Source organism: Schistocerca nitens, chromosome 2 (genome assembly GCF_023898315.1).
Source record: "Schistocerca nitens isolate TAMUIC-IGC-003100 chromosome 2, iqSchNite1.1, whole genome shotgun sequence".
Lineage (NCBI taxonomy): Eukaryota > Metazoa > Arthropoda > Insecta > Orthoptera > Acrididae > Schistocerca > Schistocerca nitens.
In genome coordinates this window covers 716,015,389-716,903,960 of record NC_064615.1, presented here as the reverse complement: position 1 = coordinate 716,903,960, position 888,572 = coordinate 716,015,389, and the positions used below count along the sequence as shown (strand labels likewise).

The 888,572-nt window shown below is 40.6% G+C and overlaps 3 protein-coding genes and 1 pseudogene across 7 annotated transcripts; 2 read left to right on the top strand and 2 right to left on the bottom strand.

Moving 5' to 3' along the window:
* Positions 1 to 53,588: 53,588 nt before the first annotated feature.
* On the bottom strand, positions 53,589 to 502,304 carry LOC126236888 (intraflagellar transport protein 80 homolog). 3 transcript variants are annotated; one of them, XR_007545000.1, is made up of 17 exons: positions 502,030 to 502,304; positions 496,358 to 496,521; positions 456,518 to 456,628; positions 439,656 to 439,834; positions 390,049 to 390,138; positions 362,671 to 362,808; positions 297,346 to 297,470; positions 296,999 to 297,247; positions 245,202 to 245,365; positions 224,997 to 225,194; positions 166,093 to 166,240; positions 147,718 to 147,889; positions 147,488 to 147,610; positions 121,379 to 121,518; positions 89,528 to 89,651; positions 56,172 to 56,315; positions 53,589 to 53,723 (listed from the first exon to the last, which is right to left on the bottom strand). XR_007545000.1 is itself a non-coding variant. In XM_049946524.1 (16 exons), the coding sequence occupies exons 1-16, from the start codon at positions 502,122 to 502,124 to the stop codon at positions 56,235 to 56,237; spliced, it is 2,301 nt and encodes a 766-aa protein (XP_049802481.1). In that variant the 5' UTR covers positions 502,125 to 502,304; the 3' UTR covers positions 56,043 to 56,234. The 3 variants fall into 3 exon arrangements, 2 of the variants coding, with proteins under 2 accessions (XP_049802481.1, XP_049802482.1); XM_049946524.1 differs by lacking the exon at positions 53,589 to 53,723 and having other exon boundaries at positions 56,043 to 56,315; XM_049946525.1 differs by lacking the exons at positions 53,589 to 53,723; positions 224,997 to 225,194 and having other exon boundaries at positions 56,043 to 56,315.
* Positions 502,305 to 502,378: 74 nt separating this feature from the next.
* LOC126236891 (growth hormone-inducible transmembrane protein-like) lies at positions 502,379 to 590,704 on the top strand. Of its 2 annotated transcripts, none has more exons than XM_049946526.1 (8): positions 502,379 to 502,496; positions 519,145 to 519,351; positions 553,954 to 554,065; positions 554,144 to 554,285; positions 554,457 to 554,632; positions 562,044 to 562,165; positions 565,468 to 565,639; positions 590,492 to 590,704. In XM_049946526.1, the coding sequence occupies exons 2-8, from the start codon at positions 519,150 to 519,152 to the stop codon at positions 590,577 to 590,579; spliced, it is 1,014 nt and encodes a 337-aa protein (XP_049802483.1). In that variant the 5' UTR covers positions 502,379 to 502,496; positions 519,145 to 519,149; the 3' UTR covers positions 590,580 to 590,704. The 2 variants fall into 2 exon arrangements, with proteins under 2 accessions (XP_049802483.1, XP_049802484.1); XM_049946527.1 differs by having other exon boundaries at positions 502,479 to 502,605.
* Positions 590,705 to 602,698: 11,994 nt separating this feature from the next.
* LOC126237879 (5S ribosomal RNA) lies at positions 602,699 to 602,816 on the top strand (annotated as a pseudogene).
* A 34,234-nt stretch (positions 602,817 to 637,050) lies between these two features.
* On the bottom strand, positions 637,051 to 741,286 carry LOC126234581 (uncharacterized). 2 transcript variants are annotated; one of them, XM_049943290.1, is made up of 9 exons: positions 740,963 to 741,286; positions 740,718 to 740,827; positions 717,652 to 717,747; positions 697,698 to 698,048; positions 684,117 to 684,255; positions 677,396 to 677,477; positions 648,319 to 648,388; positions 640,079 to 640,316; positions 637,051 to 639,393 (listed from the first exon to the last, which is right to left on the bottom strand). In XM_049943290.1, exons 1-9 carry the CDS (start codon positions 741,011 to 741,013, stop codon positions 637,051 to 637,053), a joined length of 3,480 nt encoding a protein of 1,159 aa, XP_049799247.1. In that variant the 5' UTR covers positions 741,014 to 741,286. The 2 variants fall into 2 exon arrangements, with proteins under 2 accessions (XP_049799247.1, XP_049799248.1); XM_049943291.1 differs by lacking the exon at positions 648,319 to 648,388 and having other exon boundaries at positions 677,347 to 677,477.
* Between the last annotated feature and the right edge of the window lie 147,286 nt (positions 741,287 to 888,572).

Genomic DNA, 888,572 nt, shown 5'->3' with positions numbered 1-888,572 from the left:
CAACAGCCAAGATAGGACTGCAGTATGGGGAGAAAAAAGGTTGTATAATTTTTCGATCTGTCATTCTATTAATTTCCCTTCTCACTACCTCCTTCTTCACCCACAGAATGGGGTATGAACAGAAACAGAAAGTTTGGTTGCGGGGATACCCATTTTATATTTATATCCATTTATTACAACAGGACGTCGCCAGAAACGCGTGTATCTGACTGTCCATTCTTGAAGCTTGTCTTTTTGGTCTTCGGTCAAACACGCAAATGAACTTGCCTTGTTGCGTACAATGTTAGGATCTATTTCCTCCTCTGGCAGCTATTCAACCCCTTGTATATTTAAAAACATGACAGGTGGATAAAATAATTGCATGTGGATATTTGAGGTGTGCTCTTGTTTATTTACAATGGAGTTCATTTTAACCAAATCTACTGAGAATTATTGGTCGTTTATTGTAAAATGCCTTTTCCTATATCAATTTGTGCCTGATATTTTCTAAAAGTGTCCGTACCAATAAGTTGATTTACCATCAATTTCTCAACCACTAGAAAATACAGGGATTAATGCTTGCAGTTTGATTCCTGTAGACTTGCTTCCTACTGTTATCTGTATTTGGCAGTTCTGAACTGGAAACAATGATATGGTGTCTTGCAAACTTGCTTCCTACTGTTGCCTGTATTTTGCAGTTCTGAACTGGAAACATTGGTATGCAGCCATTCTTGTTAGATGTAACGGGATGTCCAATATCTGGGTGTAAACTATTGCTTGCACTGTTTTCTCATCGCTTTCGTGGCTAGTGGTGTCTTCCTGGCACAATTCATCTTTGATATCTCCACTCTGATCACATCTAGTAAAACAGTTTCTAATTAGCTTTATGCCCCCCCTCCTCCTCCTCTTCACTGGTTGTCCAATGGTGACCTGTTAAGACCTTTTTTAAGTTTTCCTGGCTAACCACCATATTGACCACCTCATCTGAGGTGATGTCAACTTAGTGAACATTGTGGGTTCGGTTGCTCCAGTTGGTGTCTTGTACAGCTCTAGATTCAAAATCTTGATGGCCTTGCCCACTATTTGAAACATAATTGTGGTTATGTGACCTTAATCAACTGATCTTGATAAATATGGCACCGAGTGAGGATCGCGAGTGTGTAAAGTCCGGAAAAAAGTGTAAAAATCACGAGGAAAAGTGTTTATCATGCAGTATAGTCAGTGTGTATTGTGAAAACTTGTGCATGCCATGCTACATAATAAAGAAAGTCGCAGAAAAAAACTGTGGAACCACAAGAAGTAATAAGGAGAATTACACATGTGGAGCATCTACATCGTCTTTCGGGGAAACAAGTGTAATATTAAGTTCGGATCCCTGCCACTGCAAGAAACTTGCGGTTAAAGGTGTAATGTGCACGATATGTAAAACTGTGTTTCATTATTCATGTGTTAACGTAAATCCTAAACGTAAGATTTGGTTCTGTGCAAAATGTAGCAGAGAAGATCCTGTGCAAAAACTTAATAAGGTGGATTACACAAACAATATCATTGCAGTGTTAGTGGAAGAGATACGCGTTTTACAACACGAGTGCAACAAATCCCCGCAGCTGAACACAACGGGCGTAAATAAATCGCACAGTGAACTCCACTCAGGAACCATTAACTATAGTAGCAAAAATATAAGTCATAACTTGTGTAAAAAGTACGGGAGAGTAGGCAGTAATAGCGTATGCGAAACAAAGTTCCGTTCTTGGTGATGATACCAATGTCTACAGGGGCAGACTAAACACACCTATTCAATTACGAAACAGATACGAAGTGCTAAGCGAAATAAGTGATGATAGTGCTTCAGAAAATATTTTTGAAGATACGCAGGTACATGTTTCAGCCGTTGCTGTTCCCCTGAATAGGCCTACGCGCAATTCATGTCAACATATGCCTAGGTCACAACAAAAAGTACATAATCACATGGGAAAACTGCACATTATAGCTGATAGCCACGGGCGCGGAATAGCCTCTCTTGTTAATGGGGCATCAGTTGTGAAATCTACGAGTTATGTCAAGCCTGGGGCTTCCCTTTCGGAGGTAATTAAGAATGTTTACACTGATGAAATTATCAAGTTGACTTCAAAAGACTTTGTAACTTTGTTTGGTGGCTCTAACGATGTAGGAGGAGTCAAAGACAAGTTACATCTATGGAAAAAGCAGCACATTACCAGGTAACGACAAAAGAAAAAATACTTGCAAAACAGTCAGGATAATGTGTCAGAATATTCAATGCCTCAGAAACAAAGTACTAGATCTAGAAGTAGCTTTAAATAATCTTGCTTGATGTCTCTTGTATTTGTTTATCTGAACACTGGTGCAAGGCTAGTGAATTAAGTCTCATAAATATAAGCAAGTTTAATTTAGCATCACATTATTGCCGAAGTGTTTTTAAAAATGGTGGGGTATGCATTTACTCTAGAGTAGGACTGCAGTTCAAAGTGAAAACAGAATTGGACCATCTAAATATAGAAAAACATTTTGAATCATGTGCCATAGAGTTAAAAACTGAGGAGAAGAGCAAAAAACTAGTTGTCATTACAATATACAGATCTCCACTGGGTGACAAAAACATATTCTTCAAAAAAATAGAAGCAGCATTAAACACTTTTTATAGTAATGAAGTGAAATTATTTTTATGTGGAGATTTTAATATTAACCTGTTAATTGAAAGTGATGAAAAAAGACAGCTTTTGAGTATACTCAGCAGCTTCCACATGAAACCACTCTTTACAGATGCCACCAGAATAACAGAACTGTCATCTTCTCTTTTAGACAATATTTTCACAAATATGGAGAATGGTATCACTGAGCCACTAAACGTAAACTTAGGTCTTTCGGATCACAATACACTATTAACATACATAAATTACTCTATCCCCAAGGCAGTAAAATATAAGTGGGGATACAAAAGGCACTTCTATACAGAAAAAGTGAATACTTTCATCCAGTTGTTAGCTAATGAAACCTGGGAAGATGTCTTTGCACAAACAACAACCGAGGAATCTTTCAATGCTTTTTCTAGTACATTCATGTCCCTATTTGAGATGTGTTTCCCAAAAAAGCTCACAAAGATCAATGTCATGCCTAGGAACACAAGCCAGTGGATAACACCTGCTATTAGAGTATCTAGTCAAACACTAAAACATATCAGTCAACTCAAAAAAGATAACAAAGATGAACACTTCACAGATTATGTTAAGACATACAAGAAAATTGACAGGAAGGTGATCAAAAAAGCCAAGACAATGCACAATGACAGTGTAATTGCTGGGTCAGCAAACAAATCGAAAGCTATATGGAATGTAGTAAAAAAAGAAATAGGCCCAAGCAAAAATGTTAGAAATCCAGATGACTTTGTTTTAAAAGATGATCAAGGTGTGCTAGTCAGAAATCTTACTTTAGCAAATTACATTAATGACTACTTCATAAATAGTCCAATCAATCTGAGTAAAAATTGTTCTAAGATTAGTAGAACATCAATCCCAGAAGAACAAAGTGTTAATTCATTATTGCTACCTCCCACGATAAAATTGGAAGTTAATCGAATAATAAAAACAATGAAGAATAAAATGTCCTCAGGGATTGACGAGATACCTTGCTCAGTCATGATGAGATGTGCTAGTGTCATATCAGACCCACTCTCACACATCATAAACATATCATTTTCAGAAGGTGTCTTTCCAAAACGATTAAAAATTGCAAAAGTAAAACCATTGTATAAAAAGGGCAATATACATGAAGTGGGAAACTATAGACCAATAGCTTTATTATCAGTATTTTCAAAAGTAATAGAGACAGTCATGAAAAACAGAATTACAAATTACCCCGAGAAATTCAATCTATTGTCTGTAAACCAACACAGCTTTCACAAAGGAATGAGTACAGAGTCAGCCATCACCCAATTCATTGAAAATATTGTAACGGGGCTAGATAAGAACAACAGTACAATAGGAATAAATTTGGACCTCTCAAAGGCATTTGATACTGTCCAATATGATATCCTGCTAGACAAATTAGAATATGTTGGTATACGAGGAGTAGCTAAAAAGTGGTTTCAGTCATATCTCCATAATAGGAAACAGGTAGTAGAAATTGCAACAACAAACAGTAAAACCCAAAGTATTGTTTACAGATCGGATATTCAGACTGTGCCAATTGAGGTACCACAGGGGAGTGTTCTAGGACCTCTCCTATTTCTTCTTTACATAAATGATATTTAGATTCCAGTAAATGGTACTCATATAACCCTGTTTGCAGATGACACAAACATTGTAGTAACTAACATAAACCGGGTATTGCCAACATCTGCAACCAGAGTTATAGAATATTTGCAAAATTGGTTTGAAGTGAACAAATTAACCATAAATATCTCTAAAACTAATTATATCCATTACAGGAAAGCAAAGTCACACTCTGATCTAGATCTAAGAATACAAAATAAAGAAATTGTGAGAGTTGCTACCACAAAATTCTTAGGTGTACATATAGACGAAAATTTAGACTGGAAATCACATATCCTGTATCTCTCGCATAAGTTAAGCTCTGCTTGCTTTGCTTCACGTGTTATTAGCTTTGTATGTAGTAGGGAATGTAGCAGAGCTGTTTACTTTGCTTATATACATTCTGCTATTACCTATGGCCTCACCTTCTGCGGTCATAGTAAGAAAAATCTCAAAACCATCTTCACTCTACAAAAACGAGCTGTTAGAATAATTACCAACAGTTCAAGGCTAACTCCTTCAAAGCAATTATTTAAACAGCTGAATATTCTAGCCCTACTGTGCCTCTATATACAGAAAAGCGTAATTAATGTAAAAAGAAATATTAACAATTTCCAACCCAACTCGGATCTACATACTTACAACACAAGAAGTGCAATGACATTCATATAAAAAGAGTTAACAAGGCTTTGGCGCAGAAACAAATAAACATACAAGGAAGCAGATTGTATAACAAACTACCGGTAAAGATAAAAGAATTAAAAAAATTGTCTTCATTTAAAGAAGCAGTATTCAGATTTTTAATGACCAACTGCTATTATAGTGTAAAAGAATACCTGGAATAGCTTCATACTAAACAACTATATTTATGTACTCTGTGCCAATAGTAATTTTTATCTGACTGTTGCTATGATCTAAATAAATAATATGTACAAAAGTGCTAGAATTGTATGTGTTATATCTAAATATCAACTGTGTATTCCATGTAAAAAGTCTTTCTCATACATCAATGTAAATAATCAAAGTTGTACATGCTATTTCAATGTGGTCTGATGTTATGTAGTCTACTATGCACATCTGTATTTTGTATAGTATTGTTCACCCTATATGTGTGTATTTTTTCTTTTCTTTTCGATTTTGGCCGTCTAGGGACCGCGTTAAACAACTATTTTTGAATGTACATTTCTCCTATTGCGCTCCTCCTCTTTTCTCTTCTGCCAATATGTCTTCATCCTCTCTCTGTGCTGCTCCCTTCGGTCTTCTGTCCACACTGTTCCTCCAGTTCTTCTCTTCTTCACTTCAAATCCTTCAAAATGTTGAATTTTGTCTCTCATTAAGTCTCTGTTGGTTATATCATCTTCTCCTATACCCATCTCCTCTAAGTCTGCTTTGACTTCTTTGAACCAGGTAATTTGGGTTCTGGGGTTCTTGTCAAAAAAACATGAATATTTTCTTTGACAGCCTTTCATCAATCATTCTTTTCAAATGGGCGTAAAAGCTTACTCTTCTCTTCCTCATAGTATCTCCCACTTTCTCAATTTTGTCATACACTTCTCTATTACTTCTAAGCTTCCAAGTCCCATTCTCAAACCTCGGCCCAAGTACCCTTCTAATGATTTTTCGCTCCTTTTTTGCTATAGCTTCCATTTTCTTGTTAGTGTTCATTGCTAAACATTCAGATGCATACAGACACTCTGGCTTAATCATAGTGTTGTAGTGCCTTATTTTTGCGTTAATTGATACTGACTTCTTGTTGTACACATTCTTTGTTAGCTGGAATGCCATTTCCATTTTTCTTGTTCTTGTTTTATTTCCTTCTTTATCTGAAGCATTGGGCTGGATGATTTCCCCTAAATATTTGAAATTAGAAACCTTCTTTATCTGGCCATACTTTGTAATCATATTGTTTGGTGCCTCTTTTACATTGGTTAGGTACTCTGTCTTTTCAAAGGAGATTTTCAGTCCTGCTTTTTCTGCTGTTTCATTCAGAATATTGATCTGTTTGACTGCTTCTTCCAAACTTCCTGCCAGAATCGCTAAGTCATCAGCAAAAGCGAGGCAATCTACTTCTAATCCATCCTTTATTCTTCCTAATCTGATTTTTTGTATTCCTTCTTCAGTCGTTTTCTTCCTCCACTCTCTAATAACTTTTTCTAACACACAGTTGAATAGGGTAGGTGACAACCCATCTCCTTGTCTTAATCCTGTTCTGATTTTGAATGGTCTGGATACCTCACCACGGAACTTTACTTTTGCATAGGTATCCGTAAGTGTTTCTTTGACGATTGCGGTTGTTTTCTTGTCTGCTCCAAACTTCCTAAGGATGTTAACCAAGGTTGTTCTGTCAACGGAGTCGTACGCCTTCTTGAAGTCAACAAACGTGATAAAGATGTCTTTTCCTCTTAACCGTCTATATTTAATAATTAACTTCAAGTTTAAAATTTGCTCCACACAAGATCTTCCCTTCCTAAAGCCTGCTTGCTATTCACCAATTTCTTGATCAAGTTGTTTCTCCAATCTGTTTTGTAGGGCCTTAGATAGAATTTTATACGTAACCGGAAGTAAAGATATCCCTCTGTAGTTATTTGCATCGGTTTTATCCCCTTTCTTGAAGATGGGGTGGATTAATGCAGTTTTCCATTCTTCCGGTATACGTTCCGTTCTCCGAATCTCATTGATTATTCCCAGTAGTTTTTCTTGAGTTGTATTATCCACACTTTTCCACATTTCTGCAATAATCATGTCTTCCCCTGGTGCTTTATTGTTCTTAAGGTTTTTAATGATTTCTCTGATTTCTATGAGGCATGGGGGTTCAGAATTATTGTTTACTGTGTTTGGGGTGTTGGCTGGTAATTTTTCAATATGTTCCTGACAGTTGAGGAGTTATTCTAAATATTTTGCTAATATTTCACAATTTTCTTCATTATTCACAGATTTGGTGCTACATATTTTTGTAGTTTCTGTCTGAATGTGCTGTAAAAGGATCTGTTATTGTTTCTCTTAAAATCTTTATCCATTTGTATAAGTTGGTTCTTTTCAAATAGTCTTTTTACTGATCTAATGAGTTTTGCTGTAGAAGATCTTTGCTGTTTGAACTCCAGGTAGTCCTTATCACTTTTGGTTGAGTGCCATTTCTTCCATGCCTTCATCCTTTGTTCTATTGCTTCCTCACATATCTCATCCCACCATTCGTGTTTCTTTCTCTTTTTCATTTTTGCGACTTCTTGAGCAGATCTTATCATTCCTTCTTTTATATCTTCCCATTTATCCGAACATATAACTATGTTTTGACAGAATTCTTCTCTTTTCTCTTTCAAGATGTTTGCGTCTATCTTTTGAGTTTTCCTGTTTTGTATTTGTTTCTTTCTTTGTGGTATGACATTTAATTTGATTGTCGATAAGTAGTGGTCAGTTACAATGTTTGCCCCTTTCCGAACTCTCACATTCATTATTTATTTTTGATTATAGTGTGTGATGGCTATGTGATCTATCTGGAACTCTCCAATACTTGTGTTTGGTGATTTCAATGTTTTCTGTTTCTTAGGAGGTTTTTTGAAATTTGTAGACATTAATTTTAAGTTATGACCCTTGCATAGTTCTATTAATCTTTCTCCATTTCTGTTTGTCGTTTTGTGAGCCGGGTAGTTTCCTACTGTTTTTTTGTATTTTTTTTTCTTGGCCTATTTGTGCATTGAAGTCCCCAAACAGTATTTTCACATTTGATGTTGGGATTTTAGAAAGTTCGTGGTCTAGAGATTCCCAATATGTATCTACTTTCTGAGGGTTTTTCTTATTGTCATTGTTGATGGGTGCGTGGCAATTAATAAGTGTATAGGTTTTATTTAGGGCGCGGAATGTGAGAAAAGACAAGCGTTCATTAGGTGACTGGAAGTCGGTTATTGAGTTTACCCAGTTAGTTTTCACGATGAAGCCTGTTCCAAGGTGGGGAAGGCCTCTTCCACATGGGTTCCAGCCTTTCTTTCCTTTAAATATCCTGTATCCTTCATAATCCATTAAATCTTCATCTGTAAATCTGGTTTCCTGCAGCGCACATATTTGGATTTTATATACCTTCAAGACTTTGGTGAGCTTCTTCAGTTTTCCCGGCTTCAAGAGCGAGTTAATATTTAGGGTTCCAAAGAAATGTACGTTGTTTTTCTTCAGTTTAGAGGATTTTGAATTTCTTGAACAGAATCCTTAGGCCTGATTGCGCTGCTGTTAGCGGCGGAGGATTGGTTACCTCCTGGAGTAGTTCTATCTAGAGAAATTGACATCATGCATAGTTGTTTGAAATTCAGGGGGGAGATGGCTTTTTGGGCCATGTGTGTATATATATATACTATGTATTTTTTGACGAAATCCATGCAGTGTACATTGTCTCTGAATGAATAAACTACTACTACTATTACTGTTTGTGGATTGTTTGATTGTCTGTTTGCACACTGTCCTTGCCAACTGCTGCACTGGTTATCGCCACCAGTCAGCGTGGAATTGTGTAGAACCAGCAGCCGCACCACCTTAATTCGCGCCACATTTCATGGCAAGCATCTACAACATTGCAGGAAGAAACACATAAATACGTCAGGTTTGAAAAATGGCGGCGAGTATACACGTAGTTTCAAATCGCTCGGTAATTTGTGATCGTATTTCGTCAGTGAAGTGTGCCATATGCCATAAAATTGTGTTAAATGGATTAAGAATCAGCGCGTTCAATCATAAGTGGTGCCATACCTATTGTTTCTCACGATCGGAAGTTCTAAATAAGTGCGACTGCGGTATAGAATGCAACGGGCGGGACAATGCCAGTGAAATGCACAGGGCAGGTTTGTAAGTGAATGTAGAGAACGAACTTAGGAAAGAACTCGATTATATTATAAAATACGCAAAAACGCTTGAATACTTGGTAATAAGTGTGAGAAATTCCTCAAAATCTAGCCTACAAGAGTTCTCAAATACCAGTCAAATAAGCAGCACACGACCAAAAACAAAAAAAGCGGAACTTACTTTAAAACTAAGTAATAGGTTTAGTGTGCTTGAAAATAGCACAGAGGAGAAAGAACAATCAAATTGTACCATCATCCACACGGACAGTTCTGTGATCAACGCGAAATTGCGCTCACAAAGCAAAACAAATCGGCCTGCTATTTGTAAACAAAACAAAAACACACGTTGGAAAATAGACATGAAATCCTTATTCTAGCAGACAGCCATGGAAGAGGTGTAGCTGAAATTATGAGTTCTAAGAAAACAGGATTCAAGGTAACTGGCGTAATCAAACCAGGAGCGCCACTATGTGAAGTTTTAAATAGCTCTAATCAATCTATGACGAATGGCAGCACATATGTGATAATTGGAGGCGCCAACGATGTATACCATAATGAAACTAGACGTGCTACAACAGTTTTAAAGCAAGTAATTTGTAAATGAACGATGGACCTTACCGTTGGTGGGGAGGCTTGTGTGCCTCAGCGATACAGATGGCCGTACCGTAGGTGCAACCACAACGGAGGGGTATCTGTTGAGAGGCCAGACAAACATGTGGTTCCTGAAGAGGGGCAGCAGCCTTTTCAGTAGTTGCAGGGGCAACAGTCTGGATGATTGACTGATCTGGCCTTGTAACATTAACCAAAACGGCCTTGCTGTGCTGGTACTGCAAACAGCTGAAAGCAAGGGGAAACTACAGACGTAAATTTTCCCGAGGACATGCAGATTTACTGTATGATTAAATGATGATGGCGTCCTCTTGGGTAAAATATTCCGGAGGTAAAATAGTCCCCCATTCGGATCTCCGGGCGGGGACTACTCAAGAGGATGTCGTTATCAGGAGAAAGAAAACTGGCGTTCTACAGATCGGAGCATGGAATGTCAGATCCCTTAATCGGGCAGGTAGGTTAGAAAATTTAAAAAGGGAAATGGATAGGTTAAAGTTAGATATAGTGGGAATTAGTGAAGTTTGGTGGCAGGAGGAACAAGACTTTTGGTCAGGTGATTACAGGGTTATCAATACAAAATTAAATAGGGGTAATGCAGGAGTAGGTTTAATAATGAATAAAAAAATAGGAGTGCGGGTTAGCTACTACAAACAGCATAGTGAACGCATTATTGTGGCCAAGATAGACACGAACCCACGCCTACTACAGTAGTACAAGTTTATATGCCAACTAGCTCTGCAGATGATGAAGAAATTGATGAAATGTATGACGAGATAAAAGAAATTATTCAGGTAGTGAAGGGAGACGAAAATTTAATAGTCATGGGTGACTGGAATTCGTCAGTAGGAAAAGGGAGAGAAGGAAACATAGTAGGTGAATATGGATTGGGGGGAAGAAATGAAAGAGGAAGCCACCTTGTAGAATTTTGCACAGAGCATATCTTAATCATAGCTAACACTTGGTTCAAGAATCATAAAAGAAGGTTGTATACCTGGAAGAATCCTGGAGATACTAAAAGGTATCAGATAGATTATATAATGGTAAGACAGAGATTTAGGAACCAGGTTTTAAATTGTAAGACATTTCCAGGGGCAGATGTGGATTCTGACCACAATCTATTGGTTGTGAACTGCAGATTGAAACTGAAGAAACTGCAAAAAGGTGGGAATTTAAGGAGATGGGACCTGGATAAACTGAAAGAACCAGAGGTTGTAGAGAGTTTCAGGGAGAGCATAAGGGAACAATTGACAGGAATTGGGGAAAGAAATGCAGTAGAAGAAGAATGGGTAGCTCTGAGGGATGAAGTAGTGAAGGCAGCAGAGGATCAAGTAGGTAAAAAGACGAGGGCTAATAGAAATATTGAATTTAATTGATGAAAGGAGAAAATATAAAAATGCAGTAAATGAAGCAGGCAAAAAGGAATACAAACGTCTCAAAAATGAGATCGACAGGAAGTGCAAAATGGCTAAGCAGGGATGGCTAGAGGACAAATGTAAGGATGTAGAGGCTTGTCTCACTAGGGGTAAGACAGATACTGCCTACAGGAAAATTAAAGAGACCTTTGGAGAGAAGAGAACCACTTGTATGAATATCAAGAGCTCAGATGGCAACCCAGTTCTAAGCAAAGAAGGGAAAGCAGAAAGGTGGAAGGAGTATATAGAGGGTTTATACAAGGGCGATGTACTTGAGGACAATATTATGGAAATGGAAGAGGATGTAGATGAAGATGAAATGGGAGATAAGATACTGCGTGAAGAGTTTGACAGAGCACTGAAAGACCTGAGTCGAAACAAGGCCCCGGGAATAGACAACATTCCATTAGAACTACTGATGGCCTTGGATGAACCAGTCATGACAAAAATCTACCATCTGGTGAGCAAGATGTATGAGACAGGCGAAATACCCTCAGACTTCAAGAAGAATATAATAATTCCAATCCCAAAGAAAGCAGGTGTTGACAGATGTGAAAATTACCGAACTATCAGTTTAATAAGTCACAGCTGCAAAATACTAACGCGAATTCTTTACAGACGAATGGAAAAACTGGTAGAAGCGGACCTCGGGGAAGATCAGTTTGGATTCCGTAGAAATATTGGAACACGTGAGGCAATACTAACCTTACGACTTATCTTAGAAGAAAGATTAAGAAAAGGCAAACCTACGTTTCTAGCATTTGTAGACTTAGAGAAAGCTTTTGACAACGTTAACTGGAATACTCTCTTTCAAATTCTGAAGGTGGCAGGGGTAAAATACAGGGAGCGAAAGGCTATTTACAATTTGTACAGAAACCAGATGGCAGTTATAAGAGTCGAGGGGCATGAAAGGGAAGCAGTGGTTGGTAAAGGAGTGAGACAGGGTTGTAGCCTCTCCCCGATGTTATTCAATCTGTATATTGAGCAAGCAGTAAAGGAAACAAAAGAAAAATTCGGAGTACGTATTAAAATTCATGGAGAAGAAATAAAAATTTTAGGTTCGCCGATGACATTGTAATTCTGTCAGAGACAGCAAAGGACTTGGAAGAGCAGTTGAACGGAATGGACAGTGTCTTGAAAGGATATAAGATGAACATCAACAAAAGCAAAACGAGGATAATGGAATGTAGTCAAATTAAATCGGGTGATGCTGAGGGGATTAGATTAGGAAATGAGACACTTAAAGTAGTAAAGGAGTTTTGCTATTTAGGGAGTAAAATAACTGATGATGGTCGAAGTAGAGAGGATATAAAATGTAGACTGGCAATGGCAAGGAAATCGTTTCTGAAGAAGAGAAATTTGTTAACATTGAGTATAAATTTAAGTGTCAGGAAGTCGTTTCTGAAAGTATTTGTATGGAGTGTAGCCATGTATGGAAGTGAAACATGGACGATAACCAGTTTGGACAAGAAGAGAATAGAAGCTTTCGAAATGTGGTGCTGCAGAAGAATGCTGAAGATAAGGTGGGTAGATCACGTAACTAATGAGGAGGTATTGAATAGGATTGGGGAGAAGAGAAGTTTGTGGCACAACTTGACTAGAAGAAGGGATCGGTTGGTAGGACATGTTTTGAGGCATCAAGGGATCACAAATTTAGCATTGGAGGGCAGCGTGGAGGGTAAATATCGTAGAGGGAGACCAAGAGATGAATACACTAAACAGATTCAGAAGGATGTAGGTTGCAGTAGGTACTGGGAGATGAAGAAGCTTGCACAGGATAGAGTAGCATGGAGAGCTGCATCAAACCAGTCTCAGGACTGAAGACCACAACAACAATAATTTGTAAAATGCCTGAAGGGAAATTTTTTGTTGTCAGTATCCGTCATAGGTATGATCTCATGGAAAACTTGCGTGAATACCGAGATTATTACCGCCAACAGATTTTTCGCTAAGATATGTCGAGGTTATCCTAATGCTACATATGTTGGGATAAATAATGATTGCAGAGAGCATTTTACAGAGCATGGACTTCACAGAAACATGAAAGGGAAAGAAGCCATGAGTGCTGAAATATCGAATGCTATTAAAGACTCTAAAGTAGAACGAAACACTATTACACTGTCTGAAAACGGCCTTATTAAAGTATCAACATTAGTGGAAATAGGAAGAGCTGATGTCCCACAATCATTGGTAGCAACAGAAGATTCTTTGACGTTAGAAGAAGTAAAAAAAATCTGAAGTGCCGTCCAGTACAGCAGCCACATCAGCGAAATTGTCAGTAGTGTCGAAATCATCAAAAACAGCTGAACCATTATCATCAGCAGCAGATGTACCACCCTCCACAGCAGGTTCAAAATCAAGTCCAGAATCTGTGACTAGTCCATCAATCAGAAGAACAGAGGCAAGAACACTGGTACAAAATGCCACTCAGATATCATCAACAGAAGAAAAATCAACACCATCGGAGCATCATTTATCAGCTTCATACGCAGCTTCAACGTCCACAGTAACGTCAGTGCCAACTGTAGTTCAAGATTTAAACGAAAATACAGTCTCAGCAAAAGTTCCAGTATCAATTGGAACATTACTTACAAAATCAGACTCAGCATAAAAACTGGCAGCATCTCCAACATCCACTGAATCATCAGCTTCAGAAACACCTCCAGCATCCACTGAAACAGCAGCTACAACTACAGATACAACAAGTATGGTGGCACGTCCAGGGGTAAGAAATACAAGGAGCAGGAAACGCGTAATTCTTAAGGATTTTTGGTACCCAGCCTCAGCAAGGAACAGCCAGTAACATTGGGAAACATGAGTACAAACTCCGCTCAATCTAATTTCAATAATTTAAAAATAATGAGCCTTAACATACAATGCATTAAAAATAAAATATTAGAACTTGAGATTGCAGCTAGTGAAGCTGGTATAGATTGTATTTGCATTCAAGAACATTAGTGCATGAGTTATGAACTAGAAAATATTTGCATTTCCCCATACAAATTATTAAGCCATTTTTGCAGGAAGGAAACGAGACATGGTGGTCCAGAATGAGATTTTCACTCTGCAGCGGAGTGTGCGCTGATATGAAACTTCCTGGCAGATTAAAACTGTGTGCTCGACCGAGACTCGAACTCGGGACCACTTGCCCGCGAAAGGCAAAGGTCCCGAGTTCGAGTCTCGGTCGGGCACACAGTTTTAATCTGCCAGGAAGTTTCAAGACATGGTGGTGTTTGCATTTATGAAAAACCTGGAGTAAAGGTTAAAAATATGACTGTAACTGAATCCTTGAATGATGAAAAACATTTTGAGGCTGCAGCAATACAGTTGAATATGCAAAAGAGTAAATTAATAATAATGTCAGTGTACAGATCACCATGTGGTGAACCTGAAATTTTTAGAAATAAGTTAGAGGCATTGCTCAAAATATTACATCATAAAAAATCAACAATAGTTATAAGTGGAGATTTTAATGTCAACTTATTGAGTGAAGGTGCATCCAAAGATCAGTTCCTGAATGTTTTACATAGCTTCAATTTGTATCCACATATAACTAACCCTACAAGAATAACAAACTCTTCAAAAAGTCTCATAGATAATATCTTCACAAATATAGATGCCATAGATATACATGTAATAAATGTTGACCTAGGAATATCTGATCACACTGCACTTATCCTTAAATTTCCCATAGCCCCTGTGACCAAAAATAGTTCATAAAAAATGTACAAAAGAACCTTCTCCACAAATAGTTGCAGTCACTTCATAAATACACTGACTATCCAATCATCGGCAGAAGTACTGTTACAAACTAGCACAAACACTGCATATAATGTTTTTTCTTCCCTGTTTATGTTGAATTTTGAAATGTGTTTTCCTAAGAAACTTGTCAAAACAAACACATATGGGCATACACATGCTAACTCTTGGATCACAACAGGTATTAGAAATTCCTCCAGGATCATGAAAATGCTTCACTATAGACTGAAAAGTTGGACTGACCCCAAGTTTAAAGAATATGTAACAAATTACAAAAAAATATGTAGAAAAGTAATTACAAAAGCAAAATTACTAAGTAATGATAAATTAATAAGCAAATCTGGCAAAAAATCAAAAACTATTTGGGAAATTGTGAAAAGGGAAACAGGTAAGGGCCTCAAGGATCAGGAAATAGTACTCAAAAATAGTGAAAATATTGAATTAAAAGATGAAACACTGGCAAATTACATTAATAATTACTTTTTAAGTGTACCAGTGTCATTAAGTAAAAACTTTACTAAACATGTGAAATTAACAGCCCCAAAAGTAGACAGTAGTATGTTGTTAACTCCCACAAATGATAATGAAATATTGAAGGTGATAAAGAGTCTAAAATCAAAAATGTCTGCAGGTGTGGATGAAATGCCTGTGTCAATAATAAAAAAAGTTGCCCAACAAATTATAAAGCCCCTGGTACATATTGCCAATTTGTCTTTCAGCGAAGGTGTGTTTCCTGAGAGGTTGAAGATCTCTAAGGTTAGACCTCTGTTTAAAAAAGGAGATCCATACAAGGTAGAAAATTATAGACCAATATCCCTTCTCGAATCATTTTCAACAATTCTAGAGAAATTAATGAAAACCAGACTCATAAATTACTTAGATGCTCACAAACTTCTAAACTGCAATCAACATGGCTTTCGCTCGGGCCACAGCACAGAATCAGCTATCCATGACTATACCAAAGAGATTGTCAGGAGCCTCGACACTAAAAAATGTGTAGTGGGAATTAACTTAGATTTATCTAAAGCTTTTGATACAGTAAATCACAAAATTCTGTTAAACAAGATGGAGGCAATAGGTGTAAGGGGAGTTGTGAAGCAGTGGTTTGAATCTTACCTTCAAGATAGAACTCAGGTAGTAGAAATCATCGCAGAACATAAAAATCAGAAAATCAAGTGGGTCTCAGATGCAAAGAAATTGGAAATAGGTGTCCCACAGGGCAGTGTTCTTGGTCCCTTATTATTCTTGATTTATATAAATGACATAAAAAATCCTAATATTTCTACCAAAATAATGTTGTTTGCAGATGACACTAGCATAATTATAAGTGATGATAAAAAATCATTAACCACCACAACTGATATAGTCTTGAAATATATTCAACATTGGTTTAATGCTAATGAGTTAACACTTAATCTAAGTAAAACAAATCATATACAGTATGGCAAAGCAACTCAAGATATGGACCTCCAGTTAAAACTAATGGATAAGAAGATAGAGAGTGTACAATCCACAAAGTTTTTGGGCGTGCACATTGATCAAAACTTAAGCTGGAAAGACCATCTCAAGTACTTATCCCAAAGGCTCAATTTGGCATGTTTTGCATTGAGGATATTATCTAGAGTATGCAGCACAGACTGTACTAGACTAGTGTATTTTGCTTACTTTCAGTCCATCGTGTCTTACGGCATAGTTTTCTGGGGTAAAACTAAATCAAGCTTAACAGATATCTTCAAATTTCAGAAAAGAGCTATACGAATCATAACACATAACTCTCCAAGAACTCATTGTAGGCCGCTTTTCAAAGAACTGCAAATACTCACAATACCATCACTGTGTATTTTTAAAAGCATTCTGTGTACAAGAGCATATATGAAAAATCTACGTACAAATGAGGACTGCCGTAATTATAATACTAGAACTCATAAGAATTTGTATGTAGAAAGGGTAAGGACAACAGAAACCCAAAAGCATGTAAGTTATTTTGGAATAAAACTCTACAATGCTCTGCCAGTGTACATGAAGGCAATAACAGATGTAGTAAAATTTAAGACTGAGCTTAAAAATTACCTTTTAAGCAAAACTTTCTATGACATAGATGAGTACTTTGATTGTGTGTAAATTTATTGCCAAAAATTTTAATTTATATGTCTAAATTTGTACTTTTAAAAAATGCCTTGAAAGTGATATTCCATTATTATGTCTGTAGTACTTGTACTAGTATGATAACTTTGTTGTGACAATTCCTACATCATGTAAATGATATACAGGAAGATAATAAAATGAAATGAAATGTCACTGACCCCCAACTACATATTTACCATCCCCTGGAGAAATGTATTGTCCAATTTTAAAATCAGTTCCATTCCAACTACAAACGGTTTCATGCAAAACCGCAGTTTAATTGTGGTAGATGTTCATAAAAAGCCAAAATACATGGTTCAGACTGGCATCGTGGGCAACACAACAAAATTAGCTGCTCGCTCTCCGCTCCCCTACCAGCAGTTACCATAGCTCTCAGCCAAGCAGGTGTCACTGCTATCCTCCTAATCCTTTCGTAGTGCTGAGCTTGAGCATTTGTGAATAACAGACTGCAACATCTTCTAACGTGCAGTCGTATGCAATACCACTAACTAGTACATAAATAAAAGATCGCAACTGAGATTCAGTTCCATTCTCGACTTGCACTTGTCCCAAGGTCAAAAGCCCGGTCCACACGCAACGATCTGTCTGCGCAGACATCGGCGCAGATGTCTGTACATGCAAAAGATCGCTGCAAATGTGGTGTGTTCACACGACACAAACCCCAATCTACTAGTCGCCCGCCATCTGTCGGTGTAGAACAGAAATATCAGTGGCAAGCGACTACGCTCCCCGTAAACTTCAAAAATTTAATTCAGTTATTTTGAAATATAGAAATGGAGGAAGTTCTGTTGTGGTCTGTGTTCGCAACTTGTGTTGTAAAAAACATTCAGACCAACCGCAGGAAACAGAGAAAGCGGTCAAAATGGTGCAGACAGTGGCTGCTAAAGCGAAAGCAGTTTTCTGACGTAAATTTACTGCGAGAGTTCCAGGGCGAACCTAACGACTGGCGAAATTATTTGCGGATGGATGTCGAAACTTATAATTATCTCTTAAAGCTTGTAACCCCTCATATTATGAGAGAAAATACTTGTATGAGAAGGGCAATTTCTCCTCATGAACGGCTGGCGGTAACATTAAGATTCCTAGCAACAGGAAGGAGCTACAAGGATTTGGAATTTTCAACTGCAATATCGAAACAAGCGTTGAGTGAAATAGTACCCAACACATGTGAAGCTATTTACGCTGTCCTGAAGGATGAGTTCATGAAGGCAAGTCAAGTAAATTAAGTCTGTCAAGTTACAGATAATATTTTTGGTGCTGTAGGCGTGTTTGAAACACAGCAGGCCTATATTATTAGAGATTATATACCTACATGGCCAATGAGCTATGGTTTACTTTGTTTCTGAGTAGGCATTTTCAGTTCGCTACTGTGTAGAAGCAACCTGTTACAAACTTTTATTCCAGGATACAAAACTCCTACACCATATCTTCTAGATTTCTGAACTTTGGATAACTCTTTTTGGTAAACAGTTCGCAACGATTTTTTTTATTACTGTTTCTCTGTTTGCCGAGGCGTCAACTGCCCGCAATTTTTCAATTAGAGCATTGTATGCTGCTGTCTTTTTGTCTCGGTCACTATATTCTTTACTTTTAATCTACCACAAACATGGGTGGTTTCTATATATTTCAATGAATTCACTTACAAACTCTCGAGAGCACTGTCGAGTATCAGCCATTTTAATGCCCTGTGCGCACAAATACAAACACTAGACTGAGCAAACTGCTGTTTCGCGCCAGATTTGCGGCGATCTCCTGTCCACACGCTCCATCTTGTCTGCGCAGATGTGGTTTGAACCCACAGATTTGAGAGGTTTCGCTCAAACCTCCAACTCCAACTTACAGGTTTACACACACCTCAGGTTGGTGCAAATCTTCTGTCCACACGCAACGATCTGTCTGCGAAGATGTGATGTGCGCAGACATTTGCGCAGACAGATCGTTGCGTGTGGACGGGCCTTAATGACGTCTATTGGTACAATCTCTGCAGTCTTGGCACTGTGATTTATTTTTGCGATAACAATTACAGGGCCAGTTGTACAAACCTGGGTTAAATCTAGGGATGGGCTAATCACTGGTTAACTTGGAGCGCGTGTTGTACGACACCATTTTGTTCTCCGGTTATTCCCAGAATAGCGTTTTCGTCCAGTTAAGTTGGCAACAACTTACCAGCGCACTGGGCATTTTCGCGTACGTCATTTCATATTTACAGTAGTCATCAACTCTGGAGAATGTTCTCGTTTTTATTCATACAACCCATTGTCTGCACAAATAGCGTGTCTAACGTGAGCGATAAGCATTCCAGACCGCAAATCGTTTGTTTGAGGACATTTTGAAGTTGGTAGATACAATAGAAGAGTTCAAGAGTCTAGTAGAAAACACGAAAACTTCTGCGCTCTCATTCAATGAAAACATTAGAGAAAAACATTTAATTAAGTATGTAGGGTACTTGCATGTATAACAGTACAACGGTCCATCGTAAAATTAATTAAAGGATCTGGTATTGCTGCTTAACCTGAAGGAGCTTTTCCTAGACTGCCGAATAAGGTATGGGGAAAAAAATGCAATAGTCTCCATAAAGAAAGAAGCGCGAAAATATTGTGCTTAGAAAAGGTAGCAGAGGCCACAGATTGGCGGTGCCCCATATGTGGAATGTCAGTTTCAAGTTATGTACAATGAAATTGACGATTTGATGAAGTTGTCAAGGGAAGGACGCCACAGCCCAAGTAGGGACATGATATTAAAGCAACTGTGAAATGTGGTCTACCTTGTGTTGGTCTTTTCAGGGTTTCCAGCTGTGACAACACAGACATTAGCATCGGATCTGATATTTCCAAACCGGTGCAAAAACTTGACAGTGGGTCCTCCCCCCTCCTTTCAAGCTTTTTAAATAGGACGTTTAAAATTTTAATAAACGATTGTTCAGAAGTATGTTCATTTTGTAGTGTACATATTTCTGAAGAGCTTGATATATAAAACATATATGTTCGAGGAAATGTAAGACATGTTATTTGGTCTTAAGTGAGCCAAAGTGCAGTGCCACGCCTCTTCATACAGCATTCTTCTACCGCACATCACTGTATATCGGTGTGTGGAATTGAAACGTTATATTTTCATGAGTTAGAAATTAAAATGTCCTGTGGGCCCTCCTGCTCCCAGTCGGCCTGTTTGACATGCTACCCCTTAAAAAGCTAATAATTAATACTTAGTGCGATTATTTGTGACCGGAAGAATAAGAACTCCTCAGAAAATTTGCACTCTTTATTGCCTATTAGCTAATAAATTTCTCTTCTGGGCGACATAAAATTAAATATAGGAAACATAAAACCATTAAAGACACGAGACAATCTAGACAGTACACATTTCATAAGTCCTTAGGTTTCAGCATTGTTTTTTCCCCTTCTAATCTTGCTACAGCTTTATACAGCGTGCTTTCCTTTCTGCAAAAGAATCTATTACCTCTCAAAGTTCGTCGAATCTTTTGCTGCATGAAAAATCAAAATGTCGTTTTCCACTACTGAAAAAGGTGTTAATACAAATAGTACCCACGACTTATGTGGTCACTGTCTGCTATATAAAACGAAATAGGTCTTTCTAATATTGCAGCAACTTTAAAAAATGGCTCTGAGCACTATGGGACTTAACATCTATGGTCATCAGTCCCCTAGAACTTAGAACTACTTAAACCTAACTAACCTAAGGACATCACACAACACCCAGTCATCACGAGGCAGAGAAAATCCCTGACCCCGCCGGGAAACGAACCCGGTAACCCGGGCGTGGGAAGCGAGAACGCTACCGCACGACCACGGGCTGCGGACACAGCAGCAATTTTAACACATGTCAAATAAGCGAGACTATTTTGGCACAAATTAACATTTTTATCCACCTCATTTACATAAATAACACGATGGAATATAATTCACCAAGTACCACTATCATGAGATCGAAAAGTGTTATTGATTGCAATAGTAGCAGCAGTACCATTTTTTTTCTTTATAAATTTGGAACCATCATATTCTTCCATATAATTTTTGTGATGTCCCCATTTCTTCTCGTTCCTCGTTCTAACAATCTCGTCATCTCTAATTTTGTAACTATTCTGGCCATTTTCAAAACTGATTCGCCGGTTAACTTCACTATCCCTGCCAGAATCACTGGTTCAGTTATCCCGCTTTTTCTCTCTGATTAGGCGTTATTACGTGTCCCTTCAATGCGTTTTCCGCGTTATTCTGAGAACAGAACTTAAGTGGCTGCTAACCAGGGACTGTACAACTAACTGGTCCTTAGTAGTGTAGGGGTCTGGCAAAAATTTTCGGTCAAAATGTCATTTTCTTGGATACACGGAGAAGATAATGTAAATCTTTATTACCTGTTATTTCTGGTAGTCGTTTATTTCCACCCTAGCCTGAATCAGTGGTTGTCGCTAATGATTATAATAAAACTTATAATTAGCACACCCACTCAACTAAATAAACAGTGGTTGGCATTTACCCGTCCGGGTTTATTCGACTCAGCTCTGATAGTCCCGTCCCCTTTTGTCTGTGGGGAAGTTTTTTGTTTTTAGATGCGACGGGGATTCCCATGGCACACAACACGTATACTATGCACACCTTCAAAATTCAACTTATAATTCGTTCCGAAATAACTTACAATATGTTCAAAAATGTTAAAAACCAACAGGGATGCTTTTCAAAATCATACGAAGAATCGATAGGCCAACGTGCGCTGGATGCTAGGCACTTTGTGAAACAAGGTTTTTTCTTCAAGGATATGAATTTGGCGCCGGCTGGAATTGCCCCCCCCCCCCCTCCCGGGATCCGGACCTGAGAAATATAAATGATTTGACTGACAATCTTGAGAGGTGTTACAGGTGTTACTCGCTAGCTTACTGTAGTATTTGTGTCTTAGAATGATTAATTCATTACAGCAGAAAGGGGTTTCTGCAGAAAGTAGCTTTACTGAATATTGTGGATCCGTTTTTGCAGTTATTGGGGATGTGTAAATCTTGTTTCTATGATGTGATTGCCAATAATTATATTGAGTATATATATTAAAAATAAAATACCAATTTTTACAATAAACAACCATAATCTTTTTTGTAATGCTTGAGTAGAAATGTGTCTGTGACAAATATCCCAGCTGGAAGCTGTTATTGTATCTCATCCTAATTGTTTGAGGAACAGTATTTCGCACATAATTCAACTATATTTTCCTTTTCAACAGTTATCTCAGCGTTAAACTGTCAGTTTTGTTTCGAGAATAAAAATAGCTGTTTTCAAATGTGGAAGAATTAGCAGAGTTGCAGATGGTGCTGCTTCAAAGTAGCATGACAAGAACCAGAGAATGGAGGAAGAACTGCATTGGTTTAAAAAGAAACAGCACAAAGTTCAAAATTAAGATCAGAAAATACAAATTAAACAAATGATTTCAGAAGAAACGTATTTTATTCCACATACATGTATTTATTTTATTTTCACTTAATTATATCCAACAATTGAAATAATTAACAAAACTGTAGCTTGTATATGTTGTCCAGCGTCATACACACCCTTTTAATAATGCTGCTGGCTGTCCCCTAGTCAATACCAATGAAGTCTCCAATGGACAGAGAAAATCACCAGAGGCAAAATATTTGAGTGTCTCCTGCAGCTGCTTCATTAGTGGAATTGTCATTTCTGAAAGAAGGAAAAAGAATTAAATGAGACAATTTGTTTGACAGTTCAAGAGAAACTTTAAAACATAACTTGTCAGTCACTCCTTCCACTGTTACGAATACGTAGATTCAGCAACTAAAGATTCCCTGTTAGCTGGTGACAATTTCCTAAATTCTTATGACACACAGATAACAATTACTTTATGACAAATACGGATTTGGGTATGTAGATAATACTAATAAGCGAGAAACACAACAGCTATATGATATTGCTTCCATGAGAAGACTGACTTTCCTGTTAATTTGACTGTGTTAAACCTAGTTTGAGCAAGCACAAATAATTTACATGTTTACAGGAATAATTGAGGTCGCGTATAATTTTTTTTTGCTCTGAAGCATTAACGAAAAGATGGAACTTTTTGTCCCAAAGGGGAGATAAGAGTGAAGAATATTTTCTGTTACAGATGTGGCTGAGTGAACTCTGAATATTAGTATACCATCAAACTTTTTGTTAATAAGCAGTCATACTAAGCCATCAATTTCAGAAAAATGGTACTTCATGGAAGTGCAATATAAGATATATAAGTTACCTTCAGCTAATTACAATCTGAAATAAAGGAGGACACTGAAAATAACTTGATATTCAAGAACAGATAAAAACATAGCATTCCAGGCACTCCTTTCCCATCCTACAACTACACTGATCCATTAACTAAAGTCTTGTTATCCTCCTTTAACATTCATATATAGCTATTATTTTATGATGAATATGGATGTTCTTATGTGGATAACACTGATAACTGAGAAACACAACAGCTGGGGAGGCATCAGCATGTTTTTAAATACTAACTTTGCTGTTAATCGTAAGGTACGTTTACACTGGGATACATGTATCGCGACATGTCAAATTGACACGTCGCGATACATCACCTCATACAAAAATTCAAAGGAACTTGTATGCGGAGCCTCGAGCTCATACATATCGCGTATACATTTTGTAGTCCGCAGCTCGTGGTCGTGCGGTAGCGTTTTCGCTTCCCGCGCTCGGGTTCGATTCCCGGCGGGGTCAGGGATTTTCTCTGCCTCGTGATGACTGGGTGTTGTGTGATGTCCTTAGGTTAGTTAGGTTTAAGTAGTTCTAAGTTCTAGGGGACTGATGACCATAGATGTCAAGTCCCATAGTGCTCAGAGCCATTTGAACTCATACATTTTGTATATCGCTTTTTGGCCATATACGCGACATGTGTGAGCGACATTTGAAGAACTCGTGCATGCGCAGTACTATCATTTCCTGTCGTCTTGTCGCCTGCCGCTTATTTTGACGATTAGCGCATGCGTAGTACCAGGCTCTTTGGCGGCTTTTTGAGTTTTGGAGGTGCCGCCTTTTTTAATACTTTAAAATTTGCCATGACTTCTTGGTCAAAACAAAATACACTACATTTTATAGAGCCAGTGCGCACGCATCCCTGTATATGGGATGTGAAACTAGGAGACTATAAGAATACTCAGAAAAGGTACTTCGAGTGGGAGGAAATTGCTAAGGCATTTAACGTGTCAAGGAAGGAATGTATAAATTAAAAAGCCAATATAGTCGCGAGTTAGCGAAAAGGAAGAGCAGCAAAGGAACTGGAAGTGCTACAAGCAATGTGTACCACTCTACGTGGTATGCTTTTGAAAGTATGCAGTTCATAAGAGACAATTACAAACCACTCTCTCATAGGAGCACACATGAAGTAGTACCAGTAAGTAAATTTGTTATATTATTTTATTAATCATATATTTGGCAACATTTTTCGTGCTAATGCTTTACATAATGTGAATATTTACAATTTCACTGAAAAACATGCCGTGATGACTGGGTGTTGTGTGATGTCCTTAGGTTAGTTAGGTTTAAGTAGTTCTAAGTTCTAGGGGACTGATGACCATAGATGTCAAGTCCCATAGTGCTCAGAGCCATTTGAACCATTTTTGAAAAAATGATTCTCCATACTGCTATGGTTTGAAGTCCTGAATACTGCAGAAGAATAGAGCATATTCCTTTATGTCATCATTGAACAATGATGTAGAACTTATTTTCCATACTGCCATGGGATGGAGCCCTGAATACTGCAGAAGTATTCAGCACATTCTCTTCTGTTGTCATTCAGCAATGAAGTTCTTTGGCCAGTTCTGGGCAGTGGCTCCAGCACAGTAGGGATGTCCCTCCAGGACCCAGGTATTACGTCGCCATCATCTCCCTCTCTGTCGTATGTTCCTGCTGGACAATACCTTTGAGATTTTCTGTTTTGAAGAAAATTATGTAAATAAACACAGGCTAGTGCCACCACTATAGCCTTTTCCGGACTGAGAAGCATTTGCTTCCTCAGCACTCTGTAAACAGCACTTATAATCCCAAATACATTTTCTATTACTCTTCTTGCTCTGCATGCTCTATAGTTAAAAATACGTTGCCAACTATTTTTTTCATGCAGACCTGGAAATGGTTTCACAATATTTTCCTCTAGGCCAAAGGCTTCGTCAGCGACGAGAAGGTATGGAACAGGCTTGCTCCTACCAGGAAGAGGAGTTGATGGTGGTATATTTAGAGTTTTGGTTTCTAACATTTTGTAAAATGTGGTGTCTTTAAGGACACCAGCATCTGAAATCCTCCCCTGTGTGCCAACATCAGCGTAAATTATTCTATAATTAGCATCAGCAATTGCTAGCAAAACAATGCTGAAGCGCTCTTTATAATTAAAATAAACTGTTCCACTGTTGGGTGGTACCACAATGTCAATGTGCCTCCCATCTATAGCTCCCAAACACCTGGGGAAATTCCATTTTTCTTCATATTCTTTGGCCATTTTTAGCCATTCATCTTCAGTAGCAGGAAGCTGGAAAGAAACTGTTACTATTTTAATTTAATTTACGCATGGACGCTCAAAAAATTCTCAATACATTAAGATACTTTGATAATAATTTATGTATAACATAGAGCTCACTTTCCCTTAGAAATGTGTTGTGTATTTTAAAGGTCATGGAAGCGCCAGCCACAGAAGGAGATGTTGAGGGAGAAGGAAGTATTAGTTTCCCTTTCGATGTAACAGAAATGGAGGAGGTGACATTTGCCACGCCCCCACAAGAAATTGTGGAAGTGGAAACCACTCCAGTCATCTCTGTGCCTCCACATGAAAGTGGATCTTCAACCGTGTCACCCTGTACCACTCCAAGTCCGAGTTGAAGTGGTAGATCAAGTGCACTGAAGAGAGCCAGGAGAGTCCTGGATGAAGACCGAGAAGGTCTTTTACAGACCTTAAGAACAGTTGAAGACAATTTAGCAGGCAGAAAAAGGGGCCAGTTTACCCACTTGGGTGACTTTGTCGCCAATAAGCTCAGATTTCTTTATGAAAATGGCCATACTAGAATTATGGCAAGACTTGAGGACGGAATATACAGATGTTTGCAGGAGGCAAACGATGAACTAATAGATGCAAATGCAACATAATTTATGGGTTCTTTTAAAACTTGTATAAATGTTGAAATATGCATGTCATGTACTGCCAAGTACTACTTAATAAAACTAAATACAAATTAATGTTGTTGGATATCTTTACTGTGCATAAAGTGTTCTCAGAAATTGTGATATTGTATTACTGAGTGAAGCACGTCAGTCGTTCCAAAGCAATAAAAGCTAACCCATTTCAGCAAAATTTGAGAAGTTTATGGTGCAAAATGTATGTGCCGTTAAAATTTTAGTTCCTATTCCAGCAACCTCACGTGGTTATGTTGGCAACATCAACGACGCGGTAGAAAATTTGTGCTGCTGTTCCTGGTTGACGGTTACTTGTATGTACCCTCGAACGCTCGTTCAAAGTAATTGTCCTCGTAAAACGAAGATTTCATGACAAAACATTTGCATTGTGGCGCGATTGCTAATGCCAACGTCTCACATACGATTGTCGGCATTAGCATCCGTTGTCAACATTATCACGCGAGGACGCCGGAATGATAGCAAGCAAAAAATTGATATACGTGCCAGATGCATGAAAAAATTATATAATGTATTACATACTCTGATATATATATATATATATATATATATATATATATATATATATATATATATATATATATATATATATATATATATATATATATATATCATCTTGCAAAAGAGCAAGTGTACCAGCACATAAAAATGTGAAATCTTACAAATCGTCGTTAGAAGCCATTGTACAGGGTAAACGCACGCTCATACATGTATGAGGTTGATAGTTGTCAACTCATACAAGTCGCGATACATGTCGCAAAGTCGCATATACATGTATCTCATACACGTGCCGATACAAATCGCGGTGTAAACGCACCTTTACTGTGTGTAAACTCAGCTTTAATAAGCACATATAGTTCACAGGCTTCAGTGATTAATGGTAGGAGGGGGACTATTTTGTTGCTCAGTAGCATTAATGGGCCTATAATCCTAATATTTTCATTAAGAGGCGAAAGTTGTTGTGATGTTTACAAAAAGGGCCATTCCTAACAGAATACAAAGTGGAACAAATTTTTCTGCTATTGAAGTAATGTGGCTGAATGAAATTGGTACACTACCGGTACCGTTTTATCAAAACGTTTTACTACGATAATAATACATGTTTTTGTCTAAAACTCAAACAGCTGTTAATACAAACAGTATTCATAACTGGTGTTATTCTTCGATTTGGTTAAGCATTTAAGGCACTGCTAAATAAACCGAAAGAGTTCTCTCCACTACTGCAGAACTTGTAAAACACACCAGATAAATAAGACTATTTCGGCACGAATCGTTATTTTAATGTGCCTTATTTACATAAATAACACGACGGAATTCGTGAAGCAGTGAAATCAAATGCATATTACTACAATTTTACAAATACAAAAAAGAGAAATAATCTCACCTGTCCGTCATATGGTCCACTTTCTCATATATACAATTGAAAAGGCGAAGAACTACTTCCTTTGATAAGCGAAATCTTGATAAAAATTCTGTATCGGCGTCGTCTCACTTTTTTCTTCTTCCTCATTCTCAAGAACATTTCAGATAAAATCTCGTCATTGTTGCTGCAACTGTCGCTATTCCTGCCCTCTTGAAAATTTATTTCCTGTTTAAGTTCGCTGACCGGCCAAAAAACGCCAGTTAAGTTATCCCGGGAGTTTATTCCCCGGTTAGGCGTTATTCCGGGTTCGTACAACGCGTTTCTTGCACTATTCCAGGAATGGAGCTTAACCGGAGATTGTACAATCGGCCCAAGTCAATTTAATATGACTTATTTTCTCTGTTACACATTTCATTCTGGGTTAATTTTCCTTCTTATTTCAACAGAATATCACCAAGTTTAAAGCTGATTAAAATCTGGTAATGTTATTGCACGGTATTCTAATACACGAACAAACACCGAATTTCTCATTTAGAATCCACTTAGTAAATCATTACAGTCCATAATATCCAAATAAAATATTGGTCTTGGTTCTGGATCTGTTAATATTTTTCGAAGGGCAACATTTCCGTTTTTGAATGTTACATTTACCTTAATAAGCGGCGTTGATGTTAGTATACGGACCGGTACGGTTGAGAACGTGTAATGCAAACATTTTCAAACACGAACAGTATGCAAGAAGATAGAATTTATTGCCATTTTCTCTTGTGGTTTACAAAATTATCAAATTTTAATCAGAGCAATAGACTACTGTAGTGGCCAGTTCATAGTTTCTCGAGCGGCGCTTGCACTACCGCCTTGCGAGTTACCGACACGTAATTGTTCGAGCAACATCGATACTGTATCGAGCGCTTCGGCATATCGAGAAATTGCTCGTTGCCGAGCTCTGCCCATCCGAATTCTTCAAAATAAATATAAACGTGACCTCAATAGCCAAAGCTTCGTCTCTAAATGTAAGACGATCCCTATAAATGTTTGAACACCCCTACATAGTTTACTAAACAACGTAAAAAACATTGACCCAGCAATAGTTTTATCTGCGAATAGAAGATGATCCTTTGTTTTTCGAATGACGAATCTCGGACAAAACCTCATCTTATATTCGGATAAATACGTCTGGTCGAGGATCCACAGCCTTGACACTAGAACCATTACCACCTAGTGGCACAAATACTACTGCAGCTAATTCAGTATCACCCTGTTGTTACCCACACACCCATTTGTATCTTTACAGGACATTCTTATTTCATTTAGCGCACCAGACTCCACATTTGTACAAGATATTGGAGCTGATATTCTTATATTACTCTTTGTTACTTCTTCAATGTGATTACTTTGTGTTGCAATAAATTGCCAGCAACATCCACAACTTTTGATTCCTGACACCTACTAACATTATCTAATCTCAGCGAGCAATTTTCAACTGTACTTCCTGCCTCTTCATAATGACAGCTTGCACAACTGCTGGACAAAGATATTAGTGTTTTCCTCCAACCAAGTGTCCCGTTTTTTTTATTTTCCTTCTCTGTTTCCTCTTTCTCTACTCTTCTTTTCTCTTTGGTTGGTTGGTTTTGGGGAAGGAGACCAGACAGCGTGGTCATCGGTCTCATCGGGTTAGGGAAGGATGGGGAAGGAAGTCGGCCGTGCCTTTTCAGAGGAACCATCCCGGCATTTGCCTGGAGTGATTTAGGGAAATCACGGAAAACCTAAATCAGGATGGCCGGACGCGGGATTGAACCGTCGTCCTCCCGAATGCGAGTCTAGTATCTAACCACTGCGCCACCTCGCTCGGTCTTTTTCTCTTTGAAACCGTGTTATGTGCACTCACTATTTTAAGCATATCTCAACTGATTGCGAGTTGCTCTGTTCTACTCTTCTCTAAACGAGTCACTGCAGCAAAAAATCTCAATGTTTCCTCCAGAATAGCTCCCTGTGGACTCGTCCACCCATTAACATTTGTACAAAACCTCACATTTGTACAAACCTCGCAATGCAAAACGATGATGTAGACACTTAAATACACTACTATCATACACTTTTTTACTACTTCACGATTCCGCAACATGGCTCTTCATGAATATCACTACCCCATAGTTAAATATAATGTGTGACGAGCCTTGCTCACAATACAATACAGTAGTCACTCAAAAAAGGTACAAACTGGTACACATAACAATGAAACAAATTAATTTTTATGTCGGATCATAGCCCAGTGTGACTCTGTACAGTACTGCATCAAGTGCCCAAATCTTATATAAATGTCACATTAGATGGTACTGACACAAATCATAGCTACTCATGGCCTGAAAAATTACACGATTTGAACCTTAATGGTATTGAATACATTTCCCTGGTATTTCCTATTAACAATGACAAGTTCTTGCAGTTTAACAAATAACACACTGAGATTGGAATTAATGTCCCTGTTATTTAATACGGCCATAAAACAATAACACAATAAGAAAGGCCTACAGAAAAATTTTCACTCATCATACTGCATTACATCGTGATGGAGGTCCAGTTGATGATGATGCTGTAGAAGTGGTTGACATATACGCTTCTGATACTAATTTTTTGGGGTCTGGGTTGCGACTCCACTATTGGCGGGAAGACAGAGTGTGGAATGCGGTGGAGCAAGAATACACTCATGTATTCTTCTCTGTGGCGGTAGCCAGGCCAGCAGCAGTGCTTGGCAGTGTCCATTCGTGCAAACACCATTGCCTGGTGGGCAGCAGGTCCCGCTGGCAGCCTGAATGACCCATACAGCAGGCGTTGCTGCCCAGGACAGTGACTGCCTGTTACCATAGCACTCTCGTGGCCACCAAAGGGGTGTGCTCGAATAAACTTTCAGGAGCTCTGCACGGCACAGAAAGGGACAACAGCATAGCCCTAACAGCAAGGAAGGCTGGTGAAAATCGATTAGTGCTTACAGTGACTATATGGGGCAGTAGTGGTTATCGTACCTCCCGAATACTGGGACAGGCGGACAGTGCACCGAACACCATCAGTTCAGCTCAGCAAGCTGGAGGTAGAAGTCTCCAAAGTCTTCTCATCAGTGGTAGTGAGGTCAGCAGCTCACAGCTAGCGAGTACAGCTGACCAGAAATGTGTCATCTTGGCGAATGGTAGCAGCACCTCACAGTTTTGGCCTCGTAGGTGATCTCCTGACAATTATTACTGCTCATCTGAGGAAGTGATGTTATGTCTGGCCAGCGATGACTGAATGTGGTCTACTTTTCTGGGCCCACCAGTGTTCTTCACCTACTCTCTAGTTCACAAGAATGGCTTTCTGGGCTTCAGCTTGTTGCCTTCTGCCATATCAGCAGGCTGATAGGTATTCTCACGGAGCTTTTACTCTCCCTTTTGAAAGCAGGCTGTGGTATTAGAATGACATTATATCTTCTCCTCACTGAGCTCATGTTACTAAGTTTACCAAAAAAGCCTCACACTCACTCGAGATGAGACAGTATCTTCCAGGATTGTTCTGCTGTTCACGATGCTGGCTTCCTAACCAGATTGCAACACTGGCCATTGACTGTGCTTGCCTTGGCGTGGTGCTGGCTGGAGAGTGCTTGGAGAAAATTTTACATTTGCCCATAATACATTTCTGCTGTGCACTGCAGCCAGCCTTTAATAAGAGTACTTCCAAAACTTATTCTTCCTTTATTTTCAGGGTAAAATATAATGACATCATCATTTACCTCACACTTGAGTGTGAGATACTCAATAAGTAAGTTTTTCAACATTGTGACCAAATAATAATGTTGAATGACTCAGTCTCATTTCGAGTTTTTCCTGCTGGGCATTTTCCTCTGGGTATACCAAATCTCAAAACACTGGTTTTATTACCTGAAAACCATCAGCCAAACTGTTTTTGTGAGCCAACTGACTAAAAGTTTTCTTTCTTGGGTCTCTTGCATTACAACACCAAGTGTGTCATAAATAGTGAAGAGAATGTTGATATGTACAGGCCTTGTAAAGTATGTTACCCATAAAGATCTTATCATAGCTTCAGTATTATTTTTATTATTTCTATTATAGTGGCCATAGCACTGATACATTGAAAGTGCAATAAGTTGCCACTATACAAGAAGAGGTAAGCATTATGCACTAAACAATGTTATGACAAAATGATACCACATTTAAAGGCACATTTGCAGGATGGGCATTGACGTACTGCAAAAATGTATATATTAGTTGAGAATATAAATAAAGAATTACTTAAGATATTAAGTAGTATAAGCAATTGTATCAATTGTGGCATGAAACTGCTGACACATTAGAGTAATTACACAGTTCAGTTGTCTTGCCGAGAAGGCATCACCTTTTTCTACTTGTAGCAGTCCAGAGCGGATGCATATCTGCCATCACTGCAGATAATTATTTGGCACACTGCCATTATTACTGTTTTATTGAGACGCAATCTCACTAGGTGTACTCATAGTTACATACAACAACAGAATTAATGTGTGTGTCTATGTAATGTAATTTAGTATAATGTTTTGTGAATACAGTGATATGAGGGTTGGAACTTAAATAGTGGCAACTATTTATTCACAACCGATACAAAAAGAGTTACATGTTTGCACCTGTTACTGTCCTTCAAAGTAGTCATGAGCTTTGTGCAGAACCTGTTGCCATTTCTGCCCTTTTTACTGCTCATAAAAACCACACATTGCATGTTGTACCACCATACAGCGAGACCTTCAGAGGTGGTGGCCCAGATTGCTGTACACAATAGTACCTCTAATACGCTGTAACACATCCTCTTGTACTGATGCATGCCTATATTCATTATGGCATACTACCCACAAGTTCATCAAGGCACAGTTGGTCCAGATTGTCCCACTCCTCAATGGCGATTCAGCGTAGATCCCTCAGAGTGGTTGGTGGGTCACGTTGTCACTTTTCAATCTATCCCAGGCATGTTCGATAGGGTTCATGTCTGAAGAACATGCTGGCCACTCTAGTCATTCACAAGATGTGCATGATGGGAGTGCAAATTGTTGTTCACGAAGAAGAATACCTTGCCAATATGCTGCTGATATGGTTGCGCTATTGGTCAGAGGATGGCATTCACATATTGTACAGCCATTACGGTGCCTTCCATGACCACTAGCAGCATACATCGGCCCAACATAATGCCACCCCAAAACAGCAAGGAACCTCCACCTTGCTGTACTCACTGGACAGTGTGTCTAAGGCATTCAGACTGACAGGGTTGACTCCGAACACGTCTCCAACAATTGTCTGGTTGAAGAGATATGTGACACTTGGTGAAGAGAACGTGATGTCAATCCTGGGCGGTCCATTTGGCATGTTGTTGGGCTCATCTGTGCCACACTGCATGGTGTCATGGTTGCAAAGATGGACCTTGCCATGGACGTCGGGAGTGAAGTTGTGCATCATGCAGCCTATTGCACACAGTTTGAGTCATAACATGATGTCCTGTGGCTGCATGGAAAGCATTATTCAACTTGGTAGTGTTGCTGTCAGGGTTCCTCTGAGCCATAATCTGTAGGTAGTGGTCATCCACTGCAGCAGTAGCCCTTGGGTGGCCTGAGCGAGGCATGTCATCGACAGTTCCTGTCTCTCTGTATCTTCTCCATGTCCGAACAACATCGCTTTGGTTCACTCTGAGATGCCTGGACACTTCCCTTGTTGTAAGCACTTCCTGGTACAAAGTAACAATGCGGGCACGATCGAACCATGGTATTGACCATCTAGGCATGGTTGAACTATAGAAAACACGAGATGTATACCGCCTTCCTGATCGGCTGTCAGACCCCGTCCGTCTAATAGGCGCTGCTCATGCATAGTTGTTTACATCTTTTGGTGGGTTTTAGTGACATCTCTGAACAGTCAAAGGGACTGTGTCTGTGGTACAATATCCACAGTCAACATCTATCTTCAAGAGTTCTGGGAACTGGGGTGATGTAAAACTTTTTTGATGTGTGTACCTCACACGTGTAATTATCTGTAATAGTGTGCCTGTGGGTGACTAAGGTATGCAGTCACAGGTTTGCTAGTAATGTAGGATAGGTATGGCAAGCTTAATGATAGGAAAATTGCAGGCCTTGTAGCTAAGACGACACAGTGTTGATTGTTGGGGTGCACACTGTGAGGTGCCGTTTGCCTCTTTTTTGTGGAGAATTATGCCTCTTCTTTTTGATGATCAGTCATTTCTTAATTAAAACCATTTAATTACCAGTGGATGAGATTCAGAAAGGTACAACGGGCAAAGGTGCCACTGTTGATTTATTATTTCCTTTGTTGGCAGCAGTTATGGAAGCATGATAATGAACTTATGCCATGAGATTCTAATGACACCTTGTACTTAGAAATGATTCAGTACTGGACAGTACTCCTTATAATTGCATTAAGGTTAAATATTCTTCATGCATGCCACCACAAGCACACTACATTACCACTTTAATGGTGCTCTTAATGTCTTCCTGCAAATGCTTCTGCTGAAAACGATCCCAGATGACAATGAACGACAAGTTGCACTGATGGTATATACACCCAGAAATGAACAACTTAATATCTTATTGTTGCAACCAGAGTGGTTTAGCCATGTACTGTTATGGCTCACTGAGGCTACATTTATTCTCTTAATGACTGAGGTTCAGCAGTGGTGACCTCACAAAGCAACACCAAAACCTGGACAAATTTAAATGTTCCTTCAAACAAAATTTTGTAAGCAAAATATAACTAAAAATCCTTTAGCATGGTACAAGGGGACTTCTACAGAGCAATCAGTCCAATCTCAGTTTGAAGTGTGTGCATGCACAACTTGATGCATCTGAGACACTGTCAATCAATGCTGCCTCAGTGGTGATCCTTAATGGTGTCATAGTGCGGTGTCAGGATTTGCTGGAGACCCTTTCAACCACTCTCTGTATATAACACCCCAGGAGATTTAAATTAGAGATATAGGGAGGCCAAACCATCTCAAACATATGAAAACTGTCTGACATTCAGTTTTGAGCCCAGTGGCTGATATGGGCCACAGCATCGTGTTTATGAAAATGTGGAATTCAAGATACCACTGTGTTGGACAGAATAATGGTGGGACAGGTGACTGATCCACCCTACAAGAGATGTTCAAAAAGTCCCCCACCAATCTCAGCGCACATGTCAACGTGTTGGAGGGTGTGTTGTGTTGCATATCATCAAACATCATCTTGGGGGCTTCAATGAGGGCAACAGTGTCAGTAATGCGAGCAACAAGTTCTTCATGTTTATCCACCTTTGTAGCGTACACATCCTCCTTTAACTTACTCCATCAACAGAAGTCTAATGGGATTAGGTCAGATGATCTGGCAGGCCAGATAACAAGTCCATCACCGCCAATCCATCACTGAGGAAATGTGATATTCAGATACTGGGATACTCATCTGGTACAGTGAATGGTGATACATCATGTTGTAGGTAAATCTGCCATCATTGCTCTGGTGTCATGTCTTCTAAAAGTACAGGTAGGTCTTCTATCAGGAAATGTGCATATGCTGCAGCCATCATGTGATTTTGCAGGAACACAGGCCCTATCACCAGGTCATCAATCACATCACATCAGACATTCTCTGAGAACTTAATTTGGAATCTTGTTTTCCTTGCGTCTCATGAGTTCTCCATTGCCCACATATGAAAACTGCGGGTGTTATGATAGCATTACATGTAAATGTAACCTCATCTGTAAATTAAGTGTGCTGCACGTCTCTGTGTACACTAATTATTCACAAAATTGTTGTCCGCTTACTGAGTCACTTGGATGTAGATGTTGCATGGGCTGCACATGGAATGAGTACAAGCCCCCAGAATATAATGTACATCACATTGCATTTGTGAAGTATCAAGCTGTGTACTGGTGGAGGGACACAATTGTACGATTCCAATAATGTCTTTCCTTTTCCGAACAGATGGCCTCACTTTATGATATTACATATATGCTGGGTAGTGTTCTGGATTCACATTATGTTTGAAAACCCCTGGAAAATACCCTGGCACAGGGCATGTGTTGATCAGGAAAACGTATCTGGTATTCTGTCACAGCTGCACTGGCATGCCATTACAGTACCAGTACACAAACAACGTCTGCATATTCCACATGGAGGAACATATGCATCATGTTGTTATTCATGGACACAATAGACTTGCTCAATCAAACAACACTTAACTATGACATGTGCTCAGCCTCACAACTGCTCGCTGATCCAGCCCACGATTGCACACGGTGTACACTTGCAGCTGTAGCCTTGGTGCAATGTCACAGTGCTGCCATCTGTTGGAGAACCCCAATACTTCTTGTAGGATGGATTAGTTATTGTCTCACCACAGCACCTACACAGCATTTGGGTAAGTAATATTCACAATTGTCTTCATATTCATTTATGGACGTGTGTAGTCTTCAGCCTCTCCAGTTCAGTAATGATCTAAAATCAGACACATAATCATAGGATTTTTCAGTTTACTTTCACATTTAGAATCACCTAACAATTTTTTTTTTTTCCTGCACCAGAAAAGAATCTTATTTGCCTGGCGGCATTATCTTTCAGTGAAAACAGGAGCAATTTAAAGTGACTGACTTGAAATGCTCATGGGCAGCATTTGTCTTACCTTCAATGTGTAGGATCTGTATTGAAGACCTTCTGCTCTTCTTATGACTTAAAAGACTCTCAAAGTGGGGCTTTCTGGCTAGTGCTCCCTTGCCAGTTCATGAATCTATGTTTGACTGTTCTGAAGCTAAATATTTTGCCAAAACATGTGTGTGGATTTCAGGCATGTAAAGTAGTGATTACATTTGCTGCTGATTGAGCAGTGTGAGGGCCTCTGGCATTCACTGGTCTTTTAGTGCACTTCGTTTCAACATATTCACTATTTTCATATTATGAATGTTTACTAAAAACAATAAGCAGTGCATAGTGCCAATGATGTTGTTGTTGTGGTGTTCAGTCCTGAGACTGGTTTGATGCAGCTCTCCATGCTACACTATCCTGTGCAAGCTTCTTCATCTCCCAATACTTACTGCAACCTACGTCTTTCTGAATCTGCTTAGTTTATTCATCTATTGGTCTCCCTCTATGATTTTTACCCTCCACAATGCCCTCAAATGCTAAATTTGTGATCCCTTTATGGCTCAGAACATGTCCTACGAACCGGTCCCTTCTTCTTGTCAAGTTGTGCCGCAAACTCTTCTCCCCAATTCTATTCAATACCTCCTCATTAGTTATGTGATCTACCCATCTAATCTTCAGCATTCTTCTCTAGCACCACATTTCGAAAGCTTCTATTCTCTTCTTGTCCTAACTATTTATTGTCCATGTTTCACTTACATATATGGCTACACTCCATACAAATACTTTCAGAAACGACTTCCTGACACTTAAATCTATACTCGATGTTAACAAATATCTCTTCTTCAGAAACGCTTCCCTTGCTATTGCCAGTCTACATTTTATACCCTGTCTACTTCAACCATCATTCGTTATTTTGCTCCCCAAATAGTAAAACTCCTTTACTACTTTAAGTGTCTCATTTCCTAATATAATTCCCTCAGCATCACCCGACTTAATTCGACTACATTCCATTATCCTCGTTTTGCTTTTGTTGATGTTCATCTTATATCCTCCTTTCAAGACACTGTCCATTCCGTTCAACTGCTCTTCCCAGTCCTTCGCTGTCTCTGACAGAATTACAATGTCATCAGCGAACAGCAAAGTTTTAATTTCTTCTCCATGGACTTTAATACCTACTCCGAATTTTTCTTTTGTTTCCTTTACTGCTTGCTCAATATACATATTGAATAACATTGGGGACAGGCTACAACCCTGTCTCACTCCCTTCCCAACCACTGCTTCCCTTTCGGGCCCCTCGACTCTTACAACTGACATCTGGTTTCTGTACAAATTGTAAATAGCCTTTCGCTCCCTGTATTTTACCCCTGCCACCTTTAGAATTTGAAAGAGAGTATTCCAGTCAACATTGTCGAAAGCTTTCTCTAAGTCTACGAATGCTAGAAATGTAGGTTTGCCTTTCCTTAATCTTTCTTCTAAGATAAGTCATAGGGTCAGTATTCCCTCACGTGTTCCAATATTTCTACGGAATCCAAACTGTTCTTCCCCGAGGTTGGCATCTACTAGTTTTTCCATTTGTCTGTAAAGAATTCACATTAGTGTTTTGCAGCTGTGGCTTATTAAACTGATTGTTCAGTAATTTTCACATCTGTCAACACCTGCTTTCTTTGGGATTGGAATTATTATGTTCTTCTTGAAGTCTGAGGGTATTTCTCCTGTCTCATACATCTTGCTCACCAGATGGTAGAATTTTGTCAGGACTGGCTCTCCCAAGGCCGTCAGTAGTTCTAATGGAATGTTGTCTACTCACGGGGCCTTGTTTCGACTCAGTTCTTTCAGTGCTCTGTCGAACTCTTCACGCAGTATTGTATCTCCCATTTCATCTTCATTCTCTTCCATTTCCAGAATATTGTCCTCAAGTATGTCACCCTTGTATAGACCCTCTATATACTCCTTCCACCTTTCTGCTTTCCCTTCTTTGCTTAGAACTGGGTTTCCATCTGAGCTCTTGATATTCATACAAGTGGTTCTCTTTTCTCCAAAGGTCTCTTTAATTTTCCTGTAGGCAGTATCTATCTTACCCCTAGTGAGATAAGCCTCTACATCCTTACATTTGTCCTCTAGCCATCCCTGCTTAGCCATTTTGCACTTCCTGTCGATCTCATTGTTGAGACATTTGTATTCCTTTTTGCCTGCTTCATTTACCGCATTTTTATATTTTCTCCTTTCATCAATTAAATTCAATATTTCTTCTGTTACCCAAGGATTTCTACCAGCCCTCGTCTTTTTACCTACTTGATCCTCTGCTGCCTTCACTACTTCATCCCTCAGAGCTACCCATTCTTCTTCTACTGTATTTCTTTCCCCCATTTGTGACAATTGTTCCCTTTGCTCTCCCTGAAACTCTGTACAACTTCTGGTTTAATCAGTTTGTCCAGATCCCATCTCCTTATATTCCCACCTTTTTGCAGTTTCTTCAGTTTTAATCTACAGCTCATAACCAATAGATTGTGGTCAGAGTCCACATCTGCCCCTGGAAATGTCTTACAATTTAATACCAGGTTCCTAAACCTCTGTCTTACCATTATATAATCAATCTGATACCTTCTAGTATTTCCAGGATTCTTCCATGTGTACAACTTTCTTTTATGATTCTTGAACCAAGTGTTAGCTATGATTAAGTTATGCTCTGTGCAAAATTCTACCAGATGGCTTCCTCTTTCATTTCTTTCCCCCAATCCATATTCAGCTACTATGTTTCCTTCTCTCCCTTTTCCTACTACCGAATTCCAGTAACCCATGACTATTAAATTTTCGTCTCCCTTCACTACCTGAATAATTTCTTTCATCTCATCATACACTTCATCCCTATTTGATTTTTTATTTATAACCCTGTATTCACCTGACCAAAAGTCTTGTTGCTCCTGCCACCGAACTTCACTAATTCCCACTATATCTAACTTTAACCTATCCATTTCCCTTTTTAATTTTTCTAACCTACCTGCCCGATTAAGGGACCTGACATTCCACGCTCCGATCCGCAGAACGCCAGTTTTCTTTCTCCTGATAACGACATCCTCTTGAGTAGTCCCCGCCCGGAGATCCGAATGGGGGACTATTTTACTTCCGGAATATTTTACCCAAGAGGATGCCATCATCATTTAACCATACAGTAAAGCTGCATGCCCTCGGAAAAAATTACGTCTGTAGTTTCCCCTTGCTTTCAGCCGTTCGCAGTACCAGCACAGCAAGGCCGTTTTGGTTAGTGTTACAAGGCCAGATCAGTCAATCATCCAGACTGTTTCCCCTGCAACTACTGAAAAGGCTGCTGCCCCTCTTCAGGAACCACATGTTTGTCTGGCCTCTCAACAGATATCCCTCCGTTGTGGTTGCACCTACGGTATGGCCATCTGTATCGCTGAAGCACGCAAGCCTCCCCACCAACGGCAAGGTCCATGGTTCCGAAACTGCCAATGATGAGCTCCAACGAAAGGCTAATGTGGCAGAAAATTTAAACTGAAATATGTTCTGATTTTGGTTGGGGCACCATGTAGAAGATAAAATAGAAGTGACCTAGATAAGGTAGGTGCAGTTTTGTTGAGATTCTTCAGTGGCAAGATCAACCTTGGATGATAAAAAATGAGTTAACCAGGAACTAACTGTGTTGGTGTTGGCATTTGGTGGGGCTCACAATGGTGCTGCACCATTGGCTGCTATTGGGAGATGGGGATATGTGAAACATGACCTATAGATTAAAAGGAGTGATAGACAGATTAGCTGAACTAATAGCTGAAAAAATAAGGTTCCACTTTTAGCAGTGGTAGTACAACTGTCATTATAAGAGGTGATCCTATTCTAGGCTAAATACTTCATTCACACAGACTGCTTTAAAATTAGGCCAAAATAAATGAAAGGTCACACAAAAAAGAAACTTGTTTGAAAATGCTCACTGTGATATATAGAGTGTATCAAAAAGAAGCACCCAATTTGGCATGTCTATACTTCTGAAACTGGCATGTCTATATTTCTGAAACTAATAAACATATACAATGAATTTTGTTTTTTGATAAATGGGAAACTCAAAAATGTAACACGTGAGATGCAAGGCATATGTCAGTATGGTATTCAAACTGTTCCCATACTGCAGCAAGCATGTCTTGAGTTACAGTTTCCACAGCTGCTGTTATGCGATGTGTCAGTTCATTCATTGTTGCTGATAATGGAGGCACATAAAAAAAGTCTTTTATAAACCCCTATAAGAAATAATCACATACAGTCAGATTTATATGGACTCCTTGTGAAACTATGGATGCAATCGACATCTGTGTCAGACACTTGGGGATGGCCCAGTGATTGGCATTTACATAAACAACCTGTTTCTCGGAATTGTTCATGCCATCATCTAATGCTCTCTGCTGTAGGAGGACCCACACCAGGTAAGGTACAAAAGTCATACTGAACATTTATTAATGACCCGCACTGCACAAAATGTAGAACACAAAACACTCTCTGTTGTCCCAACACCATTTTTACTAGAACTGAAGTAGGTGCGCACTGTTGCTACCTAGCAAGAACCATGTAAAACTTGAGAATTTGGTCTTTTCAATAGTATGTTGTTCATGCACATATCTCAAACAACATAATAGATATGATTTTTTTAAAATTGGATGATTCTTTTTGATACATACTGTATAAGAATGCTAGAGAACTAATAAACAAATTTAAAATGAGTTTCTTGTCTGTTTACATGATTGAGGATGTCAGAAGGAGGTTGCTATATTATCTCTTTCTGAGAACAACATAAATACACAAAGCCATGAGTTAAACATAAATGAGCACAAATTAGCAGCTTATTTCTGTAAGAAAACTATGAAGAAAGTAGGAATTATAATGAGTGTTCAAAACAGTATTAGGTTCAAATCTTTTTAAATATCTTCAGGGAATAATATTACAAAAATGGTAGATTGCTACTCATCATCTAGTGAAAATGTTAAGTCACAGATAGGCGCAACAAGAAGACTGCTAAAAAGTAAGCTTTCAGCCAAAAAGCCTTCTTCTGAATTAGACACACACACACACACACACACACACACACACACACACACGCACACACACACACACACACACATTTACGCAAATGCAAGTCACATACATGACCACTGTCTCTGGCTGCTGAGGCCAGACTGTGAGCAACTGTGCATGATGGGAGGAGCAACCTGGGTGGTGAGGTAAGGAGGAGGCTGGGAGGAGGAGGGATAGCAGCATAGGGATGGTGGATGGTAAAGTGCTGCTTGTGGGAGCATACAGGGATGAAGTGCAGAGAGGTTAGGGCAGCTAGGTGCAGTCAGTTTAGATGGATGATTTTTTTTTTTTTTTTTTTTTTTTTTTTGGGGGGGGGGGGAGGTGAGGAGTTGAAAAGGAGTGAAGTAAAAAGACTCTGTGGGTGTGTTGGGTGTTGGTGGAATAGAATGCTGTGTAGTGGCAGAGTGGAAATAGGGAAGGGGACAAATGGGTAAAGGACCATGACTAATGAAGGTTGAGGCCAGGAGGGTCACGGGAATGTAGGATACATTACAGGGAGTGTTCCCAACTGCACAATTCAGAAAAGTATGGTAGGAAGAATCCAGAGGGCACAGGCCATGAAGCAGTCACTGAAATGAAGAACGTCGTGTTGGGCAGTGTGCTAAGCAGCTGGATGGTACAGTTATTTCTTGGCTTCATTTTGGGACTGACAGGTTGTTGGTTGTAGATAACATGACTGGTTTCGCAGGTAGTCCTGCCTTTGATGGGAGAGGTGATGCTTGTGACCAGACTGTAGTAGATGGTGGTTGGAGAATGTATGCAACAGGTCTTGCCTATAGGCCTATTACAGGGATGCGAACCATGAGGAAAGGGTTTGGGAGCAGGGGTTATGTAGGGATGGACAAAGATGTTGTTTAGGTTCAGTGGCTGGCGGAATACCACTGTGGGAGGGTTGGGAAGGATAATAGGTAGGACACTCCTCGTTTCAAGGCATGATGAGAGGTACACAAAACTCTGGTGGGGAATATGATTCAGCTGGTCCAGCCCTGGGTGGTGCTGAGTGAAGAGGGTAAAGCTCCTCTACGGCTGAATGGTGGGACTTTGGGAGATGGTGGGTGACAGGAGAGATAAGGCATGGGAGATCTCTTTCTGTACAAGGCTTGGAGGGTAATTTCAGTCTGTAAAAGTGTCATTGAGACCCTTGGTATATTTTGAGAGGGGCTGCCTAGCCACCTGTGATTATAGCATCTGTATGGATGAGCAGTTCCTTTCGAAATAAATCAGGGATCTTAATGAGGCTTTCACAAACTGAAATTACACTCCCAACCTTGTACAGAAACAGATCTCTTGTGCCTTATCTCTCCAGTCACCCACCACTTCCCGAAGTCCCACCCACTGGCTACAGAGGAGCATTCCCCTCATCACTCAGTACCATCCAGGAGTGAAGTAACTGAATCACATTCTCCTCCCGTGTTTTGTCTACGTCTCGTAGTGCCCTGAAATGAGGAATGTCCTACACACTGTTCTTCTCAACCCTCCCACAGCAGTATTCCACTACCCACTGAACCTATACAATATCCCTACACAACCCCTGCTCCCAAGCCCTTGCCTCATGGCTCATATCCCTGTAAAAGACCTATATGCAAGACCTGTCCCATACATCCTCCCACCACCACCACCAACTACTCCAGTCTGATCACAAGCATCAACTATCCCATCAAAGGCAGGGCTACCTGTGAAACCAGTCATGTGATCTACAAGCTAAGCTGCAACCTCTGTGCTGTCTTCTATGAGGGCATGACAACCAACAATCTGCCTGTCCACTTGAATGTCCACCGACAAACTGTGGCCAAGAAACAGCTGGACCACTCAGTTGCTGAGCGTGCTGCCCAACATGACATTCTTCATTTCAATGATTGCTTCATGGCCTGAACCATCTGGATCCTTCCTACCAACAACAGATTTTCTGAATTGCGCAGTTGGGAACTCTCCCTGCAATATATGTCCTATGTTCACATAACTCTCCTGGACTCAACCTTCATTAGTCATTGTCCTTTACCCACCTATCCCTTTTCCTGTTCCCATTCCACCACTAAACATGTTTCTATTCCACATTACTTCTCTCCTTCCAACTGCACCTGACTGCCCTACTCTCTCTGCACCTCGTCCCTGTATGTTCCCACAAGCAGCACTTTACCTACCCTGCTATCCCTCCCCGTCCCAGCCTCCTCCTTACTCCACCACCCATACTGCTTCTCCCATCATGCACAGTTGCTCACAGTCTGGCCTAGCAGCCCAGCCAGAGACAGTGGTCATGTGTGTGAGTGCATTTGCATGAAATCCTTTTTAAAATATTGTGATTATTCTATCCTGGATTTTCCATTGTTTGATTTTGCCTGTAAGGTCACTTGCTAATTTTCACCTCAACAGCTTACTTAATATGAGTATCCCAGTAACTGCAAGCACATACTAGAATCTCTGTATTGTTATATCCGATCAGATGACCAGTACCAAGCTATGTTCCACCATCACAGATTTGCTTGTGTTTTGTAAGAGTGTGTGATGTTTCAGCAGACCTCCACTGTCCTGATTGTCTAATCTATGTATGACTTGCTACAACTGCACTGGATCCAGTAGATATGTGCATTACACAAACCGAGATCATCCTTACAGAACCCAAAGGGCCCCAACCTAAGATAATGGTCAAAAAACATACTTCACACTATGTTTCCTCAGAGTATTAACAAACCTGCTGGAAACACTACATGCATAAGGCAGTAAAACTGTAGACTTAGGTGCCATGTCATTCTCATCATATACCCAATACATGGTTGGTTGATAGTGTAACATGCATCTAATCTGTCTCTCAGTATACCCTTACTGGCTAAAGAAACTTCACCTATGAAACAAGATATGAACTACCCCTTCATCCTGAGCCAGGTGGGAAGACCTATCAGCCTGAAAATACAAATCAGGGTGAACTGGCTTCCTAAAAATGTCTTGCCCCCAAAAACTGTCATCCTTCACTCTGACCGATAAATCAAGTTTAGAGAGCTAGAGGTACGACAGTTTTTTCTAGGGCTTCTGAGAAAAGTATTGGTGATACAGAGCTTCCTTGTCCGATGCCTTTCTCAATTCAAAATATCCCTCTGTCCTGAAGATGGATCCCAATGAAATCTATAGTATTGACATATATACAGATAAGCCAAAATATTATGAGTACTGCCCACTGCGACACTGGAAGCTGCCTGGTGGCATTGCAGGAGCATGAGGAGGTAATGAAAGTATGAAAGTGGAGCAGACGCAGACAGAGGATCACCCTAATGAAGCTAAGGGATTCAGATGGGGTAACGAATTACGATAAGTGACTTTGACAAAGGGCAGATTATTATTAGGTATAGCCTGTGAATGGGTATCTCAGAAACAGCAAATCTGGTGGAATGTTCACATGCTACTGTCATGAGTATCTATGGAAAGAGGTAGCAGGACAGTAAACTACCACTAGGTGCTAAATGGTTGCAAGACCATAATTCTTCACAACAGAATGTGGGGTTTAGAGGCTTGTCTGCTCTTTAAAGTAGGATAGAGAGTGATCTGTGGTGCCTCTGCTGAAAGAGTACAATGCTGGTGCATGCACAATTGTTTAGGGACACGCTGTTCATCATACACTGTTGAACACGGAGTTCCATAGCAGACCACACATGTGTGTTCACATGTTTACCCAGCGACATCATCAAATCTGATTGCAGTGGGATCAATGGAAACATATAGCCTTGTTGACTGAATCACATTTTTGGTACATTAGGTCGATCGTCATCTCCACAAACACAGTCACTAAGGTGGATGGCAGTTCCAAAGATGCACCACATCATGGACACAGGCTGTTGGGGGCAGTTTTGTGCTAAGGAAGATATTCTCATGCACTTGCATGGGGTCTGTTGTAGAAACAGAAGATATGCTGACAGCTGTGAACCACCTACATCCCTTCATGCTTGGTGTCTTCCTCAATGGCGATGTCATCTTTCAGCAGTATAGGCCCCTACTTGACTATGTCTCAGAGCCAGAACAGTGCTACAGTGGTTTGAGGAGCATTATAGTGAACTTGTGTCAGTGTCTGGGTGACCAAATTTGCCTAATGTAAATGCAAATTACATGACCTGTGCAAAGACATCCAATGCCACATATATCCACAAACCCACCAACAATCTGCTGGATTCCTGATATGCAGAATCAGTAATGTATTTAGTTTCAAAGACAGATGAACAAGCTATTAAGCATGTGGTTATAATGTTTTGTCTCATTATTGTATATTATTCAGTATACTAATAAAAATGACACTGTATTTCTGGTGGTACTTACCTTTAGAAACTGAAACGTTTAGTACTGCTGACAGACACACACATACGTAAGTGATGACTTTATCATAGCATTTGGAACTAGTTCCTTCATCAAAGAGAGGAGAGGATAGGGTCATAAAGGTTAAAAAAGAAATACAGGTCCTTCATGATGAATGAGAAAAAGTGCTTTGTCTCCTACTGCAGGATACATCCTCAGGGACTGGGAGGCTGCTCTACAAGTAAACTGATGTTGTGGTTCTGGTAACCTGAGAAGCACATTTGTAACAGATTTGTATAGATGCCCACTGGTTAGTTTCATTACATTGATGACACTTTTGTTATATGATGTCATGCATGAAACGAAGTATACGAATTTAAATTTTCTGAATGATATTAATTCTAATGGAAAGTTCACAATGCAAAAAGAGAATAAAGATCAAATCTCATTTTTGGGCCTACAGTTACTTATAAAAATTTATATGAACTTCATGGCAGAAAGCCTACAGAAAGCCCACTCTAGCTCACAAAAATTCCAATTACCATCCCAAGTAGAAAAGGAGTATTTAAGACATTGTTGTACTAGGCTAAAGCAATCTGAGTGACATTATTTGGAGGAATAGCTTAATTTAAGAATTATTTTCAGAAGAAACAGCATCTTTGACAAAGATATGGGGCACTACATTCTAAAAGATCTGGAGAAGAAGGGAAAAAAGAAAACAAAACAAAATAAAACAAAAATGGTCACAGACAATGCATCAGCAGAGTACTTAAAAGGCATGGTATTGAAACACTGTTCCACCGTAAGAAAAGTGCATGTGAATGTCGGAATACTGCTAAGGATCTGCACCCAATAGTTGCAATGGCAGAAGCCTACAAAATCCCTTGCACATACGGTCAAGTGTACATAATAACTACTAAAAGCCAAATACCAAAGTTTTAACAAGGTTCAAGGTACTGTGTTAGGATGAGTGAGGAGGCCATAGAAATTCATAAATACAAAAACAACTTTAAGAGAAAACAAGAGGGACCGAAGTTAGAGAAGTTGTGCACCCTTAGTGCTAAATAAAGCAAACAACACCAACTCCTCTGCTGTACAATCTCCATAACAAGCATCAGTGCACCTGATATATGATGGTGTCAGACCCATTTACAATAAAGGCGTACAATAGATATTAATAATTAAAAACAGTCTCACTGCTTATCTTTTTCTTGAAGTTACTGGAAAATATTATGTACACAAGAATCACAACATCCCCTCTGTTGGATAAGCAGGATTATATTCATAAGATGCTGTTTTTATCATCTGATCCAGGATATCACAGATTTAGTGATGACCCAGTAAAGAGAGAAGAGAGTTGGGAGGGAGACAAACAACCTCTTGAAGAAAAGTTAATAATAATAATAATACTTTATTGAACACTCAGTGATTCATTGCATATGTATAAAAACAGGTTACAATTCCTGACACATAGCACAATAACACATTCTTCTGAATATGTTACTGATTAACAAAATAATTAAATTACAATTAAAATGGTTTGCTTAACACTAACTACATGTTTCTTCAAAGCTCTTTTTATTCTGCATGTAAGTATGGTATTCTTCTAGTGTGTAAAGGGGATTTTGTAACAGGAATTTCCTTAGCTGAAATTTAAGCTTCAATGTGGATAGTGTCATAACTTTATTGGGCTGAGCACTGGCTAATTTGGCTGCATATTGTGGACCCTTCTCATACAGTGCTGTTCTGTGGCTGCTGATGTAAATTTTTTCTTTGTTTCTGGTATTGTGCTGTTACAAATCAGAACAAATGTTGGGCTGCAGTCTTTTAACAAGTAATGTGGAAAGGTGAATGATTCTATTATATTATTTATTGCTACAGACAGAGGTACAGAAACATTTTGTCTGTACACTTTTAATACATTAAAACTGAGGCCATCATGCCCCGTGGAACTGGAAGATTTGGGAGAGCTAATGATGTTAATTATTTCTTTGCAGCTTTGCTATGCTCAGATGAATTGCCTTTAAAATTATACTCCAGCTTATTATGTTTCTCATTGATGGCTTCCTCTACTGAAGAAAAATTTGCATGGAACATATTATCAATTTCAAGTTGATCTTTTACTACTATCCCATAGTGCTCAATAATAAATTCCATACAGGATTTGTCTCTTGTCTATTCTAAAACTGTTTATCACTCCCCAGACACCAGTAGTAACATTATGTGAAGCCTGAAACTTATTTGCAACATAGTTGCTCCTAGGCTGTATTAATAAATCTTTACAGTATTCTCGATAAGTTTGCCTCCTTTAGCTTGAGATTTTGTCTATTATTCAATATTGCACTATGGAATAATTTTAATTTTTCCCTTGCTTCAGTGACATCATCATTTATTGAGATACTTTTGTTTATTTTTTAGTTTGTTTAACTTTTGTGGCTACAACTGGGCATGTGGCATCAAAGCAGTAGTGGAAGTCAGCAGCAAAGCTATCATTCTCAATCCTTGTTTTCATAATAGATAATTCTTTTGTTTGCATATAGATTCTTTATGGTGACATAGGGCATCTAATTTGCCTCCAACTGAAGCTGTACTGCATGGTGATCAGAGATGGCTAGTTTTAGAACAGATGTACTGTCGGAAAGATGGGTCATGTTTGTTGTCATGTTATCTGGACATGTTTTGTTGTTAGTCTCTCTAGTTGCCTCATGGATAAGTGGGGTCAGATTGAATTCATCGAGTAGGAGGTGTAGCCTTTTGGTATTGGCGTCATTGGTTAATGAGTCTATATTTATATCCCCTGTTATTATAGTATTTGCATGGCCATTTAACCCAGAAAATTTACTGGCTATACATATCAGCAAGCCAGACAGATTTTCGAAAAATGTATCCATACATGCCCCAGGTGGCCTACACACACTGATAATTGCTATATTTTCTCTACCCCATGTTAGATTTATAGCAACAAATTCTATGATTCCTCCTATGCAGAATGCACTGAAGTCAACAACACTGAAATTACTTGCTTTAACAGTGAAGATTGCTACGCCACCCCCAGACTTGTTTTTCCTACTAAAGGCAGAAAAGTATTTCATGGAGAGTGTTTGAGGCCATTAGTGTACCAATGTTCAGTTATGATTAAAATATCAGATTTATCAAGACACATATTGGTAAAATCTTCTCTGGTTGACAGCAGAGTCAATGTGTTGTTCTCCAGCAACATTTCAGCAAGTTTCTTACTTGCCATCTTCAGGTGAAGTGTCGGGTTCTTATCTCATCTGGATCTTTATAGCTGCTGGACCACGGGCTTCTCTGCATCCTCAGCACTGGTCGGGCCAATCAGATGCAGGTGGAATCGGTGCAGCAGTATGTGGTGGAGTGGAGTAGGGCACAGGGTGATACACAGCCTCCAAGAAGATGAGGATACTGTCATTCTACCAGCAGACAAAGGGAACATGACAATGCTGCTGAGAGCAGCTGACTATTGGGACAAGATTAATTCGCTGCTGCAGGACCAGGTCTACAAACAAGTGGAGAAGGACCCTACTACAGCTGTGACTAGAAAGACCATTGGTCTTCTCAACAACTCAGGTCTGAGTCAGAACCTAATAAAAAGGCTTTACCCCAGAGCTTTGGTTCCACCATGGTTATACGGGCTCCCCAAGATATACAAGAGGGAGGTACCACTATGCCCAATAGTAGACGCGATCAATTCTCCTACCTATGGTATATCCAAGCACCTGGCACAACTACTCAAGCTTCTCATGAGTAAATGTCCCGACCACATCAAGAATTCCATGGAGTTTGTTAAGACACTCAGAGGGTGGCATCTTGACAGAAATGATATTATGGTCAGCTCTGACGTTACATGCCTCTTCACGAGAGTACTGTTAGAGGACTCCTTGAAACTACAGGAGCATCACTTTGATGAAGAGACAGTGGAATTATTCCACCATGCACTCATGACCATATATTTCCAGTGTGGAGGCAAGTTTTACCAACAGGTGGATGGAGTTGTTATGGGATCCCCACTGGCACCCTGTATCACCAATTTGTACATGTAATACTTCGAGGATATCGCCTTGGAAACAGCACACCTTAAACCCAAGGTCTTTTATTGGTACATGGATGATACTTTTACGGTCTGGCCGTATGGCAAGTACACTCTAATGGGATTTCTCAACCATGTGAACAGCATACACCAGAACATCAAGTTCACAATGGAATTGGAAGAAAATGAGTGCCTACCCTTCCTCAATATCCTAATAAAGAAGAAAACAGATGGCACACTGGGACACTCGGTCAACCGAAAGAAAACACACACGCACCTGTACCTCAATGCCAACAGCTGCCATCACCCAGCACAACGGAAACCAATGCTCACTACCCTTGTCCACAGAGCTCATGACATATGTGACAAGGGCAGTTTATCTACTGAGATTCAGCACCAGAAGAAAACCTTCCAGAAGAATGGATACACTGAAATGCAGATTATATGCACTCTCAAGATGAGCAAGAAGAAGAAGAAGAAGAAGAAGGAAGAGGAGGAGGACATTCAGGAAGAAGAGGACAACAAAGGTCTGGCGTTCCTCCCGTATACAGGGCCGTCCATGGCCAGAGATTGCCAGGATACTGGAGAAGAACAAGATAAAAACCATCTCCCATCCTCCAGCAAAAGTCAGAAATATGCTGGGGTCTAAGAACACCGGGTGTCTATAGCATTTCCTGTGAATGTGGGAAACAATTTATTGGACAGACGCAGTGTTGCATAACACAACACATCTCTGAACATGTGAGAAGCGTTCACCTCAGACAAAAAGAAAAATCCATGGTAGCGGAGCACAGCCTCAGTTAAGAACATATATTTCAATTTGAAGAAACCAAGAGACTATGTAGAGCAAAAGGTTTCTGGGACTCTACTATTAAAGAGGCAGTGGAGATACAGGTCATTGATAACCTGGTCAGTTGGGATAGTGGTTTCCAACTCAGCACCAAGTGGAACACAACATTCCAACTCAGCACCACGTGGAACACAACATTATCAAGAATAAGATGAGAGCACACTGATGGAGGCAGGTCTGTGGCAGCAGATAGAATAAACAGGCCACACCGAGATGAGACACCAGGACCCAGTGCCCACGGCTCCACCCCACCATGCGCCGCCATGGTGGTTCCACTTGTGCCTGATTGGTTCGACTGGCACCGACGATGCAGAGAAGCCCATGGTCCAATGGCTATAAAGATCTGGATAAGACGTGAACCTGACACTTTGCCTGAAGGTGGCAAGTAAAAAACATGCTGAAATGTTGCTGGAGAACAATTCATTGGCTCGGCTGTCAACCCAAGAAGATTTTATCATTGAGATGTGCCGAAAGCCTGCATTCTCATATGTAATAATATTCATATCATTGGGCTTGCTTTTAAGACTACCAAAATTCTGATGTACGACATTAAGTCTGAGTTTCTCCTGCTGGACAACACAGGATGATTTAGGGCTACCAAACTGTCCAGCAGGGTTTACAAGTTTCCCAGGCTTGCCTGCAGTGGCTGTTTGTGTGCCAGATTCTGATTTAGTGGGTTGCGGCATTCCATGGCAATGCACACATTTACACTGCTTAGTGGAGAATTTCGTCTAATTTGCTTGGCAATTAATTAGCTGACAGTGATTTTGCCTCTTTTATTCATGTGAATACCTTGAGTTGTATGCAGGTCTCTTTCTAGATTGCTGACATTTACCAGGGACTCATTGTGAAATGTATTACATATTGTTTTAGGCTATCATTTCACTTGTGCACTTCCAAGTTCACTATAGATTGTTCTATTAGATCATGTCTCTGTGGAATATTAATGATAATTACTTTAGTGTTAATCAACTTACCGAGTGCCACTTTCATGTGCATGATAGTGTCATTTATTTGATCTTTTGCTATATCATTTGTACCTAACATGATTATGAAACAATCATTTTATGATAAAGATTCACTAGTTTGATACACAACTTCTCCACAGCAGAAAGAGATGGTCTGGGTTCAATGTGAGCCACAGCCGTAAAGTCATCCTGGATACTCACCATGTTTTGCACTATTCCACGACCGTGACTGTCTCCATATATTAGGATCTGTCCCTTCTTGTGTTTCCGATTCACCTTGCTTCTTCTATTGTTCTCTTGGGCCAGATTCTTCCATCCACTTTCCTGGATTTCACTGTTATATCTTGGACAGGTTGTTTACATTCACTTAGGTTAGCACACAAGTTTAGGGCCTGTTTTTTGAACTTATTACCGGCAGCTTTTTTGCAGTTTGGAGTGTTGCTCTTTGTTTGCACAGATTTAAATGGTACATTTTCCACTATCTCATCAAGAATCTGATACCTGTTTTTAGCCATAACAACTGGAGCCTTTTTTTTTGTTCTTGATTTAGGCTTACAGTTGTTGAGCAGTCACTGATGATCAGTTTCGCTCACCTTTTTATTTACTAGAGAAACCTCAGCCTTTAGACACTGAATTTTACTTATTAAGTCTCCAACTGTTGCTGAAAATTTGCAATTACAGTCGTTGTTTTACCTGTGTTTTTGAGGCAGCACTGAATACATTTACAGTTTGTCATGAATTCATTATTTTCTTTCACTGACTGATCAATTTTAGTACATCAAAAATGGAATGAATGTTTACATTTTACACACCTCATGCCGGTTTTCAACACATTTTCGTAGTTTCTGCACTTTTCATTGTCTAAATTAGTGTTTTTATGTGGATTAAGAAATGTTGCACTTCCACTTGCCGCCATTTCACTTCCTTGTCATAAGGTACTATCATGACTCTTCACTAGTATTGTACTGTCCATCCTAAATTATATGATTTTCTGAAGATCCACAAGGAAGTGGATCCTCTAAGGCCTATTGTCAGTAATGTAGATGTTTTGAAATACCATGTAGCAAAACACCTTGCTACACTGTTGAACCCTCTAGTAATCCAGTGTGTACATGATGTTACAAACTCAGTAAATTTCATATATCAATTAAGAGAGATTGCATTTGAGTGACATGTTTTACTAAGTTTTGGTGTAATCACTTACATTCCCTTGCTGGGTTCATTACAGTTACATAGGCATTGAATTAGCTGACTGGATCAGACATGTGTTGACTCCCACTTACTTTTTAGTCATTGATCAATTGTATGAGCAAACAGACTGAACTGCTATGGGGAGGCCTTTGTCAGATATTGTTGCCAATCTCTTTATGCAAGACTTTATGGAAAGTACCCTGGAGTTGGCTGTATTAAAACCTGTATTATTTTTTAAGTAGACAATAATTTTGTTATTTGGTCTCATGGCAGCATTTCAAAAAATCTCAGTTCAATCTTCCCAAATATTCACTTCCCTGTGGAGGTAAAAAGTATGGTTTGATCCCTCTCACAGTAACAGAGAAGCCTGGCATTCACAAAATTTCATATCAGTGTGAGAAGGCTTACATTGGCTCAATTTGCACATTCACAACAGGTGTGTGGAACATCATTATCACACGAGAGTGTAACAGCCTGAAAATTGGTGGTAGTTAATCATTGTTCAAATGAAGGACATAGGATGAAATTTGACGAGATCATGGTAGGTACCAGTATTTCTAATTTTTGGAACAGTGTGTTCAAGGAGTCAGTTGAAATTAGTTTGGCAGACAGCTTGATTAATAGATGTGAAACTCTCTACTATTTTGCATCAAAGCACAATGTTCTTTGGTGTGGCCATCCAAGTATTTGATGAGAGTCTCTTATTGCAATACATCATTAGAATCGGTGTCTACTACAGGCGGTGCCACAAACCTAGTCTTGAGGGCAGCACTGGTGGTGGGTAGCACAAGTGCCATGTACGGTTTGGGGACATATAAAGGATTATGGTGTCCAGTCTTGGTGTGAGTTTTTAAAAGGACTAAGCAGCAGCATCTCTCCTGAAGATGGTGGGCAAATGGATTGCTGAAATATTGAGTCATGTTGATTTTAGGATCTGATAGCAAACCATAAGGGACTGCCAAGAATTATTATGCCTGGAAAGCCTATGCAGTCACACCACACATTTTTATTCAGATACATTACTACCATTTCAGGTGCAATGATAATGTTTACATAAGTCTTCGATTCGAAATGAAAGACAGAAGTGGGTATTAACAGTATTTCAGGCAGAAAGCAGCATCCGCATACCAGCTCCTGAAACAAGAACATTTCAAGCAGGGCTCTGTATCTGTAGGTTAACCTTATTCCTGTTTCAGCAGCTGAAAAGTAGAAGCTATATGCAAAGTTCTTATTGTTATAAGAATAGTGTCAATGCTTACTATGACGTACGTTGATTATCTACTTATACCACAGTGTCTTTTTAAAGTTTATTAAACACTGTATGATATATAATCCCAAAACAGTATTTATAACAACGTAAACAATCAATTATTGACAAAATTATTTAATTGGATAGACAAAAAAATCTACTTACCAAGCAGTGGCAGAATGCACACATAAAAGACAGCTGTAATTGGCAAGCTTTTGGAGCCAGTGGCTCCTACTTCAGGCAGAAGGGTTGAAGGGGAAGGTAGAGGGGTGAAGGAAAAGAACTGGAGAGGTCTAGAAAAAGTGGTAGATTTTGGGAAAGTTACCCAGAACTGCAGGTCAGGGGAGACTTACCGTAGAGTCTTTCCTTCTCATCCCGTACAGTAAGTCTCCCCTGACATGCGGTTCTGGGTGACATTCCCGAAATCTACAACTTTTCCTAGACCTCTCCAGTCCTTTTACTTCACCCCTCTTCCCCCCCTTCAACCCTTCTGCCTAAAGAAGGAGCCACTGGCTTTGAAAGTTTGCCAGTTACAACCTTCTTGTGTGTGTGTTCTGCCATTGCTTAGTGAGTAGATTTTTTATTTATCCAATTGCATAATTTTGTCAAAACAATATTTAAAATGTTATATTGTAAACACAAAGAATTTTCTTTCTTGCATCCACTAAAAATATATTTTCCATCCATTTTCTTCAAAATATACCATATTCTAAACAACTGCTCCACAGTCAGATATATGTTTAAAAAGAACACAAATTTATTAGGTGCATGCACAAAAAATTAACAAAATAACTTTAACCAAGTACATCAATTACTAATAATAACACAGGCGAGTGTAGGTTGCTACCCGACACACAGGTGAAGCACTCACATCAGACGTGGCTGCAGTCAGGCCTCAGTGTCTGGAGTGCATGTGCGTATAAGTTGCACTCAAGGAATGTGTGTATGTTTTCTACTTTGGGAAATGGTTTTGTCCAAAACCTTAAATATTTGTATCATTCTTTTTCACTGTGCGTGCCTGGGTCTCAATGACTCCTCCTCTATGTAGTAAGTAGCAATCTATCCTTTCCATTCTTCCATATATTAATAATGTTATCTATTGCCCCGTAAATGTCTAAATAGTTGAAGTTTTACATTACTACAGATATTGCAGCACAATAAATTAAAAATTAGTTTTGACACTCAAATGCTATAAGTTCCAGGTGAGCTCTAGGTTTTTCTAAATAGCATATCATGATCAATTTTTGTAGGTAGCAGTAGTAATACTGGTATTGTCCAACACAAATACAAAATGAAAAGGAATAATACTCTCAATATTCTCAGACACAAATGAAATGTTCAATAAGGCATAAAAAGAAGTAAGGTCAAGGAAACTAGAAAATCAAATATATTACATTGTTTTAAGACTAATAACGAAACATCATGATGAGTAACTTCAGTGCACAATGATTTGATGAGATTAATGACCCAAACCATTCTTTCACTGCAAAAAGAATAGTTACTTTTCTTTATGAGAAAGCAACACAGAATTACTTTTATTTCCTGATTGAAGCATTCACTCATTAGAAGAGTATGAACTGCTTTAAAACTTACTAGCAGATTAAAATAATGTACTTGTCTGGTACTTCAACCGTAAATTTGCCTTTAGTGAAGAATACTCATACCAACATAGTTATCCAGACACGACTGACAACCCACACTTGCAACTTCACTTCTGGCAGTCACTCTATCCTACTTTCTAAAATTAACAGAAATTCTCCTGCACAATTGCTGAACTAGTACTCTTGAAAAATAAAACATTCCAAAGAAGTTGCTTAGTCATAACCCATAGGATTATTTCCAGACTTCTGCAGCAGAGTGTGCTCTATTATGAAACTACTTGGTAAATTAAATTTGCTATTTCAGCAAAATATGCGGGACAGCTTCTGTGACATATGGAAAGCAACTGGAATGAATTAGTGGCAGAAGTGAAGTTGAGGGCAGGTCATGAGCAATGTCTGGATAGCTCGCTGGATAAAAGAGTTGCCCATGAAAGGAATAATCCCGGGTGCACGACTCTGTCAAGCACATTAGCTTTACACACACACAAACACACACACACACACACACACACACACACACACACACACACTTGCATCCACAGTAAATGATGGAAATACTAATAACAAGGTCAGTATATGTTAAAAATAATAAAGTAACTCTTTATTGCATTACTGACTGAAAATGGTATATTACACCTGCTACAAGCTTCTAACATGCATTACAATAATGTTGGTATAAGCTAGAAATAAACTACTAGTAAAGGAGAAACTTTCGAACTCCTTATTACATACACAGTGTTACAACATGCCATGATGCTTCACGTAATGGGACCAAGTTGCTTCACAACAGGAACTTCATTTTATTGAGTAATTCTGCTGCTCAGCTTCAAGCTCCATCCGTTCTTTTGCTGTTATTTTCTCCTCATCAATCTCAACCTAATGATTAAATAGCACAAAATAATACATAATTTACACTGTTTACTTTATATGTCTAAAACAAATATAAAAATTACACTCTATCCACACTTTCTTTCTTCAAACATTTATTTTTTACTTGCAAAGATCACTCACTAATAATGTGACTATTTTGTCATATTTTGCATGAAACTATAAAAGTTACCAATAACTAAAATGAATTACTACACAGTCACCTTTCTTTCATTTTTGCTTAAAGTTACATTTTGGCTGTTTGTATGAGGAAATGCAATATGTAACTACACTGGAGAATGTACTGATTAACTTGCGATATAGGTACAGTAGAATTTTAGGGAATTAAGAGAGCATTTCAGTTTGCTTTTGGAGTTGTCGTTTTGTAGGTTTCACACCACATTTTTTGTGAACACTTAGTTGATAATATTGATTTTAAAATGCAATTTGTTCATTAGTCAGCAAATAATTTTTTTTGTAAATAGTTCATGAACTGGTGTTCATCCATGTTTAGCATTAAAGAGAACTTTCCATGAGAGGCTTCCTGTAACATTTGGTTATTTTTGTAGCTACTACTTAGCATGATCATTGTATTTTTACAGAGCAACATATCTGTTCCAGTTTAGAGTGACCTTAACAGTTACTCTTGAAAATTCTGCATAGTTCTAATTTTTTAAAGTGTATCTCAGTTTTAAATCCTGGATCTTCTCTTGCATGATACTTTACCAACATAATATTTTTAATGATGGAATTGAGACATTTAAAATGAAATACATTTTACCACTGGAAAACTGTTCCTGATGAAGTGCAAAATGGGCTAATATGTTCCCCTTTAAAAGACATTGACAGAAAAATGGTGGATCAGCTACCTTAGTCTCATTCCACCTACCTTGCCAAAAATATTGGCATGTGAACATATTCACATTCTTTTAACACAAAACATTCTAAACCTTTGTACCCTGTCTCTCTTTGAAGTGAAACATTCATACTCAGAATCTCCCTCTCACTGCCATTGTCTACATATCTATCTTTCTCCCACTGTCCCCTTTTTCTCCAGTTGGCTCTTTTTCCTAGCTGTCACTCCCACTGTCACTGTCTTCATCCCCCTCTCTTGCTCTTCCTTCCCACTGTCTTCTCTGCTACTTTCACTGTCTTTCTGTCCCACTGCCATTGTCTTTATCCCATTTTCTCTTTCCCATTGCCATTGTCTCTTTCTTTCTTGCTTTCAGTCTGCTGTCTTTGTCTTCAACCACCATTGTCTCCTCTCCACACATGTCCTTGTGGATGGTTTTGAACCCTAGACTGGAAAATTTTAACGTGTCTGTATGGGGAATGGGGCAAAGTGGGTAAATTTTATCGTGTTAGTCCCCTTCCCCCCCTCCCTCCAAGCCTGTGTGTGGTCTCCAGAAGGCGGAATGAGGACTGGAGGACTGAGGCAGCTGGTTCCCCACTTGTCTGTCAGATTATTTTAAAGAGAAGCATATTTGCTTTTTGTGTGCTCCAAGAGGAGCATTTTTCAGCTTTTTCCCTTCTTTTCCCTATTACAGGAGGGTGTGCTGCTTATTTAAAATGAATTCTGTATGTCAGTATAATTATGACAGTTTATTTATGTATTTTATATCTAAAAACAAAGATGATGTGACTTACTGAACGAAAGGGCTGGCAGGTCGATAGACACACAAAAAAACACAAACACACACACAAAATTCAAGCTTTCGCAACAAACTGTTGCCTCATCAGGAAAGAGGGAAGGAGAGGGAAAGACGAAAGGATGTGGGTTTTAAGGGAGAGGGTAAGGAGTCATTCCAATCCCGGGAGCGGAAAGACTTACCTTAGGGGGAAAAAAGGACAGGTATACACTCGCGCGCACACACACACATATCCATCCACACATATACAGACACAAGCAGACATATTTAGAGACAAAGAGTTTGGGCAGAGATGTCAGTCAAAGCGGAAGTGAAGAGGCAAATCTGATGTTGAATGACAGGTGAAGTATGAGTGGCGGAAACTTGAAATTAGCGGAGATTGGGGCCTGGTGGGTAACGAGGAAGAGGGGATATACTGAAGGGAAAGTTCCCATCTCCGGAGTTCGGATAGGTTGGTGTTGGTGGGAAGTATCCAGATAACCCGGACGGTGTAACACTGTGCCAAGATGTGCTGGCCGTGCACCAAGGCATGTTTAGCCACAGGGTGATCCTCATTACCAACAAACACTGTCTGCCTGTGTCCATTCATGCGAATGGACAGTTTGTTGCTGGTCATTCCCACATAGAATGCATCACAGTGTAGGCAGGTCAGTTGGTAAATCACGTGGGTGCTTTCACATGTGGCTCTGCCTTTGATCGTGTACACCTTCCAGGTTACAGGACTGGAGTAGGTGGTGGTGGGAGGGTGCATGGGACAGGTTTTACACCGGGGGCGGTGACAAGGATAGGAGCCAGAGGGTAGGGAAGGTGGTTTGGGGATTTCATAGGGATGAACTAACAGGTTACGAAGGTTAGGTGGACGGCGGAAAGACACTCCAGATTTATATAATTTCACACATATAAACAACAAATAAGTAAGCCTAAAGTAAGGTTAACACTCGTCTCTCATCCAAGACAAGTTCACTTTACACTACTTTACATGAGAATGCACAACATTTTTTTGGCTTCACCTACAATATACCAAAAAAGTAGCATTTGATTTGCAAATACAAAGAAATTCATATGGAAAAATAATTTGTTGTGGGGTGCTTTCGCTGCCAGGTGAAGACAGCCTGTATATGTGAGACACCCATTATACAGACAGCACTTCATTAAGTTTTATTGGTGAAAAAATTGTGGCTAAAATATAGTTTGGTGACCTCAGAACCCTTGCAATGACCCCAGAATCCTTGCCATGTGTTCACTATATCAGGTAAAACTATATTACTCAGACCAGTTGTTATGTGCATATTTATGTGCATAAGTATGGTAACTCTGAACCTCTGGGTCACTTTAATGGCTAAGTATCTCAAAAAAAGTTTCAAGATCACTGGGAACATCATCTTAAGAAACATACGGTATAGATATCGATGATTTGCCATGAACGGAAATTACTGACGAGGCAATTCCAGCAACTGGCACTTCTGGTAACCAAAAATCATGGTTTTTTGGGTGTATCTTAATAATGGGTAAAGATTTTTGAAAATGAGAAGATGGTGTTTCTAGATGGAAGTTTACAGAATGTAAGTTAAAATTTAAGCCATTTTCTATGGTCAACTGTGGCCTACTGCACAAAAATGGTTAAAAACCGGTTTTTGCAGTTTTCTGCGTAAATACAATAACTTTGAACATCTGGATATTGGTGATGGATAATAATTTTGAAAAAAGTTTCATATTTCCCCAAGAAAATCATCTTAAGAAAATATGGTAAAAATTTGGATGATTTTCCACAAATATAAATTACATCAGTAGCCATCCCCACAATTGGTACTGTTGGTATCCAAAAATCACAGTTTTTTGGGGGTTTTCTCAGCAACCAACCACAATCAAATGGTTCTTTGGTAAGCTGCCTAAGGTCCACTCTAGAACGCCCTTAATGCAAAGAAACCAACTGTTTTGCTCAATTTTCTTGCGCTGGAGAAAATGTGTAATGTCTGAACAGTGACCCCCCTAGTGTAGGATAGTTACAGTATGCCCATTCTTCTGATAGGTGTACAAGTGGTTGCTAGACCAAGGGCCATCCAAAACACCTGCCTGTTATCTGTGGGATCAAAAGAACCTGAGATACGATCCCCTGAAAAACCACATTTTTGCATGTGGATTTTTGGAACATTTTGGTATGGTGCACTATCATGCGCAGACCAAAAACGTCAGATGAAACAGACAGCTGTTTGGCTGGAAACCAGCTGACTGACCATCCTACAAGCCAGATAGATCTGGTGACCAGATATTTGGCCAAACATTGTCATGAAGCATGTTGTAATGTGTAGGTCTGAGCAAGCATGTGGAGGTGAGCCACAGACAATCAGGTATTTGGTAAATTCAGATAATGTCATTCATAACTGAAGGGAGTGATTGACATATTGATTAACATAGCTGTTTGATTTTTTTGTAAATTGTGATCACTTTCACTTGTTATTTGAGATTACTACTAAAATAACATGTTAAATGCAAGAGAATTTACAAAAACTGTCATTGGTAAAGAAAAGATCGCCTGTTTGTTAATATTTTGATCCAAACAGTGACAACAATAAGTATGCTGTTTATTTGTTTGTTGTACTGGGTTCAGATTTCTTGTGGCAAAGAAGGAAAAAAAAGTATGTGCATACTACAGCCTTAACTCGACATTTATTCTTTTGTTTTGAAATGTTTTATAACACTGATCAACTGGCGTGTGTTCACAGATGTGATGATTTATGGAATACTTGGTTTAATTAAACTTGTCTGGGATCTGTAGATGTTTTTGTAAAATATAGCTATAAAAATGGTTTAAACTAATAGAAAATACCAAACCTATCTTAAACCTAATAAAATATTTTTTTATCTAACAGATACTTCAGCTGTGAAGAATCATTTGAAAATGAAACTTCTAAATAAATTTCAAGCCGTTAACAAAGGTGTAACTGCTAGTATATCAACACCATGTTTAGCCATCCCCAATAAAAATCTGTCTTCAACACTGGCAGAAATGCAATTGACTATGTCAGAATCACTTGAAAAGCAATTGCTTTGTGATGCAAATGTTATGAAAGTTTAAAAAATCATTATTTAATAGCAGAGAATATTTCATTAAATAATGAGCTTATTATCTGTAACTCTTCAGGCTTTCCCGGCGAGATCTTGACATGTGGAATAATCGGGTCTACTACCGGATGTTTGTGTTGCTCTGGCACAATATTTCGGCCACGTAACTCATTGCCTTCTTCAGGTGCTACCTGAGACTGCTGTGTTGGAGGATCTTGTCCAGTATTGCCCCCGACGCAAGACGGGCCTCAGACAGCTGCCACAAATGCAGATGGTGACTAGGCGGGCTCGGACGTCCACCAGAGCACCAGGGAAGTGCCAACACCCCAGGAGCAGCACCAAGCGGGCGCGGACCACGAACGAAACGCCAAACGTGGGTCCGGCCCCAGGCAGCTGCCACGACCACAGATGGTGGACAAGACGGGCGCGGACATCCGTGGGAGCACCAAGGAGGGGCCAAAATCTCAGGAACAGCATCTGGTGGGTGCGGACCGCGAACGGAATGCCCAACACAAGACAGGCCTCAGAGAGCTGCCACAGATGGCGCCCAAGTCAGGCGCGGACGTCCGAGGGAGCACCGGGGAAGAGACAACACATTACAAGCAGTGCCAGGTGGGCGCGGAAGGCTAAGAGAGCACCCAGCGCCCTCTGGGCATAAATACTGGGCAAGGTCCTCCAACACGGCAGTCTCAGGTAGCACCTGAAGAAGGCAACAAGTTACGTGGCCGAAATATTGTGCCAGAGCGACACAAACATCCAGCAGTAGACCTGATTATTCCACATGTCAGCTTATTATCTGTTGAAAGGACCATATTTATGAGGGTTGGAACTTAAATAGTGGCAACTATTTATTCACAACTGAAACAAAAGATACATGTTTGCACCTGTTACTGTCCTTCAAAGTAGTCACCAGCATTATGTAGAACCTGGTGCCAGAGATGTGGAAGGAGTAGTATACCATTAGCAGAGCCTGTTCTGTTGATGGTGTGAATGGAGCGGTCTACTGCCTGTTGAATCTCTGGAACAGTTTGTAGCGGGACTTTGAATTTCGCCGCACTGCACTCGTTCCCTCAGACATCAATTGTGCCGTCGCAGCGGTATGAGCGCTCGACGGCAGAGAAAATACTAAAATTGTAACTCTTTTTTGTTTTCTATCCGTTTTCTTGTTTTGTCTCTTGTTAGCCGAAGCTTAAGGCAGACATGATCTGATGCTGACGTAAAAAACTTAACAGCTAGTCTTGATCTGATTGTAATGTGTAGACATTGGGGAAGTTGTTATGAAATTCGGAGGATGGAGAGAAGCAAGTAAAATAAATTGTATTTAAGATCAAGACGGTTTTGTATACATTAGAAATTCCTAGACAATGAAACTTATTGCAAGATTTTGGAGCAGACTTTTCGCGCAGAAATGAAGTAGGAGATTTTTGAAGACCTGGACGCCGCATGAAAGAAGACATTTAAACTGGTAAAGGATGAACTCTTATCTATGCCATTTCCCCCTGTCAGTTACATTTTGTTATTCTCTGTTCTTTTTCAATACTTTTTGTAGTGGAAATTGGTTTAACTTTTGCTCAAAAACGCCACAAGGACCACCCCAACAATAGCTTTTCCGAATCACGAAGTCTGGTAGCTTTTCTGTAATACGAAGTCCGATTTGCTTTTAATTCTTTCCCTTTTTTCACGGTCATTAAAGATTTTGAAAAAACCATTTTTATTCACCATTTCTTCCCACATTTTCAACCTTTTCCTTTTCTTTTCTTCTCATTTTCTTCTTTTTTATTAACCACTACAAGTTCTGAAGTGAATGTCACAAAGTGGTTTCTTAATCTTCGGAATCAAATCAAAGTCACAAGGACTTAAGTCTGGGGAGTATGGTGGATGGTACAGTACTTCCCAGTTCCATCGACCAAACAGAGCAGCCACAGCTTGCGCTGTATGCACCCACGCATTGTCGCGCAAAATGATTGGTGGGTTGCGCAGAAAGTATCGCCGCTTCTTTCGCAAAGCTGGTCACAGGTGATGCTCCAAAAACAAACAGGAATACTGTGCATTGACGGTCTGCCATGGAGGAACATAATGCATTAGTATAACACCATCACAGTCGTACACGAGAATCACCATAACTTTAGACTGCTCCATTTGCACTATCAACAGAACAGGCTCTGCTAATGATATACCATGCCTTCCACATCGCTGGCAACGGGTTCTACACAATGCTGGTGACTACTTTGAAGGACAGTAACAGGTGCAAACATGTAACTCTCTGGGCTAAAATTCTTTCGATGGGGGGGCAATAACTGACCACAATGGGGCATCCAGGACTGTTGGGTTTGTGGGTTTTTGGGGCCATTTAGAAGACGGATGTGCAGGGTGTCATAAGGATGAGGAGGGAAATGGATTCAGAGGAGATGTTCTGGGAAGGGTCTAAGGCTTTAAAAAGGGATTGGAGTTTGTGTTGGACTTCTCGGATGGGACATGTCTTCTTTACGGTAAGTAGCAATCTGTCTTTTGCTTCATTGTTGATATTCCTACCTGGAGTTTCCATTGTTAGATTGTGAACATTGTCAGTCGCTAATAATTTTAAACTCTCAATCATTCATTATTTATTCTGACCACAAATTTCTGTTGTTGTTATATAATTGGTATTAGATATCAGAGTACTCAGAAGACCAAAAATAGAATCAGTTCACAGCTTACTTATGAGCATTGTCAGAATGAATCCAAGATGGCACAAAAGAAAACAGAAATCAGCTAACATAATGGGGCTAAATATTTTTGTTATCAATCCCCCATTTTGTCGGAAAATCATGTGGAGTGATGAGAAGCAAGATAAGAAGAATGGTCAGTTGTTGTCATGGTTGAAAATTTGAATAACAGTGACTTGCATTAAATAATGGAAAGTGAGATAAAACCAAGGCAGCTAGAAATTGTAGCTGGACATGGGGAACAAATGCCAGTGTAGGAGTGGAAGTGGACACAGCTGAAGGCTATTTGTGGTAGGTATCTGTGGCAGGAAGTGCACCCTCCACACCTGGCCCATACCTGCATTACTGAAGTATACACTAAGAAGGGTCTTCGTATCCACTGCAATTAAAATAGGATGAGAAGATAAGATTTTATGGACTAAATAGTGAATTAATTTAAACAAATAGATAAAAATTTAAAAGTAAAGTAGCCTGAGACCATTCAGTCACATTGGTTATCACTCAAAGTTTTGGTTGGCAGGTCACTTTTGGATTAACACTACAAGGCAGACAACAACTAGACATGAAAACAATAAAGATAGAAGAGATTAGACACTATACCAAAAATTCTTTGACAACATCAGAAGGATGCCAACTGAGTGCCTGTCATGGCAAGAATTACCCTTCAACCAAACAGGAAGATGTGATATAAGACAGACAGTGAAGATATGGACAAACAGTGTTGTTAAATTCCTTTGGTCCTGGAATATGCCAAAACCCATTCCTTCAAATGGAAAAAAGAAGAAGAAACAATTTTGACAAACAGACATTCATTTCTCATTTTCCCCACAAGGGCACCTTTTATGATCCTACTGTCAATATTTTCAACGAGAACTAGTGGCTTCATTGCTGCAAAAGAATCTCAATCAGTTCTGGGGCATATCAAGAAATGGGCAAACTGTCTACCTCCATTTCTCTGAGCCTGACTCTCATTCTGTGGTGTGGCCAAAGAGGGAAACACCAGAGGTCATAAGTCTCTGCACTGAAATCTTGTTTTATATCTGTAGAGACAGCTGCATTGGTGTGGCACTGATATGGGTGATTTTGATCTGTTTCATTGCAGATTGTCCACCTCAATGCCACTCACTTCAATCAGAGGCACCATGATGTAACCAACTAGGACATCGAGGTGGAGTTATCACAACTATCCGAAATCGATACATACATGCATCTGAACCACTGATGGCACTGCAAGTGGCCACCACAAAATAAATGCCAGAAAGAAGCGGCACCCTTGAAGTGTTTGCTGCATCATCTGGTGGGACCCTGCAGCCATCCTGCCTGATATAAGTGGCCGCTTCACATGGAATGGCAGTTCTTGTTGGTGCTCTGTATGATTCACATATTAAGCTGGCTGCCTCATGATGACAATTACTGCCTTAGACCTGGACTACTCTGGTCTGTGTGGTTCTTTACTTCTTGTTCACCATTTGTCTATCCAGTGAATATGGAATAAAGAGCGTTAGTAAGTGTAAACATCAACAGTGCCGATGAGCATTTTTGGACCTGCCATGCTTCCATTCCTCTCACATCATAGGCCTGGAAGTGGCTGGTGCAAGAAAAGGAACAGCATTAGTTGGATAGGCAGTTAATGTAGCAACAGCATTAGCACTTGATTTTACTACAACAGCGATCAGTATTGTCGGTCAGAGGTGACTTTCCCCCAGCTCTTCCTCTGTTTCCTTCCTTTGTGGACTCCGTTGACTGTGATACATATATTCCAAGCACCTCAATAATAATTTTACGTCATACCAGCTAACCAACACTGAATGGATGAGATCATTTTTTCTGCCATGGTCCTCTCGAGATAAGTTAGCTTTGCTCCATAAGTTGTCTCCTACAGTGAATTCGGATACTTTATCATTTCCTGATATTTGCACTTTGTTGTCAAACCACTGTGGAAGACAGTCTCAGTTGGCATGTACTAGGCTGGAGTTGTATTGGTTACAGAAGTTGGCATCAGCATCGTGTAAGGATTGGCTCACTGAACTTCGCAGCATTAGTCATCATTGTGCTTTCACTTGTTTGGCAGATGCTAGTCGAAAATCGTATGCCGATTCTATGACTAGGAGATTTGGTTCTTCATTTTGCACCAGATAGGGAAGTGTGTGCACAAACTATGTGCCATGCAGATCGTTCCTTGAACGAAATTCCTAAAATTGCCATGGCTTTTGAACCCACACTAGACTCAGACTGTAGAAAGGAGTCCTGTTTTGCCATATTGGCCAGGCCAGCAGGCCAGCAGTACACACACGGTGAACAAGTGACAGGAAAATTGGAGTGCATCCCAGCATTCTGAGTAAACAACTTGTTCTCCACAATCATTCTGAAATGGACAGTGACACACTAAGTGTTTCCAGTCATAGTTTCTTTTCGTAGGTTGTGTCTACTTGCGTATCTGGCAAGCACATTTGGCAGTGTCATTTCCCTCATGCCACCAGTGTTTCTCTCAGCATTCATGACTGTGCTGCCCTCATAAGTAAGCTATCAGTTTTGCCTGTGGCCTTTGCAGGCACATTGTTTATGTTTGCTGTCGCACATAGTGAAGTCGTGGCCACACACACAAAGTCATCTTTTACGGCTGACACCAATCACATCATTGACACTGTGCTTCACCTGGCATCAGAGAAACCCATCAAATTCCTACACATCCTGCATATGATGGATTGGGTGGTCTCTTTCCAGGTGGATACTGGTGTTTCTACCAATGTTTCTACCTATGTGATGCTGGGCTCTTCTCCACTGTACAGGTTTCACAGGTTTCAGAGGAAGGCTACAGCCCACATTGGTCATGAAATTCCAGTGTAGCCCCCCCCCCCCCCCCCCCCCTTTTTTTTTTTTTTTTTTTTTTTTTTTTTGACAGAGGTCTTATATAAGAATGCATGCAACACACTTTCATTTTTTGCAGTTTCTTCTGGCACAGCAGGAATAATTTTTACGTTAGATGCCTTCAAGCAGTTTGGGATTTCCATTTCTGAGAATGTACATTTGATCTACCTGGATATTCCATTTCAAGGCACTGAAGGCTTCACGACCTCCTTTTAGGGCTTGTTCACTTGACATTTTGGTCAGATGGCATCCATCAAGGCATGCCTATGGTTGAAATTGGTGTGCCTGATTCCTCACATCCTCTAGGATGCAGTGAAGGCAGAACTGGACAGGTTGGTCATGTCAGCCACGATGTGATCATCCAAGTTTCTTCCAGTCAGCAAGAATCTCCCCTCATCATTGTCAGGATGGCTCTCTCAGGCTGTGCAGCAATTTTGAAGCTGTGAATGACCAATTAATCACAGATTCTTTTCCAATTCCATGACCAGAGGACCTGTTCTCGAGGCTCCTGTTATATGAAGACTATTATTATATGTGGCCTGTTAGACAAAGGCTGATCTGTCGGAGGCATATTTACAGCTGCCATTATGTTCAGATTCATGTGAAATGCTGGTGCTTAACACACTTTTTGACTTGTACTGGTATAACTGGCTTCCATTTGGAATTGCTAGTGTCCCAGTTATTTTTCAGTGCTGCATGGAACAGTTAATTCAGGGCATTTCCTCATTGGCAGTTATTTAGATGACATCATTGTAACAGGGGCATCTATGGTTGACCACTTCCAGAATTTTCATTCCTTGTTTTCTCATTTACTGGTTGAGAGTCTGAAATGTAACATCAGTAAGTGTAGCTTCTTCCAGCACTTGGTGGAGTACCTAAACAAGGCATCCGACTAACCTGAGCCCATATGTAGGCCATTGAAAACGTCCCCCACCCCAAACTCTGAAAAAACTACAGTTCTTTTTAGGGAAGATTAGCTATTCTGGTCGTTTTATACACCCACCTGCCATGCTTGTGGCCCCTATCAACACCCTGTGTAAGAAGGCGGCTAGCTTTGTGTGGTCACCTGCATATGAGCTGGCATTTCTCACTCTAAATTAGGCACTGCAGTCAGAGCTGTGCCTCATCCCGTACTTGTTGGAACAGCCTCTTCTCATCACCACTGATGCCTTATGCATGGAACTGGTGCAGTCCTCTCCCAGTGGGAGCCTGATGGCTCTGATCATGCCATTGCTTTCATTTCCAAAACTCTCACCCAGGTTCAGTGCAACTATTTGCAGATAGAGGAAGAGGCATTAGCTATTATCTATGCAGTGAAGAAGTTCCATACCTAACTGTACAGCATGAAGTTTCAGTTGCGCACAGACCACAAGCTGTTACTTGCATTGTTTGGTCCCTGATCCAGACTCTGGGCCAAAATGACACAAAGGCTTCAGCATAGGGCATTATTTCTGTCTGCATATATGTATGACATCCACTGCAAACCTGCAATGCCAATGCTCTATCTTGTCTGCCAGCTGGCTTGGATCCTGAGTTTGATGCTCATGAAGTCATCATTTTTCTAATAGATTTCATCACTGGCCCTTCAGGAATTCCCCCTCGATGCGTCAGAAGTCACAGCTCAGACAAAGGTGGACCACATGCTCCATTCTGTTGTCCATTGGATTCAGCATTGTTGGCCTCAGAGACTGCCCACAGACAGCCTCGGTCCTGACTCTCACTCTGTAATGGAGTGCTCCTCCTCTAGACAGAACAAAACTGGTCTCCGGTCATTATTCTGCCAGCTCTTTGCCCGAAGGTCCTTGATCTCTTACATTCTGGTCGCTGTGGTATCTCACGTGTGAACAGCTGGCACGTTGGCAAACTTACTGGCTGGCTATCAATACAGATACTGAGTTGATGGTTTTGTCCTGTACTACATGTGCCTGCGTCCCCCAAGAACCAAGGACCTTGCCGTTGGTGGGGAGGCTTGCGTGCCTCAAGGATACAGATAGCCGTACGGTAGGTGCAACCACAACGGAGGGGTATCTGTTGAGAGGCCAGACAAATGTGTGGTTCCTGAAGAGGGGCAGCAGCCTTTTCAGTAGTTGCAGGGGAAACAGTCTGGATGATTGACTGATATGGCCTTGTAACACTAACCAAAACAGCCTTGCTGTGTTGGTACTGCGAACGGCTGAAAGCAAGGGGAAACTACGTCCGTGATTTTTCCCGAGGGCATGCAACTTTACTGTATGAGTAAATGATGATGGCGTCCTCTTGGGTAAAATATTCCGGAGGTAAAATAGTCCCCCATTCGGATCTCCGGGCAGGGACTACTCAAGAGGACGTCATTATCAGGAGAAAGAAAACTGGCGTTCTACGGATCGGAGCGTGGAATGTCAGATCCCTTAATCGGGCAGGTAGGTTAGAAAATTTAAAAAGGGAAATGGATAGGTTAAAGTTAGATATAGTGGGAATTAGTGAAGTTCAGTGGCACCAGGAACAAGACTTCTAGTCAGGTGAATACAGGGTTATAAATACAAAATCAAATAGGGGTAACGCAAGAGTCGGTTTAATAATGAATAAAAAAATAGGAGTGCAGATAAGCTACTACAAACAGCATAGTGAACTCATTATTGTGGCCAAGATAGACACGAAGACCATGCCTACTACAGTAGTACAAGTTTATATGCCAACTAGCTCTGCAGATGACGAAGAAATTGAAGAAATGTATGATGAAATAAAAGATTTTATTCAGATACTGAAGGGAGACGAAAATTTAATAGTCATGGGTGACTGGAATTCAGTAGTAGGAAAAGGGAGAGAAGGAAACATAGTAGGTGAATATGGATTGGGGCTAAGAAATGAAAGAGGAAGCCGCCTCATAGAATTGTGCACAGAGCACAACTTAATCATAGCTAACACTTGGTTCAAGAATCATAAAAGAAGGTTGTATACATGGAAGAAGCCTGGAGATACTGACAGGTTTCAGATAGATTATGTAATGGTAAGACAGAGATTTAGGAACCAAGTTTTAAATTGTAAGACATTTCCAGGGGCAGATGCGGACTCTGATCACAATCTATTGGTTATGAACTGTAGATTAAAACTGAAGAAACTGCAAAAAGGTGGGAATTTAAAGAGATGGGACCTAGATAAACTGAAAGAACCAGAGGTTGTACAGAGTTTCAGGGAGAGCATAAGGGAACAATTGACAGGAATGGGGGAAAGAAATACAGTAGAAGAAGAACGGGTAGCTTTGAGGGATGAAGTAGTGAAGGCAGCAGAGGACCTAGTAGGTAAAAAGACGAGGGCTAGTAGAAATCCTTGGGTAACAGAAGAAATACTGAATTTAATTGATGAAAGGAGAAAATATAAAAATGCAGTAAATGAAGCAGGCAAAAAGGAATACAAACGTCTCAAAAATGAGATCGACAGGAAGTGCAAAATGGCTAAGCAGGGATGGCTAGAGGACAAATGTAAGGATATAGAGGCTTATCTCACTAGGGGTAAGATAGATACTGCCTACAGGAAAATTATAGAGACCTTTGGAGGAAAGAGAACCACTTGTACGAATATCAAGAGCTCAGATGGAAACCCAGTTCTAAGCAAAGAAGGGAAAGCAGAAAGGTGGAGGGAGTATATAGAGGGTCTATACAAGGGCAATGTACTTGAGGACAATATTATGGAAATGGAAGAGGATGTAGATGAAGATGAAATGGGAGTTACGATACTGCGTGAAGAGTTTGACAGAGCACTGAAAGATCTGAGTCGAAACAAGGCCCTGGGAATAGACAACATTCCAGTTGAACTACTGAAGGCCTTGGGAGAGCCAGTCCTGACAAAAATCTACCATCTGGTGAGCAAGATGTATGAGACAGGCGAAATACCCTCAGACTTCAAGAAGAATATAATAATTCCAATCCCAAAGAAAGCAGGTGTTGACAGATGTGAAAATTACCAAACAATCAGTTTAATAAGCCACAGCTGCAAAATACAAACGCGAATTCTTTACAGACGAATGGAAAAACTAGTAGATGCCAACCATGGGGAAGATCAGTTTGGATTCTGTAGAAATATTGGAACACGTGAGGCAATACTGACCCTACGACTTGTCTTAGAAGAAAGATTAAGGAAAGGCAAACCTACGTTTCTAGCATTTGTAGACTTAGAGAAAGCTTTTGACAATGTTGACTGGAATACTCTCTTTCAAATTCTGAAGGTGGCAAGGGTAAAATACAGGGAGGTCCAAGGGATCATACACACGCTCAGCACCATGTTCCATCTGTAATCTAATGGGCGGGCAGAATTGAGGGTGTGGACTTTAAGGAGAATAGGTCAGCCATGGTGCACTCTTCTTCCAAGGATGAGACCACCATGCTGTTTTTGGCCACCTATTGGATCAGTCCCATCGCTGGGAAGAGCCTTGCTGAGTTACTACAAGGATGGCCACTATGGACTGTCCTTATGCTGCTGTCTCCACTGGGACCTTGACCCCCACTACCCTACCTTGAACCTATTGCCAGTTCTGCCTTTGCGCCATGATGAGAGCATGATCATTCAGTTGTTGTCCTTCCTTCCTAGGTTCCTGCTACATTCCATGGCTCCCACAGTGACCGGATGTACAAAGTCTCTGCTGGGGACCTCTCTGGTGGTGCCACCAGAACCAGTTATGCACCAGATTGCCACAGTCAGTACCCCCAGCCTTGCCGCCTCACCCTCTTCCACCTCTCGAGCCACCAGCTCCACTTCACCTTGGCCAGGAGTCACATAGTGGAGCCTGATGCCACAGTATTTCTCTGTTCCAGCCCCAGCTGAGGTGGTCCCACCTCCATTGGCCACTCCGTGTGCGGCCTTGCTGCTCCAGGTGATCCTGTGCTTGTCAACATAGAGATTCATTCTGTCCCTGGACTCAGCCCCACTGTGGGCCCTCCTGGCCCCCACACTGATTGCTGTCCCATCACCCTCTCATTGCAATTGGCACTGTTGGGTCAACTTTCACACCTATGTGCCATCGTGGAGTGGCAGGGTTGATGTAACCAACTTGGACAGTGAGATGAAGTTATTGTAACTGTCTGAATCAATACATACTTGCTGCCTGCACCGCGAATGGTGCTACAAGCAATGAATGGTCACAACAACACAATCACCAGAAAGAAGTCACACCCTCAAAGCGATCGTCGAGTCACCTGGTGGGATCCTGTGGCCGACCAGCCTGAAATAAGTGAGTACTCTGCCAGGAACAGCAGTTCTTGTTGGTGCTCCTTATGATCCACTTATTACACCATTTGCCTTGTGATGACAACTACCTACTTTTGGACCATGTGATTCAGTACTTCTTGTTCACAATTTGTTTATCCAGTGAATATGAAATAAAGAGTGTTGGTAAGTGTAAATAGCAACACTCCACCCATGACAGCAAAGACTATCTGGCTTAGTAGTCATTGCCAGGAGTCCTGATATCCCAGATTGGACAGTCACCTACTTCTCGGCATGCCAGGGGAGGTTGCATCTCAGGCGCAGCAGTGTGATTCGTACACTGTCAGGTGGTTACAAGTGTGAGCATACATGATAATTCCCCACGATGGATTGGTTACTGCATGCTGATTTTGGGTGTGAACATAAATTCACTCTAATTATAGGTGCAGAGCATCACAATGCACAGTTGACAGATATTGCATCACCTATGGTGTCCTTCTCCAAACATCCTGCACTTCTTTCAAATTTAGAAAAATGGATGTGAAACTCTAAAATAAGACCATAAGTAATCAAGCCAAAATGTTGAGGGAGAATCTGTGAAGTGAGCTAGAACTGATGGGTATCCTGATAATAGCTGTGCTGTCAGTGTAAAAGGTTGGCTAGGTAAAAGACTCCTTTTAACCACCTCTTCCAACAGGCAAGGCATGATGCATGTCTATTCTAGCCCAAAAGAATAAGAAGACTAAGAAAGTGGGATGAAAGTTTAAAAAAGGGAATTGATAATAAAGATGGAGAGTGTAGAAAATATCTTAACACAAGAACATAAACTGCCAACAGAAGAAAAGGAAAGAAGATTAGGGTTTAACATCCCACTGAGATTAGGATTTAACATCCCATTGACATTGAGGTCATAAGAGATAGAGCACAAGCTTGAACTGATTCACGGATGGAGAAGGAAATTGACAGTGGCCTGTCAAAGGAACCATTCTGGCATTTGCCTGAACTACTTTAAGAAAATGACATAAAACCTAAATCAGGATTTCTGGACATAATTTTGAACTGACATCCTCCCAGATGTCAGCCTGGTGTGATAAGTGCTGCTACACCTTACTTGGCACAAACAGCAAAGATCTACTGCAAAATAAGAGGGTGGGAAACATCACCAGAAATATTGGTAAGATTTTGTATAATTTTTCTAAAACAATAGAAGAAGACCTCAACACTAATTACATAAAATCTTAAAGTTTATAAACAACAAAGTTAAATAAAATGTTTAATTCAGATTGACATTCAATGGCTGATTCGTTATGGAAAGGTCTAGCACAAAGACACTACTTCACAAATAGTGCAAGAGTCTGAAAACATCAAAGCTGGAGACATTTAATTCAATGGACTAAAAGCAGCACTTAAAATATGAAAACTAAGAAAATGTAGATGAAGATGGTACAAAATGAGAGTTCGATAAAAAGTCATAACAGTCATATTTATATCAGCTCCTCCAGTTCTTAAATCTGATTTGGAATGGGAAAGAACCACCTAGACATGTTGATCAAAATGTGTCATCACATTAAAATAAAATAATAATATCAATAAACAAAAAGACTATATAACTATTAGAAGATTCTGTAGGAAGGACAAGGTGATTCTAAAATGCAACTTTCTGCAAACTGAGAATGGTATGTAGTATATGGAATTCAACTCAGTCTCAATCTACATTCACATCTACATCTACATGGGTACTCTGCAATTCAACTTTAAGTGCCTGGCAGAGACCTTATTGAACATTTTCAACCACTCCATTATCGAACAGCATGCGGGAGAAACTTAGATCTTTCTGTGCAAGCTCTGATTTCTCTAATTTTATTCTGATGATCATTTCCCTCTATGTAGGTAGGCATCAACAAAATATTTTTGCATTTGGAGGAGAATGTCAAAGGAATGGAAGGTTTAGTAAAAGCTCTAAAACAAAATTGTCAGCAACCTAAATCACAGAGAAGTAACTGAGCTCCTTTGACTATGATAAAACAGAAATGTTGCTCACTGTGAAAATAAGACACATTGGATGTCACAAAAATTGTGAAATCAAAGGAAAACAAGTAAGCATTAGTGTTAAAACCAGTTATACCGTAACTAACAAATTTACTACCAAGATGGTAAGGATGTCCTTGGTGCAATACAAATAATTTAAGAGGTAAAGGTAACATCTCACCAATCAGAAGAGGCACTGACACATCGTTGGCACATAAACAAGGTTTAGAAATTTGCTTCCTTTTGGACAAACCCTTTTTCAGAGCTAAAGAGTTCACATAACACACATACATATACAAACATACGCTTGCATAACTACATTGTCCTGGCTGATTACTTGTGCTGGCACTGCAGCTCAAACAAGGTGAGGGGTTGTGTAGAATGGAGTAGGTGAAGGAGAAAATGAAACTGGAGTCATTAGGAAGGGTTAGGGTTAGGGAGGCAGGTTGATGGCTGAGAGGGAGAGGTAGCATGCATTTGGGATATGATTGTGGCAGCAATGAGCTCAATCTGATTGCAGGTAGTGGGAGTTGCACACAGTGTACAGTAATGTGGATGGGGGGATTGATATGTGATTTATTCATCTCACTACGTACAATTTTCATATCATTTGATTTGATGTACAGGAGACATGTCAAGGTTTACAAAAGAGACTTTTTTCACTTTTTAAAGAGAAATACAAAAGTTTACATTATATTTTACTTTTCTAAGTTACAGATACACATGTACATAAAATAATACATGTAATACAATCCCTGTGTTCAGACTGTGAAGCTGTCCTCAATGAAATCATCGACAGAATAATAAGACTTTTCCACCAGAAGAGTAAAAAGAAATCTTTTCAGTGAACCAAGCTCCATTTTAAATATATTACTGCCTTTTATTTTATTGAAATTTTTTGACCCCATATACTCTGGCGTTTGGGCATAAAGTTTTAAATGATGGGTTGGATGTTTGAAGTTATCTCTGTGGCAAGTGCTGTAGTTGTGGTCAAAACAGAAAGTGTCTAGTGTATGTTGATTTTTATATAGAAACACCACCATCTCATATATGTAAAGTGAGGGGATAGATAGTATTTTTAAATTTTTTTAACAGTGGTCGACAGGATTCCCGTTTTTTTGCAACACACATGTTTCTAATTACTTCCTTAGGTAATACTAGGAGCCTAGTGACATTTGCTGAATTTCCCCAGAAGATTATGCCTAAACGAATAACTGACTCAAAGTAGCAGTGATAAACTATCTTTCTGGTATCCATGTTTGTGGCACCTGACAAAATACACATTGCAAATGCTAAGTTGTTCAGTTTATTAGCTAAGGAATCTATGTGTACCTTCCAATTTAAATTTTTGTCAAGATTTAGGCCTAAGAACTTCACGTGGTTTGCTTCTGTGATATCCTGATCATTGCAAGTGAGAGGGATAGGAGTGGATCGAGAGGGGAAAGCCTCAACAGAAGAAGAAATAAACAGGGTCAGGGGTAGAGGCAGATGTGAGGCAGAAGCTAGTGGAGATTAAATTCAGGAAGACTGCGAGATCAAAGTATGTGTTGAAAGGACAATTCCCATCTATGTAATTCAAGAAGCTGGGATTTGGCAGAAGGATCTACATGGCTTAGGTTGTGAAGTAGCCATTGAAATCTAGTAAGTTGTGCTCAGTAGCATTTTCTGCCAGTGGGTGGTTAGTACAACTCTTAGAAACAGTTTGGGATGGCCATTCACTAGGAAGGACAATTGCTCACTAGTTATGCCCACGTAAAATTCTGTGCAGAAATTACAGCAGTGCTGGTATACGACAGGACTGCTTTCACAGGAGGCCCTGTCCCTGATACAATACAATAAGCCCGTGGTGGTAGTGAAATAGGATGTGCCACTAGGGTGTTTCAGATATGTCTTGTACCTGGATCTTTCAAAGAGGTATGACATATTGCGAGGGTTCATTCTGACAAAGTGCAGCTTCTTGCAGTTAGGCTCCAGCCCAGATGACAACCCTGTAAAGTCTCAAAAATCTCCTTGTGATGGTTTCCAAGGTACTGACAGGAAGCCTGTCTACAGGATAACAAATTAGTTTATAATCCCTGGATTCAGTCTTAAAACATTGGAACATTCAATTAACAACTTGATATATCTTCAAGGTTGAGTCAACTTCAAGTCTGGGCTAAATGAATCATTTTACATCGAATCTCTGACATATATTTGAATTGTTGAGAAGTCCAAGGCAAAGAATGGTGCATGGCATTGCAGCCTCTCAGGACACACTGTATGATGATGTAAGCATGTCACAAGGGAAACTTGGGTCACTGCACAATGCCCCAAGTGTACCTCAAACATAAACGTTACCAGCGAACGAAAACAGCATCACACTAATACTTTTTCTTATTATTATTATTAAAAATAAGCATGTACCCTCACACCATGGGGTTGGAGATTGAGGGTAGATGTGGCATAGGATGGACTAGAATATTGTATAGATTGGGTGGTGGAGAATACAACTACCAGTATTAAAGGAGAAGGAAGTATTGCGGGTATAATGTTCCTCATTTCTGGGCACATGACCAAAAATGATGAAAAGCCTGTCCATAGTCTTTCCACCCTGATCATGTGGCCAAAAATGGGGAACATATTGTTGACCATCTGCCCCACAGCAGGAATGTGGCCACAAATGAGGAATATTTTTCCCACAATCCTTCCTTCCCACCCCTGCCCCATGACCCTAGTGAACACACCCTCTTTTCCCTTTGTGCTCTGTTCTATCTACCCCATCCAGCTCATTCCCCCATATTACTGTGTCCTGCTCAGAAATGCCCCTTCTTGTAGCCAGAGTGATCCAACTGACTCCACATTCCTCCTCCATGCACCTGTTGCCTCTCCCTCTCAGCTGTCAACCATCCTTCCCAACCACCTGCTGCAATTTTAGCTTTATTTCTCCCCTCACCTACTGCTTTCTACACGATCCTTCAACACAGCTCAGTTGCAGTGCTAACACAACATAGTCAGCTGGATCAATAATGAAACCATACAAATGTGTGTGTATGTGTGTGTGTGTGTGTGTGTGTGTGTGAAGAAGAAGGTTTCATACAAAGCTTGCATAGTTCTCAGTTTTGTTTATCTGTCTATTGATGACCCAGTGCCTCCACTGTCTAGTGACTTGTTACCTTCAGTCCTTACATTAAATGTGCTACCAATACATTTTCTTGGTTGGTTGGTTTTGGGGAAGGAGACCAGACAGCGTGGTCATCGGTCTCATCGGATTAGGGAAGGATGGGGAAGGAAGTCGGCTGTGCCCTTTCAGAGGAACCATCCCGGCATTTGCCTGGAGTGATTTAGGGAAATCACGGAAAACCTAAATCAGGATGGCCGGACGCGGGATTGAACCGTCGTCCTCCCAAATGCGAGTCCAGTGTCTAACCACTGCGACATTTTCTTGTGAAATTAAGGTAACACAGAAGAAATTAGTAAAGATTTGGTCTGGATATAGTACCACCAGCAGCATGAGCACCCAGTCCCCCAGAATAATGCAGGAAATTTCCTTACCACAAGCTGATCCAGATACAACAACAAAAATGCATCTGCATTCTGGATCGTCACCATCAGACCCTCTTAACAAAAACTTTCACATGTCAATGCACACCTCCAGTATGTAGCCAGATTTTTCTGTGTACAGTACAGCAAGGATTCCAAGCTAACAGCTTCACAAAAGTCAACAGACATAGAGAGCACACTATCATCGGTGCCTATACCATGGCACTTGCCACCATGCAGCCATAGGTCACACATCACACAGTCCACATCCATCAGTTTCTGGCTCATATCCAGCACCACCCAGCTGAACAGTGCCTGCACACAACTGCCTCTGCAGTATATTAGCAACACCAGCTGGCCTACCCTTGTGAGACAGTTACACGCCAATGCTGCTCAAATCACACCACTACAGTCTCACTGATGCTGGGCATATTCATAAGCCACCACGGCTTTATAAGAACATGCAGTACCACACTCCAGTAGGCTCTCCTTGGACTATGCTATTGCTGTTAGCTTGACACCACACGATGCAGATCAACCCTCATCTGGTCTTTGACTACGTTTGAAACTGGAATTTCTTGGAAGTTCTGCAATTCAGCAATCTGACCACCAGATTCATCCATGGACTTTGCTAATTGCCGTCCGAATGGCAATGGTAGCCCCATCATTGAAGTTATGTATATTTCTTCTCTTGTGAGGGAATAAACTGTGTTTCTTACTCACACCTCCTATTATTCATTGTGCCTCCATTCACAGATTCAGCAGAGAACAGATTTTGTAAGTCTACATTATATGATAAAAGGACTTCTGGCAACCACATGTTTAAAGTATTTCATCAGAGTTATATATTTTTTAAGTTTCATCTGCTCACAATAGATTTATAATTAGAAGTTATTAACTGTGTCTGCACTGTGTTTAACGAAACATCACATCACATAGCTGCTTAAAAGGAAAAGCTCAATACTCTAAAAACTATGTTTTGGATATTTCAGAGGAAACATGTGGGCAGAGGTGAGGTAACCATTTATGTAAAAAGCAATATATCATTTCATGCAATAGACATACAGAGGTTCTGCATAGATTTACACTCTGAAGGACGTGTTATTAACATGTCAAAAATAAATTCCAATTTGCAACTGCGGCAGTATAAATGGAATTCTCTGGCAATTTTAATATTCTTGTTCAATAGTTATATTCTGTCTTCCTGAACATGATTAGAAAAAAATTAGGTGCAGACAGTAACTGGAGATGTTGTTGTGGTTGTGATCAAAAGTCTGAAAACTGGTTTGACGTAGCTCTGTACACTAGATTATCCTGTTCATGTCTTGTCATCTCTGTATAATCTCTGCAGCTTACTTCCACTTGAAACTTACTGTTGCACTTGAGACCTGGGCTTGCTCTACAATGCTGAAATTCCATGCTTTCCCCCCATTAGCAGACTGACTACCCTTTGATTCCTCAGGATGTGTTCTGTCAACTAATAACTTCTTTTAGTCAGGTTCTGCCATAAATTTCTTTCCTCCCTTAATCAATTCAGTACCTCTTCATTAGTTACTTGATTTATAGATAATATCTTCAGTATTCTTTGTAACAGCACATTTCAATAACTCTTTCTTTCTGAAACTTCCTGGCAGATTAAATCTGTGTGTCAGACCGAGACTCGAACTCAGGACATTTACCTTTCACGGGCAAGTGCTCTACCAACTGAGCTACCCAAGCATGACTCATGACCCGTCCTCACAGCTATACTTCCACCAGTAACTCATCTCCTATGTTCCAAACTTCACAGAAGCTCTCCTGCGAAACTTGCAGAACAAGATATTGCGGAGATATTGCTTGCCACAGCCTGGGGGATGTTTCCAGAATGAGATTTTCAGTCTGCAGCTGAGTGTGCACTGATATGAAACTTCCTGGTAGATTAAAACTGCATGCCGGACTGAGGCTCGAACTCAAGACCTTTGGTAAAACACTTTGACAATACCATTGCTGATACATAAATTTAGAATAGAGGCTACAGCACTTTTATTTTTGAGAAACACTTTTCTTGCTATTGTCAGTCTACATTTTAAATTCTCTTTACTTTGGTCCTCATCACTTATTTTGCTCACCAAATAGCAAAGCATGTCTACTACTTTTAGAGTTTCATTTCCTAATCTAATTCTCTCAGCATCACTTCATTTCCATTATTTCACTGTTGGTGACGTTAATTTTACACATCTTTTCAAGATGCTATCCATTCCAATCACATTATCTTTCAAGTCTTTTATTGCCTCTGATAGAATTACAATGCCATTGGTGAAATTCAAAAGTTTTTATTTCATCTACTTTAAATTTAATTTGTTTTCCAAATTTCTCTTTGATTCCCTTTACCACTTGCTCAATGTACAGATTTAATAGCATAGGGTATAGGCTACAACCCTGTCACACTCCCTTCTCAACTACTGTATCACTTTCATGTCTTTCAACACTTAGAACTACAGTCTGGTTTCCAAACATATTTCATCCCTGCTACCTTCACAACTTCATGACTTATTGAACACATGGTTTGATAATATTCACATCTGTCAGCACCTGCCTTCTTTGTAACTGGGAGTATTACATTCTTAAATCTCTGAGGGTATTTCATGTATCTCATTTATTCTGCATACCAGGTGAAACAGTTTTGTGATGTAAGTTCACACAAGGATTTCAATAATTTGGTGCGAACATCATCTACTCCAGGTGCCTTGGTTTGAGTTAAAACTTTCAGTGCTCTGTCAAATTCTTCTTGCAGTGTCATGTCTACCATCTCATTTTCATATATTTCCCCTTCCCTTTCCATAATATTGTCTTCAAGTTTATTTTGCTTTGTATAGCCCTCCTATAAATTCCTTACACCTTTCAGCCTTCCTGCCTTTGCTTAGCATGGGCCTGGTATTAGAGCTCTTGTTATTTATACAGCTGCTTCTCTTTTCTCCACGAGTCCCACAGCTATATGTGGCAAACGAATTTCCCACAATCAAGCTTACTTCTACAGCTTTGAATTTCTCATCTTGCCATTCTTGCATTGCCACTTTACATGTCTTGGTAATATTATTTTGTACATGTCTTTAGTCCCTTCTGCCCATCTCATTTGCTGCATTTTTACATTTCCTACTTTTTTCAATCAAATTCAGCATCTCACATATTATATTGGGTGATTTAATTTTGTATTAGCAACTCTTTCCTCATCTGAACAAAAATCCTGTTATACCTAATTCTCACTATACCAAACTTCACCCCTGGTTATTTCCCAAATGAGTGTCCCCCCCCCCCCCTCCCTTTTTTTGTTTTTATTTTTATTTTTTTTTAATGTGGCACTGGTTTTGCCATGGCACTGTCATAGGGAGTTATGTGCATCACACAATGAACAGCATGAGAGGGTTGGGAAAAAAGGGGGCAGAATGGAGGATTTATAGAATAGGTAGTGAGGTGACTGAGACACATCATGACTGGCTTCAATGTCTGCTTCACAACTCATGCCATCTAGAGGAGAATGTAGTTCTATTTCCTTTAAGAATGTTCCAGATCATTTTGACTTTATTACTTGAGTTATTAGTTTCATACAGTACGCATACAGTCTTAGATTTCTCAAATTTTTCGAATACAAATTTGTAACAGGTCTTATGATGTCTTAACTGTATAGGATTAGTGGACTATTTTAATACATTGTAGAGTTGTCTCTCTGTCCTATAGGATTCTGTTTGTCCTTAGTAAGCCACAGGTTTCTAGCAGACTTTATAGTTTCAAATCTGTATTTCATTTTATGGAGGTTTTTAACACACCTTGTAGTTCCTAATATGTATTTCCTTTTATGAAATACACTTCCAAAACCTGTTCCATTCTCTGTTCTGAATAAATTAAACTTTAAGTTAGCACATTTCGCAAGATACATTGGGCAGTTTCCTTGGAGTGTGAACTGAACACCTGAATAGCTTCATAATTTATTATTCTTGCATTTTCTGCTGACTTTAGAATAATTATGCCAAAAATGTTGTTATAAGAACCCATAAGATGAACTTTTGAGGGGTGGATTAACAAGAGAATATTCCAAATTAAAAGCAGTCAACATGGTTATTATATGTTGATACTGTGACAAGGCTGAAAGCAGATGCAAACTATAGACATTATATTTCCTAAGGACATGCATCTGTTCTGTATGCTTCAATGATGTTGATATACTCTTGGGCACAATATTCTGGAGGTAAAATACCCCCACCCCCAATTTGGATATTAGGGTGATGATTACTCTGGAGGACATTTTGGATATTTGAATGAGGACTACTCAGGAGGATTTAATCATCAAGAGGACACCAATATTGCATTATATGGGACACAGTGTGGAATTTGCTTTATCTCTTCCCAGTCCTCAGCCATCATTTCCTTTACCTCACTCCGCTCCTGCTCATCTCCTACTCCACCCCACCTCCTTCCCTCCCTCCCACACCTCCCTTCTCGACTCCTTTTTCCTCTCACCCATTCCACCCAACACAGCCACTAAGCCAGAGGCACTGCAGCACTGGTACAATGTAGATAGCCTGTGGATAATGTAGCTGTGTGAGTTTCAGAGGAAGCCTCTTAGCCCAAAAGCTCCAGTCATTCATAAAGGGTGGGATTACTGGTATTGGAGAGCTCCAATATAAGGCATGTGATGGAACCTTTTAAGGATATGGCTGCCATGGAATGGAAGAGATCCCGTGTGTGCACAGTGCACCTACTGGGTGGAGTCAGCCCAGATATGGATGCCATGAAGAGCACAGGGTGCAGCTAACTGCGGGTGTTGGTACCAACTTGGTATTATACTAACCTGTCATAACTGTTTAATGAAAGAACCAGAGTTACGAGTACTCACACAGAGCACTGAAGCATACATTGTTATAGGTAATGGAAGCTGGCAAAAGTTGTAGATTTTTTATTTTATTTATTTATCTCTTGTTCCGGTGATCCATGTTGTAACACTATCACAGGATATGGAACGTGTCAATTTTACAAGCTTTTAGCCAGAATTTATGGTAATACATAAAACAAAACAAAAACAGTAAACAGTAACTTAGGTCCCACTACAAAAAAATACATTTTAGATATAGATAGAGATTACAAAACAAAAAACAGTAAACAGTAACTTAGGTCCCACTACAAAAATACATTTTAGAGAGAGATAAAGATTACAAAATAATAATATATCTAAAAAGAAAGATGATGTGACTTACCAAATGAAAGTGCTGGCAGGTCGACAGACACACAAACAAACACAAACATACACACAAAATTCTAGCTTTCGCAACCAACGGTTGCTTCGTCAGGAAAGAGGGAAGGAGAGGGAAAGATGAAAGGATGTGGGTTTTAAGGGAGAGGGTAAGGAGTCATTCCAATCCCGGGAGCGGAAAGACTTACCTTGGGGGAAAAAGGACAGGTATACACTCGCACACACATACATATCCATCCGCACATACACAGACACAAGCAGACATTTGTAAAGGCAAAGAGTTCGGGCAGAGATGTCAGTCGAGGCAGAAGTACAGAGGCAAAGATGTTGAAAGACAGGTGAGGTATGAGCGGCAGCAACTTGAAATTAGCGGAGGTTGAGGCCTGGCGGATAACGAGAGGAGAGGATATACTGAAGGGCAAGTTCCCATCTCCGGAGTTCTGACAGGTTGGTGTTAAGTTTTTCCCACTAACACCAACCTGTCAGAACTCCGGAGATGGGAACTTGCCCTTCAGTATATCCTCTCCTCTTGTTATCTGCCAGGCCTCAACCTCCGCTAATTTCAAGTTGCCGCCGCTCATACCTCACCTGTCTTTCAACATCTTTGCCTCTGTACTTCCGCCTCGACTGACATCTCTGCCCGAACTCTTTGCCTTTACAAATGTCTGCTTGTGTCTGTGTACGTGCGGATGGATATGTGTGTGTGTGTGCGAGTGTATATCTGTCCTTTTTTCCCCCCAAGGTAAGTCTTTCCGCTCCCGGGATTGGAATGACTCCTTACCCTCTCCCTTAAAACCCACATCCTTTCATCTTTCCCTCTCCTTCCCTCTTTCCTGATGAAGCAACCGTTGGTTGCGAAAGCTAGAATTTTGTGTGTATGTTTGTGTTTGTTTGTGTGTCTGTTGACCTGCCAGCACTTTCATTTGGTAAGTCACATCATCTTTGTTTTTAGATATATTTTTTCCTACGTGGAATGTTTCCCTCTATTATAATCATATCATTACAAAATAATAAGTGTTACAGAGAAATAAATATTGCAAAATATATGTTTACAGTAAAAATATTCGGTATTACAAATACAAATTTGGGCATACATTCGCAATTTACAATACAAGAGATGTTAAACCCTGTAGTTCAGGAAGTCTTCTAATGTATAAAATGATCCTTGCAATAGCAACTGCCTTAAGGTTTTATTAAACAAGAGATCATCATCTACCAAACACTTAATTCTTGAAGGGAGGGCATTAAAAATCTTACAGCCACTGAAATAGATTCCTTTCTGCACCATACTTAGATTTGGCTGTTCATAGTGGATATCATGTTTCCTTCTAGTATTGTGACTGTGATATGCACTATTCAGCTTAAAGATGGATTTTTCTTTCCCTATGAAGCACATCAACGAGAATATATATTGCGCAGTGGATGTAAGTATTTCAAGCTTCTTAAAAAGATTCCTGCATGTGGCTCTAGGATGGACTCCACACATGATCCTTATGGCTCTTTTTTGTACACACAGTACTTTTTTAGCCAGTGGCTGATTTCCCCAAAATATAATTCCAAATGCCATAATTGCATGAAAGTAACCATAATACGCTGACTTCAAGGTTTCCATATTTCTATAAGAAGAAACAATGCGCAATGCGTATGTTGCTGAACTTAGTCTTTTGCACAGATCCACGATGTGGTTTGACCAATTCAGTTTGCTATCAATATGCAAGCCTCGGTATTTTGAGGAATCTACCCTGGTTATTGTCTGCTCACCTACCTTTACAAATATTTCCTCATCTTTGGATGTTTTATGAAACTGAATGTAGTTTGTTTTACAGTAATTTAAAATAAGACCATTAATGTTGAACCAGTTCACCGTTTCATTTAAAACCTTATTTGCCGTTACCTCAAGCTTATTTACTGAATCATCAATAAGTAGTGTATGTCATCTGCGAAAATGGTGAATCTACAATATTCCGTAGAGAGAGGAAGATCATTTATAAATATAATAAAAAGTAGGGGGCCCCAGAACTGAGCCCTGCGGCACTCCTCATATGATGGTACCCCATTCTAAAGATACTGGGACACCATCTTGACTATCTACTAAAACTTTTTGTTTCCTGTTTGACAGATATGAGTCGAGCCATTTCCCTGCTGCACCACTTATACTGAGATGTGCAGCTTTTTGTAAAAGAATTTGGTGATTTACACAGTCAAATGCTTTTGTTAGGTCACAAAATATGCCAATCACTTTCAGTTTTTTGTCGATAGATTCCAAGAGTTTGCCAGTAAATGCAAATATTGCATCTTCTGTTGACAAACCTTTCTGAAATCCGAACTGACTTGCTGAAGCTATTGTGTTCACTGAGATGCTTAACTATCCTGGAATGCATTAGATTATCTAAAACCTTTGAAAAGCTTGTCAGTAGTGATATTGGCCTATAGTTAGCAGTATCCGTCTTATCCCCTTTCTTATACAGCGGTTTTACAGCTGCATACTAAAGCCTCTCAGGAACTATTCCTTGCTTAAGTGACGCATCAAAAATGTGGCAAAGGACTTTACTTACATGGCTGGAGCAGTATTTTAATAATTTGTTAGAAATGTTGTCAATTCCAGCAGAGTTTTTACTTTACAGGGACTTAATAACTCTTTCAATTTCTTGAACAGTGACTGTTTTTACCTTCATGTGTTGTACTGAACCAGGTACTCTAGCTTTCAAAAGATTGATGGCTTGCTTCATGGACCCTTGTAAACCTATTTTTTCTGTTACTGTTAAAAAATTGTTGTTGAATGTGTCTGCAACTGTTTTTGGATCGCTAACAAGATTGCCCTCACTTTTGATTTGGATATTTTCACTACAAACTGCATTTTTCCCCGTTTCCTTCTTTACAAATTTCCAGATAGTTTTTACTTTATTGCTCGAGTTGTCAATTTCTGCCTTCAAGCACATGTTCTTTGCTGCCTGAATTGTCTTATTCAGAACTTTATTGTAGATTTTATAGTGTGTAATCCTACTGTTATCATTTGAACTCCTGGCTGCAGCATATAGTTCTCTTCTTGTTTTACAAGAGATTTTGATGCCTTTAGTAATCCAAGGCTTGTTTCCAGATTTGAACAGGTTTTATCTTACTGATTTTTTAGGAAATGCTTCTTCAAAAAGGCTTGTAACTTCATTGATAAATATGTTAAATTTTGAATTAACATCAACTGTAGCATATACAGGAGACCAGTCCACAAGCCGTAATTGCTGATTAAAGGTTTCAGTGGTGTGTCTGTTTATAATCCTAAATGTTTTCCAAATGAAATTTTCTTTTCTTTGTACATTCATTTGGTTTAGAGTGAGAAATTGCCCTTCATGATCAGAGAGACCATTTATAATATTTTTCATGGTTAAATTATTGCAAATATCCTTATCTACAAATACATTATCTATTAAAGTGCTAGAGCTGGCAGTTACTCTAGCTGGAGTGTCCACCACTGGTACTAAATTGTAACAGTACATTAAATGTTAAAAATCTGTCTTGTTTCTATTTTCTGTTAAAAGGTCCACATTGAAGTCACCCATAACAATGATAGATTTAGTTTTCCTACATAGGTGGGCCAGAAGTGATTCAGTTTGTCTTAGAAATACATTTAGATTTCCAGCAGGTGCCCTGTAAACAGCCAGAACAATAACAGTTGCACTGTCTACTATTAACTCAATGCCACACACCTCAAAATGTTGTTCATCACAGTATGAGCCTGGCTAAAGTTTTTACCAAGGAAATAGCCTTGTTCATCAAGGATAAGACTGATTTCAGTTGGTTGTGGCATGTTTGTTGCTGTTAGAAAAACTAAATTCAACTAGTGGTTGCATGTTTGTTACTAATAGTAGTAGTTCAGCTTATAGAAAAATTGAAATAGGTAGTTGCTATGAGATTTATTACACAAATGGAGAAAATTAATAATTGGTTCCTTTTACAGACACCTGACTCTGATGATGTATTTGCTGAAAGGTTCAAGGAAAATTTGAGTTTCATTCTGAATAAGTACTTGAAAAGTACAATTACAATTAGTTTGACTTCAATTTACCCTTGATACATTGGTGACAACACATATTTAAAATTGGCAGTAGGCATAAAACATTTCTGAAACTGTACTAAATGCTTTCTCTGAAAATTATTTTCAGTAATTAGTTCAGAGCTCACACAAAATGTAAACTGTTGCAATAACATAATAGACCTCTTAGCAATAAACCATCCTGAGCAAATAGTGTCATGATGGACTCAGGAATTAGTGACCACAAGGTTGTTGGACCAGGCGAAGAGGCACAGTGGTTAGCACACCATATCGCATTAAGGAGGGCAATGGTTCAAATTCATGTCCGGCCATCCTGATTTATGTTTCCTGTGATTTCCCTAAATTGCTTCAAGCAGATGCTGGGATGGTTCCTTTGAAAGACATGGTTGATCTCATTCCTCATCCTTCCATAATCCAAGTTTGTGCTCCATCTTTAATGACCTCACTGTTGATGGGACGTTAGCCACTAGTCTCCTCCTCCTCTAAAAGGTTGTTGTAGTGAGTCTGAATACCATAAATTGCTAAATGACCATCTCCATTCCTCCTCTACTAACTATGATAAGCTTTGGTCAAATGTGGCTTGGGTAAAAAAAAAAGTGTTGATGAGGATTGAGAGTTTTGTACCACGTACATTAATAAGAGACAAAACAGATCCCTGACAGTATATACAACAGGTTAGGACACTTTTGCAGAATTAATTTTAAAAAGTGCCAGATTTAAAAGGATGTAATATCTTGAAGACTGGTGACAGTTTTCAGATGTTCTAAAACTTAGCATGGATACTTTTAATAATTTCTACAATGAAACTCCGTCTTGAAACCTGACAGAAATTCCAAAGAATTTTGGTTGTGTGTAAAGAATAGCAGCAGCAAAACACAATAAAGAAGTTTCAGTGTGCAATGGCAATGTTATCAGTGAAAACACTACTAATGGAGAGTTGCTAAACACAGTTATCAGAAATTGATTTACCAAAGGAAATGCAGTAAATATTACAGAAACTGAATCACACCAATACATAAGAAAGGAAATAGAAGAATCTGCTGAATTGTAGAACCCTATCACTGACACTCATTTGTAGCAGCGTTTTGGACTGTATACTGTGTTCCAACATTAGGAAACATCTTGAAGATAATTATCTATTTATATCTAACCAACACAGATTCAGAAAATATCCTCCTTTTGGATCACAACTGGCTCATTATTCATATGCAGTAATGAGTACTAATGGCAGCAGTTCTCAAGCTGATTCCATGCCTCTAGATTTCCAGGAGGATTTTGACATTGTTTCTCACAAGTGGCTTCTACTCAAATTCCATGCATATGGACTATCTCTCAGTTGTGACACTGGATTTGTGAGTTCCTGTCAGAAAGGTAACAGTTCATGGTAACTGACAGGACATCATCTAGTGAAACTGAAGTGTACCTAAGGGAGGTGTTTCAGGCCATCTCCTATTCTGAATCCATGTTGGTGATTCAGGAGAGAGTCTGAGTAGCCCTCTTACATTGCAGATGATACTGCTGTTTACTATCTAGTCAAGTCATCAGAAGATAAAAGTGAACTGCAAACTGATTTCAACAAGATATCTAAATGGTGCAAAAAGTGATAATGGCTCTAAACAATAAAAAGTGTGAAGTCCTCTAATGAATATGAAAAAACTTCTATTAAACTCCGGTTACTCAATAAATAACACAAGTTTAAAGGTTTCAGGTACCTACCAATAAATTGGAAACAATAATTAATGAATGTTGTGGGGAAGGTGGATCAAAGATTGTGTTCTATTGACATAAAGTTTAAAAGGTACAACAGATCTACTAAAGAGATTGCCAACACTATGCTTCTCCATCCTCTTCTGGGGTGTTGTTGCATGGAATGCGATCCTTTCTAGACAGGATTGACAGAAGACTTTGAAAAATTTTAAGAGGGGCAGCTCACTTTGTACTATCATGAATCTGTGGAGAGAGTGCCATGAATACAATAAGGGAGTGAGGGGGACAATCATTAAAACAGAGATTAGATGTTTTCATGAAATTTCAGTTAGCAACTTTCTCCTCCAAATGCCACTCTCACTTACACATGAAGAAATGATCACCAGTAACATAAGAAAAATCAAGGTTTATATGAAAAGTTTTCAGTGTTCATTTTTCCCACGCATTACTCAAGACTGGAACAGTCTGAAAGTGGTTTTCTGAACACGCTGCCAAACACCTTAGTGTGAAATGCAGAATAATCATGCATATGAACATATGTAAATCTAGTGAGGTTCACTTGGCAGCTACTTAAACACAGAAAAATGAAACCATGAGTGCAGATATGCACCATGTAATAAGCCCTTAAAGAAATTGTGTGTGTGTGTGTGTGTGTGTGTGTGTGTGTGTGTGTGTGTGTGTCTAATGCAAGGAAGAATGGGGGTTAGTTGTTTAATGTCCCTTTTATGACAGGACCCTTGGAGACTAAAGATTTGGTCATGTGAATAAGGTTAAAAGAATAAATTGACTATGGTCTTCTTGAAGGAATCATTCTGACAATTGTACCAAGCGATTTGGGGAAACCATGAAAAATGAAGATAAAATTTAATTCCTTTCTATGCCTGGTAAAATGACACTGTGTTTCCCTGATATAATTCAGAGCCAACTTACAACAAACTGACTGTGAGAACAGCCAAATACATGAGTCTGGATTTTGGACAACGCATCAGCTCCTGAAAATATTGACACTGTTTGGACTGTTATATCTCACAATGAGTTGAAAAACACTGCAATAATTATGTCCAATGAGTTTCCCACTAGAGAAGCTGAAAAATAGTACAATGCAAATGGCAGAATACTATTTTAATATATGAAAATGTACAATGTCATCAGAATTCAAAAAAATTAAAATCCATGGGAAAAAATAAGGCACACAGAAGACACAGATTATTCTATCATTAAGTGCATCATACCTCATTATGCAACTGCAGGAACATTTCTAGTGTTTCAGTTTTAGAAAAGTCATTTAAGTATTTTTGACGGTGGTATAACACAGTATCAATGTGTGTTTTATGCTTTATAGCCAGTTCCATTGCTCTGAAAACAAAGAAATAACACATAAACAAACAAAACACATCAAAGACATGTCTTACTGAGTAAACTATTGAAAATCAAGCAGTATAAAATTTTGATCATCATTATAATCTGTGATCATTGTTCATATTCACACAATGTATGCAAAGGAGCAGGAGGAAAATAATAACAAAAGTGATAACCCAGAAGATTGGTATCACTTTCCAGTTTGTTATTTTGATCATTCTACATGTGAAAGAGAGCCTCATAATGTGTTAATACAGTATGAATAAGCAAACAGTTACAAAGAAAAGATATTATGTGTAGACAGAGTAGAAGGAAAGAGTGCTTACACACTTCAACATGATCACAAAATAAACTCTTAAATTCTACATTGTTATGGCACAGTTAAAATGAAAGTCATACAGAAACCCGGCCACTATTCAACTGCAATTTAAATGCTCTGACATAAACACAAGAAAAAACTGAGAGAAATATTAGGGCCTACAGTACCACAGATAAAAGTGTGTCTGTAAATTCCCATAAACTAACAGTTTTTCACTTTTAAAGTTGATTAGTGGGAATGTACAGTGTAAGGCACAAATTAAGGGGAATACTGGATATGTGGTGCTGCCATTAAAAATTCTGTTGATAGTAATATTTTAACACTGTTTCTAATATTATTATTATAGTTTTCTCAAATGATCACACATGGTGATAGCGAGAGTTGCTAAGAACATAAATGGATTGCATTATGACTGTTTTCATTATCAAATGATTAACATCTTTAATGATTGTTTTTTATGTGAACACATTTATATGAGGTAGTAATACACAGAATGTTCAAAAAAGGTCTTCCAAACTTCACAAGAAAGAATACTGACCAAAGCTAGAAGAAAGAGTTTCCTTAACATTTGTCTGTAATTAAATGCTTGTTGAGGTATGCATCAATTGCCCTATGTTAACAATCTGTTTTTTGACACTACATGAGATGCTCAATGTGGTTATCACTCTGTCTTATACATCCTTTAAATGATTACAGACTCATGGGAACACACTGGCTGACCTCGAATTTGGTCATATTAATGAGATGCACACTCTCATAAATTGTGCCCATTGTTGATGGATCTGGTATACATCAGTGTCTTAAATGTCTCCATAACCAGAAATCTAAGGAAGGCCTGTTCAGGAGGCAGTTAGGTGGGCAAGGGTGCTCATGTGTGCTTGCTGCCTGATTAGTGAGTTCTCATGGTAAATATGATGTCAGACATCATTATGTAGTGCAGGAGAAATGCAAAAAGTGCACTGTCTTCAGAGGAATGGCAACATGTTAAGTTCACCATAGTTTTACACCCAAGCATATAAACTTAATGGTTCAGTGCTTTAAAGAACAGAGTGGCTCTTTTAAAATAGATGAAACATTATGGCCATGTTGGTAACTTCAAAGCAAAGGTCAGACACACCAGTATCAGCTTATAACACATCAGTATAGGATGCCTAGCAACAGATGCAGCTTATAGACCTGCAGTGTCACACACAATTGAATGATAAGTTCCATAACAAAATAAATCTTGTAAACACACCCAAAAATTTTCTTCGACATAAATTTCCACAGCTTCACAAGTTTGCAGTTATGATTACGTCAAGATCTGGATCTACATAACTTGTGTGAGAAACTTCTTTCTGCAATGATAAAGGATGAAATCTACCCACAGAAGAGCACTGACTGATTCCAATTTAAAAACTTGTCTTCAAATTAGTAGTGAGCAGAAACTGATGACTATTGCTTTAATGAAAACCAAAATAAGTAGTAGTCACTGAAATGCCATTTTTCTATGTTTAACGTATGAATAAAAGCGTCACAAAATACATGTTGATGTCAATTCAAACTACATCTGAGAACGACATTTACCATAAGGCTGCATCAGTTGTAACAAATACCATATTTCATACTTAGCTGCCTTGTGTCCCTCGCCTAATTAATTAAAAGAAATGTAAATTTCAGTTCATGGACATTTCTCATCAACGCAACAGTTTTAGGAAATAAATTTGCCACAAAAGGCATTAATTAGCTCTCTGTAGAGTAGATTCTTTGACAATAAATTATCATGCTGAGCTGACTGGTTCCAGTGCCTCCTCCTCCTCTTCCCCTTTTCCTTCATTACTTGCAGTGAGATGGCTCGTTGCTCATTGATGAGGCGTGAGGAGCACAAGCCAGCTTACACTAGCAGATCAGTGAACACAACTGATGTAAGGGATCAAGTTAGGTGAACAAGGAGGCCCTGCTATTGGAGCACCTTGACCAATCCATTGCTCATTAAATGCACATGTTTCATACTGATGTACAGAAAGTGTGGTAGTACCCCTTACAGATAAACCACATCTCACATCTTTCTGCAAGGGTAACATACTCTAATGGCCTGGGTAATTTATTGCACTGAAACTGGTCATAAGCTCCACTGTTTAAGTTTTTCTGGGAACCTGTATGGTCTTATGAGTCTGTCATGCTCAATTTCTGTCCACACATCAGAGTGATTTGGATGCCTTGATTCCTCGATTGCTCGAGGATTCACATTTTTGCGGATGTGGCTATTATGGTAATTTATCGTCCCGCTCCATGTCAGTCAACACATTATGCAGAACTGACCAAGCAAGGCTGTGGTTTATCATTTTTGGTAATTTATCGTCCCGCTCCATGTCAGTCAACACATTATGCAGAACTGACCAAGCAAGGCTGTGGTTTATCATTTTAACAGCTCCAATACTTTATACACTTTTTTCATGGATTACCTTCCTCTTGTCTTAAGACTTGCTCCTACAACTACAGTGTGGCAAACTATGCAAAGTCCATCATGACTCCTTGTCTTTGTAGTAAATGACCCCATGCCTCCTCAGATGACCTTGTGAACATTTATCAGAAGAAATGTGGTACTGAGGAAGTAATTTGGCACTCGTAACATGTACCAGTTGATTAATACTGTTCACTAAACCACAAAAAATAAAAGCAGGTATATTCTTTGATGTAATTAAAACAACCAACACAGTGTATCACAAAATAATGTTAAGCTAGATAAACTGAGAATAGGGGAGGAGGTGGTAGCAAGTGGTTCCAGTCATAGAAAATCAAATTCAGTTGACTGAAATTACACTTAAATCAAGTAGCTCTAACTATATTGAAACACACGATTCTGACCCTATATATAGAAATACAAGCATGCCACAGGATACAGTGCTACATCCAGTGCTGTTCCTAATTTACATTAATGATTTCTCACAAAGTATCAAGCAGGTGTAGCCAATACTATTTGCAGATTATTGTAATCACTGGCAAGTCGTCAGAAGTACTAAGAGAGGAAGCTAACGAAACACTAGCAGTGTATGTATGTGAGGAATGAACAATAAAGTCACACTTGATACATCCAAAACAAGTACTATGAACTTCTACATAAAAACTGTTTAGTACATGATAATGAAATTGTTGTTGTTGTTGTTGTGGTCTTCAGTCCTGAGACTGGTTTGATGCAGCTCTCCATGCTACTCTATCCTGTGCAAGCTTTTTCATCTCCCAGTACCTACTGCAACCTACATCCTTCTGAATCTGCTTAGTGTATTCATCTCTTGGTCTCCCTCTACGATTTTTACCCTCCACGCTGCCCTCCAATACTAAATTGGTTATCCCTTGATGCCTCAGAACATGTCCTACTAACCGGTCCCTTCTTTTTTTCAAGTTGCGCCACAAACTCGTCTTCTCCCCAATTCTATTCAGTACTTCATCATTAGTTATGTGATCTACCCATCTAATCTTCAGCATTCTTCTGTAGCACCACATTTCGAAAGCTTCTATTCTCTTCTTGTCCAAACTATTTATCGTCCATGTTTCACTTCCATACATGGCTACACTCCATACAAATACTTTCAGAAATGACTTCCTGACACTTAAATCTATACTCGATGTTAACAAATTTCTCTTCTTCAGAAACGCTTTCCTTGCTATTGCCAGTCTACATTTTATATCCTCTCTACTTCAACCATCATCAGTTATTTTGCTCCCCAAATAGCAAAACTCCTTTACTACTTTAAGTGTCTCATTTCCTAATCTAATTCCCTCAGCATCACCCGACTTAATTAGACTAAATTCCATTATCCTTGTTTTGCTTTTGTTGATGTTCATCTTATATCCTCCTTTCAAGACACTGTCCATTCCATTCAACTGCTCTTCCAAGTCCTTTGCTGTCTCTGACAGAATTACAATGTCATCGGCAAACCTCAAAGTTTTTATTTCTTCTCCATGAATTTTAATACCTACTCCGAATTTTTCTTTTGTTTCCTTTACTGCTTGCTCAATACACAGATTGAACAACATCGGGGAGAGGCTACAACCCTGTCTTACTCCCTTCCCAACCACTGCTTCCCTTTCATGTCCCTCGACTCTTATAACTGCCATCTGGTTTCTGTACAAATTGTAAATAGCCTTTCACTCCCTGTATTTTACCCCTGCCACCTTCAGAATTTGAAAGAGAGTATTCCAGTCAACATTGTCAAAAGCTTTCTGTAAGTCTACAATTGCTAGAAACGTAGGTTTGCCTTTCCTTAATCTTTCTTCTAAGATAAGTCGTAAGGTCAGTATTGCGTCACGTGTTCCAGTGTTTCTACAGAATCCAAACTGATCTTCCCTGAGGTTGGCTTCTACTAGTTTTTCCATTCGTCTGTAAAGAATTCGTGTTAGTATTTTGCAGCTGTGACTTATTAAACTGATAGTTCGGTAATTTTCACATCTGTCAACACCTGCTTTCTTTGGGATTGGAATTATTATATTCTTCTTGAAGTCTGAGGGTATTTCGCCTGTTTCATACATCTTGCTCACCAGATGGTAGAGTTTTGTCAGGACTGGCTCTACCAAGGCCGTCAGTAGTTCCAATGGAATGTTGTCTACTCCGGGGGCCTTGTTTCGACTCAGGTCTTTCAGTGCTCTGTCAAACTCTTCACGCAGTATCATATCTCCCATTTCATCTTCATCTACATCCTCTTCCATTTCCATAAAATTGTCTTCAAGTACATCGCCCTTGTATAAACCCTCTAAATACTCCTTCCACCTTTCTGCTTTCCCTTCTTTGCTTAGAACTGGGTTTCCATCTGAGCTCTTGATATTCATACAAGTCGTTCTCTTATCTCCAAAGGTCTCTTTAATTTTCCTGTAGGCAGTATCTATCTTACCCCTAGTGAGATAGGCCTCTACATCCTTACATTTGTCCTCTAGCCATCCCTGCTTAGCCATTTTGCACTTCCTGTCGATCTCATTTTTGAGACGTTTGTATTCCTTTTTGCCTGCTTCATTTACTGCATTTTTATATTTTCTCCTTTCATCAATTAAATTCAATATTTCTTCTGTTACCCAAGGATTTCTACTAGCCCTCGTCTTTTTACCTACTTGATCCTCTGCTGCCTTCGCTACTTCATCCCTGAAAGCTACCCATTCTTCTTCTACTGTAGTTCTTTCCCCCATTCCTGTCAATTGTTCCCTTATGCTCTCCCTGAAACTCTGTACAACCTCTGGTTCTTTCAGTTTATCCAGGTCCCATCTCCTTAAATTCCCACCTTTTTGCAGTTTCTTCAGTTTTAATCTACAGGTCATAACCAATAGATTGCGGTCAGAGTCCACATCTGCCCCTGGAAATGTCTTACAATTTAAAACCTGGTTCCTAAATCTCTGTCTTACCATTATATAATCTATCTGATACCTTTTAGTATCTCCAGGGTTCTTCCATGTATACAACCTTCTTTCATGATTCTTAAACCAAGTGTTAGCTATGATTGTGTTGTGCTCTGTGCAAAATTCTACCAGGCGGCTTCCTCTTTCATTTCTTAGCCCCAATCCATATTCACCTACTATGTTTCCTTCTCTCCCTTTTCCTACATTCGAATTCCAGTCACCCATGACTATTAAATTTTCGTCTCCCTTCACAATCTGAATAATTTATTTTATTTCATCATACATTTCTTCAATTTCTTCGTCATCTGCAGAGCTAGTTGGCATATAAATTTGTAATACTGTAGTAGGTGTGGGCTTCGTATCTATCTTGGCCACAATAATGCGTTCACTATGCTGTTTGTAGTAGCTTACCCGCATTCCTATTTTCCTATTCATTATTAAACCTACTCCTGCATTACCCCTATTTGATTTTGTGTTTATAACCCTGTAGTCACCTGACCAGAAGTCTTGTTCCTCCTGCCACCGAACTTCACTAATTCCCACTATATCTAACTTCAACCTATCCATTTCCCTTTTTAAATTTTCTAACCTACCTCTCTGATTAAGGGATCTGACATTCCACGCTCCGATCCGTAGAACGCCAGTTTTCTTTCTCCTGATAACGTCATCCTCTTGAGTAGTCCCCGCCCGGAGATCCGAATGGGGGACTATTTTACCTCCGGAATATTTTACCCAAGAGGACGCCATCATCATTTAATCATACAGTAAAGCTGACACAGTTATAATTTGCATCCAGACAGACGAAAAAAAGGCTGAAAGTCAGCAGAGTATTGTCCAATGCTATCAAATTATATAATAAATTACCACAACATATAAAAGACATAGATACAAAATGCTCTTTCAAAACAAAACTAAGGAACTATTTACAAATTAACAATATTGCCATATAGCAAAGATGCTGAGTCACAGATAGACACAACAAAAAGACTCTCACAATTATAGCTTTTGGCCGTTAAGGCCTTTGTCAACAATAGATGGACACACACACACACACACACACACACACACACACGCAAATACAGCTCACACACATGACTGCAGTCCAAGGCAACTGAAACTACAGTGCGAGCAACAGCACCAATGCATGATGAGAGTGGCAACTGGGTGGGGGTAAGGAGGAGGCTGGAGCAGGGGGGAGGGGGGGGGGGTAAAATGGTGGGGGTGGCAGACAGCGAAGTGCTGCAGGTTAGACTGAGGGCAGGGAAGAGGTAGTAGCAGAAAAGGAAAGAAATAAAAAGACTGGGTGTGTTGGTGGAATCATCGCTGTTTAGCGCTGGAATGGGAACAGGACGGAAACATAGGATGAATTAGAGGGAAAGTTCCCACCTATGCAATTCGGGAAAGCTGGTGTTGGTAGGAAGGATTCATATGGCATAGGCTGTGAAGCAGTCACTGAAATGAAGAATATCATGTTTGACAGCGTATTCAGCACCAGGGTGGTCCACTTGTTTCTTGGCCACAGTTTGTCGGTGGCCATTCATGTGGACAGGCAGCTTGTTGGTTGTCATGCCTACATAGAATGCAGCACAGTGGTTCTAACTTAGCTTGTAGACCACATGACTGGTTTCACAGGTAGCCTTGCCTTTGATGGTATAGGTGATATTAGTGACCAGAGTGGAGTAGGTGGTGGTGGGAGGATGTATGGGACAGGTCTTGCATCTAGGTCTATTACAGCGGTGTGAGGTATGAGGTAAGGGACTGGGAGCAGGGGTTGTGTAAGGGTGGATGAGTATATTGTGTAGATTCAGTGGACAGCAGAATACCACTGTGGGAGGGGTGGGAAGGCTAATGGGCAGGACATTTCTCATTTCAGGGCACAACGAGAGGTAATCGAAACCTTGGTGGAGAATCTAATTTGGTTGCTCCAGTCCTGGGTGGTACTGAGTTACAAGGGGAATGCTCCTCTGTGGCTAGACGGTGGGACTTTGGCAGGTGGTGGGAGACTGGAAAGATAAGACACGGGAGATTTGTTTTTGTACAAGGATGGGAGGATAATTACGATCAGTGAAGGCTTCAGTGAGACCCTTGGTATGTTTCAAGAGAGACTGCTCATCACTGCAGATGAGATGACCACGGGTGGCTAGGCTGTATGGAAGGGACTTCTTGGTATGGAATGGGTGGGAGCTGTTGAAATGGAGGCATTGCTGGTGGTTAGTAGGTTTGATACGGATGGAGGTACTGATGTAGCCATCTTTGAGGTGGAGTTCAACATCTAAGGAGGCGGCTTTTTTGGGTTGAGTAGGACCAAGTGAAGCAAACAGGGGAGAAGTTGCTGAGGTTCTGGATGAATGTGGATACAGTGTCCTCACCTATTGTCACCTGTTGTTACATTCCATCCTGGATATTCTATTGGTTGACATTTGCAAATTAAAAGTTTTTATAGTGTAATGGACTACATGAATTAAAACAGGTTACTTGATTTAAGAAGTTCTGCATTATAATATATGTACAAATAACATAAGAGTAAAAAATAAATATAATTATATATTAAAATAAATTTTAGTGTCAATTATAGTCCAATAAATTAATTTTAAGCTGTTCATTTTGTAGGGAAGCAGCCTACTCACTCTGTAGTAAATTCACATCAGTCTTTCCATTGTGTGCCAACCAGTCCGCTGTAACTAGCTCTGACGTCATAAATGTTGCGCAATACTTTAAAAATCAAGCAAAGAACCTAAAACGGTTCTAGCATGTCAGGAGTAATACTAAATTAATATGTGTTGAATATCAGTTCGATAACTTTAACCATTTTCGAAATTTGGACGTTTTTCTGTAAAAATCATTGGCGCAACAGAAAAGAGCTAGAGAATTAAAAATTTATAATTAGATTCATTTTTCATAATTATTTAATAAAAACAGTACTTTGGATTTCACAAATTAAGATTTTAGTGGAAATTCATGATTTTCTGGTTTTCGTCTTAAAACTTAAGGAAGCAAGATAGATTAAGTAGGCTAATAAATAAGGCTAGGATGTTTATATTTAAGTAGAATGGAGATCCGCTATCACCATAAGGATGTGAGAAGTTTCATTTGAATACCTATAAAACTATAGCGATAGCGTATCTCCAAAGGGCCAGTTCAGAGCTCGTCTACTGCGTGCAGTGTAATTAAATTAATTCTCTCGCCCAAAATATTTAACTTAGCCACGTCAAATTTTTATTATAATTACTTACCTGTGTGCTGAATGCACATTTAAATTAAGAGCTTCATCGGCCATCAGCAAAAGAAGCTATGATTTATTCAGTAACTTAAAGTGGTGCATTACTAGCCCAGCGGCTAGTCGGGAGAGCCGATTTGATCAGGCGTTCCCTTAGCCGTCCGCACCGCGGCTTTATATATAAGAACGCTGCACGAGGAAGCAAGGCCCCAGTTCTCGCCAGACGCTGAATAACATGCCATCTGTGTCGGGAGTCGCGTCGCGTCGGTATCATTGCTACAAACAGCCTCGGATGCCGTATTAAGTTACTCGAGATACGCGTAACATGAAATCATTTTCGAGTGAAGTGTTAATTCTGGGATGACTTTAGTTATCGATCTTCAGTTTGCGTATTGTCGTATTTTCACGTGCTTCCGCGGGACAGACATTCTACCATTATTTAGCGTGGCGTTTGATGAACCTAATCATCAAATTATGGCAAGCATTCATTTAAACATTTAATTTGGGCATTTATAGTTGCATCAGCACATTAGACTCTGAACTGCTCTGTTAGTCAGATTGTGTGGATTCTTTTGTTTTTCATCTGTGACTTGCAGAATATACTCAACTATTTTAGAAAATCGTTTTTGATTATAAATCCCGGACAATCTCCTAATTCCTCAGAGCTATAAGCTGTAACTATAAGTGTATTCTCAGATGAAGTGGGCACTAGGAATTCTAATTACAGGCTTCACGTTTTGCTAACCACTTTCTGGTAGCCAATATTGTAGTTAGAGAGCCAATATTGAGAACGGCAAACAACAGCAAAAATAATAGGAACATTTAAAGAACAATAATTTCACCCGCCGCCGCACATATGGTTAATCGGCCGGGAAATGCAGTGTTTCTACATTCTACAAACATTTTATACCACCGTAAATTTCCTAACCGCCGCCCCACAAATGGTGCATCGGCCGGGAAATGTAGTGTTTCTACATTCTACAAACATTTTATACCACTGTAAATTTCCTAACCGCCGCCCCACAATTTGTCTATGTTTTAATTGATGAAATCTGTCTAATGTAAATTGTTTCATGGATTAATAAAGAAATCAATCAATCACATAATATTATGTCTGCCACTTCCTGCATGGAATAATAGTACTCCATTCCACTGTTTATGTTGGTCATACTCCACAGAATCACTGGTGATCACTGGTGTTAGGACAACATAATAGTAATACATACAAAGTTGATGGTGTAGGTAACTATAAGCACTAAATCTGTCAACAGCATCACAATCAGAGAAATAAGTACGGGGACAAACAACCTATGAGAAAAGAGCAATGAAGATCAACATGTAGACAGCTAACACCACTGAGTAGTGAACTCACATGGCACAAGTATAAAATGGCCCATATCTCAACAAGTAGTTACTTTTGGATGTGTGTTTATAGCGCAAATTTTTCTCTAGTTTTGAATCAACCTATTTCCTGTAGAACTGCAATACACTTTTTTTTAACACATTGTATATTTGTACAAACTGCCCATCAGATAATCAATAATTTTCATATTCAGTTGTATTACAGAGTTTATTGTTCATTGCTTTTGCAAACTGGTTTTAATTTTGGAGGTGCTTGGAAGAAACAAAAACATACTTTCTTCTGTTAGTGTCATTGTGTGAGGCTGTGCTTGCTCACTTTAACGCTACTTAAGGAAACAGCATTGACAAAATATGTGAACTCTAAAGAATAAAACACATGCAACAGAGTTTGCAAATTAGGGAAAAATTAAGAAAATATGTACGTTAGTTATTTTCATGTTCCCATGGATCATAATAACAGTGATGTGGAACATATCAATTAGTTTACTATTATAATTTTCACTCACTCTCTCTCTCTCTCTCTCTCTCTCTCTCTCTAATATATATTAACACAAATAACTGTACCATCCCAGAATTTCTTCTATGGAGTAGAGGGGGTTGTTGAGCAGATATGATTTCAGTTTGTTTTTGAAGTTAATTTTACTGTCTGCTAGCAGGCCAGCATGTCACCCACGTCACCAATGGGTAAGATACCACTGAGGCTATCACCAATCAACACAAACAACCCTGAAGGTCTTTGGATGTGACATTAATGTCACCCATTATGATAGTTCTCACTCTACCTCCTCCCTATTCTCGCCTCCCATACAGGAGTGCAAAGCAAGTCTTACCCCCAGTCTTTATCCTGACAGTAAGTGATGTGTGTGCTAAGTTTGGCTGAAATTGTTTCAGGCATTCCGCTCTTATGCTTCACATGTCACCCTGTTTCCACCCTCACCCACCACTATGGCTCCGTTACGATCGGCACTGTTAACCTTGTGTATACGATGGGGTCCTTTCAGGCCTGAGAGTGAATTAATCATTCATTTAATAATATTAAAATCATATATACTTGGTACCTGTTATATTCTTATACTGGCAATTGCTTCAATTGCTAAACTCTAACAACAACAATAATAGAATTCATGGTCATTGTTGAAGTTGACCTCAGAAGTGAAAGTTATTACTCTTATAGCTGATGAAAGTAATTATGTTTGTTACTCTCTCTATTTTTCTTTTTTCTCTCTTTCTCTGACAGAGTAACTATTTAGACTTTTTTTTCTACACGAGGAATGTTCATTAGAGTATGGAATCATCTAGAACTACTCAAAAAAGAGAACCTGCTTATACTATAAATGTAGATGATTCATAAGCATCAATGATTATTTCTGATGGTTGGACAAATGTGAAACTAGTATTGCTTCTGAAGATGAAATTGATCCTGCATATAGATCTATATTGTGCAGCTCAGAATCTGAAGAAAGTAGTGGTGAATCTTAGGATGTAAATGACGTAGGATTACCACAATAACCCGGCCTGCTAATATAGTGTAGCCTGCAAATTCAAACATTATAAGCAAATGCATCCCAACTTGCAAATAAAAATAATATACCAAGCACAACCCAACCTGAATATGCAAATAATATAGCAAGTCCAGCCCAGCCTGCAAACTCCTTTACAGACATGATGGAAATCAGTGTAGTAAACCACCATCCCCTTCTAATAGAACGCTTGCTCATAATATAATAAAAGTTTCTCCCAGTCCTGTTAGGGGAACAAATAAACAAATGCCAAAAGAAGCTTGGAGTAATGTCGTAACAAGTAATTAAATAGTTTATTGCACAAATCTGGGAGGATGATGCTCAGCATCTATAAAAGGTCAAAAATGGTGTAATGCCACAAATGAGGAAGTCAATGAATTGCACAGCCCAAAATGGTGTTAAGAGTAGAAAAGAGCATTATTTTCTTTTTCAAATTTTGCAATTCTTTCTTGTAATTGTCACTGCACCTCGATGGTGAGATGTAGGTTAGCAGCTCCGCAGCAACGGGGATGGATCCCATACTCTGTTCCATTGAGTTAGTGATGCTATCCATGGGGCTGCTTGGTAAGTAATGCCTTCGGAAAGTTCAAAGTCAACCAATGGGAGTTTAGAGATTGGTCATGTGGAATGTGCAGGCTGGCCAGGAAGACAGTGGCTGCAGCAGCAGATCACTCTCTTCTCTACCAGCCATCCTACCCTATGGACGTATCTGCCTGCTCCTCCCATTTAGGGCGAAATGCTCTCTACCACTATGCGCAGTTCCCTCAGTGGTCACAGCAGATGGTAGACCAAATGTACCCCATAGAATAGGAAAAGGGGAATAAATCTCCATTTTTAGAAACTCCCTGTTTCATTCCTTATGCTAAAGTGAACAGGATCAGTCCTTGATGCCCACTTACATTCCTTAACCCATCCTGACATGTACAAGTGGTGTCTAGAAGTGGGATCACCATCGTTAGGTCCACCCAACCTTTTCCTCTTCACTCACATGAGCTGGTAGACACACTCCTGCTGGGCAGTACTGGGCAGTACCTTGCCGCAGGTTACATGTCCGCCTGCATGAGATGTGTGCCTGATGTTCTCGCACATAAGTTTTCATGCCAAGCACACCTGCCACAGCAGTCAGCTGGGATGGCTAAGTAATGCAGCAAACCACGCCATCAGCCACACATCATTGCCACCCAAGTCATGCAGAGGTGAGACACTGGCAGTTGCTGCACTGCCGTGGGTCACATCACTTCGACAGATGCAGTGCACCACCACTGCTGCTGCCGCCTCCACCACCACTGACACTGCTGCCACCACCGTGTCGCTGCTGAGGTCACCACTGATGCCTCCGCTGCAACTGGTGCAGATGCTACCTACAAACGATGTGTCACAGCAATGCAGTCTGCTAGTTAACAACTCCAGCAAACTTCTGCTAAGAGATCTCTCCATCGTCTAGAATAGAGTGAGACCTCTTTTTGTGTACATCTGTTTGGTCTCAGTCCCAGTTTTATAGCCATGCCTTGTCAACCAGTGGAGAGGACTGAATTGGCTCCCAATGCTGCAACTACAGCTCCAAATGAGCCTGATAGCATTACTTTACTGCAACAGTAGATAAGCACTCTGTCACTTGAAAAAATTGAGCTACAGAATGGCCTAATATGATAACTCATGAATGTGAAGCCAGAGCTACCAAAAATGTAGCAGCTCGTGGCCCTTCAAGAGCCCCTGAAGTTGAACCAGAGAAACTAGTACCAGATAAAGCCAGTATGCTTCCAGCCGTAAATTTAGTATCTTCTTTTGCTGGTAAGCCAGGCGAAAATGTTACAATATTTGTGCAAGACATAAGGTACGTGGGACATACATGAACATGGCCAGGCCATTTTTGTTAAATGTCACCAAGCTGAAGCTTTTGGCTAATGCACAAACTTATGTTAAATTAGTAGACACTTTTGAATTCTTGGTAAAGGGGTTGGCAGAGCACTACTCTGACAAGTGTGGGGTTAGCTATTAGTGCTACTCAGACAAGTGTGGGTGTAGCTGTTACCGTGATCGGGTGTCCACTCTTAGACAGAAAAACGGGGAGGACTTTGAAACATTTGCATACAGACTTGGGCAGTATCTTGTCGAACATACACCCTAGGAAGGGGCAATACATGTAACGAAGTGTTAATTGAAGAAGCTGAAGTGAGAGCAGTTGAGTTATTCATATGTGGAATCAGTCCAAAAAAAGAATGTGAGGTAAAGGTAGTCTGCCCCTCCACCATGCCACACTAGTGTGGATGCTGAGTTTAAAGGAACCCAGCAGTTAGTTGGTAAGGTGGGCATTAAAATTATCTGAGTATGATTACACGGTTCAGCATACACCCAGCTGTTTGCACTGAAATGCTGATACGCTTAGCAGGAAAATTAGAGTTGCACAAATAGATGATGTTATCATAGAAGAATTGAAAGAATCACAAGAGAGAGATGTAGAATGTCACTGGTATGCATTACTCTCTGATTTTGTTACAGAAGACAGTATACTACACTCCTGGAAATTGAAATAAGAACACCGTGAATTCATTGTCCCAGGAAGGGGAAACTTTATTGACACATTCCTGGGGTCAGATACATCACATGATCACACTGACAGAACCACAGGCACATAGACACAGGCAACAGAGCATGCACAATGTCGGCACTAGTACAGTCTATATCCACCTTTCGCAGCAATGCAGGCTGCTATTCTCCCATGGAGACGATCGTAGAGATGCTGGATGTAGTCCTGTGGAACGGCTTGCCATGCCATTTCCACCTGGCACCTCAGTTGGACCAGCGTTCGTGCTGGACGTTTAGACCGCGTGAGACGACGCTTCATCCAGTCCCAAACATGCTCAATGGGGGACAGATCTGGAGATCTTGCTGGCCAGGGTAGTTGACTTACACCTTCTAGAGCACGTTGGGTGGCACGGGATACATGCGGACGTGCATTGTCCTGTTGGAACAGCAAGTTCCCTTGCCGGTCTAGGAATGGTAGAACGATGGGTTCGATGACGGTTTGGAAGTACCGTGCACTATTCAGTGTCCCCTCGAAGATCACCAGTGGTGTACGGCCAGTGTAGGAGATCGCTCCCCACACCATGATGCCGGGTGTTGGCCCTGTGTGCCTCGGTCGTATGCAGTCCTGATTGTGGCGCTCACCTGCACAGCGCCAAACACGCATACGACCATCATTGGCACCAAGGCAGAAGCAACTCTCATCGCTGAAGACGACACGTCTCCATTCGTCCCTCCATTCACGCCTGTCGCGGCACCACTGGAGGCAGGCTGCACGATGTTGGGGCGTGAGCGGAAGACGGCCTAACGGTGTGCGGGACCGTAGCCCAGCTTCATGGAGACGGTTGCGAATGGTCCTCGCCGATACCCCAGGAGCAACAGTGTCCCTAATTTGCTGGGAAGTGGCAGTGCAGTCCCCTATGGCTCTGCGTAGGATCCTACGGTCTTGGCGTGCATCCGTGCGTCGCTGCGGTCCGGTCCCAGGTCAACGGGCACGTGCACCTTCCGCCGACCACTGGCGACAACATCGATGTAATGTGGAGACCTCACGCCCCACGTGTTGAGCAATTCGGCGGTACGTCCACCCGGCCTCCCGCATGCCCACTATACGCCCTCGCTCAAAGTCCGTCAACTGCACATACGGTTCACGTCCACACTGTCGCGGCATGCTACCAGTGTTAAAGACTGCGATGGAGCTCCGTATGCCACGGCAAACTGGCTGACACTGACGGCGGCGGTGCACAAATGCTGCGCAGCTAGCGCCATTCGACGGCCAACACCGCGGTTCCTGGTGTGTCCGCTGTGCCGTGCGTGTGATCATTGCTTGTACAGCCCTCTCGCAGTGTCCGGAGCAAGTATGGTGGGTCTGACACACCGGTGTCAATGTGTTCTTTTTTCCATTTCCAGGAGTGTATTTGTAAAATTTGTCTGGTTACTCCAATAACAGAGGACGGAGGGTATAGTACTTGAAACATTCTTTCCAAGACAAGAAAGCTCATTCACATGCATTTGGTGTCTCTTTAATTAACAGAAGCCACTATGCAACACTAATATCCAAACACATAGGCATCCTAGTATGCACCCCACACTAAGAGGTTAAAATCTAATCTACTTCATATATAGAATAAATTCCAATCTAACCTAACCAACTTAACCTAACCTAACCTAACCTAACCTAACCTCCTTGACCCGGCCAAGAACTGACTAAGGAGAACAGACACGCACTATGACCACACTGCCGGCGGTGGTGTCTGAGGACTGTTGTCGGTGCCACTAAGAGCACAGCCTAAGTGCATGGCTCTGTGATAGAGCAAAATACCTGCCATCGGATGTCACAGAGCCTTTAACTGTAAGCTCCACCCCGATGCTTGACATGTTGGAGAGCCACCTGTGCAAGAACACACCCACATGCCTAAGGTTAACTTAACAAACACTGAAAGATTAATTCTTGTCACCAAGTTTGTAGGTTGTAATGTACTTTAACAATGACATTTTGAAACAGGAAATTGTAAATTAAATCCCTTTACATATGCAAACCACAGTAATGTCATCGTACATAACTATCTACACACCTGTGAACAATACATCTGATACAAACAACCAATTTAATTTGAATTAATTTTATTCCATATATCAGATGCTACACAGAATGTCTTGAAACAAATACCTTAGGCTATAAGAAATTGTTTACAATGTAGCAAGCCGACAAGCAACCTGAACGCATCAAGGTAAGTTTATTGCTGGAGAATCAGCACTCACTGTGTACAAGAACCTTTAATTTGCCTCTATAACTGATTTGATACTGGAAGTAAGTCAAAAACCACTAAGGAGTTGGCAATCAAGGATAACTTGGCAGCAAAGACTACACAATAAAGAACATAGACGCAAGGAATAAAAACACACACAGATACCAAACAATGATGAATATATCACGCAATAATTAATACATTTGAGAGCGTCAGAAATTGCTAGGAATATGTAAAGAAAAATTATGCCTTGATACTACACCATGAGAATAATATTGAAGTATGCAAACATAACAGACTGTGAGACAAGCTGTTAGACACATACTGCTCAGTGCTTTCATGTAAGTTATCCTGATAAAGAGTCAGAATGTGCAATACTGCACATAAGAACTAAACCAAAACCTCATCTCCTCCTGTTCTGCTGCCATTTACAAGTTTTGTTGAAGGATATATACGTTTTGCTAATTTAAGGACTGGAGTTCTGCCTTAGAGTGTTATATTTCATGTAATATGTTGATGTATTTCACCTGACAGTGTACCCCTTCTTTCTGAGCTTGACTGCCATTTGAAAATGTATTTTAATTTTATTATATCAGTATGGGTGAATAATTCAATGCAGTTAGATATTGCTCAACATGAGCCATTGGGAATTAATAAATGTAGTTAGTCCATGGTATAGCAACTTGCTTTATTTGTAAGTGATATCTAAGAGAAATGCCCTAGTTTGGAGGACATATCTCTTCTTGCACTTAATATTGTAATGCATTACTGTTCCCATAAAGGGACTTTCATTCCACAAATTATGGATGGCTTTTGTGCCCAACCCGAGACACAAATTTGCATTCAGACACATTTAATTTATATTTGGTTTATGGTAATTACCTCCATCTAATGGATTACAGTGGATTATTCACATACTGTTAAACTTTTAGCACACTTAGTTTACACCCTTAATGTTAACCTTAGGCCCATACTGTTGTATCCACCTGAAGTGCCAGTCCCCGTACATAATTCTCTGACATTATCTAACACACTACAGAGTCACCTCTTAGAGTCCATCATTAATTGCTAGCAAAGGAGCATGGACAAATTTCTCCAAATTTCTCTTGATTGTGATCTACACACCTTGCTGAATGGCACACTCACAATTATTACAATCGAGTGGTCATTCTGAGTGTTACATCAGTGCCTCTATCTCTACTTGACGTTGGCTTTATTGTACAGATTTTATATAAATATGGCTATGGTAAATCACATAAACCAGCACCACAGGTTGGTGAATATTGATGTTAACAATGTCACTTCACTGGCATAGTCCTCCTTTGGGTTAAGATATGAACTCTGTTTCCATTTCTTCTGCAGGTCGAATAAGACCAGATTTGCAAAGGACAAACTACCTTCATTTGTTAACCTTAAATCTCAAGTATTTACTAACTATTATGAGTTATGTAAAGTTTATTTTATTAATTTCTTTTGTAATCCTGCCTTTAACAGCAAATTACTGTATTTCTGGTGTTAGTCATTATTACCCTTCTACCTCCATTTTCTATAAGTTGCAAACTACTCACACACCCGTTCATGAGTGTTGCATTCGCTGGTGGCCAATCCATTTGCTGCGCATCAGCCTTGATACCAGGACCTTATCATGGTGCCCGCATAACTTTGCGATGGCTCAGCTACAGCCCAGCTGTCTGCTGCTACCATGCTCCCAGCCATACCCGGTTGACAACCGTCCACTGCACCACCTTCGACAATGTCACACATTTGGGAAGTAACATTTCAAGCAAAATTGTTAAGCAAGATGGTTCAAGAAATAATACTTGTGAACAAGATTTATTACAATACTGAAACTTTGTACCCCATGCCCCTAGTGTGTTATTAACTTTTGATTTATATCCTCCATTAGGATAAGCCCTTTTCCTAAAACATTAAATGTCGACAAACTTCCAGAGAGCCATTTCAACAGCTATATTTTTGTTGGTTATCAGACTTGACATAAATCGATTAAGAACCCATATCTGGCTCTCATGGAATGGGGAGGGAATTGTGCAGTCCAAAGTAGTGTTTAGGGTACAAAAGATAATTATTTTCTTTTTCAAATTTTGCAATACATTATTGCAATTACCAATGTGCCTCAGTGGCGAGATATAGGTTACATAAGCAGTTCCACAGCAATGGGGATGGATCCCATGCTCGGTTCTGTTGAGCTAAGGACACTATCCATGGGGCTGCTGAGGAAGTAACACTTTCAGAAAGCCAACCAATGGGGGAGCAGAATCGGTCATGTGGGGTGTGCAGGTTGGCCAGCAAGCCAGTGCCCACAGCAACGGATCACTCTCTTGTCTATCAGCCCTCCTACCCTATGGACATGTCTGTCTGCTCCTCCCACTGATGGCGAAATGCTCTCTGCTGCTATGTGCGGTTCCTTCCACAGTTGTAGTAGATGACAGACCAAATGTACCTGTAGAACAGGAGAAGGAGAATACATCTCTCTTCTCCTATTAGCTGACAGTTACAAAAGCTGGGATGTTTCTATAAGAGAATTGTTTCACAACTCTACTGGTAACCCTGTTTATATGGCAAATTCTTCTGTGAACAACTCTGAAAAAAAAAAGGAGAGTCGTAATGTTCAAAGATAGGTGCATCTGACAAGGTAGGAGTCAAGGCAATAATATAACAGATTCCCACAATGTGCAGGAACTATTCACAAACAACTGCAGACAAAGATTTAAACCAGGAGAGAACTCCACAATAGATGAACAGCTAGTGTCTTTCAGACAGTGTTGCAGATTTTTACAATTTATCCCAAGCAAGCCAGGAAAATATGGAATAAAGACATTCTGGCTCTGCAACTCTTTTGAGATCATCGTCCTCATCAAGCTAATGTTGCACCTCATGTGGTAAAGATGCTTAGAGTAAGCTCAACCAATATCATGATAGACAACTACTTTCCAAATGTATCCCTGTTTCAAGATTTATTGAAGGATGAAATTGCAGCAGTTGATACTCTTTGCCGTAACAAAACACAAATTCCACCTGAAACGAACAATGAAATGCACAAGAGGTTCTATCTTCAACATTTGGATTCAGAGATGATATGGCTATTGTGAGTTGTGTATCAAAGAAGAATAACAGTGTGGTGCTACTAAGTTCCACGCATCACGATGTCACAGGTGATGAGACTCACAGAAAGAAAAAACCAAAAATGATTCTATTTTATAACAAAAGAAAATCAGATGTGGATTCTCTTGACCAAAAGGTACATACTTACACTTGTAAAAGACAGACAAGGAGAGGGTCATTTGTTTATGGGCTAATGTAATGGATGTAGCAGCTATAAATGCTTTCTATTTATTAATGAATCAATGCCCAGAGTATAATGTAAAATCACATAAAAGGAGGATTTTCTTGAAAGATTTGGTTCTAGAACTTATTCATCCACATATGGTGTGTGGAGCATAACTCCAGATTTGCAAAGAAATATCCTACAAGCATTGAGAAGATGTGGCCAAGAAACAGATATCATCCATCAAAGAAAAATGCCCAGAAAATGGTTTTTGTGTTTATGTGAACTGGCAAAGAAAACTGCTCAGTGTTGTTCAAAATGTTCCAAGAACATATGCAATGAACTTAGTGTGCTTGTCTGTGGAGAATGTTTTCAGTAACTTGTAGACTTTTGTGACTGGCCATCTAATCTTTATTAGGATAAAACGCCGAGTAGCTTAATTTTTGTTGTGTCTATGTGATGTGCAACTTTGCCATTTTCTTTCTTTCTATTCTGTATTTGGATGCTTTATGCATATTGATTTGCACTGTACCTCACCAATGTGCAATTCATAGTTTATATAAATGCTAAAATAATTTATTATATGCCAAAATAATAAAATAAATAAAGATTAAACTGAAACTTACTCCTCTGAAATTAATGTCCAAACCTTTTCTTTAATGTTTTCCTAATTTAAACTAACTACAGATATGTTTTATAAGAGTGCAGTCACTCATTTATAAAAGTATGTTTTCACAATAAATGTAAGAAGGATAAAAATTATGATATTTATAGAAATCTCACTGGGAGCTTCTGGGGACCCCTTCATGCATTAATGTTAATCCAAACACTCATGGATCCTAGGGTTAACATTCAACCTACTAACCTCGACTATCATGGATGGCAACACTACAGTGGTTTGAAAGTAAGAAGGCAGGTGTAGGTGTGTGTGTGTGTGTAAATAAGAGAGGGAGAGAGGGGGAGAGGGAGGGAGGGAGTGAGGGAGGGAGGGAGGGAGAGAGAGAGAGAGAGAGAGAGAGAGAATACTTTATGGTGTCACCAGTGTACTTTCTGTCGTTGGTCTACACTTCAACCATTGCCTACCTTTGTAACTGGTGACACAGGGGTAAACACCATACTGAGACACTGTTTCTGTTTTGGCTCTCCACAGAAAACACTACAGCTGTTGTTTTATTACATAAACTTTTCATTTTTGCTTCATGATACCTATACTGAACATTACAGAGGGTAAGTGCTTTTATAATACCTAAACTAACATGAAATTCAGCATTAAGCATTTTATTTGCATCCTAAAGTGCATGTAATTGACAGATGCAACAGAATTATACAATTATCTGGAGTGTCATGCAGTACACTGCCCCTTCCCACCAGCCCTGGATCTACAATATTTCCAAACTGGGGCAAAAACTTGATAATGACACCACCTCCCACTGAGCATTTGAGATAGGACACCAAAGATTAATGTGTTAAAGGAAATGTATGGCATGTTATTTGTTATTAAGTTGTTCAAAGTGTAGTGCTATGCCTCTTCACACAGTATTCTTCTACCAAACATCATTGTATTTCACTCTATGAAATTAAAATGTGTATATTTTGTAATGGAAGCCATTAAACTTATATTCAGGACACTGGAAATTAAAATGTTCAGTGGTGCCTCTCCTGGTCCCAGTTGGCTGATTTGACATCCTATCCCACTTGAAAAAGGACTCACAATTAATACTTGGTGGGATTATTTGTGACCAGGAGTATAAGAACTCTTAAGAAAATTTGCAATCTTTATTGGCTATTAGCCAATACCTTTCTCTTTTAGATAAGAGACAAGCAAGACAGTACACATTCCTTCAATCCTTAGGCCAAGCACTTTTTTTCTCTCTAATCTTGCCACAGCTTTACATGGCATGCTTTCCTTTCTGGAAAACAATCTATCACCTCAAACTTCATCAAATATTTTGCTACACAAAAAATCAAAACGTTCTTGTCTAATAGTGTAAAAACTGTTAATACAAATAGAGCCAAGACTGGTGTGCTTTCTCAATTTGATTACGTCTATTTTGTTACTGCCTGATAGATAAAATGAAACAGGCCTTCCAAATATTGCAGCAATTGTAACACACACCAAATAAACAAGACTGTTTTGGCACAAATGGCTATTTTTTATGTCCCTCATTTACATAAATAACACGACAGAACACAATTCACAAAATACCAATATTGAATGCCTACTAGGCCTACTACAAGCAAAAAATTTCACATTTCATTCATACACTCCAGTTTCTTAAGCATGAGATCAAAAATTAGTATTATGAAATTTTTATATAAATGTGGAATCATCATATTCTTCCATACAATTTGTGTGCTGTCCCTGTTTTTTCTCCTTCCTTGTTCTAACAATCAATCTTGTCATCACTAATTCTGTAACTATTCCTGCCATTGTCAAAACTTATTCTCTGGTTGACTTCACTAACTCTGCCAGAATCACAGGTTCAGGTACCCACGTTTATTCTCCAGTTAGGCATTATTATGTGTTTGTATGATGCGTTTTCCACACTATTCCGAGAATAGAACTTAAAGTTGCTGCTAACCTAGGACTGTACAACTAGTAGTGTAGCGATCTGGCAAAAATTTTCTGTAAAAATTTCATTTTCTTGGATACACCACGAAGATAATATGTAAGCTTTCTTGAATGTTATCCTGTTAGTCACTTATTTCCACTCTGATAATCTCACTCTATGAATTCCACTAGTAATTATAACAATGCTGATCATGCGATCACCCAATCAACCATATAAACAAACAGCAATTGGCATTCACCCATTTCAGTTTATTCAGCTCAGTTCGTATAGCCCCATCCCCTTTTGTCTATGGGAAAGTTTTTTATTTATAGATGCGATGGGGATCCCCCTGGCAGAGACATCATGTACACTATACATGCATACAAAAATCAACTTATGACTCATTCAGAAATCAACTTAGAATGTATTCAAAAATGTTCAAAAACCAACTGGGATTTGTGTCAAAATCACAGGACTAATTGAAGGAGCAACATGTGCTGGACGATAGGCACTTTATGAAACAAGGTTTTTTTCTTCAAGGATATGAATTTGGTGCCTCCTGAAATTGCTGCCCAGGAAAGATACTCTGGTTTGCTCCCCACCAGATACAGGCCTGCTTACCACGGCGTATCAGCCCATCATTTGCCTTTTTATGAGCACACCATTATAATATTCTCAATTTTTGAAAACTGTTCTACCACCTTTATTCCAGTCAAATTGCTATGTGTGAAATATCATCAGAACTGTAACACTGTGTAACTGTGAGCACATAGCAAGCAAACACAACCTAAAATCATATGTGCTTGAGATATCCCTGTATGCATGTAACAAGGAAAAAGGCAACTGTAAAACTGACTCATTCCATATAATAGTGACGGGACACAATTATGATCCATGAACCATTCAAATAACTAACTAATTAATTAGTACAGCAACACCAAAAACTTGAGATTCAACATGAATATCACTCATTTCCAGTTACATGAACATGTCAACTCCTTGCTATCCACACCCTACTCCTCTACTCCTGCCTCAAAGGTCATCTGATCTCATAGTATCTCTTTTTTTCTGTCACAGGGTTGTTAAGGACTTCGTCTATGTGCCTCCCCACAGACTGTGATGTTGCATAATACCAGCAGTGAATGCTGTAGCTAGAGACACACTTGAAACAATATGAGTGTTGTCTCGATGCTTGTCCTGCATCTGGTGGGGGAGCACATTGAACATTGGTAAGAGGTAAATGAAAACTTTGATCTTAAATTTAATTGTAAGAAGTACCTCAATCTTGTATGTGCCTACATGTAAAAGTTATACCCTTTGCAAAAGTTGAAATTCCCCCTAAGTTTCAACCTTTATTCAAGTAGAAGATATAGTAGTGTGAAATCAGATGAATCTTTATGAAACACCATGAATATTTTTCCAGATAGTAAATCAAACACAGAGCAAGTTTTGTTGAAATTGCTCCAGCCTTTACAGAGTTATGATTACATGTCGGCATTTTATCATCCCCATTCCAAAATTTAGGCATTCTAGGGTAGCTTCCCCACATTATTGCCTCAAAACAAACACATGCAATTCTGTGCTACTCAGGCCTGACCATGCCATTAGAAATAATGCATGAGGGTAAATCAATAAACGGAACAGAACATTCAAGGTTCTTAGGTGTTTATATTGATAAGAACCTGAACTGGAAGTTACATGTTTCATATCTTAAACCTGTTCTCTGCAAAACTTTTGTATTACAAGTAATATCACACCATGGGCATGAAACTGACAAAACTTTGATTTACTTTTTCCTGTTTTCATTCACTAACACTTTATTGCATCATATTCTGGGGTAAGTGTTAGTTGTAAAGAAGCAGGTAATAAGAACAATATGTGGGGTCCACTAAAGAACCTCTTTTAGGCAGTTCTTTAAGCAATTGGGGATACTGTCAACATCCTCAAAGTACATTTTCTCCCTTATGAAGTTAATTGACAACAATCAATAATAGTTTTAAAAATGGGCATTCATATGTACTAGAAGGAGAAACAACTTCCACTACACATCACACACCCCTTAATGTGGCACAGAAAGGAATTAGGTATTTAGCCATAATAATCTTTGACCATCTATGTAGTGATGTAAAGAACTTAATACATAACACAGTCAGCTTCAAACATAAAATGAAACCACATATGCTTGACAGCTGCTTCAACTCCACAAAAGAAATTCTGAGTGTTTATTACATTGTGTGTGTGTGTGTGTGAAAATGTGACTCATGCCGTTTCATATCAATACGTCATGATTATTATCAATGGAACATGTAAATAACTAAGTTATAAACAAGAAAAATAATAAGAGAGAAAATGGCTAAGCAAAGAGGGCAGCATTATATGTAGTGATGGTTTCACATACATCAATAACTTGGGAAAAAAATTAAGTGTATCCATCAGTTGTTTGTGCAAATTAATTTCATGAACCAATGAAAACTGTGTTGGTTGCCTACTGACAAGACTAATGTCAGAGCACAAATCAGGTGTAAGAGTTATGGTTATTTCATACTCCCTTCATAAATAAAATCCAGGCACAACAAAAGTAGCCATTTATATTAGTTTTTGTTACAATAAAAAATTTAAAGCAAAACATTCTCATGATATCTTACTTGTTAAACTCAAATTCTATGGTGTACAAACTCTGCAATGGCGGTAATTATATATTATCTAAAAACTAGGAAACAGTTTGTCTATGTGAGAAAAAGGCACTCACAATTGCAAGAAGTTAAAATGGGGTTCCCACAAGGTTCTGTCATTGTGCCATTCTTTTTATAATTACGGCCAACGATTTACTCACTGTGTTCCCAACTTTGTTATTTGTTGTGCTGATGACACAACTTTGCTAGCTCAACATGAGAACACATTAGTTCTGCAAGATGGCGTGGAAGCAGCACTAAATTGTTTCTCATGAAATACTCTGTTTTGTAGTCCCAATACAAACGAGCAAATTATGCTAGGATTGTAAAAAGAGGAAGAGGTGAATGCAGTTAAAATTCTAGGAATTCACATAGACTCTAAGTTAACTGTGGAAAAACACATCAACCAATGTTGTTGTTGTTGTGGTCTTCAGTCCAGAGACTGATTTGATGCAGCTCCCCATGCTACTCTGTGCAAGCCATTTCATCTCCAAGTAACTGCTGTAACCTAGAGCCTTCTGAATCTGTTTAGTGTTTTCAGCTCTTGGTCTCCCACTATGATTTTTACCCCCACGCATCCCTCCAATACTAAATTGGTGATCCCTTGATGTGTCAGAATGTGTCCTACCAACCAATCCCTTCTTCTAGTCAAGTTGTGCCACAAATGTGTCTTCACCCCAATTCTACTTAGTACCTCCTCATTAGTTATGTGATCTACCTATCTAATCTTCAGCCTTCTTCTGTAGCATCACATTTCAAAAGCTTCTATTCCCTTCCTGTCTAAACTATTTATTGTGCATGTTTCACTTTCATACATGGCTACGCTTCATACAAATACTTTCAGAAAAGACTTCCTTACACTTAAATCTATAATCAATGTTAATAGCCAGTCTACATTTTATATCCTCCCTACTTCAACAGTCATCAGTTATTTTGCTTCCCAAAAAGGAAAACTCATTTACTACTTTAAGTGTCTCATTTCCTAATCTGATTCCCTCAGCATCACCTAATTTAATTTGACTAAAGTCCATTATCCTCATTTTGCATTTGTTGATGTTCATCTTATATCCTTCTTTCAAGACACTGTCCATTCCATTCAACTGCTCTTCCAGGTCCTTTGCTGTCTCGGACAGAATTACAATGTCATCAGCAAACCTCAAAATTTTTATTTCTTCTCCGTGGATTTTAATTCCTACTCCATATTTTTCTTTTGTTTCCTTTACTGCTTGCTCAGTATACAGACTGAATAACTGTCTCACTCCCTTCTCAACCACTTCTTCCCTTTAGTGCTCCTTGACTCCATCTTGACTACCATCTGGTTTCTGTACAAATTGTAAATAGCCTTTCGCTTCCTGTATTTTACCCTTACCACCTTCAGAATTTGAAAGAGACTATTCCAATTAACACTGGCAAAAGCTTTCTCTAAGTCTACAAATGCTAGAAATGTAAGTTTGCCTTTCTTTAACCTATCTTCTAAGATAAGTCGTAGAATCAGTGTTCGCTCACATGTTCCAACATTTCTACAGAATCCAAACTGATCTTCCCCAAGGTCGTCTTCTACCATTTTTTCCATTCGTCTGTAAAGAATTTGTATTAGTATTTTGCAATCATGACTTGTTAAACTGACAGTTCAGTAATTTTCACACCTGCCAGCACCTGCTTTCTTTGGGATTGGAGTTATTATATTCTTCTTGAAGTCCTAGGTTATTTTGCCTGTCTTACACATCTTGCTCACCAGATGGAAGAGTTTTGTCATGGCTGGAAGGCTATCAGTTGTTCTAATACACTCCTGGAAATGGAAAAAAGAACACATTGACACCGGTGTGTCAGACCCACCATACTTGCTCCGGACACTGCGAGAGGGCTGTACAAGCAATGATCACACGCACGGCACAGCGGACACACCAGGAACCGCGGTGTTGGCCGTCGAATGGCGCTAGCTGCGCAGCATTTGTGCACCGCCGCCGTCAGTGTCAACCAGTTTGCCGTGGCATACGGAGCTCCATCGCAGTCTTTAACACTGGTAGCATGCCGCGACAGCGTGGACGTGAACCGTATGTGCAGTTGACGGACTTTGAGCGAGGGCGTATAGTGGGCATGCGGGAGGCCGGGTGGACGTACCTCCGAATTGCTCAACACGTGGAGCGTGAGGTCTCCACAGTACATCGATGTTGACGCCAGTGGTCGGCGGAAGGTGCACGTGCCCGTCGACCTGGGACCGGACCGCAGCGACGCACGGATGCACGCCAAGACCGTAGGATCCTACGCAGTGCCGTAGGGGACCGCACCGCCACTTCCCAGCAAATTAGGGACACTGTTGCTCCTGGGGTATCGGCGAGGTCCATTCGCAACCGTCTCCATGAAGCTGGGCTACGGTCCCGCACACCGTTAGGCCGTCTTCCGCTCACGCCCCAACATCGTGCAGCCCGCCTCCAGTGGTGTCGCGACAGGCGTGAATGGAGGGACGAATGGAGACGTGTCGTCTTCAGCGATGAGAGTCGCTACTGCCTTGGTGCCAATGATGGTCGTATGCGTGTTTGGCGCTATGCAGGTGAGCGCCACAATCAGGACTGCATACGACCGAGGCACACAGGGCCAACACCCGGCATCATGGTGTGGGGAGCGATCTCCTACACTGGCCGTACACCACTGGTGATCGTCGAGGGGACACTGAATAGTGCACGGTACATCCAAACCGTCATCGAACCCATCGTTCTACCATTCCTAGACCGGCAAGGGAACTTGCTGTTCCAACAGGACAATGCACGTCCGCATGTATCCCGTGCCACCCAACGTGCTCTAGAAGGTGTAAGTCAACTACCCTGGCCAGCAAGATCTCCGGATCTGTCCCCCATTGAGCATGTTTGGGACTGGATGAAGCGTCGTCTCACGCGGTCTGCACGTCCAGCACGAACGCTGGTCCAGCTGAGGCGCCAGGTGGAAATGGCATGGCAAGCCGTTCCACAGGACTACATCCATCATCTCTACGATCGTCTCCATGGGAGAATAGCAGCCTGCATTGCTGCGAAAGGTGGATATACACTGTACTAGTGCCGACATTGTGCATGCTCTGTTGCCTGTGTCTATGTGCCTGTGGTTCTGTCAGTGTGATCATGTGATGTATCTGACCCCAGGAATGTGTCAATAAAGTTTCCCCTTCCTGGGACAATGAATTCACGGTGTTCTTATTTCAATTTCCAGGAGTGTAGAATGTTGTCTACTCTTGGGCCTTGTTTCAATTTAGGTCTTTCAGTGCTCTGTCAAATTCTTCATCATTTAGATTTAGATTTAGATTAGTTTTTCGTTCCATAGATCCGTGCTGAGGAGATCCTCGTGGATGTGGAACATGTCAATTTATTATTATTTTTTTTAAACTGAAATAACAATACTAATAGTATGAATATATACAATACATCATTTGTTTCTATTAAAAAATTCGTCAATGTTGTAGAAGGAGTTGGCCACTAGTAAGTCTTTCAGGCTCCTTTCAAACTGATCTTTATTTGTAACTAAATTTTTTATATTTACTGGCAAATTATTGAAGATGAATGTTCCTGAGTAGTGGACCCCTTTTTGAACTAAAGTAAGTGCTTTTAAGTCCTTGTGCAGATCATTTTTGTTCCTGGTATTGTATGTATGAACTGAGCTGTTTGTTGGAAAAAGAGATACATTATTTAGGACAAATTTCATTAATGAGTAAATATACTGAGAGGCAGTAGTTAGTATACCCAGTTCTTTGAAGAGGTTTCTACAGGACGTCCGTGAATTTACTCCACAAATAATACGTATTACATGCTTTTGGACTCTGAAAACTTTTGTTTGACTTGAAGAGTTACCCCAAAATATTATACCATATGACATTATGGAATGAAAGTAGGCAAAGTATGCAAGCTTTTTCATTTTTATGTCGCCTATGTCTGCTAACACTCGAATTGCAAATACGGATTTGTTAAGGCGTTTCTGCAGTTCTGTGGTGTGCTCTTCCCAACTGAATTTATTATCAAGTTGTAATCCCAGGAATTTAAGACTGTCAACCTCTTCTATCTACTCTTCTTCGTATTTTATGCATATGCTGGGTGGAAACCTCTTACAGGTTCTGAATTGCATATAGTGAGTCTTTTAGAAGTTTAATGTCAGTGAGTTGGCTTTAAACCATTTATTAATATCCATGAAAATATCATTAGCAGTTCTTTCTAGAACTACACTTGACATACTATTTATTGCAATACTTGTGTCATCTGCAAACAAAACGAACTCTGCTTCTGGCAGTGTAACTGATGAGAGATCATTAGTGTACACAAGAAAAAGCAATGGCCCTAAGATGGATCCTTGTGGGACACCATATGTAATTTCTTCCCATTCTGATGATGACTGATGACTTAATTCACTAGTCATCATCATCAACATCATCATCATTAGCCAACTCAATCATTAAATGAGGTGGCCTCTTCGGGTCATGGATTCAGATAGGCTTTCAGCAGTCCTCTCCAAGTGGAACTGTCTTGGGCAGTTCTCTGCCAGGTGCTAACAGCGATCTTCTTGATATCTTTGTCCCATCTGTCCAGTGGTCTTCCTCTCAGCCTCCGATGCTCTCTCGGACTCCACTCCAAGTACGAGCGTCATCCATCTACTACCTTTTCTTCTTGCGACGTGGCCAGCCCACAGCCATTTCAAGGAGCCTATTGTCTCTATGATGTCCTTAACCTTCATCACATATGGGATGTCATCTGCCCTTTTCCTATCCTTTCTTGTATAGCCCAGCATTGATCTTTCCATCTCTCTCTGTGCTGTCCTAAGTTTCTCTTTTGTAAATGAGTTCAGTGTCCATGACTTGCAACCATATGTCAGCACAGGAAGAATGCATTGATCAAATACTGTTTTCTACAGAGTTACTGGTATTTTTGATCTGAATACTGTTGAATTCTTCCCAAATGCTTACCAGCCAAGTTGTAGATTTCTGGCCTTAAATCTCCCTTTGTATTTATAATTTGGCCAAGGTAGATATATTCACTGACCTCTTCTAATGGACTGTCCTTGACTTGCACATTTCCAGCTGGTACACATTTTTGGACATTACTTTTGTTTTGGAAAGGTTCACGTTCAAGCCAACCAACTGCCATTCCAATGCATAATTTTGTAACTAAGTTTTGGAGCTCTGTGAAGTCATTGGCCAGTAAGGCAATATCAACAGCAAATCTCAAGTTGGTAAGCCTTCTTCCATTAATTCTAAATGCCTTACCTTACCAGCTCAGCTTTGACATAGCCATTTCCAGTACAGCCGAGAATAGTTTTGGGGAGATGGAGTCTCCTTGCTTGATGCCCTTCATGATGTGGAATTCTTGAATTGATTCGCTGATATTAACATAGGCTGAAGAAGTTTCATAGATATTGATGAGCACTTCGATGTATGCTGCTCCCCCTCCTTGCTCACTCAAAGCTTGGAGGACAGCTATATTGCTAATGGAGTCAAACACCTTTTCAAAATCAACAAAGGCAATGCAGACAGGCTGTTGGTATTTCTTTGCTCTGCTTATCACTTCACTAATGATCAGAATGTGGTCAATAGTGCTAACATTCTTCATGTAGTATCATATCTCCCATTTCATCTTCATCTATATCCTCTTCCATTTCCATAATATTGCCCTCAAGTGTATCACCCTTGTATAGACCCTCTATATACTCTTCCCACTTTTCTGCTTTCCCTTCTTTGCTTAGGACTGGTTTTCCATCTGAGCTCTTGATACTCATACAGGTGGTTCTCTTTTCTCCAAATCAACCATGCCTGTACAAGATTATCTTGAGTTACTTATTTAATGTAGAAACTGAGAGGCTTTATAACAAAAGAATGCTTAAGAGTTATTTATTTTGGATTCTTTCAGTCACATATAATGTATGGACTGCTGATAGGGAGACTTTCTCTTCACATCAGTGAAATTCTAAACATTCAACAGAACATGGTAAGGGCAATGAGCAATGCTGGCAGATCAGAGCACGTTCAGCTACTATTCATATAGCTCAAAATATTAACAGTCATTAACCTCTATATACACATCTCATCACTGTATGTGAAAAAACAATATAACAGATTTCAAAATGAGGGAAAATATACACCATCATAACACTAGATGCAAAATAAAATTAGATATACCTAGGCACAGGCTGGCAAAAATGGAGAATTCCCATCCAATCAATAACTTAAGAATATTAGATAAACTTCAATTTTCTGTTTGGTCAGTCCACATAACTAGCTTCAGAGGCAAAGTATTAAAACGGCTACTTACTAATCCTGTTTATGATATACTGGAATTTAAGAATATAAAATCAACTAACATTAATTTTTAAGTTTTTATTATGTGACATGACTGAGTGAATTTATTAATTATTTTATTGTTACTCCTGTCATTTCTAGTTCTATTTGGAATGTGTAAAGCTAATTTAGTTTGTAAGGTACTATTGAAGGAAAATGTAGCATGCTATCAATGTAAAATGCCTATTCCACCACAGGTGGTCAATGGTAAATAAAGGATCTGAATCATTCATTGTATATAAGTTCTTATTAATTATATATTATTTTAGTTTTTTGTGTAAGATGTAACATTACCATATTTTACAACCATTAATATTTTGATTCTAACAGGTATCACAATTATACACATAATATACCTTGTCCAATTATAAAAATCAATATTCATCATAATAGCTCTGTATATTAGTCCATTTTGCAGTAGTGTATTTTCGGCATCTTGTGTACTTCCAGCAAGCAGTGACACTTCAGCTACTTTAGCAGCTGCAACTGGGATTTCCTGAAAAAGAAATTTAATTTTCTAAGTAGCCTCAAAGGGGTGAATTTTGAAGTTATATTATCCAAGTATAGCACAAAGAGAAATACGTGAAAGATAACAAATGGAAACATCAAAGTTGATCCAAATATTACTGCAATTCTCATATTTTATAAAACACTTTATTCATTCATTGGTCAGTCCACATAACTAGCTTCAGAGGCAAAGTATTAAAACGGCTACTTACTAATCCTGTTTATGATATACTGGAATTTAAGAATATAAAATCAACTTTTTTTTCTTTTCAATATACTCTGATTGTTGCCAGCATCATATATAAGATGATGTGACTTACCATACGAAAGCGTTGGCAGGTCGATAGACACACAAACAAACACAATCATACACACAAAATTCTAGCTTTCGCAACCAACGGTTGCTTCATCAGGAAAGAGGGAAGGGGAGGGAAAGACAAAAGGATGTGGGTTTTAAGGGAGAGGGTAAGGAGTCATTCCAATCACGGGAGCAGAAAGACTTAACTTAGGGGGAAAAAAGGACAGGTATACACTCGCGCACACACCCATATCCAACCACACATACACAGACACAAGCAGACAAATGTCCCCAATAGGGTCTTCTTCATCATAATCAACTTAGAATCGGTCACATGGGTGATTAAACTTGGAAATTTTATATAAAATGTTGCCAAACAGCCAACTTAAACCCCTTATATAAGACTAAAATAAATGGTATAAAGGAGACTCTTTATATATAATTTCCACATCTCATCAAGATTGGAAAAATGTCATACTTTCATGGTTCTTTTCAGCTTCAGTAGTATTAGGAAATCACAGGTGGTCATGTCAGTTGTTTTATGGTTTTGTTTTTAGCCAAAATTTCATGATTTAGTATCAAATTGTGGTGCAACTACCATCAATTGTTCTGTCACTAATGAGGAAATTTTCTTCAGATTACTTCATGAAAATGGTGTAGAACTTCCAGGTGGTACCCCTTATTAAGCATGCAATCAAATGTTAATGAGCAGAACCCTTACTTTTGATCGAAGTTGATGAGTTTATTCCAGTTTTTAAAGTATGGCACATGGAACCACCAAAAGCTGTTGTGATATTTACTGTAATGACAGATTTCAAGCTCTTGCAGGTCACCACCTGATAATTGCTTAACCTACACAGATTGCAACAAGCAGGTATTTCAGAATTATGAGGTCTATTCAAAAAATTCTGGAACTTTGTCCACAGTATTTTTCTATGCTTATCTTTTACTTATTGTGCATGGTCTCCTTTGAAATACTCTCCTCACAACTGGTACACTGCTCCCAACATCATTCCCACTTCCGGAAGCAGTCTTGGTACACCTCCTGGTGGAGTGTGTGAAACACCGTCTGCAAATTTTCTTTTATCTCATCTATCATTGTAAACCTCTGTCCTTCCAATGGGGTTTTCAGCTTTGGAAATAAAAAAGAGTCTGCAGGAGCCAGGTCTCAAGAGTACAGAGGATAAGGCAGCACAGTGATTTTGTTCTTTGTGCAATGGTCACACACCAACAGGGATGAATGTGCAGTTGCGTTATCATGATGCAAGAGCCATGAATTGTGTCACACCACATTTCAGGCTGTTTCCCTCTCACATTTTCTCGGAGGCATTGCAATGCAACCCGATAGTACCATTCATTAACAGTTTTTCCCTGTCACACGAATTCATGATAAACTAAACCTTCAGTCACAGGAAACAATCAGCAGGGCTTTGACATCTGATATGACCTGACAAGCTTTTTTTGGTCACGGAGAACCTTTCCCGATCTATTGTGAAGACTGAACCCTGGTCTCATCATCATAACCATAGACACACATCTCAGCATCAGTTATGATATCTTAAGGAACATCTCATTCTCGTTTGTGTGATCCGAAAGCTCTTCACAGACTGTGAGGCGTAGGTCTTTCTGGTCTTACCTCATGAGCCATGGGACAAACCTGGCAGCAAAACAATGTATTCCAAGATGCTGTATTAGGATTTCGTGATACGATCCAACTGAATTGCTACATTTTTCTGTGATCTCTGAGACAGTTAGTCTTTGATTGGTATGCACAATTTCGTTGATGTTCCTGACATGAGCACAATCGGTAGGCATTGAAGGGCGTTCTGAATGAGCGTCATCTTTAACTCCCGTCCAGCCATTTTTAAAGATGTGACCCATTCGTAATACTGAGTACGGCTTAGCACTCAGCACTGTAGGCTTTTTGCATCATTTGAAGTGCCTCTGTAACAGTTTTCTTAAGTTTCACGCAAAATTTAACACAGGCGTGTTGCTTCTCTAACTCATGTCATCTTGAAATTCGCAGACTGTGTGACACAGTGTTCTACACAATAAAGCACAATAACTAACATCCATACAACAATGAAACGTCCAGCAGCTACACACAGGCATATGCAGGGATGCCAACTGCATTTTGCTCCAAAAATTATGAATAGTCTGGAATTTTTTGAACATATCTCGTATACTACCCTGTCCAGCACGAGTAGCTTGGTACGACCACCCATTTGGCAACCAATGGTGTTACTGAAGTAAAGGATATAATTTCAGCATTATGACATGTTGACTACCTGAGGACATGACAGGCCAGGGCATTTGTAAATAGTGCCCACCCAGCCAGTAAAGGAATCAAGTTAATTTCCATTCTACACCTACATCAATACTCTGCAAATTACCGTGAAATGTATAGCAAAGGTTACTCCCAATTGTATCGGTTATTATGGTTTCTTCCAATTTCATTCACATATGGAGTGTGGGAAGAATTATTGTTAAACTTCTCTATGCATAATGTAAAATAGTCCATTCTTAGCCCCGTTGGCAGCCCTGTGCCAGGTGAGCCAAGTCAGTATTGCACTCTTTTAAAGATAAGTTATTTAGACTGTAATAACAATTTAGCACAGATTACTCATAAATACATTTATTGGTGTTTTATAAGCTTACTTTTAAATGATTTACTTTTCTTGATGTATTACAACAGCAAAAATGAAAAGATCTTTAAGTTGTAGTTATGTTTTTGTCTACATTTTGGTGCAGTAACTTTAGACACTCTTCTTTAATGTTCTTTTTACTTTCAGCAATTTAAGTAGAGCATATCCCTTCATTATTCAGTTCATATTTTCAGAACATAGTGTAAATTTTAAGCTGCCTAATTCAGGAACTTTACAGAAGTAGTTTGTTTACAAGCAGTTGCATACTGGCCAAATTTTTGTAAACGTGTTTTCTTGTTTACCAGTAAAATAACTGACTTATTCTTATTAAAGTATTAATTGACCATGAATAAAAAGTGCCCAACTTGCTATACAATTGTTAGTTCAGATATAATGTGATGGATGCTGTAGCTTTTTTTCCATTGAGATGACTGTAGCGGTGTGGGAATTCGGGAAGGAAATCAAGCATAACAGTGGTTTTGTAGGATATGCAGTACAGATAGGAAGACAGTGGTACAAGATGTGAAACTGCTGCCCTTCTGGCTGAATTAGTTATGGTTAGAAAAGATCTGGAAAGGTTAAGGAGGCAGAATGGTAAAGAGAGGTGGAAAGTGACACTGACTAATGGAAGAAACAGGCTTAGAACTTCATTTGAAAGCTTTGTGGTGAATTTGAAAAATGTTTCCCCTGTTGTTTCAGTTATTTAGAAACTGAGGAGCCTGAGGTAGATGTTGTTATAGACAGGGCACAACATTAAGCAATAGATTGGAAAGTAAGAATGTAGGGAAGTCGGTAAAGAGAAAGAAAGTTTCGCCGTTGTTAGAGGTGTAGGCCAATGTTTGCAGAACGAACTAGGATTGGAATACCATGTCACCACCATGTTTAAACCTAGTACTGGACTGGGCAAGGTGGCAAGAGGATTTAGGATCACTTTGTAAGGATGATGAATTAGACTCATCAATCCAGGTGACACAATCTGTCTCTCTGAACATCATGTATACTCTGGTATATGTGTATGGTATGTGTGTGTGAGTTGCGTTCATGTGAGTGTGTGTTTGTCATTTAATTTTGATGATGGCCTTACCGGCTGAGAGCTATATCTGTGACAGTTTTTTTTGTTGTGCCTGTCTGCAACTCAGCATCTCTGCTATATGGTGAGTAGCAACTTTCCTTTTCACAATATTGTTACATTCCATCTTGGATTTTCCACTGTCTGATACACTGGTATAGATGTCTTAATTGTTACAGGATATAGTTTAGCATCTCAGTTCCGTAGAGCAGAAATGGAGAAAGGAGGAGTTGTCACATTGATCAGGAACTGTCATTAAAAAAATAAAAATAAAAATAAAAAAAATAAAAAAAATAAAAAAAAACAAAAACAAAAAACAAACACATGAACATCTGTAAATGATGACAAGAGCAACATATGGAAGCCTGTACAACAGAAGCAGAGTTTTCTAATAAATACTTCCTAATAGAAAGGGTATACCAAACACCTGCAGTTAATTTTAATGTGTTCATAAATCACCTTGAAGTTTATTGCCTATTTAACAATTTAAAAAGTTGTTGATTTCAATTTTATGGTAAATTTTCTTAAAAACTCTTCCAGTGAGAATTAATTGTAGTCAGTAACCTTAAAATACAATTTAGTTACTACTTCCCAACTACTCAAAGGCTTCTTGGATGACAACATGTAATTTCTTTTCTTGAATGTTAATACTGATCAGGATACAAAATCTTCTAAATATGAGTTCAATAAGCCAAAAATTGATTGTTTTAGGAAACTCTTCAAAGAAATGAACTGGAGTGTTGTATCCAGTACTGATGGCATGAATGGAAATTTGCTTACCGTATCTGAAAACTGTTTTCCCACAAAATTAGCCCACACTAAAGTCTACAAAGAAGCCATGGATTACTCACAATATAAAGATACCTTGTAAGACTTTAAGAGAACTATCTGTCAGTCAGAAACAGCTCTGATGTTGATGCTATAGCTCATTACAAAACATATTGCAAAATACTGAAGATAGGAATGCAAACTGTGTTGAAACATATAATTTTATTCATTCTTTTCTTATATGTAAGCTATATGTAAACTGAATGGGTTACAAACACTGGCAAAGATAAATTGATAAGTTGTTTTGTGGCAAGGATAATGTTTTGATACATCTGTATGAAACAAAATAAGAAGTATGCTCTTCAGTTTATTAATTGCTGTGTCTGCACCCATTTGTTCCTATAAGTGGTAGCATGCAGACATATGCTTGGATCTGTCATACCAACATCATTAAAAAATGTGTATTTCAACTGTACATTAAAAGTGGTATAAAAAGATATTCAGAAGGCATAATTTATTAGCACATTTAAGATGTCCACCCGCTGTCGAGATCCTGCATCAAGTGGTTCAGAGCAGACAAGAAGAATTTATGTGAACAATGGAGGAGCAATCCTGCATTGACATTGTCATAATCAAGACTACACACTATGGAATTAACGTGAAGCAATATGTAACACAAAATTATGAAAATTGACCTTGAGTATATTGATACTGAAGATCTGTTGCTACTGGTATCAGTTAAAGTTGAACCAGGATTGTGTACAGATTCATAAATTACCTTCAAATTTCTTTCAACTATTCTTTCCTATCAATTTTTCCAGTATTTCAAGCAATTATTAATTAATTTCCATTATCTCCCCCCACATATATCACTATTCAAAACATCAAGGCAAATGCATTATGAGAAAATTATGGTCACATCAGATAACAAAAAGAAGATAACATATTTTATGGGCCATAAGACATTACAGACTACAAGACGTCCTTAATTTTTAAGCAGTTTTTCAAAAAAAATAACATTTTTACCATTTTTATTAATAGATTTCAAAGCCATACTAAAAAAATTCTTTGTTTATAAAACCGAACTGAACTTTAAAATCAGTAAAAATTGTCACCTGAACTTTCTTCATTCTCATTGTTGTCCTCTTCATATATAACATGGTCTTCTTCACTGCCATCAAGAGCATTACTTATGATGCACTTCTTGAAAGATTTAATAATAATGTATTCTCTCATTCTAGGCCATGACTGTTTTATTGTAGGTCATTTTAAAGCTCCCTTCGGTGTGAATTCATGTAGGGTTTCATCCATCATCCATTTGTTTTAGTCTTCTCTTATATACACTTTAATAGTTTAATTATTGAGACATCAAGAGGTTGCAATTGTAAAGTAAGTCCTCCTGGAGTAAGAGCAAGCTCTGTATTTCCCCGTCTCAGTGTTCCCTTTCACAGAATTTTTCAAATGATTACTAAACTGATCCAGCGCAAGAAGAGAACTCTTCTTCAATAAAGCACCTTTCCTTCTCTCCAACACTCTGTTAATTCATAGTTTCACACCAGCCTCATCCATCCAACCCTTGTCATGTAAGTGAACAACACCACCTGGTGGTATTTCAGAAGGTTTTGGCATTTGTTTTGTGCTTGAAAATGGTCACTGGATTAAGTTTAGTACCATGAGCACAACATGAAAGGACAACGATGTAGTGCATTTTTGTCATGTCCGTGTGTTTTTATAGTTACTGTTTTTGCACCTTTCATGGCAACAGCTCCGTTACTCAGTACATCAAATATCAGAGGAGTTTTGTCCATTTGCCTCAGTTCCACAATGGTTTTCTTTCAATGTTGAATAATAAAGCAGTGGAAAGACAATATTTTCTCTCCGTATTCTTGTGGTACTTTCCGAGATATTTTGGTTTTGATTTGCATGCTAAGCCCATGATGCTTCATGAAACTGTAGCACCAACTGACTACACCCTTAAAGTCTGTTAGGTTCCACTGTAGTGCTAGCTTATTAGCGTGTACTTGAATCATTTTTGTATTAATTCCAATGCCATTTTGTCGATGTTCTTGAATCCATTTCGATACGTCATCTTCTATTTTTGGCCATTTTGCATTCAGTTCTTTATTTGCACATTTAGTCATCCTCATTTTTTTCCGTTCTCCATTACTAGCCGAACAATAGTGAATTACTTCTGCATATGCTATCACTTTCAATTTACAGCCCACATAATATGAATACCTTTTATTTTTTTTCTATTACGAAACTAGCTACTAACAAAAATATTGTACTGTTACTGATAACACAAATCGCTTTCAATTCATTTTCACTAGCACCACAAACTGCAATGACACATCATAGGCTAGACAATGTTCTGGGGTAGGTGAAGACAGTTTTAACAAGCAATCCTCAGTTCCTTCCAATTCATGTTCTTCACATCGTTGCACCGCATTGCTGCTGTTAGTTGATCCAACTGTTGCCAAATAGAGATAGGTTTCTTGTGATAGCAAATATATGACCATTTTTATAACGTGGGAATTTTAAATCAAATGCTGGACATTTTTATGTTAATTTCTGGTATAAAATGCACCTGAATTTTGGAGGCAATTTTTTGAAGAAAAATGTGAGTCTTACATGCTGCAAAATACTATAATATTGACCATAGCAAAGAAGAAGACAGGTAAAAACACAGATGAAGAGGAGCAGGTGGTATTAAGAGTAAATGATAGGTTGGTAACAGACCGTGGAGAGCTGAAAAACATGTTAAAGAGAATTTCATAAGTGTAAAGAAAGTTTAGTTTGAAAATTATGAATTATTTAGAAATAAAGGAGACGACTCACCAAAAGGCAGAAGTGCTGCATCATCGATAGGTTCACAAACACAAGGTATGGAGATTGGCTAGCTTTTGGAATGCTCTTCATTTCTCTAGCTGTAGGGATAACATGCACACAAACACACACACACTCCCATGTGCACCCTTGTTACTATATTGTGCTCAGTTGACTGACAGCTCTTTATAGTCCACAGTGACTGTACTGGGGTGAAATGGCAGTGTGGGGTGGGGTGAGGGATGGAGACAGGCAGGAGACAGGGAGGGGATTGGGGGGAAGAGTCTAGCAGTTCATGGGAAAATGGGGAGCCGCTGTGAGCTAGCTAGGGATGAAGGTAGAGATGGCAGATGGGTGGGCACATGATTTCATAGGCTACGGCAAGAGATAAAAGCACACAAATTAGGTGGGGATACAGGGGCAGTGCATGGTGTACATGCCCACACCCACCCACTCCCACATGCACATGCCCACTCATAACCGCATGCATACACACATGTGCATGCCACCCCCCCCCCCACACACACACTAGTAGGTGGGGGATGGGGGATGGGGGAGGACAGTGAGCTACCTTAGGTTTAAGCTAGGAAGGTTACAGGAGCAAAGGATGTGCTGTAACGATAGCTCCCATCTGCACAGCTTGGAAAAGCTGGTGGCAGTGTGGTGGATCCAGATAGCACGGGTTGTGAAGCAGCCACAGAAATCTCGCATGTTGTGCTCTGCTGCATGTTGTGCCACTAGGTGGTATATCTTGCTTTTGGTGACAGTTTGGCAGTGGCCATTCAGTCTAGTTGACAGCTGGTTAGTTGTCGTACCTTCATAAAATGCTGTACGGTAGTTGCAGCAGAGGTGGTATATAATATGGCTGCCTTCACAAGTGGCCCAACCTCTGATGGGGTAGGATAAGCCTGCGCTGGGAGTGGAGTAGGTGACGCTGGGTGAGTGAATTGGGTAGGTCTTGCATCTGGGTTTTCAACACGGGTATGATCCCTGTGGCAGGGGTTGGGTGTGGGAGTGGCAGGGGGGTGGACTAAGATGTTGTGGAAGTTGGGTGGGCAGCGGAACGTCGCTTTGGGAGGTTGGTTTGTAGAGTAAAGCGATTAAACTGCATGGTCATGAGCCCCTTTTTCCTTAGTCCCACAGGTCTAGGATTCAAACCATAGCCTAAAAGAATTCTTTCAGCTGAAATCTGGGGAAGGAACAAAAAACTAAATGGGGCTCACTGAATGAAAGAAAATGAAGGAAGCAAGCCAAAAGTGAAAACATTAACTGAAAGGGAAAAAGCGGAAGATGGTATTAAAACAATATAGTAGATGGCCTGGGCTGGCTGATAGCAAGAATAAAAAAGGATGTGCCACGCACTCTGCAACACACTAAAATCTTCAGCCTAAAAACACAGGACAAGAGAAACACAAATGGGGAAAAGATAAACATGAAGTCAAACAGCCAGCACCACAGAAGCGAGGATGAGTTAAAATGGAGGCAGGGTAAGGGCCTGGGAGAGAAGGCCTCATGCCCACCCTTACACCGAGTAATAAAAAAATGCCTCCAAAAGAAAAACAAAAAGCTAGATCATCCATTGAGGTATTTTCACCTAACACCATAGGTAGTGTGTCAGGAAGGTTAAAAGTCTGTCTCAGGATGGCTAAATCTGGACAGTGCAATAAGATGTGGACCACTCTCAAGTACAGCTTATGCAAAGCCAGCAAAGGGAAATGGAGTCCTTGTGAGAGGCTCACATTGAGGACTGCCACACATTCACTGTCTCCTTTACCTTGCATAACTTGTTCGGCAAAGTCAAGATGTGCCATTCCATATTCCAATGTCCAAAAAGTGGCAGCATAATACCAATCAAAGATCAGATTCCAGTATGATGATCTCCAGACTCGGTTTGCGAGTAGCCTCTTTCGCTAGCCTGTTGGCAAGTTCAGTTCCTGTGATTCTGACGTGTTCCGGGGTCCATACAAAGACTACTGACCATCCACATTGTTCAAGGATGTAAATGGACTCTTGGATGGCCATTAACACAGAAAGGTGAGGATAACACTGGTCAAGAGCTTGTAAGGTGCTCAAGTAGTCACTACAAATGAGGAAGGACTCGCTAGCACAGGATCAGATATGCTCTAGAGCACGAGAGATGGCTATCAGCTCTAAAGTGAAAACACTGCAGCCATTTAAAAAGTAGCCCCATTCAGACTGTGCCACATGAGCATAAGTGAACCCAATATGACCATCAAGCCATCTGTGTAAACTACCTCTGAACCATGTGACATGTACAGAATACAGAGAAACAGTTGGAAGAGGGTCGCAGGATGAATTGAGTCTTTTGGATCTTTTGAGAGATCCATATGAAGCTGTGGTTGAGGTATATGCCATGGAGATGTACGAGGGTGGACCCTGAGGAGAGGTGGTAGAGGGAAAGACTTGAGTTCAGTGAGAAGGGTCTGGTCATGGACTGCAATTGTAATCCCCAATTTGGGCCGCCATTGCAAGAGATGAATCATTGTGTTAAGGAAAAGGAAATGGTAATTCAGATGTTTAGGTGAGCTGTGAATGTGTGCAGTATAATTTGCAAGCAGTTGTTGTCATCTGAGATGCAGTGAAGGAACCCAGCTTCGACGAGTAGGCTGTTCACTGGGCTCGTTCAGAAAGCTCCCATCACAAGTCAAACTTTATAATGGTGTATAGGGTCCAGCATTCGCAATGTTGAGGGCGATGCTGAACCATACATCAGGCTCCTATAGTAAAAACAGGACTGTACAAGAGCTTTGTACAGGTACAACAGTGTAGGGCAATCTGCAGCCCAGTCCATGTGACTCAGGCACTGAAGAATGTTAAGGTGCTGCCAACACTTTTGCGTAAGGTGATGAAGAGGGGGAAGCCAAGTTAAGTGGACATAAAAAACCAGTCCTAAAAAGTGATAAGAGTCCGCAACATTAAGGAGGTGGTCATCAAGATAAAGTGCAGGTGAGCTGTGCGATGGTGACACAAGTTCATGACACAAGTCTTGGCAGCCAAAATGGGAAGGCCGTGGGTGAGGGTCCACAACTGTGCCACTCTTATGGTTCCCTGCTGTCAATGTTTAGCCACACCAATAGTAGACGAGCAAATGGAAATACAGAAGTCATCAGCAAATAAGCAGGGTGATACTGCGGACCCCACAGCTGCTAAAAACCATTAATGGCCACTAAAAGTTGTGGGACACTCAGTGCAGAACCATGTGGGACCCCATTCTCTTGGATATAGGGGAACTGTGTGGAGCACTGACTTGGATTCTGAAGGTGTGGAGAGACAAAAAATTCTGTATAAAAATCACGAGTGAGCCCCAGAGACCCTACTCATGCTATATAGTGAGGATGTGGTGTCACCAAGTAGTGTCATAGGCTTTTGTCAGGTCAAGAAAGACAGCAATAAGTGTTGATGGCAGGTAAAGGCCATTCAGATGGCAGACTCCAGGAATACCAAGTCATCAGTGCTGGAGTGACCTTGCTGAAAACCACCTTGGGACTCAAGGAGCCAACACAACTGCCAACTCACTATACATTGGAGCAGCTTGCATGGAATGTTATAGAGGCTAATAGGACAATAGCTATCCATGTCAAGTAGGTTCTTACCAGGTTTTAGCACTGGAACAATGATACTTTCTCACCATTGCAATAGGAATTCGCTGTCACTCCAGACGCCGTTGAAGACACCAAGGAGGTGACTCTGGTAACCAACTGATGGATGTATAATTATTTGGTGATGGATGCGATCTGGCCCAGGGGTTGTGTCAGGGCAATCTGCAATTGATCTGAGAATTTCCCAATCCCTAAATGGAGCATTGTATGGCTTAGGGTGGTGTGTAGTACAAGATAGGTGTTGTTGTTCCACTTGCTGTTTTAGGGTATGAAAGGCAGGGTGGTAATTCTCAGACACAGAGGTTAAAGCATAATGCTCAGCAAAACACTCTGTGATTAAGTCTGGGTCAGTATATGCATCTCCATGTGTCAGTATATGCAGCTCCATGTGTGAAAATCCCACGAACACCTGCAGGGGTCTGACATCTGTAAAGGCATGAAAGCTTAGTCCAAACCTGGGAAGGAGAGATTCGTGTTCCAGTGGTGGAGATTTACTGTTCCCACCACTCCTGCTTCTGTCTTTTGATTAGTTGACACAGCCAGACACAGAGCCATTTGAAGACAATGAGCTGCTCCATTGACAGGTGCTGCTTTTGACATTGTAGGGCCCACCTACAATCCCTAATGGCCACAGCAATTTCAGGCAATCACGAAGGCAATGTGTTCTACCAGGAGCAACCAGAGGAACAAAGGATTGCTGACTTAGCTGCAGAAACAATGGTTGGAGTAACATCTTGGATCACCACACAGATGTTACCAAGCAATGGAGATCCAATGGTTGTAGCCGAGATGAAAGGGACCCAGATCAGCCTTGGTCTAGAGGCCATCTGGGCAAGTGTCCAGGTGAGTGACACTGGGGGAGGGACTCGAAGAGTGGAAGATGGTCATTACCACACAAGTCATCATGAGCTCTCCAGTGGATGGACAGTAGAAGGCCAGGACTGCAAACAGAGAGATCAATGGCCGAGTCCGTACCATGTGCCACAGTGTAATGAGTGTGGGCACCTGTATTCAGGAGGAAAAGGGTGAGTTGAATTAGCAGATTCTTGACAGCTTTACCACAGCCAGAAAGTGTTACGAGCCTTAAAATCACCCAGAAGTAGAAAAGTTGGAGGACGTTGAGGAGTTAGTACAGCCAATACATGTGGTGGTACTTCACCATCTTGAGGAAGTTAGATGTTGCAGATGGTAATTTCCTGTGTTGTGCTCACCCTGATAGCCACAGCTCCTGAAGATGTTTCAAGGTACACAGGTTCACTATATATAGCAGTAAGAGCATATACACAGACTTTGCCTGACATCCTGTTACGATTTTTGTAATGTCCCCAATAGCCATGAAGGGTGGGGTTCCGCATTGCTGGAAACCAGGTTTCCTGAAGAGGGAAAAAAACAAAAAAAAACGTGTAATGCTCAAGAGTTGTCGTAACTCAACCAGCTGGGGGGAAAAACCAACTGCAATTCCACTGGAGATTGATGCTTTCTATAGTCTGGGAAGGCATGAACGGACCAAGGAGGCAGTTTACACCTCAGGGTCACCTGCTGCCAACTGTGAGGGCTTGTGGCCTCTGTGTCCGTTGGTTCTGAGTCTCCACAGAGCTCTAGGTCCTTGAGGGATGCTACAATCTCCACCTCACCTCAGAATTTGAACCTGCCAGAAGTGCTGTGGGGGCCACCAGAATCTCTTTCTTCTTGATAGATTTATTCTCTCTGGTCTCTCACTTCTCTTCCAGTTTCTCTGGCTGTGAGGGCTTCTCTGAGTTTGTCTCAGGAAACGATGAAGATTGTGAATCCCTATGACGAGCAGCTTGTGGCTCATTCAGCCACTGGTCATGTCCAGTTTCTCAGCAGCAGAAACCTTGGAAGGCAGTGTCCTGAGGGACCCCTTCCTTGCAAGTGGAGCCAGAGGAGGCTGATGTCCCCGATGGCTGGGGAGGGCATTGTTCCCAAAGTAGATGTTAAGGGAGCAATGGGAGGAGGAGTGTCCTCAAGCATCAAGGAGGCAGGCGTAGTCTGGCGACCCTGAGGATCTACTACATGAGGCACAGAAGGTGGGGTTACCATTGTAGGAGAGGGTGACATCATCATAGCTACAGCATATTATGAGATCATGGGCACGGGGTATAAGTGATCATACTTCTTTTTGCCCTCTGTGTAGGCCAGTCTGTCCAGGGTCTTATATTCCATTATTTTCCACTCTTTCTGAAAAACAGTGCATTTCCGTGAACAGGGCGAATGGTGCTCTCCACAATTTACACAAATGGGAGGAGAGGCACAAGGAATGTTCATGTGTGATGGATGTCCACATTACCAAGATGTGGGACTGACATTACATCGAGAGGACATGAGTCCACATTTCCAGCATTTGAATCGCTGCATATGGCTTAACATCACACTGGTATATCATCACCTTGACTGTTTTAGGCAATGAATCTCCTTCAAAGGCCAAGATGAAGACACTGGTAGCAACGCTGTTGTCCTTAGGCCCCCTATACATATGCCTGATCGACACCTCTCACTGTAGGTCAGTGCACAACTTGTCATCAGACTTCAAGAGGAGATCTCTATGGAATATAATCCCTTGGACCATGTTTAAGCTGTTATGGGCAGTGATGGAGACTGGGACATCACCCAGCTTGTCACAAGTGAGCAATGCATGTGACTGGGCAGGGGATGCTATCTGTATCAATACTAACCTGTTCTGCATTTTGGAGATTTCTGCTACTTCCCCAAACTTGTTCTCTAAGTTCTCTACAAACATCAGAGACTTTTTCATTAAAAAGGATTCCCCATTGGAACTTGCACAGACTAATTATCCAAGAGAATATGTCTGTCCATGATCTTTTGCCCTGCATTCCTCCTATGACGTTGCCAGGGAAGGGATTGATTTGGGGTCATATCTATCAGCATTGTACTGGCCTTTTCTGTTACTGAAAGGGTGTAGATCTTTCACAAGTCCAACATGGTTAACTCTGGGAGTAGGGCATAACATGAGGCCTTTCAATAGGACTGAAACTTCTGTGGGGCTGCGGATTTTGGTGGAGGGGTTAACAACAGTGTTCTGAGATTGTTTCTGCTCTGGGTTTTGTGGAGTGTTGGTAGGAGGTTTTGGAGGATTTTGTAGGCTGAAAAGGTCAGCTAGGCAGGGTCTGGATGTATGCGAGGTTGATGAGGAGGAACACTGAAGGTAGCATGGCTGCTGTATAGTGGTGCCCGAAGGCAGGATTAGGATGGCAGCAGGCTGAATAGCTTGTGGAAATGGTGTGTGGAATGTTCTTCTGGGCATTGGAGTGTCAGGATTTCAATTTGGGTGACGAAGTGTAGGTTGTGAGGACTGCATAGTAACAGTATTTTGCAGAGGGAGTGAAGGTGGTTAAGCAGTGCTCCTGTGCCACAGAAATGTGTTTTTGTACAACCATGTTTGTGAGGAAAGGAACTGGTGGAGTCTGAAAAGATGAGGGTCATTGTGGAAGTAGGGGTGGTATCCAGAAGTAGGGAGTTTTAGGGTTAGGCCATTGGAGGTGGGGGGATTCCAAGGCTTAGGCAGCATTTAAGAAACAGGATAAGGGACAGGGTTTTGGCTAGGGATAGCGAAACTTTTCTGAACTGGTGCAGATAAATACAGCAGGGATCCATTGTTGGGGGGTGGGGGTGGGGGTGGGGGGGGGAGGGGAGGGAGATAGTGCTGGGAAGGAAGTTGTTGTTGGAAGTGGCAAGTAAAGGTGTCAGGTGGTTATAGAGGGTGCTGAATAACATTGATGGGTGTAATGAATGAAAGGAATTGTGTTGGGGACAGGGGATAATTTTTTGACTGGGGTATATCTGATTAAGCATGATATATATTGCCAAGCACGTGAAATAAATTTAACTGCACATGATTTATTGTCACATGTAAGAGATAAAAATGAATTCAATATTTGTCAAGTTAGCTACTCTATCATAAAAACAAACAAACCCAACTACGAGAAAATGAAAATTAAAGAGTGGTCAGCCCTCGCCTTGTCAATTAAAGCCAAAAGTTAGATGATCTGGATTAGGGCCCAATTACCTGAATTGTGTAAACATAAAGAGGCATAACAAAAAGTTAGGCATACTGCAAAAGCATCAGAAGGTTAATGTAGTAAAACATAAGGATGGCATTGGACAACATCGTTTTTATGATAGGATATCTAACTTCACAAATATCGAACTGAGTGAGGATGAAAATACTTTGCTGAATAAAGGTTTCCTACATAACACCACTCAAAATGCTAATAATCGAACCATAACAAGAGTCATAGTTGAAATTAAAATGGTGTGTGAAGCAGCTAAGATGATGAAACTAGAAGTTGCAGACACAGCCATTAAAGTTAATAAAGCTTTATCCAGTCAGTGTAACTATTCTACTGCCGTTAATCACGAGAGTCATATCTTAAAAAAACCTTAATACAAAGTTGGAAAAAGAGAAGGCAATGGTCATTCGTGCAGATACATTATATGTAATCTGCTAACTCATAACGAGGTCAGTACTGCAGAATACACAGAATTAATAGAACTTTTAATATTTACATTAACTTATATCTTTTTTACATCCAATGGCAAAATGTAGCAACAAAAAATGGTCTTGGGATGGGTAACAGTCTGGCTGATACATTAGCATACTTTTTTATGAATGACTTAGAATGTAAGTTCTTTGCTAAATTTCTGCAACTAAATGACAAGACTATACAGAGTGAGTCATTAACTATTGCCACCTATAATATCTCCGAAAGTATGATAGAGGCTGAAAAGTTTGTGGGACAAAAGTTGCATGGGACAATGGGGGCCACAATCTGACGTTGGTTTTTTGTTGCCAGGTAGGGTCACTTCAAATATATGAAGGTAAACTTTGTTTTTTTAAATGGAAAGCTGTAGTTTGGTACTTATTTTCTGATAGTGGCTATCGAGATGAATCCAACGATGTGTAACAGTAAGGTCTTTGAAGGTCATCGAAGGTCACAAAGGTGGCATGAACATACATTTACAGAATGTGTCCGAAGTGATCACCATTGGTATCAATACAGTGCTGCAATCTCCTTATCATGGATTGAGTGGTATTCCTCATCACATCAGCACTTATCAAAGCACATGCTCTGACAATTCTCTCTCGCATATCTTCAGGTGCAGTTGGAACATCTTTAATGTCTTTTATGAATCCCCACAAGAAAAAATCCAGATGCGTCAAGTCTGGTGAACGAGCCGGCCACAAAAAACTCTTCTGCGTCTGATCCAACGATTTGAGAATTGTCTCTGCAACTCATTTCTAGCCATCAGCAAAAAATGTGCCGGACACCCATCATGTTGATACCATATTCTATCCCTTGTTCCTAGAGGTATTTCTTCCAATAACAGACCTAAAGTTTCTTGCAGGAATGTGGTGTACTTCCTACCATTAAGATTTCCTTCGATGAAATAGGGGCATATAATTCTGTCCTCCAGAATCCAACATGGATTTTCAGTTGCCCAGTAATGCATGTTATGCAAATTAACATTTCTATGGTTCATGAATTAGCCTCATCAGTAAATAAAATCAAATTAATAAACTGTCATCCCTCTGAATCTGAATTGAGCCCATCGGCAGAATTCAATGTGATGCATACAAGCTGTACCAGTTAATTCTCAGTGGAGACTGATATGGTAAGGATGATACATATTTATGGCGATGCAGAATACAAACAATACTCTGACTCATGCCAGATTCCCTTGCGATTTGACACGAACTAACACAAGGATCTCGAACCACAGTGGCAAGAGTATCAATTTCTGTTTCCATGTTAGTAACTTTCTTTTGCTGGATATGTTTCCGATGCATCACAGATCCAATTGTTCTCAATTTATCATACACATATTTAAATGTATGATGTGTAGGGTGAGTACACTGAGGATATCTTTCGGCGTTTAAGCCTCTAGCTCTCAATGAATTTCGTTGGCATTCTCAGTAAATGAGAAGCATATTGACTTGTTCTTTGAAGGAATACATCATTCACATTCGCTTGATTCAACAATACTTGTCTTACCATTTCTATTAGTGTCAAATGGTGTTTACATGTCTTCGGCATGTTAGATGGATACGCCATATTCGGCAAATATTTACAATTTGCATGATATACAAGGGAGAATTGTCAGAGCATGTGCTTTGATAAGTGCCAAAGTGATAAGGAATACCACTCAATCCATGATAAGAAGATAGCAGCACGGCACTGGTACCAATTGTCATCATTTAGAATACCTTCTGTAAATGGATGTTCATGCCACCTTTTTGACCTTTGTTGGCCTTCAAAGACCTTACTGGTACACATCATTGGATTCATATTGATAGCTGCTATCAGAAAATAAGTACCAAACTATAGCATCCCATTCAAAACAACAAAGTTGACCTTCATATCTCTGAAGTGACCCCCACCTAGCAACAAAAAACCAATGTCATATTGTGGCCCCCGTTGTTCTGCAAACTTTTCAGCTGCTATCATATTTTCAGAGATATTCTAGGTGGCAATAGTTAGTGACTCACCCTGTATATTATAAACATTATGTCGATGACATCTTGCTACCGTTAGAGGGTGACGAGAATGAGGTTACCACATTTGCTCAAGCCATAGGCAGCATCCACCAAAAAATAGCTTTTACTACAGAAGTAGAAGAAGCTAGCTCAATTAACTATTTAGACCTTACTATTAAGAAAGTTGATAACAGACATAAATTTTTGATTTTCAGAAAAGCCTACATTTACAGATACTGTTACTGGTGCCAAATCATGCCATCCGCCATAACAGGGCCTTTTTCACCTCAATGATCCACAAACTATTTTAATTACCATGAAATATGCCAAGAACTTAGTATCTTAAAGCAAATTGCAGTAGCCAACGGTTATTCTGAAAATGATGTTATGTGCCCATACAGTATGATAAAAAACAGAATATAAATAGTATGCAGACCCATAATTAACCAGAAAAAAAGAAGTAATAAAGAAAAACTGAAAACTATTCCAATGAAATTTTATGGAAAAATTTCCCAGCAAATACAAAAGTCTTTCAGGAAATCTAGGGTCAGATGCGGTTTTCAAGTTAACAAAACTTTTAAACTCCATGAAACATAATTTGAGTAATAATTCTGATAAATTTGATCGTTCTGGGGTTTACAAGATCATTTGTAGCAGTTGTGGCAAATTTTATATCAGTCAATCTGGCCATTCTTTTAAAGTAAGATTCAAGGAGCATTTTCAGGCACATAACAAAACTGCATTGTGAGTGCATTTAGTAGAAACTGACCACACTATAGGGAATATTGAGAATTGTGTGTGTGTTCTACACAGGGCAGAGAAGAGTTGTGTTCTTGATTTGTTGGAGGAGTTGGAGATTTACAAAGCCCAAAAACAAGAGTACTCAATAGGCAAAGTGATTTTGTGCCCAACGCCTACTTTGCTTTGTTTGATAACATACTACAATAACCACTTAATGCCTCACTTATTTATATCTAGCCTTGTTGCTGATTTATGTCAAGAACAATATGCATTTGCTTTACTTCCATACATTCGTCATTCTAATCCTGTAACTGATTATACCCTACCTATTCATGGAGTGTATGGCCAGACTATATAATTTTATTTATTGACTTTTTGGATGTTGCATAAACCTTTTCTGTGGGAGACATATCATGATGTACAAAAAAACCTCTAGTGGTTACGTTCTTACGATCATGGCGCACCTATGTAACATCCCGGCAGCTGAGCCAACAGAGGGAGCTGATCACTGATCTGTCTTTTCTTCCGTACAGTTATTTTGTCATGTAGACGTTTTATCTTTCATAGATAATATATATGTTGCTGTAGGCAGTGTATTATGTAATTTTATTTTTGACCGTAAATTTACCATAAAAGTGTCACACCTATTATCTTTATATATTTCCTTTAAATAATTTTATATGGTTAACTGTAATCTTCTTTTGTTTTATCACAGTTAATTTCTATAATAATTATCGAAATTTAAAAGTCTGCTACATGTTTTTTGCCTCATGTATTTTCATCACATTATGGTTCTTACGTAAATGAAGAATGCATCTAAGTCCGCAGTAGTGACATGTATGAAGCAAATAGGTAAACATATTTCTGGTAGCTACTGCACTTCAGTATGTTTTGTACAGTAACGCCAGTTGCAAATTGACTGTGTGAATGATGTGACCTATTTTACACCATATTTTAGTTCTACGTGATTATGCTTTGCTGAGTGTATTTATATGTTCTGACGGTGCCATTATGGCTTTCTCACATTAGCAGATGGTGTAGAACAGGTATGTTTTATCTTATTTTATCTGTACATTTCCCAGTTTGTATGAGAGTATATTGTGATATGAAATACTGTATTGCTTTGAAAGATAGACTGCCCACTAGTTGTATGTTTTTTTATATTGTAGTTCTGAAGATGGTCATTACTGACTGAAACCAGTCATTGTCAAAGGACTTTATATTGTGATCAAAGACTGGAATAAAAAAACATTTGACAGAACATGTGTCTATCCAGTCATGAGTGACTAGGGGGCAGCTCATTACTTCCTGAAGAGTGACTATTTAAACCAACCCAGGAATCACTGTGGACAGTTCCCACCAGTGAGAGCTGGCTGAGTCATGTGCCAAATGCTTGCAGTCGGTCAATTAAACTCGCATCAATGTGCCATCGGAAAAGACCGTTACACCAGAAATTTAGGCTTCACAGTAGGTAACACTTCTTTGAGTACTAGTTGTTTTCCATTTTAGTTCTGATGCCTGGGAGTTAGTTGAAGCCCATACTTCAGAATTTTATTTAGATAGAACTGCTCAAGAGGTGGAGTTTATTTCTTAGTATCCCTATCATAACCACCTGCCTTTACTTCTATGGGGGCTCTTCTCAATTAATAACAAAAAGTAGGATCTTTCAAGGCGTGCGTAATATAGATTCACTGAGATAACCTGTATTGAGTTTTCTGGTAGATGAGAGGTACTTCCAGGCTTTTATGGAGGTCTGGTTCTGCATAAGCAACCTCTACATTGTGATACTGAGACTGGACAGGAATGCTAGTCTGCGTACACTTGGGAGCCGATATGCTTTTGAATATATTATGTGTAGTGGAGGCAGTAGAGGAAGAAAAAAAAGAAAGAAAAAAAAGAAAAAGAGCTGGATAAGATGAGGCATTTCATGCATCAGATTGTGGTATGGATACATGACTTAGACAGGAATTGGGTAGTGCCCATCTGGGCTGGCGCTTTTGGAATCGCAGATGTGGAGTCATTTAAAGGATTACTGATGGCCAATTGAGAGTTTTATGGCAAGAAGGCTTGATTACTTGGGAAAGGAACTCATTCAGACAAGTGAGTAGAAAAAACATGGAAGAATTGCTAGTAAAACATGAAGATTTATTTACTCCTCCTGAAGCTGTATCAGTCGCTCCAGTGATACAACACAAAGTCCCAATTGGCAATGGATTGCCTGTACATCAAAAACTTTATTAGGTATACCATCACCATCAATGTGGGAAGGAGTTTATCAACCGGCAGTTACGAGATGGGATCGCTGAATAAAGTACTAGTCTATTGTATTTGCCAGTAGTGGTTGAACCAAAAAAGAGCACTAATGAAATAAACACCTATTAGTTTTGTTATGAAGAGATACCTGAATAAACATACAGTTATTGACACACACATCTATACAAACACTGGATAAGTTGAAACAATGCAGATATTGTACGACAACAGATCTACAGGTTGACTGGCCTCCGACGGAAGTAGCACTACAAGATTATCTGAAAACAGAGTTTCTGTTCCATCAGGCCAATATCAGTACTGATGTATGCTATTTGAATTAAAGAATGCACCAGTCACATTTCAGCATTTGTTAGATGGAACATCATGAGATTAAAACCGTGATACAAGTAATCACACACTTGGATGTGTTTCAAGTCAGAGCATCCTGTGGTGTACACCTCATGATAGTTGAACAAAGCTGAGAAAAATTACTCACCCACGGAAATGGAGATGTTAACCCTTATTTATGGCACAACTTATTTTTGCTGCTGTTTATATGCAAGGGATTTTGAAGCCATAATGGACCCACGCAGAGTTAAGGTGGCTACTAAGTTTGACACTGTGGGCACTTACACTTAGTAAATTTGATTTCAGCATCATACATCATCTGGGTAAGACATATGATATTGCAGATGCCCTAAGCTGTAAAATGCATACTGTACTGCATGTACATGTACTATCAGCAAAATGACAAAAAAACCACAAGCAGTTTGTGTCACAAGTGCAGTTCATTATTGATGATAGTCTGTTATCTAAGTAAACTATGTGGGACCATGAATAGTTGTACTGGCTGTTTTGTGAGCTGAAGTACTGAAGCAAACAAATGATTTTGGATTAGCTGGTCATAGAGATAATACACACAGAGACTGCTGGGTCACTGAAAATTACTATCTGATTACTTAGTCAGCTGACTGAAACAGCACCACAGGCTATGGTTAAACACTAATTATTGAAGATTTGAACCCAAGAAGCACTAATTATGGGTCAAGGGATCCAATTCCATGTCTGAGTTAATGAAGCAATTATGTCCGTTAATGTGGATCCAGAAACTGAGAACAAGTGCTTTGCATCCACAGACCAATTGCAAAATCTAACATGTGTATAGAGAAGATGCTGCCTATAACATGAAAACATGAAGATGCACAGGAGTGTGGGGCTCTTGGCATACAAGGTACTCCACAGTCAGAAGATGCTCTCACCTTTCCAGACAGTGAAATAATGGACTGAGAAGAGTATGTCAGCTGTTTAAGATTTTGTGAAAATTTTCCAAGCAATATGGGATCAAATGGAGAAAGCCAACATGAAAGCACTAGAGTGGCAAGAAGGTACATATGCCAAAAGTCACACTGCTGTGGATAATGTTATCCTGCCCATATAGTTCATAAGGTAAGTTAAAGAAATTCTTCACATGGTACCAGAGGCCTTGTCATGTCATTAAGTTGAACATACCCATTAATGTTAAACTGAAACTCTCTACTAATACCATGGTTGTGCAAGCTATATGAAGTTCCCTAGGTCACGGTTGGGGCACCACTCCTCAGGGCAAGCCCACAGGTGATGGCAAGCAATGGTGTCGTCTGGGATGATGCGACTTGCGCAGTTAAATATTTTGAAATAGAAGTTGTTTGGCTCTGTCTCTGCATTGTCTTTAGAGGGTGCTGTCAACCATATGTGTGTGCATTTTGTAAATAAAATAATAAATTGTTCTTGATGTATGTATCAGATTAAACAATGTTCAGTTGAATATACCTGCAGTACTCTAAATAATTACAGTTTGTAGTGTTCAATAATAATAGTTTACTCTGCTTAATCAAACACAAATGCAGAATGGTGATTAAAATCGTCGGCAAAGTTAAGCAGATTTAAATAGCTTGATCCTCCAATATAGTGTGTAGTAAAATTACAATATAATTAAAATAATAGGTAACACAGCATGTCTAGACGGCTTAAAATTGTTCAAAGTTGGGATCAACACAAAAAATCCAACAGTCATACGATGGACTGATTATAAGTATTAATCTGTGATGAAATATACAGACTCCCTACCAAGAGTCAGAGTTCGATTCAGTATAAGATGATTCTAAGTCTGAACAAGGTTAATATGCAAAATATGCAAGCTCCACCAAACTACTGGCAGAATACACTGATAAGCCAAAACATTATGGCCACTGCCCAGTGCAATGTTGGATGCTGCCTAGTGGTGTTGCAAGCATGTGATGCAATAGCAAAAATATGTTAGTAGAGAAGACATGGACAGGCAATCACCCTAGCGAAGATATGGACTGCAAATGAGGAAATACACTGAGATATGTGACTTTGACAAAGGGCAGATTGTTATTATAAAGAGCCTGTGAATGAGTATCTCGAAATTGGTGAAGCTGGTTGAATGTTCACATGCTACTGTCGTGAGCATCTATGGAAAGAGGTAGCACGACTGTGAAACTGCAACTAGGTGCTAAATGGTTGTAAGTCCACAGTTATTCAAAGAATGTGGGGTTCGGAGGCTTGTCGGCTCTGTAAAGTAGGACAGAGGGTGATCTGTGGCACCTCTGCTGAAAGAGCATAATGCTGGTACATGCACAATTGCTTCAGGACACACCATTGATTGCACACTGTTGAACATGGGCTTTCATAGCAGACCACTCAGATGTGTTCACATGTTGACCCAGTGACATTATCAGTGGGCACAGGACCATTGGGATTCAACTGTTGATCACCAAAAACATATCGGTTCTATGGGTGAATCATATTTTTGCTACACTTTGTCAATTATTGCCCCAAAAAATGTCATCATTGATGTGAATGGTGGCTCAAAATGTGTGGTGTGCCAAGGAAGCATACTGGTGGGAGCAGTATCTGCTATGGAAGACATTCTCCTGGGCTTGCATGGGACCTGTGGTAATAATCGAAGACAAGCTGATAGCTGCGAACCACCTATATCTATTCATGTTTGATGTCTTGCCCGACAGCAATGTCATCTTTCAGTAGTATAATTGTCCGTGCCTCAGAGCCAGAATCATGCTACAGTGGTTCGAGGAGCATTACAATGAATTCAAGTAGATGTCTTGGCAACCAAATCTGCCTGATGTACACTATGTGATCAAAAGTATACGGACACCCCCAAAAACATATGTTTTTCATATTAGGTGCAGTGTGCTGCCACCTTCTGCCAGGTACTCCATATCAGCAACCTCTGTAGCCATTAGACATTGTGAGACAGCAGAATGGGGTACTCTGCGGAACTCACGGACTTCAAATGGGGTCGGGTGACTGGGTGTCACATGTGTCATACATCTGTACATGAGATTTTCACACTCCTAAGCATCCCTAGGTCCACTGTTTCTGACGTGATAGTGAATTGGAAACATGAAGGGACATGTACAGCACAAAAGCGTACGGGCCGACCTCATCTGTTGACCGACAGATACCGCCGGCTATTGAAGAGGGTTGTAATGTGTAATAGGCAGATGTCTATCCAGACCAGCACACAGGAATTCAGCTGATCATAACATCCTTGATTTCAATGGCAGCTTCACCAACAGAGCCATCTGGATCTTTCCCTCCACCAACAGCTTTCCTGAACTATGCAGATGGGAGTTATCCTTACAACAAATTCTCCACTCCCATAATTATCTGAGCCTCAACCTCCGGTAACATACTGTCCCCACTCCCTCCACCCAAGAATTTCCATCCCCTCTGTCCTATCTCCTCCTTCCAGTCTCGTCTGCCACCCCCTTTTGTGTTGCCACCCTCTGCCAATGCATCTGCCCATCTCGATAGTGCACCTGTTGGCCTTCTAGTCCCTTCACACTCTGCCAGGCAGTACTCTCCTCTCTCTCCTCACCCGCATACTGCTGCTGCCCCCCTCCTTTCCCTGACCTCCCCCCCCCACCCCCACCCCCCCGATTGATGCTTCCATTCCACATAAAAGCTGCATTCAGGTATGATCTGCAAGAGTTGGCATTCATGCATATATGAGGTGAGCTTGCTTCAGTGAATGTATGGTGTGTGTTTCTCCTTCTTTATCTGATGAAGGCTGTGGCCAAAAGCTTCTGTACAACTGTCTTTTAATTGTGCCTGTCTGCAACTTATCATGTCATTTTTATGATATGTAGCAATTTATGTTTTCCTACGTTGTTGATATTCTAACGTGGAGTTTTGACTGCTTCAACAGTATTTCTACATAATAATACAGCTAAGCTGAAAACTAGTTTTTTTTTCAACCAACTAGAACTGAATAGTTACAATTTTGTTATGAGCTACATGCTGAAACAGTTCTATATAAAACTAGGTGGGATTGGTATATGTGATATGGTTATTCTCTTATAAGAAGTACTCTTGACTGCACAACTGAGTTACATATCAGCTGACAGGCAAACATGCAGGTAAGAGAGTCTACTACAGCAGCATAGGTGCTACCCATCCAGCCTACAGCAAATGGCTTGTAACTGCCACTACAGAGACACACACAATCGTTGCAGTGTTCCACCTTTGGGCCAACACTGTGGATGATATTGTATGCCCTTTCATCCACACATACAAGATTCAGTTATTCCTTGATCAAGTCACACTTCATGTTGTGGTATTTGGCCATCACTGCATATATTTCTCTTCCATCTACTAGTTCCAAACACACATCACTGCTAGTGGGAGCATGGTGCAAGATTAAATGTCATGGAAGGACAAACCCATTTTCCATAGACATATTATTCAGTTCCACATAGATGTAGATGTCTAAGGTTTCATGTTTCCACTTCATCTGATGGCTATTCATGTACTTCCTTGTTAACCTGCCGGCTACACAGCAGAACTTAGGCTTTTTTGCGGCATAAATCTGCATATAATGTGTTCTTGATGCTAAACTTCAGCATACTTATAATCTCCTATCTATTGTAATCTCCTACAGCAAATGCTTTATTAAAAGTGCACTTTGAGCTAATCTATCAAAACTGGGTCTTATTCTACAAGAATAATGTGGTTGCATAATTTTTGCAATTATTTGGACTAAAATGGGAAAACTGCCATACATATCAGTTCTCATTAACAAAACAATATTTCATGAATTTTCTCAATTTCTTTTTTTAAAATGATAATAAAAACAAACATAATTATATGGACCACAGATACCCTTACAGATGTTAGAAGTATTCTACATGTGACATACCTTAATACGTTGGATATAGAGAACTTTATCCACTTCATCAATAGCTGCATATGCTTCTTCAGCTGTATTTAACTCTTTGGCATGTGTTGCTATAGCAGCAAGGCAAGCCCATAAAATTGGATCCTACAGACACCAGTAATGAAGCATTACAATATTCAAAACAATTTTCATTAGGTACACTTCAGAAGCAGTTCATCTTAGTAATAAATGACCTTTTTTAAAATACAAACCTTGACAAGTCGGCATAGTTTTAAAGCATCACTCCAATTAGAAGAAGCAGCATAGTTATGTAGAACTGATGGATAGGGTGAAATACTGCAGTTAACCAAAGAGCCATCAGTACGTCTGATGCCTAAATGGTTCCCTACAAAACTAACAATCACTGGGGTTTTTCCAAATTCACTGTAAACATATGAGCAATACATTAATAAATGGGAGACAAATGCAGAAATCAATATACAGGTGCTTTCTTGATAAAATCAATCAGCATGTTCACACATTCAACTATTTCATTTCGATTCATTTCTTTGGTCAGTTTTTAAAGAGATCCAAAACTTTCATTGTTGTTACTTTTTTATGCATAAACTATAATTTACACATATTAACTGGTATAAATGAAAACTGAATATCCAGAAAGTTTCCATCACCCCCACCCTATGTGAATGTAGTTTTATTTGCATGCTATATTCATAGTGTCATACTCCTTTGAACTGAACCCTGTACAGCCTCATCTCACTGCAGAGTGATTCAGTAGTATTGTTCTTATGTATAAATCTACATCTCTACTCCAGAAGTCACCATCAGTGTGTGGCAACAAGTACTTTTTGTATCGCTTTATTTCCCCCTTTTCCTGTTCCATTCACAAGAGATATGCAGGAAGAATGACCATTTGTAAGCCACCCTATGAGTCCTAATTTCTACAATTTTCCCACTGTGATCACTTTACAAGATGTACGAGTATGTGGGAGAAAGCAATACATCGTTTGACTCTAGATGTTACACACACTCCCAGAATTTCAACATCACGATGTGCAACACCTCTGTTGTAGCTTCCGAAATTAGAGTTTGATGAACATATTGATAATGCTGTTGCACTTACTAAATGAGACTGTGACAAGATGCACCCCTCTCACTGGGGACCCTCCCTATACCTTGTATTAATCCTTCACATTAATGTCCCAGACTGATCAATGATACTTAAGGAGCAGTCAAATGAAAGTTTTGTAAGTCACTTTTATATGTGGATGAGTTACATTTCTTTAAGTTTCTTCCATGAGTCTCATCCGAACATCTTCTTCCCCTATAGCAAACCTTATGATGTAGATCCACTTTAAATCACTATGGATGCTTATTCCCAGAAATTGTATGGCTGTTGGTAGTTCCAGTGATTTATTGCCCTAATGTAATCAAATAGTACTGGATCTTTTCACATACTTATGTGCAACTTGTTACATTTTGAGGATCAGCTACCACTTCTTGTACCATGTGTTGATCCTCTGCAGGTTTTCTTACATTTTGCTACACTAACATTGCAAATTTCGTATATACAACACACCATCCACAAACAGCCTCATGGAGCTGGCAGTGTGGCACACTAGATCTCATAAACAGAGAGGGTAAGCTGAGTCTCACAAGATTTTTGATTTGTGGAGTAAATGTTGATTCCTATATAGAAGTACTTCACTTTCCAAAAACATCAAAATGCATGAGCATAAAATGTTCCATAATTCTACATCAGTTCAACATCATGATATAGGATTACAATTAACGTGCATCTAGTCAACAACCATTCCCATCCTTCACACCTCCTTATTGTACATAGGTGTCTAAAGTGTATTGTACAACACTTAGAATTTTATTCATTTAAGCTCCACACGTTTGCACTCAGAGATGAATGTTTGTAGGCAACCCCTCAGATAATCTGCAATCTATTTTCTTTCACATGTGATAAGAAAATATGTTTTCTACCTCCCTTAAAATTCTTTTTTACATCTTTAGTCAGAGATGCTGTTAAGAGCCTTACAGACACTGATTCACTCCTGTATTTTAACAGATTAAAAAAATTGTGTCTGCTAGTGACATCATGATAATGATAATGATGAAAATGATATGTGGTTTGACTACTAGACAGTGAGGTCTGCAACACTATAAATGCAGCTGTCTCACCGCAGGACTAAAATGGAGTGAACTAGCCACTCTGCAACACATTAAATCTTCGAATCTAAAAGTACAGCAACATGACATGTTTTAGTGCCATTTATGGCATGACCCACAAGAGGGGTGGGAAGTTTTTGCCTGGTATTTTCTTTATGATACCTTAATTTCAGTGTGCATCTATGTTAATGGAGTTTCTTTCCTGTGTCTGTGTCTGTGGACACAGAAGCCCACACTTGCACTTCATTGGACACAAATATTTCAGAATTTGTGATGTGTTTCTACATTCTTTTGTCCTCACAGACATTACACATATGGTGTTCCCAATAAATGTAAAGAAGCATGGGGCATTATCAATCAAAACATTCCCAAACCCACACAGCAGGTTGCAGTGCTTGACTCAAAAGAGAATGATTACTTCATAACCTCATCATGTGAACTGGAAAACAAAATCAAGCAAAATGGCATACACACATTTGACCTGCTTGGTGCTGAGCTACATTGGAGGAATGCCTTCCACTGGAATGTTGTCACCCCCTAGTTTATTATATAAAAGCAGTGCCAACTCCAATAATATGGTCTATTACTGTTCATCAAATTATTATTGAAAAAAAATGCTTCTTATGTGTCAACCTTTTACTTTCACTTTTAATACATATTTAGAATCTGGAATTTTCCCTGATGTACACGAAACTGCTAAAGTGATATCAATCTCAAAAAATGGAGAGAAGAATCTGCCCAAAAACTACCAACCAATTTCTGTTGTCCCAGTTTTCTCCAAGATAGTGGCTGGGAGAGCAGTGGGATGACCACATGCCCCTCCATATCCACACTCACAAATGCCTATTGGCTGAGGATGACACAGTGGATGTTTGGTACCTTGGGCCTTCTGAGGCCTGTTCATACAGAGAGTGTTTTCTCCAAAGTTTTCAAGTCTCTAATACACAACCAGCTAAAAAACTGTTTCAAAAAGCATGATATCCTCTCCAACAGTCAGTCTGAATCTTAATACAGTAAAAATATTACTACTAAACCAATCGTTAAATGCCTTCGAAAATAAGGATATGTATGGTATCCTTTGCACTTTGTGATCCCAGCAAAACCTTTGAGTGTAAATCCTAAAACACCATACTCGTAAAACTGGAATATTATGGCACATGCAACCCATTTCTAGCTGCAATCAAGTCTTATTTAAGCAAAAGATGATAGTTCATCTCAGTTAAAAACACATGCTCTTCAATGAAGGAAGTTCAGACTAAATACCTGCAGGATTTGATTTATGGTCCATTGCTACTCATCATTGCAATAAATGATTTGCCATATTGTACCTCCAGAAATACTATGAACAGTTTCTTGTTCTGTCCTTGTGCAAATAGAACTTGTCTCTGTCTTTAGCGAACTCATTGTTGATGTTAAACCTTGATCGTTTTTAGTTAGTGTGTTTTCAAATGTTCCTCCATCTCTTGGAAATAATACCTTTCTTGTCTGTGAGTATAACGCAAGGAACACACTTTTTTGTCCACATTTCTGGAGTCCGAAATTTACATGTTTTATTGTGTGAGTTTGATTCAGTATTTCTTTGAGTTTGAGTCTTCACTAATATAAATATTGTGGAAATAAACATATATGTATTATGCTTCGCAGGTGATCATAGTTGAACTTCAAGGTAAAATTAAAGCATTTTATTCGAGAAAGCCTTCTTTTATTTTTCAACAGTTCATGCATTTCTCTTTATTGTGTCACTGTTTCAGACAATACTCACTCATCCTTGCATTTGTGGCATTTTCAGCAATAAATTATTTTTTAACATACCATCTCAGCCTTCTTTAATGAAGATGTGTAGACAGTATGATCTGTCTCCCTGAATAAAACACCTGCACTGTGTGTTATTTAAGATGGTCGGAAGTGGGTACTGAGTTTAGCATTTATCTAAATAGATATGGAAAATGTCCAAAACTCTACTTGCAATTTGGTCACTAAACCAAACCACTGATCTTTAGCCCAGTTAGTGGCTGGTTGTGTTTGCTGCAGATGGAAGGTTTGTTGTTGTTGTGGTCTTCAGTCCAAAGATTGGTTTGATGCAGCTCTCCATGCTACTCTATCCTGTGTAAGCCTCTTCATCTCCAAATACCTACTGCAACCTAAATCCTTCTGAATTTGCTTACTGCATTCATCTCTTGGTCTCTCTCTACAATTATTACCCCCCCCCCCCCCCCTTCCCATGCCCTTCTCTCTCACTTCCCTCCGATACTAAAGTGTCGATTCCTTGATGTCTCAAAATGTGTCTTATCACTTGATCCCTTCTTTTTGTCAAGTTGTGCCACATATTCCTTGTCTCCCCAGTTCTATGCAGTACTTCCTCATTACTTATGTGAACTATCCGTCTAATCTTCGGCATTCTTCTGTAGAACTTCTGCTCTCTTCTTCTCTAAACCATTTATCATTTACGTTTCATTTCCATACATGGCTACACTCCAGACAAATACCTTTAGAAAAGACTTCTTAACACTTAAATTTATATTTAATATTGACAAATTTCTCATCTTCAGACACCCTTTTCTTATCATTGCCAGTCCACATTTTATACCACCTCTACTTCATCCATCATCAGTTATTTTGCTGCCCAAATAGCAAAACCTGATCCTGCTTTAAGTGTCTCATTTGCTAATCTATGTCCCTCAGCATGACCTGATTTAAATCAACTGCATTCCATTATCCTTGTTTTGCTTTTTTATGATCATCTTATATCCTACTTTCAGGACACTTTCTATTATGTTCAACTGCTTTTCCAAGTCCTTTGCTGTCTCTGACCGAATTACAATGTTAATGTCAAACCTCAAGGTTTTTATTTCTTCTCCATCAACTTTAATTCCTACTCCAAATTTTTCTTTGGTTTCCTTTACTCCTTGCTCAATGTACAGATTGAATAACATCAGGGATAAGCTACAACCCTGTCTCACTTCCCTCTCAACCACTGCTTTCCTTTCCTGCCCCTCTACTCTTACAACTGCTGTCTTGTTTCTATACAAGTTGTAAATAGCCTTTTGCTCTCTGTGTTTTACCCCTACTGTCTTCAGAATTTCAAAGGCAGTATTCCAGTCAACATTATCAAAAGCTTTCTCTAAGTCTGCAAATGCTACAAATGTAGGTTTGCCTTTCCTTAACGTATATTCTAAGTTGAGTTGTAGGGCCAGTATTGCCTCGCATGATCCTATAATTTCTCAAAATCCAATCTGATCTTTCCTGAGATAAGCCTCTACCAGTTTTTCCACTGTATTAAGTATTCGTGTTAGTATGGAATGTATTTGTTAGTATTTTGCAACCATGACTCATTAAACTGATACTAATTTTCACAACTATCAGCAACTGCTTTCTTTGAAATTGGAATTACTACTTTTTTCCATGAAGTCTGAGGGTATTTCACCTGTCTCATACTTTTTGCATACCAGATAGAATAATTTTCTCATGGCTGTCTCTCCCACGGCTATCAGTCATTCTGACTGAATGTTGTCTACCCCAGGGGCCTGGTTTTGACTTAGGTCTTTCAGTGCTCTGTCAAATTTTTCTCACAGTATCATGTCTCCCATCTGGAACTGTGATTTAAGCCCAATTGTATGTTAAATTCTTGTGCCATTATGGTCATCCTAATTAGTAGTGATTAATCTTGGGGATTGTTTCATGTTTGTTAATGGTAAAATTTATCATTGTTTTGGATTAAAATTTTGAAACCAAGTATAGGCAATTTCAGTTCATCTGTTCACTTCATACTGCAGTGCTTAACAAGTTTTATGTGTTTCTCTAGACCTTACTTTGTGTTGTGATTTGCTATTGCACTGATGGTATGTGGATCCTGTTGCCATGAAGGGAGGTGGCTAGTTGGCAGTTCTACTGGATCATAATCTGACCAGTCTCCCAAGTGTAAAGAAGCACTGATTATATTTATCTGAATGATTAAAAAAATTCTGGCCTATAGAAGGGGCTTGTATATCAGTGTATTACAAAATGTCCCTTTTGGAGGCGTGTAAAAAATTATTGTGCAAGAAATTTTAAGACATTGCATATCACTGGATTATGACATTTGTGTTTTGAAATCTTATAAGAAATCTTGGGAACTTTATCCTATTTACATAAGCGTACAAAATTTTTAAGAATTCAATGCCATTTACAGGTGTTAAGGAAATTTTTTTCAGAATTTTAGCTGGTCAGTATTTTAAAATTGAAGTTTGTTGCACTGAATTGTTGCAAGGGAGTTTTTCAGAAAATAGTCATATGGTATTCCAGGTCTAGATGTTTAATGTTCAATAAAGATTTAAGGTGAATGTAGTTACATGTTAATCAATTTCCAGTATCTTCCCTACTCCACAAATCTAGCTCTACTTACAGTGATCAATCAATATTGTTATTCTGTTTGTTAATCTTTTAATTAAAGCAAGTATTTACTATTTGACTATTAGGCACATGAGGCCACTATCATGGACTTCTTAGACTTTCACAAAGCTCATGTTAACTTTGACAATTTACTTGCCAAACTTGCAACCTAAATTTCTCACCAAGTGAAGTGCAATGGTTTCACTCACATCTGATAGCTCATCAGCAGTGTGTCATGCCCATTACCACAAAGCCACAATGGAGGCAGGCATTATCAGGTGCCCCCAGGGTTCGGTATTAGGTCCTATACTCTTTTTCATTGTATGTAGATGATATGTCATCAGTTTTGTCCTGCATCAAATACCATAAGTACGCTGATGACTTCCAGTTGCATTTAAGTGGAAAACCAATAAACCTGAAGACAGATATTGAGGATCTCAATACTGAACTCTGTGCACTATCAAGATGGGGGCAAAATATAGGGTTTAAGTTTAAGCCATCGAATACCCAAGTAGTAGTGGTTGGTCACTAGGCTCATTGGCCCAATTCCTTCTCATCTCAATTGGTAAGTCTCCCCTGACTTGCAGTTCTGGGTGACTTTCTTGAAATCTACCCCTTTTCCTAGACCTCTCCAGTACTTTTCCTTCAACCCTCTTTCTTCCCCTCCCACCCTTCTCCCTGAAGAAGGAGTCACTCGCCAAAAGCTTGCCAATTACAATTGTCTTTTATGTGCATATTCTGTCACTGCTTGATGAGTAGATTTTTTATCTAACCAATTAAATTATTTTGTGATACTTAAATGAGACTGAAAAGAATGTATTAATAGACATTTTGATAAAGCATAAAGATATTTTTTCGTTATCTCCAGAAGTGATTAAAAGTTATATGTGTGAGCTTAAAATAAAACAACACAAACCATTTTTCATCTAACTTTATCATGTTTTCTTGTGGTGAAAGAAGCAGTCAAACAAGAAATTGGGAGAGTGATAGACTGGGCTGTAACTGAAACATCTGGCAGCTGTTACATTAATCCTGTGGTAGTAGTGAAGGAACCAGATGGCTATGCACAATTAATATCATATGCAAGAAATGTAAATAAAATAATGGGAATAGAAAGAGATAGAACACCTATAATCAATAAATTATTGACTAGTTTTACAGGTCTTAAACACCTTAGCAGCTGGATCTCAGATTTGGATACTGACAAATATCTCTATCAAAACATCCAAGGAAATAAACTTTATTTATTTTTGAGGGGAGATGCTATCAGTTCAAAGTACTTATCTTGGTTTGAATATGCCTGTGTCTGTTATTATGTGAACATTATATAATATTACAGGAGAAGACCTCAGAGAAAGAGTGTTAATCTGTGTAGACAACATTGTTGTTATTTCCAAAATGTGGACTGAACATTGCAAAACCTTAGAACAGCTGTTTACAAACCTCAAACCAGAAGGCACCAGCATTAAGTTATCAGAATCTCAGTTTGGCAAGGAAGAAGTAGAGTTCCTAGGACATATTATTAACATTCAAGGAATAAAGCCTGCTCCACAATGGCTGGATGCCATAAATCCATATCCTGCACCACAAAAACAAAGACATATTTAGGTATGATAGGATTTTACCATACATTCGTGGCAAATGCAATTTTGAATACAACAAGTTTATTAACATCAGTAAAAGAAAAAATGCTCTGGAAATGGACTCAGCAATATGAAACAGAATTCAAAATAGTTTATTGCATGTACAATTACTACACCACCCAGATTTTTTCTAGCTGTTTCATTCCAGACCATGGTTTGGGTTGCCAGATTCTCCAGAAGATTAATAATGAACACAGTCCAATAGTTTTCATGAGCAGAATGTTGAAAAGAAAGAAAAGGAATTATAGTGTAACAAAAAAGGAAACGTTTGCTGCAGTATGGTCTTGTAAATAATTTAAATATTTATTAGTATGGAATAAGACAATAATACCAGAGTGCAATATCTTTTTTTATTAAGAAGTAGCAATTTATGTATGACTATTTATATAATGAACTGCATCCGTTCATCATTTCACCCGTACCGAGAATCCTGCATCAAGAGGATTGAAGCAGACAAGAAGATTTGCGTGAACAGAGGAGGAGTGTTCCAGAACCAGTATTGTCTATGCACAATGGCAGTAACAAGAAATAGAAGTATGTAAATATAAATGCTGAATATATGTATTGAATATTGAAGGTCTGTTGATATTAATGTCAGTTAAAATTCACTCGGAATATGTGTACCTTCCAATTTCTTTCAATTATTCTTTCCAATTTCTTTGATTATTCAAGCAGCAATTAGTAATCACTTTCCATTATACATTCTATTTTATACCCATCTCCCTATTCTAGCCACTATTCAAAGTTCACAACAGAGTATGTAAAAGATCACAACAGCATAGTATAAGATATGTCACCACAACTGCCAATATGTATAGAAACAGACAGAGATACAACAGAGAGATGACAATTTGTAGTCTGCGTACTACAAAATAATAAATGCCTGTACGACTACTAAAATGTAGGCTAAAATCCACTCAAGTGCAGTGGGAGAATATTGTTCTCATTTTTCAATACCATAGTGTGTTGTTGGTAGAAGAGTGTTGTGTATCTGCCCTGTCTAAGGGGTGACAATAAGAGTGACAATTTGCAATATTTTTCCTGACTGGGAGAAAAGACAATTAGCAAATAATATAGCAAGTAAGCAAAGAGAAGATACATTTTTACAGGCTCATCTTGCAGGGGGGGGGGGGACACACAAAGTCACAAAGAGATGATAAATGGAAAATACCTAAGGGTGTCTTATTCCATAAGAATAATAGAATGAACAATTGGGTGGCGTGTATACCATGATGTGCAGTACTCATACTAGTACCGCACATACATCTAGAATATGCACAATTTGGAGCAAAGGAAGATATACTGTATATAAAGAATACTATGAATTTAAGAAAATGTACATACAAGTAAAAAGATTACTTGGAACCTCTAGGTTGTATCAAACTCTAGAAACATCAACAAGTGGAACACATACATTATTTTAACCAATGATACATAACCTCTGGGATTTAGTGGCCATGGACCCTTATGAGCCCCTGCCTTGAGAGTGGGAAGGAATGACATACACCCTTGTAGTGATATAACGCTGGTATAAGCTAGCAGCATTATAAACAATGAAGAAACTACAACCTGTATGGAAGAAGATTTGAGTGCTGAGGTTCAGAATTAATCTTAGCACACAATTTTAGAATGATCAGGGAACTAATCTGTTTTGTTATTTTTGAAAGGGTTTAGTACTGATGGAGGTGTTTTACGGTTTGTGTGTGCAAGATCTATACAAGGAACTGCTCCTAGGGAGAGTATGTTCATATTCAGGAGACCAGTCCACATTGTAGTAGTTGTGCAGGGAACTATAAAGTATCAATACCAGAGAAGGAAAGTTGCTACTCACCATATAGCGGAGATGCTGAGTAGTTGTGCAGGGAACTATAAAGTATCAATACCAGAGAAGGAAAGTTGCTACTCACCATACAGTGGAGATGCTGAGTCGTGGTAGGCACAACAAAAAGATTCACACAATTATAGCTATTGGCCATTAAGGCCTTTGTCAGCAGTAGACACACACACACACACACACACACACACACACACACACACACACACACACACACACACACACACACTAAAGCAAATGCAACTTGCAGACACGTCTGCAGTCTCAGAGAGCTGAAACCACACTGCGAGCAGCAGCACCAGTGCAAGGTGGTAGTGGCAACTGGGTGGGGGTAAGGAGGACGCTGGGGCAGGGAGGGGGAGGGATAGTATGGTGGGAGTGGCAGACAGTGAAGTGTTGCAGTTTAGACGGAGGGCAGGAGAGAAGGTGCGGAGGGGGGAGGGGGTAAGTAGCGGAAAGGAAAGAAATTAAAAAACTGGGTATGGTGGTGAAATGATGGCTGTGTAGTGCTGGAATGGGAACAGGGAGGGGGCTGGATGGGTGAGGACAGTGACTAATGAAGGTTGAGGCCAGGAGGGTTACAGGAACATAGGATGTATTGCAGGGAAAGCTCCCACTTATGTAATTCAGTAAAGCTGGTGTTGGTGGGAAGGATCCGTAAGGCACAGACTGTGAAGCAGTCATTGAGACGAGGGATTTCATGTTTGGCAGCGTTTTCAGCAACAGGGTGGCCTATTTGTTTTTTGGTCACAGTTTGTCGGTGGCCATTCATGTGGACAAACAGCTTGTTGGTTGTCATTCCTACAAAGAATGCTGCACAGTGGTTGCAGCTTAGCTTATAAATCACATGACTGGTTCCACAGGTAGCCCTGCCTTTGATGGGATAGGTGATGTTAGTGACCAGACTGGAGTAGGTGGTGGTATGAGGATGTATGGGACAGGTCTTGCATCTAGATCTATTACAGGGGTTATGACCCATGAGGTTAGGTATTGGGAGCAGGGGTTGTGTAAGGATGGACAAGTATATTGTGTAGGCTCAGTGGACTGTGGGATACCACAGTAGGAGCAGTGGGAAGGATAGTGGGCAGGACATTTCTTATTTCAGGGCACGACGAGAGGTAATTGAAACCCTGGCGGAAAATGTAATTCAGATGCTCCAGTCCCGGATGGTACTGAGTTATGAGGGGAATGCTCCTCTGTGGCCGAACTGTGGGACTTTGGGAGATTGGAAAGATAAGGCACGGGAGTTTTGTTTTTGTACAAGGATGGGAGGATAATTATGGTCAGTGAAGGCTTCAGTGAGACCCTCGGTATATTTTGAGAGGGACTGCCTGTCACTGCAGATGTGACGACCATGGATGGCTAGGCTGTATGGAAGGGACTTCATGGTATGGAATGGGTGGCAGCTGTCGAAGTGGAGGTATTGCTGCTGGTTAGTAGTTTTGATATGGATGGAGGTACTGATGTAGCCATCTCTGAGGTGAAGGTCAACATCTAGGAAGGTGGCTTGTTGGGTTGAGTAGGACCAGGTGAAGCAAATGGGGGAGAAGTTGTTGAGGTTCTGGAGGAATGTGAATAAGGTGTCCTCATCTTCAATCCAAATAGCAAAGATGTCATCAGTGAATCTGAACCAGGTGAGGGCTTTAGGATTCTGGGTTGTTAGGAAGGATTCCCCTAGATGGCCCATGAATAGGTTAGCATAGGATGGTGCCATGCAGGTGCCCATAGCTGTACCATGGATTTGTTTGTAGGTAATGCCTTCAAAGGAGAAGTAATTGTGGGTGAGGATATACCTGGTCATGGAGACTAGGAAGGAGGTTGGTGGTTTGGAATCCATCGGGTATTTGGAAAGTTTGTGTTCGATAGCAGTAAGGCCATGGGCATTAGGAATGTTAGTGTACAGGGAGGTGGCATCAATAGTGATGAGCAGGGCACCATGTGGTAAAGGGACAGAAACTGTGGAGAGTCGGCCGAGGAAATGGTTGGTATCTTTTATATAGGAGGATAGGTTCCGGGGAATGGTTGAAGGTGTTGGTCTATGAGAGCAGAGTTTCTCTTAGTGGGGGCATAGTAACCACCCACAATGGGGCATCCTGGGTGGTTGGGTTTATGGATTTTAGGAAGCATGTAGAAGGTGGGAGTGCAGGGAGTGGTAGGGGTAAGTAGACTCTGGATTCTGGGGAGAGGTTCTGGGATGGGCCTAAGGATTTGAGTAGTGACTGGAGATCTTGCTGGATTACTGGAATGGGATCACTGTGGCATGGTTTGTAGGTGGAAGTATCTGACAGCTGACGGAGTTCTTCTGCCACGTAATCCTTGCGGTTCAAAACAATGGTGGTGGAGCCTTTGTCAGCAGGTAGGATTATAAGGTCAGATTCAGTTTTTAGATGGTGGACTGTGGTTCTTTCTGTGGATGTAAGGTTAGTTTGCATGTTGAGGGATTTGGGGAATGATGTTGAGGCAAGGTTCGAGGTTAAGAAATTCTGGAAAGTTAACAGGGGGTGGTTTGGAGGCAGTGGGTGTGGATCATGGTTAGATGGAGGAGTGAACTGAGTTAGGCAAGGTTCAATATTGGTCTTTGGTTGAGTCTGATTGGTTGGTTTGATGGCAAAAATGAGTTTCCACTGTATGGACCGGGAGAAGGAGAGAAGGTCTATAATCAGTCCTGCATGGTTGAACTTGGAAGTGGAGCAAAAGGTGAGGCCTTTGGAAAGGACTGATGTTTCTGTGGGACTAAGTCTTCCGGAGGAAAGGTTCATAACTGTGTTGCAGGTCTGTTTAGGTTCTGGGTTCTGTGTGGTGGTGGGAGGAAGTTTTGGAGGGTGGGTTAAGTGTGGTAGGTCTGCAAGACAGGGTTTGTCAGCTATGAGGGGGTGGGGGATGTTTGGAGGTTGTTGTAGAAGTGGTGGACAGTGGTACTCCGAGGTGGGAGTAGGAAGTGAGTAGCATGGAGAGATTTTTGAGGTGGTGTCGTGCATGTTGCTCAAGTTCCTGCAGGGCAAGGGTTTCAATGTGTGTTATGGGTTCCAGGAATTTGGGATTAAATAGCAGGAGAATTTTGCGGATGGAGAGAAGGTATTGCAAGGAGGATTGGGCATGGTTGATATTGTTTTGCAGGACTACGTTGGTGAGGGCTAAGGATTGGCGGAATCTGAACAGGTGGAGGTAATTTGATGGTAAGGCCATCAGGCAGAATTTCATGAGCCAAGCAACAATGCGGGAAAAGTATGTGGGATTGGGATCAGGCTAGGGATAAGGAAACTTTTCTGTATTGACGCAGATGGAAGGAGCATATCATGACTCAGCATCTCCACTATATGGTGAGTAGCAACTTTCCTTCTCTGGTATTGTTACATTCCATCCTGGATTTTCCATTGTTTGAACTATAAAGCATCCCTTATAACAAGGAAATCTATTTTCGAAGACAATTACTTGGATAGTTGATGTTGTTACGATGATTATCAATGTAAATGGCAGTAAGATGCAAAGGAGCATAAATCCTTCCTGAGTCTCTATCTTACATAAGCTATGTTCTGAGGCAAACAATACCCGTCCCTAAAATAACATTCAGAATTCATGTACCCAACCTGAACTAAAATTTGTGCACAACTTTAAGTTCTTTACTACAGTATGATAAGTTTTCTACGGGAACATTTATATGAATATCTACATATGAGAGATTTATATTTTTCTGCAGGGTGGCACTATATTCACAGATGACTTCCAGTCTATTTAGTGAATATCAAATGCATTTAGATAGTATTACTGCTCAGTATGTGTAAAAGGGAAAGAAGATAATGTGTGCCTATGGATTATTAGCACATAATTCCAACATGATCTCTCGAAGTTTCTTGCAGATAAATTATCAATCTCTGATAGCAAATAGCAGTCAGATTTTTGCAAGGCATTGGGTGTATGAAACAATAACCCCTTCTTCCAACACCAGCAACACACTACAGGCACTTGCAGACAAATATAAAGTTGCACATTAATAATTGTTATGAAAAGAAAGATAGTAATTTTGTGTTAAGGTCATACTGAAACAGGATTCTTTGATGTCTTTCTTTGAATAGATTGTAGATCTAGCAAACAAGGCATTATATGTGACTCTTGAAATTTTCCCGGCGTATCGAATATTCCATAAGATTTCGGGATTGCAGCCGGATCTCATCGACTTCTTTCCACGATATTTCGGCTGCCAACCTTACAGCCATCTTCAGGCGAGTGTTTGACACTGGAGATTGCTAGTGCAAGTCGCTCTAGAGGGCCTTGGAATCGACAGGTGGCGCGCATGCTACGGTAACTTGCGCATGCGCGCCTGCGGCACTTTTAAGTATAAATAGAGCGACTTGCACTAGCAATCTCCAGTGTCAAACACTCGCCTGAAGATGGCTGTAAGGTTGGCAGCCGAAATATCGTGGAAAGAAGTCGATGAGATCCGGCTGCAATCCCGAAATCTTATGGAATATTCGATACGCCGGGAAAATTTCAAGAGTCACATCAAATACCTCTTCGGGGAGGGGATGGCATCTAACATCCAGAAGTTGGATAAGTTACGAAACAAACGTGTTGAGATTGTTAAGTGCTTTATGTTTCTTACTGAAATGCCGGGATAATGGCCTTATTCCAAAGTTCGCCAGAGTGACACATTTTATCAAGACCGCCGCTGCGAAGTTCATCACTCGTAAAGCAAGTTTAGCCCTTGTGAAGGAGAGGATACGCTTTACTCGCCGGGAACTGGACATGGTTTCGAAAGAGCTGTTTTATTTGCATATGGAGATTGCATCTAATCTTCCTTCCCTTTCCTGGGAATGGGTCGATGGTGTAACATGGGCCAAATCAGACTGGGTCCGTCAGGAGTATTCTTTAAGACAATCATCGAAGTTCGACCGACTCTCAGCAACGTCACGACAAGAAGATGTTTTTCGACGCTCTGTGGTAAATTTCACGGATAAGGATTTAGACAACGTGACACTGTCGGTACTTGGGAAAGGTCTGAACTTCGCACCGACACCTAGGACCTTACCTTTAACAGATTTTATTAGTGCTGTTGAAGAAGCTGTCAGGCCTCTATCCAGTGAAGCAGCAGAAGAAATCAGGCGGGAAACATGTCGCGCCCTTACGAGAACTCGGCCTCAGAAGAGCAACATTTCTTCAATGGAAAGGGCTGCGCTGCGCAAGTTATGGGAAGATCCTCAGACGGTGGTCCTTCCGGCGGATAAGGGGAATGCTACTGTGCTGTTGCCACGTGAAATGTATGATCAGAAGATATATAGTTTGCTGAGTGAGACAACGTACAGGAAGCTTGATAAAGACCCTACTCGGAAAGTAGAAAGGAAAACGTCGGAGTTGCTAAACTCCTCTTCTCTGCCACAAGAAGTTGTGAAAAGATTGAGACCTCATAGTTCTATTCCACCTAGGTTATATGGTCTTCCAAAGATCCATAAGGATAATGTGCCCTTACGCCCAATAGTGAGCAATATCGGTGCTCCAACATATGATTTATCTAGTCATTTGGCTTCGCTACTGAGACCTTTCGTTGGCAAATGTACGCACCATATTCGCAACTCTGCGGACTTTATCAATAGACTGAGAACACTACAGCTGAAGGATTCGGACTTGTTAGTAAGTTTCGATGTCGTTTCACTCTTCACGAGGGTTCCTCTTTTGGATACATTGTCACTTATCGGCAATAAGTTTACGGCCGATATAACGGCGCTGTTTCACCATGCCCTGTCCTCTACTTACTTTCTATTTAATAATGAATATTTTGAGCAACTTGACGGTGTTGCCATGGGCAGTCCTCTGTCCCCTCTGGTAGCCAACTTTTATATGGAAGACTTTGAGGAGAGGGCTCTCGATTCGGCGATGTTGAAACCAACAGTCTTCTGGCGGTACGTGGACGATACCTTTGTAGTGTGGCCTCACGGTGAAGAAGAGCTTTCACGGTTTTTACAACATCTGAATTCCATCCACACAAACATTCAGTTTACGATGGAAGTTGAAAAGGATGGTTGCCTACCATTTCTGGACGTCATGGTTAAACGCAGGGTGGATGGGTCATTGGGGCATTCTGTTTATCGAAAACCCATGCATACGGATCTGTACCTACAGGCGTCAAGCTGTCATCACCCATCACAAACTATGGGTGTTCTTCGAACGTTGGTGCATAGGGCACATGTCGTGTCGGATAAAGACAGCCTTGCAGACGAATTAGAGCACTTGAAATCGGTATTTCAACATAATGGATATTCTGCACATCAGGTCAGTACTGCTTTAAGGAGGAAAAATCGTGACCACCCACAAGATCAAGAGGATAAGGAGGTGTTTAAGTCCAGAGCATTTCTCCCATATGTCGGGAACATTTCATTGAAAGTAGGCAGAATTTTAAAGAAACATTGCGTGAAAGCAATCTTCCGGCCACCTACAAAGACTCGTGCTCTTGTGGGCTCAGCCAAGGATGATCTGGGATTACGGAAGGCTGGAATTTATAAAATACCTTGCGAGTGTGGGAAAGCCTACATTGGTCAAACCACACGCACAGTACACGACCGCTGCGTTGAACATGAGCGCCACACTCGCCTTTTACAGCCCAGTAAGTCGGCCATAGCCGAACATTGTATATCTACAGGACATACTATGGATTATTCGGCCACGAAAATCTTGGCCCCATCGAGATCCTTCTGGGATTGAGTTGTGAAGGAATCCGTCGAAATACGTTTAGCGGAAAATCTCATTAATCGTGATGGCGGCTTTTTATTGAATAGGGCCTGGGACCCGTTGATTTCTTTAATTTCAACCAAAAGAAAATTTTTTATGGCTTCTGACATGTCGAGCGACAAGTAATTTTATATTTAATATTGAAATTTTCCTTTTATTGTTTTGGACACATCTGTGTGCATGTTTTACTTTTTTCATGCATTCGTTGGCGCTCCATAGATGCAGTAATATTGTAGAGGGCCTTGGAATCGACAGGTGGCGCGCATGCTACGGTAACTTGCGCATGCGCGCCTGCGGCACTTTTAAGTATAAATAGAGCGACTTACACTAGCAATCTCCAGTGTCAAACACTCGCCTGAAGATGGCTGTAAGGTTGGCAGCCGAAATATCGTGGAAAGAAGTCGATGAGATCCGGCTGCAATCCCGAAATCTTATGGAATAAGGCATTATATATATGAAGAAAGGAATAATATACATAATCATTTAGGTAGTTATATAAAAATGTAGAAATTAGTTATGTTCACTCATTCACATGGGTGGCAGGTCAAAAGGGAGCAGAAAGTTTGAGATCACAGAAATTTTAAAATATGTGCAAAAGTTACCAAGCTAAAATTTCTGCTCCCTCAGTGTTAGGTATGAATAAGTAAACTTAGTGAGTCATAGTGATGCTCTTGTAGCCATTAATCTTACATAAGATGTTATTTTGTAAACCCATGTTTTTTATGTATTGAATATAATATTTGTTTCAGCTTAGACTTGTGCACCTTCTGTCTGAAGTATTCATTGGGCTACAGGTGGCTTTGCAGTGCAACAGTAAATGTTATGACTTCAGAACAAGTGCACACAGACATTATCACCAACCACAGCTCCAAGGAATATGCCAGACAGATGATTCCATGAGCCCAAATGAACAATGCTGAAGAAGAGAATGTCAAGCTTGGATGTATACTTTAGGCAGTCTCTTGTCTGAAGTTTCGGGATAGACCCCTTATTATAGCATTTCTTGTGACATCATGTGTAATACAATTGAGTCTGAAACTAATTTGTCAATGAGAATTCCCTGTCTACTGATTTAAGTAGAATGTGCAAATTACTGTTTTGTGTGTTGTACTAAAGTTCAAAAATTGTACAGAAGTACTGTAAGATTGGCACAGTCACAGTTCAACGCAGTATCACTTACATCAAATTCAAGTGGCACTCCCATAAACTTTATGATGATGATGGTTTGTGTTTATGGCACATGACAGTTTCATCATCAGTGTTCTTACCATTTTCAGTGAGATCTGAGTGTGGTTAGAATAAACAAAATATCTTTGAAACAACAGTAAAAGTCCTTTATGATAGAAACATAAGAAGTCCTATAAACCCATCTTAAAAGAGTGTCAGTAAAATGCTGAATGTTTGTTGAAATTTAAATTAAGTCAAATCAGTGAACCCTAAAAACTGTATGTAAAAACAATTATTCTGGAACAAAGGGCTGATGGACCACTGACTAGAAAACCATGGACCACCAAAATACATGTTTTCAAAATGATTTTTTTCAAACTATCATCATTCAAAAGTTGAAACAGTTAGAGGAAAAGAGTGAAATAGTCTATGGAAAGAAAAATGATATGGTGAAAAAATGACAAAATAGTGAAGAAAAAGGAAGTGACATCTGGAGTCTTTAGACAGTTGTTGTAAGAAAGAAATACTAGTCTTTTGGGTTTCAATTTAAACATTTTCTAATTAACATATTTTACACTCACACTGAAACCTTATAGTGTGTCATAAGACAAATAAAAAGTTTAAAGAAAATAATACAGTAATAAAAATGCATGAACTTGAAATAGTAATGCATTAAACATAGTGTTAACTAATACATTTCTCAAAAATATCTGTCTCACCTGATGTCTTTTACTAACACTGTCTTCTTAACAAGCCTCTTATCAATGTGCAAAACAGGAGGATAATACCAGACAGACAATCTTGTATCTTGAATGGCAGCCAAAATATTGGCATCACAATTCCACCTCAGACATTGGACCATTGATCCTTTAACCAGAACATAGAGCTTCAGTGTTTGATTTCACAAATTGTGCATGAGATACAATGGTTAATTAGTAAGAAATGTTGTGAATAAGAGCATTAGCAATGGAAGATAACAAACACAACTGTGGAAAGGACATATTATAAATACACAATTGTAAAAAAGAACTCAGGCATGGAAAGAGCTGTTGGGTTTCTTCCTCTGTAAGTGCACCACCTCTGATAACAGCACTAGATGTGAAGCAGTACATCTGTTTAAACATGGATGGAAAGAAGAAACAGCATTGTTCCTGCTGAGGCAAACATTTTGACATGTGGTCACTAGTTCCTGTGATTCACAGAAATTAAATGAGAATGAGATGATCTGTTTTGAACATACAGTGCCTGACAAAAAAAGTCAAGCACCCTGAAGATATGGCAGGATGTCAAGGTAACTTTGTACACATTGTACACATTCATACCGTAGGTAGGTAGAGGAGTGATTAGAGCTGCAAGTCTTTGCACCAGGTTGAATAACCACAAGAGGACATTAGTGTTGTTTGGTTTAGTGCTGGGGTATATAAGGGGTGTGAATCACATCAGATGTTGAGTGATCACTGTGAAGGACATGGAGATGCTGTGTACTTGTTTGTGACAGAGCTATCAGCACTGCCTGATCCTGAAAAGGACCTCACTGTTGATATGCATTTGGCTGGTTGGTCAAAACATGTAATATCCTGATTTATGGAGTATTCAGATGTCACAGTGGCCCAATACTGGACTGAATGGAAACTTGATGGCTCATCGTCAAAGTTCCAGTCAAGCCATCTGGCAACCACAAGGGAAGATTGCCATTTTATGCACCATGCACATTATAACCCCTTCACATCTGCACCTGCAATCCAGGAACAAGTAATGGTCTCCCTGCAACTTTCTCTGTCATCCCTCATCATTGGTTGGAGACTAGCCAGACTAGTTACTTACCATATGACAAGTAGGCTCCTGTCAACACCATAAGGCAGATGATTGCATTTGGAATGGTGTTGTGACCAGAAAGCACAGACTGCTGATTAATGGCATCACAATAGGTTCAGGACTGCAGATGAATGGTGTCACACTGTGATCATTGATTAACTGCAGTCTAGCACTACCCTTTGTGGCCATCACTGGCAAGTATGGCAGAGACCTGGCAAGAAGTCTCATTCTCACAATGTTTTGGAGAGGCACAGTGGTGTTGTTCCTGGCACCATAGTGCGAGGATCCATCAGGTATGATTTCAGGTCACAGCTGATAGTCGTTGATGGAACTGTGCCAGCTTAACAGTAATCATGTACATCCCATGCCCTTATGTGTTACTTCTTGTGTGACAGTATTGTGTGTCATCTTTCATCCAGGCAACGCATGTGCACACATTGTGTGTCTATGATCTGTTGGCATGATGCTGAGTTACTCTACTGGCCAGCAAGAGTTTGTAATCTCTGAAGTAACATACAATATGCTCTGAGCTCATCAATATTTTGTTTTCTCCTCCCATTCTGGGTGCTTCAGTTTTCTTGTCAGGTAAAGTAGGTAGGTAATGAACAGATCTAGTCCAAATATTGAACTTTTCAGGGCACCACATGTAAGGTCTCCTCACTCCGAATTAAGTTTCATTTCTGTAATTTCATTTTTAACACAGTCTTCTGTTCTTTTTTTTTTTTAACAGAATTTTATGGTCTTGTCAGTGGCACAGATAATGTCAGCATGATGATTTCCTTGCTTAGTTCTCCCATAAGAGAGCCAGTGCAAACAAACATTGCAATCTCTATAGAAAAACCTTAACAGAAGGCAAACTGACCAGCTCAAATAGCTCTGAGCACTATGGGACTTAACATCTATGGTCATCAGTCCCCTAGAACTTAGAACTACTTAAACCTAACTAACCTAAGGACATCATACACATCCATGCCCGAGGCAGGATTCGAACCTGTGACCGTAGCAGTCGCGCGGCTCCGGACTGAGCGCCTAGAACCGAACTGACCAGCTGTCAAAAGGATATTGCCAGTGAAGTGGTGCAAAATTCTGCTATAGGCAAACTAATCAAAAATGTTTGAGAACATGGAAGGCTGGAGAAGGTTCGGCAGCTGAAGGTCATACACTTATTTCTGTTTTTAAATGCATATTACCATGGGGTATCAACTCATCACTAGCAGGAAAGCAAATGTATTTTATTTGGGAAATAAATGCTCTCTCAGTGATATCAAGTTAACACAAAATTAAAGTACTTTGGTTAATGGAGGTTTGGTGTAGTGAGGCTGACAGCTGGGAGGGAGAGGCAACAGTGGTATGGGATATGGATGTGCCATTAGTACAGGCAGGGGTAGTTGGCCCTAGTGCTTGGTGACGTAAAGGACTGGTTTAGAATGGGTGGCGGATACAGAACAGAGAAAGACGGAGACCACGGAGAAGAGGGTGTGGATGCAGGATGAGCAAAGCTGGGGCTGGAGCAGGAGTGGTGTTACATATCACTTAGGAATGGTAATGTGTAACCCTAAGTTTTATCTTTCAGACAAATGGTACTCACAAACAACGAAACAGTACAATGAATTATCATATAGGATAGTGCACCCACTGTTCAGATTTGGTCATTATTGTCATGTGGCAACCTGTTACATTCTGATGACCATGACAGGATCCACAAAAGGGTGATAATAGAACTATAGCCTTTAGCAGTCTAAGTCTCAGTTAGCATGAGTTGAATTACTCAGCAATTGAAAAATAATTGCTATCTATTGTTTAGAGGCTAAAAAAATTTCAGAATCTAACATGAACCAATCAAGCTTTGTCATTTTCAATGGAGGTTAGATTATTACACAGTTGATTAGTGGGACAGGTTTAATTTTTACAAGAATAAAACATAAATTAATTAGATTAAAGTTTCCTGGCCCACTCCTGTGATAACCATCAGATATGAGTAATAAAAGCAGAACTGAAGGTCCTGTAGACATATTTAGAGTTAGTTTGATATACGTACAAGTACTGACAGCCAAGCTCACTATATCAATGGCCTCATCCACAAGAACACACAGCAACATGAACATGCACATTGTTGGTGCAGCTTCTCATATCCCAAATTCTTCCTGCCGATAACTATAAATATTCCTATTCATCCCATTTCCCCCACTGTCCTTGGATAATTTTGCATGTTATTCTCGATACGTACCTGAGCCAGGTGAACTTTTCAATATTGACCTAACGAATCTCCTCTCCCCTATCTCACTTCCCTTATTCCAGTACGTGCATATTCCCACAGCTCATTTGTTCCATACATTTTTTGCAGATATTTTTACATTTTTCGCACATTTATTTGTGCATTTTTATGTATTTGCAAGTACTTGTACATATTTTTATGTATTTGCATTTTAAAGTATTTCTATGTGTATTTTTCTGTTATCCAGCTCCCTTCACAACCACCTAACACCTTCAGTCATCCATTTCCTATGTCATTTCCTGTTTCCCCAATGCCATCCCCACCACACTGGACCCATGCCCCATCTTTATGAACTAGTTCAGAAAAGTGTCCCTTCCTCTGGCTAAAACCAGACCCATGTACTGTTCCTTGAATGTTGCCTAAGCCAAGTAATCCCCCCAAATTGTTTAACCAACCATAAAAATTCCTTACTCTGGATCCTACTCCTCCTTTCACAATGACCTTCCTCTTTTCAGATTCTGACAGTCTCTGTTTCTCACAAAGCTGATACTGCAAAAACACATCTCCATGGCACAGGTATCCGACAACCACCTCTGCTCTCTCCATAAGATACTGCTGCTGTGCAATCTGTACCACATACTCTGTAGAGCAAAGAAACTGATACACCTGCCTCTTATCATGTAGGGCACTGTGAGCAGCAGAAGTGTTGCAACATGGCATGGCATGGACTCAACTAATGTCTGAAGTATTGCTGGAGGGAATTGACACCATGAATCCTGCAGGGTTGTCTATAAATCCATGAGTACGAGGGGGTGGAGATCTCTTCTGAACAGCACGTTGCAAGGAATCCCCAATATGCTCAATAATGTTTGTGTCTGGAGAGTTTGGTGGCCAGCAGAAGTGTTTAAACTCACAAGAGTGTTCTTGGAGCCACTCTGTAGCAATTGTGGACATATGGGGTGTTGCATTGTCCTGCTGGAATTGGCCAAGTCTGTCAGAATGCACAATGGACTTGAATGGATACATGTGATCAGACGGGATGCTTACATATGTTTCACATGTCAGAGTCATATCTAGATGTATCAGGGGTCCCACATCATTCCAACTCAATGCGTCCCACACAGTTACAGAGCCTCCACCAGCTTGAACAGTTCCCCGCTGACATGCAGGGTCCATGGATTCATGAGGTTGTCTCCATACCATTCATGTCCAATCACTCAATACAATTTGGAATGAGACTCGTCGAATACGACAACATGTTTCCATTCATCAACAGTCCAATGTCGGTGTTGATGGGCCCAGGTGAGGCGTAAAGCTTTGTGTCATGCAGTCATCAAGGGTACTGTAGGGAAGCAGCCTACTCACGCCGTAGTAAACTCACATCAGTCTTTCCATTGTGTGCCAGCCAGTCCGCTGTAACTAGCTCTGACGTCATAAATGTTGCACAATACTTTAAAAATCAAATAAATAACCTGAAATGTTTCTAGCATGTCAGGAGTAATACTAAATTAATATGTGTTAAATATCTGTTCGATAACTTAAGCCATTTCTGAAATTTGGACGTTTTTCTGTAAAAATCATTGGCGCAACAGAAAAGAGCTAGAGACTTCAAAATTTATATTTAGATTCATCTTTCATAATAATTTAATAAAAACAGTACTTTGGATTTCACAAGTTAAGATTTTAGTGGAAATTCATGATTTTCTGGTTTTCGTCTCAAAACTTAAGGAAGCAAGATACACTCCTGGAAATGGAAAAAAGAACACATTGACACCGGTGTGTCAGACCCACCATACTTGCTCCGGACACTGCGAGAGGGCTGTACAAGCAATGATCACACGCACGGCACAGCGGACACACCAGGAACCGTGGTGTTGGCCGTCGAATGGCGCTAGCTGCGCAGCATTTGTGCACCGCCGCCGTCAGTGTCAGCCAGTTTGCCGTGGCATACGGAGCTCCATCGCAGTTTTTAACACTGGTAGCATGCCGCGGCAGCGTGGACGTGAACCGTATGTGCAGTTGACGGACTTTGAGCGAAGGCGTATAGTGGGCATGCGGGAGGCCGGGTGGACGTACCGCCGAATTGCTCAACACGAGGGGCGTGAGGTCTCCACAGTACATCGATGTTGTCGCCAGTGGTCGGCGGAAGGTGCACGTGCCCGTCGACCTGGGACCGGACCGCAGCGACGCACGGATGCACGCCAAGACCGTAGGATCCTACGCAGTGCCGTAGGGGACCGCACCGCCACATCCCAGCAAATTAGGGACACTGTTGCTCCTGGGGTATCGGTGAGGACCATTCGCAACCGTCTCCATGAAGCTGGGCTACGGTCCCGCACACCGTTAGGCCGTCTTCCGCTCACGCCCCAACATCGTGCAGCCCGCCTCCGGTGGTGTCGCGACAGGCGTGAATGGAGGGACGAATGGAGACGTGTCGTCTTCAGCGATGAGAGTCGCTTCTGCCTTGGTACCGATGATGGTCGTATGCGTGTTTGGCGGCGTGCAGGTGAGCGCCACAATCAGGACTGCATACGACCGAGGCACACAGGGCCAACACCCGGCATCATGGTGTGGGGAGCGATCTCCTACACTGGCCGTACACCACTGGTGATCGTCGAGGGGACACTGAATAGTGCACGGTACATCCAAACCGTCATCGAACCCATCGTTCTACCATTCCTAGACCGGCAAGGGAACTTGCTGTTCCAACAGGACAATGCACGTCCGCATGTATCCCGTGCCACCCAACGTGCTCTAGAAGGTGTAAGTCAACTACCCTGGCCAGCAAGATCTCCGGATCTGTCCCCCATTGAGCATGTTTGGGACTGGATGAAGCGTCGTCTCACGCGGTCTGCACGTCCAGCACGAACGCTGGTCCAACTGAGGTGCCAGGTGGAAATGGCATGGCAAGCCGTTCCACAGGACTACATCCAGCATCTCTACGATCATCTCCATGGGAGAATAGCAGCCTGCATTGCTGCGAAAGGTGGATATACACTGTACTAGTGCCGACATTGTGCATGCTCTGTTGCCTGTGTCTATGTGCCTGTGGTTCTGTCAGTGTGATCATGTGATGTATCTGACCCTAGGAATGTGTCAATAAAGTTTCCCCTTCCTGGGACAATGAATTCACGGTGTTCTTATTTCAATTTCCAGGAGTGTAGATTAAGTAGGCTAATAAATAAGGCTAGGATGTTTAGATTTAAATAGGTTGGAGATCCGCTATAGCTATGAAGATGTGAAAAGTTTCATTTGAATACCTATAAAATTATAGCGATAGCGTATCTCCAAAGGGCCAGTTCAGAGCTCGTCTACTGCGTGCAGTGTAATTAAATTAATTCTCTCGCCCAAAATGTCTAACTTAGCCACGTCAAAATTTTATTATCAATACTTATCTGCGTGCTGAATGCACATTTAAATTAAGAGCTTCATCGGCCATCAGCAAGAGAAGCTATGATTTATTAGATAACTTAAAGTGGTGCATTACTAGCCCAGCGGCTAGTCGGGAGAGCCGATTTGATCAGGCATTCCCTTAGCCGTCCGCACCGCGGCTTTATATATAAGAACGCTGCGTGAGGAAAAAGGCCCCAGTTCTCTCCAGACGCTGAATAACACGCCATCTGTGTCGGGAGTCGCGTCGCGTCGGTATCACTGCTACAAACAGCCTCGGATGCCGTATTCAGTTACTTGAGATGCGCGTAACCAGGAAATTATTTTCAAGTGAAGTGTTAATTCTGGGATGACTTTCATTATCTAGCTTCAGTTTGCGTATAGTCGTATTTTCACGTGCCGTCGCGGGACAGACATTCTACCAATTATTTAGCGTGGCGTTTGATGAAATATTTTCATCAAATTATGGCGAGCATTCATTTTAACATTTAATTCGGACATTTATAGTTGCATCAGCGCGTTAGACTCTGAACTGCTCTGTTAGTTAGGTTGTATGGATACTTGTGTTTTTCATCTGTGACTTTCTGAATATACTCAACTATTTTGGAATATCGTTTTGATTATAAATCCCGGACAATCTCCTAATCCCTCAGAGCTATAAGCTGCAGCTATAATTGTATTCTCAGATGAAGTGGGCACAAGGAATTCTAATTACAGGCTTCACGTTTTGCTAATCACTTTCTGGTTGCTAAAGTGTAATTAGAGAGCCAGTGTTGAGAATGGCGAAAGACAGCATAAATAACATTAAAAATAATAGGAACTGATTTTACATTCAAACTTTTATACAGCAACCATATTTTCAATAAATAACCGCCGCCCCACAGTACATGAGTGAGCCTTCGAATCCGAAAGCCTATCTCGATGATGCTTCATTGAATTGTTTGCATCCTGACACTTTTTAATAGCCCAGCACTGAAATCTGCAGCAGTTTGCAGAAGGGTTGGACTGCTGTCATGCTGAACGATACTCTTCAGTCATTGTTGGTCCCTTTTTTGCAGGATCTTTTCTGGCCGCAGCAATGATTTGAGATTTGATGTTTTATCAGATACCTGATATTCACAGTACACTCGTGGAATGGTCATAAGACACAATCCCCACTTCATCACTACCTCAGAGATGCTGTGTCCCATCGCTCGAGTGCCAACTGTAATGCCATGATCAGCCTCACTTAAATCTTGATAAGCTGCCAATGTAACAGCAGTAACAAATCTACCAACGGCACCAGATACTTGCCTTATATAGGCACTTCCAACTGCGGCGCCATATTCTATCTGTTTGCCGTATTCTGTGTGTTTACATATCTCTGTATTTGAATATGCATCCCTATACCAGTTTTTTTGGTGCTTCAGTGTATATCACATTCCTGAAACTGAATCCCTTGCCCCCCAAGCACCTGGAAGAGCATTACAGACAACATTTCCATAAGTTATCCAATCTGTTGACATCCTACTTCAGTCTTGGGGCACCACTTTCCAACCCCGACCGTATCCACAGTGATCCTCATTGTCAAATCTTCACAGCACCCAGCCCCAGCCTAGTTGACCCCTTCAGCTTGCTACATCTCCCAAAAATCCCTACCAACACTCCACAAAATCCAGAGTCGAAACAATCCTGGAACACTGCTGTTAATCTTTCCACAGAAATCCTCAGTCCCATAGACGTTTCTATCCTATCCAGATGCCTTGCCCTCAGCCCTGCACCCAAACTTGATCATAATGGACTTTTAAAAGACTTATTTTCCTTCACCTGATCCCTACAACAGAAACACTTCCTTGCCACCCCACCAATCCCTCCAACCAAATCCCAAAATTGAACCCTCTGTCTCCCATTTCATATTGCCATCCGACCACGATTCCCCCCCCCCCCCCCCCCATGCGGCCCCCGTTACCCACCTAACCATCTCTTGGTCACCCTGCAGGAATTCCTAACCTCCAAATTGGTGTCACCATACTGCTCCTCTTCCTAAGAACACCAACCTTTCAGCAGAAGAAAGAATAGCCATACACAGCCTAAGAACACATACTGACATAATAATTCCATCTGCAGAAAAAAGGTTCCACCACTGATGTGATGAACCACAGTGACTAACTGACGGAAGGTTTCTGCTAATTGTCTGACTTGTCCACAATAAACTCTGCCAGAGAGATCCCATCTCAGAAGTCCTACATAAATTCTAATCCCCACTTAAAGCCTTAGGGCATTCACAGGATCTCTCCCCTGAACCTTTTCCCCTCCTTATCTATATGACACCCCATACACCACCTTTTTCATGCTCCCTAAAGTCTACAAACCCAACAATCCTGTAGCTCATTATTGTGCACCCACAGACCAACACCTCCAACTGATTCCACAAAATCTAGCCCTACCATCTCAAAGATACCACCCACTTCCTCCACCGACTTTTCACCATCCCCACCCCTTTATCCCCTGCACCCCTACATACCCCCTGTTGATGACACTTTCCTATACACCAACATCCCTCATGGCCAGGGTCTTGCTGTTACTGAACATTACCTTGCCAAACACACTTCAGATTCTAAACCCACTATATCATTCTTCATACAACTCACTAACTTTTTCCTAACACACAACTACAAGGTATATAAACAAATGCGGCACAGCCAATGACACCTGCATCACACCATCCTATGCCAACCTCTTTATGGGCTATCTGGAGGAAACCTTCCTAACCTCCCAAAACCTGTGGTCTGGTTAAGGCTCATTGATGATATCTTCATCATCTGAACTTAGGTCCAAGACACCCTATCCTCATTCTTCCACAACCTCAAGACCTTCTCTCCCATTTGCTTCAACTGATCCTCCTCAACTCTATGTGCCACCTTCCTAGACATTGACCTCCTCCTTTCTAATGGCTCCATCCACACTTCTGTCCACATTAAAGCCAACAAACACCAACAGTACTTGCATTTCGATAAATGACATCCCTTTCACACCAAAAAATCCCTCCCACAGAGTCTGGCCACGCCAGGGCCAGGAGATCTGCCGTGACAAGAACTCCTTTGTTCAGACTCTCATCAAGGCCTATGCAGACAGGCACTATCCCCCAGACCCAATGCGCAAACAGATCTCCCATGCCATTTCCCACACCCCAAGAACCAGCACAAAGGAGTGCACTTTCATCACCCAATAACACCCCAGACAGGAACAATTGAACAATATCCTTCAACAGGACATTGATTACCTATCAACATGCCCTCAAATGAGGGGCAGCCTACCCAAGACCTTGCCTACAACACCTAAAGTGGTGTTCTGTCACCCACCCAACCTCCACAAAATCCTAGTCCATCCATATGCTACTCCCAATTCCAATCCTTCACAAGGATCATAATCCTGCATGAGAACCAGGTGCAAGACCTGCCCAATCCATCCATCCAGCACTTCCTAGTCCAATCCTGTCACAGGCTTATCCTACCCCATCAGAGGCCAGGCCACCAGTGAAAGCAGCCATGTCATATACCAGCTCAGCTGCAATCATTGTGCAGCTTTTTATATTGGTATGACTAACAACCAGCAGTCCACCAGAATGTATGGCCACAACCAAGTTGTGGCTAAGAGCAAAGTGGACAACCCTACATCACAACATGCAGTAGACCATAACATACTTGATTTCAAACAGTGCTTCACAGTCCAGGCCATCTGAATCCTCACCTCCACCACAAGCTTTCCTGAACTACATAGATGGGAGCATCCTTTTATCCTTACAATACATTCTCCACTTCCAAAATTATCCCAGGCCCAACCTGTGGTAACCTACAGCCCCACAACCTCCACCCAACAGTTTCCACTTCCTCTGTCCAATACCCTCCTCCAAATTCACATTCCCTCACCCTCATTGTGCACCACTCTCTCCCAACACACACACACCAGTCTTTTTCCCTCTCTGCTCCTCTCCTTTTCCGCTCCCCTTTCTCAACCCCCAACCCCACATCCCCCTGAAGCTGCACCTGGCAGCCTTTTCCTGTTACCTTCTAGTCCATGTATGCTCCACCAGACACTGCTCTTCTCTCCTCCCACGTATACCTTGCTACCCCCACCCCTTTCCTGCCCAGCTCCACAGTGTGAGAGAATAAAATATCATTGTAGCCTTCAAGAGGTGGAATAATCAGTTCTAGTGTTGGCTGTCTAGAGAATATGTAGCTGTGAGAAGCAGATTATGTAACAGCAACACAAAGTGGTGCAGTGCTGATAACTCTGTTAAAAGTGGTAGATGGACCAAAACACAAAATTAAAGAAAAGTCTGTAATTATTTATCGTGCAAGCAATGTGATAAAATATTATTTTATAAAGTAGAAGTATGTAAAGATTTTTATATAAGGGACTGTTTGCACTTGTGAAAGTTATTACTTATTTGCAGAAATTAATATATGACTTAAGCATAATAAATGAATTTGTCATAAGATCATCCACTGAAGTGGGACAATATATGATGTTATACAACACACTGGAAGAGTGATGGCTACTTTTCCAAAGAATGATATTCAAAAATGATAAAACCATACAATGAAATATGAAATACGATAGCACATGTACTGTGCAGATTTATTATTTACTTTCATGTCACAAGCCGTGTCAAGGGGCAAAGTGTGTTATCAAGGTGAGATGGAGCTCACAGTAACCATGCAGGAAGAAGTATCTGCATGGGAGTTTGTGTACACTCCATACATTGCCAGCCCAGGAAGGAGTATAGTGCTTCAGTTCAGAAATAAAAGCCAAAACTAAACAATGCTGAGATTGACTTTTGAAGGCAAAGCACAGTGTAATATAATTAGTATTCCAAACTTTAAACCAAGACTGTCAAATTGACATTCACATTCTGTGTTATGATGTTACTGTTAATGCTCTCATGGATTCAACTGTTCATCGCGTGAAGGGTACTGTAATGAATTGACAGAATGTATTAGCTTGTATATATTTGAGAAAAAAATGAATAGTATGCTAAAAATTTGTGTTATACATATATACATTTACATCTATATGTCACAAACCATGGTGAAGCGCATGGTAGTTGGTACACCCCATTGTACCAGTTAGTAGAGTTTCTTCCCATTCACTTCATGTATGGAGTGTGTGAAGAATGATTGTTAAATGCCTCTGTGCCTGCTGTAATTAATTTCACCGTGGCCTCACGATCCCTACATGAGCAATATGTAACGGTTTGTAGTATATTACTGGAGTCACCAGTTCTTGAACCATTTTAACTATCTCAGGATACTTTTTGTCTGTCTTCAAGAGACTGTCAACTCGGTTTCTTCGAGTTCTCTGTGACTCTCTCTCATGGATCAAACAAAAGTGTGACCATTTGTGCTGCCTTCCTCTGTATACATCAGTATCCCGATCTAATTATTTTTGGTACAGGTCCCATAGATTTGAATAATATTCTAGAATGGGTCACACGTGTGATTTGTAACTAATCTCATTTGTATACTTCTTGCAGTATCCCAGTACTCTATCAATAAACTGCAGTCTGCCAACTGCTTTACCGTGACTGATCCTCTGTGAGCATTCCATTCCATATCCCTCCCCCCCCCCCCTCCCCCTTTACTTGAGTCATCAGTCTTCTGACTGGTTTGATGCAGCCCACCGCCAATTCCTCTTCTGTGCCAACCTCTTCATTTCAGAGTAGCATTTACAACCTATGTCCTCAATTATTTGCTGCATGTATTCCAATCTCTGTCTTCCTCTATAGTTTTTGCCCTCTACAGCTCCATCTAGTACCACGGATGTCATTCCCTGGTGTCTTAATAGATGTCCTATCATCCTGTCCCTTCTCCTTATTAGTGTTTTCAACACATTCCTTTCCTCTCCAATTCTGCGCAGAACCTCCTCATTCCTTACCTTATCAATCCACCGATTTTCAGCATTTGTCTGTAGCACCACATTTCAAATACTTTGAGTGTCTTCTGTTCTAGTTTTACCATGGTTCACATTTCACTAACATACAATAATGTGCTCCAAATGCATATTCTTGGAAATTTATTTCTCTAATTAAGGCCTATGTTTGATACTAGTAGACTTCTCTTGGCCAGAAATACCCTTTTTGCCAATGACAGTCTGCCTCTGATGTCCTACTTGCTACATCCGTCATGGGTTATTTTGCTGCCTAGGTGGTAAAATTCTTGAACTTCATCTTATTTGTGACCATCAATCCTGATGTTGAGTTTCTCGCTGTTCTCCTTACTTTCGTCTTTATTCGATGCACTCTCAATCCACATTCTATATTCATTAGACTGTTTATCCCATTCAGCAGATCATGTAATCCTCCTTCACTTTCACTCAGGATAGCAGTGTCACCAGTGAATTGTATCATTCATATCCTTTCACCCTGAATTTTAATTCCACTTCTCAACCTTTCTTTTACTTCCATCATTACTTCTTCACTGTATGATTAAACAGTAGGAGCAAAAGAATACATCCATGTTTTACGCCCTTTTTAATCTGAGCACTTTGTTCTTGGTGATCTACTCTTATTATCCCCTCTTGGCACTTGTACATTGTACACTGAAGCACCAAAGAAATTGGAAAACGCATACATGTTCAATTACAGAGAATATAACCTGGCAGAATATGGCACTCTGGTCGGCAATGCCTATACAAGATAACAAGTGTCTTGCGCAGTTGTTAGATCACTTACTGCTGCTACAATGGCCGCTTATCAAGATTTAAGTGAGTTTGAATGTGGTGATATAGTCAGCACACAAGCGATGGGATACAGCATCTTGAGGTAGTGGCGAAGTGGGGATTTTCCTATACAACCATTTCACGAGTGTATCATGAGTATCAGGAATCTGGTAAATCATCAAATCTCCGACATCGCTGCAGCTGGAAAAGATCCTGCAAGAATATGAGACCAATGATAACTGATGAGAATTGTTCAATGTGACATCCCTTCCACAAATTGCTGCAGATATCAATGCTGGGCTATCAACAAGTGTCAGGGTGCAAACCATTCAATGAAACATCATCAATATGGGCTTTCAGAGCTGAGGGCCCACTCATGTACCCTTGATGACTGCATGACACAAAGCTTTATGCTTCACCTGGGCCTGTCAGCATTGACCTTGGACTGTTGATGAGCAGAAACATGTTGCCTGGTCGGACAGGTCTTGTTTCAAATTGTATTGAGTGGATGGACATGTAAGGGTATGGAGGCAACCTCATGAATCCATAGACCCTGCATGACAGCAGGGGACTGTTCAAGCTGGTGGAGGCTCTGTATTGGTGTGGAGCATGTGCAGTTGGAGTGATATGGGAACCCTGATGCATCTACATATGACTGTGACCGGCGACATGTACATAAGCATCCCATCTAATCACCTGCATCCATTCAAGTCCATTGTGCATTCCAGCGGACTTCCAGAAGGACAATGTGACACCCTACACATCCAGAATCATTACAGAGTGGCTCCAGGAACACTCTTCTGAGTTTAAACACTTCTGATGACCACTAAACTCCCCAGACATGAACATTATTGAATGTATCTGGGATGCCTTGCAACGTCCAGTTCAGAAGAGATCTCCACCCCCTTGTACGCTTACGGATTTACGGACAGCCGTGCAGGATTCATGGTGTCAATTCCCTCCAGAACTGCTTCAGACATTAGTCGAGTCCATGCCATGTTGTGCTGCGACGCTTCTGTGTGGTCATGGGGGCCCTACACAATATTAGACAGGTGTATCAGTTTCTTTGGTTCTTCATTGTATATTACCTGTGTTTCCCAATAGCTTACCTCCATATTCCTCAGAATTTCGAACATCTTGCACCGTTTTACATTGTCAAATGCTTTTTCCAGATTGACAAATCCTATGAACGTGTCTTGATTTTTCTTTAGTCTTGCTTCCATTATCAATCACAATGTCAGAATTGCCCCTCTCATGCCCCTACCTTTCCTAAAGCCAAACTGATAATCTTCTAAAATATCGTCAATTTTCTGTTCCATTCTTCTGTACGTTTTTCTTGTCAGCAACTTGGGGGCATGAGCTGTTAAGCTGATTGTGTGATAATTCTTGCACTTGTCAACTCTTGCAGTTTTCGTAATTGTGTGGATGATATTTTTCCAAAAGTCAGATGGTATGTCGCCACACTCATACATTATATACACTAATGTGAATAGTCATTTTGTTGCCACCTCACCCAGTTATTTTTTTAGAAATTCTGATGGAATATTATCTATTGATCTTAAGTACTCCAAAGCTCTGCTAAAAACTTATTCTAATACCGGATGCTCTGTCTCTTCCAACCTGGCACCAGTTTCTTCTTCTATAACATCAGGAACCCCCACCCCAATAGAGGCCTTCAATGTACTCTTTCCACCTACCCGCTCTCTCCTCTGCATTTAACAGAGGAATTCCCATAGCACTCTCAATGCTATTCTTGTTTTTAATTTCACTGTTGGTTATTTTGACTTTCCTATATGCTGACTCTGCCTCCTGCCAATCATTTCTTTTTCAATTTCTTCACATTTTTCATGCTGCCATTTCATCTTAGCTTCAGTGCAATTCCTATTTATTTCATTCCTGAGTGAGATATATTTCTGTATTCCTGAAATTCACTGAACACTTTTCTACTTCCTTCTCTCATCAATCAACTGCAGTATTTCTTCAGTTACGCTTAGTTTCTGTGCTGATACCTTCTTTGTACCCATGTTTTTCTTTCCAACTTCTATGATTGCCCTATGTTTTTGTTTCCAACTTCTGTGACCGCCATTTTTAGAGATGTCCATTCCTCTTCAACTGTACTGCCTACTGAGATATTCCTTATCCCTCCGACATCTTCAGGTGTATCCCTCCATTCTTTTGTGCGTTCACATCCAACTTCTTTGTACAATGATTCTTCGTGACTAGTCTCTTAAATTTCACCCTACTGTTCATCATTACCAAATTGTGATCTGAGTCTTTATCTGCCCTGGGTACACCTTACAATCCAATATCTGATTTCGGATTCTCTGCCTTACCATGATATAATCTAATTGAAATATTCCTGTTTCTCCTGGCCTTTTCCAAATACATCTTCTATTCTTGTTATTCTTGAACAGAGTATTAGCTGTTATTATTTGAAATTTATTTAAGAACTCAGTTAGTCTTTCTCCTCTCTCATTCCTTGTCACAAGCCTATATTCACCTTTAATCTTTTCTTGTACTCCTTCCCCTACAACTGCAGTCCAGTCTGCCATAACTATTAGATATTCATCTCAATTTATGTACTGTATTACTCTTTCAATATCCTCATACACTTTTCTCTGTCTCTTCACCTTCAGCTTGCGACATCGGCATTGTAAGGCAACGGAGGATAATATGGAGCTCTTTCATAGTTCGTAATTTAAATTTAAAGCACAGCAGCATAAATAATATGTTCGGCTGGTGTACTTCAATCAAAATGTTTCATAGTGGAATTAAGTTATAAAGATGTTTAGAACAACTGCAAAGTAAGTCATTATTTTTTTATGAAGACACCATTCAGTTTTGATCTTTGTAGTACCAGACAAGTATTTGTATGTCTCATATTTTGTGCCCCACCCCCATGAACCATGGACCTTGCCGTTGGTGGGGAGGCTTGCGTGCCTCAGCGATACAGATGGTCGGACCGTAGGTGCAACCACAACAGAGGGGTATCTGTTGAGAGGCCAGACAAACATATGGTTCCTGAAAAGGGGCAGCAGCCTTTTCAGTAGTTGCAGGGGCAACAGTCTGGATGATTGACTGACTTGGCCTTGTAACACTAACCAAAATGGCCTTGTTGTGCTGGTACTGCGAACAGCTGAAAGCAAGGGGAAACTACAGCCGTAATTTTTCCCGAGGGCATGCAGCTTTACTGTATGGTTGAATGATGATGGCATCCTCTTGGGTAAAATACTCCGGAGGTAAAATAGTCCCCCATTCGGATCTCCAGGTGGGGACTACTCAGGAGGACGTCGTTATCAGGAGAAAGAAAACTGGCATTCTATGGATCGGAGCATGGAATGTCAGATCCCTTAATCGGAGAGGTAGGTTAGAAAATTTAAAAAGGGAAATGGATAGGTTAAATTTAGATATAGTGGGAATTAGTGAAGTTCGGTGGCAGGAGGAACAAGACTTTTGGTCAGGCGAATACAGGGTTATAAATACAAAGTCAAATAGGGGTAATGCAGGAGTAGGTTTAATAATGAATAAAAATATAGGAATGCGGGTAAGCTACTACAAACAGCATAGTGAACACATTATTGTGGCCAAGATAGACACAAAGCCCACACCTACTACAGTAGTACAAGTTTATATGCCAACTAGCTCAGCAGATGATGAACAAATTGATGAAATGTATGATGAGATAAAAGAAATTATTCAGGTAGTGAAGCGAAACGAAAATTTAAAAGTGATTGGTGACTGGAATTCGGTAGTAGGAAAATGGAGAGAAGGAAACATAGTAGGCGAATATGGATTGGGGGTAAGAAATGAAAGAGGAAGCCATCTTGTAGAATTTTGCACAGATAATAAATTAATCATAGCTAACACTTGGTTCAAGAATCATGAAAGAAGGTTGTATACATGGGAGAACCCTGGAGATACTAAAAGGTATCAGATAGATTATATAATGGTAAGACAGAGATTTAGGAACCAGGTTTTAAATTGTAAGACATTTCCAGGGGCAGATGTGGACTCTGACCACAATCTATTGGTTATGAACTGTAGATTAAAACTGAAGAAACTGCAAAAAGTTGGGAATTTAAGGAGATGGGACCTTGATAAACTGACTAAACCAGAAGTTGTAGAGAATTTTAGGGAGAGCATAAGGGAACAATTGACAGGAATGGGGGAAACAAATACAGTAGAAGAAGAATGGGTAGCTCTGATGGATGAAGTAGTGAAGGCAGCAGATGATCAAGTAGGTAAAAAGATGAGGGCTGGTAGAAATCCTTGGGTAACAGAAGAAATATTGAATTTAATTGATGAAAGGAGAAGATATAAAAATGCAGTAAATGAAGCAGGCAAAAGGGAATACAAACGTCTCAAAAATGAGATCAACAGGAAGTGCAAAACTGCTAAGTGGGGATGGCTAGAGGACAAATGTAAGGATGTAGAGGCTTATCTCTCTAGGGGTAAGATAGATACTGCCTACAGGAAAATTAAAGAGCCCTTTGGAGAAAAGAGAACCACTTAGCAGATGAGCCACGTGAAAAATAGGTAGTGAATGAGCCCGAGTACAGTTGCAGCATGTATACCTGAACTATTGTTGTAAATGTTGGTTTGCTGTCTTTCGGTGAACTGTTCACAGGAAGACACTGTCTGCCCTACCGACCTATTTGTAACAAATCCTACTCCCATTATGCCATTTTCTTCTGCTGTTGACATTACCCTATACTCATCTGACCAGAAATCCTTGTCCTCTTTCAATTTCATTTCACTGACTCCTACTATATCAGACTGAGCCTTCACATTTCCCTTCTCAGATTTTCTAGCTTCCCCACCATGTTCAAGCTTCCAGCATTCCACACCCCAACTCATAGAACATTATCCTTTCATTGGTTATTCAGTGTTTTTCTCATGGTCAACTAACCCTTGGCAGTCCCCTCCCAGAGATTCGAATGGGGGACTATTCTGGAATCTTTTGCCAATGGGGACATCATCGTGACACTTTTTCAATTACAGGCCACATGTCATGTAGATACAAATTATGTGTCTTTAATGCAGTGGTCTCCATTGCCTTCTGCATCCTAATGCAATTGATTATTGCTGATTCTTCTGCTTTTAGGGGCAGTTTTCCAACCCAAGGACAAGAGAGTGACCTAAACCTCTGTCCACTTCTCTGCCCTCTTTGACAAGGCGGTTGATAGATGGGGGTGACTTCTTATGCTGGAAGTCTTCAGCTGGCGATGTTGATTATTAATCAAAATTTAAGCGGTGGTGGATTTTGGACCTGGGGCTGAGGACATTCTGATTATTGATCAAAGACACTACCCCTCGACCATATGTGCATTGCATCCCTACAAAGTGTAATACCCAGGTATTTGTTGGAGTTTGGCAATTCCAGCTGTGACTCACTGACATTATAGTCATAGAATACTATGTTGTTTTTGTTTTGTGAACTGCACAATTTTACACTTCTAAGTATATAAAGCAAGCTCCCAATTTTTGCACTACTTTGAAATTTTATCAAGATCTGACTGAATATTTTGTGCCACTTCTTTCAGACAGTACTTCATTATAGATAACAGCTCATGTGCAAAAAGTCAGAAGTTACTATTAATCTTGTCTGCAAGGTCATTAATATGCAACTTGACCAGTAAGCATCCCAACACACTTCCATGGGGCACACCCAAAGTTACTTCTACATCTGATAATGACTCTGCATCCAGGATAACTTGCTGCATCCTCCCTGCCAAAAAATTCTCAATCCAGTCACAAATTTTGCTTGGTACTCCATATAATTGTGCTTTTGACAATAGCTGTAGATTTGGTACTGAGTCAGATGCCTCTTAGAAATCAAGAAATGCCGCATCTACCAGACTCCCTTGATTGAAAGTTTTCAGTATGTCATGCGAGAAAAAAAGGACTGGTACTCACCACATACCGGAGATGCTGAGTTGCAGACAGGCATGACAAAAAGATTGTAACAAATAAGCTTTCAGCCAACAAGGCCTTTGTCAAAAATAGATTACAGACACAAATACACTCACGCAAATGCATCTCACACACACCACTCAGCATCTCTGCTGTATGGTGAGTAGCAACTTTCTTTTTCATAATATTGTTACATTTCATCCTGGATTTTTCATTGTTTGAAAAAACAAGTTGGGATTCACATGATTAATGTCTGGGAACGCATGCTGATTGGCATGGTGGAGGCCATTCTGTTAGAGATACCTCAGAATGTGTTCTAAGCTTCTACAAAAAATTGATGTAAATGATATTGGATGGTAGTTTTGTGGATCAATACTACTACCCTTTTTGTAAATGAGTGTGATCTATGCTATTTCCAAGTACTGGGCACTTTCTTTTACTTGAGGCATCTATGATAAATTACAGTTAGAAGAGAACTCAGCCACAAATTGAGTATAGAATCTGATAGTGATTCGATCAGGCACTGAAGCTTTGTTCAGTTTTAATGATTTCAGCTGCTTCTCAATGCCATTGTCACTAACACTTATTTCACTCATCTTTCTGGTGGTATGAGAATTAAGTTGGAGCAAAACTCCTGGGTTTTCCTTTGTACAGCAATATTTAAAAACACAGTTAAGCATTTCTGCTTTTGCTTTGCTGTCTTCAACTTCAGTTCCAGTCTTCTCCATATGAGTCTGGACACTAACTTCATTGCCACTAACAGTCTTTACATATGACCAGAATTTCTTTGTGTTTTGTGAAAGATCATTTAACAATATTCTACAATGGCAATCACTGAAGGTTTCACATATTGCTCTCTTGACAATGAAACACATTTCATTCAGCATCTCTATCTATTGCCCTATGCTTTTTCCCTTTTTTTTTTTATTTTTATTTTATTTTATTTTATTTTATTTTTTTTTTGTGATCATTACTGCCAGAACAGATTCATGGTCAATATTAACAGTTTTGATGTGCACATCTTAAAAGAGGTCAGGTCTATTTGTTGCCAGAAGATCTAATATATTTTCATCATGAGTGGGGATTCAAATTATCTGTTCTAGACAGGTTTCAATGGAGGAATTTAATAATGTACCACTAGGCACTGAGCCTAACAGATGCACTAGCAGTGGCAGCAGAGTAGCATTTACTGATATACAGTAATTCAGGTTCTTTTTTTCTGACCTGCTTCTGCATTGAAGTGAACTATATTTGTATATTTTACTACATAGACCAGTGATTAGCAAATTACTGTAAGTTTTTGTTTTTGTGTAAATATTAGTGCATGTCCTTGTGTAAGGTGGCTTCCTAGTGCAATTTTCCCACTGTCAGACTGCCACGTCACGCCACTAAGTTTAAATCTTGTGCTGGTACACAGCGTATAGTTTAGAATAGTTATTTCGTGCAGCAGCTTTTGGGTAAGAAGACTTTTTGGTACCAGTTAAGTGTAGATACATTCTCTTCAGTAGAGAAATTTATTTCTGTTTAGGAGCTTGCCATCTCAGGGCACAGCGAGAAACTGCAGAGCAGTTTTTAGTGTCACTTTATTCTCCTTATTATATTTTGTGTACATTCCAAATTCGACAGCGCCATTTGCGATCCTATATCTATTTTTACACACTACAATATGACTAGGGACCAAGCCTGTTGTGAGTGGACACTCCTTACCTGGAGAGGAAAAGCATAGATCACACCTTTAGAATGGCTGAACTAACTTTTTTTTTTTTTAAATAGTGTTTAACATGTTTTAATGTAACCTGTGATACTTCACCCTTTACCTTAACCTATGTTGGAATTTACCTTTATCTGTGCCCAATTTTATTTACTGTCTGATCTGATGTTGCTACATCATGTCTGATGTGGTGATGATCAACGAGAATTCTGTCAACTGGTTCTTGAGCAGTATATATTCTGGAAGCGCCCTGCTGGTACTTAATTTAGCAATACAAATCTGATTCTACAATGGCTTGTTGCCATTGTGGTGCTCAGTCTTTACAAGGGAGAGGAAAAAAAAAAGCAGGTCTGTGTATGTATGGATGGATACGTGTGTGTGTGCGAGTGTATACCCGTCCTTTTCTCCCCCTAAGGTAAGTCTTTCCGCTCCCGGGATTGGAATGACTCCTTACCCTCTCCCTTAAAACCCACATCCTTTCGTCTTTCCCTCTCCTGCCCTCTTTCCTGATGAAGTAACCGTTTGTTACGTAAGCTTGAGTTTTGTGTGTATGTCTGTGTTTGTTTGCGTGTCTATCGACCTGCCAGTGCTTTTGTTTGGTAAGTCTCAAATGAAAGTGCTGGCAGGTCGACAGACACACAAACAAACACAAACATACACACAAAATTCTAGCTTTTGCAACCAACGGTTGCTTCGTCAGGAAAGAGGGAAGGAGAAGGAAAGATGAAAGGATGTGGGTTTTAAGGGAGAGGGTAAGGAGTCATTCCAATCCCGGGAGTGGAAAGACTTACCTTGGGGGGAAAAAAGGACAGGTATACACTCGCACACACACATATCCATCCACACATACACAGACACAAGCAGACATTTGTAAAGGCAAAGAGTTCAGGCAGAGATGTCAGTCGAGGTGGAAGTACAGAGGCAAAGATGTTGAAAGACAGGTGAGGTATGAGCGGCGGCAACTTGAAATTAGCGGAGGTTGAGGCCTAGCGGATAATGAGAGGAGAGGATATACTGAAGGGCAAGTTCCCATCTCCGGAGTTCTGACAGGTTGGTGTTAGTGGGAAGTATCCAGATAACCCAGACGGTGTAACACTGTGCCAAGATGTGCTGGCCGTGCACCAAGGCATGTTTAGCCACAGGGTTATCCTCATTACCAACAAACACTGTCTGCCTGTGTCCATTCATGCGAATGGACAGTTTATTGCTGGTCATTCCCACATAGAAAGCTTCACAGTGTAGGCAGGTCAGTTGGTAAATCACGTGGGTGCTTTCACACGTGGCTCTGCCTTTGATCATTTACACCTTCCGGGTTACAGGACTGGAGTAGGTGGTGGTGGGAGGGTGCATGGGACAGGTTTTACAGTGGGGGCGGTTACACGGGTAGGAGCCAGAGGGTAGGGAAGGTGGTTTGGGGATTTCATAGGGATGAACTAAGAGGTTACGAAGGTTGACACCGGTGTGTCAGACCCACCATACTTGCTCCGGACACTGCGAGAGGGCTGTACAAGCAATGATCACACGCACGGCACAGCGGACACACCAGGAACCGCGGTGTTGGCTGTCGAATGGCGCTAGCTGCACAGATTTTGTGCACCGCCGCCGTCAGTGTCAGCCAGTTTGCCGTGGCATACGGAGCTCCATTGCAGTCTTTAACACTGGTAGCATGCCGCGACAGCGTGGACGTGAACCGTATGTGCAGTTGACGGACTTTGAGCGAGGGCGTATAGTGGGCATGCGGGAGGCCGGGTGGACGTACCGCCGAATTGCTCAACACGTGGGGCGTGAGGTCTCCACAGTACATCGATGTTGTCGCCAGTGGTCGGCGGAAGGTGCACGTGCCCGTCGACCTGGGACCGGACCGCAGCGACGCACGAATGCACGCCAAGACCGTAGGATCCTACGCAGTGCCGTAGGGGACCGCACCGCCACTTCCCAGCAAATTAGGGACACTGTTGCTCCTGGGGTATCGGCGAGGACCATTCGCAACCGTCTCCATGAAGCTGGGCTACGGTCCCGCACACCGTTAGGCCGTCTTCCGCTCACGCCCCAACATCGTGCAGCCCACCTCCAGTGGTGTCGCGACAGGCGTGAATGGAGGGACGAATGGAGACGTGTCGTCTTCAGCGATGAGAGTCGCTTCTGCCTTGGTACCAATGATGGTCGTATGCGTGTTTGGCGGCGTGCAGGTGAGCGCCACAATCAGGACTGCATACGACCGAGGCACACAGGGCCAACACCCGGCATCATGGTGTGGGGAGCGATCTCCTACACTGGCCGTACACCACTGGTGATCGTCGAGGGGACACTGAATAGTGCACGGTACATCCAAACCGTCATCGAACCCATCGTTCTACCATTCCTAGACCGGCAAGGGAACTTGCTGTTCCAACAGGACAATGCACGTCCGCATGTATCCCGTGCCACCCAACATGCTCTAGAAGGTGTAAGTCAACTACCCTGGCCAGCAAGATCTCCAGATCTGTCCCCCATTGAGCATGTTTGGGACTGGATGAAGCGTCGTCTCACACGGTCTGCATGTCCAGCACGAACGCTGGTCCAACTGAGGCGCCAGGTGGAAATGGCATGGCAAGCCGTTCCACAGGACTACATCCAGCATCTCTACGATCGTCTCCATGGGAGAATAGCAGCCTGCATTGCTGCGAAAGGTGGATATACACTGTACTAGTGTCGACATTGTGCATGCTCTGTTGCCTGTGTCTATGTGCCTGTGGTTCTGTCAGTGTGATCATGTGATGTATCTGACCCCAGGAATGTGTCAATAAAGTTTCCCCTTCCTGGGACAATGAATTCACGGTGTTCTTATTTCAGTTTCCAGGAGTGTATATATAATAGAGGGGAACATATATCTAAAAACAAAGATGATGTGACTTACCAAACGAAAGTGCTGGCAGGTCGACAGACACACAAACATACACACAAAATTCAAGCTTTCGCAACAAACTGTTGCCTCATCAGGAAAGAGGGAAGGAGAGGGAAAGACGAAATGATGTGGGTTTTAAGGGAGTGTCTGTATATGTGTGGATGGATATGTGTGTGTGTGCGAGTGTATACCCGTCCTTTTTTCCCCCTAAGGTAAGTCTTTCCGCTCCCGGGATTGGAATGACTCCTTACCCTCTCCCTTAAAACCCACATCCTTTCGTCTTTCCCTCTCCTTCCCTCTTTCCTGATGAGGCAACAGTTTGTTGCGAAAGCTTGAATTTTGTGTGTATGTCTGTGTTTGTTTGTGTGTCTATCGCCGTGCCAGCACTTTTGTTTGGTAAGTCACATCATATATATATATATATATATATATATATATACATATATATATATATATATATATATATATATATATATATATATATATATATATATATGTCTGCTTGTGTCTGTATATGTGTGGATGGATATGTGTGTGTGTGCGAGTGTATACCCGTCCTTTTTTCCCCCTAAGGTAAGTCTTTCTGCTCCCGGGATTGGAATGACTCCTTACCCTCTCCCTTAAAACCCACATCCTTTCGTCTTTCCCTCTCCTTCCCTCTTTCCTGATGAGGCAACAGTTTGTTGCGAAAGCTTGAATTTTGTGTGTATGTTTGTGTTTGTTTGTGTGTCTGTCGACCTGCCAGCACTTTCATTTGGTAAGTCACATCATCTTTGTTATATATATATATATATATATATATATATATATATATATATATATGGACGGAGCACTTACTTTTAAGCAGCACTGTCACAACACTAAAAAAAAGGTCTGTGCCAGGAACAATAAATGAATCATAAATGACTGGTACATCACGACAACAATATGAATCTCCCTTAAAACCCAAATCCTTTCGTCTTTCCCTCTCCTTACCTCTTTCCTGATGAAGCAACCGTTGGTTGCGAAGCTTGAATCTTGTGTGTGTGTCTATATATATATCTAAAAACAAAGAAAGTGCTGGCAGGTCGACAGACACACAAACAAACACAAACATACACACAAAATTCAAGCTTTCGCAACAAACTGTTGCCTCATCAGGAAAGAGGGAAGGAGAGGGAAAGACGAAAGGATGCGGGTTTTAAGGGAGAGGGTAAGGAGTCATTCCAATCCCGGGAGCGGAAAGACTTACCTTAGGGGGAAAAAAGGACGGGTATACACTCGCACATACACACATATCCATCCACACATATACATACACAAGCAGACATATTTAAAGACAAAGAGTTTGGGCAGAGATGTCCGTCGAGGCAGAAGTGCAGAGGCAAAGATGTTGTTGAATGACAGGTGAGGTGTGAGTGGCGGCAACTTGAAATTAGCGGAGATTGAGGCCTGGTGGATAACGGGAAGAGAGGATATATTGAAGAGCAAGTTCCCATCTCCGGAGTTCGGATAGGTTGGTGTTAGTGGGAAGTATCCAGATAACCCGGACGGTGTAACACTGTGCCAAGATGTGCTGGCCGTGCACCAAGGCAAGTTTAGCCACAGGGTGATCCTCATTACCAACAAACACTGTCTGCCTGTGTCCATTCATGCGAATGGACAGTTTGTTGCTGGTCATTCCCACATAGAATGCATCACAGTGTAGGCAGGTCAGTTGGTAAATCACGTGGGTGCTTTCACATGTGGCTCTGCCTTTGATCGTGTACACCTTCCGGGTTACAGGACTGGAGTAGGTGGTGGTGGGAGGCTGCATGGGACAGGTTTTACACCGGGGGCGGTTACAAGGATAGGAGCCAGAGGGTAGGGAAGGTGGTTTGGGGATTTCATAGGGATGAACTAACAGGTTACGAAGGTTAGGTGGACGGCGGAAAGACACTCTTGGTGGAGTGGGGAGGATTTCATGAAGGATGGATCTCATTTCAGGGCAGGATTTGAGGAAGTCGTATCCCTGCTGGAGAGCCACATTCAGAGTCTGGTCCAGTCCCGGAAAGTATCCTGTCACAAGTGGGGCACTTTGTGGTTCTTCTGTGGGGGATTCTGGGTTCGAGGGGATGAGGAAGTGGCTCTGGTTATTTGCTTCTATACCAGGTCGGGAGGGTAGTTGCGAGATGCGAAAGCTGTTGTCAGGTTGTTGGTGTAATGGTTCAGGGATTCCGGACTGGAGCAGATTCGTTTGCCACGAAGACCTAGGCTGTAGGGAAGGGACCGTTTGATGTGGCAGCTGTCGTAATGGAGGTACTGTTGCTTGTTGGTGGGTTTGATGTGGACGGACGTGTGAAGCTGGCCATTGGACAGGTGGAGGTCAACATCAAGGAAAGTGGCATGGGATTTGGAGTAGGACCAGGTGAATCTGATGGAACCAAAGGAGTTGAGGTTGGAGAGGAAATTCTGGAGTTCTTCTTCACTGCCCTGTATTTTTGGTGTATGGCTAGTTGGTGCTCTGTGTGTTTCTTGTAACACTAAAACTTCACAGTTGTTTCATTTGCACATGTCAGATAATAAAATTTCTTTATTTACAGATAAGCCGTCAATATTGCAGGAAGTTGTCACTATTGATGGTCTTGATAAAGGCCTTTTTTGAGTCTCTTCAGAGAGTTGTTTTGTCATCAGGTTTTGGTGCTCCATTGTTTGCAGGATTGGCCGACTAGGTCGTTTCCAGGGGACGCCTGATTGCTTGTTGTTCGAGTGGTGAACGCAATCTTCGTGGAGGCTCCTGCAGTGTCCCCCAGGAACAACATACTGCAGAAGCTAACAGGTTCATCATGGGGAGCTAAACCACATGTTTTGCGCACCACGGGTCTGGTGCTGAGTATCTCAGCAGCGGAACATGCGGCGCCAGTTTGGAGGAACTTTGCTCACACTAAGCAAGTTGACATCGCCGTAAACGAAACTGTACATATTGCCACAGGATGCCTCAAACCAACTCCCACAGACATGTATCCCATCATAGGCATAGCACCACCCACTATCCGCAGATAAGTAGCCGCCGAGATCGAAAGATCAAAACAAAAGAATGATCCTCGACACCCAATGGATATGCACTGAAAACAACGTGTCCGGCTGAAATCCCGCAGGAGTTTCATTGAAACTACTGAAGAGCTCGCCACCAAGCCCGTCGCAAGGTGGCTATCTCTTTGGGAAGAAATGGTGCCACTCCACAATGGAACTACTTGAGATGGGATCTGCAGGATTTCAACTACCTTTTACAACTTGAGAGGTCACTAAACTGGCTGCGCACTGGAGTAACTGGGTGCAAATCAAACCTATTTAAATGGGGTTACAGTGATAGCGATAGGTGTGAATGCGAAGCAATACAGGACTTGGACCACCTATTGATTTGCCCAGATATGTCTATAACATGCACTAAAGATGATATTTTGAAAGTTAATGACAAAGCAAACTACGTTGCTAAGTACTGGGAAGGGAAGATATAATTGGTGCATCCGGATATGGAAGAAGAAGAATTCATTTATTGTGTATCCACACGTGAGTTACTTATATGCAAATATGCTCTGTTATGTAACCATATTATCGTGAGGAATGAGTGATTTGCAACCACACTCATGATGTCTCAATACTACTATATGTTGACACTTACTATGAAGGAACAAGCAATGATTGTATTGCGTAAATATTCCTGGGAGTAATAGTTATATGTTTGTAATGATGGAAATGAAGCATCAGAAGTGTCTTGATGAATGAAAAATAGAATAATTGGTCATTGTTCAGGCATTCAATTCCACACAGCAGTCTGCGAACTGCCAACATCAAGATGTTCTGTATAGCAGTCTGCGTACTGCAAATTACTGCATATAGTTAACAAATCCCCCCCATGAACCATGGACCTTGCCGTTGGTGGGGAGGCTTGCGTACCTCAGCGATACAGATAGCCATACCGTAGGTGCAACCACAACGGAGGGGTATCTGTTGAGAGGCCAGACAAACGTGTGGTTCCTGAAGAGGGGCAGCAGCCTTTTCAGTAGTTGCAGGGGCAACAGTCTGGATGATTGACTGATCTGGCCTTGTAACACTAACCAAAATAGCCTTGCTGTGCTGGTACTGCGAACGGTTGAAAGCAGGGGAAACTACAGCCATAACTTTTCCCGAGGGCATGCAGCTTTACTGTATGGTTAATGATGATGGTGTCCTCTTGGGTGAAATATTCCGGAGGTAAAATAGTCCCCCATTCGGATCTCCGGGCAGGGACTACGGATGTCCGGGCATGGACTACTCAAGAGGACGTCGTTATCAGGAGAAAGAAAACTGGCATTCTACAGATCGGAGCGTGGAATGTCAGATCCCTTAATCGGAGAGGTAGGTTAGAAAATTTAAAAAGGGAAATGGATAGGTTAAATTTAGATACAGTGGGAATTAGTGAAGTTTGGTGGCAGGAGGAACAAGACTTTTGGTCAGGCGAATACAGGGTTATAAATACAAAGTCAAATAGGGGTAATGCAGGAGTAGGTTTAATAATGAATAAAAAAATAGAAATGCGGGTAAGCTACTACACACAGCATAGTGAACACATTATTGTGGCCAAGATAGACACGAAGCCCACACCTACTACAGTAGTACAAGTTTATATGCCAACTACCTCTGCAGATGACGAAGAAATTGAAGAAATGTATGATGAAATAAAAGAAATTATTCGAAGGGAGATGAAAATTTAATAGTCATGGGTGACTGGAATTCGGTAGTAGGAAAAGGGAGAGAAGGAAACGTAGTAGGTGAATATGGATTGGGGCTAAGAAATGAAAGAGGAAGCCGCCTGATAGAATTTTGCACAGAGCACAACCTAACACTGGGTTCAAGAATCATAAAAGCAGGTTGTATACATGGAAGAAGCCTGGAGATACTGACAGGTTTCAGATAGATTATATAATGGTAAGACAGAGATTTAGGAACCAGGTTTTAATTTGTAAGACATTTCCAGGGGCAGATGTGGACTCTAACCACAATCTATTGGTTATGAACTGTAGATTAAAACTGAAGAAACTGCAAAAAGTTGGGAATTTAAGGAGATGGGACCTTGATAAATTGACTAAACCAGAAGTTGTAGAGAATTTTAGGGAGAGCATAAGGGAACAATTGACAGGAATGGGGGAAACAAATACAGTAGAAGAAGAATGGGTAGCTCTGATGGATGAAGTAGTGAAGGCAGCAGATGATCAAGTAGGTAAAAAGACGAGGGCTGGTAGAAATCCTTGGGTAACAGAAGAAATATTGAATTTAATTGATGAAAGGAGAAGATATAAAAATGCAGTAAATGAAGCAGGCAAAAAGGAATACAAACGTCTCAAAAATGAGATCGACAGGAAGTGCAAAATGGCTAAGCAGGGATGGCTAGAGGACAAATGTAAGGATGTAGAGGCTTATCTCACTAGGGGTAAGATAGATATTGCCTACAGAAAAGAGAACCACTTGTATGAATATCAAGAGCTCAGATGGAAACCCAGTTCTAAGCAAAGAAGGGAAAGCATAAAGGTGGAAGGAATATATAGGGGGTCTATACAAGGGCGATGTACTTAAGGACAATATTATGGAAATGGAAGAGGATGTAGATGAAGATGAAATGGGAGATATGATACTGCGTGAAGAGTTTGACAGAGCACTGAAAGACCTGAGTCGAAACAAGGCCCTGGGAGTAGATAACATTCCATTAGAACTACTGACAGCCTTGGGAGAGCCAGTCGTAACAAAACTCTACCATCTGGTGAGCAAGATGTATGAGACAGGCGAAATACCTTCAGACTTCAAGAAGAATGTAATAATTCCAATCCCAAAGAAAGCAGGTGTTGACAGATGTGAAAATTAACGAACTATCAGTTTAATAAGTCGCGGCTGCAAAATACTAACGCGAATTCTTTACAGACGAATGGAAAAACTAGTAGAAGCCGACCTCGGGGAATATCAGTTTGGATTCCGTAGAAATATTGGAACACGTGAGGCAATACCGACCCTACGACTTATATTGGAAGCTAGATTAAGGAAGGGCAAACCTACGTTTCTAGCATTTGTAGACTTAGAGAAAGCATGTTGACTGGAATACTCTCGTTCGGATTCTGAAGGTGGCAGGGGTAAAATACAGAGACCGAAAGGCTATTTACAATGTGTACAGAAACCAAATTGTCGTTATAAGAGTTGAGGGGCATGAAAGGGAAGCAGTGGTTGGGAAGGGAGTGAGACAGAGTTGTAGCCTGTCCCCGATGTTATTCAATCTATATATTGAGCAAGAAGTGAAGGAAACAAAAGAAAAATTGGGGTAGGTATTAAAATCCTTGGAGAAGAAATAAAAACTTTGAGGTACACTGATGAAATTGTAATTCTGTCAGAGACAGCAAAGGACTTGGAAGAGCAGTTGAACGGAATGGATAGCGTCTTGATAGGAGGATATAAGATGAACATCAACAAAAGCAAAACGAGGATAATGGAATGTAGTCAAACTAAGTCGGGAGATGCTGAGGCTATTAGATTAGGAAATGAGACACTTAAAGTAGTAAAGGAGTTTTGCTATTTGGGGAGCAAAATAACTGATGATGGTCGAAGTAGAGAGGATATAAAATGTAGACTGGCAATGGCAAGGAAAGTGTTTCTGAAGAAGAGAAATTTATAAACATCGAGTATAGATTTAAGTGTCAGGAAGTCGTTTCTGAAAGTATTTGTATGGAGTATAGCCCTGTATGGAAGTGAAACATGGACGATAAATAGTCTGGACAAGAAGAGAATAGAAGCTTTCGAAATGTGGTGCTACAGAAGAATGCAGAAGATTAGATGGGTAGATCACATAACTAATGAGGAGGTATTGAATAGAATTGGGGAGAAGAGGAGTTTGTGGCACAACTTGACTAGAAGAAAGGATCGATTGGTAGAACTTGTTCTGAGGCATCAAGGGATCACCAATTTAGCATTGGAGGGCAGCATGGGGGGTAAAAATTGTAGAGGGAGACCAAGAGATGAATACACCAAGCAGATTCAGAAGGATGTAGGTTGCAGTAGGTACTGGGAGATGAAGAAGCTTGCACAGGATAGAGTAGCATGGACAGCTGCATCAAACCAGTCTCAGGACTGAAGACCACAACAACAACAACAGTTAAGAAATAACTGGATCTTTGTACTATTGAGTAATAATTTTGTATTGTGCTTCATATTAATTTACATATTTAATCAGATACTGGATTTATTTCATACCATAAGTAAAATGCTTGTTCCTCCATGTGTCGGAAAGGTTTTGTTCAACTTTCAGTTTCACAAATCCTTTTGGGGTGTTCAGACGTAACAGCCCATTTAGACCTACTTAAAATATACATTCTCCAGATGAATTCGGAATTACACATGCATACAAAATATGTAACTTCTCTAAAAAAAATTATAACTGCAAAAATAACTGTTTTATTTCGTTTACCTCAAAGTGTAGAAGCTCTGTAAATGAAGGGAACATTTTCCATGAAGGAAGCCTCAAGTAATTAATGAAATATGTAAATGCATTATTGTAATTATGTATTTGAGAAATTATACTCGAATAGTATCACAAATACGATCCAACATAGAACTGTACTTGCTGTTCTGGAGTGAACACACGTTTATATGTGTATTTTCAGTTCTTATATGTTAATTTTAATTGTTAGTTAGTCAAAAAATGATTCTAAACAATGCCGAAGATTGTTCAGGATTGTTTGGAATATATATATATAGGGGTAGCCATATTGGCACAGGGAGTCAGTCTGGTTTTGGTTTTTGAGCAGTGAACATGTAGCTGCTCCATTTGTGTTGTAAGTATTGTCTATTTCTGTAATGATGCTTTGATTTTGTTTTGAAAGTATAATAAATATATTGAAACATTATGCAAGATTAATTATTAATTTAACATTATAGTTAAATTTACAGTGACTGTTAATGGATTCAGGACGACTACTGTGGCAGATCATGAGTAACTATGAGTAACCCCACTATTAAGCAAAAAAACGTTTTAACACGAGGAGAATTGGCTGATGTCTGTAAACAGATGATAGCAGTGTTGGCTACTGTTGACATGCTTCTGGCTAATTCTCAAAGTTGCAGTGACATTGGGGCACTGTTAACAAGACCTGCAACATCTTTGGTGCCGTTGAAATCCCTTGGTGAGCTGGGTGTCACTGCATCTTCAGATACGCAACATCTGACCAGTCCATCTCCACTCAAGAGAGGGCAGCAGAAAGTGGTGGGTTCGTGTGTCACTGGGTGGTAGGCAGAAAGAGGGAGCAGGTCATGTAACTGTCTACCTATGCCTTAGCAACAGGTACAAGATCCTACCCAGTGTTGATGATAACTCTGAGCCAGCAACGGATGCCTCTCCTGTTGCCCAGTCCGGACAAGTACTGTGGGTGGGTGTGCTTGTCATTGGGAGCTCCAATGCTAGGCGGGTGATGGAGCCCCTCAGGGATATAGCAGGGTGTGGTGTGCGTACTGCAAGACCTTCAGTACACACACAATCAGATTATTTGACTTGTCGCTCTAACGAAGTAGGCGAGTGTCGGCAATATGTCTCGAGGTCTTATCGTGGCGTGTTTATCTTCTGCCGTTAGGTCAGACGATAGAAATGCCACTTGCACACTTAGAGTAGCAGATTGACGGTGACCAACTTTAAACCAAACTTGATTAATTTTCACACACATTTATTAAAATAATAAATAACATAGACATTATGTAACTTGATTCTGGATGCTGTTTGCAATTGACAGTCTGAAGTTCTTTTGGTCTTGGTACGTTAATCTTATTCTCACATATCTCTGATACTTGACAAAGTGTCTATTCATTTATCTTCATGGCTATGTACAGGAATATAAGACAGCGCCTGCGCTGTTGTGCTTAGTGGGGCACGCTCTAGTGGGAAAGTTGTGTACGCGCTGACTACGTGGAACTATGTACACAACACAGGGAAAGTGGGAAAACATGCCAGTCTGCACTCAGTATGCTTTCTGGGAGGTCTCGTCCAAGTTGTGGAAGAGGTGCTGCCGGCAGCTATTATGCGTACTGGGTGTAACCGGCTACACATAGTACCACATGTCAGCATGAACAATGCCTGCTGCTTGGGTTCTGAGGGCATTCTCAGCTCCTTTTGGTGGAGGCTCATTTGGTGAAGGCAACTACCGCTGCACATGGAATGCAAGCTAAGGAGTCTATTTGTAGCATGATAATCAGGACTGATCACGGTACTCTTGTTTGGAGCAGAGTAGAAGGTGTAAAGCAGAGGCTCAGATGACTCTGCAATGATACTGGATGTGAATTTCTCGACCTCCAAAATTGGGTACAGAATTGTAGGGTTCCCCTTAATAGGTCAGGCATGCATTACATGCAGGAAGCAGCTACTAGGATAGCGGAGTACTTATGGTGTGCACAAGGAGCCTTCCTAGGTTAGAGAAACCCTCGCTCGGAATCAACGATGATTTGCCTGATAAATTAGCCACAATGTCCTCAGAGAACATTCATCATCACAGATCAGATATAGAAAAGGTTAATATGATTTCAACAAAGTGCAGGAGCATCCAAGGAAAGGTGTCAGAATTAGTATCATTTACTGAAAGCAATAATTCACAGATCATATTAGAAACAGAAAGTTAATTGAAACCAGATATTAATGACAACAAAGTCCTAAACTGAGATTGGAATATTTGCCGTAAGGATAGGTAAGTCTCCAATGGTGGTGGTGTGTTTATTGCAGTAAAGTATTCAATAAAATCTAGTAAGGTTATCACAGTTTCCGATTGTGAATTAATCTGGATGAAGTTAAGTATCAAAGATCAGTAAAAAATGGTAATCAGATGCTTTTAGAGAATACCTGGGAGTTCTAGTGGTAGAGTGCTTCAAACAGAAGTTGCAGAATACCGATAATAATTTTCCTGATCGTGCTGTTGTAATAGGGGGTGACTTCAGCTTGCCAGGTATGGATTCGGAGTGTCATACTATCAAAATTGGTGCCAGAGACAGGAATTCACTTGACATTGTTCTGGATGTCTTGTGTAAAAATGTCTTTGGGCAGATAGTTATAGAACCGACTCATGAGGGTAATGGCTTAGACCTCCTGACAACAAACAGACCTGAACTTATCGAATCAGTTAACAAAGAGAGATTATAAGGCTGTGATAGCATCTATGACAATGGGTCTGACAAAGAATATTAAGAGAGGTAGGAAGATTTTTTTGTTTAGCAAAAGTGACAGGATACAGATTCAGCATATCTGAGCAGCCAGCATCAAATATTTGGTTATGAGGACGAAGATATGGAAAACAAATGTAAAAAATTCAAAGGAAACATGCAATATGCCCTAAACAAATATGTTCTGAGTAACGTCTTAAAGGTTGGGAAAGAACCACCATGGTTTAACAGCCATGTTACGTAAACAAAGAGAACTTCATCTCAGATTCAAGAGAAATAAAAACCTAGCTGACAAACAAAAGCTGAACGAAGTGAAAATGAGCATAAGGAGAATAATGAGAGAAGTGTTCAGTGACTTTGAAAGCAAAACTTTGTCAACCTATCTGAGTAAAAATCCAAAGGCGTTTTGGTCGTATGTAAAATCAGTAAGTGGATCAAAATCATCTATTAATTTATTCAGTGATCATACTGGCAGCGAAGCGGAAGATACACTACTGTCCATTAAAACTGCTACACCACAAATATGACGTGTTACAGACGCGAAATTTAACCAACAGGAAGAAGATGCTGTGATATGCAAATGATTAGCTTTTCAGAGCATTCACACAAGGTTGGCACCAGTTGTGACACCTAAAACGTGCTGACATGAGGAAAGTTTCCAACCGATTTCTCATACACAAACAGCAGTTGACCAGCATTGTCTGGTGAAATGTTGTTGTGATGCCTCGTGTAAGGAGGAGAAATGCATACCATCACGTTTGCGACTTTGATAAAGGTCTGATTGTAGCCTATCGCGATTGCGGTTTATCGTATCGCAATATTGCTGCTCGCGTTGGTCGAGATCCAATGACTATTAGCAGAATATGGCTAAGCTTATGGGTAACAGTGTAGTGGGTGGTGGTGGTGGTGGTGGTGCAGGTGCTGGTGGTGGTGGTGGTGGTGTCACTCGTGGAAACGTTCCTGTAGTAGTTGGTGTTAGAGGTGCACATTTTTTAGATTGAAGTCAGCTCATAGGTATACCTGCTTAAAGGAAATCCCTCTAACTATGGGCTCATCTTCTGAGGATGTAATGTTTCCAAGTAGAGAAGGAATTAGCATATTTCATCAAAATATAAGAGGTATTAGAGATAAAGTTAGTGAACTGCTTATAGATGTTGACTATGAAATTATTGGTATATCAGAGCACCACTTAAATAATCTGACAATTCAGAGGCTTCCTTTACCAGGCTACAGATTAGCTGGCTGTTTTCAAGGAGTTCCTTGCGGGGTGGGGGAGTGGCTCTGTATATAAAAAACAGTATTCCATTTGAGTCCATAGAGGTATCACGACACTGCACTGAGCAGATATTTGAATGTTGTGCAGCGGTAGTCGAATTTAGTGAAACTAAACTTCTAATTGTTGTTGTTTATAGGTCCCCTAACTCCAACTTCAGAGCATTTCTGCTCAAGCTAGAGAGGGTTCTTGATTCACTTTGTAGGAAGTACTGGAAACTAGTTATATGTGCTGACGTCAATTTAAATTTTGTATATGATGGTGCAAGGAAAAGGATGTTGGTAGATCTCCTAAATTCATATGATCTGATTCAAACTGTGTTTTTTCCAACTAGGGTGCAGGGGAACAGTAGCACAGCCATAGACAATATTTTTATTCATTCTTCATTACTAGATGGGCATTCTTTTAGTAAAAGTATGAATGGCCTTTCAGACCATGATGCACACATTTTAACACTAAAAGGCTTTTGTACTCAAACCAATGTCATATTTAATTACAAACTATGCTGGAAAATTAATCCAACAGCAACAGAGAAGTTTTTAAACCTTGTCAAGGAACAAGAGTGGCAGGATGTTTATAGTGCCGATAACATAGATGATAAATACAATGCTTTCCTTAACACATTTCTCATGCTCTTTGAGAGTTGCTTTCCATTAGAACATTCTAAATGGGGTACTAGTAGTAATGATGGGCAGCCCGGGTGGCTGACTAGTGGGACAAGGATATCATGTAGAACAAAGTGGGAATTATATAAAAATGTTAGAAGTAGTCACAATCAAGCTACAGTAGACCATTACAAACAGTATTGTAAGGTGCTTTAAAATGTTATCAGCTAATTCAAGGATAAAATTAAAACCATATGGTCAGTTGTGAAGGAAGTATCTGGTCAGCAGCACAAAGTCGACGATACAAAGTCAGTTTGCAGTAAAAATATTTCTGTTACTGATAAATCAGATGTATGTACAGTATTTAACAATCATTTTCTGAGCATTCCTGGAGAATTAAATAAAAATTTAGTTTCTACAGGAAATCATATAACTTACTTGGCAAATGCCTTTCCAAGATTGATGTCTGAAATACTCCTCTGTGATACAGACAAGAGGGAGCTTGAGTCAATAATTAAATCACTGAAGACTAAGGACTCTCATGGTTAGGATGGAGTGTCTAGCAGAATATTAAAGTACTGTGCTGCCCATTTTAGCCCTGTATTTAGCCATATTTGTAATTTCTGCTTTAGGAATGGTCAGTTTCCTGAACGATTAAAGTACTCAGTAGTAAAGCCACTTTACAAAAAGGGAGAAAGGGATAATGTAGATAATTTTAGACCTATTCTTATGCCATTAGTGTTTGCAAAAGTTATTGAAAAGGCTATGTATGTAAGGATAATTGATCATTTTATATCATATGATTTGCTATCAAATGTACAGTTCGGCTTTAGAAGTTGTTTAACAACTGAAAATGCTATATTCTCTTTTGTCTGTGAGGTACTAGATGGGTTAAATGAAAGGTTTCGAATGCTTGGCATCTTTTTTGATTTAACTAAGGCATTTGATTGTTTTGATCACAAAATATTGCTCCAGAAGTTGGACCATTATGGAATACAGGGAGTAGCTCACAATTGGTTCACCTCTTACTTTAGCAACAGGCAGCAAAAGGTCATTATTCACAATGTTGATAACGGCTGTGATGTGGGGTCTGAGTGAGGTACTGTCAAGTGGGGGGTGCCCCAGGGATCAGTGTTGGGGCCACTCCTGTCCCTTATTTATATAAATGATATGCCCTCTAGTATTACGGGTAACTCTAAAATATTTCTGTTTGCTGATGACACTAGCTTGGTAGTAAAGGATGTTGTGTACAACATTGGCTCGGTTTCAAATAGTGCAGTACATGACCTCAGTTCATGGCTTGTAGAAAATAATCTAATGCTAAATCACAGTAAGACTCAGTTTTTACAGTTTCTAACACACAATTCAACAAAACCTGACATTTTAATTTCACAGAATGGGCATATGATTAGTGAAACTGAACAGTTCAAATTTCTAGGTGTTCAGATAGATAGTAAGCTGTCATGGAAAGTCCATGTTCAGGATCTTGTTCAAAGACTTAATACTGCCATTTTTACTATTCGAACGGTATCAGAAGTGAGTGATCGTTCGGCATGAAAATTAGTCTACTTTATTTTCATTCGCTATTGTCATATGGTATTATATTTTGGGGTAACTCTTCTCAGTCAAAATGGATATTTTTGGCTCAGAAATGGGCGGTTCGGGCAATAAGTGGTGTTAGTTCACGAACCTCTTGTCGACCTCTGTTCACGAGGCTGGGTATTTTGATATTGGCCTCTCAATATGTATATTCCTTATTGTCATTTCTTGTTACCAATATTAGTTTATTCCCAGGGATATGTAGCTTTCACTCGGTTAATACAAGGCAGAAATCAAACCTGCATTTGGATCAGACTTCCTTAACTCTTGTGCAAAAAGGTGTCCAGTATACTGCTACATCCATTTTCAATAAGCTGCCACTCAAATTAAAAAATCTTAGCAGTAATCCACATGCTTTCAAATTGAAACTGAAGAGTTTCCTGATGGGTCACTCCTTCTATTCTGTCGAGGAGTTACTCGAAAAATTAAGCTGATTTCTATTTCATTGCTGATAGTGTTTACTTAAATTTATGGACTGACTTTTTTAAGGTTCATGAACTTTTATTTTTATCTGTTATTATGTTTATGTTGTAATTTCATGTACTGACGCATTCCATGACCTTGAAGATTTGCTCCTCAATTTGGTCCTATGGAACTTGACGAGTAAATAAATAAAATAAAAGGAGGGTAATACGGATCCCAATGGCCTCGTATGACTAGCAGTTGAGATGACAGGCATCTTTTTCGCATGGCTGTAATGGATCGTGCAGCCACGTCTCGATCCCTGAGTCAACAGATGGGGACATTTGCAAGACAACGACGACCTGCACGAACAGTTCGACAACGTTTGCAGCAGCATGGACTATCAGCTTGGAGACCATGGCTGCGGTTACCCTTGATGCTGCATCACAGACAGGAGCACCTGTGATGGTGTACTCAACGACAAACCTGGGTGCACGAATGGCAAAATGTCATTTCTCCAGATGAATCCAGGTTCTGTTTACAGTATCATGATGGTCGCATCTGTGTTTGGCGACATCGCGGTGAATGCACATTGGAAGCATGTATTCATCATCGCCATACTGGCATGATGGTATGGGGTGCCATTGGTTACATGTCTCGGTCACCTCTTGTTCGCATTGATGTCACTTTGAACAGTGGACGTTACATTTCAGACGTGTTATGACCTGTGGCTTTACCCTTCATTCGATCCCTGCGAAACCCTACATTTCAGCAGGATAATGCATGACCGCATGTTCAGGTCCTGTACGGGGCTTTCTGGATACAGGAAATGTTCAACTGCTGCCCTGGCCAGTGCATTCTCCAGATCTCTCACCAATTGAAAACATCTGGTCAATCGAGGCCAAGCAACTGGCTTGTCACAATACACCAGTCACTACTCTTGATGAACTGTGGTATCATGTTGAAGCTGCATGGGCAGCTGTACCTGTACACGCCATCAAAGCTCTGTTTGAATCAATGCCTAGGCATATCAAGACCGTTATTAAGGCCAGAGGTGGTTGTTCTGGGTACTGATTTCTCAGGATCTATGCACCCAAATTGCGTGAAAATGTAATCCCATGTCAGTTCTAGTATAATATATTTGTCCAACGAATACCCGTTTATCATCTGCATTTCTTCTTGGTGTAGCAATTTTAATGGCCAGTAGTGTAACTGAGAGAAACCCAAAATACTGACTTCAGTCTTCCAAAATTGTTTCACCATGGGAGATAATAGCACAGTCCCTCCTTTCAATCATTGTATGGATGCTGAAATGGCAGATATTGAGATAATTGATCATGGAATAGAAAAACAACTCAAGTCGCTTAGTAGTGGAAAGGTGTCAGGACCACATGAGACACCTATAACATACTAGAAAGATTCTGTGAAAGAACTAGCTCCCCTTCTAGCAGTAATTTATTGTAGATTGCTTGAACAACAAAGGGTACCTAGCAACTGGAAGAAAGCACAGCTCATTCCTGTTTTTCAGAAGGGCCATAGGACAGATGCACACAATTATAGATCCATATCGATGTTAATCTGTTGTAGAATTATGGAACATGTTTTATGCTCAAGAATAATGACATTCTTTGAGAAAGAGAATCTCCTCTATAAAAATCAACATGGATTCTGCAAACAGAGAATTGATGAATGGTGGAGTCTCTGGCAGTTGATCCTGAATGTAAATAAAATTTAAAGTATTGTGCATTCATAGGATAAGGAATCCATTACTGCATAGCTACACTATTGATGACAAACTGCTAGAAACAGTATCTACCAAAAAATATCTAGGAGTAACTATCTAGGGCGAATGTAAGTGGAATGTCTACACAAAACAAATAGTGGGAAAATTAGATCCCAGACTCAGATTCATAGTAGGAATCTTAGGGAAATGTAACTCATCCATGAAGGAAGTGGTTTATAAGGTGCTTGTTCAACCAATTCTTGAGTATTGTTCATCTATTTGGCATACCTAACAGAAAGGGCTGATAGAAGAGAGAGAGAAGATCCAATGAAGAGTGGCACATTTCGACATGCGTTTATTTAGATGGCACAAGAGCATTATGGAAATGCTCAACAAGCTCCATTGGCAGAGAGGCGCTGTACATCACAGAGAGATTTACCTTTGAAATTTCAAGGGAGCACTTTCTGGGAAGTCAGACATATTATTACTCCCCCCCCCCCCCCCTCCTCCCACATTTAATGTCACGTAGTGACCACAAGGAGAAAGTTCGAGAAATTAGAGTCAATACAGCGGGTTACCGACAATCATGCTTCCCATGTGCTATTTGCGAGTGCAACAGGGTTGGAGGCCTCAGCTACTGGTACAAAAAGTACCCTCCACCACACACCATTAGGTGGCTCGTGGAGCATGATGTAGATGCAGATGTAATGTTTCATAGGATGTGTTGACATACCCACTACTAACAAAACTATAATTTTCTCACTTGATTGTTGAATGATTAAAGTATCCACTGATGATTACAGTATGACTGAGGAACATGTGTGCAAGCGAACTGAGGTTTCCTCTGAAGTTTACGATTACATCAGGAGGTGAGCCTGGAGGGCAATAGAAGGATCCAGTTGCCATTTTATGCCTAACCCTGATCTGAAACTTGCCCAAACATCTCACATGCAGCTTCAGTTTCTGTCTCAGTGATTTAAGGTTTTTGTGTAGTGCAAAAAATACACTACTTCCATTTCCCATTGGCCTAGCCTTTTGATATACACTTAAATTTTCGCCAGGAAACTCACTGCAATCAATTTCAGGTTTCAACCAACTTATCACAACTAAACACCTCAAAAAAAGTTTTGCATCACCTCGGTACTGAGAGTTCCGGAACCTGTACAAAAATTTGGAATAGAGATCAACATAAACATTTTTGCCCTTTTTACTGCTCATGAAAACCACACATTCAATGTTGTACCACCATACAGCGAGACCTTCAGAGGTGGTGGTCCAGATTGCTGTTCACACCGATACCTCTAATGCTCAGTAGCACATCCTCTTGCATTGATGCCTGCCTGTATTTGTCTTGGCATACTATCCACAAGTTCATCAAGGCAAAGTTCTTTCAATTTGTCCCAATGGTCAACAGTGATTTGGCGTAGATTCCTCAGAGTGGTTGGTGCATCACATCATCCTTAAACAGCCCTTTTCAATCTATCCAAGGCATGTTTGATAGGGTTCATGTCTGGAGAATATGCTGGCTACTAGTTGAGCAATGTCATTATCCTGAAGGAAGTCATTCACAAGATGTGCATGATGTGAGTGCAAATTGTCATCCATGAAGATGAATGCCTCGCCAATATGCTGCCGATATGGTTGCACTATCGGTTGGAGGATGGCATTCATGTATTGTACAGCCGTTATGTCACCTTCCATGACCACTAGCGGCATACAACAGAACAATGGTACCTTCTGAAAATTCTCAAAAATGTACATCGATCTGCACTGATATACACTAGAATTTGGGGTGATCTATTCCTTGACAGTAATTGTGAATCACAAATGCTGTTTTGCTATGAAATCAGTTATCCACAATGCTTGTAATTTACGAAAAATTTTCAAAATATAATTTTGCAAGCATCTGACTAAAGACCTTTCCGACTAAAGACCTTGTTCCACTAAAGATCAGGAGTTATCTGAGCTATTCTATGTGTAGTAACACTGTTCACGTTTACGTCGCACTTCACTTAGCGTAGACCGGGACTGTGTCCTAGGCATGCCCGATGTTAACTGACTGGGCACAGCCCATGCTGCCGGAGTTGTTGTTGTTGTTGTTGTTGTTGTTATGCCGGCAGAGGTCGCGTCTGAATTCTCGCGTGCCCTCTGGTGGACGGGACTCTACTTGCAGCAACTACCGTCCGTGACGCGCCGTGCCAATGTGCGCCTCCCGCGATCTTTCTGGTGGCTACAGCACTCCTCCTCCTTCAGGGGGTGAAGCCACTGTGATCCACTGCGTTGGAAGGTGGAGCGTCGGGCAGGAGCGATGACCTCCACATCCATTGGATGGCTGGAGTCGAGGGGATCTGCCAACCCTCGAGCCGGAACCTTCGAATACGGCTGGAAGTGACCCACACGAAGAGGCCCCTGGCGTCCCACAACAGGAGCCCGGGACAGAACGGGCGACAAGCTGTCGAACGCCAGATCCTGTGCCACCTCGGGAGGGGCAAGACCCAGTGGCGGGGACGAAGGGGAAGGGACGACCACAGGTGAACCAGCCTCCTGAGAAACCGGGCCTGCTAGGGGGGCCAGCTCTCGCTGGGGCATCTCGAAAGATGGTGATGCCGGTGCTGGAGCTACTGGAGGCTGCCAAGGCTGAGAACCATCGCAGTGCGGCAGAGTCACAGCAGGGAGAGGAGGTAATGTCCCCTGTGAAACCAACACAGGTGCCGGCAATGGGGAAGCCGGAGTCCGAGAGGTCGGAGGGTGGGTGCCCGAACGTGGACGTAGCTGATTTTGGTGACGACGTACCACCCGGTCCCCCGCCTGCAAGGTATAGAGCCGGCGGCCATGTAGGCGCAGGACCACCACCGGTATTCAACGTGGATTGCGACCAAACCCACGGGCCCAGACCGACATACCCAGTGGAAAGCCAGGCACTCCGTTTTGTGAAGACTGGCGAGGACCAGGCCGGAGGAGGTGCAGCAGAGTCCTAGGTTGACGCCCATGGAGGAGCTCTGCGGGGCTGCGTTCTCCCATTGATGTGGTCCGGTATGCCATCAAGAAAAATGTCAATGCTTCCTCCGCAGGAAATTTGTGCACATATTTTTTCATCTGCGTCTTAAATGTGCGCACCATGCACTCGGCTTCCCCATTCGATTGTGGATGGAAGGGGGGAGAGCAAACGTGCCGAATACCGAAGCGCCTACAAAAATCCTGGAAGGTCTGCGAAATAAACTTCGGTCCATTGTCCGAGACCAGGGTGATTGGCAGACCTTCCACAGAAAAGATTTTTGCTAGTGCCTGGATTGCAACTTCTGAAGTGGTTGAGGAGCAGCGAACCACATATGGGAATCGGGAATAAGCATCAATGACAATGAGCCAGAAGCCATTGAGAAACGGGCCCGCAAAATCGATGTGAACATGTTCCCGTGCTTGGGTTGCCGGCGGCCATGAAGAGAACGCTGCCCTGGGAGATGCTTGTTGGCTCGCACACTGGGAACAGGCGGCCACCAAGTGCTCATTTCTCTGTCAATACCGGGCCAGTACACATGTCTGCGAGCCAAGGTTTTAGTACGGGAAACACCCCAGTGCCCCGCATGTAATAACGTGAAGACCTCCCTTTGTACACTTGCAGGAACAACCACGCAAAGAGCTGTATCATCGGTAGCCAGAAGGAGAGCTCCTTCCAAGACCGAGAGGCGGTTTCATAGAAGAAAATAATTACGAAGGGGGTCCGAGGCCCGGCCCGGAGGACGGGATGACCACCCCTGCTGAATGAGGCGAACTACTTGCCGGAGAACCGGGTCAGCCGCCGTTTCCCTGGCGACTCGAGAACTAGTGATCGGGAAGCCATCAACCGCTTGGCGGGACGCCACATCCAAATGAAAACACATAATCTCCTCTCGATCGAACGTAGGATCCGGGCCCACCGGAAGACGGGAAAGAGCATCGGCGTTGGCATGCTGTTCTGTAGGGCGAAAATGAATGTCATAATGGTACTTAGAGAGGAACAAGGCCCAGCGCTGTAGTCTGTGGGCCGCCCTATCCGGAATCTGAGAGGCGGGGCCAAATAACGATATTAACAGCTTATGGTCAGTGATTAACTGAAACTTTGTGCCATACAAGAAAGGGTGAAACTTGGTAACAGCGTAGACAATGGCCAAAGCCTCTTTTTCCACCTGGGAGTAATGGGCCTGCGCGGGACTAAGCGTTTTAGACGCAAACACCAGTGGTTGCTCGGAACCATCTGCGTTGCGATGGGCCAGGACCGCCCCCACCCCATACTGCGAAGCATCCGTAGCCAGGACCAACGGCTTATGGGGATCAAAAGAAGCCAAACAAGGGGCTGACGTGAGGAGGCCCTTCAACGAGGTGAACACTCGCTCGCATGCAGGCGACCAATCAAAAGGAACACCCTTGTGCAGAAGGCAGTACAGGGGGTGGGCTATAGTGGAAGCCCTGAGAATGAACCAGTGGTAATAGGCTATCTTGCCTAAAAAAGCTTGTAACTCTTTCAGCGAAGCGGGCCGAGGAAGGTTGACGATACCTTGGACCAAACTTCCTAGTGGCTGGATGCCGTGCCGAGATATGGTGTAGCCCACATACTCAATGGACGGTTGGAAGAAGGTTGACGTATGCAGGTTGCAACGCAAGCCCACAGACCTGAGTTTGAGAAAGGGGGTGCGAAGGTTGTGCAAGTGTTCCTTCGTGCTGCGGCCTGTGACAATTATGTCATCCAGGTAATTAATACAATGAGGGATTGTCGGCGTGACATGCTCAAGATAACGCTGGAATATCGCCGGGGCACTGGATATTCCAAAGGCCAACCGCTGGTATTGGTAAAGGCCAAACGGGGTGTTGACGACCGGCAGCCGTTTGGAGTCCTCATCAAGTGGTATCTGATGATAAGCCTCCGACAGATCGATTTTCAAAAAATATTGGCCTCCCGCCACGGCGGAGAACAATTCATCAGCACGAGGCAAAGGATAGGTGTCCACCACCAATTGTGAATTAATGGTGGCCTTGAAATCGCCACAAAGACGTAATTTTCCCGAGGGCTTCCTTAGAATAACGAGGGGCGAAGCCCACTCACTGGAAGAAATGGGAAGAACGACCCCTAGGGCTGTCAGCCAGTCTAGCTCTTCCTTTACCTGAGGGCGGAGAGCCAAGGGGATCTGCATCGCGCGTAGAAAACGCGGACGAGCCGAAGCCTTCAACGTCAAGTGAGCTTCAAAATCTGAAACACGCCCCAGGCCCTCCTCAAAAATATCTGGAAAGTCTGAGATCAAAGATTCCAACGAGTGATAGGGAACGTCTTCGGAGACCAACTGTATGGTGTCAGCAATAGAAAAACCGAAAGCTTGAAAGGCATCCAGGCCAAAAAGGTTAGCGGAGCTCGCATCACTGACAACAATAAAAGAATAGGCCGAGTGACTGATTTGTAAGTCACGTCGGTAGTGAATTGACCCAGAAGGGGAATGAACTGTTTACCATAACCGCGTAGACGCCGGTAAACTGGCGCCAACGGGGGCGATCCAAGGTCGGAATAAGTTTGTGCATTCAACAACGAAACTGCCGCGCCTGTATCTACTTACAGTTGTAACCGGCGCGACCGAACCGACACCTCGATTAAGAGTTTGCGTGCCGATGCGTCGGGAGCCTGGCCCGATGAAACTTCCTGAATGTCAACGTCCATGTCCTCTGTACCTGCTTCCTTTGATTCTTTTGAGGCTGAGCGGCAAACTTAAGCAATGTGACCTTTTTTATTACATTTGCGACAAACGGCCCAACGCTGGGGGCACTCTTACCGATCATGATGTATATAGCACGACACACAGGACGGCAACAGGGGCCGGCGGCCGGAATTCTGTTTACGCGCCATGCGGGAGCGGCCGGATTGTACCGCTCGCATGTCGTCCACCCCGGACACAGTGGACGCGGCCATGCCGCCCTGAACCTCCGCCACGTCGCACCACACTTCCAGCTGTTGACCTGCTGCGTGAGAGACTTCATACGATTGAGCAATGGACAGGACTTTCTCGAGGGAAGGCGCTTCTAACTGCAGGGCCCGTTGCCGGACCTCCCTATCGGGCCGAACGAACAATGACGTTGCGTACCATAATGACGGCATACGACTCTCGTGACTGCTCCGTGACAAAATGACACTTGCGACTAAGACCGTGCAGGGTAGCTGCCCACGCCCGGTAAGACTGATGGGGCTGTTTCTTGCATTGATAGAACTCGACCCTAGCTGCCACAACATGCGTGCGGCGGCGATAATATGAAGACAGCAATGAACACAATGCGTCAAAAGACAAGGACGTGGGTTCCTGCAACGGCGCTAGCTGCCGCAAAATGTGATACAGCGAGGGAGATATCCAAGACAAGAAGAGAGCACGACATACCTCCGCATCGGCAACATGAAACGCCTGGAAATGCTGCCGAAGGCGATGTTCATATGCGTCCCAATCCTCCACCGTCTCTTCATACGGGGGAAAGGGAGGAGGAAACTGCGCGAGAGCAGACGGCGTGGAGAGCAACGCCGGAAGCACTTGTTTCATGGTGGCCATGAGCTCCGTCTGCTGCACAACCAAAACCCGCACCAAATCCTCCATGCCGTGGAGAAGCTGCGAAACCGGAACAACGACGCAACATGCGAAAGAACGACCCTACTCGTCGCCAATTGTGTAGTAACACTGTTCACGTTTACGTTGCACTTCACTTAGCATAGACCGGGACTGTGTCCTAGGCATGCCCGATGTTAACTGACTGGGCACGGCCCGTGCTGCCGGAGTTGTTGTTGTTGTTGTTGTTATGCCGGGAGAGGTCGCGTCCGAATTCTCGCGTGTCCTCTGGTGGACGGGACTCTACTTGCAGCAACTACCGTCCGTGACGTGCCGTGCTAATGTGCGCCTCCCGCGATCTTTCTGGTGGCTACAGCACTATGTGTGTTTCTGCTGATCTGTAACTCTGCTACTCAGTCTGTAGATAACTATTCTGATTCTCATGTACTTATATAATGCTATTAGAGAATGATGTTTAGAACAACAATAGGTTGGCATTTTAAATGAGCAGAAGTAATTTTAAGCCTATAATTGTCAATAATAGTACAAGTTTATCACGGCACTCATAAATGTTCAAAATTTTGTGATATATCACAACACAAATGACTATTAATACAATCAATGAAAGATAATGCAGAAGCAATGTGAACAGTAAAATATAATTTCAAATTGGCAGATGAACCTGGCATGTGTGGTCTCCCACAAAGCAAAGTCCTAAGTTAGCTTTTACATAATAAATAAACATGTGAACTCCATGGACTTTTTACTTAGCTGATTTTGTGACAACTTCAACACTGGCATGTCAAAAATGAACAGTGCAGCATCAGTTTACCTCAGTCAAAATTATGAAAATGTGCAGCACTAAAAATGTACATCTTCTGTCTGAAGCAGAAGAAGATGAAGAAGAAGAAATCCATAAACTGAACCAGTTATGATTGACTTGAGTGTAGGTGTGGTGTGTGGCTGAAGTAGGATATTACAATGAAAATAATCAATTTTTGACAATATAATGTAACTGGAAGGATAAAAAAAATCTACTCACCAAGCAGCAGAAGGAGAACACAAACAAAAAAAGAAAGTTATATTTATGCAAGCTTTAGGAGCCAGTAGCTCCTTCTTCTGGCAAAAGGGTTGAAGGGGGAGGAAAATGGGGTGAAGGAAAAGGACTGGAGAGGTTTAGGAAAAGGGTTAGATTTCAGAAGAGTCACCCAGAACAACAGGTCAGGGGAGACTCACCGAACGGGATGAGAAGGAAAAACTGATTGTTGGGGATTGCACCCAAAGATATATGAAAACCTGAGAGCTTAGTGGTGGAAGAAATGGTAATATGCAAGACAGAGATCACTGAAAAAACATTGTGCATGGGTTAATAAGAGTGGAAAGCTAAATGCACTGTACGTAACAAAGGTGGAGGGGGACTGCAAAAAATAGACAGATCAGAAAATGAAAGAAGTAGAAAACTAATGGAGAGCAAAGAAAGGAGTAGTTATTGTGAATAAATGCTGAGACAGAAGAAACTTAACGTAAATTAAGGTCAGGTGTGTGGCGAGCACACATGTTGTAGTGCTAGTTCCCATTTGCAGAGTTCTGAGAAACTGGTGTCTGGAATCCAGATGGTGCATATGGTGAAACAGGACTGTCATGTTGTACAGCATGCTCTGCAACAGGATATTGTGTATTGCTGGTATGCATTCTCTCCCTATGCTCATTCATCCTAAATGATAAACTGGTGGTAGTCATGATGAAGCGGCTGAACAGTGTTTACATAACAGGTGATATATGACATGTGTTGTTTCACAGTTGGCTCTCCATCTCATAGTATATGTTTTGACAGTTACAAGGTTGGCACGGGTGGTGGTAGGAGGGTGCATAGGGCAAGTCTTGCTGTGGGGGCAGTCACAGGAATAGGAGGCATATGAGTAGGGAGGTGGGTACAGAAGGAGTATAGGGTCTGAAAAGGATATTGTGGACATTGGGAGGGCAACAGAAAGCTATTCTAGATTTGGTAGGCAAAATCTCAGACAGAATGGATCTCATTCAGGGTACGATTTTAGGAAGTCGTGATCTTATCAAAGGAGCTGATTAATACATTCACAAATCTGCTTTTGATCTAGGTTGATGGGATAATTACGTTCAGTGTAGGCTGAAGTGAGAATGGTGGTTTATTGCTGTAAAGAGTCTACACCCAAACAAATATCTTTGCCTCAAATGCCAAGGCTGTGTGGGAGGGAATGTTTGACATGGAAAGGATGGAAACTGTCAAAATATAAATACTATAGTTTGTTAGTAGGTTTAATGTGGACAGAAGTGTGTAGCTGGCCTTTGGTGAGGGTGAACATCAAGGAAAGTGGCATGGAATTCAGATTAGGACCACATAAAATTTAATTCTCCCAACATTATAGTCATGACCTTGGTGTCTGTTTCACCACACGTGTCGTCTGGATTCTTCCCACAGACACCAGTCTCTCAGAATTCGTCAAATGGGAACTAGCGCTACAGCACGTCCTTGATGCTCACCTCACACCTGGCCTTAATTTAGGCTAAGTTTCTTTCATCTCAGCATTTCTTCACAGTAACTACTCCTTTCTTCACTCTGCTTTAATTTTCTAAATCTTTCATTTTATGTCCTGTCTATTTTTTGCCACCCCCCTCCCATCTCTGTTACGTACAGTACACTTAGCTTTCCACTCTTATTAACTCATACACAATGTTTCTGCAGTAATCTCTGTCTTGCATATTACCCTGTTTTCCTCCTTTGAAGCTCTCAGATTTTTACATCTTGCATGACTTTTCTGAGATCTACCCCTTTTCCTACACCTCTTCACTTCTTTTCCTTCACCCCTCTTCACTCCCCTTCAACCCTTCTGCCAGAAGAAGGAGCCACTGGCTCCAAAAGCTTGCATAAGTATAAACTTCTTTTATGTGTGTATTTTCCTGCTGCCTCATGGTGAGTAGATTTTTTTTATCTATCCAATTACATAACATTGACTAGGATACTCTTTGACTGGTTTGGTGGTGGAACACTACTTTGGGAAGGGTGAAAGTGCACTTGTGGATAGTGCACCTGCAGTGTTGAGGAACAGAACTTCTTATTATGGCCTTCACAGATAGGCAGTATCCTCCAAACCTACTCCACAAAGAGATGTTCTGTGCCAGATCCACATACAGCTTTAATCCTCCAACCACCCCAAGAACCAATCACAAAGGAGGCCCCACCCTTTCCAGTATCGTCCTGGATTGAAAAACTAAACCATATCCTTTGCAACAGCTTCAATTCTTTACCATTGTACCCAGAAATAAGGAAAGTACCACCCACAGTCCTTTCAACCCCTCCCAAAATCCACCCTATATCTTAGTCCAACCTTACACCACACCTAATCCCATCCCCATGCCACATGAATCATTTGTCTGAGGAAGGTCCAGGTTCATGATCAGTCTCATATACCCACACAGCCATACTACTCCAGTCCATTTGACATTTGTTCTATCCTATCAGATGCACTGTTCTATCCTATCAGTGGCAGAGCCCCTGTGAAAGCAGACATACTTGTATCATATACCGGCACTTCTGTGATTTCTACACAGCATTTTATGTGAACATGACCACCAATCAGTTGTCCAGCTGAATGATTGGGCACCATCAGGTTGTGGCCAGGATGACCACATATTGGCAGAACATGCTGCTGAGCGTATGAGCGTATTATGTCTGATTTCAATGACTGCTCTGCAGTCCATGTCACCTGGATCCTTCCCCCATCCCTAAATACAAGCTTGTTTGAACTAAGTAGATGGAAGCTGTCTTCCCAATATTTCTTTTGATCCCATAATCCTCCTGGCCTCTACTAGTCTCTGCCCCATATCCATCTCCACCCTGCTGCCGGACCCTAATTCACTCATCCTGCACCCATACTCTTCCACCTACAATATCCATCTTCCTCTGTTCTATATCCCCCAACCAATCCACTCTTGTGCCACACACAAGTCCCCCAGGCTGAGACCAGAACAAGCCTACTGGTGTCAAATCTTTACCCTATGCACCTGCTAAATCTCCCTTCTATTCATCAGCCATCTTTCAGCCCTCATTCCTGCACCTAGCTACCTTTCTCCCCTTGCAATCTACACATGGCCCAATCCTGTGTCCCTGCAGAGTTGCAGTGCAAGCACAATGCAGTCAGCTGTAACCAGCAGGTAAGTAGACAGTTACATCTTCAGAACTGCTAGTCTCACCTCTAATGCCAGATTTCCTGAATGTGAGCATGGAAACTGTAAATCCAAAATATTCTTTGTTCCTGCAGCCTCGCCTGCCTCATCTTTCACATGCTCCTGCCCTTCATCTACCTCTACCCCTCACTTTTGATCACACCTCATCACACTTCCCTGCCCTTGTATGAGCTACACACACCCTTTGATATTTTTCAAAAGTAAAGTGCTCTTCAATTGAAATATTGGTATGAACATCACACTGCTTTACAAGGCACAGTGCTATTGGAGATGGTATGTCCACACTATCCTCTGATTTTTCAAATGAAGTAAAAGAAGTGTTAAGTGACCAACAATATGCTTGTACTGGCTAAGGATAGAATGGCAAATTTTTCGATTTGTAGCCTGACTCCTTTTTTCTTCCCTACATTAATGCACCCAGTCATCTGTTCTCTCTCTCTCTCTCTCTCTCTCTCTCTCTCTCTCTCTCTCTCTCTCACTCACACACACACACACACACACACACACACACACACATACACATACACAACTCCAGATTTTCCCTGTACATTTTCTTCATGGTATTATACACCCTCCCCCTCCCCCCAAATTTTTTCTGTAGGTGTATCTACAGCTTTCATACCTGTATAATATTTCCTAACCTCCTCCTCTTGGGTTCCACCCCAATCAAGTCTTTCATTTCCCTATCATACACCCTGGCTAATATCACTACTGAACCTAACTGGGCCACAATTTCGAGGAGGGGTGATGGTGAAGTGAGTAACTGAGTTTAGATGAGTTGTGCATCATTGTTATTTCTCTGACTAAAGACGTTGTTCTACTAAAGCTCATCAGTTACCTGGCCCATTTATGTGCCTGACTGCTGATCAGTACCTGATCTACCCAGTCAGTAATTAACTACCCTCATACAGAATTCATTCATTTATTTGGACAAGTACTGTAATGCAGGCATTTCCACTATGAAGTGCTGTAGAATCAAAGAAGTTGTGTAATGTGTTTACAATTAATATTTTTGCTATGACTTACTATAATAATATATCTAAAAACAAAGATGATGTAACTTACCAAACGAAAGTTATGGTATGTTGATAGACACACAAACAAACACAAACACACACACAAAATTCAAGCTTTCGCAACCCACAGTTGCTTCATCAGGAAAGAGGGAAGGAGAGGGAAAGACGAAAGGATGTGGGTTTTAAGAGAGAGAGGGTAAGGAGTCATTCCAATCCTGGGAGCGGAAAGACTTATCCATCCGCACATATACAGACACAAGCAGACATTTGTAAAGGCAAAGAGTTTGGGCAGAGATGTCAGTCGAGGCGGAAGTACAGAGGCAAAGATGTTGTTGAATGACAGGTGAGGTATGAGCGGCGGCAACTTGAAATTAGCGGAGGTTGAGGCCTGGTGGGTAACGGGAAGAGAGGATATACTGAAGGGCAAGTTCCCATCTCCGAAGTTCTGACAGGTTGGTGTTAGTGGGAAGTATCCAGATAACCCGGACGGTGTAACACTGTGCCAAGATGTGCTGGCCGTGCACCAAGGCATGTTTAGCCACAGGGTGATCCTCATTACCAACAAACACTGTCTGCCTGTGTCCATTCATGCGAATGGACAGTTTGTTGCTGGTCATTCCCACATAGAAAGCTTCACAGTGTAGGCAGGTCAGTTGGTAAATCACGTGGGTGCTTTCACATGTGGCTCTGCCTTTGATCATGTACACCTTCCGGGTTACAGGACTGGAGTAGGTGGTGGTGGGAGGGTGCATGGGACAGGTTTTACAACGGGGGTTTTTACAAGGGTAGGAGCCAGAGGGTAGGGAAGATGGTTTGGGGATTTCATAGGGATGAACTAAGGGGTTACAAAGGTTAGGTGGATGGTGGAAAGACACTCTTGGTGGAGTGGGGAGGATTTCATGAAGGATGGATCTCATTTCGGTATTGAATAGGATTGGGGAGAAGAGAAGTTTGTGGCACAACTTGACTAGAAGAAGGGATCGATTGGTAGGACATGTTCTGAGGCATCAAGGGATCACCAATTTAGCATTGGAGGGCACCGTGGAGGGTAAAAATCGTAGAGGGAGACCAAGAGATGAATACACTAAGCAGATTCAGAAGGATGTAGGTCGTAGTAGGTACTGGGAGATGAAGAAGCTTGCACAGGATAGAGTAGCATGGAGAGCTGCATCAAACCAGTCTCAGGACTGAAGACCACAACAACAACAACAACAACGGATCTCATTTCAGGGCAGGATTTGCATGAATGGACACAGGCAGACAGTGTTTGTTGGTAATGAGGATCACCCTGTGGCTAAACATGCCTTGGTGCACGGCCAGCACATCTTGGCACAGTGTTACACCGTCCAGGTTATCTGGATACTTCCCACTAACACCAACCTGTCAGAACTCCAGGGATGGGAACTTGCCCTTCAGTATATCCTCTCTTCCCGTTACCCACCAGGCCTCAACCTCCGCTAATTTCAAGTTGCCACCGCTCATACCTCACCTGTCATTCAACAACATCTTCGCGTCTGTACTTTCGCCTCGACTGACATCTCTGCCCAAGCTCTTTGCCTTTAAAAATGTCTGCTTGTGACTGTATATGTGCGGATGGATATGTGTGTGTGTGTGTGAGTGTATACCTGTCCTTTTTTCCCCCTAAGGTAAGTCTTTCCGCTCCCGGGATTGGAATGACTCCTTACCCTTTCCCTTAAAACCCACATCCTTCCATCTTTCCCTCTCCTTCCCTCTTTCCTGATGAAGCAACCATGGGTTAAGAAAGCTTGAATTTTGTGTATGTGTTTGTGTTTGTTTGTGTGTCTATCAACATACCAACACTTTCGTTTGGTAAGTTACATCATCTTTGTTTTTAGATATATTTTTCCCACGTGGAATGTTTCCCTCTATTATATTTCTATAATAATATTTAGAAAAGTCATAAATGCACATAACACATTTAGCAGAAATGCTGCTTTTATGGGAAACTCTACATCCTAAGGACATGAGTAAAGATAGCCACACACATGTCATGGAACTTCCTCCTCTGAATTGTCTAGCAATTAAATCCAACTTGTGCAGTCAGCAGTATTAGATACTCACATCCTACTTCTAGCAAATGTACGTAGGGAATATTAATAAGAGCCCCATCATCTATTGCGTCAGCTGTAAATTGTGTCTAGTGTCGTTCCAGCTATTTCCTAAGTGTTATTCAAGACACCTATATTCCTAAGCAACCAGTTTGAGATACTGTCTCCCACTGAAACTAAAACTGAGCCAACCAGACTCACTTCACTTGTTGGGAAACATGTTGTGACCCACATCAAGGGCAGGCAAATGCAAAAGGATAGTAGTCCATTAATTGTCAGCAGTTCACATGAATGGCGAAAATGGAACCCCTTAGGGAAGTGGCAGCAAAGAATGGGGAGGATCACCTTATACACTCTTAATGCATCCCTCGAGGCTTCATTCAATGTGTTGAAAAGGCTTTTCCAGCAGCCCCCAGGGGGGAACAGTGTAGAACCAACTGCAGATTGTGGCACTCATTGGAACAATTGATGTCTGTTGTCTGGGCTCTGAGTCATACTTTGATCATTCCTGTGACTTATAGAGAAGACTGAGGAGACTAGCTTTGCTCTCAGAATTTTAATGGAACTTATAGCCTGCATCACTGGCCAAGAACTGGCCATGGCTCCTTGATTGTGAACCAAGAGGAAGGCCAAACCAGAGACTTTGAAGTTTTTATGACAAGCTAGACTGTGATGTTCTTGACTTATGATGTATGACTGAGAACTGTAGGCTCCCCCTCACTGGGTCAGGTGTGCACTACACATCAATCAGAGGCTACTATCCAGGTATTTGTGTGGGGTGTGTGCACAAGGTTATTTAAGGTTAGGTGACACTTTGTTCAGTCCAGATAACAATAGTTGGAGATGATCACAGCATATCAGTGTGAGAAGCAAAGAAATGCTCCACACAGGCAAGTGTGTTAATATACTAATGCTCAATTGCCAAAGCACTCTGAGCATAATGCCAGACTTTGAAGTGTTCCCAGAAATTAAAGGAGCTCCCTTAATACTAAGTACAGAAAATGTTAAAATCTGAAATTGATAGCAGTGAGATTTTGGGGTAAAATATAAGTGTACAACCAAAGGATAGGCAAATAGAAAACAGACATGTCATGTTTGTCATAGTAGACAGGAAACTCAATTCCACTGCTTATAAATTGAGGAGGCATGTGAGAATGAGCAAGACTCAGTATGAGTGATTGGTCTTTCTATTGACCAGCAGATTCACCCTCAGAAGTAACTGAGAAGTTTAGAGAAATCATCAGCTTACTAAGATATATGTTACACATTCACATTGTCATCAATGGAGTACACTTCAATCATCAGCCATTCATTGTGATTAATACAGGTTTGTTCCTGAAAGCTACCTAGAAGAGACAGTTTGGCTGCTCACTCATAATGGTAATATATTGGATCCAATGCCAACAAATATAACTACCCTCTTTGAGGATGTCCACATTGAAACTGGTACCAACAGGCTGGTGCAAGTTTTCCAATTAGACACCACTTCGGTGACTTGCATGTTGCTGACCTACCCCAGTAATCCCACCATGGAGAGGATCACAGTTTAACATGGGGTCCAAACCACATGATGTTCTTGGTGAATCTTCACATCACTGAGATGTGAAAGCTACGTTACAGGTAGACTGAAATATTCCTTGGTCTGACTGAAATTTGATCCCATGACTTTTGGTCTTCAGGTCTGACTATTGCTAACCACAAGGCAGTGGTACCAACAATGATTACCGAAATATAAATGGCTACTAATACAAGATATATTCAGTAAATTAAAAATAGAGACATTAGTAATTATTTAGGAATAAAGGGGATGACTCACTGAAAGGCAGAAGTGCTGCGTTGTTGATAAACATAAACAAATGGTATGGAGCTTGGCTATCTTTTGAAATGCACTTCCTTTTTCTGGCTGTAGCAAAAAGAAACACACACACACACACACACACACACACACACACACACACACACACACAAATGTGCACACCTCTCTTCGTACATTGTACTTTTTCGACTGAGCACAATGTAGGGAGACAGCCATGTGCATGTGAGTGAGTGTGTGTGTGTGTGTGTGTTTGCGTGCATACTTTTCCTACAGCCAGAAAAAGGAAGTGCATTCTGAAAGCTAGCCAAGCTCCATAACTTTACTTTGTGTGCCAACCAACCATGCAGTGCTTCTGCCTTTGAGTGAGTCATCTCCTTTATTAATAAGTAATTCACAATTTTCAACCAGAACATTCTATACATTATTAAAAGGGCATTAGTGTCTTATCCCTGCAAGGAACTTGAAACAATTAACTCAGGACAGAAGATTGTAGAAGCAATATGGCTACAGTTTACAAGACTAGCTGGCCAAGCACTGGATAAGTATATAGCTGGTAGAGCAGTTCATGATGGGATTTTCCGTGGAACACACTCATTGTAAAGAAACTTCTAATGAAATAAAGACAAGGAAGCATAGGGATATAGACAGACAAAGGATAAAAAAAATGTGTTTGCTGTCTAAGAAGGCAAAGCATGTTGCCTTCAACACCTACTGTAGCAGATTATTATCAAAAGATCTCTCACAGAACCCAAAGAAATTCTTGGATTATGTAAAGGCACGAACATTATTTTCCAGACACTCATGGATGATACAGGAACTGAAATTGTGGACTGATGAGAAAAAGTAGAAATGCTGAACTCTGTTTATAAAAGTTCCTTTACAAAGGAGTACTGACCCAGTTTAATTCTCAAATGACCTCAGACATGAGTGATGTAGATCTTAATGTCTACATCTACATCCATACTCCGCAAGCCATGTGTGGTGCATGGTGGTGGAGGGTACTCTGTACCACCATCAATCAGTTACTTTCCTGTTCCACTTGCAAATAGAGCAAGGGAAAAATGATTATCTATATGCCTTCATAAGAGACATAATCCCTCTTATCTTCTTGGCGCTTATGTGAAATGATTGTTGGCGGCAGTACAATCGTTTTGCAGTCTGTTTCAAATGCCAGTTCTCTAAATTTTCTCAATAGTTTTCATTGAAAAGAAAATCAACTTCCCTCCAGGACTGCAATTTGAGTTCCCGAAGCATCTGTGGCATGTTGACTGAATCTACTGGTAACAAATATAGCAGCCCTCTTCTGAATTGCTTTGATGTCTTCCTTTCATCCAGCCTGGTGGAGATCCCAAACACTCAAGCAGTACTCAAGAATGGGCTGCACTAATATCAATGGCACAGAGAAACAGCTAAAACTGAAAAAAATAAATAAGGCTCCAGAACCCATTGGAATTCCTTTCAGGTTATTTATGCATTTCATGCTTTTCTCAAATGATACCCTGAAGCTATAAATGAAGGCTGTCAGATAGTTGCATTTTTAGAGGTAAAGCAGATGGCACACTTCAGTTAATTGGTAGGATAGTAGAAAAATGCAATCGGTCTACAAAAGGGATTGCTCACGACACACTAGTACAACACCTATTAGAATATTCCCCATGTTTGTAGGTCCTGTACCAAATAAGATTAACATGGGATTTTGAAGGGCAGCACAAATATTAACATGTTTGTCTGTCACATGGGAGGGATCTAGGTTCCTGTTTTATTGCTCAAATCATTTGGATCCTGTAAGCTAATACAGGAACTTCTGAAGTCTAGAGATGTTCTCCATTCTCTTCCACAACATATTTTCCTCTTCCTCCTTTTTTTCATCAAATTAAAATTTTTTAACGGCTTACAGGAATGCAGGTGCAGTGTTTTCAACAACAACTAATATTTTGACAGGTGAACACCCCATCACTTCCAAGGCACAAATGCAGCGGGAGAGCGCTGGTATGGAAATTTAAACTTTTAGCAGGCAAGAGTGCACTGACCAAGAGCCATTAAACAGCATAAGCAGAAAGACAGCACACAAACTGTAAACAAATCACGCCACCACAAAACCAAAGCTGACCAAGATCTGAATTTATCAACAGGGAATAGTAAATACCAAGAGATGAGCAAGTAGCATTAACTCTGTTTCTCTGCTGTCTCACCAGGAAGAGAGCAGGATTCCATGCAAAATTCAAGAAAAATCCTCCATCTCTGTTTATAAGGCCACTTGCTAATATAATCTCACCTACTTCCTTAATAACATCAGCCCAATAGCTGGAAATGCATGCCATAATCTCTGTGTTATATTCTGTAGGAAGACTGGTACTATGACAATGTCCAGCAACAGGTCTGCTCAGTTGTTGTATGCATGTGAGACAATTTTTTTGCTTTGTGCACTGGTCTTCATTGGTCATAATGGTCTGAGCAATGTATGACATGCCACAACTGTATGAGATACAGTAGACACTGTACTTATGCAAACCAAAATCATTTTTACAGATCCTAAAAGGGCCATTATCTTGGTGTTTGAGAAACACACTTAACACCGAATTTCTGCAGAATACATTCAATCCTATTGTAAATGCTACAGATATAGGTACCACCTTGATATTTTCATTCTTCACATGGTTCACATGTTGGTCTTATTGGTTGTATGGTGGTGCGAGTTGTTTATGGTGTGTGCCATCTTTCTGCACCAATTGTTTCTTGGTTGATGTAGCCCTACCTACCATTGTTTCAACATTTTGTAATGTTTATTTTATTTTGCATACTTTTCCTTTCTCTTAAATTTTTCTAAAAATTTTATTCATTTACTTAAGTTGCTTTTAATTTCCTATGTTAGTTACAAACTGTCTCCTGAGATCTGAGATTCAATGAAAATTTCAAATATGTATGACTTTCAGGTACGCTGAACTTGTTTACATTTTCGTGCTCAGTAAGCATGTTATTTGCACACTTTTTGTAACCACATCAAGTGCTCTGTCCTCAATTGGCATAAGTCAGAAAACTGGATAAGTATAGTCTATGTACATCAGCAATTGCCAACCATTGGAGTCAAACAATACATTAACATAGTAGTAGTTGTGCCACCATTGCCAAACTCCTCCATTTTCTATTCAACACTTTTATATGTAGCTCTATTAATACTGTAGTTAATTATTGTCACCATAAGCAAATAGAAAATGAGATGTAAAAATTCTAAAATCATTGACTATATTGAAAGTACCAGGTATTTTGTGCAGTGAACAGAAACCTCATTTGAACATATGTCATGTATATGTATATTTCTACTGTATCTGGTCACTGTTGTTTCTCATTTTCAGTTCTTGTGTTTTTGGCAATGGCCTACTGCTGCAAGTCCTTTGTTTTTATCTTATTCCTAACTTAGTTGTGCGAACACTGCTCACAAATATATTCCTAATGTAATAATGACTCATGTAGTCTCTGCTGTAGTATTTGATGTATTCATTGTGTAAAATTACAATAGGTTTAATAATCTCCAAAACTAGAAGTGTATTTACCAAGTTTTCTTAGTTTTCGTGTTGCCATTCCTCTTATGGTTGACACATACAAATCACGATTTTTGTCAATAATGGCAAGCTGTCTCATCAGTGAAGATCCTGCTTGATTCAAGGCAATCTCCATGACACTCATGCTATGTGAAATAGTTGGAAGTTCTGCTATAGAACGAGTACTTCCTATTTCAAAAAGATGCAAAACTGTAAAGGAGAATAATTAAATTGTGATTAATGTACTTGGATACTGGAAATGCATAAGTTATAACAAAGCAGGACACTGCTGTAAACGGTATATATCAGCCTTTATCTTGTAATCCAAGTGTAAAATTCTGAAACTGGAATAATAATGGAACAGAAAGAAATTTCAAACATCAAAATGAGCTACACAAACTGTAGCATTCACAACTTGGGAACTGCACTTTGAAACTTTGGCCCTCACCGGAAATAGAAGAATAAAATTCAAAACAAATATAACAAGGCATTTGTACAACTACCACCATTACATACTGTATTGTAATAATATAAAAAAATTGGTAACAGGTTTTGAGTTGAGAAGAAGAGGCAAGGAAATGGCAAGATAGATAAACATGAATATAGAGATAGAATTTTTTTTCAGACATAAGTTTTTAAATGGTTCTATATGATACATTGTCACTTCCCATTCTCCTTCACTCTTCATTTGCGAGTTTAGTTCAAATGATGTGCTGAGTCATTTGTGTTACATATTTAAAAAATATTTCATCTGCAGTTCATATCTCTCACAAGGCCCGCACTTGTCATCCAGCCAATCACATCAGTTCTCTTCTTCTAGTGTACTGTCTTTGCAGGTTTCATTCTTTATCTGTCTGTATTAACACTATTCATTTAATATTTTCCTGCTTGCCAAACTTCTCACGTTACAGATCATCATCTTTGATTTCCAAAGACAAATGTTTCATTTTCAAACAACGGTAAATTACTATTACTTTATTTTTATATTTATTTCACATTCGTTAGTATGTAGTCCCTACTTCCTGCAAATCACTGTCAGTGGGAATCAAAATAGATATGTTGTTGGAGAGCATTGTGAAACATAAAGAACTGCTAATGAAAACATTTACTTGAATACGTAATAAACATTACCGATTATGTCCACTGAACGATTGTTCAGAGAGCCTCATAATGCAAAATGTGAAGCTGACAGAGTAAATAAGAAACATAATTGACAAGTAAGATGTCAAGGAGCCATCAAAGAAAATATACCACACAGGGAACCAAATGTCATTTAATTTTGTTTACAAGTTTGCATTCTGCTCTGTTTCTTCCATACAATTTCATTTAAAATTGCGGTTGATACAGATCTGACACAACTTGTAGCTACACATATTGCTGTACTGATCTGACATTACAGAATGTGAGTTCCCAATCGTCATCTTCAACTGTTCTGTTATTGACATTATCGCCCACAACCTTTCCTCTGTGGCTTCCAAGGCATCACCAAGCCATGATGCTAAAGCATAAGTGGACGTTCACAAGAGCTCAGGGCACTCAAATGCCTTATCAGTGTTCTGAGCTGACACCTTTTACACTGAATCTGCACTTACCAGTATAGCAAACCAGAGTATCCACATAATGTTTATGGTGTCCATGAAAATCTTTCTTTGGCCTAAGTGGTTAGAAGTGTAACATGTTGGTTCTGTGGAATAATGATGTACAAACTGTGGAATATCATTTTATTCCACAGAATCAACGTGTTACATCAAAAATGTCCCCACTGAGATGAAATATGTCATGTAACACAGTTTACTTGACTAATTACAAACATATTATAACATTAAAAATTGTTCATCAAATAACAACAGTTTTAACTTTCATTCAGTTATTATCATTATTAGTAGTTGAAGTTAAAGTCCCTTAAAACCAAACCAAAACATGTAAAAACATATTTCTTTTCTTTCAGTCCTTGTAGTTAATGAATATTAGGTTTCTCAGGATGAACTTGAAAGTTATCATCCACAGGGGACCTTCTTATTTATCTATACATACTACAAAAAACACCATCATTTTTATGATTTCTTTCTGTTGTAACGTATGCCTTGACTCATCATTTCTTACACATACCTACTTGTTTCAAAATTTGATTTCTTAGCTCTCCCCTTTGCATTTTCAATTTAGAAAAATGTTTATCACGTAATTTAGCTTGCTTGGATAAAACACCTCCTCGACCACATCATTTCATGCTTAACATACTTTGGTCAAAATACTAGTGAATGTCTATTCAACCATACTTTTGTTCATTACAAGCTATAATCTAATAACTGACCTTCCCATTTTGCATTTTATTTGTATTGGATTACCTTTCATACCATCATCCAATTATTCTACAAGTGCATTATTTCCTTTTTGTAGATAAGAAAATTAGAGATATTTGTGCTGTTTGATCGAGCTATATCAGTATTTCCCCCATGAACCATGGACCCTGCCGTTGGTGGGGAGGCTTGCGTGCCTCAGTGATACAGATAGCCGTACAGTAGGTGCAACCACAACGGAGGGGTATCTGTTGAGAGGCCAGACAAACGTGTGGTTCCTGAAGAGGGGCAGCAGCCTTTTCAGTAGTTGTAGCGGCAAGAGTCTGGATGATTGACTGATCTGGCCTTGTAACACTAACCAAAACGGCCTTGCTGTGCTGGTACTGCAAACGGTTGAAAGCAAGGGGAAAGTACAGCTGTAATTTTTCCCGAGGGCATGCAGCTTTAGTGTATGGTTAAATGATGATGGCGTCCTCTTGGGTAAAATATTCCGGAGGTAAAATAGTCCCCCATTCGGATCTCCGGGCGGGGACTACCCAAGAGGATGACGTTATCAGGAGAAAGAAAACTGGCGTTCTACGGATCGGAGCGTGGAATGTCAGATCCCTTAATCGGGCAGGTAGGTTAGAAAATTTAAAAAGGGAAATGGATAGGTTAAAGTTACATATAGTGGGAATTAGTGAAGTCCGGTGGCAGGAGGAACAAGACTTTTCGTCAGGCGAATACATGGTTATAAATACAAAGTCAAATAGAGGTAACGCAGGAGTAGGTTTAATAATGAATAAAAAATAGGATTGAGGGTAAGCTACTACAAACAGCATAGTGAATGCATTATTGTGGCCAAGATAGACACAAAGCCCATGCCTACTACAGTAGTACAAGTTCATATGCCAAATACCTCTGCAGATGACGAAGAAATTGAAGAAATGTATGATGATATAAAAGAAATTATTCAGATAGTGAAGGGAGATGAAAATTTATTGGTCATGGGTGACTGGAATTCGGTAGTAGGAAAAGGGAGAGAAGGAAACGTAGTAGGTGAATATGGATTGGGGGTAAGAAATGAAAGAGGAAGCCGCCTGATAGAATTTTGCACAGAGCACAACTTAATCATAGCTAACACTTGGTTCAAGAATCATAAAAGAAGGTTGTATACATGGAAGAAGCCTGGAGATACTGACAGGTTTCAGATAGATTATATAATGGTAAGACAGAGATTTAGGAACCAGGTTTTAAATTGTAAGACATTTCCAGGGGCAGATGTGGACTCTGACCACAATCTATTGGTTGTAAACTGTAGATTAAAACTGAAGTAACTGCAAAAAGGTGGGAATTTAAGGAGATGGGACCTGGATAAACTGACCAAACCAGAGGTTGTACAGAGTTTCAGGGAGAGCATAAGGGAACCATTAACAGGAATGGGGGAAAGAAATACAGTAGAAGAAGAATGGGTAGCTTTGAGGGATGAAGTAGTGAAGGCACCAGAGAATGAAGTAGGTAAAAAGACGAGGGCTAGTAGAAATCCTTGGGTAACAGAAAAATTTTGAATTTATTTGATGAAAGGAGAAAATACAAAAATGCAGTAAATGAAGCAGGCAAAAAGGAATACAAACAATGAGATCGACAGGAAGTGCAAAATGGCTAAGCAGGGATGGCTAGAGGACAAATGTAAGGATGTAGTGCTTATCTCACTAGAGGTAAGATAGATACTGCCTACAGGAAAATTAGAGAGACCTTTGGAGAAAGGAGAACCACTTGTATGAACATCAAGAGCTCAGATGGAAACCCAGTTCTAAGCAAAGAAGGGAAAGCAGAAAGGTGGAAGGAGTATATAGAGGGTCTATACAAGGGCGATGTATTTGAGGACAATATTATAGAAATGGAAGAGGATGTAGATGAAGATGAAATGGGAGATATGATACTGCGTGAAGAGTTTGACAGAGCACTGAAAGACCTGAGTCGAAACAAGGCCCCGGGAGTAGACAACATTCCATTAGAACTACTGATGGCCTTGGGAGAGCCAGTCCTGACAAAACTACCAGCTGGTGAGCAAGATGTATGAGACAGGTGAAATAACCTCAGACTTCAAGAAGAATATAATAATCCCAATCCCAAAGAAAGCAGGTGTTGACAGATGTGAAAATTACCGAACTATCAGTTTACAGACGAATGGAAAAACTAGTAGAAGCCGACCTCGGGGAAGATCAGTTTGGATTCCGTAGAAATATTGGAACATGTGAGGCAATACTGACCCTACGACTTATCTTGGAAGCTAGATTAAGGAAAGGCAAACCTACGTTTCTAGCATTTGTAGACTTAGAGAAAGCTTTTGACAATGTTGACTGGAATACTCTCGTTCGGATTCTGAAGGTAGCAGGGGTAAAATACAGGGAACGAAAGGCTATTTACAATTTGTACAGAACTCAAATAGCAGTTATAAGAGTTGAGGGGCATGAAAGGGAAGCAGTGGTTGGGAAGGGAGTGAGACAGGGTTGTAGCCTCTCCGCGATGTTATTCAATCTGTATATTGAGCAAGCAGTGAAGGAAACAAAAGAAAAATTCGGAGTAGGTATTAAAATCCGTGGAGAAGAAATAAAAACTTTGAGGTTCGCCGATGACATTGTAATTCTGTCAGAGACAGCAAAGGACTTGGAAGAGCAGTTAAACGGAATGGATAGCATCTTGAAAGGAGGATATAAGATGAACATCAACAAAAGCAAAACGAGGATAATGGAATGTAGTCAAATTAAGTCGGGAGATGCTGAGGCTATTAGATTAGGAAATGAGACACTTAAAGTAGTGAAGGAGTTTTGCTATTTGGGGAGCAAAATAACTGATGATGGTCGAAGTAGAGAGGATATAAAATGTAGACTGGCAATGGCAAGGAAAGCGTTTCTGAAGAAGAGAAATTTATAAACATCGAGTATAGATTTAAGTGTCAGGAAGTCATTTCTGAAAGTATTTGTATGGAGTGTAGCCATGTGTGGAAGTGAAACATGGACGATAAATAGTCTGGACAAGAAGAGAATAGAAGCTTTCGAAATGTGGTGTTACAGAAGAATGCTTAAGATTAGATGGGTAGATCACATAACTAATGAGGAGATATTGAATAGGATTGGGGAGAAGAGAAGTTTGTGGCACAACTTGACTAGAAGAAGGGATCGATTGGTAGGACATGTTCTGAGGCATCAAGGGATCACCAATTTAGCATTCGAGGGCAGCGTGGAGGGTAAAAATTGTAGAGGGAGACAAAGAGATGAATACACTAAGCAGATTCAGAAGGATGTAGGTTGCAGTAGGTACTGGGAGATGAAGAAGCTTGCACAGGATAGAGTAGCATGGAGAGCTGCATCAAACCAGTCTCAGGACTTTAGACCACAACAACAACAACATATCAGTATTCCAAGCTCTTACTCAAAGGCAACTGCATTTACTTTGCTTTTAATTGATTGATCAGAACAGCATAAGTTCCTCAAATCTATTAAGATAGAAAATGTTTAGGTTCATGTTTGCCATTGTACTGGGTGGCAGCCAGTGAAGGAATATATTTACAAGTTTTCTCCCAGAGCAACTTCGGTTGTGCCTACATGACACAAGTTGCCTGTCTTTCAGAACCGAGACAGTTCTGTCCAGTTAAAGTTGCTGAGGAGAGCTGCCTTAAACTCTCATCTGAACTCACTAGTGAATTCACACCATTGGTTTTAGTCAACAGCATACGTTGGATACAGATCATGTGTGTGGGACTGGAGGATTCTGCAGTGGAGAACACAGTTGCTTCCCTCTCTTGTGATCCAGACCTTGAGCACAACAGATGTCTTTTTTGGGAGGCAGAGCCTCTGGCTCTGTGTTCCATGACCACCCACTGACATCAATTAACATGAACTGCCTTCCCTTCTGTTGCCCACTTCAATTAGTTGTTCGACCTCCTAGACTGGCATAAATCTGGTAATTTCCAAACCTAGGTGTGCCCCTCGTATACTGTACACTGAAATATATTCTCTTTATTTTACCTAATTTCCTGTTCTGTCATTTAATGGCAGCCCTGGATGCCCACTCACAAGTCCTGACCACTCGCCCTCTTGTACATTTTCGTCACAAGGCATATGTAACAACCTTCTTCCCTCTCCCTGCCCATGTACAACCATAAGGATCACATGCTGCTGACATTTTAATCTACACCACTCTCTGCAGTTTCAGACTTGAGATCTGTGATAAGTCAACCATGTGTGGAAATCATCAGTGCCCAGATAAGGCCATTAGCTTTTAATTATTTTGGAGAAACTTCAACAGTATGACTAACTCTGTAAGAGCTGCAGTTACACCTTCTTCTACAGCAGGCAGACACTGTGTAAAAGTTTTAAATGTGTGTTGCCAAGTTATGTACAAAATCTTTAGCAGTGTGCACATTCACAGACCCTTATCTTTGTACAGCCCAACAACAAAGTTCCTCCACAGTATATCAGCTCTATCCAGTCATTCCAAGCTTTAACTTTCCCGATTCATTTTGTACCTTTAGATCTGCGATTCTTGCAATGCCATAATTTAAACATGTTTATTAAATCATCTAATAATAAACCTTCTCTCATGTTATTCCTCCAGTGTTTGTACATGCATGCTTCTACAAGTAGTCTTAACTTTCCAATAAATACTTGTGGACAATGACTGTTTGGCAGGGATCTATTCATTGCTACTAGAGTAAAAAAGTTTATCTTTATTATCAAGGCAGTCACATTCCATCCACATAAAAAAACAATGCGAAAATACAGTTCAGAGAGTTTACATATGTGAAACATACATTTTTTCTTCATTTCTTTAGACAAATGCTCACTATATTGACATCTGTTGAGAATAATTTTAAGTCCGCTCATAATCTCTATTTAATCTTTCCTATTTTTTTAATAAAATAAGACACATCTACTTAATCACTAATCAATCATTCACTTTTACACCTCTCAATGTAACATATTACTAACTCTAGCCTTCCTATTTCATTTACTTAAATCCTTTATTCAGTAGCGCATTCTCTCATGAGAGATTGCTCGACTCTTTTGTAATATTTTTGTGCAGCACCTGTTACACAATTCATTAGTGCTCTTTCACCAGAGATAACTATAACCTTAACTATGGCAACAAAACAACTGACTCACCAAACTACTGGTTTTTGATTGCATGTTACCATGCCGTATCTCACTTAGGGAATGGTTTCTTTTCCTATCATTTCCCCCTGTTTACATGACATGCCTAACATGTATTTTAACATCAGACATATAATCTGTCTTACTTAACAGTGAATATATTTGGTCATTGTACATGTGTTACTTCCCCATGCTGTCCTCATTAGTGGGTTGTAAATATCACCATTTGAGCTGCACAAGACAAGAGTTTCAACTAGGGAAATATGTAAATGTGGAAAGAGGGTGATAAAATAGGTATTCCTGTAAAATAAGTAAGAAAGGAAAACTAAGAATGGGCTTTGTAGGATCAAAGAGATAAAGATCATAGAGGCCCATTTGCTGTTTGATAGGAAAAGCTTTTATGTACTCTGACCAACACTCTATCAGTACGAAGACGTAAGTGACCCCTCTCTTCAACCTGTAGGTAACTGTCCCAAAAAAAAAAAAAAAAAAAAAAAAAAAAAAAAAAAAAAAAAAAAAAAAAAAAAAAAAAAAATCGGCAGTGGCTAAATTGTGCAATCCTTCTGGTATTTGTGGATATACTTTACAATAATGTAAATGTCTGTTACCACCTTTAAACTTCTGCCATACTCCAAAGATCATAGTAGGTTTACAGTTTCATGAAGTAATAATGTTTTTCTTTATGCACTTAAGTATACCGAAATGTCCATGACCCATATGGATAAACCATATTAGGTATTCTTCAACACTCTGCAGAACCTATGTATAACTTTCAACCAGTTGGCATAGCATTTAATGTCCAGAACAAGATACTATCAACTATCGACCACATGCCACCTTAGATGATAACAACAACGTCTGTTTGCACTACTGAAATTAAATGCAAAAATATTCATCTATTTTTATTTCCTGCTTTGTACTTAAGGATAGGGTTCCAACAGTATAATTTAAGTTTTGGAAACTGATTGCAAAATTGACACCCGGCTATCTTAGTCTCTCTTTTTTCATTCACAGCTAAAGGACATCTTGACAATGCATTGGAAACATAGCTCTGATTACTCTTCATGTAATTAATTTCCATTTGGAGTTCCTAAAAAATTGAGAGCTAGTAGTTCCTTTTCCATAGCACTGTAATTTAACCCATGCTTATTAAGGCTTTTCCTTACAGAAAGATTCCATTCCCCTTCAAACAATTCCAAAACAACTCCATATTCTGAATAATCAGTTTCTAATTTACAGGTCTTGTACATCATAGGATGGATGTTCAGTACAGGTCAGTGGTTCTCAAACGTTTTTCCTCTGACCCCCCACCCTCCCAGCCCATTTTAGTAATAAAAAAAAAGACATTTTTTAAAAATATTTTTCTGCCTTATTTACTAAATTCAGTTTACAAGATTTTATGTAACAGAAACCAAAACTCCATGACTTATTATAATTAAAATACTGAATAAATTATTTATCCTTACCACATTTACAGTCATTTAAAAAAACAAAATGAACAACATTTATAATTCAGCAAACAAGGCTTACAAGAGCATTAAAAATTTAAATTACAAAATTTTTGTGTGACGGATGAGTTTGCTTTTGAGAAGAAAGTTTCTCAAGACTCAATGTAATTGCAGAAACAGCCACTCAAAGTTCTTTGCACACGTTTAGGTCTGAATGGTAGTTCAACTTCATGGCTGCCACAGCTGAAACCCAGTCTTGCACAACTATGTTGTTGCAAAAGGAAACTTTGCATGGATTTTTAATCCAATTAATTTATCAATATGGTTGTTGAAACACTTTTCAAAGTATTAATGTTGCAAGATAATGAAGAAGGCAGGCTTTATTTGGCATCAAAGTACCGGATTATCTGTGTCCTCTAACAGTGATATTAGAGTAGAGAACATATCTAGCATGGCACATTCCTTCTGGTTTTGCCACAGCTTTAATTTCTTTATGGATGCCTTCGTTTTTCATTCCAAGATAGTATAGTTGCCTGATTACCTTGAAGTGAGGTATTAAGAATATTTAGTTTCTGAAAAATGTCAGGGAGGTAAGCCATTTCAATAGAAGATCTCTGTGGCTCAAATTGTCTCAGAGAGTGACTTTTCTCCTTAACCTCATTCTTCAGCTCAAACATTTCCCTTGAAGAGTGGGTTCAGCACCCATCTCCTCACATAGCACTTTAAAGAGCCTTGACTTTATAGATTTTGCCTTAATAATATTAACTGTTTCTATAATCATTTGCAGTACTTCATGAAAGGATGGGCTACATTCTTTAGTGGCCAGAGCCTCCTAATGTATCATGCAGTGAGTCCTACGGCATCAGGAGATAAAAGTTACAAATTTCACTAGCAATCCATTATGCCACTGAGCGAGCTCTACAATGCATCTGTCCCATAACACATATTCATTTTTAAAAAATACTGATCATGTCAAAGAAACATTGAGCTGTAGCTGTTTTCAGTATTGGTTTACAGAAAAGCAGTTCCACTTGAATGTTAAACTCGTCAGGGAAACAAACATAATCAATCGACTGAGCATCTTTATGAACACCAACCACTCCATACATTTAAAGCTCACAACAGTTGTTATGCAATTTATTGATTAACTACTCAGGTAAATCATCAAAAATTTCTAAGAATCTTCTGTGCATTGTGTCATTAGAGACATGAAAATTTTTCAACTGTTGATAAAATGAGTCACCACTACATGAAATCTGGTAAGAGGCTAAAATTACCTAAGGAGTTACATATTTTAGCAAAGTTCGTCTGGGTAGACAATAAACATTTAGTTTCCCGACAAAATATTTTTTTGCTTTTCATGGTAATCTAGTAGGTTTTGTTTCAAGATGTCTCTTTAGCTGGTTAGGCTTCATTTTACCAGTAGCTAAACTCGTTAAACAAAGTACACACTGTGTACACTCTTCACCATTAATTGTAGTTTTCATGAAGCCTAGCAATAAATAGTTCTCCTCATACTTCTGGTTTTCATCTTTGGAGTATCTCCCTCTCCTCTGCCATCTGATGGACCACTGGTGTCTTTATGTCTGTTATTACCCAGAAACTGCTTCCTACTGCAATCAAGTCTTCCCCATTGAGTATAAAAGACTGTAAGACAGGACTGAGATACATGAGCCGCACCTTGCACTGTGTGCAATAATTAAGGATACAGTTAGTGTACAGCTGTCAATGGGCAATTCCATTGACAAACATCATCAGTCACCTTGCCCGATCATTTTAAACAATGCTGACAATATGACCATGGTTTCATTGTCAGTGATGGTGTGTGGCACAACACAACTTTGAGTGAAATTCAATCCAGATCAACAGTATTGTCTTTGTTTGAAGGAAAAGATAAAAGTAATTGTTTATTACTAAGAATGGTTTTCTTTTATAATATTCTTAAGAGCTTCAGATGCCCCTTTGTCCCATATCCATTTAGGACTTTGTTTTAATAATGTTAATAGTTTAGGATCATTCATCATTTGTCCATACACATATCTACAGTAAAATCCTGCTAGTGTTAGGAAAGAGAGTAACTGTTTCATGTTCTGGGATTCTGCACAGTCTTTTATAGCCCTTATCCTTTCATAATCAGGTTTGATTCCATGTACCACAGAAGGTGTCCTAAGAACTTTAATTCCTTTCTATCAAAATGAGATTTGGATAGTTTAATGGTAATACCTTTCTCACAAAACCTCTGTAGAGTTTTTGTTAATGAAGTGCAATGCTCTTCCTATGTTTTGGAGAATATTAAAATATTGTCTACATAAATAATCAACTCTTGTAATAACTATTTCACCAAGACTTCACATAAAGCACAAATAAATACTGAAATGAAAATATTTAGGAGATAGCCTACACTTTGAATTTGTATGAGTTTCCATCAAACAAGAAGGCTATATTGTGTTTCGAATTTTTGTGCAACTTTACCTGCCAATATCTGAATCTCAAATCCATTGAAGTGAAATACCTAGCTTCTTCAAACCTAGCCAGCCATTCATCAATAAACATAGGCCTATCTCTTTTAGGTCTCGACATGTTTGCTGAGAGTATGAGCATCTAAGATCAGGTCACTTCACCTGTAGCTTTCTTATCGACCAATAATGATGGACTGTTGTAAACACTAATGCTACATTCACTCATTTGATTTTCTATAATCTTATTTATTCCTCTTGTACTGCATATCTTAAATGTATGGTGTAAGGTTTACAAAAGAACAGATTTTCATCTTTTAAACTGACAAATGTAATCTTCTGTTTCTCCCAGTTTATCTGAGGATACTGATCTATTATTCCATAGAATGTTCTATAATTCTTTCTTCTGGTCATCCCCTAAGAGTATAGATTCATATGCTTTAATGTATATTTGATCATTACAGTTCTGTGTATAAATTATAGATTCTTCTCTGCTTAACAACTGCACACTAGCAACTAAGCATACACGATTTATCACTACATGTTGTTTATCTATTATTTGACTCATTTTAAAAGATGCTACTAGTTGGTAATCATCAGTTTTGCAAGGCAGTAATTCTTTGTCAAAATCTAGCATTACTTTATATTTCAATAATCAATCTGTATCAAATATAATACTTTAAAATTAACATTAAGTACAATTAGTTAAGTTTGCATTAATTGGAAATTTCCTACAGTTGTAGGTAAATGCATTTCTTGTCTGATTAACATAAAATAGTTTCCCATAATCTCTATAATGCATACACTGGTGATAGGTAGAATGTCACACAAGTATTTTTTTTTTTCATTGCTTGTAAAAAATCTTGTGAGTTCAGTCAAATTTCACTACCAGAATCTGTATAAATATCCACTTTCCTGTCGCATATTTCACCAACTATTATGAGTTTTGACTGACTTTCTTCCTTTTCTTCCTCCTTGTACAACAACTCCTCTCATGTAGGTATCTTATGTGTACAAGAAATAAATTTTGCTATATATGGGCCTATAGTTCTATTCTATCCTGGCCTCTGTCCCAAGACTTTCCGCATTTTCCATTTCCCTTAATTACTCCAGTATTTGACACAGACCCATTTAAAGGTATTGTGTTTCCCACATGACTGTTAACTGTGTTTGGTACAAACACCTGCAACTGTATATTATTCTTTCCCCTGTATTTCAAATGACTCCAATTGCTATTTTGCTTTAAGTTAGTTTTTCTTTTCTTTGTGAACTGATCAGAAAAATACCCTCTGCCTCATTATTTCCCCAGTTTTCTCTTTGGATGTTCTTTATATAAAGTATATAGCCCTAAAATGGGGGTCAGCAAATTCCTTACTCTTGTCCACCCTCTATACGAAAATTTCCTTCCTTACATACTGTGGTAATCTACATACCAATATTTTCGCAAAATGTGGTTCTTCTAATGGGTTATCTAGATATTTAGATCAAGTCAGATGCCACTTGGTATTTTTTGTAGATCCCCAAGAACTATTATAATATTTTGGGTCTAGTAATTCTAAAGTCAGCTTTTCCTGTGTGCTGGAGGACTAGTATTTCTCCTTGAATTTTTCCTGAAAATTGACTCAAGATTTAAAATGTTCTGAATGAGGAGTTCCCCAGACTGCCATGTCCCTTACTAAACAATTAAGTGCAAAATGTCCTTTCTTATGATACTCCCATTTATTAGATCATGACCCAGAAAAAAACCAAAAAATACATTGGATGAACATCCCAATCAAGTCCTAACTTTAGAAATTGTTTTGATAAATTTAGGCCACTTCCTAGTTGAAATTCCTCTACCAAATCACTTGAGACTCCAATATTATTGATAAGTCATTTTCTTACTAAGTTCTCACTGGGTACTTTATAAAGAATCAATCTCTTATCAGCAGAACATTTCCAGACTGGCTAAAATATACTGAAGTTAGGCCTCTTTACAAGAAGGGGAATAAAGAGATATCATCAAACTATTGACCAATTTCACTTTTTCCAGCTTTCTCCAAAATATTTGAAAAGGTTGTGTTCAAGCGTCTCTTTAAGCATCTGACTGAAAATAATATATTGTCCAAGCCACAGTTTGGATTTCTTAAGAATTCTGATATAGAGGAAGCTAGTTACACTTACAGTGAGAATGTATTTAATTCATTAGATAATAAATTAGAGGCTACTGGCATTTTCTGTGACCTGTCAAAAGGCTTTGACTGTGTGAGCCACACCATTCTCTTAAGTAAATCAGAATATTATGGCGTTACTGGCACTGCTGTAAAATGGTTTGAGTCTTATCTGACTAACAGGAAACAAAGGGCATTGTTGCAAAATACCTGTGCAGTAAGCAGTCAGTCTTCATCTGATTGGGAATTAATTTCATGTGGTGTTCCTCAAGGTTCCATCTTGGGTTCATTGCTTTTTCTTGTTTCAGTAATGACCTCTTGTCTTTTACATTGCCAGATGCTAAGTTTGTTTTGTTTGCAGATGATACAAACATTGCAATAAGTAGCAAGTCAAGTACGGATTTAGAAATGGCTGCCAATCAAATTTTCACTGACATTAATAAATGGTTTAAAGCTAATTCACTCTCATTAAACTTTGAAAAGACCCACTATATGCAGTTCAGAACCTGTAAGAGTTTTCCATTCATCATGCGTGTAACATATGAAAACATTCAGATTGAAGAGGTTGACAGTGTTAAATTTCTGGGATTACAACTCGATAATAAATTCAGTTGGGAAGGGCATACCACAGAACTGCTTAAGTGGCTAAACAAGTCTGTCAGTGAGAATGGTGTCAGATGTAGGAGATATAAGTATAAAGAAACTTGCATACTTTGCTTACTTTCATTCTGTTATGTCATATGGGGTCATATTCTGGGGTAATTCATCAAACTGAGCAAAAGTTTCTAGCACGCAAAAGCATGTAATAAGAACCATTTGTGCAGTAAATTCAATAACATCATGTATAAACCTGTTCTACAAACTCTGTATTCTAACCACAGCTTCTCAGTATATTTATTCCTTAATGAAATTTGTTGCAAGTAGGCCTAATATATCTCTGTTTCCAACCAATAGCTCAATACATAGTATCAATACTAGAAATAAGAACACTCTACATAAAAACCTAAAATCACTTACCTTTGTCCAAAAAGAGGTCCAATGTTCAGGAACACACATTTTCAATAAATTGCCAGCAACCTTTAAAAACTTGGTTTCAGATAAAGCACTGTTTAAACAGAATGGAAAACTTTTTTGATAGACAACTCCTTGTACTCTAAGATGAATATCTTAACAGAGACTGTTAGGCCAGATTAAGTAAAAATATCTGTTAGATTTCATTTCTGACAGCACATAGTCACAACAGTCAAGATTAGGTACCTTGTGTATGATAAATTTATTAATGGCACATAACAACATTTTATTCTGACTGTGTATTAATTCTGTACATATTAGCTATTCCAGTTTAATGTATTGTTTTCACCTACTTTGACAATCTCCTGACAAATTATCAGGGTATTAAGTATTATATTCAAATGTTTTATGTTTTTTATGTTACAGTTTCTGACATGTTCCACATCCACGAGAATCATCTCATTTTTCGGGTCTACAGAACGAAAACTGAATCTAATTTAATCACTTATCCAAGACTTCCAACAACTTCTGGAAATCCTTCTGGTGTCCTGCAGTATTGCCTGAAGAATTGTGGGTAGTGCTAGTAGACTTAATTTTCTCCTGTACTTTTTGTACACCCATTTGCTGTAAACATTCCTTCCAACTGATAACAGTGCTTGTGTCACTAATTACTTCACCAAATTTTCTACTTTGTTCTAATGCCTGCACTCAGCCTCATATATCTGAGATTTCATTTTGCACACTTTCAAATTCATGGGTGGGAAATTTGTTGAATCTTATCATTTACCTTTTTAATGTGTTCCTTATATTTTCATTTCCTTAGGTAACTGTAATATCATCCCTGTATTAGAAATTTTGTCTGTTTTTTATCTACCACCTCCCCTTGTCTTTTTAGTCTCTCCCCTTGTGCTTTTAAATTTGACAGCACTTGTCCTTGAGTTGTCATACTATTAGACTACTCTTCTAGTTTCTTTAATATTTCTGGTAAACTGCCTTCCATTCTGCAGATAGTCACCAGCATACATAAAAACATGGATCTATGGATCCTTAATAGCGTTTAGATAATGTTTCTGGTATTCACACCACTGGACAAAACAAGTGCAATGTGTTTTTACATTGCTCAAAGAATAAATTACTAAAGACAAAAAAAATCTCAGGTTGGTGCTGTATACAGTTCACCTAATCAGGCACAAACCTAGCTGCATGTTACTCCCAGTGTTTCACACGTGGGCTGTGCAAAGTAGTGATGAGCCACTGTGTAGTCATTTTGTAGTCAACTGACACGATGTTACACTAAAAAGCAGGGCTGTGCTTATAGCATTGTGGTCAGCCACTGCAGGGATGCTGTCGGAGATTACTGCCATAATTGTCATCTCAAAATCACAACACAGAATTCTCCTTTGTTACTCACAGAATTTTTCTCCACTCACATGCCAAAGTTTATACAAGCACGCAAATATCTTGTGCTGTTGACCTCATTGCTGTGGTCAACTAGTATTCTTTCCTCAACTCTTGATATCAGTTAACACTTCTTTTGTCTTAACCAAATTAAACTTAATTCTACTTAAATATTCAAATTAATTCACGCAACACAACTGCATGTGACCACTGAGACTTTCTCAATTAACTTGGGCTGTTCTGCCTATGCTGCATCTTCTTCCATTATTTTTATCAAAATTCCCATTTTTTTTTAACTACTATTAATGCTCAGTTATTTTAGTACCTCTAATTCACGCCCTGTACATGGGTGCCAAATGTAGTGTTATAAATGAATGGTTTTCAGTATGTACCATACCATATCCATCATCCTGTCAATGTGTATGCCAACTTTCACCTCATAAATATCATGCAGTCGCTATTCCTGAAGTTGTTCACTGAAGTGGACATGCTATGCAGTGCTGCTTGACAGCAACAATGAGAGTTCTTCAACTTTTGCAATGAGCGAGTGCTGAAAGAAAGCTCCAATCTGTTCAAGCCACTATTCAGTTTTGTAATAACTCTTCTGTATTATAATCAAACTGTATCCACTGTACAATTTCATTTACAATTACAGGCGAATCAGATCTCACACAACTTTGCAGCTCTCACATAAGATTTATTGCAGTACTGATTTGACATTACAGATTGAGAGTTCCCATCTGACATCTTCAATTGTTCTGGTGTTGTCATTATCACTTGCACCCTTTCCTCCATGGTTTCCAGGGTACCATCAAGCATTGATGCCAAAGCACGAGTGGTCCTCCACAACAGGTGGACATGCTCACTTGCTTTTATGCCTTGTCAGTGTTCTAAGATGACATCTTTCACACAAAATCTGCACATATGGCAAACCAGAGCACGAACAGTGTGATGTTATGCATTTAACAACGTTTCCAGTTTTTACAAACATCTTTTGTTGGCCTAAGTGGTTAGAAGTGGAACATATTATTCCACAGAATCAACATTTTACACCACAAGCTGTAGCATGAGGGGATTTGGAGAGGAGGGTTGCATGAATGGAGGAGACAAGATGAATAAATAAGTCGAAAGGAGAAGAGAGGAAAAGGAAGGGACTGGCAAGAGCTAGTACAACGGAAGGTGAAGGGAATGGGAATGCAGCACCAGAAAAGCTCACTCTGCTAAGGCCAGAAGTAGGAAATTGTGTTGGCGATTTATGTGGGTATAAAATGCAGTCAGTCATGGTTTTTTTTTTTTTTTAATTATGATGTTGTAAAACATAACAACCTTTTCATTTCTCAAACTTTTTGTCAATTAAATATCCATTATTTCCACAAGCATCAACATTATAGTGTCTAGCTGCACATGGTTCACATAAATGTTCACGTAACACTTCTATCGGTCGATAAGCCTGCATTGGCTTGAAAACTAATTATTGATACAAAAAATAAATTATATTGAATTTATAAAAGGCAACTTGTTGCATATTGCACCCTATGCCTGCCCATGGGCATCATTTAAAAAATCATCCAATAAAAATCTTCACCCAAATTGTCCATTTTGTCAACATTGTTTCTTTAAATATTCACTGTAGACAAACTACTCAACCAGCTTCTGAGCAACCAATGTTTATTATAACAATTTTAAAACAACAGAATAAGGGGTGTTCAAAAAGAAATAAGCCAGAGGCATAATTATAGAAACCAGAACCTGTATGTTACAGGTATTGACCCTAACTGTTTAGACACTTGTCCCACTGTGACACAAGGCGGTGAATGTCTGTCTCATAAAATTCCTGGGGCTGCGATGTTAACCAGTTCCGCGTGTACAGATGGACGTCATCATGTGAGGTGAATCATTTGCCCCTCAGAGCCTTTTTAAGGGGACCAAAATTGGCGTAATCACATGGAGAGAGGTTCGGACTGTATGGAAGGTGGCTGAGGAACTCCCATTTGAATTTCTGCAGGAGTGCCGTGACCTTGTTGGCCATATGAGGCTTTGCATTGTCGTGGAGCAGAATGACCCCATGGGTGAGATTGCCTGGTCATTCTGGTTTGATCACTTGGCGAAGGGTGGTCAAGGTTTGCGAGTAGCACTGGGCATTCAACGTTGTCCCATGTTGCTGGAAGTGAATCAGAAGGGGGCAATCTTGGTCAAAGAAGAATGTCAGCATAACCTTTCCTACACTTGTGTGGATGGCCTTGGCTTTTTTTGGTGGTGGTGACACTGGATGTTTTCACTGGAGACTTTGTCGTTTTGATTCTGGTTCGAAGTGATGACACCATGACTCATCTCCAGCCACCACTCGTGCCAGGAATGCATTCCCTTCCTGAGCATAGCGCTGCAGATGAGCAAGACAGTGGGCCATTCATCATGCTTCCTGGTGTGGTTGAAGACTGTGGGGCACCCATTGGGCACACACTTTGCACATGTGGAGTTGATCCTTCATGATGGTGTGAACACTTTTGATGCTCAAACCGACCACGGCGGCTATGGCTTTCACTGTCACTAGGCAGTCCTGGGTAATGAGTGCATCCACCAGCTGGACGATGTCATCGGTAAGGCAGTGTGGTGCTCCACACCGTGCATCATTGCTTAATGACACCCGTCCTTCCCTGAAGTGCTTGTGCCACGCCTTGACCCTTACAAGGAAATGCAGTGTTTGCTGTACACTTGCGACATTCGGACTCCTTCCACTGTCATAAAATGAACAACACCTCTTTGCTCTTCACTTGATGCCTCCATGTCACTGTTTACAATGTGACTGGCAGTGTTGGGCGACTGATGCATGCTGCTGCTAACTCTGTATTGCCATGTGACGTGCACATGTGTCCTCTAGCAATGGGCTGTGAACTTCCACACTCTGGTCAGAACCACACCTCATTACACATGCCACAATATTACTCTCCTTTCACCAGTTTGCGCATTTCTGACTCCAGCTTGTTTCTTTTTGAATACCCCTTAAAAAGTCACATCCAGTGGTTGTTTATAAGAGCAGCCCTTGTCTCACACTACAGAGGTGGGAATAGGTAGTATGTAAAAATGAGCATAATTATGGAATGCCTAGAGCAACTTTAACATAAATTTGTTGTTCTATGTCTTAATAGCTGGAACAAAGAAATGTGCTGCTAGCTACTCTAACACATGAGGTGGGGATGGCAAAGAGGTGACATGTAGAAATAATAAAAGCTGACAGAATTTATTGTTGAATCCACAGTTTCTAGGTCACTACATGACTGTTGAGAGTCCTGACGATATTTTATCCCTAGTGATATGGACATATGTAGTTCACTCACCTATAACAGACTGATGTGTTGTGCATAAAAACAAGTAACAGAAAATAGTATTCATATTAACTTTAAGCTCTTATTGTTTCTCTTTAGTAGGAATTCATACATTCACACACACAAACACGCAGACACACAAATGCACAAAGGGAGTGCATGTTTGTGTGGTTGTGAATGTGTGTACTTTTACTAGAGAAACAGCAAGAGCTCAAAAGCTAGTGTGAATACTGTTTTTTGTTACATGTTTTTACACGCCACACATCAGTATGCTATAAGTGAGTGATTGCCTTGCCCTTATTTTACATTTTTTTCCCCCATCCAGGAATTTCTATATGTATATATTCAAGGAGTCACGAGAAGTTGTGATTTTAATCTTTGACATAGTCAACACACACACACACACACACACACACACAAAAGTCAACTTTTGTTCACCCAAGAGTTTGTTTATTGTTCGTCCTGGTGATTAAATTGAAAATGTTGTTCAGAATCCAGTTTTTTTTAATTAATATTATGATGAATTTGTAAAACATTTTACTTTATGATTTATAAAATGTAAAATGTACATTTCAGTAAAATTATAGAGGCGTTTGATTCCTGCCTAATAGAAGATTGGAATAACTGGGAAAAGTAGAGTAATTAGTCTGTTATATAATGCTGTCAAATATCTTAATTACAGCAGGCATGTGTAAAGATACAATGCTGCAATAAAGTTTTTAAAAAATTATATATGGAGGGTATGTACATTTATAAAGGTTTATACATATTAAAAACTACATTAAAATTCTATGAACCTAGATATTGTACATGGAACTTGGGATCTAAAATTTGTAAAAGCTTTAATTGGAATTGTCTACTTTATTACTAAAATTAATATGATTACAGCAAAACTTCATTAAGACTAATTTACAGTCACCACAGTACTAAAGAAACATAAATAATTTAAAAAATTAAAAAACTTTGCAGAGACAAATTTTCTTAATGTTTTTCACTCACCTCTATCATCTACTTGATCTCTGACAGCCAGTGTATCACAGCTAGTGCTGACGAACATGGGGCTAAGAGTTTCTGGTTGCATTCCTCCCCATTTTGGAGAGCACAGCAATCGACCATCATAACCATGTAATGTGAAGTATGACTTTCCAACAATAACAAAATGTCTGCAACAGAGATAAAATTGATTTATTTTTTATTCAACTCTTTAGTTACAACAGATGACGGTCAATATTTGGAATTTCTTAGCAGAGTTGTTCACTCAAATGGTAAGCAACATAATGCAGAAGATACAACAAAACATAGTATGAAGAATAGTAATAACACACAAACTAAACAAGATAACCAAATTAGACACCTGATGTGGTTACAACACTTTACACAAAAATTTAAGTTGCATTGGTACGCAAAAAATGCATGGGCAAAACACACTACGCAGTTTGTACAACAGAAAAATGAAATATTAGTGCCTGCACAGCAGTATTTACAACTGCAAATTCTTTAAATGACTGTGACGAGCAACACAGTGAGTAACTGCTACTGTACCACATGTTTTGTTTCTACCTGTTCCATTCATGAATGAAGTGTAGGAATAATTCTTGCATCCTTGACAGAAACAGAATATGTCAATATGGAGTTAATTAAAGACAAAAATCACAACAGCAGAGAGGGCACTATCAAGGCAGGTGTGCAGCCAGCTAGCATTAACACAGAGCTGATTATGGAGGATTCCAACAAGAATATGTAGCACATCTCCAAACCGACATTAGTTCCTGCACTATCAGAACATAGTGAGAGGGCACTGCCAGTCTTTACATGATCTCACCATGTGACCTGTGCAGTTCACTCATCCAGGGCTGTATACAAGGCTGGCCAGAATTAGGTACAGGAACTCTGTGTTTGCTTCTCATCATGCTCCATCTGCCTTAAGTTTCTCACATCATTGTTAACATCACTATGACATGGACTCAGTTCATAAATTACCCTTCCGACTAAAGAGTGATTGCTGTGCATCAGACTGTGCCTTAGACTACCTTATGAACTTTGTATGTGGTGAGTGCCCAATAAATACTAACTGAAATAGAAAATTGGTGACAAGCAAAACAGCACCTAAAGATAGACCTTGCTGTGTCCAGGAAGGTGGCATGCTGGGTTGAGAAGGGCCAGGTGAGGCAGATGAGAGAGAAGGTGTTGAGGCTGTGAAAGAATGAAGAGAGGGTGTTTTGGCCATGAGTCCAGGTTCATTGATGATATTTTCACAATATTGTGTGTCAATAGTCTGACAGTATTTTCAATTTGCCATCATTTCCCTTTTGTGGAACTATGCTCCCTTCACCTTCTACCTTAACTAACCCAATTTTACATCAATCTATGTTTATGAAAAGTATGGATAGAGAATTTTTCCCCTACTCTCATAGCAAAAATTATTGTCAATTTCTGATAGGACCACCAATTCTTGCAGGTTCAGGGTGCTTTTCTGCCATTTATAGCAGGAGTAAGTAGCAGGGATACATATTTTAGGGAAATATGTTATTTGTGTAGAGAGGCCAACCTCGGAATCTTGTGCTGAGGTGTCGAGGTTGCACATAATTATTCAAATCATAATTTTCTGCCATACCTGGCCTCTATCCTTATTTGTTAATCTATTCTAAACCTGCTACAATACTTGTAATCAGTTACATTTTTGATAAAGCTTTTCAGTTCATTAACTTGAAAACCAAGAGTTTCACATGCTCAAGAACAACTACACGTAGCAACAATAGATTGTCAGTGTGTAATTGTGTTGCTTTCATTCATCATTCTTGAGATGGGCCACTTGAAATATAAATGTGTTACAGCCAGATATATAACCTTTGCTCATTGCTGATCAAATATTGAACCCAAAACAAATTGGCACCTGACATATTCACTCAATTAGCATCACTGAGCAACTAATAAAAATATTTCCAGTGAAAGATCAATATGAATCTGAACAATCGACTACAGATACTAACCCAGTGAACAATGAACATCCAAGAGTGGAGTATTTTCCCTCACTGCCCTGACTTCTCAGCTATTATTAACTACTGCCTGCCTAAACTCATGGAGGACTGATTTTATACCTCTCTTACACACAACTGTGTTAGAAGGTTTGGTAAATGACTTCTAGATGTTAACCAGAGCAAGTGTGGTTCTTAATAGTCATATCTAGGTTTTACATCATTTTACTTTTATGTCACTGCAATAAATCTTCCTCTCAGTTACATTATACTTCACAAGTGGGACTGAAGAAATAGACTGTGTGACAGGTGTGCTCAGCTGTGTACATACCTATGTACAAGAGGTGCACTGTGCCGTGGCTCAGTGTGTTGTTGCTAGGACACTGTCCATTAAAATTAACAGAATTTATGCATCATTATAACCTGTAAGCACATTGTACTAGTCAATTGCCGTGTGTCCTACTGATACAACCACTTCCATACACTGATTACCACTCGTCACCAAGTTTTTGGAAGAAACTTGACTTCATATTTGACTCTTTTATTGCGACTGACTAAGCAGCCAACTAACCTTTCTGCTCTTATGGACCTATCTCTGTCCTGTAGACATCCTCAAATACCACCACCCCTCCACCCCTACCCCATCCAATTATGGACGAGCCCATGTCTTTTGTTTGCTTAGGATGAACACCTGGCCAGTGCAGCTGCCCAGATCACAAGTGAAGAAGACCAGATGTCTCACCTTTGTGAAAAGATACCTTTGGCACCTTACATGTAAGCTAGCGCATGTGCCTCATTCCTACACACTTCAAAAAGTCACTATTATTGTGACAGTGCCACGACATTTACAGTGCCGCCACGACAGTATGCGCAAATGGCGATAGAGGTGCTCTGCAACTTGGCTGAGCGCGGGAGCGCCACCTAGCTACGAACGGTGCCGACCGCACGTCACGGCACGGCAGTCGAATAAGAGATACTGAGTTGTTATCATGTAACCAGCTATTGTTTCTAAGTGAGTGTGTTCGAATATCCACGCAATTATTGGTGATTAAAGGTTATAACACTTTTGGCGACGAGGATGGGATATTTTCACTGTGTTGTGGATTTGTGTGTTCGTGACGGGGCAGACATGGAATAGCTTATGTAAGCGCTCATTGAACAACAAACACAGCTGACGGCTGCTATTCAGGCGTTGTCGACGTCGCTTACTCATCGTCTGTCTTCCTCTTCTCCGCCTCCATTCTCTCCTTACGACGAGGCCGCTGAAGACTGGGAGGATTATGAGAAGCGTTTGCGGCAACACTTCTTGGCTTTCGGCGTTGTCGATGCTCCTATGTGTGAGTCATTATTTCTATCTTGGATTTCCCCACGGATCTATCAGCGGCTATCTCAGTTAGCCCCTCTGCGGGAACCTGCCTCTCTGTCCTTCCAAGAAATGTGTGACTTATTGTCTAACTATTACCGAAAAAACACCCACGTCGTTGCCGCCCGCGTGGCGTTCTACCGGTGTCGTAAAAAGCCCCATCAATTGTACCGGGCTTGGGCGGCAGAACTACACGGTCTGAGAAGGAAATGTCAGTTTGTCACGGACACTCATCATGAGTCTTATGCTGATTCAATGGTTAGGGATGCTATTCTACGGCTTGCTCCTGATAAAGAAGTTCGGCAACGTGCCCTACAACTGCCAAACCCGTCGTTGTCGGAAGTTCTAAGCATCGCTCAATCCTTTGAAGTGTCTCCACGCTGCTGGCGCGCAAATAGATGGTGTGATGTAGGCGCTGTACAGTCAACTTTCAACATGGACAATTTGCCTGTTTCACAGGAGAACGAAGATGTGGCGGCGGTTCACTCCCGTAAACAACGTCGCGTTGGGCCGCAACACTCGCAGCAAAAACAGCAACCACAGAAGCAGGTTCGTTCCGCACTTCCTTCTTGTCCACGTTGTTTCGTACAGCATGACAGGGCCGTGTGTCCAAAACGTTGGGCCACGTGTAATTCCTGTAGGAAAAAAGGCCACATTGCTTCTGTGTGTCAGTCCCCTAATGTTCCTGTTGACGAGGACGAGGCATCGGACATGGATGTTAACTGTGTGCTTTCTCCAACAAATAAGTTGTTTGTTATGGTTCGTGTTCTGGATAAAGACATTCGCATGCAAGTGGACACTGGCTCTGCAGTAACTCTCATTAATTCTCACACGTATTTGGAGTTGGGCTCCCCTCCCTTGTCTCCAGTTACACGAAATCTGCGAACTTATAATAAACAGAAAATTCCTATCATTGGCCAGTTTGATGCTTCCACTGCCTACAAGTCTGTTGTTAGGCCCCTCACGTTTTATGTGGTGGATCATGCGGGCACTGAAAACCTGTTCGGTTATGATGCTTTCCAGTTGTTTGGGTCCTCCATTGATGATGATGTGCACCTCATATCTGAGGATATTCCATATCAACAGCTGGATGGATTGTGTTCTGAATTTTCGTCTGTGTTCTCTGCTGGTCTGGGTCGTGCCAAAGATTTTGAAGCCCACATTACTCTTAAACCTACAGCTTGCCCTAAGTTTTTCCGGGCACGCCCTATTCCAGTGGCGTTGCGTGCACCTGTCAAGGCTGAGATAGACAGGTTAACAGCTTCAGGGATTCTCCTTCCTTGCCCATCGTGGTGGTTTCTAAACCAAATGGGAGTCTGCAATTGTGTGGTGATTTTAAAGCCACTGTCAATGCTCAGAGCCTCATTGACACTTATCCTCTTCCCCGTCCTGAGGAGTTATTTACCAAGCCAGTTCTTTTCCAAACTTGACTTATCGGAGGCGTACCATCAGTTGCTGTTGGATGCTTCTTCCAAGGAATTTCTCGTCATCAACACTCCTTGTGGGTTGTATCAGTACCAGCGGTTACCATTTGGCGTCGCTAGTACGCCGGCCATTTTTCAGCGGTTTTTGGAAAGCTCATGGCTTCCGTTCCTGGCTGCATAAACTATCTGGATGACATTGTTGTCACGGGGGGCTCCACCTTCGCAATTTGCGTTCCCTGTTTCGGGTTTGCATTCGGCTGGGTTGAGGTGCAATCTGGAGAAGTCACAGTTCTTCCAACCCTCCATTGTGTATCTTGGTTTCCACTTGTCCCCTGAGGGTATACGTCCTCTACGTCAGCACGTTGCGGCCATTAACGCTCTAGCCCAGCTGTCTACGGTCAAAGAACTTCAGGCGTTTCTAGGCAAGATTGCTTATTATCACAAATTCATTCCATCCGCGGCGGTAGCTCATCCTCTGCATCAGCTGTTACGCAAAAAGTCCCTTTCTGTTGGTCCGATGAGTGTGAGCAGGCTTTTGTCTGCCTGAAGGCTCATTTGCAGTCGGCGCCTTGTCTTGCCACATTCCATCCGGGTCAGCACTTGGTTCTGGCGACTGACACGTCACAGTATGGCCTAGGGGCTGTTCTCGCCCATCAGTATGAGGATGGGTCGGAACGACCCATCGCCTATGCTTCCAAGACCCTCAACGATGTGCAACAGCGTTACTCTCAAATCGAAAAGGAGGCACTCGCTATCATTTATGCTCTAAAAAAGTTCAGCATTTTTTTGTATGGTTCTAAGTTTCACATCATCACCGACCACAAGCCGCTGGTCTCTCTGTTCAGCCCATCGGCGTCGCTTCCGGATAAGGCAGCTCACCGCCTGCAACATTGGGCCTTGTACTTGTCTCATTTTCACTATGAGATTCACTATCGCCCCACGGCCCAGCACGCCAATGCTGACGCATTGTCGCGATTGCCGATGGGCCCCGACCCGGTTTTCGATCGTGATGAACTACTCTGTTTCCACATTGATGAGGAAGAATGTCGTGCGGTCTAGGGTTTTCCACTTACAGGTTTGCAGGTCACGTCGGCTACTGCGCCGCACCTGGTCCTGCGTCAGGTGATCGGTTTTGTTCAACGGGGTTGGCCGGACAGGACCAAGGGCCGGGCATCGGATCCCCTTCGCAACTACCATGCCTTGCGCCTTCGTCTGTCTGTTTGTGATAGTGTTGTTCTTCTGGCCACGGATGGCGCATCTCCACGGGTCGTGGTGCCAGCCTCTCTTCGCAAAGATGTTCTCAAACTGTTGCATGAAGGCCATTGGGGTATTTCTCGGACTAAGTCCCTGGCCCGCAGGCACGTTTATTGGCCCAGTATTGATTCGGACATCGCCCACATGGTTGCTGCGTGTGGTCAGTGTGCTCCACAACTGGCTGCACTTCGTACAATGTTCTCTCCATGGCCTGATCCAGCGCAGCCATGAGAACGGGTGCACGCTGACTTTGCCGGTCCCTTCCTCGGTACTTATTGGCTACTGTTGATTGACGCCTTCTCGAAGTTTCTGTTTGTTGTTTGATGTCCGTCGCCCACCACTGCGGCGACGACGCTGGCTTTGTCCAAAATCTTTGTGCTAGAAGGTCTTCCATCCACGATCGTCACAGACAATGGCCCTCAGTTCTCTTCGCAGGCCTTCCGTGATTTTTGTACTGGACAAGGGATTCATCATGTTACAGCACTGCCCTTCCATCCACAATCGAATGGGGAGGTCGAGCGCCTTGTCTGCACTTTCAAAAGCCAGATGAAAAAATTCCTTAGTGATTTTTCCACAGATGAGGCTCTGCTGCAATTTCTGAGTTCTTATCGCTTCACGCCTCTGGATGATTGCAGCCCTGCTGAACTCTTGCATGGCCGCCAACCGCGCACTCTACTGCACCTGCTTGACCCTGTCAGGCCTTGTGCTGTGTCCCCTAGTGCGGGAAAATACTCGGTGGGCGCCGACGTGTGGGCATGAGGGTATGGATCTCGCCCTAAATGGATTCCAGGGGTGGTCAAGGCTCTTCGCGGCCGCCGGCTTTGTGAAATACGTACGAATGACGGCATAGTTGTTCACCATTAAGACCAGATGCGCCCAAAAGTGGTGGCCACGCCGGTGCCACTGCCCCTTCCTTCGCCTCCACCAGCCCGAGACACCAGTCTTGTCGCTGCTGCCGATCTACCGTACGTGTTGCTGCAGCCGACGTTGCTACCGCTTCCTAGTACGCTGGAACCAGCCCCAGTCGCGATGCCGTCTTCTCCGGGACCCATCTCGCTGGAGCACACCCCCAGGTCCACGACACCTATGGATGCTGCTCTGGAGTTTTCACCCATCATCTCGTCCAGGAGGCACGTTCCAGCACGAACTTCCATCCTGTACATTTTCGACCATATTCTTGTCCATCCTGGACATTTTCGACCATATTCTTGTGTCTGTCCGCGGGATCTTCTTGCGGCCTCACAAGAGGCCATGGATGTCTCCGCACTGTCCATGTCTCCAAGGAAGTGAGAGTTTTTTTTTTTTTTCAAGGGGGGAAAAGTGTTGTGACAGTGCCACGACATTTACAGTGCCGCCACGACAGTACGCGCAAACGGCGATAGAGGCACTCCGCAACTCGACTGAGCACGGGAGCGCGACCTAGCTACGAACGGCGCCGGCCGCATGTCACAGCACGGCAGTCGAATAAGAGATACTGAGTTGTTATCATGTAACCAGCTATTGTTTCTAAGTGAGTGTGTTTGAATATCCACGCAATTATTGGTGATTAAAGGTTATAACAACTATGAACATTACAGCATAAGTTTTTATTCCAACTTTGTGTCTCTGATTGTAACACAACATTCTGACAACAATACAATATTGTAGAATACTCTATGAGATAGAGAACAAGAATTGTACAATTTCATTGCACAAAAACAAATTGGAAAGAAGAAAAAATAAAAAAAACATTCATCAATACTTATCTTATTTTGAACCCACAATTCTAAGAATTATTTTCTAGCAATAACACCAGTGCAAACCATAGCCATCTGTTCATACAGATACTATCTACAGTAATCTATATTACTGTTGAAACAATTACATGATGAAGAGAAGCAGGTTGTTGCATTTCAATGGAACATCAGTATCAAAGGGATAATGTGCAGATACATTTTAACATACAGTAAGCGAGACACATTCATGTTCCCTGTGACCCCTCCTTGTTGAAGAATGCAGGTCGGTGGATTGAACTTCAAGCAAATCATATGAAGCTTGAAGTCAGACCATACATGTACACGCCCGAACAGACACAGCAAGAGCTTGCCGTCACTGGGCAAAGGCCCAGACGACTCAGTAGGAGGCCACAGACATGCTACCAGCCACAGCTTATTCAAATATCAATGTATACAGCCATACAAGGAGATTTTCAACTCAATCACTTTGTCATGGGAAACAAATATGACTAGCAAAACAAATTACAGCTACAGTTCTTGGCATTCGCCACCTTGGGGAATGTCTTACAGTTTTAAAAATTACCTTTTTCTTGAGTCTTCACCTAATCTACAAAAGGTATCATACGTGAAATCCTGAACAGCACAAGTAAATTCACCATCAGAAGTTTGCTGCTGCACACTGAGATTGCTGATCTAGCACTATGGGAATACAGTCTTAGTGCAGGTAAGTCAGGAAAAAGTGGGTATAAGGAAATTGTGAGGAATCAGAATGAGACTATAAATGTTCATGCATCTGAGAACTGGAATTCCGTAAAGGAGACAACTTTCCAAAGAGGTGACTATCACAAAATTTGTATCACCAATGTCTCCATCTGACTGACAAACAATGGTACTTGAAAGAAACCAAAAATACAGAAGGTAGTGAGTGCAGCTTCACAGTAATTATTCATGAAGGGTTAACATTGATTACTCACAGCTCCTACATGATTTTAAGAAATAAGATTTTTCAAGCAACAGTCACACCCCCTCATTATTGAAGGGATGAATAGGAATTAACTGAGATAATTATGATTCAGTAATGATGGAGAGATACTATGACTATTATAAACGCACAATGTTGAGCTAACTGCTTTCATCACTGTTTCACCTACTTTGAAATGCACGTTACACTTAAGTGTATCACTTGTGTTTTATTTTACATGTTTTATGAGCATGTGTTACTTTTTCAGCATTTTGTATACTGTATTCAATGTGGGATGGAGACCAAGTTGCACCAGGTTGCAACAGTCCCTCTCCCCTGAAACTAGTAAGATATGAATTATAGATATGAGAGTACTTTTAAGTGAAATACACACAGCAAAAAAAAATTTGCATCACCTTGGTTCCGAGAGTTCCAGAACCAGTACAGAAAATTGGAAAAGAGATCAACATAAGCATCATTTCTGCCCATTTTATTGCTCATGAAAACCACACACTGCATGTTGTACCATCATACAGTGAGACCTTCAGAGGTGGTAGTCCAGATTGCTGTACACACCGGTACCTCTAATACCCAGTAGCACATCTGCTTGCATTGATGTATGCCTGTATTCAACATGGCATACTATCCACAAGTTCATCAAGGAACTGTTGGTCCAGATTGTCCCACTCCTCAATGGCGATTCAGCATAGATCCCTTAAATTGGTTGGTGGGTCATGCTGTCCATAAAAAGCCCTTTTCAATCTATTGCAAGCACGTTCGATAGGGTTCATGTCTGTGGAACATGCTATCCACCCTATTCGAGTGATGTCGTTATCCTGAAGGAAGTCATTCACAAGATGTCCATGATGGGGGCATGAATTTTCGTCCATGGAGATGAATGCCTCGCCAATATGTTGCCGATATGCTTGCACTATCGGTTGGAGGATGGCATTAACCTATCGTATGGCCATTACAGCGCCTTGCACGACCACTAGCGGCTTATGTCAGCCCCATATAATACCACCGCAAAAATTCGGGGAACCTCCACCTCGCTGCACTCACTGGAAAGTGTGTCTAAGGCGTTCAGCCTGATCGGATTGAATCAAAACATGTTTCTGACGATTATCTGGTTGAAGGCATATGCGAGAGTGATCGGTGAAGAGAATGTGATGCCAATCCTAAGCAGGCCATTTGGCATGTTGTTGGGCCCATCTGTACCACACTGCATAGTGGCATGGTTGCAAAGATGGACCTTGACATGGACGTCAGGGGTGAAGTCACGCATCATGCAGCCTATTGTGCACAGTTTGAGTCGTAACACGACGTCCTGTGGCTGCACAAAAAAGGATTATTCAACATGGTGGCATTGCTGTCAGGGTTCCTCCAAGCCATAATCCGTAGGTAGCAGTCATCCACTACAGTAGTAGCCCTTACGTGGCCTGACCGATGCATGTCATCTCAGTTCCTGTCTCTCTCTCTCTCTCTGTATCTCCTCCATGTCCGAACAACATCGCTTTGGTCCACTTTGAGATGTCTGGACACTTCCCTTGTTGAGAGACTTTCCTGGCACAAAGTAACAATGCAGCTGTAATCAAACTGCAGTACTGACCGTCTAGGCACGGTTGAACTACAGACAACACGAGCCATGTATCTCCTTCCTGGTGGAACGACTGGAACTGATCGGCTGTTGGACCTCCTCTCTCTAATAGGCGGTGCTCATGCATGGTTGTTTACATCTTTGGGCGGGTTTAGTGATATCTCTGGACAGCCAAAGGGACTGTGTCTGTGTGATGCAAAACTTTTTTTGATGTGTGTATTATGTTGAAGTTTGAGGTTTTATAGGAGCTGCTATAATGTACTGAGAGGAAGTCCATGGTATTAGTATGAGCTAAATGAAGTCATACTGAAGCTTAAGGCATTACCTTTACAACATACATGGTGACAATTGTTTGTAATTGTAGAGGATAATGATGTGTAGATAGTGTGCACCATTTCTTGTATGTTTATTTGAAATAGTGGGGAACATATACTTAAAAGTACTTTTGCGGAGTTAATATTCCTTCTAACAGTGGTTTTATTTCTTTCCTTAAGTGGCTCAGTAAGTTGTCAGTGTCATTTTCCAGCAGAATGATTCAGTATACCATCATCAATCAGTAAGTGTTTGGGCAACATCGTATGATAGCTGGAAGAAACTCCTTTCATCTTCGCCCATGATATGTCTCCCCATGACCTATTCAAATTGTCATGGCTAGAACAACCTAAAAATGACAAACAACAATGGGAATACTGTCACTCCATTCATGTGCATCACTAATTGGGTGAGCACCCTGTTACTTATGACTCTATCCCTCATAAGAAAACTAAAGAAATCTTGTACTCGTGCATGCCCATGTACAGGTATATCACATGTTCAACTACATTCAGCACAAGGGTGCAGTATCATCATGCAGTAATACAATGTGGGAAAGATATATGCTTCTGGTGATGATAAAATCTTTTTTGTTTATTTTGACAAAATAATTTAATTGGATAGATAAGAAAATCTACTCACCACGCTGTGGCAGAACACACCCACAAAACAAAGCTATAATTGGAAAACTTTTGGAGCTAGTTGCTCCTTCTTCAGGCAGAAGGGTTGAAGTAGAAGGAAGAGGGATGAAGGAAAAGGACTGGAGAGGTCTAGGAAATGGGGTAGATTTCAGGAAAGTCTCCCAAAATGGCAGGTCAGGGGAGACTTACCAGACGGAATGAGAAGGAAAGACTGATTGTTGTGGACTGCATAGGTTGAGATTTGAAAACCTGAGAGCTTAAAGGTGGAAGACAGGGTAATATGCAAGACAGATTACTGCTTAAACATCACGCATGGGAGTAAAAGCTAAGTGCAGTGTATGTAACAGAGGTGAGAATGGGAATGTAAAAAATAGACAGGTAAGACAATGAAGAGGTAGAAAACTACAAAGGAGATAAGAAAAGTGTAGTTACTGTGAAGAAATGCTGAGACAGAAGAAATCAACATAAATTAAGGCCTGGTGGGTGGCGAGAACCAAGGAAATATTGTAGCGCTAGTTTCCAGCTGTGGAGTTCTGAGAAACTGGTTTCTGGGGAAAGAATCCAGATGGTGCGTGTGGTGAACGGGGCACATAGGTCATGATTGTCATGCTGTAGAGCATGCTCTGAAACAGGATATTGCATGTTGCCAATATATGCCCTCTGCCTATGCCCATTCTTCCTAACTGATAATTTGGTGGTAGTCATGCCAATGTAAAAGGCCGAACAGTGTTAGTATAACAGCTGGTACATTATTATGCAACAGGCTCCTCCATGATCATTATGAACTGTCCGATACCACCTTTTCTGTATGCATCCATGTATTTAGCGTATAATTCAGTGCTTCCTAGGGCCTTTTATGTGTATTTTCATAGGTATCATTCAGTTCAGTTTGTCCAAAAACCTATTCTTCTTTGTAAATACATACAGAATATTCTGGAATGATGTACATTCTTGTTGTCATTAACAAAAATATGTACATATGCCACATTAAATATCAGATCGTGAAATTGAAGTAATAAATTTTTAGCAACAAATATTAAGAGGCTTTGGAAATGTTAGCATAAATAAATAATGCCTCTAATTACCATAAATGCAATTTGTAAATTTGCTAGCACAAAAACCTCATTACAATTCAAATGAAAATAACAATCATTATCCAGTGATGTAATTTCAATTGTTATTCATTTTTATGAAATTCATGGTAATTAATGATACTAGTAAATTATGCAGATATTTACCTCTTGTTAGTTATATCACCCAAATGTACGAAATTCCGGTATTTGAGAAAATGTGTGTGTATTTAATTTATGTACTCTGGTGAAGCACGATGTGTATACTTCGAACAAATGTTGGCAATAAAATCCATACAGTCACTAATTACAAAATTAAAGTAAAATCAAAATAATTGTTGAAATCAGATTGTGAATTAATTTTCACACATAAAATCAAGATGATGATAAAAATATCATGTTATTTGACATTATATTTTATAACCTGTACAAATGTAACAGCAGTTAATTTAGATGAAATTGTTTATAATTGTAAGTTACATTTTGTAATAAATTAACAATGGTAGCATATTTTAAGTGATGCAGCGATGCTGTGCAGACATTCAGTTAAGTTTTGTTTACTTCAGGAGTCAGTGCAGTTCAGTTTGGTTTAGCTCAGTTTCATCAGTTGTTTTGCACTTATGTCAGTTCTGTCCATCAGCTGATGTCAATAAATAATTTGTCAAGCTCGAAATTTTCATGATGTTCTCATTATTCGCAGCATCCACAACATTGATGAACCACAGGCCAACACAAGTTAAGTAGTGATGTTTAAAGATCATTACATGTGACGGAGTAGAGCTGGTACTGACGTTTGAAATTGGAAATGTGTTTAATTAGTGATTGTTTCAGGTTACGCAAAAACGTGAATGCAACATCTAAACAACAAAAACTTTTGCCCAGAGAACTGTTTGTGGGGACCGTTTATGTAAAGACCAGAAAAAAAGAAAAAGAAAAAAAGAAAAAAGAAATCATTACCTGCTGTGGGAAGATCGCAAAATCGTCTATTTTGGATATCATTACCTGATGATAATGGACCACATTCTTGGACTGCGCCACTGGAATTCAGATGAGCAACTGATATTTTTAATTTTCTAATTTTAAATAGTGATGTGTGACATTTGTGTACTATGAATAACAATGAGAACACAAAAATGTACGAAGAGAAGCATGTAGGCTGTGAATCTGTAGAAAACACTTCGGACCTAGGATCAGTGAACTATTGTCCAGCAGTAATCCAAGTGTAGATCAAAGTTTTGGTGGAGAGGGTCCAGTGAAAATGTCACCACGAGTACTCCAATTAACCAGGGAAGAGTAGGCGGAGATAATTTGTTAATGTTATTGATACAGCATATGGAAGAAGCAAAGGAACAGATGGGACACATTAGGCAGGATATTGGTCAGCAAAGCCAACAGTTAAGCCAGCAATTAAGTGAACAAATGGCGGAATTAAAGAATACTGTTACTGAAAATACTTATCAGATCAGGGAAATCCGGGAGGGTTTGGCAGCACTAAAAATTGCTGTTGAGGCAGGGCAGGGTGAACTCAATACTCCTGTGGGATCAGTAGAAGAAAGGGTAGATATATTTGAAACTAATTTCACACAAGAGTTGCTCAAAAACAAGGAGAGATTCGAAAAACTAGATAAACCTGTAGAAGCAAAAAATTCTAAACTTAAAGTAGAGGTTGTTCAGACTATGAGAGTTTTAGAAGACAAAGTAGAAGCTTATGAAATGAACTCTGAGTTAAAATTTACAGACAATACCATTCAAATTAGTAATGTAGAATTGAAGTGTGATGAAAAAAATATTTCTGTGTAAAAATAATTTGTAGATTTAAGCAAGAAAGTTGTAAAATTACAAGAAGGTGTAGCTCAAAGACATTTTGTTACTAACGTTAATTGCATATGGGGTGGCATACCTTTAAAGTGCTTTCCAGGAGATGTGAAATTGCTTCCTGTTGATTTTTTACAACATTGTCAGGTTAGTTTTAGTAATGACGTGACAGACAATGTTAAAATTAAATTTGTTAAGCGATTTTTGGATGAAGAAGCAATCTGATGGGCCATTCAGAATGTTAATTCTACCACATCATATGATGAACTTGAAAGAAAGTTCTTAAATAAGTTTTGGTTAGAATCTGAGCAAGCATGGATTAAAAGTGAGTTCTCGAATGGTTGAATGTATAGGGAAAGTCATGGTAGCTTGAAGAGTTTTCGTGAAAACCAGTTGAGGAAATTAGTGCACTTAGACAAACCTTTTGATGAATTAATACAAATAGATGCCTTAAAAAGGAGATTACCCAAAAGAGTACTGTGGGAGTTGATTTATGGACCAGATGACTCTGTAGATCAGTTCTTAAGATGATGTAAATGCCCTCAGGAGGGCACCACATCTTTGTGTCAAGCGTGTGGTGAGCACTAGGTCTCCAAGCTATGTAGCATTCAATTTTCTTCTTTTTGTTTTTGGATGCTACATCTTTCACTCATCTATAAACCTGTAATGAAGTTATCTCTTACTGTAAATACTATCCATTATCTGTAGTATAAGTTTTCTGTTTGTAATATGAATACTGAGTGACATTATTTGAGGAATAATTTGAAAATATGAACTGTGCACTAAATTTGAATTTCTTACAGTAATGATTGTTTAATAATTTGTAATTATTTTGTAACTCTTAAGATGTGTAAATAATGATTCTTTAAGCATTTCAGACAATAGTTATGACTATAGCAGAAACATAAGTGAAAAGGACATTTTAAAACTAGTTCATGAGAAATGATTTGTGTAAAACATAGTGAGAAAGTTACGACAGCTTTGTAGAGATAAAGATGATAATAGGTTAAAGTGTGTACTATGGATATGATAAATATTGTAAGTGTTGTTAAGAAACTACTTTCTGGTCATCATACTCTGTGGAAAATCTGTAAGTAATGTTTACTTTTTCTGGGCATGTTATTAGCCTTATGAACCAGTGACGATGTTCAGGAGGTAATTGGTGGGACAATGTATAGTTCTGGGAGGAAAAGACAATTTTCTAGATCCATATGTATGTGTACTGTACAGTGTATAATAGTTACAGATAAGTTAGTGTTAGCATTTTCATGACAAAATAGAATCTGGGAGTATATGAGATAATGGAGATTGTTGTAGTTATATTCTGCAGAGCACGTATTTGATCTGTGGAAAGTGATAGCATGAAGCAGTTCAAAGGTGAATGAGAATTACAGGTATGGTCATGATTTTATGAATTTGCTAATGAGATGTACAAATGGACATCGCTAAAGATGTACACATGTTATTAAATGGACAAGTTGCTCTGTGACAAAAGACATTTTGTGAAAAGTATGTCATTACAAGATTGTGTGATGAGGAACAGTCTGTGAGTTTATGTTTGAGATGATAAAGAGTAAAATGAGATCTGGAGGGGGAGGGGGGGGTAATTTTCCTGTATAGTGGAATATACTGAAATACTGATCAAAAAGAAAGGAAACTTATATGATTTATTTCTGTTCTTTGACTTTAATCTGTATATAATTAAATCTTTACAGTTTAGGTATGCTTATCTTTGTAATTCCTACCTAGAGAACTGTATCCAAGATCCTTACCTGACCTGGAAGTAAAAACTAAAAATTGTGAAACTAATAGTGGACTGTGCTATTGCAGCATAGAGATTGCCAGAAAAAGAGGGATAGCAGATACAAGATGGACAGCGCAAAAGGACTGATGATTGCAAGCTGCCAATTGCTTAAGATGTGTGATGTGAACCAGTAACTGGAGTGAGAGCTAAGAACAATAAAACTTGATTTTTTTTCTGTTAAAACTAATACTACGAAAATTTAAATGTATTGAAAACATGTGATTTGAAAGTACAAGATCATCTATATGTATTTAGCAGCCATTCATACAAGTAATACTTGTAAGAGTGGCTGGGGGGGGGGGGGGGGGGGGGGGATGTATTATGCAACAGTCTTCCCCCAAGATCATTATGAACTGTCCGATATCACCTTTTTTATATGCATCCATGAATTTATTGTATGATTCAGTTCTTCCTAGGGCCTTTCATGTGTATTTTCATAGGTATTGTTCAGTTCAGTTTGCCCAAAAACATATTCTTCTTTATAAATACATATAGAATATTCTGGAATGATGTACATTCTCATGATTGTTAATAGATTGTTGTCATTAACAAAAATATGTACGAGGTGCGACAATAAAGTAATGAGACTAATTTTCTTTGCAAACTGTGGCAACCCTGCAGGCTGGCATAGGCACAATACCTTTGACCTTGGTCTATAAGTTGCTTCTAGTCCAAGCGACATATTGATGCAACTGCTCAGTCATGAGTTGTGCTGTAATAAGTTAACATGTGTTTGTCTCTCTCGTCACAGAAATGGAACCGCATAATATTGAGCAATGGTATGCCATTTCTTTTTGCGTTAAATTGGGTGAAAACGCGACGACGACTTACGGTAAGCTTCAGAAGGCTTTTGGAGAGGAGGTTATGTCAAGATCTTAAGCTTTTCATTGGCATAAAATGATTAGTGAAGGCAGAATGAATGTTGAAGATGAAGACCGCAGTTGACGACCATCAACCTCATGGATGGATGTTAACTTGGCTAGTGTGCATTAACTCATATGATCTGATTGAAGATTATCCATGAAAATGATTGCAGAATAACTGAACATCAATCAAGAAGTGGTTCGTCTAATAATAACTGAAGATCTTGGTAAGAGAATGATTTGTGCAAAAATGGTCCCCAAAAATCTCACACCACAACAGTGAGAAACACGGAAAAATGTGGCAGCCAATCTGTTACAGCAAACTGAAATCAATCCAGAATTGTTGAGCAATGTTATCACTGGTGATGAAAGTTGTTTTTTTCAATATGATCCAGAGACAAAATGCCAAAGTTCGCAATGGTGCTCAAAGGGATCACCCAGACCAAAAAAAGCTCGCATGTCAGAGTCAAAAGTGAAATGCATGCTTGTATGCTTCTTTGATGCCAAGGGAATTGTTCATAAAGAGTGGGTGCCTCCTGGACAAACAGTTAACCAATATTACTACAGAGAAATTTTAGAAAGACTTCGTAAAAGAGTTCTTCGTGTCCGTGCCAACATTGCTGATATTTGGATTCTGCATCACGATATTGCGCCATCCCATACTGCTCTGTCAGTACAGCAATTTTTAACATCAAAACAAATTTCAGTACTACCACAGCCACCTTATTCACCAGATTCGCTCTGTGTGACTTTTTTCTATTTCCAAGAGTTGAAACAGCAGTCAAGGGACACCATTTTCAAACAACACAAGATGTCCAAAAAGCTGTGACGAGGGTCTTGGAGGATATTACAGAAGATGAGTTCCATAAACGTTATCATCAATGGCAGAAGCGCTGGAAAAAGGGTGTGCAATCATAAGGGAACTACTTTGAAGGACACAACACTAAACTTGACTGAAATGGTAAGCAACATATTTTTCACATCAGTTTCACTACTTTATTGTCGCACCTCGTACATATGCCAATTTACCTCTTGCTAGTTAGACCATCCAAATTCACGAAATTCCAATATTTGAGAAAACATGTGTATTTAATTTATGTAATCTGGTGAAGCACGATGTGTATACTTCAAACAAATGTTAGGAATAAAATCAATACAGCCACTAATTATGGAATTAAAGGAAAATCAAAATAATTGTTGAAATCAGATTGTGAATTAATTTTCACACATAAAACCAAGATGATGATAAATATATTATGTTATTTGACATTATATTTTATAACCTGTACGAATGTAACAGCAGTTAGTGTAGATGAAATTGTTTATAATTGTAAGTTACATTTTGTAATAAATTAACAATGGTAGTGGTTGTTAAAATGGTATTTAAAGCAACGCAGCGATGCTTTGTGGGCAGTCAGTCATGTTTTGTTTACTTCAGGAGTTAGTGCAGTTCAGTTTGGTTTAGCTCAGGTTCATCAGTTGTTTTGCACTTTTGTCAGTACTGTCGATCAGCTGATGTCAATAAATAATTTGTCAAGCTTGAAGTTTTCATGATGTTCTCATTATTCACAGCATCCACAACATCGATGAACCACAGGCCAATGCAAGTTAAGTAGCAATGTTTAAAGATTGTTGCAATATGATGTGTCATTTCACAGGTGGTTCTTCCTTTGATAGTATATGTTTTGCCAGTTACTGGGCTCATATAGACAGTGGCAGAACGGTGCATAGGGCATGTCTTGCAGTGGGGATGGACACAGGGGTAGGAGCCATAGGGTAGGGAGGTTGGTACAGAAGGACCATAGAGTCTGACAAGGATGTTGTGGAGAATGGGAGAGCAACGGAAAGCTATTCTAGATTTGGTCAGCAAAATCTCAGACATAAAGGATCTCATTCAGGGCATGATTTTAGGAAGTCATAGCCTTATCAAAGTAGCTGATTAATACATTCAAGACCAGGATAATATTGAGTGACATTTGAGCCCAGTAAATCTGCTTTTGAACTAGGCCCATGGTGTAATTAGCTACAGTGAAGGCTGAGGTGAGAATGGTGGTGTACTGCTGTAAAGAGTCTGCATCCGAACAAATATGTTTGCCTTGAATGCCAACACTATATGGGAGGGGAAATTTGACATGGAAAATATGGCAACTGTCAAAATGTAAGTACTGCAGTTTGTTAATAGGTCTAATGTTGGCAGAAGTGTGTACCTGACCTTCGGTGGGGACGACATCAACGTCAAGCAAAGCGGCATGGGATTCGGAATAGGACCATGGGATATTTAATTGGGAAAAGGTATTCAGACATTCCAGGAACTTTAACAGGTCAGCCTAACCACGAGTCCATATGGTAAAGATGTCATCAATGTATCTAAACCAAACCAGGGACTGAGGACTTTTGGATCCCAGGAAAGCCCCTTCCAAGTGACCTATGAAAAGGTTGGCATAGGAAGGAGCCATCCTGGTCCCCATGGCCATACCCCTGAGCTGTTTGTATGTCTGCCACTCAAAGGTGAAGTACTTGTTGGTAAGTATAAAGTTAATTAAGATGAGTAGGAAGGATGTCATAGGTTTGGAATCAGGTGGGCACTGACTGAGGAAATGTTCAGCAGCAGAAAGACATGGGGGATGTTAGTACAAGAGTAATCCCAAAAGTAAGGTCTCCTATTTTTTTATAAGTATAGAACTCTGTTTGTGTGGCAGTTGGTCACACTCTTACGAAGAGTGCTTCACGCGCTGTGTGTGAACATGCGCATGCCGTGATGAGGCACTCAGTCTTGGCTTGGCAGCCATTGAGAATGGAGTGCCCGTTGGATGTCACCGACAAGTGTGAATTGATCGCAGTTATTCAATTTTTGAACGCAAAGGGCACTGCGCCAATTGAAACCCATCATCAATTGATGAAAGTGTATGGTGAGTCATGCATGGATGTCAAAAATGTTTGTAAATGGTGCAGACTATTTGCAGCTGGTTGGACTGAAATTCATGATGAACAAAGGAGTGGGAGACTGTCAATTTCTGAGGAGACAGTGTTGAATGTTGAGCAAAGAATGTGTGAAGATTGGTGGATCGCCCTGGATGATCTCTGCATGTTTCTTCCTGAGGTTTGGCCAGAAAGTGATTCAGCCCCAATGACGAGGTGAAAGATGAGGTTCATAACTTTCTGAACAGCATGGCAGTGACCTGGTATGACATGGGCATATAAAAACTGCCTCAGCGTCTACAAAAATGCATCGACAGAAATGGTGATTATGTCAAAAAATTGCTAAATGTTCAAGCTGTAAACTGATGTAAACCATTGCAGAAATAAACAGGTCTATGTATTTACTTTTCGGATTACCCTCGTATAAAGGGATATGGCATGAATGGTAATGAGTAAGGGGTATGGTGGGACTGGACAGGTATGGATTTCAGACAATCTACGAAATGATTGGTATCTTTGATATAGGAGGGAAGTCTTTGTTCTATGGCTTGCAGGTGCTGATCAACTAAGGAAGATGTACATACGGTGGGTGCTTTGAAGCCAACAACTACACGATGGCCAGGATGATTGGGTTTGTGAATCTAAGGAAGAAGATAAAAGGTAGGAGTGCATAGTTTTGGTGGGGTGAGCAGTTCTATGGATTGAGATGTTAGAGCTTGCGAGGAGCTGAGGTTTTAAGGATGAAATGCAGGTCAGTTTGAATTATAGGGATGTAATCTTTATGGCAGACGCTGACTGTAGAGGTGTCAGACAGCTGGTGTAGATCTTCACTAACATACTCCTTTTGCTCAAGTACTACAGTGGTAGATCCTTTGTCTGCTGGGAGGATAATGATGGAGTCATCAGCTTTCAGGAGAAGTAGAGCCTGGAGTTCTGCAGAGGACAGGTTAGGGTCATGTTGCACAGACCTGAGGAAGGTTTGTGAAGCAATGCCGGATGTGAGGAATTCTTAAAAGGCTTGTAAGGGATGATTTAGAGGTAGTGGTGGTGGATCAAGTTGGGATCATGATTGTAACTGTTCAAGGCAAGCTTCAATGTCAGGTTTGCTGCTGGAAAGGTTTTTGGATTGGGTTGCAAAGTGATATTTCCAGTTGACATTACGTGAGAATGAAAATAGGTCTTTTATCAGAGCAGCACGATCAAACGCAGGTTTAGGGTTGTAAGTGAGGCCCTTAGATAATACAGATAATTCAGGAGGGGAGAGTGCTTTAGATGAGAGGTTGAGGACACTGCACTGTTGTGACTGGTTCTTGTGATTAATGGTTATTATCAGTCTGGGAGGCAGAGGTAAAGGCTATGGGATGTTAAGGAGTTTGGCCAAACACAGTTTGTAGGAGAGGAGTGGTGGTTGCTGGTTTGTCTTTTTTGGGAGCTGCAGAGGGACAGGAAGGGAAACATCACTGTTCAGATAGCTTAGGAGAAGGTGGGATAGCTTTTTGAGGTGAAGTCTGGCATGGTGTTGCGGTTTGAAGTGTGTGTGTTCTGCTGCTACTTAGTGAGTGTATTTTTAATCTATCCAATTAAATTATTTTGGTGTATTCTGCAACTTTCCCCATTGAACAAGCTGAAGATGAATGAGTACATGGGGCTCACTAAACAGACTATCGGTGTTGCTCCTCAAAACTTGTCCCAATTTATAAGGCAGTTATGAAGTTGTTGACTGGCCTTCTGTGGAGTTAGCGTGATGTAATTAGGAGTTACACAGACTCTCAGCTGTGCATGATACTCACTTCCAGTTCATTTTCATTCCATGATCTGTTCTACCTCCTTTTGTCTTACTGTCATACAGTTACACACACATCTCACGCGAACATTAAGCACTTTACTGACTCAGTTGGGTTGCTGTAGCACCAACAATGCAAACTTTGTATTTAACGCAAATGTTGGACTTGGACATCCCTCAAAGTTATTCAGTTTTCAATCTACCTTTACTGTATCTTCCAGTCCTCCTATCAGTCAGTAACACTTGGGCTAGAGTCATTAATGTTAATACTTATCTGTGGATCCCACCCTCCCTCCCCCTCTGTAATAACACTATTCACTTTTCCGTCACACTTCACATGGTATAGACTGGGAACTGTCTGCTAGGCATGCCCGATGTCAACTGCCTGGCCATGGCCCGTGCTGCCTGAGTTGTTGTTGTTCTGCCGGCAGAGGGCGCGGCCGAATTCTCGCGTGCCCTCTGGTGGACGGGACTTTACTTGCGGCAACTACTGTCCGTGACGCGCTGTACCGATGTGCACCTCCCGTATCCATTCTGGTGGCTACTGCACTCCTCCTCCTTCAGGGGGTGAAGCCACTGTGATCCACTACATCAGAAGGTGGAGCATCATGCATAGCGATGACCTCCACGTCCATTGGAAGGCTGGAGTCGGGGGGATCTGCCAACTCTCGAGCCGGAACCTTCGAATACGGTTGGAAGTGACCCACACGAAGAGGCCCCCGTCGTCCCACCACCGGAGCCCCGGACAAGACAGGTGACAAGCCATCGAACTCTGGATCCCGGTCCACCTCAGGAGGGCAAGACCCAGTGGTGGGGACGATGGGGAAGGGACGACCACAGGTGAACCAGCCTCCTGAGAAACCGGGCTTGTGAGGTGCGAGGGGGGCCGGCTCTCACTGGGGCATCTCTAATGATGGCGATGCCCATGCTGGAGCTACTGGAGGTCGCCAGAGCTGAGAACCATCGCGGTGTGGCGGAGTCACAGGTGGGAGGGACGGTAGTGTCCCCTGAGTAAACAACACGGTTGCCGGCAATGAGGAAGCCGGCGCCCGAGGGGTCGGAGGGTGGGTGCCCAAATGTGGACGTAGCTGATTTTGGTGAAGACGTACCTCCAGGTCCCTGCCTGCAAGGTATAGAGCCGGCAGCCATTGCGGCACAGGACCACCGCCAGTATCCAATGTGGATTGCGACCAAACCCATGTGCCCAGACCGACATACCCGGTGGAAAGCCGGGTACACCGTTTTGCGAAGACTGGCGAGGACCAAGCCGGAGGAGGTGCAGCAGAGTCCTAGGTTGACGCCCATGAAGGAGCTCTGTGGGGCTGCGTTCTCCCATCGGTGTGGTCCGGTATGCCATCATAAAAAACGTCAACGGCTCCTCCGCAGGAAATTCGTGCACATACACTTTCATTTGCGACTTAAATGTGTGCACCATGCACTCGGCTTCCCCATTTGATTGTGGATGAAAGGGGGGAGAGCAAACGTGCTGAATACTGAAGCGCCTACAAAAATCTTGGAAGGTCTGTGAAATAAACTGAGGTCCCTGAGGGTGACTGGCAGACCTTGCACTGGAAAGATTTTTGCGAGTGCCTGGATTGCAACTTCTGAAGTGTTTGAGGAGCAGTGAACCACATATGGGAATCGGGAATAAGCATCAATGACAATGAGCCAAAAGCCATTGAGAAACGGGCCCACAAAATCTATGTGAACACGTTCCCATGCCTGGGTTGCAGGCAGCCATGAAGAGAACGCTGACCTTCGAGATGCCTGTTGGCTTGCACACTGGGAACAGGCAGCCACCAAGTGCTCAATTTCTCTGTCAATACCGGGCCAGTACACATGTCTGCGAGCCAAGGTTTCAGTACGGGAAACACTTCAGTGCCCCTCATGTAATAACGTAAGGACCTCCCTTCGCAAACTTGCAGGAACAACCACACAAAGAGCTGTATGATCGGTATCCAGAAGGAGAATTCCCTCCAAGACTGATAGGCGGGCTCTAGAACAAAATAATTATGAAGAGGGTCTGAGGCCCATCCTGGAGGTCGTGACGACCACCCCTGCTGAACAAGGCAAACTACTTGCCAGAGAACCGGGTCAGCTGCCGTTTCCCTGGCGACTCTAGAGCAAGTGATCAGAAAGCCATCAACCGCTTGGCGGGATGCCACATCCAGATGAAAACACATAATCTCCTCCCGATCGAACTGAGGATCTGGGCCCACCGGAAGATGGGAAAGAGCATCGGCATTGACATGCTGTCTGGTAGGGCGAAAATGAATGTCATAATGGTACTTAGAGAGGAACAAGGCCCTGCGCTGCAGTCTGTGGGCCACCCTATACGGAATCTGAGAGGCGGGGCCAAATAATGATATTAATGGCTTATGGTCAGTGATTAACTGAAACTTTGTGCCATACAAGAAAGGGTGAAACTTGGTAACAGCATAGACATGGCCAGCGCCTCTTTTTCCACCTGGGAGTAATGAGCCTGCGCGGGACAAAGAGTTTTAGACACAAACGCCAGTGGCTGCTCGGAGCCATCCGCGTTGCGATGGGCCAGGACCGCCCCCACCCCATACTGTGAAGCATCTGTAGCCAGGACCAATGGCTTATTGGGGTCAAAAGTAGCCAAACAAGGCGCCGATGTGAGGAGGCCCTTCAACGATGTGCACGCGCGCTCGCATGCAGGCGACCAATCAAAAGGAACACCCTTGCGCAGAAGGCAGTACAGGGGGCGGGCTACGGTGGAAGCCCTGGGAATGAACCAGTGGTAATAGGCAATCTTGCCTAAAAAATCTTGTAAATCCTTCAGTGATGCTGGCTGCGGAAGGTTCACGATATCTTGGACCAAACTTCCTAGTGGTTGGACGCCGTGCTGAGAGATGGTGTAGCCCACATACTCAATGGACGGTTGGAAGAAGTTCGGTTGCAATGCAGGCCCACGGACCTGAATTTGAGAAAGAGGGTTCGAAGGTTGTGCAAGTGTTCCTTCGTGCTGTGACAATTATGTCATCCAGGTAATTAATACAATGAGGGATGGTCAATGTGACATGCTCAAGATAACGCTGAAATATCGCCGGGGCACTGGATATTCCGAAGGCCAACCGCTGGTATTGGTAAGGGCCAAACGGGGTGTTGATGACCGCCAGCCATTTGGAGTCCTCATCAAGTGGTATCTGATGATAAGCCTCCGATAGATCGATTTTCAAAAAATATTGGCCTCCCGCCACGGCGGAAAACAATTCATCAGAACGAGGCAAGGGATAGTGTCCACCACCAATTGGGAATTAATGGTGACCTTGAAATCACTGCAAAGACGTAATGTTCCCGAGGGTTTCCTGACAGTAACGAGGGGTGAAGCCCACTCACTAGAAGAAATGGGACGAACGACCCCGAGGACTGTCAGCCGGTCTAGCTCTGCTTTTACCTGAGGGCAGAGAGCCAAGGGGATCTGCCTCGCGCATAGAAAACGTGGGCGAGCCAACGCCTTCAACCTTAAGTGAGCTTCAAAGTCTGAAACACGTCCCAGACCATCCTCAAAGATATCCTTTAAGTCAGAGGTCAAAGATTCCAATGATTGATAGGGAACGTTTTTGGAGACCAACTGTATGGTGTCTGCGACAGAAAAACCGAAAGTTTGAAAGGCATCCAATCCAAAAAGGTTAGCGGAGCTCGCATCACTGACAACAATAAAAGTAAGAGGCCGAGTGACTGATTTGTAAGTAACGTCGGTAGTGAATTGGCCCAGTAGGGGAATGAACTGTTTACCATAACCGCGTAGACAACGCCGGTGGCGGGCACGCTCTTCCTCGCCGCCTTTTGTGTAGTAACACGATTCACGTTTCCGTCGCACTTCACATAGTGTAGACCGGGAAGTGTCTGCTAGGCATGCCCAATGTCAACTGCCTAGCCGCGGCCCGTGCTGCCTGAGTTGTTGTTGTTGTTCCACCGGCAGAGGGCGCGGCCGAATTCTCACAAGCCTTCTGGTGGACGGGACATTACTTGCGGCAACTACTGTCCGTTACGCGCCGTGCCGATGTGCGCCTCCCGCAATCTTTCTGGTGGCTACTGCACCCTCCAACATATCATTTTCACTTACAATGTTCTATGTATCATGGCCCATTACCCGGACACTAAATTGACACACACAATGATGTCCCATTTGAGTCTGTGATGTTCACCTGCTTTATTTCTTTGTTGATTGTCCTCGGTGATGACATACTGCATTGTGATACTGGCTGCAAAAATAGAGGTTGGACGTGCAGTACTGACTACTGTAAATGATGTAGCCGACAGGTGCACAGTTGCTTTTCATAGTTCTTTACTATCACTGTTCACCCCCCCTCTCAATAATACTAATACACAGCTATATGGCCAGTGCACTACTGTTTAACTTTCGATAAGTTTCATTAATAGGTTGCAAGCAAATATCAACACACTGCTACAGTAGTTTACTGTTGAACATCTACAAGCAGTAAAAACCTAACCACACAGTTCTTGCCGCATAATACAGCACATATTGCACACACACTCATTGTTTTCGCACACGGACTATTACACTTATTTCACAGTTAAATGGATTCCTCGTCTGAAACTCAGTTGTGGACTGACAGTCTCAGGCCCAAAAATCAGACCCTTATACATCCTCACAATAATAGGCACTGAAATTACACATTGTTTGATGTTTAATTTACAGAAATTAAAATTTAAACTTAGCTCATTCAAACATCTGAATACATCAAAAACTTCCTTCTTTTTAACATTTTCTTCTACTACAAGACACAAGCTGAACTATTTGTTTAAATGATGAAATTAACTGATATAGTTATGCAAACAATACTTTTGACAAAACTGGTAATTACTTTGGAATTAATTAAGGGCTGAGTTTACTAACTTGTTTTTGAATAGAGCCAAATAGATCCTTTAAGAATTCTATTAGTTGTTACTGCAAATGTTTATAATTAGTACAGAATTTATATTTGTTTATAAGTCAACAATAGAATTTAAGTTATGAAACAATTACTGATTTCACCCTCTAACAAAAGTATTAAGTAGGAATTGGCAAAATAAATTAGGAAATTGATGACATACACAAAATTAAGCATAAAATTAGATCTGGTGTTCTATTCTTTAAAACTGAGGGCCAACCTTTCTCTTTTATGAAAATGCAGATTATGCTCACGTATGTTAGTGGTAATTAGTTGACATGAAAAAAAAAGATGGATGATCTTCATCATCCATCTATAGCATCACATCTCCAAGGCCTCTAGCCATCTTCTCTCTTCTTTTCCCATTGTCCAAGTTTCACTGAGTAAGTTCCTCCTCAGATTAAATACAATTTTGGCCTGTTGTATTCTGCTCACAATTTCTTTCTGACTTCTACCATCCCTTGTGATTTTGCTTCCCAGGTCATAGACTTGATGAAGGGAAACTTCTGATCTAAACCTGTACAAGGAAGTGAGTGGGAAACATCACTTCATGTGATGGCTAACACAGACAGGGACCGAGAGGTGACCGGGATAAGTCATCACACCAGCATTTGCTGGGCAGGGCACTCTCTTGCCCTGGAAATGAGAAATCATTTTCAAAGGCGGGAGAACCAGCTGATGGTCAACAGTGTAGGATGTGTAAGGCAATAGGAAACCACCACATTAAAGAACTATGGATATCCCAAGCACCAGCAGTAAACCACGCCAGTAACTTCTGTAAAATTTTCCGGAGATAAAGTAGTCCCCCAATCAGATCTCTGGGTGGGAACTGCAAAGGATACAGACAAGGTGAAGGAAACCTAATCTAAATACTGATAATTTTGAAATGGTGGAATATAGTGTAATCACTCACAAATCACACAGGGAGTAAAGAGTACCACATAATATTTAATACAAAAAATACTGATTAGCAAAAAAACAATAATTAAATGGTCACTAGTCCACTTGGGTAATGAATATCCAAAATCCTAAGAAAGGTAATGTCAAAGAAAATCAAGCAAATGATCACAGGTGCGCCAACAGGAGGTTGTCATTCTTTTCCACATCATAACATTTCATGATAAAATAAATGAATCAGAAAGCACTGAGTTTGCAATTACTTATTCTGAAGTGCTAAAGTTTGAAAGTAAAGTTAAATGAAGTTCCAGAATGAGATTTTCACTCTGCAGCGGAGTGAGCGCTGATATGAAACTTCCTGGCAGATTAAAACTGTGTGCCCGACCAAGACTCGAACTCGGGATATCCCAAGCACCAGCAGTAATCCACGCCAGTAACTTCTGTAAATGAAGTTGCTGGTTAAATAAATGACTGGTTGCAACTGAAACTTTGTTATGTAAAAATTGGAAAATTGCAAAGAATTTACTTTTAATTATTGAAAGATTGAATTGAATTTACTTTAAGCAAATGGGCAGCTGATTTGCCTTTAATGTGAGAACAATGAAATACATACCAAACTGGCAGAAGTCACTCACTAAGCTAAATACAAAATACATGAAATTGCATACTCTTAATTTGTGCTATATCTTTAGATATTATTTTTGCCAGCAAAGTTTTGTTACCTTGAGTGAGTGAAGTTAATGCTCAAAATTGCAAATTAGTTAAGACTCCATTAAGGAATACAAGAATGAACAGTTATTGAGGCACCAAAATTTAGACTGAAACTGGTCATTAGCATACAAACAAAACTGGCAGTAAATAGTCATCAGCTTTCATATTTTTATGACACTTGGTTATTGAATGGAAAGGTGTGGGACCCTACTTGGTAATAATGTTTGAGAACAATGACAACACAGGTACTCTACCACTTTTAACTATTGCAGATTATTATTCAAGAAAGTTAGTTATTAAAGTTTGTGAAAGAAATGCCCATAGGTCATGCCTGTACAATATTAGTTACACTTCGTCAGTTAACAGTCTTACACGGCTGTAGCTGTGCGGATGGTGGAGAATGTAGCCAACGACAATGCTGAGCTGCTGCTGTTGCTGCTGATTGCAAAACACAATTAATTTCCAGATCCACGGATAATTATGAGACAGGCAGTAGTTAGATTTGTTGCTTCCTTTGCCTGTCCACTCTGAACATGCTCTCAATACCCATGGATTAACAAAGTAGGTGCGTCTACAATGGAGCGATCATAGCTCCACACTGTGTCTGCAGGAGTGCCCAAAAACCATTTCCACACTCTTTCAGGACTCAAACTGCTCTGTCCTCTCTGCTTGCAGTGTGACAAAGACTCTCCATACACAAAAATAAACAACAATACAGCTTCTGCCATTTTGTTATTGCTTTCCCTTGGCTATTAGCCAGCAATTTACAGTATTTACATCATAATTACAATCAGTTATATAAATGCACAAATAAATACACTATTTCTTCCATTACACACTAAATACAGTTTTTGTAATAAAGCTTACACATTCAAAATTAGCAGATATTAAATGGTGAAACATTTTTGATAGTGCAGAAAGGTATTTTATCTGCTTTTTCAGTGTTACTTGCTGACTATTGTGACTTCCAAGAGAAAATAACAAGAAAATATCTCTGTCCACTCCTACTTTTTCATGTTTACTTTGTTCTCCTTCTTTATATTATGGACACTGTCCACCCTGTGAATATCCAGTTAATTATTTAAGTATGAAGCCAAATCAATACACATCGTGAATAATTTTACTAACTAACTGCAACATCCCACAGTTAACTGCTGCAAGATGCCTCGTGCAGATCATATTATTATATTGTTTGAGACATGTTTTAGCTTTGGTAGATTGTGTTGAGGTACAGGTTAGCACTGATGTAAACTATTACAAGTTTTCTGCATTATCACTCCACACAAGTGTCATGAATCGTGAAATTGCTTTATTTTTAGAGGATATCAAGGCTCCCCCTTGTCCCCACACATCTGTCACAAAGCTCGAACGCTTGTTTGTACCCAGTGTAAATACCTTGCTATGTTCTGTAGCAAGGCCAACTGTAATAGCACTTCTTTGCTATAATCATGCATTTATGTCTCAAATTTATTGGGTTATGTTAACTGACAGCAGACAGTTCTTATGATGATGGAACCACATCCACTGTTAGATTATCTGCTCGTTTAACTTACAAACGTAATAGAAGTCACAAATACTTCCTGCTGTACCTGCCTGAAATACGTTTGTGCTGCCACAACCTGACAGTTTTCCTACAATGCCTAATAACTCAAAAGTTAACCTGCCACCATGAATTGGTGAATTATTACTGTGAGAGTGAGCCCAAATTACTCTTGATCATACCACTGTGCAGATTGCTGATTGGAACGCACTGGTATACATGCATGAAATAGTTATACCCAGTGTCATATCTGTTCTACTAACTCTGGTTGTCTTTGAGTTGGCCATTTGGATCATATGTAACAGAAGGTAATGTAAGCAGTTCAACACACTGAAAACTGCTGTACCTGATCAGCAGCTGTCCGGTAACTGTCATAATTAAAGATATTTCGAAACATGGTGTTATCAAGGCATAGACCTCAATTATTGCTAAGAACTAGGGATTAAGATGTTTATATATTATTTCATTTACACTGAATATCTTTATCCCTTGCATATTCTGTCATATCTACATCTACATCTACATTTATACTCTGCACGCCACCCAACAGTGTGTGGCGGAGGGCACTTTACATGCCACTGTCATTACCTCCCTTTTCTGTTCCAGTCGCGTATGGTTCGTGGGAAGAACTACTGCTGGAAAGCCTCCGTGCGTGCTCGAATCTCTCTAATTTTACATTCGTGATCTCGGGAGGTATAAGTAGGGGGAAGCAATATATTCGATACCTCATCCAGAAACGCACCCTCTCGAAACCTGGACAGCAAGCTACTCCACGATGCAGAGCGCCTCTCTAGCAGAGTCTGCCACTTGAGTGTGCTAAACATCTCCGTAAGGCTATCACGCTTACCAAATAACCCTGTGATGAAATGCGCCCTCTTCTTTGGATCTTCTCTATCTATTCCGTCAACCTGATCTGGTACGGATCCCACACTGATGAGCAATACTCAAATATAGGTCGAACGAGTGTTTTGTAAGCCACCTCCTTTGTTGATGGACTACATTTGCTAAGGACTCTCCCAATGAATCTCAACCTGGCACATGCCTTATCAACAATTAATTTTATATGATCATTCCACTTCAAATCGTTCCGCACGCATACTCCCAGATATTTTACAGAAGTAACTGCTACCAGTGTTTGTTCCGCTATCATATAATCATACAATAAAGGATCCTTCTTTCTATGTACTCGCAATACATTACATTTGTCTATGTTAAGGGTCAGTTGCCACTCCCTGCACCAAGTGCCTATCTGCTGCAGATCTTCCTGCATTTCACTACAATTTTCTAATGCTGCAACTTCTCTGTATACTACAGCATCATACACAAAATGCCGCATGGGACTTCCGACACTATCTACTAGGTCATTTATATATATATTTTGTGAAAAGCAATGGTCCCATAACACTCCCCTGTGGCATGCCAGAGGTTACTTTAACATCTGTAGATGTCTCTCCATTGAGAACATGTTGTGTTCTGTTTGCTAAAGACTCTTCAATCCAGCCACGCAGCTGGTCTGATATTCCATAGGCTCTTACTTTGTTTATCAGGCGACAGTGGGAAACTGTATCAAACACTTTCTGGAAGTCAAGGAAAATAGCATCTACATGAGAGCCTGTATCTAATATTTTCTGGGTCTCATGAACAAATAAAGCAAGTTGGGTCTCACACGATCGCTGTTTCTGGAATCCATGTTGATTCCTACAGAGTAGATTCTGGGTTTCCAGAAATGACATGATACATGAGCAAAAAACATGTTCTAAAATTCTACAACAGATCGACATCAGAGATATAGGTCTATAGTTTTGCGCATCTGCTCTATGACCCTTCTTGAAAACTGGGACTACCTGTGCTCTTTTCCAATCATTTGGAACCTTCCGTTCCTCTAGAGACTTGCGGTACACGGCTGTTAGAAGGGGGGCAAGTTCTTTTGCATACTCTGTGTAGAATCGAATTGGTATCCTGTCAGGTCCAGTGGACTTTCCTCTGCTGAGTGATTCCAGTTGCTTTTCTATTCCCTGGACACTTATTTTGATGTCAGCCATTTTTTAATTTATGCGAGGATTTAGAGAAGGAACTGCAGTGTGGTCTTCCTATGTGAAACAGCTTTGGAAAAAGGTGTTTAGTAGTTCAGCTTTACGCGTGTCATCCTCTGTTTCAATGCCATCATCATCCCGGAGTGTCTGGATATGCTGTTTTGAGCCACTTACTCATTTAAAGTAAGAACAGAACTTCCTAGGATATTCTGTCAAGTTGGTACATAGAATTTTACTTTCGAATTTACTGAACGCTTCACGCATAGCCCTCCTTATGCTAACTTTGACATCGTTTAGCTTCTGTTTGTCTGAGAGGTTTTGGCTGCGTTTAAACTTGCAGTGAATCTCTCTTTGCTTTCGCAGTAGTTTCCTAACTTTGTTGTTGAACCACAGTGGGCTTTTCCCATCCCTCATAGTTATACACGGCACATACCTGTCTAAAACGCATTTTACGATTGACTTGAACTTTTTCCATAAACACTCAACATTGTCAGTGTTGGAACAGAAATTTTCATTTTGATCTGTTAGGTAGTCGAAAAGTTCGGGTCTGTTTGTTATCAGTAGGTCCAAGATGTTATCTCCATGAGTCGGTTCTCTGTTTAATTGCTCGAGGTAATTTTCAGATAGTGCACTCAGTATAATGTCACTCAATGCTCTGTCCCTACCACCCGTCCTAAACATCTGAGTGTCCCAGTCTATACCTGGTAAATTGAAATCTCCACCTAAGGCTATAACACGCTGAGAAAATTTATGTGAAATGTATTCCAGATTTTCTCTCAGTTGGTTTGCTACTAATGCTGCTGAGTCGGGAGGTCAGTAAAAGGAGCCAATTATTAACCTAGCTCGGGTTGTTGAGTGTAACCTCCACCCAAAATAATTCACATGAACTATCCACTTCTACTTCACTACAGGATAAACTACTACTAACAGTGACAAACACGCCACCACCGGTTGCATGCATTCTATCCTTTCTAAACACCGTCTGTGCCTTTATAAAAATTTCGGCAGAATTTATCTCTGGCTTCATCCAGCTTTCCGTACCTATAACGATTTCAGCTTCGGTGCTTTCTATCAGTGCTTGAAGTTCCGGTACTTTACCAATGCAGCTTCGACAGTTTACAATTACAATACCGATTGCTGCTTGGTCCCCACATGTCCTCACTTTGTCCCGCACCCTTTGAGGCTGTTGCCCTTTCTGTACTTGCCCGAGGTCATCTAACCTAAAAAAATGCCCAGTCCACGCCACACAATCCCTGCTACCTGTGTAGCCACCTGTTGCATGCAGTGGACTCCTGACCTATCCAGTGGAACCTGAAACCCCAACACCCTATGGCGCAAGCCGAGGAATCTGCAGCCCACACGGTCGCAGAACCGTCTCAGCCTCTGATTCAGACCCTCCACTCGGCTCTGTACAAAAGGTCTGCAGTCAGTCCTGCCGACGATGCTGCAGATGGTGAGCTCTGCTTTCATTCCGCTAGCGAGACTGGCAGTCTTCACCAAATCAGATAGCTGTCGGAAGCCAGAGAGGATTTCCTCCGATCCATAGCGACACACATCATTGGTGCCGACATGAGTGACCACCCGCAGATGGGTGCACCCTGTACCCTTCATGGTGTCCGGAAGGACCCTTTCCACATCTGGAATGACTCCCCCCGGTATGCACACGGAGTGCACATTGGTTTTCTTCCCCTTTCTTGCTGTGATATCCCTAAGGGGCCCCATTACGCACCTGACATTGGGGCTCCCAACTACCAGTAAGCCCACCCTCTGCGACCGCCTGGATCTTGCAGACTGAGTGGCAACCTCTGGAACAGGACAAGCAGCCATGTCCGGCCGAAGATCAATATCAGCCGGAGACAGAGCCTGAAACCAGTTCATCAGACAAACTGGAGAGGCCTTCCGTTCAGCCCTCCGGAATGTCTTTCACCCCCTGCCACACCTCGAGACGACCTCCCACTCTACCATGGGTGAGGGGTCAACCTCAATGTGGGCAGTATCCCGGGCAGCCACAGCCGTAGTCCGATCAGGGGAAGTGTGGGACGAGCTGGCCGTCCCCGCCAAACCCCAATCCGGACCCCCCCCCCCCCCCCCCACACACACAGTGATGCCCATTGGCAACAGCCTCAAGATGTGTGACCGAAGCCAACACTGCTTGAAGCTGGGAGCGAAGGGATGCCAACTCAGCCCGCATCCGACCACAGCAGTTGCAGACCCTATCCATGCTAAAAACTGTTGTGCAAAGAACGTCTGAACTAATCTACAGAGAGCACAAACAATTCGACACAAAATTTAAATGGTTATTAAAATACAAGATTGCCTAGTAAATGCAGTAATGCTGCTACTTGCGCACTGCTGACACACTGCTCGGCAGCGGAAGGAGACTATGCGATTTTACACTATTCAGGTACTAAAACGCGATGCTACAACTCTCAAATACTATAATACGCCAGAAATTTATGAATTAAACAATGCAAGTACCAAAAAACATGCAGAGAAATTAAGAATTAAACTATGTAACAAATAAGTGAGCTAAGAGTATACGACTTGCTGCTGGCTGCTGCTTATCGATATGGAAGCCATATGTTATATGTTGATGATGGGAATGATATGTAGAACATTATATGATAATGTGTTTGGCCAGAAAACCAAAGGAGTAACTTCTCATTGCGATTGGGATTTATCAGTTAATACTTACCTCACTGGGAATAAATATATGAATTAATTTTAAAAAAAGTGTTCAAAGGTTGTATTGATGGGATTAGTCTGTCACAGAGAGCACATAATTGGATAGGCAGTTTACAGTGTATTTTTCAATAAATCTGTAGTGCACTGGCCATACTGGGTCATAGACACATAAAGTAGGAAGTGGTTTGCAGTAGCACTGGTGACAGGCAAGCACAGGTGTTATGGCTTATGTGCAGCAAAGTGTAGCAGAGCCCAAACAAGCACAGTTCAGAAGCTTATAAATACCTAGCCATTTTTTACTTAAGTTACTTCCACAAGTATCGCAGTTCTATCACCATGGGGCTGTGATGCCTGGGCACCATCTGGAATGCTGTTCACGGACCACAGTTGGACTTTGAGTCAGAGCGGTCCACCCTGAAACCACAGGGCCTGGAGTCGCCACCACATCAGCCCCAGGGAAACAGCCTCAGGGCAGTGAGTCACTGACGTTACATCACCTGCCTGCCGCCTGCCAGATGTCACAGGATGTGCGAGCTTGCCACAACACACATGGCTTCAGCTAGCCGAGACTGCCACGACCCAGAGTCACTGCTGACAGAGGCAGCACAAGCAAATGCCTGGCTAACATTGTGCTCTGTCAGTATTTCGGGGCCGCTGTATGCCTCAGCCATGCTGCTGCTTCATGTACTGATACATGTCAGGGAACAATAATAAAGCAATTTGGAACTTGTCACCTATTATTACAACTGGTGTCAGAACACTGGCATCGCTTTTTCAACACAACATTTGAACATGCAAAGAAATTAAGAAATAAAGAATCAAGAAATTTAATTTTTATTGCCAAAAGTATCTTGGTAGTGGAAAAGAAGCTGTCTGCCGAGCTCTTTGTATGGCAAATTTTGTTAAAAGTAAGAAACCAGTGGATTTGTCACACTTTAGAGGTAATGTGGACACAACTGGCTAGTACCTGTCAGATGTACATAGTGTAATTTGGGAGGTCATTTGGCAACATGTACAGAATCAATATCAGTAGCATGTTTTACTAGTAAATATTGCAGGCATGTGGCCAGACAGTGCTGTGAATCTAAATGGTTGATGATAAGACATAAGAATTGAGTTAATGTACTTTATTTTATTTGTCTTGGTGTTTCAAAATGAGTTTCAAGAAGGGAAATGCTCTGGCAGAGACAGAGATGCAAGAAGTATCAGAACCAGAAGCAGCTCATATATTGTTGGAAAGGGTAGCACAATTAATACAGAATTAAATGTTCTAGTACAGGTGTAGTTGCCAGAGTGTAATATAGATTTGTCAGCTGCAAGTTTAAATACTCCTTTCTCTGGTAAAACAACTGAGGATGTGCCAGGGATCTTGGGAATTTGGCGGAAATGGAAGGGTGGTCTGATGCAAAACTTCTGAGGGTAGTAAAATTAACTGGAGAAGCAAAAGCTTATGTGGGTTATATCACATGGAGGCTCTCAACAGAGCTGGAACATCTGAAGAATTTAAAAAGGGTTTTGTTCATAGGTATACAAAGCAGAACAGTGAAAGGCAATTTATGGAACAGTTGGGCATCATAACAAAGAGGCATATGAAATCAGTAGAAGAACTTGCAGATAAAATATGGAAGATCAATGGTTGCACATACAAGTTGAGGCAGAACACTATAGTGAATTAAGTAATTTTACAGTGCACTGAGCAGAGGATGCTTGACACATTTTTAAGAGAGTTGTTTTCCGAAATGCTGAGGGGAGCATGAACAGGGGTACCAATTGATTTGCAAGCAGCTGTTAGGCTGATAGCAGAATGTGAGGAAATTGATGTGTCAACCAGATTGCAAATTAGTTGGACAGTGTTTTGTGCAAAAATAAGGTGTTGCAGATGGGAGACGTGTGGAAGCAATGTTGTCAGCAGCAGAGGGAGTAGAGGCAGAGGTAAGTATTTTGGTAACAGTAGTTTCAGGGGTAGGGAACTGGGGATGAAGCACACAATAAACACCAAAGGAAACCCAAGGTCCACTTACGGGCAAACTCAGTAAAATTAGAAGCTACAAAGTCATATGCAGAGCTGGATTGTACATCAGAGGCATTGTGGGGAAAAAGAATAGAGGGATACAGTTGGACACAGGGGCACATGCGTTGGTTGCCAGTGGAGATCTGGTGGAACATAAACTATGGAACCCACCAAGGTATACTCTGCGTACAGTGAAGGATAGTGATGTCACACCATTGGGATCGGCGGACACAGATTTTCGCCATGGTACAGTTCAGTTCAGACAATGTGTAGAGACTGTGCCACATTGAATGAAATCTTCACTCTGCAGCGGAGTGTGCGCTGATACGAAACTTCCTGGCAAATTAAAACTGTGTGCTGGGCTGAGACTCGAACTCGGGACCTTTGCCTTTTGCGGGCAAGTGCTCTACCATCTGAGCTACCCAAGCACAAAACAAGCCCTATCCTCCCAGCTTTACTTCTGCCAGTACCTCGTCTCCTACCTTCCAAACTTCAAAGAAGCTCCCCTGTGAACCTTGCAGAACTAGCACTCCTGGAAGAAAGGATATTGTGGAGACATGGATTCTACCACAGCCTGGGGGATGTTTCCAGAATGAAATTTTCACTCTGCAGCAGAGGTCTCGAGTTTGAGTCTTGGTCCAGCACACAGTTTTAATCTGCCAGGGAGTTTCACTGTACCACATGTGAGTAAGTGCTATGATATAATTCTAGGGTTTGATTTCTTGCATCGGCATTGTGTCCAAAATTGACCTTTGGCAACACATCGTGGAGTTTCGTGGAAAAATATTACAACTGGGCAAAACTACTGCCAGTGTGGCAATGTCGTGAGGGGAGTCTGTATAGTACAACAAACTGTTTAAACTGTGAACACTCACACTAAGACTCGGTTCACACAACTGTTACTTAAGGTTACTAGGAAATTGCTTTGGGTTAATGTTACATCTAATTTACAGCTAGGGGTTTTGTGTGTGGTAGAAATGTTGGAAGTATACTTAAGGGTACTAGAAAATAACTTTGGGTTAATGTTAAATCTAATTTACAGCTAGGGGTTTTGTATGTGGTAGAAATGTTGGAAGTAAATAAAGTATTGGGTCAGGCGGCTCCTTAGTGGAAAGAAGTGTTGCACATATACAAGAGGTGAATGGTAAAAAAATGGTACCTGTGACTGCGGATAATTTCAGTGCCAAGGATTTAAGGTTAAGAAACAGGCTGTTGATCACTAATGTGGATATCCTGGAGGAGAAGAAATGGGACATGTAATACCAGCCACAGACAACGACCAAACACCACTGCAACTGCATTATGAGGGGAAGTGAGCACCTAAAGGGGAGAGCCAAGCAACAGATATAAGAGCCATTGTTGGAATTTTGGTCTTTGTTTTTTCCAAAAAGACCATTGGGAGCATTGCATATTTATGCAACACCAAATATCAACGGGAAATGGATCACCAGTTTACCACAAACCATATAGAGTACAGAGTTACCTGCAGCCAATTCTGGAGGAATTCATCAATCAGCAGCTAAAGGATGGGATATTGAGGAAAGTAGTAGCCTGTTGCAGTTCAACATTGTTTTTATGGCCAAAAAGTCAGTGGATGGATCACAAAAACATAGGTTTTGTTGTGAGTACCGGCACTTGAATGCCACAACTACAATGGATGCCTAACATTTGTTGAATATCATGAAAACCATAGCCTATTTAAGACAGTGCAAATATTTTTCAATCATGGACTCGAGGAGTGGCTACTATCAGCTAGAAGTCATTTCAGAGGATGAGCCAGAAGCAGCATCTTCTTCATCATTGGGATATTATCAATTCAGATGAATACTTTTTGGACTGAAAAATGCAGCTGCAACATTTCAGAGATTGTTGGACAGAGTTCTTAATGGGCTGAAACCATGTCAATGTATTGTGAATCTTGATTATACACACATCAAAAAAAGTTTTGCATAACCTCGGTTCCAAGAGTTCTGGAACACTGGAGTAGAGATCAACATAAACATCATTTATGCCTTTTTTATTGCTCATGAAAACCACACACTGCATGTTGTACCACCATACAGCGAGACCTTCAGAGGCAGTGATCCAGACTGCTGTACACATCAGTATCTCTAATACCCAGTAGCATGTCCTCTTGCATTGATGCATGCCTGTATTCACTGTGGTATACTATCCACAAGTTCATCAAGGCACTCTTGGTCCAGATTGTCCCACTCTTCCATGACGATTCGGCGTTGATTCCCTCAGAGTGGTTGGTGGGTCATGCCATCCATAAACAGCCCTTTTCAAACTATCTCATGTATGTTTGATAGGGTTCATGTCTGGAGTACATGCTGGCCACTCTAGTCGAGCGATGTCGTTATCCTGAAGGAAGTCTCCACAAGATGTGCATGATGGGGGCGCGAATTGTCATCCATGAAGACGAATGCCTCGCCAATATGCTGCACTATTGTTCGGAGGATGGCATTCGCTTATCGTACAGCTATTACAGCCCCTTCCATTACAACCGGTGGCGTATGTCAGCCCCACATTATGCCACCTGAAAACATTATGGAATCTCCACCTTGCTACACTTGCTGGACAGTGTGTATAAGGTGTTCAGCCTGACCAGGTTGCCTCCGAACAAGCTTCCGACTATTGTCTGGTTGAAGGCATATTTTACACTCATTGATGAAGAGAGGGAGATGCCAACCCAAAGCAATTTCCTAGTACCCTTAAGTATACTTCCAATATTTCTACCACATACAAAACCCCTAGCTGTAAATTAGATTAAACATTAACCCAAAGCAATTTCCTAGTAACCTTAAGTATATAGTTGTGTGAACTGAGTCTTAGTGTGAGTGTTCACAGTTTAAACAGTTTTTTATACTATATAGACTCATACAGACTCCCCTCATGACATTGCCACACTGGCAGTAGTTTTGCCCAGATGTAACATTTTTCCACGAAACTCCACAATGTGTTGCCAGAGGTCAATTTTGGGCACAATGCTGATTCAAGAAATCAAACCTTAGAATTATATCATAGCACTCACTCACATGTGGCACAGTGTAACTTCCCAACAGATTAAACCTGTGTGCTGGACCGAGACTTGAACTTGGGACCTTTGCCTTTTGCGGGCAAGTGCTCTACTATTTGAGCTACCCAAGCACAATTTACGCCCCATCCTCACAGATTTACTTCTGCCAGTACCTCATCTCCTACCTTCCAAATTTCATAGAAGCTCTCCTGCGAACCTTGCAGAAAGTTCTAGCACTCCTGGAAGAAAGGACATTGTGGAGAAATGGCTTTTACCAAAGCCTGGGGGATGTTTCCAGAATGAAATTTTCACTCTGCAGCTCAGTGTGCACTCATATGAAACTTCCTGGCTGATTAAAGCTGTGTACCGGACCAAGACTCGAACTCAAGAACTCCACTGCAGAGTGAAAATCTCATTCTGGAAACATCCCCCAAGCTGTGGTAGAAGCTATGTCTCCGCAATATCCTTTCTTCCAGGAGCGCTAGAACTTTCTGCAAGGCTCGTAGGAGGGCTTCTGTGAAGTTTGTCAGGTAGGAGACAAGGTACTGGCAGAAGTAAAGTTGTGAGGATGGGGCTTGGGTAGCTCAGATGGTAGAGCACTTGCCCACAAAAGGCAAAGGTCCCGAGTTCGAGTCTCGGCCCGGCACACAGTTTTAATCTGCCAGGAAGTTTCATATCAGTGCACACTCTGCTTCAGAGTGAAAATTTCATTCAATGTGGCACAGTCTCTATATGTTGTCTGAACTGAACTGTACCATGGCGAAAATCTGTGTCCACTGATCCCAATGGTGTGACATTACTATCCTTCACTGTATGCAAAGTATACCTTGGTGCATTCCATAGCTTATGTTCCACCAGATCTCCACTGGCGACGAACACATGTGCCCCTGTGTCCAACTATATCCTGCTATTCTTCTTCGCCGCAATGCCTCTGATGTACAATCCAGCTCTGCATATGACTTTGTAGCTTGTAATTTTACTGAGTTTGCCCATAAGTGGACCTTGGGTTTCCTTTGGTGTTTATTGTGTGCTTCATCCTCAGTTCCCCACCCCTGAAACTACTGTTACCAAAATACTTACCTCTGCCTCTACTCCCAGTTTTCTGCTGCTGACGACATCGTTGGGCCCATCTGTACCGCACTGCATGCTGTCGTGGTTGCAAAGATGGACCTTGCCATGGATGCTGGGAGTGAAGTAGCGCATAATGCAGCCTATTGTGCACAGTTTGAGTCGTAACACAACATCCTGTGGCTGCACGAAAAGCTTTATTCAACATGGTGGCGTTGCTGTCAGGGGGCCTCCAAGCCATAATCTGCAGGTAGTGGTCATCCACTGCAGTAGTAGCCCTTGGGCTGCCTGTGTGAGGCATGTTTCCAGAGTTCCCATCTTTCTGTATCTACTACTTGTCTGTACAACATCGCTTTGGTCCATTCTGAGACGCCTGGACACTTCCCTTGTTGAGAGCCCTTCCTGACACAAAGTAACAATGCGGATGCAATCAAACTGTTGTATTGACCGTCTAGGCATGGTTGAACTACAGACAACATGAGGCATGTACCTCCTTCCTGGAGGAATGACTGGAACTGATCAGCTGTCGGCCCCCTCTGTCTAATAGGCGCTGCTCATGCATGGTTGTTTACATCGTTGGGTGGGTTTAGTGACATCTCTGAACAGTCAAAAGGACTGTGTCTGTGATAGAGTATCCACAGTCAATGTCTTCGGGAGTTCTTGTTATGGAGGTGATGCAAGGTTGAGGCTGAGGACTGTAAATTTAACAATGAGTACAGAGAAATGTAATTTAGTGTTAGAAGAGGCAGCATACCTTGGTCATATAATTAGTAAGGATGGGGTTAGGACAGACCTGAGGTTAGTTAAAACCATACATGAATTTTATGGACCCGAACTGATGAAAGAACTGTAATCATTTGTTGGAGTCACAATTTATTACAGAAAGTTTGTAAAAAGATATGTGGATATTGACAGACCATTTATGCAATTGCTGAAGGAAGTTTCAAAATTCATTTGCTTTCAACAAACTGAAAGAAGCTTTGTCACTGAGTCCTACCTTCGTGTTTACAAATTTTAATAAGGAATTCATTCTGTCATGCAAGGCATCCACCAAGCACTTGGTGGTGTGTTGTCTCAAGAAGATGAGGGCATGGAATATCCATTGGTCAAGTCATCAAGGAAGATGAATTACTCCAGGATGGAAAAGGAAATGTTTAGCCTTATTTGTGGAATTACCTACTCCAAGTTCTACCTCTATGGGAAAAATTTTTGAAGGATAATGGATCATACAGTGTTTGAATGGTTGTTGGGGTTGAAGGATTCATTTAGTAGATTGATATGATGGGTAGTGTGACTGAATGAATTTGGTTTCGAGATCTTTACATAAATGTGGAGAGAAACAAAAACACAGATGGATCAAGTAGAAAAGTGGTAGTACTACAAACAGGGGCTAATGAGCTTACGGAATGGCAGACAGGACAGAAAATGGACAACTAATATAAGCAATTTCATGAAAAATCACATTTTTGTGTGGAGGATGAGTAGTTGTGCAGAGAAACTAAGATAGGACCATGAGTGGTGGTGCCAGCAAAGCTGAGAGATAGAGTAACACAAGTGACACACGGTCATGTGTTAGCAGGTCATGAGGGATGTAGGTCTGCAAACAGGAGAGTAGTGGAGAGGTACTGGTGCAGGAATACAAACGCAGACATGGACTAATATGTGCAGAATTACATACAGTGTGCACAGAGAGCTGATTTGTGTCAGACAAGAGTGCCACTACAGAAGTTACCTGAAGCATTAGCACCAGTTCATTTGCTTGGGATTGATGTCTTATTCCCTTTGAATAGAACACCTGTGGGGAATAAATAAGTACTCATGATTATAGACCATTTTTTGAAATACCTGGAAATGGTTGCAATGCCCAACCAACAGACAGTAACAGTGGCGCAGGCACTAGTAAACAATTGGATACTGAAGTTTGGCATACCTGAGATGATAGTAATGGATCAGGAAACCAATTGTATTTCAGATTTGTTCAAGAAGTAGTGTAAGCTGTTGTGTGTAAAAAAATTGAGAATGAGTCCTCTTCACCCTTAAGCTAACAGAAGAACAGAAAGAGGGCATAGAACTATAGGGAACATGTTGGGATATTATGTGGGTACATACCATACAAACTGGGATGTTTGTTTGAGGTATGTGATCTCAATGAACAACTTGAAGCAGCACATGAATACAGGATTGTCACCAAACGCGGTAGTATATGGTCATAAGATGCCATCACCAATCGACATGTTAAGCGCCAAGATGGGTAAGACAGGATAACCTGTCAAATAGTTCACAAGAAAGATAAGGGAAATATGGAACAGAGTGCACAAGGCTAATACCAGGGCACTAGAAAAACAAGAAGAATCAGTCAGCTGTTCAGCAAGAATGCTGCAGTACAAGGTTGGCCAGTGAGTAACGTTAGTGACTTCTTATAATCCAAATGGAAACACAAAGAAATTTTTGCAAAATAGCCATGGTCATATGAAGTTGTGGAAAGTATGTCACCAGTGAATGTTGAGATCTACCTGCTGACGAGGAAGACAATCGTACATGCATTATGTTTGAAATGGTTTTGTGAGAGTACAGAAGTAGGCCAGGAATTGTGGAGTTGGAACGGAAGAAAAATGTGAAGAAGGAGGTTTGGAGGAGGGAGTGAGAAGTTTTAGATGATCCAATGAGAAGTAATCCATATGGGTTAAGGCCTAGCAGATAACAGGACACTTATATTTTGTGTTTGTTCAGTATAAGTATAGCATAATGTATAGGATAGGCTGAATGAACTACAGCAGGCTACCAAGGGACTTTTAGGGGGAGGTAAGGGTAAAGTGTATCCCTGTTCTCCGAGTGGTGATGGTTCTTGGAGAACAGTGGTTGTTATTGAATGCAGAGGACAAGAGTGGGCATGAGGCAAGGTAGAAGAGGAGTTACACAAGTCTTACAGGGGTGAAGTTACAGTTTGTCCACACAGGGTGTAAGAGGTGAGGTATGCGCTATATGCGCTGCCTGCAATAGGCCAGGCATAGGAGAGTCTCTGACCAGAGAGCAGTATGTCATTAGTTGTTGCTTGTCGCTAGTTTGCGCGTGTCGACAGTAGTCTTGAGTAGTCTGCGTGAGTCGGCGGTAGTCGGCGCGTGTCGGCTGTCTGTTCAGCTCGGGACTCTGGTCAGGACTCTTGAGGATGAGTATTGTTGGAGAAGGTAAAGAAGCAGCCTTGCGCATATCTAGTAATGTACGAGGGCGGTTCAGAAAGTAACCTCCGATTGGTCACAGTGCGGGTTGTGGGGGGAGTAGCGACGCCATCTGTGCGTTCACGCACTCAACAGGTCAGTCGGCATCAAGCCGTGGTCGAGTGAACATCGTACCTGCGCTAGTTTAGTTTTTGTGGCAGTTTGAAATGTGTGCTGCAATAGAAAACCCCGCCAAATGTGAAGTGCGTGCTGTCATAAGGTTTTTTACAGCCAAAGGATATTCTGCAGCAGCTATTCATCATGAGCTTTGTGCCGTGTACGGACCAAGAGTTATGAGTGAAGGAGTTGTCCGTGAATGGGTACGTTTATTTAAAAGTGGATGAGAAAACGTTCATGATGAAGAGAGGAGTGGTAGACCATCATTGGTGACTGACGAACTCGTTCAGACAGTTGATGCAAAAGTTCGTGAAAATCGACGTTTCTCAATGTCGGAGTTGTCTACTGGTTTTCCACAGTTTTCTAAGACTCTCTTGTATGAGATAGTGACAGCAAGATTGGGTTACCGTAAGTTCTGTGCACGATGGGTGCCCAAAATTCTTACCGACCACCACAAAACTCAAAGAATGGCCTCTGCATTAGACTTTCTGTCACGTTATGAGGACGAAGGAGAACCATTGTTAAACAGAATCGTGACCGGTGACGAAACCTGGATTAAGTACGTGAACCCCGAGACAAAAGAACAATCAAAGATGTGGGCACATTCAAATTCGCCTACCAAACCAAGAAAAGCCTCGCAAAATTTTTCTGCCAGAAAACTGATGGCAACGGTGTTTTGGGATGCCAAAGGGGTGTTGTTGGTTGAATTCATGGAACGTGGTACGACCATTAATCAAGACGTGTACTGTGAAACAATAAAAAAGTTACGACGGGCTATACAGAACAAACGCCGTGGTATGCTAACTTCCGGTATCGTTTTTTTGCACGATAACGCCCGTCCTCACTCTGCTCGCAGAACAACGGCCCTTCTTGAGTCCTTCAAGTGGGTCGTTATCAACCATCCACCTTACAGCCCAGACCTGACGCCAAGTGATTATCACCTCTTCATGCATTTGAAGAAATGGCTCGGATCACAGCGGTTTGATGACGACGAAGAGCTCAAAGATGGGGTCACAGGTTGGCTCCAGGCACAAGTGGGTGATTTTTATGCAGAAGGAATTTCAAAGCTTGTGAAGAGATACGATAAGTGCCTCAATCGCTATGGAGACTATGTAGAAAAATAGTGCAAAGATGTAGTTGTAAGATGTATATATTAAAATATTTTTATTTAACTTGGTGTATTTTTTTAAATCAACCGGAGGTTACTTTCTGAACGGCCCTCGTATATTAATTGTCATTTAATTTCTTTCAAAATAAATGCCCCAATAATAATTTTCATAATATAAAGTAATTAAAAAAAAGCATTCATTTCAATTTAAAGATTTTATCCAATGAATAATTAATTCCTTTCATGAGTCACAAAGCAAAGGCCAGAATTGCATGGAGCTGTGCCGAAAATTTTTATGTAAGAGCAGATATATTTGCAGTTTTTATTGAGGTAAGAATTTTTGCCTTTTTTTTTAATTCAGAATACAGGGCCCAGTCGCAGCGTGGCTGTTGTCATAAAATTTACCAGGTTACTGAATTTTTTTTTATTATTTTGGTGTTTAGGAATTTTTCTGTTTCGAACTTAACATTAAAATGAGAAAAGAATTTTATGGGAACATTAAATGTGAATGCATTTCTGCTCACAGATTATAAATGGGAGCCAATTTTGTTCAGAGGTTACAATATTAAAAAATTCATTTAATTATTATTTTTATGGGGAGTTTACGCTTGGTTCATTTTCATTTAATTATAATAATTTTGTTGGGAGGTTACATATGGTTCAATTACATTAATAATTTTTGTGGGGAGGTTACAAGGGTATTGAGAGAGGGTCAGAACTCCAGATCAGTGAAGACACTGCTGTGTCATGAAGTGGAAAATGGCTGCAAGAAAGATGTGATTGGTCCTGAGTTGTACTTCCAGCAGATTAAGGCCCATCGGTTGCACTGTACCTTCAAGAGAATGATAGTAGTAACCAGTTGCTACAAACAGGGGAAGCGCACTGCGGAAAAACGACTAGAGCCAGACAAAAGCAGATTTCTAATAAATGAGTCATAATGCATGCTTTATGTCTACCTGTCACAATGCCACGAATAATCCATCTGAGCATTTTGCAGCATTGACTGTAATGGCCAGAAAATTACCAGCTGAAAATCGACTACGTTGATCTGGACTTTAGGACCCAGGGTAATTCAGTCTGTACTCAAACTGAGAGGGGAAAATCCCCGTGGAGATGCTGAGGCAGCATGTTGACGAGTACAGGAAAAACCACTATCAGAGAGAAACAATCTGACCATTGTCGTAATAAGTATTGCAGTGTCACATGCTCTTTCAAGCACAGTCCTTGACTACATCTACAAAAAGCAAAACACAAGAAGAAGTTTGGACCCAGTCACTTTTCAAAACACAGTGTATTCGATTCCCAGAGCCTAAAAGGTAGTAGAATCAACTATATCTGTAAGTTAAGTTAAGCTGAAAAGGAACTAGTGGAGCTTTGAATAAGTAGTGCATGAGGAAAGATAGCAGTATATGCAATCTTGAGTAAAGACTGGACTAAAGATGACTGAACCAGCTGCCAGTGCATATATGTAATGTAGTAGACCTCAGGGACTGCGTCTTGTTAAAGAGGAGTGCAAAGCAGCACACGGACCACACTGGGTCAGAAATACGCAAAAAAGGAAGTTATTTTCAGTAGCACCAGGTGCAGGCAAGTATGGGTGTTACGTCTTACAAAAAATGACACAGCCATTGCTACATTACATTATGAGGCAAGCCGGCCAGGCAAGGTATGGAAACAGTTGACATAACAGTACTTATGTAGAAGAGGATGGAAGTCTTTTCACACCAGCATCTGCCAAAATGTTTAGTACACATGTTGCAAAGGATAACAAAGCCCAAGCAAGCACAGCTCAGTAACATATAAATACATAGCTATTTTACATTAATGTCACTTCTGTTAGTATTGCAGCTTTATCACCACAGGACTTTGTGACTTGGGCACCATCCGGAATGCTGTTCGTGAAACATAGTTCAACTCTGCATCAGTGCAGTCCACCATGAAACCACAGGACCAGGAGCTGGCACCACATCAGGCCAGCATCAGCTGGGGCAGCAGGTCACTGCCATTACTTCCCCTGCCTGCCACCTACTGCACAGTTCAGATTGCATGAGCCACGCCACAACACATGCGGCCACAACTAACCAAGACCATCCGGATCCTGAGTCACAACACTATCAGCACTGCGGGGTGACAATACACAGGAGGCTATTGGATGCCTCAGCCACGCTGCTGCTTCCTGTATCGAGAAAGATGGAGAGCCATAATAGAGCAATTTTGGATTTCAGGCTGTGTGACTGGTGCCGCAAGGCATCCTTCCTAACCCCAAATCAACAAGATATTACAAATCTTTTGAGACCGCAACTTTTATACAACAGAACTAAGGAGTTTATAGAAGATGTAGCAAAATTTTGTCAACTTCATCAGACTAGCCTCTCACCCCCTTAGCCGCATTTGAAATATACTACCATGTGCCTCCATCTATGCGCCCTTTTGATGGAGTGTTACAGTCTCTCATAACCTATGAGGCCTGACTGTCACACTAGACAACTACCCTCAGCAACCCCAATGCTGTCATTCCTGACTGCAGTATTCCATCTCCGTACTCATGCACTGCTAACATGCCAGTGTAGCCACTACCCAGCTAGCAATATCTTGAAATGCCTCATACTGTCTTGCCAGCTTAGTACACTGTTGCACCACCTAGTGTCGTCTCCAGGCCACCACATAACCAAGTCAATCTAACGCTTGAACTGGCCCTATATTTCCATTGTTATTAACTAAAATAAGCCAACTGAGACCTTGAAAGTAATTGTAATATTACTTCTAAAGACAATTAAATTACAAAACTTTGTGCCCTTACCCCTTTTTACTAACTGCAGACATTTTTTAGTAAATAAATTACTCTCCATTAGAAAATACCATCTCTTAGTAAATGCCCCCTGTCCAAGGGAGCACTTTTCTTAAGTTAAAAATAGAAATCATTTAAATAATTCAATCACTGCATTTGAACTCTTGTAATCAGTTAAACTGCTCCTACAGAAGGGGGAGGGAATGTGCATAATGGGCCAACAGATTAAATGGAAACTTTATTTTTCAAACAAAATTTTTACTTTTTCAATTTTTGTTCTCTGCAAGGAGTAATTGCATTTTACTGAAGAGTCATGACCATGCTTGGCTGGTACTGTACTAGATACCACATGGCTCCAGAATACCCTCAAGTAACCAAATGGTCATGTGGGGGCCATAGGATGGACTGGTAAGAGTGAGCTGGGACAGACCTCAATGTCTCTTAGTTGCTAGCCCTCAACCCATTCAGGCATGCCTTCCCATCCCTCTCTTGCACAACATCCCCATCAGTCTGTTGGTGGCCTCTCTGGCACCATAGTTTGTTTCCTCTAGTTGTAGATTTTCTGAATAAACCTGGCACAGCAGCCAGTTTCTAAAAGTGCATTACTGTTCTCATTCACAAATTTTGTGCACTGCCAGATTCCTACTTCCTGCAGTAGCCTTACACTCATCCAGTCCTGGACACACTACTACCATTAATTTAACAAATTAGTGTGAGAGGTAAATCTAAAATAGGTATATATAACCACACTGAACAAAATGCTACTTGCTCCCAATAGAAATAATCATAACATGTAACACTGCCTCTGACTTTGATAATGGCTTCAATTCTGTGAGCATGAGAGTACAATAGTTTCTTCAGTTATGACAAATCCGACTAAAACCACACTTTGGTAATTGGATGCCATGCAGCTAGTAAACTTACTGTTACATTCACCTACTGTTCCAAATAGTTCCAGAAGTTTTCTATGGGATTACAATCAGGTGATTTAGCGGGTCAGTCGAGATGTGATAGAGTGCCAGAGTGTTTGTTGAACTATGAAAGTAAGTATGCAGCCCTGATAACATGCTTGTTTTTATCTTGGAAGATAGGAATGTCCATAGGATATTCATCGTGGGCTACACTTGATCACCAAGAATGATGAAAAAAATATCCTGGCTCGTGTTCTTAGTAACCTGAATGAGAGGGCTCGAGTGCTGTTATGAAGAACATACCAAAAACATCTCAGGACCTTACCTGGGTTGAATTATGCTCTAGATACACTGCAGATTAAATATTTTGTTTGATCATTGGCATACTCAGTGTTTCACATCATTTGAAAATGAGGAAACTCATAATTTATCAGACCACACTACATGGGTCCATTCAGCATTTGTCTAGTTTCAATGTTCTTTGTGCACTACAAACATGCAGCTTTATGTACCACAGTCACAAGTGGTCTTTTGCCAGATATCTGGCACCAAATGTCCACTGAATGCAGTTCCCTTTAAAATGTACACTCAGAAAGTGGTTGAGATACATCAACATTCACTAACAGCAGAAACGCCTGTCAGGTTTGAAACCAACATCACTGATACAGCACGGCACTTGTCTCCAGTTGGTTATGATCTTTTTACAGTTACTCTTCTTATGCCATGTTACATCACTGTGAATGGTACATCATTCCTTGTAGATATGTCGAACAGTCTGCATTAACACACCACACTCAAATATTATGGTATCAGAGGTGGCTGTAGTTTAAGCAATAAACACTTTACAGTTAGAATATTTATTGGCCATCAAACATAAATACAACTTAAATCATGGATCCTTGTATCTGGGAAAAATTAAAATCAGCAAGAAAATAAATGAAGTGGAAGGAATGGAAACTTGAAATTCCTGAAGTTCAGCATCTACACAGAATGGAATTAGTGACACTTGATAGTAATGAGAGCAAGTACAAAGTGTACAATATGACACAGAGTACAGCAGCACAGATATACAGCAGAAATGTTTCAAAATTTATCACCTACAGTTGAGTACTGCTGACAGAGTCAAAGTCCCCTAGTAGTACAGTAAAACATGATGACAAATTCAGCAGAGTCCAGTGAAGCAGAGAGATATTGCACTCAGAGCCCAACAGGAGTGGTGGTAAAAAAGAAAGCTGCTTACTGTAGTAGGCAATGATCTACTTGAGAAAGCTGCCCTAAAAGAACTTCTGCCCACTCTGCAGTCAGTTATATTGCCAGTTTAATAGTTTCCCAGGTGGTTGTCCTGTGTGGCTGGTGGTCATGTGGCATAGTTACCACTGCTTGTGGTAGACCTACTAATCCTACAATAGGCATTGTCTCTGCCTTTGATATGTCTTTCATCTATCAGTGGCAAAGATGTAAGAGAGAGATCTTGCTGGTAACTGGTCCACTCCAAGCTGTTGGAGATGGTGATCACATGTGTGTGAGGTGTGCTTGCTTGTGTAAATGTGCATGTTTTCCTTTTCTGAAGAAGGCTTTGGCCAAAAGCTACATGTGTAACAATATTTTATTGTGCCTGTCTGTATGTGTCGTCTTTATGGTGAGTAGAAATCTATCCTTTTCCTAATATTGTTGATACTTGAAGGAAACATGACTTACACTGTTTAACACTCAAGACGTGGTGCGGCACAGGAAGGAGTGAGGTATTCAGCCACAGGAATCTTTGAATGCCTACCCAGTAATGTAAAGAATTTAGTGGGTACTGAAATTAACTTCAAATACAGTCCACAATCATAAATGTTTGACAACTCTTTCTACTCCACAGCAAAATTTCTGAATGTGTACAGTAGCATGTAGTGTGTGTGTGTGTGTGTGTGTGTGTGTGTGTGTGTGTGTGTGTGTGTGTGTGTGTGTGTCTGGGCACATGCATGCGTGCTTGTGTGCAATGTGTCGTAAGCAAGGGGGTAATGTATTGTAACAGAGAAGGGGCTTGGGGGCAGAGAGAGAGAGAGAGAGAGAGAGAGAGAGAGAGAGAGAGAGAGACTGAACACAATGAGGTATAAGTCACTATATGCAAGTATGTATTTTTTTAAAAACCTTAAATATCAGAAATCATGTAAATGTGCAGCATTCTGCCACATTTCTCACTGAAAAAATATGGAACAACACTGTGGACATAACTGAAGTCCTTATTCAAAAGTAACCATCAGAGGTCTGAGCACAACTACCCTACTGTTTCATGAGCCAAAGGATCCCCTATTCCCAGAATTGCTGTGGCTGTGACAGGGGTCAGTCCACTGTGTCCTTCAGTTCATTGTGTAAGTTTAAGTGCTTAACTCTGATATGTTTTTTAGCAGACCAGATATGCGGAAGTCACAGGGTGACAGGTCAGAGCTGTAGGGTGGACGCTCAAGCTGTTCCCATTACAACTTGGCCATTACACTTTGTGTGACCTGGGAGATGTGTGGATGCACATTGTCATGGAGCACAATCACTCCCTCTGTGAGCAGCCCAGGCCATTTGTTCTTCATGGACTTGCATAGACTATGGAGTGTTTCACAGTACACTTCACTGTTACTGTTTTTTCATGCTCAATGAGTTTGACGAGTAAAGGGAAGCACTTAAACTCAGATGAAGGAAGGAAGATTGGATTTAAACTCAGGTTGACATAGAGGTAATTAGAGACAAAGCACAAGCTCAGATTGTGTCAAGGATGGGTACGAAATTGGCATTGCTCTTTCAGAGGAACCATCCTAGCATTTGCCTGGAGCGATTTAGGGAAATCATGGAAAACCTAAATCTGGTTCGTCAAACATGGGTTTGAACAACTGTCCTCACAAATGTGAATCCAGAGTGCTGAGCACTGTGCCACTTCGCTCATTAGATGATGAAATGAAGGAAACAGTGGAGGACTGGATCCTGTCACAGCCACAGGAATTCTGGGAATAGGGAAACCTTTGGCTTGTGAAACAGTGGAAAAGTTTTGCTCAGATCCCTGATGATTACTTTTGAATGAAGACTTCATTTATAGCCACAGTGTTGTTTTGTACCTTTTCATTTGAACACCTCTCATTTGTATCACTTACTGTCTTGAATTACATCAGCCATCTACAGGGCACCAAAGTGACTAGTGTGCTCTGTTAAGTGGACCATTAATATTTTGTACAGTGAGCTTCTATACACTCACACTATTCACTTAATAAACACTAAAATTACAAATTAGTGCCACATTTTACCTTTCGGCAAGTAGCAGCATAGACACTGTTCCCTCTCGTAGATCAAAAATGGCTGGCGTATTCCAGTTCTTTGTACTGTAAATATGGCACTGTGTGGGTGTGATCACTACCAAATGGTTATATCCAAAAGATAATCTGATCACTCGATCTGGAAATTCAAGTTTTTCCCAAGTATCATCACTCACATTATGAACTGAAATTGATTTGCGATCAGTGACCGTTGCTTCATAATTCTTCCATTCCAACCTCCTTTAAGGGAAAAAAAGAAGATGCATAAATAAAGAAACAAGATTAAAACGAGTGATTTTAAACAGCTTTTGCACATAAATAAGTTACTCAGTGCATACCTCTCAACAGTGTGAGCAAATATTACATGCCCATTTCCACAGGCACCTGCAATGTGGGTTCCATCACTTGACCACGATATATTAAATAGGCTTCCAGTTCTGACTTTCTCCAAAGAATAGGACCACTACAATCAAGCGGATAATAACATAAATACAGTTTTTATAGAGTAAAAATAGCCAGTAGGGAAGTAAAAATTAAAAACAACCTTACAATCCACCATCTACCTCTAGCGTGTCGTCATCTTTTGCTGGATACACATAAATGAAGTAATAGTTCCTCTCAGCCCAGTAACAGAAAAAACATGACTTGCTCCTTGCTTCCATTACACAAACTTGTATAAATATTCTAATTACCGACAAAAAATGGAAAGTCCAATATGTAATAATAATATTCTAACAGTAATAAACTGCTACTCACCGCGAGAGGAGGTGCGGGTCACAGACAGACACAGTGAAAAGGCTGGTAAATATTTAAGCTTTCAGACAAAAAAGTCCTTCTTCAGAAATAGAAAACACACACACACACACACACAAAAGACCAACTCACACACACACAATACTAAAAGTAATTATTTGTTCATATTGATTATAACTGAACAATAACTTCGTCAAATATGATAATCTTTTTCCAGCTCTTTAAGTAATTTGTATTCATACTATCTGTTGTACATTTATACTGTAAATGAGGAAAAATAAATAAAACTGGAAGAAATTAGAATTGCATATTTACGTAGAACAAACGTTAATACACTAACATTGCTGTGGCAAGTGAAACGGAAGACAACTAACATATTTGCCTGTGGTTTTCCTCTCTTTTTTTGCGCAAAAAGTTTCTTGCTGGTTGATACTACATTTTTCCCGCACCACCAGGAGATAATAGGCAATTATTACAAAAGATGCAGTTGTGCTTATCTACAATAGTTGCCTCTTTATCCACTGTCCTGGAAGCACAAGAGGAAATTGGTTGCAAAGATTTTTTTGAAGGAGACTATGGGCTTCTATAGAGATGTGATTGCAACAAAATCAGTCACCAGCATATACATCCATTTACAGTTAGTAAGGTCAAACAGATAATCAAAACATTAAAAATCAAAAAGTCTTCTGTATTTTACCCTATTGCTAGAAAAACACTAAAAAATTATCACAAACTTAGATGTGCAATTTGTCATATAACATAAAACACTGGAAAAGTGATGTATAATTCTACATCCACAGTTCTGACTAATGATGTTCATAAACAAATAAAATTGATACAACAATGTAGCAAATAGAAAAGCACAACTGTTGGGCAAGTTTGTTATGTATTTTGCATGTGGCGAGTCAGTTCAAGAGACAATGCATGTCTTCAAGGTTGGACAATGGCCACATTACTTTCATAAGAGAAGGTCTTTGTGAGGCGTTTGTGCATGCTCCACTGGTCAACGCCCCACGTCAAAGAAGCATATTAGTTCTGGAGCAAGAGCCACAGTTGATAATGTTGATAGAAATGGAAAAAAAATGAACAATTTAAATGTATTCATTCCCTGACCATGCTTACAACTATCAAACTGACATTTGTAGTCCTATCATATAGTGGAGATGCTGAGTCACAGATAGATACAACAAAAAGATTGTCACACTATAAGCTTTTGACCAACAAAGACTTTGTTGAAAATAGCTGATACACACACACACACACACATACACACACACACACACACACACACACACACACACACAACTCGCACACACATGACTGCAGCCTCTGCCAGCTGAAGCCACACAGCGAGCAACAGCAGCAGTGAATGATGGAAGTGGCAACTGGGAGGGGATAAGGAGGAGGTGGGGCAGTGAGGGGGAGGGGTAGCAGGATAGTGGTGGGAGACAGTGAAGTGCTGCTGGGGAGTGCAGAAGGACGAAGTGAAGAGAGGGTAGGGCAGCCAGGTGCAATCGACAGGTTAGACAGAGGTGGGGTGAGAGGGTGAGGGGAGGGGGTAGCAGAAAAGGAGAGAAGAAAAAAGACTGTGTGTGGTGGTGGAATGATGGCTGTATAGTGCTGGAATGGGAACAGGGAAGGAGCTAGGTGGGTGAGGACAGTGGCTAATGAAGGTTGACGCCAAGAGGATTTTGGTAACGTAGGATATATTGAAGGGAAAGCTGGTATTGGCAGCAAGGATCCAGATAGCAAACATTATGAAACACTCACTGAAGTGAAGAATGTCATGTTGGGCGGCATGCCCAGGAACAGGGTGGTCCAGTTGTTTTTTGGCCACAGTTTGTCAGTGCAGACAGACAGCTCGCTGGTTGTCATGCCCATGTAGAATGCAGCACAGTGGTTGCAGCTTAGCTTGTAAATCCCCTGATTGGTCTCACAGGTAGCCCTGCCTTTGACAGGATAGCTGATGTTTGTCACTGGACTGGACCAGGTGGTGGTGGGAGGATGTATGGGACAGGACTTGCATCTAGGTCTATTACAGGGATATGAAACATGAGGTAAGGGGTTGGGAGCAGGGGCCTTGTAGGGATGGACAAAAAATTGTGTAGGTTCAGTGGATGGTGGATTATCACTGTGGGAGGGGTGGGAAGGATATTGGGCAGGTCATTTCTCATTTCAGGGCACGATGACAGGTACTCAAAAACGTGGCAGGGAACATAGTTCAGTTCCTCCAATACTGTGTGGTACTGAGTTATGAGGGAATGTTCCTCTGTAGCTGGATGGTGAGACTTTGGGAGATTATGGGACACTGGAAAGATAAAGCATGGGAGATTTGCTTTTGTATGAAGTTAGGAGGATAACTACGGTCTGTAAAGGCCTCAGTGAGACCCTCAGTTTATTTCGAGAGGGACCACTTGTCACTACAGAGGTGATGACCATGGGTGGGTAGGCTGTATAGAAGGGACTTCTCAGTATGGAATGGGTGACAGCTGTCAAAGAGGAGGCATTGCTTGTGGTTAGTAGGTTTGATATGGACAGAGGTACTGATGTAGCCATCTTTGATGTGGAGGGCAATCTAGGAATGTGGCTTGTTGGGTTGAGTACAACCAACTGAAGCAAATGGGGGAGAAGTTGTTCAGGTTCTGGAGGAATATGGATACGGTGTACTCACCTTTGATCAGGATAGCAAAGATGTCATCAATGAATCTGAACCAGGTGAGTGGTTTAGCATTCTGTGTTTAGGAAGGATCCCTCTAGATGACCCATGAATAGGTTGGTACAGCATGGTGCCATGTGGATGCCCATAGCTGTACCCCAGATTTGGTTGTAGGTAATGCCTTCAAAGGAGAAGTAATTGTGGGTAAGGATATAGTTGGTCATGGATGTTAGTGTAAAGGGCATGGTGGCATCAACAGTGACGAGCAGGGCACAGAGTGGTAAAGGGACAGGAACTGTGGAGTGTTGGTGGATGAAATGGTTGGTAGCTTTTATATAGGAGGGTAGGTTCCAGGTAATAGGCTGAAGCTGTCAGTCTACAAGAGCAGAGATTCTCGCAGTAGTGCCACAGTAACTGGCCTCAGTGGGGCATCCTGGGTGGTTGGGTTTATGGACTTTAACAAGCATGCAGAAGGTAGGTGTAGGGGAGTGGTAAGGGTGAGCAGAGAGATGGACTCCTGGGAGAGGTTCTGGGATGGGCCTAAGGATTTGAGGAGGGACTGGAAATCCTGCTGGTTTCTGGAATGGGGTCTTTTTGCTGTGCCTATCTGTCACTCAGCATTTCTGCTATATGGTGAGTAGCAACTTTCCTTTTCATAATATTGTTACATTCCGTCCCAGATTTTCCACTGTTTGATTTATGCTCTTATCTCAGATATGGAGAGAAAATTATACGTGATATTCATACATTAAGAAAGTCTTGCATAGAAGAATTTACTGTACTGTTATCAAAGAACATACAGAGGATGTCTTTGAAGAAACTCTTCATATTTATTTTCAAGGATTTCATGTTATGTTAAAGCATCTCACTTCCAGCAATATTCCATACTGGAGAAGAGAAGGAGTCCAAGAGATTTGCAGTCTAAATCAAGAACACCATGGAACTAAATATTATTCATTAACTGAAGATCAGTTGCATACAAACCTATGAAAGTCAATATACTCAGTGAATGGAACAACAAATTCTGACACCCTGGTGACAAGACCCAGAACAATTAATGTTGGAATTGTATCAGATTGCTGGAGAATGTCAATAATAACTAGAAACTAGGAAGTATTCAAGAACAATTTGTAATTTTAAGTGAAGATGAACAGGACAGTTATCACTGTTGTCATCAACAACTGAGTTAATAACAGACTGTTGAGGAGAAGTGAGTAGCTAAATACACATATGAAAAGGCAAGCATTTAAGAAGGAATAATTCTGTTGATAAGTAATGAAGGTATCAGCAAAAGATGTGTTGCAGAAGATTATTTGAAGTCCATGAGTTGGGAGATTGGTGACCAATACTACAAATTGTGACAACTGTGTTCATCGGGTCCCCAGCAATGATGCAGCAGCTAGAGGTATCAATGGCAGTCTACAACAATATGGTCTCAGTGAGTGCAAGGACCCAACTAGTCATCATCCCCTTGGAGTGGCAAGCTACTCAACTGAATTCATTGAGCTGTATTGAAGCCAAATTAACTTCTTTTTTTTTTTTTAATACTTGTGGGTGTTTGGTGTAGTCGAAATTGATTTTGTGCTACTAAGGTTTCTCAAGGAGGTTACTGACACTTACACTGTTCTTGGTGGCAGAAAAGTAATTGTAAACATATTGTTGCTTCAACTGTCTGCCTGTACTGACCAAAATGATGGAGGAAATGCTCAAGGCTGTGTATGAGCTAAACATTAGAACAGGACAGTTAGTCAATACAATGCTGACTTATAGCCCCATGGTGATAAACTGAATGAAAAGCTAGATACAACTAATGATCAAAGCGGTATTACTATTGCTGGTTTAGAAGCAGTCTTAAAGCAGTCTTAAAGTCTCAGGGTGATGACTTAAATTCTTGCTGGTACAACTAATGAATTAAACACAAAAATAGAGGCTCGGGGTTGCTAAAGTTGAACAAGCTATTTCTGAAACAAATGTCAGGTTAGATTTGACTACCACTAAGATGGGTCAATCCTTTAATGACTCATGTCAGAAAAAATTAGAAATAAATAAAAAGTTATCTGAATCCACTAGCTTCAATATATAATGTGAGTTACATTCTAATGTACTTGGACAGTTTGATTCAGTTATCAATCTGATAAATGGATATGCTATCAAACTAAATACAGATCCCCAACAAATTTAACACAATAGTGTCACACTCAAGATTCAGAACAAGGTACAGATTCAGATGAATTAGTAACCTCATATTCTAGTTTAAGGACATTGGAGGAATGTGTGGACAGTTTAATTGAACAAAAGGTTCAACAAATATTGCATTATATGCTGACGTGCCTCTTTTCTCAAGTTTGTAGGTGAACAGTCTATTTGGGAGACATTATTTAAATTCAGAACTAATAACAACAAACCTGATGGTCAATTTGTATTTGACATTGTTCCATCTGAAATGTGCGATTTTTGTACAGAATTTTGTAATCATAACTATGTATTGGTGAGGTGGTTAACAAAGAAAATAAAAGAGTGAGATTCAGGTGCACCTTTAAGTGTAAACTGAACATTGATGAACTTCAATATTTATGACAAATTAAGAGAAAGAAGATCTGAGGCAGAAGGTCGGCCTCATGTATTTATTCAAAATATTGAGCTACATGGGGTATATAGATAAAGTTACTGGAATACACTTTTTGATGTCAGTGATGTAGAGTGGTAATAACTACAAGCTATGTTTCCCCAGGGATTTACATTCTTTGTGATGTCTACAAGGACCCAAGTTCATCATAATATTTCTTCATATTTGTTTTCAGTAGAATGATCCTCTACCCCCCCCCCCCCCCCCACCCCCACCTACTATCCTTAGAAATTATATTGTCAAATCTTTATTTGACTACCCCACTCTGAGGTGGAGGTGCATGTAGAGAAGGGGTGCGTATAATGATACACACAACGTGCACATGGGGAGATATATAGGAGCCGTCAAACGGAGTGATTTCGGATGGTTTTGTCATTATTTTGATTGTAACTTTCGTATATATTGTTAGATTAAATTAATTGTTGTGGAAGTGGTAGGGTATATGTGTAACGAATAAAATCTCCCAGAACCAGAAAGTGTATGTGTAGGTATATTTATCTGTGGCAGTTAAATAAAGTGCCTGATGTCACCCCATGGATTGGGGTAATTCCGGACACATGTGTTTTGTAAATCCCTGTTCAAAGTTACAGTAAATAGAGGGCGAATTTGGACAGTTACTGCCTTTTTTATAAATTCTACATGCTTTTTATTTGATATTGGTGACATTTTATACATTTTAAGGTAGCCCTTTGTTACGAATAAGTGATATGGAATGATATAATGAATTTTATATATTAAAGATAAGTTTTTATTTTGCAAGAATTTAAATAAAAAAATTTTACAGTACTTTACTGAAATATTAGAAACAGACAGAAACAAACAAAGTAATTTAACTAGAAGGTCAAAATAATTTTTCTCACTCATCATTCTAAATTAAGTTGCAAACACTTTAAATCAACAACTGTCTTTGAGTCTAAAGCACATCTTCTTGAAAAATTAACATTCCTCTCTTCTGAACTGGTGTGGGAATTATTCTCAAAATTTGCAATTTTTGTATTGTGTCTTCAATGGGGAAATTAGGAAACACAAATATGTTTTTACTGTTCTCGTGTGGACACAAGAATTTCACACTAACTTCCGTAGCACCAACATTTGTGGCCACTCCAACATACTGCCTTGTTTGCTCCTTGTTTCCACGTTTATATTTGTACCCTGCAACAAGAAAAGCCTCGACTTCCAGCAGTTAAACTTCATTGGATGATGTGTCATTTCCACTTTCACTACTGCTAGAAGCACTGTCACTTGTTTCAGCACTGTTTTCGTTTCCTTGAAAATCTCAGCCAGTGATTGATTTTCCAGGCTGAACGTCTAGTCTGCAGTGGCGGCTGGAGCTACAAAGCTTATTTGGAGGATAACGAATTTCTTTGAGCATTTCCTCAGAAGCGGAAGACCATGCGTCTGCATTGCTTTGCTGGCTCTCCTCATTATCAGGCAATTTTTGTGAGACATGATCTGGATCAAAAGGGATTAGGCCCGTGGCGCGAAATCCACCCTTTATGTTTTCCTTGGAGTTTGCTGAAATCTTAGTCAGTGTCTGCTCCAAAAGAGATGGGAAGGCATCCTTGGAAATGGTCCCATGAGTGTGTTTCTTCCAATCAGTTAATACAGCTCACCACGCTGCTTTCATTGGCCTGAAGAAGCTTACATCGAGCGGTTGAAGGAGGTGCTTGCTATTGGGGGGAAGGAGAATGAATGAAATATTGTTCCACTCACACTCTTCAATAACACGTAAAGACACTTGACTGGATAAGTTGTCTCCAATCATGACTGTTGGCCAGTTTTGCCTCTTCAAATAGGGCAAAGCGATTGTAAAGAACCAGTCTTAAAATACTGGCAGGTCAAACCATCCACTTTTGTTTCTATTGAAACAGGTTCCTTGTGGTCCACCTTCTTGCCACATGTCCAACAAATGCTCTGATTTGTAAAGGACTTATGGAGGAAGCAGTTTACCATCAGCACTAGCTGCCATCATTATTGAGATACTAGATTTTAATGAGTCCATCACTTTTTCGGCATGCTTACTCCCTCGTTTCGTAATTACCTGCTGCTTGCCTGGATCATCTGACATGTTGGTTTCATCATAGTTGATCATGTTGCTAGGTGGGAGATTTTCCAGCTTTGCCTTAATATTGGAGAAAAACATCTTAAGTCTCTTTGTTCACTTCTGCACGAGCTTGTTTAATATTTTCGCTTAAGCCAACAGAAAGATCTTCTGACTGTCATTTGAGGAATAAATGCACCCATTCTTCTCCTGGCAAATTATTACGAAATTTCTTCTCTTTTTGGCCAGATTTACCAAGGTAGCCTTTAACTAAATATCTAATATCCAGTTTAATGAAGGGAAATCCCCAATGTGCAGCCCTCAAGATACCTTGCTTCAACATTTCTTCTTCTTCTTCTTCTTTATTTAGCACTGGCTCTCCTCCCATTTTTTTCAGATGTGCTTCCTGCACTTTATTTTGTAGGGTTGATTTAGGTATACCATACAAATCACACGCTTTTCTGTATGATAATTTACCACTCTGAATATCACGAACAGCTTTATCTAAAAGTTCCAGGCCATAATTACACCATACTGTAGCACCTCTCCTGCTCTTATACGTTCTTGGCATTGTCCGAAATCACCCCAGACAGTACACAGTTTAACAAAAACCATTGTTATTTTATAACCTTGCATGAGAAACTCGAAAAACTTGTACAGAAATTGTCTCAATGCTGTTAGCTACTGAGTGCGTTGACAATTATGGTTACAATAACTTCCCACTTGGCGCAACAACAGAAAGCTTCCACTTTACGATAACGCACGGATTTTTAAGACTGAGACTGTTTGCCAATTATTCACCTAGGGAAACAATAGATGCAAAATAAAAATTGTGGAAAGTGATAAATGCAATCTTGCGCTTAAAATAACTGGTGCACAGACGTTAAAATAAGTAACTCTTTGTTTCTATGCAGTGGCAAAGAGCAAATAAGCCATACTGTCTGAATTCGCCCTAGTGTCCGAAATCACTCGGTTTGATGGAATATTAAAATTAGATGATTCAGCGCCAGGCAGAGTATACTTATTGGGAAATGACATTCATTGTTTCCATTCATTTTTGTTAGAATCTATTGTCCTTATTTAAATCCAGTCTCAGTAAGATATTGTCTATCATACTTTATACTTTCCCCCATATTCCTGTGAGAAATGTATGTGCATTGTTCAAATAATTCAATTAATTGTAGACTTGTTCAATTATGTCACAAGCACAGTATACAACAGATCCCCTCTTATTTTATTATTCAATCACCTCCTATCAACATATTTATGTCATCTTTAGATATTTCAAGTCATTATGTATGATACTCATAATGAAATAATCTCATGTATACAACCAAGTCCACTTTTGAGATTTACAGATCATGATATTCAAGTAAAAATAATTTCATGTATTTACTGATTTCCCATTTTGAGATTTTCCATTTATCGTGTATACCACTCCCATTGAGACAATACCATTCATGTCCACATTTTCAGAGCTTTGACTAGTCACTTACATTCCCTTTTTTAAGCAACTTCACATGTTTACTTAGGTTTGCACTTTGGAAGAGTCACAGTTTGAGAGAAGTTTGCATTGTTATTTATGACCACATTAAAGAATTATCGATACATCATATAATTTGTAAGCCATACTGTAGGTCTACCCTAATGCTGAATTATGCCACTAAATAAATATGATGATATTATACAGGATTATTACAAATGATTGAAGCGATTTCACAGCTCTACAATAACTTTATTATTTGAGATATTTTCACAATGCTTTGCACATACATACAAAAATTCAAAAAGTTTTTTTAGGCATTCACAAATGTTCGATATGTGCCCCTTTAGTGATTCGGCAGACATCAAGTCGATAATCAAGTTCCTCCCACACTCGGCGCAGCATGTCCCCATCAATGAGTTCGAAAGCATCGTTGATGCGAGCTCGCAGTTCTGGCACGTTTCTTGGTAGAGGAGGTTTAAACAATGAATCTTTCACATAACCCCACAGAAAGAAATCGCATGGGGTTAAGTTGGAAGAGTGTGGAGGCCATGACATGAATTGCTGATCATGATCTCCACCACGACCGATCCATCGGTTTTCCAATCTCCTGTTTAAGAAATGCCGAACATCATGATGGAAGTGCAGTGGAGCACCATCCTGTTGAAAGAGGAAATCGGCACTGTCGGTCTCCAGTTGTGGCATGAGCCAATTTTCCAGCATGTCCAGATACACGTGTCCTGTAACGTTTTTTTCGCAGAAGAAAAAGGGGCCGTAAACTTTAAACCGTGAGATTGCACAAAACACGTTAACTTTTGGTGAATTGCGAATTTGCTGCACGAATGCATGAGGATTCTCTACCGCCCAGATTCGCACATTGTGTCTGTTCACTTCACCATTAAGAAAAAATGTTGCTTCATCACTGAAAACAAGTTTCGCACTGAACGCATCCTCTTCCATGAGCTGTTGCAACCGCGCCGAAAATTCAAAGCGTTTGAGTTTTTTGACATCAGGTGTCAGGGCTTGTAGCAATTGTAAACGGTAAGGCTTCTGCTTTAGCCTCTTCCGTAAGATTTTCCAAACCGTCGGCTGTGGTACGTTTAGCTCCCTGCTTGCTTTATTCGTCGACTTCCGCGGGCTACGCGTGAAACTTGCCCGCACGCGTTCAACCGTTTCTTCGCTCACTGCAGGCCGACCCGTTGATTTCCTCTTACAGAGGCATCCAGAATCTTTAAACTGCGCATACCATCGCCGAATGGAGTTAGCAGTTGGTGGATCTTTGTTGAACTTCGTCCTGAAGTGTCATTGCACTGTTATAACTGACTGATGTGAGTGCATTTCAAGCACGGCATATGCTTTCTCGGCTCCTGTCGCCATTTTGTCTCACTGTGCTCTCGAGCGCTCTGGTGGCAGAAACCTGAAGTGCGGCTTCAGCCGAACAAAACTTTATGAGTTTTTCTACGTATCTGTAGTGTGTCGTGACCATATGTCAATGAATGGAGCTACAGTGAATTTACGAAATCGCTTCAATCATTTGTAATAGCCCTGTATATCCACCATTTTATACTCCTAATGTTAGGTAAGTAAGTACCATTGAGAGGTATGATATTACTCACCGTGAGTCCACATGGCTATGGAACACTATCCAGATGAGCCTGACTTAACTAATGAAGATATTCGAATACACAACAACAATTTAAGATCCTTTGATTAAATATTTATACTATTGATGCACAATTCTATGAATTTCATTATTTTTGGTTGTACTATTAAGGAATATTATGTTTTTGGTTTATCTCTCAAATAATTTTAATGCAAACTGAAGATTAAAAACACAGATGTAACAATCTGAGCAAAATCTCATAACAGGCAACTGCATTTACACACTTATTTCCTTATAAAATAATATGTAAACACTTCAATTAATTACAAAATGAATTTAATTTTATTGATGCAACTTTCACAAATGTTTAATCAAATAATGAGAATTATATTAATACTAGAATGAATTTTCACTCTACAGCTGCATGCATGCTGATATAAGACTTCCTGATAGATTAAAACTGTGTGTCAGGACAGAACTCAAACCCTGCACCTTTGCCTTTTGCAAGCAATTGCTCTACCTACCCGCTGAGCTATCCAAGCAAGGACTCACAATCCATCCTCACAGATTTACTGCTGTCAGTACCTTCATCACAGACGTTCTCTTGCATACCTTGCAGAACTAGCTCTCCTGGAAGAAAGGATACTGCAGAGACATGGCTTAGCCACAGTCTGGGGGCATAATGAATTTTCACTCTGCAGCTGAGTGTACATTGGTATGAAACTTCATGGCAGATTAAAACTGTTTGCTGGATCAAGACTTGAACCGGTTGTTGTTGTTGTTGTGGTCTTCAGTCCTGAAACTGGTTTGATGCAGCTCTCCATGCTAATCTATCCTGTGCAAGCTCCTTCATCTCCCAGTACATACTGCAACCTACATCCTTCTGAATCTGCTTAGTGTATTCATCTCTTGGTCTCCCTTTACGATTTTTACCCTCCACACTGCACTCCAATGCTAAATTTGTGATCCCTTGATGCCTCAAAACATGTCCTACCAACCGATCACTTCTTCTAGTCAAGTTGTGCCACAAACTTCTCTTCTCCCCAATCCTATTCAATACCTCCTCATTAGTTACGTGATCTACCCACATAATCTTCAACATTCTTCTGTAGCACCACATTTCGAAAGCTTCTATTCTCTTCTTGTCCAAACTATTTATTGTCCATGTTTCACTTCCATACATGGCTACACTCCATACAAATACTTCCAGAAATGACTTCCTGACACTTACATCTATACTCGATGTTAACAAATTTCTCTTCTTCAGAAACGCTTTCCTTGCCATTGCACGTCTACATTTTATATCCTCTCTACTTCGACCGTTATCAGTAATTTTGCTCCCCAAATAGCAAAACTCCTTTACTACTTCAAGTGTCTCATTTCCTAATCTAATTCCCTCAGCATCACCCGACTTAATTCGACTACATTCCATTATCCTTGTTTTGCTTTTGTTGATGTTCATCTTATATCCTCCTTTCAAGACACTGTCCATTCCATTCAACTGCTCTTCCAAGTCCTTTGCTGTCTCTGACAGAATTACAATGTCGTCGGCGTACCTCAAAATTTTTATTTCTTCTCCCTGGATTTTAATACCTACTCCAAATTTTTCTTTTGTTTCCTTTACTGCTTGCTCAATATACAGATTGAATAACATCGGCGAGAGACTACAACCCTGTCTCACTCCCTTCCCAACCACTGCTTCCCTTTCATGCCCCTCGACTCTTATAACTGCCATCTGGTTTCTGTACAAATTGTAAATAGCCTTTCGCTCCCTGTATTTTACCCCTGCCACCTTTAGAATTTGAAAGACAGTATTCCAGTCAACATTGTCGAAAGCTTTCTCTAAGTCTACAAATGCTACAAACATAGGTTTTCCTTTCCTTAATCTTTCTTCTAAGATAAGTCGTAAGGTCAGTATTGCCTCACGTGTTCCAACATTTCTACGGAATCCAAACTGATCTTCCCCGAGGTCGGCTTCTACCAGTTTTTCCATTCGTCTGTAAATAATTTGTGTTAGTATTTTGCAGCTACGACTTAGTAAACAGATAGTTCGGTAATTTTCACATCTGTCAACACCTGCTTTCTTTGGAATTGGAATTATTATATTCTTCTTGAAGTCTGAGGGTATTTCGCCTGTTTCATACATCTTGCTCACCAGATGGTAGAGTTTTGTCAGGACTGGCTCTCCCAAGGCCGTCAGTAGTTCCAATGGAATGTTGTCTACTCCGCGGGCCTTGTTTCGACTCAGGTCTTTCAGTGCTCTGTCAAACTCTTCACGCAGTATCGTATCTCCCATTTCATCTTCATCTACATCCTCTTCCATTTCCATAATATTGTCCGCAAGTACATCGTCCTTGTATAGACCCTCTATATACTCCTTCCACCTTTCTGCTTTCCCCTCTTTGCTTAGAACTGGGTTTCCATGTGAGTTCTTGATATTCATACAAGTGGTTCTCTTTTCTCCAAAGGTCTCTTTAATTTTCCTGTAGGCTGTATCTATCTTACCCCTAGTGAGATAAGCTTCCACATCCTTACATTTGTCCTCTAGCCATCCCTGCTTAGCCATTTTGCAACTTCCTGTCGATCTCATTTTTGAGACGTTTGTATTCCTTTTTGCCTCCTTCATTTACTGCATTTTTATATTTTCCCCTTTCATCAATTAAATTCAATATTTGTTCTGTTACCCAAGGATTTCTACTAGCCCTCGTCTTTTTACCTACTTGATCCTCTGCTGCCTTCACTACTTCATCCCTCAGAGCTACCCATTCATCTTCTACTGTATTTCTTTCCCCCATTCCTGTCAATTGTTCCCTTATGCTCTCCCTGAAACTCTGTACAACCTCTGGTTCTTCCAGTTTATCCAGGTCCCATCTCCTTAAATTCCCACCTTTTTGCAATTTATTCAGTTTTAATCTACAGTTCATAGCCAATAGATAGTGGTCAGAGTCCACATCTGCCCCTGGAAATGTCTCACAATTTAAAACCTGGTTCCTAAATCTCTGTCTTACCATTATATTATCTATCTGAAACCTGTTAGTATCTCCAGGCTTCTTCCATGTATACAACCTTCTTTTATGATTCTTGAACCAAGTGTTAGCTAGGATTAAGTTATGCTCTGTGCAAAATTCTACCAGGCAGCTTCCTCTTTCATTTCTTACTCCCAACCCATATTCACCTACTACATTTCCTTCTCTTCCTTTTCCTACTATCGAATTCCAGTCACCCATGACTATTAAATTTTCGTCTCCCTTCACTATCTGAATAATTTCTTTTATCTCATCATACATTTCTTCAATTTTTCGTCATCTGCAGAGCTAGTAGGCATATAAACTTGTACTACTGTAGTAGGCATGGGCTTTGTGTCTATCTTGGCCACTATAACACATTCACTATGCTATTTGTAGTAGCTTACCCGCACTCCTATTTTTTTATTCATTATTAAACCTACTCCTGCATTATCCCTATTTGATTTTGTATTTATAACCCTGTATTCACCTGACCAGAAATCTTGTTCCTCCTGCCACCGAACTTCAATAATTCCCACTATATCTAACTTTAACTTATCCATTTCCCTTTTTACATTTTCTAACCTACCTGCCCGATTAAGGGATCCGACATTTCATGCTCCGATCCGTAGAATGCCAGTTTTCTTCCTCCTGATAATGACGTCCTCTTGAGTAGTCCCCCCCCCCCCCCCCCCCGCCCCCGGAGATCCGAATGGGGGCTATTTTACCTCTGGAATATTTTACCCAAGAGGACGCCATCATCATTTAACCATACAGTAAAGCTGCATGCCCTTGGAAAAAATTACGGCTGTAGTTTCTCCTTGCTTTCAGCCATTTGCAGTACCACAACAGCAAGGCCGTTTTGGTTAATGTTACAAGGCCAGATCAGTCAATCATCCAGACTGTTGCCCCTGCAACTACTGAAAAGGCTGCTGCCCCTCTTCAGGAACCACACGTTTGTCTGGCCTCTCAACAGATACCCATCCATTGTGGTTGCACCTACGGTATGGCCATCTGTATCGCTGAGGCACGCAAGCCTCCCCACCAATGGCAAGGTCCATGGTTCATGGGACTTTCAAATTTTGCAGGCAACCATTTGGTGGAACACTTGCCTGTAAAAGGCAAAGGTACTGCGTATGAGCCCCAGTGTGGCACAAAGTTTCAATTTGCTGATAAGTTTTATATCAATACTGTTGCAAGGTCCTACCTGTATATTTGGAAAAGAAATGTGAACCGGTAAAAGTAGTTTTTAACTCTCAGTTGGTGAGCATTTAATTGACATTGGTCTGAAATAGAAGGGTGTTGAGACCACTGGCCCACAAAAAAGGGCCCCTACACTCTACTATTTCAGACCAATGAAAATTAACTGTGTGTCGTTTTGTGGAGGGGAGTAGGGAAAGGGTGGGGGGAATCTGTCTTTGAGGCTATCTTCTTTCCTTGTTTCCTTTGTTACTTTCCTCTTTTGGGTACTGGTTCTATCCTTGCTCATCCCACATTCAATAGTAAACATAGTGAGACCTTTTTTCTCTGTCTGTTTTATTTCCCCAAAAGTTAACTCTTTTTTAGGAATTCACCAGGATTACAATCTTGTCAGAAGAAATGTTTGCTCAGACACAAGTGGTACAGCACTATACTTAATATGAAGAAGTACTGCTTCGGATTTAACAGCAGTCAAATCTCTTTTTCTCTTGTAGGTATTCTATCCGCCTGAAGAGACAAAAAGATTCAGTTGGAATAGCAATAGTTATTAATATTTTCTGAAACAGTTTCATGTCATCAATTATGCTCTCTTAAAATATTTGCACAGCATGCAGAAATTTACACTGTGTTATAATGTGTCCTTACAATACATGTTTACACAGTTATATGTTATAGTGTGATATTACAGTGTGCACTACAGTATGAGATCAGTTTGCTAATGATGATGAGGGTAAGATTTGGCAGGATGTAAGTACTGATAGAAAATGCTTGATGACAAACTAACATCACAGTAACATTAAAAAGAGTGTGAGAATCCATAGCAGCATAAGTTTACCTAATTTTTCAGTAATCTAATGCAGGTTTTATAATGAATTAGCTGTTAACCAAGGTTGTGCTAACATTTCAGTAGTTTTGTTATGATAAATGATGGTGAGTAAGCAAGCTAGTGTACACACAATAACATCAGCTGCCCTCATGTGCTAGCCTGTTTTGGTAAGCATACCTTGTGATGTGATTCCCACTCTCTCCCCTCACAAGCTGTCCCAAAGCATGATGCAGCAGCATGTGCAGCATTGCTGCCAAAGTTAGTTGGTTGGTTTGGGGTTATAAAGGGACCAAACTACAGGGGCATCAGTCCCTTTTTCCTCAAGCAAACAAGTCTCAAGGAAGAACAATTAAAAACAAATGAGTTGGGGAAGGTAAAAGGGCATAAAACTAACAAGGAACCACACCGAACGCAAAAATGAAAGAAGCAAACCAAAGGGGGAAACAGACACTAAAATAAAAGGTAGAGGAAGGTAATAAAATCACATAGCAGATGGCCAGGGCTGGCTGATCACAAGGATAAAAAAAGGATGAGCCAGCCACTGTGCGACATACTAAAATTGCCAGCCTAAAAGACAAGGTGAGAAGAACACATATAGGGAAAAGACGAACACTATGGCGAACAAAATCAAAGAAAGAGTTACAAAGAGGTAAAAGGGAGGGAGGGTGGAAGCCTAGGAGAGAAGGCCAGACACCCAACCCTAGTTTGTACGATAACCCCCCCCCCCCCACACACACACACACTGCCACACGAATAAAATGTAAAACTAAATCCTCGTGGAGACATTGTCACCCAACACTGTAAACAGGGTGCTGGAAAGCTAAAAAGTCCGCCGCAGAGAGGCTAAAATTGGGCAGTCCAATAAGAGATGGACGAGTCATACAAGAGCCACCAAGGTGGATCCTCGCAATGGAGGAGGAGACCATGTGTTAGCCACATATGGCCAATGCAGAGCCGGAAAAGGACACAGAGTGTATAAGTGGACAAGGGAATATAATTCTCAGTTTTTTCCTGGATATCCCTGTTAAAAAATATACTTTTTCCTGGATGAAGATGCACTTTTTCCTTGCTAAGTGGTAGCAAGTTTTCCACAGATTTTTCCCTCTGGAATGTAAAATTTATCAATCCTTTGATTGGTTAATGTTTTAGGGAAAAAGAAGGGAGATAAGTTTTGGAAAGACCTTCGACTGCATATTTTTGTATTGTTGTTGTTGATGTGGTGTTCAGTTCAGAGACTGGTTTCATGCAACTCTCCATGCTACTCTATTCTGTGCAAGCTTCTCCATCTCTGAGTAACTACTGCACCTTACATCCTTCTGAATCTGCTTAGTGTATTCATTCCTTGGTCTCCCTCTATGATTTTTACCCTCCGTGCTTCCCTCGAATATTAAACTGATGATTCCCTGATGCCTCAAAAGGTGTCCTATCAACCGATCTTCTAGTAAAGTTGTGCCACAAATTCCTCTTCTCCCCAGTTCTATTCAGTACCCCATCATTAGTCACGTGATCTACCCATCTAATCATCAGCATTCATCTGTAGCACCACATTTCGAAAGCTTCTATTCTCTTCTTGTCTAAACTATTTATCATCCATTATTCACTTTCATACATGGCTACACCCCATACAAATACCTTCAGAAACGACTTCCTGACACTTAAATCTATACTTGATGTTAATAAATTTCTCTTCTTCAGAAACGTTTTCCTTGCCATTGCCAATCTACATTTTATATCCTCTCTACTTCAACCACCATTAATTATTTTGCTACTCAAATATAAAAACTCATTTACTACTTAAAGTGGCTCATTTCCTAATCTAATTCCCTAAGCATCACCTGATTTAATTTCACTACAATCCATTATCCTTGTTTTGCTTTTGTTGATGATCATCTTACATCCTTCTTTCAAGATACTGTCCATTCTGCATTCAACTGCTCTTCCAGGTCCTTCACTGTCTCTGACAGAATTACAATGTCATCAGCAAACCTCAAAGTTTTTATTTCTTCTCCATGGATTTCAATTTGTACTCCATTTTTTCCTTTTGTTTCCTTTACTGCTTGCTCAATATTCAGACTGATTGGAAATAGGCTACAAACCTGTCTCACTCCCTTCTCAACCACAGCTTCCCTTTCGTGTCCCTCAACTATTTATAACTGCTATCTGGCTTCTGTATAAACTGTAAATAGCTTTTTGCTCACTGTATTTGACCCCTGCCACCTTCAGAATTTGAAAGAGAATATACCAATCAACACTGGCAAAAGCTTTCTCTAAGTCTACAAATGACAGAAATGTAGGTTTGCCTTTCTTAACCTATCTTCTAAGATAAGTCATAGAGCCAGTATTGCCTCCCATCTTCCAAAATTTCTATGGAACCTATGTGATCTTCCCTGAGGTCAGCTTCTACCAAATTTCCATTCGTATGTAAAGAATTTGTGTTAGTTTTTTGCAGCCATGACTTATTAAACTGGTACTTCGGTAATTTTCACATCTGTCAACACTTGCTTTCTTTGGGATTGGAATTAATATATTCTCAAAGTATGAGGATATGTCACCTGTCTCATACATCTTGCTCACCAGATGGTAGAGTTTTGTCAGGGCTGGCTCTCCCAAGGCTATCAATGGTTCTAATGGAATGTTGTCTACTTCTGGGGCCTCGTTACGACTTAGGTCTTTCAGTGCTCTGTCAAATTCTTTGTGCAGTATCTTTTCTCCCATCTCATCTTCACCTGTGTCCTCTTCCATTTCAATAATATTGCCCTCAAGTACATTGCCCTTGTATAGACCCTTTATAAACTCATTCCACCTTTCTGTCTACCCTTCTTTGCTTAGGACTGGTTTTCCATTTAAGGTCTTGATATTCATACAAGTGGTTCTCTTTTCTCCAAAGGTCTCCTTAATTTTCCTGTAGGGAGTATCTATCATGGTCTAAAGTCCATAAACCCAACCACCCAGGACGCCCCATTGTGGCCGGTTACTGTGCCCCCACTGAGAGAATCTCTGCTCTCGTAGACCAACACCTTCAACCTATTACCCGGAGCCTATCCTCCTATATAAAAGATACCAACCACTTCCTCAACCGACTCTCCACAGTTCCTGTCCCTTTACCACAGTGCCCTGCTCATCACACTAACGATGCCACCCCCCTGTACACTAACATTCCTAATGCCCATGGCTATACTGCTATTGAACACTACCTTTCCAGACGCCCTATGGATTCCAAACCAACAACCTCTTTCCATGACCAACTATATCCTCATCCACAATTACTTCTCCTTTGAAGGCATTACCTACAAACAAATCCGTGGTATGGTTATGGGCACCCGCATGGCACCATCCTATGTTAACCTATTCATGGGCCAACTAGAGGAATCCTTCCTAAAAACCCAGAATCCTACACCCCTCACCTGGTTCAGATTCACTGATAACATCTTTGCTATCTGGATTGAAGGTGAGGACACCTTATTCACATTCCTCCAGAACTTCAACAACTTCTCCCCCATTTGCTTCACCTGGTCCTACTCAACCCAACAAGCCACCTTCCTACATATTAACCTTCACCTCAGAGATGGCTACATCAGTACCTCCAACCATATCAAACCTACTAACTACCAGCAGTACCTCCACTTCAACAGCTGCCACCGATTCGATAACCAAGAAGTCCCTTCTGTACAGCCTAGCCACCCATGGTCGTCGCATCTGTAGGGACGAGCAGTCCCTCTCAAACTATACCGAGGGTCTCACTGAAGCCTTCAATGACTGTAATTATCCTCCCATCCTTGTACAAAAACAAATCACCCATGCCTTATCTCTCCAGTCTCCCGCCACCTCCCAAAGTCCCACAGTCCGGCCACAGAGGAGCATTCCCCTTGTAACTCAGTACCATCCAAGACTGGAGCAACTGAATTACATTCTCCGCCAGGGTTTTGATTACCTCTCATCATGCCCTGAAATGAGAAATGTCCTGCCCACTATCCTTCCCACCCCTCCTACCATGGTATTCCACCATCCACCGAACCTACACAATATACTCGTCCATCCTTACACAACCCCTGCTCCCAATCCCTTACCTTGGGGCTCATACCCCTGTAATAGACCTAGATGCAAGACCTGTCCCATACATCCTCCTACCACCACCTACTCCAATCCAGTCACTAACATCACCTATCCCATCAAAGGCAGTGCTACCTGTGAAACCAGTCATGTGATTTACAAGCTAAGCTGCAACCTCTGTGCTGCATTCTATGTAGGCATGAAAACCAATAAGCTGTCTCTGCATGAATGGCCACTGACAAACTGTGGCCAAAAAAAACAAGTGGACCACCCTGTTGCTGAACACGCTGCCAAACATGATATCCCTCATCTCAATGACTGCTTCACAGCCTGTGCCTTACGGATCCTTCCCACCAACACCAGCTTTACTGCATTACATAGGTGGGAACTTTCCCTGCAATACATCCTATGTTCCTGTAACCCTCCTGGCCTCAACCTTCATTAGTCACTGTCCTCACCCATCCAGCCGCCTCCCTGTTCCCATTCCAGCACAACACAGCCGTCATTTCACCGCCACACCCAGTGTTTTAATTTATCTTTATTTCTCTCCTTTCCGCTACTTACCCTCTCCCCCTCCACACCTTCTCTCCAGCTCTCCGTCTAAACTGCAAAATTTCACTGTCCACCACTCCCACCATACTATCCCTCCCCCTCCCTGCCCCAGCCTCCTCCTTACACCCACCCAGTCTCAACTCCCATCATGCACTGGTGCTGCTGTTCACAGTGTGGGTTCAGCTCTCTGAGAATGTAGACGTGTGTGCAAGTTGTGTTTACGTAAGTGTGTGTGTGTGTGTGTGTGTGTGTGTGTGTGTGTGTATATGTGCCTACTGCTGACAAAGGCCTTAATGGCCAAAAGCTGTAATTGTGTGAATCTTTTTGTTGTGCCTGTCGCGACTCAGTATCTCTGCTATATGGTGAGTAGCAACTTTCCTTCTCTGGTACTGTTAAATTCCATCCTGGATTTTCCATTGTTTATTTTCTTTTATCTCATCATACATTTCTTCAATCTCTTCATCATCTGCAGAGCTAGTTGGCATATAAACTTTTACAACTGTGGTAAGCATGGGCTTCGTGTCTATCGTGACAACACTAATGGATTCACTATGCTGTTCATAGTAGCTCCTATTTTTTTTATTAATTATTAAACCTACTCCCTCATTACCCCTATTTGATTTTGTATTTATAACCCAGTATTCACCTGACCTGAAGTCTTGTTCCTCCTGTCACCAAACTTCACTAATTCCCACTATATCTAGCTTTAACCTAACCGCCCCCAGTGTAAAACCTGTCCCATGCACCCTCCCACCATCACCTACTCCAGTCCTGTAACCCGGAAGGTGTACACGATCAAAGGCAGAGGCATGTGTGAAAGCACCCACGTGATTTACCAACTGACCTGCCTACACTGTGAAGCTTTCTATGTGGGAATGACCAGCAACAAACTGTCCATTCGCATGAATGGACACAGGCAGACAGTGTTTGTTGGTAATGAGGATCACCCTGTGGCTAAACATGCCTTGGTGCACGGCCAGCACATCTTGGCACAGTGTTACACCATCCGGGTTATCTGGATACTTCCCACTAACACCAACCTGTCAGAACTCCGGAGATGGGAACTTGCCCTTCAGTATATCCTCTCTTCCCGTTACCCACCAGGCCTCAACCTCTGCTAATTTCAAGTTGCCGCCGCTCATACCTCACCTGTCATTCAACAACATCTTTGCCTCTGTACTTCTGCCTCGACTGACATCTCTGCCCAAACTCTTTGCCTTTACAAATGTCTGCTTGTGTCTGTATATGTGCAGATGGATATGTGTGTGTGTGCGCGAGTGTATACCTGTCCTTTTTTCCCCCTAAGGTAAGTCTTTCCACTCCCGGGATTGGAATGACTCCTTACCCTCTCCTTTAAAACCCACATCCTTTCATCTTTCCCTCTCCTTCCCTCTTTCCTGATGAAGCAACCGTTGGTTGTGAAAGCTTGAATTTTGTGTGTGTGTGTTTGTGTTTGTTTGTGTGTCTATCAACATGCCAATGCTTTTGTTTGTTAAGTTACATCATCTTTGTTTTCAGAAAGTATTAATTTGAATTTCATCACACACAGCATGTTAGTTTCTGGAGCATTGAAATTGAGATTGCGATGCCATTTTGTAAGCCAATCATATCTCATGCCATGTGATCTCACCAGCTGATGACAGCAGCTATACAGAGCATAGGTCACGTGTTGTAGTCAGCCAATAGCAAGATCACTGTTAAGTAGTGGGAACACATAAAGAGGAAAACTTTATGGTTTACATCGATATACATAGTGTAGTTACATGAAAAGCTAAGTTTTCACATATAATATTGGTCTCAAAAATTAATAAGCTACAAGAGAATCTAAGCTTTCATTTCTAAATTTGATCTTTTCTTGCGTGTGTTATACTTTAAGATATTTCACTCAAATGTGGCAGTAAATTTAAAACAATGACATAAATGTCTGATCTTCTGGGCTTGAAATTCTTCTAAGTGGCTGGTCCTTAAAGTGTTAAGTTTTAAATAAGAGTCAAATCCTCTGTGATTTAAGAAATTCATCCCATGTTCCCACACATAATACATCTTGTGTAAAAGGAAATTTACTTTGAAAGTAAAGCTTTTCGAAACACCATTCACAGTACTTCCAAAGACTGTGACAAATAGGTTCATTATAGCAGCTGCCAGAGAGCACCAGAAATTGGGCATTATTGCATGTGCGCAGCTGCGATAATGTAGGAAGCTTGCATGTTTGTATGTATAGAGCATTAAAAGATCTTACATTATACAATAAAAGAAACAGGATATCAGAGGATACTCCAAGAGCATTGGAATTTCGTAAATTACACTAAAATGCATAATTCATCTTGAAGTGCACATTGGTTTGTCAAGGTTCACAATGAAGTAGGCTCCAATGATATTAAGCTTTTAGTGTGGTTTTTGGGATGTAAATTTTCTTGGAGTACCAGTACTGTTCTATCTGATGTTTGCTTCCTTATTATGGCATAATGCCATACATGGCAGAAGGTGAAAACACTCATTTGAAAATCAGCGAACAATTGGAACTAGCCAATACTGTGGAATGAAACACTTCGTTTCAAATAAATTGATTGCCTCAGCAGAAAAGATTAATAAAGCCAAATTTCCTTAGCAAAGTGATAAAAATAACTTCATTGTTCTGCAAGGTGATTAATGCTTGACTGCCAAATGTGGAAATGAAATAAAATAAAATCAGAAAATTGAAAATAATAATTTATTTTTGCCTTTCATAATTAAGTGAAAGTATTTTAATTCACTTGATAGCTCCCAGCCATAGAAATCCATTTCGTTTTCATTTGATGTGGGAGCGGTAAACGAAGTGGAAACAGCGAAATCACTTAATGTAAACGTGGGTCACATGGAGACTACCCCCTTCCCCTCTACAATTCAGACTACTCTACGCATGCACAAATGTGGCAGCTAGGGCGCACGAGAAAAATTTTTCTCATTAGCATCTGACTGCTTGCTGCTATTGCCTACACAGCTTACAGCCACACTCCAAGTAGCCGGAAGCGGGAGAAGGTACTGCTCAAATGCGAGTCAACTGTGCATGTCCATGAGCCTGCTGGCAACTGCTCAAATGAACAAATAAACTTAATGCAAACAATTATGATGTCACGCTCATGGAAAGCAGTTTACTGTTATGAAGTGTTGCATACGCTTTGCCCTATAGCCATTGACATATTTTTGCTGTTTCCAGACACTTGTCTGTGCACGGTATTTTGTTGTTGTAAATGGCACATTTCAATTGCAAATAAAGTTTTTTCTTCTTCTTCTGGTATCCTGACATGTCCTCTGGTCCAAATGAAGGTCAATGAATGTCCACTGTTCCCAAGGGCATAAAGTAAAGAGACTCCTGCGTAGTCATCACCAAAGGATGCCGAGGGAAGCACTGGTCGAGAGCTTGTAGGCTGCTTAAGGAGTCACAACATGACGAAGGACTCTTTGGTGCAGGAATGGATATGCTCAAGAGTGTGACAGGTGGGTACCAACTCTGAAGTGGAAACACTGCAGCTATCCCGCAAGGAGCATTGTTCAGTATGGCCAACTTGAGCATAAATGGTAGACTACTTCTGGGCCCTCAAACTCATTGAGAGGAGAGAGAAATTGCTGGCAGAGTGTCTTAAGCAGCATGGAACCTTTTTGACCCTGTGATAGGTCCAGCCGAAGCTGTGGTCAAGGTATGAACCAGGGGGGTGTACATAAGTGCATCTGCAGGATAGGTGGTACAGGGGAAGGATCGAGTTAATTAAGAAGTGACCAGACACAGACATTGAGGGGATTCCCAGTTCTGGGCCACTGTTGCGGGAGATGGATTGTCCTGTTAGGGAACAGGAGATGGTAATTTGGATGATGAGGTGAACTATGAATGTGGGTGGTATAATTTATAAGTAGTAGTTGCCACCAGAGCCACAATGGAGGAATGCCAGCTTCCACAAGGAGGCTGTTCACGGGTCTCGTTCCAAAGGCTCCTGTTGCAAGCCGAACTCCACAGTGGTGGATAGGGTCCAGCAGATGCAGTGTGTAGGGCGATGATGAACCACACACCAAGCTCCCACAGTCAATACAGGACTGCACGAGGGCTTTGTACAGTTGCAGAAGTGTAGGACAATCAGCACCACAGTCAGTGTGGCTCAGGCATTTAATAATATTAAGATGCCACCAGCACTTGTCCTTAAGCTAATGAAGATGGGGAAGAGAAGTTAAGAAGGTGCTGAAGACCAGTCCCAAGAAGCATTAAGTCTCCACTACATCTAGTAGTTAGTCATCGAGGTAAACTTCTGGCTGGGGGTAGGCAGTATGACAATGAGAGAAGTGCATGATGCAAGTCTTGGTGGCTGAAAAGTGAAAGCTGTGAGTGAGGGCCGATCACTGGGCCTTCTTTATAGCTCCCTGCAGCCAGCATTCAGCCACACCAATAGGAGACGAGTAGAAGGAAACACAAAAATCGTCAGCTTGTAGGAGAGGAGAGACTGACGAACCTACTGCTAATGTGAGACCATTGTCAGAAATTAAAAAAGAGTGGGACACTCAGGACAGAGCCCTGTATATGGGGTGCACTGTGATAAGTACTGATATGAACTCTGAAAGCACAAAGCAACAAAAATTTCTGTATAAGAAATGGGAGCAGGCCGTGGAGACCCCACCTAGGCAGAGTAACGAGGATGTGATGTTGCCAAGTGGTAATGTAGGCCTTCGTCAGGTTGAAAAAATGGCAATAATGTGTTGTCCCTGGGAAAAGTTTGATCAAATAGCAGATTCCAGGTAGACCAAGTTGTTAATGGTGGAGCACCCTTGGCGAAAACTGCACTGAGACAGAGTCAAAAGGCCCATAGACTCAAGGAGCCAACACAACCACCGGCTCACCATACATTCAAGCAGCTTGCACAGAACATTGGTGAGGCTGATAGGATGATAGCTATCAACATCTAGGGCATTCTTACCAGGCTTTAGCACTAGGGCGATGATACTTTTCTGCCACTGCAATGGGAATTCACCACCGCTCCAGATGAGGTTGAAAATGGTGAGGAGGTGGATGTAGTCTGGACCAGGGCATGTATCAGGATAGTCAGCAAGGGCACTGAGAAATTCCCACTTACTGAAGGGAGCATTACATGGCTCAGGGTGGTGTGGAACAAAAGAGCAGTGTTGTTGTTCCACCCACTGTTTGAGGAGATGAAAGGCGGGATGGTAATTCTCAGACGCAGAGGTGTGAGCATGATTACATCTGGATCGGCAGATACAGCTCGATTTCTGGAAATTCCAGGTATATCTGGAGGGGTCTGATAGCTGTTAAGTCTGCGAAGCTCGATCCAAACCTGAGAGGGGGAGGTTTGTGTTCCAATGGCGGAGACATAGCGTTTCCAACACTCCTGCTTCCGCCATTTGATGAGTAGGTGCACCTGGGCACAGAGCTGTTTGAAGACAATGAGGTTCTCCAGGGAGGGGTGGCGCTTATGACGTTGGAAGGCTCGTCAATGGTCTCTAATGGCCGCAGTGACTTACAGCAACCACCAAGGCACTGACATCTGCCAGAGGCAACTGGAGGAACAAGGGATTGCTGATTCAGATGTGGCAATAATGGTATTAGTGATGGTGTGAATCATCTCATCGATGGTGACATGCAACTAAGATTCAGCAGTGGTAGTGGAGGTGAAAGTGTCCCAGTCAGCCTTGGGAAGAACCCACCTGGGCAACCATCGAGATAAGGGTCGCTGGGGTAGGGACAGGAAGAGTGGAAAGTGGTCACTACCGCACAAGTCATCATGAGATCGCCAGTGGATACTTGGAAGAAGACCGGGACTGCAAACTGAGATATCAATGGCTGAGTATTTGCCATGTGCCACACTAAAATGTGTGGGGACACCTGTATTTAGGAGGCAAAGGACGAGTTGAGTAAGTAGATCCTCAACATCTTTGTCATGGCCAGTAACATTGGTTCCACCCCGCAACTTGTTATGGGCATTAAAATTACCCAGAAGGAGGAAAGGTGGGAGGAGTTGTGAAATGAGTGCAGCCAATTCATGGGGCAGTGCATCACCATCTGGAGGGAGGTAGATGTTATAAATGGTAATTTCCTGTGTTGTCCTCACCCTGACAGCCATAGCTTCTAAAGGTGTGTGAAGGGGCACAGATTCACTACATACAGAAGTAAGGATAAAGATACGTTCTCCACCTGACAGTCTGTCACAAGCAGGACAGTTTTTGTAGTACCCCCGATAGCCACAAAGGGTGGGTGTCCGCACTGAGGGAAACCAGGTTTCCTGAAGGACAATGCAAAAAGCAGGTGTTATGTTTAAAAGTTGATATAACTCAGCCAGGTCGGAGAAAAAACCGCCACAGTTCCACTGGAGAATGGTGCTTTCTGTCATCTGGGAAGGTATGAAGTGACCCAGGAGCAAATTACACCTCAGCATCATCTATAGCCACCGGTTGAGTGTTGGTATCCAGTACTACTGCATCCGAGGTGTTGGCGAGATCTAGGTTTTTGGGGGACACCACAATCTCCACCTTGTCTCTGACACAGAGCAGAAGGGGGCCACTGGAGCCTCCCATTTCTTTGCAGCCTTCTTCTTTGATGGTTTGTCCTCTCGCTGCTCCTTAGCGGCTTGCTGGAACGGCTTCTCGGTAGTAACCTCAGGGAGGGAGGAAGAACGTGTGATGCCCTTCGACCAGCAACCAACTAGACCGTGGAAGGGCGGTGAGGGGGGGGGGGGAGAGGGGGGGGGGGGTGCATGGAAGGTAGAGTCTCAAGGGACCCCTTCCACTTGATAGGAGCTGGAGGAGGCTGCTTCTTCTCTGGCTGGAGGTTGGGGACCAATGTCCCCAGCATTTGGAAGGGGGGGGGGGGGGGGGGCAACGCTCCCAAAGTTGAAGCTTCGGGAGCAATAGAAGGAGATATGCCCCCAGTGAACTGGAGGCGGGAGGAAGATGGGCAGCCCAGAGAGCCCACTGGGGGAAGCTTAGGTGAGTGGCTTAGTGGCATAATCGATGGTGATATTGTTATAGTGGCAGCATAGGTAGATAGCATTCGAACAGGATTCAACCTTTCAAATTTTAGTTTAGCCTCTTGTACACTATAATTTTCCACTTCTTTTGGAGTACTGGGCAGTCTGGTGAGCAGGGGGTACTCACTCCCCAACACATCCTGCAACTGCTGGCCCATACCTCTACCGTGCAAACTATCTAGCAGCAGAACCTTCTTCTTTCTGTTAGACTTTGCAACTGACCTAGTCCTCCCAACTGCTGAGGACTGCTGCATGTTCCCTACATCTACAGCTACAAGAGGCTCCCCTCCACTCAATTCTGACAATTGATCAAATCTATTGCATATCTGTGAAGTATAACTGTCTGAATACCTCCTCCTCCTAGCTGCCTTCTTGCCAACTGCCAGTTCCCATTCCCACATTGTAACTGCACCTGAAGGGCACAGATCTTAAACTCCTGCTCCTCTATCATTTTGTTTCTACTACAGATTCTGCATTCTCAGGAGAGGATCTCACTAGAATGCCCACTGGGTTCCCCACTGCATTCCTCCCCAATGAAAATACTTTGAACACACCGTAATCCACACTTGTGATAAAATTTTACAGTTACTGAAAAACACTATACGTCTACGTTACCTAAGTTCAGTTACACCAGTAGAACTATTTGTAGAGCTAACAATAGCAGTCTCGAAATTCTCTCTCTACTAAGAAAGCAACTACTTGTATTAATACTACTACACCAATACCAATACCAACAAAACTTCACAAAATTATTAGCTAAAACCAAAAATTCAAGTGGCCACTGTAATACTCAACGAAGTTAAAACACTGAATGAAAATTTTACTGCAATATTTCACTAGAAACAATAAGAAACATAAGCTGAAAACTAAAGCATAAAGTTTATAAAACAATTTCAATACACAGAACCCTCTAAAAAACACAGCGAGCAAACGTTTCCAAAAGTTTATTAAATCTTTATTTTGCCACAAACAGCCTGAAACACCACTGAAAGCTATTAAATTTAATAACTGTACAACTGTGAACAAATAACTTTGTCAGTACTTAGCATTATAACTGCTACAGCTGCACTTGCACGCCACAAAATGTAAACACACTACTGAGGCCCAAGGCTTGGACGAACAATGTAAGCACACTCACAAATAACAGACCACTTGAGTCAATAACACAGGAAGAAAGACTGAGATTAATGAAAATCCACTGATAAGTTACTTTCACAGCAAATATTAACACAAATAAACTTTAAAATAAGTAATTGAAGACTAAAACTTCATAATATATTGACGAGCAATTTCAACAGCAGCCCAGCACACGTGATGGCACACCAAGTGGTATATGTATTCACTGTCTGAAAAATATGCTGTAAGTATAGTCAGTAGTAAAGAAATAAAAAATTAAAATATCCTGTCTGATGCAAAAATGAACAAAGAAACTGTAGTAAGCAATAAACTTTTTCCTTGCATCATTTTGTTGGGGTGTCCATGAGAAAAAGTTTCGTTAAGGTTTGAAATTATCCACAAAGTTTGTTGCAAGTCACTAAGTGCTCTCATTCTCAAAAACTCGATGAATAATCTGGGTATTTGCATGTTGTGGCCTACATTTCTTTTGCACCCCCACCCATTCAATAGGTTGTTGTTTCTTACTCGTAAAGTGATTCCTTCCAGATGGTAAGTAATATGTTTACAAGCTTGGTTGAAATCAGTCCAGAGGTTTTGGAGGACATGTGGAATGTTCATACATACATTTTTGTAATATGTACGGATATATTTTCTTCCAAGATCTGATTTTGATAAAATAAAGCCTGTATGGTGCCTCAGGCTATACTAAAGTTCCTGCAAAAAAAGCCATGAAAATTCACCATTACTTTTGGAGATTAGTGTGTGTGAACAGATAGACACCATGAAAGTCTTAGTAAAACTATAAATCATGGAATATTTTTTCCCTTATCTGATTTTGCTGAACTAAAGTCTATACAGTGCCCCAAACTATGCTCAAGCTACCTGCAAACACTCCATGAAAATTAGTCTATTAGTTTTGGAGGGTAGCATGTTCGAAGACAGACAGACAGACAGACAAACAGACATGGCATTTTATAGATTTATTATTAGTACAGATTAAATATTGTTGCAAAATGTTTACTTAGGAGATAAACATTAGGTGAAACCAAACAACTAAGTACATCTTTATTGTATTGTCACAAAATAATAAATATAGAGGGAAGAAAGAGATGTGAAGGAGTGAATAGGATAACGTACCCTAATCTGTGTGGTATGGAAGGAATGGGGTTGGTATGCAAATAAAAGAGGACTTACCCCTGTGTTGAGGTAGGTACAGGGACATCGACCCTCTGAGAAATGTAGAAGTGGGTGTAAGATATCTTCCTGAGCAAAGAGGTATTAATAATAATTTCTGCAGAAGTAGAGTATTAAAAATGTTGACACTTACTCCAACATTGCAGAAAAAGATACTTATCAGTGGACTATTAACAAGGGAATTGTCCAATAAGACATGTCGAAACCTACCATGAAATTTTTTTACACAGGAAGAAAACAATGAAAGAAATGCACTGTCAAAATTTTAGCTGCTAAGGGGCACTGCAAGTATTTAAAAAAATAGCCAAAAATTGCTAAATTCATAGCACACCAGCTGGCAGTAGAAATGTACACCCCTACTGGTGCTGTGGCAACTAGAATATTTATTGTGCTTTCATAAGGAATGCCTGTTAATAGTACCTTCCTTTTTCTTCCAGTTTCACAGTAATGCGAATCCAAGTCAACTTTCTCAATTTAGCAATGATGAAATATGAAGAATGTGGTTTCCAACCAAACTCATCTATTTCTCCTGAGGATGTACATATGTGTCATTTTTTAGTTGATCTCCTTGGTATTCATTTGAATGATATCAACATTTTGTTTGAAATTGTGGATACGTTAGAAGAAGTAGGAAATAACTGTGACTATTACATGAACTATGGTTCAGATGACGTCAGTTGTATCTTCTAAGTCTAAGAAAAACACTTACCACAACAGCTTTCACTGACAAAGAAAAGGCAGTGAAATATTGGTTAAATGAAGGAGCGAAAAAATGCTTGAAGTTATGCAGTGTGCAAAGGCATTTTTGTTTTGTAAAATTGGAGCATGAACTGTGCAAATGGAAGAATGAATTACATGAAGTATAAAATATGTACCAAATGGAAACATGAAACCATCTGCACGTAAAACTGTTCAAAAGATTTAGAACTGCCCGTGAGAGACTATGCACCATTACCAATGGAGATCTTTGAGACTGGGCCCTCTGCATTGCACCTGACATGAACACTACTAACTTCCAGGCTTCGTTGACCTGGCTATGCAGGTTCAAGAAATTGTACAGAATAGGAAGTCACAAAATTACCAAGATTACATCACGTAAATATGTAGAGCAGCTGCCAGTGATAGATAATGCTATAGGGAAATTCATAACTGACATTAAGATGAAACTTGCTGATATCCCCACAACTGCTGTTTATAATGCTGATCGGTCAAATTTCATGAAATAACTGTGTGCACATCGCATTTTATCATTTCCAGATGAAAAAAAGATGGAGTCATTTGCCCAATCAATGAAGCAATGACACACTCATATACGATAATGCCATTGATGAGTACGAGTGGTTTACTGTTTCTGCTGCTGTATATCTGTCTTCAAGAACCGCAAGGCAAATTAGGAGCAAAAATAAAAAATGCACTGTGTAGTAGCAAAAATCTTGTAATTGACATATGGAAAAATGGCAAAGAATAATTTTCGACATTTCATTCGAAACGTATTCCTATCAGCCACAGAAACTAATTTGTTGCTTTTGCTGAATTCAAGGTATGGACACAACAACACCCCTGTTTTTGTGAAGGACGATGAAAAATCTGTATATGTAATGTGGATTCCACCTGGAACTACTATGCGATTCAACCTCTCAATAAAGAATTTTTTCGACAAGGAAAGCATTTTCCAGGAAATTATCAGACAACATAATTTCTGATACCTCCCTCTCATTTTAGGTTTATCAGCAGAACAGTATTCTTAAACTCCAGTCATTTGTGCGTTACCAGTTCCCTTTGCCACACTTTACAAATTTGATCAAGTATGCCTGGTATAAAGTGCAATATAAGGACAATGGCCAGGACCGTTTCTACTCCATCCCAGTTTTGTCCAAATAAAACTAGTGGTTACTGTGCAGTGCCTGACTGCATCAATTTTTTCTTTGTCCAGTGTGCCTGATGCAAGAAAAATGTGAATAAAGACTTTTCATTTTTGTGACAACTACAGGGAATAAACAAAGAGCTGTTTCGCTGATAGTCAAATTATTATAAGGAATGGCCTACAAGAATTGTTATAAAATGTAGTACTGCAAGACACATTTCATTTCAACAAATACTAAGTCCTCATTGATGGAAGTCATCTGTGACATCAAACACTGCCATGATTTTATTTTATCTGCTAGCCACTTTTATCAGATTTTCACCAAAGCAAACAAGCATGAGCAAAAGAGAATTCTGTCTGATGTACCCAGTAGGTCTCTTGCAGGTCTTTCAACTGGACGCCACTGCAGCTACTTACATGTCCCTAACCTTCCCCAATAGCTTAATCAGAAAATGGAGACCTGCAGTTTAACATGGAATCTGAACCACATGTCTTCATGGCCACTCCAACATCTGTCAGAAGTCAATGCTCAGTTAAAAATCATAGTGAAAAAGTTGTGGTGTGGATGGGATTTGATCCTGTGCCCTCTGGATCTCAAAGTTCATGCTTTGCCACTAGTCCATTTTTGTTTTGTGGGGGAGAATACGACCATTAGACCTTACATGCATAGTGGAAAAGGTAGCTGTGTCACCTCTTGAGATGATGCTCAATGTCAGTAATTAGTGTTCTGTTTATAAATTTCCCCTCAATGGTAATGAGAAGCCAGGGAAAAATGGCAACCGACATGCAAGGAAAATTTTGGATCAGTGCTAAGGAGAGATGGAGATGCAGTTCCATGTAAAGTGCATGATCTCCATGCATGTCACGCTTCCATACAAATTGAGGCACTTAAATTCTTCCTTCCCTGTGCCATTTTGCATTCTCAGTCAAGAACAGTGCACTTGACATGCAAAATAATCCTCACTGAACAGCAGAGTTTCACAATGTGGCTCTAACAAGATAGAATTGTATCCTGTATGCTGAATATTACTCAAAAAACTAAAAACTAACAACACAGCATTCATAGGCAATGTTCACTACCTCGTGTTCTCTTCCGCTCCCTCTAGTATAAATGATTCAACTCATATACGAGTGAATGGTAACGAATTTTCTGCAAATGCTCATTTGCATATGTTCACTGCCATTCACTCCATTGTAAACCAGGTTTTAGGTGATTAGAATTGGCATCTGTGAACTCCGCGTAATCCAGCTATGTGGCGTTGCATGAGTGATTCACCGAGTCGAACGCTAGGTGGGCAGGGCTGTACAAACCACTATTATAAACTGTTCTTCACACAGAAAAAAATGTGTAACTTCAACATTTTTTACAAAATACTTGCAGTGCCTCTTAGCAGCAAAAATTTTGGCAGTGCATTTCTTTCATTGTCTTCTTCCTGTGCAAAAAACTTCATGGTAGGTTTCGACATGTCTTATTGGACCATTCCCATGTAAGTATAATGAAATAGTGAATTATTGAAAATGAAAAGAAGTGTCTGAGTTTGTATGTGAAAAATAATGATGGTTTAGGAGATAAATGAATCATACCATACAATCAGAATGTAACACCAAAGTTACTAAGTACACTGCTGGCCACCGTAAATGCAACACCAAGAAAGACAAGAGGTAGCACAACAAAATTTATTTTGTAGATAACATGTTGACCAAGTATCAAATGATTACGTTTACAGACGTCTGTGACATGTGGTTCCTGCCAGAATCAGTAGCCAGAGTAGCCGCCATTGTTGGAGATCACTGCTGCCACACGTCTCGGCATTGAATCAAAGAGACGTTGGATGTGTTCCTGAGGTACAGTAGCCCAAGCAGCTTCCACACGTTGCCAAAGATCATCTGGTGTGGCAGCTGGGGATGTAATCTGGGTCACTCGTTGAGCAACCATGGACCACATGTTTTCTATCGGCGAAAGATCCGGAGAGCGAGCCGGCCAGGGAAGCAATTCAATCTGGTTATTGACGAAGAACCTTTGGACAATGCGTGCCACGTGTGGTCGCGCATTATCCTGTTGAAATATGGCTGTGGCCGAGCCCTGAAGGTAAGGAAGGACAACTGGCTCCAGCACCTCGGATATGTAGCGCCGGCTATTTAAAGTACCGGCAATGCGTACTAGAGGCGTGCGAGAGTAATATCCAATACCGCCCCATACCATAATACCCGATGCAAGACCAGTGTGGCGGTGCATAATGCAGCTGTCCAGCATCCTCTCTCCACGGTGTCTCCACACTCGAATCCGACCATCGTGATGCTGCAGACAGAAGCGTGCCTCGTCAGTAAAGACAACGTAATTCCATTCTGCCGTCCATATCCGTCTGTCATCACACCATTGGCGACGGAGACGTCTGTGGTTCTGCGTCAATGGTAGACGAAGCAATGGACGTCTTGCGGACAGACCACTCTGCTGTAAACGGCGTCGAATGGTACGCGCAGACACTGGATGATGCGTTACAGACGCAATGTGCTGTACTATGGTTCGGGATGTCACTGAGCGATCCGTCACTGCCATGCGCACAATTTGCCTATCAGCACGTGCAGTGGTGCACCGAGGTGAATGCGATCGACCACGTCGGTCCGTCGTACCCTCCTGCATCCAACGGTCACATATCCGCATTACAGTTGTTTGGTTTCGTCCAACACGACTAGCGATTTCTCTGTATGATAATCCACAATCTCGGTAAGCCACCATCCTTCCTCTGTCGAACTCGGATACTTGATCAAAAGATGTTCGCTGTTGTCTAAGAGGCATAACTGATCGTCTTGTGAAACAACCACAAGGTAAACACACGTGCCGAACGTACACTCGTCGAAATCGCCAAGCCTTAAATGGCGCTATGAGGTGGCGCCACAGGCGCGCGTGATGTGCGTCTGCGCTGAAATTCTAATCAGTTGCATATCTCATCGCTGCAAACTCATGGTGTAAATTTCACTTGATTCGGATGCTTCCTTCAGGGTGTTGCATTTACGGTGGCCAGCAGTGTACAAAAATGATAGCCACATGTCTAGTTATGGTGATAAAAAGGAATAAAATTATTTTATAACAGACAACAACCAGAACCAATAGCTTAGAGTACAAGCTGTCTATCATAGATAATTATCTCTATTACTTAGGTTTGAAAAAGAGCATTAGGAAAACAGAATTCTATTGAACTGGAGAGGAAACGCTGTGGATAAGAAACGGTACTAAATGTTATGAACAAACAAAACAAAATAAGTATATGGACATATTAGTTGACCACAATACTAAGCACCTTGGCCAAGGGCTCTTTGGACAGCTTATCATGAGTCAGCATGTAATTGGGGCTGATGTTACTTACTCACCACTGTACATGTTTACTGTAACGTTACCGCTTGTTTCTGGTAATGGCCAAGTGCTATAATGTGGTTGAGTGTATAATGTAAATGTAACTTCTGTTAAGGCCATATGATGTGTCTATGTAGTTGTACTATGGAGAAGAAATGGTACAAAACATTATATCAAAATATGTATTTGGATATAGGGGCAAATTGTGATTGTGCCTTCTGTTAGGAATATACAGTGTACATACGGAATTACACTGTCCTTAAGGACAACAGAAACTTCTTATTAGAAGTGTATTGATATTAAAAATAAAATAGAGAGGGTTATAAAAGGAAAGCCGACAAAAACCTATTACCATAATCCTACGAAGAAAGTTTTAATTTGTATTACATGTTGCTAAGTAGAGGTTTTATACAAGGCATTAACTACACATGCTAAGCTAATCATTTCTGTCTAGAAATAAATGTGTACCAACTTAAGTATAAGTAACTTGTCACGAACTCATTCATCTAAGAGAAGGAATCTGTGGTGTTACATATCACTCCGGAAAAGTGATGTGGAACCCTATGTCAACCTTTCCAACGAATGATGCTCGTGAACAAATAAAGCAACATAGTGGTTTAATGAATAGGAGAGAGAACCCGTTGGGTAGATTTGTTACGTGCTTTGTATGTACTAAGTAATCTTGAGAGATGTACCTGTCTTTTAGGATGGGACAACAATCCCATTAACTTCATAACACAGTGGAACTTCGATTTTAGACTCTCCGATTCTACATTTTACACGATTCTATACCATAAATTCGTAGCCCTGTGAAAAACCAATAAGATCAATACTAAAAATTCCCTGATTTTACATTTCTTCCTAGTAAGGTTTACCTCGATTCTAAGTTCTTACTTGATGTCTCACTTGACTTTATCCCACTTTCTTCCTATTGATGTTTGATGTGAATGAACAAGTTATGTTGTTGTTGTTGTGGTCTTCAGTTCAGAGACTGGTTTGATGCAGCTCTCCATGCTACTCTAGCCTGTGCAAGCTTCTTCATCTCCCAGTACGTACTGCAACCTACATCATTCTGAATCTGCTTAGTGTATTCATCTCTTGGTCTCCCTCTACGATTTTTACCATCCACGCTGCCCTACAATACTAAATGGTGATCCCTTGATGCCTCAGAACATGTCCTACCAACTGATCCAACTTTCTAGTCAAGTTGTGCCACAAACTCCTCTTCTCCCCAATTCTATTCAATACCTCCTCATTAGTTACGTGATATACCCATCTAATCTTCAGCACTCTTCTGTAGCACCACATTTCAAAGGCTTCTATTCTCTTCTTGTCCAAACTATTTACCGTCCATGTTTCACTTCCATACATGGCTACACTCCATACAAATACTTTCAGAAACGACTTCCTGATCCTTAAATCTATACTCGGTGTTAACACATTTCTCTTCTTCAGAAACGCTTTCCTTGCCATTGCACGTCTACATTTTATATCCTCTCTACTTCGACCATCATCAGTTATTTTGCTCCCCAAATAGCAAAACTCCTTTACTACTTTAAGTGTCTCATTTCCTAATCTAATTTCCTCAGAATCACCTGAGTTAACTCGACTACATTCCATTATCCTCGTTTTGCTTTTGTTGGTGTTCATCTTATATCCTCCTTATTTTTCTTTTGTTTCCTTTACTGCTTGCTGAATATACAGATTGAATAACATCAGGGAGAGGCTACAACCCTGTCTCACTTCCTTCCTAACCACTGCTTCCCTTTCATGTCCCTCGACTCTTCTAACTGCCATCTGGTTTCTGTACAAATTGTAAATAGCCTTTCGCTCCCTGTATTTTACCCCTGCCACCTTCAGAATTTGAAAGAGAATATTCCAGTCAACACTGTCAAAAACTTTTTCTAAGTCTACAAATGATAGAAATGTAGGTTTGCCTTTCTTAACCTATCTTCTAAGATAAGTAATAGAGTCAGTATTGCCTCACGTGTTCCAACATTTCTACGGAATCCAAAGTGGTCTTCCCCGAGGTCGGCTTCTACCAGTTTTTCCATTTGTCTGTAAGGAATTCACGTTAGCATTTTGCAGCCGTGACTTATTAAACTGATAGTTCGATAATTTTCACATCTGTCAACACCTGCTTTCTTTGGGATTGGAATTATTATATTCTTCTTGAAGTCTGAGGGTATTTCGCCTGTCTCATACATTTTGCTAACCAGATGGTAGAGTTTTGTCATGACTGGCTCGCCCAAGGCTGTCAGTAGTTCTAATGGAATGTTGTCTACTCCCGGGGCCTTGTTTCGACTCAGGCCTATCGGTGCTCTGTCAAACACTTCACGCAGTATAATACCTCCCATTTCATCTTCGTCTACATCCTCTTCCACTTCCATAATACTGTCCTCAAGTACATCACCCTTGTATTCACCCTCTATATACTCCTTCCACCTTTCTGCTTTCCCTTCTTTGCTTAGAACTGGGTTTCCATCTGAGTTCTTGATATTCATACAAGTGGTTCTCTTTTCTCCAAAGGTCTCTTTAATTTTCCTGTAGGCAGTATCTATCTTACCCCTAGTGAGATAAGCCTCCACATCCTTACATTTGTCCTCTAGCCATCCCTGCTTAGCCATTTTGCAACTTCCTGTTGATTTCATTTTTTAGACGTTTGTATTCCTTTTTGCCTGCTTCATTTATTGCATTTTTATATTTTCCCCTTTCATCAAATAAATTCAATATTTCTTCTGTTACCCAAAGATTTCTACCAGCCCTCGTCTTTTTACCTACTTGATCCTCTGCTGCCCTCACTACTTCATCCTTCAAAGCTACCCATTCTTCTTCTACTGTATTTCTTCCCCATATTCCTGCCAATTTTTCCATTATACTCTCCCCGAAACTCTGTACAACCTCTGGTTCTTCCAGTTTATCCAGGTCCCATCTCCTTAAATTCCCACCTTTTTGCAGTTTCTTCAGTTTTAATCTACAGTTCATAGCCAATAGATTGTGATCAGAGTCCACATCTGCCCCTGGAAATGTCTCACAATTTAAAACCTGGTTCCTAAATCTCTGTCTTACCATTATATTATCTATCTGAAACCTGTTAGTATCTCCAGGCTTCTTCCATGTATACAACCTTCTTTTATGATTCTTGAACCAAGTGTTAGCTAGGATTAAGTTATGCTCTGTGCAAAATTCTACCAGGCAGCTTCCTCTTTTATTTCTTACCCCCAACCCATATTCACCTACTATGTTTCCTTCTCTTCCTTTTCCTACTATCGAATTCCAGTCACCCATGACTATTAAATTTTCATCTCCCTTCACTATCTGAATAATTTCTTTTATCTCATCATACATTTCTTCAATTTCTTCGTCATCTGCAGAGTTAGTTGGCATATAAACATGTACTACTGTAGTAGGCGTGGGCTTCGTGTCTATCTTGGCCACAATAAGGCGTTCAGTATGCTGTTTGTAGTAGCTTACCTGCGCTCCTATTTTTTTAATTCATTATTAAACCTACTCCTGCATTATCCCTATTTGATTTTGTACTTATAACCCTGTCTACACCTGACCAAAAGTCTTGTTCCTCCTGCCACCGAACTTTGCTAATTCCCACTATATCTAACTTCAACCTATCCATTTCCCTTTTTACATTTTCTAACCTACCTGCCAGATTAAGGGATCTGACATTTCATGTTCCGATCCATAGAAAACCAGTTTTCTTTCTCCTGATAATGATATCCTCTTGAGAAGTCCCCGCCCGGAGATCTGAATGGGGGACTATTTTACCTACAGAATATTTTACCAAAGAGGACGCCATCATCATGTAACCATACAGTAAAGCTGCATGCTCTCGGGAAAAATTACGGCTGTAGTTTCCCCTAGCTTTCAGCCGTTCGCAGTACCAGCACAGCAAGGCCGTTTTGGTTAATGTTACAAGTCCAGATCAGTCAAACATCCAGACTCTTGCCCCTGCAACTACTGAAAAGGCTGCTGCCCCTCTTCAGGAACCACACGTTTGTCTGGCCTCTTAACAGATACCCCTCCATTGTGGTTGCACCTGTGGTATGGCTATCTGCATCACTGAGGCACGCAAGTCTCCCCACCAACAGCAAGGTCTACGGTTCATGGGGTGGGCAGGGGGGGGGGGGGGGGGGGGGAACAAGTTATAAGTGGCTCAAAGACAGATGTTTTGCACCACAAGTGGTGGCAGAATTAAGTGAATATTTTAGGCCATTGTTGAGAGGAAATGCTGATGTCATCCACAATTGATGTTGTCAACACAAGTTACAACATTTAGCTTCACTGCATAATTATGATACAACTTCTGCTAGGTTGCAGTGGTAATGGAAAAATAAGACAGCTGACGTAAAGAGTTCCGGATCAAGCCAGTATGTGATGAAGGGGCTCAGCCAACACCTTTCAGTGTGCACTTATATCTGTCTCATCTTTTTGCATGTATTTTCAGGGTACTGTATTCAGCAGCAATATCAATTGTCAACCATTTAAATTCAAACACTAAGTCTCATAGAATATGCTCGGTAATGATCAAGGAAACGCTCCCTATTTCTGCCTAGTGAACCCTTATTGGCTGGCAACTTGTTAAGTCATGCAACATCCAGTGCAGCTACCACACCACACCACACTAAGACACACAAAATGAGCTCACCTACTGCATGTGTGGAGAGTGGGGAGCGGCCCTTCGGTGACAAGAGCACTGGTAGGGGTGAAAGCATTTTGTGAAGTGCTGAAAATATCCTTTTTGTACAGATGATGTGCTATGACAGAGATGTGACATGGAAACAGAATAAGGGTTTTGCAGTAGCATATTTTAAAGACTTTTGTGTTTAAATCTGACATGATACAGTTGCAACAGCTACATACACTACTCATGTATATAGTTTGTACCACACACACACACACACACACACACACACACACACACACAGGGCATGAAATGAAACTGTAGCACCTGAGTTGTTTTCTTTTAAATTTACATTTTATAGAGGGTACAGTGTACAGAAATTCACTGAACCAACTTTGAATAAGCTTATAATGTCAACTGGGGAAGTAAATTCATTATTTCATATCTCTGTTTCTCTCACCAAGCCTAAAATAATGCTTTAATGGTGTTGATCATACAAAATGTGGCTCATAAGAAAAGCATTAAACAATAACAGCAATGGTGACAAAGTATGTCATTTAGCAGATGTCCACAGCTATGGTTGTGGTTTACCCACTTAGCTGCTGTGAAGTTTCTAGTTTAATTCATGATGTTAATCAATTTTTGCTTTTTTCTGGGTGAGCACAAAGGATGATCTCTCAGATTTTAAGAGTTCCCTAAATCTTTGCCATCATCAAAAAGATTTCGGCATTATTGCAGAATGGAATTTTTTTGGAACAAGCCGTGGGAAATCACCAAGTGACAGAACTGGGGGCACAGTTAAGCATTTAGCAGCAAGACCTAGCCTTCAATGCCCAATTGACAATACCAACTCATCTGTTTGAATATTGGAAAAAAAAGAAAGGGTTCATGGCATTGAATTTATTTATATTAAAAAAGAAATTATAGAAGATGCAAAAATTGATCAATAGAAACATTTTGAGGATGAACGTACAGTGTTTGGCACAAGAGACCATCACCATTTTGTGCCAATTGATGAAAAGCAACTTAAGATTCACAGAGTATCAAATGATACATTATCCTTTATAGCAAATGTTAACCGACATGCAAAAGTTGCTACTAAACATGTTGCTATTAATGAACTACAGCCTGGCCAGTATGTTGCTTGTGTTGATGATGGAAAATGGTGGATAGGAAATATCTGTGAAGTTTCCAGTGAAGAAAAAGATGCCTTGATTAATTTCATGCATCCTCATGGAGCTGCTCAATCATTTCATTGGCTTACTAGAAGAGACATATGCTAGATATCAGAACAATGGATAATTACAGTCATACCAGTCCCAGCTGCTTCACTAATGGGGCGGAAGCAATAGTTTTGGACATCAGCAAAAAATTTAAAACATTTAACAACTGAAGAATTCTGTATCATGGCTTGGGAACCACAGAGAGACCCAAAAAAGGCTTGGGAACCTGCTAGATACCCACATTCAGACTTGGGAACCTGCTAGATATTCGCATTCCAGCTTGGGAACCTGCTAGACATCCACTTTCAGGCTTGGGAACCTACAGTAAAGAAACCCACCCATGGCTGACCTTGCATGGCTGTCGGGCAAGGCCCCTTGGCAATGGGGTTACCAGTCTTGAGATTGGTAGTGGCATAGCCACCATGGACCAATGCAAGGATTCTCCGAATTATCAAAAAAGTCAATACTTTTGGCAAATTTTTTGCACCTTACCCAAAGAGACACAAAAATGAAAATAAGTTTGTCTAATAGAATGAAATGTGCTCTGTTGAATGGTGTTAATGAATGTAATGTGGTAGGTATCCAGTTTGAGATACATGAGTTTGAACACAGGTATATTTTGATACATTCATGTTTTTTAGCAAATTTACAGGATGGTAACACAGTAATTAAACACACAAGCCAGACCAAAATTTGTGATATACTAAACACCCAGACAGACAGTAGTTTGACAACAGACCAGGTCCATAGCGCACTTTCTCCACTACTTGTCCCTCATTAAACTATGGGGCAAATTTCTCACGACATGGTTTGTTGCCCACTTTGAACTGAGATTATGCCAAATGCATTCCTTTCTGAACTCTACTTGCAACATTTGTGTGTAAAGCACACAAAGTTGTACCACTATGCCCAGAAGCAAAAGCCTAACTCTTTTACATTAGGAACAGTGGAATGCCAAACTTGACGATTTCTTCACGACTTTTCGGTCTCTGTAAAAGTGGTCTTCACGAAAATGGCTCTAGCATCTCAACCAAAATACTGGTGAGGCTAAGTTCATGTAGGGTCAGGTACATCCTGTACAAATTTCATCAAAATTGAAGATGATCGAGCTGGGATCACCATCTAAACTGGGACACTTGACATGGAATGACCCACATGGCAGGGGCACTATGACCCCAAATGAAAACCAGTCATACTGGTACAAGCTGAATGGTGTATTTGTGTATTTAAACCTGCAACTGTTTTGATTTGTTATCCTATGGAAGTTGGACATAAGCATCTTTAAAACTGATTTTTGAAAAATATTGGTCTCTGGCTAGCTTTATTAAAAAATCCTCTGGGCAAGGCATAGGATAGAGATTAATGTTGGACTGAACATTGATAGATGCCTCAAAATTTCCACAAATGTGTAAATATCCATTATATTTTTTAATTAAAACCATAGGTATCATACATGGAATGATGGCTAGTTCCTGAAGCGATGCAAGCTGAGTCTGAACAGCATCTCTAACAGCAAATGGTATCAGATGAGCTCTACAAAATTTTGTTCTGCTGTTGGTTTCATGGGGATATGTGCAGCACAATTATTTGCACAATACAGTAATGGTTTGAAAATCTCATTGCATGTTTTGCAAAGAAAAGTGAGATCAGAAAACGGCACTGCTTTGAACACTAAATTTACATAATTCACTACTCTCAAACCAAATCCCATAACCGCATCTGCATCGAAAACTTTAACAGCATTAAGTAACTTCACTACTAATAATGTTAGTAAGCAATTGATACTTTTGTGCTTAGTGCTTAGTTGTAAATGACAATTCACTGAGGAGGGGAATTGTATTTTGGCAGTAAGACATTACCTACCACTGAGTCCTTTGCAGCAAAGATAAGCCAAGCTACTGATATGTGTCTTCATTGATTACTGACATGGCAGCTCTGGTGTTCAACTAGAACTCCACTGATTAGCTACAAATAGTACGAGCCAAGGTCAGCTTCAGTGATGCTCATGGAACTACCTGGTCAGCTGTTGTGAGTGTGTGGAGTGAAGTGCTGTCACCAGACAATGTTGGTATGAGATGATGGTGGGCAACTTATTGCCACACAGATGCCAGGTGCCTGAGTTTGCCACACATCAAGCAGTGTGCTGTGTGATGCAGGTAACAACTTCTTGAATGGCATCTGCCATGGTCTGGGCATGACTGGAGCTGTGAATACTTTAGCATTGAGAGGAGAAAGTGTTCCTAATCCACTCATTTAAAATTAAAAAAGTGTTTATTCAGCACTAAGAGAGGACCATTATGACTGACATAATCTCAAGTGACACCAATGATCTGGATGACATTGAACTTGGATGAGACTTACAGACATAAAAAGAAGACATTGAATCACAATCGTCAGCTGACTGTTGCTTGTAATGGCGATTAACCATTTTTGAGACTTTAGTTTTGTTAGTGAAAGTATGCTAAGCTTTGGAAGTGACCTCCAGGATTTATCATTTTTAAGAATTTCACAGAGCCTAGGATCAGTTGTGGCTAACGCTTTAGCCATAACTTCCCTGGAATTGACATGTGAGAGCCTAAAAGTCTGTAACCCAAGCTTCATAAGACTGTCCATGTTGTTTATGACACTGACTAAATTTTAGCACAGTTACAGCAAGGTGTGACAGATGACCGTAGTATTCAGAAGCTAGAAATAGTTCTTTGAAAGATAAATCACTATAGTTGGAGAATGGTCACAGTTTTTGCACCACTTAATGCAAATGTCTGCTAGAGCACCACAAGAGTAAAGCAGTTTGTTGCTTACTGCAAATGCTATAAGCAATACAATGCAGGTTCGAATCCTGCCTCGGGCATGGACGTGTATGAGGTCCTTAGGTAAAATAGGTTTAAGTAGTTCTAAGTCTAGGGGACTGATGACCTCAAATGTTAAGTCCCACAGTGCTTAGAGCCATTTTTGAATACAATGCAGTTCAAAACAGTGGGGTATACATACCAGCCCTCTGAAGCCTTGTCAAAGCAGATGAAGGGTGTTGGGGTGCAGTTGTGACCACTGACTGATGTTGCTGCTGTTGAGACAAGGGCTGAATGATAGCAGTACACTGTTCTTGTTGCAATTTTTGTTGTTCTTGGTTCTGTTGCTGCATGACAGCTGTAGTTTCCAAAGTTCAAGAAACCTTGGGTCCATAGCAGTGGCACTCGGCATGAACAAGTCACAGACTTCACAATGGCGTAAATCCTTGTTATCACTCCACTGTCCACTTCTGATACAAAAGCTTCCTTCACAAACCATGGACCTTGCTGTTGGTGGGGTGGCTTGTGTGCCTCAGCGACACAGGTAGCCATACCACAGATGCAACCAAAATGGAGGGGTATGTATTGAGAGGCAGGGCAAATGTGTGGTTCCTGAAGAGGGGTGGCAGCTTTTTCAGTAGTTGCAGGGGCAACAGTATGTGTGATTGACTGATCTGGCCTTGTAACATCAACCAAAACAGCCTTGCTGCGCTGGTACTGTGAACAGCTGAAAGCAAGGGGAATCTACAGCTTTAATTTTTCCTGAGGACATCTATCTCTACTCGATGATTATACGATGATGGAATCCTCTTGAGTAAAATATTCTGGAAGTGAAACAGGCCACCTTTTGGATCTCCAGTTGGGGACTACTCAGGAGGATGTTAACATTGGAGAAACAAAACTGGCATTCTATGGATCAGAGTGTAGAATATTAAATCCCTTAACTATGTAGGTAGGTTAGAAAATTTAAACAGGAAAAGTAGGAATTCATGAAGGTTGTTGGGGGATTGGGGGACTGAAATTTGGCAGCAGGAAAAGGAAGAGGGGGAAAAATTGTAAGTGAATACGTACTGAGGGAATGAAAGAGGAAGCCGTATGGTAGAATTTTGCACAGAGCACAATTTAATCATAGCTAACAATTCATTTAAGAATCAGGGAAGAATGTTGTATAAGTGGAAGAGACCTGGAGACACTGGAAGGTTTCATATTCATTATATAGTGGTGAGAAAGAGATTTCAGAACCAGATTTTAAATTGTAAGACATTTCAAGAGGCAGATGTGGGCTCTAATTTTAGTTTATTGGTTATGAACTGCAGAACAAAACTAAAGAAATTGGAACACAGTAGGAAGTGAAGGATATGGGACCTGGATAGTTTGAAAGAACCGAAGGTTGTTGAGAGTTTCAGAAGGAGCATTACACAATGACTAACCAGAACAGGGGAGAGGAATTCAGTAGAAGATGAATGGGTAGCTTTAAAAGATGAAATGGTGAAGGCAGCAGAGGATCAAATAGGTAAAAAGACAAGACCTAGTAGGTAAAAAGACAAGGCCTAATAGTAATCCTTGGATAACACAGGAGATATTAAATTTAATTGAAGAAAGGATAAAATATGAAAATGCAGCAAATGATGAAGGCAAAAGGGAATGAAGGGATTGAGATAGATGGAAAGTGTACAATGGCTAAGCTGGAATGGCTAGAGGACAACTGTCAGGATTTAGAAGCATATTTCACAAGGAGAAAGACAGATGCCACCTACAGGAAAATTAAGGAGGCCTTTGGAGAAAAGCGAAGCAGATGTATGAATATCAAGAGGTCAGATGGTAAACCGATCCTAAGCAAAGATGGGATCGCAGAAAGGTGGAAGGAGTATGTAGAGGGTCTATATAAAAGAGATGAACTTGAAGGTAATATTATGGAAATGAAATGCATTCTGGCATAACCACAAGCCCAGAATGAAGACAAATCGAAGACCTGAGAAGGCAGTGGAGAAACGTCGGCCAATGCTGTGCGGAATTGGATCACATCGCAGCAGGAGCGACATCTGAAAGAAGTGAATATAAGCACCACTCCTGTCACAAAAATTCTCTGCTTGGCCTCAGTTGCAATCGCCATGGCAATGTGTGCACACAGACTTTGTGGGTCCCTTCTGGAACACTCACTGGCTAATTGTGGTTGACTCGTATAGCAAGTTTCCTTTTGCTGTGCAATGAACTCGTCAACACCATGTAGCACAATTCAACTGTTGTCATCCATTTTTTGCCTAGAAGGTTTACCTGAAGTAATAGTGTCTGACAATGGCCCTCAATTCACGTCAAATACATTTGAAACATTATGTGAATGCAATGGCATACAGCATCTAACTAGTGCACTGTTCCATCCACAGTCAAACAGCAAAGTGGAATGTTTTGTCAGAACATTCAAGCAGCAGATGGCCAAACTTCACTCCTCACACACCAGGGATCAAGCATTGCACCTGTTTCTCACCTCATATCGTTCGCACCCATGAGATGGACCATCGCCAGAGGAATTGCTTCACGGCCTCCACCATCGGACACTGCTCCACCTGCTTCACCCTCCTCACCATCTGGTGCCGAAGGAAGGTCACAAGTATCGCTTCGCACTGCATGATATTGCCTTTTACAGGGTTTTTAGCAGCAGTGGATGGTAGGCACATGGCGAGATCATCTGTCGACTTGGTGCTTGCATGTATCTTAATTCAGGTCCTGATGGTTTGGAGCACTGCCATCAAAACTAACTTCACCTATGTCATGTACACAATGATCTTTCAGTCTCTCTTCCACTAGATTCATGGTTCCAGAGGACAGTGCAGCCACAGCTGCCACCAGAGGGTGTCTTCACAACACCACAGGATGACCCCATGGAGACAGATCCCTCGCCTCCTCTTGTCATACCCATAGAGCTGGACCCGCTCACACCTCAGCATTCACTACCTTCATCTGGTCCATGGCAGCAGGAGGTGGATGTGTAGCCTTCTGGTCATTTTCTGGGGTACGATTTCACAGCACAGTACATCATTTCCTTTCATGGAATCAGTTTTAATAGAAAACATGTCAAAAAAAAAGACACCACATATATAATTACAGTGAAGATAATCAATTGATCACTCCAGTGTGGATGCACATCATGCTGGAATGGGAATCAGCAGAATACCGTGATTAACGAGGATAATGGGCAAGGGGTACTACATCTTTAGTGTATGGACAAGCTGAGAATTTGGGTCTGATAGATGTGCCAGTGTAATTCATCCCGTTGCAATGACCACTGGCACAGTGGTCAGCACATCTGCCTAGTAAGCAGGAGACCTGGGTTTCAATCCTGGTCCACCACAAATTAACAACTTTCTGCATTGATTTAAATCAATGTGCACTGGCAGCTAATGTCATTCATTCCTTTGAGTCTTGAGTCATAATGGCTGAAATTTAAAAAAAAATGTGTCTGTTCTTTCAGACACATCCAAAAGAACAGATATCACACATATAATTAAGATGAGGATGGCACATCATGCTCAAACTGTTACAGAAATCAGTGAAATGCTGCAAATAATGAGGATAATTGGCAAGGGGCATTACATTAGTAGTGTGTGGATAAGTTGAGAATTTGGGTCTGATGACAAGTGTGCTATGGTAGGCCTTGCATTTCTCTATTATATAATTATAACATATACCTACACATATTATAAAGTGACAGTCACTGCAGGGTGAAAACTACCTATCTATCAAACAGATAAGGATGAAAAAAAAGCATAGCCAACAATACATAAATTCCCAGAATTTATTCATCCAGTATTTAAGAATGAAAGCAGTTAGTGAATTGCAACAAGTTTTTACATAATTTCAAACCTTAATTAAATTTTTTTCACTGACAACCCCTACAAAATGATGCAAAGAAAAATGTCTATTCTTACTACTTTTCCACAGTCCATGCAGTAAAAGTACCACACGAGGCATGATGCTACAATTTGTAAGTTCTTTACTATTCATGACTCATTGTACAGACAGTAATCACATATGCTGCTGCAAAGTAAGTGCAAAGTTATATCATTTTACAATATATAGTTCATGAGATATGACATCATCAACAGTAATGAGATGTCTGAAAAACAATTACAAAACACATGACTTTAAATTTATTACTTTTTTTCTACTAACTCTATTCGCTATAAATTTCGCAGGCGGTTTCCACATATGTCACTGAATATAGCTACAAAATTATGTCATTGACAATACTTAGCTCAGGAGGTATATCATCATAAACATTAAGAACAAAGGCCAGATGCTGCATGGTATGGGCATGGAGGCACAGCTATAAACAAATACCTGGGAAATACTGGGTTTCTCCACTGGTATTAACATATAATATATATTTAAAAAGATATAGCCAGTGTTCATCTGGAAGTTTATTTCAGTAATGTGTAAAAATTGAATTAGATTGGTCAAGAACTTTCGAGATATTTCCTAACAGTGGTTCCCCTTTGTATATTATACCAGCTATTAACCACAGCTCTGCTCCCACCTCAATAAACTTGTTATGATGAGTGATGATGATTAAGTAAGCTATTGCCCAGTGCATGATGACATGGCATACAGAGGGGCTTGGCATCCATACATTACACAACAAAATTACAAATTACACACCAACACGGCATAAGGCGTGCTTAGATAATATTATAGTAAATTTTTCTAGAGATATGTATGACGTCAGACTTGCCAGTGGAGCCTTAGCTGATCATGAACCATTGATTTCAACATTCTGCTGTGATCAGTTGCCGAAATCAGACAAATCAGTCAGAATCAAGTCTAATGCCACATGGGTAAGAGGGCAGAAAGATGAATATATTAATTTATTTATTGACAGAATATCTGATGTTAACTGGGACTTTGTATACAACACACAACCAGAGGAGGGTGCTGGTGAAATGGTGTTTAACAACTTCCTGGAAATACTCATAGAGTTATGGTACTCCTGCTCACCATTAATCAAAAGTAGCCCTAAGCATAAACAGAAAAACAAACAGCTAAAATGGTATACTGATGAGCTAGCTCTCACTAGGGAGGAGATGCTCAGACTGTACAGAATATATAAAAATTCTTGTAAACAAGGACCTGAGTTAGATAATACTTCTTATAGAGCTTATCTAAAATGTAAAAAAATCTACAAAGACAAACTGTCCTTGGCCAAAAAACAAGCATGTGAACATTACATTGAAAGTACTCCCAACAAATGTAAAGCAGCATGGGATATCATCAACCAATATAATTCACAAACCCATACACAAGATGCATTGCTGGTCCCAGAAGAAGTAAATAATTACTTCCTAACCTCAGTGAGCAAGCTGAAAAACAAAATCAAGCAAAATGGCACTTGTGCACTAGATCATCTTGGTGCTGTGCCCCATAGGATGTATACTTTCCACTGGAATGTTGTCACCCCAGAGGATATTGTAAAAGCTGTGGCAAGGTTCACCAACTCCAAAAGTATGGACTGTTATTGGTTTTCTAACTATGTAATGAAGAAAATAATACACCTTATCTGTCAACCTCTTTCTTTCATTTTTAATATGTGTTTAGAATCTGGAGTTTTCCCAGATGCACTCAAAACTGCTAAAGTGATACCAGTCTTTAAAAAGGGAGATAAGCATCTGCCCCAAAACTATCGACCAGTTTCTATTGTCCCAATTTTCTCTAAAGTTTTTGAATATGTAATGTACAGTCAACTAAATAAATATTTTGATAAGCATGATCTCCTCTCCAACAGACAGTTTGCATATCAACATGGTAAAAATACCAACTACTGCTGTCACTGAAGTTGTTAACCAGGTGTTAACTGCATTCGAAAATAAGGATCTAGTATCAGTCATACTTTGTGATCTTAGCAAAGCCTTCGACTGCATACCATCTAACACCCTACTTGCAAAACTGGAATTTTATGGCATACAAAAACCATCTTTGGATGTAATCGAATCATACTTAAGTAACAGGAGACAGTTTGTATCGATTAAAAATAGATGCTCCTCACTGAAGGAAGTCCACACTGGAGTGCCTCAGGGCTCGGTCCTAGGTCCTTTTCTGTTCATCATTGCAATTAATGACTTACCTTACCATGTAGAAGCAAATTCAATTGTGTGTTATGCAGATGATACAACATCGCTCAATACACACCATGACACAACAGAACTGCATCAGGCAACACAGGAAAAACTAGAACTAGTAATGGATTGGTTTTCTTCTAATGAACTCCTGTGTAATCCTGATAAAACACAAGAACTAATTCTGGGTTTAACTACAGCTGTTGAAAGCAAATCAATAAAATTGTTAGGATTCCACGTTGATTCAAAATTAAACTGGGAGGAACACATTAGCCATATCTGCAAGAGAATAGCAAGAGTGTGTTATCTCATCTGTAGACTGACAGATGTAGTCACTGATGAGTATCTAAAGGTGGTATATTTTGGCCTCTTTCAGTCACACATTTCCTACGGCATATTGTTATGGGGACAATCTTGCTTTGTCAGTGAAATTCTGAAAATTCAAAAAAAAAGTAATCAGAATAATGAGCAAAGTTAAGCCCAAGGAACACTGCCGCCCCCTCTTTATCAAGCACATGATATTAACTGTTGTGAATCTATACATCTACACAGCACTGCTTTATGTCAAAAGCAACTTAAATGAGTTCGAGACGAGAGAGAACATACATCCCCACAACACCAGAGGCAAACTGGACTTCGACATACCAAGACATAGACTCACAAAGACTGCAAACTCACACAAAATAATGAGTTTAAAACTCTTCATCAAACTTCCAGCAACTGCTCGGTCACTGACCAGTAATATTTTCAAACGTAAGGTTTATGACTGGTTACTCAAACACCCATTTTATAAGATAACAGAATATTTTGAAGTAATCATTGACATTAGTATATAAGAATATTCCTAAAAGAAAAGGAATTAAATTGTAAAAACTTTACTGTAAAGTTATTGTTAATTGTATATTTATTGTTCAGACCTATTCCGCTGTAAGTGGTCAATGGTGAATAAACTGAATGTACATTATGCAACAAAGTTTTTAACATGGTTCATGTTCATCATTATAAAAAAAGATTTGCAATGCGATAAGGTCCGCAGCTGCGATGAATTTTTTGAATGATTTCTTGAAGCCTTCAGTTGCCATTTTCTTTACTTCCTGTACGATTGTACAATTTTGGCCTTAGGCCATTTTCAAGTATTTTATGGATGATTTTTTGGTAACAGATTACCTAATATATGTCGTTGCTCCTATGACATCATGTTATGCTCATAAATCAGTTCGAGGTGTTCACGCTATTTTAGGAGCATGTTACTTTTGAGCAGTTGTTGAAATTGTACAATCGTACAGAAATAAAGAAAATGGCAGCTAAAGGCTTCAATAAATCATTTTAAAAAAATAAAAAAATATGTTCCATTCCTTAGTTCATCCCTTAGGTGTGGATTTTTTTTGTTTTTTCTTCCCCTGAAGTAGCCTATGTCCTTCCTTGGGGTTCAAAATTCTCTGTATCAAATTTCCTTGAAATCAATTTAGCAGTTTGGTCATGAAAATGTAACCGAAAATGTTACATTCACATTTAGTAATACTGATATGGAAGTATGGATTAAACACACTGACGATTATATAAGCATTGTATGTTAGCTGTTAACTATGGCTGGACTCTAACCTCAATAACACATTGAGGAGTATATAAGCATTCTATCTATCTGTTAACTATGGGTGGGGTCTAACTTCAGTACAATGAAATGAAATCCATGTACAGTTTTACTGGCCATGGGGTCCATTTCAGCCACTTGGTGCAAGTATTTGTATTTGATTCCACATTGGTAACTTGTGTGTCAGAGAAGATAAAATGGTAATGAGGACAACTCATACACTCAGTCTTGAGAGGAGTAAATTCAACCCCGTAGAAAATCAAACTACAAGACCACAAGCTGTTGATACATATCAATAGTTTTGTTATGATGAGTGATGGTGACAGTACTAAAATAAAATGTAGAGTTTCTAAAATTATTAATCAGTGTTAAACTGGCAAATAGAGAAACGAAGTAACTTGTAGTTTGATGCAGCACAAATTTTATAATATTTGCATGTGTCATCTCAGTTGCCTTCACATGTCTGCCTGTTAACTTCAGCTGCACTCACAAATCATAATCAAATGAAGACTCACTAAAAGCATCCCATAGTCTACATGTAAAGGCATGACATATCTCTTTTTGTCAGACAGCATTTAAATGGTGCCATTGTTATGAGTTCTCAAGTGTTTCAGAGGCTTTAAGAGACATGTGATGCTTAGTGGTTAAAATGCAATGGGTTTGTGAATGATTTTAGTATGGAAGTACGGATTAAACACATTGAGGATTGTATAAGCATTGTATTCATTATGTTGAATCATATTATGTAGAAAATATCAAACAAAAACATTTTCACAAATATGATAAGAGTTCAAAAGTCAAAGAGTAAACAGCTTTTTCATGGAGTAATTATTGTCACATATTTCACATTACACTCTTCAAATCAATAAATATCTTGTACTACACACTTTTTAAAATAGCCTATGTTCTTGTTGAACATTCAAGCTATCACAATATCTAATTTCATCAAAATCAGTTGAGTGGTTTAGTCATGAAAGCATAACAGACAGACTTACTTTTGTGTTTATAATATGAGTATGGATTTATATATCATGCATATTAAAATACATAGCTTATATCTGTCTTGATATTTTTTATAGCATAGTGTAAAAATCTGAATTAAATTGGTCAAGAACTTTTGAGATTTTTGGTAATAATGTTAAGCAACTTATCTTTATACAGGGTGGTCAGAAACAGTCCGAAAAGCTTGTCAGTGTGCTACGGGCAAGGTTGCGCTAGAAAAAAACTGTTAGAAAAATATTCAATATGCTGCACCATTTCCAAGTTATTAACATTGAACCTAGACAATCATGTCATAGCATGCACAAATTCATGCAGCATGCCAGAGGTGGTGTCACTAAATGTGTTTCCTCAAACCAAAAAAACATAGTTTTTGCAAACAATATTGTGAAAAGGAAAGGTGCTACTCACCATATAGCGGAGATGCTGAGTTGCAGTTTGGCACAACAAAAAGAGAGAGAGAATATGTGTGTGTGTGTGTGTGTGTGTGTGTGTGTGTGTGTGTCGTCTTTTGTTGACTGTAGTTTTTCCTAACCTAGTTTAAATTTATGACTTCTGAAAAAAAGCACATTTTAACAGGTATGAGCATTTCAACAACTGATAACTCATGGACAACAGGATGTCTGTGCATTGCCACATTTTAGTGTGTGTAAGTGTTTGAACCTGCACTCACAATGAACTTATTGGCTAACTTTAATTCTAAATAACTCAGAAATGGCACATTCTATCAATTCCCCCCCCCCCCCCCCCCCCCCAGTACACTCTGTCCAGCAGAACCCTTCCAAATTTCACAGACCGTTTCTGACCTCCCTATATAGCATGACATATTATTAGAAAACACTATTTCTTATAAAAAATGATATTGTTCCATCAGTTACTATACACAAACACTTAACTTTTGTTCTCATTATGTAATATAGATTGTCATGGCATTCATTGTCCGCCCCCGGTAGCTGAGTGGTCAGCGCGATAGACTGTCAATCCTAAGGGCCCGGTTTGATTCCCGGCTGGGTCGGTTATTTTCTGCGCTCAGGGACTGGGTGTTGTGTTGTCCTAATCATCATCATTTCATCCCCATCGATGAGCAAGTCGCCGAAGTGGTGTCAAATCGAAAGACTTGCACCGGGCGAGCGGTCTACCCGACGTGAGGCCCTCGTCACACGCCATTATTATTAAGGCATTCATTGCTCTATGGCGTGCAGCACATCTCTAAGCTGGGACAGGACTGCAGAGTATAAATCACTCAATCAGCAGGTACAGTGAATTATGATACACCTGCTATCAACGTCCTGCCTTGCAGAAATACAGTGTTCATCCCAGAACCTGTGTACTTTCCTACAGAGTATGTAATTCTAAACCACTTAACTAAAATAAACTATATTTATCTGGGTGGTAATTTCCATTTGCCAGTACTGTAGGTATGTGCAACACATCACTCTACCTAAGTGATATTTTACACCACATATCACTCTCCTTAGAAGAACTATGTCATCACAGTTATTGAATATAAACAAACAAATAATACTAGTAGTGCTGAACACACTTTGGAATTCATACCATTAAAAAAAATTTACAATTAGTCTTTAGAACACATTCATCTTTTCCAACTTCGGAACTGAAAACTATTTAGTAGAATCAAATTTTTAAAACTTTTAAGAGTGATACAGTCATACCATTTGCTTGATTATCACAAGTGGATTGCCCGCCAAGAGCTAGTAACCCCTAAACCTTACAATGTTCCTGACGTTGTATTTCTTTGATCACAGTCACAAAAACAAATTTAGGAATAGTCACTCATTCAACATTACAGTCCATTCAAACGGAGATTCTTAGAGCAAAGTTTTGTAAATTTCTTTTTTTGTTTTTGATAAGTTTTCTACATGTTTTTGAGGATGCTGAAACTGAATTTTCAAAGAACCACCAAAATTTTGTCCTTGAAATGGGTAAAAAATGATAAAAACCATGAAAAAATGGAATTTTTCTGGGGTTTTTGCTTACAATTCAGAAACTATTCAATTTTTGTTAAGTTGACTATTTATGAAAATAAAGAGCATTAAATTTCTCACAAAGTAAGTTCAAATGTTTTTTTTCATCAGATCAACCATACAGTGTATAGTGAATGTTGAAGTTAGCATAATTTCAGGTGCCACCACCAAAACCCAACTCCTTACATCTCAATATGCTATGATGTTCATTCAAATGGCAAAATGAAAACTTTCACCAATCCTACCATTAAAAGGTGTTCAAATAACTTATGTAAATGACATAATACTTAATTGTTTAGTTTTTATTTGGTAACAATAATAATAATAATAATAATAATAATAATAATAATGTTATATTATTAATACAACAGTTTTAATGAAATTTCAAAGAAGTTACATCCTCTTTGCACATTGTGCACCACTGCCAATGTATTTGCTTGATTTATCAGCAGATTGAGAATATGTAAAGGTATGTTACAGCTAAGTAAGATAAGACATGACTAATTTCAGTTCATAGCAGATAACAAGTAAATAATAGATATGAAACCAATGTCCACTGTTTGTTACAATAATGAGGTCATGAGATTTCATAATGGCAAATTATAATAAGAACAACAGGAAATATGGCTTATCTTCATGTAGTGTAATACACTGGATTCTTCCCATTACATGGAAACTATTGTTTCCATCAAGAGTTTGGGTCAAATTCCAATCCCTTAGCCATCCACTCCAAACCTACTGATACTGTGTAGGAGGCTCTGTTTCCTAAAGCAGACAGTACATCAACCACTTTCCGAGAGCCATATATCTTACAGATGAATGTGGCCAGGCCAATCTGTAATGGTGGCAAGAAAGTGTTGGGTCTGATAGCTGCCACAATGTCGCATGCTAGGGCCACACTTTTGGTCTTCTATTTATTCTAGTTTTCTCACTTTTTCTTCATCACTAGTCAAGTAACGAAATTTGGGACAGAACTAGGGATGATCTGTAAGAAACTGGCCTGGAGGGGAATATTTTGTTGTGTTGTAAACCTGTGACTGAATATCTTCAACATGTATGCCTGCTGCTGTTTCAACCACACATTATAGTTCTTCCTCTGGAGATGACCTTATCGACATATGAACTATTTGCAAGAATTTTGTATCCAGTGTTTTTGAAACAAACTACAGCTGATTTCTTCACAAATGAGGCAGTCATTATATCATTTCCATACTTCTTCAACAGACTGTCAGGAGGGGGAGATGTCACTGGCATTACACAGTCTTACCCCTCCATCATGGCAAGTATCAACTACCAGTCACTCCAATGACATCATGACACTAGTGAAGGATAGAATACAGCAACAGATGTGCAACAAATTACACTAAGGGTGTGGGTGGTAGATCATGAGAAGGACTATCTGCTCAGCTTTGAAAAAATGCTAACCTCTATTTTGTGCAAATTTTTATCCTCTTTAGTTTAACAAACACTCAGCTTTGCAGAGTACTTCATCTTTTCAGAGTTATAAGCAAAAAACCAAAAAAGTACCACTTTTTTTAAGTTTTTTTCCATTTTTGAGTCATTTTCAGGCTGAAATTTTGGTGGGACTTCAAAAGTTTGGATTTAGCACCCTCAAAACCACATAGAAAGTTTGAAAAAAAAATCTACAAAACCTTCCACTATTTGGTCTTTTTGATAATCATTTGACTGGACTATTAACCCTTTTGCTGCTGTGGGCATGTACACATCCTGCGACACCATTCTGAAGATGTTGTGGACATGTATATGCATGCTGCTTGGGTTTTCCTACAGTGTTCTGGATGTCTGTATGCATTCTGAGCTGATGATTACTCACTGCTCCTGACAAGTTACTTCCATATCTTGGTGAATAAAGAAGTTTCAGGTATTTATCACACAACATATGGGCCTCATTGTTTGTTATAATTTGCGAAAAACCTTGTTCGATATCTTGAAATGGTTAAGAGATATGATGATTGTTATAACCATGTTTGTTGATGTGCAAGGACATGAGTGTGTGTGTCATGTGAGACATCCTTCTGCTCTCAATTTTAAATAAATTTTTTAGATCTTATCTACATTTCATTTATTACAATGTCAACCATATACAAAGTTTTTGCCTCTGCAAAATCTTTAATTTTGCATGATGTTTTACTTAATTTGATACAGCACAGTAACTATGGTATATAATGAAAAGAAATTCAATCCTTTTATCAAGCAAAGACATTAGTCTGTAAGATGTGCAAAAATCAATTTTTTTCACGTAACAGTTTTGTTTTAAGAATGGATGATAAGTATTTCATAGCAGCCAGCAAGTCCACATGGACGGAACTAGGCATGTCGTGCCTGATCGTCCATCAGATATAAAACCCAATACCTTGGGAACAAAATTTTGTATCATTCTGATTTTAATTTTAAATAAAATTTCAATATCTTACTTACATTTCACTCACTGCAATGTGTGAACTGAAATGAACCAGGCACAAAGTTTATGCAATGCATTTTTACCTCTGCAAACTCTCTAAAATTACATGTACTTCTTTACTTCATTTGATGGAGCACAGTAAGTATGACTGATAATGAAATGAAATTCAATTCTTTATTGACTGAAGATATTAGACTGTAATAAGGGCAAAAATCAAATTTTTTCACCTAATAATTTTCGAAAAATTGGATCATAAGTACTTCATATCAGCTGGAATGCCATCTCCCAGCACATGCAGTAGTACTTGACAAGCAGTACAGCCATAACAAACACTGCCTCAGCTTGGAAAGCAAAGGGCTCATCTATAGCTGTAAAATGGTTAACTGAAATTCATGAAGTAAGTTACAGTTGTAACATGCCTTGCTCATAAATTTATTTATTTATTTATTGCATTGGCTCTAACTCTCTACACCTGTGAACTGACCACAATGAGGACTGGTAATTCTGTTATGCATTTAGTTTAATCATCAATTCATTTTATAAGTAGGATAAGGACTCATTGCTTAACCATGCTGATTGGACTTGGAGTAATGATCAGTTACTGTTACCAGTTTAATGTTTTGTACATCATCAAGAAGTCACTTGTTTGTGTGCTGTGTCTATAGCAGTCTTGTAAAAATAAGTTCTAAAATATGGATGAGAGAAGGATTTCAGCAATGGAAATAGGCAGAATTGACACGGTACTCTTCGTGCAGAAGAAAGAAAGGAAAAGAAAGACTAGGAGTGTCGGAACCAAAGAAGGAAAGGTGACAGACACCAAAGATAGATACCCATCCCACTCCCCACCCTAGGGACCCCTTATTGGGAGGAGTATTACCAATGGGCCGAAAGATGATTTGCCAGTTCTACTGCACCACTGGCTTCACCACCGATGGTCCTGAAAATCGGTTTTAATACTCTGTATTGACAGTTATGGAGAGTGTAGCAACACAAATAGGAACTACCACTCACTTAACTAACCCACTTAACCAACCACACTTTTAAGGAAACTATCAACAACACCTGTACCTCTTCCTTGCTCTACCCTGGATCAAGTAAGACAGGTAAGAAGCTAGATTTACTACATAATTCCGTATCAGTTCAACCTTAAGTATGTTCCTCTATGTTCAACTCAATGTGACTTAAGCTTATTTTTCTTCATTACAAAAGTGTTTTGGTAATGTGACTTTTGGTGCACCTATGTAGCTCTCTCCTGATCCTATGTGGACGTTGGTACATCAAACAGTTAATATACATATATTATTATCTTCCCTTTCCTTCCTCCATTCAACATGCATTGCTAATAGCCAGCATTAGTATCATGCACATTTACCATGTGCTTATGCCAATATACTTTTCAGCCATTATGCACATGATGTTAGCAAAAAAAGAACTAGAAATATTCCCTTGTTGTTGTTGTCGTTGTGGTCTTCAGTCCTGAGACTGGTTTGATGCTACCCTATCCTGCGCAAGTTTCTTCATCTCCCAGTACCTACTGCAACCTACATCCTTCTGAATCTGCTTAGTGTATTCATCTCTTGGTCTCCCTCTACGATTTTTACCCTCCACGCTGCACTCCAATGCTAAATTTGTGATTCCTTGATGCCTCAGAACATGTCCTACCAACCGGTCTCTTCTTCTTGTCAAGTTGTGCCATAAACTCCTCTTCTCCCCAATTCTATTCAATACCTCCTCATTAGTTATGTGATATACCCATCTAATTTTCAGCATTCTTCTGCAGCACCACATTTCGAAAGCTTCTATTCTCTTCCTGTCCAAACTATTTATCGTCCATGTTTCACTTCCATACATGGCACACTCCATACAAATACTTTCAGAAACGACTTCCTGACACTTAAATCTATACTCGATGTTAACAAATTTCTCTTCTTCACAAACGCTTTCCTTGCTATTGCCAGTCTACATTTTATATCTTCTCTACTTCGACCATTATCAGTTATTTTGCTCCCCAAATAGCAAAACTCCTTTACTACTTTAAGTGTCTCATTTCCTAATCGAATTCCCTCAGCATCACCCGATTTAATTCGACTACATTCCATTATCCTTGTTTTGCTTTTGTTGATGTTCATCTTATATCCTCCTTTCAAGACACTGTCCATTCCGTTCAACTGCTCTTCCCTTATGTAATCTCTACTATACATTAGAAAATCTAGAGTGTTGGTGTTCATTATTTATGCTTATTATTTTGAATATGTTATGAACAAGTAACACACAAATCATAGTCCCATGTCCTGCAATTTCAACTGAGTAGTTAATTCTTTAATCTTGGTCGCAGTTGTCATTGTATTTGTATTTTCTGTCTCTTAAAACCACCTGTTAGAGAGAGGCAGTAATGACTATAAGGTTACATACAGGGTGTTTCAAAAATGACCGGTATATTTGAAACGGCAATACAAACTAAACGAGCAGCGATAGAAATACACCGTTTGTTGCAATATGCTTGGGACAACAGTACATTTCCAGGCAGACAAACTTTCGAAATTACATTAGTTACAATTGTCAACAACAGATGGCGCTGCGGTCTGGGAAACTCTATAGTACGATATTTTCCACATATCCACCATGCGTAGCAATAATATGGCGTAGTCTCTGAATGAAATTACCCGAAACCTTTGACAACATCTCTGGCGGAATGGCTTCACATGCAGATGAGATGTACTGCTTCAGCTGTTCAATTGTTTCTGGATTCTGGCGGTACACCTGGTCTTTCAAGTGTCCCCACAGAAAGAAGTCACAGGGGTTCATGTCTGGCGAATAGGGAGGCCAATCCACGCCGCCTCCTGTATGTTTCGGATAGCCCAAAGCAATCACACGATCATCGAAATATTCATTCAGGAAATTAAAGACGTCGGCCGTGCGATGTGGCCGGGCACCATCTTGCATAAACCACGAGGTGTTCGCAGTGTCGTCTAAGGCAGTTTGTACCGCCACAAATTCACGAAGAATGTCCAGATAGCGTGATGCAGTAATCGTTTCGGATCTGAAAAATGGGCCAATGATTCCTTTGGAAGAAATGGCAGCCCAGACCAGTACTTTTTGAGGATGCAGGGACGATGGGACTGCAACATGGGGCTTTTCGGTTCCCCATATGCGCCAGTTCTGTTTATTGACGAAGCCGTCCAGGTAAAAATAAGCTTCGTCAGTAAACCAAATGCTGCCCACATGCATATCGCCGTCATCAATCCTGTGCACTATATCGTTAGCGAATGTCTCTCGTGCAGCAATGGTAGCGGCGCTGAGGGGTTGCCGCGTTTGAATTTTGTATGGATAGAGGTGTAAACTCTGGCGCATGAGACGATACGTGGACGTTGGCGTCATTTGGACCACAGCTGCAACACGGCGAACGGAAACCCGAGGCCGATGTTGGATCACCTGCTGCACTAGCTGCGTGTTGCCCTCTGTGGTTGCCGTACGCGGTCGCCCTACCTTTCCAGCACATTCATCTGTCACGTTCCCAGTCCGTTGAAATTTTGCAAACAGATCCTTTATTGTATCGCTTTTCGGTCCTTTGGTTACATTAAACCTCCGTTGAAAACTTCGTCTTGTTGCAACAACACTGTGTTCTAGGCGGTGGAATTCCAACACCAGAAAAATCCTCTGTTCTAAGGAATAAACCATGTTGTCCACAGCACACTTGCACGTTGTGAACAGCACACGCTTACAGCAGAAAGACGACATACAGAATGGCGCACCCACAGACTGCGTTGTCTTCTATATCTTTCACATCACTTGCAGCGCCATCTGTTGTTGAAAATTGTAACTACTGTAATTTCGAAAGTTTGTCCGCCTGAAAATGTACTGTTGTCCCAAGCATATTGCAACAAACGGTGTATTTCTATCGCTGCTCGTTTAGTTTTTATTGCCGTTTCAAATATACCAGTCATTTTTGAAACACCCTGTAACATTACTTTGCTTTTTGCCATTTGAGAAATTTAATAATGTATATGACATTTCTCACATGCTTTAGTAACTTAGCATAACTCTAGACAGCATAGTAAATATGATAGTTACGGTATTTATTATTTTGTGCAGTTAATGCGAGATTGGCACAAATGGCTTGGTTGCTTCATCTTTTTTAATTTATACCATTGTTGTTGTTGTTGTGGTCTTCAGTTCAGAGACTGGTTTGACGCAGCTCTCCATGCTACTCTATCCTGTGCAAGGTTCTTTATCTCCCAGTACCTACTGCAACCTACATCCTTCTGAATCTGTTTAGTGTATTCACCTCTTGGTCTCCCTCTATTATTTTTACCATCCACGCTGCCCTCCAATACTAGATTGGTGATCCCTTGATGCCTCAGAATATGCTCTACCAACCGATCCCTTCTTCTAGTTAAGTTGTGCCACAAGTTTCTCTTCTCTCCAATTCTATTCAATACCTCCTCATTAGTTATGTGATCTGTCCATCTAATCTTCAGCATTCTTCTGTAGCACCACATTTCGAGAGCTTCTATTCTCTTCTTGTCTCAACTATTTATCGTCCATGCTTCACTTCCATACATGGCTACACTGCATACAAATACCTTCAGAAATGACTTCCTGACACTTAAATCTATACTCGATGTTAACAAATTTCTCTTCTTCACAAACGCTTTCCTTGCCATTGCCAGTCTACATTTTATATCCTCTCTACTTTGACCATCATTAGTTATTTTGCTCCCCAAATAGCAAAACTCATTTACTACTTTGAGCATCTCATTTCCTAATCTGATTCCTGCAGCATCACCTGATTTAATTCGACCAAATTCCATTATTCTCGTTTTGCTTTTGTTGATGTTCATCTTATATCCTCCTTTCAAGACATGGTCCAGTCCATTCGGCTGCTCTTTCAGGTCCTTTGCAGTCTCTGACAGTATTACAATGTCATCAGCGAACCTCAAAGTTTTTATTTCTTCTCCATGGATTTACCCAAGAGGACGCCATTATCATTTAATATACTGTTACTTTCTCTAATTTATTTTAGAAAGGTAGCCTGTGTTGTATCTTCAAAAATTATGGGGTCCTGGCCTAGAGTAGTACGTCTAGGTTTTGAAAGAAACTGCATGGCAGCGACTGAACTTTTCCAGCATATGACAAAAATGACTAGTTTTTATGTGCCTAGAGTAGTACGTCTAGGTTTTGAAAGAAACTGCATGGCAGCGACTCAACATTTCCAGCATATGACAAAAATGACTATTTTTTATGTCTTGTTGTTCAGATGATGACAAGAAAATGTCTAAGAGTGAGATTGTATAGTCCTTTTTTGTTAGCAAAGTGATCACTCTTGGCTCTTCATGCACAAGATAGAATAAGATAGTAAACAGAGGGAGAGACTGTTATATGGAAAGTTCTTCCAAAGCATGACTTCTTCTCCGCTGTGACTGCATCTGTGCTGAAAATGTGAAAGTGCTTACCTATGTCTTCAATTTTCTATTAAATTATTAGAAAGCACTTCTTCTCATACAAAATTACATTGATCCATAAGTTACAATACACAAATGCTTCATACAATGCTTCCATGACTTTCGAGTGTACTGTTGAATCTAACTGTCAAAAGTTCACGATACTTTGTGCAGTCTTCCAAAGCGACTCCAGTGAAAAATGAGATGACATCAGAGCTGACTATAATGTTGGACTCCTGCAGTATTAGCTCTTTCAGCCAACAGGTGAAATCACCTGAGTTCCTTGTGTGATATACACACTTGCCGGCATAATGGCCCAACATACCGTGAGCCCACAGCAGACATTTCACTCCATCTGTGCCACATGATGATGGTGAAATGGCTATCTGCTGAAATATTGTAGACTTTTGATCATCAGATCTGTAATTACTCTTGAGAACCGTGGAAGCAGCATACATGCCACAATAGCCCCAGACCACATCCATCATTCAATGTCCATGAGCTACGACACTACATGAACTGAGTACACCTTGACTGACAGCTCTCTTTAGAACGTCCACTCAGCATCATCTCTTTTTCCCATGATGTAATACTGGTTATCACAGTACTTGCAGCTCTATGGGGCAAAGTGAATCTCCGAGCAAGGGCAAGATTACAGGAAATAAACCATCCAACCAGTGGTTATTGTGAAGCCTTATACAGCTACTACCATCATCCTGCTTGCACAAATGCTGCATCCATCATTCTAAATCACTTAAATAAGACAAAAATGTACTTTCCCTGGTAATAATCATTATTTGTTAGTACTGTAGACAATGTGAAACACATCACTTCATTAAAGTGACAGTGCTACATAAAGTACTCTACACCTCACAACACAAGGTGTCTTTCAGAGTATACAGGGTATTATAAAAAGGTACGGCCAAACTTTCAGGAAACATTCCTCACACACAAATAAAGAAAAGGTGTTATGTGGACATGTGTCCGGAAACACTTAATTTCCATGTTAGACCTCATTTTAGTTTCGTCAGTATGTACTGTACTTCCTTGATTCACCGTCAGTTGGCCCAATTGAAGGAAGGTTATGTTGACTTCGGTGCTTGTGTTGACATGCGACTCATTGCTCTACAGTACTAGCATCAAGCACATCAGTACGTAGCATCAACAGGTTAGTGTTCATCACGAACGTGGTTTTGCAGTCAGTGCAATGTTTACAAATGCGGAGTTGGCAGATGCCCACTTGATGTATGGATTAGCACGGGGCAATAGCCGTGGTGCGGTACGTTTGTATCGAGACAGATTTCCAGAACGAAGGTGTCCCGACAGGAAGACGTTCGAATCAATTGATTGGCATCTTAGGGAGCACAGAACATTCCAGCCTATGACTCACGACTGGGGAAGACCTAGAACGACGAGGACACCTGCAATGGACGAGGCAATTCTTCGTGCAGTTGACGATAACCCTAATGTCAGCGTCAGAGAAGTTGCTGCTGTACAAGGTAACGTTGACCATGTCACTGTATGGAGAGTGCTACAGGAGAACCAGTTGTTTCCGTACCATGTACAGCGTGTGCAGGCACTATCAGCAGCTGATTGGCCTCCACAGGTACACTTCTGCGAATGGTTCATCCAACAATGTGTCAATCCTCATTTCAGTGCAAATGTTCTCTTTACAGATGAGGCTTTATTCCAACGTGATCAAATTGCAAATTTTCACAATCAACATGTGTGGGCTGACGAGAATCCGCACGCAATTGTGCAATCACGTCATCAACACAGATTTTCTGTGAACGTTTGGACAGGCATTGTTGGTGATGTCTTGATTGGGCCCCATGTTCTTCCACCTATGCTCAATGGAGCACGTTATCATGATTTCATATGGGATACTCTACCTGTACTGCTAGAACATGTGCCTTTACAAGTACGACACAACATGTGGTTCATGCACGATGGAGCTCCTGCACATTTCAGTCAAAGTGTTCATACGCTTCTCAACAACAGATTCAGTGACCGATGGATTGGTAGAGGCGGACCAATTCCATGGCCTCCACACTCTCCTGACCTCAACCCTCTTCACTTTCATTTATGGGAGCATTTGAAAGCTCTTGTCTACGCAACCCCAGTACCAAATGTAGAGACTCTTCGTGCTCGTATTGTGGACGGCTGTGATACAATACGCCATTCTCCAGGGCTGCATCAGCGCATCAGGGATTCCATGCGACGAAGGGTGGATGCATGTATCCTCACTAACGGAGGACATTTTGAAGTCACACTGGTACGTTCTGTTGCTGTGTGTTTCCATTCCATGATTCATTTGATTTGAAGAGAAGTAATAAAATGAGCTCTAACATGGAAAGTAAGCGTTTCTGGACACATGTCCACATAACATATTTTCTTTCTTTGTGTGTGAGGAATGTTTCCTGAAAGTTTGGCCGTACCTATTTGTAACACCCTGTATATGTAAATATGAATGTGAGTGCAGAATGTTCAATTCCCATATCATGTATGGATCATAAGAACAAAATAAAGGAGATTACAGTTTGTACATGGACATACAGGCATTACTTTTCCCTCTTCCCATTTTGTTAATGGAATAGGAAAGAGAATGTCCAGCAGTGATACAAAGTATTCTCTGTCACACAATGTACAGAGGCTTGAAGAGTATATATGTAGATGTAAATGAAGATTTACATGTAGAATGATATAAACAATTACATGGATAATTCAGATATTTTTTCAGAAATTTTTTCAACAGTTCATGTATATAATTTTCACTGTGATAGGGTCTGCAGCTGCACTGAATTTTTTGAAAGATTTCTTGATGCCTTCAACTGACATTATCTCGAAGATGAAGGCATCAAGAAATCTTTCAAAAAAGTTCATGTATACTTTGCAAATCATGTTGCTAACTTACTTCAATAGCATTTGTCATGTTTTCGAACACTTTTGTGCTGATTTTTCACATCCACACGTATACACGAACAATTTGTTAACAGTTCAAAAATCCTTTTACTCAACAAAGAAATACACACAACAGCCTTGTATTTCTGATCATAGAATTCTATAATAAGATACTGTTGTATGATAATTACAGATAATTAACTTAATAGTTTTTAATCTTATTTACTACTTTCAATAGACTTACTCCACATTTGTCACACAGTCTCAGTGTATTGAAAGAACCAACAGCAAATAAGTCTCCTTCAGGTGTCCACGAAACAGATGTAATAGGATAGTCATGAACTGAACTGCAGTACAGCTGTCTTCCATATGTGTCCCACACCTGCAATAATGTTTTCCAATAAAACACTATAATGACTTAATTGCAATAGATATCAAATATTGCAAAAAACACAGCAACAAATGCCTTAAACTACTCCACATATGTGAATCTTGAAGTTCCTAGCATAATGAGTATTCCATGAGGTGTAAATTTAGTGTCACACAGCAGCAATTTGCTGTGGAAAAGTCAACTGAGGAAGACTGCTAGGTTGCTAGCTGAAATATCGTGGCAAGACATCGTGATCATCAGGCTGCAACCCTGAAGCTTCGTGGAAGACTCCACATATACTCATTACCATGAATTTAATTAAAAACATATCCTGTATCTGAGATGCAGGAACTGCACAGATGGGTCTCAGTAAGTGCTCAGTATAAAATGTTGAGAAAGGCTTGGAATTATCAGATGGAATAGCTGGTACCTACATTATTACGTCCCAGGCAATGTAACATATAGTGGCACAAGTGTTAGCCAGTCACTGTTACACAGCCTTCAATCACTGAAGAGGAGCAAATAAGGGTCTTCTCTGCAGAAGGAGGGCAACTCCACTCAGCTGGAAACACTGATAATGTGTGGTTCTAGAAGGCAGAGAAAAAAAGACTGATAATAAGGTTAGAGCACAGCAGGGGATGTCAAATCGAGACAGACATATGTCAGAAATGCACCATTGTGGAGCTATGGAAATTAAATGAAAGACAATGTATGGCAATTATGAGGAAGTGTATGCATTTAACTGAAGTGGCCCAGCTCTACTGATTAATTAATAATTTTAAGAATAATAATTATGAAGGAAATTTTCTGGCACTGCATAAGAGGTGGAACAATAGTGAGTTTGCCTGGGAGTGTGTGTCTCAGCTAAATTATGCACAGCGACACACACTCCACAAGGAGCAGGTGAAATAAAGAAATACTAAGCGACACTGGCTTCATACTATAAGAATTAACATATTTCACACTACTAGTGAACTTAACAGAAATTCACATCCTATCTCTACCATGGATGGGAAGAGACAGACAGTACAAGGTCAATGAAACATCCAATAGGAGTTTCTACAAAACATAAGAAAATTAATGTTCTTAATTTTTCTTACTATCTCCACACCTTGATTGCTGTGGACGTACTGAATTTCAATCTTTGCTGTAAACTAGGGCTTAGGCAAATTAATGGATAAAAATAAACACAGTAAACTAAAACATATACACATAAACCAGCATAAGTCCCAATACACAGCTAATTCCTGCTATCTAACAAATGGAATTACTAATTAAAATATCTGAAGATAATCATTTCAGTTAAACAGTCAGAGATAAGCATATGTTGAATTCCTAGTCATGAAAAGTTATGTTAGACGTGAATTTTTAATGATGTTGACTGGGTAAAGCTTGGTTAGTAAATAAGCTATGCTATAAGTATCAAAATGCCATTTATTTTTTAAGATAATAAGCTGTACTGCACAAACAGCACTGTAGTAAAATATTCAACTAGTGGTACTGGAAGGTGCAATGTTATTAATAATGGCATCTAATTGCTACATATTTTAATTTACGTTAATGTGCAGAGAACACGAATGAATTTTTATTGAGAGTGTGAATCATTGCAATGGTGGAAAACAAAACAGAAATTAAATTTTACTCATTTGCTTTGAATAATCTTCTACTTTCAAAGTTGGGATCTCTTGTGCATGGTAGCAATGTAAACTTTTTCCATTGCAATATTCCAAGCAAGCCAATGAGTGATGTCCAGTTTGTGAGCTGTTGCTCTGATATTGGTTGAAGGCATTATCACAAAACATTGGACTAACTAATCAAGATTCTACAGTCCTCAATTTTCTTTGCAATCCAGTATTGGCCTTTTTGAGTGCTAATATGCTCGTTTCTCTCAAATAATGCTATGCAGTTCTAAAGGTGTTGACTGCTGGTAGCCTTCTGTTGGGAAATGTTAAGCATACCATCTTCTTGCAACCTTAGCACTTCATCCCACTGCTCCAAAAGCAATGTGAATGTTGGGTAGGACATTGTTTACATACCTGTTCATGGCATATCTGGAACAGTACAGCCTGTAGTGACCCGTGCAGTGGAGCAAACAACCACAGCATAAGATAACAGAGCTCAGATGGGATAAAACACACTGTTAGACTACCCAACATGTTCACTTATCAGAGAAACTTCTGGGTACTCAGTTAATTGGAGAATTTGGATTTATCTGACATTTCCTAGCATAACCTGTCCTTATTATCAAATCTGAGTGCGAGATCACAAAAGGCCAATGATGTTTACAGCATTCAACACCCAATGTATTGCCTAACATGCAACCACAACATTGGCTAATAATCAACAGAGGGTGGGACTGGAGATATCCAATGGTGAGCACAGCACGGGGCCATGAGTGGAGCTGAGCTGCTTAGTCGACAAGTAACTCACAACACTGCTAGTGCTGATGGAGCAAAGCAGAGCAATGTCAACAATAAACAAAGCAAACATTGTACTATATCTACAACAACAGTTGCCGAAACTGACACTTTGTCAGAAAGCAAGGAATTTTGTAGAGTGAGAAAGAAGTGCCAGACAAAATATTAGCATTTCTGCAAGATGAATCAGTGGTATGTGTGTTGCCATACATGCTTGACTGTGCAGACAATGTACATGAGAAGTACAAAGATGACAATATGTGCTTAACAGTGAAAGTGATGTTGAAACAGGTGCTGAGGCTAGCAGTTCACCATCCATGTCAGACAATCCCATCTCCAATGAAATGTAGTAAAGGACAATCATTATTCAAGAAGTGGGTAGGGTACTAAACATAATTACATACAGGGTTATTACAAATGATTGAAGCGATTTCACAGCTCTACAATAACTTTATTATTTGAGATATTTTCACAATGCTTTGCACACACATACAAAAACTCAAAAACTTTTTTTAGGCATTCACAAATGTTCGATATGTGCCCCTTTAGTGATTCGGCAGACATCAAGCCGATAATCAAGCTCCTCCCACACTCGGCGCAGCGTGTCCCCATCAATGAGTTCGAAAGCATCGTTGATGCGAGCTCGCAGTTCTGGCACGTTTCTTGGTAGAGGAGGTTTAAACACTGAATCTTTCACATAATCCCACAGAGAGAAATTGCATGGGGTTAAGTCAGGAGAGCGTGGAGGCCATGACATGCATTGCTGATCATGATCTCCACCACGACCGATCCATCAGTTTTCCAATCTCCTGTTTAAGAAATGCCGAACATCAAGATGGAAGTGCGGTGGAGCACCATCCTGTTGAAAGATGAAGTCGGTGCTGTCGGTCTCCAGTTGTGGCATGAGCCAATTTTCCAGCATGTCCAGATACACGTGTCCTGTAACGTTTTTTTCGCAGAAGAAAAAGGGGCCGTAAACTTTAAACCGTGAGATTGCACGAAACACGTTAACTTTTGGTGAATTGCGAATTTGCTGCACGAATGCGTGAGGATTCTCTACCGTCCAGATTCGCACATTGTGTCTGTTCACTTCACCATTAAGAAATCTTCCATGAGCTGTTGCAACCGCACCGAAAATTCAAAGCGTTTGACTTTGTCATCGGGTGTCAGGGCTTGTAGCAATTGTAAATGGTAAGGTTTCTGCTTTAGCCTTTTCCGTAAGATTTTCCAAACCATCGACTGTGGTACGTTTAGCCCCCCGCTTGCTTTATTCGTCGACTTCCGCGGGCTACGCGTGAAACTTGCCCGCACGCGTTCAACCGTTTCTTCGCTCACTGCAGGCTGACCCGTTGATTTACCCTTACAGAGGCATCCAGAAGCTTTAAACTGCGTATACCATCGCCGAATGGAGTTAGCAGTTCGTGGATCTTTGTTGAACTTCATCCTGAAGTGTCGTTGCACTGTTATGACTGACTGATGTGAGTGCATTTAAAGCACGACATACGCTTTCTCGGCTCCTGTCGCCATTTTGTCTCACTGCGCTCTCGAGCGCTCTGGCGGCAGAAACCTGAAGTGCAGCTTCAGCCGAACAAAACTTTATGAGTTTTTCTACGTATCTGTAGTGTGTCGTGACCATATGTCAATGAATGGAGCTACAGTGAATTTATGAAATCGCTTCAATCATTTGTAATAGCCCTGTACATGGAAGACCATCCACAGTATACTAAAAAACTAGTTATGAACAGATTAAAAAGAAATCCACACCAATATGGTCATGTAGTGCATAAGAGAAACAATGAATATTCAAGATAGGATAAGGTGCACTTATTACAAAAACTGGTGCCTGCGCATTTCAGAGATGCTCGATACAATTTACAGGATGTGCATGATAGTGGCCTACTACTTTGTGCACATCAAACTGTGCATGACATAGATTACAGTGATTTAAAGGGAAGCAGTGGATGGTCGCAAACTGCTACAGAACTGGAAGACGTAAGATAACACAATTTCAAACAAAGTGCCAACTTGATGATCTACAGCAAACTGCGGAATCAGTCCAAAAGATTGAGGATGAGATAAACAAACTTACCCCAGCATTCAGTAAAAAATTTGTTTTCAACTCTGACCAATCAGGATTTGAAGAGGAAATTCATATGATAGGAACTCTGGAAATCAGAGGTACCAAGAGAGTTGTATCAAAATCAACTAACATCAATGCCTCAATGCATTAGTATACAATCATGCTGACTGTTAATCTGGATGGTAAATTTGCTGAAAAGTTTTTTATTGTGGTGCAAGAAATTGGAGTTGCTCTGTGCCCTATAGATCTTTCATATGTGCATGATCCTGCAAGGGCAGCGGAGAATATATACATTATAGCATGCAAGCATGAGAAAATGGGCATAAGAGGACTACAGCTATGGTATGGGTACTGCTTTTGGCCAATAGCTGGTCAAAGTAACTTGCTTCTGCATGATTCCTGGTCAGCAAATAATATCATACTCATTTAGAGCAAACTATCCCTCTTGAAAGGTGTGTGACATTGCAATTCATACCACCTGAAGCCACTGGACAAATTCAGCCTCTGAATGTTTGTTTTTTCCGTGCCTATAAAACACACCATTGCACCATCTACAGCTACACCTCAAAGGATAGCCAGTTTCATGATAAGTTTCATAACAGACTGTTTTGCATTTGATTGCATGCCATCACATTCCATCAGTTCTCATTTACCCTGTTACTGACCAACATGAATCTATATGCATTTTTTAAGACTGGATACCTTGCTGAATGTACTGCATGGTCTGTAACTCCCAAGGAGTTTACCTTCAATCTTGATTGTGCAAACCTTTGTGATCACTGTGGTGCACGTTAATGGTTTGTTTTGAACATTTCCTGAATGTTGACAGTTTCCATCAGGAGAAGTGTAATTTACATACACCCCACAGAAGGTTGATCTGTGCACCTCACAGACATCCATTTTGTGTCACCCTCCTGATGCACATGGTGAGTCATTAGCAGCTAATATTTTCCCTGTCATAATTGTTAACACAACACTTTCAAATGACCATTACTAAATATTGAACTTATGACCTCGCACTCAACGGGTGCTTGTAAAACTTACGGATTGTTTACCTCTGTTTATGAAACCGACTGTCTTGTCTTTCGAAGATATTTCCTCATTACTCTGTCCCTGTTATAGTGAGAATAGCCATATCACTGTGCACAGGCAAGAATTCCACAGTCTACACAAGAAATCATTGTTGTCAGACCACGCTAGAGTTAGTGGCCTACAAGGCTTAAGCCACAGATGCCATTTTAAGTGTCCTAATGTTGAGTGTCAATGTTCCTATGAGGATTCTGCTATATGTAATCCATTCCTCACAGAGGAGTCCATTCAGACATTTTACATTTACAGGTGCTCAAAGTGTTGCAATCAGCAGACAAACAATTCAAATATTTATCTGAGGCAGCAGCAATTTCATATTTATCACACAAGCCCACCCAGTCTGAAAATCCACAGCCTCAGCATTGTCCACCAAAATTTTTCATGTGGTCTAAAACATCTAAGTGTCATGTTCACACATAGTATAGGCAACGCTGTCACGCCCAACACTATTGTCACAATTTTTTCAGACAACATGGTTAAAACCACTTCCAGCACACAAACACATTATTCACATTCTGTCACAAGTGGGCCCATGTGGCTACAATGGCACACCACTCCATTGTGACCAATACAAATAAACAGTGTTATGACGATGCTGCACCAACAAAATCATATCCTGCAACAATCTCACATTATACAGTGCATCCAATAAATAGAGATACAATTTTATGTCCATAAGGGAGCAACAGCATCTCTTATAGTCACGGCTACATACTGGAATTTGGGATCTACATCACTATCAAGTACCCAAGGTCATTCTGTCATTTATAACAACCAACCTATCCAGGCACAGAACAGTTCACTGCTGATATTGTGTATAAGTTCATCACTATTCCCATATCAAAAATATCATCAAACTTGCTGCCTTCAATATTTTTAGGTGTTTGTGACAAAGGATTCAGTCAGTACTGATACTGCCACTGGCTTATGTGGGCTGTTCCCCATGATGGCTCCATCACAGGGTGGTTAATTCATCCTCTATGCACATGTTCCTGAAAATAGGCACCTCATGGCTGAATTGCATAATGAGAATGACAACACCTACAAAAATGCAGGCAGACTACATACAAATGTTGTGCTCCATGCACCACAGACTTGCAGCACATGGTTGACCAGAGGTCTGTCATGCCATAAACTTCCACTGCAGCTCTGCCAATGATGTAATGGCATCATAACACCTCATCACTGGGGCTATCACCGTATGAATGATGCTGCTCTCATCACTTCAGCCCTAAGGAAGGAAGAATGGGGAGGCATAATTGATGCATCATTATGATAGTTCCTGTGACTGCACCTTCACCAGTGTGATGCCCTCACAGAGGTAGAGACTCCAACATAACTGCTGTCCCAGGGCACTCTCATGACTGGGCACTGTTAAAATGGGAAGACCGGCCTGTGAACTCTGCTCGCAGTGTTAAGTGTATGCCACATCTCTATTCAATGAACTCATGGCATATTTCTGTTTTGCTCTGACAACAATGGAATTTTAGTTGCATGCTAGTTTGTGTTAAATTTCCTTATGGCAACCCTACAGCCTATTCTGAACATTGCTGTTAGTATTACATTCTTTCAGTGAGGGTTGTATCTGAAGTTGTGCTTTGGTTGTGCTTACAAATTAAGGAGCATTTTTTCAAAACTCAATAAATGCAACACAGCAACACATATGATTCTTTGTAAAAATGAGTTTTTCTGTTTTCACTTAGATAGGTATGTCTGAGCATTTGAATTTTTATACGAGTACCAGATCTCACTTACATTAGTAAAGCGTTGTAATGAAATGTATTAAAATTTAGTTTTTTTTAACAGTATATTAGGATGTGTTTTGTCCAGTTTTCTCAAAAGTCGATAAATTCTTATAATTATTGGTGGTATCAGTGATATTGCCTTCTTTAATACTGTGTATTTTTCCCACAACTAATTTATTTATGTGCTGTAGTGTTTATTATATGCCTGTATTGTTATAAAATGCATGTTTTTGCACATATTATTGTATGTACCATTCTTTTAAATGTATTATGAAAAGAAAAGTTGCCACTCACCATATAGCAGAGATGCTGAATCGCAGATTGGCACAGCAAAAAGGCTGTCACAAATAAGATTTCAGCCAGCAAGGCCCTCGTCAAAAATAGATGACATGTGCACACACACACACACACACACACACACACACACACACCTGAGACTCAGCATCTCTGCTATATTGTGAGTGGCAACTTTCCTTTTCATAATATTGTTACACATTCCATCCTGGATTTTCCATTGTTTGATTCTTTTAAATTTACAGTTTTTGACTTTATTCAGAATACAAAGAATAGAAATATAGTGGCATAATACAATAATAACGATGATGATAATTTTAACACAGCTGTTAGCTTATATAAATCCTACATGAAGTATGAAATGAATAACACAAGAAGTATTGTGTGCTACAATTGTGGTGTCGATAGGTCACATCGACCACACAAATAACAATCTTTGGAATATTAACTGCTCTGACCAGCTGCCATGTCTAATTCAGTCTGCCTTTGTACTTCATGCAGTGTTCATGTGTATCAGTCTTTATGGTAAAATATATGTGTATATAGAAAACTTGGGAACTGTTTATTATGTATATTACAATCGGTATCCAGAATCCCATATTGGTGACCCCGGACAAAAAGTTCTATGTCTTCCGCAACTTCCGCGTCGGTCCTATAGAATCAACAGGTTTCACGTCTGATGCCATGGCTACATCACCGAACATTCTTTATGAAGATTTCGAGGCCCAGCTCTTAATGACCAGGCCAACACAACCCTCCGCCATCGGTTATTTCACAGCTAATGGACAATGATCTATGATCTTCGATGAGGATAACCTCTACTTTAGCAACTCCACAGTGACCGAGTGTTATGCAATTACCTCAAACAATGGACTCAGGCTTTGTTTCATCGGATTACGCACAACAACAAGTGAAAAGTGAAGTGGAGAATCTACTAAATAGTGTGACGATCGATCACTCGTACGAAGTTCAAAGGGACCGAAATTCGCACACGTGCTTTGATCCTCTACACACCATGACATCGGTTACAGTAGTGCCGTGTACAACGCCACAATTTGTGTAAAATGCTCACACAGTCAACTATTACCAAGCTATGCCGGCCTTGCCTTCCTGACAAATCAGTAACAGACATTTTTATGCATCCAGTTTTCCAGAAAAAACCATCGGATCAGTGGCCCTGTTTCGCGACCACGTGGGTACGAGTGCACCCAACATAGCCTCTTCACCCAGCAATGTTGTACTACGACAGTGCGACCGCCAATAGGTTTTACCAGCGTTTTATGGTACTACCGTCAAGGGTGCATGGCCAGTGTGCACGGAAAACTTTCGTTGTTGCCACTTTAAGTTCCAGGCCACCCCGCCCCCCACAGCCCCCCTCACACACAGGGGGCCATGATTCCAACCATACAACTACTTGCTCCTTCTGCAGTACCGTCTGCTATGCAGCACTGGCCTTCCGCATCATTTCTGAGTTGGACAATGTCAGTGTTATTCCTGCAATTTCCAGTCCAGTTTACGGGCCCTCATTACGCGCCACTCGCCATTCGCTCCCACGGTACCGACCGTGCCTTCTGTGTCGTGTTTTTGGGCATCTTCAGAGACATTACAACCAGTCATCGTTCTGAAAGTGTGTGCTACTAACATTTCTGCTCCGGTGATGCTGGATGCCAGCAAGAACTCTTGTGCACCAGGACCACATGCCTTCCAAGACATGCCAAAGCCACCTTCGTCTCCACCTCCAGGCCACCTACCCAAGCTACCTCCCCTATATGTGGACAATCCAGTTTCATGGTTCGCACTGGTGGAGCACCTCTTCAAGCTGCATCAAGTGACTGATGACAACTACAAGTTCCTATGTTTGGTCACACACCTTCACGACCACTCGGATTTAATTTGTGATCATCTACTTTCACCTCCACCGCCACCAAAGTACGAGTTTGCCATGAAAACGATATTGGACCGACTTGCCTGCTCGCCAGAGGAACTGATAATCAAGATTCGGTACGAGGAGGACCTGGGGACTCGCACTACGTCACAACTTTGGCGCTGCCTCGGGTTACTCGTGAGTAAACACACGATGCCAGACGTCACTCTGTGGGTGGTATGGTCTGCCAAGTTACCTGCCGACCTACAGACACACCTACTGCTGCACTCTTTCAAGTCTATCAGTTCTCAACTACACATCACACATCAGCTGTATGCGATCCTGTGCCAGAAACATCCAGCTCATCCCCCATTGCTGTGGGACACTACACCTCCTGTTTACCAGCCATCTGCAGGCAGGGGTAGGGCCCATTCTGCTTCCACACCTTCTATGCCACTCATTTGTTCTCTCCTCTCTCCATACATCTCGGTTTATGTCCCAGAACAGATCAATGAGGACAAGCTTCCCCCGCTATCACAGTCAATGTCACCGCCACATCCAGCATCCGGCTCATCCATACTGTTGGTACCACAAGATTTTTGGGGCTGAGGCCGAGGAGTGCAGGTTACCTTGCCAACACCCAAACACCAACTGCAGGAACTAAGTGATACCGAGTACTGCGGGGAACTTCACAGGCGTCCCCTAACATTGCACTCCATCCACTCATCCCCTCGGCCAAGCGGTCGTTTATAAGTGACAGACATTTCATCGCAGTTTGTCTATCTAATTGACACTGGCATTAACGTGTCTATCATACCTTGATTGTTGGCTCCTACTGACTTATCACCGATGAAGTCTCTCCTATGAGCTGTCAACACATCAACGTTACAAGCTGTCAGTTCTGTGAAAGTGTTGGTGCACCTATCCCCTTCTCTGCATTTCCCATGGACCTTCTACATCGCTGAACCAATTCTCGGTATGGACTTTTTGTCCCATTACAAGCTCTCCCTGATCGTAGTCCAGTGTTCAGTGTTACACCACGCGTCTAATGCTCAGATACCGTGCTCCGGCACCCATACTCCTCATTCCGTTTCTTCCGCAACATGGCATTTAGTTCGCGAGTGTTCCGCCTTCGCGGGCAAGATTGTGACCTTCATCACTAACCTGCTTTCAGAATATGACTCAGTTGTGCACCTCTGCCCGGAGAATGACGAACTGAAACAATGCATTGCTCACACTCACAGCGAGCTCGCTGCGGCCTGCACCTCAGTGTTGAAACTGCAATCCACAGTTCCATCACCTGATTGAAGTTCACCACCAAGCATCAGTTCGAACACTCATCAGGTTAGTTCAAAAACATTCATTGTGTGTGACAATTCGGGCTCAGTGACCGCTGCACCACCCAAGTGCCAACTACGCGCAGTGCCTCGTGTTTCAAAGAGTCTCTAATAATGGTCACTCGTGCAGCACGACCACGCCCACTATGCACGCAGCCACCCCTCTTGTTGATAAACATTCCCCCTCTCCCACACACCAGCCAAGTAACTTGGTGGCCATTGCTTTCCTTCACGCGATGCCAGCACCTCTCTTGCCTGTGCCGGTTACCCAAGGCAAAGTTAACAACAGACAGTCGCTGCGCACCCCACTTCACTTCGTGCTGCACACACAGCCAACCTCAACAAACAAGCGCTTGCCGCACTTGCGTAATAGGCATGTGACTTTCGTGCTGCCTTTTCCCACTCGCGCTAACGGCTACGACTCATCGCGCTCCACTCATCCCAAAACATCACGTCAGAATGTTACTCAGCCTCGTGTGCAGTTCTCAATCTCTTCCGTCACTGACAGAATGATACACAAGATAATTACCACTGCTGGCCTTCCTATTAGACACAAGGTTAGATGCCTTAGCCCCATTAAGTTGTGTGCGGCCCAGCAGCAAATTAACGAACTTCTGGAGGCAGGCATTCTACAGCCATCGGACAGCAATTGGTCTTCACCAATTCACCTTGTCACCAAACACAACAGTTCTTTTCGAATGTGTGGTGATTACAGACATTTAAATGCTCGCACTGTCATGGACAATTACCCTGTTCCAAACATAAACGATTTCACTCATATGTTATCAGGCACCACAATCTCCAGTGTGATTGACTGCAAACATGCTTATCAACAGATTCCCGTAGCGCCGGAAGACATTCCAAAGACTGCGATCATCACACTGCTCAGTTTGTTCCAGTACAACTTCATGCCATTCGGTTTAAAGAATGTGGCACAAATGTGGCAACATTTCATTGACTCAGTCTTACGACAATTCAAGTTCTGCTTTGCATACCTGAATGATATACTCATTTTCAGCAAATTGACTGAAGACCATGAAGATCATTTATCACAGGTCCTCCAGATTTTAGCATCCAATGGTGTCGAGGTCAACAAAGAAAAATTCCAATTGAGTCAGCCTTCTGTGACATTTCTGGGTTACACTGTCTCCGCAGATGGTATACAGTCTACCAAATCCCGCATGCAGGCTTTCATGTCATTGCCACTGCCAGCTACATACAAAGATCTCAGACGTTTCCTAGGTACTATAAATTACTACCGCCATCATCTACCTTCTCCTTCCGCCATGCAGGCCCCGCTGACGGACTCACTCTCTGGCAAACAAACTTTGGGCATTAAACCAGTCCATTGGACTGAACCCATGCTAGAGGCTTTCAGGGCTCTTGAAACACCTTTAGCTCACGCAGTCGTACTCGCCCACCCTGATCCATCTGTCAACTTGTTCATCACTATGAATGCCAGCAACATTGCGGTTGGGGCAGTATTACAACAGAGCAAAGGCGACACAGTTTCACCACTTCATTTCTTCTCCAAAAAACTGTCTACAGCACAGAAGAAATATTCTGCTTTTGATAGAGAGCTTCTGGCAGTGTGCGAGGCCGTCAAACATTTCTGCACTGACATCGAGGGCTGTCCTTTATTCATTCTTACTGATCATAAACCACTGGCAGATGCCATCTGCAACCCGCCAGAGGATCCTCCCCCCCGAAGTTTCCGCCACTTCAAACTGGTCTCTCAATTTACTACAGGCATACACAACATCAAAGGCACGGAGAACATCCACGCTGATTTCCTCTCACGGATCAATGGCATTTCAAGGACCATTGATTTATACAGCCTCGCCGCTCTACAGGCTTTGGACGAGGACACTCAGGTTCTGCTCACGGGCCCACAGTCTTTGCTTGTGTTTACCAAGGCTAAGTTCCCTGGCATTTCAGACGAAGTGTGGTGCAACTCTTCTACGGGCATTCTGCGGCCTTTGCTCCACCCACGCTGTGCCAACAGCTTTTCGACGCCTTGCATAATCTCGCCCACCCCGGTGTCTGAGCCACCACTCACCTCGTCACCGAGGTTTTTTTGTGGAATATGTGAAACGGAACTGTCAAACATGGGCACACAGCTGCATTTCCTGTCAACGAAACAAAATAGGACGTCACACCTCTCCACCACTTGGCAAGTTTGACATCCCTAAGGGATGTTTCCATCATGTACATATCGACCTTATCAGTCCCCTGCCTCTATCAGAGGGCCACAGGTATATTCTGTCCACAACAGACCGAATGTCTTGTGGGTGGAAGCCGTCCCCTTACCCAACATCACAGCAGAAGCTGTGGCCAAAGGATTCGTTTCTTCTTTGATCACCACGTTTGGCTGTCCGGCCACCATCACAACCGACCAGGGTCGACAGTTTGAATCTGCACTTTTTATGATTCTCTGTAATCTTTGCGGTATTAAAAAGATCCATACAACAGCCTACCACCCACAAAGCAACGGGTTGGTGGAACAATGTCACAGCACCCTTAAAACTGCACTCAGGTGCCACGACTGTCTGTGGTCCGAGGCACTTCCTTGGGTGTTGCTGAACCTGCATTCTACATTTAAACCAGATTTACATGGGACAATTTACACATTCGTTTTCGGCGAAAACCCGGATTTACCTGGGGAACTAATTCCCCCCCCGAAGATCCCGCAGATTCCCCCTCCTTCCCAGACTTTATCGGAAGGATGCGTGCACACTTTAGAAACACTCGGCTACACCCACCTGTCAGCCATTCCCCACCTGACACTTACATGCCAACCGCACTCACACAACATGCTCAGGGACGACTCTGTCAGACAACACTTACAACACCCTTATCGGCCCCTTCAAAGTACTCCGGAGGGGCGACACAACGTTCAACATTATGATAAAAGATTGCCTGCAAACCGTTTCTCTGCACAGGCTCAAGCCTGCCTTCATAGACTTCAACACCCCTCTGCCGTCCCAGTCGGAGTGCCCGAGCACATGTTCTTTTGACGAACCTGCTAACGAGTCTGTTCAACCTATTGTTGGGTTTTCTCCATCCAACGATTCACCACTGCAGTTTGCAGGTTCCTCAGGCATGTCATCTTCATCCCCATTCACAGGTTTTGAAGACATTTCAGGTACTAGAGACGCGGACGTCCCGTCCTTCGTTTTGCGCTGCAACATACCACCTAACCCCGTCGACGATGTGTCGATTATGGTGTTAGATAATAGTGTGCTTGTACTGCTCACCAACAGCACAGACCCGACCCTCACCGTGGAACTCAACGTCAAGATGGTGCACAGCTTGTCCCTCCCACAAGAGTGTGACCCATCATGTGTTTGAGCTTTCATTTCTTTGGATAACTCAGTCTGCATTTGGGGAAGGCACACTCACACGCAGCCTCCTCTCCCATACCGCTACTCCCGAGTTGGCCGACACATCATTCCCCCCCCCCCCCCCCACTAGTTTTTGGATTATGAGTTGGACCAGCAGCTGCCCTCCGCACCTTCGCACGCCGACCCGACGGAGATGGAGATTCCAGTTGTGTGCCTGCCGCCTCGCACCACTCACGCCAATGCTGGCACCACACAAACGCCCCTCAGGTCTCGCATAGGCCGTACTCTGTACGGTGCAAGGGGGGAGGGGAGGGGGGGGGCTGGTGTCGATAGGTCACATCGACTGCACAAATTACAATCTTTGGAATATTAATTGCTCTGACCAGCTGCCATGTTTAATTCAGTCTGCCTTTGTACTTCATGCACTGTTCATGTGTATCAGTCTTTATGGTAAAATATATGTGTATATAGAAAACTTGGGAACTGTTTATTACATATATTATGATCTGTATCCAGAATCCCATACAATCAAATAGTTCTGTCAAGTTTTCCCTTTTACATCTATACATTATTCGTCTAGGACATCTTTGCAAAACTCCTTTGCATCATCAGGACTTAAAAAATACTTTAGCAAGGCAGACCCATCTTTCTTATTTTCTTTCATTACCATATTTTGTTTAGGTAAAAGGGGGGATGTTAGTACTGTTGGATGGCATGATTTCTTTCATCTCAAGATGTCAACTTGTACTGAATCTCCAGAATGTGTCTAACTAATTGACAAATTAACAATTTTTTTAGCTTTCTGGTTTGAGATGACACACTAGCTGTTCATTTTGAATGGTACCTTGGATTGTAATACTTTCTGTGCATTATATCTTAGATTTTTTACAATCCATTCTGTGTTTCAAAATCTGAGAGTACCATGCTCTTATTTATATTCTTTAGAAGACATGTTACTTTCTTTTCTGTAAGACTTCTCAATTCTACCAGTCAGTCAGTCTGGAGTCATGTAGCTATGGCCATGAACAGAGGAGATGAATATTATTGAATTTTGTTTTCTTTTTTCCAAGAACACTGTAAGTATTGCCATCATACATGTTTTTATTATGGCTGCTGCACAAATCTGAAAGAGATGTATAGTACTGGTGCCATCATGTAGTTGTTTTTTATATAAGTCGAAAGTCCAATAAAGCCTAAGGAACCTGATTTCATTCTCTTCAAGGTTCTGTCTCCAACCAGATATAGAAAACAATGCTTTCCCTTTTTTGCCCCTTAGTATGGATCATGATGCACAGATTGCATAACCATACTTGTCTAGCCTAGAAAACCTCACTGACTGATAGTTTAGGAATAGGCTGGTTTTTCTGCATGTCAAAGCAAATCTCAATGACAGTAAGATTATCTTCCTCCATTATATCATAAAGTAGCTTTGCACAATTTTTTTTGTAATCTTTGTCTAGTTCGTAGTTCATTCTTCTTCTGTACACGTTTCTGCTTTTATTTCAATTGAACCAACTTTACAAGTGAAACAGGTATCAGCATGAGGTGTCCTGAATGATAGATTGAAATGTTTGTAAAATATATGCTTGTATTGTGCTAAGAAGTATTGTTTCAGTCCTAATTTTTTTTCTTTCCTCACAGAATCTCTTGAATATTTTATTTACTGTAAGATCTGAAGGCAAATAGCCCCTCATAGACTTCCCCCTTCCATGGTGTTTCTCCCTGTATTTATAATCTTCCATATAGTTTTAATGGCAATAGTTACCTCCTCATAATCCTTTCCTGTTCTGTCTCCTTCTCTCCTCTCTTTTGGCAACATTCCTCCTTCATGCAACCTGCTTGCTAGAAAGAATAACCTATCCTTGGATGTGCCAGACACTCCTTGGGAACTGGCAGCACAGACAGCAACTACTTCACCATTCCTTTTTCTAATGGTATACTTCACTGTCACTGTTTTCTTCCTTTTTGCAATAAGGGTGTCCACTACGCCATACTGAGGTGAAGAAATATTATGAAATTTTAACAGAAACTTATCTTGATCCACTTTATTTAATGATGTCATGTGATGACGAAAGTGAGAAATATCTCCATAGCAGAGTTCAGCAGCTTTGCATTCTTTCATTCCTTTAGCTATTGAAGGTGAAATCCCGAGTCCATGATTGCGTTTAATGATAGGTTCCTTTTTACTCTTTATCCTTTCTGTTTCAGGCTGATGTAAGATCTTCTTGAATAGAGATTTTCTCCCATCAGAAAATTCTTTGAACTGTATGCTGTTTTCAGAAACACAAGAATCATCATCCATTCTGCTTCCACTTACAATACTTCTTTGTATACATACAACTGGTTTCAACACTATTACCGCCAGTAATACTGTTGCAACAATGAATAACATCACTTAAAGCACACAGTATACTCTATTATTGTTAACTGCTATGTGGAAAGAGAGCCAAGAATACTGCATTTGTCAAATTTTGCTACCGAGCGAGGTGGCGCAGTGGTTAGCACACTGGACTCGCATTCGGGAGGACGACGGTTCAATCCCGTCTCCGGCCATCCTGATTTAGGTTTTCCGTGATTTCCCTAAATCGCTTCAGGCAAATGCCGGGATGGTTCCTTTGAAAGGGCACGGCTGATTTCCTTCCCCATCCTTCCCTCACCCAAGCTTGCGCTCCGTCTCTAATGACCTCGTTGTCGACGGGACGTTAAACACTAATCTCCTCCTCCTCAAATTTTGCTATAACTGTAAGAATGCATATTTCATGTTTTGCTAAAACATTGTAATTTGGAGTGATCATAATCACAGCAGTAGTCGACTTTTGCTAAATCTTGATTCAGGGATTGATGCAAAAGGTCAAAATTATGCCATTACCACACTTAAATCAATTTTTAAATTTTTTGCATACATCAAGTTTTGGAAAAATGCTCCTCAATTCCACTTAGCATTGTTTCTGGCTTGCTGTTGGTTTTGTTGAGTAGATTCTGTTAATTTGACAGAACACCAACCTTATCTCGTTTCCTTCCTTCCCTATCTTCCCAGCAATATGATTCTCAGAGCTGCAAACTGAACGGCCTCTCAAAACCTCAAAATTGATCCTAATCAGATTGTATTCCCTGAGGACAATAATTCCTATAAACCACAGTGAATTCTTAGTGAAGGGTCTCTCTCAACTATTGCACACATTCACTTACAATCCCCTCTCTTGCAACACCATCTGAGTAGTCAAGCACAACATATGAATCCTTCTCAAATCCCTAGGCCCTTCCCTGAGCTTCTCTCCAGAATCTGCCTCCCTCCAGTATTCCCTGAACTCCTTTTCTATAAGCTTAAAAGGCTCACAAGTCCAACTATCTTAGATGCCTTGTTGTGTCTGACTACTGTGGCCACAATGAAAGGGTCTTTGCCCTTGTGCACCAATACCTCCAACCTATTGCTGAAAGTCTAACATTATATATCCAAATTTTCCATATTTCCTCTTTCTTTACCACCAGGCACCCTGCTTATCATTACAGGCCTGCCAACCTAGAACCTCCTCCTTGATAACTGAACCTAAGTCTACCTACATCCATAACTACATTGCTTTTGGAGGTATAATTTACAGACAAATCCAACTCACTGATATAGTTACTCAAATGGCACCATTCTGTGAAAACTTGATAATGGGCAATCTTGATGAGTCCTATCTCTATGCAAAGGGTCATATAATTGTGGAAGACCCGTATCTGAGATGTCCCTCATACAGCTGACTACCACCCCTTTTTCTCCAACACTCACACTATCACTCTTCTTCCATGAGAGGCCTGGCCATCTGTGAAAGCAGCCTCACTATCTACCAACTTCACTGAAATTATAGGAGTGATCTAATTGAGTATGACCACAGAAATATCATCTATTAAAATTAATTGCCTCTGGAACATTGTGATTCATGACTAACTAGAACATTCAGTTGTGGAGCATGCTTCTCAACATTAAGTGCTTTATTGTAATGGCTTCTTCACACCCCATACTACCTCTATTCTTTCCCCTAACACAAGCTTTTTTTTAATTCCACACAAGGGAACGCTCCTTAGAATATATTAGTTTTCCTGACAACCTCACTGATCTCAATCTTAGCAATTTTCAGTTCTGCTGAGGCATTTATCCATCCACTATTTTCATCTTCTTTCCTGCTTCAACATCAATATCTTCTTTCATAACCCACCTATTTCATGAAGTTGTGAAAAAACAGAATCGTAAGTTAGATGATTATTACAGTCCACAATTCCTGACATTATATCTCAGCTATTGGCTTACCACTACAGCTACCACATAGCACCACCAGCAACCAGTAGGTGGTCTTGTGCCAGTATCACAGGCATCTTCCGGCAGAGGCGGGACATGTGCTGGGCAATTCGAACACTGCTCCATGCACACACCACATGCGTGGCAACATTACAGATGATGACATAAGCATGGCTGTTGACAAGCCCGTCTCCAGCAGGCATCACCAGAGGCACCAGCCTCGCGACTAGCAGCGTGCTCATCGACGACAGAGGTGCTGCAATTGCAGGTACTATATTGCATCCACAACTCACGTGCTCATTGAGCACTGCACTGATTTCCTTCTGCCTGCTCACCTGCTAGTGGGCACCTCATGCCACTCACAGCCAGAAGGCTCCATATCTTCGAGCTTACCAGCTCTGTCCAGCCAAGTCCACCCTCTGGATCTACAGCACACCGCGGTGCTGCTCCAGCCACCATGGAAGATACACAACAGCAGCAACACTGAGCCACCAACCACCATCCTAAGAGCCTTCACTTCTTCTGATGTTGGCCTTCCTCAAACTCATTGTCCCTGGATAGGTATTCTTCTGTGGAACTTAGACTGTGAAACTGTGCCTAGTACTGGCTATCATGACTTACATCACAATGGACTCTGACTCTGTCATGTTTATATCTACCAGAATCTACATTATGTCGAACCTTGCTCTTAAGTGTGTTGTGCCAATAAAGTTTTACTTATGCACTACCCAGGAATCAACAATTATTGCGTCTGTGCCTACCACAGCAGGACACAAAAGTTGGCACTGAGGATAAGGTCAGCATTCCCAGTGTAATCATCTGGTGTCACAGCAACTGGACTGAGCTGCCACCCTGCCATGCCAGGAGTTTACTCTCCTCCAGCCAAGTCTGACAATGCCTGTGACAGTTCATGCCTTCACCACACAGATACAGCTGTCATCAGCCTTCCTCATGAGGGTGGCACAGCGCTTTGTGCCCTCATCAAGTCTGGGTATCAAGTCTGGGTCCCATGAAATACTGTGTTGGTTCCATCACTCCCTCCAGTGTTTTGCTTCTCCTCTCTCCCACCCATTCTCTGGCATCTTCAGCAAACAACAGAAGACTCTTCTGCCACCATGGGCCCCCCTGGCCATTGTCCTTCCTGATGCTGTTCCCACTGCTTCGTGCCTTTTCTGAGCCATTGCTGAGCTATTTCAGTCATGATTGGCCTGTCCTCATGAAGCTGGTGCAATATTCTCTTCTGGGTGTATGTGACAATGAGCTCATTTCTTCTTCCTCCTTTCATTCCCTTGGTATACATTGACCTGTTTCCGTGTCATCTTTCGTATCACCTCAGGACTCCCTATTGGTCCTTTCTAGTCTCATGTTCCTGTGCACACCTCACTTTTCCACTTTCCATTACATCTTACAGAACCCTTCAGGACTTATAACTGGTCCTTCCTCTCTGCAGGCTCTTACGTATGCCATTCATTCCATGCTGTCATTTCCATTTCCCCAGGAAATGCTACTAGTCTTCCCTTGTACATGAATTTGAAGTCAACAGTGTTATCACCACACAGACCCACTGTCCGCCCTCTGGGAGCAATTCACGTTCATCCAGATTTATCGTTTTCTGTATCGTCATCCAAGGTGCTTCTCACTTCCCGGCCTATCCCCATCACCTCGGCACACAGGGCAATCACACCAACCCAGGCCCCATGTCTGCCTCGGGGAATATCTCTGTCCCTTTTTATGCCTTCCCTCCCATCGGCTGCCATTGCCCCACTGACCTATTGGCCATCCCACCTAAACCATCCAATGGCCTGTTGGCATTGTCAAACTGTTGGCATCTTCCTGTGGATTCACTACTTCTGTTTCAGCAGAAGTATTTGCTACATCTTCAGTGCCTGATTTTTGTCACCTGCGACACCACAGCTTCTGGACAGCAGATCCTGGATGACACAACCTGTCGGCCTGTGGTCTGCATCTTGCAATGCCCCATGTTGGTCCCTTCTGCTTCTTCTGTCTGACAGCACCTCTTGCACCTCATTGAATGACTCCACCTGGTTTCCAGGACAGCTTCTATGGGCCACCAGCTGGTCTTCCTTGGCTCTGTGGTTGCTCCTTTGGAGAACACTCCACACAACCAGCTGGCCCACACCAGACTATGCCTCTGCAGCAACATCTGTCCTGCATTTTATTTTATTTTCAGATGCACTCCACTCCAACTCCCTTTGGCAGCCACAACTGGTTCGTCCACAACGTCTTCGGAAGTCGCTTCACAATCTCTGGTTCAGTATTCCACAGTCAGGGTCACAGCCACCAAGAACTCCCAATGTCTTGGACATATCTTTCATCACCCAGAGGCAACTTTTCCCTGAAGATACCTGTTGGCACCACATTCTAGATTGTTGGGTTGGGATTGCTATCTGCCTGGCAGGGAAAAGTATCCAGGATCTGCAGCCAGAGACAGACAGCTTCACCATCTTTGTCTTAAGGGGGAAGGGATATTACATATAACCTGGTCTTAAGGGGGAAGGGATATTACGTATAACCTGGTGATTCATCTGCCACTACAGGTACTGACACAACATCCACGACTAGTGCGTGGCCATGCACCAGCAATGCGTTGTCTTCTCCTGCAGGCATTACACATGCTGGGCAATTCAAACACTGGCCTATATGCACACCATGTGTATGGTAACATTGCAGATGATAAAGTATTCATGCCAGTTGACAAGCTAATCTCTAGCAGGCACCACCAGAAATGCCAGCATCGACACTAACAGTGCACTCATCGATGACAGTGATGCTGCAGTCGTGGGCACTACATTGCACACATGAGTCACATGCTCACTGAGCACCACACAGATATTGTTCCATTAGCTGTATATTTAAGACAGTGGCTGACTGCTAGTAGGCAGCTCACGCAGGCCGCACCCAATGACTCCATCTCTCCGAGCTCATCGGCTCCATCCAGCCAAGCCCAACTTCTGGATCTGCACAAAGCTGCAGTGCCACACCAACAGTCACCACGGAAGATACTCATCAACAGCCACAGTGAGCTGCTAGCCAGCAGTGTTGGAGCCTTTGCCTGCTTTGATGCTGGTCTTTCCCAGACTCGGTGTCCCAGGATAGGTATTCTTCTGAGCGATTTAAGACTGTGAACCCGTGCTTGTAGTGACCATTATGACCTATGTGACAATGGACTTTGACTTCTTCATATTTATATCAGATTAGTAAGAACTTATAGTTGTGTCTATCAGAACCTACATTACGTCAACTCTTGCTCTTAAATGTTTTTTGCCAATAATGTATTACTTATGCACTACCTGGGAATCAGCAGTGATTGTATGTGTGTCTACCACTGCAGGTCACAAAACCTGATGAAATCCCCCAATAATGTAGAAGGGCATATGTAACACAAATGGAGAATAACCACATTGTTACCAAGGAATTAAATTATATTCTCTTTCTTATTTTGACAAATGTGACTTTAGAGGTTCAAAGTTGTAAGTCAAATTGGTCACATTTACAGTATATTACGTGGTAATAAAGTGATGGACTGTAATAACAAAGTAAATCTATTGTTATAAAACACTGATATTGTACTTACAGCTATAGCTCTAAGTTGAACTTCTACATAATCACTTCATGAAATAAAATTACAGGTGTATCTATTGGAAATAACTGGAAATGCATACTCATTGCATGAATTAAGTTCCAAATATTACAAATTTCAAAATTTATTAATATCAAATTTTAAAGATAAAAATTGTTTATATCAATTCTGAACCATCATTTACATGAATTCGATTATCGTATATATTTTTATATTTTGAAGAGTATTTTGGTTTATAGTCAAGCATCTTTGTTAAGGAAATTGTTGGGAGTAGCAGTTACTAATGTAAAGAGATAAATATATAAGCATAGTAGGGTTGGCTGGAAAATGGTAGCTTGTTTATGAGTGTTTTGAGTAGGAACAAACTGAATTTTTATTCTCCTAGATAGTGCATGACTGTGTATGAAAGTTAAGTTGGGCAGTGGCAAAGTTAACTATATGAATAATGTGTTTAATTGGCCTGCAGTTTTGTGGTACTAAGCGATGCATAGCACACATGCACTGGACAGTAGAATGGTCATGAAACCTCAAACATGGAACTAAATGATGTATCACATGAATAAATGGTGGAGGGAAATGTTCTTTTGAACAGTACCCACAACTGTTCAACATTAGGAATGACCAGTATTTGTTATGAAAATTATTGGCTTGATCAACAACAAATGAGGTATTACATCAATATCATACATTAGCAGTTTTAGTTGAAAACTGTGGGATCAAGAGCATCAGATGAACAGTTACTGCAGTAAAAAATTCAACCAATAAAATTTCAAATACCTTCTCACGCGTATCTGCCTTTTCTAATCAGATAACGTCTCTAATCAAATAAACTCTATTAAAAATCAGACTAAAATATTTTATTGCTAATTATTTACCTGATCTTAACTTCAGATTAAATATGACACCTACATGTCTAACATCATAAAGAACAATTCAATTATATACCATTCAGGAGAAGTGTTGTACCATGTACAAGAATTTCACAGCTTCACATGAACAAGTAACCAGTTTGATTTGATTTGATTTGATTTTTTATTGGTCCAGTTTTATCATACAGCACAAATTGTACAAATGATATTGGACAGGTCAAAGATAAGTTACAATAATACATAACAATCAAACAATGGGAAATCCAGGATGGAATGTAACAATAAGAGAGAAGGGAAGTTGCTACTCACCATATAGTGAAGATGCTGAGCCGCGATAGGCACAAGTGTGTGCAAGTTGCACTTGCGTGAATGTGTGTGTTAGCGTGTGTGTATGTGTGTCTACTGCTGACAAAGGCCTTAATAGCCGAAAGCTATGATTGTGTGAATCTTTGTATTGTGCCTATCGTGGCTCAGTACCTCCGGTATATGATGAGTAGCAACTTCCCTTCTCTTGTATTGTTACAATAATGCATAGTATTAGCAAAATTGTAGGCAAATTAAATATAGGTCCTATTACAATTAATTTTGTTACGTATTCAGAAATTGTCTGACAGAATAGAAACAGTGCTTTATTAGAAATGCCTTTAGTTTAGCTTTAAATATTGGATGAGTAGCATTCTTTATTTCCCCTGGTATCCTATTGTGTAGTATTACACCAATGTTAATTATGCTCCTCTGATAGGTGGTTGTTCTGTGATATTTTTGATGTATAATTGATTTCCCTCTGGTACTATAGTTGTGTACAGTTTTGTTCTGCAGCAGTTTGCCTGTTTTTAGGAGGTAGTCCCTCGTGAACAAGATAGTTTCATAAATGAATAAACTTGGAACATTTAGAAAACCAAGCTCAGTAAAACGGGATTTATAGGACTCCATCTTTTTAAGGTAAGAAATTATTCTTAGAGCTCTTTTTTTGCATTCTAAAAACCTTTACAATGTGAGTTGAGTATCCCCAGAAAACGATCCCATATCGGACTAGTGAGTGGAACTGTGCATAGTATGCCTGCAGTACTGTTGTTTTTCTTCTTGTAGCCTTTAAAATTCTTAGGCCATAGCACAGATGATAGTTTTCTAGACAAGTTATTTATATGTGATATGTGTGTCGCACTTTAAGTCTTGCTGAACCCATAGACCCAAAAATTTTGTGACACTTACATTTTCTAGGGGATCATTTTTTAATTGTGCTTGAATAGACATTTGATTAGTTGGAGGAATTAAATGAAAATCAACACACACAGTTTTTTCAGTATTTATAATGAGTTTGTTTTTTGTGAACCACTCAGAAAGTCTTTTCATAGAACTTTCTGCTGTGGACTGCAAAGTCTCTGGACTGGATCCAGTGAGCAATATGCTGGTGTCATCAGCAAACAGGATAATTTTTGTGGGCCTCATATATTCAACTAAGTCATCCACATAAATCAAAAAGAGCAGTGGACCTAAGATTGAGCCCTGTGGTACACCATATTTTATTGGTAATTCGCTAGAAAGAAAGGAGCTGTTTCTTGTTTTATTCATTTTGTTGAATTCGTACTGAAGTGATACTTTCTGCCTGTGGTTTTTTAGGTATGAACACAACCAGCTATGTGCTACACCTCTTACTCCTCATCTTTCTAATTTTTCGAGGAGAATGTTATGGTCCAGGACATCAAAGGCTTTTGATAGATCTAGAAAAATACCTGCAGCTAATTTATGTTGATCAAGGGATTTTAAAATGCAGTTTAAGAATTCGAAAATTGCTGTCTGTGTAGATTTAGACTTTCTAAAACCATGTTGTTATACTGTAAGAGGTGCATATATATTTATGAAACTTAAAGGTCTGTCATAGAAGAGTTTTTCTAGAATTTTTTAGAAGGAACTTAACTGTGGTACGGGTCGGTAGTTTGATATTTTTTCAGAAGAACCTCTTTTTAGCAGTGGTGAAACTTTTACTATTTTAAAAATATCTTGAAATACAACAATTTTTAAAGAGAAGTTGAAAATTTTTGCGAAGGCGTTTGCTATGTGATGAGCACATGCTTTTAATATGAAATCAGGTATTTCATCAAGACCACTTGACATTTTATTGCTTAATGATTTAATTTTACTTATAATTTCATTGGAGTTTGTTTCATAAACATACATAGAAGCAGTCGAGATCACTGACTTGCTGGAGAAACTTGGGAATGGTCCTTGACAGTGTACTTGAATGAGGTCTTCAGCTAGTGAAGTGAAGGATTCATTAAATTTTTCCACAACTGAATTTGAGTCTGTGACTTTTGAGCCTTCTGGTGTTAATGATATATTATTTTTCTTTGGCGCTGAACTACAAGTTTCTTTCTTTATAACTCTCCATGTGGATCTCATTTTGTTAGATGAGTTTCTTATCAAATTGTCATTCCACATAATTTTTGCCTCTTTGACTTCTCTACCATAGATTCTTTTGTAGGCCTTTGAATAATCTGTGAATTCTTGGGTTACTCTATATTTCTTACAACAGTACTGCAGAAATCTGTTTCTCTCACTGGAAATTTTTATGCCTTTAGTTACCCATTACTTAGTATTGTTAGGTTTTACTGTTTTTACTACTTTTGGAAATGCTACATTAAAATAGTGAAGAAAGATGCTCTGAAAACTCATGTACATGCTATCAGCATTGTTCTGAGTAGCGATGCTTTCCCAGTTTTCCTTCGCCAGTAAGAGATTAAAAATTCCAGACTCAAATTTATTAAACAAAAAATTTTTAATGTAAATATACTTTTAAAGCCTAGACCACAATTTTCATTATAGAATTACAGCACAATGACTAGTTTCGGTTACTTTCTACAATCATCTTCAGGTTCTTCAAATCAAAATCAGAGTGGAATATGCATTGAAAAAGATCATAATTAGCAACAGCCATGCAATGGTATGCATTCATATTATGGGTCAACATCTTGCAAGATGAAGGTAATAAAGAAGGAGAATGGCCAGTTGCATTAGTAAAAATTGAATTATATGTTCATTATTTTCAAAGGTTATTGCATAATTTTGCTCTCGTATAATTCAGTTAATTTTGATGTGTTTTGTCAGGCTGGATGGGCTTGTGGCATTTTACTTTTAAGCTTTAACATTTGGACATTTTATAAGGATGACTCTTTTTGTACTCATGTTAGATAACTCCTTTGTAAGCTAGACTATGGGATAGCTGACAATTATAGTTAATGTTGCATGTACTTTTTTCACTGTAGCATTAGCTGTACAATTGCAAATAATGGGCATTTATTGCAATTTTGATTTATACAACATGCCATTTTCCTTCTTTATTACCTGCGTCTTGCGAGATTGTGGTTCACAACATGGCTTGCCCACAGTCAAGCTTTTACCTACACACTGTTGTAGTCTTGTTGGCCCATAATATGAAAGCATTTCATTGCATGACTGTAGCTATTGATAATGCTTTTCAATGCATAACCAACTCTTTCTTACAATTTGAATGATCTGAAGATGGTTGTAGAAAGCAACCAAAACTAATTGTTGTGATTTAATTGTATAATGAAAATTGTGGTCTATGCAATAAAATTTTTTTACGTTAAAAAAAAAATATTTAATAAATTACTTTAAGACCATTGTCTCCTTCCTCACAATGTCAGGCTGCACTAAGAATCAAATTTCAGTTGGACAAGCTTCGTATTCAAGCCACCAGTAGGTTACTTCTATACTGCTTTGGTTGACATTATTGTCAGTGAGGAGCAGAAGACTTGAGTTTGATGATGAACTATTTTACGTTGTTCACAGAACTTATGCTAACACTTGTAAGCAATGTGTATATAACTGACTGTTTATAAACTGTAACACTAACAACAAACATTACTTAGTACAGTTACTCAAACATTTTCCTAAGTGAAATTGCTCAGGTCTGATTTATTCCATTCTGTGTTGAGTGTAAACATCTGTATGTTCTGTGGCATGACAGAGCTGATAGTTATTAGTGATTGTCAATGATATTTATGTTATTTTCAAGGCCATAAACAAATTTTATGTGAGATCACAGTGATCTACAGTTTGTTTAGTGGGATGTATTTTCATCCCAGAATTGCCGTATTTCCCTGTGCAAAAATATTAAAAATGTTGCACAACTTGGCAGGAGAGAAGGAACTAGGATTGTAGATGTATTTATGAAAGGAAGATCCTCTCTTCTTCTGGCAGCTGTACATAATAATTTCTTTTATTTCTGTGACAAATTATATAATTTTTTAGTATTACTATAACCTACTGAATACATGAATTACTGGAGTTTGGAAATTACTTTTGCATGTACCTTATATCGGCAATCTTCTCCACCTGAGACTATGAGATTGTTGCTAGAATTCCATGCAGCTTTCAGAATCAATCCATCATGTGCTTTCCACTGTAACAATCATAAACAGAACAAATTGTGTCATTTGAAATGAAACATTAACATTTTACAGAAAATATAAATAATTAGTTCTATTTCAGCATCTGCAGATCATATATGGCTTCAGAGACATGGAACCATTCAAGACATGCATAGCTCAGATACTATAAACTACTTCTACATGTGGGTGAATAGCAGAAAAGAAACAGGTCTAGCATAAGTTTTGTTGCAAACACGTAGGCTTTATCCACAGTATGGACCATTATATGGAAGAGTGGATGAATGACTTAACTCTACAACAGAATCAACTATCCCAAAAATTGCCACAATTTTCCCAGTTCTACTTCTGAAAATGTTAGTCATATATAAATCAAAAGGAAAATTCACCTGAGAAAACTTTAAAATTACAAGAAGATAGAATAGCTGGTCTCTAATTAGCTTCAGAGGACAGAATTGCAGTACAACCGACATAAAAGTAGGAAAAATTGTACCTTAACTTCTGGAACTGTTACTTACTTCCTCAGGAAGTAAAGAGGATAAATTGTGGAAGGTTAGAAAGAAGGGTCAAGTCACTCAGACACTAGTATGACAGGGACCAACCTGTTATGAGGATGCAGGAAGGCAAAGATGAAGGGGGTGTTTACAGGGAGAGCAAGTGATCAAAACAGTATGTCAGTATGCACTGTGCCAACTACAAATGTGAGTTAAGAGTCAATATAGCTGTTCACTTTGATATGTACACATGTAAAAAAAAAAAAATACATTGCCTGACAGTAAAAAGGAAGCACCCATAAGGCATGGTTGGATGCCAATATAACTTCATACACATACACACTATCATTGGGTATGTAAATGATTAGAATTATAATTCTCTGTGACTGGTAGAAAGGGGACCAGATGGCACTCATATCACTCATGTTTAGTGTTGTCACAAAGCCTGATTTGGTACATAAAGGGCATGAAGCATATCAGATGTTTAATGAACAATGTGATGGACAAGACGACATTGCGTACTCATCTGAGACAGCATTACTGGTACATGACAGTTTGCAAGAGACCTCATTTTGAGTTTCAATTTGCCCAGCTGATCAAATCATGCAATAACCAGATTTGTGGGACATTCAGATGTGACAGTCATGCAATGTTGGACTACTTGGAAATGTGAGAGCACGCATAGTCATTGTCAAGGTACTGGTCGTCCACATCTGACCACCACACCAGAGCATCAGCAAATTGTGCACCAAGCATGTCATAATCCCTTCACATCTGCTACTGCCATTCGAGAACATTACTTGAACTCCCTGCAACATTCTAGCCATTCCACACTATTGGCTGGGGCTAGCAGTAGCTGGTCTAGAAATTACTGTTCCATGCACAGGGTACCACTAATACCACAATACACATGGCTGTATTTGGAATGCTGTCATGACCAAGAAGCACAGACTGCTGATGAATTTCATTGCATTGCAATGGTATAGTGATACTTTTCTACCCCAGATGACCAACATCAGTGTGTATGGTGGTGACCTCAACCTGGAAAGAGGTCCCATTCTTCCAATGTGTTAGAGAGACTCCTGAAATAATGGTGAGGGGAGCATTTGGATATGATTTCAGGTCTCGGGAACTTGAAAGGACAATGGTAAGCCACAAATATCCTGTCTCCTCTTGTGTTACTTCTTATGTCATAGCACTGTGGTGCCACAAGACCCCCAATCTGTCCCAAAGAGAACACATATGGGACCAGCTCAGATGTCAACTCTGTCTGAGGGTCAGTACCAAGGACATCATGACCAGCTAAAATGTCCATAGGCTAACTTGCCTTTATGACACCATTCCCAACCAAATCAGGACACACATCCAGTAAGAGAAGGTTCAATGTCATACTGATAAATGGGATCAATACTGCTAATTTCTTTGTACATTTGACATGATTTCATAATCAATGAAATAATATCACACACCCAATCAACCTGTGAAGTTTCATTCCATTTCCACCTCCTCTTCTGGGTGCTTCCCTTTTTTGTCAGATAGTGTATGTATGTACTTCTGTAGCTGTAAGAGTGTGAGAGAGGAAAAAATTCGTGCCCATTAAAAATTCTGTAAACTGAAATAGACTCGTGAGTGTCATAAGTGAGTTATATATCTACTATATTTCTTTACTTGTGGACATACTAAATACAGATATTCTTATAACACAGCTGGATGTACCAAGGGATCAATCAATATAATTATTTATACATCCAGGGAGGCTGCTAGGTGCAGTGTGAAAGAATACATTCACTGGTGCCAGGTCATGTGATGAAACACCCAAAGCAGGTTCAAGGGCTGCCACAGACGAGCAAGGCCTCACTTGCCACAACCAGCTGATGTTTACAGCAATCCCTCAAGTGTAACTACTGATGATGGTGATTCTGCGCTACATAGTTTTCTCCTCAGCTGTGATTTGGACTTTGTGTTACCTGTTGTTGATGTCTGGCTATCACACAGACTTGTCTGCCTGTATAATGCAGTATTTTCGTCAAACAAAGTTTAATTGACATTTTGGATTTCAGTGGATGAACCGACACCTGATGAGTGCATCAAGAGCATGCCTCATTTCAATGCTTCCCAATCAAACTTACAAACAGTGTTCTCCTGCACTCAAAGGTTAGTTTTTAAAGAAACTTCCAGAGCACTGTATTGGCCACAAGGTATCCACTTCCAGGAGTTTCCCATTTTATGTATTTAGAGAACTGTCAGGAACTATTATCTTCTGTGATTATTTTATTTGTACATAATGGGTGTTTAATAAAATCTGTGTTGTCAAAGAAGCACCCTGCCAACAGATATTTCTAAAGATAGCTTATGCCACCCTGTAAATTTTGACATACTGTTATCCACAAATAGTGCAATAGTGTTTGATACAAAATTGTAAGTTAAGGAGAATTAGTTTTTATTAATAATTTATTTCAATTCAAAAATGATTTACATTAATGTATAACTTAAAAAGTATCTCTTTACAGGGAGGTGCCCAAAAAAACCAAACTAATTTCTTGGTGGGCAAAGCTTTCATAGTGCCACATTTTGCCACCAGGAGTGCATATAGCAAACATTCGAGAGTCAGTAAGCTGTGTGCCATCATTGAAGGTGGCGAGGACTATTTTTGATAGAGTTTATAGTGAAACTGTTTTGTGTGGTTGTCATTAGCGCAGTGGTTGATCTTCAAGAACAGTGTGCAGTGGTGAAATTCAGGATTTTGTTCAGAAAAAGTGGAACAGAAACCCTTGAAATGTTAAAGAGACATACAGGAATGATTGTATGGGGAAAACTCAAGCGTTTGTGTATTTTTCCATTTCAGAAATGGTGAAATGTCAATTGATGACAAACCTAATTCTGGCCATCCTTCCATGGATCAAATACATGAAAATGTTGAAAACATTAGTGCAATCATCAACAAAGACCAATGACGGACCATTAAAGAAGATGTGGAGCTATTGGGACTGACTTGGAGTTCAGTGCAGTGAATTGTAATAGGAGATATGGGAATGAAAAACTGGCTGCCAAATTCATGTCATGACTGCTGACTGCTGGACAACGACAAGGTCATGTGAAATCACGTTGAGCTTTGAAAGAAGAGTCCTGAAATGGTTCAAGCTTTTTTTTCAAAAATTATCACAGGTGGCAAAACTTTGTGCTATGCTTAAGCTCATGAATCAAAGCGACAATCAAGCCAGTGGACAACAAGTTCGCCTCACCCCAAGCAAGCTCATCAGGTAAAATCAAACATTAAAAGAATGCTAATTTCTTTTTTCATTGTGAGAGGAGATGTCCGCTCAAAGTATGTTACACAGGGTCAGACAGATAACCAGCTTATCTACTTGGGAAGTTTTGAAAAGACTGTACAACAGTGTGCGGCAGAAGCAGCCAGATTTGTGGCAGTTGGGTAGCTGGTTTTTCCATCACGACAATGCCCCTGCTCACACAGCCCTGTCTGTATGACATTTCTTGACCAAGAAGGTGACCTTTTTTTTTCTTTCCCCTACAATGAAAGACATATGAAAGATATTTTGAACAATGGAATAAAAGTTTAGACAATGTATGTGTGCGAGTGGAGAGTACTTTGTAGGGGATTGGAGGTTTGTAAATAAAATGTGAATGAATAAGTTTAAAAAAAATGTTCAGTTTCTTTCAAGTACCCCCTTGACTTCCTTAATCATCATGGATCAGATGTTAATTTGATGAGAGCACAGCGAAAGTTATTTTAGTCCATTTAGCATCCTTACATATTTCATTTCATTGTTTAATTAAACTGAATGAGATACTGACTTATATTTTATGTAATTCCCCTTAATTTCAAAATAACTGTTTCTTTATACAAACACAAGGTTTAACAGTGATGTAAATGGATAAAATTTTTCTTGAGCTTTCAGCAGTGTCAAGTGGTTAAAAATCCAAGGTGCCATTGACCACTGCCAAGTGCGCACCATTTGGCGGTGGCTGAGGATTACTTGTGAAAAACTATGTGGCTACATAACTACAAATTGATATAGCTCGAAACTTGAGACAGTTTTGTTATTGTTCTCTTCAGGAGCCCTCTTAGATTGTTTGCATATGATGCTATCGTTTACTGTCTAGTAAAGTCATCAGAAGATTAAAGCCAATTGCAAAATGACTTGTACACAATATCTGTATTGTGTGACAAGTGGCAGTTGGCTCTAAATAAGGAAAATGTGAGATCACCCACATGAGTACTAACAGGAATCTGTTACATTTTGGTTGCATGATAAATCATGCAAGTCAAAAAGCTGCCAATTTAACTATATATCGAGGAATTAAAATTATGAACAACTTACACTGGAACAATCACAGAGATAATGTTGTGGGGAAGGCAACCCAAAGAGTGAGTTTCATGGACAGGACACTTGGCAGATGCAACAAGTCTACAGAAGAGAGTGCCTACATTAAGCTTGTTCAGCCTCTGCTAGAGTACTGGTTTGCGGCATGGATCTGGATGGAGGACATTGAATAAGTCCAATAACAGGTAGCTCATTTTGTATTATTGTGAAATAGGGGAAAGAATGTCAAAGACACGATGAATTGGGGTGACAATCATTAAAAAGAAAGGGGGTGGGGCGGATGGGAGTGTTTTTTGTTGTGCTGAGATCTTCTCACAAAATTTTAAATCACCAACTTTCTCTTGTGAATGCAGAAATACTTTATTGAAACCAACACACATAGGAAGAAATTATCATTATAATAAAATAAAAGCAATCAGAGCTTGTGCAGAAAGATTTCAATGTTCATTTTTTTCCAAGTCCTGTTAGAGGGTTGAATAGTAGAGAAATAGTCTGAAGGTGGTAGGGCGAAACCTCTGCCAGGCACATATAAGTGTGAATTTCAGAGTAGTGATGTAAATGTAGATATAGAATACCATTCTTTTAATGGTATTATGTCCACCCCGATAGCTGAGTGGTCAGCATGACAGATTGCCATCCTACGAGCCCGGGTTCGATTTCCGGCTGGGTTGGGGATTTTCTCCGCTCAGGGACTGAGTGTTCTGTTGTCTTCATCATCACTTCATCCCCATCCGGCGTGCAGGTCGCCCAATGTAGCGTCGACTGTAATAAGACCTGCACCAAGGCGGCCAGACCTGCCCCGTAAGGGGCCTCCCAGCCAAGGACGCCAAACTGTTCCAAGTTTAGTTTTGGCCCTAGCATTATTATTTTCAACAATATTATCAAAACGATAGATTGCCACTCACTGTACAGATGACACAAGGCTGACAGCCATGGTGAAATGACTGTTATATATTTGTGCTTTCAGCCAAAGCCTTCTTCAGAAAGGAAAACACACACATTCACATAATCAGGCATACCTCTACACAAATGACAGCTACCTCCAGCCTCTCTGGCCATATTCTGGCCTTGTACACCCATGACCACTAGCAATCGTGTATGCGAGGTGTGCTTGCTTATGTGAATGAGTATGCACTTTACTTTTTGAAGAATGCTTTCGCCAAATGCACAAATGTGTAACAGTCTTTTATTTTTTTTTTAAGAATCTTCTCAAATTGTGTTACATTCTGAATTGCAAAACCAGAGATCTTTAAATATAAATCACTACCTGAATTGACATGAGAACTAGTTAGTTGCCAATTTATAATCAGTTTATAGTTAACTTAATTTGAACACTATAAGGAATGGAACAGATTGCTACTCACCATAAATGAGAGCCACTGACTGACAGACAGGCACCATGAAAAGATGTTACATATGCAGCTATCAGCCAAAGCCTTCCTCAGCAAAGAAAACATACACACATTCACACAAGTAAGCACACCTCATGCACACTTGGCAACCACCACTGGCAGCTCCAAACAGAATGTGACTACCACGTGAATAGCAGTCTCCAAACAAATTAATAAATATGGGAATGTGTATTGAGGACAGAGGCATGCTAGGATAGTCATACAGTTGTGCAAAGCCCCTATTCCATGGTGGCCTAGTGGTTAGCACATCTGCCTATAGAGCAGGAGGCCCAGGTTCAAATCCCGGCCCTAGTACAAATTTTCTTTTGCCCCTTCAGTCAGCATTTACAAACAATAAATCAATTGGTTGCAGTACTGTTAAATGAAGTGGAGGAACTGGGATTAAAATTCCACGTTATGCAAGAAACTAATGATTTATTTTTTCTTTTACCAATACATATTTCAGCTCATTATTAGGTGCTAGTGTGTGTAATTCATTTATTTGCCTGTTTATTAAGTCAAAGAATAACTGTTTTCAAAGATAGTTCAAGTACATAAAACTAAACACATCTCTACAAATAAAAATAATAATTTAGTGCATACTTATTTTTTGGTGCTCTTTATTTGTTTGTATGTATCACTCTGGTATTATCAAACACAATTAACTCACTAACGTGTTTTTGATATTTTTTCAGAGTACATACGTGTCATAATGTTTTGTCTTGAAAAGTTTACAGCTGTTTCTGTAATGAACTCTCGCAATATTACAACTACTGACGTTCAGCTGTGTTCCCATATATTTCCTTGCAAATGCTGTGCAATTCTAAAAGTCAAGTGGATTGAACTAAAGTCTGCATGTTCATGTGTGACTCAAATATAGAGAAGGACAATCACATTTCTGGAAGCACAAAAACCCAGAAGTGATTGCTCTTGAATGAATATTGTTTCCATTGTCTCTGGCTTAGAAGCATAGATTTCTTTGTAAATATTTATTACACTGAATGGGCCTAACCCTTCCTAAAACATGTTTTATATTCCTCATCATATGTATGTACACCACGTACCACACATTGTTTTCTCAAATATTGTTAAAGGAAGCAATGAACAGACATTTAATGTAAAATTCAAATATCCTAAGTATTCTACTGCTTAACATACAGTAAGAAAATCAATGCAACCTTCTCAAAACTGATATTCCTCAGTTTCGGCTGTGTACTGTAGGTCTGGGTCACCTTCTGATATGACAAGGTTTCACGTCAATTTCCACTTAAGCCAATCAGTCTGATGTTTCATTATTAACTTTATGAAGTTAGTTAAGTAGTTAATATGTTCATGACACTGCCTTGTCCTTAGTGAGGGGGGGACTGCTCCTACAGCTGGAAGACTCAGCAATGATCAATCATATGAGACTGCAGAATGCAACAGAAACCATTGCCTTAAAAACACATAATGTGTATCCACAAAATATATTGTCTATAATTGAGAAAAATGTCATGACGATTTCTGCATGGCCAAATATTCCACATTAGCTTGCCATTTGGATCTTTGAGAGGGTGGAGGCAAGAATGAAAAAAAGATTGAATAATCAATGAAAGGGTAACATTCTTTGAGCTGGAGCATGGAATGATGTTAGCAGGGAAGGCAAATGGATGACTTCATTTTACTGGGAGAATTTTAGGAAAGTGTAGTTTATCTATTAAGAAGAACACATATAGAATTCTCATGCAACGGTACCTTGAGTACTGTTCAAGTGTCTGAGGTACTCACCAGATCAAAGGAAGACATTGAAGCAATTCAGAGGGGTGCTGCTGTATTTGTTCCTGGTTAACTCGGTCAAACACAAGTATTACAAAATGCTTCATGAACTTAAATGGGAATTCCCAGAGGGAAGACAATTTCTTTTTGCAAAATACTATTGAGAAAATTTCAAGAACTCATATTTGAAGCTGTGTGCAGAATGATTCTACTACCACAGTGTACATTTCACTTAAGGATCAAAAAGATATGGGAAATTGGGGTTTGTACAGAGGCATACAGACAGTCATGTTCTTGTCACTCCATTAGTGAGTGGAACAGGAAAGGAAATGAATAGTTGTGGTACAAGATATCTTCTACCATGCACCAAACGGTGACTTATGGAGTATATAAACAGATGTAGATGAATGGCAGAAATGAAAACGTGCTATGGAAGATAGAAACCAGAAAGCTGAAATGGGAAATGTAAAGTTCTATATAGGTATAATGGGGATCAGTGAAGTGAAATGAGAAGAAGATAAAGATTTCTGGTCAGATGAATATAGGGTAGTACCAATAGTAGCAGAAAATGGTTTAATGGGAGTAGGATTTGTTTTGAATAGGAAGGTGGGACAAAGAATGAGTGGCTGTGAGCACCTTCAATGTCTTCCTTTAATCTGATCTGGTGAGTACCTCAGACACTTGAATAGTACTCAAGGTACCGTTGCATGAGAATTCTATATCTGTTCTTCTTAATAGATAAACTACACTTTCCTGAAATTCTCCCAGTAAAATGAAGTCATCCATTTGCCTTCCCTGCTAACATCATTCCATGCTTCAGCTCAAAGAATGTCACCCTTTCATTGATTATTCAATCTTTTTTTCATACTTGCCTCCATCAGAATCAACATCAAGCCTACATATGCAACAATAGTTCAAATATGTATGCCAATGTCACATGCGAAATGGAGGAAGAATATAAGGATATAGAACATGTAACTCAGTACGTAAAGATAAATGAAAATGTAATAATCCTGGGGAATTGGAGCATCATACTAAGGGAAGGAACAGAAGACAGAGTTACAAGAGAGTAAGGGATTGCTGGTATGAATAGGAGGAAAGCTCCTTGAGTTCTGCAGTAAATTTCAGCTAGCAATAGTAAATGTACTGTTCAGAATTACAAGAGAGGAAAGTAAACTTGGGAAAGCTCTAGAGACATGGAAAGATACAAGCTAAATTACATCATGGTCAGACAGAGATTCCAGTATCAGAAGCTACATTGTAAGGCATAGCTAGGAACAAATATATACTCACATGAAGATTTAATAATGATGAAGAGTAGAACTGAAGTTTAAAAGCATCATCAAGAAGAAGAAATGTATAAAGAAAAGGAATACTGAAGTTTTGAGGAATGATTACATTGTAAGTTCTCTCAGGCTGTATGTAGCCTACTGCAAGAATGAGTATCAAAGTAGACAATTCAGTTGAAGAGGAATGAGTATCTCTAAAACAGGCAGTCACAGAAGTTGGACATACAATTACAGATACAAGGTGACTGCAAAGAAACCTTTGGTAATTGAAGAAATATTTCAACTAATATACAAAAGAAGGAAGTACAAAATTGTTGGAAAGACAGGAATACAATAAGTCACAAATGAAATTTATAGAAAGAGCAGAGGAACTAGAGTGAAACAACATTAAGAAAAATGTGAAGAAATCGAAAAGGAAAAGGCTGCCAGGAAAACAGATTCAGAATATAGAAAAATCAAAACAGTCTTAAATGAAATTAAAAGCAAAGACACAAGGATGCAAAAGGATTTCCACAATGAACACAGAAGAGAGCTGTATAATGTACACTGATAGCATCTATGAGGGGGAGAAACTGCCTGTTGACATGACAAGAAAAAACAGAACAAGGTTTGAAAGCAAGAGAGGAGCTTTTATCATAGTTAGGGTTTGGTAGAGATTTGGAATAAATGCAGTCAAATAAAGCAGAAGTGACAGATAACATTCCTTCAGAATTTCTAAATGGCAACCAAACATCTATTCAAGTTCAGTTGCAGTACCTATGACACTGTTCATCCCTGGTAGCTGAGTGGTCAGTGTGACGGAATGTCATACCTAACGGGTTCGATTCCCGGCTGGGTCGAGATTTTCTCTGCCCAGGGACTGGGTGTTGTGTTGTTCTTATCATCATCATTTCATCCCCATCGACACGCAAGTTGCCGAAGTAGCGTCACTCAAAAGACTTGCACCATGCAAACGGTCTACCCGACGGGAGGCCCTGGCCACATGGCATTTCCAGTTACCTATGACACTGAAGGCATACCATCAGACATTTAGGAAAATATCATACTGAAGACAGCAAGAGATTTCCAAAAGTAAGTTATGCATTTTTATGGAAGTTCAAGTAACTTTTACTGAATGCTCTGCTGCACTTCAAAGTGACACAGTTATATGACATTACCTTTCAATATAGTCACCCAGTTTCTGTAAAGAACACTCAGAACATTCAATTCCTTGATGACAGAAATGTGCTCCTTATTTCCATTAATAACCATTGAGTAAACATCCTCATCATAAAATCTCTTTCTTTCAGGTGCCAAAAAAATGGAAACTGCAAGGCGCAAAATCTAAACTTCTCAATAAGCATCACTCATGTCTCGTGCAACCTTGGTCAAATAGTTGACACCATTTCACTACAGCTGGATGTGACACTGTACTTGGACCATATACCACCAGCAGTCCACAGTTAAATTGTGTGCAATTTAGTCTTTTTGCTCACAAGAAGCATTCTCTCCTATATATATATCTACTTTGGAATGTTTCCAGTTGTCCCACTATTTCAGTCATGTAGTGTGATGTGCTTGTTATCCATAATGCAGCAGAACTCTCTCTGCAGGAAACCCAGAAAATGTATTCTCTTATGGCAGTGCACCACTATTGTTATTGTTGCGCAGGTTCGAATCCTGCCTCGGGCATGGATATGTGTGATGTCCTTAGGTTAGTTAGGTTTACGTAGTTCTAAGTTCTAGGGGACTGATGACCTCAGATGTTAAGTCCCATAGTGCTCAGAGCCATTTGAACCATTTGTTATTGTTGCACAATGGTCTTAGTGTGGAACAACACTTTCTGAATTCCCCCAAAGTAAGCAGAGATAAATGAGAAAGCTACTGCAAAATTATCTTGACAGCCCATCCATCCAAGTTGCGCACAATAATAACACACAGAAGAATGGAAAAGGAAACTGAGAATCAGTTAGATGATAACCAATTTGGCTTTAAGTGAGATAAAAGCATAATGAGGCAGTTCTGAGGTTTGATAATGGGAGCAAGACTTAAGAAAAATTAAGCCATGTTTGCAGGATTCATTGGCCAAGACAAAGCATTCAACAACATAAAATGATGCAAGATGTTTGAAACTTTCAGAAAAATAGGTATAAGTTATAGCGAAATGTGGGGAATATGCAAAATGTACAAGAAACAAGAGGGAAAAATAAGAATGGAAGATCAAGACAGAAGTGCTCGGATTACAAAGGATGTATGACACGACTGAAGTCTTTTTCCCCTCCTTTTCAATCTTTTTCTCCTCCTTTTCAATATTTTAATTAATGTCGTTATCAGGAGAAAGAAAACTGGCGTTCTACGGATCGGAGCGTGGAATGTCAGATCCCTTAATCGGGCAGGTAGATTAGAAAATTTAAAAAGGGAAATGGATAGGTTAAAGTTAGATATAGTGGGAATTAGTGAAGTTCACTGGCAGGAGGAACAAGACTTTTGGTCATGCGAATACATGGTTATAAATACAAAGTCAAATAGAGGTAATGCAGGAGTAGGTTTAATAATGAATAAAAAATAGGAATGAGGGTAAGCTACTACAAACAGCATAGTGAATGCATTATTGTGGCCAAGATAGACACGAAGCCCATACCTACTACAGTAGTACAAGTTCATACGCCAAATACCTCTGCAGATGACGAAGAAATTGAAGAAATGTATGATGAAATAAAAGAAATTATTCAGATAGTGAAGGGAGATGAAAATTTATTGGTCATGGGTGACTGGAATTCGGTAGTAGGAAAAGGGAGAGAAGGAAACGTAGTAGGTGAATATGGATTGGGGGTAAGAAATGAAAGAGGAAGCCGCCTGGTTGAATTTTGCACAGAGCACAACTTAATCATAGCTAACACTTGGTTCAAGAATCATAAAAGAAGGTTGTATACATGGAAGAAGCCTGGAGATACTGACAGGTTTCAGATAGATTATACAGGGTGATTCAAAAAGAATACCACAACTTTAAAAATGTGTATTTAATGAAAGAAACATAATATAACCTTCTGTTATACATCATTACAAAGAGTATTTAAAAAGGTTTTTTTTTCACTCAAAAACAAGTTCAGAGATGTTCAATAAGGCCCCCTCCACACACACAAGCAATATCAACCCGATACTCCAACTCGTTCCACACTCTCTGTAGCATATCAGGCGTAACAGTTTGGATAGCTGCTGTTATTTCTCGTTTCAAATCATCAATGGTGGCTGGGAGAGGTGGCCGAAACACCATATCCTTAACATACCCCCATAAGAAAAAATCGCAGGGGGTAAGATCAGGGCTTCTTGGAGGCCAGTGATGAAGTGCTCTGTCACGGGCTGCCTGGCGGCTGATCCATCGCCTCGGGTAGTTGACCTTTTTCGTAGGACTCTCCATACAGTTGATTGTGGAATTTGCAGCTCTCTGCTAGCTCTGCGAGTCGATTTTCCTGGGCTGCGAACAAATGCTTGCTGGATGCGTGCTACATTTTCATCACTCGTTCTCGGCCGTCCAGAACTTTTCCCTTTGCACAAACACCCATTCTCTGTAAACTGTTAATACCAACGTTTAATACACCACCTATCAGGAGGTTTAACACCATACTTCGTTCGAAATGCACGCTGAACAACTGTCATCGATTCACTTCTGCCGTACTCAATAACACAAAAAGCTTTCTGTTGAGCGGTCGCCATCTCAGCATCAACTGACGCTGACGCCTAGTCAACAGCGCCTCAAGCGAACAAATGTACAACTAAATGAAACTTTATAGCTCCCTTAATTCGCCGACAGATAGTGCTTAGCTCTGCCTTTTGTCGTTGCAGAGTTTTAAATTCCTAAAGTTGTGGTATTCTTTTTGAATCACCCTGTATAATGGTAAGACAGAGATTTAGGAACCAGGTTTTAAATTGTAAGACATTTCCAGGGGCAGATGTGGACTCTGACCACAATCTATTGGTTGTAAACTGTAGATTAAAACTGAAGAAACTGCAAAAAGGTGGGAATTTAAGGAGATGGGACCTGGAAAAACTGAAAGAACCAGAGGTTGTACAGAGTTTCAGGGAGAGCATAAGAGAACCATTAACAGGACTGGGGGAAAGAAATACAGTAGAAGAAGAATGGGTAGCTTTGAGGGATGAAGTAGTGAAGGCACCAGAGGATCAAGTAGGTAAAGAGACGAGGGCTAGTAGAAATCCTTGGGTAACAGAACAAATATTGAATTTATTTGATGAAAGGAGAAAATATAAAAATGCAGTAAATGAAGCAGGCAAAAAGGAATACAAACAATGAGATCGACAGGAAGTGCAAAATGGCTAAGCAGGGATGGCTAGAGGACAAATGTAAGGATGTAGAGGCTTATCTCACTAGAGGTAAGATAGATACTGCCTACAGGAAAATTAGAGAGACCTTTGGAGAAAGGAGAACCACTTGTATGAACATCAAGAGCTCAGATGGAAACCCAGTTCTAAGCAAAGAAGGGAAAGCAGAAAGGTGGAAGGAGTATATAGAGGGTCTATACAAGGGCGATGTATTTGAGGACAATATTATAGAAATGGAAGAGGATGTAGATGAAGATGAAATGGGAGATATGATACTGCGTGAAGAGTTTGACAGAGCACTGAAAGACCTGAGTCGAAACAAGGCCCCGGGAGTAGATAACATTCCATTAGAACTACTGACAGCCTTGGGAGAGCCAGTCCTGACAAAACTCTACCATCTGGTGAGCAAGATGTATGAGACAGGCGAAATATCCTCGGACTTCAAGAAGAATATAATAATCCCAATCCCAAAGAAAGCAGGTGTTGACAGATGTGAAAATTACCGAACTATCAGTTTAATAAGTCACGGATCCAAATACTAACACAAATTCTTTACAGACAAATGGAAAAACTAGTAGAAGCCGACCTCGGGGAAGATCAGTTTGGATTCCGTAGAAATGTTGGAACACGTGAGGCAATACTAACCTTACGACTTATCTTAGAAGAAAGATTAAGAAAAGGCAAACCTACGTTTCTAGCATTTGTAGACTTAGAGAAAGCTTTTGACAATGTTAACTGGAATACTCTCTTTCAAATTCTGAAGGTGGCAGGGGTAAAATACAGGGAGCGAAAGGCTATTTACAATTTGTACAGAAACCAGATGGCAGTTAGAAGCGTCGAGGGACATGAAAGGGAAGCAGTGGTTAGGAAGGAAGTGAGACAGGGTTGTAGCCTCTCCCTGATGTTATTCAATCTGTATATTCAGCAAGCAGTAAAGGAAACAAAAGAAAAATTCGGAGTAGGTATTAAAATTCATGGAGAAGAAGCAAAAACTTTGAGGTTCGCCGATGACATTGTAATTCTGTCAGAGACAGCAAAGGACTTGGAAGAGCAGTTGAACGGAATGGACAGTGTCTTGAAAGGAGTTTATAAGATGAACATCAACAAAAGCAAAACAAGGATAATGGAATGTAGTCAAATTAAATCGGGTGATGCTGAGGGAATTAGATTAGGAAATGAGACACTTAAAGTAGTAAAGGAGTTTTGCTATTTGGGGAGCAAAATAACTGATGATGGTCGAAGTAGAGAGGATATAAAATGTAGACTGGCAATGGCAAGGAAATCGTTTCTGAAGAAGAGAAATTTGTTAACATCGAGAATAGATTTAAGTGTCAGGAAGTCGTTTATGAAAGTATTTGTATGGAGTGTAGCCATGTATGGAAGTGAAACATGGACGATAACTAGTTTGGACAAGAAGAGAATAGACGCTTTCAAAATGTGGTGCTACAGAAGAATGCTGAAGATACGGTGGGTAGATCACGTAACTAATGAGGAGGTATTGAATAGGGTTGGGGAGAAGAGAAGTTTGTGGCACAACTTGACTAGAAGAATGGATCGGTTGGTAGGACATGTTTTGAGGCATCAAGGGATCACAAATTTAGCAATGGAGTGCAGCGTGGAGGGTAAAAATCGTAGAGGGAGACCAAGAGACGAATACACTAAGCAGATTCAGAAGGATGTAGGTTGCAGTAGGTACTGGGAGATGAAGAAGCTTGCACAGGATAGAGTAGCATGGAGAGCTGCATCAAATCAGTTTCAGAACTGAAGACCACAACAACAACAATTAATGTCGTGTGACTAGGGCCTCCCGTCGGTTAGACCGTTCGTCAGAAGCATGTCTTTCAATTTGGTGCCACTTCGGCGATTTGCACGTCAATGGGGATGAAATGATGATGACTAAGACAACACAACACCCAGTCCCTGAGTGGAGAAAATCTCCGACCCAGCCAGGAATCGAACCCGGGCCCTAAGGATTCACATTCTGTCACACTGACCGCTCAGCTACCGGGATGGACCTTTTCAATCTGCTCATACAGGAAACAAGTACAGAAATAAAAGAGAAGCAATAACAGAAATAAAAGAAAGGTCCAGGAGAGGGATTAAAAATCAGTGTGATAGGAAATTCATGACAAGATTTGATAATAACATTTCTGTTATAACTTCAAGTTGAACAAATATATTTCAAGACGCAATACATGAAAGTCACAGGTCAAGTAAACAGAGTAAGATGTGTGTACTCTTTAACAGTCAAATCATAACTGAGTCCAAGTCTAGCAGCCACTGGCTGGCTGGCCGCTTAGGTGGCGCTGCTGCTGCATGGGTGGCAGACAGCGCTGCATGTGGACGCGCGTAACTGCGTGTCGGCACTTTGAAAGATCGTCGAGTCACAACACTTTTCCCACCTTTGAAGTTCTTGCGCAGATCTTGATGGAGGTAATCTGTAGATTGCTATCATCCATAGGTGTTGTTTGACTGGCCGTAAAGTATCGAAGAGGAGGCTTCCCGTATGGACGGAAGTGTCCCCGATCATAACGGGTCGAGATGACAGGAGACGTGGGGGTCGAATCTGCTGGGGCCCCGTGCACCAATCTGCCCATTGCGGCAAGTCTGGTTGTTATAACAGGAGACATGGGCGATGTGTCCACGTCCGTAGGAGGAGGAGGCGAGTAGAGTTGCTCCGACAGATGATGGTCATCTGGTTCCTGCATGGGCACGTCTCCTGGTGGTGTCAGTTCTTGTGCTGGCACCGATATGATTGTGAGAGGACTGCATTGTGAGTAATGAGAGATTCCAGTATCCCGAGCGTCAGGTAGAGCCAAAGGTGGTGTAGCAGCATCCGGAACAGGTGTTGCCGGCACACAAGGCCGAAGCTGGTCCGAATGACGCACTGCAACACCCGTGTCCATCTGGATTTCATACAGGCGTTGGCCACAGTGTCGTAAGATGCGGCCAGGACTCCATTTTGGCCGCCTGCCAAAACCCCGTACCCAGACAAGGTCATTGGCGGAGAACTGGCCAAGCAAAGGCACCACGGCCGTTAGGTGGAAGGCCGCAGAAGATGAAGTAGCATGCGGGGTACTGTCGGCCATGTAAGAGCTCAGCCAGGCTGTGGTCGCCCATGGGGGTGAAACGGTAAGAAGCCAGAAATTGGAGAAGCGCATCATCAGCAGCAGAAGAAGTCAGGAGTTTCCTCATCTGAGCCTTAAATGTGCGGACCAGTCGTTCAGCCTCACCGTTTGACTGTGGATGGAATGGAGGGGCCATGATATGCATGACACCGTGATGGGCACAAAAATCCACAAAATCGGAAGAGGCAAATTGCGGACCATTATCAGTAACAAGAGTAGAGGGAAGGCCTTCCAAAGAGAAAATGCGAGCTAGAGCATTGGTGGTTGCCGCGGTGGTAGACAATGTGCAATGGACAATGAAAGGAAAGTTAGAGTAGGTGTCAATAACGAGAAGCCAATAAGTACCTAAAGAAGGTCTCGTGAAGTCAGCATGAATACACTCCCAGGGCTTCTCAGGCGAAGGCCACGGTGACAAAGATGACTTCGGGGCGGCGGCCTGTGACGCACAAGGGCCGCAGGCAGTGACCATGTGTGTGATTTCAGAGTCGATGCCGGGCCAGTACACATGACGGCGCGCCAGAGATTTTGTGCGAGAGACACCCCATTGCCCTTGGTGAAGGAGGCGCAAGACCGAAGCACGCAAAGACGCAGGTACCACAACACGCAGCGAAGCATTTTTGGTGGAAGGAGGATAACACCATCCCCAACCGTGAGGCGGTAACGCAAAGCGTAGTAGTTCCGCAATGGATCAGAAGTCTTAGCGGACGGACGATCTGGCCAACCCTTCTGAATACAGTGTAAAACCCGGGAGAGGGTAGGGTCAGAACCTGTAGCAGTCGCCAGCCGGTCTCCGGTGATGGGGAACCCATCCACAACCTGCTGCTCGGCAACATCAGGTGGAAACACAAAAGTTCGTCCCTATCAAATGCCAGATCAAGACCCATGGGAAGGCGAGACAGTGCATTAACATTCGCATGTTGAGCCATCGGCCGGAAATGAATCTCATAATTGAAACGAGACAAGTAAAGAGCCCAGCACTGGAGGCGGTGTGCAGCCTTGTCGGGAAGTGACATTGATGCATGAAACAAGGAAACAAGTGGTTTGTGATCTGTAACAAGATGAAATTTGGATTGATAGAGAAGAACACCAAACTTCCGAAGAGCATAAATAATGGCCAAAGTTTCTTTCTCAATTTGAGAATACTTTTGTTGGGCATCTGTGAGCGTTTTGGAGGCATAAGCAATGGGTTGTTCAGAACCGTCAGAAAAACGGTGCGCAAGGACTGCACTGACCCCATATTGAGAGGTGTCCGTGGCAAGAACAAGATGTTGGCCAGGTCAATAAGTAGCCAGGCGTGGGGCATGTTTCAGCATAGTCTTCAATTTCTGGAAAGCCGCATTTCATGACTTGGACCAGTGAAAAGGCACGTTTTTATGCAACAGGCGATGCAACGGCTGAGCCACCGAAGCAGCAGACGGTAAAAACTTGTGATAGTATGCTATTTTCCCCAAGAAGGCCTGCAGTTTCTTACCAGATGTAGGGCAAGGAAGGGCATCGATCGCAACGACAGTTTGCTGAAGCAGACGAATACCATCCCGAGGGAGTTGAAACCCAAAGTACGTGATAGATGCCTGAAATAATTTTGATTTCTGAAGATTACACTCAAGACCGGCAGTTTGTAAGACATGAAAAAGTGTGTAGAGGTTTTGAAGATGTTCGTCGGTGGTGGAGCCAGTGACAACAATGTCGTCCTGGTTATTTATACACCCAGGGACAGGGAGCAATAATTGTTCCAAGAATCGCTGAAAGAAAGCAGGGGCACTGGCAACCCCAAATGGTAATCATTGGTATTGATAGAGGCCAAAAGGCATGTTAAGGACCAGAAACTGCTGGGAAGCAGCGTCCAGAGGAAGTTGATGATAAGTTTTTGACAGGTCAAGTTTAGAAAAATACTGGCCTCCAGCAAGTTTAGTGAACAATTCTTCAGGTCGAGGCTTAGGGTAAGTGTCGATAAGGCACTGAGCATTTACAGTGGCTATGAAATCGCCACAGAGACGAATATCACCGTTTGGCTTAGCAACAACAATGACAGGAGGGTACCACTCACTGGAAGTGACAAGAAGCAAGACCCCCTGAAGCAGTGAGATGATCCAGCTCCCATTTGACCTGATCACGAAGGGCCACAGGAATGGGCCCAACCCGAAGAAACTTAGGCCGAGCAGTGGGTTTGGCACAGCCTAACCCAGGAGAAAAAAAGGGACGAAAATGTCATCGACAAGGAATCCAATTGAGCATAAGGAATAGCATCAGAGACAATATTGACAAAGTCATCTATGGAGAACCCAAAAACGCGAAAGGCATCGAAACCAAAAAGATTCTCCGCGTTACTATGGTCGACCACAAATATGGGAACAGTGCGAACGACAGATTTGTAAGATACCTCAGCATCATTTGTCCCAAGAGAGAAATCTTCTGTTTATTTTAAGTCCGTAATTGCCTAGTGACAGGTGACAGGATTGGAGAACCCAACTGAAGATACATCTGAGAACTGATGATAGTGGCAGCAGAACCAGTATCCACCTGCATGCGAACATTTTGACCAAGTATTTGGACAGTGAGGAATAACTTCCCTGAAAGGGAAGAAGTACAATTGACAGACAACACAGAATCAGAATCAGTGTCATGTTCATGAACATCATGTATGTGGTCGGATTTGCAAACAGATGACACATGACCTTTTTTTTTGCATTTGTGACACACGGCCCAACGTTGTGGACAATCTTCTCGTGAATGTTTCATAAAACACCGCGGACATGAAGGAAGTTGCCGTGGGTTTTGCTGCAGTTTCTTAGAGATTTGTTTACAGTTAGGCCGAAGCTGCGCTTGGGAGCATACTGCGGCCACGTCGGCCGGCGGGGACACACCACACGCTTCGTCAACATCGCACAGAGGTTGTATTTCCCCGACATCGCCCCATGCCTCTATTTGCGCTCCAGCAGCCTGAGAAATTTCAAAAGACTAAGCGATGAATAGGACTTCACCTAGAGTCGGATTTGCCAACTGAAGGGCACGTTGTCTAACTTCTTTGTCGGGTACCGATCGGATAATAGCATCCTGTACCATGGAATCAGCATAGGATTCTTTGTGAACTTCAGTAACACATTGACACTTTCTACAGAGACCGTGAAGTTCAGCAGCCCAAGCGCGACAGGATTGATTCGGTTGTTTTTGACAACAATACAAGGCAACACGAGAGGCTACCACATGCATTTGCTTTTGAAAATAGACGGACAGAAGTGAGCACATTTCAGCAAAGGACAAAGATGCAGGATTTTTCAAAGGAGCCAATTGCGACAACAACCGATACATTCAACATGAAATCCATGAAAGGAACAGAGATTTACATGTTTGTTCGTCCGCGACATGAAATGCTAAGAAGTGCTGTCGAAGACATTTTTCATAATCAGACCAGTCTTCCGCCGTCTCGTCATAAGGATAAAAGGAGATAGAGACAACGACAAGAGATGCCCCACATTTGATGTCGTGACGAAATCATGAATCGCATTTTTGATAAACGTTTGCTGTTCTATGAGACCTTACAATAGTTGCTCTAAAGTAGCCATGGAAACATGTGGGTCAATGATGGAAAATAAAAATCACTACCTCGTCGCCAATTGTAATAACTTCAAGTTGAACACATATATTTCAAGGAAGACGCAATACATGAAAGTCACAGATCAAGTAAACAGAGTAAGATGTGTGTACACTTTAACAGTCAAATCATAACTGAGTCCAAGCCTAGCGGCCACTGGCTGGCTGGCCGCTTAGGTGGCGCTGCTGCTGCATGGCTGGCAGACAGCGCCGCATGTAGAGGATGCGTGTAACTGCACGGCGGCACTTTGAAAGATCGGCGAGTCACAACCATTTCTATCACCAGTGAAAGTGGGGAAGACTTACAAGACCTGTTGAAAAGAATGAAAGAAGGACTAAAGTAATAAGGAACAGTGGACGTCAGGTTAGTGATATGAATAACATGAAAATTGGGAACACAGTAAACTAAGTGAAGAAATTCTGCAATGCATGTTTTCACAGCTTATATTTCCATTCTTGGTGATTACTGTAACATGGGCATTAGCTATTGTCTAAGGTATGATTTTGTGTCAAATGTTTTGCCTTCTAAGGCTGGGGACATCATCAGAGGCTATAAAGACTCAAGATATTTGCTTGAGTTTGAAACCATTGTCGAAGTCTTTATAGCCTCTGATTGGGACTCCACCCCCAGGAGATGAAACATGTGACACAGATAACTGCCTTAGACCATGGCTTAATGTCCATGTAATAATAATCACCAAGCATGAAGGAATATTGTTGTCTTGGAAGCGAAACTATGTTGATGAACAAAACAAGGAGATTTAAGAAGCAGATTAGCATATGCAAAGAGAACATTCTTGTAAAAAGAATGTCTACACAAGCCTTAATTTGAGGAAAAAGTTTCTGAGGATGTACATTTGGGGCACAGCATTAAGTGAAAGTAAATCATGGACTGAGGGAAATCCACAAAAGAAGAGACTTGAGACATTTGAGATTTGCTGCAATAGAAGGGTATTGAAAATTAGATGGATCAATAAGATAGGAAATGAGAAGCTTCTTCAAAGAATCAGTAAGGATAGAAATATTTTGAAAAATGCAAGAAGAAGAGACAGAGTGGTAGGACATGTGTTAAGACAGCTGATGGGGAAAACTGCAGAGAAAAAGAGAGATTTGATGTAGGGGACATCCAACAAATAAACGCGGATGTTTGTTGTAAATGCAACTCAGAGGTGATGGTTTTGGTGTAGGAGAGGAAGGCATTGTGGGATGCATCAAAACACTCAAAAGACTGATGATTCTTAAAAAAAACTAATATTCCACACATTTAAAACACAGTAGAAGTGGCTGGAAGTTTAATGTGTTGCCACAAAAAGCTTGACAGCTTTTCACTCTTACACTGAAATTACACCCTCCTTTCAAGAATTCTTTCCTCATTTAAAAAACCTGTCCAATATATCATTCAGCTCTTATTACATCTCTGATCTCCTTCCCATACTTAATTGCTCACTCACAGACACAGTGTGTTCCATAAATCCCATATATATTCTCGAATCAGAAACACACAAATTTACAGTAGCCATACACATCAATAAATATGTACATATATATACACAAATTGTATTAATATTACATGTGCCCAGTACTTTGCAACCTCCAAGGCACTTGGAGTGGCTTGCAGGAAATCAATCTTCATGCAGGATGTAGGACACGAAAGGCACTTGAGCATGTGACTTGTGGTTTGTTCTTGTCCACAATCACAGGACGTATCTTCTGTTATGAAGCCCCATCTCTTCAGGTTGTCTCTGGATCGTCCAACTCCTGATCGTAATCTGTTTAAAGATTTCCACACTAGCCAGCTCTCATTGTGTCCAGGTGGTAGTTCTTCAGCTTCTGGCGTCTGCAGGTGAGGTGTCGACTTCTTCCATAACTCCAGCCTTGCCTTCTCTGGTAAAATGGTGAGTTTCTCGGATGTTCTCAGGAAGCTGTTTCGCTATCTCAGCCATTGCTGTGGTGGATTATGTCCGTGCAGTGGATGGGCACTGTCATGTTCCACTTTCAGTCTCTCCTTGTTGGCAGCCACTGTTCTGCGTATCCATGGTGGCGCTATTCCAGCCAGGCAGTAGAGCTTATCAGTTGGGGTAGGTCTTAAGCAACCTGTGATCAACCTGCAGGTTTCGTTGAGAGCAATGTCTACTTGTCTGGCATGAGATGACCTGTACCAGACTGGAGAACCACATTCAGCAGTAGAAAAGCACAGTACCATTGCAGAACAGTGAATAGTTTGTGGATGTGATCCCCACTGTGTCCCCACTAGTTTGAGAATTAGGTTGTTTCGAGTGGAGATTTTCATTTTAGTGTTCTTGCAGTGAGTTTTGAATGTCAGAGTTCCATCGAGAGTAAATCCCAAGCATTTAGGTGCGTGATGATGCTGGAGTTGGATGCCTGACCATGCAATATGTAGCTCACGATTAGCTTTCCTGTTCCTTAAACGAAAGGCACACACTTGTGTCTTTGAAGGGTTTGGTCCGAGTTGGTTCCTATTGTAGTAGCCTGACAGTGTTCTAAGTGCTGTTGTCAGGTTTCTTTCCACTCTTTCAAAGCATGAGCTCTGCGTAGCAAGGGCTAGGTCATCTGCATATAAGAATCTCCTTGTGCCTGGGGTCAATGGCTGGTCGTTGGTATAGATGTTGAAGAGAAGTGGGGCCAAGACACTTCCCTGAGGTAGACCATTTTTCTGCGCTCTCCAGCTACTGCGTTGTCCTTGAAATTCAACAAAAAACCTACGGTTTTGGAGGAGGGTGCTGAGTAGTCTAACGAGGTGGGCATTGTTGATCATATTGTATAGTTTTGCATGGAGTAACCGATGACGGACAGTATCATACACTGCTGTGAGATCCACGAAGACCACGCCCATTACTTGACGGGTTTCAAAACCATCCTCTATAAACTGAGCGAGATTCAAAAGTTGCCCTGTGCAGCTTCTGTTTGGTCGAAATCCTGCTTGTTCGGGTATGAGAAGAGGGTCTATTACTGGTAGGATTCTATTCAGAATCATACGTTCAAACAGTTTATAAAGTTGACTCTAAAGGCTAACTGGTCTGAAATTCTTGGGATGATTTGCTTCCTTTCCAGGTTTCAGAAGAGCTATCACCCTGCTCTTTCGCCAGATCTTTGGTATTTGGCACTGGTTCATGCAGTTGTTGAAAAGCTGCAGGATCCACTTTCTTGTTTCTGCGCTGAAATTCTTGATTTGCTCCATGCGGATGTCATCTAGACCAGATGCTTTACCAGTTTTGCTCTCCTTAATAGCCTTGTTTAATTCAGATATCTCGAATGGGAGAGTCAGATCCCTCGTTTATTCTTGGGCCTCTTGCTGTACTTTCGGAACTTTGATTCTATGGTTTCCCTTCCCATTCATGAGCAGTTGGTGTGCTATCTGATCTGCAGTAATGTTGCAGTGTGCTGTGGATCTGGTTGGGTCATTATTGAGGTGTCTCAGTAATCTCCACGCTTTATGACTGTTTCTGATGAGATCAAGTTCTTCCATAGTTTTAACCCAAGAATTCCTTTTGGATTCTTTCAGAGATGCAATAAGTTTATTCCCAGCCGATAGCGTTGTCTCGCCGAATGGATCTTCTTCGAATAGTGCCTTATACTCTGTAAATTGAGCACTGAGTTCTGAAGTTAGACCAGGAATGTATGATGTTCGACAACCCCGAGGAATTGCAATTCTGGAGCACCTCTTTACAGCCCTCACAAAAGTATCATACAAGTCAGGCGAAGGTTCAATATTGAGAACTGCAGCGTCCAGCGTTTCTGTAAACTTCGGCCAGTTGGCTTTCCTGTAGTTAAATCTCCTTCTGAACGGAACTGTCTGTGGTCTAACTGCTGCGTAAATTTCTCACATGATCGGTCTGTGCTGTGTATTTGGAATAGGGTTGCACTGTTGTGAGATGTTCTCACTGCAAAATATCATATTGGGGTTGTAGTTGCGTTTCCATCTGCCACTGTTGAAAGATGCAGGTTGCTTAGGGTCATGTATAAGGCTCAGATGATTGCCTTCCGCCCATTCTTGTAATGCTGTACCATTCTCATCATCATGCTCATAGCCCCACGTGGTGCTGTGACTGTTGAAGTCACCAGTCACTATCTGTGTGTGTTGACTATAAAAGTTATCAGGTAGATTAACTTTGAGATCAACGTCCGGTAGTTTGTATACAGATGTGACTGTACAGCCTTTGATTTCCAAAGTTAACATTTCAATATCATTTGCTTCAGTAAAGGCTGATGATATTATCTGTATATCTGGTTGGACAAATACAGCACTTCCGTATTTTGGTTGGGGTCTTTCCGTAGTCAGTTGCATTCCGTTTATTTTTGGTCTGCGCATTTCACAGCTTCTGTGGGTCTCCTGTATGCAGAGTACATCGCACTTGGTTTGTCTGCACAGCTCTTGTAACAGTTCTTCTTTTGGTGATGATATACCTTCTACATTCATCGATATGATGGTCAACTGTGGTCCTGAAAAGGACCAAGATGATGTTTCTGGTGTGAAAGGATCAGCCACCAGGGAAACCTGACGCCCAGGGTTTGCCCGATTGCAAGTCTTATCTCGGTCGGAAATCATTGCAATCTTCATGGTGGCTCCTTTCATGTACCCCCATAAATCACATCATGAAAGAGTATCCTCATGTACTAACAGATTATGACTAGCACTAATTTACTCACATTGATAATTATGCATAATGCTTATAAATTTCTTTTTATGTTTATGTCAGAAGAAAAAGAGGCACTTTGATAATAGCCACTGTTCTCTCTCTTTTACAACTCATTTACTGTTTTTATCTACTACTTCATACCAATCTTTTATGTTAATTTAATGATTACGTGACACAATATTGGCTTTATAAATACTGGAAAATTTTAAACTTGTTAAATATGAAAATTCATTTAACCAGATTTTACACTTCTGAGTCCCAATAACCTGATAAATTGTACTCTTTTACTCTGTTTTTGGATAAAAGGAGATTTCCAGTTTCTGGCCAGACTGTTGCTGGCAATGTACTAAACAATTATGCACTAGAATATGAAACTCCATTCTCAACCCGAGACAGTGATGGATAGATGCCACAAAAATTACTTTTCATTCTTGTATTGTGGTTGGGAACACATTTCATGACAAATTAACTTTTATTATTGACCACTAAAGATAATAAGCAGATAATGTCAGCAGAAGAGTGTAAGAATCTGTTGATCCCTGAAGAAGCTTCTAAAAGATGTTCAGTTACCAACTTCACATAATATTGTTACAGAACATTCCTTTAGAATAAATGTTATTTGACCATCCAAGGAGAGATACCCAATGGTGGGACAACTTTTTGAAACCATCTATATTATGGTGATGTAGGTTAAGATCCCAGACATCACACACGGCAGTCATTCATCCTGATGGGCTCTTGTTTTGTGAGCAATCAACAGGGGGAAAAAAAAATCGGAATTTTATATTATGCTCAACAGTGTTAAAAGAGAAGCTTTATGTAAACTGGTTGTGTGGTGTGATGGCTATGACAAGGCCTTCACATGCTCAAGGTTGTGAGTTCAAACCTCACCAAGTGACTTAACTTTTTTTTTTATTTTTGAATCTTTAACAAAATCACTTTGATCATTATTTTTAATTCAATTAATTGGTTTAAGAATTTTTTATATCCATCCCATTGTCACATTTTAATCATCACATGAATTTCTTCATTTGTTCTCATTTTTTCTTTATATCACTCTTTTCCCATTTGGAATTTTTGTAAATATGAATTTAATTATATTTATCTGTTATAATATTTAAATATTTGAAAATTATGATCTATAAGTTAAAATACAAAAAATAAAATATTCTTATGTAATGAAAGTGCAATAGTGTGAAAAATATATTTTTCATTACAAGATGTACATTTTTTATGGTAATCACTGTAAAAGCATTAAAACATTGCCTAAATTCATATTGCACTAGGGACAAAACAACAGAGATGACGATTTAAAAAAAAAAAAAAAACAAAGAGATTATAAGTAAAATGAATTTCAAGAAAATGAGGAATAGAAATAATGATTGCTATAACATGGAAGAAAAAATAGGATGATGAAATGAAAGAAATTAAATCAAAATTAACACATGAATTAATTAAAATCACGCAAACAAAGATTTAAAGTGGAAAAAGAAAGATGGAAGAAAAATGACAGCAAATGAAGAAGCCAGTATGTAGATTAAAATAGTGTGACAGAATAATGTAAATATAAAATTACATCTAAACCAATTAGTCGAATAAAAGTAATGATGAAAGTAATTTTGGTAAAAATTTAAAAATAAAAAAAATTAATTAACCAGAGCTTCTCCATGTCTATGTCTTAACCTATCTATTACACTACGCAACCAGTATATATGAGGTTACTATATTAAGAGTATTGAGCATCACACAAAATTCTGAAATTTTTTTTCATCAGTAACTTGCAAATGAGAGCCTACCAGGGTGAATGACTGCAGGGTATGATAGCTCAGATATTAACCTACATCACAGTATAGATGATTTCAAAAAGTCAATTCCACCATCGGGGACCTCTCCTTGTTAGCTACATTGCCCAAAAGATTATTCCATGGGCCAAAATTGAGTTAAGGTATGCAAAGGATGCTAGCAATCCCCACTGCTGATCATCACAATGAGACAGAGTTCTAAGTGCAAAGCAGGCAGAATTGGACAGTTTGGTTATTTTACCGACATGCTGCTGCCACCTGGATGTCAATGAATTTCAATCACTAACAGTTTCAAGTAATTCACACCTGTTGACCTTAACCTCTGGTATCTGTAAGCTATTTTTATGTGTCAGGAATTCTGTAATGTAAGTTTTGCAATATTAGGACTTAAGCTAATTGCTGGGAACCAGATGTAAGAATTTTCCACTATTTTACATCATTGGGTAGATAACCAAAACTTTTGGTGACAGCACTGTGTGACCCTTGTTGGGCTAAAAGACAACAGTAATGTGGAGTGATCAATGTCATTTTTTTCTTCTGATATTGTAATTATGTCCACCATTGTTTCTTTTGAACTGCAATGGGTTATCAACAACCAGTTTCATGATGGGATAAATATATTACAAAGCAGTTGTTAAAATACATAATGCTTTAAAGATATGTCTGCAAGATGATTTTGGGTTATTCGAACAGCATGTTTTTGTGCAATGAAGATTTTATTTCTTAAAGATGAGTTATCTCTCAATATTATTCCATATAACACTACTGAATGAAAATATGCAACATCTGTCAACTTACTTTCCAAGATTTGCAATGATTCAAAGTGAAAATGCGGGTGAACTAAGTTGTTTCAGGAGTTCCAACTTGTGCTTACCATTGGTGTAGTACCTCTAGATGTGCAGAACTGAGTATGTTACATCTTTTTGAAATTGAGAATGAGAGCAGCACAGAAAACCTGTCAATAATACTTTTAAGAAAATTATTTTTCATTTTTAATGTTGCTGTATGTGTGTTTGGATTTATTTCATCAGTCACAAAAAGAACTAATTTTGCATGTTGTATATTAGATGGTAAGTCATTTACATATGTGATAAACAATAGTGGACCTGAGTGAGCTTCTTGTAACTCCATATGTGATTTTCACCCAAGTCAGAAGAATCTCTCCTGCTTAGATTGGTTTAATTATGAAGGACAAATTTCTGCAGTGTTCCAGTTAGATTATCCTTTGATTGCCTATTCCATCACTTCCATGAACCTTCAATTTACTTTCAGGAATATTGCAATCCACACAATCAAATGCCTTACAAAAGTCACATAAAATACCAGCTAGTGTTATTCTGTTATTTAATGCTTGTAAAATTTGGTGAATGAGGATATAAATAGCATTATTAGTTGAGAAACTCTTCTGAAACAAAAACTGTTATTTACTGAGGATATTACTGTTGTCCAGCTGGAATACTATTCTAGAACACACCACCTTCTCAGAAATAGTGGAAATTGATGTCAGTAGCGAAAGAGTTCAGTATTTAGTGATACCTTTCTTCTTGCCTTTTTTGTAGAGCAGTTTCACAATGGTATATTTCACTCTCTCTGGAAAAATACCCTGATTTAGTAATATATCTTTCAAAAAAGAAAGTACTTATTATACAGGAATAAATCTTTAATACTATTGAAAACACCATTAAATCCAGAGGAGTTTTTATTTTTGAGAGAATCTATAATCTTCTTAATTTCAAAAGGGGAAGTGGGTGAAACACCCTATGACTGAAGACCAACAGCTGGATCTGCAACCCAGCACCTAAACCAGGCTGCAGTTACGGGTCAACACCTTCCAGATCAGTAGTGTCAGCAGGCACAGTTTCTACAGCCAGCACTCCCACATGAGAACTGTCACAAGGATTCCTGCCGCTTGATCGACCAACCTTCGAATTACATCACACCAGGCCATTGACCCTGCTCCATATGTTTCAATGCAGCATCAATACAGGGCACCTTCTGCAACTGTCAGCATGTGGAAATGGGATTTAAACCATCAGGACCAGCCCATCAGCAAGTCATCACAGCTGAGCTGTCCAATGATGCACAGGCTTGACAATTGTCCCCATAGCTGTGAAATTGCCTTTGCCATGCCATGAACCAATGACCGCTGCCTGAGTATTCAACCTAGGCACAGGGATGTCACCTCATTCCCATGTAATCATTCTGCAGCCATTAGCCACCATCTGCCAGCACACCATGTTAGACAGGACACCGCTACCATCCACGGGAGTGCCTGTGTCGGCACGACTGTACTGTGTGCCAGGGTCCAAGGAACACTTACCATCACCTGCAGTCTGTCTGTTTCTGATTTGTTGAACCATCTCTGTTCATGCTCACTGACAAAGTGTTCTACCAACTTTTTGGCTGTCTTCTTCACCTACACCATCACTGACCTCCAGTATAGAACCAGTTGCCCACTCCTAGCCTGGAGTAAAACATATTAGAATATTGGTGTTAGGAGTGGGATACTGTATCTAGAGTAAAATAAAATGAAATGGAGGACACATCCAAGCTTATTCAAGAAATGAAGATACATTTATAGACGTGAATATGTCTCTGTTACAGTGATGCCAAAAAAACAGAAATCTGGAGGAACAGATTAATCTAAGAGGGTAGGAAATGTAACAGATCAAACACTGACAGCTGAGACTGCATCCCAGCAACAACAAGTGAATTGTTTGAAAGGCAAAAAAAGGTATGGATCATCTTCGGGCACATCTTGACCTATGGCCTCATTGGTGGCACTATTTTCCAGTAAATCTGAAGAAGATATTTTTGTATTCATGGATAGATTGGATACAATTGCAAAATTAGAGAACTCGAGTGATGAACAATTATTAAATGTAGCATTTTTAAAATTGGTAGAGGATGGACATATGACGTGCAATGAGAAATTCAACAACTTCAAGGAAGGGTTAGTGGATCATTGCAGGAAGAAGAATACCTCACAGTGTTATCATGAAGAACTTAACAGTGGATCACAGAATCAGGGAGAATCAATAGGTTTTGTGGATCGTATGAGGCAATTCAGCATCAATACATATGAATTAATGAATGACGATCATGTCAATAAAGCAATTTTGCAGGAAGCAGATCAACAGGCACTTGATGCATTTTTTCATGCCCATTGGTCCAGAATGTCACAGAAAGTGTGTATGAAGTTTCCAAGAACCCTGGACAAGGCAGTGGCAAATGTGGTAGCTTTAACTGAAGTTGATTCCATAACTAGACCAAGAGAGAAACAGGTAGTGTTTAAGGCGTAGATTGTTTGTTACAGATGTGGTGTTGTGGGTAACATTCAACATTTGTGTGTGAAACCACAATTTCAGAGGTGCAAGTAAGTGGGAACTATGTTCAAAAATGTCCACTGGTGTATAGCCAGTGGAATCAGTATAACACTCACATCCCTCTGTTAACAGTACACGGAGTGGGGTGACCACTCTGCAATGTTCCCAATAAGTTTGACTACAGGACAACCTGGTGCAAAACCAGTTGCAAGTATTTCTCTATTTAGCTATATAAAGGTAATGACATGTAAATTGTTGTTGGACAGATGATCTCAGGTATCCGTGGTGAGCCAGAGTATACTGAGTGCCAAAGGTTAAGTGGTGTGAGTGCTAAAATTTTGAATTCTCTCAGTTCTCAGTTCAACATCATTGGGTTTTCTGAGTGGGAAGGAGAGACTTTTACTATGTGTGGAAGGCCTCCCTTCCATGGGCGTTAGTTACGACATCATTGCAGGTCTGGACTTCCCAAATAAACATCACACTAAAGTCAATATGCAGCAAGGCATGGTAGAGCTGGATGGGACATAGTTCTGTCTTGGTTTTACTGTTCAAGGAGCTGAATTATCACAAGGAACATTCAAGGCATTGTGTAAGCCCATAAAAACTGTATACATGATCTCTTAGACTTGACTCGTGGGGTAAAATACCAAAAGGTACAGAAAGGCTGGCCTGGATCAATGTAGGTGCTAATCTGCCAGTTAATACTGTGTGTGTGGTAGAGCTACGGTGCATTAAGAAGTTACAAACAAGAGCTCTTCACCCGCAAACGAATAGTAGAACAGAGAGAGTAAACAGGACACTGAGCAAAATGCTAAGTTATTACATGAATAGTAGGCATGATAATTGGAAGATCCTATTATCATCTGTCATGAGTGCCTACAACTCAAAAATCAATGCAAACACAGGTCTTCCACTCTATGAGGTTGTTTTTTGTAGCAAAATATCATTTTTTTAATTGTATCAATCTATTCCAAGGGAGGATGTATCCTCTGTTCAAGACATTAAAAAAGGAGAAAATGAACACAAAGGCTCTAGAAAGACGGGAAAACACGTACAACAAGAAAGCTAAATTACCCCAGGGATCATGTCAGGCAGTGGGTTATGTTACCTAACCCACACGTTCTGAAGGGGAAAACAAACAAGTTCATTCTGTGGTACCAAGGATCCTATCAGGTAGTCAAAAAGACATTCAAGTTTAAACTTAAGATAGAACTCCCCACCTGAACCACAGTTATCCATGAGTAGAATCTGTCCAGTTTATGGTGAACCAGAAGCACTGACTCAACTGCCAGCAGGTCCTTTCAAAGGGGGACGTTAATGGGTAAAGAAAGCAGAAGAAGGAAAGGTAGACATAAACCAGTGAGGCACAGTGTACCTCAGATTATTCCCACACAGCTATACACTCGGAGAAAATGAGGTGGTCTCATGAGCTGAATGTGTGTAATTACTTATCAGTTTTGTATTATGGTTTATTTTTGTTGTGTTATTTACATAAGAAAGGTACCCGGTGAACATCTGCATATATTTAGTAGGTCAGAGAACTATTAAAACAAAAATAGCTTGTATAATTCAAATCAATTGTTTTGTTTAAAATTGAGCTGGTATAGAAGGAGATGAACAGATATATCATAAGCTGGTAGTAAGTGAAAATTAGTGAATATATGTGTGAAACACCTTGGCATGTAACTTTAAGGTTGAAGATTCTTTATAATGAATGTTTTCTACGTCAATTCAGTCATTTAAGGTGATGAGGGATTTGAGGAAGTACCACTTTCTATCATGAAGTCACTGCTGTGCCAAGCCAGGCAAGTCACTGTACCCGAGTCATGTGAGTATGCTGTTTCATTCAAAGAATCCTGCAAGTAACTGCCCGAGGCAGGTCTTAACAAGTGAAACTGAATTTCTCCAGAAGACAGGGGCACACTTGCTGTACTCAGTACCAAAACTGATAGTAGTCATTGTCACCTGCTATGACCAAAAACATTTTTGCAGCACCCAGCATAAAGAGCTACAAGGTCAGGGATTGAATGATATGCAATGTGACATTTTAGGACCCACTTTCCAGTTACCTGCCGCCAATAGAGGAACCATAACTCTGAACACTACCTACTCTTTAACTTACCAACTGGACCTGCAATTCAAAATCTTCACCATAAAATACCAGACTTTCCAAAATGCCATGTTAGACTCAACTCTTCTGGCTACTGTGGACATAATGACAGCAGCACAAAATGGTCATGTGTTGATGGAACATCTACTCGAGCACATAAGAAAACATCAGAATGAATGGCGCAATCATAACCATAGAGACTAGCACATCAGCCATTTGTGTAATTTTGGGTATAATTAATATTGTGTACTGCCATCTCAGACGTAGAGAGTTGCCCAAATTCCACCCTTACTTTCCTTCAACCTGCAGGTTCACAATACTGAAAAGTGAACAATAATAAATTGTAAAAGAGAAAAGACAGGGAAAAAGCAAAGAGGGACACAGAAATACAGTGCATCATAGGAGTGAGACACTGTATCTAATGTAAAATAAAATGTAAAGGAGGACATGCCAAAGTTTTGTTCAGGAAATGAAGGTATGCTGATATATGTGAAAGTGTGTCTGTTACATTCCAACCAACAAAACACGAAACTGGAGGACTGGACTATTGTAGGGAGGGAGGAAATGAAACAGCCCAAACATCAACAGCTGAAACTGCAGCCCAGCAACCGAAACCTGGCCACAGTTAACGGCCAATGCTCTGCCAGCTCATTAGCATCAGCAGACATGGCTTCCACAGTTGGGGCTTCACATGAGGGATGTCACACTGACTCCTGTTGCTTGAACAGCTGAAGTACCAATTACGTCACACCAGGCCATCAACTCTGCTCCAGGATTTTGGAGATGGTCCCGATACTGGGGGCTTCCGAAACTGTCACCATAAAGGAAATGGGATTTAAATCACCAGGACCAGCTCATCGGTAAGTCATTACAACTGGACCATCCAATGACACACAGCCTGTGTCGGTCACTGCTACCTCCCATGTGTTGCGAACCAGCGACTGCTGCCTGAGTGTCCAACCTTGGCACAGGGACATCGCCTCACTCCCTCACTGCCACCCTGCAGCCATTAGCCACCATCTGCCTGCATGCTGTTGTAGCCAGGCCACCACTACTGTCCATGGGAACACCTGTGTTGGCACGCACTTACCTTTGTGCTGGCAACCGAGGATCGTCTCCCGTCATCTGCAGTCTGGCTGTTTCAGATGTGCTGAATCATATCTGTTCATGTTCATCAATAAAGTGTTCTATCAATTGATTCGTTACAAGCCGTGATCCAAATGATTTAGCCGTGATTTCTGATCTATATTAATTGCTAGCATGGAAATTGTGTGTATTGAAGGACAATGATTATTTACATGTTGCCAATTGCTTGCGACACCTCTTTGTAAAAAGGCAAAGTTAAGTAGTATTGTCAATTTAATGTATTGTAATAAACTCCGTTAATAAGATTTGCTTGAATTGTTGTCTATCCGAGAAAACAGCTTCCTAGGCACCCTATATTAGACGAGTGGGCAGGATCTTACAGATCTTGCCAACAGATATATTTCCTTTGTATTCATGTTGGGTCTCCAGCCGGAATATATTATCATTTGGACATAAAATTTCGGCAGTCCATCTGGCCACCATCTTCAGATGAGTAGGCCATCGCACTATCTCACCAGAACCAGCAGAAAGGCAAGGGTGCTCAGCATCTTCCCCTTCTTCTTATGAAGTTTATCAAACTTCCTTACAAGTTCAAACATCTCGTCCCGAAAGAGGTTCTTGATGTGGCTCCATAAACTTTCCCGGCGTAATAATTGGTTGTATTCATGTTGGGTCTCCAGATGGAACATATCGTCATCTAGACACAATATTCCAGCGAGATAGTGCGACACTCTATTCACCTGAAGATGGCGGCCAGTGGACCACCAAATTATTATGCTCAGATGACGATATGTCTGGCTGGAGACCCAAAATGAATACAACCTATTATTATTCCAGGAAAGTTTATGGAGCCAGATGTATTTCCCTTTTGCTTTCACAATATACTTAAATCCCACTTGCGAGCAGTGATTGTCTGCAAAGCATCTTAATATCCTTTCTCATTAGCTTTTGTGAAAATCTACTTTTTAAACACGATATGAGCTTATCATGGATTAGATTAAATTTTATGTTGGCATTTGGTTTCTTGCAAATTTCATCCCAGGTCATTCCTCATAAACTATTCTTAAAAATATTTCTGCTGGAAGATGGCACTGACAGATCAATGCAGTGACACTTCAATCTCCACAGAAAACTGGTATGTAAAAATCACATGCTGTATGTATGAAGTGTAACTTCTGGTTTCATGAGAAGTGTGCAAAAGTCAACTTAAAATTTTTAAATGATGGGTTTCATTGGTCAGGCTGTGTGTATGAGTGTGAACTTAAAATTTTTAAATGATGGGTTTCATTGGTCAGGCTGTGTGTATGAGTGTGAAGACTGTGTAGAGTTTATAAACGTAGTGAGCTCTAAAAACAAAATTATCAAGTTGCTGAACAGAGTCATTTAAATTCTTAAAGATGAAATAAATTCATTGAAAGAAGAAAATGCAACACAAAAATGGAAAAAAATCTTATGTGCTGTTGAAAATACAAACAGTGTGTCAAACAATACAACAGAAACACATCTGGATATAATAAAAAAGACTGGTAATACGACAGAACCTGATGTGGATAGTGAAACTGCAAATAACAAACAGTGTACAAAACCAACAGACAAATTATAAATGGACCAACATAAACTACAAAAGAAGTACACATAGTACTGAACACAGTGTCAAAACTGAATTTCTAATACTCACAGATCCTTTGCTTAAAAATGTAGTAGCTCGAAACTACACAATAGAGGTTCACCCAAAGATAAGAACTCATCAATTAAATAAGCCAGAATGAAATTTTACCTCTGCAGCAAAGTGTGCACTGATATGAAACTTCCTGGCAGATCAAAACTGTGTGCCAGACCGAAACTTCAACTTGGGAGCTTTGCCTTTCACAGGCAAGTGCTCTACTATTAGAGATACCCAAGCATGACTCACGACCCATCCTCACAGCTTTACTTCCACCAGTACCTCATCTCCTACCTTCCAAACTTCACAGAAGCCCTCCTGCAAAACTTGCAGAACTAGCACTCCTGGAAAAAAGGATACTACAGAGACATGGCTGTGCCACGGCCTGGGGGATGTTTCCAGAATGAAATTTTCACTCTGCACCGAAGTGTAAGCTGATATGAAACTTCCTCGCAGATCAAAACTGTGTGCTGGACCAAAAATCAAACTCGGGACCTTTGCCTTTCGCGGGCAAGTGCTCTAGCATCAGAGCTACTCAAGCATGACTCACGATCCGTTCTTACAGCTTTACTTCCACCAGTAGTTCGTCTTCTACCTTCCAAACTTCACAGAAGCTCTGTGAAGTTTGGAAGGTAGGATACGAGGTACTGGTGGAAGTAAATCTGTGAGGACAGGTCATGAGTCATGCTTGGGTAGATCTGATGGTACAGCACTTGCCCCGCGAAAGGCAAAGGTCCCGAGTTCAAGTTTGGGTCCAGCACACAGTTTTGATTTGCCAGGAAGTTTCAATTAAATAAGTATTTGAAGAATGTTCTTGAAATAAAACATAGCCTACGGAAAGAGTAAACTGTAATGAAAATTACAAAGGAGACTTATCCATGTGGGATAAAAATTTGAAGCTACAGTGAAGAAAACATTATCAATGAAACAAGAAAAGTGATCACAACAGCAAGAAACATATTTCCAGCATAAAGAGTGGCAATAAGCGCATGAGCAATAAATACATAGACAAAATAAGCAGAAGTGTCAAGAACAGTGTAACAGTCTAGGAACAATATTTGTAGATCCAAACAAATTTATAACCACAGATTGCATGGCCTACATTCGAACAGGTTACAGTCAGAAAAATACAGCAAGATGTTTACTGACATGTACACAATTATAAGCACTAAGGGAAACTAAATGTGAATTATGGGAGTGACAAGCTGCCTAAAACAATAAAAATTAGGAAAATCCATCCTTAAAACAATAAGTAACTCTAAAAGAACAGTTTTGATGCATTTAAACATACCTTATAAATGGCTTACATACAAGACATGTAACTGGCAAAGAAGCAAAAATTGATTATCTACAAATTTTCTTCACAGGAGGGAGAAATATATCAGTCCTTTGCCTAAATGAATGTTGCCTAACAAAACACTATATCAAAATTCTTAATAAATTAGAGTGCTATGTTGCAGTTGGTAGCTTTTGAAGAAATGTCAAAATTCATGGGGGTACCTGCATACTAATTAGCAATTCTTTAACATATAAAGTAAGAGAAGATTTTAATTTTCCAAATGATGAGAACATATTTGAAAGTTGCTGTACAGAATTAGAGAGAAAAACATGGTAATAATTTTCATACACAGAATCGCAGGTAAAGCAGTAACAGAAGTAGTTCTGCTCCAGTTAAGGAGTCTCTTACAGAAACTAACAAAAAGCAAAAGAAAAGGATTATCATAGTTCCTGATTTTAAATAAACATAATAAATGAATCCATTGAATTGACAGAATTCATTGATCTAATTCAAGAATTTGGTTTCAAGCTAAACTTTACAGAATCTGCAAGAGAGAGTAAACAAACTGCAACCACTATAGATAAAATTCTGCAAAATTATTAATCTGATGATTCTGCATTGATTTAGGTATTTCTGATTATTCTGCATTTTTTTGAAGCTACCAAAAATAAATGAGCTAGCCATTAGAAAAACATGCATCAAATGATGCTTCAGTTAGGAAAACATAAACTTGTTTTATTGTAGGCTTAAAGAAATAAACTGGCCAGTGGATCATTGTAGTACAAGTTCTAAAAATTATAGCAGATTTCTTGAAAGTTTTTTGCATGTTTTTAACAAAATATTTCCCCGCATAGTCTCCACAAGAAAATGGTAAGCAAACTGAAATGGATAACTGTTGGTACAACAATGTGAAGTGGTAGAGAAAGACAGTTACACAATAAACTGATAAGTAATGCAAATTTAGATTTTATAGACCGTATAAAAATGCATAAAACTGCATTTAGAAGGGTGGTACAGGCAGCACAATAAATGGTACATAAAAAAATTCATTCTTAAGCACACAAATAAATCAAACACAGTACGGCCAGTCACAAAAAGTGATTTGGTATGATAGCCCACAGTCCACAAATTTCCAAAATTAAGATAGGTGACAAATTCATTACAAATCCCTCAGAAGTACCAGAATACTTCAATGAGTTTTTCGCAAATGTATCAAAATCAGATAATGGTGTATGTGATTACCTAATAATGTCCAACCCTTTGGTTTCAGTCAGGTTAACAGGCAAGTTCTAGCTCAGTTTGAATGAATTACAGCTAAAGATGAAGAACAGAGTAGTATTCTCCCTTAGAAATAAAAATTCAATTGGATGGAATGAAATACCCACTAGAGTAATTACAACATTTTCTAGTATAATATCAGTACCCATACCTGAAAAAATAAACCAGTCATTTGAACAAGGTTGCTTCCCAATGCCCTAAAGTATGCAGTAGTAAAGCTATTATTCAAGAAGGGTTCAAAGGATGATATAGGGAACTACTGACCAGTAAGTCTTCTCCCAACATTTTCAAAAATATTCAAAAAGTTGTTACAGTCCACATCCAAAAGTTTCATGGCAGAATCTAACATCAGCATATGAAATCATTTCAGATTCTAGAAAGAGAAGAGTACCATATGTGCCATCAATAAATTTGTTGAGAAATTTTCTTTATCTCTGGGAAAATTCCAAAAAGTCACAGGAATTTTCTATGACCCTACAAAGGCTTTTGATTGTGTAAAACGTTCTCTACTGTTACATAAATTAGAAAGATACAGAATAAATGGCAGTGCTTTGAGATTATTCAAATCATATTTAACAGATAGAAAGCAAAAGTTCAGCCAAAAAAAACTGTCTCTCAGAACAGAAAATTATTTCACAGGGTTCTAGTTTAAGCCCAATCCACTTTTTATTTTATGTAAATGATTTAAAGCTAAATATAACATCACATTCAGTTTTATTTAAAGACAACAGATCTGTTCTTGAAAGTGAGACAACAGAACAAATTCCCCAAACAGTCACTGACACCCTAAATAGTTTAGAACATTTGTTCGATGTAAATGGATTAAAACTAACATGAAAAAACCCACCTCACATTATTTAAAACCAAACAATCAAAATCTAGAGACTTTTAAATTGTTATAAAAATTAGGAACTTAGAAAAGCACAATCTGTCAAATTTCTGGGGATTGTTTAAACTTATGCTGGTCTTTGCGCATAATCTACTTGCCAAACAAGCTAAACAGTTTTGAATTCACAATGACAATATTGCCCTATGCAAGTGACACTGACATGAGGACAGTTATGTACCACAGCTATTTTGAAGCCATTGCAAGACAAAGAATAATCTTTTGGGGAATGCATGTAATGTAAACAGAATATTATTACTTCACAAAGCTATGATTAGAAATATGTGTAGTATGAAGCCTAGAGAGTCAAGCCGACCTTTATTCAGAGATCTAACAATTTTTATTCCCAGTACACTGACGGGGCAAAAAAATCACAACACCAAGAAGGAGTACATGTGACGTAAACAGAAGTTGGTAGGCTGTTTCTACATGAAACTTGGCTATGAAAATTTATAATAAATTAAAAATGAAAAGCTTTAACAGCATGAAACTAGGTTTACTGAAGATAAGATTATGTACCATCCTAATGCAATAATCTTATTATTTACACACAGAATTTTTAAATGATGATGAAGATTTCTTTGTAGAGTAATGAAACAAATCTGTGATGATTTTTGTAAAAGAAGATTGTTTTTGTTCTCTGTTTGACACATTGTATGTGTCTCTGGTACATTATCTATATTGACGAGTCTCCTGTACTTTAAATCAATGACTGGCTTGTGTACATCATTATTTTGATTCTAGAGTAAATTATTCTAACTGATTTCCATTGAGTTTCTATTCTGTAAGACACTATCTTATTTACTCTAACTAACTGTGCATCATGATCATAGAGAGCTCTTGTTATGTGGCATAAAATTATTTTCTTGCTTTGAGCTTCATCAATGATGTCCGAACAACAGGAAACTGACATACATCAAGATTAAAAAATAGTGCATTGATAATGGCTAGGCACTAGCCGAAATCTGGATTTGCATAATAACACCTGCAAATAAAGGACGTCTGATTGCTGCGCTCTATCATTTATAAATTTATAAGTTATTATCAATCAGAGTTCCACTGCCTTCATCCACCCATGTGGAAATGTAATTACCAATTGTGAGATCAAATTTTAGGACCCAAATATGATTTCCAGATCATTTTTCCTATCACAATCCTTTAGAGAATCTACACTGAAATCACCACAAATTAAGTGCATGTTGCTGTCTGACAGATAGCACACTAAGGAACCCACATGCCTTACAAATAGTTGAAAATTTGCCAGTGGGGATCAATATGCAGTTGCAATTAAAAGTGGACAACTTTTCAGTATTAATTAATAAACACTTACGTCTATGTGCTGATCACTACAAAAGTTTACTTGCTTCAATCTTTTTGACCTTGTGTTCCAGGAGAGGTGGTGTAGTGGTTAGCATACAGAACTCAGTTTCGAGAGGATGATGGTTTAAACCTGCATCCGGCCATCCTGATTTAGGTTTTCCATAAATGTAAATGTCATGTAACTAGGGCCTCCTGTCGGGTAGACTGTTCGCCGGGTGCAAGTCTTTTGATTTGACGCCACTTTGACGACTTGTGTGTCGATGGGGATGAAATGATGATGTTTAGGACAACACAACACCCAGTCTCTGACCGGAGAAAATCTCTGACGCAGCCAGGAATTGAACCTGGGCCCTTAGGATTGACATTCTGTCGCGCTGACCACTCAGCTAACGGGGACAGACAGGTTTTCCATGATTTCCCTAAATTGCTTCAGGCAAATGCCATGATGCTTCCTTTGAAAGGGCACAGCCAACTTCCTTCCTCATCCTTCCCTAATATGATGGGACCAATGACCTTGCTGTTTGGCCCCCTCCCCCAAATCAATCAACCAACCAACCAATCAACCAACCAACCAATCTTGTGTTCTGTCTTAATATATGTAACAACTCCTTTTCCCGTATTAGTTCTGCATGAGTAATATGCCATGTTGTAATCTTTTATATTTAACTTCTCTAGCCTGTGGTTATGTGGTACTCAGATAGGCAGAGGGTGTCTACTTTTTCAGAGCTCTCTAAATTTTGAAACAGACAAGACCTTAGTTAATACTCAGTGCCCTAATATTCTGATGGAATAAGGTAACTTTACTTTGCTGTTCATTCTTAAACATTTAATGGGGGCTCTTCTATTTTAACTTCTTTCACAACAGGGTGCCTGAATACTGATTCTAAACTATAAAAGGTAACTATCTGACACCAGTGATGTGTTTTTTGTATGTTATTTGATGTGATATACTCATGGATACGTTTCCAGTCACTGTTAATTAATAATTCTGACTTCTTATGTTTTAACTGCAAAGGCCAGAATAACCGTGGGTGTCTTCATCAATGTAAACTTATCCTCCTTCTGCAACTTCTTCTGAGCTGAGATGTTGAAATGGTCTCTTGCAAAACTCAACTTTCCAACAAATATTGCAAAGGCTTTTCTTCATTAATATCAATACACTGACCTTTTCATTACAATATTTAAACAGTTCATACAGTATTTTATGAAAAATGAGCGGTAGTGCATATGCTCAATATCAGTTGGGAGGAAGTATACCAGGCTGACACAGTGAATGAGAAGTTCAACTCATTCCTGAACTTATTCCTTAAACATTTTGAAGCTTCTTTCCCCCAAAGACAGATTAAAATCAAACCAACCTGTAGTAAAAGGAAAGCATGGCTAACTACTGGCATAAAAATATCATGTAACAAAAAGAGAGAACTGTATGTACATCAGAGGACTAGTACAGACCCAGCAGTAAAGTTACATTACAAGAAACACTGTAAAATTCTAACAAGTGTGATCAAGAAGGCCAAACAGTTGCACTATGCACCAAAAATTAGCAATTCAAACAATAAAATAAAAACCATATGGAACATCATAAAAAGTGAGACAAATAGGAACATAAAACCTGACAATAATAAACACAAAGCTTCAGCCTCAGATTTCAACAAATTTTTTCTCTCTGTAGGTGAAAAAACAGTGAACCATAATGAACAGGCTCACACAGAAGCTATTGAACTACTAAACCACATGCAAATAACATCTAAAGTAGCACTTCATTTCAGAAGAACAACCCCTAAAGAAATTGAAAAAACCATAAAATTACTCAAAAACTCAGATTCCTGTGGATACGATGGCATATCAAGTAGGATTCTAAAATCATGTGCAGACTTAATCAGTTATATATTGTGCTATTTGTGTAACCAATCTATGGAAACTGGTGTGTTCCCAGATAGATTAAAACATGCAGTAGTGATGCCAATCCAAAAAAGTGGAGCAAGGGATGAAATATCCAACTATCGGCCCATCTCCCTGCTGCCAGTATTCTCAAAGGTATTTGAGAGAATAGTGTATGATAGGATTTATAGTCACACTACACAAAATGGCTTACTGGCTCCTACACAGTTCGGCTTTCGTAAGGACTCCTCCACAGACAGAGCTATATTTAACCTAACAGATGAAATTTTAGGTGAACTAAATTACAAAAGGTATCCAGTGGGGATATTTTGTAACCTTGCTAAGGCATTTGATTGTGTAGATCACAACACACTCTTAAAAAAGCTTCTTCCACATTATGGCATTAAAGACAAATCTTTGATTTGGTTAGAATCATACTTACAGAACAGGAAGCAAAGGGTTGTCTTAAGGGGGACGGAACAGCATTAACATCAGACTGGGGAACTATAAAGTATGGAGACCCACAGGGCTCAATTCTTGGGCCATTAATTTTCCTGATCTACATTAATGATCTACCAATCACAATTAACAACAGAGCAAAAACAGTAAAGTTTGCCAATGATACAAGTATCCTTGTAAAGGACCCAACTCCACAATGCAGGATACAGCCATGACAGACTCTACTCAAGTACACAAATGGTTCACTGCGAATAGCTTAACCTTAAATATTTCAAAAACCAATTTGATACAGTTTCTGACAAAAAATAAAAATAATAAAGCTCCTGAAATACATGTTAACAATCACAAAATTAATGAAACCACACATACAAAATTCCTAGGTATCCAGATAGACAGTCACCTAAGATGGAAAGAACAAATTGCTCAGCTGGTCAAGAAACTTAGCTCATCATGCTTTGCACTAAGAGCTCTCTATCAGTTAGTAGACAGAGAAATAATGTTGTTGTCATACTTTGCACATTTCCATTTTGTTCTCTCCTATGGCATAATCTTCTGGGGAAATGCTGTAGGTGTTGAAAAAGTCTTCAGAATACAAAAACTAGCAGTGAGGCTAATATGTGGGGTCCCTAATGGGACATCTTGCAGAGGTCTCTTCAAATCTCTCAGGATACTAACCATCACAGGTCAGTATATATACTCACTGATGTTATTTGTAGCCAACAGGGAACTGTTTCAGAAAAATTGTAACATCCACAACCATGACACAAGGCAGGTGAAAAATTTTCATCAAGGTTCTGCATCTCTCACTAAAGTACAAAGGGGAGTTACTGAGTCAGGTATAAAGGTCTTCAATAAGCTCCCCATCAATATAAAAAAGGAAATAAATAATGTACATGTTTTCAAAAGGAAACTAAAATTATTTCTCATCGAACAAACCTTCCATAAAATGAATGAATACTTAGAGTTATGATGTACAAGAGTGGGGGAAACTGCCTAAGAAAAGCAATCCCTTAAAGATAAAGTGTGATGCTGATACTTGTAGTTTAACTGAAATTGTGGTGATAAAATGTAAATTTATCTGTTTCATTATGAGAAAATGTGAACTCCCATGTATCTCACCCTCTTGAGCATTCACTTAAACCTCTTCTTAAGGAATGCAGTTTTACCTTGTTTTCATTCAAACCATGACCATGAAGAAAATTTACTTCCTTATATATGTCAGTAGCATAAAAATATGCACTGTCACTTATTCTACTATTTTAAACAATCACTTAAATTGTTTTTGGCATAATGCAGGCTTTAATACTGCATGCAAGTACCGGTAATTGTTCTTGTAAAATAAACCAATGTCTGTGCAATGTGATGTATAAATGTTAATGTACTACTGTAATTGCATCAATTGACTTGTCCTATATCACTTGTACACTGGCTGTATAATATGTAACCAACAGGACCAAATAAATAAATAAAAAAATAAGAATAAATAAACTTGATAGTAACTGATGTTCATTCTCTCTCAAATGACAGCTGATAAATGACCTCTAGAACTCTCCGGATAGTGACATCACTGCAGTTATCACTGATGACCTACTTCTTGAGCATGCAGTATCTCCAAGGCAGGATCCAATGACATGGTATAAACTGCCAGGCAGCAGGTGTTATGGAGCATGATAAAGTAGCTAGCATCATCCTAGCTTGCAGAGACCTGTGCCCATTCCACAACAGATTACATCTAAAAACAAGAAAGCAAATTTCCACAAAGCAAACCATTCTAAACTCTTTACTAAAATAAACATTCATGGTGCCAATCATCATTAGTCGATTCAGTACATGTCATGCAACACTTCTCTTTAGCAAAGTGACCTGTTACATTATGTCACTTACCATAGGGACAGTGGTCCTCCATATATTCTCTGGAAGAAGCCTTCACTCTCTTGTCCAGATGTACGCTGTGCCTAGCATGTCCCTATCTCCTAATTTTGGCAATAGGCACAGCATTCATATGAGTACTTTGAAAATTCCATCATATTTAGAATAGTTGCTGCTTTTCAATTATCTAATGATTTCTACAATCTGTTTAATGCTTGAGTTGCCAAAACTGAAGTTCACTAGCACAATATGCAGTACCTATCTAAATACACCTGATGGGCTTTTATTGCCCTATGTTTCCTGATACTGACAGAAATAATTCAGTGAATTTGGTGAGTAGTGAATTGATTCTAACATCATCTGTTTTGCAGCTATTGTCATTGGGGAGCTGAATACTGCATAATTTATTTAGCAATTTAATCATTTTGTGTGTAACAATCTGTAAACTGCATTGCCTTTTTCTTGGAATTTTAAATTTTTTAAAGTATCTTTTTGTTATGACACAGAGAGGAAGATTGCAGTATTTAAAGCTATTCCTTTGCATTAAACAAGGCTTTCTCTTCTTGGCACAAGATATTACAATCTGATATGTTAGCCTCCTTTCTCTCAACTCAAAATTTATTTGTCTCTGACCCACTGTAAAGTAAAACTGAGTTCATAGTGTTGTTAGGAAATAATTAAATATCTTATTTATTCTGAGCTCTTAGTAAACTTCTTCACATTCTTCACCAAGTAAATTCTCCCTGGATAATGTGACTGAGTCATTAGTTATAACTCTGTGAACTGTGCTTTATCCTTCTTGTTGTTTTGTTGCTGCCATTTGACCATCATTGTCAGGAAGACTATTTATTAAGGAGTTCATTCCCATGTATCTACGTTATTGAATGTTTTCACTATGCTAGGCATAGTGGCTTTTTTGCTAAACCAAGACAGTGAGATGAGTGGAAAATTCAAGATAAACTCCACATACTGTCTTAACAGTTGTTTACTCTAAAGTCAGTGTCAATTTTGGAGCACATTGGTTAATGACTATGGCCAGTAATACCACTACCTACAAAACTCATAAATTTTACACACAAAAAAAGGAAATTCTCTTTCTTTTTACACCAGTCATCTCCACACTTTTTTGACCTTTGTCCATTTGTATTATCAACTAGCAGGGTACATGGCATCGCTTGGTTACGTATTTACTCCAAGTCTATTAGGCCGTCTACTCCTACCCTGTGTCTCTCTGCCCATCTCCTCTATCTTCCTCTCTGTGCATCTCCTTCTTCCCCTCTCTCTCTGACCACCACCTCCAGCCCCCACTCTCTTTCTATCTCCTCCTACCCCTCTCTCTGTCCAGCTGCTACTCACCCTCTCTATGTCCATCTGCTCCTCCCCACTCTCTCTGTCCATCTATTCCTTCCCTCTCGGCCCATCTGCTACTTCCTCCTCTGTCCATTTCCTCCTCCATCTTCTTCTGCCCCCTCTATCTCCTCCTCACTCTTTTTATTTTCTCCTGCATTTCTCTACCCATATCCTCCTCCCTCCCCCTCCCCACTCTCTCTTTGCCTATGAATTCTTCTCTTTCTCTGTTCATTTCCTCCTCCTCTTCTCTCTATCTCCTCCTCCACCCTCTTTTGGTCCATTCCATCCTCCAGCCGCTCTCTGTCCATCTCCTCTTTCCTTCCTCTGTCCATCTCCTCCTCCTCCCTCTCTCTGTTCATTTCCCCATCCTCTCTCTCTGTCCATCTCCTCCTCCTTCAGAATGTGTCCGTGTCCTCCCCCACCCCCCTCTTTGCCTGTCCATCTCTTCCCACCCCTTCTCTCTCCACATTATCACCCCCACCCCAATAGTAGGTTGCTGATTTTTGCCCCCACAGTATTTCTTTACAGATAGTAAGTTACAAATGTAGCAAATTGGTTGAAACTGATCCATGGGTTCAGTGGAGTTTTTTACCAACTGCTTTGCCTGCAAACTATCAGTCACATATATTTCACATATGTTTAGTATACTTCACACAAATTTATGCCATATTTTGCCTGTATCTCCAACCAATTTCATCCTCCAGTTTTGTTTTCACAAAGTTTATTGTTTATTATGTCATATCTCCTGATCTGTATGTCATACAATGATTTAATTTTGAAGGTAGATTCAGTGGCATGTGTGGATACTGGCTGTGAAATGTGTTGCAAATAGTGTTAGTAGCAAAGAAGCAGTAAATTTAAATGTCATGCATGATGTGGCAGCATTTAATGCATCTCAACTGTTTATGATGTCATACCCCCTGAACTATGCGACGGACAACAACATAGTTTTGGAGGTATATTCAGTGGTGTATATGAATACTATTGACAAAGTGTGTCACAAATACAGTTTGTAGTAAAGAAGTAATAAGTGAGATCATTATGCCTAATGCAGCAGTTTTATTTCATGTACTGCAAAAATATAGTGAGCAATAAGCTTGTTCCTTTTTACCTTCTTGTGGGGGTTATCAGTGGGAAAAAGTTTAAAGTTTGAAATTATGTGTAAACTTCATTGTAAGTCACCGAGTGCTCTTATTCTCAGATACTAGACGAATAAAGTCTGAGTATCCATGAGTCATGGGCAGCACTTCTGTCTCACCCACAACTCCTTTGATAGGTCAGTGATTCTCAAGCCCATAGCAACTCTTTCCAGACAATAAGTGACATATATACCAAATTTGGTTGAAACTGGTCAAGTAGTTTATGAATACATGTGGAACATAAATACATACATAAATTTTTATAACATATATGGATTTAGGTCCTTAGACCTTTGCATCATGTGAATAATTTATTTATACTCCAGTGCTAGCACTTTAATATTTTATCTCTGAATTTGCTCTTTATTGTTAGTCCTCACTCTGGTTCTGTGCAGTCTGTTTGAGTTCTCATCTGCTTCCTCCATAAATTTTTATCATTTTGCACTTCTTTAAAGCATTCCGAACGAAATATTTCTGAAAGTTCTTTGTTTTGTTTTGTTTTAATTATTCATGATCCACCTTCAGTGGTCATTTATTGTTATTCTCCTGTTTTCATGAACACTGCATCCTACACCTCTCCTTTAATGCTGTGAGCTTTCTTGAGCACATTTGGTAATCTTACAAAATGATCATGAACATTATTAATGTTTAAAAACTGAATAGAAAGGATGTCTCTCACTGCACTTGTCATCAAGGCAAACATTACTGAACTGTGTTGCATGATGACATTCAACTCAAGGTCATCTAACTATAATCCCAAACAAGTATAAAATTCTTAACATGACATGCAAGAGAGTTACATAGCAGTTGGCATGAATGTAATGGATTAAATTTAATTCTTTTGCAGAGTACACAGAGGATGGAGAAAGGCACAGCTTCCATACTAGGACCTTGGGAAGCGAACAATATGTGAAATCTTAAATTCTCACCACACTCAATTAGTAAAGATAATCAGCAACTGATTTTACTTCTATTAACATATTGTGACTGCTAATTTTTTAAATTTTATTTATTTATTTATTTTTCATCTTTGAGCATTTTGCATGCTATAGATGTTAACAGTTTGTACAGCTTGAACAATACAAATGATACATATAATAATAATACAGAAAACAGTTAGCTTTTCCCACAAACATAGGAGTTTAAGTTACAATTTTAGATCTTCTTTTGCACAAACAAAATATTCCTCTATGGCATATAAAGCCTTCTTTTTGTGTCAGTTTTGCAGAACATTTCTGAAGGATTTAAATGAGATAGTGTGTGCTTCTGGTAGCAGTGGATTGAACAGTCTGACTCAAAGGTATTTATAGTTGTTGTGAGTTTTGGTAACTCTTGTAAAGGTTTGGTCAATCTTTTGTTTGTGACATATATTGTGACAATTAAATTATTGCCTTAATGTGTAGCTCTCTTGGTTTGTGTGGACTGTTGTGACTATCACCTACTTTCTTGAAAAGCAGCCAACAAGATACATCGTTTTTGAAAATACATGGGAGTTGCCCCAAAGCAGCATGTTATGCGGCTATCAGGAAATGCATAATAGGAGCTGAGTATCATGTTTGCACTCACAAATGTTCAAAATTTCTGTAAAAGGTATATTAACATTACTCTAGATAATTTAGTGCATATAGAATCTGTGTGGAGTTTCCAGGTTATTTTGGAATCCAAGTGGACACCTAGAAGATTAATAGAAATACAATTGTTGTTGGTATTGTGTAAACTAGAAATTACATTTTCAGTTTAATTCTGGTTTACAGTTAATTCATTTTCTTTAAACTAGGTACTAGAAATTCTGAGGATGGCTTTGCTTTGTACCCTTAGCCCCTTTACATTGTTTCCACTTGCAATGAAAGTGGTTTCATCAGCATACAGAACAGATTTACACGGCATGATACTAGGTAGGTCATTAATATATACTATAAACAATAAGGATCCCAGTATGGAACCTTGAGGCACACCTCTTGAACATCTAAGAACCAAGAGCTCATACTATTAAAGTGTACCTTCTGCTTCCTATTATTAAGATACAATCCTATAAGAGTGAGTTCTGTATCTCTGATGTCATAGCACCTAAGTTTATCTATTACAGTCCAATTGTTCACAGAGTCAAATGCATTGCTCATGTCAATCAGTAGAGCATCAACATATGACTTTGCTTCAAAGGCAGTGAATATTGTTGAAACAACATTTTCAACAGCTTTCAGTGTAGATGAGTTTTCCCTGAAGTCGTACTGAGTGCTTGTCAGTGTTCTATTGCAGGTGAAATGTTTGCAAATTTGTTGGTACATGCAATGTTCTTCTTTTTTTAAGTGTTGGTACAAGAGAAATAGGACAGTAGTCATTAACAAATAACTTGTCTCCTTTAAGCAGGCTGGAAAAGAACAACTCATAAAAATCCAATTTATTAGCATGCCAAATGATCGTAGTATAATGTCCACAATCATTTTAACAACAAAATTTAATAGACTGTACAAGTCTTCTGATTTTGAGTTGCTGAATTTTGGCATAGCTACAGCAATATAAGTGACAGCAATTTGTGTCCACTTGAATATAGATGCTGCAGGTTTGTTGTGCAGTACGAATAACTTTGTTTTTTTTTTTTTCTGAACACTTATTAATGTCTGATTTATAGTTGTCATTTTGTTGAGCTGGGTGTCCTTTGTTACCAGAATTAATAAAGAAATTATTCATTTTGTAGGGTGTGATGTTGATAATACCACAAGTGGTTCTGTTAGTATTACCCAGTTCTCACTAAAACAGGATTCTGACTGATTTTTCCTTTCCTCCAGCACTTAGTTATTCCTAGTTCACATCCACCCAGTTCTATTGAAAAAGAATGTAATTATTTTACAAATGGCCACCATTGTAATGTTCCTATTTCATAAATGGTATACACAAATTCCTTTGCTGTACATAATAGTATTATTATTCTGCTGCTGTGGATATATTATTGTGTTCTCATCATCTTTAAAGTCTAAGGTGAAATGAGAGATGAAGAAAAGACCAAACTCTTTTGTGCTGTTACATAATATTTAGAAGTTTCCATATAAAAAACAGGAAACACTAGGTAGTGAGAAAAAATTTTAAAGTCCCTGTAAAATGATTAGCTCTTAAACTTACCTTGAGGGGCTTGTTATTTGGTGCCAGTGGTTTAATAGTTAAGTTCTTGCCTGAGGTGTATAAAATCTGATTTGAATCTGGACTCCACAAGGCACAGTAAACGGGGCAGTCAGTATGCATGACAGTTGACCTAAGCATTCCACTACGTGACCACACTTTAACTTGGCCATCTTCTCCAGCTTATTGGCATGAAATGGAAAATACATAGCTATCATGACTAATATGCATTCATACACATAAAAGTGTGATTAATCATAAAACTTCTTATTACATATCCAACACACAGTGTGTTCCATTTACCTTGACCACCCCACATAACTATTTATCCATAAGCAAAATAAATACTATATCAAGTTTATGTATAGCTACCTGGGGAACATTCACCAGCATGACTGTCTTTCTTGTAACTTCATTTGTTATGCAAACATAACATATCTTTTTAAAAATACCCTACATTTTTTATTCAGTAATCCCCATCTTTTTCTCAAGACCTGTTCAAAAAGTATATCACAGTGTACCATTCACATAAACATAATGTTATTAAAAAGTTAACATAAATTGATTTTGATTCACTAGCACTCTGTACAGGTACCTGGGATAACACAAATCGTCCACTTGTTGGGGCTGACGGTAAACAAATAGAAACACGAGTAACGTGCAACCTGATCATTACTGTTCTACTAACTTATATTCTCCAATGAAGAGAAGCATTTCTATCATGTCTCCATTGGTGTTCACAGTACTTGTACAAACTTTCAAGTGAAGACATTTGACTGAATAAAGTGTCCATTATTTCCTGCCCCACCACCTTACATCTTGTCCCTTTCAAGTCATTTACTCTATTTTCTTCCTCTCCTCCTACATTCATCTGCCTTGGCAACCACTCAAAAACAGTCAATGTTGACATGTCCAGCGTGTGTTGTTTGGTGATTGAATGATGATGATAATGATGATGGGTTTAAAGAGACTGAGTTAGTAGCCTTTAATTGTACTGGAAATTCATGTAAAATATGTGAAATTTGAAAAGCAGGATCGTCAGCTCTAGGGTCTGTGACCTTGTTGTCACGGCTGAAAATGTCAAATGGTTAAAAGTGAGGTAAAACTCAGGCAGCTAAGAACCGTAGCTGGTCTCTGAAGAACACCCAGGAAGGATCATCATAGTCAGTACAATTAAAATGAGGTGAGAAAATGAAGACTGTACAGATTAGAGTGCTAATTAGCTCAAACAGTTAAATAAATACAATATGCAATAAAAAATTTAAAATGCATGAAACTTCAGTGGTGGAAAGTATCCTGAGGCCAGCCATGGCACACACCACAGTGAGGAGAACTTCCCCCACATCCACCTCTGACACTGAACATTGAGGTGCATTTAATTCTTTATATAATCCGCTTCCCCTCAAGCAATTTATGTCTTTTTCAGCTGCTTTCCCATCATCCACAAGTATCTGGAGTCGAGAGGTAGACAAGTCGATAGCTTGTCTCAGATCAGCCAGCAGGGCACACACTGTGAGAAAATAGGCTATTGTAAAGTGACTCCCATAGTTGCAATGGGGTCACTCCTCTTGACACACAGGAAACTTGTAGGTAAGTCTGATGTGGCTAAGACATAATCAGCAAAGTGAGATTGCATTTTTTGAGATGTTTGGAGAGAAGCATGCCATGCCTTCGTGGTACCCTTGATTGCCCTCGGCCTGTTTAGAGTTGTAGCAGCCTGTCGTTCATATCACAGATTTTCAAAATTTGGCATCACAGTGGCAGTTGTAGGTCTGTGACCAACACTCTGAGTTTAAGTTTGTCTATTGCGGTTGCCTCTTTAGCTAATTTGTCAGCAAGTTCATTTCCCAAAATACCCCTGTAGCTCAGTGTCTGGATGACTATTCTGGAGCTACAAGTCAGTTAATAGGTCTTGGCTGTCAGAAACCAAAACATTTCCGGGATAGCTCTGAAATATGACTTTTAAGCAGGTCATGGAGTCTCTAAAAATAAGGAAGTTTTTTTGTGGCTACATATATGTGTTAGGCAGAGAATACTTCACCTGTGCAAATGTATAAACAAATCTGCTGTTGACTTTGATCCACTGTACAGATGCTTGTTGAATTGGGTGAAACATGGAGATACTAAAGGAATTTACATTGAAAAAAATGTGGTGTCAGCACATTCCTTAGGGTCATGGAAGAGGTCCATCCAAACTATAGGACTGGGCACACATCATGGTGGATACCGTGAGGCAACTCTATGTACACAGGTAGGAGGGCACAGTTGGAGGTCCTTGTGTCCTTGTGCTCAGACTCCAATCGTATCCCTGCTAGTCTATCCATTTTTGGGCGATTTGTAAACAGTCTGAACTGTTGGCTGTGGAACATCATCACATAAGATAGGTAGTGTAAAGGGACACCCTACCCTAACATTACCTTTCTTCAACAGAAGTTATCGATACCAAAAATACTTTCTACCTTTTAAACATGTTAATATTATCTCAGCTGTTTAACTAAAAGAATTTCATATGATTTTGTATATGACATATTATATTTCAGTATAAAATGTATAAAAAGAAATTACTTATTTTCTTTGTTACAATTGATATGTACTAGCTCTATACAGGATGTACATAAAGTATGCCAACACTTTCAATTATATATTGCATAAGAACCAGACATTGTACAGATATCATACATACGTCATTTTGAAGAGAAATCCTGAAAATTGTTTTTCATGTATACCACCACAGCATAGTTTGGTAATTTGCTGATAGTCAGCACTAGTCACAAACATGGCGAGTTCATGTGAGGAGCGAGCTTTCTGTGTGTTGGAGTTTGATACAAACAAGTGTACTTCAGCTGTTCAATGGATGTTCAGAACCAAGTACGGTAAGAAGCCACCAACAAAGAAGGCCATTTACCACTGGCACAACAAATTCTTTATGACGGGTTGCTTGTCCCCGGCAAAGAGAAGTGGATGTCCCAGTGTGAGTGAAGTGAATGTGGAGTGCGTAACGAGAGATTTGGACATGTTGCAGTAATGGCTGATGCCTCAAATGCAATCAGACTCTCTGCTCATCTTTCAGCAGGATGGGACTCCACCCCATTTTCATCATGAAGTTTGTGGGTACCTGAACATGGAGCTGCCGCATCAACGGATCAGCTGTGCTACAGAAGGGGACAGCTGTTTCATGAAATGGCCTCCCTGATCACCAGATCTCACTCTGTGTGACTTTTTTCTGTGGGGACACATTAAAGATCTGGTGTATGTACTGCCCTCACCATGTGATGTAGCAGAGCCCCGGGAAGTGACTGCCACAGTCGACGATGCCATGCAGGGACGGGTATGCCAAGAGTTCGATTACCGTATTGACATCTGCTGGGTCACTCGTGGTTCACATATTGAATGTTTGTAATTTTTTAAAAAAAATAAAAAATAAAAAACAGAGTTTCTCTTCAAAATGCAATATGTATGACATCTGTACAATGTTTAGTTCTTGTGCAATAAATAATTGAAAGTGTTCATGGACTTAATATACACCCCGTATATACAGTTAAAATTACTCTTCTTTTAGAAACATTGGAAATTATGAAATATTCGGCGCACTTAAAATTCCTACTATTAATTGCACAAACTGATGCTGATTATTAAATTTATTTCTGGATCCATTTATAAAATAATATTAGAAAGTCATTTGTGAAAAAAATTTGTAAACTCTTTGGGAAATTGTTAGTACCACAGAATGAGGTAGTAGTGGCCATGCCTCTGATGTGATCAGACATGTTTTCAATTTTGGCAATAACAATGTAATTTTAGATTTAAAAGTGGAGAGTGTAAAGACAGTGCGATATAGAAAAATGTGATATAATAAAAATTACAGAAACAGAAATTACAGAGCAGGCTTACTTCAGCATTATGATGTCATTTGTAACATACAATGTCAAAAATTTCAGCCTCAAGAACCATCCCTAGACTTGAAGAACTGGAGCCAACTACGAGAAAAGAAGATAAGTAAAAAAGTTTATTGTAAGTCTTACTCCTCTTGAAGCTTATTAAAAGAGGCAATTTGGAAGAGAGTGACAATCAACAAGTGATGTGAGGGTAGGTAAGATTATAAGCGTGGGCGTTGTCGCGAATCAATTGACTGATAATGAAGTTTTGTCTGTTGCAGAAGAAGGGGCAGTGATTTGTGTCATTTGCAGTTTATATATAAATGAATTTCTGATCACACAAAGAAAGAAGACTGAGAGCTGCCCAACAAAGTCGCATCAACAGTGACGAGGAACTACCAACGACAGACCAGATCAATTGAATGAGAACTTTACAACTACAACTAGGGACATCAAAAAGGAAAGATAAGTACAAACAATTTGTGAAATTAATTTGCTTGTGGACTCATATGCTTGTTAACAAAATGATCAGAGATGACGGTGGTAGTGATGCAGAAGTGAAAGATGTGGGACCTAGGCAGGACATGTTTGAGCCAAGTGAAAACGTAAGCAGCAAAGACAGTAAAAGCTGATATTTTGCAGTTAATTTTGGCAAAACTAGAGGAAATGAAGACAGATAACAATGGCAAATTTAGTGTAGTTAATGAACAGTTAATAGAAAAATTTACTGCACTAAAAGGACAATTAAATGACCCAAAAATTGAAACCGGATAGGGTACAATACTAAAGAGACTGACTAAGCAATCAGGTTTCAGAGTTAAAAAACAAGTTGTCGGAGGGTTTACAAGGTGTTGAATGAAAAAGTTGATGTCTTGGAAAATAAATTTATTGTTTTGGAAAATGAGTTAGTTGCAAAATCTGCAGATCAGGAGAAGAATGTTAATCACATTAGAGTTCAACAGAAGGCCGTAGAGGAAAAAATGGAACAAAACTTTAATAGTTTAGATCAAAACATTTTAAATGTTGAAAACAATATGCCAACTAATGTAAATGTTTTAGATAAAAAAATTTCAGCAGTTCAGGAAAATTGCATTCACAAAAATCTGTATTCGAGCAATGGTATAGTGTGGTCCAACATTCCTATCAAAAGTTTTCCATCAGACAATTTACTTACAGCAGATTTTCTGCACCACAGTAGAAATAGTTTTGTGTCAGGCACGAGTGACAATCAAAAAATTAAATTTGTTAAAAAATGTCTTGAAGACATAGCTCTGTCTTGGATAAATTTAAATTTAAGTCAGTGGGAAACATATCAAAGTTTCGAGAAAAGTTTTTTAAATAAATTTTGGTCAGAAGCTGAACAGGGGAGAATTAAAAGGGAATTTTTGAATGGTCCAAATTATAGGAATAGGGACAGTACTTTGATTGAGTTTTGTAAGAACCAACTTAAGAAATGAACAACCTTGACAAACCATTTGAAGAAATGACATTGATTGATGCACTCCAAAGGAGATTAAAGGAAAGGCTGCAGTGGGATTTAGTACACAGACCTGACAATCGTCTTAAACAATTTTTACATGTTTACAGGCTGGGTAGGGCCGTAGAAAGAAGTATGTACCATAACAATCGGAATGATAGAGATCACAATGTGAATAACTACAGAAACAGAGAGAATGGTAACTTCTATCAGGGTCAAAATGTTAATAGAGACAGAAATTTTGAACATCAGCAGGACAGGAATAATGGGAATAGCCATGGGCAATTTAATAGAAGAAACAATCATAGAAATAACTACTTGAGAAATGGCAGTCCGCCTCAATGAAGGTCCACAGTTTTTGGATGAGGAAACACAAAAATCACAGGACCCCCAATTTACACTTGCAATTACACAATAAGTAATAAGTAATAACAGTGTTAATGATATGGCACAGGTATCTGAAGTTGAACAGAAAGAATATCAGGTTTTTCATTTATGTTTTGACCAAAAGTTTTGTGATACTACGTTTAATTATAGTGCTGTAGGTGCTAACCACAAACAAGAATATGAGAGTAGTGAGAATTTCAATGCAGTATGAACTAATAATTTCTTCTCTTGGTCAGAAAACAGTGTTATTTATATATGTAAATCAGGTGATGACTGTATTGGATCTGAACAAGGTGGTATTTTTTATGTAGATATGAATGAGAGCTGTAAAATAACTGAGGTTGGTAAGTCTGAGACTGGTGGCTCACTGCAAATGAATGTAGGCGAGGTAAGTGACTTTGATGGAGATGAGACTTACATTGTTAATGATGTTGTTGATGAAGTAATTTTGGAAGAATATGATGATGATGGTGATGATGATACAAGGTACTTGTGGAGTTTGAGAATAATGAAGTTTCGGAGTTATTTGTGAATGATGTTGACGATACAGATATGGTAAACGATATATGTGTTGATGGAGGTGACAGTCATGCTATACCAGTCCAGTCAAAGTAGTTTTTCATTAATGTCATGCAGAGTAATGATCCAAACAGTAAACGTGAGTTATCTGTGAGCCTGGAGGATAAAGGTGAAAACTTTTTGAAGTTTGTTTGGGACCAGATTGATGATAACATAGATAAATGTGCATTCTGGAATAAGTTATCTGTGGTTGGTCAAAATTTGTATCCAAATTGATAGAATGAAATGAAAGAAGATCTAAGTAGGAAATGTAATTTTTACAGAAAAATATTTTGTGGTCCTTCTGTGATAAGTAATGTTAGTTTTATTATGGATAAGTGATGTTAAGTGTGTTATGGAATCCACTCACTGTGCTCAACCTTTATCTGACAAGATGAGTAACCAAAGTAATGCTATGATACCAGTAAAGTTGATAAAACCCTGTAAAGACAGTGTGGATGTAGCATTTGATGAAACAGAAGGTGATCTTTTACAAGAAGTGTCTAATATCAGAGATGATTCACATTTTGGTGTCATTACATTAAGATTAAAATTGATCAGTGGGAAGGGAACTGTTTAATTGATACAGGTACCCAGATTCGTGGCATATCTGAACAATTTAGAGACAAGATCAAGTATAGTAAGCATTTTGTGGAAATATTCATAGTAGGTGTAAAGATCAGAGGAGCTACAGGTAAGCAAAGTAAATTGGTAAAATTTCAGGTACTCCTAATGTTTAGTATAGAAGACAAAACCTTTGAACATGGATGCTTAGTGAGCCCTAGACTGGAAGAAAATATAACTCTCTGTATGGATTTGATAGTGAAAGTTGAGGCTTGTTTTGGATGATGTGCTAAAAAATTGTTTATTTTGGAACCTAAAAGTAATATGTATGTGAAAACTAATTTCTGTATTTCTGTAGGAAAAGTTGTAACTATTTGCAAAACATTGTGAACCAAGGGGAGTGCCAGGTGTTTGATGATGTTATAGATGTTGATGACACAGAGGATCAAGATTTTGAATGTGTAGTATATTCTAAAATAAGGGAAGCTATGACTCTTAATGACCTACAAAAGGAACAACTTAGGAATTTGTTACTGGAATTCAGAAATGTGCTTAGTGAAAAACGAGGGAAAGTCAAAGGCTATCTGTAGTAACACTGTTCACGTTTACGTCGCACTTCACTTAGCGTAGACCGGGACTGTGTCCTAGGCATGCCCGATGTTGACTGACTGGGCACGGCCCATGCTGCTGGAGTTGTTGTTGTTCTTGTTGTTACGCCTGCAGAGGTCGCGTCCGAATTCTCGCGTGCCCTCTGGTGGACGGGACTCTACTTGCGGCAACTACCGCCCGTGACGCGCCGTGCCAATGTGCGCCTCCCACGATCTTTCTGGTGGCTACTACACTCCTCCTCCTTCGGGGGGTGAAGCCACTGTGATCCACTGCGTCGGAAGGTGGAGCGTCGGGCAGGAGCAATGACCTCCACATCCATTGGATGGCCGGAGTCGAGGGGATCTGCCAACCCTCGAGCTGGAACCTTCGAATACGGCTGGAAGTGACCCACACGAAGAGGCCCCCGTCGTCCCACAACCGGAGCTCGGGACAGAACGGGTGACAAGCTGTCGAACTCCGGACCCCGTTCCACCTCGGGAGGGGCAAGACCCAGTGGTGGGGATGAAGGGGAAGGGACAACCACAGGTGAACTAGCCCCCTGAGAAACCGAACCTGCTAGGGGGGCCGGCTCTCGCTGGGGCATTGCGAATGATGGCGATGCCGGTGCTGGAGCTACTGGAGGCTGCCAAGGCTGAGAACCATCGCAGTGCGGCAGAGTCACAGCAGGGAGAGGAGGTAACGTCCCCTGTGAAACCAATACAGGTGCCGGCAATGGGGAAGCCGGTGTCCGAGAGGTCGGAGGGTGGGTGCCCGAACGTGGACGTAGCTGATTTTGGTGACGACGTACCACCCGATCCCCCGCCTGCAAGGTATAGAGCCGGTGGCCATTTCGGCGCAGGACCACCGCCGGTATCCAATGTGGATTGCGACCAAACCCACGGGCCCAGACCGACATACCCAGTGGAAAGCCAGGTACTTCGTTTTGTGAAGACTGGCGAGGACCAGGCCGGAGGAGGTGCAGCAGAGTCCTAGGTTGACGCCCATGGAGGAGCTCTGCAGGGCTGCGGTCGCCCATTGGTGTGGTCCGGTATGCCGTCAAGAAAAACGTCAAGGCTTCCTCTGCAGGAAATTCGTGCACATACTTTTTCATCTGCGTCTTAAATGTGCGCACCATGCGCTCGGCTTCCCCATTCGATTGGGGATGGAAGGGGGGAGAGCAAACGTGCCGAATACCGAAGCGCCTACAAAAATCCTGGAAGGTCTGCGAAATAAACTGCGGTCCATTGTCTGAGACCAGGGTGATTGGCAGACCTTCCACAGAAAAGATTTTTGCTAGTGCCTGGATTGCAACTTCTGAAGTGGTTGATGAGCAGTGAACCACATATGGGAATCGGGAATAAGCATCAATGACAATGAGCCAAAAGCCATTGAGAAACGGGCCCGCAAAATCGATGTGAACACGTTCCCATGCTTGTGTTGCCGGCGGCCATGAAGAGAACGCTGCCCTGGGAGATGCTTGTTGGCTCGCACACTGGGAACAGGTGGCCACCAAGTGCTCAATTTCTCTGTCAATACCGGGCCAGTACACATGTCTGCGAGCCAAGGTTTTAGTACGGGAAACACCCCAGTGCCCCGCATGTAATAACGTGAGGACCTCCCTTCGTAAACCTGCAGGAACAACCACGCGAGGAGCTGTATCATCGGTAGCCAGAAGGAGAACTCCTTCCAAGACCGAGAGGCGGTCTCGTAGAAGAAAATAATTACGAAGAGGGTCCGAGGCCCGGCCTGAAGGGCGGGAGGACCACCCCTGCTGAATGAGGCGAACTACTTGCCGGAGAACCGGGTCAGCCGCCGTTTCCCTGGTGACTCGAGAACTAGTGATCGGAAAGCCATCAACTGCTTGGCGGGATGCCACATCCAAATGAAAACACATAATCTCCTCTCGATCGAACGTAGGATCTGGGCCCACCGGAAGATGGGAAAGAGCGTCGGCGTTGGCATGCTGTCCTGTAGGGCGAAAATGAATGTCATAATGGTACTTAGAGAGGAACAAGGCCCAGCGCTGTAGTCTGTGGGCCGCCCTATCCGGAATCTGAGAGGTGGGTCCAAATAATGATATTAACGGCTTATGGTCAGTGATTAACTGAAACTTCGTGCTGTACAAGAAAGGGTGAAACTTGGTAACAGCGTAGACAATGGCCAAAGCCTCTTTTTCCACCTGGGAGTAATGGGCCTGCGCGGGACTAAGCGTTTTAGACGCAAACGCCAGTGGTTGCTCGGAACCGTCTGCGTTGCGATGGGCCAGGACCGCCCCCACCCCATACTGCGAAGCATCTGTAGCCAGGACCAACGGCTTACAGGGATCAAAAGTAGCCAAACAAGGGGCTGAAGTGAGGAGGCCCTTCAACGAGGTGAACGCTCGCTCGCATGCAGGCGACCAATCAAAAGGAACACCCTTGTGCAGAAGGCAGTACAGGGGGTGGGCTATAGTGGAAGCCCTGGGAATGAACCGGTGGTAATAGGCTATCTTGCCTAAAAAGGCTTGTAACTCTTTCAGCGAAGTGGGCCGAGGAAGGTTGACGATACCTTGGACCAAACTTCCTAGTGGCTGTATGCCATGCCGAGATATGGTGTAGCCCACATACTCAATGGACGGTTGGAAGAAGGTTGACTTACGCAGGTTGCAACGCAAGCCCACAGACCTGAATTTGAGAAAGAGGGTGCGAAGGTTGTGCAAGTGTTCCTTCGTGCTGCGGCCTGTGACAATTATGTCATCCAGGTAATTAATACAATGAGGGATTGTCGACGTGACATGCTCAAGATAACGCTGGAATATCGCCGGGGCACTGGATATTCCAAAAGCCAACCGCTGGTATTGGTAAAGGCCAAACGGGGTGTTGACGACCGCCAGCCGTTTGGAGTCCTCATCAAGAGGTATCTGATGATAAGCCTCCGACAGATCGATTTTCGAAAAATATTGGCCACCCACCACGGCGGAGAACAATTCATCAGCACGAGGCAAAGGATAGGTGTCCACCACCAATTGGGAATTAATGGTGGCCTTGAAATCGCCACAAAGACGTAAGTTTCCTGAGGGCTTCTTGACAATAACGAGGGGCGAAGCCCACTCACTGGAAGAAACGGGAAGAACGACCCCTAGGGCTGTCAGCCGGTCTAGCTCTTCCTTTACCTGAGGGCGGAGAGCCAAGGGGATCTGTCTCGCGCGTAGAAAACGCGGGCGAGCCGACGCCTTCAACGTTAAGTGAGCTTCAAAATCGGAAACACGCCCCAGGCCCTCCTCAAAAATATCTGGAAAGTCTGAGATCAAAGATTCCAATGAGTGATAGGGAACGTCTTCAGAGACCAACTGTATGGTGTCAGCAATAGAAAAACCGAAAGCCTGAAAGGCATCCAGGCCAAAAAGGTTAGCGGAGCTCGCATCACTGACAACAATAAAAGTAATAGACCGAGTGACTGATTTGTAAGTCACGTCGGCAGTGAATTGACCCAGTAGGGGAATGAACTGTTTACCATAACCGCATAGACGCCGGTAAACTGGCGCCAACGGGGGCGATCCAAGGTCGGAATAAGTTTGTGCATTCAACAACGAAACTGCCGCCCCCGTATCTACTTGCAGTTGTAACCGGCGCGACCGAACCGACACCTCGATAAAGAGTTTGTGGGCCGATGCGTCGGGAGCCTGGCCCGATGAAACTTCCTGAATGTCAACGTCCATGTCCTCTGTACTTGCTTCCTTCGATGCCTTTGAGGCTGAGCGGCAACTTTAGCAATGTGACCTTTTTTATTACATTTGCGACAAACGGCCCAACGCTGGGGGCACTCTGACCGATCGTGATGTATATAGCACGACGCACAGGACGGCAACAGGGGCTGGCGGCCGGAATTCTGCTTACGCGCCGTGCGGGAGCGGCAGTAACGGCCGGATTGTACTGCTCGCACGTCGTCCACCCCGGACACAGTGGACGCGGCCGTGCCACCCTGAACCTCCGCGACGTCGCACCACGCTTCCAGCTGTTGACCTGCCGTGTGAGAGACTTCATACGATTGAGCAATGGACAGAACTTCCTCGAGGGAAGGGTCTTCTAACTGCAGGGCCCGTTGCCGGACCTCCCTATCAGGGGCCGAACGAACAATGACGTCGCGTACCATAACGTGGGCATACGACTCTCGCGACTGCTCCGTGACAAAATGACACTTGCGACTAAGACCGTGCAGGGTAGCGGCCCACGCCCGGTAAGACTGATGGGGCTGTTTCTTGCATTGATAGAACTCGACCCTAGCCGCCACAACATGCGTGCGGCGGCGATAATAGGAAGACAGCAACGAACACTATGCGTCAAAAGTCAAGGACGAGGGTTCCTGCAACGGCGCCAGCTGCCGCAAAACTTGATACAGCGAGGGAGATATCCAAGACAAGAAGAGAGCACGACATACCTCCGCCTCGGCAACATGAAACGCCTGGAAATGCTGCCGAAGGCGATGTTCATATGCGTCCCAATCCTCCGCCATCTCGTCATACGGGGGAAAGGGAGGAGGGAACTGCGCCGGAGCAGACGGCGTGGAGAGCAACGCCGGAAGCACTTGTTTCATGGTGGCCATGAGTTCCGTCTGCTGCGCAACCAAAACTCGCACCAAATCCTCCATGCCGTGGAGAAACTGCAAAACCGGAACAACGACGCAACACGCGAAAGAACGACCCTACTCGTCGCCAATTGTGTAGTAACACTGTTCACGTTTACGTCGCACTTCACTTAGCGTAGACCGGGACTGTGTCCTAGGCATGCCCGATGTTAACTGACTGGGCACAGCCCATGCTGCCGGAGTTGTTGTTGTTGTTGTTGTCGTTGTTATGCCGGCAGAGGTCGCGTCTGAATTCTCGCGTGCCCTCTGGTGGACGGGACTCTACTTGCGGCAACTACCGCCCGTGACGCGCCGTGCCAATGTGCGCCTCCCGTGATCTTTCTGGTGGCTACTACACTATCAGTACATGATTTACCTTAGAGATCATCAACCTTTCTTTCTCATGCCATATAATATACCATTTTCAAAAAGGAAAGATGTTGAAAAAGAAAATCAGAAAACAGAAACATGCGGTGTAATTGAGAGAAGTAGGAGTGCTTACAATAATCCTTTAGTTGTGGTAATTAAGAGAAATGGTGGAGTGAGAATTGTTTTGAACTCTACACATCTTAATAAATTTCTTATTAGAGAGAATGACGATCCTGAGAACATGGGCGAGCTGTTACACAAATTTGATTATGTAAAATACATGATTAGTTCGGACTTGACCTCTGGATTTCACAAGATCCCACTAGAAATTAATTCTAGAAAGTATACAGCATTTTTGAGTGTAGGTAAGTGTTTTCAGTTCTGTGTGGTGCCATTAAGGCTAAATGTATCTGTAGCTGAATTCATAAGAGCTCTGGATTCTATCTTGCGAAGTGAAGTGAGTTCAAAATTAATTGTTTATGTTGATGACATTCTGGTCACTGAAAAGACTCTGGAACAACATTTGGATCTGTTAAGAGATGGTTTTTCAAAATTAGACTCAGGAGGTATGATTTTGAAAATAGCTAAGTGTAAATGTGGTGTGGAATAAGTTAAATTTTTAGGACATGTTATGTCTGAGAAAGGAATTGCACCTGATAAAGAGAAACTTGATGCTATTGCTAATTTTCCTATTCCTCGCAACAAAAAAGAGCTTAAGTCTTATTTTTACATTAACTGGATTTTACAGAAAATTTTGTGGTAGCCAAGCTTTGAATGCTCTATGCTTGTACGAACTTTTGAAAGAGAATACCATTTAGTTTTGGAATCAAGAGTGTCAGGATGCTTTCAATGAGATCAAAGAACAGTTGTGTCAAAGTCAGATATTGTTCAGACCAGATTTGTCCCTTCCTTTTCTGTATTATGACAGAGAATAGTGATGTTGGTTTGGGTGCTCATTTATTTCTGGAGATTGAAGTTGAAGGTGTTATTGAACATAAATCTCTTGCATTAGTTTCAGGAGACTTAAGACTGACTCGGAGGATTGAAAACTATGTTGGCCGGAACAGTGTATTGATACTTTAATACACATGAGAGCTTTGGTCATTGTGGATCGACCAAATGCACACAAAAGATTCAGGAAAACATGTATTTTTATAACATAGGAAGGAGAGCCAAGAAGAAGATTGCCAGCTGTGACAGATGTCCAAGAGTAAAGGTAAGTAACCAAACAAGCAGAGGCCAAACGCAAAACATACTGCCTCATGTCTGTGGCTCTTTATGGGACTTTGCCTTAGTGCAAGAATGGATTCTGTTATGTTTTTGTGGTGGTTGATGTATTTTCAAAGTTCATAAAGCTGTTTCTTCCTAAGAAAGCTACCAGTAAGCACATCATCTCTAAGTTTGAAGAAGCATATTTTCATCAGGTGGGTACTCCTAAAATGATTTTATCTGATAATGGTTCTCAGTTTAAATCACAAGCTTGGAAAGGTTTCATTGATCACACCAAAATAAGGCACATCCTAATCTTGGTGTGCCATCCTTGGAGCAAACCTGCAGAAATATGTATGAGAGGCATTGGAAGGCTGTTTAGAACATATTGTAGCAGGAATCATACCAGTTGGATAGATTATGTCAGTGATTTTGAGGATATTATGAACAGCTTACAACATTCTTCAACAAGTTTTTCACCATTTGAAATGATGTTTAATCGCAGACCATCTAACGTTATTTCTGAGAATATTGAGTTTCCACCATGTAAAATTCTGTCACCACATGACAGGGAAGAGTGTGTTAGGGAGATGATGAAAAAACAGGGGGATAGGAGAAAGCAGACATGATGGTAAAGGCAGATTTTCTAAGTCTGAGGTAGGAGATCTTGTGACAGTGAAAGCCAAAGAAAAATCTAAAGTGTTAACATCTGAGATAAAATTTTTTTCGATATTTATATTGGACCATTCGAAATTCTTGAAAATCCACATCCTAATGCATACAGGCTTGTGTATCCTAAATCTAAGAAGATGTTTGGATTATGCAATATCACTAAACTGAAAGCATTTAGACATGATCCATAAGTACCTATTTTTTTCCACTGTGATGAATTTAATATGTAAGATGATGTGATTTCCAGAGTACTGTCTCATCTATTGACTGAACTTAAATCTATTTGCAGATTTCCATCACTATATAATTGTGTTTTGTTTGTCATGAATTTAGTATGTAAGATGACGTAAATTTTAAAGTTCTGTCTTATCTACTGACTGAGTTAAAATCTATGATACACTACATAATTATGTTCTGTAATAGATTTGTGCTTCAGAATTTGATACATATATGCCATAAGACTAAATAAGTAGATCCTTTTGCAATTTTGAAATGGGATGATGTTCATATTTTATACTGTAAAAATTAGGAATAGTATCTTAGTGTATCTGTGTGTATCACCTTGTTAGTTCATTTTTTCTTTCATTGCATTTAACTCTATTTATTAATGTTTAAAATGTGAATGCTCTTTAATCCTATCTGATGTAAATCCTACATAATTGCTTTTGCAATATAAATAGGGAGAGCATATGCCGTGTGATGTGAAGAAGGTATTCAACATCATATTTGTATTGTATTGTATTGCATTAAACTGGGGACCTAGAAATGACGGAGAAGCTTTTTCCCGCTGTAGTCCTCAGTAGTTCACAACCCCACAACAGGCTACAGCAGCCCACCCATCCACCGCCACCCCACTCCAAACCCAGGGTTATTGTGCGGTGTTGCCCCCAGTTGACCCCCCCCCCTCCCCCCCGGGAAGCGTCTCATACCAGATGAGCGTAACCCAAAATGTTTGTGTGATAGAGTAATTATGGGGTACACATACATGGAAATGGTGCACAGCGATCGCTGACACAATGTAACTGAGGCGGAATAAGGGGAACCAGTCTGCATTCGCCAAGGTAGATGGAAAACTGTCTTGAAAACCATCCACAGGCAGGCCTGCATACTGGACCACGACGCTAATCCGCCAGGCGGATTTGTGCCAGGGACTGGCACACCTTCCCGCTTGGGAAGCAGCGCGTTAGACCGTGTGGCTATCTGGGCGGGCTAAATCATATTCAGTACACAAAATAATGTTTCAGGATTTGATGTGAATGCTAGACAGGAAGTTACCTGTCCATTGGAGTGTGTGATGAGAACTCTAGGGAGCAAACTGAGAGATGTGGGTGTATCCACCCCCCACACTGCTGTATGGCTGTACCCTGCTGGACCAGTCAACTTACAAGAGATTTTAGGTGCTGGGTAACATACTCAAGCATCTGTCATCTACATCAGTGTTGTGACTGAGATTTGTAAATTGTTAGCCAAGACTGTCAAGTAGGAGCATTGACTTCCTAATACATAATGTAACTTTAAATCACTTTTTTTTATCAATTGTAAATGAGTCTTATAGGCCTTTGTGTATGTGGGTTAGTTTGTATGGACAATTGGCAAATAGTGTGGAAGACATTTACTAGTATAGACAATAATCTTGTAAAAGTTTATAGAACAAGGAGGTCAAACCATAAGAGTATATGTAACTATGCCAAAAAGGTTGAAGGAAAGGTGAAATGGACTAAAACTGATGATAGTCCAGATAATAACCAAGATGCCAATGTTAAATCCTGACTAGGTTTAAGACTCCTTTTAGACACCTCTTATGACAGGCAAACAATTATTGTAGGTCTATTGTAGTCTATTCTTGTCCACAACACCATAGGAGGAATTGTATGGGTGTGTGTGAAATGCTGGGCTTAAACTTTATAAACAGCCTCTCACTGAAAGCTAAAGAAATTGTCTGAACACATGTTTATGTGCCCTGCATCGATGGCATATCCTTCCTTTTGTTTAATGTACTGACAAAATAGTCCAACATTTTGATGAAACCAATGTAAATGAATAGAGTTTGATTCAAAATTGTGTATACAAAATGGTATCCCCCTCCGTCCACCCTTAAGTTAGCCAATCCATTGTTTCCAGTAGCCATAGTCCTTCCAATAATCCAATAAATTAATAAAAACTATAAAAAGAATGACTTTAACAAAACTCATTTTATCTGCTAACAGAATTTTATATGATAATGCTAAACAAACAGAAATTTATACATAACGATCAGCCTATATAAATTCGATACATTTTTTTCTGTTAGAACTGTTTAATTGAGCAATGTACAGTACAATGGCTGTAAGTTCACAGAAAACATAAGATGATCCAAAAACCATATGTATAATACCAACTGTTTTAATAGTATTATGAAATGACATTAAGTTTTAAATAGATTAGTATAATTTCTATTATTATTTATTATATATTTGAATCATAATATATGATCTATAGAAAAAATAACAGTGCCTATCTACTTGACAAGTTTCAAGCACAGTGTAGTTGCTGAGACCATGTAATTCAGAGGGAGATTCAGTTACCTGTTAGAAGCCCTGCACCATCATAGCTCCAACGAGCACTAAAAATGGCTCCTTTGTGAGCATCAACTGATTTCTCTATTCTTCCATTTTTGTTGACCAAATGGAATTTACCTGGGAAAAAATAAAATATATTGATGCTAATAGAATTATGTATGGCACCAATATGAACCATAATCATAATGGAAGTATTAGAATATTATACGTGTTAGTAGGGATTTATGAAAAACATTCAGCAAATTAATATATTTGGCATGAAGTCCCTGAGGTAATTAGTCATCCACGTAGGGGTTGGAAATCAGAAATCATATGCTGATTCTGGCATCTCAAGAATTTAAATACAGTATTCCAAAATACCTGTTTATTAACATAAAGTACAAGTTATTTTAGAAAGATTCATCTGATTGCACAAGATTATATCTTTTACACGAATGAAGATAGAAACTTTGGGTGGATTTCAACTTATGCATAGGACAATAAAATTTTTATTTTCAAAAGAATCATTTGATTTTACAAGGTCATGTATTTTACATGTGCAAAGGTACAAACTTGGAGTATACTTTTTACAAATATGTTTAGGATCATAGTTTTCATTTACTTTTCACAAATGTTCAATCTGTTGTCCAATGAATGCAAGATGAACAACCAGATGACAGTAAGGCTCATTCCATACTTTTGCAAGCATGTCTGGAGTTACTGTATTTACTGTTGTTGCTATGCAGCGTCACAATTAACCCAAAACTGTTGGAAAAAGAGGCACATAGATGGAGAAATTCACAACATCCTCTCTCTCACCCCCCCCCCCCCCCCCACTCAAAAAAAGTACTGTGAGATTGGATGACTTGGAGCCGTCCTAAAGAAAAATGAAATTTTTGGCATGATCTCACAACTGTGGAAGAAGCCAGATCTCCAACGTGAGAAATGGTTAATTTTCAGCTGGCAAGATGAATGTACTTCTATGGCCTACACGCAAAAATTCTGCTAAATCAATTCTACCTCTTGAGCAAGCATTCAGGGGCAGCTTGTGGATTTCCACTTACAGAAAAAAAGTGTCTTGAAACTACTGTTGCCATCGTTGAATGGTTTGAGCTCTGGATGTATAGTTCTGTACTCTTAAGACAAATCATGGTGCACTGGTGGACAGGGTGCCAAGGTAAACATTTAGACTCGATACATCACTAACAGTCAAACCTAAGTTTCCATTTTCATTCATGTAGAAAATAGTGTCTCATGAAATCAGATGAATCTTTTAGAAACAGCCAGAATAATTCTGACTGGGGTCAATCAGTACAGACTCAAAACACAAAAAGCAAAACAGAATTTTACTATGCCATGATGTACTGCCCCAGTTGTTTTTCCTTGTCGTTTTTATTTGCTTCTATACAAAGTCTCGTAGCCTCCAGCAACTGCATGCTTTCTCTGTTACTCATCATCTCTGTGCTGTCATGTTATATTACAGATGTCACCAAAATAATTGAACAGGTACTTTATAAACAAAAATTTCATAAAGTAATATTACATAAACAATCCTCTTGTGTCCATTTTCAAAAGGTTACATAATTATGTTGTGTCTCACAATCATATTTACACTAAACAATACATTAAATGTTCAGATTTAAATAATGACTGCACCCAGTTCATCATATAAGGAAGTCTCCACTGTATGTAGTTCCAGTAAAGAAACTTTTAAGGAATCATTGACTGCTCCACAATAGGTGCCAAATAAAGCTATGGGTTAAGACAGAGAAATGCTAAATGAAACATGTTTGGCTGTCAGGAAAACAATGAGTGCAGGCTTCAATGAGTACCGTAACACAATCATATCAAAAGACTTTTGGCAAAACCCAAAGAAATTCTGGTAATATGTGAAGGCCATCAGTGGTACCAAAGTAAGTGTCCAGACACCTACAGATAACACTAGAACCAAATATGAGAGTAGCAAAGTGAAATCAGAAATGCTGAACTTCATTTTCAAATATTCCTTCACAAATGAAATTCAAGGAGAACTATCCCAGTCCATTGTTCACAACATTGCAAAGATGAGTAATGTAGTTTCACAGATACTGGGAAACAACTGTAATAAAAAATAATGAAGGAATCTTTAGGGCCTGATGGGAATCTATTAGATTCTATACAGAATTTGCAGCTTAGTAAGCCAGTTTTATAGCCTTGATTTATCGCAGATCCCTCAAACAAAAAACTGTGCCCAATAGAGGGAAACACAGGTTACACCCATCTACAAGGATACCAGAAGTAAGCCACAAGAGTACTGTTCAGTATCATTGACATCCATCTGTTCTAGAATCTTAGAACTTATTCTAAGCTCAATAAGATATCTTGAACACAGTGACCTCCTCCAAGCCAACCAATATGGATTACGCGAACATCATTTGCACAAAACCCAAAGCTCACTTTTTATAAAGCACTTGACTCAGTACCACACCAATGCTTATTTACAAAAATATGATCATACAGGATCATCATCATCATTATTTAACAGTTCCAGTTTCCTGGGTACTGGTAATGAGCTTCTTCCACTTTGTCCTGTCCAAATACACCTGTTCACGAAGAACATCATCCACTGTCCATCCTCTGGTCACTATATCAGCCATAATCAAGTCCATCCATAGGGTTTGAGGTCTTTCTTGAAGTCTTTTCCTCTCAAATGTCTTTCCAAATTTATTTTGGCTGTTCTAGTTGACTCCATTCTCATCACATGCCTGTATCATTGAAATCTAGATGCGTCAATTCAATCTAATAGGGATGTCTTTATTCTGGCTTCTTTCCTCACCTCCTCATTCCTTAACTTGTCCATTTTGGTCTTCTGGATGGTGGATCTAAGAAATTTCATCTCTGATGCTTGCATCCTATTATACAGGGTATCAAATGAAATATGTGACTACATTGGTCTCTTCTTAGTAGCGACGATGAATGTCTTAATTTGGATGGAAAGTCATTGACAGTTGTAGGTAACTTCTGGCATGCCCCAGGTAAGTGTGTTAGAATACTTGCTGTTCATGTTAATAACCTCACAGACAAAGTTAATAATAATAATAATAATAATAATAATAATGTCAATTTTTTCAGATGATACAGTACTGTCTGAAGAAATCTGCACAAATATCCTGTCAGGTATTGATAAGATTTCAGGGCAGTGCAGAAATTGGCAACTCACTCTATGTGTTCAAACTGTAAAATTGTGTTCTCCACAAAACAAAACAAAAAATATATTATCAACAGCAGTAAGTCATAGTTGGTATTAGTCAAATGATACAAATACCTGAGTGTAAAAAGTTCTAGGATATGAAAGTCAGTGATCACATAGGCTCAGTCATAGATAAAGAAGGTGGCAGATTTCAGTTCACTCATAGGATACTAGAAAACTGCAATCAATCTACAAAGAAGACTGCTTACAAACCACTCATGTGACTCATCGTAGAATACTGCTCAAGTATGTGGGGTCCCGTACTAGATATGGCTAACCGGGGATATTGAAATTATACAAAGAAAGGCAGTACAAATGGTCTCAAGTTTGTCTTAACTATAAGACATCATCATGGAGATGCTGTAAACCCTAAAGTAGCACACACTAGAAGACAGACACCAAGTATTCGACAAAAGTCTACTTACAAAGTTCTGGAACTAGCTTTAAGATATAAATCTAAGAACATAAATCAAACACCTTTGTACTGTTCTCCTAGTGATCATAAAGACAAAATTTGCCTCATTAGAATTTACGGATTGGCATATAAGCAGTCATTCCTCCATTATTTTATCCATGATGGTTTAAGAACACTGTACCTGCTGAAATAACTTACAGGAATGCAGCAGAGTGATGTTGATGAGAACCACTGATATTTCAACAGGAGCAAACCCTGCCATTTTAAGGCATAACTACAGCAAGTAAGTGCTGTACAAGGGAATTTAAAACCTCAGTTTTCAGAGAAACTCTGGAAAGGGAACACACATACACATAACATCGTAAACACCAGTGCCATTGATAGTGATATTCATAATGAATGGATGAGTTAGACTTAATTCTGTCTCTCTGTTTATCGAAAAGGGAAAGAGCAGGATTCCCTGCAGAATTCAAACAAAACCACTATCTCTATTTATAATATTACTTGCTAATTTCATTTCAGCTCCATCCTTAATACACTATCCCAATACCTGCAACGGCATGCCAGAATCTCCATGTTGTTATATTTCATAGGATGACCAATACCAATACAGTGATTTGAAATGGTGGATTTGCTTGGGTGTTGTAAGCATGTGTGACTCTTAAGCTCAGTACAGTTGTCCTCCTCAGTCCTCATACTCTGACCAACATACAACATGTCACACCTGCAGGGTATGTGATAGACACATGCCTTATGCAAATCCAGATCATCCTTTACAGAAACTACAAGATGATAGATGGTGGTCGAAAAATACATATCACATCATATTTCTGCAAAATGCAACCAGTCCTGTTTGAAATGCTCCCTGTGTAAGACAAAGTGGCCGAAGACTTTGGTGTGACCTCAGTATTTTCATCACTCACCTGGTGCACAGTTGGCTGACAGCACAGTACACATCTGACCTGTCTTTCACTACAATGGTTCTGGTGAAAGGTGACTTTGAGATGGGCTAACTCAGCTGACAACTCTCAGTGTCCAAGATGACATGGGCCCTGTGAACCAAAGTATGAAGTACCTCTTCACATTGAGCCAGATGGTGATAAATATTAGCCTGCAGATGCAAGTCAGTGTGAGTAGGCTTCTTGTAAATGACATGTCCCAATGTACCACCAACATTCCTCCTGACCAACACATCAAAGGAGGCAAGAGAGCCATCCTTTTCCACGTCCATCAAGAAATAAATATTTGGGTGCCCATGAACAGCAAAGGTCCTGATTTAGAGGCTCGGTCCAGCACAGAGTTTCAGTCTGCCAAGAAGTTTCTTACCAGCACACACTCCACCACAGAGTGAAATTTTATTCTGGAATCACACCCCAGGCTGTGGCTAAGCCATGTCTCTAAGATATCCTTTCTTATATGACTGCTAGTCTTGCAAGTTTTGCAGGAGAGCTTCTGTGAAGTTTGGAAGGTAGGAGGAAAGGTACTGGTGGAAGTAAAGCTGTGAAAATGGGTTGTCAGTCATACTTGGGTAGCTCAGTTGGTAAAGCATCTACCTGCAAAAGGCAAAGGTCCTGAGTTTGTATTCTGGCCTGGCACTCTGTTTTAAACTGTCATGAATTTTTGCATATGGTTGATTTTAGCTCACACACTGCAGTTAATGAAATGTAGGTAAGATAGCAAAATTTTACTTAAAACTGAGAGCTGAAGGATGTCTCATTCCATTCTCAAATTATTAGGTTTTATATACAAAGGATGGCTGCATGCGACTTGACCATTCACGTCCTTGCGCATCATGAATCATGTAGTCATAATAATGGTTGTATCTTATAAACGATTCATGATACTGAAACAAGGTTTTCTGCAAATGACAGCATGCAATGAGGCACATAATTTGTATGATAAATGTTAAACACATTTTCATTCACCCATGTTTGGAAGTAACTTGTTCGCAGCAATGAGAGGTTGGCAGCTCAGGACACTTTCAGACATCCATAGCACTGCAGAAAGGCCCAAGTGGTGCATGTATACACATCCACAGCACATGGGAAACAGTGTAGTGGGATGTGTACACACAGCAGTGAAAGGATTAAGGAAGCAGTTGAAATTAAATCAGCAAGTAACCTTATAAATAGGGATGGTGGTTTTTGTTTAAATTTTGCATGGAACCCTGCCCTTTTCCTTGTCAAAAAAATGGAGGGACACAATTAATACTATTGCACCTATTGATTACTAATTTCACTATCAATAACTTCTGACTTTGGTCATCTTTGATTTGTGATGACACTAGTGTTTTCAGTGTGCACATGTGTGTGTTTTCCCTTTCAGGGGTTTCTCTGAAAACAGGTTTTAAATTCCCTTGCACAGCACTCACTCACTGCAGTTATGTCTTGAAAATGGAAGGTGTACCCCTGTCCAAACATCAGCAGTTGTTGACGACATCACCCAGCTGCATTCCAGAAAGTTACCTGAACACTGTCTATGGCGGGGGAACTCAAGTCTCAACACTGTAGCTGTTTTGTAAATATCACCGGAGGAAAAGCTGCAACCAGACAGACTTTTTATGGATGATTAGTTTCACCATAAATGGTAAATGGAATCAAAAGTGCAGCTTATAGTCCTCCTGCCCCCCTCCTACCGGAAAACATGCTTTCCATCATGCTCGACAAGTGAATGGAATGGGAAGAGGGTCTGGTACAATGGGAGTATCCTCTGGCATGCTCTTCAAAGCAGTTTTCAGAGAATAGATGTAGATCTCCTGTTTACAACATAGCCCAAAATATTGGACACAGTTAACGTGCAGCAGGGAATCAGTGATCATTAGGTCATTCTGACTGTGAGTGTAAATATAATTGTAAAGGAAGATATATCTGCTTAGAAAGTGATATAAGAATTAGATTTCAGATTACCTGAGCAGTCAACATGAAACATTCATCTCTGAGACTGACAATGTTGAGTATAAATGGGCAAAGTTTAAAGAGTACTCAACAAAATGCATTAAATAGGTACGTGGCAACCAAATATGTGACGTCAGGAAAGACCCATCGTGGTTCAAAAGCCATGTTATAAAGCTGCTCTTGAAGCAAACAGAACTTCACCACAGATTTAAAGGTAGCCAAAGCCTCATAGCCAAATTAAAACCGAATAAAGCCAAAATTAGCATAAAGAGAGCCACGTGTGAAGCATTCACCAAATTCAAAGATACAAATTTGTCTGCCAATCTACCAGAAAATTGTGAGTAGTCTTAGACATACGAGGATATGCCAAAAAGTAATGCCTCCAATTTTTTTAATGTAAAAACTTATGTCTTTTTAAATGAAACAAATATTATTAAAATTCTACATTTTTATGCTTCTTGTCTACACAACTGCACCCTTCTGCCCCTAGAGAGCCCTTAATTGTATCATATAACATGATGGTAAGTGTTTGTTGTAATAAAACTAAATAAATAAATAAATATTACTAAATATTATTAAATATGCATGTGAAAACGTTTTTTTAATTGATATAACATGATTGCATTATTAGAAATGTTCTGTGCTTTAAAGAATCTTTAGGCTATTGGACTTCGTTTCTCACTTTTTCAATTGTAGCTGCTGGCAGCAGACTCCAAGTACACCAGTGTTTGTCATAATTAAGAAAAACCTCCTTACTTGGTTTCACATCACTTGAATAAGAAATACTTAATACTGCTATCAAATTTCTTTCTTATTTCAAACACGTGTGATACAAAATACTCATAGCCCATCATCCTCTGCATGGCACTGCTTAAGAGACGGTTTGGTTGGTTTGTGGGGGTTGAAGGGATCAGACTACAAAGGCCATCGGACCCTTTTTCCACGACCATGAAAACCCACAAGGAATAAAACATCAACTGAGGTAACAAGGGACGACACAGAACAAGAAAGACGCAGACAAAGACCAGAAAACAAGGAATAAAAAGCACACAGAGTTTTCAAGTGGTTGGCCAAACTAAAGCCTGCCATTGCAGCAGCATCCATTAAAAGAGCAGGGAGTGTATCAGACAGTGGGAACGTCTTTGTTGTATATGGGCCCAGAAAAGAGGTCGAAGAGGAAAAATTCAAGCACAGAGAGAAGAGCCCAGACGTGAACCGCAATCGTACACCCTCACCGGGGCCGCCTTTCTGGAAGATGAACGCCGAAGTTGGGGAACAAGAGACAGTAATTCAGATGCGTGGGCAAGCTACAAACATGTGCAGCATAAGTGGCCAGTAGTCATTGGCACCAGATCTGCAATGGAGGGACACCAGCCTCCATAAGTATGCTGGTTACAGGGTTTGTGTGGAAAGCTCCAGATGCGAGTCGGATCCCGCAACATGGAAGGCGATGCCACACCGTAAGCCAGGCTCCCATAATCAAGACAGGACTGAATCAGTGCCTGATACAGCTGTAGAAGGGTAGACCGATCGGCACACCAGCTGGTGTGACTCAAGCAATGAAGAGCATTAAGATGCCGCCAGCATGTCTGTTTAAGCTGCTGAATATGAGGAAGCCAAGTCAACCGAGCATCAAAAAGCAATCCCAAAAACCAATGCATCTCCACCACAGAAAGAGGTTCGCCATAAAGATGAAGCTGTGGTTCAGGGTGAACAGTGAGATGCCGGCAGAAATGCATGACGTAAGTCTTGGTGGCCGAAAACTGGAAGCAGCGCGATAAGGCCCAAGACTGCGCCTTGCGAACAGCACCTTGCAGCTGCCGTTCAGCATACAAAGAAGCCAATACAGACGTTCCTGCAGCTGCAGTGAGCCCATTGATAGCAACTAAAAAGAGGCAGACACTCAAGACAGAGCCTTGTGGGACCCCATTCTCCTGGACTCGGGAGGAACTATGGGAAGGACCAACTTGCACGCAGAAGGAAAGAAGCAACAGAAAATTTTGAATAAAAATAGGGAGCGGGCCCCTAAGACCCCACCCATGAAGCGTGGTGAGGATGTGATATCACCATGTTGTATCATATGCCTTCTGCATGTCAAAAAAGACGGCAACCAGGTGCTGTCTGCAGGCAAATGCCATACGGATGGCAGACTCCAGGTAGACCAGATTATCGGTGACAGAGCAGCCGAGCAGCCCTTACGGAACCCACCCTGGGATGGAACCAGAAGGCCCTGAGACTCAAGTAGCCAACTCAACCTCTGGCCCACCATGGGTTCGAGCAACTTGCACAGATTGTTGGTGAGGCTAATAGGGTGGTAGCTGTCCACCTCCAGTGGGTTCTTGCCAGGTTTCAACATGGGGATGATGATGCTTTCCTGCCACTGTGATGGGAACTCACCCACAACCCAGATACAGTTGAAAAGGTCTAGGAGGCGTTGCTGGCAGTTCACCAAGAGATGTTTGAGCATCTGACAGTGGATGCGATCTGGCCCAGGAGCCGCATCAGGGCAAACGGCTAGGGCACTTTGGAATTCCCATTCACTGAATGGAGCACTGAACGATTCAGGGTGGCGCGTATGGAATGAAAGACTCTGACATTCCAACCGCTCTTTCAGGGAGCAGAAGGCCAGCTGGTAATTCATAGAAGCGGAACTCTGAGCATAATGCTCTGCTGAGAGTTCTGCAATCATGTCGGAGTCAGTACAGACTGCTCCATTCAGGGAAAGCACAGGTACGCTGACATGGGTCCGATAGCCGTAGAGCTGCCTAATCTTGGCCCAAACCTGCGATGGAGAGGTACAGATGACAATGGTGGAGACATACCTTTCCCAGCACTCCTGTTTGCATCGGTGAATAAGGCGGCAGGCTTGGGCACGGAGCCGTTTAAAGGTTATGGGGTGTCCCAGTGATGGGTGCCACTTATGACGCTGGAGGGCCCGCCTGCGATCACTAATTGCCTCAGCAATCTCAAGTGACCACCAACGCACAGTCCTCCGCTGGGGAGATCCAGAAGAACAGGGAATTGCAGATTCCACTGCAGAAACAATGCCGGTAGTCATCGTCTGAACCACCACATCAATGGCATCATGAGAAAGAAGCTCAATAGTGGCAATGGGGGCAAACGAGGCCCAGTCAGCCTTATTCAAAGCCCATCTGGGGAGGCACCCAGAAGAGTGACGTTGCAGCAGTGACAGAAAGATCGGAGAGTGGTCACTACTGCACAAGTCGTCATGCACACTCCTTTGAACAGAGGGTAGAAGGCCAGGGCTGCAGACCGAAAGGTCGATTGCTGAGTATGCACCATCCAATACACTGAAATGTGTGGAGGCACCATTATTTAAGAGAGAAAGGTCAAGCTGTGCCAACACTTGCTCAACAACAGTGCCTCGGCCTGTTGCCACCAATCCACATCACAAAGGGTTATGAGCATTAAAGTCGCTCAGTAACAGAAAAGGTCATGGCAGTTGGGCTATCAGCGCAGCCAATACATGCTGTGGGGCATCACCACCCAGTGGAAGATAGAGACTGCAGACAGTACAGCATGAGGCATCCACACCTTAACAGCAACAGCCTATAAAGGTGTTTGAAGAGGGACACACTTGTTGTAAAGAGAGTTAAGGATGTAGACGCAGACTCCACCAGATACCATCTCATAATGTGACTGATTCTTATAATAATCCCGATAGCCACAGAGGGCGGCGGTTCACATCGCCAGAAACCAAGTTTCCTGGAGAGCAATGCAGATGAAAGGGTGAAGGCTGAGAAGTTGTTGGAGCTCAGCAAGGTGATGGAAAAAAACGCCACATTTTCACTGGAGAATAGTAGGATTGTGAGACTGGGAAGGCATTGAACATTCAGTGAGGTGGTTTACGCCTCAGGGTCACCTGCTGCCACTGACTTATTGCCTGAGCAGTCTATATCTAACATGTCTGAGGGTCTGGTGAGATCTAGGTCCTCAGCCAGAATCTCCACCTCATCCTCAGATGCAGAGCTTGTAGGTAGCAGTGGTGTGGGTGCCACCACAGTGCCTTGGCTCTTTGGGGTATTTTGCTTTTTTGGTTTCTCTTGCTGCCCCTTAGGTTTGTCCCGCTGGGAGGGCTTCACTGATTCAGTCTCAGGGACTGAGGAGGACCATGAAGCCCTTCAACCAGCTACCTGTGGTGGCTTCAGCCACTGGCGGGTGTCAGCTATACCACTGGTAAGATCCTGGGAAGGGAGTGACCCAAGGGATCCCCTCCTAATGAGACGAGCCAAAGAAGTTGTATGCTTCTCTGGCTTAGAAGTGGGGACTGACATCCCCAATGGTTGGGGGGGGGGGGGGGGGGTTGCTCCTGAATTAGGTGCTGTAGGAGCAACAGGAAGGGTAGTGCCCCCCATGGTCAAGGGGGCAAGTGTAGTCTTATGGCTCGGAGAGCCGACTGGAATTTGCTGAACTGATGGGGCTATCACTGTTGTAGCAGCAGCATAAGAGGAAGTCAGTCGCACAGGATGGAGTCATTCAAATTTCCTCTAAGCCTCAGTGTGGGTCAATCAGTCCTGGGTCTTGCACTCCATCATTTTTCTTTCTTTCTGTAAAATCCTGTAGTCTGGCAAACAAGGTGAATGATGCTCTCCACATTTGACACAGATGGGAGGCAGGGCACATGGATTATTGGGATGTGATGGGCTTGCGCAATCTTGACATGTGAGGCTGGAAGTACAGTGGGAAGGCAATATGGCCAAGCCTCCAGCACTTAAAGTATCGCATCAGGGGAGGGATATAGGGCTTGACGTCACAGTGGTAGACCATCACCTTGACCTTCTCAGGCAATGTATCACCCTCGGAGGCCAAGATGAAGGCAGTGGTGGCAACGTGATTATCCCTTGGACCCAATGAATGTGCCAGATGCAATGAACACCTTGTCGCTCCAAATTGGCGCGTAGATCATCATCAGACTGCAAAAGAAGGTCCCTGTGGAATATAATGCCCTGGACCATATTTAAGCTCTTATGACCCGTGATGGTAACAGAAACATCCCCCAATCTGTCACAAGTGAGTAATGCCCCTGACTGGGCAGAGGATGCTGTTTTTATCAAAACTGCCCCAGAACGCATTTTGGACAAGCCCTCCAGCTCCTCAAACTTGTCCTCTAAATGCCCTACTGAGGCTTCATCGTCGTGAAAGACTCCCCATCAGCTCTCACAAACCAGGTACTGGGGTAAATAAGTCTCACTGCCATCCTTAGCCTTTCGCTCCTCCCATGGTGTGGCCAGGGAGGGGAACAATTTGAGGTAGTACTTCTGTGCATTGAATTGAGCCCTGGAATGCTTAGAGACTGCTGGTAGCTGGCCACCTGCAAGAGATGATGTACCATGCTTCATTGCGGGTCATCTGCCCTGATGACACCCACTCTCACGAAGGGTCCTCCCCATGGGCGCCACCCAGCATCAGCAAGGGCTACCTGGTAGGATGGCCATTGCTGGGAGTCCCGATGCCCCAGGCAGATAGGCATCTACTCCTTGGCATACATGGGGAGTTAACGGCACAGGCATCAGCAGAGCGATCCCTGTATTGTGAGGGGGCTACAACCAACAGGCAAAGAAGTCCATGGTCGTCGTCAGCGCAGAAATCGACACTGCATAGTGCATGGGGGAAACCGCACAGAGGAATGTAGCCTCACCCAAGAGATGGAGAATGAGCAGGGATGCAATGCGAAGACAAGAAAGGGGGGCTTAAGATCTCAATGCACTAGGGGCACGATGCACCATGTAAGGTGTGCTTCCACAGTTGGCTAGCTCTTCGGAAAAATTTGGAAATATGGAGGTCAAACCCTACAGGGGGACCATCACATAAAGGCTGAAACATGTGAGACTCCTTTTAGTCACCTCTTACGACAGGCAGGAATACCGCGGGGAGTGAACATCTCCTTACAGGAGCATGAGGGGGGGCAAAAAAAAAAAAAAGTGCAAAAAATTGAATGAACGTTTTTGGTTTTTTATTTTTTCTCCATTTGTCTGCGCCTTACCACGTATACATAATTACGTCTTTGCCAACACTTAAGATCAATAGGTGTTTCAGTTTTTTTGTTTTTTAATAAATTTTAATTTTACAATATCCTGGGGGCCTTTCACCATGTACTCATACAATTGCCCTCAAACTGTACATTGACATACAGTGTTTTTCTTTCTTTCTTCTTTTTTTTATGTGTATATTTACATTGCCATTAGCAGCTGATGTTCTTTATTTGTCAGCTTCTCTTTTATTTAATGTAATAGATATGTCAGCTTATCCTATGTATGTTAAATTTCTACAAGAAATTAAAAGATTATATACATAATATGATAGCACATATTTGAATTTAGCGAGCTAACAATAATGTTCAGTATGCTTCATTCTCACTGCCGGGTTCCACACTGGCGCACTGGCCAATTTGGCGACCAAGAGCTAGACGCTAACGGTCACATGTTAGATGCTGCAGGGTGTATAAGGGAACAAGAGAAAAAAATTTCCGGATTATAACTGTATTTTCCCCGGGTATCCCGTTTAAAAAATATGCTTTTTCCCGGGTGAAAATACACTTTTTCTGTGCTAAGTGACAGTAGGTTTTCCTTATATTTCCCTCGGAACTGTAAAACTTATCAATCCTTTGAATGGCTAATGTTTTATACACTGGTGCAGAATTTCCAGAAAAAAAAAGAAGAAAAGACAGGGGGAGAGAAGTTTTGGAAAGACCTTTGATTTACAGCAAAATATACGCTGCATATTTTCTTGTTATGAAAGTATAAATTCGAATTGCACCAAACACAGTGCATTAGTTTCCAGAGCATTGAAATCAAGATTCCGATATCCTTTTGTAAGCCAGTCGTATCTCACGCCACACGATCTCGCCAGCTGATGACAGCAGATATTCTGAGCATAGGACACGTGTTATAGTCAGCCAATAGCATGGTCACTGATACATAGCACGAGCACACATAGAGGAAAAGGTGAAGGTTTACTTTAAAATACATAGTATAGCTACAAGAAGAGCTAAGCTTTCACATATAATATTGGTCTCTAAGATTAACAAGCTACAAGAGAAGCTAAGCTTTCACATGTAATATTGATCTTTTTTTGTGTGTGTTATACTTTACGATACATCACACAAATATGCCAGTAAATTTAAAATTATGACATAAATGTCTGGTCTTCTGAGCTCAAAACTCTTGTAAGTGGCTGGGCCTCAAAGTGTTCAGTTTTAAGCACTCTGTGATTTAGAAATTCATCCCACTTTCTCACACATAACATAATTCATCTTGCGTAAAAAGAAATTTACTTTGAAAGTAACACTTTTCAATCCACTGTTCGCAGTACTATCTGGAGACTGTTGGAAATAGATTCGATTTAGCAGTTGCCAGAGAATGTCAGAAAACAGGCATTACTGCGCGTGCGCAGCTGCAGTGGTGTAGGAAGCCCACATGTTTGTATGTATAAAGCATAAAGAGATCTTACATTACGCCATAAAGAAACAGGACATCAGAGGATACTCCTAGAGCATCAGAATTTCGTAAACCATACTAAAATTCATAATTCGGCTTGAACTGCACATTCATATTTTCCAGATTCACAAGGAAGTAGATCCCATCTGATATTAAGCTTTTCAGCGTGGTTTTTGGGATGTAAATTTTCTTGGAGTACCAGTACTGTACGATCTCATTTTTGGTTCTTTATTATGACATAATTTTGTACATGTCAGGAGATGATAATGTGCACCTGAAATTCAGTGAATACTCTGGAATGAAACACTTTGTTTCAAATAAAATGATTGCCTCAGTGGAAAGATTAATAAAGCCAAATTTCTTCAGCAAACTTGCAAAAATAACTACATTGTTCTGCAAGGCGATTAATGCTTGATTGCTAATAACTTGGAAATAAAATAAAATCAGAAAACTGAAACTAATAATATATTTTTGCCCTCTGTAATTATGTGAATGTATTTTAATTCACTTGATAGCTCCCAGCCACAGAAATCCATTTTGTTTTCATTTGACATGGGAGCTGTAAATGAAGAGAAGCAACAAAATCACTTAATGCAAACACAGGTCATGTGGAGACTAACTCTCTCCCATGTGCGAATCTGGAAGCTAGGGCACGCGAGAAAAATTTCTTTCATTTGCATCTGGCTGCTTGCTGCTACTGCCGATACAGCTAACAGCCACACTTCAAGTGGCAGGAAGTGGGAGAAGGTACTGCTCATACATGAGTCAACTGTGCATGCACATGAGCCTTCTGGCAACTGGTCAAACGAACCTAATGGGAACAGTTGTGACATCATGCTCATGCAAGCAGTTTATTGTTACGAATTATTACATAGTCTTCACCCTATGGCCTTTGACATATTTTTGCTTTTTGCAGACGCTTGTGCGTGCACGATGTTTTGTTGTTGTAAATGACGTATTTCCTTTGCCACTAAAGTTTTATTTTTTATTTTGTTTCCTCTCGTTTGTATTTAATTGCTGCAGTATTATTCTCCAGTGGCAGGATACAGTAACATTCTTTGCTAGAGAATCAATTCTTACCAGTCAAAATTACAAAAATTTAACTGAAAGCTAAAACAATGAAAAATTCCCGGAATTCTGAAAAATTCCCAGGTTCTTCCCGGTTTTCACTTGGATGAAAAAAATTCCCAAGTTTTTCCTGGGTCATATTCATCCTGCGCTACCATCACACATGCGTGCACTTGCTTTCTTAGTGTTGATTTCACATTGAGTGTCATACTTTCACCTGAGTGTCACATTCTGAAGAATTGCCATGGCGTTCGTCTTCATTCTGGATGCAGTGGGTGTGTGCTTATTGTTCAAAATCCGATGCTGTGGCAGAAGATCTCCATTTTTATGGCCCAGGCGTCATTATTATCCATCGTACTCACATTTTCAGTGGAGAGAAGCCCAACCAACAGCATCTGTTGATGAGGTAAGTACCTGCTCGAGCCACTTTAGTGCACTTTTATGTCTTTGTGGGGGTGGAGAACCTTGTCTCTTCCCGTTTTCTCTTCAACTAACCTGAACATCCCACGGTATGGTATTTTGGAAATTACATATTGTCCTGAATAGAGGAATTGCCACTTCTTATTCAGTTTGTCAATTTTTTTTTTAGAATGTGTCTGTAAGATCTCCTTGCCCTTCAAAAAATCGTGTAACACATTTCAGTTTCTTACTATAAATTTTCTTTTTATACTCAGCAAACTTGCTGTAAGGTGGAAGGAGTATATAGAGGGTCTATACAAGGGCGATGTACTTGAGGACAATATTATGGAAATGGAAGAGGATGTAGATGAAGATGAAATGGGAGATACGATACTGCGTGAAGAGTTTGACAGAGCACTGAAAGACCTGAGTCGAAACAAGGCCCCCGGAGTAGACAACATTCCATTGGAACTACTGGCGGCCTTGGGAGAGCCAGTCCTGACAAAACTCTACCATCTGGTGAGCAAGATGTATGAAACAGGCGAAATACCCTCAGACTTCAAGAAGAATATAATAATCCCAATCCCAAAGAAAGCAGGTGTTGACAGATGTGAAAATTACCGAACTATCAGTTTAATAAGTCACAGCTGCAAAATACTAACATGAATTCTTTACAGACGAATGGAAAAACTAGTAGAAGCGAACCTCGGGGAAGATCAGTTTGGATTCCGTAGAAACACTGGAACACGTGAGGCAATACTGACCTTACGACTTATCTTAGAAGAAAGATTAAGGAAAGGCAAACCTACGTTTCTAGCATTTGTAGACTTAGAGAAAGCTTTTGACAATGTTGACTGGAATACTCTCTTTCAAATTCTGAAAGTGGCAGGGGTAAAATATAGGGAGCGAAAGGCTATTTACAATTTGTACAGAAACCAGATGGCAGTTATAAGAGTCGAGGGACATGAAAGGGAAGCAGTGGTTGGGAAGGGAGTAAGACAGGGTTGTAGCCTCTCCCCGATGTTGTTCAATCTGTATATTGAGCAAGCAGTAAAGGAAACAAAAGAAAAATTCCGAGTAGGCATTAAAATCCATGGAGAAGAAATAAAAACTTTGAGGTTCGCCGATGACATTGTAATTCTGTCAGAGACAGCAAAGGACTTGGAAGAGCAGTTGAATGGAATGGACAGTGTCTTGAAAGGAGGATATAAGATGAACATCAACAAAAGCAAAATGAGGATATTGGAATGTAGTCGAATTAATTCGGGTGATGCTGAGGGAATTAGATTAGGAAATGAGACACTTAAAGTAGTAAAGGCGTTTTGCTATTTGGGGAGCAAAATAACTGATGATGGTCGAAGTAGAGAGGATATAAAATGTAGACTGGCAATGGCAAGGAAAGCGTTTCTGAAGAAGAGAACTTTGTTAACATCGAGTATAGATTTAAGTGTCAGGAAGTCATTTCTGAAAGTATTTGTATGGAGTGTAGCCATGTATGGAAGTGAAACATGGACGATAAATAGTTTGGACAAGAAGAGAATAGAAGCTTTCGAAATGTGGTGCTACAGAAGAATGCTGAAGATTAGATGGATAGATCATATAACTAATGAGGAAGTATTGAATAGGATTGGGGAGAAGAGAAGCTCGTGGCACAACTTGACCAGAAGACGGGATCGGTTGGTAGGACATGTTCTGAGGCATCAAGGGATCACCAGTTTAGTATTGGAGGGCAGCGTGGAGGGTAAAAATCGTAGAGGGAGGCCAAGAGATGAATACACTAAGCGGATTCAGAGGGATGTAGGTTGCAGTAGGTACTGGGAGATGAAGAAGCTTGCACAGGATAGAGTAGCATGGAGAGCTGCATCAAAGCAGTCTCAGGACTGAAGACCACAACAACAACAACAACTCAGCCCTGTTTTCTAGTGTAACCATGGCTTGTTTGATTATGTCTTGTAGTGTCATCTCTGTAGTGGGTACCTTTAGTATGGGTGACTACCACTCATTCGTTTATTTTGTCCAGAACATCAGTTCATTAGGTATGAATCCTGTTGAAGAGTGTGGAAGGTTACTGACAACTTGCACGAAGGGAGTTACCTACTCTACCCATTGGGTGTGTGTGTGAGGGGTGTACGTCCTAATAAACTAGTTAAATTCTTTAAAGACTCTTTCTACTGGGCTTGTTTCTGTGTGGAAAAGGCTTACTAATACATGTTTTATGCCCTATGAGATATAAATTGTTTCCACTTTTGCCCAATGAAATATGAAACATTATCAGTTAGTAGTCCCTTTGGTTTACCTACTCTTCTTGAATAGTCTCCCACAATTCTTTTCCTGATATCTGTGGCTGTTGCATTTTTAATGGTATACATTTTGATATGTTTCGAGAAAATATTGTTGTAGAAGAAGCTGAGTACCACAGTCACCGTGGTGTAGTGGTTATGGTTGCATGGAGGGTCGTGAGTTCCAAACTCACCTGAACTGTAAAATTTTAATTTCTATATTCGGTTCAAGTAAATTCTAGAAGTATCCACAAATGGGTCATTCCATGTCAATTCAAACAATTTGAGAAATTGTTCCAGCTGATAGTTTCAGATTTGGTTGAAATTTAGCACACCAATGCTACCAAGTGTGGAACACTCATGTACAAAATTTTAAGTTCCCCTGCCAATTAGTTCCAGAATTATGGCTTGTGAAAGAAGGTGGCATGACCCAGAAATTGCAACCCACATCTGGCAATCTATCTTCAGACCCAACTTCAGCTCTTAATAACTTTGGAACTATTCCGCACAGTCCATTGGAATTTTTACAACCCAGTAACATCCACTTAGAGAACACACACTATGAATCGAAACACCAACAACATATTTCTGAGGGAAAATAAAAAATTCCAAAATGTGATTTAAAAAATGTAATACGTTAAAAGGTACATATTGTAGGTGCCCTCTATGCCAAATATAATTCACTCAAAAAGGGTACAAAATTTTTTGTGGTAAGCTTAATGTGGTCTAAATGCACACAGAACTCATCTTGCCCATATCAGTCACACAGACAGAGTTACATACACACGAAAATACAAAAATTTGAAAAATCACCTGAAAAACATGGATTTTCTAAGTGTGGTAGCAAGGGGACACGTGATATCCAAGCCAAATTTCAAACACTGCGTAAGTAGACCACAATATAATATGTGGCAAAATTTCAACTTGTTATTGGAAGGCATTTGTGTACAATAAAAGTTGACACAGATGTATTTGGTTACGTTTCTTTTAACATGATTTAGTAAGTAATAGTGATGATGCAGACGGCTTGTTTCAGATAAAGCTGCAGCAACTGTTGGGAACCATTAGGCAACAGAAAGTTAAACAATGGTAGTTTTCAGGGACAGAATGAGTCATTGTTAGGCAGGAACAACAAAGGAAACATGCAACAATTACAGGTTACTCATGTTTTTAAGATTCTAGTTCAGACTGGTCAGTACTGTTGTGGAAAGTCAGTATGGAGGCAGAAGAGTGTACTAGTGGTGCTTTTGTTCAAACAAGTTGCAGTATTGGTAGAGCACAAGCATCTGAATGTCATAAAACAACATATGGAACAAAATGTGGCATTCACTCTGTACTTTATGATCTGGATGAATCAGACCAAGATTTGTTGCTTTGGAGATCCGGGATACACCCTGTGGGCACAAGAAGTACAGTTCCAGGAAACTTTAGTGTTTGTTGTCATCATATGAAAGTGTTTCTGGATAAGTATTCTTTCCTACAAAGAAGTTGTTTTGATCCATTTCGGATTCATAAGAAGACAGTGAAGTGTAGCCTCAGAGAAATTGATATAAAATCAGTATTGAAAGTGAATCACTGCATGGAACTTAACATGAAACCAGGACAAAATTATGTTCCAGGTGTGTTACACTGCTAAAAAATGAAGAATATTCTGATAATTTACATGACAGTGATGAGAGTATCAGCCACCTACAACCACAGCGGATGAGCAATTAAATACTTCAGTGACTGCTCCTGTTTTGTCTCCCATGAAGACACACAAAGTTGGGAAAAGAGACAGGCCCAGCTATGGTAGAAGAAAACTACAAGAAGCTCAAATGGAATTAAAACACAAAATAGCTGACACATAATGGTGGAAGAGGAAGAACTATCTGCTCCAAAGGAACAGAAATCATGCCAGAAATGCTCTGATTTGGACAAAATTGTGCATGATATGAAAGAAAAATGTGCCATATCCACACGCCAGAAAAAAGTAACTGTTGTTACCCTTGCACCTTCCAGCTGGTCTATTGACTACACTGCAAAGGAATTCAATGTTTCTACATATATGGTAAAGCAAACTAGGAAAATAAAAGCAACACAAGGAGTGGTTCCACAACTTCAGCAGGCTCTGGGTAAGCGATTGAGTTCAGAAATAAAGGTGCTAATGTTGGAGTTTTATGAAAACAATGACTACAGCCGAATAATGCCTGGAAAAAAAGAGTATGTAACAGTGAAAATGGGAAATTTATGTGTACCGATGCAAAAAAGACTGTTGCTATGCAACATATCAGAACTATATGTAGAATTCAAGGAAAAGTATCCCAATCCCAAAGTAGGTTTATCATCTTTTTTCAGTCTTCTGCCAAAATGGGTTGTGCCTGTAAGTACAAGGGGCACACACAATGTTTGTGTATGTGAGACCCATCAAAATGCTAAGCTGATGTTTACTGCTATAAAGGATTCTCGTCTGAATTATAAAGGTGCAATGAAGCTGCTAGTGTGTGACATCAGTTCCTACCAGTGCATGATACACACGTGTGAAAAGTGTCCTGGTAAGGCAAATCTTGCAGAACACGTGAATAACAAACTGTATGGTGAACTCCTTATGGATGACAATGAACTTGTTTCTTATAGACAATGGACACACATAGATCTCACAAGTCTTGAAACAAAGCAAAGTACAGAGGAAGATTTTGTTGAAATGTGTCGTCAAAAAACGGACAAACTAACCACACACAGCTTCACAGCAACAGCACAATCGGCTTATCTCCAGTTTTGTAAGGATAATTTGAAACAAGATGAAATTATAGTAATACTAGACTTTTCTGAAAATTATGCATTTATAGTTCAAGATGCCATCCAAGGATACCATTGGGGCAACAGTCAAGCAACTATCCAGCCATTTGTGATTTACTATAGAGGTGAATCAGGTGATGTGTCTGTTATGAACCTGTGTGTTTTTAGTGACTATTTAATTCATGATGTCATTGCAGTTCATGCCCACATTTGCACTGTCATGGCATATGTGAAAAACAAGCTGCCTCACATACATTTTGCAAAATACTTCAGTGATGGGGCAGCTAGTCAGTACAAAAACGGTAAAAATCTCGAAAATTTATGCATGCTTTACCACGATTTTCAGATTCACGCAGAATGGAATTTTTTCGCAACAAGTCATGGTAAAAATGTATGTGATGGTATTGGTGCTACCATTAAGCGCATGGCATCACGAGCTAGTCTGCAGCACCCTACAGAAGGTCGCATTCTAACATCTCTTCAATTATTTACCTAGGCACAGAAAAATGTCTCTGGCATACAATCACTCTACGTTTCGAAAGATGAGGTGAAATCAGTTGAAGAGTTGCTAAAAAGCAGACTAGAACATGTTAAAACTGTTGCAGGCACAAGGAGCCATCATCACTTCTCTCCAGCGGACTCTGACAATGTGCAGATGAGCAAACTGTCCGGTTATAACTATAGGTTCATGCACATGTGTCTTCACAGTGTGTCAGACTCAGGATTCAGAAGCAAAAGCAACAACATACAACCAGGTTGATATGTTATTGCTGTTTATGATGACAAATGGTACTTAGGATGTGTTGCCGAGTGCTGTGAAGCAGAAGGTGATGTTATTTGTGAACTTCATGGCACCAGCAGGACCAGCAAGGTCATTTCATTGGCCACATTTGCCAGACAGGTGTTGGATTCCTTTTGAACATATTCTTATGACAGTTCCAGTTCCTACCACAGTGTCAGGAAGACAGTACAATTTGCCACTCAATGTACAGAGTACAGTAGCTAAAGTGTGGGAGAACTTATGTTTGAAGCACAATCGACTGGTTTTTAGCAGTTAAGGTGCAGTAAACATTAATGATAGGTTGTGTTAATCTGTCTATATGTTATTGATTAGTGATTAAACAGTTGTGGGAGTGAATAAGAAGAGAGAGGCAGAACAGTTTGTGATATGTTTTTACAAAATTGTGTTGTGGAACAATCACCAAATACATCTGTCAACTTCCATTGTACACAAATGTCTTGCAATAACATGCTGAAATTTTGAGAGATATATCATTATGGTCTACTTATGCAGTGTTTGAAATTTGGATTGGATACCATTTGTCCCTTTCGTGCTACCACACCTCGAAAATCCATGTTTTTCAGGTAATTTTTCAAATTTTTGTATTTTCGTGTGCATGTAACTCAGTTTTTGTGACTGATATGGGCATGATGAGTTCTGTGTGTGTTTAGGCCACATTAAGCTTACCACAAAAAATTTATACCCTTTTTTGGTGAATTATATTTGGCATAGAGGGCACCTACAATATGTGCCTTTTAACGTAATACATTTTTTAAATCACATTTTGGAATTTTTTATTTTCCCTCAGAAATATGTTGGTGTTTTGATTCATGGAGTGTGTTCTCTAAATGGATGTTACTGGGTTGTAAAAATTTCACTGGACTGTGTTGAATAGTTCCAAAGTTATTAAGACCTGAAGCTGGGTCTGAAGATAGATTGCCAGATGCGGGTTGCAATTTCCGGGTCATGCCACCTTCTTTCACAAGTCATAATTCTGGAACTAATTGGAAGGGGAAACTAATACTTTGTACATGAGAGTTCCACACATGGAAGAATTAGTGTACTGAATTTCAGTCAAATCTGAGACTATGAGCTGGAACCCCTGGCTGAACTGACATGGAATGACCCAAATGTCAAGAATCATTGTACTGGAACGTTCTGTAACTGTATATATACCGTATTTGTTCTGGCTGGAGGCAGTACGCTCCACGCTCTTGTATGTGCAAGTACTGAATAAACCTTCGTTAAGTGAAGTTAGTGTTCATCATTCACCTAATTACACCTTCTTCTACATGACATTATTCTTGTGGAGGCGCCGGGTACTGGGACTTTGATAGTGCACATTACCGACAACACAGTGGCTCCCATCATTCCACGACAGAGCCGCCGTTTACGTGGCATAAACCCGAGTTCGAGCCATACTCAACAGATCGCAATCTATTGGAGACAGAAGAAGAAGAGGACGTTACGATGACAGCAACTGTGTACCATCACATGAGACATCCTTCTGGGCACTCTGGTGACAATGGCCAAGATCCAAACAAGTGGCTGAAGGTATATGAGCGTATAGCAAAATTTAACAAATGGGATGACACCATGTATTTGGCTAATGTACTTTTCCACTTGGAGGGCACTGCCAAGCAATGGTATGAGAACAACGAGGAGAAGTTCACAAGCTGGGAATTATTCCAGGTGGAAGTGTGCAAAGATAAATTAAAGTGCAGGGCACAGTGTCCAGGAGAAACTACAGCATCCTACAGTCAAGATGTATTGGATCTGTGTAAAATAGTGGATCCTAGAATGAAGGAGGAAGATAAGGTTGCACATCTCATGAGGGGTGTTGCTGAGGAGATGTATCAAGCCCTACTCCTGAAGTAGGTTTCAATAGCAGAAAACTTCATAAAATGGTGCCAGTATATTGAGACAATGCATCAAAAAAGGATTACACACAAGAAGTTTGAATGGCTTCCAAGTGTCGTATCGATGTCTGTGATGGAGGAAGGAACCGATTTCACAAGTGTTCTTCGTCAGATAGTGAGAGAGGAAGTTCAGAAGGCACATGGACTGCACGGCGAGCAGAAAACCGAGACGCTTCAAGAGATCATAAGGGAGGAAGTGGAACAGGCATTGAACCCGATCACTTGTCCTTCATCTCCCTTTAAAACTGTGAGAAAGTTGAGACCCAGGCGAAGTTACGTTCCTACAATGCTGCATGAGGAACCTGCTTGGGCACCAAGAAAGACTGACGTCTGGAGGACCCAGGATAACCAACCCATATGTTTTCACTGCGGACGACTGGGACATGTGGTGCGCTATTGTCGAGAAAGGCGGCGGATATTTGATGACGCCTGCACCAGAAGACAGCAGACCGATCTTAGCTGATGCCAACTCTGGGACGATGAAGATGAACAAGACGATGGGGTGTAGGACGATATAGGTCACAATCGCCGCAAGCTAGCCACTGGAGAGGACGCTCCCCAATATGCCAATCAAGGTCTCCATCACCATTTAGTAGCTCCAGCTGACCTAGCCGCCACAACCTGGAAAACTAAAGGGTGCAACCTTCTTTGTAGGTGAGGCCGCCAAAGAGAAAAATCCTCTGCTGTCAATTACTACAAAAATGATAGGAAACTACATCGATATCCTCATGGATGGTCAAACAGCCCAAGCTCTTGTGGACTCTGGAGCATCATATTCAGTCTTTTCGGAGAAGCACCGTCACCAGTTGCAGAAAGTTGTATTCATCGACAACAAAAAATCTCTGCTGAAGGTGGCTAATGGGAAATATGTAAAATCTACATGAGGATGTACCATTAGTGTGGGTATAAGTGGCCACACACAGTCCTTAGAATTCGCCATCTTACAAGAGTGTAGTCATAACTTCATTCTCAGATGGGACTTTTTGAAAGCTTCCCAGGCAATTATGGATTGTGGTTGCTCGAAGACTATCCTATATGAGATGAGATACTATGGACAGGAAGACGTGTATCTGAGTGTGTGGAGACTAAGTGTGCTGGATGAAGTGATCATTCCTGCAGTCAGTGCCAGAAAGGTAATTGTCATGTGTCATGCCATGCATCGACCCATGGATCTTGTAGTGGAATGTAAGAGAAGCATACCACTGAAGAATAACTTGGCCATACCAGCCTTTGTCATCTCGTTTAAGAATGGATTCGGTGAATTGTGTATAGTTAACTGTCGCCCAGAATCGCAGAACCTTCCAAGATGCATGTGCGTAACAAACGCTGAGCCATTAATTGCAGAACAGCTGAGCATCATAGAAACCTCCCATGCCGAGTCTGTGGACGAAATTAGCGCTACCACTACAAGACAAGATTTTCTAGCTCGACTATCATCATATCTCACTAAGGAGCAACAGAAGAAGCTACTTGCCATTCTTCAAGAGTTCTCTGAATGCTGCAACCCACAGGTGAAGAGCACATTAGACAAATAGACAGTGAAGCACCAGATTAGAACTGGAGACCATCAACCAATAAGCCAGAGAGAATACCGTATGTCAGCAATGGAACACTGAATAATTCATGACGAGGTAGAGAAAATGATGAAGAATGACATCATTCAGCCTTTGCAGAGCCCATGGTCATCACCAGTGGTTCTTGTGAGGAAGAAGGATGACAGTTGGCGCTTTTGTGTTGATTACAGGAAGCTTAACAAGATGACTAGAAAGGATGTTTACCCTCTTCCACGAATTGACAATACATTGGACTGTCTGAAGAGGGCTAAGTTTTTCTCAACCATGGACATGTACTCGGGGTACTGGCAAACCGAAGTAGATGAAGCTGATAGTGAGAACACTGCATTCATCACCCCTGAAGGTCTGCATGATTTTAAGGTAATGCCGTTTGGTTTGTGTAATGCACCAGCAACTTTTGAACGGATGATGGATAATCTTCTAAGTCATCTGAAGTGAACGATGTGTCTTTGTTATTTAAATGACATTGCAGTGTTCTTAGAGACATTTGATGAACATATAAAAAGACTGAGGGCCATTCTTAAGTGTCTCCAACAAGGTGGACTGAAACTTAATCCAATAAAGTGTCTCTTTGGGGCAAAAGAAATCAAAACACTTTGACACCTTGTGTCAAATGAAGATGTGTGGCCAGACCCAGAAAAGGTGAGATCTATAATGTAATTTCCTATTCCTAAAAGTGTTAGAGATGTGAGAAGCTTCCTCAGATTATGTTCTTATTACCGTCATTTTATCAAAGACTTTTGTATCAAAGCCAGGCCACTCCACTAGTTGTTAAAAGCTGATGCTAAATTTATCTGGGGTGGTGCTCAACAAGATTCTTTCAATGTGCTGCGAAAAGCTCTGACGACTGGCCCTGTACTTGGTCTGTATGATGAGAGAGCACCTACAGAACTACACACAGATGCCAGTGGGTATGGGATCATTGCTGTTCTGGTGCAAATTTCGGATGGAAAAGAGAAGGTTATAGCCTAAGCTTCTAGGACACTTACAAAAGCCAAGAGAAACTACCCAACTACAGAAAGAGAATGTCTTGTTGTGATCTGGGCCATGTGCAAATTTCGACAGTATCTCTATGGAAGGCCGTTCACAGTTGTTACAGACCATCATTCAGTTTGTTGTTTGACAGGTCTTAAGGATCCAATAGGTAGACTTGCCAGGTGGGCACTACGTCTTCAAGAGTATGACATTACCATAGTTTACAAAAGTGGAAGGAAACACCAAGATGCTGACTATCTCTCAAGAAACCCTGTGCAAGACCATCAAGACTTTGATGAAGATAGTGACTGTCTTGCTGCACTCCAGGATCTCTCTGCTGAGCAGAAGAAGGATGCCAAGATATCTCAAACTATGCTTGCCTTAAATCGGTCAGAGGGTGTGAAAAGACAATTTAAGGTAGTTAATGGATTACTTTGCAAGAAAAACTTTGATCCGTTTGGAAAGAGGTGGCTACCAGTGATTCCTAAACAACACATGCGCTTACACGTTCTACAGAGATTCCATGACACACCTGAGGCCGGATATTTAGGATTTATTAAGACACATGATAGGACCTGCAAGAGATTTTTCTAGCTAGGTTTATTTACGAGTGTCCATCACTTTGTGTCGCACTATTGAGAGTGCCAGAGGAGAAAGGCAGTTCCTCAGAAACCACCTGGCTGACTCATACCAATTCCACCAGCCTAAACGCCTTTCCAGCATGTTGGCATTGACCTCCTCGGACAATTTCCAACATCTGCTAGCGGCAATAGATGGATTATTGTTTGCACTGATTATCTGACACTATGCCATTACAAGAGACATGAAAACAGCCAAAGCATTTGAGGTAGCCAAATTCATCGTAGATGACATTGTATTAAACACGGTGCCCCAAGGTCATTAATTACATATCAAGGGAAAGTTTTTCAATTGAATCTTGTGACAGAGATAAACCATCAGTGCAACATTACTCATCACATGATGACTACCTACCATCCACAAACTAACGGGCTTACTGAATGCCTTAATAAGACCTTGGCCTACATGCTATCAATGTTTGTCAATGTTGAGCAGAACAACTGGGATGACGTGCTACCTTTCATGACATTTGCCTACAACACTGCCAAACAAGACACCACAGGATTTATGCCATTTTTCCTGGTGTATGGGCATGAGGCGACTATGACGATGGACACTGTGTTTCTGTTACATCCTGATGATGTGGACGGTGACTACATCGACCAGGTGTTAACCAGAGCTGAGGAAGCTTGGCAGTTAGCTCGACTCCACACGCTGCAAGCTCAAGAAAATGACTGCCGAAGGTATGATGCAAGCCACCGCCCTGTTGTCTACCAGCCTGGTGACCTCGTCTGGATCTTCACTCCTGTTCGGAAGGTTGGTCGCTCTGAGAAGCTCCTCAGGCGCTACTTTTGATCTCATAAGGTTGTAAGAGAGTTGTCTGATGTAACTTTTGAAGTTGAAGATTTCGACGCTGACACAAGAAGACGAAAGATCAGAAATACGGTCCACGTCCTTTGAATGAAGTCCTATAAGGATCCTGCAATCCAGGGTAAATTTGAAGCTCCAGTAACAGGCAACAAGCAGAAAGATGACAAAGAGCATAATGGCAAAGGAAGTTCTAAGAAGATCACTGCCAGGGCGAACATCAGACATCGGGAGTCAGAGTATGCAGGACCGATGACTCGTTCCCAGACTAGGAGGACATAACACTGAGACGCTGTTCAGTTCAGGCACATTCTAGAAGTATCCACAAATGTCAAGAATCATTGTACTGGAATGTTCTGTAACTGTATATATATCATATGTGTTCTGGCCGGAGGCAGTTCACTCCACGCTCTTGTATGTGCAAGTGCTGAATAAATCTTCATTAAGTGAAATTAGTGTTTGTCATTCATCTAATTACAACTTCTTCTATGTGACAATATCATCTAGTGCTACTATGTATCTTACACCTCCTTTACTTCTTGGATATGGACCAGCTATGTCCAGGTATACTATATCTAGAGGCTTTTTTTTTAGTATTGGTCTGTTTTTACTTTTTACATATTGCACATAAGTGGCCACTGTCTTTGGGTGCCGGAGCATGACTGCAAATGTGTTTGATGTGAGCAGCAATCTGTGGGGGTGGGCAGTGGGGGTAAGGAGGAGGAATGAAATGAGAAGGTTTAGCAGGTGGGTTCGGGAAGAGGCTGCGCTGCCTGTGGGAGCATGCAGGGACAGGATAGGGCTGCTAGGTGCTGTGTAAACCACATTAATGTGTGTGTGTTTTGTGTTTCAAATGAAGGAATTTGTCTGAAAGCTCAATAATTTAGCAGTCTCTTTCATTGTACCTGTCTGCAATTCAATAGCTCCTGACTTTCATGATCAGTTCTAGAGCCTTCAAACAGTATTTCTTTCACATTTTTGCAAGTTTCACTTCCGAGCTCATTTCATACTTGTGTCAACCTTTCTTCCGTTTATATAATTCATGTTCAGATTTTACAAAACAAAAGTGGCTTTCCACATTGCTTACATTGAAGTGTTTTTCCCTTTCTTTGTAGAACCTTTCCTTCCTCGCTGGAATCTACTTATTACTGTCCATTTTGGGGGGGGGGGGGGGGGCTTGGAAGGTACTCTATTTTGTTGTGGATTTTACTTAGCACAGAAATCATCATTTGAACCACAAATCATGGAACTGTTTCAGTTATTTCCTGTTTTTTCTTTGGATGGCGGTTATCGCTGAAACAACTGGATTTCAGTTATATCAGGGTTTTTTTCCAGTTTAACCTAACAGTTAAAACTGCTAAAAATAACCTATTTCTGAAATAATCGATTTTTGGTTCCTTATTCCTATTATTCCTGCAATAAAGAAAGAAATCAAACAACGATAAAAAATTATGACTCTCTTGGTTTCAAGATACACAGCAACAAAATATAAAATTAAATGGGCAAATAAAAGAAAACTTTGTCCATCCATCATTCCTTGCTTTCTTGAAAACTGATAAGTGGTCGAATACTACAAAAAATCAGCACTATTCTCCTATTAATCCTAATTTTTTGCAACTCTGCTCAAAAATTATGTTGTAATCAGGACCCCTTTCAGTATTTGGGCATTATGAATAGTCAGTGCTAAAAGGTGAAAACTGAGGCTGACGAATTCTGTCCATTTTCGAGGGCTACAACCAGATAAAGACATGTTACGTAGACACAGGCAGCAGACCAGCTACTTTCTATTTTAATTGTATATTATGAATGAACTGTCATTAAGCTTATATTTTATAACCCTTACCATAATTTTGTTTCGCATTTATTACATAATAGAAATGGCAGACAAATCTTTAACATTTTAAAGCAAATGAAGCCCTGTACTTCATCGCTACATCACTTCATAAAATTATTTCCAGACTAGCGTTGGTGCCATTCTGCAATACAACAGATAACCAGCAATGACAGCAAGAAACTACCATATAGGCCACATTGTGTCAAGTCTTGCACACTGCATGTATACATGTACCTTAAGCCATGACACACAACAATAGGGGCAGTATTGTCTCAGTAATGGTGTATCAGCTCTCATGTCATGTGTTTGTTACTTGTTTCTATTGGCACTGTTATTAAAATAGCACTGATTGCTTTTCCCATTTTCTATAATAATACAATGTTTCAAAGCAATGCAAATTTTACAAATAAAAAAAAGGTTTATTCAAAAATGAAAAGTTTTAGCATTGCTGCTAAGGCTAATTGATATTTCAGTTTTTTTACTCAGTTATTAGTAAAAAATAAGAAATACCTGTTATAAATGAGACAAAACAAATACCGAAAAATACCCGTTATTCAGAACTAAAATAATGGTATCTATTTTAACCAGTCAACTTTTCCCATCCATAGTTTCCACAATTACTAACAAAATGTTAACATCATTGAAATGAATGTCCAAGAAATTAACTAATAAGTAACACATTTGTAGGTGTCCAGGAGAAGTAGGTGATTTTCATTGCATACCATGTACTTTGTATTTCATCTTTGCAAAATTGTAACCATTAATTGGATTCCACATCACTATGAAACTCCAGAACCTGCACAAAGACAGATTCTATTAGCAAGCATACACCAAGAAACCAGAAAGAAAATTAATTCGGTTTTATCTCCATTGTTAACACTTAGAGATACCATAAAGGCAACTGCTAATTATTATGGATATTAAATGAGCTACAAATGTGAGAGAATAGTAATTTTGGAAAGTTATGTCAGAGAAACTATCAATAGAAACTGAAATTTGCTTGAAATTTGTTTTAAAACTAAGATAGCAGTGTGTTGTGTTATTTGTGCTGTCAACCAAGTACATGTGCCCGCTTTGTTGAGGATGCACTGTCTGTTACAGCTACGACAGGAGTGTACATTTGGCCTGCCACCTGGCATTTTAATTTTTTTAAATATGTGTAGTATGTGACTCAGCATCTCCACTATATGGTGTGCAACTCAATATTGTAGTATGTCTCAGCAGGTTAAATTGTAATGTTATATTTCTTTCAGTGTATTCTTCCTGTATAAAAAAGTTTCAGGGCAGGTTTCAACATGTCATATTCGACAGTTCCCTTGTAAGGATTAATTAGCATGTTATGGTGCCGCAAGGTACTGGGAAGTTGGTCTGGGAGAAGGTGTGACCGAATGCTTTGTACATGGTAGAACCACTGGCACAAAATGATGTATCAGACACATCATGTTGCTTTGTAAGGAGAAGCATAACATGCATACACAATAAATTTGACGGGAAAGTAATGCTCGTGAATTTAGATAATTTTGGTGCCAATGGAGTACAGCTCACCAAAGGAATGTTAGTAGTTAATTTGAAAGTCCTGGGTGATGTGAATCGGGTCTCAGTCAACATGCATCAGTGCAGTGTGCAGACCACCAATAGAACTGTAGTGGGTAGGAAGTTGGAGCATCTTAGAGGTATTGACAGATCAGAGATGGAGAAACCATTGTATCAATTTGAGGAAGAGAACAGCATTGTATTTCTACAGTAACTGAGTCACTGGTATATTATAGACCTTACAGTATACAGTGATGTTTGCAACCTTGAATTGGATAAGTTACTAGATAGAACCTACAGATATAGATTCTGTTATGACTACAGAAACCCTTACAGTAAGACCATAACTAATCATGAGCATCACTGAAACTCTTGACAGTTTGGGGCAGTGCACTACTTCTCTATCTTAGATCTGAAGAGTGGGTAGCACCAGAAAGAGGTATAACCATGCAACCATCTGAAAACAGTGTTCTCGGTCCCCTGGGGCCATTTTCAGTATTGTAGGTTGGCGTTTTGGTTACAAAATGCTCTGACAACATATCAGCATTTTTGCGATGCAGTGCTGAGGCCACTGAAACCTTGCCAGTTTATTTAGATGATTTTCATGAAGGATAACACAGAGTAATGTTTGAGATAGGTTTTTAGAAGATTACAAGCAACAAATATAACATAAATCATGGAAAAATGTCACTTCGCATCAGAAGAAATCGCATATTTAGGGCACACTGTTAGCGGCAAAGGGGTTAAGATGGATCTGAGGTTGAAACAGGCAGTCCAGAAATTTTTGATTCCTAGCAATATCAAAGACTTATAATCTTTCTTGGGATCAGGGAATTGTTATCGAACATTCATAAAGAGGTTTGCAGATAGAGCTGGACCACCTATGCAACTGCTGAAAAAGAGAGTTAAGTTTGAATGGGCAAATGAATGCCAAGATGCGCTCAGTGAGTTAAAGAGAGCCCATTTCGGGGCAGCTGAACAGAACAGAGACAAATTACGCAACAACAGAAAAGGAGATGCTTAGTGTGCTACATGGAATCATACATTTCAGATGTTATTTGTATGAAAAGAGACTTACAGTGGTAACTGACCCTGCTGCTCTTACATGGTTGTTGGGGCTTAAGGACCCTTTGAGTAGCCTGATTAGATGGGCAATAAGGTTAAGTGAATTCAAGTATGAAGTTACACAGGAACACACGAAAGCAGATAGTTTGAGTAAAAACATAGCAGTGATACAGACACCGGGTCACAACATTGCACAATGGTAAGTAGTACAATAGGCTGATGCCTAACAGTGTGCATCAAAGCTGCAGTTCACTCTGTGGGACAAATTATTGTGTATGACAACGAGGTTGGGGCTGCAGGTAGTACCACACACTCGGCTATAAGAGGAAGTGTTGAAACAAACACATGACTAGGCACTGTCATGACATGGGAGTTGTAGACCAATGAACTGGTGAGTAGTAGAGCACTGCTGGTGGATCTAGGAAAGAAAATGTCGATCAGTACATAAGGGGTTGTATAAATTGGGCACAGTGGCTGTTATGAGCCAGAAGTTAATACCTTTGCAGGGGTTACCAGATGCAACAGAAACTTTTATCCTTTCAGACAAGAAATTTTCCTGGAGGAAAGAAAATGTTTCTTTGTGTAATAATGCTCTTGGGTGATTTTATAATGATGCATCTGTTTTGAAAACCTACTGTGTACACTTGGCTTCATTTTATGAACAAAAATAATTAATTACAAAAAAAATATCTATTGTTACAAACAGTAATATGAACATTCAATAACTATCTTGCAAAATAACAATAACAATATTCAATTGCCATTTATACTCGAATAACCCGCACATGTTTTTTCCTGAACTTAAGGACAAAAAACTGGGATGCGCAGATTATTCTAAGCAAGGTTGGTACTGCTCCATCTACAACAATAGATCCCATTATAATACTGCATTGCTGTGGGCTCAGTCTGTGACGCCTCTGTAGCACATTAGAAGTGAAGTATTAACAATGTCTTCAAACTTGTTAATTATGGCGACAAGTTCTTGTTATCGCTTGTACACTGCTAAAGAAAAACAGAAAAATTGTTAAAGAAGCTGAGAGCACTGGAAACTGTGCAGCAGGAAGAAAGTATGACTCGAGCGAGATTTGTATTCACAACTGGCAAAAAAACAAAATGCAGCTTCAAAACACTAACAGCAACTGCTGGGCATTTTGCGGCCACAAAGCAAAGCATCCAAACCTCGATAAAAGGCTATGCAAATATGTAGATGAGAAGTGACAACATGGATGCATGGTGACGAGTGAAATGTGCCAACTTAAAGCATTGACTTTAGCTAAAGAACTAGGCATTACCACTTTCAAAACTAGCTGGGGCTAGCTATCAAGATTTCTCAACCGAAATGGATTAGGATTCCAGAGGAAAACTACCATCGCTCAATGGCTTCCAGGTGATTACTAAGGAAAAGGATTTTATTTTCATCATTGCGTGATAAACCTGTGACACAAACAGTCCTATATATTATCGGAAATTGGTAACATGGATCAAATGCCAGTCTATTTTGAGATGTCACTCAACAAGACCGTAAACAGGAAAGGAGAATCCAGCATCATGATATGAACTGGTGGCAGTGAGAAGCCAAAATGTACAGTTATGTTGTGTATAACTGGCAAGGGACGAAAACTACGACCTTATGTGATATTTAAAAGGAAAACTATTCCGAAAATATTAGTGAAAGGCATATTAGTGAGCGAATCCCTAAGAGTAGATGGACAACGACCTTGTAACTGACTGAGTGACGCACGTTTGGCAACATCATCCCGGTGTGTTACTGAATTTACGTAACTTGTTGGTCCTGGACAACTTCTGCGGACATACAACTAAGGAAGTGTGATTACAAAAATGGAAAACTGACTTGGTCATTATCCCAGGAGGCCTAACATCCATACTACAATTACTAGATGAGTGTATAAACTGGCCATTCAAAGTTGCACTTAAACAGTGATATACGTAATGGATGGTTGATGAAAACCACAAGGTCACATGGAGTGCAAAAATCAATTGTTCGGATCTGTCCCAGGCTTGTGAGTGGGTGAAAAGTGCATTGGATTTCATTCCACGACCACTGTGGAAAAATGCTTCAAAAATGTGGTATCACAAATTCACTGGATTGGACAGAAGATGACACTCTATGGGAAGATGGTGACGACAACAGTTATTCTCTCGCTAGTAACGACTATCGTAGGTGGGCCTAGAGTCTCAGCTGGAGGGGGTTATGTTCTCCCGGCCGGCCACCCAGCTAATAGGCCAGCCAGCAGACCGGCCAGCCAGCCGAGCTGCAAGCCACTGAATCAGTTGCATTTTGATGATTTATTAACCTGTGCGGCAGCATGTGAGGAAACCAATTGATATTACATGTAATTTTGAACACATCATTACATTAAAACTTTTTCTTTTTTGTACATAAAATAAATTAAAGTTAAAAAAAATTTCTCTTCCTCAAAATTAGGGTGTGAGGAATATTTGAGGGCACAGATTATTTGAGTACGTATGGTAAACTGTAAAATATTGCAAACCATCCACATCCATGTATTCTAGTAGTCACAAGTTTCTACACAATGCTGCATTGATTTGCTGGTATTTTCACAGTGATGCCCAACAGTTGGCAGCACTTGAGCATGATGAAAATATTAAACATTCACAATTGTGTACGTTAGGTTTCCACTGCGAGAAATACTGATGTTGTGGTGAAGATACGGTAAAAGTTAATGTACACAACTGTAGCCAGAGGGTCTGAAAGGGTTAACGTGATTGGGTTGTATGAAACTGGGTTATTCAACAGGACTCCTGCTGGGAACTGATTTGTATTAACTATTACTGATCATTTTTCTAGACATGTGAAAATGATTGCAATACCCAATCAATGAGCAGCAACTTTAGTGCAAGCATTGGTCAACAGCTGGGCACTCAGATGTGGAGAGCCAAAAATTATGATCACTGATCAGGGGACAAACTTCATATTTGATTTGTTAAAGCAGCTGTTTAACTTGTTAAATGTTAAAGAGTTAAGCACAAGTCCATTGCACTCTCAGGCTAATGGTAGTATGAACAGCGTACATAGCAGAGTAGGAAAGATGCTGAGTAATTACATGAACATACACCGTGATGGTTTGGATGTTTATTTATCTTTTGTTGTACGCACATTTAATTAAAAAGTCCATTCTGCAACAGGATTATCATCACATAAGGCAGTTTACAGGAGGCACATGCCATTGCTGTTTGACAAAGTAAAGCTACGAGTTGGCAAGGATGGGGAGCTCATCAAGTATTTTGCTGAAACAGTGAAGGAAATTTGGAGGCATGTTTGATGAGCAAACACCAGACACCTGGAAAGCCAAGAGTAACTGGGAAATCATGTGAGCTTATTACCACAGTGTAAAGTTGGTTAGTGGGTAATGTTATCAAACTTGTACGTTCCAAAAGGTAAGCTCGAGAAATTTGTAGCTCGTTGTCAAGGGCCATATCAGGTAGTTAAAACAACACTGCCGGTAAACATTAAGCTTCAATTACCAACTCACATATCTATGGTTCATGTTGGGCTTCTGAAGCAATTTTGAGGAGCTCCAGATGTGTTGATGCAAATTTTATCAATCCATTGAGGGTAAAGCTATGGCTAGTAGAAAGAAGAAGATGTGACAGAACCTTGCACGATCTGTACAGGAGATAAGGCCAAGGAAGTAGGAAAGAATAGTTTACATTTGTGTTAGAGAATACATGTTATTTAGAGGCATAAATGATAAGCAGGCCAGCAGAGGATGAAGGCAGGAGGGAGGAGTTTTGTTCACGTTATATTTACTATCTATGTTCATTTGTGCATAAAGTAGGTGTTTCAGGGTCGAGTTTTCTTTTCGTATGTCTATGAGACAGTAGACCTTTTAAGGGGGGAAGGGGAGTGATGGAAGTTTCCTGTTCCTAGCATCCCACACATTGAAGTAAAAATGAGGGTGGTCCTTATTTTGGCAACTCTTAGTCAAGAGTGAAGTGGAGGCATTGTGAGTACTACCATTGCAAAATGGAGAGACTTCCATTAGAGGATGCAGTACTCACAAGTCATCGTTGGGCACTGAAGCTGACTATGAAGATTTGGGAAATGAGTCATAAGGTGAGGTGTTTGGAAGATGTGTTTATGGGATTAAGGAGGATTATTGAAGGGAAAGACACGTTGAAGGAAATTAAGAGTGAGTACAGAAAGTTGCATCAGTCATATGAGCAATTGCGGGGGCAAATGCAGCAGATAGTGGAGGTAGTGCCATGCATGCTATGGCATTGTATGTGAGGTTGGTTAGACGGTTCAAATGGTTCAAATGGCTCTGAGCACTATGCGACTTAGCTTCTGAGGTCATCAGTCACCTAGAACTTAGAACTAATTAAACCTAACTAACCTAAGGACATCACACACATCCATGCCCGAGGCAGGACTCGAACCTGCGACCGTAGTGGCCACGCGGTTCCAGACTGAAGTGCCTAGAACCGCACGGCCACACTGGCCAGCTTGGTTAGATGCAGGAGGTAGGCTATTAAAAAGGTTTTCAGGACTATGGATGTCAGGGACATCTGGGAACTGAATGGTATGATAAAGTGAGTTATGTAGCAAGGAGTAATAAGGCCACCATAGAATGGCACACTAAACAGTTAAACAATTTGGAGCAAGGGGTAAGGAACAAAAAACAGGCACTGACACATGCAAGATGTAGTTGCATTGAGGTAACGCAGATGGTCAGGACTGTCCACAGGATGTCCTGGAGCCGCAACCCTATTTCCAGCCAGCAGGTTCGGACTGGTTTTATTCTGTAAACAGTACCAAAGTTGTAGCAGTGAACTGCTATGAGCAGGGTAAGCTTGCGGAAACTAAATGTTTGGAACTGCAGGGGAGTGGAATAATTATTTACAGGACAGATTGTGACAAAAAACAGCAGACTTTTCATTGTCAGCCTCTGTCACAGAGGAAACCAAGTTGAACACTATGTAGCCACAGTTGTACTGGTCATAGAAGCAACTAATAATCTTTACAACGAGAAATTTGAACTACTGGAATGAAATGTTGGACCCTAACCTAATCCTATACCTAAACTGGCTAATATGCTCACAGGAGGAACAGGTTTCAATAGAGCAAATGCTTTCATGTTACAGAAATATCATGAGAAGCAGTAGCACATGGTCAAGACCATAGGCACCACAACCACAGGCACGGTGTCCATGTTGATCCTGTTTTGCCCAGCCATCATCTACCTTAAGCAGAGGGCCACTAATCAATGTGACACTACAGTAAAGAAGACACATCAAGTTTCAGACAGGCACAATTAAAAGACACTCACATATTGTGCACGTCTGCAACAGGTTTATCCTACTCCATCAGGGGCTGGGCCACCTGTGAAAGCAGCCATGTCATTTACCAGCTCTGCAGCAATCATTGCACAGGTTTTTACATTGGCATGGCTACTAACCAGCTGTTCACCAGGATGAGCACAACGTGCAGCTGAACATAACACACTTAATTTCAATGGCTGCTTCACTACTCGAGCCAACTGTATCCTTCCTCCATCACCAGCTTTTCTGAACTGTGCAGATGGGAGTTATCCTTATAACATATTCTCTGCTCCTGTAACTATCCTGACCTCAACATACGGTAACATGCTGTCCCCACACCCTCCACCCAACAGATTCCACCCCCTGTCGTGTCATCTCCTTCCCATTCTCATCTCCCACCCTGTTTATTTGTAACCCTCTGCCAAAGCATCCACCCATCTTTCCCCACTCCTCTCCTTTTTTGTTCCTTTTTTCCCCCATCTCTCTGCCCCACAACCTCCTGACGCTGCACCTGCTGACAGTCCAGTCCCTACACACCCCACCAGATAGCATTCGTTTCTCTCTCCACACGTAAACTACTATCCCTTCCCCTTCCCCACCCCCTCCAGATTGCTACTTGCATCCCACATGATGTTGCATTCCGGCCCAAGGTGTTCGAGTTGGTGGTTATGTGTGCATGAGGTGTGTTTGCTTGGTGTGTGTGTGTGTGTGTGTGTGTGGGAGAGAGAGAGAGAGAGAGAGAGAGAGAGAATGTTGTGTGTGTGTGTGTGTGTGTGTGTGTGTGTGTGTGTGTCTTTAATGACAAAGGCTGTGGATGAAAGCTATACTTGAGTGTCTTTTAACCATGCCTGTCTGCAGCTTAACATGTCTTCATTACAGTAAGTAGCAATCTGTCTTTTCCTACATTATTGATATTCCTACCTGGAGTTTCCATTGTTTGATTTAAGCCTGCAGTACATCTGATACCACTGGACTGGGTAACCGTTGATACATGAGAAGGTACAAGGGGTGCAAAAAGCTAAATATGGTAATAAGAGAGTTATATTATGGTATATAACTGATTCTGATACGAAAGACAAGGAACTCTGAGTGGTGTTGAAATGAGCATTGTTGCTTACAGTATCAGACACCATAATGGGACAATAAGGGAGTATTCATGTACATAGTAGTTTGATATTTTGAACAAGTTAATGTTTAAGAGGCCTCTAAAATGGGGACAGAGATTTTATGTAATAGTGTAAGGTCCAGTGAAACCAATGGGCTAGAAATTGTAGACAGATTGTGCCCCACTTTTGAAGTTTTGTTGTGTGATGTAAGAGGAAAATTTATTTATCTATGTCATAACATTGTATGTGATGTCTTCAGTTCCCGACTGGTCATGGGTTCAAACTTGGTCAAAGAGGGGAGGCATGTAATGCCATCACCAGATTTTGGGTATTACTGAATTAAAAGCAGCTCCTTTGTGGCCATATGTGAAGCAAGCAGGTGAGCTCAGAAATGCTGACATGTAATTTCACAAGCAAACCTGTTTGTACACTGCGAGGCGGCTGGGGCAAGCCACAGAATTGTGGTGACACTGCGGAAAGTCCATGCAACTACGAGCCGGCCTGTAGGATATTACCACACTGTTGAGACACAGAGGTGTTGCTCTGTATGTGGCCGGTTGCAGAGTAATGGCACAACAAGTATGCTATTAATTACTGTATATACCCTCTGTTTCTAGCACAGTTGTGTGCAGTCTGACAGCACCTTCTCATGTCACCAGGTCCATGGAAGTCTCCAACACACTATGGACCACCCAACAGTCAATGCTGGTCTCGGAAGCCAGCTCAACCAAACCAGCTCTCAGTGCTAAGTCCCAACCCGTGGACTTGGACCAACACAACAGATGATCCATCCCCCAGACTTCATGGCATAACCAAACTTCTGCCTTTAAGGATAGCAGTTCACAGCCAGGGAAGTATTGCTTCCATCCTTCTACACCAGGGCGAGTTTCTAATCTGGTAGGAATGGCCACCTGTGAGAATTCAGTAGACATACACATCATTGGCACTGCTCACTCAGGGCCACTTGTGATAGCTCAGGCACATGCTGCTGAGTGAGGTAAACAGTATCAATGAAGCAGAATGTGGATTGCAAGCAGCCATCATGCTGCATCGACCCTCTGACAGCATCGGCACCACTGGCAGACCACACACCTACATAGGGAGTATCCAGGAGTGTCTCAGCACATTGACACTGTAGCTCAAGACAAAATGAGATATGTTGTATCTTGCTGTGGAGTTTTCCTAGCCATCCCTGGCTAGCACCACTGCCTCCACAACCTGCCACTCCAACAGCTCCACACCATATCTGCTCCATTCGCCCTCATCACTATAGCTGGTTTTGCTAGTTATGTATATCTTCACTTGCTCCACAACTCTGCAGGCCCTCCTTTACTCTCTCATTTACAGAATAAGATATATGAGTGGTTGAATAAGTGAGTTTCTTCTGTGTACTTGGCTCCTCTTTTTCCAGAAAGTGTGTAGGTGTGACCAGTAATGTTCCAATAAGGGGCTGTGTATTTCTGGTCTACACATAAATTATATTTGGTTTATTTACGAAGTACTGGATGCTGTCTTTAATTATAACTATAAAAGACAAAGAAACCATGGAAACACTTACAGCACAAGTAGCAAGAGTCAGTCACAGAGCAGAACCTGACAAATGAACATGTACAAACATCTTACATATAACTTAAATAACATCATTTGAAGAAAGCTGAGTTCTCCATAAAGAGGCAGAGTACGGAAAAAAAAAAAAAAACAATCCTAACCCTGAGAGCAATTTACATATCTTACAACATTTTACACAATGCCATCAAAAGATAAAGTAACCATCTGCACTAGCTCATGAAGCGGTAAGAAAAAGTACTTACCATCTGCTGTACTTATAAGTAAAATGTCCAGTCCTTGTTTTTTGATAGATGACTGCAGTTTTGGAAAATAATGTAGATCAGTTGGATAAAAGTCATTTGGAAAGTCGGTTACTTTTGTTGTTTCATTTGTGATGAGATTCCACTTCAGAAGAACGTGATCATCCCTGTAAAAGAAATAAATGGGCTTATGCACAGATAATAACCCAACATACAGTTTGACATTGGTTATTAACAGGATACTAAAAAAAGAGATTATGACCTATTGATCACGGCTAACACTAACAACATTACTCAGTATTGTCTGTACTGAGATATGAAATTCTTTATGACACCCAGTGAAGTTCCAGAGCAGCAATCAGCAAAATGATCAGGGTGTTGAAGCTCCATAGCAGGTTAATAAGTGCAAACAACTACTTCAGGTCAGCAACACCTTACATTTGTGAAATATTATTTATGAATATTAGTTTAAATTAGCACAGGGGATACATGCAGCAAACATTTACTTATTTGTTAGAGAGGAAAGTGGCTTCACTGGGTGTGGGAGTAACAGTTCTCAGCTGAAGAAAGTATGGATGTGAGCAGCAGCAGAAAGGAGGTTCTAGCAAGGGTACAATAACTTCTTTATTATTTCTTCACTAATTTATACAGCTTGGATTCCACTAGTTAACTGGCTAGAAATGGCTGTGGACAGGCTTGAGAATGAACACACGTCTTTAATTAAGCCAGCCAAATCATACAACTCATTTCCATCTTCAGATAATACTCTGATGCTGAGTGGTAGGCATAGCAATTCCAGAGAAGAGGGAGGTGAGCTGCTTACACAGACTAATGCAGACTCAATTGTGATGGTCCAGGGCACACCACGGTGCTCAGCTGCAGCCTGGCAAGGCAGGAAGTGACGTCAGCTGCGGTAGCAGGAGGTCATGGGGCTGCCCAGAATCAACCTCTGAACTACTGGCTGGACTCTGGCAATGGCAACTGATCCCATAGAGGGGCAGCAGTGATGTCTGACATACAGCAGACACTGTACGTTGCCCTGCCATGCCAAACTTGATGTTCTCAGCTGGGCCTGTGTCAGTTCTCAGTGCTGAATTCACGGAAGGGTTGCATTCGTGGGCCACCACAAACATCTGTAACAGGGCAATGGCTTGGATCTGGCGTAATCCGCCATGTGCATTGATGACACAGAAGTTGGTCAAGTCGGAAGGCCTGCTCGAAAGCTGGTCCCAGGGAACTGACACATGTAATGATGTCATAGAAGTCTTGCTGCTGTTGAGGGATGCTGATCAAGCACAGGTGCAAGCCAGCTTTGACTGAAATTTGTGGCTTGTGGCCTGATTTCAGCATTGCAAGTTCTGCTACAGTTCATCTCGTTACAATTTTGCCCTTCTACAAAGAAAATTCACCCTTGAATTTGGGCTGAAACATAGTCACTTATTTACATATAATTAGAGTTGGATTATAATTAAAGTATAATTATAATTAAAGTTTCTATTTCTGGTGTCATTTATTACCATTTGCACTTGTTTCCCTTATTGTTCATGTCAGCACTTGCTTCACCCCTGACACTCTATGTATTCATTTGCGCGATCTTCATTTCTGCTCATTTACTGAGTTCCATTAGCAGCCACATCATTTCACATCATGGGAAAGGAATGGGATTAAGGAAAGATAGCCAATTTGTGTAAATTTGCTTTTCTTTCCACTTAATATTTACATGCTGAAATTCTCATCTCCCACTGTCTCATATTATATACATCAGGTACATCTAATAATTAACAAGAAAAATAAAAAAATAAAAAAATCGTTTGTCATTTTAAGATACATCCTGCATTTAAAATGTCATGTTAAGCTGCATCATGGATTTACAAAACAGTAGTGTACTCTTTTCTGCAACTATACCTGAAAGACACCAGGCATTCGTTTACGTTTATCTATATGCATACTACCTTATCATCTTAACTTTATGATCCAACCCAGTAACGAAAACTTATTACAGCATAAATAGGTCAGTGGTAGCATTTCAATTAGTGCATTCTTAATTGTATTGACCATGTAGAACTCCTTAACAAAACAATTCACAAACTTCATCCTCACAATACATCAATAAATGTATGTAATACTTCTTGATACTCACAATTCTAACTTATCTCTACACACACACACACACACACACACACACACACACACACACAAACTCCAATACTTCAAAATAAACATCAATATCTTCACAAACAAATATTTCTCATTCAAAGAGAAAACAAGTAGTCCACTTAACTGAGCTCTCCAATACCATGTACTTACTTCCTGGGTCACAGTCACTTTCCAGCTACCCCCTGTGCTCACAATACACTTTTAAAATAATTTTGTGAAATACTTTCATCATGTTCTACCTTAGAAATGGGTTTCTATGGACATCATTGTTGGATTTACTGCCATTAGTGGACTGTGTCAGGGCAACCTGGAGCGGTTTAATTGACAATGTCAGGGCGAGTGACTTTCCCGGCATCCATGTGGGGTCTCAGGATACTTCTGCTTTGGATCAGTCACTCATATCGTAAAGACAGAAAACCTGAACCATCCAGTTCCATTGCACCTTTTAAAACTTACCATACATGGTCAGTGCTGAACCACAACCAGTTACATGTCCTTATTATTAAATACACCAGATTCCAATTATTCACATATGCCCTATAATCTGGTTCTAATCCAAAAGATTCTCAAACTTATTACCTAAACTTTAACAATTTACAGTTCTCAGTCTGTTTTACAAAAGAAAAACTTATGGTTATTTTGGCCTATTTCTAAATCCTCTCTGCAACCATAGTTTCCCATATCTTAGCCAAGTGTATTCCTGGCACTGGTTTGCGTAATGACCATTTGATGGCAAAGCCAACGAATCACATTGTGTGACTCACTGCATGGGGCTGAATGTCCTTGCAAATTACAATGCACACAAGTTACTGGTGTTAGAGGTTCGACCCTCAGGCCTACAACTTACATATTGAACAACAAGGAGGTTCTGGTAAGATACAATATCTTCTTTATTGCTTCTTCAATAATTTGCACAGTTTGGATCCCACCATGTAACTGGTCTGAAGTGGCTGTGGATAAGCTTCACAATGAGCATGACAAGTCTTTAATTAATCCAGCGATCTCACACAGCCATTCAAGTGCATTTCCATATTCATGTAATATTCTGGTGCTCAGTGGCAGGTATAGCAATGGCAGAGCACAGGGAGGCAAGCTGCTTACACAGAGTAATGCCAAAAAAGTGAGCTGACTCGATGACGACAGCTCGAGCACAGCACATGGCTCGGCTGCAGCGCAGCATGGACAGTGACTGATGTCAGCCAGTATACAGGAAGGTTGCGGTGCTGCCCAAAATCTAAATCCAATTTACTGGCTGGAATCTGGTGATGACAAGCAATCCTGTGCAGAGGGAGGCAGTCGCTGGCTGTCAGGTTCAGGCCAGTCAGGCATAGGTATGTAGGAACAGTCTGGTGGCAGTACAGTTTATGGAGAAGACTCCATGGATGCATCAATAGAAGTCATAGAGAAGGCTGGCATATGTCAGGCACCTTGCATAGTCCTGCTGTGCCGAACATGATGTAAACTCAGCTGGACTGGCATTTAGATGTTGGTCCTCAGCACTGATTTCGCAGAAGGGTTGCCTTTGTGGGCCACCATGAACCATTTGGTACAGGGAAATAGCTAGTGTCTGGCATAATTGGCAGCACACATCAATGTCATGAAAATCGGTCAAGCCAGAGCGACTTCTCAAAGGCTAGCCCCACTATCCGCAGATCACTGACACTCAGAACAGGGTCACAGATGTCTTGCTGCTGCTGAGGGGTGCTGATCAAACAGGGGCAATGGCCAGCTGTGGCCAATGTCCATGGATTGTGACTTTATTTCAGCAATCCATTCTTATACAGTTCAGCTCATTACATATTCATGAAAGTTAATAAAGAAATGGAAAATGCAGGATGGAATAATGACAATATTATGAATAAGATAGATTGCTACTCACCATATAATGGAAATGTTAAATGCAGATACAAGCAAAAGACTGTCAAATGAGCAACAAAAAGGACTTAATCTGAATTAGATGGTAGTCTTCAGATGAAGGCCATTTTGGCCAAAAGCTTACTTGTTGGACAAACTTTTTCTTGTACCTATATGTGACTCAACATCTCTGCTATTTTGTCAAAAGATAATCAAGAGATATATAGAGCATGCAGTTTCTCTTTCATGAAGGATAGTAACTTAGATGCAACTTATATGTGGATGTTGATATAAATTATGTGAAACATGGAGTTGTTTATGTGGTATGTTTTACACAAAATTGTTTAAAAACAAGGATCAGACACCTTGATAATTGCTGAATGAGAAACAGATAGGCTAACACTGTGTGACTTCACGTATTTGAGCAGTATATCCATTATGCCTGAAGATAAGCTTCAAAGGATTACAACTGTCTACTTAACTGGTACTTGAACTTGGATCTTTGTCCTTAGCTGGTAGTGTGTTATGGTATTGTTTGCGTCAAAATTTCCATTATATCATATTCTCCTGGGGATGGTCGTCCAGCGGCATAGCCTCTGTGGAATTTAAAAGATATAGAAAGGTACTATTGGCAAATTGAAGCTTTGATTCAATCCATGATTCATGCTAAAACAGCATATTTGACAGTATTTTCTTATTTAGTGATAAATTGTTTATGGATCATTGCGGGAAAAGTGAATGTTTTATTATGTCTGTGACGCTTACTGTTCCTTTGTTTAGTGGCACATCAGCATAGCTTGCATCATCAAACCATCGCTGTACATTGAGTTGAGTTCAGGCATATCTGTTTTTTATTTTCATGTTAATGCCACAATGTAAACTGAATAAATGCCATGATCATCATCAGATGCAATCCTTCTATGAAATACAAATAGCACTTTATGCACTATGGGTCATAAACATTCAAAATATGTAGAGACATTGAGGCACTTAATCTAATGTATAACATTAACCAAAATAAATATCCAAGCAGTTTTAGCAAGTTGGTTCTGCTTTACGATGGAGATTATTCCTCACTATATCAGCAGCAGTCTGAAAGCTAATTAGTCAACTTACATAAACCGTTTGCGGCTAATTTTTCCTCATCTTATCATAAAACTAAATTTTCTCTATGCTTATTAGTGTTTCCATACAATACAAAATCTCATCTGCATGAGAATTTTCCAATCTTAATCAGCTAGACTGTTACAGCAGATAATTAAAGTTGGCTTGTTTGTGACCAAACTGGCATTCTAGATGCAAAAACTTCAAGAATGGCTACTAGCAAAATATAAAACTTTCGAGCTCTATTGGTAGTTACTATTATTACGCAGGGTACATAGGTCCTATATACCATTATCAAAACTGTAACAAGTAACAGATCGCACTCAAACGTAGAGGCAGCCATAAAATTGTTTCATCCGCGCACAGAAATTTTCAGTAATTTTTTTGTTTCCATCGTCCAACTTATTTAGCTAATTGTAAATGAAGAGAGATGTAATTTATTTACCACTTTCCTTAGATCTAATTGATCTATCATTTTCCTTACTTCCGTTTTTCTCAAAAAGGCAAATTCACGTAAATAAATTTGATGATACAAATCTATGTTACAAATTTATACTGACCCACAGGAATAAATTTCCTCGGTAGTATTCCACGTAACACATGTCACTACGTCCTTATGTTGTGGCTCATTTGCAAGAGAAGTTTTGAAACGCATGATACTGCCGATACTCCCGGACTCTTAGGAGCAGTGCAGGTTTTCTTTTTTTAAAAAAAGGAACTGATGCAAGAAATGTACCTATTCCGCATCGGTTGTAACTCTACTTTTTTTTCATGAATATTGCTGTTGACGCTGCTCGCATTCTTCCCTTTGAATTACACAAGGACTTCACACGACACCAAAACACAACCGTATCCATGACAACACGCGAACACATTTTAATTACACCGCCAAGCGTCCTCCAGAGTGTAAACACACGCAAGGACTCTGCGATATTACGTTGCAGTGCTTCTCATGTATAATACTGTGATTTTGTCTGACATAACAGAGTGCGGCAGTTGTTCGATCAGAGAAACATCCAGTATAAAGGTGAGGCAACTCCGCGAAATTTGCTGCAATGCATAGTGTGCTGTAGGTACTGTTTAGACTTGTTAGCTGCCTTTATGTAATTTTCGAGCCTCTGTGAAATCCTTCATTTGTAAGTATACGCGTTACTACAACAATCTACAGGTTGCTAATAATAATAAAAAAAGATTGTTCTGGAAATGTAAGATCTAGAGAGAGGATTATAGCTTACCAATGCGTCATTAGTAGTTAGTAGATTGTTTCGCTTCGTAGAAAACCGTAGAACTGTGTTTAATTGTATGCCTACTGTAAAAGACATATAATCCATCTCCTACACATTTACTATAGAGAAATGATCCTAAAGAGAACAAGCCCATTTCGATGCCCACAACACACACTATAAGAATGTGAAAAGTTGGTGAACAATATTTTCATTTTATGACTAGACAGAAACGATTTGTAATCAAGTACAGATAGTCTGTGCAATTAGACCTATGTGAAATTGCTAAGCGCGCTTTTTTTCGTGTAGAAAATTTGTGTACTTTTAACCTTGTGTAACAAGAATAACAATTTCATTTTTTGTGGTCTGTTGAAGGTGTTACACTGTGTAACTATGAACATTTGTCCGGAATGTTAACAATTCCCAATTTTATGTAATTAATAGCTTGAATGTGAATTAATAATTAAAAATTATTGAAGAGTAAAACGAGAATTGCTATATATAGTGATTTCAACATACAATGGTAAACACACAGAGACCAGTTGCTAGGACATTTTTGAATATGCTAAGATCATTAGACCTCTATTGTACAAATAATTGTGCCACACGTAAGAATGCCTGTATAGACAATATTATTGTGAATTTCCATAGGGTGGATTTTACAGTTAGACTTGCAGGAAGTGGACTTGCAGATCATGAGCCACTACTCCTTACACTCTGTAAGAGGCAGCCAGTTAAAACTGAAGAATCTAAAGTAGTAGTGATACGAAGACAGAAGGAAGAGTACATAAATATGTTTGTTGATAGATTAGGTAGTGCAGATTGGGACTTTATATATAATTGTCAATCTGGAAAAAGGGATGCTGAAATTAGCTTTGGTAACTTCTTTAAAAAGTACACAGATTTATGGTATTCTTGCTCACCATTAAAAAAAAATTAGATATCCAAATGAAATGGAAAAAGAAAGTCTGAACTGGTTCACACAAGAGCTAGTAGAGATTAGAGGAAACTTGCATATGCTGTACCAGATGCATAAACAAGCCTCTGACCAAGGGGCAGAACAGAGTGTGAACATTCATAGGTCATATCTGAAATGCAAAAATTACTATAAAGCTAAACTACTTCTGGCAAAAAAGCAAGCAGTGGAGAACAATATAGAAAGAGCTCCCAATAAATGCAAGGCAGTCTGGCAAATAATAAAACAAGAGAATACACCGAAATGCACAGAAACAGCTCTGCTTGATCCTGAAGAATTAAATGAGTACTTTTTAAACTCGGTTAAAGAAATAAGTAACAGTATCAAAGCAACAAATTCATCTGCAATGAACCTTGTTGGAACACCACTGCCTGTTAACCTGGCATTTCAATGGAGGGCTGTCACACCTGCTAATGTTATAAAAGCTGTATCCAAATTTTCAGGTTCTAAAAGTATGGACTGTTATTGGTTATCAAATGACATAATTAAAAAGACAATACACTCAATCGCCAAACCATTAGCTTATATTTTTAATAAATGTATAGAATTTGGAGTTTTTCCGGATGCACTCAAGGTATCAAAAGTTGTCCCAGTTTTTAAAAAAGGAGACAAACATCTCCCCCGAAGCTACAGACCAGTCTCCATTGTTCCAATATTCTCAAAGGTATTTGAGGCACTGATACACACACAAATAAGCAACTTCTTTGAAAAACACAATATCCTATGTAACAATCAGTTTGGCTTTCGAAAGGGGAAGAACACAACAGGGGCCATCTTGGAAATCATTGACCAAACCTTAACAGCTTTTGAAAATAATAACATGGTATCACTGGTATTATGTGACCTAAGCAAAGCTTTCGACTGCATTCCTGTTGACATACTACTGGGAAAACTAGAGTTTTATGGGGTGAGAGGGAGCACTTTATCTGTGATAAATTCTTATTTAAGGAACCGAAAACAATTCGTTTCAGTCAGAAATTTAAATTCTTCCATCATGGAAATCAGCACAGGTGTACCACAAGGGTCTATCCTTGGACTCTTCTTCTTCATTGTCGCTATTAATGATTTACCTAAAAATATAGCTCACCCTGTTGTGTGTTATGCTGATGATACAACACTACTTACCACACATCAGAACATTTCAGATCTGAATAACCTAACAAAAGAAACACTAGATAAGGCCCTGGACTGGTTTGCAGCCAGTAAGCTCCTATGCAACCCTGACAAAACACAACAACTTTTAATGGGAACATCAAATGAAGTAGGCAATAAGTCGGTAAAACTCTTAGGTATTCACATTGACTCAAAACTATATTGGGAGGAACATGTCAATCATGTATGTGAAAAAATATCTTGGGTGGCATACCTTCTCTTGAAACTAAGGGAGGTAGTGAGCTTGGAGTACCTCAGAGTGACATACTTTGGGCTATTCCAGTCACATATTTCATATGGTCTGATTATATGGGGGCACTCCCCTCAATCAAAAACGTATTGAAATTACAAAAAAAAAGTCATACGTATAATATGTAAAAGAGGTCATATGGAGCACTGTCGTCCTCTTTTTTTCCAGACTCAGAATACTTACAATTATAAATCTATACATTTATGTGTCTGTACTCTATATTAAAAATAATATTTCAGAATTTATTGCCAGAAGGGAAATACACGAACACAACACCAGGGCTAACGGTAATTTAGACATACCGCACCACAGATTAGCGAGAACAGGAAATTCCCACAAAGTTAACCCACTCAAAATGTTCAATAGACTGCCAGTTCATGTTCAGTCTATGGATACAAATTCTTTTAAAATTAAGTGGTACAGCTGGCTGTCAGATCATCCATTCTATGACATTAAAGAATTCTTTGAGATGCCTGAGGAGAATATAAACATTTAAAAGTTGTCTGTAGTTAAACATATTATTTTGTGCTGTGGTTAATCGTGTGTAATTACAAAGTTTATACTATAAACAATAAAATACCATATTATATTAGATTATAAGATAGCTTGGTGTGTTAACTTTTATAGCCATCCTTTGTAATTTGGTACACTGCCATGCTTCAAAGGCATTCTATAATGTATTGACAGAAGTTTATTTTATTATTCTGTATGTACTAGTACATCTTGTATGACGAAGCCAATATCATTGTAAAATGATCTACGGTGAATAAAATTCTTGATTCTTGACTGGATCAAGTTATTAGTAACCCAAGGAATGAGCAAACTTGTATGAGCTCATACTGGAGGAGAACCGCAGAAGGCGAGTGGGGCGATGGATGGGAGGCATGCATGCATGCAATATTTGAGAATCAGCAGCCATTTTGGAAGTGACAATTATTATAATCAGTGTTATTAAAAGAATAATCCTCATGGAATGACTGGATCTGAAGGCCAAGAAATAAAACTTTTATATTAAAATTGTAATTTGAGGGAAGGATGTGTATTTGTACTTATTGAAGTGCATTTATCAAAGTCATTTCACTCTGAAGGTATCAAATGCTGATAATTATTACACTTCTCTACCATCAAAAACAGCCGTGCCCTCGAAAGTATATTGTTTGAAGAGAGAACTTTAATGGTAGCAAAGTTTGTTAAAAGCTTTATAAAGTAAGAGCAAGAAAATGTATAATTTGCAAAAATGGGGTACAACCTTTACATCCTTAAAATTTCAAGAATTCTATGAGAATTTCTGTGCACAGTTACTAGTTGTGGAAACATGATGCAATATATTATAAAAGAAATGTTACAACTTCTTATGAAGACAAATACAAATGAATATGACACATAATGTTACGTTTGCTATAATATAGGCTATGTTTGCAGATATCTTAACCTTAATTACATATGAAGTTTAAAGTGAGAATTGTGTGAAAAAGAGAATGGATGGGGAAAATAAATTCTGGAAAGCTAAACAGATGTCACTATTGAGGCTGGATCTCCACTTTTTAGTTCAACTGTCCTTGTACCACTAGCAAATATTTTTATTGCCTTTACAATATTATCTTCAATTCACAAAGCAATAATTTATGTTAAGAGTGCCACATTTTCCTTTAACATTAAGGAGACTTCCTTGTTCATCTCAAAACATACATCTAACGAAAATTCATACTCGGCAAGGGTCCTCCACCTATACTAATTTGGCAGGAACATTTGCGATTCCACTCCCCTGATGTATTTACTAGGTCCTGTATACACTGACAACAGTAGCCACCTGCAGAACATACCTATGGCCCTTGTTTCAACTTTAGTCAATGTTCCATTCTGAATTCTCAAAGCACCCGTTGCTTCAGCCCTGTATGGATGTGGGGGTATTACTAGTTTGTCATCCAAAGTGTAAAAACTCCTGTTTTGCTCATACTGTGGTACCACAAAAATGTTGTGAATCTTTATGAAGCCTATGGAATCATCAAATATGAAATTCAACCATTTCCTCTGTGTGATGGAAACAATTGGCCATACAGTTCAGAAGTAAAATGATCACTCTTCGAAACACTAACGATCTCCTTCTTCCATTTCAATTTAAGTGACAGAAGTATTCAGTTTTAGATTTGGGGCTGTATATAGCTATTTTGTTCAACCTTTAAGTTTAATACACTGCTTTGAGACATAAAATCCATCAATAGCTCCATGAATGGGGTGCCCAATATCCTGTCATTCCATCCTTTCCTTGTATTATTTTGTGTACAGAGATGACAATACCTTGTGAAATTGAGACTGTTCAATGGGAAAGTGGTGTCCCTCTGCATCAGTATCTATACTGTGCAAATCATTGTGGAGTTAATGGTGAAGGACACTTTTTATTCTGCAACTTTTGCTGATTTAATTGCCATTTCATTTGTGTGGTGGGGCCCCTGGGAAAAATGATATTTCAAATATCCCTGTACATGCTGTAATGAGTTGAATCTCATCTTTTCAGCCTATTTCGGGAAAATACATAAGGGCCGTTGTATATTCCTAGATTTTCACAACATACTGGTACTTGAAACTTGGTAAGTAGGCTTGCAGATGGTAATTGGCATCCATTTTAAAGTACCTGCCAATTCAGATTTTTCACTATTCCCTTACTCACCTCCCATAAGTAGAACAAACCTGCAACCTTTCATGCTACCCTTCTTTGCATACATCTAATGTACACTGTCTGTTCTGTTTGGTATGGATATAACACACTTGAGAAATATTCAAGCTCTTTCACACACACACACACACACACACACACACACACACACACACACACACACACACACACACACACACACACACACAGAGAGAGAGAGAGAGAGAGAGAGAGAGAGAGAGAGAGAGAGAGAGAGAGAGAGATTTAATAACTTGGATTTTTCATTAGAAAGCTTGTTGAAATAAAGTAAATATTTTCTGCACAACAATATCTGTGTTGAAATATCTTATAAAATCTTGGTAAAAATGTGGATATTATTTACGTTGTCACTAATTTCATTAATTGTTCAGCTACTGGACCTGGTGATTGTGGAAGGACTTGAAGCTGTTATGGTTTTTCAGATCTGAGTCAATATCACACTTTTTACATCTGATTTTTGACTTTAGGGTGCACATTTTCCGTGCACCTTACATAATTGTCCACTGTTTCTCGTCACTGTCTCACATTGTCATATATAATGTCATCTGTACCATCTAAACAGTAATAATACATAATTGTTACACTGCAGCTTGAGTTACACCAAAAGTTTGTCATTTCAGGTTTGAGAGTAGTTTCTTTCCCTTGATAGGCAATGAAATCGTGAATCAGTCCTCTTGTCATATAGAAGGTAACATTCCTCCTGGTCCTCTCCCCTTTCCCTAAGGATACCCCTTATCTGTTATAGATTGCTTTACCTTCAAAGATCCCCCAAAAGGAATAATTTGTTCATCAGTACTCAAATTTGCTTCAAGGTGACGATCATAGCATTTTGACTTCACACAGTCAGTGATAGATCTAGCCTTCCGTAGTCTTCCATTCCTATTGCTTGGTTTGTCAGTTGCCAAATGCAGATTGTTCCATGATTTTTCAAATTGGCTCATCAACTTACGGAATGCATGTCAACAGGTTCCAAAACAGCCTCAACCAGAAAAAAATATAGAACATTCATAAATTTCTATGGAATCAGTTGAAATAAGCTCACTGGACGAAAGATTACTCACCATAATGTGCACACACAGATGAATTGTTGAACCTCTACAGATGGCGCTGATATTACTCGCATGCTCAGCCGCGTGCACGCACTGCCTCTATGAGCATAAATCAGTAGTAGCCAGTGAGACACTTACGTTTCAAGTGGACATTGTATGTACACATGGGTAAATGTAAGGACATGACAGTGCCAAAAAGGGGCAATTGTGTTTGGCTGTGCCCATGACCATATGATGCGACGCTGCTAGATTTCTTAGTGTTTAATGGTGGAGTGTTGGACATCTCTGCAAGCAGCGGTCTAATACACATGTCCACGAAACACATTATAGTTGCAGTTGGAGAAAGATCCTGATTGAGAGGGATCTACGATCTGTTTCACTGCTTTTGAATCAAAATTACTTCCAAACCAGACAGGAATTGCTGTAGGCAGTGAATGAAGGTCCATCCCAACCTGTTGGTGAGGGAACATTGCACTGGGAATGGCATGCAATGAATTTTTGGAATCGGCCCCCTTGCAAGAGGCCATTGCTCACAGAGCCATATAAAGACAGTAATATCAAAGTTAATCAGGCTGGAAGAATATGTGACTAGTTTTCTGAAGATTCCCCCACCCTATTACATCTTAATTGGCCTGCAATATCACCTGACTGGAACCCCATAGAAAATCTGTGCGACATGCTGGAACAGTGGCTAAAATGCTGACATCAGCACCCCTGCAATTTAGTGTAATTGCACCATTTAATCCTCAGTGAGTGGCTTAACGTGGGTGTAGATACCTGTACTATCCTGTGGATTCACTTCCAAACAGATTCCAGGCAGGTTCCAGGGGCAGTTTACGTGGTAGTAAATGATGCTTGTAATGATTTTTCTATAGGTGATTAATTTTTTATCTGGTAAGCTTACTATTGCCCATGTCTCTAACACAGTAGTTGGTTTATCTAAAAACACAGATGATGTGAGTGACTTACCGAACGAAAGTGCTGGCAGGTCGATAGACACACAAACATACACATGAAATTCAAGCTTTCGCAACAAACTGTTGCTTCATCAGGAAAGAGGGAAGGAGGGGAAAGATGAAAGGATGTGGGTTTTAAGGGAGAGGGTAAGGAGTCATTCCAATCCTTTGCCTTTACAATTGTCTGCTTGTGTCTGTGTATGTGCGGATGGATGTGTGTGTGTGTGTGTGTGTGTGTGTGTGTGTACCTGTCCTTTTTTCCCCCCAAGGTAAGTCCTTCCACTCCCGGGATTGGAATGACTCCTTACCCTCTCCCTTAAAACCCACATCCTTTCGTCTTTCCCTCTCCTTCCCTCTTTCCTGATGAAGCAACAGTTTGTTGCGAAAGCTTGAATTTCGTGTGTATGTTTGTGTTTGTTTGTGTGTCTATCGACCTGCCAGCACTTTCGTTCGATAAGTCACATCATCTGTGTTTTTAGATATATTTTTCCCACGTGGAATGTTTCCCTCTCTTATATTCATAACAGTAGTTGGTTTTTATGAAAAGCAGTAGTTGCATAAAGATCTTCTGGAATAAACCTTCAAAAATATTCATACGGTGTGCAATTGTCTTGGTGTGGTGTTCTAAGGCAAACATTGTTAGATGGGTTCTCAATCTTTTACTTTCAATGTACTGCACACAGATTCATGCGTCACATAATTCCTCTATTGCGAGGTTTTGTCATCAGAACTGTCACTTCTGGTATTTTCTTCTGTCTCGGGGGGGGGGGAGTTCCAGTAACTGTAGTATCATCAGTTCCAACAATTGGACAAAACACAGACCAAATTGTTTCTGACTCTTTTTTTTTGTTTTTTTTTTTTTTTTTTTTTTTTTTTTTTTTTTTTCCTCAATCAGTGATATAGGCCAGGTCAGATACATCACCGTTTTCTAATTACTGCAGCAGGTCTTAAAAGTTCAGCTTCTGACAATGACATGTTCTTACAGTGTGCACTCCTAAAAAAAGAATAGATTCGGAAATGTGAAAAAGTAGTCATTAGTTTCCACAACACTTAAAAATGGTGATTGATTCAGCAGTAATGTCTTTGACAGTATCCATTTAGAAACATGACACGCTCTTTGTTTTCATTCAGTATTCTGTTGGAATTGCTCCATAAATGCCTGACATTACGAAAACAGAGTAAATATCAGCAAACATTTGTCTGATAATCACAAATAAGGTTCAGACAGTATTACGAAAAGGACAGATTGCTACTTGCCACATGGTCTAGATACTGAACAGCAGATGGGCACAACAAAGACTTCTAAGCAAGTAAGCTTCTGGCCACAAGGTCTTCGTGATTTGTGTGTGTGTGTGTGTGTGTGTGTGGGCTCAAGAATAAGGTCTTTTGGCCAAAAGCTTACTTGCTTAGCAGTCTTTTTTGATGTGCCTGTTTGTGACCCAACTCCACTATATGGTCAGCAGCAATTTATCCTGCTCATAATATTGTCATTATTCCATCCTGGATTTTCCATTGTTTGACAAAGAAGGTTTCGTACGAGGGAGATTTAGTATGTACTATGTACAGTACACATTCACAAATTGTAACCCTCAAGACCTGTTTGCAACATTTAGTATGTCGATGAAAGTAATCTAGTTTTGAAAATATAATGTAATTGTGTAGATCAAAAAATCAACTCACTGAGTGATGATAGGAGAAAATTCAGAGGATAAAGAAATATGCAAGCTTTTGAAGCCAGTGGCTCCTTCTGCCAGGAGGGCCGAAAGGGAAGGAAGAAGAATGAAGGAAAAGGACTGGCAAGGCTTGGAAAATCGGGAGAGTTTGGAAATGTCACCCAGAACACCATGTCAGGGGTGACTTAATGCATGGGAAGAAAAGAAAGACAGATTGTTGGGGACTGCACTAGATGAGATTTAAACGCATGACAGCTGAAAAGTGGAAGGTAGGCTAATAAGTAAAACATATCACTATGAAAGAGTTAATAAGAGTGGAAAGCTAAGTGCTTTATATGTGCTAGAAGTAGGGGCAGGTAAAACTGGCTGTGTCAGAAAATAAGATACAGAAAACTAAAAGGGAATTAAGAAATAGTTGCTGAGGGAAAATGCTGAAACAAAGGAAATTAAAGAAAATAATTAATGTGCCAGGTGGTTGGCGAGAACCAATGACATATTGTATTGCCAATTCCCACCTGTAGAATCCTGAGAAGCTAGTGTCTGTTTGAAGAATCCAGATGGCACATGTGGTGAAACAGGCACTGAGGTGGCAACCCTCCTGTTGAAGAGCAAGCTGTCCAACAGGATACTGTGCATTGCCAATTTACACAATCTGTCTATGCCATTTCATCTTAAGTGATAACCTGTTGGGAGTTCTCTTAATGTAAAAGACTCAATGGTGTTTATATAACAGCTGGTACACAACACTTAGTGTTTCATAGGTGTCGCATCCTTTGAGAGTATATGTTTGCCAGTTACAGGGCTGGTATAGGTGTTATTAGGAGGGCACATATGGCAAGCCTTACATCAGGGATGGTCACTGGGGTAGGAGCCACAGGGTAGGGAAATGGTTGCAGAAGGAGCATGGGGTCTGACGAGAAAGGCGTGATGGACCTAATTTCAAGGCTTGATTTTAGGAAGTCGTAGCCTTGTCAGAGTAGCACTGTAATATATTAAAGACCGGGACAATACTGAGTGAGACATAGTGTGCTCCAAAGTCATTTTTTTAGAGGCATCAGCAGTACCAGGATTGGATGTGATGGCCCAGGAAATCTGGTTTTGATGTAGTCTGTTGGGGTAATTACATCCAGTAAAGGCTGAAGTGAGAATGGTGATATATTGCTATAAAGAGTCTGCAACCAAATGAATACATTTACATCGAATGACAAAAATGTTTGAGAGGCATCATTTGACATGGAAAGGATGGCAACTGTCAATAGGTAAGTACTGCTCTCTTTGAGTAGTTTTAGGTGATGATGTCGACATCAAGGAAAGTAACATGGTATTTGGAATAGGACTGTGTGAAATTCAGGTGAAGAGTGTATTAAAAGGATCTGAAAAATTTTAACAGAGCAGCCTCATCATGAGTCCATATGGAAAAGATGTCATCAGTGTACTTAAATGAAACCAGAGGCTGAAGGCTTATGGATTTGAGAAAAGCCCTTCACAAGTGACCTATGAAAAAATTGGCATAGAAAGGAGGCACGCTGCTACTCATGGCTGTGCCCCGATCTGTTTGTATGTCTGCCCCTCAGAGGTAAAGTAGTTGTTGATAAGTAGGAAGTTGATTAAAGTGAGTGGGAATGATATCATAGGTTTTATATCAGGTGGATGGTGACTGAAAAACTTTTCAGCAGCAGAGAGATTGTGTACATGGAGGATGTTGGTATAGTGGAAAGTGACATCAGTGGTGACAAGTAAAATGTGTAATTAATATAGAAGTGGAATATTTGTACCATTGGTTGCAGGTGCTGATCAGCTAAGGCAGATAAAAGTTCGGTGGATGCTTTAAAGTCAGCAACTATGGGATGGCCCAGGGTGATTGGGTTTGAAGATCTTAGGAAGAAGGTAAAAGATCAGAGTGTGGGATTTGGCTGGGTTAAGAAGCTCTGTTGACTGAGATGTTAGTCCTTGTGTGGAGCCAGAGGTTCTAAGGAGGAACTATAGATCAGTTTATATGAAAGAGACACGGATGCTGTACATAGAGATGCTGTACATAGAGGCGTCTGACAGGTGGCATGACCCTTGCTTATACACTCCTGGTGGTCTAGTACCACAGTGGTAGAACCCTTGCCTACCTGGAGGATAATGATAGCTACCAGTTTTTAGCGAACGAGGAGCCTGGATTTCTGCAGAGGATAGGTTAGGATCATGTTGCAGGGACCTGAGAAAGGGTTGTGAAGCAATACTGGGTGTTAGGAATTTCTTGGAAGGCTTGTAAGAGGTGATTTTGAGGTAGTGGTGGTGGGTCAAGATGGGATCATGGTTGGAACTGTTAAAGGCAGGGATCAGTGCCAAGTTTGCTATTGGAAAGGTTGTGGAATTGGCTTGCAAAGTCATATTTTGATTTGACATTACATGTGAAGGAAAGTAGGAACATGATTAAATGCAGCTCTAAAGCTGCAAGTGGGACCCTTGGATAACACAAATAATTCAGGAGGAGAGAGGCCTTAGCTGAGAGATTGAGAAAACTGTGGCTGGTTTTTGTGATAATGAGTTGCCATTGCTGTGGGGGAGGCAGTGGTGAAGACTGAGGGCTGTTAATAAGGTTGACCAAGCTCAGTTTGTAGGAAAGAAGTGGTAGTTGACAGTGTTGCTGTTAAGGGAATTGGAGAGTGACAGGAAGGGAAACATAACTATTGAGGTAGTTCAGGAAAAGATAGAATAGCTTTTTGGACTGATGTATGACCTGTTGTTACAGTTTGAAGTTGACTTTGCAGCTGATGCCATCTGAGGACATGAGTGGCAGATAACTGCAGGATATTGTAGAAAGAAAGAAGTGTGTTGAAGTGGAAATTGGCAAATGAGCCATATAGGACACAACCAGTCACCCTGAGCAATCCCATAATTGCTGGTTTCAAAGCACCTACAAAATGTTGAACATATTAAAGACACCAACCATTTCCTAGATCATCTGAAATCTGTGCCTGCCCCACTTCCATCACACACATAGCCTGTCGCCATTGATACCACCTCTCTTTATACCAACGTCCACCATGTACATGATGTGTCTGCTGCTGAACATTAACTCAACCTGCACCCACATGATTACAAACCTTTGACATTCTTTCTGCTCACCAATCTTATATTTGCCAACTACTACTTTACCTTTGAGTGACAACATACAAAAAGAAAAAGGACATGCCCATTGGAACAAGGATGACTCGTTCCTATGCTAAATGTTCCATGGGTCGCTTGGAGGGGGTGACTTTCCTGCAATCCATAAGTGTTCAGCCCCTGGTTTGGTTTAGGCACATTAAATCTTTTTGTTGTGCCTATTGCGACTCAGCATCTCTGCTATATGATGAGTAGCAACTTTCCTTCTCTGGTATTGTTAAATACACCTTTGTCATATGTACTCATGGTGAAGTTGACTTGTTAATTTTTTTTAATCTGTTAATACAATCTCCCAATTAAATTTTAAATGGCCTGTTTCCAAAGTCCTCGCCTTTTCCCTTGGTGTTGACCTCATCCTCTCCAAGGGTAAGCTACACACTTCTGTTCCCATTAAACCTACTAACAAACTACATTACTTACATTTTGACAGTTGCCATTCTTTCCTTGTCAAACATTCCCTCCCATACAGTGTGGGCATTAGAGGCAAATGTATTTGTTCAGATGCAGACTTTCTACAGCAGTACACCACCATTCTCACTTCAGCCTTCATTGAAAGTAATTACACTATGAGCCTAGTTCAAAAGCAAGATTTCCTGGGCTATTGCATCCATTCTTGGAACTACTGATCTCCCCAACAAACAGTTTAGGAGTACACCTCTTGTCAATCAGTATTATCCTGGTTTTGACTGCATTAATCAGGTACTTTGGCAAGGCTATGTCTTGCTAACATTGTGCCCTGAACTGAGGTCCCTCCTGCCAGAGATTTTTCCCACCATACCTGGTATAGCTTTTTGTCGCCTCCAATCTTCACTATGTCCTGGTCTGACATCATACTGCTTCTGCAACCATTTCACTACCCTGTGGCTCCTACCCCTTGAACCATCCCCAATGTAAGACTCACCATTTGCACCCTCCTAGCACCACCTATATAAGTGCTGTAACTGACAACACTTGTACTATCAAATGAAGAGCCGCGTATAAAGCAATAAGTATCATGTACCAGCTATTACATAAACACTATTTGGCCTTCTGCAATGGTATGGCTACCACCAAGTCATCAGTTAGCACGAGCGGGCATAGACCGAGATTTATACTGGCAACACAATATCCTTTTGCAGAGCATACTGTATGACAGGGCAGTTGTGACCTCTGTGCCTATTTCACCATGCATACCATCTTGGTTCTTCCCCAGACACCAGCATCCCAGAACTCGACAGGTGGTAACTGGCATTACATGTCCTTTGTTCTCGCCACCCACCTGGCCTTAATTTATGTTAATTTCTTCAGTCTCAGAATTTCTTCTCAGTAACTATTCCTTTCTTCACTCCCTTTTACGTTTCTGTGTCCTTTTTTTTCTTATTTTTTTTATTTATTTATTTTTCCACACCTTCATAAATACTATGCGCTTAGCTTTCCACTCTTAACTCCTGCACACCAGCTCTCAGGTTTCCAAATCTCATTCAGTGTAGTTCACAACAATCCAGCTTTCCTTCTCATCCAATGTGGTAAGTCTCTCCTGATCCAGGTTTCAGGATGGCTTTTTTTATCTCTCCCCATTTCCCCTAAGCCTTGCCAGTTCTTTTCCTTCTTTCCCCTTAGTGCTTCTGCCAGAAGAGGGAGCCACTGGTTCCGAAAGCTTGCACAGTTCTTTGACCTTTATATGTGTTTCCTCCTGCCGCCACTTGGTGAGAATTATACACTGCTCGAAATAATTAGAGGAACATGACGGGTGTCCTGTACTCATTTGAGCAATAATTGAGGACTGGATATGCAACTAAATTTTACTGTTATCTTTCACAAATTAAGTACTCAAAAAATCATTACATCCTACATCATTTACATAAAAATAGCTGGAACATCGTATAGTTGTTGAAAACAAACCATTCCCATTCTTCAATGAGAGCCCATGAGCAAACTCGGAGTGTCTGTGATGGAACAAGACAATCGTGAATACGTCAAACATGTTTCGCACATGCACAATGAGAGTTAGGTTGTGACTCGCTGCCTGTCATTCCATTATTTTAATGTCCAGGCTTAACAAGGTGGCAGGTACCGCTCACCACAGGTGTCTGCACACTAACCTGGCCATCAGACATTATCCAGACTAGTCTGCGAATAGCAAGTTTCGCCCAAGATGCAGTTGCCTGTTGACAAGGGAAAGGCAGAACTGAAGGCAAATTGAAAAATGATATGTCAAGTGAGATACTTCAATAGGGCATCTGGGTCATAATGTCCTTTCTTGTAATCAGTTCATTACAGTCTGACCGGACACATTGACTCCAGCGGACCTTCTGAGGTCTTGTTACGGTGATCTGGCAGTATCCATATGGCACCACAAGACAGATTGCCAGATATTCTTCACTTGGAGTTGTTACACATTGGCAACCTTGTCCAACTTGCGTTGTGTCGCGGCCTGTGTCCCTGTGGTGTGTCCACCACCTTTGGATGACACATGGAGAGGCATTGGCATCTGCAGCAACACAATGAAAATTGCACCACATTAAGATGTTGTATTGCATCTGCTTGGTTGAATACAATTTCCAAAAATGCCAACTGCCATCTATGTACCTAAATAGAAAACACTGGAATGGTGGTATTGACTTCCTTCTGAGGCACCACCTGACACCTTAATGCTTATGAAGTCAGTAGATGGAGAATGATTTTTAATTGTTGCGTATATTGAAAACAAAAATCTCAGGTCATGCAATATCACAGATACCACCTGTATCAAAATAGATTTAATATACCAGACGTCAAGACACATGCTCCCCTAATTTTTTGTAACAATGTATTATGTTTATTACACCAGGTTTGTATGAACATAAATAGTCTTATAGTGCTTTTCTGACATAATTATTGTGCTAGCGATACTTACACTATTTAAACTCTATTTATGAATAATAAAACTGCCAATAAAAACAACATATACTTTAATATACACTACCTATGAGGAACTATGTTTCTGTCCTCTGTCTTGATTTCCACTGCAGGTTGCAACACAGGCACTAGATGGCAGCTGTCAAGTGGAAGTGTTGCTGTATTTAGAGTACCAAAGCTAAAGTGTCTTAGAATGTAGCACAAAGTAAAACTGTGTAAGTGCTGTGATGTGCTTTATTTAGTTCGCCAGGACTGAAAAGGCTAGTATGGAATGGATGAGCATTTTGTAAGCAGTCCCCTTTGTAGACTAACAGTGTTTTCCCCAGCTGTTTTGCCTATGTTATGCTTCTATTTCATATTCCTACAAATTATTACAGTATGTTATTTATATGAATTGGCTGATTCATTGGTATTGTGGCCATGTGATACTAAATTTATGCGTATTGTGAAGTGCACAATTTTACATTTCAGAACTTTTAAAGCAAGTTTCCAACTTTTGCACTGCTTTGAGATTTTATCAAGAGCTGACTGGCTTTTTCTGCAGCCTTTCCTTCAAGAAGTGCTACTCTATTACAAACTACTGCATCTTTTTTTTAAAAAGTAAGCTGTTACTATTAAAATAGTCAGTCATGTTATTAACATACAACACCAAGAGAAAGAAGACACCCCACCCCCACAAATAAAAGTACTTCATGGGAATGTGCCTGAAGTACACTGTGTCCATCCTATCGAGAAGTCTTCCATCCAGTCACAAATTACCATTGATTCCCCCCCCACACACACACACACACACATTATCATACTTTTTGCTCATAAGTGTTACTATGGTACTGAGTCTAATGCTTTTCCAAAGACAGTAAATCCTACATTCACCTTATTGCCTTGATCCAAGGGTATCAAGATGTATTGTGGAAAAACTTGAGTTAGGTGTTGTGTGACCCACGATCTTGTACACAATACAGGTCACCGTGGGGTTATTCTGTTGGAGATACATAATTATTTTCGAGATCAGAATATGTTTTGTGGAAGGCTTCCTCTATCCTTCTGGTAGTTGGGTATAAACTGTGCTTTCTTTCAACCACTGGACACAGTTTTCTGTTCAAGGGGTCTACTTTACGTCATAATTAAAAGTTGAGTTAACTTTGTTGCAAATTCTGTGTAGTATCTGGTAGAGATTTCATTGGGCTCTGGAGCCTTCTTTAATTTTAATGATTTTCATTGTTTTGCAACATTTTTGTGCCAGTATCTATTTTGCTCATATTTGTAGCACTGGGGCAATGTTCTTGGAATTTCCCTTATAAAACAACACATGAAAATAAAGTTCAGCTTTTTTTATTTTACTTTTCTACCCTCAGTAGCAGTTTATATGGCATCTATGTGTACCTGAAGATTAACAGATAGGGGGTTGAAACAGGTAAATCAATCAGATGTGCACACATTCTCACAAACACAGCCACTGTTGTCTCTGCGTGCTTGTGGATGTGTGACAGTTCTGTTGTGTACATCTGATGAGCTTAGTCCATAGCTTCATTTTATCTAACAGTTTCTCTGCCCTTTTGAAAACATTTTAACCACTTTTTGTCTGGGATGTCATTTTCACAAGCTGTGTTTAGTGTGTGTGCTTTGTGCATTTGAGATATTTGATATGCAGTAAAAATACCTTTATTGCAGGAACAATGTTAATCACAACCATCTGCCGGGTGTCTGTGGCACCTTCTTTGCAACCTCTGCGTACGAGATGCCTGTCGATGAAACAGTGTTCACCAAAGATTCAAATTGTACGCTGTTTTACAAATGAGAGTCGAAATACATTTAGTGAACGCCTTGCAAGGAGGCGATCGTTGAAAGAGAAATTACTGGCGCCAGCTGGAGAAACTGGTGAGTAGCCATTGTTAATATTGTATGAACATAAGAATGTGTGGTGTAAGTATTATTTTAATAAGTATTACTAAAATGAGTTAAAGCGATCTTTAGTGCAACCCCCCCCCCCCCACACACACACACACGTTAGTCAAACAGACACAGGGAGAGAGGGGGGTTGGGGGTATTATCATTACTAGCTCTAAAACTTGAAATGTTTTTTTTTTTTTTAAGTGATCTTGTGGTTGAACTTAGTGCTGCGATTGATAATATAGTGATTTCACACTTTCTGCAACCGAAGTGTAAGGTGACATTACACCGTGATATAGTCTCACTAAGGTACTTTTTTAGGCAAGGAAAAAAGATGGGCAAAAGTGAACTTGGTCTTAAGGAGGACAGAATAATTGATTCAGGGATCACTTTTCTGCTCTTTAGTGGATTGTGTACTGAGATAAATGTTTATGCCATATTAAATCTATGTTCTGGCTTAGTTTAAGTGCCATGGAGAAGCTCAAAGAACAAGTTGGAGATTAGATGGCTTGTGGGACACAGTTTATAGTGTACGGCTTCTAAAAGGCACGAGTTCGGCCCAGTTTATAGTGTACGGCTTCTAAAAGGCACGAGTTCGGGCTGAAGCCCCAATGTCACTCAAGTGACTGGGCATAAATACTCTTAATTGTGTTAGGATAGTGTTGTCTGAAAGTCATTCTGAAATGCAATGATAATGGTGCCACACACACACACACGAATTCATATTATTGTGGCACCAAATGATGTTCATTTAGAACACATCTCATTACGCACTGATTTTATTATCTTTAAAACCATCAAGTGAGGTGGTACATTAGTTATGTACTGGACTCTTGTTCATGGTGAGTGGAGAGCAGATCTTCCATTTCATCTTCCATATGTTGATTTTTGGTAGTTTTCCCAAGTCACTTCATATAAATTATGGAATGGGTCCTTTTTGGGACATTAACTTTATACAATTCTCAAGATAAAACAACTTTCACAGGTATAAAAATTTTTTATTTCTTTACATTGCCACTGGTATGAGACCATGCACATGAGCACTTGGTTTAAACAGAAATAGTACACAATGAAGAATGTGTGTATAGAACTATTTCAGCTTCCATACAAAAGAACAAGAAATGTCTGAAAGATTTTCCTCTGTATTCTCCTCCAGTCTGACTTCGCGCTCAGTCTCTTTGGACCTCTTGAATGGTGAAGTGTTAAACCCTACCCTTGCATCCTCTCTTGGAACAATTTATCTTCAATAAAGTTGTAAGAATGGAGGCTCTATTCAGTAAAATCTGTTTTGAAATAAGGTGTTCAATTTAGTGACAAATAATAATCCAATAGAAGTATCTACAGATAAACAGAAAAAAAGGGGGGTTGACATAGTTAAGGCAGCGGAAGCATAATTAAAGTTCTTGCACAACTACCTCATCCTATGCTTAGTGCAATAGCCTGTTGAGTTATTGGATGTCACGACAGTATGTCTCAGGGAAAGTCTGTGGAACTTGCTGCTTAGTTACCTGGCCTCTGTGGAAATTGACTTTGTCAAGCTGTTTAATCATAATGAGGAGTGATTGACTAAAACAGATAATTTTTTTTCATTTCCACTATGTGCTATAGTTGATTTGGTGTAAGCTGATTACGGTGCTATCTCAACCAATAGCGTAATGCGTTTTTGTAAATGTCTCTGTGGGATTGCCTTGGTGTTGTCACAGTTCTGTAGAAGGCTACTGTTTTTGCCTGTAGCTGTTAGTGCTTCGCAGTTGAAAGCTGTTGATATTCTTACACCGCCTTGACTATAGACACATTCATTGTGTTTTCCATCAGAAAAAGGTGTGGAACATCCAGGGCAACTTCTTTTTTCTGCATAAAGTAAAGTAAAGTAAGTGTAAGTGTGTTTTGACCATGCATGCAGTTTTAAACTTTTTGCAACTACTACACACTTCATATAATCTGGTGGTATGAGGTAAAGGATTTGATAAGACTTCACTGCTGCCTTGGGGTTGTCAGACTACCTGTTGTATCCATTCTCAGGGATTTCTAGTTTCATAGCAGTTTGTAAGTACTCCTGACTTGTTTCCAAAGAATAAAGTGGGTCCCATTAGAAATTTAGGGATTGAGCTTATATGTGAAGGGTGCTGGATTAGCACATTAAATGTGACCTGAACGAGCTAGGGCTTCAAATTGAGGGAATGTACAAGCTTAATGGTTATGAGATAAGATTGCATGAAATATGACACAGGTGTAGAACTTTGTAATCATAAGTGATAAAACTCCCATTTATATACAACTTCAACGTACTTAATGAAAGGATGTTGATAGATTCTGCAGATTAATAATCTGATGCAGGAAATACGAGGTGACCAATGTAGCCAACCAGTTGACAGATAGAAAACCCATATCTGTAAGGAAGAAAATGAATTGGGTAATATATGCAATAAGCAATCATATTGTGTTGCCAATAAACTGAAACTGTTCATAGTGAAAATGTGATGTGTACATATATGTGTAATTAAATGTTCACATGTCATCTCCTTCTGCAAAGGCATTTGTGAATATAGCTTTATTTCTATCCGTGCCCTGAATTAAATGTAGATTTTTTTCCCTTATTGTTGGTTTTTTCTCAGTTTATAAAGATAAATTTGGCTAAGGATAGTACTCTGCCAGCAATGCAGTAAGCGGTATGGCCTTCTCCCTCAGGTCTGAAAACAGTCTGTGCCAAACAACACGCCCCAGAGGGCTCTACACCTTTTGAGAGTTTTGTGTAATGATCACTGGTTCCAAAGCCATTGAAGTACTTCTCCTTTTCCTGTGCTGCAGTCTTAATTATATCTTTCCTCGCACTTGGTATGTAGAACAGATTCTCTAATGATGACGTAGCTTGGTTTGTGATCTCTGATTTTCTTGGCATGATTGAGTAATAGTGAGCTTCCTGGTGTTCAGCAGATTTGTTGTTTCCATTTTCTGCACAATATTTCGACAACTGATCCCTGCTGTTGTCTTCAGGTGTTGCAGTTTTTGCTTTTATGTGTACTCACTGGCCACTGGCTGGATTCCAACCAGCTTTCTTGTAGGACATCAGCTACATTCAGTCCCAATTTTTTTTTAAATTTACGGAAGTGTGGGGCATGTTTGAAATGTTGTTCAAGCTGAGGAGTAAGGGTGGGGGGGGGGCAGAAGGTACCAAATGATAAGTTGGTTTGGAAAAATGTTCGTGAACTGGCTCAGGTTGTGCAAGCAAATTAGACTATATTCGGGGTCGTCGACTCTCAATACACAGCTGGAAGAGCAGCATCCTCCTCCAGTATGTACCACTGACTGGGATCCCTTTCATTAACTCTTTCCTTGACAATCTAAAGGCCAGTGAAATGACGCCATCTAGTAATTAAAGGAGTCACTAATTGCAAGTCATGGTGCTGCGCTCTCATAATTTCCTATCCCCAAAGTGGGTAAGCCCACATCTGTCCTGACTGCCTAAAGTGGTTAAACAGAAAAAGGAGAAATCTCTGGACAAAGCCGTTCCGCTCATCCTGGAGGTGCCAGATACCCCCCTCCCCCCCCCCCCCCCACACACACACCATTGGACTCAAAACCTATCTTGTTTGTTAGTCCATCCCCACCAGTGACCCAGTGATTCTGGTGTATGAACTTCCTTCTTTGCCCTTTGCCATTTCAAACCTTACCAAGAGACCCTAAACTTGATAATTCAAAGGAACTGCAATGGTTATTACAGTCGTCTACCAACAACAACAACAACAACAACAACAACAACAACAACAACATTGTCCTGTACTGTGATCTGTGTTGCTCTCCAAGAAACTTATTTCACTGATGAACATTCTCCAACTCTTTAGAACTTGCTGTGCATTCTGTCAGAACAATATTGGTCTCAAGGCAGCATCTAGAATGATCTGTACATTGGCTAGCACAGATGTCATCAGTGAGTGAGTTCCTGTACATACCACATTGGATACACATCAGTGTGGGTGCGAACGGTTCCAACATTATTTGCCACTCAGGAAGGGCAGTTACTTAGCTTGAGATTGCCACCTTACTCCAACAACTCTTCCCCTTTTTCTCCTACTCGAGGATTACCATATGCACCTCTCTCTTGAAGTACCAAGTCATCTGGTAGAGGCCTTCTGATTGGTCAACTTCTTCCTGACCTTGCTCTGTGTATCCTTAATGACTGTACTCCTACTCACCCTACTGCCATTTGTCACTTTTTCGACTGTTTGTATTTCCTTCCCCAGTCTCATTGCTCTCCTGCGATGACCAGTGATCGTGTCACTTCCTTGTCACTGTCAGATGGACCACTTGCCACTTTGGGCTCTCCGAAGAGCCAACTGGCAGTTGTATACATCACCATCACCTTCATTCCCTCTGTCGAATGACATCAATGAGTTTTTAGGAGACTTCTCCAATATGATCACCCACACCACTGGAATTGGTGTCTCCCTTTCTACAGACACCCTCTACAGCCACCCACTAACATGATGGACCAGCTGTGACAGCTATTCATAACTGTTACAGGGCCAGGTAAAGATCTTAAGAGACATCATTCACAGACCACTGTAATCACTTTGAAGTGGCTCTATGCAAAGGCTTGCTACCTAACCAAATGCTGGGAGTGTTTGAGAACATACAACTCTTCATTCCTGTTGTTGGTCAAGCTCTGTAGTGTATTGGGCCACTAAAGATCAGCAACTGTTCCAGGTCTCCTCCTTCATGGTGGTATTTCTACCAGTGCATTAGTTTTTGGTGAACACCTAGCGACTCACTTTGTGCCAGTTCTGGCATCGTAGTCTTAGCAGACTACCTTTCAAATGCATAAAACACCAGATGTGACATTCCCTATATTTTGCACCCCGTAACCGTAAATTATCTAAACTTTTCAGTGCCCGAGAACTGCTTCAAGCTGTTGACTTAGTCCACAACAAGTCTCTAAACTGGATTCAATTCAAAGTCAAATGAGTCAGCATCTGAATGTTACTCAGACTTCATCTACTCAGGATCTTCAGTCGTATTTGGCTAGAAGGTGTTTCCCCTTTGCAATGCACAAATGTTGTCATCCAGTCCAACTGACCATATGGTTAGACTGGAAACAGCAATCTGCAGTCTGTTCTTAAACACCAACTTCTCTTTGCAGGTTTTTTAGACTTGTTTAAAACATATGATGCCACTTGGTACCACCACCTGGTTTTACTTACCCTCCAATATGGGTTTTTAAGTCTCGTGACTGTTTCATATGTTAGCTTTCATCTCACCAGTTGCTTAAAATTAGATTTATTACGTAATGCAGCTCCATAAATGTCCCAAAGAAATGGCATTGCTCAGAGCTCTGTGCTGAGTAAAGTTACACTCTTACTGTTTGCCATCTGTTAGCTAGTGTACTCTGTCAGACCGTTGTTCTACAAACATTCAATTTCATAGTCTGAAAGTTACTGTATGGTGAGTGTCAAAGGGTACATTGTACCACTGCTAGTAACTTCACACTCGCATCTTATCTTCATGGTACTTACACGAAATGTATGTTGGCGGCAGTAGAATTGTTTTGGGTCAGCTCCAAATAATGGTTTTCGAAATTTCCTCAGTAGTGTTCCTCGTAAAGAACATTGCCTTCCCTCCAGGGATTTCCATTTGAGTTCATGAAACATCTCCATAATATGTGCATGTTGTTCAATCTTAAGGGTAACAAATCTAGCAGCCCCTCTGTGAAGCTTCAATATCTTCCTTTAATTCCACCTAGTGGAGATACCAAATCCTTGAACAGTACTCAAGAACGGGTTGAATTAGTGTTATATACGTGGTCTCCTTTTACAGATGAGCCACACTTTCCTAAAATTTTCCCAATGAACCAAAGTTGACCATTCATCTTCCCTACTACAGTCCTCATATTCTCATTCCATTTCGTATCACTTTACAGTGTTACATCTAGATATTTAATCAACCTAACTGTCAAGTAGCTCACTATTAATGCCGTAGTTGAGTATTACATTTTTCTACTTTAAGAGCTAGTTGCCATTCATCACATGAACTAGAAATCTTGTCCAAGACACCTTCTGTTGTTCTACGGCCACTCTGACACCTCTCTGCATGCCACAGCATCATCAGCAAACAGCCGCAGATTGCTGCTCACCTTGTCTGTCTGATCATTTGGATACATAAGTTACAGTTGTCATGTCACACTTCCCTGGGGCACTCTTGATGTCTTTGAACACTCGTCATCAGTGACAACATACCTAAGTCTTAAAGCTACTCACGTAACTAGAAACATATTCTGTATTCTCATACCTTTAACAGCCTGAAAATGGGATGGGGCACCCTGTCAAACGATTTTTGGAAATCTAGAAATACGGAATTTACCTATTACCATTAAACAGCTCACAGGATATCGTGTGAGAAAAAGCCAATCTGAGTTTCACATGAGTGATGCTTTCTAAACCTGTGCTGATTTGTGGACAGAAACTTTTCCACCTCAAGAAAATTTGTTATATTCGTGCTGAGTTATGTTCAAGAATTCTGCAGCAAACCATTGTTAAGGATATTGGTGTGTAATTTTGTAGGTCCATTCTTTTACCACAACTGTCACCTGCACTTCATCCCTTTCACTTGGCACTTTGTGCTGGGCAAGAGATTCAAGATATATACAAGCTAAGTAAGGGGCCAGTGTCATAGCATACTCTTTGTAAAGCCGAATTGGAATTTGATCCAGACCAGGCAACTTATTTGCTTTCATCGCTTTCGGTTGTTGTCTACACCAGGGATACCTATTATGTCTACTGTATGAGTGTCCGTGCCTTAGCCAAACAACAGTTTCTTTGGCTGATTGTCCTTAGTGAATGAATTAAGCACAAAATTTAAAACTTCATCTTTCCTTTTGCGTCTTCTATTGCCACCCCAGACAGTTTGAGCAACAGGATAGAAATCTTAGACACACTTAGCGATTTTACGTAGGACCACAATTTTCTCGAGTTCTTCTCAACATCTTTTACTAAGAATGTATGCTGTATGTATCGGTCTTTTTACAGATGTACGAATCACTACTGACTTTTGCCTAGTGTTATTCTGCGCATCCTCACTTGAATCGATAGTGCAACATTCTTTGGTTCCGCAGCATTTGCTGAATTTTGTTCTTAAACCATGGCCTTCCCCATCCTTAATCCTTGTGCTGTGTGATGACAACCTTTGCATTCATTGTAGCTATCAATCTGTAACCTCAGCTGCAAAGAGCTATCTGAAAACTCTCAGCTTGACCCTTCCCCGTGGCTTGCAGTTCTCTACCATGAAATTGCACACAGCCAATTCCGTCACACCAAGGAGCATCCTGACCCATAACTCTACTTGGGTACCTGGTACTCTGATGTTATTGTGAAGTCCTGATTTCTGGGATTTTCGTTGATATAAAAGGCCAACATGTTGTTGCGTACCATATTAATCAACTAAAGACTAGCTGGATGTGAATGTTTAACACCATCTGCTTCCTCTCCCACACCTCTTTGGGTGCACACTACACTTTTTTACTCAATATTTATTGTGCCGTGGATTCATTCAGACTGGGCTGTGGTTGCCACGTTTGTGGCTCAGCGGAACCTTTGGCTTTGAAATTATTGAACCCACTACTTCATGATGAAGTAAAATTGATGAAACATTCTGGGCTATTCCTCTAGACAGTCCCCCACTGAAGTGAGATCTTACCTCCTGATTTCCAGTATTACCATGCTCACTTGCGCAATCACCATACTACAATTTCCTATTCATCCAACTTATCAGGTTCCTTTTTCATGCAAAACATAGTGAGCCATTGACACTAATGATGGCACAATCGACTGCTTTTAACAACTGATTGGTCAGTTGATTGATTTTTTGTAATTGAATGAAAATTAAACCACCCTGGCATTGTAGGTTTTCTCAACTACACAGATTACCATAGCATGCCTCCCTTCTCAATCCAAATTCCAATTCGCATGAGGAGGGAGAATGCTAAGTTGGTCTGTGCAGTTGTGTAAAGCCAATGTGCCAGGGAGGGTTAGCACATCTGCCTAGTGAGCAGGCGATCGAGTTTGAATCCCAGCCTTGGTACAAATCTTCATTTGCCGCTTCAGTCTGCATATATAAAGCATAGATTTGTGAGATTTGAAAAGGTCCCTGGAACCATATAGTTTCATTTAATGTATCTATCTTACTTTTTATTCACCTCTCCTTGAAGTATTTCCAAAATTTATGTACTTATTTACTTAAATACAAATTTTTCGTAGTTTTGACATTAAATATGGATTTTTATCTTTTACTAGTAAAGATTGCAAATGAACAAAATTTCGTGTCTTAGAATAACAGAAAATGGTACTAAGGTAGAGTACCAGAATGGATTACACAAACGTTAATAATACAAGCATGAAAAGTCAGTTGCATAACTATTACAAAGGCATGAGTGTCTGCTCATAAAATGAGGCTAAGGCAGAGTTTTCATCTTAGTGGATACTCTTGTGAGAGACAGATTCAATAAAATTAATGCATGTACCATTAAGATAAAATATTAAGTATTAAATGCCTAAGAAATAAACAGAAATGTCAACACAAAATAATATACGAAAATGCAATAAACCCAGCAAAAATATGTAGAGTACAAACTCAGCTGAACAGGCCACACTGATCTACAGTATTTTGCATACAATATTGTTACACCAGAAATTCGTCAAGGAAACCATATTATGTACAGGAATGCTAGTAGGTTTAGAAGTATTTGGCCAATGCAAAGTTGTAAGCAAACTAATCAGTGTGCAGGCCCACAAGGGAAAGGCAATATGTCAATAGGTGGTGCACAAGTATGCACAAAATTAATAAGAACATGTAATATATGTAATAAAATACAACAAGTAAACAGTGGATAAAAGAAGTAATTAAATATTATCTACTGAACATCGTAACATAAGAAAGTATGCAAAAATATATACATACAAGTGAATTACTTAAAAACATATATTTGACCATCAATATGTGATACAAATACATGAAATCAGGGAGTCGGGAAAGGGTTATTCACAATAAATAATTAAACAGAAGACAAATTAGACTATACTGCAAAATGAGTGCAACACCATTACTCTACAGGTAAGTGTATCGTATCCTGATGTCCATGGTCTTGAGCTAGGTGAAGTAGAAGAAATGTCGTGATGGCAGCAAATGTTCAGCCGACAAGCATCATATGTACTGTCATCAGAATAAAGATTTTGATAAAGCATATGTTTTTTATGTGGTAAATGTAGTCTCAAGTGGTACAATATCTGGCATCTTATTCATCAACAATGATTGCAGCAGGTCCTCTGGAAAACATTTGCACTTACATATGACAATCGTAGAAATGGAAGCTTGGTCAGCTTTGAAAGATGCACTTTCCATGTCGTGGGCTCGAATTTATTTGCACCACTTCCTCTACTAGAAGCGAAACCTGTTTTCTTTGTACCCTCCTCTAATGGTCACATAGATTAGTACCAACTATTATTCTTGCCTCGTTCAGGTCCATTACATTTCATTAGGGCCTTACGTTATCAGTAGGACTAGCAATGTGCTTTGCGAATAATGTCCAAGCTCTGTTACTATTTGTATGTGTTATCACCTTGGTCCCATTAATTGTTTAAACTGTCTGTTTCTTATTTGTCTAACCACGTATTTGTTGTGTTCAACATTACAAAATGTTGTGAATTTAGGATACATGTGACATAAGAAATGGTGTATATTACAGTATGAAATGAAATGTCAGAATGAAATTTAAAAAAAAAAAAATGCACCCCAACCCAGGATTGAACCCTCAACCTTCTGCATGCCAACCCAAAACTCTGTCCACCTCGCCAACGGTACAGCACGATTGAAATGTGCTGTCAGTTGGTTACCATACGTGTTGTTACAGTGTTGCCAGATTGCCACTCTTTAATGTCCTTTTTCTGCCGGATGTAGTCTCCGGGTGAAATTTTGTGAGAGACCTCTTTTATTGCTGGCATTGGAGGAGTCACACTGTGAAGCCCAAGTGTGCAAATTTCGCTTCACCCTGTACAATAAATAATGTCTCTGAGTTTCTTTAAGATAGTCTCAAATATGAATCATCCTTAAAGATTCTGTATATAACATTGATTTCATCTTGAAGATCACTTTCTGCCCAGTGATATGATTCCTTCCATTCCCATGCCCCTGACTATTTTGGCATTCTGATCCAGACATTGGCAGAAACAGTGAAAATGGGCAGTAACAGAGTACAGTCAATTATAATGATTTAACAATGAAAAAACAGTGGAATTGTCAGTAAAATTCTTCTGGGTTGTTGACCACATTGTTAATACGAGGAAGGCCACTTGCAACAGTGGCCAAAATGTCTGAATGTTTTACGTATTGACAATGCGGTCAACAACCCAAAAGAATTTTGACAGTGACAATGGCCGTAGAAGCCTATGCTTACATAAAATGATTGAATGTTCTTGCTCAGAACGTAATGCTCTGGACTGCATAGACTGTTATCTTTTGGTTGCTCCCAGAGACTAGTTACTCTTAAGACTGACTGAATATTCCAACCGATATGTGGAACTACAACTGAATGAGTCGGTTGTTCTTCAACTACTAACTAGATTGTTTTCATTGGATTATTTCCATAACTCATTGACATTCACCCTCAGATGGGATTACCAAACTGGAATGTGCTTTCAGACACTCTTCTGGGACCTCCACCCACCCCTCCTTAGAATATGTCGCTGCATTTTCCCCACACACCCCTCCTTTGTTTATAGCCAAGTAGTGCACAAGGACTGATCTGTTTCAAGGACATCAAGTTTGTCACCCCTCTGATCTTTCGGCATCCATTCCTTGCAGTTCTTTAGCAGTGTCAGTGTGCTACCATTCTTCACACTGTGTATTCCATGTTAAGCTGAGTGCAAAGCTCTGCGAAATTCTGTCTATCCATGTGCAAGAAATTATTACAGTTATCTGCTGAGGAGAGTGTTAGGAGAAGAGGTTACTGATTTGAACATCCAGTGTCTTGCAAGAATCTGACAGCTATTTATCATCCTAGACTGGCAGTTTGTTTGCGAGAAAGTTCAGAAGAATGTAAGATTCTTACATGCTAACAATACATAGACATATATCATATACTTAATGGGCATGCATAATCTCATTGCTACTTTTCTTCTTTCTCTTCTACACATACAGAGTATTAATACAATATAAGTAAATCTGATCGTTTGCCAAACATACTGGAAGTCATCTATGGATACATTGCCCTAAAAATTTTACATAAACTATACTTAACGAAGCCACCCTGTAGAAAAATGTAAACTGCCCCACAAATTTTGTTTGAGAAAGGATACATGAATTGTTAACATCATTTTAGGGAAGTTTATTGTTGCCTCAAAAATGGCTGACATAGGGGAGACACTAGGGAAGGATTTGTGCTCCTTTGCATCTTATGGCTATAATCATCCCGATAGCCTCTACTATCCAAGTCATTATCTATGAAAACAAAGTTCTTTCTCATAATGGATACTTTCTAATTTCTTCCTCAGCTCCTAAAATATACACTGGTCTCCCGAAAGTGAGCAAACACACTCTAGGAGCTGTTTCTTATAGACAACTGGAACAGACAAACCATAAAACACCACCATCAGTACTGAAAAGGGTTATTTCCCTGATAATCCTAAAATTGCATGTTACGGTTAATTTTGATTCGTAACACCAAAATACCTCATGCAATATCAGTCTAATTGCCGCCCCTCAACCAGGGAACGTAAACAACATTCGCCTAACTACAACATACTATGGTCTTATAAAATGAGAGCAATACTCTCCCACTATGCCCCCATGCGGGTCTGGGGGTTAGAATAGGCCAGAGGTATTGCTGCGTGTCGTCAGAGGTGACTCAAAAGGAGTTTCACAGGTTTCATCCTTTGTCATGGTCCCCTGTAGGGTTTGACCTCCATTTTTCAAAATTTTCCCAAAGAGCGAGTCAATTGGGGAAGGGTGCCTTACATGGTGCATAGTGTCCAACATGCATTGAGATCTTTAGCCCACTTTCTCATCATCGCATTGCAGTCCCGCCCATTCTCCATTTCTTGAGCGAGGACACCTTCCTGGGTGCATTTTCCACCATGCACTATGCAGTGTCGCTTTCTGCGTAGATGATGGCTGTGGACCTGATATCCAGCATGGTAGCTAGTCCGTTGAGGTGAGGCCGCCATGTTCCCTGTTGTTTGTAGCCCCCTGACCACACACGGATCACTCTGCTGATGCCTGCACCATTAACTCCCCACGTATGTCAAGGAGTAGATATCCATCCCCCTGGGGCATCGGGACACCTGGCAATGGCCATCCTGCCAGGTGGCCTCTGCTGTGGCTGGGTGGCGCCCGTGGGGAGGGGCCCCTGGTCGGAGTGGGTGGCATCAGGGTGGATGACGCAGTGAAACGTAGTCCATCATCTCTTGCTGGTGGTGAAACACCAGCAGTCTCAAAGCAATCACGAGCTCAGTTCAACACACAGAAGTACGACCCCAAATCGTTCCCCTCCCTGGCCACACCATGGTAGGAACATCAGGCTAAGGATGGCAGCGGATCTTATTTGCCCCGGCACCTTGTATGTTCGAGAGCTGATAGGGAATCTTTCATGACAATGAAGCCTCAGTTTTTTGTTGAGCATTTGGAGGGCTTGTCCAAAATGAGATCTGGGTCTGTCTTGATCAAAACAGCATCCTTTGCCCAGTCACGGGAGTTACTCGCTCCCGCCTCCCATCTGTATCAACTGCAAAGAGCACCATGCACTTTGCTCGCCAGACTGCAGGATTCTCCAGAAAGGAAAATCGTGGAGTACAAGACCCTGGACTGACTGACCTACACTGAGGCTAAGAGAAAATTTGAACGCCTGCATCCTGTGCGTATGACATAATCTTATGCCCCTGCTACAACAGTTTTGGCACCAGCAGTTCTGGCAACCCAAGTCACCTCTGAGCCGGAAGACTACACCTGTCCCCTACAGCAGCTGTTAAGCTTTACATCTGCTATCTGCATTGCCCTCCAGGAAACCTGGTTCCCGGCAATGCGGACCCCTTCCCTCTGCGGCTGTAAAGGATATTACAGGAAATGTAGTGACTATAATTGAGTGTCATGTGTAGTTTGCCTTTATGTCCTAAACTCAGTCTGTAGTGAAACTGTGCCCCTTCAGACCCCTATTGAAGCTGTGGCTGTCAGAATATGGATGACGCAGGAAATAACTGGCTGCAAAGTATATCTTCCTCCAGATGGTGCAGTACCCCTGAATGTATTAGGTGCACTGATTGATCAACTCCCTAAACCTTTCCTACATTTGAGAGATTTTAACACCCATAACCCCTTGTGGGGTGACACCATGCTTACTGGCCGAGGCAGAGGTGTTGAAATTTTACTGTCTCAGTTCGACATCTGTCTCTTAAACACTGGGGCCGCCACACATTTCAGTGTAGCTCATGGTAGTTACTCAGCCATTGATTTATCAATTTGCAGCCCAGGACTTCTCCCGTCTATCCACTGGAGAGCACATGACGACCTGTGTGGTAGTGACAACTTCCCCCATCTTCCTGTCACTGCCCCAGCATCAGGTCCATGGACGCCTGCCCAGATGGGCTTTAAACAAGGCAGACTTGAAAACTTTCACCTCTGCTGTCACCGTTGAATCTCCCCCACACGGTAACATTGATGTGATGGTTAAGCAGGTGACTATAACAATTGTTTCTGTGGCAGAAAATGCGATCCCTCATTCTCTAGGGTGCCCCAGGTGTAAGGCAGTCCTTTGGTGGTCGCAGGAAGTCGCTGAAGCAATTAAGGAGCGTTGACCAGCTCTACAGCAGCATATGCGGCAAAGGAGCACCTCATAGCTTTTAAATGGCTCCGTGCCCGTGTTTGCCGCCTTATCAAACAATGGAAGCAGGAGTGTTGGGAGAGATACGTCTCAACCATTGGATGTCATGTGTCACCTTCCCAAGTCTGGGCAACGATCAAAGGTCTTTTCGGGTCCCAGGCACCAACAGGTGTCCCTGGTGTTATCATAAATGGTGTGTTATCTACTGACGCAAATGCGATTGCGGAGCACTTAGCTGAGCACTTTGCTCGAGCCTCTGTGTCTGAGAATTACGCCCCAGCCTTTGGCACTCTCAAACGGCGGGTGGAAGCAAACGTCCTCTCATTCCCTACACGTTGCATTGAATCCTATAACGCACTCATTTACATAGTGGGAGCTCCTCAGTGACCTTGCACATTGCCCCAACACAGTTCCTGGGCCTGATCGGATCCACAGCCAGGTGATTAAACGTCTCTCATCTGACTAAAAGCACCATTTCCTCGTCATCTTCAACCGGATCTGTGGTGCGATGGTGTCTTTCCATCACAGTGGCCGGAGTGCACCATCATTCCGTTGCTAAAACCCGGTAAAAACCTGCTTGATGTGGATAGTTATCGGCAACACCTGGTTGCCATCTTTTTTGACTTATGTAAAGCATACGACATGACCTTGTGACATCATTCCTTGCCACATTGTATGAGTAGGGTCTCCGGGGCCCACTTGCAATTTTTATCCAAAACTTCCTGATGCTCTGTACTTTCTGTGTCCAAGTTGGTGCTTCCCATTGTTCCATCTATATCCAGGAGAATGGAGTCTTGCAGGGCTCTGTATTAAGTGTGGTCATTAACGGTCTAGCACCAGCTGTTGGGCCCTCGGTCTCACCTTCCCTGTATGCAGATGATTTCTGCATTTCATACTGCTGCTCCAGTACTGGTGTTGCTGAGCTGCACCTACGGGGAGTCATCCACAAGGCGGAGCCATGGGCTCTAGCCCATGGCTTCCAGTTTTCAGCCGCAAAGTTGTCGTGCACTTCTGTCAGTGTCTTACCGTTCATCCGGAACCAGCACTTTACCTCAATGACGATCCACTCACTGTAGTGGAGACATATCGATTCGTAGGACTGGCTTTTGATGCTCGATTAACTTGGCTCCCTCATCTTCGTCAGCTTAAGCAGAAGTGCTGGCAGCACCTCAATGCCCTCTGTTGCCTGAGCAACATTAATTGGGGTGCAGATCACTCTACACTGCTGCAGCTCTACAGAGCCCTTGTCCAATCCCGAATTGACTATAGGAGTGTGGTTTATGGTTCGGCAGTGCCTTCAGCGTTGCCTTTACTCAACTCTGTGCACCACTGTTGGGTTCGACTAGCGACAGGAGCTTTTAGGACGATTCCAGTGACCAGCGTGCTGGTGGAGGCTGGTGTCCCTCCATTGCAGATCAGAAGTGTGCAACTGCTCGCCAGTTACGAAGCACACATTCGTAGTTCCCCTGAGCATACGAATTACCGTCTCCTTTACCCGCCCATGGCAGTCCATCTCCCACGTCGGTGGCCCAGGTCCTGGCTAACGATTGCGGTTCGCTTGCGGTTCCTTCTCTCCAAACTGGAGTCCTTCCCTTTACCACCTCTACTTGCGGTCCGTTCATGTACGCCTCCACGGTGTACACGTCGGCCGCAGCTTCGTCTGGACCTTTCACGTGGCCCTAAGGACCCCATTCACCCTGCTGCTCTCCGCTGTCACTTCCTCTCGTTTCTTGGCATGTTTTGGGGCTGTGAAGTGGTTTACACCGTTGGCTCGATTGTCGATGGTCGCATTGGCTTTGCCTCTGTGCACGGTGGCCATATTGAACGGCATTCCTTACCAGATGGGTGTATTCACTGTAGAGCAGGTGGCCACTTCTCGTGCACTTCAGTATCTCCATTCATGCCCTGGGGAGTCTTTTCTTTTATGTACCGACTCCTTGAGCAGCCTGTAAACTATTGACCAGTGCTACCCTCGTCATCTTTTGGTAACGTCCATCTGGGAGTCCATCTATGCCCTGGAACGGTCCAGTCGTTCAGTGGTGTTCATCTGGACCCCTGGTCATGTCGGAATCCCAGAAAATGAACTTGCAGACAGGCTGGCCAAAAAGGCTACACAGAAACCACTTCCGGAGATCGGCAGCCCCACAACTGACCTGTGTTTGGTATTACGCCACTAGGTTATTCAGCTTTGGGAGATGGAATGGCAAAATTTCAGTATGCACAACAAATTGCGATCCATTAAGGGGACCATGAATGTGTGGAAGTCCTCGATGAGGGCATCTCACAGGGACTCTGTGGTTCTCTGCAGGCTCCGCATTGGCCATGCATGGGGACCCACGGCTACCTCCTGTGCCGTGAAGACCCACCTCAGTGTCGGTGCGGTGCCCGGTTGACAGTGGCCCATATTCTTCTGCTATGTCCTCCTGTGGCTGCCCTGCCACTTCATCTTTGGTTGCCGGACTCCTTATCATTGATTTTAGCAGACAACACCTCATTGATTGATTTGATTTTACGTTTCATCTGTGAGGGTGGGTTTTATGATTCGATCTGAGTTTTAGCGCCTGTCCTTTGTCGTTCTGTGTCCTCCACCCTAGTGCTTTTAGGGGAAAGTTTTAATGTGTTGCAGGGTGGGTGGCTTTTCCTTTTTATTTTCGTGGTCGGCTAGCCGCTGGAATTTGCTTCCTTGTTTTACTCTCTTCTAACTGTTTTTTTGTATCTCTCTCTGTTGTTGTTCTCTTGTCCTCTTTTGTTCCTTTTAGTGTTTGTTGCCTTTCCTTCATTCTTGTGGTCTTTCCTTTGTTTCCACTTTGTGTTATACGTCTCGTCTATTTTATTCTCACACCTGTGACATTATTTTATTAGGAACAAGGAACGATGACCTCGTAGTTTGGTCCCTTTGCCCCCTCATTTAAACCAACCAACCATCTCCCACTATGCCCGAGTGGATGTCTATGCTTGTCTCATAATGCCCAAAAATTCTAGGTACGCGTCATTCTTTTACACCTACGAAAAGACCCTAATGTTATCTCGCAAAATGTCCAATATGTCTCTGGAAGTTTCAGTTGACATTTCCTGTGCTGTAAATTTTAAAGTTTATAAATCAACCTTAACTTCGAGTCACTCACAAGGGAAATTCCCCATCACGTCCCCCTCAGATTTTGTGATAAAATGGCCCAATGGAGAACCTGTCAAAAACTGAACACAGATCAGACATGAAAACAGGAAGGTCTACTGATTTGTGAAAAAAGAAGCAAAGTAGAAAGTCCAAGCTTGAGATGTGCAAGAATCATAGTGTCGTGGTTGTATGGTCACGTTGTTGGATTGCGAAGTGGTAGATCCATGTTCAAATCTCGCTTGTGTCCACTCCTCCTCTTCGTCATCATCATCATCCCCCCCCCCTCCCCCTCTACAAAAAAAAAAATTATGAACTTTTCGTGTGGTCTCTGAAATGTCTGTTCTCCTTCTGTAGTCTTGGCAATTGTTACACTGTACATTGGTTATAGAGTACGAGTCATGTGGTAAGAATATATAACTGTCACAAGTTGATGTGATGAATAGTGAAAGCAGGCGAGATGTCGCATAGACCTCTCACAGAAGTGAAAATGACAAATAGTCGAATGTGGACTGTGTTACAACAAAGCAATAAAAGAGTAGCAAATTCGAAAACGGAATGCAAGGGTCGTAATTTGTGGTACTTGTGTAGAACAAACAGGAGGCACATACGCCTGTAGGTCCTTTCCTTACATCTCGCTGTTGCAAATAGACGTTACACCATAACATAGACACAAATTTGAATACAGCAAACGGACACATCAATGACCGGGTGGACAGTTCATAATTTTGTGGGAGGGAAAAAAAGGGGGAAAAAAGAAAATATTGGACCAAGGGAGATTTTACCGTGGGCCTCCCGCTTCACAGTCCAACACCGTGACCCTGTAAGCACAGTGCTGCAGCTGTTAACATTTGCTAGATGTTGCACATCTTCAGCTTGTACCATTCACTGTTTCGAGTTTTCTTCTTTTTTTTCACAGCTCAGTATACCATCTTCCTGTTTTCATGCTTGATCTGTGTACAGTTTTTGATAGGCTCACCACTGGGCCATCTTACCACTAAATCTGGAGGTGGTGCGATGGGGAGTTTCCTGTCAGGTATGAAAAACTTTTATCCTGAATACTGTACATTTCATTTTTCCTTTTGCAGGCCTTTTGGTGAGCACAGCCACCTTAGGATGAGGCACATTTTTTTGTTAACAAATGGTCACACATATAAAGGATAGAACTTTTTTGTTACTTTATCACTTTTTAGACTTTTAAATAATCATCTGTGTTGTGCTCGTGTTTAAAGCCTAATTCCATTGCTTTTTCTAGTTTATCCATTTTGCCGTTTAGTTGGGGGGCGCGCGCGCGCGCGCGCGCCCACACACACACACACACACACACACACACACACACACACACACACACACACAACCTTTGTAAATTAAATTTTGTTCCTGCCTATGGGATAATACTGCTATTATCAGATGTTCGCCATGTGCTGGAGGCATCACCTAATAGCAATTCATTGTATGGCAACCGTTTCTCCTGTTGAGGGCTTGTACTCTGTTGTTCGTAAAGCAAGCTGTGGTGCATCATAGTGATGCAATGCTTACATTATAGCTCTGCTTACTAGTAATGACATACCACTAGCTCTTCTGTAATGCACTAGTTTATTTCTCTATTTATTTTTGTTCATGGATTAGTATCGAAGGTGACAAGTTGTGTCTTTATGTTAAATTTTACTCTCCATTTAACCCTCAAATGAATTGTAAATATCAAATAAACTTCTTCTAAAGTTGGTGTATGTCACTTTCCTGAGCATTTATGTTAGGTCTTTTGATTCTTTTAACATTTTATAGTTGTTACACTTAGGTAGTGCTACTAGGCCGTTACACAAACAGAAATTTGTGACTGTTCTTTTCCATTTAAATATTGTTGTATATTCTCCTTCTTATTTCTTTATAATAATGATTAGATATTGTATTAACCTTGAAGTATAAGTCCCATTAGTGATCTGAAACTATTTTTTTCATGGCTTGGGATACTTCTCCTTGCAGAGTTCCTTTTGAGTGAAGGTTGCCATCTGCAGGAGTGCCATACGAATTTGGTGTTAGTGATACTGCATTGAACTCTGACAATGCCTATTGTGCAGGACCCCCATACAGTTCTCAAACCATTGTACACCAAAGAAACTACTAAAATCAGTAAACTGGAGTTCTTGCTGAGAGAGTACATCCAAGATTGGTATTCTGTTCCTTGGCATTGCTCATTTGGGGTTCACGGAATTTTCAGTCTGGTGTATTCCTTGGAGCTGCAGTTTGGCAGTGAGGTCTCTCTGCACTTGCCCCAATGTCAAAACATCGGCTGCTGCGTCCCAGTGCCACCCGTGGCCAATGAAAATCTCAAAAAATGTTTCATAAAACCATGCCATGGTAGATGTTGTGTTAGATAAATTAAAAAAAAAACAAAAATGGGTTTATAAAATGTCATCTCAACTAAAATTAATCGCTACAGGAGCAATAAAGTGTCTTTTTCAAAACCCTACAGCAATTGTGTCCCATTGCCACATATAAGTTTGAAATTTGGAAGAAAGGTGCCTACAAGCTCCCCTGTAATTGCGCGAAAGCGTGGCACCCGTCAGTGACCCTCACCAAAGGGGTTGCAGCTGCGAGCAACTGCCCAGAGAATGCATGTTGAAGTCTTTACTCAACAAAGGTGCATTGGTGGCACAGAGAATGTTACAAACTTGGGGGTCTTAGCTTTTTTTGATTTTATATTTTATTGATGCATATATCAATGTTGCAACCCCCCCCCCCCCCCCCAAAGGGCAAAGGGCTTAAACACCCTTTACTGCTTCACGTTCAAATTTTGCTGATTGGTTGTGAATGGGCCCTGCTGGTTCCACCCTAAATAATAGACCAAAAATTGCTGTTGCACTACACTCCAAAGGGATCGTATCATGTTCATTAGGGTTGCAGCTCCACAATCTTCTTAGAGGAGGTCTGAATCATCTGCAGTGTCGAATGTTATCAAGAGCATTGTCCTGCCACTCATCGCATTGAGAACTGTCATTTTTTACTGCGAAATGTGTGCAAATCAGTGCCTCAAGGGAAGGGGTGGTTTCATTGACACTCTTTATGCCACTTCCTGAGAGCTTTTTGTGTTGGTTTCTGTGCTGTGGTGTGTCTAAATTGTTTTCCTCAGCCACCTGTAAGAAAACAGCATGATTTCAATACTGGGTATTGAGATTCTGACTTCCATTGCAGAGTTTCCAAAAGAAGGGGTGAAATGTGGATTAGATGAGGTATAACAGCCTTGCCATTGTGACAATCCATGATGGCATTGGGTGGAGTTGTGATGCCAATGAGATACCATTAACCTACTTAACACCTCACATGAAAATATGAGATGTGGCCTTTTTTCGCACATTTTGTCACATTGCTATTTGAACCATTGCCCAACCCAAGAATGATGTCGCAGGCCACAATACATTTGAACCATTACAGAGGAAGGTTGTAGGCACCTTTGAGCCAAATTTTAAACTTGCATATCACAATGGAAGAAAATTATGGGGGGTTTCAAAAAAATGATACTTCTGTTTCACCGCAGTGTATTGCCTGTTATGTTCGCTCCATTCCCAACATCAAGGGAACAAGCGTGCACAAGCACATGCACACATGCACACACGCACACACTGATTCTCCTGTGAACTTTTTATTCAGTACTTCTACTGGAGAAAGTCTACTTGACAGGTAAAGTAATTCATTAAGGATAACTTTAAACTCTGTAATTATTTGCACTCAGCTCATGTGTTTTGTACAACAATATGTACAATGTATACAAATTTCTTTTCCAAAATATTGATCAGTTTTCAGATCAACTTTTTATTTTCTTTGCCAATATTCTTATTTCATTGTCCGTGTAATTTGTAGCTAAAAATTTACTCTAAATGTAACGCCAATTAATACACTTATAAACTCCTGTTACTGAGTGTAAGTTTCTGTGGTCCCGCATGAGGTTGGAGGAGAGATACCTTATTAGTAGTGCTTCAGGATGCCCCTGGACTAAGTACTACACCTTCCTCCATGATTAGGAACATAAATTACTTGTAAATACACTCCTCAGCTATTATAATACCTTGGATCAAGAAGCTCAAGTGTCCATTTTTGTTGAGCACTAAGAGACCAGTACTTCTTTTTAAATTTTTCCTAAAAATAGTTCCAGGAACGCAAATTCTTGAACAAGAGCTGTTCCCCACCCTGCTGCTTTGATGTGAAATCGATACTCCTCGAATCAATCCCATCTTCTGGGTAAAGGCTTAGTTAAATCTATGGAACCGTTTGAATAGAGTAGTTCCATTTCCCAGTTGCTATCCCTCGATCAGCTCAGCTGATAGTCCAAGATCACTAGCAGTTCTTTTTATTACTATGGTTTCGACAGATCTGTGTTGTCATCATTGGATCGTGTATCATTATTAGTTGTACATGCTTGTTAAAATACTGAGTCATGTAGTGATGTTGCATAAAGTAACACATAATCAAAACATACAACATGTGCTGATGTCCCAGCATATGCTAATGGCTTGACACCGCAGTGGCGACTAGGAAAGTCACCATTGTGGTGTCAAGTGATTAGTGTGTGCTGGGTCATTGGCACAACATGTTGTATGTTTTGATTGTGTGTTATTTTATGACATGCTGATGTTCCCTGCCAGATTTTATTTGATACAACATCACTGTTACTTTCAGTTATGTAACATGTGTGTACAACCAATAATGTTAAAAAATCCGATGATGACAGTGTAGATCAGTCAACCAATCATAGTAGTAACAAAAATTGCTAGCATTCTTGGTTAAATTGATACTTCTTTCAAATCCCCCCCACCTCCCAAACTCGTGCAGTGTCAAATGTGTATAATTCCTTTTCAGTCTTGGTTAACACATTACAAATTTTCTGTAGTTATCTCTCTGTTCTCTCTTTCTATGTTAGAAGTAGTATACCTATAGATGATTCAGTTCTTTCTTGTACTTTATTATCGGCTTGCTCCTCCAGTGCAGCAAGTGTAGAGCCTGGAGTAGTGCCTACATTCAAACCTTTGCTTTGTTTCAACACTGTCAATCTCATTTGAGTGCCAGAGATTGGATCCTGTATTGTTTTAAATTCCTGCAAGTTAAACCTTTTAATTGTTTAAAGTTGAAGGTCACATCTTTAAACTGATCATTTACTTTCTTTCAGACTAAATTGAACTGTTTCAATATTTCCAAATTTATTTTCTCTGGTAAGGTGGAAAGTTCCATTTGTACCTTCGATATAGTATTCTGTAGTTCTTGCTTTTTTTTATGTGACGCGGTGTTGTTCTCGTGTGGTGTTAATCATTTCTGCGAACTCAATACACCCTTCCCCCCCCCCCCTTTCCCCCGAAGAAGAAGAAGAAGAAGAAGAAGTAGTTACTACTTACCAACTTTAGATACTAACCAACCTGTATTTTAGCATGACTAGATGCCAGCAGGAAGCTATATCGTTGTGTAGGTCATGCTGTATCACCGAAAATGATTGTGCAGTAGATATTGTCACCGCTGTAGGTTGACATGCCACAGCTGCAATCCACAACTGCTGCTGTATACTGATTGCAGTCGAAATCTTCTATCTCATGGTCTAGTTTTTTTTTTCTCCATCTTAATTGTATTTAAAGGCCTTAATAATTGTTTGCTAGCTACCCATATGTGTCCAGAATTCTTGCTCCGCAATATTAGCAGTTAATTTTCCACTGCAACGTAATCTTTGCTGTTCATCTTTGTTACCATTGACAACAGGCGTCAATTTCCACAAATCTGCATATTTAAAATTCACCAATTCTCCTTGAAATTTCAAATTTCTTGTTACTAGTCTTGCTCTTCATTAATTTTATTTACTTCCAGCAAAGCCATGTTTGATCTGGTGCGTTGTTGACAGTCACATGTGATGCTCCCCTGGTATTTTACCATGCCATCAAGTGATGAAGTAAAGTCTGATCGGGAGCTAAGCCTTCCTGTTGTTCTAGCTTGCTCACCTTACTATTTCAGCACACTCACCAGTAACATTGACAAGGAAGAAGTCCAAAAATGGTCCATCTTACGTGATTGCAGTCTTTCTCAGCGTATTCCACTGATGAATTCTTCTCGGGTTATCAGCCGAGTGTTTGCGACAAGACGATGCCACCACTTGGCTGATAACCCGAGAAGAATTCACCAATGCCCCATCTTAATCTACAGATTTCAATTAAGTGTCCATATAACACATTTTCTCTTTTCCCTTGATGTCTCGAGCATTGCCAGGGCTGCTCTTCGTCTGTCTCACTCCTTGCCTCAAACACAGGAACTGACGTCACAGAATTAACTACCCAACCAGCAGGTATTGCAAACGAAATACGATGTTTATTGTCATCCCAGCTTGCAGGTATACTGCATCCATCTATCTTGCGATATGTGTGCATAAATAAAACATCTATCCAAACAGTAGATTAGCTAATACATTACGAATATAAACTTTTTATAATGACAGTCATTGTAAGTTAGAAAAATTCATGTGCCACACATCACTTCATCAAAGCGATAAATTACACTACACCGTATTAAGGGATAAATTGTGTTCCGAGGTTATAGAATAGTGAAGGGTTGCGGTGATGGTTAGAAGGTAGAGAAAGTAGGTCACTGCGTTGTGGTCTTGCACTTCCCTCCTTCACAGGTCTGATAACTGAAGAGTAAGCATTTGCTTCCCCACTCTGTCTACTCCATTACACCACAAGAAGCAACTACAGGGTGTTGCTCAAAGTTACACAAAGCCTCCAGAACACAGCGTACGAAACACTTGCAACACAGTGCTAAGATGTGCCTAGGGGTTGTTAACTTTGTACAAAGTGCATAAACAATACATGGAATATAGATATGAGTTATTAATAATACAAAATCAAGAAAAACAAATGGACAGAAACTACGTAATTTGGGCACACTGTTCTACACTGCTAGAGGGAAAACTGATTCTCAGTTGTCCTGTGCAGCAGCTGTAGCATTCTTTCAGGAAAGGCAACTTTGAGCACTGTGCACTTTCCATTATGCAACATTTCCTGTCCAGTTGTCTCATGTGAGTAGACAAAATGACTTCACTGAACTTGTGTTTATACAGGGTGTATCATAATTAATGGCATAAATGCATACAGTTGAAAGTACTTGATACTAGAAACAAAAAAGTGTCGGTAAATATAGGGTCGAAAATGCATACCTTAAGAACTACGAGCAATTTTTCATCTTTGATACGGTGAAACAAATCTCTTCAACTGCAAGTTGTTTGCTTGGGAAGTGGTAGTAAGGACCAAAATAAGAAAAAAATGTCCAGCAAACATGTGCTCTAAAATGCATATCTCAAATGTTACGAGCACTTGATCATTAGAAGAGTTGTGTTTCAAAGTAAAAAAAGATGAACAAGTGCTCATAGCTCTTAAGGAATGCATTTGATAGCACATGCTGATAGGATTTTTTTTTTCTTGTTTTGGACCATACTACCAGTTTCCAAAAATATGTAAAGCAAAGAACTTGCAGTAGAATAGATTTGTTTCACAGATTGAAGATGGGGAAAACTGCTAGTAGCTCTTAAGGTATACATTTTCAATCGTATGTTTATTGCGACTTTTTTGCTTCTAGTATCATGACTATTACAGCGCCATCTATCAGAAAGCGAAAAAAGTGGTCCAACTAAAACATTCATATTTCTTTACATACTACACAAATATGTAATAAAAAATGGGGGTTCCTATTTTAAAAAATGCAGTTGATATCCGTTTGACCTATGGCAGCGCCATCTGGTTTCCCCCTTCAAGCTAGACGAGTTTTGTTCTTTGTAGTTTCTTTCGTTTGATGATTATTTCATGAGATATTTGGCCCAGTCACTATCAGTGGACCACCCTGTATATTTGACAATGTTAATTTCATTTTCTGCTATCACTGACTGAAATACTCCACAGCATTTGGGATATCAAATGTATTGCCAAATGTTTGAAGAGGACCAGAGGCTTAAATTCTCTATGCTACTGCAACACAAATAGATCTCTCCTCTCAAACACAGGAAGGTGTCCTACATGTATCGGAACTTCAGATTTTTCAACATAAGTAATTCATTACAACAGATTACTTTCGTAGACCTTAATATGGTAAAAAAAAAAATTCCACCAGACACATTCACACCAATTTTCCAAAATATACTGTGGATTTGTGGTAAGGGGCTCCTCTCAGTGCAGCCCACTCAGGTGTCTGCAATTACTGAATGGAAGAGATTTATGCAGTCGACCAGTAGTGTAATTAATAGTGAGATAAGTTCAGTAACTTTCTGGTCATTCATTAATTTACCACAGAGTGACAACACAAATACACAGCTTTACAATACCCTGTTGAAGACAGATGGCAGCCAAGTGCCACATGTAGCAATCAAATCTCCCCCCCCCCCTTTCAAAATTACAAAGGTCACTGACATCACATATAAAGGGGGAGGGGGGATGTAATGGAAAATGTAAACATTTATTTAAAAAATCACATAGCCATATTTATTAATGTACAAATCTAAAATTTTGCATGTGTAAAGCAAAAGAGCTGTGTTTTAACGGATAAATATAACAAAAATATGCAGGATTAATATCTTGCCAGAAATTTGAATTTTTAATTTTTTATTGTCTTTTTTTATAAAAAGCCATAATTCAAATTCTAATCATGTAATTAGTCTGAAAATTTTAATGTAGTGTCCGGAGAAGGTTATAAGACCACTGACTACGGTTATTAACTTACGGTACAAATTGTATCATTAACGGAGTTTTTAAATTTTTGTACATACAAAATTAAGCTTATCTACATACAATCATCTAAAAATCAGAATGTAATTGGAGGATCTCTTGTTTTTTAGTTCGAAGGAGACAGCACCACATTGCGAACAGTTCCTGAAAATTTCATAGCATTAACGCGTATACTTTTTGAGAAAAGACTTCTAATGGCCTGCATTTGCAGGTAAAACACTGATCTCTTAGCTTTCTTGACCTATACCAACTCTCTTCAGCACTTCAGTTCTGCCATTATGTCCATTATTGTTAACATAAAACTGCATCATAGACACCTATATTGAGTACTTAGTCGACAAAATGTCCTTTTTGAGCATCTAATCCGAAGTAAATTATTGAGGCTTCCATTTGCATTTTTGTCTTTCCATGAAGACACTTCCTCAGTAAATCAGGGTGAATGAGTGTTTATGTGAATGCGTCTCATTTCTGTTGTTGAACTTACTCCAATCGTCTTTCGGACACAGATTGTGCATTGGTGTTTGCTCAGTGGATAGTTTGTGGGGGGAAAACTGCCCACACAGCATGCCTCATTGCCTCTAAATTATGTGTGATTTTTCCTGATAGCTCTCCCATAAAATAATTGAAGAGAATCCATTTATTTTAGAGTAAACCTGCCTTTTCCTCTTAGTGGTTTTCCATCCTCAAGTACTTCACCTTTCTTTCAGCAAGCGAAGAAGCCTACCACCAAGCCTCTTTTGGATGTGGCCAACTCATTCCAGCTGTTCTATTGTTGTGTTGTATGGATTTTTATCTGTTACAGCTTTGAAGAGTCCCCATCATCAAAGTATTTAGTATATCTAACACTGTACTGGTCCTCAGATCTGGAGAATATCCTCACAACTGCAGTAGCCTCCATGTCCACACTAGAGCCACTATAATTTTTAGAGCATGCTACTGCATGCTTTTCTTGCTACAGTTTCTCACTGTCTTCATTGTTGAACATTTTCCTTGTTGCACACTGGTGGCAGTATTTAAACATAATTTCTACATCTAAAACTTTGCCAGAGTCAATACCAATAACAGAGATGTGTGACCCCTTTACATCCAGGTTCCATCTACAGACAAGCACAGGTCAGTAACATATGCAGGAGATTCACTGTCATGAATATCTACCCCAGGATATATTTATTTTTGGTTTATTTCCACCAATTCCTCCACTGCTTTCTTCATAGAAACTTTGGCAGTATCACATATGGCATCAGACATTTCTTTATTTATTTTTCCAAACTTTGCACAAGGGTGCAGGCATGCTCAGAAAACCACACAATAAATTGCCTCCTTCCCTGTCCTGTCCAAGGCATCTCAGAGCATATGCTAACCAAAAATTGCTATGATAGGTACCAGTGTCAGTTTTCTTTGGAGGAGGGAAATAAAAATTCATATCCACTCACCAGTTTAAAATCACAAGCTATTCCACTTTTTTTTCCCTTCAAAAATAATCATGCATTTCGTATTTTTACAGCTAACCCATGAAGATGAAACCTTTATAGCCCGGCAGAGAAGCTCTAAATCAATAAGTCTGACTCCAATGGTATCCATGCCAACATCATTCACGAACCTGTACAATTTTCCTGTCCCAAGTTTCGACACTGAAGCTGAGAGCTTATGTTCTTCATTTCGAGCTGCTTTCTCTTTTTTGTTGGTAAATTGATTTCTGTGAAACCTCTGTTTCCTTAATACAGCTTTTCCACCACCCATTATGCATAAATCTTGACTTCCACGTAAAGATTTGCGAATTCAGCCTTCCACCTACTAATATGTGTTAGTATTGTCAAAACATAAATAAACCACATCTAAGAAAGTTTTACAGCAAAGATGTTAGCCAGAGATATAGATGTCAGGCAAAGATATAGAAAGAAAATAGGCTTCACACTGACAAAAATTCCACTGAAGCAAGCAGTTTCCCAAATGTCATAAAAGGTGGAAGTGCCACCAGTGCAGAGTTAATCAGTTTAACAATTTAAAGGCATTTCTAAAGCTGCTATCACCGTAAAATTCACTCACAACATAGATTAAACTGTGTAGATCAAAACAATGATGTTTTTGAAAAATTGATTTTTTTTGGACCAAAATCCATTACATCCTCCCTTAAGTTAGACACCTCTTAGCCATAGTTGATAGGAACATATTTTACAGTAAGTTCATTCAACAACTACAAATACTCATTTAATAAGCTGAAAATAACTCCAGTATATAGACTCGAGCTCAGTGACATTATTTTGTCTACTCGCATAAGAAAACTGTACAGGAAATACAGGGAACTGTAACCTGTCCGTAAACTGAAAAGTGAAATATCTTCGTGGTGGGGAAAGTTGAGCTTCCTGGAAGTATCTACAGCTGCCATATGTGATGAGTAAGAATTGGTTTCACCTCTAGCAGTGTTGAGCTGTGTGCACGGATTTAAGCTGTGTGCACGGATTTATGTAGTTTCTGACAGTATACATTTCTTGCACTAGTATTATTAGTAACTAGTCTTTGTAGCGTTACTGCAGTTTGTGGAAAGCTAACACTGCACAGGACAGTGGAAAAACTATTCTAGGTCTGGCGGGCAAAATCTGATAGAATGGATCTCATTTCAGGGCATGATTTTAGGAAGTCATGGCCTTGTCAAAATAGCTGATTAATACATTCAAGACCAGCATAATAGTGTGTGACAAGTGTAAGCTCCAAAGATGTTTTTTGAAGGGATCACCAGTACCAGGATTGGATGTGAGGGCCCAGAAAATGTTTTTGATCTAAGTTGGTGGGATAATTATGTCCAGTGAAGGCTAAGGTGAGTGTGGTGTATTGCTGTAAAGAGACTGCATCTGAATAATTGTGTTTGCCTTGAATGCCAGGGCTGTATGGGAGGGAATTTTGACATGGAAAGGAGGGCAACTGACAAATTTAAGTACTGTTGTTTGTCAGTAGGTTTAATGTGGACAGAAGTGTGTAGCTGGCCTTCAGTGGCACAGGTTCACTTGTCCCTTGGAGTTACTCCAAAACGCATAACATTGAAAGTCCCCATTCCAGGATGTAATCCTACTCTATACCAGGTTCTTTTACAATATCAAATACAGCAATCTTTTGTTCTTATCCGGCTAATCTGTGAACTACATGCCTCATCTGCCAATTCAAACTTTTCTCCTACTAAATCCTACAGTGATCTGCCCTTATGTTTCCTTGGATGGTATCATCTGCCAAGTCGACTTTAAACTGCAATAACATTCCAGACTTCACCTCAATTAGTTATCCCACCTTCTCCTAAACTACTTGAACAGTTGTTTCCCTTCCTGTCCCTATGCAGCTCCCTAAACAGCCACACCATCAACCACTACTCCTCTCTTATAAACAAAGCTTGGACAACCTCCTTAACATCCCACAGCCTTCGCCACTGCCTCCCAGACCAAGAATAACCCGTAAATACAAGAACCAGTCACAACAGCATAGTATTCTCAACCTCTCATCTAAAGCACTCTCCCCTCCTAAATTATCTGTATTATCCAAGGGTCTCACTTCCAGCTCTAAAGCTGCATTTAATCATGCTGCCTTGGTGAAGGACCCATCTTTTTTCACATGTAATGTCAAGTGGAAATATCACTTTGCAACCCAATCCAAAAACCATTCCAACATCAAACTTGACATTGAACCCTGCCTTGAACACTTCCAGCCACGATCTCAACTTGATCCACCATTACTACCTCAAAATCATCCCTTACAAGCATGCCAAGAATTCCTCACAACCAGTATTGCTTTACAACCCTTCCTCAGGTCCCTACAACATGACCCTAACCTGTCCTTTACAGTACTCCAGGCTCAGTGTTCCCTAGAAGCTGATTACTCCATCATTATCCTTGCAGCAGGTAAAGGATCTACCACTGTAGTGCTTGACCAAAAGGAGTATGTTAGGAAAGCTCTACACCAGCTACCTGACACCTCTGCATACTGCATCTGCAATCAAGATCCCATCCCTGTGATTCAAACTGACCTGCAGTTCATCCTTAAAACCTCGGGCCTCTCGTGTGGACTAACAACTCAATCCTAGAACTTATTACCCCACCCAAACCATGCACCCTCTCCTTTTACCTTCTTCCTCACATCCACAAAACCAATCCTCTTGGCCATCCTTTAGTTGCTGGCTTCAAAAGATCCACCAAACATATCTACCTTAGTTGTTCAGCACCTGCAACCCATAGTACAGACTTTCCTCCTATACCAAAGACACCAACCATGTCATACATAATCTGAGATCCATGTCCACCACACACATTGCTTGTCAAGATTGATGCCACCTCCCTCTACACCAACATCCCCCACGTACATGGTCTGTCTGCTGCTGAACATTTCCTCAGTCCGTGCTCCCCTGATTCCAAACCTGTGACATCCTTTCTGCTCACCTTAATCAACTTTATACTTGCCAACAACTACTTCACCTTTGAGGGGCAGACATACAAACACATCAGGGGTATGGCCATGAGAACCAGGATGGCTCCTTCCTATGCCATCCTTTTCATGGGTCACTTGGAGGGGGCTTTTCTGGGATCCATTAGTAGTCAGCCCCCAGTTTGGTTTAGGTATATTGATGTCACCTTTTCCATATGGATTCATTGTAAGGCTGACCCGTTTAATTCCTGGAATCTCTGAATACCTTCTCCCCATTAAATTTCACATGGTCCTATTCCGAATCCTGTGCCACTTTGCTTGATGTTGATCTCGTCCTCATTGGAGGTCAGCTACACACTTCTGCCCATGTTAAACACACTAACAAACAACATGTATTGGTTTAATAAAAAAAGATAAATGTGAGAAGAGAGAGAGACCGTGAAAAAGGGAAAGAATGAAAAGCTAATCGGACTTCGTATTACAGAAAATCTATTGTTGGGGTGGTCCTTGTGGCGTTTTTGAGCAAAAGTTAAACCAATTTCCACTACACAATTTTTTGAAAAGGAACAGAGAATAACAGAATGTAACTGACAGGGGGAAGTGGCGTAGATAAATCATCCTTTACCAGGTTAACTTGTCTTCTTTCTTGCGGCGTCTCCTTCATTTCTGGGTGAAAAGTCGGCTCCGAAATCTTGCAGTAAGTTTCATTGTCCAGGAATTTATAATGTGCACAAAACCGTCTTGCTCTTAAATACAATTTATTTTAGTTGCTTCTCTCCATCCTCCGAATTTCATAATAACTTCCACAATGTCTACACATTAATAAGTTTATTCGTCTTAATCAGCTCACGTCTGCCTTAAGCTACGGCTATCAAGAGACAATTGAAAACGGATAGAAAAACAAAAAAGGTTACAATTTTGGTATTTTCTCTCTGCCGTCGAGCGCTCATACTGCTGCGACGGGATATTTATATCTGAGGGAACGAATGTAGCGCGGCGAAATTCAAAGTCCCGCTACAAACAGTACTTACACTTTAACAGTTGGCATCCTTTCCATGTCAAACGTTACCTCCCATGCAGACTTTGCATTTGATGCAAACATATTTGTTTGGATGCAGACTCTTTACAGCAATACACCACCAATCTCACCTCAGCCTTCACTGTATGTAATTACCCCACCAACCTAGTTCAAAAGCAGATTTCCCGAGCCATCACATCCAATCCTGGTATTGCTGATCCCTTCAAAAAACATCTTCAGAGCACATACTTGTCACACACTATTATCCTGGTCTTGAATGTATTAATCAGCTACTTTGACAAGGCCATTACTTCTTAAAATCATGCCCTGAAAAGAGAGCCATTCTGTGTGAGATTTTGCCTGCAACATCTAGAATAATTTTTCATCGCCCTTCCAACCTCCACAATATCCTTGTCAGACCCTATGATCCTTCTGCACCCATCTCCCTACTCTATGGCTCCTACCCGTGTGACTGTCCCCACTGCAAGACTTGCCCTATGCACCTTCCTACCACAACCTATACGAGTCCTGTGACTGGCAAAACATAAACTATCAATGGAAGAGCCACCTGTGAAATGATGCACGTTATATACCCGCTATTGCATGAATATTGTTCAACCGTTTACATTGGCAATGCTACCACCAAGTTATCAGTTAGGATGAATGGGCATAGGCGGGGGCTGTATACCAGCAACACACAGTATCCTGTTGCAGAGCATGCTCTACAACATGCAGTCAAGACCTCAGTGCCTGTTTCACCAGACATGCCATCTGGAGTCCTCCCCCAGACACTAGCTTCTCAGAACACCGAGGGTGAGAATGAACGCTACACCATGTCCTTGTTTCTCACCACCCACCTGGCCTTAATTTACGTTAATTTCTTCTGTATTAACATTTCTTCACAGTAACTACTCCTTTCTTCACTCTAGTTTTCTACATATTTCATTTTCTGACTTGTCTACTTTTTGCTGCACCCTCCCACCTATGTTACATACAATGTATATAGCTTTTCACTCTTATTAACTCGTGCACAGTGTTTTAGCTGTAATTTGTCTTGCATATTACTCTGTCTTCGACCGTTAAGCTCTCAGGTTTTCAAATCTCATATGGTGCAGTTCCCAACAATCAGTCTTTCCTCCTCATCCTGTTTAGTAAGTCTCCCCTGACCTGTGGTTCTGGGTGACTTTTCTGAAATCTGCTGCTTCTTTTCTTAGGCTTCTCCTGTCCTTTTCCTTCAGCCCTCTTCCTTCCCCTTCAACCATTCCACTGGAAGGAGAAGCCACTGGCTCCAAAAGCTTGCAAAATTATAACCTCCTTCAATGTGCATATTCTGCCGCCACTTGGTCAGCAGATTTTTTTATCTGTTCTACCACTATTTGTTTTAGTTTGGATAGTAAAACTAGGACCAGTCTCTCAGCTACCTTGTCTTAGCCTTAAAAACTGTACCAGACTATTCAAATCCGTCCTACTTTGTGTACTTTACTAGTTTAATTAAACATTTTCTGTTCTCCAGTGCAATTCATTATTTACGAAATAATCATATTCTATAATATTAAATATTTGTAGTATTCTTGAACCTTTTGCAAAAGGCATACAAAAATCAAAATATCACTGGCTGTAGCCCTTCCCAAACAAATACGTAACAGTAGAAAGTTTCTAGTAAACTGTGATTATCGTAGGTAAAATGTGCCCAGTGTTTATTTTGTATTTAAAAGCAAGCAAATTCCTGTGCAGATTTACTTACAATAGCATATATTTCAGAAAATCCTTCTGCTAATCGAAGTTTAATATCTCTCATAAACAAATTTTGGCTATGGATTAGTCAGTGATATAGCATCAACTGTCCCAATAATTTGTTACCTGTAAGCAAAACGAAATACCTTCCATAATATGTCCTCTTTTTTTCCTTTCTTCATAAATTTTAGAAAATGAACTCATTAGTTATACCAGTGATAACTTAAAATATCTGATTATATGTGCATATAAGCACATGTAATTTCTTTATATATGTGATCATCTTTTGAGTTCTGATTTTTTTTTTTTTTTTTTTAACTACATTGTTGAAAGCAAACTAAATCATGAGTAATAAAGTATTCAGCAAATACTATATTCTTTTTCTTTTTTATTACCTTTTCTCTTTGTATTTTATTTCAGATAGTAAAAATAGTGTTATTGAAATACCTCGTTACTTGGAAACACAAAATAACAAGTCATTAACTGTATACAGATATTACGTTGTCAACTAAGGAGTTAAGTTGTTTGCTTGTGGGCTAAGAGTCTGGTATCACAAAATTGAAAAGTTCTAGAGTAACTTATCTAATGCCTGCCCTGCGAACTGAGCACAAAGAGTCACCTTTTGATCTTCTGGGTACCATGTACCACAGGTCGTCAGAAACTGAAACGCACTCCCTACGAGAATGTCACAACAGGACACTAGCTTGAAAACTGGAACAGAACTGGAAGCCAAACCAGCTCTAAATAACAAATACCCAAACTTCCTACACCACTATAGGCAGCTTGTCATAATGCAGCTTCTCATTTAAATCTCTTCTGGGTCAGAATTGAATAACTATGCCTTAGCAGCTCTCTGAAGCTGCACAGGATCTAACTTGAATGTACTCCCTTTATAACAAGCTTCCTCACACAAGTTTTCCTCTGGAACCATAGGAAATGTCACCAAATTCCTGATTTATAATGACTCAACTGTTAATATCATCAGAAATCAACATCTAGGTTGAACTTGGCTAACCAATACCTCTACAACCTGATTTGGTACGGAGCAACATATATTTCTTCTAACACTGTATTCATCTCTGTTCAGAATTATACTACTCTTACCAACACGTAAAATCATAGTGGAACCAAGAACACTAACAAATGAAGAACATTAGGCTGCTTTTAATAATGTAAGGATTAGTGATTTCAGCCACTTCAGTGTGAAATAGCAGCCCATTCCAGCTGCCTGTGTTGCATCTTTGCGGCTCATGCATAGTTATGCAAGTTTCTCTGATTCCACCAGGCATGGCAGCATTCTCACTTTCTCCAGAATCTGCCTTCCTCTACAACAGTATACATACAACACACATAACACGTGAAACATTAGGCTAGCATATCCATTCCTTTTAATTTCAGATGTGGCTGCAATTCTATCTGTAATGAGTTGAGGCAACACATGAACTGTAAGATATTGTGCAATATTATTTTGACATGTTACGGGTTCTGATAATTCTAAAAGTTTCATTCAGTTTCCTTCCATTTATACCTACTCTCAATAGTTCTTTAATAACAAAATCTATATATTCTCCATATCTAATGTGTACTAAAAGACCACTAAAAAGTGATGGTATACTAATTAGCTAAGATTTTTAATTTAACTTTTTTTTCATAGTTATGTTTAACACATCTTAGTGTGCTCTACTTCATTTGATAAATCCCAGAAAACATTGTGCTTAATTTTTAGCATTCAATATTGGCAAAGGAGCTGTAGCAGGAGGAGCGGCACTGGGGTTAGGAGCACTCTGTTTCTATGGCTTGGGACTATCGAAACAAACTGGAGCTGTTGACCATGCTACGTAAGTTCTCTCTGTTTACCTGTATTTGCAAGGTTTTATTTGCTTTTGTACTGCTATAATTACTTCATTTGTTTTCAGATTTTGGCCAGAATATGTGAAGCAGAGAATTAGAGATACATACATGTATTTTGGTGGTTCTATAGTGGTGACTGCTGCAAGTGCTGCTGCAGCTCTGCGGTCTCCCAGAGTCATGAGTTTGGTCACAAAGAATTCATTTGGTGTAAGTTAAATGATTTATCTTTATGCAAACACTTGCAAATTGTAGTTTGCTTTTAAATTTAACACTCTGTTAATAATGCTGCACTGAAAACTACTCAAAGTTTGTGCTGTGAAATTGATTTCTTGTGGCATTGTTACCACTATTATTATTTATTTATTTATTTATTTCCAGGCAATTGCTTTGTCGTTTGCAGCACTTATTGGAACCAACGTAATTGTTCAAAGCATCCCTTATCAGAAAGGTTTTGGAGTGAAGCAGATGGCTTGGCTTGCACATTCTGCTGTGTTGGGTGCTTTCATCGCTCCGATTTGTTTTGTTGGTGGGCCAGTGCTCATTAGGGCTGCTTGGTAAGGATGTGTTGATTCATCTGATGATTTTAAATCTGTTGTTGTTAATACTATTACAAATATGGAAATACCTATTGGTAAAACAGCATCCTAGTTTTGACATGTAGTGCTGCTTAGATGTTGTCTCTGCATGTGTGCTGCCCCAGGAACCTTGATTTGAAAACTAGAATAAAGTCACAGGATCTGTGTGTTTATGAAGAGTTGTTGATATTACTGGAAAACAGTAAACAGAAGACAACTCTTACCAGTTATCTCATGTAGGCTAATTGTATTGAATTAGTCACTACATCTAGCCATAAAAATTATGACTTAACAATGATTGCATTAGCTGACAGGACTTTCTTCCATCTTTTTGCTCTCAGAATACGATTTGATGTGATGTGATGCTTGAATCTTTAAATTCAATAAGTCTTTTTTTTTGTTCAGTTATTTAATTTTCTTTTTAATCTTATTTTTGGTGAGAGTCATCTAATAAAAATGCGCATGTTGAATATTTATGACCTAGCCAAACCCTGTTTGTTCAATTTTATTGGATGTGCTACCCAAACATCCAATTTGTTTTTCCTGGGGTTTGTGATTTTTACATTAACTCTCACTGGTTTCCCTCCAAAACTGTAAAATTGATTTTCAGTCCCTGTTGTGAGAACTGCCATTAGCTCAGCTGTTTTATTTCTGGCATTTCTTTTAAGCAAGTCCTTTTTACCCTATTCTTATAAACTCTTCTGTATCCTTTAATAATTGCTTCCAAGTAGCATTAGTCTTTTAATTATTTTTTCACTCTATTCCTTTTAATTAGTTATTTGCTAAAAACCTTATAATTCTGGACTCTGCCATGGACTAAAAGTAAATGCTATTTGTACATGTTTATGCTCCTGGAGTAATAACACCATTAGCATTGTGCATTGTCATACACAGCAGAAATGTATTATGGGCAAATGTAAAATTTCCTCAAAGTCCTCTCCATCTAGCATCAAGCCAAGCCAGGCAAAGACCCCTTGCCACAATCAAAATGGCAAATGAGCAGAAAGCTAACATTGCATGAAGTAGAACAAACCAGAAGATATTGCCTCGTTTCATGCAAGAGAGGGGCCGCAATCATTAAATCAGCAATGTGACCTCAGTGAGAATAAGACATCATGTCATTGTAATAGCATAATTGATTTTCTAAGAGAGAGTGAAAGTTTCACAAGATCACCTATCAGCCTTCCAATATAGTGGAAAGGCAACAACCTGGAGGCCTGAAATGGTGACGTCACTATGTTCATTAGAGATGTATTAGCTACTGCTGAAAGGTGCATTTGGACAAATAAAACAGTTATGCATATGACTAACTTACAATTAATGGGCGAAGCTAGAGCATATGTAATGTATTGCGATGTTCTTAGCAAGGTAGCAATGTTCCAGGAGCTGGATGATGGTTTGCACCAGTGCTATCAGGTGCAAAACAGCGAGAGATTTTTAGAGGGAAATTGAGTAAAACCTTAATGAGTCAGCAGAATATTTTGGGATAGAATCTGGAAGATTAATGCACCAACATACAAGCGGACGCTACAGGAAGAAGCTGGTGCAGTTACTGTGCAGGAAGAAGAAAATAAGGACTCCATGTTTCCTTACAGGGTGTCTTAGCTGACATGTCATGCAGTCAGGGTGGAGAACTGGTCTGACCTGACTGAAGCTATTAGGATTGCCACACTGTAGGAGGAAATTGATATTGGTATGAAAGGGCATAATAACCATGGAATCTTCGCCTCTGAAGTAGCCATAGGGATATGGATGTAAGGATCATCTGCAAAAGCAGTTTTGCCAACGAGATTGTTAAGAGTCTGGTCAAGTTGGTCATAAGGCACAAGAGTGCAGGAATAAGAAACAAGGAAAGTATTACCAAAAAAGTGTCCATGAAACTGAAACAGGATGGCATTACCTGTCAGGAGGCATTCCCAGTAGAAGGGAACACTGTACATACGTATGCAGAGACAAAATGCTGTTTATCAGGCGTAGTGCAGGGAAAGAAACATAAGTTTTTAGTGAACACTGGTACACACATGCCGTTAGCTAGTCTAGAACCCTTAGGCAGAAAGAGACTTGGGTTTCCACAGTACAGGTTATGTGAAGCAAGTGGCAATGACATGAAGTCATTAGGCACAACACTGCTCAACTTTAGCATTGGAGCCAAGTGTTTTCGAGGATACAGGGAAGTGTTGTCAAATGTTAATTAAGATTATTCTATGATTTTTGGAATTGTCTTTCTTTGGAAACATCATGCCAAAATTGATCTTTTGTGGTTTTTGTTGTTGTGGTCTTCAGTCCTGAGACTGGTTTGATGCAGCTCTCCATGCTACCCTATCCTGTGCAAGCTTCATCGTCTCCCAGTACTTACTGCAACCTACATCCTTCTGAATCTGCTTAGTGTATTCATCTCTTGGTCTCCCTCTACGATTTTTACCCTCCACGCTGCCCTCCAATGCTAAATTTGTGATCCCTTTATGGCTCAGAACATGTCCTACTAACCGGTCCCTTCTTTTTGTCAAGTTGCGCCACAAACTCGTCTTCTCCCCAATTCTATTCAGTACTTCATCATTAGTTATGTGATCTACCCATCTAATCTTCAGCATTCTTCTGTAGCACCACATTTCGAAAGCTTCTATTCTCTTCTTGTCCAAGCTATTTATCATCCACATTTCACTTCCATACAAGGCTACACTCCATACAAATACTTTCAGAAACAACTTCCTGACACTTTAAATTTATACTCGATGTTAACAAATTTCTCCTCTTCAGAAACTCTTTGCTTGCCATTGCCAGTCTACATTTTATATCTTCTCTACTTCGACCATCATCAGTTATTTTGCTCCCCAAATAGCAAAACTCCTTTACTACTTTAAGTGTCACATTTCCTAATCTAATTCCCTCAGCATCACCCAACTTAATTCGACTACATTCCATTATCCTCGTTTTGCTTTTGGTGATGTTTATCTTATACCCTCCTTTCAAGACACTGTCCATTCCGTTCAACTGCTCTTCAGAGTCCTTTGCTGTCTCTGATAGAATTACAATGTCATTGGCGAACCTCAAAGTTTTTATTTCTTCTCCATGGATTTTAATACGTACTCCGAATTTTTCTTTTGTTTCCTTCACTGCTTGCTCAATATACAGATTGAATAACATCGGGGAGAGGCTACAACCCTGTCTCACTCCTTTCCCAACCACTGCTTCCCTTTCATGTACCTCGACTCTTATAACTGCCATCTGGTTTCTGTACAAATTGTAAATAGCCTTTCGCTCCCTATATTTTACCCCTGCCACCTTCAGAATTTGAAAGAGAGTATTCCAGTCAACATTGTCAAAAGCTTTCTCTAAGTCTACAAATGCTAGAAACGTAGGTTTGCCTTTCCTTAATCTTTCTTCTAAGATAAGTCGTAGGGTCAGTATTGCCTCACGTGTTCCAATATTTCTACGGAATCCAAACAGATCTACCAGTTTTTCCATTCGTCTGTAAAGAATTCACGTTAGTATTTGGCAGCTGTGACTTATTAAACTGATAGTTTGATAATTTTCACATCTGTCAACACCTGCTTTCTTTGAGATTGGAATTATTATATTCTTCTTGAAGTCTGAGGGTATTTTGCCTGTCTAATACATTTTGCTAACCAGATGGTAGAGTTTTGTCAGGACTGGCTCTCCCAAGGCCGTCAGAAGTTCTAATGGAATGTTTTCTATTCCCGGGGCCTTGTTTCGACTTAGGTCTTTCAGTGCTCTGTCAAACTCTTCATGCATTATCATATCTCCCATTTTATCTTCATCTACCTCCTCTTTTATTTCCATAACATTGTTCACAAGAACATTGCCCTTGTATAGACCCTCTATATACTCCTTCCACCTTTCTGCTTTCCCTTCTTTGCTTAGAACTGGGTTTCCATCTGAGCTCTTGATATTCATACAGGTGGTTCTCTTTCCTCCAAAGGTCTCTTTAATTTTCCTGTAGGCAGTATCTATCTTACCCCTAGTGAGGTAAGCCTCTACATCCTTACATTTGTCCTCTAGCCATCCCTGCATAGCCATTTTGCACTTTCTGTTGATCTCATTTTTTAGACGTTTGTATTCCTTTTTGCCTGCTTCATTTACTGCATTTTTATATTTTCTCCTTTCATCAATTAAATTCAATATTTCTTCTGTTATCCAAGGATTGAATTCCGTGGAACTATGATTATAATGAGAACAACTGCAAGGGAGGTAATGTTGCAAGGTACACTTATTGTGGAGGTGTTACCAACTGGGCTGTTAACACATATGATAAGAGACGGGGTCCCATGATAATGTACCTCTAGGTAAAGGAAAGGTGGTTTGGATGGCTGCTAATTTAGACGTTCTGGATGAAGAAATTGATAGGTCATGTGTAATGATCGGAGCCACAGTGAAACCATTAGTGTATCTCAATTATGTTCGAAAATTAATCACTTGCAAAGAAATGATCAAGCTTTGTTACTATAATTTTGATTTGACACAAAAAGCCCTTTACCAGTGATACCTGTTACACATAATAATACCATCATAGACCCATAGGTTACAATGCTCCAGTCTCTAGGAAACCGTAGTGTGTACCCTAGCATTCACAATTATTGATGAAACACTTTATTGACCAACAGCTGTGAGAAGGAATAATAGAACATAGTAATAGTCCAGGAAGTGCAAATGTTGTTATCGCCCTGAAGAAATCACTTGATGGTACTAAGTAGTACATATTTTGTTGTGATTAGAGATATTTGAACACCAAAATTGCCCCTGATGCATATCCTATGCCCATTAATTCAGACACATAAGACAATATGGGCAATGCAGATACTTTAAACAGTGGATCTAAGAAGCAGGTATTACAAAGTAGAAGTTGCTCCAGAAGATTGGCCAAACTGTGTGATCCATTCACTTTCCGATAGAGGGCAGGAATGCACAATACCTGCATTGTACCATTCACCCTTATCAGATAAAATAAGGAACTGTAAATAAGTGGATATAAATACAAATGTAAGAAATATTGTTAGTCTCGGAACAGAGAGAAGCTTATGTCCTCATGTCATTAGCAGAGTTACAAGTATATGTAAGAGAAAGCATAGAAGTTTGTTCTCTTGAGTGATACAGGCTAATGTAGAGGCATGTAAGGTACGGTTATTATAGAAAACAGATTTATTGGAGTTTCAAAGGAAAGTCTATCCCCAAAACCACATTTCCAGAGTGGTAGCACATTGTATTTGTTAAGTTTTCTCACTGGAAGTTGTCAACGTAAACTGTTATCGAAATGGAAATCTCATGGTCTTGACCACAGTAGAACTGTGATACAGTGGTATTTTAATAGAGGATAAAACAAGAGCACAATTTCATCTTTCTAGCTACTATTACGGGTACGGCCATGATCCAGTTCTCACAACCTACATTGTATTGGCCAGAAAAATGATTAGAAGTGTTAGCCACACAAAACATAACATTCCTCAAAAATGCCTTAAACCCCAACTTGCACTCACTAAATGAACTGGCAGCATCATGAAACAGATGAATTTTGTCAGAACAAATGTTCCAGCATAATCAAAATTTTAGGTATATACGGTGGTATAACTTCACTGCCATGGTTCTACTAAAAGTTTATGCATTCTGCTTTGTTTGAGATCTAAAACCTAAATGTCAAACCATCAAATACCTGTCAAGTGGCTAAATAATAGCAGAAAGTAGTAAAAAAGTGCAGTGCAGTGTAGAATAAGACTGTAAACTTACATTAGAAAATATTGACTCGACAGAACCAATGTAGGATTAAGAACAGACCAAAAACTTTGTGAACAAGCTTTCAAATGTTTAAATAAAAGAATATTGTACAGTGTAGTTACCTATGCAACATGAATTTCACAGGCAAACTAAGAGAAATTCAGGAAATATTTGTTAAAGGAGAGGAAATGTTACACGGCAGAAAAGTATTACAGGCAAATGTAAAATTTCCTCAGCATCCTCTCCAGCCAGCATCAAGCCAAAACAGGCACACACACACCATGTCACAATCAAAAGACACAGACAGAGAGCCAACATTGTTTAAAACAGAACAAATACGGAAGATACTGCCTTATCTCATGGGAGCGAGAGGCCGAAATCATAAACTCGGCATGAGAAGACATTGTGTTGTTTTAATAGCACAGTTTGATTTTCTAAGAGAGAATGAAAGTTTCAAAAAGATCAACTACCAGCATGCCAATGTGATGGAAAGGCAACAAGCTTAAGGCCTGAAAGCCATTCTTGTGAAATAGAGGGGTAGTGAAGACCTGCTGATGAGCCCAGAAAAGGAGGCCACATTCGGTCATCGCTGGCCAGGCATAACGTCATTGCCTCAGACAGTAATACTTACTTGGTTGCTGTGAGCTGCCGACCTTGAACCAACATGATCAGACTTGGCTTGCTAAGTCAAACTGGTGGTGTTTGGTGCATTGCCCTTCTGTTGTTGTAACCAGGAGGTGTGTTAACTGCTACTGCCCCGCGCTGGTACCTGTAAGCAGACAGACATCCCCAGCCTTCTGTGGTGGAAGGCCTATGCTGTTCATCCCCACACTGTGGATATCTGGTGAGAGATTACCCAAGCACAACCCATAGATTTCTGCAAGAGTGCTCTAGTGATATGCAGTCTCTATCCTAAGCAGCAGTGCGTGTTGTATGGGCTACGCTGGCTGCTAGTGAGGCATGCTGGGTGCCCAATACCATAATTACACGAGTCGAATGCTGCAGGATCATATCCTCTGCAGACTGCTGAGATGAGATGGCATCATCATGTTCAGAGTCAGTGTGCTGCACTGCCACTGACTTTGATGCCAACACAGAGAAGAATATGTGATTATAAACTTCAATGCAATAAATTCTTGTGCTGCTAATGTTTGAGCGACTTGGGGTCCCTAAAACTGGCATTAGTTCCAGCAAGATGTCTGTCTGTAGATAACAGTAGTTTCAAGAAGTTTTATGTGGATTCGTGACTGTAACAGCACTTCGGGAAATTTTTCATTCTGTAATACTGAATATGTACTTCTAGCTTGTACTTAAAATTAATAGTAATCTATCAGAACAAGACAGCAATGTAGATTGTGAATAAGATAAATGAAGTCGTTTATTTATCGATTAGATCGGGTTGCTGGTATGACGGCCCTGGTCTAAGAAGTGTAATATAAATGGCTTTCATAAGGTGCAAATAATTACCATGCAATCTGTCTCGTGTGGGTTGTAATAATTATGAATGTCAAAAAAACTCTTTAACTAGCGTATTATTTGCCTGAACATTGGGTGATTTGTTGTTTCTTTAGTCATTTGAGAGATAAAGTTGCTTCACATATATTAAAACAATTTATACATTGCATTGTGGTTGGCCATCTAGTTAAAATGATTTTCATTACAGGTACACAGCAGGTGTGGTTGGCGGACTCTCTACCGTGGCGGTTTGTGCACCAAGTGAAAAGTTCTTGATGATGGGAGGTCCCTTGGCCATTGGTCTTGGAGTAGTGTTTGCATCATCATTAGGTATAATATGCTACTACAGAAATGATATATATATCACACACACAACCGGCCATTAAAATTGCTACACCACAAAGATGACGTGCTACAGACACGAAATTTAACCTACAGAAAGAAGATGCTGTGATATGCAAATGTTTAGCTTTTCAGAGCATTCACACAAGGTTGGCACCGGTGGTGACACCTACAACGTGCTGACATGAAGACAGTTTCCAACCGATTTCTCATACACAAACAGCAGTTGACCGGCGTTGCCTGGTGAAACGTCGTTGTGATGCCTCGTGTAAGAGAAGAAATGCGTACCATCATGTTTCCGACTTTGATAAAGATTGGATTATAGTCTATCGCGATTGCGGTTTATCGTATCGCGACATTGCTGCTCGCGTTGGTCGAGATCCAATGACTGTTAGCAGAATATGGAATCGGTGGGTTCAGGAGGGTAATACGGAATGCTGTGCTGGAACCCAATGGCGTCGTATCACTATCAGTCAAGATGACAGGCATCTTATCTGCATGGCTGTAACAGATCGTGCAGCCACGTCTCGATCCCTGAGTCAACAGATGGGGACATTTGCAAGACAACAACCATCTGCACGACCAGTTCGACGACGTTTGCAGCAGCATGGACTATCAGCTCGGAGACCGTGACTGCGGTTACCCTCGACGCTGCATCAGACAGGAGCGCCTGCGATGGTTTAATCAACGACGAACCTGGATGCATGAATGGCAAAACATCATTTTTTTTTTGGATGAATCCAGGTTCTGTTTACAGCATCTTGATGGTCGCATCCGTGTTTGGCGACATCGCGGTGAATGCACATTGGAAGTGTGTTTTCATCATCGCCATACTGGCGTATCACCCAGCGTGATGGTATGGGGTGCCATTGGTTACATGTCTCGGTCACCTCTTGTACGCATTGACGGCACTTTGAACACTCGACATTACATTTCAGACGTGTTACGACCCGTGGCTCTACCCTTCATTCGATCCCTGCGAAACCCTACATTTCAGCAGGATAATGCACGACCGCATGTTGCAGGTCCTGTACGGGCCTTTCTGCATACAGAAAATGTTCAACTGCTAAACTGGCCAGCACATTCTCCAGATCTCTCACAGATTGCAAACGTCTGGCCAATGGTGGCCAAGCAAATGGCTCATCACAATACGCCAGTCACTACTCTTGATGAACTGTGATATCGTGTTGAAGCTGCATGGGCAGCGTATTGTGATGAGCCAGTTGCTTGGCCACCATTGGCCAGACGTTTGCAATTTGTGAGAGATCTGGAGAATGTGCTGGCCAGTTTAGCAGTTGAACATTTTCTGTGTCCAGAAAGGCCCGTACAGGACCTGCAACATGCGGTCGTGCATTATCCTGTTGAAATGTAGGGTTTCGCAGTCCAAGCCCGTTATTACGGCCAGAGGTGGTTGTTCTGGGTACTGATTTCTCAGGATCTATGCACCCAAATTGCGTGAAAATGTAATCACATGTCAGTTCTAGTATAATATATTTTTCCAATGAATACCCGTTTATTATCTGCATTTCTTCTTGGTGTAGCAATTTTAATGGCCAGTAGTGTGTGTGTGTGTGTGTGTGTGTGTGTGTGTGTGTGTGTGTGTGTGTGCTTTAAGGCATTTTTTCTGTGAAAAGTTTAACTAAGATTAAGAATATTTAATTTTGATTTGTAGAAATCAGTCCTTTCATCCATTATAATTTACACTGACCTTTTGAAACTAAAGGTACTAAAATACAAGAGACAAATAAAACAGAAAACTGTTACAGGCTTTATAGGTTGGAAAGTGTCATTACTGGATGTCTTCTGCCACAAAATTAGTATCAACTGTCCACCATCACCTTTAAATTTCAGTTAATGAGTTACTTACCCAATCAGTTCATACACATCAGGAGTATTGCTGTCTGTTATCTAATTGACAGTAAAATGTAAATGTTGTGTGACTAGGGCCTACATCTACATCTACATTTATACTCCGCAAGCCACCCAACGGTGTGTGGCAGAGGGCACTTTACGTGCCACTGTCATTACCTCCCTTTTCTGTTCCAATCACGTATGGTTCGCGGGAAGAACGACTGTCTGAAAGCATCCGTGCACGCTCGAATCTCTCTAATTTTACATTCGTGATCTCCTTGGGAGGTATAAGTAGGGGGAAGCAATATCCAGAAACGCACCCTCTCGAAACCTGGCGAGCAAGCTACACCGCGATGCGGAGCGCCTCTCTTGCAGAGTCTGCCACTTGAGTTTGCTAAACATCTCCATAACGCTATCACGGCTACCAAATAACCCTGTGACGAAACGCGCAGCTCTTCTTTGGATCTTCTCTATCTCCTCCGTCAACCCGATCTGGTACGGATCCCACAATGTTGAGCAATACTCAAGGATAGGTCGAACGAGTGTTTTGTAAGCCACCTCCTTTGTTGATGGACTACATTTTCTAAGGACTCTCCCAATGAATCTCCCGTCGGGTAGACCGTTCACCGGGTGCAAGTCTTTCGATGACTTGCATGTCGGTGGGGATGAAATGATGATGATTAGGGCAACACAACACCCAGTCCCTGAGCCGAGAAAATCTCCGACCCAGCATGGAACTGAACCCTGGCCCTTAGGTTTGACATTCTGTCATGCTGACCACTTAGCTATCAGGGGCGGACAATTGACAAATGAAACTTAGCTAATAACTAGGTAGTATCACAGAATTGTAACAGTGTAGTTTTTTGTTTGATATTTAACAAGTTGTGTAAGAGGTGTTGGCCTCTTTTGCATGTTCTCATAATGTTGAAAAGTAACTTTTTAACAGTATTCTAGACAGTCATGTCTAGTTGTTTCTCCCAAATCCGTATTGGCTTCTTTTTTTTAGTTGTAGAAATGTCTACTTTAAAAAAATGTTGTGATGCTTGAAAACAGGATTGTTTTTACTAGAAATGGGTTAAGAGATGCTGCTACTTTAAATAAACGAACATCTTCCCTTCAGAAGTAACCTATTAAGTGTGAAGCTCTTTAGTTACAATGAGATTTGTACACGTATTTGAATTCTTGCACTTTCCTTATCAGGTAGTCTGACTCTTACAAATTCAAATTACCACATCCCTATTGAAAGACACATATTAAGCTTGTTTCATATCCATTTCACTGTCACACAGATGAATATTTTCAATGTCCCTGTGTATTTAATGTGGTATTTAATTCTTTTACAACTCTCATTGCATTTTTGTGATAAGGGCTACTTCCAGTTGAAATTATTGATTTTGTGAAGCCAATGTTAAGTTAATGCATTTTCCATTTTTCTACAGGTACCATGTTTCTACCACCATCTACTGCACTGGGGGCAGGCTTGTATGCCATCAGCATGTATGGTGGCTTACTTCTCTTTTCTGGATTTTTGCTATATGATACTCAGCGAATAATAAAACTTGCTGAAGTTTACCCCATAAATTCAGCTCGTCCATATGACCCAGTAAATGCGTAAGTATGCGTGTTGCGTGTATCTATGATATAAAGATCCTGGTTGGGATATAAATGTTGTGAATAGTCACTCACACACAGTTTAGGAAAGTAGATAAAGTATTTAATTATGGGAGGCAAATACATACAGAATTAAACCTGCCATGTCTGTGTTGGTTGAACTCAGTATTTTTGTCCCGTTCTTGGGTTTGATGTGCTAGCCAATGCAAAAGGCAGAAGCGTAAGTTAGTCTCGGGTTTTCAGCTTTTGAAGTTTCATTGCAGTATTAAATTTGTTGTTAAATGAAAAAATCTAAAATCCAGGATGGGATGTAACAATACCAGGTAATGAAAGTTGCTACTCACCATATAGTGGAGATGCTGAGTCACAATAGGCACAATAAAAAGATTCACACAATTAAAACTTTCGGCCATTAAGGCCTTTGTCAGCAGTACACACACACACACACACACACACACACACACACACACACACACACACAATTTGCACACACATCTGCAGTCTCAGAGAGCTGAGACCAACTGCGAACAGCAGCCCCAGTGCACGATGGGAGTGGTGACTGGGTGGGGGTAAGGAAGAGGCTGGGGTGGGGAGGGGGAGCAATAGTACGGTGGGAGTGGCAGAGAGTCAAGTGTTGCACTTTAGATGGAGGGAAAGAGAGAAGGTGCGGAGGGGGTAGGGGGTAAGTAGCGGAAAGGAGAGAAATAAAAGAAATCAAAAGGCTGGGTGTGGCAGTGAAATGACGGCTGTGTAGTGCTGGAATGGGAACAGGGAGGGGGGGGGGGGGGGGGGAGCTGGATGGGTGAGGACAGTGACTAACGAAGGTTGAGACCAGGAGGGTTACGGGAACATAGGATGTATTGCAGGGAAAGTTCCCACCAGTGCAATTCAGAAAAGATGGTGTTGGTGGGAAAGATCCATATGGCACAGCTTTTGAAGCAGTCATTGAAATGAGGGGTATCACGTTTGGCAGCATGTTCAGCTACAGGGGTAGTCCACTTGTTTTTTGGCTAGAGTTTGTCAGTGGCCGTTCATGCGGACAGACGGCTTGTTGGTTGTCATGCCTATATAGAATGCAGCACAGAGGTTGCAGCTTAGCTTGTAAATCACATGACTGGTTTCACAGGTAGCCCTGTGAAAGGCATGGTAGCCCTTTGAAACCAGTCATGTGATTTACAAGCTAAGCTACAACTTCTGTGCTGCATTCTATGTGGGCATGACAACCAACAAGCTGTCTGTCCGCATGAACGGCCGCCAAGAAACAAGTGGACCACACTGTTGCTGAACACGCTGTCAAACATGATATCCTTCATCTTAATCATATAGATCTTTCCCACCAACACTAGCATTTTCTGAAATGCACAGGTGGGAACTTTCCCTGCAATACATCCTATGTTCCCATAACCCTCCTGGCCTCAACCTTTGTTAGTCACTGTCCTCACCCATCCAGCCCCTCCCTGTTCCCATTCCAGCACTACACAGCCCTTCCATTGTAGTTAAAGTGACTGCAAGAAAGAAAACGAAACCACATGGCATAGCATTTTCTTGTGTCCTACTCCGTGTGTGGCGGAAGATACGTTGTACCACTACTGGTCACTTGCTATCCTGTGTCACTCACAAACAGAGTGAGGGAAAAAGACAGTCCTTATGCCTCTGTGCGAGCCCTAATTTTACTTATCTTATGGTCCTTACGCAAACTGTATGTTGGTAGCAGTTGTTGTTCTACAGTCAGCTTCAAATGCCAGTTCCCTGAATTTTCCCGTTTGCATTCCTCAAATAGAACAGATCTTTTTTTCCCAGTTGCATACCTTGAATGGAACACAACTTCTCTTCCAGCGATTCCCATTTGAGTTCCCAAGCATATTCGCAATATTTGTTTTTTGCGATAACAAATCTATCAGTTCACTTCTGAAGCACTTCAATGTCTTCCTTTAATTCTAACGGGTGGGAATCCCAAACACCTGAGCAGAACTCAACAGCTGGTTGCACTAGAGTTCTATATGTGGTTTCCTTTGCAGATAAACAACATTTTCCTAAAACTAGCACAATAAACTGAAGCAGACTAATTGCCGTGCCTCCTAGTGTCCTTGAGTGCTTGTTCCATTTCATATCACTGTGCAACATTATGCCTAGATACTTAATCAGCCCAACTGTGTCATGTAGCACACTACTAGTGTTGTATATGAACATTATGGGATTGTTTTTCGTACTTGTCTGCACTTACTTACTTTCCTCTACATTTAGAGATTGTTGCTGTTCATCAGATCGGCTAGAAATTTCGTTAAAAGTCATCTTCTATCCTCCTCCAGTCACTCAATGGTGACACCTTCCCGGACACCACAGAACAGTCGGAAAACAGCCACAAATTGCTCCTCACTGTGTCTGTCAGATCATCTATGTATAGAGAAAATAATAGCAGTCTGATCAACTTTCCTGGGGGCACTCCTGGTCATATCCCTGATGAACACGTGCCATAGAGGACAATGTGCTATGTCCTATCACTTAAGATGCCTTCGAGCTATGTGCATATCGGGAACCTATTCCATACACTCATATCTGCATCAACAGTCTGTGGTGGAGCATCTTGTCAAGCACTTTTAGCAAATCTAGGAATATGGAATCTGCCTAATGCCCTTCATTCATAGTTCGCAGGATATATTGCTGGAAAAGTGCAATATCAGTTTCACGTGAGTAATGCTTTCTAAAATTGTGCTGATTCATTGGTTAGAAACTTTTCCATTTCAAGGAACTTCATTATATTTGAACTGAGAATATGTTCAAATCTGTAGCAAACCTATGTTCAGGATATTACTCTGCATTTTGCGGTCAGTTCTTGTACCCATCTTATATACAGGAATCACCTGCACTTTTTTTCCAGTTCCTTGGACCTTTGGACTGGGCAAGAGACTCACAATAAGTGCAAGCTAAGTAGGGGGCCAATGCTGCAGAGTACTCTTTGTAAAACCAAATTGGGATTTCGTAAGGACCTGATGACTTTGCCATTGCAGTTGCTTTCAGTAAAGGACCTGGACATCGTTCTTAAAAAAAAAAAAATATAGCCCACATCCATCCAAATGCTTATTAGAATATTGTGTATAGAGTTGCAGTAAATCAGTCAAGAACTCTTGGAGATCCCCCTGCAGGTCCGGGGGCTAGAATGGGCTTGAGGTATTCCTGCCTGTTGTAAGAGGCAACTAAAAGGAGTCTCACACATTTCGGTCTGTATGTGATGGTCCCCTGTAGGGTTTGACCTCCATTTTTCAAAATTTCCCAAAGAGCGAGCCGATTGGGGAAGGGCACCTTACACGGTGCATAGTGTCTATCGTGCATTGAGATCTGAGCCCACTTTCTCATCATCGCATTGCAGTCCTGCCCGTTCTCTATCTCTTGGGTGAGGACACCTTCCTGGGTGCCTTTCCCACCATGTACTATGCAGTGTCACTTTCTGTGCTGATGATGACCATGGACTTCTTTGCACCTCATATCCAGCACAGTAGCCATTCCGTTGTGATGGTGCCACCATGTACCCTGTTGGTTGTAGCCCCCTGACAACACAGGGATCGCTCTGCTGATCCCTGTCCTAGCTCCCCATGTATGCCAAGGAGTAGATGTCAATCACCCTGGGGCATCAGGACTCCTGACAATGGCCATCCTGCCAGGTCACCTTTGCTGCTGCTGGGTGGCACCCGTGATGAGAAGGGCCCCTCATCGGAGTGGGTGGCATCAAGGCAGACGACATGCCATGAAGCGTAGTGCGTCATCTCTTGCTGGTGGTCTGCCACCAGCAGTCTCTAAGCAGGCAAAGTCTAATTTCAGTGCTAAGAAATATGACCCCAGGTCATTCCCCTCCCTGGCCACACAATGGGAGGAACGCCAGGCTAAGGATGGCAGTGAAGCTTACTCTACTCGGTACCTCGTATGTAAGAGTGTTTATGGGGAATCTTTCATGTCCATGAAGCCTCAGTTTTTTGTGGAGCATTTGGAGGACAAGTTTGGGGAGGTGGAGGGCTTGTCCAAAATGCGCTCTAGGTCAGTGTTGATAAAAACGGCATCCTCTGCCCAGTCACGGGCATTACTTGCTTGTGGCAAGTTGGGGGATGTTTTTGTTACCATCACGCCCCATAAGAGCTTAAATATGGTCCAGGGCATTATATTTCACAGGGACCTTCCACTTCCCTCCCTGTTGCTCCCGCACCACCTACTTCAGGAGCACCCCCCCCCCCCCTCCCAACCATTGGGGATTTCAGTCCCCACTTCTGAGCTAGAGATGTGTAAGGCTTCCTTATCTCCTCTCACTAGGAAGGGGTCCCTTGGGTCACTCCCTTTACAGGTTTCTGTTATTGGGAAAGAAGACACATGCCAGTGGCTGAAGAGCCCAAAAGCAGCTGGTCATGGGGCTTCAAACTCGTCCTCAGTCCCAGAGACAGCCAGTGAAGTCCCCCCAGCCAGGGAAACCCAAGGAGCAGCGAGAGAAACCCAAAAAGAAAACCCCTAAGACCAAGGAAATTGCGGTGGCACCCACACCACCGCTACCTACAAGCTCTGCGTCTGCGGATGGGGTGGAGATTCTGGTGTCCGCTGAAGACATGGATCTCACCAGACCCTCAGACACAATGGATATAGACTGCTCAGGCAAAAAGTCGGTGGCAGCAGGTGCCCCTGAGGTGTAAACTGCCTCATTGAATGTTCCATGCCCTCCCAGTCTCAAGATGATGTCATCCTCTGGTGGAATTGTGGCAGTTTTTATTCCACCACCTGGCTGAGCTAAGGCAACTGTTAAGCTTTACACCTGCTTTCTGCATTCCCCTCCAGGAAAACTGGTTCCCGGCAATGCGAACCCCTTCCCTCTGCGGCTGTAAAGGATATTACAGGAAACTAGCGACTATAATAGAGTGTCAGGTGTAGTTTGCCTTTATGTCCTAAACTCAGTGTGTAGTGAAACTGTGCCCCTTCAGACCCCTATTGAATCTGTGGCTGTCAGAATATGGATGACGCAGGAAATAACTGTCTGCAATGTATATCTTCCTCCAGATGGTGCAGTACCCCTGAATGTATTAGCTGCACTGATTGATCAACTCTCTAAACCTTTCCTACTTTTGGGAGATTTTAACACCCATAACCCCTTGTGGGGTGACACCATGCTTACTGGCTGAGGCAGAGATGTCGAAATTTTACTGTCTCAGTTTGGCCTGTGCCTCTTAAACACTGGGGCCGCCACAGATTTCAGTGTAGCTCATGGTAGTTACTCGGCCATTGATTTATCAATTTGCAGCCCAGGTCTTCTCCAGTCTATCCACTGGAGAGCACATGATGACCTGTGGGGTAGTGACCACTTCCCCATCTTCCTGTCACTGCCCCAGCATCAGGCCCATGGACGCCTGCCCAGATGGGCTTTAAATAAGGCAGACTGGGAAACTTTCACCTCTGATGTCACTGTTGACTCTCCCCACATGGTAACATTGATGTGATGGTTGAGCAGGTGACTACCACAATCGTTCCTGCAGCAGGAAACGTGATCCCTCTCTCTTTAGTGTGTCCCCGGCGAACAACAGTCCCTTGGTGGTCACCGGAAGTTGCTGAGTCAGTTACAGAGAGTTGGCAAGCTCTACAGACACATAAGTGACACCCTTCCCTAAAGCATCTGATAGCCTTGAAGCGGCTCTGTGCCCATGTACGCCAGGTTATAAAACGACGGAAACAGGAGTTTTGGGAGAGGTAACGTGTCGACCATTGGGTGCCATACGTCACCTTCCCAAGTCTGGACGAAGATCAGACTTCTTTTTGGGTACCAGACCCCAACAGGTGTCCCTGGCATTACCATCAATGGTATGCTATGTACCGACACAAACACAATTACTGAGCACTATGCTCAAGCCTCTGCATTGGAGAACTACCCCCCAGCCTTTCGCATCCTCAAACGGCAAATGTAAAGGAAAGTCCTCTCATTCACTACATGCCATAGTGAACCCTATAATGCCCCATTTATGGAGTGGGAGCTCCTCAGCACACTTTCACATTGCCCCGACACAGCTCCTGGGCCGGATCAGATCCACAGTCAGATGATTAAACATCTCTCTTCTGATTACAAGCAACATCTCCTCGTCACCTTCAACTGAATCTGGTGTGATGGTGTCTTTCCATTGCAATGGTGGGAGAGCACCATCGTTCCAGTGCTCAAACCCAGCCAAACCCCTCTTGGTGTGGATAGCTATCGGCCCATCAGCCCCACCAACGTTGTTTGTAAGCTGCTGGAATGTATGGTGTGTTGGTGTTTGGGTTGGGTCGTGGAGTAATGTGGCCTACTGGCTCCTTGTCAGGGCGGCTTCCGGCAGGGTCGCTCTACCACTGATAGTCTTGTGTCCCTCGAATCTGCCATCTGAACAGCCTTTTTCCAGAAGCCAACACCTTGTTGCCATCTGTTTTGATCCACGCAAAGCGTATGACACCACCTGGTGACATCATATCCTTGCCACATTATACGGGTGGGGTCTCTTGAGGCCTGCTCCCGATTTTTATCCAGCATTTCCTGTGGCTCCATACTTTCAGTGTCCAAGTTGGTGCCTGCCATAGTTCTCTTCCCCTCCCCCCCTCCTCCCCCCCCCCTCCATATCCAGGAGAATGGGGTCCCACAAGTCTCTGTATTGAGTGTCTCACTATTTTTAGTGGCCATTAACCATCTAGCAGCAGCTGTTGGCCGTCCCTCTCACCCTCTCTGTTTGCAGACAATTTCCTCATTTCATACTTCTCCACCAGTACTGGTGTTGCTGAGCGGCACCTTCAGGGAGCCATCCACAAGGTGCAGTCATGTGCTCTCGCCCACGGCTTCCAGTTTTTGGCCGCTAAGTTGTGTGTCGTGCACTTCTGTCAGCATCATATCATTCCTCTGGAACGAGAACTTCACCTTCATGATGATCCACTCACTGTAGTGGTGACATATCAATTCTTAGGACTGGTTCCTGACACCTGCTTAAAGCTGAAGAAGGGGAGGTAGCCAAGTCAATCGGAAGTGCTGGCAGCACCTCAATGCCCTCCGCTGCCTGAGCTACACCAACTGGGGTGCAGATAGCTCTACTCTGCTGCAGCTCTACAAAGCCCTTGTTCAATCCCGCCTTGACTATGGGAGTATGGTTTATGGTTCGGCAGTGCCCTCAGCGTTGCATGTACTCGATCTAGGACATCACTGTGGCATTTGCCCAGCGACAGGAGCTTTTAGAATGAGTCCAGTAACCAGTGTCCTGGTGGAGGCTGGAGTCACTCCATTGCAGATCTGACGTGCACAATTGCTCGCCAGTTAGGTTGCAGACATTCGTAGTTCTCCTGAGCATCCGAATTACCATCTCACTTCTCCACCCTCGGCAGTTTATCTCCCGCATCGGCGGCCCAGGTCAGGGTTCTCAATTGCTGTTCATGTGCGATCCCTTCTGTCTGAACTGGAGTCCTTCCCTTTACCACCCCCCATCCAGGTCCATCTGCATGCACCTCCATGGTGTACACCTAGGCCGCAGATTTGTCTGAACCTTTCGCATGAACCTAAGGACTCAGTTACTCCTGCCGCACTCCACTGTCACTTCCTCTCAATTCTTCATGTGTTCCATGGCTCTGAAGTGGTTTACACCAACGGCGTGATGCTGATCGTCATGTTGGTTTCGCCTACATCCACAGAGGCCATTTTGAACAGCATTCCTTGCCCGATGGCCACAGTGTATTCACTGCAGAGCTGGTGGCCATCTCTCGTGCACTTCAGTATACTGACTCCTTGAGCAGCCTAAAAGTTATTGAGCAGTGCTACCCTCGCTATCCTTTGGTAGCATCCATCCAGGAGTCCATCTATGCCCTGGACTGATCCTGTCGTTCAGGACGCGTCGGTATCCCAGGCAATGAACTTGCCGTCAGGCTGGCCAAACAGGCTATGAGGTAACCGCTTCTGGAGATGGACATCACTGAACCTGACCTGCATTCTGACTTACGCAGTAGGGTTTTTCGGCTTTGGGAGACGGAATGGCATAACAGTACACACAACAAACTGCGTGTCATTAAGGAGACTACGAATGTGTGAAGACTTCCATGTGGACCTCTCGCAGGAAATCTGTTGTCCTCTGCCGACTCAGCATTGGCCACGCTTGGGTGACCCACGGTTACCTCCTGCGCCGTGAAGACCCGCCTGAGTGTCGGTGCGGCACCCGGTTGACAGTGACCCATATTCTGGTGCACTGTCCCACTTTGACTGCCCAGTGACGAAATCTTGGGTTACCGGACTTGTTGCCGCTAATTTTATCTGACAATGCCTCATCGGCCCATTGAGTTTTAAGTTTTATTTGTGAGGGTGGGTTTTATCATTTGATCTAAGTTTTAGCACATGTCCTTTGTTCCTCTGTGTCCTCCACCTTAGTGCTTCTAGGGTGGAGGTTTTAATGTGTTGCAGAGTTGGTGGATTCTCCTTTTTTATTCTCATGGTCAGCCAGCCATGGTAATCTGCTTTGTTGTCTTAATCTCCATCACGTTTCTTGCGTTTCTGTGGTTTTCTTGTCCCCTTTAGTCCATCTACATGTTTGTTGCCCTTCAACGTTCTTGTGATTTTTCCTTTCATTCCATTCGTTTGTTTTATTCTCACACTTGTGGCATTGTTTTATTCGGAACAAGCGACTTATGACCTCATAGTTTGGTCTCTTTCTCCCTCTTTTAATCCAACCAACTCTTGGAGATTTTTAGAAACAGCATTCAACAGTGTCGTGTCATTGTACAGTAGTATAAATGTTATCTACCAAAAATACAATCACAGGTTTTAACAGTTGTCGGGCTTCTACCTTACTGAAGCTGTCTTTGAAAGTTATTTAATTCAGTGCAGTTAGTGCTGTTCTAACGAAAGTTTAAGGCAGACTTAGTTTTTTAAGATTACTTGTCCAAAGCAAATCTTTATGGGTGCTAATAACTTGGATTTTGAGTGCGCAGTTTCATGAGTGATGAGACGGATTAAGCAGTCATTTGATTCATGTATCAAGCCTGCTTGTGTATACAAAATTGGACTACATTACAAACTTCGTCCTGTCTGTTAACAGAGATAGGTTAAGTTGATGGCGACATAAAGAGCGCCCCCCCCAGGGGGCCCACAACTCTTTTTGTGGGTAGTGTGTGGCTCACACGGGGCCCAAAGCTATTGCAGCCTTTCTTCTCTCCAAGGCTGCAATCCCTTCCCCATATCCACTCATTCCCATTCTAGCTCCTCCTCCTGCACCCCCCTTTCTCCATCATTTACTCACTTTATGATGACCCAGCTATTACCTAGGTTCTGCTACTCATTTTCAGGCTTGTCTTGTATGTTTCCACTCTCCATTTTTCTCAGCTTTTTCTTGTCCCCCATGGCACTTTACCTCCCTTTCAAAATTCTGTTTCTGTATTGTGAACAATTTAAGGAAGAACTCCCTTCTTTCATTCCTCCCCCCCCCCCCAGCCCCCTCAAAAAAAATCCCCTTCTTTACTCTCTTTCCCACTGTAGCTCCCCTCTGCTCTGCGTGGTTGCCAGCATGCAAAATCAGTCCCTGTGGTGGGCCTCTTATGAACCCATTTGGCAGATTCCCCTGACAACACAGGTATCACACTTCTAATTCCTGAGCTGTTACCTCTTCATGTATGCTTAGGAGTGGTTCCTTGTCATTCCTCTGAATCAGTACTCCCATCAATGGCTGCTGCGCCAGATGGTCCTCGCTGTGGTTTGGTGGTGCCCATGGGGAGAGCCCCTGATTGGATTGTGTGTCATCAGGGCGGATGGTTTGCATATGAAACATACCAAGCTCCAAAAATCTGGCTGTTCTTCTATCAGTAAAGGATCATTGAATGCTGCTTTTTATGACCTCACGGCCTTCCTTTCCATAGTTACACAGTGGAAGGAGGGCCAGGCTCGCCTGCTTGCATTGAAGCACTTTCTCCACAATGTGGTCTGCTCTAGGATGGATGGAACACAGTCACCACCACCAGTTTTTGTGGAAAATACCAAAGACAAGTTTAGCAAAATAGTATCTCAGTAAGATGCGATAGTTTTCCCTGTTGATCAGAATTTCTTCTGTCACCCAGTCTGCAGCTCTTTGTGCTTGTGATCATCGTGGTGGTGTCCTGGTGTCAGTTACACCTCACTAGTGTATGAACATGGTCCAGGGATCCTTTCTTCATAGGGATCTCATACTTAAAGTTGATGAGTAACTCTGGGGCAATCGGGAACGACAGGGCATTCATTTTGTTCAGCATGTGCAGAAAACTCGCAAGGACAATCACACCTATAGTGGTGCCTTTATTCTGGCTTTTGAGGGAGATACGCTCCCAAAGAAGGTCAAGGTTGTGTAATCAGTGTAGCGTGAAGCTGTGCATCCTGTCACTCAAGAGGTGCTTTCAGTGCTTGCATTTTGGACATGTCTTCCCGATGACACAGGACCCCCACTCTGTGGGCCTCATGGGCACTCGTTCTCTTTTAGAGCATGATGGTTTACATTCGTAGAAGTCGCTCCATCGTTACTGGTGATGGACACTGACTCAGTATGACCAATTCTGGTCTGTTTGTTGTCCAATCAGCCTCTTGTATTACTCTCCTCCAATGGAACTGTGACGGTTACTGTTTTAACCTTCTGGAATTGCAGTCTCTTCTTTCTCTCTACTCTGTAGCTTGTGTTGTATTGCAGGTATCTCATTTTATGGATATTCATTCGCCATCTCTTCGTGGTTTTCAGGCCTTCTGCCAGAACCAAGCTGGCCCTTTGTGAGTCTCCAGTGTTGTCTGTACATCAGTCTGCATAGACATTATGAGATCATGTGTTTCTCTTCATACTGCACTGGAAGTGACGGCTGTTCAGGTCCATTTAGACTAGTAATGATGTGCAGTCTTTATTTACCCCCCAGACTGGCATCTTATGCTTCCTGTTCTTCTTGCCCTCCTTCAACAGCTCCCTCCCCCATTTCTTCTCCTTGGGGATTTTAACACCCATAACTGTCTGTGAGGTGGTAGTGCAACCACTAAGTAGGACAATGTTATTGAAGATCTGCTGGCAGGGCTTCATCTCTGCCTCCTCAATACTGGAGTCTCTACACACTTTAGTGTGGCACATGGCACTTTCTTGGCCATTGATCTTTGTCTGTGGTCTTGTATCCATCCCCTCCATTCAATGGGGAGTCATGAGTTGTGTGACAGCAATCATCTTATATTTTCTTCAGCATCACTCACCTGGACACGTTTCCAGGTGAGCCTTTACTAATACTGATTGGGATGCCTTTTACTTGGCTGCCATCCAAACTACTCCACCACACGATGGCATTGATAAGCCATTACAGAATTTGGCCAACATCATCCTTTCGGCAGGTGCATGGCGATTCCTTGCTCCTCGGGTTCTCCCCAAGCAAAGGCTGTCCCTTGGTGGACCCTGAAATTGTTGCAGTTATGAAAGACCACTGTCATGCCCTCCAACACTACGGATGGTATATATAATCTAAAAAGAAAGATGATGAGACTTACCAAACAAAAGCGCTGGCAGGTCGATAGACACACAAACAAACACAAATATACACACAAAATTCACGCTTTCGCAACAAACTGTTGCCTCATCAGGAAAGAGGGAAGGAGAGGGAAAGACGAAAGGATGTGGGTTTTAAGGGAGAGGGTAAGGAGTCATTCCAATCCCGGGAGCGGAAAGACTTACCTTAGGGGGAAAAAAGGACAGGTATACACTCGCACACACACACATATCCATCCACACATACAGACACAAATATGTCTGCTTGTGTCTGTATGTGTGGATGGATATGTGTGTGTGTGCGAGTGTATGCCTGTCCTTTTTTCCCCCTAAGGTAAGTCTTTCCGCTCCCGGGATTGGAATGACTCCTTACCCTCTCCCTTAAAACCCACATCCTTTCGTCTTTCCCTCTCCTTCCCTCTTTCCTGATGAGGCAACAGTTTGTTGCGAAAGCTTGAATTTTGTGTGTATATTTGTGTTTGTTTGTGTGTCTATCGACCTGCCAGCGCTTTTGTTTGGTAAGTCTCATCATCTTTCTTTTTAGATATATTTTTTCCACGTGGAATGTTTCCCTCTGTTATATATATATATATATATATATATATATATATATATATATATATATATATATATATATATATATATATATATTCCATGTGGGAAAAATATATGTAAAAACAAAGATGATGTGACTTACCGAACGAAAGCGCTGGCAGGTCGATAGACACACAAACAAACACACACACAAAATTCAAGCTTTCGCGACAAACTGTTGCCTCATCAGGAAAGAGGGGAAGGAGAGGGAAAGACGAAAGGATGTGGGTTTTAAGGGAGAGGGTAAGGAGTCATTCCAATCCCGGGAGCGGAAAGACTTACCTTAGGGGGGGAAAAAGGACAGGTATACACTCGCACACACGCACATATCCATCCACACATATACAGACACAAGCAGACATATTTAAAGACAAAGGGTTTGGGCAGAGATGTCAGTCGAGGCGGAAGTGAAGAGGCAAAGATGATGTTGAATGACAGGTGAGGTATGAGTGGCGGCAACTTGAAATTAGCAGAGATTGAGGCCTGGTGGGTAACGGGAAGAGAGGATATATTGAAGAGCAAGTTCCCATCTCCGGAGTTCGGATAGGTTGGTGTTGGTGGGAAGTATCCAGATAACCCGGACGGTGTAACACTGTGCCAAGATGTGCTGGCCGTGCACCAAGGCATGTTTAGCCACAGGGTGATCCTCATTACCAACAAACACTGTCTGCCTGTGTCCATTCATGCGAATGGACAGTTTGTTGCTGGTCATTCCCACATAGAATGCATCACAGTGTAGGCAGGTCAGTTGGTAAATCAGGTGGGTGCTTTCACATGTGGCTCTGCCTTTGATCGTGTACACCTTCCGGGTTACAGGACTGGAGTAGGTGGTGGTGGGAGGCTGCATGGGACAGGTTTTACACCGGGGGCGGTTACAAGGATAGGAGCCAGAGGGTAGGGAAGGTGGTTTGGGGATTTCATAGGGATGAACTAACAGGTTACGAAGGTTAGGTGGACGGCGGAAAGACACTCTTGGTGGAGTGGGGAGGATTTCATGAAGGATGGATCTCATTTCAGGGCAGGATTTGAGGAAGTCGTATCCCTGCTGGAGAGCCACATTCAGAGTCTGGTCCAGTCCCGGAAAGTATCCTGTCACAAGTGGGGCACTTTGTGGTTCTTCTGTGGGGGATTCTGGGTTCGAGGGGATGAGGAAGTGGCTCTGGTTATTTGCTTCTATACCAGGTCGGGAGGGTAGTTGCGAGACGCGAAAGCTGTTGTCAGGTTGTTGGTGTAATGGTTCAGGGATTCCGGACTGGAGCAGATTCGTTTGCCACGAAGACCTAGGCTGTAGGGAAGGGACCGTTTGATGTGGAATGGGTGGCATCTGTCATAATGCAGGTACTGTTGCTTGTTGGTGGGTTTGATGTGGACGGACGTGTGAAGCTGGCCATTGGACAGGTGGAGGTCAGCGTCAAGGAAAGTGGCATGGGATTTGGAGTAGGACCAGGTGAATCCGATGGAACCAAAGGAATTGAGGTTGGAGAGGAAATACTGAAGTTCTTCTTCACTGTGAGTCCAGATCATGAAGATGAAGATGTCATCAATAAATCTGTACCAAACTTTGGGTTGGCAGGCCTGGGTAACCAAGAAGGCTTCCTCTAAGCGACCCATGAATAGGTTGGCGTACGAGGGGGCCATCCTGGTACCCATGGCTGTTCCCAATAATTGTTGGTATGTCTGGCCTTCAAAAGTGAAGAAGTTGTGGGTCAAGATGAAGCTGGCTAAGGTGATGAGGAAAGAGGTTTTAGGTAGGGTGGCAGGTGATCGACGTGAAAGGAAGTGCTCCATCGCAGCGAGGCCCTGGACGTGCGGAATATTTGTGTATAAGGAAGTGGCATCAATGGTTACAAGGATGGTTTCCGGGGGTAACAGATTGGGTAAGGATTCCAGGCGTTCGAGAAAGTGGTTGGTGTCTTTGATGAAGGATGGGAGACTGCATGTAATGGGTTGAAGGTGTTGATCTACGTAGGCAGAGATACGTTCTGTGGGGGCTTGGTAACCAACTACAATGGGGCGGCCGGGATGTTTGGGTTTGTGGATTTTAGGAAGAAGGTAGAAGGTAGGGGTGCGGGGTGTTGGTGGGGTCAGGAGGTTGATGGAGTCAGGTGAAAGGTTTTGCAGGGGTCCTAAGGTTCTGAGGATTCCTTGAAGCTCCGCCTGGACATCGGGAATGGGGTTACCTTGGCAAACTTTGTATGTGGTGTTGTCTGAAAGCTGACGCAGTCCCTCAGCCACATACTCCCGACGATCAAGTACCACGGTCATGGAACCCTTGTTCGCCGGCTGTTCAGAGCATCCTCCTACAGGCCAACCGTAAATTAGAACAGCGTGCCACCCTCCACCTCAAAAAACTATCCAATCTCCTGGTTTCCCACCTCCGGAAAGGCAACTCACTCACCCTTCACAACCTTTCCAGCAAACCTCAACCTCCTGTCATTGCACACCAACCCAGTCTCTCCCATCTACTCAATCTCCCACTTCCAGCTCCACTCCCTCCAAAACCTCAAAATTCTAATCAACACAACCTGGAACCACAACACCCCAATTCACTAGTTAACCTTTCCTCCAAACCTCTCTCCCAATCCGAAACCTCTGTCCTATCCAAAGGCCTCACCTTCAGCCCCACTCCCAGATTCAACCAAACAGCCCTCGTCAAAGATTTATTGTCCTACACCCGTACTCTCTGCTGGAAATATCACTTTGCCACGAAGAAAAATGATCCTAATCCTACTCCTAATGATCCAACTCCCCAAAACACCATCCAAATTGAACCCTGCCTGGAACAGTTCCGTCTTCCGTCGCAGCGGGACCCACCTCCTCTTCCTCAAAATCACCCTCTCCAAACCTTCCAGGAATTTCTGACTTCCAGCCTTGCATCTCAATCCTTCTTAAAAAAACCTTAATCCTACTCCCAACATCACCACTGCTGAAGCCCAGGCTATCCGTGATCTGAAGGCTGACCGATCCATCGTCATTCTTCCGGCGGACAAGGGTTCCACGACCGTGGTACTTGATCTTCAGGAGTATGTGGCTGAGGGACTGCGTCAGCTTTCAGACAACACCACATACAAAGTTTGCCAAGGTAACCCCATTCCCGATGTCCAGGCGGAGCTTCAAGGAATCCTCAGAACCTTAGGACCCCTGCAAAACCTTTCACCTGACTCCCATCAACCTCCTGACCCCACCGACACCCCGCACCCCTACCTTCTACCTTCTTCCTAAAATCCACAAACCCAAACATCCCGGCCGCCCCATTGTAGCTGGTTACCAAGCCCCCACAGAACGTATCTCTGCCTACATAGATCAACACCTTCAACCCATTACATGCAGTCTCCCATCCTTCATCAAAGACACCAACCACTTTCTCGAACGCCTGGAATCCTTACCCAATCTGTTACCCCCGGAAACCATCCTTGTAACCATTGATGCCACTTCCTTATACACAAATATTCCGCACGTCCAGGGCCTCGCTGCGATGGAGCACTTCCTTTCACGTCGATCACCTGCCACCCTACCTAAAACCTCTTTCCTCATCACCTTAGCCAGCTTCATCTTGACCCACAACTTCTTCACTTTTGAAGGCCAGACATACCAACAATTAAAGGGAACAGCCATGGGTACCAGGATGGCCCCCTCGTACGCCAACCTATTCATGGGTCACTTAGAGGAAGCCTTCTTGGTTACCCAGGCCTGCCAACCCAAAGTTTGGTACAGATTTATTGATGACATCTTCATCTTCATGATCTGGACTCACAGTGAAGAAGAACTTCAGAATTTCCTCTCCAACCTCAATTCCTTTGGTTCCATCAGATTCACCTGGTCCTACTCCAAATCCCATGCCACTTTCCTTGACGTTGACCTCCACCTGTCCAATGGCCAGCTTCACACGTCCGTCCACATCAAACCCACCAACAAGCAACAGTACCTGCATTATGACAGCTGCCACCCATTCCACATCAAACGGTCCCTTCCCTACAGCCTAGGTCTTCGTGGCAAACGAATCTGCTCCAGTCCGGAATCCCTGAACCATTACACCAACAACCTGACAACAGCTTTCGCATCTCGCAACTACCCTCCCGACCTGGTATAGAAGCAAATAACCAGAGCCACTTCCTCATCCCCTCGAACCCAGAATCCCCCACAGAAGAACCACAAAGTGCCCCACTTGTGACAGGATACTTTCCGGGACTGGACCAGACTCTGAATGTGGCTCTCCAGCAGGGATACGACTTCCTCAAATCCTGCCCTGAAATGAGATCCATCCTTCATGAAATCCTCCCCACTCCACCAAGAGTGTCTTTCCGCCGTCCACCTAACCTTCGTAACCTGTTAGTTCATCCCTATGAAATCCCCAAACCACCTTCCCTACCCTCTGGCTCCTATCCTTGTAACCGCCCCCGGTGTAAAACCTGTCCCATGCAGCCTCCCACCACCACCTACTCCAGTCCTGTAACCCGGAAGGTGTACACGATCAAAGGCAGAGCCACATGTGAAAGCACCCACGTGATTTACCAACTGACCTGCCTACACTGTGATGCATTCTATGTGGGAATGACCAGCAACAAACTGTCCATTCGCATGAATGGACACAGGCAGACAGTGTTTGTTGGTAATGAGGATCACCCTGTGGCTAAGCATGCCTTGGTGCACGGCCAGCACATCTTGGCACAGTGTTACACCGTCCGGGTTATCTGGACACTTCCCACCAACACCAACCTATCCGAACTCCGGAGATGGGAACTTGCTCTTCAATATATCCTCTCTTCCCGTTACCCACCAGGCCTCAATCTCCGCTAATTTCAAGTTGCCGCCACTCATACCTCACTTGTCATTCAACATCATCTTTGCCTCTTCACTTCCACCTCGACTGACATCTCTGCTCAAACCCTTTGTCTTTAAATATGTCTGCTTGTGTCTGTATATGTGTGGATGGATATGTGCGTGTGTGCGAGTGTATACCTGTCCTTTTTTCCCCCTAAGGTAAGTCTTTCCGCTCCTGGGATTGGAATGACTCCTTACCCTCTCCCTTAAAACCCACATCCTTTCGTCTTTCCCTCTCCTTCCCCTCTTTCCTGATGAGGCAACAGTTTGTCGCGAAAGCTTGAATTTTGTGTGTGTGTGTTTGTTTGTGTGTCTATCGACCTGCCAGCGCTTTCGTTCGGTAAGTCACATCATCTTTGTTTTTATATATATATATATATATATATATATATATACACACACTCTCTCCCTCCCCCCCCCCCCCCTCCCTACAGGTATGGATAAAGATCAGGGATGCTTTTGGCTGCCATCCTCCTACATGTGCCCCAGGAATTTCCTTGAATAATGATATCTTCATCAGCCTGGTCTGTCACAGAGCATTTTGCTTGACATTTTGCCCAGGCCTCGGTGTTGATCCACCATCTGCCCGTGTTCTGTCTTCTCAAACACTGTTTCTGTTTATCTTTTGCTTCACAATGGCTTGAGGCTTATAATGCCCAGTTTACCAAGTGGGAATTTGCTAGCACCCTTGCTCTCTGTCCCTAGATGGCTCATGGATTGGTCTGTGTGCACAACCAAGTGCTTGAACACTTATCAGGGACTAGCTAATGTCATATACTTGCCCATTTTAACTGTATCTACAATGAGGGGGAGCACTCTTCCCAGTGGTGAGAAATGGGTTGTTATTCCAAGTTTGAAATTGAGTAAACCGCCATTTCAGATAGACAGCTATCATCAGATCTGTTTAACTAATGTCTTCTGCAAGTTACTTGAATGTATGGTGAGTCAAAGGCTGTATTGGTTCGTTGAATCCCAGGACATTTTGGCTTCGACCAGGGTGTCCTTTGCCGAGGCCACTCTACTGCAGATAATGTGGTCCACCTGGAATTTGCCAGCCAAACATCTTTTGCCTGGCATCTTTTGTTGGAGTTATCTTCAATCTGCATAAAGTTTGTTACCACAGATGCCACCATATCCTTGCCGCCTTACATGAGTGCGACCTCCGTGGCTCACTCCTGATTTTTGTCTTGAACTTTCTTCCATGCTGCACTTTTAAGGTAGAGGCTGGTGTTTCCTGTGACACCTCCAATCTGCAGAAGAATGGGGTTCCACAGGGTTCTGTTTTGAGGGTCCATCTCTTTAGTGGCTATCAATGGCCTGGTGGTGGCTGCAGGTCCTACAGTGTCCCCCTCTTAGTATGCTGATGATATTTTTCTTTGTCCATGAAGGGCATTGCTGAATGTAGACCGCAAGGAGCAATGCACAGAGTGAAGTCATGGGCTGTCAGTCATGGCTTCCATTTTTCTGCTGCCAAGACCAGTGTTAGGCATTTCTGTCATCGCCATACAAACCATCCCCATCCGGACCTTGCTGCCCAGTACCTCAATGTGGTGGGTTCTCATCATTTTTTGGGACTGGTCTTTGATGCCTGGTTGACACGACTTCTGCATCTTCATCAACTAAACGATACATGTGGATGCATCAACTAAATGGTACATGTGGATGGCATCTCAAAGCTCTTCAATGCCTCAGCCACACCAACTGGAGCACAGATTGCTATACTCCATTAAGACTCTACAGAGCATTGGCTCATTCCCTTCTGGATTACGCATATGACTCGGCATCACCTACGAAATTACAATTGCGGGACCATATAGTCTATTGTGGGGTATGACTGGCAACTGGTACCTTTCAGACTTGCCCAGACACCAGCCTCCTAGCGGAGGCAGGGGTTCCATCATTGTGGGTTCTGTGCAGTTGATCGCTTATGCATTGTGTGTCCACTGCTCCCTGGAGTACCCGAACTACCATCTGGTCTTTCCAGATACAAAGATCTACCTCCTGCAGTGGCAGCCCAGGATTTTTTTTTCCCCTCCTAAACGCCATCTGTGCCATCTACCACTTCTCCTCTTGGCCCGTTCATGTACACCTTCATGGTGCCTCCCCTGTCTGCAGCTCTGGCTTGACATGTCACAAAGGCCGAAAGAGTCGGTTCATCCTGAAGCCCTCCGCCACCAATTATTCTCAATTCTCAGCATATTTCATGGTTCAGAAGTTGCCTATACTGATGGCTCGATAGTTGTCAGTTACCCTGGCTTTGCTTACATTCGCGTGAGATGTAACGAACTCCGCTCCTTGCCAGATGGCTGCAGTTTTTTCACTGTGGAGTTCATAGCTATCTCTCGTGCTCTGTGTGTGTGTTCCTGCACCAGTGAGTGCTTCCCCATCTGTAGCAACCCTTTGAGCAGTTTACAAGCTCTTTACCAGTGTTACATTTGCTATCCCTTGTTCCTGGCTATCCAGGCTTCCCTTTTTGCCCTCTAGCAGTGTGGATGCTTGGTGGTCTTCGTCTGGGCACTTAGGTCATGTTAGTTTCTCGAGGAATGAACTCTCAGACAGGCTGGCCAAATCGGCTACCAGCAAGCCACCTCTTGATCAGTATTCCAGCAGGGTGAATATGCGAACAAGGACAAAAAATTCCGGATCTCGCGGTTAAAAATAAATTTGCTCCTGGGTGAAAATACACTTTTTCCATGTTAAGTGACAGTATACTTTCCGTCGGAACAGTAAAACGTATCAATCCTTTGAATGGATATGGTTTTATACAGCAGCGTAGAATTTCTTAGTGCTTTAGAAAATGAAACTTGGGGGCAAAACAAGTTTTGGAAATATCTTTTATGTGTAGCAACATGTACATTGCATATTTTCATATTACGAAAGTATGAATTCAAATTCCACCAACAGGAAAAGTTAATGGTTTAAGTTAATATACATAGTAAAGCTACAAGAAAAGCAAAGCTTTTTCGTGTAATATTCGTCACGAAGATTAATAAGATACAAGAGAAGCTAAGCTTTCACATATAATGTTGATCTCTTCAGCACATGTTACACTTTTAGGTACATTACACTAAACGCCAGTAAAATTTTTAATACCGACATAAATCTCTGATCTTCTGGGCTAGAAATTCTTCTAAATGGCGTGTCATCAAAGAGTTGATTTTTAAATGAGAGCAAGTGCCCTGTGATTTAAGAAATTCATTGTACTTTCTTGCACATTGTTCATCTTGCATAAAAGGAAATTTACTTTGAAAATAACATTTTTCGAACCCCAATTCGCAGTATTTTCCCGTGACTTGTTACATTCATTTCAGCAGTTGCCAGATAAGAGGCGTGCTTGTGCAGCTACGGTGATGTAAGAAGCTCTTACGTTCATATGCGTAAAACATTAAAAAATCTTACTTACATTATGTCATAAAAGAAACAAGATATCGGAGGATACTTCAAGAGCATCGGAATTTTGTGAACCATACTAAAATGCATAGTTTGCCTTAAAGCGCATGTTTGTATGTCCATATTCCCAATGACGTAGGCCTCGACCTGATATTAAGCTTTTCGGTGTGACTTTCGGGACTTAAATTTTCTTGGAGTACCATACTGTATTATATCGTGCTTGGTTCTTTATTATGGCGTAATGCCATATGTGCTAGAACATGAAAACTTGCCCTTGAAATGCAGTGAACAGTTGAAACTAGCCAATAGTGTGGAATTAAACACTTTGTTTCAAATAAATTTACTGCCTCAGCGGGAAAGCTTAATAAAAGCCAAATTTCTTTAGCAAACCGACAAAAATAACTTCATTGTGCAAGGCGATTAATGCTTGACTGTCGGAAAGGCGGAAATAAAATAAAATCTGAAACTAGTACCATTTTTTAGCCTTCTGTAATTATGTGAATGTATTTTAATTCACTTGATAGCTCCCAGCCACAGAAATCCATCTTGTTTTCATTTCATGTTGGCGCAGTAAACGAAGAGGAAACAGAAAAATCAATAAACATAAACACGGGTCACATGGAGACTACCCCGCATCCCAATATAACTTGGACTGCTCTGCGCATCAAAAATAAGTTAATTTTGTAGTGCACATCTTTCTGAATAGTCTGATGCATAAAACATATATCTTCGAGGAAATGTAAGACATGTTATTTGGTCTTAAGTGTGCCAAAGTGCAGTGCCACGCCTCTTCAAACAACATTCTTATACCGCATGTCACAGTATTTCGCTCTGTGGAACTCGAACATGTATATTTTGTAATGGATGCCATCAAACTATTTCAGGACAGCCGAAATTAAAATGTCCTGTAGTGCCTCTCTTGCTCCCAGTCGTTCGGTTTGACATTTTCCCCGTTTAAAAATTTAAAAAAAATTAAAAAATCGCAATTAATACTGCGTGGGATTATTTGTAACCAGGAAAACAAGAACTCTTCAGAAAATCTGGACTCTTTATCGCCTATTAGCTAACTTACTCTACTGTGTGACATAAAATTAAATATAGGATACCTAAAACCAGTATAGACAAGACACAGGCAGACAGTACACATTTTTTCAGTCCTTAGGTCCTAGCGATTTTTCTCTCTAATCTTGCTACAGCTTTACATGGCATGCTTTCCTTTCTGCAAAAGAACTATTACCTTATCAAAGTTCATCAAACGTTTACTACATGAAAAATCGAAATATCATCTAATACTGAAAAAGCTGTTAATACAAATAGTATCAAAGACTGGTGTGGTTTCTCAATCTGATTATGTCTATTTTGTCACTATCTGCTAGATAACAGAAAATAGGCCTTTCTAACATTGCAGCAATTGTAACACTGACCAAATAAGCGAGGCTGTTTTGGCAATAACGACCATTTTTATGGTACGACAATATAATTCACGAAGTACCTATTTGGCCTACTACAGTCAAAAGGAAATAGTTTCACATTTCATTCATATGCTCCAGTTTCTCATGCACGAGACCGAAAAGTAGTAGAACGAAATTTTTGTATAAATTTGGAATCATATTCTTCCATAATTTGTGTGATGTCCCCGTTTCTTCTCCTTACTAGTTCTTACAAACAATATTGTCATTACTAATTCTGTAACTATTCTTACCATTGTCAAAACTCATTCTCTGGTTAACTTTACTAACCCTGCCACAATAACCGGTTAAGTTATACAGTGATTATTCTCCGTTTAGGTGTTAGTAGGTGTTTATGCAATGCGTTTTCCGCGCTACTCCCAGAATGGAACTTAAGCGACTGCTAACTGGGGACTACAACTAGCCCTGTCTAGTGTAGCAATCTGGCCAAAAATTTTGTCATAATTTCCTTTTCTTGGATACAGCGTGAAGATAATACATAATCTTTCTACCTGTTATTCCTGTTACTCGTGTATTTCTACTCCGATAGTCTGAATCTATGGATTTCACTAGTAATTAGAACATTGCTGAACATTTGCAAACCAAATCAATCGCATAAACAAGCAGCAGTTGGCATTCACTGGTTTGGCTTTATTCCGCTCAGCTTGTATAGCCCCATCCCGTTTTGTCTGCAGGAAAGTTCATTTCTAGATGCAACGAGGATTGCCCTGGCAGGGACATCATGTACGCTATACACGCATTCAAAAATCAACCTATAATTCATTCAGAAATCAACTTAGACTGTGTTCAAAAATGTCCAAAACCAGCAGGGGTGTGTTCCACAATCATTGAATAATCGATAGCCCTACGTGCGCTGGATGCTAGGTGCTTTGTGAAACAGTTTTTTTCCTCAAGAATATGAATTCCCCCCCCCCCCCCTCGAAATTGCCACCTGGTTCAGATACTGCAGTTTGCCGCCCTCCCTCCACTAGAGCTGGGCCTGCTGCACACGTGTGAATCTGGCAGTTTGGACGTGCCAGTAACATTTTTCCAGGTACCCCATGTGGCTGGTTGGTGATACTGCTGCTTACACAGCCAACAGCCACACTTCTGTAGCCAGAAGAGGGAGAAGGTGTACTCATACACGACTCAACTGCGCGTGTGGATGAGCCCACTCGTAACTGCTTGAATGAATCTAATGTAAACAGTTGTGACGTCACACTCATCGGAGGCAAATTGTTGTTATGAAGCATTGCATAGTCTAGGAAGACACATTTTGCTGTTGGCAGATGCTTGTATGTGCACTGTGCTATTTTATATGGCACATTTCCTTTGCAATTTAAGTTTTATTTTTTTATTTTCCTCTCTTGTTCATGTTTTAATGCTGCAGTATTATTCTGCAGTATTGGGATACAGTAATATCCTTTGTTAGAGTATCGGTTCTTACCAGTCAAAATTACTAAAATATAACTGAAAACTAAAACAACAAAAAATTTCTGGAATTCTAAAAAATTCCCCGGATGAAAAAATTCCCAGGTTTTTCCCGGATCTCCTGGTTGTTCCAGGTCATATACACCTGTCCAGAATCATATTGTTAATCACCGTGAAGTTCTGAGGAGTTGGAATATGGAATATGCATTGGCCATACTCGGCTGACTCATGGTTGTCTCCTCCATTGTGAGGATCCACCTCAATGTTGTTGCATTGCCCATTTGACAATTGTTCACATTTTGCTGGACTATCCTAACCCAGGCGCCTTGCAGTGGAATCTTCTGACTCGCTACCTATGATGTTAGCGGATGATGGGACGATGCCTCAGTAGCTGACCTGGTTTTACAGTTTATTCATTAAGGGGATTTTTTTGCCCCCCTCTCTCTCTCTCTCTCTCTCTCTCTCTCTCTCTCTCTCTCTCTCTCTCTCTCTGAGGGAACCCCAGCCATGTCAGCCCCATTGAGGGACTGGCAGGACTCCCTGTTGCCCCCACTGCCCTGAAGAGGCAGTGGCTGTCTGGGCCGTCACACTTTGTGCCAACAGTTTATTTTGAACTATTGCTCAATCATCTGTTTTTAAGAATGTGTCAGAGAGTTGAAATTTTATGTTTGTTAGTATGTTTTTCGTATTTTATAATGCAACGTAATTTGGTACCTAACTGACGTATTCAGTAAGAACTGACTAACTGCCTGTTCACCTCTCTTAAAAACAACTATTATATATTAACATGCTTATTTTTATCAGTAATTTCAACATTGATAGAACCGATAGAAGTAGAAGACTGCTTGCAGTACTAAGCAAATGTTACTTTTCACTGTTGAACTGTGCTCTTATGCTGTGACAAGTTCCGTCAAAATTGGTCAACTCAGTGGCAGTGGATTAATACTACTCCACTAGAAATCAAAAATGGCAATGTTCATGTGTGGCCTCGTAGAAAATTAACTGCAGAAATGTTTTGAGCTATAAAAGAAGCTGATGAAGAGGTGTGTGGACCCAAAATAAATCCACCACTAATTCAATATACACATAAGCTATAGAAATTTTTATCATCGACATTGTTACTTTTGTGTCGGGCCTTGTACATACCGTTCTACAGCTAAGTGAGAACACTTCTGTGCTAACTGCTCATCCTTTGCTATAGAGTTCATAAATTTTAATGAAAATTTTCACTACGTAACATGACACACCAAATAATTTCTCAGGAACATGAAAAGTTTTGTTTCTTTCGTGTATTTTTTGTATAATGTCTCTTTGTAAAAAAAACTATCTTAATTATTCTCTTACTGGCTGAGCTATCCAGGCATGACCCAAAACCTGTCGTTACATCTTCAGTTCTGCCAGGATCTCTCACCGTACTTGCAAAACCCCTAGAAAAGATCTGTTGCATACCTTGGTATACTAGCAGCCCTGGAAGAAAGTTATTAGTTGAAATTTGATTAGTCACAGTCACTTGGGTATTTCCAAAATGAATTTTTCGTGCTAGACAAACAGTTTTAATCTAGCAAAAAGTTTCTCGCTGGCACATACCTGCTGCAGAGAGAATGATTACTGTTATGTTTAGTGTAATGCAGTTTTCAGCTGTGGTTTAATTGTGCTGCTTTTTTTTTTTATTTCAGGTCAATCTCTATTTATCTAGATACAGTGAACATCTTCATACGAATTGCTATGATTCTAGCTGGTTCAGGAAGCAACAGAAGGAAATAATGAAGATCAAACTAAATTCTATGTAAAATAATCTTTGTAATTGATTTAAATTGGTACTTCATTTCCTTAAGTTATTGTGTAACTTTTTATTACCTAATAAAAACATAAAAATTGCAACAGGACAATTCAAACTGTAATATTATTTTGTTTGTTAGTAAATTAGAAACCCTTTTATTATATGCTTAAAAAAAGCTAAGAATGAAAAGATAAGAATTATTTTGTGGTTATTTAGGATGAACTACAGAAATACTTTATTACTGATTATTTTTTTCGTATAACCTTTTCCCATTTGTTAAAAGTATTATAAAATTTGATTTATAGATTTATCTAGTCTGCACTTGAAGTGTTGGCTACTGCTACAGTATTTGGTGAATTAAGTCAACAATATAATCAGGTTTTAACAGTTGTTATAATGTCAATAATGTCAATAATGAATGTGTGTCAATAAATGTTTTGTCACTCATTCTTGGCAGTCTTTTTGACACTTTGCTCCCCAAATAGTTGTATTCTTAAATTTTTCATTTTGTAGACAGTCTACATTTTCTATCCTTTGTCACCTTCCCTCTTTAACGTTCTGTAGTTTGTCTATTATGACAGTGAACCCTTTTTAGATAAGGTGGATTTTCAGAAAATTCTGAATAATGTGTACATGTGCCTGTTGGTTGAAAAATTGTATTTGATCCCAAAAATTAATCATGTGTCAATTCCAGCAATTTAATTTTTTTTCTTTGGAGCTGGTGCTGTGCACACCCCGAGAGTTGCCCTCTTAATTCATTGGCTACCATGAGCATCATACTTGTCAGTGTGCCTGCCAGTGGCCACACTGCCAGGCCAAGCCAGTTCATGTAAACAAAAAAAAATTTGGAAAACATATAAAATTATTTTACCTCCTCCTTACTTATACAAGACCCTTAGAGGATAAAATTCTGAAGGGAAAAATCTACCATGCAGATAAATCATATCTCAGTGCAACATGCAAACTTGGCACCATTAGGATGCTGACTGCTGCAGATTAGTCATCTCTCAATGAGAATTGGACATAAAAACTTATAAACTATAGTTGTACTACAAATGAAAATAAAGGAAAGCTATTACTTGTATTGTACAAAATTTATTGGAATAGGCAAATAGAATTGAGGATGCAGGTACGTACGGTAAGTACATGTTTAAATACCAAGATGGGCAGAGCTGTCCTAGTTAATAATTACCAAATTTGTTAGTTTTTGAAGCTTTAGATATTCCATGAGGTTCAGAAATCTTCACAAAACATTCTTGGCATATCTTTCTCACTTTTCCCATTATCTTTTTCTTATGTAACTGTAGGGCAATGGCCTGTTCTATTTCCTGATGTTGGATCATGAGATTGTGGTAAACTTTGTTGGCTCCTGGAGAATGTTGAACAAGATAGTGTATCCGATTTCCTGTATACTCGATAAAAAAAATGTGAAAAATGCATAATACTCCATAATTCTAGAGCAAGTAGAACTAAGGCTAATCTGATAACAGTGAAGAAGAAGCAAGAGTCAATTTAGAAGAGGTACAGGATCCAGTATTAGTCAGAATTTAAGAGCTTTGGAGGACTCAATATCATATAAAGCAGAATGGATAGATAACATTCCATAGAATTTCTAAAATTATTGGAGGAAGTGGCAACAAAACAACTACTCACATTGATGTGTAGAATGTTAAAGTCTGGTGACATACCATCTGTCTTCCGAAAAAATATCATCCGCACAATTCCGAAGACCGCTAGAGCTGCCAAGTGTGAGAATTATCACACAATCATCGTAACAGCTCATGCATCCAAGTTGCTGACAAGAATAATCTACAGAAGAATGGAAAATAAAGTTGAGGACGTGTGCAAGATGATGATTAGATTGGCTTTAGAAAAGGCAAAGGCATGAGAGAGGCAATTCTGACATGGTGGTTAATAATGGAAGCAAGACTAAAGAAAAACTAAGAGTCATTTATAGGATTTGTTGACCTGGAAAAAGTATTCGCCCATGTAAAATGATGCAAGATGTTCAAAATTCTGGGAAAAATGGAGGTAAACTATAGGGAGGAACGGGTAATATACAATACGTACAAGAGCAAAGAGGGAATAGTAAGAGTGAATGACCATGAACAAAGTGCTCGGGCTAAAAGAGGTGTAAGACAGGGATGTAGTCCTTCGTCCCTAATGTTCAATTTGTACATTGAAAAAGCAATGATGGAAAATATAAGAAAGTTTTAGGGATGGAATTAAAATTAAAGGAGAAAGGTTATCGATTATATGATTTGTTGATCACATTGCTATCCTGAACAAAAGCAAAGAAGAATTACATGATCTGCTGAATAGAATGAACAATCTAATGAATACAGAATATGTATTGAGAGTAAATCTAAGAAGGATGAAAGTAATAAGTTGCAGAAATGAGAACAGCAAGAAACTTAATGCCAGGATTGACGGTCACGAAGTAGATGAAGTTAAGGAATTCTGCTACCTAAGCAGCAAACTAACCAATGATGGGCGAAGTAAGGAGGACATCAAAAGCAGACTAGCAACTGCAAAAAAGGGGATTCCTGGTAAAGAGAAGTCTACTGGTATCAAATGTAGACCTTACTTTGAGGAACAAATTTCTGAGAATGTATGTATGGAGTACAGCATTGTATGGTAGTGAAACATGGACTGTGGGGAAAACCAGGACAGAAGAGACTCAAAGCATTTGAGATGTGGTGCTACAGACAAATGTTGAATATTAGCTGGACTGATAAGATAAGAATTGAGGTGCTGCGCAGAATTGGTGAGAAAAGGAATATGTGGAAAATACTGATACGGAGAAGGGACAGATTATAGGATATCTGTTAAGATATGGGGGAATGACTTCCATGATACTAGAGGGAGCTGTAGAGGACAAGAACTGTAGAGAAACACATGGATTGGAATACATCCAGCAAATACAGGACATAGGTTGCAAGTGCTACTCTGATATGAAGAGGTTTGCACAGGAAAGAAATTCATGGCAGGCTGCATCAAACCAGCCGATGACTGATGATTCAAAAAAAAAAAGTTAAAGCTCAAGAGGTACATTTCTTGAGTGCCTTGCAACAGGCAGACAGAGAAACTAGTGTGTATAACTTGTTTGCAGGGACAGATAGCGGAAGATTAAGATAATTTAGCAAATACCTTTCGAAGATCTTGAGCATAACACATATAATCACAACTTATGGAAATAATCAACCCCAAGTGACCTCACACTATAATACTATATAAAATCTTGAACAATGGAAAATCCAGGATGGAATGTAACAATACTGTGAAAAGGAAAGTTGCCCCTCACCATATAGCGGACATGCTGAGTCGCAGATAGGCACAACAAAAAGACTGTCTCAAATAAAGCTTTCGTCAGAAAACACACACACACACACACACACACACACACAGAGAGAGAGAGAGAGAGAGAGAGAGAGAGAGAGAGAGAGAGAGAGAGAGAGAGAGACGACGACGACGACGACGACGCCGACGACGACGACGGTGACTGCAGTCATATGTGTGAGTTGCATTCTCATGTGCGTGTATGCGCGCGCGTCGCCTATTTTTGACGAAGGCCTTACGGGCCAAAAGCTTCATTTATTTGTGACAGTCTTTTGACTGTGTCTATCTGCAACTCAGCATCTCCACTATATGGTGAGTAGCAACTTTCCTTTTCATAATATTATGTAAAATCTTGCCTTGATAACAACAACATTCAGTGAGGAGGGTCTAAGTTTCTTCAGGTATGCCATATCCTGCTCAAGCTGCATGATGTTTTGATAGATCTACATCTATGTGATTACTCTGCTATTCACAATAAAGTACCTGGAAGAGGGTTCAATTGAACCACCTTCAAGCTGTCTCTCTACTGTTCCACTCTCAAACAGCGTGCAAGAAAAATGCGCACTTAAATTTTTCTGTGCGAGCCCTGATTTCTGTTATTTTATCATGATGATCATTTCTCCCTATGTAAGTGGATGCCAATGGGATGTTTTTGCAATCTGAGGAGAAAACTAGTAATTGAAATTTCATAAGAAGATCCCATCGCAACAAAAAACGCCTTTGTTTTAATGATTGCCATTCCAATTCACATATCATGTCTGTGGCACTATCTCCCCTATTTCACGATAATACAAAATGAATTGCCCTTCTTTATACTTTTTTTTATGTCGTCTGTCAGTCCAACCTGATGCGGATCCCACAGCACACAGCAATACTCTAGTATAGGATGGACAAGTGTGGTATAAGCAGTCTCTTTAGTAGACCTGTTGCACCTTCTAAGCCAATGAATCACAGTCTTTGGTTTGCTCTACCCACAACATTATCTATGTGATTGTTGGAATTTAGGTTATTGGTAATCGTAATCCCTAAGTATTTAGTTGAATTTACACCATTCAGATTTGTGTGACTTATCGCGTAATCGAAATTTAGCGGATTTCTTTTAGTACTCATGTGAATAACTTTACGCCATACAGATACCTTAACTATATCATTTTGCAATTCGTTTTGGTCATATGATGACTTTACAAGATGGTAAATTACAGCATCATCTGCAAACAATCTAAGACGGCTACTCAGATTGTCTCCTGTAAATCAGGAACAATATAGGGCCTATAACACTTCCTTGGGGAACGCCGGATATTACTTCTGTTTTACTCGATGACTTTCCATCTGTTACTACGAATTGTGACCTATCTGACAGGAAATCACGAATCCAATCAAACTGAGGCGATATTCCATAAGCACACAGTTTGGTTAGAAGATGTTTGTGAGGAATGGTATCGAAAGCCTTCTGGAAATCTAAAAATATAGAATCAATTTGACATCCCCTACGATACCACTCATTACTTCATGAGTATAAAGAGCGAGTTGTGTTTCACAAGAGCAATGTTTTCTGAATCCATGCTGACTGTGTCAATATTCATAATTTTCAAACACAGTATATGTTCCAAAATCCTACTGTAAATCAACATTAGTGACATGGGCCTATAGTTTAGTGGATTACACCTACTTCCCTCATTGGGTATTGGTGTGACTTGAGCAATTTTCCGGTCTTTAGGTACGGATCTTTCTGCGAATGAGCTATTGTATGTAATTGCTAAATATGGAGCTATTGTATCAGCCTACTCTGAGAGGAACCCTGACTGGTATACAATCTGGACCAGAGGCCTTGCCTTTATGAAGTGATTTAAGCTGCTCTGCTACACCGAGGATATCTACTTCTATGTTTCTCATCTTGGCAGTTGTTTGTGACTGGAATTCAGGCCGACCAGGGTGGCTGAGCGGTTCTAGGCACTACAGTCTGGAACTGCGCGACCGCTACGGTCGCAGGTTCAAATCCTGCCTCGGGCATGAATGTGTGTGTTGTCCTTAGGTTAGTTAGGTTTAATTAGTTCTAAGTTCTAGGGGACTGATGACCTTAGAAGTTAAGTCCCATAGTGTTCAGAGCCAGCCATTTGGAATTCAGGAATATTTACTTCATCTTCTTAGGTGAAGGAGTTTTGGAAAACCGTGTTTAATAACTCTGTTTTAGTGGCACTGTCATAAGTGACTTCACCATTGTTATCGTGCAGTGAAGGTCTTGACTGCGTCTTGCCACTGGTGTGCTTTATGTATGACCAGAATCTCTTTGGGTTTTCTGTCAGATTTCAGGACAGAGTTTCGTTGTGGAAATTGTTAAAAGCATCTCGCATTGAAGTACGCGGTATATTTCGAAATTCCGCAAAACCTTGCCAGTTTTGGAGATTTTGCATCCTTGTAAATTTGGCATGCTTTTTTTGCTACTTTTGCAACTGCGATCTGACCCATTTTGTGTACCATGGGGCATCAGTACCATCACATATTAATTTATGTGGTATAAATATCTCTCTCAATTTCTGTTGTTACTATCTCTCTGAAATCAATCCACAACTTTTCTACACTTACATTATCAGATCGGAAGGAGTGAGGACTGTCTCTTAAAAATGCGATAAAAGCATTTGTATCGCTTTTTTAAATAGATATATTTTGCGTTTCTTTTTGATGGTTTTTGGTGTTGTGATAGACAGCCTGGCAGCAACTGCCTTGTGGTCGCTAATTCCTGTATTCGTCACAATCTCTCTATATATGTCAAGGATTATTTGTTGCTAACAGGTCAAGTACGTTTTCGCAACCATTTACACTTCAAGTGGGCTCATGAACTAATTATTGAAAATAATTTTCTGAGAAAGCATTCAGTACAATTTCAGATGACGTTTTATGCCTGCCACCTGCTTTAAATGTATAATTCTTCCAGAATATTGAGGGTAGATTGAAGTCACCACCGACTATAATTGTATGAGTGGGGTACATATATGAAATGAGGCTCAAGTTTTCTTTGAATTGTTCAGCAGCTATATCTTCTGAGCTGGGGGGTCGGTAAAATGATCCAAAGTTTAGTCTGATTCTCAAGTATAACCTCTACCCATACTTTTTCGCAGGAACTATCTACTTCAGTTTCACAATAAGGCAAAATCTTCTGACAGCAATAAATACTCCACCACCAACTGTATTTAATCTATCCTTTCTGAACACTGTTAGATTATTTGAAAAAATTTCGGCTGAACGTAGAGCCCCGCTTCTCCAAAGAGTCTGACATTTTTTGTGGCGTTAAGGTCAAGTGATGTAGTGGTCCAGTCAAGATGCAGCAGTGTTCCTGAATGTATGGCATACTAAACATATATTTATTTGTGGTCTTGCATACTCGTCTTGAATATGTAGAAGGAAGGGCTACACTTAGTCACTGAGACTGTTTAAGTGTACATCCTGGGTCACATTCAGGCTAATAAATTAAAAAGAACTCTGAATCAAATTTAGCAACTTAATATGTGTAATTTTCTTATGATCATAATCACATTCTAGCACTGAAGCAGAAAGGTGAAAAAGAAAAAAAGTGCTACATGGCTCAAAGACCTGTGGAAGATAGCAAAGCTTTATTTTAATTAATCTTTGTTCATTAACAATTGTCCCTGGGGTGGCATGATTGTTGATTTGTAATTCCCGGAAATGTCAAACCCTTTTATATCCAGGAGGGGGAGTGCCATCCTGGTGAATGTAATTTATAATTTATGTTTCTACAGCACTAGCTGATCATTTTTCACTCAACATCAATACACACAATGATTCGGAATGTCATATTGGAGCGAGTCTCTCTTTATTCTCCAGTAATGATCATCACCTATGAGGATCTCAGTGGGCAAGTATTGTAATTGGATTATGGAATCAGTGACCTGTAGTATTGACATCTAGTGTAGTAATGTATGGCACAGTTAGGTGAGGTAGAAACCAGTGGCATGTCTCAAGTGCTGTGATGGATGACCTGAAGTTTGTGAAATACTCTGTATAGTGAATTGTAGCTACCCTGTGCTGATATGAAGCAGGTGATAGTGTTTCCAAGGTGCTTATAGGTAAATGTCGACTTTGAGTTATTGGATTTCCAGCTGCAGCTCTTTTATCAGTGATACTGCATTTAAGCTTATCGGGGTGCTGCCATCTGATACACATTTGGTTAATTTTCCCAAACTGGTAGGACCTTTTGTAATCCATATTCATGCAGTTGTTCTGTCTTGGTGAGTAATTTTTATTTGAACAAATTGGAATCATATTCTGTCTTAATAGAGGGAAACATTCCACGTAGGAAAAATACATCCAAAAACAAAGATGATGTGACTTACCAAATGAAAGTGCTGGCAGGTCGACAGACACACAAACAAACACAAACATACACACAAAATTCAAGCTTTCGCAACAAACTGTTGCCTCATCAGGAAAGAGGGCAACAGTTTGTTGCGAAAGCTTGAATTTTGTGTGTATGTTTGTGTTTGTTTGTGTGTCTGTCGACCTGCCAGCACTTTCATTTGGTAAGTCACATCATCTATATATATATATATATATATATATATATATATATATCTCCGGTGTTTCACACAACACTGTCATTTTTTAGGACATCATGGCCACAATTTAGAAAGAGAAAAACAATTACCTGCTTTGGAGCCCTGTGCCCAGTGGTCTTACATTTCTGCCCAATGTGCGACGGTTTGCCTAATATTTAACCTTTAATTACAAGGGTGGGGTCTCAGCAGACACCACGCTACATTTTTGGTTTATAATTTCCATTGTTGGCACACTACAGCCTCGTCATTGTAAGTATTCTCAGTGTGCTGCTGACGTTTGCAATACGTGGACGTGCGCCGCACTCTCGAACCAGTAAGTGCCTGTTTTTCATTGTTGGGGTACCTGTAGACCCCAAGTGTGCTTTTACATAGTATTTATTTACAATATGCTAATACAGTAATTTCCTCTTATTTCAGTATATTTACAACAATGACTCACTTTCTTCGTGATGAGGATATTACACGACTGTTGGAAGAATGCACTCAGAAAGTGAAGACACAGAACTAAATGACCCAGACGAAGATGTTGATGACATCAGTGATCGTGATTCAATACACAGTGAACACCTTTCTGGTTCAGAGATGGAGCTAAGTGAAGGCTCTTCTTCTAGTGAAGAAGATGAAGAAAGCTCAGGGAACTATTTTTATGGTAAGAACAGATTCAAATTGAGTAAATCTGCCCCACATTTATATCGTGTACGACAGCATAATATTGCACGAGAATGCGCGGGACTAAAAGGACCTGCTGCTTGTAAACGTGAAATGTCACCTGTAGAGAGCTGGGAAGTATTGTTTACTGATGATGTGATTGAGACTATCGTGCACTGTACCAACAAAAAACTTGAGGACAAATATTCACCTCCATTATTACGGCTGTATTATGCCAACAACATTGATTGCTGTGAGTTACGAGCTTACCTTGGATTACTTCTGTTTATGTCAATATTCAAGTCAAATCATGAAAATGTTAGATCGCTATGGGCGACTGATTTTACTGGAAGAGACATTTTTCGAGGTGTAATGAGGATAAAGAGCTTTTTGTCATTCATTTCAATGTAACCTTTGATGACATCAGCACATGAGAAGAAAGAAAATCTACAGATAAACTGGCTTTGATACGAGGAATTTTTGAAACGTTTATTAGCAATTGTAGCATGAACTATTCTTGTTCAGAATATTTGTGTGTTGATGAAATGTTGGTAAAATTTCGAGGAAGGTGCTCATTCAGAATGTTTATCAAAAGTAAACCTGGAAAATATGGCCTGAAAATGCAGTGTATTTGCGATGCAAAAATTCATTACTTATATAATGCATTTATATACTCTGGAAAACCACTTACCCAAAGAAATATCCCTTTCACAGTGCCAACACAGGATGTGCTAAAACTTGCAGAGCCATTTTATTGAACTAATAGGAATGTCACTGGAGACAGTTGGTTTACGTTTGTTGAGTTAGCAGACGAATTATTGAAATGAGGACTAACATACGTGGGTACTGTACGAAAAAACAAATGAGAAATTCCTCGACAGTTTTTGCCTGATAAAAGAAGACCTACTGAATCATCATTATTTGGATTTGTTCGAGACAAGACCTTGGTATAATTCATTCCAAAGAAGTATAAATGTGTAGTTTTACTGTTTTCCATGCATCACGAAGTGTCTGTAAATCAACAATCGAAGAAACCTGCAATTATAGACTTTCACAATGCGACTAAGGGAGGAGTTGATGCCTTGGATTTGAAATGCTCAAATTACTCTTGCTCACGTAGAACAAGAAGGTGGCCGAATGCAATCTTTGCTGCAATGTTGAATATTTCTCTTGCTAGCAGATATGTTCTTTGGGTCGGTTCTAATCCATATAAAAAAGTCAGCAGGAGAGAATACATAAAATCCACTGGAATGAGTCTTGTAAAGCCATACGTTTGCGGGAGATTACAAAGATATATGGGAAATTATGTGCAAATTGGTTGGCAGAGAAGAAATGTTTTCAACGTCTAATGCAGATGAGTCTGGTCCTAGTGCTTCTAAACAGCGAAGGTGTTATATTTGCCCAAGGTCGAAAGATAAAAAGAGCTCTCTAACATGTAACACTTGCAAACAATGTATTTGTAAGCCTCATTCAAAGGCAATCAATTTTTGTTTGTCCTGCGAAGCCAAAGGAAACGAATAATTTTGTGTCATTTTTTTGTCTTGTTAGGTTTTTCTGTGTTATAATTTTCATTTGATTTTATGCTCCAATTCTGTACAAAATAAAAAAAAAAGTTTAGTTAGAAGTTAGTATTTGTTGATTTTTATGTCATTTTGACTGAGCTATACAAACAGAAAACCAAAATGACATGTTTTTGTAAATGGCTTGAAGTTTCTGATAAGACTGATTAATATAAGCACAATAAATGACTGAAATAATAAATACATTGTCTTTTATTATCTAAATATAAAAATATCCAAGTTATTTCCAGTAATTACTTGTAAGCGCACCTAAACACTGTTGGGGTACTTCTAGACCCCACACAAGACTGTATGTTACCAGAAACAGCGCGTGTATTTGAAGGTTAAATCCCCGCCCCCCCCCTCACCTCGGAGCCGAGCCGACATACTGGCTGAAAAAATAGGGGGTGGAGCTCATAGCTCATACTGTAAATCATGTAGCCGACAGGTACACATTTGTGTTTCACAGTTGTTTACTTTCACTTTTCACAACCCCCCATATACACATTTAATATGACCAGTGCACTATTGTTTAACTTTCAATAAGCCTCATTAATAGTTTTCAGGCGAACATCCACATACTGGTGCTATAATTTACTGTTGAAGATCTATGAGCAGTAAAAACATAACCACATAATTCACAGTTCTTTCGGGCCAATCAAGTACGTATGGAACACACACTGTCATTGTTTTAACACATGGCCTAATTGTGTTACACTTATTTCACAGTTACGTTGATGCATTGTTGTAACCAACACAAGTTTCTCATCTGAAACTCGGCTATGAACTGACTGTCTCAGGACCAAAAATCGGGCCCTTTTATATCCTCACAATAATAGGTGCTGAAACTAAACATTGTTTGAAGTTAAATTTACAGAAATTACAAGTAAAACTTAACTCATTAAATTAACTGAATACATCAAAAAATTCATTCCTTTTAACAGGTTCTACTACTACAAGGTTTAGTTCGAATTATTTGTTTAAATGATGAAATTAACAGATATAGTTACACAAACAATACTTCTGATGAATTTTAAGACTAAGGGCCAAACTTTCTTTTTTATTAAAATGCAGATTATACTTGCATATTTTAATGGTAATTAGTCAAAATGAACAAATGAATTTTAAGGAGGCAGATGGCAAAACAAGAGGGGAAGTAAACAAATATCCCAGCTTGCTTCATCACAAGTGGTCGTACATTTCTCTCTCTCTCTCTCTCTCTCTCTCTCTCTCTCTCTCTCTCTCGTTGACAAGTTTGTATCGGTATCAATAGATTATTTGAACTGTTTAAAAATGGCTCTATTACTCAATGTTACTAATAAACGACTCTCATTTGATGAGAGATAATTGAACAATATGACTGAAAAATGGGGTAGAAAATCACTCTGGCATCTTATTGACTGTGGCATCTGAAACTTTTTTCCTCATTCAAAATTGCCCACTTCATAGAGTTTGTGTGGACTTCATATGCTGGGACATCAGCTTTGTACTTCATGTCATCCAGAAATCTTGAATAGCATCACTTAGTGTCATTAGATTAGTCAGTGTCCTATAACTAGGTTTGTGGCATTGTAACGTCGTGTTGTTTAGTCCGCGTTTCAGTTTAGGGAAACCGTTAGTTGTTTGCATGTTGCTTGATATTGTAGTCTCTCTGATGATGATCAATAGATTGTTTAGTTTGCCAGATCTGTCATGGGACTGTATTTCTAATAATCGCCAAAAGATGGCAGCACCTGTTTTTGTACTGCTGAGCTTTCTAACTAAATGTCAGATCTACTTTTCTAATATAATTATTTATTATTGCATTCTTTTCTATCCACTATGCACATACTGCTCCCATCTCTCCCGTGTTAATGCAATAAGAACACTAATTGCGATAATGAATGCAAATTAAGTGGTAAATTGAAGGCAGTGATCTTTACTACTTCGAAAACTTACAAGGGGACCAAGACTACTTTTTATCACCAATTTTGTCTGATGCTATGCGGCAACAGCCTTGCCACAGTGGATGTGCCAGTTCCCATCAGATCACCAATGTTAAGCACTGTCGGGCAAGGCCGGCACTTGGATGGGTGACCATCCGGGCCGCCATGCGCTGTTGCCATTTTCCGGGGTGCACTCAGCCTTGTGATGCCAATTGAGGAGCTACTCGATCGAATACTAGTGGCTCTGGTCAAAGGAAACCATTATGATGACTGGGAGAGGTGTGCCGCTCCTATCCACATCCTCAGCTGAGGATGATATTGCAGTTGTATGGTCCCGATGGGCCACTTGTGGCCTGAATAGGGATTAGTATGGTATATGCAGGGCATGGCCAGGAATGAAAGTAACAGAAGTGAGAGCTCCAGATGGCCAAGCATTTAGAAAAAAATTGGTGCGGGTCAGGAGAGGTATGAGCCATTCATGTTGACATAGATTCCACACAATGCTTCGTGCAATGGAATGGGTACAGAACAGTAGTCAGAGGGTCATGGGGTCGAGTCCTTTGGGGACATGTTATTTTATTTTCAATTTTTACTTTATTCACACCACAAATAAACCAAAATAATGCTAAATATATTGCATTTATTAATATTTTCATAAAAGGTAAGAAAATGAGAGGCAAAGGAAAATTTGGAATTGCAAATAAATTTCCAGGAAGAAAGCGTAAGGCATATACAAGAACACCACATATAAAATTAGATGCTCTTTATTATTTGATGATTTACATGTGCTGGAGTGATACACATTGTAAAAGCAGGGAAAGGAGTACTTTTGTTGGCATCTTGCATATATTATAAATGCAACATTTTTAAAATCACACGGCTATTTTGAAATTTCTATAGAAAAACAAAGTTCGCACTGTGTTCCTACAATGTTATCAGTCGAGAGTTAGCAAGCAAATGAGCTCTATAGCCATTGTCCCCAAAAGCCAATGGGCCGCTTTTACCTGTGCTGGCAACCTATTGTTCATGTGTAGTTGCTGAGGGCTGCTCATAGTTCAAAATGAAACTAACAGAATATGAACTTATGTACACATTAATTACAATGCCTTCTTGGAAAATTATTTGCAGAGCCTCGTGATTGCTGCAAATGCAGTCCTTTCTTGGAAATGTATTTGCAAACCCAATTTTTCTTTTGCCTTTTCATTCATTCGTTTTATGAAAATATTAGTAAACACAATACATTGAGCATTATTTTGGTTTATTTGCAGTGTTTAATAATGCAAAATATGAAAATAAAAAATAGTTACCCCATACTCCACAACCCTCGAGTTACTGTTCTGTACTCTTTCCACTGCTCCAACTGCTGACTGGGTTCCATGCTAACATAAATGGCTCGTGACTCATCTGACCTGCACCAAAAATCTGAGTCTTTTAACCCTTTGCTATCTGGCACTCTGCCTCTGTCAGTTTCACATCAAGGCCTGCGTAAAACATAAATCTGGACAAAATTGGTGATGACGAGTAGGTGCGGTCCCTGTGATAGCTGAGAGGCATCTGTTGTATGTTACATGTGCAGAAAGAACTTCAGTACTAGCTTCTTATGGAAACAATATGCATCTGTGTGTATCTCTTCTGATCTTTTCTTGATAGTGACAGATATTTAGGAAGTGGCATGCAGAAAGTCACAGATATAAAAATACATTCTGGCAATTCATAGGCATCAGGCAAAAGAATGAAAATATAAGTATAAAGCAAATAAAATTAAATTAATAGGGGTAAAATAATAAAATCAGGACGTTTACAAAATAGAAAAGCATCATATGTTCATAAAAGATGAAGTAATAATTGACAACCATTAATATCACAGGTAGGTAAACTGCCTGGTCTTTGTTGTCGCAGTCACATCTTAGCATAGAAGAAATAGGATAAGATGATTGAGACAAATAGATAAAAAGAACTAAATAAATGATGCAGCCCAGATGAATGGAAAATGGAGATTGCAGCCTACGGCCCTGTGCTCACTAAGTGCATAAAGCTATTGATCTACGGACTTCAGTGTCTCATTTCCTAAACTAATTCCCTCAGTATTGACTGACTTAATTCGACTACATTCCATTACTTTTGTATTACTCTTGTTCCTGTTTATTTTGTAACATATTTTCAGAATGCCATCCATAGCATTCAACTGTTCTTCCAAGTCTTTTGCTTTCTCTGTCAGAATTAAAATGTCATCTGCAGACCTCAAAGTATTTATTTCTCCTGCCTGAACTAGAAATTCCTTTCTAAATTTCTCCTTTAGACCAGTAAGCTTAGAGTCCAAATCGTAAATAATTGCTACAAAAGATTTTATTGTTTTAATGGCTTCACTTGTGGCCCAATATGACTGTCCTCGGTTTTCCCCTCTGGCAGAGTTGTGCTTAAATGGTGTGGGGTAAAAATGTATCCCCAGAGGGGATATTTTTGTGGTTTTACAGTTATCTCTCATAAGGAACTGACAATATCAAAAACATGGCGCTGTTAAAAATTGTAGGGCATTAAATTCTGCATTGAATGAGACCATACAAACATTTTTAGGACCACTTGCTCTCTTACTAATGCTCAACAAAGTTGGACAAATTTTACATATCTGTAAATAATTGTTTTTTTAACTTGGGCTTTTTGATAATATCATGTAAACCAACCCATCTAGCAATGAAATGGCCAATACAAAAGTTATAGAGAAATAAATTTTGTGTTCAATAAGACCAAAAGTCAATTTTTTGGACCACTCATTTCTGTACAGCTCCACCTTAAAGTTGGACCAGCCTATATTGATTACGTAGGTTGTGGTGAAGAGCAGGGAATTTTTTGTTGCAGCCTGTTCCGTATTGCAGTCAGATAAAGGGTAAAACTTAGCACTGTAGCACACCATAGTACTAGTCTTGTACCTAGTACATACAGTAATATGTTGTTAAATAACATTTGCACCCAATGTATAGTTTACTATCAGAACATTTGATAAGTTTTGGAGCAGGTTATGGTCTGACGTGACGATTGCACAGACCTTAATGCATTCATTGAAAAGTACCGGGGGACTCAGTTATGGTCGTGGTATTTCAGACAGTACTCTGAGTAGATGGGTTTTGACAATGCCAACTGTTACTGTAGTGACCCTACAGGTTTAAAGAGTTTGTGGGGTACAACCAAAATGCTATAAGTGTGGTGTTTGATGACTGCCCACCAAGAGCATCAAATATGAGAGCTCCTCTGCCAGAGTGAAAGAGACACTACTCCTGAGGTCACCTTACCAAGTTAATGGTGGTGACAGCTAATGAATCTGCAGCCCAACTGATTGTTTCCCTTGAGGTATGACAGGAGCATTAGAATGTTGTATAGTGGATGAGGATATGGACCTTCTCATCATGCTTTATGTCCTTGCCACACCACCAGCAAACATACATTTCTCAAAACATGAAAGAGGAACAACCCCTTCAAAAGTATTTGGTACCAACAGCTTAAAACTGGCAGACAGCATCAGAAAGCCACTCATATTTCTCAACGCTGTAAGTGGATGTGACACAACTTCAGTACTCCAAGCAAAACAAATTGTAAAAAAATGACTCAGTTAACAAGCAACATTTTGCATAACGAGTGGCAAGATTTAGTGTGTTGTCACCAGTCATTCGCAACGGCAGGAGAAACGTTCAAAAATATGAACACATTTCATCATCGGCCGGCAGTGGCATATGAACAACGTCTTTAGTATGTACTGCAGTCTGGTTTAGTGCTCTTTCTGCTACCATCTTAGTGCAGCTTGTGATCACACATTTTTCTAAACTTCTGTCCACATAGTGTTTTATTGTGCAAATTTTAATAACATTTCCATAAAGTCCCTGGAGTTAAAGCTGCAGGAAGACGACCATAAGAGAATGAAAATGATCTTGCAAATGAAACATTAAGTCACTGAAAAATGCAAAGGTGGTGTGTGTTTTGCTGATTTAGCATGTCAAAAGGTTGCTCCTTGTGGACAAATGAAAAGCAATTGCAAGGTGACACTATTAACAAGAACAGTATTTGTGAGAAGGCAAGAATTATTTTCATCGACCTCATTAAGAAGTAGTCATGATCATCAGGGGGTGAAGAAACGTTTGAGGGAAGCCGTGGGTGGTTCAAGACGTTTTAAGAGAAGAACCGTCATTGACAGTGTTTTCAGGCATGGGGATGCCACCAGTTCCAACACATAGGCAGCAGAGAACTTCATCAGCAACTTCAAGATGCTCTTAGATTCTGAGAGTTATCTGCTGCAACAGGCTTTTAATTGTGATGAGGCAGGTCTATTCTGGAAAAGGATGCCAAAGCATACCTTTATAACAACAGAGGAGAATGCATTGCCTGGTCACAAACCAATGAAAGACCATTTCACATTGCTATTCTGTCCAGTGGCAATTTGAAAATTAAACCACAGTTTGTTTACTATTCAGAAACCCCATGAGCCTTCAAGAAGTGTAAAGCCCAGAAGAGCAGGTTAAATAAGATGTGGAGGTCAAACAACAAGGCTTGGTGACACATGATATTTTTTTGTGATTGGCTCAACAAAGTGTTTGGTCCTTCGGTGAAAAAATGTGACTCCATGTCTTGCTTGTTATGAATGCTGCCCATTCTCTAGACCTACAAGACCATCTCCTTGAACAATTTCAATTTATCAACATCCAATTTTTGCGTCGCAACACAATTCCATTACTCCACCCTATGGACTAGCACATTTTTTCTAACTTTAAGAAGCTCTATACTAAAACACTCTTCAAGCATTGCTTTGCATTGACTGAGCTACTAATCTCACTCTCAGAGAGTTTTGAAAATGTTACTTCAACACAATTGTCTGCACCAAGATGACCAAAAAGGCATAGGAAGGTACTACCAAGAGAACTCTCACTTCTGCTTGGCAGAAGCTTTGGCCGGAGTGTGTTGTCAAACGTGACTCTGAGGCATTTTGGCTGAGAGCATGGGACTAGAAATGGATAACAATGATATTGATGAGCTTGTGTAAAATAACAGCCAACAGCCAAGAAATGACCACCGAAGAGCTTATGGAGTAGCAGTGTATTTCACAGCAGGAAGTTGTGAAGACGAGTTCTTCAGAGGAGAAGGCTATAACAGCAAACCAGCAGTCCTTTGGCACAATAAGAGAAACTATGAAAGCATGGGAATCAGTTGCATCATACACTAAAACTCGTCACCCCAATGAAGCAGTGACTACGCACACTACAAATTTATTTTATGAGAATATGCTGCATCGCATTTTTGCGAATTGTTGAAGCATTGGCAGAAACATATTACTATATACATAGCTTCCTAGTAAAACAGAATTAGTTATGTACCATGAATAATAAAGTACTTAATACTGTATATATAATTTTCTTTGAATAAATGGAATGAATAAGATAAAACTTTTAGTACTTTTTCTGCATGAAACACGTTATCGTATTTTGCATTAATATATATAGGATAAATTGTTTTGCTTAATGAGTGTTTCGCACAACAAGTAAGATTCTGAAATGAATTATGCTCGTTATGTGAGGGTCTACTGTATTTACTAACAAGGGAAACTCCCCATCACGTCCCCCTCAGATTTTGTCGTAAAATGGCCTAGTGGATAACCCTTCAAATACTGAACACAGATCAATCACGGAAACAGGAAAAAGGCATACTGAACTGAGAAAAAAGAAGCAAAGTAGAGACAGTGAACGGTCCGAGCTCAAGATGTGCAACATTGACTGAACTGCAAGAACCACATCGTCGTGATTGTACAGTCACGGTGTTCGACTGCGAAGGGGGAGATCTGTGTTCAACCTCCCTCGCACCCCATTGTAAATAGTGAGAGCAGGTGAGATGCTGCACAGACCTCTAACAGTAACGAAAACAACAAATAAACAGGTCTAAACTCTTTTGCAACAAAGGAATGCAAGAGACAGAACTTCCAAGACGGAACGTGAGAGTCATAAAATGTAGAATGAATAAGAGGTTCGTACGTCTGAGGGGGGGGGGGGGGGGGGGGGGGCTTCATTACATCTTGCTGTTACAGTCAGATGTTAAACCCCAACACAGACACAAATCTGAATACACCAGACAGACACGTCAGCAGCTGGATGGAAAGTTCATAATTTTGTGAAAAAAAATAAATGGGTATGAAGGAGATTTGAACACAGATCTCCCTTTTCATAGTACAACCCTGTGACCATACAACCACGACTCTACAGCTCTTCAACTTTGCTTGATGTTGCACATCTTGAGCTTGTTCTGTTCACTGTTTCTATTTTGCTTCTTTTTTCACAGTTGATTACACCTTCTTCCTATTTTCATGCTTGATCTGTGTTCAGCTGCCCACTATCCTCAGAACCTACACAATATACTCATCCATCCCTACACAACCCCTGCTCCCAACCCCAGTAATAGACACAGATGCAAGACCTGTCCCATACGTCCTCCCACCAGCACCTACGCCAGTCCAGTCACAAACATCACCTATCCCATCAACGGCAAGGCTACCTGTGAAACCAGTCATGTGATTTACAAGCTAAGCTGCAACCACTGTGCTGCATTCCATGAGGGAATGAGAAATAACATACAGTCTGTCTGCATGAATGGCCACCGACAAACTGTGGCCAAGAAACAGCTGGACCACTCAGTTGCTGAGCGTGGACCACCCGGTTGCTGAGCACGCTGCCAAACGTGACATCCTTCATTTCAATGTCTGCTTCACAGCCTCTGCCATATGGATCCTTCCACCAACACCTGAATTGTGCAGGTGGGAACTTCCCCTGCAATACAACCTACATTCCTATAACTCTCCTGGCCTCAACCTTTGTTAGTCATTGTCCTCACTCATCCAGCCTCCCTGTTCCCATTCCAGCACTAAACAGTCCTCATTCAACCATTGCACACAGTCTTTTCATTTCTCTCCTTTTCTGCTACCCCCACTCTCCACCTCTCCCCTGCCCTCCGTCTAAGCTTCCGATAGCACATAGCTGCCCTACTCTCTCCACCTCATCTCTCCGCACTGCCCAGCAAGAAGCAACACTGCACTGTCCACTACCCCTACCCTACTATCCCTCCTCCTCCCCTCCCCAGCCTCCTCCTTACCCCCACCCAGTCGCCACTCACATCATGTACCGGTGCTCCTGCTCTTGCAGTGTGGCTACAGCTGCCTGAGGCTTGAGACCACAGTTTTGTGTGTGTGTGTGTGTGTGTGTGTGTGTGTGTGTGTGTGTGTGTGTGTGTGTGTGTGTGTGTGTTGGGGGGGGGGGGGGGGGGAGTCTATTTTTTGATGAAGGCCTTATGGACCAAAAGCTTCATTTATTTCTGACAGTCTTTTTACTGTGCCTATCTGCAACTCAGCACCTCTGGTATATGGTGAGTAGCTACTTCCCTTCTCATAATATTGTTACATTCCATCCTGGATTTTTCACTTAGAAATTCTTCAGTCTTGTACCTTAACACACCTTCTGAAGATAGACAGCAAGGGCTGTGCATGCCAGTGTAAAATGTTCAGATATGCTCAACACATGGATCAGATGGAAACAGAGTATTCCTATTGTCAAGTGTTATTTAGAGAAGATGGGACAGGTGGCAACTTTATCAGCATTCAGTGATTTCCTCGTGTGCAGCTGCAGTATCTGATAAAATTCGCTTGATATTCTCTTGCCAAATTGATGAAATATTCTAAATAATTAACACAAGATGTAAAACTGAGTTCATAGATACCATTTTTCAACTCGAGGATGCTGCTGCGGCATTCTGTTAGTGATCTGGTCCAGTGCTTATCTCTCACTGTGAAGGCTACTATCACAGTCAATTGAAGTTTCACTTCTGAACTAGTATATTTAAGCCAGTTCTTTTCTCTGTTCCTTCAATTCTGCTGTAAAAGGTGGGAATTAAATCCAGTAATGAAGTCATTAGAAAACCCCTGTTGTCCAGTTGCTGGATATTAGCTTTAATCACAAATCGCCTGCATAACTGTGACAAAATAAATTCACTACTAGCATATTCTTTTCTTTATTATTTATTGTAGATGTCAAAACCATTTCACTTTGATGGGCTATCAGTAGTTGCTGCCAGTGAAATTCAGTGTTGTTCTCAGTTTTATTATTCTTGTCACATGAATTGATCCTCTTAAATTTGTAGCCTACCAATACTCACTGGTGTGTCTAGTGTGGTATATTAACCATGATCACCTTCTTTGACAAATGTGTTTCATGTAGGATAATGGAAAACATCACAAGCACTTAATTGTTGAGCTACAAGAATGTATCTATAACAAAATGAAAAGAAGCAAATAAAGCTGGAATCAAACTTGTGAACCTCTTCTCAGATAGTTTTAACAGTGCTTATTCAGCTGTAGAGGCTACCAAACTTTTCTTCTCAGTTACTGTATGACATAACTTTCAATGATGGCAGTGTATCCTATAAATATGAAATTTTTGTGTGTTATTGTTACAGATCTAGAACATGGTCAGGAGCATTCTTTCATAATATTTCATGTGGTATTTCCTCATAGGTGTGCCTTACATAGCCAAAATATTGACCTATAGCATTATATTTACATCAGTACTGTGCAGGACAGAGAAACTCTGGCTGATTTCTGCTGAGCTGTTTTTGTCCTATTAAGTGTACGTATAGTCATTCAAAGCCCAGCTTATATTATCACTTTGTTACTCTAATCACTTAAATATTTTATTCAACTTTAAATACAACACAAGTTTCATATGTACAGGTTTATGATGTTTTAAATTATATTAAAGACTCATCTTCCAACGTGCCTGCTCCGTTTACAGTTAGAATTCAGAAATAACATAAGCTTCAAGTTTCTGCTTATGCTTTAATTTTTTTATTTACATGGCTGTTACTATCCTGTGTAGTTTGAGCATCAAACTATCACACAGTTTGTACATTAATGCAAACACTGCATTCTTGGTCTTCATTTCACTTGCAGTGTCTCCTAAAATGGAAGACTCTTAGATTCCATACAGGAAGAGATAATACATGATATTTAGAGAATTACTCAATACATTCTATCTTTTATTATGTTATCCTATATTTATATTTCTGTTTATTTCTTTACCAGTTATTATTCAAACATAAAATTATTTGGAATAATTGAGTGTCCTGAAAATAATTTGTCAAATTAAACTATTTTATTTGCAAAATTATGAACATTTGTAATTTTATGTATACACATTCTCATTCTGTTAAAACAATTTATAATTCAGAAAGATAATAATTCATTCATGTAATACAGTTCTGCAAAATTAAAGAAGATAAAGTTCTAGAAAAACACTGTGTATTTATGACCAGTTATTGAAACTGTAAATAGTTCAGTAGATAAGAATCTTAAACAGGCTTTATAGAAAATTATTATTATTTCTTTCCTTTCTCAGACGTTATGTCTGGTTAAAAATGGAAAGTGACGTGGACCTTGATCAAGCGTGACTTCCTTTTAACTGTATGGTATACGTTACATTGCATTTAGGAACTTCCGGGTAATTGAACGTGTATCAATAATTACAGATTTCTGTAGTTGTATATATATGTTTGGATGTAGCTGTATTGCGTTGATGTACTGGTGGATATTGTGTGGAATGACTCCTGTAGTTGATAGCATAATTGGTATAATGTCAACTTCATCCTGATGCCACATGTCCTTGACTTCCTCAGCCAGTTGGATGTATTTTTCAATTTTTTCTCCTGTTTTCTTCTGTATATTTATTGTATTGGGTATGGATATTTTGATTAGTTGTGTTAATTTCTTCTTTTTATTGGTGAGTATGATGTCAGATTTGTTATGTGGTGTTGTTTTATCTGTTATAATGGTTCTGTTCCAGTATAATTTGTATTCATCATTCTCCAGTACACTTTTTGTGGTGCATACTTGTATGTGGGAATGTGTTGTTTTATTAGTTTATGTTGTATGGCAAGTTGTTGATGTATTATTTTTGCTACATTGTCATGTCTTTTGGGGTATTCTGTATTTGCTAGTATTGTACATCCGCTTGTGATGTGATCTACTGTTTCTATTTGTTGTTTGCAAAGTCGGCATTTATCTGTTGTGGTATTGGGATCTTTAATAATATGCTTGCTGTAATATCTGGTGTTTATTGTTTGATCCTGTATTGCAATCATGAATCCTTCCGTCTCACTGTAATATTGCCTTTTCTTAGCCATATGTTGGATGCGTCTTGATCGATGTGTGGCTGTGTTAGATGATACGGGTGTTTGCCATGTAGTGTTTTCTTTTTCCAATTTACTTTCTTCGTATCTGTTGATGTTATGTGATCTAAAGGGTTGTAGAACTGGTTATGAAATTACAATGGTGTAGCCGATGTATTTATATGAGTGATTGCTTTGTGTATTTTGCTAGTTTCTGCTCGTTCTATAAAGAATTTTCTTAAATTGTCTACCTGTCCATAATGTAGGTTTTTTATGTTGATAAATCCCCTTCCTCCTTCCTTTCTGCTTAATGTGAATCTTTCTGTTGCTGAATATATGTGATGTATTCTATATTTGTGGCATTGTGATCGGGTAAGTGTATTGAGTGCTTCTAGGTCTGTGTTACTCCATTTCACTATTCCAAATGAGTAGGTCAATATTGGTATAGCATAAGTATTTATAGCTCGTCTTGTTTTTTGCTGTCAATTCTGGTTTCAGTATTTTTGTTAGTCTTCGTCCATATTTTTCTTTTAGTTCTTATTTAATATTTGTATTATCTATTCCTATTTTTTGTCTGTATTCTAGATATTTATAGGCATCCGTTTTTTCCATCGCTTCTATGCAGTCGCTGTGGTTATCCAATATGTAATCTTCTTGTTTAGTGTGTTTTCCCTTGACTATGCTATTTTTCTTACATTTGTCTGTTCCAAAAGCCATATTTATATCATTGCTGAATACTTCTGTTATCTTTAGTAATTGGTTGAGTTGTTGCTGCCAGTAGTTTTAGATCATCCATGTATAGCAAATGTGTTATTTTGTGTGGGTATGTTCCAGTAATATTATATCCATAATTTGTATTATTTAGCATGTTGGATAGTGGGTTCAGAGCAAGGCAGAACCAGAAAGGACTTAATGAGTCTCCTTGGTATATTCCACACTTAATCTGGATTGGCTGTGATGTGATATTATTTGAATTTGTTTGGATATTAAGTGTGGTTTTCCAATTTTTCATTACTATGTTTAGGAACTGTATTAATTTAGGATCTACTTTGTATATTTCCAATATCTGTATTAACCATGAGTGGGGTACACTATCAAAAGCCTTTTGGTAATCAATGTATGCGTAGTTGTAGCTTGATATGTCACCTCTGTATCTATTATCAGTTGCTCTTTACATCCTCGTGCTCCTTTGCAGCAGCCTTTTTGTTGTTCATTTATAATTTTGTTCTGTATTGTATGTGTCATTAATTTCTGTGTAAGGACTGAAGTTAATATTTTGTATATTGTTGGTAGGCATGTTATGGGGCGATATTTTGCTGGGTTTGCTGTGTCTGCTTGATCTTTAGGCTTCAGATAAGTTATTCCTTGTGTAAGTTTATCAGAGACTGTGTATGGGTCTGCAATGTAACTTTTAAATAATTTAATAGAGGGTAACATTCCACGTGGGAATAATATATCTAAAAACAAAGATGATGTGACTTACCAAATGAAAGAGCTGGCAGGTCGATAGACACACAAACAAACACAAACACACACAGACAAAATTCAAGCTTTCGCAACAAACTGTTGCCTCATCAGGAAAGAGGGAAGGAGAGGGAAAGACGAAAGGATGTGGGTTTTAAGGGAGAGGGTAAGGAGTCATTCCAATCCCGGGAGCAGAAAGACTTACCTTAGGGGGAAAAAAGGACGGGTATACACTCGCACACAAATCCATCCACACATATATAGACACTAGCAGACATCAGACTAGCTGTCTGCTAGTGTCTATATCTGTGTGTGTGTGTGTGTGTGTGTGTGTGTGTGTGTGTGTGTGTGCGCGCGCGCGCGCGCGCGCGCGCGCGCGCGAGTGTATGCCCATCCTTTTTTCCCCCTAAGGTAAGTCCTTCCGCTCCCGGGATTGGAATGACTCCTTACCCTCTCCCTTAAAACCCACATCCTTTCGTCTTTCCCTCTCCTTCCCTCTTTCCTGATGAGGCAACAGTTTGTTGCGAAAGCTTGAATTTTGTGTGTGTGTTTGTTTGTGTGTCTATCGACCTGCCAGCACTTTCATTTGGTAAGTCACATCATCTTTGTTTTTAGGTATTTTAAATAATTTAGTTAGATGTGAATGTGTTGAGGTGAACTTCTTTAGCCAGAAATTTGCTATTTTATCATTTCCAGGGGCTTTCCAATTGTGCGTAGAATTAATTGCTCGGGTGACTTCATGTTGCAAAATTATCACTTCAGGCATTTGTGGTATCATCTTGTATGAGTCTGTTTCTGCTTGTATCCGCCGTGTGTGTCTGTTATGTTGTACCGGGTTTGACCATATGTTGCTCCAGAAGTGTTCCATGTCTGTTATGTTTGGTGGATTGTCTATTTTAATGTGTGTGTTATCTATTGTCTGGTAAAATTTATTTTGGATTGTGTTGAATGTTTGGTTTTGTTTCCTTCTATTTTCACTTTTTTTGTATCTTCTAAGTCGTTTGGCCAATGCTTATAATTTCTGCTTCTTTTTATCTAATTGCTCTATCGCTTCTTGTTGTGAGATTTTACCTAACCTTTTTCGTTTTTTGTCTGATATTTCATTTCTTATAAATTGTGTTAGCTGTTCGATGTCTTTTCTCAGTTTTTCTATTCTGATCTGTAGCCTGTGTTGCCATGCTGGTTTTGTGGGTTTCTTCTGTGTGTTGGTTGGTTCTGATCTCTGCCTAGTGTGTATATTTAGTGTAGTGAGTGCTCCTATATAAACCGGTAGTTGTAACTCTTCCATAGTTGTATTTTCATTTATTTTGTTGTGTATGATTGTGTTGATAGTTGTTGTTGTTGTTTCGACTTGTGGGTTATTTGGTGGTCTATGCAAGAATGGTCTAATGTCTGTATTTGTGTCTGTATTCTATATATGTCAACTGAAATTTTTCTTCTATATCTAACATGTGTGTCACTTCATGTTCTATTTGTGCTTGTTCTGGTGGCTGTCTTAAGATTTCGTTTTCCTCTGATTGTTTAATTGATGCGTGTTGTTCTTTGTTTGCTCTGGGATGTTTGAGTCCATTACTGTATTTTCTTCTTCTTCTTCTGATTGCACATTATTTTGTTCCAGTATTTGTTGTACTTGTTGTTTGAGGTTTTCTAATTCTGACTGGGGTATCCTGTTATTTTTGATTATTACACGAATCTGATCAGCTAGTCGTTGTTCTGTTAAAAATTTTAATTCTGGGTATCTGGTAATAAATGTTGTGTATACTTGTGATCTGTATCCAGTTGTGTTGGTTCCTAAGTTTGTTGCATGGTAATAACAGAACATGAGGTGTCTGTTAACTTCATCTGACCATCTCATCCTCTGTCTTTCTTTTCCTTCTAGAGTGGTTGCAGGAAACATGTCCTGCAAAACACCTCTATTTGGATTTAAATCCTTTTCCGTGTGGCTAGCAGTGTCATTACCATTGTGGACGGGCATAGGGTTCAAGCGTCGTCCCCGACCATGACAGCGCTTGTCCGAGGCTTCATGAGTTCTGTCCTGAACAAAATTTTTCGTCGCCTTTTACAACTGGCAGAACATACCGAAGGCCTATTCTTTTCCCGAGCCTCCACGGGGTTTATTATTATTATTATTATTTGATTACTTTCTCAGACTTTTTAGAAGTCTGGTTAAGAATGGAGTGACGCGGACCTTTATCAAGCGTCACTTCCTTTTTGCTGTACGGTACATGTTATATTGCATTTAGGAACTTTCGGGTAATTGAACATGTATCAATAATTACGGATTTCTGTAATTGTATATATATGTTTGGATGTAGCTGTATTGCATTGATGTACTGGTGGATATTGTGTGGTATGGCTCCTGTAGTTGATAGTATAATTGGTATGATGTCAACTTTATCCTGATGCCACATGTCTTTGACTTCCTCAGCCAGTTGGATGTATTTTTCAATTTTTTCTCCTGTTTTCTTTTGTATATTTGTTGTATTGGGTATGGATATTTCGATTAATTGTGTTAATTTCTTCTTTTTATTGGTGAGTATGATGTCAGGTTTGTTATGTGGCGTTGTTTTATCTGTTATAATGGTTCTGTTCCAGTATAATTTGTATTCATCATTCTCCAGTACATTTTGTGGTGCATACTTGTATGTAGGAACGTGTTGTTTTATAAGTTTATGTTGTAAGGCAAGCTGTTGATGTATTATTTTTGCGACATTGTCATGTCTTCTGGGGTATTCTGTATTTGCTAGTATTGTACATCCGCTTGTGATGTGATCTACTGTTTCTATTTGTTGTTTACAAAGTCTGCATTTATCTGTTGTGGTATTAGGATCTTTAATAATATGCTTGCTGTAATACCTGGTGTTTATTGTTTGATCCTGTATTGCAATCATGAATCCTTCTGTCTCACTGTATATATTGCCTTTTCTTAGCCATGTGTTGGATGCGTCTTGATCGATGTGTGGCTGTGTTAGATGATACGGGTGCTTGCCATGAAGTGTTTTCTTTTTCCAATTTACTTTCTTCGTATCTGTTGATGTTATGTGGTCTAAAGGGTTGTAGAGGTGGTTATGAAATTGTAGTGGTGTAGCCGATGTAGTTATATGAGTGATTGCTTTGTGTATTTTGCTAGTTTCTGCTCGTTCTATAAAGAATTTTCTTAAATTGTCTACCTGTCCATAATGTAGGTTTTTTATATCGATAAATCCCCTTTCTCCTTCCTTTCTGCTTAATGTGAATCTTTCTGTTGCTGAATGTATGTGATGTATTCTATATTTGTGGCATTGTGAGCGTGTAAGTGTATTGAGTGCTTCTAGGTCTGTGTTACTCCATTTCACTACTCCAAATGAGTAGGTCAATATTGGTATGGCATAAGTATTTATAGCTTTTGTCTTGTTTCTTGCTGTCAATTCTGTTTTCAGTATTTTTGATAGTCTTTGTCTATATTTTTCTTTTAGTTCTTCTTTAATATTTGTATTATCTATTCCTATTTTTTGTCTGTATCCTAGATATTTATAGGCATCTGTTTTTTCCATCGCTTCTATGCAGTCGCTGTGGTTATCCAACATGTAATCTTCTTGTTTAGTGTGTTTTCCCTTGACTATGCTATTTTTCTTACATTTGTCTGTTCCAAAAGCCATACTTATATCATTGCTGAATACTTCTGTTATCTTTAGTAATTGGTTGAGTTGTTGATTTGTTGCTGCCAGTAGTTTTAGATCATCCATGTATAGCAAATGTGTGATTTTGTGTGGGTATGTTCCAGTAATATTGTATCCATAATTTGTATTATTTAGCATGTTGGATAGTGGGTTCAGAGCAAGGCAGAACCAGAAAGGACTTAATGAGTCTCCTTGGTATATTCCACGCTTAATCTGTATTGGCTGTGATGTGATATTATTTGAATTTATTTGGATATTAAGTGTGGTTTTCCAATTTTTCATTACTATGTTTAGGAACTGTATCAATTTAGGATCTATTTTGTATATTTCCAATATTTGTAGTAACCATGAGTGGGGTACACTATCAAAAGCTTTTTGGTAATCAATGTATGCGTAGTGTAGCGACCTTTGTTTAGTTTTAGCTTGATATGTCACCTCTGCATCTATTATCAGTTGCTCTTTACATCCTCGTGCTCCTTTGCAACAGCCTTTTTGTTCTTCATTTATAATTTTGTTCTGTGTTGTATGTGTCATTAATTTCTGTTTAATGATTGAAGTTAATATTTTGTATATTGTTGGTAGGCATGTTATGGGGCGATATTTAGCTGGGTTCGCTGTGTCTGCTTGATCTTTAGGTTTCAGATAAGTTATTCCATGTGTAAGTGTATCAGGGAATGTGTATGGGTCTGCAATGTAACTGTTAAATAATTTAGTTAGATGTGAATGTGTTGAGGTGAACTTCTTTAACCAGAAATTTGCTATTTTATCATTTCCAGGGGCTTTCCAATTGTGAGTAGAATTAATTGCTTGGGTGACTTCATGTTGCAAAATTTTCACTTCAGGCATTTGTGGTATCATCTTGTATGTGTCTGTTTCTGTTTGTATCCACCGTGCATGCCTGTTATGTTGTACCGGGTTTGACCATATGTTGCTCCAGAAGTGTTCCATGTCTGTTATGTTTGGTGGATTGTTTATTTTAATGTGTGTGTTATCTATTGTCTGGTAAAATTTCTTTTGGTTTGTGTTGAATGTTTGGTTTTGTTTCCTTCTATTTTCACTTTTTTTGTATCTTCTGAGTCGTTTGGCTAATGCTTGTAATTTCTGCTTCTTTTCGTCTAATTGCTCTGTCGCTTCTTGTTGTGAGATTTTACCTAACCTTTTTCGTTTTTTTTCCGAGATTTCATTTCTTATAAATTGTGTTAGCTGTCCGATGTCTTTTCTCAGTTTTTCTATTCTGATCTGTAGCCTGTGTTGCCATGCTGGTTTTGTGGGTTTCTTCTGTGTGTTGGTTGGTTCTGATCTCTGTCTAGTGTGTATATTTAATGTAGTGAGTGCTCCTATATAAACCAGTAGTTGTAACTCTTCCATAGTTGTGTTTTCATTTATTTTGTTGTGTATGATTGTGTTGATAGTTTTTATTGTTGTTTCGACTTGTGGGTTATTTGGTGGTCTATGCAAGAATGGTCTAATGTCTGTATTTGTGTCTTTGTATTCTATATATGTTAGCTGAAATTTTTCTTCTATATCTAGCATCTGTGTCACTTCGTGTTCTATTTGTGCTTGTTCTGGTGGTTGTCTTAAGATTTCGTTTTCCTCTGATTGTTTAATTGGTGCGTGTTGTTCTTTGTTTGTTTTCTCTGGGATGTTTGAGTCCATTACTGTATTTTCTTCTTCTTCTGATTGCACATTATTTTGTTCCAGTATTTGTTGTACTTCTTGTTTGATGTTTTCTAATTCTGACTGGGGTATCCTGTTATTTTTGATTATTACACGGATCTGATCAGCTAGTCGTTGTTCTGTTAAAAATTTTAATTCTGGGTATCTGGTAATAAATGTTGTGTATACTTGTGATCTGTATCCAGTTGTGTTGGTTCCTAGGTTTGTTGCTTGGTAATAACAGAACATGAGGTGTCGATTAACTTCATCTGACCATCTCATCCTCTGTCTTTGTTTTCCTTCTAGGGTGGTTGCAGGAAGCATATCCTGCAAAACACCTCTATTTGGATTTAAATCATTTTCCAGTTGGCTAGCAGTGTCGTTACCATTGTGGGCGGGCGTAGGGTTCAAGCGTCGTCCCCGACCATGACGGCGCTTGTCCGAGGCTTCTTTAGTTCTGTCCTGAACCAACTAATCACACTAAAAGGGGGGTTAGCCCTATTAGTGGTTTGTTCTTTTCGTCGCCTTTTACGACTGGCAGAACATACCGGAGGCCTATTCTTTTCCCGGGCCTCCACGGGGATTATTATTATTATTATTTGATTACTTTCTCAGACTTTTTAGAAGTCTGGTTAAGAATGGAGTGACGCAGACCTTTATCAAGCGTCACTTCCTTTTTGCTGTACGGTACATGTTATATTGCATTTAGGAACTTTCGGGTAATTGAACATGTATCAATAATTACGGATTTCTGTAGTTGTATATATGTGTTTGGATGTAGCTGTATTGCATTGATGTACTGGTGGATATTGTGTGGTATGACTCCTGTAGTTGATACTATAATTGGTATGATGTCAACTTTATCCTGATGCCACATGTCTTTGACTTCCTCAGCCAGTTGGATGTATTTTTCAATTTTTTCTCCTGTTTTCTTTTGTATATTTGTTGTATTGGGTATGGATATTTCGATTAGTTGTGTTAATTTCTTCTTTTTATTGGTGAGTATGATGTCAGGTTTGTTATGTGGCGTTGTTTTATCTGTTATAATGGTTCTGTTCCAGTATAATTTGTATTCATCATTCTCCAGTACATTTTGTGGTGCATACTTGTATGTAGGAACGTGTTGTTTTAAAAGTTTATGTTGTAAGGCAAGCTGTTGATGTATTATTTTTGCGACATTGTCATGTCTTCTGGGGTATTCTGTATTTGCTAGTATTGTACATCCGCTTGTGATGTGATCTACTGTTTCTATTTGTTGTTTACAAAGTCTGCATTTATCTGTTGTGGTATTGGGATCTTTAATAATATGCTTGCTGTAATACCTGGTGTTTATTGTTTGATCCTGTATTGCAATCATGAATCCTTCTGTCTCACTGTATATATTGCCTTTTCTTAGCCATGTGTTGGATGCATCTTGATCGATGTGTGGCTGTGTTAGATGATACGGGTGCTTGCCATGAAGTGTTTTCTTTTTCCAATTTACTTTCTTCGTATCTGTTGATGTTATGTGGTCTAAAGGGTTGTAGAGGTGGTTATGAAATTGTAGTGGTGTAGCCGATGTAGTTATATGAGTGATTGCTTTGTGTATTTTGCTAGTTTCTGCTCGTTCTATAAAGAATTTTCTTAAATTGTCTACCTGTCCATAATGTAGGTTTTTTATATCGATAAATCCCCTTCCTCCTTCCTTTCTGCTTAATGTGAATCTTTCTGTTGCTGAATGTATGTGATGTATTCTATATTTATGGCATTGTGATCGTGTAAGTGTATTGAGTGCTTCTAGGTCTGTGTTACTCCATTTCACTACTCCAAATGAGTAGGTCAATATTGGTATGGCATAAGTATTTATAGCTTTGGTCTTGTTTCTTGCTGTCAATTCTGTTTTCAGTATTTTTGTTAGTCTTTGTCTATATTTTTCTTTTAGTTCTTCTTTAATATTTGTATTATCTATTCCTATTTTTTGTCTGTATCCTAGATATTTATAGGCATCCGTTTTTTCCATCGCTTCTATGCAGTCGCTGTGGTTATCCAATATGTAATCTTCTTGTTTAGTGTGTTTTCCCTTGACTATGCTATTTTTCTTACATTTGTCTGTTCCAAAAGCCATACTTATATCATTGCTGAATGCTTCTGTTATCTTTAGTAATTGGTTGAGTTGTTGATTTGTTGCTGCCAGTAGTTTTAGATCATCCATGTATAGCAAATGTGTGATTTTGTGTGGGTATGTTCCAGTAATATTGTATCCATAATTTGTATTATTTAGCATGTTGGATAGTGGGTTCAGAGCAAGGCAGAACCAGAAAGGACTTAATGAGTCTCCTTGGTATATTCCACGCTTAATCTGTATTGGCTGTGATGTGATATTATTTGAATTTGTTTGGATATTAAGTGTGGTTTTCCAATTTTTCATTACTATGTTTAGGAACTGTATCAATTTAGGATCTATTTTGTATATTTCCAATATTTGTAGTAACCATGAGTGGGGTACACTATCAAAAGCTTTTTGGTAATCAATGTATGCGTAGTGTAGCGACCTTTGTTTAGTTTTAGCTTGATATGTCACCTCTGCATCTATTATCAGTTGCTCTTTACATCCTCGTGCTCCTTTGCAACAGCCTTTTTGTTCTTCATTTATAATTTTGTTCTGTGTTGTATGTGTCATTAATTTCTGTTTAATGACTGAAGTTAATATTTTGTATATTGTTGGTAGGCATGTTATGGGGCGATATTTAGCTGGGTTCGCTGTGTCTGCTTGATCTTTAGGTTTCAGATAAGTTATTCCATGTGTAAGTGTATCAGGGAATGTGTATGGGTCTGCAATGTAACTGTTAAATAATTTAGTTAGATGTGAATGTGTTGAGGTGAACTTCTTTAACCAGAAATTTGCTATTTTATCATTTCCAGGGGCTTTCCAATTGTGAGTAGAATTAATTGCTTGGGTGACTTCATGTTGCAAAATTATCACTTCAGGCATTTGTGGTATCATCTTGTATGTGTCTGTTTCTGTTTGTATCCACCGTGCATGCCTGTTATGTTGTACCGGGTTTGACCATATGTTGCTCCAGAAGTGTTCCATGTCTGTTATGTTTGGTGGATTGTTTATTTTAATGTGTGTGTTATCTATTGTCTGGTAAAATTTCTTTTGGTTTGTGTTGAATGTTTGGTTTTGTTTCCTTCTATTTTCACTTTTTTTGTATCTTCTGAGTCGTTTGGCTAATGCTTGTAATTTCTGCTTCTTTTCGTCTAATTGCTCTGTCGCTTCTTGTTGTGAGATTTTACCTAACCTTTTTCGTTTTTTTTCCGAGATTTCATTTCTTATAAATTGTGTTAGCTGTCCGATGTCTTTTCTCAGTTTTTCTATTCTGATCTGTAGCCTGTGTTGCCATGCTGGTTTTGTGGGTTTCTTCTGTGTGTTGGTTGGTTCTGATCTCTGTCTAGTGTGTATATTTAGTGTAGTGAGTGCTCCTATATAAACCAGTAGTTGTAACTCTTCCATAGTTGTGTTTTCATTTATTTTGTTGTGTATGATTGTGTTGATAGTTTTTATTGTTGTTTCGACTTGTGGGTTATTTGGTGGTCTATGCAAGAATGGTCTAATGTCTGTATTTGTGTCTTTGTATTCTATATATGTCAGCTGAAATTTCTCTTCTATATCTAACATGTGTGTCACTTCGTGTTCTATTTGTGCTTGTTCTGGTGGCTGTCTTAAGATGTCGTTTTCCTCTGATTGTTTAATTGATGTGTGTTGTTCTTTGTTTGTTTGCTCTGGGATGTTTGAGTCCATTACTGTATTATTATTATTATTTGATTACTTTATCAGACTTTTTAGAAGTATGGTTAAGAATGGAGTGACGCGGACCTTTATCAAGCGTCACTTCCTTTTTGCTGTACGGTACATGTTATATTGCATTTAGGAACTTTCGGGTAATTGAACATGTATCAATAATTACGGATTTCTGTAATTGTATATATATGTTTGGATGTAGCTGTATTGCATTGATGTATTGGTGGATATTGTGTGGTATGACTCCTGTAGTTGATAGTATAATTGGTATGATGTCAACTTTATCCTGATGCCACATGTCTTTGACTTCCTCAGCCAGTTGGATGAATTTTTCAATTTTTTCTCCTGTTTTCTTTTGTATATTTGTTGTATTGGGTATGGATATTTCGATTAATTGTGTTAATTTCTTCTTTTTATTGGTGAGTATGATGTCAGGTTTGTTATGTGGCGTTGTTTTATCTGTTATAATGGTTCTGTTCCAGTATAATTTGTATTCATCATTCTCCAGTACATTTTGTGGTGCATACTTGTATGTAGGAACGTGTTGTTTTATAAGTTTATGTTGTAAGGCAAGCTGTTGATGTATTATTTTTGCGACATTGTCATGTCTTCTGGGGTATTCTGTATTTGCTAGTATTGTACATCCGCTTGTGATGTGATCTACTGTTTCTATTTGTTGTTTACAAAGTCTGCATTTATCTGTTGTGGTATTAGGATCTTTAATAATATGCTTGCTGTAATACCTGGTGTTTATTGTTTGATCCTGTATTGCAATCATGAATCCTTCTGTCTCACTGTATATATTGCCTTTTCTTAGCCATGTGTTGGATGCGTCTTGATCGATGTGTGGCTGTGTTAGATGATACGGGTGCTTGCCATGAAGTGTTTTCTTTTTCCAATTTACTTTCTTCGTATCTGTTGATGTTATGTGGTCTAAAGGGTTGTAGAGGTGGTTATGAAATTGTAGTGGTGTAGCCGATGTATTTATATGAGTGATTGCTTTGTGTATTTTGCTAGTTTCTGCTCGTTCTATAAAGAATTTTCTTAAATTGTCTACCTGTCCATAATGTAGGTTTTTTATATCGATAAATCCCCTTCCTCCTTCCTTTCTGCTTAATGTGAATCTTTCTGTTGCTGAATGTATGTGATGTATTCTATATTTGTGGCATTGTGAGCGTGTAAGTGTATTGAGTGCTTCTAGGTCTGTGTTACTCCATTTCACTACTCCAAATGAATAGGTCAATATTGGTATAGCGTAAGTATTCATAGCTTTTGTCTTGTTTCTTGCTGTCAATTCTGTTTTCAGTATTTTTGTTAGTCTTTGTCTATATTTTTCTTTTAGTTCTTCTTTAATATTTGTATTATCTATTCCTATTTTTTGTCTGTATCCTAGATATTTATAGGCATCTGTTTTTTCCATCGCTTCTATGCAGTCGCTGTGGTTATCCAACATGTAATCTTCTTGTTTAGTGTGTTTTCCCTTGACTATGCTATTTTTCTTACATTTGTCTGTTCCAAAAGCCATACTTATATCATTGCTGAATACTTCTGTTATCTTTAGTAATTGGTTGAGTTGTTGATTTGTTGCTGCCAGTAGTTTTAGATCATCCATGTATAGCAAATGTGTGATTTTGTGTGGGTATGTTCCAGTAATATTGTATCCATAATTTGTATTATTTAGCATGTTGGATAGTGGGTTCAGAGCAAGGCAGAACCAGAAAGGACTTAATGAGTCTCCTTGGTATATTCCACGCTTAATCTGTATTGGCTGTGATGTGATATTATTTGAATTTATTTGGATATTAAGTGTGGTTTTCCAATTTTTCATTACTATGTTTAGGAACTGTATCAATTTAGGATCTATTTTGTATATTTCCAATATTTGTAGTAACCATGAGTGGGGTACACTATCAAAAGCTTTTTGGTAATCAATGTATGCGTAGTGTAGCGACCTTTGTTTAGTTTTAGCTTGATATGTCACCTCTGCATCTATTATCAGTTGCTCTTTACATCCTCGTGCTCCTTTGCAACAGCCTTTTTGTTCTTCATTTATAATTTTGTTCTGTGTTGTATGTGTCATTAATTTCTGTTTAATGATTGAAGTTAATATTTTGTATATTGTTGGTAGGCATGTTATGGGGCGATATTTAGCTGGGTTCGCTGTGTCTGCTTGATCTTTAGGTTTCAGATAAGTTATTCCATGTGTAAGTGTATCAGGGAATGTGTATGGGTCTGCAATGTAACTGTTAAATAATTTAGTTAGATGTGAATGTGTTGAGGTGAACTTCTTTAACCAGAAATTTGCTATTTTATCATTTCCAGGGGCTTTCCAATTGTGAGTAGAATTAATTGCTTGGGTGACTTCATGTTGCAAAATTTTCACTTCAGGCATTTGTGGTATCATCTTGTATGTGTCTGTTTCTGTTTGTATCCACCGTGCATGCCTGTTATGTTGTACCGGGTTTGACCATATGTTGCTCCAGAAGTGTTCCATGTCTGTTATGTTTGGTGGATTGTTTATTTTAATGTGTGTGTTATCTATTGTCTGGTAAAATTTCTTTTGGTTTGTGTTGAATGTTTGGTTTTGTTTCCTTCTATTTTCACTTTTTTTGTATCTTCTGAGTCGTTTGGCTAATGCTTGTAATTTCTGCTTCTTTTCGTCTAATTGCTCTGTCGCTTCTTGTTGTGAGATTTTACCTAACCTTTTTCGTTTTTTTTCCGAGATTTCATTTCTTATAAATTGTGTTAGCTGTCCGATGTCTTTTCTCAGTTTTTCTATTCTGATCTGTAGCCTGTGTTGCCATGCTGGTTTTGTGGGTTTCTTCTGTGTGTTGGTTGGTTCTGATCTCTGTCTAGTGTGTATATTTAATGTAGTGAGTGCTCCTATATAAACCAGTAGTTGTAACTCTTCCATAGTTGTGTTTTCATTTATTTTGTTGTGTATGATTGTGTTGATAGTTTTTATTGTTGTTTCGACTTGTGGGTTATTTGGTGGTCTATGCAAGAATGGTCTAATGTCTGTATTTGTGTCTTTGTATTCTATATATGTTAGCTGAAATTTTTCTTCTATATCTAGCATCTGTGTCACTTCGTGTTCTATTTGTGCTTGTTCTGGTGGCTGTCTTAAGATTTCGTTTTCCTCTGATTGTTTAATTGGTGCGTGTTGTTCTTTGTTTGTTTGCTCTGGGATGTTTGAGTCCATTACTGTATTTTCTTCTTCTTCTGATTGCACATTATTTTGTTCCAGTATTTGTTGTACTTCTTGTTTGATGTTTTCTAATTCTGACTGGGGTATCCTGTTATTTTTGATTATTACACGGATCTGATCAGCTAGTCGTTGTTCTGTTAAAAATTTTAATTCTGGGTATCTGGTAATAAATGTTGTGTATACTTGTGATCTGTATCCAGTTGTGTTGGTTCCTAGGTTTGTTGCTTGGTAATAACAGAACATGAGGTGTCGATTAACTTCATCTGACCATCTCATCCTCTGTCTTTGTTTTCCTTCTAGGGTGGTTGCAGGAAGCATATCCTGCAAAACACCTCTATTTGGATTTAAATCATTTTCCAGTTGGCTAGCAGTGTCGTTACCATTGTGGGCGGGCATAGGGTTCAAGCGTCGTCCCCGACCATGACGGCGCTTGTCCGAGGCTTCTTTAGTTCTGTCCTGAACCAACTAATCACACTAAAAGGGGGGTTAGCCCTATTAGTGGTTTGTTCTTTTCGTCGCCTTTTACGACTGGCAGAACATACCGGAGGCCTATTCTTTTCCCGGGCCTCCACGGGGATTATTATTATTATTATTATTATTATTATTTACTGCTACTACTATAGTTAATCTGCAACAATTTTTCAGTTGTAAATACACTTCTTGGGTTTGCTGCCATATCGTATTGTGTAAATCCCACAATGTTTCACTGATGCAACTGATCGACATCTTCTGTTGGTGGTAGTTAATGCTGTCACTGCTGCATGATGCAACATCAGCACTGACTGCAGCAACTATCACCACCTAAAGATGTCAAGCAGTTGCATCGATGAAATATCATGAGATTTACACAGTACAATCTGGTGGCAAACATGAGAAGTGTATTTGCAACAGATCCATCGGGAAAGCCTGGAAAGTCACAAGGTTGCAGTTACTTATGTGACTGTAGACAATAAGTACACTCCTTACCAAGCGTCTCATAAGACTGCAAACCATGTCAACCCAACTTAAATAATACTTGGAACCACTTGAGTAAGGGTTATACTCAATCTCCTATATGTGTGAATTTCCTGCATTCTTTCAAGCAACCACCTAGACTGCCGTTTATGTTTCTCATATGTTTTGTTTGAACTAAAATTATGAGACTAATGCTTTTCCAAGAAACAGTATGTACTTTTAGGATACTTTGAATCAACATGGAATAGTATTATTACACAAGGAAGCATATTTTGCACTATTTGCAGTGACCATGGTAGGACTGTTACTGGGACTAGATGTGGATAAGGGAGGAACAAAGGTAAAGTAAGAAACCAAAACTGTGGACAGCAACAGAATAATATGTCCCAAACAAGATCTGAACCTCGGGATAAACACAACTAGAAGTGCCACAACTATTGTATTATTCAAAAGAGACTTTTTACAGTTTATTTACCAGTTTTAATTTCAAAACAGTCTTTTTTCCTCACAAATGTGACAGCTCTTAATTTTTAGTATAACACCACCAAATAAATTAAAATTCAGTAAACTTTATAAAAAAATACACACAACATATTTTATCTTTTCACACCAAAATCATAAATTTTGTGGCTTTATTTCAATGGTATTCTTTGGTTTTTCACTGACTAAAAAAATTACTACATGATTCTTTGAAAAGAAAGCATTAAATTATTTTTTCAGTACATCATCCAAGGTAATAAATTAAGTTTATTTCTTAGGTTGGATAGTCATGATGTGTGTCTGCACAGTTTTCAGATCAGTTTTAAGGTCATAATTTTAAAACACAGAAGAAGACAATGAGAGATTCTCTATACACAGTAATAATAATCACAATAATATTGGTAATAAATAGTGCCAAACAAACAACAGTCTGCTCATCTAAAATAATAAACATCATTACTTTCAAAAGAGATCAAATTTACAAAAACGACATAGTAAAAACAAAGGGTGGGAACTGTTAGCTTTGGTTTTGAGATCAATTTTAAAGAAATACAGATGATAATTATGCTGGAGTTATACACATATTTGGTGAACTCCTGCCTATCACTTTCACAGGAGGTCCAAAATTTTTTCCCTGTAATACTTAGTTATGAACAGTTTAAATTATCTTAAAAGCTCTGTAACATAAACATACACATTTCTTAATAGGACATGAAGGTGATTCGCTGTGCCATCAAGAACACTGCACAAAATGGCACCAGTGTTGAAAAGCAGAACTGAGAAACTGGCTATTTGATTAATATGAATTCCAAAAAATCAATTACATCATGCCTTCATTTAAGTTACTGCATTTTGCAGGAATTTAATGTAACTGAGGAAGCAGCAGTTTATTTTAGTTTCCTTTCAAAATAACAGTATATTTCCTGTTAGTTTTACTGTGTTAAATTTAGCTTGAGTAAGCTGAAATAGATCACAGATAAGTCAAAGTTTTCCTAGTAATAATTAATGCAGTTTCTAACAACTGCTTCACTTTGTTGATGTATGTCTTGACTTATTCCATATGCTGGCTTGTTTCCTCTTTGATGGAGACTGCAGAACATCATGAATGAATGAATAGCATCTCAGTACTGAAAGCAAAGCACCAAATGACTGCAAACTGGTTGAATTTATGATATGCTTCATGTTCTCCATACCTGACTTCTAAGTCAATTTTCCCAAGTAAAAACACAAACTTTATGCATGTTGGTTTCCATTTTTAGGCTACATTACAAACTTGAGTGAGGCTGTTACTAAATATATATTGGAAGATGACAAGTCAGTGGAAAATCATAAATTTTAATATAGCTCAGAAGGTTCCTCAATCACATTTTTCTTAGGAAGAGAATGATTTGTAATACCATGCTTATGAGAACAAGGTGCACAAACACATTTACTTCAATGTCCTCACTATTGCCGGCTTGAAAACTTAGATTCCTTTGTACAGTTAGTTTGCATGCAGACATGATACAGACAAAGAGAATGTTGTGTGTGTTATCACTACCCATTTGATCTATTTCTCAAAAATAAATCTCTCATGTTGTGACACACTAGAATTGGCTCTATACCAATAATATGAAACGCATATGTCAAAAAGTAGTCCACAGTTTTCAGCAAGTGTTTAGCGTGTTCCTGTTAATTGCCACTTAAGGTGATACATAATTGGACAATATGTAGTGGAAAAGTGACAATAACTGTGTAATAAACTGAGGTATATCTCAAGATAGTGCAGTAGGGTTATTTTCAAAATTGGCAATACAGTAATACAGCAAATACTAAGCCACTTCAACTAATCTGTCTCAAACATGATACGAATTTATTTTGTGAGGCAGTGAGTACTGTTGGGTGATATGACTTAGTGAGGCATTGTTGGTGAGGATTTAGGAACATTCATGATGACACAGTATTTGGTCTGAGAGAATTACTAAACATGTGCGAGTGGGGAAAAGAAGGGGAGAGAAAGGAAGAATAGATAAAAGAACAGAGGGAGGTGAAGAGTGAGAGGAAGTGGGTAAGAGATGGAAGGAGAGGGAGAGGGGTTGGGAGGGAGGGAGGGGGGGGGGGGAAGAGAGAGAGAGAGAGAGAGAGAGAGAGAGAGAGAATTAACAATCTTCATGTCACAAAACTGGATGGACTGTATACTTCATAAATAATTGGAATTTACTCTTGGAATGTATCTCATACTTTCAATCTCCATAGTAGTAACTATTTGTTAGCAAGTGACATGGCGACAACTTTCATAAAATGTTTTCTGTAAAACTAGGCCCCATACCTAAACTGGCCTCGATAAGATTATTGCATCAAATGAAAGGGGGCTCTGACTGAACACAGCAAAAAACAAGAGTTCTACAGTTAAATCAAAATAAGCTTCAATACTCGTAATGGCAATCATGATGCATTAGAGATTTTATTTACAATCATTAAATACTTCAGAGTAACATCATACAGAGTGTCTAAAAGAATGTGCCATGTTATTTAACCAAGGGAAAACTGATACATGACTCAATTTCACAAGAGTTGGGCAGTATTTAGTATATAATGAAAGGTATGTAAATGATATTATTTTAGGGAGTTTTAAAGAGTGATTGACAGAATGTTTTTTGCCACCATGCAGGTTGACATTTCTACTTTTATGCACAGTGTTTTGATAACTAGCCTGTTTTCATAAAACGTGGGTGCTGATACCCTTCAATGGAAGGTTTAACTTGTGCTCTGTGCTCACTACATGGGCAACAGCCAGAGTGAGCCTATGTAATGAATGCACATAACACCATTTAAAATCAATACTTGCAGCACCTGGCACAGGCAATACGTTATTTAACTATTATTCGTAAAAACAGAATAATCAATCCCATTGGACAACTGGCAACACACTGTCTGTTCAAAAGATTCTTATGTAAGCTATTGTCTCCAGCTATCTTAACTTCTGTGATTTTTCTCACAGAAGTATGATAGCAATTAAAATGAGAATAAAAGAGCACCAATACTCATATTTACAGAGATAAAACAGTGTTAAGGGGTAAAAGAAGGTGGCATACAAAGAAAATATGGGAAGGGCATGATGAAAATATCAAATGCTTTACACAGAACATCTGAAAGAAAAGTCGTATCTACCTCATGTAAAAATTTGTGTGAATTTTCTCTCTGAGTCTAACAATAACCCATAGCCATACACTAGCACAGACTGAGTAAATATGCATAAGTAATTCTTTCTCTCCCGAATGGTCACCACTCCTGACAAGACTACTCAGATCTCTTCTAGTACACCCTGTAGTGTATGTTACTAAACAATCAAACCTGTTGCTTATACAACAGCAATTAAACAATTGTAGCTTTGATACATATAATTTATTTCTGTTCATATTCCTCCTTATACCATTTTAAGCAAGGATGTCAATTAAATTATTATTGAATTTTTATGTTTTAATTCCAAAAATCTATGAACATTAACTTACTAAAATGAACAAAGAATTCTACTGAGTTCTTTGGCTGTATCTGTGAAAAAGGAGGTACACAAAAGTACCAGAGTATTATTTTTCATGAGTATAACTGTTACAACCTGCACTTTGCCTGTTTATTTGTACATTAGCACAAGTAAATCAAAAACAACACATTTTATTTTAAACAATTATCAAACAATATTTTTGATATTTTTAATAATCACCAGCAGTCCTAATGAATTCCAGGAATAGAGTGGTAGAAAGCAGTAATAAGCGCCAGCATAAACCAAGTCACAGAAAAGGAAAAAAAAATACTTCTAGGCTAATAAAGAGAATCAAAAGATCAACCGGAATATCACAATGTACTCAAATGCAAGAAAATTTCACAACAAATAATTTCAGAGATTCTCATCACATCTTCAATAACAAATTAATGGCCTACCAAGTACCAAGTATTAGCTTCAAGAATGAAAGATTTATTGTTGTCTTAACTGATGATAAAAATTGTGAAGACATAAATTAAAATTATCAGACTTCAGTGAGAATCTAGAACCACTGAAAAAATTGCAGAAACTATTAAAATTCTGAAAAAGATTATCAAAGATCTGCAAATGACTTCACATGTGGGTTCACAGGGTTAATGTAACTTCTGACTTAATGTAACTTCTGAATGGCAAAAAAAACCACAGGGCACCATGGCTGTCAATTTTTATTATACAATATGCCTTCATTGTTCCATGTCTATATGTGACAACATTGAGCAGTTTTGTCCTATGGCCATTTGCAGATGAGTCGAGTTGGTGATGTGTAATAAACAGATTTAACAAGAACCAGGTAGCCTGTTGGATTGTTGACATAAAGCATCTCCACATAAGAAAGATGACAAAAATATGCCAATAACTACAGAGAAATCTTTCTCCTAGCCTAAAATGCTGCTTCTGCTCAGAACAGGTATTCAATTCAAAATTTTTGACCTGTCACAGACTATTGAACAAAATAATCTCAGAATTTGATGTTAACACTAAACTAACAAATCTAGTCCTTGAAACATTAAAGACACAGTCTCAAAATTAAAGTTCATGGGTGAAATTTCAAAGTACTTTAAAATAAATATAAATGTAAGGCAGTGTGATGGCTTCCCTCCAGTACTCTTCAACAATGTATTAGAAAAAAATTGAATTTTTAGTGAAAAGTTAAAAAATATCGAGTACTATAGAGCATACGTTATATGAACACCACTCAATTAAAAGATTGGCTATCCAACAACATTCAGGTCAACAAACAAAAAATTTTTCACTTGCACAGAACAGAAATTTCGCTGGCACTAGGGTGGCCAGTTCAGCAGTTTACCCTTGCCTGCAAACCATCGTTATTGCTGTTCCATGTTGATATGTAAACTTTTACTTGCAACAGATTGTGCTGTTGTGTCATTTTCAATAGTGCTAAATGAAAATGTATTATTCTTGGTGTATCTCATAATTCTGCCTGTATACACCTGAAGATGGCCTGTAGATTTTGCACTGAAATATCATGGTAGCGAGTTACAGGCCGATGTTTGCCCAAAATTTTATGGAACAATAATAGACCAGTTAAAGAAATGTGCTAGTGAATCAATTTTAGCTCAGGAATATGGGAGTTGGAAATGCAACAGTATCAGATGTAAAATAAAAATGATGCTGCAACAAAATTTGCAAGTGTACTTAACAGTGAAGATGGAAGATTGTACAGAAAAACATAGAAAATGACAGGAAACCAGGATTTAGACACTGCAGTTTACATATAGCTCATGCAGGTACATAGCCAAAGACAAGCAAAAAACGGCCATTTGATTTGCCTACAAATTCTTGAAATGAACAGAAAATACAGGGACAACATTGCTGGCTGGCTTACGCATTTCAGATCTAAGTACGGAGTTGGAGAATTAGTCATCCAGAGTATTCCTGTGTTTCATATCACTATGAACACTGGTACAATAGTTTTTGTAAATGATTAGTTACCAAAAAATTAGTTATCCACACCTCCTTTTTCCCCTACTCTCACACCCAATTGTTTCAGATAATTGATGCCCTACCATAGCATCAATAAAACAGGGACAAAAGAAACAGTGTATTGAAGCAAACTACCTGCATTTGAAGATAATTTTCTTGTAGTGTCTAAAAATCTAGTATATGTGGAAATAGGTGTCACTCTTGGAACAGACAAACATTAGAGAATGTTTAAGAATCTCTACAGAGAAAACCAAATTTATCACAAACATAAAAAATACATCCAAATTTTTAGAGACAGACATTGATACAACAAACAGTCAAAATGTTCATTCAAGTATCTAGGAGAGAGAATTCAAGGAAAAAATCTGCCATCAATGAAAGGATATACAAAGTGGAAATCACATATGGAATAACAAAAAATATTTACAACAAAAAGTGGATGTCAATAAATGGAAAAAAATGTGTTGCATGATGTCAGTGCAAACAGAAAGTCTCTTTGCAAATGAATGCTTAGAACTGAATTGTAAATTAGAAATATCAGAGAGAAGAATGAGGACAATTTTAAGTCCAGTAAAAAGTAAAGAAGATTGGAAATTAAGAATCAATCAATATACACATATAAAAACAGAAACAATAAGGACAAAAAGACTGATAAATATCTTTGACATCAATACAGCATGGATGACAATAGGCTGACAAAAGAGCTCTTCACATATTTCTGGGAAAATAAATGAACAAAAAGCTGGATCTGAGAAGTCAAACAATTTAAGTTCATATAACAAAGAAGAAGCAAGAAACGAGATATTTTAGAAGAAAAGTGTTAAATTTAGTATTTTGAAGAAAGAAAGAAAGAAAGAGAGATATGGTGAAAAGATGAAAGATTAAAAACCTTACAGGAGAAGAAGGAAAGAGCAAATGAGAAGAAACAAACTGTCATGTGGTACACAGCAGGCTAAAACTTAAAGGGATGTGAGGTAAAGTCACAAATTAGGAAATAAAGATTCTGGGAAAAGAATAAGTGTCGTATGTTGCAGTCAACTCAGGTTACTGACACCCAGCTTTGATATGCAAAGACATTCTCTAGCTGCATGTCAGTCTCTCTCTCTCTCTCTCTCTCTCTCTCTCTCTCTCTCTCTCTCTCTCCCTCCCTCTCCCCCCCCCCCCCCGCCCCTTTCCCCATCCCCACCCCGATCTGAAGAAGGAAAAAGAGATATGGTGAAAGGATGAAAGATTAGAAACATTACAGAAGAAGGAAAGAGCAAATGACATGGATATACATATATATTTTACAGATTCAATAGTGTGAGGACAGTCCCCTCTACCCTTCCCACTTCCACACAGTCTTTTGTGACACAGTCTTTCCTTTACTTTCTGAGATTATTTTTCTTATGGCCTACTTTTACCTGCCCTGCTTTTGATTTCATAATGTTTATTATATAACTGGAATGCCCCCATTTGGTAGGGTATCAGACCTCATGTAGAAAATTAAAGCTTTCAAGATTCAGAAGGCAAAGGTTTTGCATTTGACAACCCAAAAGCTAGCTTACTCCATTTAACTGGAAAAAATAAGATATGGTTAATAGAAGAAGAGATTCCTCAATCTTATAGTCTTACAAGTTACCTGTAAATTGTCTAAGTAATTCTCTTGGTAACACCTTGTCAGCTTCAGTCTTAACCATCCTTGGCAACAAAACTAAATACCCCAAAGGAGCACTTTAAACTATTGTTTCCCAATGATATGTCCTACAGGTGGACTTCAGTGCATATCTGTGCAATGTCTGTAAAGTCTACACAACAACGCTGCTATAACAACAACACATGCCCACTGTGTATAAATTGCATACTTACTTAAAAACTCAACTCATCACCTAACACAGGATACAGCCTCCACAGAACAATGTGGTTCATGATTGACAGGCTGTGCTATGTTTGATCTCTGTTCACAAAATAATTTCGTGACCCCATCTTAGAGAAAGTGTGGTTATAAGGTGCAAGAGCAATGCTAATCAGTATTGCTTAAAAAAAAAGGGGGCAGTTTTGTTGTGAGAAGTTCACATGGTCTCTAGGTATAAACACAGTGCATGAAAATGTGCATCATACTATGGAGATAATAAAGTTAATACACAACTGTTCATTATAAAAATATATTGTAGGTGGATTCAAATCATCAGTACTGGGAATGCCAAATATTTTAACTCATTAAGCAAAATGAAGTGAGTCATATGATCATTCATGTGCATACACTTTCTCACCACTAGCATATTCCATGAAGGAACCTGTCAAGAAGAATAAGGTTAATTTATTGCCACTGCCTTAATCTGAAATTATTTTTTGAGCTACAGGGAGAAAAATGCATTTACAGGACATTACTATCAAATATATACAGTAGTCCAAAATAAATTATAGAAGTCAATAAATGTAAATTTACACAAATAAATCAAATAAATGTGTACCATTTATGATAACAAATTTTAACTATTAACACAAGTCCCACATAAATAATTATTTATTACATTAGAAATGTAGGACGCTTACATTTCTTTCACTTTCATCTATAACGCCTCTTTAAACGTGCTTACGGAGCATATACATAAATAAAGTAACTTACAATTATGTTTTAAGTACAATCCTTATATATACAAATCCCAGCCACGTATTACAAAAGCTATAATAGTATGACGCTCAAAGATTTCTACAATATTGTCACCTTTTTATATCATTATTTTTTGACTGAGAGAAGCGGAAAAAATTGGCAGCAAGTTTCATCAGATCATTACCAGATGCTATGATATGACAGAATACAAGGTAAATAGATAATTAAAACAGTAAGTGTTATTTATTTTTCATGGAAGGAAATGAAACTAGGATTGTAAATTGTTTTCTGCAAATTGTGAAGTATTACATTAATTCCTTGCAATTATTTCACAATATGTCTCACATTGTTTATCATTTTTTATACTTTTTGAATATGCATTTATGCTTCAAAGATCATCATCATTCTGCTGAGAGTTCTTAATATATAGTTAAAAACTTGATATAAATCTTGCTAACAATAAATTAATTTTCTATTTACATTGGTGTTAGTCTTCTTTCACCTATTTTATGTTAAAATTTAGATTTTCTTTCTTTCCTGCTACACTGTGCGTGTGGTTATTATGTATTGGAGACACTGAAAATTGTTACACATGAATTTAAAAATGTCTGAAGTAGTAGAAGCAGGTATTCTTACTGCTGGTGGCCACAGTGAGAATGGCAGCAAGTGTGTAGTTAATTTCATGTCAGTGTTACTCATAAAGGCAACTTTGTAATGTTAATCTTATTTTGTATTTGAATTCAAATGTGTAATGGTTTTTGCAAATGGCAGCTCACTACGTTGCCACTCAGGCCAAAATCCATTTAGAAAGAAACAAAAGAGGGAGCAGGCTATAGTAATAAGACAAAAAAATACCTTAACATGCCATATGAACAGGGTACAGCAAACTAAATAATAAATTAAACTTTCTACTTAGATCTCTCCCTCCCCCCCATCCCCACCCCCCAAACACACACAATAACAATAATATTTTTACACATTTAAATCAACTCCACTATCAGCATTATTGTTGAGAGTAGCTTGCTGTCTAAGATATGCAGCATACATTTGTCTTGCGTGGTTTAGAACTCTCGTAACATTATGTTTTCTTACCATTTTATCAAAATGCATGGCCATTTCATTATAGTCCATAGCACTACGTATTATAAAATCACGGTGTTGTTGGAGGACAGTGAGACAGAGAAACATTAAGAACGGATTACCATCACCAAATTTATGTGGAGGAGGTAACTGTGATCCAACAAATTGTGCTTGTTTGGTGACTGGACAACTTTGTTTTGTTAAGTTGCTTACAGTGGGTAGTACAGATGAACTGTTAACACATGTAGCATTGGAGGAGTTCTTGTGTGCTGTAAGACTGGACTGTTCCTGTGATTCTGCAAGAGAATTTGTTGCTGAATTAGCTGCAGGGAGGAATGATTCCCTATTTCCCTTTTCTTTTGATTCTGGAACTATTTCCAAATTTTGTCGTTCTGATTCAGAAACTCTATCTGTAAGTCTTAGGTCAGTACACAATGATTTTTGCTGCTGGCGATGAGATGTGCTGTTTGCAGACCCTATCCAACCATCTGAACTATCACTTGCATCATCCGATTGTGTTTCCTCTTTTTTCTGATAATTCAAAGGACTAGAGCTATTACGTAATAATCTTATTGGTGTTATTGATTTAATACACTGTCCTTCATTCTCAAAAATTTCACCAGCACTTACAGATGAAAAACAGTTATCAGAGTCATTTGCATTAACAACCACACCATCAAATTCCAAGTCAGCCTGCTCATCTGGTGTGGTAGGACACTGAAGAGGGTTCTCCCAGACAAAGATTTCCTCCCCAGTTCCCATTGTTGGGCTACATGCTTGTGAGAAATGATGGCTTTTTGTTGAAGAAATGTCCAGATTATGTATTGCACACTCAATATCAACTGTTTTTCTATTTTCACACAATGTAGGTGTTACTATAGAACTGACTTTTGAACGAATATCAAGATCCAGTTTCAAAGCTGGAGTAGCAGGAATACTGCATATTTCAGCAACTTCAGTAGTTGTGTCATCACTTGGAAGTTCTGATTCTTGTTTTGATACTACACAGTCACATCTTTGATCGAGTTCTTCTCCTCCCACTTTTGCTTCAATTGATCTGAAAGACTCACTGCAAGGCGACTCCAAGTCTTCAGAATCTTCTAAATTCAATGCACAGTGATTATAAGTAGAACCAAAGACCTGCCGGTCCAAATTCTCAAGTTCTAGTCTTAGTTCTCGTGTCATTGATGTTGTCATTGGGAAGTACTCTGTTGAATCATCTGGAGAACTACTTTCACAAAATGTATCACTATTTAGGCCATTTACCTGAGCTGGTAGTCCTTCATGTTTCAACAATTCATCAGTGTCTGTATGTTCTTCCACTTCTCTTGCAATAAAGTGTGATATGTCATTACTTGATACATGATTTCTAGCTTCTTTACCTTCTGGTGAGATTTCCTGAAGACTGTGACATACTAACTTTGACTGTTTAACATCAGGAACTTTTTCTGGATGACTCCGATTTTTGCTAAGTGATGCAAAGCTTAAAAATTCATTCAGATTTTTCACAATCCTTTTACCAGATGCTCTGTCAATTTCATCTTTTGAAGGACTTGTGTTGATTTTTTCAAAGGAAGAGAAAATAATTTTATCTCCCAACAATTTCTGTTTCTTGTCATTTATGTAACTTTTTTTCTCATTCATTTGGGGAGAAAGTAAGTTTCCTGTGCTGCCAGATAAAACTTCATTTGTTCTTTCCAAGAGTCTGTTGTTTATTCTGTTGTTCACATGATCATTTTCTGATTCAGAAAGAGCTTCATTTGGAGATGTAGAATGGGATTTATTGGCTTTTGTTAACTGTAAATTGCTGTCATCGAGACTAGCAAATAGTTTCACTTGACCCTGATGCTTAACTTTGCTGTTGCGTTGACCTATAACAGTTTCGTCCAAACTCTGGTTCTGTCGAACTGCTAATCCAGGTCTGTGCCATATTCTGGAGGCAGGTACACCATTTCCAAATGTATGCAGAGATGCAGCTGAACTCTGACGTCGAAGAGCACACACTTTGGTGTAAGCGTTTTCTCGAGGTGTCTTCAGCAGAGGACTTATTGGTGGTGGTGATTCCCCAGGAGACTTTTCACAGAATCTTCTCTCAAATAATGGCAATTCCTTTTCAGGGGGCATCTGTGAGAGGGAACTCCATAATACCTCCAGCATTCGAAGAGCATCATCAAATGCAAATTCACGCTTCATCTCCAAAAGTAGCCAACGGTAACAGAACAATAGATCATCTGCCTGTAATTTAAAAAAAGACACATTTAATTATCATGCAAATATATTTTTAAGAATGAAACAATATAATTAAATTGATCAGTGGAAGAAAGGGCTAAGCCATAATTAAGTAAAGATTAGTCTGATAACATTATCTGTCGTATTTCCAAATAAACTATATAGTGGTAACATTTGGTTTCATGTATACTGTGTGTGAGGGTACAGCTGTTTTTTTATTATTATTATTTAAAGATATTAGTGTGTTGCTGTTTTCATTTAGTGAGAATTTTTATGTTTGATGTACTCCCCAGATGTGAAATGGTTCATTTAGTTCAGACTTGAGGTTGACTCAGCCTGGAAAATATATCCAAGTTGTCAAACTAATGTTCTGAAATTTTATGATTTAATGCACTGATGATAAACCAAGTCATTAACCAGCACACAGATTCTCTTTTAGTAGCTTGCAAACCATTGCAAAAGATTTTTTGTGACTTTGCAGTTTTGTTGTCCAATCTGCAAGAATTTGCACTTCATGGGCATAAACCCTTACAACTGCTAGAAAACACTGTTTACTATATAAATTGTTTTCTCTTTTTGTATTTATATTCTTGTCTTTGAGTTTAAACAAACATGGCAAAACTCAAAATATGCACTTGCAATTTAGCACTTTCTTCCTTCCAACTCTTCAATTATGACTGGGGAAACTAACCTGATGCATTTTGAGATAGGCATAAAATTCAGGATCATAATACATCAGTCCTTCTGCTAAGTGTTGAAATTTTAAAGTCATTGTCACACCATCCAGCATAAAATTTGACTGTAATCGTCTCATTAAAGCACAGAAACATATGTAAGCATGTGCTTCATCTCCCATAGTGACCAGAAGTGGTGATGCCAAATCACTCATTCCTTGGCAGTAACTTACAGTTGGGTGATTCAGAGCATATCTGGAACACAGGAAGAAATGAAACAGCATTGAATTTTAATACATCTATGAAAGAAAAGAAAAAATGAGAATTCTTATATAATATCAGACCAACATTAATCTTCCATATAAAAGAACAAGACAATTTCTTGTTCCAAGAATTAAGCTGCATCACAATTGTCGTTCTACATTAATAATTAGACTACTACAGCAGGTGCTTAATTATAATTGTAATAAAGCCAACTGGCTTTCGCACTATAGATGAAGGTTAAAATATGGCAAGAAATGCTGAAAATTGATAGGATGTTTACAAAACTATCAGTCTGAAGAATTACAGAGGTATTTCTGCAAACAAATTCTGTACCTTGAAAGCTTGCAGCTTAAAAAATTAATGATGAATTTAATATCCACATTAGGATAAACAAACATTCTGTCCCATGCTTATGCTGTGGTCTGATTGGTCTGTTTGGGCTGCATTCTCAGAAAAAGGGGAGGGACTGGGGAGGGGGAGGGGGGGGGTCACACACACACACACACACACACACACACACACACACACACAGAGAGAGAGAGAGAGAGAGAGAGAGAGAGAGAGAGAGAGAGAGAGAGAGAGAGTGTGTGTGTAGACAGTCACATATTTGTGTTAGATGGCTTTCAGGCAAAAGCAACTCAGCTGCTAGTCAGATTTTTCTACAAGCCTGTCCAGCCTGAGCACTTCTTAGTGTCTCCTCTGTTGAGTTAATTTGATTAAGATTTTGCATTTTGATACCACAGGGATATTTTTTTCAAATGACATTCATTTTCCACCTCACATGTACTGACTGAGGAATCAGCATTGTTTTAGCTAAAATCAGCTGATTAGGCTAAACCTAATTTTCAGATGGATAGAAGATGTGTGTCAAGCAGTGGAGAGATGGCATACTTTCAGTTCATACGTTTATAATGACCACATTCATATAACCTGGTTTGAAATCTCAGTCTGGCACAAATTTTCAGTAGACACAACATATTCATTACATTTTTGAGTGTTTTTTTGTGATTATATTTCATGTCATTACATCTTTACTTGATTATCTATTGATTCATTAATTTTAGTGAAAGTAATTTGATTGATAAAATTGGGTGTCACAAAACTTTGGTCTCATTTTATGATGATACCAGGTTTTATCTCTGTACATTGACATTGCCATTACAAGTTGGATGCACATGGGCCATAAAAGAATGATATCACTATGATGCTTGACATCTTTTCTGACCATATGAAAATGGCTTACAGCCAAAATTAGTGAACTGTGGGTAAATACTATATGCACAATTGATGTGGAGGAACAATGAGAATGGAGAAATAGATGGAATTCCTTAAATTTGCTTCCAGAAAAATCACATTTTGATCCAAGACTAATCAGCACCAGATCCATAACTCAGAGGTGGATCAGAGTAGTGTGTGACATTTATACAATCGTTGCAATAACATATCAGATGTGCTCAGTAAAAAATGATATTTCTTAACAGTGATTTGAAACATCACTTATAAACATTATCATTCCATTCACATCCTAAAATGTACCATACTGAGAATTTGTGATCTATTTAGTCATGTACACTTGAGCACTGTTATCACTGTGTATTAATATATATCACAACTTTGCTATCCAACTAACTTTTCCCCATAGTGTAAGGGTCTAGCAGTAACGTCACTGCACTTATGTAGATTTTTATGCCCTTCATATGGATTTAGTGAACTTACTTGTATGAGATGGTGATTTCTGTAGCCCCTAGTGGGAACACTGTTCTGAACAGCATAGCTTTTTGCATGATTTTGCCATCCAGCATTAAATTGGGGAGAGATCAACTCCACTGTGATTCATCTACTCACTGTTAATATCCAAAACAGCTGTTACAACCCCCCAAACTGAGGGGTTGTAATATGTCAGAACGACCATAAGGTATGGTTTGGGAGAGAGGAGCTATTCATGCCAAAGTGTACAGAGAGACACCGGCAACTGTGTCACTGACTTTATTGCATCGAAGGTACACAGCTGGCCTTTCAATGATCCCGATGATGGCACCATGCTGCATGCGTGCGTGGGTCAGTGCAAACGCCAATGCCGGAATCGGCTGGTTCGGCATCCAGCCACCCAACCTTGCAAATGCAACGCTCCTACTCATGCCATGGTTAAGTGGCAATCAACCATGTTGGCTGCACCAGTAGCCTGGGGGATGGCTGAATGTTCCCTCAACAGCAACTCGTGGACCCCATATACAGCACCAAAGGAAACAGCTAACTGTTGTCATTGTAGTGAGCCTTACTAAGCTTCGACTGTTCACCTGGAGCAGCTTGGTCAGTGACCGCAGGCAGCTCTGCACCCAGGAGGCTGCAATTTCTTGCCCCAACCCCTCTCCTGCTGACAGCAGCTTGCAGTCCACTGGAAAATGTCACCCAGGAAGTGGAGGCCAGTAGCCCTCTTGCTCCTCATGCCAGTGCACTCTAAAGTGTGGCCTACCCGTGTGGCCTGCCCTGCCACAGCTATGGTGCATCTATGCAGTGGAGGTTGGTGGTAGTTTCAGTGGGCCAGTTTGGCACTGATATCCATCACCAGATGTTGTGTTTAGCCTGCAGTTTAAACTATCATCATTCTATCCCGTTCTAGACACTGACAGAATGGAGGCACAACTGTCCAATTTGAGCCTCTGGCCTCACTTATTTATACATTTTCCCCTACGCCTCTAATGAAGTTCCTCTGGAGGGGACAAGTGGAGTGCTCTTTAATAATTACAACTTCAGTTCCCTCAGCCCACTTCACCCCTACAAACAGGTTACTAGGCATTGTTGTAAATGCAACGTATGGGTTCTTCATAACATGTCAGTGCCCTGTCCTGCCCTCATTACTTCACACTTGTATACAGTGCCCACCAGGCTGGGCCTTCTCATCTGTGAGTGGTGTTGTAAACCTGCCTCGCAGAATTGTTTGCTAAATATCAACATCGTCGACGTCTGCCATCTGATGTGACAATTGGTCCCTTAACTACTACTTTCCAACCATAGCTGCACGGAATTTACAAGAATTCCCCAAATCCACACCTATACTTATCCATGGCACAGCATACCCCCTCCCTTCAGAGAGTATTCATCCCAAAACTTGAACATATTACTCCCACTCAATCAGCTTAACTCTAATAACTTACATATTGAGGACAATCTCCCGAATTCACCATACAGGACTTCTTCTCACTCTTTGCTACTACCATGCACCCTTATCATCCCCTTATATACTAATGAAGACTTTAAAACTAATTGCTTCCTCGAACAATGGCAGTCAACCATTTTACTAGTAATTGGTGTGTTGCACATCTACAGTCTGTGCCTTCTTATATCTTACCCAGAAATACAGTACACAAAAGCCTGCTGGAAACAAGCTACAGCTAGCAGCTGATACACTCACCACTAATACTTTGTGCTCCAGTTCTCCCTGGAAATGATGTACCGTTGTCACATTTGTTCCATCAAAATTTCCCCTTGCTAGGACACAATCTGTCCAAGGACTGCAAAGGTTCTGGATAGCGTGTGTCATTTAAATATGTTAAAATTTTGAATGAGCATCGCCCTCAAAAGCCCATCCGGTTAGCCGTGTGGTCTAACGCACTGCTTTCCGGGCAGGAAGGCGTGCCGGTCCCCAGCACAAATCTGCCCAGCAGATTAAGTGTCAAGGTCCAGTGTGCTGGCCAGTCTGTGGATGGTTTTTAAGGCGGTTTTCCATCTGCCTCAGCGAATGTGGGCTGGTTCCCCTCATTCTGCCTCAATTGCATTATGTTGGTGATTGCTGCACAAACACTGTCTCCATGTAAGAGTACACCAACATTACTCTACCATGCAAACATTGCGGGTTATACCCGTCTGGTGTGAGACATTCCTAGGGATGGGGGGAGAGTCCACTGGGGTCCGAACTACACAATAACCCTGGGTTCGGTGTGGGGCAGTGGTGGGGTGAGTGGACTGCTGTAGCCTGTTGTGGGTTTGTGTATCACTGAGGGTTATGGCGGGGTGAAGCCTCTCCATCGTTTCTAGGTCCCCAGTTCAATACAACACAACAACCTCAGAGATCCTTCTGCCCTTTACAACACGTCCTGAGACAATGTCATAACAGTTGAGCCCATAAGTGTAACCAGAAGATAAAAATCCATTCCGACTACCTCACAAGTCATGCAATTAATTATCATTCCACTTTCTCAAATCTTGAGCTTTTTCAACCCTACCAGTTTGCCTCCTTTGTAGCAATTCAACCATACAGATTCCAGCATGAATATGGATATATACAATGTATACCCACCACACTCTGGAGGCACGTTTGGGCTGGTAAAAGCTCCTTCGTTCAACTTGTCCCATTACTTCCCCCCAGAACAAAGTCCCTTCACATGTCCGCATATCAGTCCCTACTTGGCCACCCAGACAGATCACAAATTACTCTACCACCCATTCCTCCTTCCAAGAAAGCAAAAAACAAAGAAAAAACAGAATCAGTAATAACAACATGAAAAAATAACAACTCCACAAAAAAACAAAAAATCCCTGTGGCAATAAAAAAAATGGAAATGCCGTGTGGCTAGGGCCTCCCGTTGGGTAGACCGTTCTCCTGGTGCAAGTCTTTCGAGTTGACGCCACTTCGGCGACTTGCATGTCAATGGGGATGAAATGATGATGAAAGACACGCAATACCCAGTCATCACGAGGCAGAGAAAATACCTGGCCCCGCCGGGAATCGAACCCGGGACCCTGTGCGTGGGAAGCGAGAACACTACCGCAAGACCACGAGATGTGGACTGTGGCAATAAAAATACACACTCCATGACATACTTTAAAAAAAACACACACACTATTGTACAGGTTACTTATGTGACCTTAACTTACACGGCACATTCTGCACCTTACATTGCTCACCAATCCCGGGTTTCTTCTTTTTACCCTTTGTAACTTCCACCTCCTGGTTGGTTGCCAATAACTGTAGTGTCCTCTCTACCATAATTGTGAGGAACTGTATCTTCACATTGGCTGGTGAGGTCATTTACATGATCTGGTATCGCCCTGGTATTTTGTTAAAAATTTCTCTGTTTTCTTCTGTGATTTATAGGGACTAGTGACCATTACCCACTGCCCCATGCAGTATTGCGGCAATTTGCCCCAGCATTTGTTCAGTCGTTCCTGACATTCTAGCACCTTTGTGTTTCCCTTTTGCACGTTCCTCCAAGCTTTCCCAATTCTTCTTGTAAAGTTCGTCACTGCCTAACTACCCAGTCGTAAGTTAGGAATCAAAATGCCAAATGGAGATAGCATTTTCCTGCTGTACACCATCTCAAGTGGCAACAAGCCAATTGCAGTATGAATCTTCAAATTATAGTCGCACTGCAGATAAGAAACAGCTATCCCAAATGTCATGGCTGGAACCTGCGTAATAGCTCAACATCTTTGCAATTGCCTCATGTATGCGTCCCGTTCTTCCACTGGTCTGCGGATGAAATGAACTTACCTATAACTTCCATATATGCAACATGTGACATAGCTGTTTCATTAAATTTGTACCCTGGTCCACAATTATGGTCTCAAGCATCCCAAACTTTGATATCCAGTTGTTTACTAATGCTTGCACTACACTACTAGCCCGCTGGTCAGGCATCAATACCATTGCCAAAAATTAAGAAAAGTGATTGATGATCATGAGAATGTACCTATTTCCTGCAGGTAGCTCTACATAGAAAATGGACTGGACACCTATGGTAACCTTCTCATGTCGCACTTCTACACACTTTATGTCAAACGCACCGATCATAGTCAAAGTCATCCTCCAAACGTCTAAAAAGCTCTGGTAAATCCTTTGCATAGACAGTTATGTCATTGAGATAGACCAGACAAGTTTTTGCCTTTAATCCTCTCAGTACACTATACAACTTGCAGGTGCATTCTTTAATCCAATACATTTGTAATGAAAATGTTCTGCTGGGATGATAAACACTGTTTTCGGTCTATCTTCAGGCACCACCTCCAATTGATGGTATTCACTTCTGAGATCCATAGTTGTAAAGAACAGATGTTGACCCAGATTATCCAAAGTTTTTGTGACATTTGGAATTGGATCAGCATCTGAAATGGTTTGCATCTTTAGATATCTGTAGTCACAGCAAAATCTGTATTTCCTGTCCTATCCGCTGATTTCTTTGGCATCACAACAGTATCTGTGCTCAAGGGACTGTCACTCAGTTCTATGATCCCACCCCATAGAAGTTGTTCAATAAATTCTTCTAACAATGGTTGCAGCTGCTTTGTTATACAGTAAAGCTTCCTACAAGTTGATGCGCTATTGCCTTTCAGTATGTGAAGTTGTGCCAGGGAGATTGCCGGTAACCCTCTGTTCACACAAAATAAGTCACTAAATCTCAATAACAAGTTCTCCATGGCCGTTTGATCACAGCCCTTCAAATGACCTACTTTTCCTCATAACACTTCCATACTGACAGTTTACTTGCGGCTTTCCTCAGATAAAACAATGCAAACTATCTGTCTCTTCATTGCTTAAGAGCAGTTCAACCACAAATAATGTTTCCCTTGGCAAATCAGTATCCACTGCAACCCATAGTATCTTTCCTGTACCTGCTGGTATTTTATCCAGCTGATTGATCTTTACTGAAAACTTTCACAGTTTAGTTGGTCTCGCCCTCACGACAGGTGAATCTTGCACCATTGTCTCAGTTGCAACTGTTTCCCCCAGTTAAAGTCCCATTGAGTTCAACTGCATATTGCAAATGATCAATCTTAGTGTGATGTTTGTCCAAAAAGTCTAGCCTAAGAATCACTGAATAACCTTCACCTATGCATGGCAACGCCTCCATGCATTAACTGAACTTAGTTTTCTCAACCAAAAACTCCAATACTGCCAAACCCAATGATTCCACCATGTAACCTATACCATGGTGGCCGCAGTCTCCACTTTGCCACTATGTCCAGAATGATAACAGAAAAATTCACACCGCTGTCCACCAGAAATCTGCCACCCAATAAGCCCACTATACAGCAATCCATCTGTGCACTAACTTGTGCTGTATTACTGGCTATTGAGACTGCCTTCCATTGATGGCTGCTTTCCTTGCCAGTGATTTTCGCCCTTCCTACCTCCACACTCAAATGACTGGAGGCCCACAACACCACATGTATAGAATTATGGTTGCTTACACTGCTTCCTTACATGCCACTCCTGACAACTATAACACTTGACTTCAGAAGTAAACAAGCAGGGATCCATTCTCTGCTTTGTGGTTATATCCATTTCCTCTACAAGTTTTGCAATCCTAAGAGCTGAGTAAGTCCTCTGATTTCTCCATCCGTACCCCCTGTGACATTTCAGTGGGGATACAAAAAAAAAAAAAAAAAAAAAAAAAAAAAAAAAAAAAAAAAAAATCCATAGCTCTATTTACTGCCTCCTGTAACAGTACCCTATTAGCTTCTGCATTATAGGTCTGTACATATGTCTTTGCATTTAGCTTATGGATTCTAAATGAGAATACTCCCACAGACTCATTGCGCTTCATCTAAACATACTTAATTTCGCCTGAAAAAAATCATGCACTCTTCTGCTTTTGGTGCTCCTGGCACAATCCAGTGGCCCACTCCCAGAATGTATGAGCTTTACTAAATGTCTCATGGTAGACAACATATCCTTTGGTGTCCTCCTCAAATGCATATTAGCAACATACATGGTTACTTCATCTGACTACCCATATGCTTCCACATCATTCCCAACATCCTTAATGAAAACTGTCACATCCTCCATTGCCTTATCCAAGAAGGAATTAATCAGTGCAATCATCGCCGCATCATACGGAATAGAAGGCACTCTCAATCCAGACTCACTTTCCTGTGGCTCTGATTGTGACTGACTGACTGACTGTGACTCTCTTGAAGAGCCTCTAAGTCATGATTAAGTTCAAAATTTCTCTGTTTCATACTCTCAAACTGTTCTGTTAACATTTGCACTCACTGAGTTAAAGCAGCAACTGCATCTGAGGTGGTAGCACATGTTTCCACCATTCTGCATATTCTTAATTCACCTGAAGAAGGAAAGAAAAGAAAAAGAAAGACTAAATACAAACTCTGATTTAATCCTTTAAAAAATAAAAAAAAATGTAATCATAAATTAATTCCTACGGTGAATCACCACCTATCTACACTCAGTACACTACTAGACAGATAACCAATATGCCCTCATGCAGAACAAACTGCTACAGCTCTGGTACAAGGTAACTTATGCCCAGACAAACTGAAAAATGAACACCTCACTGGTACTAAATTATCACATCCACCATTAGCTCTAAATAAAGCTAAGTCCACAGGTTCCCTTGGCTTCACAAAAGTAAATTTAACATCTTGTACCATAGCTCACTCAACTAACTGTAACAATGAGACGAAACATCAAAAATAACATCAATAAAACTTCAACTCAACATATCACGTTGGAAAGCAAACAACTGCTTCTGACACCAAAGTTTTACAATCCTTCCAAGCTCAGGGGTTGTAATATGTCAGAATGACCAAGAGGTATGATTTGGAAGAGAGTGGTGACTTACGCCAAAGTGTGCAGAGAAACACTAGCAACTGTGTCATTGACTTATTGCATTGAACGTACACAGCTGGCCTTTCAATGATCCTGGTGACAGCGGTGGGTGATTGTGGTTATGTTTTTGTTTTGTGTGTGTGTGTGTGTGTGTGTGTGTGTGTGTGTGTGTGTGTCAATGCCAGAATCTACTGCATTAGCATCTGGTCGCCCAGCCTTGCAGATGTAGCACTCCTACTCACACCGTGGTTATGTGATTGCTGCATGTGTTGGCTGCACCATTAGCCTGGGGGATGGCTTACTCCTTCCTCAAGGGCAATTTGTGGACCTTATGTAGAGCATCAAAGGGAAACAGCCAACCAAAATTGCTGTTGTGAGCCTTATCAACTCCAGCCATCTGCCCAGGGCAGCTCAGTCAGTGACCACGGGCAGCTCTGCACCCAGGAGGCCACAATTTTGCACCCCAGCCCCACCCCTGTGGACAGCAGCTTGCAATACACTGCATGGTGTCACCCAGAGATTGGAGGTCAGCAGCCCTCTCACTCGTAATGCCAGTGCAGCTCCAAGATATGGCCCACCCCACCATAGCTATGGCACATCCCTGCAGCAGAAGTTGTTGGTAGTTTCAGCAGGCTGGTTGGCTACTGATATCCATCATCAGACATCACCATGGCCTGCAACTTAAACAATCGTCATTCTGTCCAGTTACAGACATGGACAGAATGGCAACACGACTGCCTCATTTGAGCCTCTGGGGTTGCTTATTTATATGTCTTTCCCATATGCCTTTAACTTAGTTCCTCTGGAGGGCACAAGTGGAATGCTCTTTAATAATTACAATGTTAGCTTTTCTCAGTCTGCTTTGACCCCTAGACACAGGGACTAGGTGCTGTTGTAACTGCAACGTATGGGTTCTTCACAGAATGCCATTGCCCAGTGCTGCCCTGATTACTTCACACTCATATACAGTGCCCACCGTGCCACGCCTTCTTTCCTGTGAGTGGTGTCATAAACCTGCCTCGCAGAATTGTTTGCTAAATATCAACATAAACCGCACTGGTCATATGATCTGACAATCGGTCCCATAACTACTACCTTCCAGCCGTAATTTACAAGAATTCCCCAAGCCCAAGACCATAAATATTTGTGACACAGTACATCTCATACTCTGTCATTCACATGTTACTGGCCATGGTAGCTCACCCTGACAATGGTATTTTTACTCAAACTGAGGTATGGACAGTGGCCCAGGAAATCTACACGAAGAAACAGCATTAAATCTAGGATTTGTAAGTGCATGATGCTACTACACCTCATACAGCACTACACCTTCTTGTAATTTTAACTCAAGCTATGAACAGCCAAATAGTTTTACCACTGTTTGAAGATTTAAACTGCACCCTGTTTTGATATCACCATTTGCCAACTGATGTTAAAGATATGTGCAACCTGTTAAGACAGGTACACTCTAGGAGCCAGAACATACATTCTTTGAGCTGCACCCAAATGTATCATTAATACTAATCAGCCTTAATCACATGCAGTTTATGCAAGTTGGCGATGGCAAAGAAGCTGAGGGTGAACACAAAAGCATTATGTGACATATATTGTAATACTTTGTTTCGTAGCCACAGCTACACGGATTGAGACACAATTTGATGCTAAGGACATGATCATAATGCTCAACAGAAAATCAGTTATTAAAAAAAGGACGTTTGACGGTCACAGATTTACTGGTGGTAGTTGGCAGATGGACACCTATACAAATGTGAATTTTCAAAACTCCCCAGTGAACTGATTACTGAATGAAACTTTGGGCTTGCAGCTGGGCCTTGTTCATTTCATTGCACGATACTTTGACTGGGAACTTGTCACGCCACCTCAAGTGAGCCAAAGAAGACTCATAAAGACTAACCTGTCCTGAAATATTATTAGCATGGTGTATGTACTCTGGGTAGTGTCCAAGCAAAGGTCGATCTCTGGCCAACGCCAATTAATCAGTTATTGTCCTAACCTTCTGCTGAAGTTGAAGGTTTAATAGCCCCAAGAAATTCCATTCAAGAATGGCAAAATGTGAATAAAATAATGATTTTTATAAAATATATAATCCAAACAATTTAATGAGATGGTTAAAATTGTCTTGCAACCCCTCAGAAATAACACCACCTTGGAATAAAGTGAATTATAATATTTATTTACTTAAAAGAATACTTGAACAGTTACAATGAGAAAACACATAATAATAGTGAATGAAACTTAAATTTCCATTAGTGTTTAGATATCTATCAACAAAAATGAATTAATAATCAAAGTTAAATAGTTTTATGTTGTAAGCTAAAATAATAATTTGTCTATGTTTTCACCAATCAAGTTAGATTGCCTGTCCATATGTATCTGTCCCACTGTGCTGAACAATTGTTCACTAAGAACACTTGTAGGAGCAGCAGATAAATATTTAAGTGCAACTGGGCGTAGATAAGTATATGGAATAGAAGCCTTATATTCATAAACATCACCGTTCTTCACAAGCAAAGGTTCTTTTAAAAAGCATGTTAGATGTTCTTCAAAGAGCGGATAGTGATGTTCCAAATCCAACTCATTACCACTTCTGACAGGTAATACAAGTTGATCCTGTGAATGGCATAAACCATCATCATCTTTTGAGGATGCATTTTCAGTATCTGCATCTGATGTTGAGCAGAAAGGTCTAGGCCCATCAAATCTATATGAGCTATTTGACTTGACCGAGACTCATTCTGTCATAGAAATGGTATGGTAATCTTTCATTCTTTGTGTTTTCCGTTTCATTGCTAGTCAATTACTTCATTTTGAAATGAGGATATATTAGAGTTGTAATCAATAAATTCAGAGTATTTCTTGAGTAAGAAAATCTCCTGTACTACTTGTATTTGCTGGCAATGGTGACCGACCAACACAACACCATGTACTAGAGTCTGCGCCAAATAGTGAAGGCTTCATGACTGTTGCAATTTAATTGTTGGATTTCCACCACCCATGTGCAGTTCTAACAGTTAGTTCAATTTTGGCACTTGCATGCATATTTTGTCCAAATCCAAAGGTTTGGCTGAAGGAGGGATTTTTGGCTGTAAGTGGCCAAAGCCGAATGTTCGGTCGGAATCCCCTGGGGCACTCTTGATGATACCCTTGTCTCTTATGAACACTCGCCATCAACAATAATATAATGGGCCATATTTCTTAAGAAGTCTTCAAGCCCCTCACATATCTGGTAATCTATTCCATATTCTCGTACCTTCTTTAACAGTCTGTAGTACAAAACCACATCAGTTGCTTTTCAGAAATCTAGGAATATGGAATCTGCATGTCGCTGTTCATCCACAGCTTGCAGAATATCATGGGAAAAAAGGCCTAGTTGAGTATTGCATGAGTTATGCTTTCTAAAATCATGCTGATTTGTGGACATAAGCTCTTTTGTCTCAAGGAAATTTGTTATATTTGAACTGACAACATGTTCAAGAAGTCTGCAGCAAGTGATATTAAGGACACTGGTCTTTAATTCTGCAGATCAGATCTTTTACCTTTCTTATATACAGGAACCACCTGCACTTTTTTCCAGTTCTTTGTGACTTTGCACTGGGCAAGAGATTTATTATAAATGCAAGCTGAGTAAGGGGCCTTTGGCACAGATTACTCTTTGTAAAACCAAATTGGATTCCATCAAGCCCTGGCAACTTTTCAATTCTTTTAGTTGCTTCAATACACCAGGGATCCCTATTACTATGTTCTCCATAAGGGAATCTGTGTGATGCTCAAATGATATTATGTTTGTATGATCCTCCTGCATGAACCATTTCTCAAATTTGAAATTTAAGACTTCAGCTCTTCTTTTGCTATCTTCTGTTTACACACCAGACAGGTCATTGAGTGACTGGATAGAAGCTTTTGACCTACTTAGTGGTTTTATGTAGGATCAGAATTTTCTCAGATTCTTAGCTAGATCCTTTGCTAAGGTATGACAGTGGTAGTTGTTGTATGCTTTGTGCATCAATCTTTTTATGGACGCATGAATCTCTACCCACTTTTGCCTGTCACTATTCACACATTCTCTTTTTAAACAACTGTGTAACAGCTTATGCTTCCCCAGAATTTTCCAAATTTTGTAATTAAACTACAGTGGACTTTCTTGTCTTTAATCCACTTAACTCAGTATATACTTTTCCACGGTGTAATTTAAAAGCTGTTTAAACAATGCCCATAATTTCCCTTACTTCCATCATACTGGACCTAAATGAAGTCCATGCATTGTGTAAATGGGATGCTAGCAAAAAAACTGTCCCAGCCTTCTGTACGATTTATCAGCTTTAGTAACCATAGTCACTATGATGATGTCATGCTCACTAATCCCTCTCTTTACTGATGCCATCAATAGTGTCAGGTCTTTTTGTAGTGACAAGGTCGAAAGTATTTCCACTGTGTGCAGGCTGTCAAACTAGGTGCACAAGACAGTTTTCAGAGAACTGTGTTCAAAAGTAGTTCACAAGACACCATGTCTGTACCTCCTACAATTAATCTACAAATGTCTGAGTCTACACTTGGTAGGTTAAAGTCACCTCCAACTAATGTTTCAGGGTCTGGGTATTTCCGCACCACCGAGTGCAGACTTTCTTTGAATGACTCTAGGACGATCATGGTAGAATTGGGTAGCCAGTAAAAATATCCAGCAATTAACTTTATTTCACCTAGACCTGTTATACACATTCATAACTTCACAGTCACAATCAAAATCAACATCATTAGAGGTAATGTTTTTGTAGACTGCAATGAACACTCCCCCTCCTATGGTGTCTAAGCTGCCTTTCTGTTATGTTCCATGACTTGCTAAATATATCAGAGTTTTCTACTTTAGATTTCATCCACCTCTCAGTCCTGAGTGTAATCTGGGCGTGACAAATTTCCTGGAGAGCAGTAAATTCCAGATCTTTGTTACAAATACTTCGGCGATTTACTGAAAAAATTTTGACAGTCAAAGTGTCGTTACTCTGAACACAGTCTGATTTCACTGTATGCCTGTCGGCTGGGGAGTTCATTAAAGTACCTCAAACTAGCACCTAGCCTAAAAAAAAAATCCATGTGCACTCCACAAGTACCTTGGTACTCAAGTAACTTCCTCCTTTGTGTGGTGCACTCCTGACCTATCAAGGGGTATCCTACAACTCTCCACCTGTTAACACAGGACTAAAAGTCTGCAGACAAGAATGTCAAAGAGTTGACAAAGCCTTTGGTTGAGACTCTCCACTCAGCTCCAAGCCAAAGGACCCCAATGAACTCTTAGAACTAGGGTTGGCCTAGAGAACCCAAGTGACAGGCATCATTGGTTCCAATATGTGCCACAACTTGTAGACGACTGCACCAGCATGCTCCACAGGCACAGGCAAGGCCTCCTCCACATCTCCAGCAGACATATCGAGTGAACATTGGTTTCCTTCCAGCCCTGAATGCTATTTCCCTAAGAGGCTCCATAACACACCTAACACTGGCGCTCCCGATAACTAGCAAACCCCTCTTCCCATGTGCCTGCTCAGACCCTGCTGAAGGAACAGCAACCTTTCCAGTCACAGGTTAAATAGCAAGGCCAGACAGCCAGCCTCCACATTAGCCCTCAGTCTCAAGTGAAATGGACACATTACCAGCCAACTGGTGCCCACAATTGTGGTTCGTCAGATTTTCTGCCAGGCGTATTTTCAGTTATTCTTTAATAATGGTGTCCCAGAAAAATGTTGCTGTGGCAAAACTGTTCTACACACTCCATTGAAAGACCAGTGTAGATACAATGCTCAGCAATAGTAAACTTAGTTGCTATCAAAAGACAATGTTCAGTACAGCATTCTCCCAGGAGAAGTGGCATTCTGTGAAAGATCTGGCAACAGAATACAATGCTGATGGAGGTACAATTGTTTGAGGTATGTCATTCAGTGTGCATCATTGAACGTGGGGCTCTGCAGCAGATCACCCTACCTGTTCCCGTGTTGACCCAATGGCATTGCCAATTAGAAAAGCAGTGGACACAGGATTGGGAATGGACCATGGATCAATGAAAACATGTCATCTGGTTGGATGAATCAGGTTTCTTGTTATACAACATCAATGGTTGAGTGCGGATACATTGTTGTCCAGGAAAAATGGAGCTCAAAACACTAAACCACACTAGGGGAGCTAGCTGGAGGGGGCAGTCTAATGCTGTGGGGTTTCCAAGGAACCTGTGGTAGTAATCACAGGCACCAGTACAGTTGTGGACTATCTACACATTCCATTGTGTACCACCACATGTACAGCTGAGTAGTATCCATTTTTGTGCAATACTCCAATAACAGACCCAGATGTCTACTTCAGGTGATGCAAGTTGTGCTGGTACATGTACTTATCTGCCAATACTCCAACCATACTGAACTATTGCTGGTCTCACATTGCTATTTATAGCTGATTACGAGATTGACTCCTGACAGACACAATGCCCTCTGATGCTCTTTTGTTCCTCAGAGCCGGCACTGATATTCTGTGAAACACATTCTCTCAGCATTTCCAGGCTCTGGTGGGTGTGATGGCTGCAGTTATCTTAATAAATTGAGTGCCAGACCCGACACCCCGATTAGATTGAAATTTCTATCCTGATTTATTATATATTCTGACATCTCTGTATTGATAGACTCCTCAGTCACATAGTCCCAGAAACTTGGTGTTTGCGTCAAGATACTATTCACATCATATTTAAATTCGTAACTACATTTCACACAGTGCTTGACAACAGCTGCTTAGATTGGTTTTAATAAGATATGTCACTGATATTCCTTGCATCTCTCCTTAACTGTTCTAATAGTCCATTCCATGTTAGACATGCCACACTTGCATGAAATGCAATAGCATCTGGCCTCTGAAGACTTGGATTGTATTTAACTTTACAAATAAGACACTTTATTTTTATCGAAGAAAGCAAATCACACTAAATGACATGTCTTAAGAGTACATCGACCTTCCTGGATATTAGAGTGAATGGCAAGCTGCATCTGCTTCCTGATGATGATGTAGTATACAGGGAAGTATTGTCATCGAGGGAGTGTTAAGGGATATGGGACAACTCGTACAGAATTTATATTTGGTGTGATGAATGGCAGCTTGCTCTAAATATATAAAAAAAATTGAATTAATGTGGATGAGTAGGAAAAACAATCCTGTAATGTTACAATACAGTATTAAAGGTATGTTTATTGACTCATTCACATTGATCAAAGATTTGAGAGTAGCACTGCAAAGTGATGTGAAATAGAATGAGCATGTAAGGTCATAAGTAAGATGTGCGAATGGCCATCTTTAGTTTACTAGAAGGTTTTGGGGAAAGTATAGTTCATCACAAAAGAAGCCATGTACAGAACACTTGTGCAACCCATTCTTGAATACTGTTCAAGTGTTTGGGATCACAACCAGATGAATTAAAGGAAAAGTCAAGACAATTCAGAGGTGAGCTGCTAGTTTTTTATCAGTAGGTTCAGGGAATCCCTTTTTGAGAAACACTATTAAGAAAATTTAGACAACAGTCATTTGCACATGCTGCAGAGCGATTCTACTACTACCAATGTACATTTTGTGCACAGACCACAAAGATAAGAGAACTTAGGGCTCATATGAAGATATATGATGTTTTCTTTTCCCTCTGTCCATCTATGAATGGAATAGAAAAGGAAACGACTAGTAGCAGTACTTGGTACCCTCTGCTGTACACCACATGGCATATGGATTATGTATACAGGGTATTACAAAAAGGTACGGCCAAACTTTCAGGAAACATTCCTCACACACAAATAAAGAAAAGATGTCATGTGGACATGTGTCCAGAAACGCTTAATTTCCATGTCAGAGCTCATTTTAGTTTCGTCAGTATGTACTGTACTTCCTTGATTCACCGCCATGATTTCAAACGGGATACTCAACCTGTGCTGCTACAACGTGTGCCTTTACAAGTATGACACAACATGTGGTTCATGCACGATGGAGCTCCTGCGCATTTCAATCGAAGTGTTCATACGCTTCTCAACAACAGATTTGGTGACCGATGGATTGGTAGAGGCGGACCAATTCCATGGCCTCCACGCTCTCTTGACCTCAACCCTCTTGACTTTCATTTATGGGGGCATTTGAAAGCTCTTGTCTACGCAACCCCGGTACCAAATGTAGAGACTCTTCGTGCTCGTATTGTGTGATACAATACGCCATTCTCCAGGGCTGCATCAGCGTATCGGGGATTCAATGCGACAGAGGGTGGATGCATGTATCCTCGCTAACGGAGGACATTTTGAACATTTCCTGTAACAAAGTGTTTGAAGTCACACTGGTACGTTCTGTTGTCGTGTGTTTTCATTCCATGATTAATGTGATTTGAAGAGAAGTAATAAAATGAGCTCTAACATGGAAAGTAAGCGTTTCCGGACACATATCCACATAACATATTTTCTTTCTTTGTGTGTGAGGAATGTTTCCTGAAAGTTTGGCCGTACCTTTTTGTAACACCCTGTATAGATGTAGATATTGGACCAACATAAGACCGATAAACTATTCGTGGCTTCTCTCTCTCTCTGCATCAGTCTCAATATTTTTCTCTGGCTCCTTGATTTTGACTCCAATACCTGCTCAATTTGAAGATCTGAGAAACCTTTTCTTTGGAACAATATTTATAGGCATTATAATACTTTGGTAAGGCCATCCTTGTCTGAAAGTGTGTGAGGTCTATGGACCAGCATATTTAGCACCAAATTTCTTTGTCGCAGTGGTCATCCAGAGCATGGAGATAAGAGGTCATTGTGTGTTGGCTTCCTCATACACTGTGCGGCCCAGGGATCTATGATAAGCCTGACTCATTGAGAAGAGTCATCATCTACCCCTCAGTTTTTTTCATAGGATTGATATCTGCCTGCCTGTAGGCAAAGTAATTTTTATCATCAAAAATCTTCTAACTTTAATGCATATGTCACATTAAGACTATAGCATTGCCCTTGTTGGCAGGCATAATTACAGTTTCCTTGTCCTCTTGTAGATTTTGCAGTGCTATCTGACTTGTTTTTGGAGATGTTGGATTTTAATATTGGTGCTTTGGTTAGTGCTCTACAGGTTTCACACCAACAAGTTCCACAGAGCTGATGTAATCTGCTATTGATAACATTTTTGGAGTGGGTATGAAATTTAGCCCTTTAGCAAGGATCTTCACTCTACCCTCATTTAGATGTCTGTCAGTGAAATTAATTACTATATGGCTCTCTGGTTCTTGTCTTGGCTTTTTGTGCAAGTGATCAAATTTTGCTTTCTGGCGTGGAGATGGTTTCAGCTACATTGATTCTGCTTGTGACCACTGTCATGCCATTCCCAAGAATCTGCAGAAAGTGTAGCTGGCATGTAAAGATGGAGCTGAAGAAGCTCTTTTGAAATGACTTATTAGTTTACAGAAAACTATGGATCCCTGGGTCATAATGTGTATGGGAAACACTCACATATTGACCTCTACTCTCACGCCTCAAACCACCACCATCAGTCACAAAGAAATTTGAGGCTAAAAAGTGTGGTCCACAGACAAAGAGATCCTTGCCAAATAATCATTACACCTACAAACAGTTTCCAAAGAAATGGGCACTCTGATCTTCACACTGAATCGGTACTGCAGACAAAACAAAGAAGCCTAATACAGAGACTGATGCAGACATGAAAAGAGAAGCCTGGATAGTTTATCTACCTTATGCGGGGCCAATACCCAGTAAGATTGGTACGCTCAAAGAAAACACGGCATCCAGTGTATTTTTTTCTGTCATCAACAAAGATAAAAAGTCATTATAACATTAAAGGTGATCTAGATCTCCAAAGGCAAGACGTGTACTGTATTCCACATGAATGTGGCTATGACTACTAGTAAAATCGAGGAGAGATAAGGAACATTAGTGACACATCCAATTAAAACAATCAAGCAAATCAATAGCAACAGCTGCAATCATTAAATGCAATATGATGAGACTGGTATCATGGTGCAAACACCAAGTTTCTGGCATATCATGATTAAGGAGGATATATCATGAACAACTTTCTTCAGCAGAAACTTCAACTTAATCTTATTTAATCAATTAATATATAAACTCTACATTTAGTTATGTTGTAACTTTTAGAAATAATACAAGTATCACTACCACAGTAGTAGAAGTTAATAGGCCAACTAGCTCCGCAGATGATGAAGAGATTGAAGAAATGTATGATATGATAAAAGAAATATTTCAGACAGTTAAGGGACATGAAAATTTAAAATTCGACAGTAGGAAAAGAAAGAAAAGGAAAAGGAAAAGTAGTAAGTGAATATGGATTGGGGGTAAGGAATGAAAGAGGAAGCCGCCTGGTAGAATTTTGCACAGAGCATAACTTAATCATTGCTAACACTTGGTTTAGGAATCATGAAGAAGGTTGTATATGTGGATGAGGCCTGAAGACAATGGAAGTTTTCAGAAATATTATATAATGGTAAGACAGAGATTTAGGAACCAGGTCTTAAATTGTAAATATTTCCAGGGGCAGATGTGGACTATGACCACAATTTATTGATTATGAACTATAGACTAAAACTAAAGAACTGCAAAAATATAAGAATTTAAGGAGATGGGACCTGGATCAACTGAAAGAACCAAAGGTTGTGGAGAGTTTCAGAGAGAGCATTAGGGAACAACTGACAGGAACAGGGGAAAGAAACACAGAACAAGAATAATGGGTAGCTTTGAGAGATGAAATAGTGAAGGCAGCAAAGGATCAAGTACGTAAAAAGACGAGGGCTATAGAAATCCTTGGGTAATGGAAGGGATGAAAGGAAAAAATATAAAAATGCAGTAAATGAAGTATACAAAAAGGAATACAAACATCTCAAAAATGGGATTGACACAAAGTCCAAAATGGCTAAGCAGAAATGGCTACACGAAAAATGTAAGGATGTAGCCATTTCCCTACAGGAAAATTACAATATCAAGAGCACAGATGGAAAACCAGTTCTAAGCAAAGAAGGAAAAGCTGACAGATGGAAGGAATATACAGGTGGTCTATACAAGGATGATGTACTTGAGGGCAATATTATGGAAATGGAAGAGGATGTAGGCGAAGATGAAATGGGAGATATGATAGTGTGTGAAGAATTTGACAAGGCCACATGAGTAGACAACATTCCATTATAACTACTGATAGCCTTGGCAGAGTCAGCTGTTGACAAAACTCTTCCATCTAGTGAGCAAGATTATGAGACAGGAGAAACACCCTCAGACTTCAAGAAGAATATAATAGTTCCAATCCCAAAGAAAGCAGGTGTTGACAGATGTGAAAATTACTGACCTATCAGCTTAATAAGTCACAGATGCAAAATACTGACATGAATTCTTTACAGACAAATGGAAAAACTGGTAGAAGGCGACCTTGGGGAAGATCAGTTTGGATTCCACAGAAATGTTGGAACACGGGAGGCAATACAGACCCTACGACTTATCTTAGAAGATAGATTAAGCATTTGTAGACTTAGAGAAAGCTTTTGACAATGTTGACTGGAATACTCTCTTTCAAATTCTGAAGGTGGCAGGGGTCAAATACAGGGAGCGAAATGCTATTTACAATTTGTACAGAAACCAGATGGCAATTATAAGAGTTGAGGGGCACGAAAGGGAAGCAGTGGTTGGGAAGGGAGTGAGACAGGGTTGTAGCCTATCCCCAATGTTAGTCAATCTGTATATTGAGCAAGCAGTAAAGAAAACAAAAGAAAAATTTGAAGTAGGAATTAAAATCTATGAGAAGAAATAAAAACTTTGAGGTTTGCCGATGACATTGTAATTCTGTCAGATACAGCAAAGGACTTGGAAGAACAGTTGAATGTAATGGACAGTGTCTTGAGAGGAGGATCAAAATGAGGATAATGGAATGTAGTACGAGGATAATGGAATGTAGTCGAATTAAATTGGGTGATGCTGAGGGAATTACATTAGGAAATGAGACACAAAGTAGTAAATGAGTTTTGCTATTTGAGAGGCAAAATAACTGATGAGTGTCAAAGTAGGGAGTATATAAAATGTAGACTGGCTACAGCAAGGAAAGCGTTTCTGAAGAAGAGAAATTTGTTAACAGCGAGTAAACATTTAAATGTCAGGAAGTCTCTTCTGAAAGCATTTGTATGGTGTGTACCGGTAGCCATGTATGGAAGTGAATCATGGACAATAAGTAGTTTAGACAAGAAGAGAATAGAAGCTTTCGAAATGTGGTGCTACAGAAGAATGCTGAAGATTAGAAAGGTCATTATTCACAGTGTTGACAATGGCTGTGATGTGGGGTCTGAGTGGGGTACAGTCAAGTGGTAGGTGCCCCAGGGATCAGTGTTTGGGACACTCCTGTTCCTTATTTATATAAGTGATATGCCCTCTAGTATTATGGGTAACTCTAAAATATTTCTGTTTGTTGATGACACTAGCTTGGTAGTAAAGGATGTTGTGTGCAACACTGGCTTGGTTTCAAGTAGTGCAGTTCATTATGTAAGTTCATGGCTTTTAGAAAATAATCTAATACTAAATAATAGTAAGACTCAGTTTTTACAGTTTCTAACACACAATTCAACAAAACCTGATGTTTTAATTTCACAGAATGGGCATATGATTAGTGAAACTGAACAGTTCAAATTTCTAGGTGTTCAGACAGATGATAAACTCGTGGAAAGCCCGTGTTCAGGATCTTGTTCAAAGATTTAATGCTGCCATTTTTACTATTCGAATGGTATCAAAACTGAGTGATGGTTTGACACGAAAATTAGTCTACTTTGCTTATTTTCATTCACTTATGTTGTACTGTATTATATTCTGGGGTAACTCTTCCCATTCTAAAAGGATATTTTTGGTTCAGACATGGGCAGTTTGGGCATAAGCGATGTAACTTCATGAACCTCTTGTCGACCCCTGTTCACGAGGCTGGGTATTTTGACATTGGCCTCTCAATACATATATTCCTTACTGTCATTTCTCTTTAACAATATTAGTTTATTCCCAAGAATAAGTAGCTTTCACTCAGTTAATATTCAGCAGAAATCAAACCTGCAGAAAGGTGTGCAGTATACTGCTGCATCCACTTTCAATAAGCTACCATTAGAATTCAAAAATGTTGCAGTAATCCACACGCTTTCAAATCGAAATTGAAGAGTTTCCTCATAGGCCAATCCTTCTATTCTTTCAAGGAGTTACTTGAATAATTAAGCTAATTCTTGAGTCAATTTACCTAAACTTATGGTCTGACTTTTTTCAGGTTCATAAACATTTTATTTGTATCTGTTATTACTTTTATATTGTAATTTCATGTACTGACATGTTCCATGACCTTGGAGATTTGCTCCTCAATTTGGTCCTACAGAACTTGACATGTAAATAAATAAAAAATGGCTCAGTTAGGAGGGGTCAGCAACTTCAGACCCCTCCTAAACCTGCTCAAGTTGAATGTTGGTGATCTGATTGTTAAGTGGAAATGTGAAGAAGCAACCACAGTTACACGAATGATCTCATGTTCTGGCAGACAGAGATCGTCTTCCATGGCGGAGGGTCCTTGCAAGAAATTGCTAAGAATCAGTGGAAGGAAGCACTCCTAAGTTCCAAAGTGCTACTAGCAGTTCAGCTAGCACAATGACTGTGCATAGGAAGTTAAAAAGAATGAGGTACAATGGTTGAGTAGCTTCTCATAAGGAACACATTTTTGTAATCAGTGCTAAGAGGGTGTACAGTGTGATGCCCCAGGATGGTGAACGAGTGGAAAGGTGTGAGCTATACGCTGTGGCAGTCTGATGGAAGGGTTTGGTTTCAGCAAATGCCAAGAGAAAACTATGTTGCATCATGTGTGGTGCCAACAATAAAGTACGGAGGAGTTGGTGTTACAGTATAGGGTATTTTTTGTGTTTATGGTGCAGCCCCTTAATGCACTTAAGAAACCAATAAATGTGGAAGGATATGAACGTATTTTACAGCATTGTGTCTTTCTTACTGTAGAGGAACAGTTCACCAGACAGTGATTGTATTATCATGAAAATACATCCTGTCATATAGCAGCATCTGTGAAGCAATGTTTTGTGGGCAATAATGTTCCTGAAATGAACTGGCAAGCTCATAATCTCAATCTAAACCCAACAAAACATATTCAGGGGCGACATCTTTGGTTCATTTATCTCACTCAAACTGTGAGCTGTGCTTCCAAATCACAAGAAAAGCTACCAATCTTCTCCTATGCAGCCAGTTAGCAGAGTTAACAGAAAGCTGTCTCAGAATAAAATAACACAAGTAATGAAGCTAAGATGAATTACAAATTTCGAACACCTGCAATTTTTTTCATTCCAAATTTACCAAATGCATTTCTGAGAGCCTCTAGTCTGTGTCCAACACTGAAGCTCCTAGCAATTTCCTCCCTGAGTTTGCTGAATGCTGCACTATTTCCAAATTCAGTGTCAATAGAATAAACAACTTCTGTGGGCTCACATTTCTTACCAGCCATGGCCCAGAATCTATTAAGTGCAAAAATACATCTTACAGGTACTTCTGAACAGCAGATAATTCCACATATAATAGTGTGACAAAAATTGTTCCTATCCCTCTGTTACTAAATGTAAAAAAACTGAATGTATTAGGAACATTAGCAGTTTACGACATAAGAATCCAGATAGTATGGACTGGCAGCTAATTGGTTGTCAGGCTACTACACTTAAGGTGTGTGAGGAGTCCAGCAAAAATCTGTTTGTACTGAGCTGTGTTTACTATTCACATATACCTTGCTTTCTTGAAAACATTTGGAAAGACTGGCAGCAAGGAAGCTAGTCTGTAATTGTCTACATTGCTTTTTTCTCCCTTTTAAATTGTTAGTACAAGCATTTTAATCTATCTAAAAATTAAGCACATCCGAAAGACACATTTGCACAGGTGCATTAGAACAGAGCTAATGTATGGTTCACTGACCTTCAATATACTTACTTAATATTTAATCATATCTATGTTTGTCTTTACTCTTCAGTGATTCAGTAATTGATCTAAATGCTTCCTTGACTGTTTCTTGTCTCTGAGACATTTGTCTCTTGTGACTTTGGAAACTGACTTTAAATATCTGTATTGCAAGTCTACTCATATCACACAATACATTGTTTACTACCTTCAGAGATGACTGTGGCAATTTCTTTCAGTATTAATATTTTTGCATCATGATCCATCAAGCCATTACTAACTTTACTCACAGTGTGCTCCACAGCTAATGAGAAGATAGCATCCATAACCATGCTACTGTTTCCCAGAATTCAAATTGTAAAAGTCAGGTAGATCAATTAACATAGCCAAAGAAATCGCCCCACTAAATTAATTTGATGTTATTTTTAACATCAGAGTTCAGATTAGTGTCAGTTCCTCAGTATGAACTGGAAAATTTGTAAAAAAAAAAAAAAAAAAAAAAGTTTCCCTTGTGAATTTGAAAACATTTGCACAATTCTCAATTATATGTTTTGCACTATGTTTTTGTGAGTCACTATTTTATGAAAGAAACATCATATTTGACATAAATTCCAAATTTTCCCACCTGCAAATATAATGTTTTATTTTATTTTTCAAGTAGAATGAGGCTGCTGTACAAGTGTGTCCACACCATCAGAAGTAAAAACTGAGATACTGAAACTCAGCTTTTCACAAATGTGTTGTTTTTAATGTCTAACTATATTTTTGTGTCTCTGCTTCTTATGGGTTATGTCATTGTGGGCTTTGTTATGAAATATCTCAGGTGGGCAGATATGAAACAATACAGGAAGCAGGATGACAATTTCTTTTAATTGTGAATGAACTTATGAGGAAAAAGCCATTTTTCGCCACTCTTCTATCCATGTAACATTACACATGTACCAAATTACGGGAGTTTTTTCATAAGCTACACAGAGAAGATATTAGTATGTGCTTGAAGATCAAACCAGGTACTTAATATATAAAGCACTGAAAGTGATTTCTATCTTTATTTATATGCATGGTGGCTTGGCCATATATTTTGTGATGTGTACATGCAGCCATAGGTGAGCTGGTGAACAGTTAGCAGACAAGGCCTCTAAATGGATGAGCACATTTTTGTTTTGTATATCATACGAAATGGTGACACGTAGAAAACAAATTTTTCTCCAACAAAAAGGCAGGAAGGAGTAGGCTTATAAGGGTTTTCTAGTTAGTGTTTTCACTAGCTCAGTACACTGTACAACAAGATTGCATAGAAAATAATTAATAAAATGTTCATGTGATGAAGTTTTCAATGAATTTTGTAGTTTCCTGCTTCAGTAGCACTACAGACTCGCAAGTGTATAAGTTTTAAAAGAAAAACTGGTCTTATACAGATTTGCCTACAGACATTCTCCTTACAAAGTGTCAGAATGTATTATTTATGGATTCTTCCGTCACTTCTTGAGAGAACAATTCCATATTGAGGGTTGAATAACACTTAGGTGGTTTTTTGTTCTACTGATTTTATCTTCAGATAACTGCTGGCTATTGTTTACAAGGAGATTGTGTTCTTAAGAACCAAACATTCTGGACTAAGATGCAATGCACTTACATATGATCTTTAGTTGTGGTATTGTCTTTGGAATTGTCAAATGGGTCTTCTGACTTTTTGTTCTGTAAAACTGTTCTTTAACATAATAAATCACATTTTATAGTTTGTCAGTACAATGTATGACAACAATTAGAATTATTTAAAATACACTTAATTACTGAATTACAGTTTTTTGGCATTTGTTGTAAACATTTCCACTGGACACTAATTGTTGGTTGTACAACAGGGATGTTTTCTTTGGGGGTTACATTTTGTTATTAGAAAAATTGTGCATTAATAAATACCAAATATTACATAGTTACAGTTGAGTTACAGTTAGGAATGTAAACACATAAGGGATATTACATTATATAGGGGTGTGAATTTGTTTACTATTGGGACACTTTGTGGTTAGTAGCAGGTTTACTGTATTGTGTAAAGTTTAAGAGTGATGTGCTCAGTCGCAATTGGTCATTTAGAACCGTCTGGGGATTTAGGGCTGTGTTTGTTAATTTCAAGTGCTTCTAATAGGCCGAATTTTCTGCCTTTGTTGGCTATATGTAGCACTTCTGTGTGTGTTAGATATTTGTGTCCTCGTTTGGGCACATGTTCAGCACAGGTGGAGTCTGATTTATTTAATCTCCCTCCAGCTGTGTTCACGTTCAGTCATCCTTGTTGATATGGCCTGGCCCGTTTGGCAGTCTGTGCAGGTCATTTTGTAGACCCCACTGTAGCTTCGTTTATCTGTTTTGTCCTTGTTGTTGAATAGGAGATTAACTGTAGTGCCTTGTACATAAAATGATGTTTTATAGTTCTGGGATTTCAGTGTTTTGGCTAGTTTGTCTGATAGCTTACCTAGATATGGAATAGTACACCAGTTGGTTTTTGGTGTGGTTTTTATTGCAGAGAAGGCATCAATGTAGGGCAAGATGTTTCTTCTTTGTTTCTTGTGCAGGATTTTGTCAACTAATTCAGGGTCATAGCCATTGTTATATGCAATATATTTAGTGGTGTCTACTTCTGTTTGGAAATTCTGTTTTGGCATTGGTATGGATGTGAGGCGATGTACCATGGAATGGAAGGCTGCATGTTTGTGTATTACTGAGTGTTGTTAACATGAGGGTATTACCGTGTCTGTTGTTGTGGGTTTTCTGAAAATTTGGAAAGTATGTGTATTTTTGGTGATATCTACATTAAGGTCTAAAAAGTTAATTGATTTTTCACCTATCTCCATGGTGAATTGTATATTTTTGTGTTGTGAATTTAGATGTTCTAGGAGTGTGTTCAGTTGTCTGTTGGTACCTGCCAACATACACAGTACATCACCTACATATCTCTACCAGTATTTAATATTATTACTGAGGGGTTCATTTTCTAGGAACTGTTTTCTGAAATTGTACATGAATATTTCAGCTAAGAGGGGACTGACAGGGGACCCCAATGCCAATCCTTGTAGCTTTTTGTAAAGGGTACCTTCAAATTGGAAATAATTTTGTTTCAGACATGTTTAGGTGGCAAAATTTATGTCTTCTACTTGTACTGGGTTGACACCTACTCTGTATAATAGTTCTGTCAAAATATCAAGGCATTCTTGTGTATGTATGTTTATAAATAAGCTGCTTATGTCAAAGGATACTAATTTTGCACTATTTGGTATTGGAAGGTCTTTAATTTTGTTGACAAGGTCCACTGAGTTTACAATTCCAAACTTAGATTTGAATTTTGTTTTGGTTTTGACACAGGAATGTAATTCTTTGGCAATTTTGTAGTTTGGTGCAGTGTAGGTTGAGACAAGTGATCTTAGAGGATGGTCTTTTTTGTGTAGTTTAGGGAGTCCAGACAGTTTAGGAGCTATTGGATTCATGTTGATCAAATATTTAGCTTCATAATCGTGTATTATACTTTTGCAGGACTTTGTTAAGTTTTTAATTTCTTCATTAAAGGTTTTTGTGTGGTCTTTGTTAAGGACACAGTAGATATTGGGTGTGAGTAGTAGTTTCACTTTTACAACATATTTACTTTTGTCCAGGAGGACCAAGGTATTACTTTTATTTGCTCTTGTAGTAATTATTTTGTTTTGGGTGATTTTCTTCTTTAGGTTATTCAGTGTGTTGTGGTCACTAGATTGAGTTTTAGTAGTGTTACACTCGAACCATTTTTGTATTTCAAGCCTTGCTATGTGTCTGGTTGCAATGTCATTTATGTTGTGTTCTATATCAACTTCTAATACATCTAACTGTTTAATGGAAGGTTTATGATGAGGGGCAAATCTGAAACCTTTTGCTAACACTTCGATTTCCTTTGTGGACATGGCTCGAGTGTAATACTACTAAAACTCAATCTAGTGACAGTTAAAAATAAAATTCTGACTATTTCAAAGCAGACAACTTCATGTAATTCAAGCCACTTTAGCACAGAAATCTAACCAAAGAAACAAATATGTTAAAACAGGGTTATCCTTAATTGCTGACCACAAAGAATAATAATGGAATCTATGCTAAACGTAAACTAGCAGTGTCATTACAACTTATTGCTATGAACACTTATAAACAGAAGGAGGCAGTTATAAAGATATTCTATTCTTCACACTGAATATAGATTACTTTTCACATTTATATGATGTTCAAAGCATCTACAGGAGATGTTCAAAGTGTCAAACATTGCATTCAGAACATAGTTCTGTCCTTCTAAACTGTGACAGTTGCATGTGTTTGAAAATCTGCAGATACCCTGGATCATATTTGTAACAGCTACTACTACATTCTTTCTTGGGTTATGTCACTGGGAATACACATGGTCTTTCATTTGGCTCCATAATCAGAAGTTACAGGGTGTGAGATCAGGAGATTAGGCTTGGCATAAAATGGCTCCATTACATCCAGTCCACTTCCCAGGGCAATATCCATTCAAGTAGCGAGCCATATGATGTGCTGCGGCACTGTCATTAAGCAGCCACATATTCTTTCATATTGCCAGGAGTAAATCCTCTAGCAAATCATGAAAAACATTCTGACATCCAGGCAGTTCAAATGGTCCATGTAGGCAACCTCTAAGATGAAGTGTGGAGTTTTGCCACCCTAAATATGGCAATTGCATTGACTGAAAATTCCACTTATGGTAAATGTTTCTTTGTCTATTGCCTGTACTCTACTGAGGAATTGTTGAGCTGTGGCTTGTTGGTTCAGAATGCTCTACAGCATTGAAAATTAAGATCTGGCTTCAGTTTCTGCAGAGGCTGTACAAGGAAGGGATACAGTAATTGTTCACATACTGTACTCCACACAAACCACCGTGACAGTTGGTGTGCAGCTAATCTCAGAGTACTTGCACTTGGTGAGCATCCCATAGAATACGGAACTGTGCCAGCCACTGAAACTGTCCTGCGACATTGCAACTTATGAGCATTGCTGATCACAGATGTAAAGTCACCTGTCTCTTTCAAATGACAAGCTAGTGACAAATGTTCTGTCAGGAAAACATGTGGCACACATATGAGCAGCAGCAGCAGCAGAATTCTGATGTTCTTGACCATAAATCAAAACCAAGTTCTTGACGATAAATCAAAACCATATTGGTCAATTCATTGTTTTTATACTCCATTGTTTTACGTCAACCACAGCATCTAAATGACAGTGCTTACAGTCTACGACTGTGCACTGCAGCAATGTGCTGTATTAGTACACACAGTACCAACAACATTACCATATTTCACAGAGGTTTCCAGCAATAAGTTGTAATGACACCTTCAGTTTAGGTTTTAGTGTAGAGCCAACTAGTAACCATTATAATCAACAACTGTGAATACCTCTGTATTGATGAATTCTTGCTCTTTAAATTCTTTTAGCTGTTTTACATTTGAGCTGTGAAAATTATGCTGGCAGATACCATTTTAAATATTAGTAACAAATATATGCTCATTAATGAGTGTTAAAACAAAGGAGGTAGCATATAATAACTTCCTAAATTATTAATATGACTGACCTGTTGCAGAATATTGGAAAGTCACAAGTGCAATAAAAATAACTGAAGGAGTAAAGTTAACTACTCAGCAACCCAATGACGGCACATAAAGAAGACAGAGATCATCATTAAGGTGTTGGGAAACATTCTTCCTCAGAACTAACAGACTAACAAATGCATGCATGTATGCGTGCATGCATGGAGATGAACACACATATACAACGTGTGATCAAAAAGTAATGGGAATTTTTTAATTTCACAGGGTTCATAAATCCAATTTTCAAATTTTTTTAAAAATCTTGTTGATGCACTTGTTCCTGATGTACATATGTATTTTCAGCTGCTTTGAATATCTAGTTTACTGTTGACGGTTGGAAAGGTTATACCTGTTTTCAAGTGTTCAGAGAATTTTTACTTTTGAAAAAGGTGGATCAAAGAATCTGCATCAAATTTTGTTTAAAAAATGACATATAAAGAGCAGCACCACATTTGAAATGTTGACTATGACTTTTGGGCAATCTACTATGAGTAACAAAAGGGTTTATGAAAGGTATAAAGTTTCAAAGAGGGTCACGAAGTCACTGAAGACAATGACTAACCTGAACACCCTAGCACATCAATTACTGTTGGCAATGTAGAAGTGGTAAAGAAAATGGTTCTGGGAATTCACCAAATTGACCATCAGAGAGGTTGCTGATGTTGGCATATACTTTGGCTTATGCCAAGCATTTTTTTCGGGTGTTTTGGGCAAGAATGGGTAGCAGCAAAGTTTGTTCCAAAATTGTTGATTTTTGACCAAAAACTATGTCACATAGACATCACTCAAAAATTGCTGAATAAAGCCAACAATAATCCAGAACTTCTAAGAAAGGTTTTAACAGGTGACAAAATGTGTAAACAGATCCAACATCAAAACCAAGGCCCAGTCGTCCCAACAGAAACTGCCTGAAGAGCGAAGACCAAAAAAATTGAACAAATTCAGTCACATGTGAAGGTTGTTCTCACTGGTTTCTTCAATTACAATGAAATAGTGCATCATGAGTCCTGCATTATAGTCACATAGTCAATAAGGAATACTACCTGAAAGTTATGCACCATTTGCACAAAGCAATCCGAAGAAAACAACCAGAATTGTGGTGAAACCACACGTGGAAATTTATCATGACAATGGTCCTGCTCACAACTCAAAGCTTCTTCATTGTTTTTTGGCAAAAGACAAGACCATTATGTTACGTCAGTCACAACATTCACAGGACATGGCCCACTGCGATGACTTTCTGTTCCTAAGGCTGAAGAGAACTATGAAAGTACGTCATTTCGCCACCACTGATGAGATAAAAACAGAATCACTGGATTAGCTGTACACCATGAAGAACAGTGAGTTCCAGAAATGCTTCCAAGATTGGAAAAAGTTGTAGCACAAATGTTGGCAATGATGATGAATAAATAAAGAATCTTTACGAAAAACAAAAATTCCCATTACTTTCTGATCGCACCCTGTACATTACATGCACAGTTACATTGTCTCAGTGCTGCAGTTCAACTGCTGTCAGAGGTTAAGCAGGGCTGAGTGAGGAAGAGGAACAAGGAAGGTAGGAGGGGAAGAGAGGGATTACCAAATATGCAGCAACCAGTTGCAAAATCATGTTTTATTTATTCACTTTTGCAAAAGTGATTTTGCGACTGGTTACTGTCGCTGCACGACTTGGGAACCACATGGTGCTCACCATTCACGATGTAATAATTTCAAGATTTCATGTCGTTTGTTATCTGTTAACTCTAAGGAAGATCACTGCCCAACGATTACTGATAATCTCAATCTCTTGTCAATTAATGCCTTAATTATATGGAAAGTGGTTCTCTTAACTCCTTCCACTGTTTGTATTTCACAAATGATTTTCCAGTATCTTATTCATATACACTTATCAGAAACAGGTGAAGTAAAATGGGTCAGAACACAAAGAACTAAAATAGGAACTGAATAAGATAAGATCTAAAAGCAGATGCTGCTCTAGGTATGAAGGTGTCAATAAAGTTATAACAGCAATTTTTTTATGTTAAGGGGAGCTTGGAACAATGAAAATGACAAGATTAACATTTTTTTCATTATAAAATTATTTGGAGTTTTCTGAATAAAACAAATAAAGTTTCACCCTTCTAACTGAATCCTAAGTGTGTTTTTTATCACTGCAAAGTTGACGCACTGTGTAAATGGTTGTAGCGACTTGGTGTGTCACCTCTGACAGCACCGCTCACTGGCTGCAAGCAGGGTATCTTTGCGGAATTAGACAGTGTTTTGTTTTCCAATGTTGTATGGCTTTATCTCTGTGACAAGTGACTGTTCATATCAGTAAACATAAACGCTATACCATGGGTGTTGACTTGTGGAGTTTGTTTTGTGTTGTTTAGCTGTTCAATTTGCACATTTGACGGATTTTGCTTGTACCTGTTTTATGTATTTGGTTTGTGGATATCAGTATGCCCCGTTTCAGCAATCGAGTGTTTAAGAAAAGGCACAATGAGTGGAAGATGAAATCTTTTGTTGTTTCGAAGGGATATGTTGCTCAGACTGCTTCACCGACTACTCCAAATGAATGTGATATAACTTCTCCCAGCAAGAAACTTTGTGACAGCAGAGAAAAATTTGAAAACTATGAAAGTGACAGTAATGATGTGAATGAAATAATTAACATTTCCTTGCTCTCTAATATTTTGAAACATGACGTATTATGCCAAATTTGCAAAGAAAGAGGCCTGGAATTTAAAATAACTTTACACATTGGTTTGGCATGTAAAATGTTACTGAAGTGTAACAAATGTGCTGCAGAAGTTTCGTTTTCTAATTATAACAGTATTCCTTGTAGTGGTAATAGTGGAAAGAAGGTGTATGATATAAATGTTAGGCTAGTGTATTGGCCTGTGTTGCATTGGCAAGGGCAGTGCTGCAGGGACAATGTTATGTGGAATTATGAACTTTCCAAAACCACCAACCAAATTTGGATTTTATAATGAATTGGAGGGATCTTCTGCTGAAGATATTGCTCAAGCAACAATGAAGAAAGCAGTTGAAGAAGCTGTGACAGATAATGAGAATTGTAGAGATTTAACTGTTGCTTTAGATGGATCACAGCAACGTAGAGGTCATAAATCTCTAAATGGAGTTGTGACAGCTACCAGTGGAGAAAGTTGCAAAGTAATTGATGTTGCTGTTCTCTCAAAATATTGTAGATGTATGGTCAATACCAAGGACGAACACAGTGAAAGTTGTGAAACAAATTTTCACAGCACAAGTGGAGCAATGGAAGTAGAGGGAGTGAAAGCAATTTTTTCCAGACCACAGGAGTGGTATAATGCATGATACACTATCTAGCAGATGGTGATTCTAAGGGATATAAAGCTGTAGAGGAATTCAAACCTTATGGCAATCATATTCACATTAAAAAACGGGAGTGCATTGGACATGTGCAGAAGCGCATGGGGGCTTGCTTGCGCAAACTAAAGCAGACATTAGGATCCCAGAAGCTTAGTGATGGTAAGACCCCTGGAGGAAGAGAAAGATTGACAGATGAAGCAATTGGTATTTTGCAGAGGTATTATGGGTGTGCAATTAGGCAAAATACAAGAAGCATTTAGCATATGAGGAGAGCAGTATGTGCATTATTTTTTCATACCGCATCAACAAATGAGCACATACAATATGCACTGTGCCCCACAGGTGATGTCTCATGGTGTAAGTACCAATCAGGAAAGGAATATGCCCATAAAAACAGTTTGCCAAATGCTGTAATTGATGTAATTAAGCCCATATTCAGAGATTTATCACAGCCAAGTTTATTGAAAAAGAGTTTACGTGGGAAAACACAAAATCCAAATGAAAGTGTAAATAATTTAATTTGGATTAGGATTCCCAAAAGTGTGTTTGTACAGATAAAAACATTGCATTTTGGAGTGTATGATGCAGTGGCAACATGCAATGAAGGAAACATTATCAAATGTGATGTGCTGAAACGTTTAGGCTTCTAACCATGACACAACACCATTTCCACAATGTGCCTAATTGATGAAGAAAGACTAAGAGGTGCAGGAAGAAGAGACAAAAGCCTACAGCATGCAGCAAAAGGAAAGAAAAGACCAGTGAAAAGGAAACTAACGCTGGAGAAAGAAGAGGATGCTGATAATCCATCATATGGGGCAGTAATGTATTAAGGGGGGTAGGACGTCAAACGGGCCGACTTGGAGCAGGAGAGGCACCACAGGACATTTTAATTTCCACTGTTTATACTTTCACAAGTAAATTCATAAAACTTTGTCAGCATGACCAGGAAGGATTCAGGATTCACACTCATAGCAGCGAAAGTTCAAAAACATAACAAAATAATTTTTTTTTACATGTGAAATTTCATCATTTTTTCACTTACTATTGGCTGCGCTTTTCTTCATAAGTAAGAGAGACTGTTCGATGAATTTTGCACAGCATACAAACCATACTTATAGGTGTCAAACTCTAGAATCTATTTAATTTATGTAAAAAATGAATGAGCTGTTACGTTTTAAACTTTATGTTTAGAAAAAAATCTAATTTTGTAGTTAATTATCTCAATTTTTATCACAGTTTTTAATAGATTTGGGAAATTCTAGAGTTTCATACACCTGTAAGTATGGTTTGTATGCTGTGCAAAATTCATCAAAGAATCTCTCTTACTTGTGAAGAAAAATGTACCTATAGCAACAAATGCAGCCAACAGTAAGTGAAAAAATGATGAAATGTCATATCTAAAAAAAAATCTATTTTGTTATGTTTTTGCACTTCCACTGCTATGAGTGTGAATCCTGACTCCTTCCTTGTCATACTGACAAAGTATTCTGAATTTATTTGTAAAAGTATAGACAGTAGAAAATAAAATGTCCTGTGGTGCCTCTCCTGCTCCAAGTCGGCCCTCTTGACGTCTTACTCCCCTTAAAAAACTTTGGAAGCCATTTCCCGTAACTTTAAAATTTTCATCTTTGAGGAACATTTTCTCAAAAACTGCTAACAGAATATCAATGAAATTTATACACAATATTGTTTATTACTTTTCCTTCATTTTTATAACAAATTGTAAAAAATATTGTACAATTCAAGAGATATAGAAGAAAAACTGCAAAATTTTAGAGAAAAAAATAAGCATCTGTTTGAAAAAATTGTAAAACAAAAGCCAATAAATATTTGTTAACATGGTATTATAACTTTGTAGAGAAATATTCACTGAACATGTAGTCCAAATTTCAGAGCAATATGTTTTAATGGTTTTAGAAAAAATGTTCCTTCTATTTGCTAAAATTAACATGGAGGAGATGGATCGTTCCATCTCCCCTTAAATGAAAGAATGCTCCATATGAGTTACAGAATCTCAATACATAAATATTTTTTTCTGGGTTCATACGAGCACTACACAGAGAGGAAATCCTTTATAGTGATCAAAATATACACAACAAGGAATAGCAAGTAACTCAACTTTATATGTGTGACAGACTAGTCAACTTTGGTTCTCCTGGACATGTGAAACTAGAAATAAACATTCTGAACATGAATATATTGTGTGCACCTTCTCTCCTAAAACAAATCAGTCTGTGGCTATATCAGACAAAATTATCTACATAAAGTACACATTTATGTTATATATTCAAATAAAAGGATCTACATCAAAAAAATTACTGTAGAAGAGCTCTCAGGAGAGAATTTAGTAAAATTCTGACAGGTTTTGTCAGTTGGCTAGGCATTTCATACAAAGGTTGAGTGCAGTTCATTAATTTAAAATGTTTACCTACTTATTGTACTTATGACCTTTCCTGGATGTTCAGGACATATGATGTTCCTTACTGCCTTTTCATTATAAAATTTTCCTTCTCTTTAATGCTGAATAATTCACATAATTGTCAGGCATGGTGGTCTAGTGGTAAAGCACTTGACCGGAAACCAGGATATCATCAGACCAAACCCTGGCCAGACTACGGAAATTTTCAGTCTGCCTTTTTTAATCTAACCTTCAACTCTCAATTGTGTGAGGAGTCACCAGGAATGACTTGATTCAGATTCCACAGTATATTGTATGTTCCCTTTTTCTCCAGATGGATAACTGGGGTAGATTAGGGACACACACATGGCCAAAGCAGAATTCAATTGAAAGTCTTGCATTTGACCATTGAACCACAAAATAATAATTAATATTAATAATATTTATGGAATTGTAAGAAAATTGAGTGGTGTGGAATATTTAAAAGTGACAATATTTTAACCATACTGTATCAGTCTGGTTTCTTTACATCTGGAGATAACTGGATGATAATGATGGAGGATACAGTCAAAATCACACTGAAGAGAGTCAAATGGCTTTTTTTGGCTTCATCCAATATGCTCTTTAAATTCATAACCAAAAATAGAGTAATATTGTTTCTAATCCAGATAATAATCTTTTGCTGATATTATTACAGACAGACAGCAAAAGATGAAATTTAGTCTACTAAAATGAACAGTGGGAGAAAAATTTACAAATCACATGTTTTTAGCTTCTTGGGAAATTAAAAACATGCAGTATCTTCATAGTACAAGGTGTCCCATTCAAAACCCCCTGATTTCAAAGACCCAGGAAAAAAAGACACAGTAGACACGACAATGAAAAATGCACCACACTGTAGAGCATCTCAAAGAATTTATTTATTTATCATCATTATACCTCTACATGTGAACCATTTGTAGCACGAAGAATATCGAGTCTATATTCAATTTCTTGCCAAGTTCTTTGTAACATTTCCTCTGTTGTTGTTGCAATCGCATTAGTGATATGATGTCGCAACGTAGGAATATTGTCCACTTTGGTCGCATACATGCAGTCCTTCATGAATCCCCACATGGACAAATCAAGCGGCGTAATGTCGGGTGAACGCGATGGCCAGGCAATGGGTCCTCCGTGTCCGATCCAACTATTGGGAAATTTCCTATCCTGTAACTTGTGAACAGCCGTTGACCAATGCGGCGGAGCTCCAACTTGTCGAAAAATGATGTTGGGTTGCAAGTCTTGTATCTGAGGGTACACAAACTGCTCCAACATGTCCAGATATACTGACCCATTCACTGTTTGTTTTGCAAAGAAGAACAGTCCAACAATCCTGTCGTGCATTACCCGCACCAGATGTTTAGTTTAAGGGCTATCACGAACATCTTTAATGACAACGTGTGGATTTGGCGAACCCCAAATCCGAACATTATGCCTATTAACCCTTCCTGATAGATGAAAGGTTGCCTCATCTGAGAATAAACATCTTTCCAGGCATCCATATCAATATGCTGCAGCATATCCGCAGCAAATTGTTGTTGGTGTGGTTTGTCGTTTGGCATCAAATGTTGTAGAACTTGCACTTTGTAAGCACACATATGAAGATGCTGGTGAACTACCTGATGCAATGTTGATTGAGGTACATCAAGTTGCCTAGATGCTTGACGAATTGACTTACGTGGGCTTCTGAGAAACGTTTGTCTGATGTCCTCCACTGTCTCTTCTGAAACTCCATAACGTACACCACCAGAATATTTCAGAACACTTCCTGTTGCCAGAAACTTCCTATACCATTCCTTAATTGTTTTCACATCAAGTGCTCTACAATGTGGTGTATTTTTCATTGTCTTATCTACTGTCGTTTTTCTCTCCTGGGTCCTTGAAATCAGGGAGGTTTGAGTGGGACATCCTGTATTATTAGTTGGAGAAAAAACTGGCATTGTTATATTTTGTGAGAAGCACATTAGCAACACATTAAAAAATTCAAGCATATTAGTATACGGTAAACATTATTTTGTTGTACATAAACCAATATGACAACTTAGAACTTAGCAAATTATATAATTTTCACAGTAATGCTTACGTTGTTAGTATATTAAATAATGAGGCAATATTCTGATTATCATCACTACCAGCATAAAATTTGTGATGTCGGTCAGTCCTAAGCACATCCTTACGAACCATACTCGTAACGTAAGCCAGTTCATCGGTTACCTGTAACACCAGGTCAGTGTCATTAGGAACATTTTTAAAAATTTTACCAATATCAACAGTAATTTTATGTTTTACATTATATATCTTCTGAAATATTTCAATATTTTTCTTGACAGGGTAACATTAATGAAAAACTCTGTAGCAAAGAATTAAAAATGTAATAGGAGCACTATTATGTTCTCTATACATAAATGATCTGGTGAACTGGGTGGGCAGATAGCTGCAGTTGTCTGTTGATGACACTGTAGTGTTTGGGAAGGTGTCGAAGGTTAGTAACTGTAGGATACTACAGGACTATTTAGACAAAATTTCTAGTTGGTATGATGAATGAAAGCTGGTTCTAAATTTAGAAAAATGTAAGTTAACATGGATGAACAAGAAAAACAAACTCATAATGTTCGGCCAGAGCATTAGTAGTGTCCTGCTTCAAACAGTCACGTTCTTTAAATATCTGGGTGTAATACTACAAAGCAATATGAAACGGAACAAGCATGTAAGAAATTATGGCAGAGAAGATGTACAGTTTATTGTGAGAGTTTTGGGAAAGTAGCGTTCACCTGTAAAGGAGACCACATACAGGATGCTAGTCTGACCTATTCTTGAGTGCTGTTGAGTGTTTGGGATCCACATCAGGGCAGATTCAAGGAAGACATTGAAGCAATTCGGAGGTGAGCTGCTAGATTTGTTATCAGTAGGTTTGAACAGCGTACCAGTGTTAAGGAGATGCTTCGGGAACTCAAATGGGATCATGTATGAGAAAAAGTACCACCACTGCTGTATCTTGAGAATATCTTTATTGTCTCACAGGACTAGTTTCAGCATCACATTACTGCCATCTTCACGCTCCACCACTGCCAAAAGCATATTAGATTTCCTTGGTGCATTTATTGTGAAGTCTTTGTTACCAGCACACATGGGCTAGCTTTCCTTAGGAGTCTCCACACGACACTGTGTTGTCTCCAATGGGAGGGGAGGAGGGCAGGGGAAGGTGGATACGATGGAAGCCCTCACATGACTGTGGATTCTACCTCAAACATTTCTGACACAAACTGAGAGAACCTGGCAAATGGGAAGGCACAAGTCACGTGCATGGTATGGGACACATTGTCAGGCAGTAGGTTTCTGTAATATTCATTGGTATGAGAAAAAGGCAGATATATCAGAGGCCCATTTATCCTCTGTAAACACCCTCCCTATCCACAAATACTTTCACGAATTGTCTGAAGAGTACTCTACAATGTGCAGTGTGCATAGATACACAAATGCGGCAGTAGCTCTAGAACCTCTAACTAAGTAGTAGTGCTGGATTGTGTAACTACTCCTCAGTTGTTGAATTGGTGCTCTGATGTACTGTGGCTTATCTATTCACTGTCACAATTCATAATACTTGATGGAAGCTCCTCTAATTAAAATGTAATTGCCCACAGCACTTTACACCAGAAGCAGTTCTTTTACCTATATCATACTACAGCCATTTAAAAGCCAGTGCTTGCATGACTTCACAGATGGCCATAAATATTAGTTCAACTGAACTTATATTGGGCACCTTGTGCCATCCTGCACTTGACTGTCATATTGATGGCTCGTTCAAGCTCTACTGATATCCTTGTAATATGACACTCTAAACTTTTCAATTTGTCATGATAATAGGATCAACTACCATCTGTTTGCTTTTCATCTCCTCCCCCTCCCCCTCCTCCCCCTCCTCCCCTGCCCACGGTACTTGTCGATTGCATCATCTTAGAAGCTTCTATTTCGTACAGAGTGGTGCGACTGCGTACCTCAGCACGCGACATAAATTGCTAGGCGATAAATGTAAATCACTCTAACCTATCCTACCAACTTTAGAATCACACACACACACACACACACACACACACACACACACACACACACACACACACAGTTCTACAACCTACAGTTTCCTTAATTATGTGTTATAATTGTAGTTCTCACACCTAAAATGCAGTAATAGATGTCAAGCAGACATTAAACTGGAACACACAAAAAAAAAAGTGTATTTGCTGATGATATCTTAGCTAGTTAAAAATACCATGCAACCATACTAAGACAACTTACTGAAATGAGATTAGCTATGGTATATAGTTTTTTCTCACAGAACACTACACACTATAACATTAGATTATAAAAGTCTACATTCTGGTCGCTTGCTTCTTTATTAAACTGATACTGGTTTTGGTTTTGCAGCCATCATCAAATCTAACAATTATTGCACCAATACAAAGGTGTGTAGTCAGTACATGACTGTACTGATGATGTGCTTACAAGTCACTGCTGTATTTGTGGTATTTGATGATGGCTGCAAAGCCAGAAACTAATCAGTTTTAATAAAGAAGCATACATATAAGCCACCCAAAGTTCAGTGGCCACCTGAATATCTACCACCACACTCCCTCACCCTGCCACTTGTACAGACAATTTTAACAGGTATCGTGCAATGTGAAAAGCTACCACCCATGATCAGAATGTTATTGTACTTGCAGAATTAGCTGAAGAAAACAGTTTAAGCCTCATTTTTTTATGCAAAAGATAAGGGTACATTCAGGTCTGCTGCATGGAGCAGAGATTACAACCCAGGTCTCTACTTCTTATCACAAAATTCTCAAAACCAGCCTCTAAATATGTGCAGAATAGTTCTACATGACTTTTCAAACAGCCAACACCAACCAGTCATTTATGAAGTGAAGTTTAAGATTTTGGTTATTCGATCCGTTTCTAAATAAACATAAAATTTCGAATGAGCAAACTGGCAAACATTCTCCAAAGGACTTGATAAAGCTATCAGCTGGATACCAGCTTCATCTGAAAATTATGAATGATTTGTTGGTGCTGTAAACTTGTCTGCAAAGAAATTTATACCAAATGGCTACCATAACGAACATATATCGGGGTGGGGTTACGAATTCGAAGAACTTTATGTGTCATATACCGTGGATGGCAAGATCCTGGTCTAGCTCATGAACTGACGCAAAAACTATATGAATCAAGAAGAGAGAAGGGGATCAAAACAACAACTGAGTTGGATTTTAAGAAACCAAGTTGACAGTCCTGGAGAATGGTGAAGAAGTTCGGTGGAAGTAGCCCAACAATTCAGGCAGATTACTCAGTGACATCAGACCAAATAGCAAACAGAATTGTTTCACTCTTGAAAGCCCCATGAGACAAAAAACATACAAGAAAAATAAAAAAGGAAATTCATAGCATTTGACAAATAATATCTGCTGGTACCCAATTCTCTCGGGACTTCACACTGAAGAAACTACAAACAGCTTTTCAGGATGTAAAGACAGACAAGTAATATGGTTTTGATGGGATGCACTCAAATTACTAAAACTATTGCTACCCTGAAACAAAAAAATCCCTCAGATAGAGTAGAAATTTATCGTCCAATAGCACTTTTTAGTTGTTGCGACAAACTTGTGGACAGACCTCCAGTAGACAGGGTAACCACAAGAATCCTAGGAAAAAAAAGCAGGTTTCATCTCAAACAGAAGCTGCACAGACCAAATTCTAAGCCTAATTACACATATAAAAGCTGGATTTCAGAAACAACATAAGTCTTCATAGACTTGACTGCTGCTAACAATAGTGTGGAAAGAAGGGCTCTTATATAAGCTGATTGTTGTGTCTAGACCATACAGCCTAGACACAATGCTGTAGCCGATAGGGCACGCAAGGCTAACGCAGACGGGCGTGAAGTCTGGAACATGAGAACTTATAAATGAATAAGAAGAAAAGTACGTAGATGCTTGTTACTTAACTTTTAATTAGTCCTTGGAATACATCTCTCTTGAATATTAGTAAGCTATAGGCACTGATACAAATGGCGCCTTGCTAGGTGGTCGCCATTTAACTTAGCAGAGGGCTATTCTACTGTCTATCTCTCGGCAAATGAGAGCAAGGCTTAGCACGTCCAATCGCTAGCTATGTTGTCCGTACAACTGGGACGAGGTCTCCTCAGTCTCTCGAGACCTGCCTTGTGGTGGCGCTAGGTTTGCGATCCCACAGTGGTGACACGCGGGTCCGACATGTACTACAGGACCGCGGCCGATTTAAGTTACCACCTAGTAAGTGTGGTGTCTAGCGGTGACACCACACTGATCACAGTCATCCCCTGCCAAACCATATAGAGACTAATCAATAAAATGCTCTCATCAGACTGGCACTTATGAATAGTGCAGGGTAATATCATAAGCAAAGAAGGAAAATAATGGACTACCTGGAGGGTCGGTATTATCCCTCTATTCTTTTCAACCTTTATATTTCTGACATATCTGAAACCAGCACAAAGAAGTTTGGATATGCTGATGATCTAGGACTCGTGGTTCAACACAAAGAGTGATGAAAGCACTCTAAATTACAATCTCAACAAAATATGTAAACATTTCACGGTGTGGAGACTCATACCCCATCTCTCTAAAACTGAAACCATCAGTTCCTACTTAAACAATGAAGTAGCATGTTATAAACTGGTGGTCAATATAAATGACACAGTGCTCCCCTACCAGACTCACTCAAATTATCTTGGAATGACTGCTGACAAGATGCTGTCCTTCAGGAAGTATCTAGAAAAACCTCTTGGAAATTAAGCACAAGAAACAGCCTTATCCAAAAACTCGGCTGTACTAGCTGGGAAGCAACAGCAGATACACTTTAAACTTTGGCGGTCAGTTTAGTGTTTTCTGCAGCTGAATATTGTGCTTGTTGAAGAGTCCTCACATAAATAAGATTGACACTCAGCTCAGTAAAGCCATGAGAATAATTTCCATTTGTTTAATAACTATTCCCTTATGCTAGCTTCCAACACTCAACCACATAGTTCCTCCTTGTTAAGAAGGCATGAACCCTGCTGACAGAATATTCTAAAATAATGAATAATCTTCAATTTCCCAACCCTGAAAATATTCCTAGGTTGAGAACAAACCAACTTCCAGAAATCCACCTCTGAGACTGACTCTCAGCAGCTTGCTGATAGCAACTTCAATGTTGACAGCAAATGGCATGAAATCGGGACTACAAATGCTCCATTTGAAGTGTGATCTCTCACGGGCTCTCTCCAAGGGCTTTGAACTTCCACAGTATCACTGGAAGAACATAAATCGCATTCAATAGGAAGTGGAGTGTGTGTGTACAACCTGCGTAAATGGGGTAAAGCAGCTCATCCCAAGCTGAGACTGGAGCACTGAAGCAGGCCATCTGACACATTGTCGAGCAGTATACACTGAGAGCTTACCTGTGTGATACAAATCACTTTCATGGCCACAATATTATGCCTTGACAAGATAAGCTGACTGGACATTAGAATATAACACCAGTTTTTAATGTATTACCTGTATTTGTGTGTATGTATCTTCTACATATTTTTGACTGTACTTCATGTGTAGTACTATACACTAAATAAATACAGAAAGAAAGAAAGAAAGAAAGAGGTGTGTGATCAAGACACTGACTTTTCTAATCTAATCTGATACAGAGGTTATCAGTGTCCTCAGCAGGTCCAAATGGCCCCATTTCGCAGACTATGAAATTATATATACTGCTCCAAACCAAAAGAAAATTGGCTGCCCCATTACTAATGAAGGAATTTTCCGATCAGTTGATGTCATATAGCTGATTACATATATTTTACAACCAACTGCTGGATAATGACTCCTCTTACAGTTTCAGTTAGATGTATTCATGTTAATGTAATCTACTCCCTTCCATAAGTGCACGTCATCTTGGCCTTTTATTACCTCTTGCAATCCAACTAAGAACTCCTCTCGTCCATCTGCCAACCACTGGCTGAGCTCAATGTCCCACTTACATTCATTTCATTTTCTTTACATTAAGTCAATTGAAGTTTTAAGATTCATCCATTTACACCCCTTGTGTGCAGCATAGTAAAAATGTTGACAGTGTGTTACCATAGTTGTTTGGAGGTAGTCAAGTGAGCATGGCATGGTGTAGCCAATAACAATCTCTTACCTGTCAGCATCTACAGAGCAAAATAAACTTTCTGTTGCAGATACAGCAGAAGTTTAGATAAAAAATCTCTATTTTGTTTACCGTTCCATGTAATTTTTACTAATTTCATTTATTTTGTTGTCAGTCTACTGATTGTTTCCAACTGCCCTACATTTAAAAAAGGCAAATTGTTCTATGAATTCACCATTAACTACACAATTTTCTTTCTAAAATTTTGACTATTGATTATCTCAGCCTTATAATTTATTTGAAACTTGCCGTATTTTGTCCTTCCATTCATTGTTGAAGTTTATCAGCACTGTAGGAAAATTTCGTCATCAAAAAGGTGGCAGTACTGGCATTTTCCATTAACACTAATTGCTACTCCTTTTCCTCTCTTGAAACCCAGCTTGTTCTTTTACTCAAGTAAAATCCAATTGCCCTCTCCCCCTCACTTTTTCTATGTACACTCATTACACATCTAACCTATTCCTATCTTCTTTGAATGTCATAAACGTTTATGATTACCAAGTATGTAAAAATTAGACGTGTCAGGTAAGTATTGTAAGATAGTCCATACCCATAATAAGCAGTGGAGGATGTCAGAAAATATAAATATTACTAATAAATAAAATTATACTGTCATATGCATGTAGTAGTAATAAATTATACCTGTCCATTCTGCACCATGTTTTTCCAACAATCACGCAATGACTGGTATTCATAAGACTTCTTCTTCATATAGTCCATTCTCTCCTTCCCAGACATTCCTTCTGGATAAACATTTAATATATGCTTCCACACAACTTTCCTGTAAAGGCAAAAATTCATAGTCCACATAAGTAACTATCTGCCTGACTAATAACTACTCCCTCTCTAGATACAGAAACACCACAAGAAAATTACTGCATAACTTACTCAAAAGCTGGAGAGTACAAACTTTAACAGAAGGTTTATCTTATGAAATAGCTACAACAGTCACTGGAGTAATGGTAAATTTTATTTTGTTTCTTCTCAATATGTACGAGTCAAATTAAGAGGTGAATACAATCTCTTGGTCAGCATAATGTGCATTATAATAGAAGTTTAAGAGCCCATATTGGTATCTTCTTCCAACATATTTGTCTAGGAACATTAACACATGAAGATGCTCATCTACATATTAAACAGGTAGAAGGGGACCTGGGAGATCACTTTGGGTTCCACATAAATGTAGAAACAGAAAAAGCAATACTGACCTTATGACTTACCTTAGGAGATAAAGAGTGAAGAAAAGTAAAACCCACATTTATAGATTTGTAAATTATAAAGAAAGTTTTGGACAATGTTGAATTGAATACACTCTTCGGTACTTTGAAATTATCATGGATAACATAAAGGGGGGAAAAAGGTTAGCTGCAACTTACGTAAGAAGCAGATTACTGTTATATGAGTAACAAGACATGAAAGAGAGGCAGTAGTTCAGACTGGAGTGAACCTATCCCCATTTTATTCAATCTGTACATTAATCAAGCAGGATAGGAAACCAACGAGAAATTTGGAAAGGGAATTAAAATCCAGGGAGAAGAAATTAAAAAAAATTGAAGTTTGCCAATAACATCGTAATAATGTCAGGAACTGAAATGATCTTGGAAGATCTACATCTACATCTACCTCCATACTCCGCAAGCCACCTGACGGTGTGTGGCGGAGGGTACCTCTATCGGTTCTCCCTCCTATTCCAGTCTCGTATTGTTCGTGGAAAGAACGATTGTCGGTATGCCTCTGTGTGGGCTCTAATCTCTCTGATTTTATCCTCATGGTCTCTTCGCAAGATATACGTAGGAGGGAGCAATATACTGCTTCACTCCTCAGTGAAGGTACGTTCTCGAAACTTCAACAAAAGCCCGTACCGAGCTACTGAGTGTCTCTCCTGCAGAGTCTTCCACTGGAGTTTATCTATCATCTCCGTAACGCTTTCGCGATTACTAAATGATCCTGTAACGAAGTGCGCTGCTCTCCGTTGGATCTTCTCTATCTCTTCTATCAAACCTATCTGGTACAGATCCCACACTGCTGAGCAGTATTCAAGCAGTGGGCGAACAAGCGTACTGTAACCTACTTCCTTTGTTTTCGGAATGCATTTCCTTAGGATTCTTCCAATGAATCTCAGTCTGGCATCTGCTTTACCAACGATCAACTTTATATGATCATTCCATTTTAAATCACTCCTAATGCGTACTCCCAGATAAATTATGGAATTAACTGCTTCCAGTTGCTGACCTGCTATATTGTAGCTAAATGATAAGGGATCTTTCTTTCTACGTATTTGCAGCACATTACACTTATCTACATTGAGATTCAATTGCCATTCCCTGCGCCATGCGTCAATTCGCTGCAGATCCTCCTGCATTTCAATACAATTTTCCATTGTTACAACCTCTCGATATACCACAGCATCATCTGCAAAAAGCCTCAGTGAACTTCTGATGTCATCCACAAGGTCATTTATGTATATTGTGAATAGCAACGGTCCTACGACACCCCTGCGGCACACCTGAAATCACTCTTACTTCGGAAGACTTGTCTCCATTGAGAATGACACGCTGCGTTCTGTTATCTAGGAACTCTTCAATCCAATCACACAATTGGTCTGATAGTCCATATGCTCTTACTTTGTTCATTAAACGACTGTCGGGTACTGTATTGAACGCCTGGGAACCCGTGTCTATGGCCCTCTGAGTCTCGTGGACGAATAGTGCAAGCTGGGTATCACACAATCGTCTTTTTCAATACCCATGCTGATTCCTACAGAGAAGATTTCTAGTCTCCAGAAAAGTCATTATACTCGAACATAATACGTGTTCCAAAATTCTACAACTGATAGACGTTAGAGATAAAGGTCTATAGTTCTGCACATCTGTTTGACGTCCCTTCTTGAAAACACGGATGACCTGTGCCCTTTTCCAATCCTTTGGAACGCTATGCTCTTCTAGAGACCTACAGTACACCGCTGCAAGAGGGGGGGCAAGTTCCTTCGCGTACTCTGTTTAAAATCGAACTGGTATCCCATCAGGTCCAGCGGCCTTTCCTCTTCTGAGAGATTTTAATTGTTTCTCTATCCCTCTGTCATCTATTTCGATATCTACCATTCTGTCATCTGTGCGACAATCTAGAGAAGGAACTACAGTGCAGTCTTCCTCTGTGAAACTGCTTTGGAAAAAGACATTTAGTATTTCGGCCTTTAGTCTGTCATCCTCTGTTTCAGTAACATTTTGGTCACAGAGTGTCTGGACATAAGACCAAAATTTCTTAGGATTTTCTGCCAAGTCAGTACATAGAACTTCACTTTTGAATTTATTGAACGCCTCTCGCATATCCCTCCTCACACTACATTTCGCCTCGTGTAATTTGTTTGTCTGCAAGGCTTTGGCTATGTTAATGTTTGCTGTGAAGTTCCCTTTGCTTCCGCAGCAGTTTTCTAACTCGGTTGTTGTACCACTGTGGCTCTTTTCCATCTCTTACGATCTTGCTTGGCACATACTCATCTAATGCATATTGTACGATGGTTTTGAACTTTGTCCACTGATCCTCAACACTATCTGTACTTGAGACAAAACTTTTGTGTTGAGCCATCAAGTACTCTGAAATCTGCTTTTTGTCACTTTTGCTAAACAGAAAAATCTTCCTACCTTTTTTAATATCAGCTGAATGGAATGGATAGTGCCTTGAAATGAAGTTATAAGACAAACATAAAAGTAAAACAGGACTAATGGAGAGTAATCAAATTAAATTATGTGATGCTGAGGGAATAAGACAGGAAATTAGAAACTAAAAATGGTAGATATGTTTTTCTGTTTGGACAGAAAAATAACTGGCAATGGTTGAAGTAAAGAGGGCATAAAATGCAGACAGCAAGAAAAGGGTTTCTGAAAACGAGAAATTTGTTAACACTGGATATAAATTTAAGTGTTAGAAAGTTTTTCCTGCAAGTACTTATATAGGGTATAGCCTTTTATGGAAATGAAATGTGGATGATAAAGAGTTCAGTGAAGCAGAAAACAGAATGTGGTGCTACCAATTAGATGGGTAGACTGGATAACTAATGAAGAGGTACTGAATTGAAATGAGAAAACAAATTTATGGGTGTCAATTGACTAAAAGAAGGGACTGGTTAATGGGGCACATGCATCAAAGATTAGTTAATTTGGTAATGGATAGAATGGGAGAGGGGTTTAGTCTTCTTGAGGAAGACCAAGGCTTGACTGTAGTGACCAGGTTCAAGTGGGTGAAGGCTGCAGTAATTATGCAGAGGTGAAGAGACTTGCACACGTTAGACTAGTGTGGAGAGATGCATCTAACAAATTTCTGGACTGAGGACCACAATAACATCACTTTATAATACATGTTCAAACTATTATTCTACACAAGAAATGTCACTTGTATCCTGGGTACTGTCTCATATTTGGGATTTCCTCTTTGAGGACTGCTCGACATGTTCAGAGAAGAAAAGGATCACCTAACCGAAGATTACCACCCAGTTTCCATGAGTGTTGTCCATAAGCATAGAAGAGCAGAATAGGTAATGAGAGGAGAACAATAAAATCACCATAAGATAACTGTCCTGCAAAATTTAGTTTGAATCACCAAAAATGGAAGGAATCATTTGTACAGAACTTAGACAACAAAGATTATTAGATCGTCTCAGACTAATCGATAAATATGCATAACAGTCTGTCTAAAGGACTAATGGTTGGCAGAGTACAGAAACGAAAGGTTTGAGATTCTTGATGCGCTCAAAGTAACTGATGGAAGTAATATGGGCAACACTATTACTTCTCTACTTGGCAAATAGTTGCAATTCATCTACTTATAAAACTATGATAATTATGACAAGTAAGAAGAGATAGATATTATTGAAGAAAAGACTCACATTAAACATGGGTCTAGGCATTGTGGTTTACTTTTATTAGAGGTGGTAGGCCAACACATATTTCTCATACATCTCTTGTCAACAAGTTATTGCAGGGTTTCCATCATCTGATAGACAAAGAAATCATAAATGTTCTGATTTTTTTTTATCTGCTGGGTAAATTTATCAAAAAGTCTGAAGGGTACACCAGGAACAGCAGAAGATGAGAAATGTAGAAAAAACCAAAACCAAGGAAAATTTCAGAAATATTGCAATTTGCTTCTGGGCTGATAATGACGAATAAAAATTTAGTCATAAAAGGGAGAACATTTGAGCTGTTACTTTCACAACCCCCTTCTTCTTCTTTATGCCTTATATTAAACAGAAAGCATACACTGAAAAGAATTTAATTTCACTGAATTTTTTCCAAGATGCATAGAGCAAGATAGAATGCTGATTTCATACATCTACATTTATATCTACAAACATACTCTGCAAAACACCATATGGTGTTTGGCAGAGGGTACCATGTACAACTACTATTCATTTCCTTTCCTGTTTCACTTACAAATGGAGTGAGGGAAAAATGACTATCTATGTGCTTCCATGGGCACCCTAATTTCTCTTCTCCTGTGCCCATGGACCTCCGGCAGTAGAATGATTCTGCAGTTACCTGCAAAATGCCTGTTGTCTAAATTATCTTAATAGTATAAATATCTCAATAGTGTTCTGTGAAAAGAATGCCATCTTCCCTCCAGGGATTCCCATCTGAGTTCACAAAGCATCTCTGTAACAGCTGTGCATTGATCAAACTCACTGATACCAAATCTAAGAGCATGGCTCTAGATTGCTTTGATGTCTTCCTTCAATCTAGTGTGGTGGGAATCCCAAACACTTAAGCTGTACTCAAGAATGGGTTGCACAAGTATTTTATATGCAGTCTCCCTTGTAGGTAAGCTACACTTTTCTAAAACTCTCTCACTAAACCAAAGTCAATCTGTGACGAAGCAAGCTGGGAAAATTTTAATTCCCCTCTCATTTTGCGACATCTGCCTCCTTAAATTCGTTTTGTTACTTTTAACTACTTACTATTAACATAAGTGAATATTATCTGTATTTCCATAAAAGAGAGAGGTTAGCCCGCAGTTTTAAAGAATATAACACCAGATCTAATTTCATGCTTAGTTTTATATATGTAATTAATTTTCTAATTTATTTTGACTATTCCTAGTTAGTATCTTTCATCATAGGGTGAAATCAGTAATTGTTTCATAACAAATTGTCTTGTTGACATATAAACAAATATAAATTCTGTACACACACACACATATACACATATCCATCCGCACATATACAGACACAGGCAGACATATGTAAATGCAAAGAGGTTGGGCAGAGATGACAGTCGAGGTGGATGTACAGGGGCAAAGAAGTTGTTGAATGACAGGTGAGGTACGAGGGGTGGCAAATTGAAATTAGCGAAGGTTGAGGACTGGTGGGTAACGGGAGGAGAGAAAATACTGAAGGGCAATTTCCCATCTCCAGAGTTCTGATAGCTTGGTGTCAGTGGGAAGTATCTAGATAACCCAGACGATGGAACACTGTGCCAAGATGTGCTGGCCGTGCACCAAGGCATGTTTAGCCACAGGGTGATCCTCATTACCAACAAACACTGTCTGCCTGTGTGCGTTCATGCGAATGGACAGTTTGTTGCTGGTCATTCCCACATAGAAAGCTTCACAGTGTAGGCATGTCAGTTGGTAAATCACATGGGTGCTTTCACACGTGGCTCTTCCTTTGATCGTGTACAACTTCCGGGTTACAGGACTGGAGTAGGTAGTGGTAGGAGGGTGCATGGGACAGGTCTTACACTGGGGGCAGTTACAAGGGTAGGAGCCAGAGGGTAGGGAAGGTGGTTTGGGGATTTCATAGGGATGAACCAAGAGGTTACGAAGGCTAGGTGGATGGCGGAAAGAAACTCTAGGTGGAGTGGGGAGGATTTCATGAAGGATGGATCTCATTTCAGGGCAGGATTTGAGGAAGTCGTATCCCTGCTGGAAAGTCACATTCAGAGTCTGATCCAGTCCCGGAAAGTATACTGTCACAAGTGGGGCACTTTTGGGGTTTTTCTGTGGGAGGTGCTGGGTTTGAGGGGATGAGGAAGTGGCTCTAGCTACTTGCATCTGTACCAGGTTGGAAGGGTAGTTACGGGATGCAAAACTGTTTTCAGGTTATTGGTGTAATGGTTCAGGGATTCAGGACTGAAGCAGATTCATTTGCCACGAAGACCTAAGCTGTAGGGAAGGGACCATTTGATATGGAATGGGTGGCAGCTGTCAAAATGGAGGTATTGTTGCTTGTTGGTGGGTTTGATGTGGACGGATGTGTGAAGCTGTCCATTGGACAGATGGAGGTCAACGTTGAGGAAAGTGGCATGGGATTTGGAGCAGGACCAGGTGAATCTGATAGAAACAAAGGAGTTGAGGTTGGAGAGGAAATTCTGGAGTTTTTCTTCACTGTGAGTCCAGATCATGAAGATGTCATCAGACCAAACTTTGGGTTGGCGGGCTTGGGTAACCAAGAAGGCTTCCTCTAAGCGACCCATGAATAGGTTCGCATAGGAGGGAGCCATCCTGGTACCCATGGCTGTTCCCTTCAATCTGTAAATAAAATATGGAAAGATATGGATGACCCAAATGTAAAAGGTACCAAAAGAGACCTGGAAAAATATCTGAAAAATAAATGTTACTATAGTGTAGAAGATTTCATGAATGGTAACAATGCATTATAATTGTAATTATAATACCTCTTTGAAGATGTTACACCATATATATTGTTAGTTTATTGTCTATTTTTAGTATTGTTATATATAGTGTAAAACTGACAAGTCAGTTATGTCACAATCTTTGATTGTATAAGGCATGTCATGTGATAATAAAAATTGAATTGAATTGAGTTGGTATGTCTGGCCTTCAAAAGTAAAGAAGTTGTGGGTTAGGATGAAGCTGGCTAGGGTAATAAGGAAAGAGGTTTTAGGTAGGGTAGCAGGTGATTGGCGTGAAAGGAAGTGCTCCATCGCAGCGAGGCCCTGGACGTGCGGGATATTTGTGTATAAGGAAGTGGCATAAATGGTTACAAGGATGGTTTGCGGGCAGATTGGGTAGGGATTCCAGGCGTTCGAGAAAGTGGTTGGTGTCTTTGATGAAGGATGGGAGACTGCATGTAATGGGTTGAAGGTGTTGATCTACGAAAGAGTTTCTTTCCGCCGTCCACCTAACCTTCATAACCTCTTGGTTCATCCCTATGACATCCCCAAACCACCTTCCCTACCGTCTGGCTCCTACCCTTGTAACCACTGCCGGTGTAAGACCTGTCCCATGCACCCTCCCATCATCACCTACTCCAGTCCTCTATCCTGGAAGTTGTACAGGGTCAAAGGCAGAGCCACGAGTGAAAGCACACACGTGATTTACCAACTGACATGCCTACACTGTGAAGCGTTCTATGTGGGAAAGACCAGCAACAAACTGTCCATTCGCATGAACGGGCACAGGCAGACAGTGTTTGTTGGTAATGAGGATCACCCTGTGGCTAAACATGCCTTGGTGCACGGCCAGCACATCTTGGCTCAGTGTTACACCGTCCAGGGTATCTGGATACTTCCCACTGTTTTTGCTATGGTTTGGAAGTAAGTTACGTATTATTGAGTATATATAGGCAGGATAACATTGTATGGTAGATTACGGTAAAAAGGGAAGGTGAATACAAAGTGAAACTACTTGTACAAACAAAAAGAGAAAGTAAGATTACAGAAAAGATTTCGAAATGCAACAGTGACAATAACAGACGTAATTGTTGGGTTCAAATTAATGATATGAATATAATAGATGAAACATATCACGTGGGAAAAATATATCTTAAAAAAAAAAAAAGTGCAGTAACTTACCAAATGAAAGCGTTCGTATGTTGATAGGAGACAATAAAAAACACACACCTCCATCTGTCCAATGGCCAGCTTCACACATCCATCCACATTAAACCCACCAACAAGCAACAATACCTCCATTTTGACAGCTGCCACCCATTCCATATCAAACGGTCCCTTCCCTACAGCTTAGGTCTTCGTGGCAAATGCATATGCTCCAGTCCTGAATCCCTGAACCATTACACCAATAACCTGAAAACAGTTTTGCATCCCGCAACTTCCCTCCCAACCTGGTATAGAAGCAAATAGCTAGAGCCACTTCCTCATCCCCTTAAACCCAGACCCTCCCACAGAAGAACCCCAAAAGTGCCCCACTTGTGACAGGATAATTTCCGGGACTGGATCAGACTCTGAATGTGGCTCTCCAGCAGGGATACGACCTCCTCAAATCCTGCCCTGAAATAAGATCCATCCTTCATGAAATCCTCCCCACTCCACCAAGAGTTTCTTTCCGCCATCCACCTAACCTTCGTAACCTCTTGGTTCATCCCTATGAAATCCCCAAACCACATTCCCTACCCTCTGGCTCCTACCCTTGTAACCGCCCCTGATGTAAAACCTGTCCCATGCACCCTCCCACCACTACCTACTCCAGTCCTGTAACCCGGAAGTTGTACACGATCAAAGGCAGAGTCACGTGTGAAAGCACCCACGTTATTTCCCAGCTGATATGTCTACACTGTGAAGCTTTCTATGTCGGAATGACCAGCAACAAACTGTCCATTCGCATGAATGGACACAGGCAGATAGTGTTTGTTGGTAATGAGGATCACTCTGTGGCTAAACATGCCTTGGTGCACGGCCAGCACATCTTGGCACAGTGTTCCACTGTCCGGGTTATCTAGATACTTCCCACTGACACCAAGCTATCAGAACTCTGGAGATGGGAACTTGCCCTTCAATATATTCTCTCCTCCCGTTACCCACCAGGCCTCAACCTCCACTAATTTCAATTTGCCGCCCCTCGTACCTCACCTGTCATTCAACAACATCTTTGCCTCTGTACATCCGCGTCGACTGTCATCTCTGCCCAACCTCTTTGCATTTACATATGTCTGCCTGGGTCTGTAATATGTGCGGATGGATATATGTGTGTGTGTGTGTGTGTGTGTGTGTGTGTGTGTGTGTGTGGGCGTGAGTGTATACCTGTCCTTTTTTCCCCCTAAGGTAAGTCTTTCCACTCCCGGGATTGGACTGACTCCTTACCCTCTCCCTTAAAACTTAAAGTTTAAATATGTCTGCTTGTGTCTGTATATGTGTGGATGGATGTGTGTGTCTGTGTGTGCGCGAGTGTGTACCTGTACTTTTTTCCCCCTAAGGTGGGTCTTTCCACTCCCGGGATTGGAATGACTCCTTACCCTCTCCCTTAAAACCCACATCCTTTCGTCTTTCCCTCTCCTTCCCTCTTTCCTGATGAGGCAACAGTTTGTTGTGAAAGCTTGAATTTTGTGTGTATGTTTGTGTTCGTTTGTGTGTCTGTCGACCTGCCAGCACTTTCATTTGGTAAGTCACATCATCTTTGTTTTTAGATATATTTTTCCTACGTGGAATGTTTCCCTCTACATATATGCAGTGTATAAGATCAGTAGACCAAAGAAGCTATGAAGTGGGAATATCTGCAACTTCCGGACACATGTATAACAGTGTTAGATAATCAATCTCGATAGTAAAAATGTTAAGAAGTGCAAACTTACATTGCAAATAGCGTAGTTCGGAACAAAAAGTTTGAATAAATATAATGTTTAGCAAAAAGTATTTCCAATCTGGCAGAGTTTATTCAAACAGAAAAAACCCAGGTCATGCTTGATGTTGGAATGATCATTTTGCAGATGATGAAACCCCCTAGACAAACGAGATCTGCAGTTATTGGGTATGTAATCTTTCAGCAATTACTAACTAATTCGAGCTGAAATTGTGCTGTGACTGGACTTATTATTCCAATTCAAATAGCCTATTGAATGGAAACCAATAACAAGTGGTGAGAGTGCTGTCCTACCACACTATACCGCGTAAGGTTCTATAAACAATTCTTCAGTTATTTAAGAAACCAGTAAGGTAACAACCAGTACAATGGTCTGGCACCTAGCTAAAACATTAAATGCTTGCTTCTTCTCAACAAAGTTGAACAGACTGTACCAACAACCAAATGTAGACATCTGTACCAACAACCAAATGTAGACATCTGTACCATGCCAAATGCCGAACATTACCATTGTGTTATCAAAATTGCCACGTGTCACTATTGCTACAATCAGAGTAATGGATTTTGGTTGAAAATTTTTATCACAATTGTTTTTATTCTTCAAACCTGCAAACAACCACCTAGCTTTCTGTTGCAAAACTCCAGACGGGCACATATTTTATTACACGCCAGTTGCATAACAATGGTTCACTTCAAAATTCAAGATTTTTGTTGACATAGGATTGTTTTACTACTAGAAAAGGTAAGAAACACTGAAGGAAATGTTGGTTATGCATAGTTTTGGTTGCATTAAATTCCATATTGTTTGCACATCTCAAAGTACATTATCATTATGTTGTAATACAATAGGAATCAGAAGTAATAAAGACAGACTCTGTCTGGGTAAATTTTTACGTTTATACAAATACTTTTGCTACAGGCTGTCTTCAGATGTGAACAACTTTCCTTATAGTTCAGTATGGCAAACTTAACAGATTCTTCACCTTGCTGACACATTGCAATTCACAGTGATTAGGTATGATTTGCTTTATGATATTTTATTTTTTTATTTGAGTACAGCCACTATATGATCATGTTTATATTATAGTGCCATCTTCTCCTGTTTCAGATATGGACCTGACAAAGGCCCATAAGAAAGGTCAAAACCGATAATCCAAATAAACCAAAAAAGTGACCCAGTTGGAGTCTGTATTTCTGCATGATAGTGAAAATAGTTGCAGCATCCACAGACGCATCTACATTTATGAAATAAGAACCTGAGAAAAGAGTCAATTTTCATTAAAAAAAAAAGACTTGCTTTTTTATGCTGGCTTCTGCTCATGAAATAAATTATTGTTACTTATTAACTGCCTATTTTAGTAAACAAATAATTTTTGAGCTGTTTTACAGGCTAGTTACTGGTTTTGCAAATGTGGCTGCATACAATTTTACAACCTCTGCAGTGTACCTTAAAAATTAAGTTATATTTTTAGGTTCAACCTATTGCTACACTTGTGAAAAGAAAGGGGATAAACATTCCACGTGGGAAAAATATATCTAAAAACAAAGATGATGTGACTTACCGAACGAAAGCGCTGGCAGGTCGATAGACACACAAACAAACACAAACACACACACAAAATTCAAGCTTTCGCAACAAACTGTTGCCTCATCAGGAAAGAGGGGAAGGAGAGGGAAAGACGAAAGGATGTGGGTTTTAAGGGAGAGGGTAAGGAGTCATTCCAATCCAGGGAGCGGAAAGACTTACCTTAGGGGGAAAAAAGGACAGGTATACACTCGCGCACACACACACATATCCATCCACACATATACAGACACAAGCAGACACATTTAAAGACAATGAGTTTGGGCAGAGGTGTCAGTCGAGGCGGAAGTGCAGAGGCAAAGATGACGTTGAATGACAGGTGAGGTATGAGTGGCGGCAACTTGAAATTAGCGGAGATTGAGGCCTGGTGGGTAACGGGAAGAGGGGATATATTGAAGAGCAAGTTCCCATCTCCGGAGTTCGGATAGGTTGGTGTTGGTGGGAAGTATCCAGATAACCCGGACGGTGTAACACTGTGCCAAGATGAGCTGGCCATGCACCAAGGCATGTTTAGCCACAGGGTGATCCTCATTACCAACAAACACTGTCTGCCTGTGTCCATTCATGCGAATGGACAGTTTGTTGCTGGTCATTCCCACATAGAATGCATCACAGTGTAGGCAGGTCAGTTGGTAAATCACGTGGGTGCTTTCACACGTGACTCTGCCTTTGATCGTGTACACCTTCCGGGTTACAGGACTGGAGTAGGTGGTGGTGGGAGGGTGCATGGGACAGGTTTTACACCGGGGGCGGTTACAAGGATAGGAGCCAGAGGGTAGGGAAGGTGGTTTGGGGATTTCATAGGGATGAACTAACAGGTTACGAAGGTTAGGTGGACGCTTTGACGAGGGCTGTTTGGTTGAATCTGGGAGTGGGGCTGAAGGTGAGGCCTTTGGATAGGACACCCTGGCTCCTATCCTTGTAACCGCCCGTGGAGTAAAACCTGTCCCATGCACCCTCCAACCACCACCTACTCCAGTCCTGTAACCCGGAAGGTGTACACGATCAAAGGCAGAGCCACATGTGAAAGCACCCACGTGATTTACCAACTGACCTGCCTACACTGTGATGCATTCTATGTGGGAATGACCAGCAACAAACTGTCCATTCGCATGAATGGACACAGGCAGAGAGTGTTTGTTGGTAATGAGGATCACCCTGTGGCTAAACATTCCTTGGTGCATGGCCAGCACATCTTGGCACAGTGTTACACCGTCCGGGTTACCTGGATACTTCCCACCAACACCAACCTATCCGAACTCCGGAGATGGGAACTTGCTCTTCAATATATACTCTCTTCCCGTTACCCACCAGGCCTCAATCTCCGCCAATTTCAAGTTGCCGCCACTCATACCTCACCTGTCATTCAACATCATCTTTGCCTCTGCACTTCCGCCTCGACTGACATCTCTGCCCAAACTCTTTGTCTTTAAATATGTCTGCTTGTGTCTGTATATGTGTGGATGGATATGTGTATGTGTGCGAGTGTATACCCGTCCTTTTTTCCCCCTAAGGTAAGTCTTTCCGCTCCCAGGATTCTGATTATGAAATGAACACTTACATTTTGTCCACATATCAGATATACCAATAATTCTACATCTAATCATAATTGTGTAATTTGTATCTTGCCAGTCAACACCTTTCATATTACAGCTATGGATAATTTCAATTTCATTCGACATCAGTGCCACACAAATTGGTTATTATGTAATATGATTATGCAATACCCTGCTCATAAAAATATTCACGTTTAGTGACAAAAGCCAAGTATGAAGGTTGTAAAGGCAACGGATGAAGGAAGTGGAGGGGGAAAAACAGAGATGCACAGACACCGACAGAAAATGAGGGTTACATCTATGCAGCAGTGATGTGAAATTATGTGGAAAAAGAAGCAGTAATTAGGATATGAACAAGAGCACATGAACTACTGTTGAATATGTAAAACAAGTCATTTGCAACTGAAATAATCATTTACTACAAAAGTGAAAAACTGAATTCAAATGATAATTAACTCATCCTTGAAAAACATCAGTTCATTTGATGAAAAATCACGCATAAACAATATCATATAATTCTTCACACAGACGTACCTCAAGCTTGGTTCTATACCGCCAAGGTAGATGACTGTACGTAGTTCACGGGTCTGGATAACCTGCCCTATTGGGTCAAGAAATTTGCGAAATTCAGCATCTGTCAATGGGGGCCTTGGTGGAGTGTTCAGGAATGCTGGCTGTTGATCTTCAACTAAATTTAAAGCACGTTGCACCATATTAAATGTTCTTTCCACTTGGTTCATTATTATGCCTGGTAGCCTGTTTTGCAATTTTGTTTCTGAGAGAGCAACACGATTAGTGTCAGCTGACCCAGGGGTCTCCCATTCATCTGAACTTTCCTCAAATGGTTTCATATCCACTTGAAGTACCAAGCATGGTTCAGAAGCACTGTAAATGACAAGCCACACAGTGAAATTATGGACTTAGAGCTATCATATGTGCAGTCAACATGCAAATGATCTAAATAAATAAAATAATTATTATGTTAGAAAAGTCCTTAGTGAAATATAAAAAAATCAGAAGTTCTCGCTCTCTCTCTCTCTCTCTCTCTCTCTCTCTCTCTCTCTCTCTCTCTCACACACACACACACACACACACCCTGTACAGTGACAGTGTTCCCTGGATGACTGCATCAGATCAGCACTACACTGCCTCACAACTTAGAAAGGATTTGTGACAGGTTGAGTGGGTGGAGAAAGGAGGCCAATAGCAGGTGGGAGGGTTTGGGAAGTGTGACTAACAGGGGGAGGGGGGGAGGAAGGGGGGGGGAGGAAGAGGCAGCATGCACATGGGATAAAAATGTGCCGCATTGTGCAGAGTGTACCACTGACATGGAGAAATGGATCTGGACAAAGGAGGGTATACAACAAAGGAGGTGGGATACTGAGGACAGGAGGGTGTGAGTGTAGGATAAGGGCTGTTAAGCCTGTGGGGCAGGAGTGGAGGCTGAGATGGGGCACAGGTAGTGAAACAAGCACAGAAACCTAGCATTCTTCAGTAGTTTTTCTGTCATGGCTGCTCTTTCGTGCAGTTTGGCAGTGACCATCATTAATTTGGGTGGACAGATGATTTGTATAAAATGTTGTGGGCAGACACAGAGAGAGAGAGAGAGAGAGAGAGAGAGAGAGAGAGAGAGAGAGAGAGAGAGAGGCAGATACAAAGCAAGAGTGATGAAGGAAGAAAGAACAAAAAAGGATGTCAAGATGACTGAATGAGAGAATATGTGGCAAGAGATCAAAGGTAATTTAAAGAAATTGCAGGGATCTATGTCAGCGTACTTTGTGAAGAGCTAAGTACATGAAAAGTGGGTCACAAAAAAGGAAAGGAACAGTGGAGTTGGTGGGAAAGGATACATAAGAGTTTCTGCTCCCATGCGTAAGCTATTTTATGTCCTTCGGACCAACTTTTATGTCTGTTTCAATGGGGTTTCAGTTGGAACATGTTTTTACATGGTGTAGCTATCACCCATGGCGATGCAAGGAGGAAGTAAGGATACATTCCCACTCTCTGGAAACAGATTCAAGTGCTTCAGATTCAAGTGCTATGGGTCACAGGCTCAGCCATGACATGTTCCCACATCACAATATTGGAGAACACAAATAGATAGGCCAGGATTGCTTGAAAATGTTCTACATGCATTTAAGGAAATATATTAACAAACATCACACAGCCTAAAAGAAAAAAATCAACTTTAAATAAGAAAGATGAAGAAAGCTATTGGATCTAACGCTACCTGAACATGAATGAAGGTAGCAGCTTCCAGCCATCCCTATTTTTAGTAGCTGATATAGTAATATGTAAACTATGGAATGTGTGGTCTGTACGCCTCATTCATAATTTACTTTTATTTTCCTTAACTCTCTGTTTGTGCATTGATCTTGAGGAGGAGAGGGGATGGAGGCCTCAAGATGACTCAAGTTATGCAACTAATCTCCAGTATGTATTCAGCACTCATTTGCCATGTGTGCATTTGTGGCTGCTGGAAGACCTGATAGGGCTAATGTGTACCATAAGGTAATTCTGCAGTTTCTTTTGTTGCCAGAACTGATATGAGATAATATACAGAAAATTTCTTTTATCAGCATTTGTTCATGGTACTGAATCTTACAACATTGTAAAAAATCTCATGATTTGAGGTGCCAATTAGAGTTCCATAGTCATGATATTTATTCCCCCCCCCTCCCCCCCCCCCCCAGGTTAAAAATGCCACAGCAACAAGTGTACAGTTTGAATAATTCCTATCACGTGATGCTACTGTTAGATAAATTAGGGAGCACTGATCAAGCTCTAGGTAAAGAAGATTAGAACAATGGAAAATCGAGGATGGAATACGAACAATATTCAAAAAGATAGATTGTTATTCACCACACAGAGTCGACAGTGAGCTGCAGACAGGCACAACAGACAGACTGCTATATCTCTGAGTTTCCGGTCAAACGGCATTCTTCTAAAGTTGAAAACACACACACACACACACACACACACACACACACACACACACACACACACACACAATTCACACAAGCACAACCCACATTTGCATGATCAATTTCTCTGGCTACTGAGGTCAGCAATGTGCCTGATGGGAGAAGCAATTTGTGGATGTTGAGGTAAGGAGGAAGCTGGGGCAGTGAGGGAAAGGTACAGCAGGGTAGGAGAGGGGGAATATGTAGTTTTGCTTACAGGAGAATGCAGGGGGTAAGCTTTTAGGTGCAGTCACAAGGTTTAAGGGAGGGGAAGGAGTCAGTGGGAGGCGGTCAGGCAAAGGGAAGTAGGAAAGAGGAGAAGTAGAGCACAGGAAAGAAATGTAGTGGGCACACTGGTGGAATACAAGGCTGTGTAGTGCTGCAGCATGAGCAGGGAAGGGGCTAGGCAGTTGAAGGATGGGGACTAGTAAAGGTTGAGGCCAGAGGGTTCCACGAATGTAGGATATATTGCAGGTAGAGTTCCCATCTGTGCAAATCAGAAAAGATGGCCTTGGTAGAAAGGTTTCAGATGGCACATTCTGCAAAGCAGCCATTGAAGTGAATCACAATGTGTTGGGCAGCACATTCACCAACTAGCTGGTCATCTGTTTCTTGGTAGCTGTTTGTTAGTGGCCATTCATGTGGACAGACAGACAGATCACATGATTGCTTTTGAGGCAGCCCTGCATATAAGGGAATGGGTTATGCCAGTGACCAGACTGGAGTAGGTGGTGATAGGAGGATGCATGGGGCAGGTCTTGCATCTACATCTGTTGCAGGGATATGAGCCATGAGGCAATGGGTCAGTAGCAGGGGTGGAGTAGGCATGGAAAAGAATATTGCATAAGTTTGGTTTGTGGCAGAATACCACTGTGGGAGGGAGGGATCAGGAGGAGGAGGGAAGGTCTTTAAGACGTCCAGCATGACTGAATTTGGGTGTGGGGCAAAAGGTAAGGTCTTGGCAAAAGGTAAGGTCTTTGCAAAAGACTATTACTTCTGTGGGACTAAGGATTTTGGAGGAAAAGATCATGGCTGTGTTTCAAAACTGCTTAGGTTCTGAATTCTGTATCATGATGGGAGTGAGTTTCTGAGGGTGTGATAAGTGTGGTACATCTGCGAGGCAGGGTTTGTCAACTATGCGTGGATGTGGGGAAAGCTTGGAGGCTGTTGCACGGGGTGTCTGATACGTCACTCCCTATTTTTAAATAGAGATAATTTATTTATTTATGAACCAATTCCCCCCATGAACCAATAACCTTGACATTGGTGGGGAGGTGTGCATGCCTCAGTGGTACAGATAGCCATACCATAGGTGCAACCACAATGGAGGGGTATCTGTTGAGAGGCACAAATGGCTCTAAGCACTATGGGACTTAACATCTGAGGTCATTAGTCCCCTAGACTTAGAAATACTTAAACCTAACTAACCCAAGGACATCACACACAACCATGGCCGAGGCAGGATTCGAACCTGCAACCGTAGCAGCAGTGCAGTTCCAGACTGAAGCGCCTAGAACCACTCGGCCTGTTGAGAAGCCAGGCATACGTGTGGTTCCTGAAGAGAGGCAGCAGCCTTTTCAGTAGTTGCAGGGGCAACAGTCTGGATGACTGACTGACCTGGCCTTGTAACATTAACCAAAATGGCCTTGCTGTGCTGGTACTGAAAATGGCTGAAAGCAAGGGGAAACTACAGCTGTTATTTTTCCTGAGGGCATGCAGCTTTACTGTACAGTTAAATGATGATGGCATCTTCTTGGGTAAAATATTCCGGAGGTAAAATAGTCCCCCTTTCAGATCTCTGGGCGGGGACTACTCAGGACAACTTCGTTATCAGGAGAAAGAAAACTGGCATTCTACAGATCGGAGCATGGAATCTCAGATCCTTTAATTGGGCAGGTATGTTAGAAAATTTAAAAATGGAAATGGATAGGTTAAAATCAGATATAGTGGGAATTAAGTATGGTGGCAGGAGGAACAAGACTTTTGGTCAGGTGAATACAGGGTTATAAATACAAAATCAAATAGGGGTAATGGAGAAGTAGGTTTAATAGTGAATAAAAAAATAGGATCGAGGGTAAGCTACTACACATAGCCTAGTGAACACATTATTGTAGCCAAGATAGACATGAAGCCCACACCTACCACAGTAGTACAACATTATATGCCAACTAGCTCTGCAGATGATGAACAGATTGAAGAAATGTATGATAACATAAAAGAAAGTTTTCAGACAGTGAAGGGAGATGAAAATTTAATAGTCATGAGGGACTGGAATTCGGTAGTAGGAAAAGGAAGAGAAGGAAACGTAGTAGGTGATTATGGATTGGGGGGAAGAAATGAAAGAGGAAGCCGCCTGGTAGAATTTTGCACAGAGCATAACTTAATCATAGCTAACACTTGGTTCAAGAATCACAAAAGAAGGTTGTAATACATGGAAGAAACCTGGAGATACTGACAGGTTTCAATAGATTATATAATGGTAAGACAGAGATTTAGGAACCAGGTTTTAAGTTGTAAGATATTTCCAGGGGCAGATGTGGACTCTGACCACAATCTATTGGTTATGAACTGTAGATTAAAACTGAAGAAACTGCAAAAACATAGGAATTTAAGGAGATGGGACCTGGATAAACTGAAAGAACCTAATGTTGTGGAGAGTTTCAGACAGAGCATTAGGGAACAATTGACAGGAACAGGGGAAAGAAATACAGTAGAAGAAGAATGGGTAGCTTTGAGATATGAAACAGTGAAGGCAGCAGAGGATCAAGTAGGTAAAAAGATGAGGGCTAGTAGAAATCCTTGGGTAACAGAAGGGATGAAAGGAGAAAATATAAAAATGCAGTAAATGAAACAGGCAAAAAGGAATACTAACGTCTCAAAAATGAGATCGACAGGAAGTGCAAAAAGTCTAAGCAAGGATGGCTACAGAACAAATGTAAGGATGTAGATGCATATATCACTAGGGGTCACACACATACTGCCTAAAGGAAAATTAAAGGGATCTTTGGAGAAAAGAGAACCACTTGTATGAATATCAAGAGCTCAGATAGAAACCAGTTCTAAGCAAAGAAGGGAAAGCAGAGAGGTGGGAGTATATAGAGGGTCTATACAAGGGTGATGTACTTGAGGGCAATATTATGGAAATGGAAGAGGATGTAGGTAAAGATGAAATGGGAGATACGATAGTGTGTGAAGAATTTGACAGAGCACTGAAAGACCTAAGTCGAAACAAGGCCCTGGGAGTAGAACTACTGATAGCCTTGGGAGAGCTGGCCCTGACAAAACTCTTCCATCTGGTGAGCAAGATGTATGAGACAGGTGAAATACCCTCAGACAACAAAAAGGTAAAGATTACTTTTTATTTTTGTGTCTACACAATATTAAAACTAAATTTTGATACATTTAGATATTATACGTACAACCAATCAGCTATATTACTTAATGGTGCACCAACAACCTACACTTTCATGTAGCCAGTATTGTATGATCAATAACAGTGTGGCTCATAAGTCAGAGCACATGTGGTTTGGAAGGTGACATGTGAAAAACAGGAAATAGGAGAAAGAAAAGGACAGATGCTGAGTAAAGTAATGTGTTAGACAATAACAACAAAGGAAAACAGCACTAGTTTTGGCATGGAAGAAAAGCCACTAGGCCAAATCAAACAATGGGAAATCCAAGTGTGAATAATGACAATATTAGGAAAAGGACAGATTGCTACTCACTGTATAGAATAGACACTAAATTGCAGACAGGCACAACAAAAAGGCAGCTATCCCTTTCAGTTTTCAGCCAAAAGGCCATCTTCTAAACTAGAAATACATACATGCATTCACATAAGCACAACTCATGCACATAACCACTGCCTCTGGCCGCTGAGGCCAGACTGCAAACAGTAACTGTTCAAATGGTTCAAATGGCTGTGAGCACTATAGGGCTTAACTTCTGAGGTCATCAGTCCCCTAGAATTTAGAACTACTTAAACCTAACTAACCTAAAGACATCACACATATCCATGCCCAAGGCAGGATTCGAACCTGCGACCATAGCGGTCACACGGTTCCAGACTGTAGCGCCTAGAACCCACTTGGCCACTCCGACCGGCTAAACAGTAACTGTGCCTGATGGGAGACACAATCTCTGGGTTGTGGGGTAAGGAGGAGGCTAGGGCAGAGAGGAAAAGGAATAGAAGTTTCGGAGATGGGGAAGGTGTCGTGCTGCTTGTGGGAGCATAAAGGGACATAGTGGGAACAGGGTAGGGCTGCTAGATGAAGTCGGGAGTTTTGACAGACGAGGGGATTGTGGGAAAGGAAGCAGAAAAGAAGAGAAGTAAAGGAGGCAGAAAAAAACTAATGGGTGCATTTTTGGAATAGAAGGTTGCGTAATGCTGGAGTGGGTGCAGGCAAGAGGATAGGTGGGTGATGAACAGGGACTAGTGAAGGTTAAGGCCAGGTGGGTTGTGGGAATGTAGGATATATTGCAGGAAGAGTTCCCACATGCACAATTCAGAAAAACTGGTTTTGGTGGGAAGGAACCAGATGGCACAGCTGTGAAGCATGTCATGCTGGGTAGCACATTCAGCCACTGGCTGGTCCAACTGTGTCTTGGCTACAGTTTGTCGGTGGCCACTTATGCAGAAAGACAGCTTTTTGGTTGTCATATCTACTCACCAACATGCAGCCTACATCACTGTTTTTTATTTATTTTTCTCTTTGATCTCCTTGTGTTTTCACATAAATTTTAGTACATTTTCACGTTTCGGTATTGGCCTTACACCCTCAGGTTTCATCTTTTTTTCTCCACATGGCATCCGTTCAATCCCTTTTGTGTTTTTTCCATATTTTGTTTATTTTTATAAGCTTTTACACATATTTCTACATTATTTACATATTTTGTGTGTTTTTTATCCTCCACCATGGAGCCTCACTCCTTCCACCCGTGCCGATACAGAAAAGTTTGTTTTTTTTATCACTAGCCAGAACCCAGTCCAAAATAGTACTTCCTGTGTTATTACTTAACTCATGGGATTCCCCCTGCCCTAAATGGTCATACCATCACATAACCACTCTCTGGCTGTAGATCCCACTTCCACAATGACTTCCATCTGTTCAGCCTTCAGCCTTCATCAAACTAGTCCTGCAAATTCATGCCAATCAGCCCCAAACTCCCTTGCAACACCACCTCTACATTTGTAAAATTCTTCTGTTCTGCTATCCCAAATCCCTGCATCCCATATTTCACATAGAAACTCTTGCCCCACCAGGAACTAAAGCAGCATGCACACTTCCACCTCAGTAACTTCTCCAATCCATTGACCTCCTACATCTGCCTTGGACTCACACTACCCACCTCCTAGAACAGTCTCCAAACTTCCCCCACATCCACTCATAGCTGGCAAACCCTACCTCACAGACCAATCACATTATCACACTACCATACAGAATCCAGAACATAAGTAGACCTGAAACTTAGCTATGAGCCTTCCCTATAAAAGCCTTAGTCCCACAGAAGTAACAGTCCTTTGGAAAGGCCTTACCTTTTGCCCCACACCCAAATTCTATATGCTGATCACCTTAAAGACCTCCCCTCTGCCTCCCAGACCCTACAATGGAAACACTTTTTCACCACAAACCCTACAAACGACACGCAACCCACCCAAAGCTAATGTTGAACCTTGTCTGACACACTTCACTCCTCCACCCAACTGTGATCCACACCCAATGCTTGCAAATTGCCCCCTGTTCACATTCAAGAATTGCTTAACCTCAAACCTTGCCTCATCATCATTTCCCAAATATCTCAGCATGGAAACTAACCTTCCATCTGCAGAAAGAACCACAAACCATCACCTAAAAACTGATCCTGATTTTATAATCTTGAGTGCTGAAAAAGGCTTCCTCACTATGGTTTTCAACAACAGGAATCACCTGGTGGAGGGACACTGCCATCTGTCAGATTCATCCACTTACAAACCTTTCCACAGCGACTTCATTCCAGAAATCCAATAGGATTTCAAGTCCTTCCTCAAATCCTTAGAACCATCCCAGAATCCCCCCCCCCCTCTCTCTCTCTCTCTCTCTCTCTCTCTCTTTCTCTCTCTCTCTCTCTCTCTCTCCCCCCCCCCTCCCTCTCCCTCCCCCGTCTCCAACCTCTCCTCGTACTCCTACTTTCTACATGCCTCCTGAAGTCCAGGAAACAAACCATCCAGGATGCCCCATTGTGGCCAGTTACTGTGCCCCCCCCCCCCCCCCAGAAAGAATCTCTGCTCTCATGGAGAAACACCTATCCTCATATAAAAAATGTATCAATCATTTTTACATGGCCCCCTGCTCATTACAGTTGATGCCACCTCTTTCTACACTACAATTACTAATTCCCATGGCCTTGCTGCAATTGAATACTACCTCTCCCAATGCCTAATTGACCCCAAACCTACTATCTCCTTGTTGGTCATAATGACCAACTATATCCTCACCCACAATTACTTCACCTTTGAAGGTACCACCTATAACAAATCTGTGGTACGGCAATTGACACAGGCATGGCACCACCCTATCCAACAAATGCACGGGCCACCTAGAGGATTCCTTCCTAATTACCAGACTCTGGTTCAGATTCACTGACATCTTTGTGGTCTGGAATAAAGGTGAGGCCACCCTATCCAAAAGTCTACCAGAAACTCAACATGTTCTCTCCTACTTGCTTCACCTGGTCCTCCTAAACCCAACAAGCCTTTCTTTAATGTTGAACTCAACCTCAAAGATAGCTACATCATATCAAACCAACCACCCATTCCATACCAAGAAGTCCCTTCCATACAGTCTAGCCACCCATGACCATTGTACCTGTAGTGATGAGCAGCCCCTCTCCAAATATATCAAGGGTCTAACTGAGGCCTTCACAGGCTGAAATTACCCTCCCACCCTTGTATAGAATCAGATAACCTGAGCCTCCAGTCACCTACCACCTCCCACATTTCCACCATTCAGCCACAAGTGAGTACTCTCCTCATGACTCAGTATCACCCAGGACTGGAGCAACTGAATCACATTCTCTCCGCCATGGTTTCAACTACCTCTGATTGTGCCCTGAAATGTGGAATATCTTACCCACTATCCTTCTCAAGCCTCCCACAGTGATATTCTGCCATCCACTGAACCTACATAATATCCTTTTCTATCAATACTCCACACCTGCTCCCAACCCCATGCCTCATGGTTCATATCCCTGCAATAGACCTAGATGCCAGACCTGTCCCACAAATCCTCCTACTACCACCTACTCCAGTCTGGTCACAGGCATCACCTATCATATTAGTGGTAGGTCTAACTGTGAAAGCAGTCATGTGATCTACAAAGTAAGCTGGATCCTCTGTGCTATCTTCTACATGAGCACGACCACCAACAATCTGTATGTCCACATGACTGGCCATTGACAAACTGCAGCCAAGACGCAGATGGACCAGCCAATTGCTGAACATTCTGTCAAACACAACATGCTGGATTTCAATGCCTTTTTCACAGTCTGTGCCATCTGAATCTTCCCTCCCAAGATCACGTTTTCTGAATTGTGCCGATGGGACCCCTACCTACAATATATCCCACATTCCCACAACCCCATGGCCTCAATCTTCCCTAGTTCATGTCCTTCACCCACCTATCCCCTTCCCTGCTACCAGTTCAGCACTACACAGCCTTCTAGTTCACCAAAACTCTCATTACTTTTTTCCCTCTTCCACTTCTCTCCTTTTCCACTCCCTTCCCCCATCCCCTCCCTCAAACCTTCCAACTGCACCTATCAGCTCTACCCTGTCCCTGCCACGTCTCTGCATGCTCCCCCAAGTAACACTACACCACTTCTCACCCCCTACCCTACTATCCCTCCCCTGCCCTACCCCAGCCTCCTCCTTACTTCCAAAACCACAAGCTGCTTCTCCCAACAGGCACAGTTGCTGTTCGCAGTCTGGCCTCATCAGCCAAAGACAAGAAGGCCTTTTCACCAAAAGATCAACTGTATAGCAGTCCTTTTGTTGTGTCTGTCTGACTCATTGTCACCTCTACATGGTGAGTAGAAAACTACCCTTTTCACGGTATTGTCAAAGATGTAGAACAGGTTTTCGAGGAATGAGGAGAGGGTTCAGAAACAGACCAGAGCAAGGATTCAGATGGTCATTTGTCTTTGAATTCTCTTGACTCACATGATGAAGTCAGCAGTTATTTGTCACTTTAGATGACATGGAGAGTAAAACTGACAGCTGTCGATGGAACAAAGTCCCCAGGTGATTTTGAAAAACAAAATTAAGTTTATTACATTATAACAGTGTACAAAACCTCAGTGAGGACAAGATACACATTTTAAAAATGTAACATGTACCAAAGATCTATAGACTCACTAAAAAAATTGTGATAGATTCCAGTGGAAGAAGATTGATGCTGACACCATCCAACCAGCCACATTTGACAAGACACTGCACATACCAGTGGAACAAGCAACACACTGAGTATGTGGCACTTGAGAAAGAACTAAGAAGGGTTGGTGGCCAGTCATACCATTTGACTCCCTGAATCATCAATCACAAAGTTATTTTAAATGAAATATAACAAACTTTGCAGTTCACCGAACATCTTTGAGCACAATGCCTCAGCATCCTACTTGTGCGGTAAATCAAAAGCCATGGTATTGAAACTTTTACAATCATAATGAGCAGATACTACTTCCTATCTCTACTAGCATCTTCAAGGTTTTATAACAGAATGATGAGAAAGGAGAAACAGAAAAATTATCATCTTTCTCATTTTTAATAAATTTTTCAAAATTTCATCAAAAGTTTTTGCAAGGTTTACTCTCCTGGAGCTGATGAAAAACTAGATTTCCTGAGAAGTAACCCCTTAGTACAATATTTATCATTGGACTCTCAAAAGTATGTGATAACTTATACATTGCCTGACTATTAAATTTTCTATGAACATAACTTGAAAATATATGCTGGTAAATAACATGAAGGACTGCCATTTGAAGTCAGCAGTTCACCTATTGTGGTTAGAAAGCTCTCTGCAACATAGGTCAACACAGACGGTAATCTAAGTATGAACAAGTAGTTCTCATATGTCGCACTGCTAGAAGAAATGTTTGACAAGAACCTCAGCATCGTTGTAACATTGAAAATAACATATTAGAAATTTCTACAGCTTTCAGCAATGTCAAAGACCAGAATGTAAAACTGAGCACTTTTGATCACTGAAAAACCAACACAAGTCTTCGTCTCTCAAGAGAGAAAAAAAAATGTCACACACATTTGTACAATGTGTAATAATGTTATGATTAATAATGATAGGGAGAAAACAAACAAAATTATAATACTGTGTACCACAACAAAAACAAAAATGCAGTTGATGATAATCATCAGATGTGTGAAATGTAGTGTTAACAGGAGATTAGCCCTTGGTTGGCTTTGATTTCATGCTTAATACAGATGGAATCAATGCACAATTTTTCCCTAGAAAGGATATAAAACTTGAGAGATAGTGACATTTTGAAAAGAAATTTGGTGAGAAGTTGGTGAAAGATCTTGTAATTCATTATCAGTAGCAGAATGTAAAAATGAGAAAATTCGTAACACCAAAATACTTCAGCTAACTCTAGCCAAGCCTATTCCACATAACTGTGAAATCAATAATAACCAAGAAATTGCAAAAAATCATGAATGAAAACCAACTCAAAGAAAATACTGAGGGTATCATAGATGAAAGTTTAGATAAATCAGAAATAAATTCAAACAATGAAAAAGTTCCAGCAGGATCTAGTTGGTAAAAACATGATACATGGCAAACAATGAGGAAGAGCTGAAGCTTCAAATTCTGTAACTGATAGACTAAAACAGAAAATACTTTACAAGCATTCAAAATTGGAAAGTCATCAAGAACTAGTTGTCGATTTTTCAACATTTATTTATGCCTTAAACTGTTATTTGTGAAACACATTTTAAAAACTATCTCACAAGTCTGAATTGTTACCAAATATTTTCTAGTTTCTATTCTTTATCTTTTGTTGTATGTTTTCAGTGAGTTGCCTACCCTTTTCTGAATCTGCCGGCATAATTTATAATATATGCCACTGATACAGGCAACAAATAATTGTGCCCAAAGGGAATTTTAACTCTGTGGTGGACTTTATACAAAGAACAAACCATTACTTGTAATTCAGAAAATATGAGCTTTTATAGTTTGAATAATATACACAATTAACTCACTAATATATGCTCCATCTTAGTTACTGCATCCCAACTATAATTGTACATTTATGCAATAAACAACAAACAAGTCCTCTCAGGTATTTGCTCAGCACCAAGTACTTTTCATATTGTGAGTTCTGGACTAATATTTTTTTCATTACTAAGCTAGATCCTGCTACAATAGGTTTTCTAAGTTACCTTACTACAGACAACATTACTAAAGTTTCAGTGCCATTATTTGTGATAGATGAGAACAAATTTCTGCATGCATGGGCTCACAAGGAATATTGGGTGGACCAGAAAAGTGTGTTTTGCAAGGGGGACGGGCAGAGGGCGAGGGGGACGGGCAGAGGGCGAGGGGGACGGGCAGAGGGCGAGGGGGACGGGCAGAGGGCGAGGGGGACGGGCAGAGGGCGAGGGGGACGGGCAGAGGGCGAGGGGGACGGGCAGAGGGCGAGGGGGACGGGCAGAGGGCGAGGGGGACGGGCAGAGGGCGAGGGGGGCGGGTTGTTCCATTGAACTAAGTCCATGCGATAAAACGGAAAACAAACAAGACACACCACAGGAATTCTAGATGGAAAAAAAAAAAAAAAACACACACACAAAGCCGAACACACTAGGGACAACAGAAGGCAAGAAAAGCACAGACATACAAGAAACAGGCAGAAGAGATTAAAACAGTACAGCAGATGTCCTGGGCTGGCTGATCACGAGGATAAAAAAGGATGAGCCAGCCACTCTGCAACATATTAAAATCTCTTAACATAAAAGTACTATGGTAGAGAGCACAGGGGGACAAAGGACAGGAACTAATACTTAAACTGAAGAATAAAAACCAGCATCACGTAGAAAATGTAAAACAAAGTTAGCTGTGGAGGTGTCTCCTACAATCAAAGGAAGAGAGTCAGGGAGATTAAAATTCCGTCTTAGAGCGGCTAGATGTGGACAGTCCACCAAAAGGTGGACCACTGTTAAACGGGGACCGCAGTGACAACATGGTGAGGCCTCATGCTGGAGAAGAAAGCCATGCGTCAGCCAAGGGTGGCCGATGCAAAGGTGGCAGAGGACCACAGAGAGATGGCACGGGCGTGAAAGATGGCCACCAGCACGGCAGTGAAGACACTGCAGCTATTCGGCAAGGAGCGCTGTTCGATATGTGTTGAGTGAGCATAGGTAAAGCCTACGCACCCATCAACCAGTGAGCCATTGGTATAGATGACTTCAGAACCCTGGGACGTGTCAAGGATTGATAATAAGTGACTGCAGAGTGCCTCAGGAGGAACACAGTCCTTATGGAATTGCAAAAGGTCCAGCCATAGTTTCGGCCGAGGCATATACCACGGAGGCATACGTGTATGGCCCCGCCCGAAACACTGTGAAGGAAATGATTCGAGTTCAGACAACAGGGAATGGACACGTACAGCGATCATTATCCCTGACTGAGGCCACCGTTCCAGGAGATGAACCACTGTGTTTCGAAACAAAACACAGTAATTCGGATGCTGAGGCGAGCTACAGACACACACTGCATAGTGGGCGAGCAATTGGCAGCTCCTGATGTGCGATGGAAGGACTCCAGCCTCCACTAGTAGACTGGCCACTGGACTCTTTCAAAAAGGGCCTGTCGCTAGACAGACCCCGCAGTGGTGCACAGGATCAAGCCACTTCAATGCTGAGGGCGCTGACGAACCATACGCTACACTCCCATAGTCAAGTTGTGACTGAACTAGGGCTTTGTAGAGCCATAGCAATGTAGAGCTATCTGCCCCCCAAGTGGTGCTGCTCAGGCAGCAGAGGGCGTTAAGATGCCACCAGCACTTTTGCTTAAACTGACAAATTTGTGGGAGCCATGTTAGCCGGGCATCGAAAACCAGTCCTAAAAAGCGATAAGTTTCGACTACTCGTAGTGGATGACCATCATGAAAAAGTGCAGGGTCAGGATGGACTGTCCATCGCCGACAGAAGTGCAAAATGCAGGTCTTGTAGGCAGAGAAGCGGAACCCGTGGGCGAGAGCCCAAGACAGCGCATTCTGAATGGCTCACTGTAGTCGGCGTTCAGCAACACCAATGGTGGAGGAACTGAAGTAAATGCAGAAATCGTCAGCATATAAGGAGGGCGACACTGATGGCCCTACAGCTGCTGCTAGGCCATTTATAGCTCAATACAGAGCCCTGCAGGACCCCATTTTCTTGGATATGGGAGGAGCTTAAGGAGCCTCCAACTTGAACACTGAAGGTACGGAGGGAGTGAAAGTTCCATATAAAAATCGGGAGTGAGCCACGGAGGCCCCACTCATGCAGCATGGCAAGGATGTGGTGGCACCAGGTCATGTCTTAGGCCCTCCGTAAATCAAAAAAGATGGCTACCAGATGTTGGCATCTGGAAAAAGCCATTCGGACAGCAGACTCAAGGCACACCAAATTATCTGTCGTTGAGCGGCCTCCGTAGAAACCACCCTGGGATGGAGCCAGAAGGCCCCCAGACTCCAGGAGCCAACACAACCTTCGGCTCACCATTTGTTCGAGTAATTTGCAGAGAACATTGGTGAGGCTAATGGGGTGGTAGCTGTCCAACGCTGCAGGGTTCTTCCTAGGTTTCAACACTGGGATGAAGATGCTGTCTTGCCACTGGAACGGGAACACTCCCTCACCCCAGCTGCGATTCAATATATACAGAATCTGTCACAGTGAGGCCACAGACAGATATTTGAGAAAATGGGAGTGAATTCTGTCAGGGCCTGGAGCCATGTCAGGACAATGGGCAAGGGTACTGAGGTTCAAATGGCTCTGAGCACTATGCGACTTAACTTCTGAGGTCATCAGTCGCCTAGAACTTAGAACTAACTAAACCTAACTAACCTAAGGACATCACACACATCCATGCCCGAGGCAGGATTCGAACCTGCGACCGTAGCGGTCGCTCGGTTCCAGACTGTAGCGCCTAGAACCGCACGGCCACTCCGGCCGGCAGGGTCCTGAGGAATTCCCACTCAGTAGAAGGAGCATTGTACGGCTCAAGGCGGTGCAAAGTAAAAGAGAAATGCTGTCTTTCTGCCCACTCTTTCAAGGAAGGAAAAGCCAAGTGATAATTGGCAGATGCAGAACTCTGAGCAAAATACTCGGCGATTTCACCTCAGTTGGTGCACACTGCCTCATTGACTGAAATCCCAGGCACCCACAGTGGGGTTGGGTAACCATAAAGGCTGCGAATCCAAGTCCACACATGGGAGGCAGGGGTACGAGAACCAATGATGGAGGAAACATTGTTCCTCGCACTCTTGCTTCCACCGTTGTATCAGGTGATGGGCACGGAGCAGCTTAAAAAGAATGAGAGTCTCTAACGATGGATGCTGCTTATGTCATTGGAGGGCCCGCCTACACTTTTTGATGGCCTCAGCAATAGCCGGCGACCAATAAGGCACAGTTTTACGCTGAGGACACCCGGATGAAAGAGGAACTGCACATTCTGCAGCCGATATGATAGATGCAGTGACCTGCTCGACCACCACATTAATAGCACCATGAGCGGGAGTGTCACAATGACAGCAGATGTGAAAGCCAGCCAATCTGCCCTATTAAGGGCCCACCGTCGCAGACGTCCAGAAGTGTGACATTGGGGTAGTGACAGGAAGATCAGAAAGTGGTCACTACCACACAAGTTGTCATGAAACCTCCAATGGATGGATGGTGAATGTCCTGAGCTGCAAAGCAAGAGGTCAATGGCCAAATAAGTGTCATGAACCACACTGAAGTGTGCGGGGTCTCCTGTATTTAAGAGGCAGAGGTCGAGCTGAGAGAGATGATTCTCGACATCTTTATCCCAGCCAGTAGTCATGGCAGCACTCCCCAAGGGGTTATGGGCGTTGAAGTCCCCCAAAAGTAGGAATGGTGGGGGTAGTTGGGAAATCAGAGCAGCCAATTCATTAAGAGGTACTTCACTATCCAGAGGAAGGTAGACATTGCAGACGGTAATATCCAAGGTTGTCCTTATCTTCACAGCAACAGCCTCCAAAGCTGTATGAAGAGGCACTGATTCAGAGTAAACAGAGGTAAGGTCATACACACACACGCCACCTGACGCCCTGTTACAGTCAGTCTGATTTCTATAAAACTCCCGATAGCCACAAAGGGCAGGGGTCTGCATTTCTGAGAACCAGGTTTCTTGGAGGGCAATACAGAGAGCAGGTGTTGAGCTCAAAATCTGTCTTAGTTCAGTCAAGTGGTGGAAAAAAACGCCGCAATTCCACTGGAGGATGATGTCATAATCAGGCTGGAAAGACATAAAGTGCTCAAGAAGGCACGTTACAACTCAGGGTCACCTGCTGCCACCAACTGAGTACCCGTGCGAGTGACATCAATTGAGTCTGAGGGTCCGGCGAGATCTAAGTCCTCAGCGGATGCCAGAATCTCCACCTCATCCTCAGATGCAGAGCTTGTAGGTTGTGGTGGGGTGGGTGCAGCCACAAGTTCCTTGGGCTTTGAGGTCTTCTTCTTTGACTTTTCTCACTGCTCCTTGGGTTTCACTGGCTGGGAGGGCTTCACTGATTCAGTCTCCAGGACTGAAGAGGATCGTGGAGCCCTACGACCAGCTGCTTGTAGGCACTTGTGCCACTGGCGGGCATCATCCTTCCCACTGGTGGAAACCTGAGTGGGGAGAGACCCAAGGGACCCCTTGCGAGCGAGAGGAGCTGAAGAAGTTGGGCGCCTCTCCAGGTCGGAAACAGGGACGGACGTCCCCAATGGGTGGGGTGGTGGGGGGTGTTGCTCCTGAGGTAGGTGGCGCAGCAGCAGCAGGGAGGGTAGTGCCCTCCCCGGTCAAGGGGGAATGTGCGGAATGTGTAGTCTTGCGGCTCGGGGAGCCGAATGGAATGCGCTGAACTGTTGGGGCTAACATTGTTGTCATAGTGGCGACGTATGAGGAAGTCATTCGCATTGGATGGAGTTGTTCATATTTCCTCTTAGCCTCAGTGTAGGACATTCGGTCCAGGGTCTTATTCCACAATTTTCCACTCTTTCTGTAAGATCCTGCAGTCTGGTGAGCAAGGTGAATGATGCTCTTCGCAGCTGACACAGATCGGAGGCGGGGCACATGGAGTATGCAATCTTGACATGCGAGGCTGGAAGTACAGTGGGAAAACATATGGCCAAACTTCCAGTACTTAAAGAACCGCATGGGGGGAGGTTCAAAATGGTTCAAATGGCTCTGAGCACTATGGGACTTAAATTCTGAGGTCATCAGTCCCCTAGAACTTAGAACTACTTAAACCTAACTAACCTAAGGACATCACACACATCCATGCCCGAGGCAGGATTCAAACCTGCAACCGTAGCGGTCACATGGTTCCACGCTGTAGCGCCTAGAATCACTTGGGATATAGGTCTTGACTTCACAGCGGTAGACTATCACCTTGACCTTCTCGGGTAATGTATCACCCTTCAAGGCCAAGATGAAGGCACCGGTAGCAACGTGATTATCCCTCACAACCCGATGAACGTGCCAGACAAAATGCACACCTCACCGCTCTAAACTAGCGCACAGCTCATCATCAGACTGCAAAAGAAGGTCCCTATGGAAAATAATACCCTGGACCATATTTAAACTCTTATGGGGCGTGATGGCAACTGCAACATCCCCCAACTTCTCATGACTGAGTAACCATCGTGACTGGGCAGAGGATGCCGTTTTTATCAATACTGACCCAGAGCACATTTTGGACAAGCCCTCTACCTGCCCAAACTTGTCCTCTAAATGCTCTACAAAGAATTGATGCTTCACGAACACAAAGGATTCCCCATCAGCTCTCATACATACTACATACCGGGGCGAATAAGTCTCGCTATCAGTCTTAGCCTTTTGTTCCTCCCATGGTGTGGCCAGGGAGGGGAACAATTTGGGGTCATCTGTATTTGCATTAAACTGAGCCCTCGAATGCTTAGAGACTGCTGGTGGCTGGCCACCAGTAAGAGATGATGTACCACACTTCACTGCCCTGATGCCACCCACTCTGACCGAGGGACCTCCCCACGGGCACCATCCAGCCACAGCAAGGGCCACTTGGCAGGAAGGCCATTGCCGGGAGTCCCGATGCCCCAGGGAGATAGGCATCTACTCCTTGGCATACATGGGGAGTTAACGGCGCACGCATCAGCAGAGCGATCCCTGAGTTGTCAGGGGGCTGCAACCAACAAGGTACATGGAGGCCCCACCACAACAGACTGGCTACCCTGCTGGATATTGGGTGCAAGGAAGTCCATGGTCATCACCTCCGCAGAAAGTAACACTATAGTACATCGTGGAAATAGCTCCCAGGAATGAATCCTCACCTAAGAGATGGAGAACGAGCGGGGCTGCAATGCGGCGACGAGAAAGCTGGCTAAAGGTCTCAATGCATGAGGGACGCAATGCACCATGTAAAGTGCTGTTCCCCAACTGGCTTGCTCTTTGGAATAATTTTGAAATATGGAGGTTAAACCCGAGAGGAGACCATCACATAAGGGCCGAAACATTTGCGACTCCTTTTAGTCAACTCTTACGACAGGCAGGAATATCACGGGCCTATTCTTACCCCCGAACCCCGCAGGTGGTGGGGCAGAGAGCCAGGGCACGGCCGGACAGACAGCCGGGCCACGGCCCGACAGACAGCCGGGCCACGGCCCGACAGACAGCCGGGCCACGGCCCGACAGACAGCCGGGCCACGGCCCGACAGACAGCCGGGCCACGGCCCGACAGACAGCCGGGCCACGGCCCGACAGACAGCCGGGCCACGGCCCGAGAGCCAGGGCACAGCCAGAGTGTTAGGGGATGGTTAGCAACATTTTCAAAAATAACAGGTCATCTTACCCTAAAGTGAAGAAATGATAGATCTGAAAAGAAAGAAAAGAAAGTGAGTGAACCACAGCTTTGATATCTTTTTAAAGTGGGTACCCATGGGAAAAGTTGCAGGACCAGTTGGCACCAAAATCAGAACAGTCTACACTAACTAAATAAATTTTGCCATAGTGCAGGATAAGTAGAAAAATCACGTACATGGATAAAGGCAAGAGAGCACTATTTATCATTGGGACATTGCGTGCTAAACACTTTGGAGTTCCTACCAATCCTTCTGACTGATAAGAAGAATGTTAATTATTCACATTTACAGCACACATTATACAGTTTAAATTAATATTACTTTGCACACATATTTACCAGCAAATTTGCATCATATTATGATCTGAATGAATAACGGGTGGAAATTCTTTTCCTTTTAATTTAACATAAATAGCCAGTTTTAAAATACCAAAGAAACAAACCTGATAAATGCAGCATCTAGATCCCAGTCAGAAAGCAAAGGTAAATACGTCTCCTCTCCACAGTCATCATATGCTCTGTAGCACACTGTGAAATCCCTGAAGGTAGATACAAAATACAACTTAATTCAGAGTTAGGGTTAACAGAAGCAAATACAAAGACTACATATGGTGTACATTTGCTATGAATAACAGGAATGCAGCAGAGCTCAAGACAAAATCATTGTCAGCGTCGCCATTGCCATTTTTCTTCTCATAAGCCAGGCAGTGTACTCAAAAGTAATGAAAATGGAAAATCCATCATAAAATCAATATGATTTCTATTGAAATATGGTGCATCCCAAATCTTGTGTTGGATAAAATTATCTCTCAAATTTGATGACATAATGTGTGTGTTATTCAACCAAATGACCTATTTCTCTACAAAACAAATTATTTTGTCTTAACTTACTTTTGTGTGCAAGACACAAAATCATTTTCTGCCTTATTTATTCATTTCAGTAATAATGGTCACAAACAAAATCGTCATCCTCATTGTCATAATCGTAACAAAAAATAATTTGGAAAAAATCAACCTATGTAAAGCAAATTTGCAAAAATTTACACCAATGGATTCCTTAAATGCGTGATTCAGAAACTGGCTGAGCCATTAGCATTTATGTTGTAAATGGGAATAAGATTGGGCTGTAATGTCCTTTTGATGATGAGGTAATTAAAGACAGACCTCAAGCACTAAATGGGCTAGGCTACAAAGGGAAATCAGCCATGTCATTTTCAAATGAGCTATTCTGATATTCCCCTTAACCAATTTAGGAGAACACTGGAATAACTAAATAAGGATGGCAGGACAAGGATTTCAGTCCTCCTGCCAAATTCAAGTTCAGTGTCTTAATCACTGCATCAGATAACATGGCATTACTGTTATAGCAGAGTTGATTTCTCAGAATTAAGCTAGGGAGCTAAGAGATGCAGCTGTTTACATATGGATTATATTATGGATCTTGCAGTACTTGCAGAACTCATACTGATCAAGGCTGCCCCATTTATTTACATTTATTTTGCATCTACTTAGTCTCTAAACTATTGAGGCAGCAAGGGAGGGATACAGCCAAGCCAACTATTCCAAACTGTGAAAGGAATTTTTCCCTAATTCATTTCACATGAGCACAAAGTTTCTCCAATAAGGCATTGGCTAATTTCCTACCTCTCGCTTCAACTATATTGTTTACACACAAAGCCTGTATCAACAGATGATAGAGTTAACTCTATAAAACAACATGAAATTTCTGGTTTTTCTCATAGATAAAATTCATCACTGCATATCTAGTATTTATATTTTCAGTTCAAATCTATTGTCTCAGTAAGCACTACGGCCTTTTAGTTGTACATTCACTCTACAAGAAAACACATGTATAAAACATTGTAATCCAAGTTGATTAACATGTGATATTCTGTTATTAAGGTTACCACCCCTTGAAACACGCAGTCGAACAAAACCACCTTGAAGAAGATCACTTGCAACAATGACTGGAACATCGGTAGTTTTACATGCTGACAATGCGATCACAAGCTCAGAAAATTTTTACTGACTGTGAAAATGGCCACGGAAGCCTATGTTTATAAGCAGTCAATATGTTTAACACTGTAAAACACACAGTGTTGCTATTAGACATCACTACATTACAATGTTTTCATTGCAGGAGAATTAAGGAGACTGCCAGATATCACAATTTATCAAGGCAGTTATTAGGTCACCCAACTAGTAGCAATGACAATAAGTTCTGTCTCACTTTTCACAGTCAGTATTCCCCAGTAATGCAGGAAGCAGGCATGCAGATCCTTCTGGTAAATTCCATCCCCCTCAACACTGAAACTTCCAGAAAACAAACTGGTCCAACTGCTCTAAAAACCTGGATACGATCTTGGGATGGATTTGCCCATGATCAATAACTGTGACAGATTCATATGTGCAGTCGCAGCACAGCAAGAAAGTCTACTCCCAGAGGATACCAAAAGGGGAACATTCCTGGGTGGCTTGAGATTGGTGAGAAACTGTATAAGGACTTCCTCACAACTGTAGCACAAGAAATAGTATGATAACTGATGCACAGTCTTGATGCTAAGCCCCTCCAGAAATGACTGGACACAGTTGAAAAGGGACCAATAGCCTTTGTAGTCTGGTCCCTTCAACCCCCACAAACAAACAAACCAACCAACCAACAGTTGAAAAACATGACTTCAAACAATTAAGCAGAAAAGACTGGTCTCCATTACGCAACTTGGGAAGTGGAAAACTAGTAACTTGCAATAACAATCTCGTGAAACCAAATACATCTGCTGCACACATTGTCTCAACATCTAAACCATTTATTTCGGACCTCAATGCCATACAAGTGAAGTGAAACCTGAGATGCATTGTGGCAGATTGTTCACACCGTAGTCCATATTCTTTCCCATTCACTCCTAAAGATGTTTCAATAGTTTTGAAGATAATAAATCTGGTAAAGCTCCAGGCTATAACGGCATATGCCCATAATTCCTTCTGCATTATGTCAAGTATGTTAACATGTGGGCAGCCCACCAATCTTCTGCAAACAGAATCCATTCCACAACTTATGAAACACAGGAAGCTCTTTTGTATCTTAAAACCCAACAAAAAATCACAAAGTTACTGTCCTATTGCCCTTCTGAGTATGATGTACAAGTTACTTGTGAGGTTGCCATGTCCAGAAACAGCTAAAGACCCCTGCTGTACTCATTGATCTGTGTGCAGCTTATGATTCCATGTGGTGGCAGTGAGTTGTTTGTCAGTTGCTCTGTGTACTACCCTGCGGAAGAATAGCACAACTACTCAACAATTGGTTGACTGCCAGAACATTTCAAGTAATTATAGGCAATGCCACTAGTGATCAGAAGACTGTTAACAATGGCTTACCTCAAGCCTTAGTCCTAGTTCTGCTACTATTTAGCTTGTACACTGCATATACGCCAGCCACTCAGTTCAGGAAGTTTGGTTATACTGATGACTGGGGATTCCAGCCCTAATGAAACTGAATTTACATGCTTTCATCTCAGTACGAGGGCCGTTCAATAATTATCATAACACATTTTATTTGTGAAAGCATGTCATTTTATTCAGGATTCCAAAACCTATATTATTCCCCACTCTTTTGTCTATAAAATCTATTTTTCAACATAATCTCTGATCAATGTGACAGCCTTATGCCACCTTACTGTAAGGGCTTCTGTGCCCGAATGGTACCACTCTAATAGTCAATGTTGGAGCCAACATCTTGCTGCACCAATAACCTCCCCATCATCCCGTTACTGCTTCCCACTGAGTGCAGCCTTCATTGGCTAAACAGATTGAAGTCAGGAAGTGAGAGATCCATATCGTAGGGCAGATCAGAGAGAATAGTCCAACGAAGTTTTGTTAGCTCCTCTCGGGTGTGCAGACTTGCATTGTCAGACAAGGATAAGTTAGTTTGCATTTTTGTGGCAACAAACACACTGATGATGTTTCTTCAACTTCCTGAGGGCAGCACCATACACTTCAGAGTTGATTGTTGCCCCATGAGGGAGGCCATCAAACAGAATAACCCCTTCAGAGTCTCACAAGGCCATTGCCATGACCCTCCTGACAGACTGCAACTGTGAACTTTTTCTCTAGAGGAGAGATGGTGTGGTAGAATCGCATTGAGTGCCATTATGGTTCTGTTTTAAAGTGATGAAACCATTTTTCATCACCTATGACAATGTTCGACAAAAACACTGTCATGATCAGTACAAGCAATTCCACACAAATGGTCCTCCATTACTCTTTAAAGTCTCCTGTTACATGGCGAGAAACCAGCAGGCACGCACCTTTGAGTACCCCAACTGGTGGACAAGTGTCCAGTTGAGAAGTGAAATGTTGGATTGTGATCTGTTGATCACCTCAAATGAGGAAGTTCGCACATTCCAACACTGCACAAGTCACAGCTGCGAGCGGTTGGCCAGCATGCGGGCGACTGAACAGGTTCGGGTGACCTTGTTGCATTGACAACTGATGCCTTGTCCACTGACTCACCATGTTTTTGTTTATTGCCAGGTGTCCGTAGACATTCTACAAGTACCTACAAATACCTGCCAAAAAAACTCAATGGCAGCTCTCTGCTTGGAATGCACCTACATTATATATGCCATTTTAAAGGTTACATATAGCACCAACCACCTTTTGGAACTTCATGAAACTATAGGGGCTGATGTGGGAATATTTCACTATGTCCCACAACAAATTCTGAATTTTTTAACCAAATCTGATTGAGAGAAAAATCCCAGCCAACTGTGAACTGGACATATTTTTTGATGGCAACCACATCCACATCCATCGTACCTTGGAACTACACTTGATAGAACTTTGTCATTTAAACAGCACATGACAAAGACTGCAGCTAAACTGAAGTTCAAAAATAATAAGCTGCAAAAATGATATGGTACAATATGGGGTTCTGCACCATTGACCTTCCTATCATCTAACCTTGGCCTTGTCTTGTCAGCTAAATATTGCAGCCCACTCTGGATAAACAGCAGCCACATGAAGCTGGTAGATTCACAACTAAAACAAAGTGGATTGTTACTGGTACAATTAAGTCCACTCCAGTATTCTTGTTACCTGTCCTGAGCCATATTCCACCATCCAACTTGAGAAGAAAGAATATCCTTCAGAGAGAACATAAGAAAATCTGGACAACCAACAATTTCAAATTCATGAGAACATGCCAAATTAACAGACTCTGTTCCACACACACCCCTCTTAGAACAAGTAGCAACCTGGTGGACCAAAACTTCAACCTCCATGAATTTTGGATGCAATAATGGTATAACGACTATACACCAGAGCTCCATAGCTTTCTCCAAGTCAGCAACAAACCATGCAAATGATCTGCCCCTTAGAACACAGTGTACACTCAACAGGATTTGAAATAATCATGGCAAATGCAGTGACCTATTTTACAGATGGGCAGAGATTACCAATGTGAAGTGGACCTGTGGCTTTTGAAGACAGACTGTCAACCATATTGTTGAAAAGTTCCCTCAAAATTTGTACCCTGGAAACCTCTCAGACATTTGGATACTACAGTGGAGTGATCAATTATACAAATAACATGTCTGTAAATTTGTAAATTACGTATGTATTTTGTTTACATTACTATAGTGTTATGAGGAAATTTAATAGTCATACAATTAGTAACAAGAAGTCATCCACCAGTTATATTTCATCCATCTTCACCATAAATTTGTTCCATAAATATGATCTGCATGTCAATGTTTCACACTACAATAAACCTTGGAATGGTCAGTACTTTTGTGTCTTAAACTAACCCCAAGTAAACAGGTCACTGCCATGAACTGCATACACTGTCAAAACAAAAATCGACACAGACAATGGCTCAAGATGCCACATAATGTTACAACTGTCAGCACCAATAGCACTCCCAAACAAAGCCAGAATTATCATGCACAGGAACACACACTTAATGGAATTCCAAAGCAAAGACCAGACCAGGTCCAGAAAAGTGAGGTGAGAGTAGTTATATTTGAGAATCAGCATAACAAAGGTTTTTGGTGAAGAGATATGAACTGTCAATCCACTTGCTGGGTCAGCTACTTATTTTTTGTATACAGCTAACAGACAGTCCCATTTGATGTGTTTGCTATGATACCTGGAGCCACAAATGTCGAAGGCACAGTTTTGCACCATACAAATAATATTGCTGCAATTCTCCGAGTCTGCCTCCATATTGCTGGAGTGGCAAGACATAAGAAGTAGAGAAAGCAGGTGTAATGGGTTGTAAAATTCAAAATTCAGTTTGTGTGGCTAAATAGTTAAGTGACAGTCTACATATCCAAATGGCCAAGGCTTGTTCACCAGCCAATGAAGTCCTCGGCAATTTGTACACTATTACTTCTTTCACCTCTTGCAATGTTTGCCAGAGGGAAAACTGCCAAAAAGCAACACATCACAGTTCTCAGTCTGTGTTAAACTATAGGTCTTTCTATACCTGGCTGGGTCAGACAGTTCAAAATTGGAAGGGAAAGGCATATCACCTCCAATAAGTTCATGCCCAGTAAAGTACTGGGTTGTTTAAATCAGCCTTTGGGTTGATGGAAGCTTTACTCACCTAAAATGTAGGTCAATACTCAACACATCACTACAAGAGGTGTGTAGTTTGCCAATATTGGGCTCGAAACATTGACACAGAATGTGGTACACATTTGTCTTATACAAATTTAAAACGTGATTCACAGAATAAGTAGAGCTGGAGGATAATTTTTGAAAGCATATCAGGAATAGCACTGATTTATATCTTATTTTAATGAAAATAAACAGTCATGATTGCAAATGATGATTTATTTCATTACTGGTGACCAGCTTTAGTCTTAGTAAATCATCTTCAGACCAGAGGGGGCACCACTACTGACCTGCATACAGGACTAACAAATCTGTTTTACACCGGGAGGCCTCGTGGTATACAACACAGCTTTGCTCACTGTCTACACAGGTCACTTTTTTTTTTTTTTTTTTTTTTTTTTTTTTGTGCATTTGGGCAGGGGGCAGGGTTGTAGGAAAATCAATTATTACATGTAGCCATCTTTTTCTCTGTAGTTTTCATAATCAGCCAATATTTTGTGTTTATAATCTAGTTCTGTCTGCAAAATCTGATATATAAGGCAAGCAGTTTAAAGCCAAGGATTACAGCACTGAATGAAACTGCTGTGCTGGATCAGCAATCAAATCTGAGTCTGCTTCATTGTAGAAGCACTGATTGTTTTGTGGGTTGCATTGCAACTTTCAAAATTGTCCGTTCAAAAACTTGGGTATTTTTTTCTTGTTGTTTTGGTGTCATAATGAATGCATTTCAGTCTTAAGCAACAGTATGAAGTTTGGGTTTTGGGTGCAAATATATAATATATACATGTTAATTGAAGCTATTGCAGCAATAAAAAGTTCCCTAATAACTATAAAGCTTATCATTCACTATCTGTAGCTTAGTCAGTCTGACATCATGCAGTAAAAATTGACAGGTTCAGAGTGTCAACTGCTCTCCACATTTGAAATAATATTCAGAAAGTGCGACGCATTGGCTTGTTTATGAAATAATCCGATATAGTTTATATTTTGAATGTCTTTGTCAACAAGACCTCCACTATCTTTTTCTTATGGGACAGCTATTCTTTGTATGCCGAATTTAATGTTGCACACAGCATCAATCAATATTTTGAATTGTGGGACTTTATACTTACCATTTGACCGCAAAGTCAGTTCAGTTCATATACTTTATTTTTAAAATGAGCCTCATAGTTGTAAACATTTATAAGACAAAGAAAGGATGATCTATTTCACTATTATTACTCAGAGATACATCAAATGTACAATTTCATTAAAGATAGATGATTAATATCTTTAATTTACATCAATTTCAGATTTACATCTATATAAATACTCTGCAAGCCACTGAACCAATGCTAGTAATTTCCTTTCCTGTTACACTTGCTAATAGATGACGGGAAAAACAACTATCTATATATCTCTCTAGGAGCCCTAATTTCTCTTATCTTAATTTCATGGTTCTTACATGAATTGTACATTGGCAACATATGAGGAAACCAAAACAATCTTATCTTTAATTTGCACTTTGGATCGCTATTCCCTTCAAAGTGATCATGTCAACCATCATCAAGTTTTACAACACATTGCACTTTATTAGCAGTAGAAATGGAACAACACCAATAAAAGAAATCATTTTAGTGGTTTGCACATTGGACATTTGGACACTAACACCAAAACAGATGAGAAGATTCCACAGTCTTTATCAAATATTATGAGGGCGATGAGACAGTTTTTGCTACTACCTTTGAAACAGTTTACATATTATTTTCTCTTTTCAGTTCAGGTAATTGTTGGAATTAGTGGCTAGATCTTTTAATTGCATACACATAAATAAGAGTGAAGGTTTCTTCTCAATGAAGCAGCAGTATCTGCACTCGAATTCTAGGATTTACTATCTTCTGTACAATAATGAACTGCCTCTCCAATCTTCACATTTTAATGAAGTATTTCCTGCACTCCAACTCACTGCCACATGTCAATTCTGATAGCTTCTTATGTAAGCAAGCACTGTCCAGTTGGCATAATATGAGGTGAGGTGCAAGGCGGGTAACATCAATTTATTACTACACTACTTCTTGGGTGACAGTCACTCTTATCAAATACTCTGTCTCACACCATATTAGTAATGTGACAACCTCTTTTTGAACCTACTTAGGGATACATTTGTGACGGTCACTGCTTAACTTATGGCAGTCATGTGATCAAAGTCTTCCCATAAAACATGGTAATTATGGTATTCAATGTTTGAGTCAGAAATATTTGTTTAACACAGGGTTTCCAGTGGGGCCAGCATGTTTGCAGTTTACACACATGATAAACTGTTCAGTTGTGAATTTTAAGATACAAACCTACAAAGTTCATAGAAAGACACATACCTTTTTATTTGTCCCTCTCTTGATGATATACTTAAAGAATGTGTAGACATAAGATACCTCAAACTTCATTCATATAAATCACAAACATTGTGTGCACAGAAAATCATTTCTCGTGGTGTTGGAAGGGTGCGAAGCATGGTGTAAGTTATTGTTTTACAGATACAAAGAAGGTGCACAGTTATTTTTTCCTTTCTTTTTTGCCAGTGAAGATAAAATTCTGTAGTTATAGAATAAAAGGTTTTAGGTATTTTTGATATGTCCAGTCATCTGTACATAACAATTATTTGATTTGTTGACTGATATAAAAGGGGCACTCAATAAGTAATGCAACACATTTTTTTCTAAAAGCCAGTTGGTTTTATTCAGGATTCCAATACACCATATTATTCCCCACTCTTTTGGCTACAAAATTTATTTTTCTATAATCTATATTCAATGTGACAGCCATACATCACCTTAATGGGAAGGGTCTGTCTGCCTGCATGGTACCACTCTACTGCTTGACGTCTGAGCCAATGTCTTTCTGTATCAATAACCTCCACCTCATCCAGTTGTGCAGTGATGTGTTTGATTCTCAGCTGTCAATCACCTCAAATGAGAGTGTCCCCAAGTTCCAACACTGCAGGAGTCACAGCCGTGTGCACCTGGCTGCAACGCAGGAGATCGGACAGGTTTGCATGACCTTGTTGCGATGATGACAGACACCTCGCCCAATGATTCAATGTGCTTTTGTTCCCTATCAGGTCTCCGTGAAACTTCTACAAGTGCCTACAAATATATATTATGCTCTGGTTTTGTCAGAAGCAGCTCAATGACAGCTCTTTGCTTTGAGCACACCTCCATTACAGACACCATTTTGAAGGTTACATAAAGTGCTGGCACCTATTGGAACTTCATGAAACTATTATAGTTTTGAGGCAGAAAAATGCCACAATGTCCCACAACAAATTCTGCACTTTTCAACCAAAACCGGCTGAGAAAAATAAGATGTTGCATTAATTATTAAATTAACCTTGTATTTTACATCTTTGTACATATGAAGGTGCTCTCTGGAAATTTTCATGTTTCATTTCACCTTCTCTTCTGGGCAATATATTTTACTTCGGTCCTTTGGTTACGTTTCAGACAACATGTCTACACCTACCTACATACATACACCACAAACCACAGAACAGTGCATGGGAGAGAGCACCTTGTACCACTACTAGACATTTTCTTTCCTGTTCCACTCGGAAATAGAGCAAGGGAAAAACAACGGTCCAAAAGCATCTGTATGAACCCTAATTTCTTGCATCTTATCTTCATGGTCCTTACATGATATATATGTTGGTAGCAGTAGCATCAATCTGCAATTGGTTCTCTAAATTTGTGCTACAGTGCCTTGTGGAAAGAGCATTGTCTTCCCTCCAGGGACTCCCATTTGAGTTCACAAACCATCTCCATAATACTTGGATGCTCACTGAACCTGCTAGCAACAAATCCAGCAGTACATCTTTGAATTGCTTCAATGTCTTCCTTTAATCAGGTCTGTTGGGGATTGAAAATACACTCAGAGTAATCAAAAATGGCTCACACTAATTTTCTATACATCATCTCCTTCGTGGATGGGCTACACTTTCATAAAATTCTCTGAATAAAACAAAGTCGAGGGTTCACCATCTCTATTATCAACCTGACATGCCCATTCAATTTCATGCCACTTTTCAACATTATGCCTTGATATTTAATCAAAGTGACTGTGTAAAGCTGCATGCTACTAATGCCGTATTTGAACATAACAGGACAGTTTTCCATACTCATTTGCATTCACTCAGATTTTCCTACATTTGCATGCTGCCATTCATCACATCAAATACAAATTTTGTGTATATCATCTTGTGTCCTTTTGCAGTCACACTCAGTGGTGACATTTCCTGTACATCACACCATAATCAGCCATACATTGCTGCCCATCCTGTATGATAAATCTCATAAATGCTTTCCAGAAATCTAGGAATATGGAATCTGCCAGTTCCCCTCCATCCGTTTGTAGGATACCACGTGAGAAAAGGTTAAGCTGAGTTTCACATGAATGATGATTTTAAATCCTTGCTGATTTTTTGACAGAAGCTTTTCTGTATCGAAGAAATTTATTATATTCAGACTCAGAATGTGTTCAGGAATTCTGCAGCAAAATGATGCTAAAGATATTGGTTGTAATTATTTGGGTCACTTCATTTACACTACTGGCCATTAAAATTGCTACACCACGAAGATGACGTGCTACAGACACGAAATTTAACTGGCAGGAAGAAGATGCTGTGATATGCAAATGATTAGCTTTTCAGAGTATTCACACAAGATTGGCGCCGGTGGCGACACCTACAATGTGCTGACAAGAGGAAAGTTTCCAACCGATTTCTCATACACAAACAGCAGCCTGGTGAAACGTTGTTGTGATGCCTCGTGTAAGGAGGAGAAATGCGTACCATCATGTTTCCGACTTTGATAAAGGTCATATTGTAGCCTATCGCGATTGCGGTTTATCGTATTGCGACATTGCTGCTCGCGTTGGTCGAGATCCACTGACTGTGAGCAGAATATGGAATCGGTGGGTTCAGGAGGGTAACACGGAATGCTGTGCTGGAACCCAATGGCCTCATATCACTATCAGTCAAGATGACAGGCATCTTATCTGCATGGCTGTAACAGATCGTGCAGCCACGTCTCGATCCCTGAGTCAACAGATGGCGACATTTGCAAGACAACAACCATCTGCACGAACAGTTCGATGATGTTTGCAGCAGCATGGACTATCAGCTCGGAGACCGTGGCTGCGGTTACCCTTGACGCTGCATCACAGACAGGAGCGCCTGAGATGGTGTAATCAACGACGAACCTGGGTGCATGAATGGCAAAACGTCATTTTTTCGGATGAATCCAGGTTCTGTTTACAGCATCTTGATGGTCGCATCCGTGTTTGGCGACATCGCGGTGAATGCACAGTGGAAGTGTGTTTTCATCATCGCCGTACTGGCGTATCACCCAGCGTGATGCTATGGGGTGCCATTGGTTACATGTCTCGGTCACCTCTTGTACGCATTGACGGCACTTCGAACACTCGACATTACATTTCAGATGTGTTACAACCCGTGGCTCTACCCTTCATTCGATCCCTGCGAAACCCTACATTTCAGCAGGATAATGCACAACCGCATGTTGCAGGTCCTGTACGGGCCTTTCTGGATACAGAAAATATTCGACTGCTGCCCTGGCCAGCACATTCTCCAGATCTCTCACCAATTGAAATTGTCTGGTCAATAGTGGTTGAGCAACTGGCTCGTCACACTACACCAGTCACTACTCTTGACGAACTGTGGTATTGTGTTGAAGATGCATGGGCAGCTGAACCTGTACACGCCATCCAAGCTCTGTTTGACTCAATGCCCAGGCATATCAAGGCCATTATTACGGCCAGAGGTGGTTGTTCTGGGTACTGATCTCTCAAGATCTATGCACCCAAATTGTGTGAAAATGTAATCACATGTCAGTTCTAGTATAATATATTTGTCCAATGAATACCCGTTTATCATCTGCATTTCTTCTTGGTGTAACAATTTTAATGGCCAGTAGCGTAGCTTTCTTAAATACGGGGTCACCTGTTCTCTTCCATTCGCTTGGGACTTTTTGCTGGGCAATAAATTCACAATGAATGCAGGCTAATATAGGGGCCAATGCTGCAGAGTACTCCCTATAAAATTGAACTGGAATTCCATCTGGACCTGATGACTTATTTGTTTTCAATTCTTTCAGTTGTTTCACTGCACCATGGATGCCACTTTCTATGTCCTCCATGTGGAAAGCTGCACAACAGTCAAATGACAGTACATTTGTATGATCCTCTTGCATGTATGATTTTTTAAATGTGAATTTTAAGATTTCAGCTTATCTATTGCTATCTTCTATTGCCACCCTAGACTGGTCAACTAGTGACTGGATAGAAGCCTTCAACCCGCTTCATAATCTTACATACAACCAGAATTTTTTTTAAGTTCTGTGCATGATTTTTGACTAATGCATGACAATAGAAATATTGTTGCATTCTTCATGCATTGAAGTTCTTAAGGATGGACAAATTTCTACTAACTTTGGCCTGTCAACATTTGCACGCTTTCTTTTTTTTTTTTAACCAAGAGTGCAACAGTCCACTTCCTCAGAATTTTCTCAATTGGATTATTAAACCATGGAGAGTTCTTTCCATTCTTAATCTGGTTACTTAGCATACAAGTCTCAAGAGCGCAATTCACAATTGTTTTAAACTTTGGTCATATCCTTTTAAGCTCATCAAACTCGAGCTAACTGATGCCCATACGTTATCGAAGTGGGATGCTAACAACTGCTTATCTGCTTTTTCTAGCATAGATGCTCTCTGATGTCTTTGATGGATTTATTAATTTAGTAGCCATTGCTGCTATGACAACATCAGGATCATTCATCCTTGTTTCTATACCGTCATTGTTAATAAGGCCAGACCAGTTTGTAGCTAAAAGTTCTAAAATGTTTCCATTGAGTGTGGTTTGTGTAACTAGTTGTTTATGGCAGTTCTCAGAAAATGTGTTCAGAAGTACTACAAAAGACAAACTGATTGTACCATCTGCAGTGAATCCACACACATTCCAGCCTACACTCGGTAAGTTAAAGATACCTCCAACTAATATTGCACGATCTGGGTACTTCCACAATGCTGTCAGTAGACTTCCCTTGAATGACTCTAAAACTGTCACAGTGGAATCACATAATATTCATTAGTTCCATCAGTTATTTCCAATTGAATTGTTTTGAGTTGCAATCTCACATGAAGGTCCTTAAATTACCCCTGGTGTAAAAACATCAAAAGTTAAGCACAGTTTCAGCAATACCAAAAATAATTCATAGAAATAATTGAATTTTTAAATGATTATTGCTTCCAGCATTGCAATAAAATACAACTATTTTTTTAAAGCAACACTTATCACACATTACACTCTATGTCATTATCACCCATTACATTGTATCATAAATCTTTATAGCCAGCTCCCATATTAAGCATAAAAAACTGTTTCAATCTGATAGTTTTTCATGGTACTTGAAATAAGCATTGTGCATCTGGTGAAGTATGACAATGTTTAAGGTAGAAAATATCATGGATGTCTTTGTGTCCTGCCATCACTATCAAAACTGACAGAAAAAGGTCAGAAAAGACTAATAAAGTACTGAACAAACATCCAGGTGAAATGAAGATGAGAAATGCACAAATGCAGTAACTACATCACAACAAAACTATGTCAGACATTTTAACAATGAATTTAATTGATAATATTGAAACAGAGATATGTTAGCCTATGGTAAATGTTGCATCAGCCACCACTGTACGTACAGATTGGTTCTAATGTGAGGTCTTCTTGGATGGTGGCAAGAATAAAATCCTGATATCTTTTGTTAGTTCCTGACAGGATGAAGACAAGCAATCTAATGTTTTACAAACAGTTAGAAAATCATTAAAACTCTTATCAGTCAAAGTCACAAGTAAATAAAATTAAATCACTTAACATTATTTACTTGCAATTTTAACTATTAAAAGATTTTATTAAGGAAAGTTTTTTAACTTTTTGTTGATAATTTTTGGTATTATGTTGGGTGGATAGTTGCCAGATGAATTTGTTTTAATAATGAGTAAACAAAAACTAAACAGAAACACGAATGAGGAAACACTCCATCATGCAGCAAAACAAGTGACACTGTTCTTGGATAGAAACCAAAGAAAAAATCAAAAGAACCTAGATATGAATTGTAATCTGGTAGAAAATGGAACAACTGACTGGCTTAATCAAAAGAACCTAGATATGAATTGTAATCTGGTAGAAAATGGAACAACTGACTGGCTTAAGATCCAATGAAAATTAAGAGCAAGTGGTGGGCAACATTTGTAAATTCTGCATTTACATAAAAATCACTCTTCATTTCTCTATCTACTATAACAGAAATCAATATACCTATCTGTGTGTCATCAAGTTCAAAGTAAACTCTCACTCATTTCACAAACAAATAGAGGTAGCAAGATATGAAAAATGCTGGTTGTACATTAGATGGTAAACACACTTATTTCTCTGTTTCTATACCCATGTGGCACATGCATACAGAGCTAATAAAAATCTTACAATGGAAAATCCAGGATGGAATACTGACAACATTGCGAAAAGTATAGTTGCTACTCACCATATTACAGAGATGATGTGTTGCAGATAGGCGCAACAAAAAGACTGTCAAACAAGTTAGCTTTCAGCCAATATCGTCTTCATCAGAATTAGACAACACACACAAGCAAACAAAACCACAGTCTCTGGCTGCCGGGACTGTGGTGTGTGTGTGTGTGTGTGTGTGTGTGTGTGTGTGTGTGTTTGTTTTGTGCCTCAGCCTCTCCACTATACGAGTAGCAACTAGCCTTTTCAAAATACTGTCATTAACAAAAACAATTTTTTCCCGTCCTATTTACAATCAAAAAGTACTTGGGGATGAACCACAAAATATTATCCTTCTGAGAAGAGTTACAAGCATTGATTACTGTAAGATGCACAATGTTCTAATTGAAACCAACACTTGCTGCCATACATCACAAAATATGGATCTCTCCCTGTGTTGACAATTTTTGGGAATAGGAAATGGAATGATAACATAAGCTCAGTTCCAGGTAAAGCAGATAGCACACTTCAGTTTATTGGCAAGATACTAGGAAGATGCAGTCAGCCTACAAAGAGAAATATAAAATTCTGCACTTTAAAAAATGCGTTAAAGTAGTATCCTATGACTAAAATACCCCCAAAACACAATTGGAATCAGTCGCTAACACAAATACCTGTGTGTAACAATCTGTGAGGATATGAAATGGAATGATCACACAGGCTCAGTTGCAGCTAAAGCAGGTGACAGACTTTGGTCCATTGGCAGGAGACTGGGAAAATGCATCTGTCTACATAGAAGACAGCTTACAAAACAGTTGTTCATCCCATCTTAGAGTATTACACATGGGTAATGGACCCATATAAAATAACTGGAGGTATTGAACATACAAAGAAGCATGAATGCCTGGTGACAGGTTTGTATGACTCACATGCAAGCAACAGAGAAATGCTCAACAATATGAATTATAAGATGCTTGAAGACATATTCAAGTTATCCTGAAAACGGCTACTGGCAAAGTTCCAAGAACTCTTATTATGTTGGAAGTCTGGGAATATACTTCAACACCAAATGCAACACTCCCATAGGCACTGTAAAACCAAGAGTTAGCTAATTATAACAGACTTGCATCTAAGCAGTTATTCTTCTTACCCCCATACCCAAAACACAACCGGAAAAAGTTTGAACTCTAAATACCAACCAAATCTTAGATGCTAACAACAGTTGAAGCTGCACCCAAACAAGTAAAAATGATTTTCAACAGCATGAAGTCTTTTGAAGTTGCAAGAAAATACCTAAGTACTTGCAAAGTGAGTCATTAAATATGAAAAATAATAAGTGAGAAATTTACATATTTTCAGACAGCCATGGAAGAGGTTCATCAGGTTGTATGACAAACAAACAAATAAAATTCAAGTAACTAATATTACCAAGCCTGTTGCCCTCTATGTGAAGTGCTCAAAAGTGGGAGACTTCAATTAAAAAAGGGTACAAAATGTGTTATTGGTTGGTTTGGAGAAAGGGACCAAACTATGTGGTCATCAGTCCCTATGACCTTGGAATAACTAAAACCTATAAAACCTCACACTATAAGAGAGAAATACAATGGCCATAAAGTCCCACCCTTAAATAAAGAGATAAAAAACCCCATCACAAAGAAATCGTAATACTAGATCAGCCACTGAGGCATTGTCAGCTAATGCCAAGGGTAGTGACTCAGGAAAGCTAAGAGTTCGTCGCAGAGTGGCTAAGTAGGGACAGTCCAGTGAGAGGTGAACCACAGTCAACATTGATCCAAAGCGACAGAGAGGGGGTTCCTCAAGACGGAGGAAATAACCGTGAATCAGCCAAGTACAGCCGATGCGGAGCCAACAAAGGATGACAGAGGCCTTGCAAGAGGCCCGTAAGGAGGACCGCCACATAGTTGTAGAATCCTTTATCGCCCAGAGCTTGTTTGGCGAAGAAAGAGTGTGCCATTCTTCATTCCAAAGACCCAAAAACTGACGACATAATGCAAAGCGAAGGTCTACTTCCGGAATGCCAATAGCAAGAGATGGCCTGTGAGTAGCCAATTTAGCCAGTTGATTGGCAAGTTCATTGCCAGGGATCCCAACATGTCCTGGGGTCCAAATTAAAACCAATGAGCATCCATGTTGATCAAGGAGAGAAAGGGAGTCCTGGATAGCTATGACCAATTAGTGGCAAGGGAAGCACTGGCCGATAGCTGCAAACTCCTCAAGGAGTCACTACAGATAGTGAAAGACAGTCCTGAGCAGAAGCGGACATGGTCCAGAGCACGCAAGATGGCTACCAATTCTGCAGTAAAAACACTACAGCCATCTGGCAAGGAACGATGTTCCATGTGTCTCGCATAGGTGTATGCGTAACCAGTGTGACCAGCAAACGGGAATGAACTGAGGAGACAGTAGAATTGGTGGTGAAGGGCCTCCGGAGGGACAGAATCCTTCGAATTGATGGAGAGATCAAGACAGAAATGTTGCCGGGAGACGCACCATGGAAGGGTCTGTGCATGAGCGGAGAAAAGAGGCAGTAAAGGGAAGTGCTGGAGCTCAGGAAAGAGTGACTGAATGAGGACAGCCATCGTAAGCCCACATCGTGGCCGCCACCGCAGGAAGTTGATCTCCATGTCTGGATAAAGGAGAACATAATTAGGGTGCTTTGGGGTGAAAATGTGTTATTACTGATAGAGAAAATGACATATATAGGAATGAAAGTAACAATACAACCAGTGATTTAACAGAAATTTTAGACAGAATCCCACATTCAGGTGATTTTGTGAAAGCACTCCACAGAGACACAATCTAAATGAAGCCTCACATGTAAATAAAGCAATTATCAGCACAAGCAGAAAATTCAAGATGTAATGTAAATATTTGCAAAATGTAATATTTACTGAAGCTACGAGTTCAGTGAGAGAACATTTCCTGAAATATGGCCTGCAGAGGAAGAATTTTGACAAAACAATTATATACACAGAAATACTAAAAGATATTAACTGCTTGAGATAAATTCACAGACCAATACAACTGTCAACAATGAAAGAAGAAGTAGTGATATCACTATCTCCAGGAAAAGGAGGACCATCACAGATTAATGACAAAGAACTAGAAGAAGAAACATCGATGTGCCCCAGAGAAAAGGAAGAAACATCATTGTGTCCTCCATAAAAAGAATCCTCACAGATTCAGGACGAAGAAAAAAAAAAGATACTGCACTCTGCCTTGTAGTACAAGAAGACATGCCAATGACCCTACCAGAAGAAACCTTGTCACCAGCAAGAAGCCACAAGCAAAATTGGGGAGAGTAGAAAGAACCAAGACATCTGAAGAACAGTGTTTTTTTGTACCAGTATCTGGGAATAAAGGTGAAATAAAAAATTTGGATATAAATGTTTCCATATTAAGAATTTTACAGCGGAATGTACAGTACACATCAAGTAAACTAGAAGAGAGGAAAGTACCAGTAGCAGCAGAAGTAGCACACACTTTTATTGTGACAGAACATGGGTTAAAAGAAAATGAAATTAGTGTTTACTACAGAACTATAAAAAATTTGCTTACTTCTGTATGACTGAACATATAGGTGGAGAAGTTACAGTACATTTATGCAATGAAATGAAGTGTTTATAAATGTTATTTATATGTTTATATGTTAAATGTTTATAAATGTTATTTGAATCAGCAGTAATACAATGTCCACAGGGGGAAAATGTCTGATATTATGGCTATGCAGATTATTATGAGTCAGGTAAAACAGTAGCAGCTGATATAAATATTAACACACTGAAAGACCACTGTTATCCAAGGAGATGCAATTATCTAATCAACAATTATGATCCTAATATAGCAGTAAATAGCTCCAAAATGTGCAATAAAAAAATTAAAAAAAAAACACACATTAACAGATCATGTACTGACCAACACACCACATCACAGACAAGAAGTACAGGTCTTAAATTCAGCCAATGCAGCTCACTAACGCGTATTAACTGAAGTATCAGACAAGATAAAAAGCTCAGAAAAAAATCTTTAAAGAATGCAACAAACAAAACCAACAAACCCAAACAGCTACAAAGATTATTGAATTCTGAAGAATGGAATGATATACACTTAACAGGAAAGATAAATAAGACATGGGAAGCCCTTAGCAAAACCATTAGCCTCCTACACAAATCTTTTATGTCTTGTAGTATGTAAAAATACAGAAGTTATATGGTCTGGTGTTCAAATAAGTCATGTAACATGTTTGCAGGGAATTTATGAAGCTAACCAAAGTTGTTGCCTTCAGATCAGGCACTGTACCGCCATCATGACAATCTTTGATTCCGTTTGGTATGTAGCTTTATGTTTTTTGTAAGAACTGTGGTAATTGTGCTTAATGTGCATGATTGTTTTGTTTGTATATGGAAATTTAAGTCAATGGAACTTCTTTTCATGAATTTGTATGTTGTGTTATTAGTTGCCGTGAATAACAAATAAAATTAAGATTAATATGTAAAAAGGAGAAAGACAACCATTCAACTACAGCAGATCGATGTGTGGAGCACAATAACAAACAACAGAAAACACAATTACACTAACTTTCCAGCACTAGCTATTTTTCCAGCGACAGTACACACATCCACACACACAACTACATACACCCAAATGCACACTTCCATAGCCTTGTCAAGACAGTCTTGCCACACCCATGAGAGTGTGTGTTTTGGTGTATTTGATTGCATGTGTTCATGTGTGTACTACTGCTGGAAAAAAAGCTAGAGCTCAAAAACTAGCTTGAATGCTGTTTTCTATAATGAGTTACTGTACTCTGCACATCAATCCACTACAGGTGAGTGATTGCCCTTGCCTTATTTCATGTATTGCTCCACCCAGGCATTTTCATTATTGTTAAAATAAAGATTGATGTAGGTAGTGGAGATTGTTCTAGTTATTTCAATCAAGACAGATTTTCAATTACTGATAGATCAGTGAGTTTCAGTTTATTGCTATCATAGTCTTGTTTGATTCAGTGAGATCTTTGATAGTAGTTAGTTCAGCAAGCTTTGAGTTTGTTCTAGCTATTTAGGTGGAGTGAAGATTTCAGTACCAGTTCTTGCAATGAGGAGTTGTTTCTGGGTACTGTGGACTTTGTTCTAGCTGAGGGCAAGTGAAGTTTTCTAGACTATTGTTTGGTTTTTGGAGCAAGTTGTGGTTACATGGACTTCACTTGAACTGGATAGGTCAAGTGATGTTTTTGATATCAAGTTTTGGAACAAATTACGGTTTTGTGGTATTGTGGTCTTCGTCTGAACTATATGGCTCAAGTGAAACTTCTGGCACTAATTTTGTGAATACATTGTTTTAAATTTTCATTGTTCTTGCCCTGAATCTGCCAATTCCTGTTAGTTCCATGTAGTTATTAGAATCACTTTCGTTACATTTTGTATAATGGGATTGTCTTTGTCTGTTCCGATCTTGAATGCATGGCGTCATGGTAGGCATATTGCATGAGGCTGAAATGGCAGTGACCATCATCTTGATGATGTCACTGGTACTGGATGGTACAGTTATTTTGTCATGTTTGCTAATGACATTTCATTTATCATCAACAGTGTTCAACAGAGAACTAAAGTCTTCTCTAAATATGAAAATTGGAAACAATTATTTCAGTGAAAATAATATATTTATAAACGTTAATCAAGCCAAATATATGCATATAGGCTACATTCAACCAAAACCATAACTTGAACAAAATTATCATCAAGCTTGGAGGCTTAGATCTGACAGAGAAAAAATTATGAATTCCTGGGTGTGATGGTCGATCGGTACTGGACATGGGAGAATCATATAAACAATATCTGTTGCAAAATGAGTTCAACATCATTTCTGATGAGAACAATGCCGGGGACAATACAGACACACACAATATGAAGAGTGTGCTATGGTATAATCCATTCACAACTATCATATGGAATCCTGATCTGGGGAAGTGCTGCTGATGTGCAATACAAATATTACTAAAACTTCAAAAGAAAGCTGTGCCATGGGCAGCAAAATTGTCCCAATAATTTGTACAAAAATACCTTCAGGCAACTAGGCGTATCAACTGCAGCATCACTACACATAATGAAACAATTATTTATGTACATATGCATCATTAATCAGATATATCCATGATTACAACCCAAGAAGTAAGAATTATCACCACATTTCAGGAAACTGGCTCATTATTGACTGATAAAGAGCCTGTAAATGCAAGAAGACTTCTATGCATTGTTTGCCACCCTACAAAGATGACAGAAAACATTGATATTTCCAAAATGAAATTAAAATGTCATTTAGTAAAAATTTGTCCATATGATGTTAAAGAATATCATGAAGCTAAACATTAAGGTGGTGTGTTCAAACATAATGAGTTCAAAAATCTGGAATTGTTGCAGGTTGTAACAATTCACTTTATCCTGTGATAATTCATCTCTATGTAATCACTGCTTTGAAGTAGTTACCTTAAGATAAATAAGCACACTGACAGATGTGAAAATTGCTCAAATGCCAGTTTAAAAAGTCATGATTGCAAAATTTTGACATGAGTTTACTGAACAGAAAATGGGTTGAACTTAATCTCAGGAAAGATCAATTTGGGTTCCACAGATAGGTACGAAATGTGAATCAATATTGCCCCAGAGTTTTATCCCCGCAGACAGGTTGAAGAAAAACCTATATTTATAGCACCTGTGGATCCAGGAGAAACTTTTGACAAAGCTGATTGAACTAAACTCGTAGAAATTTTGAGCATATTAGGGATAAAATACAAACTGCCAGAGTTCATTTACCATCAAAGGCTATTTACAATTTGTACAGAAACCTGCTGCAGTTATAAGAGTCAAGGAGCATGAAAGGGAAGTGGTGGTTGTGAGGGGAGTGAGATAGAGTTGTTGCCTATCCTCAATGTTACTCAATCTGTACAATGGGTATGCAGTGAAGGAAACCGAAGAAAAATTTGGAGGAGGAGTTAAAGTTCAGGGAGAAGGAATAAAACCATTGATGTTTGCCAATGACTTTGCAGTTCTGCCAGAAACAGCAAAGGACTTTGAAGAGTAGTTGGATGGAATGGTTAATGTCTTGAAATGAGGATGTAACACAAACATCAAAACAAGCAAAACAAGTGGAATGGAATGGAAGCGAATTAAATCAGGCGATGCTGAAGCAATTGGCTTAGCTCACGAGAGAGTTATTTTGCCAGTAAAATTAGAGGGTATATAAAATGTACCGGCAATGGAAAGAAAAACACATCAGAGAACTCTGTTAATGTGAAACATAGCTTTAAGCATCAGGAAGTCTTTTTTGGAGGTGTTTCGGGTGTAGCCTCATACGGAAGTGAAATGTGGACAACAAACAGCTTAGACAAAAGGGGAATAGAAGCTTTTGAAATGCAGTGCTACAGAGGAATCTGAAGATTAGACGCATACATTACATAACAAATGAGAAAGTACTGAACGCAACTTGGGGAAAATGACATTTGAGGCATAGCTTGACCATAAAAGGGGCTCAGTTGATATGACACATTCTGAGACATCAAGGAATCACTAGTTTAGTACTACAGGGAAGCGTAGCCGGGACAAAAATTGTAAAATGAGACAAAGAGATGAATACAGTAACCAGTTTTGAAAGATAGTAGGTTGCATTAGTTATTTGGAGATGAAGAGTTTAGCAGAGGATAAAGTAGCACAGAGAGCTGTGTCAAACCAGTGTTCGGACTGAAGACCACAACAAACAAGCATGCCTTCTATTGAGATATATTTGAGTTACTTCATGTAAGGAGCTAAAAAATCTTAGCAGGTATCATTAGTTTTTGATATTTATATTAAGATTATCATTCATTTTATTAATATATTCATAGAACTGTTTGTGTTTAAATGTCATCTAAAACTGATGTATCCAATACTATTGCACAGTGCTTTGCAAAGTATGTATGTAGACTACTTCAACTTTAATAACTTCTTTACTGATGTGTACATGAAAGTCTGTGCTCCATTTCAGTTAGGCTAACGATTCATTTGAATAATGGTTTCTCCCTAGAGAATTATTTTCTCTGGGCCTTCACATTAAATAAATGTCTCCTGAATATCTTACATTTCTTGTCAAAACAAGTAGTACGTTAACCAATTAAATGTTGGAAAATAAACAACTTATTGTAGAGACACATCAAGCAGTGATGAAAAGCTTTACTAGAATCTGCCCATGTACCTCGCATGAAATTGGTTGAAAGCGATCGTATTTAAGAATGCTGAAGTTAAATTACAACTATTTCATTATGCAGCCCGCACTGCAAAGCTCGCTTACCCTTTAATATCAAATGCTTTCGCCAAGATACTCTGAAGTACTTCAAATGATGTTATTTGGGGATCAACACTAAATTTCCTGTGTTCCCTGGGCATGACTCCTTCACATTTCTGAAATAGATTACTTTACGTAAGCGAATGTGAAATAAAAACATGCAACAAATATTACACATTCGTACTGGCAACTTAAATGATCGTGTTGTTCGCTGACAAAATATGGATTGCCCTAATAATGAACAGCCGTACCGTCACTTTCACTCTTATTGCTTCACGGCCATAACCGAATAGCCCCGCCATGGTGTAGCACAAATATTTTGTTTAGAAAAATCACTTCATTCGCTTCTCATTTCGGTTTTTCAAAGACGCGCTTCCCTTGACATCTGTCAGTCATTACTCGATAGACGTACATGTCCAGCAGTATCTGTCAGACTGCACCAATCGGTTTCAAATACAGAAGAGTAGCCAGCCAATATTTTTGCATATTAGTCCCTAATGTTTCTTCAATAACATACAAATCGCATTGCAAAATTTATTTCATTAAATATCTATTACTTGAGCCCACATGATAACATTTTCACACTACGCCAGCAGACGACCATTATACAAATTGTCAAAGATATTCCCTAATACAACACGACGTCCACAGATAATTTTAGGAGTCGGTGTCTCCTGCGAGTAATGCATCGCACTTTCTAGGTAAAAAGAGAGAAGAAGAAAAAATAATTTATCAGGTTTTTTATTTTTATTGATTTTTATAAATATACAATAATAAGTCCAACGCTAAAAGTTGTTGTACCATTACTAAGCCAAGTCTGTTAAAGCAGTCCAAGAGGCTTTGGACATGACTTAATAATGGTCTAAAAACTTTTAGAATTGTACTTGATAGTGGCACAAAAACGAAATCTGCATAGTACAAGAGACAAATATAATAATGTACAGTCAAATGGCGGTTTAGCTCTTTTAAAATGTTTTGCATGACTATGGCTCAACACAATCGAAAACTTTTTTACGCACATTACGATAAAGAAATTGTAATTCTGTCATTTGTAAAAAGAAAGAAATGTCATACAATATTTCAAATTGTTTTTAAGGCAAATTCACACTTTACGTCACGTCAAAACGTCCTACAATGCTTTTCCAATTAGGCATTCACATAGACCGTGATCGAGACGAAGCGTCACGTCACGTTACCGTCTACATTTCTCGGGAAGAAGGGCTGGATTGTAACGTTAATGGAAGAATGCTGGAGCTTGTGATGGGAGGGGGGAGGAGGCAGACTATCTTGTCCGCCTGTTAACGTCGGGTAGTCAAACTGTTTCAGCACGCTGACCCATGTTATAGTAGTTTGGAAGTATCAAAATAAATTGTTGATGGTGTACAGCAACCAGCCACAAATTAGTCACTTTATTCAAAAATACCGTTAACTGGTTTCAAATTTTTTACAATTCATCGTCACACGGTTATTTCATTCTTTCATCAATACAGATCATACACTGGTTTCTTGTGGGTTGCCCTAGGATAATCAATATATATACGAGGCGTGTTTTTTTAAGTAAGTACCGTTTAGAAATTTAAAACAAAATGTGCTAAGATATCTCAATAATTTTATTTTTACATGAAAGCCTGTACCTTAATCTAATTTTCTACATCATTTCCATCAATATTTATTTGGATATTCCCAAACCATATATATAGCCTACTCCCAAATCATGTATATGGTTTGGGAGTATCAAAATAAGTTGTTGATGATGTACAGCAACCAGCCACAAATTAGTCACTTTATTTAAAGAGAACGTTAACTGGTTTCGAATTTTTCACCATTCATTGTCACACAGTTTTTTCATGCTTTCATAAATACAGATTATACACTGGTTTCCTATGAGTTGCCTTAGGATAATCAATAATTTACGAATTATAAATGTGTTACCAAAATTGTTTCGTTATATATTTGTGTTGGAATGTAATTTATATGAAATGTCCATTTGGCGCATTTGTATTAGCAGTTTTTTTGTAATGAAATACGTTCTCAAGGAGGTTTGTAATTTCACAGTCAGAAAAGTTGCACTGCATTGTAAATCACTTTTGTTCAGTCACAAAACGAATTTTCAATGTGCGTCAAATGTTTTGACTTATGGCATATGAAAGCAGATACACAGTTTGCATTGTACATGAGTATCAATGATGCTGAAACCAATGATACAAAGATATGGCATTGGTTTAGATGAGGGTGGAAGGAAACGTAAATTACTGTTATGTTATATTGAAATATGTATTGCACTAAAATTTTTCCATAGCAACAACAATGCTGCAATAAAGTCTGATCCCACAATGAAATTCCAAAATAAACTCAGTAAGCTTCTAAGTAACTGTAATACTTTATTGAACACTTATAAAGTGTGCAGCTGTCCAACAATGAATCCATCAGCGCCAAAACTATGTGCACAGCTAAAGATATATGAAGAAAGCTGTTCTAATCATGCAATAATGAACTCAAGAAACAATCCTGTGTATTTTATAGCCTGTAACTGAAAGACATCATTACTGAATATTATACCTTTGAAAATAGCTTCACCATACACAACACACATGAACTAATAGCCTCTAATGAAGACATCCACATCCCACCCACAGCTAAATTTGCATCACTTGATGTAGTTGATCTATACACGAACAAATCTGTTAAAGAGACTATTAGCATTATGAAAAAATCTGCTTAGCTAAAAGACAATTAGTACTGCAGAGACCTCTGAACGCACAGAAATATTCACACTCATCCTGAAGCAACATTATTTTAGGTTCAACAATAAGGTTTACCAACAGCACTGTGGTTTGGCAATGGGAAGTAGCTTAGCTGGGATATTAGCAGACATTCCCATCAACCACACAGAACAAAAATATTTCTCAACAAATCAATAAGTCGCTAACAAAATAATATACTACAAAAGTATGATGATGCTACAATCCTGCTTTTTGATGGTGCAAACAATAAAATCGGCACACTGGCAACAGAGCTCAGGAAAATGTATAAAACTATTAAATTTACAAATCAGCATGAAACAAAAAGAGCATAAATTTTCTTGATCTTAAAATCTGCAACATTATCCATAAACGTCGGTTTAGCATACACAGAAAACACACCACCACAGATGTCATCACTGACACGTCTTCATGTAATCTCAACCAACACAAAATGTCATATTTCAGAGCCATGGTGCACCAAATGCAAAAACAACAAAATGAAATCTGTTTAATTAAAACAATTGCTCACATTAATGGCTATGATCCTATAGTAGTAGATAAACTCCACAACAAAATAAAAACAAAAGCCACAACTCCACAGAACAGCAGTTCACACATTAGGCCTATTCAATCCAAAACAAATCAGCCTCCTGCAGAAGCCAAACCTGAATATACTGTTATCCAATACACATGCCCAGTATCATACTAAACTGCAAGTTTATTTAAAAGGGAGAATATTAATATAATTTTCTCTACCAACAGTAAACTACAGCAAAAAGTGATCTACGATGTAAAATTTTCCAAGGCTCCCTACAGTAAATAAGCTCCAATGTGATTCAGCCCGAAATTCTACATTGGTCAGACAGTGAGAAGTTTTGAGATTAGGTACAAAGAACAGCACTTTGGCCTTAAGGCTCGCAAACTTGAATAAATCTACATTTGCAGCCTCCATTGCACAAGAAAACCATTCAGTAAGAAACACTGAAAGCAATATGAAAATGTTACACTTTGGATAAAAAGGAGCCACTGTGAATATATTACAGCAAATAAAAATACATACACACAAAAGCACTTCATGTTATAATATCCAAAAGTGAGCAGACTGAATTGGCTAACACTCCTTTCCTGAAAAAACTTCCAAAAAGTACTTTCTGGTAACAAATCTTTCAATATTGTATGTATGTATAATAGACAGTACTATTTATGGCAGTAAATACTAATATATTCTAATATACTATCATCATCGATGTTCAAAGCATGTAAGGATTTCACACACTTCTTGTTCACAATTGTATATCTATTGTTGTATAAAATAAGTTTTTAGTGCTGTAATTTTCAACATACCATGAACCATGGACCTGGCCGTTGGTGGGGAGATTGCGTGCCTCAGCGATACAGATGGCCGTACCGTAGGTGCAACCACAACGGACGGGTATCTGTTGAGAGGCCAGACAAACATGTGGTTTCTGAAGAGGAGCAGCAGCCTTTTCAGTAGTTGCAGGGGCAACAGTCTGGATGATTGACTGATCTGGCCTTTTAACATTAACCAAAACGGCCTTGCTGTGCTGGTACTGCGAACGGCTGAAAGCAAGGGGAAACTACAGCCGTAATCTTTGCCGAGGACATGCAGCTTTACTGTATGATTAAATGATGATGGCGTCCTCTCGGGTAAAATATTCCGGAGGTAAAATAGTCCCCCATTCGGATCTCCGGGTGGGGACTACTCAGGAGGACGTCGTTATCAGGAGAAAGAAAACTGGCGTCTACGGATCAGAGCGTGGAATGTCAGATCCCTTAATCGGGCAGGTAGGTTAGAAAATTTAAAAAGGGAAATGGATAGGTTAAAGTTAGATATAGTGGGAATTAGTGAAGTTCGGTGGCAGGAGGAACAAGACTTTTGGTCAGGTGATTACAGGGTTATAAATACAAAATCAAATAGTGGTATTGCAGGAGTAGGTTTAATAATGAATAAAAAAATAGGAGTGCGGGTTTGCTACTACAAACAGCATAGTGAACGCATTATTGTCGCCAAGATAGACACAAAGCCCATGCCTACTACAGTAGTACAAGTTTATATGCCAACTAGCACTGCAGATGATGAAGAAATTGATGAAATGTATGACGAGATAAACGAAATTATTCAGGTAGTGAAGGGAGACGAAAATTTAATAGTCATGGGTGACTGGAATTCGTCAGTAGGAAAAGGGAGAGAAAGAAACATAGTAGGTGAATATGGATTGGGGGGAAGAAATGAAAGAGGAAGCCGCCATGTAGAATTTTGCACAGAGCATAACTTAATCATAGCTAACACTTTGTTCAAGAATCATAAAAGAAGGTTGTATACCTGGAAGAATCCTGGAGATACTAAAAGGTATCGGATAGATTATATAATGGTAAGACAGAGATTTAGGAACCAGGTTTTAAATTGTAAGACATTTCCAGGGGCAGATGTGGATTCTGACCACAATCTATTGGTCATAAACTGCAGATTGAAACTGAAGAAACTGCAAAAAGGTGGGAATTTAAGGAGATGGGACCTGGATAAACTGAAAGAACCAGAAGTTGTAGAGAGTTTCAGGGAGAGCATAAGGGAACAATTGACAGGAATGGGGGAAAGAAATACAGTAGAAGAAGAATGGGTAGCTCTGAGGGATGAAGTAGTGAAGGCAGCAGACGATCAAGTAGGTAAAAAGACGAGGGCTAATAGAAATCCTTGGGTAACAGAAGAAATATTGAATTTAATTGATGAAAGGAGAAACTATAAAAATGCAGTAAATGAAGCAGGCAAAAAGGAATACAAACGTCTCAAAAATGAGATCGACAGGAAGTGCAAAATGGCTAAGCAGAGATGGCTAGAGGACAAATGTAAGGATGTAGAGGCCTGTCTCACTAGGGGTAAGATAGATACTGCCTACAGGAAAATTAAATCGACCTTTGGAGAGAAGCGAACCACTTGTATGAATATCAAGAGCTCAGATGGCAACCCAGTTCTAAGCAAAGAAGGGAAGGCAGAAAGGTGGAAGGAGTATATAGAGGGTTTATACAAGGGCGATGTACTTGAGGACAATATTATGGAAATGGAAGAGGATGTAGATGAAGACGAAATGGGAGATAAGATACTGCGTGAAGAGTTTGACAGAGCACTGAAAGACCTGAGTCGAAACAAGGCCCCGGGAGTAGACAACATTCCATTAGAACTACTGATGGCCTTGGGAGAGCCAGTCATGACAAAACTCTAACATCTGGTGAGCAAGATGTATGAGACAGGCGAAATACCCTCAGACTTCAAGAAGAATATAATAATTCCAATCCCAAAGAAAGCAGGTGTTGACAGATGTGAAAATTACCGAACTATCAGTTTAATAAGTCACAGCTGCAAAATACTAACGCGAATTCTTTACAGACGAATGGAAAAACTGGTAGAAGCGGACCTCGGGGAAGATCAGTTTGGATTCCGTAGAAATGTTGGAACACGTGAGGCAATACTAACCTTACGACTTATCTTAGAAGAAAGATTAAAAAAAGGTAAACCTACGTTTCTAGCATTTGTAGACTTAGAGAAAGCTCTTGACAATGTTAACTGGAATACTCTCTTTCAAATTCTGAAGGTGGCAGGGGTAAATTACAGGGAGCGAAAGGCTATTTACAATTTGTACAGAAACCAGATGGCAGTTATAAGAGTCGAGGGGCATGAAAGGGAAGCAATGGTTGGGAAAGGAGTGAGACAGGGTTGCAGCGTCTCCCCAGTGTTATTCAATCTGTATATTGAGCAAGCAGTAAAGGAAACAAAAGAAAAATTCGGAGTGGGTATTAAAATTAATGGAGAAGAAGTAAAAACTTTGAGGTTCGCCGATGACATTGTAATTCTGTCAGAGACAGCAAAGGACTTGGAAGAGCAGTTGAACGGAATTGACAGTGTCTTGAAAGGAGGATATAAGATGAACATCAACAAAAGCAAAACGAGGATAATGGAATGTAGTCAAATTAAATCGGATGATGCTGAGGGAATTAGATTAGGAAATGAGACACTTAAAGTAGTAAAGGAGTTGTGCTATTTAGGGAGTAAAATAACTGATGATGGTCGAAGTAGAGAGGATATAAAATGTAGACTGGCAATGGCAAGGAAATCGTTTCTGAAGAAGAGAAATTTGTTAACATTGAGTATAGATTTAAGTGTTAGGAAGTCGTTTCTGAAAGTATTTGTATGGAGTGTAGCCATGTATGGAAGTGAAACATGGACGATAACTAGTTTGGACAAGAAGAGAATAGAAGCTTTCGAAATGTGGTGCTACAGAAGAATGCTGAAGATAAGGTGGGTAGATCACGTAACTAATGAGGAGGTATTGAATAGGATTGGGGAGAAGAGAAGTTTGTGGCACAACTTGACTAGAAGAAGGGATCTGTTGGTAGGACATGTTTTGAGGGATCAAGGGATCACAAATTTAGCATTGGAGGGCAGCGTGGAGAGTAAAAATCGTAGAGGGAGACAAAGAGATGAATACACTAAGCAGATTCAGAAGGATGTAGGTTGCAGTAGGTACTGGGAGATGAAGAAGCTTGCACATGATAGAGTAGCATGGAGAGCTGCATCAAACCAGTCTCAGGACTGAAGACTACAACAACAACAATGTATTATTGTTTGTGTCTGTATTTAGTGCCCCAGATTTAACATAACACACTGTTTCAATCTTTCATAACAGTAATTTAAGTTTCCTGCCCCCCCCCCCCGTCCCCGCCCCCACAAAAAAACATCTTTGACACTCCTGTGATTTGAAAACTGTGTATTTGTTTTCATATGCTATAGACCAAAACATTTGGTGCACATTCGTTTTGTGACCGAACGAAAGTAGTTTACAATGCAGTGCAACGTTTGTGACTGTGAAAACATGTAAATCCTTGAGAATGTATTTCATTGCAAGAAAATGCTAATAGAAATGTACCAGCAGACATCTAACGTACATTGTATTCCAGCTCAAACATGTAATGGCACCATTTTGGTTACATGTTTGTAATTTATGAATTATTGTTTATTCTAGAGAAACTCACAGGAAATCAATGTATAATCTCTATTGAAGAAATGATGAAAAAACTGTCTGATGACGAATTGTGAAAAATTCGGAACCAGTAATGACACTTTTCGAATAAAGTAAGATAAAACCAATTTGTGCCTGGTTGCTGTACACCATCAACAGTTCATTAAGAACATATGTATTCTTATACATCTGACTTTAGACTATGAAAAATGTGGAACTATATAGAATAATGTGTAAGAGTGGCGAAATTGTGAAAAAATGGAAAAACACGAAAAATGGTGAAGATAGAGAAAAGCACAAAAAACTGAAAAATGTAGAAAATATCCAAACTAAGAAAAATTGTGAAAGCGCGAAACAATACGGAAAAAAATGGAAAACGAGAGTACTTACGTATATGTCGTCTTGTGGGGGGGGGGGGGGTGATGATTACTCTCTGCTGGCGCCTCAAATGACGAAATTCGCTCGATTGCAATAACATTAAATTGAATTCGTTATTAAAAAATACCTGCACACTGGTGTTCTCACTAGATGTCAAGTGATTAAACTTACATAATAATAATAATAATAATTCATAATAAATATCCACACTCTTGCGATCTCCCTAGACCTCGAATGATGAAACTTACATAATCACAATAACTATAACTCATTATTATTTATAACAAATACCAACACCCTGTCCTCTCCCTACAATGTGTAGCTAAAGAATGAACTCACCCACTCAAGTGTTCTAGTTATAAAAGCAGGGGGGGGGGGCAAAGAAGTTGGAACCTCAGTCCCATTGTTGCAGGACTGACCTTCATTTCTCCACCAGTTTTGCCACCCTGCAGGCATGGGTGATATATCAGGCTACATCCTGACTTCGAATATACCACACAATGTGTGTGTGTGTGTGTGTGTGTGTGTGTATGTGTGTGTGTGTGTGTGTGTGTGGGTGGGTGGGAGGGGAGACAGGATCATGGAAGTCCTTATCCAAACCAATAATAACTGGTTCTTTGCTTGAACAGGCAGTACCCTTACTGTGTGGGGTGGAGGGGGAAGCTGGGTGACCTAGAATATGAGTTGCGCAATTGTGCAGGCTGACACTGGAAGTCCTTATCATGATCGTGGCCCAGCCTAAGTGTGGCAGGGAATGGGGTTGATCTTGAATATACCTTGCACAATTGTGTCAGCTGTAACATAGTATTCCCCTCGAAGGCAAGTGTAACCAAGCTCCAGAAGTCCTTCTCTTATAACTGCAACCTCATACCACCCTTATCAGTTGGTTAAACCATATATAACCAGTTATAGCCTGTTTTTGCCTTGAACTTGTACTGTGTAACTATTAATGATTGATTGAAACAGTAGAATGGAATACAGTGGAAGACAAGATATGAAACAGTGAAGGCAGCAAAGGATCAAAAAGGTATAAAGACAAGACCAAGTAGAAATCCTTGGATATTACACACAATACGGAATTTAAGTAATAGAAGGAGAAATTGCAAAAATATGAGAAAATGAAGCAGGTAAAGGGAATTCAGATGTCTAGAAAACGAGATTGACAGAAAGTACAAAATGGCTGAGCAGGAATGGCTAGAGGACAAATGTAAGTGTCTAGAACAGGGCCTTTCGAACATGTAAAATTGCACATGCACAAAGTGAAGTGTAGAAAATATTTGTGCAGTGTATCAGTGCAACTCAGCTTAATTTGTCTCAACTCAGCTTGCATGGTGAAGCCGGTGTGGTGTGCTGCTGAGTGTGCTGATTGATGGCTTCTTCAACACTGAAATAGATAAGGGCAAGACAATTATTAGAACATGGAACAACCTTTCCCAAAGAAAGAAAAGATTTATGAATGTCCATTTAAATCAGGGTGTGAAATTTTCTTTTTTTCTTTTGTTGGTTTTGACAGAAATTCCAAATGTCTAATCTGTAGTACAGTAATTATGTTGTAAGAAAATCGTCTATTGAAAGAGACTACTGCAGACTGCACATAGGAAATTGTAGTGTAACGATAGGGGACGCCAGAGAGGAAGATTTAAGGAAGCTGCAAACTCAAAATAATTCTGTATCCATAAGTGAGGTTTGCACCAGTACTTAAACATGTTTACTTTTGTTAAAGGTCTTTCAAAATGAACTGAAGTTTGTGTACATTCCTCTCAATAACGTGTATTCATTTTCGCTTGTATTGTTCCTAAAACAATATTTTTCACTAGTTTAGGGTGAAGAAGGTGAGGGATGCTGTGAAAGGATTCTTAGACCTAGTTATAAAATTGCTCTATGTTTACCAACAGCTAGGTAGCCATTTACAAAGGGCTATTAATAATGAATATCTTTTTAGACATAGTAAAGACAATGAATCACACATTAGTTCCAGCATAAGGCAGAATACCACTTTCCAGTATAACACTATCTCAGCGAATCAGTGGCATAGACTGGAACTTGCATGAACAATGGGCAGCCAAAATTAAAAACTGGTAGTGTACACCACAGAACTTGATGAGTCCACAGATATTACTGAGACAGATCAGTTAACCATTTTCTTTTGTATGGCATGGATGACGACATACATGTAACAGAAGATCTCCAGGCTCTGATTTCGATGGACACTGGTACAGAAGCGGATATTTTATAAGCAGGTGAAGTGGCAGCTGAAGCAATAGCACTTGCATGGGAAAAGCTGTTTCCATAACCACACATGGGGTGCCAGCAAGTGCAGTGCAGTAAAAGGGTTTATTGATCAGCTGCAGAAAAAGTTTACACGCCAAATTTATCTTTTCTTCATTGTTTTGCACACCAACGGGCTCTTTGTGAAAAAGTTATTGGTCTACAAGATGTGATGAACACAGTGATGCGTATTGTGAGCTACGAGTATATTCCTTCTCATGGGCTCATTCAACATCAGTTCAAAGAATTTTTGATTTCATTTGAAGAAGAGTATCCAGATATTCCCTGGCATGGTGAAATAAACTGGTTGAGCAAAGGAAAAGTGATTTCCCGAATTTTTCGACTACACCACTCTGTGGCCCAGTTTCTGGAGGACAAAGGAAGTTTGGAGCCACTTTTCCATGACCCTGAATTGGCAGCTGATTCAGGATTTTTAGCAGACAATATGACTCTCCTAAACAGTTGAACTCTGAAACTTCAAAAAGAAAATAATCTCATCAACAATAGGGTCAACAAAATACAAGCTCTTCAAAATAATCTTCAGTCCCTCAAAAACAGTCTTTCAGAGAAAAGGACGTAACACTTTATGTATCACTAGGCAAGTGATACATAAATTTTACCTTTAATAAGGTGCACACATTTTGAAGTGCTTTATTCCAAATAGTACTATGGTTTTGTTTGACAGGATCTGAGTGGGAAGGAATGCACTTTGAAAAATATATCAAGGTCCTACAACCCATCGAAACTGAGTTAAAATGAGTTCAGCGACCGCTGCAAGGTAATAGACTTTTATATCATTAACAGGAAAATAAAGCCGATTTTGTTAAATGTACAACTGTAACATTACGTTAAAAATAGGAGACCACAGTACCTGTATACTAAAATATATCTCCTTTTAGTTCTTCAAAGTAACTTTACACATTACTTTGATTTACTAACATTTGGTTTTGTTTTTATTGTAGGAAATTATTAACTTGTAGCAAATATATGATGTGTTCATAAAGGACTTATCGATGTCAACTGAAAGCGCGCCTCCCAATTTAGTTTTTGAACTAATTGATTTGCAAACCAGTGATCACTGACGGGATTTATTTTACGATATGAAGAGTTTGCTCAGATTGTATCAGAATTTGTTGAAGGAAGAATTTCCTTTGCTGCACAGAGAAACAGCGATGATTATTTCTATGTGTGGTTCCAATTGTTTATTGTTGAAAGGGGTTTTGCTGTTTTGTACTGTATGCAAACAAGATTGCATGCAAGTATTTCTGATTGTAATTTAAAAAATGCTCTAAGAAGTTTTGTCAGCTGACCTCTTGTTTCAGATCTTAGTATCATAATTGCAAATATACAAAGAAGAAAATGGAAGAGAATTTTCTTCTTTTAAAGAAAATTTAAAGTTATTATTATTATTTAAATATCTTTTGCACTAGTGGTCTTGTCCCACCAAACTAAACGCTCCTCCCTCTGCACATAAACATTTGGCAATGATGAAGAAAACAGAGGTGAAGTCTTGGAGAACGTCAAGACAGGTGGAGCAAGCGAGTAAACTTAAGGAAAGAGACAGCGCTACTGCACAAAGTCGAGTCGGGGGTTGCACTGTCTCAACATAGCGAAGCCATCACCTGCACTATGAACTGCATGATACGCTGGTGCAAACACCCTGGGAGTCCTGGTCTAGAAACACATGTAACTAGGGGAAAGACAGTTGCCACACATAGGACAATTAAATAGACTTTTGGAGGAAAGAAAAGCAACTGCATGAATATCAAGAGTTGAGAGGGAAAACTGGTAGTAAGCACAGAAGGGAAAGTGTATAGGTGGGAGGAGTATATTGTAGTGACTCGAGAATTTCGGTGTAAATTCTAGAGACACTCGGCCTTCCACCGTCTCGAACACCCAATGTTTTAAAAGTAAGTAAGAGAGCAGAAATGTATCTACTGCGCCGCCGGTTTCTGTGTGCAGGTTGGAAGTTTGTAATGAGAAGACGATAAGCGGGATAGTCGAACGACGCCTAGAAGTGTTTGCCGCAAGAGCCACAGACGCTGTGTGAGAGAACACAGAGTAATTAAATGCTACTCTTTGCTGTGTTAGTGAATGTGAATGTTGAAAAAAAATAAAACGAACATTTGACTATAGACTTTTAACTTACTTCATGTCTTAGCTCTGAACGAAGCACAATGCATGGGACGTCTATAAATTATTTGGTTGTTAAAATCAGGCAATTGTGATTACATTTTATTGTATCAAATGGGTTAAAAGCTCGAAATACGAGTGAAATACAAGAAGACGGAAATATTTACATGTGAAATGCGAGAATGTTGTCTGCATAATCCAGTACATCGTTAATTGGTGAAAACATAAAGTTTCTATTTTTACTCCACACGTTCTATCGTCAGAAACCGTTAGAACGTGATCAGGACTCGAAGAAAGAGGAATTTTCAAACGAAATCAAGATAAAAAGGTATTGTAAGTAGCTATAGCAAACAATAGTAACAAGGCAGGAAAATTGTTTCGCAGAGTTGAGTTCTGCATATATGGTAAAAAGGGGCGAAAACTAATAAATACCATACAAGAAAAAACACAAGGAAAATGTCAACAGTTTAGACTAAGAAGAGTTACAACGAAATATATTCGACAATGAAGATCCAGTGTGGAGAGTATGCAGCCCTCACACACATCACGGGGGTGTGGACCCCGTAACCAGCAACCGATGCCAACAATGCCAGCTGCTGCTCACCGGTGCTGACTACAAATCGGTTCACTGACACCAATGATGAAGCCAACCTTTGACACTGCCGCGCCCATTCTGTTCACCAGTGCTGATTCCACACATGCTCACCAACACAGCCTAAAACTCTACGCCAGGTGAGCGAAAGACAATTAATTGAGTATGAAGTTAAGGACACTGTTCAATAATAGACTTTTAGTATAGTTATTATTCTCAGAGGTGAATTTTCTTTAATGATAACTCGATCCAAAAGTAAGAAAAGTATGCATAATACTAAAAAAAAAAAACTGGGGAGCATAAGAACCAGCCATGGCAATGACAGTGACAAAAGAAATCCCAGACTGGACTGAGGTAGCAAATTAAATTAAAGCACTAAGTCTTAAATTAGACTCAGTGATAAATCAACTAAGTGCTAGATTAGATGATCAAAGTGCAGCTGCAAATGCTCAAATTTCAACTTTAAATGAAATATCAGATGCACAGAATGCAAATTCAGCTACCTTAAGACAAGAACTAAGTGTTAAGTTAGATTCAGTAAATACTCAGTTAAATGATAGATTAGATGAACAGAAGGCAGAATCAGCTGCTATAAGAAAGGAGCTAAGTGCTACTTTAAGTGAGGTTTTAAATGCTAAGTTCAATGCCTTAAATGATAAAGTGGAGAGTTTGCAATTGGATGTAACGAATGAATTAAGAAATTCTCTGACTATCCATGTAAACCAACTGTTCACTGACTTTAGTCAGACCCAGAGTAACCAATTTCAGGACTTAGCTAAAAAACTAGAATTTGATATTGAAGATAAATGTAATGATGTAAAAACTGAATTTGGCGAAAAGTTAGGATCATTTCAAAGTGTCTGTAATGTTACATTTGATGCTGTAAGACATAGATTACACACCTTAAAGGAGATTGTTGAGAAACAGGACTAATTATCAGCAATACTTCAATCGCAAATTACAGGCGTCAGTACACGAGTTGTCAGTTTATGAGTAGATAATGTAGGACACAGTTTCAAAGATAATATATCCAGTTTCGATATTATAAATGTATGTGGTTTGGCGGAATCATTTGAACTAATTAAAGATCGAGAAGTTACCAAGAGTATAACCTCTGGAAACATTTCGACGGTTGCTTTTTCCGAATTTAATGATACTAGTAAGGTTATGAACGACTTGTGCAAAGAATTCAAACTTGTCCATGACAAATTAGAAAATAGAATAACTTTACCTAATGTTGTGCATCCTAGTAAAGTGGTAATTGTTTTGCTGTGGGGAGACCTTCACACAAAATTTAATGAGAAGTACTGGTCTGCACTTGCACAAGTGAAGTTAATATCAGAGCCATGGGATTCAGGCAGAGTCACATTTATCTCCCAGGGACGTTAAAGTTCTGTGTTAATGGGCGGAGTGACGATCGTCGGATCCTTAGTTGTTTTCAGTGTTCCTTCTGCAATAAAATATTCCTGCACCAAATTTCCCCAACTTCTTACACTATCCCCCGCTTCTTACGCTATCACTCTACTGCTTATTCTATCCTATCATCCACCATTAGGAGAAATTGTCCTCGGTTGTTAGAGGATCGTGCCCGGTAAGTATTTAAGTCGCCTTCATGCTTCACTCTAGTCAGCGGTGGTCTCAATTGTAATGCTGACAGCAGCCAACGCTCTCCACGTATAGTTAGGTATTATTTTTGCCTAGCCAGCCAGTCGCTCCAGCCATCCACGCATAGTTAGGTCTCATTTTTGCCTAAGCTATTTTTTGAAAGTAATCTCTTATCCAGTTGGTCTATGCAAATCTGGGTGCAGATTAATAAACTGCAAAAAAAAAAAAATAGATTAACAGAAAATATGAATTTGTATGAATCATTACACAATTGTGATAATATGATACACAATTTTATACGTAATGCAGAATGTTTTTTTTTTCTTCTTACCTTTTATGAGATGTGATATATAGGGGAGGGTTTATATTAGTTTTTGGAGGGGTGGTTAGTGTAGTTACAAACATGGCTAACACAGAATACACACCACACCTTCTAAACAACCCTCAGAAACAAGTGTTACTGATTCTTCACCATTTGCCATCCCATAGGTGTTGTTAAGATTTTTCTTTGGGGACCTCAAGGGTGAAGGTGAGAATGTCCGTTGTGTAGGAGTCCATTTACACTATACCTCCTCCCGCTTCTCATTCAAACACCGGTGAGGTAAGGATCCTGGGGAAGGGAGGTGGGAAGGGTTTCCTGTCTTTAGGGCTATCTTCTCTCTCTTATTCGATCTTAGCAACCATTTCTACTTTTTCCTTTCTTACTTCTCATTTGAGTACCTGTCTGTCTTTCCCTCTTTGCATATTCATGTACTTCTATCACAGAAGTCCTTCTCATTTTCTGTGGTTTTCAATAACCTTCAACTTATTTTATATAAGTAGGCCGAAGAATCAGGCTACACAAACACACTTTTGCATACACACAAAAAATACCATTACGCAAACAATGATCTTACACATCAAAAGAGGAGAACTATCAAGGGTTGTAGGGGGAAAGGAATGTGTACATCGGCAAAGGATGCACACATTGTCGTTTACGATGGCGGTTCTACATTGCCTTGGTATGTGAAAAATACTGTCGTGTATATATATATAGGAAAATATATGTATAAGAAAAATGATGGTTCTACATAGCATATGTACATAAGGATATAAAAACTATGATAACTCTACATCAGGGATACAGAAGAAAGAAGTGTGAGTAATTAAGGAGAGCATAAGCCAATGAGCAACTAATGAGCATAAGCTAGGGAGAAACTAATTGTGATAATTATCGAGGGATGTCAGTCAAACATTTGTTCTGATGATTTGTAGGATAGTGGGACATGTATAGCATAAGTAAACATATGATATATTGAATAGTGTATATAAATGTGGTGTCTACTGGAAGCTTAGAAGTGGAAGAGTAGTGGAGGACTTGAGGGGATTAAGTGAAGTATTAGGCAGTGAGTGTTAAGTGTGAAATAGATTTTATTTTCCAGAGGATATTTAATTATAGTGTACATAAATATGTATACTTGGGAAATGACCAATGAGTCCTTCTCAGGAAGGATAAGGTGGGGTGCACCTAGCATTTATTGGATACAAAGTGCAGATAGGCAGACCTGAGAAAGGCTGACCTATACTGTGCAAACAGAGGCACCAAGAAGGGCAATGACCTGTACCATAGGTAAATAGGAATTAAGAGGGGCCTACCTACCGAAACAGAAGGAGGAAGTGCACTCATAGGGTCAACCCATATGTAAGGTACAGGTACTGTTCCTAATGGGAAAAGGACAGCATCCTGGCAGAAGTCACACATTTCGTAGGAATTATTTTGGTAAATTTGAATTCTATATTCCACTAATATCATTATGTTTTATGTTTATGAGTGTAGGAAAGAACAATTACATTTGCCCAGAGTTCCCCCAGACTGAAAGCTACTGTAGGTAATGAAACTGTTACATACTAAAGAAAAAAATAGTACAGAGAATTAGAACTAAGAAAGAAATAATTAAGTGTCTATGACACCTTGAGTTTGTGATTGGAAATCAAGAATGTTGTCCACACAATTCCTAGATATAAAAGTACTAACTCCAACATTAGGTGAAATGCTCAGATAGTTATTAGCAAAACGAAAAAAGAAGAGCTACATTTTAAGTACACAATTACTAAAAGAAATATAATGTATACTGATTAAAATGTAAATTAGCGGTATGTGGTATATTAAAGTACATAATGAATTTGCATAAAATATCGCGAGTTCGGGCTAAGGGGAGGGATGTAGTGACTCGAGAATTTCGGTGTAAATTCTAGAGACACTCGGCCTTCCACCATCTCGAGTACCCGCTATTTTAAAAGTAAGTAAGAGAGTGGAAACGTATCTACTGCACCGCCGGTTTCTGTGTTCAGGTTGGAAGTCTGTAATGAGAAGACGATAAGTGGCACAGTCGAACGACGCTGATAAGTGTTTGCCGCAAGAGTCACAGACGCTGTGTGAGAGGACACACAATTATTAAATGCTATTCTTTGCTGTGTTAGTGAATGTGATCGTTGAAAAAAAACGAACATTTGACTGAAGACTTTTAACTTACTTCATGTCTTAACTCTGAACGAAGCATGATGTATGGGATGTCTATAAATTATTTGGTTGTTAAAACCAGGCAATTGTGATTATATTTAATTGTATCTAATGGGTATTGGTGTAGTTGACTTGCAATAGTTTGTATGCTTATATGAAACTTGTGGAAATGAAAATACACGTGACTGAACTGAAAGTATGAGAGTACCAAGTTGGAATAGAATAGAATAATTTTATTGTCAGGCCATTAAGGCAATGAACAAAGTCATACATATAATACAATATAATTCATGTTGCAATAAAACAATAGGTTTGTTATTACAGTGTAATATTACGATTGGTGAATTCCTACAAAGTCATACTTATAATACTATGTAATTCGTGTTGCAAAAGAGTAATTGGATTGTTATTACAGTATAATATTACAATTGATGAAATCCTTTATGTTGTAGAATGGGTGGGCAACTAACCAGTCGTACAGTGCTTGTTTGAATGGTTGCTCTGGTAAATCTTGCATAGCTAGTGGAAGTTAATTAAATAATTCTTGCCCCATTACTTCATAAATGTTCAGTGATTTTGAGAGTCTGTGGAGTGGAGTATAAATACATCTATTCATCCTAGTGTTGTAGCAATGTATATTTTCTCTGCATTTAGCTTCGGATAGCTTCTTTTTCGTATAAAATGGATCAAGATGGCGTCAGTAACAGCAGAGTGTGATAGTTTCTCTCAAGAAAACAGTAATTCTAAAGTAATCATGTGTGTAATCTGTAATTAAAATGTGCAAAATGGTTTCCGACTTTGCTTAGAATCACAATTATGGATATATTCTGCGTGTGTGAGATACATTAATGCAAAAACTGTGTTTTCATCCGAATGTGATCAGGGAAGTTGTAACGGATTTAACGCTATGTTAGTCGCTTACGTTACCGGACGTGAAATTAATGTGTTACAAAGTGTGTTGTATGAATTGCAAAGTGCTAAAAAAACAATAAATGTCCTAAAAGCAAAGCTTCGTGAATGTGAATTGAATGGAGTATCATCACTTAACCCAAACTCCTAAATCTACAGCACATCTATTCTTCCTAAAACGAGTGTAAATTTTAAAAAATTCGAACTAAAAGCAACTAAAAAGATCACTGTACAAAACAGATACAATGCTCTGGAACTATGTGACGAAATAAAATCTTGTGGTGAGAGAGTGGAAGAAGTGTCGTGAGAACTGAAAGTAAACAAGCCTCCGAAAAGTTCGTTACACCTAACATACAAGCAACTGTTAACAAAAACCTCGAGCGAAAACTTAACAACTCAGCCCATAATGTGCTCAAAACGTTAAAATCGGTTAATAATATAATACATAGAGACTGTGAAAATAAAAAAAGATCGTATAATAGACTGCAAAACTTCAGAAGACTTGAGCACAACAAATAATGCTTTTACTATATATATACTTGCCGACAGTCTCGGAAAAAGACTGGCAGAAACCCTATATAACTCAGGATGCAGTGTTACTAGCGTAATAAAGTCTGATGCTCCACTGAAAGAGATCGGCAATAAGTGCGAAAATCTGAGTATCAAGATAAAGAAAAATTATTGTGTTCTAATCCTAAGGGGGCGAAGTAGACGTCCGCTGCAATGATGTATTATCAGCAAGACGAGCGCTAAGAGAGACGCTCGAAAAGCTCAAAAATGTACATGTGATAGTAACCAGCATTCCATACGATTTTTTAAGAAATCTCGTGTTAACGAAGAAATAAAAAAACTAAAAGACTGCTTCACAAAATAACAAAGTGCTACCCAAATTCTACATTGGTCCAGCTAGATTTCAGAAAACAACATTTCATAAACAGTGGAGATCTTCTAAATAGAGCAGGACAACTGTATGTCTGTGCTCAAATTATGAAAACAATAAATAGTCTCAATGATCAACACAAACTGCCTGGTATCCTCACCATAGCAGTAACTGAGCAAATGAAAATTTGCAAGGAAACTTCTAAGATGAGAGAGTTACCTAACATATCGGTACCAGTATCTGAAGGAGTGGTAGAATACGGGGTACCAGCAGAAATGTCAGGAACATCCACCAGAGTTCAAGAGGAAACAATTTCTTCAGATGAGAATGCCTAAAAACATAGTGTAAACTCGTGTGCACCTGAAACCTCCAAGGATGAAGCTGTCAGCACATTCGACACACTTAATGCCTCATGCTCACTTGTAACTAGGACTGCAACCACACCAACAGCCAAGAACCATTCTACTAGATCCAGAAACTCGTCAGCTGCTCTGCAGACATCTCAATGGAAGAGCCTCAGGATAAGAAGAGCTGCTGTGCGTAGTGACTATTTTTTATGGGATCTTCGCAATTCGAAGAAGAAGAAAAGGCAGAATATTTACAGTGTCAGCAGCAAGAAAGTACAAAGTTAAATAGTGCAGCAAATCCACTATATGAAACTTTAACAGTTGTATACCAAAATGTGCAGGGACTAGAAAGTAAATTAGCTGAAATAGAAGTTCTATTAACTGACTATCTAAAAGACATTAACGTACTATGCATAAGTAAGCACTGGGTAAAAGAAATGCAAGCGTCTAGCATAATTATTCCAAATTTTGAAATGATTAGCAAATCAACCATAAAGGGGGTGGGACATGCATTTATGTTAGGACAGGGGTAGAATCAAAAGAAATTAAATGTAAACTAAAATGCATCAAAAATATTTTGAATACAGTATATGTGCGCTAACCAAATTAAAAATTACTATTGTGTGTTTGTACCGATCACCATTGGGCAACTTTGCCATTTTTATGGAAAACCTTGAGGAACTACTGAATGAACTTAACCATAATGTAATTGTTCTTGGTGATTTTAATGTTAACTTTAAGAATGATTGTAGGAAACAACAGCAAATGTGCAATCTGTTTTTGTGTCATAATATGCTGGCAACTGTAAATGAAGTTACCAGATGCGGAAATATGTCTGAAACTATAATAGATCAAGTATTTATAAACAAGGACAAGTGTGAATATAACACTGAAGTAATTGACACTGGTTTCTCGGATCACAAGGGTATCAAATTGAGTTTAAATGTGACATCTTACAAGGAACCTGTTACCAATAACAATTACAGAGAAAGGTGATTTATAAATAATGACAGCATAAGAATTTTTAATTACGTTCTGGGAAATAACAACTGGGATAGTGAATCAAGTGGTGATGTCGACACAAAGTTTGACTCATTCCTTGAAAGCTACAAACACTGCTTCGATGTTGCCTTTCCTATAAAAATAGTCAAAACTAAACATAAAGCTAAATAAATCATAAAGTTAAATAAATCAGCCAGGAAGAATGTAGCACTGAAAGCACATGTGAAATGTTATAGAAGCCTGTACAAGAAAGTACTAATTGCAGCTAAGAAGCTTGATAATGATTCATATATTGAGAAAGGTAACAACAAAATGAAGTCAACTTGAGAGGTAATAGATAAAAATATAGGTAGACACAAAAGAAAAGATAACAGCTTTGTCATTAAAAGTGGGGGTAAAACTGTTAAGGACCCACTTCAGATTGCCAACATATTTAACTAACATTTCACAAATAAAGCCATAAATTTAATTAAAACTAAATGCAATTCCAATAGCAAGGTAAAAATCCCCATGAATGACATGACAATGTTCCTTTATCCAGTAACTGAATCAGAGGTACTAAATGTTATAAATAAGTTAAAAAATAAAATATCATGTGGGTGTGATGGGATTCCTGACAAAGTCATTAAGCAAAGTGCAAGAAACATAGCCTCACATCTCACTGAAATTATAAATGAATCTTTTAAGATGGGGCACTTCCATCAAAACTTAAAATGTCAACTATAAAGCCACTTTACATGAAAGGTGATAAATATGATGTTAGTAACTTCAGGCCTTTATCAATATTGTCAGGTTTCTCAAAAATAATAGAAAGGATAATGTATCATAGACTATACAAATTTCTTATGAAGAATAGAATATTGGTTAATGCGCAAAATGGTTTCCGTAAAAATAAATCAACTGAAACAGCTATCTTCAGTTTTTTGCAACTTGTTCTAAATTCCACAAATAGAAAGGAATTAAATTGTCGATTGTTTTTAGACTTATCAAAGGCCTTTGATGTCATCGACCATAAGTTACTGCTTAGGAAGTTATATGCCTACGGGATACGTGGAGTTGCCTACAACTGGTCTGAATCATATCTGCCGGACAGGTATCAGAAGGTGGAGATAAGCCATGCAGATAGGACATATTCATCAAGATTCGAGAGAGTTTTGTATGGAGTACCCCAGGGATCTGAATTAGGGCCATTACTGTTTTTAATATTTATCAATGACTTACCAAGTCAACTATCTGAAGCAGAGGCAGTACTGTTTGCTGACGATACAAATTTGTTTGTTAAAGCAAATAGTGAAGCTGACTTACAGGAAAAAGTCACATTGTGAATGCCAAAAAAACAGCGTGGATCAACTTCAGACATATTACAAATAAAATAAAAACTAACCTTACAGTAGAACTGGGTAAGTGTAAGATTGAACAAGCATCATACACTAAATTCTTGGGAGTATGGTTTGATGAACACTTAAGATGGGAAAAGCATGTAATATCATTGAACAAAAAATTAAGTCAAACATGTTATATACTTAGAATGCTTAAAAGCTCATGTAATATTAAAACAGTGTTATGTGTTTAGTTCTCATTCATGCACAGTTTATTAAGATAGGATGTACAGTTTTGGGGAACAACAGTCTAACAAAACATTCATTTAGATTACAAAAGAGGGCAGTCAGAATAATAAAAGGTATACGATATAGAGACTCTTGTAGGCATGCTTTCAAAGAATTAAAAATCATGACGCTACCATCCTTATACATATATGAAAGCATATGTTTCTTAAAAGAACACGAGGAATTTTCTACATTAAACAGAGAATTTCACAACTACGAAACAAGAATAGGAATGATTTCCACAGAGAAATACATAAAACAGCTATGTATCACAAAAGTGTACTATACCAACCCAAAATCCTCTACAGTGCTCTCCCCAAAGAACTAAAAATAATACCAAAACTGCACATATTTAAAAGAGAATTAAAAAACATGTTACTGAGCAATAGTTTTTTTAGTACTGAAGAGTTTATGAATCATTAACAATAAAAGCACAGTTAATATTTCCATGACATAATAAATATATGTAATTGCTTACATTTAAATACTTGCTGTTTCTATGAAAGTGTGAAACAGTGTTAATGCAAGAATGGAAATAATCTTTGTTGTGAGAATCACGAGCTTTTTTTTACATTATTATACTACATTATACATTATGTTAATGTTCTTATAGTTCTATTAAAATTGTAATGTCTAAGTGACAAGTAAAGTCAATTATAAATTTTCATGTACATGTATTTTAAATTGCAATGTTTATTGACAAGTCCTATGTCATTTTGATGATGTACCACAAGGACTCTAATAAATTTAATTGAATTGAATAGATCAAGACATAGTATATGCATAGGTTTACTACTGTCATAATTTTTTGCTCAGAAAACAAAGGTTTACAGTGTGCCTTATATGATGAGCCAAAACTTACCCTAATAGCTTTCTTCTGCAGTAGCAGGACGTCACACACACAACTGAAGGTTCCCCATAAAATGATACTATAGCTTATTATGTTTTGGAAGAATGAGATATAGGATATTGTAACTTAATTTTTAGGTACAAAATCCATTAGTCGCCTTAACAGAGAGATTACCCTTGACAACTTACCACTAAGATACTTGATATGTTGACTCCAAGATAATTTGTCATCTAAATGTACCCCTAAAAACTTAACATAGCTAGGATCATCAGATGGTAGCTTGTCTTTTAGACTAAATACTATCTGATGACCTTTATTTTCATTAATCAAAAATCCATTTGCTTTAAACCAGTATGATGCTTGCGTAATTGTCTCTCTAACACAAGTTTCAAGGCTATGGAGGTCATTACTGCTGTTCAGAAAAGTTGTATCAACTGCTTATAGTGCAGTTTTTGATTTAATGCATGACAGCAGGTCGTTAATCATTATTAGGAACAGGAAAGGGTCCAGTACAGATCCCTGTGGGACACCTACCTTAACTGGTTCTACACTGGACAATTCCTTGCCAACACAGGCAGCTTGCTTACGGTTCTGTAAAAATGATCTTAATAGTTTAAGACTATTACCTCTAATACCATAGAAGTTCAATTTTTCAAGTAGTAGTGTATGTTCTACACAGTCATAGGATTTGCTTAGGTCACAAGAAGTGTCTTGAGCAAAGTCTTTATTCTCAAATACTTGATGGATGTATTTTACAACAGCATCTATCACATTGATTGTTGACATGTTTTTCCTAAAACCATATTGAGATCCACTAATAATTCCTATATTATCAAAGAAATCAGATAACTGTTTGTAAATTGTGCATTCCAGAACTTTAGGACTATGGAAACTGGCCCCTTTTTTATAAACTGAAATCAACTAGATAGTTTAAGCTCATCAGGATAATATCATTCAGCTAGACATTTGTTTATACAATGTGTTAGGGGGTACACTATATTGTCTATGACTTTCTTCAGTATGTTACAGGATAAGTCATATATGTCTACACTGTCTGATAATTTTAACTGTTTCAATATTCTTAATACAAAATCTGGTGAGATCTCAGAGCAACTGAAGATACTTGTATTTGTTGATGATCTACAACTATTTTTTGACAGTAACTGTGATGAGCTGATTTCGGGTTTAGCAATACTACTTCCTACTTCTTCAACTGATTTAACAAAAATTCATTGAATTTTTGGGGAGAGATATTAATTGTAACACTTCTTTCATCTTTAGCAAAACTATTTATTAGCTTCCAAGCAGCTTTGCACTTGTTGGTGGATTTCTCAATACTTCTGAGATTGTGTGCTGTTTTGGCTTCTATGATAACTTTTTTATAATCATTCCTACATGTAACATAGGCCAGTTTAGCTCGATAAGTCTTCAGTCTACAACAAATATTGTGCTTCAACATAGCTTGGTTTTTCAGAGTGGTCAGCTGTTGTGTATACTACGTATTTTGTCTGTTTGGAACTTTAGTTTTCAGGACTCAAACAGTTAGGGCCACTTTGAATTTCTTTGTTGGAATTCAGTCATTAAAGTATGTCAAAAATACTTTAAAAACCCATCAAATAGTTACTTTAAGTATAATGTGTCTTCATAATACTGGTCAAACCAGTCTCTGTCAGGAAGGGAATTACAAAATCTATGAATTTTTTCATCTGAGACAGGTCTGGTGATCACAATTTTTAGGACAGGCTTAGTTATACTAGTCTTATCAGGAGTGAACCTACTATTATAATTTCAGGTTACAGAACTACGATCAGAAAATGCAAACTCTGACACATCACATAATTCGTCTATTGTTTTAAAATTCACAAAAATATTGTCAAGACATGCTTGTTCTCTTGTGGGTCTATTATTGACACAGTGTAAGTTGGATTGTCTTAGTAGATTTTCAAGTTCAGTGACACTACGTTTGTGTGTTGTTAAATCAAAATCTGAATTCAGATCACCACCTATTACAATATCATAATTTATCCATCTAGTTTCGCCAAATACATGTAACAGCTGGTCCAGTTTCTCTAGAAATACACTGATGATGCCCTTAGGCGCTCTGTACAGGGATATTGCCAATAACTTAAAACAGTCTAAAACTATACCAGCAGCTTCAAAGTTCAGTTCATCATACAAAAAATCTACTTCCAATCTATTGAGTGAACTTCTAAGTGACATGTTAACATAGATTGCTACACCATCACTTAAATGCAATTTTCTGCGGTAGCTATTGTCTATATTATAATTATAAAATTTAACAAATGTTAGGTCACTCTCAGTAGCCCAGTGTTCACTCAAACACAAAATATCAACCCCATTTTCTATTCCAAGATTATTGACAATAAGTTCCTTATCCCTCACTCCTTGAATGTTAAGATAGCATATTTTAAGATCAAACCCGTTTTCCTCACAGATATACCATTATGGTGAGGGGCTATTAAATCTCCTGCACTATTTACCTTATGGGCTTTTTCTCCTTGCTGCCTTCGACTAAAAAATCGTTTAGACGGAGAGGGGGAACTGTTTTTCACTTACCCACAACGCTTGACACTGCTACTGCTCGTTGAACTCTCTTCCGTTCTTCATGTCTTATTTCAAGTGACAGAGATAGTGTATAGAACTTATGCAGAGCCACGTCTGCACAGTCATTATTCTTGTAATACAGCTTTACAAGCAGAGCGCGATCCTGTATTGAGACAGTCATGGCGAACATCCCAGACGCGAAATGTGATACGCCGAGTGGCCGGCGCGTTTATACCAACTTCAATGGGTCGTGCGCATGACCAGGTGTTTTCATTTACGTATTGTGACACATACAGCACCATCTATTGATCAATTTTCACACTATTTTTTTTCTTCTACCATACGTTTTTCCACTCCTCTGATAATATTCCGTTGCAATTTGACGTCTTTCTGACCAGTGGTGTCATTTCTATTGTGTTTTGAAAGTTGAACTTTAATTACAATCACCCTGTATGTTGCTGGCAAGAGTTCTTTTGGAAATGCAAATTCCTAAATTCCAACAGTGACTCTTCCACATACACTCCTGGAAATTGAAATAAGAACACCGTGAATTCATTGTCCCAGGAAGGGGAAACTTTATTGACACATTCCTGGGGTCAGATACATCACATGATCACACTGACAGAACCACAGGCACATAGACACAGGCAACAGAGCATGCACAATGTCGGCACTAGTACAGTGTATATCCACCTTTCGCAGCAATGCAGGCTGCTATTCTCCCATGGAGACGATCGTAGAGATGCTGGATGTAGTCCTGTGGAACGGCTTGCCATGCCATTTCCACCTGGCGCCTCAGTTGGACCAGCGTTCGTGCTGGACGTGCAGACCGCGTGAGACGACGCTTCATCCAGTCACAAACATGCTCAATGGGGGACAGATCCGGAGATCTTGCTGGCCAGGGTAGTTGACTTACACCTTCTAGAGCACGTTGGGTGGCACGGGATACATGCGGACGTGCATTGTCCTGTTGGAACAGCAAGTTCCCTTGCCGGTCTAGGAATGGTAGAACGATGGGTTCGATGACGGTTTGGATGTACCGTGCACTGTTCAGTGTCCCCTCGACGATCACCAGTGGTGTACGGCCAGTGTAGGAGATCGCTCCCCACACCATGATGCCGGGTGTTGGCCCTGTGTGCCTCAGTCGTATGCAGTCCTGATTGTGGCGCTCACCTGCACGGCGCCAAACACGCATACGACCATCATTGGCACCAAGGCAGAAGCGACTCTCATCGCTGAAGACGACACGTCTCCATTCGTCCCTCCATTCACGCCTGTCGCGACACCACTGGAGGCGGGCTGCACGATGTTGGGGCGTGAGCGGAAGACGGCCTATCGGTGTGCGGGACCGTAGCCCAGCTTCATGGAGACGGTTGCGAATGGTCCTCGCCGATACCCCAGGAGCAACAGTGTCCCTAATTTGCTGGGAAGTGGCGGTGCGGTCCCCTACGGCACTGCGTAGGATCCTACGGTCTTGGCGTGCATCCGTGCGTCGCTGCGGTCCGGTCCCAGGTCGACGGGCACGTGCACCTTCCACCGACCACTGGCGACAACATCGATGTACTGTGGAGACCTCACGCCCCACGTGTTGAGCAATTCGGCGGTACGTCCACACGGCCTCCCGCATGCCCACTATACGCCCTCGCTCAAAGTCCGTCAACTGCACATACGGTTCACGTCCACGCTGTCGCGGCATGCTACCAGTGTTAAAGACTGCGATGGAGCTCCGTATGCCACGGCAAACTGGCTGACACAGACGGCGGTGGTGCACAAATGCTGCGCAACAAGCGCCATTCGACGGCCAACACCGCGGTTCCTGGTGTGTCCACTGTGCCGTGCGTGTGATCATTGCTTGTACAGCCCTCTCGCAGTGTCCGGAGCAAGTATGGTGGGTCTGACACACCGGTGTCAATGTGTTCTTTTTTCCATTTCCAGTTGTGTATTTATTATCACTTCCCTCTAAGTACTTCACTTTCGTTCATAATATAGTTCCAAAGACGTTTGGCGACTGTCATTGGCCAACACTCCTTGTGTCTCACTCTTTCTCCTCTAGGATATCCACATTAGTGTCAACAATCCCTTTGATAATCCGTAGGTACACAGTTGTGTGAACTGAGCCTTTTTGTCACTGTTCATGGTTTAAACGGTATGTAATACTCTCAAACTCCACCATGTGTTGCTGAATGATTTTGGCACAATCCTGATGCAATGAATCCAACCCCAGAATCATGTTATGGTCCTCACTCACGTGTGGCACAATCTCTACACATAGTCCGACCAAACCCATACCCAAGTAAAAATCTATGTCCGCCAATCCTAATGGTGTGATGTCTCTCTCACCCATTCCACACATCCTATACCATAGTGGGTTCCATTGCCTTGTTCCACCAGTTCTCCACTGGAAACTGTCGCATGCATACACCCCCTGTGTCCACCAACACATTGCAATTATTTTTTCCTACTATTCCTCTGACTGCACAATCTATCTCTGCATATGACTAAGCGGTATCTACGTTTACTGGAAATGCAGATAGGTGCACCTTGATTCCCTTTGGCGTTTATCATCTACCACTTTCCCGGTAACCTATCTCTGAAACAACCGTTCCCACTATGCTAACCTCTGCTTCTACTTCCACTGACCTGAGACTAGTGACATTTCTTCTGTACATGCCCAATCCAGAACACCTTTTATTCACTGAAGACAGTGTCTGTGTAGCTTGCAATCCGGTTGACATGTCAATTTCCTTGCATTCTACTGCCAGTCTGACAGCTGCAAGCAAATCCTTTGGAACCCCTGTTTGTAGTCTAGACTTCTCTAAAGTTAATCCTCTTAAAAATGCATCAAATACGCGTTGTCAGCCTTCCATAAAGTTAGTTCATTCACCAAAGCATTCTACTGAAAATTATATACCATTGCTCTTCCGTATTCTATCAGAAATTTTTCTAGTGATGCCACATGCCAGTTCATTAACATTCCCAATATATGGGCATTTACATACTGTCGCCATAAGGGAGGTGAGAATAATGCTCATTATTTCGAGGTGTGTGACTGGCGGATACTTTCACCAACAGCAATTAACACGTCTAAGTTTGCATCTCCACGTTCTCTCGTTATGATTACCTCTCAAACAGTCTAAATGGATTAATACATTATTCGAACAGAGTGATATTTACCGCTTGTTTCTTGAAGAAAAGGGGCGCCATTCAACGCCGTGGTTGAGAATGCAATATAATATGGTCATAAATAATGTCGCCGTTACATCTGAAGATCGCACGCTGAGGTTCATTCGGGTATCATTTTCGTTGTGAACACTTTAGAAATGGAAGAAACTTCCTTCCTTTCCAGAAGATATATTGTAAACACTTTTACACAAATACACATAACTGTCCTTCACACACACAACACACCCACCCACAATCACAGACGGGAAGTGATAGATACTTGAAGCGTGAAAAATTTGATATCAGCTTAAGGAAACATGAGAATATATATATATGTTCGTCTTTCTGTTGGTACATATCTCTTTTTGGCATGGGCATGTTTATATTCCATCTTTTCTCTGCATAGTATTAAAATATTCATTAAATGACTTATGCTTTATGTGTAAAACAAAATATAATCTATCACAACTGCCCCCCTGCTGTATGCTGGCGTTGTCCATGATTTCTGGACGACATTATACAGTAGTGGTGCATTTTACAAACATACCTAATATAAATAATCAAATTTCATATGAAAGTACCACTTAAACTATTTTTTTGTCTGGCTGGGGATCACACCACTTTTTTATAGCCAAGTTTATATTTTATTTATCCATTGCACATGTCAGCTTTATTTATACTACAATTAGTTTACATGAAATTTACAAAACTTTTGCTCCATTATTGGGGCTTGACCGCTACCCATAGTTTCTGCAGCCACATCTCCACATGTTAAGTGGTGTTCTTTGTGCACATGTCTTGTGGTACCATCAGTACATCTACGGATAACAGTTCAGCTTCAGGTCTGTAACTTTGTAGATGATGACAAACTGCAAGACGTTATAGTGTCCAGAGGGTAACTCCATAGAATGAGTGCATGTTGATATGTGTTTGCTTAAAAAGTTCAGTGCCATGATGGACAAGCCAGAAAGTTCCGACCATGTTTATATAGAACATGTCATCCATTATATATTTCAGTGTCCTAAAGGATTTTCCAGGTAAGTCCACAAATGTTTTAATTCCAATTGCGTAGTAAAGTTTGCCGTCCAACTCCACTACAAAGGACACTTAGAACGTTTTCATCATTGTAAGCACACATAAGTTTGATCATTGTTTCACACAAGTGTGTCTCCTTCATTTAACACATGATAAATATATGATATGTCTATTGAAGTTCCCTTTCGTTTCACAAATGTTAAACACGCTTTTCATATACAGTTTTCCTTACATATCTTTACATAAGTGCATAAAATTTTGCATGACTTACATAAAGAAATTAAAACATGATTTAAATTTGCTACTTATAACTACACATACATGTCATTTTAAAATTAGCTGGCATGTGAGGTCTAATATATTCTACTAATATGCAAGTTTATATCTGAATTTGTCACATCATTTTCGATGTTTGCATGACAACATTTAAGTACAAGTGAATGACATTTAAAAAGTAATTTTCACCTTCAAAATTCGTGAGGCAACATTGCAGCGATAAGTTATTTCATATTAATTCTCATACATCATTTATGTTTAAAACTTTTATGATTTGCTAATACTTCGTTTCACTTTTAAACTTATGATGTAATCTTTATTTACATGAATAATTTGCAAAACATGTTTATGTCAGGATGGAAAAAATATACATACCTGCAATCTGATGACATGTGTGAACTACTACATCATCTCATTTAACTCAAGCATTTGTAATTGCAGATAACTAACGAAAGTAAAACAGAACTTCACATTCACATATCCAGCACAAACAAGCTAAACTGTGCTTAGCCACACCTCTCTCAATTCTACCAGGAGGTAGTCTACAAATCTACAGGGACTTATGATAAGGAATGGAAAGAAGCATTTATCATCTCCTGTTGAAATCCATCATTTGCACATCACACAATAATTGAGAAAATTCTCTGTGAATGCTTCTTTGTGTTTTGCAACAAACTATTTATTCAGTGTTTGCAGTGCTATTGATAAAATTCTAACATCATTGTGTCATATAAGTTTATTAATGTCATTTCCTTATAAGTACTTGTAATGATTGTACTTCCATGTACCAAATTTGTACTTTTCGCTGTGGGGTATAGCTGCTGTGTAAACTATAAATGTATATGTGTAAATACTTTACAATGAAAATTGTGTCAAAAGAAACGTTTGTGGAAAGACATTCAGATGTGCTGTGATCATGTGTAATTGTGTCTTGGAACACTTGCATTTGGTCTTCATATGTGATAGTAGCATTGTTCAATGTACAGTCCAACACCTTATTTTTATCCTTCGGTAGTATAGGACTCCATTTCATAACATTTTGCTTCCTATAACTTCTTTATATTCACACATTACATTCACACTATCACATTGATACACAAATTTACATATAAATATTACTCATATTGCTGCATGGCCTGTTTCTTTTGGTACCAGCTACCTAAATTCTCTTTCTTCTCGTCACTCGGATGCATTCTTGCATCGTTCCCTGTAAAAAAAATTTAATATTAACTCATAAAGTAAGTACATAGTTGCTCTAAGGCCAACTAACCTATCATTGACACTTATCTCATATATATATATATATATATATTAACAGCATGTCTATCATTTTACCTTACCTTTTCCATCTCTTTCATATTCGTACAATAGGTGCACATTAAACTAATAAGTATCTACCTAGATAAGGTACAGTGTCATTATCCCCTCATGCAGCTTATTCAGAGTGTGAGCATATTCCTAGAATTATTCATTCTTTCATGGTATATATAGATTTCCTATACTATAACGCTTAATTTATTTTGTATATAGCCATAATGTAGATTGTGTGTATATTGTAAAGAATAACCTAGTAGCAGTAGGACAACAGAGGCATCGGCAGGTTACCTACATCAGGGGCAAGTAGACATTCTAGGGCAAACCTATTGTTCTCTTATGACTGACAGGACCGTAACCTATTGCTTGGATTATGACCCCCTGGGGATAATCTGTCCTGAGAAACCTGCCTCCAACCCTTTCACTCCTCCTACCAGCCCCTCTGGAAGCCTCCAACCCTCCCTCATGCCTATATAAGTACACCTTCAGGCTGAGTTATTCGAATAGCCCTCACACTCCATCAATTTGATTGACTAATTAATTAAATTGATCAATTAATTAACCCCTCACCCTCAGGTAAATCCCTCAATCCACCCTCCCAAACTCCCACCTGGGAACTGAGGGGACTGTGCTGGAGAGGAGGGATCTCATGACAAGAAATTCAACTACACAGCAAAGGGTATATCGTTTATTTATAAAATCCATTTTTCAGGGGTTGGATCTCTCTTGCTAATCATTCTTTGCTGTTTGGGAAGATGCAGGACTTGTAAAATACATCTAAAAGAATTAATTAATTCGATAGCTTTTTCTTATTCCGATTGCACAAGGAATACCATCATGAAACACTCATCACATGTAATTACACTGTTAAAAATCTTTAGATTGCGAAGCACGCACCGTCCGCTGTCTGCCAGGACGCACCATGGGGAGGTATCCAAGAGAAGGCACTAAACCTGCTCAGGAACCCGCAGCCGATGTCATGTTGGCTGCCACAGAGCCAGTTGCCTCGTGCACTGCATAGCGACATGTCCGTCAGTGGCCGCAGCTCACCGCAGAGTGAACAGGTGACCACAAGAAGTCTTCCTGGTTGAACTGAAGAGCATGTCCAGCACAAAGACTGGATCAGTGGAAGAAGCTGGTATTTCCAGACTGTGCCAGAAACCGCATGCGAAAGTGTGTGAAATCCGTGGCTGGCAGACCAGCACCATCTTGTTGTGTGTGCTCAGACAAGCAATCATCAGCAGGTGGGGGGAGGGGGTGAAGAATGTGCCACACTCCTACTGGCACCCTGAGTGAAATGGTGGGTGCATGTGCTACTGGTTTACTTGGGGAAAAAAATGAAGCGATCAGTTGCATCAGGTGGCAAATGCCCGAGGCATCCAGAATTACCAGTTACGCATATATTTAATTTCATAGTGTGAGATCGGATTTCACAGTGTATATTTTTGTAATAAGTTTTGCAGTATCAAGTCACTGCATATTCAGATTTCGAAATAGATTTTCGTAAAAAAAGTTCCATAGTATCAAATCTTTATGCGTTCAGATTTCGAAGTTGAGAAAAGTTTTGTAGCATGTGTGTTCAGATTTAGGCGTTAATTTTTTTTCTTATTATTTCTGCATAAAACCACCAAATCATGGTAGAGTTGGAGGCAGAGGTCCAACAGTGGCAGCAGCAGCAATGTCGTCATATATATATATATATATATATATATATATATATATATATATATATATTTTCTTCTTATATGTAATAAGTTGCTATTATTTAGCGGTCACACAACGAGTCTTTGCTGTTGTACATGATTACGTGTACAAGAATCCATAAATCTTAATTTTTCGTAAGAAGTTCGTATATGAGTATTGGGGCAAGGCTGTACAGCCCCAAAGAACCGTTATACAAGATGGCGACGATGACGTCATCCTAGTAGGCGGCGAGAGCCCAACTGGCTTAGTTCGTATCGATGCCACCAGAGGGCGCTCTCCTGATGTCAGATCATGACACAAGTACTGGTATTCAAGATGACTTTACCCAGTGTGTTCAATGCGAGCACCAGAGCCCAACGACTTACTTCATATTGTGACCACCAGAGGGCGTTACCTTGAAGTCGCGTGATGACACAAGATCCTCTGCTCTCTCTCGCGCCACACCACTGGCCCGCGGGCGTCTGACCACTTATGTCACACACCCTCGGCCGCCACCTCATTCATGACCTAGCACTCCCCCACCCCTCGACTGCTGCACTCCTATTGGCAACTGCATTAGTCACTGATTCGACTTCGTAGAACCTAGGACTTGAAATCAGTTTTCACGTACCACACCCACCTGTACTTGAAATCAAATAATTAAATTTTCCACCACGATTCTCAACCCAGCACCACAACCCCTTACTCGCGTATGTTGGTGGGCAAACGTCCTCCAAGATGGTGGGGCGAAATGACGGGAAAACAGATCTGAACACAATTCGTTATTTTGCAGGCCATGTCTTCACCACTACCTTTACTGTCCAATTGACATAGTACACATTACTGCCATCAGATCGTCATCCCTCCTATGACCTAATCCCAGATAGTGGTCTGTAGGGACGAGAATTATACTAAAGTAACTGAGGCTGCGCTACGTTGCTGGGGAGAGTAAGGAAGGAGTCCTATCTATTTACTTTCGAACATTTTATTTAGAGATGGAATATATTTATCACACTGAGGCAAAACACTCTCCATTTTATCCTTGCGCTCACAATACACACTCTGCAGACAAGCAAAAAACTCCTAATTTACGCAAATAATTTACACAGTGTAAATAACAGTAATTTTACAATACAATATATAGACATTTTAGACAAAAAGTGCAGTTATCTTTTATATCTGTACAGCAACCGAAAAAATTTTGTCTACAAATCATCAAACATATACCAGACTCGCAAGAATATTGGAGCATGAAACCGATCACCATTCCAGCGATATATCACTGAGTACCTTGTCGATCTAGTAAACATACAGTCACATCCCCCGTCATACAAAATCACCCCTTGTACATCAATGAACCAGAATCACTCTCAGAACTGTTCCACAAATTCGCGATCGTTTCCCCTCGACACAAATGCGTTACTGTTTCTGCTTCCTTGCCAGCTCGCTTTTCTATGCACATCTCCAAACTTGGGGATTACAAGAACACACGTATTTTCGCCATAATAGTATACCATTTTCGCTATACATCTCGATATCAAGTGCACAGCAGTAGCCTCCCAATAGCTAACGCAACATAATTCCCGACATATAGACTCGAAATCATTTCTCTACAAACACGAAACTTTAGCTACGTGGAGCGTCCTCTAGACCACTGAGTAACTAGAAACAAACATATGAAAAATCATATTTCCATCCGCGAATACCGATCTCGCTGATGTAGCATACACCAAATCGTCCATATAATTTACGGGCCAACTAAGGTCCTTCTCATGTCTAGAGAACAGGCAAACGTATCTTCCACACATATCTTCCACACACCACATTCGATCTTCTCTCAACTAAATAAAGACGCGAAATGTGCAGAAACAGTCAACCAAACAATTTGCTTGGGAAGAAATAACACTCCATCGCAATCATACCATTTTCTTAAAGTTCCACTTGATCACGTAAGGAGCCCAACACATACTAAGTATTAGTTCGCTATTTGGCCGTCTAGACAAGGGCAAAGTCAACTCATATACATGCCTACAATCCAACGGACCCCTACATACACACGGATGCTGCTGTTAACAGGAAACGTGAATCATTAGCACCAGGGTCTATTCATACACGGATTCATTCCGGAAAACCGGTGGCATATATGTTTATAATTATACTTACAATTAAATGTTACAATCGTGGTTTCAACTGAACGGTATTCGGCAATGAGCCATGTATGGGAAATACACTCTGTTGACCGCTGTGACTCTGGAAATACCTGTACCTTCCTTACGACCAGAGATACTCTGCCCTTCGCTATCGCAGTACTCCAAGTAAAATCCATACCCTCCCTACAATAGGACATAGACATTTCGTTTACACAAACACATATACTTTATAAACCTTAGAACCCAGAACGAGCGGTTACATCGTGATCGCATGGACAAATCTGACATAAAATCGATAGAACTGCGAAAAATGTCTAGGGAATATGTATAAATTGATCAAATATACACCGAAATTCGGGGAAATTGAGGAAGTATTTGTGTATGTTCCGGATCGCGCCGAACAGTTTGTACACGGGATAAAGTATGCGCCAACAAGAGGAATGCGAGAAAACGTTGACATCGAAACGAAGGGCACCGAAATTCGGGGAAATTGAGGAAGTATTTGTGTATGTTCCGGATCGCGCCGAACAGTTTGTACACGGGATAAAGTATGCGCCAACAAGAGGAATGCGAGAAAACGTTGACATCGAAACGAAGGGGAATCAGGGAGGTAGTCAATTTTTTCCCGTTGAGTCAGTATTATGCTGTATGTCTATTGAGGTATCAGTGACACATGCGAGTTGACTACTGTATTTGCTGGTTTTGAGGAGTACGGAGATCTATTCACCTGTAAACTTACTTGCATCTGCGTTATAGGATAACAGGGAGTGGAGGGTTTGATCGACAGAGAAAGAGCTATAACGAAGTACGATTTAAAGGTTGACTAATTCATTCTAGAGAAGGAGAAGTTGGCGCAGGTCAATTTTTTTTTCAGTGTTCTATCCGGATGCAAGAGTCACGTGACACAGCCTGCATTCTACTCGTATACAGCTACGTGTTTTGTATGTGGTTTAAAGTTGTGTCTACTTGCAATCGTTAACGGTAAACCTTTCGGTCATCAGAGTACTTCCATCAGATGTGTGATGAAACTTGACACATTCCTCTAAACGAATTTTGATTTTATGCGATCCCCCTGTCGCATCTTGTGTGTAAAATCGAGACTTCAGGGTCATAACTAACTTAGCGGTAAGAGCTTGTGATTCGCTGCAGTCCCTGTGTACACATTTGCCCGACTGATGTGCTGTTTACAGAGTCAGTGATGGAATAAGTTGTAATTTTCACATGTCGGACGCTGCTGGTATGCGTTTATCCGTTTCCTTGTAGGATGTATCCCCCGCTACTAACATCCATTTTATATATAGGCCCGATGCCGGCATCGTATAATTTCTGAACCGTGATCTGATGTGAACAGTGGACACTATACGTCTCCGCAAAACTATATTGTGCTCGTATCATGCAACGCAAATGTTCTACGATTCAATAAGATAGTTCAGCATAGAGAAACCAGGAAGAAGGATGTGTGTCTGATAGGTCGGAAACGTATGCGATCTAACATTATAGCCAGTTTTTAAGTGCAGAACGTTGTAGTCATAGGAGTGCGTGTGTTTATGCTCTCTCTCTCTTACCAATTACCTTCTTGGTATCGATCCTAGACTCTAGAAAAATACTTTAGAATTGATAGCTTGAATGATTTAAGTAAAAATGTATCGAACTCCATTCGTCTGGAATTCGATTGCATATAAAAATCAGTCGGTTCTTGTTCTTCTTAACTGTATGCCGTTACATGACAGCAGTTTGAGATCTGTTACTATACATCAGTAAGGAATGCTTAACTCCTTGACATGGCCGCATCTCGAGAAATCTCATGCACTTGGATTGGTTAGGACTCGGAAAGCTGTATTCATTCACGAGACGTGCAGTGTAATGTCTTCTTCTGATCGGTTGCATATTAATTCGGTAATGGTGCTGCAGGGTGGGTTGGTCAATGACAGTGTGAGGATGGTATTTTACCCTAAGACGGCGAGAATGCTCTGCGACTCCCATACGCGGAGAGATGGATCGTAAATTAAGTACTATACTCGAGGTCTTAGAAATATGTAGAGCGCCGTCTGGTATACTTTGATGATTCATGTGTTCGAGAATTAACTGTGAATGGGCGTGCTGAGCAGTCATCTATCCATGTTCGTAATGATACTTGCAAATAGAGAAGAGATTGTTTAGCTATGATACTGAAATTGGGGAAACATGCTGTCACATGATTGGCCAGTGTTGGATTTAATGTAAAATTCTTCGCGCTATGAAGTGTGTTGCTTAATATTACAGTACATCAGCGGTGTTTTTTCCATCACATCCGTGCATTGGTGCGCTGATGGTTACCACATAATGATTGAGTGAGATCCCTTGTTTGAGTTGGGGAAGAAGTTTTGTGGATGGGTGACAATTTCTGGGGGTTGCTAGCAGCTAAACAGTGATCGCGTACATGAGTGCAAAATTAGGAACAACTCGAAATGGAACGGGGAGCCATCATCTCTTCCGTCACTCTGACATATGAGTTTAAATGTAGAGGTCGTCAATCACTTTTGGACAGTAGTTTTGAAACTCTGCACGACGCTGCCAAACTGTTCTAGTTTCCTTATGTTGTAACTGTATTTTATTTAAAAATCATCCAGTGTTATGCTATTCGCCATAAGAATATGATTTACACCATGCGGTGTCTAGTTTTCTGTGAGAGGTCGTGGATCAGAGCGTCTTAATGTCAGTTTAGAATGTGACACATACCTCGAAGGCGTGGTAGCAAACTAAATGTTTGACAATGTACAAAGGCATGTTAGAAAACAGTGTTTGAATCAGGACCAGAGGGAGCGTCTCCTACGATAATTCGCTTAGAGTATAGGTGATCAAACTTTAAAGTGGTCTCTGCGGTGTCTTTATATTTAATATGATCGTGTCCACATAGGCAGCTGCAGTTTGAGGTGTGGGACTTGTCGACTTAGGAATGCCTGGATGGCTATTCTGGGGAAGTATTGTGAAATCTCTTTCTTCGAACTGGAGGCCGACCACAGCTATACGTCACTGCGCCTGCATCGATGCCTAGGTGACTTGTAAATAGAATGAGCTTTTATAGTTCTTAATTTTTCTATGTTGGGGTGGGTATAGAATAACGAAGATAGCATGTTTGGGATCTGTAGTACTTGTATCTAGTTTGGGGACGTACCACATTGCGCGTATTTCCACCGAATGCTCAAAACATGGTCCTGCTGCAGTAACTCAGCTCGATCTGTTTCTACACGTGTTGCAGAAGGTGTTGGATATGTCTTTCTCCGACTTCTGCTCAGTTTGGACTTAAATTGGAACTAGCACTTGTGGAAAGCTGTAGAAATGGGTGCGACTGCAAGATGTGTAGGGTGTGATTAAAACCAGGTTGTATTTTTACTGGAGGAGACAGGTTCGAGGAAGGTGACTCGTTTAGAGATATGAGAGTGCGTGAAATATGATTGACTTGTGGGTGTGAGCCTATGCAAGTATGTATTTGAATGGACGTAATTTCTAACATATAGCATAACGCTATAGATCTGAGATGATAGTGTATATTTTTCTTCTTATGGCCTCAATCAGCACATCATCTGCTACTACTGTCTGTCATCGCCTATAACTCAGTGGATATATCGCGGAATCTCAGATATGATGTCGAGACAGAGTGCGTTACAAATAGTAAAGAATTATCTAGTTCGGTGTAGTGTGATGGAGTCGCAAATACCGCTTTCATACCACGTTCCTTAGCCGAATCACTTTCATAGTTCAGTGATTTTATCCTGAGGTTGCATCGTTGGCTATTAATAGACACATTTCTACGATCAGCGTTATGGTATTTGTCCAGAAAACACCACCTCATTCAGAGGTAATTTCTTACCTCCATTCGTAACGCGGGTATAGGTTTTAACATGTATACTTGGTGCACCTGTAGAACCAAAACTGATTGTGACAATAACATGCAGTAGTTGTTGGGATCGTGTTTTTTCTTTAACATTTGCTCGATTACGTCTATGACACGGTGGTATGAATCGTAGGAAAACGTAAGAGACGTGCACACCCACCGTTGATTTTTGGTCAGTATTATATCGTATCATATGCATCCAGTTATTGATGAGTTAATATTATATTTAGTATTAGTGCTGAGTGTGTAATATGTTCTCATTTGAGCATCAGGTCTATAAAGTATATGTCTTTGTGTAAAGGAAATGTCTATGTCCTGTTGTAGGGAGGGTATGGATTTTACTTGGAGTACTGTGATAGCCCTACCCCCATGAACCATGGACCATGCCGTTGGTGGGGAGGCTTGCATGCCTCAGCGATTCAGATGGCCGTACCGTAGGTGCAACCACAACGGACGGGTATCTGTTGAGAGGCCAGACAAACGTGCGGTTCCTGAAGAGGTGCAGCAGCCTTTTCAGTAGTTGCAGGGGCAACAGTCTGGATGATTGACTGATCTGGCCTTGCAAAACTAACCAAAACGGCCTTGCAGTGCTGGTACTGCGAACGGCTGAAAGCAAGGGGAAACTACAGCCATAATTTTTCCCGAGGGCATGCAGCTTTACTGTATGGTTAAATGATGATGGCGTCCTCTTGGGTAAAATACTCCGGAGGTAAAATAGTCCCCCATTCGGATCTCCGGGCGGGGACTACTCAGGAGGACGTCGTTATCAGGAGAAAGAAAAGTGCCGTTCTACGGGTCGGAGTGTGGAATGTCAGATCCCTTAATCCGTCAGGTAGGTGAGAAGGAAACATAGTGGGTGAATATGGATTGGGGGAGAGAAATGAAAGAGGAAGCCATCTGGTAGAATTTTGCAAATTCTAAAGGTGGCAGGGGTAAAATACAGGGAGCGAAAGGCTATTTGCAATTTGTACAGGAACCAGATAGCAGTTATAAGAGTCGAGGGGCATGAAAGGGAAGCAGTGATTGGGAAGGGAGTGGGACAGGGTTGTAGCCTCTCCCTGATGTTATTCAATCTGTGTATTGAGCAAGCAGTAAAGGAAACAAAAGAAAAATTCGGAGTAGGTATTAAAGTCCATGGAGAAGAAATAAAATCGTTGAGGTTCGCCGATGACATTGTAATTCTGTCAGAGACAGCAAAGGACTTGGAAGAGCAGCTGAACGGAATGGACAGTGTCTTGAAAGGAGGATATAAGATGAACATCAACAAAAGCAAAACGAGGATAATGGAATGCAGTCGAATTAAGTTGGGTTATGCTGAGGGAATTAGATTAGGAAATGAGACACTTAAAGTAGTAAAGGAGTTTTGCTATTTGGGGAGCAAAATAACTGATGATGGTCGAAGTAGAGAGGATATAAAATGTAGACTGGCAATGAGAAGGAAAGCGTTTCTGAAGAAGAGAAATTTGTTAACATCGAGTATAGATTTAAGTGTCAGGAAGTTGTTTCTGAAAGTATTTGTATGGAGTGTAGCCACGTATGGAAGTGAAACATGGATGATAAATAGTTTGGACAAGAAGAGAATAGAAGATTTCGAAATGTGGTGCTACAGAAGAATGCTGAAGATAACATGGGTAGATCACATAACTAATGAGGAGGTATTGAATAGAACTGGGGAGAAGAGGAGTTTGTGGCACAACTTGACAAGAAGAAGGGACCGGTTGGTAGGACATGTTCTGAGGCATCAAGGGATCACAAATTTAGCATTGGAGGGTAAAAATTGTAGAGGGAGACCAAGAGATGAATACACTAAGCAGATTCAGAAGGATGTAGGTTGCAGTAGGTACTGGAAGATGAAGAAGCTTGCGCAGGATAGAGTAGCAAGGAGAGCTGCATCAAACCAGTCTCAGGACTGAAGACAACAACAACAACAACTGTGATAGCGAAGGTCAGAGTATGTCTAGTCGTAAGGAAGGTACAGATATTTACAGAGCCACAGCAGACAACAGAGTGTATTTCCCATACTTCGCTCATTGCCGAATACCGTTCAGTTGAGACTGCGATTGTGACATTTAATTGTAAGTACTGTTTTTCTGGAATGAATCAGTGCATGTAAGTCCTTGGTGGTAATGATTCATGTTTCCTGTTAACAGCAGCATCTGTGCGAATGTAAAGGTCTGTTGGATTGCTGGAATGTATATGAGGTAACTTTGCCCTTATCTAGACGGCCAGATAACGAACTAATACTTAGTAAGTGTTAGGCAGCTTTCGAGATCAAGTGGAACTTTGAGAAGATGTTATGATTGCGATTGAGTGTTATTCCCGCCCATGTAAATTGTTCGGTTGACTGTTTGTGCACATTTCGCGTCTTTATTTAGTTGAGAGAAGATCGAATGTGGTGTGTGGAAGATATGTGTGGAAGATACGTTTGCCTGTTCTCTAGACATGAGAAGGACCTTAGTTGGCTTGTAAATTACATGGACTACTTGGAGTATGTTAGATCAGCGAGATCGGTATTCGCGGATGGAAGTATGATTTTTCATATGTTTGTTTCTAGTTACTCAGTGGTCTAGAGGACGCTCCACGTAGCTAAAGTTTCGTGTTTGTAGAGAAATGATTTCGAGTCTATATGTCGGGAATTATGTTGCGTTAGCTATTGGGAGGCTACTGCTGTGCACTTGATATCGAGATGTATAGCGAAAATGGTATACTATTATGGCGAAAATACGTGTGTTCTTGTAATCTCCAAGTCTGGAGATGTGTCTAGAAAAGCAAGCTGGCAAGGAAGCAGAGACAGTAACGCATTTGTATCGAGGGGAAACGATCGCGAATTTACTGGGCAGTTCTGAGAGTGACTTTGGTTCACTGATGTAAAGGGGGTGATTTTGTATGACGGGGGATGTGAACTGTATGTTTACTAGATCGACAAGGTACTCAGTGATACCAGAATGAGATTTTCACTCTGCAGCGGAGTGTGCGCTGATATGAAACTTCCTGGCACATTAAAACTGTGTGCCCGACCGAGACTCGAACTCGGGACCGTTGCCTTTCGCGGGCAAGTGCTCTACCATCTGAGCTACCGAAGCACGACTCACACCCGCTACTCACAGCTTTACTTCTGCCGGTATCTCGTCTCCTACCTTCCAAACTTTACAGAAGCTCTCCTGCGAACCATGCAGAACTAGCACACCTGAAAGAAAGGATATTGCGGAGACATGGCTTAGCCACAGCATGGGGAATGTTTCCAGAATGAGATTTTCACTCTGCAGCGGAGTGTGCGCTGATATGAAACTTCCTGGCAGATTAAAACTGTGTGCCCGACCGAGACTCGAACTCGGGACCGTTGCCTTTCGCGGGCAAGTGCTCTACCATCTGAGCTACCGAAGCACGACTTACACCCGCTACTCACAGCTTTACTTCTGCCGGTATCTCGTCTCCTACCTTCCAAACTTTACAGAAGCGAACCTTGCAGAACCTTGCAGAACTTGCGAACCTTGCAGAACTAGCACTCCTGAAAGAAAGGAGAGCTTCTGTAAAGTTTGGAAGGTAGGAGACGAGATACTGGCAGAAGTAAAGCTGTGAGTACCGGGCGTGAGTCGTGCTTCGGTAGCTCAGATGGTAGAGCACTTGCCCGCGAAAGGCAAAGGTCCCGAGTTCGAGTCTCGGTCGGGCACACAGTTTTAATCTGCCAGGAAGTTTCATACTCAGTGATATATCGCTGGGATGTGATCGGTTTCATGCTCCAATATTCTTGCGAGTCTGGTATGTATTTGATGATCTGTAGACAAAATTTTTTCGGGTGCTGTACAGATATATAAGATAACTGCACTGTTTGTCTAAAATGTGTGTATATTGTATTGATAAATTTCTGTGGCTTACACTGTGTAAACTGTGTATATATTGCATTGTAAAGATAGTATGGATTATGTTATGGCATGACTAGAGTGTATGACTGCGTGTCCTGTCATGAAGGACGTACAGATTGAGCAGGTTGATAACGACGAGGATATGAGTGAGAATTTTTAAGTGGAAAATTATATTCGCTATAAATACTGAAGTACAGTCGTCAAGAGGAGAGATGACTTGTACATTGATCGGTGTCAGACTGTAGCAGGAATAGTAGTATTTAATTGTAGTTACAGTGGTAAATATGTTCCTGGCTTGCAATATTCTTGTGAGTCTGGTATGTATTTGATAATGGGGAGACAATTTTGTGGGTTTAACTATGAATGAAATTTAGCGTTCTGTGTAATATAATGGCTGAAACAACCAGAAAGAATAGGTGGATTGTGCTTCTATACCGGCTGCATAAGTAATTGGGTGTGTAAATTTGATAAGAGCAATTCAGAATGCTCCATCGTTTGTGCTGGGATATAGGGGTCTGTACGTAGCGGAGGGAACTTTTGCGTATGTTGAAATCTGGAGGGGAAAGACGTTAGGAGCGCTGGGAGGAGTGCATTGATGTCATTTTCGTAAGGAGGTTCTGTTAGAGTAGGAATTTCCGTGCGTACAAGGGCCGCGACGCGGGCGTTTCGCCGCCGGGAGACACGGTGTGAGCCATGGTGTGGCGGGCAAGCACAGCTGAACACATCACGTATGTTCTGTTAGATGGAAGCAGGCTGCGCTTTTATTCCATCCGCGGTAAAGACAATGCTGGCCTGAGGTGTCTCGAGTATGGGGTTGCCCCTTGGAGTTCTGTGACATGGGTATAAGGGACAGTGTATAGACGCAACTTTCGCCTGTGTTCGGGGGCAGCTCATGGCTGTGTTCCCGCCCGACCACGTAAGCATGCGTGTCTAAGTGAACACGTATTTGGATAGGCATTTCTAAGAAATTAAGTACGAATGAGATGTCGCCGCTTGCGGGACGAGGCAGGGGCCTGTGCGTGGTTTGGCAGTTGACGGCGGCACCACGCAGTTGGGGCTGTCTGTGTGCTGTACTGGATAGGGGTTGGCGGAGGGTGCTTGCGAGCGTTGATTGAATTATTTTGCGAGCATGTGTGTAGGCTGTGCTATGAGTTATTTGTCTAGACATACCTGTGATGAATTATTTAGGAGGAGTGTGAATGTCTGGAATTAAATTATTTGCGTAAATTAGGAGTTTTTTTGCGTGTCTGCAGAGTGTGTATTGTGAGTGCAAGGATAAAAATGGAGAGTGTTTTGCCTCAGTGTGATAAATATATTCCATCTCTAAATAAAATGTTCGAAAGTAAATAGAGTGGACTCCTTCATTACTCTCCCCAGCAACATAGCGCAGCCTGAGTAATTTTAGCATAATTCTCGCCCCTGCAGATCACAATCTGGGATTAGGTCATAGGAAGGATGACAGTACGATCTGACGGCAGTAATGTGTACTACGTCAATTGGACAGTAAACGTAGTGGTGAAGACACGGCCTGTAAAATAAAGTCTTGTGTTCAGATCTGTTTTCCCATCATTTCGCCCCACCATCTTGGATGACGTCATGTGCTGTGCACCTTAGTGCACTTTAGTGCACGTTAGTACACGTTAGCCTGTCAGCATGGGTGAGTAAGGGGCTGTAGTGCTGGGTCGAGGATCGTGGTGGAGAATTTAATTATTTGATTTTAAGTCCAGGTGGGTGTGGCATTCGTGAAAATTGATTCCAAGTCAGAGGCTGTATGAAGTAGAATCGTGTCACTAATGCAGTAGCCAATAGGAGTGCAGCATTCTAGGGGTGGTTGGGGGGTGCTAGGGGTTGAATGAATACCGCGCTGATAGTGGGAAAATGTGGAACTTCTCATTTGATCATTGAATATTGAAAGTGTAAATTGACTTATTGAATATGATTAAAATTGAAATGGAATTAAGTACTTCGATAATTGATAGGTTAGATGCACGATGTGGGTGTTACTTTAGTTAGCATATTTACAGAAGACTATGTCCGGCACATGTATGGAGGTGGCGGCCGAGGGTGTGTGACGTAAGCGGTCAGATGACTGTGGGACGGTGGCGAGGTGCGAGAGAGAGCAGAGGATTTTGTGTCATCACGCGACTTCACGATAACGCCCTCTGGTGGTCACAATATGAACTAAGTCAGTTGGGCTCTGGAGCTCGCATTGAACACACTGGGTGAAGTCATCTTGAATACCAGTACTTGTGTCATGATCTGACATCAGGAGAGCGCCCTCTGGTGGCATCGATATGAACTAAGCCAGTTGGGCTCTCGAGCTCGTTGTGAACACACTGGGTACCGCCATCTTGAATAACACTACGAGTGTTATCACCTGACATCACATTGGCGTCCTCTGGTGACGCCGATATCAACTACGCCAGTTGGAGTCCAGAACTAGTGACAAACACATATGCTTCAAAGTGTTTAAATAATAAAGACAAGTAATTTTTTCCCAGCATTTTCTTTGCTTAGTAGATGGTTCAAATGGCTCTGAGCACTATGGGACTCAACTGCTGAGGTCATTAGTCCCCTAGAACTTAGAACTAGTTAAACCTAACTAACCTAAGGACAACACAAACATCCATGCCCGAGGCAGGATTCGAACCTGCGACCGTAGCGGTCCTGCGGTTCCAGACTGCAGCGCCTTTAACCGCACGGCCACTTCGGCCGGCTTGCTTAGTAGAGATAAGTGAGGTGTGGTGCATTATCATGCTGGAATTTGAACTTTGCGCTAATTTTCTGGGCGAGGGGGGCGTGGCACTTTCCCGCGAAAATTGAAACTTCCCGCCAAAATCCGCCTCCTTGAGTGATGTCATCGCCGCCTACTTGGATGACGTCATCGCCGCCATCTTGAATAACGGTACTTTGGGGCCATACCGGTCTAGCCCCAATACTTATATGCCCATTAATTTTTTCATCATAGTCTCTTGCATACGTAATTTCTTTCAAAAAAAAATTCTACATTTACACAGTATCTTGTTGTAGATGATTTTGAGAAAAAAAAAATCGATAAATGTTACTTCTTTTTTCCGTATATCTCCATAAATTTTTTTTTCGTAGTAGTACTGTGTGTACGTAATTTCTTTTTAATAATTTCATCATATACATAATACGTTGTTGTTGTTGTTGTTGTAAATAATTTCGAGGATCGATAAAACGTTACTTCTTTTATTTTCACTAAGAGTCTGTTTTGTTTCAGTGCATGTCCAGCGGTTAACTGACAACCTGGCTGTTGAAAGTCAGCAGCAGCAACAGTAGTATATACATTTTTCTTCTTCGTAGTACTGTGTGTACCTGGCATATTGCTGTATGACAAAAATTTCATCGTATTCATAAAATATATCACACTTTCTTCGTTGCAGATGACTTCGTGACAGAAGAATATGAACAGAGAGAGATATGTGTTGTGGATATAAGCTGGAGCCATTGCAGATCTCCTATAAGTGTAATGTTTTGCGCGTGTATGTGTTTATTATTCGATAATTATGTTGCAGGTGATGTACGGAGCTGAAAGATGGGTGTTCCCCAATTCAAGCGAGGACGAAATGCCACCTTGGTTGGAGGAGACGGAGCAAGGCCTTCGTCGACTTGAGGAGATGAGGGAGAAGCCAAGGAACCAGAGCGAAATAGGTAATACATACTCACTCTGCTTACAAATGAACCGTATGTATTCCTTCTTTCTTTGCAGCCGCTGGCGATGTCTGGAACATTGTACTTAACTGTGTCGTTCTTCTTTCTCTACAGCACCACCGTCCTTGCAATACGACGTGGTGTGGGTACCGGGACGGCGAGGAAAGACACGCCTCGCCGACAAGGCGCCGCCGCTAGTCGCTGCGCTATAAGTCGCTTCCGCCACTGCCGCTGCCACCCTCGCCCCCGCCGACGCCCTATTACCGCTCTGGCGTCCATGGGCCACCCTGCCTCTGGCGAGTGGTTCAGGGCTGCAGCAACCAGGCTGATCGTACTGGCCTGGTACTGCACCATCTCCTCCTCCTCCTCCTCCTCCTCCTCCATCGCGTCCTTGCTGATCTCGAAATGTACGACACATACCCCACAACACATCATAACAAGCGACTTCGTAATCTAGTTGTAGTTATAGTGTTTGAAATAGCAAAGATCCTGCCGCTAGTAGTAGTTCCCTCTCCTGTCCTTCAGTGAAGGACATGAGGCCAGTGACACCATACCATAGTTAGAATTGATTGATTGATTTTAACAGGAGAGCTAAAACAGCTTAGGTCTGACCCGCCACTGTCCGCACCGAAACTAGGTTTATTGTGCGCTATCGCTCCCTGTATATCTAGCAAAGCCAACCAGTGTTCTTAAATAGTGCAAGGAGTCCCTCTAAGCAAGAACTTGAGAAGTACGTAACACCTACTGAGTCCAGTACCCTATTCCCATACCGCCTGAGCGTGGACAGGCCGACTTCTACAGTCTGGAATCCGCCGCGTTTCGGGACTAGTGGGAGTGGGGTGCAACACTACCAATCAATGACAAGCACCGAACTTGACTTTAGGATAGAATTAGTTGTAGGACTTAGATTTTAGGTACTTATCTCTAGAAACCTGCAGTGACTAACATCTTGGCCTGCCCAGTGTCAGGGGCACGCTCATTGGGTTTAGCTCAATGAGCAAGGCTCTACAAGTAGGTTTATATTTTGACTGACACATAAGTAACGCTGTAGGCACTAGCAACTAGTTAATAGTTAGGTTTATTAAGTAATTCCCATAAAATCAAAATCAGCTAGTTTTGCCCATTGCAATTATCCTGCAGCTTACTCTACTAATTATTTACTTAAATATAACTTAGGATTTAGCTGCAATTGTAATCATTGTATCATTATCTGGACCCACTAATCATATAAGGTAGTGGGTTAAAATTGTATAGTTATTAAGATTTTGGAAATAAAGATTTTTTTAAAAAAAAAGAGGAATCCATCTACCAGTTTTTTGTTAGACACAATTTCTTCAGGTCTAGTTGCCCTGAAGATTCTGTATCTTTTACTCTCCAATGGCATGCATTCAAAGAGGTGTGGTGCAGTTTCTTCACCCTCATCACAGATCCTACATTTAAGGTCCTCTTCCATTATACCCATTGTGTGTAGGTGTTTTTTGAAGTTCCCATGGCCGGTCATCAGTCCAGTCATGAGTTTGATCTCTTTCCTGTTCAATCCCAGGATTACAGAGCTTCTTTTAAAACATGGCTTGGGCATCATTACCTTACCATGTTTTTGTTTATGGACCTTGGTCCAATATCCTACGTGCTGTTTCGTAAGTCAGTTCCGTAGTTCTAATTTGATCATAGCCTTGGTGATTGTCAAGACAGATTCCATAGTTAGAATACTCGGTGATTGCAGATGCCTTTGAGGAGCGAATCTCGTTCACGAGGATCGAGAATACGGCAGGAGGGTACCACGACCCTGCTGGTTTTCTAAGAGTGTGCCTTTCCGTCGTGACGACGGAGCTCCTCAAGGTAGTCCACGATCCACGGTGTCCCACCATTATGTGCAGTGCGGTGATGTGCATCGAACTGTCACCCTACCCCCCCCCCCTCCCTCCACCCTCACCCTCCCCAAGTTTGCTTCTGGTATTGAAGAGACGAGTGTAATTATCTTCAGGGGGATAATGGTGTAATAACGTCAATCTCCGAATTGTTCCGTGAATCCGTTTTGAGAGCTATAATGGCCCAGTTTTCCGAGATGGAAGTGAGAGGATCAGCTATAGCACTCAGCCGAATGCTACACCTGGACATCCATATACATGTGTATGATCCGGTAAATGAAAGTTCTAGTTATATAGAGCTTCCTAAAGGTACAATAATCAGAGGGTATGCATTAATGTCGAAAATAAAAAAGATCAGGCATGTTTTGCATGGGCAGTCCTGGCTTGAGAGAGAAATTACGAGAAAAATCCGCAACGCAAATCTCAGTCCGGTAGATAACTTGACATCTATGAGTGTTATAACTTTGACGATATCGAGGTCTCCGTCAAGATCCAGGACATACCTAAATTTAAGGCCAAATACACCGGAATACAGGTTCATGTTTATGGCCCGGGGAAGGAAAGGAAGCCAAATGAGCAAGACAAGCATATTGTCGTCCGCCCCTACCAGTCCTCAAAATTTGCTGGTGAGCAAAAGATGCATGTAAACATGCTGCTTTCCTCTGAGAGTTATAAATATCATTATGTTTGGATTAAAGACACGTCTGGACTTCGGTTCTCTCAACTGAGTAACTACAAATGAAAAAAGGCATATTTGCTTAAAGTGTCTCAATTATTGTTCCCCAGACAAGTTATTAGCAGCACATTTAGTAGACTGCACTTTCAAGGGTCGGTACATGTAATTATGCCCACCGAGGAATAGAAATTCATAAAGTTTAAAAATGCTCACGACTATGAGGGATGCCTGTTCGTAGTGTACGCTGACTTTAAATGCTTCCTCGCTCCTGTGAGCCGCTGTGAAGGTGACCCTAGGGCCTTACATACCACCTTTACAGAAAAACATGGACCATATGCGACAACGTACCAAATTGTATCGTCCTAGGATCCAAGTCTTAATAGCTACAAATCTTATGTCGGGGTTAATCCTGCGGTTTGGCAGCTCACTGAGCTTGGAAAACTTTCATGGGAGGTTAATAAGCTTTATAGCGACAACGTTCCCATGACCAAATCGAAGGAGAATGAAGATCTGTACAATAAAGCTGTGGACAGTCATATTTGTGAATTTCCGTTAGGTTGGAAAAAGGAAACTCCTCGTAGCACTGCCATTGTATGGGGAAGTTCTGTGGCACAACTCACAACACATGCAGTTTGAAGTACCAGTTACGAAGGCATATAACCGTTTTCTTCCATAATTTAAGCAAGTATGACTCTTGTAAAGAATTATATTGTTTCTTTTCTCTAGATCTTTTCTTTTATATAATATAATAACAATAATGTACCATAGATAATATTGGCATACAAACAAAACAATTCAATTGATCAATCTTCACCTGTTTGTCTCTGTAAGTGATAGCGGGCGGACGTACTACGAGTTCCGCCGAGTTAATACTGTTTTTAAAAAATGTGAATTCCAACCGTACATTAAAGAAGTGTTATAGAAAGTTATTAGGAAAGCAAAGTTTATTCGTACATTCATATTCTGTTCATCATTTCGCCCGTGCCGAGAATCCTGCAAGAAGAATTTGCGTGAGCGGAGGAGGGGCGATCCGGAACCAGTATTGTCATACCAATCTCTATGCACAATAGCGTTAACAGGAAAAGGATGTACGTAAATTTACAAATGTTAATCTAATAACGTACTGAATATTGAAGGACTGTTGATATTAATGCCCGCTAAAGTTCACTCAGGTTATGAGTACTTTACAATTTCTTTCTATTATCCTTTCAAAATTTCTTTTTTAATTATTCAAGCAGCAATTTTTAATCAGTTTCCATTACATATTTTAGCCGGCTGGTGTGGCCGAGCGGTTCTAGACGCTACAGTCTGGAACCGCGCGACCGCTATGGTCCAGGTTCGAATCCTGCCTCGGGCATGGATGTGTGTGATGTCCTTAGGTTAGTTAGGTTTAAGTAGTTCTAAGTTCTAGGTGACTGATGACCTCAGCAGTAAGTCCCATAGTGCTCAGAGCCAACCATTATATATTATATTTTATGCATGACCCCCTATTCTCTCTAGACACTATTCAATGGCGACCGTTCAAAGGACGGAGCCGAGAGGAATGAACAGCCCTTTCAATTGTTGAGATATTACAAGAAACTAATGAAGCCTTTGTTGCATTTGTTATATGGCCGTGAGATTGGAACTAATAAAAACTTGAATGAGTAAATTAAAATTAAATTCAGCTTACAAACAAGGTGCGCCGGGAATGGTGATTTCAGCGGTAAAGGTAGGAAGCTGCTACGCTTATGCTTGTATGGCCGCGCTTGGCGGCGTCTCTCTCGCAGTAAATAAAAAAAAATGGCTCTGAGCACTATGGGACTCAACTGCTGAGGTCATTAGTCCCCTAGAACTTAGAACTAGTTAAACCTAACTAACCTAAGGACATCACAAACATCCATGCCCAAGGCAGGATTCGAACCTGCGACCGTAGCGGTCTTGCGGTTCCAAACTGCAGCGCCTTTAACCGCACGGCCACTTCGGCCGGCTCGCAGTAAATAATCTCTTTTTCTTCCAATTAATATCCTTTACAGAAAGTGCACTTCTATAGAAAAGACGAAAATTTGTGTAAAGTGAACATTAAAGTGCAAAATAATTTATTAATTCTATGAGACTATCAGCGAATAATCAGGTTCATTAATGATATGCATATAAAACTGCTTTAATTGAAAGGTACCGTTACAAACAAAATTTCATTTTTGAAAATCTTTTTTTTCATAATTTTGTTAAACATTGTTCACAATGGAGTCAAAGGGAATGGCCATGGTTTAAAACTCATTACAAATTGCAATATGCCAAGATGTCTGAAATCCGAGCTTGGCAACAGTTGAAGGTAATGCGCCAACTCGTGAACTGGCCGATGGCTAGCAAAACAACGAGGTTGGCGTCCCACTATCGAAAAATGGAGACACTGGTAATATAACTAATCATGATGTCACTTTTATGACACTCGATGAGACAATTTCTCAGATCTCACCGGGAAACATTTTTTCATATAGTGAAACTGAAGCGCGCGACTGCGAAAATTCCTTTGATTATTTGCTCACGATGACGAGAACGCAAGAACAGGAAACAGTTCACAAAAGCAGTGCTAATACTAGTGAGACACACACTTTGACACAGCTCATGCAACTAATGACACAACAGTTTGCACTGTAAAATCAGGCATTTGACGCTTTCAAGAATAGGATTAATCAACAGTTCAGTGAGCTGAGCAAAACTGTACGCACTGACGAATTATCCGGTAAGTTCACAGAACTCGGTAAACAACTAAGACAAGAAATAATTATCGACATGTCCCGCAATATAAATGCATTAATGGAAAAAGTAACATCCGTAGACTATAAACAGGAACAACTTGCAGGTGAGTTACAAGACCCTACTGAAGCATATTCTCAAATCCAGGAGACGCAATCCGAAGTGGATGCGTCGGTAAAAATGCGACGAACGGAGTCAGCGAGCTGCAAGACGTATACGTAAACCTACCTACAGAAATACACAAGTTGAGTCTAAGAGTAGATCAGTTAGAGTCAGAATTTGCCAAAAAACAGAGGGATAAATAATGTGCAGATGTAAAGGAAATAACTGAAAAAGCTGAAGCCGGGATACTGGATAAGAGCAGCACCCTTGCTGAAAAGGTAGTGTCAGAATCCAAAATTAATGTAGCTACTGTAGAAGAAGCTTTAAAAGAGAAAGTCAACTTCTAGCTAAAATAGATTCGGGTTTAAAGGAAGCAGAGGAAAGGTTGCGAGGAAGTGATGCTAAAACTACTGACATCCCAATACAACATATGACAGAAAACAAACCCATGCTTTTGGAGAAGTTAGATACCTTCACTGGTTACCCACAATACGGGGTTAGCCCGTCGAATGAAAATAGCGAAGGTTGCACAATGCAACAACAATTGTCGACAGTTGCACCTGTCGAGCAAGCGTAGCTACCATTCGCTACGCCACGAGCGAGCACAAAAACGCCTGTCACTGACAGCGCGGCGTATTTGTCAACATTACTTGCAGATGAGGGATTACTTAGGCATCGACAATTTTCGATATTTACTTCTGAATGTAAAAGAACACACCCTGTGATCTTTATCAGAGCATTTCGAAGTGTTTTTCCTCGTACCTGGATCGAAGCCCAGAAAATTAGATTTGTTGTTGGGAACACACAGGGTGACGCTCTGCTATGGGCTACGGACATGGCAGAACGTTGCCACTATTATGAACAGTTGCCGCGCGGGATGAGCCGAGCGGTCTCAGGCGCTGCAGTCATGGACTGTGCGGCTGGTCCCGGCGGAGGTTCGAGTCCTCCCTCGGGCATGGGTGAACAGTTTGAGAGAGCATTTCAGGATAAGTATTGGTCTGAGGTCGTACAACAGAGGCTCAGATGTGAAGTATTCAACCCAGCTTCGTTCAATAGCAAGTATGGAAGCTTAAGGGGTTATTTTGAAAAATATTTGAATAAAACCAGGTACTGGGCGAACCCGGTATCTCAAGTAGACGTACTTCTTGCCCACATTAGGGAAAAACTCATTACTTTCTATCTGTACTGGACTCAATAGATTTGATATACGAAGCGAGACCAGTACAACCCAAGCCTGTTAATACGCCGATAGCGACAAAGAGATTTACGGACCAACAAGTAGACAACGGATTCGTAGTACAACACGGATGGCAATCTTACACCACACAGAACTACGGTAATGGTAACGGTAACCACAACGGCGATGGGGAAAGCCGTAAATACAAAGGTGAATATAAAAGAAATGCGCAAAGATCTAACAAAAAACAACTGCAACGGGCTATGGCCAGCCTGTACAATATGTACAGACACAAGCTACGGGCATTAATCAGCCGATCGCTTGGCAAACTCCAAACAATAACAGACAACCGGATAACCCACAGACAGCGGAATTCGGCCAGCAAAGTAACACACATATGCCGAGTAACACGCAGAGGCATAGAGAATTTCAGTCGAGAGCCTCACAGGATAGTAATTGGCGTAATTAAACACCAACAGTCCACATAGTGGAAGTTACGCCTAAAGCAGAGACCGATGCCACTGCGACGCCGGAAAACTTGAACCGGCCACGGTAGGCCTCCGTTCTGTGACCTTGGAGGGGAGTGGGGGCACGAGCTCGTTCAATACTTGCTTTATCAGATATGATCAAGGTAGGTATACCTTCTAAGTTGTATATTTGTATAATAATATTAGACTTAGGATGCTGGAAAATCATATTCCAGAATTTATGTTGTTAGTTGATAAGGAAAATTTTTGTTTGTGTTTTTTCTTGTATGTCAAATGTGTAAATGATATGGTTAGTGGATGTAACAAGGAAGAATTTTACTTTTATGTGTCTAAATACGATGACACTTTAAACATAACGCTTCGCCTTGCGCGTAGCCCAGTTGTAAATGAATAAACGAACTTGTGATACGCACGGTAGCGCGCAATGCATTACACAACTCACCGAAGCTAGTCAACAAACTGCAAGCGCTTGCGCGCCAGACAGACACAGCTGGAAGTGTTGGAGCACCCAAAGCAAACAAACCCTGTGAGCTGCAGTCGCACTAGTATTTTTTAAAGCCTATTGCATAAACAGGGACATAGAAAATTAAAGGAGAATCTATACTACAACTACAATGTGTAATGCAATGGAATGAAAGACGCTTGCCCGCATCTCGTGGTCGTGCGGTAGCGTTCTCGCTTCCCACGCACGGGTTCCCGGGTTCGATTCCCGGCGGGGTCAGGGATTTTCTCTGCCTCGTGATGGCTGGGTGTTGTGTGCTGTCCTTAGGTTAGTTAGGTTTAAGTAGTTCTAAGTTCTAGGGGACTGATGACCATAGATGTTAAGTCCCATAGTGCTCAGAGCCATTTGAACCATTTGAAAGACGCTTAATAACAAAGCGCGAAAACATACTAAACCTGCCTGAAAAGTGTTAAGTGTGCGTGTGAGATATGTGGGTGTGTGCGTGATGAACTGAAAAGTACAATACTTCGTGTAACATGAATTTCCTGTGCTCTACAACCTCGAAAAAACATGATTTTGTTTGTGCTAGACAACGTCGTACAAGCGGCAAGAAACACCTTGTAGTCGGATGTACGGCTGGAGTCCCCACTGAATAAGTGCGAGCGAGGAGGTGAAATACATTTTCCGGGCAGTTGATATGGAAACCAGTTGTCACCGCATCGAAGATTTCACAAGGGATCACGCCGCTGAACACTACCTTCACGAATTTGTGCAGTGAAGGGTATGTGAACGCACGACACGGCCACACTGACTTTGTATTAAACATGTGAAAGCGAGCTGGGACGGTAGCGGACGTAAAGCTGCGCGCGCATGCTTCGCAAGCTAAACACTGGGCGGATACTGACTGACAATAATGGGACTATGTGGTTACAGCAAGCACTTTGTTATGAAAGAAAACTTATGTATGTGTGTATGTATGTGTTAAGGGAGCTGACATGCTTATATATGCCTATATAAACTGAAAACCATATAGGATAACTACAATGGCCGAAACATAAAAGCTATGCCCCATACCGGCCAGAGTTATCAACCCGTAACAAGAGAAATAAGCTCGGACACTGTGCACCTCCGTATGACGTCAGTGCACAGGGGGCAATTGTAAAGAATCATATTATTTTTTCTGTCGTTCTTTTCTATTTATATATAATAATAATAATTTTGTACCATAGATAATATTGGTATACAAACAAAACAAGTATAGACAGGCTCTTCAACTGATTAATCTTCACCTGTTTGCTCTGTAAGTGGTAGCGGGCGTACGTACTACGAGTTCCGCCGAGTTAAAATCGTTAAAAAAATGTGTATTCCAACCGCACATTAAAGAAATGTTATAGAAAGTTAGAAAAGCACTGTTTATTCGTACATTCATATTCTGTTGATCATTTCGCCCGTGCCGCGAATCCTGCATCAAGAGGATCGAAGCAAACAAGAAGAATTTGCGTGAGCAGAGGAGAGGCGATCCAGAACCAGTATTGTCATACCAATCTCTATGCACAACAGCGGTAACAGGAAAAGGATGTACGAAAATTTACGAATGTTAATCTAATAATGTATTGAATATTGAAGGACTGTTGATATTAATGCAAGCTAAAGTTCACTCAGGTTATGAGTGCTTTACAATTTCTTTCAATTATTCTTTCAAAATTACTTTTTTAATTATTCAAGCATCAATTTTTAATCAGTTTTCATTATATAAATCAGCCCTTCTGCATCAACGGACGGAAGTCACTCTCAGAACTGTTCCACAAATTCGGCGATCGCTTCCCCTCAACACAAATGCGTTACTCTCTCTTCTTCTTCCTTGCCTGCTCGCTTTTTTTTCTACAAACTTATTCAGACTCATAGACTACAAAAACACACCATTTTTTTTTCGAAGTACAGCATCCTTTAAACCACTCAATAACTAGAAACAAACAGACCAAAAAATTATATTCGCACTCTCGAATACCGAAGTCGTTGATCTCATTATACTTGTACAGTTAAATCTTACGATCGCTGTCTCATTTGATTGGCATTCCACAATGAGCTAAGTATCGGAAATACACTCTCTTGACCGCTGTTACTCTGGAAGTATCTCTACCGTCCATACGACTTCCTCTCTACTCGTCACATAACATAATCAATATCAACTTTACAGTGCAGTATATACAAACGCTACACAATGTAAACCACATTAACTTCACAATACAGTATATACACATTAGACACAAAACAGTGCACTTATCCAGTATATCTCTACAGCATGCGAAAAAAATATTCCATCCCTACAGCGTCTATATACAGCAATGCTCCCCAATCCTAGGAAAGCACCGTCAACCTGTTCTCTCTACAAACCCGACACTCAGAGCTAATCTTCCCTCTTACATCAGCGGACCTAAGTCACCCTCAGAACTCTTTTTTACAAATTCGGTATCGTCCCCTCCTCAGCACAAACGCCTTACTGTCTCTCCTTCCTTATCTGTTCGCTTTTCTTCAAATATCCTCAGACTCATAGACTGCAAGAACACATGTACTTCCTCCATAATATTACACCATATTAGCTGTACTTCTCAATATCATGCACTAGGCTACACCCTACCGATCACTAGTTCATCATAATTCCCAATATATAGACTTCAAATTAATTCTCTACAAACGCCGAACTTTATCTATGTGCAGCATGCTGTAAACCACTGACTAACTAGAAACAAACATACGCAAAATGATATTTCCACTCTCGAATACCGGTCTCAGTCATGTAACATTTTCAAGATCTTGGCTATAATTTACATGTCAATTAAGGTCTGTCCCAGGTGTAGAGAACAGACAAGCTTGTATCCAATACACCACAATCGATCTTCAGTCAGCTAAATAAAGGAAGCAAATGTGCAGAAGTAGTCAACGGAACAATCTACACCCCATCTAATAACACTCCAACCCAAATCAATCATCTTCTCAAATTCTGACTTGATCACCAAAGCCGCCCAACACATAATATTACTTCGCTATTCGCTCGTCTAGAGGACATCAAAGTTCGCTCTTTCAGATCCATACACCCCAACAGGTCTCTGCATTCGGACAGCTGCTCCAGTTATTAATTATCATTTATGATCATTTATTATTGTTTATTATGATTTATTATTTATTATTATTTATATCATGTTACCTAACAAAAATGGCTCCAAGTTCAACTGTGTTTAGGTCCTATGACAACCACCAGAGCGCTCTGTCATCACGTCAGTTGATTACGCAATTACCATTATTCAAGACGGCTGCACCCAGTGCGAAACGTGTCACCTTTCCCGAAACTGCATGCTACATTAAAATTCCAACTTGGCTTTAGTCATACCCTACACATCGTTCAACTGATCCCATTTCCATATCTTTGCGCATCTGAGATATGCAATTTAAGTCAGAGAAAGACATGTCAGTTACCTTCTGCAGCCTGTCTACAAGCAGAATGACCTCAGTTACTGCAACAGGACCTTGTCTTGACCATTCGCCTGAAATTCAAGCGCCACTGGCGGCATGTCAAAGCCACATATTTGTCCATCTAAACACCCGTCCACTAAGCCCCAGGACCAGCTTGCCGTAGTGGGCTCTCTCTCTATACCTGCTCTCCAGCTATTGTCTAACGACATACACTGCACAGACGGATTCCTGAATAGCGCAGATCTCTATCCTCCCCTGCATCTCCAACTCGACATGTAAACAGTGTCTCCCCCAGCCAGCAAACCCGTCGTCATTCACGTTGCACCGACAATTCTGTCAAAACTCACTTTCTAAGCAAAGATGAGTATTCATTTAGAACAAATAGACAAACATAACTCCAAGCAGAAGTCATACATATGATTAAAAAGAAAAAAAATGACCTCAATTTAGATTATCTGACATTTATTTACATGTCCTAATGATACAGTCGTAGATGAGTCGTGTCATTCACTCACTCACTCCTTCTACACACGCTTTCACAGAACTTGTTCTACTTATATGCCACCCACCCTGTTATAATAATTTTGAACAAGCATTTACGCCCCCACATACAACCCAGCTCAATAGAACATAATAATTCCTTTTTCCACAGACAGCCATATTCGGTGAACACTTAAATGTACTAAATTACGCATACATGTAATCAAATAAGCAAATACCGAGCGAGGTGGCGCAGTGGTTAGACACTGGACTCGCATTCGGGAGGACGACGGTTCAATCCCGCGTCCGGCCATCCTGATTTAGGTTTTCCGTGATTTCCCTAAATCAGTCCAGGCAAATGCCGGGATGGTTCCTCTGAAAGGGCACGGCCGACTTCCTTCCCCATCCTTCCCTAATCCGATGAGACCGATGACCACGCAGTCTGGTCTCCTTCCCCAAACCAACCAACCAACCAAATAAGCAAATACTTTTACCGACATACACACACCTCTCACTGAGGATAGGGCATTTAATATTATATACTTAAACACAAACCAATGATAACCATATTCCGACGCGCACCTTGTCCTCGTAATAAAGCACACTGGCCAATCATGTGACAGCATGTTTTCCTAACTTCAATGTCATAGCTAAACCATACCTCCTCTACTTTGCAAGTATCATTGCGAGCATTGATAGATGACTGCTCAGTACGTCCATTCACACTTAATTCTCGAACAAAGTATACCAGACAACGATATACATATTTTTAAGACCTCGCGCATAGTACTCGACCAATCTCTCTGCCTATGGCGGTCACAGAGCAATCTCGCCCTCTTACATTGAAAGACCATCCTCACTTCGGCATTGACCACTCTACCCCGGAACGTCGCTACCCAATTAATCGTCAACCGAGCAGAGGAATATAGCTACACTTCACCTCTCTTGTCTGAATAGAGCTTTCCTAGACCTAACCCCTCCAAGTGCACGACATTTCTCGAGATGTACCCAAGTATTGGAGCTTAGCACACCATATCGATCTATAGTAACAGACCTCAAAGTGCCTTAATTTAATAGCATACAGTTAAGAAGAACAAGAACGGAGTGATATTTATACACAACGTAGTTCGACATGTATTTACGTAAATCATCCAATCTATCATGTGTAAAGCACTGTAGCTGTATATGGCTAGAACGCAGGCTATATCACGTGACTAAAGCATCCAGATAGAACACTGGAAAATAATCGACCGTTAGCAACTTGTCTTTTTCCAGAATAAATGAGTCAACGTTTAAATCCTACCTAGTTACAGCTCTGTCTCAATCGATCATCCCGTACACTCTCTGTTATTCTTTAACACAGAGGTGAGTAAGTTTAGATGTGATTGATTCTCTGTCCTCCTCAAAAGCATCAAATACAGTATTCAACTCGCGTGTATCACTGCTACCTCAGTAGACATACACTATAATACGAACTCAACGAGAAAAAATTGATTACCTTCCTTAGTCCGCTCCCTTCGATGTCGTCGTTTCCCTGCATTCCTCTTGTTGCAGCATACTTGACTCCATGTCCAAATTCCCCCCTGCGAACCAGAAGATAAGCAAGTACGTTCTCATTTTCACCGCATTTCGGTGTATATTAGGTTAGTTTATATCTATGCACTAATCAGTTTTCGCATTTCTTTCGATTTTATGTCAGATCCATCCATGCGACCGTGACATAAGTTATCGTTTTGTGTTCTAAAATTGTCTCTAAATGTAATCAAGGCGTATCCAGTCACCTCCACATTCGGATAGCGCTTGCTCTGTTTTCTGTATCTCTTTGCACATGCACGCCTCGCGGACGGCTCCCAGGAGCGGCGGTAGAGTTTGAACGTGGTGCCGGAAGTGTTGCAGGGAAATGGCCGACCGTTGTGTGATTCAGCTCCGAGGGAGTCAATTTTGGTGGGAAACGTGTGGAGGCGACGAATGCACGTGGTGAGCGGACAAGGGGTCGCTGTGACGTCAAACTCGACAAGTTCCAGCGTGTCCAGCGAAAACATGTTTACGATGTGGGAGCGATAGCTGGGCTCGCCCCCTGCGCTAGTGGCCGGACACCTCACGTGACAGGCATAGGGAGTGTCTCCGCGTGCTGGCCAGGGGGTGGCGAGGATTTGAACTAATTCAGTTGGAGCGCGGACGTCATGGTGACTGCACTGCGATATCAAAGATGTGTGTGCTGACTGTGTTGGAGAACAAGTGATGACCGTACTGCTTGAAATAAAGTCTTCAGTCCCTCCCCCCCTGTAAAATCAAAGGACTTGAATTACGTTACTATAAGTGCAATTTATTATTTGATGCGATTATGATAGGCTACCAGTGAAAGAAGGTAAGTGACGGAGAAAGTTCGTACATGTGATCATTTATGGTGTTGGGGATTTGAACTTGTGATAGATTTTTGTTATGGATGTAAGGAGAATGGCTTTCTCACCGAGAAAATAGGACATCTTGAATAAATAATAAATGATAATAATACATAGAAGTACAGTTTTCGAGAGAATTCCATTTCATATTGCTTTCCAGCTTTATGCTTAGATATTTAATTTATAACTGTGTCAAGCAGTACACTACTAATACTGTGAAATTTCTTTACTTAAATTTTTACTTAAATAGAAATCACTGAGAAGGTGAAACTTCTACGTTACTTAATTCTGAAACTGCTGAGTGAAACTGAACATACTGAGCCTACTTTCTCTTTACTTATTCTTATCATTTCAACACTGAGTCACAATATTCTAGCGCAACGCAATCTGACTGCTCATAAATGATAACCTGACTTCAGATAATTAATACAAAAGAATGGCCCTGAATTAGAAGAAATCCCAACAATAACCTATACATATCATAAGTCACTTACCTCACAGAAAAGCTTCATTACACGAACTACAGCAATGCAGCAAACACCAATAAAGTCAGCTGAATAAAAGATTCTAACCAGTGTAGGCTCTAACTACTAATAGGCATGTGGTTAGTAAAAGAAAGATTTTGTTGCAGAGCAAACAATTTATTTACCAGATTTTTACCTTAATCAAGTGTACCAGTTCAAAAAATTATATAATCATCAGTAAAAAATCTCCATGACGGATACACATTCAGACCGTCCGATCGCCCTAATACTGCAAACCTCCACCACTGCTAATTATTAACCTCTAACCTCCATCACTGCTGACTACTCACTCCCAACTTCCATCACTGCTGGCTGTTCACCCCCAAGTACGAGTCCGACCTGCCACAGAGTCTCTTACAGAGTGCGCACAGTGCAGTCAGAGTTAATAATGCAGAGCGCTACATAGCGCTGCCTTTTTATTCCGCCTGGAAGGCGGCGCGTGAGTCTGCTCCTGTAAACTGTATGGGTAGGCCGAATGTAGGAAGTGAGTTTGAGTAGGTGAAATAAGATTCTCGGTACAGCTTTTTACTTGAAAGTACATTTAATAGCGAATATTAGTCAATGACATACGTAACTTTGCAACTGAAGAGCCTGTAGGTGCGAAACCATTTCCCATCGTAAGTATTACAAAGTCTCAATAGCAAGCCAACACCCTCTGAAGTTCAAGCGGTTTCTAGGCCGTCTGCTCTTGATGAAATGGGCAGAATCTGGAGTGGAGCTCGTAGATGTGGACAGCGCCTGCTAGAGGGCGCTGTCGTCGGTGTTGGTGTCGTAGTGTCATCCTATGAACTTGCACCTACGCCATGGCATTGTAGCTATCGATACCACACTGCAAACATACAAACACATAAACAGGCTACTTACAACTGTATTCGAACATTATGTGTTTGTTTTCGTACTCATCTTCATTAAACCACTTGTATATATATAAATCTCAAGCAACACAGCATGATAAGCTATTGGTCATTGTGTTCAAACGTCTGATCCCATTTCGTCAGGTCACATCTAGATTCCGAATTCTTCTCACAGTGCCGAACCTTTCTCCAGTGTACGCATATGCCACTGTTTGTCTCATTGACTAAGAGAGAGTGTGGAGCATCTCTTTACAAAATTGTTGAGGCTTTCGTGGCCACTTGTTGACAAACTGCCTATTGGCTTCTGTCTCGGGTTCTTCGGCCGACGTTCATCTAATGATTTTTCTGACGTTTCGCCAGCACGAGTGGCTGGCATTGTCAAAGCTTCACCCTCCATTGCCGGTGGTGAACTGGAGCCGAGCTCGCGGGCGCAGGCTATATGTACCTGGCGCGCCAACGTCCGAGGGCTTCTCCGCGGTCATTTCCGGTGCGGTTCTCCTCTTGCTACCTGCGACGGTCGTTCGCTGCAGTACGGGAAGCCAGGATCCGTTGACCTTAAGGCTTTCCTCTTTCTTGTTCAAACTGTTCGCGTGTTTTTGTATTTCTACAGCTTCTCTGAACAAGCGCGTGTGATAGTGCTTCTCTACAGCCAGAACTTCCGTGTCGGCGAATTTTATTACATGGTCGGTCTCATTCAGTGCGTGCTCTGCCACGGCCGATTTCTCCACCTGCCCCAACCTGCAATGTCGCTTATGCTCTTTGATCCTGGTGTTAATGGATCGTCCAGTCATTCCGACATAAACTTTTCCGCATGTGCATGGTATGCGGTATATTCCCGACATTGCAAGTGGGTCTCTTTTCTCCTTCGCCGATCTAAGACACTCTTTGATCTTCCTTGTCGGTTTGAAAATCGTCTTTACGCCATGTTTGCGCATTATACGGCCGATTCTGTCCGTCACTCTGGGAATGTATGGCAGAAAGGCCGTACCCGACAATTCTTTTTCCGGTTCCTTACTTCGCCGAGGTTTGGGCTCTGTTACACTTCTAATATAATTTGTGGAGTAACCATTGCTCCTCAGGACAGTTTCCAGGTGTTGCATTTCTCGTTTGAGGTGTTGCGGCTCACATATTCGTCCTGCTCTCGTTACGAGCGTACTAATCATGCCTCTTTTCTGGCTCGGGTGGTGGTTTGACAGTTTGTGCAGGTATCGGTCCGTGTGAGTCGGTTTTCGATACACGCTGTGTCCCAGATCTTCGCCGTCCCTTGTGACCAGAACATCTAGAAATGGCAGTTTCTTGTCCTTTTCTACTTCCATGGTAAATGTTATGTTGGCATGGAGGCTGTTCAAGTGTCTTAGGAAGTCACTGAGCTGTTCTTCACCATGGCTCCACACCACGAAAGTATCATCGACGTACCTGTACCACACCTTAGGTTTGCAAGTCGCCGAGTCCAGTGCCTGTGCTTCGAATTGTTCCATGAAGAAGTTGGCCACCACTGGACTGAGAGGACTACCCATGGCGACGCCTTCCAGCTGTTCGTAGAAATCGCCATTCCACGTGAAATAGCTCGTGGTGAGACATGCATGGAAGAGCTTTCTGATGTCTAGCGGAAAAATGGAACCGATGTGCTCCAGAGCGTCACTGAGTGGCACTTTCGTAAATAACGAAACAACATCAAAGCTGACCAGGATGTCGTTTGGTGCAAGTTTCAGTTTCTTCAGCTTCTCAATGAAATGTCCTGAGTCCTTAATGTATGTGTCGGTCTTCCCCACGTGTGGCTGGAGCAGAGAGGCCAAGTGTTTTGCCAGTTTATATGTCGGTGATCCAGGAGCGCTAACGATCGGTCTCAGTGGAACGTTGTTCTTATGGATCTTGGGTAATCCATACAGCCGAGGTGGTAGGGCTTCTGTGTTGCGCAGGTGTCTCTGTATGTCCGCCGGCAGAGAAGACGCCTTGATTAATCGATTCGTATTCCGTGTGATACGTTGCGTCGGATCTGCGCTTAGTTTTCGGTACGTCGTCGGATCTAATAGGTCTCGGATCTTTTGCTCATAATCTTCGGTCTTCATTACGACGGTCGCATTGGTACTGCCTGCCGATAAGGGGAATGCGACCGTCGTAATGAAGACCGAAGATTATGAGCAAAAGATCCGAGACCTATTAGATCCGACGACGTACCGAAAACTAAGCGCAGATCCGACGCAACGTATCACACGGAATACGAATCGATTAATCAAGGCGTCTTCTCTGCCGGCGGACATACAGAGACACCTGCGCAACACAGAAGCCCTACCACCTCGGCTGTATGGATTACCCAAGATCCATAAGAACAACGTTCCACTGAGACCGATCGTTAGCGCTCCTGGATCACCGACATATAAACTGGCAAAACACTTGGCCTCTCTGCTCCAGCCACACGTGGGGAAGACCGACACATACATTAAGGACTCAGGACATTTCATTGAGAAGCTGAAGAAACTGAAACTTGCACCAAACGACATCCTGGTCAGCTTTGATGTTGTTTCGTTATTTACGAAAGTGCCACTCAGTGACGCTCTGGAGCACATCGGTTCCATTTTTCCGCTAGACATCAGAAAGCTCTTCCATGCATGTCTCACCACGAGCTATTTCACGTGGAATGGCGATTTCTACGAACAGCTGGAAGGCGTCGCCATGGGTAGTCCTCTCAGTCCAGTGGTGGCCAACTTCTTCATGGAACAATTCGAAGCACAGGCACTGGACTCGGCGACTTGCAAACCTAAGGTGTGGTACAGGTACGTCGATGATACTTTCGTGGTGTGGAGCCATGGTGAAGAACAGCTCAGTGACTTCCTAAGACACTTGAACAGCCTCCATGCCAACATAACATTTACCATGGAAGTAGAAAAGGACAAGAAACTGCCATTTCTAGATGTTCTGGTCACAAGGGACGGCGAAGATCTGGGACACAGCGTGTATCGAAAACCGACTCACACGGACCGATACCTGCACAAACTGTCAAACCACCACCCGAGCCAGAAAAGAGGCATGATTAGTACGCTCGTAACGAGAGCAGGACGAATATGTGAGCCGCAACACCTCAAACGAGAAATGCAACACCTGGAAACTGTCCTGAGGAGCAATGGTTACTCCACAAATTATATTAGAAGTGTAACAGAGCCCAAACCTCGGCGAAGTAAGGAACCGGAAAAAGAATTGTCGGGTACGGCCTTTTTGCCATACATTCCCAGAGTGACGGACAGAATCGGCCGTATAATGCGCAAACATGGCGTAAAGACGATTTTCAAACCGACAAGGAAGATCAAAGAGTGTCTTAGATCGGCGAAGGAGAAAAGAGACCCACTTGCAATGTCGGGAATATACCGCATACCATGCACATGCGGAAAAGTTTATGTCGGAATGACTGGACGATCCATTAACACCAGGATCAAAGAGCATAAGCGACATTGCAGGTTGGGGCAGGTGGAGAAATCGGCCGTGGCAGAGCACGCACTGAATGAGACCGACCATGTAATAAAATTCGCCGACACGGAAGTTCTGGCTGTAGAGAAGCACTATCACACGCGCTTGTTCAGAGAAGCTGTAGAAATACAAAAACACGCGAACAGTTTGAACAAGAAAGAGGAAAGCCTTAAGGTCAACGGATCCTGGCTTCCCGTACTGCAGCGAACGACCGTCGCAGGTAGCAAGAGGAGAACCGCACCGGAAATGACCGCGGAGAAGCCCTCGGACGTTGGCGCGCCAGGTACATATAGCCTGCGCCCGCGAGCTCGGCTCCAGTTCACCACCGGCAATGGAGGGTGAAGCTTTGACAATGCCAGCCACTCGTGCTGGCGAAACGTCAGAAAAATCATTAGATGAACGTCGGCCGAAGAACCCGAGACAGAAGCCAATAGGCAGTTTGTCAGCATCTCTTTACTTTTGATCTCCTACTCACAACATTTGGTGACATTATTACATCTTTTTCTAGTTTCACTCTGTATTGTAGCTAGTGCCTCAAAGATTCCTGTGGGCGCTACCAATGAAGAACGTCCAGGCTGCCGACCAATGAAGACTGTTTAGACGACGTTATAAGTGACGGGCACTTGATCACCAGTCTTCTAGTCGAGAGTGCTTCCATTTGCCAGTTGGTGCCGGACGTTACACCAATTTGTTGGTAGTTAGTTCTACTAGCAAACATTCAGTGAACTTAGACATATGCCTGTATTGGGTCTCTGATTATAGTTAGCCATTTCTGCCACAAGTTGTCAATAGTGTAAAATTTCTTCATCCACAAGTCGAGTACAGCATATTTATTCAAAGTGAACTTGTGTCAGCTTCCACTTGTACCATTCAATTACATTCCAGTTTCCAGAATTCTGGAAACATCCCCCAGGCTGTGGCTAAGCCATGTCTCCGCAGTATCCTTTCTTTCAGGAGTGCTAGTTCTGCAAGTTTCGCAGGAGAGCTTCTGTAAAGTTTGGAAGGTAGGAGACGAGATACTGGCAGAAGTAAAGCTGTGAGGACCGAGCGTGAGTCGTGCTTCGGTAGCTCAGTTGGTAGAGCACTTGCCCGCGAAAGGCAAAGGTCCCGAGTTCGAGTCTCGGTCGGGCACACAGTTTTAATCTGCCAGGAAGTTTCACATTCCAGTTTGTTGCACTACGACCTCCATGCTCAGACAGTACGTTTTCGTTTAATACTTCTCCTTGAGCTTAGCTGGCACCATCCCATCCAGGGTCAACCAAGATGACATACATAACAGCCCATCACACCTACTGAACAGAAGTTGTGTTATGTACAGTTTGCAGCTGGCATTGTCAGTTTGCCCTGCTTGCCACTCAACATGGTCAGTGATTGTAACACTGTTACCTTACTGCTCAAACCATCTGCATCTCCATGCTTCTTTGTTGGTGTACACAGAACTTCATAATCAAATTCGCTCAGTCTCAACACCCTCCTTATGAGCCTGCTAGGAGGGTCCTTTAACTTAATAACCATTTTAGAACTGGATGATTGGTTCTCAACTTGAATTTTGTTTCCATACAAATGGCATTGAAAATATGTAATTCCATATATCAAGCTAAGCTATTCTTTTTCTGTTGTGGAATAATTTCTTGCCATCTGAATAATCTGTCACAAGCATAAGCTGCAGAATTCTCCTCATCATCTACCATCTGACTTGAAACACACCCCAAAGCCTGACTGCAAGTATCACATGACAACTCAAACTCGATCTGATAGGATAGGGAAATCAAAATTGGGCTCAGTGTCAAAGCTTTTTGTAACCCCTCGAATGCAGCTTGACACTCCATTGTCCTCTCAAATTACATATCCTTTTTTAATAGTTTGCGTGAGTGGCCATGTAACATCTGTAAACCCCTTTATGAATTTCCTTTAATAACAGGCAAGTCCTAAAACTATTCTAGCTTTTTATTCGTCTTAGGAATGGAAAATGCTGTGTTGCTTGTACCAACCTTGGGTCCATCTTTACTCCTTTGTTACTAATTATGCATCCTAAGTAAGCAACTTCCTCCAAGGCAAAATGACACTGCTATGTGCTTAATTAAAGTAAGATGTGCAGCAGGTAACCTTTTAAAAAGTCTCTTAACCATTGTATATGCTCACTTGAGAACACAATTATATCATCAAGGTACACCAAACATTGTCAAGGTTATGACACCTTCAGTACTGCATCCAGCACCTGTTGAAATGTTGCTGGTGCATTCTTTAATCTGAATGCCATTCTCTGGTACTGCTGATGTCTCTAGGGGACTGAGAATGCCGCCTTCAGTCAGTCCTCTGGAACCACCTCTGAATGATGTTACCCAGTCCTTAAATCCATAATAAAGAAGTATCAGCATTGTCTCATGCTATCGATGGCCTCCATGATTTTGCGTATTGGCTACTTGTTTACCATTTTACTATTAAGATGTTGCTGCATTCTTCAACATGATCACAATCCTGGTCTTCCATGGACTAGTGCTCTTCTCCATTATTCCATCAGCTAGCTGATAACTGATCATAAATTCCTAGCTATGTTATACGGTTTCTGATACACAAGCACTTCATTCGCTGTCAGTATTCAATCTTGTGTCACAAGTGTGGCTTGCAAATAGATCCAGAGGAAAAAATAAATCCTCACACTCTAATAGTAGTTTCTCCATCCCCAACCTTTCTGTTCGTTTCAGATACCCTACCTGCTTACATAATGGAGCTTTAGTGATGGCCTGCATCTGACCATGTTCCACATTCGTTATGTTCCAGTCATTCTCCTCTAGGATGTCTGAATTGGATACTATCAGCACCTTTCTTACTTTTACCTCATCGGCACCAGTATTATCCATACTCATAGAATCACTGTCCCACAATCTGTCTCCTGTATACACACAATGCTTCTTCTCACACAACAATGTGAAATGTGCAATACATTGCTCTCCTCTAATGAATCTAATACTTATAACAATCAACAAGCAGCTCCAGTTCTACACTCACTGAAAGCAACTTTCTGATTGCTTCCAGCACAGTATCAGGATATTTGTTCGCAATTTAACTGGATTATCCCTTAAGTCAGACAAAGCCTATGACAGTACTTCTCGGGAAACAGTTTCCCTTAGCTGGAACGTTGTACACTAAGGTCTATGGTATGGCATCAAAGGTCAATTTTGGCATGATGTTCTAATGTAAAGTCTAGCTCCAGATCATATAGTAATCATCACCTCCACACATTGCCTAAACTGAACCGCCTCAACCTGAAAATTTAATATCACTGAATCTAATGAGTCACACCACTATCTCCCACCCCTCACATCCTATAGTGAGGTGGGTTCAGTTGCTTCCAACCTACTGACACATGCGCCTCTGTATTCATTAAAAACTGCCCCCCACCATTCCCACTATACTGCATTCTGCACCTGCATCTGTAATATCAAAATTTAATGGGAACACCACTTGGCGGACTTGGGGTTTCCTCCCATGTTTAACGCTTGTCCATTTCCCCTTGTCTGTCCCAACCATTATTCCTACAATCTGGTGTCCACCCACACCATTTTTACCTCACTGAGACTGCTGGCAGTGTCTGTGGATATACCGTAACCATCCATATCTGTACATCTTACGTTAGCGAAAAACACCGTTTGGATATGACAAAGCCTTGTTGCCATGTCATTGTCTCCAAACTCTGTAGCCAACCTGACCATAGCATACAGATCTTTCAGGAGTACTTTTGTGAACCCTTCTAGACAGTCAGGTGTCAGGCCCCTCAGGAAGCGCATTAGTGCCCTATGTTCGACTTCTTGGCATACAGTCATATCTGCCTCGTCACTGTCTCCCAACTTATACGTTTGTACATTAATATTGTATATCCTCTCCGCAAAACTTTCTACTTTCTCATGGTCCCTCTTTGTAACACTACTTAATTGTTCACAGGAAAACCTCATACTACTTCGTTTTGTATGCTGTTGCTGGAGGCCTTGTTTTAGTTGATCAAACCTCTGTGTGTGTGGTGTAACATGATTGAAGATTGTTTTCGTTTTTTGTAATGATATGATTTTATGGTTTTCTTTGAATAAAGATGTATCTCGTAAAATATTGCATGGGTTCTGAGCCTAGTACTTCTGTTTGCGACGTAAATTACAGGGCAGTTCCTAGCCACATTTACTTTAATCATCACGAATTGAGCCTTGCATCTAATTATTGCTATTACATCTCATAAATGCTGTTATAAGTAATGACCAAGAAAAAACCAATCTCGTGACGATGCGCGTCCGTAACTACGTCTATGTAAAGTACCTAATTTCGCACCACCAAATCAACTACGCTACTGTAAACGACTTATCATTGTAAACATTTCTCATTATAACGGTTTAACAGAGCATAGTCTCAGACTCCTCCTTTATAACAGAACTTGAAGTTACGTCTTTGTTGGTTCGTAACCAGGCCAGCTGAAAAATCAATCATTTATTGAACATCTATTTGTTTCGAAGTAAATAAAATCTTCTCCAGGTCGGCAGGCTGAAAGGGAAATGTTATACTAGATGCGCGAGCTGTAGTGCTACTGTAAAGAGACAACTTGTAGCTCCTGCGTTGCTACGTTGTCTCGAAAGCCCAGCGTTAGGATTGCTGTAAATGCTTCGTTATCTCACGCACCGCGATTGAAAGTATTAAAATAACAGTTTAAGTTAAAAACCTATTTCACAGTTAACAACACATTGTACAGTCCTACAGACCTGGAAGACGCAGAGCGATCTTATAACAACACAGTCAGAGAAAGGGCGGCAGAGATGGAATGTGAAGGAGGGAGACGCTATCACAATAGCGCTTCTATACGTATACTAAATTGTAAGAGTCACAAATATCAGTATACTGTTTGGTAGCACACTATATCGAGTCTCTGTTGTCACTGGCTTTCTCCAAAGTAGCATTTCCTAGAACTAACACTCTTATATTCCATGTTCATTGATTTTGTTTTTCACTAGTTATTACGTTATACAGAGTTTCTTTTATTAAGTAATTCAGTTCATTAATTCGTAACAAACATAATGTTCGTGAAAAATACATATGGGGACGATTTATGTGTTTATCAACCCCTCCGTACATCTGGAAAAGGTTTTTGACTCTCATACGTACCGTAATTTATTACTTGCACTAACTGATCTTCTGGACATCCTCCAGCGACGTTACAGCCTCAGTTTACTTTTCTGAATAGGAAGGGACCAAATTGGCAGTAGATGGATCTATTGGAGGACTAGGTTTTTCCGGTGATACTAACTGCTCATCCTTTTCCGCAATTTGTCCTAGTAATTCCGTCTTCTCTACTCTCAGCTGTGCTACCTCATTAAGTAAAAACCGCAGCGCTTCTTGCGGGGCAAAACTGTGTGTCCCAGACCCTGTAATTGTGGAACCTTCGCCCCAAGTACACAAATAAATATAATACAGCAAAATCGACAATAGCTCACAGGCTCACAATTATTAAATATTAAACAGTATTTTACGTCTCATCATGAGCCACGTAAACTCAGTGCCTTGCCCAGTCATAAGGCCATACAACTAAATCACACTATTGGCATTGACTCACCACAGGGTGCAGCGTGCTCTAATAAATCAAATTGAGAACACCTTACAGATTGCAAATACTCTTCTCTGGTATAATTCCAAAATTGTGACATGTAGGCCAGTTCTAACGGTTTCATTAGCTTGAGCTTTAAATTTTGGTGAATCTCTTGCAGATATCCCATCTCCTCTGCACACGAAAGCAGAAAAAAACAGTTCGTTCGAGCTGCGACTGTGACATCGGGCTGTGTGGAGCTCGACTTATCTGAAACCAACTGAAGTAGCTTGGTGAAGAGCCGCTCCTGTGCAGGGTTGGGTTGCATCGGTGGGTACGTGGCAAGAGTACAGGCCATTGGCAGCTCAGGGAAACAACATCAAGACTCAAATATTTTATTGAGGTTCCTGCAACTGCAGTCGTAGCACTTTAGTGTGACAGCCACTTCTCCTTTGGCCTGCGCCTTGGATGGCAAGTGGTGTGATGTGACAGCCAGCTGGCAGTCCAGTAGCTGATAGTTAAGTCTGCCCTCGAGAATACTGATGTCCAAGAAACCTGCTATAACACATATTTTGATAAAACCACAAAAGAGAACTCTTGTGCCTTACTGAGTAGGTGTAATAACAACATTAATTCCAGATGATATTCCTGCTTATAAACTTCTATGTAACAATTCTGATGTCATTTCAGTTAAAATATTTACAAAATTATGGTAACTGCATTGAGTGGACACTAAAAAAAAATGGTTCAAATGGCTCTGAGCACTATGGGACTTAACATCTATGGTCAGCAGTTCCCTAGAACTTAGAGAACTACTTAAACCTAACTAACCTAAGGACAGCACACAACACCCAGTCATCACGAGGCAGAGAAAATCCCTGACACCGCCGGGAATCGAACCAGGGAACCCGGGCGCGGGTAGCGAGAACGCTACCGCACGACCACGAGCTGCGGACCAGTGGACACTAAAGAAGTATGTATTATAAGTGAATTATTAAAAGGCAAAGTCTTTTGGAAAATTAACATCTGTAAACTCCTGATGTTTTACTAAATTTCGGTTTACGAACGTATAGTCGTATTATATATGAAAAAAGCGACACTAGATTGTTTCCTTGTTTCCTTTCTGGCAGCAGCATGATATAAGTGCATCCATTGTAACGTTTTACCATTAACAATTGGACCAGTATAATTAAAAAATGTTTTATTTTGTAAAATGATCAATCTTTTATTTCTTCTGATAGAGTTCAATAAGTAATGTGAGACAGTTTTTTCTGAATGTAGGTTGGTTTCATTCAGGATTACAGTACACCACATTATTCCCCACTCTTTTGGAAGAAGGAGAAGCGCTCATTGTAGGTTCGATGCAAATGTAATAACAGAATATTTTCTAAAAGACGAATTCCACGTCAACGAGGGGCCAGGGTGTTGGCTGTGTAAACATACATTCTTTCTCTTGCTCCTTAACATCTTGCTCTCTCTGGCCTCTCGAGCTTACTGGGAGGAGAGGTCAGAAATTCGGATTGTCCTGTATAATCTCCAAAAATTAACGTAGAGGAGAGGTGATCTTAAAACAGCCTCTCGACCAATTGGAGGAACAGTTGTTCTTGTTATGTGATTGACTAGCAAACAAACGTACGCATTTTCTTCCGCAGAGCCTAAGCTGATCTCAAGGGGGAAGTAAAAGTATTTATTCTAGCTCTGGTGTTGGTCGCAGAAGAAAGCAGACGTGACGCATCATTGTTTCCAATTCAGAAGAAGGCAGACACAGACTTGAGATGTAGCATCGATTCTTCAGATGGTAACCGGTGCTTGGTGAAGTGAAATGATGGTAAGGATTGTTTATTCAGTTTAATTTCAGTTAATTCGCTGAATTCTTTATCTTGAGTTCATGAATGAACCACAGCTTAATTGATCGTGTCTATATGCTTACTTTGAAGGAACTGCTCACATAATGCTGACTGGGTGATGTTGGTTTCCTTTTTGAATGAATGAGTTTATGAAACGTCCCCTTTGAAAATTATGACTGACTGTGCTGGTAAATTTCTACGTTATTTGATTTTTAAACAGCTGAGCAAAACTCAACGGCCGCAAACAGTTTTCTCTTTACTTATTCTGATCATCAGTAAACTGACACACAATATTTTAGCGCAACGCAATCTGAATTTCAATAATCCCTACAAAAAAATGGCTCTGTCTAACAATAACCTATACCTTTCACGAATAACTTACCTCACAAAAATCTTCGTTAGTCGAACTACTGCAACACAGCAAGCGCCAATACTGCCAGCTAATTAAAAAGATTCTAATTGCTGAAGGAAATAACTACTGATAGGCATAGTTAGCAATTGAAAGATTTTGATAGAGAACAAACAATGTATTTACCTTAATAATGTTCAAAAGTCGTAATACATATATAATTTTGTGACAACCAATTACACAAATTTCCTTTTACTGACGGACACAAGTCCAGATCGTCCGCTCAAAACTCTGGCATCTCTCTCTCCACATCCACCACTGGTGGCGGCTCACCTCCAACTGCCCAACGCTACGCGCTTTCACATCCAACTGCCCAACACTACAATAGCGAATATTCCAACAATGAGTCCAACCAGTCACAGATTGCACACAGCACAGTCAGCGATTTTCATTCAGAGCACTACGTGGCGTTACCAACATAAAAACCTAAATAGCCTACTTACAAGTTAACCCATTTTGTACTTTAATACTGGCAGAACAGTTGTTCTTGATACGTGATTGATCGAAGCAACTGTCTGTTGTAGCCGCCAAATTATAAAAGCCTTGTGACTCCACTTTCAGAAGCGCTACGGTCAAATTCTTTTCTCACACCACCTTCTCCTTGTGGCCCCACAATCGAGATATGATGTATTGTACCAGCGGTCCCATAAGATACTGGATTTATGCTTGCGTCTTCCGTCATTTATATACTAACCCAGTGTGGTCTTGTACAATGTAAGTGTTCAATCTTAAGATGTAACAAATAACAAGCGTATAAACTAACAGTGTTCCACCAATGGATAGTATAGTCCTAAATCCTTTCTACAAATGATTTCAGCGATACAGCACTAGGAATTGAAGATATTTTACTTTATTCAGGTTCTTCAGACCACTCAAGAGATGTTATAAATGCCAATATCATGCCAGGGTTGTTCACATAAACATAGTCCCTTCCCCGATGTTCAGTACCCCTGTTAATAAACAGTAGAACAGTTGTATCGTGGATAGGTGGATGATGCCTTCTCGATTTCATATGGTCATATCTAGAGTAGGATAAATGAAATGATAACTAAATCGAGACCCTAAGCTGTCAACAGGCGTTGATATACACAACGGGGACAGTTGAAACTGTGTGCCCCGACTGGGACTCGAACCCGGGATCTCCTGCTTATGTGGCTGATGCCCTATCCATCTGAGCTACCGAGGACAAAGAGGATACTGCGACTGCAGGGATTTATGCCTAGCCCACTCCCCGTGAGACCCACATTCCCATATTAATGTCCACACACTACATTCATAGTGCCCTCGATGACTCAGATGGATAGAGTGTCTGCCATGTAAGCAGGAGATCCTGGGTTCGAGTCCCGGTTGGGGCACACATTTTCACTTCGCCAGAAGATGGGTAGTATGACACTTCCCGAAACGTCGCGAGATATCAACGCTACCACCTGGCAGGAGACCCAAGAAACCTACATCCACATTTTCAACTGTCCCCGTTGTGTATATCAACGCCTGTCGACAGCTTAGGGTGTTGATTTAATTATCATTTCATTCTAGAGAGCTGCATGGTCACCGATGGTATCTGTTATTTCGGACATGTACGAAAGAACAGATGCCATCTCCATCATCTCCATGTATAGAATAGGCTAGGATGGGAAGTCAATTCGAAATTTAGACATACACTAAAAGATGTTGAGAGGTGGCATGAGCCCCCTCTCATATTTCTATCTTACGATTCTCCTCTCTAGTTGCATGCGGTGGAGGGTTGCTTTTCCTTAACACGCGTACTTCCCACGCAGCGTCTCTCGTCACCCGGGTGGGCCGGTGACAGGCGGGCTCTGTGAACTGGAGAGAGTTAAGCCGACGTGTGTGAGGCAGTCGAGTGAATGCTTTTCAGACGCCGACATTGTCAAGAGACACGCCCGCTGGGGTGTGAAGTAGCGGCTGGGCTAGAGGTTCCGTTACTTCAGAGAAACTTTGCGAAAACACTTTCTGGCGGGCTACCAGCGAGGCGTGGGAATGACTTGTGTACCCACGCAGTTGTGGCGGGAAAATTCCCGCACTTTCTGCAAAATCAGCACAGAAATTGGCGCCAAGAATCTCCATTGGTGGAATGGTAGTGCTCCGGCAATGGAGTGGAATTTCCGCCGGTTTTCGAGTTGCTGATTGGAACGTAACCACGGCCACTGTCGTGGGGGCGGGAATGTTCGGTGTTCGGCCTGTACGGGTGCTCTGGGTAGTCGGCAGTCGCCTTTCGGTCGAGGTCGTCGGAGCAACCAGCCCTCGCCTGCGGTACGCCAGATCGTGTTCTGGGAGATAAGAAGACTGTTGGTAATGTACGTCCGCAGCACCGGCAGATAGGGATTTTCCTAGGTGATAATCAGAGCTCAGCAGAGCGCGCCTGTTCATCCTTTTCTAACTTTGTTCAGTTTCGAGTAGCAGCAATTACTATTGGGTTAGCTGTGTGTCTCTCTTGAGATTTGAGTGGAAAGGAATTGGCTCCACATACCACTTCGTCTTAAACCTCACGATCTAAGTTAGGGACAACTTCACCTTTACTGTGTTTGTATGAATCTCCAATTTTAGCCAATTTGATGTTTTATATTTCCTGTGTCTCTTTTACTATTCTGCGTTTAATCTTAATAAATCATATTGTTATTTTGGACAGAACTTTCTTTCTGTTAATCAATAGAGCAACCCTATCATTCCTCACTATGCTAATGAAACCTTTGTTTATTTAACTTATTTATCAAATTAAATTATTGCAGGTGCCAAACTCTCTTCTACTCCACTAGCAGGGTTGATTAGAGTCAGTTCGCGTGTTTGTTTTATCCTTGTGCAACAGCAAAAGTCGGAGTTAGAATAGGGGGGGCTTAGAGCATGATTTACACATGTGGATTCTAGTAGAATTTAGTGATAAATACACTACTAGCCCCGGCACCTCGCATAATATGGCGACCCTTAGCCTCGGATCTTTCCTGCGAATCTTCTGATAAGCAAGCAGTAATATTAGTAGGGACACTCAGAATTTTTTTTGCTTAATTTTTATTGATTAATACGCAAGTTTTTTCTGGTAGTTCCGCATTTAGTTTTTAAGTAGCGGCGCATGTTTACTGTTTTTGTTTTCAGCGTATATATTTGTTTGTTTGTTCATTGTTTTATATGTTTCTTTGATGTGGTGTCCGTACCACTTCACACTTTGTCGAATTTGTGTGCGGTTTCTGTACCACAACAAATCGTGCGTATAATTACAGCGTTGGAGCGGCGTTGTTGAAATTTTATGTTTATGTGTAAAAATATATGGAGTACATTAATTTTATTGTGCATTTTAGATAAATTTGTTTTTCATGAATGATAACGAGAAGTAAGGCACGACTATTATCGAGCGCAGCTAAAACAAAAGAGGATAGCATAATGGATAAGGGGCAGCTTACTGACGGGAATAGGTTCGGAGATGAGATGGGCACATTTTTAGCAGGGCAGGACGCCAGGGTCATTGATGAGAAAGGTGATTTGGACGCGATCTCAGAGCAGCGTTGCGGCCGTGATTATGATAGTGAAGTAGAGGATGAAACAGAGACAGGCACACAGGTCGAGACGGTAGCAGAAATTTATAATCAAACGAACGAGAGCAGACAGGGGCTAGCTCGGCCACGTCAGAGCTCTAGCGCCCAGGTGTCCAGAGTTACATCTCCCACGTTTGAAGAGGATCAAAAAGATGACGTAAACCCAATACTGAGCTTCCTACGATCCATGAAAGAAGAAGATGAGAAACAGCGTAAGAAGGACACTCAGACTATAATTTCGCATATAGGGGAAATTCGTGGGGAATTACTAACAATAAAGAAAGAATGTGGAGAAGCAAAACAAATGTCAATAGCTGCACAAAAAGTAGCAGGCCTGGCCAAAACGGCAGCAATAGGGGCAATGAAAGTCGCGGAAGCAACTTCTAAACTCGCAGGGCGCTTGCGACGTACAACACAATCCCACTCAAAATCCCTAGCATTCTTAAAAACTCAAGGTAATATCGCGGTTGCAAACACCACGAAACGAATGGAAGAAGTAGAGAGTCGGATAGCAAAACTAGAGCAAAACGGGCACACGAGCACTGTGCGTTCGGATACCAATGATGGAATACACAGAATTGTGTCTCCGAGGAAAAGCCCGCCGTGCTCTAGCCCAGTGACAGAGTGCGGAACTAACAATGCACACGCAGAAACAGCGAGTAATAGCTCCAATAATTATAGCCCACCTAGGAGAGTGAATTCTGAGAGCCACTTCCACTGTGATACAGAGGTAGCACATCACAGTTATCAGCAAGATAGAGCAGGACACTCAGCAGACGTGCAAGTATCGGAAACGAGTGACAACACCAGTGCGAGGATCAGACAGGATTTTGATCACAATCACTTCCTGTCGATACTAAAATTCCAGAAGTTCAAAGAAAATGGAGGGTCGATGCATCCGAAGAGCTGGGTGATGCAGTTTACAAATTCATTACCGGCATCATGGCCAACCCAGGCAAAATTAGAATTCATGTGTGGACACATCGAAGGCCAAGCCGCGGAAAAGATGCGGGGTGTGGCAGTGACGTGTCGGACTTATCAGGAATTTGTTGGTGCATTCCTGCGGACCTACTGGTCAAAGGAAACGCAAGACAGGATTAAAGAGGAAATAATATTTTGTCCTGAACTGGAAGTGTCCGGGCATAGGAGCGCAACAAAATTTCTTGATGATTTACTCAAGAAGAATCAATTTTTAGATAGTCCATATAGCAACGGAGAAATCATTAAATTTTGCTTTTCCAAATTGCCAGTTAGGTACCAACAGACACTTGTCGGCAAGTGTGGATCTGACATAGAAGCATTCAAGAGTCTATTGCGCGAACTCGAAGTAGTCTTTGATAAACAAGACGCAAAGGACAGGAAGAAGGGGCAAAGTAACAAATACCACGGGCCAGGAAGGGAAGACGACAACAGATCGCATAATCGCACTGGTCAGTTAGGAAACCAGGGTTACGGAAGTCAAGGTTACGCTATTCAAGGTTATGGAAACCAAAGACACGGAAACCAGAACGTCAGGGAGCAGGGTCAATCTAGACAAGGAATCTGGGATAGGAGGAATAACGAACGGCAAAGCGACCGTAATTGGAGAGAGCGAAACCAAGGACAACAGTGGAACCAGGAGATTGAAACTAGACCCGCTAATCCTAATGCACGTCAGAGGAGGGGGAGCTTAACAAGGGATTGACGCCAGACTAGTGCGAACACAGGCCGCCGGAATTTCGCACGTAATCTCGGACCTGGCCAACTACGGATGATACATTACGAAGATTTATCAGAAATCCTGCTCGAGGAACATAAAGCAACTCCTCGACAAGATCGGCAGCCTCTTATCACAGTAACAATAGCTGAAAAGAGTATGAATGCGATAATAGATAGTGGAAGCTACATAACAGCAATATCTGAGGCAGCATACAAGAGGTGCTCTCAGGAGATGGACTGGCCTGTTCTATCGGTTAAGAAAACAAAAATAAAAGGGGCATTAGCGGGTAAATGTACGGAGGTCACCCAACAAACAAGACTGGAATTCTCCTGCCAAGGACACAAAATAGAGTCTAACTTCTGGATCGTGCCAAATCTGGCGATCGACATGATAATAGGAACGGACTTCCTAAATGAACATGAAGCGATAGTTGATCTAGGACGAGGTGAAGTGGTTTTGAGGAAAGGGAATCCCGTCCACATTAAGTTCGACGACCAGCTGATCCCAGCTCAACTACCGTCTAACTGTGTACGGATAAACTATGCGTGTCTGAAAGACAGAAAGGAAGAACAGGTCGACGTTGCGGGTAAGGGAGAGGACACGGATGAGAATGAAGTCGGAATAATGGGAGAAATAAAGGAGAAAATAGGAGAAAAAGTGGAAGCAATAAAGAATATAAGGAGTGACCACCGCAAAGAACTTCATAAATTACTAGTAGAACATGCGGAGGTCTTTCTTCCCAAGACAGGATCAATAAAGAACTTCCAATATGAATTTCGTGTTCGTCCGCACAACCAGTTTCGTGTGCCACCCTATCCAATCCCCTTGGCATATCGACAGAAAGTAGCAGCTGAAATTACGCGAATGCTGAGTGAAGGAATAATTGAACCTACGGCTTCAGCCTATAATAACCCGTTAAGAGTAGTCGAGAAGGCAGATGGTAGTATTCGTTTAGTCTTGGACTCGCGACAAATTAATACCATAATAGAACCCGAAACAGACAGACCGGAACGATTAGAGGAACTATTACAAAACTTCCATGGAATATCAATCTTCTCATCAGTTGATCTAAAATCGAGTTTCTGGCAGATCGAGCTCCATCCAAATTGCAGACAGTACACAGCCTTTTTAGCATTTGGAAGATGTTACCGGTTTCGTCGTCTACCATTTGGTTTGAACGTTTCATCTGCCGCATTCATTCGGGGGCTGGACGGCATACTAAGCGATAATTTGAAACGTCATGTCACCAGCTATGTGGACGATTTGCTGATCGCGGAGAAATCTTGGGGAGAGCACAATGCGGTCCTCGGTGAACTCCTTGCGACATTCAAGGATTACGGAGTGACTATCAATATTGAAAAATCGAATTTTGGGACGTCCTCTGTCAAATTTCTGGGACATATCATCACGGGTGAGGGCATTGCGCCAAATCCCGAAAAGATCGAAGCGATTGAAAAGTTTCCCATCCCTACGACAAAGAAGCAGTTAAGGGGGTTCTTGGGGATCATAAATTTTTACAACCGCTTTATACATGTCAAAACTCAGAGCAGTCCTAGGTTGCATCAACTTACAGGAAAGAAGATTCCATGGGAATGGGATGAGGCAGCCGAATCCGAATGGAAAGCATTAAAATTCGCATTATTACAAGCACCCATCCTATCACACCCTAATTTAGCAGAAGAGCTTTGCATAGTAACGGACAGTTCATACTCCGGTCTGGGTGTCATGGTGTTCCAAGACTATGTACATGACGGAAACAGGGTGTGGAAGACAATTGCGTTTGCTAGCAGAGTACTAGCCAAGAGTGAGAGGAATTACTCAGTAACCGAGTTAGAGGCGCTGGCTATTGTATGGGCGTTTGAAAAATTCAGATACCTTCTGTTTGGTCGCAAGACGAGGGTCTACACAGACCACAAGGCACTCGAGTTCTTGATGACTGCAAAGCTTAATCACAGGCGGCTCATTAGGTGGGCATCATATCTGCAGCAGTACAACTTTTCGATAGAATATATCCCCGGCAGTCAGAACATTATTGCAGACGCCTTATCACGGTCACCGATCGGATTTGAGCACAACATGGAAGAAGATCTGGAGGAAAATCACTACTGCCTTTTCTATATGCAGAAAGTAGCCTTTGAAAATTTTATTACCTGTAGTATGCAGGACATCAAGAAGGAGCAAGACAAGGACCCTGCCCTAGTGTTATTGAAACAGAAATGGATAGACAGAAGACACGCCACCATCAGGCAGTTCTATCTCTTGCGGAAAGGCATAATTTTCCACCGAAATTATGCCAATGACACTGAATGGGGGGTATGCATCCCTGAACACCTAATAAACAAGGTTATATGGCATACTCACCTCAGCTATGGACACTTCGGACCACGCAAGTGCAATCTCAAGCTAAGGACCATGTGTTACTTTCGAAACATGGAGCGTCGAATTCGGAGGGTACTGTCGGTGTGTAAAGACTGCCAAAAGGCTAAGCACACCACTGTGAGCATGCAGGCACCATTATACCCAATCGTACCGACCAAATTAAGACAATTAGCAGCAACAGATTTGATGGGACCTTTGCCAAGAACAAGAAGAGGATATACTTACGTATTAGTGTTTGTTGAGCTAACGTCCAAATACGTTACCTTTACGCCACTGAAGAGGGCAACAGGACGAACTGTATCACGAGCCCTAATCCGGGATTTCCTACCACAGGTTGGTCATGTGAGTAGAATCATTTCTGATAACGGGCCACAGTTTAAGTCAAAAACATGGAAGGAGACGTTGCGTCGATGTAAAATTGATCCCATTTTTATATCTTCACACCATCCGAGCTCGAATGCTGCAGAACGGGTTATTAAAGAACTCGGAAACTTGTGCCGGTTGTACTGTAACAAACAGCACACGACATGGGACGTTTTCCTTAAAGACTTCCAGGAGGTGATCAATGAGGCACCCCATGGGATAACAAAATTGGCACCCATTACAGTACTGAAAAACCGGATTCCTAAGGACTTGATAACCAAGGTCGTAAACTTCCCACCAAGGGCGCGAACGCAGCACCAAGCCATAGTGGATTTGGCTCTCAAGAGGATACGGGCTGCAGCAGAGGTCAGGAAGAGACGTGCCGACAGGGGAGCTCGTCTACGACACTTCCAAATTGGACAAAAGGTGCTCGTTAAGTCTTTCCGACTTTCGAACAAACAAAAAATGAAATGCCAAAAATTCTATTCTGTTTACAATGGCCCGTACCGTATAAGGAGAGCAGCTCACCACAATGCTTATGAATTGGAGACGCTGAAAGGAAAGAAGTCCATAGGACTCCACCACATCTCTCACATAAAGGAGTTCGTAGAATAGTAGTAGTGTAAGAAGTGTACATAGTAGAATAGGCAAAATATATGAACCTTTGTTCGGGGAACAATAATCGTTACATTAATAGATTAAGATTGCTAAAGTATTAACACGCTGCGTTGTCTTGCATAAGAATTTACTGCTGCTATCCTCTTTTTGTTTATGTTCGCGATCTCCAATGTCGATGGAGTAGGAGACACTACCTTTTCATGAGCAATGTTTTTGTCCTTTCCTATCTGGTGTCCATGTTGAGGGATAATGATGAGTGACGAGATGTTGCACAAACGGGCGCATACAAGAACGTGCTCTTAGAAGCGTTCTGAGAAGTCGTGATACGCTCCATAGCGGCCACAACCAGTTCGTGAATCGTTCATACCAATGCTTGCAGGCACGCGTCAGTGCACTGCAAGATTGTGCTATATTGCGCGATTTCGAGGATGAATATGGGCAGTATAGTTTTTTTTGCAGAGCTGCGCCAGCATCGTTGTCTTGCAAGTCGGGGTGATCCTGTGAGCGTTTGACTACAATGGTGCCCTAGACGAGAGAAATGCGAGCATAAAGCCTACCATGCCAATGTGCTGGTTGGGGATTTAGCGTGCTGCTCGTGACTGTCACAGATGAATAAACAGGGACTTATAATTGGATATTCGTGACATACTGTGTAGCTGGCGTGTGTTGGGCGACTGAATCCTCAACAGGAACCAGTCCTGGTTTGGTCATATTGCATTGCTTCTGGAAAGGTGTGCTTTGATCGTGAAAACCGCATCACATAGAGAAGGAAGTTGCAACTATAAATTTATTGTCGTGTATAGCCATGGCTAACCCAGTCTCTGGAGTTTCAGTGAGGCGTAATGAAAACTCGGAGGTCATGTCGTACGGCGCGCACATCACTGTCGGCAATAGCGGCGAGCGGCGAGACATCTCAACGTAACAGGAATTATGTAAAAAAAAAAAAAAAAAAAAAAAAAAAAAAAAAAAAAAAAAAAAAAAGGTACGATACACTAGGATAAATTTAAACTGTAGGATTTAACAATAACTAGATTAATATTGTGGGGGTTCTCTACCACAAGTGTTGTGTTTGGCGCGCGCCTGTTGAGATGCTATTTTTCAGGTCACCAAACCACAGACCCGAGATGGAGGGACGACCGGCGAGCGAAGTTGCATGTTCTTTATAGCTCAGTAAAACTTCAGCCTGCATAATAATATAATTTATTTAGAATGTAGATCGTTGGCATATGGTAGTTAATTCTTGAGCATGTCTACTGTCGATCTATATAATTAATAGTAATATTAGTGCGGGCCCGCACATTTAGTTGTTCATCCATTACAAAGCATCAGTTATCACACACCATGTACATACTGAGATCGGTCTCTACACATATATCAAAATAAATTATTTCCATGTCTAGATTAGATGTTATAATGATTGCCATAGATTAATAACTATAAAAGTAAAATAAGAGTGTCTGAAATGACAGACCATCAATGTTTCATTATGTAAATTTATTATAACATAGAAGGTCATGGGAAAAAGTTAGGCATAAGACTTTTGTAAGAATTGTACAGATGACGAGGAACGTGGCAATGCAGAGGCCAGCCAGCGCAAAAACAAGAGGTCTTCGGCTACCTGCTAGAGGGCGAGCGTCCCGTCCTACACGCTGACAGTCACCCGGCTGCCTACCTGAGGGATTACACGGGACCCTCGCCCCGCCACAAGCGAAAGTGGGGCTGGCCGTTGACCCTGACACGCGACAGCCTGCTAGCTCTCCGGACGCGGCAGCCGCTTGGAGGGATTCCCTGCGGCAGACCACGTTGTCGTGAGTACACGAAGAACATCACATATCGTGTCAGAACCTGCGCCTCATGTGCCTCAGGACAGAAAGGGACGCTCTATACTCACCTGTTTGGGTTTTTACAACTCACTAGCATTGGCCGATCTGCATACACAAAGCAGTATCGTGCCACACTAACAAATGTATGGTCTCATGTCTTACTTCTCCTCTCTATTAGAGAGCAGTTTTTAACAATAGTCGCTCCTAGTTCGATCCTGTATGGATGACCTCACACACTTGTGGAGTCACTCCACGTGCCATCATCCCTCGTCGAACTGCAATATTGGGAAACATAAAGTTCTGTCCAGCGAGAGAAGAGACCTAGACTAGTGATGTATCCCAACGAGTAGACCTCAGAGACAATTAATCGACGTGAGGAGAGCCTATCACTGTGTCTTCCTACCATACGGCCGTGATCATATGCGTGGGTCTGACTACAATCTCAACAGCGTACTGCAGACACTCCAGAACTCCCTATTGCTGTTGCCACAACGTAGCAACTACAACCGACGTTTAGCCTTATGTGATGTCAGTACAGTGGAATCAGTGAAGTGCCACGGATATTTCTAACAATGTGATTTAGTGCCTCATTCTCAGCACAGTCGTGAACTTTGTGCAATGTGCACGCACAATTTGATGCCCCATGAACCTTGTTTTTTTTGTTTTTCTTAAATTTCTTTCTCTTATGTTGTTTCTGTAATGTATGTTATACCTTGTATGCGTTTGTGTTTTACACTGTAATTCTTATTACAGATTACTGTATTGTTCTCCACATCATGTTTTTTTTGTATTTTGTGTTTATTGTTGTGTGTATGCTAACAGTGTGCCTGAAGTCCCCATAAACTGAAGCAGATACCACCACTGTCATTGTGAATGGACCATCAGTTCAGGGAACATTTTGTAAAGGTTATTCTTGCTGCAGGGAGACAGAATGAATCGGAGGTTGTAACTAGATTCTGAAAACTCACAAAGAGATTGTTAACTTAAATATTATCATGTGTGAGTGAGGTCAGGTTAGTTTAATGATTAAAATTGTTGTAACATCTTGGGCATTTAATTGCGGAGCACTCCAACTCTGATTGTAAAGAATAAACTGCTCCATATTTGGCTCAGATGCCCGGGCCATGTTTAGAGCGTGAATGTCTGCGTGAATCGGTGTTTGGAAGGGGCTCCCTGGGTATGGATGTGTGATGTGAGTGTTAGTGTTCCATATTAAGAAGGTGAAGTTGGCTACATCATAAATAATCCTCCCTCTATGAGTTGCATTTTTCAGTTGCAATGATCTTTTTTATAGAGTGCGGTATGTGGAGTCACTTTGTAAGATTGTTCTTGGGCGATTGACTCACTACCTTGCTCCTAAGTGAGCCAACCGCTCACCAATTACAATCTAAAATGGCGTAGGGGCAATGAGAGGTGGCATGAGCCCCCTCTCATATTTCTATCTTACGATTCTCCTCTCTAGTTGCATGCGGTGGAGGGTTGCTTTTCCTTAACACGCGTACTTCCCACGCAGCGTCTCTCGTCACCCGGGTGGGCCGGTGACAGGCGGGCTCTGTGAACTGGAGAGAGTTAAGCCGACGTGTGTGAGGCAGTCGAGTGAATGCTTTTCAGACGCCGACATTGTCAAGAGACACGCCCGCTGGGGTGTGAAGTAGCGGCTGGGCTAGAGGTTCCGTTACTTCAGAGAAACTTTGCGAAAACACTTTCTGGCGGGCTACCAGCGAGGCGTGGGAATGACTTGTGTACCCACGCAGTTGTGGCGGGAAAATTCCCGCACTTTCTGCAAAATCAGCACAGAAATTGGCGCCAAGAATCTCCATTGGTGGAATGGTAGTGCTCCGGCAATGGAGTGGAATTTCCGCCGGTTTTCGAGTTGCTGATTGGAACGTAACCACGGCCACTGTCGTGGGGGCGGGAATGTTCGGTGTTCGGCCTGTACGGGTGCTCTGGGTAGTCGGCAGTCGCCTTTCGGTCGAGGTCGTCGGAGCAACCAGCCCTCGCCTGCGGTACGCCAGATCGTGTTCTGGGAGATAAGAAGACTGTTGGTAATGTACGTCCGCAGCACCGGCAGATAGGGATTTTCCTAGGTGATAATCAGAGCTCAGCAGAGCGCGCCTGTTCATCCTTTTCTAACTTTGTTCAGTTTCGAGTAGCAGCAATTACTATTGGGTTAGCTGTGTGTCTCTCTTGAGATTTGAGTGGAAAGGAATTGGCTCCACATACCACTTCGTCTTAAACCTCACGATCTAAGTTAGGGACAACTTCACCTTTACTGTGTTTGTATGAATCTCCAATTTTAGCCAATTTGATGTTTTATATTTCCTGTGTCTCTTTTACTATTCTGCGTTTAATCTTAATAAATCATATTGTTATTTTGGACAGAACTTTCTTTCTGTTAATCAATAGAGCAACCCTATCATTCCTCACTATGCTAATGAAACCTTTGTTTATTTAACTTATTTATCAAATTAAATTATTGCAGGTGCCAAACTCTCTTCTACTCCACTAGCAGGGTTGATTAGAGTCAGTTCGCGTGTTTGTTTTATCCTTGTGCAACAGCAAAAGTCGGAGTTAGAATAGGGGGGGCTTAGAGCATGATTTACACATGTGGATTCTAGTAGAATTTAGTGATAAATACACTACTAGCCCCGGCACCTCGCAATGTATGGAGGCATTTACAGAGATCAAGCATTAAGGCCATGGAACGCCAGCAGTTAGTAGGAAGACGCAAGCAGTACAGGATAGGGCAATGGGTAATATTATCAAGCTCGAATACCCCAAAGGGTAAAACAAAAAGTTTGTTACAAGATGCCACGGACTGTGCCAGGTAACAGAGACAACATCACTGGACATTGTCAAGCTTCTGTTGCCAACTAGAACAACAATAGTTCACATCGGACGTCTACAAGCATTTCAAGGGGCTCTAGATTAATCGCCATAAGTATCGCGATCCGCTGCTAAGAATAAGGTAAAGGTAAATAACAAAAATGGTGAGTGCAAGGATTATGCCCAACCTGTGCTTCAAATACCATATGGAATAAGGTCGAGGAAACAGGGCGGAATATTTTACTTTTTATTATTTTGTAACCTAATTATGCAATCAGGTTTAGTAGTAGCGTTAGTTAAGGTGAGCGGTTATCAGAAGGCAACAATTTGTTGTAAAAAGAATGTAGGGAATCAGATTTTTGTTTGCTGCAATTAATGTAGTTTTTATGTTAAAGGCTCATTATCGGTGTGGTTAAGACCTTCTCGAAGGGGGGAAGGGAAAAGGGTGGGGGGGGGGGGGGGAAGGGGAGGATAACTGCGGTTCCCTGTTCCCATGTTGCTATACACTAGAGGGAAGGCTGAAGGAATCCTAGTCATAGCAGTACTTCACGTTTTCGTCGAGGTTAGAGTGGGAGTATTGTGGAATCAGCAGTTGGAAAGTGGAGTACTTTTCACCATCCAAGAGGATGTGCTTCTCACCAATCTCCATTGGATGCTGAGACTAACTTTTAATATGTAGAAGATGAGAAACGAAGTGACGAGATTGGAGGTATATTTTCACGATTATGGCGAGAAGCAGAGAGGAATGTTGTATTCACGTAAATATAGGCGGGGTACAAGCATCCTTAATGTATGAGCAGAGAAATGTAGGTGAGGCACAAGCATTCGTAATGCTTGGTCCTGGACTGTCTCTAACCTGTTGAAATTTCAGGTAGTAACAGTAACAAATGTTTCACTACTAATTTCAGGTAGTAACAGTAACAAATGTTTCACTACTATATGTTAAAATTGACCATATGTAGGTTTTGTAGATATTGTTGAACACAGTTATTGAACATTCCATTTGCTACCAGCTAATCTCGTCAATATGCTGAACCATTTTTTCTTTTTTTTGCTTTCTCAAAAACGGTATTTATGTTGATTTGGCAGCTTTTTAGGTGTATGTAACCGTAAATATTTCGGGTGTTAATTATGCTATAAATATTTAACACCAATTTTTAGAGTTACTGTTAGGTAAGAGTGATGTAAAGAAAATACTAGATGGCAGGTTTTCTGAAGAACTGTTTTAGTAAGGTTTTTATGTATTTTGGCAACAACCAATGATTCACAGGTTTAACAGCTGCCTGAGATTTGGAGAACCGAAACTTCCTATGGGGGCAGGAGTGATAAGGCAACAACCACAGTCCAGACTTCACAACCTTTTGAGAGGCGGGCTGGCGAGCTCCCTACGAAATGTTGCTGCCACGTGCTATAATACTACTGGCACAAAGTGCTGCAAGTTCACAGTCCACAGCCGTGGTGGGCTGAATTTCCACATGCCATGGCACAGTGCTGCACTTCCACAGTCACCTTTGTGCTAGAGCCACGGTCCTGTCTCAACACAGCTGGGCAGAGCGACAAGCAATACTCATCACTCAGTCCCTAGAAATGCTCGTATTCTGTGACTGGTCCAGGAACTTCTGCTACAGCCGAAACCATCTCCACACTAGCCAATAGTCCTATGTGACTCCAAACAGCTTCAGCTTCGCCTAGCAGCGTCATCAGCTAGTCTCTGGCCTACAAGCTGCCACTAGACCTGATGATTCTGGGTTTAGAGCTGGTGCCAACGAGGGGAGACTTACTCTACAGCAAGGATGTCAAACTCAGAGGCTGACATGAATGAAACATACAGGGTTTAAGTTAAGGCAGACCACAAAATAAAAAAGGTTGAAATTCAATTTTCTTAGAAACGTAAATTTATTTAGAAAAGAATAATATAAATCTCAAGAATAGCAATACTATTAGTATTTTCTTCCTACACTTGACATCTCTTTTCTGCTACAATCTTCTCTGTTCATGAAGGAAACTTATTCACAATAATTACTTACTAAGCTGACCCAAGGTGAATGTGTGAAATTTTGGACCAGATGGGTCATTTATTTCCGTCTGTAATTGAAAATAGCTGTGACAGCAATGATGATAAACTGTACTGACAAAGGCTTTGGTCGAGATTGGTTTATTATTTGTGCTTGAATGCGTGGCAGTGGACTCCAGTTTTTTAAAGACCTGTTGCTCCATGGGTTCAATTGCAGGGCATTCTGAAGACAAAACATCTGAATAGAATTTTTTATACTCCTTTCGTTTGTCACATGGTACTCCCTTCAAAACATTCACTGCAGGTCGGGTCTCATGTGCCTGCCCTTGAGGTGAAACGCGATTTAGATACTGTTATACTGTTGGGGCGGTCCACATAAATAGACTTTACCAGCTGCTTACTGCGAGTTTAGCACCCTCGCTCTAGGGTGTATTCATCCAGCAAATTGGGATTTGGCACGGATCCTGGGTTCTGCAATGGGACATCTGTGCATCAGGCCTGCTGTTCACGTCCACTACCACAGCAGTGTAAGCCCACTGGTCACCAGCGGCACTTGCAGTACATCAGTACAACTACCACACTGGCTACAGCCTTCTGCTAAGGCAAACACCACGGCCTTTTGTACACACACACACACTTCCACGAGCCGAGCACGTGGCTAGGAGTTATAATGAGGTAGCAATCACTGTACGGATGACCACACAAGCCACCGAGACACTGTCATCAGCCTCAGTATGGAGGACTTGCAGAATAAAGAATGCTGTTACTGATCAAGCTCTCCCCATTTAGTGTGCTTCGTAGAATGTAACCCACAGCTACCACACACGCCGTTCTGGGGAGTGGCGTCTGTCCTGGCTGGTAATGGTGTCTACACACCCAACACTATTACATTTGGCGTCAGAACAAAGCCGGTAATAACGGGCGAAGTCGGGACAGCGACTGCCAGTATCATTTCAATGCAGTGAGCGGTAACTAACTGTTTTTTGAATTTTTTCCATGCATTTACATCGTCAACGACTAATCGCCTGAATTGGAGGGTTGAATGGAAGGTGGGACTAGTGAAAGTGGACATAGGTGTGGCCAGTGCAAATTGTTGGGGTCAGTGCTCCAAGTGCCAAATCATCAGCAGTGTTTTGCTTTAAATGTATGAGACCGGTGCATTACACCAGTAGAGAATGCACATGGTTGGTGCTCAGTAGTAAGGATTTGAAGTGTCATCAGTAAGAATAGTAACGGTGAAATGAGAATTAAGGATTAGACGTGTCTTTAGTAAGAATAGAAATGGTGAAATTAAGTCCTTTCCTGTTGTATTTTTTTTCTTTTGTTGCCTTGCCAACCAGAGGTAGAGGGCGTTACCACTAAGGAGGCTATCCAGACCATGCTGGACCAACAGCGCAAATTCTGGAGGACAACAGGTACTTTTATAAGATATTAATACATTGAGAGAGGATAGGTTCTCGTCTAGGATGTCAGCACCAATCTTAGATGCAAGTGCTGCTACCCTAGTTTCTCCTTTTCAGGTAAAATGGCATGTGGCCAAGTTATGTTTTGTGGGAGATGCTAAAACATACATGGTGCACTTCGAGGAGTTGAGGAATGCCCTGACATTTGAAATTCTGAGGACTGACTTGCTATAGCGATATGGAAGGAAGAATAGTTATAGATTCTACTGGGAGCAAAATGGCTCTGAGCACTATGGGACTTAACATCTGAGGTCATCAGTCCCCTAGAACTTAGAACTACTTAAACCTAACTAACCTAAGGACATCACACACATCCATGTCCGAGGCAGGATTCGAACCTGCGACCGTAGCGGTCGCACGGTTCCAGACTGAAGCACCTAGAGCCGCTCGTCCACAGCGGCCGGCTACTGGGAGCAATTCAACAGTGTATCATAAAAGCAAGGTGATTCCATCAAGAGCTTTGTGAACAAGATTAGAAGAGTTAACATTAGTCCATATGAACTGATGGGAAGTGATGTCATTAACTGGGTTCTCCTGCAAGAGGCAGAACAGAGAGCGTAGAACCCAGTTTTTCGGGAGTTTCCAACTGATATATCACGATAGAGACTGGAGATACAAGAACAGCAACAGTTTGAATGAAGCAGACCCTGGGGCTCGAGTCCATAATAGAAGGGGTATTTTTTCTTCTGAACGCAAGTGTTACTCTTGTGGGCAGTTGGACCACACATATGACCAGAGTAGGGCCGCAGTGTAGGAATGTAAGATCAGAGCATCGAGAATGAGATTGTGGACAGAATAAAGGGCCTGACAGAAAGACACAGGATGGGACTGATAACCCACCGCTAAACGGCACTAGGGATCCCAGGGAAGTCGAATGGCGCTCGCAATAAATTTTAACACAATTAAAACATATGTGGATGCGATATTTTGCTTAACTGGCCTAGTGAATGCAAGTGAACATGAATTTTTACTGGACACAGGTTCGCAAGTGTCTTACAATTTTGGACCCTTTGGGAAAGAGGAGTTGGGCCCACCATGATACAGGTTATGTCGAGTTGATAATAGCGGTGTGCAGCCACTTCATAGGCGATGTTGATTTTTCAGGTGCTGGTGAAACATTTTCAGGGATGTATGCAGATTCTGCTTCGTATGGGTGTTGATTACTGCGCAATCTTAGGGTTTGATTTCCTACGTGAACATCACACTAAATTTTACGACAGTGTATAGTGGAGCCGATGAGACATCGTTTCACCTGGAGGAAACAGGTCAATGCCACACTGCCACAAGGTACATCGTTTAAGCGGCCCAGTTAGACTGTGTGCAAGGTTGGCTCTGAGCACAATGGGACTCAACTGCTGAGGTCATTAGTCCCCTAGAACTTAGAACTAGTTAAACCTAACTAACCAAAGGACATCACAAACATCCATGCCCGAGGCAGGATTCGAACCTGCGACCGTAGCGGTCTTGCGGTTCCAGACTGCAGCGCCTTTAACCGCACGGCCACTTCGGCCGGCCTGTGTGCAAGGCCACTAAAGTTTAATTCACGTGATAGGGGACCTTAAGGGAAATTTCTGTGGGTGAGCTGATTTGCCAGCAAATGTGGTTGAGGAGAATAATGAGTTAGACTAGGCTCAGTGTTTTGTATGCAGGAGTGTGCTGCAAGAGCAGGAGATACACAGTAAGCAGGTAGTGTTCGTTGAAATAGGCAACTTTGGTACAAAGAAAATGTGCTAGTCTAAGGGGTTGATGGTCGCCAATTCTGAGGTTTTAGAGAAGATGATCTGGCCAGAATAAATTTGGACGCTAAGCATAAGCAAGCCGCCAGTTTAAGTGCGTTCCAGTAGGAGGTAAAACGTTTGTAAGAAATGGAAAAGTTAGCAATCGAAGAATTGTTAGTGTAATCTCAGGACTTTTTTAATCCTCATGAGCCTTTGCCAGTGGCCCCAATGACACAGCATAGAATGCCGACTGGGAATGAATTGCTTGTGTATATAATACCATGTGATCTGCAACTGGTGATTGAAGAGTTCATTAATCAACAGTTGTGGGATGGTTATGGAGGAAAGTACCAGTCCTTGAAAAGCAACAGTAATGATCATAAAAAAGAGTATGAATGGCATGAAAACATCAGTTTTGTTGTGATTATAAATATCTTAATAGTCGTATGATTACAGAAACTTATCAGATCCGAAATACTTTGTATAATAGAAACAATTAATAATCTGGGACAGTGCACGTATTTTTCCATTATGTATCTGAAGAAACTGCAAAAAGGTGGGAATTTAAGGAGATGGGACCTGGATAAACTGACTAAACCAGAGGTTGTACAGAGTTTCAGGGAGAGCATAAGGGAACAATTGACAGGAATGGAGGAAAGAAGTACAGTAGAAGAAGAATGGGTAGCTTTGAGGGATGAAGTAGTGAAGGCAGCAGAGGATCAAGTAGGTAAAAAGACGAGGGCTAGTAGAAATCCTTGGGTAACAGAAGAAATATTAAATTTAATTGATGAAAGGAGAAAATATAAAAATGCAGTAAATGAAGCAGGCAAAAAGGCATACAAACGTCTCAAAAATGGGATCGACAGGAAGTGCAAAATGGCTAAGCAGGGATGGCTAGAGGACAAATGTAAGGATGTAGAGGCTTATCTCACTAGGGGTAAGATAGATACTGCCTACAGGAAAATTAAAGAGACCTTTGGAGATAAGAGAACCACTTGTATGAACATCAAGAGCTCAGATGGAAACCCAGTTCTAAGCAAAGAAGGGAAAGCAGAAAGGTGGAAGGAGTATATAGAGGGTCTGTACAAGGGCGATGTACTTGAGGACAATATTATGGAAATGGAAGAGGATGTAGATGAAGATGAAATGGGAGATACGATACTACGTGAAGAGTTTGACAGAGCACTGAAAGACCTGAGTCGAAACAAGGCCCCCGGAGTAGACAACATTCCATTGGAACTACTGACGGCCTTGGGAGAGCCAGTCCTGACAAAACTCTACCATCTGGTGAGCAAGATGTATGAAACAGGCGAAATACCCTCAGACTTCAAGAAGAATATAATAATTCCAATCCCAAAGAAAGCAGGTGCTGACAGATGTGAGAATTACCGAACAATCAGTTTAATAAGCCACAGTTGCAAAATACTAACACGAATTCTTTACAGACGAATGGAAAAACTAGTAGAAGCCGACCTCGGGGAAGATCAGTTTGGATTCCGTAGAAATACTGGAACACGTGAGGCAATACTGACCTTACGACTTATCTTAGAAGAAAGATTAAGGAAAGGCAAACCTACGTTCCTAGCATTTGTAGACTTAGAGAAAGCTTTTGACAATGTTGACTGGAATACTCTCTTTCAAATTCTAAAGGTGGCAGGGGTAAAATACAGAGAGCGAAAGGCTATTTACAATTTGTACAGAAACCAGATGGCAGTTATAAGAGTCGAGGGACATGAAAGGGAAGCAGTGGTTGGGAAGGGAGTAAGACAGGGTTGTAGCCTCTCCCCGATGTTATTCAATCTGTATATTGAGCAAGCAGTAAAGGAAACAAAAGAAAAATTCGGAGTAGGTATTAAAATCCATGGAGAAGAAATAAAAACTTTGAGGTTCGCCGATGACATTGTAATTCTGTCAGAGACAGCAAAGGACTTGGAAGAGCAGTTGAATGGAATGGATGGTGTCTTGAAGGGAGGATATAAGATGAACATCAACAAAAGCAAAACAAGGATAATGGAATGTAGTCGAATTAAGTCGGGTGATGTTGAGGGTATTAGATTAGGAAATGAGACACTTAAAGTAGTAAAGGAGTTTTGCTATTTGGGGAGCAAAATAACTGATGATGGTCGAAGTAGAGAGGATATAAAATGTAGACTGGCAATGGCAAGGAAAGCGTTTCTGAAGAAGAGAAATTTGTTAACATCGAGTATAGATTTAAGTGTCAGGAAGTCTTTTCTGAAAGTATTTGTATGGAGTGTAGCCATGTATGGAAGTGAAACATGGACGATAAATAGTTTGGACAAGAAGAGAATAGAAGCTTTCGAAATTTGGTGCTACAGAAGAATGCTGAAGATTAGATGGGTAGATCACATAACTAATGAGGAGGTACTGAACAGGATTGGGGAGAAGAGGAGTTTGTGGCACAACTTGACTAGAAGAAGGGATCGGTTGGTAGGACATGTTTTGAGGCATCAAGGGATCACCAATTTAGTATTGGAGGGCAGCGTGGAGGGTAAAAATCGTAGGGGGAGACCAAGAGATGCATACACTAAGCAGATTCAGAAGGATGTAGGTTGCAGTAGGTACTGGGAGATGAAGAAGCTTGCACAGGATAGAGTAGCATGGAGAGCTGCATCAAACCAGTCTCAGGACTGAAGACCACAACAACAACAACAACAACATCTAAGGCATGGCTATCGTCAGCTAAAAGTAGTAGCAGAAAATTGGCCAAAAACGGTGTTTATGGTTCCTTTAGGACTCTATCTATATTGTCATACGCCATTTGGATTAAATAATGTTCCAGCCACATCCCAGGATTTGTTAGATAGAATTTTGCGAGGGTTAAAACAAAGCAGTGTATGACGTATTTGAATGACATAACTGTCATTGCAGAATATATGGAAGAACATGCGTTACAGCTAAGGGAGGTTTTTAGGCGGTTGTGTGCAGTGCACCTACCACAATATAGGGAATTGTCACTGTGCACTATGTGGGACGCGTGATTAGTCACAAAAGAGTCCTATCAGACCCTTGTTTTGTAAAAACTGCAAAAGGTTTTCTGACACCGCATACAGAGAAAAAAAGAGCTGTTCACAACTGAAGCATTCTTGGTTTTCCCGAAGTATCAAAAGGAATTCGTATTGCACTGCAATTCAAGCAGTCATGTGCTGGGCTGCGTGTTGAGACAAGAAATCGATGGAGCAAAGCATCCGGTAGCCTATGGTTCATGTCAATTGAATAAAGTGGAAAGAAATTACTCTACAACAAAGAAGGAAGTGCTGAGCCTCTTATGTGGGCTTACAATGCGGCGGGTTATAATTAATACTTTGCTAATTGAGAGGGGCCCCCATGAAAAATGAGAGACCGCATTCAATGAAATATTGTGCAAACATTTGTAAGATCATGCGGAAGAGAATAACGACTAATCATCGAAAGAAACATATTTTAATTTCCACATGAGATGCTAACAGTTGTTAACTGCGTACCATGTTTATGTTCCAGGTTACAAACATTGGTCAATGTGATGACCATCTGGATCTACAATAGACTGGAACTGCACTATAATTTGCTGTACTGCTGCCTGGAACATCTTAGGTGGACCACGGAATGTTCAGGTGTTGTGACACAGCTGATGCAGAGCTTGAAGATCGCATATTGTATCCAGCTTTCTCAGCCATGACAACATTAACTTCTTCAGTAACTGGCCGTCGGCATCTCCCAGGAGCACTTCCCACATCTCCTGTTAATCAAAACTTCATGAACTTCAGAATCATATTCTTCAAACCTGGTGTGGAAAGAGGATCTCTCCCTAAATCCGGAAGAGTAGTAACACTATTACTGCTGTTTCGATAAAAAAGCTTTACGTGTGCAGCCCTGCTCACCTTGTCCAGACCCACGATGACTGTCTGCAGCTGTCACGCACACTGGTGCTTGTGTTTCATCAACGCTACTTCTCCGTACCAGTTCCGGCGCCTAATGGCAAGTCATGACACTAACATTACTAACAGCCCTAATCCTGCAGCGCACAGTCTGAACATCATTCCTATAAAGTTGGTGCCCATACAGTAAATAATTCTCCGTCTACATTGACTCAAGTATCGAATGTTTAATTATAACCATCCTGTATCCTCGATGTTATTTATATGGAAGGGCATTTAAAGCACTAATTGGCCATACGGCACTGAAATGGCTATTAGGCTTGAAGTATCCATGACGCAGATTAACGTGTTGGGCACTGAGACTTACAGAGTTTGATTTTGAGGTAATTCATCGAACAGGCAGAACACACAGGAATGGGAATGGCCTCAGTTGAAAGGATTAGGTGTTAAAGAGAGTGGACCACACAGCTGCAAATGACAGAAAGCACAAGCAGCTGATGAAGACTGCAAGCTACACTCCTGGAAATGGGAAAAAGAACACATTGACACCGGTGTGTCAGACCCACCATACTTGCTCCGGACACTGCGAGAGGGCTGTACAAGCAATGATCACACGCACGGCACAGCGGACACACCAGGAACCGCGGTGTTGGCCGTCGAATGGCGCTAGCTGCGCAGCATTTGTGCACCGCCGCCGTCAGTGTCAGCCAGTTTGCCGTGGCATACGGAGCTCCATCGCAGTCTTTAACACTGGTAGCATGCCGTGACAGCGTGGACGTGAACCGTATGTGCAGTTGACGGACTTTGAGCGAGGGCGTATAGTGGGCATACGGGAGGCCGGGTGGACGTACCGCCGAATTGCTCAACACGTGGGGCGTGAGGTCTCCACAGTACATCGATGTTGTCGCCAGTGGTCGGTGGAAGGTGCACGTGCCCGTCGACCTGGGACCGGACCGCAGCGACGCACGGATGCACGCCAAGACCGTAGGATCCTACGCAGTGCCGTAGGGGACCGCACCGCCACTTCCCAGCAAATTAGGGACACTGTTGCTCCTGGGGTATCGGCGAGGACCATTCGCAACCGTCTCCATGAAGCTGGGCTACGGTTCCGCACACCGTTAGGCCGTCTTCCGCTCACGCCCCAACATCGTGCAGCCCGCCTCCAGTGGTGTCGCGACAGGCGTGAATGGAGGGACGAATGGAGACGTGTCGTCTTCAGCGATGAGAGTCGCTTCTGCCTTGGTGCCAATGATGGTCGTATGCGTGTTTGGCGCCGTGCAGGTGAGCGCCACAATCAGGACTGCATACGACCGAGGCACACAGGGCCAACACCCGGCATCATGGTGTGGGGAGCGATCTCCTACACTGGCCGTACACCACTGGTGATCGTCGAGGGGACACTGAATAGTGCACGGTACATCCAAACCGTCATCGAACCCATCGTTCTACCATTCCTAGACCGGCAAGGGAACTTGCTGTTCCAACAGGACAATGCACGTCCGCATGTATCCCGTGCCACCCAACGTGCTCTAGAAGGTGTAAGTCAACTACCCTGGCCAGCAACATCTCCGGATCTGTCCCCCATTGAGCATGTTAGGGACTGGATGAAGCGTCGTCTCACGCGGTCTGCACGTCCAGCACGAACGCTGGTCCAACTGAGGCGCCAGGTGGAAATGGCATGGCAAGCCGTTCCAAAGGACTACATCCAGCATCTCTACTATCGTCTCCATGGGAGAATAGCAGCCTGCATTGCTGCGAAAGGTGGATATACACTGTACTAGTGCCGACATTGTGCATGCTCTGTTGCCTGTGTCTATGTGCCTGTGGTTCTGTCAGTGTGATCATGTGATATATCTGACCCCAGGAATGTGTCAATAAAGTTTCCCCTTCCTGGGACAATGAATTCACGGTGTTCTTATTTCAATTTCCAGGAGTGTATTTGCAATGCAGCCGTATTATGTTGTGCATGACGGAGTGTTATGTAACAAAATAAAATTCGAACCTGTGTTGTGGTTCCGGCCACGCTACTGGAGGAAATAATGACACAGGCACACGATCACGTGTTAGCAGACCGTAGTAGTCAAAGAACCATGGGGCAGCATGTAGCTGGATAATAGTGTTGGTGAACAGAGGAGTGGTATGTGGAAAAGTGCATGAGGAACTATTGATTGTCGAAGGTGCTTCAGAAACTTTTATTATGGATCAGGGCGACAAATTCATGTCAGAGTTAACGGAGCAACTTTGTCACTTGTTATGGGTGCGTAAATTAAGGACAAGCACGTTACACCCAAGAGCAAATTGGGGAACGTAGTGAGTTCACGGAACAACAGGAAATTCTATCACTACATGACATAGTACATGGCTCGAAAATGTCATGCCATTTGGGGTAGTGAAGCCAAAGTAGGGAGGAATGGAGAATCAGTATAGAATTTCGCAAGAACTTTATGGAAGGTATGGAATCATGTACAAAGAGCAGATACGAAGGCCCTGGAATGGCAGGAATGGATGGGGTGACGGAATGCTAAGTTACCTGGATACCATGTTAGTGAGCCCATAAACCCAGAAGGGGAAGACGAAAGAAACTTCTTCACTATTTATCAGTGTACGTACCAAATGACTGACATGACGTCATTGGTGAAAGTGAAGCTACAACTTCCTACTGACACAAAAATCATCCACTTTGGACATCTTCATCCCTTTCAGGGCATACTGGATTCTTTATCATCTTTACCAGCATCAGTCCCAAGAAAAAGGGACAGAAGGCAGGAAGGGGAAGATGACACAACAAGTGGAGAAGACCACTCGTGCACTATTTACGGGCATTGCCTTATGCATGAAGACGTAGGCTTAAGCCAAGGAGAAGTGGAGGAAAAGTGAGACTGATTGAGGCCTCCCTGCTTCGGGTAACACCACCAGCAGTGATGACCGTGAAGAGCATTGTGTTATTGGTGCTGCTGCACCTCTACAGCCCTGCAGGGGTAGGTACCGTACTGGTACGACTACTAGAAGCTGGAATACTTTCCACCCAAGAAAAGCATGTCATCATGATGGATTCTGAAACTGACATACAGCATGTGGGTGTTAAGGAATGAACTTTGCAGGCTGGATAAAGCCTCCTCAGAGAAGCATCAGGAAGCCAGTGAGAAGGAGTATTCAGAGAGGTGCATGGGGAGTAATAGGTGCTGCAAATCTCTTATTATCATCTTCAGAATCAGTTGCAGCAGGCCATGGATTTGATTCTATACACTCTGATAAGGCATAAATAGGGCTGGATATCTGCGGGAGTTGGGTTGTTAAAAGTTGTGTTTGGTACAGTTGACACTGACAGATAAATGACTTGTTTATTCGGATGCAAATGGAAGCAGAAGGCACCAGAGTCCTGGCGGAACGGCATACTTCCCAAACATGGTGTTAATACTAAGCTGTTGCAGTGGTTAACGACTGACCTGAGTAACTATGTAAGGTTGGCAACCAGTGCAATGAATCGAGATCTAAGTAAACTGCAGGCCTGAATAGACCTGTTAGATAGCTGGTTACCCACGGCAAGGCTTCTGCAGCTCTTGCTTATTGTACATGAGATGCTTGCATAGAGGTAGCCAAGTTATGGGAAGCCATATGCCATGCAGAGTGCATGGAGTACTGATGAGTCGATTTCTGGCCGGTATATGCCAGGCACAAGCTGAAGTGATAACTATACTGGAATTAATTGTACTTCCAGAGGAAAATACGTAGTCAGTGTACTAATATTTTGCAGCAGCGGAGGTCAGTGACGACCACGCACCTCCACATACATGTACCAGGAGCGGGTACCAACGCCAGGTACAAATGCTATGAGATTCATCCATATCATCTAAGATGGGAGACTTTAGGGGTTCGAACATATTCACCGATACCTCAGCAGGTACCAGCACAGCATCATGGTAACAAGAATTTCGTCCTGAGGTACCATCTTAACCCTGGTCCTGACTTGACTCTGAAGGTCCAAAGAGACTGGTGTGCGCATGCGTATTCAAATACAGATACACTCCTGCAAATTGAAATAAGAACACCGTGAATTCATTGTCCCAGGAAGGGGAAACTTTATTGACACATTCCTGGGGTCAGATACATCACATGATCACACTGACAGAACCACAGGCACATAGACACAGGCAACAGAGTATGCACAATGTCGGCACTAGTACAGTGTATATCCACCTTTCGCAGCAATGCAGGCTGCTATTCTCCCATGGAGACGATCGTAGAGATGCTGGATGTAGTCCTGTGGAACGGCTTGCCATGCCATTTCCACCTGGCGCCTCAGTTGGACCAGCGTTCGTGCTGGACGTGCAGACCGCGTGAGACGACGCTTCATCCAGTCACAAACATGCTCAATGGGGGACAGATCCGGAGATCTTGCTGGCCAGGGTAGTTGACTTACACCTTCTAGAGCACGTTGGGTGGCACGGGATACATGCGGACGTGCATTGTCCTGTTGGAACAGCAAGTTCCCTTGCCGGTCTAGGAATGGTAGAACGATGGGTTCGATGACGGTTTGGATGTACCGTGCACTATTCAGTGTCCCCTCGACGATCACCAGTGGTGTACGGCCAGTGTAGGAGATCGCTCCCCACACCATGATGCCGGGTGTTGGCCCTGTGTGCCTCGGTCGTATGCAGTCCTGATTGTGGCGCTCACCTGCACGGCGCCAAACACGCATACGACCATCATTGGCACCAAGGCAGAAGCGACTCTCATCGCTGAAGACGACACGTCTCCATTCGTCCCTCCACTCACGCCTGTCGCGACACCACTGGAGGCGGGCGGTCCCCTACGGCCCCCTACGGCACTGCGTAGGATCCTACGGTCTTGGCGTGCATCCGTGCGTCGCTGCGGTCCGGTCCCAGGTCGACGGGCACGTGCACCTTCCGCCGACCACTGGCGACAACATCGATGTACTGTGGAGACCTCACGCCCCACGTGTTGAGCAATTCGGCGGTACGTCCACCCGGCCTCCCGCATGCCCACTATACGCCCTCGCTCAAAGTCCGTCAACTGCACATACGGTTCACGTCCACGCTGTCGCGGCATGCTACCAGTGTTAAAGACTGCGATGGAGCTCCGTATGCCACGGCAAACTGGCTGACACCGACGGCGGCGGTGCACAAATGCTGCGCAGCTAGCGCCATTCGACGGCCAACACCGCGGTTCCTGGTGTGTCCGCTGTGCCGTGCGTGTGATCATTGCTTGTACAGCCCTCTCGCAGTGTCCGGAGCAAGTATGGTGGGTCTGACACACCGGTGTCAATGTGTTCTTTTTTCCATTTCCAGGAGTATATATATATATATATATATATATATATATATATATATATATATATATATATATATATATATACAGGCAGAATATGGCGCTGCTGTCGGCAACGCCAATATAAGACAAAAAGTGTTTGGCGCAGTTGTTAGATCGGTTACTTCTGCTACAATGGCAGGTTATAAAGATTTAAGTAAGTCTGAACCTGGTGCTGTAGTCGGCGCACAAGCGATGGGACACAGTATCTCCGAGGTAGCGGTGAAGTGGGGATTTTCCCGTACGACCATTTCACGAGTGTACCGTGAATATCAAGAATCCGGTAAAACATCAAATCTCCGACATCGCTTCGGCCGGGAAATCATCCGGCAAGAGTGGGACCGACGACGACTGAAGAGAATCGTTCAGCGTGACAGAAGTGCAACCCTTCTGCAAATTGCTGCAGATTTCAATGCTGATCCATCAATAATTGTCAACGTGCGAACCATTCGACTAAACATCATCTATATGGGCTTTCATAGCTGAAGGCCCACTTGGCATCCTTTATGAATCCAAGACACAAAGCTTTACACCTCGCCTGGGCCCTCCAACACTGTTGCTAACTGGAAACATGCTGCCTGGTCGGAAGAGTCACGTTTCTAATTGTATGGAGCGGATGGACGTGTACGAGTATGGAGACAACCTCATGAATCCATGGACCCTGCATGTCTAGCTGGTGGAGGCTCTGTAAGGGTATGGAGCGTGTGCAGTTGGATTGGTATGGGACCCCTGATACGTTTAGAAACAACTGTGACAGGTGACACATCCTGTCTGGTCACCTACATCCATTCATGTCCATTATGCATTCCGAAGGACTTGGGCAATTGCAGCAGGACAATGCGACACCGCACACGTATAGAATTGCTGCAGAGTGGCTCCAGTAACACTCCTATGAGTTTAAACACTTTCACTGGCCACCAAACTCCCCAAGCATGAGCATTGTTGAGCATGTTTGGGACGCCTTGCATCGTGCTATTCAGAAAAGATCTCCACGCCCTCGTACTCGTACGGATTTACTGACGGCCCTGCAGGATTCAGGGTGTCAATTCCCTCCAGCACTATTTCAGACATTAATCCAGTCCATGCCATGTCGTGTTGCTGCACTTCTGCTTGTTCGCAGTGGCCCTACACGATATTAGGCAGGTTTACCAGTTTCTTTGACTCTTCGGTGTATGTAGCCTATATCTCTCAACAGCAGACAATCATCCATAGACTCAAACTACCAGTGGATCAATCCGAACGTTGATCAGTTGAGAGTGAACCAGTCTCCATACAGAATGTAATGCAGAGAACAAGAAAAAAAGATAGTCAGTGTAGAAACTGTAAATATGAGTGTAAGAGAATGTATACACAATCATTACTATGTTGTTTTAAGTGATTCAGAGGTTTAACAACGGCCTTTGATTTGGGACAACTAAATCTTCCTAAGAGGAATATTTAGTATTGTTTGATTTTGGAATTCTTCTTGATAATCTTAAGTATTGTGGTACAAGTGAGACAGTGCACAAATGGTTCAATTCATATTTAACTGGAAGAATGTAGAAGGTTCAGATAAAGCACAAAAAAGCTGGGGACATGCCAAGAATGCTGTCCCACAGGGTTCAGTCCTGGGTCCTTTAATGTTTTTAATATACATATAATGACCCAATAAACAAGACTCGGCTGAGGAAATTGTAAATAATGTGTTTCAGTAAATTATTAAGTGGTTCTCTGCAAATAAAATCTCATTAAATTTTAATAAAAATGATATACGCATTCTGCACACTAAATAGCACAACACCATTAATAAATACAGAGTTTGAACAGAAATATCAGTGTGCATAGCTACAGCACTAGAAAAAGAATGATATTTACTACTGTGAGTCAAATTTGACTTTGGCACACAAAGGGGTGAATTATCTGCCAAAGAAGTCTTTGGTCACTTAACAAATAGCATCTAAAGTCTGACAGATACCAATCAGCATTAAAGAACACAGTAAAAGATTTCCTGAATGAAACCCCTTTACTCAGCAGATGATTTTTTAGATGTGAATTAGCAATCACACAATTTTTAAAAAGTCACCATTGAATTATGATATGTAAAGAAACTTTTGTTAAACTGACATGTTCCACATAACAACGAAGCAGCGTACTCGTTATGTGTTGAATAAGTATTAATCTAATCTACACTAGTAGAACATGATATGAGAAGGAGTAGATAAGAACAAATTAGATAGCACTGCTAGTATGCAGCCTAGTAACATGTTCTCTCCGACATAATGGAATCAAGAGCTGCTCACTAATGATAAATAGTTTAATGAAGAGCAAGTGAACCGTGAACAAAGGCCTCTGTGCAGAGCCAAATCCTAGTGAAAATGGACAGATAATATAAATAGTGGCAAAGAACTAATGATACCTTGAGTGGAGGTGGAAATGTGAATTGTAAATAAACAAGTGTCTGTCTTTTAGCAAAATTCGAGGAGACTTTTATTTATAGAAGCGAGGAAACTGTAAAGGGTAAAATTAGAAACGAGACTTAGAACCAGGCGGCAGTGCTGCACCAGGACGAAATCATGCCACCGCAGAAGTCAGCCAGTGCTGGCCAGTGGACTGGATTGTCAGCAACTTTGCAATCGTGTCTATAATGACACGTCTCAAATGCCGATGCCAGGTCAGCCTGCAGGGAGCTTTGGAGCCTGATTACAACTGAGTCGACGCCCCGTTCCAGACTATTTGACATGGCACACTAACACTGCTGTTACTACGAAATTAGCACAGATCAGCAATAATTAAATGTGGCTGAAACAGCTCGTCATCGTCTAACCATTGGGCAATTATGCGACGTGGAGACTTTGCTGTTCAGCGCCACGCAGATGATGTAGATGCATCTACCACCACTAGGACACAAATCGCTGCCATCCGCCGAAGATCTGGGCACCAGGGCAGCCCCCACCCCTTGCAACTGTCCCGGGAACACAACGTGAAGATCCAGCCGTCTCTGCCCTTGCCAGGGGTATCAACAGAAGACCACTACACGTCAGTCCGTTGAACGTGATGTAGCCTGACGTCCCCGCAACTACCCCCGCCTGTCACCGCAGAAAGGCACAAATGCCGGTGCCAGGTCAGCCTGCTTGCCCACCGAGAGTGTCTTGTACCACCAAAACGCGTGGCTGTGGTGACATTTCATACCGGAAACCATTCCGAAAGTAGCTTCTAAGATGTCTGCTACGCTTGCCTGCATCCATATGTCTTGCTTATTCTCATTTCGCTTGCTTTCTTTGTTACTTTTTGTTTGTTGTTTTACATTTACTGCTACTTATTTTTAATATAGTTTATGATATTAAAGAGGTGAATACAGTAAGCAGATCCAAAATGATGCAGTTTTTCGGTGATGAAGAGGGTTGCACGGAATGAAATAGTGTCGAGAGCTGCATCAAGCCAGTCTTCAGAGTGAAGATCACAACAACAACAACACTGTTACGGTGACGACTGTCACTTTTTAAATAATATACCATTCCTTGCCCATCACGTTAGTGGGGCGGTGTGTTAAATAATTATCTTCGTCGACTTTACAAGGGCCTGAAAACTATGCTGTGCTGGAGGACATACTGACCATAATTTCCATCTGCGAATCCACATTCTTCTTGTGCTCACTAAAACAAAATGTTCCTACTTGCTAATTACTTAGCAGGATCAGGAACTATGATTATAAATAAAAGCTATGAGTTTTAACTGATTAATATATCCATCAAAATTTCCCACACACAAACGTAACAACATTGCTGCTGATAATAATAATAGTAATAATGTCCCCGTCAGAAAAAGTACTATTAGCGGCTCAGAGGCGACCTGTATGGTTAGTTACATTTAAAATGGTCTATCGCCTTGACTTCTAATCATCAAAGTCAATTGCTCATCACCTAAGTGAAAAATAATCTCACCACTTGCCGCACGGTTTTGTCAACATTACGGGCGGCACAGGAACAGTTACTTCCATGAAATCTAAGCAATCCAGGACGGTGTACAGTCCTTGCGAGTTCACTTCCTATTTTTACTGAACACATATGGTTGCTGCCTAGCTATGACGTCATCCAAGGCAGCGCGTATGCCGGCGTTTGACTGACGTGGATAGATTGATAGCTCGCTGAAGTTTATCTCTCAACTGCCTGTCTGGCCATATTTATATATGGGCGTAGCGGACGGCTCAACAGAACATCTGCTGTCAACCGCTCTAGGCACAGTCAGCAGCAGCTAAATGGCCGCTTCTTTGGACACATGTTATTTAATAACTCTGTTGGGTCGCAACTTACAATCTTCATATTTTTTATATGAATGAAGTTTAGTTGGCTTTAGTTGCCGAAAAAGTTTCAGCTCAACTGCATTTAAACTTTGCCGGCTAGAATTTTTATAACGGAACTGGCAGTAGAACATGATCTCTGAACTATTTCTTTAGGAGTCCTTGTATTAATTATTATTTATACTCAAGTCTTGAAACTTGAAACAGATGCATATTTAATAAATGTAATCGAGTGCTGTAATTATAACTTTCTCTCATAAATACAAACGATACTTAATCAAATACGAATAGGAACTTTTCTGTTCCAAATTTGGTTTTTAGTAAATTACTTGAAAACTATTAGAGGTAGCTTAATAGAGTAACATAGTTAATGTTTTATATCAGACTGAGGCTACATACGAATTTCCAGGTTTCTGAGTTTAATATTTAGCGCCTTCAAATATTCGTAAAAACGTCGATTTTGAGCAAACTAATGTTTGTAACAGTTGATTGTGATATGCATTTGCACATTCTGAACAGTTTTTGGCAGCTGCATTATTTAGCACCACTTTTATTTCTTAAAACAAATATTTTTAGCGAAACGTATTCATCTGATCATTCTGAGATTTAAAAATGTTAACTTTAATATACTGAAGCACATACTGACAAAGTCTGTAAAAGGCATTTCAATTTTTAGTTTCATTCTTAGATTATGGCCCAATTCTTTGTATGCTAAGCACAGGCGCGTTGTGATGATGTAGCGCTAGTAACAGTGAACTGGGTTAAGTCCCGGCGGACTTGCTCGTCTCTGTATTTCTTAAATGATACAGCGCTTGTTTCACCACAATTACTTTTAAAAATAAGATTCTCCATATTGTCAATATATGATAACGGTTGTTGTTGTTGTTGTGGTCTTCAGTCCTGAGACTGGTTTGATGCAGCTCTCCATGCTACTCTATCCTTTGCAAGCCTCTTGATCTCCCAGTACTTACTGCAACCTACATCCTTCTGAATCTGCTTAGTTTATTCACCTCTTGGTCTCCCTCTACGATTTTTACCCTCCACGTTGCCCTCCAATGCTAAATTTGTGATCTCTTGATGCCTCAGAACATGTCCTACCAACCGGTCCCTTCTTCTTGTCAAGTTGTGCCACAAACTCCTCTTCTCCCAAATTCTATTCAATGCCTCCTCATTAGTTATGTGATCTACCCATCTAATCTTCAGCATTCTTCTGTACCACCACATTTCGAAAGCTTCTATTCTATTCTTGTCCAAACTATTTATCGTCCATGTTTCACTTCCATACATGGCTACACTCCATACAAATACTTTCAAGAAAACTTAAATTCTTGAACAGGGGCTTACTGGAGTGTAGGTTTGCATCCTTTATGAGTCTAATACCCTTTTTTTGTATTCTTATCTGCTGCCGAATTACCCCAGAATATGAGCCTATAGTTAAAGTGAGAAAGAAAGTAGGCACAACAGGCACTATTCATTATTTTTTCATATGAGATCCATGTATTAAATGCCACTGAAGCTGATGCTACTCACATTTTCAATCACAAACTCAGTGTGCTCAGTTAAATGGCTAGTCATACACTTAGATCTCAAATTGACGTGGTAGACACGCACACACTCAGCAGGTACATAGCAAGCTATTAAAAGTGGTTTCGCCCTTCACAAATTAGGAACTATTGTATGCGAAAAACAGTTACAATCTTAAAAGAAAGAACTGTTAAAGTTATCTTGTTTGTAGCAGTCTCTTAGCGACTATGCTGTCCTCTAACAGTAATCCTGTGGGAGAGGGGGAGGGGGGGGGGTTAACGACCGGCTCCATCAAAGGAATACTGAATACGTGACTGTATCATATAGGCCACCCTTCTCAGTGTTTTACAACATTAACTGTATTACCATTGTGCACTAAAAATGCATTATTCCAAAGGCAAACAAAAGTTGGATGAGTCCTTATCACAAAGATGTGATGTACACAGACATGACCCTACGTATGGCAGTAATCTAGACTTCGTTTCTAGATTGATTAAATCTTAATAGTTTTAACTTCGCTGGGATGAAGATATCAATGAACTACCTTTACCAGTGATACAGACACCTAGAAAAATATGGGAGTTTCGTGTCATATACCAAGCGCTAACAGAGATGTGTTACCAGTAGTGTATGGTATGATCTTGTTGTATTAATTTTCGGAGAAAAGCTTCAGTATTGTAATACATTGCTGAATATTTAATACACAATGGTAATTAACTTCGTCACGTATGTTACAACAGATGCTGTCTACTGTTTAATTGCTGGTCTACTTCTACAACAGGGTAACACACATGTGTTACAAAAATAGCGAACACACACTTTCTTTGTGCACGCGAAAGTTCTTAAGCACAACTGAAAAGTAATTAGCACCATATTTTTCAATTTAATAGCAGTCTGTCAGTTTCGTATAATAGCTAATTTGTTCAGTGCATATGGATAACTGAAGTATCAAAAAGAGGAAACGTACACGACTTTTATAGTTATGCATTTTTAAAATCATTTATCTTCTGATTGGTCTGATGCGGCCCACCACGAATTGCTCTCCTGGGTCAACAATTCCACGTCAGAGCAGCAATTGAAAACTGTGTCCTCCATTATTCGCTGTGTGTATCCCAGTCTCTGTCTTCCTCTATAGTGTTTACCCTTTACAGCTCTCTCTAGTACCATGGAAGTTACTTCCTGATGTCTTAACAGATGTCTGTTATCATGTCCCTTCTTCTTGCCACAAATCCATATGTTCCCTTCCTCGCCGATACTGTGGAGAACCTCCTCATTCCTTGCTTTCGTATTTCTGTATTCCTGAATTTCCCTGAACATTTTTGTATTTCCTTCTTTTGTCAATTAACTAAAGTATTTTTTCTGTAAACCATGGTCTCATCGCAATTACCTTCCCTGTACCTAGCTTTTCTCTCCAACTTCAGTGGTTGTCCTTTTTAGAGATATTCATCATCTTCAACTGAACTGCCTACTGAACTAATCCTTATTGCAGTATCTACAGACTCAGAGAACTTCAGGTGTACCTCTTCATTGCTTAGTACTTTCGTATCCCACTCTGCACATTGATTCTTCCTGAGTAATCTCTTAAACTTCAGTCTACTCTTCATCACATCTAAATTATGATCTGGGTATACGCCTTACAATCCAGTATCTGAGCCGGCCGCTCTGGCCGAGCGGTTCTAGGCGCTTCAGTCCGGAACCACGTGACTGTTACGGTCGCAGGTTCGAATCCTGCCTCGGGCATGGATGTGTGTGATGTCCTTAGGTTAGTTAGGTTTACTTAGTTCTAAGTCTAGGGGACTGGTGACCTCAGATGTTAAGTCCCATAGTGCTTAGAGCCATTTGAACCATTCTGAAACAATATCTGATTTCGGAATCTCTGCCTGACCATGATGTAATCTCATTGAAATCTTTCCGTATCTCCCGGCCTTTTCGGCGTCTCCCTATTCCTCTTGTGATTTTTGAACAGAGTATTCGCTATTACCATCTGAAATTTATTGAAGAACTCAATCAGTCAATTGCTGTCAATTCTGATGAGAACTACACTGTCACTGAACTGTTCACAGTAACTTAATCTCTGTTCTATCTTCCTATTCATAACATATCCTACTCCCATTATACCATTTTCCGCTGCTGTTGGTATTACCCTACACTCGTCTGACCAGAAATCCTTGTCTCCTTTCCATTTCACCTCACTGACCCCCACTGTGTCTAGGCTGAGCCTCACCATTTCCGTTTTCAGATTTTCTAGCTTCTATACCACGTTTAAATTTTTGATATTCCACTCCCTGATTCGTAGAACGTCATCCTTTCGTTAGATATTCAGCCGTTTCCACTTGGTCTCTTTCCCCTTGGCAATTCTTTCCCAGATATCCGAATCGGGTCACTATTCCGGAATCACAGAGCGAGGTTTCACAGTGGTTACCACACTGGACTCGCATTCGGGAGGATGATCGTTCAATCCCGCGTCCGGCCATCCTGGGTTAGGTTTTCCGTGATTTCCCTAATCACTTCAGGCAAATGCCGGGATGGTTCCTTTTAAAGGGCACGGCCGATTACCTTCCTCATCCTTCCCTAATTCGAGCTTGTGCTCCGTCTCTAATGTCCTCGTTGCAGACGGGACGTTAAAAACTATCTCCTCGTCCTTATTCCGGAATCTTTTGCCAACGGAGAGATCATCGTGACACTTTTTCATTTATGCGAATATATAATAATACTCCACTCGACACAGAGCTCTGCATCATCAGTTCATCTGTCGTTACAGCCAGGTGTGTACAACAGCGAGTCATGTGATGCTAGTAACCGGTCCGAAAAGTCAACGGAACCAGGCGTGCTACCAAGGGCCGTTTCTACCATTACGCAAGACTAGGCGGCCGCCTAGGGCGGCGAAATTTTAGGGACGGCAAAAGTAAATAATAATAATAATAATAATAATAATAATAATTTCAAATCAAACAGCAAAAACATTGAGCATATGGGGAGAAAAATGAAAAAAAAAAACAGAAAAACTACAACACAAAACCGTTTTCAAAAGCACACAGAACAGTTAGTTAACAAGTATTTACTTACTTTGACGAAAGTAGATGCTGGAAAATATGAGATTTATTTCTCATTATACAGCTATTTCAGTTAACACAGGAACGAAATAACACAATGATTATTCACATGGCATAGTTCGCTGCTTTGGCATGTGTCCCATCAGTACAGCTTGATTTCTGAATTCAAGGAACAATTCATTCGCACCAGAAAATAATTCCACATCTTTATTAGTACATTTTCTTAGAGTTACATAAAATAAATAAGTGATCCCAGATTTGACTGCACTCAGTTGAGATCTAAAATGTTTATAACATTCCCACTAGTTCAGTTATGTTGGGAAATTTCCAAAATTTAAGACAAACAATTAGAAATTTGTTGTCCTTAATCACTTTTAAACGAACTAGGGACAAAGCATTAAAACTGAGGACTGTCCCTAGAAAATGAGGCTATCTCGTCACCTAAGTTTAAAATGTGTAATAGGAGATCTGCATTGTGGTGTCGTTGGATGTTGGTGATGATGGATGGGAGATGGCATATCACGGGGACCGATGGCAATAAAAAAAAAGGGGGTCTTTGGTTCTCTGCTTATTGTTGGTACATGCCAGTACACTTCGTGCCGACTGTCTTAGGTTACAACTGCTGCCAACTCTAGTGCTCTAACAGACGTAGCACAATACCAGAGCGAGGAACTCGTTTTGTGTGTGTCACCTGAAAAATAAATAGTGTAACGAGTATGTTCGAACATGAACAACTCTATGATATACTTTCACATAACCTTTTTACTTTCCTGAGTAATTTATATCATAGCTGATGCTCGCCTGCATGCCTAATGTGGCATCATTGTATAGCAGACAGATAACATTCCCTCTCTTACGTCGTTCCTCAATGTGGGGACAAAATTCTCTTTCCTACTTTCTTCGCACCTCACACTCCACTGAGGCTGAAGTTTGACATAGCACCAACAACGTAAACCGACTTCTGTCTCTGTCTGCAGAGTGGAACTATGGCGTCCAAGATCACAAAACTTGAAATAAAAAAAAGATGAGTTACGTAAGATAACGAAAAACTTGAACACTTTTAATGTTTTAGACTTTATAGACTGTTTCAAGAGTTTAATTCGTAGTGTTGTAATAGCAGTAGGCCTACTCCGATAGGTGTGGGCAAGGGGAGACAATAGAATGCCCTTGGCCCACTCCCCACCCCCCCAATCAGGAACACAGGGCTTTTTTTCTCTCTTCAAATATTGAGCGAATAGTAGTCAATTTCGTGTGTGGTTTTTGTGTCACATATTCAGTTTAGTTGTTATAGCATGACATATCTGGAAACTGACCAACTCATTTATACAACAAAATTAGAATTCTTAAGTCTTGCCCATGAGTATACCAGATACTTAAGTCGGAAATTCCCAATTGTGTAACAACGTCCCGTGCTGTGGCTGTGTCCTAGGGTCATTTCATTACATTACATTACATTTATCGTTGTCCATGGATCCCTAGGAGAGGAGTCTCAGGGATGTGGAAAGAGTCTAAGTTTTTTTTAGATACTTTTTTTTTTACTCAGATACATGGATATTGTGCAATTCTAATGTAGGCAGAGTTATGAGCTATAATCCTTGTGAAGATATTCAGCGATGGAGTAGAAGGAGTTAGCCAACAGGAAGTTCTTTAATTCACTCTGAAACCTATCTTTATCACTAACAAGACCTCTGATATGCTCTGGTAAGTTATTGAATATATGAGTACCCATGTATTTGGCTTATTTTTGTACTAATGTTAAGCTTTTATAGTCCTTATACAGATTGTTTTTGGTTCTGGTATTATAATCATGTTTTTCACTATTTTGGGTATAAAGAGACGTGTTGGAAATGGCAAAGGACATCAATGAGTATATGTACTGAGAAGAAGTAGTTAAAATACCAAGTTTCCTAAAGAGGTCTCAGCATGGTGATCTAGGACTGATACCAAATATAATTCTAATGACTCGTTTCTGAATTTTGAAAATGTTCTCTTTGTGAGTGGAGTTTTCCCAAAAGATGATTCCCCAACTCTTTAGTGAATGAAAGTAGGCCGAATAAACTAACTTCTTCATTTTTGAATCACCTATTTCTGCTATCATGCATATTGCAAATGTAGCTGAACTAAGGCGTTTCATTAAGTCTAGAGTGTGAGTTTTCCAATTTAGGTTGTGGTCAATTTGTAGCCCTAAAAATTTGACACTATCTACAGCTTTAATTTCATTGTTTCCTGTTATCCCATAATATTTTAACTTTTGTATAAGGATACTTATAGGGTCAGGTATTCTCTGTGAGGTACTAAACTGTATGTACTGGGTCTTGTCAAAATTCAGTGACAATCCATTTGCTGTGAACCACCCATTGATACTTACAAATATTTCATTAGCTGATTGCTCAGTGAGAGATCATGGGTACTGTTTTTTATACCAATACTTGTATCATCTGCAAATAAGACAAAATTTGCATTTTGTGACACGGCATATGGAAGGTCATTAATACGAAATAGAACCAACAAGGGATCTAAAATAGAGCCCTGGGGCGCCTCTTATCTGATGGTTTTATATTTTGAATGACTATTGTTATGTGGTAAGCCTGATACAGACACACACTGTTTTCTATTAAAAAGATAGAATGAGAACCATGAGCCTGTTACTCCTGTTATCCCATAATATTTTAACTTTTGTATAAGGATATCATGCTTAACACAATCAAAAGCTTTAACCAGATCATAGAATATTCCAAGTGGTAATAACTTTTGATTTATTGATTCTAATATATCATCTGTAAAAGTGAATATAGCTAGATCAGTTGACAATCCTTTCTGAAATCCCAACTGATCATGAATGAGAATATTTACTGTACTAAGTGTTTATAAAGTCTATTGTACATAACCCTTTCAAACACTTTTGAAAATATTGCCAATAATGAAATGGGGTAGAGGGTTTCCACTGATGATTTGTCTCCTTTTTTGTGTAATGGTTTGACAGTAGCATATTTAAGTCTATGGAAAAGTACCACTGTGGAGGGATTCATTACATAAGTAACTCAATATGTCACAAAGTTCTAAGGAGCAACATTTAATTATAGTAGTGCTGATTTCATCATAACCACTGGAACATTTGTTTTATGAGAGCTATCAATATTAGAAATCTCTTTTGGTGAGATAGGATATAGTTGAGTTTTGTCAAACTTCTGTGGAAATGCATTTTTTAAATATTTTAAGATGTATTCTGCTACTGAAAGGAAAAAGTTGTCGAAAGATTCTGCAATTTTGGAGGTATCTCTAATCAACTCATTATTTACATTTAACATAATTTCCTCGCCGACCGGAGTGGCCGAGCGGTTCTAGGCGCTACAGTCTGGAACCGCGCGACCGCTACGGTCGCAGGTTCGAATCCTGCCTCGGGCATGGATGTGTGTGATGTCCTTAGGTTAGTTAGGTTTAAGTAGTTCTAGGTTCTAGGGGACTGATGACCTCAGAAGTTAAGTCCCATAGTGCTCAGAGCTATTTGAACCATAATTTCCTCATTTGCCTGATTAGTTTTTCCTGTTTAATTTTTTTACTATGTTCCATATAGTTTTTGTCTTGTTATTAGAGGCATTTAATTTGTCTTGAAAATAAATACATTTTGAGGAGCTCATTACTTTGTTTAGAATTTTACAATATAATTTGTAATGTGATTTAGCTCTGTAGTCGTTTTCCCTTGACATTAAGTACAGACTTCTTTTTGTCTTGCAAGATACTTTCATTCTATTTGTAATCAAAGGTTTTGAAACTTTTAATCTATTTGCCTTAATTACTTTCTTAGGGCAGCAGTTTTCAATGTGACCTATGACCATATTAGAGAAACAGTTATATTTTTCATTCATCCTGGGTGGATTGTATACACCTTTCCAGTCTGTATTCCTCAAACAGTTTTTTATACCTTCAATTCCTGTTTCATGTATTTTTTGTATAGTTTCTCACTTCCTGTTATTAGTTGAATCAGACCCCACTATATTAAGTGTAAGCAACTGGGCATCATGATCTGAAAGGCAATTAAATATTGGATTTAAACTACGATTTGCTAGTGTGATACTACCAATGAAAATGATCAATAGCAGTGCTGCTGGTACCCATAACCTTGGTTGGAAGCTGTACAAAGTGAATGAGATTATAAGAAGATATAAGAGACTCTGGTATGGATCTTGAGTGACTATCCTCCAGAAAATTTAAACTTAAATCTCCATAGCTGGAAATTACCAGTTGGTGCCCTGTATATAGCAACTATAATTATTTTTCTTTTGTGTGTTTCTATTTGTGTGACACACGCTTTAAAATGCTGATCATTACAGTATTTAAGAATGTCAAAGTTTTTATAATTGTGACCCTGTCTAATGTAAGTGGCAACTCCACCTTTCTCCATTCTTTTCTAAAATACTTTGAAGCTAAGGTATACCCTTCCATCTTAAGCATTCCAATTTCACTCCCTAAATGATGTTCAGAAATACAAATAATATCAACAGGATTTATAGACTGTAGCTCGTCTAAACAGACCTGAAATTCATTGATTTGGTTTTTTAAACCACTGATATTTTGATGTAGTAAATTTACTGTTACTTTTTTTGTCTTCACAAGTATTATGGTTAACAATTAGGATACATCTTGTTTCAATATTGAATGTGTAGATAATGAGCTTAAACAAAAAAAGAACTACTTCCATCAGTTGCAGTGTCCACCCTTAAAGAATTTGCTGTCAGCATAGCCAGTATATCCTTCCTTATTCTATTGAGATGCAGGCCATGAGAAGTAAAGCACCACCTACCAATAGTGTCAATCACCGAGTCTGTGTTTGTTTACTTCAGGGTTAAATGATGAACAGAGTCTGTTGAACTTTTAAAAAGTTTGTCACACTGACTGAAAGAAGGGAGTTGCAATACTTAGTGTAATGGTGATTGTGTTGCTTGTCCACTTCAACTGAAGTGACATTTGATGGTAAGTTTTTTATTTTTATTTTGGAAGAGTGAAGTGAAATTAAATAATTGTGTTAATTTAAGCATGTTAACCTTATACGACAATAAATGTGACTTTCGTATGATTCTTTTGGTGTTACAATTATGGGGCTACCACTTAAATAAACCATAAATAGTCTGTTCCTAGTGGTCTCTTAAATGCATTACAAATTAGGGTAATGCTCCAGAAGACAGACTAGCTGAAAAAAAAACAGTTTAAGTGTGGAAATGTTTCTTTATATGTACTTAAACTTACAGATTAATGTTTGTAAATGAGCGAAAAATGTTTCATTATTCACTTAATTGCAGGAATGTTATTACCACACCCACAGCACCTGCTGTATGGGGAAATGGGGAGGATACAAAGATGCCATCCCACAGCTGGTATAACTAAATCTAAAATTTTGCTTCAGTTCATATTACATTTCGGTAATAGCTCCAAATGGCTGCCGATCCTTTCCATGATATGCTACACTTACAAATTATGCCTTAAAACGTGCAGTTTTTGGAATACTTTCAAATTATGTTGATACAGAAAACAGCAAAAATTGAGAAGACGGCGAAGGAAACTGAAAACTGTTAAACACAGCGAGATCATGTAAGTTCACTATGGCGGACCTGTTTATCTGCCATAAGCCAATAGCAGTATAGCTTGTTCAATGAAATATTATTGGGGGAAATCTCCCGCAGAGCTGAAACTATTTGCAGCTCACATTACGATCTGACCACTTCCTGTGTTGGAAACAACGCAAGGAAGTAACAAGTTTTCGTGAAAGCGCGTTACAGCTATGTTTATGTTCTGGTACTTATTTGCAGCTTTGAATATGAAATGGAATCAAATGAATGGCACGGTTCAAGGTGAAGCAGTTCAGTGTGTAAAGGCTAGTGAGTGCCATTTAGCCTCAGGTTGTGCAGGCTAGCGAGTAAGATGGCAAGTGTCACGAAAACTTCCGAATTCTGTCGACAATCTCTGAGCACTACTAAGAGCCATTGCCTCAAGAAAAGTTAGACAAATTATATAGCTTGGCCACATTACGCAGATGCAATGGCGCTTAGCGTACAAAGTAAGAAATTGCAAGGTTACTTGATGCAGACATTTACATATGATGATGAGGGCCAATGACGCGGATAGCTGCAGAATGAATGTGAAAGAAATGGGAATGGTATGTTACATGTCTGCTGCTTTCAATTAGGTACGGAAGTTTTAATATTTTAAATAAAAAAAGAAAAACTCAGGGAGTTACCTGTGAACAGTGATACGGCAATCAGACTTTCTCTAGAAGTGTAAGTCACAGAAATACAACTTGGCACACCCCGACGGAGCTAATCAATGAAAAAAAAATGATAATCTACTGCCTGCCACACTAATACCTTAAAAGTTACTAGGTGTCTTGTTGCAATGAATTAAAAAGTTGCGTTGATATGCTTTTTTCGAATTTTGTGGAACATTATAAAAATCTATTTGTGGAATTTTTAAACATTTCATTTCATATAACTTCTCACTTTAAACATTACGCATTAGAAGACACATATCCTAGAAAATCACCTTACTTGAACTACTTTCATTCTTTTACTTTAACACACAGTAGCTATGATTATTTCAGGCCTGTAGTTTGACAATATTTCAACTCCTAACATTTCACATGTTTATTGACTCTTTTTAGGAACTATCACGGATCGAACAGCTCAAAAAAAGAAAAAGAATGTCCTTCGCAAGTATCAGTTAAATCATTATTTCAAAGTAAAGTAGCAAAACTGGAATGACCCAATGAAGACTTTAAAGAAAATGATACAGATATGTTAGAAATGCAGGAAGTTAGCTCTAGTTTAATTTCTTATTCTCAGTGTGATGTAGTCACTTACGAAGATAGGTATGGTGGTGTTAATAGTTCTCCATTTCCATCTCCATCCGTAAAAAATGCCATTTCTTTGTTTATTGACAGAAGTAACTTAAACGATGCTAACCGATTCGAAATATGAACCAATAAATAGGTAACCATTATGAGAAGTAAAGCATTTGAAGTAGATTGTCACATAACACACAGTTAATAGGCTCAAAATATTCGCGATTTATGGAGTGATTTACATTAATATATAAAAAAAAACATTGGAGATGGCCAGACTTGATCATCTTTGGGAACTAATTCACAGGTGCTGGTTCCTTTTTGGTAACTGTTAATTTTTACAGTTCCTTTTTTATCTAATCGTCTGTTATATGGATTTCAGAAAAACTTCATGAAAAAATATAAAATAAGCATTAGTTCTGCAAGTTACGATTACCTTATACAGAAAGGTTGTTTACTTCGATTTCCTTAGCTGAATGTTATCTCAGAATGTATCACATTAGACAGGTGATGTGACAGGCCATGACCACAGCTGAATGGAATTATGAAACCTGTTTACGATCAACTGCAGCCCCCCCCCAATCGTTTCACACTTTTGAAGGAAATTTATAGATGTAGCAAGTATAATATCATGGTTTTCATTTCGTTTACAGAAAATTATATGTATTTGTGTGGGCATTACTAACATGAAATAACTGGAAGTAAAATACCAGTTTGTGGGCATGTAAAATAGCTATGTGTGAAAGTATCACACGTTGTGGGAAATGAAGGTTTATTTAGAAAATTAATGACCGGTTAAGAAGATGAAAAACTGCATGCTTATATTACATAGAAGGTTTGTATTAGCAACTACATAAATATGTTGGCAGTGTCAATGTGCAATAACTCATAGATGCTAGATGGCAGCCCTAAAGTAGTCGGTACTTAAAGCATGTCAGGAGGGGGCGGGGGGAGGAGGAAGGGAAGAGGGGAGTGGTTCGCGAAAAATAGTGCAGTCGTTATCTTATTGTGGAAATAGAACGATTTATCTGACGTCAAAAAGGCACAGTCGTTGGCTTTTTGGCCAAGGGTGCAATCATTTCAGAAACGGCTAAGTCTGTAAACTGTTTGCATGTGAGCATTGTAAGTATACCATGTATTGCAAAATTGCGCTGTCCAAAACTGGCCATAAATTACAAGGGTGAAAAATGGCTGCCCGGATGTGTAGTGCGCGAGCAGACGCGCAACTGTTGAGCAACTGAACACCCAGATGCAACAAGGTGCTACCAACAGTGTCTCCTCAATGACTATTCAGCGAACGTTGCTGCATAGGGGCGTTTGCAGCAGGAACCTGGTTCATACACCCATGCTGACTGATGTTAATCAGTGACGAAAACTGGGATTTACATGCACATACCGCAACAGGGCGTCTACTGAATGGTGAAGGGTGACTCTTTCAGATTAACCTCGTTTTATGCTCCATCGGACAAGTTGCCATAGTCATGTACAGTGTGAAACGTCTAAAAGCAAACACCCTGCGCCCATGAGGGAGCTTCATGGTCTGGGGAATGTTTTCTTGTCAGTCCATGGGTGATCTAATTACTCTGGAAGGCACAATGAATCAGCACAAGTATGCATCTGTCCTTGAGGACCATTTCCACCCCTACCTGCAGTTTGATTTTCCGCGGCATATTGGCATATACCAGCAGGACAATGTAAAGTGTCACGCAGCTTGCAGGGTATCTGCTTGATTTGAAGAGCACCAGGTTGAGTTTACCGTACTCCCCTGGTCATCAGACTCTCTGGATTGAAACCAAGTCGAGAATCTGTGAAAAAACCTCCATGGACTGTTCACACCATGGACCCTCAACCAATAAACCTAGTGGACCTGGCCATGGCATTGGAGTCAGCATGGTTCTATGTCCCTGTTGGTATATTCTAGGACCTCACTGACTCTGCTTCTGCACGTCTCACACTGCGGAAGGTCGTTATTCAGGCTTTTGACAGATGGTCACATTAATGTGACTTGACAGTGTATTCGAAAACAAAATAAACAAAATAAAAGAAAAATGCTCTGCCAGATCAATGCTGATAATTTCATACACGTTTCGCTCTTTTAACTTGCTACTAAAAAGGGCAGGAAAGAGTGGTCTGTATAATTCGCACTGAATGGTTTTTCTGTTAAGTCATAATTTTCTGTCACAATGGCGTAAAACACGACCTGTTTTAGAGGAGTGTGTAATTGAAAACATCTTGAAAAAGGATCTCTTGCATTTACCTTGCAGGCATAATATATATGGTATGATTATTTTAGTTTTCGAATGAACTGCAAATTATCTTCTTGAAGGACCATTTCAGGGAGTATCTTTCCAAGTCCAAGAGGAACCATTACGTAAGATGGACGGTGAAAACCATTTATGTATCAAGATAGTTTATGTTCCTTGATGAAGTTGAATTGGTACTACAAGAACAAACTGCAATTTGTTCTGTTTGCATTTTCCTTACCACTGCAAGGGGACTTGTGACCACAGCAGTTGAGTCCCATAGTGCTCAGAGCCAGCCTTACCACTGCATATGTCCAAGCATGACCAAGTGTCACTTCAGAAGTGAGAGCTTTGTGTTTGGATTTGAGAATCTTTCAAACTTCCATTTCTATAACTCATCTTGTCGATAATGATATCCCAAGTGTGGTTTTACGAAAAGTGAAATATGATGAATTATTCCTGTGCTTTGTTCTGTCGCCTTAATCTCCTGAATCAAAAATTAAAAGTCACTACAATGAATCATGAGGCAGATCCAAAGATGAAGATACATAGGGACTCACGAAAATAAATAGTGATTCAATTAGAAATCAATCAAATGCCAAAATGTAGGACTAATGGGACGTAGCACCTCGTTTCTAATATTTAAACAATTTGATGTGAGTGACAAGCTCCTTAAGACAGATTATTCATAGTGGCATGTAAATGAAGATGCCAATTCTATATACATAATTACTAAACTGAACATAAAGTATCTAAGTGAGATGGGTATTAAGTTCATGGAACACTGTAATTAATAATTCACAAAAAAGAACAGAAGCTATATGTACTTCAGGTTGAACCTTAGTGTCCCCATAAGGCACTGAGGCAAAAAAAGACACTTTATTGAAGAGTAAGCATTTTTACAAGAAAATGCGATTTTCTCGGCATTTGCCGCAAATGCTTAGTGAATAGTAGGTTTATTGATTGTATTACTAAAGTTAATGCAGCAAGGCAGTATTAATTAAATAAGTTGGAAGTAATAAAGTTTTTTGCTAAAAACGGACTTCTGGATAATATTTATTAGATAAAAAGTAAATACATTTCATGCTATTCTAAATTTTTTTTAATGGAGAGGCTCCCCTTCCCTTTTCCTACATTGCCACAACCGCAAATAATTCATTTTTTTGTTCAACAAAAACCAGCCAAAGTTGCGAATTTCATTTTTTTATTTACACAATGATTAGTTACAGACTGGGACCTACTTTCAAATCATCATAACAGATAGTCAAAATGATATTTCCAAAAATGCAAAAACCATGTCAAAAATATATATGTACTATGAAGTGCAAATGAACAGTTATGGCACATACAGTTACAATATGTATATGTACATTCATTTGCACATCATTATATATATGCGCTGTCCAAAACTGGCCATAGATTGCAAGGGTGAAAAGTTTCTGCACGGATACATATTATGAAGTGTAAATGAATATTTAGTGTGCATACAGATAACTGTGTTCACTGTAACTGTTCATTTGCACTTCATAATGCAGATATATCTTTGACATGGATTTTGCATTTTCAGAAACACTATTTTGAGTATCTTTTATGACGACTTGAAATGGGTCCTGGCCCAAAACTCGATATCAATAAATAAATAAAGTGAAATATGCAACTTTGTGTGTCTGTTCGATGTACTGACTAACAGTTATTGCTTACTTGCAATTATTCCAGTGTGCTGGAAGTTCGTCATTTTTATGTGCGAAGAAGCTAGACTATGGGGTAGCAAAAGTAAACAACCAAATGTAAAAAATAAGAGCCTCCCTAAGTGTCTTGGTTTTATGTGAACTTTATTTCACTACAATAAAAAAATTATAAAAACTTTCCTTAAAAACAAGTTGTTAAATCAAGCAAATGATACCAGAAAATGTTTGAATAGAAACCAAAACTTTTTTGTGATAATTGTGTTTTCTACAGTTGATCAGAACGACAATGAAGGAGACTTCTTTGTCTGCTGGCTGAAAAAATGTGTACATTATATACAACTTAATTGTTATATACGTAAGTTATTGACCACCCAAAAAAGTACGAAGTGTCAGTGAGACTGGCTGCTACCATTCCTGGAAGATGGAGTGATGGTTCTGCGAACTAGGACCAGCTGCAACCATTCAAGGATCAAGGACTGGTTGTGACTGATCCTGGAACGAGACTGGTCGCGACCAAATAGAATGGTGAACGACCAGTCCTTATAACTCGTTCCTCAGTCCTTCCATTCACTGTTGTTAAGCAATCCTTTGGACCTGATCTTTCTCTAAAGATGCACCTCTAATAAGCATCACAGTTTTTTACTACACTACTTTCATTCCCAATCACTTGTATCAGAACTTTCAGTACCTGCAATTTGTGTTCCAACTCTAAATTTCGAAATTATGAAAGTTTGGCTGCTAACGTTTTGGGATACTGATCTGAATGACCATCTTGTATGTGAACAGAACTGAACCCCCACCCCCAAGGAAAAACTCTACACCCCTGTGGAGATCATGTCCTTGCTAGTCATCATTCTAAAAATGATAGTATGAGAGGTGGTATTGAAAAGATAAAGTGAATTATAAATTAAATTAATAAAATAAAATAACTATAAATTAAATAAATTAAAAAGCGAATTATATATGGTTCACAAAGTACAAGAATATCTAACAGAAAATGAATTTAAATTTTGTTTGATTGAGTTAACAAATTTTTAATGTGTACAGGTCCTCCATTGCAAATCTCTAAACTTTCAACTTATCCCTTGAAACAGAACTAAATTATCTTCACACACTCAACAAAATATTGTTAATATGTGGAAATTTTAATACTGACATTCTTAAACCTGTGAAAATCGAAGATGAGTGGTTAAATATTACTAATTCATTCAACTTGACCTCAACTGCTGATACTCCAGTTAGGAATATCGAAAATTCAAAATAAGTTCTTGATCAGATTTCAGTAAATATACCTAAGCAAAACCACTCAGTTGAAATCATTAATACAGATTACACTGACCTTGAAGCCCAAATATTAACAATGAATCTGAACAGCAAAAACCAATGTCCTACAAAAGCTGCAATCCAAAGGCAATTTAACGATGAAAGCATAAGAGATTTTAATTTTTTTAAGTTATGAGAAGTGGACAGAGGTATATGAAGAAAGAGACATTAACAGTTGTTTATTTCATTTCACAACACATTTCTCCGCTACTGCAGTACTGCATTTCCACTGACATCATGGAAAATTGGAAATAAATGCACAAATTCATAGGGGACAAAAGAGAGAAAAATCTCTAGCCAAAAAAGGCGCCATTTGAATAACTACATGAAACACCATGAAGTTGATGACAAGTTTAGAACATACCGTAGGTCTTACTGTACAGTCTACAAAAACACAATTTAACAGGGAAAAAATATGTAATGATAAGTTAATAAAATAAACTAATAATAAAATGAAAGGGAGAGAGCTGTGAAAAATGAAACTAATAACAAGCAAAATGCTATAAAAAAACTTTGAAACAAAATCCCAGCTGATGAGTTGACATGAGAGCCAGAAGAAGTAGTAAATGCTTTCAATGGCTGCTTCAGAAAATGAATGGAGACTTGATAAAGGAGGCCTGCCATACAGTGAGCACTGAGAATGCAACATATATGGAAGCCATAAAGCATCATTGCTTCTCCACAAAGCCTCGAAAACTGAACTGCTCACAGTTATAAAAAGTAACAAATAAACACTTCTGTGGCAATGATAACATACCAGATTTGATATTAAAGAAATATGGGGAACACACTGCAGATCCACTAACTCATGCAGTTGAAAACAGCTGTTACGCAATAATTTATTGAAACAACCAGTTTAAGAGCTTATAGCTGAAATGGGAAAAAATAAAATAAACAGTGTCATCAGTACTTCAAGTTGAAAAATGGTGTAATAAAAATAATAGATAAGAATACTCACAATCAATTCATATAAAATCAAGGCTGGATATAAATGGAAGACACAGTATTGTCAGTCAGATCCATATAAAACCTTCGTTGAAGGAATGGTAGGCAGGTAACGAAACTGGCAGAACAACTGAATCGACTGACCACCCCAGATAACAAGGGATCCTACAATAAGAAATAGAACTGCGAGGGTCTACAATTAACGTTTGAAAATTTCGAATTAGAATGAAGGTAATCGATAAAATGGGTTTTTATGAAGTAAACTCACTGTTGGGGGAGCAGTAATGCAAAATAGACTGATGTAGCAGGAGTATAGAGTGGTATTCAGACTGAAAAACACATCAGATTAAAAGTACGATAAAATGCGAAATCTAAAATTAAAAAAAGAATATCGATAGCCACTAAAGAAAGGATGGGGAGAAAACAGACATAGAGAAACAGACTAACCAAGAAAATCTGAAAAGTGGAAGAAGAGCAGTATTATGGAAATTACCAGAATGTGAAACTTGGTAGTCATCTAGTCATAAGAAAGACAGAGCCAGTGGAACACCGAGTGTGGAGGGGCAAGGAATAGACTCGAAAAACCACCACATGCAGACTAGGCAATAAGCGACACCACATGAACATAACAGCAGCAACAAATGCCATGAATTATCAGGACAGCGGAAGTTATTGGCGTCCTTACACAGAAGATTAATACAAAGACGCAAAGTAAACTAAAACCTGGAACATGAAATAATCTTTATAGAAAAAAGAAGACATTAACTGCAGCCACTAATCATTGGCTTGGAATAATGATGAAAACATTTACTTAATTGCTTCCGTTAGGCTCATGTGATGTCACTTATTACCTAATCTGCACGTCTTCTACATCTACATCTACATACATACTCCGCAATCCTTCATATGCTGCGTGGCCGAGGGTACCTCGTACCACAACTAGCATCTTCCTGTTCCACTCCCAAACAGAACGAGGGAAGAATGACTGCCTATATGCCTCTGTACGAGCCCTAATCTCTCTTATCTTATCTTTGCGATCTTTCCGCGAAATGTAAGTTGGTGGCAGTAAAATTGTACTGCAGTCAGCCTCAAATGCTGGTTCTCTAAATTTCCTCAGTAGCGATTCACGAAAAGAACGCCTCCTTTCCTCTAGAGACTCCCACCCGAGTTCCTGAAGCATTTCCGTAACACTCGCGTGATGATCAAACCTACCAGTAACAAATCTAGCAGCCCGCCTCTGAATTGCTTCTATGTCCTCCCTCAATCCGACCTGATAGGGATCCCAAACGCTCGAGCAGTACTCAAGAATAGGTTGTATTAGTGTTTTATAAGCGGTCTCCTTTACAGATGAACCGAAGACGACTATACTCCTTCCCCACAACTTCCATTACATGCTTGTCCCACTTCATATCGCTCTGCAATGTTACGCCTAAATATTTAATACACGCGACTGTGCCAAGCGCTATACTACTAATGGAGTATTCAAACATTACAGGATTCTTTTTCCTATTCATCTGCATTAATTTACATTTATCTATATTTAGAGTTAGCTGCCATTCTTTACACGAATCACAAATCCTGTCCAAGTCATCTTGTATCTTCCTACAGTCACTCAACGACGACACCTTCCCGTACACCACAGCATCATCAGCAAACAGCCGCACATTGCTATCCACCCTATCCAAAAGATCATTTATGTTGATAGAAAACAACAGCGGACCTACCACACTTTCCTGGGGCACTCCAGATGATACCCTCACCTCCGATGAACATTCGCCATCGAGGACAACGTACTAGATTCTATTACTTAAGAAGTCTTCTAGCCAGTCACATATTTGGGAACCAATCCCATATGCTAGTACCTTAGTTAGGAGTCTGCAGTGGGGCACCGAGTCAAACGCTTTCCGGAAATCAAGGAATATGGCATCCGTCTGATACCCTTCATCCATGGTTCGCAAGATGTCATATGAAAAAAGGGCGAGTTGCGTTTCTAAAGCCGTGCTGATGCATGGACAGCAACCTCTCTGTCTCAAGGAAATTCATTATATTCGAACTGAGAATATGTTCGAGAATCCTGCAACAACCGATGTTAAGGATATTGGTCTGTAATTTTGAGGATCCGTCCTTCTACCCTTCTTATATACAGGCGTCACCTGCGCTTTTTTCCAGTCGCCCGGGACTTTACGTTGGGCAAGAGATTCGCGATAAATGCAAGCTAAGTAAGGAGCCAATGCAGTAGAGTACTCTCTGTAAAACCGAATTGGAATCCCATTAGGACCTGGAGATTTATTTATTTTCAACCCATTCAGCTGCTTCACAACCCCAGGGATTTCTATCACTATGTTCTCCATACGGGAACCTGTACGAGACTCAAACGGCGGTATGTTTGTACGATCCTCCTGCGTGAAAGATTTCTCAAATGCTAAATTTAAAATTTCAGCTTTCGTATTGCTGTCTTCCGTTGCCAGGCCAGACTGATCAGTGAGTGACTGGAAGGAAGCCTTCGACCCGCTTACCGATTTTACGTAAGACCAAAATTTCCTTGGGTTTTAGCAAGATCTTTTGCTAAGGTATGACAGTGGTAGTGGTTGAATGCTTCGCGCATCGTTCTTTTTACAGCAGCACGAATCTCTACTAACTTTTGCCTGTCCTCATTCTCCTGATCTTTCTTGTACCGCGAGTGCAACTGCCTTTGCTTCCTGAGCATTCCCCGAATTGCGCTGTTAAACCCCGGTGGGTCTTTTCCGCCCGTAACCCACTTTTTCGGCACATACTTGTCCAATGCGTGATTTACAATGTGTTTAAAATTTGCCCATAATTCTTCCACGTCCATCGTACCGGAAGTAAATGAAGTCTATTCATTTACTAAGTGGGATGCTAACAACTGCTTATCTGCTATTTCTAGTAAGAATACTCTCCTAGCTTTCTTGACCGACTTTTTAACTTTCTCAACCATAGTCGTAATGAGAACATCATGATCACTAATCCCTGTCTCAACACTGACACCGTCGATGAGGTCTGGTCTGTTCGTGGCTACCAGATCTAAAACATTTCCATTACGCGTTGGCTGTCGATTTAGCTGCTCAAGACAGTTTTCGGATAATGTGTTCAAAAGTAATTCACACGACGGCTTGTCTGTACCACCTGTAATGAATCCATAGACATCCCAGTCTGTACTAGGTAGGTTGAAGTCGCCTCTGGCTAATATAGCATGATCCGGGTACTTCTGCGATACAGAATGTAGACTCCCTCTGAATGATTCTAGAACTGTCACGGTGGAACCTGGTGGCCGGTAATAACACCCCACAATTAACTTTATTTCCCCTAGCACTGTTAAACGTGTCCAGATAACTTCACAATCACACTCTAATTCGACCTCAGTAGACACCATATTTTTGTCAACTGCAATGAAGACACCACCTCCTACGGTGTCTAATCTGTCTTTCCGATACACGTTCCAAACCTTACTAAATATTTCAGAACTTCCTATCTCAGGGTTCAGCCAGGCCTCAGTTCCGAGAATAATTTGCGCGCCACACGCTTCCTGGAGGGCAGTAAACTCAGGAACTTTACTCCAAACACACTGAAAATTTACTGCTAATATCTTGATAGCTGAAGTGTCTTTACACTGAGCGCATCCTGATTTCCCAGGCTGCACATCGACTGGTGAGTGTTCATCAGGACACCTCGCACTACTGCCTAGCCTAAAAAACCCCCATGTGCACGCCACAAGTACTCTGCTACCCGAGTAGCCGCTTCCTTTGTGTAGTGCACCCCTGACCTATCTAGGGGCGTCCTACAATTCTCCACCCAATAGCGCAAGTCTAGAAATCTGCAGCCAAGACCGTCACAAAGTCGACGAAGCCTCTGGTTGAGACCCTCCACTCGGATCCAAACCAAAGGACCCCGACCCATTCTGGGAACGATGCTGCAAATAGAGAGCTCTGCTTGCACCACGCGTGCGAGGCCAGCGGTCTTCACCAAATCCGCCAGCCTCCAGTACGAACTGAGGATCACCTCAGAACCCAAGCGACAGGCATCATTGGTGCCAACATGAGCAACTACTTGCAGATGACTGCACCTCGTACGCTCGATAGCCGCAGGCAAGGCCGCCTCCACATCTAGGATGAGGCCCCCTGGCAGACAAACCGAGTGCATGTTGGATTTCTTTCCAGCCCTGTATGCTATTTCCCTAAGGGGTACGATCACCCGCCTACCGCTGGAGCTCCCAATAACCAGCAAGCCTTTGCCCCCGTCTGTCTGCTCGGGCCCTGCTGAGGAGCGGCCACCTGCCCACTGACAGGATGAACAGGCGAGGCCACCCAGCCAGGCTCCACATTGGCCCTCCACCTGGAGCGACGCGAACGCGTTGCAGTCCGCCACTCACCGTGAGGTGAGGGAGGCCCCAATGCGCCGGGTACACTAGAAGGTGCCTCTACGGCTGAGTCAGCGGACGCAGCAAGCGACAACTGGGATGTCTCAAGCGACTTTCCGGTTAATTCTTTGTTCCTGCAAGATCAGTGTTCCAGTGACTCTCGCCTATGTTAGTTCTGTCTACATGAAACACTCTGGTAAATTTCCTAATACCTTCATACTTCCATTTTTCAGCATCCTTGGGTTAGTGTGTTTCTCTGTACCTATTTTCTCCCCATCCTTTCTCTAATGGCTGTCAATGTTCTATTTTTATTTTAGGTTTCCTATCTTACTGTGGTTTTTATCTGGTCTGTTCTTCTGCCTGAATAACACCATATGTTACTGTCATATGAGTCTATTCCGCATTATGTCGCTCTCCCAATGGTGAGTTTATGTAATTAAATTCCCGTTTTATCAAATATCTTTATTTTAATCCCACATTTTCATACTGTGAATTTCAGAGCTCAACAGTTCTCTTGACTTTTAAATTTTAGGCTCCCTTGTTATCTGTGGTGGTCTACTCCATTGTTCTGATGATTTTATTGCGTGACTACTGTTCCTTCAATGGAGGTTTTGTTTTGATTTGACTGAGAATATTGGGTCATCCATCTAACCTCGGTCTGGATCTTATACGATCTGATTTTGAGTACTCTTATCCGATATTTGTTACATTGTTTTTCATCTTGAGCTGTAGACAACATTTCATTTTATTTTTTCTCCCAATTTTCTACTCAGATGCAAATCTGAGGATGCAGCAATAACATGTAAAATCGGTTTTTTCAATAAAGTATCATTTAACAGCTGTTGCGGTTCTTCATTTATTAAGATATATTTTCTCAGTTTGACTACCGAAAGTACAAAGTGTTCTGTAATAATAAAAATTACTACCTGTATTTTTTTTAGATCTGTCAAAATCCTTTGGTGTTATTGACCACATTAAACTCCTTAAAAAGATGTCAAAATGAAGTTTGAAGAAAAAAGAATATGATCTTCATCAGTGTACTTTGTATTTCTCTGTGATAATGGCTGTTGGGTGTGGTGCATCACAAAATTTAATCCTTAGTCCCATACTGTTTATGCTTTGTATTGACTAGTATCGCCTGTGGTCGAAATTCGTCCAATTGAGACTGTGAATCTGATCTGTGATAAGAAATATCACCCATCTTTAACGATATACACTCTACATTAAACCGAAATTTTATCCTCAAAACTGACCCATAGCAAATGCTACACTGTAGCTGTGAGTATTCTTGAAATAATTCTTTGATTTACCTTTAACTGTTCTATCGTTTGAAGTAAGTTCTTGATGCAGTGCGTTGGAAAATAAATTTTGTGGTAACAGTGGGAAATTAGCTTATGACAGCACAATGTGAATTTCTTTGCATCGTGTAAAGTAACCTCAGATGTAATATGATTTGCATTTCAAAATCTGGACCTAAAATTAGTCAAACTGCAGTTGTAACTCTCAAAATTATTTGGAATGAAGTTCAATGCACACTTAAATATATCTTTCAAAACAACAATACGCTTATAGTTATAAATATCCACATTATTCCTATAATTTTATCTATTCAATTATTGTCTCCGTAGCTTTTCGGCTTTCAATCTGAACTGTTCCTCTTTCAGGAAAAGCCTAAGACAAATATGGTTTCCCTATGGCAATGAAAGTTGTAGCTATTCAAAATGAATGAAAATTAGAAACACTTCACATTTTGTGGTGATGGGGGCAAACAAACACAGTTACCTCTGTTTTACTCTTAGACGAAAAATACGGAAATATTTGGCCAGGTGCAAGTAGAGCTCACACGCTCAGTGTTTCATACAAACTTAATTATGCACATAGGCAGTTTACCCATTCCAGGAATCGAGGATATTTCCGATTTTTGCGTGTTATCGACGTTGATAAGGGCGGGTTATCTGACTTCAGAAATTACAAGAATATCGAAAATGTTTTAATTTCAGGTTTGATGTCGAATAACAAATGACAAAAGAAGTAATTTTTCGTGTGATATAATTAAAGATTAACAATTTCAGATTTTTCCCTTCACGTTTACTGTGAAACTTTGTTTCTTGCCAAATCTCAAAATTCTTTGTCAATTGGAAGTACGCCAAAGGTTTTGATAAGTTAGTTTTCGAGTGTCAAAATGTGTGTCATAAATGACCGTATTTTTTGACTGAATTGACTTAGAAGCTTAAAATTGTTAAACGGCCAAGGGACTACAGAATTTATGTGATATAAATATGAATTTAATTCGGCAACCTGTTCCAGAGAAAAAGGGACTTGACAGACAAACAAACATAAGGATAAAAAAATAATAAATATTTTTTCATGTTACATAATTACAAATCAAGATATTTGGGAATTTTTCCTTTACTTTAATGTGAAACCTTGCTTCTTGCCAAATTTCACGATTCTAGGTCAGCAGAAAGTCCCCTACAAGTTTTGATGAACGAGTTTTCGAGTAGACTATCAAAATGTGTGACACAAATGGCTAGGATCTTTTGACCGAACTGACTTAGAAGCTTACAATTTTTCCAGTCCCAAGGGACCATACACCTTAATATGTAACATAAATTTGAACTTCATACATCTACTCGCTCCTGAGAAAAAGGTTTCTTAACAGTCGGATAGACATATGGACAACAAAGCGACCCTATGACGGTTCCGTTTTCACAGGATGAGGCACCGAATCCTAAAAACGAAGTTAATGAAGAACGTTTGTTGCTCCCGACGAGTTCATTACTAAATTTCATTTTCCTCTCCTGACAACATCAATGATGTAGCAGCTGTAGCATTGCAGCTGCCGGTTCTGCATATGTTACTGGAAACATAATGTCTGCAACATTTAAATATGAACATCCTTAGAATACTTTTTCACGAAACCTTGTTACTTTCGTATGTAAATTCTATCATAGCAACTGATCGGTAGGCATGGTAGAAATTGGTAGCAATGTGAGAGACAGAGGAAAACTTCTATCATTTGCATATGTCTACTTCCTTTTATCTCTCTTGATGGCTATGTACGCACTTGATTTTTTGTGCACAACTATTGCAAAGTACTTTTCGGATTATATAAGATGCATTGTCTTCCATGTACAATTAATTTTACAAATCGATACTGCAATTTGCGATGTTCACTTATTAATAAAATGATTGATCAATTAAAAATGGTGCGTTATCATAATGAATTTCCACATTCCTCTTCATTTCTCTACACAAAAATTTTGTCTAATAAGCTCTGCGTCTATTACTCTGGCCTGTTTGCGTTATCCTTCGAGTCGTACCCTAAAATAAACATAGTTTGCATATAATAAGGGAAGTTTGAAGACATAGTTATTGGAAATGAGGAAATTAAAAATTAGGAACTTACTTCATACACTCCTGCAAATTGAAATAAGAACACCGTGAATTCATTGTCCCAGGAAGGGGAAACTTTATTGACACATTCCTGGGGTCAGATACATCACATGATCACACTGACAGAACCACAGGCACATAGACACAGGCAACAGAGTATGCACAATGTCGGCACTAGTACAGTGTATATCCACCTTTCGCAGCAATGCAGGCTGCTATTCTCCCATGGAGACGATCGTAGAGATGCTGGATGTAGTCCTGTGGAACGGCTTGCCATGCCATTTCCACCTGGCGCCTCAGTTGGACCAGCGTTCGTGCTGGACGTGCAGACCGCGTGAGACGACGCTTCATCCAGTCCCAAACATGCTCAATGGGGGACAGATCCGGAGATCTTGCTGGCCAGGGTAGTTGACTTACACCTTCTAGAGCACGTTGGGTGGCACGGGATACATGCGGACGTACATTGTCCTGTTGGAACAGCAAGTTCCCTTGCCGGTCTAGGAATGGTAGAACGATGGGTTCGATGACGGTTTGGATGTACCGTGCACTATTCAGTGTCCCCTCGACGATCACCAGTGGTGTACGGCCAGTGTAGGAGATCGCTCCCCACACCATGATGCCGGGTGTTGGCCCTGTGTGCCTCGGTCGTATGCAGTCCTGATTGTGGCGCTCACCTGCACGGCGCCAAACACGCATACGACCATCATTGGCACCAAGGCAGAAGCGACTCTCATCGCTGAAGACGACACGTCTCCATTCGTCCCTCCATTCACGCCTGTCGCGACACCACTGGAGGCGGGCTGCACGATGTTGGGGCGTGAGCGGAAGACGGCCTAACGGTGTGCGGGACCGTAGCCCAGCTTCATGGAGACGGTTGCGAATGGTCCTCGCCGATACCCCAGGAGCAACAGTGTCCCTAATTTGCTGGGAAGTGGCGGTGCGGTCCCCTACGGCACTGCTTGGGATCCTACGGTCTTGGCGTGCATCCGTGCGTCGCTGCGGTCCGGTCCCAGGTCGACGGGCACGTGCACCTTCCGCCGACCACTGGCGACAACATCGATGTACTGTGGAGACCTCACGCCCCACGTGTTGAACAATTCGGCGGTACGTCCACCCGGCCTCCCGCATGCCCACTATACGCCCTCGCTCAAAGTCCGTCAACTGCACATACGGTTCACGTCCACGCTGTCGCGGCATGCTACCAGTGTTAAAGACTGCGTTGGAGCTCCGTATGCCACGGCAAACTGGCTGACACTGACGGCGGCGGTGCACAAATGCTGCGCAGCTAGCGCCATTCGACGGCCAACACCGCGGTTCCTGGTGTGTCCGCTGTGCCGTGCGTGTGATCATTGCTTGTACAGCCCTCTCGCAGTGTCCGGAGCAAGTATGGTGGGTCTGACACACCGGTGTCAATGTGTTCTTTTTTCCATTTCCAGGAGTGTATTTTCTGATAACGGTGGCAAATGACCACAAAGTTACACTTACAGAAAAGTAAGCGAAATAACAACACCAATATCAACATTATTTACAGACTTTGTTACTACGATATTTTGATTTCCGCAGCTGACATAATCAGCGACCTATCATTTGTTGCATGGTAGCTGCCCGGTATATGTGAGTTATTGAATATGAACAAAGTCAACATGAACGTCTAATGCAAGTACTGTTAATTGTATAATTATATGTATTGAAGAAATTTAAATGTAATATTCTTGTCAGCTACATCTCAGATATGCTGTCACTGTATGTTATCTTCTCATGGTACTCAGAAAATCAGTCACCAGTTTAGTTCTACTACAATGGTATTATTCTTACTTTCACTTCGTATAAGATCATGGAATCCTAATTTGGGGACACTCATCCTGCAGCAGAGATATCCTCAGAATGCAAAAAATAATAATTCTGGTAATATGCTACCTGAGACATTATGAACTGTACGGGCAATATTAGAGGAAATTTGGTAGTATGACTCTGCCATCTGTTTATATTTACAATATCATATCATTCCTTAACAGCTGCCTATTAAACAAAGACAGCTCATTAATATTAAATGAACATATTCGTAATAATGAAATGAGGCTGCAGTCTGTCATACATATGGTTTAGTTTAGAATAACTTGTTACTGGGAATGTTTGCTATGTGTTGAGATATGGATGTATAGCAATTTACCAGACGAAATTAAAAGAACGGTAGCACCAAGAGCTTTGACATATAAATAAAAAAATTTTGGGGCAAAGCTTTTATAGAGTAAATGACTTTTGGCAAAGGTTATAAATACACTCGTGGAAATGGAAAAAAGAACACATTGACACCGGTGTGTCAGACCCACCATACTTGCTCCGGACACTGCGAGAGGGCTGTACAAGCAATGATCACACGCACGGCACAGCGGACACACCAGGAACCGCGGTGTTGGCCGTCGAATGGCGCTAGCTGCGCAGCATTTGTGCACCGCCGCCGTCAGTGTCAGCCAGTTTGCCGTGGCATACGGAGCTCCAACGCAGTCTTTAACACTGGTAGCATGCCGCGACAGCGTGGACGTGAACCGTATGTGCAGTTGACGGACTTTGAGCGAGGGCGTATAGTGGGCATGCGGGAGGCCGGGTGGACGTACCGCCGAATTGCTCAACACGTGGGGCGTGAGGTCTCCACAGTACATCGATGTTGTCGCCAGTGGTCGGCGGAAGGTGCACGTGCCCGTCGACCTGGGACCGGACCGCAGCGACGCACAGATGCACGCCAAGACCGTAGGATCCCAAGCAGTGCCGTAGGGGACCGCACCGCCACTTCCCAGCAAATTAGGGACACTGTTGCTCCTGGGGTATCGGCGAGGACCATTCGCAACCGTCTCCATGAAGCTGGGCTACGGTCCCGCACACCGTTAGGCCGTCTTCCGCTCACGCCCCAACATCGTGCAGCCCGCCTCCAGTGGTGTCGCGACAGGCGTGAATGGAGGGACGAATGGAGACGTGTCGTCTTCAGCGATGAGAGTCGCTTCTGCCTTGGTGCCAATGATGGTCGTATGCGTGTTTGGCGCCGTGCAGGTGAGCGCCACAATCAGGACTGCATACGACCGAGGCACACAGGGCCAACACCCGGCATCATGGTGTGGGGAGCGATCTCCTACACTGGCCGTACACCACTGGTGATCGTCGAGGGGACACTGAATAGTGCACGGTACATCCAAACCGTCATCGAACCCATCGTTCTACCATTCCTAGACCGGCAAGGGAACTTGCTGTTCCAACAGGACAATGCACGTCCGCACGTATCCCGTGCCACCCAACGTGCTCTAGAAGGTGTAAGTCAACTACCCTGGCTAGCAAGATCCCCGGATCTGTGCCCCATTGAGCATGTTTGGGACTGGATGAAGCGTCGTCTCACGCGGTCTGCACGTCCAGCACGAACGCTGGTCCAACTGAGGCGCCAGGTGGAAATGGCATGGCAAGCCGTTCCACAGGACTACATCCAGCATCTCTACGATCGTCTCCATGGGAGAATAGCAGCCTGCATTGCTGCGAAAGGTGGATATACACTGTACTAGTGCCGACATTGTGCATGCTCTGTTGCCTGTGTCTATGTGCCTGTGGTTCTGTCAGTGTGATCATGTGATGTATCTGACCCCAGGAATGTGTCAATAAAGTTTCCCCTTCCTGGGACAATGAATTCACGGTGTTCTTATTTTAATTTCCAGGAGTGTATTAACTGATCCCTTAATAAGATTCACTTATGCCTGATAAATTGTGTATGGGGTATATTTACTTAATGTACTTAATGTATATAATATATTGATCTGTATTTATTCCTGTTTTGTTTCATTCCTTTATTTTCCATTTTATCATAGACTATTTCATCTTACTGTAAAACAAGTTGAGACCTGCCAAACTAGTGAAAGTGAATGTGATTCCTGTTACACTTTTGTAACATTACACAGACTTTCACAGAACAGTTTAAACAGGAAAACTTTACTTGCAAACATGTATACTTGGCTTGTACGATATCATATGTATAAACTATACAATATTATGATTTTTTGGATCAGTAACGCACAGTACAATACTTAGTGTAGTTTTTGCTTTATTTTGTACTACCATATTGTGCCTATTACCAGGATCAATTATTATTTTTCCGCTTATTTTAGCAGCAATCTCAGAAGATGTCGAAGTTAAATCTGGGTTTGTTATAGTACAATTACAAGATACATAGGAGTGTATGTCAGTGGATTTATATATACACTGATCAGCCAGAACATTATTACCACATACCTAATACCCTGTATGTCCAACTTTGGCATGGATAACAGCAGCAGCGCATCATGGCATAGAAGCACTGAGGCCTTTGCAAGTCGCTGGAGGGAGTTGGCATCACATCTGCACACACAAGTCACCATTCTGGGGAGGGGCTGATGAGCACTGACGCCACAGTCAATCACATCGCAGATGTGTTCGATCTGGTTCAGATATGGCGAGTTTGGGGGGGGGGGGGGGGGCGGGCAGCATATCAACTGGAACTCGCCACTGTGTTCCTCAAAACATTCCATCAGACTCCTGACCTTGTGACATGACACATTCTCTAGTTGAAAAATGCCACTACTGTTGGGAAATATGATCATCACGAAGGGGTGCACGTAGTCTGCAAACAGTGTACGACACTCCTTGGCCATCATAGTACCTTGCATGAGCTCCACTGGACACATGGATTCCCACACGAATGTTCCCCAGAGCATAAAGGAGCCGCACCATCTTGTCTTCAACCCCATGTCGTATGGATGTGATTTCATCTTGGTTTCGCCACGTGCTGAAGACACTCAACCACAGCACTCCTAGAAGCGTTACAAATCGTGTAATTTCCGAAATTCTTTTGCCGAGCGTATGGACCGTCAAAATGTGTCCTCAGTCAATCTCAGATCGCGCGCCTTCACCATTCTACACATGGACAGCACGCTCTCTGATACTACATACACTGTGTGTGACTGATTACCAGTCATTCCTCACAAGGTGACGTTGCTATAGCGTGGACGGGCTTATATGTACAGTAACTTGGTGGTCATGTAAGTGTAAGTTGTATCCCATTTGAACAAATGTACTTTTCACCAACTTCCTCAGTTCCATTAATATTTTGATAACTAATGAAAGGAAATTGAGCATTAAAATCACCAGTTATCAGTGTTCTGGAAGAACTGTTAACGACAGAAGGGGGACAAAGAGGGCACAATCCCACATTGTGGGTTGCATACGTCAGAGGCAAGCATACATTTAGGGGCAAACCTATTGTTCTCATTTGATTAACAGGTCCTTAACCTATCGTTCTGCTAAGACGATAATGACCCTCTGAGGATAATCCATCCTTTAAATTGACAGGTCCTCAACCTGTTGTTCCCCCACCCCTCTCCCTCCTCCTCCCCCGCCCACTCTATCGGAAATCTGGTACCACTTTTGAAATAAATTTGATTGACTAATTAATTAAATTTATCAGTTAATTAAATCCCACCTCAGGAGACTATCCAGCCCGAAAATTGGCGAGAAAAAGACGCAGCTGATTTGCCATTTGGAGGAAAATCGATTGCAGTGTAAGGAATATTGTTTAAACAAATTAGACAATATAGTTTAATTATAAATTTAAAGAATTTGGTGGGAAATCGATTGCAGTGTATAGAATATTATTTAAACAATTTAGACAACGTGTGGCATATTGTTTATTTCATCAATTTATGGGATACGAGACTGTGTATGGCATATATTGTAGTTTGTTTATTTATGTAAGAACTTGGGCGGGAAATCGTTTGCAATGTATGGAATATTGTTTAATCAATTTAGAAAATGTGTGGAATATTGCTTATTTAAACAATTTACACGATAGAAGGTGATATATGAAATACTTAAACACTGGCGATGCTTTTCCGTCCCGATTGCGCAAGGAACACCATCATGAAACATCCATTACACGTAATTATACCGTTAAAAGTCTTTCGATCACGAAGCACTCGTCGTACGCCATGCTGCACTTAGTACCGGCTCGCTCCACATAGGAAGATCGCTCAGGGCCTTGCAAAGCGACATGTATGTTTGTGGCTGCCCCACACGCCACTTCCAAGAGTGTCCGCTAGGGCCCCGCAACTGAAAGCCTGGATGCCATGCTAATCTCTGAACAATAGCATCGGGTGGCGGTAAGCCTTTGATATTTGATACCTGAGAAATTCCTCTCGAAATACATGCTCTTGCTCTCTCTCTCTCGTCCTGTAGCATCACACTATCGGGCCTGCACGCACCGTCGGATCGAACCACAAACAAAGCAGCATTTACCTGGTAAACCCCTGCAGAATACTGACACACGCGAGAACTCCTTCCAAGGCAAATGCCTGAATGAGAATGGCTTCTGCCGTGGGCTCTAAGCTGCCGTCTGTGCTGGAGAGGAGGGGTCTCACGACAGGAAATTCAATTATACAGCATAGGCTATAATATTTATTTATTAAATTCATTTTTCAGGGGCTGTGTCTTACATTTATGTGGTCAGAAAAGCTCATATCCAGCAACTAGATGTTCTAATTATGTAATTACACTGCTGCAGACTGGAGGTGTCGTCTTATTGGAAAATGTTCATCTGTGCGCTCACCTTGACATGCAAGGATCGACTGAGCTAGTGCACAATGCCACCATCTAAACACATCCCACCTGCTACCCCTCGACCTCTCCCACACCCACCCATTCCAGAAAAATTGGTAGGAAAATGACTCACTCTGTGCTGGAGAAGAAGGATCTCACAACAGGCGAAATTGAAATCAAAGTCAATAACATATTGATACATATTCTTTATTTAGTCAGTTTGTGGGAGACAGGGTTTCTCCACTTGGGTAGACATCATGACAGCACCCCCCCCCCCCCCCACCCTTGTTCCGCATAACATAATAACTGTAATCACCACGGAATGGAATGATGTGCGGTACAGTAGCCACCGTTTGGGGTCTTCCACGCGTATGTCTGTCATCATGGCGCCGCTACGAACGTCAAAACAGCCCAGTTTCCTAATTACAGATCATGTTACTGAATACCACTTACCACGGACTGGATATCTCGGCCTCCTTAGATCTCCTGCCCCCCCCCCCCCCCCAAACAAAGTATCAAGTGGAGGCATTCTGTTGATCGACAAATTTCAGACTTGCTTCCTGTCTCTATCTCTCTCAACAGGTCACTTCTGTGTGAACCAACGTCTTCAAACACGAAGATGGAGTTTTTCATCTCTCCTCAGAATACTGGAGACAAAGAGCCAGCTGACGCAATTTCGATATCAAAAATAGAGTGAAATAATCCATTTGTACTACCTGTCAAATTAATTGTACAGCAAATTACAGGAGTCAAATACGTCGCTAAAACACTCACTTCCACCTTGATCATATAAAAAAAATATTTTCAATACTTGATTATCACAAGGAAACAGTATGCAAACCAAATAATGAAATTTGTGTCACAAATAGATTGTAGCGCTAAATATATCTGAAGTCTTGTGTGTACTGACGTTTGAGAGCTTAAACACCCTCCTCACAAGGGAACCTCCCCATCGCACCCCCCTCAGATTTAGTTATAAGTTGGCACAGTGGATAGGCCTTGAAAAACTGAACACAGATCAATCGAGAAAACAGGAAGAAGTTGTGTGGAACTATGAAAAAAGAAGCAAAATGTACAAACTGAGTAGTCCATGCGCAGGATAAGCAACATCAAGGATATTGTGGGCTCAGGAGCGCAATGGTCCCGTGGTTAGCGTGAGCACCTGCGGAACGAGAGGTCCTTGGTTCATGTCTTCCCTCAAGTGAAAATTTTAATTTCTTTATTTTCGCAAAATTATGATCTGTCCGTTCATTCATTGACGTCTCTGTTCACTGTAATAAGTTTAGTGTCTGTGTTTTGCCACCGCACCGCAAAACCGTGCGATTAGTAGACGAAAGGACGTGCCTCTCAAATGGGAACCGAAAACGTTTGATCGCAAGGTCATAGGTCAACCGATTCCTCCACAGGAAAACACGTCTGATATATTCTATACGACACTGGTGAGGGCATGTGCTCCACATGACAGGAATATGTTGTCGACCCACCTAACTTGTACACTTGGCGAATGGGTAAAAAGATTCTTCTACCTTTCCCCATTTAGGTTTTCTTGTGGATGTGATAATCACTCCCAAAAAAGTGATGAAAACATAAGGGTTTGTCACATAAACTGCAACAAATGAATGCAACAGTTTCACAGTCGCACCGTTTTCCCTGTTTTTAACGTTTTCAAATTTTTCCGTGTGTAGACCGTCAAATCCTGCATATGTCCAAGCAAATCTGAACATGTCCTGGAATTTTGGAGAGCGAAGTTGATTGTGTGTGAGTGCCTGAATTTTGATAATTGTGTGAAAATAAAAAATTAAACCTTTGACTCGAGGGTAGACTTGAACCAAGGGCCTCTCGTTCCGCAAGTGCTCACGCTAACCACGGGACCACGGCGCTCCTGTGTTCTGTCAGTCCTTGATGTTGCCTATACTGCACATGGACTACTCAGTTTTTATATTTTGCTTTTTTTTTCATAGTTCCACACAACTTCTTCCTGTTTTCTCGATTGATCTGTGTTCAGTTTTTCAAGGCCTATCCACTGTGCCAACTTATAACTAAATCTGAGGGGGGTGCGATGGGGAGGTTCCCTTGTTAGTAGCATCTCTCACCCATTTCAACGACAGTTCTAAATCCGCTAACTACTCCTGATAGATCAGGCAAAGATTTCCTCTCGCTTTTAAACAGTATTCTTTTATTCAAGAAAACAGTGTTGCAATGTGACGCTAAAAAGCTTGTCACGAGACGAATGTGGTCATGCTTATACAGAAGTGAATGCTGCCATCGTACAAATTTAGAGAATACAAATACACGTATATGTTATGAATTTACACGTTAATCAATCAAATACACCTCCAGAATCGATTGAACTATTAAAAGTCTACGTCTGCATCCATATCTTGGAAACAAAAGTGGAGTGCATGGCAGATGGTACGTCTCATTGAATCGGTTATTAGGGCTTTCTTCCGTTCCATTTATGTATGGATCGCGAGAAGAATAATTGGGTCAATGCCGCTGTGCGTGTTGTAACTAGTTTGGTCTTGTCCTCATGAGCCCAATGGGAGCTATATGTAGAGGTTTATAATATATTCTCAGGTTAATTACTCAAAGTTGGCTCCAGAGCCACTCGTACGGCTGGTGACAAGCGGTTTTCGGCCGCTTGAATCCGGTGGTCGTCCGAATGCTTCGCGAACTGCGTCGAATAGAGTCTCAGGGTGACGTCCATTGTTGTCCTTCAGAATTGCTGAATACCCTTCGTTGAAGCTGCTCACTGCCAGGAAAGTCGCGATCTCCACAGTCTTCGCACCAGAATGCAAATGCTTGGGGGATAACTTCCAAACACACGCGTTCAAACTTTCATTTGAATTTTCTGTGTTTTCTCCCAAGCACCGGTACAATAACTCGTCCTCCGAAAGAAAAAACTGGTGCGTGAAAAAGGCCGATTTTAGGCAGGTGCTTTTTTTTGTTCAGCCCCGAATAACAAACATTTCAGTTCCGTATTCGGAAAAACCGTTTCAGGGCTGGATTCTAAACACTTTTATGGATCCAAAAATGCAATTTAAAAAAATCGATTTTTTGAACCAAAAGATAGTAAACCTCTCCTTAATCGGTCAGGAGGCTTCACCTCCTGAAGACCTTTGCGTGTCTATTCTGAGCGGCGGTGTGTCTGAAAGGTTTTCCTCGGCCACCTGTAAGAAAAACCCGTGCAGTGCTGGGGATCGCGGTTCAGACCGCTATCGAAGAGGCGTCAGGAGAATGGATGAGATGCGGGTAAAGGGAGTGCGACGACCTTCAGATTGTGTGGGACGTCCACGGTGGCGTTGGGCAGGAAATGAAACACTGGGGAGATATAGTCTGTCTGTAAACTGAAAAACGAGCAGCCCTCGTAATGTAGGAAGTTGCTTTTCCCAGAGGAACGCTACAACTGCCGTACAGTGTGAAGAAAAATCAATTTTCCCTGTAGCAGTGTAAAAAAGCGTGCAGAGATTTACGTAGAATCTGCCAATTTGCGTTTCTTGTGTTTGTATTATTAGTAGCTCATGTCTGTATTCAATGCAGTGTTAACACACTTAGCTGCGGGAGGGTCGATATAACGTTGTGATATACCATGTAGCGGCTTTTTGTGACTTAGTGCGGTATGGAGAATAGAGAATTGCCTGCCCGCTCTTCATTTTGCAGACTTATGAAGGAGGAATGTTCATAACCACAATCCGGTGGCCTACCTCACATGATGCTTTTAACCTCCCCAAGAATAAAATTTGTCCCTTAATATGGCTCTGCTGTATTTAAATGTGGTACACACGTTTCATACTTGTTATGAACCCACTTCAGTTAATAGTACACAACAATTTTATAGTATAAAATCACTGTTTATAATAACCTGCCATTATTCCAACGCGGAAACTATTAGTCCTTGAGAGAAAATTAATAGTACCTTTTTCTTGTAGGACATAAACCCCAAGAAGTAAAAAAAGGAACGCACCACAAGGAATTATACGAATGGGACGGAAATCGGTAGATGTGATGCACATTTCCAGACAAGTAAATGATTACAATTCCGGAACAATTGGATGACTAATTCAGGAAAAAAAGCTTCACAAATTGAGAAAGTCAATAACGCGTTGGTCCGTTATGCAAGCAGTTATTCTGCTTGGCACTGATTGACAGACTTGTTGGATGTCCTTCTGAGGGATGTCTTGTGGAATGCTGCCCAACTGGAGCGCCAGATCGTCAAAATCTGGAGGTGCTTGGAGGGCCCTGACACTATTGCTTCAAACATTGTCAATTGGGGAGAGATCCGGTGACCTTGTCGGCCAAGCTGCGGTTTGGCAACCGCCACAAACTCACGCCGTGTGTGCGTGCGAGCAATATTTTGCTTAAATGTAAACCCAGAATGCCTTGCCGTCCCCAGGAGGGCAACAAAACGGCACGTGGAATATCGTCGACGTACAGCTGTGCTATAAGCCTGCCACGGATGACAAACCAAAAGGACCCAGCTATGAAAAGAAATTACACCCCAGACCATCACTCCTGGATGTCTGGCTGTACGACGTGCGATATTCGGACTGGTATCCCACCGCTGTCCGGGGCATCTTCAGAAGAGTCTTCGCTGGTCGTCGGGGCTCATATCGAAGTGGGACCCATCACAGAAGACATTTCAGTGAGTGACTTCAGGCTCGTGATATTCCCCGTCCAGCCACCTAGAGTTAGATTTTACGTGGTTTCCCGAAGTACATTAAGGCGAAAGCTGAGATGTTCGTTTCAAAATAACAAAGCCGATTTCCTGTCGTCGTCCTTGCCATTTATGGATCACTGACGTCGGCACCCACCCACTGCCTTGACTGAAATTTCCTTTCTGATGTGAAATAGTGGGTACCGTTTCTTCGATAGGAACGAATATGAATTCCTTTTCAAATGGTCTACACAATGTTGAAAAATTCATCATCACATTTGCTTTTCCCGAGAATTCAATAAAAGCGGCATATACATCGTGCAAAGCTTTTTCATAGTGAAAACTCGGTTACGTCTGGTGAAACTGTGTCCCGATTGCAGGCATATGAGCCAAAAGCAACGAGACTCCAAAGTGCCTCTCACGGGTACTGAGCAAAACACGTGAAAAAATAACAAAACTATGGTCAATCTAAATGCTATTGCAGTAATTGTATATGGAATTTACATATGCAATGTAAATGTTTTTGCATCGGCTTTTCAGTTGCGTTCTTAGTTTTAGGATGAGGTTCTTATCTGATGTGGCACTGGTGCACGTTAATTAATGGGCTAAATACACTCCTGGAAATTGAAATAAGAACACCGTGAATTCATTGTCCCAGGAAGGGGAAACTTTATTGACACATTCCTGGGGTCAGATACATCACATGATCACACTGACAGAACCACAGGCACATAGACACAGGCAACAGAGCATGCACAATGTCGGCACTAGTACAGTGTATATCCACCTTTCGCAGCAATGCAGGCTGCTATTCTCCCATGGAGACGATCGTAGAGATGCTGGATGTAGTCCTGTGGAACGGCTTGCCATGCCATTTCCACCTGGCGCCTCAGTTGGACCAGCGTTCGTGCTGGACGTGCAGACCGCGTGAGACGACGCTTCATCCAGTCCCAAACATGCTCAATGGGGGACAGATCCGGAGATCTTGCTGGCCAGGGTAGTTGACTTACACCTTCTAGAGCACGTTGGGTGGCACGGGATACATGCGGACGTGCATTGTCCTGTTGGAACAGCAAGTTCCCTTGCCGGTCTAGGAATGGTAGAACGATGGGTTCGATGACGGTTTGGATGTACCGTGCACTATTCAGTGTCCCCTCGACGATCACCAGTGGTGTACGGCCAGTGTAGGAGATCGCTCCCCACACCATGATGCCGGGTGTTGGCCCTGTGTGTCTCGGTCGTATGCAGTCCTGATTGTGGCGCTCACCTGCACGGCGCCAAACACGCATACGACCATCATTGGCACCAAGGCAGAAGCGACTCTCATCGCTGAAGACGACACGTCTCCATTCGTCCCTCCACTCACGCCTGTCGCGACACCACTGGAGGCGGGCGGTCCCCTACGGCCCCCTACGGCACTGCGTAGGATCCTACGGTCTTGGCGTGCATCCGTGCGTCGCTGCGGTCCGGTCCCAGGTCGACGGGCACGTGCACCTCCCGCCGACCACTGGCGACAACATCGATGTACTGTGGAGACCTCACGCCCCACGTGTTGAGCAATTCGGCGGTACGTCCACCCGGCCTCCCGCATGCCCACTATACGCCCTCGCTCAAAGTCCGTCAACTGCACATACGGTTCACGTCCACGCTGTCGCGGCATGCTACCAGTGTTAAAGACTGCGATGGAGCTCCGTATGCCACGGCAAACTGGCTGACACTGACGGCGGCGGTGCACAAATGCTGCGCAGCTAGCGCCATTCGACGGCCAACACCGCGGTTCCTGGTGTGTCCGCTGTGCCGTGCGTGTGATCATTGCTTGTACAGCCCTCTCGCAGTGTCCGGAGCAAGTATGGTGGGTCTGACACACCGGTGTCAATGTGTTCTTTTTTCCATTTCCAGGAGTGTAGAAACAGTACTCCAATTGTAATTGAACTATGAGCAGTTAATAAAAACTTTTTATTAAACAACATACGATTTCATCGTTCAGCACATACTGCCTTAATTACTGTTGTTGTTAAATATAGTTAAGTGTTTTATTTAAAATATGCAGTGTTTTTGTGCTCTCATTAGAGTCAGACAGTGATAGCGGAGATTCTAAGTAGCTCATCCGATAGTACTTCTCCTGCACTGTTGACTGTAACTTGGTTTACAGAAATCGCGTGCATCGCTTAAGATTTTAAATAATAACGTTCTTAATTAATCAGTACTTCTAACTACTAAACTAAAGGAGTTGGGCAAAAAATGCATTCTTGGACATAAATGCAGATACCAGTCAAGTCTGCAGGCTGCGCTGTTGTCTTTGACCACAAATGGTGCCTCTACAATGTTTTAAATACATTGCAAGCGTCAGTCGAACCGGTGACCGTAGCAGCCGCGTAGTTCCTGACTGAAGCGCCTAAGTGAATTCGAACGTTGTGTAATTGCTTGTTTTCGTATGGTGGCGTTTCCGTAACCAAATTAACCTAAGTGTTTGGTGTTTCAAGAGGCACAAAGTGGAAAAGCATCATCCGGTAAGTCACAACGCGGGCGAAAGTGTGTGCTGAGTGATCGTAACGGACGGTCATTGAAGAGGACTTTAACGAAAAATGAGAGGGTGGCACGTGCAAAAGTCACTGCCGAACTGAATGTCGCACTCGCGAAGCTTGTCAGTACCGAAACAACACGAAAGGAGCTCCATGCAAATGACCGTAACAGTTAAAACGTGGTGCCTAGGCTACAAAACCTGGACTGTGTAACATTGGGGGAAAGGCATTTTGTCGTATGAGTCTTGTTTCAGACTGTTTTCCAACTTTTGGACAAGTTTACGTCCGCAAAGTGAAACACAGGGAGAGTTCAGTGATGATTTAGCCAACCGTGTTGTGGTATCCCATGGGCTCTGTGAGGTCATATTACTGCCAAGGATTATGTGACGATTTTGGATGATCAGGTTCATCCCATTCACAATGTTTGTTCCCTAACGGTGATGCGGCGTTCCAAGGCGACAGAGCGCCTGTTCACACATCTCGCATCGTCCAGGGCAAGTTTTGTGAGCACCAGGATGAATTGTCGCATGTGGCCTGGCCACCACAGTCACCTGACGTTAATATTATCGAGCCTTTGATGTCTACTTTGGAGAAAACACTGAATGATTGATATCTACTTGCAATAACCTTAGATGAACTTGCTACTACTTTGCAGAAAGAATGACATAAGATTTCCACTGAAAAACCTTCCGAGACGACTGGAATCTACACACATCAAAAACAGTTTTGCATCACCCCGGTTTCCAGAGCTCCTGAAGATAGACGTTGACTGTAGATATTGTATCATAGACACAGTCTCCTTGATTGTTCAGAGATGTCACTAAACCCGCCCTAAGATGCAGGAGCAGCGCATATTAGACGGATGGGGTCCGACAGCCGATCAGTTCCAGTCATTCCACCAGGAAGGAGGTACACGGATCGTGTTGTCTGTAGTTCAACCATGCCTAGACGGACAATACCGCGGTTCGATCGCGTCCGCATTGTTACTTTGTGCCAGGAAGGACTCTCAACAAGGGAAGCGTCCGGGCGTCTCGGAGTGAACCACAGCGATATTGTTCGGACATGGAGGAGATACAGAGAGACAGGAATTGTCCATGACATGCCTCGCTCAGGCCGCCCAAAAGCTACTACTGCAGTGGATGACCGCTGCCTATGGATTATGGCTCGGAGGAACCCTGACAGCAACGCCACCATGTTGAATAATGCTTTTCGTGCAGCCACAGAACGTCATGTTAGGACTCAAATTGTGCGCAATAGGCTGCATGATACGCAATTTCACTCCCGACGTCCATGGCGATGTCCATCTCTGCAACCACGACATCGTGCATCGCGGTACAGATGGGCCCAACAACATGCCGAACGGACTGCTCAGGATTGGAATCACGTTCTCCTCACCGATGAGTGTCGCATAAGCATTTAATCAGACAATCGTCGGAGACGTGTTTGGTGGTAACACGGTCAGGCTGAACGCCTTAGACACACTGTCCAGCGAGTGCAGTGAGGTGGAGGTTCCCTGCTGTTTTCGGGTGGCATTATGTGGGGCCGACGTACCTCGCTTGAGGTCATGGAAGGCACCTTAACGGCTGTACGATACGTGAATGCCGTCCTCCGACCGATAGTGCATCCATATCGGCAGCACATTGGCGTCTTCATGGTCGACAATTCGCGCCAACATCGTGCACATCTTGTGAATGACTTCCTTCAGGATAACGACATCGCTCGACTAGAGTGGCCAGAATGTTCTCCAGACATGAATCCTTTCGATAATGCCTGGGATAGATTGAAAAGAGCTGTTTATGGATGACGTGACCCACCAACCACTCTGAGGTATCTACGCCGAATCGCCGTTGAGGAGTAGGACAGTCTGGACCAATAGTGCCTTGATGAACTTGTGGATAGTATGCCACGACGAATACAGGCACGCATCAACGCAAGGGGACGTGCTAATGGGTATTAGAGGTACCGGTTTGTGCAGCCGTCTGAACCACCACCTCTGAAGATCTCGCTGTATGGTGGTACAACATGCAATGTGTTTCCCTGCTCCACCCACTATCACTATCTGATCCTCATTCGTAAAATTCCTATGTAACTCCCCTATGCTGTCAGTCACCTGAGCCAATCCTACACTACACTTCAAAATGCTGGCGACCTGGTACTCACTCCCCAACACTTCCTGCAACTGCTGGCCCACACCTCTACCATGCGAACTACCTAGCAGCAAACCTACTCTCTGTTAGACTTTGCAACTGACCTAGGCCTCGTAACTGCTAAGGACTGCTACATGTTCCCTACATCCACAGTTACACGAGGCTCCTCTCCGCTCAACTCTGACAGTTGGTCAAATCTATTGCATATACACAAAGTAAAACTGTCTGAATACCTCCTCTTCCTACCTGCCTTCTTGCCAACTGCCACTTCCCATTCCCCACCACCCTTCACCCTCCTCAACCTATCTAGTTCCTCCTTTGTGCGTTGTAACAGCACCTGAAGGGCACAGATCTTACGCCCTACTCCTGTATCAATTTATTTCTACTACAGATTCTGCATTCCCAGGAGAAAATCTCACTTAAATTACCACTGGCTTCCCCACTGCATCCCCCCCCCCCCCCCCCAATGAAAATACTTTGAACAAATCCCACACCGTATCCGACTACTCACAAACCTACGACAGAACCCACACTTCTCACTCATGGTAAAATTTTACAGTTACTGAAAAAAACTATATGTCTACATTACCAAAGTTCAGTTACACCAGTAGAACTATTTATAGAACTGACAATAATGGTCTCGAAATTCTCTGCCTACTAAGAAAGCAACTACTTGTATTAATACTACTACACCACAGCTAATACCAATACCAACAAAATTTCACAAAATTATTAGCTAAAACAAAAAAAATCAAACGGGCACTGGAACGCTAATCGAAAGTAAAACACTGAAAGAAAATTTGACTGAAATATTTCACTAGAAACAATAAGAAACGTCAGTTGAAAACTAAAGCACGAAATTTACTAAACGACTTCAATGCACAGAAAACTCTAAAAAAACACAGCGATCAAACGATTCAAAAAGTTTATTAAAACGTTCTTTCGCCAAAACGGCATGAAACACCGCTGAAAACTATTAAATTTACTAACTGTATAACATTGCACAAATAAGTTTGTCAGAACTTAGCTTTATAATCACTACAGCTGCAGTGCATGCCGCAAAATTAAAGACACTACTGAAGCCCATTTTACCTGCCAAATTACTAATGCTGCCAGTCTGGGAGCACTGCCTACCTTTTTTTTTCTGCAGACGAGACTTTCAGCGGCACAACTACACTCCTGGAAATTGAAATAAGAACACCGTGAATTCATTGTCCCAGGAAGGGGAAACTTTATTGACACATTCCTGGGGTCAGATACATCACATGATCACACTGACAGAACCACAGGCACATAGACACAGGCAACAGAGCATGCACAATGTCGGCACTAGTACAGTGTATATCCACCTTTCGCAGCAATGCAGGCTGCTATTCTCCCATGGAGACGATCGTAGAGATGCTGGATGTAGTCCTGTGGAACGGCTTGCCATGCTATTTCCACCTGGCGCCTCAGTTGGACCAGCGTTCGTGCTGGACGTGCAGACCGCGTGAGACGACGCTTCATCCAGTCCCAAACATGCTCAATGGAGGACAGATCCGGAGATCTTGCTGGCCAGGGTAGTTGACTTACACCTTCTAGAGCACGTTGGGTGGCACGGGATACATGCGGACGTGCATTGTCCTGTTGGAACAGCAAGTTCCCTTGCCGGTCTTTGAATGGTAGAACGATGGGTTCGATGAC

Excerpts from the sequence above, each read along its gene's own strand:
- LOC126236891 (XM_049946526.1), top strand. The coding sequence starts at position 519,150 with ATGTTAATCACAACCATCTGCCGGGTGTCTGTGGCACCTTCTTTGCAA. Across the intron at positions 554,286-554,456 it reads TCACAAAGAATTCATTTGGT|GCAATTGCTTTGTCGTTTGC; the intron begins GTAAGTTAAATG and ends ATTTATTTCCAG. Across the intron at positions 565,640-590,491 it reads CCATATGACCCAGTAAATGC|GTCAATCTCTATTTATCTAG; the intron begins GTAAGTATGCGT and ends TTTTTATTTCAG.
- LOC126234581 (XM_049943290.1), bottom strand. The coding sequence starts at position 741,013 with ATGGCGGGGCTATTCGGTTATGGCCGTGAAGCAATAAGAGTGAAAGTG. Across the intron at positions 698,049-717,651 it reads CTAGATGCTGCATTTATCAG|TGCTTCTGAACCATGCTTGG; the intron begins GTTTGTTTCTTT and ends TGTCATTTACAG. Across the intron at positions 648,389-677,395 it reads ACATCACAAATTTTATGCTG|GTGAATTAAGAATATGCAGA; the intron begins GTAGTGATGATA and ends TTCCTTCTTCAG.
- LOC126236888 (XM_049946524.1), bottom strand. The coding sequence starts at position 502,124 with ATGCGTTTCAAAACTTCTCTTGCAAATGAGCCACAACATAAGGACGTA. Across the intron at positions 456,629-496,357 it reads ACTTATAAGTACAGCAGATG|GTAAATTCCATTTGGTCAAC; the intron begins GTAAGTACTTTT and ends ATTTTTTCCCAG. Across the intron at positions 297,248-297,345 it reads TTTGCTCACACTGTTGAGAG|GAGGTTGGAATGGAAGAATT; the intron begins GTATGCACTGAG and ends TTTCCCTTAAAG.